This window comes from Phasianus colchicus, chromosome 4, assembly GCF_987193195.1.
Source record: "Phasianus colchicus chromosome 4, bPhaCol1.hap1.1, whole genome shotgun sequence".
Taxonomy (NCBI): domain Eukaryota; kingdom Metazoa; phylum Chordata; class Aves; order Galliformes; family Phasianidae; genus Phasianus; species Phasianus colchicus.
Window position 1 is genome coordinate 61,148,805 of NC_143439.1, and position 1,153,433 is coordinate 62,302,237.

The following is a 1,153,433-nucleotide window of genomic DNA, read 5'->3' on the forward strand; positions in this document are numbered from 1 at the left end:
TCCCAGATAAACCAAGAATAATGCCAGGTTTGTCCTGTGAGAGGTCTGTTGTTGGAGAAAAGATGCATGCCTTGCCCGAGGCTGAGGTTGTAATGTCAGTGGCAGGAGGGTTTTAGTCTAGGTTTGGCAGGGATGAGCACAGTCCCTGTGAACCCAGGTGATCCTCTGCTGGCCTTTCCATCCGAGGACTCATTCTGCTGCCCCACATCATGGGAAGTAGCACATCCTTGCTGACTGTGTGCCCTCACCTCTGTCTCACTTCCACGAGCTGACAGCACAGGGAAGGTAAGGAAGGATGGGATGAAGCCAGCTCAGCACAGCAGGGCAAGGCAGATCCCTGCTCTGCTGTTCATTTTGTAACTAGCAAACTGAAGGATTTTTCTTATGCTATCCCCCAGAGGTCACGTAAAAGAGCTATTCTCCCTTTGGTGCAAGAGGCTGCTGTTGTGTCCTGCAGTTTAACCAGTAACATGTGTCAGCTTCATCTTTCAGTGCCCAGAAGAGGAACTCTTTAGTGGCTGAATATGTTGCTTCCAATTTGCTCAGGCTATGCCCAATTACTTAATTAACGAACCAATTTCATCATGGTTCAGATAAAATAAATCTGTGTTTTAGGTTTGCTTTTGCAAATCCTCCTAAATTTACAGCAGTAAAAATGAAACAGTGCTAACTTTCTGTGAGATATAAACTACAGAAGCACAAGCAAAAGACCTCTCTGAGGGTAGCCTGTTTTCTGCAGAACTCAGCATTAAATGAGAATAAAAGGACAAATCAGTTGATTTTCCTTTCGATTAGGGAAGGATTCCATTCAATAACTTTAAATATCTGTCTAGTAATGATTTGGGGTTAATGGGTGTGGTATTGCTCTTTTCAGTCAGCACCAAACATCAGCTGTACACTGGGATCAGAGGCGGTGGCCCTCCTTCTGGCAGGCTACAGGAATGTTGACCCATGCCCATCACACAAGATGCAGAGCTTGGTTCTGTGCTGGGTTCCCAATTCCAACTGATAGCAAAGAGTACTAGGTTTTGCAATTCTTCAACAACATGGATTCATGACTAACCACAAAAGCCATAGAGGTTTTGTTATAGGATATCACTTGTTGTCTATGCACATATTACCTTTGTTTCAAAGTTTGAGTGAAGGATAACAGCACTGAAATGGAAAGCAATAGTTGATAATGGAAGCAAACAAGCCAGCTCAGTATCTCAAGTGAGAACAATGCACTGGGCTTATAGAGGAAAAGAAAGAATCAAGACAGTTGGAAAGCAGAATAAAAGAAATAAAATAGTTGTGCTATATTTAGAGCTGAAATTGTGAATGCTAAGGAAGTATATGTACTTTCTGCTGCATCATCCTGAGAGAAGAGGCAGAGACCATGATTAAATGCTTCCTCATATGACGGTGCCTCAGTAGAATAACTCATTGCTATGTGTGCTGCAAGTTTTATATCATGTACAGAGAATGTCTGCATTGCCCTAATATCTCTGACTTGAGAAGCACAGTCATTTTAGCTTTGCTTTTGTCTCTCAAATATCTGAATCACCTTTGCCCTTTGCCCCCTCCAGTCTCAGAGGGGTTCTGCCTTAACCTTGCCTTCATCTATCTGAGACTCTGTCTGCTTTCAAGACAGCACTAGGATGGTCTCTTAAACCAAGAGAGCAGTTATATTTTCTGTCCAGGATCAAATTGTTTATTGTTGTCCAGATTTTAAATTGAATTTTGCATTCATTTCCCCAGGCTGTAGGTAAAGTGCTGTGCACAGGCAGCAGCTAAAAGAGCAGAGGCAGCAGCCCTGGTGTCCTGCAGCCAGCTCTACCCTGATGCACTGGGCAAAAGAGGACTCTGCCTTTCTGGTTCTCCCTTGAAAATCTTGAAAGCAAACACTTCAGGACATATGGAGTAGGATGGGGCCCTGAGATAAGTGAGAGATTCTGCCAAAGATAGGCAGATTTAGCTGACACTGACTTTAGCCTTCTAAAAGCCCAAGAATTAAAATTATAATTAACAGCTGTGCCAACAGGTTTTGGCTCCATCTAAAAAAAACTCTTCACAAAGTCTTGAGCCTTCGTTTTCTCTCCAGACCAGCTTCTGCTGCAAGATCAAGGTCCATTTGCTCCAGCAGGCTGGCCACTGACCTACATACAGCAGCAACGCTAAAGGAAATAAAGGGCAAAGCTGAAATTCCTTTTTAAAAACAATCTAAGTTTAGAAACAATTTAGATGCTGGTGAAGACATGTGACTCCAGAAGCCACAGAGCCTAAAGCCAGTGGTTTAATCTGCACCTGGCTCTTGGCAAACCATGTGCTGCTGCTGGCTTTACACCTAAAAATCTCCACTTGAGATGTTATTCATTCTGATTGGTAGAGGCATAGATGAAGGTACATGGAATCCTATGTCTTAATAGATCTTGGTCTCTAAATGCAGTATTTTGTATTCATTTAAAGAGGTCTGCTCAAATTTATGCATAGTGCCCTGCCCCAAGGAGGTTCCCATTCCTGACTTAAGGCTCCAGGTATTGTGGCAAGATAAGTAAAGAATGTTAATAATACCTCTCATTAGGTGTCTCTAGTTGCTTACATATCTTTTAACAGTTTTCATGGCTAGGTTTTTGTGAACTGCCCAGTGCTGCTCTAACTGTGACCTTGTTGCTTCCAGAGATTGAGGTATTCATTCAAAATGGATCCCAATATGACTGTATCATTTGGGACACAGAAGTATTTTGTTTTCTAATCTTATAGTGTAATATTTTCCTTGTTAAACCATATTAACTCAACCTTATGCTAACCCTGAAATAATTTGTCCTGGTAGATTCTATACTCATCTTGTTGTTATTGAAAGTGGTTTATGTTTGATGATCTGGGAACACAGTCTTCTAATTTCTTAATTGATATCAGGACTTTTAAAAAGTGCATCTTATGTCATATCCAAGCAAAAAACCCATTACATGTGAGAAATTACTGGCCATCCATTTTGTGATCAAAAGCATACAGCAAGATTAGTGATCATCTGTAGCTCAGCTGTTATTTTTACTGGGTTATCAAAGCTTTGGGGAGGATTTTGTAAAGCTATTTAGCCTGAAGGAAGGGATTAAAGAGGTTTCTCCTCATGAAACATCTGTTGCAAACGTACCTTCTAATATTCAGAGCTGAAAGATAAATTAATCAGAAAGGGGAAGTTTCTTTCCTGTTCAGCATGGGCCAGTCACTGTTTCCTCCTTTTCCCAAAACAGAAACTGCCCCCACCACTGTATAGCAGAAGACTTATTTGGTTGCTGTGCCCCTCAGTCCTTGATGGGATACTTCACATTTCTCATTAAGCTCTCTTCCCTTTCACCAACTAAAGAGAAACCAGGACTTGAAGTGGCTATTACAGTCAGAAAGGCCAACCATCCGTGATCTTCTCTTCATTCCCTAATTCTCAGACTCTAAATTCATGCTTTTGTGGTATATGCATGTACACTGACATTTTTTTCAAACACATACCTGAAGGAACAGTACCTGATCACGGCCGCTTGGAGCAATAGAAGCTGATTATTTTCCCAATTGGAGCCCATTATATACAGTCCTCTTATTTATGTCATTTAAAAAATAATAATTATACTCACTAGAAAAAGAAGAAAGAATGGAATATTAAACACACTTGGGCGCTATTAGTTCTGATACAAAAAAAATCCAAGCTTTTTCTTCTGTGCCTTTCTTCTCCCCACTCAGTGCTCTCTCAGGCCCACTGCCCCCAACCCCAGCTAAAACAGGGGCAAGGATAGCTTCTTTCTCCAGTAGCAGATAGGACTGGGTTGCACTGTGCTTTAACTGCTTACTGCATTGCTTTCTGTAATATCTGGGGGAAAAGGAGATATCCCGTACTAAGTGAGCACATTTACTGAAAAGCAATATATACTGTGCAAATTTAAGTGCTAAAAGAAGCTGGATAAAAACACTCAGTTTCTTTTCCTGGTTCATGCACAGAAAATTTTCAGAGAAATTGAGGAGACCAGACTTGATGTCCCTCATTCTCAGTGCTATTTATTTTGCCTTTTTTTTTCTTTTTTTTCCAAAGCAAAAGAAAAAGTGAATTGACTCTTCCCCTTTGTGTAAGAGGTGGAAGTGTTATATGCACCTGCTTTTACATGCTAGGTTCAGCAAACTGAAGCTTCGGGAGAGTGAGGGAATGGCTTTCTGGTAGCATCACAGTAGTATCTGTAAGTTGCACTGATTATACAGGTAAGGGCAAGTGACAAAAATCTTAAAATTATATTATTGCTGTTGCTGATATTATTCTATCAGGAACTAGAGTGGTAGCAGGGCTGGTAGCTCAGTAGAACATCAAATCATAGAATGGGTTGAGTTGGAAAGGACCTTAAAGCCCACCCAGTTCCAACCCCCTGCCATGGGCAGGGCTGCCCCCATCAGATCGGGCTGCTCAGACCTCATCCAACCTGGCCTTGAGAACCTCCAGGGATGGGGCACCCACAGCTTCCTTGGGCAGCTGTGCCGGCAAGAGCAACATACTTGTTCTTGTCATACCATGCTCAGAGCAAGGGACTGAATCATCTTGTTTTCCCTGTGCCATGTTCATCTGCTGCAGGGGAGCTGCAGCCAGCAGATACGAGCACAGAAGGTGCCAGTGATGCACCTACTGTTATGAAATAAAGAATCGAGGATACCAAGAAGAGAAGTCCCTAAAGCTGGATCTGTGAGGAGCTCCCATGGGAACCCAGGTCTTGCACCCTACTGTTGTCCTGGCATGGGAGAAGATTCTGTTTGCAAAGGCAGGTTGTGGTATCAAAGTAGAACAGAGATTTTTTGAAGACTCTTTCAGGATGACATACAGAAGAGTTAGAGGTAAAATTTCTGCACTGAGTATGAGGATAAAAATCATAAATAACAAGGCAGACAGTAAAACAACAGCAAATGCCTGTGCCTCCTGGAAAAAAATTGCATCTCAAAGATTAACTGGTATACTTATACTAGTCACACTTTTCTACTATGGCATGGGCTTTTAGAGGTCAATAGATACTTCATCTAGTTGAGGTCTCACCTAAAACCCTGACAAATACAGCCCAAAACCTGAAAAAGAATGCAGTGACCAACCAACCAGAGCTCCCTTGAGGCACAAGGAAGGGGACGGGACTGCAGTTTGAGAATAACAGAACAGTGAAACACACGAGATTTTTTCTACCAGAAACTGGAGGAAATCCAGAGTCACGTCGCAGGGGTCATAAAACAGCCAGTAAATAACCACTGTAAACCTGTGCTATATTAAACCTGGTGATATGTGATTAAAAACCAGCTGTCATTGCCCTCAGCCTCTGCCCACAGCCAGGTGACATGCTGTCCCCTCCTTGGAAATGGCTGAGAAGTAGCAGTTGATTTGGCACCTGCAGTGGTAATAAATTTTTTTCCTCCAAATCAGAAAGTATTAAAAATATACTGACAAAATGCACTCTAGATTTTTCTCATGTAATAAATCCACTCTCATATTTAAAGACTACATTTCTTTCCCTGGCAGGACATCACTGTGAAATATTTCTTTCCTCAGAAGACACTGTACCCGCCCAGTTTCTGGAGGGCCTTAATGGGGTTATGCAGAAGTGCAAAACATGAGCTTCACGTGGGTCGCTGTGGTGGAGGCACAGGAGATGTTCAGGGGAGATCCATGGGTTTGCTGGAGATATTGCCGAGCAAACCATGGTACAACACACAGGCTGGGTCAGCTAGTGCAGGACAGCATTCTGCCAATGCCCTTTCTATCCTGGGAAAAGGACTGCACAGCAGAAATGTCCTGTGTTCCCCACATAGCATGGGATCCCAATCCAGCACACTTCTGAGCACAGCCCGAGGTGTCTGGCAGCACTGACTTCCTTAGAGTCAGGCCTTTAAGGAATTTGTACTGTCCACTGTGACCTATGTTGACTAGATTTTGTTCAGACCAAGTCCTCTCCTGTGGGGTGGGTGTATTTGAAGGAAGTTAAGTCAGTCTCTAGGAAGGGCACAGTCTGCCTGCAGGGACTGCTGCCTGTCTTTAGAAGAAATGGGGCTGTTCTCAACCAGAAACAACTATGGTCATGTGTGACATCTGCAGCAAAGCCTCAAAAACAGGACCAACACCCTGCCTTTAGTAATAATCGCGGCTATTCTGTTTGAAATCAGCATCTCTTGGGAAAGTGGCACCCTGTGGTTACAGAGCACTCCCAAGCACAACAGATTCAGGATCTGTGGTGTAAATGGTAGCTGCTGCTTTTTCCTACATTTTTGCAAAATAAGTCTGGAGAGGCATGCAGAGCAGTGAAGCCTCTGAAACACACTGAATTAGATAAGCTGAATCTGCAGTGTAGCATTTGGAAGCAGTTCAGGTTCAGGATGGATAACTCAGTAATCTGGCTGGGTGATAGCAGATTCTGCTGATTTATGTGTGAATCAACTGCTGCTCTCCTGGGTTTCCTTTCTCTCTCCAGCCCTGTAATTCATTCTCCTTCTCCTGCATAAAGCTGCTGGGTTTTTTCACACTGTAATCTTTCTGACCTGCAACACATGCCCACATTTTGAGGACCAGTTTTACAGGGGTGGAGGCATGCAGGTGGACAGATGAGAGGGACCATTGCACTTGGGCCTGGGGGTAGCACAGCTTCTCCAGGTCCTTACTCCTGTGGGATTGCTGCTGCACCCTTTCCTTAACCGAAAGTTCCCTTTGCAAGGGGAAGGAAAAAGGCTCTGTGTGTCCCATCATTGATTCTTATCTCTGTGTAGAAACAGAGAAATCACAGGGAGAAGACTACAACTTGCATGTGGTTTGAGATCTTCTTGAAACACCTAAAGGGCCAATTGCAGTTGTTGAGCAATTTGGAATTAGCAGCACTGTGGGGGTGTTGAAGGGTACCCAGATGAAGAAACATAGCTTATTCTTTGTATTGGCAAAGTGATACCTGGGGCAATCTTGCATAACATTATAATCTAGAACTCAAGGTGTCCATGGGCAGGTAACCACACCCAAACAGTGTCTTCTCACTGGTTGACGTTAAATTCACCAGATTTTCAGTCAAGATCTTTTAATGTTGTCTAAAACGTGCTGGTACCATCTCACTGCCTGCACACTGGTACCTGGCCCAGGGACAAAACCTGAGCTGCTCTGTTAGAGCATGAGCAGCAGAGCAGCAGGGCTTGCAGTGGGAATAATTAGTGTGTAATAAAGGGCAGGTATCAATTGAAGCCAGCCATTCCTGCAGCTCTCCCTCCCTCGTGTGAGCTCTCTGGTTCTCAGACACATACCCGCTGTCACAGTGTCTTCTGTCTTTCTATGAGGAGTGTCCATTTTCGTCTGGCCTTCTCTGGCCTAGGCATTGCACACCTGTGAAAATAGAGCACTTCTGTGATAGCTAACAGTGATTGCATTTTGGCTGAAAGGTTTGGTTTTCCATTTGGGGAAAACGGTTGTCCTCCACTGCAGCAGGCCATTTAGAAAAACTTATATCTGCTGTTTCTCCAATTCATCACACCTTCTAAAATGTCTCTTTAATAGGTGATTCAACGAATGTGCAAATAAGTCATGTACATGTAATACAAATTACTCATGGGACTCTAACAACATCCAAGGCTTATGAAAATCCTTTGCCAGGATCTGCACCCATCAATTCAAACAGTTCTGCATAAAGCTAGTCTCCTCAAGTCAGAACTGAGCCATTCTTTTTGTGACAGAGCAGGGAAGGGAGCCCATTCTCTCTCTATTATTTTTAATAACAGAACTAGAAGTAGCAGATTTTTCTGTTTCCAGAATTCTCCAGCGAGTCTTTTTCACAAGCAATACATTTTCTTCTCTCAACATAAATATATTGCTCTCTTGCTGGTTGAAGTATGAAGCCAAGGACTCTAAATTAATCTCATCATTTTAAGCTGAAAAAAAGCACCCATACTCCAAGAAGCTAACAGGGACGGATAGCTGACCCAGCACTGAGGCTTCCATGAGATTTGGCTCTTGCTGCATGCCTGCTGCCCAGACATTTCTCTGAATACAAAGGCTAGGGTGAGAATTTTGGCTTTACGTTGTATACACACACTTCAGCTCACTCAAATTAAGCCATGAACATACACTAACTTCATTTCTACTAACATCTCATTGCTGCTCTCACAAATGCAAACCAGCATCTTTCCTGCAGAACACTCACTACCACTCCTACTTTTGCATGCAGTGTACACATATGTATATCCCAAAGCAAGAAAGAGAAGCTATAAGCTAAACCAAATGGCATAAATCAGATATTGCAGCAATAGATTGAGAATGGAATAATCCAATTTGCAGTTAACAACACCATTTTTCATGGAAGCAAGAAGCCATGCCTCAGCCAGACTAACTAACTTCTATTCTTTCTGTTATTGCCACCTAAGTCTCACAGTTCTTAGAGCTTTTGTCCCATCAGCTCCAGAGTAAATCAAATCTGGTTTCATACGGATTTGTGCCTTATCTCCCTACACATCTTTACCCCTTTCCTGTCCTCTTGAAGACATCCTCACTCCCATGTCTGTGCTGAGCTTTCACCCATCTCCCAGCCTTTCCCTGTCTGGTAACTACCAGCTCAAGCAAGAGGTGGTATATGCTCTGTCTTGTTCTGAAATACATGTATTTAAATATATGTCTGGATTGTGTATGCATACTGGGTTGCCTACCCAGAGCACACATAGCAATTTGCTAGTAGTAGAACAGATACTGCTGGGCACATAGTCAAAACTTTTTCCCTCTGGATACCCTCCCCCACAAGACTTATAGGAATTTAATTTCTTGTGGAACTTTCACTCATATGACTAATTATGATCTGATAAATAGGTCCAGAACTTACTGGTAGGACAGACAGAGAGGTGAGCAGGCATATGGAGGAATCCTTACAGAAACAGAACAAAAATAAATTTATCCACAGATGGCTTTGTCCTTTTAGGCAGTTTAGAAAACATATACCCACTCAAATACAGATTTGGAAAAGGAAAATTTTACCATCAAGTGGAAATTCATGCGGATATTCTGCCCCGCTTCCTATTACTGCTGGCCAAATCTTCTCCAAAACACATCCTTTTCCTCTGCTCCCCTTTGTGTATGGGATAGATGCTTCATCAAAGCAAAATCTTCTGTGCAGAAGTCATGTTTTCACCCTGTTGAACTTGCAAAGTCTCAGATTTTCAAAGGAGTGTAAGACCCAAAATATGTTTTCCATGAAGTCCAGAGCAAAACTCTTTTGTCACATCCAATGTAAGCGTGAACACCAGGGCAACATGTTGTCCTAGATATTTTCAGGCATAAATGTCTCATTTACTCTAATCTATGACTCAGTGTCTCAAGGCTGAACCTCCAGCAGTAATGTATCCACTGGATTTGATGAGTTGAGCATATTTTTGTAGATGATAATGAAAATTCTACCCTGATATCATAAATAAAAGGCCATTAGTAAGTTCAGAAATTCCCTACTAAGAATTACAAAGTTCTCTTACTCTGAGGAACCCTAAACTAATATATTTGACAGCTCCTACGTGCATCCGCAAAATGATGCAGAGAAGTTTCCAGCACTACTCACTGATGTGTTGGGATGTGCTTTAGGAGGAATCATTTATTTTTAAAAGTAAGCAGTGAAGAGACAGCTGCAAGAAATGTGCTAGTCAGCCCCCAGCTGTGCAACACTTTCTTTGGGCACCCTACAGCCCAGCCCAGCAATTACAGCTTCTCCTCCCAGATTAAGGATGCTCTGTCAGATTAGCCCTAACCCTGAGCAGATTTGCCTTTCACTTTTCTCCCCCAGCTTTCACTGCCTGCTGCCTTTCTCAACCTGTTTACATGAACTACCAAAGCGGATATTTGTGCTGAGCAGAAAACCTCATCCTCCTGCAATATGGATGGGTTTTCTGAAGGCCCTAGTCTTGGTTTTCATCAGGCTTTTGATGAACTGAGAAGAGAAAACCTGCTGGTGTGTGCAGCACAGTGCTGTGAGCCTGCGAGCAAATTCCTGCATCTGCATGTCACAGCCATCCAAAATAGTAGCTTCAGTCTAGAGGTTGGCATGAGCATGATACTGCACCCAGATTAATGACTACATGCACTCTGGCAGTGTCAATGAGCCAGGGCAGGCTGCTGGGTTAATTCAGGTCCAAGGCTAGCTTGTACTCTAGTTCCAGAGTGACCTCACTTGCCTCTAATTTGAGTTTCTTTGCATGCTGTCACGCTGCATCTTCAGACATCACAGCATCTCTGCCACTTCTGAAATGCAATGCAGTCATTCGGTGCAGCCTTGTCACATGCAGCATAGCTATACATAAACATGTTCTATCTGAGCATCATTGAACTTCTCAGGTGCTTTTGGGAATCCTGCCTGAGAGCAGCTGCTGGTTGCCATTCATCTCACGCAAAGCCTGGACTGACGCATTTTTTGCTTTATCCATCACAAAAGTAAACCAAACTGCAAACTAAAAGGATCGAGTGAAAGTACTAATGATCACACCTTCTAGTGCTTTGCCTGAAGAGGGGACAGGCAGAACAAAAAGAACTAGAAGTCTGAAAATCCACCGGAAAATATAAATTCTAGCCTTGAGAACTGCCTACATTTACTTAAAGGATAAAAATGTTAAAAAGTCAGGAGAAGATTTACCCATCGTAGCTGCACCAACCTGAATTACTGCCCCACAGCCATCTTCTAGCATTACCAGTCATCAAGGCTGAAATTCCAGTATTGTGATTGCCACAATTCTCCAAGAAGCATTTGCACCAGTAAAGACATTATGAAAAAACAAAAACAAACAAATAACAAGAAAAAAGAATTTTTCTGATTAATATGAACAGTGTAGCAGGACCAAAATTCCTTCACTTTATTCAGTGTCTTTGAGAAGCAGACATAACCGAGTTTCTGAAGAATTGCCTCTTTCATCTCTCAGAAAATTGAGCCTGTAATTATATTCCACATCCTGCTACAGACAGCTTTTATATCATTGCCAGTTACTTGTTCTTCATAGGTATGTTAACGTGCCATTTCTGAAGTTTTCATAATTTTTATGTGTGGATGATTCATTCTGAGCAGCACTGAAGGAATCTTGAAAACTTCAGTCTTTTTTTTCCATGCATTTTTTGCAAACCCAGTCACAGTTTCCCATAGACATGAGTTTGAAACAGAGCATGTGCAGCCTCCGTATTTACAGAAATACCTCTGACTTAACACAAAGTGAGCAGTGAAAGCTGAATCCTTCCCCGGCACAGCAAACGGGGAAGGAAGTGCTGAAAGGGAGATCCTGAGAAGGATAAGAGTGAGAAGGCAGCAAGGAGGGGAGTGGGCAGCAGGTGGGGAGCGCGATAACCAGCAGGGTTATCACTAAGGGATGCGTGCCAGGTCACGTGCAGATACTTCTCTGAAGCAGACGATGGGCAGAAATTTGGCAATAATAAATGGGATAGAACGTGTTTACGTAAACACAGAAAAGACACGGGCTGGTGCTGTGAAAACAGCTGCAGACACCGCCAGTGGAGTGGGGTCTGATCTGCTCTGCTTGAACTGTAAAGATAGTTCATTCTTCATGGAGTACAGTAACTGGAAATGATCATGAATAGAGATTGAAGTTCTGCTGAGAAAAAGTATTTCTAAGGGCATACAGTATTAGGGATTCTGTTTTTGCAAAGCCTAGTAGAAAACAGAGGGAATTTGGGGAAAAAGGAAGTAATTTTTGTAAAAACAGAGAGAAGTGGGGGAAAAGGGAAGTGAAGTTTGTTCTCTGTCTTATTTTCCCACAGGATGATCAGTGAGGCCAAGAGGTTTGTTTCAGGTTGTGCAAACCTCCACTTTAGGGAAGTGCATGAGCATCGCAGTGGAAGTTTCAGAATGGAAAGTTCCTCCTTTCGGACCCAGACTCTGCCAGAAGGAAAGCCCTGAGCCAGGCCTGTGGCTCCGCTCACCATGAGCTCTGCTCTCCTCACACTCATTGTAGGGCAGCTATTTTCAGCTGCAGCCATAACATAGTGATATCTTGTGGTGAGAGTGCGTGGGGCTGTGTTCTGTGCTCTCATCCCCATTCCTGTGCTGATCTTTCATGCTGAGACATACCAGCTGCACTGCTGGGGCTCTGGGTAGCTATATAGCACATCTTCCAAAGCCTAAATGTCCATCACAGCTCCGTGCCTATGATGATTTGCCTTTGACCACCCTCACGTACTCTCGCAAGGATCAGGCAGCAGATCTCTTGCAGGACTTGGACCACACATCACGAGCTGAGAGCAGCCGCTTCAGCTTCGGCACGCTGCATGTGACCATGCCAGCTGTACTCCAAGTGGTCTGGATGTCCAATTGACTGGAAAGAGCAAGCACATTTTTTCCAGAGCCACTGACATTCTTGCAGCAGGGACCTGATTTATGAGTGGTGTCTATAGGAGCCGCTGCAACACGCACCATTAATTTGTCAGGAATAGTAGTGCCGGCTGCGAACATATACAGGGATCTTTCTGTAAATGCCATCAGACAAAAAGCTGATTTACTTGCAGTTTCCACCTGTTGAAGAACAGTAAGCAATTAGCAGTACTGCTTTGGGGATGAGCTTCTGCATCCCCTCCCAAAGAGCTGGCATCCTCACATTGTGGATGCTGAGATGTATTGTGGGTTCAGACCACAAATCCCTTGTTTGCTGCAGAACGGTCTGCATGCAGTTGGATCTCTCCTACTGTCCAAACTATTACTAGATAGTATGATGAGTATTTTGAGGCCTATACATTTTCTGTTTGATGCAAGGCAACACATCAAGGTGAAAAGCCCCATAACGGGGCCATCCCTGTGACTGCAGCACCACGTGTGCCCTGCAGCAGCACCAACGGCCGTGGGGACTTTTTGTGCCCAGGATTAGCGGGGATTGGGAACGATGCAGAAGCAGAGTGCTGAATCCAGGGTGGGAAATTGCTTTGCACGGCAATTTCTCTGGGAAGATACAAAAATGGTGTTGATTTCCAAATACAAACAAATGTGCTGATGTCCTATATTCAGAACTTATTTATTCCTTTAAAAAAAAAAAAAAAAAAAGATACTGCAGCTCAGAGCTTGTTTCAATGAGCTGACAATGCTGCATTTCATGGCACAAAGGTTCACCTGCAATTGAGAAAACTATCAGAAAGTATGGAAGAAGTGCATGCAGATAGGCTTGTTAAACTTTGACAGCAAATGAGAGAAAAAAAGAGAACTTGTTTTCAGTCAGAGACATCTGTCATGCCATGCTTCCCTCACTAGGAAAAGCAATGAAGCACTTCTGCCTAATCTGAATTTACTCCTGTAGCTGCTGACACAATTAGTTTCAAATGTGCATTATTTTGAACAATCTTTACCTCTCAACTACATAATGAACTTCAATGAAAAAAGATCCTCTTGGATCCACCCTCAGTCAGATGGATTCCCACCTCTGTGTTTACATTTACATCCTAAAATCCAGAGTCCTCTTTTCCCCAGGTTTCCAATAACTTTCTCCTGTTTCTACAGTCTTCCTCCTACTCCATTTGAGAAAATAGCCAGCCCTCTACAAACTGCATAATGAACAATAATGAACTGTTTTATTGCACACTTAGCTGTAAGCACACTTGTTAATTATCCAAGTTGCATTGTGAATGAAGATTTACACTTCACCTTGCCTCAGATATATAGGTGCATTAAGAATATTTGTAGCATCTGTGACAGACAGAAATGTCTCCAAGTTTTCTGAAAGAAGGGAGGAGATCAAGTCTTGATTTGCTCTTCAGCAGTCTCAAGAACATCTCCATGGAATAAAAGTATTTCTTTCTCCTAGCTGAAGGACAGAGCTGCATAGTTCACCATGTCAAGCTAATTTACGGTTCGAAGGGCTCTCCTCACCCCCAGACTTGAAGCTTGCCGAGGAATCCAAGGTATGTAATGATGATATGAACATGATATACTTTACTGTAACCTGTGCCGCAGGCAGCTGTTAATGCCAGTCTAACTTTCTGCAGTCTGCAGCCAAAGGAAAGCTGTCTGCAGCATATGTATAGTTTCACTCTGCAGCATAGTTACTGTGAAGTCAATGGTATGCCGAAGTGGATGCCGCAGAACCAAAGAGACATTTGTTAGAATTCAAGCCTCAGATGTTAATATATATTTGGAGTAATTTCTCTGCCTGTGAAGGAAATTCATTTTCTCCCTGCTAAATTAGTACTGCAGTAGTGTCTACGGTGTCACAAAAGATTGCAGAGATGCATTGTGCTAAACACTAGGGAAACATTGGGAAAGATGGGCAGGCTCCAAAGAGATAAAAGTCAAAGGTACCAAAAAGGTCAAAACACATAAAGGAGACAGCAAGGAGCGCAAAGGGAAAGAGAAAGAAAAACGACCTTAACACAACTGCTGAGCAGATCAATAACAGAAGGATTTGAATTCAGTCTGTTGGCTCCTTCTCTAATCTCCTACTGCATGCTGCTGCTTCTGACAGTCTTGGCCTCAGTATTTTGGTACTGTCCTGAAATAATCTCTTTCTTTTTAAATTGCTCTTGTTATGGAAACACTTAAATTTTCAGCCTCCATTTCTGCAAGCCCTATGCTGCTTTGTGAAGAGGGAGATCATTATATTTTACACCAAGTGTGAGTGCTTTCAGTGACAGTCAGTCAGTAATATCCTATTCCCTCCCTACTTTATGAACACGCAAAGCTTATCCAAATCATCTAGATCAAAAAATGCAGATAGTCAGTTTCTCTGCAGCATCTCAGTTAATGTTCTGTCATAACGGGTTAGGGAAAGCAATCAGTTCTGTTGCTTTTCCATGGATTTTTGCTCTCTTCGATCTACAAAACCAAGCGCAAGTAATTCTGAAATTCAGACCTTTAGCATGTTGAGTAGCATGGAAGCATTTCTTGGTTTTACCAACATGCAACACTCCTCTAAATATCACCCCATAGGATGTTTGCTTTTGTGCAGCAGCATGATGGTGTTGACTCATCTGTGCCTTTTTCCTTCTGCATTCTTCAAAGTGCTGATAATAAGCATTTAACATTTTTTAAATCGTTAATATTACTTTATTAACATTAAATGATGTTTCCTGGCAGTATATCTAGGCTGAGAAAACACAAGTATTAACCTCATTGTGTACATATATGCATGTGTATATGTACAGCTTCTCCCTATTCTCCTATTTCTATGCATACGTTAGTGAGAGCAATGGCAGCTTGTATGGTTGTACTGGATTAGATTTTAATTATTACTGCTTGTACAATAGAGACATAATTACGGTAATATAATTTACAACTGTTGTATGATAACTTCAACTTCTTCACAACCTTTTCTAGAAAGCTGTTTCGTTACATGGTGGTTATGTTTTTAATTACACTGTCAAAACATGAAATCACATTCATAAGCCAGATGCTGTACACCACATACGTCTCCAGCATGGAGATGTCAGCACCTTATTGGGATGCACAGGCATCACCCTGCTGGCAGAGAAGTGGAACCCAGGAATGGACCCAGCTACCACCCGTATTTGAATTTCCCACCTACGTACTCAGCTGCCAGGTGCCCAACTGAATTTGCAAGTGCACACTGAGAGGCATGCTTTGTGGATGAGGGAAGGTAAGAAGTAAATACAAGATTTGCAGCGGATCGATCTGGACAGCACAGACATGTCATTTGTCTTCCTTGAGCTCCTTGGGAAAGGGTCAAGGCATCTTCAAGGGCATTGCTGCTTACAAAGAAGAAGGTGAGCACCTTTGTGACTAAATTCCTTAGTGATCTGTAACAGGTTAAGCATCAGGGGGAAACATCAAGTGCAAAAGTTATATAATTGATTTTTGGCAGACAGGAGCACTCAACAAACCACACAGATTTGGTAGTATCAAGCAAAACTGATTATTTGTGCCACACAAGTATAAAAAGGGTACACAGAGTGGAAAAGCAAGACAGCGGGGCAAAAAGAGACAACAGGAACTGTATGCATAGTGAGAGAAGGGGAGGGAAAACAAGTGAAAAACAGTGTTGATTTTCCTTCCATAAAAGCCACATTTTCTACCTGTTTTTATTTCCATTTCATCCTAGCCTTTGACATCAGTGAATGAGGTCTGTTCATTACAGCAACAAATCCAATCCTCAACTTCCAGGTCCCACTATTCAACATGATTTTGGAACATTGTCATTTGATTATTTTCACCTTTCTATCTGAATATTTGCATATTCCTATTTGTCTGTGTGATATTCTGACCACTACATCTATCACAAAACATCATAGTACATCTTGGAGTAAGTGTAACAGTGGATTTTGTTTGCCTGAGCTTTTTAAAATTTGAAATGCAATGCACTTCCCAAAGAGCTAACCAGCACGTGGGGAATCATGAGACTGGTTTAGCATCCTGCAAACATGTTTGTAGAGAACAAAATTAAACATCTAAGCATGCTGATTAAAGCATTGATTCTGCAAAGACTTACTACAAGGCACAGCCCCTTTGAAATCAGTGGGACAATTCACAGTCATAAAAGCTGTGCTTGTGAGTAAACATTTACCTGGTTGAGCCTTTGGTAGCAGTTGCAGACAATGCTTTTGTTCTAGATGGACAGTGCTCAACTGCCAGCAGTCCACATGAGATATATTGCCATTGTGGCTGCGTGGTGAAGCACAGAGCGCATCATTGCCCTGTGAGAGGCCCACAGGAAATTGCATAAACAGGCCGCTGTAATTAGACACCTATTATTATTATTTATTAAAACACAACTAGCTACACTGGTTGTGCATATTCTGTAGGCAGACCTTGTGAAAAAGTGAGTAATCTAGTCGGGGCTGTGCCATGTAGGCCTTGTTTACGACAGAAAGTTGTGCTGACCTGACTGTGTGTCTAAAGTTAAAGCTGCACCTCTTCAGCGTGGTCGGTGTTGTATCTGCGTAGCTTATGTTTTCCTTAGCAGAAGGCGAAACAGCAACAGTGTAAAACACCTTCATGGCAGTAAAACGACACATCAATTTAAACAGCAAAATTAAACGGGTTGTAAAAATTCACAGCTCAGACAGTTAAATTGCTACATGATTTATGAAGAGATCAGACTCCTTATTCCACAAATAAATGATAATCAGTGAGTCTTACCCCTCCTGCACACAGGAGGAGAAGAAAGAAATGAGTATGTCCCTTGTTCAGGACAGAACGTTTCATGTCTGAGCACCCTGTGACTTAAGCAGCACTTGCAACTGAGAGGATCATGATGTATTTGTCTGGCTGCTGCCTGCACAAGTGCTTGAATCAGTCTGAACTGATTCTTTGAACAGGCACAAAGTAGGAAGCACTAAGACCGGAGGGAGAGGAACTGCTGGTTTAAAGAAAACAGCAAAAGGTTACAGAGGGATAAATGTTCCTGCCAGCACTAATTTTACTATAATGCTCCACTTTCTCATCTCGAAAATTGAAGGGATTTTTTCCTTATTCTTCCAGTCAGAGAAAGCAAGAGAATATGCATGCATATGAGCTAGAAACACACAGCACTATGGAGGAAGCAGAGGAGTGTTTGCTAAAGGTGTCTGTGTGCCCATGGAGATGGAGGAGCAGCATGGCGCTGGTGACCAGGCCGCAGCACCAGGCTGAGGAGGCTGGGCACTGCCTTTGGCCCACTCCGAGTCCTTGGTACACAAGCATATCTCTTCACCTCTCTGGTTCTTCCTTTGTAGGATGAAAGAAGGCCAATTTGTAGAGCACTCTGAGGATTAGCAATGACAAACAAGTGTTACATATTAACTGGGTGGAACTTCTGTTAGCTTCAGTACCTTCTTTTCTGGTGGAACAAGCCACCATCCAAGGGAGAGGTTTCATCTCTGATTGCTTAATGAGGCAATTTGATAATTTGTGCTCCAAATCAGAATTCAGATTTTGAAATGAAGTTCAAAAATCCATATTCTTGAACATGACTTTTCAGTTTGAGGCATTATTTTCTTTAAAAATCACCGTTAAAACAAAACAAAAAACAGCAACAGAAAATTTCATGGACTGCTTCCGATTTACTGTATGCAAGTACCCAAATGGACACAATTGATCAGCAACATTACCTATTTTTGAAGTCTCCTCTCATTGCACACTTACAGAGAAATGGCTGTGCATAACTTCACTGCCAATTGCGACCAGTAATTCCATTAGGCTGAATCACTGAGTAACCTTGTTTGTGACACCACAACCAGGTGTGTCAAACCAAGTACTGCACTGAATGCACCATGCAGTGCCTGGCTGCTGACAAGGGTGTACTGCAAGCTTGGGGATTAGAAAAAAGTACAGAGATGCTATGTCTAACAAACCGTGCCAAAATTTGGAGCCCACTGTTCCTTGCTGCTCCTTCCTAGGAAATTTGCTACTACTCACAAGATATGAAAATATTTTCAGGATCAAAACTTATCAGTTGTTCTCAAACATAAGTTCCAGGCAAGCAAACAGCCTGTTTTGTGACTGCGAGATCATGCAAGAGTCAATTTGGCCTTTGTTTTACTGTTCTAGTTCTGCAAAGGATCAAATAAAAATAGAGCTAAAATGGTATAAAGGAAACAGGATCTGGTCCCAGATTTTGAGTGTTAGATGTGGGAGAGTAGCTACTCTTGCTCTCAAAAACTCCTCTATTTCTCTTTTACAGCATTGCTGTTTTGTATACACTAGCTAAATTGATACATATTAATTATATCTTTAATATTGGAAATGTTTATATTATCCTATTTTTGTTGATACAGCACAGAGAAGATTCTAAAGGATACATTCCAATAATGTTAATTTTTGTCAAATGATTTAATTTATTTCATAATGGACTACTCCTCTCCTTTTTTGTATTTCCCATACTATTGGCATACGTAAGAAATTCTCTTCACATGACACTTAATTTTGAACTCCAATAATGGATTATTTACTATAAAACATAAATTTCCTAGGCATGGAAATGGTTTATTCTGCAAGTTCTGATGAATCTTTCTAATGGTTAAGGTATAGTTTTGAGTGCCAATAACCCAGGCCACATTGGCTTTATCTATAGCAGTTCTACTGAGCCAGGATACAGGTCACAAAATATGCAAATAGCTTTTATTTTTAAATTGCCTTTCGAATATCATCCCAGCATCTTCTAGCCATTCCAAATCATGCTTTCTATAGAGAACTCCAAATCTCCAAAATCAATGACTTCTCATGTAAGGGAAGTTCATAAGCAGGCTCTGATGTACTCCCTTCTCTCTCTTACAAATTTCCTGCATGTATCCCTTAATCTTGTCTTGAGTTATTATCTGAAAACCCTATGCAAATTATGAACTCATTTTTAAAAGCTCTAATTTTGCTCAGATTTATAGGAAAATCATTTTGTAAACACATGTATATGGATGACAAGAGCAGACTAAGACCTTAACAGCCTGTGCTCTTCCTGCTCAATTAGTTGTAAATTGTAGATCTTTCTGGCCCTATCTCAGGAAAACTCTTTAATTAAATCCCAGAGAAATCTGGGATACCTCAGCACACATTTAGGGTTCAGTGTACACTTCCGTGTTTAAAAGAGAAGCTTAATGCGTTCCTGAAGGAATATTTATTATCATAAACCAGTATTTCACTATGACTGGGGCACAGAATCCAGGCAGTCCAGCAAAAGAGATCTAAGTGATCATGAGACACTGAAAAAATTATTAAATGTCAGGGAGACAACTTGCATATTCAACTTTTTGAGGTCTGACATACTAAGCTTATTAGCTACACCCTTTTCATACCCTGCAGGTGACTGCGTTATCTTAGTGCTCCACAACTCACACTCTTTTATCATTCACCTTCAAGACCTCAGTCAATCTCTTGAAACACGCATGGAAATGATGTACATGTCTACTGAGAGATGCCAAGGCATACCATTCTGCACTTCTATCTGCAATACCAGCATAATTTCTGGACACGAATATATACCAACAAATACACATACTTTTTTTGGATTTCCGCTATTATTTTTATGGATCTGTGCAACAAATTTGGCAATTCTTCTTCCTCGAGGAGCAAGGGATTCATCTATATTAACCATAGATTCATCTCTGCATAGTCTAATCTTCAATATTTTCCTATTTCAATTGAAAAATTGGTAATAACATTGTGATTCTGTGCTTCCCAGAAGTCTACAACTAACATGGCAGAATTCTGGAGGTGGGAAACATATACATGCTGTAGGCTCCAAATGTGGTAGAGCTCATACAATCTTTCCCCCAAAGAACACACAGGCACTGAGACTTACTGTGCATGTTATTTACTGCAAAACTAAATACAGATTATAGTTTTCATTTAATTTCAGAGCAAGCTTTTCAATACAATATTCTGCTATGCCTTTTTGTGAACTCTCTAACATTGCAGTGTACATGCTGCTTTTTTGATTATCTAATGTCATATGGAAACAGGAGTGAAAGTGAAAGAAACAGCCCTTACGCGGGAAAAAATGAGGATTTATAACTGAAATTGTTAAACTTTCCAAACTAGATAAATTACTAAGCTTACTTCTTTTGTTGGAATTATGTTCATCTCTTCCTGAGACATTTAGCCCCTGCAAACAGCAACTGATACTGTCTGCAAATATGATACACTACTGTGGGTGTTGTGCAAGCCAAATACATCCCACAGGACAATTCCTCTCATACTATCATTACCATCTTGTACAATCTTGGAGAGGAGATGAAAGGAAATGACTAATTTGGGAGGTGCATGAATCTCAGTAGAAATTGCTGCTTCCACGTGAAGGAGTGGTTTGCCATCATTTGGCAAGCAGAGACTGGCATAAAAATTTGTCCTCCAGCATTAGAAAAGTGTAGAATGCAGGTGTGTGAACCTCTGATGAACCTTCCCAACTCATTCTGAGAATAGGTTGCTGCTGCAATAATATTAGCACAAGAGACTGTCTGTACAGAGCTCTGCTGCTGTCGAGTGAGTGCAGAAATGTGTTGGTACAGCCCACTCCATTCAGCCTTGAGGATGCTGAGAGGCTGCTGAGCTTCCACTCAACGGAGCAGTACTGCACTGCCCACTGTGCCCATGATGAAGTACACTTGATGGGTGATGAATCATGATAACCTCCCTAGCTGCCGTAATGTTTCCACTGCAATTATATCTGTGTAGCTATTTATTGTGATGTTTTATCTTGCAGATTTTGAATATGATGTATTAAAACATGGTGCAGTGCAATCCAAATGCAATGAGGCAAGTAACTGTAAAAGTCAAAATTAGGATACAGAGAACAATATATTTCAAATTAAGTGGGAACAAGATTACTTGTTAGCTGAAAATAATGAGCACCTTCAGTGCCTTATGCGCATGCAAATGATAGGTGTGCCAAAGGAATATAATATCAGCTGGCATTACAAAACCTACCACCACAGAAAATAAGAGAAGTGCACTGGAGAACCTAATTATTACAGAATTAAAAAAAATCCCCCCTTCCCCAAATCAGGATTACAAGCAAATAAGTATGCTGATTTAACCTGCCTCCGCATAAACTGAAAACCTGGCTACATCCTATGAGACATATGTCAGGTGAATCCCTAAAATGGGATAGCGAGCTGGAAAAAGAAAACGTGCTGTTAAAATGTTCTCTGCATCTACGGGTAAATAAAATGAATGTAACAAGTCATGAAAGCTGGCTATCAGCTCAGTAACTAGGGCAATCGTGTACTCAAAATTTGAGAACAAAACATAAGACACCCAGCCCCAATGAAATCAGGCAGCTGTTAAATTTCAGCTTAGCTATTGCTGAGGCCTTCTCTGTAAAATGGGACTGCACTATGAAAGTATTTAGGAAGCATATCTCTGTGCCACTAGCTCATATAAGTTTCCAAAACGCCCTTGTCACAAGTAATGACAATGACTGTCTAGAAGAGTCAATTAATGAGCATGCTGAAAAGAAACCACAGCTGAATGCCTTACTTTCTCTGTGCAGTACATTTTCAGGCAGTTGGTGCTAAATCTATGAAACAAGGAATTTGAAAACTACTCTAATACATATACAGTTAACCTCATGCAGAGAAGAAATAGTGCACAGAGGCACAGAAAATGTATCAGATATCTCAAGGAGGCGAATCTAAACAATGGGAATTTACCCTCTCACTCAGAAAGCTGCGGGACTGTATGGGAAGAAGCTGCCTTCCACACTTTTCCAAATGTGCATGTCTTTAAGAAGAGAAAACAAACACAACTTAGTCATAAAAGCCTATCACTACTTGGTGGGTCTTCTTACAGCTTCATAGTAGTTCAATCTGCATGGTGCCTAAAATGCAATACAGCTATTCAGGTCACCTATTATCCATGGAAGGGCTAAAAGTTTGCTAATGATGGACTGCAAAATTTTCTACAGTCTTCCACACTTACATACTTATGTGCATCCCAAAATGAACCCTTGAAGTTGTAACTGAGAAGTGTCTAAATTCATACCCAGAGAGCCCATTCTCACATCTAGTATCCATGAACAGCATTGAATTTAGCTCAAAATCCATTTAGTGCTTCCACTTGGCACAAGCAGTCTTGTTCTGCCTGTGGAGAGAGCTCTTCCACTAGACTGCTCTCACCAGCAGCCTAGAGAATAGCTTCGGATGAGGTCCATATCTGCCCTCCCAGTAACTCTTAGGAGCTCACTCATGAGATAGGAATAGTATTTACATTTTGCATTGCTGACTAAACTGCATGCATATAACCAGCATCAGAGTTTCAATCCCAAAGACTTCTCATTTCAAAAAAGTACTTTCAGCATTGGAAGACAGGGAGTTTGAGTCTGTTTTGGTAGGCTTCATTATCCTATTTACTCTTAAAAACGTCTTGGTAGTCAGAGATACTTCTGGCAAAGCCAAACCTGCTCACTCTTCAGGTGGTCTCAATAGCATTTTCCATTGAAGACCTCCCTGCAGAACTCCATGTCAGTATATGGGAGTCCTGAGTCAGCTGGCAGCCCTAGGCAATCAGGACAGAGCAGCCAGTGCCTCATACAGGTGCACTGAATCCCTTTTTACAAGGTCTTATAATTTTTAACTGGCTGTGAAAGAAATCTTATAGTACTTTCCTGGCACAGCAATGCATCAGTTCCAGATATGGAAATAACTTCTATGCACAGTGATGATGAATGGAGTTCTCCGCTTGTTTCTTAAGGATTTCATTTCCTACCTGAAAAACTGTGCAGTGAAGTACTGTTCACTATACAGAAGAACTTGCCTCTGAGAAAGAGGCTCCCAGGAAGAAAAACTTCAAAAATTATAATATTGCAACAAGCCATGAAACAATGTCTTTGACTGACAATTCTTACCAATCTGAATACTGATATTGAGGAAGAAAATATCTGTTCTGAGAAACACACTGTTCTCTTATTTAATGATGGTGTATTTGACATATATCTTCAGTAAAATAAAGTCTAAATAGGATAACCCAGTTATAAGATTATATTCCTCTGTGATCTGTAGTTCTGGCCCCAGCCTGGCATCTAGTGTTCTCTGATACACCTGCATGGCATCAGCTTGGATTGTAATAGCTTCTCCTTGTGTTATCTGATCATCATGTGATCCTGATTTAGCTCTATTTGGGTCTACAGTCAGCCTCAAAGAAAAACAATTCCTTTGGTAGGGGAAATGATTATGTTCCCAGTGCCTGGAAAGACTGGATGGATCTGGATATTTAGCCATCCCTTTATTTAATGACATCTTCAAATGCCAAATAAATGTGTAGGGTTTTTGTTTTTGTTTTTTTTTTAAACACCAGACAGATTTGTTATTTGAGTAGTTAAAGCTGTGCCTGATTTGTCTCCCAAGACTACAATGCTGAAACAGTATCAAACTCAAAAGACACCTCAATTTCAACATAAAGTCCTACCGAAAGCAGAAAATGAAGAGTTTTCATCTCAATGGAGGGCGCTCTCTTCAGGAAAAAGACCTTGATAATGTAAGTACGAATATAAAATGGCCTTAAAAAGTCAGATAGTTTTGCTTCTTTTAACAAGTTGTAATGGAGTAGCTCTTCAAATGAGCATCTAAATGTAATTAAGTTGGAATTTCAAGGTAAACTATTACAAAAGGTATTTTAGATAGCATATTGGTGTAGTTGAAAAGTATCAAAACATTATTTACTTCTTGGCAGAAAAATATGCTTGCTTCTCTCAGGATGCCCAGTTCTATTTCAGCCTGAAAGCCCTGCAGTCAGTCACACAATCCAGATGACTCTCCTTGTTGTAGTTATGATATTGGAAGTTCAGGTGTTACATCTCAGCAAGTACTTTGAAACATCTTTCTTTCTTTCTTTCTTTCTTTCTTTTTTTTTCCCCCTAAACTATAACAGTAAACATTCTTCTGGTTGGGATTCAATCACCTTTTTTAAAATACTGCTTTTTTTCAAAAAAAAAGCTTGACTTTTTCCCCTATTCAACACGAACTCTTTGTAACAGCTGCTGGTATTGATCAGTCACTCTTAATGCTTCTTCACCACCTATGAAATTAGTTGTATTTAGTAGTAACACTTGCCAGGCTATCAGTGAAAGCAATGACCATTCTCCCCCCTGCTGCTGCACCACTAAAACAGCCTGCTCAAACAAAAAAACAGAGAGTACAGAAGAAATGTAAATTTATTACAGCCTATAAATCATACATACAGTTTTCCAAACACATATTCCATTTTTTTCCAAGTATCTGAAAACAAGTATTACTTAATTTTGTTTTGCAGGGTTTGTTTTGTTTTGTTTTGTTTTATACCATAGGATCAGATAAGAAAGCTTTTTTGGATCAGCCAAAACAGAATGTCAAAGTGTCAGGACAACAAGCCATTAATACACAAAGGATCTTTTCTATTACCAGGTTATGCAACAGAATATCGTGTTAAGAGAATGCTGATGCATTGGACAAAAAAAAGAATAATGCCAGGGCAATTACTTTAACACAATGTATTTTCATGTGTTTATTTCAGTTTTCATTTCATGTAAGTGATTAATAAAGATTGAACCAGTCAGCCTATCCTTCCAATATATTCATTCAAAAAACCATGGCCAGATCAGCTGCTAGTATAATGTGACCAACCCCGTTCTCAGCATTCTCACTGACTGAAAATACAGTCAGGTTCTGAAAAGAAAAAATGCTTGGTGGAATTACTGTGGAACAATAATTATATTTCTGATGAGTAAGGCGAGGACTGGGTGCTGATGCTGCAGGCTACTCAAGGATGGTTAATTGTATTCATGGACTATTTGTAAGACAGCAAGCTGCCAAAACCTCAGACATTTCCAGCGTGGTAATTCAGGAATGCTGTAGTAAATAGGAGAAAACAGATGTCATAATGTGTTTCATCTAGTTTAAAACTTAAAATGTAATTAACTTAATGGCTTGACAATAGCTGACGTAGCAACAAATATAATGCAATTGAATTAGTGTCTCATTATGACATTGAATTTTTCTACAAATGCACTACCAAAATAAGAACAGATTTTGAGGTGGTGTTGTATCTTATGGTGGTTATCCTTGAAACACTATCACATGTAACACTTCCTTTGTATTTCATCACTTGTGAAAATTATTTCACTTTTATAACACTATACTTCTGTGTTCTTTCCATTATATCACTAGAGAAAGTTGTTCCTTGCTTTATTGTTTCAGAGGCTTCTGCCTGGACACTTGGGCTTTTATATTCATTGCGTAGGATAAAGCTTTCATTTTCTCTGTCTTTTGTACTGCTTGGCTGTTCGGCCAAAGCATGGTAGGTAATTATCTCAGTTCTTTCACATCTGTTCAGAATATTTCTTACGGTAGACTTCAGGTGGTCTGCTCTGCACACAAAGCAGTGTGCTGTGCCAGAGACCTGTGCGTGTATTATTTTGGACTTCCTGAAGGCTCCTTAAGATATTATTGTAATTAATTAATTATAATTAATGTAATTGAATTAAATTGGAAAAACAAAATGAAACAGCAAAAAACTCTTTGAATTGTGAAACTGAATTTTCAAATGACTCAGGCCTTCTAAACTAACCGTGCTACCATGCCCCTCTTAATAATACTGAAACCTGTCACAGCAAAATCTGTATGTAAAACGGCCTGAGTGGCCTAAAGCAGATCTGACTAACGTTTACATTGTTCTCCATTCATGTAGATGAGGTCCTTGATGCTAACCAGGAAGTGACCCCCTGCTGCTGTGGGTAACTCCAGCTAGCTTTTTTTACCGTGCAGTGATATTATTAGGAAGGATCAGTAAAAAGGAATCTGCAATCTGATCTGGTGCTGAGGAATGCCTTTTGAATGTGTGATTTGAATTTAGTTATTACTTCTGGGAGGTGTGAATGTTTTGCATGGCTCTTCATTCAAAACCTGAAATGACTGTGAAGAGTACTAAAAAAGTTATGCAATCCTTCATGCAATTAAGAAAAGTAATTTCAAAAAGGTAATTATGCGCAGTACATCACGATAGCCAATAAAATACACTATTTATGTGTTGGACATTCCTTGTGTTGCATTACTTTTGATGATCCACTTTCTGGATTTTAAAATTACCTATGCATGTATGTATATGCTTTGGATTTAGATCCTGAGCACTTAGTTGATTTTTTTTTTTTTCTTAAATCACATTTGCTCCCTCATGGATGTTGCTCCATCTCCATTTCTAAAATGCTGAACGGGCAGATTGTTTCTATCAAGTATTTTACATGAAATGTCAATGAAGTGTGAACAATAGGGAACTGTCAACTGATTGGTTCTCAGGAATTACAAAGCTAAGTGATATGGAAGGCCTACTCAAGGAAATTCAGACTTCTGTTGCACCTAGCAGGAAATCTTAGGGAATATTACTAACTGACCAATTGCAGGGAAGTATGATGCATGTCTGAGAGTAAATGCTTATAAGCCCCACATACCATGCTGTTGAACTGCTCTGCAATTCCTTCTTTAATATGCAACTGAATAGGAGAAAATCTTACATGGTGAAATTTTCTAAGAAATTCATTGGAGACCCTATCCAGCAGGGGTCAGAATGAAAAAGGGAAACAGTGGTACTCGCTGAGGCTGACAGCTAAAGGCACAGATCTATCAGTCACTCCGTGTCTGTTCAGCATTCTTTTCAGCACAGATCATCTGGTTTTGATTTTCCAAACAAGTGTAGTTACCTACAGCACACACCCACCTAGTTGTTCATGCTGTGTGTAGATTTTCACACAATATTCCTTTTGAGAACCTTCACCTTTGGTATCAATTCAAAAAGTTAAAAAAAAAAAAAAAACAAAAAACACTGATTGGAATTAGCATTGTCTATCCCCATGATTTTTCAGAGGAAAAGTTCATTAACTGCTTCACATGCCAGGGGACCAGCTGTCCTTCAGCACGTGGAGCGGCTCTGATTGACCAGGAGGACAAGTGGGAAATAAGCTCACAGTGGTGCCAGCACAGCATATGGTCATGTACCAGCTGTTTCTGAAACACTTGCCAAACGGAGACCAGAATCTGGTTGGCTGTTAGGAAAATAAAACTCATCATAAACCAAGAAGCAAACAACAACAAAAAATCCACTATCAGTATTCCTGAGACCTGGCCACAAAGGCAGTGCTGTGGATTTGAAATGACAAGCAGCAATTATGTGAATATTCAGAGTAATCTGTCGTTTGTTTGCGTGTTCTGACTTCCTCTATTAGGAGAACGCTGATAATCAGAGCGTTTGGCCCTTCCACAGAGTTTTTAACACAGGAAAGCCATAGAAAGAGTTAAATAAGGTAAGTGGATTTGCACTTGTAATATACATCGCTAATACATTGAAAATATGTTCAGCAGCCTGTGTGGAGATCAACTTAAAGTGGTGCCAATTTTCACTTCAGACAAATTGCAGGTGTCCCGCATTTTACTGTATTTTTTTCTATCTTGAAAAAGGGAGCTCAGATTCTAAGCTTGAAAACACAAGGAGATTTGATTTTGATTGGCGCAAGTCATATTGCTGTGTTGGTGAAGTGCTTTTGATAAAGCTGTGGAGTGACTCAGCAGAAAACAGTCAGCAGGATTTTTCCCCAAGCTTTTCCATTTACAGTTTCAGCTCTTCTCAACAAGAAAATAAGTTAAACAGTAATTAAATAGCTCAGGGAATGACTCTGCTCTTCCAGCACGGGGTTTGAAGCACTGCTTTCTCTTTGGAGCACTCCCATAATACTCTCTCAAGGTTTGCAAGAAGCTGTGCTGATTAACTCCATGTTCATATGACATCAATTACTGCCTTGGCACCATTCAGGACAACGTCAGTAGCTCATGCAGCCATACAGTCCAGAACATTAAACTTTAAAAATAGGTTTATTTGGTTAGCTAAATCAAATGTACAACTACATTAGGTGCCTGGTAAAGAATTTCTTAATAAATAAATAAATAAATAAATAAATTCCTAGCTAAAATGAGAATAAAGGAGAAATAGGAGTAATGCTGCTGTCATGTATCACAAATAAATACATAGGTGGGGAGGCAGTGGCTACTACCTTGGCACGTGCTCATGGTTTCTATGAGATGTGCTTTCATACACAGGCTTAATTCTCTGGAATGCCCACACCCAGCTGTGGGATCATCTTGTCAGCAGGGAGCATGCAGCAAAGGCTCTGCATGGACAGAAGTGGGAGTGTGAGCCTGGTTAGATGGCACACCTCGCTACGAGGCTGTGAGTAAAGGGAAAACCCTCAGGATGACACGGTCTGACTTACTCTGGCATCTTACATAATACTGACTTTCCTTGCACCTGTGTGCGCTCACACAGCTGAGGAATGAGCAGACCCAATGCACGTCCGTGAGGGGGTTATTATTTTCCCAATTAAGACGCTTAATTAGCACTGCGGCGTGCCACCTTCGTCATATTTTCAGTCTCGCCGCGGCCTATTTTCATCCATCCACCACGCTACAAGCGCCGCTCTTTCCTCTTTCATTACCCCTCGGCGCGCAGACGGCTCTGACGAACCCGCCACTTCATCCACGGGGACGAAAGTTTCGCAGCTCCTGACATCGGCTCTCAATGGCAGCCTTTCTTTTCACGCGGGCTCCCGAGCCCGCTCCGTTTGCACGCCGTGCCTTGGGAGCCGCCGAGCCCTGCTGAGGGCCCGCACGCGGTGACACCCGGTCGTTACCCCCGCTCCCTTCTCCTCCGCATTCCGTCTCCGTGCTCTTCCCGCCCCTTTTCTCCTCAGGCGCCCGGCTCTCCCCCGGCGGGCGGGGCCGTGGCGCGCAGCCGGGCCAAAGGGGCGCTTCCCTCCCGCCCCGCCCTTCCCGCTCGCCATGCAGCCGGACGGGCTGCCCGCTCCCCTCGCGTCCCGCCCGCCGCTCCTCTCAGCCCCGCGCTCGGGCGGCGGGATCCGGGCCGCCCTCTGGGCGGAAGGATACGGGGCGGGGCCTGCGGCGCGGTCCGCCGGGGCGCTGAGTCCTGTTGCCGGGCGACGGAACGGCCGCCTCCCCCCTTCCCCTCCCTTCTCCCCTCCCTCCCCGTGGCGCTGGGAGCCGCCGCCGCCGCCGGTTTACGTAACGCCTCCCGGGGCAGGTCCCGGCTCCGTCCCGCCCGCCTCACTCGGGGACGGCCGCAGCGGGACGGAGTCCGCCGCCTCCTCCGGCTGCCAGAGGCCCCGGGGTCCCGCGCCGCGCCGCCACGGCAGGTAAAGCCCGGGTAGAGCGGCGGGAGGGGCAGCGCCGGGGCGGCGGGAGGACGGGGCCGGGGCCTCCGTTCCCGCCGCCGCCGCGCCGAGGGCCGGGCCGGGCCGGGGAGGCCTCCCTCGCTCCCTTCCCGCGCCGGCGGCACGGCGAGAGGAGGAGCCGCGGGGCCGGACGGCGGGAGGACGGCTTCCCCGGGCCGGGCGGGGGGGGAGCGCGGAGTGGAAGCGGCAGCGGGGGACAGAGGGGCCGGCCGGGGGGTGACAGCGAGCGCCGGCGGCGGGCAGGGCCGGGAGGCGGGGCCGGGGGCCCGGCCGGGGAGCCCCGGTGCGAGCGGCTGGCGGCCGGCCCGGCCCCGCCCGCGGCGCTGCGCTCCGCTCCGACCCGCGGGGTCCCGGCGCCGGGTGAGGGGCGGGGGGGAGCAGCGCCGCGGGCCGGGCGCGCCCGGAGGGGGAGAGGCGGAGGGCGGGCGGCGCGGCTCGCGGGCGGGCGGGCGGGGAGAGCCGGAGCTCGGGCGGCCGTGACGGCGCAGCGCGGGCCCCGCCGTGACCTTTCGGCCGCGCACCGCCGGCGCCGGGCAGCGGAGCGGGGCTGAGCGCTGCGGCTCGGGGCGGTGCGGGCGGCTCCGCGGGGTTAAGGCGGGAGGCAGCCGGCGGGACTCGGGCCCGATTTTTTTTTTTCTTTCCCCCCCCTCTCTTTCCTTCCCCTCCCGGCAGCATTGTCCTTTAGGGGCCTATCGAAGGCAAAAGGCGGACAGAAAGGCTCGGGCTGCCGCCGGCGGGGGGCGGGACTCGGCTGACGGCGGAGTGACGGCAGCCGCGTCCTATGGCCGCGCGGGGCGGGCCCGGCAGGGCCGCAGCCGCTGGCGGGCGGCGGGCGGGGCGGGGGCCAAGGTTTGCCGAAGGTTACGGCTGGATGCAGAAGCGGCGCGGCCGAGCCCCGCGCCCGCCGGAGCGGAGCCGGCTTCCCGCGGGCCGCGCTGCCCGAAGCGGCACTGAGCGCGGCCGGCGTCCGAAAGTTTGAGAGAAGTGGGAGCGCGGCGCGCTCCGCCGGTTTGTCTTTGTTTTAATCGCTCGTTGCGGTACCTGGCGCTCATCTGAAGGGTGAGGACGGTTTGTCCTCTGAAGAAAAGGCGTTCCGATGTTCCCGTGCTTTCCGTGTGTCGGGTTGTAGCCGATAGGACTGGAGCTGAAGGCGCTGCGGTGCGCGCGGCAGGTTTTCCTGCCGGCCCTTGGAAGTGCTGAGCTTTATGTCCTTCTTTCGCACGCACGACTTCAGTGTCGCTGTGATGAAGAGGAAATTGCAGCTCAAATTGGGTGTCCTGGCTGTCAAAAGTCAAAATTTCCCACTGAGCTCTCAGTGGGTAATTGCGTGAAGCAGACTTTTTCACCGCAGCAACCGAGCCCAAGCAGTGCAGGCTGTTTGTGGTCCCTAGCTGTCTGAAATGGCCTTTTTCTAATTTATTGTTGAAGACAAAAATATTCCTTATAAAAGTAAATGACGTGTAACTTGATTGTTACTTGACATGTAACTCTACAGATTTTATTTTGTGCTAATCCTCCATCTGCTGCTCCTTGTCAGTATGGATGTGCTAAAATGGTCGTGTACAACCCTTTCCTTGCAATTAATAAAGTGTGCTGTGTATGTATCAAAATCCCCAATCTCCGGCATAGAGATTTAAGAGAGGAAGTAGGTAACATGAATGAAGACAAGCAGTACCTTGTACATTTGTAATGTCCTTCATGTTCCAAGAATTTTAGGGGAAATCCTGCTTTGAACTCTCAATGGAAAACCTCAGCAGTTGCTGTCCGTGCCGCGCTATGTGTAGCAGGTGTTCCTGTGCTGACAGCAATGGAACTTAATCTCAGTTTGTCTGTTTTGTGCACCGTTGGAGGTAATGATTGTTCCAGACCGCAGGTTCTGCAGATTGGCATTAGCTATGCGACCCCACAGCCCTTCTGCTCATCGGCAGGTGAATCAGAAGGAAGGGGAGAACAGATTGACGTGGGACTCCAGAGGAAAGATAGGAGGTCTTGAACATCTGTTACCTTAATATGCTGATTCCTTAGCCTGCACTCCCCACTGCTTTTCCTCTTGCTATTCATTGCTCTTCCGAATAAGAGAAATTCCATAGGAGTAAAATGATGTCAGCATTTTCCTTCGCTGCTTTGCTGTGCATCCTAGCAGGAAGAGGGACAGAGTGGGATCTGGATAATGCTTATAACTTAGTGTCAGCTTCTCTACTTGTCCTTCCTGAGCACCTTGTTTCTAGGTGAATAGGGGCAGGGAAGGAAGCAAAGAGGTTGGTTTTGTAATGGGCGCTAGTGAATCTTCTGTGAACTTTTACTGATTTTTAGGAACAGTACCGCAGAGCCCCAATAGGATTTCTGGCTATTTAGTTCAAACTAAGTGAAATCGTCTACCACTTCAAACCCTGCTTATAGAAGCATACAAAAACACATAATGATGGGTATTGAAAGTGGTATGTGTTAAATGTTGCCTCTAAATCCATCTAAATGATATATATATATATCATCAAATATATATTTATATATAATTCCAGGGCTTTCTGTAGATTGTGTGAGGAAAAGACCCCTGTTTCTATTTATTCCTTTGTAGCTCGCTGCTTTTTTTGATTTTGCTTTTATTCCTTCAGCCATAGCACATCTTTCATACTTGTCTGATGGAATGCTAACGTGAAGCCCCTAAAATTATGCAATGGTAATAACAACTAATGGCTGATAGCTGTAGGTAATAACTTACTAATGTAAGGTGATGAGTAATAACATATGGTGAAGCAGAGTGTGGTGAGAACAGCAACACTTAGAACTCCTATAGGCTGAGAGGTAGCAAGGACTGTTCTGGTCATCTGCACTGCTGGTGGAGTTGGAACACTAATGGGATCCTGGAGCTCTTTCATATGCTCTTTATATTGGGAGTGTGTCTTCTGTGTTGTGGGGCAGAGACTGGAATCGTACAGTTCAGCTCGAGCAGTGCCAGGCTCATTGGTCGTTTGAATATCGGTATAGAAATGAGTTGTCTTTGCATTGTTTGTCTCGTGGTTGTTTTTCCAAGATATTTTCTCAGTAATTTCGTGATGCAAAATAAACACATTCAAATGAATGGTTGAGTGTTCAGTTGCATTTAAGTGTATGGTTAAAAAGAAAATTGTCTACTGTGAAGGAAAAGCGTGTTTTCTAATTTGGAGTTCATTTACCCAACCTCTTATTAGGCAGAAATACCAGGTAACTGTGGGACTTCTTGAGTGTTCAGTAGGAAGAGATCTGTACCAGCAGTGACCTCTTCTGTTACTGGAGAGGCTGTTGTAGTTTCCCAGCGGCTGGTTGGGCACGTTGGATGCTGAGTGATGGAATGCGTGTTTTATCATTGGGCTGTTTTCAACATTCAGTAGCATTCAGTAAAAAGGTTCTCCATTCACAAAGCTCTTGCTAAAAGCTCCTTCTATAGCTGCATTCTAAGTTATAATGTTGTAGTTTTTAATCTATTTCCTTTATAATTTCATGTGCAGTTATCTGGATTTAATCACAGAAGTGTTCTTCTGCATGGATTCTGCTCCTAACTGAGCTGCTGCGTGACTGCTTTGGCATCTATCTATCTATCTTTCCAGGAGTTTTACTTCTCAGTCAGTAGTGTGGAAATTTAAATTTGAATTCATTTTTTTAAATTTCCTTTCTTTTCCCCGCTGAATTTAAATGAATTTAAATTCATTTTACCTTTGTGATATTATATGTGGTAGGTTAATTAGATCCCGTGATGTGTAAGCATAGTCTGTATGCAGACTCACTGTAATAAATACAGTTTTCAGTGTAATTTGGAATTGATTACATTGCTCATTTTACTGATGTGCTGTCGTGAGGAGGAAGTTTCAAATCCACAGTTGATGCCAACTTTGCTCATGTCTGTAACTTTTTGGGCCTTATTCTAGAAAGTATCACAGGTGAAAATTTGTACTCCAAAGAAAAAAATCCCCTCCTTACCCCACGCCTTATAAATTGTAGCAGGGATAGGATGTGAATGTTGTTTTATGTGAAAGGAGTGAAGGAAGATGGTCCAGCAGCTGGACCTGGGCTGAGACTGAAGGCAGCTGCGTCACGGCGTGGATGGAAGCACAGCGTTCCGTTTGGTTGTGCCTGTGTTTCACATGCTGTATGGAAAGGAGGAGTGGTTATGCTATTCATATATTATGAAACTGCGTGTGGGTTGTTTTGGTGGTTGTTCTTGAGATTTGGTTAGAGGAACGAGCTTGGTTGCGGAAGAATTCCAAAGAGAATTGTAGTTACGTTGCAGGAAAGATTTTGTGTCCTGTTAAAGGAAGTCTGGAGATAAGAGTGAGAGATCAGGGGATTGCTGAAAGCAGGGGAAATAAAGCACGCTTTCATAAAACTGTGTCATTGTAGCATCAGAACAGCAGAGCTCAGCTGCAAGATACCCACTGCAAGGTTATTCCGGGTAATGTTAGCTCAGCCAAGATTTGGATTGAGATAATCTTTAACGGCAAAGTGGCGAAACATACCAAAACACACACGGAGTGATTAAAGACTTTTTTTTTTTTTTGGATGTGTCATGTATGCTTTTTAAGAAAATAGTTTTGCTAGCCTAAAGGGAAAAGGTTGCTTGAAGCATCACTAATGAAGAAATAGGTAATGCGTGTTGCTGCTACTGAGTGAGTAATTAATTCTCACTAAATCCTTGTGACACCGTAATGAGTTATTACAAACTTGAAACAAATGTGAGGACTCGGCTGAGTGGGAGCACAAGGCTCGCGCCGTGCGTCGCGCTGGGGGAGCTGGAGGATGTTGGCAGGAATGGGGCAGGCTTCCAGCAACTTGTCTGACTGATAGCTTTGCTTAGGAAGCTGAAGGAATGACTTGTGCTTTTTCATGGTATTTTAGTACAGCTGCTTGAAGATTTTGAGCTGGCAACTGTTAATAATTAGCTAAAGGTTGCTGCTCAGTGACTTCCTATTTTCTTGCCTCTGTGTTCTGGGTTAGAAGTTCACTGCCATGTAGTTGCGTTCAGCAGCGAAGCGAAGCTCCCTGTAGGAGTTCTGGGTTTTGTTTGGTCAGAGTTTTCATAACCGCTTTACTGGAGTCATGTTGAGTTGTGTGGGGTCACACAGGAGTTGTTCTGTAAGTCTGGCTATTAGTTTATTATCTTTTCATATTTATGCAGTTCTGTTTCTTTTTACCAGCTTCTTTGAACAGTGAATCTTATCAGCTGGAAAGAAACCTCAGAGTTCCAGTTTTCAGGAACTCGGTTCTTGTTGTGAAGGAAATAACTTGGCTAACAGTCCCATAACTTCCAGGAAGAGAAGTAGCATAGTGCTGACCTGCTCTTTTTGTGACAGTTCTTCTGCAGTGATAGTTAGACACTTGGCATTTTAGTAGATTAAATTTCTAGCTATCATTTGAAGTAGCAAATATTTGGTTTTTAAAAGTGATGTTAACCTCTCCTACCTGCTTAGTTTGTACGCTTTTATTTTCAATAATGACTTTCTTTTAACAAAGAGATATTGAAAAGACTGTGTAGTCATACAAGTCTGTTTGTCTTTTAAACCCTTCATGGACTGTTTTTAAGCTTTTCAAAAGGATAGTAACTGACCGTTTGAGTCACAGACCCACTATAGAAAACCTCAGCCAAATACAGAAAACTTCAATATGAAGCATTTAGGGAGGAGCCACGTACATGTTAATGAAATAGAATGTATGGTGTGGCCATTTACTGTGGAGGAATTTATATATAGCCAAATGATTAACTTTAGAAGTATAAATAGCTGGAGAAATGCCTTTACCTTTAAATGTACAGTAATTATTGCATGTCTGGAATACAGAATTAATTCTCCTTTCCACTCCCGAGCTGAAAGATGCAATGTGTGCCCAAGAATAAATGTTGAATTAGTTGAATTAAATGCTGTACAGTTGCATGAATGTGCAATGAATGAACTGTGGGCTACTTAATGCAGTGGTGCTCTGACTGATGGGAAGGGCAACTCAGTGTTTCATCCTGGTGATCCCTTTGGCTGCCCGTGCTGCAGGAGGCAGGGAGAGCCTGTCTGTATTGGTGCTGAGGCTGTGACACTGCAAGTAAGGTTGTGTCAGGGCTTGGTGCTTAGGCCTGGGAGCCATTACCCTACTTGGAGGGGGGCAACGGGCTGCCCACAGAGTGTGTGGTGTCTCCTTCTCTACAGATATTCAAAACCCACCTGGATGCTTTCCCTGCACTGTAAGGACCCTGCTTGCCAGGGGGATTGGACTAGGTGATCTCCAGAGGTTCCTTTCAACCCCTACAATCTGTCATTCTGTGAGTTCAGCTCTGACAAGGAGCTGTTGTAACAGAGAGCTGAAGCTGCTCCAGGAGTTGGACAAATGCAAGGCATCAGGAGGGCAGGAAGCAGAGTGATCCAACAGTAGGTCCTCTGTCTGATCTTTCCATTATTTGACTGTGTCCTCCCTGTCTGCATTGTAAAGCCCTGCCTGTGTTTTAGGTGAGAGAAAAATTAGTAAATCTATTGGGATGCAGGTAGACTGAAGATATCATATGCCACAAGTCCTGAAGATAAATGTCCCGGTGAGCTTAGAGCATGTGTGTTCTTTGTGATCTTTGCTATATTTGGTTTGTGGTAACGTTTTCTGTTTTCCTAAGAAAGAGTTGCTGAAGAATGGTGATTGATGGTAATCAATGGCATCCCGTCTGTTGCTTTTGTGTGCGTACGTAGGAAAAGATACAGCTTCTGATAGATTGTGTCTGTACAAAATTCTCATGGGACAGAATAAAAACGATGGATGAGGTCTCCTCTTCGAGGTTACAGCCAGAGGGTTCTCGCAGCTCCTCTCGGCCCCCTAGCGATCCATCCAAGTGTTCCATTTGTGTGATGGGTGTGAGAGGGCGAGATGTTCATCGCTGACTTTGCTCTGGCATGCTGATAGGATCTGCAACTTCAGATTGAAACACTTAAATCATACTGACATCTTCATCGGCAGAAAGAAATGAAACAGAGCAGTCTGAAACCTGATGGTGGTGTGATACCAAAATCATAGCAATGTCTGGGGAGTTACTGTGAAGTATGACTTGAGGCACTGTCTGCTTTTTGGGGCAGTTGCATATATACCTTCTTCTGAATTAGCACCCAGTTTCACTTGGATTTGCCACGCTTGGCTGATCCACAGTGTTCCAGGCTAGTAGCAGTGCAGCGCTTCCCCCTGTGTCACCACGACATACAGCAAACTGGAATTTGTTGTCTCCAGGCTGCTGTTGCTCTGATCTGCTTGTTTTAAAGCTAAGTGTGCTGAGTTATAATGTCATTTCCTCTCCTACACCTGTTGTGAAGACTTTGTGGCAACAAAAGTTGATGGCTTATTTGTGTTTGTTGAAGACTGACCCACCAAAAAAAAAAAAGTCACCAAAAGTGACTTTTGTTCCTTTTAGAACAAACTGATTCTTAAGTTCACTTTTAATGTGGAAAACAGTTGAATTCCTTGCTGGTACACACCGAGTTGTATTTCAAAGCTTATTAAAAATTCTGATTTCTGAGTTAGGTGATGAGTGTACATTTTTCTTTTTTTTCAGTTAGGATTTAAAAAAATCTTGTAGTCTTGTTTAAACCAATGAGTTCAAGCACCAGCTTTAAGCAAGCTTTAAATTTAATGCCAAACTCAGTCCTGTACAGTAACAAATTAAATGGGGGAAAGAGAAGCATTATCACAACGGTGTACCTCCATCACTGTTGTGAATAGAATCACTAGGATTGCATTGGTAGGTGAATAACCCTTTTTGGACAAATTCTTCCTGGATCAATGCAGATGTTTCTGTTGTTAATGACAGCTGGGTGTTTGAGATCAGTGAAGTGGTGTTTTCAATTGTGTAGATTCAGACTATCTGTAAATATCTTCTGGTTTGTTGAATCTGATCTCTGTGTGAAGGTGTTTTCAGAAGTTGTGAGGAGTTCTGACGTGCTGGAGATAGGACAGTTCGGGCAGCTTACTGGTCCGTGGTACCTAAGCTTGTCTGGTACAGCCACACAACCAAAGCATGCTTCAGAAATAGTTTTATTTATCGAGCCTGTGAGTTCTGTCTAAATTGCTCTGGACTCCCCTAAGTTTGTGGAAATGAAAATAGTGGCTATGTGCTGCAAGATGAAGTGCCTGCTTTTGGATTTTTTGAATGTCTTTTGATGGGGAATCTTGATTTTCCTGAAACAGTTTCCTGAGCGATGCTATAAAATACTCCATCTTGAAGATTAAATTTGCTCACTAAATAATTAAGACAGCTGCTGAAATAGGTTTTGCAAAACTTCAACGGATAGAGCTCCTGAAAGTCCAGTTATATAAAGAACCACTTCCTATCTGTCCACCGTCTCCACCATAGAGACACTTCTTGCAAGTCTGCTGTATGTAATAGGAACACTTCCAAAAGAACCTTCTTGTGAAGCCACTTTCAGATCTTCTTGTACCTCTGTAAAGTGATGGAGTTTTGATGTGTGGTGGACACAGTGTGCTGTGACTGTTCTTCACAGTGCTTGCAGGTTTTGCTGCTAGGTCATGCTTTTCTCTCTTGCTTTTTTCAAACTTTCGAACTGTAGGTTTTTCATCTTATGTTACACGTTTATTTTGAGGAAGCAGAGAATATTCTGGTGAGTGGGAACACTGGGATCTTGGATATGCAGCTGAACCTGGTGCAGGTGCATTGCCTGCTGCTTCTGCAGCCCATTAGTAATTGCTCCCCAGAGCTCACTTTTTGCTTTGCTCTTTGGCAGGATTGGTGTTCTGACATCCTGTAACAAAGTCCATGTATGTTAATAAAGCACAGCTCTGTGAGCTGATCAGCTAATTGAACTCCTCCAGCTACTTTTTTTCCTGAGTGGTGTTCTTGTATTATGGTGAACATGAATGTTTTATGAGAACAACTGTACTGCTTCAGACAAAGGCTTTGTCAAATCCAGTACTGCGTCTGCATCAGCATCTGTAAGTGAGCTATTACAGAGGAACAGGGAAAGTACATGTGATACTTCTCCCAGATTGCCCCTAGCCCCTCACTGTTTTCTGCCTACGGGATCTTCTTAGCCTGATCTGTTTTGCCTTGTTGGAAACTTTCAAAGGATCTCTCCCGTTCAATTGCTTTTGAAGCGCATCTGAATATGAATATATATATGCATATTCTGTGTTTTCAGTATCTTTTGACAAGGAATTCCCAATCCCTGTTTTATAAAGCTTTGTATGTAGCTCCTGTTAACCAAAAACAAGCACAAAACCAAACAGCAGCGCATTGAGCAATCTCTGTCCATGGAGAGGCACGTCTGTTTTGATATTACAGGAGCAAAGTTCTGTGCAGCTGTTGCAGATAACGCCACTGGGCAGCTAACAGCACGCAGCCGCTCGCTCGCTTTCCCCCAGCAGGGTGGGGAAGAGGATCAGAATGGCAAAGCGAAAGCTGCATGTGAAAGCAAAGCAAAATAAAGAATTTGCAACTTCCCACTGAAAATGTGCTTCTCTCTGCCATCTTTTCCCAGCAGTAAAAGCTGGGGGACAACATCTGGTATGAGATGTCCCTGCAGCCAGCTGTGGCCAGCTGCCCTGGCCGTGTCCCCTCCCAGCCTTTTTGCAGTTCTGTTCTCCTTGCTGGCATGGCAGCCTGAGAAAGAGGAGGCCGTGATGTGGAGTGAGCACTGCTTGGTGAAAGCCTGGGCATCCATGCATTATCAAAGCTGGTTTGGTTGCAAAGCCAGAGAACAGCAGGACTCATTCTGCTCTGAAGAAAATTAATTCTATTCCAGCCCGAATCAATGTGATCTTCACCCCATACTCTACTCAAACTACCCAACATGCTCTCGTTAATCACCACCCCTCTTTCAGCCTTTTCATTTATACACAGATTTTCCCTCTGTCTGTGGACTGCCCCTGTACAATGTCCATGGAGTGTCGGTGGAGTTCATGTAGCTCCTGGTTTGGCTTTTGCCTATGTGTGACAGTTGCTCAGAGCAGGAGAGCAGTGTGCTGCATGGGTTTTGGGGCACTGAAGGCAACTCTTGTCAGGGCACTGCTGCACCTGCACTGCTGCGCTGGATGTTCATCCTCCATCAGTTCGGGTGGTTCCTGCCTTGGAATCCCTGTAAGGAACAGCTCGAATCACAGATTACATCAGTTAAAGTGTATCTATTATAGCACTGTATATGTGTGCAGTGAAACAGATAACTTTGGTTTTGTACTGTGGTTCTGTCTTCTGACTGCTGCAGGGTTTAAACTTGCAGTTTCGTGAAATTTCTAACATACTGCTTAGGAACTAGATTCTGGAATCAGCTTAGAACTCATTGTTTTATATGAGGAACTTAGTATTAATAGCACAAATTACTATTCCTGCCCTGCGTCATTTCCAGTTTCTCTACACTGAATTTTTTTTGCCTTTTCATTGCTCAGTCACCGTGTTTCATAAGCATCTCCTGCATTTTTCACTTACTCCGTTTGCTGTCCCTGCTGGCTTGCTGTAATTTCTTAGCTTCAGCACTGTGTCATGTATCCCACCTTCCAGATCCCTTATACATTTGTACAGCAATGCAGGTCCTACAGAACTGTGCTGATGATTTTCCCTGTGTTGTTTTGATTGTATCCATGCTCTTTTTATTTGCTAAGAAGGAAGAAGTATAGAATGGCCTGGGTTGATGAGGACCACAATGATCATCAAGTTTCAATCCCCTGCTATGTGCAGGGTGGCCAACCACCAGACCAGGCTGCCCGGAACCACATCCAGCCTGGCCTTGAATGCCTCCAGGGATGGGGCATCCACAGCCTCCTTGGGCAACCTGTTCCAGTGCGTCACCACCCTCAGAGTGAAGAAAATGAGGCTTATAGAGTAGCTCTTGAATTCTTTGAGTAATTTCATTAAGCTTTGATGCAGGATTAGCAGCTTCAGGTTTTCCTCTGGATAAGAATCATGAAAATAAGCAGATTTTTCAAGAGAAGCATCCTGCAGTGACATCCCCACGCTGGGTTCTGTCCCAGGTGGGTTCCCACTTGGCTGAGTTACTGTAGAACCAGAGGATAACGGCAGCCTGGGTAGACATCAGACAACAGTAAAATATCTATCCACTGGAAACAAGCTTATACTGCCCTTGCACATCTGATAAAACTTCTTAAAAAGAGAAAACCTGTGTCTATCAGGAAGTCAATTCACAGAGCTGCTTGTATGCTTCTTCCTTAAAGTGCTCCTTGCTTTGATTCCTGACAGATGCTTTAATCTGTGTTTGCTGTAATGCAGCAGCGTTTCTGGAGCTCTATGGCAGGAATGGACTGAAATGGAATGGAGGCAAAGGTTTGTTTGCAATGCAGACATTATCAATATTTTTTGTTTTACTGCATTCAATGCCTTAATCATGAGTCAAATCTCTGCTCTGCTGTTTGTTGTACAACAGCACCAAACATCACCAACACGTGAAAAGATTGTTCCTGTTCTGAGAATTATAGAGCCAAATTTCTTTGGTCGTCAAGGAATGTGATTAAACAACAACAACTTCTTCTGAATTCACATGTCTTTTAAGTGCCATGTGAAATTTATTAAGGACACAGATGCCGTTGTTCGCTGCAGTCTAAATAGGCTTTGTTTCAGGGCTGTGACAGTGCCCTCCCCAGTGTGTGGCCCATTGGTTTGCGTATTAAGGATTTGTTGAGGCTTTTCACTGAAAGAAGCAAAACAAATAGTGGTAAAATTGCTGATTTTTCCATAATGCATATGAGAAATTTTGAACTTTTATTGCCATCTGTGACTGTGCTTTTGATGCTTAGTTTACTGCAGGGGACTGAAAGATACTAATGTGAATACTTATTTTTATGTTATTGACCACACAGTAACATTTTCACTTCTGATTTATAGTAAATAGGATTCACTGGTTTTTGCTACACGCAGTTGTCATGGAGAGGAAAGATTGCTTGTTTGTTTTTAATAAAACCACTCTGCAGTAAAGTGCTACTTCTGAAAGGTGTCCTGGTTAAAAATGCGTGGATTTTTAGATCCACATTTATAAACAGTAAGAATGCTGTGATTGCTTCTTCATGCATTGAGAAATTGCCAAAAGTCGTCGAAGATTGTAGCAAGAAGGCCCACACCTTTAGAAAATGAGAGCTTTTAATTGTAAACTATGTAATATACTGGCATATTTTACAGAATATTAGTGGAAATGTATGAAACAGCTCTAAAGACAACTGCTGTTGTGTGTTTGTTCCAGTTGTTAGTGCACAGTGTTGGGCAGAATGGTGCATTGGAGGCACAGATGTGGTGGTTGTCCCTTCTGGGAATGGAAGGAATGGAAAAGATGACCTGTAGCTTTATTGAGGAATGTGCTTCTCTGCAGTAGTTGTACAATAGTGTGTAAAGAACAACTTGGTGGCTTGGGAGCCTTTATTTGCAGATGATGCAAAAAAATAATTATTAGTTTCCTATTTCCTTCAATATATAAATCCTTTAATTTTTGTTCCTTTGGAGTGTAGACTCTTCTGTTGTGGATTTAAGCCTGCAGACAGCTTGATTGATTTTTGAGTTACCTTTTGATAGTGTACAAGGAGCAGTCTGTTGTGCTTTAGTTTACCTACAAGGACAATAATGAAGGATATGGTTGGTTTGCTCTCTCTGCTGGTAGTCTGGTAAGAGCACTTACACATACTGGTGCTTTCTGGGTAGGTTTGTGTCAGTTTAAATGAGGAGTGATTTAGTTACACCTTCCTTTTACTGTCCTCTTGGCATGCCTGTGCTCTGTAAGCCTGCACTCATAACTATCACAAAAAGGCATTTGTGTGGTCCATGACACACAAAATTGTTACTATGAATTAGTTGTGACCGTAGCTGTATTCCATTACACTTACAGGGAAGACTATGGTTGCTTAGCCTTCAGAAAAGATTTGCCATGCAGCAACAGTGACATAGGGAACTGGCATGAAGTGTTCCAGCTTCAGTTTCCAGACCATTGGGCTTTCTTCCTATTTTTCACCATAGAACACTTAAAACTGCTTTCCTGTAACTACATTTGACCATACTAATACTCAGTTGTTGTCTTTCGCTATTTTGGGTGAAAAGGATGTCCAGTGATTTTGAGGAGAAGTAGCTGTTCTCAAATAGCCTCAGTGATAAAGTCGGTGTGTTTATTTACATACTGTTGTATCCTCTTTCCTTTATAGGACACTTTGTAATTTGGCTGTAGTGCTTCGGAAAGGTCATTGATTAGTAGTACAAAATCTGAAGGTTAATAGAAAATGTACTTGCATGCAGAGTAAGCAGAAATTGTCTTGTAGGAATTTCATCTCATGTTTTTGACTTTGGGATTTGTGATGAATTCAGATTTCACAAACTATTGAGAGAGATGTGTGATTTCTTATTTGGAAATTCTTATAAGGACTGTCTGTCTACCATGTTTTATGGCTGGAAATGGAGAGTTCTTTCCAACTTTGTAGTTAAAGTAACTAGCCTTGCTCTAATTACTAAAGCTATATAGTAGTATCCTTCTTAAGATTGGCTGTGACTATTGCGAGGACAGAGGTTGTGTTGTTTTTTTTTTTTTTAACAAGACAGTGAGAAAAAGATAATAGGAAGAGTTGAAAATTGATTTGTCAAAGACTGTTATCATATAAGTTGGGCTTTGCATCTTGCAGAGTGTCTTTTCTTTGAATGACTTGTGTAAATTTGGTGTGTAAAACCTCTGCATAGTGCTGGGATAGGAAAACATTTCTGTTTGGATGGGATTTTGTTCTCAAGCATAATGGAAATACATGCTTAGTGCTTCTGGTGAGGCAGAGTACTGGAGGCTGTTGTAAAATGGGATCTCTCAAAGACTTTGAGAGTTCTGTTCAGATTTCCAGTTTTTGTGTTGTTTATATATTTTAAAGATACAGTGAAATAACATTAAAAAGGGGAACTTAAATATGGTAATAAAAGTTTGACTAAAACTTTTGGAACATCATTGATACTTTGTCTTGTTTCTTAACTCCTGACTTTAACCCCCCAAAAATAAAGTGTAAGTGAAATTTAGTTTTTCAGCTGTTAGGAGGACATGAACTGCTGAAGAGTTTGGACTTGTTGTTCATTCAGAATACATCAGTCACAATACGCAACTTTACATAATTTCATGATGAAACAGCCTTTGCAAAGTGTTTCTATGTACTTTTCCTTCTGCTATCATACGAGAGACCAAGCAATACGAACGTGCTACTGACAGAGCTTGAATACCAGTGTGTTATTTGCGTGCTTAAGCGAAGACTGCCATTGGAGTAAGGCAGCTTTAACTGTAGGATAGGGCTTTGTCAACTCAGATTATCATGCTTTGGGTTCTTTTCCTGATGATGTTGCAATTAATTCATTAAAATTCTTGAGTATACAGCTGTATCTGAATAGTAATGCAAAGAAAGCTCCTAAAAGCTGTCGTCTTAAGTCATATAGACATATGTCAATAGCAGAGGCACTGTTCATTTTGTTTGGCTACAAAACATGCTCTGCCCACACAGCATTGCTCAGAGTTACAATAAGGAATGGCTGTTTCAGCGAGTCTGTCCCTTGCACCTTGCAGTAGGGTTGGAGTGAACCAGTAGATATTGCTAGGTGCTTTCTTTGCTTCCCTTCAGTGAAAGTATATTTCTTGCTTGGATTTGAGCTTTGTTTTCTGTTGTCGAACTGGAGAGGAGAAAACTTGCACAGCTACCAGGTTGCTGTTTGGCTCATTGGCAGACTGGTCCAAATGGCCTTTTTTGGACCTGACTTGCTCTGGATTAGAGGACAGAAGGACTGCATACTGAGGCGTGCTTGTTCTGTGCCTTACTTATGCATGATTGGTTTAGCATTGCAGGTGTTTTAAGTCTTAGGATGATTTGTCTATTTTAGGATATGGTTTAGAGTGTAAGCTCACTAAGTTAAGATTTGTGTAGTCATCTATGTGAAGAAGACTGAATGTTGATTCTTACATGAGTAGATGGTGTTCTGCTCAGGTTTTTATGTGGGCAGATTTTAGATGATAAAATGCTGCGCTGGTCTGAAGCGAGGCAAAAAGTGAAATTAAAACAAAAAAACACCAACAAAAAATGACCAAACCTGACAATAGCAACCATTCAGCAATAGGATATAGGAAGTAGTTTATAGGTCTGGTGAAACTGCTGGCCAGATTAATTTTGTAAATTCAGTTTTAGAAACAGGACAGTTTTTTCTGCTTGTCGATGGAAGTCACAGCAGAACAGTGGGATTATGTTGTCTTCTAGTGATGCAAAATATGCAATTAGTCTTAATGTGAGTGAATGTCAATTTTTTTTGATCAAAAGGTTTCTCTTTTGCTGATAGTAAATAAAATCTCAAGCTTCTGTTAAAGTTAGGTCTGCTGTACGTTTCAAGAAAGGGTTGGTTGTGAACTGTTGGAAAGGGTCTCTCCCTGCATGAAAAAGTGATTTTTCTCTAAGTCATATTTAAGCTTGGAATAATGCATGTTGCTCTTCATAGTGACACTGAACAGATGTGCTGTACAGGTGAAGTAAGCAGTACGTAAATGGCTGCTTTCTGTGTTGTTTATTTTACACTGTTTGATGTTGTTTGTGTGTGGATACATAATATCACAACTTATCCTTTTTTCCTCTTTATAGGTCCTGCTGGGGACTTGCATCTGGCCTCAATGTGAAATTAAGGTAGAAAAACACATCTACATATGTGTTTGCTATTAGGATTTAGTTTATTCACTGGTCATGCCTGAAGAGTGATGTTCGTCTCTAGACGGCTAACTGCCAGGAAATATAAATGATTGTCCTAGAAGTCAAGCCTCTCTCCTATTTACTGGAGTGAAAATCACCTCCAGATATCGACGGGATATCAACTACAGAAAATGCTTCACGTTATAAGGATGCCAACCACCTAGATTCATGCGCCCTATCTGTACAGTTGTTGTGGATGGTTTGCCATCAGAAAGCTCCTCAAGCTCTTATCCAGGCCCTGTATCTGTTTCTGAAATGTCTCTGCTACATGCTTTGGGTCCAGTGCAGACCTGGCTGGGACAAGAGCTAGAGAAGTGTGGCATTGATGCCATGATTTATACTCGGTATGTCCTCAGTCTTCTGCTGCATGATAGCTATGACTACGACCTGCAGGAACAGGTATTTACATATTTTAGATGTTGTCCAGTGAAAGTGAGTTTTGTATCAGTTATGTTTTGTGTATTATACTTGGGGATGGCTCAGGGGGTGGGAGGTGGTTGTCTTTCAGTGTGTGGGTGGAAGGGGGGTATGTACTGCACTGGGATCAAATTCAGGTTGATGTCATTGGTTTTCTTTATCAGCAATTGCATTAACATTTTAGTATTACTGCGGTCTCCATTAGAATTATTAGCACTGTCATGTTTCATGAACTTAAAATTTCTGGTACTCCTGGTTGTAAGATGTATTTAATATTGGAACATTAGTAAACTTAGGTGAGTTTTGTAAGCTGTGTGTGAAATTGGGCTGCTTCACAGTAGCCTGTAGACTCCCTGTCACTTCCTCTCATGAATTTCATCTCATGCTATTCTCAGTAAAGAATAGAAATACTTTTTTTAACATCCAGGTATCTAAAATACTTTATTGCATGAATATTGTTCATCTCCTAAAGGAGTGTTAATGCTGAATCCCAATGACAGGTGTACAAAAGAGTTGAACAACAAAAGAGTTGTGATGCATGGCTGTAATTCAGAAAGGGCAGAGGAAGAAAAGTGAGACCATGTAGCACAGGCAGCTGTACTGCCATTCCCACGTGCCATTCTTGCTAAACATTTTTTGTGTTTCAAGAGCTTTAATCCTTATGGATCCCTTCCAACTCAGGATATTGTGTGAGCATATCCTTTGCTCCTAATTTCACCTCCTTTTATAAATTTCTCTGCATCTTTTGGTGTACATCAGAATACTTTTAATAGAGGATTTTTTTAAATATAAAATTCAGATAAGTTCTGGCATTTTCAAAGGGAGCGAGGGTACTGTCATCATGGACTTGTATAAGGTGTTTGTGATTATGTGAAAAAACAGAAGGAAGAAAGCATTGCCTTTTTTGGTGCCTTGATAATTCATTTCTTGTTGCTGTTTCTTTGCTAATGCTTCACGTATTGCAACTGAAGTGCTTCAGAATTCTTTTTTTCTAGTTTCCTTTTTTCACAAATCCATCAAGAATAGGGCAGGAGTTGGATACTGCCAATTTCAGAACTGTTAGCAGCCATCACTGTGCATGCTTCCGTCATGTAAAACAAAAAACTTGATGTGCAAAAGCATTTTTTTGTGTGAAAGTTCTACCCACAGTGGTGGGAATCACCAGGAACAACCTTATGATTTGTAATAGTAATTAAAAACAGTAACAAAAAGAAAACCACTGTGAGATATTTTAAGAACATACCTTAGCAGTGCTCTTACTTACGTCTTGGTCAGACATGAATAGCTGTATTTTAGAAGACAGACAGAATGAAGTTTCATAGCCCATTGAAATAAAGAGTTGGACAGAAAAAAAGAAGCCGGTGATACCCCACCAGAATTTGAGAAGCTTTGAAGATAATCTTGTGACCATGGAGAAAAATGAAGACTTGTTTCTTTCTAGTCTGATTTGGAACGTAGTCATAACTGTAAAGTCTCCATTGTGATCATTTAAAAGTGACTGAAGTGCCAAAATTACTTTTCATCAAGTATTACAAGAAGCATGGTAACTGTATTAGGAAAACCTCAATCATTTGATTTCATTTTGATACCTTAACCAGATCCTTACGAGTTGATTGAGCTTCAAGGAAAGTCCCCGTTCTTTTCCAAGTTGAATAGCACATGCTGACAGGGTAGCCAGGATGTGTGGCAACTGTACAGGATGTCTTCTGAACAGCATCTAGATACTGAGCAACTTGGAAGTTTCTTTCCTGCTTCCCTGCTTTTCACATACTGTTATTGTACTTGTTCACTTCATTTTCAAGTAACTGTTCTGTAATTGTTGAGGTCTAGTGTCTGGTTTTGTGATGATTTTGTAATGATTGGATGAATACATTATGAAATACACTGCTACCTAATTCCTTTCTTAAATGGCTTTATCTTTAAAACCTGCAAATGTGTTTGTTTTTTTTTTTTAACATGAAGAATTGAGGAAATTTGTATCATGTGCTTGCTCTACTGTATTTTATTTTATTTTTTTGTGTGTGGTTGCATTTAAAAAAAACTGGCTTAAGCTGCTCAGAAACAAGAGATTGTATTCTGAACAGTAAAACTACATTTAAGCAGTTTCAATCCTATTTTGCTGATGTGTACAACGTGAAGACAAACAAAAGAAATGCAAATAACCAGCACTGCTTACAGGTAGGGAAGAGTGCAGCAATTCAAGTACAGAAATATCTTTTAGATATTTAAAAGGAAAATATTGAGAGATGCTGAACTCCTCTAATTGTGATCTGTTTCTGGGGAAAAATTGGTACTCAGCATCTCAGGAATTCTTTTTTTTCCTCATGTGATTCCTTTGATTCTTGAGAAATACGACAGAATTTTCAGGGAGAAAATGCTTTCAGTAACGAATTTATTCTGATGATTTCTCTTTACTTGTAGGAGTCTTTCTGCAGGGCATGATTAGCCATTGCTTCTTTCCAAAAACAGCAGTGAGGTCTGTTTTGGACTGTTCAGAGGCAATGTATGGGCCTGAATCAGAATGAAGTGGCAGATGTCGCAGGGAATTGGAACATGATGATCCTTGAGGTCCCTTCCAACCCAAACCATTCGGTGATTCTCTGTGATGGGAATCCATTCTTACACTAGGGATGTGTGCATGCTGAAGGAGACAAACTATTTAGGATACTGAACTTAAAGATACTTTACAACATTTCTAATAATGATGATTATAAACTGAAGTTTAGGTAGTTGTTAGAATCTTTTGATCTCAAGATGTTGATGGCATTTTTGGCGGTTTTGAATGCATTTGGAAGCTTCCTTCCATGCCTCCTTTGTAGTGTTTTTGTGTCATCACTGTAGCAGAGAAATGGATATATGAACTCCCGAACTGAGCTTCTAGCAGGAACATACAGAAGGATTTGAGGGTTTTGTTTTGTTTTGCTTTTCTTTTTAAACAAAAGCAAAAATCATTGCTAACTTTACTGAGCAACCCCAGCTATTTGAATGCCATTGTTACTGTGTCAGTGCTTCCTTCTGCTTATGTTGACAAGTATTTCAAAGTAATATGGCAGTGTTCATTGGCTAGGTCTTCAGGATTCAGTTTTGAGTTTAAGCAGGATGTTCCCTTCTGTTCTCCTGCTAATACTAGGTCTGTGGTCCTCTCCTTGATTACACTGCTGACTTCTATGCCTTCTGTCACCTGATGGCTTTTCCTCCAGTGTTATCCAGTTCTGCATGGTGAGGTTGTCTGACATCTGAATAGGACCTCAGGTGTTGTTAAAGGTTTGAGATGTGTAGTGGTTTGGTTTTGGTTGCTTGCTTGCTTTTGGGTTTTGCTTTTTTTAATTCTTATTTGTTTATTTTACTTTTGTTTTCATGATCACTACTAATTCTGTGACTTGCCCAATTAGGTGGTTTCTCTTGGGTATGGTTATATGTACACACATCTAATATTGCTGAATGACACGTTGTTTAGATTCTTCATACTAGGTTTTTCAAGACTTAAGTTTTCTACACAGAAATTATAGATGAAAGTAAAACTGTAACACACTGCGACCCATTTTTACTGGAATATTTGCATTTTTTGTTCTGAGTCATTGGCTTGAATATAAAAATATTCAGAAAATGCATAAGCAGGTGTGTTTTGCTTGACTGTTTTGGAATCTTGTTTATGAGGAATTGCACAGGGATTCCTTGAGCCTCCAGAGCTGCTGTGGTTATTCGTACAGCCAGCTACTGTTACACACGTGTTATATGTATAAGCACTGCTGTAACACCTTATAAATATGCCCATTCTAAATGTTGTAAAAACTAAAAAATCTCTACTGTAGTTCATTATCGTTGGCATTTGTAGCACATTTCTCATTCAAGCCAGTTGCATGTGTGGATACCTGCTACTTCTGGAAATGAGCCAAAGAGCTTAAGATTTGAATGTTCTTAGGCAGTCCTTAATTCTTAATGGTTTTGGTCTTTTACTCTTCTGATGAGGAAATAGGAAATTGGTATGGATTTAAAGAATAGAATGTTATAGAAACTTAAATGTTCTGCATTTAAATGTGTAGGCTTTCATCATTTGCATTTAATTGATGTTTTTTTTTTCTTGTTTAGGAATAAGGAACAAATAAACTACAAAACTCATTACGTTATTGAGCAATCTTTACCTCTGGCAAACCCACAGAAATGCTGTTGGGGACAATGTGAAAATTCTGAGACAGCTTTTTGACTTCAGATTAGACTGACTTTTAGTCAGAGCGCCTCACACTCAGTGTTTCCCGATTGTAGCATAAATGCCAGGTTAAAGTATATTTGCAGATACCTGTTCTCAAACCAGTTTGTGATACAGCAAATACCGCATTACGATGGCGTAGTCTGTTGGAAGCTTACTGCTTCTCACTGCATTGCCTTGGGATACATTGTGTGAAACAGTATTTCATTGATCTTTATTTGTGCAGTATGAGAATCAGTGTTCTGTGATGTATATACTATTTGTAAGCATAGCTGTTTCTGAATATAACAGGTTTATCTGTTTTTGCCTGCAGATTTTTCTTCCTTCTGAAGAAAGCAAAAAAACCAACCAAAACCCCAACATGCCAGCAGAAGAACCCCCACCAGCTCAGCATTGTGCAGGGTAAAGGCTTTGTTTGTAAGCCTTCGGTCATGCAGCAGAAAAGTCTAAACACATTTGTTATGTGTACTGGCTGCACCCATTGCTGGCTGCTGTTGGTGATTTACTTCTTTTCACTCATTTTTGGGGGAAGTTGACTTTTTTTCTGACCCTCAAAAGTAGAAATCCTAGAGAAGTTTTTTTAAAAGATAATTCCAAGATTTAGGAAAATGTTAGGTAGCTGTTCTATTACAAACTGTGCTCTTCTTTGACTAGCATGAGGTGATCTGTTTTGAAACCTGTGGCCATATTCTGGAAGACTTACTATTTACACCCTGATTTGAAATCGTCTTCAAAATAATAGCTACACTTCCCATGACTGATCAGTTTTTATTCTTGCTTTTACATCATATACATAAAGTCCCAAAATGTGATTATTTTTTTTTCTCCTTTATATAAAGGGAAGAACAGAGTGGGAGAAAAGGCACCTTGGCTGCATGTGATAAATGTTACCTGTCTGCCCATTGGCTGTATACTCATTACATGTTCTTGGCCTGGTGTTCTGAAATGGGCTGGGGCTGTCGCTGCCTGCACACAGGTGTGGTGCAGGGACTTGGGGCACTGCTGGGCTGCAGTACGTGAAGTGTCAGTCTGGTTAGTATGCCTGTTCAGCAAAACACAGCAATTTGTGTTCTAGTACAGTGGCTCTTGGATCATCCCTAAGAAATAACTGTGGTTCTGTTACAGCAGGGCAGTGCTGTGTGACTGCTGCACACAGGTATTAAGTTTCCAAGTTTACCAGCAACTTGAATGCAAAACGTTTTCCCTTTGGTTTGTGTTTGTTTCTGCTTATTAATGCTGTACAACATTTCTGTCAACATTTCTGTAGGAACCTTTTTTTTTTTTTTTTTTAATTTTCTGACCATATACTGAAGTATGTAAAATTCAAGCTGTAGAAATTTGTCTATGCAGAAAAAGAATAGGTAGGAAAGAATTTGTGAGCTCAAGACTTCTAATTGTACTTTTCTCATATGCTTAATTAGAAGTCTTTAGAGTAATATAATATGTATGCTTGCAAGATTAGGGACTAAAGAAACTTTTTTTCATACATAAATATGTAAACTGAAGAAAGAGCAGATTGATCATGATTAGCGTACAGTTCTATATCCTCATATTAACTTGCCCGTACAGCTTATTTATTCGTAGCAAATCATTTCAGTTTTATAAAAGTTCAGATAACTAAATTTAAAAGTTTGTGGGGAAAACAGCTTTACGTTCCTCCCCTCATTTAGAATTGATTAGATGAGGACTCTTTAAATCAAAAGGTTGTATTAACCTTTTGAAAGTAAGTCTTTTATATACAGTTAACTTGATGAGAACAGCTGTGGTTTCATCCTGAGCACATAATGCTTCTGAACAGCCTTAAAGCAGCCTTATGATTCCCCAACTCTATCAGTTGAGATCAGTCTGTGAAGGGCTGCTGCCCACTGGTTGTTTGTTGGTGCTGAAATCGTTCCAGCTGTGTTCCTTTTACAGTCACTGTCACTATGGGAGCATCCAGCAGGAGCTCCTGGAATAGGTCTGGCCAGTGTAAGGCAGGTTCTTTACTGGTGCAGTACCTCTAAAGGACATATTCTTTTTTTCCTCCCTGTTTATTAATTATTTCTCTTGTTAATTATGAAGTGATTTCTTTGTTCTGTATTTCTGTCTTGGTGACTTCTTGACAAGGGGTACAGTTGATGTACCCTGGACTGTGCGCTTTTATTTTTTATTGTGTTTTATCCTATTTTAAGGATAGGAACTGGAACTCAGCAGTAGGCTCCTTGCTCAGTGGACAAACTGCGCAGGTCCCAGAGCAGTCTCCTTCAGCTGTGTTAGCACAAATCCTGTTGGAAAACATTTCTTCCCAACGAGTGGTGTTATCAGAACATTTTCTTTCAAGCAGCGTTCTGTCTTTGTGCTGGTGCCTGTGGTCATGTTTGCAAATTTAAACATGTCTGTTTCATGATGTGAAGTATCTTTTTCAAGACATCTGACTTAGCCAGGCTCTTTGGTGCCTGTCTTTTGTGCTGTCCTGTTGAGATTGGCTATAGTTAGCAAGTTTTCTTTAGCCTTTCTTGTGAGGATTCCAGGCAGTCTTTGAAATATGTGCTACACTGCCTTTCTGTGGCTTTCTAAATATCATCTAACACTTAATTACAATGTTTATCCCAATGCAGTCACCCAAGAAGTGTAGTGGAATGACCTTGTTATCACTATTAATGTATTCTCACAAAGGTTTTGTAATGCAAAGCAGAGACAGAAAATCAAGCACTAGGCTGGTTCTTCTCCCTGAAAGTCAGGATTTGTTAGCAGCCATCTCTGTGCTGATGTAATTGCCCTGTTCCTAATTCTGACGCTACTGAGACACCTCTTCATGTTCAATGGTCTGCAGTGCAAAGCATGATGGTGCACTCACAGCATGTCTCCAAGCGTAGGTGTGCACTGTACTATGTGAAATCAGCTGATTATGATGCTGTGTGATCTTTGCCACACAACTTAATTCCAAGGTTCAAGAGAGCGACCATAACATGCTGTGAAATGATTTCCCCAGTCATAATATGTCCTTGTCACTCACAAGGACTCTGTAGTGACAGTTTCTGTTGAATTTTTGTCCTCCTTTTCTGACACGTAAGGCATGCAAGTAACGTGATTGCTGTGTAGCAGAGGCCTTGCTACATATTCTTTTCTGCGTTTACTTTAATGGGAATACTTTTAACTCAAAGCCTACTCAGCAAACCTAGGATTTCAACAGATGCAGCATTTGCATGTTCTCTAGCTCTTGGGAGTGGGTGTGATTAAATTTTTTTTGCTTGATTCTAACCTAGAGTTCTAACTTCTAATTAGCAAACAACACATAGAATGCTCTTTCAGGTTGGTGGGATTATAAGCAAGAGTTTGTCATTGGCAGAAGCTCAGTTTACACTATTTTATACCCTGATTGATTGGTTTTGATACGTATAGTTCTTCCCTGCCTGCACATTGTGAGATCATCAGCTCAGTGTCTTGAGGACCTTGAAGTCACAGCAGCACATGCTGTGGTCTCATACACTGTCAGCTGTTCTGCTGCAGTCCAACGCATAGGATTATTGTGTTCTGCTTAGAGCAGCTGGGAAAAAGCTGACTGTAGTGGCTAGCTACTTTACTGTACCAGCAGCTTATAATGTAGTTCTCTGCTTTCTCATAAAAGAAGTCCAAAGTGAATTCTTCTACTGGTAAGAACTGTGTTTGGAATTTATCTAATTATAAAGAATGTTTTTAACTCTCTTCTGTTCTGTAGCCAGCATAGCTACTGACCTGGAGAAAGCTTGTGTTGTTCTCAGGCTGCTTATCTGCTTTTGTCTGCACAGCCTCTTGTTGCATGACTTCTGGGGAATGTAAGCTAAGTTTTCATGTGTCTTCTGAATTTTTGCACATGTATTAATTCATCACAGGCAGCTGTCAGGAATGCCAGAGCCAGTCTTGGTCCATTTAGACTGTTATCTTTAATGCTAGTGAGATGCAGTCTCTCTCTCTCAAACTTTTCACAGATGTCATTGTGAATAGAAGTACATCAGCAGAGCTCTAAGCTACCTCTGAAAGTTTCTTTTTCAGACTCAGTTTACAGGGAAATATTTTATTGTTTCCAAGAAGTAATGCTTTTTCTACAGTCTACTTTTCGAGCAATTTTAAAGATGAAATAAATGTGTAATCTGTTTGAGTTTTCCCCTTATTTTCCATTATGAGAACCTCCCAGAAGTAGTGACGATCTGCTCCATTTTTTTCTCATCTACTGCTGTTTTTTTTTCCATTTTCTTACCATCCAAATATCTCAGAGTTAATTTTGGAAATTATTTGAGTAAGTTTCTGGAAAAGCTTTCTTGCAGTGCACAGTGGTTCATAGCTTTCTACCTGAACATTATATTTAATTATTAATCGTTAATTTAATTTAATTTTTGCTAAAAGGAGCCAGGACTGCTGTGCCACATAGTTTCATGTAAGTCAGCTTACATGGCTCAGGCTTTTTTTTTTTTCCTTTTTAAATTTCACTATAAGCCTTCGCTTCTGAATTTTCTTTAAAATAAACTGATGATGGGCTTAGCAGAGAAATATTATGGACTGTGTGTTGATATTCAGAAACTATTCTAGGTATGTTCGTGGAGAGGGAGCATGAGTGCCTGTGGAGGTCACTGCTGGCATGAGATTAGACTACCTCATTGGTAAGGATTGGCAAATTCTGTAGTTTCTTTTAATGAAAGGTTTTGGGGTTTGGAGTGTTTTCATCCCTTCAGTATCACAGTTAGTTTGGGTGATCCGTCTCCTGCTTTGGAGCTTTCTAAGGAAGTAAGGTTCACGTGGACAAAGAACAATAAATACATAAACATTTCTCAACATGATTCCATTTCTCCCATTGACCTGCCCAGTAATTTGATGACCTACTTTGTTTGGACATCTTTAAAAGTTTTCTAAGAAGGTTTCTCCTACAGTTTGGTAGAGGCTAATGCCCCAGTGTGGAACAAGCAGTTAACAATTTTTATATATTGGCATCTGACAGGGACTTGCCATCCATTCAGCAAACATGCAACTCCAAACCATTTGTAGTAAAAAAAACCTATCAGGTCTCCTGCTGAATCTTTGATGTTTTTTTCTTGTTAAAAAGTTGATGCTTGTTTTTTTAATTTCCCCATCCTTCCTCTACAATCTCTCTTAAACTCTTAAGAGTCACAAGGGGGAAAGTTTTTTGCCTATGTTACTTAGTGTTACAAGACTCCCCCCACCTGAAACATTATGGGAATTCTTTTTCACACTAGAAGATAGACGGCTTATTTTGATGGTTTTCTGAATTAGAATCTGGAAGGGAGAAACTGTCTATTTCTGTGGTATTTCAGAAATTACAACATTGAATCCTTCCTAGTTTTTGTATGAACTTGTTTCTTGAGCTTGCCTGTTGAAGCAGCACTATTTTGTTGGCCAGCAATAACGTTCAGGATAGCAAAAAATGCTAAGATGGTAATTTGCTTAAATCATGAGTGGTTTGTACTGAAATTAAAATGCTCAAAGAAAATTCCCCGATCCAGAAATTTTTAACTCTGTTTTCTTCTGCCCTCTGAGAGAATTGGATTTCTTGCCATGAAATCGCTTATCATTCAAAATGGGGATATGGACGAGGTAGACAATTATAGTTACTCAATTCATTATCTGAAAACTTGGTAAAAATTGTATATGGAATCATAGAATGGTTTGGGTTGGAAGGAACCTTTAAGATCATCTAGTTCCACCCTCTCCCGCTAAAGGCAGGCACTTCCTTCTAGACCAGGTTGCTCCAAGCCCCATCCAGCCTGGCCTTGTATGCTTCCAGGGAGGGGGCATCCATAGCCTTGCTGTGCAGCCTGTTCCAGTGTGACACCACATTCACAGTAAAGAATTTCTTCCTAATTAAATCTACCAGTTTAAAACCATTTCCCCTCATCCTGTCTCTGCATGCCCTTATAAAATGTCCCTCCCCAGCTTTCCTGTAGGCCCCATCAAGTATTGGAAAGCTACTGTAAGGTCTCCTTGAAGCCTGTTCTTCTCTAGGCTGAAGAGCCCCACCTCTCTCATTGTCCTCGTAGGGAGGTACTCCAGCTCTCTGATATCTTTGTGGTCTTCCTCTGGACCTGCTCCAACAACTCCACGTTCTTCTTGTGCCTAGGACACCGGAACTGGACACTGTACTCCTGGTGGGGTCACACAAGAGCTGAGAAGAGGGGCAGAATCACTTCCCTCAACCTGCTGGTGACACTTCTCTTGATGCGACTCAGGATATGGTTGGCCTTCTGGGCTGCAAGTACTTATTGCTGGCTCATGTTGAATCTTTTAATTGACACTCCCAAATCCTTTTCCTCAGGGCTGCTCTCCAGGCATTCTCTGCCCAGCCTGTATATGTGCTTGAGATTGCCCCAGCCCAGATGCAGGACCTTGTGCTTGGCCTTGTTGAACTTCATGAGGTTGGCATGGGCCCAGCTCTCAAGCCTGTCCAGGTCTCTCTGGATAGCATCCCTTTCCTCTAGTATGTCAACTGCAGCACTCTGCTTGGTGTAATCTGCAAATCTGGAGAGGCTGCACTTGATTCAACTATCCATGTCACCTACAGAGATGTTAAATAACACCGATCCCTGAGGAACACCACTGATCAGCAGCTTGATCATCATCTTACTGTATCTAATTTAATCTGTACTGTGTGCACAAATAATCTTAGGGAATCTGTTTCTCTGAGTTTACTTGAAGAAAAAAAGCATGATTTCTTAAGCGTGGTTTTTTGCTAATTTGGTTTCCCCATTTCGGAAGTGTGTTTATCATCTTACTTTTCTGCATGTTTGACTGGTAATGCAAAATTTAAGCTTATTTACTTACCTGAGCATGAACTGGGACCTTGAGTCTTGTTTCTACACCATTGAACTTGGCACCAGCTTTTATGAAACAAGTAGTTTCATCTTGAGATGAGATCTAACACTGATTTTTGCTATTTATATAGACCACGAATTTCAAAACAATTTTCTAATAGACTTGTTGCAAGGTATTGCAGTTTTCTTTCTGACAGTAGGGATTTCTTCAGTGTCTTTATAACAAATGAAATTAAGAAGAATCTCTACTGCAGTTGCTTTTCTTTTGCTTGCTGAAATTCTTGGGAACTGTGAAGAGAAGTGTGGGAATTGCTGTTTTTGTGTAGTTGAGCAGCAGAAGCAAGTTAGAAATCTAGTTCTAAAATTTGCATCTCAGTATGAAGCTAGTATTTGATTAAGTGTTCCGAACACTGGCAACATAATGAGATTTTGTGCTTTGTCACTTCAGGAATCAAAATCTCCACCAAGAATTTCCCTAGTTAGGTAGTAAGTAAAGCAGGACTCTACAGAATGGATGTTCAAACAGCAGCTTTGATGTTTTTCCAGTATCCAGATGGCTTCTGCTGCCAATTGATGTTTGTATATGTTTATTTTATGTTCAAAATTCGAGTAGTGGTAGTCTCTTCAGTGTTAGAATTTTATAAGCCAAGTTTCTTTTCTTTTTTCTTGTGGATGTTTAGATGTTTATACAGACTTCTGAAACCTGTAGAATTGGAGAGATGTTGCTTCTATGTTCTACTGAACAGGATTGTGAAAATTCAGAGTTACAGTAGAGCACTAAAGTAGCATGAAAACAAACCTTATGATATGGTCTCTGGTTCTGTTAGGAAGCAAAGGTAAATGAACACAGCTAATAGCTGAAGAGAATAGAATCCTTAGTGATTCTTTCCATGTGAAGTAAGAGGTTTACTCTGTTTCATGCGCACAGAATGTTTTGTTGAACTGCTTTCTTTCCTGTTTGTCACAAGCTCAATATTTTCCAGCCTAAGGAATAAACTTCTTAATGGGCTTCTCACCACTGGGGAAAGAAAAAAAAAAAAGATGCAAGAGATTAATTTAAAACGTACAAAACTCCTGGATTGTCTTACCAATTTGGTCATCATAAAAGCAGAAAGCTGCTCAGTTTGTGTCATCCCCTCTCATAACTTTCTAGAACTTAGGGTTCTAGAATGACATTTTCTTGTTCCTGTCCATTTTACTTGAATTCCTTCTCCTTTTTTTCTTCATTTCTGTAAATAGATTCAGACAGGTTCTGATGCACTATAACAAAAGGATTTTATGCAAGGAATTTATTTTATTTGCTGCTTTATGGGTGTGGTATTTGAATTGTTTGTGGAAAGTGCAAGGTACCTGAAAAATGTGTGGATAAGTATTGTAATTTATGTGAGGATTATAAATTTCAGAATTTACGTGGAATAACTGTAATTCATAATACTAATTTTGTAAAATGCAAGATGAAAATATCAACAGGAAAAAAAATTGAAAACTCAGTTTTCCAGTACTTTTTCCTATAAAAATTAAAATGCTGGTGTGATGCAGTGGCAGCCATGTGTTATTGAAAACCCAGACAGTGTTCAGAAACAAGTTTTCTGTGTACTGTCTGGAGACATAGAAAGAAGATGCTACCAGAGCTTTGTCCTCTGTTGCTGCATCCTACAGGATGAGTCACTTTGTTCCCAAAGTGCACGAACAAAGTGTTTGCTCTGAAAGGAAGGACGAGATGGTTCTGGATGTTTAAGTGAATATTCCATGTAGACTCACTTCCTCCTTTAATAATGAGTATTTTTATTGCAAGGAGTAAATATTTAAAAATGAAAAAAAAAAAAAGACGGTAACCAGATATCTTTTGAATTACATGTGTAGAGAACTGACTGAAATGTTCTGTGTCCTTAATGCTCTGCTGACACACACCACTGGCTTATGCAGTGTGTAGAACTGTCCTTGCTAAGGACAGCTGCAATGGGCTGTGCAAAACTGAGCAGCAGTGTCGCAAAGTATGCTGGTTTGTAGCATTTTGGTAACATTTTCTTAGTGTAGGTATTGCCTTAATCAATTTTCCGCCTAGGAGTAGAATACATAAAGTCAACTTGGTGTGCATTTCACAGAATCGGTGGAGTTGGACGGGACACTTTAACATCATCCTGTCCACCTTCCTGCTAAGTAAATTCCCTACAGTAGGTCACCCAGGAAGGCATCCAGATGGGTTTTGAACATCACAGAGGAAGTGAGATTCCACAACCTCTCTGGGCAGCCTGTTCTGGTGCTTTGTAATTCTCTCAGTAAAGTTATTACGTTTGTATGGAACTTTCTGTATTCCTGTTTGTGCCCATTGCCCCTTGTCCTGCTGCTGGGCACCACTGGGCATCATTGCTCCATCTACTTGACTCCTGCTCTTTGGATTTTTATAAGCATTAGTAAGATTCCCCACTTGGTCTTCTCTTCTTCAGGCTGAATAGCCCCAGGTCTCTCAGTCTTTCCTTGTATGAGGGAGATTCCAGGCCCCTCGCTGTTTTGGTAATCCTCCACTGGACTCTCTCCAGTAGTTCTGTCTTTCTTGAACTGAGTGGCCCAGAACTGGACACAGAACAGGACACTCCAAATATGGCCTTACCAGGGCAGAGTAGAGGAGGATCATCTCCCTGAACCTGATGGCCATGCTCTTTTTATTGGATACTGAGGATATTGTTGGCCTTCTTGGCCACAAGGGCACATTGCTGGCTCATGTCCACCAGGACACCCGAGTCCTTGTCTTTAGAGCTCCTTTCCTGTACTGATGCATGCAGTTATTCCTCCCCAGGTGTAGGACTCTGCATTTACTGTTGTTGAACCTCATAAGGTTCTTCTCTGCCCAACTCTGTATTCTGTCCAGGGCCCTCAGCACAGCCTTCTGGTGTGTCAGCCACTCCTCCCAACTTCATACCATTGGCAAACTTGCTGGGGGTGAATTCTCTCTCTTCATTTAGGCCGTTGATAAAAATGTTGAACAAGGCTGGACCCAGTGTTGACCCCTGGGAAGTACCGCTAGCTAAAGACCTCCAGCTAGATTCTGCACTGCTGGTAACAGTCCTCTGAGCTGTACCAGTCAGCCAGTTCTCAATCCACCTCAGTGTCCACTCGTCTATCCCACACTCCTTAAGCTTACCTGTTAAGGCAGGCAGTGCCAGACACCTTCCTGAAGCCAAGGTGTAGACAACATCCGCTGCTCTTCCCTCGTCTACCCAGCCAGTCATGAAATTTTCCTGTGTGTTTAAATTTTCAATTTGAATAACCTTTTCTTAGTGGATGTGTATTTTTTTCTTTGTAATTTTGCCTCTATGTGGATGAGCCTGACAGGCTTTGGCAGCTGCTGGGTCTTACCAGTCTGTGTGCTTTGTGTCAACATTGGAAAGAGCTACTGAGCTCTGCAGCCTCCTTGTACTTGATGGACAAACGTAAAATTCTGGGGAAAAAATATATATTTTTTAATGAAGTGTAGATGTGTGTAGTTTATTGCACTTATTTTTGATAATTTTACTTTTTTTCCAATTATTTTGTAAATATTTTTCTGTTACTGTAGTAGAGGCATAGTAGACCAATTAGATTTGTTATTTTAAATGAACCACTGGAATCTTGCACAAATATGAGAAAGCATAGAGAGACCAGTAGCTTTTTATTCTTCAGAAGCAAATACTTTTCTCCAGATCTTGTGATTTAATAAGATTAAAAAAAAAAAAAAGAACAAAAATCAGTGAATTGCTCTTTCCTGAGGGACTCAATTGGATAATGAGTCCATGGCAGCTGTTTAAAGGCAGCTGTTAAAATTCTTCCTTCCAAAGGCATGTGGTCATTTTCCTCCTTCCCACCCGTTTTCTGTCTGACTTCTTAGGAGCACAGAGATGATCAATCTCAGCTGACTACTTGTTTTTACTTCATTTTGAAGTTACGAGGAGTTTGGAGTTGTTTTAAATGAGGTTAGGCCTTAGCCCGAATTTCACTAGGAGCAGGTGAGAGGTATGTTGAAAAACAGCAGTTCTGTGAATCTCTCTGAAGATGATGTTTTAGACCAGCATACATTAAATAGCATAATTTTCCTGGTAGTGAGAATATTTTGTTGATTGGATGAACACAAGAAATCGTATGTATAGACATGAATGGACAGTAAGGAATAATAAGCAAATGTTGTAATATATTTCAGGGTAGTTATGAATAATTTACCTGAGTGTGGATGAATGAGTAGGGGAGACAGGCAACTCTGCAGAAGGGTTGGAAGTGCTCTGTGGTTGCTGCTGGTGTGATTTGACTTTTTCAGAAGCAATACAGAACAGATGCTATGTATCTTCAGATGATTATGTATGGTACAACAGCTGCCTTCTTTGATTTTTGTTTTTCCTAACGGGGATTCTCCTACTCACAAGTATGTGACTTTCTTAAAAATCATTTTGAGTTCATTGAGAAACAGACACTGCTATTTGTAGTCATAATGGTGCTCATTGTAAGAGCTAGTGGAAGATATGGGGATCTAACATGATTTTTCTTCTTTTGGCCTATTTTATATAAGCTTGATCCAAACTCTGAACTTCTTGCTCTTTATTCTTGTTATTTCAGAGATCAGTGAAACTAATAAGTTTTGTAAAAATTGTAGTGATGAATTCAACTGTTAAGTTGGCCCTAAAATAATCCTTATGGACATGCCTTGCAATTGGAAAATATTGCATTCAAGTGTGAGTGGCCTCCATGTCCAGAGACAAATACGTGTATTTTTCTGAATAGTAAATGCAACCATCTCCTGTAGGTTTTAATCAAACTGAATTTTAATTTGGCAAGCAGCAGTTTTTAATAGATGGAATGAATTTGTTATTATTCTAAACAATATGTTGTTTGTGGTCTTATGTTGCTATAGTACTGAATTATTTATATGTCTGTAATACGGTTTTGTTTCTTTTTGATTTTAGGAGAATGACATCTTCCTGGGCTGGGAAAAAGGAGCTTACAAAAAATGGGGAAAGAGTAAGAAAAAGTGTTCTGATCTAACACTAGAGGAAATGAAAAAACAGGCTGCTGTCCAGTGTCTTCGCTCTGCTTCTGATGAAGTAAGTTCAGATTATTTAATAGATTCTTAAGACGTTACACCCTTCTTTGAGTTAGCCATCACAAGCTAAGGATATCGAGTCATCTACTCCATGCCTTCTTGAAATGCAGGATCCCCAGGAGTTCTGAGTGTTCTTGTTTTTCTTTCGGAAATTATGAAACCTTTGTTTGGTAGCAGGATTTCACAAAAGATTCTATACTATTTGTAGTGTTACATTTCATTTCCTTTCTGCAAGGCCTTACCTATTATTGTTAAGGACAGTTGCAATGCACCTGTTTGTGCTGAAATTGCCCCAGAGTTTTGCACAAGGTTGTTACAATTTTAAGTTTACTTTGTGGTGGAGTCTATGTGAGTAGCAAGGAGCAGAATGTTTGGGCAGAAGGTCATCTTTGTGTCTGGTGCAATTTCTGCAATCCAGAATTGCTAAATAAGTAGCAAACACATTGTTAAGTGGAGTTGAAGCCTGATGACTGGAGGAGGTGAGGAGAGGTGAAGGCAACACAGTTGAAGGAGGGATACCCACGACGATACTGTGTTGCTCAGTGGGAAAGTGGACAAAGGGAGATTGCATAGAATGAAATATTAACATAAAAATTCTGTAGCATAGATCAATGAAAGCTCTTAAGAGAGGTTTTTCAGACAAAAAGATCAGAAAGCAGAACTACAAATGCTTATATTTCTCTCAACAGTAAGTGAAATTCTTCCCCTGCCTTTGTGGCCTGGTTATGTTATTGCTCTATGCAACCTCCTGATCACAGTTCCTTATTGCCCAAGTATTTGTGTGATTGTGTGGAGAGTATGATCAGGAAAGTGAATTGGTATTCTGAGTTGAACTTAGTTGGGGTGGAAGAAATGTAAACCTAAAGCTGTCTGGTCAGATTCATATGGAGGCTTTCCCCAGCAAGAGTGGGGAAGGTATGTGGCTAAAAATAATGAAGAAAATGGAATTGATTTGTGTGATTATTGCCTCTGTCTTCAGCAGCATTCTTGTCATTTACTGTCTTTTTGTATACGAAGCCACTTGAGCATTTAGCCATTTACTAAAGTGTTCATTGAATAACTGGAAAGTTTTGTGAACTCACATTTTCCCATTACTTACAGTCTGAACAAAGAGATGCAAAGTATAATTTTGATGGTAATTTGCTGTGCTATCATAGTTACAGAACATTGAAGTCAGCAATCTGACTACTGTAAGCGTTAATGTAAATAAGAAGTATGAAGAAATAATTTCAAGAAATATTGCCTTTCTGGTGATATGGCAGTCTTTATGTGCTCATGAGCAGCAAAAGCTAATAATCTGCACGTACTGCAGGAATACCCACGATTGACTTTTAGCATTAAGAATGATTCTCTTTATGCATCATCACAAATGAAAATAAAGGAGCATCACTTAGCTAAATCTATACTGAGAAAATGAGTTGAAAAGAGAAAGGAGTGAGATAAATGTCTTACTAATCCCTGGCCTGCCTTCACTTGAAAGTCTGTGTCATCTAAAACAGATTAAGAAGAAAAGAAGCCCTTTAACTAGAGTTTTAAACTAGAAGCCCAAAACTAGAGTTTTAAAGGAATGAATCCTGCCACCTTGTAAGATTTTACTGTTCAACAAGAAGCTGTAATCTATAAATTGTAGTCTGTGTTTTGGCAGGGCTATTTTGACTTCTATTGCTTACCTAGGCAGTTAAGCTTGCTCATTTGTTGTCTTTAACAAAACTGCAGGATATGTTATTTTTTCTCATATTTTCATACAGGATGGAACCTTCCAACCTTTCTCAAGGTTTGAACCCTGTTGCTTAATGCTGTTTTGTAGATAGTGCAGATAGATTTGCATTGTTTAAGAGAGAAACATTATTTTTGAGCACAAGAGTTGGGGGAAGGAGATGATCCTGCTTAGATATGAGTATAATTAAAAAAAAAAAAAAAAAAACTTGCTTGAAAAGCAGAAAAAAATTCTATCTTGGCTGGTGCCTATGTGTATCTATGTGCTAATTGACAGAAGACTTAGTATTACAACATTATGTTTCAGTGCACAAGAAATATCATTTCTCTTGAGTCATTGTGGCTACTCTGTGCAACTTTTGTCATTTCTTCTCTACAAGAAGATGAAGATACTTACTAGTGTGTGTAAGAAGTCTCAAGCTATTTAAGGAAATAACTAACATTATAATTTTGTTCTATCTGTCACCCTGGGGTGGATTTGGGGATTTTTAAGATAATTTGTCTGTTAGATTTCAGGTTGACCTCACAATACCTATTTTGTGTGACCAACTTTAGGAGCAAAAATTCAGGTACCTTAGCTTTGATCTTCCTGTTGGATTATTTAAACTAGTAATGTGTTGAGAAAATTCCTAAATGAATAATGAAACATCTGCAATTTGGGTGACTGTTTAAAGAAGATGCTGTCTGGTTCTTAATGAGAAAAGGAAATCATAAAATAAATGAGATGAAGTTTGGATTGGTAAAAGTAAACTCTTTTGTTTCATGGTTGAAATAACATATTTTGAGAACTTGTCTTTCATGGGATTCCATTTTCATGGTATTCATTCTCTGGAAGTGTTTAGCTTAGTAGCTTAGCTTTGTTACTGTTAGAGTTCAGTATTGTCTCAGTAAAAACAAAACTAATAAAAACCTGATGTTGAGAAACATTAGCCCGAGACAGAAATCCAGGATTCTGGTTATAATCTGTTGGAGCAGAAAACAAGCATTTGAGATGTAGAAGTCTGCAGTGTGGTGTTTCTTTCTGAAGCACTTCTCAAGTTACACAGTGTGTGACAAGTCAGGGAGGCTGATTGTGGCATCACTGTGTCTCCCAGTGGCCAATCATGTTGTGGACAAAGTACTTTCATTTGTGGGAGATCTGACAGAAAGATGCAAACAGTTTCCATGTGTGTGTGCTGAGGGTGGTATTTTCTGTGTGACAAACATTTTGATGTCTCAAGTTGTCAATATTTTTTTGAGTCTTCGCCTGCAGACACCTCTGATGCAATCAGAGGCAGTTCAGTACATCACAACTCACCACAGAATGAAGACAGAAGGATGGTGAGAAGGAATAAGACAAGTATTTCAGTATAGTAATCAATTGTTACTCTCACTGTAGTTCTGAAGCTTATTTTTTCCAGAATGCTTGAATGGAGTTTAAAAAATGGGTCAAAAAGAAGTGGTGAAGGATTGCTCAAATTCTAAAAGCTCATTAGTTACTGATCTTTCATAGAGCTTTTATTTTCTTATTCTGCTGAAACGTAGGAGTAATTTTGAAGTGTTGGTTTGCAGTTAGCTGGCAAAGTAAGGGTACCTGTTCTGATTAAATATTGGGTTGGGGAAAAAAAGAAACCCAAACACCACCACCAAGAAACTGTTAGGACTAGAGAATATTTATGAAAAATTCCTTATTTTTAGCAAAGACATCTCAAAAATACTGCCTCAAATGTTAAGTAAAAACAGCAGTTTCTGACATTATTTAATGACTTTTTATTCTTTCTGGTATACCTAAAAGGTCAGTTTGTTCAGGTATAGTTCCTGAGTTACTTTAATGCTTTTGGATCTCCTAATTCTGAAAGTTGGTAAATGATTCTGGATTTGATAAATGAGACTTAGCAGTAACAGGACAGAATGCACTATCTTTGATTTCCCAAAGTTTAAGCGAAAAAGATAAATGAAAGAGTGCAAAAATCCATCCACGTTGAATTTTTGCAAGTTGGGAACTGTCTTAGTAGGAATGGAAATCAAAGTTTTTGAAAATTGATGTGTATGACTTTTCAGTAGGTACATTTCATACTGATAATATTGATATCACTTCTGTTGCATGGCTGTTCATCACAAATTCAAGCCAATTACCTTTTAACTGACTAGTTTTCTGCCAAAGGCTGATTTGCTCAGTAGAATGAGCAGATTTCAGCTGTGTTCCCATATCGTACAGCTCTCTCATTGAATGCTTGTAGTGTTGCATGTGAAATTCTGCCCCAAGATGGTGCTAGAGTTTTAATTCACGTAATAGATGGTTCTGTTCTTCTAAACTATTCGAGGACACTTTAAGGTGAGGGCATGACGCTGTTTGGAGCATTGGATTTGCTTGCTTTGAATTATGAGAGAGAAATATGACCTTTCTGATATCTGTATTATCAGCACATAGAAGACCAAGTCACCTGCTAGATGAAGTTATATATAAAATATATATAAAAATACCTGGTTGGTATTTTTCTCTGCTGTTTTCCCCCCTTGTTTGTGTTTAATTCTGAATTTTCTTTCATTTTAAATGCTGACATGCAGTATGTTTATTGTTCTTCCTGATGTGTCTTAGCTCAGTAGTAAGCATTTCTCTGTGTCTGAGAAAGATGGTTGTTGGGTTTTTTCCCTCAAAACCCAGAACGCTATTCAACATCAGAGAAAATAATCTTCCTTTTGGGTAACGTTGTTGGCCTTCTGGAAAGGCTTATAATGTCTGTCTTAAGAACACATGGTGTTATTTACGAAAGGGTTTTAAAATCAGTCAAGATGTTAAGAAGAATTTTAGAGTAAATGTTTTTTAAAAATGAAACTGAGCTTCTTCTGTAAGAAAGCACCACAGAACTTTATTTCCAACTAGTCACTGTTTTTCTGGGATAATTTAATTTGAATTGATTTAAGAGAATTTGTATTGGTTCTCTATTACCAAATCCATTGGCTTCAAAACATTACTTCTTTTTTTTTCTCCCTCCTTTCATTATGCATTATGTTGGATTTGGCAAACTGTATTAATCCATATTTTATAACTTCAGCTACCACATTAATACTTGAAGTATATTTGTCTTGCTGAAGTAACTCTCAGAGCAAATTAATTACAATAAATCGATTCATTTTTCCTCATGATTTTTGCAGTCCAGGAGATATTGGTAGCATGCCATCAGCTTTGACAGATGTTAAGGCTGCTACCCCAGGTACAAAAGTTACTCTCATGGAAGTTGATAGAAGTTTCAATTATTGAAACTCTTATGCCAATTTTCTTGATACAGAAAAAATATATGTTGAACAAGAAGTTCTTCGTGGAAGCTTTGTCTGCACAGAACTCACTTCATAACATTTGTTTGGGCGTGAAAACTTTCTTACTTTATGGTGAATCAATGAAAGGATACAAGTGCTTTTCTTGTGTTTCTTTTGTTTGAATCTTTCCCATAGTATTTGTTGTGAAGGCTGACAGCAGGCTTGTTTGGTGTGTTTGAAAGTGATTTCATCTGGCATGTACTGCCAGCAATGATGGGAGTAGAATGGGGCATCAAAGCTCTTTCACCAGCAGCTTCTCTGTAAGTATGTGACAGGAAGAAGTTAGCACAGGTCTGAAGGAGAAAGAAGAGTATGCTTTTCCAGGTATTCTCTGCATAACAACTTCTCTCTCATCACAGCATAAAGTCACTAGGTTATTATTTTTCATCATGTAGAAGAAACACACACACCACACACACACACACAATTGGAGTCTGTTGTGAATTTTATCTTAAGCACAAGCAGACTTCAGTGGGTATTGCAGAGTCCCTGTCTACTGCAAGTGTCCCTTCTGCTTTTTGCTCTGCCGAAGGTCACTTTTGTGTGACTGGGGGAAATGTGCTTTTAAAAATTTCTCCTATTTCATTGATGATACAGATTAGAATATTTCAGCATCTGAAAGCTGAAGTACTGTTAATTAAATTCCCTCAGCAGCTCTGCTTACAAGAACACCAAATCTATCGTGGCTTTGAAGTCAGTGTGTTTGTTTATTAGCAATTAATAATAATCAAGAAGAATATTTTTTAGAAGCAAATTATTCTTTCTCGGGGGGATAAAATTTATCTCAATGTACCCCGCTTTAGAGTTAAGAATCTATAGTTGCTAGAATGTAGCCACTAAATAATTAAGTGAAATAATAGGTCAGGGGATTATGTGTTAATTTTAACTTAGTTTGAGTTGATAGTTGCATTCTTATCTGTAATGACTAAATAATACATGCTGTGATTTCTGTTTTGGAATATAGTACGTGAAGTGATGAATAATAGTTCTGAATCTTAAGCCTGATTCTAGATAAGTGATTTACTTTTCTTATTGCTGTCATAGTGCAAAAGACAAGATAAAGAGAGTTGCAAGAAAGCATTTTGTTTCCTTGTTGGAGAACTATTGCTCTTGCGGTGCTTGAAATTTTATTTTATTTATTTGTTTATTTGCCTGCTAAACAAAGTCAGCTATTCCAAGGTAACACATCTATTGGAGATTATTCAGATCAAGTATTCATGAGCCCCAAAGGAAAAGTTTATTTGGTGTTTTTTTGAGGGTTTTTTTCTGACTGGTCCAACACCCTTGTTGTAAAGATGTTTGGTATTCAAATGTTATTTGTGCTTGTGCAAGGCAGCATTAAATTGGCCAGAGTCATTCCATCTTTCTGTTCTTGTCCTTACAGATACTTTTTGCTTGTTTTTCACTTGTTTTGATTTTAGACTTCGCAGAACTGCTCTCTATGCTGTGTAGTGCTCAGTTGATTTTGGGTAGTCATATTTACGGGACTGTCCTGCTTCCCCACACAGGTGTGTTGTTGTGAAGATTGATTAAAGCAGATGCAGGACATCAAGCACAAATGGAAGGAATGCATATCTGAATTCACCCATGACTTTTTTTCTGAAGTGACAGCCTTACAGACACAGTGGAGATAAATAGAACATTCCTAGTATAGATGAATAGCAGATCCAAGAATATTGAGTTTAAGTAGCAGTTTCTCCATGCAAATAGCAAGGGAAGGAGTAAGTTCTTCCTCATGTATGTTTAATAAATTTTTTAACCTCAGAAAAACATAAACTGTGTCAGTAAATGGAGGAATTTCTGGTGGAAATATCAGGAATTGTGGAAGCAGTGGGGGTATTCGGTTTTGGTTCCCACTTCTTTGTGTGCAGAGCACCTTTGACCATAGGTAGGCAAGTCAGTCTGCTCTCATCCTGCAGGCGGTCTGAGGTGCTTCTTACGGTTCCTTTGCATTTGAGAAAATGGAAACCTAGACATTACCTAGTTCTTTTCATTCTACAAAATAGAGAAATAGATGTGTGATTGCAGTGAATCACATTTTGTGCCTTTCTCAGTTCACGTGGCTTAACAGCTGATTCATATGGAATAGCTGCCTAATCCTTCACTTGGTGACAGGCTGCGTGCCAAGAAAACAGTCCTGGTGCACTGGGATCAAAGGACAGTGTCTGTCTGGAGAGGCTGATGGCCTGTTCTAAGAATGATTTGAGACTATGAATCTATTGATTAACCTTAATTTCAAGATTGTTTGAACTTGTATTCTGTGAGAGAAGTGTCAGTATTCCGCTCAGGGAGTCTGAGCAGGTGACCTCCACAGCTCCTTTCCAACCCTGTGCAATTCTGTGGAACTGAAATATGGAAATGTGGAAGTAAAGTGAGACTTGTTTCAAAAGTGTAAGTTAGAAAGCTCTCCAGACATCAAGGAGAAAATTAGTGATTGGTTTGGTCACTGAGGTAAACTGAAATAGAAAGCTTCAGTCTTTTGAAAAAACCCTCAAGATGAAGAAGGAACTTTCCTCATACCTTGCAGGCCTCAAGTAGCGCGCCATGTTCAGTGCATTCGGAGCATGCAGTGCAGAGCTGCTAGAGAAGTATTCACTCACTAGGCCAGAAGGGAGGGGAGAGAAATGGTGACATTACAATCTTTGCCTCTTGAGTTTTATAATCAGTTTTTCTATTTCCGCAGTTGTATTACAGTACATCTGGTTTAGAAAGCTCATTCTAAATAGTGGATACCACAACTCTTTTTTTCCTTGGTATGTTTTTGATTTCTCTGTCCAAAATTTTGGGGTATTGATTATGTACGGACTTATAGATCAGTGCACACATTTGCATGGCATTCTTTGGATCGCAGTATGCAAGCCATACCTTGACATCATTACTGGAATATGGAAAGGGCTGCAGAACCAGTGAAAAAGCAAATTTTGCTAGCCTGTGCTGTCTTCTATAGAATTGAAGAAATGACATGAAGTCGTTGTGACCAGTTGTGCTCAAATCCAGGGAAAAAATAACCACTAAATCTTCTGTATGGTGCCCAGTGGTGCTCGTTTGCAATGCTCAGAAGTCCACTAGCAGAGATAAAGGTCAGCCAGAATTAAAGTGACAGGGCCTGATGTTTGACTGCTTCTTCCTTAAAGCTCTCAGAATGTAATAGCTGGTGTCCACTGTTACAAAGACAACAGTTTTTAGCAGACTTGAATTTTGTATACATAATATTATTTTCTTTCCGTAGTTGCAGTTAAACTGAATATCTTAAATGCATAGAAGTATTTCTGAAGTAATTAAGTGTATAGATTTAGGACTGTGAACCTTCAAAAGCAGTGGAGTTGCTGTAAGCTGATGTCATAACTTGCCATCTCTTGGATTGCTCAATTTGAAAAGGAGAGCATGTAAAACGATGTCATTATTTAAATATATTTGTATGGATGTGTGTGTATGCCTGCATATATACAATGTATGCAATGTGTGCTGATACACCTGTATTTACATATAAAACGTGTGTGAGGTTTGCTTTTTTCTTTTTTTTTAAATTGCTCTCGTTCCATGCTATGCAGAACTGCACTTATTTGGCTTTGAATGGAGTCATTTTGGTCAGTAAGCAAGGCTGGCTAGTAGTGAGAGTCCTCTTAACTCGAGCAGTCAGATTGACTGTTCCTTTTCATGCTGGGTGAGTTCAGAAGCTTAATTTATCTATTAGCACAGTCATTCCTGTGCCAGTAATATAACACCTCTCCTTTATGTAATCCTTCCCTTGCTTCAGCCAGCTGATGAAAAGCCAAAAAGCACAACTTTTGATGGAACTGGCTGTAAGTTCAAGCAGAGGAAAGAATTTGAAGGATATTGGAAACAGTAGGACAGAATAAAATGTGTTTGGTGTGGAGGAAGATTTGATATGCGAGATGGAATTGTGAATTAAAAAAATGATACCCTATCTTCTGCCATTCGAATGAGAGAAATGGGTTAGTAGAAATCTGGGTCAGTAGTTTAAATAATCTTAGAGATGATCATAAGATTTAAGTCTTTCATGTTGAAATTACAAAAGCAATCCTAATTAAGTGCTAAGACCTCCATATTGGAAAGTACTTATAAAGGTATTCTGATATTTGTACTATCTGGGGACTGCATTACATTTGAAACTGATCAAAAGCACTTGAGGCAGCTCACCCAGTATCCTGCAATATCCTGCTTTCTGGCAGTGGGATTGCTGCAACTGCTGTGCATTGACCTAAACAATGAAAAATTTCAGAAAATAAATCATATATTCAGATAAGAACACAATCAGGTAGAAGATAGTTGCTGAGGCATTCATTACATTGCCTGCAGCCTGTTTTTACATACTGCAGTAAGAGGTTGAGTAAGTGGTCTCTGGAGACTTGGCATTCTGCACAGTTGTTCGTGGCTTTTTTTTTCCTTTAAACCTAGCACTAGCTACATGGGAGTGCTATGCAGGAAAGCATGCAGCATGTCAGCTGACTTGAGTATTAGTTTCATGGTACAGGAGGAAATGAAGTGTTTGATTCCAAAAGTTTTCCCTTCTTCGGTGCAATGGTGAGCATTTTGTTGCTGTTTTGGGTTGATTTTTTGTTTTTGTTTTGACGTGATTGTACAGATTCACTTCCTTAAGTTGCTTAGATTTTGAGAATTTGCTACAGGTGCCGATTCAGTTAGACAGTTCTGAGAGCTAAGCAAAAACAAGGCCAGCTCCTCCTCTGTTGCCCTTTTGCGGGGAGGAAGGGGGGGGTCAAAAGAGGTAAAGGTATAAATTGACAATTCTTACAGCTATGTAGGTTTGTCCCTTTTACTGTGCTGCTTGGTTGTTTCTAAATAATTTATGTTAGTAAATTTACTGATGTAGGAGATACCTTCTGATGTTTAATACTGCTAAGTCATCCTCAGTTAAGTACGTGGCATAAAGTTTCATATTTAGTACTTCGGTGCAGCAGTGCCGATAGGAACAGAAAATTGCTTTCTCACTTGACTGCAAATAATTAAAGTTTAGAGGTTAGTGTGTACGTCATTGCTTCAGTATATGATTTTTCAAGTGCATGTTTCTGACACTGGTTTAAACAAGCTGGTTCACTGTATAATTTAGTATTTCCTTTTTCATAAAGTTTACCTATGCTTTAATGTCATACGTTTCTCAGTAATTTCTAGCCAGTAGCCAGCAGAAAGGAGGAGCTCTTATATCATGGGAGAACAAAATTCGCCACCACAGTGACACAGCAAATCTTAAACTTTGAATGCATTTCTTTACAATGACATGGGATTCACGTTACCTTTGGAGAGCATGCGTTTTCACTCAGTGTGAGTGCACAAGACATGTCAAACTCAGAAGGTGAGGTAATTCTGCAGGAGCTTTGTACAAGTCTCAGAATGTCCGAGCAGTTTGGGGACAAGATGGAGCTGTTACTGGGGAATCTGTGCATAGGGTGGAAGAAGCTGCCCAGTGCTCCGTATTTACCACTTCCAGCTGTAGGGTGATGTGAAGGTGGCTTCCCACATTCTCTGTTGGGCAGCGCTCCTTTTTGCTGTGGTTCCAACCTTCTGTTTGCAGTTATGAAAAGTGCAGTCTCCAAAGGTGACCCCTGAGTACCAAAATACTCACCTGGCTTTTCTTCCACAAGAAATTGTCATTTCAGACTGTAGGTTAGCGTTAAGTATTTCACTGACTGGCATCCAAGTTTTATTCTGTTAGAACAGCACGGTGTTTTCTCCTGTGGGACGCTTGGCAGCATACTGTTCTGCTTTATGCATGTTTATCTTCCAGCATTTTGCTGTTCTGGTACTGTTGTTTGATCTAGAGCTGCTCACAAGTCTAGGCAGATAGAAAAAGCAAAACAAATGCATGTGTAAATAATATTGAAATGGGATTTAAAAGGAAATTTGAGTGTAAAGAAGGCTTATGTGGGGGAATAAAGGAGCAAATAGAGGCTTATAAGGGAAAGTGCATTAGCTGTTTATTTTTCCCTCTGCTCTTTTAACCGAACAACACAATGTTTAAAAAAAAAAAAAAAGAAAAAATTGGGCATTGCAAACTGACAGAACAATAGGGTATGTATTGCACGTATCCTCCATACCCCCTGTCCTTTTGTAGTCTTCTACTTTTCACCTTCTTCATCCTTTTCAACAATCCCTTTCTCACAGGTATAAATTGAGCAGCAAAAGGGCTCAGACTTAGCTTTCTGAAATGCATCTTAGTGATGGGCTGATTCTTGGATTTTATCCACAGACACTCAGCCAAACCAGGTGATACAGTGCAGTTAAGTGTGACAAAGCCCTGGGTATACAGTGATGCTCATGACTTGAAACCTTAGTGTGAATTTCTCATTTTGTGGGATTTACCTCTAATGAATTTACTTAGAGGAATGGATTTAAACCTGGGGAATAATTTAGTTACCATGGGAGAAGAAAATGGCTGCCAAGGCATGTTTACTGTATTTTGTTGTCTTTATGTAAAATGAATATCCTTTTTGCTAAGTTTTCTGTTTTTCTGTTTTTCCTCCTTTTTTTATTTCTGTGGTGGTGTTTATTGTGCAGAGCTCTGGGATTGAAACTTTAGTGGAGGAGCTTTGCTCCAAACTGAAAGACCTTCAGAGTAAGCAAGGTAAGAAATAAACCCTCAAACTTCTCAGGGTATTTGTGTTGTATTAACTGTGCGTGTAATTTTTCATTTAGGCAACACAATTTAAAAATAAACATTAATAATTTTCATTCAAAGAATTGCATACAGTTCCAACAATTGTACACTAGTATGCTTTGTCTACCTAAGAATAAGCCATTCGTGAATAGCATTTTCCTTGGAAAAAGAACACTTCTTTTTTTTTTAGTAAATACTCCATGTTCATTGTTCTCTTTTCTTGTCAAAAGAAATGAAAATAAATCAGGCTTATATATTGATATTTGTGAGGAATAGGTTGGCCTCAAATTACTCTGTGCTAGCTCTTCTGTGAAAATCATCCAAATAAGTGTAATGGAGGTGTGGTTGAAATTCCTGGCCTTTAAGGGAGTAGTAATGGGGGCTTTGTTCTAAAGCATATGGCATGATATAGAATTGCTGTTACTCCAGTATGAATTCTTTGCACGTAAATGTTTGTTCATGCACACAGCAGCACCCTCTGACACCTTACAGTAAAATGAACAATAAAGAATAAGTATTTGTCTGCTTAAAGAATGATTTTAGCTGTTTCGATTCATTTTTCTGCTTTTAAACACTAATCACTTGTCTCTCAGTACTGAATAGAACTGTGTTGTGACTCTTCCTTGCTGAGCCAAAATGGTGCTGACCATTTATTCAGAAAAAAAAAGTAACATTTGTATGCATTTCACAGCTTCTTTTGTCTTTTTTTTTTTTTTAATTTACACATTTTAATATAAAGAATTAAAAATCAGAGTTGTTTTTTGCTTAGGAAGTATGCCTTTATATGCTCCCAAAACACAGCAACTACTGCAAGGATGCTTCCTTTTGGTGACATGCAATTGTTCATAAAAATATTCAGTTAAATTGTTGGGTTTTGGTTTGCTTGTTTTTTGTATGTAGTAATGTATGATTAGGATAGGATTTGAATACGAAATAACTAAAATCTCAATAGGAAATGTCCTAATGGGGGCATTGCTAACCACAAAATGGCCTGCAGCTGCTAGCAGTTTGGTGAAATTTGCCAGGCCAGCAAGACAATCGTGGAAATCTTGAATCTTTGGTAATAACTTGTGTCTTCTGTATGCCTAATGCTCAGACTATAAATTGCTCTGTTACTTTACAGTATTCTATGAAAACGTACTGCTATTATAGATGTATGTCCTGGTGCTTTTTGTTTAGTACTGATATAAAATGTATTGGCTTTTTGAACTTTTCTGTTAAGCATTTGGAATTTTCTTCCAAAACAGAGGAGAAGATTCACAAAAAGTTAGAAGGCTCATTGTCTCCTGAGGCTGATTTATCTCCCACAGCAAAGGATCAAGTAGAAATGTATGCATTTATTATTATTATTAACTTAATCATATTTTATTAATCTATCTTATAACAGCTCTCTTCTCCTTCTATATTCGAATTTTAAAACAATGAAGTTAATTTAGTGGTAAATCTGAAGTTTTGTGGATATGATGCAGTCTTTGTTTTTTTCCTGCCATCTTCTTTTGTTCATCTTATATATTTAAGTATAAGCAAGTCCTGATTATTTTTTTTTCCTTCTTCTTTTGACTATAAGCTGAACTCAGACCAATACTGTATTTTAGTCTCCTTGAAACCAAGTCAGCTAGAAGAATTAAAAGCCCTTAAAAAGCATGGATTGACAAACTGCAAGAAGAGAATGAATTTTCCATGTTCTGAACTTCTGTTGCAGAAATTTATAATCCTTAATCTCTTCATAACCAAAGTGACCTAATGGATACCAAGTACCTCAGTCTGGTGTTACTGAAGTATCCAGGAGCTTTGCGGTTGACTTTTCTTGGAGATACTGCTTTCTCCATCTTCTTAGCCACTGCTTGCAACAGTCTAGTGGGAGTATTGCTAAATGAACAATACTTCTTCAGGAAGCTGATTCTGTTAATTCACATTTAACTTAACTGATTTACTGACTTTTGAATGTTTTTGACAAGGTTTTCATTGGAAAATCTGCATGAATTTATTTATTGTCAAACATAGGCTGCTTCAATCTTGTCCTTGTTGGACAGAGCTGTTACATGTGTTATACTACTGTAAGGCAATACCACCTTCTTTTTTTTTTTTGGCGTTGCTAAGACTTTTTTTTTTTTAGAAGTTGGGACATGTTGGTTTCCTTTGCAAACCCATGTTGATGTTTGATTTTTTTTTTTTTGCAACATTTTTTATAAGTGGAGGAACAAACTATGTAGAAGCTAACGTTCCATGTTTTACAATGTAGAGTTAAGAGCGGACAACTGAAATTCAGAACTGAATTGACTGAAAATGAGGATTTCCTCATTTATGTTTTTAAGTTGCACACTTTTAAGATAGCTATTAAATAGCTTCAGTATCTAATAAATTTGGGATCAGGCCTTCACTATTTTAAGCAATCACAATTTCCATCTACAGTGAAGTTCAGTACTTTCTAAAAATGGGAGCTTTACTTTGTAGTATCTTTTAAAACATGCATGAGTGTATAAATATAAGCTTATCTTAATCTCCCCCTTGTTATCATTCAGATAAACAGGGCAGTGAATGGTGTGTGTATAAATAGCACAAACTAGGCTTTTTTTGACAAATAGATAGGCAGTGTTTTGATGTGTTTTTAGTAATGCTTTCTAATTTTAATGCCTGTCTGAAGTTCTAAGATACAAATGTCACCTTTTTATATTACTTTTAGGTACTATGAAGCATTTCCTCCTCTTTCTGAAAAGCCAGTTTGCCTGCAGGAAATTATGACTGTATGGAATAAATCCAAAGTATGCTCTTACTCTAGCTCCTCATCTTCATCCACTGCTCCACCAACTAGCACAGATACATCTTCTCCAAAGGACTGCAATAGTGAAAGTGAAGTAACTAAAGACAGAAGTAATAAAGTACCTGCCGCTGTACACGAAAGAACCCAGCAGAAGAAAAGTAAAAATGAGAAAGAAAACAAGTTTAGTAACAACGCTGTTGAAGATAAGCCTGTTTTGTATAAAAAACAAGTCCGACATAAGTCTGAGGGAAAGATGCGTCCTCGCTCCTGGTCATCTGGATCCAGTGAGGCTGGCTCAAGTTCTAGTGGTAATCAAGGTGAATACAAGGCATCAGTGAAATGCATTAAAGTAAGACACAAAACAAGAGAGGTGCGAAATAAAAAAGGGCGTAATGGGCAAAGCAGGCTTGCAGTGAAATCTGGTGAAAAGGCCGATAGAAAAGTCCACAGTGGAAGCAGTAGCAGCAGCAGCAGCGGGTCCATCAAACAGCTGAGCAAAAGAGGTAAAAGGCCATTAAAAGAAATTGGAAGAAAAGAAGCTGGCGGTAATGATGGAAAAGATTTGTACATAGACAGCAGAAATGAAAAGGAATATAAAGAAGAACCCTTGTGGTATACTGAGCCTATTACGGAGTACTTCGTTCCTCTTAGCAGAAAAAGCAAGCTGGAGACTACGTACCGCAACAGAGAAGATATATGTGGCATAACATCAGAGGCTGTAGAAGAGTTGTCTGAATCAGTGCATGGTCTTTGTATTAGCAACAATAATGTTCATAAAACATACCTCGCAGCAGGTACTTTCATCGATGGTCACTTTGTAGAAATGCCTGCAGTTCTAAATGAGGATATTGACCTCGCTGGGACCTCAGTTTGTTCTCAACCAGAGGACGACAAATATTTAGATGATGTTCATCTGTCAGAACTAACACACTTCTATGAAGTGGATATTGATCAATCCATGTTGGATCCTGGTGCCTCAGATACGATGCAAGGGGAGAGTCGGATTTTAAATATGATTCGACAGAAGAGTAAAGAAAAAAATGATTTTGAGGCAGAATGTTGCATAGTGTTAGATGGAATGGAGTTGCAAGGGGAAAGTGCAATATGGACAGATTCAACCAGCTCTGTTGGTGCTGAAGGGTGGTTCTTGCAAGACCTTAGTAATTTAGCTCAATTTTGGGAGTGCTGTTCATCTTCTAGTTCTGGCGATGCAGATGGAGAAAGTTTTGGAGGAGATTCTCCTATCAGATTCTCCCCCATCTTAGACAGCACAATGCTTAATTCACATATGCTTGCTGGCAATCAAGAGCTCTTTTCAGATATTAATGAAGGGTCTGGTATAAACTCTTGTTTTTCAGTGTTTGAAGTGCAATGCAGTAACTCTGTTTTACCGTTTTCTTTTGAAACACTCAACTTGGGAAATGAAAATGCAGATTCTAGTAGCACTGCTAATATTCTTGGGAAAACACAGTCTAGGTTGCTAATATGGACCAAAAATAGTGCCTTCGATGAAAATGAACACTGTTCCAATCTTTCAACAAGAACTTGTAGTCCATGGTCACACTCAGAAGAAACACGTTCAGACAATGAGACTTTAAATATTCCATATGAAGAATCCACGCAATTTAATGCAGAAGATATTAATTATGTAGTTCCTAGAGTGTCTTCAGGTTATGTAGATGAAGAAATTCTAGACTTTTTGCCAGAAGAAACCTGCCAGCAACAAGCTAGAACTTTAGGAGAAATGCCCGCTTTGATTTTCAAAAAAAAATCTAAGCTAGAATCTGTCTGTGGTATTCAGCTAGAACAAAAAGCAGAAAGTAAAGACTTTGAAACTACACAGGGGTGTAGTGCAAGCAGTCCACATGGAGATGGCTACAGCTCAGGGGTTATTAAAGATATTTGGACAAATATGACAGACAGAAATTCTGCAGCAATGTTAGAAATAGAAGGAATAGAAGATGAATTGTTTTCAGCTGATGTAAATAACTATTGCTGCTGTTTGGATACAGAAGCAAAAGTTGAAACCCTCCAGGAGCCCAATAAAGCAGTGCAGAGATCAGAGTATCACCTTTGGGAAGGTCAAAAAGAGAATTTAGAGAAGAGAGCGTTTGTTTCAAATGATTTATCAAAAGTAGATGGTGGTGACTATACTACACCGTCAAAACCTTGGGATGTTAACCAAGATAAAGAAAACTCATTTATACTTGGTGGTGTCTATGGGGAGCTGAAAACATTTAACAGTGATGGAGAATGGGCAGTGGTGCCACCTAGTCACTCAAAAGGGAGCTTATTGCAATGTGCAGCTTCTGATGTAGTGACAATTGCTGGTACAGATGTTTTTATGACTCCAGGTAATAGCTTTGCCCCTGGTCATAGGCAGTTATGGAGGCCATTTGTGTCATTTGAACAGAGCGATCAATCAAAGAGTGGAGATAATGGATTAAATAAGGGTTTTTCTTTTATCTTCCATGAAGACTTACTGGGAGCTTGTGGTAACTTTCAAGTTGAAGAACCAGGGCTTGAATACTCATTCTCTTCCTTTGACCTGAACAATCCATTTTCTCAAGTTCTTCATGTAGAGTGCTCATTTGAGCCAGAAGGAATTGCATCTTTCAGCCCTAGCTTTAAACCTAAGTCAATTCTGTGCTCTGATTCAGACAGTGAGGTTTTACATCCCAGGATATGTGGTGTTGATCGAACACAATACAGGGCTATAAGGATTTCTCCAAGGACTCACTTTCGCCCAATTTCTGCATCTGAACTTTCTCCAGGTGGTGGAAGTGAGTCAGAATTTGAGTCAGAAAAAGATGAGGGAAGTATTGCTGTCCCTTCTCAAGTAGATGTGTTTGAGGATCCACAAGCAGATCTCAAACCTCTGGAAGAAGATGCAGAAAAAGAAGGGCATTATTATGGAAAATCAGAGCTCGAATCTGGAAAATTTCTTCCCAGATTAAAAAAGTCTGGAATGGAGAAGAGTGCACAAACATCACTGGATTCCCAAGAAGAGTCTGCTGGGATGTTACCAGTAGGAAACCAAGATCCATGTTTAGAATGCAGTATGAAAGAATCCCTAGATGGGAGGGTAATGGAGAGCTCTAAAGTAAACTGCAGAATAGTGGAGCCGCGAGAGGAGACTAGCAGGTTTTGCAGTTGTAAAGCAGGATGCCATTTCCCCACTTATGAAGATAATCCTGTTTCTTCAGGAGAGCTTGAAGAGGTACGTGGACGTGTAAAATTATGGAATTTGCAGCTAACAGCTGGTAACCAGCAATTTGTCATGTGACAGTTCCATTTAAATGATTGTCGTTGTATAGCTCTCTAGAAAAATATATCCTATAGAAACACAAGAGGTTCTGCCTGAACATCAGGAAACTGTTTTTTGTTTGTTTTTTACTGTGAGGGTAGCATAGCACTGGCATAGGTTGCCATAAAAGGTTGTGGAGTCTCCTCCCTTAGAGATACTTGGAAGCTATCTGGACACAGTCCTGGTCAATCTCCTCTTGATGACCCTGCTCAAGCAAGGAGGTTGGACATGATGACTTCCAGAGGTCCTTTTGAACCTTAATCATTATATGGTTCTGTGAAATATTAACCATTTTCAGGCATTAGTGTCATCTTGCATAGCTTTGGAAATACGTGCATGTGTACACTTTAGAATCTGTTTACATTAAGCTTTTAGTTTATGATTTACATATAACATGTTAAAGCGTGCATGAACTTTGAATAGTGAAATATTACTGGTTTTGATTCATGCCTATTTTAAAATACGAAGAGGAAAATCTGAAGTCAGTCTTCTCAATATGAATGTCAGTATGAGTTCTACTATTTCCAAGGAGAAGACTGTGGAGCTGAACTATCGCATGTCAGCTTAGGCACAGAAATGTTTCTGGAAAAGGGGTAATTGCCTGGAAGATAAAGTGTTCTCTTGTCAGTGTTAGACATAAAATGAAGTAAACATGGATGCAAAATGTACGTTGCTACCGCAGCACTGTAAGTAAGCCTCAGTATGAGCAAAGCTCAGAGTTTTCACGCAGTTAATTGTAGTCATAGGTTAAGTAAAGATTTAAAGCAAAATACCCTTCCAGCCATATGTAGCCAAGCTTTTCTTGCTGTTAGCTCCTTCTGGTCTTGAAGGAAAAAAATCCTTGATCTGCAGTATTTGACCCAGAGAAATTGTGTGGATACTTACAAGGTGAATCTTAGGTGGTCTTTTCCTCTTCAGTCTCTTCCTCTGCGTACCTGGCAGTTGTAGTATCTCCTTTAGGAAGGAATCCTTTGCTTTTAACTGAACAATTGCAATCAGCTTGTGTTGTGCTGATTGTATACTCTTTAGTTACTGGTTTGAGATGCTAAATCATATATGGGGAGGCTAACCATTTTCTTGCTAAAACTGAAGCAAACTTTTGTGTTGGATGAAAAAGTTCCTTTTTTTTCTTCCTCATTTATTGCTCCTCTCATTCCCCTGTGAATTAATTACTATTGCTGCTTCTGTTCCCTTCAGTAAGTTGTTTCTGCTGCTTGTGCAACAGAATCAAGTAATTGTGGCTTCCTGCTTCTCCAGAGTCTGGGGATTTTCTGTTTGTGCCAGGCCTTGTGATTAAAGTCACCAATAAAATGAATAAACCAAGGCTGTATGTCAGAAGAGATTCTGGAAATTACCTTTAACCAGGCATAACAGAGTCTGTCTAGCTTTATCATAGGGTAGAACGTAATAAATGAATAAATGGTGATAGCAGAAGAGAGAATTTCCTTCCGGCCTCTTTACACATCTCCTTTCTTGAAGTTTAGTGCTCCATGAGGATGATTTGCTCTTTTCAATGACTTAGCCATACAAGAAAATAGTATGTGCCTGGTATAAATGTATAGTGGTTTTCAAAGTTTATGATAGCTACAAGCCTTGAAAAAAGCACTGGGTTACCAATTACTGCTCAGAAATTTCTAATATTCTATTTTCCTTATATTCTCTGCCACACGAGTAAAACTAACTGCTTCCCATTCTCAGGTCATGTACTTTTGGTAGTCTAGACTCCAATTTGGTTTGAAATTAAGCTCTTCCTAGGGGACTTAAGGAGCCTGATTACAACTTAAACTCAGAAAGACTGGGTCAGCTAGCCTTCCTATGTATAGTGTGTCTCAAGAGAATGTACATGCACTCTGGGCTTGTGTAAGAGCAGTTAATGCATATCTGATGGTAATTGGCTTTTTAACTTGAGCGCACATTTAAATTTATTGAAGTTAAGTCTATACTAAAAGTTTTCAAGCAGTGAGACAACAGATTCTAACGTATTGGTTATGCAGCAAGTTTTAGTAAAGATGATGATTATTTTGTGTGCAAGGTGCAAGTGTCATACAGTTAGTTTGAATTTGTTTCTTGGTAGGAGTAGTAGTATTTTCATCAGTGTTAAAATCAATATTAAAAATGTATAACTAAAATCATTTAGGAGAGACATTCCTTCTTGACACACCACACATATGCAGGGGAGTGTATGATTAGCAGCAGTCAGTATTTCTAAAGGATTTTTAAAATAAGACTTTATTGACTTATGATAAAATTCAAACGTGTTGTTTAACTCATTGTTATCTAACAATGTTTGAGTTATGTTCTGAGATATGAGTATCTCCCGTGTTTTGCCTAAGTAATGAACTTGAAAATATTAATGTAGATCATGATGTAATGGTGGATGAATTGGTTTTGCATCACATAAACCTGTATTACGTACATGTGCAAACACATGTCTTTCAGTACCTCCTATTTACAAGAATGTGAAAGAGTTTGGCTGAGTTTCCTCCCTCTTACCTTATTTAGCATTCCATTCAGGATTATAGCATGTTTTACAGCAGGAATGTGCCAATAGCTCACACAGAAGTTCTTTAAAATTGAATTATATACCTAGTCTTAAGATTTAATTTAAAAAAAAAAATAATAAAGACACTGAGGTACATTCCATGATCTTCCAAGTAAATGCTCTTACCATTTAGCTGTGGAGTTATGGGTAAGTATGCCCTGTTAATGGTGCCTGACTTTAATAACACTGGAACTTGTATCAATACATGTTACATGGGCTCTGATTTAGTAGGTGAGCCCTAAGAATGCTTATCGTCCTCATTATGAACTTGTGGGTTCTGTTGGGATTGTTACTATACTTCTGAGGTCTGAATGTGCTAACAAGTACCCATGGGGTGATGGAATTTGATTAGCAAAATCACGTCAGTGCTCATGGATCTCGTGACTTAATTGGCCTCTGAGATGTGCTGAGGTACTTTTTGATTGGAGTAATGGGATATTGGTATTTGACTTCCTTAGGAAAGACTGGCAAAAGAGAAAAAAGGAGGGGTGACTTACATTGGTTCTGAGCTTAATGGTGTATGGATAACTTGCAGTAAGCCCCAAGGTAGTTGTAAGAGAGAGACAAAATAGAGAGGGTCTGTTTTATGCCTTAAAACCAGAAGAATTAAGTGGGAAAAAAAAATCCATTCAAGAACACACTGTCATCCATGTACAAAGCAAGGTATTTTGTTTTAAAAGGATTAGTCATTGTGAGGCTATCTGAGAAAGGGTTGGTCCTGGTAGTTCTTGATATGTGCTAATTGGGGAAGATGATGAGGACTCTAAGCTCTAACTTTCTAATTAATAAGACATAATTTTTTGAGATTTTGAAGGATGAAATTGTCTTGTAGTAGAGGGAAAAAGTGGAGCTGAAAATGTCTGTATAAAAGTTTTGAAGTAAAAAAGAAGGTAGAAAGCCAGTAGGGTAAAGACTTGATCTACCTGAAAGTTCTACGGGTAAATCAGAAACAGAAAAAGTAACCGAAGAGGGATTTTTCTGAGAGGCACCATATACAAGTCTGGGAAACTATGAGAAAGTAATGTCAGAGAGGTCTTGTTTAATGCATTTTGTGTCATTGATGGTTTGAATTCTTGGTGAATTTACTAAGGGAAGGAAAAACAAATAAATTACATGGTTTCAGCTTGTCCTAGCCTGAATACTAAGGGGAGAAACAGCTAATTTGAAGATAGTCTAGAAGAATACTTACTTGAGAACACACAGAAGGCAGAAAATACATGAAAGTCAAGCACGTTTCCATCTTTTAAAGGCTTTCTGTTGCACTGAAGGTATTTCCATCTGGCAAGGGAGATTGTTAATTTTGTGGTTGGGGGCGTAGAAAATTATGCTTCTGAAAATCTCTGATGATATCAAACTAGAAGGGTCTGCACATACACCAGAAGGCAGGATTGGAATCAAAAGCTTGTTGAATCAGAGAAATAAAATGCAATCCAGCACCAACAAATACAAACTTCTGAAGAAAAAATAATCTTCTTCATGAGCACTATGTGAGGAGGGACAGACAAGGAAATTTTAGTAAACAGAAAAGCACCTTCAAGTCGATAAAAGCTGAGCATAAATTGGCAATGCCACACTTTGCGGAAGACAGCAACATTTTATCTGTAAGTAGGAGTGTCTTTATGTAGGAGGGGAAGTAATTCCTTCTCTGCATCTGAAACTGCCAAGCTGGAGCACTGTGCCCAGTGTTGGTCATCTTTCTTGAAAGAAGGTAACCTGAAAAGTGCAGCACAAAGATCACCATTTCGGAGAATAGAGTGGTGGAACTGAGGAGGTTTCATCTAAAAAAAAAAAAGAGAAACTTGAAGGAGAATGCAGTGACAGAAGATAAGGAAAGAGTTGTGTTTGTTCCGCAAACTCTGCTGTACACAAAGGAAGTGGATGTGATAGCCTTAAGCAAGGGGGAGATTGCAGGGAAAAGAATTCTAACAAGTAAATGAACTTTCTCTAAGGCTTAATTACTCTAGGGAAGCAATAGAAATACTGTCTTGAAGAGTCTTGGAGTCTAGGCAAATATCTGTTAAGAGCAGTGCATTGTAGTTGATTCTGGCACTGCAAAACTAGAGATGATTGACCTCGTGAGTTCCCTTACAGGTGTGTTTTCAGTGATGCTCCAAAATGAGAAGACTGACAGACTTTAAGAATATACAGCTTAGAGTTGGCTTCCTTTGTGACTACTACAGCCAGATGTATGTTCCCAGAGTAGCTGATGAAATACAATTTGAATCTCATCTTTTGGAATGGGACTCGATAGGTTCATTGCTGCTGTGACTTCTAAATTATTTGTGTTTGTCAGCTCACTTGTTGGTATGTATATATATACATATATATTTATGTATATGAAAATGCCCTGTGTTTGAGACATTTTGTGAGTTTGGACGTCATGGCTTGCAAATCTTTATTGCCCCAGAGATCTTGAAGAGAGAGGCAGAGAATTGAATAAATTGAACTTGAGAGTCATGTTTTTGCACTGATAAATTAAAAAAAAAAAAAGTTTATAGAAAGTAGATGAATAAAACTGCTGGAAAGAATGCAAAAATAATGCTCAAAGGCATGCAGTGTTTGTGTTGATTTTTGTAACAGCAGGTTAAATTATATCTGTGTAATTTTCCATTTGTATTTATGAAAAAAATGCAGTCAAAGAAGTCTTAGCTACCTGTATTTTTCCTTTTACAGTGGTCTTACAGTGGCCTATTAAAAAGAATTTCATATAATTGGCAGTAATGTTTCTGTACTTGGGTAAAACATTTTATTTACGTGAAGCTGAACACTGTTAGATTTGTGGTTAGAATCACTGTTCTATTAACTTCAATTACAACCTTTAACCAGAAATACGGAAATAATTAACAAAACTAAATATTCACAGTGCTTGGAAAGGTCAAAGATTTGACAGACAAAAACCAAGTGTGTTCCATCTCATCTTGGTCTCAGTCTTACTGTTGATCTGGAAAGCTGTTACATATGCTGTTTCTCACATCTGTAAATAGAAGAGATGAAGAAAGCAACTTCATGTACAGAGTCGGCACTGTAGGAGAAAAATATCTGTTGAGGTAAAGGAGAGAATTTTGACAGTTGTTATGGTTGCATAAAACAAAGATAGAAGGGACTGAAAATGTTTCTTGCATGTATAAGGGAACAAAAAGGATGGGGGCAAAGAAGGAGGCAATGTGATGGACAAAGTGATTAGCAAAGCTTTCTCTTTTAAAAAGCTCTGAGCTTTGAAGTACTATTGAAGAGTAAGACAAGACAGTTTGCCTTTGAAACAAAGACTTGTTCTAGATGGCTCTTTAAACTGTAAACCCCAGCTCTGAGATGTTGTTTTTTTGTTGTTTTTTTTCTGGGGGAGGGGGGGGGGGAATCCAAAACAACTGTTTTTGACTTAGTGGTTGTTTTTTAAATTGTCAACATGAACTTCCCTTTTATAACTTCTATATGCATAAGAGGGAGGAAGAAACCTATGCCACATTCCCCAGAGTCTCTCCTGCATTTTGTTCCTTGGCTTTTCCATCTGCCTCATGTATCATTTGTGTAACCAAACCTTGTATTGCAGATGTGACAGAAGCAGGTTTATTGCTGGACGATCATTAATTACTCTCCATGGCAGTTTTGCAAGGAGAGCAGCCATACAGTGAAGCTGTGTAGAACAGTAATCTTCCTTAGCTGCCTTATTTCAAATAGATATGTGGATGGGAGAGGTGAGGAAAACCTCGTTTGCTGTAGGAAATGGCATTGATGGGGCAGGAAACGGTCTTTTTACCATTTTCTATTTGGCTCACTTGTACCCTTAGCAAAACACTAGATTGCACTTGCATCGTGATACTAGCTCTACAAGGTGGCCATTATCTATTTACATTCACAAAATCTTCCGTGTTTGCTGCATCAGTTGAACTGCAGAGTTGTTTCACTGTAATTACATCTTTGAAACAGCATGAGAATTTTTAGAAGGAAAAAAAGAATGTTTTTATTTCTATAGAAAATATTTGTACTGATGTTCCAGAAACCAGAGGTTTCATTTGAAATTTTAGATGAAAGACTTACATGGATAGCCCTGCTGCTGGGTGAACTTCTGAGGAAGTTTTATTTGAGATAGACTTAAAATGATGTTGGAAGGAGCAGGTTGCTGATGAAGGGTATATAAATGCTAGTTAAAATTTTGGAGCTGTTTTATTCTTCTTTCACACTATTATGCAAACAATAGCAAACATTAACAGGATTTTATTCCGCTGTTGTATGGAGAAATGAGTGAGGGACAGAAACAGAAACGCAGAAAATAACTGAAGTTTTAGTTTTTATATGTAACTGCAATTCTGACCCTAATTACTGCAAATTAGTAGAAAATTGTGATTGACTTGGCTAGGAGCTGGGGACGGGTGAGCCTTGCATAACTGTAATGTTGTAGTCATTCTGTGGATTCTGAAGTCCTCAAGTGATTTTACATATCTTTTGCCAGAGACTCTAAGGAAAGCCTCAGTTTTCTAGCTGTAAAATGCAAGAAAGGAAACCGTCAGTCTTCTCCCAGACCTGCAGCAAAGCTGGGAGTGAAGCAGTCATTGCACATGGTTTTGCCTTGTTAGCTTTGAGCTCTGTTTAAGATAAAAGTAAAATAATATGAACGATTTGAGAGAGGAAATCTGCCCCTTGCAATGTCTAATGCTAGTACAGTTCGAGAATAACAGCTATTCAGATGAATGACTGGAAAATTTAAAACAAGTTTTCATAAAACACTGGAAGAGTGTGTACAAGAAAGGAGAGGTATAGCTGAAAATACAGTTTTAAAAGAAAGAATGCTAAATTGGTTTTTCATGTTTACTGACAAACTGCAATTGTATTAAACATCTAAACAACTAAAGGAAGAAATGGTTTTCTTCAGTGAATGTATAGACAACAGCTCCTGCCCTCATCCTCTGCTGAAGACAAACCCTGGCTGGATTTAGTATTGGTAGCAGATCTTTCTACAAATATCCCTTAGTTTTAGACATCAGACCTTAAAGCTGGTTTAGCAGTAAGTCATTCCATGGGGATCATCGCAGGGCCAGGAGCACCAGGTCAGAGCTTAAGCTGTTGCCCTGCTGGGCTGCTTCTCTTCCCTGTTTCCTCTCACACTTGTGATACTGGGTAAGGCTGGCAGGATGAGGAGCAGAGCTGGCCAGCAGCAGTCACTGAGCTGTCTTCCTGACGCAGACGTGTCGGCTCTGATGGTGGCTCAGCCTGGGAAGCAAGGAATCCGTAGCTCATTAAACCCTCAACCATCAGCCTCAAGCTGGCTTTGTAACCTGCTGTGCTTCACCCAGCACATCACATGGAGATAGGAGTGCAGGTGTGACATCAGCAGCACGAGCAGCTCTGAAGTTAATAAACCGTAGTGCTGGTGGAGTTTAGATATCTATGCAGTCAGCAGCAGAGTGATGATTTTATTTTTGTGGTTCCATTTATTTCTACCTGTGTGTATTTCCTGTTAAATTCTGCTTCAAAAACCCTTGGGCTTTTTTGGCCTTTTTTTTTTTTTTTTTTGACTATGATTTAATTTCCTCAGAAATCCTTTTTCTAGAGTTGGAGTTTTTGCTTTTGGAGGTTTATTCTGAAAGGGGGGTGTTGTGATAGGAAAAAGCATGATTATTTCAGGATCTGTTGCAGGAGGATTTCATGAGAAAAAAGTTTCATCTGGAAGATGCTGCTATTATGGCACTCCTAAGTTGGTTTGAGAAAGACTTCCATTTTTTCAGAAATAGCAATTTGTAAGTTCAGGTTTTATGGCTTTATAATTTTGCAGTAGATTAAAGAGGAACAAAAAGTGGGGAAATATTGGTGGTAGGTAGACAGTGATCTTGGATCTCTTTTCTAACCTCAGTGATTCTGTGATTCTGTGAAAAAGAGGCTGCATAATTTCCCATGCTTAAATGTTCTCAGGGTTACAGAGGAGGGAACTGGATAGATATTCAGCATTGAAACTCATTTGTTAGCACTTCATAGAAGCTGGTAGCAATATTGCTACCATACGTATGAATTCTATCTAATATCTATAGGGGATGCTATGAGCTGGCATCTTTATAAGGGGGAATGCAGTTACCATAGTTGAAATCATAAGTCTGGGGAAGTACCTGTGTACTAAGCCTTCAGTATTTCACAAACAAAAGGCCCTGGTAAACTTCAGTTAGCACTGAAATATGTTGTGGGGGAGACTATTTATGCATTTTTAGTGAATATTTTTAGCATAAGCAAAAATAACTCCTGTAACTAATTTTTCCTCATGCTGACATTAATTCTCTTATTGCTTTTATAGTAATGGTACTGCTTATTCACCCTTCCAGAATACAGACCTTCAATTTTGCTGGTTTTTGTTTACTTTCTTCTGTTTTCTTTTACACTGAACGATTTATCATGTTGGCTAAGATTGTTTCATTTTTCATCTCTTGGATATCTGTGTGTTCTCACTGAGATTATAAAGTGTGAAGCTGGAATTTGTGGTTTTGTTCTGGGTTTGTACAGCTCCAAATCTGTTATGTAGGAGCCTCTGACTGGGTTCGTACTGGCTGTAGTAGTTCAGGTAATGGCTGTAGTTTGACAGTCCTTTCCCATTAGCGTTAGAAATTGAACAGTGTGACCTATGTGACCTAGCAAATTGACTGTCACATCACTTTCTTCCTTTTCATGTAAGTATGTTATTTATGGCATAATGAAGCGTGATTATTGTCTAAACAATTTTCTGTATTGAATACTGATCTGCAGAGAATGAGTGGCAGCCAGGAAAAGCAGTGCTGGTGGGAAAAGGCGCTCTATTCTCCCCTTTTTCCTGTGTCACAGTGTGAAGGTAAGAAACCATGCATGCTTGAACTAATTCACTGTTGCACCTGGCCTAGAATTAAGTGGTCTTTGTTGTGGATTTGAATTGTTACAGATGAGTTAGAACTACCACTTATATTTAAACAGAAAAAAAACACACAAAAAAAAAGGAAGTACATTTTTATAATAAATTATCTGAGAGAGAGCTGGGATTCCTAAGTTAGATCTGCAGTTAAACCTCAGGCATGCTTCTAACTAATTCTTAAGTGAAAGAGCTTTCAAAATAGTCTTACTATTTTGTGACTCACTTACTTCCAGAGTTTGGCTTTACATAGAATGTGTTAACCTCTGACTCTGAAAATACTTGATGACATTTTTTGAATGTTTCAGTGTGTACAACGTGTAGGCAACTAATTTTCACCGGAATGTAAAAGCATAACTGCCTTTTATAGGTTTGCATAAACAACATGCTAGTTATTTGGTGAATGTGAGGAATTTCTCTCAAGCTAGGAAGCAGAGGGATCTGCCTCCTGGCCACCCTTCACAGTGGCAGTCTGGGCCTTTTTTGGTCCCATGCTGAGCATTAAGCCCAGCCTTGGTGGCAGGCAGCTCAATGGCAAAAGCAGGTGTGCTTCTAGCTTTCTCTGTTTCCTCCCAAATATTTGTAACATCTGACAGCTGGCCAAAGGCCAGGAATTCCGTCAACAGAATCCAGAGCTTTTTTTTTTGTTGTTCTGGATTTTTCTGCATGCCAGTTTATCTTTTCTGGGGAGAAGGCTAAATAATACTAGAAGTCTAAATAATAATACTAAACTGATGGATATCTGATGCTTTTAGAAATTCAAACTTTTTATCAGAGACCTTGTTTTTTAATAGTCTGGAATTACAGTAGACAGTAATATTATTACTGAATTATTTTTAGAGTGCACCTTAAAGTACAGCCAACTAAACCATGTTTAGGTTACCTTCAGAAACTTCTTTGCTTAATGAGCTCCCAGCTGTAGAGGTGTGTTTGTGCTGTGAAAGGGTTCATGCCTACAGGGTTTGCCTCCTGGGCTTATCAGACTGGAAAAATACGTGGTATTTAGAAGGTGAATTTATTTAGTGTCCTCTTGTCAAGTCTTCTTTTCCATGGTGGTAATTGCAGATACTATCTGTCTAATAGCAAATGCAGTGACTCAGAACTGTGAATTCGTATTTTATGCAGAGTAATCCTCTAATTCCTGTGAGTGAATTGTCGTCTTATTGCTGACATCTGCTGGTGGACTCACAAATTGTCTCGGTGTTTCACTACCTTATTTCATTGGAGGAAAAGAGTGTTTAAATTAAAAAAAAAAAAAAAAAAAGTCCAGGAGCTGCTTAATACAGTGCCAGAATTGAGCTTTATACTCTACTGTTTCACGAATATGGAGTTTCCTGTATGGATAGTTATATACGCATGAACAGTGATGCATGCAATCCATATATATTTATATATACTGTTATTACATATGGAAAATTATGCTGGAAAATAGAAATTACAGCCATTATCTTTTGCAATTTTTGAGCTTCTGTCAGTATCGGACTATGCTATATTTTGTGTGGGTGTAGAAATATAAATGATCTGAAACACTGTGCAGTATCAGAATTGAGAAATGTATGGAACCATTGATAATAAAGTAGTTTTTCATCTTTGTGCTGTATTTTGTAGATGTTTTCATTAACTGAGCAGTATTATTATTAACATCAGTTTAGTTATCCAGCAAAGATTTGATGACGCCTCAGTAAGATTACGCTGAGCTATTTATGGATGTCAAACTAGAATCCTCCACGAGCACAGAGTTTAAGTGATTTTAGAGTGTGAATTTTAAAACTACCATTCAAGATGCTTTTATTTTGGCTCAATGTAAATAATGGTGTTCCTCAATTTTTCTTCTTTTTTTTTCCTTCCTTTTTCCTCTGAACACTCCCCACCCACTCTAAGAGTGTTACACAAATGCCAAGGGAGAGAATGGTGTAGGAGAATTTGCAGATGTAAAGGAAATACCCAATGACGATGAACATCTTTTAGATTTTAACATGGTAAGTTTGCCACTGGATTGGGGGATGAGCTCCTTATTTTTATAAGGGTGTGCCAGTGTGTCTTTCTGTTCTTCAGAGTTTTCAGTCTGACCTCAAATGAAGTCCCTACAAAAATCCTTGAAAACTTTTTTGCCCTTTCTGTGTTGTTTTTTTTTTTTTTTTTAAATTTCTCTTCTATATCTCAAGCATTCTCCTGAAAACTCCGCAGAGTGCAGAACACTGGACTTTGAGTAGCCAAGGAGATTTGGTTTCCCTTGGGAATACTTGGCTTCCATCTGTTTTGTGCATTAAACGTACACGCCTTTTTTCCTCAGCTTCTGATTTCACTCACCATGGGGTGGGCTAACGTGCACTATGAAGCCAGAAAGGACTAATAATTAAAGGAGTAAATAGAACGTATGCTCAGTTCTGTCCCTATTGCAAATGAAAAGCTGATGGACTGCATGCTAATTTTTGCTGTAGGGAAAATCTTCGTGTTTACATGCACTTATTGATGTCCTTTTGAAAGCACTTAAATTTAACACTGTGACATGCTTGGTGTAGCTTTACTGATTCAGCTGAAAATGTGTGGACTTTCCTCAAAATTCATCAGATTTGTGTTTTCATTATATTTAACATCTGCTATCAGCATTTGGACACAGCTTTTACAGCAATATTCTCTTAAACAACAAACACTGCAATAATGACACATAAGTTTACTTTTGATTCTCTTGCCGTTTTATGCATGTCCTAAAGGGCCCTAAAATTAATTAAAGCCCTAAGATAGAAAACCACATCTTTTCCTGCTGTTCTGTAGTTGTCAATACATCATGGACTAAGACAGGAAAGAGCAGAATTTATCCTAAATTGTGACATTTCTCCTGAATGTGTACAATGTTACATTATTTACCAGCCCAGAAAAAAAGCAAATGTTTTTATTGTTCCCCATCAACACTGTCAGTTTAAATCCATAGGTTTCTTCTGTTTATGAAGCAAGATGTGCAGATGATATAAACACTGAGGCAAAACCAAATGGCTTCAGGAAGAAGATCTACTCCAGTGATAGCTCCAGCTCTGAAGACACAGCTTCAGAAGGTGGCAGTGAATGGGCAGATCCGTGTGAGGAGGAGCTTTTTTCTCGAACTCAACTATAAAAACTGCAGAGTAGGACGGATGATTTAAAAGTAACGTGAGGTGGAAAACTATCCTTCTTGAGGGTCTGTAGCTCTAAAACAACAACTTGAGTTTCCTCTTCAGTTAATGGATTCAGATGTGTATTTATCTTTCTCTTCTTGCTTATTTTATAGATGAGGACACAGCTGTCCTGTTGAAGATTTTTTTCACCCCCAAACTGTTAAATTCTTGGCTATTTGAACTAGACTAGATTGTGTTGTTAAATCAAGAATGGATGTGCATGTGCTTGTCTTAGTAGTACCACTGCTTTTTTGCATCTTAATTGCAGTTATTTTCATTCGTAACTGTAGCCCTACCACTACTGCTATCTTCTTAGCATCGCAGTGTCTACAAGTACTTCTGCTATTCAGAGACTTTAGCTTTTGGCACATTAGGCTTTGTTCTTTAAGAACCGGGAGATAAATACTTAACACTGTAATCTATCAGTGCCTTTCTGAATGCAGGAGAAAAGCATGAATGACTTGTCCAGTCTTCATTCAGTAAATCTCATAACTTTGAAGTAGGAACAACAGGGTTGTGCTTTAGAGACTTACAGAAACTGTGTTTTCTATCCTATGATTCCCCTTCTCCCCCCTCCCCCCCTCCCACAAACCAACACTGAGGTTACCATGGTTTGTATTTTTGCTAACTGGAGTAGCCAAGGATTTTTTGTAGGTATGGAGGCAATGTGGTTTTTCTTTTTTCTTTTTTTTTTTTTTGTCCTTTTTAGCAACTTGCCAACATAGGGCAGTTTAAAAAGAAGTAACACCAAAAATAATAAACCACTGGGGTGATGTGTGGATTGTTTTGAATTTTATAACAAGTAATGAGGATGTTGTTTTGTTGCAAACGATGGCATTCTTGTAACCTGCAAAAGCATTCAAGACTGAATTTGAGCCTGAATGATTGAAACTATCGAAAATGCTCAGTGTGTTCGGTGTTTTAAATGCAAAGGGTCAGTGCTTCACTTGAGAGAAATCCTGTGGCTGCTGCAGTTAGCTGCTGTTGTGGCTGTAATTTAGTAAATCTTGTAGTTCATTTTGTGTTTCTGAGAGAATGTGTGGGGCAAGTTACGTGTGTGGTGGGCGGGGGTAGGGAAAGTGATGATTTACAACATACATGTGTGATTGCAGTAGTGACTGTTGCTTTATGTGACTTGCTTTTCAATTTTATTTTGTTAACTTAGAAAGTCAATACATTGTCAAGTTGCATCTGTACAAAACTATCAACTCCTTGTGCTTTTAACACATTATGCAAAATGTATAAGCCAGGAGGAGCAATATTTGCAAAACTAAACATTCTTAGTTTTCACCAACTTGTAGTTAAAAACCAACAACGAAGAACTAATTATACAGTAGCAGCATGTCTATAACATCAGAAAGTGCAGAAAGTCCAATATTGACTTGAAAAGCTTAACCATTAATTTTGACAGGCAATAAACCTCATGAGAACTATAGCTGTTTGAAATGTGAGCTGAACTGGCTTTGAAATATGTTCTGTGCTAGAAAGGTTTTCTGAATAACTGGGTTTTGTTGCCTTTATTAAATTGATAGCACATGAATTGAAATGTGTGGTTAAAAAACCATGCCGTACTTCTTGCAACATTTTAGTTGAGTTCCTTACCTAAAATTGGCTCGGTTTGTCCTTACCCTGGGACTTTGTTTTGGTCCTCCTATTGAGCTATGTTTTAGGGTTTGTATTTATACAACAAATCTTTTGACACTTTACAGTTTCTTTTCTTAATTTATTTGCAGACTTTGGAGAGATTTTTATATATTTTACTTTCTTCTGGAGCTTCCTTGAGAGCTTGTTTAGCACCTGCACTGAGAACTAGTTAACTGTAACATGAAAGTAAACAAGAACTTTACATGTAAATTCTTCAAATCACTACAGTGAAGAATGGAATAGAACTTCATTCAAGAACAAGAAATGACCAAATGGACATATTTCAAACACAAACTTCAGCTCAGTTAATTTTGGCTAGAGCTGCTTCTTTGGTAAGAAAGGGCTCAAAAATCACAAAGGTGTTGTTTATAGTTACGTTGTGGTATGTAATAATTCCAGCACCTTTGGGGAAAATAAAATCGTATTTTGAGCTTGGGCAATAACAAATTGTCTTTACTTGTTCATAGTTTACTGGCTAAAGCTCTAAAGCTTTCAGTGAGAAGTGAAGTGTGGTTTTTAGTTTTTCTGTATGGATAGAAACACAAACGAAACAACAAAAAGCATTTAAGGTTGGCATACGCTGAACCGCACTGTGGTATGAAGCGCATTGCATATCCATAGCACTGAAGTATCAGTTTTCCATTCCTGGGCTGAAATTTGTTTCTACTTTTTGCTTCAAGTGGTTGTATTGTTCTGATTTCACGTACACCAGAGTAACTGATTTTGTTTTCTTGTGGAGTTACTTAACACCAAATAAAAATATAAAAGGACAATTGGATGGTGTGTGTGTGTGCTCATTTTCTTTTGCTAATAGTATGTGACTTACGTAACTCACAGCAGTTAGAAATAAAACATCTTAAGAGGAGTTAGTAATGATGTTTCTAATTTGGGAGTCCTCATTGTTGTATTTCCTCGTGTTTTGTACTGAAAAAAAAAAGCATTAAAATTAACAAGCTATTGCTTGTGTTTTTAAAAACCAGAAGAAAACACAAGACAGCATGTTTAGTCCTCACTTCACTTACTTATGTGCAAAATATTGTGGTGTCAGTCAAAACATTTAATGTGCAATGTTTAGAGAACACAAGACCTCTGTTTTTATATGGTGTGAAATGTGGAATGTTTTCAACTTGTGCCCAGAGATCAGGTGGTCTGTACCTGACTTCTGCTTTTAGAAAAACTGTGACAAGAAAATGCACATAGGTATCATCTATACATACATCTTGCCTTGCTGGGAAATATGAAGAACAAAGGGAACTCCATAGGTCTGTGAATCCTGTTTCCCTACTGCAACAGCTTACGTGCAGAAGGACTTTTAGATTTATTTATAGTTTAAAGAAAAGGGAAAAAAAAGAATAACTAGATTGACAAGATTTTGTGTTCTGTAGGCAGTTTTTTCTTTATTTCATGTCAATAGCTTACGCTTAAGAGAAGTACAGCTTGGAGTTGTTGAAGCCTGTCATCCAAAGAGTAATTTGCTGTATAATTCAATTGTGTTACAGTGGGCTACCCTGATCCCTTCCAAGTACAGGACAGAAAATGTTACTGAATGTTTCCTTCATTGGTATTGCATGTTTCTTTTTTCTCCTACTGTTAATCAGGAGGATTGTACTCTTTTTCTCTTAAATATTTTTTCATTTTGTAACTTCTCATTTTCATGCTGACTTTTGGCTTTTAATTCCATTAATTTGGAGGTGGATTTGAGTCCATGTTCTGTTAATTCTGGAACCCTCGTTTGTTTGACAGCAGTCCTGTTCAAGAAGACACAGGTCTCTTTCATGCTTTTTTAATACTTTCCTCCATTTTTTCCTATATTTGAAACAAATATTAAGTCCTTTGAAGCATTACAAATCAATAGGGAGATATTAATTTGATCTTTTGTCTGGCCAAATTGAATATTACCTGTTTTCATTCATCATTGCCATTTCTGGACATCTAATTTTTAATTCAGTACTCCCTTGCTTTTTTCCTAGCCATGTCCAATAGAAAGTTACTGCATGCTGGGTTCATTCCCTTTTGTACTGCAGAACTAATGTGTTTGCTTTAGAAATACAATTTAAATTGTGCTGAGATATCAACAAGAGAAGCAGTATTTTTTGTTATGTGTATTCTTACTCCTCCACACCTTTTTATTTCATAAGCGGCTTGTAGACAGCGATAAAAAAATAGCCCAGTTGCATGCATTTAGTGACAGTAATATCAATTCAAATGTGCTGGAAAGTCTCATAGAATCTTCTCCTACCTTTCCCTCCATGCAGCAAAGCTTTCAACGTAGAAGTCTATTTTTACCTAGTGGTTAACAGCAATGGTAGTTAGAGACCTGGTTTCACTTCCCTCATCTTTTTTTTAACATTTGTTAGCGTTAAGATTCTATAGAAGGAAACATTTTGGGGGCCAATGAAATGGCAGTTTCTCTAGCTGTTCCTGATTCACCTTAAACCTACTGAAATTGTTTAGTAGATGCAGTAGGAAAGGTAGTATAGGTAGTGGCTGGGCTGGAAGTGGACTGCTATCCATCACAAATTTGTACAAGACAGACAAATATATAGTTTTGCAAGAACAAAATTAATTTACAATTACTTTGAAGTAGAAGGGATAATTATTCTCTTATTTTGTCAAAACCATCACTTTGTCAGATAATACTGTAACAAGACAATTTGATAAAAAAAAAAATATAAGTCAGTAGTAGAAAGCTGAATTTAATCACTGTTCCATTTTCCTGTGCCACAAAGCAGGCATTATTCATACATACGAGTAATTCTGTAAAGCAAGGAGGAAAAGATCAATATCTTTTCTCTGTTCTGACACTTCAAGACTGAGCTTCTTTGTCCCTCAGCACCATGAATTCTAACATTCCATGGATTCTAACAGATCTGTCATTTGCTTATATTCAGCATACACATACTCTTGCTTACATGGGCTAACACAACTTTCAATGTCAGTGATGGGAAATCCAGGCAGGAGCTGATCAGCCAATATACAGTGATGTCTGACTGTGGGATATTCACAGCATGTAAACCATTTGTTAACTGGACAAAAAAATACTACGTAGAAATTTCTACTGGTTTCTGACAGAGAACTGCTAAACTTCAATAGGGAACTGTGCAGCGGATTGAAGTGAAGCTCAGTTTGGCTGTCTGGAACCAGCTTGCATTATACTCACAAGTTACTTGGCAACTGATAAATGAAAATTCAATATAGATATTTCCATTTAGTTTTTGAAACAACTGTCTCAGTTGCAAAATAGTTGAAGCTTCAAAACAGGGAACGCTTTCCCCATATCTGTAGGCATAAGAAACATGAGAGGAGTTTGTATTTCTATTTTTGTACTGTAGAATTCTGCCTTGTTTGAAAGGACTGTTACTTTGCATGCTTCTTTCATAGGCATGTATATTTGGGAAAAATCAGTGGGACTGAACAGAGCACACAAATCCCTTCATGTTTTCCTGAAGAATAGTCATGAAACTGGTTTATCTAATTCTGGTGGCATGAATATGAGTTTGCATGACAGGACTTTTGCCACGAATGCTTTCTAGAAATTAAATTCTCTAGCCCTGATCTGTTGTTAGACTCTTTACTTGTTTTTGGCCTTTTAGGTGAACAGCAGTTGCCAATTCCAGGCTGCTCCATGCAGTGCTTCATTTTACTCAGCAACTGCCGGCAAGACATCCATGCACGAAACATCAGGATTTTGTCCCGTGGATTTTTGCAAACATAAGCATTTATTGTACAAGTTTACTTGATTCTAAATCAATAGGAAAACACTAATGCTAACCACCTAGGGTAGTTAGTATTAATACTGGAGAATGGTTTTTTTGTCCATCGTGTTTTGCTAAGCTGCCTGACTATGGTGAAGGCTGAATGTTTTTATTAGGGTTTATTTTTCATTTAATGTTTCACTGTTTCAATGAGCATTTAGCAGGTTCCAAATAAGTCATGAGGCAATACTGCTTCATTAAAAAAAAAAAAAAAAAAAAAAAAGCAAGTGATTTTTTTTCTTCCTGTAAAATACCTTGAGGGCATTATGCTACATGCAAAGTTTTCTTCCTCAAACTAGTTAAACAGTTAAGCAGGTTTAAACATAAACACCACAAACAAGTATGTCACATGTTAGCAAAAACTACAGCCCTGAATTTGATTTTTTTATTATGCTTCTGAGGATTTACTTATGGCCCAGCTATTCAAACAGGAACATTTCTCAGCGTGCCCTTCTGGCTGAAGTCATTTAAATGTCGCACACCTGAAAAACAAAGGATGTAAGGGACCCTTTTGCACTTAGTTACACATTCATTCTTCCTGAACCTGGCAATACCTGTTCATTTTCCTTTTAGTAATTAGGGCATTCCACACTTCCCCAGGACTAATGATGTGAAGCTGTATTTACCTGCAAAGTTTTGGCCCTTCACCAACAGAGAAATAATAACGCACAACACTTGAAGGCAGAAATTGTGCTAACTCTGACAGAGGCAGCTTTAGCATTAGTTCTGTTAAATGTTGCTGGAAAAGTCAGCGACTGAAAATGAACAACCACTCATTACAACAAATTATATGGTGATTCAGATGTAGAAAAGAGTATATATATTTTATACTAACTACGATGTGATGTTCTCTAAACACTTTATAGGCTGACCTTGGCATTTTTATGCTGCCTAGCATAACAGGAACCTGGTTGTTCTTAAGTATTTCTTCATTACCATGAACAATACCTATTTTGTCGTGAGTAGGTATCAAAAAGCACACCAACTGAAGAGGAAAAGTCATCTGTGGGTTGGAAATGGAAACATCTACTACATCACTTTAGAATGCGACCTTAAAGGCGTTATGATGGCTAGTTCATAATATGAATATTATATGAATATTATATATTCATATATATATATAAATAAGAACAATGCTGTTCTTAAGTATTTACTCAGAAAGCCTTTAAGTGCCTGACTCCCTTGGTTGATTTGAAACTTTTAACTGTAATCTAAGCTCAGCTATTGCTGAAAGAGATCTGTGGCAGATTTTTCTAATTGTTTCTTCATTCAAAATAAAATTACAAAGACAGAAGTGTAATTAGTTCCTTTGGAGATAACCCTGCAGACATAGAATCCGTGACTCTGTATTTCCATTCGCTTATTTACCCTGGGAACCTAACAACTTTGGCCTAAGATAAATGATACCATGGTGACAGTACAGCCTTTCAGTTGCTCCAGCAGAGGATTCTCAAAAACAGAAGGGGAGTGTTAATACTGAAAAAGGAATTAGTGGCAGCATATGTTTCAAAATACTCTCTTTTGCATATAAACAAGTGTTTCAAATCTATTTGTTGTTGTTGTTTTTTTTAATTTGCTATTTTAAGAGTAAAATGGAAGGTGTCTTACAGAAGTGATTTGCAAAGACATGGAGAAATCAGTAATGTTTTAACTGCTTTGCATTCTTTTTGAAATCCAGCAGAACAAATGTTGAATTTTCTCTCTCTCTGGATCAGACATATCTGCAGAGGTATAATTTTTGGTTGATGATGATAAGTGCCTACTTCTCATCTTGTTAATGAGCTAATTCTCATTCAATAGCATAGAACTGCTGTCAGTGGGGCTGTGGTGGCAAATACTTCAGTACGTTTACCTCAGACTGACAATTTACCCAGACGCAACTTGCCCACATCAAGGCTGGAATAATCAGGGTTTTGCTCTTCTCGATATCAAACCCTTTGCATCAGTGCAGGTTCTGATGTGCCTCATTTGCTGCACTCAAGCTTCCAGCTTCGGGCAGACCTAGAGGCATCGCTGGGAGCCTGAGAGGTTGGTGTTTAGACTACCCTGAAGCAACTGACAGCTGTATTTTGCTACTGGAATATATTGCGCAAACATCAGTTTGGGTTTTTGGTGCAACCCAGAACTTTTTTGCAGGCGAAAAAAAAAAAAAAAAAAAGCAAGTATAAGTTCCAAGGACAATAAAGAAAGGAAACTCTGCTCCTGAACGGTACTGCATGTTTCCATGGCCTTTGGCTTCAGACTGTGTGGGGGCAGAAGGGTACGGCACGGTGTGCTGATGGCGCACTCAGCACAGAGAACGCAAGCAGGTACGGCTAAGGTACAGCCTCATTTGATGCCCCTGGCCAGCAAACTTCCGTAAAACATCGCATTTTCTTCCTCAACTCGGCCGGTGCTGAGCGGGCACCCCGCGGGCGCGCTGAGGCGATTCAAAATGGCGGCCGGCGCGCAGCCCCGCGGCCCAACGGCCGCCTCTCCCGCGAGCCACCCCTCCCCCAGCGCGCAGGCGTTCCCTCCCCGGCGGGCGGCGCTCGGCCCCGCGGGCTGGGCAGGGGGTGCGGCGGCGGGAGGGGCCGGCCGCGGCGAGGCGCGGGAGGAGCGCGGCACCTGTCCCACCGCCAGGTGTGCGACGGGAGAGCCGGGCCGTGCTCGCCGCGGGGGCGGGCGCCATGGGAGGCCCCGCGCTGCGCTGGGAGGGAGCCCGGCGAGCGGGGGCCGCTCCGCCTCACCTCCGCTGAACCCTCCGCGCCTCCTCGGGGACCGGAGACCGACATGGGCCCCCCGCCGCAGCCGTCTGCAGCCTCCTAGTCCCGGCGGAGGGGAGGGCTGGGCATGGCCCGGCGTGAGCGGAGCGACGGAGCGCCGCGCTGCCCCGGTGAGGCGTCAAAGTTTGTGCGCGGCTCTTCCTCGTCCGCGGGCGGCGGGGCCGGAGCCGGCGGGGCGAGGCGGGAAGCGGCAGCCGGGGGGGCGGCCGGAGAGGTGGCAGGGAGCCTCCGGGGTTACGGGGCGCGGACAGGGCGCCGTCCTCGTGGGGGAGGGCGGGCTGTGGCTCTGCTTTTGCCCTTCGATCCGGGCCGGCGGCTCGGAAGCCTTGGTGCCGAATCGGCTGTGTGTGGGGAGGAAGCAACTTTCAGTTCTCACGGGCTCCGTAAGCGAAGTCTCCGAGGCGCTGCGGGCTGAATGAAGCCGCTTAGAACTGCTGCCTTAGAACTGCTCAGCTGGAGTTGTTCCGGCGCTGCCGTCGGCGTAGCGATGGGCTCACCTTTTTAGGCGAGGGTTCGTAAAACAAAACCAACTCTGTGAAGTGCCTCTGGAACGGGAGCTTTAGCAGAACGCTGCGGCTCGTTGACACCGATGTGGCCGGAAAGCGGCAGAGCCGTCAGCGCTTCGCCTGCGACCGCCCCGCCGGCGCTGCGCGGGGAGCCGGGCGCGCGGCGCTGCCCGTGGGCGGAGGGGCGGGCGGGAGCCGGGCGGCCTCGGCGCGGCTGCGTGTGCGGCAAGCGCTGCGCGTCGCGGCTTTGCTGAAAGCTGCGCGGCCTCAGGAGCGCTCCGCTGTTGGCAGCGCGGTGCGTGCCAGCTTGTGAGCGTCTGATCCGAGGCGTGGTGTGATAAATAAAGTGGTTTTCGTGCTCCTGAGGACACCCGTGCTTGGTGGCAGTAACGCACGGGGTGTTTCGTCGCACGTTCGGTAGCGATGTTGCGTGAGGAGTTCAGACTTCTCACTTTTTTAAGTTTTTCTTGAAGGAGAAAAAAGCATTTGCAAATTTCTGTTATTGGGGGGGATCGTAACTCCGAAAATAATCGTGAGCCTTGCAGAAACAAGGAGATGATGATGTTGATGTCAACCCTGCGGTAACTGAGCAATGTACACAGAACCGCGGCACGTCCCGAGTTGGAAGGACCCGCGGGGATCCAGTCATTGGCCCCTGAAATCTCCTGTGTCAGAGATGATACACAGCCTGCTGTTAGGCTGCTGTCATGCCTTCTGAACAAGTTCCTTGCCTGTGTTGCATTGCAAGTCAGTGCAAATTTAGAAGAACATGACTTGACTTCTTTCTGATCTTTGTTTTGTTCTAAGAGTTTGATTTTAACTTTTTTTTTTTTTTCCTTCTAAATTCCCAATAAAGTGGCTAAAAAAAGCCATTTTATTCTGCATTTTTTGGAAATTACATCAGGTTTGACTTCTTCCCTCAGCATGGTTGGATGACGTGCAGAGTCAGAATGTACTTTAAAGCTCAGGTACTGTCAGAACACGCCTTCTGACGTGCGGTAATCAGAACTTCAGAGTGCATGACCCTATGGACAGCCGTGCTGGGCCAGCCCCAAACCCCACCCATCAGACAGAAGAAATTACTTGGGGAAAGCCTGTAGGCAGGGCTGATGGTTGTTGGTATTTCCCTGAAGTTCTGGTACTTGCAGTTTCCTGAGTTCCTTTGTGAATCTTTAGTGATTTTTTTTTTTTAATTTTTGTCCTCCTTGAACTTGCATGTAAACCTCTGATGCCCATCAGTTGCTGTGTGAGGAGTTCTGCAGCTCAGTACCCACTGCATGAATAGTTGTGTCCTTATACTGTAGAGCCTGGCTACAACTCTATTTGGTGCCCCATTGCTCTTTTGTTGGCTAAGTTAATGAGTAAGTGATCCCTGCCTTCCTCCTGCTTGCTCCTTGTGACCTCTGTTGTTGCCTTCTGTCTCTCTTTCTCTGGTTATCTCTCTTCTGGGATATTAATGTTGATGAGATCACCATTCCTGTAAGGCGTGAGATTTTAAAGACTTTACAAATGCCAACTTTATGTATTTATGTATAAACGTATTACCAAATCATGGGGCTTATGGATGTTGTGCAGACAAAAGTACTTTTTCTTCTTCAGTAGTTTATTAAGCTAATAAGACTTTATTGCCATGTTTATTATGGTAATAATACTACATTCATAAGTAATTTATGGAAAGAAGTTTGTAATGCAGAAATGACGCTGTGGATGTTTGACATCAGTTGTCAGTTTTTGCACTTAGCTGCAAAGCATCTGAAATAAAGAACATAAGTATCCGTATATCCTTAGCAGGAATCCTCCATCAGCCTGGTGCAGAGGGGATTGAGGAGTCTTCATGAATGTATTTGACAACTGATCGTATCTCAGGTTCTCACTCAGAGCCCTTGATGGTGTACTTCAAAGCTCCCCACAGTTTCGCTGAACTGTGTGAAACCTTTGTAGCTTGTTATTGCACAATTTGCTCCAGCGAGCTGTGGCTGTTACATACTTCTGCATTTGCTATTTGTCCTTTTTAAAGGATCTCTTCCTGTAAAATTTCCTCCTTAAAATCTTATCTACTCAAATCAATATAGCTTCGCTACCCTGCATGGAAATTCATTTTCCCTTCACTCTGAACTCTCTCTTACAGAATTGTTCTGCCTCTTGGGCTCTTCCCAAGGCTGCTGGAATGCTTGCTGTTCGTGAGCTCAGTTGAGAAGAGCTATGCAGATAAGGCAGGAGCTATCTCCATTTAGGAGTCACTGAGCAGAAGTGAAGGCAGTGGGGGAATTGATTATGGAAACACCATGGCTGATTGTATTTTTGAACCTTATTTTCTGGACCAATTAATACATATGAATTGCAATAAAGCAAACACCTGCATTTTTGCTTTTAATGATCCAACAGATGGAACACCTCCCCTACAAGGACAGTCTGAGAGCTGGGGTTGCTCATCCTGGAGAAGAGATGGCTCTGGGGAGACCTGATAGCAGCCTTTCATTATCTAAAGGAGGGGTATAAGAGAGAAGGGGACAGACTCTTTAGCAGTGATAGGACAAGGGGAAATGGTTTCAGACTAAAAGAGGGGAGATTTAGTTTGGATGTAATGAAGATGTTTTTTGCAGTCAGCACCAGGGCACTGGCACGTCCTTCTGAGAGAGGTGGTAGATGCCCCATCCTTGGAGACAGTCAAGGTCAGGCTGGAAAGGGCTCTGTGCACCTGATCTGGTTGTAGGTGTCCTTGTTCATTGCAGAGGAGCTGAACTGGATCACCTTCAAGAGTCCCTTCCAACTCGAACAAATCTATCTAATGGAATCTAAGACTGTATTCCATAGCTTGTGTATACGGCTTTGAGAAATGTTGGGACTGGATGAGCTCTTGATGTCGAGAACAACATAATGTGTATGAAGGGGTGGGTGAGAATGGGGAAGAGAAAACAAATTTGTTTTAGAAAAATAAGTGAAACCAAGCAAAAAGATCTAAGCAGGAGATTCAGATGTATGCAATTATAATTATACCTAATACCTCAACTGTCATATTCATGCACTTTGACTATCACAGTTGATTTCAAGAGGTAGAATAGTTTGTCTGTATTCAGGGAATGTTATTGAGTGTTTTTATTTTTGTTTGTTGCCCTTTGCAGTTTTAATTCTCTGAACAAAGAGGTTCATAATTGTGCAATTATATGCTAGCTATGTGAGGGCATGGCTTCTTAAAACTGGAGGGGGTGTAAACTTTTCAAACCATGGTAATGAGGAGAAAAAAAATGTTGCTATAGCAACTCCATAAGAAAAGTATACGTCTTCACAAGCTTTTTAGTCCCAACAGTAAATTTGAAATTTCACCTCTCCAAAGGATTCAGTAATTGATGCATTGATTGCTTTGAATGGGTAATACAAGAGGAAGCTCTGGAAATATCCAAGGGATGGGATAACTGGAGAAGTTCCTATACTTGACTTTTTCTTATGTGTGGAATTAGATTGGAATGATGGATCAAACAGCAAATAGCATTTTTGTAGCTGAGTTAAGGAGTTGGTATAACCTATGAATTATATTGGGATTCGTGAACTGTTCACATGTCTAAAAGATCGTGGGAAAAAAAAATCTTTATGGTTTGGGGAAATTGAATATGTTTGAAATGTTTTCTATCGCTTACTGCCTGCCTGAATCTCAATTCCAAAGGAAATGGATAAGCTCAGGTCACACATCAGACCCTTATGTTGGGCAGGAGCACCCCCAGCCATGGGTTTGGAACTGCTTGGGGGAGCCTCTGCTAAAGACTTGATTGTTGAATGGGGGAGAGCCTCCTGGTAGACAGCTGGCACCTTTCCTTAAGTGCTGTGCTGCAGAGAGAGCAGGAGTCCTGGCTTCAGGAGCTGGAGAGAAATCTATTTAGAAAGAACCATTTGCACGATGGGAGAGAATTCTTTGCTGCTTCACACTTAGCACTGAAAGTGTTTGAGAGTGAAGAAAGTGAAGCAATATGTGCATATTTCTTTTGCCAGCTGCTGTAATTACATTGCAAATGAAGCACTGGCTGGTTCGCTGCCCTGCTGGCAGCTCCCGGGTGATGTGTGCTGCAAACGGGGGCTGGTGGTCCCTGTGCACAGTAAATATGTTACGTGTGAGTGTTAGTTTTGCTATACGTGCACTGATGAAATGCACTGTGTGTATCATCAAAATGTTGGTGATAGGAATATCTTCCTAGCTATTCAGGTTCTGCATCTCTTGCTTAATGCAGCACTCATATATTACGGATTGCATTTGAGTGACAAATTTACTGTAAGTTTTATGGTTGCCAGAAGAAAGCCAAGAAATTCTATTTAAACCAACACTATAACTTTGATGTAAGTTATAAAGTGTGTGGAAACAATCTTTATAGCTCCTTTATATCAGTAAATATGCATTTATGACTACATAGAAATCAGTCTCAAATCTTTGCATTAATATTGACGTGGACCGTTACATTGCTGCATGTTTTGTAGCACATAACTCTCAGGAGGTGGGCACGAGGCAACGAGGCTGCTTAGGAAAAGCTTTTCATGCTTGACATTTCTAGAAGCCTAAATTACATTGCCTTTGTCCTGCTTGTTCAAGCAGGGGGGAAGGGACATTAATTATCTGCAAGGGAAGACGTATAACTTCTTAATTATGGAGCTTAATTTATGACAGCGCAGAGTGTAATTTAAAATAAATATATATATATTCCTCCCTGAAAACTCACAATCTTTTCTTTCTGTTTAAGCAGTTACCACGTGGCCCAATACACCTGATGGAAACGTATCCAACTCCTTGAATGGTTTGAGCTTGATGGGTGTTCTAAACACAAGAGCCGGCGGCAGCATCCAGGGTCTTCAGAACTTGAAGTCCCCGAGATCTCTCTCATTGCCTGAGTATGGGCTGGGTCAGCACTCAGGTGCTATAGAAGATTGTCATAGCCTTAAATCAGTGGATTCTGGCATTCCAACCCTAGAAGTAGGAAATCCAGAGCCCGTTCACTGCAATGTGCTAACTGCAAAGAGGAAGCAGTCAGAACCTGAAATTGTGCCTGACAGAGCTTTTCAGAGTGCATGCACACTGCCGTCCTGCTTGCCTCCACGTCCTCTGGCTTCTGAACACGATCATGCAGTGCGAAAATCCTCTACTTTTCCAAGAACTGGGTATGACACTGTCAAGCTTTACAGTCCGACTTCAAAAACTCTGAATCGAAGTGATGATATCTCTGTCTGTAGTGTTTCTAGTCTTAGCACAGAACTGTCAACAACTTTATCAGTCAGCAACGAGGACATTTTGGACTTTGTGGTCACAAGCAGTTCAAGTGCAATTGTGACTCTGGAGACCGATGAAGCACACTTTTCAGATGTCACCCTGAGTTCCACTAAGGAGAGCAGTGATCAAAGTCAGCAGGACTGTTGTCAAGAGGCTGACGTGGACAGTAAACGAAAAATATTGGGACCTTTTACCAGCTTCATTGCCAGGTAATGTTTGTGTTACATAAATTTTTAACAGGGAGAGTAGATGAGACCATAGGAGAGCTTTCTGGTACTCTGCTTAGGATTTTACTTCAAAAATGATAATAGCTTGCTGTTTTAAGTTTGTATTATGAACATAATTGGTCTCTTCTGAATAAGTAAGCCAGTACTAAGGCTTTGAATCCTTTATTATCTTTAGGGTGTATGAAAGCATCTTATATTTCTCTAAAAGTTTCCTTCTGCATTACAGAAAAGGGAGGTCTGAGCTAAGGTTTCCTTACTATGAGCGCAGCTTTGCTTCTAGGCTTCTCCAGTGATACTTCTTGTATTTTGGCCAAGGTCTGTAATCTCATGGCTCATAAACAGATATGTATTGGTGGGATGTGTACCTGTATGGAAGGGTTTTGGCAACTGGGTGGTCAAGTAGTCATGGAGCATTTTATAGATGACTATGAGCATATGTAGTTTAAACAAACACTTGCATGACTGTTGTGACGTTTCCCAGTCTCCATGATATGGTGTTAATGCCTCGTTTCCTTCAGTTTGCTGTGGAGTGGGATCACCTGATGTGGAAATTTGGCATTCAGTTGTTGAAATAAAATCATTTGCCACTCAGGGCATTTACATCTTCTACACCTCTTCTAACTGTGGCTTTCAAATGAGTGATGAGGTGTTTTAAATGTAGATATTCATTTGGTAAATGAAAGTGGTGAATAAGGGACAGGGTTATTCAATTTTTTTTTTTTTTTTTCAGTGAAGGCCTCACTAATGCCCCTTATTTTTATAACATAATGTCTGAGGTGTGTTGTATTTTGAAGGAATGGTTCTAGAAGCGAGCTTCAGACTCTAAGCAGTGTTTGCTGAGTCTCGCCTGTTTTGAGAACTATTACTTCAGTTTATCATTTTTCTTCACATAAACTTTTTTTTTTCAAGAGATGAATAGGCAATAAAATGACTTGGCAAACGTCATTCTTTAGAAGGCTGTGTTAATTGCAGAGCTCAAAAGAAGCAGTTCCTTTAGATTTACTCAACTCGCTGAAGCTGTCATGGGTTTTTATTCTTAGGTTAAAGTGACGGTAGAGTACCAAGCGTTGAACTCTCCTTATCACTTCTATTTGAGGTGCTAAAGCTTTTGTGGATCTCTATTTGTTGCCATGGAGCCAGACTCAGTTCTGAAGCAAGAGGGCTTTAAGCACTTCAGAGCCTGAACTTGTGTTACTTTTCTGTCTCACAGCTGTTGGCTCAAACAAATGGTGTGCCTCAGCCCAGAGGGAGCACAGGGAACGGCCCCATTTAGGCCCTGCTGGGAGGAGGATGTCTTACCACTTCTCGACTTTTTCCATCCAACAAAAGAAAACGGTCTGTCCGATTCAGTTCTGGTGTAGTCTCTCACGGTTTTGCCCCTATTACTGAAGCAGTGGTGCTAGACTAAGCCTTTTAACCTGAATCTTTTCAGGTACATTGAATTTCAGAGCGCAAAGGACAGCCTTATTGCCTTTGAAATGGGGAGCAGGTCAGCTTGGCCACCAGGTGATGTCACCAGGAGAATATGAGGATCTAGTTAAAACTAGGTTAGCAGTCTTGAAGTTCCAGCTGCTCTGTTTGTAACCTGACCTTTAATATCCTTCCCCCTAAGACCTGCATTCTGCTCTGTTTTGAAAACAAAAAGAGCTGCTGGCTGGTTGTGCTTGCAGTCCATGTACCTGTATTCTGTGCATGCGTTCTCTTACGCCATGCAGGCTGGCAGCATTTCACTGGTATCTAACCAGCACGGAGCTTCTGAGCATCCTTCTGTCCCACAGAGGATACTACACAACTTACACTGTTGACCTTGTTGAGGATTAGAAAATTGCTGGTATGTGCTGCTATCCCTGTGGTTGTGCTTTGTTGTGTCCTCTAATGATCCCATGCAGTTGCTGTTTCCCTGGAGTTCTCATGGCCTTGATTATGCTCCTTGCATTCCTGGGCCGAACAAACACTTTGGTAAATGAACTCAGCCCCACAGTGTTTTGTCTGAAAGTAGCTGGCCACCAGCAGGCTTGCCACAGCTGACCCTGAGCTGCCTGCCAGGCTTTGTGCAGTGCTGGAAGAGGAGGAGACGTTTGGAGTAATATCATTAGAGAGCAGTTTGCTGAGAAAGGGGCTGCTGAGAGCACTTGGTAAGAAGTGCTGCAGTCACAGGTCTAAGTCCCATGTTTTTAGCACTTTGTGCTGACAGGATTTTCCCTTGTGATTCATGCAGGTCAAATGTGTAAAGCTTCCCTTTCAAAAGGCTGGCAGGAGAAAACCAGACTGCTTGGTCACTGTACACATACATGTAATGTGAAAAAACTGTCACAGGAGGTTTGGGTATGGCCCTTCTGCTTTCAGCAGCCAGATGGTGAGGCATGATGGAGAAGTTCCAGCCTTCCTCTGCTGGTTTAGGTCAGTGGGGGTCTTCTGAGTGATGAGGTGCATGTCTGAACTGTAGTGAGCTGTGATGAAGCTTAGTTTTTGCTCAAGTTGTTGACATTTGGAAAAAAGGAGGGATCTTGCTGCTTGAAGCAGCAGCAGTGCTTGTACTGAACCCTGTCATCTGAAGATGTGTTTGTTTCTGAGCTTGTTAAGACTGATTTTGTACTGGGTACGTCAGTTAAGATTTATTGCTGCCTATAGACATTACAGTGGCAAAAATTAGATGCTTCTAGTGCTTGGTCATATACATTGAAAGAGCTTAGATATCAGTGAAGGTTGAATCTTCTATAAAGAAAATGCTAAGAGAAGCAGCTCTTTTGGAATGCAAAATGATTTCTTAGCATTCTGAAGATTTATTCTCCCCGGTGACGAGATTATGTGCATTGCACGTGCAATACATATGGGGTGGTGTTCCCTATTAGTTGTGGCAATATTTATCCTCTTACGAGTTGTCGGTGTTCGCTTCGTGCTGCTGTCAAAGTTAAATCATAGCAGAGATGGAAGACAGGAGAACCTGGCTGGCTGGTTGCCTGTCCGACCTGGCACCTTCAAGGCACTTGGGAATGGAGTGCCTCTGCTCTACCTTTGTAAGCACTATGGTGAAGAAACTTCCTGGGCTTCTCTTGAGACTCAGTTACTGTCTCTTCTGCAGTACCAGGTTTTAAAAGATCCAGTGGTTTCCTCAGGCTGTTACATGCCTCCTTGGGTGTGGCAGGAAGATCCAAAGTGAGAAAAAAAGGTGGCTTTCTGCTTTATTACACAGCTTTCTTTTTGAAAGAGCTTAAAGCATCACGTGGACTGGCTGTGTGTGCCAGTAGCTGTCATTAGGCTCCAGGTTAGTGCACAAGAAGGGATTATTACTTTGGAAAGCAGCTGTAATGCTGACTACTGCAGAAGAAACCTGGCATCAGGTTGTTCTCAGGAACTGTGCATATATGGATCAACTCTATATGGCTGGAATCCTTTGCATAAAGCTTAAATTTGAATTCATTTCCTTAATTTGAATGTATGTAGGAATTTGGTTTGAGAAATAGCGTTAGGAAATAATTGGCTGAGACTGAAGGTACGGTGTCTTGGCTGTGCCTTTGCCCTGCTGACCCGCTGTAGTGTTGGTTAATGAATTCCACCTTTGTACTTTGCTTCTGGACTGTACTGCTGAAACAGGCTTTTAAAAGGCTCATTTTTAAACCAGCTTTGCTCAGAACCATTGTGATTTTACTGTTCAAGTTATGCTTTTCATTGTTCACTTGAGAGAGTGAGGATGAGGCTCTTCATGGTTACATGCAGAGGTTTTTCTAGGATTATCCTTAGTTAAGTAATAAGCCATGAGGTTCCCATCCTTTTCAAGGGAATATAGGAATCCTCACTCTTTACTTAATTCATTACCATGAATATTCTCTTTTGTTCCTGGAATCTGGATCCTATTTTTTTCAGGCTGAACACGGAAGTTTTTGATCCCAATTTCCTAAGTAGCAAGATCTCAGGAAGCTTTTGCAGAGAACAGAGACTATGCATAATAGTACGGGCTTAAAGAGGAATATTAGGTTTCAGTGCTTCCAAAGAACCTCTATTTCTGAGAGAGAAAATCTGAAGGTGGATTGGCATCACATCCCCATACATAGAGCAACAAACCTGTGGTCTTATTTGTAGTAGTAGATGAAAAAAAGCTTACATTTCAGAGCTGTAAACTAGTGGTTTCAGTATTAAGCCTAAAACCATGTGACTTTTATGTATCTCATACACGTGTGTGACTGGTAACATAACTGGGAGATTTCTGAACCCAAGGAGCTGGGTCCAGTGATGCTGTAGATAAGTCTGCTGCATTGTTAAGTATGATCTCTTCATAATGCCATTTCTTGTTTTTAATGAGAGCACAACATTCTGTACTTAGATAATTTGAGGTTAAGAGAAAGGTATCACAGAATCATAGAGTGGTCAGGGTTGGAAGGGACCTCAAGGATCATGAAGCTCCAACCCCCCTGCCACATGCAGGGCCACCAACCTCCCCATTTAATGCTAGACCAGGCTGCCCAGGGCCCCATCCAATCTGGCCTTGAACACCTCCAGGGACGGGGCATCCACAACCTCTCTGGGCGGCCTGTTCCAGTACCTCACCACTCTCTCTGTAAAGAATTTCCCCCTGACATCCAACCTAAATCTTCCCTTCCTCAACTAAAAACCATTTCCCCTTGTCCTGCAGTTATCTACCCTTTCAAAGAGTTGATTCCCCTCCTGTTTGTAGGCTCCCTTTAGGTACTGAAATGCTGCAATGAGGTCACCCCACAGCCTTCTTTTCTGCAGGCTGAACAAGCCCAGCTTCCTCAGCCTGTCTTCATAGGGGAGGTGCTCCAGTCCCCTGATGATCTTCATGGCCCTCCTCTGGACCCTCTCCAACACTCCCTGTCTTTTTTGTAGTGGGGGCTCCGGATCTGGACACAGTACTCCAGATGGGGAAGGTAAAATAACAAGAATCTTTATAGTGTTGATCACTTTTTATCTTTCCAAAAAGGGAACTCCCTGGCTATAGAAGATAAGAGAAAGTTTGAAAATAATTATAAGTGAATAATCTGAAATTTTAAACTTCAGAAACTCCTCAACATGTTTTATGTTAAATAAAGACTATTAAAGAGACTATAGGCTGTAGACTAGTCTCTTTAATAGACTTGCTCATCTGCTGGAGGGAGCAGGGGAATTCCGTGGCAGCTTTGTTCCTGCCTCACAGCTTTGTTGGGGTATACTAACTGTTGTCAGTAGTGTGGATCTGAAAGGGCAGGGAAGAGATTGTTAGGAATGAAGAAGGCAAACAGGTGCTTCGGGGTTTGCAGTGTGGTTTTGGATGGCCCTTACTTGAAAGCCACTTTGCTTGAAACTCCCCTAATCTGTATTTACTGTAATATCTCTGGGGAACAGAAGAGGATTTTTCTGAAATAAACACTTTTAAAAGCAAATCTTTTAGAGATGCAGAGCTGTAGTTCTGTACTGATAATAATCTTTTCATTTGATAAAGAAAGCTGGGAATTGTTGAAAGTGACGTGATACAGTTTCAGAATTCCTGTCTTCTGTTTCTCTGTATGAAACTAGGAGCTTTGTCATGTGGCCTGTTCTCCACTAGGTGTTGAACTTAAACTGTCCTTGTAAATTTTAATCAGTTTTTTCCTCTTATGCGTACAGTAACGTAACTTTAGAATTTCTGTTGAATTGTTTCTTCCTTTAATTGTGCTTTAAACCTGATTCGAGGTGCTGCTCTTCAGAATAAAAGGAAGTTTTATTAGAGATAAAATCTTCTTTATTTAAATTCCTGTTTGTGAAAAACTTTTCAGTTATTCAGCAGCAAAACTGGAGAGGCTTGTTGAAACTACTTCATTATGGAAGTTAGGTGGAAATCTGCCCGGCAGCTCTTTGGTGATTGCTTTCTGTTTTCCCAGCAGTGCTGCAGTAAGCAAGGACTTAATGCGATCCAGTTACTATTTACAATAAAGTAATTTTTTTTAGTGGCCGGTGGGAAGAGTGACCAAAGTCTTACCCTATCTAGCAAGAGTGCTTTGTTAGCATGGGGAGCACTGCGTGTTGCTTGTAGCATCCAGCTATAATGTTTTTTTTTAATCCCTTCCTTGTTCTCCCCCATGTGAAGCTGCCTTTCTGAATCTTGCACTTGTTCTATTCTGTATGTTTGCTTTTGAATAGAAAAAGTGAGAATTATTTACATTTTGATAGCTGTATAAGATAGCTGTATAAGAATGTCAGGTGAGTGAATCTGAATTCTGCTTTCATTTTGATTGTCTTTGAGAGAGGTTAGTGAATGAGATGGCCTTTGTATCTTAGGTTAATTCACATGAAGTTTTCTCATGTTTCTCTGTGCCAGAAGGAGCTTTGAGTAGTGGCATTGAGGAGTGCTGGGAAGGAGGAAGACCATCAGCGCAGCCGCTGCTGTTGACACTATCTAATTAACAGAACACTGAATGTTCAGCTGACTTTGTTTCCTCACTTCCTTATCCATAATGTAAACTGTTCAAAGTTATCCTAAGTTCAGAAATCATAAAAACAAACAAACCACAAAAACAACCCACAGAAACCTGCTACGTTACTTGGACCTTGAGAAATTCCCTCAAAATAAATTGTTATTGTATTCTCTCTCCTTGATTTTTGGCTACCGTTACCAGTGCAACATTATCTGTGGGAAATTGGATTCCACATATAAAAAGAGATGCTAAAAGGCTTCAAGAAGAAATGGTCTTTCAACTGAATTCCGTGTATGGACGAAGTCTTGTTTGGTAGAAATAGTGTGCAGAGACTGCAGACTCCCTGGAGCAGAGATGGGTGTTTTTAGGTCTTGCTCTGGATAATCTATGTTCTGTTAAGTAGATTTGAGTTTGCTGCATGGCAAACCAAAATAAAAATTAAAAAAAAAAAAAAAGAATTCTTATTCATATACTGTTGTATAGGCATTAGCTAAATTATTGTTTTAAGCAGGTATCCATGCCTTTGTAGTCATTAAGGAAACTACTTCATAAGTTTTCAAGCCATACTGGTAAGAAAAATAATTTTAAAATGGCCCAGTTGATGAAGAGTCACTCATGTCTTACCCTGACACTGGACAAAACAAATGCAAGAACTTGGTAACAACCACGAGTAAGACTGCATCTATGAACTTAGTGCTTGGACTTCCCATCCTGAGCTGTAGCGTTTCTGAAACACAATCACAGAGCGGTTCAGATCAGAAGGGGCTTCTGGAGCCATCTGGTGTAACCTCCAGTTCAGTGCAGGGCTGACTTCAGCTCTAGCCTGCGTTGCTCAGGGCCTTGTCTGGTCAGCTGTGGGCACATCCAAATGCAGAGATACCAGAACCTTTACGAGATGTTGTGGTCTGTGATTGAGCTGCTGACACTCTAACTTTTCCTTTTATCCAGTTGGAATTTATCTTGCATCAACTTGCTTCAAGTGGCCGTGTGTGTCTCTGGAGGTGAACATCCAGGCTTAACAGAACCACCTCTCTCACATCTCTACTTGTATATGCTTCAGCACCCAGCTGTTACAGTGATCATCTGAGGGACTTCCTCCAGATTTTGATCTTTATTTTACTCCAGGGGCCCCAAACCAGACACAGGTAGTCTTACAGTTAAGTAGGGCTTTTAATCATTTCTCTCTTGATCTGATAACAGATCCCAGTCTACAGTCAGTCTTTACTGCTGGAGGGTTTTACTGCTGACTCAGGTTCAGCTTTTTGCTTGGAATGGCATTTCATATATTCATCTGGCATGTGATTTGTGGAGCAGTGATGCTTTAGATCAATGATGAAATCCTCTATCAGTCTCTGGGAATAGAAGTTTGGGTTATTCTCATAACAGTAGAGTAACTGGGAATTTTGTCAGCTAGTAAAGAACCATTATTTATAGTTGATTGAATCCAAGACAATGAACTTAGACCCAGAAGTTGCTTCTATATGGGAGTCCTAACTGACAGAAACTCCTGTTTCTGAGAAGTTAACAGAGTTTGCATTCTAGATTAGCACTGTGCATCATCCACACACACAATATTTCTTATTTTGCTACAGCCAGTCTTTACTGCCAAACATGTGGGATTAGTCTTGCTTATCTTTTCATGTCTTTACACTTCAGTACAAGCAGCTCTGCTTTATGCTCTTCTGAAATGAAGGCTACTCTCTAAGGAAAAAAAGGTAAACACAGAACACAGTAGTCCTCTTGATTTTTAGTTTATTAAACCTTGATTTTCTTTCTTTCTTTTTTTTTTTTTCTGAAACATATTGAAGAGTGTGCTGGTGTGTCAGTAGTTGGAAATTTAATCATAAAATTTGATATGGACTTAAAAGATTTGTCATCAGGGAAGTCTATTTCTAGACTGTCTGATTCTAATTCTGTTGGATTTTTTAATCTGTAAACCAAGCATTGTTCATCCTTTACCTTGGTCTGTGGTGATCCGTGAGATATAAAAGCAGTGTTTGCAGAATTCTATCTGAATTTGGACTCTTATCCAAAGCTTGGCTTTTAAGTAGTTGTCAAAGGTTCTTTTCCATGGCCAAAATACTTGGACATTTCCTGATTGTGCTCTGTTCTGATACATGTATGTGCATTTGTAAAGTGTAGGTTGACCGAGAGGTGATCTGGGCTGGGTGTGATTCCCAAATAGCATTTAGTTGAGTTTGTACTGTACCAGAAAGGTGGCTGGACGCTTTTGCTCACTCTGCAACAAATGGTACAATCTTCTTTGTATACTTTTTGCTTCTTAGATGCTGTACGTTGCTTAAAATTCCTTGTTTCAGTGTAGGTTTCTGGGTGTCTTGTGGAGTAACATTTGTGTGGACGTCTCTTTTACACAGTGCTTGTGTGCTAAACATAGGGGTTTTACCTGCTCTTAAGAGCAGTGTCTCCTTATGCTTTAGAAAGTTGGTTTTGCATTGCAGTTTGACTGCCTTTATGTAGACTGAGGAGCTCAAGACCTGAGTGATCTTTGCACACTTAATTTGGAGATATGGGAAATTTCAGGATCTTCCTCCAGAAGCAGCTGAAGGAAATGCGATTTGCCTCTTAAGAGTACGCACAAGTTTGATACTCATTTGAAATTACTTCTGAAGATAATTCTGTTGTACAAAATCTGAACTTTCTGAATTGTCTTCACAGCCCTTATCTTTCATCTGTTCTCTTCATAAAGCTGGTAAGTTCTTCCAGTTGTTAATTCATATGACAATTCAAATTATTTTGTTGTCTTAAAATAACCATCTTAACTGGAAGACTAATTAAAATGTGAATGAAGCATGCATCTTGAGAGCAGCAAATGTTATATGTGTTTTTAACCCTCATAACAAAAATTACATGCTGTTCCAAATGAATTTTGGGTGAACATATTGCATCAGTCATCTGGGTTATGTGTGGGTTGGGTCAGCATCTGCCTCTGGTTAGATCTGTCATGCATGTTTCTTTACAGCAACTGTCTTTTTAAAAGTAAGCAACTTTTTAAACCATGACTGTGCTTTTTTTGTTGAAGAATGGACTTTCTGCTTTGGTCGTGATGCTGAAGTTCATTTAGAAATACAAACTTGAAGAAGCTGTGACATATGCTATATGGATAGGTTTGGCTTGGCTGCTGGTTGGTGTGGTTCTAGTATTTTTTGAATTATTTTCATTTGTTTGGGGCTTCAGTGTGACCATGACATGGAAGGTGACAAAAATAATGACTATATGAATGTGTAATCTGTCTGTTTGGCAGTTGTTCAGTAATTTTACCTCAGCGGTGCTTATAGAACCAAAATGAAGTGGTTCTCAGGTTCTACTCAGAAATAAGCTTTTCCTGACACTGCTGAATAGGCTGTTAGTATTACCTTCCACTACTCCCCACAAAACAAGCAGTTGGGCAGGTCAGTGTACAGTAGTGGTGCAGGCTGTGCATGTTCATGGGGAAGAATTTTGAGGCTCTTTTATCGCACGGCGTTGCATGCATGTATGTAAGCACTTACTCTGGCTCTGTAATTCAATTATCTCCAGTCAGGTAACTTTTTCTTATCTCCCCAGCTCAATTAAAACAAGAAGGTTAAATGTTTATTTGGTGCCAAATTGTGTTTTTAAGGCATGGTGCAAAAAGTCATTTTGTATCTGAAGTACTTAACTTCTGTGCTAAAATAAGCAGCTGCAGACATTTAGTGTAAAATAGTTCATGTGTTTGATGGAATGCAAATGAAACCCATGACACTTTAATGGTTCCACAGTAATGATACAGCAGACATAATGTATTGTGTCAGTGATTCCTGTTAATATCCCAGCTGTAAATCAGCATGATGTGCTCTAATGATTGTGAAGAAGGCAGTGAGACTGAGATAATCATCAGCACGTGATCTTTTCTTTCCAGGCATGCTAATCCTTTTTACATTTAAGATCTCAAATGAGCTTCTGTCTTAAAGCACTTGTAATTAAATTTTAGGATCTTTTACTGAAGGAGTTCTGAATTTTTCTTTGGAGTGAAAAGTTCTATTTTTGCAAATAAAGAATTTTTGCTCCTTATTATGTTTTTTCCATTAAGTGTCATCTCCTTAAACATGTCACCTCTAGAGTTGAGTTATTTGATGAATTGTATTTACTCAGAAGTGAAGCTGTTCAGCAGTTTGTTTTTTTTCCTGTTTTGTTCATTTTTAATCTGATGGAGCTAAGTATGGGAGAAAAAAAACCTTTTAGTGTTACAGTAGCAGTCAAATAAAAGCTTTTGCTGTGAACTGCTTGCTTTTATATTTGTGTATGTATGTATATCTGTACATATGCATAAAAATGGCAGACAGTATTTCCTTCTGCTCAAGCAGTGGCTTTATCAGCACCTTTTGGTGGATGTTATAATTTATTATATAAGAACTGGTTGTAGTTCACAGTTCTACATCTGACTGTGCCAGTTTTTGGCTTCTAATAACTGTGTCTTTTGGAAGTTTGGATACTTCTGGGAGTGTGAGAATAGCACGGATACCAGCAAAGTAGCAGAATTTATGCAGGGGGTGGAGAAAAAGAAGAAAAGGTGGAGTGAGTTGCTCTGTACAGGGTGGGAATTGTATGTTGGCCACAAGAGGTCCTTTTGTTTCATTGTTTATTAAATAAAAAGATTGAGGTGGAAATCACTGATGGTGCAAAGAGAGAAAGAGTTGCCTTGTGCCCTAGAACTTGCACCAGAAGTCACACAGATGGAAAAAGCAGTGAGCTGAACAGTACAGTGCCATCTGCTAGATAAGCCATAGGACAGATTACTTACTGTGGTGCTGCCTCTAAAAGGAAGCAGTTAGAACTGCTGAACTGAACTGAATTCAAAGCAACTGCTTTTCATTCCTAGTATTACAGCAGCACTTCCAGCTGAGAGCTATTACACTTCATCATTCCAATTTGTCTTTATTTTGCTGTGAAGATAAAGATGTATTGCAGCCTGTTGCCCTTCATAAAATCCTTCAGAGAGATTGGGGATATCATTGCTTGCATAGACATTTGCTAGCAACCTCTAGTGTGGGAAAGAAAATTGCCTACTCTTCTAATTTTTGTGTTACTGCCATTCTGACAAACTGCTGAAAGCTTTTATTTGCAAAAGAAGATATGAATGTGCAGGGAAACGCCATGCAGGTGTGCCTCCCTGGGTGGCTCTCAGCTGTGCCTGGTGTTCTGCTTTGCTCTACAGCTGGCTTGTAGTCATGAATTGAGTTTCTTGCTTCCTAAGTAGTAACCTTATAGCAGGAACAACCAGTGTACCTTGCACTGTGAATCAATCATATTTTTCTGGAGTGATTTGGGGGATGTTATTGCTGTCAAGTTTTCCACCTTCCCTTTTTTAGATAGATTTTAAAACTTTATTGTTTTTTTTTTTCCTTTAAAATTAACAAATAAAAGCGCAAGTCTCCCTCAAAATCTCACATCTGTCCCTTTTAAGTTTTATTTCCCTCATAGTTGTCTCAAACAATCCTGTAAATTCATGATCTGTGGCTGTCTTTCGTATTTGAACTTGGGCTGGGTTAAAAAGATACACACTTAGCTCTTTGAGGTACTAAACTCAAAGAAAACAGATGCTTATATTGTCAAGGTCAAGGAATTGCTGAAGAAAAGAAAGCAAAGCCAACTGAAATATCTTTCCTTGAAGCTGTTCTTCTGATGGTCTCTTTTCCCAGCACTAGCATTATAATGGCAGCACTATTGCTAAACTTGCTGATTAATGCTCTAATTAGATTATATATCTTTAAGTAGCATTATTACTTTAATGATGAACTACTGGAGAGCTCCATAACTGAAATGGAGCATGCTAGTTGTAGAGACACAGCAAATCCGTGCTGCTGGTCCAGTAATTTACCTGTGGAATTAGGAGTTCATGCCATGGGGGGAAAAAAGGGAAGAGGAAGAGCGAGGGTGGATGTCAGCAAGTTTCTCTTTTCCTTGCTGTCTCCCCTACGTTTTTATCCTGTTTCTTATTTTCTCACAGGGGTTAAAGGAAAAGCTATATACTTTGTAGAAGTGTAGTTACTGTTAATACTTAGCTTTGACATCAGCTGTTACTGAATTGTGTGATTTCTGTACCTAGCCACCTTGCTCTTATCTTTCTGATAATCTGTTGCTGCTTTGCGTTTCAAGGTAACTGTACCCTTGTGATACAGAAACATGTGATCATTAGTGTAAATATAGACACGTTTAAGGATAGCAAAGCACATTATTAACTTCAAAAGGCATTGCCATGCACCCTATGCTTGTGTCTCAATTATTTGCCTTCTATTAAATGTTTTTCCTCTATTCACAGCAGTTTGATCTCTGTTGGTGTCCTTACAATACTGTTTGTGTTAGCTGAGCCAAGGTAGCCTGAAAAAATAACTTGTTTTTGTGCCTTTCCTATTGTGGATTTGTATTCAGCACATTTGGAACACTGATTTCCCAACCTGCCAGACTTAATGAACAAGAAACAGTCTGTCCTTGCTAGGGTTGGCCCGTTGGGTGTTAAAGTAGTGATTGTAAGTGAGGAAAAATAGTAGTGCTAGACTGGAAATAGCTGTGATATGAAGGTGCTACAGCTGTGTGCTGATTGAAGAAGTGAAAAAAACGTTTGTTTTGGTGGAGTAGAGTTAATGTGTTTTCATAGCTGCTTTTAAGGTTATTTAGAAAAACAATCTCTTATAAAAACAGGTCAAATACAGTAAAAGGTTACTGTGTCTGCAACTTGTGATTTTCTTGCCAGCAGTCTGTTGTAACAGGTGTGTAGAGAACGTTTACATAGAAGAGATTTGTTTCTTAGTCTCTCTTTAAAAGACTCAGAATGAGAGTTGTGGAGGGAGGCTAAAAAAGTAGACAAGTTACAGAAAGTCATGAGAAACTTTTATCTGTTAAAGTTCCTACTTTGCCAAGTCAGTTGCCTAGTATGGTGGCAGTACTGTGTAATGTATCTCCTGAGAGTGAGAATCAGTCCCTGCCACCACAACAGCAGCTAGAATATGTGGTTGAGGGTGAATAAGGTTGACAAATTATCTATTCTTCTATCTGTTGTAATTAGTTATCTCTTTTTTATTAATCAAACTTTTTCTTTTTTTTTGTAGGAATTTATTTACCAGGAGGCAAAATGCAAGATTTGAAAAACAAAATGATGTGGGCTGGAAGTTGTTTGGAAAAGTATCCCTCAGAGAAAACTCACAGAAAGATCCAAAAAAAATACAAAAGGTATTTGTTTGAACTCTATATTAGGAGTAGCAGTGAGTATAGAATCCAATTAGGATCTGTGTATTTGACTGTGAAACCTATTTGTATGAGGAGTTGCACCCAATTTCTTGTGCAATATCAGAGATTGGTAACAGAATGTAATTCAAAAGAATGTGTTCTACATTGTTATAAAATTGAGTATTCCATGAAAATGATATCATTTTGGTATAAAACACATAATGAGCGGATTGAAAGTACAAGAATGCATTTTGGTGTGGGTTTTTTTTTTTTTAAATCAAACTTGGTAGGTATTTTGAGGAACTTTCAGTTTTCATTGGCATTTTCCAGCTTTCACTGGTATTTGAAGAGAAATTGCATTCTTTTGGGGTCTTAGCTTATTCGTGCTTAAAAAGCAATTAAAAATGTATGAACTTGGGATACTGTCAATGTGGTGGAGTACCTGAAAGTTCCATTGGGATGCTGGTTTCATCCATTCCTAGTTTTCTCAAGTGTTTGCTATTGGGGGTTGAAGTTCTCTGTGTATGGGTCTTGCTGAAAATTCAATTACTGACTTGAAATGTTGGAAAAATATAATGCCATTCAGGATAGGCAAATGAAATATAATTTTTCTTTCATTCCTAGCAGAGGATAGTTCAGAGGGGAACATGTACTGAAATTGTTTATCGGAGTGGTTTCCTGAACAGAAAAATCTGTCAAAGATTCACAAATCCCTATGTAGTAAGCTTTTTAGGTCTGTGATTTGTCAAATTTTAGGTAGCTGGTTTTGGATCTGGGATTGTAGTGGGGAGTGAAGAGGTTATAAAAACAAATAAAACAACAACAACAAAGACATCTTTTCAGGTCATCCCTAGCTTGTCATAAGGGACTGAAAAATAGCGAAATCCTTTTTTCTCCTTCTTTGTATATCATATCTAAGCTATAGTGTTCTAGCATTTCTTAAAATGACAAACATATATGAGGATTATTTTGACTACATATGAATCTATTTGCATAGTTAATGATTCAAATAACCTGCCTTCCTAGTTAGGAATAATCTGCTGAAATTCATCTGTGAGGCCAGTAATTCCTGAGCTGCTTGCTCTTCAAGAAGAAAATATCTTATTCCTCTCTTTCTCATTTGTTCTGGGATTTTTGCATTACATATTGACTGATGCTTGAGGTTTTTGTATTTCTTTCAGTGTCGGAAGCTTCACGTTCTCACTTCCTTGTTCAGACCACCTTGGGGATAAAAAGGTGTATATAAAAAGAGACTGCATAGCTAGAACTTCAAAATCAGCTGCTGCATGTGAAGTGAGAGTGTTTCTTTGAAGGACTGTGCTGCTTTATTCAGGGTGAAGTGTTCTGGAAATCCGGTGTCTCACGTGACTGTTGTTACCTGTAGTTCAAGTGTCAGTTCAAGTGAAGCTGTAGCAGCTTTTTGAAGTCATGGCTATGATCAGCCACTGTGACCTTATCTACAGCTTGTCTATGGTTCAGTTTTCAAGTGTTCATCAGACATTTCTGACAACACATCTGGAGAGTCAGTACTCTGATGATAACAACAGCACTCTGACACCTAACCATGTATTAATTGTGGTAATCACTTTTTCTTTGAATACTGAGTAAATAATTTGTTATCTAATGGAAAAACCATAAAATGCTACAAACTATCTTACATTGCAGTACTCTAGGAATACTGAATATTCACAGTTTCAGTTACATTAAATGTGTTTTTTTTAAAGCTATTAAAGACCTGCATGATATGGCAAACAATCATTAGTGAGTTTTTGGCAAGACTGCAGTACTGAAAGAATTATCCCTTGGATGACAGTAACTCACCTTTCCTGATTTACTTACAGCTTTCCTGAAGCTGTTCTTGAAATGTTCAACTTCAGAGATTTGGGTACTGCTGTAAATAATTGATCCAGCCTCACCAGCACCCAAAAGCACAACACAGTGTAGGTTACCCTGGCAGATTTTTTTTACAGTGTCAAAGTAGCACCTTCATTGCAGAAGTTTTAGCCCACTTGGAGGCATGCGTTTAGCAGTGTGAATTGTGCCCAAAGAACATGAAGATGTGTAAAGGTAGGAGGTGACAGAAAGGCCATTGGAAAAATGCCTGCTGGCCTACAGCCATTCTTTCTCCTTTGTGAATAAAAGGGTACTAGGCCAGAAGAACAGATGCTTTTGTCTCTGTTTCTGCCTTGAGCTTTGTATTTTATTTCAAAGGCTGGAAGAGTAAGTGCTTGAAAGATCTATATTGAAGTATTTGGATGAATGTGATGGAATGGAGAATTAGGGAAGAAGGTGACTGTGATCAAGGTAAACGGTTAGTGTCATAGTAAAAGATTGTGGTGTCTGCTCTTTTCTTCTGTGGGACAGGAAACAAGGTGCCAAGACTATATTTTACAGGTGGGTGTTAATTGTGCATTTTGTTTGCTTTACTTGAAATTGGGCTTATTTTTTTTTCTCTGGAAGTGCTGGTGCTGGTGCCTTTGTTGAAGCTCAGTGGAATGGGAGGAGTTACAGTGTCTGAAATTCTCTATAAATGCTAGGTGTCTGAGAATCCAGTCCTCTGCCCATACACAGTTGGCTGTGTGTTGGAGCTTAACACTAAGTATCACGATCACCTTTGTTTTGTAGCAACCATGTTGTCTTATGCAAAGTGACGTTGTGGGAAACATTGTGGAACATTCTTAAACAAACCTGTCATTAGTGCTGTGTTAGGAATAGCAATGCCCTGAGCAATGAAGGTAACAGAGTAGTTTTTCATTGAATCATGTCAGTTCTGCATATTGAGTGATGTATGTAGAAAACTCAGCCTGTGTGGAAAGTACCACCTAGGCAGCAGGGACAAAATTTAACTATTCTTTTAATGTGAACTTGTTTGTAAGTTCCTATACACGAGTTTTGGACAAAACCAAACAGGAGGGAGGAAAGGGAGTATCAGTGTTTCTGGCATTATGGGATATGAAAATGGCTGAAGACTGTAGTCTGTCGATCTCTTAAGCTAATGTAGTGATTTGTAGCTACAGTTTTGTGTTGCTCTGTGTCATGGAGTTTCTGATTATGTGACATAATTGGATGTATACAAACTTGATGTGAAATAGACGTTGCTAATGTGGTGGTGGCCTCAAGTTAATATTGTTATGGCTTTCTGCTCATGATAAACCTTATTCCTTCTGACTTCTGTGCATGCAGGATTACCTGATTTCATTCACAGTGCTCTGGCAGACTTGCTTCTTAATGCACTGCTGAGATGTACAAAAGAAATGTCTGTTGGCATGCACTTGTAGCCAGCTTCTCATTGCTTTGCCTCTTGGGTATTCATTTGGATTTATATTAGAGAGATGCTCAGTGCTCTGCTAAAGGGTTTCGTGCCAATTTACTAGTGGCAGAAGACTGACAGGATTCTGAGGTTCTGTAACTCGAGATTCCTCAAGTTTGGGAAAGGGTGGAAGGGAAGAATGTGCTTCATCTCCAGCCTGACCCTGTTCTTGCTGTTCCAGTTCTCTCCTGTGGTGCTGGACATTAACTGAGTACCTGAAATACTTGTTTGTTGAGTAAAAGCCATTCCAGTCTTTGGCTGCTCAGACTTGACTTACTGATTCTTTTCAAGGAAAAAAAAATACATATTTATATCATGGAATCCTTGTCCTTGAAATTGTTTGTTCAGTGTTGTTGTCTATGTTGTGAAGTACTCAGAAGCCCATAGGCTTAGGACTCAGACTGTATGTCTACAGAGAGTAGTGTTCCTGTTTGCAAAATCTTGGTCTGAGTTAAAGGTAATGTAAAGGAAAGATGATAGATTTTTCATTGTTTTTTGATTTTTTTTTAACTGTGATTTCCCATTTGACCAAAAAAAGAAACCCCAACCAACCAAACAAAAAAATTACAAAAAAAAAAAAAAAACCCAAAAACCAACAAACCAAAACAAAAAAAACAATCCAAAACCCACAACACAAAAAAGAAAACTAAGTGGTGTGTAACTTGTTGAGACTATTGAAAGTCCTCTGGATTATCTAAGATGCCACAGAATCACTAACTGTAGTAGTAACTATGGTTATCAGTCCTCTGGTTTAGCATATCTAGGGAGATCAATCTGATCCTGCTTGCATGGTAGGAAGCTCTTTGTGCACAGGACCTGTGGTAACTGAGTCATCGCGCTGCAGTTTCTCAAGTCAGCTTCTTCTGCTTCTGGACAGACATCAAAGGAATCCTTTGTGCCAGGTCAGCTAATTAGAGCCTTGTGACTTCATTGGTATTTTCGTGGTTCCATCTTTTGATAACTTCGTTGCATGGATGAAAGATGATTTTTTTTTCTTTTCCCAGAATGAGATGAACAAGTTAACTGCAAACTTAGGTGTTCTTTTGAAAGATAGGGGTTGTGTTTGTGCATACAGTTTTTAGACTTGTTTAAAGGGAACAGCCTTTACAAATTCTTACTGCACATTGTTCTCATTCTTTAGCCATAGTAATTTCATGTGGGTTTGAAAGAAAAGTGTAAGAAAGAAGTTGTAAGGGATGTGTGTGTGTATAAAGTATGGGGAAAAAGAAAAAGTAATTGAACTGTGAAATGCTTAAACACTATTTGTAGATCTACCAGCTCTCACTGCCTTCCACTTATGAAGTGAATAAATGATGAAAATGCCATACCCTGGAGTTGCAGTTCATAAGCTGAATGTTGTTAATACTGCAGCTAAAGGTGGCTGAACGTACATGGCTGATCTAGGAACTGTTTGTAAGAAGCAGCCTTTTGCTTTCCTCTGACTTCTGACCAAAAGAACAATCAGACAGATTTTGTGCACGTAAGCCTCTTCTCAAGTCTTACAAATGCTCCTCTGAATACACTCGTTCGTTCGACTAGTGAATGGAAGACATAGGGCTGTGTTCCATTTTGATGATGTGGGAATTAAAATTGCTCCACTTAAGTTGGTGTTTGGCCTACTTGTGAAGGCTGACTATATATGTTACTGTTTTGAAACAGCATTGCAATAGACCAAGCTTGGATTGCTTTTCGTCAGCACTGTGAACTTTTGTATAGATTTTATCCAAATAAGTATTATAAAGCTTAAAAGCTGCAAGAACGAGTAATCTTACTGTGAAATTGTAAGTGCATTTACAATGGAGGTTTACATAATTAATTTTTTGTATCTGTTCTCTTTCGGAATCCTGCTTGAGCAGAACTGGTTAAGCCTGTTGCTTTTGTAATTGCTGTGTCAAAATGCACTGAAAGTCAGATGACAGTACTTCACTGTGAATAATAGTAGAAGTAAAATTATCTTCCCTTCTAAATGGACTACAGGGCTGAACTGTGTGGCCATTACTGCTTTCCGGAGTGCTTTTCAGAGCTGGTGAAATTAACAGATGTTAATATTGTATGTTTGCTTTTTTTTTTTTTTTTGAAGTGGTTTTCTTTGTTGAGAGATTTACTAACAAACTCTTAAAAATGAGATTGTTCAATCTTTGCGTAATGTTGTCTCCACATGTGGTCAGTCTTCAGGAAAGTGACCTTTCAGCTGTGTCCTCAGCTGAAGACATTGGAGCTGTCTTATTCAAAAGAGCAGTATAAATGAAATGTAGTGTTTATCTCATTGTGTTATATGAAAATCCATTTTTGTAATCAGTGCATAATATTTCTCTCTCCAAACTGTTCTGTGCCCCTGTGTAAACAGTTCAATTTAATTTTAACAATGGAAATTCCACTAAGAGCTCAATGGAATTTTGATATTTTCTTTGAGTATCAGCACCAGTAAAATCCAGCATATGAAGCCTTTCAGGTAACAATTTTTATTCGTACATTTACATTTAAAAATTTTATGAACTCATTTGCTGCCCAGAGGCACTCCATGTTTGAGGTTTTAATGGAAGTTCCACAAGTATAAGAAGTAGCTATACTTTTTAACTTTGGTATTGTCATCTTTCCAAACTTAGAAGGGTTTCTATTTTGGAAGCTCTTTCATGGGAAGAGGAGACTCTTTTTCTTTTCCCGTGTGGGTAAGGATTCAAAATTTCTGGGGAGTGAGTGAGGCCATCAATGATGAAATCCATTGATTCCCCCATCTGGATTACTGCGTCCAAATGTGGAGCCCCCAGTACAAAAAAAAAATGGAGCTGTTGGAGAGGGTCCAGAGGAGGGCCATGAAGATGATCAGGGGACTGGAGCACCTCCCCTGTGAAGACAGGCTGAGGGAGCTGCAAAGAAGGCTGCGGGGTGACCTCATTGCAGCATTTCAATACCTAAAGGGAGCCTACAAACAGGAGGGGAATCAACTCTTTGAAAGGGTAGATAACAACAGCAGGACGAGGGGAAATGATTTTAAGTTGAGGGAGGGGAGATTTGGGTTGGATGTCAGGGGGAAATTCTTTACAGAGAGAGTGGTGAGGTACTGGAACAGGCTGTCCAGGGAGGTTGTGGATGCCCCGTCCCTGGAGGTGTTCAAGGCCAGATTGGATGGGGCCTTGGGCAGCCTCGTCTAGCATTAAATGAGGAGGTTGGTGTCCCTGCCTGTCCCCCTGCAGGGGGTTGGAGATTCATGATCCTTGAGGTCCCTTCCAACCCTGGCCGTTCTGTGATTCTGTGAAAACAGTGTGCCTGCCTCAGATGTAATGGAGAACTACAGTGGTTTATGTGTAACTGTGGATAACAAGTTTGTCAGTGCAGGGCTCTGGAAGCAGACTGCAGCTGTGCAGTAGGCAGAGTGGCAGCACTGGGGCTTTGCAGGCAGCCTGCTCCATACACCTCATTTGTTTTGTCCTTATAGTTCCAAGAGTCATTTGAGGCAGCTTGCTTGGCCATGATGATCACATTAATACAGCACTGTTTCTATTACACGAGCTGGCAGCACTGTGTTCCCTACCCAAACTGTTTAGTTTTTTTTTCAGTCATTTGTGTATTTATTATTTTTGTTTCTGAGAGGAAAAAAAAAATTATAAACCTATTCTTTTTTGGTGCCGATAATACAATTTTCTGACTGGGATATATTCAGCTGCAGACATAATGGACTTTCTTTTAGGAGTGATGTACTAAAACAAAAGAAATCAGCAGGATTTACCAGCTGTGGTTTCCTATAATAATCAAATTGTGACTGCAAGTGGAATCAATCTTCCTGTTAATCAAAATCAGTTACACTTATGCAGATCACTGGACAGGATAAGATGAAGTGCAAGTGAGCTCTTGAAACAGGCTGTGTTTGGGGTGTAGGTGATGCTTTTTTTTTTGTGAAGTGAGTTGTTAAGCTTGTAAAAGTACTGGAAGAAAATCTCGTATAAGCCGATTTGGGTGAGGTATCATTCAAGTTAATCTCAATTTTACTTTTTTAAACTGATTTATGAAGTCACTTTTCTCAGAATCAGTTTTCTGGCTTTGATCTGTTAAGTGGAAAAGAACAACAGCACTTTGCAGGAATTACTGGAAGATATTACTCCAAGTCATGCCTTAGCCAGACGGTGACAGGAGCTGGTGCTTAGGGCAGCGTGTTTTATCCAGGCACCAGAAAAAAAAGGAGTGTACTGAGAGCACTGACTTGTGCTGCGTGGAAGTTCTGTGCAGCTCCAGGTGCAGGAGCATTCCAGATGTGTGCTGTGTGCCACGTGCACAGCTGCCACCGCGTGTCTCGCTTCCTCTTGGCCGCTGCTGATGGGTGACAGTTGTCTAAAAATACACAGCTTTTCTAAATGCTTATCTTACTCATTTCTCTGTGCTCAGATAGTCCATTTAGAGCCTTCTGAACAGGAAGTGGATGGTTCAAGCCGATTTCTGCAGGAGCTTGATCTGCTGCTTTGGGTAACTGCTCATACTGAGGTTGTCTACATGTAGATCACTGGATGCATCGTTGTGACTGATGGCTAAAGCTGTTAAAGGTGCAGGGGATGCTGTTAGCTTTTTATTCACGTTGTAAAGAGTTCTAAGCTGTAAACTGTCTAGTATATTTTTTCTGTTGCACAGTAGAAGTCCGAGGGTGTGACTCATTTCCTGTCTTGTCTTCCTCTGGGCTCATTTCTGCATATCACCCTGAAGGGCAGGATTTTGATCTGTTGTGGTGTGGCTGAGTTCATTCCTTAAAAACAAGTAAGCACAACTGCAGTGCTGTCCTCATTGATCTGAAGCTAACTTCTGTTAGCTGTTAGGGAGGTTGGGACTAGATGATTTTTGAGGTCCCTTCCAGCCCAATCCCTTATGATTCTGTGCATACTCTTGTTGCTGACTCTAGTAATAAAAGTGTAAATCTAAATTTTCTATTTGAGAATTATACCTGCAAAACTTGCAAGCTGCCTTAATGCACTGCTGCTTTCTCTTCCTTTCTAATCCAACTCAAAACATTTTGATTTTGTTGAAATTACGTGTAAGGAGAATCTAGTTTTTGTGACATGATATGAAAATAAGTAAACAAGGGGTAGCTGTTTTGTCACTTAGAAAACCTAAAATACTTTTTTGGACAAGGAACCTAGAGAAATGTACTGAAGAGATTGTTGTGCTGTTCCAGTAGGCTCTGTTACTGTAAGGTGTTGCTCTTGTCCTAACTTGAAAAATTAACTGCCTCAAACAAATCTAATATTATATTTAAACAGATAAAGTAAGGGTAATAGCTTCATCCATAGTAAATGAAAGGGTAATTTAATCCTACAGCAGAAGGATTGTTCCTGAGTATTTTAATATTAAAAGAATGTAATATGACCCACCCAAGTATCATAATCTAGCAAACTGTCCAGCTGCCTCAGTGCTTCTTTCAATGCTCCTGGAACCTCTTTCCTTGTGTTACGAAAATACATATAAGGAGCATGAAGCTAATTGATACTCAAATCCTATTATTTTCTATTTGACAGCTAAGCAAACTAAAAAGTGTTTTATTGAAAGGAAGTAGGGTTTGATAGATTTTTTTCTCTTCCTCTATAGTTTTAAAGCCTTTGTTTTAGGTTTTAGCACTCTCAGAAATTTCTCATATACTATTGTAGGCACACCACTTGGAGGTTTGAGGGATCTTAAATAAATTTAAAATGATGTTTGAGGATAAGTGTTTGGCTTCCTGGAGTAAAGATATTGGGTAGATAACAGTATAAGCTTTGTTGGTTATTGCTGTTAAAATGTCAATTTGCTATTCTTTATTAAAATGTCCATTTTAATGCCAGTGCTGAGTTTTAGGGGAAATACAGTAAGTTTAAAATTGTCTAGTGGGATTATAAAGTTTGTCTTAATTGAAATAGTTATTTTGTAGCCTACTCTGATACTTAACGTTAGATGGAATATAAACTCACAGAGTGCAACATTTGTTTTAAGTGCAGGAGGCCACAAAGAAGTGGGAAAATGCTTGCATGTTGAAGGTGAAGTACATAGATAGCTGCTCTTACTCTCAGAAATTGGAGGCCAGGGAGAGCAGCTTTTCAAACCTGGTACATATGCGGAAGCTCATTCTCATTTGTTGTTAAATAAGAATCCAGCACATATCTGGCATTTGTGTGTCTCACAGTGCTTAAACACCGGCATCTTCGTGTAGCCAGGAAGCTTTTTTTTTTTTTTTTTCCAGTGTAGTAACCTTGGAATGAAAATAGAATTATGTAGAGAAAGAGAATAGAAATACTGGTGCGTACTTCTGAATGTTGTATCAGAGAAACACTTGGCAAAACATGACTGCATAGTAAAGCTGGAGATAAGTCCTTGAAAGCAGATATGTTAGCCTCTAAATATTATAAACAAATATCTTAACAGGAGACTGGAACTTGTGTTGCTAGAATGTGAACCTAATTGAAAAGGCTTTGCTAGACTTCAGTATGTTATTTTTTTATTAAACAGAACCAAGCTCCCAAGAAACCTTATCCAAAGGTTCTCTTTGTTTCTTCTCCAGTTTATACATTTCAAGCTTCGTCTTAAATTAAAGAATGGGGGCAGGGGGAAAAGAATGAGGGTTGTGAAAGGCCAACTCTTTCCATGCTCACTAGCAATAACAAACAAAGCTGATGTTCTTTGGCTTTGCAGAGTGAAAGGAATTACTGTGTGTGTTATTGGAAACCTGGAGGGTACAGATGTACAAATTTAGAAAAACAAAAACATCACACAAAACTTTTCTTAGGTGTCTTTCTGAAGAAAGATTAGGAGAATATTTCAAGCTTTGTAGTCTCATTCTCCCCCCCTCTCTTCTAGATACTTGACCTTATTTATCCACATGATTCTATTACACGTTTTTAGGTAGTAATTTTGTTTTACTGCGTTGTGAAGTTGTCTCTCTACCAAGTCAGTGCAAATAGTGTCATGAATGCTGAAGCCTGGTAATAGTCACCAATTTAAGCTAGACTATGCAGCTATGTTTCCTTCCTTTATGTGTTTTATTTATACTAGTGAGTGATTTCAAAAAGTCACAATCTCTTCTCATCAAAACCAAATCTTAAGTTACAGAGATGATATTCACAAAAATTTATATGTTGATATAGCTTTTTGTTTAAAAAAAAAAATTATATATATATATGTATATATACATACAGAATGTACAGGAGTCTTCCAGATAATGAAAGATGATGTGAAAAAGAAACTTGCATTAATCATGTAAGAAACTGCGCTTTAAACAGAAACTGTCACCAATAACTGCTTAAAAAGGGCAATGTTAGGGATCAGACCAATGAACACAGATGTAGAAAATGACCTGAAGAAGTGTTAGAGCAGTAGACTTATTGCCTTGCTTTTCTATCATTTCAAAGGACAGACAAGTATAAGACTTGAAAAAGTGAGAGATCATTAGAAATGCACAAATCTTGGTGAGGAAGCAGTATAGAAATCACTGAGAGGATTTAAAAAGGGAGGTGAAAGCAGAATATGCTTCAAGTGAAGTGCCTTTTCTCACGCTGATTTGCATGTGGTGAGAGCATGCACAGGAACGCAAGCCTGCACATACTTACCTACATAGACAGCTGCTTGCAAACCTAAAAAAAAAGAGTTGATTTATGCTCACCTGAGTATCTCAACATCATAAGAATACACATTTATATGCATTCCTGGCTCATTCTTATGTTGTCTTGAAAAGTAGAAGTATTTGAGGACTTATTTGCAACTGAATAGAGAACTTGAAAGATAAAATATCAAATTCCTGTGACTCCTTTCCTATAACCTAAAGTTAACCTGGTGCTTTGGCCATTTCATTATCACCGTGAAGCTGATGTGACTTAAGAATACTTTCTTTTTTCCATGTCTTGCTCAGAGTGAGGGAACAGTTTTTGCAAGGAGCTGGACTGAAGAGCATGTAATTCAAAACGAGATAGGAAAGATAAGTTTTCTTCTGCAAAACCAACACGTCAGCACTAATGTGAAATCTCAGAAGAAAACATTGCTGAAAGTTGCTTTGGAAGGGGGCAGTGCTAAGGCTTTACAGTAAATTGGGTTGGAGAGATTAGTGAGTGGACATGTCATTTGTTTAAAATTATTATTTTTTAAGTTCCATATCCAATGTACTCCAATCCCTAGGAGTAACATTTCAGGTACATACTGAGAACAGGTGTTGATAGTATTTTATTTTGTAGCTGTTTATTAAAAAATAATCAAATAACCATTTAGTGTGTATTCTCTTGCTCAAGCACTTTGATGCTTGCCCTGCTGGAAGCTGTTCTAGCAGATGTTTCCGCTCGGTTGATACGGCACTGCCTCAGATGGTATCAGTATATAGGGAAACTGCACGTTTGTATATGCAGATTAAATTACATCCTTTTCAGTGTTCTAAAGTAGTTTGAGTTCTTTTGGTTACAGTGACTCATACTGGAGTCACCGGTAAGAGTTTGTTTCACAATCTGATTACAGATACCAGACAACAATGAAGAGCTGTTATTAAACCACATAGTGCATAGGTGTGCTTTGTCTTTTTTAAATAGTTCTTCAAATATAGGGAAATGGTCTGGATTTTTTTCCTTCTTTTTTTTTTCTTTTAAGCATGTAACTCTGTATGATTCAAAAAGCACTTACATAATTCAGATATAGCAGAAATGAAACATGAACCCCAAGGGCAAAAGCCATCTGATATGTAGTATATTGCATGGGGGACCCTGTAAGAGCAAACTCATTCTTTCTTGGGAGACCTAAATTGACTGTATATAGACTTGGATTTTAAATATTCTTTAACTCAACATTGCTCAAAATACAATGCCAGAGAAGTTAATATTTGTAAAAATGGCTAATATGGTCCAGTGGAAGGAGAACAGTTCTGCAGTGTAACTTCTATGAAGGTTGCTCTGAAAGTAGTGCCTCCTACTTTATGATGTCAGCCCACGACATCAGAGGCAGATGGTGGTGGTATAACAGTAGAGGTCAAACCTTCCTGCCAATATTCTGTTACATTTTGTTGCTGTGTGACAGATGGCTGCAGAGGGGCAATCAGACAGTGGCATCTGACACAGAAGCACATATGATGAAGCAAAGGTGTGTCATTCCTCCAAGAGGAAAAAATTGCACTCGTTGACATTCACTAATGCTTGGTGAACATTGATGGAGAACCAAACAGTGGATATGAGCATAGTGAGACAGGGGGTGGTATGTTTCAGCGATGGCAACAGCTGCACGAAAGACAAGCCATGTTCCAGACAGCCATGTAGATTTTTATGAGTATGGCATGCAAACTCTCATTTATTGCTGGCAGAAATACACAGCTAATGGTGGTGGCTATGTTGAAAAACAGTGTTTGGGAGCTGAGAATACCAAATAGCGTTACTGTGTTCTTTGTAGCTGTTGTAGTTTCCATGGAAATAGATAGGAGATATTACTTTTGGATCTATGTAGTTCTCTCATTACCTTTTAGAATAGACTGTACTATTTTATTCATATGAATTCAGCGTGATTGTGTGGGACCAAAGCCCCCTATAGTCTGTAATCAGAAGGGAGAAGCTTTTCAGGAAATAATGGGGGTAATTTCACAGCACTTGAAATTATGTCTGAAAGTAGGTGGTATGAGGACTTCCTTGTGTGAATTGGCCATCTCTCTAACCCTTACTTTGCTGAAGCATTTCTAATTTAAGTATGGAAGAGAAAAATATGGTAGTACTAAAGATGAGAAGGATAACGTAAAAAATGCACATAATGTTATGTGCAGTCAAGTTCTCTCATCAAATGTCTTCTGCTGTGGTATTCTTCTTGTAACTTAAGAGACTTAAAAATTTGTATAAACGGGTAGAAAAGCAAGTGGAGCTGGTGGTTCTTGAACCATGATTGAGTCACAGAGCTGCCAAATCACTCTGGCAAAGTCTGTGGGTTTGGTGTGCAGTTGATATCTCTCAGGTTGTCAGATCAGATCTCTAATAAACTAATTGCATTTCAAAACAGTTCTGGTACTCTTATACTAAACTTCCAAACAATTCTTTGTATTCCTATTTGTATTCTGTTAAATTTGAAGGATGTTCTCATAATCTGATCTTTGACTGAGATATTAGTCTTCTGAAGTTCCCTTTGATTACTGTAGTTCTTTATATACAAAGAGCCTCCATTAAAATGACCATTTGATGGCTTAATATCATGTCAAGAATCAAATCTTAGTTACCTGTCTCAGAGATCATCTCAAGTTTTTTGGTCTACTAGTTTCAGTTCATCTTCTGAAAGTCCTTCTGCTCATTCCTTTTCCTATGTAACAGTTGTTTGTATGCAGACAGTTACGTTGCCCTGTAGCAAAGCAGATCCAGAAGTCTAACTAGAGTAACCAGACTGATGCAATAAAACAAAAGATCCATTTGTAGCAGTCAATTCCCCAGATTAATGTGCTGTGTGGTAGCACAACTTCTTAACAGAGGCGATGGAGAATTGGTGTGAGGTGCTGGAAGGGGGGGAGGGCAGCGATGTTCTGGGTGTGCACCAGCTTAGATCCATCTGCTAAAGTGCTTCATAGTAAAAGGAGAGAGACTGCAGACAGATGTAGCAGAAAGCTGTGGAGCAACAAAAGGGGAATGCTGAAGCAGTATTTTGGTAGCAGTCAGACTCAAAAACCAAGGAAAAAAAAAACAATTTGGCTTGTGCAATTCTGGTCTGGTTCCTATTCTTGTAAGCTGGAAGAGGCAGGAATTCCAGTCGAAAAATTATCGTGCAATTTCAGCTTGTGCATAACTTGTCTGAGTAGCCTCAGGTAATCTTAGAATTGTGGCAGCCTAAAAATACAGCTACCATACCTCTGTGTAATCAGTGGTAATGAAGTGTTACGGAGTGTACTTTGTTTCACCCCACAGGAGTATCTCCCAGTTCCACCTGGCTGCACTTTCAGGTTTTTTTTATTTTTATTTTTTTGTGGAGACAGCTGATGACTTTCCTTGGGGATTTGCAGCATCATTCCACTTTCAGTATGTGAAACCAGAAGGGTTTGCTGCAGAAATATTGTCCACCTCACAGTCTGAAGTTGTTTCTGTACTAATAGTTGTACTTCTACATAAATGTTTTTTGGTGTGTGATAATTGAATGTTTTGGACAGCTTATGAGGAGAAACGTTGGCATTTGGGACTGTGGTGCTTTATGTGAGCTCAGTTGATAGCATTGTGGTGATTGTCCATGCTCTGACACCAGATGTCTGTTGTTAATTGGTGGTGGTAGGAGTGAGGCAGAGATACTTTTAAACAAATGACCTGTCCCTCATTTGGTGTGTTACTGCTGCCTCAGGATTTGATGGCAAGCTGTAGGTTGAAAACATTAAGCTGATAAAGCATCCAGCAATTCCAAACATCATAGAATTGTTTTGAGTTGTAAGGCATGGTACTTGTGCTAAATATTTGCGATAATATTTAGTTTGAAACTGTTGCACAGAATCACAGAATCACACAGGATTGTAGGAGTTGGGAGGGACCTCAAGAGATTAAGTCCAAGCTCTAGCTAAAACAGGTACCTTACAGCAGGTTCCACAGGTAGGTGTCCAGACAGGTCTTGAATATTTCCAGAGGAGGAGGCTGCACAGATTCTCTGGGCAGCCTGTTCCAGTGCTCCATCACCCTTACTGTGAAGTTCTTCCTATGTTCAAGTTTTAGGCCATTGCTCTTTGTCCCATTGCTGTACACCATTGAGAAGAACCTGGCCTCATGTATTTCTCTCCCACCTCCCTTTAGATGTTTATAAAGATTAATCAGGTCCTTCCTCAATCTTCTTTTCCCCAGGCTGAGCAGACCCAGGTTCCTCAGCCGTTCCTCATATGGGAGATGCTCCAGGCCCTTAGTCATCTTTGTCACTCTTCACTGGACTCCTTCAGGGCGATCCTTGTCATTTTAAACTGTGGAGCCCAGTTGTCCTGTCACAGCAGCCCCTGCTGCTGGCTCTGGCCTTTCTTACAGCCCTCCTTCAGATACTGAAAGGCTGCTCTCAGGTCACCTCTGATCTGTGTCTTCTCCAGCCTGGACAGACCCAGCTCTCAGCCTGTCCTCTATACCGCTGAGGTATTCCAACCCTTTCAGCATTTTTGTGGCTCAATTTAAGAGAAAATAAGGAGAATTAGTAGAAATTCTCAGAAGCGGGATGCTTAAGAGACTTCTGTTGTATTCAGGGTATCCCTGCTGCTCATTCTGACTCAGGATCGGGCCTCGGTGAAGCCCATGAGCGGCGTGAGGTCCTGAGGACCGGCTGCAGATGCGGGGATGACAGCACGGTGCTCGTGCTGAACGCGGACCTCTCAGGGCTGCCCGAAGAGGGCGGACACAGCAACGAGGGGAAGCGGGAATGGAAGCGGCGTACCCCGCCGGGCCCGCCCCGCCGCCACGCGTGCTCAGGCAGCGCTGGGCGAGAGGGAGAGAAGCGATCGGCCGCGGCGGCTCCGCAGCTGATTAGCGGGGCTGGCGGGGCGGGGCGGGGCGGGCGGCCCGCGAGGCCGTGCGGGCCCGGGCGGCGCCGCGGCGGGGAGCCAGGTCCCGGAGCGGCCCGGGCATGGGGCTGCGGCGGCGCGGCCGGTGAGGCTCCGCGGCGTTCATGGTGAGCGCGGCCGGGCGGCCGCTTGGGGGAGGGGAAGGGAAGGGAAGCGAAGCGAAGCGGCGGCGGCGCGGGCGGCGGAGTCCTTCGGATCTCGCGGGGCGGGGTGCGGCGCGGCCGGCGGGGAGAGCCTGCGGAGGTGACGCGGTAACGCGGGTCGGGCGTTTCGGGCTCTCCGGTCGAGCCCGGGCGCTTGGTTTTGTTTGGTATGAAAGCTGCCGGCTGGAAGCGACTGCCCTCCCACCCCCGGCGCAGCTCAGCGAAGCCGCACGGCGGTGGGGCGGCGTGGTTCTCGCTGCCCCGTCGCCCGGCGGTAGCGCGCCGTGTTCCGCTCCCTTTAAACAAAGAGCACGCGAAGCCGGGTGACCTTGGCGGGGAGTCCGCGTCCCGCAGCCCGTGCTGCTCCTGCCGGGCAGGGCTGCGGGCGCACCGAGCCCTGAGCGCTGGTGCCTCGGCCCTGTGTGTATCTGTCTGCAAGCTGCTGTCGCAGAACACCTTCAGAACTCAGCTCTGCTCCCCTGGCCGTGGCAAACGTGGAGGAAAGCCTGAGTGGTCGCGGTGTTAGGAATGTATTGGAAATCATAAGCGATCAGGTCATCCTGAGTCGATCGTGGAGTTAATTTGCATCCCTATTAGATAAGGCAGCCCTAGTTTCAGTACAGGGTTTAAATATAGTTTGTCGCTGCAGGAGATTTGAGTCTGGTTTAAAGAAAAATGCTTCAAGTGAGCCATTGTGTGATCAGCCTATTGCAGTATGCCGGTGTGTGCAAATGTTCTGCTTGCCCCGTCAGCAAATACTCTTAGTATGAGTTTGTGGAGGCTTCAGTCTGTTTCATTGCCGTGTCGTACAGAATGCTCTCCTCAAAATTGCCTTCTCTTCCCACTGAAGTAGAAGGTCGTTGTAAAGAGCGCTTGTGAGTCTTGTTTAACCTTGCCTAACTCCTGTGCAGTCTTATCATTTGTATGCAGTGGACATTTTTGTTATTTTTGGCTGATACTGGAAATACTACAAAGGATTTACACTGCTAATCTGATGAAATGAGCCACTCCCATTCGGTGCGCTGCTCGGGCTTCTTTGCTGTAGTCTTGCTGAGTAAAACACATGGGTGAATGCTGGCTGAAATGTGGGATTAGCTTTTGCTTTATCCTTTCAGAGCTGTGAATAACTATGCTAACATGCCAGTGCTGTAACTAGCTACCCGAACTCCAAAATATTCTAAAACAAAGCATCGTTAATCAAGAAATTTCTGAAAGATGCTGTGCAGAGCACTGGTCTGGAGAAGTTTGTGCTTAGGTGATTTTGATTTCCAAATAATGGGAATAAAATCCCCATAGTGACCAGTCTGTACAGTTTCTTGTACCTTCTTAAAGCAGTTTTACTCTTTAATTGTCTTTCAATGAAAGGAGACCTTGAAAATAATTTTCTTATGCAAAAATCAGACAGCTTTTTTGGAACTTCTCACATAATAAGCACTGAGTGCCTGTGTTTTCGTGTCAAGTTGTGTGATGTGTGATGTGGGAGATTGATATGTGATGATTTCTGCCTTGTTGCAGGCTCTTGCGGATGTCAGCTGGTTTCACTAGTAGCAAAGCAGTAAAAACATCAGATTTAGGGACAAGGTTTACGTTGTCTGGGGGAGCAGTAATGTAGGTTAGTATTTGGCCATGTTAATTTGTGGAAAATAGCTAGGTCCATCTCCTAATAGAATCCAAAAAAAAAAACCCCAAAGAATAAGCCTCTCTTTCATCCTCTAAGTGCAGTGGATCTGCTCCTCTGTCAGTGGGGCAGCCAGAGCCCCCACTGATGGGCACTAAGGTATGCTGATGCACTGGTCACTATCAGCTGCCTGCAAGGAGTTATTCATGTAAGAGCAGTTTCTTAGCATTCTGAGTAAGTGTCTGTCTCAGTACCTTTTCAACTACATTTGTTTGCTTATTTTCTCAATAGACTTTTTTTTAACCAAGAGCTTTGTCAGTATGACTGCTCCCTCTAATAGTCAAAGCTATGTACTATTCAGTAGTTTAAATACTTCTGTTTTGTTGTTCTTGTTTTCAAATTGCTGCCGTGTATGGCAGCATTAACTGGTATTAATGAGGCAGACATTCCAAATTCATGACAGTATTTCCTGTCACAGCAATGCAGGCATCACAGGATTGAACACTGAGACACTGCCCTGTTCATAAACAAGGAGGGAGTTCTTCTGCATCCCAGGAGCTTCACAGAACTTGGTCTGTGAGTCCCACAGAACTAAATTGAATTAGAATTGAGTTGGACAGTGTAAAATAGAAGAGTTAATATGGTTCTGCTTTCAACTGTGTGTTTCTATATTTAAGGAGGAAGAGAAGGCTTTCTGTTAGTAGTTGACACTCCATTCTGGTTTCTGAATGAGCCAGACAGTTTGGTTGTTTTTGAGGGGTTGGATCTTTTGCCCAAGGAACTTTTTTTACATAACTGGCAGGTTGACGGAAATCAGTACCATTTGAAGGAGCTGTTTGTGCTGGCAGGAAAAAGGGGGAGAGAAAGACTGGTTGGAACAACTTTCACAGTGCTCAGTTATAATGCTTCATTTTTAGAGTACTATGTGCAGTTTTTATTTTTTTAAATAGAAATGGTATAAATAAGCTATACTAGAAAGAAGTGTCTTTTGGAAATGGCAAAATTGGTGAAGTTTTATTTAAAATGTCAGTGATATCCCAAACACAAGGTAACGTTACGCTTTGTTATGATTTAGGATTGTTGTACTTCAAGGCATTATAAGAACTGTGATTTTAACTCCCAAAACACTCCTCCCCAGCCTCCGGGGAGCCACTGAAAATAAGGTGAGAAGGAGAAATCTCACAATGAGATTTTAAGACAAGAAGCCTATGGTAGCTTTTGGCTTTGATTTCAAAACGGTGTAGATAAAAATATTCTAATAGATCTTTCTTACACCTCAGGTAAGCTTGTTCTTAGCAGTATTTTGTAAGAGCAGGCTTCCAGCCAGAGGAACTTAAAATTAGAAGTAATGAAAGAAGACATGGGAACTCACTTCTGAACTTAAATTTTAACATTGTTTTCAGTTCTGAGTTGACTCAAGCTGAAAAGCTTAAAAGAGATTGCAGTTGGGCAGAGATTCAAGAGCGTTGTCTTGGTGTCTTTTATTGACCCTGTTTAATTCTCCCAAGCATCATTTTGGTGTTCTCCACTTTTGTAACTTGTCCTTTATCTTCTCTAGGAATATGAAGAAAAAACTGGACGAGCTCACAGACCTCTCTCTCCTAAGCAGAATGTGAGGAAGAATCTTGATTTTGAGCCACTCTCCACTACTGCACTTATTTTAGAAGACAGACCAGCGTAAGTTTTGGGAAGCATCACAGCTCCTTCAAAATGGGGCTAGCAGACCTTCTCTTTCTGCATGTATTTGATTGCTCCAATTCAGACAGATGATTTTAAATCTAAATACTTTTGTTCTGGGCTAATGAATATGCAAGTGTGATGGTTATGAGAAAAATTATTCAAACTTACTTCAAAGAAGTAATTTTATAGTAAAAACATTTTTTGAGCTTTAGTTTTGAATAATTCTAAACACAAGGAATTTTTATTTTCCCATTGAGAGCATAAAGATAAGAATGAAGCTGGTAAAAGCTAGGGAAATTGAGAAGCAAGGATAAAGTGTCTTTGTTTGCGTGGAGAAAGACCAAACCCATATAAATAATGGAATGATATAATGATTGTTCTGCAGTGGAATCAGCATCATGTGATAAAGGTTGTCAGGAACTCAAGTTCTTTGATGCTTCTGTTTCAGTAATAAGATTATTGCATATGCAGACTAACTCTAGAAAGATTTATTTGTAACTGCTCTCATAGTTTTTTACCCCTGAATTTCACAAATTAAGTTGCATTTAGTCAATTTATGGACAGTATCCAGTCTTGCAGACATGATGTCTGTGTTTTTAATAGAGTGGTGCATTGATACAAAGAGCTGGCATAACATGGTATATGTTTTCATGAATAAATTTACACCAAAAATCCTCCTATCAAACGAGTTTAGTTGTAAGGTCATTTAAGACACTTTTTGGTTGGCTGGTTTCTCAGTACCCCAAAACAACCAGTGAGGGATTATTTGTAATAGTAAGTTTTCTTGTGTATAGCTGGAAATAATGCATACTGGCTTGTTTTAAATAAAACTTGTCTCTTAAAATCATTCTTTATGTGACATACTCTGAGACACGCAGTACTCAGCTAGATTCAATTATGGTACATTACAGGATAACATTCAGATTTTACTCTTTTCCTCATGTTGATAAACTGAGGAACTTCTAGCAAAAAAAGTTGTTTTTTTAATTTTGGACAGTTGAATCATGATTTCTTCCCTCTAATAGAGGAAACTGAGCAACAGTGCCAACCTCTAATGAATCTCTGTAAAGAATCTTTTTTTTTTTTTTTTTTTTAGTTGGCTTTTTTTTCCCTACCTATTAGGCTTTAAGTAATTTCTTGTTGATAGTCTGCAAAAATAAATACATAAATAAATTCAGACTTCCAAGAAATGCAGTGAGATGTTATTTCCAAAAGAGCTACACTGGGTTTTGGTCTCTTGAAGGGTTTAGGTAAAAGTCTAAGGAAAAAATCAATTAATATTTTGTAGCTTCTGTAGCTTTAACTGGACAGTGTTGAATCTTAATAGATACATCATCTCACTCATATGATGATGTCATTAAGAGAGGGAACAAATAATTTAAGTTGTGAGGTTCAAGTTGGTAGAATTTGAATCATTTCTTACGGTTTTCTGTTCCAAAATTCCCTTAACTCCATTTATAAAGACTTTGGATTTATGAAAAAGAGCCAGTCAACTTACATAAGTGAAACTGGAAAAAATCATTCTTCACGGGTAACAATTACATTAATGTGCAAATCAGTTTCTTGTATTCTTATTACAGTCTTGATTCTTAAAAATATTTGTGGGTGTGTAGCATATGGCTATGCATGCTTTACAGGTAATGTGATTATGTAAATAGTAAAGCATGCTGCTATTGATGATGTCTGCATTGACAGCTAGAAGCTGCCTTCTGTCTGAGACTTTACAGGAGAACACACATTAATTTTTGTGTTTCTTTTTTTATTAACTAAAGATATTAACTGACTAGAAATATGATACAATGATGAACAAAATACTTAGTTCCTGTTCTCATGTTTTGGTGATCCTATCATTGCGTGAGATACATGGTGATTATGTTAATTATTAATATAATTAGCTTAAAGTTAATGTGATCTGATACAGGAGCATGTGTATTGTATGGTAGAGATTTTACTTGAATCACAAATAGAAAATGGCTGCGTTGATCTCAGCGAGTGCAAAATGCACAGAATGGCTACTGCTTGTTGCTGTAGAAGTGAGGGGAGGGAGTTAAGCATTCTAAAAGAGAAATGGGGTCTCTGAGAACAGGAGGAGGAAGCTGGTGCAGCGAGCCATTACTGCATGAGTGAAGAAAGCTATGGATGTAGTCCTTAGTGAAGTACACAGTGAGTGAATAAGGTCTTTATCTGTAAGTGCTCAGTTTAAAGTAAAGCTACCAGCTAGTTATGTACCACTATATTCCCTTTATTTATGAAGATTAGTCTGTGGGTTCAGTTGGTTTAATAATAAAAATGCTGAAATTGCCAAACAAAAGGAAATTGCTCAGCATATTTTGTGTATAAAAGTACTCATAGCTGTTCAAGTGTTCTTTCCTTCTCTTCCGCTGACTCCAGCAAAAAAAATCTTTCCAAGAATCTGTTGGACTACTCCTTAATCAAATATTTTGATGTCGGGCAGCATTATGCTTTTCTTTTAAAAGTGCCTAGAATTGTCGTTGGATGGACATGGCAACTTGAAATACTGCTTTTTTTAATTTAAGGAACCTCCCAGCAAAACCAGCAGAAGAAGCTCAGAAACACAGGCAGCAGTACGAAGAAATGGTGGTTCAAGCAAAAAAAAGAGGTGATGGAGTTTCTTTTCTTCAGAAGAATGCAGTAAAGTTAATGGCTATTTCAAAACTTGAAATATACTTATGTCATTCGGTTTTTCTGTGTCGTGAGGGATTTGTACTTCCCTTTTAAGAAGAATCAATCCTGAAAGGAGAGAGACAAAAGTAGTTTCATTAAAAAGCCCCCAAAGTTTAGTTTTAAATAACTAAAAATATGTTAGAGTTTTATTCCAGGAGGCTGTCATACATAAGTACGTGTAGTTTCCGTGCAGGAAGTTTGTTTGATGATCAGTCTCCCACTTAAAATTTACATCTTTCCTCAGGTTTTGCTTCTCATTTCTTGTCTGGCTTCACAGCAGTGTCTCAGTAGCACTATACTGTGCACATCAGGTGGAGCTGATAGCAGTGGTTTCTTGCAGATTATTTTGTACTATCTCAGCCTTCTAATAAAAACAATCATTGCATCAATAGGAAATCTGGACACGTGGAAGTTGTGTCTACAAGGAGAGCTTCTGGAAATATTGTTTTTCCAGAAACAAATGTGAGCTATATGAAGCAGCGGGGAAGTGGCACGAAGTCGCTCACTTTCTACAGCTGACGTTTTAATTAAAATATTCCATTGTGGTTTTGGTGGGAAAGTTCATCCTACCCTTTTTTGTGACCTCCATGTCACTATGTTCATGTAGCAGGTACTGGTCCAGAGGAGATTCTCCTTTCCTTCTATGTGCATACAGTAGGTGGTTTGGGAGAAATGGAGTGATGCTCAGGTTAGGCAGTGGGCCAAGCCTTTGTGCTGTGTTCACTAGATGAGAGTATGTCATTCTATCAGATAAGTACCTCCAGTAAAACAAAAAACATTTTGCCTACAACCTCTGCAGGTGAATGACTTGGCAGAGTAATGTGTTGTACAGAGTTCAGGAAATCAAAGTGTGTAAGCACTGTTTTTGTTTAGAGAAAAATGTGTCTGTTTAAGACAGACTTACAGAGAAGTTATATCAAAGCCAGAGGTACGTGGAGGCAGTTGGTGTGGTTCAGCCCTAGCTTCTGTTGTGCTTTAAAGTGAACCCAACAAGTGGTGTGTGTTCATTCCAAAGAGTGTGGTACGTGGCATCCTACAATTAGTTTTCCTTTCCAATCAGTACTTGCCCATATTGCAGATTGTGTGTACACACACAGGTTCTGTATTTCCACTGTGAATCTATAAGGCATGTCTGCTGATGTTTGTTAAATCACATCTAACAAATTTATCTGTGGAGCAAACAGTAGTTGGCAATGTAATAAAAGAAGCACTGCATGGTAATGCAAAGATGTAAAATACATTTAAACTGAACGTGAAAAACGTAGGATTTTGTTCTGGGAGTTTCCAGTTTGTAGATTTGCGATGTAGAACATTTAGAATAACAATACATTAAAATTTTAGAATTGGAATAGTCTGCTGGAAACATAGATGTATGTAAGGTGATTTTACATGGCTACATAGTCCTGTATAGCTAGCTTTCTTTTTTTTTTTCCCTGGTTTTAAACTAAAAAAAAAAAAAAAAAATTGCTTTCCTGCAGAGCTTAAAGAAGCCCAGAAGAGAAAGAAGCAACTGGAGGAACGCTGTAAGCTGGAAGATAGCATTGGCAATGCTGTTTTAACTTGGAACAACGAAATCTTGCCCAACTGGGAAACCATGTAAGACAGTATGTTACATTGAGTTTTAATTAAAACTCTTCTGTATCCTGAAGAGAAGTTACAGATTTAGCAAGTGTAATTTTAAATGGTGTTGGTAACTTTTGTTTGGAAGTCATCTTCACACAGTGACAAAGATAATGAGTAACGTAGGCTTCATTAGTTTGATAAGGTGATAAAAAGTAATGCAGTTCTAATTCTCATTGCTTGGTCTTCAGTGGGGATTGGAGATACTTGGAAACTGTAAAAGAGTGAGAAGTGATCCATGAAAGCAAGTATAAAAGCAGAAAGCATAATGCTTAACTGCATTTATCAAAAATGAGGGTTTTTTTTCTTGCCTACGTCTTGAGCTTGGTGTTTCAGTATCAAACATGGAGTGAAGTACGTGCATGGCACTATTAAGCCTCTTTAATTAGTGGTAGATCTACTGAGATAATCAGGTGATGGAAAAGAAAAGTAGGGAAAAAGTTGTTTTAAAAAAGCTGAAATACTACAAGATTTTCTACAAAGATACAGCACATACGGTTGGTAAGCTACCTTCACTCTCCAGTTTTTCATGGACTTTACAATGACAAAAAAACCAGCCCCTTCCAATCTGGAGAGCATAAAAGCAATACAACTATAACAAAAGCCACCACAGCTTTTATAAATGCAGCTTGCTTAATGATGTGCAGTTGCTCCGTTAGAAATATTGACGCGATGTGCTGGAAAATGCAACTGAATTAGAGAACCAAATGTAAAATAAAGCATAAATAAACTGTAGATTAAATGTCTGTCTTTAGTAGTTGAAGATGCATGTCATGTCTGCTGTAAATCTAAGTATGCATTTTACTGTTCTGGCTTACAAAGCCAGAAGTTCCTCAGTGTGTTCCATATTTTACATTTAATTGAGGATCTGCTTGTAGGTCATTGCATTGCTGGGTTCTTTGTCTTTCCTGAAAGCTGTAGCAATTTCTGTGTCTGTGTTCTGTTAAAATGTCTTTTGTGCTTCTACCTAAAAATTTCTAATTCATGCTGGAGAGGCAAAGCTGAGTGGGTAACTGCATGTCCCATTTGCACAAGGAAGCAATGACTGAGAGAGTAGATTTGTAACTTGTTTATGTAATTAATTTTACATAGAATTTTAAGTCTGTCCAGACTTTAGCATATGCAATATGCAAGGATCTATTTTTCACTTCTTTATTACTGTTCCTTACAACTCTTGCTGGTCATCTATGATGGAATGTTACAGTTACTGTGACTGCACTGCTTCTGTCAAATAAACCATTAACTTCAGAAGGAAGGAAGCTTTCCTTTTGTATTTCAAGACAAAGTAGTACTAAATAATTGATATGTGCCAATCTGGTTTGACTTCTTGGCTCACTGATGTTCATTCTGGTCTGTATCCCTTTTGCTATGGTAAGAAGACACATTTACAGTTCAGCTGTCAATGAAATCTTTCTTAGAATGCATTTTGTTTTGAACAGGTGTTGTTCCCGTAAAGTTCGAGAGTTGTGGTGGCAGGGCATTCCTCCGAGCGTGAGAGGCAAAGTCTGGAGCTTGGCAATTGGCAACGAGTTAAACATCACCCATGGTGAGACTGTTGTCTTGTCTGCGTTGTGAAATGAAGAGAAATGAGTCTTGTATTTACTGAGTTGCATCAGAATCTGATTTGTGGGCATGAAGTATTATCTGCTTAGGTTTTATTTCTGGTGCTTTTACGTGCTTTGTTCAAAAATGCTGTATCTTTTAATCTTGTAGCTGTTCTAGGATTGCTGCCATGAATTGTTTGATTATTGCCATCATCGTGTCTTGCTTTAATGTTACACAGAAATGGTCAGAACGATGTAAGATTTTGTACTTTTTCTCATATTAGAATTGCTATTCATGTTGTAATGCCTGTGAGTACGCAGTCTGCCGATTTAGAGCAAGAAGTTAGGGCTTATGAGATTGAAAGACTTCCAGGAAAATTAGTCCATCTGCTTATATGTGTGTTAATGAAAACAGAAGTAGTGTGCTACTTCACACAACAGCAGAACAGTTTTGAAAGAGCAATTATTTCCAGTATGGAAAGACAGTAGACTGCCTGTACTCTTGCTAGTATTGTGCTGCTTTTCTGTGTTTGGTTCAGTTACCTCCGGTTTAGTTCCTGCCTTGAATTTGGTAGTCTTATCCTAGCCATCTGTTCAGACTGTGACTTTGAATGTCAGTGCTCTGTAAGGGAAAAATAATTGCTTCAACATAGAATGCAATTTCTGCCTTGATTGCCTTTCCCTCTTTCTCGATCTTAAATTATAGGTCAGTGGAACAGGTCTTTCAGAACCATAATCAAAAATTCAATTAGTATGTTGCATGTACTGCTGTTTGTATGCTTGGAGCAGCATTGCTCATATGGTACATGGCTGGTACTTGACAGTAAGCTCGTGTATTCAAATAACAGCTTTGATTTTCTCTACTCTTCTTTTTCCAGAACTGTACGATATTTGTCTGGCTCGAGCCAAAGAGAAATGGCGATCACGTAGCACGGTAGGGGCTGAGGTAGAATGTGAAGGTATGTTTTCTTTTGGTGAATAACTAATGCTATGATATAAAATGAAAGATTTGGTTAAATTGTTCCCTAAGATTAAAAAAAAAGAAAAGAAAAAAAAAAGCTATAAAGATGAATTTGATTTAAAAAAAAAAAAACTTCTTCCACAAAAAAAATAGCTGCATTCTTTCTTTTAATGAATCTTTTGTCCCTTATATGCCATGATTGTTCAGTTTTTCTTTGAAATCTTCCTCTAGGTACAGTTATGAATTGATACCTAATTTGTAGGAAAACTAGGAACATTTAGGAGGTTCTAATTTGAACTGAAACACAAATATTTTGCTGCATCTACAGTTTTGTAATTGGAACTCAAATCACAGCAGAAAGTTAAATTTTAGTTCCTTAGTGCGGCTTTGGGTCCATCTCCTGGGCATGTTTCAGAGAGAAGCAATTTATTTTTGCATATGAAGTGGTTTGAGATTTACTAATTGATGAGAGGAGTTGTATTTTTGAAAGTATTACGCTGCTGCTTGAAATTTGTCTTTGGTAAATAATTACACTGAGTAGAAAAAGGAGAACATACATACTGCTGGTGTTTATCCACAGAAAAGCATGGTTAGTTGGAAATCCCCAACTTTGTTTTCTTAAGATGCAATTTCCTGCATCTTAATTATGATGACATTAGGTACATTTCCAGCTTTCTCTTGCATTTTATTTTCTGGACTGTGTATCTTCATACGGTTGTTATAACTGTATTACTGCTATTTGCTAGTGACAAGTCTTATTTTTTCACTACTCCAGAAGTGGCAATAGGTAGTTTTCCCAACTATATTTAACCAGGACGAATGAAATAGAACTGAATTTTTTGGGTCTCAGATGCTTTAGAAATTTACTCTCGGTGAGGTCTCTTCGAGTTTTGGACCATGATCTGTAACAAGACAGAGAGTAAATATGATTTTGGGATGTGAGCCAACAGTAGAAGAGAGAGGTGACATCCGTTCTATAGTTCTTTAGATCTTCTCTCACCAGAAGCTCTGCACAGAGGTGACTATGTAAAGAACTATAGGAAGCCTTGTTTGAAAGCCATCAGGCTTGTGTGTCTGTTGGTTTGTCAAAGAATGCCAATGAAATTTCTGGCATGTTTTGCCTTGCCTCCCTCTCTTTCTTTCTACACTATTGACTTCATAACAATTGTAGGGGGGAAAAGGTGTACAGTGATGCGTGTAATGAGAGCAGTAACTTTGGCTTTTGTAGATGCTGGATTTTCTACAGCTGACAGAGAAGCAAGTTTGGAGTTAATAAAACTGGATATCTCAAGAACGTTTCCTAATCTCTGTATATTCCAACAGGTAAGCAGTGTTAACATTCAGCTTGTCTTCTCTTGAGAAAATAAGTTTATGTGATCTTGTCTGTCCCCTGGTTGAAACAGTCTGCTACAAAAAAAGGAGTAGACATCTTGAGAGAAAAAGTTCTTACAGATTTGGGAAATTTAGAAAAGACTAACCATAAAATACTGCATGTTTGGGAGAGACAAAATAGCAATCTGTTAGCTAACCATTGTGTTTGGGTTCATAGAGTCCAGTTCATGCTGGTTTCTGTCCAAGTGATACAGGTTAGTGTTTCCAAGTCAGTGAATCAGCACAGCTGCATTGCAAATGCATGGGAAGTGAGAAAGCAAAGCTCAGGCAGGAAAGATTGGAATTTTTTTTTTTTTGATTCCATAAAAGACCAGTGTAACTTACATGCTTTTTGGTATGCTTTAGTGACTTGTTCTAAGCAAATATTTTGTCCTTCTATAAAAATTCTTGACGTCCCTGTAAAAAAAAGTTTGGATTGTGATGAACCAACATTTTTGGGTAAAAAACATCTTCCTTTAGAAATTCTCAGCCAGTTATAATTGGTGTAAGCTATGGCAGCTGTTAATAGGCAACAGCATGAAATTCTTTTCAGCTATAGAGTCATTGATATGCTTGATATGCTGTGCGTACATGTTACAGCATATTGCTGTTCTAACTATTCTCTTCATGATTGCATGCTGCCTCTAGTCTAATAGACAATTAAATAGTTCTCATTAGTGTTCTGCTTTCTTGGCACAATTATCAAAATGCTGCTAAGCTGAAATGAGTCTCTTAGGCTTACATTTGTCTTGTATATAGATTTCGTATATAACTGATATAATTGTGCATCTATAATACATGTGGTATATGCAGTTGTTACAAGCTTCTAAGGTAAAAAGATATATTTTTTAAAGATTTGGGAATGTTCGAAGCTGCTCTGGGGAGCGTGAATAAAATAATATGAGTAACAATGAGTTATCAGAAGTAATACAAACTGTCAGTAGCATTGAAGAGTTTTTAATGTGTTTGCAGTGTACTTAGATATGTTGTTTTGCTTTTATGAAATTATAGGGTGGTCCTTACCATGACACATTGCACAGTATTTTAGGAGCCTATACTTGTTACAGACCTGACGTAGGATATGTAAGTGAACTTTTTCACCTGGGATGGGGAGGGAGAGTGAGGGGGAGGGAGAATTCTTTAACAGGCCTTCATAGACAAGTATTAAGTTATTTTGTGACTAATTGTGGGGTTTCTGTATGCTTATATTCCAACACACGCTTGAGAAGTGTGTCTCATGTAATTGTTCTGTTGCTAAATTTAAGCTTTTTAACAGTTTAAGTCATTGGAAAAGTCAAAAGTACATATTTTTAGTACTTGAAAATTGGAGTTGAAAGAGAAGATGTAGTTAATGGATCCTTTGAAGTACATGCTGTTCTTAATGGCAGTTCTACTGAGACTGTTCTGTTGTATTCTTTGTTACTCCTTTTTATATACATTTCTGCACCTTAGCATAGTGAGCCATTTACAGTCTGTAACAGCTGTGTAACAGCCTATAAAGCAACATCAATCCAGGCAGTGTGAGCTCCCTAAAAGTATTGGGAGTGATTATGAAAGGACAGAGTAGATTCCACATTCTTTATTGAATCTGGAGAAAGAAAAAAAAGAGCATAAGAACAACAAAAACCAATACCAAAAACAGAGCAAAGATGTAGATAGGAGATTGTTCTTTATTTGACAGCAGTTGTTTTACAGAAGACTGATGTACATAGATGCCATACCTGTTCTCTGAGCAGCACTGGCTACTTGGCAAAAAACCTCTGAACGTGATTGTTAGGGTGCTAGAAAAAGGGGAATCAGATGGTGTGCTCCATTTGGCATGGAAGCTGTTGTGTGAGGAGGGGGAGCTTGTTCCTCTGGTTTGCAGGAGGGATTGTCACATCTTGATCCGTGTGACACAGTGATGGCAGCACTACACCGTTTGAGTGAGCAGTCTTTGGCTAGGTTCAGTGTCAGCTCCATAATATGCTTTGTGGAAAATGCAGCAGTATCATGAGCTTATGCTGAACGAAATGTGTGTAATGGCATCTCTCCATAACCAACCAGCTAATGATTGAAGAAGGAATAGAGTCCTAGTCTAATCTGGATTTCCACAAATCAGGATGCATTGCTCTCATCAATAGGAGAAGAGGAATGAGAACAAATCTTCATTCTGTTCTTCAGAGAAAAACCTTTATTCTGCATGTTTGAAATGGCAGTCATCTTTTCCTTCCTTAGGATTGTGCTTGGAGTCTTTGAAAGGAGGGGAATCAACTCTTTGAAAGCTTAGATAGTGGCAGGACAAGGAGAAATGATTTTAAGTTGAAGGAGGGAAGATTTAGGTTGGATGTCAGGGGAAAATTCTTCACAGAGAGTGGTGAGGTGCTGGAACAGGCTGCCCAGAGATGTTGTGGATGCCCCGTCCCTGGAGGTGTTCAAGGCCAGATTGGATGGGGCCTTGGGCAGCCTCGTCTAGCATTAAATGAGGAGGTTGGTGTCCCTGCCTATGGCAGGGGGTTGGAGATTCATGATCCTTGAGGTTCCTTCCAGCCCAAGCCATTCTTTTATTCTGTGAAGCAACATGGGGATTGTTAGCTTCCATGCTCTCAACATTCAATACCAAATGGTTACATAGTTTAAAAAATCCTCCCTTTCTGAAAGTTTTGCAAAATTCAACAGTGCAGTGAGTGCATTGAACGCTAGTGATTGTGAGCGGAAAAATGTGGCAGTGTTCTTGAAGGAATACAATTCTTGCTGAATGGTAACACTTCTCCTTTCTTCAGGTACAGGGCATGTCTTTCATAGCAGCAGTACTAATCTTGAACTTGGATACTGCAGATGCCTTCATTGCTTTTTCTAACCTTTTAAATAAGCCCTGTCAAATGGCGTTTTTCCGTGTGGACCATGGCCTTGTAAGTATGCACTAAAACTGTAGTCTGCATGTTGAAGGTAAAGTTTTAAAATAAAATCGTAACTTCAGTAGCCTGAAACATGTCAGAATCAACTTCAATGCAACGTACTTGTTTAAAAATAATCAAAAACTAGCACAGACACATGTACACATCCCCTCAAAAAACAACCAGCAAACAAAACCTGAATACCAAACTGGAAGGTTTGAAGATATGAATGAAGTTGTTCTGCTGATGAGTAGCTTATGATTCTCAGGGAATAGTCATGAGAATATTATTTTAAGTGTGTTTGAGCTGAAAGATGAAAACAGCATTTAGATGTGGTTTGAAGGTCCTTTTTATCCCAAGCTAATATGTTGCTAAAATTAGTCTGTTGCAGGAAAAGCACTTTCCCATCCCTTACTCTCTGGCAGTTTCTTTAAAGATGGCAATGGGGAATCAGATGAGCAGCCAGTCCCCCCGTCTGTCCCTTAACAATGTTCAGTGCGTGTTGGATGTCCAAATCTCTGAATTGTCTGACGTTTCTTGTTAGTATGTACAGAGGGCTACTGTGTACCATAACAAAATAAGAGTCATTTCCTGAAATACTTTTTAATTTATTCAGTTTTCAAAAAATAAATGGTATTCTGCATTTCCTTCTCACTTAGTTACCATCTGACACTATAAAAATAGGATCTTGCTTCTCAAGACTTGTAATGGGGAGTATAAATCATGGAAGTGGCTTACATCAACATTGACCACTTGTGTTTCTTAAACAGAACACCAGGAATCCTATCAGCATTTTCTACTGGAAAACCAATACGTAATTTCTTGTTGAAGCTTCTGAATCTCATCACTTGTTAATGCCCTTAGGGGATTCTTCTAACACTACCATTGCTACCAGCAGTATCAGTCATCTCTATTACTTGAAAAAGGAGGACATGCTTACACATTCAGCATGTAAATACAGTTGTTCTGAAGGTGGTATCAGAGTTAAATTTGCTGGAATTAGATACTTACTAGCTGAAATAATGTTTCTTGGGAGTCTCTTGGATAGTGCCCATAAGGTGCTGCTATGTGAAAGAAAATTAGCAGTAATATTAGTGTTTTGTCCAATTACAAAGCCATAATTCACACTACAAAGAAAACTTTGTAGTTTAGAGACAAAGTAAGACAGTTTTGGTTTTTTGTGGTTCATATACTGATCTGATGTCTACCCTGAACTTTGTGTTTAAGTTCTGTAGCTCAATAATGAAATGCTACTTTGTTTAAAATTAATAAAAAAGTAAAACCAGTAGAAGAGTTACTTGTGGAAATTATAGTAATATAATCTATCCTGCTTGCTTTTGATTTCTTTTATTGGTTACAGTTTTATTACACTAGATTTTTTAATTATTACTGAGTTACCTTCTTGTCAAGATAAACACCTGGATTGCTGTTGCATTTCTAACCGCTACCTGCATTACCATCAGCAGATGTGATATAGCAGTTGTGTAAAATTCCTGCTATAAAGTACTTCAGAAATGGAGTAGAACTCTTACTGCAGTGTAGGCATGTAAACAGAGCCCTTCCAATCCCTGACATTCCGTGATTCTGTCATTTTGAAAGTATGGCTGTCTGTTGCATTACCTGCTTCCTCTTTATGACTGGAGATCTCACATGATGCTTGGTTTTCGTGCATTTAAAAATACATATTGGGAAGTTGTTTTGGTTGTACAGTTCACTAAAGTGGGTTTCTAGGTTTTTGGCTTCATGTTTATCATGAAGCTCTTTCTCAGTAACAAATAGGCCAGAGATTTTACGTAACCTTGTGGTTTTTTCTTCAGTATGCTCATCTCGTATTGGCTTGTAAGCCTTAAAACTCTTACTGAATCAGTTTCTCCTTTGCTGCTATTGATGAGGGTAGTCTGTCTGTCACTATATTCAGATGAAATAGGAAGAAAAATTCTTAAAGGACGTGGTAAAAATGGGGAATTGCATATCATCCTGGTCAGGATTTCACACAAAGGACTCCTCCTTTACTATCATGATGTTCTGGGGGAGAAGTGTGCAGATACGACTCACGCTTCAAAGAAATCATAACTACTCTTCATGGCTTTAATCAGGATATTGAATTAAAAATACTGAGTCATTCGAGGACTTTGCTGAACTTCTCTTCCTGCAATATTAAGAGAATATTAAGAGGTAGAAAAGCTAAAAAGGCTTTTAACTCTTAGTTGGATATAGGAAGATTTTCCAAGCTCTCTGTTACGAAATTTGCATTAAACATTCAATTTTTAAAATACCACAAAAGTCTTCACATTAAAAGCAGTACAGTTAAGGGGATAAGGTATCGGTTGGGGGTTGGAATCTGTTTTTCTCACCATAAATGTTTTGTCCTGATCTTCAGCTCTTCTGTGTGACCTTTCTCTCTCCCTCTTTGCAATGGAAATGACTTATCTCTTTTTGTTTTAAAACGTTACACAGTAGAAGCTTTGGTATTATAATATGATTTATGATTGGAGCCAAATGAACTCTTCACTCTTGCCGTGGACTATTAAATTGTTTTAGTTTGATAATTCATTTTTTAATCCATTGGGTCTTGGATTTTACTCAGTGTAATATAGGTTATTGCCACAGATATAAAGCACCATTCCATTACCATAATTATTTTGAGTAATCAGCAAATAAGTTCTCTCCTGCAGATATTTTTCTTTCCAATGGAAGCTAGCCAAGACCCAAAACAGTAATTATATTGTTTAATATGAGATCAATATATAGAACTGGTCTTAAACTTGCAGATGCTGTCTATTATGTGAATGATTAGCTCTATTGTACCATGTAATTTATACGATCCTTTTTTTGAAGAATGTTAATCCAACAACAGATAGGATATTTAAGCCTATTAATAATAAAACTAACTGCTTTTTCTCCCTGTTGTTTTCCCAGATGTTGACTTATTTTGCTGCATTTGAGGTATTCTTTGAAGAAAATCTGCCAAAGCTATTTGCTCACTTCAAAAAAAATAACTTAACTCCAGATATCTATCTTATTGATTGGTAAGACATTGAAAGCATAATTACTAATCTGCATACTAGCTTATAGCTGCACGTCTATATTCCTAATGTAAGCTGGAGCTCTGTTAGTTTTAATATTTTTTTAAGGTAAAAGTTTTATCTTGCGTTCAGCAATTGAATTTACCAATTCAAATATTTCTTAAACTTCTGTGGTAAGCTTAATATTTGCTCAGCCTTTATTACTCTAGGTCTTTTGAATTTGAAGCTTCTTTTGCATAAAGCTGGATAACATATCCAAATGCTGAGAAAATAAGGAAGGATGCAGTAAAGACATAGATGTGAGCAGTGCATTATTCCTACGTTACGTGGTCTCAGATCCTATGTAGAGAATCCTTGCACAGGTTGTTTAAAAACTGTACTTCAGTAGCATAAAGGCTTAATGTGTTTCTAATTACTCCAAGTATTGCACTTAGCAGTCAGTTAGTTACAATCCTTTTATTTTGTAAGATTGCCTTTCTTTTTATCTCTGTTTAATTTTAGCCTTTTTCCTTAGAGGGAGAATAAAGGCATGAATCTTATTTGCAGTCCTGTCAAATTTCAGTGTATGAAGTATTCCAAATTGAGTGTTTGCATTTGTGCCTATCAGGCTTTGGTTTGGAGGCAGCTGAAATGTCTCTCCTCAGCCAGCAAGGCTTCATTGTCAATTTTGGAATGATGAAATCTTTTTCGTGAAAATTGGCTTGCCTTTAAATTGTTGGAATCTTCTTCTGTTCTCAAGTATTTGACTGAACAGTTTTAGTTAAAGATGGAACTCCCAGCAGCAGTTTGTGGGTTCTATTTTTTTTTTTCCAAGATTCATAAGCTGTTATTTCAGAAAACAGTCTGTATCTTAATCCAGTTCTGTCTGAACCAAGCTCTCAGTACCCTGATGATCTTTTGAAACTTACTGTTACTGCTGAGCATGTGGCTGATTGTTGGACCAGAAATCCATTTCAAGTTGTTCTGTCCAGTCTAACAGCTAGAAGTTTCAATAGGTGAACTTTCTTACTGGATCATAGGATTGCTGAGGATTTTATGAGAGACAGTGGTGATAACCTTGCTAAAATCATTGTAAACCATATCCACTGCTTTTCACTCATCCACCAAGTCAATCATGTCATCATAAGAGGCTGTCAGGTTGTTCAGACATTACTTTGCCTTCAGAGATTCTTTCTGACTTCTGATCACTTTGGGAGGTGATTGTGAGTGGCCTCGCAGTGATACCGGGCAGTTTCATCAGCACTCACGGGTTCCTTGATTTGCATTTGCATGTGCCTTTTGCACAGAGAGTACTGTTACGTGGGTTTTGTTTGATTTTGCAGTTACACTGGCATTAAATTTTAATGCAAGTTGAGTAGAGAAATGAGAAGTGTGGTGGTTGGCTCATTTCTCCCAACATTTGTAGATGTTAATTCTTTATGACTGAATGTTGGATCTCTTTAAATGCACAGCAAGAAAATGCCAGAATAACACTGGAATAGGATAGAAGAAAAGGAAGAGGGCAAGGGCTGGCACATCCAGTGACAAGAGGAAAGATGTTGAAATTATATTAAGCCTCAGGAATGGGGACTACTTGCGTAGTCCTGAGAAATCCTATATTAAATTTCCTCACATTTGTCTTCAGCTAGACAGCTCGTCCCACTACAGCGTTAGTTTAGTTAGACAGTAGGGTTGGTATTCAGCTGTGTGGGATTTTGGTATAATATTGTCCTCCCAGAGGTGGTAACCATGTGGGAAAGTACTAAAACACTCTGGGAACCAAGAAGTGAAGTGCTCCCCCGTCCCCAGCTTTGACAGATCACTTGCATGATGTCATGATGTGGAATACCATGAAAAACCATGACAATTACTTAAATACATGTGTACATGTGTTTATATATATATGTATATGTGTGTTTGTATATGTATTTATGCATATATGTGTGTATATATATTTCTTTTGATGCCATAGGAAGCAGATTTAGATTTGTTTTTTTTTAAATGTCCACTTTAAACTTAATTCTCTTAAAGATTGTATCTGCTGTCCTTCCATAGAAATTAATAGAGAACTAGGCAGAAGGTACTACAGAAAAGATACGAAGGAAAATCAGGTGGGTCTGTGTTCTTGCAAGAGAGGACTCCTGAAAATTTTGTTTAGAATGTTGCCTGTGGCTCCCGAGTGACTGCCAGTTTGAGAGTGAATTTGCTGTAGCACCTAAAAACAGAACTATTTCTGGAAAAACAAGGATGAGGTTTCAATTATGTTTCAAGTCTGAGAAGAATATGGTGAAGGGGTGCTTTTACAATTCTGAACCCTGCAAATTCTCTAGGTAGACAGACCTTTTGGTTGTAGGTAGAAATCTCTGTGAAACAGCCTTGCCCTATCAACATTACTTTTATTTAAATGCACATTTGTTCTCAGCTCCAGAGGGATGCCTGCTGCTGATCTGGTGGCTGGCATGGTTACTGTGCAGGCATGTATGCAGTAAATCTCGGTGCCAGCTGCGGGAGGACTCCAGTAGCCAATGCTGTGCAGACCAGTTGCTGGGAAACCTTTGTTCTCCTGCTGCAATTACAGTGGAATCAACGTGTCTTCTTTGTGCTGCTTCGTAATACCAGTGCTACAGGAAGTGGCAATACAGTTGTTAGACTTGCATCATTTATTGAGGGCATATGTTCCAAGAAAAAGCAGTTCTGTGCATAAAGGTGGGACCAGCAGTGTAATATTCTTTGGGTTTTCTTGGGACTGGTAGAGGATTTAAGGAGCAGAACTCATGCTGTCTGTCACAGGCAGACACTGAGGACTTAAAAATTTAATTACAAGGTGCAGCAGTATTACCTGCAATAGCTACCTGCCCCAAGTAAGGCTTCTCTTTACAAAGAACATGAGCTTCAAGCTCAAATTAGGTTTTAGTCTAAATTTCAGAAGCTAGGCAGGCTTTTAGTTTTTTGAAGAATGCAAAGGGAATCAAATGTGCAAAGGCTGTAAAGAGCAGTGCACAGTCAGGTTCAAGAATGCAGAGGGAATCAAGTGTGCAAAGGCTGTAAAGAGCAGTGTGCAATCAGGTTCACAGGGAACAGAGGGAAAATAGTGTGCCTCAGTAGCCCAGTTTTGGTCACTCAGCACTGTCAGCTGCTGTACTGCAGGCTCTTCTGAGCAGAGCAGAATGTGGATTTACAGAGGACACACGCTGTCTATTTATGGCCTGCTGTTGCTGTACAAGTACCTCTTCATCCCTACTAAGAAAAATGATTTTGGCAATAATTACAGCCCAGGGCTTTGTTTGTTCTGATGGATTGCTCAGTGGTTCTTTAATGCTGCATTGACTGTGTTATGTGAGCACTAACTTTCTCTTGACGCTGTTTGCTTGTTATGACAAAGGGCCAGGACAGTTTGTTTGTGCAAATGTTTGTTGTGGGCACTTCCAATGAAATATTTATAGGCTTTGCTGTCTGTGACATCAGGAAAAGCACAGCCTGTGTCATGCCATTAACACCTCACCCCTCAAAACTGAAGTTCACTATTATGCTTTAAATGCATGCCTCCATTTCAGAGAAAAAATAGATCAGAAACTCGGACAGTAATTCAGTCCAAAGATCACTTGTGACATTCTGTTTTTCCTAAATTTGAGGTAGCTGTTACCAGACTCCAAAAAATCAGTCTCTGCAGAGTAAGGTGAAATACTGCATTGCCACGTAGTACTCCTGAGTGAGAGAACATGGCTTGTTGGGTGCTTCTGACCTGATGAAATTGCTCAGAAGCCACCACAGTATTTGTATCAGCACATTTTAGAATGCAGTCAATTTTGCTGAGTTGCTCTGTTGAAATCAGCATTGTATTGTATGTATTTTTCCCCCCTTATTAGAAATGAAATAAATGATTCTACTTTCTTCAGCTGTAATGTTTAAAAAATTGTACTAAACTAGCTGTTAACAGCAGTCTTATTGCAATAACTTTAAAGATACCAATGAAAATAGAGATTCCACTATGCAGGAGTATGCAAGAAGTAATGCAGCAGACACTTAGAAGGATGCAGGTTTTGTCTCAAAGCAGATAAAGAGGAGTTGTTACAAAATGTAACAGTGATAAAGGAGTATCAGGATAAAGTGAAAGGATCTTAGAGTAAGTTCAAAAGCTGAATTAATTTAGCAATTTCCACAACTGAACTGAGAAATTGCAGAGAGATTCTTGTGTAAAAGAGATGTGGCAAAAGAACGCGTGGTAGAAGAATATACAAGATCTGAGTGGTGTCATCATTGCTGTGCAGGAGTTGTCAATCCAAAACCTGCCCTCAGCACTGTTGCTAACAATATTTTAATGAAGACAATTTATAAAAATAAAAGAGGAGGAAAACAAAACAGAGCCATGATAATCAAATTATGGTTACAGAGCTTTCTTGGTAAGCAAGACTCTGGTTGTATACTTTTCCTGTCTCAAACCAGTCAAGATTTCATGAATCTACTTGAAAGTACGTGTGTCCTAGGTGGGAAGGAGCAGGAGTGTGTATCTGGTATTTCTTTCAGAGAGCAGCCAGAAACCTTTTGTTTCTATTTTTCTGACACTGAACATCTCTGTGAGCCGCTGTCTGCACCTGGCTGGGACTCGTAGTGAGCTGAAAGAGCTGCAGGCAGAGACTCATCCTGCTCTCCAGTGCAAACAGATCACATGCAAGTCGTGTGCTGGCGTTGCTGAGAGCTGCTGCAGCTGCTTTATGGCTGTCATAAATTTCTGCTGGATTTCAGAGCAGTAGCTCAGCTGTATAATAAAAATGTCTTCCAGTAGGAAATGTTTTCTGAGAGCAAATACTGTATCAGTTCTTAGAAATGATTCCTCCTGTTGTACCACTGCTTATTCCGGAAGGCCCGATTTCCATTTCATAGGGCTTGATGCATTTGATTTCATGCTGGTGTTAATGAAAGTTAATTGACTAGTGAAATTCTTGCAAATTGCACTTCCTTGTGAATTATGAAGAGATCAGTGTCAAATCCCTTGTTGGAAGTGACAGCTTTTTTATCCAAGTAAATCTTTTCCTACAGAAAGTAGTGTTCTAATAAATAGATGGGACTATTTTTTCTGACAGTTAATTTTCTGCATAGTTGCAGATTTTACACACGTGGGTTATTCAGGTTAGGTCTGATTCATGACAGAAGAATAGCTTCTGGGAATAAAATGGAGCAAAATTAGGCATTGTTGCTTATCTTTAACCAGTGCCAATTACTGGCTGAGAGTTTGCCTGCAGCTTGGTGACCAGGAAAGCACTCTGCTGAATTGCTTCCTATTATACTGCTCCTTCCAAATGGAAAACCCATTGCTGTTTCCTGTACACGTGTACGTGTGTATACAAGTCCTAATTCTGCTGTGTAAGTATTCTGTAATGAGTTGTTGTTACATGGCATTGTGACTGTACAAAAGTGTTGAAAGAATATACAAGTTCTGCAGTTCAACACGTCAGTCAGTAACCCAAATAAGGGTTGCTGCTATTTTTTTATATATAATAATATATTGTGTAATATTTCATTCCAGACTCTACCACGTTATTATATAATATGCTAGCTTTTTGGTGAGCAGAATTTCAATATTTTCCCACTTTTTATTAAAAAGAAAAAAATCATCAGCTGAATTGCAAGAGACTTAATCTGATCTTGCAGCTTGTAAAGTGGGATATTGCCCAGTTTTCCCAATGTGTGCTGACTGAGAAAAGCTTGCTAATTATGGCACATCATTCCAATAACCTTAAGTAGAAAAGATACTTCAGAAAGCCTTTGATTGTTAGAATTTACTGGAAAAATATGTTCGTTCATATTTTATGTCTCTCTCTATATCCATTCAGCTTCATTTTTTTTTTTTAATGAAAACCAGAATTTCTTGAATAGAAAATTGGAGAGGGTGGGGAGTGGAAAAATCTTAAACATAAGAGAGCTACTGTTAGATTCAGCACCCTTAAATGTTAATATGGGAAGGTTTGATTTACATGTAAGATTTTGCTGACCTCTGCTGGAAAAGGAATTATTTGCAATTTTACAATGACAGAAGATGTGATGCATCTGTGGAGTAGTACTCTCTCTTTAAATTTTCAAAGGGAAAGATTATTGTGACTCTTTTTCCTTGCATACTGTCACTTCATTCCAGTAAATGTAACTGTTGGCACTTTTTTGAGGTTATGATGATGTTGTACTGCTTTGTCTTTTTTAGGGTCAGGGAAGGAAAAGAGAGTATCTTTGCCTTCCTTGGTGCAAAGGCATCAGTGGTTTGATGAAGGAGGAATTGTTTTCTTGGCAGTTACCAAAATGTTATTTTAGCCACCAGGAGGAGATTCTTGCTGTAACCTTTGCTCTTTAGAGATCACATCTGTCTCAAGAGTATTATCACAGCTACCTGCTCATTCTTTCTGGAAATCTTGCCTGTCTTGCTCAACTCATTAGAGACGAAGCTGATCTTCCAAAACTCACTCTATTGTTGCTTTGCCAGTGAATCCAGTCTTGGACACTGAAGTAATCTTCATCTTCTCCTTCATCTAAATCACAGAATCCCTTTTTTAGTATGTCTTAAGATTCAGCTTTTTGTGTCCTCACAGCTAAAACCGCATGAATCTTCAGTCCTAATGTGATGATTGATTTTTCTTTAATTATACTTGTGGCCAGGGCATGCCCATCATAAAATCATATATATTTTTCTTATGGTGTGATTTAAAAAAAAGTGAACCTGGAAAGTGCTATAACTATCATACCAGCATAGCACAATTATGTATTATTTCACATATTGCTGTGCTGCAAATAATAGGAATACTTCTGAAATACAGAGGGGCTATTCAAATAAACACATTTGAGAAACCTCAGTAATGAGCAGTCTGTGTACTTCTCTGAGGGTCCATACGTTTTTCTTGTGCAATAACTCAGAAAATGTTACTCTGTTTTTCAGGATATTCACATTGTACAGTAAATCTTTGCCACTAGACTTGGCGTGTCGTGTCTGGGATGTGTTCTGCCGTGATGGAGAAGAGTTCTTATTTCGTACAGCCCTGGGAATATTAAAACTTTTTGAAGATATTTTGACCAAAATGGATTTCATTCATATAGCCCAGTTTTTAACAAAGCTACCAGAAGACTTACCTTCAGAAGAATTCTTTACGTCTATTGCTGCCATTCAGATGCAAAGTAGAAACAAAAAGTGGGCTCAGGTAAAAAGAATGTTGATCTTTGATTAACAGATGAATGTGCTGTACCGGTGAAGAATGGTGTTTGGCAACATCTAGGAGAATACTTTAGCAGAAACAGGATAGGTAGGGTGACTTAGCTCGCTTTGTGTGTTCAGTATAGAAGTACCCCCAAACAACAGATTTTGTTGCTTAATTGTGGAGCAAATAGATGTTAGGTTTAGCTCACTGTAGGATCAGTATTGGTGATGTCTTACCTACCTCGTTGACTTCTGCACCAGCTGCCTTGTTTCACAACGTATCTCCTTTACTGAGTAAGTTTCCATAAAAAGGCCTCTTCCCTCTCTAGCCTGTCATCCTTTTCCAAATCAGGGGTGGGTAGAGGCTATGAGTTTACTTGCATCCCATACATTCTAAGAATTGTTGAGGTGCCACTATTGGAACTGACAGAATCAGTACCAAGAAAAAAGAGTGTATGGGATTTTGTTTCCTTTTACTAAGATGCTGACTGTGGTAGTCTCTACCTATGTTCAGTCTGTACAAAGTTCACGAGATGAGTTTGGACTCAGAGTCCTGAATTTTGCTTTTTTGAGAAGCAGGCTTTTGGTAATGTATGGGTAATGCGAAAAAGCACAGTATGTTGAAAAATCCTTCAGCAGTTGCAGTGCTCCTTAGCAAGATAATTCTTTTTGACTGAGATGATGACATTTCAGTAGAAATTTAGACACTTTGCTATGGTATCCATTTGTATTTTGTAGAGAAATGCCTTTTTAAATTAGCAAAAGGAATGCTAAGTGTGATGGGTGCACCATTTGAGGTAAATTCTAAGGTGGACTGAGCAATGGCTCTACTTTCCAGAGAATGCCAAATGCTCTTCAGCTTAGAAAAAAAAAATTAATTTTGTCTCATCTTTAGCATCGGCTTGTTTGGTTACAGTAGCTGTACTGCATAAGTAAGCAGCATACTTTGAGCTACTATTACTTTGCAGGACTATATATGACTGTGTAGAACTAAGAAGTCAAATTCATGTTGCAGCAGCAGATATAATCAGTACTCAGAAATGCACACTGAACCTTTTGCCATGCTGTACTGTGGGAATTATAGGCTTGATATCTTGTGGGTCACATTCTGGAATGATGCTGTCTAGAGATTATATATGTGGGACCACATCTAAAACGTTCCGAGTTGCTGATTAGCGTGGTTCCCTTAATCCTGGTTCCCTCATCAGACAGGTTGGTGGTGTTTTCCATCTTACTCCATTTTCTCTAGGTCGCTCTGACAGTGAGATCAAGAGCCTAAAGACTGAAAGATGCGTAACTAAATTATGGCCAAGGCACTTCTGATTACAAGAAGCGTGGTTAACAGGGTGTCATAAAATCATAGAATGGTTTGAGTCGAAGGGGACCCCAAGGATCATCAAATTCAAGCCCCCCTGCCGCAAGCAGGACTATCCAGAATGTCCACAAGTTCTTTTTTTTTTTAATCTGGAATTAGCCACAAAAAAACACCAGGTTTTTGTGCCAGTGTGTCCTTAGCCTGAAATTTGAGTGACAGTTGTTACTGTCACTGCTTTGTCATCAGCAGCAGAGAACAAGAGATGGTAGAACAGATTTAGCTGTTGTCCTAGCATTTCTGCAATTCTTATGCCTTAGGTCATAGCTCCCTCAGCTTAGTAGCTAAGGAATCCTAACTCTCTGTTAGCTGCCTTGAGGTCTTTGTGAAGTGCTTTTCTGGGCCAGATTTTGGTGTCATTCGCAGTTCGTTAAAAAGGCTGACTTTTTTTCCATGAAGGATATTGTTACTATGGCACAACAAATTCTCATAAACTCATATGATTGAATAACTGAGGATTTACGCTGAATGCCTTTGAGCAGGACCTTGCTGTAGTCTCTCCAGTTCTAGGACTCTTTGAACAGCCAGCCAGCTAGCAGCAGCTCTGTTCACACCTGGATTGAACACCCTTGTTGTGATAACGTGGGTGATCTTGCTTTGAAGAATAGGCAGTGTCATGTAATTGCCATATGAGCAATTTAGACTCATTTCTTGTTAATTCTGTTGGGCAGAAGCTTGTTTAAAATTGGCCGAAGTTGCAGTTCTTTGAAAAGAAATGTTCCTAAGGTCATTCAGTTCCTGAACACTTCTTGGGGATGCTTCTGTACTTCAGTGAAGTATAACCAGAAGGCAGAGAGCACATACTGCTTCAGCAGCATGAGAAAGTGGGTATTAGTGTGCTCTCTATCAAATAAAATTGTCCTTCAGCCAGGGGGAAATTCTTTATGGAGAGAGTGGTGAGGTACTGGAACAGGCTGCCCAGGGAGGTTGTGGATGCCCCGTCCCTGGAGGTGTTCAAGGCCAGATTGGATGGGGCCCTGGGCAGTCTGGTCTAGCATTAGGTGGAATGGTTGGTGGCCCTGCGTGTGGCAGGGGGGTTGGAGATTCATGATCCTTGAGGTCCCTTCCAACCCTGGCAATTCTGTGATTCTGTGAAAGTTTTCAATCTGAAGGCAAATGCTGATTTTGACATAATGCTGACATAAACAGATCTAGGGCAGCAGCAGTGCTAGGCAAATCCCAGTCAGTGCCATGGTAATAATTATGAGCAGGCTGCTCACTTGCCATGGTTTTAGACAGTTTATTTATCCTGAGACAGATGACATCCCCTTGGGAAGCTGCTTTTAATTGTACCAGATATGTCTAATCTGGGTAAAATCTCATATTCAGGCTTCAAAAATATGTGTGTGAAGGTTAATTGAGCTTAAACCTTCATTAAATCAATTTGTATTTACTGCGCCATGGGGGCTTAAGGGAAAAAGTCTTGTGCACTGGGAAAGGTTCTCAATTTAGATAAAGTAACTATATTTAATAGTTTAAGAAGTATTGCTCAAAGCTACTCAAATAGGAAGGTCTTCAGGCAGCAGTTTATTGAGTCGCTTTTAAAATCTAATATCTTTTTCTCTGTCATTTCTGTAAATGTCCAGATACTGGCTGCTCTGCAGAAGGATAACCGGGAAATGGAGAAAGGAAGTCCTTCACTTAAACATTAACTCTGGCTGCCTCCAGTGACACACAGGAAAAGATGTAAAGTGGCAAAAGTATTTGATCTGTGTGAGCCTGCAAATCAAAGTGTTACTTCAGAGTTCTGTTCAGTAGTAGGATAGCCTTAAAGGGGAAAGAGGGGAGGAAAAAAAAAAAAACAAAAAAAGGGAAGGAAACTGGGAGATAAAACCTTTATAAGTGAAACCAAGGCCTGGCCTTAAACTTATAGTGGAGCGAGTGCTTGCTGTGGACAGCAATACACATTTGTATGTTTGATGAGGGCAGTTAAACCAAACTATATTAAGGTTTCATTATTATTTCTCACTGATATTTTATAATACTGGGCATTCAGCAATGTCAGTTGCTTTGAAAGCCATTCCCTAGTACTGTTCTTAGGCAGGATATACACTTCCCATGCCCACTAGCTGGATCTGGATTTTAAATAACTGGTGCTGGAATTTAAATGATTTAAGAACCATTCCTTTAGAAATGCTTTTTGTTCTATAGGCTGTGGGTCCCATTTACCAAAGAAATCATGTAGACGGAGAACTACATTCCATTCTTTAAGAAAGAAGAGTCAAGAAAGTACACTTACAAGAGAAATCACACTAGCAGTGTAAAACCAATTATTCTTCAAGATGCCTTGGAAATCCACGTTCCTGTCTGAGTATATATGGCAAAAGTTGCTTAATTTGGCTAGATGGCAAACTCAGCAGGACTTGGTATAGTATTAAGCTGGCGTTATTTCCCAGCTGTACTCTTTCCCCTGTTTAAACCCAGGGTCATGTAGTACTAAATGGATGTTTCTGTGTCTTTTCTGGGGCAGTGCCATTTCAGGGCATTGTCGCCTCCCAGTTACTGACTTCTGTGCCATCTGTCCAGTTGTACTCATAAAACTGGGCTGAGCAGAAGAATTGAGAAATGGTTAAAAGGAATTTGAACAGCTGTTTTAAACCCAGCTCTGCTCACTGGCAAAACTGAGGAGGAAGGCTGTAGGGTAGAAGTTACATAAACCATCATTGCTGCTGAAAAGAAAAGCCTGTGGGATCTCTTGGAGCTGCTGCTACCACAGTGGAAAGGCACATGGAGTTGAATTTGATTAAATGATGAGGGAAAGAAGTTTACTGGGAAATATGCCAGACAAATACTATCAGGACAAGTTCAGGCTGTCATTTCCTGGCGTTTTATCCAGCCTCTAATACATGTGAGCAAGTTACAGAGAGCAGATGGCCATTGCTCAGTTGTTACACAGGTTAGATTCCCTCTGCATTCAGATGAATGTTGAACTGTAAAGCAAAGGTGCCTCTGATTTACAAGAATGGTGACTGTGGAGTGTAAAATCTGATTTATAAATAATTATTACCATCGAAAAGGGAAACTAACTGAAGCAGTATTTGTTAACTCTAAGCAGGAATTACTAAATCCTTGAGCTGTATGGCCATAGGCTTCCCAAAGCTTCTCGTTCTGTTTTGTGCTGAGCATTTTGGCACTGACAGATGTAAAGAAAAAAAAAAATAATAATAATAATAGTTGCACACTGCTCAACTCAGCATACAGTGTAAGATCTGTGGGACACAATCAAATTACTGTCCTTCATTACAGACATTGTTTCTACAAATGATACTTTGACTGTAATTTTAAAAAGAGGGAAAGGAAGATTTCTTGGTAAGTCTTTTAAGACTCAATCACTTTGGAATATATGTAATGCAAATGTAGCTTGCAAGTCTGTTACCTCATTGGCCTTTTTTCCTGTCCACTTTGTGTATCTGACATAATAGATGTGGTTTTTTTGGTTGGCCATCTGAATTTCTCCAGAAGACTTCTTTAGGTCATCACTTACTGAAAACAGACATCAGGATGCTGACATTGAAAACATATTAATTCTCCCAGGATTTGTGTATCTGTATGGACTGGTACTTGTATGCCACATTGCTTTGAAGTGCAATAGAAGGCTGGAAGGTCAGTAAGTACTTTTTCTAGTACAATAGCAAATATGCCTTTTCATGAAGAGCATGAGAGGCCTAACATCTGCAACATTTGCACTATGCTTTTAAATGATTTGTTAAACACACAGACAACTCTCCCTGGTTTTTACTTTGTAGGTGGTACCATAACTGGCTTTGTGAGTTTAGTCTGCGTTGTAAGTAGGTGCATATTTCTGTTCAAAGCAAGTTGTCAGTGTGGCTCACCTGTCTGGTTGGAATGTGTTCTTGAGCCACTGGGTATTTGTCTCGCCATCTGCAGCCTGTTTTCTTCTCAAAAACACGTTGAATGTAACAGTGAAAATAGGCATAGTTGTGAGAAAAGACCTGCTGCAACACTTGTGCACTGTTTGTTACTTGCAAATGTAATTATTTTGGTCTGTGATTCGATCTTTCTGTTCTTAGGAGATGTATATATTTTCTAGATGATTTCTTTGTGTATATAAGGTATGTTCTTTAATGAAGAAAAGCAATGCAATAAGGAGGAGCTTTGCACAGTTTATTTTCAAACAAAATGCATTTGAAAAAAAAAAAATGACCTGCCTAAAGATGCAATTGTTCCAACTTCTCAGTAATTTGATTTGAAGATAACACTTGAATTTTGATATGAACAGAGATGAGTTGTAGTGGTTTAGAATAACTTGCCACCAAGCTTCGTAAGTTTCTTGTGGCATACCAAATCTCTTCATTATTAAGGAAGGTTTCTGTAATCAATTCAGGGATTGCATAAAAAATTCTGACAACGTTACTGTTCAGGTGCTCAAGGGTATCTGTAACATCATGCATGAGGTGTTCTCTCATTGTAGTGTCCCCATCACAGCAGACTTTTTTTTTTTCTTCTTGGGTTTAAGGAAAAAAAAATGCTGCAATACACCACAGGTTTGCCACTGTCACTGTACATACAGTGGATCAGAGAAACCAGAACATTGCCACCAGGTTTGGAGTTTTGTACAACCCGCACTTTATTGCAAAGCCGTTTTGCAACTGCCGTCAGCAATCAGTCATCAATGTGTTTCATTTGGAAAGGTACCTTCTAATAGCTCATTTTTGAATGTTTTAAAAACTAGACACATAGAGAACTGTTGATACATCCTCTGTACATCATGTTTAAATTGTTTTTATGTAGTTATCTGTTGGTTTTGTTTAGATACGTGTATCAAACTGGAACTTTTTTCAACTGTAAATATATGGTTTTATTAAATAAAGTCATGTAAAGTTACCTTAATCACCTGCTGTCACTGCAACTGAGAAATTGAAAGTTCAAGTATCTTGTTCTACTGTTTGGTCTCCAGAAATGTTCAGTGAGTGTGGATGAACGTCAGTGGATGCCATTTTTTCCACGTGGAGAAACTAAGTGACAGATTTGCTTCACGCACACATCCTTTTTGTCAGACAGCCTCTCTGCTGCTCATCATCCACTGTTATTTATTAAAACAGTTCTGTGGAACACCAGAAGGCCTCTTGACTTGTGCAGAAACCACTCTTGGTTCAAGAGAAAAGCTCACATCTGGTAACGTGGGTCGTGGTGGAAGGTCCTGACTTATAACGTCTTGGTCCATGAAGCATAATAAGTCATTGGCACTTGTCTGCTTTCACAGTCCAGCCAGCCAGAGGTACATTTACTGGTATGTTGTGAAGAGTTACTGCTTGTGTAATCTATCCTCCTGAATAGAAGTTGTGAGCTACTTGGAGATACATTGCACTTTGTAGGACACAGCTGTTTATGTATTCATGACATCACCATCCCGTGCCTTAGTCAGCAGTGATGCTACTCCAGCAGCAGCAAGAGCTGCAGGGTGTAGATCTGTCACACTGCCTCTTTTTCCATGAGCCGTGTGAGAATTTGAAGACCTCATTGTTTTGAAAGTGGAAGCTGCTTCCTGTGTGCTAAAGCTGTCTGAGCTGTATGGTCATCCTGTGTAAACAGTATCTCCCTCCCTCCCCCCTTTTTTCAGTGTTCTGGAATTCTGACACACTGTCCTTGAACAGTGCATAGAGGCTGAAGCTGTGATGGGCTTATGCTACTCTGTACCTCGTCACACACCACGTAGAGCCCACTAAAAGACAAAAGTATTAAAACTCTAGTTTGAGATGAGAAGTTTAATGTATGTATTTGAAGTAGTAAACCTTTCATCTCGTACGCTAACAAAACAAATTTTGCAGCCAGTTCTGTTGACAGAATGAGTGAGGGATTGAGTGCTTTGGTAGTAAGTTGGCTGCATGCAGGTTGGATTTGCTGTGAATACCTAACGTTCCTCCTCAGCTCTCAGCACATCTATGAACGTTAACCCCTAGAATTAATTCTTCATCTCCTAGGACCTGTCTGGAAGGCTCAGGTGCTGGTTGTACAGATGAAGTTGTTACTGAATTGTAAGAAGAGGGAAGGGGGTTGCCAGAGTCAAGGTCTGAATTAGAGCTCTGAGTGCTCTGCTGAAACAACATTGCCATGGCCTCACAGGATGCAGTGCTGAGATGGTTTTCTAGAAGCGTAGGCTTTTGGCTGTGCTCTTCTTGTGCATTGTTTTAAATAGGAGGTACACATGGGTGGCTTCTTTCAAAAATGGGTGCAGTGCTCTCCTAATGCATCACACTGATACATCACAGAGAAGAGTCTTTTCCAGGAGCACACATGTAATATCTTCCCTAAAAAGAAGCGTGTTAAAAAATGAGCATTACAGACAACTCTGTGGTTTACATCTTTTCAATGCTTTATTTTCATCCTCAAGGTAGAAATGAATTGGCTTCTCTCATTTTTTTCTGAATTTCCCTCTGTTTGAGGATCAGACCGGCGTGGTGATGTTTCAGTGCTTCCAGCTGCCGTTGCAACAACTCCATGGCGTTCACCTTCTCCTCGAAGTCCCGCAGCAGCACCTCCTCTCCAAGCAGCCCGCGTTGCTGCTGCAGTTTCACGTTGCGTGCCCTCAGCCTGTCTCTGGCCTGCGTGGTCTTGCTCAGGGCGTCTCTCTTCTGCAGCAGGACGCTCATGATGTCTCTCAGCTCAGCCTTCCGGCCTCGGTTCTCAGCTTCTACAAACTGCAGTTTCTCCCTGACGCGGCCGAGGATCCGCTCGGCATCAGCTACCTTCTTTTTCAGCTTCAGGACCTCGTCGTTGAGGCCGTCCAGCTTTTCGTTGAGCTTCTGGTTCTCTTTCTTCATGTGATTGAGCTCCGCCAAGTGGCGGCCTTTCAGCGTTTCTCCGTGGGTTCTCAGGGCGCTCTCGAGGTTCCGGACCTCAAGCTTCACCTTGATGTTTTCCAGCCGGGCCTGGAGGGGCAGAAGCGCAACGCGGGCTGTTTCCCCGCCTCTCGTCTCCGGCGCGCGGGCAGGCAATCCTCCGCCCCGCGGGAGAGCGGCCGGCGCCGGGCGTGCCTCGCTCACCTCCCGCACGGCGCTCTCCTTGTCCTGCTCCCGGGCCTGGATGTCGCCCACCGCCCTGAGCGCCGCCTCCCTGCCGCCCCGCCGCCGCGCGAGGGTCTGCACGGCCACGGCCTTCTTCCGCGCCTGGAAGGCGGCCCAGGCGGCGCCGGCCCTGGCCTCGCTCTCCGCGCGGTCCCTCCGCCGGGCGTCCACCCGCCGCCGCCAGCTCGCGGCGTCCAGCTCCCGCCGGCGCCACAGCTCCCGCAGCTCCCGCAGCCGCTGGGCGAACAGCTGCTGCCCGCCCGCCTCGTCCGCCCGCCGCTCGCCCCGCTGCGGCCGCAGCGCCTCTCCCAGCAGGAGCTGCAGGCGGCTGTCCGCCTGGTGCAGGCGCTGCCGCTCGGCCTCCAGCGCCCGGTGCTCGGCCAGCAGCGCCGCGCGCTCCCTCTCCTCCGCCTCCTGGGCTTCGCCGCGGGCCGCGGGCTCCGGCTCCCCGCCGCCGTCCGGCTCCCCGCCGCCGTCGGCTTCCTCCGCGCCGCTCTCCTCCTCCCCGGCGGCCGGCGCGGTTCCTTCGGGCTCCGGAGGCTCCGCCGGGCCCTCGGGCTCCCCGCTCCCCGCGCTCAGCGCGTCGGGCTCGCTCTCGGGGACCTCGTTATCCCCGCTCCCCTCCCGCTCCTCCGGCCCGGGCTCCCCCGCCGCCTCCATGCCGCCGCCCGTCGGCTTCCCCCGTTGCCGGGCGACGGGACTCGGCTCTGCCGGCTCCGCCCCTCCCTCCGTCCCGAGGCCCCGCCCCCTCTCCCCGGCCGCCGCTCAGCGGCGGGGTCGCCCGGGGTCACCTCCCCGATTGGCCGTCGGAAAGGAAGCAAGATTCCGCTCGGCCAATCGCGGCCGCTCGTTCGTTTTAATCCCCCCCGCGCCCGGGCGTTTCGCCCCCATTGGCCGCGATCCGGAGGGGCTGCCCGAGCCCTCCTCACCCATTGGCCGTCCGGCGCGAGGCTCCTCCCGGCGGGAGCGCTGTCATTGGCCGCGCCTGAGCGGGGGCGGGGCCGCGCGTGCGTGCGGGGCGGTGGCGGGCGGGGTAAGATGGCGGAACTGGGGAAGAAGTACTGCGTGTACTGCCTGGCCGAGGTGAGCTCTCTGCGCTTCCGCTGCACCGAGTGCGCCGACATCGAGCTCTGCCCCGACTGCTTCTCGGCCGGCGCCGAGATCGGCCCGCACCGCCGATGGCACGGCTACCAGCTGGTGGACGGCGGCCGCTTCACGCTGTGGGGCGCCGAGGCGGAGGGCGGCTGGAGCAGCCGGGAGGAGCAGCTGCTGCTGGACGCCATCGAGCAGTTCGGCTTCGGCAATTGGGTAAGGGCCGTCCGCCGCGGGGCCGCGCCGGGCTGCGGGGCGGGGGCTGCGGGGCGGCTCCGTCACCTCCTGGGGCGGCGTCCCGGCGCGGCTCTGGGCTGGGGGAACCCAAAGCCCACCCGGTCCTCGCCCTGCTGTGCGGTCGGGCTGCCCGGGGCGGCCGCTGCACTCCATGCACCTGTTCCTGCTCACCGCCCTCTGAGTGAAACATTTCTTCCTTGCACAGCTTCGGTATCCCTTCTTTTAGCTTAAAGCCATTCCCCTTTTCTTACCGGTGTAGGCTGTAAATGTTAACTTTCCTTTCTCTTCGTTGCTCTAAAAACGAGGCTGTAAGTGGGCAGAACCCTGGCGGGTGGCGCAGTGAGCTCGGGAACCGTCGCAGTGCTGAGCTGGGTTGTTGAGGCAGCAAAGGGTGCTTAGGAGAGATCGTGTGCATGGTGAGCAGACAGGGCTGCTCTCCCCAGGGGCAGCTCAGAGGCAGTTTGCTGCACGGATGCTTTTTTTCTTTCTTTCTTTCTTTTTTTTTTTCATAGCTTCCTGTGTTCCCAATGCTTTTCTTGTCCTTTTTGCACTTGTAAATACTGACCTGGTCCTCATTGTGTGGCAGTGCTGCTGTTGGAAGAGTTCGGGTCTCGTGAGTTGGTTTCTGAGGGACAGAGAAGGAGGAGCGCGTGCTCCGCTGGAGGTGTAATGGGAACCGTCTTCTTGCCCCTCCTTCTTTTCCATTTAGGAAGACATGGCCGCTCACGTGGGAGCATCCCGAACGCCCCAGGAGGTGATGGAGCACTATGTGAGCATGTACATCCACGGCAACCTGGGGAAGGCCTGCATCCCCGACACCATTCCCAACAGGGTGACGGACCACACGTGTCCCAGCGGCGGCCCTCTCTCTCCCAGCCTGACCACGCCGCTGCCGCCCTTGGACATATCGGTGGCTGAGCAGCAGCAGCTGGGCTACATGCCGCTCCGGGACGACTACGAGATCGAATACGATCAGGATGCTGAGACTCTGATCAGCGGCCTGTCGGTGAACTACGACGACGATGATGTGGAGATAGAATTGAAAAGAGCTCACGTAGACATGTATGTAAGAAAACTCAAGGAGAGACAGCGGCGGAAGAACATCGCACGAGATTATAACTTGGTGCCGGCCTTCCTGGGGAAGGATAAGAAGGACAAGGAGAAAACTCCCAAACGAAAGATCACGAAAGAAGAGAAGGAGTTGAGGCTGAAGCTGAGGCCTCTGTACCAGTTCATGTCCTGTAAGGAGTTTGAAGACTTCTTTGAGAACATGCACAAGGAAAGAGTACTTCGAGCGAAGATCCGAGAACTGCAGCGGTATCGCAGAAATGGAATCACCAAAATGGAAGAGTCGGCGGAATACGAGGCAGCCAGACATAAACGGGAGAAGAGGAAGGAGAACAAAAACATAGCCAGCTCCAAGAGGGGGAAGGAGGACGGCAAAGAAGGGGAATTTGCTGCCATTGAAAACCTGCCTGGTTTTGAACTCTTATCAGACAGGGAAAAAGTGCTTTGCAGCTCTCTGAATTTGAGTCCTGCGCGATACGTGACTGTAAAAACCATCATCATTAAAGACCACCTTCAGAAAAGACAAGGGATTCCTTCCAAGAGCCGCCTTCCCAGTTACTTGGATAAGGTACTGAAGAAAAGGATTTTAAACTTTCTAACAGAGAGTGGCTGGATATCCAGAGATGCATCATGAAACCCAAAGCATCTGAGCCACCACGCCAGAGGCCTGACAGGCTCCCTTCTTTTTCCTGCCCTCTCCGGAGATACAGAAGTTATCTCATTCAAAACAGACAGACAAAACAAAAAAAGCAAAAACAAAAAAACCCACAGTGTTCGTGGTCCGTGCTTTGAGTAGACTTTTGCTTTGTGTCATGAAAAACACTGAATTGTGAAACTTCTCCATTCGATTTCATTGCTTGTTAGAGTACACTGTTTTTGTTACGTTACTCAAAGAGATTTCTGTCATGTGAACCAACTCAAGTCCAATAGTTCTGGGGTGGTCACTTCACTCCTTACTGTTGGATGAGTGAGTGTCAATGTCATCCATAATCCTTGCCTTTTTTTTCTTTTTTTTTTCCTTCTTTTAAGGTGGGAGATGGTTTTCAGCAGATGAGTTCTTCTCCCTGATGTTGTTTTTGTCACAGTGCAGCCAAGCAGAGCTTGCAGAAATCCTGAGCTGTCAGGCACAGGGTGCAGGGATTGGCATGGCTGTTGCTGAGCTTTTGGAGCCCTGCCCTTAGTAGCACAGCCCAGGTGTCAGGACATGAGGTGAGAGCTTCTCTGAGGTGCAGCAGGGGTGAGCTGTGATGGGGACTGGTAGATGAGTTGCCTGCAGGTATTTGTGTTGTGTGGGAAGACTTCTTGGAGAGCTGCCTTCAGCTGCCTGACCTCAGTGTGTGCTTGGCTGGCAGCTGTATGCTCTGTGCTGGGCTCAGCACCGCTGTGAAGTGGCTGCTTCTGGCCAGCTGTGGCTTAGAACACACAGAGTGCTGCCCTGCTGAAATCACCGCTTCCTGTTGCAGGGGGAACCTGCCCCTCCTCCTGTATCTGCTGTGCCCAGTGTGTGTAGCCCAAGCACCTGCAGCTGCCTCCTGAGCACAGCTGGGAGGGATGGGAACAGGGAGCTCCAATCTGAAGCTCATAGCGGCCACTGAGGTTGGTTTATAAAAAAATAAAAATTAATTTATATAGATGAAAATGCCCAGCTGCTGTGCTCCTGGAGTGCAGAGTGATGGATGCAGCCATCGCAGGTTTCTGGCTGCACGTACCTTGAAACCTGCTGGACTACGTGTGCTGAGGTTATTGCTATGGTTGGCAGAATGGATCTCAGTTTGCCACAGTGGTCACTTTGGCATAACATCGTGTTGTCAGAGCTCTGTGAGGGCTGTGCTCCCTGCCACACAGGGCTGGAGTTACAGTGCAGCAGAGCACAGCAGAAACACTTGATCCACACCGTTGTTTTAGTAGTATATACCAGTTAAGGGAAAGGTGTTCAAGGAGGACTGGAAAAGGCTTTTTTTTTTAATCTTCATTTCATTCTTCGATTCCTGTGCTGGCATCTAACCACGTGAATTAAAAAAAAAAAGTTGATTCTGCGTGACAGACATCAGTGTTATTGCACCTGAGCCCTGTGCTGGGCGGTGGGTGGCAGCCAGCTGGGCAGCAGCTCCGCTGTGTGGATGTGCCAGGAGATGGAGCTGACTGAGTTGAGAACAGATGTGAACATGGGAGGTGTGCTCTGGTTCTGATGCCTTGGGCCGTAATGAGGAGCCCATGACATCTTAAAAACAGTATTAATTCTGCAGCTTGGCAGAAGTATGCTGACCAGAACTGGTTTTGAGCCAGTGTCTCCAGCATTATCAGAATAGTGTTACCGCTGAGTTTAGCATACAAAGGGTACAGTTATAAAGCCAGCATTTCTAAGGAGAAGGGAAAAAAAACAACGCAACACACACAAAAAAACTCTAGTGCCTTTTTGTTTTGAGCTTGTGGTGTTATGTCCCTCCAAAAAAGGAAAGGGCTGTGTGCTCTCTGATGGAATGCTTTGGCTTACCTGGAAGAGGCTTCTCAGGCACTCGAGACAAAGCAGTGCAACTCACTGCAGTGTGCCAGTAGCTTTAAGAACCTCTTCCACCCTATATGCACGTATAGAGAGCACACGGGACAAGTTCAGAAGGTGTAAACCATTGATTATTTCCTCTGTCCTTCTCCTGTGGAAAGGAAGCTCAGCCTTTCCAGCCTTGGAGTTATGCAATTTGGTTCTTCCTCTGAGCGGTTCCGGCTGCTGCATCGCACCGGTGCTGTGCTGGAGCCTCAGCTCCGCCTGCAGCTGGGAGGTTAACACAGATGTGGGTTTTCTGATTTATTACTATCTTCCTCAGATCTAAATTTTATATTTCTACAGTGCTTTGGCACACCTAAGCCTAACTGAAGCAATAGCCTAAAACCCATCGGAACAGTAATTTAAAAATAAAAATATCTAGGCACCAATGACTCATTTAAATGTTGTAGAAATGAATTCTGCGTTTACTCTTTGTAGATCCTGAATTCCTCAGCCCTTCCAAAATGTTTCTTTGGTGCTAGACGTAACTTATTGAACATCAAGATGAATGTAAAATAAAGTATTTTTAATGTATGAAATATGGATATCGATATTTATTTTATACTTGCAAGCAAATTCAAGGTGGTAAATGTTTGCTGTAGCAAATGCTGATCCCTTGGAAAGGGCTTCCCTAGAAGCAGTGTCTCATTGTCAGCTATGCTTTTAATTTTAAAGGTGACTTGCACTAGAGGATGCTGCTGTCCTGTATTTTCAGATGGAACCGATTTAGTCTAAGCATTCCTTTGTTACGAGCTGCTGTTTTGTTTTCTCAAGCTGAGATGCAGTTGTCTTAATCTGGCAACTTAGTAGAGCCGTGCTGCTTCTCGTGTGGTGAAGAGCTGACAAAAAGCGTGGCAAAAGCTCTTCAACTTTGTCTCTTGTGTTTGTCAGGAAGTGCTTCCTGTACTGTACAGATAGCCTGGGCTTCATGTTGCTAATGAAGAGGTGCTTGGTTTTTTTTTTTTTTTTTAAATGCTTAATGCTCTTGACTTATTTTCTAATGAAAAATAATGCTAATGGTAGTATCTGCCCTAACAGCATTGATGTAAGCCTATGGCAGAGCGCTAACCCACCAGCTGTTCACTCTGATCTGCTGCTGGTAGAGGCAGCAGTCAGCCTGTTGTAATGCTGTACACGTGCTTCCATCAGTCCCAGCCATGTGTTACAGTACACCTCACCAAGTAGCAGAGGAGCATTAGCCTTCATTCTGTGCATACAACCCGGATCAGGAGGGCTCGTTACGGTGTTCTGCTTACAGCCCCTCCTGCCCTACCTCCTGTTGCAGTCCCAGTGAGGGTTAAGAATGGCATTAGAAGGTTTGCATTGGAGCCTCTGCCTGTAAATGGCCTCGTGAATGAAAGCACTCTGCTGTTCTTCTCTTGCGTGGTGGCAGCACCAGGTTTCTTTGCAATTTTAACTGACTGCATCAGCCTTTTGGTTTACTGCTCTTTCTTGCAAGATGTTTTTGCATGTGCCCCAGGAGAGATGATGAATTAAATACTGTGAAGGAGGGTACCTGGTGAGCACCCTGGCTCATCAGCTTCTTCCTGAAAGGGAATGTTGCACTCGTTTGCGTAGTGTACTGGTGTAGCTGTGCCAGACATACAAACGTCTGTGCTGAAATCATGTAAAACTTAACTGATGTTGTGCACACTCAGCATTTTATTAGGTTTTTGCATTGTATATTGGTAAATAAACTTGTATTAAAGTTTCTTTCCATTATTGATTGCATGGTAACATAGCCCTTTTCCTCCCTGTACCAGCTAAAGCACTCGCAGCAGTGACTAGAGATGCATTTTAGCTACATGATGATGTGTGGAGAAGAAGTGCTTGTAACAAACTAGCTAGGCCAGAGGTAGTAGTGGCAGCTTTATTAGATACTCTTATGCTTAAACTTCAGAGTCACACACCTTTTTATTTCTTCAGTGCATTCTGCTGTCATCTGTCAGCATACAGGTGCTTGGAGAGCTCAGTAAAGACTTTCCCATACACCACCTCCTCTGAAGGGGCAGACCAAGGAAAAGGAATTCATTCAGATGTTCAGAATTCACTTCTAAGTTTTAAGGAAATGAGCTTGAGTCCTGTGCTGAACACTCAACAGTAAGTTGTGTTTAGCAATACCTTAAATGAAGTAATGTACTGCAAAAAAGACACTCTCTAAGGAGCTGGAAAATTCATTACAAAAACCTCAGTCTCAATCGACACTTGACCTGAAGAAGCTCCTTAATCCACATTTTCCATCCTCACTGCTGGTTGTTTGGAAGTCCTTCCTGTTACATTACCAGGTCCTACACAACATATGTAACTCTGATGTTTCAGTCTGGTGCGTTAAATGTATGGACTTACTTTGAGGATCTGAGGGAAGACACTCTGTCAGATGTGTTGTTTGGCAGGTCCCATCCACTCCTATCAACATGACCAGCAGCAGGTGGAGTTACACATGAAAAGAGCTGTGTATGGGAAGGCGCTGTTGCAGCCTAAGATCCAAGGTGAGTAAACACAAGAAGTGAAGCCGAGTTCACATTTTTGTTTAAACCACTTACAATGCAATTACTTGTGTAGTTCTAAATGTAGCAGATACGAAACTCTGAGATACTCACTTGTTCAGGTATTCTGACTTTCAGTGGGGTTTTAACTACAGTTTGCATAACAAACTGATTGCAGGGCTTGAAAGTTACAAGTCTATCAAAATCCTTTAAACTAATTTATACAATATTAAATTCAAAATCCAGAGATAGGATATATTGTATTGGTTCTTCAATGCCATACAAGTATTAGATGGTTTTCTTGAGTCAACGTGACTATTGATCTAAAAGGACCGAACAGTTACAAAAGATGTCTGCTCTCCCTTGTCCTTTATTTTCAGGTCAGAATTCACAAACATTTCTATTTCAGTTGTTGAGAGGGACTGTTTCTGAATAGGCATTCTACAAAAATGGGTGCTTACATCAGCCAAAAAGCCAGTGGATACTTGCAGAGGACTGGTTATCTGTACGACTTCAACCACTTTTGCAGTTTAGTGTTACAAAGCAAAAGGAACCATCTGAGCCACCGACTGGATCTTCAGTTTACACAGTGATAAACACAAGATTGCAGAGCTGTGAGGATTTTGTTCATTTCATTTTAATGTACCTTCGGTAGCCATGGTTGTAACAAATATTACTGACAGAAGAGAGCTGAAGGAACACTGTTGAAGGCCACTAAACAACAGAATGTCCTTGTCTGCTTCATTTTCACTTGGAGACCTCAACTGGTTCACCGAAACCTCTTGGGGGACAGAGGGATAAGGAAAGCACGATGTAAGAGAAAAACCATCCAGCTGTTTAATAATTGAATGGCATTTTAAGTTATCTGATTCAGCAGCTAAGCGTCTTTCACAACGCCCACGAGGGCAGGCCGCAGCGTGCGCCCATGCAGCTTGTAGCCAATCTTGGATACTAATGCAATAGTGCCAGGCTCCTTCCCTTCCATGGGAGCGTGGAACAACGCTTCGTGTTCGTAGGGATCGAACTTGGCTCCGACAGGGTTCAGTCTGAGCAGCCCGTGTTTTTTGAACACTTTCTGGATCTGTACTTCTGTCATGACAAGACCTTCGTATAAGCTCTTCAGGTGAGGATTTTCATCCTTAATTTCTTCTTTTGGAACGCTTTCTGTTGCTTTCTCTAAAATGTCTGCAACTTCTAGCAAGTCCTTACAGAAGCTCTGAATACCTAAAAAAGAAAGGAAAGGGGAGGGAGGAAAGGAGGAAAGCAAGTATTAAAATCCACCACCAACAAAAAAATGGAAACCATGCTGGTGAGATGACATTGACAATTAACTCTAACAAAAGTCACCAAAACCTTCAGATGGCTTCACGTCATTTCCTGCTGTTAAGGAATGAATCTTTTGTCTCTCACATGGTTGGAGTCACCTGAAGACCAAAGTGTTATATTGCTCTATTTCTACTCTTTAATCTGAGATACAAAGAGTGTTTGCAGAAGAAAAAGCTCATAGTCAGGCTGACAAGGAATCGTAAGAGGTGAACAGTGATTCCTCCTTGAATGAACAGAACACTCATAACCCTCCCTCCCACTACAAACCACTCTTACAGAGTGAACCAGAGGCTGCACCTCATGCTGAGTAATTCCTGGACCAGCAGCAGTTTTGAAGCTGATCTCCAGCTCACCCTAGAAGAATCTGGACTCATCTCACTTAAGGTAGACTGTCTCAAGCAATCACAAAAGACCAAGACAACTCAGTAGAAGAATGCATTTCTTCACAGAGGTATGATGATGACAAAGTGCACTGAGTTGTGGTAGCCTTGCTCATTTCTTTTAGTCAGGGTTAGGCTTTATAACTCTATCCACTTATTTTCTCCTCTCCAGGAGAAGTGCAGTACCAGAAGACAATGAACTACAGAAGCATCTTGCAGGATCTGTAAGGATGAACTAGTTCACAGGAGAAGATCACTTTAACAACTGCACAACTCTATTTAGAGACTTGAGCTTTTTACAGAACTGTATCTGAAAGTGTCCAGTCAGTTCCCAAAATATTAGGAAATGAACCAAAACTTTAAATTCAGCCTAAAACTGTGGCTAGGGCTGAACTGTCCCAAACACCAGCTGTCAATTGCTCTGGATCAAACCAGACAGCAGTTTGTTCAGAAAGGGACTTTTTATTTTTTTTCTATTTTTTTTTAGCATAAGTTATTTCTATAGACAGCTGTCACTGCATCTCTATGGACTTAGTTCCCTATGGACAAGTTTAAGAATGAATTTCCCTTAAGAGTATAAAAAGCAATCCCAAATGAACGATGAAACTTACAGTCACACATTAACTGTGATAATGTTTAAATGAGAAACTTTATTTGAATATTTATTTCTATCATACATCTCTGGGCTCAGAGATAATTCCAAGCCTTTCTGCACTACACAGCACAGCAATCAAACAATGCTTTTTGTAAATGAACTTTAGGATGAAGCATTCAAACATCCATGAAAATGGTACAGAACTATGAAACAAAGAGATGCTTTTTCTTACCACCACATTAACTGCAGATTCTGCATGTAGAAATTAAAATGTCTGCATTCAGAATAAAACTATACAGCTCTGTAGTGCAGCAAGAGAGGGTAGCTAATATTTCAAACCAAAGTGACAGTCAAGTACTGAAATGAAGCTCTTTTGCTACTGCGTTTACACACAAACAAGAAATTCTGTCTGAATGTCAGAAAGCTGTGTCAGATGTCAGTGAGCTGGCTGCTGGAGGCAGATGTGTTTCTAGCACTCCTTAAAGCCTACAGCTGTACGTTCCCTACCACTGTACTGCCTCTATTTGAAAGCTATGGCCTTCAACAGAAGAGGAATGTTATTCAAATCTGAAAGGTAAAACAAACAAATGAAAACCTCCACAAAACGAACCAGCTCAGGATCCATCCATCAGTAACAACAAAACCAGCAACACAGCAAGCATGCCAGTATTCCATCCTTTCCCTTGTTTTTTGAAGTCTGCCATGGGACCGAGCACATAAAAAGGCAAACTTGAGGCTGCAAACCTTACTAGAAACATCTCCTAATGCTGTACATTTAGAAAATCAGGTGCCAAATTCAAACAAAATTCAAAGTTGTTACTTAAATTGGTTAAGGTTTGCCTATCTTAAGGGAGACTATTGTAATTCTGTTATCAAGTGAGGAACCATTTTTAAACCTCTTTCCCCTAGGGATGTTTTTTAAACTAAGTAGCCAGAATAACTACAAGTACAACTTGTCAAAACTGTAGGCTAGTTAGCTCCATTTTCCAGGCTCTGCTTTTCAAGTCAGTATTCCTAGGTCTTAAGATTAAAAACAGAGAGTTTTCACTGACCGTACAACTTTGCCTCTTCCACGAGTTTCTGGCTTCTTTGCCTCACATTTTCTGCATCTGCCAAGGCCCGCTTGTACTTATCCTGCAGAAAAACAAGTCACAGAAGAGATTTCAATCCAAGTGGTTGAAGCATTGAAAATAATTCTGAAGTGAGTACAGAACAGCATTTCTCTTTTACTGTTACATTATTTTTTTGGATAGCAGATTTAGGCAAATTGAAAACACGACAATTATCACTGCATCCTTGTTGCGAAGAAAATTGTTTGCTTCATTTAAGCACAGAAAGAAGTTAGAGAAAGGAAGTAAGGACTGGCCTCTAGACTCAATATTTGCTGTCAAGAATTTTTAACACTACAGATACATCAATTTTTCCAAAGATTTCTGCTTTTTCTGGCAAACGTTTGCAGGAAGTCTTCATAAGTCATGTATTCTGACACCACAAACAAGATTCAACCCAAGCATTCAATCAGCCTCTTCCCTCTCCACCAAAGCATCCTCCAAGTTTTTCAGACCTTACAATCTACAAAGTCTGACTCCTCTGTTTATCAGGCTAAATTTAGGTATGTTCCCAGCAAAATATCCTGCAGCAAGAGATGCGTTGAGAACTAGATTCAACAAACGTTGGCACTTCAGTGCTGCACCACCTGACCCAGAACTCTGCTGGGCCTGCACGCACTGTAAGGTGACTTTCACATCAAGAAGTTGATTGAAGGAATGCCTTATGTAGCCAGGAACATATGCTTGTCAACTGAGGTGTTAAACAATCTCCCTGATTTGTCTTTCAGTTCTTTCCTAAGGGCAGCAGAAAGGAATCTCAATCCACATACAATTCATAGAGACTGCTACTACAGAAGGTTCTGGGCCACCTCTCAAAGTTCCAAATGCTCTAGAAAGACATTTTCTATAAAGGACTCATCCAGAAAAACAATGCCTTTGTTTAATCCACACCTCTCACCTCCTAGGGCACTGTTTACTCTCCGTTAAGTCATGCATGAGAGAGAATGCAAGATTCATTAGGCCAGATAGTGGGAATGCAACACAGACGCATTAGTATCCCGTTTAAGGGCATCTCTAACAGAGATGGGTTCAAAATTCCACTGTGTAAGCATGTAATAAGTACAGTATTATATACAAGCTAAGAATCGTTAACCTCTACCTTTGGAAAAGTCAGTGGCTGTTTTCAGAATACCTACTCTTAGCTCACATACATACATGCAAGATGCATTCCAAGCCTTACATGAACTTCAAAGAATTATTTCTCCACTGAGCAAAAATCTAAGTGGGTCAGTGAAACTAAGGAACAAATTTCCAGGTTGTACAGGAACAGTTATGTCACAGCCTGAACTGATGACTGAGCACCTGGGTGGCTGGCCGAGAAAGCACAGGTGCAAGCAATTCACCTGTGCTTCCCACATGACAGGAAAGGCTCATTTAAGGGCCAGCTTCCAAAGGGAGAGCATCTTCTGGATGAAGGCTACTTCCTGAGAAGGAGTGTTCTATAGCCAGAGGCCCTATTGCCAGTCAGGTGAGTCAACTTCTTGCTGTATATGCTTACTACGATTCCTACTGCTTCTTTGCCTGGCATCACGTAGAACTTCTCAGAAGCAATTTCTCTGCTTTCAAGGACCAACACAGGTCAAGCAAGATTCCATCCAGAAATCATAATGAAACCACACACAGTTTTTGTTTTAAAGTAGGATGGGATACATTTCAGGTCTTACAGTAAATCCACTCTCTTAAGTTTTAAAAAACTATCTAATTACAGCTTTTTATCCATTAACTAAACAACAGTTGGATTACTGTGTTCAGACTATGCACTAAGAAGCTATAATCAAGACTCTTAGGTACACAGCCCGGAAGGTATGCACACAGACTGAGCAGAGGCCACTTACAGTAACTTCCTTGAGCTGCTCTTCCAGTTTGGCCTTTTCCTCAGTTAACATTCTTTCAGCAGCACTGGGTTCAGCCTTCCGCTCATTGTGGCTCTGACCCTGGTCCTCTTCTAAGTTCTGGCTGGTGCTCTTCTGCTGTGTTGCTACACAAAGCAGTCGTGGAGAGGTCCTGTGGGGAAAAAACACACAGAGGGTATTAATCGACCACTTACCCTGTAAGACAGCAGTGTGTCCTGGACGTACTGGACACTTCATCTGACAAATCAACGTGTACAACAAATGCACATCAGAGCACAAATTAACGATTCTAGAACTGCGGAATCTGTCTGCAGAACCTTTCATCAAAGAAACCGAATTCAGGTTATCTGAACTGCTGCAAACAACAACTCGGCTGCAAGACACCGACCACCGGGCAGCAGCTCGTGAGTGCCCCTTCGGTCCAGCCTACGCCATAGGGCACAGGAGCTTTCACCGCAGCACGCGTTCTGCCTGATGCAACGGCCCGCAAGAGCTGCCCGAGGCTCGATAAGAGAGCGGCGGCCGCTCCGCACGTCGGGCCTTACACCGAGCCCGGGCCTCCAAGACGGTCCCTGAGGCGCTTCGAGGCCGAGCCGGCCCAACGCCCCAAGCGAGCCGGCTCACGGGGCTGCACGGCGGGCCCGGCCTTGTTCCACCAGAACGGGGGGCGAAGGGCTGGGCCTCGCCCTCAAAGGCCCCGAGCGCGGCCCCAAGCGACGCGCCCGGCCCGGCAGCACCGCGCTCACCTCAGCGCCAGGCTTAGCAGCGGGGACCGCGAGCGGAGCGTGCCCAACACGCACTGCGCTACCGCCGCCATAGCGCCTTCCTACCCAGCACCGCGTCTGCCCGCCCACCTGCGCACTTACCAATCAGAGAGACGGTGCTCTAGGAGTGACGTGGCCAACAGCTAATCCGAGAGGAGGATGAGAGAGAGTGGTGGGTGGGACGCACGGCCCTTCCGGTCCGCGGAGGGGAGCTCCGTGCGCGGAGTTCTACTCTGCCCCCCTGTGGCCGGAGGTGCCGCTTGAGGGCGCCCTGGGGGCCATTTTGTGCGCTGTGGGGCGCTGGGGCTGTCCTTGTCAGCGCTCGGGGCGCCTGTCTGTGGGACACGCAAATTCTACACGATGATACACGAGTTAATTTCATCAGTGCTATTAGTTAGCATGCGATTATCACTCTAAAAGAAAGAAAAAGGTCATGTATGTTATATTATGGTCCCAGAACTTTGCTAGATTTTTCACAGGTGCGAATGCCCCAGCTGTAAGCCTGATTTCTGCTTGCTTCCAAAGTATGTCCTGAGGATGAAGAAGCTGCACGTACTGTAATGCAAATTCAGTGAATTACATTTCCAGCTGTGTTCAGGTGTATAATTATAGTGTTACTAAAAAGAAGCCTCAGAAGAGCCATCTAGCTTGCCATGTGGGAATCCTGCAGAAGTTAGGAAATTGCTCAGTTAACTCAGGCTTCTTACAGCCTCCATGCAGCAGGGTTTGCTTGTCTGTGGTGCTGCTTCGTGGCCTTTGCAGAAAGCACGTGGGCCATACTGGTCCTTTGGTCTCGTGACAACTGTTGTGTTCCAAGCAGCGCTGTTGTCTCTGGCAGTCACACAGATGTGCTTTTCTCCTCTTGAGGGACAACTTGGCACGCTTCTGGCTCTTCCAGTAACACCCTTGGGCGACAACACCTCTGCGATGAGAATCAAGCAAATGATTTCGCATATACTTTGACACTGATACAGCACAGCAGCTTGCCTACACGGAACAAAGCAAAGGCTGAGGTTGCTTGCCATGTTCCAGCGTGGCTTTAGTCCTGTCAGTGGCTGCCTGCTGCTTTCTGGCAAGTAGATAAGCCACAGATCCCAAGCTGCATCCTCATAATTCTTAAAGATGCAATTGAGGAAACCTGATGAAGATGCCAGTAATGCCGTGGAAGGATCTGAAAGAACAAGGAGAAAAGTGGGAATAGCCATAAAGGAGGTTATCCACAGAAAGCTGTGAAGAAATGAGATGGAAAAGGTAAGTAGGTCTTTAGATCTGAGGCTTCTAAAATTTTGCCTGAAAAAATAACTGGTTCCTTTTAGCACTGAACAACCAGCCTGCCTGACTCATTTCCCCTGTCTGTTGGGCTTTCCTGAAATCCCTAGCAAGCTGCTTCCTGTTTACCTTTTCTTCATTCTCTGCTGCCTACCACCTCTGGAAGCTGTGTTCAATTAGTGATTGATTAGAAAATTAATAGCAGAAAACTGAGAAAAGCCTATTGCTAGTATATCTTATTAATCGTTTAGTAAACTATGTTGTGTTCAAAACCTTTGAAACAAACTAATTCCTGTATTAAGGCCATCTGCCCAAAATGAGAATTCACAGGCTTTTTCCAAGCAAAAATTCAAAATGATCCTCAATGAAAGTGAATTTTGTTGTGATTTCCTCAACTTGAAGAGCTGCCAAGAAAAGCCCACAGGTAGTGCAGATACTGATGAGTGCATACACAGATAAGCATGTAGGTTACTCAGAGCTTATTTGCATTGTGGCTGATGTTGGCCATAAGTACTGTCCCACTTTGGAAAGCATTTTGAAGAAACTACTTGTCCAAGCTTTGTTCTGACTTCCACCTTCGCAGTCTGTTCTGTTTTAATTGTAGTGCCACCTAGTGGCTTGCTTTGTGTTTATTATTACTTTTGTTAATACTCAGCTGAGGAGCATTCAGCACCTGCTGCTTGGCCTGGCTGGCAGCCACAGATGTGCAATCACAAGCATGTTCCTGAGTAGTCCTCTCCATATCAAGCAGACTTTTGTTTTTCACATAAAGTCGGGGTTTGAATATTGTTTGTTGATAGGCAATGCTTATTCTGAATTCTAAACGTTAAGTTAAGCAGTTGCTACCTTTCAACTTGTGGTTAGAAGAGGTTCTAATCTCTAATTAGTGCAGTCCAGTGATTGACTTGGGTGGTGTGGACTTAATTCCCAATTCATCTCGTGATTCACTTTGTGGCCTCATGCAGTTATTCAGCATCATGCAGTTATTCAACCCTGTTTCCACACAACTACAAATTAAGGGTAGTAATCTTTCAAAACAAGAAAGTTGTTCAGAGTGCACAAGGGAATTTCTGTGATATTTTGAGAATGTCAAAGGAATGATAAGGGTCTTTTATCATTATTATTAGCATTAAATATATAGTAAAAAAGCTTGTAATCTTTTGAGGTGAAAAATGGTATAAATGCAAGATTTGTGTTTGAAACGTTAAATGAAAAATTAAGGCATTTCTGTGTCTGTGAAGAAATACTGGTCCTTTCTCTGAATGCCAAGATATAATCTGTTGATATTCAACCAGCAGGCAGGATGCCATTACGTTTCTGTTTCAAATATGAGCTGTATTATTAATGTTTTTGGGCTGAAAACGAAAGGGTATCATATCTTCCCTGATCAGATATGTTACGTGTCAGCCTGATCAGAACCGAACACTGAACTGTGGTGGGAGGAAGTGGAATGAGAAAAGAAAAAAAAAAAATCTTTGTAAATATTCTAGCAGTGACCTTTCAAGTCAGTTATCAGGAAATAACAAAATCAAATTAAAATATGTTAATTTAGCTGTAAGACTGTTACTGAACTTTTCAGTGGTGAAATCAAACTTGTTTTTCAAACATGAGCCCTTTAGGAAAGATTTCACAAAAGAGATCTTACCTGTAGTGTAATGTTGGGGGACATGTTCTTTCATACAGAATGTTACTTTAAAAATACATATATGTATATACACACATATATACATACATACATATATGTATGTATATATGTATATATAGGGATCTCTATATATAGGAATTATTGAGTCTGAGGATCAGTAACATCCTGGAAATGTCTCAGACAGAAAAAGACTATAAAGATTAGGCTGTTACTTGCATCCAGAGACTTTAAATATCATGTAGTGAGATGCAGATGGGTGTATATGGGAGCATAGTCTTCCTTCCTTTTAATGAGAGCCTTAGTAAGACAGTTAATGTGTCCCAAATTCATAATTTTTAATGCAAACATTTTAAAGAAATCCCTCCCAAGAGAGAACGTGTAACACCTACTCTCTGCCTAGTTTCTCCGTAGGCTGAAAGTACAGAATCATGCATCTTATTCTGGTTATAGAATATCCTTTGAGTTCCCATAGCTTTTTGCTAACTAATTTGAAAGGTACATTTTGTAGCTATCTTGTTGCCTAGAGAAGGTTGTTGCTGTGCTGAAAATCTAATAGCGACAGCCACAGGGCTCTGAAGAGAGCTAATTAGAGCAATTTAGAATAACAGAAGTTCTGTTCCTAGGAGGACACTGAAGAGATCCTACCCCAAAGCAGCATGCAGCAATTTCAGAGCAAATTTATTGTGATATTCCTGCATAAGTCATTTGGTATCCCAAGGATTTGCAAATTTGGCAATCTATTATGGTTTGTTCTTTCAGCTCTCGTTATCGGGGCATAGGTATATGCCTTGTAACACTCCTGGCAATAAAAAGTGTTTCACCTGTCATCTTTCCTAAGAAAGCAGCTAGCTGGTTCTAAGGCACAAAAGCAATCTTTCGTCATGCTGATGTGGCTTTACACTTTGAGACAAAATTATTGAGCTCTGGGAGAAGGGTTTTCAATCAGTTGTTGTTCGCATAAGCTCTTAGTGTGATGCCATTGATTTTCTTAATATTTTTCTTAAAAATAAATTGTTGCCTTCCAGTTTAATGGGCCAAGTTAACAGGTCAGCTGTGTTAGCATGGTCTCTCCTCTCTCTTCTGTTACATTCAGGTTTTGCGAAGAGGACAGAAGTTGTTGGTGTCCATTTCTGCACAAAGTTTAACGATAAAAATCCTGTTGCTGAAACAGTATTTGGACATTCAGGCCCACATTTTTCTTTTTTTCTTTCTTAATTTTTCTTTGAGGTTTGATGAATTAGATCCTGTGGGCCCATTTCTGCTGTGCTGCGTACAAGTGATTTGTATTAGTCAAAGGGAGTGTGGTGTGGGGAAGGGCTGCCAAGCCAGGTGCTAGGCACACAGGCTGCCAGCAGTGCTGTAAGAGCCCGAGGCCTGGCTGGTTATTGCTTGAGTTGGAATTGTGCAAATGTTTCTCCCTTACTTTTTACATATTTTTTCATATAACTGACAAGAGGTTAAGCTGTATGGTGCATGCCAGTGAAGGGAGCTCTGTTTAGACATGGTGTTTTAGTGCTGTAATTCAGTCTCATTGGCGGGCTGTTCTTCCTGCGTCAAAAGGGGAATGCTGATGCTGTGCAAGTCTGTTGGAGAGCTGAGAAGAATCACAGAATGGCCAGGGTTGGAAGGGACCTCAAGGATCATGAATCTCCAACCCCCTGCCACAGGCAGGGGCACCAACCTCCTCATTTAATGCTAGACCAGGCTGCCCAGGGCCCCATCCAACCTGGCCTTGAACACCTCCAGGGACGGGGCATCCACAACCTCTCTGGGCAGCCTGTTCCAGCACCTCACCACTCTCTCTGTAAAGAATTTCCCTCTGATGTCCAACCTAAATCTCCCCTCCCTCAACTTAAAACCATTTCCACTTGTCCTGCAGTTGTCAACCCTTTCAAAGAGTTGATTCCCCTCCTGTTTGTAGGCTCCGTTTAGGTATTGAAAGGCTGCAATGAGGTCACCCCTTAGCCTTCCTTTCTGCAGGCTGAACAAGCCCTGCTCCCTCAGCCTGTCTTTTCTCTAGCTCCTTTAGAAAGCAAGCAAGAATTTTTGATTGTATTTCTATGAGTAATTAATGAGTGCATGAATGCTCCTGTTGGACAATTATTATTTTCCATTCAGTCCTAACCTAGCAGGGTAGGTCTGGCCAGACAGGAGAGAAAGAGTCCAGCTAAAAATAGCTGGAGGGGGAAAGAATAAAAGGCTTCCAAACCCCGAAGATTTTCCATATAAATGAAATCTATCTGATACTTGCTTGGTGCTTGTTTTGTTTTGTTTTGTTTTGTAGAGGCCTCAATTTCTGAATTTGTATTTAAAACCTGTCTCCAGATGAGGGCATTACTCTTTGCTTCCTTTCCACAGGTGTCTGTGAACATACAACTTCAACCTTGTTAGAAGAGCTCTTATCATCATTAATGTTAGACTGGTGACGTTTATGGGGAGTGGCATTAGATTTTCCTCAAAATCTCTTGAGTTGTGTCATTGGTATCTGTGGCATGGCTCTCTAACTGTGGAATCTGCAGTGGATTGAAATTTATTTAAATATAGAAGCTGTGCTGGGCAGGTGCAGACAGAACTGAATGAAAGTCCTTGCTTTACATCCGCAGTACTTAAAGCTTGTGCGGCTACTTTAAGTTCTGTGATAATCATCACACAAAGGACTTTCACTGCTGCTTTAAAGGTCACCTCAGATTCATGAATCACTGCAGGTTAATGTGTTATTAATCAGCCAGAGACCAGCTAAAAATTATTGGTTCAGCTTGTGTTAGATGTTTATAAAATAAAATACAAAGAAAAGAATCTGTGCTTCTATGCTAGAAGTCAAATAGGAGTTCTGCTGCTGTTACTTAAACCACGTGGTCTTTCCCTCTTACTCCATCACCAGCTCCTGCTGCTGCTCTCAGAGCTGTCATTCTACCTGAGTGCAGATGCTACTTCTCATTGCCATAAAACCTGTTGCTGGTTAATTTTCGGCTTTTCTCTCCTTTTTCCTTCCTCTCTACCTCCTGCTGTACACTTGCCATCACCATATCTGCTCATTTTGGAGTGGAGAAGCCTCCTTACCACACCGCTTCCAGCTCTGCTCACTCGTTCTCAGGTTTTGCTCAGGCTGTCCTTACTTAATGTCTTCTGTTATTTGTGATTGAGGACACTTTCCCCTTTCTGATATTAAACCTTGCTTCATCTGCATTGTGTTCATTTCTAGAGATTCTTATGTTTATGATATTAGTGTTGACTGATAATTATGCTTGTGCTGCAGAAAAAGCATTAAGGTGGAGGACCCCTGTGACTTCTCTTTTAATTCATCTTTGCTACCGAATGAAACAGACTCCTCCATTTCAAAGAGCTTATGGCTTTTCTCTGACTAATCTTGTACTTTTCTGCTTGCTTAATTTGTGTTTTTAGTCTATTTTTAAAATGGTATTTCTATTGTGTCTTTTAAAATACGTGTTTATTACTCTTCTATGACTCCCAAGTGTCTTGGCTGGCAAAGTCTTAATGAATAAAATTGCTGTCATGTTATAGCTATAAAAATTCACTCCTTCCCTGGAATGAAGCAGGCAAGTTTGAAGGAGTGGAGGGAAATAAGAAGCTATCCTGGAGTTATTTTAAGTAAAATGGGATAATTAGGAAAAATGTTTGTAGGATTCTGTTGCAGTTACAAACTGTTAATGTGTTAAACTTCCTCGTTCTTCGTTGTGCAAATGAACCAAAGTGTATATCTGTACAGTCATTGAAATGATGCGTGCTGTGTAGAACATATCCACTGACTAACTTTGTGAGAGTTGAACCGTGACACTAGCCTGGAAGTACCAAACAATTCCATATTTACTAGAAATCCTGCCTGCATGCTGTGGTCCAGTAAGTCGTGCTAATGACTCTGAGCTGGTTGTGCTGGAAAGCAACTAGTATGTGAGGCACTTTGTGTTTCATAGAGCTGTACACTGCTCTGCTGACACGTTAGTGACTCTCTACACATTGACTCAACAGCTTTTCTTTTGTTTTCAACAGAAGGAGATGTTTTGAAGTGTTGGTTGTTGTCTTTCAATAACAATTGTTAATACCTTGGTGCGATACCAAGTGAGTAAATGTGTACAAACAACAGCTTGAGGCTTTGGAGATAGATAGCAGAGCTGTGAAGTTGATGCTGTATTCTTCTGACAGAAGACTGTGTGACAGACTCAGAGGCTCTGTTCTACTTGTCTGCATTGCAAATAATTGTGTAAGTGCCAACATTTCCATAAACTACAGCTATGATATGTAGATCACACAAGCAATTGGCCAGCACCGCTGCAAGCAAGGTCAGGCAAGAGCATAGCACAGGAAATAGTTAGGCATTAATGGCAATATCCTTATTACTGCTCCTGTTCTGTAAGAAACACATTTCCAATTGGGAGAAATTCTAAAACAGCAAACAGGTTTACCCAGCTTTTAAGACTTAGCTTGCTTTTGTTAAGTGCTCTGCAGATCACTAAGTGCAGAGTGCTGATAGAGGTTAGGTGACAACTTAAGGCAGTATCACCTTTCTAGGCAGAGTCACTAAACAAGGGAGACAGCACACGTTTATCTTTCTCTGCTTGCACAATGTTGTGGGTGAGCTGACCCTGGCCAGCACCTAAGTGGCCACCAGCAGCCTGCTCACTTCCCTACTGCACTGGGATGGGGGAGAGAATCAGAAGGGCAGGAAGCAAGCAGAACTCATGGGTGGAGATAAAGACAGTTAAAGTGAAGGAAAAAATAAAACCACAAGTGATGGAAAGGCAATCATCAGCTCTCATGAGCAGACTGGTGCCGAGTTGATTTCTGACTAGAGACTACTGTGGGAAGAGCCCCTCCTCAGTTTTACTTCTAAGTATGGAATTACATGGCATGCCAGATAGACTGTTCCAGTCAAGTCTTTTCCCATTCCCCTCTTTATCCTCACGGATACCCTCTGCTTGGGGAGCAGAGTGAAAAATGGAGATGGTTTTGATGCTGTGCAAGTACTGTTCAGTAACAGCTAAAGCACTGGTGTGTTACCAATGCTGTTTTAGTTATAAATCTAAAACACGGCAGCATGCAGATTGCTGTGAAAAAAATAACTCCATCCTGGCTGGACAGACTGCATGCCTTAATAGATGGGCTTGGCCCTAGGGTGAGGTAATCACTGTGCAAGCTGTAAATTCTCTCTGACTGTATCTGCATCTTCCTGTACTCAGTTCCAAATAAATTTTATGTGACTTATGAACAACAAAAAACAGTGAGAGTGACTGAAGTTCCACCTCTGATTGCTATATGTGCACATACATATTTTAGGCCTTACATATGTTTTTCACTTGCAGTTCCAGGAAATTTGTAGCAGCCTGATCACTAAGGTGGCATTTTGCAGGAGTTGCATATCATCATATTTTGCTTGCTATTCATGATGTATTTTCATTGTCTATGTGAAACTCTGGATTAGTGAAATTTGTACCCTACAGAAGTACAAATCTCTGTTTCAGAGAAACTTGCTCCTGTAGAATCATTTGAATTTTCTTCTAGAAAATTTTGTGTTTTATAGTGAAATCTTATTCTGCTTAGGGACTTTCTGGATTATCATTTCTAGCATTCCTCCATTTGCCCTGTAAGTGCCCTTTATTTGAACTCCTGTATTTCTGTGAAATTTATTACATTTCTTTCTGGAAGAGGAGATCACTTGGAGCAGAGGAGTTGAGATGACATGCAATATGTTAGCCTGGAAATAGTAATACCTTTATTAAACCTAGCAATGTTCTGACCTACAAAGGATCAAGGTGTGAGTGAAGTGTCAGGCTTCATTTTGTTCCATCAGTGATGCTTGGCTCTTGGTGAAGTTATTTATACCCTTTCCATCTGCCTTCCAGACTGATCCTTAAGCCTTTTCTTGGCTGGTGTTCAGTCTGTTCTCAATGGCTGTGCTCTCATCTGTCTCACTCTTGTGACTGTGATTCTTGTCTGTTAGTTTAGACACCTCTTTCAGGAGATGTCCTGTCTTGTTCTGGGGCTTTGTTTGCTGAGCTGGCCAGAAATGTGAATCAGATGACCTCAATTTGAGTTATCTGAATGTGTTCCTGTGTCTGCTGTTGAATTCTTAACAGTGGACCGGGATGTTCTTCTTGCTTTGAACCGCAAGACAACCTCAGGACACAAATCCTAGAACATTGGCCTAAGAGAGCTTGGGGTGCTCCTTCAGAGCCTAGAGCCAAAGGCCACGGATGGATTTATATTGGACTTCTGAAGGTCATCTTGTCCACCACCCACTCTGAGGCAGGCCGCCTGAAGCTGGTTGTCCAAGAGCGTGTCCAGGTGGCTTCTGAATGTCTCTGAGAGGCTGTACAGTCTCTTGGGGCAACCTGTCTCAGTGTTAAGTCATGCTCATAATGAAAAGCTGTTTTATGGTATCAAGGACAAAGCATAAGTATAGTACATGCACAAATATATATAATGGTCAGGCTAACTTGGTGCCAGGATATTAGCATGTCTGTTTGACAAATGTACTGATGTGTGTCTCAGACTGAATGGAACACTTGAAATGTGTTTCATGTTTGGAAACATGCAGTGCTAGTAATGGAATTACAAAGATCCCCATCCCCGAGTTTTTATCTCCTTTTAGTCATATCAAACTTGGTGTATTTCTCCCTGTTTATTAAAAAGAAGATAAGATTGATTCATATGATTTAACCATAAATGTTTATCTGCTACTTGGACTATATTGAAAATAAAATTCATTAGGTTTAATGAGAAAACTACTGATATCAAGAACAAAAATAAATAAATATAAGCCGTACTGAGAATTCATCCTCTTATATTTTATTCTAACTTAGAGAAGATAGGGTACAGACAATTTTTCAGCTGCAGTACATTTTCTCATTTTCATTATGCAGAGCTAAAATTATCCTTGCTGTAATTTTTCTGAAATCAGTGGTATTCTTCTGCTAGGTGTGAGAGTGACCTGCTCTGATGGACCTGCTGTTCCAGGACACGCTACACTCCAGCGGGTTTCTTCCCTTCAGTTGAATGCAAACATACAGGTAAAAATTGTTTACTTCTGCAGCTTTCTATATGATTATAAGCAGCGTAGAAAGGGGAGCACAGTAACTTAAATCTGTGGCTTTCAGTTGGATGATATGAGCTTTTTTTTTTTTTTTTGCCTCAGAGGAGGATGCTGTTCTACATCCTGTAGCTTAGTTTGAAATTCTTTATTGCATCCCTGATTAGGCAGAAGCCTTCCATAGAAACAAATCAGGATTAGAACCTGGGAGGTGTTCAAGTTTGATATCATCTATGCAGTATTAGGAAATCACAGTGAAGAGGGTGGGGGAGAGGCTTTGACTTCTTTAAATAATCAATTTTCTTTTATTGTTGTATCAAAATATGTTGTGATTATTTAAAAAAAGAAAGAAAGAAAGGATGACGGGAATTTTTCCAGCAGTTCTCATTTCATGAAATGTGTGTCAGAAAGAAATAGTGGAGCACAAGATTTATATAGGAGTTAGGACTGCACTGTGCTTTAATATCCAGCCTTTATTTTGAAATTATCACATTTCTACCTATTAGGCCATACAGACTGCAATTGAGTGATTTCTATTAAATGAAAATTCATATTTCACTCCCAGTGCTTCTTATTCAAATCTTCCTTATATTGATGTGAAAATCTGACTTTTTTGTAAAGCTGCTTCACTTTTTGCCCCCACTGTGGAAGTATTGTGTGTCTAGAAATGTGTTCCTTTTTCCTGTTTACTTATTTTTGTTTAACAAATTGTCTTACTCTCATCAGTAGCTCGTGAATGATATGGATTTCTGTAAGAAGTATGAATTTTTAATGAACATTGTAAATATTAATTTAAAACGTGAGAAGCCAATAACTGAGATGTTAATGCAGCCTTGGAGATCTTCCTGCTTCTGAGGTGATAAAAATAACGTGGGGTTAAGAACATGAAAAGCAATGTGTCTTGGGGAGGATGTGGACGCCCTGTCCCTGAATGCATTCAAGGCAGGCTGGATGTGGCTCTGGGCAGCCTGATTTAGTGCTTGGTGACCCTGCCTGTGGCAGAGGGGTTGAAACTAGATGATTATTATGGTCCTTTTCAACCAGGCCATTCTATGATTCTGTGACGTGCTGTAATGATAATAAAGCAGAGGTAGGATGTAGAAATATAGGATATTTAGATTGTGAAACAAAGACTAATAGCTTCTTTCTTTTTTGGGAGATGAAGAATCATAGAACCACGTAGGCTGGAAAAGACCTTCACGGAAGTATTGCTGGGGAGGAGGTAGTTCTGCCCAATGGAATAAATTTCTCTGCATAACTTGCCATTCTTGGTGTATTTTTATTCATCTGTCAAGTCACTGGTTTTGACAGATTATTAATTGTTACTATGCAGTCAGTTTTGTAGCAGGAAGTTAAGAGATTGGTTGTAGTCCTGCCCCAGGACTTTGACTCTTTTTTTTTTTTTTTTTTTGGTGCTGTCACTGAAAAGTGATTTTAGAAGATTCTGTATGATAAGAGGTACCATCCTTCAGCTGATATGTTAAATTGAGGTCACTTCTGCCAATGGCCCTCTTAAAAATCACCTCTGTGTCTTGTCAAACATTCCATTTCACAGTGAAATTAATTCTGAAAATCAAGGACTGTGTATGAAATATTACTGAGCCCATAATGGTGGCTCTGTTTGCCCTATATTCATTGTGTTGCTGGTATTTCACTTACAATTTTTGTCAGGACTTACATTATAAAACTCAATTTTACTCCGTTCTATATCACAAAGCAGCATATGTCACACTAACTCCACTGAGCAGAGTAAGATTACTACATGAAATCTTATATCATCTTGTGATATATATACACACAAGATTACTCAGAAAATAACTTGTCACCACTGTAGACACTTCATGGTTGCTGCAAAAACCACTCCATACTGAAGGTCACATGTGTGCACGCACTGATTTAACAGCTCTATTCACCCTTTGCTAGAACAGTGCTGCTGGAAGAATGACAAGAGGCTACGAAAGCATCATACTTTCAAGGAGAGCTTTCTGATCCCTTCTGTTTAAAGGACTAAAGTCCAGTATATTAAAAGGAAATAAAACTTTGGAACTGCTTTATATTGTGAAAATAAAAGCACCCTCAATTCTTTTTGACCTCAAACACTTTTGACTCCAAAAGTGTTGCAGACCTTGCCATAGAGCACACCTTACTGATGGCAGTGCTAGTTTTGGTACTTTCAGATTGCTAATTCCTTGGTTTAGGTCATGTTGTTGTGTTGTTTTCTTTTTCTTTTATGAATACAGATAAATACTTCAAGTAGTTCTGTGTCTCTGGATCTTTCAGCTGATGCTTTATAAAGTCCTCTCAGATTCTTAGTATAGATTCAACTCTTATAATCCATTCACAGGAAGAATTAGGACATCTGTATTTGGGTGCCTATCGCTCTTCCATGCTTCTTTACTTGTGCTGTGTGCTTTTCTCCTTGAAGCATTTCAGAAGCGATTCTGAGGGCTTCTTATCTCTGTTGCTCTCATGAACATCTACTTAGATTTTGCTGATTTGCAATCTTCTGAAGTGCAACCTCTTCCATTAGTGTCCTGTGCATTTGTAGTGGCTCCTGAAAGCCTCGGCTTTTCTTTTGTTCTGTCCCTTTCAAACAGACATAGTCAATATTGCGGACTCACTTTTTGTGTGTTTTGACTAACTGTGTATCTAGAAATTAAGTTCATTTTGGTTATGTGATGCTGGTTGATTTAAAACAAACAAAAAGACCCCAGTAATTTCCTTTTGTTTCTATAGGATGCATTTGATAAGAATCCACAACATTCCTTTTTTTTCTTTTTGCCAGCATGCATGACTTGTGCCTCCTTAAGTGACTTGGCTTCATGGCTTTCCTTCATGAAATGGTCTGCATTGTACAGGTGCTTTTGAACCTTGTCTTATCAGAGTCAATGGAGGCAGCTCGGTTTACATCCAAGGAAAGCAGAAACATTGACTTGTTTCCTCTGTTTGCAAAGTTTTGGGAGCAGCAGTCCATGGCAAGGGTTGGTGACAAGCCACTATAAATTAATAATAGCAATGCTAGCATACTTTCTTGCAACGTAAATGTGAATCATGGCCTGAACTTGTATTTCACTTGTACAAGGATGCTTGAATCTTACTTTGTAATAGAACAGCAACTTCTAACATTAAGAATATGCTTTTTTTTTTTTTTTTTTTTTTCTCACTTTTGAGGTCTGGGTTGTGGTGCAGATTGCCCACACCAGCATAGTGTGAATGTGATTAGATTTTTGTCATGAGTTATTAATAGTGAGCACTGCTGCCTTATTTTAAATTGCTGAATTGCAGAGCTATGTGTTATGGGCTTTGGAGTCTTTCTGCAGTAGGTGAATGGATTAATGCTACCCGTGTCATAACTATCATGTAACAACCTAATGGTTATATGTTGTGTACACAGTCTGTTTTTCTTTTATATACATCCTTTTGTTTGTCTTTAAGGCAGAACTTACAAGCAATTATCATAGCTCTTTCTGAGGTGCCAGCTTCTGCACAAGGCCTGGTCTGCCTGCTTCATCAATTTTGGCTTGTCTTAAAAAGGCACCACTAAACCGGTGGACTTAAATCAGTGCTAGAATCTGTACAGATGCTGAGGAAACATGGACAGTCATGCTATCCATAGGGTGGGTAAAGTGATGAATACACTCTTCAGTAGGAAGCTAGCACACCTGCTGCCAGGTGTCAGATTGGTGCAGTGCAGTGCAAAATCAGCCCGTTTATCTCCAGCCACAGCTGGCATGGTTTAAGGTGAGCCTTGCTCCTACGTTGAAGTAAATGAGGAGGACTCAAACTTTCTGGTTTGATGGCTCTGATGGAAGGGGACTATCTTTCATTCAGCTGATGGCATGAAGCAGCTTTTAGGGGAGTAATGCCTTTAACAGCTTCAAAAAGCTGCTAAAAGGCGAATTTATATTTTTAAGTTTTGTACCATAAAAATGTACATATAAAATCTCATATACTCAAGGAAGCAGATGCAGACCACATAGGTCTAAGCCAGATTAAAGCAATGCACAACTGCCTAAATATTAATGCACAGTATTTCAATATATCATTTGTTAAGTCCATGTAAGGCACAGAGATCGGAAGAGAAGAAAGCACTCTACATTACAAAAATTACCAAGTTCTGCTTTCTAAATCAACTGAGGTATTAGAAAGAATAAATGTCATGGAAAGTCAATAAGGCTTGACTCCTGGGTAACTCATGTTATTTTAAATGTCATGCTCTGTACTAAAAAGTGACTCATCTTGTACATGTTACTGAATCTTCCTGGGAAATGATCGAGGTTTAAGCTAATGTGTGTGAAAGTAGAAGCTGCTCCTAAGCCATCAATTTCTGTTTTTTTTTTTTTTTTTTTTTTTTTTTTAATTATTATTATTCTTTAAATATTGGCCCCCCAGAAAGGGGTCTAAAAGAGAAAACAGCTGATAAACTAAAGGTGACCTAGTAAAGATACATGTCAAAGAAAACAGGGGTGTCAAATGTTGTTTGAGAAAGGAATGTTACATAGAGGCAGATACTCCCCTGGCTCTTAGATGTAGTTCAGCTGAGAAGTACTTGAGATTTTCCAAGAAATATTCCACTGAAGTTGTATTTATGTTAAAATAAACATTGTTTCATGTTGAGGGGCAGAATGCTTATAGTGTTTTCCAGTTTTTCTCTCTCCAGACTCTGCCTAACTGTTTCTGAAGTAATGCAGAAGGTTTTGTTTGTCAAATATTTAGTTGTTAACTTTGAGTTTCAGGATGTTTTCTTCAGGAAAGTTGGTTTTCTGGTTCAGTTGGAACCAACAGCATCAGATTGTAGTGATAATTTTATATGCCCTGGTCTTGACTCATCTTTCATGTTTGTCTTGTACTCAGCCAAACATACTGAAAGCACTAGGTCAGACTCTATTAACTAACAAGATTGTTTTTATCAAGAAATAAAAAATAAAAATAAATTGTTACCTGAGATCAGAATCTGGTGTTCAGTTTCCTTTCTTGAACTTGAAGTATCTTTCCTAATTTTCTCTGTGAACATCAGAGAGATTTTTGCAGAGAAACATCTTTCAGTCCACAACAGGAGTTGAAATATTTTTTCTTGCTTCAATTCTAACCCGATAGCTGCTTGATTATAGTATTCTCCTGAATGATGCCATTGAAAAGATCTGACAGTTAATAAGTCTGTTTCCAATGCTGTGTACTTTGGCTGTAGATAGCATTCCAGGTGGAAAATTGGCACAGCAGGTGTCAGCTCAGGATACTTAGAATGCTTCCTCCTCCTGCTACCAAATAAAGCAAAGGAAACCTTGTAAGGATTTTGTGGTTTCATGTTCCACTAAGCTTTTTATTCTTGTTACTCATAATTTCCTTCCCACACAACCTTCCACAAGTTTCTTGAATGAATGATGGTGTACAAAAAGGTGAGGAGAAGGACTCAGGGTGCTGCATGCAGGGCTGCATCACCTCAGTCCCTGAAGACCTCATGGAGCAAGTCCTGCTGGAAACCTCTTTGTAGGCATACAGAGAGCAAGAAGGTAACTTAGAGCAGCACCAGTAATTCTGACCAATTAGTCACCATCTAGAAAGAAATCACTTCTCTGTGGATGAATTAATAGCAGTGGATGTTGTTTATGCTGAAACAGCTTCTGACACAGCCTCCAATGCTGTGTTCAAAGCTGCTTCACTTCTCTTTTGCACAAGAGGTCAAAACTGGACACACTGCTCTATGTGGTTCTTGTAACTAATGAACTGCTGCTTAGACATGGGGGAGACATGAATTGGACAGTGATTGGAAGGCTGGGCCATTGGCTTAAATAGGAGCAATGAATGATTTGGAGTAAAACTGACAGATAGCAGCAAGTGGTCAGTGCTGGGACTGATATTGCTAAACATCTTCAGGAGGAGTGGGCTGGCAGAAGCCTCACAATGTTTATGAGGCAAATGTTCACACGGCAGAACTGTGATTCTGCCAAGACAAATTAGCACAGGCTGCAAGCCAACTGACTAGAAAACAGCTCTGCAGAAAGACTTGAGAGTCCTGGTGGACAACAAGATGGTGGGTCAGCAGGAACGTGCTCAGAGCAGCAAAGGCAAATTGTTTACCAGTCTGCCTTATCAAGATCAAGTTAGCAGATCAAGTGGTTATTCTCCTCTATTCATTACTTACAAGACCTCACGTGGAGCAGTATTTTTGACCTTCTGTGCAAGAGAGGAATGAAGAAGCTGGAGGAAATCCAACAGGGATTGAGTAAGATGGTTAGGGAGCTGTGGCATTGGGAAGCTAAGGAAACATAAGGAAAAGTTGAGAGAGCTGTGCTTGTTTATCCTGGACAAGTGAAAGCCAAGGAAGGATCTCAGAGGTGGTCTTCTACTACCTCAAGGAGGGATATATGGAGGATGGAACAAGAACTTCAGAGCAAAAGAACAAAATGCAATGGGCACAAGTTGCTATATGGAAAATCCAAAGGCATTAGGAAAACTTCTTAGACGTTATGTAATTTTATTTTACTGTGAGGGTGCTTAAAAACTGGAACAGGTCGCTCAAAGAGACTGTCGAGTCTCCATCCTTGCAGGTGCTGTTGCTTGGTTAGTCACTTGAAACTTGCCCTTTTTTGTGGAGAAGGTTGGACTTGATGACCTCCAGAGGTCTCTCTCAAGCCAAACTATTATCTAATTATCCCATTCTATAATAAGCCTTCACCAGCAGACACGACATCCTTCTGAGATGGAGGAAAGATGTAGGGAAGAAGCATGAGGCTTGGAAGTTGCTCTGTGGGCACTTGTGGAAGATTCTTTAGATTTTGATTAGTTCTTGAGTTAGATCTCCATGTTTTCAGGGTGTATTCGTCCTTTAGGAGTCTCACAGAGCTCTGTTAATGCCACAGCAGCAGCAAGGGCCCAGCATACCAGACACAAGACTGACTCTCTGAGTTGGATTCCTGACTTGACCATGCTGTTGTTCTGCTGCTCTACAGGTCTCCATGGTTTTGCCCTCCCGTTCCTTCCGTATTTAGACTGCAAACTGTTTGTCACGAGTTGTTTTACATACCGCCTTATATTGAGTTGCTTTAGCTACATGGGCTCATATTGAGTATGGCTGTAAACACTTTTTTATTTTATTTATTTATTTTGAAAATGCCATCTGAGATTAACAGTGCACAAAATACAAGGTATTACAGCTGGAATTCCCTCAGACTACATTTGTTGCGCGATACTGAGAGAAAATTAAAGTCTTCCATGCTGTACTGCTCTCTGTAAGAGGCTTAAATAAGCTTGCACTGTGTGTTGAAATGTTAGCAGTAGTGACTGGAGCTGGGATTGAATTAGAGTAATCTGTGAGGAGAGAAGCTGAAGAGCCTTGTTACAGTTAATGGAGCAAGATGAGAGAAAAGATCTGTATTTGCTCATAAGATTCTGCTTGTCACCAAATAAAAACAAAGCTTTGAGACTTTACCTGGGGCTAAAATCCTTATGCAGCTTGCTGGAAGGCTTTGTGTTCATTCTGTGGTGTTAATTCCTGCAGGGTAGTGTGAACTCGACTTCCAATTAACATTGATGTAAAGTGCTTACAGGATTTATGAGCTAGAATTAAGAAAAATAACCAGTGTGGACTGTTGCCATAGCTCTGGAGATTCTCTTTTAGCCAACTGTACTGCCACTAAAATTACTTCTGGCAAAGTATTGCAACTTGATTTCTTTCCTTTTCCAAAATGGAAGGAAATGCCAGCTCACACTGTAGACATGCGTTTCTGGCAGCTTTTTGCAAAGGCAACTGAATGAGCTTGAAATGAAGAGTTCAGTGACCCTGTGAATCATTCTCATCTCATTGATACCTGTGAGGCCATAAAAGAGCAACTGTAATGCTCAGTCCACAGCTGGGGCAGATTCACTCTCTTCTGGAAGAGAATCTCCCATGGGTGACTGTTATTCCTTTCTCCTGAGTGTTGTAACTGTGAGTATGCCTGAGATGTGGTGTGGGTGCTTCAGCAGCACTGGGGTTGGAATAATCCCCCGTTGGGTTTGCTCCTACGCACAGTGGCTGCTGAGCTAATTCTGGTGGTTGGCTGAAGGAACTGCTATTTCCTTGTTTTTCACAGAGTGCATAGAGCCCACAGATTTGAGTCAGATCAGGATGGGGCTGAAGCTTTTAGAAATACAAGTAGGTGTCAGAGTCTTTATATTTTTCTTTTTTAGACAGAAAAGATTCTCAACTACTGAGGGTATGGAGCCATGGCTTAAGTTATTCTGGAAACAATACTTATAAAATAAATGCTAGTTGTAAGTTTATATTAACTTGTCATTTGCTCAGTTTGGCTCTGGTAGAGCTAACTATGACCATATTTTAGGTGACTCAGAAGGCTTTGAATTTTATTTCTGCCCCTGCTTATTTGATAATGAAGTTCCAAGATGTGATCTAGGAGTAAGTCGTAATTATATGCACCTAGAAAGGTAGCATTGGTCTTGAGGATAAATCACAGGACTTGATGGCAGGAGGTGTAGGTTCTTTCTGCTTCATTACCTTTGTGATTTCCAGCAAGTTGCTAGGTTTTGGGGTCTCAGGGTGCCTATCTGCTTAAGAGGGCTCAAAAACCCTGGGAAATGCAGCAGGGAGTAAGCATTTCTACGTATGTGAGAACTTTTAATGGACTATTGTGTGAAAGTTAATGATATGGTTCTGTAAGTCGCAAGCTGAGATCACCCATGTAGCATATTTCTGTTAAAAACATTGCTGCTGCCTTTAGTTCTGCATTTCTAAAACTAGAGTGCACATGAATGGAAAACAGTGTAACTGCTTCAAGTCTATGAAAAGAGAGTATTGGAGCTCCTGACTTAATGCTGTGGCAAAATTGCTGCCTATGGTAACAGTAGCTGGTTTTGCCATGGTCAATATTACCACGTAACTTCAGAAGAACTTAAAATACTTCAGAAATTAAAGGGGTATAATTTAGCCCTGACTAAGTAGTTAAGAAGAAGTCTCTTACAACAGCAAAATTTGTGACTGAAAATTCTAACATGACAATTGTAGAAAAACTGATCGACAGCTTTGATGCTATGCACAAAATGGACAGAGTAACTTGACTTCTTTATCAAAAACATTTACATGTTGAATGATTGTTTTGGTTGGTTTGGTGTCTATTATAGAACATAACTGCTGTACAGGTGACACCTGGGAAATAGTTAAGTAAAAAGACAATTGTGAAATGTATTTTAAATAAAATGATAAAAATTATCATTTTTCTTTCTTCTTTCTTCTTTCTTCTTTCTTCTTTCTTCTTTGTTCTTTTCTTTTTTTGGAACACATGTATATGTTATGTTACAATAACATAGCTAAATATAATGTTAGCTGAAAAAGAAATACCTATGCACATAATTCTGGAACATTTTTTTGGACTTTTGTGAATGATGTTATTATGTGATAGAAGAGAGGTCACAGTTATGTTCTTCCTCTGGGCTTCCCTCCCCCCCCCCCCCCCAAGAAAGCACATTACATTGAAATATGTTGAAGTAAATTTGGAAGAGAATTCTGTGCAATATTCTGTCCTTCTTTGTGAGTTCTTCTCTGAAACAGTGATCCAGAATGATGAAATTCTATGGAAACATTAATAAAAGCAAGAAAGATTCCTTGAGGTACAGTGATCTCAAGCTGTATAAGACTTTAAAATTTCTGTGTCCTTAAGGATTTTGTAGCTTTCCTAGGAGGGTATAGGACTAATTAATTGCCTTGTAGCACAGAAAAGGCTGAGTAATTTTTTTCCCACAAAATTATAATTCTGGTACTTTACATCTCTATCTTTCTAGTTCATTGATGTTTACACTGATTAAAGTTGGATTTGAGAACAGACACTAACCTTAGAGTCCTTGGTGTATGCACACTGTACAAAGATAACTCCCTACTCCTGGTTTTACTAATGGTCTTATTTCAATAGGACTTGTCACAAGGTTAAACACTTTGTGGGTTCAGGGGCTTTTAGATTGATTCTGTTAACCAGTGTCTCACTCCATATTTTAGCTTGAGATTTCTGTGTCTCCTGCATTAGATTGACAAATAGAGGATCATAGAATCCTTAGAGTTGGAAGGGATCTTTAAAGGTCTTCTAGTCCAATTCCCCTGCAATGAACAGCAACATCTGAAGCTCCATCAGGTTGTTCAGGGTCTGATCCACCTGATGAGGTGTCCACCACATCTCTGGGCAGCCCGTGTGATGTGCCAGTGCCTCAACACCTTCGCTGTAAAGGACTTTTTCTTTATATCTAACCTTAATCTACCCTCTTTAAGCTTGGAACTGTTTCCCCTTGTTCTGTCACAACTGACCTTGCTAAGGTGTTTGTCTCCTCCTTTCCTGTATCTCCCCTTTAGACATTTAAAGGCCACCCTCAGGTCACCTCAGAACTTTCTCTTCTCCAAGCTGAACAGACCCGGCTCTTTCAGCCTGTCTTCATAGCAGAGGTGTTCCATCCCTTGGATCATTTTTGTGGTCCTCCTCTGGGCACGCTCCAACAGGATTTTACTGGTGTTTGTAAAATGCTTTGAAATCCATGTGTGAATGGTGTTCTAAAAGTGAAAAGCTGTTCTTTGGCAATGGCAGGTAAAACAGACATTGCTTTGAATATGAACCGTGGAGTTATCTTCAGTGGTTCCCTTATCATTACTTGATTTTATGAAAAAATAACTAAAACAATGGAGTATGACTAGGCTTGTTAAAAACATATTTTGTTATTAAGCATCCTATAAAGAGCAGACTGTAATATCAATTACTGGCTTCGGTGGTTTTGGGAAATGGGAGTGCCAAAGTGCTTATAGGAAAGCCAATATGCACCGATGGCACAGTCATTGATTTTTGTAGGACAATGGGAGTCAAAGATGGAAATTGATATTGCAGTGATGTCCTGGGTAATTGACCATTTAAGTGATTTGGTAGTATCCTGTAGGCAAGGGAAGAGATGCTCCTCTTCATGCCTGTTCCATAGTAATGAGTTTAGTACTTTGTCTTTTATGCTTGTTTCTTTTGTAGTAGGGCTCTTAGTACTTGATCTTGACTTGAGAGTACTTGGCATCTTGCAGGATCAGGAATTGTGCCTGCTGAAGCTTACTGCATTTAGTTTAATTGTAGTATTTTATTCACTGTTACTGACTTTGTTTATCCCACAAGGAACATACCGAAAGGAAGAGGGGGAGGGCATCATAACCCATAATAGTAGAAAGAAGGAACTAATTTTAAACTGCTTTGAAACATGCTTTCGATAAGCAGTGCTGTCTTCCCAAGTGGCCAAGAACTTAACTATTGCAGAGAACTGTGGTAAACTGAAGTTTTCCTCTGGTGGCATAACATAGTGTATTGACTACTCTTAATTACAAAGACTGACTAAAATGGGTTTTCTAATCTAGGGAAATTGTCAAGTGGATAGGACCAAAAACCAGAAATATTTATCAGGATGGGAATTTATAGTGAGGGTCATACAGAGGGTTAATAAAAGACTTAATAGATATTTGATTAAAAGGCAGATCAGCAATTACAGTCCAATAGGTTGCTTATAATCATTGCTTTTAACTGTCCATTAAACCTAATGATACTGTCAACTGTAATACATAAATCTTATACCGGCTTTCTAACATGTTGTCATTTAACCTTTATAAAATATTTATAAATGGAACTTTGCTGCAAGTGTAGCCTATATTTTGTGTTTTTTGGTTTCCGCTCTGCAGCATTCACCTTATTGTGCCAATCAACATTGTCGTACTGCTTCCTTGAACTCCCCCATCTGCCTATATCTAAGAAAAGAGAATTTTCCTTAGATTACTGTCCTCATGCTACTGTGGAAATATGAATATGCATTCTGTCACACACAAATACTATTAATGTCTTCTAGAAAAAATCTGTTTGGGAAGTGCCAGAATGAATGTTACCTGCCCTGAACGAGGTGTGTGTACCCCGATGGTAAGGGCTCCCATCTCACAGCTTGTGAAATTGAGACTGTGTGATGTCACACATAAAGCAGTGCTCAGTGCTCATCCTCTTCCTCCTGTGCCGTGACATCCTGCCATGTGGCAGTACCCACCTAGTAGTGTGGGTGGAAGGAAGGCCCAGAGATGTGTCATTTGGTGGATTCACTGGTGGCCCGTTTCGAAGCAGGTTACTCTTTCTGAGGCAGATCTCTCAGCTAGTACCACTTACTGCATATTTATTTGCATCAAGCAGTTGCAGTTTGGATGAGCTACATTGCTTTAAGAGGCAGTTAAACCAGGAGATCCACTGCAAGTATGTACCAAATTTGCCCTAGTCCATAATCTTGGGGACTGAAACCATAAATTACCCTCAGCACCGTGAAGTTCCCATGCATGAATCAGACATGCCAAGAAAAGACTCACAAACTTCTGCCAGTTTGTAAAACACCTGGAAAGTGTTCCTAGCACTACACAAAGGCCTACAGGGCATTTATGTGTGACATTTTCTGTTGCTGACCACTCCTCAACTCCTTGAAACTTGTTCCTTTTTTCTTTTCTGGGACAGCTCACACCTCAAAACTCTGTATTTATCAGTGCTGAATGTGGTGCAATCTCTGTTTGCTGAGTCTGGTTCGGACAGCTCTACTGTCTCTTTTTTTTTTTTTTTTTTTCTCCTCTTATTAATTTACACAGCTCATTGCTTTCTTTCTGAATGGAATATCTTCTGTTTCTGCCTCCCAGAAGATCCAACAATGGACATGCTGCAGCCCTAGAAATGTATTTATGTTTATTATCTTGTGCTGTGAGAAAGGTGAAAGTTTCTCAGATGGCAGAGTAACCCAGTGGCTATCCCAGGAGCTTGCTGATGTCAGGATTGCTTCTAAGTGCCAGAGGGCTGGTGCTTCTTTGTGCAAGTCAGTGTTGCACAAAGTGCAGGAAGAGGAAGGTTCTCTTGAAAACAGCTGCGTTTTGGGAAGGCACAATGGATGCACACTTGTTCATCACAGAATCATAGGAAGTCCTAAGTACAAAGGGACCCATGAGGATCATTGAGTTCAGCTCGTGGCTCCACACAGAACCATGCATCCAAAAATCAGACCATATGTCTGAGCATTGTTCAGGTGCTTCTTGAACCTCTAGAAGGCTCAGTGCCATGACCACTTCCCTGGGGAGCCCTTTCCAGTGCCTAACCACCCTCTGGTGAATTAAATCCAAGTTGCTTTTCAGGGGAAGTACACTTCTGAGGCTGCCATCCACCTGGATGTGTGCACTCTGGGCCCTGGGGCACCTGGATAATTCACTAATACCACACCTGCAAAAAAAAACATTGACATCAAGGAACGCTTTTTTTATGTTAGCGTTTTCATACTCGATAAGAGTACTTTTGCACAGTAGAACTAAGGAGCCCACCTCCATCCCCTAGAAGCAATACAGACAAGAAAAACCTGAGATTGTTTTGAAAATCAGACCAAGGATTTATCAGGATATATTTGATTACTGATACATTTGAAAAATACAAAGCTTTTTGTTTCCATTAGGGCTTTATGCTTAATTTGACTTCATTGGAATGAGGTTTAAATGATGAGATCAGAATTGATCTTAATGTCAGTACATAAACCTCTGTGTGGATTTTACGTGAATAGTCATAACTAAAACTTGGGTCTTCTGTATTTGTTTCTTCTTCTTCTCTGGCCCCTGTGGCAATGAACAAATAAATTCTGATGATATATTTATTAAAATTAATTGTAATGATAGAGTAAAAAGCAGGTGATTAAAATTTATTTTAAAAATTGAAATTAACCATTTTCTTATAAAAATGTTTATTTTCAAAATACTTTAGAATATATCCTAAACCCTTAGTAAAAAAAAATATTTTTAGTCATTTTTATACACTGAGAGTTCATTAATTTGTTGTCAGTATTTTCAAGGGTCAAACCACTGCATTTACTTTGTTTGAAATGATAGGTTGCTGGGGCTCTAATCTAGGATGAGTCTTTTTGTGCAGTCAGAAAACATGCTCCCTTACCTGAGCTGAACTGTTTGAAAAGGCCCAGTATTTACTTAATTACAAGCTGAGAAACTGACCTGTACTGAAAAGACAGAAAATCTTGCTTTTCTCTCCCTAATTGTTGGTAGAATAGAAGGGATAGATCTAATAATTAAAAACTTGGAGCTAAAAGAGACAATCAGATTTGTTTGCTAACTGAATGTAGTCTTCTTTACGAAATACATATTTTTGAGCAGAGAATTTGAGTTGACAAACATTTTTCCTCTTGTGTAGAGCAGATTGAAGGTTTTTATTTAACTTATGAAATAGCTTCAAGTGCTTTGTTATGTATTTGAGGTTAATTAGAATTTTTAACCTAATTTGATTTGAGAGAAATAACTCAAATAAAAAAAAAAATATTTTCTTTGGTTAGAAAAGAGAAAATAACTATGTACACAACAATGAAAATTTATGAATTAATCAATTACAAAATAAAATTAATGATCGCTTGAAGTTTTCTTCTTGGTAACTCACATTATCATTAAAATCTTTGGAGCTTCCAGAAGCTAAAAATGGGTTATCAGTGATTTAATCCCATGGTTTAACATTATTTACTTTTTTTTTTTTTTCAGTCTCAGTATTCAAAATAAAAATTTCTGTGATAAGTTGGGAAATAGGAAAATTCTGTAGAAGGAAACTGATGATGTTTTTTTTAATTGCTCAGTGCTGAAATACTTATTCAGCAGTTGAAATGCTGGCTTACTCTGCAGTTCACATTTATTTCAATGCCTTGTTCAGCAGTACGGCCTTTCGAGAGTCTTTGGCTAGGAATGGTTGTTGGCACTTTCAGTTTCTTCATTCTGACAGTGGGTAATGCTGTTCTCTGTATTTGTAGCTATGAGTGAATAACAATAAAATGACCACCATGAGGAAATTGGGCCAACAAAAACGGTTTACCTTTGGATATGAACTTAATGCAGAAACAACAAAACCCCTCAGAAGCGCATTAATTGAGGCTGAAAAGGCTGAGCTCTATTTGTAACTGTAAGTCTTTTAAATTCTGTGTTGTTTCCTCAGGTTGTTTCCCCATGGATTTGAATAGTTTGTGATGAATAAAATATTGATTGGTGTTTCCAGATGACAGATGCTTCTAAATCTGAACAAACATAACTAATATGAAATTCAAATTCTGATCAAACAAAAAATTAATATGAATTTCATATTTTGTTGCTTTTAATAAGCACAGATGTCTTGCCAGTGGCTCAGGCTCTGTCAAGCATCACTGCATCGTTTTTTCTGGGCTCAGACACGAAGGTAGAGAGTTCCCTCTATACTAATGCTTTGCATGCAGAATCAAATTGATTGGTATTCAGGCAGAACTGATGTTAATTTGCTTGAATTGCAATTGTAGTTCTACTGTAAAAGTCTAGTCACACTTTCCTTTTTCACTACGATATGTATTCTTATGTATTCAGTAATTTAGGGCCAGAAGGGTCCTAGTTCACCAGCAGATCTCATCCCCTGCCCTTGTAGGTGGTTTAATCATATAATCTCTTTACGAGACTGATGCAATTCTGTACCTCCTACTGCTTAACAGTGGGTAAAAAAAGATAAAATTGCTGATACTGAATGTTATCTTCTGCCACATAACTTAAGATGAATAATGCCCTAAGCTAAATGAAGTAAAATGAAGTATCTGATTAGTGAACAATGAAGCAAATGAACATGAGAATTGTGAGTTAGGTCAAAATATTGCATATTTGGCCCTGACTGCTGGGCTTGACAATGTTCTGTTGCAAAATAAGGTTTAAGATCTTTTTTTTTTTTTTTTTTTTTTTTGCTGGATCATCACACAGTGACCTTTCTCTGGGGGTAGCATTTTTGAAATGGTTGTCTGTGAGTAACCCACCCTAATATGATATTTAGTGTCTTACCTGGAGGAAATGTTTTTATTTCTGCTATATAACTTGATTGTTCTTCCTGTTTACATAAACTTTTAAGTTCTGTTCTTAATGCCTTACAGTGGCACATTTCAGATGTTAACCTGACAATTTTATTACTTCTGTCTGTCACTTTCACTACTTCATTAAGTATACCAGAACCATGACCATTTGCAGCTATAGCACTGAAAATTTTATACATATCTGTATCTCCTGTCTCCTTGTTGGCATCTTACTGAGGCTCTTAGTTTCCTCCATTAGTTCCGACAGCAGGATGCGCAGAACTAAGTGCACTATTTCAGCTGAAGACATACTAACAATTGTAATAAAATGGCATACTGACATCATTTTTATTTTTTTCTGTATCATGCCTTTACAGAAAAAAAGGCTGAGCATCTTATGATATCTTTTCCCCTCCTTTTCTTGTAATCCTAACGTATTGTTTGCCTCTTTATTTGCAGTTGTGTGTTGATCCAAAGCTTTTGTATTTCATTTGTTTACAGCAGTGCTCCTGTCTCTTTCCCAAATTAATTTAGAATTTATCAGTGAATGAGCAATTCAGACTGGATTAATGTAAAGTGAGCTCTGTTTGGATTAGAATTAAAATTATGTGTTGAGACTGCAGAGAGGACTGGTGAAAGCATGCAATGTCTTTCTGTTCCAGGACAGTTAGTTGATACAGTGGGGACCAAAAATTTTCTCTTCACTGAATGGAATTTATGATGTTATCATCTCAGCTCTTATGTGAAAAGACACTTTTTTCACAGTTGGCATGTTCGTAGGAAATTTTCACCAAAAGGTAAAGACTGGCATAAAGAGACACCTGTGCTGTTGTCACTGAGTGGGGCAGAGTAAAAAAGCTGCTGCTGCTGCTGTTGGTCACTCTGTATTATCCATTCTAAATAAGTGCTGGGGAAAGGCAGGGTAACAGTTTTGTTTTACATCAGCAGCATTCTCCAAATTCTCATTTGCTCCTTAGGTCAGGGACTCAAACAACCATGTTATAGCATTCCTTCAGTAAGCTAACCAAGCTCAGTCAAAAGATGTGCTGGTGTCTTGTGTCTTGGCCAAAGTATCCAATGTTAATAATGCATCCTAATTAGGAGGCACCTATGCCTGAGGGTTATAGCTTCATCAGTTGCAATTAGCATGAATATACAAGCTGAAGTGAAACATGAAACAGCAAAGTAATAGATTGTACCTATAATTTTAAATTACATTAATTGCAGGCATGGTAGATTGATTTATCTAGTGTTTGTGCATTTGTATTAGATGCTGGAACAAGACAAAAATGTATTTGCCTAGAATATATTAATTGCACAGATTTTTATCTAAACGGCACTTTGTGTAGTGGAAAAAGTATTTATTCCTCCAGAAATTTCAAGAGCAAAGCAGTGACAAATTTGTGTTTTCTATTTATTTTACGTAATTATTAAAAAAAAAAAAAAAAAAAAAAACTTCACCTATGGCACAAGTCAACCTATTGTGACCTACTTCTTGCTAGGGACTTCTTGCTAATATCATCAGATATTAGAAGCTCAGCATTAATCCTTAAGGTCCATGTAAGACTCATTGTAGGCTTATGACATTACATGGACATTACTCTGTTTTGGTCCTGGAGCTGTTTAAAACTTTCCACTAATCAATCACTATTATTAACCACAGCTTTCTTGTTCAGAGCATCTGAAGAAGAAGAACCAGGATTTTTGAGTTTAATGCTGCATAACGCAGACAGGAAGGCCTTGACAACCTGAGGCTGAAGTTGACAAGGAAGAATTGGAGAAGCGTTTAAATTTCCAAAATAATGTCCATCATATCTGTAGAATATACACATGCATATATCAGGGCATCTTTTTGCCATTGTAGGCATAGAAATTTACCAGTTAAATGTTAGCTTTGTTCTTCTAGATATTGTGGCACAGGTGGGTAATGATAAAATGAAATAAAATAAAATAAAATAAAATAAAATAAAATAAAATAAAATAAAATAAAATAAAATAAAATAAATGGATGAACTAGTTGCTACTGCTCCAGAGTGGTTGGAGTGCAATTCTGGAAGTGCTGGTTTCATTCTTTTGTCCTAGTTTTCTGCTTTGAATGTATAGAGGAACCTGGCTTTATTGACAGCCCTCATGGAGACTGAGATCTGTTCCTTGATTTTTCTTAACTTCATGTACTCCGTTCATCTTGATTATGCAAAGCTTAAGTGCCTAAACATACTAGATAAGCAAAATGCAGCTCTCTTTCAACATTTCTTGTTCCTTGCATGGTTTATGCATGTATGGTGTAATATCAGCCAGCTATTATGGTTTTGTTTGACTTGATAGCTACAAGTTCATCTTTAGGTTGGCTCACTGTGCTGTACATGAAGCAGCCAGTTTTCAGCAGTAGACTTAAAAATTCTAATTCAGTCTTGTTACTGTTCAATACGTCTGCATCCTGTCTAATTGGTCATAGTGTTCTCATTGCTCTGTGCATTTCTGTGTAAGACCAACAAGTTGCAGCACTTGAGTAGCTTTCATCTTTTCGGACTACTTGCCTCTGCTTATATATTCTGCATGGAACTCAGGATTTATCAGTATTTTTACAAGGACAGAACAGAATCACATGAGGAAATTATTTTTGTCTACTAAGGCTTCTATTGTGATTATAAAATAAAGAATTTACTCTTCCTTTAACTGAAGAACAAGGATTTTAAAGTAACGTCCTTCTGAACTTTATTAAAAAAAAACTTCTAAATGTTTTTTTCCATTTAAATGGATTTGCAGTTTTCCTGTTGTGTATGAGTTATTTATTACTTTTTTCTTTTCTTTTTCTTGGAGTGTGAGGCAAAGATTATCCTTTTGTTCCCAAGGTGTTAATAGAGCCGTATTTCCACTCTCTTTCCTACATGGATCTAGTGTACCTCCAATAACATTGCTTTTGATTTCAGTTGCTACCCTTGAGACAAAAATCGTCTTTCTGATTTTAAAACTGCTGAAAATAATTTGATTTTATTCTGTGATTTGAAGGGACAAGGGTATGCTACAGACATAAGAAGAAAGTCAGTACCAGATACAGCCCTAAAGTGGAAGAAGAGATGTTGATGAATGACTGCTTCTGTATCATCTGACAGTTGTCAGGTGCTACTCCTAGTGGACTCACTGCTCTCCCACACACACAGTAATGGATCTATCTGCCTTTGTGAAGTGTAAGGAGAAAGAAAAGAGGCAGTTGCTGTATTCTGCCCTTCCATAACCAGTCTGTCAATGACAAGAAGCTCCTTCCTTTAGGGTCAGACATTGAGCTGTTAGGAACACCTTTTTCTTCCTCTCATTCAATTTTTCTCCAGCTGTATCCATTCTGTTTATCCAAACAACGATGTATTTATGCAGGTACGTGTACCAATGGGCTTTAAGCTTTCTTTGATCTTAGAGTAACATTTTGTAAAATTTTGTAGAGTGACAATATAATAACGGCAAATAATAACAACATGCTTTCTTAGGGAAACAACACAGCCAGATTTAAATACATACAGTAGTTATGTTTACATTACTTGAATGGCAGTTTTGCAAGAACAAGTTGTTAGTGACAGGAGTGTAAGCTGTTGGTTTTGGAATAGTTTTGCATCTGCATATGAGGTTTATTTAATTCTAGTAATCATAGAAGAAGTTGCTTATAGCTAAATAGTAGTTGAAAATTCTAATTAAAGTATATACTTATTTATGTATTTCTATTGCAGGAGCTCAAGACAGGTATTTCAGACTCCCTAGGAGTCATGTGCTTATCACCTCTCATGTACTCCAAGAACACTAAGGTCCTTATGTTTGATTTTTCAGAAATCAGGTCCATCAGGATGCTTTCAGACTATAAATATTTAATACAGTCTCCTTCCAGGAGATAGAGCCATATTGATTCTGTGTTCTTAATCTTTACAACTTCAGTCTTTGTCTGGCTGAAATTTGAAAGCTGTCCTGGGTGGGTTTGGGGGTGTTCTTTCTATTTCTGCTTAATGACCTGACTAAACTTCAGATCAGCAGAACAAGAATTCATGGAACTTGACTGCACATCCTCTCCATCTCTTTCTCTAAAAAAAAAAAATAAAAATGCATGATTTGCTTTATTATTTAAACACATTTTAGCCAAAATTGTTGCTGCTGTAAATATTGAGTAACTAACAATAATGTATCCAACAGAGATATCTGCTTTCTTCAGCAGTTCTGTTAATGCCATCAAGTCTGTAATTCTATTTATTCAAAATACATACTTGAATCTATTCTTGCAATTTCTGAGACTCTAAATCATTTCATTTCCTTAAATCTGGAGTAGATGATGAATTCTTTCAACTCAGTAATCTTGCATCATTTCCTTCACTGACATAACATGTTCACTATGGGGGAGGTTTAAACTAAGCTTAATGTTTTTGCATTGAATTTTTGAGACCCATATATTTATGTGGCTGACTTGCTTAATGCAAGCAAATTCTGTTTCATGAAATTAATGTGAATAGGGCATAGTTCTGTTACCTCTCCAGCTAGTTTGAGAATGCCATCTGAAAGGAGTAGAAAATGGCAATAATAGTAAATAATTAAATATCACATGCCTGTGTTGCTGTTCTGTCAATGTTGCTCCCTATCTGAGTGCAGCTTCGTAGAGATAGAAAGATGTTCTTGTGGCCTTTTATAGTTGCTGTCTCCTTTTATAGTTGAACTACTTTGTCTTAAAGAAATTAAAATGGTGTTACAAGGAGATACAAATGAGTAGTCTTGATATCCAGTAGCAGATGTTTAGGGAAAAGTAAAAGAAACAGAGAAAATACAGAATAATCTTTCTCTGGTACCATCCAACCTTTCTATAAATGGGAACTTAAGAACTTCAGACCTGGATATTTCATTTGTGCCACAATGCTTAAAAGTCTTGATGCACCATTACCTCTCTCTAGTGTCTCTTTACAGTTCTGACTTCCACAGCATGTCACATGGAATTTAATTATGTGAAGAAGTGTTTCAGTTTCTAGGTTTTAGATCATCTGCATCCTGAATTCATGAGCTACTTTGTTCCTACCAATTATTTCCTTTAAATATACTGTAATACTCTTCAGTCATCTCAAGCCCAAGTGTCTGACTAGCTGCTTCTCATGCAGGCATCATCATATGTCCAATCATTACTGTTGCTCATTTCCTTCTGAGTCTCTCACATCTTTTCTGAGCTGGGAAGATTAGTACTCTGAATGGTACCTCAAGGTAGACACCTTCATTTTATGCAATAATGAAAACTGTCTTTGCATCTGTTTCCAATTTCTGTAAATGAGATTCTGGGAGAAAGAGAATGTTTGCATACCTTAATATGCCATTTGCAAGACCAAAAGCCCTGCTGCAATGGCTTTAATCAATTGTGCAATTCATCCAGGAACACGAGACCTTACCACTTCATTGTTAGCACCTTTCTTGATCTTAATGTGTTTCAGTGCTCCTAAAGGGCCAAATTCTCTCCAATGGGTGACAGGCACTGGAACAGATGAACTCTTTAATCAGTACTTCCTTTAGTCCTTTCACTTCCTTGTCTCACAAACAGCTATTACATTTGGCTTGCATGATGAAACTACTGCTCCCCATGTTTCATATGCAGAGATGCTTCCCAGCTTATATAGGCCATTCTCAGCTTATATAGGCTCTCCTTCTCCACGGTTATATCTAGCTCCTCCAACTCCTTTTGTATTCCTAGAGCACAATATCCTTCTTTCAGTCCCTGCTGCTCATTCATCCACTTCTACATTACTTTTGCTTTTATTATTTTTCTATAATTCTTTTTTTTTCTAGAAATCATCATTAAAGTGTGTAATGTGATGGGAGCTCATTTTGTCAAATGGCATACAGACATGGCAGAAAAGGTAATCTCAGTTCCCAAGAGATTACTATATAAGTTAAAGGTAATAAGGGGCTCTGACAAGGGAAATGGAGCAGGGCATGAGCTGTGAAAACTGGAGGCAATCACAATGGCACTAAAAGTAGACATAGATCTGAGTCTGTTCCTGAGACCTACACTACTGAAATGTGGTGTGGAAAGAGTAGTTCTTGTGTTTGTATTAGGCAGAACCAAACCTGTGATTTAGATATGACTAAATGCCATATGAGCAAGTGTTAAGAATATAGAAATGATGTTTTTGTCTCAACCCCATGTTTACATAAAGACTTTACTGTAGTTGCAATTCAAGATTTTTTTTTAATATAAATACTAATAAGGAAATTAAATATGCTGTAAGGGTAATAACAAGTGCTCTTGGTCTTTGTGTTGTATTCATGGTTTTATGCAGAGGAAGTCTTCTGTAGCTATGACATGAGAGAAAGTTATTATGGATAGATCAATGAATTGCATTAAAAGAAAGCTACAAGATATTCTGCTGCTAACAAACTTCTACCTGAGATATTCTTTTATCCTTTTTTTTTCTTTAATTATTATCATTATCATTGTTATTATTTTAGCATCTTAAGATAAAGTCTTATCTTAGACCTGTAAGTACAACATGTAAGGGTTTTGGAGAATAATAAATGAAAATTGCTATAGAAATAATACAGGTGTACTTAAGAATGAATTTTAAATGGTTCAGTGAAGTAGATACTGCAACAGCAATCTAAATTCTATCAGACAAGGTAATGGAGGGTAAAGAAGCTGGCAAGAGAGTGACTGGAAAACTAAGTGATAACATAAGCTTAAACCATAGAAGACCTTTGGAAAAAAAAAATCTATGTAAATCGACCAGAAAACTAATGTATACATAAAGGGTTGTAACTGGAAAGGAATAAAATGAATGCCTGGTTAAAAGGGATCCAGGAAGAGCCACGTCTATGATTTTACTAAGTGTTGTTGCTCTGGGTGCATGGAATCTATGCAGCTGAGAGCTGAATTCCTGTTTGTGGAGCTTTGATATGAAATAAGATCATACAAGGTCTGTCTGGTAACAGTCATCTGGTGAACCTCGTGACTTCAAACCACAATCAACTGCTCCTAAACCATTCTCAACAGAGTGTTGTTCTGCTGATCCTTAAAACTTGCATGAGGATTTGCAGTCACCGGAGGTGTTCCTTTCTATGTGTCATCACTTCAGCTTAGGGAAGCTTTCATGGTACCTCATTCTCGTATTTCTTTCTGCACTTTGGACCCTTTACTTCTATCCACGTTCTCAGTTGGTGAAAATGAGATCTTGCTGCTTCCATTTTGAGGTTCCTTTCCCTGTTTTCACAACTGTCCTTTATATTTGCGTGTCACATTTGGGCTCCAGCCTGTGGTGACCCCAGTACAAGAAAGACAGGCAGCTGTTGGAGAGGGTCCAGAGGAGGGCCACGAAGATGATCAGGGGACTGGAGCACCTCCCCTACGAAGACAGGCTGAGGGAGCTGGGCTTGTTCAGCCTGCAGAAAAGAAGGCTGCGGGGTGAGCTCATTGAAGCGTTTCAGTACCTAAAGGGAGCCTACAAACAGGAGGGAAATCAACTCTTTGAAAGGGTTGACAACTGCAGGACAAGGGGAAATGGTTTTAAGTTGAGGGAGGGAAGATTTATGTTGGACGACAGGGGGAAATTCTTTACAGAGAGAGAGGTGAGGTACTGGAACAGGCTGCCCAGAGAATTTGTGGATGCCCCGTCCCTGGAGGTGTTCAAGGCCAGATTGGATGGGACCTGGGCAGCCTGGTCTTGTATTGAATGTGGAGGTTGGTGGCCCTGCGTGTGGCAGGGGGTTGGAGCTTCATGATCCTTGAGGTCCCTTCCAACCCTGGCCGTTCTGTGATTCTGTGACCTACTTGCCTCTGTGATCAGGGAACTTGGGTCAGTGGCAAAATGGTGTAGGTGCCATACTTCTGTCTATGGTTGTTTACTTAAAAAAAAAAAAAAAAGCATATTGGTCTGATAGCTACTAATAGGGACTATTTTGGCTGGTGCCTTGGTTATCTAGGAGCCACTCACAAATGTATGAATCCTCCATAATAGGCATGGGAGGAAATCCTGTCTTGAAAAAGATTGCACATCCTATCAAAATTAGTGAAAATACAACTTGGCAGAGAACATTTATTTTTTAGCTGTTGAATTCTAGTCTGAGTGTGTTTAAAGAGATCTTAAAATGGCACAATTACTGACAGTTCTTTGAGAAATTCTTTATAAGGTAGCAGAGAGGCAATTTCAGTTCTGATATAGAACACTCAGCAAGTATGCTGTTCCCAGTGCTTTCCTAGAAGTAGATGTGTGCTCACAGGTTTCTTTACTGATAACAGAAATGCTCAAAAAGAAAGCCTGGTACAATGGTTGAGCCATATGACAAAGCATCCTGACTGAATCAGTACATCACGTGCATACCGCAAGGGAATCCTTGGGGGGATTATAGATTTTGTGTGTGGACGATTTGGCTGCTGTTGAATACAATAAAACAGCAGATGCTCTGTTGAAATGATGATTGAGGAGAAGACTGTTTTTAAGAATCTCTTCCAATGTGGTTCCTTGAGGATTTGGAAGGAAGGATGTTCAGACAGCACGGCAGACGAATGCCTTTTCTGTCCTGGTCAGTGCTACAGCTGTGCTTGGTCTGTGACCAAAGCCTAAGCTTCTCAACACATGTGGTATTTGGAACAGCTAACTCTGTTGACTTCAAAGGGATAAAAAATTGATGGAATTGGCTATATTTTTAGCTGGTTGGACAGTGCAATGCATTATTTGGTTATGATTAGCTCAGTCAATGCACAGGGCTAGTAAATGTTAAAATATTAATATTAATTGTGCAGCAATGCCACTTCCAGGCTCTCAGCATTCTGGTCTGCAGCCAGAAGTGCAGGTGTGCAAATGAGAAATGTTTTGATATTAAGCGCCAAACTTTTCTGCTTCTCACACCTGCAAATGTTTGGCAAATAAGTATAGCCAACAAAAGCTTTTCTGAAGTACTATTATTGTCAAAGTACTCCCTGCCCAAACACTGCTAAGACATGCATACATATATAAAAGAAGCAGATGCTATTCCGAAAAGTTTAAAGCATATGTACTGTGCAGGAGTTGATGTGATTTTCTCATGCTCATCAGAACATTAGCTTGTAGGAGGCATTTGACTACCTGCAAATTTTGGCCTTGTCTCAGTAGACTGGTATGGGGTTATCTTCAAAGCCTCATCTTGCTCCCACTGCAGTTAATGATGATCTTATCTCATTCTTAATGGGTTGTCTGTGGGCAATATTTCATTATATTGTTGTTCACATACATTAACTTCCATTTAAAATCTTTGCAAATATCTCCATTCTTGTTTATTGAAGAGAGAGATTTAAATATTTCCACCTGCCTTCCTTCTGCACTGTTTTTATTGTAAATGTTCACAATTTTTGCTTAACACTCAGAAGTACAGGTGGTGTGTTACTCTACTGATTCCAATGTTGTTATAGATGCATCATTTATAATCTGCATGGCTTTGTTTCTTCAGATGCAAAATCTAGATGCAATAATCTCAGTTTTTGTAGGAAAACCTTCGAACACTGATTGCTGCACTGCATTTTTGAATATAATAGTCCAGAATAAATTAGCTCTTTGCCAAGAAGCAAGGTCTTCTTGTAGCATATGATGATACACAGACACTTAATACCTAACTTCCAGAGGTCAAAGAGAAGATCAGAAGTGGTCCAGAATATCCATGACTGATAAATCCTGTATGAAGCAAAGTCAGGGATTCAAAGACAAGGGATTCAGGAAGGAGACAATCTGTGTACATTATCATGATCCCAGCACTGCAGAGACGTATCTGGGGAAGGCAGGGCTGAACTTTTTCAAAGGTGATTTGGTTATCTGTTTTAACAGTAGGAGAGAGCCTGGCTTAATGTGTAAACTCTGGAGAAATCACAGCTACAAGATGATGATGGGGAACGCGGGCAGATATGTAAAGTGAATGAACATAATGAAGAGAAAGAATGAAACTATTTGTAGTCTATTCGGATCTGGAAATAATGGAATCAAACTGAAACTCAATTAGGAAATGCAACTTACTTGCAGTATGACTCTAATTGGGTCCTGTTTTCTTAGACTTAAGCTCATTTAAGGTATACATCCACCTAAAAAGATTGTTGTTGTCATGGCTTGTCTGCATGGTAGTAAGTGTACTGAAGATTCAGAAACAAATATTTATAGTAGGAGAAGAAATAAGTAAATGGCAGCTGCTGCTAAGGCATCATTAAATTTGATGTATGTCAGAGGTAGTTAACTGGTAGTTAACTTCTGAATGGTCACAGGCTACTTTAATTCTCTGGTAGCTGTTTGGTGACCAGAAAGGGCAGCTTTAGTTCTGTGATGTTGCATGACATGCCCTAGATCAGCATACTCGGTATAGCCTCCCCAGCAATGCCTTTTAATTTAGTTGGTCTGTTGGCCTGATGACATTCCTGGAATCCAGGTCTTTCCAAGGCTCCAGCCCTGCAAAACCTACAGACCAAAAAGTTTCAGCCCATAGATTACTAAGTAGCCATTCAATTTAACTGCACTCAAAACCTAGGTTAGCAGTGAAAGCATGGATAAGCCTTTAGAGTAAGCTGGAAATAAGCATTCCAAATGACAAATATGACAGCCTATATTGGAATATCATTCATGTGGGAAATAATACTATGGAGTTAATCATTCTCTTTTGAAATGCTAATGCTTAGTGAATGCAATGGACATGAAGTCAGGATGTTTTCCATCTTTAACTCTTTTTAAAAGTTCCCCAATATATTTTGTTTCAAGGGATGCAGAAGATTCCCAGTGGAGTCAGGGACTCCATCGGCATGATTTAAATTAAATATCTGCATGCGGTCTCTGCTGATTTGTGAGCCTTGGCCGAGGACTTTCCTTTATTGCTCTTCTTTGTCACTGTGAAGTCAGTAATGTATTCAACATATTTTCCATAATTTATAACCCCACAGAGATAAGCGCTGCATCGAATGCTGCTCTGCTGACTACTGACTGATTGAACTAATGAAGTCCAGGGGCCATGTGCAATATTGCAGAGATTCACAAAGAATTAGCATTTTGGAGATGGAAGGTGACTCAGTTAACCAATATAAAAAAAGATGAAGTATGCACCCAGTTCATAATAATACTCACTTCCTTAGGAATAGCTACTAATACAGCTAAAGTGGAGAACCTAGGAAATGAAGGTGCCTTGAGGACAGACCAATAGGAATAACTTAAGGATGAGAAAAATGTTGCATCAAGCCAGCTACAACTGCGTGTCTTCATTCCTATTTTTTCTGTTGACAACAGAGACCCCATGAGAAGTCTTTTATTTTTTTTTCTCCCCAAAACAGAAGATTTGTGTCCTGTAATGCAGTTCCGTGCAGGCTAGAGCTACAAGAGCACTGCTGGAAAATTGCAGGAGCAGTGATTTATTCCTGGGTTGAAAGCTGAACAAGGGAAAACACATAAACACTGCACTATAGGCACAAAGGGTGATTATTTTTGCCACATGAAACTGTTTTAAAATTCATGGGAAAAAGTAATTTTTGACAGTACGGTATAGGTGTTTTAGTGCTTATAAAAATAGCTATGGAAGGAATGTTTGTTTGTCAGGGAGTGCTATCTTTGCTGTGCCATTCAGGTATTTTTAATGGCTTTTCTTGAGTAAGACTTAGCATAGTTATGTGTATTGATGGATGAATTTATATAATTACAGCAGACTAAAACTGCAGAATCTTTACAATAGCAGAAGGAAATCTGTGGCCTTGCTGTACTTTTCTTGAGAAAGTTTTCTTGGGAGAAAATTCTTTCTGCTTAGATTTATTTATTATTATTTTTCTGTTTGTTTTATGTATTTTAGTGGATAAATAAATGTACTGCTTTTATGGGGTTGGACTCAGAATCATACTTGAACTCGGACTGAAATATGATAATTTAGGAGTAGATTCCCCATTAAAATATAGATTGAAGTAGTTGTCTGTTGTTTTTTTTTTTGTTTGTTTGTTTGTTTTTGTCAAATTTTACAGTTCTGGGGATACAAATTCAGTTTTAGAATTCTTTCTTGTGACCTCAAAGCAGATTTGTTTTGTTAGATGTTTGAATGACATATTCCCCATATTTGTGGTCCAGTGTTCTATAGATTAGATTACCATGTTACCAAATAAGGATGGAAGAAGAAATATCCTCGTTTAAGGTCTCTTTTCATTCTTAAATATATTTTCACAATATAATTTCAAAACTGCTCAGATCCTGTAGTGTAATAACCACCAAAAGCTCTCAGAAATTCAGTCAGACAGAAGAAGGAAGAAGATGATGAGAAAACTGTGCAAGACCTTTCTGCCATAGCACCGCCAGAGAGAAACTGAAGGTAAAAAGTCATGAGATTGCCTTAAAGATTCTAACACTGAAGTGAAATTCTTGACTTCACCTTCTTTGTATTCTCCTTTCTTGATGCCAGAGGATTTACTTATTCTTTGTTTTCTGTCTTTCTTTAAAAGCATGAAGATTAGCAAACATCTTACAGCTCTTTCAGCTGTTGCGTAAACAGAAAGCTTTACTGCTTCCTACAGGTAGACATTTGCTCTTATTTACCTCTCACACAATACTTATTCACAGTTTTTAGGTGAATGATACAGCAAGAATATCATTGGGAAACACATATGTTTCCCAAACTTCCTTGCTCTTTGATAAACAAAAATGAAACAGCATTTTATGCTAGATTTCTAAAGGCAAATTCATTTTTTTTTAAACATTTGGGCTCTTAGCTGCCCATTGATTTTTGTGGAAGGTAGGAGCCAAGTGCATTGAAAATGCCTGCCTGCATCTTCATAGATGTAAGCTATTTCAAAATTCTACATCAATGGGAACTTCAGGGTAGGCTGCAATTGTTTGGGATGGAGGGAAATAACTGAACTGGGAAGAAAAAAGGATAGATAAATACTTTTTAATGGATATTTTTTCATTTTGTGTGATTACAAGAGATACTGATAGCGTAATTTCTTTAGTGCTATTCAAAACAGCATGCTATTTATGCACTAATTTGTTTTTGTCAAGTTAGGTAATCTTATATTCATGGAACGATACTAAAAGGTATCTATTCTTTGGGAAAACAAGTATGCTGTCTTCATATAAGCTATCTCACTTGGTGCAGAAAATGAGATTTTAAGATGCTGTGAAATATTTTTTGTTATTGTTGTTTTACCAACTCAAAAGCAGAACAAGAATGATTTAAAGGAAAGCAATGTTTAAATATAGAAATGTAATTGATAAGGGGAGTCTTGGAAAGCATGAAGTTCTTTGTATTTCTTCATCTTTTGATTCTAAAACCTTTTACTTATCCAAAACATCTGCCTTCAGCTGTTCCATTTTTCGGGAAAAATAGCTTGTAGGAGAGGCGCCAGTTGTCTTTTATGTTTCTATTACTTTAATTTTTACTGTTACCCATATGGCTTTTTTGGAAAATGGTCTACTCTATAATGTGTGATCCTCAGGGTCTCTGGCATCTAATAATACACATTTTCACAGTGTTAAAATACTGCCAGTAACTTGCTTTTCATGGAGGAGGAAGATTCATCTTTATGCATTCCTCTAAACCACACAAATCTAGATCAGAAAAAAGGGGGAAAAAAAAGATATAAAGTGGAATAAGCCAGCGTAGAAAAAAAGTATCACCTAAGCAAAATTAATGTACTGATCTGTTAATTATTTAAAGCAGCTGCTCCTGAAGGTTGGTACTACTACAGGTGAATCTGTTTCACAGATCGAAAGTAGTGGGATCTCCTGTGACCTATTTCAGAAAATGTCTTACACAAAAACCTCTCATTTTTTGCTGGTTTGGCTTTGAACCAACCTCTAACTGGGAGACCTCAGACATGAGACAAAATTCAGCATACTTCCTTGAAAATGCACAGTGAAACGCTTTCTCATCCCTTCAAACAGACACATGGGCAGCAGCCAGTCCTGCACCAAGTACAGCTTGATTGCTTGCAGTATGATGGATTGGCTCTGATGATCAAATCCTATTAATTGGAGCTTACTCATATTTGCATTCTTAGCTAAGCTCCTTCCATGAAGAGTTTGAGTGGACTGTACTGTAGCCCCAGGCACATCCCCCTGACTTTCCACTGAGCATTTACCAGATGGGAAGATCTCCTATAAGAAAAATCTTCCAGGATCCTTTCCAAAAGACCATAAGAGTGATTTAGAATGGCTTTAGTTGAGTTTAATGTTTCTTTTTCTGTTTATTTTTGATGTCATTTTCGCCAAAAATGCAACTGTATTAGGGAACTGATTAATGACACAGGTGAAAATACTGTACATTAGACAAGAAAGTAAATGTTTGGTAAGACATCAATAGTATTTCCAAGATAAAAGGAACTGCATACCTGTACATATACAAAGCTGAACGTAAACCTGAAAGTTACCTCCTTCAGCACTGTATCTTATTTACCTAAATGCTCAAATCTTTTCTAGCTTTCAATATTTTCTCAAGTTAGCTTCATGAAATTTTGAGATTGAAAGAGCACAGTGATTGCAAACTATCCCATGAAAACAATTCCCACAGTCTAGCTAGCCACATGAAAGGAAAAGCTCTACTTGTTCTGTTGTGAGCTCTTAAGGTGTAGACAATTAATCCAACTCTCTCATGTTTTCAGACCTCACTAATTATCAGTGAGAAATTATGAAGGCTGCAGACTTGTGGTAGCTACCATAAAACATTTTTCACCATATGCTTTAATTTCACATTAAATTACCATTTCAGGATCCAGATCCAGAGCAGATTTATAGAGGTCAGGTTTTCTAACCAACAGAAGATAAAATGTTAGAGGTTCAAACAGCCTCTATTAATTGTCAACCTGTTTTGTGAGCCACAACATTTCAGTTTATAAGCAGGAGCTTGAGAAAACTGTAGTATACATTTACCTGCTTCCCAGGAAAAATCCTGCAAGGTGCTGAGGTTTGTAATGAGCACCAGCACTTTCACTGAGTTAATGGAGAGCTGAAGATACTCAAAGGATGGGGTTTGTGGCCTACCCCAGGAACTTCTTGTTTAGAGCTACTGGCCTATCTAAAGACAGCTGGTTGTGTTAGTTTTTCTGCATACGTGCTGTTTGATAGCTTAATAATGCTAAAATTATAAGCTATTTAGCTTTCTCCCAAATCACTTACAGTTCTTCCATTTTTTTCTCATATGTGTGTGTCAGTGCACTCATACTTGAACACAGCACTCAGTATACTGTATTATCTCTGATTATTATTGAAATCCTTGCTTATATTGTTCAAATTTGAATAGGAAAATTGCAAGTGTACTTTATAGCTTAGGCAGGCTTTCATAGAACAAACACATCTACTCACTTTTTTGTTTCTTATTTTTAATTCTTTTTTTTTTTTTTTACTTCAGAAATGCCCATAGAAGTAAAGTTTTGTCCTTCTATCAACAAACATTTCTTGTTACTAAGGTGGTTTTCTTCTGAGGGCATCTGAGATAGCAGCTGATAGTGACAAAGCAATGAATGAATGAGAAAAAATCAGTCTGACACTGGCTTGATTTTTTTTCATTCTGTCAAATGGAACAGTTGATTAGGAAGGTGTTAAAAGTGACACCTAGATTTTTTTTTTTTTTTAACAATAGCAATATATATTTTTTCCTGTAATTGTAGTAATACAAATAGAAATTATTTTGGACCTTGAGAGGCCTTGCTAAATAAAAAGTTTTCTGTTTGTCATAAAGGAAGTTAGGGTATGGCATCATACATGTTAATACCCATTTAACAGAAAGGAAAGCTTTTTTTTTTTTTTTTTTTTTTTTTTGATAGTTGGGTAACAAGGCAGTAAAGTTTTGCCATTTATTAATTTAATAGCTTACAACATGGTTGGAGTGTGCCAAAAGGCTGTGCTGGAGTCAGGCATTTTGCTAAGATGTGAGATGAAGTTCTTTTCATGCATGAGCATTTTGTTGAAAGACCCTGCAGGTCACACTGTAACAGGCAGTCACTTTCTATCTGACGTATAGAATAAAGTATCTTAAATGCATCTTGATATATTATTTAAATCAGCCTCGAAAATATGTAAACCATCTATAAAGAAGATGCTTGCATGAGTAATTCTGTAATTTTCTACCATTTTGTTCCTACATGGTCATCTTGCTCGACTGTGTTTAAAAGGCTGTCTGAAACGTACAACAAATTTATTGATATTTTTATTTGCAAGAGTACTTTCTACATCCTGTAATGAAAGGAATATTAGCGTGGTGTCTTGGTTTCTGCTCAAGCAGACTTGTGACTTTTTGTAATACTTTTCAATGTTTGATCAGAAATGAACTTGGCAAAAACAAAGTGGTTAAATGAAGTCCTCTTAATCTTAATCTAATCTGACAGTCAGTAAAAATTTGAGCAGACTTTATTAGCATAGCACTAATAATTCTGCCATTAACAGGAAGAAATTTGTCTTAGATTTACAAGGCACTAATTCTTTTTCAAGCTTTTTCTATTTCCATTCTGGGACTAGAAGAGCTCAGAGGTGTCTGATACAAGGCTATTTGTCTTTCTGTGTGTCTGAGCCTATTTGCTGGGTCAGAGTTTATAGGAGAGAGAAAAGATGGCAGAAATTTAGAAAAGATTTTTGTTTTAGGAATCCTTAAACTTGAACAAAACAAATAAATGTTAAGAGGGGATTTACCTACTGGACTTGGAATGAAAGGAATGGGATTTATATCATGAAGTTCTCTTTTCAGTTTTGCAGACCTCAGCCTTCTCTTCCAACATGCTCCATTCTGGTATTTTAAGCTGTACTTTCTAAGCTACACCGTAGTGATATAGGGCAACAGGTGTTGTTGGTACCATATCCCTGGTCTAGAGTTAAAACACTTTATCATTGTGAATTACTGGTATACTAAATATGCGTTATTTATTGAATTGATCTGACTGATATAAAAACAGCTCAAAAAAACCACTGAGGAGGCAGCCAGGTAAAAGCTCATTAACTAGTTGTTGCAGTTCTTTGTGTCCTAAGAATCTCTGCTGCATAAACACAGATGGTGTAAATATTTTCTTAACGTTGCCCATACATTGGTCATGGATATGATTCCCTAAAGCACCAAAATGGGGAGATTACCTTCATTTCCATTTAATCCTTGACCTCTGAAGAGCATGGTACAGAGGGATTCAGTGACAAACGCTGTGGTAGGTTGAATGGTTCATGCCCATGTACTCAAATCTCACAGTTCATGCAGAGAGACAGGAGTTACTTCCATTTGTCCCTGATTCAGCATCCTTCAGGTGAGATTTTTAATTTATTTGGCAAGAAATAAAAGGCCTGCCTAGTTTTTCTTTGTCAGTGAGCAATCTGTCTCTCTCCCTCCACCTTGGTCAACATCTTCTCAACTTGTAAGACAATTGCAGCTAAACTGGTAAATGAGGAGGCCACAGAAATAAATAGGAAGTGTTGTCGTTGCACAGTCTGGTGACAGACAAGTGGATTTGTTAGGTCTACTGAGATATACGGGAAAGATATTCTGAAAATATTCAAGCAGACATTGCATCCATAGGATGCAAGGCTGTAAGAAACTGAGCTTAATTAGTTCTAGATAGACTGCTTTTTGGTTTTGTTTTTCAGTTTCATTGTAAAAAATGTCAGTAATTGACAGGTGTAAGGAACTTGACCCTTGGGAACCTGGATGTGATCATCTCTGCTGCTCCCCACCTGTTGAACACAGTGGTGTGAATGCAAAATTGATAAGCATAGGACTGTCTGACTGTCAGATGAAGTATTAGTTGTAGTATGCCAGTTTAAATCTGTAGGGATTTCCTTATATTTTGAGCATTTTTAGATTATTATACAAATGTTGAGTAATCTTCACAGTTTCATGGGAGATGATGCCAGAACCCAAATTGCTCACTTCCTAGTAACGTACAGATCACCCTTCATCTCGGTTGATATGACTGCGGTTAGTCAAGGTTTTCTGAAGAACTCAACATTGCATTTTTCCCTTATTCCCTTTGTGCAGAGGTGCAAAAGATGGAAGGTGACCCACATTCCAGGTGCAGATGGTACCCCAGCAGGAATGGCTTTCTGCTCTGTGGGCTGTAGAGTCACTTCCTAACTTCTGCACCCCTCAAGATCATATCTGAACACTTATGACTCAAACGAGTGTTTTATTACCATCTCTTGCTGATACCAGTTTGCAAGTCAAAGGGTTGTGTCTGGAAAACTCCCTTTCTGCCCACTGGAGCCAGGTGTTTCACTGCAAGAGTAGTGCTTTAGAGAGAGAACATACTGTGAGGAATCTGCATGCCAGGATCGTTCTCACCTCACACTTGTGTTTAAATTCCTTTGGGTAGCTTTGTACAGCTATATAGACCTTTAAGCTTTCAATATTGTCTCCAAAAGTTAAAACATATATATATATAGTATATGTACACTATACTTGTTTCATATACAAGACATAAAATATTTCAGAAATGAGTTTAACGTGCAGCCCCCTAAGGAGCCCCAGTGGCAGCTTTTGGTGAGTGGGGCCAGGTGATGCTGCCTGCCCTGCATCGTGATAGCAGAGCATCCAGGGCAGAGACACCAGAGCTGCTGCTGAGGTCCCTCAGGTGCTGGCAGTTTGTGTGTTCATTCAGCAGGAGGGGAGAGCTGCTGTGAGGCTGTGCTTGGGTTGATGACATAATGCTAGGCATCCCAGGCCTGTAAATGGTATGGGTAAAAGAGTAGATACTGTTTTTTTTTGTTTTGTTTTGTTTTGTTTTGTTTTTCTGGCTCCTAACACAGCTCCCTCCTGACTTTTCTGCTGCACTCTCTCAGGACTCACAGCCAAACTCTGCCGTGGCTGGGCATGCCTGCTTGCCAGGTGGCTTACAATGACAGGCAAGTAGCTGACGGGCACAGGGATGGCTGGAAGTGGTGCACACCTGCCCAGTTCACATGTGGCCCTGTGACGCGGTGTGGGCTGATGATGCCTGCACATTTGCAGCTGGAATACAGGGTCTGGGCAGCATGGCTGTGGCTTGGTGTGCAGCCCCATGTGTGCCCCTGCCTGTGACGTGGAGTGTGACACCGTGTGTAGCCCGGTGTGCAACATGGTGGGTGACACAGAACCATAGACTCTGAATCATTTGATTTGGAAGGGACCCTTAAAAGCCATCTAGTCCAGCTCTTCTGGCAATGAACAGGGACACCTACGGCTCGATCAGACTGCTCATAGCCCTGTCCATCCTGACCTTGACTGTCTCCAGGGATGGGGCATCCACCTCCATGGACAACCTGTGCCAGTTCCTCACCCACCATTATATATATTTTTTTCCCTTATATCCAGTCTAAATCTCTCCTCTTTTAGTTTAAAACTGTGTCCCCTTTGTCACCACAAACCCCACTAAAGAGTCTGCCCCCTTCTTTCTTGCAGCCCCCCGTTAGACACTGAAAGGCCGCTCTCAGGTCTCCTTGGAGCCTTCTCCAAACTGAACAGCCCCAGCTCTCTGTCTGTCCTCATTGGAGAGATGTTCCATTCCATCGATCATTTTTGTGGTCCTCCACCAGATGCTCTCCAACAGATCCCCATCTCTTCTGCACCGAGGACTTCACATCTGGAAGCAGTGCTCCAGGTGAGGTCTCAGCAGTACAAGACATGGTGTGGTCTGACGTGTGACCCGATGTGTGACAGCGCGTCCCGCGGCCTGTAACCCAATTTATAACGCGATGTGCAACATGATGTGTGACTCGGCGCATAATACGGCCGGCGTCACGGCGTGCGACCTGCTGTACAGCACAACGCGTGGCACACTGCGGAGACTGCGTGTGTCCCGGCGTGCGTCCCAGCGCCGGACCCGCTGCGTGCCCCGCCGTACAACGCGGCGCGCGATCCCCTCCCCGTACGACACGCCGGACGGCGACCCGCGGTCCGACCCCCCGCGTCCCGGTGCCGCGCCGCCCCGCTCCGAGCGATCCCCGCCGCGCGGCGTTTCGGCGCGGGCCAGCAGATGGCGGCGCCGCCCCGGCTGGGCGCGCAGCCCCGCGCACGCCGCTGCCGCGCGAGCCCCGCTCCGGTTACAACCCTCCCCCGCCCCCGCCCTCCGCGGCGGTGTCTCCCTGCCCGCCACCTCCCCGCCTGTCACTGCCACGCCGGAGAGCCACCATGGCGCACGGCGGGCCACGCGTGTCCCCCGCCGCCGCCCGCCTGCCGCTGCTGCTGCTGCTGCTGCTGGGCGCCGCCGCCGCGCCGCGCTGCGCCGAGCCCTGCGGCCGCCCGCGCCCCGGCGCCCTGACCCGCGGGGCGCGCAGCCCGTCCGAGGCGCGGCGGGGCGGCGGCGGGGCGGCGGCGGCGACTGGGGGCGGCCGCTCCCGGAGGGCATCCCCGGCGGCGGCGGCGGCGGCGACGGGCCGGGAGCGGGTCTCGCTCCTCAGCACCTCCTTCGTGCTCAAAGGGGACGCGTCTCACAACCAGGCGATGGTGCACTGGACGGGCGAGAACAGCAGCGTGAGTGCAAAGGGCGGAGCGAGAGGGTCGGGGGGTTCCCCGTTCTGGCCGCAACTTGCGCGGCGTTCGGCGCCCCGCCGGGCTCGCCGCTCCCGGTGCCCGGGGCTCCCGCGGGGCAGGCGGGTGGCGAAGCGCATCCGCCGCTCGCGCAGAACTTTGCAAAGTTGGCGAGCGCGCATCTCGCACGGGGCCGCTACGCGGCGAAGCGAAGGAGGGCTCTGCCCCGGCCTCGGAGCGCTGTGACTCGGGCAAAGCCGAGGCGAGGGGTTTAGAGTCCCAGGTTCGGTTGCCGCGGCTCGGTCGCATCCTTCAGCTCCGCGCAGCCTTCCCCTCGCCGCCGCGCCGCGCTCGAGCGCCGGCGAGCAAAACCGTAGTGGAGAAGAAATCCGTGGGGACTCCGCACCGCTCCGGGGGGCAGCGCTGAGGGCCGGGCAGGGCCGGGAGCTCCCGCGGGTCCCCGAACGCCGGAGCGCCCCGAGGAGCTCCGCAGGATCAGGCGCGGTTCGGGATCGCGCACCGGGAGCGTCGGCAGCGGCCGCAACTTTTCACGGTTGGAGCCGTGTGCCGTGCCTCGATGAGTTAGTTGCCGATTTTAGGCAGAAACTTTCACGGTGATTTGCTTTTGACTCGTTTTCATTGTCAGCTGTCGTCGCTTCTTTATGTGCCGGCCCATAACGGTTGTGCGCTCTCACGGATGATCTCAGGGATTTGCGGCTTCTAATTTATCCGGCACGGAAACGTTATATCCTAACAGTGTGCAGCACAGGGAAGCACGGCGCCGCACCTTGCGCTGTTTGTGCAGCTTCACCGGCAGGAAAATACCGTTATGGAGGCTCAAGACCAACTTTCTCCTTGGGGATTTGAGCTTTTCTGGAAAACTCTTGAGAGTTTCTACTGTAGTTCAGCTGACTTTGTGAGCTTAGCGTAAAGTTTGCTTAAACTCGGCTCGGTTTGGAGCACTTGCTCTGTAGTTGGTGCTGGTGTCCGAGTTATCGCCCTCTCTGTAAGACATCGAGTCTCGTGTTTCTCCTGCCCCGCTGCCTCCCGGGCTGCGTAGCTGCGCGGTGCGGGTGCGGCAGTCCCTTGTGCTGCGTTAGCGCTCCTGTGGGAGCTCCTCGTGCTGCTGTGTGTCCGGGTCGGAGTCAGCACAGCGCCTGACGCCTTCAAAGGCAGTTTGCGAGCCGATCAGGGAGGCACTGTGTGCGATGACGGCTGTTTCCTTCTCGCAGAACGGGTTGCGTATCGGCAGCATCGGCCGCTCCCATTCTGTCCTTCCTCCGTCTCTCCTCCCTGGGCTGCTGCCGCCTCCTCTTTGTGGAGCACTGCGGGCTGTAATGATCATTGCCTTGAAGGATTCAGTATTAAAAAGTTGGCATAAATTCATTTTTTGACATAAAAGGCAAGTAACAGCTTTCATGCAAAGTGCCTGGAACTGTGAAATGAATGTAGCAGAACCTCGCTGATCCACGGCAATGACAGTGGTTTCCTCACCTCTCTGCAAAGATTTAATAACAGATGCTGCAGCGGAGGCTTCTATTGCTACAGTGGTATTATTTCTTCCCAGGATGCTGCAGTTCACTCCCAGTGCAACCTGAAGTAGTCTGTTCAAAAGCAAAGATAAATGGCAAGTGTCAGAATGAATGCAAGTAGATGCAACTTCTTAGTTCTCTCTGTGCTTGCTTGTTTACTGTCTGCTAATTCACTACTGCAGGGTGGTGCTCTCATCCTGGGTGCACGGAGGCATTCTCCATGGCATTTACACATTGAATACAAAACACTTTTCTGCAGTTGCTTAAAAAGTGTGCTCTTACCTTGCCTGCCACCAGGTGACTGCTGCCAAGTGAGTCTGGCTTTGAAGAAGTGTCCAGGTAATGAAAGCCTGTGCTGTCCCAACCCCATTGGAGCAGCCTTTTTGCTGTGGATATTTTGAAGTATGGCTGTCAGCAGTTCTTTCTGCACTTTTTTTGTCTTGTTAGCTTTGTTTTATTGCTCGCTTCCAGTAGAAGAACTGATTTTAACAAAGGCTTCTAGGGAAAAGTGATTTGTAAAGAGTCTGTAGGATCTTTTTTTTCCCCTGGAAAGAAAGTGAAAGAAATGCATTGAGCCTGGTGGAAGCAGGAAGCGTTTAAGGGGTTTGGAGAGAATTATGTTGCCTCTGTGTATGTGAGATGAAAATGTATGAAAATAAACACCTAATCCAAAATGTACTAAGATTGTCTTGAATGTTTGCTTGCTTTTTTCACTTCCGTTGGGAGTTTGGAGGTAGGAATGCTAACATCCAGTCAGTGCTCCATGGACCTGGCACTGTGCTGTCTCAGGCCTAGAGAAACCTTCCTTGCCTCAGAACTCTGGGTTTGTGTTGTGAGTGCTGCTCTGCCCTAGCACGGCTGTGAACAGGAGTGTTGCTCTGAGCCAGGATGGAACCCTGTGAGCAATTCTGAAGTGTCACCACGGACATTTGGCACCTCTTTGGAGGTACTCAGCACTTTGTAAACCAGGGAGCTAAACTAGCTCCTTTACCCTTAATAGCTACAGGGCTGAAAATTTGACAGTGATGAGCTCCAGATGACCGTATATCCCCTTAAACACCTCACCTAATAAAATAAATGAAGAAGAAATTGTGCTCCGTGCTGGGGAGACAAATACCCATAAAAGCTGAGGGCAGCCTCCGAGGGACACTCACCTGCACGGCTGGTTCACTGAGAGACCTCAGGGGAGTGTGTGTGTGTGGATTGAGGGCAGAAAACAAACTGACAGGGACAGATATGCACGTGGAGCTTTTAAAAATGTATTTATGTCTTGTAAATTCTCCTGTGCCTCTGGTAGTGGAGCATGTGGTTTTTGGTTGCAAGGCATGTCTTGAAGAAAACTAAGGAAGCTGTAAACAGAGTTGTTCCTCTCTCCTGCTGCTTTTCTGCACAGGACTGTTGTGTACTTTGTGGTCCTTCCATAATGCCATCAGTTTTGTGAAGTAGGGAGAATGGTGGATTCCATAGCAGAATGTGTGGGTAAACAGATTGTAAAGTGAACTTGCATCAGTAGGAGGATGGCTGTGCTCTTCCTCGTTTTGTTAACAGGGAGCTGTGCTGGGAGGTATGGAAATTGCTTCCTGCCTTGTTCCCTCATTGCTTTTATTTTATATTTTGATAGTTAATTATTTGTGGATTCCATGCACGCTAATCCTTTCCCTGACCTTTCTTGGCAATGGGATGCACAGTTACAACTGCCACTAGTGACACGAGCCGTGCAGACCCGATCCTTGTAGCATCATGGATGTAGCTGCTTGCTGAATTCCTGCACTCAGTATTTCTGCTTTCTGTCTCCCACGTCCACGGAAGTTGGTTGTGCACTAATGCTTTCAAGTGGGACTCATTTCTTTTCCAGTCTTAAAATATCATAAACAGAAGCTGTGGCAGCTCAGAGTTGTGGCACACCAATTGCTCTGGGCAGGGCTGGTGGCTGAAGTTGTGGAACTGATGAATAACATGGAGTGGTGCATCTGCAGGTACAAGAAGTGTGTGTCCAGAGCAGCCTCTTACTGTGCTCAGCTGCATATGGATGTCCCCAGCTTTACTGTACTACCCACACACTACCTATTCTGACTAGGGAAACCAATCACTTTTGGTAGATAACACTTTAAAACCGCCCTTTTTCTTTAGGAGACCTTATAGTCATCCCAGAAGCCTTTTATTTATTTATTTATTTTCCTTTTGTGCTAGGTAAACAACTTTTTTTCCAAAACTGTATTCTTTTTGACCCTCCTGGAGAATTCCCATTGTGCATTAATACTAGCTGATTTTAAAAAACATCAAAGCTGAAACAGAGCTGCAGCAAGAATAAGGCTTGTATTCATAGTTGATTTTATTCCTTGGATGCTCGTCATGCTGTGTGCAGACTGCTAAAGTGTTGCAAACAGGACTTCGGCCAACTAGTTCCAAGTCTGGAGCTTTGTGGTGCTACTATTTCCTTTTTTTGTTTGGTGTCACAATATTAACCCCCGTGCAGGCACTTATTTGCACCATGCAGGCACTTATTTGTCCCATACATTGATGTCATGATGTGTGATTCATAAATGTGTGATTCTTTGTTGTGGGAAATAAACATAAAAGCTCACACAATCTTTCCAAAGACTTAATATTTAACAGTAGCTTATCAGAAAGGAAGATTTGTACATCACAGCAATTACTGCACTCAAACTTCAGCTGATCCAGACTTTCTGATGTACAGATACTTTGTTTAATTAAGAGAAGATTTCCTTGGTAATACAGTTTCACAGCACATGATTTGTAGAGTTAGTGATCACTAAATGTACTCTTCTGGCAGATATTTTATTTAGTTGTTTTTCTGTTTTGTTCAGTTGGCAATAAATTGTGCTGAGAGAATCTATAGAAACATTGACTTCAATATTACTGTGGCACTATCTGTAATGGTGAATGTAATTATCTGTCCAAGCTGGGTGAAAAGCCCATCTGTGGTGAGATTTTGGTGCTGTTTCTCAAGGGTAGCCAGGGTTGTTTTTATGAAACTCAGAGGAGTATGAGGTCAGAAATCCTAACAAATGGCAAATGTATCATAGAGTCATAGATTCTATCATGAAGAGAAAGGCAAATTTCCCACAGCAAGGATCTTGAACATGATAGTGTGGTAGAAAACAAGCAGAAACCAAACCCAGTAATTATATTTGAATGGAACAGCGGAATCCCACACTGAAAGCAGACTGATGTTAAGCTCACTGAAAAAAACTGAAGAGTTTGGCATCACCTTGGGTTTTTTTGGATGTGTGTGCATGTGTGGATTTTTTTTTAATTGCAATATGAATATTATTATATTATTTATTTGCTTCTGCCAGCCTCTGCTTTCCTTCTCTCCCAGCCCTCCAGCATCCTGCCCATACTGCTGCCTGCTGAGCTCTCTTACATTTCTGCAAAGTCCACCTGCTGAAAAGTAGGAGCACTTCTTGTCCACTGCACAGGCATTTAAAACTGATACGTAATTGAATTAATAAGCATGTGTTTTAAATATACCTTAATGTCGTCCTGTAAGTGCACCCCTGCATGTCACCCCTCTGTGTCATACCTGGGTTTCCCTGGGTTTGCTGGTTGGACTGGTGCTGCCTGCTTTGCATGGAACAAGCTACCTGCAGCCTTAGAGTGAGCAGGTGCTGCTGTGCTGGTGCTGGGAGGTGCTCAGAGAGAGCCAATGTGGAGTTTGAATCTAGGAAGGTAATTTAGCAGTAAATGCTACAGGCACAAGATTGAAATCACCTGTCTGATATTGGTGATGTATTATAAGTGCACGATGAACCAAATCTGGCTTAATTGCAATCATTAAACCCATGTTTAGGCTTTTGATGGCAGGATCACATATCACAGAGGGAATTTCATACTGCAGGTATGTACAGATTTATGAATTGAAAGTGTGAAATTGCTCAGACTTCGGAAGTGTTTTTCTCCAGGCCCTTAATATGCCTAAATGAAATATTCTGTGGTTGTGTCAGTTAAGACCAAAGGACTTCAACATGAGACAATGCAAGTGGGATCCCTCCTCTTCCTGGAAACAGACATTTTTTTAAGCAAAAGCTTGAAGTATAGGTTGGCATTAGTCTGCAATGTGTTGCAGCTTGCAGTAGCTCATGATGAAACTCGACCTGCAGCATTTCTTTGGCATTTTTATTCCCATAGTCTCACATTCTTTATCAAACATTCCTATTCCCATCCCTTATCCCCAGCAATACTATTTTTAAACCCTAACAAATCACCAATGACAAAAACACTTGAAAGTGAAAATGATGGGATCCTTTCTCATGCATAGCCTCAGCATTCACCTGTAGGCTTGGACTTGTGCAGTGGGAAGCAGGCAGAGCTGGTCCTTGGACTGATCTCTCCAGTGGTAATGTTAATGTCCATGCTTGAGAAAGCTGGAGTGAATTGAATTCTGGGAACATGGGTCCCTTCTTATTTTAGAGGGGCCTGAATGACTAACTGGCGTGAAACACTGAATTTAAAATTATCCCTAACCCAAGTATCTGGGGTTTATTGCTGCTGCATTTCCTTCTTATGGACTAAGTTATGGACTAAGGCTGTGGGGAAAAAACTGCGAAAATACAGCCGCAGCTCTAAGGTTTTTATAATTGCTGTTTTACCTATATATATCCTTGACAAACAGAATTGTCTGCTTAGAGGGTGTTCACTGACAAAGATTACACAAAGTTCTAAGTACTACTCCGACAACTGATTCTTTTTTTTTTTTTTTCCCCTAATGACTTGGAATATTCATACATAAATGCATATTTAAAAGTGCTCCTGCGCATTGCAAAATGCTTAGTGTTGTAGGTGTGTGGTTGCACATCTGCTAGGCTTGGGTAAGTGGAGAAGTGCCACATTTATAGATCCCATTGGATTTTGTCAGCCCTAGGTGAGGCTGTTGCTGTAAGAGAGATGTTCTGGCACTGCCCTTATAGGGCTGGGCCCCACTGGTGCTGCTGTGGGCTCCAAAGCAGCGCTGTGAGGTTTGTGGGAAGCATCAGGGCAGGGTAAGGTGTGGCCAAAGGTACAGTACAGGGTTCCAAATGAAAGGATTTGGGATTAAATTGAACCTGAATGGGATTATTGAGCAACTTCCCCAGTTCACGAGTTTCCACTAAAATACCATTTACAGTATGCCACTTATTTTGTGCCTCAGTTTCCTTCCTGCAATGTGAAGATAAGTCTTCATTGCTGGAGATTGCTTGTGTTCTCATTGAGATGGGCACTTTGATATTAAAGTAATGATTACCACTTGAACACCTAAAAGAGGTAAGACTACAGGAGATCAAGGGATCGCATCTGTAGTTTCTTTCTTCCTTTGGCTGTTTGACAGCACAGCCTAGGAGTCGGAGAAGAAAAGGCTCTCCTGGGTCATGCTTGTGCTGATGTTTGTTTTGATCAAGGCAGCTTTTAATCTGTAGTCCAGTTTAATTTAAATGCCTGGCCTCTGGCACTTCAGTTGTCAGACCAGTGAATAGACTTAAGAATATGTGGCTAAAAACATTTTCAGTGAAATTTAAGCTGTATTTAACTTGTTCCCTGCCCCCTGCCTCATTTACCCGTATACTTAAATAACTGTGCTTCTTTCTCACTGTGTGTACCTTGCCTGCTTTTGTAGACTAGTTATTATTTCTCTGAATAACTTCTATTTTAGCCTTTTGCATTTTCTTTCTTCCTAACTCACTTTTGCTAGCACTTTAATTGCCCTGTCTGAATAGGACAGTGCCTACATTTAGCACTATTTACCTACAGTGTTTCTGATGGGCACATTTTTAGAAATTTATGGGCACGTAGATTATAATTCACTTCTGGTTTCCCTGTAGTGCTCATAATAATCTGTGTTTTCAAAAAAGAACAGTAAGTAGATACATTTTTTTTTTTTTAAATTTCAAAATGATAAGTCATAAAACCATTTAAACAATCTGGTCCCTAGCAGAACTCTGGTTTTTGTGGTTTCTGAGCAGTGACATTGTAATAGGTTTGTTCTAGTTCATGAAGTAGATGTAATTAATATTTCATCTTTCCCCATTCACTTCATGAAATTTGTCTCTTCCCTATGCCTATTGGGGACTAAAACTGTGTGAAGTGTGGAGGTGTGGTGGCAGTGCATTTCCAAACCCCAACTGCTGGGATGTGTCCTTATTCCTGCCGAGCAGTAACCCCATGTGTATTGGCCAGCGCTTAGCAGATGGCAAGCTGCAGTCTGTGAAAACACATTTGTTATTATTGCTACTGTCTCCTCTCTGCTCCCCAGAGTGTGAGTGCCACAGGGCAGGAGCAGCCTTCCTGCATGTGCACCAGCAGGCTGTGATGCACCGTGGCACTGCTCTGAGTTGGCAGCGTTTGGGTGCTTCTGTAGTAGCAAAAGATGATGATGATTATGTCTGGGAACCAAGCTGTTCCACCTGTAAATTCTAGCAGTGCCTAGCCTAGCTTCCTAACTGAGTCACAGCAAAGTTACTTTTCTTAGGTATTGAAGAACAACCTGTGTGTGGTTAATGTATTTCTATGCTGCCACAGTGTGACAGATGCCCACAGGGCTGGAGCTGGGGGTTGGAGGAGTGTGTTGGAGCTGCTCCTGGAGCTTTGGGCACTGTTTCACAATGTTAAATGTGACTGGATCTGAAGAAATAGTTGTTATTTCATTGAAAACACAGTTGTATCAGGGGATGGTAGGTTGCCATAAAATCCTCCTGGGTCTAAGTTCAATAAGATATTTTCCCCGTGTTTGCTAGCAGAAAATACTGTGTTGCTTGCTTGCTTTTTTTTTTTTTTTCCCTTTTTTTTTTTTTTTTCAGAGGATTGGAGCTGCCTGTGAGTCTAAGGCACCTAAATCTGCAGCAGTACTTGTTAAATCTTGCCATTTACGGAAAATGGGATATTTTTTTCTTGGTTCTTCCTCTTATGCTCTTAGGTGCTGTGTGGAGTGTTCAGTGTAAGTAGGCATTACAGTTAGCGCAAGCAGAGATAAGAAAACAGCCCTGAACTCTTGAACCCCTTTTATACATTCAATTCAAGAACCTGTGAACCAAATGTTTCAGGGATCTATAGCAACAAACACCAGGGAATGTCCAGGGGCCTGGCTCTGATGCTAGAGACCTGCGGCCACGTTCAATTGGACACAACAGAACTGGTAATGCTCTTTTGCCCATGTCGCCTCCACCTGCACTCATCTCTGCAGTGCAAATCAGAAGTGAATGCTTGGGATCCTGTGCAGGTTGGAATGTATGTGCATGTACTGCAAGACTCCAATATCAATGCCTCTTAACTAAACCCCTTTGTCCCAGTCCACAGCAGATTGGTGCTAACCTACTTCTGTATCTAAGTTCCGAGCTGGTCTTCAGAGCGATCCCACTCTGTTCTCTCTGAGCACTTTATAGGGCACTGTTGAGGCCGGTAGGGTTAAAATAAGATTTGGCTGCTACACATTGGTTTGCAGATAGACTACATGAATATCATTCCTTTTGGCCTCTCTCATTTTAGCCTTGTAAAACACACAAGTTTAAAAGATAAGTGTAGGACTTTGGAGTCTTGGCTATTGTAGCATTTAATGTGGTTAGAGCATAGAAACAAGCAGGCATATGAAGTAAAAACCTTTCCTCTTCCAGACCCAGATGTCACCCCACAGGCACTAAGATTTCATTAGAGCTGCAGCTTTTGATTTAGAGGGAAATTTCTTATTTTGTTAATTTGTTTGTCCTTTAATCAGTGGTTTCCCATGTTTCCCTGCCTGTTTTCCAACCACATAATGGCAAGCATATTGAGGTCTCAGCTGTTTGGAGAAAGATCTTAAAACATGTTCCTTGCCCTGAATGGGATGTAAAATATGAACAACGAATGGAGGCTATGCAAAACATCTATGTATCTATGTTGGGTGTGCAGTGGCTTTGGAGTAGGAGCTGTGTCCTGAGCACAGCTGATGGAGCACAGAGGAGTAACACTGAGGTGTTACTGGCTGTTCTTGGCTCTGTTGCTGCTGGAGGTAGAGAATTGGGAAGACATTACTGCTGCTCATCCTAAGCTTTGCTTTCCTCTTGGATGAAGGAGGCCAATATTGGCAGAGCCAGCTGAGACTCCATACTGTCCTTCGTGAGGTTTTCCAGCCTTGTAGGAAAAACAAACATGACAGAATCCAGTTATTTTTAACTCTCTTGTATGTGCCAGCCACTGAGGTGCTGCTGAACACATGCATGGAGAAGAGGATGCATGGAGCCGGTATTTTTGGAGCAAGCAGCCCACCATCAATGCTTAAAATTTCTTTTGGGGCTCAGCTATTATTATTAAACTTTAAAGCAACTGTAAAGAAGAGTAGCAAGAAAGTATGTTGTGCATCAGATGTACAGCATTTCTGTAGCTCTGTGAAGCCCGATTTGTGATTCACTGGCTAAACTATTGGCTCTTGCTAAGAAAGATGTAGAAGGAATGTGTTCCCCTGCACCTTGCCTGAATTGAGAACCTCTGCTTAAAAATGGCAAGATGTAGCTCAGCGAACACATTTTCAGTTCCTAATGAAATACATATGTTCTTCTTCATACAGCATCTCTCAAGGGCTACTGTGCAGAGCACTGAGGGCTACTAATAGGGACTTCTTTTCCTTCCTTCTCAACTGCTGTGAAACAGATGTATTTTTATAAAGTCGGATACATTTGGAGAGTTTCGAGCCTTTTTCTTTTTTTAAATGTCATTGATCCTGAAGAGCTCTAAGAGACAGCATTTTTCAAATCCACTGTATAAGCATCTTGTGCTCTTTGTTCTGTTTATTTAAAAAGTCTTGGGGGGAAAGGAGAGATGACTTAACCAGCCATGGAAGATTGATACCAGGCCACCATATATAATCAGTGTGAGAGCTAGGTTGTAGCTGCTAAATTATCAATAGGCAATCAGTTTTAGCTCGGTTTAGCTGACTTCACAAACATCACTTCTTAAACTGGTACAAAGTGGCACAACTTAAGAGCTGGATGAAAGACAAGCGTCTTCATCTGCTCATGAGTTTGGTTTGGTTAGTCTGTGAGCATAGGAATGTTTGGGCTGATCTGTGTTTGCTATTGAGGCAATGAATGCCTAACGAATGCTAGAGCTGCACGAGAGGAAGTTTGAATCAATGCATATATTATTGTGAAGGATTACATCTCAGTTCTAACATTTGTGACTGCAAAGAGACTGTTCCTGAAGATGGGAAAATAGGGTTTCAGAGGGAAATAATCTTTATCTTGTTTGCAGAAGCTGCCGACAAGGCTTTCTGAGGCATTGCTGTGCTTTGTGCAGTGCTTGGAGGCTCCCTCAGGGAGCAGGACTTAGCCCGGCGTGGTGTTTCACAGGGGTCGGCAGCTCAGAAGTCAAGCCCAGTGAGATGAGAGCACTGAAATTCCCATCTAGGCATAGACTGTGTGCCAGGAAATAATATAAAGGGTTCATAGTCTTTGACTTACAGGCTGTTGTGTGCGGAGGGTTTGCACAAAATATGCAAGCTTTTCATTTTTTGCCATGACTAAATAGACTTGTATTTATTAACTGAACCTGAATGTCACAATCACTGTCACTCAGCGAGAAACTCTGCTCCCTCTGGGCAAATTCTGTGTCTGTCTTTTGTTTCTCTTACTTTTCCATCTGCTTTTTGTATGGTTCTCATCCCTCCTCTCTCCTTTCCTTTTTCTGAGTCCCCTTTGTTATTCTCCCTTCATTTCTTCTTCATATTAAATCACCTTTCTCACCCCTGAGGCTTAAATAGCATCATCTTCCCTGTTCCATCTAGAAAGAAAGATCTTCAGGGACGTGGTTGGTAATGAGCTGACATGTCAGCACTTCGGGAGATGCCATTCCAGGAAGTATAGATGTTCACACTGGGTCACATACTGTCTGTGAGCTTGGACAGAGAGGCATTGCTGAAGGAAATCTTTTCTTCATGACAGTATCTGTATCTCTGGAGGATGGCAATAACAGATGTTTAAAAAAGAAACCCCCCCAAATCTAACTTGAACCTGGCCCTGGAGCAGCGTATTTCCCCTCATGCCCTGAGCCTAAAGCTGCAAAGTGATCTCTTAAACTCATCTAGGGGTAGGCTGGGGACACGAAGGGAAATGCGCTGCTGCTGTGTCAGGCTTCTGCTGAGTTTAAATGATCGTAATTAGAAATGAAAGACTCACAATCCCATTTCCAGTCATCCAGTTCTATAATCTGCACATACCATCTAATAAGAATGTGTGTATTACCCATCACTGGAATTACTTTGCTGCTCATCCAGGCTTAATTGAAAAATAATCGTAATCTATTCAGCGTTACATTTAGTGCTTAAATGAGGTATTGTGAGGAAAAAATGACTTCTGAAATGTGGATTGTCATGGATTTCATTGTTTGGGCTTAGTTCTGATATTAGTGCTCATCATTCTGATCCTTGGGTGATGTCACTCTGATACGTGGCTTTGCAAGTACACCTCATTATTACTCCTTGCAGCATATAGGAAGTGAATTCTTTCTCCTTTAAATGAAATATTTACAAGCTGTTACTTATTGCAGGAATTTAAATGAATGAAGTTTCTTTCAAAAACAAATGCAAGCTGAGGAAAGCAAAGACAGCAACTGAGTGCGAAGGTGTCATAGGGTGCAAGCTGTGCAGCTCATGTATGTAAGTTCTGCTGCTTTAGCTGAGCTGGGAGTGAAAGGCAGGGAGTGCTGGAAACTCGGTGCTGGCATTGCCTATTGCCATGAGCCAGGCACACTTGCTGTGCAGTCACTACAGTTTGTGGACTGAGTGTGTTTGTCTAACATGCAAGTGATACTGTCCTATGGGAATGGTTTGTAAGAAGAGCATGAGGATGCCTGTGAGAGGCCAGGCCCATGGATTTCTGGTGAGAGCCTCAAAATCAGGTGGCTGCTTTGTGACTCTTCACCAGACAGCTTTTTAAGCAGACAGAACTCTGTTGCTTGGGGATGACTGCAGAGCTTTTTGGATGCAAGAAATACACATCATTTATAAACATGGAAGATAAGCTTACATAGTTCAGTGTAGCACTTGGCCAAAATTGCTAGTGCTGAATTTCTGCTAACCATGATCCTTCTCCCAGATCTGAATGAGCTCAGATTTGGGGGTTTGATCTCTGAGTAACTTCAAGTTTGTGCTTTGTAGTTACACTGTAGAATTTCAAAACTATTTTTTCTACATTGACTTAAATAATATTTAAAGTCTAGCAAATTATATAAGGTAACAAATATATCTTTCATCTCATAACTGACACAGTATTTATTTTCTACTGTAAGTTTCTCACCAGTTTGGGAAATTTAAGGGATGCTATTTCACTTATGTGAGTGTTGTTTCTGGAAAGAAGGATGCACAGCAAAAGTAGTTTTTAGATGCCTTTTAATTTTTCTAGATTTTATTGGAACATCTTTTTAGGAGTGTTACATGATGGTACTGCTTATGAAAAGACGTACTAAATGTGCTGAATTTTTTCTTCAGTTATTTAGAGTGGAATTAATATTCATTAAATGGACAACCTCATCTGAGCCAGGGTTAACTTCATCTTGAAGCTGTTGTTCTCTTGCTACTTAAGCAATACAGTATATGTTCTTATCAACAATTGAGTCTCATTTTTAATTTATGAAAGTTTACCTGAGAGCATTCATGTCTCACCCTTTCCAAGTTTGAGAAAATGCCTTTAATGTCTTAGTGCTTGAATTTGAACAGCTAATCTTCTTCTATGCTGTGTAAGAAAGTCGTTTTGATATGTACAAGATTTGCTGCTTGTTTGTTCCAAGTCTGCACAGCATAATCAACCTAAGCTTTCTTTCAGTAAAAGAATCAGTGATTTTGTTAAAACAAATCAATCCTTTTCTCTTAAGTTACTTTGAGGCCAGTTATTAAAAAGTCATGATCCTGCTTCTTAGATTTTAAGAAGCCTGAAGGTAAATTTTGAAAATTTTCTTGCTCATTTTTGTTCACAAATATTTCATGATTTGTGCTCTCTTTAAATTTTTAATGTTGGACTGCAGGATATCAGTACAAACAGTTAATTGTAGTGGACTGTCTGTAGTGTAGCATGAGAACCCATGCTGTGATTAGATTTCTAAGCTAGTGTGTGGTGCTCAGCTTTATTGACTTAAATTTCACACATTATTGAAGGATTCTTAGCTTTCATTTGCCCCAGTTAATCAAGTCTTCAAACTAATGGGAAACAAGAAGGGCAGAAGCCTACAAAATGGCAAAAAATAAGCACAAAATGGCCTCAAGAATTGTATATTAAATATTGAATTCCACACTGTTCTTTCTTATTGTTTTTCTTCTTTTTCATTTCTCCTTAAACATTTATATGCTATTGAATTCACCTAGAAAAAGCAAGCTTGTTCCTCAAGTAGAGGTTTGTTTGTTGTTTTTGTCTTCTCACTCTCTCTTACTCCTCTGCCTTACTTTCTATAGGTTGGTTAATTTAACCTTCTAGCTGTTGCGTTGGTTTGCTTGGCCTCACTAGAGTCTGTAGGAAGGCATGTCAGTGGAATGAAACTAATATCCTGATCAACTTACCATCACTGCAAGTAGAGAGAAACCAGCTGGCATGAGTGAATTGATCTTTGCATCAATCTCCCTGCACAGGCAATCAGTTTAACGGGGAGAAATGAGAATGGAGGCCTCACCACTACCCTGTTGTGGAAGGTTCCCTATGTTACAGTCTCATCCTTCAGAATTTACTGACGCTCTCTGCCATCGCTTAGTTATGGGAGCAGTGGTACTTGGTGCTTTTAAAATCTAACCATACAGTATTCCTGAATCCAGAGCCTGTAAAAAGCAACAGCAGGCTTCGCTGTTTTATAAGTCACCATACTAGTCACCATACTAATTAAGAGGCATTTAAGCCACAAAGGTATTAGAAGGTATCTGTCATAGCTAACAGCATGAGATTTGTCTTGTTGACAAAGGAGGACCAATCTTACTTATAATTTTTTAGTATACCCAGCTGCATTGTGTAGTTTTTGTACCTCATGCATACTAATAATTATGAGGAATGGCATACTGTTTTAGTAGGAATCACTATTATGTTCAGCATGGGGAAAAATTGTATTTTCACTCTTCTCCATCACTTTCTGGTGAAAGAACGAAAGTGCAGACAAGCAGATCACTATGCTATATAACTTAGGTAATGGCTTAAATAGTCAAGTTAAAGAGAAGATAATTGGAAGGCTAATTTGGATTCACCCTCCTATATTACTGTTTAAAGATGTCAAATGCTGAGTTCCGTTACTGCTTCATTTAGTTTGGCTGTTGCAATGACCTAACTCCTCCTGAGTCAGGCTGCTCTCATCTCAGTATAATGTAGGATTTTTGTGTTGCTGGATTGGAGCATGTCATACCTTTGGCTTCTCTGATACCATAAGATTTAGAAGCAGATAAGCTGACATACTAGCTTACATAAGGGAACAGATGAGCTCTGCGTTGGTCCCTGAGGTGTCATCGATTCTATTTGCATTACATGGTCAAATATTTATATGTGGTATCATTGAGGCTAACAAAAGGTTGTCATAGGGCAGTGATTATGTCACAAATTGTGACATTTCCCCGTTGATGGGAAGTATAATGCCAGCATGCCATGGTGCAAATGTCATCATTTTGTGATGTGACAAATTGTCCCTACGGACAGACTTTTAAAAGAATTTAACTGATGTTTGAAAAATGAATTGGTAGAGACTGATTTCATTTGCGTCATATTTAAGAACGATCAGAAGTTTAGAAAGCAAAGCTTGCAGCACTTTGTATCACTTTTCATTCTTGAAGGGTCTTTGCCAATGCCACAGACTTTAGTCATTATATACATGATGCTTGGTTAGCAGACATATTCGTTGACTCATCATGCTTAAGGGCAGCTCCAGAGCAGACAATTCTTCAGTAGCTAACGTGTTTAATTGGACTGTTCTCCATTTGTAGCGTAGTGGGTTTTTCTATTTTAACCACAGAGCAGTAAGAGAATTTGGAATATTTCCAGCTTGTCAAAACTTAAATGAAATGAGAAGTGGGATGATTTTATTTGTATTTTTTCTGTTCTTCATTCAAAACTTGTTAGAGCAATTGTGAAGGACAGTGAGTGTTGTTTCTTCAACCTTATCTGAAAGACAAGTTCAGCTAGGAGGGCTGGGCTTAGTTAACGTAACTGTTAACCAGTTACATTTGGTATCATAGGGAAGTTCCATGTATGTGACCAAGACACACTTTAGTTAATAAACACAGATGGTGTTAGGTAGTTTCTAGGTGACGTTTTTAATAAAATTCAGACGTAACGTGCAGTAAAATTGTTTCCTTTGAGAATGTTCAACAGATTTCTTACACTATGAAGAACGGAGAATCATGAAATAGAATCATTTAGTTTGTAAAAGATCCTTAAGATCACCAAATCCAACCATGGCCTCACGCTACCAAGCCTGCCATTAAACCACATCCCCCCTAGATGCCACATCCATACATTCCTAAAATCTCTCCATGATGGCTACCACCACCTCTTTGGGCAGTCTGGAGAACTGAAGGCTGCAACTATTGCTGTAGAAATAGTGGATTTCCCTTTCTGTACAAACAGAAATGATGGAAAATGTGTTCATCCAATCATAGAATAATAAAATCATAGATTTGCTCTTCAGGTAAGGTGTTTCTAGATTTCATGTTCAAATTTGCTCTTTGATGCCTAGTAATTCTTCTTGGTGGCTGTATGCAGGTTTATTTTGTCCCATATTGATCAGAAAATGGACACGGCACAGTATTAGCCAGCAGCATCCTGTCCTCTGCTCCCAAAACTCTGTGTATTCATTGTACACCGAGCTTCAGATCAGTGATGCTGTATGGAGCTACTTTCCATTAGATTTGGAAAATGTTTTGATGAATTTTGTGTTTGCCAATTCTGTAGTTTCTCAGCTTTGTATTTGAACAGAAATTCTTGCACATTTTGAGTGTGGGCTGCACGTGAAACTATGCAAATGGTGCAAGTCACTTATTCTGCCTGTGTGTAAGCAGCAGATTTGATCCTGATTTTAAGTGCTGTTTTTTGAAAACAGAACCAGCAGAAGCTGCAGTCTTCAAATCCAGCATCTTTTCTTGTAGCATTTTAGCATTTCCTAAGCAAGGAGCAGTGCTGGGTCGCCCACGCACCTCATTTAGGGTCTGATGGTGGCACAGCTCAGTGGGCTGCTCCTGCTGCTTGGTGCTGAGCTAATGCTCTGTGCTTGCACCAACCTATAACTCACTGCTAAGGAGGAGACATTGAATAAGGAAAAATCATAGTACTTCATGGAAATGAACAGTGTTGTACAAACTTTGAACAGCGTTCATGGTGTTTGGACATTGGGTATTTTTTTCAAACTGGTTTGTGACTGATCCAAAGCCAGTCCTTCTCCTGTGTGAATTCCTGCTATATAACATTCTGGCTCAGATTTCCAAGAGCATAAGCCTCCATTTCTGTCAGTTCAAAGGCCAACTCCAGGTGAGCTCTGCTTCCTCTACAGAAAACGTGCCAGTGGTTGCAACATGAGGGCAGCTCCTGCAGAAACAGCACACAGAGGGGCCAGTTGTTGTTGCATTCATTTGGGCTTCAGGAAATCCACTTTGGGTTCTTTGGGCTGCCAGAAGCTTTCTGCTCAGCCCTGAGAAGGTAACTTGAATCTTTCTGTTTCTCAATTCCACATACAGAGGTCTTGTTCTGCCTCTTTGGTTATAAGGGCAACATCAAAGATCACGAAGTGTTTGGGTACTTTGGAAATTTATGTGATCGTGTTACCATAGATAAATAGAATGGTACAGAGAGGCAAGCTGCACAGGAAAGTGATTTTTCTGATGTTAATCGGGTATAAGAGAATCTCATCTTACAGTTTCTTATCCAGAGCTTTCATGTGGCTTTACATCCTACACAATATTGCTTTTTAAATGCTGTCCTGCAAAAACAGTAGACCCCTATGAACGATTTTTTATTTATGTACATTTTTAATGCCTGATACATGCATTGGTGAGATAGCTTTTTTATTTTGAAGAATATGATTTTCTTTCATAATAAAGTCTATTTTAAAAATAATTAGGAAATTTTACCTTTAGAGAAGGCTGTGTCGTCGTTTTTTTTCTTCTTCTCAACTATTTGTTTTTTTAATTTTAATTTGGTAAGAGTTATAAATTTCTTGGAAGACTCACTGCATACACAATAATTTGAAATGTGTCTGGCATTAGTTCTGCAAAAACAATCTGGATGTTCTCTGATCTGGATCTACAGAGCCATAAAATATATATGGCACTGTATTAAGTTTTATAATGCTCATTACTTCAGTGTTGTACCTGTTGGGTAGAAAACCACTGAAGCGGATGAAGAGTATTGCTCTTTGAGCAGCAGAATTATTAGAAGTGCTTTTATATGGTCTCTTCTAGATATGAGTTTCACTGCAGGGTTCAGCAAAGAAATAATTAGTATTTAAACTGTTTGCTAAGGAATATGACTGTTCCTCCAGAGCAGAAGAATTACAAATCACTGAAGTGCTGCAGAATTTTTCTTTGGGCTAAACTAATTGCTATATGAGGTCTCCGAGTAATAATGAGGGATATCTGTGGTTTAGTAAAGCAAGCTTAAAATTCAATACAGTAGGACCCTTTTGTAGCTCCTGAATCTTTCACAGGACTTTCTTTGTCATTTTGGGCAGTGCTTTCTGTTCCCGTTCCAGTTGTTAGAGCTGTATTAGTAGCTTAATCTGTGTGCCTTTAAAATTAACTGTGCATTTATATTTAGTTACTTTCAGGGTCAATTCCTAAGCTACTTAGACAACAAATTTAACCCACCTGCTTTGTAATCACTGTAATCAGTACTCTGAAATGCTTGGGATCAACGTGTGTGTTGGACAGCAATTTGACTGTAGCAGTGAGCTCTGAAAGGTTAAATGTTCAGATTGTTTATTGTTAGGTAACCTTCTGCTTATAATTATAGCCATAATAGACATCAGTATTTATCTTGATATCTTTCTATTGTTGAAAGGGATTCTTATTTATGATCTGTAGGAAATGCATTTGCTTAACAGGTACTGCATTAGCATTTCTGAGCCTTGTAATGCATTTAGTTTCACACGGTATCTATTCTGAAACTCACTGCGGAATAGTAGAAGTGCCACCATTGTCTTGGAATTGTCTAGGAGAAAGCCATGCAGACGCTTTGAGGTTAGAATATTTCATTATGCTACTCATTTTCCATCACCAAAGTGCTGTTTGTTTGGTTTCAATAACAACATACTGGGAGTGAGGTATTTTCTCTGAAACAGTCCTGTAAATATCAAGGTAAAAATCCATGAGGAAGTCTGGACAGTTTTGGTGTTTATATAATCCCCAGCTCCATTTTTTGTGGTGAGATCTTGTCTGGGTGTTGGATATACACAACTTTCAAGTGTAAAGCAGCTCGCATCTCCCACTGATGTGAGCGTCTCAAACACCTGCCCATTGCATGGGTTTACATGCTTTGCAGTATGCTGATCTTTGCATTCTTCCAGGTTACAGCTCCCTTAAACCTTCCAACACTAGACTTATACTTAATCTGGTTGCTCTCACACTACTGCCTTACTGTGCAGCCCCACAGCTACTGCAGTGGCACAGCTGGAAGGCATTGGGCACTGGCAAAGGGTTGAGAAAAGTGCCCAGAGTGTTGGGAAATGGGAGCTTTGGGAAGTGCACTGCCGAATATATTTGTTGTGTAATAGGCTCCTTAACCATTGCTTGCTACCTGTTTGTCTGGGTAATGGTGCTGTTTTAAGCGACTGTGGGATGCTTAATCCAGCAGGCATGTGCGAACCCCTTCAGCTGGTGTCAGTGTGGTTGTTTATGGAGTTGGATGGAAACTGAACTGGAGAACTGATTATAGTAAGAAGAACCTGGACGACTGGGTTAGGCTATTTTCTTTAATGCCTGACTTAAATCTGCTTCTGTTTACTTCTTTCCCTGTCCTCCATGGGTATGGAGAATAGTTTATACCGTCTCTTCTCATCAAGCTGTAATATATCTGAAAGCCTTTATTGTGCTTCTCCTATCTCTTGCACTCTTTTGATTTAATAACCTCAGCTTCTTCATCCTTTCCTTGCTGCTCACTTGGTGCTGCTTTTCTAGGCCTCTTATCATTTTTACTGCATTCTTTCAGGATCTCTACAATTATTTCACATTAGTCTGTGATGATGTGGTCTGAACACTTGTTCACCCGAGGTCTTCAGGCTGGAGTGGAAGTTTACTTTGAGTTTTACTGTCTGATCTTGCAGCCTCTCTCTCCATTACCTTATGATGCCATGCTGCTACGAAAAGGACAGATGTTATCATCTCATGATTCATTAATACTCCCAGCAATTTTGCTGAGCATACTTTGCTCTTGACAATTCTGATTATATGCACTTTAGTATTTAATACATGTTGAGTGTCATCATTCTTGCTGTACAGCACCCAGTCATTTTTGATCATTTTGTCAATTTGTGAAGATCACTTTGAATTCTAATCCTGTACCTCCGGTACATCTTTCAGCTTGATATCATACTCACATTTAATATGCATAGCCCTTTAATATGGATGTCCAATAGTACCAGACTAAGGACACATTTTCTTGCAAACCTGCTCATTTGCCTTTCTGTTATCCCCAAGGCCTGCTACTCTTACATATGAGAGAATTAGATAATTTTAATAGTATTTGCTTTTGGGAATTTAAAATTGGACTCCATGTATTGCTTGCACACCATTTATTTGGTAATAATTTCTAGAATTTTTCTGGGACTTGAAGGTACACTGAGTAGTTGGTGATTTCCAGAGTTGTTCTAACTTGTTTTATAAAAATAGATTCAGTATCTATTCTTTTCTGGTCAGCTGGTATGAACCCCACTGCACACTAACTGTTTAAGAAGTAATTTTATGCTGTATCAACACTTCTGACAGTTCGAAAACCTGTGGATGATATTCGTCTCCACCTGCGTATGTTCCTGTTGCCTTGTTCTTCATGGAAATACCACCTAAGTTCTTCTTTCACCCTTCTACATTTCCTGTCATTTGTTGTTTTTCAATATATTTTACTGGGCTTTGGCACCACTGCTCTTCATGTGACCGTGTGGTAAAGCTTATCAGTGAAACGATTTGGAAAAATGATCAAACATTTTCCTGTCTTCAACTTGCTTGAGCTTCATGATGCACTTATAGATTATAGATATTCATAGGTAAATCCTGCATGAATAAAATACACAGCTGGTAAGTTATATTAAAACTAGTGAAGGATCAGAAGCTCGGTGTGCATGTATACATACATATTTATGTATGACCTGAAAAACTCTGTAGGTTAATCTCTGTTTCTCTTCTTTCAGAAAATCACTGTAATATTTACAAATAGTGAACTCAGCTGCCTTGGTTGTATGTTTATTTTTCCATGACCCTTTGTCCATACAGCCAGTGTGAAATCTGTGCTTCTGTAACAGTATCTTATCTGTTGCTTAGTGTGACTTAGATTTTGATCATGGAGGCGGGCATATAGATGCTGGGGTAAAGCAGGTAATAACAACCAGCAGCTAATGCAGTAAACATAGCAGAAGTTCAAAGGCAAGATTTTCACTTTTATTATTATTACCACACAGCTTTAAATATCCCTTTGTCTTACCAGACTGGTATTTGGAGTTCATTGAGTGGAGTAGATTCCTTCTGGGTGTTCACAGGAAGATGTGACAAACATGAGTTGATAACATTGACCCCTTTCCTTCTGTGAGTCCCAGACAGCTTTTGTGAGTAATATGGCATTAAGTTATAACCAAGGCATAGTCTGTGAGTTGGTGAGACCAAACTTTTCTGTAAACACTCAGATCTGCAAAATTTCTTGCGGAGACATTCAGACAATGATGGAAAAAATCAGAATGTCTAAAAGAATTATAATGATTTTTCAAATAAATAAGCAGAAGTGCCTAGTTTGCTGAACACAGTGAAGAGGAAACATTGCTGGTACAGTGAATCCAAAGACTTCTCCATGTGCTGGTGAGTTACTGATCTTTAGGATAGTGCTGAAGGAAGGCTTAGCATGCCAGAAGAGAGGGTTTAGATCTTCAGAAGAAGGAGAAGAGATTGTGCTGATGGGAGTTGCCATCATGGTTATAAAATTCCCTCCTCTCTGACAGCAAAGAAGCTGAGCTCTGAGATGAGGTCAAACACGAGGGTCATGCTGGAGGTGTGAGCATATTTAGAGAGGCACCATTTTTGCGGTGGGGAAAGTGGTGCTGTGATACAGCTGTAAGTCTCTGCTTGTTTCTTTGTTTAGTAACAAATTACATAATCAATTTATTTCTTGACTTTAACCTTAGTAATCTGCTTTCTATTTTCTTTTTGACCCTTTTCTGTCTATTTAGATGAAACCTCAGGGAAAACCTCTTACCGTGATTTTTGTAGCACAAAGCACAGAGAACTCTCAAGTTTGAACATAGTTTTGAATTTCTTCTGTGCAGAGAAGTGGAATTAATGCAATTTATTTTACCTGCTGAGCTTTTGCAGACCTTCGGAGGGAGAAGGAAGAAACTGTCATAATTTTTATTTGTAAATCCTCCTTCAGTTTGTCTTTATGTTAGTCTTGTTCTGAGGGAACACTAGGAAATAAGCAATGACAAATAAGCAGAAGTTATGAGTAGGGCACAAAGTATAACTGTGCCCCAAAATGTTTGAGATCACACTTTGATTTTTAAACAATTGCTTAAACAAATAGTTTGTTGATAGAAGGACATTTTTGAGCTTGAAAATAGTATACGATTTGTACAGTAATTGAAGTGGCAGTTACTTCATCACACTTAAGTTTATTGATTCCATTAGTGCACTGACCTCCTTTCTGCTGAACCACCAATCTAAATGCCTGTGCTGTGCGGGATAGATTAAAAGGAAAATGTGCCATTTTCCTAACTATACAGGTTCCACTTTTCTGCAATAAATAGAGAAATGAAAGCAAAAACACTAGTGGAAAAAGAAAAATCTCAGGATAAATGAATGTTTGAATATCTTTAGATTTGATGGATTTTTCAAAGAAACTGTGAAAACAGGGCATGCCTTTTTTGCAGGTCAGTGATGGATGCTGAGTTTGCTTGCTTAGTTAAGTGTCTGGCATCCATATTCAAGTAAGCAGAAATCCAGAAGAATATGAAAATTGTCATATGAATGGGAGAGCAAGGCCAGCTGGAAAGTGAGTTTGTATATTCTACATGTTAAATAATAGTTTCCACACTTTTATTTTCCCCCAGAAGGATGGCTCATAGTTGGGCAATGTTCAAAGCTGCAAAATAAGAACGTAGAACATTGGCACCTGAACTCAGTGGGAGCTGGGAACCACTGCCTTGCAGGACAGGAATCTCTCATCACTTGTGTAACTGCTGGGCAGCTCTTTCCCCCTCTGGCCTCTTCAGGGCATGCTGCCCTGTGCTGCAAGCTTGCTTGGTCTTATCTCCCCTCCGGAAAGAGAGATGGGCTTTGCACCCAACAGTGTCTTTATCAAAGAGCAGGAGCTGGCAGCAAATGGTCCTCCATCTCTGTTCCTGGCAGCCCTCAGCTTGCAGTAATTCCCCAGGACAGGGAGGTACAAAAGCTGGTGGTCTGCCATGGCAGGGAGAGCTCTTCCAGGCTGAGTATGGCTCTAAGGAATGGATATTTTGGCTTTTGCTGCCTATCCCTCAGTTTTGATAGGTTTTCTGCTTCCTCTCTTTAATCATTGATGAAAGTCAGCCAAACTGAAAGGATGTGTTTTGCTCTTTGTCTCTGGGAAACAGAACAAAACGAAGGAAAGATTTGGCCATTGGGATAACTGAAGTGAGGATAACTCATCGCTGTGTGTCTGGTAGAAGGATAGATGATATTTTTTTGTGTTGGTAGTAAATGCTGAACTAATGGATGTAAAGCTTCAATTGCACTGTAGGATATTCTGACCATTCTACAATGAAATGACATAAATGACTTTGGTTACAAACAAGGCTCAATAACATTCAAGATCTTTTAGTCGCACTTAGATGCTGGTAGAAGAGGTGTTTAGTAAAGTCATCCTAAGAGTACCATATTTTTAATACCAAGATTTGTGCCTGGATTACTACTAGGTGAGTTTTGACACTGTTCCAGGAGCACCTTTTCATGGGATTTTGCTCAGGCATACTATGCTTTCACTGAAGTGTCCCTGGAGCAGCTGAATGGGAGAAATAGAGATTGGGAATGGTCATGCTGTTTCTGAAGGGTTTTTCAAACAGATTTGTTTTTTTGCTGTTGCAAGATGGAAACTTTTGGATGCAGAGCCTGATTCAGAGACCAAAGGGATAGAGTACTCTTGCATTTATTAAATTGTGATGCGAGTTGGGCCATATGGCACAGAAACAGAACACGGGTATTGTGAAGGTTTTTCTCTGGGGATCCAACTTGCTTTCTGTGAGTTCATTGGAGTTTTATTGCACAGACATGCTCAGATGCTCTGTTAAGAAGTGCAGTATAACAATCTGAACTGGATGGAATTAATTGCAGTCTTCTAAATGACAACACATTCTCTGGCCATATTACCAGGTTGGCCTCATCATCATTTTTGATTGTGCTACTCTAAATTTGGACCATCTGCATGCAGTTGTACTAGTGTTGCTGCTCAGAATTTTACAGGCTTTCTAACAGCCAAGTTGAAAGGGCATTTCTCATTATTGTACCAATGGCTGAGACACTAAGTACTTGATGTTGTGTTCATAAATGAGTGTATGAGATTTTGGCAAAATGAAGGAGCTGGGTTCACTCATGTAAATTAAGGTCTTATTACAGTATGTCCAAGGGGGCTGTGTGCACCCAGATCAAACCAATGGGTCTTTCATGTGAAACGAGGGTGGGTTTTAGACACATGGTAGAATTGACATAATATTTTATCAGCACCATTCTATTTTTTTATCCATTGACCTGATTAGGAAAGAAAACAGGATCTAATTTAATTTCCCTTCCTACTCTCTGTAAAAATCTGTTTTACTGGCAAATTAGAGTGATGAGAATTTCTGAAAATTTTGTCAAGCAAATACTTTCCATCTGACAAGGCTGAAACTCCAAAGTTGCCAGGAAACCAGAAAGCTAGTGTGATGTTAATTAGAGGAGATGGTCTGGCTCTTGCCATCTAGCACCGCATAATTTCACAGAGAAATTCCAATAACTATTCTAGGTTCAATAGCCAGCTGATTGTCTCATCTTTTGTATTGCATAACATGAATAAAAAAGAGTTTATTTACACAAGCATCACAAAATTATTTGTCTGTGCTATCTATCTCTGAAAATGAAACAAATTTTTTTGACTTTCTGGGGCATGAGTTTAAAGGGGAAGGAGGAAATGGGGAACAAAAGGGTAGCTGAACTCATAAGAGCTGCAAGCTACTTTCCACAAGCTTGCTGTTATTATTTTATTAAAATGTTGATTAGGAAATGGCACGAATACTTTGAATACAGAAAAGGTTATGCTTCCTACCTCTTGATTTCAGGAGATGCTTTGGGATTAAATTAAAGTAAATATGCCTGTAATTTATTGTATCGTGAACATTGAGGTACTTGCTCTTTGACGAATATCCAGTTCCTTTCAGTGCCAGTTACTTCCTAATCAGGTAGTAGATGAGTCTGGAAGGACGATGCTCAGCATCTCTTCCTTGAATTTTTGCTCCTCCGTAAAGAGAGATGTAAGGCTTGAGGGGGCCAATTCAGAACAGGCAGGAGCACATGTGGAGCTGGTTTTGATGCTTGCTGTAAGGATTATTTCTACTTTCTCCTTAAAGAATCATTGGCTAAAATGTATAAATGGTGATTAAAGTATTGGATGTAGAGCCTGTAGTGGGATTGATAGTCATCTCAGATGAAGTGATCACTATCTCCTTGACTATAGAACAGAATTTTTAGAAGTAGCCATTCTAAATGGGGAGTATAAAAAAGAAGGGGACAAACTCTTCAGCAGAATCTGTTGTGATGAGACAAGGGGAAATGGCTTCAAACTAAAAGAGGGGAGATTTATATTGGGTAAAAGGACAGACTTTTTTACAATAAGAGTGGTGAGGCACTGTAAGGGGTTGCGCAGAGATGTGTGTCTTTGTGGACATTCAAGGTCAGGGTGGACCAGGCTCTGAGCACCTGATCTAGCTGTAGATATCTCTGTTCATTGCAGGAGAGTTGGACTAGATGACCTTGGACGGTTGCTTCCAACTGAAATGATTCTGTGATTCAATGATTCTGAGTACATCCATGTTGGCTGTTGCTAGCTTGAATATTAATTACTTTTCTAGTCATTTAGCTGTTGTTGATGTGGACTCCTGTCCTGTGCGGTCAAATAAACATTTTTTTCCAACATTAAGAAGTAATTGTGAATTTAAGCTCAAGCTTATTTAGTTCTGGGCCAGAGGCAGTGAATGCATTCTTTGATGCACAGTTTGTTTTTGGAGTATAAACTCATTAGATGTATTAGGACTGCACCTTCTACAAGGAGAATTAAACCAGGTTCTAGGGCTGAGTTTAACCATACTGTGGTTAAACTCCTGATAGAGCCATAAATAGTGTGTCTCCCTTTTTCCCTGATTTGTCTATACGGAATTTCCTGAGAATTTTGTTAGAAGCTTGGCTTAAATGGAATAGTGAAATTGGTTGCTGGTGTTAAGAAGAATGTTGTGGGAGTGCCGTTGTCTAGTATGATTACTCACATGCTATATCCACTCTGTTTGTGTAGAATATGTCATGATATTTTTGAGGATTTCTGAAGTTTGATAACATGCACTATACTGAAATGTGGGCAGAAGTGAAATCTGATGTTCTTGTTTTAATTCAAGGCTATCAGTCAGCTTGCTTGACTTTGAAACCTGCAAACTTCAGTTCTGGTCCGATTTAAAACAAAAGTGAAGTAATTTCTTTCGCTGTTTCCTAATAGGCACTGCACGTGCATTGGATATGTGCCTATGCCTTGATTACATTTTAAAGTGCATGTGATGGCAATAGCTCTGGTTCATGTTAGAGAACTCTGTGCTGCTGCCATGTGCCAGCCACTTTAGAGTTCTCAGTGCCCTTGCTGTTGATCTGAGTGCTGAACATGTCCCATAGGGCTCTACAACCATGCCAAAATATATTGCAGTGCTCAGGATTTATATGTTCGCTATACTTTTTTTCCCTCTGTCTATGTTTTTTAACTGTTCTCTCCATATGACTGTGAGCTCAGGTCCGTAACTGATTATAAGTTGTTATCAAAGTTTTCTGCTGCCCGTCTACCCCTATTTCCTAATTGAACCCTTCTATGTAGGAGTAGAAACATTTAATCTGTGAACATCTTGTGGGGCAAGAGGACTTTTTGCAGCCAAATAATGTTGAACAATACATAGATTCAGTGTCTTGCAGCCCTGTATGTCTTACTTTTTGTTCTATCCCTAGTGCCTTTTCCTTTAGCAGCTCCTGTTTATGCATCTTTTTATGATTTAGGATCTTGAATTGAACTGCTGCTGCCTCACTAAGTTGTATGTATGAATTGGTGTATTTAGAAAGAGAGGATTGTGCTGATGAACACTGACAGTGCAGTGAGCCTGCACACATCTCTGGGTGGATCGCATGCTGGTGATGCTGCTCTTCTGCCTGCTGACTTACTCCAAAGCAGAGGCAGTTCTGTTTTCCACATTTCGTGTGGAATAATGAGAACCATTCTCTCAGTTAGAACATGGAGCTGAGAGTAGGCACTCCTGGGTTCTGTGTTTCAGGCAGATTTATAAGGTGCTGGGAGTACAGACTTTGGAATTTTGGTGCTAGCTCTCCTGTTGATGTGCTGTTGTTTCCTATTTGTGTTGTTCCAGCATCTCAACATTGCAATCAGGTTTAGCTCGAACCTCATTGTTCTGAGTGCTCTATACGCACAGTACAAAAGAGAGGTCAAGGAACACTTTAGAAACTTTTATCAATAAAGTGAGTTTTCTAAAATTTATACTCAAGTATTTAAATACAGTTGGCTGCTTTTTCCCAGATGCGCTGGGCTGCTTCTTTGCCCTTGTGATATCACAAGGCCTTTGTGGTCACCCAGCCACTGATGCTGGTGCTGCTACTCAGTTGCTGCGCAGACACTGGTGTGCACAGTGCAGCTTCACAGCAGTCTCCTTCTCTGGAGATACTTAAGACCCATCTGGATGCCTTCCTGTGTGACCCACTATAGGGAACCTTCTTTAGTAGAGGGGCTGGACTGGATGTTGAATTATTTCAAATACTTACGTTTTTTTCGGTACACATCTTGAGTTACTTTTTTAAAAGATCATTTGAAAGGACTGATAATACAGTACTTTCTGAAATTTAAGTCTAGTAAAGGTTGCCTAAAATGGCAATGGGTGCGAGTCAGCTCACTAGTCACCTTTCAAAATCCACGTTTGTCTGATGTTGAGGAGTCTGATTTGAAGTACCTGTTTAAAAACACCAGTGCAATTTTTTTTTTTTTTTTTTTAACTTCTTTTGATCTCTCTGTACAGGGACCTGAAAGAGCAATACCTCATCATGTTGCTGTCAGAGTTAATATTTTGAGAGATTTTGAATACTTTAGAAATTATACCCCTTAATATTAATTTATTTAATATTGTGGCCTGTGATAGAAGCATATTTTGCCTTTCTGTATCTGTATCTCTCTAAAATGAGCACAGTGTTATTATTTGGTATTAGTCTAGACTTCTTTTGTGGGGAATGGAAGTAGGAAATTCTAATAATTCTACAACCCTTTGTCAGTTTTGTAGCTGAAGAGATCCCTCTGCAGTATTGCTGTCCTATTAATCTGAAATTTGAAGCAGCTTCCATCTCTCATTTAGATGCCTGCTTTGTAAAATGTTCCTCTTCACGTCACATTTGCATCCTGCATTGTATTTGGTGCTGTTGTGCAGCTCGGAGGTGCAGGCATTTCAACCCTGAGCGAGTTTGTGGCTTATATTCATAGTCAAATTTTGGCATCATCTATCTATGAAATTATTCATCAGATTCGTGTATGAATGTTTTTAATGGTTTAATGTGTTCAGCTGATAACAGACTGCATGCTCAAATGTAATGTTGCTCTTTTTAGACTTGATTAGACTCTATCCTTGATTGTGATTTAATGGCTGTTCACAAGCTTGTTCGCTCTTGCTGTTGCATATTAAGTACCAAAGTATCCAGCCAGGTCTGCCAAAGTCTTTCAAGGGACCATGGTTTCTCAAGGGAGATGAAAAGCCCTAAGTAGGCTAGCGTTTTGATTCAGGGCTTGGATTGTGTTTGATTGTTCTCGATCATCAAAGATTTTGTCTGTAAATCCCTCTGGAAATGTTTAAGTGCTCAAAGACCTGTCTCAGTGCTGGATTTTACTCTCCTAAAATGCTATCTACACAGTTAAACAAAATCCTTTTTAAAGCAATTAGCACAAGGAACAGCAGTCAAAACAATTCCAAATATAAATTTTATTCACCTTTTCGTTTCCCAAATGTCTGTCTGAGCTACAGTTCCATAAGAAGCAATGTCTGATTAGAAATCTTCTGTTTTTCATATGCTTTGTGTACAGTCTCTAACATTTCACATCTATGTATTGTGGGTATTACATGGCCCCAATTACCATAATCTCTGCTTTTTAGCACGTGCTGTTTTTCGCTGTGTTCTCACAGAAGTACTGATAACCTGACCTCACATGCAGGAAGATACAAGTAAGTTTATTGGGTCTGTTGAGGATTTTTACAGGAAGTCTATGGAGCAAGGAATTGAAGTTCTAGGCTAATGCCATTACCATGCAGTCACTCTTTAAATCAGTATCCAGTCTTCTCTGTTTAAATAATGAGGTGCTTAATAAAAATGTGATAGAGGTACACTAATTAGGAAAGTGTTTAAGTTCAACTTGATGTTACACCAAAGGCAGTGGTGGATGAAATGTCTTTAGTAGTTTTCCGGACATAAGGCCTGATGGGTGAAGATGCACACAGGGGAGTGGGACCACAGAAGTGATGTGATCCTCATCATTGGCTGCTGTGACTTTTATGAGCCTAGCGAACTTATGTTCTCAAATCAAATACCTAGAAGAGTAAACCAGCTTTCTAAGTGGAAGTTGATTGCACTTGATAGTGTAATCAGGTGATGCTGAGGATAAGGTGTTGGGAATGGTAAAGTTTTGTATCAGAGCTGATTTCCACATTTTGTCATAATTGTTGCTTTTCAATAGAAGTAAATAGTGCAAAGATTTGTCAACACTTTTCCATACCAACGAGTCTCTATTAACTTTGAAATTAATTCTGGTTTACTCCTGGTAATTGAGAGGAGGCTTTTTGCCAGCGTTGCCTGCTTTTCATTTCTCATGTCCAGCTATGGTTAATTTGTGTCATAAGATTGCTGCAAGATGATAGCTTTGTTTGAGCTGACATATGCACATCAACTGCATGCTTTTGAACTGCATTTTATTCACTTATGAAGAAAATATGCTGATTACTCAAAAGAAAAAAAAGGAGCAAGAGATACTTCTCACCTGTGCTTGGGTAAGATACCAAACTTGCTTTTTGTTAAGCACAATGAGAGATGAAATGCAGAAAGCTACAGATGAAGGAAGGAATGCTTTTGCTGTAATGAGTAGCCTGGTAAATCTCAAGTATCAGGGAAAAGCCATAAAACAGATGCAGTTTTGACTCCTGGTGAGAAGGTGCAACTAACTTGTTTTGAAGGTAGTCATCCAAGCAGACAGGTTCTCATACTCTGCTTTAAAGTACACCTCCAATGTGCCTGTGCCAGGCCAAGGGGCTCTCTGTGCTTGTGCTCAACCCCATGCCTTCATCTCTGCCTGCTAAAAGCCCTTCATTTTTCCATGGGGAAATAATCACCAGCTGAAGTGGAGCAAGAAATACTTTTATGTGGATCATATTCGGCAAGAAGTTTAATTAAAACTGAAGTGGCAAATATTCCCCTTGTGACACATCCTGTGTTTATTGGAATCAGAAGGAATGTTTAGCAGAGGAGGAACTCCAGACTTGCAGGAGAATATTCTGCTCTTCTGCTACTCTGACCAGGTAACTCCTGTGTTAGCCCAGCTGCCCCTTTAATCTTCCTTTCAGGAGAGAAGGAATATATATCGTTATGATTTAATGCATACCCGGCACAAAGGCTTTGCTTTTAAAGACAGTGAAATATTCTGCAAGCTTAAATGGCGTGATAGTATTTTATGAAAGCAGCAATCCTGGATTTTGTTAAGATTTAATGTAGACATTTTTATTACTTATTAATCAACTCCCAGATACATCAGGAACATGATTTAATTTCTACTAAATAATCCTCTAAATGCAAATATTGGAACTTTTTAAAACAAGCTAAATATTTTTTCACTTGAACTTGATGAAGCTGATTAAGAATTACCTGCAGGAAGGGGTTTTAGCTACAATGTAAACAATCTGTTTAATGAAATAAATCAACACCTCCTGGGAGTATGGAGAGAAACATTGAACATTTCAAGTGAGATTTTCAGAAGCTCTTTTCAATGCCTTAGCTCTGCTTTCATTGTGATTTTTATCCTTCACTTAAAATGGAACAAGGTGAGGGAAATACCCAGTGTCCATCTTGGATAAACAGTGCCCAAATAATGCAGAAATGTTTTTCCAGTTACAAAATGTTTGTTCAGCATTGCTGTGAAATCCTAGTTGTCTTGCTAAAATCAAAAGCCTTCTGCCAAAGGCAAGGACAGGTTAAACTAAGTGAGCTGAAAAACAGCTGTAGGACTCACGGCAGTACTTCATTGTCTGCGTCTTGTTAGCTCTCTGTTGCATTTGGCTCTGTTCCTTGAACAACAATCCCATCTCTTGAAGAAATAAACCTCTTGTAACCACCTTAACATAGTATGAAAAGTCTTTGATTCCTTTTACCACATTTCTCCCATCTTCTTCTCTCATTAAGATGTGTTATTTGGACATTATTTTCTGCTGGTCTCTTTCTGTACTGAACCTGCAATATTTCTCATTGTCTTATCCCTTAAAAACTCGAACGTTCCATGCTGCTTGCCAGAAGTCATTTGAGCACAACATTACTCGTTTATGAAATATCTTTAATTAATATGAATCTGCTTTTAAGAAATAGGTGGTGTTAAAGACTGTTCAACCAAAGTAGGCATTGTACTATTGGTCTAATGCACAGATCTCCCCTCCTTCACTTGACTAAATCTCCATTAAATCATAAAATAAAGCTGCAGTTCCTTTAGAGTCTATCTGTGTAGTTTGCCAGGGGCTGGGGCCTGCCCTACCTTGTGGAGGCAGGGATGTGACCAGTCACACTGGGAAAGCAGTGTGGATCCAATTGGAAGTCAAGGATGCAAGGACACTGCGGCATGTCAGAAGTAAATGGCTTTTAACCCACTTTCTCATGCCTGGCTCTTGATGACATCCTTGAAAGCAGAGTGATTGAATATAACATGCAACACATACTACCTCAGCTGAGCAGCACAGTGCAGGGGCAGACATGATTCTAGCATTAAATATGAATTTTCCGTCATTTTGCAGCTGTGAGAACATAACTCTGTGTTGGTATAAATGCATGAATGCATATTACATGCACTGGGAGGAATGCACCAGGACTTTCTTCATGTCCCATATGGCTCTTGCAGATAAGAGTAGGACTGCAAGGCAGCAGCACCTGCAAACTTGTGCTCTAGTGGCTCTTCATGGTCACCTCTTCTACCCAGAGCACCCAGAACACAGATCCCAGAGCTGTTAGTGCTTCTGGGTGTTGAATACAATAGAGTGAAAAAATATATTACATAATAAGTGCATATTCATTTATTTTGGGTACTGGAGTTGAGTGCATCTCCTGACAGAAGCTGAAGGTTGTGGGAGCTTAGAGTGGTGTTCTCTGGAAGTTCATTCCTGGAGAAACTGAATCTAATTCCTTTTGAGAAGAGATATTTTCTCCAGTATCCTACTTATTGAGCTCCATTACTGAAGAAAGGAGAATTTTCCATGCGTGATAGAATCACAGAATGGTTTAGATTGGAAAGGATCTTACAGATCAAGCCATGAGCAAGATTGTCAACTACTAGAATCAGGCTGCCCACGATACATTTCATGGAGGTATTTAATGTAGATTGAAAACATCTCTCCACAACTTTCTTTCTAGGGAGAAAGTTTTGTGCAGGAAAGTTCCAAATAGCTGTATTTGTACTCTGAGATGGTCTTGGTTAGGCAGAGGCATCCTAAGAGAGGTCGTCTGGTTTCATGTTCAGTCCTCGTCTCTGACTATTTGCAGCCTTAGGTAAGTTGTGAGTACTTAAATCAACAGTTTTGCATGTCAATGTCTGAAGTTAGACATCCAAATTTTCTGGTAGCGTGTAAGTAGGACTCTGTTTTTTATAGACACTGACTCCCACGGTGTCTTCATGTGCTATATTTTGTAGGGGGTTGAGCATTACTGAAAACTAAATGTGGATTTAGGAGCATAACATAAGTTTGAGAATGTCAGCCTTGACATCTACAAGCTTAATTTTTTGCTATTCTATGAAGTTGACATAATAACGCTTCCTTGGCTGGAAAAGACTGCTGGGCTATGGGTTTTCTGACTACCAAAGTGTTTTGATCAACCAGTAGCTGATATTTTCCCGTTGATAAATAAATAGGGTTATTGTTGTAATATAAAGAAGATTTCTTCAGACCCGTTGCCTAAACACAGTGCAATTGTCACGTGCAAATGTACCTATCTAATGAATCACAGTTTCTTAACAAGAGGTTAGATGGCTTCTGTGAGACATGCAATGTCATACTGATGAGAGAAGGGATCCTTTGTGGTTCTTCAGATTCATAAATATGCTGACTGCATGAGCTGGGTCAGACTGTTTGAGCATTTTATTAATGAAAATAATCCACTGTTTTGGTAAAGTTTTGGGGCCACATGCCGGTCTTATTTTAATCATGTATTTCTGGCATATAAGACAGACGAGCTGCACTGAATGGAAGTTAGTCTTCCTTTTCATCGTATTGAGACCAAAAAATAGACTCTCTATTTAAAATTCCTCTTGTCCAATTTTACAGTGGCAAGGATACATTATTTTTGCTTTGTGCCATGCTAGGAGTGAGTTCTGTGGCATGTTTTTAACAGGTAGATTTGATGATAGGAAGTGCAGTGGCAGGTTTCAGCATGTTACAGAATTAAGCTCCAGAATGTGCATGCTAAGAGAGATTCCCAGTCAATGTAATGCTGTTTGCAGGCAGAAGCATCTGAAGTTTAGTATCCCTCTCACTTCTGTTTGGTGACTGCTGTGACATCTCTGTCTCTTTGGGGGACAGGCAAAGTCTGCTGCAGCTTTATATGGAGCATGTATCAAAGCCTGCTTTTGTCTTGATGAATTCAATGGGAATTTTGTCTTTAAATGTAGCAGCAGCCCCATTGGATTCCTTCTGTTATAATTTATTCTTTGAGGGGTTTGTGTCCAGAAGCAATGACTGTGTCTTGCTTCCAGTGACTTAAACATGAGCTGACTGCTTATCACCCCTGGAAGATGGGGTTTCTTTGCTGACGAAGATTCTGGCTTAAACAGTTAGATATAATTGCTCAGAAACAATTTTTCTCTTGGCTCTTGATGAGCCTGCCTTAAGTCAAGTTTGCTTTGGTGTACTTTGGTGTAGAGGTGTGACAGTGCATTTCACAAAATTGGGTTAACACTGAAGGCATTGTCTATTTTGATTAACATGTTGCAGTTTTCCTCTAACAAGCAGAGAACCGGTACCAGCACAGAATCATTTTGACTAGCAGTAAAACGTTCTTCAAGGAAATGGGTTTATCACATACTTGATCAATCATTCAAAATTCAGCTGTTGAATAGAATCAGGATAAACAGTTGTGCACTCTGTTTTTAAATGATGTATCAGAAAGGATCTTGACTTTTAAGAAATGCTCTGCCTGTGTTGTTTTTTCACTCCAAAGCTTTTATGCTGCTTTGCTCCAGTTTGGATTTGAGAGTCTTATGTGGCATAGGGCTGTGTGTGATACACAACTCCTGGAATTGTTTCTTTTTTTAACTAGGAGATTGGCAGCCATTTGGATGAGTCACAATCAGGAGCCTAATTTTAGCTGATATGTATGTATTGGGAGATTCTACCACAGAAAGCTGCATCTCAAAGGTTCAGAGAGGTAAAGTGAATTTCTTTTTTGGGCTTCTTAGAGACTGGCTTTTGTGTCTGATTTCTCTTTCTTTTCTTGTGGTTTTGTACAGTCTGGCTAGAAACACAGCATTTATGACCTTTCTGTCAGAATTAACCTAACTCTTTTACCTTCAAAGAGTTTATAAGAAGGAGACAATCTAGAGTGACAACGTCGATACTTTGATTGATGTTTGTTTGCTATGTGTTTGACGTGTTTGCCTCTGTTTTGAGCATAATGAAGTCCAGAGTTTTGGCTGTCTGTAGTGTCCCAGTTCATTTGTTAATTTATCTGTATTGCAGCCTCTGCTTGTTTCCTCTAGCTTGCTTGAGAATTAGCATAAGGTGGTGGGATGGAGTTGAAGAGGAGTTAAGTGTATGCAGTCAGTCTTCCAATCATTCTGGCTACAAAATTTTGTTGCCAGCATTCATGCAACATTTTTTAAAGCTAGTAAAGGTATTCTGCTGAATACTACATTTTGCTGTGTTGGTTGACATGTATCAAAGTAATGTAACCACTGGCAGAAGCTGGCTCCTACTTCTGGCATCCTCCTAGGAAAGCAAATATGGAAGAGTGGTGCCTGGTTTTGAAGGCTGTGTACATGAGAAAGAAAAGCCAGGAGCTTTTTAAGGCATCTTGCTGTTCCCTAATGCATTGTTTTAGTTTCCTGTGAAGCAAAGGTGTCAGACTGGATTGTTCAAGGAGATGAAGGACGTGTTGTCATTTATTGCCCATGTTCAGAAAGTGGCTGTTCGTGTACCGAAGTCCTTCCTCTGCATTGTGCCATGATGCTCGTGCTCAGCCTCTCTATGCACCCAGGTAGTAAACTACCATATGTTGTTTATAGAGGATTCAAAGGCCGTGTATCATTTTCCACTTAATCAGGATGTTCCTAATCGAGGAAATTGCCCAGAGAACTAATTAAAGCCAAATGTACTCAATAACTACTGTTTAAGAGACATTTTAATTCGACTTAGCAGGAACATCATTTGGTGATTTACAGGTACCTGGGCCACGTCCCATTTTCAAGCTGAGCGTGTCCTGGTTTCTCCCAGGAGAGCTCTTACTTTTGTTGGAGTTACAATGCAGGGAATGTCTATAGAAGTGACTTTGTCACTATTTGACCTGTATCAAAGCTGTACCTTTCTTAGATCAGATGGGCAGAATCTTTGCCACGTCTGGGCACCGTGTTCTGCTCTCCGTGTGCAGAGCTGCTTTTTCCATCCCTTGAGAAGTTTCAGGCTGCATACTGGTACTGATGACAGTGCTGCTTAAGGTTAGCATAAACACCTCAAGGTCCTGGACACATGTTCTTGATTTGTGCTGTTTCTTGTGCTGTCCTGGCAAGCTATTTGTTCAGCTGTTTAGCAGTTAAGTCAGGATACTGCTCTGGCTGAAAAATAACCCAAAGAAAGGAGAAGAAATAGGGAAAAAAAAGAGAGTTGCTTCATCTGAATGGGTTTTCTAGCTTGGTTCACCGTGTGGCTGTACAAACAGCTGTACAAGCACAAAGAAGGGAGTGGTGGGAATAAGTGGGTGAGGTCAGGGAGAAAGGAGGCTGTTTAAACTAGCACTGTTGCCAAAATGTTACTTGCCAAATTTCTTAGTTTCTCTACTTTCTTGAACAATTCCTCACATCTGCTACCGCACTACACTCATATAGATGTTACCACTTCTGCATAATAGCATGACATCTGTACTGGTGCAGGCACTGACTTCCTCTCAACCAAATATCATGTCTGCAGTGGAGGCCACAATGGGCAGACCCCTGGGGTACAAACAGGACAAGCACATATGATACTTTCATGGCGGTTCTCTCAAACTGTTTTCAGCTCAGAGGACTTCATGAATCTAGCGTTGTCTGTTTATGCAGTAACTGTCAATGTGTCTCTTAAGTACTTCAGATTGAAGACCATTCAGGATGACCATGCGAGTGCTCACAGCATCTTTTGTCAGGGAGTCCTATGGTTTTTCAACTTGAGATAATAAAGAAGTCCATGGACAGGACAGTCCTACACTACCAACTTGAGCAGATGTGGAAGCACGATGGTACAGAGCAAGCATCCACTCCATATATTGTCACACCTCACCTCCAAACCAATCCCACCTGCTTCTACTGTTAGGAACACTTCCTGGCTCCCTCTAGCTCTCAGGATCTACCAAGGAGTTGTTTGCATCATTGGAGCAAGCCAAAGAAGAGTGGGGCTTCTCTACAGCTGGCAGCACGGTACAGCAAGCTACAGTAATTGGGCCTGTTTCCTGGCACTCTTAAATTAGTGGAAGGAGATGCAGTCATGATGCTTTTGGTTAATCCCAAAGGGACTGAGATCATTACAGTGTTCCTAGGTCAGCGTTTTTAACCTCTGAGGATTTCAGGAAAATGATGATTTCCTAGAGGAGATTGTAGTCATTATTTAGTTTTCTTAAACTGATAATTCCATTGAGTCAGTTTTAATGCCTAGTCCAGTTATCTGTTGACTATTGTTATTATTTTTATAAATACGTATTTTCACATAATATTGACTAGTTTATGCAACAGATGAAATTACTGAGGGAAAGGCTTCCTTAAAGAATTGGAAGTGTCATGAAGTTGGTAACACCTGTTATCTACTGCTCAGTGAAGGGGAAATGTTTGGATTGTCTCAGTCCAATGCATGAACAAAAGATGTCAAAGTACCATTTCCGGAAGCCAGTGAAGGCTATTGAATTTGGAGAATTCAGCTGAAAAGCCCAAGAAGGAACAGTTGGGACACATATTATATGTTATTCTCAAAGATAGGCAGGTTTAGTTCATATCTGAAAGAACACCTAGAAGTGGATAAGCTTGCAGCCTGTATCAGTTCTGTTGGCACATGAAGCTATTTTACATCCTAGTGCTCATCCAATTCTGCTGTGATTTGTGTGATTATAAACTGCTTAAGTCTGGACAGCATCACTTTCTTTGTACATCTGTGACCAAGTCAGTGGGTTGCGGTGTTGCTTAAGAGAAGTGAATCCACTGAGATTTGCTGTGTTGACAAACTAGGGCAAAATTTAAATGTTTGTTTAATGGTATGTTTGATGTAGATTATAACTGTTGCTACAATGTGGATACCTCTTTGCTGTGATGAGAGGGAAAACTTGTTTCACCTCATGCTCACCGTGTTTCTCGTCATAATCTCTGCATAGGCTGCTGTAGGCTGCTCTAGCCAGTGTGGCTGCCTGAGCTTCCAGAGGTGCTCTGGCAATGAGGACACGTGTGTAGTCCCATGGCAGAGAATAAAATAGCCTGGTATTTATGTGCATGTTAAAAGCTTTTTATGAATAGGTTGTACACTCTTTTCTCCCGCCCCCTTGGGATGCAATAACCCCTGTGTAAGATATTCAGAATTTATGTAAATGATTGTGATTGCCACAACTAATCAAGGCAAGGACGAAAGCAATCACAAGCTCTCATCTAGCAGTCAGCTTCCTGACTCCACGTCAGCCCCCATATTAGATGCTACTTCATTAAAATATATATGACCCAATTCAAGAGCTAATTTGGGTGAAACCATTAGGCTTCTGTCCTCATCACCAGTGAAAGTTTGCAGTTCATTTTCACACACGAGTGAGCAGTTGCAGCTTTAAGATGCGTGAAGGTTATTGCTGTGTGTGTGTGTTGGAGGGGGAGAGAGAGGGAAGGTGGCAGGCAGTGGTCTGGTAGGACGTGCTCGTATTTCTAGAATAGCACTGTTTTATAAGGTCTTACTTGTGCTCCACCTGTGACTGCTATGCAGAATATGGAAATGTATGGATCAGTTAAATACATCAAGGGGAAATTGAGCCCCTGAGAACTGAGAGCGCAGGATGCTCATGTTGCCTCCTGACTCAGCAGTGGTCTCAGTGGAGTGTCTGGTGGAAGGTGTCTGGTCAGATCTCCAAGGTTGTTTGGACCAAGCCCAGAGAATCTCTGCAAAGTCTAAGAAGTTTTTTTATTTTTTATTTTTTTCATATTCATTAATTGTTTTAAATGCCTTAACTTCATAAGAAGCTCTTAATAGACAGAGTTTGCAAAAATAATCAGAAGATCACAGATTCAGGATCTCAAGATGTTTTCTAATCCTATAAATCCAAGTAATTTTCCAACAATGGGAAGGATGCCACAACTGAGTTGCATCAATAATATCTACCGGCATGCATGGCTGGCAGGGGTTTCTTCCCTGGAGCTGCTATCTGGGGTATCAAGTTGCTCTCTGTGCTGATGGATGAGTCACTGGAATCTCTGTTTTGTTTGTGCATTTTATCAGAGATCATCAGGCAGCCATCACTGTGATTGACTAACCCAGCACGAAGTGTCAGGCGAAAGGAACTGAAGTGAAGTAACACAAGTGACAGCTAAAGAATAAGCAACAATCTGTCTTTTCAAATGAGTTGTTCTGCTGGCAATTTGACAAATGGTACGGTGTAACTGAAAGTTCTAGTTAATGTGTTACATTACTTTATTTCAAAATATTCTATTATGAATTGCTTACATTTAAATTCTGCAAGATAGAATGCTTAATGATAGCAGTACAAACACAATAAAATTGACATAAAAATGCTGAGACAGTGCAAGTCTTCTGAGATTTATTCCTAAATATACTTGCAAAGCTCTGTTTCAGCATTTTTAAAAATAATTTGACATTTTTGTTTTGTACAGAATAGAATGTAATAGGGGAGTTCTCAATATAAATGGACAAGAAGGAGAAATGGTGAGATTGGAAACAATTTGTTTGGCTGTAGAAAATCTCCTGCAAACTTCCACTCAGCAGATTTATTTGGGTGCTATACTGACTGATTGATTAAATTTATCTGCCCTACATTGGTAATTCAAGTTTTTCCCATTATAAGAAAATTTGACTTCTTTTTCTTTCATTGAATTTGATCAAAATTGGTTCCATGCCATTAGGGTGAGATTTGGATGGGAAATATGCATAAGGATTATCTCCATAAACTTTGGTTTTGTTACACCAATCCATGCCAGGAATTTGGGAAGAACTTTCTTCCAATCTTTTGTTTTTCCTGGCTGGCTAATGCCTTTGGAGAGCCCGCAGCTCTTGTGATCATCACTGTTTCCCCATGTTTTTAAAAAATTACTCCCATTCTATAAGAAAATGTGATTCACAGTTTCTTGAGGAATGGCTACACTAATTCATTGTGACTATATTTCAAGGTGTTATAATTTGTTTCTCACAGTCTGGGCTGTCAGTGTCTTGTATGTGGCAAGCTAATGATACAGCCTGTAAAAAGCTGTACTGGAAAAATTAAAGTGTGATATTAAACAATTGCAGTTTTACTGGTACAAGTCCCTATGGGGATACCCTTATTTTACAATAAACACTTTTTCCTTTTTTTTTTTTCCTAGACTGACAAATCAAATTTGTAACTAAATTGAAATATTCTGTTCTGATTCCAGAGTAAGTGTACCCAGATGAGGAGCTATTTGCAAGCAATCAAGTGGCCACATTGTAAAAACTTGCTGTGAAGGTGAACTGTCCTTGTTTTATTTTGTATTGCAAAGGACGAGCGGTGCACGTTGTCAGTTACCATGCTTGACTGAGAGCACTAAGTCAATCACATGTGTTCATTAAAAATGACCACTGTCCATTAAATTGCTAATACTGTAACTTGGGTTAAGATTGTTCAGATGATTGCAGCTGCTTACAGTATCTAGGTGCTTTAGATTTCCTTCCATGCTTATTAGTCTGATACAGTGTGAAGAAAGCACTGTTTGTGTTGGCAGCTACAGATTGTAGATAAAGCACCACTTCCACAGCAGCACATCTCGTTTGTCTTCATCAGTGCTACTGCTTGTGCAGTGGTGTAGATTTGTCCAGGAGTCTGTGTGAGATTGACAAGACAGCAGAAACAGATTTTCGTAATTATCACTTCTTTTAGGAAATCTTGCAAACAGCAAAGGTATATTTTGTTTGCACATGACATTCCTCCAGTTTTAATCTCCTCCCTTCTGATTACAACTGCACAGTTTTTGGGATGAAGCACAGATTGCAATTATCATCATCACCTTGAGGTTTGGGACCAACACTGGGGGCAGGGAAAGCTGTTTGCTCGTTGTGTTGCCAGAGGCAAAGCAGTGCCATCTCGGTGTCACGTTGCCTAGGCTGGCAGTATTCTCCTCTGTGTTTTAGATTGAATTAAGTCCCATTGGCACCGAGACTTGTGACTCTTTTCTAGTGCAGCTGGCATGACTGAGTTTCTTCATCAAAGAGAGTTGATACTGGAGTTCCAGTGGGGCTAGGTGGCTACAGCCTAATGTAAATGGGAAGGAGGAGAGGCTTTTTAAATAGAAGATTACTAGCAAGCTGTGGAGGAGAATATAACTTCTGCTTGCCCTGCAGATATTTAGCTGTTCTTTAATAGCTGAATCTGCAATGACATCTCAGTGCCTGGGGCAAGTAGCACCATAAGAACTTTTTCTTTCTCATGCAAGCCCTATGTCTGAACCTTTAAAAGGCTGTGGTACCTGCAGAAGTAGCATGTGTGTAAGAGAACCAACAGGGCTGTGCTAAGCCATGCAGATCCCTGGCCCGGCTTCACTGGCTCTGCTGCAGGGGAGGTGGATTTGGAGAGGAAGTGAAGGAAGGGACTCAAACTCTTCCCCCTCCTCTGCCTTCCAGTGAGCCCATTCCTTTGCAGGATTCTCCACTGTTGAGAACCTGATGGTTTCTTGGAGGAGGTGTACGGGCTGCCATTGTTCCAGAAAGCACTTGATGTAGCAGTGCTGTTGATATGAGTGGTGCAGAACTGTAGGTGGAATTGCTTAGCTAGAGTTCAGGAAATTAAATAGGCAATTGGAGCAACCACATTTCTTCACACAGAATCACAGAATGGCTGAGGTTGGAAGGGACCTCTAGAGGTCATTCTGGGCCAACTCCCCCTTTTAAAGCAACTTGGATATTGTTGTCTTTCCTTCAATTTTCAGAAGGATGAACACTAATCTAGAGGTGATGATGATGACAGTTGTTGTGTTTACTTTCATTATGTAGCGAGTAATGTATTATCCTTTTATTCTGCTATTTGTGGTTAAAAATAAAACTGATGACACTTCTGAGAATGCAGGAAAGACATTTCAAACAGACATGTTGAAACAAAAATAATTAGATGGAAAAAAAATTTACATTCCCTATCAGTGAGTGTGTTTCTTTCAGGCTAAGTTTTCTAAGGCATATTCTAAAACTGTGTTATCTAAATTCATACAATTATATTTAAAATATTTTATTACTTTGTTGACTACTCTCTGTATTACTATATTTGTCTAGGCTTTTGAAACCCAGAGATCAGCTACTTAAAGAATCCCGTTGTGGTCTTAGATTGCAAATTAGCTCCTTGAAATATCAGCTGTACATATTTTGCATTTAATAAATTAATTTATTAAGGAAGCAAGAAATTGATTATTCAATTACAGGCACCAGACACTCTAGTGTGTTAGATGAAGCATGAAGCTGATCAATAAAAATATATTTCATCAGCATCTCCTAGGAGTGAACTAGCTGGTAAGAAAGGAACAAAAGTACACCCTTGCAAACCACTCTCTGTGTTTTCACATGATGAGATTGAAACACAAATGTCCTATGCAATAAATTTGTGTGTAGTCAGGGAATTTGTATTTTGTATGAAATACAATTTGCATTTCACTCTGGAAAAAAAGTTAATACATGTTTGCTTGTGTGGGTTGAATAAGATATATGAATCCCATGAGTAAGAAACACGTTCTGAAATCTACATACAGAAAAATCTGTTGGGTCTTAGTATTAAATCTGTGCTGAATGCTGGCAACGATCCAGAATCAAAACTGTCATGGCTTGTTTGTATCTCCCTGCTTCCTTCTTCTTTAAGATCCTTTATATCCTTGCTTCAGTCAGGTTGTCCCAGATAGTTTATAGTCAGTGCTGCCAAACTCATCTCATACTGGGCATCTTTGAGGCAAGACAAAACAAAACAAGTGTTTTCACAGGGAATTTGTGTGCAGAGTTATTCCTTTTTAGCTTACTTTTTTTTTTTTCTTTTTTTTTTTTTCTTTTTACTTTTTCATATCTCAAAAATGTTCCTGTTGCAGTTGATGGTCAGGATGATTACTTACTGTGTATTGAGTAGGAATAGCAGCATACGTCCGTTCTGGAATGTGGATAATAGAACATAGTCACCTTAACATTAACTTTCTTCATGTTTCTCCCTCTGGATCCTAAATATGCAAGCGTCAGGCTACTGCTTGCTGTTGTACCAATTGCAAAATAATTGTTGCGCTGGGAAGAAGTCTAATTATTGCACTTTTGTTTCAATGCTCGTCTAATAATCTCAAAATTGGATTTTGCAGGGTAATCAGTTCTGTAGCCTTCCAGAACAGTCTGAGACCTTTGATCTTTGGCAAATATTGACAGTTACTTGCGCACTAAACTTAGAATAAGGAGATGACAGTGCTTTGATTTTAATGGCTTCAGTAGAGTTCCTTTCCATTTACACCCAAATAATGAAGATGAGAGTCGGGCCATTGTTTTTGGAGCCCTATTGTTCTTTTTGCTTTAGTAGAATCCCTCTAATGATATGCAGCTGCCTGAAAAATTTCAAGAGATCCAAAGTAAGCATTGCTGGGTGGTTTGGGAGTCTTTCCTGCCTTTGAACAGTTTAGTTCCAAAAATGAAATTGTACAAGCTAATTTTAATGCGTTTTGCAAAACTCTGCTTGTGATGTATGGTTTACGTTACCAGTACACTCATTTCAGCCTCAGATCTCCCAGCCAGCCCTGAGAGACGTTGTAGCGGTAGAAGAATCTTTATCCCTCTGCCTATAAACCTGTAAAAACCGCTACCACAAATCTACACAGATGAAGGAAGCAAAACAAATTAAACTCAAGGTAGATTTATGGCCATCATCAGCCAAGCACTTCAGCATGCATTCAACTGCAGGCATGGGTTTAATCCATTTTTAGTCACTTGAGCTGTGACTGAGTCCCCTGCATAACCATGAGGAGCGGCTGTGGGCCTACCTGTGCGGCTGCCTTGGAGCCTGTTCCCCCAGAAGTGCAATAGCCTCCTTGCGTCACCTGTGTGACATTTGTGCCACGGCAGCTGCACACTAATGGTGAATCATCCAGATCACCACAGCAACAGATTTCTTCTTAATACCTTTGTCTCTTGGGAGACAGAATCTCTCTTGTGCCAGTGCTAAGTTTTTTAAATGTCAGTGTGAATGAGTAGAGATCTTGCGCTTGCTGAAGATCAACCTGCAGCCCTGCTTTGCATTGAATGGGAGATCTCAGCTTGGACTTTGAATCCTGTAGTTGCCTCCTGGATCTGCCCAGGTGCTCTCCTGCACCCTTTTTAGGGCTTTGGCAGATAAACATGAGAGGAGATGGGCACCAACACTCGCACTGCTTATCAGCAACCATGTGCAATCCAGAAAGGAGTGGATCTTGTTAAACCCACAAATGTTTGTGTATCAGGAACAGCTACATCTAACTGCATCAGGTAGGGCCAGCCATGAAGTGAAATGATTTGTTATACTAGATTCTTAATTGGTGAGATTCAGCACCTGAATTAATTACAATGATGTAAATCAGCCAAAGGGAGGACCCGCCATCTTGTTAGTGTTTTCCATTCAAAGAGTTTGCTCACTGAAGCAGACATCAGAAGTACCATTTTTATGCAACGTAATTAATTTGAGAGAATGCAAGTGTTCAGAATGAACCATTTTTTACTGATTTGTTCCAGAGACAGGCTGCTATCTATTCCAGTCTTCAGCAGGGCAGGGAACTTTCCAGAATGAATTTTGTGTTGTCCTGTTCTCCTCATTAGCATGGTTGCAGATGTTTCTGTGAAAACTTTAAAGATGCTTTCTGAATCTTTGCATAGTGATTTCCAGTCAGACTGAGATTCCTTATGGAATATAGCTCGTCACACACCTGTCAGTCATTTAGCGTTCTTAGCTTTGTTGAATTCTCAAAAAAGGCATAGGCGTCTGTTTTCAGCTTGATTCTTTAAAACAATTTAACCACGATAAGTCATTTTTTTTTAATGCGGTATTTTTTGGCTTGTGTATGCTTTTCTTGATATGGATGAAGGTGCTTGAAGCTGAACTCAGAGCAAGGGTCAGCAGAGGGGTTACACTGAGATGACCATCATGGGAGTCCTTTCTCTTCCCTGCTATTTATTTAGATAGTAGCAGAGAAGAGATTCACGGCTGCTTGTAGGCAGGAGGGCCTCACAAGCACAGCAAGGTCAGATGCCCGTATGGAATGGTTGGCCAATATTTTTGCAATTGTTATGATGATTATTATGGTTTGAGGTTTTTCCTATTTCTGAAAAACAGCAGGGGAGAGAGAAACCCAATATTACAAACTGCACTAAGAAGATATTGCTACAACTGCACCTCAGTTGCTTGCTCTTACAGCTGTATATGGCATTTTTTGCCTCCAAAATACTTGTTTTGATGAAGGTAGAAACATTTCGAAATTTATGAACATACTGAAATAATTTGTTGTTGAACTGGGACAGAGAGAAGACAAATGTCTGCCCGGCTTGTCTTTGACTTTGCTTAATGACACTCTTTGTCCTGGCAGTTATCTTGTGCATCTGACTGGGCTCATTTCCCAAAATTTATATCTATCTATAATCACAAATTAATGTGGTAGAGTAATTCCACTTCTGATTCTGTGCTTTCTCTCTCTCTTAATTAAATTACTTTAGACAGTTTGGACTGAATAGAGGCAGTGTTGTGCAGAACTTGTAACTGTCCATCTTGAAGAAATAAGTGCTATTTCCTGGGTTTTTCCATCAAGAGTAAGCTTCCTTTCCAGATGAGTATCATTCAGTTTAATGGTTTATGTTTATATCCATTAGAACATACTGATGTGTCAAACTTAGAGTACGTGCCAGAAAAATACCAGCTGAAGCTGAGAAGCCTTTCCAAATGCTCTACCCAACAAACATGGTTTTTAATGCAGTTTGTGAGAGTTTACTGACTTTCTGGGCTCATCTGGCTTTGGCCTGTCAGTACATCAGCATAAGTACAGTACATAAGTGTTAAGCACTTGTCAACCCTGCATTTTAGTTCCAAGAAAGAGATTTTATCCAACTTGCAAATTCTTACTATATGCTTACTTATGAAATTTGGAATTTATAACTCCTGAGATCACTGTTCTGTTTTAATGGATGTGAAATCAAAGGAGGGAAAATCTGTATGGTATGGATTGGTTAAAACAAAAAAGCAGAGGAGAATTAAAGAACATATTAGAGGACATTTTCCTTAGGTAATATGACTGTGGTCTGTACCCTTTTACTCTGCAAAGCAAATGATGTGTTAACCGTTCAGTTCAAGAGAAATACTTCATTTCAGGTTTTGATCATTTGAACTTATCAAGACTCTTGTGGCTGCTAGATCTTGAAGAAATACATGACTTTTTTGCTATGAATTTGCCATTACATTTGTCATTCAGCAATATTTATCTCCTGCATAAACTCTCAGGGCTTTAACTCCTCTTCTGATGAACACGTTATAGTCATTTTTAGAAACAGAGTAGTCCTTTCCAGACACAATATAAGGGCTGCTGAATAGTTCACATTTAATTCCTGAAATGTACATGTCTAGGTATACTCCTAGAGATGAGGCAATTGTAATGTAACATTATGATTTTCTTTTCAGTCTGCATGATTAATTTTTGCTCATGATATGGATACAGCCTAAGATTTATCAGTTTCAATTTATCAGGTCAATAATGGCCTTCTCTCCAGATGTAATATATTAGGCTCAACAGACAGCAACCTTTTAACATTTCTGTCTTCTAAATTGCTATTTATGTGGAGAAGATGAGTCAGTGAAATCAGCTGGATTCACATTTTCCTGGCTCTTCAGAATAGAAGACACTGGAGTAAAATAAACTCCTAAGTGCCTTCTGGGTCTAACCAGCTGAGGTGGGTTATTCTCTGTCTACTCTAATATATCATAAGATTCTTTGCTGTCCAGAAGCTAATAAATTGTACTGTGTGCTATCAGGGGAGTATAAAATGTGACCTCAAGAATTTGATATCCTTTTATATTGAGGGCTAGATAAGGCATGGGTTCTTTATTTATTGTGAGGATTCAGAAGTAGTTTCATATGTAATGGCAGTTATTGATTTACTAGTCTTTTTATTATATATTGGAAGGTTGGAAAGAGGAGTGCTTTTGCTCATGTGTGAAAGAGCAAACAGGATTTTCTCATCTACGATACATCTGAAGGTACATCACTGTAATGGATTTGGTAGTCTTTGGGCTATTGCCACTGTCCACCTTCTGTTTTCCCTGAGAAGAAGCAAAGGAAGTGGAGATGAGCTCCTCCTGCACATGGAAAGACAGTCAGATGTGTCACTCCCACACCAGCCATACCTGTGAGAAGAGCCCAAAAACTAGGATGCGTAATCTCCTCCACAACTGAGATTTTGTCTCTCCCTCTTAAGTAACTAAGTGACCTGATTTATATCGATGCAGAACACCTGCAACCTATGATAGCATTCATAAGCTTCATGGTGCACATCATTTGGAAGCAAGATACGTAAATAAGTGTGAATTTAGTCTTCCAGCTTTAGGTTGAAGCATTCAGAATTTTAGTGTTTATTTCAATGACTTGACTATAGGCAGTTTTCTGGAATTGTCTGATAGATGCAAAATCTTTTCAGCCGCTCCTCTTTCTTCTCTCCATCTCTACAAGTTCCCGAGCAGCTACGGCTTCTGTTCTTGCACTCTAATAAATAATAAACACTGAAGAATGAAGACTTCTGACTTCCCCCTCCCCCCTCTGTCTCCTCCCCAGCCCTAGTTTTCTTTACCCAGAGCTGCTTTAACAAGCAGGGGTAAGCATTAGTGCCTAGGTGCAGATGGCAGTGTGCATCGCTGTCTTCCAGCCTCACAGTAGCTCCATGCTGTTCTGCATCTGCCCCCATTTTCAGGCAGTGCCCTTTATGTTTGAGTAATGGTAATTCTTAAGCTTCAGAATATGGTGATTTCTTGATTTTATGCTTTTGCTCCTTACCATGTGTGTAGCTTGTGTTAGTAATGGTACTTTTGGTCGTGTGGGGGGTTCTGTTTGCAAGGACAGGTCTTCCCGTAGACAGCCTCAGTGGTTTGAACCTCTAAGGAGTGAAACTTAAAAACATGAGGTTTTCATATATAATTTTCCTAATGTAACATTTTTGTTGTAAAAATATTAAAGTAGGACTGGCCTGATCTATTGAAGTAACAGGTTTCCTGTGTTTTTTGTAGGTGCTCATGCTAAATGGGGCTTCTATATCTATTCACGTGTAGATTTGCAAGATGACAAAAAAATTGTCTGAGAAAATAATGCTCATAAAAAAAAAAAGAATATTGAAAACATTAATCAAATTCTATAAAAACTTCACAAAACAAACAGTTGAATTTATTTCTATAAATTTGATGTTTTTCTTTAGCTTCTCTTAATCCATTGAAGGAATCTGCTTTGTAATGTACCTGAACATTACAAAGTACCTGAACATTCCCAAAGGGTACCTGAACGTACCCAAGTCTCACTGGGAATTTGGTCCATCCATGGAAGTCACTTATAATTTATTAGGCAGCCTGCTGTGCTCTTAGAAAGAAAACTTCAGTTATGTCTATGAAGGATTTTTTATATATTGAATTAATAAGTGACTTGCATAGTGCATAAACTGCTTTATCTTGTGATCCTTTGCCTATGTAAGGTTGCAGTATGTAAACAAGATTGGGATATTGTTGCTAGCACATATTGGAGGAAAGCCAAGATCTGTGCTTATTTAGCTTCAATTCTGGTAAGTCATTTTTGATTGTTTCAATTAAATTATTTGGTTTATGTGATTTCATAATGCCTTGATAATACAGCTCTTGTGCTGCACACCTGCAATGTGAACTTCACGTAATAGTTACTGCTTAAGAAGAACATAATAAAAATAATAGTATAAAAAGTAGTAAGATATAAACTTCTCCATTTCATCTTTCAGTTACACCTAGCGTTTTACAGTGTGTTTACTCTCTAATACATTCCTGTCTTATGTATTCGAAATGCCACCACTTTTAAATAAACATGTCAATATTTTGGATGAATAGATGACCAGTTAATACCCAAATAGCTCTCTGGGATATCTCATAATGCTTGATCTCATAAAGAGAGGACTGGCTTTACTTGAGGAAAGCGTGCAGCTGTCCTCTACACCATTTCAGATCTGTGTTTGCCACACTTGAGATATGGTGCCATCTAAACACAGTAGATGTGGCACAGGATGGAGCAACAGTGAAGATACCGATTTCAGAGCATGAGCCATTGTGATCTCTTTTCTTTTTCTTCAGTAACATTGAGGTCTCTCAGTACTGCTTGCTCTTTGAAAATAACCCTTTTCTTCTTCAAGGAATAGAATTGTGCAGTTGCCATAATGCTCCTGCTGGGTTTGCTAACAGGGCATTCGTGTATCTGTGATTACGGGTTGCCTCTGGAAATGCTTCTCTGTCTTAGGAAGAGAAGAAAGAAACTATTATTTTGGTGGAGATACTGCATGGCAGGTCAGAACAGATTATTATTTTTTAAGGAGGGAATTTTCTAGTGAGACATAGGCTTTAATATGGATTCTGATATTTTTTTTTCTGTCTCTCTCTACTAGTTATCTAATAGGGAACTAGACAGCTGGAGGGTTAGGCTGTTGCTATCTAAGCTTAAGATACTTTTGTTGTTGGAATCTAAATATAAAGCTGCAGTCCATAGAATGATAAGTTTACTGCAAGCAAAGGGAGCACGGTGTATGCAGTAATCATTGGGTGTATACTGTTGTTGAAGCTTGTTGAAGTCATTAGAAAAATGATGACATCAGGCCTTTTATTACAGCAGTTGGATTTGTTAGGGCTTCGGCAATATTTTCTCAGAGCCAGCAGATAAAGTAACTGTTAGGGATGCCTTAAGTGTTCTCATTTGCAGGAAGATCGCACCTGTACTTGTTTATTTTTTGGTAGGCATGGAAGAGACTCAGAGAGCAAAGCTGCAAAGTGGCCAGAAACGATACCAATCCATCACAGTTTTCATGGCTCATATATTTTTACTGTGCTATAAATAGTTACTCTGAGCCACCCATGGAAACACACATAAAACACGTGCCTCCTGTGCTGTAGTGGATGATGCTGTTTGTCTTCATCTTTCCTGAGTGATATATTAGTCCCGAGCTCACCGCCTTCTCTCATACTGAACAGGACTTGCCTCAACTCAAGCTGTTCTGGAAGCATGGCTTTGTGTGAACCTGCAAAATCAAGCTGGGATTTAATTTTTAAATTCCAAGGTGCAAGGATTTCTACTGCTTATTGATCAAAGGCAGTAGAAATTAAATATATGCATGCCAGGATTAAAACATGCAGACACGACACAGCTCCTACTTTCTTTGGATGTATATGATTTGAAGGGTAAATTTTCAAGGTTTGGTTTGGTTTTGTTTTGCTTTCAAACTTACCTTCCAAATCCTCTCTGGGCTCTGAAATACGTAGAGTTTCATTTTCAAAGGCACTGAATAGCAGTCTGCTGACATCAGACACTTAGTAGTTTCAAAGGTTTATACATAGATATTTAGAAATCCGGTTTCATTTCCAACAAGCTGTGTATCCAACTCAGATGTTCATTAAGCTTTATTTAAAAAAAGGTAAGAATACCAATACATACTCCCATCAAGGTCTTTATTTCTTTGCTTTCACAAACATATGAATGAAAAGTTCCTTTTCCCACTTGTGGTGATGATTCTTGTTGACATTTCACCTAGGAAATATTCTCCCCAAAATGTAGCTTGTTTAGAGTCAAACAGCAGGCTTTGGCAAATTTCTTTTGACAAGGATTTTCGTTTTTGGCATCCAGCCATTGAAAATAACAGTCCTCTCAAAGCTGCATTTTTACTGGAGAGCAAAGCTATCTTGCAAGATCATGGAAAATGAGGGGATTGTACAGGCAGTTTGATTAAAGGCCTTGTGAATTTAGGATAAGACACTGAAATATTTTTGAAATTAAAAGGCAGCACTCGTGCTGATGAGATTTGTTTGTGTAGGCTCTTGCTGGCTGTGCATGTCTTCATAGTCATGTACCTCATGCTAGGGGTAGACAGATAGGGCTGTATCACATCAGAAGAAGAACAATAGTCCACTGTCAAATTTGCTTCAACATGTCCAATTTATGACATTATTAATTAAACCAGGAATTTTCTCTTCACAGTTATGGTACTTTGAGAAGGAAAGGTTATCTTAAAAATAACTTGGACCTAACCCATAAAAAAATTTTCATAGTTTGGCATCAGCATCTTCAGCTGCATTAGGGTTAGCAGGACAGTCATGTGGTCTCTGAGAAATTATGATGATGTGTTCCTTATGGATAGCTGCTTTCTCCTTTTGCTTGCAATTAACAGTGTTCCTCAGCTTCCCCATATAAGAATGAATACAGTAATCCAGTCTGGAGGTCCTAAGGTGGAGTGGAGGCATTGGCAATTATGCCTTGACAACAGACTTCTAGTCTGTGAGGCATGACTTCATTACAGTGAATAACTTAAAACATGCTGCCAGTTTTCTGAGGCTCATCCAATCTGAGCTGAGCTAGACTGGAGATCTTAAATCAAGGCAGCTGTTTGCTCTATGCAGTGCAAGCAACTGGTCTTAATGGTGGCAGCTAGTGTGGTAATGAAAATGTGACACCTACAGCTTGATGCAGCGGAGTTTCAGATGCCACAAAAGGCTGCTTTCAGACAAGACAGGGAATTAGGATTAGTGTAAGGAGTACAGTGCAGATGGTTGAAGAAAATTAGCTGCTCTGTGTTTCAGGTCAATGGCAAAGATTTCAGATGAATCTGTGCTGCCTTTGTTGCTTTTTTTATCATGCACATTTGCGAAGATTATTTTGGATGTATGGATATCAATACAGAAAATTGTAGCTTATACACATAAGGCATTTAGCTTGCACATACATCCTAGATGAGGAAGATATTTAAGCCACTAAAGAGATGAAAACTTAATGGTAGAAATAAGCCTATATAGATAGGACATTATTGTATTTGGTCTTCTGCCAGACGTAGCCCTTGGAGTTAGCGTTTTGCTGTAACATTTGCAATGTGGCCAGTGAGACACTTGGTCAGAGCTGAAAGTTGTTTGAATCAGAATGCAGTATTGCCTGCTGAGACTTGCAGTCTTGAGGGACTTCAGCTTCATTGTGCGGAAGACGACAGATGGCTTTGACATGGGATTTCCAGTCTTACTGAACCACATGCAAGTGGGAAGTGTTTGAGCAGAGGAAACTTTTGGCCCAAACCTTGCTGCATTGCCCATAAAGGATTTAAGAGATAGGAATGTGTGCTCCAATTTGAGGATAAAAAAAAAATTCTAGCTGCCAGCATCTTGTGCATAGCAGGCCTTTACTGCTAAAAGTTAGCTTTGGATTTATGTGGCAGTGAAAAGGGTCAGCCTCTTGCAAAGTAACTGAAAACAAGATGAAATGTTGTTCAAACAGACAACCCTCTTTCTCCAAAGTGTGATCTATCAGTCCTTTCTCAGCTTCTCACTTCGTTGTCATGAGATGATAGCAAATTAATTGGAGGTCTGTAAATCAAACATTTAAGTACCTGTGTGTACTCTGCAAAAAAAAAAAAAAAAAAAAAAAAAAAGGTTGAGAACTTTCCTGCAACACTTTTGTCTTTATAAAGTCAAGAACAAAAATTAAATTTGGTTTTAAAAACTAGCAAATTAGTCGCAGAGAAGGCTGGCTGCAAGAAATGCAGAACCCCAGGCTGTCCATGCCGATCTCCTTGTTGACCAAGTTTCTGTAGCAAGCTGTTACTGCCAATGGGAAGAAAGTCTCTCTGGAACTGTTTAGCTCAGCAATATAGGAGTGTCCACACTAAGTCAAAATGCTGTACTGCTTGCATTTCTGACAAGGCAGTGGCTGATTGTGTGATTGTATTTTGGTGTAGCTCCTGCAGCAGCAAATGGGGATCTTGGCTGCCTGCTGTAGAACTGACCTGTGGAGCCCCACAAAAGATTAGGTTCATAGTTTCACAGCAAAGTGAGCCTTAAAAATCCCATTCTTTATAGCTTAAGCTGATTGGAAGTCCAGCACCTTTTGTAGAGCTTTTTGTAAATCCAGTTCTGTAAAGATAAGTATCTAGGTCAGAACCTAGAGCAGGTGTCACTGTTTTTTTTTTTAAGCTGTGGTATGTTTGGAAAGTCTTTGATATAGTTGGATTGCCTTGAGGAATCCAGTTGATTTCTGAAGTGAATGCTTCAGAAATTTAACCTGTCAAACTTGGCTTTCAGCAGTTTAGCTGAGGCTTGTCTGCTGGTGTCTTACTCTTCATTTTAGACCGATGTGAATATTTTGAGAAAAGAGCAAAGGAAAAATCCTGTGTTCTCTTTATCCTATTCACAAGCCTTTTGCATCCTCAGTGCGGAGGCTTTGCCTGAGGTTATGCATAAAGAAAACTCAAAATGCACGCTGGTTAGGGCAGAAATCCTATTCCCCTAAGAGGAGCATCTTGAGCGAGAGGACTTTGTGGAAGAATAGGTACTTTGTTGGTGACAATACGTTTTCTTTTCTTGGCACAAAGTAATACTTGTTCTGGAGCTCAGTTTAATAAGTCAGGTGTCTGCATGACTCCTCAAAAGACACATCATGCTGATGTTGAAACACATGCATTTGAATTCTCATTTAAATGTTTTTTCTCTGACTTCAAAAAAAGAAAGCTCTAAAGGGGGTATGTAAGCAATTAAAAATAGAGGTAGCGACTGTGTGAAATGTGTGAAAAAGAAGGATCTTTTCTTAGCCTGCAGTTACTACAATACCTAAACTCCTTTAAAATCTGTCCGATGTCTTCTCTATTTACGATCTTCCTTCAGTGAAATGAAAAGATAATCAGGATTAATTCCCTGATGGAAAATATGTGTCAGTTGGATGAGAATGTCCTGAGGACAAAAGTATCTTCTATTCCAAATCCAAGAAACGTGAAAGTTTCAAAGATGCAATAGGAACTCCATTGGTCTGATACGGTGGAGGCAGCAATTGACAAGGACTGTTCCATGCACCCTACAAAGAAACATCCCCAGAACTGGCAGAATTCTGGGCTCTTTCTTTGCAGAAAGCAGACTGACAGCACTTGTAGGTTAAATGAAATGAATTAGCAAACAGGTAATTATATTTACATGTAACCTTGTTAAGATAATATCCTGCCCATCTTAAACCTGTCATATTAGACATATTTAATCTTTGTGACGCATGGAGCGGTGTATTATGTTTGACAGCTTCTAAAGGAAGAAGGACGAGGGGCTGTAATTGGAATGCTGGTGTTGGATAATAATGATGAGCACTTCTCATCTTCAAAGGGTTTTCAGCCTCGCTAGCTAATCCACACATCCGCTGAGAGGGGAAGGTAAGTTTTATCCCTTTTTCACTGATGGGGTAACTGGGATGGAAGAAGAAGAGGTGGATTAGAACCTGAAGTGCCTAGATGCCAGTAGTGCTGTGAAAAAACAAAAATTTACTTTGCTCATTCTAGTCAAAGTACCTATATGGTTTAGATTCAAATTATATACATTACATCAATCACCCTGTTTGCTGTTTGACCCTTCAAATACGAAGTCAGTCTCATGGCATTACCAGTATAACAAGTAAATGTGTTACCTTTGTGTTCAATAATCTTTGCAAATAAAACATGAAGAGTCTGTGAATGTTTGCACTAAGAAGAGAAGATGCGATTCTAAAAGCCTTCAGGATATAGATTGTGTTTCACAATTAGTGGAATTTCAGACTCAGACAGCTGGAAGAATATCAGTCAGTAAAACTGGACAGTTTTACTTGCTGGGTTGGCGTGCTAATGCAATTTTGGTTTACTGGTAATTAAAATAATAAAACTAAATCAGTTGCTGAAATTGAATTTTTTCCTCTCTCTTTGCCACCCATTTTATTAGAAGTGATTGCTTTGGGTGTTAGACAAAAGGCAGTTTGAGAATAACAATTTCATTTCAAGCCCGCAGCTTACATTATTAAATTGGAAAATGTTTTTTAAAAAATGTGTTTACCTACTTCTGATTGTACTTCACACTGGAATTTCTTTTGTACCAACAGCAAAAGGTGAGCCAAGTATTCCACGTTACTTGTCCCTCTGTTTCATTCTGTTGTCCCAATGCTAGTGGACTGCAAATATATATTAGAGATTTTTACCAAAAGTCTGTTTTTCATGAACAAGTACATACTATATTTTTTCCTCCTCATCTTAAATTTTGGAAAGCTTCCTCAGTTTCACCAAATTTCAATGTACAGAGAAGCCATAACCTTAATTATATTCTAGTCCCTCACTGGAACCCAATAGATGAACATTATACAGCTTGTGAGTGGACAGGAGAATACTCTGATTTATGACATTTTAATTAATCTCTGGAGAATGCATCATTTATGCAAGAATTGCAACATTTCCACATGCATTTTTCAGTTCCCCAGTAAAAAGAAAGTTTTCACTTAGTCTTTACCTGACTTTTATTGGCTGAAATGACAATGCTGTTAAAAATCGATGTGCTGAAGGACGGGTCGGTACTGAGGTTTTCTCCTGAACAGTTCATATAGACGGCACGCTCAGGGAAACAGCCTGAGTAAACTGCATCACGATTGATTTCAAGTACTTGTGATTGAGTATAATTGTCCACCCATTCATTTCTTTTCATTCTCCTCTCTACATGCTTCCTCTTTTGGGACCAAATAATCAGTAGTAATAATCACAAGCAGCAAGAATAAAAATGAAATAAATGATCCCCCCTCCGTTTTGCTTTCAAAACCGAATAGCAGTAACCTTATATTTTGTTTATGAATTCCTATGTTCCACTATAATATCAGCAGATTTTTTGGGAAAGCCCTGACAGCTCTTGATACAAACTTAATAAAATATATACTTTGGTTTATATTGAGGCTTTTGTTATTAGTGGTGTTGAAACTGGATTTTCATGTGTCTTACCATCATTACCAATACCTTCTCCTACTTAATTTCTTCTGAAACATGGCAAAAGAATCAATACTGTGAGATGTCAGGATCATAGTGTTTCTGTTGTTTTTGGGTTTTTTTTTGCTAGTTTTTTAATTGACGTTCATGGAACTCAGACTCTGCAGTTTAAAATACGACTCTAAATGGTCTTTTGGGAAGCAGAGCATTAGTTGTCTGATATCTCATTTGATATATATCCAGACTACTTAATTGATATTAATAAACTTCATTGTAGGGATCCCAATTAAAATAAATCCAGATTTTGCTCGTATTCCTTACCTTATAAATTTACATCAGTACAGAGTGCTGCAAACTCTGTGATTATCTGCCACAGACCGTAAATTTGTTTTAGAAAATCATTCATCACTTAAAATATTATTCTAAAAATTGTTTACTAAATTAACATGTATGGTCTCAGGCACAAACTTTATCTTAGCACTACCTAAGCAAATAGTTTTGGAATATTTATGGATTTTGGTTCTTTTATGATAACACGGCCATCTTTCCTGCATATAGCTGTAGCACACTGGTGAATTGCTCTTAGTGTGCTGAAAGAAACTGTTGTCATGAATGAGGACTTTTTTTGCTATCTCTTATGCTCTGTGATCCAACTGCTTTCATACCATTGGTGATGTCATCAGTGCAGTATGATTTCTGATGGATGTTGGCTCTAACATGATGGGTTACTTTTGATTTTAGTTCTAAAGTCCTCTTTCAAATAATATTTGTCAACACATCCTGGCATTCCATATCTGTAACATCTCAATTCTTTAAGCAACAAATTCAGTAGTGAAAAACTGGCTTTTATTTTTTTCTCCAACCTCATAAACTTAGTGTGAAATGTGAGAATTAAACTATATTCCTCTTTCTTTTGGTGTGTGTGAATAAATTTATCTCCAAGAAGGAATAATCTTCAGGCAATGTTCATTGACTGTCACCAGAAGAAAAAAATTCCACTTTTTCAGATTGAGCCTTTTGTGACTTTACCCTGTGAAGGTAATAGGACTGTGCAGTGAGAACAAGGCTATGAGGAATGAAAGCAGAAATACTTCAGTTTTGTCAGATATGTCTCTGCAAGGAGCATATGCCATGGAAAGAAGGTGTCATTTAATGCTGAAGATCTTCAGAACGGAATAATACTTCTGCATATCTAAAAAGTCCTGTCTGTTGTCATTGATATGGGAAAATCATACACTTTTTAGCTATTCAAACTGTTTCTTCTTTTACTCTCTATTTCAGAGGTACTAAATTGTTCCCTTCTTTCCTTTCTACTTTTCACATAGTTAATCATCAACTACATTCACATTTCCTTCTCTTTCATTCACCTCAGCCCTCAGAGATTTTGCCACTACAGCCCTACTCATGGCTTTTTATCCTGTGAGCGCTCTTTTGTTTATCCACATCTTTCAAGTAATGATGTGCAATCAAGTATTGGTTTGACAGCTAGATCCATGCTAATACGGCCAAGAAAAATGATACAAATGTTATCAGTTGTGTTAATATATTTATATGGGTAAATCTGATTAACAGTATATTGGCAAATACATTTGTGTATTACACGAAACTTTGAATACTTCCTCCTACTTTGGCTTTATTTTTAAGGGAGTGCTATTTACTTCTGCCTTTCTAGATGAATTATTGCATTTATTTCAAAAAAAAACATCGGATTATTTAATGTAGAGAAGGCCCTATTCTGCATCTTCTAGATCATTGGAAATCTTGCCATTGTCTTGAATGGAATAAGACCGTATCAAATATATGTTTTCTTCCCCAGGTTCTTTATAGAAATATGTGTTGCTTCATTGCTTTTTAACAAACAGTTAAATGGCTATAAGAAGAACTGGCAGTCACTTCTTAAGAAGTGCTGTTGACAAAAATCCTTTTTTTTTTTTTTTTTTTTTTTTTTTTGAATAGCACTATCACTTTAAAAGGAGAGCTACCTGAGACCCTGAGAGGAGTGATTCATTTTTTTGTTTTTCTTTTTTTGTCCTGTTACTTTTACTGAAACAACTGATTAACTGATTTGAATGAGGTGAGTGGAAGAGTCAGATAAAGATGTGCAGTCTCCACATTGTGAACTTTCCAGATAGTGAAATTTTTCCAGGAACTAATTTATTGTTGTTTCCCATAAGAATCATAGTTGCTGTAATTAATTAATTTTTGAATGCAACTGTGGGTCTTTCGATTGTCTTAAAAGATGTTTTCAGTAGTTAAGCAAGACAGTGTGAAGCGCAACTCATTCTTATCTCAAACTGAAGGAAAACATTTGAGTCTAATCTGTGGGTCTGAGCCTGATGGCTGCATACTTGTTCTATCCCCTCTTGTCTTTCAGGGAAGTTCGCATGTTTGGTATAGACCATGAAACTGTAAAGCAAAGAAAAACTGTGGAATGTGACTCTGAATCCGAGATAAAATTCCAATGTAAATCTATACTTAGACTTAATGCAGATAAATGTACGTTCAGCCTATCATTTTTGTGTTATATTTTATTCATTCTTACTAAAATATTTCTGCAAGTAAGTTTCTCAAGATTTACTTCTTTTTTAAGCTGTCAGTATGTCAGAAATTTGCCTTCTGGACATGGACATAGAGAAGAGGAGGCTTGTAGGAATGGTTCTCAAGATTTTAAGCCATGATAAATGCCTTTTAGTCACATATCCATAATCAAGTATCCAATTAAATGGGAGAAAAAACTGTTACAGTGTAACAGCTGATGCTGTGCTGTGTGTGACTAACTCACAGGTCTGTTCCAATTGCTCACTAAGGCACAAGAGCACGTATTTGTGATTTTGTCTGCTCCCAAGCACAAAATTACATGTTGTTCCTCATTAATAATTTCTTTCAAAGATAGTACAGGGATGAAGAGAAAGCCTGGCCAACCTCACATAATGATACCCTAAAGCATTAGAGGTATTACAGGCTTCTGATCCCTGTGTGAAAATAGTGTGCAAATGGAAAATGTCTATTTTCCAAAAAGGCCTTCCTGGATGTTTTCTTGAACACTCCTTTTTTTTGGTAGATTTGAGGCTGTCCCACTGTGTTTCAATGGCTATCCATCATACATTTGCTTCTAATTATGCTACTCCTCAAACCAATGTACATCTGCAGGCTATTTTGAGAGATGATAGCTTAATGTATCAATACAGAATATCAATTGCAGTAGGTTTGTTTTGTTTTGTTTTGTTTTTGCTGCTGAGAATACAGAATCTGTGCTGTTTATAGAAAGAACTTGGGAGAGTTCTAAGAAACCTGAGAGTGAGACTCAATTTTTTCTTTTCCACGGGTTTTCCCCATAAGTCTTTCAGAGTCATAAGAGGACTTGTGTCCTACTATTTCCTTCTCATGCTCTTTACTTTCCCCTCTCCTCTCCTTTAATGTTTTTTATTGTAAATAACCTGAGTGGTCCCTTACATTGGCACTAAAAGTGTTGAAGAATATTTCTGTTACAGTGTTATTAATGATCTAGTGGTTAGAGGACCATCTACCAAAGCAAGAGGTGCAGGTTTGACTGTAGGACCAGTGTTTATAGGAACGGTATTTACTTCTCTGTATTAATACACAGAACTGTGAATAATTGAGCACAAGGAATGACAGTAAAAAATAAAAATAAAAATAAGAATAATTAATGTAACTTTATAACCAAATGTAGAATTAAATCTCTGCCCAGGAAGCTTTGCTCTTTTAATTTAAATTTTGAATTTACCACGTGGATCTCTTTTAGTTGCTCTGTACAACTAATAGTGAAAAGAGGAAGAGAAACGGGTTTGAATGTGAGTCTTTGCCACTGTGTTGGAGCACTTGCCATAGCGTCCTTGGGAAAATCCATTTGGGAAATCTGCCTACTGATAGAGCCAAAAAGAAAATATAGAAGAGTCACAATGACAGCAGGAATGTTAAAAGCAAAGAGGAAGACATTACTGGAAGGTAATGCAGGAAGACTGAAGTGTAAGATGCTCAGGCAACCTGTCAGAAGAATTGTTCTCTTGCTGCCATGGTAGTTGTGCATACCAGACAAAGAGATGAAAGGCTGAAAGTGACAGATATGCAACAAAGATGCAAAGGTATAAATCTGGCTGGTATTTCTAAATTTAGATGCTAAGGCAGTGTTGTAGCTGTAACAAGGTGAGAAGAGGCTCAGTATCTGTGGCAGTTGGAGATGGAGGGCTTTGTAGTGGCAGAACAGAGATGTCTCTGGGTGGAAGGGAAACCTTACTGTTACCCCTCCGCCCAGGGTGGAGAAGCAGAATCTTCAGATTTTATCTTAATTCCCCACTGCAATCAAGATGCAGCTTTCCCAGTTAGCTGGTGTGTGTGCACCTGAGCCTCCTGGGTGTCAGCTCTGAATAGCATAGAGCTGTCAGAGAGAATGGGGATGAGCAGGATGACAGATCCTGGTAGAGGAAATCTGCATGCTCTTTATGCTTGGGGAAACACTACTATGAAAGCTGTCTTCAAAAATGAGGCATCCATATTACAGTGCTACACTTTTCACCGGTTTTAAAAACTTCACTTGTAACTCGCAGATTTCCTCTTCAGTAGCCTTTTAAGTGCTTTGACGTTTTCCCATTCAGTTGTTTACATTTCATTGCTGTACGTTGCTTGTAAGCAATTTTGTCTCAATAAAGGACCGGTAGCAGAAGAAGGTCTAATAATGTGAGATACTCAGTTCTCGTTACTGCATCTGACATCTGTAGGAAGGGAATTCTGCATGAGTAGCTGTAGGTGTGAATTGAAAAAAACAAGGAGGTGATGAAGAAATCGAAGATGCTGTGAATGTGAAGAGAGAAACTGAATTGTTGAACATTTCCTGTCCTGCAGCATAAAATAATTATTGATGAAAATTTTACTCTGTAGAAATTCAAGTCAGTGCACCTGAGCTTTTTGGTTTAGCATGCAGATTTAAATAATGAGGAGCAACACTATGTCTTTAGAAAGTAGCCATTGGTGGTAATGGCACTAATCTGGAATTTGTTTTGCTTTTCTGTGAGTTTGGTAGGACAGGTTAGGAAAGCACTGAACATCCTTTAAAAAGCTCATGATGAAGAGGACTTATCTTCTGCAAAGTGCTTTGGATTCCTCAGACTCCACAGAATAGATTATCTGTTGCTTTTTCAGGAAGAAGTTACAATAATTGTATTGATTGTCTTTCATTTGACTCTTGACTGAGAGGAATAAAAAGCTTCAGAATTATTGATTTAGTTCTGCTGTCAAGTATTTTACTTTTGTTTTTACTTCCCTTAGGACCTAATCCCAAGACCATTTAGGCAGTTGTGTAAGGCCTTAATGCAGTAGAGATAATGCAGTTTTACTCTTCAGTAGCCTGAATCAGCAGAGAGCCTGTGTGTCTATTTTCCTGCTGAGGTATTTACAACTCTACCATCTGAGAATAATCCTAAAATGAATTAAGAGAGGTTTAAACAAATGAATGCTTATTCTGCCTCCTTAGGAATTGTTCTGCATCAGAAATGGTGGAAGTGATTGTCCCCTTGTATGTGGCACTGGTGAAACTGCAGCTCAAATATTGTGTTCTGTTGTGGGCCCCTCACTTCAAGGTCACTGAATTGTTTACGCACGTGTGGAGAAGAGCAATGGAATAGTGAAGGGAATAGAAAACAGGACTTATGGGGAATGACTGTGGAAACCAGGGTTGTTCAGTTGGGTGAAAAGGTAGATGAAGGGATACCTCATTGTCCTCTATAACTACCTAAAGGGCTTTAGTGAAGAGCCTTTCCACAGGTGAGGAGTCTCTTTTCATAGGTGACAAGAAATGAAACGTGAAGAAATGGCCTCAAGTTGTAATAGGGAGGTTTAGATTGGACTTCAGAAAGAATTTCTTCATTGATAGGGTAGCTACGCATTAAAATTGGCAACCCAGGGAGGTGATAGAGTCCTCATCCCTGGAGGTATTTGGGAGACATGTTGATGTGACCCTAAGGAACATTTACATAGTTTTGCAATAGGACTCAGTAAGTCAACCAGAACATTGGACTTGATGATTTTTAAAGTCTTTTCCACCCTAAATGACTTTGTGATGACAAGTTGACAGAAACTGTCAATCTTCCTGGGGTTAGGAAGGTCCTACAGAGGGATCTGGAGAGGCTGGATAGGTGGACTGACACCAGTGGGATGAAGTTCAAAAAGACCAAGTGCTGGGTCCTGCACTTTGGCCACAACAACCCCAGGCAACACTACAGCCTTGGGGCAGAGTGGCTGGAAGACTGTGTAGAAGGAACGTACCTGGGGTTGTTGGTCAACATTCAGCTGAACACGAGCCAGCAGTGTGCCCATGTCGCCAAGGCCAATAGCCTTTATGATTCTTTTCTCTTGTGAACCAAAATGTCTTCTAAGTAGATTTTACTACATATGTCCCTGTCAGTGACTAGGACCTTGGGAGAAGTGACAAAGGCTGTTCTCAGCTTAAACTTAAAACAAAGGGATAGAGAATTTCTAGCTTTTGGATGTCCCTGTTTATTGCTGGGGAGTTTGACCCTTTAAAGGTCCCTTCTAACTCTAAGGATTCTATGATTCTATGTTTCTATGAAAATTAGGGCTAAAGATTTTGTGAAGTGCTGGGCCTATCCTGTTCTTCTTTCTACTGAAACGTTTCTTGTTGCAGTAGAAATGGTAGTGCATCCTGCTTTGGAAAAGCCACGCGTTGGAATTAGGTGATATTATGTTTGTAGTTAGCACTCAAAATGTAGCATTTAAATGTGATTGTCTTCTCCGTAACCCTCTTCTTCATACTCAAATAAATGGAGCTTTGATAATACAGATCCAAGCTATTCTGTAGGAAAGGCTGTTGTTTTTACCATGCTACGTGCAGAGGAGATGCCTAATTCAGTGACTGGAGCTGAGAATCATTCTACAGTCTCTTTTGGCTTCAGACAATCTGAAAAACAGCCTTCTTTAAATTTGTTGGATTTTGTATTGAATATTGATTTCTTCAATTCCTTTAATTAATGAATAAATGTGTGCATTTATGCACTTATACATTATGATAAATGTACATATAGTGCTAGCATCAGTATGAGGGAAGGAGAGGACACATGAATTATTTTCTAACACAGTTATGAATTGTAGTTCCTTTATTTTTTGTACCATTGTGAAAATTGGGTGATCCTGCAAGAATGTGAGATCAAGCATTCAAACATTCTCTCAGGAGTTACGTTGGTGCTATATCCCTTGGTCATCTCATTTTCTTGATGTTGTTGATAAGACATTAAAATGTAGAAAAAAATTTTTGGAAAGAAAAGATGTGTGCATTTAAAATTATTTTACTGTTTTAAATTCAGCTTTCATTCTACTCTAAAAAGAGTGCCTGATACATGGTACAGTAGGAAGAATTTTAGGAAATCAGTTAAATGCATGAAAGTCCAGGTCAGGTGTTCTTTTAGACAGTTATTTCTGTTGGGATGGTTAATCACAGTGATCATCAACTCCAACTCCTGGCTCCACACAGGACCACGCAAAAGTCAAACCCTGTCTGAGGGCATTATCCAAACCTTTTTCCAGTACCCACTACCCTCTGGTGAAGAACCTTTTCCTAACAACCACTGGACCCTTCCCTGATGCAGCTATGCGGTTCCCTCAAGCCCTGTTGCTGTCACCAAAGTGCAGAGCTCAGTGCTGCCCCTCCACTGCCCTCATGGAGATGGCTGCCCTAACCAACCATGAGGCCTCCTCTCCTCCTTTTCTTTGGGCTGCCCTCTAGACCATTCCCCATCTTCATAGCCCTCCTTTTGATCTTTCTTATAGTTTGATATCCTTCTTATATTGTGGTGCCCAAACCTGCACACAGTGCTCAAGACAGGACCTCACCAGTGCAGAGCACAGTGGGACAATCTCTTCTTCCCTCACTCAGCTGGCAGTGCTGGGCCTGATGAATCCCAGGGTATGGTTGATGCCAGGGTACCTACTGACTTGTACTCAACTTGCTGGCAACCAGAACCCCCAATTCCTTTCTATGGGGCTGCTCACCAGTCTGTGCATATATCCAGGGTTATATCCTAGGTGCAGAATCAGGCATTGCTCTTATTTGACTTCATGCTGTTGGTAGCTAATACGAGTCTGGTGCTCTAGAGATCATTTTAACTTAGCAAATGACCTTGGAAATCTTTTATGTGGCTTGTTGTTCTCATTTGTAAGATGAAGATAAGCAGGCAGAGACCCATTGCCCAAAACCATGATATCTCCTGATGAAAAATGTTGTGCCATTTGCACATGTTTGTTATCATCTATGAAGCATGGTCATTATGTTGTTTCCTTGAGAGCATTAAGCCCTTTTTTGACCTTTTTTTCTTTTTTTTTCTTTCTCAAAAATTTTTATTTATTTACCTTACATCCAGGAGCCTACTAGCACTTTATAAAGATCAGGGGATAGCATTATCTCTCTTTTACAGATGTAGCATCTGAGAATCTGTACTAAGATCCCTCTTGAAGGTTATGCATCTTGCTCAGTGTCCCAGGTTCCTGTCTCCCAGCAGCTTTCATCACTAGACAACTTTGCTGCCCTTTGTAAGAGAGAGGCTGATGAAAAAGCCATCTGCTGCAATGGTTGCCAGGGAGTTACGCGGTGCCCTCAGGTTAGGCTGATCCACTTTCTCTCCCATTTATACTTGTTTGTGACGCTGCTCTACTTAGTTTCTCCTCCCCCTCCCAGCAGTATGGCAGCTGGACAATTCAAAGTGGACTGTGTGGCTTTCATATGCAACCTGCTCACAGGTGCATGCAGAAAAGGAGAGTAAATGTAGGTTTTGAAAAGCATTGTTCTGCTATTTGTTTGTTCTCTAAATCTTGCAACATGGATGAGGAAGAAAACTGCTTTTAGTGAAGAGTGCTCACACCCAGCACATGGGCAGAATATGTAGGTTTTTGTAAATTTGTTCTTCATGGCTTTGTGAGGAGTTTCCAAATGTATTAGCATTTTTAGGTCCTCTTATCAGCATTTCAGAGATAAAGTAGTGCGAGATGAATGCTTCTCCCTTGGCGTGCTGGGTTTTATATACACAACTGTGCACCCAAAATAGGAAAGTCTAAAAGGGGATTTACAAGCGGTTTAAAAATTTGATGAATTATTTTTCATATACTTTTTAATTATGATTTGTCAGATGGCTTCTCATAGGAACATAATAGCAAACCAGATAATCACTGATAGTTTATTTAAAGAAATGAGAAGAAAGGCATGCTGGATAGTGTTTTTGCAAGGTGCTGCTTGTGGGGGCTCTGTGTCTGCATTGTGCTTATCTCTGCTCGCTGTCGTCATGGAAGCTCGCAGCCAACTGGGAGACCCTGCTCTGCACGGGACTGGATTACTGACCCTAATGCATGGGAAATTGAATGTATTAAGCAGCAGCCGCATTTTCAATCCTGAGGACTTCACAAGGAATTTGAAACAAAAGACGGAGCCCTCTGAGGAGATTTTCATCACAGGGGGGGAGTCTCATTTAAAAAAAAAAAACAAATTAGCATCACCATAGAGAAGCAACTTCCAATGACCAAAAATTAGATTATAAAACGAAAGATTTTTTGTTTGTCTCAGTGCTGCCTTCCATCTTTCTTTTTCTTTTCTTTTTTTTCTTTTGTGCCAATCAAAGGAGCACTCTTCTCTTAGATGTAGCTGAGGTGAGCTAAGCTATGACCTCAATGCAGTCGGTTGCACTCGTGTTGGAAATGGGAAATCTGGAGACATCTGAATGTCGTGCCAATCCACGGGTGAAAGACAAAAGAGGCTTATTGTTTTATAGAGAGTTAACAACAGGGGTCTCTCGATTTGTATGTATATACTTTCTGTAGAGGTCCATGAAAAAAGAAATCTACAGGAGTTAATCCAGCAGGGACAGATAAGGGTTTTTTTCTTCTTGATGGCAAAGAAAGTATTTTGTGGACTTCTATTAAAATATATTCAAAATTATAGAAAGATATGTGAAAGAAGCCTCATGAGCCGTAAAAACCCAGGTTGAATGTATACATGTGTGAAAACCGTGCATGTCATGTCCTTCAGGAGGTATGTGAGAGCTGCATGGAGAAGGGCTACAAGGTTTGAGTTTGGAAATGTCATTACAGGAAGTGAGAGCCTCTGCAGACCACCTGCACATCCCTGCTGAGCTCTGGTGTGCTGCTGCATCCCTCAGAGCTGTGTCACAGCAGCTGGGTGTTGGGGAGTGCAGCCTGAGGTCACTGGCAGGTGTGTGCTGGATGTGAGGGAGGGTGAGCTCTGTGCTGCAGAGCCCTGTGCTGACTCCGCACGATGGAAGAACTGTGTGCTTCTGCTCCTGGCAGGAAAGGCTGTTGACATAGTCTACCTAGACTTCAGCAAAGCCTTTGACACTGTCTCCTACAGTATTGTCCTGAAGAAACTGTGGCTTGGAGAGATGCACTCTTTGCTGGGTAAAGAATGGGCTGGATGTCCTGGCCCAGAGAGTGGTGGTAAATGGAGTCACCAACCAGTGGCCGGTCACGAGTGATATTCCATAGATGTTGGTATTGAGGCTTGTCCTGTTCAATATTAGCAAGTTTAACAAGACCAAGTACCGGTTCCTGTACTTTGGCCACAACCCCAGGCAACACTACAGTCTTGGTCACAACTCAGCTGAACATGAGCCAGCACTGTGTCCAAGAAGTCAAAAAGGCCAGTGGCATCCTGGCTTGTATCAGACATAGTGTTTCCAGCAAGAGCAGGGAAGTGATCATCCCTCTGCATTCAGCACTGGTGAGGCTGCACCTTGAGTACTGTGTTCAGTTTTGGTACAAGAAAGACATCTCCCTGAAAGGAGGTTGGGATGAGACAGGAGTTGGTCTCTTTTCCTGTATAACTAGTGATAGTTATCCTGGATAATTAGCCTCAAGTTGCACCAGGGGAGATTCAGGATGGACTTCAGGTTGGTCCTTATTCTCCAAGAGAGTGGTCAGGTGCAGGAATGGGCTGCCCAGGGAGGGGATGCAGTCACTGTCCTTGGAGGTGTTCAAGAGATGTTTATATGTAGTGAGAGACATGGTTTAGTGGGAAATACTGCTGGTAGGTGAACAATTGGACTGGATGATCTTAGAGGTCTTTTCCAACCCTGGTGATTCTGTGATTCTATGAAAGGTTGTTGGGACTGTATGCTGACTTAATGCAAAATAAGTTTCATTTACCTTTCTCTACAGTGAATTCTGGCCTCTAAATTCAGCATGTGTCCTTTGAACTCTTTGTTTAAGTTTTGTAGCGAACACTCACAGTTTTATAAGATAACAAGCTTATATTGATGAGTGTTTTCTCCTTAAGCCTGGTTATCCAAATGTAATAATACTCTGCAGTGCCTGAAGGGTGCCTGTGTAGCCTGTCACTTTGGAGGATATGCGCTAAGATGGAAATAACACTTCATTATAAAGAATAAGCAGATTTTAATGATAGCTGTTGTCGTATGAGATTTTGCAAGTGAAGCATACATTTTTCATACAACCAAATCAAGAGCAGACTTGGCAGTGCTGTCACTGCTTTTTGGCTCTCTGCTGTTTTGATGGTAAACTACCTGAAATTTGTAGCATAGAAATGAATGAGGTAACTACTTAATTTATTTTAAAAGACTGCATGCTATGGTGCCCTTTGGTGTGTTCATGTCTAAGACTGTATGTGGGAACGTGTCTCTGTTTAATTAACAATGCTGAGCCAACAGTTTCACCCAGTAAAGCTCTGTGTTTTTGGACACTCCATAGAACATAGTAGGAATCTTTCATTGAAAAAGTGGTGGCAAAATAACCTTTTTCTGCCGTGCACTGAGCATTTAAAGGTCATGCTTGTCGGTAACAGCAACTTTATTTTTGCAGCACAAGTGAGGTGTTTTGTCCTGGTTTATGCACTTTACTCTGAGGTGTGAGCCGTGGTATTTGTGATGTGACTTGACACCGTTTCAAATGGGTGAATGTTGTGTGACATACACTACAGGAAACAGGCTCAGACAGAGGCACAGAACGCCCTGCCAGGATTTGGATAAAGAAAGATGCTGAATCACTGTCTGCCCTGAAGAAATCTCCTCCAGCAAAACAGTATGATTAAAAGACAGTAACTTCTCAACTCTTCTTTTTTTTTTCTTCTTTTTTTTTCTCTCCTAACATAAGCATACAAAAATAGTGAAAAGGGATAACAGAGACACTGCATAGAGTGGGATAACAGTGGTAAATCATGACAGGAGAGAGAATGAAAAAGAGATCTTTTCTTCAGTACCAAAGCTATAAGGGAACATGAGGAAAAAAACCAAAACACCCCCACCCCCAAGCAACGAAATGCTGCGATTAACATGGCAGAGGAGCGGAGAGGCAAGCATTGCTGTATGTGAATGGGGAGAAGACAGTGATGACAAAGAGAAGCACGGCAGCCCCCAGGCATCTACAGCTGATTAGAAGTGCCACAGACAAGCAGCTGCCATGCCAATGAAATATTATGGGATTGAAATGAACTTACAGCAGGTTGGGGTGCCACCCCTCGCACTTCACTTTTATCACTGCCACTCAGGCTCCTGCTCTTTACCTAGTCAATGAGCCTCTATCTCTCTGCATGTATCCCATTTAATTAGCTTCACTTCACATCAAAATGGGGCCTTGTTTCTGCAAGCCTGTGCTCTATAAGGTAGTGGGGTACAGAGCAGCATCAAACAGTTCTCCCCAAGCACAGCTGAGGCTGGGGAGGTTATCATGGGCACAGCTGAGATCCTGAGCAACTATGAAAGCTGGGAGATCACAGCCTTTCAAAGCATTCTGGTATCTCTCTGTTTTCTGCTTTTCACTTGTCTCATCATTCTCTCCTGTGCTATTTTTCCTCTGGTCCTTTATAGAAGACTTGCTAATATTTTGTTCAGCTAACAGAGTAAGGTTGCAAACAAGAGAAATACTTCTCCTGAAGTAGCAAAATACTTAAATTATATACCTGTATGCTTAAAATACTGCATCTTAGTATGACACATGTAAAATATATTTGCAGATCATTTGGCTCGCACTATGGTGTGAAAGGTAATTCTAGTTGACTGCTGGGAAATAGGAAGTGTAGCCTCTCATTTTCTGCTTTCAGTGCTGAGCTATTCATGGCATCTGCAAGTTTTTTTTTTTCCTTTTTTTTTTTTCCAGGTTTCTATTATTTTCCATTATTCTCTAGATTTAGCTACTTCTAAATCCACAGAAATGCTCGGGATTTAAAATATTGCCTCCAGGAGCAGAAAGTCTGTTTTCCTGCAGGATGGATGTTTTGCTCTTGAGTCTATTAATTATGGCCTTTTCTTTCAACGGGAATAATTGTGTTATTAATAGTCTTTTCATGAACAGAAGAAAGGCCTCTTTGGAAGGAGAATGCTCTTGCTTCACAAAAGGTTTCTGATAGCCTTAAGGTGGATTTATCTGGTGAAGCCTTGGCTAACCTTCATATTAAACAGACAGAAGCAGTTTAGGGAATTTGGGGATGAGAAGCAAATTAGAAAATAAATTAAAAGCATTATAGCTCAATAGTATAAATTAATGCAGCTGCTGTAAGCTTCATCCTGAGAGAGTTGTCAATATCTGCAAAGCTCATGCTATGGGGAAGAAAATTAATGTGTACTTTAGCGTTTGTGTTTTGCCCCACAAGAAGCAATTTGAAAGAGTCCCCTGTAGCTTTGATGGTTTTCCTTATCTTAACTCCTTCTACACCAGTGCCCTGGGTGCTCTCTGGGGACTGCAGAAAGCAGGAGCTAAAACCTATCCCAGGCAGAGCACCTGGTGAGCAAAAGCTGTGCAAAGCAGATGCAGATGACAGCAGCGATGGCCAGGCTTCCCTCTGCAGCTGCTTCTCACTGCTCCTAGCTGTGTCCGATATGGCAGGCTTTGTCCTGCAGTTTTTCTGTGGTGCAGACAAGAATGGCTTGGATTGGATAGAGGCATCAGCTGAGTCTGTGTCTGCAGAACAAAAGTCTCTTCTGTCCCGATAGAATTCTGTTAGTGTTGGTGGGAGAAGAGCATTTCCTTGCGCCTCCAGGAGCCCAGCCCTCCTTGGTGCCCTTCCCTTTGCTGCTGCAGCTCTTTGTGCTGGCTCTTGCCAGCCAAGGTTTTAACTTTGTCTCTTCCCTCCCTGACACCTGGGCACAGGCTCTACCAAGAGACCAGAATGAGGAGTGGCACGTCCCTTTTTGTTTTTGGAGCAAAGAAAAGAGTGCTGCTCATTCTAAACAGACACGTAACACCAACCTCTGAAAGCCAAAGAGACTAAGATAGCAAAAATTCTGTCTTCAGCATGGCTTGAGTCAGGGCAGTTACATGGAAATTTAGGATAACAGATAAAACGTAAATTTTCTGATTGAAAAGAAGACTCTGTATGGCATTAGTGCTTCTCTAGTAGTCTTAATGTAAACTGGAATGGAAACTCTCGTTGTTGCTGTATTTATATTCTGATTGCACTGAGCACTCTTGGTTCATGATGTTCTGAAAATGCTGCAAGCGCATAATAAGTGAGAAATTATGTCCCAGTGAGTTTGTGATCTTGATTAAAATAAGATGCTTCAAAGCATGTGAAGGAATGCAAAGTGGTAAGGGCAACCATGGCATTGCCCATGTCTGGCAATATTAACCCTTACATCTGTAAGCAGAAGGAAGTGGTATCTGGCCACAGTTATTGTTAATATGTGGGGTGAGCATTCCTAGGATTAGATGCGTCAGAGAGAGTTTGAGATGATAGAGGACAAATGGCTAATTGAGGCTGTCCTTATAGATATGCTGAAGCAAACTGGAGTGGGGCAAGTAGTGATAATGTAAGTTGTGCAAATGCTTAATGCAGAGGGCAAGGGACGTGTCTTTGAATGAGAGCTAATAGAGAGACTTAATTGGTAAGAACTGTGTGTCAGGACATTATGATGTTCCTTATGGACATGAGTTGGGTGTTATAAAAATGGTGAGTATACACTGGGTAGTACCATGAGGAAGAAGGTGCAGTCTGTGGCTAAAGATTTGGAGGAAATTTAAGTGGTTTGCTGACATCTTATGAGGAACTATCCTAAAGATGTTAGATGATTCTAAATTTTACCTTGCTGACTGCTTTTAGAAGCTTATATCTCCCTAATTTTTAATAAAAAGAACTCCTTGCTTTCATTAATACTGCTTTTTAAACATGAAATGGATTATAGCATGCTTCTGGCAGAACATGACTTGCCTCCAGAACAAACAAGGAAACACATAATCTTGAAAATCTGACCTTTACTTAATTTATTCTTACTTGTTCTCAGCATGTATTCCTCCCATAGATTCCCCCTTATTTAAAGCACAAGAGAGCAGAGATGTTACCTTCGTCTTTCTGCCTTTTTTGAGGTACTCTATAATCTTCAGGTGCCTTAGAATTGCCTGCATGAGGGGAAAGGGATCGACAAGAAAGATGAGGAATTCTTGTACGTGGAGAAGGATGGAACATATGACAGCGGGTGCTAATATCTCTATTCTGCTACACCTGAAGCCCTGACATTCCCCTTCTACTGCTGCTGGAAATGCAGATCAATTAATAGGGGCAGAGTTCTCATTTTTGATCCTTTATTTAATTCCCTGAGGCTATTATTGCCTTGAGGGAGTGGGGGAAAAGTGGAGAGGATAATTAGACTTGACCTTGTGTTATGGAATAGTGCAAGGTGTTGGATTAGCAATGAACATTGTCAAAGCTTGGTTAGAAAGCAGCGTGGGGGGAGACTTGTAAAGCATATTTCTCAATATACCAGAGAATAAAAATTGAAATGAGATGGACAAGGGAAGCTGCAAACATTGAATCCAGCTCCATAAGTGCGATGCTGTCCAGAGTTAATGCCTTTTTTGTTGTTGTTGTCAGAACATCAGTGATAATCAGGCAAAATGGTACTTACTGCAGAGAAACAATTAAGTTGAGCCTTCACAACCTAAATGATTAAAAATGAGAAAAAAATGGAATTACGCTATGGGAACACGTTGTAATGAAACCTGTGATAGTTAAGCAGCAGTTGTACATCAAATAGATGGAGCAGAGCAACTGATTCCGATCAGCTTTGCTTTTCTTCCCTATTTCTCCCACTGAACGCTATCCCTCACTATTCTGCTATTAGCATTAGCAGCTTCCACTTTGGGTGGATTACAATGGCTTGAATAAGTCTTTTTTTGGATACCATCTGGCCACAGACATCAAAGAACAGCTGTAGATAGAACTGGCTTTTAATGTAGCTAAAGTTCACATCCCTGCAAAAATAAAATGGTGCGGTGCATGTCTTGGTGCTGACATGGTGACACGGAGCCTTGGGGAATTCATTTTCTCTTATTCAGTTTTGTTGCTTTTGGTCTCTGCCTCCATTGGGGATTCTGGGCCAAATCCTCTTCTGACTCACACGAAAATAGTTCTTGATGTCAGTTGTCCTCTAGTATTTTAGAACATGCAGCCTGCGTCCTAAATACAGACATTGCTCAGCAAGTAGGGGTGACAGCAAGGAAGGACAATATGAAACCCAAGATAATGCAAAATTTGGTGACAATTTAAATTTTGATAAAGGCTGTTTTTGTTCACGTGAGTCCTTGGGGCACTGGAAACCCCAAATCAGACACAATTCAGAACACAGCAGAAAACTTCAAAGGGTGAAAGTGCAAGAGTGGATTCTGCTCTCATTTCTAGCAGTGTAAATGTGGAGCGATGTAGACGGCTTCCAGATGCACGTAGCTGCCACAAACAACTGCCCTGAATCTACAAAATGAAACTTCTCATTGCGTTCACAACAGGCTGAGTGTGGGAGGGAGAACTTGAAAAGTCAATGTGATTTATGACAATGTATTAATTTCTAGGACCTAGTGGTAGCATTACAGCTCAGCTGGAGCTGTTATGTGGACTTAGGAAATTTCGAAGGCAGTGTTAATGGGTGGGCTGACTCTAAAAGGAGGCATGAAGTTGTTGCATTCCCTGCGTGTCGGTCTGCAAAACTGAGAGAAACTTCTGTTCTCCCTCTGCTGTCTTCTCTCCCTTTCTCCCCTCTCCTCCTTCCCCTCTCCCCTCCCCCAGTCCAGGCCGGGGTAACCATTGCCCTGCATATGGCAGGGGGGTTGGAGCTTCATGAGCCTTGATGTTCCTTCCAACCCGGGCCATTCTGCAATTCTGTGAACCTGGCTCACCGATCGTCCCATTCTGCTTCAGTTTCTGCCAGTAGAAGGACCTGCAACCCCTGTGTCCGGTGAAGCAAAGAGCAGTGTGTGTTAGTAACATGCTGCCCTGTCAGAACAGAGTCAATAGAGTGAGCAGTGTGAGGGGAAACTAATCTTGTGTTTATACTGAATCATCCTGCATAGCACTCTCTGAGAGGGACTAAGAGAGAAGTGAAGGCAGGGGAAGAGGCTGCTTTTCAATTATTTTATGAAGAAGTAACTGTGAACGTCCCTCTTTAAAATTTGCTAAGCTTCATTGATTTAACATAGCACTCAACGTGGGAATTTTCCTCCTGAGCAGCTGGGTTACTCTACACCTCACCTCCTTCCTGCTCTTTCTTTTCTTTTTCGAGAGTGACTTTTTAATAATGGTTGGCAAAACAAAATTAGATTTGCTTTTATAGGCACTCTCTACTTGCCTGTTCTTTCTGGCCACTGGAAGTAATTTGTAGGAGACAAACATGCTAATATTGTGAAAAAAAAATCCATAAATACAGTGTATCTAAATGCTTGTCCTTATTCTAAGCAGATTTATTTTTGCCCTTGCACACAGTCTCATGTTTAACAAAATCTCATGACCTGTAAATATTCCAGTGAGCATTAAGTGAAATAGGTATTGGGCTGGATGAGTTCTAATATTTTACATTTCCTCTAGGGAATCTCTGAAAATTAAACCAAAGCTTGCTTCCCTTGGGCTGCCAAGGAGATGGGGAGTGGAAGGAAAAAGAAAAAGAAGATCCCCAATAAACTGCAGGGTAGCAGATTCCATGGGGAGAAATGAACACTAAAAAGAGAGGTTAAGATAATCACCCAGCTATGCTGCAGGTTTATACTGGGATTATCCATGGAAAGCTGAAGGAGGGAAGTATGTATGTAATACACATGTATATATATATCTACATGTGTGATGCAAATGTAAATTACATGACAATATATCATTCTAAAAGTGGATGGCAGTTCTGTGGATACATTAACTAAAACTTATACATAAGACATTTTGGTACCGTGAGCAACACATAGATGACTTAGTTGCATCCTTCCTGCTCTTAAAGAGAGCTTATAAACAGGAGGGAGGCCAACCAACTTCCTACGTGGACAAGGGGGAACGGCTTTAAACTGAAAAAGGGGAGATTTGGGTAAGCTCTTAGGTGAAAATTCTTCAGAGGTCATTGAGGACCTGGCACAGCTGCCCAGAGAAGCTGTGGTGCCCCGTGGAGGCACTCAAGGCTGTGTTGGATGGGGCCCTGAGCAGTGTGAGCTGGTGGGGGGCAGCCCTGTTTGCAGCAGTGGGGTTGGAAACTGGATGGGCTTTAAGGTCCTTTCCAACCTAAGCCATTCTGTGATTCTGTGGTCACAAGAAAGTTGCATGGAGTGCCATGGCTGCTGGGCCACTTGCCTTGCTGGGAAGGGCTCTCAGTGAGCTCAGGGAGTGGAGCTGCATGGTGTGACTGTGCTGAGCAGCAGAGCTGGGAGCGGGGGACAATGGGGTCTGTGCATACAGCATTTGTCTGGATAAAATTACAGATCACATACTATGTTCTGGTCAATTAAGATTGAAAATAGCCTTCTGATTACGGAATATTTTTTTCAGTGTCTTCAGTTTGCATTCTTCTGGCATGTATTTGAAGGGGGGTGCTGGTGCTAGAAGGGCTGGCTTTCTCTGGGCTCCTGCCTGTGAATGACACTGGCACCGGGACCTCTCTCTGCACTTTGCCATCTGTGGCCCAGTGCTAAGATGGCAGCCATCAAATGGTATTAAAGGAGTATTATTCAGCTCACTCAATCCTGAGGTGCCAGATTTCATAGCTGTCTGCCTCTTTCGAAAATAAATGCTCATAGATTCCGAATTACCTTCCGGAGGCTTCATTTCCCTCTTTCTGGAGCCTGAACTGCTTGTTGACACTGCAGCATCAACATGTCTGCTGAACTCATCAACGGTCAGTGAAGTCTCCGGAAGACTTTCTGAATGCCTCCCCAGAACCTTCCTGCTGAAAGTAAGGAACAACGGGCGCTTGCTCTGGCTGTTCAGGGCTCTTCTGCTGATACTTAACTGATGCCTTTCCAAAGTTGGGTTTCGTGGGAACTCATTTTTCCTCGCACTGTAGTCCCTCAGAGCACTTTGCACTCAAACTCACTGTAGGTGTTGCTTAACCAGTTCCTGTAAATCAGCTGGGTTGCGGTAACTTTCTGAGTTCTTGATCACAAGCTTCAGTCCTTAAGTACATTCTAATTGCTTTACAGAGATCTTGACTTCGATCTCCGTGATTTAACTGACCGCACAATTCAGCTATATACTTGCTTTGTTTTTCAATGATGTATCAGCACTCCAAAGTCAGAGAGATGCTTGAAGCTTTAAATCAGTTGCTAGTCCTGGAGAAAGCTGATTTTTTGTTCATCTTATGATTCAGTATACTGGCTTTGTTATTATATTTGAAAAATCGGGATGTATATTACTCAATAATCTGATCAGCATAGCAACAAAGGCCAGCCAGTGCCTCATTGCCTGTTGTGCCCTCTGGTTTGAATAATAACAGCACATTTTCATGCTGAGTTTAGATGAATTGGCTCCTGCCTGTGTGTGCCCGGTAATGTCCTTTCATATTCTTGGCATTGGGAATGAATAGGATTTTGTACACAGCTTGCAGACGTTAAGGCTTATCATAGGAAAAACCCTCACAAAAACTTTAAGCTTCTAGTATGTGCTTAAAAGCCAAAAGGGTATTGGAATTATGGCACTAATTCAGTTGCTATTTGGTGCTTGCTGCATTTCTAATTGCCTATGCATGCACTTAAATGCATTTGGTGATAGGTGACTTAACTGTATTGTTCCCAGATTTTTTTTTTCTCTCCTCTTTAATGTTATAAGACAAATTTGGCAACCTGATTGCTCTTAGACCTATATTTGACCATAAGATCTCAAATACCTTCTTTGATGTTAGTGGTGCTCTTGCATCTTAATTGAGATCTGATCTGTTTTCTTCCCCCCAAAGTAAGAAAATAGCTCTAGTATCGATATCACAGATTACTATAGGTAGTGTTAGGAAAAAAAAAAAAAAGATAGAAATAAATAAGACAACAAGACCCAATACTCCACTAAAGTGTCTGCTATCTGAAGACAGTATATTTGCCACCTTATGATTTATTATTTGCTTGAAAACCAGAAATGGAAAAATCCTTTGCAGTGTCAAAACTGTCAACTTCTTACTTTGGCAGGGTGTTTTTCTGAATAGGAACACAAGTCATAAACAACTAACAAATAACAAATCTCTTTTTTTTTGAGGAATTACTGCGATTTACAGATCCTATTTGATTTTACAGTAGAGGGTAATGCTATTGAAAAGCTGGATTTAACACAGACAGTTAAGAGGGATTCTGTGGTGGTTTTTTTTTTGCTTTTTTCTTTTTGCAAGGGAGTTGTTTATTTCAGCTGTGGATTTAATCCTTCCTTCAAAGAGAACTGGAGGATAAAGTGAATGCCAGAGCACCACTGCAAGATTCTACTGTACTTCTGCTTTTTGTTGCTGCCATGCTTAAGATCCTGCTAATGTGGTTGTGCAGGTGAAAATACTGGGACTTCATTAACAGCCCTGGTGATGATGTGTGAACCAGAATAAAATCTGGTTCCTCCTCTGTTAGCTGAGTTAGATTTGCAGGACCAGCAGAAGTAGCCTGCCCTGCTTATGTTATTCCACTGAATAGATTCCACTCAGACTCCATGTGGGCAGTGGAATAAAAAGAAAATAGCAGTAAAAATGTGAAGTTTTTATGCAGCCGCATTTCTGACTAAAACCAAACCTCTAAGACCTTCAAAGTGAGGCTTTGCAGGCAAATTACAATAGGTCATCTGTGCTGTAGCCAAAACATACTGAGGAAAAATAACCTGAGAACGACACATTAACAAGGAAAAAGTAAGGAAATGAACACATCATTTTACCTTGCAGCCCGTGTAATTCAGCACAGTGTTAGAGAAGGGAGTCAGACTTCTGTGTGGCTGCATGTGGATGAAATGGTGCCTGCTTTAATGGATAGTCGTGTGGTCAAAGCCATAGCCATGATCTTGTGAGTAAATCTGAATAAATAAAAAGGTTTTCTCCAAATTCTTGATTGAACGTGAGTTAGAAATATCAGTAGCTACATTAAATGTTTTAAACCAGGTTAAAGTCATTTGTTTTTTTTCTGCCCCTTGGTCCCTGCTTCTACATGAGAATAAATGTTTGAGTGCTGTCGGAGTTGTGTGAACTGACAAGATATTCCCATTTGATTAAGAAGTATCCAGCTCACTGAAGAAATTGCATTATTGCTAAAGAAGCTGCTTTTGTTCTGACTTTCATAATCTCTGTTTGAACTCCTTTCTAAACAGTGTTTTACATAAAATAATTTAATTCATGCTGAAAAGAGTGCTTCAACGTGTTTTTTTAATAGAGATGAACAGATAGAGTCCTTTTCAGCAACAGGAAGTACATCTAACACTTCTCTCTTAAGCACTGCAGTACACAAGAACATTAACAAGAAATAGGAGAAAAATCACAGTCAGATGAAGATGGTAACAACAGGAGAGTTTTTTAAAAGCCAGTGTTTCTTGTCTCTGGGTCAAGCAATCAATATGTTCTCTAAAAGCTTTAAGACAGTATGAATTTCCTTAAATAGTGATGTAGCTTTGAAATTCCCTTTCATACCTGGGTCAAGCAACACCGAGACAAGAGACTGCATCATCACACTTGCATTGATTGATGAAAAGAAAGGGGGTGTTTGTCTGAGCCCGATCTTTCTTTCTGCTAAGCGATTCTCACTGGATGCAAATCACTGGACAAAAATCAGATTCTGCATGCATATTACCTTCCTAGAGAAATCTTTGCAGACACTGGCTGACACTTTCCCTAGGAGTCACCAAAGTCCCTATTGTTTTCTTTACTTCATTTTTTGTACTGGATGTTTTTCCTGTTTTAAGGACACTTCACAGTCTTTGGAAGAAACATAAAACACAGGTCACGAGCACTTGTGGTAATTAAAGATCCATGGTATGTGTGTTCTAGGTTGTTAGCTTGGGTATGTTGGCAAAATTCCAGCTGGGGTAATTATGTGCTGTCTACCTGAATTCTGTCAGCAGCTTCGGCTGGGTAAGGCATTGTATTCAAGTCTTATCCTACATTAGTACATAATTTTAGCTGCTCTGTCTCCTGGGCCTGTGATTCGAGGAGCTGTTCACTGATTTATCTTTTGAAAAGTCAGTAATGATCTTGTTGCCCCATAAAAAGGTGCAGTTCTGAGAGAGCAGATTCTCAACAAATCATGAAAATCAAGTCCTTTCAGTAGTTCTTGTTTCATGAGGTGTGTGAAATCACTAAATATTTTGGGAAATTTAAGCTTTTAGTAGAAGTTCAACAATTCCAGGGTGGTATAGTTCACTGGTAAATGCCTGGTGTAATGATAATTCTCCTCCAGAGCTGCAATGCATTTACAAATAAAAATGATTCTCTCTCAGAAAGAATGAAATAACAACCCCTTCTCCCTAGCAATCCTGAATTTGCCTGAGAAGATGTGTGTCTCTCTGTCAGAGAAGAATCAAGCCAGGATGGATCACTAAAGGAACTGCAGTTCATGCTAGGTCTTAACTGGAAAGGAATCGATTATTAAAAGAGAATTCTTGTTGCTATTATCTTAATGTATTGATATATTTATAAATATTGAGCTACGTTCCGCTGTGTCACCTCAGAGTTAGTCGTAAGCTCTTGAATATCTAAATCATTAATAGTACAGTAGATTCTAGTTTGAAGAAAATGATACAGTACCTCTCATACCATCAGATGCTTGGTGAGAGCAGGTTTTGGCCACGTGCGGTCTCTTTTGGTACTGCTGAGTCCCAAATTCCTGCAGCCATCAAAGTAGCAGTTCCAGCGACACTTCAGTTAGAACACAGGACTAAATTTAGCTCTGGTCATTTTTGTTGTAAAAATGGAGATTTATAGTAAAAAGACACTCCAGTAAAGTATCCCAGGGGACTACTGTGATGAAGTTAATATAGCAGAGATTTTATGTCTTACAACATCACCTGCAGCAAACCCTGTAGTCACAAAGCCCATGCTGTCAGTTTGGAAATAACCTCCTCAGGCATAATATTCATGTTTCCTGAATAACAGGAATAGTACCTCAGAATGAAAATTAACAAGCTCATAAATGTACACAGGATAGATATGAATGCAATTAGATATTGTCCCTCTAAGAAGAGGATACTTAGAAGCTGCCTTGCCATCTGTAAGTCTTACGCTGCTATTGTTGCTGACTACTTATGCAGGTTTTGCTTTCTGGTGTTGGGAAGAATCACAGCAATTAATGTCGCGGATTCTGAGTTGCCAAACAAGCAGATTTCTTTCTCTTTTCCAGCTGCATTTTTTTTTTTCTGTCAAAAACGGGAAAGAAAAAAAGCAGAGGATGTCTTTAGATCTGATCAGGAAGCCTCTGTGCTATCTGGATGGGAATGGCAATAGTTCAGGGATATTCTTAATCCTTTGCTGCTAACAAGGACATAAAAATGCAATGCAAGAGCATGTCAATGGTTTATTTACTCCAGTGCTTTGCCTCCCCCAGTGCTTTGCCTCAGGCAGCGGCAGCAGGAGACGCTATTTGGCACTTGCCACTTCCTTCACTGTTTCTCATGTATTCAAACATCTACATCCCTTTCTACTCTTTCTGATACTTAATTATGGACCTGTTGCCACTAAATTTGTCTGATTTCTTTTTGAACTTCTGATTGAGTCAATCTCCTCAACCCATCAACCTAACTGCTGTCTGAAGAATTCCTGCTCTGTGTTTTAAGCCCGCCTCCAACTCATTTTCTTGGGTGTGCCTTCATCCTGTAGAAGGAACCATAGTTGATAAGCATCATTCATCCATCCACCACTTCAGCACTGAGAAACACAGCCTTCTCCTCTCTAAATGGAAGACTCACAGATTTTTAGCATTATCTGGTGAAGCAGAGAGATCTCTTGCAACATTTGCCAGTCCATCTTGGACTTCATCTAGACACAAGTTGCTATGAGCACAAATCCCATTAGGTATCAGGAGAAACTTTTTCACCCTGAAAACCGTTTGTGGTTAAGCATTATAACAGATGCCCAGCTGAGTTTACAGTGTTCAACCTTGGAGATATTCAAAGTTTGATGGGGTACAACCCTCAGCAGCCAGCTTTACCTTAGAAACTGACCTTGCTTTGAGCAGGATATTAAACCAGATTACCTCCAAAGATCCTTACCACCTTACTTCATGATTCTAAATACCCATGCAGATATTTGGAGATAAATTTATCAGTTGTGTTATTCCATTATGTCTTTTCTCATGCTATTACACCAGATGAAGATGTTCATTTTGGCTTCAGTTGGAATTAGGACAACTTCTTAGTAGTCCTGTTCCAGTGCCCATTAAAGCAGACATTTTATGACTGTAATTTATTTCTCTAAGTTCTCTAATCCTTTTATATATATGACATCTGTAACAGTGTGTGGGAGTCAGTTTCACAGTATCACTGTATGAAAAAAAAAAATACTTTCATAGCCTAAAAGTTTATCTATTTTTTTTTAATTTGCATTCCTTCCCATTGCCTTCGTCTGTGGTTTGGTATGAGTTTGTCAGACCATTTATATGAAGCAGATTAGTGAGGGGAAACAGTAAAAAAAGAACCTTGAATAAAAGAGCTAAATACGTAATTCTGTATTGGGAACTGTCAACCATGACAGAAGATGAAAGTGCTGAAATTTAAATAAGTGCACTGGGCAGTGTATCTCTACCTCATTTTCAGCATTAATATGCCTTGGTTGTGAAAGCAAGACATCCTGTCTGCAAAAGTTACAGCCTCTTGTAAGAGCAATATGGGTGTGAGATGGATTATTTCTCCAAACTGCTGACTGGCAGCATGTCCTCAGCTGGTTTAAGAACACCCTTTACCCCAGCTGAGGATTGTGCTAGTGGTGTCAAGCTCCTGAGAGGAGCCAGATCTGAGTTAGCGACCTAGGGGTGAAAAGCTCTGTATCCCGTTAGCTGCTCTCTGGGGAATTTTGGTCTTTCCAGTTTTAACTGTTTAAGGATTCATGCATTTTTTTGCAATGGCTGCTCTCAGCAGAAGCAAACTGCTGATGAGAACTGGGATCAGGCCGTTCCCCTGAGGTTTCCTCCCTCACCCTCTCCACTTGCAGCTTGACAGTTTGGATAGGAAACAAATCAGTTCTTTACTAACATTTCACAGTAGTTGAGCAGAAAAATGTCACAACATCTCTGTAATAGAGTCTTTACCTCCAAATTGTGCAGGACTGCTTTAAAATGGTTGGAAATATGCATGACTCTGCAGCAAGCAGAAAACTTGTCGCAGTAACTTTGCTGCCAAGTCAGGATGCCATAGATGCGCTGTATCTGAATATCTCCAGAAATTTGCACTTCTTCTAGCTTGGGGACTGTATTGTTGCTGCTCATAAGCCAGATTCTTCTGTTGCTTCTTTTTCATTTTTTTAGTGTGAGGAAGAAACTTCGGACACTTATGTCTATCTCATGCAATTCTTGCCATGTTTTAGTTCCTAGTTCTGTAGCTCTTTTTATTTATTAGTAATGTCTCCTATTTTATGGTGGTATGGCAGTAGAAGTTGAACCTTCCCACCAATATTCCATTATATGTTGTTGCCCTGAGACAGATGGCAGCAGAGGGGCAGCCTGACAAAATGGTGTCTGACATGAGGGCTGTTTGAAGTAAAGGTGTGTCACTGAACTTTTGGAGCAACGTGTGTACTAAAAATGCTGCTGAGTTTGTTGGTGCAGAGTTTAGTGGGACTAATTTCTGAACTGCCTGCAACAGCTAGAAATCTGATCAGTTATAAAAAGTACATTGATTCTCCTTACCTCAGTGTGTTCTCCTCTGAGGCAGTGGTTCTGCTATTGGTGCAGATGCTTCAGGCTTCCTGGAGGCTGCTGTTAAAGCCAGACTTGTGGGCAGTACCAGCAGCAGGCTGCCGGGAGAGAGTCTGAGTCTCATCTGAGAGCATCCTCGTGAGCCCGCCAGGCTCTGCAGCCTGCACTGACTCTCCTGCAAGGCAGTTTGCAGGTGAGGATGGGTGGGTCTGCTCTGTAGCTGCTTCACACAGCGCTCTCTGGAGCAGCGAAGACTGAGGTGAATGTGGACTCCCCAGAGATGGGAGCGCACAGCATCCAGTGAGTCTATGCAAGAGACTATTTGTTTCAATAAAAGTAATGATGGCTGTAATAAGTAAACAGAAGGTTTTCCCATGAGCCTGTTTCTGTTTCCCTAGAGGCTATGTAGCATAGGAAATTACTTTCATTCCAGTCATTTCTGCCTTGAATGTGTAAGAATCAGAGATTACTCTCAAAGTAGCATAAGAAAAAAAATGAACAGTGATATCGATGATTTTTTTTTATTTTTAACAAATCAGCTGAATTAATTCCTGTCAGGTGCTTCTCAGTGTGGCCATATTCAGCAGCCTGTTAGAAGGAAACGGAGCAAGACATCTCTCACTATGTATGGAAAATCGATTTGAACCGATAGGCTGGAATGTGGGAGTCTGTCAGCACAGCCGTGATGCCACCAGCGGAGCCCGATGGCATTCCTTGTGGAGCCTGATGGGATGCCTCTGTGCACTGTAGCTCTGCCAGCTGTCTCTCTTCCATGGAGTGCAGCACAGTCCATTTAGATTCAATTTTGTTTTTATTCTTTGATGAGTGTTTAATAAGCATTTCCAAATCTCTGCACAGTTGGAAAGTGACATTGTCAAGAACAGGTGCAGCCAGCTGAAATTATGTGGTAATGCAAGTTGTAACAGCACTGGGAAGAAGTAAAGCGGAAAAGTTTTATTTCCTTGAGGGCAGAGTTGGCTAAATGGAATTGAGATATCCTGGGATAAAATAATTACCCTCTTGTTTTTGGTTCACTTTCCATTGCCAGAGACAAAGAACAACCGCTTGTGCTGGGAATAAAAAGCCGTATATTCTAATCCCAGCCTTGATATCAACTTGCTGCATGACATTTGAAAAATCACATGGACAAAATTTTGAATTTATTTGGTCTACAGTTACATGCCTATGTAAGCCACCTGGTTTCTTAAGTAATCCCACAACTCTGTTCATCGTATTGGACGCCCAGCATTCCCAGCACTTGCTGTTTGGGTCATTAACAGTGTACACCTACTCAGGACCAAACGTTTCACCTTCATTTTTGCTGTAGGAAAACTCTGTTGCAATAAAAATTAGTGGAACCGAGAGGCATGCAGCTTCTTCTGAAATCATTTCTTCTATTTCTTAGCTTCTTCCTGGCTAAATTGTAGGCAATAATTCATACCTTGTCAAGTTGTTTTGAGGCTTTTAATCAATTGGAGTTTGGTGCTGCAAATTATTGAACATCGTGAGCTCTGATGGATATTAATAGATGAGCATGCAAAGCACCCAGTGCAAGCAGGGATATTAATGTTTGCAATTGCTTTGAGATCTTTGCTTTGAGATGCTGTTGAAGTGCTAAGGCTTATTAAGCTCTTTCTTAATGATAGCAACCTACTGCACTATCAGTGGGAACTGGCTGTTTGTGGCTGTGCTCTTATTCATGATAGGTTTTACTACTTATTTTCTGGTATTTTGTACTGATTGCTTGATATAAATGCTTTGATGAACTCTGTGAGGGCTCAAAAGCCTCCCATCTCCTTGCAGATTTTCACTAACCTTTTCTCTGTTTTCTTTTTCTGATATTTCACCTTTTCCCTTTGCTTCTTCGTTGTGGCAAAACAGCAGACGCAGCAATCTCTGTCCTTCAGAGCAGAAGGATTATGGGGGTTAGATAGTGTAAAAGTACACATTGAATGAATAATTCCCATTAGAAAATCAGTTTGTTGACTGAGGAAAAGCAGCAGGAAGGGAAGGAACAAAAAGGCTTCCTTTAAACTGCTGTTCTTGTGGTTCCCTGTTGAATCCTTGTTAGCATGAACAGCTGATATCTGTGGAAGCTCCTGACCTCTTTTCTTTAACTATTAACCTCTTGATTGTTTTATAGTGCCGTTTTGTCTAATAGAGGGGTTAACTCAGTAGATGGCAGTCTCTTTCCTTCGAGTCAGCGCAGAGGCAGAGCCAAAGCCATTCTGCAGATGCCCTCTTTTGGGGGAGATGTAAAGCCCTGGTCAACTGGCAGCGGTCAGATTGCTGCACAGGTTTCATGGGAGCGGCTGTGTTCCACCTGAGAAGGCTGCAACTCTCGTAATTGGGTCTCGTTTTTCCTAGTTAACAGTTGCTGTTTTTACTGTAAAGTTTGCAGGAAGCAATGCACGGAGTAGGCTTGTCACACTGTAGCTTGATGTACAGGGCTGCTGAGTGGTGGAACTGCTCTTAATTCACGTGTGGAAGGGGAATCAATCCTGACATCTTATGTTTAGTGTGGTTTTTCTTCAAAAATATGAGAAAAGGGCTGTGGAGATAAGTAATGTGAGTAAAACCTCAGCGATGACAAAAAAGAGTAGATGTGCAGCTTTGCACATAGAGACTGAGTTCCTCATGGAATAGTGGTTCATTTTTTATTTAATTTGCAGAGTGATTGTTGCAGCGAAAACCTGCAATGTTTATTATAATATTAAAAATATTTTCTATTTTCTTACTAATATTTTCTTAATTGTTTAATATTTTATTAATGTTACGAAGAAATGAATATTGCTATGTGTTATTATATTTTTAGAGTTATGAAAATTTTCATTCTTAAGTGCATGAATCAGGCTTTAAAATCAAGTTTAAAGAGGATCCAGAATGCCTATTGGAGTTGGGTTGGTTTCTGAGTGAGGTTCTTCATGGTTTGGCTTCAGGAGAAACCAGTAGCTTATAGGCACTGCTTTGGATTGTCTGCATATTAACATGGGAAGGTTAAGTCAACTTATAGCCCTAGACAATGTCATGGGACTGCAGAAACTCAGTATTTCCAGCTGAGCACAACTGCCAAATAGAAGGCTAGTCTTGGAGATCAGAACTTTGCTTTAAAAAAATATGTGAGTGACCCTTGTTTCTCTCCCATTAGGATGGAAGAACATACATGTCTGAAGGGATTAGTTCTAGAATTCACACTAAAATGTTCTTGTCTGTTATAATTTTTGTCCCCTTGAGGTTTTTTAAAAAAGGATTCAGCTATTAACACCTGAATGGCTGGAGACTGAATGTATTTTATAAGTATTTTGCATGCTGGATTTTGACATACTGTACACTACCACAGTATTACTATAGCACCTGCTTCAAATTCTTTTCTCCTACCTGTCAGTGCATCATTTCATGCTCCACTAAGTGGTGCGAATAGCAAAACCATCTGCTCATTACTCATGTAGCCATCGTGTGAAATATGAAGGCAACTTCTCATGTCTGAAAGAGTCTTTGTCAACTGACTCCAGCTGGTAGTGCTGCATTGTGCCTGGAATCCAAAGTCCAGTTGCTTCCTTCAGTTGTCATGCTTAGACTCAGTGCAGTACTTGTTCAAGCAAATGTTCAGTCAGTGACGCAGAATCTTCTGTTTACACACCTGTTCCTCCCTTTAAGCATACTTTGGGATTGAGATCCTTGCTAAGACACTAACTGTAGTGTGAGATCACTCTTTGGCTTTGTGTTTGTAGGCACAGATAAGGGAATAATGTATGCTTGTATACCTACAAGTGAGGGAAAGAGATCAATTTGTTATGTATGGCAGGAAGGCAGTGAATGTTTTAAAGAACTCTACATTTTTTTCCACACTGCCTTTACTGAAATAACTTCCATTAAAAGTTTTCTCCATCAGATCTCGAGTTACATCTCCATCAAAGCTATTTGTATATTCTATCTGCCAAGAGAAAAGAATTGTTCCTTTGGAAGCCATCATTGTCACTGTTGCACAGATCAGATGGCAATGGCTTCTAAAATAGCAGGTTAATATCCCTGTCTGACAGGATTAAAATGCTTAACAGTGATTTTTGCTTTTACAGCTATCAGGATAAGTGATGCCATATGCAATGATAAAGATGTGACATTGTTCAGCGTGCCTTTTGGAGAATGATTAAATGACATGCTTAAATCCTTTGTGGCCTCACAAATATGATGATACTGAGTGACACAGTGAAACAGAGTAGCTGTACCATAAGTGAAGAACAACATCTAAGTTATGTATCTGAAATTTGGTTTGTACCTACAAGTTTTGGGCAGAAAGAACTGCATATATTTTTTCATTTGTCATGAACAAATTGAAATGTTATAAAATCTGTCTCTGTAAGCTTTCCCACATTGCTCATGAAGGCCCTTATCCCTTTGGAGTGGGAAAGACGGGTTGATTAAAATGTTCAGTAAAACCTATACCTCCATCATCTCTTTAGAATTTGGGTAAGATTCCTTTTGTGAATTTAAATATCTACATAGAGCTGTCTACATGTGCGGCAGGAGTCTAAGCTTCCGTTATGAAGTCAGTGAAGATCTCATTATAGGAGTGTAAAGCCATTTTGCTTCTGAAGCAAGGCAGTCTAGAGCTGCTCAGCTAACCAGATCTAAGTGCCTGCTTTGGGATGAACTGAACAGCTCATTTGGACTCCACTGAGTGCTCAGGTGAGTTCTTCACATGTGAACATCTGTGTGTGACACCTATATTTAGGTACCCATCTGCAAGCTGAATTCAAGCCTCCCTTTTTGCAGTTTACAGCAAGATGAATATGCCAGCTCATAGTTCATAGAATGAACTGGACCGTTGCAGCACAACAGATGAGAGGATCTGGCTTGGTGAGATGAGCCCGGTGTAAAGTTATCTGCATGCAGGCTTGTGCTGGCTCTAACATCTGTGCACCTGAGGGACAGAAAGAGCAGCTGAGCTGTGGGATTTTTGAGACCATTAGCAATAAATGTAGGTACTAAAACAGAGGTTGGTGTCTAAATAGTGAGGATTTGGGCTTTGGTATGTGCATTGGTTGCTGACATCATATATAAAAGCAGCAGTTGGTTCATTTCCATATTTTTTTTGTTGCTAGCCATATGATTAAATAGTTGTGTTGTACACTATTAATCAGGATGCTGCACAAGACAGTTTGATGATAGATTTCAAGTGCTCAGGTGGCTATCCTGTGTTCAAAGCCAGCATCAGGTGTCACAGCAGATTTGAAGAAGGTTTTGGAAAGCTGCAGCTGGACTGGGAGCCTTGCTTGCTGTCATGCTGACAGTCCCATCAATCTGAGTCCTGTCAGCTGCTTCAGGAGCTTCTATTCATGCATAAGTTTTTCTCCAGAATGGAGGTAGGAAAAGACGAACTTACTTCGGTGTTCACAGTCGTTTGGTAGTCCCTTTATGTTTTTTCTCCCATTGAGCAGCATGTAGTTTTACATATGGAATGTCATTTCACATATGGAAATGACATCATTAACCAACATAAGATTTTTTGGAGTAGATATTAAAATGAAAGTATATATTTTTTTAAAATGAGAAACTAGCTGTCTGGCATAAATGTTTTGCCATCAGGAGCAAAAAAAAGTGCTTCCTTAGTCTCTGTGTTGCATAGCTTTAAGAGATTCCTGTAATGGGAAATTAACCCTTCTACATTCAGGTGCTCTCCACTTTACAGAAGGATAAAATATAACCTGCAGGCTTGTATTATGTGCAGTTTGTAAGATGTGAGTGGGTTTGGGTCAGCCCTAATGCTACAATATGACTCAAAGTTCAAAAATCTGGAAAGCTGCCGATGTTTGCTTTGCTTAATAAGCAAACTGTAAGTCAAACATTTAATCACAGCATTCTGGTAACCGGGGGGCTGTTTTAATACAGCTCTTTTATTGGCCTCTTTGTAGTGCAGAAATAATAAAGGCGATCCTAGTGGATAAGGTGTTTTCAATGCAAGTCTCCCATGGAACCTTTATTTTCAGATGCAGGCCCTGTATAGCAATATGAATCACTGGCACGAGAGCTGTTCTGATGGTGGTTTTTCCAGTAGGGAAATAACCTGCTGAGTTTATTAATGTTTGTCTAATTTACATCATTAAGGTCATTTTTTAAATAGCCTTGTCTGTTCATTTTATTGCTGGAGAGAGCGCTGAGGAGTGATGGCAGAGCTCTGCATTTCTTCCTGGCTGGAAAGCTGGGCTGTGTGTCCTGGGGCTGGAGAGAAGGCTGTGAGGCTTTGAGCTCTCAGGGCCTGTGTCTGTATATGTTTTTTAGTGTGGGTTTTCTAGTTCTTTAGAAGGGCTTTGTGACAGCAGGGTAAGAGGTGGAAGAAAGGCACTCAGGTGTTCAGCAAGGAAACAGCACAAGGCCTAGTTTGACATTTTAAGGGGGAGCGTGTCCTAATTCCTCATTTCATGGTCTTGTGCGTATCATTTAGCAAAGGGGACTTTTGCATCTCTTTATCCATGTGTGACCACTGGGCAGTGCTGGCAAAATTCAATGGGATCATCTTTATGTTGTTTGTCATTGAGAGGAAGCATGGCATGGCAGTGGGGAACGCTACAGGGTGCTGTCACAGCATGGCGTATTGCTGGAAGACCTGTCCATCTCCTCGGGAATGCCCCCTTATCTGAGGTCTGCAAGATGTTTGCTTTAGATCAGATTGCATTTTTTTTCCTTCTTGTTCATTCTCAAAGGGAAACAAATGAAAAGATAAATAAAACTGCATTTTGTATCCCCAGTTTTGGACCAAGTTTTGATCTTTGTCTCCCATTGAAAATCTGGAATATCTTGTTGATTTGGTAGTTACTCTGGGTTTACTACAATGAGATAAGAATCTGATTATGTTGCTGTAATTTCTTATGAAATGTATTTAATTGATATCAATCTATCTACACATGTACAGATGATATGGGGACAGTTGCCTGTAAATCACATGGAGTAAAATTATACGTAATTGTTAAAGTGGCAGAACTTCTTTCCTTCCACAATTAAATCTTTTTCACCTGAGTGAGAAAGCTTGAAGAAATTACTCACTCTGAGTCACTGTGCCTATTGAGTTTGCCAGCAAGAAGAATTGAAGTACGCTTTCCCAGAGTGCAACCAGCCAGGCATGTAAAGCAGAGATCTTTTGGAAAAATCTTCCCAATTTCTGAGTTTAGAACATTTAAACTGAACTCTCTCACTAGTAGAGCATTATACGATTGTATTCTTTATGTGTGAATATACTGTGGATTTTAAGTTTTTGAGGTGATTTGGGCTTTGGATAAAATGGTACTCTGAGAGAGCTCTTTGCTGTGTTACCACTGACTGTGATTCCATATTAAACTGTAAGGAAGCATTTACAGGCAACATTTTTTTTTCTTTTTCCTGAGTAGGAATTTTTTTTGTCTCTTTGTGTGGACAGCTGCTCAGCTTCAGGTAAAAAAATGTTATAGTTTATGGGACTGCCAGCTGGAGCCAATTAAAATCTAATGGACCAGAGTTGGCACTAAAATATCTTTTTCTGCCCTAGCAAAGTTGAGTTTTTGTTCTGCTGCTTATGCATGATTTAAGAGGTTCAGAGTGTTGTTAAGAAACAAATTTACTTACCATTTTTCAAATGAAGGCATTTTTGAATTTAAAATCTGATATAGGAAGAATACCATTTGTCTACTTTAATGAAGCTGTTGTTCTTCTGAAAGTTAAGAGTTGTGATACATGGACTTTATGTGCCTTACGATGATCTTCCCTAAATGGATTAGACAGAAGCAGAGAGCTAAATGGCTTTCTTTGATCATACTAAGGATGTACTATATCCCTAGGAAAAAAAATACAGGTCTTAGGTCATCTGTCTTTTAGTTCTGCCTGCCTCAAGGAAAAGAAACCTAGGACAAGACAAGGAGCCAGAATTACAGCATTTGTAAAGTGAAAATCATTATTATTGAGAGTAGCATGGGCAAGGGGAGACTTGGCTGAGGTGTGCTAGATGGATAGAACAGAGAGTAAAAGCTCAGCAAAAAGAATTGATTTTTGGAAAAAAATAATTCAGTTCATTTGAACTGAAATGAGTTGTTTGTTCTTGAGAGTGATAATTCAGAGTAGCCTTTTGTGCAAACTTCAGGCTAAAGAGGCATTTTCGGCATTTCCAAAATAATGTCGTTTCAAAGGTTGAATTGAAACTTTCTGACATAGTTATGAAGGTGGGGAGAAAATTCGTTTCCAAAATACAAATTTCACTAACACTGTATAAATGTGGTCGGTATGGGCAATCTTCACCTAGGAAACCTTTCTGTTTCTTTACTTAGTGGTAGTTTATGTGCATCTTGCTTGATGTTTACAGTGAGAATACATGACTAACTACTGATGAAGATTTACCTGATAAACAGGAACTCAATTGCTTGTGGTTGTTTCTCCACATTCTTAGAGATTGCTCAGGGCAAGATACCCTGATAAAAGGTAGAAAAGTAATCCTGTAGATGTGTGCACCTGGAGCATATTGTTCTGGGATTTCCACAAACACCTAGGTTATGCTTTTGAAAGAGTGAGAAATGGAAAGGCTCTGAATAGTGGGCATTTGAAAGCAAAGCGTGATAAACTTAGGCTGAATTTCTCTATTCTGCTGTTCGAAAAACAGATCAAATCTGCTTTTAAGCATCTGTGACTTATGTAGAAATTTATGTTTTCAAAAGTTGGACAACATGGCTGATTCTAATCCTGAGCTGACCAGTTTTAACCCATATAAGAGTTATTTTGTGTTCATGATGCTTCAGAGTGGTCAAGTTGCTGTAGAAAGCAGGAGGAAAAGTGGATTGGAAGGACAATAAAAATTCAAAAGAAATAATTGAGTTTAGAGGTACTTATATGGAGAAGAATGTACTGAGCCTGGAAAACTTGTGTTTTGATGAGGTGTTTCATGATTTCAAAGAAGGATCAAAAACCCTTGGCTGTGTCTAATATAATGGTAACTGCCAACCATTGACATTGGTCCTGCTTTGACTTGTCACAGTGTTTTTTTGGTTCCTGGACAATCAACCTCGTGGATGCAGTGCATTCCACTGCTGCTGGAATGTGTGCATTCATGTGCTGTTTTGACTGACCTCCAGCCCCTGGTCTGTTTGTGCTGAGGAGCATTTACTCTGAGCTGAAATGCAGAGCTCAGACGACTGTCCTCAGAGGATTGGGACTGAGGCCAGGCCTCTTAAAACTGTTTTTACTGTAATATTATTATTATTATTTTTTCCATATTTTTCCTTTTCTAAAGCCTTCGGCAACCACTTCTATCTGTTTATGAAAATTAATGGAATTACCAGTAGTTTCACAGTTTTTTGCACAGTTGAAACTATATAGATGTATTCAGCTCCCTTCAACATGAGAAGCAGAGATTCAAACAGAAGTGGAGATCATACGGCCTCAGGGTGGTCCTCGGGCAGAGGATTGAGCTGTGCTCTCAGAGAGCTGTTGGGAACACCACATAGGTGTTGCTGTGCCTGTATCACAGCCAGAGGACTTCCTGTTCTGAACTTGTCAGCGTGTCACTTACAATAGGTATTAAATTTAATATTTGGAGAGACACAACTTTGTTATATTAATAACAGCTTCATAATGTTGAAGAGAAAGATACAACCTAATTGGAGAATGAATGTGGACTTTTTTTGGCTACGATTCAGGCAGGAGATTTATTAGAAGCATCATAGTGCTCTAATCCATCTGCTCTCCCCCATTTACAGTAAGTTACTTTGTTTGCCTTTCTCTCTAAGGAGTACTCCTGAAATGATTTTTTTAATGTACCTGTTTCTTAGAAAACATCATGGAGGAAGAGGAAAAATAAGCCAATCATAAGCAGAATGTGGATGATTCATAGTCAGAATTACTGAAGTTGTAAAAATCACTGGTAGGGATTCTGATGAGTTGGCATATCTTCTTCCACATCTATAAATTTGTCACTGGTGAAAATGTTTATTCCTTCACAGTTGTATGATTTGTATTGGACTGTTTTTATTGCATATGTGGACCTCTAGCTCATCCTTAAACAGAATATTGACTCTGATCCCACAGTTTGTGTGGGATTAGTATTTTAAAAGTGTAGTGTGCTTGATTTAAGTAGGAATTGAGCATATAGGCATGGTTTGTCCTTTGCTGTCAGCAAAGCCATCCTAAGTTCATTTCTTTAAAGAAGCTCCAGGCCAAATGTCAGGAAAAATTAAATCAAGCAGTGATGTAGACCCGTAGGGAAAATGTATTTCAATTGTGAGGTATTCATGGATATAATATGTCATCCTGTAGTCTGTGACTGTTGGGTGCACTTACAGGCAACGTGGATTGGTAATTGCTACTTGTTAAGAAATTTGGCTATGTTATAAGATGACCTGCCAGGGAGAGAGACAGTTTTGTTAATTTTATTTATGAGACTTTCCTCAAAATTGGAAGGATATGTATATGTGGCAGCAAATCCTTTATGACACAGCATCTTTAGTAGAACATTGCTTTTGTCTTCCAGCAAGGAGTGAGAAACAAGTTAGACAAACCCCTTTTTTTGCTCTGCCACCAACATTTTGCTACCAAATTCTGCCTTCCTGAGGGCAAGTATAAGTAAAATTTCCATCTTTCCAGCAGATGTCGGACAAAGCTAGGCTTGTCAGATCTGCCTGTATCCAAACCTGGAAAGAATTAACTCCGCCCTCTGTAGTTTTGTTTTCATAAAGAGTTTCATTTTCTGGCATAGCCTAAATAAATCAGTCCAGACCCTCACAGTTCAAATTATTCTTTAGTCTGGATACCTGATTCGTGTGAGTCTACAGGTTGTAAATGAGACCTAGCATGCCTAGTTGAAGCCACAAACAGCCTTTTCCAAGAGATACCTCCCTGTGCATTCTGTTATTTGTTATTATTTACTAAGCTTTTCTGGAGTCATGGGTACAGGGTTTTGCAGTGGTTTTTTTTAATTATTATTTTAAAAAATAGTTATTAAGTACAGGTATGTTAACCTTGTGATACCTATGTCACATAAACATCAATACCATTCAAATGTTCATGTCATTCTTAGCCCTGTTATATGATTGCTGTGAAGCATTACACACATTTAATGCAGGAAGGGCATATCTTCAGATCCAATTAGGTGTTCAAATCCTCATAAGAAGGCATTGCATCTTTGATAGCAACATCTTTCCAGAATGAAAAAAATTATCAGCTATTGAATCATTATGGAACAATAGACCTGCTCCCTGAGCTGGTCAAAATCACTGTAGTGCTTTGTATGACAGGAATGATCTAACCCAGAATTGTTCCTCTAGCTGAGAGAGAGAGTAATGAGGCCACATATAATGGATTTATTTTAAAGATATGAATAGCAGAAGGGGCAGATTCTGCTTCAGCTTGTGTCACTCTGAGTCCAGACAAGATGAATTAAAAACTGTATAATTTCTGTGGTCTTGATGATCCTCACGGGTCACTTCCATCTCAGGATATTCTACGATTCTGTGTTTTTTAAGTGGAGTACTTATGTTATCCCATAGTTACACTTCCCTAGCTAATGCTTGAAACTAATGGCAGAAAAAGAATAAATCATAAGAGTTGCTAAGTAGTGTCATTGTGTGCTAGAACAATGCATGAGATGTTCTGTGCAGGGAAATAGATTGCACAGAGTTTTGAATAAGCAAAATCTGCATATAGTTTAATCCTTCAGAGTCTGCAGGCACAGCAGCCATAGGTAGGAAAATTAAGGATGAGCTGTTATCAGGTGGGTTCATCTGGCTCAAATGGCTTGGGATATCTTGGGACTAATGTACTGTAGGGGACCATTCAACAATGCCTCTTAACTGGAGTGGAGGTGGGGTGGCAGATCAAAGGGTGGCAGATCCCATAATACTGAACACAAGATTTTAGTGCACTGCCCATATGACCTAAAGGACACGATTTCCTTTCCTGAGGAATCAGTGTTGAATCTGAATTCATCTAATCTTTCCAAAATGCATTTCATTACAGTAGCTTTCCTGTTGCATATTCCTGAAATGCTTTTTTTGGTTGTTTTTTTGGAGTTTCCCCAATTTGTTCCAGTGTCCAAATTGAACCTATCATCACAGACACCTGTTGTAATTGTTTGTATTTCTAATGAGGATGTTACATAAAATCAGAGTTATAAGAGCATGGAAACATCTCCATTGCTTCAATTCTTATATAAATACAATTAACTTTTCTAAGCATGAATACAGTCAGTGTGATCAATTAGTACCAATTGTTCACAGCTCCTGGGTGAGTAAGCATTCATTCACTGTGACTTACCATGGGTTTTATTCATTATTTTCCTCTCACATAGAAGCTTCGGTCCCTTGCATGCCTCATCCCTTCTATCTGCAGAGACAACAGGAGTGTCCCAATTTCTTTGTCCTTTTCCTGTGGTGAGAAATGAAAGCAAGATGTTGCAAACTGTTGGAATCACTGGAAAGCAATGATTGCCAAGAACAGTTCCCACGGAATAACCTCCTCCTTGCTCTGAGGATAGCACAGAAAGGCATAAACAATCTGGTTGTAGGCTGTGTGTCTGCTCATCTTGCCTCCTTTCTTTCCCAAGTTCTCCTTCATCTTGTTTCCTACCCATTTTCCCATCTTACATCACATTGCCTGCAATATGTTTCTCCTTCTCTTTGTATCCCTTCCTTCATTGGAAGTATTTACTGAGATTTAAATTTCTTCAGCTTTTTTTTTTTTTTTTCTCCTAGTTTTCTCATTTTGTTTACTGCAAGCTTTTTTCCTCCATCTTGGTTATATCTTATGCAGGTAGTTCAGATAGACTTCTGCCTTCATTGTCTCGGAAATGAGATGCTGCTGGTCTAAACTGTTACCTGTACAGTTGCTCAGGATTTACACTTGCAGTTATCTCCTTCCTTTTTAGGGACTCATTCAGAGCTTTCTGGCTCTGACCCAGACTGGGAGATGGGAGCTCTCACTGAAGCTATTTAAAAAGATTTGTTAAGCAAAGAAAAGAGTATTCTGCAAACAGCAAATGAAGAGATCTTTGCTGAAAAAGACCAGAGACAGCAGACAGCACGGTTGTTGGCTGTTGTGACTCTTGTCCACTCTTCTTTGGGAAAGTAATTAATGTAGATATTATTAAATAGCAACCTTTGTGGAATCATGGAGTTCTTCCATGCAGGCAGTGTCCTCCTGGCCTGGGTTTGTTTTGGGGAGACAACGAGAGCACAGCAAAGTGCAGTGCTGACAGTGGCAGTGGAGCCCAAACCAGCTTCTGCCAAGTCAGGGAGATCTACCTGGCAGTGTCTGCAGCTTTGTGTTTCTTGCATTGATCCTTTGAAAGGTGAGATTTAAACTTTCAGATTCATTACTGCAATTTGATGCATAATGATAAATTAGGAGCAAATATGTATTTCTATGGAAGCATAATGATAATGTTGCACTTTTATTTCTAAATACCTCACGGATTCTTTCCAGGCCATATGACTCACAACTTTGAAGATGCTGAGGAAAGGGTCAAGCCCTTTTTCACTCAATCGATGCTTTCAGCTCCAAGTGCTACATTCAGGGCTAAAATCTTGTCTATTGAAACAGCTGTAGCTTCAAAATGTCGTGAAGCTGCATTAACGCTTCATTTCCTGCAGTGAATCATTTTGCTTATGAAAGTATAAGAGCTAGGGACATTTGCAAAAAAAAAAAAATAAAATAAGAGGAAGAAATAAACCCTCTGTGCTCTGAAATGAGTCTGTCTGTCTTTCTTTCTTTCTTCCTTTCATTCTTTCTTTCTTTCTTTTTTCCTTTCTTTCTTTCTTTCTTTCTTTCTTTCTTTCTTTCTTTCTTTCTTTCTTTCTTTCTTTCTTTCTTTCTTTTTCTTTCTTTCTTTCTTTCTTTCTTTCTTTCTTTCTTTCTTTCTTTCTTTCTTTCTTTCTTTCTTTCTTTCTTTCTTTCTTTCTTTCTCTCTTCCTATTTTTTTTTCTATGGGATATCTTTATCCTATCACAGCAGTAAAAGGCAATGATATGGAATAATTATGTGTTCCTAAGCCATTCCAATTGGTACACTGTTGTGAAAATATATTCAGTAAATTCACCTGAGTGACTTTGCAGAGCAAAGCACAAGGACATTATGAATAAAAGAAACACTTATTCAACAGATACAATAGAGTGTTGTGACCACATTGACATCATTGTCAACCTCTATTCTAGATTAGAGTTGGTTTGTTGTCAGAAAATAGGCGTGTGGTTAGGAAGGTGACTGCAAAATTGACTTGTGGGGGCTTCACATTTATTGTCTCCCTCTGCTTTCTGGTCTTAAAATGTAATTCTGGATTGGAAATTCAAGCTATTTTCTTCCTATTACTGTTAGCAGGAAGGTGATTTTTCTGAGAAACCGAATGACAATTTTGAGTGAGTAAACAGGAAAAATAAAGCCTAGCTGTCTCCTCTTGATTGGCTTTTGATTCATATTAAAAGTATAATTTAGTTCTAAAAAATATTCATATTTAAGAGAGCAGATACTTGGCAAAAGAGGATGTCATCATCAATGATTTTCTTCCATCACTATCTGCATTTTGAACCAGCACTGTCTTCCCCAGGCTTTATTAGTACTGTGAACAACAAAAACAGGAAAATGCAATGTCACAGATAAAAAGTATAGCTATTATTATTTCACTGCTTTCCTCCAAGTATTCATCTTCTGCATTTGTCAGCCATATTTTAAAATATGAGGTAAAAATTGTATAAATTTTTGTCATATGGGGATGTAGGCATTAGGAAGTCCTATAATGAGAAATTATTTCAATACATGAGATAATATATATTCAATGTAATACGCATAGTTTAATGTTATGAAGACATTATTGCAGAATTAACAGATTTCAAAAGGCAGATACATAAAAGCCAGCTAATATGATATATTGCAAATAAGGACATCCAGTTGTACGGCTAGAAGTAATACATTTATACTGCTTGTGATTGTTATTCTTATACATTTATTCTTCTGTGGCATTTGAAGTTTTCTCTTTGTGTCTTATAACATCAAAAGAACTTCTATAAAGGCTTGGAAACAACAAAAATAGAAGGAAAACTCTAAGAAAGAAAACAGAAGAAGCAAAAGAGGATGGGTAACAGATGAGAATGTCCCTTCAAAATTGTATTTATAATTTCAAGAATATAATTTTAATCATAGAATATCCCGAGTTGGAAGGGAACCAGAAGGATCATCGAGTCCTACTCCTGCTTCCATGCAGGACCACCCAAAAATCAGACCATATTTATGAGTGTTGCTCAAATGTTTCTTGGAAGAGCTTTCCAAATCTTTATTAGGGCACGTATTTTGTCATAAAAAGGTCTACCTTTTTGTGGGAGACTGTAACCTACCAAGTTGCCTAAACAAGACAAAAGGAAATGTTTTGTGCTTTCATTTTTTTGCACTATTTTGTTTGAAAATTCTAAGCTTCAAGATGTAAACTTTGAGGATTTATAATTGAAAATGGAAAATGCGAGACCTGTACAATTTATCAAAGCAGTTAAACAAAATGGCTGAACTTCTTATCCAAAATCATATTTTAATTATGGAGAGGTCCATTTTGGCCTACAAATATCTCGTTTGAAATAAATTGACTAGTTCTATTTGTTAAATTATTACAGCAGAATTGAGAACATCTAGCTTGAATGATGAGACATCTATAATTATCCACACAGGGAATAATTTTTGAGAATGGAGGAATCTTTGTGTATCTAGGTATCCTGGTCCAGGTACCAGAGACAGCAAGGTCAAGTGGCTGGAAACTGATGCCAGAACCAATTCAGACAGAAAGTGAAAGCACACATTTTTAACTGGGATGTAGAAGATTGTTATTCATAGGAATGCCTCTGCAGGGAATGCTACTCTATCTCCATCACCTGATGTCTCAAACTGATAGGATGGCTTTCTAAAAGTTATGCTAGAAGGTACTGGAAGTTTTCAGGATTTATGTGCTTCATCCTGTCAGAGGACAAGTCAGATGGGATATCACAGCAATCCTTCTGGTCTTAAAGTCAGAATCTGAAATATTTTGGGGAAGCTCAGTGAGTCTCCTCTCTGTGGCTGTGGGATTCATCCTCCATGCTGAACCTTGAGGAGTCAGTCGGTGTTGCAGAGAAAGGCTTATCTGCCCATTTCAAGGGAAGGGCTCAGAAGACCTGCATAATCCAGTACAGCATGTGTGGCATCCTCAGTGCTCCTCTGCATGCATCTCTCTCTTCCAGTTCCCACCTGATCCCTGGTCAGCCAACGTATCCACAGAACTGCCCTTATGACATGTTGGCACTTGAAGGATGTTTTGCTGCAGTCCACTCCTGAAAGAAACTTTTAATTGGGAAAAGGAATGTCTGAGCCCAGCAGTACCTCCTCTCTTCTGTAGCTTTTAACAAGGATGCTAATCACACAGCCAAGGAGTAGGGTTGTGTCTGCAGATGGATGGCTCTTTGCTGAGGAGTGAAATCTGTCCTGCTGAGAGCTGAGGTCAGGTGCTGGAGGAGGAACATTTTTAATGTTTTGTGGAGCTATGTCTGGTGTAGCTGCCACTTCTGTCCCTACCCAACTGTGCTATGCAGCTCACATCCTGTAACTTTGGACAGAAAGATAATTTGAGTACAGGAGGCTGTTACTTGTGAGCAGAAAAGTTTTATTTTATTCACAGGAAGATGACTGAAATGGTTGTTTAAGGCTATATTCTTAGTAGCTGGAGGAGTGCAAATAGGAGAAGAATTTTTCTCATTTGTTTTTTTTCTTTCATTTAAAGCACTTTGAGTGCAGTGACAAAACCAGGATAATGTTACGGATTTGTCAGCATATGTGGTTTCCATTCTTCCTACTTGTTCAGTGGATGAAGAAAAATAATATTGCGTTCACACCGTAAAGGGGGGGGAATTAAAACAACTGAAATGTATCTCACTTTTTCTGAGTATGTAATTTGACTTGGAGAGGAGCCTTTCCTATTCCAGGGTCATCTGCAGGTTGCTGTGGCCTCTGGTTTGCCTGAATGTGTGCCCAAGTGATGAAGCAGCCAGGTGACAGTCAGTTTGTCAAGGTCTGCCCATGGGCAGGGGAAGAGGACTCTGAGCTGGTGACTTCATGCCTGCTCCAGTCTCCCTCTTGAGAGACCCTTTAGTGGCTGAATTTTTGCTGTCCCAGTGCACAGGAAGAAAGAAGAGTCAGTTAAATTCCATGAAATAATTCCTTATTTAAATCTTGATATATCAGAGGGTTTGAGTGGGATTAGTCAGCATCACTACTGAGCCATTAGGAGTTAATTTGTTTTCTAAAAAGATTGGAATCAGAGCCAGGATTGGAAGCCAGGTCCTGTGGCTGGACAATGAGGCTAGGCTCACTTTTCATAGGGTAGAGAGCAGCTGGAGAGAAATGCCTATTATTTGCAATATACATATTCGGAATACCTACACAAATGAATTGTAGCATTGATCCTTCAGCATTTGCATTTGAAACCTCTGTTGTCGGGAGGATTCAGACCTTGGTAGATTTAATGTTTCCTAAATTGATTTTGTAATTATGTTTTCAGTATTTCCATTTTTTTTCTCCTGAAATACAGGCATTTGATATACTTTCTCCATCTGTCTCTGTCCAAACTCAAATGGTTTGTGAGGTAAATTTAAACCCTCCATTACATCAGTAGATTCAACAGCTTGTGCCAGTATTTTCATTCTGAGCCATGTTATGGAGGACTCTGAAACTCATCTGTATACTAGGCAAATTTGGGCTTAAATGACTAAGATGTGAACATTTACCCCCTGTTGCTTATGGGTAATTAAAATAAATTGGTATGGAATGTATTTTTAAGTTTGAGGAAGACCAAATGTTTAGACAGGGAATAGCTTTGGAGGTTGTTTGTAGCTGCTTACACTTAGAGAAAGCCTGCATCATTAGTACAGTTTGCAGTTATTTTTAATTAGCCCATGCAAACAAAGCACGCAAATCGTTTCCCTAATTCTCTTCTAAATCTCACCTTTTTTAAAGTGGAACTCTTCCAGCATTGCTAACAGATTTACTGTAGATTTACACCTAATGACTACCCCAACATTCTGAATATTGTTTTCCAAGTTAAATGTGTTTCTTGCTCGGTAAAGCCTGAGCTCTGCTGTCTTCAGACACTATTGAATAATGGGAGAGCTTAATCTGTGTCAGTATGCCTTCATCTCTGTTTTGTTGCATGTCCTCTTCCATGCAATTCATTTAAGCTATTAACTGCATCAACACATATGCAGCTAATAACAATGAGGCAAACTGTTGACCCATAGCTTGTGGCAGCATGAGGTCTGAACGCTGCACTTACACCTAGCTTGAGATATCTTCAGTTGGAATAATTTCCAGATTTTGCTATGATTGGCCATATTGGGGCCATCTCATTCCTGTTTCCAAATCTTCAGATGCACGATGTGTGAGTTAAGGAAATAGATCAGCAGTACAAGTCACAGCTTACAAACCCTGCATTATGTGTGTGGGTCCAAGCAACTCCAAAGAACGAGCTACACGTTGACCATGTCCAGGTAAATGTTGTGAAGCAAATGTAGTCAGTAGACATATTTTAAAATAAATTCTTGCATGCACTAAATACATCCTGGAGAGATTTCTGATGGGCTGAAATGGGCAGAGCCTTGCAACATTCAGGTTGCACAATGTCTGTTACCAAGACTGACGTCCAAGTGGGATTGCACAAACATTTGAAATTATAACTTTGTATATGCTTACATTAAAGATGCAGAAAGTAGCTAGAGGGAAGTCTACTTTTGTTTCCCAGAGGGATTTTAAATGGGAATAGCACTAGTGAGTGTTAGAAAAGCAAACTCTTGCTGTTTTGGAACAGGAGCCAGTCTGTAACGTTTGTGCTGTTCTGCTGAAGCCAATTGCACTGACCACAGCCTGTGCATCCTGCAGCGGGTTATACCAGCATAGCTGCTGGAAGAGAGTTGATGACAGCCTTACATCTGCTGGCTGATGAAGCCCAATTTCACATCCTTTTTTTCTGTCTCTAGCTGCTGATGTTTATACAACATGTACTCTTAGCAGTGTTTCTGCCATTTTGCTAGACCACATACCACTGAAAAATGGCCAGTTTTACACCAATGGTGTATGTAGGAAAGTCTGGGGTGGTCCTTTGGGTCCTAAGTACTGATGATGAGGACTATGCAGGACTTCAGACTCTGGAGTCCTGCATATTTAGGAGGTTGATTTTCAGTAATCAGATTATGAAAGTGACTTTATCTACATGCTTTGTGCTGTTCCTTCCTTTTGTTTGCTTACAGAATAAATCTTGTATATTCAGTGTCAGGTAGATGAAAAGGTAACTCATCTGAATGATGAGGGCCCACAATTCGCTCTAGTAGTCACGCTTTCCTCTGTGCTGGGAAGGATTAGGGACAGTTACCAGATTTGTACAGGAGTTCAAGATGAGTTCTCCCTTTCCACTCCAATTCCACGGTATGTTTAATCATGAGTAGTCCCAGTCTTGTCATAAATGTTTACTGCATACAGTTTTTGTCTTACTGAGGCATAAATAATACTTTGTTTTCAGTTGTCAGGGTCAACTGCATGCACATAGAGTAATCCAGTATTCAGAGGATTAGAAAACCTCTCCAAAGTGCTTCTGGCTTTTCAAGAATTTTAAGCTCTGAAAATTAACTTTTGGCAGAAGTCTAGTATGAAGGATCTTAATAGAAAATAACAACTACTGCATGTCTACTGCCATTGTTTCTGTGTTTCTTCATTGTTAATTTGGCAGTAAGTAATGTGCTGGGTTTTTTTTAATGCTCAGTTTATTACATTGTGGTAAGCAGAACAATTGTAAAAGTATACTTGTTTGTTTTAAATTTCCGTGGGGAGGTTCTTGCTTTATTGATAGGATGGGATAGGTGTCAAAATAAGAAACTGAAAATGTGAGTAGGATGGGACCATAAGCCCAATCTTCACCTTGCCTACAGTGCTTCAGGTTTCTCCTCATGTCTTGCATAAGCTCATGCACATCTACTGGCCGAATTTCACTGCACTAGTGTACAAAGCTAGGGTGGCATTGTAGGAAAAGGTCTTGCAGATCTATGGAGGTGTGGGTAGGTTTGATTTACATAGTCCCTCTATCAAACTCATAGAATTTAATGATAATTTTACATACAAACTGCAGGTTACTACACTGTATCTTTGTGTCTGATTCATTCTCTTGTGAGGGAGTAGTCAGCTAGTGGGTGAATTAAAACAATCATTTATTAAAACAATTGTTAATATTAATATCTGCATATGATACTGCTGGGTAGTCAAGTGGTGGTAATAGCCATTAGGGCTAGCAGTGCAATACGAAATTCAAACCAAGAGGCTCTAGTTTGTTTTAGCATAAGTCAAAGTGAGAAATATTTATGATATCTGCTGGATTGCTGCACTGAAGTGAAATGAGGCTCAGTCCAGCTCTGAGGGGTGACAGCTGTCATCATCATTACACGTGTAGTGGCCAGGAGAGGTTTGGAAGAACTCAGATTGATACACAGGTGGACTTGTTAAAGGACTTGCCAATGGGGCAGCATAGGAAATATTTTGCTTTCTCTATATGGTCTTCTAATTTGTCCTCATTATTACTAGAGATTATATTTATTTTGCATTTGGTGTGATCAGAGAACCATTTTCAACATTTTAAAACAGGCGTTCACCTTTCTCTAGGCATCTTATTACTAAATGTAATTCCTTTCCACGACAAACACCAAGATGTAACAGCCTAAAGGGAGAATTAGCTGGAATTCGGTAAAGAGAAGACAAGAGTTTGCCTTTAGTATGGAGAGAAAGATCAATAGCACCTTTGATCATTCCATTTTTGTAAATGATTTGACACAGATCGTTGGTGACTGAAGCATGCTGAAGCCATGTGGTCACTTCACACAGAAGATCAATAGATAAATGCAAGGCAGACAAGAAAGGCCTGAATAACTCTGTTTCTTGAATACTTTTCTGTTTTTTTGCCAAGTGCAATATATAGGTGGCTTTTAGGAATTGATGGATGAATATAATTTTTGTGGCCTCGTGTGGGAGCTTAAGCTACAGTGATAAAATGCAATCCAATCATTTTTCTCTTTGAAGGTCCAGCAAGGTTACCTATGTTAGCAAATAGGAAGCGTGGTCTCCCCAAGGCCAGTGCACTTCAAGCTCATCAAAGGTGGGAGATAAGAGGATAGATTGAATTCACCATTTTCACTTCTTTTTGACCCTCCCTATTGGATTTCTTTTGTGTTTAGTGGTGTGTGAATGCCCTCCTTGCCATTTATTCAGTGTGCATACTGGTTGAGTGATGCTGAGAGATGGGAATGAACTCTGTCATCCTCCGCCAACACTTTTCTCTCTCTTTTCTTTCTCTTTTACATTTAATTAATCTATTTTGCTTTTGTTAATTCTCTTGTTGTTATAAGTGATACCAGCAAATGGTATGAACACTGAAGGATTTGAGGATTTTGGATTCAGAAGTGGAGTATGATATGGTGAATATGTGGACAGAACATGTGTATATGGAAAATGTTTTATTCACGTGCTGGTGAGCCCAGCTCATGAGTTTTTCTGTATCTCAGAAGTTCTAACTCGGATCTAGCTTGTCAAAGAGCCCCTGGCTCTGGAGTAGTCTGACTCGAAACTGCAGGACAGAAGTTCTTCTAGCTTCCTGTCAGCCAGAGCTTTAAAGTGGAAATGAGTTAGTATTGATTCGTATGTATGTGAATGTGCACATACCTACATTCTTCCCTTCCCCACCACCCAAATACTTTAGAATTCTCTTTTCTTTAATATTTTTTTTTCCTATTTCATTCAAGGCCTTCCAGCCATTTCCAACATGTTTAGGATATGGTGGAACAGAAGTCCACACAGAGGCAAGCATGTTAATCCAGCAGCCTGTTCTTCAGCTGACACGTGTTCAGATAGACCATTTGAAGGCACTCTGCCTTGAGAAGAAAGTCAACTTCAGAGTAAAAGCTGTGTTTGAGAAAGAAAAGTTGCACTTTTAAAGGCTGGGGCAGAGGTTGGTTGCCATTGGATTTTTTCATAAGTTTATTCTTTCTGAAATTTCCAAATTTTAGGTCAAAAGTATGTTTCTCCCAGAACTCCAGCTACTTCAAAGTCATTCTGTCTGCAAAAGTTTCACAGCTGGGGCTGAAGTTACTGATATGATGCAAGCTGCTGTGAGCTTTGGGATCTCATGGGGTCTTGTAGCCAAAAGGCTCTCATTCATTAGAAATGGAAGTGGAGAGTTAAAAGCAAGTCATGGAGAAGAATGTGTGTTCTTGAAAAGTCTAAGCTTTTCATGCTTCCTAAATTTTTAACATTAGTGCATGTTACTGTGTTTTTCCCCTTGTTCAAAAATGACATGCAGAACTCCTAAGAACCTATTCTACTATTTTTGTCATTAGGTATTTTGATGCTTGTGGCACATACATTTACCACCAGAAATTTTCTGCATTTAAAATAAGTGAAGGATATGTTAATATCTGCCTTTTGCAGATGAGGAGAAATTCAGTGATTTGGAGTTAGTTATTCTGTGCCTTCTCATAGCACAGATTCCTGGGAACAGAGCCCACGTTTTGACAAAACTCTGAAAATATGAATTTGTTTTATCCAATCGGGTCTGCTGTTGAACAGGTAAAAATTTTTATAAAGAATTATTTATAAAGAGAAGGTAGTCTTGCTCTGTACCTGCCATGCAAATTAGTGATATTTATTCTAACCCTTGTTTTAGTGAAAGGAGAACGGACAGCGAAGTGAATTGAGCTTTCTGTGCCATTCCCAAACCAGACATCCCAGAGAGGGATTATGAGGCTAGCACAGAAATTCTCTTGCTTTTGCAGTAATTCCCTTCTCAGCTTTCACCACTGAGATGCAATCAGAATCAAATACCATATCAAATACCACTGCTTAGCTAGAAGGCAGGTATGTGAAAGACTGCAAGCTGCTTTATGGTTACTCATAATCAAAGCAGCTGTGAAGTTCTACCACTATTCTAAATGAAAAAGAAGTTTTACGTTTTTGTTGAGCTTGTTCAGGTTTCAGTTGAAAAACAGTGGGGTTTGGGTTAGGGTCAGAAAGAGTGGTGATGCATTGGAATGGGCTGCCCAGGGAAGTGATAGAATCACTGACCCTGGAGGTATACAAGAAACATGGAAGAGTGGCACCAAGGGATATGGATTAGTGGGGATGGTGGTAATGGGTTGATGGTTGGACTAGATGGTCATAGTTATCTTTTACAACCTTAATGACTCTGTGATTTTCTTCTTATCTGTCTACAAGATTCTTTGCTTTATACCCCTTTTGCTTAGTTAATGCTTTAATTAATCTCAAGTCAGTTTTAATACAACAGCTTCTGCTTGTTCATATTTCACTGAGTTGTTTTAAGGCAAATGAAATACACATTTTTGGGAGCAGCTTTCCTTTTTAGATCATTGTCTTTGAGCATATACCACCAATTGTCTGAGTGCTGCTTCTTGCACTACATATTTAGTTTATTTCCTTCATTATAATAAACCACTTTCTGTAACTGGATGGCCCTTTATTTCAACAACAGAGAAATATTCCGTATCATTATCAAAGTAACCACCTGGAGTGCTATAAGTAATGCACACCCATGGAACAAAACTCTGTTTTTTATTACAGATTTCTGAATGCAAAGTAGCTGCATGCCAATTTAAAATAACTGTTGACTTCAGCTGAGTTGCTCAAGATTTATACTTGTGTAATTGAGAGCAGAATGTAGCTTCATGTATACATCTTCTAATAATGCAACAATATTGCATGAACAGTAAATCTAAACTTTATTGCTGTCTAATAAATTATCTGGTAAGCACTATAATTAAACTACAAACCAGTTCATTATATGCAGGCAGTATTACTAAATTGGTTCTAATATAAGCTAGGTAGTTGCAGAATGTTAGTGGCTGATTGTGAGTATTATTGCTGTGACAGCAACAATTAATTCAAATAATGATGGAACTTTAATAGACGAGATTGTGTGGCAGAATTAGCAAAAGCAGGGTTGCTGGATAATTGATTCTTTTTTGGTCCAGTAAGTCATTGATTTCTATTCTCTTTCTTCTCTTACGGTTATAATAATCAATCTGATCATGTGTGTAGTGCCCTGAGACATTAGCTATAGCTCCAGCAAAAGTTCAGTGCCTATCAGAAGCGAGCAGGGTTGGCGGATGAAATGCTAAGAATGCCAAGCCCAAAGCACCCCTGGGCAGCGTATGGTGCAGAGGCATGGATTGTGGAACAAGGGAAGGAAGGCACCCTCCTGGGAGGAGCAGCAGGCAGCCCCGACTGCAGCCAGAGCTCTGCATGGGGTTTGTGCCACAACCTGCTGAGCTGCTCTACCTGCTCTGAGTGTTTGCTCAAAATGAATTCTGCCTAAGGTATTGCTTTGTGAATGTCAGTTATTGTGTCTATACTGCGGATTTGATGCAGGTTTTTTCATTTACTTTTTCTTCACCTGATCTGTTAAAAAAATACGGATCAAAGCTTCATGCTGTCCTTTTTTCTCTTACAGCATGAAGGTTGTGCTTTTTTACACATGAGCAATTGCAAAGTGTGTGCATGCATATGAACTCATGAATGCATACCCCTGTGAGAACTCACATGCATATTTTGCTACAGTGTATTTGGAGTTATAAAGCCACAGGCTGTCAGCAATTCAGGCTGTGTAGCCTGATCTGGTGAGTAACCCTGTGCAATATCTTGTTTTAATGGCACCAGGGTGAGGGTTGTGCTGTCAGTTTCAAATTGACAGCGGTTGTTGTGATAGCTGCTTTAAGGAGATGTGAGGGATGTGAACACTGGACTTTATAGGCAGGTGCCCAAGGAGCCATTGTTACCTCCACACTCTGTACTGGAATAAATTTATAGAGTCATAGAATTGTTTGAGTTGCAAGGCACCCTTAAAGGTCATCCAGGCCAATTCCCCTGCAGTGAGCAGACACCTACAGCTTGATGACGTGCTCAAAGCCCCATTCAGCCTGACCTTGTATGTCTCCATGGATGAGGCATCCACCACATCTCTGAGCACCCTGTGCCAGTGTTTCACCACCCTTATTACAAGAAGCTATTTCCTTATATCCAATCTAAATCTCCTCTTTTTTAGTTTGAAACCATTTCCCCTTTTTCACAGACTCTGCATAAAAGTCTGTCCCCTTCTTTCTTATACTGCTCTTTAGATACTGAAAGGCCACTCTCAGCTCTCTCCAGAGCCTTCTCCAGGTTCAACAGCCCAGCTCTCTCAGCCTGTCCTCATAGGAGATGTGTTCCATCCTTTAGAGAATTTTTGTAGCCTTTCTCTGGCTGTGCTCCAACAGATCCACATCTCTCCTGTACTGAGAACTCCACATCTGGATGCAGTGCTCCAGGTGAGGTCTCACCAACCTGGAACAGAGGGGCAAGAACACCTCCTGCTGGCCCAAAGTGCTGTTGAAGCAGCCCAGGACACAGCTGGCTTTCTGGGCTGCAAGGGCACATTACTGTCTGATGTCCAGCTTCCTATCCACCAGTATCCCCAGATTGTTTTCAGCAGGGCTGTACTCCATCCCTTCATCCCCCAGCCTGTACTGATGGGAGGGGTTGCCATGACCCAGGTGCAAGGCCTTCCTCGTGGATTTGCTGAACCTCACGAGATTCACCTGGGCCTGCTGCTCAAGCCCGTCTGGGCCCTTGGGTGTGTTGACTGCACCACGCAGCTTGTAGCATTTCTCAGGAAATTTAGAGCTGAAGCTACATTTAGTACCTTAGGGGGCCTGCTTTGATTTTATTTTTGCATACAGAAAGCCTTGATTGGAGCTGTGTGTTAACTTGCCACTGCTTCAAGGAAGTGTTGCACAGATTCATCAATACTCATTTTCCTGTGCCATGACTGCCTGTCTCATTCTACGGCCACTGGGGTGAGTAACAGCTCCCTGCTGCTGTCTGCAATTCTCTCACATAGTTTTTTTGTTTATTTTAATGCCTTTTAATGCCTTATAACTGCACTTAGGAATTCAGTAATCTGGGACATGTTTTTTTGTAAACTCTTGCAGTGCTGAAACAAGGCTTCTGAAAAATTCTTAAAAAATGTTTTTTATATGTCTCCATACAGATGATAGGTACAGATTTTGTAGGTATATAAAAAAAAAACAAAAACCTGTTGTTTTTCCTTGTACTCTGTGTCGTGTCCTCATAGTTATTATATCTTACAAATTCATGCATGATTTTACCTGGATTCCAGAATCCCTCCCATTTTGCATTAACCTTTTTGGATTCTAATTTCATAGAATAATGAAGGATGGACCAAGCTTTGGACTTCAATGTCCACTGAGCTTGGGGAGAAATAGAAATGATTCAGATAATATATACACACTTTTCATTCCTCTTTTACTAGTAGAGACATTCACTGGATTCTAGAGAGTGGAGAAAGTCAGTCTTTTGCAACTGCGGGTTGTAGGATTCTTGTAGATGCTTTGCAAATTGTTTTTTTTTTTTTTTATTCCAAGAACTCTGAGCTTGTCTTCTGCCAAAATCCGGGAGATATTCTGCTTCTTCTGATAAGGCAGTCAGTCTTTTCTTGGTATCACATCAACCAGAATCTAGACTAGCATAACAAAGTCTGTGCTGCTCCATTATAATCTTCAGTGACTTAGTCATTTCCAGTAGTAAGCTCAGTTACAGTTCATCATTATGGTCCTTGTGTTTTAGAGACAGAAGATTAGGTACAACAGATTAACAGCTCAAATCCTTACTTAAATATTATAAAATCTGAATATTTTATTTGTAACTGCATGCTTTATTTCTGAAAAGAAATTGCCATATATTAATTGTATCATGTGCAGACCTCCGTCGTTCTTTTGCAGTTGAGGATGTCTGACAACACCAACTTTTTAAATGACAGTGATCTGCTTTTTTTGTAATAGTTTGTAGTATCCCTAGGACAATCTGATATTTATCCTTTCGCAGCCTTTAGATGTTAGATAAATTCATCACTTTTGTTGCTGAACATCAATTGCTTTTTACGTGGGTTCTAAATAAATAGCAAACATTTCCTTTTGCGGCGTCTCCCTTTCAAAACTTTTCTTACAGGTCTTGTCTGCAACATAAAATGGACAAATATTGCCATGTACCACTGGCACAGTATCTTGATAGTTTGCAAGAAGATGTTAAGGAGTTCTTGTTTCCAAGTTCTCTTGATGTGTTCCATTCCGTAGGTGAGAAAAGCAGTTCTAGAAAAGAGCAGTGAAAGTCACAGATTTGCCTGCGCTGTCTCTAGTTCTGGTCTTTTCCTTGTGGAATGATAACAAACCTAAGTATGCAGGCAAGTAGGTCTGGCACCAATCATTTTCTACTGTATTATCAGAATTCATGGACAGACTCTCATAAAAATATGTAGCTTTCCTGATTTATTTGCAGGGACGCTAATTTAAAATTGTAGATGTTCTGTTTGTACTTTTGAAATAGTGCAACGGTATGGTATATACAAACCTTACTGTAAGTCACTAACATCAGGTACTGAAAGATTTTTAGATTTAATTCAACCTTCTCTAAATGGTTTAGCTTGTGAAGATCTCTTACGTTAATACAGTGAAAGTTCCCCTATTAAGTTTTATATAAAATCATATGACTTAAAGAATAATGTGGATAATTGTTCTTTAGCTCTTGGGTAATTATTATGGTTGTTAATCCTTAAAGATCCAAGTAGGCATATGAAATTAGTTGGGTATTCTTAGAGCTCTGCTATGATTACTTATAAATTTAAGTATTTACAAATTTAAGTTTGAAATTTATTTAAGAATGAGTAAAAGGAAACTGATGTAATTAAATGAATTCTTATTTTTCCACACACAACTAAATACTGTTTTAAAAATAGTTACACTGATTTAATTTGCATTTGAATATTTACTTGTAGAAGTTAAACTTATGAGTCAGATTTACTTTTTTAAGGGCAACCCTACAGGGCTTGATAATGCAGTCTGAAATTCTATTGTGTTTGGTTTGGACATAACTCAGTAAGAAGTGACACTGAGTCCAATCTAAAATACCTGTACTGGGGCTTAATATAAAAGTAACACAGCACAGCTGTGTAGTGGTATCTTTTCAAGTGGGTGAAACTGACTTTTGAAGAAGTGTCCATATCTTCAAAACCCAGGGCTTAGGCTTGTAATCAGTTTATTAAAGCTTACAAAATTATATAATCTGAAGCACAGTAATGAAAGCCTAACAACATAATCTACCTTAAACCTCAGTGTAAGTGGTTTGATTGATGTGGTGTGTTCTTTTAGAAGTTTGTATTGCATACCTTGCTGTCTTTTAGAAGTGTTGAACTTTCTGGAGCTCTACTAATTGTACTCACATCATCACAGGATGCTAATTATTGAGCACTTCTCAAAAACAAGATGTGTCTTTTTGTTCTTAATAAGTGTGTGAGGCTTGTTCTGGCATCCTCAGGACATGATTCAAAGTATATCACATTAACAAGATCCCTCCCGTTTATCATAAAGATATTAACTTCATCTGTAATGGATCCTCAGCTGTTACTGCATATTTTAAAATATCTTCTCTTAGAGTATCTCTTATTCATATGGGGTGGAAGAGCTTCTGGAGAGGTATTCAAGTGCAGCAATCACTTCTCTGTGACTGTACAAAGCAAAACACTATCACGTTTGAAATAATTGTTCAGGGACCACAGCCTGTGCAGTGGAGATCAGTAGGTGGAAATTCAGACTCTGTAATTGGTCCAAACCTGTTGTTTACAGATGCCTCCTCAGAATTCTTCTAAAAGACTGAGATAATGAAAATCAGTATTTTTAATTGTGCTTTGTGAGGTGAAAGAGTGCTGCCAGCTGATGTTCTGGTCAACGTTGTCTGAAAAAGTTGCCTAAAGTATGTTCCCGTAGTGCTTGGTTGGAAAAAGAAATCTGAAATTTGGGACTATGGGCATTCCCCATCAAAAGAAATGCCATCACCTCAGCTAAATGCAGCACTGTTGGAGTAAGCATTGTTATTTTTCCCAGACCTTCCTATAATTCTTCCTGGACACGTGATAAAAATTACCTTACAAAGCTGTGGCAATCTGATAAGTGGAGGCCACACAGTCATATTCTCCTTGGCTCTTGGTTATCCAATTTGGCAGTGTGTATGGGGAAGCAAGCAAATAGAAATCTAGAGTATACTTCTGAGGCTTCCAAATGTAGGGCGATGCTCTGGTTTTCTATTTCAGCAATTAAACTTCTTTCCAAATCCAAATGCTAGGTGTTTAAAGTTAAGATATTTAAAATCAAGATGAAGAAATAAGCTGGAATGTTAGTTTTAAGGAAATGAACCAAGATACAATCTTTAATAGCATGTAACAGAAAATTTTTTATTAATTCAAATAGTCAAAGCAAGATATAATCATACAATTAGTGAGGTTCATGAGGTTACATTTGATGTAAATTTCTATTCTTTATTACTGTCATTGTGTTTGTATACTCAGTAATACTGTCTGTGTATCAGGCTAGCTGGAAAGGACAGCTCTGCTGGGAAATGCACTAAGTGAGCACGTGGAATCAGGAAGTGTCTAGAAATGAGTCAGAACTGTGTATTTAATATTGAAATATTGCTGTGGTACTGTAGTGATCAGTAAATATTAAGTCTGAATCAGCGGCTGAATTCAGGCAGTTCTCTCTATTTCTGAACAGTGGTTTAGATAATGTGTCTGAATTCCCTTTTGTCTTTATGCCCTTTCTTTCCAGATTGTGTTTACCTCCATTAATTCTGGAGTAGAAATACCAGAGTGACAGTAGAGTGACCATCCTTCATTATAACTTTTCCGGAGGTGTATTTCATCTTAGAAAAGACCCAATCGTGATGTAGCACATTTATTTCTGTAAGATTAACAAATAAGGGAGAAAAGATAAATGAATTAATAATTTTTAATTATTTCTCAAGCGTTTTGTTATAAAAATGATTTCAACTTAAGGAGACTCTGAATTTCACTTTCAAGTCAGCTCTTGCCTTATTTTGGAAGACAAAACTGTGTGCATTTCCTTTTTGATGTCTTTTTTTTTTTCCTCCTCTTCAAAGGGGTACTTCTTATTAGCACTGCAACCTGTGGGACATGATCTGAAAGCACAATTTTAAGAATATATTTGAAATGCCATTAGGTGGTTTTGTTTGTTGGATTGTTTCTATGATCTTTCCAAAGGCATAGTGGACTTAATTTGATATTATTTAAAAATAAGAGAACAATTGTAGAAAAGGAAACGTATGAGCGCTGGAACAGGAGTTATAGAGAAGTACTTTCTGGCCAGCTTCTGTGAATAATGTCATCAAAGGAATGAGAACAGGATGAGAAAAAGGAAAGGATTGTTTCCTTCCACCATTTTGTCCTACTTTCTCAGCAGCCAGGTTGAGGCTGGAAGCCTCTCTGTGTGTCTGTATTGTGCTGCTGGCGGGCCTGCTCCAGTGTTGCCTGGAAAGGAAAAAGCCTTTAAACCCTTTCTTAGATGTGGCTGAGAGTGACTTTTTCTAGTTATTCTTTTCCCCATTTTCTTATTCAGAAAGAGTGAGAACTGCCTTTATCCTAGAAGCTGGGTTGTGAATTTGAGTACCTTTAGTACCTGTCTTTCATCATTTTGCTAGGAGGAAGAGGTCAGGCCACTTAAAGATGATGAAGACTGATGTATCACAGACAGGGTCAGGTACAGAATTTGCTTCATTCTCGTAGAATTATGTTAACTCTTGCAGAGCTGAATTTCACTCTGAATTCTGCTCAGTAGGCAGTATTTTCAGCTGACTGTCATGCAGCAGTTCACAGTAAGTGTCTACTGTCAAGCTGAATACATCACCTTAATCACTGATTATATAAAGCTGTTTTTCTCACCTATCATCACTTCACGAACAACTACCTTACATCTCCCTTCTTCAGAGTTTTTAATTTTCTTTTCAGTTCCCTTTAGTTACTGAGTTGCATAAAAGGCTTTTTACTAGCTATAGGAGAAATTATCTTTAAATTCCAGTGCATGAACTTTCTTAGAGTCTATCACATGTCCATTGGTTTCAGCAGCTTCAGTTTTGTGAGGGATGTGCTATGGAATTGCAAATCTGGAATCCATGGAAAATAAAAAAAAATCATGAAATGTATGGAATCTAAAAGCTTTGCAGTCAGGATTTTAGTATCAATCTGATGTAGTAAGATCACTATAGCTCTTTCTGTACCAGCTTCGTGGCTGTTGAAGTACTGTTGGACTTTAGTGCCTTTAATGTGCCATGTTTAATCAAAGAAACTACTTCTGTTCTGGTTTGATACCTTCACCTAGATCTGACAAATTTCAGCATTATCTCTCACAGGAATTTCCATCTCCACCTGTTGGCAAGGTGCACCTTTGTTCCAGAGGGACATGCGCTTTCCTCTGATGCAAATGTACATTCACTTTCCTGAGAGTATCCCATAAAAAAAGATTTATTAATTCCAGAAGTCCCTTTCCAGCTTTAATTAGTGACTCTTTTTACCTATTTGTACTGGCACTATCTTTCTTATCCATTTCCTACTAAAAAGGCTCATAAACTAAGAGTATAATTGACAGTGAGTGCATGGAAAGCCGAGTTGATGCCATTCCATAGCAATTGAAGGGTCTAACAGTTGTCCATAGATATAAAGGTTTTGTTGCTATTGAAATACAGCAAATGAAACTGAATCTTTCATATTAAATGCGTACCTGGAATAGTTTAATCCTTTGCTTTATCTCATATGATAGGGAAAGAGAATAGAAAACTCATTTGTCATGTACATATTCAGTGGTTCATAGTGAAGCATAGTGCAATGAATTATGAGATTCCATCTGAGGTAGTAACTTTCTTGACTTCTGATCATATTTATGTCAGAGATTCTGTCTCAGGCATATGGGAATTATTTGTTGTGAAACTCTACATTTGTAGGATGGAATTTTCAAAAATGTGTAGTATCATCTGCTCTCATTAGGCTATCAAACATAATTTGATTTCTGAATTCAGTGGTAATAGAATTACATGCCTACTCTGCTGATTCTAACAATCCCGTTCTAATTATTTTAAATTTGGATAAACTTTGGATAAATTCCTGGCAAAGGTGCTTTGCTTAATTAAGTTCCTCATGGACTTCGTTCTTGACCACATCTCATGACCAGTGTACCCTTGCAAATAAGGAATTATAAGCTTGTTATTTCATCTGACCTAACTTTCCATGGCAATGTCTTTCTACTTTCACTATTCTTTGAAAGCATTTTTTCTTTACTTAAGCAAAGACACTTCAATCATTTCAAATCTTACAGAAAATTCAGCATTAAAGGATCTGGAGAGAGTTTCTTCTTGAACATCCCATTAACCAAATAATGCATAGAGGGAATAATTATGGTAACACGAGGTTTCACATGACAGTAATTGAATGGAGAGTAATATTTTTATGGCAAGATTTACGCTGTAGCAAAACTTGGCCGAGTATCTTCTTGCATTGAATAAACCAGTAGGTGAGATAATTATTTAGGTAGTCACAGAAACGCCTGGATATATCTGCTCTCTCCTTATTATTCTCTTCTTCATTCTCTTTCTTTTTCTCTAGGTCTTCCTATTTAAATTCACCGCAGAGCAGCTGCCCTAGGCCAGCTCCTGCTGAGCCAGGCTGATGTGAGTGCAGGTTTTTTGTTGCTGTTCTGTAATAGGGTGTGGGTGGATGTTGGGCATAATGAACCCAGACAGAAAAAAATCATGTACTAAAAACAAAACAGAGGCTGAGTATTTCTGGGGAGGGTGGGATGGTGTTCTGAGAAAATCTATCTGCTGTGTATTCCTTCTGTGTTGGGATCTGAGAGGAATGGTTACTAGAGCAGGACCCAGCGCATCACACCTGCAGTCCGGTCTCTGTGGGATCAGTAATTACGTGTTAATTAACAAGTCTGGAATGACTGAGAGTTTGCATGTCAGCAGATAATCTGTATAGTGACTAATAAGCTGCAGAATGTTTTCAATTAGCGGGCTTGAAAAGGAAATCCCAGTGAGTGTTTTGCTTGGTTGGGAAAGGGCTGAGTGAATGTGCTCTGTTGTTAGGACTTTCAAAAAACTACGTTGTAAAAATAAAGTCCATGAAACTTGTATACTTATTTTCTGTTGCTGCACATTGACGAAATTATACAGAACAAACTTCAGTAAAATCGAACTTTTCACTTGATTAAATAATAGCAAATATGGAAAAGTTCCACTCTTTCATAGATTCATTAAGGCATTTTAGTAGTACAGAATGTATTTTTATTGCAAGTTTTTTTTTTTTTTTTACTAGACTGAAGTGGGGAGAGCTCAAGAATTTGTTCACTTGGGGCTCCTTTGACACAGGTTCTGGGAAGCACCGGCCATAATCTCTGTTAAGCTTTGTGCTGTGATCTCTGCATGTTAGATTTTCTCCACTATATTTTACTGTTTACATAGTAATGTAAGGAGCATAGTTATTTCCAGTGACCTAGCTTGTCTAGTTTGACTTAGCCTTATTTCTTTTCTATTTGCACTCAGGGGCAACATTTGGAGATTTAATTTCCAGAAGCGTTTGTGGAGTTTCATCTTTCTTTTTTTTCTGGGCTCATATTAAAAGACAGGCAGTTTGACACCTCCCCCCCCCCTTTTTTTTTAATTAATTAGAAATAAGGACTTATGTAAGGGAAGAATGATTAAAAATGTCCAAGAGGTTTCACTGCATAAAAATGGACTATAAAACTTTTCTGTTAGATTGGACAACTGAAGAGCTTCAAGATGTATGGTGTATAATTTTGAACATCTTTCAAGAACTACAGAAGGATCAAAACTAGTCAAATTGACTTCAAGGCATTGTCTTCAAGTTAATTCTTGTTAAGCTGTATTAAAAATTACAGTCAGATAGAGGACACATGCTCTGATGGCCTTGGTGTGCTGAGAATTGTCAGTATGGAGGTATGCTCAAAATACAAGTGAGTTTTCAGACTTGTGACTGTCTGTGGAGGTATTTGGCTCTGGCTCCATGTTGTGCAGCTGCTCTTATTGCATGCTCCTATTGAGGTGCTTCTTGGGAAATAGAAGCTTATACTGACCTAGTTTGTCCATTCTTCAACCTGACATGACTCATCTTTATTTTCTCCCAAACATCTTCTATCTCTAGTAATTAATATTTTGCAGTGAGTTTTTTTTATAATCTTGTTCCAAGTGCAGCTTTGATATAATTTCATCAGTTGTGGCTTTTCTTAAGAATTGTTGGCTTTCAGGTTAGCAATGACCTATTGGCACATCTGAATGCAGAACACAGATTCCTCCCTTGTCATTCAGTACCTCTTACTCTGCAGAAACAGTGCACGTTTTATTGTACTCTTTAGGGCTTTGAGTTGCCCTCTGTGGAGCTTCTGTCAACTTTGGAGGTGCTGTTATGTTGTTTTTTTTCCTGCGTCCCTCATGTTGCTGTGATTGTTTCCATGCTTAGGGAAACAAGGAGAGGGCTCAGGTGGAGGTGTTAGGTCATGTCTAGAAACACATGATGGGATGTAGCAGAGTTGGGTTGTTCTCTGTAAAGCTGCACATGCAATAAGAAGTTTTACTCTGTTTCTCTTCAGTGTTTTCCTACAGGTCTTTTCTTGTCTGCTACCCTGACTGGTATTTGGTCTAAGAGATCTTGATGCTATCTACAGCCTTACTCATGGAGCTAATTGGCAAGATTCTTTGTGGTACCCGGTAGGAAACTGAATTGGATGTCCAGATTTGGCTAAGCTCCTTCAGGAGCAAGCAGATATTCTGCCACATCAGATAAACTGTGATGCTTCACTTCAAACCTTTTTAATTCTCATGGGGCTTATTATTGCTCACCTCCTTTACCTGCATACTAGCAGGTTATTTTTAATTACATTAATCTAGTTCAAGGTCTTTCCCTCCTCCCACTGTTTTCTGAGAGATACTTGAGCTTGCATCTTGATCAAATCAGCTCCCAGATGTTTGAGCCTTATCTTGTCATATCAAAAACAGAATCAGTTGGAGCCTAGGAAGTGGTGTGCTTTTTCCTCAGGTGTGGCTGTTGTATTAGCCACGTCTTTTCTCACTGTCAGAGAGAAGAGTTACTGTGGAAGACCATTAATTTCTCAAATCAATGGTCAGTGTTTCTAACATGCTCAGACCATTAAGTGCATAAATTTGAAGTGTTGAAAACAGATCAAGATGATTGCAAATCGGTCAACGTCAGAGGTTTCTTAAGACAGAAAATAGCACTGTGGTTGTCTGTATTGCTAATCCTTCTGCTTTTCCCTCCACAAGACAGCTGTCCTTAGCTTACTGTTGTAAATATTTGTGAAGTGATGACAATTCATGTTATTTCTTCTTTACATGGATTGTTCCAGATTCAATGAATGTAATGCAATTATTTTTTTAAAGTAGTTTTCCCTCCTACATTTGGGTACGTGTAGAAAGCATTTAATTACTTGCAATTCCTCTTATAAAGTACTAGGTACATTCCTTCATCCTCTGCAATTTGACAAGGTTGTGCTATACAAAATGTGAACATAAAAACCTCATTGGAACAATAGCAACAAAACACAGCACTCTGTGTGTGACGTTGCTGAATCAGAGAATGAACCTTACAGAACTTATAATAAATAAAAACACATGGGTGAGAAGTGTAAGGGACTTAATCTAGACTTTCAGGTGTTCAACTAACCTCCTGAAAGTCATTTAACTTCTCTGTAACTGTTTGTCTCCATTTGCCATCAGCTGTGTGATTTACAGCTTCTAGAGGCTGCTTTCATGAATGTCTCTTAAATGCTGTGAGACACCTGGATAGCAGAGTACTATAAATATTAGCAAATCCTCTCCTAATTTGTAGAGCATTCGTAGTGCTGTCTGAAATGGGGTCACCATTGAATCTTTAGAAACAGTCTCAAACAGCAGCTCTAAAAGCAGGTAATCTGGAACAAAAGCTGATGTTCTTACTTCATTTTACTTTAATTTCTGCAGAGTTAATGCCTCTGTCCTGGGGATGCTGCTCCACAATGAATTCATGTGATTGAAAGGGTGTATAATTACTGAGTTGAGATGGTTAGACAACGTCTCATCCTGCTGTCTGCTTCTTGAAAGTGAATTATTCCAGTAAGGGTGGTGTGGCATGCTAAACCTGGTGTTTTTTTTTTTAACTAGGCATGGAGTCAGACACTTGCTGTTAAAAGTACAGAGTTTGGGCTACTTAATTATTTATTAGCCATAAGAATCTGAGGATTCATAAACTGTCTCTTTTGAGGAATGCAGTGATTTCATCAGATAAATGTTTAAAGCAAGGCTGAGATAGTAGCCAACCATAGTAGAAAAATATTTTTTCCTTTGAGATAACCTCTTAAATATATACATATTTAAAACCATTTTATCTTCTCTGTCTAATTCTAAGCACCCCTTCTGTCAACATCAGACAGAATTAAAAAGAAATAACCCTCAGTGGATGCCTTTATTTATTTTTCCTGAAATGTGTCAGATAAGCAAAACGTAGCTGGGTATTTATTTTACTTTTCATATGGTGTGCCCTACAGACTGTGGAAGGTGGCGAGAGAGAGAGAGAGAGCAGCAACAGTCTGATAAGCACCACTGTTCCTTTTTGCCTGCTTTCTGTTTATACTGCCTTTGAGCGAACACTGGGCTGGTGACCAAATGTCTTCACTCATATGGGACATTTCAGAGCTGCTGGGAATAAACTGGGCAAAAAGCAACTCCTCAGTTACAAAATCTGTAGGTAAATGTTACCCTTCTAAAACTCACTGTTTTCCCCTCCATTTTGCCACAGTACATTCTGTTCCATCCTAACAGTGCCTAAAAACAATAATAGCAAAAATAAGGAGTAGTATTTACACTGGTTATTTTCTGAATCCTTACTGAAAAGGACACATAATGGAATGAATCTGGCTTCCCATCTGTTGCTAGGTGCAATTCAAAGTGGCAGTTTTGACCTATAAAGATTTGACTGGTTTACGTCATGCTTACCCTAGAGACTGCCTCTCCCATTTAATTTCTTTGTGTATCCATCTTCCATCTGTGAAAAATCAGGATAGTTTTCTGCTTTGCAGGGTTATTAGAAGGATGCATTTATTGAGATTTATTAATTAGGTTCTGTATTAGATATCATATGACTATCATAAAATCATAGAGTAGCTTAGGTTGGAAGGGGCCTTAAAAGACCATCCTGTTCCAACTTCCCTGCCATGGGCAGAGTTATCAACCTCCAAGGCCCCATCCAACCCGGCCTTGAATGCCTCCAGGGATGGTACTGTGCCAGTGCTTCACCACCCTTTGACTAAAGAATTTGTTCCTAACATCTAACCTAAATCTCCCCTCTTTTAGTTTAAGGCCATTCTTCCTTGTCCTATTTCTATCTGTCTATGTAAAATAGTTGGTCTCCCTTCTGTTTATAAGCTCACCTCACATGCTGGAAGGCTGCAATGAGGTCTCCCTGGAGCCTTCTCTTCTCCAAGTTAAACGAGCCCAGTTCGGTCAATATTTCTTCTCACCACTTGTCACTGGCTTTCACCTGGGCAGAGAGCTGTTGGCTATAACCCTCTGGCTGAGACCAACTCTTTATCCACCTTTGTCCAGCCTTCAAATCTGTATCTTCCCAGTTTAGAGATGTTTTGCAGGACCATGTCAAAGGACTTGCACAGGTAGATGACATCAGTTGCTCTTCCTTTATCCACAGGTGCTAGCACTTCACTGTAGGAGGTCACCTAATTGGTCAGGTACAATCTCTCCTACTTGAAGCTGTGCTGTCTTGAATCGCTTCCTCATCTTGCATGTGCCTTGCCATGTCTTCAAGGAGGATCTGCTCCATGATCTTCTCAGGCACAGACATGAGACTTACTGGCATGTTGATTGCCAGTCCCTAATCTTAAAATTTTTAAACACATGCATAGCATGATCCTTGCTAGTCATCCAACTGATCTTGGTGTTTTCTTATAAATTGATTGGGACAGCTCACGAGTATAAAGTTAGAAGTGTATTTCCGCATTTCAGTTTTGGTCCTCAAATAAAATAAGGGGAAGTGGGGACCACGAACGTTTTTGTGGGCTAGGTTGGAGGATGTGTATGTGAAATACTTGTTTACTTTAGAATAGTTTCTTCAGAGCACACGTACCTAGAGTCATGGTTGTTTAGAGCATTAGAAGTAAAATAGCCAATCAGTTAGTTCCTGAATCAGTAGTTCTCAGGTATGTTTTGCAGTCATTTGAGGTTCATGCTTAAGGAAGTCAATATGCCTGTTAGAGAGAAGACGTTTTGTGGGTACACTAACTGATCAAGTTATGTTTCAGAACTGTGCTTCTTCATTAAGGTTGTTCTTATCTTGAAAAAGATGGGGTCCGTACATGTCAGACCTTTTAACCACTGGTAAAATCTCCAAGTCATCTTTTCTTGCTATGCAAGGAAACAAAGCAGAGACACTGCCATGATGCTAGTCCTCAGTGGGGATTTTAGTTGTTATTCCCAAGCTCACAGAGACTGGCAAGAAACAATTTGTGCCAATGTTGTCTATTCAGAAAATTACGTGGTCTTTTTAAATATCACTGCCATATTTTCCACTGTATTACATTCTATTTTTTTGTCCATAATGCTGTCTTCATAAAAATAGTAAATATTCACCTTGCTTTATATGATAATGTTCTCTTAAAGCTTCATTATGTTATGTGTGTGTGTATATTTGCGTGCACACTCCTTCCTCAAAGTCTTCTGTAGAGAGCTCCACCTGCTTAAAAACGTCATCAACAAAAGCCAACAGAGTGGCCATTCTTTCCAACCGAGTAACTCCTATAAACTCTATTCTTTGTGTGGTTGGTAAGTTTAGGGATTTGCCCTTTCCGGGTCTACTTACTCTGAGAAAATTAGAAATGAAAATTGAGTAAACTTGCAGCAGACTTCTGTTTTTTCAACCTTTGTACATGCAGGAGCATGTTAACAAAGTGTAAATAAGTGAAATTTGAATTTGTTCCTTACTGTGTATTAATGTTACTTAATTGTACAAAATCAACAGTCTCCTTCAGTTATAAATTAAATGGTAGCTCTGATTTTGAGGTTTGGCAGTGACATGGGAAGGTGGCCAGCTCTTGAGACTGGAAGTAAGAGTATCAGGGGGAGATAGAAAGGGGCTTCAGCTTGCAACGTTTTACACATCTGAATAGCTCTTATTTTCCTATGGCATATTTGCCTGTAGCACCGCGTTCCAGAGGAAAATCTCTTAATTTTGCTCAAAATGCACTGGAGTCGAAGAGATTATAGGAGGTCAGACAGAGGTCACCGCTCCTGGTGCGTGTGTGAGGCATCACGGGGCAGCTTGGGCAGCCCTGAGCTCCTGCTCAGCCCCAGGGGCAGCACTGGGGGCTGGCCATGCGAGCTGTCTCCAGACACCTCATTAGCATGGAGTGATGGCTTTATTGGAGGAGCGAGTCATAAAAAAGCTTCCTCTGGTTAAAAATGAGCAGTTTAATTTCAGTGTGATGACAGCCTGATACTGAGGATTAAATTTGCGTTGCAGCTAGCTTTGTGTGTCTGCAAGCAAGAAAAGGGGATCTGTGGACACATGCATAGAAAACAGCCTCTGCAGGGGGGAAAATCAAAGAAAGAAAATCTGAAATAGTGGGTATTTGTGTCTATACGTTTTTAAACTTTTCATGTTTTCACTCCCCATTCAGTGTGATGGGCATCTGTTTCTGTAGCAAAGCCTTTGCTTGGAATTACTGTCCCTGAATCTTCTTCTGGTAAAAAGTGGTGATTGCTTGCAGTTATGGATTATTTCATTTATTTATTTTTGCTAAACATAAAACAAATGTACAATTAATGTATTGCATAGTTGTGTATCTTGTCAACGCTGTCTACTGGAAGTTGTCATCTTACTTGTTTTGGTAGAAAAAACCTTATGTCAGTAAATGTGACAAAACAAGATGGGAAAAAAAAAGACAGTTCTCCCCTCCTCCCTCCAAACAACAACAGTGGTGATTAATTTACCTATAATGTAATACCAGTATTGGAAAATTCACGTTCACCTTTTATGTGAACATCCCAGAGTTCTCTTCTAGTAGGGCAAGGGGAACAGATGTTAACAGCTTGGCTTTTTGGCTCCCTATTTACAATATCTTTATTTCATCTTTTGTATCTCGCCACCTAGGAAGGCCGAGCTTGTTTTTTTTTTTTTTTGTTTTCTGGTGTGTACCACAGTAGTGCCCCAATGCAGAGGTCTCTAGATGATTTGCAGTGTAAATAATGCAGAGCAGCTGGCCACCTGGTGAGAGAGGCAGAGGGAGCAGAACCCAGCCCATAGGGCACATTTCTCTGGCCACTAGACCGTGCTGCCTCCCTGTTGTTGGTTTTCATCATTAATACTGTATGCACTTCCAACAAAAATGCCACAAAGAAGCAGACATGCATTTTCTCAAACACAGGGCCAGCATATAATGTTAAATTTAGAGGCACAGTACATGCATATCTAACCCAAGAAAACATGTGGTTATCTATGGTCAGTCATGGGCTAATATGTTTGCCACTGGCTAACCACAAATATGCATCATGAAGAATCATATTCAAATTCTTCAATACTAAAATGACAGCGTTCTGCCTGACAAGCCACATAAACTAAGCTGTATGAAGAGATGTCTGACAACCCCTATTAATTGTTTAGTTTTTGTGATAACAGCCAGTAGAGGGCACTGGTACACATCTATACAATTTAGAGCTGCGTGTTTGAATTCCATAGGAAGCCCAATCACAGATCTTGGTGCTACGTGCTGTCAAGAGTAAACTGTGTTTATCTCCAAAGTGCTTTATCCACCAATCGGATAAATCTGCCTGAGGTACCAACAAGTGGTTTAGCTCTTTGCTGCATACTATAGACCTTGTGCTTTAGGTCAGGAAGCCTTAATCAGTTGGCAGAGACAGTTCTGGTAATAGAGGTTTTCTATATTTCTTGAAATAGCAAATAATGTTTTCAGATGATGCAATGGGATATCCATGCATCCGTAACTGGAACATCCATATGGCATATCCATATTTAGAGATTAGGTGAAGAAGACAGAAAAGCATTGCACATTCTGTATAGTTCAGCTGCCTTGATTGAAGGTGGACCTAACTGAGGATAATATACTTCTATTCTCACTAAAGAGTTTTAGGTGCAGCTATTCTCTGTGACGTCTTCACTTCTCTGCACGGTGTCACGTACATCTAATATATAGGCACACTGCTTGCTTGGCCCCGGCCCATTCTCTGCTGCCTATGTATATATATCACACATTTCTGTGTGGTGGCTTCATTTATGCCAATTATTTGTAAAAGTAACTAGCACAGTGCTGTCCTAGCTGAGATCAGAGCCTCCAGGCATTACCATGTTGTGAATGACAGTAGTGTCATTTACACATTCAAAGCCTGTGATGACCTCCTCATATTCTTCTGGAAAATATGTTTTTAAAATTGTATTAATAATTGCTCCTTCTGATGACAGTAGGACAAATACTGAGATGCCACTAAGAATGTTGAATCCTAGAGCAAATAGATTGGTTATTGCAGTTCTGGGATGTTTTGGAGCCTTTGTATTCTCCCGGTTAAAGTGCTATTTATTCCTGGTGCTGCTGACCCAGTTTTAATCCCAACTAATGCCTTATAGCCGCACTGAATTGAATATATTCAGTAGAAAAATAAATTCAGCCTTACAGAATGATGCTATAAGAACGGTTTAAAAAGGTCAAAGATGGAATTTATTTTCTCTGTGTTGCTGGAACCACTGTGTTTGAGTGTTTAGAAACTTGATACGCCCTTAAAGCAAGTGAGTAAATCAGAGAAGCTAGATCCTTATATTGGCACATCCTGAATACCTCACTGAGTAGCTTTGCCTTGAAGGTAAATCAGTGAGAGGTAAAAGGTGTTGAATGTCTTCAGTCATTTGAGGATATAGACCACTTTGGAACAGCGTGGAATAAAATCCATCCATGAATTAAGTGAACACAAATGGTTTTCAGTCAATTCACGGTTTTTGCACATCCTAGAATAATAAAGAATGATGTTAGCCATATCAGAGGTCATAAGAAAAAAACTGAAGTGTGTTAAACATTCACATCTGTCAATCCTGGTCTTTTTGGAGTGAATGGAAAATAGATGAAGGTGATGCGTGTGTCCCAAGTGACTCTATGGACGGGAAGTCTGCAGGGATGGTATTTGATTCTGAACTCACAGGTTTTTTTTTTTTCCTTCAGTCATCAAATTGGCATTGCATGCTGTTATTAGCATGTTATAATTGCCTAGCTATTACAAAAAGCACAGAATCATCACAAGGTAAAGACCTAAGTGGAAGTTACAGTGGCTCGCAACAAACGTTGCTGAATAATGCAAAGTTCATCCTGCTGCCTTCTGGTGATGGTGTTCAGGGGTGTGCACATTTAATAAGCTAATGGCTCAGCAGCCTGCCATCAAAGTGGGAGTAACAGATTCTGAAGACACAGAAATATATCATGAAACGTACTAAGAAAAGCTAGTATTTTATTCACTTAACTACAGAGGTTTGCAGACCATTTCCATGTGATTGTTTTAAACTTGATCACATCTGGAACTGCTCTTATAGAAAGAAAGTGGCTTCCCATTTGAAGTTAAAAAGGATAACTGGTGAATCTATATCTTTATTGACAAATGCTTTCTGAAGCACCAATTCACTTAGGAATTTAAAAAAAATGCTGATTACTGATATGAATTATTTTTGTTTCAGATACTTTGAGGACTGTAGGCTTTCCATAGTCAAACTGTAACTTCCATTGGCTTTGGTAGACTAGGTGCAGAAAATATCTCCATATTTTAGGGGAGAAATTACCTTTTTTCTTTTATGCTTATGGTATTTATTACTAACAACACTTGTTCTTTTCACTTTTTTTAATGTTTATTGTTTCTCCTGCACTGTTTTCTTTCTTTCTTTTTTTTTTTTTTTCAAACCAGTTAGAGTTCTGGTTTTATTCACTTTCATTTTTTCTTTCTCAGGGCAGTTTCTTTTAAATTATATGTTTCATGGAATCTTCAAGAAATATTTAAATACTTGGTTTACATAATTATTTATCAAATATTTGCTCTTTATTTCTTTAATGCTATTTCTGCATTTCAGATTTATAGTATTCATTACATTTGAAAATGGCAAACATAGACAAGGAAGACAGATAATTCCAAGTATTCGTTTAGTTTCTACACTGAAGGATGAAGATTCTTTTCAAGTTCAATTTTCTGCAGATTATTTAGAGCATATATTAAGCTATGGTAGGGATGCATGTATATAAACTTTGAATGTTTGGAAACTAAATCAGCCTTATAAGTCATACAGAGTCGAAAAAGAAAAAAAGATTAACTTTTTGTTTGTGTTATTCAGTAAAAAGGGAAGTTTTTGTAATGGTAGAGCAGCGGTTTTTAGAAGAATTTTATCAGCTGTGTAGTAACTCTTCTGTTTTGTTTGGGAAGATGACAGTTTAAAACTAACTTTTCTAATTCAGGATATTTTGATATTCAGTGAATAATGTAGACGGGCCTGAATTAGGACAGATGCCTTTGATAAAATTATTTTAAATTAAATAAGATTGAAATACTAATTTATTTATTATTCTCCCAAGCTCTAGCTTGCCCACAAAGTTTTTTTTGTTTGTTTGTTAGCTACAAGTTTTTCTCTAGTGTAGTTACCAGGGTCAGCAGAGTTAATCTGTGCAAATAATTTTGCACAGTGTCATTTTTGGTAACTTAATTTATGCTTAATTGTCCACTTCAATCACAAAGAGTACTTTAGTGGTAGTTTATGAGAAATCATCTTAATGAACTATTGCTGACACTATGGATACGTAAATGAAATGTTGCATCGCAGTGTGTTAGCTCTGGCACCAGTCTTTTTGGTGAGTGAATAAAACATGAGATAAAGTGCTGAGCTTGACTTAGAATAATCTTCCTCCATATCAACTCAAGATTTCTTTCTCCTTATATCATTTTCCTGTATCAACTGCTTTGTGACTCTGTACAAACTATCTCCTCTATAGAGCAGCTTGTCAAATAGACTGTTGGATATTTCTTCCAGTTGGACTATGCATGGACTATAGCAGTGATGCAGCATGGGCCACTTATGTTATATACAGCAGACTCTCCATCAAGTCCAACTCATAGATCTTGTGGCTCCATTCCAACTCAGGATATTCTATGATTTGATGTGAATTTTATAGTGTGTGTGTGGCATCATACAATTTTCTTGCACACCACCATCTGTTACAAAAGGCTTACTTAAATTCATGTAATGGCTCAAAATACTGAGGATGATGATACCACTGACAGATGAGGAGCTTTATCAAAGTTGATCTTCATACTGTTGTTAAAAAAGCCTGACACTGAATCTTGATGAATGGGATTTTGTGCTAATGGAGAGAATATAGTAGGATTTTGTAGACTTTGTCAGGTGCCTAAAATAACATCCCACTGCAGCTGCGAAAGGAAGAACCAGTTACAGGTGTTAAAATCCCTTTCAGGAGAACTGACTGTGCAGTTGGTCCCTTGATCAAAGTCTAAGTTCTTTTCTGTCCAGTGAAAAAGATATGAAAAAAAAATTCAAAATATTGTTATATAAACAGTAGTATATATTCATTAAAAAAGTAACAGGAATAGTTTGTGCCTACTCCGTAGGTTATCTGGAAATATACCTATCATGATGTAAACTGGCAGTAATTTGCATTCTCTTGACTTCAGCCAGTAACAATAATTCCATTTACTTCTCTGTATTGCACACAAACTGTTGAACTTCCTTTTGAGCTATCTCGTTAAATATTTGATCTAATTAATCTTGGGTAAATACCAGCAATCTAGGGTGAGGGTCTCATCTATTTCACTTGCCAAAGCTGGAGAGTAACTGTGCTTAGCTGAATTAGCCAACCTTATATTGTAAAGGAGATTATGGTCTGGTCCTTAACAACGGATGTGAATTGCAGTCTCCCATTTGATTCATGTGCATTGTTCTCATTATCCTTAATGGATGTTGCACATACGTATTAGAAGAATAGACTCTATTAGGAACTCTCTAAGAAGTGAAATGAAAATGATAATAACTTTGTCTTAGACCAGATATTGTATTTATTCTATGGGATTTTAAAGGATATTCTAGTGTTTAAATTATCTGGTGCATTAGAGAATGACTTTGGTTGATTGACAGTAGTGGGTATATTTGAGAAAATTATTATAGGTGTTGGGACTTTAATGTTGCTGTGAATTATATACATATATTTTTGGAGATGTAAATTGCAGTCTCTCCCAGGAGACAGAAATAGCATGCTGCTTATTCGATTTTAGCAATAATTAAAATGATGTGCCAAATTAGGCTCAGGTAGTGTCATGAAGCGGAGCTTGTCTGCTTGTGTGGGTGAGTGCAAGGTGCTTGAGAAAGCTGGGAGCTTGTGTAGTAAAATAAACCAGGCACCCTGTAGTCCATATTCTAAAATGTCTCTCCCTGTTTGGATGGTGTTGGTACCTGTATGGAGTCCAAGGAGCCTGGCAGCAAGTCAAAGCAGTGGAACCTTTCACTGAGATTAAGGATAGGTGTTCTCCAAATGAGAATTACACTAATTGAGGAACAGATGAATGGACTCAAGCTATTGCCTTGTATTACACTTAGCTGACACAGAAGGCAGTAATTTTGAGTGCTGTCTATCTTTTAATTTTAATCCATTGCCACTCCAATCAGGTGAGCCTGTGGCTGAAGCAGTAAGTACATAAGGGCTTCAGGGGAGAACTTAATGTCAGCTGGATGGTGTAGTGATCTGCAGGTTACAGCTCACTTTTCAGATCACCAGGCTTTGTAAAAGTGCCATGGGAGAGAATAAGGTTAAAAGAAACCTTGTTGGGTCTCTCTGTTGTTTGGACTTCATGACTTCCTACTAGCAGCTGCAATTTAGTTAGGGCTGTTATTTTCTCACCTAGAGAAGAGAAGTCACAAGAAAAGTAAAGAGCTGATTGTTACAGCTGGTGGGAAGCAAATTGAGTGCAGTGAAGTGGGTGATGTTTATTGAGGGCTAGGTGGCAATGTCACACATCACCCCCTGCTCAGAACCTGGCAACTGTAAGGATCCTCTTGCCTTTTCCTTCCCCATAGCAGCACAGGAAGTCTGTTGTGCTGGATGGATGGCATGAATGGAAGGGCTTGGGGAGTTCTTATGTTGAGAACCAGAACCTCCAAGGGATGGCAAAGAGAGCTTTGTCAGTCAGCCAGTAGCTTGGTTCAGTGAAGGAAGAAGAGCAAATTAAGTTGTTTCTAAGAGGGGTGAGTGTGTGCATGCACATACTTAAATGCTTTGTCTTAAGCATTTGTCTTAAGCGTAGAAGAGGGATTTGAAATAGTGTTAAAATCTTTTTCATAGATTTTGGCAAAATAAGTGTAAATCTGCCACAACGAGGAACTACAAGATTAAGATACAATTATCTTAGCCGTGCCACTTCTTACTAAGGTCATCCTGTGCTTTGTGAACACTTTTTGTCCAAACACTGGAAGAAGCATCAAGAATGGATTCCTAGCATTTTGAATTTCTTTCCATTTCTGCATGTGACTTACAGATGTGATTTTTAACAGGAAAATCTTGCATTGAGCTTTAATTACACATTGCTTATTTATTTTTTAAATTTAATCCCATAGGTGACAGTGTATAGCCTTGATGGTGCAATTTAGCAGTGATAGGATAATGTGGTCTCTGGGGCTTCCAATGGTAACTTATTTGGGACAGGAGCTCTTACTTAGCTTCACAGCAGTGAACTGAGCTGCTTCCACAGGCTTTCATAGTGTCAAAGAAAAATATTAGTATGAGTACTGTCAAAGTTGTATTTTTACCATAAAACTAACTGTTTCAGGAGTTTATGCAAAAGTTAGCAATGAGGCATTTAAATTCTATGCAATTAAGGTCCATAGTCCCCTAGGTGACAACTGTGTTCTAAACATGGACACAGAATGCAAAACTTGCAATGATGAATCCAAACAACTTATGAACATGGTCTCTATTGTCAGCTAGTCTGATTTTTCCAAAAGCAGGCATTGACTGTAGCCAGTAATGAGCGATTGCCAAATAAACATAAATTTCAATGTTACTGAGTCTTATTTTATGCAAGGTAAGAAAAGCAGGACAGCATTCTCTTGAGAACATTTTCTGTAACAGTGATGCAGTGGCTGCTGTATTGATTGGATATCCTCTCAACCAGTGTTTTTATTGACTTTATGTCCTTAGCTGTATGGTACTTGTTCCTTTTCTTTTTTATGCTTTGATACATAAATATCACTTGATTTGAATAATGATAGAACTCAATGATTTCCATTTAAAAAAAAAAAAAAAAAAAAAGAAAGAAAGAAAGAAAAAGGAAAAATGTATTGAGGTTTCCGAAATCTTCCACATTCCTGATTCCAATTTCTCTCTAACTTTTCCCACTTCTGCTTTCCTGGCTTCAGATAAATTCCTCCTCTCTAGCTTGTGTTATTTGAAATAAATTATTTACATATCTCTACAGTATCAGCTCACCTTACTGACTATCCATTGTGCTTCACATTTTGTCTAATCTTCTCCCTTTGTTCTTGTCTGAATTTCCAGTTCTTTGCCATTCTGCTCTGTTTTGATATTATAATCACCAGGAGTATAATTTCAAGCTAAAATACAATAGAGGGACAATGTGTTTGAAAAGCTCAATATGGCATGAAGTTGTATAGTATTTATTCTAGTAATTCCTCAGAATGCTTCCCTCTCTGCAAAAACAAGGCTCTGTTTCTAGAAATATTTTCTATCAGCTCCCACAGAAACTTTAAATACAGTGCGTTACTGATATCTCTTGCACAAAATAATGTTGATTCCAGTTTCACTTCAGTATTTTGAAGTCCTAGTGATAGGATGAGGTGGAATGGTTTCAAACTAACAGATTTAAATTAGATATTAGGAGGAAATTTTTTACTCAAAGAGTGGTGAGGCACTGGCATAGGTTGTCCGGAAAACCTGTGGGTGCCCCATTCCTGGAGGCGTTCAAAGCCAGACTGGATGGGCCCTGGACAGCCTGACCCGATGGGTAACAGCCCTGCCCATAGCAGTGGGTTTGGAACTGAGTGATTCTCAATGTCTCTTCTAAACCAAGCCATTCTGTGATTCTGTAACTCTCTGGAAATACTTCTAGAATGGAATGTGAGAAGAATAAATTCCACTGTTTCCTGCAATTATTCTCTGTTTTCATAGCACAAAACAGTTATTTATGTGAACTGTGTGATCAGGTTGATGGGATACCTCCATCCCCTTGAGACAGCTGTTGGTGACCATTGTCAGTGTCTATAAAGCAGAGTCTCCATGGCAAAGTGCTGTTGGGCAGAGGTGTGATTTGCAGCTCAGGTTGCTGTGGAAGCTCTTCCAGGAGGCAGAACTCTTGTCAAACAATGCTTTTGCCAAATTAGCTGACAAAAAGCATTGAGACACTTGAGCTGGAATAGCTCCTGTTGACAAAGACCACATCTTAACAGTGATACTTTTTTTGCTGTAATATGTAAAGCTGCATATTCTGTATAGCTGTAGTGGTGAAACTTTCCCTATACAGAAGCAATGAAAGAGGTCAAAGTCTGTCACAATCCTCCATAAGCTCCCATCACCCTCACCTGTCCCAGCTGTTGTGTAAACAAGAGTATTACTTTTCCTGTGAGGTGGCCTCATGTTAAGGAGTTGTGCTGTCATGTGGGCAGGCTTTCAGATAGTGCCTTGGCACAGAGAAGCTGTCTGGTTTCAGAGAGTGATGCTTTCCTCTGCTTTTGAGTACATCATATGTTTTTTCACAAATGAATTCCTCAGTCTGAATGTGCTGCTGTGGTGCGTGGATCAATACTGTTCCTCTGTGGCAAGGTGTACAGAATGCCAAATGTATCTGGCAGTCTGTTGTTATAAGGCAACTTAGCAGAGCCAAGAAGCCTGCAACCACCGCTTTCATTAACGGTAATTATCCTTGAGCAGCTGCAATAGGAGCAGAAGCCTGGATGGTAATTAGCTCCAATTGTTAGGAGATGCAGTTCCAGGTTCCTGTACTGTTTTTCTGTCTGTTTAAAGGACAGATGGAAGAATTGTGATAAATCCTGAGTCCTTGTGTTAGAGAGGAGCGGGCTGCCTGCTGATCAGTTCAAATTAGGATGTTCTTACCATGTCCATGTGGTCTTGCTGCAGTGAGAAATCATCCTGCACAGTTTGGGTCTTTGCAGCAACGCTAACATTTTCCTATCTGTTTTCTAAACAGGTGTATTGCTTTGTTGTTGGGTTTTATGTTGCAATAAATTTGTGACAACTACTCCAGATCTGTTTCAATTCAGTTTTGTTATACAGGTGGAGAGATCTATGCCTGTCATCAGTGAACAGAATTACCAGTCTGGTAGAAGACACAGTGTCAGTCACACACAAAATTGATGCTTCTATCCATCAACAATATGCATTTTCAGTAGAAGTTTGATGCTAGGTTTAAATGGAAAAACAAGTCTTTCTTTTTAAATCTTGTTATTTTTTTCCCAGAAACTTCTTTGGTGTCATGTTTTGGTGCCAGTAAATAGCACTTGAAGAGCTTGACAAGTATTATGTCCTTGCAACGTCTCTTCATGAAATGAGTTTGAGCCCAGAAGAATCAGTAAAGATTTTACCACGCAGCACAAATCTGCTAGCTACTTGGTCACCCTTGCTCTGTCCTTGGATGATAACAGCCATCCTTATCTAGTAATGTTCATCTTCAGAAATTTTTACAAGCATTAGCTAATGAACTCTTGGAGCACTGTTTAACCTTTAAAAAATGTGCATGAAGGAAAAGTAAATTAGAGATGTTATGTAGTACATACTTTTTCAGTATTGCCTTTCTTTATTAAAAAAAAATAAAATAAAATTCTTGTTTTAACAGAAAAAAAAAAAAAAAAAAGGAAGATTGAGGACTTTCTCCTGTGCTTTGCTAAGGAATTACATCAGTTAGAATGAAAGGCATTCACCATTCCCATGTTAGTTGCTTGGCCTTGGTAGGATTTGTGTTGGATGTCTCTTTGGGTTGCCAAGTTACTATTTGTATGATTGACATTTATAGTGTATTATGTAGAATAATTATTGACTTGTTTTCAAGTTACATGTGAGAATCAATGATAGAAATCTCAGTAAAGGAGGTGTAAATTTTGTAATATTATATATCTGACTGTAGATTTCGGTATATCCTTAGAAGCACTTTTTTTCTGCTTTCTGTTTGTGGTTTAAAACAATAATTTTATCCCCTCTCCAGCTGCAGCAGAATTTTGGCTATTTTGTTTATAGCATTATTGAGAAACATAAATGTATTGCATAGTTTGGACTGGAGAGGATTCTAGCAGAAACTGAAGTGTTTGAGGGGCAAGCACAGGATGGATTTTTGACCATGTGCTGGCTGTATGCCCTGAGTGAGTTTTTCAACTTTCTAACAGCCTTCTTGGATGTCACTTATCTCTGGAGTGAGGGCCATGCTGATCCAGTTGTTAGTATAAGCAGAAGCTTTCAACAGTATGTTCATTTTTGACAACTTACCTTAAAGTTGAGCAGGTTATATTCTGTTGTAAGGATGCTTTGTTAATGCTAGAATGCTAGTACTGTTTAGTCTGCCTAATTTTTTTGTGTAGAAAAGATGGCTGTTCACATGGAATGGCTATAGTGAAGCCTTAGAAGGAAGATCTCAGTGGATGGAGCAGAGATGTCTTGAGCTTTAATAGTCATCCATTTATAAGTAATAGAATCTAAATAGAATCTATCAAAATATGCCTTCCTCTGCAGCAGCTCTTCCTGCTTTCCTTTTTTTTTTTCTTTTTTCTTTCTTTTTTTTTTTTTTTTTGCATCTAATCTTCCCGTCCAGCATTTATTTGCTTATAGGTTAAGTTACAGCTTAATTGAAATTCCCCCATTTGTTGGCTACATGTAGGCCCCCTGGTGCCTTGTTAAGTGCTCTGTTACCAATAAATGTTCTTAATTATGTTCTGGAAGACATTGTTCAACTCACAAGTCATTTACTCAAGGTTTGGGCCCAGCAGGTAAACATTTTCAAATTAATTTAGGTTACTAAACAGAAGCTGCTTAGATTGTGTGAATGCTGATAACTTGCACTTAGCACTGAATTCAGTGGGAGATATTACATACTGCATTTTGAAATTGGGCTGATTGCTGATTAGATGACAGAACAGGGTTTTATTGTTCTTCTCCTTTGAAATAGGTTGACTGTAGTTCTTCAATAGTACATTTTTAATTGTGATCTTGAGTCATCACAGCATCGTCTCGGATGGGGCAACCAAAGGGCAGTTATATGGATGTGGAGAGCCCTATCTAGAAAGTGTCTGACTTGAACATTTGAAAAGGACATTGGGCATGTGCTAATGAAAACTGTCACCTCTAAATTGCTGGTAACAACATTTGACTGCAAATGACTAAATTTGAAGATTTGTTGTTAGCCATTTCACATAAAGTAAAACAATAAAGCTGTATAAAAATCTCTATTATTCCTTTGTGCTTGCACGAAGTGAATGTTCTAAATATTTTAGATATTGAAGTTGCGAGTACAGGGGAATGTGACTTGGGGAACTATTATTATATTATTCTATTATTAAGGATAGTACTTTTTTTTTTTAACGGGACTTCACTTAATCTAAATCTTTTTTTTTCCCTTTTTCATTGAAAGTCATACGTAGAATCTTTCTAATTTCTTTGCTGTCATTATCATCATCGTCGTCTTTGTCCTTGTGCCCTTCCTAATGAATTACAACCATTTAAAAACACAAAGTCAGCAAAATTTCTATGAGGTTATATCCTGCACAAAGGGCAGAGCTGTCAGGGCTGCACTGCTGATGGGCCTGGACATTTACAACTGCAAATTTATACCTTTACCAAATCCAGGAAAAGCGTCTCCTCTCCCCTGTATCCAGTAGTGAATTGATCAATAAACAAAGCTAGCAAACAAACACCTCTGAATACACAGAAATCTCCTTGAGCCTAATTCACGTAATTCTGCTAAATTTCAGTGAGAGAAGTCTGCCACTTCCTGCTGACCAGTAAAGAAATTAAAGCTTACAGTTCTGACATAAACACAGGCTCAGTTTCTGATGCACAAAGTCACTGTGATAATAACTGTGTTTCCAGCATACTAATTTCAAATGGGTCTGTTGGCACAAGCTTGGCCAAAAGTAGCACAGTTGTGGTCCTGTTGGTTTGTATAGCAGACTTCAATATAATATGGGCATGTATTTGTGCAGCTGGAAATGGGGACTCTTGCTATTGTAGCTTGATGAGAATATAGTTGTTTTGCTTTGTATTCCCTCCTGGTGTTGATAACCTGTCTACTTTTGGGAAACCATGTGAGCTGTTTTAATCTGAGCTAATAGTGCTGAATATCAGTACTTTTATTACATGCTATGCATGGGTTTGCATCTATGATTTTGTTAATATAGAACTTCTGACTTCAGCATAACAATCTTAATCGTAGAAAACATTAAACTTGCAGAAAAGTTGTCAACACCAGAAATTAATTTTATAAATAGCTGTTAAGATTTCATTGGGAAAACATATGTTTTCTTCCACAGTAAAAACAAAACAAAACCAACAACAACAAAAAACCACAACCCCCCCCCCACCAAAACAATAAACAACAACAAAAGAAAAACAAAAGCCGACATGACTTCTTAGCAAGATAAAGGCAAAAGGTTGTTGTCAGATGTCATACGGATTGTTCAGGGCTTATGAAGTGAAATCTATCCCTTTGTAAATTGAATGCAGAATATAAGTCCAGATTTTCACCAGTCTTGTTCAAAATGTTATATGTGTGGGAGGAACTGGAAGCATCAGATACTAAGTAAAAGTACAAGAAATATGATGGATGACTCTGACATCTCCTGCAAGCAGGTGACTGAGGCATCTGGTGGGAAAGTTGGCTGTGGATGGAGTATTTACCATCACCAGGTACTGGTGATGGCACTGAAAGTAAATTTGTAAGATTCTTTGTGACTATTCAGCTCATACAGGTTGTACAAGGATTTGACAGCTGGGTGTTTGTGGCGTCTGAATGGTTCTGACTGAAAGCAGACATAAATAATGGGGATTTGGGCTATTTTGGATTAGAAGAGATTCAGGATAGATATTAGGAAAAACTCTGAAAGAGTGGTTGGCCACTGGAGCGGGCTGCCTGAGAGATGGTTGAGTCACCATACCTGGAGTTGTTCAAGAAGCATGTAATGGATATAGTTTAGTGGGCAATATTGGTAGTAAGTGGATGCCTGGGCTAGATGATCTTGGAGATCTTTTTCTAACCTTTATGAATCTATGAAAATAGGAAAGCAGGCACTTAAGGGATGTGTTACAACTGGATTTGAAAAAACATGAGGCTGTTAGGTTGGCATAGAAGACCCTCAGCCTCATAGTGGTGCTTTCACATCCCTGTTGCATAAGTCAGCAGGCATGGGCAGATGGAGGGCTGATCTCCAAAGGCCCTTTCTGCAGTGGTGAGACAGTGGCTTTGGCTTCTAATGGCATATTTTGTTTTATTGAGACCTTTCTTTCTGTTGCATGGGAGCAATTTGTCATGCTTGAGATCAGAACTGGCCTAGGATTGAGGAGTGTTGGAGAACCTCTCCTGTGGCAAGAGAACATCACACGAAGTTTCCGCATTTAGTAGACCATAAAGGCATGGGCCCTGGTTAAGTACCTGGTTAAGAACTTGGGTAAATGGCTAAAATGGAAAAATATCTTAGTAGAAATGGCAAGAAAGACAAAAGCTGCAGACATTGTAGAAGTAGTGATTAAAAGAGTTAACAAATAAGAAGCTGACAGTTCTGTCTTTGTAACAGAAACTTAGGTCTCTTCATTTTTAACGTCTGGAATCTCCTCTATATAGTTCCCTTTTTACTGAGAATAAAAATATGATGTGCCTCAGTCAGGTTCTTCTGCTCTGCCATCCTGCCTGTTCAATACAGTTATAAATGTATTTCTGCTTTTCCCGCTGCTGCTGAAATCTGTTTTGTACATAGTTTCCAAGTCTCTACCCTGAAGCCTCATTTACTTCTGAGTGGCCATGATGCAACTATTCCCCTATCTTGAAAAGTATTTCCAGTCTTTCCCACAGTGTCCTCAGGAGGCGAGGATGTGCCTACATGCTTCCTAAATGACCTAAATCAAAAGGGACTGAGTTGACAAGAGTTACTATAGCTTCCTATTCAGACTATTCATTATATTTGCCTGCTGATCTCCATGTGCTTTCCATTTTGGTGTCATAATACAACCCTCTTTTACTAGTCATTTTAATCATTTCAACGGGAATCTTTCCTGTAATATTCACTTGTCAATATCAAAGAGTTTATTGGAATTCAAGAAGCAGCAGTTGTTGCTATTTATCAGCAATAATTAACATTAACATCTGTAACAATAAAGCCTCAAAGACCCTGAGGAAGAAGGGGAGGCAGAGACTATTTTCACCAGGTGATATATCTGTTACAATAAAAATGAGAACAAAACTCTATTATTTTTTGACTCATGTATACAAATACTTTAGTCTTCCACATATGCACGAGTTCAATAAACCAGCCCATTAGTATCAGGAAGAGCAAAGAGATCATGGTTATGCAGAAAAAGGCTTTTTGAAGACTTCAGTGAATCGAAGCTCAGGCTTTATTCTGTCGCTTCTTCGGAACTGATAACCCACTGTTGTGTATTGAAGCCTGCTGGGGTGTTGCCATACTTTCCTCTCCCTATACCTCTGAGGGTGTAAGGCCACAAAGAAAAAATCTAACAAGTAATGTAGGTATATGAAAGCTTTCCTCAAAAAAAAAAAAACAAACAAACACTTTTTTTTGCCTTGCTTGCTTTTCCAGTTGCAAGGCTTCTCCCTCCACATTCCATTTTATTTTATTTTCCAGTTTCCCCTAACATCCCAAGTTTTTTATTCAGGAAGCGTATCCCCAAATCACGAGGCACTGTTATATTATTCACCTTGAGCACGAAAGAGCTTTTCTTATCCACCTTTGTTGCCTGAATGGATTAATCAACGTGGAAGATATATTTAATGTATTTAGAGAGGACAAAAATAGTCAGAAGTAGAGAGGCAGATTGTTCTGTTATGTCTGGAAGAGATGTCAGAAGTCCCTATGGTCACATTGTGTTGGTGTCGTTATACTCCATGCCTGGAATAAATGGTTTATCACCTCCTATTCCAAACACCTTGTACTGAGAGCAGTTCTATGCCTGGCACCGGTTCCTTAAAAGAATATTTCAGCTGGGAGAGGACCTACAGGGATTTATTCCAACTGCCTGACCACTTCAGGGCTAATGAAGAGTTAAAACATACTACTAAGGGCAGTATCCAAATACTTCTTGAACACTAACAGGCATGGAGCATCAATTACCTTGCTAGGAAGTCTGTTCCATGTTGACTACTCTCATGGTAAAGACTTTTTTCCTAATATCCAGTCTGAACCTCCTCTGGTGCAGCTTCATGCCATTCCTGTGTGTTCTGTTGTTCTGTTTGTCCCCAGAAGAGCTCAGCACCTCCCTCTTCATTCCTCTCCTCAGGACACTGCAGAGAGCAATGTGGTTGCCTTTTCTCCAGATTGGACGTGCCAAATATCCTCAGCCTCTCCTCACACAACATGCCTTCCAGCTCTTCTACCAGTGGGAGATGAATATAGTGGGAGAACAGCAACTCATGCATTAGTTCAAATTCCTCTTCATTTATTTTATGAAGCTTAGTGGACCAACCTGATGTATTATGTGTTTCATAGCTGTCATGGTAATTGTTTTTATTCTTCTGCAGCTGTTCAGCTGTGCACTTAAAGAAGATAACAGGCTTTCAAAGCAACTTGTGTGAAGTGTTGTGACCTCAGAAAAGGTATTTTTCTCTAAGAAGTAGTGGTTGTCATATCTGAATAGCTGCAAACACTGAGATCTGTACTGAATATCTGTGTGTCAGTCTCCTTAACAAAAAACTTCTGCTGCGTTATGGAAACTTCCCAGTACTGTTTTAAGTGACCTTACTGAAAACACCATCCAAAAGACCTGCACACAGAAGCAAACTGCTAACAAGATCAGTAGGTTGAACTGGTTTTGAACTACTGCAGTCTCAGCAGTCTTGGTTTCCTTTGGTAGAGTTACTGATGAACCAACACTAATTCCTCACGTTGTTTCTGATTTATATTTTTGGAAGACCAGTCTAACCCTATTTCACTCCTTTCAGAAGGCTGAGAGAATACTAAACTACATTTCTCTTTCTAGGCTAGTACTGTACTAGAAAATATATATTCAGTTAGCTTCATGTACTATCCTAGGACTTTGCTTCATCCTTGCAAGCTGCACCTACTGATGACTTGCACTAGTTGCACTAGTTTTTCTTACCCAGCATTTATCTTTGTTCATCTGGCATCAAGAACTGGTAGAAATAGCAGTCTCAGCTAGAGATTTTTAGCTGAGAAATGCTGTTTCAGCTTCATTGCAACAATATCCTTAGAGACATGACTTGATTACACTAAAGAGAGCATGTCTGAACTGCCACAGAGAGCAATTGATCACTTGGTAAGCATGTTAAAAATGTCTGACAATGAACGAGGGCTGCTTTGAGAGTTTCCTTTTATTCAGATTCAATGAGACCATATTAAAAATTTTCCAGAAGATAACGTTGTTCTGTTAAGATGCTAGGAATTTGTATTATGTTCTCATCACAGGATGGACACTTTCTTGTACAGCAGCATTAGAAATACTGATTTTTGAAAATCAATGTATAAACAGCAAGTAGAGACTTCTCATTCCACTGGAACCAAGATTCTCCTCTCTGTGGTGGAAGCTGGTGATGAGCTATCTCTAGTTTTTTATTTTTTTTATTTTTTAACTCTTGGGAAAAGCAAAGGAAAAAGAAGGATTTCCACTCATTGCCAGTTGAGGAGTTTTTATGCACTTATACTTTGGGGCCTTTTGTCACACATTTTTTGGCAACCCTTCACGTCTCCCTGCATCCAGCAACAGGTATTTGGGCAACTCTTCATGCAAGCTGCTGTGTTAGTTGTGGCTATTTACCTTTGTGCCAGCCACTTCTCAGTTCCCCACTGTATCTTGACATAGCAGCTTAGTCCCCACTGTTCTGACTGTATTACTTCCACATGTCAGCTAGTTGGGGTCTTGCATTGGAAATCATCCTTCTCTTCCGCTCAGGATACCTTGTGGACCTCTTCCAGTCCTTTTTATCCACTTCCCTAGCAGTTATTTCTTAACTTGTTACATCTGGTGTAAAGTAGTTGCCCTGAGGCTGTTAGAGCTGATCTCTTTAAGAAAACCCCACTTTTGCTTCTGCTTTGTAACTCTGCCTACTGCTGGATCTGTGGGTTTGTGCAGTGTTTGCACTGCTCACCAGTACGTTAGCGGTTCCCTTGCTAGCTGTTTGCAAACTGACTTTTCACGGACGGTCTCTTATGGTTTGCATCTGGACACAGAGCTCTGTCTGGGCTGCCCTTGCCAGAGCTGGTGCAGCTGGCTTTGCTTCACTCGAGCTCTCTCTGAAGGCAACTGGCACGAGTAAAACTGCATGGAAGTATTGGCAGTGAATACAGATTATCAACCAAAATGACTCTTCTAGTAGCCTTCTGGCTCGTGCCTTTCAGTGTCTGGGAAAGCTGATCTTGCCTGAATCCTCGCTTATTTGGAGGTGCTGTAAGTTTGTATCACTGTCTCCAAGACCTGCACTGAGAAACCACCAGCAAGTGGTATTGAGATCACAATGAAAATTTTGGTGGGTCCAGTGCAGCTTTTCCTTTACTCTTTCCATATGCAGAAAATAATAACTCCAAAATCCAAATTCAGAGATGCTTGGTTTGGTCAGCATGATCAGTCAATTTAATCTCAAGTGGAAATGATGTTTTACCAATCTGAATCAGCTGCCAGCACTAAATAATTTTGAAAGATCAGAAGTGTGGAACACCGTTTCAGCAGACCTGGGTAGGATGCAACCCTTTTTTCCCCTTCCCCCACTTGTTATCCAGCTTAAGCTAAAGACCCCCTGGCTTTATTTTTTTAATTTTTTAAATTTATTTAATTTATCTTTTATTATTTATTTATTTATTTATTTATTTATTTATTTATTTATTTTTATTTTTTATTATTTTTTTGTTTTTTACTATGAGTAGATAGTATGGCTGTTCTTGGCAAATGCAGTTGGCTTGGTGTTTTAATTCACCCCTAAGTGACATGGTGACAAACACAGCCAATATGATATGGATATATGATATGCAGAATTTCAGATTGTAAAAGGAAAGGAATAAGGGAGAAGAATGATTTCTCCAGAAAGTTGCTGTTCACTCAAAAAATGTTGTTTGTCTGTGCTTTGTATTACAAAGATCAAAAGGCGAAGGGCAAAATCAGCTTGGGGATCTTATTACTATAATTCTTTGGAAGAATATTAATATTTACCCCTTAAATGAAGTAATCACAACCAAGCTACAACCTTATTATATTGAATGTGTTACTGTGCAGCCTTGGAAAACTTGCCTTTTAGAAAAGCAGGTTTAGGAGGCGAAAGGAATAACAAGCCAGGAAAGGCAAGGACAGCGGTTAGGGTGCTGGTGGTAACTGCATCATTAGCAGTAATTGCAATTGCCCAGCCATTAGGAAAGAGTTCTTGTGGCAGGCAGTTGAGATGCATAAAGTAGTTTTGTAATGAAAGAGAAGACCTTTTGCACTCCTAAAAATCAGCTAGCCAAGGATATGGCATAGTCTAGGAAAACTGCAGCATATGCTCATGGGTTGAACTGGACTTGGCTATGGAAAGCCCAAAAGCCAGTTGTGTTTCTATGCCTTGGCAAAGACAGAGTGGGTGTTTGGAGGTAGTAGCATCACTGTAGCATTCTGTCAAGCACCATCCTAGCATGGCTAGGGGCCAAGCCTGAGCACGCTCCTGGCTCATACCCCTGCGTGTAACTGCAGTCCCTGCTGCTTATGGACTCAGTTTGCCCATGCAGCCTGCCAGCAGCTCCTTTCTGCAGAGGGTCCCACCAGCATGGGGCTGCGATCACCTTGACAAATTCCAGACTGGGAAAAAGGGCAGGAGCTGGTGGAGGCTGTGGGGTAAGGCAGTCAGAGATGCTGAGGGTTCCTCTGCCAGCATGACAAAGCTCAGTATAGCCTATGCCTCCAAGAAGCTGAAATGTAACCCAGCTCTCCTGAAATGGCTTGGGTTTGATCGGCTGTGCATCCTGGATGCTGTCACTCTGCTTTGGAGAACAGGTCTCATCGGTTCAGGATGTGCCATGTGTGGCCTTGGACTAGGCTTTGTTTTGCAGTTGGTGAGGGAGATGCTGTATGGCTTATAATATAGAGGGGAAAAAGTAACAGAAATGGGATCGTGCTTTCACCACTGCACATCACAGTCATTCATCTTCTAAGCTATGAAAGTTATCTCCTGTGTAGGGGGTAAGCGCTGAATGAAGGATGGGCAGCAGGAATTGGCAGAGGTCAAATCCTACAGCTGTTACGCAAACCAAGCTCCTCTGGCTTAGTTATGAGAAGTTCTCCTTTTGATTGCGCTGGTATACTGTTGCTTTGAAATGACTTCTGAGAGCTGCTGGATTGTACTGCAAGCAGGTGTGACGTGAGGCTGTCCTGTGCTATGGGAGCACAGCACTGTGCTCTTCTTGCTTACAGACCTGAGGGAGCTGTTCAGTGTGCTTTTTTTTTTCCCCCTCATCATACACTCTAAATTCTGATTCTAATTTTATTCATTTAAACAACACACAAACACATTTCTTAACATTGTATTGCCCAGAGCTGCTAGATACTATTACAGAGTAATTAGGTAGTTAAAACACTGTTAAAACGTATGTATAGATTCAAAAGAAGACTTTTTGTACTTGCTAGGTTTTATTTTTTGTAAACCATTGAAGGAAGAAAGGAAAAAATGGTAACCCACAACTGACAAGAAAATTCTAAGGAACATAAATCAACATTTAAGTAATAGTAAAGAGTCTGGCTTAAACTAAACCAAACTAAAATAATAATAATCAAAATTAAGGCTCAAAAGCCATGTTGAAAATCTGCCATGTTATTTATTTTTCTATTTAGATAATAGTGAGAATGGAGGCTGACCAAAGTGTCAGCCTGGAATTCCAGCTTTAGCTTGAGATTTTATTCAAAGTCAGACACTATGTTGTTTAAAAATAAATTCAGGTTCTTGTAAATTAGCTTTTCTTTTAATGTGTTGTACTTTCCCTATAGAAATGAAGAGGTCTTAAAGTTATTCTTGCAAGTAGCATAATATCCATCCTGGCATGCTGAAATGGAAGCATAAAGATGGTCTCTCAGTAGTATAAAATGCCCATATAAAGTACAACAGGATAAGCTTGTTGGTAGAGAAGTGATGTGAAAGATTGAAGTGTTCTGGAAAACTGCAGGTGATTAAAGTTCAGGAGGTGAAACTCATTTAGAAATCAGTAAGCATCTTAAGTTGAAGATTAACAGTGTATATATATATGTATATAATATAATCAGTGTAATTGTAAATATATATAGTTGGTGTGTATTTCTATCAGTGTTTACGGTTGCCTGGCCTTTGAACAGCTAGAGCTTACTAGCTACACTCTTTTGAACTTTTTTGAACTTAATTGCTCCAACGTAATCAGAATTTTAAAAAAACAATCTAGAAAAAAATAAATATCTTTCAGTAATAACTATTTAATTGCAAAATAAAATCCTGAAAGTTAAAACTACAAGATAAAAATGTCTGTCACTTTAATCTTCTCTCAGATATACATTTTACTGATGTGGACCTGTAGTATTTCCAAGACCTTACATGAAATGGGAGGCAGAGAAAAATCACTTTTCTCTCTTTTTTTTTTATTGTGAAGAGAACTTGCAGTTCTGTCTTGCTGTTTGGCTGAACAGTGTTTCCTGCAGATGCAATAAGACCTCCTCCTACTGTTTCATAGGCACGGAGTGTACTCAGAATCTACACAGAGAGTGAAAATCTCTAACCTTTTGAATGGAAAGTGCTTGAAATCATCACTGTACAAAACAGCCAGCACACATTGATCACTCACCTCATCCCATGTGGTCGTGATCAAACCCTTCTCCCTAGTAGAAACAGCATTTCCTATAGTGCTGCAGGGCTTTCCATGTAGGCTGTGAAGGAAATCTTTAGCACAAGTTCCTCTTGAGTCCTCATTGACAGGAGTCAAGGTTATTGGCATCCACTGCCTTTGAGATGGAAAATGGGTCCAATGATATAGAACTCAAAGAAAATGTTCCTTTGAATTCCCTAGAGAACACTAATTTCTGTTTTTAACTGGGAGACACAGCTTAAAAATAAGTTTTGTTAGGCCTCGCATAACATGCAGTAGAAGAGGAATTTGCATAGCAGCAGCATTGTAATATTGAAGTAAATGCTTGAAACAGGCTTGAAATTTGAACAGAGATGCATTTGAAGTGCATTAAACATCATCTCGGAAAATGTTGCTTACATGCTGTGATGTTTTTTGTCCTAATTTACCCTCTAAAGAAAAACTAGACTGTGTTAAAACAAAGACAAGAAATCTACTAGACAAATCACTGTGAGGCCTTTTACCTTTTGCTGGCTTCCTCCAATTTTTATTTAAAGCCATGGAGTTTTCATATTCTGAGCTATCTGGGGAAATTGCCATGCAGTTCAGAGTAATTTTGGGATGTTAGGAGCTTAAATTCACTTTCTGCTCCGGCATATTTTTTGACAAACGGTGTTAATACATTTCATTGGGAGAGAAATGTCAGACACATCACAGTTTCTATTGAACTTAACATCCCTGTGTGATGCTATAAACAAACTGATATCCACAATTCTCCTGTGGTTTCCAAGCTGTCTCATAGCTTGTCTGTTGTTCCCTTATCCCTCAATCCCACTCCTGAAACTTATGCTTTATAGCCCTGGAAATCTGCATGGCTGGGGTGAGCCAGATTCGGGCTGTGACCACAGACATGCTGTGATATATTTTTATGTAGGAGACGCATGCCTCTTGAGGATTTTTGTGGGCAAGGAAATTCAGCTGCTGGAAAATGCAGGATAGTCATGCCAAGGACAAACCCGAGCAGTTCTGTCATTCTGCAGCACAGAGCTTTTTATTTGCAGAGGAGAGTACTGTATTGTGGTTTTGGCTAGTCTGGATCTGTGGGTAGGAAAGTTGACTTGAACTTTTCAGATCCCCTATTGTGAATAAGTATCCTGCTAAGACTTTTTTTTTTTTTTTTTTTTTTTTTTTTTCCCTTGTAGTTCTCCATTTAAAATCATTTGCAGTGAATTCTTAACTTTGGAGCTTGCGATGTTTCTGGCAGACTTGTTGCATGGGTGGTGAACTGTCAGCTGTGAAATTCTGAATGAAGGGTGTTTCAAGGACACAAAAAACAGAGCTAATTTCCCCTCATTTGTTCTCCTCCTCCTGAATAAAATAATGAAAGGCTTTTATTTCAGCATCTTATGGCAGTTGTTTGGGTTCTGCATTCCCCTCTGCACCCCACAGTACAGGCTGAGCATTCAGGATGTTACATTAACAGGAAATATCTGCCTTTCAAAGGGGAAGAGAATCCTAAATTTACTTAAATTCCATTGCAACTCCAAGTAATCTGAGCCATCGCTTGTCCCACGCAGATCTGATAGCTGAACTACGTATCAGAGAAACACATTTAAATGAAGTGTAGATTTGAGTCACAGTTTGGCCTGAATGTAACCCCTAATTAGCTGCCATGTATTAATATTTACAGTTGATATTAATCATCGCAGTTAGTAATAACACTAATCAGAAGCAAAATAGTAACCATATTAAGATTCTTATTTTCTTAATATAGTGACTCAGACATTTGAGGTATAACTGGATGCAAATTCCTTAAATATGAAAAATAAGTTTTAGGAGCTCCTTATAGCTTGATTTCTTATTAACGTTTATGGCTATGTATAGTGGAAATGCAGAACTCAATCAAAATAAATGGAGATCAGAGGGAAGTCATAGCTGGAAAATCTAGTTCTGTAGTAGACTCCTGCTGGAATGGGTTTGGTTATCATTTATCTCTGGGGTTATGTATCTTGCAATTTAAATATATTGCATAAACTGAAATTATTAGGGATAAATAGTATTTATGGCGAGCATAAAATGTGTGATAATACTATCAGATGTACTATTCATAGCATCAGGTGTAGTAAATACATGGTGAACAAAGTACTGAGTTTTCAGGTACTTTCCCTAGTAATCAAATAGCACTATAAAATGGAAACACTTACTTTCCTATCACTGATACAATCTTTCTGCTAATTCCAACAGTAAAAGAGTACAAATACTTCTCACTGTATCTTAGCCAAGAAACACACATTTAAAAATGGGCTGTGAGTAGTTCCTTTAGCATTCTGTATTCTTCTGCCAGAAATTCTTTTTTGCTCCTCATTATTTTCAAGTTGCAATCATGTAAGCCATAATGATAAAGATATTTGGTACTCTAAGAAATTACTATAAGCAAGAGGATAAAAAATGATTTCAGTGCTGTACCAGGCTTTGCAAACCTTGGCCTATCTCTTGACTGAAATATTTTTCTTTCACAGCTTTTCATCTTAGGTGAGTGTCTCCATCTACTCCTCTCAGTCTTCCTTAATTGCTACAAGTCCTAGACAAAAGTCTCATTTGAATGTATCACGGAGAATCTTCCTGGCTTTAGCAGAAATGTCTACGTGGTTGTTTTTTTTTTTTTTTAATTTTCATTTAAATTTTTATTTTGTGTTTGTTTTAAAGTCCTGCTGAAGTAATTAAGGTCTTTCCACTATTTTTAGAATTTGTCTGTTCGCTATAAACCTATCATTTAAAAAAATAAAGCACTGAGAATGCTGCAGTTACCTTATTCTGTAAACATTTGGCAAGTATGTAGAAATACAGCTCCAACATTCTAGGTAAATTGTGTTTTTGCTGTTGGTTCTTTGCTGTCAGGAATCTCCATTACTCCTTGGTTTTGGAGAATTTTCCCATCCGGCTTCCCATTTTGCTGTTTACTGTGCAGTTTTAGAGCACTTTTTTTTTTTTTTTTTTTTTCCTACTAAGTATGTACTATCTACTCAGACTTCTGAGGAAAGCCTGGTCAAAGGCTTTGACCTTGAGTTGTGCTTCATTTTCTTCAGGCTCTTAACATGCTGAAAAAATTGTTCATGGAATGAGAAGAAAACGTTCTCAGTGCTTGGGAATATGCAGCTTCTGACTTGTTTTTCCCAGCGAGATTCTTAAAGGTAGAAACTTTTTCCTCTGAGAACATGAATGATGTCCCTCATCCTCCAAATGGATTTACAGGATCACTTTCTCTGGGCCCATGAAGACCATTGGCAAGAGCTACTTTTCCATGGTACCTATTTCATGGTCTTTATGGAAAGGTTGGCTTGGGTTTTTGGCTGGAGAGGTTGCTGTGTCTGAAACAACATGTTTTTTACTAAGCAAGAACTGAGCAATTCAATATTATTTCCATTGCTGTGAAAGGAATTTCCTCACCATATATCCACTCAGTTCATGGGTTATCACAATGGCTTTATAGCCCTACAGTACTGTTAGATGTGCTGTGTATACATATGGAATTATCTGGGCTTGTAAGTTCTTGGGAGCCTGGAAATTTTGCTGAGTCAGTATGTGCACCATTTAGCCTTTCAATTGGAGACTAAATTAAATTTGGATTATAATAATGAAAACTAATTATTTGCCAAAATTCAGTGAAATTTTTTTTTTTAAAGAAAAATAGATCTTTCTCTATACCAATCTTGTACCTAAATTTAGAAGGTTCTCTGTCATCTCATAAAGTCTTTGCATTTAAATACCTCTGGATAAATAGAAAGCAGAACATACTGAGAAATTACAGGGGAAAGAGGTGGCTGTATACTGCTCTTCAGACTAGCCATCCTGACTGTTCCTACTGTTCCTATTTATTTTCACATGCGTTTGCATTGCTTTCATCTTTCTTCATCAATTTGAAAACAGTTATTTCCTCCTTTTTCTGTCAGAACACTTCTGAATTCTCAAGCCATTGTTACGTTCCCATCATTGCTTTCTTGAATTTAGAACAATTTTCCTTACCCTTGATTGGACTTTCATTGCTAACAGGGAATTGAATTGACAGAAGAAATTGTAATCATTTTCTTGCCTTTCTTGCCGGTGGTTTGGAAGAAAATTTCCAACCCATTGCGCAAGGCTGATACCTGTAGGAACCTCATACTGTGGTTTCATATAAATTTAGTCTTATTACAGCAAACTTTCATTTCCTGATAGCTCCTGCAAGTCACTCCTTCACATGAGATGTCTTGGCACCTTATATTTTATTTACATCTGGATATTGTGTCTGCAGACTTACTAAAGTGAGATGCTGACTGATTAAAGTAGTCCTTTTGTATTCCAGTTGAAGAATTCACCATCTGGGATCTGTAATTGGACTTCTCACTAATTAGATATAATAAATCAGCATAATGCCAACAATTTGGGGAAATTTTTTTCAAAATATGATATACTATATGACTGATTATTTTTTATTGCTTAACTGCGAATAAAATGTTCCTCTCATGTGCTGAACATCCATGCTTTCCTACTCCTGTAGGATAAAAAATTCTTTTCAGTCATTCATGACACTGCGTTGGTTGCTATAGTGATATCAATTTCCTGTCTCAAATTATTATACTTCAGAGGTACATAAGGCCTTTTAATCTTTTTTTTTTTTTTTGTTCCAATTCAGTCTTTGATTTTACAGATGCTGTTACTCAAGGACTGGAATTCATATATTGTTAGTCTTTTTTTTTCTATTATCTGATGGAAAACAGAATAAATATATACGTTTCCCCCATAGGTCTAATGAAGATTCCTGCTGTTTTATTGTTACCCTAACCAAACATTACTCCATATCAAAGTCTTAAGAAAATTTGGTTTGGTTTTGTTCTGTGTCACTTAGCTAGAGAAGCATAGCCTGTGCAGCTTGTCCAGATCAAGAGCAGCTGCATCCAACCAAGTGGAATTCATATTCATATGAAAAGCAGCTTGTCAGTGATGATAGATGTTAGCTTAGGTGAGATGCTATTAAAATCCGGTACTAGAAGTCCTGTTGGGCCAAGCCTCCATAATGCAATTTAGTGGGGATTCTGCCAGAACTGAGACAGTTTGCTGTTTTTGTGAATATGAAATAGAAAGAAACTATAGCACAGTATTAATTGATCAATATTCCTTTCGTTTCTCTATGGATGACAAAGTTCATGTAGCACTTGAATTTGCTGTTGTCACCATACTGGGTTTCTATAGTGCTTGATGGGGCTTATAATAGAGGTGTAGAGAGACTTTTCCAGGGCCTGTGGTGACAGGACAAGGGATAGTGGTTCTAATTTAAGAGAGTCCAGCAGAGGGCCACAAATATGATAAAGCAGCTGACGCATCTTCTGTTCAAGGAAAGGCTGAGAGACCTGGGTCTGTTCAGCTTGGGGAAGACTGAGAGGGAATCTGATCAACGTTTATAACTATCTAAAGGCTGGGAGGTCTGGATGAGTCCAGTCTCTTCTCTGGTGTGTAGTGAAAGGACAAGGAGCAATGGGCAAAAACTGGAATATAGGAAGTTCCCCTCAAACAAGCAGAACTTCTTAGTGGTGAGGGGTGGCAGAGCACTGGAACAGGCTGACCAAGAGGTTGTGGAGTCGTCTTCTGTGGAGATATTCAGGACCCATCTGGATGCCTACCTGTGGAGCTATTGTAGGGTACCTGCTTTAGCAGACAGTTGGAATCTATGATCTCTTGAGATCCCTTGAAACCCTAGAGCAATTCTGTGGTACTGCTCTAATTCTACAGATCACATCCTGAAAGCTATGGATTCAGATAGTCTGCTGGAGTTTCTAAAAAGCAAACAACAATAAAAAACTCAATAAGGGAAAATAAGTGTGAGTGGGATTACTGAATTTCCAAGTGGGCAGAAATTGCATGGGGGAAGATACATATATGAAACATTTGGCAATGTCAGGAAAAAGAAAGGATCCGGCTGTCTGGAAACAAATGATGTGTTTGTATTTTAATGTGTAATGCATGCTAAAACTGAAGGAGAAATGGGAACTGAAGAAGACAGATTTGCGTGGATCCTAAGATAAATTTATATCCCATGGAATTATACCAGAATTAAGCAGAGTGGCAAGAGCGTTTGTATTACTGAGAAGAAACATGCAATATGTTCTTCTTTATTAATGTCTTCCTCATTGATATGATAGCCTACCCCATTTTCTTTCTAATTTAGGCTCTTTTGATTTTTTTTTTCTTTTTCCCTTGAGTGACTGCCTAGTGTGGTGGATTTTATGCTGTTTGTTCAGTAACATTCTTGGTTTTCTGAATTCTGTCCCACACGTGTTTAGCATAATCTTCGTTTGCATTTTCACTTTCTGGCTGCTTGTTTAGCTGCTTCTCCCAGGCCATTAATTCAGTTGTATTTTCTTATGGGGAAAAAAAAAAAAATCTTTCTGTGATATAAGTAATTAAGTTTACTATGTTAAAATTATATTCTCCAGGATACTCCAGATTAGCTCAAGTATAATTCCCTTGAAATCCATATGTTATGCCATGGGTTGGTGGTAGAAAAAAAAAGAGATATGTATATATATATTTTTTCCTCCTTTTCAAAACAATGAAAGTTTCTGGGGTTAAACTGGTCTGCAGCAGTGATGTCCCAAAACGGTACGTGCAGCACACCATTAGCAGTTATGTGCTTTAGCTAACATAATACAGAATTTTACCCTATGGTGCCTATTGCCTTTTTATTTGTGCTACTGTTATTGAGTAGTGGCTGCTTCTTTCACTATATTTTTAGCTGCCTGTGTGTGGCATGAAACCAGTGCAAGGATCGCTCGTCTGTGGACGTAATAGCAGAAAATAGATGTATTTTCATCTCCCTCTTGATTCTTCAGATCTTTTCAAAAAGAAGTGAACTGTGATTGTGCAGGTGAACAGGGTCTTGTGCTCTTTAACTTCTATATGATGACACAAGGGACAACTGAATTTCTTTCTTCCTTTTATTGATGCTGGGAAATCAAGGCTTCTGTAGCTCAGGGGAATCCACAGGATTCATCTCATTTCTTTCTCTTCTGTACATACTAGACTTCATAGCAATGATTGGTTTAGAAGTATTTTTTTTTTAAAGCTTTTTAACATTAATTGAATTTCAGTACTTTGTCTCCTAGTCAGCTGCCAGTAAATGCTGTAACCACATCTCAGAACCCGAAAGAATACTGTAGAGCGAGTTAGGAAGATCAGGTCAACCAATATTTTTAAATTGTTTGATTTTTAATTTTCATGTGGGAAAGCAAACATATCAAAAATGATACAAAATGAGTAATTTCCCAGTTGCAGGCAAGAGGGCATGTCAAGTCCAACGTCAGCCCCAGAGATCTAGGCAACAATTCAGGAACATCAGGGAAGAGGATTGAGAATGAGTACACCTATGACTTGGGCCAGGACCTGAAGCTGAATCTGAGGTCCTGGGTATATGGGCTGGGTCCAAGAAGAGGCTGCCAAAGGCAGATAAGACCTCATGGTGCTCTAAAGAGTCCGACAAATCCTGCTTTCAAATAGCTTCTACTGGGAAAATCCTATGCCTAAAATGATTGTGACAAGTTAGATGTACTCAGTAGAATTGAAGGATAGGTGATGCTGACTGTATTGAGAAAGAGCCTGGAGAACTTGGGATGAGTGGATGCTGGCATTCAGATGGAGCAAGTATGAAGAATAATGGTGAGGAGATGCTATCATTGCAACAGTGAATTTAAATAAAGAAGTGGATAATGACTTATGCTTCAAGTACATGCCCTCTCCTAGCAAGAGTCCTCATACACGAGAGTCTGGTAAGGGAAAGGGACAAGAGTATTTCAGCTAAAAAGATGATAATTGTAATGGAATTATCCTGAAATAATCATCAGACTTATACTTTCTGGAAAATCTTGGCAATACAAAGTCTGGTCCTTTACCTTGTGGGTTTTTTGTTGTTGTTTTTTGATATGTGATAGTAACTGTAAGTTATATTCAGCTCATATTCGTGTCAAAATACCCAATCTCAGTCAGAGATCAAGTACTTAAAATAATTACTGACCGTATCTGTATCTTCTATGGAAATGACAATGTCAAAAAAAGGAGATGACAGTGAAGAACTGAGGTTAAAATTCAGATTTTTAATGGATCTGACTAATAGTAAAAAGATTTGGTTTCCTGAGTCATTTGTTTTCCAAGTAGAAGACTCTTTTAGTAGGGGTATTTCTTACAATGCACTCGGCCTTCTGCCAACAGATGAGAGCTCCAGATTGATATTAATGAAAGAAATATTAATGCACCATAGCATGTCAATTATCTCGAAAAGGTCTCTAGCAACCATTTATCACTTAAATTTCACATCATATAGCTGAGGGACCAAATTGTGTTACATGTTAGAATAGTTCTGCCAAATTTGATCTATCATTAACTTTCATTTGTTGATAATTTGAACATGAATTTTTATTTAACTTATGCATCTTTGTCAACTTGATGGAAATGTCCTGAACCATCATGTTGTCATAAATGAGTGATGCTGCTTTCTAGTTGAGATACAACTGTGTTCTGAAAGGCTGTAAAGGAAGAAATCCTGAGACCAGAGACTTTGTTTAATTTAAAACAAACATACAAAAACAAACAAAGATTTTTTTGTGACCTAAATTGGATTTTCTATTGCTAAATCATACATAGAAACTAGTTTTTGTTTGTTTGTTTCATATCAGTAGTGCGATGGCTTTCATTGCTAGGGTAATCATACTTCCAAAAAAAAGAGACATAGTTATAAAGAAGAAAGGTAGCACAATAAATTTTATTTGTATACTAGACAAATGGGTTTCTGTGGGTTAGGCAACATCTCTCAGGTGCAAGAAGACAAATAAATCCATCACAGAAAATGTAATGCAGTCACAGGCCTCAGCATTAAGGAGCATTAATGTTCATGATTTGGGATTTTGGATAAAGGCAATCCCCTAAAGGGGTATGACCATGAAAGATCACCACAGGAGCATCCCTACTCACGAGTTTGTGGGAGGCTCTTTGGCTAAAGTTGTTGATTAGACTTTGGAGTGTGGAATGTGTTGGCTGCTCCTATTAACTATCAAGGAATAACACATGGCTGGCTGCGGAAATAGATATATTTCTGTGTGCTGTTGAATCACTGCAAAACTCTATACTTTAAAACAACAAGAAACACAGCAGCTTATACAGGTTAAAGCTATACAATGAAATTCATAGAATCATAGAATCACAAGGTTGGAAAGGGTCTGCAGGATCATCTAGTCCAACCGTCCTCCCGTTACCACTGCTACCACAGCTACTAAACCAGATCTCACAGCTCCTTATCCAGACACCTCTTGAACACTGCCAGGGACAGCGAATCCACCACCTCCCTGGGCAGCCATTCCAGTGCCTGACCACTCTCTGAGAGAAGTTTTTCCTTATGTCTAGTCTAAATTCTTTTTGGCATGCAGAGTTCTGGCCTGAGGAAGCTCCAGGAAGGCTCATACATGGCAGGCTTCAATCACGGTGTAATATAGTTTCGCAGTGTGCTCAGATGATGTCTTCAGGAGTGTGGTATAAGAAGCCTGAGTTGAATAAAGAGAATGGGAATAAAACAAAAAGTACTCAAGTAGCCAGCAGGTAATTTTACAAGCTCAGATCACACCTTCAGATTATACAAATTAAAACCAGCACAGAAGAAATGACAAAGTGAACGCTGATTGTGGCTGCATGAAGTGCCTTGGAAATAGAAGTCTTGATATTGGAAAGATGCACATTTGTTTTCTTACAGAGTATTTTAGGCCATTATTCCCACCCATGCTTAAATGGGCAGTGCAAATGAATTTGTCATGCTAAGCTCAGGATTGCTATGCACATTGTACTTTTGCCTGTATTTGATTAAATTTACTCTGTTATGAACCTATAAGAGTATAAAATGGTATAGGTTTCAGACTTCAGGTAGCCTTTCTCATCTTTTGATACAGTGATTAGACCCTTGTACTATAAATTGAGAGATCATGGTTGTAGTCATTTCTCTATTTTCTGTAGGACTGGGAGGTTGGCATAGACTTAGATACTTTACCTAATGCAGGATATGATTGGAGTGCAATTTTGAAGACCCTTGAATCGTTGTACTGAGCTCCTCAGGTTCCTGAAAAGGCTAATTGGTTGCAAACATAAAATACCTCCACTCAGCTTCTAGACAGAACCTGAACAAGAAGCAGCAGAAATGAGTTGTGCTGCACTTGAGCTAAAAAACCTTAGCATGCTCTCTGCACAGAGCTAGATCCATAAAGGAATAAAATTAATTGGCTGCCTGAGTAAGTGAAACACATCTGAGCACATATGACAACGTTCCCAGCATTTTGCTCCACTGTCACATTCTCCCTGCTTTGCAGTGACCAGGAGTTAGTTGTCATTATCTGTGTGAATAGCGCCAGCCTCTTGTTCTTGTTCTTGTGTTTATGGTTTTCTCTTGCCATGGAGTTTCAACTCACTGTACTGGGTGCACTGTGGAGTGCTGCATTTATCAAGTTCTACACTAAACCTGAGTGTTTGTGTGGTTTTATGATACTGTCTTTTCAGTGGTCCTTCAGGAAGGGAGTAGTTCTCCTTCCTTTAGCTTTTAAAACAGGACGACAGTCATAGTATGAAAGGCTGTTTTCAGAGAGAGTGCTGCTAAGACTTGGGCTTAGTGGTTATGGTGCTGTCACAAATGCATAAATGTCAGGTTGCCTACACTACCTGGTATAAACATCCGTGGACACTTAGTGCATCTGTTCCTAATTTTATTTCACTTTAAAAGCACCATGATTCAGTAGTGGTACATGGAGAAAACCACAGCAAGTAATATTTCAATTTGCTTGTTTTGCAACAAGTTGGGTAATGCATTAACAATGGACATGTGAGCATCTTTTTTATATTCAACAGTAGTATTAAGATTTGTGATACGTGCGTCTTTTTTAATAGGTAATTAAAAAAAAAAAAAACACAGTACCTTTTTAGTTTTCCTAACAGTTTGTTGTTTTCTGGGCTGTGTCTGAGTGCTTATTTTACTGTTTTTATTTGTGTTTTGTTCATCATTTTAAATCCCCCAAAATTTACAATTTCTCTATTACTTTTTAATTTTAATATGTCGGCTAATTGATCATCTAATCTTGATATGTACTTCGTTTGTCAGAAAACAAGTGTGGAGTAATAAAAAACAAACAACTCTGCTCCACCCCCTCCTCCCCCCACACAACTGGTGGAAATCTTTTCTCTGACCTCTTTGCAAGAATTAATGGAGAGAACAGTAAACGTCACACAGTGCATGTATTGCAGGGCTCTGTAATACTGTATAGCCCATGGCACTAGGTTGTTTGTTTGTTTGTTTGTTTTTTGTATAGAAAATTGAAATGCTCATTTAGTTCATGTTTGCTTTTGAAATGGGAGATTTGAGTCTTGCAATTGCTGTGTAAGGAAGAATTTTAGGATTTTTTTTTTCTAATGATGATGTATATATTTTATTTAAAGTAACTAGGGAACGTTATGGTGAAGCTCATCTACTTATAGCAAAAAATGATGAGATGGTAATATGAAAAATTCCATAGTGATACTAAGATTACACTAATATGCCACTTAGCCATTCACCAGCCTGACTAACGTGACTCAGTCATCTTCATTCTTGCTGTGCCATGAAAACCAGCTGGGTACAGAAACTTCTCTTGTTGGAGAAGTTGAGCTTCATGCTCAGTTACCTTGAGTTTGAGGGAAATGCAAGTAGTCCTTGGGGAAAAGAAGAGTTACAGCAAACATCATCACAGCAAACGTGTTTGTTCTGATGTGTTCTGCCCTGGTTTTATGTTGTTATTAGGCCAAATTCACCATAACCAAAAATCTTCTGGATATAAAATCGCAAGCAAGCAGGTAATCAAGGTTGTTGCTTCCTATATTCTCTATCAAGGTTCTGCTCTGTCCACTTATGCACACCTATGGTTCACAAAAGATTGTTATCAACTCATGGAATGTTGCTAGTTCTGTATTTGGAGATTTTAAGAAAAATATAGTAGTATCATAGAATATCCTGAGACGGAAGGGTCCCTTGAATTAGAAGTGAGAGTCCAATTGCCTGATCATTAATCCCAGACCAGGCACCACTTCATCATCCAGCAGCCCAAGTGTGATGTGGAGCAGCACTGTCAAATTAGCCAGGCAGCACAGTGTGAAATTCCTGCTGGCTCTGTGCCTGCTGCTGGGAGACAGATGTTACCTGATCCATGTGAGTGATTGGAACGATGCAGGGTAGAACCTGAACCAGCGTAAAGCTCCACAATGCGAAATTAGCTTTTTAATGTTTGTTTGTCAGATTTGAGCTGTCAGGATGAGATGATGATGTTAAAGCAATATTTCAGTGTTTTTTTAGGAGCCCTAAGGGTAGCTCTGCAGTGTTGTCAACCTGCAGCCTAACTCAGCTTCAACAGCTGTTTATGTGAAGCCAGCAGCAAAACCCTGAAAGAAAATGAGTGGTTAAATCTCTTCAACTGCTTTTGTAACCACACTTGCTGTGACAGAGATTAGCTCTCAGTGAGCTCTGTAGTTCTTCCAACCAACAAATGGGCTCATTGCAGATTTAAAGGAAGCAGTCAGGGCCTGGCTACCAATGTACCACCAACTACAAAAGAGGTACAACTTGGCACATTGTTAAATATTTTATTTTTCTTTCTGACCTTTATTAGTAAATTTTGCTAATAATTTATTATTACCTTTTTGAGCTTCATTTGATTATTTATATATTCATTTTTTATTTTATCCGCAATGGGAAAAGATGTTCACAGTACACTGAGATTTTCCTTCATGTATCGACAGTGTGATTTGCCATTTTAAGGACAATGTATTTTTCCACTGGTCGTTCATAAAGGAAAGGGAGGCTTAGAAATAAGGTTTCCTACAGAAGCAAGAGAAAACATAGTAGAAGTGGGCGTCGTACTTTCCTTTCTCAGGTTGGACATTACATAAAATTTCTACTCAGAAAGTGCGATAAGTATTGGAATGGGCTGTGCAGGGAGGTAGTGGATTCAAAATTCCTGGGGGCTTTTAAGAAATGTGTAAATGTGGCACTGGGGGACATGGTTTAAATGGTATGGTGGTGATGGGTTGACAATTGGATTAGATCATAGAATCATAAAATCACCAAGTTTGGAAAAGACCTCCAAGATCATCTTGTCCAGCTGTCCACCTGCCACCGATATTTCCCCTCTAACCCATGTCCCTTATGATTCTGTGATTCTATGATTCTTCAGGAAAATCTGTTTGTAAACCCGTGCTGATTTTACTCAATATATAGAGTTTTGTAGTATAGTTCACAGTTACTAGTTTGTTTCTTTCAAATCCTTATCAGCTATAATGAAGCATTGTTTGACCATGTTATAATATTATAGACTGCAGAAGAGGTTGCTATAAAGTCATGTCAGTATGGTACATGTTTCTACAAGTGAATTCAGTAGCAGGATCTCACTGGTGCAAATAATCGTTGTAAATGTTAAGGTTTATTCTTTACAAAAGTAGTTAATTTTCTTGTCTGAAACTACAGTGACAATTAGACCATTGTCTTAAGCTGCTGTTCATGGTGCAGTTCTAGTGGAAAATTTTAAACATTAAAGGAGACTTTTTCCTGTGAAATGCCAGTTTTGTCCTCTTGGTGACAAATTATTGTTAGAATAAGAGGTAATGCAACGTAGAGTACTTTGCAGTAACCAGATGTTACAGCAGTAGAATATATAATACAACTTGAAATTCTTTTAATTTATAATTTACATGCATGCTGAATGGCTTGAGGGCAGATGATGTTTTAAATAGTTTATCCTCAAGTCACCAATGCTTTATAAAGAAGATCTGTTTTAGAGAAGATGTAGCATTAACAAAGTGTAAGGTTTTTTTTTTCTTCTTCTTTTTTTTTAATATATATTCATATAGAATCTAATAGTACTTGTTTGGATGCCTCACAACAGACTATGTAAGTGATCACATGTAACTGGAAATATTCAGATAACACTGACTGTGTCTATAGAGAGAGAAAGGAAAAAAAGGATCAAATCAGCCAGATTTGGTTTTATGGGGAGACTTTTAGCCTTAGTACATCTGCCAGTCTCTTCACACTGAGACTTTTTAAAAGCAGAAACTCATTGGAGTGATGGTCACAGAGATGAGAAATAGATGCTGAAATACAGTGTATGTTTTTTAAAAAAGCAAACAACAACACGACACTTCTGATACGTATAGAAGCATGACAGAAACAACCTCACAGCATATCCAATTATATTTTAATACTGTAAGTAGATTTGAAATATTGGATGCTTCCAATGTGCAGTAGGCATCTAGGAGATCATTCACAAAATATTTGTGCATATTACAAAATAAGTCTTAGCTGAGCACCAATTAACTTGCACTCTGCTTTATGACATCAAAATTTAATCCTGTTTGAAGCATTGACTCCTACAGTAGCAATAATCAGAGATAAAAAATGAACTAGAAAAAGATAGTGCAGTAATGCATTTTCTCTTTGATTCTAAATTGTAACTGTTGAATGATGTTCAGAAGCTTGTGGTATGAATGGAATAGAGGTTGGTTTGGAGCTAAATTACTGCTGCCTAGCTTAGCAATGCAATGGTCCTTTAGAAAACTAGCTTTAAGACTTGAGCTAATAAATACATAGCTAATAAATATATAGCTAATAAATACTTTGTGCGTGCTTTAGTGCTTTGCTGAATCATGGTTTCTGTGCTGGAAACCATGCTGGCTCCTGCTAATGGTTCCCTGTAGGGCTGTTACAGAGCACTGGCTGTAGGGGATTGAGATTCTGAGAATCCTGCATACTTAGACTGAGCTTTTTTTGTTAAGGGAACGTGTTGTGCAGTGGGGGAACTATGTGAACTTGTATGTCCCTTCTGTGGCACAACTGATACATTACACTCCTTTTGTTACACAGAAGTCTAGGCTCCCTAAAGGTCATGGTTTCTGTCCTCTTGGAGCACCCTGCACAGAGTGGTAGGGAAGGGTCACTTCATGTTAATGATGAGTGTTGGAGAAAGTCACCATTCAGCCTCGGAAAACGTTGCTTATGCAGCTGAACAAGTCCATGCTTGTTGCAGTGCTGTGGCTACTTGCTGCAGCTGCACTGCTTTTCGTTCTTTTTTTTCCCTCAAGTCGTGGTTCCTTTTGCTCTGAAAGGTTCTGAAGTCTTCTCTGTGTGTTTGTGTGCACTGTAACAATAAAAATACTTTATCAGTGGCCTTTTGTTTATATTTTTCATTAGCAGTGGTGTTTAGGACAGCGATTCATGCAAATTTTGGCCATTAGTCTCCATTGTGGCTTTCACAATGCTCCATTATTTTCTTTCTTCTGCATAGCGGGCTATTAGCCCAGACTTCTAGCACTTCTACTGCAGTAGCAGGATGGATAAAACAAAGACCTCTCTCTTGGCTGAAAAAGAAAAGTGACTCATCTCCCCTTTCTCATCCACTCATACGTACATCTTAATAACAAGAAGTTTGCTTAATCATTTTACTGCAGACAAACATAAGTTGCGTTAAATGAATGCAGGGTATAGATTCAGTCTGATCTTAACAGTCTGATAAATTTTTCATTTAATCTGATGTGCTCAAAAGAGATGGCTTTGTCTTTGATGCAGTTGGGGCTCAGAGCACACAGCCCTGCCCCAGGAGCTCTGCTGCCTGCTCTGGCAGCTCCACCTCACTCAGCAGGAGATGTGAATGGCTTTCTTTGCAGCTCTGGCTCCTGGTCGCTCTGGGAAACCAAGCACCTAACTAAACGCTGTCTCTTCTAAGTTGCTTTGCCTGTGAATACATGGGCATGAGGAGCCGATCTGGATAATAAATGGGTTGGGAGTAATCAGACCCTAAGAACGAGGCTGGGAGGAGCTAGGCAAAAGATGGAGATGGCAAAGACGTAGTGTTTTTAACTCTTAACACGGATCTATGGAGTGCTTGGTGTTGCATCCTTTAGTTTTGCTGACAGCTGTGTATTTCCATAAGATCTCGGTCAAGGTCAGAATTTTGTTCCCACTAAATGCTTTATGCGTGTATGAGACAAAGCATTTGTCTGTAAGACCCTAGAGATTTAGCAAACTAGGGACTATATGAGGGAAAACAGAATTACCGTGGTCTGCTCATGGAGAGTTAAAGTAGAGAAGCTGAAAATTTACAACTAGAGGAACTTGATCTGAATTTGCTGAGCTCAGGTTGTGACCTCCAGACCAGTTCCCTTCTCCTTATCCCCATGACCCGACTTCTCTATGCTCTGCAAAGCTGTCTGTAACCCTCATGCTTTCCACTAGTGCAAGGAGCTAATCCTGCTGCCTAGGGGAATTCCTCAGCTGGAGCTGGAGCTCTGCTTCCAGGTGTCCGATTTTCTGGTGGAAAAGTTGGCAGCTAAGAGAGATTTCCAGCTAGATTATCTGTGTTATAAGGAGGGAAATAAAGATGGAGTTGGGGAATGGAAAAAGGCTTAAGTGATCAGAATTTAAATCTTAAATTGCCAATTGCATGGCTGGCAAGAAAAGGAAATGTGGGAAGTAAAAGGAGGCGGTAAACATGATGATTAAGTGGATCTTACTCAGAGCAAATTATAGCATTCCTGAATGAAAGTCTTCTCTTTAACAGAGAAATCATTAAATGTTAAACTCACACTATTATTTGCGTTTCATTGGGTAGACTTGCATACGCAGAAATATCCATTTTAATTAGTGTTGAAAAGAACTCTCATGTACAGAGCACTGCCTGGTAGGTATTTTTATACTCTCTCTCAGCGAACTCATTTTATATGATGATGATTTCCTCTAATTTTTAATTAACATGTCTAAGTTAGATTTGGGAAAAATGATCAGTGTTTCATTAACTGCCTCACACTTGGAGATCTATGCAAACTTAATTGATATGGTTGCTACAGGGTACTTTGTCAAAATGAGCCATCCTGCCACTACCTTTCTTCCCTCTTTATTTATTTGAATTTGAATGAAATACTGCAGCAGCAGATAGTTTTACCTCTACAATGATATGGTACTGTGTTTCAGTGCAATGTTTTATTCAGAATATTTAAAAAGCATTTTATAGCCTTTGTTTTTATAAGATAATTTGTTTATCACTTGTATGCAGTACCCTTTCCATGTAAAGAAATTATATAACAATGCTTAGGAAAAGAATATTTGTTGTCATTTCTGTGGGGAGAATTACTAGCTCATGCTAAACATTGCAAATATAAAATGTACTTTCTAGTCTGTAAGAAATGCCATTGGATTTATAATGTTTAATATCACAAATGACTAAAGACTATTGTTCATAACTATTTAGATATGCAAACGAATCATAGTATCTGATGGGAAAAACTTGTTCAGATGTGTCAAGGCAGAATGGGCTAGTGATGAATGTGTAGAATTGTATTTACAAGCTGTGGTCTTACAAGTGACTGGGACCAAATCACTGGCTACGACTGATATACTGATGAATATAGTTTTGGGGATGGAATTAACTATTATTCTCTATACTCATTAGTAAATGAGTATGATCATGCTTGGTATTCATTGAGAAATCTAGCTTAAGCTATAGTTATTTTAGCTATAGGGTTTCTATTAAAGTACTGTGATAATGTACAAGGATATGTAAACAGCAAAGAAAGAGAGGGAGAGCTGAAACCTAGCAATATATTCAGTACTCTGCCCATGAATTATGCTGTAAAATGGAATTAGAGATTATAAAGTGAGTAGAAATGCTGTTCTCTGAACTTGCTTTATCTCAAGGAAAATGTGGCCTGTACTGTCTACTGATCATACTAAGAAGAGCAAACTGCAATAGCAGTAGTGGAGTTTCATATATTATAAATTATTCAAATATATATTTATGAAGCCATTTTAAAAGGATAATAAAATCTTTTTTATTTAAAAAGCAGTTAAGGCATTTATTGTAATATAAAATGGTTTCCTCCAAAGTTTTGGACTTAGGAGATGAGATTTCTTGATCAATATGATAAAATATGATATTCACGTGAGATAATAAGATAAAATTAAAAGCAGTTCATGTGGTGTAGAATTGATGATAATTGAGATGAGAAGGGACATCTGGAGACCTGGTCCAGCTGCCTGCTCAAAGTAGGGCTTACATTGTAAGTGAGATGAAGTTGTTAAGGGCATGGTCCAAGTGTGTTTAGAGATCTCCAAGGATAGTGTGTCCTCACTCTTACTGGGCAACCTGATCTATAACTATTCTCATGGTGAAGACACTTTTCCATTATGTCCCACGGGGATTTACCTTAAAATTTTTTGTTCCCCCTCTATCCGTCTTGTTCTTTTGCTGTGTGACTCTGAGAAGAGACTGTCACTTGTCTTTAAATAATGGAAGATACTCCCTTGGTTTTCTTTTCTTCACTAGACTGTGGAGTTCTCCTCTGTATCTGTCACGTGCTCCAGTTTTCTAGCTGTGATCCTTTACTGGAGCAGAATTTCAATCGTTCAAAAAGTGGAATTTGTGTGCAGTTGTTAATACAGAGTAGTTAAAGGATAAATAGCCGTGGTACATCTCCCCAACTACCAAGATGTTGGGGTCTTGGTTTATATGCTAAACATGCCACGTAATGTGAGAAGCTGAATGACCTGGAAACTTGAATTGCACGACATTTTGCCTTTGCACCACATGTTCCAGGTCTGAGAAAAAAAGAGGTACAAATAAACTCAATTTGAAATAAGAGAGGAAGGCAGCAAGTGGTTGGTTGTAATGGTGATATTAACTACAAACTCTAAAGCTTCATTTTCCTGAGGAGATGATAAAGACATGACTTATGGAGGGATGAGTACGAGTCTGTCTTTTCATTGAAGCAAGCACATTGCAGGCTCTCAAGTTAAATGGAGTCATTTTAGTGTTAAGCAAAATTTAGTGCAGTGAAGAGTTTTCTAAGCAATTCCAGTTCTGCACTTAGGAATTTAACCCATTGTTTATGAAAATAAAATTTATTTTTCCTGGTAGGCTTGTTAGTGTTGGATAAATATGACAGTTGCAGTGTGTTGTTGTTTCTTTAAAAGCTGTGAATTCAAATCATGGCGTTGTTAAAAACAAATAGATAAAAAAATCTTGGGTGTTTACAATCCAAGGTAGATCTGTCAACTATAGAAGTAGGAGCTTGCTTCCCACCTGCTAGTATAGTTGGGACATATCTGGGACAAGTGCCATAAAATAATAATAAAAAAATTTCCTGGGTGGAGGCTGGGGGACATAATTCACAATTCTGAGGAGACTTTAGTCTCCAGACTTCAGTTCTGGATTCAGTGCTGGCCAGTAATTCAGTATTTTTAATCACTGACATGAATTTTGCTCTTAAGTTTGTAAACTGCTTGAAGAGTGCTGGAATAGGGGAGGTTGTTGCTAGGATAATCTGAAATGGCTGATGAAATGGCAGAGTTCTGGCAAAATTAATTTTGATACAGTCAGATGCAGAGTAGTGCATCAGGATATAAGAAAAAATAGAGCTTGGACTCAGAGTGAAAGGCAGATTTAGGAAGTCATTGTAAGATTGTTGGAGATAACTTTCTCAATATGTCCTTTAACTGAATTGGTATGGCAAAGAGGGCTCACAAGATTTGTTCTTTTAGCCAAAATTTCTGTCTGTATTTGTGAGTAGAACTTGGAAGACTGTTCTCTCTTCCTTTTTTTCTTCTGCCCTTTTGTCTTTTTTTTCCCTCCCACTCTTGTCTCAGTCTGCAGACTTATCTTGACAAACTTGTTTTTTTCTTCTGCAGAATGTTGGTTGGATTCTACTGGCAGTTAGCCCAGGGAAGCTGAGGCTAGTCAGAATAAATATTGCTGGAGGAGTAAGTGGAAATCTACAAAACCTAAGGCTAAACAAGAGGAGACTGATTAGAAACAGCTCTTTGGTGCCTGAGAGATGAATAATGTCTAGGCTTGGAATGTTCTTGGATTCTTGGGGAGAACCTGGTGGTGTGGATGAAAAAATGCTGATTATTTGTGTATGTATCTGCATTCATTTAATCCCCAATCACTGTGCACTAATTTTATCAGGCAGGTTTGCCAAGTGACCTTTCCCTTTTAGGGAGAGAAGAACAAAATTTTTAACATAGCTCTTGAAAAAAAGTGGAGTGTTGGATTGATTATCCAAGAAACCCATTAGGTGTGAGACATATATAAGCTGTTTGCAGGCTGTCTGTAAGTAGTGTACAAAGTACAAGTCAGAGAACAGACTGGCATCTGCCTCTGGATTTGTTAGCTGCTGTTATTCAGATCTGGTGCCCTCACATCGCTCCTAGAGAAAATACTCTGAAAATAAGGGTAGTGGAGAGGACCTATAAAAAATACTGGAAAATAAGCGTAATGAGATGTGTTGTAGGGAGGTCAGTTATTAACCTTATCAAAGAGAAAAGATCAAAGGGTAATATGATTGCTGTGTATAATTACTTATGTTTGGAGATTGTATTTGTCAGTAGGGACATGTTAGTCTCGTATACAAGATCTCAAATTGGACAAATTTAGTCTGGAAAAAAATGATGTGAGGAATAAAATGAAATAATCTGATAGCATTTTTTGGCCTATAGTCCAATTCACCCCTCCCCATAAAATGTAAAATTAAACAGTTATAATAAATCAGAGCATCAAGTGTTTTTTTGATGCCTGAACTTTCAGGAGCAATCATAGGATTTTAAGGAAAATATAAATAATGTTAGGATAAGTTAGACTGTAGATATATCTTTGGAATACAAACCTACATTTTAGTGTTTCTAAAGGTTAAATTCTAAAATCATAGAATCATAGAATGGCCTGGGTTGAAAAGGACCACAATGATCACCTAGTTTCAACTCCCCGGCTAATTGCAGGTTCACCAACCACCAGACCAGGCTGCCCAGAGCCACATCCAGCCTGGCCTTGAATGCCTCCAGGGATGGGGCATCCACAGCCTCCTTGGGCGACCTGTTCCAGTGTGTCATCACCCTCTGTGTGAAAAACTTCTTCCTGATATCCAACCTAAACCTCCCCTGTCTCAGTTTAAAACCATTCCCCCTTGTCCTGTCACTGTCAGCCCATGTAAACAGTCATACCCCCTACTGTTGATACGCTCCCTTCAAGTGCTGGAAGGCCACAATGAGGTCTTCCTGGAATCTTCTCTTCTCCAAGCTAAACAATCCCAGTTCCCTCAACCTTTCTTCATAGGAGAGGTGTTCCAGCCCTCTGATCATCTTAGTGGCCCTCCTCTGAACCCATTCCAAGAGCTCTGCATCTTTCTGACTTACAAAATGACTTACAAGACATTCTTCATACAGAAGTCATTCACTTTGCACCAAAATGCAACAAATGGAAAATCTCTATAAAAACATCCGTATTCCTATCTCCTCTCCCTTGCTCTCCTCTCCTCTCCTTCTTCATGTTTTCTTCGATAGTTAATTCAGGCAAGATTTACTTCTTGTATCACTCTAGTAAGCATTTACCTCATAGCCTTTATCCACTTGGGTTCATTATGAATTTAGGCAGAAAACATTTAGCTGTTGTGGTCATTATCTGCCATTACCTGCTATGAGGATTTTTATACTTTACTATGTCGAATGTTACGGAATTAAGATTGTGGTTGCAGTGCCTTCAATAAATATCTATTTCCATGGATGTTCAGTTCTAAGAATTCAGAATAGGAAGCATTTAGCTACAGGCAGTCATTTAATTTTTTATTTCTGTCCTTTTCCTTTGGAGTTGAACATAAAATTTTAAACAGAATGATCTTCTAAAACTGTTAAAATAAACAGATTGTCTTGGAGGTTTACTGGTTTTTTTCTCCCTTTCTGCTTTTCCACTCCCCCATCTCCTTCTAGATTCTTTGCTCTAGTCTTCCAGTGTGAAATAACTATCAGAGTCACTGCAAAGCTGAATGGTAATTAATAATTAAAGATAGATCCAGAGGAATGTATCTATAATGCATTGATTTGTGAAGGGAGTAGTATGTAAGTTGATGGTTTTTTTTCTTTCTTTTCTCTTTTAAAGAAAAAATAGACTTGGGTAGGTATTCTTGATCTTAGAAACACACATATTGCATATTTCAGACTAAGCTTCTTACTAGTCATGATGCCATTTCTCAAAATAATGTATCAGGTATTCAGTGTGCACCTCTCACATACTTGCTCATACTAGCCTGTTGGGCACAGCCATAGCCTCTTAGATTTTCTTTGCTTTGAGATAATTTTTTTTAAAAAAGGGAGGAGCATTCCAGGTGCTGGGATGCTAAAAACAAAACAAAGGACTCCGAACTAGTGACGCACACCCTGCACTATTTCCCTGAACTATTTCTCTTAGGTCTCTGAGGAGTGGGTATTTCACAGGACTGACTGTTCTCCAGATACCTTAACCCCCAGAGAAAATGAGCACTACTTGAACTGAATAGGAACAAGGGAATTTTCTTAAGGTGGAAGATGTTTTCCCCTTCCTGATTGATGCGTTTCACTGGTAGCATTCTTACTGCCTTTTTATTTTATTCATGGGAAATTCACATTATTTCCAGGTTCTGAAGGTTCATTTTTTTGCACTACTCTAATCTGTTTATATCTGTGTTCTATTTCACCAACAAGAGGTCTGCATGAATTACATCTTGGATCATGTATTACAGAAGATCTTTAAGGTTCATGGCACGCACAATTTATTGTCTGCTGACTCTGCTTCTCAGTTTGCCCCTTATTTTTGTTTGTTGTTTTGCCTAGCTCTGCCTAGATTTCTTTCACGACTCACTTAGGAATGGATCCATTCAGATTTTCCAGGAGGCTGAAGCTAGCAGCATAGATTTCTGGGATGAGTAGTTCATATGAAAAATGAAGCATCTCCAAAGGACTGTTCAGATGTAAATGGGTGAAAGCATTCTCCATAAGTGTCTGTCCCTGTGTCTAGGGGCTGGTATATTCTAAACTTAGATGGGATAGATCAGTGATTTATCTCTGACTCCATTTCCCAACTGTAAAACAGAAAGCATTACTACCTTATGCTAAGGGAATTTTAGAAGCCTGTAATTACATCGTTTTTTGAGAAAAGAGCCATGAGAAGTTGTGTTAGAGATAGTTGTTCTGAAGTGCTCTAGGAAAGAATTAAAAATATTTGCCGTCCAAGATTTGTGCTGCTAAACTATTGTATGTGTACATTTATTTCTGAAGGTAGAAAAGAGTAGTTCTCATAACATGAAAAAAATTTCTTAACATTTTTAAAACAATCTGGGAACATAGAGGGGGAGACTAAGCATGAAGGGAAACATTTCCCATTACAAATTTGTTACAGAAAATTCTTCACAGCCCTGACTGTAGCCAGTTAAATGCTAACAAAGAGAAGGTGAATCTATTGAATGTCTAATTCTTTGCTGAAGTAAAACAAAGAAATATAGACCCCATTTATCAGGGCTTTTTCTACTTGTACTTCCTTGATCTGAGAGTCATTTAAAATATATTAGAGGTTTAAGGTTGGAATGCAAGGCTAATTTGAAACCTGGCTCTGAGATGACCGATTGTGTTAATATTCTTCATACTGCTTAAAAGTGACATATCTGTGATAGGACAGAATTAGCCAGGGATCCCAAATGACATGGGATTGCCTGGTGAAACAGCTATTTCTTTTTACAGGTAACGCTGTATAATTCCACTTAGCTTTGATGACCCTATGGTGCTTGAAGTAATGAACATCTAAGATAGAAGGGGGTAAGGAGGAGTCTTAGGAAAGACAAAAAGCTGGCAAAAACTCTGCACTCGCAGCATGGAAACCTTCTGGTTTGGCTCTGGGCTGAAAGTAAAGAAATCTCCAGCATTCTCCTGGCACCTTCCAACATTTTCTCTGACACATTTGGCCTTTGACCAATTTTCCCAACTGCTCCCAAGCCCTTTCTAATAGTCTTGTAACCCGGCTGGGTGTTCCCTCAGCTCCTTTATGCTCTTTCTGTTGGCACGGATATGAATTTCTGCTGCTTCATGAATAACGTCTAAGATAAATGTACTTTCATCCTTCTTCCTCTCAAAGGGGGCCATTCCCATTATTTTACCATAGCTGAATTCTGTTAATTTAATTTGAGGTAGTAGTAATTTGTTTTGAATGTAGCCACAGGGAGTAGACAGGTTTAGAATTTGAGTGGTAGTGGGTCCCCTTCCATGCTGTACTGGGCACAGTGTGTTGTTACTTTTGCTGAAATTAGGTTTTTTTAACAGGGAAAGTAGGAAATGCAACAATTAAAATGAAAGACCGATAAAGAGAGATAACGTTCCACCCAGTAGAAGAATGAAGAGAGGTAGCACTGGGCCTGATCCATTCTGATGTGGAACTGTAGTGTAGAGTGAATGGTCCTTGTGAGATATCTGGACCCCACGAGGAGCAGGATAGTACTGGAGTACTGCAGGATTTTCTTTAGACAACACTTGAGAAACAGGCCAAGATATGTTTTTTTTGTTGTTGTTTTATTCCTGTTTTGCTAGGCAACCTCTTGACTTTGTTTTCACTCTGGTTCTGTATCATTATCTAGGCATGATTTTATCTTTGCCATAAGTCACGTTAAAACACCCTTGAGTGTGTTTATGTTTTCCAGTGCAACAAGCACACTCCACCACACAAAAAGTGCAAAAGAAATTTGCATCTGTTTCTCTTGTGTATCTATTCACCTGGATAAAATTGTAATCACTATGACCCTATAATTGCAAAATAACTGCCTTATTCTTTAGCATATTTGTCCTTGCATTATGTCATTCAGGCAGGAGTGTGCTGTTGTCCCTTTCTGTAGATCGCGTGACCGTATTTATATTTCCCATTTATATTGGACAAATTCAGGTACCTAAAACATTCAGGAAATATTATGTTCTGTCCTTGTTAATGATAAAAGGATATTAAACATTGTGACAGCATCTTGATGCAGCATCGAAGACCTTCCCATCAAATGCAGTTTTATAAAGTCTCTTTCTGATAGACAGTTAGGTCTTATTTGAACACTATATCTCAGAGATAATTAAATGTAATATTGAGGTCAGTTAGGTTGATGCAGCCTCTGATGAATGTGATGTTATCTAGTACAATGGTGTTTAACCCCATGGTTCTTGTGAAGACAGGGCAGCTGTGAGGGAGAATAACCAATATGAACATCTCTGCCAGCAATCCTGTGTCATATGAACAGTCTTTCCATCTTGTGATATTCTCTACAGATGTTTCCATATGTCTTGAATAACGTGTTGGTTTTTTTTTTTTTTTTTTTTTTTTTTTTTTTTTTTAAATAAAGAGCTTAATTACTTTTATATGGTAATAGAATAAAATAGCTTTGACTTTGAAAAATGACTTAGTGAGGCAAATTGAAAGTTTACTTTCAATTTTTGTATTTTACTATTGGGCAACAGCATTGCGTGACAGATTGGAAATACTTCCTAAACAGCATTTAAAATTAAATCTTTGTTCCTAGTAGAGAATAGTTATTTGACACTGATGATCAAGGTGAACTGCCTACCCATAATTGTGGATTCTTGGCTATCCAAGAGAGGAGAACAGAGATGCTTTAGATATGTCTTCTGCAGATGTTGGCAGTTCTTTTCTTTGAATTTTCATAGGAATGAAAAAGAACATTTAAACAATAGGTTTGCTTCTGCAGGAAAGATTGTTAATTCAATTCAGAATATGATATTAGAGGAGATAAGTGAAATGAATCTATATTTCAAAAATTTTTACAATTAGGAATCAAGCCAGACTGTTAAAAACTAGAAAAATATATTCTTGCTTCATTCTTTGGAAATTTATTCTTTTGGCATGTTTGCAGAGATGATTTTAAGAGTTTTCTATCTCAAATATTTAAACTCCTCCAAACCACAATGGTAATAGAAGTCTAACAGTGAAAATGTTTCATTGTTTTCGAATTTGCAGATGTGATCTAGAATTCTGGGTCCTGTTACTACGTGGCCTTCAAATTGAGATCCTACTTGCTTGAGTGAGCTCTGCATCAGCTCTTTGTCCAGAAATCTCTGAGCTGCGTCTGATGGCTGTAGAAATGAGCAGCAACATGGCAATGTTAGAGTAGCTGCAGTAAAGATTGGCTGCCTCCATTGTGCGTTTATATATGCTTTGATTTTTAAGGGTTACGTGATAAAAGTTGAAAACGCATCATTTTCTGTTGTACTTATGGGTCAACCTGATTGAAACTGAAATAGCAGACCAACTGTTTGTGTTTCTGTATTTATTGTTTGCCACTGTTGGAGACTGATTAGGATGGACATCTGATGTGAATTGGCGATTACTTGAAGTTCTTAAATCTGAAGATTCTTCTTTTGAAACTGATGACTTTCCAAATGATGTATTTGAATAATGAACTAACACTTGACTTTGATATCAGGCACAGTCTCATTTGTATGTTAGAAAGAATGACTTTTTTTTCTCTACTCATCACAGAACAGCTGAGGATGGAAGGGATCTCTTGGAGGCCATCTGGTCCAGCCTCCCTGCAGGGCCACCACTGCTAAGAAAGCTAAGGTTCCCTTCTTCTTCCCCTGATTTTTCAGACAAGGTACAAGCCTTGTCTGAAAGTTTTCCTGTATTTGGGCATTCTTAATTTTGTTTCATTGTAGCTTTCTTTTGGTAGTATTGTTCATTTGAATAGCAACATCTTCTCACAGTCCCAGGAGCTCAGTATCTCCCTGACAAATATGGCTGAAATCAGTGGATCTACAGTTATAAAGTAGACATGAACAGCCAAAAGCATACACATGTAATGCTATCAGGTAAACATAATTTTCTTCAGAGCTTGCACTGAAGATCTGACATAAATTGATGATGATGTGAAGATTTTTTGTCTTCTGAAATTGGATTGTGGGCTCTTGATGGTAATAGGTTGTCTTTTTGTTCTTTGCTTCTACAGCCAGTGCTGACACAATGTAATAATGTTTCATACTAGCCAGTGGATTAAATATGTTATAAATCTTGAAGTTACACTTTAGTCAAAGCGCTTTCAGGGTTAATGTGTGAAGTACTACATTTAACTACATTTTGAATCTGGAAATTATCAAAGCCAGGGCTTTCAGGTATATTCACTTATTCAGCTCCTCTGAACAGAACTACCTCTTAGAGAATAGGAATTGACCCACTGTTGTTTCTTGCCTTGAGATATGATTAAATGCACTGGAGAATTATTACTAATGCTTAAAACAAGTGCAGTGATCTGACCAGTCACTTCCTGCACAGTGAGTTCTCCCTTCTTCCAATACAGCTTACTTGGAAGATCTCTAAATCTAACCTCCTTAAGTCTTTCATATTAAACCATGGTTTGCTTGTGTGAACTTTATTACCAGAGAGGAATAGAAACTTGTATAGCGAGGTCTTAATAGCTTTAGTAATGATTTAAACGTCTCCTTTTTCACCTTTCAGCACAGCATTGCAACAGGGTAAACCTAGATGCTTTTTTTTCCCACTTACAGCTCTTCCAGTGTAATCAAATTATTGTAAAGTTGTTAATAGTATTTAAGGCCCTTGGTCCATATAATACACCTGTGATAAATTTTTCCTGTTAATAATCTCTTGATATTTACTTTTCTCACAAGTGTCTGTTTTACATAACAAATGTTAAAAATAATGTCAACCTTAGCATGATGGTCAAACAGCCTGCCTGCCGCCAAAGTAGAAGTGGCTTGAGGGACCAGATAAATAGGTCCTATTATTTGTTACAGAGTTTTTTTTTTTTTTTTTTTTTTTTTTTTGATGATCAAATGTCAGTAAGGTTTTGAAAGTACACAGAGTAGTAGTGATGAATTAACAGGTTGTACCTAGAACATCTTGATCACTCTGAAATAGTTACAATGAAATAGTTATGGTTTATTAGCTAAAAAAGATGAATTACATGGTATTTTTTGAACAAAACAGCAGCTTATGTTCCAGTCATGCAGAGTATTAAGTGTCTGATCAAGTGACTCTCATAAATGCTTCTGTTGATTTCAGTGAGTTCATTCACGTGAACAAAATTAAGCAGATGCTAAAAAGTTTGAAGGAACTTGAGTGTGTCTGAGCAGTGTGTCCTCCTAGTGACTATGGCTGTCTGAAAGTGTTTGCAGTGTGTTCTCACCTGCTAATAAACTTGGGAAACATGAAAGCTTGCAATCATACTTGCAGGGATACATTTGCAAGTGTAAGTGTTTCTCTATTAAACTTCTGAATAGATGCCAAAAACAAATCTTCAAATCAGAAATAGAGGGGGTAGAATAAAGCTTAGCACACAGAAATCTTAATTTAGGTAGATAAACAGGTATCTGTTGAAATTGGTCAGTGAGAAAAAAAGTCGTGGAAAGGGCATGGAAAGAAAAGGGTTTTTCTTCTTAAGCCAATGTTTATCAAAACAAGGGGAATCTTCACAGAAAGCAAATAAACAAAATCAACATACAAAAGATAAAATATAAACACCATGGGAAGTGATTGATCAATATATTTTTCCTTTGCTACTCTTCCTATATGATATGGTGATGAAAAGAGAAAATTAAAATGGACTCCTTTAAAGGCAGAAGTTTATTAGGAAATTATTAAAAGCACACTGTATGTCTTTAAGAGCAGGTGTGTAGGGTAACTGCTGAGTTACAGCCTGAACCACTGATTGAGCACCTGGGGAAAGGACCTGGTCAGCACTGGGAGCACAGGTGAAGGCAATTCAGCTGTGTGACCTGAAGGGCTGCAGCCTGGCTGCACCTCTCTTAGACCTCATTTAAAAGCTGACTGTCACTGGAGAAGGATCTCTGCTTGGAGATCTCTCCCTTGTGGGATTTCCCTTGTGAGCCTAGATCTTCAGAGGTGGGTGAGCACTTTTCCTTTGCTTTTGTAACACCTTTGCATTGCGTTTGTCTCTTTGTCATTAGACTTCCTGTGTCACCATTCCCTTGTGTTGATCTTTCTGACTCTTACAAGGGGCAACTCTTGTTGGCCTAGTCTTGCTGCAAAGCATTTTCAGAAGACAAATAGAGGGAAGGAAAGCATTAAAAAAAAAAAAAAAAAGGATAAAATTCTAACTTCAGTTATTTGTAGACACTATTATCTGCAGAGTTGTGTGGTGAGACACTGGAACAAGCTGCCCAGCGAGGTTGTGGATACCCCCTGCCTGGAAGCATTCAAGGCCAGGCTGGATAGGGCTTTGAGCAACCTGGTCTAAAGGGAGGTGTCCCTGCCTACAGCAGGTGATTGGCAGTAGATGATGATCTTAAAGGTCCCTTCCAACCTCAACTGTTCTGTGACTCTCTGAATTTTCCTTTTGCTTTAGCTGTCCATCATTCACTGAAAACCCAGTACAGCCATGAAGAATGATTTGTTTCTAGAAAGAATTTTTGGGAAAGAAACTGTAACTCTTTTGTTTGGAGAAAAGCTTTGATCTGTAGCAGCTAGGGAAATGGAGGATTGGTATGGGAGATCTCTGACAAATCACAATTCTGTCTCTCTTTCTCACTCCTCTTACCAGAAAAATAAATCAGTGGGAAGGATGAAAATGTGGAGGTACAGTAATATCTGAATTTCCATTGAAAACTTGCTTTGAATGCTCATTGCTTATGACTTTAGGAATCCCAAGGAATTTATTCTCTATACCTTGACCCATGTCAAGCCAGCTCTGGCTTTGTAGAGGGGTATATAGAGGACTCTAGTAAGGAGGCACAGCTTTTATGGTGGAAGCTGAAAATTTTAATTTTCCTTTTTATGTTTTTAATCTGTATGGTGTGATATTATTCTTGTAAGCCTGTCAGGCAGCATTAAAAAACAAACAAAAAACCCACAAGATTTTTTTTTTTTTTTTTTAAATAAAGAGTTGAAAATGTTGTCTCCTGAATTGTTTGCAGGAAAGCTGACAGGAAGCTGTGATGTTCTGTTTATGAAACTGTAGTGATCTTCCCCAGCATTGAAAGGGACAGAAGGGGCTGGGATCCAAGCAACAGAAATATAATCAGAAAGCTTTAAGATGCAGTAAGGACTGCTCCTGAGAGAAGTGTGCAGTGCTCAAGGAATGAGCTACAGAGCTGCACCAGGCATTCGAGTCATTCATCTTGGACTAAAATACATTTTTATTTTCATTTGTATTCACTAAATACAAATATCCCTAAATAAAAATCCCCTCAAAACAAAAACGAAATTCCAATCATAAAGCTTTATTGAGACTTTACGTCTTTAGAGGTGGCAAATAAAATGTCCTTGGTGTTGTTAAAGGATGAAATGTTTTAAAACACTTTTATAACTCTTCTCTTAAAACAGGAGATAGGATTGATCAAGGCTTCTCTGTTACTTTCTGTCTTTAAATTCACCAGATTCTTAATTCTCCACTGTTGTTTAGCTACATTTATTTTCGCAGTCCATGGCTAACAGTAATGCAAGCTGCTTAAGGATGATACTATTACTCAGTTGCTACTGTGCTTTGAGCCTCTCTCCATAAACCTGAACTCTTTCACTAGATTAGAAGTGTGGATGAACTGTTGGTTACCATCGAAGTGGTAAAAATGCTTCCCGTTGTGGAGACTCGTTAAAATGAAACCATTGAAACAAGATTCTGCTCTTAGAAATGATGCTCAGAATCCAGAGATCCCAAAGACCTTTGCAATTTTGTGAAGTGATTCATTTTTTTTTCTTTGGATCTATTTATTTAACGTGGGTAGAATACCATAGAATCACAGAATTGCTCAGGTTGGAAAAGACCTGGAAGATCATCAAGTCCAACCACAACCTAACCATACTACCCCAACTCTCTGCTAAATCATGTTCCTGAGCACCACATCCAAATGGTTTGTAAACACATCCAGGAGAGCTGATTCCAGCACTTAACAACCCTTTCCTGATAGGTCCTGAAGTTTTTTCTGATATCCAACCTAAACTTACCCTGGTGCAACTTAAGGCCATTTCTTCTCCTCCTGTCACAAGTGAGAAGAGACTAACCACGCTCTGGCTGTAAGCAGCTTTCAGATACTGGAAGAGAGCAAGCAGTCTTTTCCCCAGACTGAACAGCCCCAGTTCCTTCAGTCTTTCCTCATAGGCCATATTCTCCAAGCCCTTTACAAGCCTTGTTGCCCTTCTTTGGACCTGCTCCAGCACCTCAATGTCCTTTTTATACTGAGGTGCCCAAAACTGAACACAATATTCAAGGTGAGGCTTCATCAGTGCTGAGCACAGGGGCAGGATTACTTCCCTAGTCCTGCTCACCACACCATTCCTGATACAAGGAACTAGGGTTTGAGAAGCAAATAATGCATGTATTTCTCAGAGTTGTGCCTCGGATAAAGGCAGCAATCCTGATGTGTGAATAAGGCATTTTCCTATGTATGACTGCTACCAAATGCAATTTATGATCATCTGAAACCCTTTTATTTGAAGTATTGTGAATAGCGGTAGCTTTCTGGTTTGATGGGTGCATCCCACAGATGAACTAGAGCTGGCAAACACTACAGTGAGTACGCTCTTTGTGTGGAGTCCTATAATATTGTAGGTGGGTACTGAGAAACAGAAATGGCTTATTCTGAAGGAGCTTTGCTGATCTTTCCAAGTTCAAAGCAGGTAGGTTGAGGGTAACCTGATAGGATCTTCTGTGTGTGGTAATAATCAGTTATGAAACATTGGACTTTCCCTGTGGTCGAGTAGTTCCAATTTATACTGCTGCAAATAATCTGAATTAAAATTATAGTTCAAGGACATAGGGAGATGAAAAACATAGGTTTACTAAGTCCAGAATTCAGTCTTTGTTTTTTCATGAATATGAAAAATTCTCATCTTCTCTTTGCTTTTTTTTTTTTTTAATCTCATGTAACTCATATGTGTTCTTGCATCTCTAAAAAAAAAATTCCTAGGTCAATTTTTGTGGCATACAAATTTCAGTTGTTCTAAGAGCCAGGATCTGAAACGTTTTCTTTAATAATTAGAGCCAATTGATGCTCCCAGTAGTAAAGTTTCTTTCTTTTTCTCCTTAATTGCAGGCACCAGCAAAATGCTGTAGTTAGGATGCTGACAATAGAGTAAATAGCTGACCTGATGGAGCATCGTTGGGTTGTAGCCAGGAATCTCATCAGTAGATACTCCCTCTCAGTTGGGAAATGTTTCTTTTGGCTTTGTAAGCCTTGTAGTAACCTATTTAAAAGTAAGATTTTTTTTTTTTTCTGTCTTGCTCTATTTTAAACCAAGGCTATATTTTTACAATGCCTTTTCATCAAATTCCAAAAAAAGTATCTGGTAGATGCATTTCATTTGAGAATAAGAGAGATTAATATTGTTTGTTAATTAATGAGGTTCTGCTCTTACTTATTAAAAATACATCCAGCAATACATGTTATGAATTTGTTAGGCTACAATCACTCTGTGACTAATATAATAGCTCAGTTTTGCAAAATGTTATTTTCAAGATATCATGTATGTAGCACCTGTAGTCTGGAATTCTCTTACAATCTCCAGTGTACGTAGACCCAAGCTTTGAGCTGTTGCATAAATATAGCATTAGCATATTCGTTATTTGGTTGATCAAATGAATGCTTAAAGTTGCTGTTTGCTAGAGATTTCACCTGGTGGTCAGGAACACAGGAAGTGCCAGCCAAGTAACAGCATGCTCTGAGCTGCTGGAGACTGATGTTGACCCTGCATTAAAGAAATGTAACAGCTGTGCAGAGAACCACAGGTTCTTCTAATTCTACCTCAGTGGGGTTGCTATGGTAACTTGGGGATAAGAAGCACTAATATGGACTGGCAGCAAGTGAGGGAAATCTGTTTTAAGTGATCTAAATATAAAACACAGCACTCAGCTTGATACATCAGTCATGGACTAACACTTGACATTGACCAGTGAATTTGTCAGATGTTGAATGAATGGAATATCTGTTTCTTACTGACTTTTCTTGTAGGCTGAGTATGTTTTGTGGATTGAATTTGTTAATATGTATTTAGATGACCACTAGTAATCCTGATGAGTAATTTACAGAATGCAAAGCCTGTTCTTCAAAGGAAAAGAACAACACTTCTAGGAAAAAAAAATCTACAGACATTATAGTCATATTTCTGCTCTTGTAGAGAAGGCCCAAACTTATTTTCTGTCTTAATTTATATGGATAATCAAGGTCAATTGCTATTGTTTAACGCTTTGAGCTAATAAATAAATGTGTCCATAGATGTCAGTGACAGTTGCCTCCTTTAAATTGGTAACCAATTTGACTCTTTCCACTGAGAAAGTCATTCAGATTGCTTCGGGGCTGTCATGTGGTAGAGGCATTTATGTGACCATTCCAACTCCACTGTTAAGTGAAAGTCACCAGGTTTGCAGAAGGCTTCAATTGCTGAAATCACTCTCCTCAAAAAGAGGAAAAAAATCCCAACCAGTCAATCTAAAAGTAAATCCAATAAGAAATAACAAAAACAAAACAAAAAACCCAACCTGAAATGCAATTCAGGTTTTGAGAACCTCATCTTTATATTCACCAGAGTAATGCTGCCCATTTTCTATCTCTGTTTTGTTTATCAATGTACGTTTATAAATGTTTTTTTATTGTCTTTTTAGGTGATCCTGATCCTTACCAAGTACTATCATACTGACATGGGAAAAGTGCTGGAGAGCTCTTTGTGGAGGTAAATCTTACGCTTTTCCTATAACTTTTTTTCTCTTTTCTCTGAGTCTGTCTCTCTCTTCCTGTAACAAGTTGCTGCTGGATTAATCTAACTGCTGTCTGGTGTTAATATAGCAGTATGACCCAGAGTCTCATTAGTACATATTCTTTTTCTTCCTTAAATGACCTGCAGTTCAGCACAAAGAGTTCGAAATGAATTTGCAGTAGGGAAACAAACAGCTGTGGAGTGTGTAATGCACCTTCCCAATGCCACTTTATAAGAGGCAATTCATTTTCTTTTTCATAGAAGTTTTACATCAAAGTTACCTGAAGACTTTCAATCCCTTATTGTGTTGTGATATGTCTCTTGGGAGTTTTTGCAGTTCTTGAGTGCTGTATTGTGGTTAATAAGTAACCCCGATTTGGAAGGAGTCACAGTTGTCGGGATGAAATACAATACTGGTGCTGGTTAGATTGTATGTTATGACAACTTGAAATATACAGTAATTCAATTAAGATTTCTAAATTGATTGTCACTTTCTTAACATTCGTGAGTTTGAATATCAACATGCTTGTTGCTGTGTATGCACAAACTGTGTTGTCAAACATTAATCAGCACAAAAACAAGGCTAGGGTAAGATGATAGATGAAGATCAGTACTTTCCCACTCTGCTGTCCTTTTTTTTCCCACTAACATACCTACTTTAAGCTAGCTGACAGGAGATGAATTACTGTAATTACTCTCTGGTTTTGCATGTTGAGATGACTTGTTTTTTCAAGGTAAATGGCTAACAGATACCTACTTTGCAGAGTTGTGTGCCACCTGAATGAGTATAGCAAAGCAAGCATGAACCTATTCAAAGTTATTTAAGTGCTTATGTGTTGAATGACAGCTCTTAAACCAAACACCTAAAATTTTCTCAGGTGTCCATTTTGTTTTGCTAGATAAGCCTTGTGTGTTCTGTATAATTTTCTGTGTATCTATATAAATTTATAAGAGATTTTCCTGTACCCATTATGTAGACTTGAAAATTGAAAATATATTATCAATAACTATAAAGTTGCTTCAGTGTTTGCAATGGTAATTTTGCTGGGTTATCTATAGCTCTAGAGATATTCCTGAATTTTTCTGCCTGGATATCTAAATAGTTGTTACAAGTGACAGCAGACATGCTTGAAAATTTCTTGTGTAGCCCGTAAGCTTCAGGTCTAGAAACAAATGGGTGTTGTAACACACTGTGACTTTGGTACCTGTAAGCTTCATGCTTTCCCAAAAGCTTGTATAGGGACCTAACTGCAAATGTGTAAGTGAGAAAATCTGTGATCTGAACATGGTGCATACCACTCTTGTTGCTTTTTTTGAGGAAGGCTGTTTTATTCTTGTGGGATTTCTCGTGGCAGCAGCAGATCTTTGCAATGCCTTGAGAGCACTTAGTATTTGCTCAGGATGGAGCTTTTTAGAGTTACTGATGGTTCCTTTGTTGTTATCCTTGAATCTTCCAAGCTGGGAAGTTGATTACATATTTGTTTCTGGTTTAATTTTTGTCCAACATCTTGTGCAAATAAGACAACAAAATAGAAATTCAGATTCCAGCAGAATTGTGTAAGCATACATTGCTTTCTTGTTAAATGCCTCCAGCCTATGCAGCATATGCAATATGTTTCAAGTTTTGCTATCCACGCTTCAGTACAATCTATCATGGAAGTCTTTTAAACTTATTCAGCCTGACTCTTCAAAATAAACTCTCTACTCTTTGAAAATAAACATAAAACAGGCTTCAGATAATGTTGCTTTCTTTTGAGAACATAACGTCTTTAAACAAGGTTGCTCAGACCTTGCTGACAGCTGGTGTGAAGAAGAACTGATGTGAACTGCATTTGAATAAAATTGATGCTACGTCACATTATAAAAAAAAATAAAAATCAGGGCTCTTTCCTTATGGGGAATGGATTTGCCAGATGTTTTGGCTGTTTATGAAACTAGGATGGGAAAGCTGAAAGGAAACGAGCACCTAAGATTTGCAATTGGGCAAGGGGTGGTAGCTGATCCATCCCTCAATACGTTCTGTGTTCACCTCCTACTTCTGCCTCTGCCATGTATAAACTGAACACAGATTTGTCAGGTTGTGAGTTAGAAAGCTTGTATATTTAGAAAAGCACAGACAAGGCTAACGTGCAAAAAAATTAAATAGTGCTTGTCTCTGTTGAGGTGTAGCTCATTATATATAGAAAATAAAATAAATACTGAACAAAGCTGACTGTGAAGGCAGGGAACCTTTGTATTTTTTTTTTTTCCTGTGTTATGAGTTTGGGTGTGAATTGGTGAAGCTCCATGTTTGCTGGGAGAACCATGGCATGGTGTTTTACTCATGCTGGCGTTCTGCCCAGAAGGAACAAAGCATATGTTTATCTTTATGCTTTTTGGTTTGTTTCTCTCCTGTTTTTCTCTCATTTGCATCAGAACAAATATACAGTAAAATGGGTGTGAAAAATGGTACAGGGTTTTTTGCCAGTGGATAAAAGCCATTAATCTTGGTGAAGTTTCTGTGCCCCAGTGGGAATGGACTGTCCTATTATTTCCTGATTCCGTCCTGTGTTTTTCTTCTTCCTGTCTTTCACAGCTACATCATAGCAGACAGTTAATATTCTCTAAGTGAAGATAAATTTGTTTTATAACCCAGTCGGTCCCCACCAGGTTAATTTTTTAACATTGTTTATCTGCTACTTTTATCTCACCAATCTCTAAATTATCTCAGCTTGGCATATATCAGTCCTTTTATTTCCTGCAAACACATCTTTTGCTTCCTATAAAACATGTATCTACTTCACCTCTTTCTCTTTTTCCTCCATCACTCAATTGTTTTTTCTTGCCATCTCTGGAACAGGGAGTGAGAGGGGAAGAGTAACTTGGTGGTTCAGAGATGGTTATTTGTTCTCACTGTGTTGCTGCAGGCAGACTTTCCGGAGTAATGCAAATGGTAGAGGAAAAAAATAAAAACAGCCTGAGGTACATTCCGGTGGAGATGTGGAGACTTCATTCAAAGAAGAGAGGTTTTTGGAAATGGAGCTGAGTGACAAATTTCTGTGCTTTTGCAGAACGTTGCTGGTTTATATAGACGACTTGTATCTGCTCACGTGGGTCAGCTTTCAGGATCGGGATGCCAAAATGTTGTCTTGGAAACTTATTGCTAGCTAATGAATAGTAAAAATGGTGTTGGTTAATGCAAGTCTTAACAACTTCTTACTAGCAATTTCTGGTTACAATGATGAGGTGAATGCATAAATCTTGGTGGAAATGTGTGTTTAGAAAACACCAGTGTGTGCTTCTGTAGTCAGCTATTTCTGATACTTTGCTAATTTGCTTATGAAGTAACTGTTAATGTAGGATTAAATTGCATAGCTATTTGACTCAAAATAAAGTAGGGAAGTAAACAGATAACATTGGTGTTTCTTCTTGAATGTAACGCAACTTAGTGGGAAGGAATAGAGCACCGTTCAGATTTGTTTTAAGAGTTCATGAATTACAGTATATCTTGAGAGCACAGCTGGGTTGTCATGTGAGGCCTTATGAACTTAATGAAAAAGTGATGTTCCGGACTAAAACTTCAAATACTAAAACTATGTTCACAAATTGTATGTAGTAAGGATTCTTTACATATCAGTGCTGCTTACATCAGAGTCCACACACATCTTTAAACAATTTAGCCTATGGAAGACCTCAGTCAAAAAGAGCATTTAGTAAAATAAATACTTGAGCATGTGCTCAAGTATTAAGGACCTGTTGGTGCATGAATATATGAGTGCAGATATTTTACAACCTCAGGTGACACCGTGCACGTATTGCACGCTTGTAATTTATATGCATGTTCTTCAATCTTAAAATCAAATATTTTAACATTAATTTGGTAGACACTGAGAAACTAATACTGCAGATGCAAGTTAATTAATCATCATGAAATTTCTTGGAAACAGGTGTGTATTATTATTTTCTTTTTATAAATTGGGGCAACTGAGATGATATGTGATTGCTGTGGGTTGTCCAGAGATTTAACATGGTGTGGCCATGGAATTGCCTTCCAACCCCATGCTCAGACTGGCTCTGAATCCTGTTTCTGATATGAATGCAGCCGCCTCTTCTTAACTTGACCTAGACAACAAATAATAGATGCTGCAGATGATTGCTAATAAAGTTTTGATTGCATATTATCTAGCATAATGATATGGCAGCGCTAATGAGACATGCTGCATAATTGCCGTTGTTCCCAATGGCATCCCCATGTTGTTATTGTTTCACTATAGCAAAACAAACTGCATTATTTGGTGTTAAGTGCAGTGTTACTTCTTCTCAGTGCTGCTTCCTGAATCCTAGTTAGGCCAGTTTTCAGAAATGTTGGGATATTTTGTTTGTGTTGTGAGTAATGGTGCTCCTTACTCAAAGGCAGCTTGAAGAGGGAGCTAAGTAAGCAGTGCTGGGAGGGGAGGTTGTGAGGGTCTAGGTCGGCATCTGGGAGTGCGAGCAAATATCTGAGCATCCTTGACAGCATGACACTTGGCAAAGCACAGGGAGTCAGAAATTCCTTTACATGTGGCAGAGTTGCATCTATCTGCACCCACAAAAGCCATGTATTCTGGGCAAGATCCAGTTGTGTAATCCCACTGACTATCATGAGTGATCAGTGCACAGTGATGCTCTGGGTATTTAGACAAAGGCAAAAGCCTATGCTAAGGTTAAAAGTTGAACTGCAAAGAGCAGGGGAGTCTTTTTGAGGTAGATGCAGTGAGCAAAATACCACTCAGGAAAGTAAAACTTCTGGACTCTGTGTGGCTCAGTCAGAATGACTACAGGTACTTGTTTCCATGCTCTTGGGATTTGTAAGTGAAATTAATTTCACCTGTTTCCTGAAATTAATTTAAAAAGCAAAACAGAAAAAAAATCAATGATATAAGATGTGGTGTCCCACTCAATTTCTTTCTTGATGTGAAGTGCTGTTTACTAAGTAAGTGACTATTCTGCAGCAACTTGCACTTCCAGATGGTCTTACATTGTGGTTCAGCTTTGAAAAGTGACTTTGTAGAAATGGCCCCAAGGGATCAAGTTATTGAGTCTGTGATTTCCATATCAAATTTGCTTTCTTACCAAGTAAAAACAACAAAGAAGAAATGGCTTTTTAATTATTAGCCCAGCAAACTCAGCTTGGGATCTAATGTCTAGCTGTGCTTACTCTGGCGAATGCATCATCCTGAGTAATGCGGATTCTGCAGCCAAAATAGACTGCCCTCAATTATTCTGCAGCTCTTTTGTCCTCCTATTATATCCTTGTTTACACCTGTTCCACTGCAAAAAGGTTTTGGGCAATGCAGTTCAAAAAGCGGTCCTACAATTAGAATTCTAATCTCATTATTGAACAACAGATTTTTATGCTGTCTTTGGTCATATTACCATATTCACCTAATAACATTACTAGGAATTTCATTATCTTTGCTGCAATTTCTGTCTTGCTAATACTCTACAGTGTGTCATTATGGGTTGAGTTGTGCCGGAGTGCTTCTGTTTTAAATTTATTTTGGGCATTTAAAATAGGCTGTAAAACCAGAGTTAGAAACAGAATGTAGTAGACTTCAGTCTATGAACAATGTTTTACTATGGTTGTCAGGTAAGAAAAATAAATAAAAGACAAAGTGAAAGGAACATATCTTGACAACCTTTGAACATGCCAGATACTAAAGAGATGATTACTGATGTTTGTAAGAGCCAGCTGTATTGTTGACGGTACAGATGTTGCAATGTACTACTTTGGTGTGGATTCTGATGGATACATGGCTTGCTATATTCTTTCCTGTGACGAAGATCTAACACACTGGCAAATAACCTTGTTGGTACCTAGATGCTGTGCTAATCCTGTTGTAAGTTTTTAACTGTTGCTTTGGGCCATTTGTAAAAACAAACAAACAAAAAAGAACTTTGACTTTGGATGCAGATATTGTGAACCAGTATGCAAAAGAGTTATGATCTGATGTTCAGTAAACCCCTTTGAATGAGATGGATGTTGGATTTAAGGAAGCCCTTTTGTATCCTGTGTTATTATAGTGGCATCTTTTGTGTATTTTGATGGCTAGTATGTATGAAGATCTGAAATGGGGGGGGGGTTGAAGGGGAGGAAATAAACTATAAACAAGCAAATAAAAGCTACTGGAGAAGTCTATCTAAAATACTTTCTTTAATAACTGTTGTTCACAGATGGCAGTGTTGTGTCGTAACTCCTCTTTCAAGTCTTTGTCTTGGAATGATGATGATGATTTCAAATGTTTGTATGTTTCAAAACTAGTTTTTTGAATACACAAACATATGACATATGGATTAAAAACCATTAAGAAAGCTGAGAATTATACAGATAGAAAAAGGCCTTTGCTTGCAGTATGCTTTTGTCTGTTGGAGCTAGATGCAGCATGGCTGCTGAAGAGGTTAGATTTATCTTGAAGAGTGGGAATGCTGATTTTATTTTTTATCTTTATTTTTATTTTTTTATCTGTCTCCGTAACTGCTGGAAAGGGAGTTAAATCAGTGTCAGGCTTATCTCACAGTGAGTGAATCAGTTTATTCAGGAAGAGTAATCATGTATTTAAAATAGTGTACGAATCATGTCTCATTGTTTGAGTAAAATGAAGCTCAGTCATAGAATTTCTCATTACATTAACTGGAACTGGTGTCTTACGACTTTTTGGTGTGGGAATTGTCCCATAATGCTGCACACAGGTTCTTGTTTTACATGAATTCCTTTCAGCTGGGACTGATCGTAGTAGAATAAGTAATTTTTCTTACCCCAAGTCCATCCAGGTCAGTAGTAGCAGTACGTTCAGAAAAGGCATTTCACTGGCTTCTGCTCAGCTCTCTCATGGTATTTTATTGTACAAGCTTCCATTAAAAAAAGTATTAGCTTTCTTGCTAGCTTCAGCAGGTGGGTTTAAGATGAGGAGTAAAGAAACAATGCCCTTCTATGCATTAACCATCTGTGGGGTTAGCAGTTCTTTTTGGTGGTGTTCTCATCCTCCCTCCCCACATTCTCAGAATAAGGAGAGAAACTTGCAGTGGCACTGCCCGTGATCCACTTCCATATGATCAAACTGAATACAGCAGTCTTAAAGCTTTTATTGTGGCATGGTTCCTTTGTATGAAATTTGTGTGAAAATAGTTGAGCCATCTTTTTTTTTTTTTTTTTTTTTTTGCTAATCAGAAGTACTTTGCTGCATCATCATCCATTAACTCCCACTGTCAGCAGGCCAGCACTGCAGGGAGGTGTGGAGCCCATAACCTAGGGGCAGATGGAATGACAGGTATATATACTAAGCAGTGTTTACTCTGCCACTCTGCAAAATGGAATAAATAAGAAACCACAATGAAGGCAGCTGGCTTCATTTGCTCGCTGCATTTTTATGATTGTAAGTGAGATATAAAACCTGAGTGGGATATGTTTTTAGAGACTTCAGAAAGGGCAAAATCGTGGCTAAGAGTGTGTGGTAAAGCAGATATGACATAGCACTCAGAATCTGGTGGTGCTCTGGGGTCCACCTTCCACCTGCTTTGTTACCTTATTTGAAGAGCTGCTGTTTTTGTCCTTTCCTCCTTTTCATCTTTGCCTTTGTTTATTTGGAATAAAATGATTTGGGGGAACTGCTTGTACAGGCACAGTAGGACCCCAGTCAGAGCTGTAATGCTGTATTAAGGTAAATAATATGAAGGACTGTAAAGCGTAGGGACATCTTGTGTTTTGTCCCAGAGTTTTTGGATTGAGCCTGGAAAAGACAAGAGGCCACAGTGACATACAGTGAGACCCATCCAGAAACACTTATCCATGGTCTCACAACAAGTCAGCTAATAACTGCACAGGCAGCAAGATGTTTTTTTTTTCTCAGCTGCTATTTTGAAAATGCTGCTTTGCAAGCCACAATTACTTCTCTTTACTGTTGGGCACCTCGTGTCAGTGATGTGGTATGTGGCATGTGAGCAGCTTCTCTAATATGTGCTGTCTATTCTAGTGCATCTCCTGCTAAATTATTGCCAAGTAATTTGGTTATTGGGGCCAAATGAATGAACAGCTGTATAGTTAATTATGCAGAGTGGTATAGAAAAATGTAGTGTTAATGTTTTATACTCTTATTATCCCTGCAATATGGGATATATTTTTCAATGTGAGAATAAGAGGCAATGTTTCTCACATAACTTATTTATTAGGAACTTCGTAATGTTAGGCAGCTTTCTCTCTGTTAATTTGGTAGGGGTTAAGAAATTAAAAAAATCCCTACAGGGTAGATTTTAAAATGTAAGTATAATCCTATGTGGTGAACAGTTAGTTAGAAGGTATGGGTAGCTTGCAAAAATGAAACATGAGAGTCTTGATTCTTTTTGATTTCCTGTAATATGAAAGAGTTTTTCCCTCCTATCCCTGCCACCCCTCATTGATGGGATGACTAATAATTGCATCAATCAATTGAAACTGGTCCAGCTCTTTTCTTCCACGTAGTGTTTTGTTTTGGCCCCTTCTACTTTAGTTCCCTCTCTTCACTTTGGCTTCATTTCCTCCTGTTGCGTGTAGAGGGAGTTAGTAACTTTTTGCCTGATATTGCCTTATTTATTTTTTTATTTTATTTTTTTACTTTCTCACTTAGTTCCTTCTTACAAGTTATTGCCCTTCCTCTTTCATGAGGCTAGATTTCTGTCTATTCCAGGCTTGGCTTCTACCCAGCTTGAAGAAGGTGCTTTTTGGATGAGGTGTTAAGTGCCTACCAAAAGTTCTTGCATTTCTGCCTGAAGTGTTGGCTCCACTGCTGTCTTTTGAAGCTGTTCTGAAGTTGTTGTGTTTCTCATGGTGGCCTTTATCTGCTCTGGTTGCCTTGGCAGACTGTAGATTTTTCCATGACCTCTGAGGACATTTGATCCCAATTTTTCTATCACAGTATCTGATATTGTGATTTCAATCTAAGGGGGGAGAAAACCCCTGTTATCACCTGTTTGTTGAAAAGCACCCATCAGTGTTAGTTTATTATTTTTTCAATTCTAGAATGTGCTTTCTTTGCCAAATGGTTATCATTTCTCTTTAGGAGTATGCATGGAGATCAAATTATGCCCCTTGATAGAACAGCGTTGCGTTATCAGTGAAATACAGCCATCTCTGGGCAAAAGCCAGGGGAACAAGTAAAGCAGACATGTAATAAAGTGTGCTTTCTTAATATCAAAAGAACTAACAGTTCAGTCAGTCTCAAAAGAATCTCCATAGTTCAGTGTTCTGATATCCAGTCTTTCAAGCTTTCTTTTCTGGCAGGAGGAGGAAGTATGCTCGTGCTTTCTTTAGGATTCAGATAGTTTGCTGTAATGCTGATCTGCCCATAGGATCATGGCTGTTCTGAACACTTTGACATAAAATGTTAACACATGGGAGAGAAAATGATTTTAAATCTTACTCTCTTCCAAGAATTTTGAGACTTATCACTGTTTTATCTTAATTCTTACCATATGCTGTCCACTCCTTAATTTTGTAATGTCTCTTTGGGATGCAGCGTATAAGGAAAAATGTGATTAAAAATAGTTGTGCTGTTCTGAAATACACCGTCTTGATTTTGATATTTCTTTGTCTGCTCTACCCCGAGGTAGTATCTGTGCTAAATACTGGTCTCTCACTTTTTTTTTTTTAGTTTTAATATGCTTTTTCTTTAGCCTGGCATGTACAAAAAAAATGTAGCATTTTATTTTTTACTTTCATTGAAATTAATTGGAAGCTAAATATGTGGTGGGGTTTTCTGTGTGTGATGTGTGCAATACTTAAACTTTTGATGCTCTTTTAGTGCATTGGTGCAATTGGCATCTTGGTTCAGACCACAAGCTCTACCTCCTGTTGTGCTTTGTGCTAAAGGGAAGGACATACTGGTAAAAATATTCTTCTGCAGTGTGAGAGGATGGCGCTTTGTGCTCAAGTGTAGGAGCACAGGGTGAAAAATCTTGTGCCTTGGCTTTCCATGTGGCCTCGAGTGAATTTATGGGAGTTGTCAGTGTTCCAGGATGGAAGGCATCCAAGAAGCAAATTTAAATAAAATTAAAGAGGGAAAGAAAGTTAATTATTTAAAGATCAGAAAAAAACATGTTGCAAGTATGGTTCCTTTGTTCTTATTGAGGTATTATCTGAATGGGTCACAATTACAGCAGGCTTTGGCTCCTTAAATATACTTCTGGTACAACTTCTCTTAATGTGCATTGATACATTTGATACATGGAATGTATTCCAAAAAGTTTCCAAAAACTTTACAGTGATAATTGGACTCAGCTTCTCAAAAAACACATTAACATTTGTAAAGTACTCTAATAAGTAAGTAGAAGTTAATATTTTTCTTTTGATTCCTGTGTTAACTAGAGTCTCGATTTTTTTGGTACTTCCAAATGCTTAAGTATTTATAAATATCTATTGAGATTTCATGTTGGGGAAAGGATATATGTTTATATTGTTATAATCATTATTATTGGCCTTCTTCTTGAGCACATTTAGTAGGGCTGAGAATAGGAGATTATTGGCAGCAATCACTTCCACTATTGCTTTAGTGGGAGGTTTTTTTCTGTATCACAATGATTTGGTCATCTCATACACACCGCTGCTTGAAAGAGTGCTCAGTGCAGCAGTCTGTTAGGTCACTCAGTACCTTGTCCCGTCCACTTCTGAGTGTCCCAGGAGATCCCACAGCTTCACCAGGCAAGCTCTGTCTGTGCCCTGTTGCTCTCATTGTGAATGGTTATGTCAACTGGAATTTCTTATCTTCTGCCTGAGTGTGCCTGTCTATCTGTTGTCTCTTCACTGTGAGCCCTGACCTGCCTTATTTATGAACCTCCCTTCAGGTGCTGGGAGACTGAAATCAGATTCTCCATTAGCCTCTCTTCCCAACCTAACCAAAGCCCACTCTACTGGGATTTCCTTGCATGCTATGTGCTCCAGCTCGTTTGCCATGTCAGTGACTCTCCACTGGACTTGCTCCAGGTCGGTGAGTTCTCACTTCTCTGGTGTGATGTAGAACTGAACAGTTCTTTTACCCTATTTGTAGAAGTGGGATGATCTGCCCTCTGCAGGTCGTTTTGTCACTGTCTCCACATAAATTCACCTAGGTGAATAATTTTATATCTGAATAGGAAAATAAGTGAGAAGAATCCCTAAATGTAAAGATCAGTAAAAATGGAAATTCAGTGCTTTAAAAACTGCTTATGCACCTATGTCATTTCCTTATCTTTTGCAAAAGATAACATTGGTTCTCACTGCAGTGAACCACAAGCTATGAAACAGTGGGGATGCACGCATTAACTTTTTGTTCTCACTTTAGTTATGCAGTATGGATTCTTGATAGATTTTGATTTAGTTTGCTGGTATGTTATGCATGGCAGCTTTTGGCTGCAGCTGCTGTAATCCACTAACATACACAAAGCTATTGTTTCTAGTCACAGACCTGTAGTTTGCTATGGAGAACTCCCAGGTAATTAGACAGTACGTGCTATGATCTGTTGACCTTGTCTATTCTAAGTAAATCGTTAATCAGATACAGTGGCAGGTTTAAGTATTTTTTTTTCTTTTGAAGATTTGTCTACCACGGGTAAATATTATTGTGATCACAAAATTTAGGAAGATAAATTTTGCCAGAAAAATAGTTGTGCTTTGTTTTATAGTCCTTCAAGTAGAGGACAGATCTTGTAAATTAGAATGCTGAAACTTGTAAGAAAGAGTTTTCAGTGACAAAAATTCACATAATAATCCTGGGATGTGGTTAGGGCCAACGTATGGTTCAGGGTTGGGACTTCATGCAACAGTTTCCATTGTTGTTGGAATTATAAAGTTTTGGACAATTCTGAATCGTAATTTTGGTTCTACTTTTGTACATGTGTAGACTTGATTAATGAGGTTTCAGGAGTCATTTGCATAAACCAGAGTTAAAGCTGCTGACTGTTTTCATAAGTGTCTATGAACTGAGAATAAATTACAAGAGACGTAGCATTTGTTTGGTGGATTCCTCATGTCTTTGCATCCATCTTCCAATCAAAGATGGATTCTTTGGTAGACTGTGGTGGGTGCGGGTTAATCTGGAAAGAACACAAAGGAAATTGGACGAATTTCAGCATTAGCCCTGAAAATCAGAATGTGCAACAGCCTCCCTGGAATCTGTGAGAAGCGAATGGATTTGCATCAGTTCATATTACAAACTTTTTTTTTTTTAAAAAAAAAACAAACAACAATCTTAGCCAAAAGAATATTCAGGACTGAGGACAGGAAACAAAAATGAGTCAAATTGCATTTGCTCCATTGAATGGTGTTCCCTTAAACATGCTATTTTTTCCATAATGTTCTATTAGGATTGAAATTAAAGAATGAAGGGCCAAAGCTTTTATTTTTTATGACTGTCCAGTTTTGAATCTGCATATTCAGATTGGCAAATTGGGAATGGGCTTTTATGCTTTGCAGGTGGTGAAGCAAAGTGAATTTCTGTGTATTTTGCACCTCAGAACAGGTGTTTGGATGACAAGGCAGAACCAGATGGGGATTCTTCCATTTTTCATTTTGCTATGTGGAGAACTGCATAGTCAATATTTAATTTCCCTTTGCACCTTCTCTGTGAAATTCACACAAAGTACTGTCTGTTGCTGCCTTACTCCCTGTGAAGTAGATTTCCCTGTCTGCTAGTCAGGAAGGAATTTTCACTGGGAGAAAGTAGTTCCTCCGAGGGAACTTAAATGGATGCTGTCACTTCTAAGGATATGCACACCTCCAAGACCCACATTCTCTCCTGAAATATAAACCACACTTTAGGGAATAATTGTATATGGTACTGGGAAGGGGCAGTAAATTGGCTGCATTGATGTAAACAGTGCTAGTTCTTCAAGGGTAGAAAAACAATGATCTGCACTGGTTACAGGTTGGTCCAATCACTAGCAATAGACCTCAACTTCTACTCAAAGAATTTGTGGATTTTTTTTTTTTTTTTTTTTTAGAACAAACATTTATGAAACACCTTGCTGTTTATTATGGAAGTAGTAACTACCCATTTCCATTCATATTTCACTTCAATTTCTAGCCTCAGAAGAGGAATTGCTTTGGTTACTGGAGTGTCTGTCCCACAGATGAAACCCTGTGGCTGAAAAGAGGTTAAGTTTGAGAACAACTGCCAGAATTTTTTCATTTTGACAGTTTGCATAGCATTTTTTTTTAAATCATGAAGTATGCCCAACTAGGCAGATATTGGACAATCTTGCATAGGGTGAGTGTGGTGGGAAAGGAATGTAAATTATGTACAAGTAGATAATTATGAATAAAAATGTTGCTTGGAAAGCTTTGGGCATTCCTCCACAAATCTGATGATGATTGTGTTTAGACATTAAAGTAGAAATTGTGTGTTAGAAGCAAGCCTCCTTGTACATTCATTCTCAGCTTTCTGACCTGTTCTTTGCTCTGTCAGAAGCAAGCATCTTTGTTTAGACTTATTCCTTACCATTCATTTTGTCACTTAGTTTAATGGGCAGAAGATTTCGAGGAAGCGCACTGGAGGCAAAGTGATTCCCAAGTAGATGCTTGGCCCTGATTTGCCTCTATGTATGATAGCAGTTGGCAAGAATCCCAGTGCAGAACAGAGCCCTTTTCCCCCAGCCAGGCTTAACTCAGTTTTTCCTGGACAGTGAGACTGCTGGTTGTATAAAGAAAATGTTTTTTATCTGCCACAGTTTATTTGCAGCATCTGGCTTAGCTCCATATTGAAAACAAACAAATAGATCAATTCTGCCTCTGTTTAAATGTATTAATATTGAAGTCTAAGTGTAAGATTGCCTCTAGCTATTTGGTGACTGCACAGAACTTCTTCAGTGGTAAGATGCACGCTTGACATGGAATTTTGTGTTCTCATGTTTTATCACTGGCACAGGATCTACCCGGGCTTAGCAATTGTTGAAATTAAACCATGCAGTAAAGCTCACTAAAATCATCATCAGTGCTCCTTTTGATGTAAAGGTGTCTTAACTTGGTCAATTTGCATGCTAAATGAAAAAATGCAGTATTTCCATAGATAACAATTACAGACAACCAATATAGTTTTCAGAGGATGAATGTTCAATACTTAGTTATTACCACGTACTCCCTAAAGCTCTTCCAGCTGAATACTCAAAATGGAAGTTATCCAAAATGATCATCTTTGAAATTTAATGGGGACATGTCCATGAGAAATTAAAGTTGATGAACAGGGAGAATTTATATTCGGCAAGGTTTGTGCTTCAGATGCTGAACAGTGAGTATTCCTGGGATCTGGTAAGAATGACAGCTTTTCTGTTTATGCATTTGAACAAGAAGTATTGAGAAAATGAACTATTTTGCTTGATTTCTCCTTTGTTTTTTCACATTTTTGCCAAAATTCAACTTAAGCTTTTTTTTTTTTTTTTTTCCAGAAATTAGACTTGGAGTTTTTGAACTGATGTATTCTTTTTCAGCAACTCTTTTATGTTTCATATACTTTGAGTTTACAGTCTTTTAATCTGAAACTTTCTGATATTCACTCTATTTGGAAAAACAGCAATAACAAAACACTGAACAGCACTGTGCAGTGGCAGTAAATGACGTTTTAAATTTAATTAGCATTGAGTGAGTAATCATAACTGTCTGGAGTTTAGGACAGGTCAGAATCAGCCTTGCTTCCAATGAACATTTTAACCATTTGGCAGTAAATAGAAATTATGGCTGATTACAGTTGTAGGAAACAAAAAAAAAAGCAATTGACAGTTATGAGGACAGGAGCATCAGGAAAGCTTTAACTTGGCACATTAAAACTGAGTTAAGCATAATGTAATATTGTCTGGGAATGTGAAAGATGGGCTATAGCATACAAGATGTGTTGGCAAATAATATAAAATTGTGACTATAATAATTCTCAGAGGATCAGAGCAGGAAGAAAAGCACTAACTTGCTTCCTGGCCGTGCCACAGCAGAAGTGCTGTGTGATGCTGAATTACTTATCCAGGCCTCCTACCCATACATTCAAAAGCATATAGGAAAATTGGAAGGAGTCACAAGTAGCATTTGAAAGCTGGTGTGAATGACCTGCTGTGAGAGATACGCAGAATTCAGCCTTTTAGCTTATCAGGAGGAAGTAATGAGCTCTGTAATCTAACAGTTAAGTTTACAGGAGGACTTGACAACTGCTGTGCCCAGGTCTAGGTGACTGCTGTAACCAGTGGTCTGCTGGGAATATATGGCTCTTTTTGCTTTTTTTTTTTTTCCTTTTTTTTTTTTTCCTTTCTTTCTGTTAATCCCCCATTTTATCTGTTTTGACCAAAATTACTTTCCTTCCTCTTTGCTCCATAGTCCAGCAGATTTGTGTGGCTTTTTAGTAGTTAAAAAGAAAGGTGGGGTGTAGTTGTGAAATATGTTCTCTTCCTTGCATGTGGACAGCTCAGAGTTTTGGCCATAAGCAAGATTATGTGTTCTGTCTAAGTCTGTTTCATCCGTATTACATTCTGAAACTGTGAAGCCTTATTAGTCAATCCTTTTAAGACCATGTGAAGTAGGAGCAGGACTCGATGGTCCTTATGGGTCCCTTCCCACTCAAGTTATTCTGTGGTTCTTTAATTCTAAGTAGGAAAGTGTCAGCTCTGCGCAACAAGGAGACACAAGGAATCCAGAGTCAAGCAAGGATCATAGAATCACAAGGTTGGAAACAACCTATAAGATCATCTAGTCCAACTGTCTTCACATTACCACTGCTACCACAAGCACTAAACCAGATCTCTCAGCTCCTCATCCAGGCGCCTCTTGAACACTGCCAGGGACGGCGACTCCACCACCTCCCTGGGCAGCCATTCCAGTACCTGACCACTCTCTGAGAGAAAAAGTTTTTCCTCATGTCTAACCTAAACCTCCTCTGGTACAACTTGCAGCCATTTCTCCGGGTCCTGTTTGTTGCCTGGGAGAAGAGGCCAAACCCCTCTTCACCACAACCTCCCTTCAGGAAGCTGTAGAGTGCGATGAGGTCTCCTCTGAGCCTCCTCTTCTTCAGACTTAGACAATCCCAGCTCCCTTACCTGCTTCTCATAAGATTTGTGCTCCAAACCCCTCACCAGTTTCATTGCCCTTCTCTGGACACACTCCAGGGATGATGGAGATTGACTAACTGGGAGCATCTACAGCTCCTTTCTGTCTGCATTCAGAATGCCTACTAAACTGTGAAACTTCAGGACTTTATTCTGACATTAGAGGCAAACATATTACTCCTCTTTTGTTTGATTCTTATCCATATGTTCTGTCACTCCAAATGAGAATGTTTTCTCAAGAGATAAATAAAAATTTAATTAAAAGAAAACCAGATATTTCAAATTGAAGGTTATCAATAAATGATGCATGAATGAAAATGCTGAGTGAATGAATCTCCCTCATGACTTCTGTGCCTTTGCTATTTGAAGAAAGGAGGCAGAACAAGTGGCTCATGATTCAGGAACATTAAATTAGTAAATGTGCATTTTGGGTTGAAATAGAGATGTTACGAAATGATACTTGACAGTTTGTATGTGTGGCAGTTCTCTGAGCAGAAATTTTATGTTTCCAGTAGATTGTAATGGTCAGTTTGAGTAGCATCAATGCTGAAAAAACAGTTCAATGTTTTTAGTGAATAACGTGAAAAAATCTTCAAGTTTTGTTCTGTTTTAAAATAAATGGGATAGAAGGGAAAAGATAAATCAAGATGAACTCTCATTTGAAGGATTATAATTTTGAAAACCTCTACTGTAAATGCCTTTGAAATCATGTTGAATATGCAAAATTTTCTTTTAGATTTTTCCCTTTTTTTTTTTCCCTTCTTTTTTTCCTTCTATCAGATGAAGAGTGGGGGAAGGTGAGAATAAATGCACTGAGTGTGGTGAGAACCAGAGCGATGTAGTACAAAGCAACACTGGAATCCTTTTCAACTGTGCATTCATCTTTTTCTGTGTTCTTTGTGATAAGGAGCCACTAGGTCCTTCTGAGCCAGCTCTGAGCAACTTCTTCTTTAAGAGGAAGATAAAGAATAAAACAGTTTCTTCAAATAACAGTCTACATTTAAATCCTGTGGAATTTTCTTGAATAGCAGAATCACTCCCTGGAAAGCTTTTGCAACGTGAGAATTGAATTTAAGAGGCTAAGCTTTCAGTGATAATAATTGCACAGCTAAGGATGATGCAAATTTAATGGCTTTAATCAGATGAGGTGAAAGAAAGCAAACATTAGGTTTATGCTTTAATTTGTGATTTGCTCTACAGTTGATTCTTCTGTGCACAAGGAACAGTGTACTGTGTGTAGTTCTTCTTAAGCCTAGAAAGTTTGGAAAATATTAAAGTGAGCATTCTGCATTAAGGTAACTCACTTCCAGCTGAAATTATACACTTTACAGCATTTAAATTGTAACAGTTTACTGTATATTATCCTGTAGAAAACAAGAATGATCACTGGAGATCACAATGAAGGATACCTAGCTCAGTATTCCCTCTCTGCTGATAGCTGGTGCCAAATAATTCTGAACAAGAATGGAGAATGAGTGTGTAGTAAAGTGAGCTTCACAGAATCACACAATGATTGAGATTGCAAGGAACCCTTCATTGCCTTTTGGTCCAAGTGCCCTGCCTAAAACTGGACCATATCCAGTTTTCTTTTGAATATATGAAAGGATGGAGAGTCCATAACCTATCTGGACAACCTGTGCTAGTGCTTGATCCCTTTCACAGTATAAATGTGTTGGGTTTTTTATTTGTACTGTTGCATGGTGGTTCTTTGTACAAAACCCAACACTTTGTATTGCGTTAAAAGTGTTTCCTATGAGCATCCCTGTATATTTAACCTTTTCTTTCCACTTCAATAGTGTACACTTTGAATAGTGTAGTGTTACCAGCAGACTTTTGTCACTTTTTCTTTAAATATGAGTAGATCAGATTGTATTGGTCGTATTCCTTGTTGGACTCCCTTGATCACGCTTCTCAGTAGTAAATATGAATCAAAACTTGTTTCACATTTTTACAATAGTTACTCTTCCTAATGAAGATCAGTCCCCTTGTCCTCTTATTTAGCTGGTTAATTACATGAGTACATTTTCTGGACTGTCTTCCTAAACCTTTTAGGTAACAATTTAGGTTAGGCTACTTGGTTGGATTTTCCTTTTTGTATATTCATATATTCTGTCAAAAAAAAAAAAAAAAACTAGGAAGTTAATGAGTAATGCATTCTCTACCCAAACTCATGTAGTCTGTTGCTCAGTACATTTTATTTCTGTGTGTGTTAAATTACTGAATTGGAATAGTTTTTACTAATTTTCCTAGTGCTGACATCAAACTTTACTGCCATGCACCTCTCTAAATTGCTTTTGGAGACCTTTAGAAATTAAAATCTATATTTGCAACATCCATTTCTCTAGTACAAATGTTATTTTAAATGAGAAGGCACTCTTTGCAATTAATGGCTTAGTGATTTCATCCTTGAGTTCCTTTAGAACATTTGGATGAATACCATCTGGTTTGGGCAGATGACTGGTGTTGATTTGTGTTTTATGTCTTCTGCTGATGCTTTAATATGAGGCATATCTTAATGCAGCCACAGCAAAGAAGAGCTCTGACGTGGGAACCTTTGAAAGCTGCTCCAGAGTGAGCGAAGACGCAAAGCATGAGCTTGGCTTTATTGCTGTGACCTCATCTCTGGATGCTCTTTTCTCACCTTGCTGTTGCACTGGCTCCACAGATTTCTGTGGCAGGCTCCACAACTTTTCATAGGTTGTCGAAAGATTTATTATTACAATGTAAACTTTTTCAAGCTGTTTTTCAAAGTTTTATTTTGACTCGTTTCATTATAGTTTTATTTGTTTAAGGATTTTCTTCCCATTATCTTTAGCTGGATAAAAATTAATCTTGTTAGTTTTCTTTTTCAAGTCACTGTTTTCTTTAATCACTCTTTTTTTTTTTTTTCCTTTCTTTGGCCAACTTCAGTAAGTCATGTACTTGTGACCTTCAGTATCTTCCAAAAGGCATTTCAGATATTTAATCTGTACTTTTGTTTCTTTCAGTTTTTCACTTTTAACTAAGATTTCTTATTGTTGTGCAAAAATCTGGTTGAATCCATTCCCCCTGTAGATATTTTGGCTTCTCTGCTTATGCACAGATGTTGCATCTACGTCGGCAGTCATTGCTATTACTGAGTGACTCACTGACATCCCTGCTGAGACACACTGAAGAGTTGCTTCCTCTTGAAGATTCCTGGCTAGCTGCTTATGAAGCAGTGAAAATTTAGTCTTGATATTGTGCCCCAACGCAACGTTTAAGTAACCTGTGTGGGGTCATTGAAATTTCCCATTGCTGGTGTGTTTCCTGATCTTTCAGCCCTGGAGTTCACAAAATGAATCACAGTCATTGCTCCCAGCCTGTTGGTGGTATGCTAAATAATAAATACTGCACTTCCAGCCCTGAGTGGGACAGAAGTCTGAGTCCACAGGGTTTGTATGCTACTTCATACATTTAATGTATTTATCTGAATTAACCTTAAGCTTTTCTTGATGGATAGCACCTTTGCTAGCCACTGTTTTGTTTTTTTTCTGTATTTTTTCCCCTGGTATTTAAGCAATCTGCTCATTTCTTAGAAATTTAGTGTTTATATAGAAAGTCATTCACTTTATCCTCTGGTTTTATTTGTGTTTTTCCATGCTTGCTTTAATAGTACCTTCTTTTATCTGATTGCTTTTAATTTTCTACTATTTCAGAATTGCCAATGCTTGTCTTTTGCCTAAGAGTGTGGTGTATGAGTCCTTCACAAAAACATAAAAGTAAAATGCATAATCCCAAGCTTCTGTGCCTTTCAGCATTCTTATAAGTTTTCTTAATTTTTCTTAATTTAGTCTCTCATGATGTGGCTATCAACATTATTGACTTCAAACCTATTGGTAAGTAGAATGCTGAGAGCAAGAAATATGCATTTTGTTCTCTGGGGGAAAAAAAAAAGAAAAAATTAGTGGTACTAAATTATTTTATGGCTGTGAATTTGTACACTGGAGGTGTCAAAAATAAAACAGCTAAATTCTTTTAAGGGAAGAGGGTCCTCAAGTAAAAAGCATTCCTGCCTTTATCCTTTACTCCAGCAACTTCTCTGGGAAAATTCTTGCAAAGAGCGAGGAAGCCTTTGTAAAAATCCTTGGCCATGTGTTTCCTGTACATTTGTCATCTGGCCTTTTTTCTTTTTTTCTTTTTTCTTTTTTTTCTTTGAGTTATACTTATTTGGTATAAAAGCAAGATGAAGCTAAGCAGAATTCAGAGGCTTTGACTTTCTTAGTGAAAAGCAAAGATAGTGCGCATGAATAAAACAAACTTTGCATGTCCGCAGCAGCTTCCCACACTCATTCTATGTAGCAGCCAACACTCTCAGTTGGTGTTTCAATTAATGCTATATGCATAGGAATGAATTTGCATCGTTTAAAACCAATCTGCTGCTCAGAGCCTCACACATGTTATCCCCAGAATATTATTATTCTTGGTTTTTACAGCTAGAAACAGCTTTGTCATCTGGATTGCAGTTTATCTCACTGCCATTTGTGCGTGTAATAGATTCTCTGTCATCTTCCTTTCTGTACAGTTGTCTGTCTCTGATTTGTGCAGCAGTGTCTGGTGGTCCTTTTCTTTCCATCTGTGCCTCTGCTGCTTCTGTCTGCTTCTTTAGAGAAAGACAGCTCTTGTAATCCCTTGTCTGAGAGGAGGAGACCTCCCCGTCTCCCCCCTGACCCCTTCTTCAATGTATTTCAGCACATAAGGAGAAATATTAAAAGCAAGAGATAAACATTTCTAAAGAGTCTGGTGATTCCTAGGTGGGGAATTTTTGGTGAAGTTTCTGAGAAATTTCTTAAGGCTTCCATGCATTTGCAAGCATGATTTTTTTTTTCCTTTTATTGTTTTGTTTTTCAGTAGTTGAACACTATTTTTTTAACACAAATGTCAGGACAAACACAAACAGGAAACAAACAAACAAAAAAACAACCCGGAATAATTTTCTTGCAAAGAATTCAGTGTAGGAACAGAGCTTTGTATCAGATCTGTCAAGGGAGAAGTAAACCAACAAACAGTGTTCCGCCCCCCATCCCTGTGTACCTGATGTGAGGAGAGGGGATGATTGAGGTGAAAACTGTAGAAGAAAGATAAGTAGAAGGAATTTCTGAAAGACTATTTAACAGTTTTTCTTTGCAGAAAATGTTAGTATATGATATACCAGGTAAACCCCACATTTAAGGCTTATGTAATTGTTAGCTTGCATGGCAATTCAGCTGTGTGCATGTAGATGTATACAGTTGCATGAGCAGTTTCCTTGTGAATATGAAGTGCTTTGTAAGCAAGGACTGTGATTGCCCTTCCTTCGGGATTTTGCACTGTTCCACATAATCAGGGCCAAAGCATGATCTAAGTGCCAAGGAGCACTTTTAAATTAGCGTTTACTACTAGTGTCAGCAGTTTAGGATGGGGCTTCAAGATGTGCCAGGTATATAAAGAAAGGAACTTGTCTGCCACAAAGTGGAAATCTGTTCTGTCATTCAGTGCTGGAGCTGTAATCACTTCAAGCTGTGATCCTATCAGATTCCATAACCAGGAGAGGCATAGGCTAGGCTTCACTTCCATTCCAAGGCTGGAGCTAAGCACTGAGTTTAATAGGGACAGCAGGTGACCACTGAATCACAAATACTCTGAGTGACCAAAATGGAGAGTAGTGCTGAAGCTTTGAAATAATTGTCTTCAGTTATTAGTTTTCCTAAAAGGAGGGGAATAACCCTGTTGCACTTCAACTTCTGATACCCTTGTTAAAGTTTTTGTAGTAATAATGATGTGATATTCTGTGTGCTTGTATGCATGCATTTTTGTATTTACAGACACACTTCATTCAAAGAAATTCATTGTACTCTCAAAGAGAGGAAATGCTGAGTACTGAAGAGGTCTATACTGCAATGGAAAAAAGGCATGAGAAGGAGCCATAGCTAGGAAATATAGCAAGACAAATTCAAATTAGAAATTGAGCATGCATTTTTAATTGGAAGTGTAATTGTGTTATAACCAACCAAAGTCAGTGATAGATTCCTCTAGTTGTGAGTGGATGGCTTTCAGTAAGGCAGGCACTGGCAAGACAGGAGTTAGTGTGCTCTCGTATGGCTCTTCTCGAATGAAGTACTCTGGCTGGTTTTGTGCAGCAGGTCACGCCAGATGAATTCAGGAGTCTTCCCAAATTAAAACTAAATGCTAACGTGATTGCTCATTTGGCCCTTTTCACAGGTACCCCCATGAAGAGTTTTCTCATATTTTCTTCCATACTCTGAGGTTGGAAGAGGGTGGATATCCCTGTATTTGTCATTAATCTGTGGCTTTTCTAACATTTTTTCTAACATCTAGAAGCTTAGGGTAGAAAACTGGACAACACGTGTGAGAAATTTCCGGTGCTCTTATGCTTGAGAAAGCATCCTTATCCTACTCTGGCTGCCCCATCAGTCTTAATGTCAGAAGGAAGAAGAAGTATATCAGCAAAGTCAGGATGGGGAGTGCTATAAAAGCTCAACAATGTCAGCCTTAGAGGAGATGGTACTGCCTGTTCTTGTGTGCTAGCAAACTCCAACACAGTGAGAATTAGTATCCTGCGTGCTGTTTGCAAGTCTTTGGGGATGGATGGGAATTAAGGTTTAAACAGGCATTTTTAACTGTTTTTCTGCTCCTCACTCACTGTTCTTCTTGACAGTATATTGGCAGCCAGAGACTGCTGGCATCCCCTGGAGGGGGGAGGAGGAATCCTCCCTGGAGATTACACAGACTCAATCACCTTCCAGCAATTGAAGGATCTCTGCCACCCAAAGCTACTGTCACCATCCATCACCTTCATCCCAATAATTTGCTTTTGAGTGCATTTCCTTATAGCTAAAGCAAAATGTCATAGCTGCTATATATGTATAACAGCACGTAAGATTTTATACATACATAGTACTCTGGGAGAATACGTAACGTTTAGGATCTCTGTGTGTGTTTCTCTCTCTTTACTTGGTAGTATATAGACTGCACAGGAAGTAGAAATCTCTTTCCAGCTGTTTTCCTAAATTTTAAGTAGGTTTGGAATTTTCCTATGAAGTCATCAGTCACCTAATTACTTCACATAAATGCATTCCTAAATGAAACAGGTTTCAGATTTCTGGTGAAATTTCTCTTTGCCTGTTGTCAGAAAAGCCTCGCAAACTACAGACAGCTGGAGCTAAACAGAAATAATCATTCTGTGGAACTGCCTTTACTGTGTGTGGCAAATGGACCACAGTTACTTAACTGCTTTTTTTTTTTTTTGGTGTGTTTTTGTGAAGACTGTACATAACACTAAGGATGCTATAAATTTTAAATTGCCCATTTGCTGCTTTTCTTACTGTCAAAGAGTAATTTGTGCTTGGGGGACTTATTAGTAGGGCCTTGAATCCATTTGTTCTGCCCAGCAGAAACTATTTAAAATATTTAGCAGTGCTACTAGAGACAAAAAGGAAAGCAAGGAAAATAAAGATATTTAATTTTTAATGAATTCAATTTTTTAATTAACTCAATTTCCCTATTCTACCATATAGGTTTTTTTTTTCTTTTTTAAAGGAAAAGCTCTCAATGCATCAAATGACTGTGAGCCCTAGACATTCTTTTTACCTTAAATGCTTAAATCATGTATGTAGTTTCCAGATATATTTCTAATGGAAATGAGTAGAGGTCTCCAGAGGATGATTCAGAAGGTAGGAGTGCTGAGCTGACCGCCACAGTTGTCTTTCTGTGTCCACTGATGCCTGCAAGGTGAATGCTATGCCGGTTGGATGTGAATCCTAAGAGTCTCATTGGGAAAGGAGGAGTCAATAGGTACCTGCACTCCAATTCTGTTGTTTTGGAATCAGTGTTTATGACATAAGATAGATAGAAAGGAGGAAAATCAACCAACCAATATGGAACAACTCCAGGGAATCAGAATGGTTGATGATCATGTGGGCAAGAAGGAGTAAAGGAAGTGGGATGTGATAGAAGAATTACTCAGAGTGATAAAAACAGTAGCTGACCAAATTCATCAGGTTTCACATTACCTTTAGGGTGTTGTGTATGTCTGGTTCACTCCTATCCCCTAGCCCATACAGAACATTTTTGTAGTGGGAAAAGGTTTGCTGATTATATATTCTGTCCTCAGAGGTCTCACTAGTAGATGATGGTATTCACAGTGTAATGCTTTTAGATGCAACAGGGATGTTATCATCACTGCTTCTGGCCTTGTTCAGTGAGGTGCTAGATTTCCCCTGGAAGAAGTATTAAAAAAAAAAAAAAGTCAGTGCTGTCCTTTCTAACAAATTTCTGGTGTTTGGGTAGGGACAATTCCTAAGGAAAGAAGCAGCTTGGTATGCCATCCCCATCTGCTGGTTGAGCAGATTGATAATACAAGTTTCTGAACTAACTTTAGAAGAAAGAGAATTAACACACAGGGAAATATGAGCAGGAAAGTAGAAAGCATAATGTACACTAACTCTTGCTGAAGAATTGAATGTAATCAACAATATATTAAAAATTATGACCTGCCCTTGGATGATTTAAATTGTCTTTTACACTTTCATGTCAGAAATAACAGGATTATAATCACATATTGTTAATTACATATATTACTGTGGAATATAACTTTATAGGCATACCAGTTTACTGGAATTGTGATTAAATATGTATCTTTACCTGGAGAAGGTATTATGATTATCAAAATTAAGCATGTATAAAACAATGATATATATTTTATATTTTAAAGTGCGTTTTTAGTTTCTGACAATGCATTTGGTGATTTCATTGTTCTCCTTATGGTGTAAAACTTCTTAACTGCTACTGAAAATGTTCAGTCTATTTGAAAAAATGTATTACCTAAGTGCTCATATTACATACTTTCTGTACTGTATGAAACAAAGTTCTCCTTATCAAACCAGTTGTCACTGAAGGTATTCACTTTTGCCATGCTTCATCATTCAAAATATATTTAGAGGAGGAACTTAGGAAATGTATTTTTCTTTTCAGATTGTAGTGCATAAAATAGTCTGAGTGGCATGCTGATAACCTTCAGGGCAAAGGGATTTCTTCTGAGCTTGAATAATGGAGATGTACATTCAAGGCTTCCCTAAAGCAAATTGGAAATCTTAAAAAGGGTAGAGGTGAGCTCTACCAGCTGGCAAGTTTGCTTTGCAGGTTGACTTCACTAAAATAGTATATTAGGCAAGCTATGACCTGTAACCCTGCAGTTAAATCAACTAAAGATGAATAATCACCTATTTTTAAATTTGTGTGTGTGTATATTTATATGGTCATGTATATTGCAGGCATGTTCCTGAAGTTAATCATTTGGCTCTTACATTAATGTCGTTTCCTTGCTGTTGTTTGAACTTATATTCAAAGCAAAGAATGGTAAAGCTAATTTCTAGGGGGTACAATTTCCTAGATATTGACCTATCCTGTTATTCAATTTCTTTGTGTGCAGGTGTATGTTCATCTACACATAGACATAGAGACATTTGTTAATTTCTCAGCTGCATCCTTCAATCAAAAGAAAACCAGAGTGATATGAGAGCAATTACTGCCATTATCTTCCAACTTCTCTGTCTAGAAGGTCGTGGTTTTGCATCAGGATATCATAGGGACTTTTTGATGGAAAAAACCAGTGTGGTTTTATCTTTACTCAATCCTCTGATGTGAAAAGAATGAGTCTAGTAAGTTCCAGGAAGAGGCGACATACAGGCTTCAATTGAGGACTGATATAATACTTTTTTTTTTGGCCTGACTAAAAGACTAAATTATATTTTCTTTATTTTTCTTTCTCTTTCTTGATTATTTTCTAATTAAAACCAAAGCAGAATGTGTTCTGGCATTTTGGAAAAGGTTGGAGGCATATGCCAAAATCTCACTGATTGATGGAGTATGGAAAAATGTAAGAAGTTACTGTAATAGTTATAATTTGAAAATAGATCATAGAATGGCCTGGGTTGGAAGGGACCTCAAGGATCATCAAGCTCCGACACCCCCAACACAGGCAGGGCTGCCAATCTCCATATCTGATACTAGACCAGGCTGCCCAGGGCCCCATCCAATTTGGCCTTGAACACCTCCGAGGACAAGGCGTCCACGACCTTTCTGGGCAGCCTGTTCCAGCACCTCACCACTCTCATAGTAAAGAACTTCCCCTTGATATCCAACCAAAATCTTCCCTTCTTCAACTTAAAGCCATTTCCCCTTATCCTACCATTATCTACCCTTGTAAAGAGTGGACTCCCCTCGTGTCTGTAGGCTCTCTTTAGGTACTGGAAGGCTGCAATGAGGTCACTCCCCTGCCTTATTTTCTCCAGGCTGAACAAGCCCTGCTCCCTCTGCCTGTCTTCATAGGGGAGGTGCTCCAGCCCTCCGATCATCTTATATCCAGTGTTTTGCTTAGCATTTCCCCTTTATCAGAGTGACAGCCATTGTAATTAGCATTGTTTAATTGCAACCTGCACTTTTTATGGAGTATCCTACAGGTGGTTTTCTGATATACATCCTTTTATCCCTTTTGAGCTTTCCTGCTGTGAAAGAAAAAAAAAGCTTTGCCTTCATGACAAGTCCTATTTTCTTTTAATAAGCATGCCTTTGATTAAGAGATCATTTCTACCTAACAAAAATTCATCCCAAATACAGTTTGAATAACAAGCAGTAGCTGAACAAGGTTTCTGTTTCATCTTGTTAGAATATGCAGTGCGTACCTTGGTAGAGCAAGCAGAGAACAGAATACATAAATACACTTTGAAGAGTAGTTAGAGTCAATTCTTTCATATAATAGTTGATTGCATATTCCCTGATTTCCCATGTTCTTATTATTGTTATGTAACTTAATTACAAAATGAGATCTTGTTTTATTTCTCCAAGATTTCAAATTCAAATGATAAAGTATATACTGTCGAGCTGTAGATTATTTGAACTGATGACCCATTTCTCACTAAAAGGTCCTTCCTACGAGGGTGATAGTATTGGAGACTTTGGGCTTATTTGTAGTGAGAACATAGGGTTCTGGTTGTCCAGAAGAGGCTAACCATTTCATATAGCAAAGAAGGGGACCTTTTTGTGAATTATGAAGGGAATAGTCTTATGTTTAAGACTTGATCCCAAATCAGGATGGCAGCTGGAGTTGTCCAGTTGCATGATATCTGGTGATATCTTGGCTGAACATATTAGAGACAAGATTCCAATTTTTCAGAATGGATTCTAGGGGGAAACTTCAGCTCTGTGAATGCGAAATTGTCACAGGATAACTGTTACATAGCTGAATCATGGAATTGATGTAAATAAAGGGATAAGAGGGAAGGAAGGTGGTAAACCCAAGTGTCCTTTATACTGATGATTTTCTGATCCCATTTAGTGCCAGAACAGACTGCAGAATACTCAGGTTTCTCTTTATTGCTCTCTTTTCTTGAAAGAGGTGCATTTGAAACTGTTGCTATTATTTCCTTAGCCTGGGGGAGTTGGGAATCATGGACCTTGTACCAGATGAGAGAGACTTCTATGTCCATGTACCACAGAATACAATGGAGGCAGCAGATACTAGAAGGCGATCAGGCTAAGGGCATTCACAAGAGTGTTTCGAATTGCCCGTGGTCCGGTAATGGTGATGTGAGGAGAGATGGCATGGCATTAAGGTAGTTCAGGAAGTTGCTTGGTAGAAGATAAACACCAATTCCTTCTGTTTGTGCGTGGTGTAGTCTCTGAAGATTTATTAACTGTGATTTAAAATTACAGGAAGAGCTAAGTGACCTGAAAAAGCAAGAACATAAAATCACAGGCATGTTGCCTGCAAGTGACTTCTGGAGATTATGTAATGCATCCTCCCAGGATTTAGGCATTGGGCAATCTCGCCATCAGCAGCTGCTTGAACTGTGAGGGGTTATTACCATTGTATCTGTCAGGCTAGCTATTTAGGTCATTCATATGCCTATGTTTTAGTGTTTTCTTATTATAGCACTCTTTCTTTTTCTTGCAATAAAGGGACCTTTATATCCAGGAGTTGAGAAGGGGATCCGGTTATGAGGTGTATTCATATAAGTAAGGCCCCTTGGATGTTTCCATTTTTCCACTTTGGTTGTTTACAGTATTGTTCTGAGTTGGATTTGGTGAGATTTTTTTTTTTTTTTTTTTTTTTTTTTTTTGTGTGTGTGTTTGTATTTGATTTGGAAGGGATAATGACAATATGTGTTAGGTGAAGACAGGCTGGTTTTAGTCTGTGCATAAAAGAAATAGAAGTGCATATATGAAGTATTTATGTAGGAAATGTTATGGAAGTGGGAATCAAGCCTGTAAACTCAAAGGGCACTACAGGATTTATTGTGTATTATATATTTATCCCTTAATGTTATTTTGAAGATGAGTAATAGCTGAGAATTCCCTCTTGTACTATTTCCTAAATACCTTAAATATTTCCCTTCAGATACTGTAAAAAAACCTGGTAAGAAAATCTACTGTATGAAAAACCTGGTATTGGAGAATCATAGTGCTGGGAAGTGAAGATCTTATTTTATCTGCAAAACCAGTTCAGCAAAGGTCATGGTAGGAAAGGTTTCCCCACTTGACCCTGTCCACAGGGACCACCTCTGGCAGAGAGAGGCTGTGTACTCTGTTGCTGCTGCCCATTGAACAACTGACATCTTGCTTGAGATTGCCAACAAAGCTGTCAATTAGTACTAATTGTGTTGGTAGATTCTGTGAATCTAATTACTTTCTCAAGCCATTCATATGGCTTTCTTTGGCCTTGCTTGTTGATTTAATGTTATCCACAGTCTGGGAGAAGACATTTATGCTTACATTGCATTCGTGCCAAATTAGGTGGTTTAATGCTTATAACTTGCTGAAAATGGATGCTTGCGGCTTAGGAGCACGTGGAGGGAAATAAACACTAACAGCATCTAGGAATTATAATTTGCTTGTTGTTTTGTTTTATTTTATTTTAACTTGTGGACTCTCACACATATATAATACTTGCAGGTGTTAATAAGCCCATCTGCTCTCTCAGCATTTGCCCACCAACTCGCGTAAGTAGGTAGTATAATAAGCCACTGTAGATACAAGATATATTTTGATGTTTTGCTTTAATTTCCATTATCAAAGGATATATCTGGGACAGCGTAAAGGCACGTCTGTATTTCTGTACATACTGAAATAGGAACCAGGGCAGAGAATTTTCAGGATATAAAGTGATATCTTGAGGGGGGGGGGAGGGTGGAGCAGCAGGGAGGGGAAACAAACTGTTAGTCTTCTGTTTCTTAATATAGTACAAGATTTGACATGGTTATTGGAGGGATTACCACTTTGACAGGAGTGCTCAGTTGAGTGCTCTGACATACTGCCATTCACTAACATTCATTTGAGTCTAATCTGCAAAGTATAATCATTTCTCAAATAAATGTTTTAAAGCTCCAGGATGTTCCCACACAGGTAGGAGAGGAGATTATTTTCAACTCCTTTCAATGATGTATTTTGTATAAAGGTACCTGTTGCCTCAGGCCACACTGTGACCTTTGGTACATAATGTTGCAAGTCTAGGAACTCTTCATAGCATTTCATAAGTAGAATAAAATGTTTCCCAAACTTTATTTGGCCATACAGTGTTAGATGGAAAGAAAAATGTGATTTTAATTTAGGAACTTGTGAACTTTTGTGCTCCATACATCAACTTGCTGTGTATTCAGAACTTGATATATTCTGGCTTCCTTTATGGAACCTAGTATAAAATTCTCCTTCTGTACTAAGTTGGTATAGTAAGTGGCAAAAAGTTTGTTTTTTAAGTTGATCTTTGAGGAGAGGTATCATAGAATTCTAAATATTCATCTGAGCTTTACTTGTCCATAATTTAAAAACAAATCAAGAACTAGAAGGCATATGAAGTTTCTTCTTTGAACAGAGTTTCTGGAGGAACTGAAAGTTCTTGTTTATTCTTTTAAAATAGTGATGAATTTAAGATGCAGATTGTGAGCATCCCTTCTTACTTTTAAAAGCCATGGGCTTGATATTGAGTCATAGCAATTAATGTTTCAGGGGGACATTCACAGTATAGGCTTGAATTCTTCAGAGACCTGTCTCCTCAATTACCAATTTTGAGAACCCTTAAAAATTCTGTGGTGTTGCATTAGTCTCAGCAACACTTCCATACTTTGGATTTTTTTTTTCTTTTTTAGAAATGAGTCAACTGGGGAAAAATTCATTGTTTTTTTTTTGCATTTATGAATACTCCCTTTGCTTATCAGGGCACAAGAGAGTTTCTTTAAGGAAATTTATTGCTGAAATAAAGAAAGAAAATGAAATTCTGTTGGTTGCTGCTTAAGACTTACAGACGAAGAACATGCGGAAAATAATTCCTTTTAAAGCCTCTCTGGAAAATATAAAATATTTTGCTGTTAACTAAACTGCCTTTAAATAATGTATATGAAAGGCCTATACAATTATTTCATGTGTGTCTATTTGTAATTCTCTGGAGATTTTTCAGTTCACATCTGCATTTACAAGTTATCTGGTTCTTTCCTCTCATTCCTTTGAAAGAACTTCTAAGTCCTGCTTAGATGCAGAGAACACACACTGTAATCCAGAATTCCACTAACAGGTCTGTTTATTTTTCATTTGTTTATATTTAATTATAATAATGTATGGAGATTTTTAATAACTCCATATATATGTGTTCATCAAGTTTACTATGTCTTAATACAGTTAGTTCTTCCTTGTCAATTAATTTTCTGGTAGATTGCAGTCCATCTGCTCTTTTTTGGGCGTAATACTTCCCAGAGATGAGATTTAAAGAAGGAAATGGAGAAAAGCTAGACTAAGACTTTGCTTTCTGTATGTCTTCTGTCTGGAGTACGAGAACAAATTCTTGAATTTAATGATGCGGTTGAAAGTAATGAAAAATTAGATGTTAATCATTACTGGGAACCTGTGTTCTGTCCTCAATAAGTAGCAAATTTTGTTCCATGCTCCCTATTCCCATACGAGAGAGTGCTGTTCTTCCAGAACAGGTAGACAGCATTGCAGGTAGATACCTAGCAACACTGGATTACAGTGCAAATTTTCACCGAGGTAGAGTAGTCCATGTTGTGTTACTTTTCATTGAAACCTTATATTCCACTTATCTTGATATAATATAAATGTCATCAATATGCAAAATGTCTTTAGTATATGCAGTACTGGATTCCCATCAATTCTCTTAGTGAAAGTCAGGATTACTTAGAAAGGCCAGTCAGTTCCCTCTGCACCTGAATTAAATCAGAAAACAGATTTCAAGAGTGAAGCATAATCAAAGTCACTCTAGAAATAAGCACTGCTGAAATCTTTCTTGAATTACTAGGGAAATATATTATCATAAATAAATTATATTTACATGCAAGAATGAAACATGACCTTAGTCTTTGGGGTCAGATAAGACTCCCAGCAGCATTGTCAATCCTTTACATTCAGAAGTCAGAAACAAGCTTGACTTAATTGATCATGAATTCTTTTTGTTTGCCCTCAGGCATTTTTGCCTTTAGGATTTGTATTTTAAAGAACAGAATATTTATTTTATGGTGATTTTAAATAAATAACAAAATAAAACAGCTGTGATTTTATGTGATTTTGCATCTCCCTGAAAAGGTCTCTTAGAAGAAGTCAGAAAAAAAAAAAAAATCTTAAGTCTCATGACGATGCTCAGATATGTCATGAGATTTCACACTGTGTGAAGTAAAAGATGGTTCTCCCAGTTAGACCTGTGACTTGCACAGGTCTCTGTCCCTTTTTCTCTCTATAAAATTCTGCACTTGGTACAAGCTGGGCATGTTGTACCATGGTATAGGTATTTCCAATTCTGATGGTTTGGCAGGACTACAGGAGGCACAGCTATGGGAAAGGAGTAATGGCATTTGGAGTCCAGCTGCAATCCATGCTTCAGGTCCTTTGTCTTGCTGCCATCTTCCATGCTGATCCCAGTCAGCTCTTCCCTGCTGTGTGTACTGGTGGATGGCTGTCCTGCTCACGGGGACAGTAAATACACAAATTTCAAGGAGCAAGGGCAGCGTGTTAATTGTTGCTGACCATTTCTGTAGAAGTACAGTGTAAATACACTGTACACTTTCGTTGTGCAAGGAAGTCTAGCTTTTTAGATACTCTGTGGACATATGGAGCTTTTTCTGAGTTTGGTTTGGTTCACACTGTAAGAAGCAACTGCTTGACTGAATAACAATTCAGGATCCATGTGTTGCATCAGAAATATATAAATTTTAAAAAAAGACAAAAAAAAGACTTTTTTTCTGCAGTCAGTACAGGAGGAGAGCAAATACCACAATGAGTTTGTCTCTTTTCAAACTGCTTTTAACTTGGAATGGAATATCTAGGCTGATCTGTAGGAATGCAAGTGAACCTGTATAACATCACAAATGCATACATTTTTAAGCATACAGGATTCTAGATTGTGAGCAAGCAATTGGATTAATGCTGTTGGAGTCCCTGTAAACTGTACAGCTAGGCTTTCACCTAGATAGGCTGGGGCTAAATCTGGTTTCTGTCAATCTGATATTCTAGGCAAGGCATTGCAGTTCCCCACAAAAACAGATTAATTTCATAGACATAAAATCCAGAACTCAGCAAGAATGTATGGGAGAATAATTTTAGATGCATTCCTATCTACAGTATAAGATTTTGTTTCTGTGCTATGTTTATAAACATAGGTAATTCTAAATATTAAAAAAATGTGAACAGAATAGGGCATGTTATTTTTTATACATATTCTTTAGCTGCTAATGTTCTTTTAAAACAGCTTTAAAAACAATGCCTATTGTATTGTGCAGGTTCTTCTCTCTTAACAGATCAAAAGTTAACCTCTGTATTAGAACAACAGGTATGTGAGATACCAAAAATGAAGCCTCTGAAGAAAATTTTAACTTCTCCTTGCTTGGTATTGATCTTAAGCAGTGATATTTGAATATTCTTGCTCCTGCAGACTGAATGGGAAGTGGCAGAGGTGTTAATTCACCAGCAGCACTTCCTAATTAGTTATATCTTTTGGGTGTTCATATTCAAAGAAGTAGTATTTATGCTGAACTTATTAGCTGTGATTTTATATATGTTGTGAATGCTAAGCAGCTCTTCTTCCAAAACTGAAACAAGCTTGCAAAGTTGTGAACTCAAACTAATAAATTCAATATTAAATGCATATATTATCTACTTCACAAAACTCAAACTGGAATAGACTATTGACAGTGTCCTTCTAAATCCACTTCTCATGCAGCTTGAGAATTGTCTGTGTAATTTATAGTAAAAGAATATCTGTGGTTACCTAAATGCCATCATCTTGTTGCTTGTTTTGTATGCAGGAGAGGACATAGGGAGATGGTGGCCTTACTTATTCTAAGATCATAATTATACATTTTACTTTCCTTATGTACATGGGCAAATGCATGTAACATTCCCATAAAAAGAAATTATGAAACCTTTTCCTAGTGTTTGACATGAGTTGATTTAGTTATTGTTGGTACTGCAGGTGCCCTTTGAAACAAAGCCATTCTACGATTCTATGAATTTCACAAGCAAATTGATTTTTTAGCAGTTGTTTGTTCCATTCTGCCTTGTAAGTCTTAGTGAAAAACTACTGTATCTCTAAATAGTAAGAAACAGACAAGTAGATCACGCTAATCATTAGCAATTACTAATATGTTTGTTTCTCCTTTGTTCTGGGGGAATGACTGTCTGATGCATGGGTTGGAATTGGGTACATTGCAAAACCAGAAAGGTTGTATTATCTTATGTAACCTCATGGACAAAAAATGTATATAATTGGTTAGGGAAGGCTGGCAATGTTTCAAATCTCCCTCTGTAAAAGATGAGGATAGAAGGGTCAGCAGGAATAGCAGGTTCTTGTTTGCACTGGGAGCATCTTCCTCCTCCTCCTGCAGGCATGACACAGCCAGCTTCAGCAAAGAAAGTGGGATGCTTTCATTCTCACTTTGTGTGAATTAATAATCCAGAACATTGTGTTTGAACTGGAGGCATTTTCTCCCAGTGGATCATCCTATGAAAGTAAAGGGTCAGCTTTATGTAGTGTCTCTGTCTTTGGTGCTGAGTTCATTCTGTAGCTCAGTCCTTTTGTTCTCTCCTGTAGATGTTGGAGTGAATTATCTGTCCTGCCAGAGCAGTCTGAAATGAATATACTTCCTTTAGGAAAACTGCAAAATTAAATTAAACTTTAAAGAAACCACAGAATCCCTTTGAATATTTAACATAAACCTTCACTTTTTTCTTCTCCTTTCTCTTGGGCTGACATTGGACAGAATCAAAATTGAAGAATGGAAATGAGGGGTAGTATGGAAGCTGTGAGGTAGAAGTTATTTTGGTTTGTGGCCAGTCATGGAAATGGAAAACTTGCAGAAGTTCTACCTTACATCTATGGGCTGTGAGCCATAGATCTAAGGTGTAGAAGAAACTGCTGAAAAGGTAACGTGAAATGTATCTCAAAACATCAAGATGATGCTATAATGAATGTAAGTGAAGTGAGAAGCAGTCTTGGACTTTTCAAAAAAACATCTGGATGTTCTGGAGTGATTTGTTATTGTTATTTTTCAAGTTGAATAAAACTTTAAAAATCTATAGCATATGGGAACTGCAAATTCCCACCATGTGTTGCTGCTAAGTTTAAGGATGCATGGTTTGTGCAGCAACTTTCATTGTTGTAAAGTGTCCATGTGATTTAGCTTCTTGCTTTGATTATGCTTTCCCTCCCCCAGCAGTGAATGAAGGCTGCCAGCCTGCTGAGGGAGAGGTCTCTGAAGCTGTTACAGGTGATGTCATGGGGATCTGGAGGTAGAACTGAATCTGTGATGGAACTGATGCTGGGAACCTAGAAGTTTCCAGTGTACCTTCCATTCCCAGCTCACTTGTTCAGAGATGCTGTCAGCGACACTCAGCTGCGGTGATGCTAAGTGCTGTACAATGTCAGAGATGTTGCCTGGAGTCAAATTCTGATGCTGTTGCATTAGATTTAATCATGGGAATATGCATTCTCATAGAAACAGTTCTGATATTAAAAACTTTGGATATTAAAAACTTAAAAAATTATTTTTGCACCACCGTTTAACTGGAGGACACACAGACGCTTCTCAGTAACACTTTTATTTGCTTTCAGAATTTTTTGCTGTTTGAGTTCATGCTCTTTCCCTGCCTTAATCCACCCTATGTATTTTTTTCTAATGTAGGACTAGACCAAGGCACAGTGGGTTTTGCAAGAAATCTTATGCTTTTTTGGTATCTCAGTAACAAAATGGATAAGGAAGTCAAATGACTTTTTCTGGCTTACAAACATTTACTGACTGGAAGAAACAGTATGTCAGGTGTATCCAAACATTTACTGGAAGAATGATAACTGTGGCAGCTGAACAATATTTTATAACTGTTCTAAAGATAAAATCATTCTGGTTCTTCTTTGAACCTAAGGAAACAATTTAGTTAAGAAGAAAAAACATTTTTCTAGTGTATGTGAAGAAACCCACATGCACGTTGCGCTATATTTTAATGCAATATTTTCAACAAGTTTAAGAGCTGAGATTATTCTTGTATGATTACTTTCCCTGAGGACACACACAGAGCAGAGCCACTCTTGGCCCAGACAAGGTATAGCAGGTTCTTTGAGATCCTTATGCCTCATAGTGATGTTATCCATTTTTTCCCCTGTTTCTGGATTTTCTGTGTGTAAGACTAGTCAGATTGATTTTTCGGGTGTGAATACGTAGCCATAGCCTAGCTCCTTTCTTTGAAACCTCCTCCATGTTTGAATCACCGGGGTAACTTTGGAGTTTGCCATGTGCTATGCATATCTTGGTGACTTGGTTAAACTAGTGGAAGATACACGTGGGTGATAAAATATTGTCAGCACTTCACAGGGACTACAACTAAGGTCTGTGGAGGTCCAGCTGTGATGAAGACCATTATTAACAGATGACGTGTAATATCCTAGAGCAAATGTGATAAAGATATCTTTCTGTAACTCAGAGCTTTAGCTTCTGTTAACCACCAAATGAAGGCATTACCTGCTCTTTGTTTTTACTTGTCTTTGCTGGTGATGATGGTTTGTTAGTCTTAGAAAAAAAGACACGTTTTCTCTTGGTTATTTCTTTTGAAAGTGATGAATAATGATTTGTTTGGAATTTTCATTGAGCATTTTTAAAACTGTTTTAAAAGATATTAAAGGTTGTAAATAGACCGCACCATCAGGCTGCTAAGTTAAGAGATATATCACAGAATTGTGTCTAGCCCTGAATAATGAAGACTGATCAGAGGAGAACAAACTGTACTATTTTTTCATGTTTTTTTTTTTGGTTAGTTAGTTTGTTTTTTTTTTGTGTCTGTGTGTATTCTGGGAGATAGAACATAATCTTCAGGTTTGAATTTAAGTCATGGATTTGGCTTTGCTGTAAAGCTGGTACCCTCACAGACTATTCAGATAAGTTTCTTAAGGCATCTTCAGAGGACTTCAATGGCCAGTTTTGTGTATCAAGAAAATACAAGGCTTCAAGGTCAATCACAAATGATTTTCTGGGCTGTGTACACAGCTCTAATCACTTAAAGCTTTAGTGGTACATAAATACTGCATTTTTCAAGTGTCATTCAAAGTGCTTACTGTGGGACAGTCCTATCTTTCTGGACACCGTTGTTTCTCTGTTTATAATTGTTGTTGTCTGAGTACAATTATGGTATCCATTAGGGCCCTCAAAGCATGTTACCTTTACTTCATGGATTGTTTTTAACTTGCTGAAAATTCTAGGCTCCCACATATGAAAACCACATAAGCACCAGATTTACTATGAACAAATGGTACATAAGATAAATAGAAGGTATGACTTTTGAAACACCTGCATAGATAGCCACACAGAAGGGAGAGATGTTTCTGACCTTGATAGGTGGTGCTGGAAGCCCTAAAGTCCTATGGCATCTTAGTAAAATGATTTTTTTTTTTTTTTTTTTAATGAAAATAGGAATCATTCTTACTTTTCAGGGAGAAAGAAATTCCACATTCCAATGACCTGTGGAGGAAAAGAGAGATGGGCAGGCAGAGGTTTTGGAGTTTGTTTACTTTGTTGTCTTTCTGGTCCTGAAAGTCAAAACCATGATCTTACTGTCCAGTCCACCAAAGCTTGTTAGCTGCAGACATACTGGGGGGGAAGGAGAAGAAAATATCTATATTCTAGAAGAATGGCATCATTTTCTTCTTAAGACTTCAAGCAATGCAGAGTCCCCTGGTAAAACATTTCAATTTGACTTTCCCAGCTGTGAAAGTAATCAAAAGCTACTTTCAAGGTTTAACTTGCTAATGAGATCCAGTGACTGGAAGTTAGTTACAGCATTGTCTGCATGATTAATTATTTCCGTTCTGGTATCAAATAGCTTTAATGTGTGAAAATACCTGTGCATGGTGATGAAGTAAGTCCTTAACCTTTGTTTTGATGATGTAAATAGGTTAAATTTCTGAAGACTTTCATTATAAATCACGATTTCTAGGCTTGAGTGGCTCTTTTGGCCCTTCTTTGAATGATTTCCAGTATTTCCACATTTCTTAAATTGTGGACACTATACTGGTATTCGGTCAGATATCTCACAAGTGATATAAAAAAAAAAAGTGAAATAATTTCCATTTGCCTAATTGTAACCTGTTGTTTTTTTTTTTCCCTCAAGAGTGGCATGAATACTTTTCACATATAAATTCTTCTATGTGCTCATCCTGTGGTTCTCTTTCTTCACCTTGTTTCAGCTTCTCTTTTTTGTCTCAATTCTATTGAAGTTCACTGAGTTCACAGACGGGTGTCCATGAGAGCAGTGATCAAATGATAGCCTTCAGGAATCCAGCTCTACAAGTATCTATTTCTTTTTTTCCATACTTCTGTAGCAAACTTAAGCTCTTCTTTTAAAACTTTGGCAAGATTCTAAACTAAATTCCTTAAGATAAGTCAAGTACCCTCCATTCTTATTTCCCTTTGTGTTACTGTTTGGTTCTATTAAAAACACTTAACCCTAGTGGTGTTCAAGGCCAAGTTGAATGGAATCCTGGACAGCCTGATCAGCATGGCAGCTCTGCACATGGCAGGGGTGTTAGAACTAGATAGTCCATGAGGACCCTTCTGACTCAAGCCATTCTATGGTTCTAGGATTTGATGAAATTTGTTAGATTCTCCTTGTAGCCAACAACTCAGAATACTTCTCAGACACTACATTTTCTTCATTAACCTTTGAGCTGCTCTATCACTTGATCTTGTATTTTTGATAAAAATAACTTTAAGTGAAAAATGAATCCCTCGTGGCTCCACTAAATCCTGAGTTATTAGTATCGAGAATGCTTTGAGACCTGTGAGTATGCTACAGTTTAATCCAACTGAAGTAGGCTCTGCTAATTCCAAATGATAATTTTTTAATTGAGATGTCATGTAATACTAAGTCAAATGCCATGGAGAAATCAAGTATAATATTGCATACAATTGCCATTGTCAACTAGACCTGTTATCTCTTTACAAAAAGACAATAGGTTTGTTTTACAAGACCAACCTTCCATTACACTAACTGACTGACATTAATTAGATTTTTAGCCTGTAATTCTTTGTTGATGAAATTCCAAAGGACTCAATTGCTTTTCTGAATGCAGAATAACCATCCTAGAGGTGCGTGCCTTTCTCTTTTATCCTTATTTAAATATTGGATCTCCTTTGGCAGTCCTTTATTTCTTTGGAATTTCCCCAGTTTTCAAAGGTTTGTTTAAAAATTGATATTAGCAATTCAGGGAAGCTCCTCAGCATGTTGTTTTAACTCTCAGGGGTATATGCTATCCAGTCTGCTGATTTGAACATTGTTTAATTTTAGCAGATGTTACCTAATATCCTTCCTTATCGCATATGGCAAACTTCCTATTCCATCCACAACTTTGCATGAGATAAATGCAATCTCTCGCTTTATTCTGAATTTAAATCAGAAAAAGCCATCTGAACATTTCTGTGTACTTTACATCACCCTTCACAGTTTTATTCCTCCTGTACTGCAGAACTCCTGCATCTTTTCTTTTCTACTAAAATCATCATCATTCTCCTGCATTTCTTTCTTCTTATACATCCATACACACTGTCTTTTTTCCTATATGCTCTAATTTCTCTTATGGTTTTATTTGCTAACTTCATATCTAATTTTAAGAAGATATCTCCATGGCCTTTTTTGTGTGCATCTGGGTAATGATGACTTCTTGAGAATTTAGAAGGATACTTGCAAAGACACACATTTTGTTAACTCATACAACTTAAATTTCTTTTGTTGTTTTTAAGTCTTTACGCCAACATATACTTTAACTTTTGAATAAAAATCTATCCTCTACAATTTTCAAATTTCCAACAGAAAGAATTGTGGGGTTTTTTTTGGCATAGAAGTTTTTTGCACAAGATAAGCACAGTGAAGCTGTGATCAGAGTCATCACAGTCTGACACTGAGCATGGTTTTTAAGCAAAGTTGAAATGCTTGAAAATCTGATGTGTTTCCCAAAGTATCTTCTATACATTTTAAGCTCTGAGCCCAGTGCTTTCTTCCTGTTACTAATATTCTTGCAGATCCCAATACATCCTCTGCTGCTCTGAATGTTGTGGAGATGACTTTCTTATGAATACAGTTACAATTGTTCTTTATTGTTTGTTTGACCCTTTTTAATCACTTCCCTTTCTTGATTTCTTGGCTGCTGACAGATGGACTTTGTTTTCTTGCTGTTACTGACTGTATGAAGACTGTGCTAACATCCCTAATAGAAAATTAATTGATCAGCTAATTGATAGGCTAAGAACTTTAGTCTAAAGTGCTTGTGGACGCCAAAGAGATGGGAAAAAAAAAAAAAAGAAAAAAAAAAAGGAAAATCTTTTTATTCTAACTAACTCAGTTAAAAAAAAAATAAATTGGGAAACAAGGCCTGCCTCCATGGTGTGGAAGCCTACTGATACAGTCAAAATGGTTTTGTATGTCATTCCTTGTTTTACTAGAAAGGAGTTTCTGGTTTGTCAGAGGAGCTCACTTTGTAGCATTTTTTGCTATACGAGTCTTTGTTCTTGTACTGTTTCTCACTGCAGCTTCAATTAGCAGAGCAAATAAGAGAGAAGAAAAAATTAAAAATAGAATCCTTGTAGCTTGAAAGTAAAGTGTGCTCACAACGGTGATCTTTTTGTATCCCCAAGCGGAGAACAGCCTCCTTCACTTTTTATTTCTTGTCTCAATATATGTATTTTCAATGAGGCAGAGTCAAAGTCAGCAGTAAAATTCCGGGCATGAGAAGGCAGTGTGAAATGGAAAGGAACTGCAAGAACTGGGACACGTGGTTCTAAAACTCATTGATTTTTATCTGCTGCTTCCTGTGCTGGAGTTTAGAAGAAGCATTCGACCTTGCATCCCACTACATCCCCAGGAGCGATGGAAGGGTCGTTATGACCTGTAAGTGTTTAGGAGTCTGTCTGAGTTGTACGTGCACATGTGGATAGCTAGGGAACTTTCTACAGCTTTTTGGCATCACTGAGTTCACTGCAGTTGATTCTTTTGGTAAAATCTGATGCAGTAGCAAAGCGTTTATTAAAAACAAATGAAAACAAAGCAAACTCACAGAAGAAAAACCAACACCTGATCTCATCTTTCTTAAGTATGTGCTATTACTTGTTGGAAGTGTAAACTGACAAATCTTTGCTGCTCTGATTTTAAAGCTTAATTGTAAGAATAGCCTTTAAGGGGAGTAAGTATTTACTTCACTGAGATGTCAGCTTTTGAAAAAATCTAATGATAGCAAGTATGAATAGCAACTCTTTCATGTTTAGTTAATTATTTCATGCCTAAATTAGGCAGTGAGGTAATTAACTAAATAATATTCTTATTTTCCCAACTCAGATCGCTTCATCAGGTATCAAAAATTTCCATTATCTCCTCTGCGTTTGTCAAAATTTCTACTTTCCTGATAGCTTTTCCAGACAGGTATTTACAATGTTCTTGTGCATTTTCAGCACAAAAGTTTCTCTATATTGCTATTTAAATCTTCAGAGTCATCCAAGTGAGTCAAATGTAGAATAAAATTAAATATGGCAGTAAATGCTGACCTGATTATTTAATATTTAGTTCACTTTGGAATTTTTTTTCAGCGTGCTGCAGAACTTTCCCTGCATTGCAGTAAATGATGGACAGTTCCTTTGAATTTCAGTACTCCCTGCATTGGATGTGGAGGTTGTGTGCAGCAAGGTTGTTCCCCACACGCACAGCTGTGCAGGGCAGCAAGGGAAGCCCTGACTTGGCCCTTGGCAGAGTCGTTACCTCACTTCTGCATCTTTGTCAGATGTAATTTATAGATCTGATATAAAAGATGTACCTTAGAGGAAAGGGAGATTTTCTTCTGAAAATCTCTGATTCCTCCTCTCCTGTATGAATAGCACAGGGCTACTGCTGTTACTGTTTACAGAATGGGAAAAAAAATCATGCAATCTGGTTGCTTTCCTACAGAAATTACTTAAATGAACTCTCCTGACTGCCTCAGATATGTCTTTCTCCTGGAAAACAAGGAAGATGAACATGGTGCTGCTTTGACAAGCTTTAATTTTGAAAAGATGATACACTTTTTGAAATTAAATAATAATTGTCTACTAAGGCTTTTTTTTTTTTTTTTTCCCTATAAGAAACATATCTATTTTATATAGCTACATTGGAAATAGATGGTAAAATTATTTTTAATATGGGAAGAATATGATCTCTTCAAGGAGTTTATTTCCTCATGATTCTGTGTGCCATCAGCTGTATATTGTTGGTCAGCAAGTTGTGTCAAGTAAGTTACAAGTTTGGTTCAGGATGACTTAGTTTAAATTGCCACAAAGTGAATAGTTCTGGTTCAAGGATCTTACAAGCTCCTCAAGTCTTAATGTTCTGGCTCAAGACATTTATCTCTTCTGCTTGTGAAGGCTAGGGCAGTTTGTTCTGCAGGAAGAGCAGCTTGAGAATTCTGTTCTCTGTTTATTTCTTAACTTGTTTGCTTTTCCTTGTCTCTGGGTTTTTCTCACTTCAGAGCACTCATGGTGTTGCTAACCAAGCAAGTCACGTACTCATGGCTTGTATTAAATTAGGGTGAAAAAGAACATAAAGATTGCAAAGCTGAAACTAAAACTTCAGTATCCAATCCTAATTTGTCTAGAGTTGTATTTACAATAAGATAATTTGTTGCTTTGCTCACTGTGTATGAAATGTGTTAGTAGTTACTTTACTATTTGAAACAACATTCAGGTTAACATTGGAGATTTGGTGTGATGTGACAGAGTCAGCTGTCAGTGTGCATTTAAGAGCTGTGAGGCTGTACATCCTGAGGCTGTGGGCATGCTGTGCTGGGCTCCATGGGCACCGTGGGGCTTCTGCTATCCCCACTACTGGTGCAGGGGAGCCAGAAGCCAGGAGCAGTGCTGGGCAGGTTCCACTTCTTCCTTTGAAAATCTTCCAGTGTCAATGGATGAAACCAAAGAAATAGATTGTGATTCAGTTCAGCTATGCGTAGAGACCAAGCGAGTAAAAGAAAATGTGATTTCCAGGTACCTATGGAAGCTGGGCAAGGGGAGGAAGGGTGGCTGTCGAGCATGCTAATGCAAGGGCTACTCAGAAAGACCCTTAGTGAGAAACCTGTTCCTAAAACATTGTTTTCCTGGTGTGCATGTTGGGCTCTTGCATATCTGGGACTTCCTGGAAAAATCTGGCTTTTTTGTTTAAAGTTTCAGTCCTGTTGGAGTTTGCTACTTTGGTTCCTTTGGCTCATATTCCTGCTTGAAATGATGGTGCAGGCACGAGGCCCCACCCCATGTTCAGAGACTGTGCAGCTCAGAGTGGATGCTCTGTGCAGCTCCAGCTCCAATGCTGGTTGTAGAAACTGCTGTCCAAACACAGCACCAAAAACATTATGTTTCTGTAGGAACTTTACCTAGACTTGTACTAATGAGACATGGAAAATAGGATGTTTTATGTATTTATTTTTAAGCTATTTGTGCATGGAGGAGAACGGATTTTTTTTGTCCTTCACTGTAGCAATTAATATTTTAGATGATTGCTTTTACATTACATTTTTTTGCAGATTTACAAATACTTACAGTTAATGAGTTGAACATCCTCTCCTAACATCTTGTCAGGTATTTTTACTGTCAAAAGACTTAAACTTTATTTGTTTTCCAAACACTGCACTGCACTGCTTTAAACACGTCATGTACTGTTTAGAAACTGGAATTTTTGTGGAATTGTAGAATCACAGAACAGTTTGTGTTGGACCCAAGGGACCTCAAATATGATCCAATTCCAAGTCCTGCAATGGACAAGGTCACCGACCACTAGACCAAGTATTAGGTCAGATTGCATGGGGCCCTGTACAACCCGGCCTTGAATGCCTCTAGGAGTGGGGCATCCACAACCTCAGGGCAGCCTGTGCCAGCACCAACACCTCTGTGAAAAATTTCTCCTGGCACCTAATCAGAGTCTCCCCTCCTTTAGTTTAAAACCATTCCCCCATCTTCTTGTGTAAAAAGTTGATTCCCCTCCGGCTTATAAGCTTCCTTTAAGTGTTGCAAAGCTGCAATGAGGTTTCCCTGTGCCTTCTCATCTCCAGGCTCAACAGACCCAGATCCCTCAGCCTGTCTTCATTGGAGAGGTTTTCCAGCCCTCTGTTCATCTTCATGGCCCTCCTCTATATCAGTTTGACAACATTTGTTCATTTTCCATGCATAATATCACAGTAATGACATTGCAGAATTGCCACTGAGACCCTTTGGTTAAAAAGAGCAATAAAAGTGAAGTGAAAATAGGAGGACAAACATTGGCCATTGCCCTTCAAGATCTTACAAACAGGAGGTCTGTAACTGGAAAATTATTGCTTTCTGAGGCCTCTCTCTGATTCAGCTAATCTTTTTAAATGGATGCTGATACTTACTTTTGTTCAACTCTGGAAATAAAATGTGTTTTAACGATGACTTGCAAATTGCTTCTGGTTTTCTCTTTTTTTTCTGCCTCCTCCCCTTCACATAAAGTCTGTTTGTAATGGAAAAAAAAGGCTCGCTGTTGTACACACCTAGTTTTAAAAAAAATATAGCTGTGTGAAAATGAGTTCACTTTGAGCAAACCTCCTATATTTTTAGTTTTATGCCAACAACTTATGCGCAGGTCCTCTATCTGGCTAGGGGTCATCCATTAATTTGTTTGATGTTAGGTTTGTGAATTGGAAAGATACATATCTTTTCACTAGATCTTTCATGTACTGTCCCTTATAAAATGTTAATTGGACATAGTTTAAGCACAAATTTGTGCTTAGCCTTGTCTGTACTGGGCACAGTTTAAAAGAGCACATATTTGTGATTCTAAATTTCATTTCCTATTTTTTTTTTTTTTTTTGAGGCTTTTGTGGTTTTGGAAAACTTTAGGTAACAAAATTAGTGAATGTATAATTCAGTTAATGAAGGAATCAGCATTGTTCTTTTAGTAAGTGTCCTATTAAAGGCAAGTAGATTATAAAAGGATTAAAAATACCGTCTTGTTTATTCTGTAGTCTGAGTATGAGTGGTGCTGAGGGATTCTATTTAATGGATTAAGTCTAACCAGACTGATATTGAATTAAGGCAAACACTGAGTGGCAATCTTTGGGTTTTAATGTACAGCCAAGCCTGAAAGGATGTTTTGCATTTCATAGAACTTAATACCACCCACAGTCCAGATGTTCTGCTCATTTGACTCTTCTGGATGTAAAACTACTACTTGTTAAGTCAGTGCACAAGTGTTCAAATAGTTGGGTGCATCCCTAGGAGGGGAAGATGAAATACTTCTGTGTAGTCTGCACTTTGGGGTGGGCTGGTGCTCAGTGTAGCCCTCCACAAAAATGAATGTCTGTTTCACATTGCACAGAAGTAGCAGCCTTTGGTAGCATCCACTGAAGCAGGCAGAATGGAGGCATGTGCCCCTTCTTTTCAGTAGAACTGATACTGTCTGTGGGGGGAGCTTGGCATGTGAGAGCACAGATTCCTCTGGGTTGGGAACAGATGCTGTTGCATCTAAGAGTTGTACAACTTGTTTTGTTTCAGTGGTACGTATGGCTGTCAGCTCTGCTGTGCGATACCTTCTGTGGGAAGGCAGTGTGCTAATACAGTCTAGATAATCTAGCCAGATCTTAAGTTGAACAGGAGTCAGATGACAGTCTTAAACAGCTTCTTGTAGATGGAGTTTTTGACCTGTTATTTACTGTCTTCTTTCCGGCATATAGCACTTAGCGTCATAACATTTGCATCTCTCAGTGGTTAAGACTTTATACGCCACAGTCTTAATGCAGATAATGATACCCATGGAGAAAATAGTTTCTGTGTTCCAGCAATCACTATTGCATCTTAAGATAACCTTTTCCTACATTAAAAAACATAATCAGGAAGAAACATCTTTCTCAGAGTCAGTTAGCTATGTATCTAACATTACTTTTTGTGGAAGATAATACTGTGTACTTGCAGAGGTTATTACAGCCCTGTCACATTTCTTATTAAAATTTTATCTTCTCAGAGATTTTTCTTGGTCATACTCTTCCACATAGTAGAGTTGTTATTCTTATGACTCTGTCCCTTGATGTTCTTGATATGTAAATGGGATTCTGTAGCAGAAATTGAGATGGGGGCCAGTGCTGAAGGTATGTGAGATAATTCCAGTCTTTGTGCCTCATTTCATATGAAGTTTTTACCAAACGAATGCAATACAGTTTTAATGATTTAAGGAAATTTAATTATTCTAAAAACAGGAAAATATTCAAAACAAGGGATTTTGAAGTCCAGTGTTCTCTCACTATCAGTGCCTGGCAGGAGATGCATAGGAAACCATGTGAAAATAGAAATAGGTTATACATTTTGAGAGATTCTATCTCTACTGACAGGCAACGTTTTAGACTCGCTGAACCGAAGGCTGCATCAGGATTGCGACAACTATTTGTGAATCCTGCTCCACTGATGCAATACAAAAGAAGACCTACAAGAGTACCAAGAAGGTCAAAGTCTGTCCTATGCACTTCCAGGATTACATCATAGTCATAAGAATCTGCTGCTTCTGCTATGAGCACATTTTTGGAAAGCTCTCCACCTTTTTCTGTAACCTACTTTGCTATGAGCTCTCGTGTATGCATACAGATTTTCCTAACCTACCTGTATGAAACCTCATTTTGAAAATCATATTTTTTCAGGAGCATTTATATTTTCAGTAGAGACGAAAGTTTGTCTTGTTCAGCATTTGTTCTGAGTACTTCGCAGCTCTTGCAGTGGTTTTAAGCAAAAAAAACTTTGGTTTTATGCAAGACTGTTCAACCACTTTGTTAAAGTAGAGCTGATATTATTTTCCTGTACAGGAGATGAGTAAAAAGATTTTTAATTTTTAAAGATATCTCACTACTAATTCCACATTATATCATAGTATTTTATTCATGAACTGGAATGTGAGTAAAGCTTATATTACAATGAGATCATGAGAAACTGCTTGGGAGCCATCATAAATTTACCTAATAGTGAAAATGCAGTACACAGCTGAATAGCTCTGGCGGTTCAGAAACATACATCTGAAATAAGCTGAACACCAGTTCATTTTGGATTTTTTCTTTTAGTAGAAGTAATTTGAGTTCTTTAGGTCATATCTGTACTTATAAAGAACTTGATTCCTATGGAATAATGCTTAATGTGCTCTAGAGTTTCTTATGAGGTGTTAAGCCCCTTTTCTTTCAGGCTTTGCTCTCATTGTTAAAGGCTCTTTGGTCCCACCAGCTTATACTGTCCATATTTGGCTGCGTACACAACCTGACATGCTGAAGTCAGTGTGCTGATTCCAGCTCTTCTAGAAGCTGTTGAAAGAGCCAGGTTGTACTTTTGCCTTGTAACGTCTCAGCAAAATTGTGATTTATTTATTTCCATTTATTTCCAACTTGAAGTATGGTACAAGAGCCTGGATCTCATCATGATTTCTTCTGGTCTAAAGCATATGCTAAAATGGATGTGTATGTGCTGCAGAGAAAATTATTCCCGTTACCTGGCTTAAGTGTCCACTTGCATGTGGGCAGTACAGATCAAATATTTCTAAAATTATCTATGGAAATGTAGTAAGAAGAAGAAAATCCTTCATGTTTCTGTAAGATTCATGCAGAAATCAATTTCCACTGTACTGAGATGTGGAGAGAATTTCATATTTTTATGAACTCTGCTACTTTCACCTCCTGCATTACTGGGTGCTTCTTTTTTATGAGGGGGACATTTTTAGAAGTTTGGGAAAGTGCAGAACATTGGAATAGAATGAAAGATCACTCACTTCTGACTGTTTTTAGATGAGTAAATTAACTGAAAAAGACAACTGCACAAAACAGAAATGTTTTAATTGTTGCCCTCCAGAGTGAGAAGGCTGGTGCATTAACTTAGGCTGTCCCCTACTATACTGCTCTTATTGATTCTTGGAGAGAGAGGTGTTGTGCTTAGTGACAACTTTCTATATTAACTAGTCACAATTGCTTAATAACACATCTTCTCTTGTTCACTCCTTTCTGCAGTACTATCTCATGTAACATATTTGTTCTGTGTCCCTTATACCATTGGTTCATCTGATTTCCTTGCTAGAGTACATAATTAGTGCAAGAATTTTTAATCCTTCATTAGATATGCAGACTATTTTGTGTTCACCAGGACAAAGCACAGTAGTTCACGTTAATTTTTTTAGTTCTTCTGTTGGTCAAGTTCGTCAGGAAAAGACAATATTTACTGGAGACCTTATTTTAGAAGTTATTTTGTATCATCAAAATAGTGCTAATACTATTTTGCTAAGAAATGAACAAAAGATCTGTTTCATACTGGACAGTATTAGTGCTAAACTACATGTCCAGAGCTGAGCTAAAAATGGCAATGTGCCAGTTACTAAGTTTTTTGTCCATTTTGTTTTAGAAAGGATGCCAAATTCCTGAAGAAGTCACTTTTGGTAGTCCTGATTTCTCCTGTTGTGACAAAACTTTCCAGCCAGGAAGAAAAGCAGTTTTCTACTGCTTTGTAGTTTGTCTTTTGCTTGATCTCTTTCCTCAGTCCTGTAAGGAATATGGCAGCTTTATAAGGAGAGGCTGATTCTGTTATTGACCTGATGACTGATCAGGTCTGCTGCTACTAATAGAGGTCAAGAGGAAAAGCCTAATGTCCCAGAAGCTGGCCATGGAGATGGCAATAGCTGTTGTGGTCATCAATGCTAAAATTTATAACTGGGACTAAATGTAGACTATCTCTTACTGTATTAAATCTCAATTCGGAGATTTGTTAGCAATCCAAATAGATTTTTATTGCATTTTTTACATCAGAAAATCAAAATTAAATAAGGTTGATGAAAACATTATTTCTCTCAAATGTATTATTGCTACCTCCTTTTCAGCTGCCTAGGCTACTCTCTTTTTACTTTGTCTTTCCTTTTGCGCATTTTTTCTCCTGATTTTGGTCTTGGCAGGTTGAGCGCTCTACGGGGAAAACTGTGTAAATGCTTTACAAATCTTTAGTAGATTATACTGTAAGTTACATCAAAGTAGGATTTGATGTAATTATCTAGAAAAAGCATAGCTTGCTGAAGAGTTTAATGGTGGTTGCTGATGTAGATTTTTTTTTTTTATGCTGGCTCTATAATCTCTGATGATGTACATGGATAACCACTGTCCAATAAAACACGTGTTTTATGGAGAAGGATAGTAAATAGTTCAAACTGGGACAGAAGCGTTGGAGATGTTCATAAAGGAAGCTGTTGTTTGATGAATACTCATTTTGATGCATTAATTGTTCTCATAATATACATAGTATTAAGTGGATCTGACAACTTTTATCTTGTAGATGTGATGTTTAAAGAGAAGAATGAATTATGCATGTAAATATGAATGGTCTGAATTCTCATCAGTAGGAAATATGAATGCTTGTGTACATTAAGAACTAAACTGTTTGGTACACGGTGGCAGGGAGGGACTGTGGCTTCTGTAGATGACTAGGCCACAATAAGGACCTACAGTAATTGTTTTTTTTGTAATTTTTGTACGTTCTTGAATGTTTCCATTTGATGATCAGCCTAAGATTTAAAGGTGTGTTTTTCGTTGCGGACAAATGTTTTCTTATCTGGATTTGAAGTTAAGGCAATGAAGTGTCCACTTTATCAATAGGTAAAACATGCAAATAGTTCTTCCTTCATTCCTTGTCCTCTGTGAAAAGAGCTAATGTGACAAAGCTTCCGTAGATGAGATAGAGAAGATTTTAAAAGTAATTCAAAAGAATGATGATTTACATGTAGTTTCCCAGAAGACATGTCTTTCTATATGTGTGGCCTTTAGGCAAAATGGTACATGTGATTTTGATAACTGGACATCTGAGTAGTGATGTGACTTCAAAATCAGTCATTTTACAGTTTAGTTTTTAGCTTTCTAGCTGTGTAATGTACTGGTTAAAGCACCTTTAGAAGATCTTAGTTTGTCATGCATTACTGAAAGAGAAGATAATGTATTAGTGTAACTACACTACCTACTAAATCCCTGGACGAAAATTGTAAAACAATTATGCCTGGAGCAGAGAAGGAAGTTCTTATCGTGGCTGCAAAGCATTTATATTCTGATTCCTCCTTTCCAAGATTAGTTCTACAGGGGCTGCATGGTCTCTGCTCAGGAACAGTGGTTATATTTGTGTTTGTGAAGTCACTTTTTTTTTTTTTGGATGAGTGGTTGTTTTTAAGCTTAAGCAAAAAAGGTTTAGTTATTGTGCACAGACATGAGAAAACTAAATAGAGCAATTGTCCAGTTTTCCCCACTGTCATTAGACAGAGTTAGAAAAATTTGAAAAGCCTGAATAAGAAATAAGAAAATGCTAAAATTTAAGACTGAAAAATCCTTGCCTTGGAAGGATAGTGGGGTGTTTTGATTGGGCTGAGCAAACAGAAAGCATTCATTTTTATCTTTACTAATGCAATTCTTTTTGCCTTTACATATAAGTAGTGTTAGTGAAATCTGGCTGAAGTACAGATACCTGATTCTCTCACAAATCATGAATTGTACTTGATATGTGATGTAGTCACAATCATTTTATTTGTTATACATCTAGAGGGTCTTTTTCTTTGGCCATGAAAGAACAAAACAACAACAACAACAAATCCACCAAAAAACTAACCAGTCCTCTGCTTAGCTGTTTTTCCTTTAACTGAACCTCTTTTACATTCAATTCTCTGCCCATGCATTCTGCTCAGGGCTCAGGTGTATTTCTACTTCTTTTCTGCTTAGAAATGTTCTTAAGTGCTGTCCCTTGGCAGTAGGACCCAATCAATGCTAGGGTCCTTGATGAGCTGGGGAAAAGGTGGGCTCTGGAACATCTCCATTCTGGTGAATCTTCCTGAAGGACTTGTCACAGAGGTTCCAACAATCTCTTTGGAACATGTTAGGATTGAAGTCTGTGACTCACAATGGCAGGTTTCCTAGAGTTTTACAAAATTTCCAAAATGTGCTGGGTTTTTTTGTGGTTCACTAAAGGCAATCCCTTTCTGATATCCTTAATAATTTACCGAATGGACAAAGCTAATACTAAAAATGCACCAAAGAATACCATAACAAAAGCATGCTTTACCTTAGTCCTTTAAAGTGTCTTCCAGATTTTGAGCTTCAGTATTTGTTGGCACTGGCAGGATGGAAGGAAGAGGCAGGCACATTTTTCCTTTGATTCTGTGGTTTCAGCTTGATTAGAAATCAGTGTACATTATCAACTGCTTGAGACAATTTAGTCTTAAACCAACCAACAAAGCCAAGTGATCATAAACAATAGTTGCGTAGTTTCTTAAATCTATTCACACTGCTCTTTTAAAGTTGTAATTTAAATCTTCATGATATTATGCTTGTTAGTTCTTGAAATAATTATAATTTACATTTATAGTGCTCGTGTGCAATTCTCACACTATGGTAGTCTCGATAGTATGCTTGATAGTATTTTTTCAATGTTTTTAATTGGAAGAGCTTAAAGCATTTCACAAAGCATTTATAATCCTTGCAATTGCCCTCTTAAAGGAAGTACATATTAGTAGCCCCAGTTTACATATAAAGGAAAACAAAGACTTTTAATCATTTGCCCTAGGTTATAGAACAAGGCAGGGTAGAGTGAAAATCTATCCTATGGGCCCTGATCTCTGAAAAGTGAAATAAATCTAATATGGTAAGAGATTTTTCACTGCATGGGATTTCCTTTAAATGAACAGGGGGAATATGATAGTCTAGTATGTTTAATGAGTAAGTGCTTGTGGAATGATATACAAATTTTCTTGAATTCTTTTCCATGCATTTTTTTTTTTAATTTATTATTTTGTGTTTTTTAATTTTTTTTTATTTGATTCTTTTTGAAAGATGGACTACAAGTAAAATTTTTTAACAGATCTATATAAGAATGGTTATCTTCTGAATTTTTTTTCACTACAGCATTACAAAAAGTAAATGTATGTGCAGTGCTTTTGTGAGCATTTGAATTGTAGATTAGCATTTAACTCCTCAACAGCGATGATATCAAGCAGCACCAACCAGGGTTGTCACAAATATAAAAATACAGAACAATGTAATTTGTACATCTCTGAAGAGATTCAAATTATTAGTCAGTATAGAATAAAGTAGACTGGAACAGATATGAACTATATGAGAATAGGTGGTTCTAATTGAATATAAAAATGCTTTGATTCCCTAGGCAAGATTATAATATTGCTTTTTTTTTTTTTTTTCTGTATGTGAGGATTTTTGTCTATTTAGAGCTGTAAAATGTTAAAGTTGAAATTACACTGCTGGCTCGTATTCAGCTGAGTGTTGACCTACACCCCCAGATCCTTTTTCTCTGCAGTTTTCCAGCCTTAAAATTACGTTGGTATTTAAACTGTTTCAGATCTTTAAGAATTGGCTTCAGTAAGATTTCCAAAATGTACTGCAACACTTGACAGCAACTTAAAAATTATTTGTCTAAATATCCTGCCATGATCTGAATATTGCTCTTAGTCTTTCTTAGTCAGTCTCTGCTTGATTTCTGTACTCTGTGATAGTAAAATCTATGGATCCATTGCTAGAGAAAGTTTGTTTTGTTTATCTGGTTTGATTTAATACATTATTTCATGGAGTATACCTCCATGTTGCATTAAAAGAGTGACAGATCAACTCTCTGTAGCTGGTACTTTTGTTATATAGCATGTTTATCGTGTCCCTTCTAACGCTATCTTTGTAAAATAAACTATTCTAGTCTCTTAAGTCACTCTTTCTGAGGTAATGCTGCTGTCATTCTATAATTATTCTTATAGATCTCTCATAGAGCTCTCTTCAGTTCTACAATAAATAGACTTAGCAATTTAGATTAGGGATAAGGCAGACTGATTCTGCTGCTGAACCTTGGCCTAAATGAATACACTGGTTAAATCATAAGTGTTTGTTAATTAGTGTGCACAAATTGGCAAATGAATGCTATTAATTTCATATTAGTTATTTTGGAACTGAGTTAATAACATTTTTTAGCATTTCATAAAGGACTATTTTAAAAATTTTTGTATTGTACTCTATCACATAAGCATGTGTTTGGGTTTTTTTCTTCACGTTTTACGTTTTCTTTTGTGTCTTAATGGATCATCACTACATTTTAGAAACAAGCTTGCTCTTAGTTCAGAGGAGGGCTGTGAAGATGATCAGAGGGCTGGAACACTTCTCCTTTGAGGAAAGGTTGAGGGAGGTGAGCTTGTTCAGCCTAGAGATGAGGAGGCTCTGGAGATGCTTCATTGTGGCCCTCCAGTACTTGAAGGGAATTTATAAGCAGGAAGGAGAGTGACTTTTTACATGATCTGATAGCGACAGGACAAAGGAAACTTTAAACTAAAAGAGAGGAGATTTAGGTTTGCGGTTAGGAAGAAAGCCTTGACACTGTCTCCCACAGTATTCCCCTGGGGAAGCTGGGAGCCCATGGCTTGTGCAGGTACATTTTTTGCTGGGTAAAGAACTGGCTGGAGGGCTGGGCTCGGAGAGTGTTGGTGAATGGAGTTAAATTCAGCTGGTGACTGGCTGTAAGTGGTGTTCTCCAGGGACATTGGCACCTGTCCTGTTCAGTATCTTTATTGATGACCTGGACGAGGGGATTGAGTGCACCCTCAGTAAATTTGCAGGAAACATCAAGTTGGGAGGAAGTGTCAGTATGTCTGAGGGTAGGAAGGCTCTACAGAAAGGGATCTGGACAGGCCAGTGGGATGAAGTTCAGCAAGACCAAGTGCCAGGTCCTGCATATTGGTCACAACAACCCCATACAATGCGACAGGTTTGGGGCAGAGTGGCTGGAAGACTGTGCAGAGTAAAAGGACTTGGAGATGTTGGTCAGTGCTCAGCTAAGCATGAGCCAAGGAGACCTATGTCATCCTGGCTTTTATCAGAAGTTCTGTAGCCTCCAGGAGCAGAAGGTGATTGTCCCCTTGTACTCAGCTCTTGTGAGGCTGCACCTCAAGTACTCTTTTTATGTTTTGGACCCCTCACTACAAGAAAGACATCGAGGCTCTGGAGTGTGTCCAGAGAAAGGCAGTGAAACTGGTGAGAGGGCTGGAGCACAAGTCTTATGAGGAGTGGCTGCAGGAGCTGGGATTGTTCAGTCTGGAGAAGAGTAGACTCAGAGGAGACATTATTGCTCTCTACGTCTACCTGAAAGGAGGTTGTGGCGTGGAGGGGGTTTGCCTCTTCTCCCAGGTAACTAGCAATAGGACTGGAGGGAGTGGCCTCAAGTAGTGCAAGGGGTGGTTCAGGTTGAATATTAGGAAGAATTTCTTCCACAGTAGCGTGGTTAGGTTTTGGAACGGGCTGCCCAGGGAGGTAGTAGAGTTATCATTCCTGTATGTATTCAAGAAATGTGTAGATGTGGAACCTGAGGCACATTGTTTAATGGATGATATTGATGGTGGGTGGACTAAATCATCTCAGTGGTCTTTTCCAACTTCAGAGGGTGGTGAGGCCGTGGCACAGGTTTCCCACAGGAGCTGTGGATGCCCCATCCCTGGAAGTGTTCAAGGCTAGGTTGGATGGGGCCCCAGGCAGGCTGATTTGGTGGCTGGCAACTTTTCCCATGGCAGGGGGATGGAAATGGATGGGCTTTAAGGTCTCTTCCAACCTAAGGCATTCTATGATTCTATAATGTTTTAACAACGACTTTATAGCATAAAACACCATATAGGATTTCAGGTGAAATAACTTAATTTATTTTAAAATAGTTTAGGACATTGGAACAAATCTTTTTTCTTTGGTTCTAACAAGCTTTATGCTGTAGTAGCCTTGTTAATCTTCCAATATATGTAAGTCACACCACAGTTTAAGTTTTTGCAAGTGATAGTACACATGCACAACAATAAAATGATTGTATGAATTATGTGAAAAGAAGTTTTATAATGTGGATTTGTGAGGATTACCTTCTTTCAAGGACTGAACTGTTTGTGAAATGGGAATGCAATGGAAATGTAATACAGTTTGGCTGGTGGTTCTCAGTTCCCTCCCACTCCCTCCCCTTTTTTCTTCAGTTTCCCAGTTTGAAACCTGAAGCTTTCCCAAATCCATTTCAAATCCACAGGGATAAGTTGCTGGTAGTGGTTAGCCTTCCAGTGAGAATTGTCTGTTCTGGGATACTGACATCTGTAGCCATGACCTTCCAGTGAACTCCCTAACAACTCTGTTGCAGTTTTTCTGCATTTTGTTCAATATATATGGCAAAGATTCACTAATTGCATTTGCTGTGCTATGCTATCCTTTTTGCAATGTTTTTGCATGTTTTTGCAATGTCCTTTCTCCTTATCCACATTTTTTTTTCTCTTTTTCTCCTGTTCTACAGTATCTGGAGAATATCAAGCTGATAGTTGCAAAGTGAGTCAGAGCTTTTGAAGTCCAGACATTTGGAATATTGCTCAGCTTAAATGGTGAGAATGTTATTGAGAGATATTAAAGACAACTGGAGTTCTAATGACGTCAGGCCTGAAAAAATGATTGTTCTATCAGAAGAACATTTAATTTGCAAAAATTAAATTATGCCTCATTTCTAGATTTGTAATAAAATAATTAATGTCTGGACTTTCTCATTATCGACTAGTTTGCTCCAATTTCTTTGTATGAAAGGGGCTTTGTCGTTTAGTGAGGAGTCATATTGTAGTCAAGTTTTACACATTTTATTGTCTCGACTTCAGCTCCAAGAATTACATGTCTACTTGGGAAATGAATTCACAGTACCACAGAGTCTGGCTGTCTTCCAGATTTTAATTGCTTACCAGTGAGGTTCAGGGCAGACTGTTCTTCCTAGGGTGGGAAAGTGAAAAAGAAACAAACCTTGGTTGTGCTAAAGAAAAACACCTTATTGAAAAGTGCATTCACTGATACATGAAACAAAGAACTGCATCATATTTATCATTGCACAGTGGGTTCTGATGCTGAATTAACAACATTGAAAAGCTAAGCAAGGTAGAAGCTGGTGTTTAGCCAACTGTTAGGGCTTTTTGTGCAAGTAGCTTCTTTTAGGCAGGCTGAAGTAGCTGATTAAGAAGAAAAAAAAGAATTAAGATCAAAATGTATGGGAAAAGTGGAGAGGAAGGATGGACAAAAAGCTCTGTAATAACAAAAAAGAAAAGTATGTTGAAACACATGAACTGCAAATAAAAGATAGCACACAAGGAGGTCAAGTGATGAGATCTTTTTATTAGCAGCCAAGAAATGTGGATTTCTGTCTCTGGTTTCTGGTATTTTCTGATTGCAAAGCAGGGAAAGCTTTTTTCTACCTTTTGCCTGACAGTATCTTGCTGTCCCTTGCTCTCTTTTAAAGCGGTATTTTCCACTGTATAACTTCCAATCATTGCTTTCACTTTTCTGTCTTGCACTTTTTGGCCATCAGGATACTGGAAAAGTAGTGAGAATAATGAAGAGTAAAAGAATAGTGAAGGGTAAATATCTGAAGTGAAATAGTAACTGTAGGCGTAAGAACTGTGCAATTTATTGCTGCCATCTGAGTTATTGCTGCAGTTTTCTAAAGGGATCATAGGTGCTTTGAGGAGGAGGATGATGTGTTTCATCTGCTGAAACTGGTGGCAGCTGCAGAGACTGCAAAGGGGGAAAAAATGACACAGTTGAACAGGATCAAGTGTAGTCTCTCTGAGATAAAGTACAAAGTTAAGCAGTTAATTGGTGATGAAAAAATGAATTTTGTTTTTACCTAAAGTGGATAGTGAAGTAGTGGAGCTCTACTGGGAAGGGTATGTATTACACTGTGCACAAATAGATGAAAAATAACATGCTTTGATTTAGATATGAGCCACTTGGGATGTTGTGGAGGAGATGAGATGTGGCGATTAACAGCTGGAGGCAGGCTGGGCAGCTGGAAGGATGGCTGGGTACGTGCCGGGGGTGGAGGCGTCTCAAATCCAGGACTTGTTTACTTGGAGCACAAATAGCTTAACATCTGGTTGTCTTCCAGTGAAACTCAGATTCTCAACTTCACTGCCTCTCCTGAGCTTTCCTTTCATACCTCTTAATCACCTTGTACTAACATTTGAGCAACACTCATATTTTTCATTCTTTTTGTTGCCAGTCTGGCAAATGACAGGAAAGAGATCACTGTGATTTAGCCAAGGGAAAAATACTTCCATGTGTGATTACTAATATGGATACTAAACCATATTAGTTTAGTTAGTTCACTGAACAAGAGAAAACTTAGTACTTACATGAGTTAAGATCACTTTACCTGTCAACAATTGTGTGCTCCAGTAGGTACTGTTTAATCTCAAGATACTTAATAATACAGATGCAGAAAGAGCTCTAGTTAGATTTGTCAGGTACAAAACTTTATTATAATTCCTACTATTCAATTATATTCTTACTCTTCAGTGTTCATCCTCGTTAAATGTAACACTCATTAATAATATATAACCTATATTCATCATCTTAGTTATCCATCACTAAATCAGATTAATAGATTACCATACAATTTTACATTCTTTTTACAACTTAATGGAAATGATACATTATTAAAATACTGCGCATTGCCTACGTGCTGATTTCTTTTTTATTTTTTTCCCAGTTGAGTCACCCATTGATGAGTGACAAAAAGAGTGATGTTGACAAATGTGATTGGAAATCTTTAAGGCATTGTTGTTATTATAGAACTTGGTCAACCTTCTGAGTCATTACTCTTTGCTTCTGGCTTTTTCTGCATCCCCAGATGGGGTAATCCTGTTTTGGCAATGCCTCTGAAGAATGGGATCTCTGTGGTTGGATTAATGGATTTCCTTATCATGTCTGATGACTTTTCATATTTCTCGTTTGAATCCATTCTTTAAAAAAGGTCTCATGCTGGTAGCTTTTTTTCCCATAAGAGGAGGTCTGTTTTGATAAAAATATTTCATTAAAGGGATTTTTTTTAGTAAATATATCACCTTTCTCCCACCCCTCCCCCCCTTCACCCCATGCTACTGTATAAATACCATATAGCATTGTCCTGTATTTTGAAATTATATTTATCTCAGATAGGCAGGACACTATGTGTTTCTGTTGAAGTTAATGGTTTTGAAGCACACTGAGGAGGCAAGAAACAACATGATGTCATAGTTGATTTTAATATTAATCAAAACAGTAAATAACTCTAAGCAAATACCTCTCTCTGATTTCATTCATCTGATTTTAGCTTCATTCTAAGAGATTATTCCTCCTTCGGGACTTTCCTACCTGTCTCACTTCCTCATTCTAATTATTTACCTTTGGGATTCTGACTTTTTGCACAGGCTTGTATAACAGGTCAAGGGGAATGGTTTTAAACTGAGAGAGGTTAGATTTAAATTAGATATTAGGAGGAAGTTATTTACTCAGGTGTTGGTACTGGCATAGGTTGTTCAGAGAAGCTGTGGATACCCCTTCCCTGGAGGTGTTCAAGGCCAGGTTGGATGGGGCACTGGGCAGCCTGATGTGGTGGGCATCCCTGTGCATGGCAGGGGGCTTGAAACTAGATGGTCTTTTAAAGTTCCTTCCTAACCAAGCCATTTTATGATTCTATGACCTTGAACAGCATCTCTGGTAGAGATGGCTGCTGAAAACCAGTGCGTGGCTGTCAGTCCTTAAAAAACAGTCTCTTCCTCGCCTCTGTCTCCAAGACTTGTCCACATGAGAACGTGTTCTGCAGCCTTAAAGTTTGAGCAGGTTCTCAGCCAGAGGTGATGTGAAATGAAGTTAGAGAAGAAACCATTGTCAGTCTGTTCTCTTATTCATAGTCAGTGGTAAACTAGCAGATATACAGGGTGTGTGTGTGTGTGCATAGAATTCTTTTGGCCAAGCTGTGCATGTAATATCTTTTTGTAAAAATACCATCTAGTAAGTCCAACATGTTCTATTCTTTTGTCCTCCTTTACCCTTCATTTTGCCCTGCACTTCATTCTCTTTATACTTTACCACAGATCTGCTTGTCAAGGCTAGCATTGGTAGGGATGCCAGGCAGGTGACATGCTGTAGGGGCAGCAGGGACATCCTTTGATTCTGGCATTCCCTCACAGCCTGCTTCCAACTGAGTTGACAGTCTCAATGGGCTGTGCACTGAGCCAGGTCATCAGTTTTTCAAACCTGTACTTTTCCTCCCAGGTTTCCTTTTTGTTTTTACCTTGTTTCCTGCCTGCCCTCTGCCTCCCCTCCCAAGAGCTGCTGGGGATGGGAGCGGGTGCAAGCTACACTTGCTGACTGTGAAATGCTTTCACAGCACAGCCTTGTGGGAGGCTGAAAGGTGAGAATGGTTTTCTTTCTTCTCAGTAAACACTCGAAAAAGCAGCTTTCACAATGAAATAAACCTTCCTAAGTGATACTAGAAGTAAAAGTGAAAATTTTCCATGGCATGGAAAATATGCTGGGCAATGTGTATTTTAATTACAGTCACAGAAAAGTACACAAAGAAACCTGTGAAGTCTCCAGTTTTTAGATTTGATAATAGTGGCTTTCTGAATTGCTCAGAGAGAAGTGTTTCCATGCTGGGAAATCATCAGATTCCCCCATGCTTGTATCTGTAAAGCAAAACCAACTCCTCTGTGTTTATCTAAAGCTTACTCTCCCCTCCTGTAAGCTTCTTCACAAACCAAGAGTGGAGCAAAGCTATTGATCTCTCAGTAAGGTACTTTATTAAGAGAAAAAAAAGAAAACAACAGTGGATCCTATAACAGTTTTCTAAACATTCAGAAAGGTATTCCACATGCTATCAGGAAATTCTTCATGCATTTAGCAGTATATTCTTTTTCTGCACATCTCTGATGATGCAGTGAGCTGGATTTGTTCATGTATTGTACAGCCAGGTTTGACTTCACTCAAGAGAGTGATGAGGAAACCTGTACAGAGAGCATATGACGTTTGTCCTATAGCTAAAGCCTGAGGAGCCAGTTTGTACTGACTATTGGAAATGTTTGGGCAAGCTCTTACAATATGAACATTTTGTTTTTAAGATTTAATGGTTTGCTAAGATTACTATTTGCACTTCCCATTCTCATCTCCTTGCCTGCTCTGCCATCAAACATAGTATTCCTTCCTAAACATATTATCTTATTTTCTGTATGTCCTTGTGCCTTTTTCTTTTTTTTTTTTTCTTTTTTTCTCCCATCCTTTCTAGTTTGAATTCCTTTGTTCTCTTTCAGCATCAGATAACCTTACCCACATCCTTATTCTCCTTCCAGGAGCAATCCTCCTTCGAGATTCCCTGATGTCAGAAATAAAACAACAGAAGAGAAGGGCCAAATTAATGATAAATGCATCTTCCTTGGTTTTGGTATTTAGCCTGCATTGTTTTTATGAGTGTGTGTGCTGTACTAAGTCCCTTGTTCATATGGTAGGGATGCTTCCATGGAGAACTTACCAGCTGAAAAGTACCACTGGAGTAAGCAATCAGCTGAAGAGGTTGCCACATACCAACATAGTATGTTAGAAAAAAAGTCCCCTACTATGAAGGAAAGTTTTTCTTTGTAGTTTAAATTGGAGTAGTGGGCCTTTAGAAGGGATGTGAACAATGAGAACTCTGCAGAGGAATCATTTGCTGAAGAGAACTTCTCATGTGTGACATGGAAAGGAAGGGAGAGAATTTGCATTGCTGGTGGAGAAGGAGCCATGGGAATTATTTTACAAGAGATCGGGACAGTTTCCTGGACTTTCTGCTCTGAGTTCAATGGAGCTTCAAAGCGGAACAAAGAATTTTGGATGACAGTCTGGTCTTTTCAAAAGATGAAGGCATTTGTATCCTCCTTTAATATTTAAAGAACACAGTGAGTGCTCTGGAAAGACTAAAGCATCAGACTAGGCAATTAAGAAAGAAGATTCTGCTGAGACTTTGTTTTTTTTCTGTCAGGCGACGTACTCAGTGACTTGAAAAAGAGAAACATTATTCCCATTTTTAAGAAAAGGAGAAAGAAAAAGGTTGGAACTACAGTCCAGTGAGCCTCATATCTGTGCCTGGGAAGATCAGATTCTCCTGGAAGATATGTTAAGGCACATGCAAGATGAGGAGCTGATCCAAGACAGCCAGCATGTCTTCACCTAGGTCAGATCATTCCGGAGGCCTTCTGCAATGGAGTGATGCATTGTTAGGCGAATGAAGGGCATCTGATGTTATCTACCTGGTCTTGTGCAAGGCCTTTGACGTGGTCCCACAGCACATCCTTATCTCTAAATTGCAGAGATATGAGTTCAAAGGGTGGATTGTTGGACAGATAAAGAGTTGCAGCCAGAGGGTTGTGGTCAATGGATCTCTGTCCATTAACAGAGGGGTGGCCAGCAGGATCAGTGAGGTGACTGACCCCCTCTACTCTGCCCTGCACAAGAACAACATGGAGCTGATGGAGCAGGTCCGGAGGAGGGCCACAAAGATGATCAGGGGGCTGGAGCACCTCTGTTATGAAGAAAGGTTGAGGGAGTTAGTTGGGCTTATTTAGTATGGGAAAGAGAAGGCTTCAGGGAGATGTCATTGCAGCCTTCCAGCACTTGAAAGGAGCTGATAACCAGGAGGAAGACTGACTTTTTACGTCGTCTGATAGTGATAGGACAAGGGGGAATAAAAGAGGGGAGATTTAGGTTGGATGTTAGGAATTAACTATTTACTCAGAGGGAGGTGACACTGGCACAAGCTTGTGTCCAGAGGGCTTGTGGATGCCTCATCTTTGCAGTATTCAAGGTCAGGTTGGATGGGGCTTTGGGAAGCCTGATCTAGCGATTGGCAACTCTGTAGCAGGAGTTTGGAACTGGATGGGCTTCAAGGTCTGTCCCAGCCTAAGACATTCTATGATTCTGAAATTCTGTGAAGGCGTACTGGAGAGGTTGAATCAAAAAAAGAGCAGGCTGTTTCAAATGCTTAGTGCAAAGAAGGCACCAGACAGTAATTGTTTAAGCAAATGTGTGTCATAAAGTGAGCTATGTAAAAAAGGTCAGTGTTCCTAATTTTCTGTTGAGAACTTGAGTACTCTTGCATTCAGTTTTTGTTGGAGATCCGTGCGTGTGCATGGCAGTGCATAATATGTCCCTGTACTGATGAAACTATGAGTGTTCCGTCGTAGTTCTGCTTGGATAAAGTTATTTCATTCAACTTTTGCCCATACTGTCACTGAGAACTGATAGGAAAATCAGGATTTATTGTGTTCTTTAAGCTTTTGAAAGATGATGGTTTTTTTTTACAGCTGAAGATCTTTCCAAAAGAGTTAATCATACAGTTTATGAGTACTTGAAAATGCCCACCCAATTGCTGATAATGCAAGGATTTTTTTGTCCTGAATTTGAAGATATTTGATATAGCTAGTAGGACCTGTAATGGACTTCAGAAATGCATAAATGGAGAAGGCATGGGTCATTCAATTGTAGATATTCACAACTGGGAGAAGTCTAGGAAAATAATTGGCTTCAGAAGACTTTTGATTTGTGATTAATTATTCACAGCATAATTTCTCTAGCCCATCTTGGTTTTACACTTTAATCTCTTCAATTTGTCTGGCCTTCATTCGTTTTATTTGTAAGTTCATTAAAATTAATCTTTCTGAAAGAGAAGTCTGACTTTGAATATAATCTTGCTTGTGCAATGAATGTGGACATTTTGCTTTATTATGTGCATATATATCTGGGGGAACTGCATATGAAAGGGCAGTCATGTGGATTAGATGAATGTGCAATCAGTTATCTCTGAGTGTAGTATGTTACACAGCTTTCCTTGTACCAGACAATGGAGCATCTGTGTGGACGTGTTCCCCACAGCAGCACTGCCTTCATAGAGCTGTAAGCTGCTTGAAAAAGATAAAAAGCACTACTATGAATGGCTTCAAATTATTTATAAGTGGAACGAATGCATGTGCAAAGCTGGGGTATACTTTAGGAGCTGAATTTGGTTTCTTGGTACTCAGTACAACCTGCCTTTTTTTCTGCTGGGTTTGGTATTTCAGGGCTGGAGGTGCACCATCATTTTAATAATCAGATATTCCTCTGGCACATCAAGAGGGAAGCTCATTGCTCCCTCCTTCCCTACTTGTCAGGGCATTTGTATCCTGTGCTGGTGCTTATGTTAGTGTTGCTGTGTGGTGCACAGTGCAGTGTGGCTTGGGATGGGGATCATTTAGCATTCAGATGGGTTTCTGTCTCTAGCTCACTTGTCTCACCACAGGTTTGGTACAAAGGAGGGAGAGATGGCCTGTGGCAGGAAAGCACAGCTACAAGCAGTTTGTATTTCTGCTGCTGAAAGCATCAGCAGTCAATACTTTATTTACAGATGCAGGTTAGCATTGTAGTTTATCAAAAGTAGCTGGAAGGATTGGTAAGAAAGGACATATAGGACAGCAATATCAGTGCTAAAGAATTTGGTTCTAATCAAGTCTGATACATGGCTTCCAACAGTGATATTTTAAAATATTGATTGACAGGGAAAAAAAAAAAGATACTATTTTTGACAATTTTAATATTCCTCTTCCAGCACCCCCTCTGGTGTATTTGACTGGGAAATGATGTAGGAGCCTCTCTGATGTGGGCTTTGCCAGTTACTCTGTTCTATAGCTATTTGCTTTGGTTCCATGCACTTTCTTTTGATCTCTTTAGAAATATTTCTGTACCCATCTGTAGTACATTCTTGATTAGTTATTAGTCTTTCATCTGAGCCTTTTACAAAATTATAATGATGCTGTGCTGGTTCCTATTCCAGGAGGAATACGTATCACCTTGTTTTGGTTGCTATAAAATCATTATTTTGTTTTCTGCCTCTATAGATTTTAAATATGCTTTGTAACTCGGCTAAATATTGTTGAACTTACTTAGAGTGGTTTTTTTTTTTTTTTTTTTTTTTTTAACAAAATAATAACCCTGAATTGATTTTTCTTAATTAATGATCCCTAGTCTTTGCTGATAAAAGTCATTTTGAAAATGAATCTAACCTCTTGGTTAGATTGCTATAGTGCTAGAAGTAATCATTTTTTTTTCTGTATGTAAGTATGTTCCAGATGTTCCTTGGGTATTAATGCTGATACTAGAATGGCTGGCAGCAGATGGAGGCAGAGTTTGGGGTGTAAGTCTTCAAAAGAAGAGCAGATTTGCAGTTTTGTCTTGCCCAGTACGTAGCAGAAGCAAGGGAAAGTATGGAGTGGAACCAGTGAGATATATCGTGCTGGTAGTCACATTGTTGTTAGGCATTTTGTTTGCATACAACTCTGTTGAGGATCAGTTTGCTTTATTCTTATGTTTTTAAACTTGGCATGAGGGAAGAAGAGAAAGCATAGTGCTTCCAGCGTCCTTTGATAAAGCTCTAATTCATCACACATCTTAGTTGAGCATTTCAGAATTGCACAAAGTCTTACTTTCAGTCTCAGGACCTAAAATGGGAAAGCAACAGCCAAAGCCTTTCCCCTGATGTGATGACATGTCTCACAGAGGTAAGAGAATGTCTTGCAGACGAATGACAGAAGTTGTAATTATCTGAGAGCTTCCAGTGATAGGCTCTAAGTGAATATACGACATCACGAAGAAATACTAGCAAGGGCTTCTCAGTAATTGTTGATGATAAATAATAACATTTGGAGCTCTACATCTAGCATGTGGCTACATACCTTTCTTTTCTTCCTCCCGATGTTTAATACTGAAGTTTGTAGCACTGAAGGGGGGAGAAAAAAGCAAACCTTAAACTGACTTAATTATACCAGTATCTATCTCAATATTAACTTACTGGACACTACAGATATCTCCACAATCATATGGAAGCATATATTAATCCTAAATTCTTTTTAATTTTGGAATTTATTTGATAGAAGAGGTTATACAGTAAAGATTACATAAGTACTTGCACTTAAATGGTTGCTTCTGTTTGTATACTACATTTTAACATGAGTTTTAGATCTCTATAACCAGTTTGAATAGACACAGTCAAATATCTTAAAGTTCAATTTGAATTGATCTGATTTGGTATGTTCTATTCCCACAGTGTGTGTATTAAACTTTGAAGCTCCCACAGCTTTAACCAGAGGGAATATTAAAATCTGCTGCTTGGCTCAGATATGTTTCAATGGGAATTAATTTCACTGTCACTGGAATATTAATACTATGGTATTTAGATGGAGGTTACTTTTCAGGTGAAATTTCTGAAAGGAATAGCCTAAACACACAAAAATAAACCCACTGACACTATTGTTGCAGAGCAGCATTTTCACTGTAGATAAGGTCAAGAACCATTTTTAATTTAAAGCTGTACCTTCCGAAGTTCTCTAAAATGTATATGTGTATTCAGTTATTGATGTATTTTGGATTTGTATGAGGATGTGAAATAATATGGTAGATTTGGGATCTCTCAGAGAATGCATTTCTGGAATACACACCTTACCTGTAGGTGCTAAAGCTCTTTCAGTTCTTAAACAAATCACATTGCAAAAGTGAATTTTGGTTTGACTGGGCCTCTAATGCTCTGAATGACATGGTTTTTCCAACCAAGACAGTAGAAACGATGCAGAATTATAGTTGAAGTGATATTTAATACCAAAGTTGGGCAATTTATGTATGTGTTATAATGGGCCTTACAAAACAAATAATTCACACTATTTGTGTACAAGTGATTTACCTTATATTACTAGAATGGCTCGAGTACTTCTAGCTTGTTAGTTTTCTTATAGGTGTAAGCTTGAAGTCGTCAAGCTTGAAATCTATCCTAAAACCTTTGTCCTCTGGTACCAGACCAAATGTAATGAAATCAGAAATTAAAAAAAAAAAAAAACAAAAAACATGTCTTGTTGTAGTATGCCTTTGCCAAAACATTTTTGTTCCTTCGAGAAAAAGGAATATTGTAGAAAATTCAGAAAATGTTAGCTCCTTTGTTGACCCTCAGGGTCAGTGTAAAGGCTTACCTTTAGGCAGTTTTTGGTAGTGCATTACCAAACTGTGCTAGTTAATCCTAATGAACAGAATGCATCTGGAATGCTGCAGACTATTCTCATTGTTTAGCTGTAATGGGAGCAATATAATTAAAATTTTCACAGCTTTTCTTTAACATCGAACTTGAGATTCGGAAATGCAGTGATTGTTTTGTTTGAAAAGTATTGTCTTCAGCTCAATCATTTGCACATTAGCAGCGTAGAGTTAAGCAAATGCTTAACTTCAATTGTACTTGTTTTGCCAGTTGCCTTAGCAGACAAAATTTTCAGGTAGTATGTTCAGGATTTCACAGATGTAAAGGCTCACTGATGGTTAATTGAAGGGGGTTTTAATTTTTGTATTGCTTGCATTAATGTATTTCAGGTTTGCACAGTCTAGGGATTGCTTATGAAGTTGGCAGTGCCTTGTCTAGAGAGTTATATTTGCTTTGTGTGTATGTTAGCATTTTCTTATAATATGACATATTTGAAAAAATTGGAAATTGGAAATCCCTGAATAAATTATTATTCCTCACTGAAACTGTGCCATTTTGATGTTCATGTAATGAATGGGGGAAGAATGGTGATAGCTGCTGTTCTGGTCCATGGCTTCTTCACCTTTATTCACTGAGTTTTTCTTACCATAACATCATTCACTGCATGTGAATTTTTACTCACCATTTGTACCAACTGATCTAGCCAATATTGTCTTGTTTTTCCAAACAGACTGAAATCAGGAAGTCAAATGGAAACTCTATTCACAGTTTGAGATGAAAAAAACTAATGAAATGCTCCATTGATCATTTAGTTTGACCTTCATTCTGACTACAGTGAAGAAAGAGAATTAACATTAGGCCTTCTGAAAGGTTTGAGCATGTGGGATTGATCCTGAAAGGAATAAAGCCATCAGTGATATTATACAGAATTACTAAAGTCTTAATTAAATAAGTCATGTCTTATAGTACTTTTAACATAATAATCTGTAATGTGTAGTACTTCTGGGCACTGTATTTAAAGTTCATTTTTGAAATAGCATTCACTGCTGGGAGTATTGTCTATTTGCTGAGAAACTTGGAAAGGCTACTGGTTTTACTATCCAATATTTAACTGCACTCCTTATAATGCTGTGAATTTTAGCAATTGAAACTTATGCAAGAATTATTTTTAATGCCTGTGAAGTAAAAGTACTTCAGCATTGTGTAGTTTTGTTAGTTGGTGTCAACAACATTCTTCTCTGGATATGAATTCTCCAGATGCAAATCTCACTTGGAAACACTGACATCTTCTATCAATTGTCTCAATATCTTGATATGGTAACTTGTGTTTCAAATGAGCTGTTGAGTCGTAATCCTGCATGAAGTATGAATTCTGACATTACAGACACACTATATGAAAAAAACTATAGAAGTATTTAAGATGCAACATAATTTATATCTTTATTTTGTCATACTTGCTTGACAGCCTTTATAATTAGGACAGAGCCTCCATGGAAACAAGCATTGGTATTCAAAGGGTTTTCCATTATAAGTGTCTCCATTAACTAAATAGATGTAGGAGTCATAGCAAAGCAATTTGTTGTTTAGCTTTATAAGACAGCAGTGATTTGTGCTTATTGAATTTTAAAATAGCACAGAAAAAGTTGGAGCAAAATTTAAGAAATCGCTATGCAGTTCTTGTTCAGTGTTACAAAAAGTTGAGTGATGCATACAAATAGTGCTAATTAATTTTTCACTAGGAAACCAACACTTTATGCATACTGATTCTTCCAACACTGGCATGAAATTGGTGACACTAGTTCTGTATTGGGAGCAATTGGCATTACTGCAAAGAGAGATGTTATGTCATCAGTGCTTTTTGGATCTAAAGTCTCACTGGCCAAAAGTATTAAAAATGGAGAAATGTAGAATTCTGTTTTTACTTGTTTTACTTTGTGAATGTATGAAATCTGAAGTACAATTTTCTGATTTTTACTTTAATGAGTTTATGATCACTCTGTAACAAATGGAAGGATTTCTGTGATGCTTGAGTCAGGGTAGACAGCAAGATAAGGCCAATAATAGTCTTGCTTAGCAAATTATTTTTCTGTCACTACTTAACACTGTCAAATACTTAGTTTAATGCTAGGTTTTTAATAATAAGACTTTGTGGTTTTATAAAATTCTGTTTAAAATCTGTAGAGTTCCTTTCTTCATTGTAATGAATGAAGAACAAAGACTCAGAATGCTTTCTTTTTCTTTTATCAAATTAAGGAATTCAAGATAACAAGCCTTTAAAAACATTAGGAGGTGGTTAAGGGCTGCAAATGGTAGTGCTCTTTTTAGGTATTTACCTTTTTATTTCAAAAGCAGTGAAAAGCGGAAAATTGCATGAAATTTTTGTATTTCAGAAAGCTGAATTTCATCCATCTGATGATAAGAAGAATAAATTTTCTCTAATTGTTTTTACAACAGAAAAAAAATAGCTAAAACTTCAGGTCATGCAAGGAATGCCTTTTCACATCCACTATGGATTTAGCCCATTAAGTGCTTCTCACCTTTGGATAACAAAGCATGAGAAAGTGGAAAAGCATCATTACTTGTAGAAAATAAAATACAAGCAATTTGATATGGGAGTTCTCACAGTCACTGTCAGTTTCCACTTCCCTTTGATATGGCAGTTCATATTTTTCCTGGGACAAGTGTACATAGTGTACAAAATCAGATCTTTCATGAAATAAAATCTTTCTGTAGCTCATGCTACAACTTGAAACTCATGTAGAGTCAGCATGGTTGTGGCTTTATGAATTGACCAAATTGTATTTATTACTTTGAATTTGCAAAGAAATTTTGTCTAAATTATGGTCCATACCTTGCCTTCAGCCTTTGGATTGATTTGCACAATCTTAGAACAATTAGAAAGTCGTCTTCCCCTGCCCATGTCAAAGTAGTCATTCTGCAAACTGCTATGGTAATCTCCTGTTTCCCAAGAAAGAGATGACTGGCTATTGATATATATGACAGCAAACATTTGACTTGAAGACTTGATGATGCGGAGCAGCCTGATCTCAGAGTGTAACAAGAGAAGAGTAACATTCTGGATGTTAGTGATAAAATTACTATTGATTTCATTGAATGCAAAAGCTCAGGTGTTAGATATGTTGAGCATGACACAAATTTCAGCGTTAATATTGCCAGTGTGCCATAAGAAAAGATTTCTTGCTCATTCATAGCCCTTTCTGTATGCCTTCTTTAGAAAATTCCCCTGTAGCTTAATTGGCTGATATGGAATGATTTGGACTGTTTCTGAAATTTCTTGTTATTCTCTCACAATTGCAGTTCATCCTGCCAGGCAAAAAAGCTTATGCAATTTTCACCAAGCTGATCTATCAGGACCATTCACAAACATATGTTGCTATTGTGTCAAGCTCTGAGAAAAGTGCAGATTTTTATGTCACAGTTTCTGCTGCTCTAGTGCATAGCCATGGCCATTTTAGGGGGCCAAGACCTTTCCTCGCTGGAAAATTTGAGCCAAACTGAGAATTAGCTCAGTGTTTCTAACAGTTTTTCAGCCCTACACCCTTTGTAAAAAAACAAACACTCAGCTGAACAGACTCAGCATATAAAATTACTTTTCTTGATCTGTGCTATAAAATTGGGTAAATTAAGTGATTAAGTGACTTATTCTTTTTACGACTCACAATGAATACTACTCTTGGTGGTACAGAATTTTTCTTGGTGTAAATTATTGTGAAGAAAAGATTTAAATTCATTTTCTTGAAGAGATAACCAAAGCTGTGTTTGTGGACTGTATTAATCTTAGAATAATAGCAGCAACTGCTCATAGAAAAGAACAATTTCTATGTGTAAGAAAAGCCTTCCAGCCAACCCAAACAAAAATGCATTGTGAGGTTGTAAGGGTGGGGCAGGGTAACACCTTTGAAACTGATATCTTACTGGTAATAGTAACCATTAATAAACATAAATAAACAAGTGAGCTTGCAATAAAACATCATCTAAAGAATTCTGAGCTGATTATAAATACAATTTTACTTGCATCTGAATGATATTGTTGACAGCAACTATTATAAACTATTATAGTCAAGTAAACTGGAGTACAGCTTGTGATAGAGAGGAAGTTGTCACCTACTCAGTTCACTGGATCCTGTATGGATAGGAGAAGTGCATAGTAGACAAGGCTTTACAAGAAGGAAGTCACAGCTTTGCAAAGTTTGTTCCCCTCCCTGTTCCTTCCTGATTGAGTTACATGACTGGTTTTATGCCACTTTTTTTTCTGATACTGTGTTTTAAACTCCTAGATGAGATCCTATTCTGTATGTTGTACAGACAGGATTTTGTGTGCATGAATCCCTGCAATTCCTTTTGTGACCAGTTTATTCCCTACTTTAACAGCCTCCTGATTCACACTGTCTTATCGCCTTTTAGGCTTTTGTCTCTTAGATTTTTCTCTCAGTTTATTGTAGCAAGTGATTACTAAAGTTATTCTTCCATATTGGCTTTCTTTTTTAATTTTTTAAATTACAATCTAGGTTCTGTAGCTTGCATTTCTCTGTAGAATACTGTAGAGTATCTGAAATGCTTATCTGTCCATGTCTCTGTATTTCCAAGTCATTAACAATTTTATTACTACTTCTCTTTCTATTAACTGTAGGTTTATGTTATCATTAAGACTTTTTTAACCTATTTACCTCCTTCTGAGACTTTGATTAATTTTAATATGAATGACTTTTAGATTCAAGCTATTACTCACTCTTCTAGTATTTTAAATAATCCCTTACCAGAAAGGATTTTCTTAAAAGGTTTACTCTCACCTTTCCTGCAAGGTATAAATGAAGCATTTTCATTCTCTCTTTTCTGCACTTTATCTTTAAAACCCTCTCATTTTCTTTGTTTGCATCTTAAAATTCTTTCTAATTTATTGATGTACTTTATGTAATAAGTGCCCAAAATGACATGTAGTCTTTTAAAGTACAGGTGTGAAATAATTTATTTCCTATCAATAATTCAGTCCATATGCTGTTAACAAACTAATCCTACTTCCACAAAAGCATCAAATAGTTGTGCAAACAGGTTTCAGGTGATACAGTCTTGCATGGTTCAACAGTTTTTGTTTTGTTTTGTTTTTGTGATAAATAAGGTCTCATCTTACAAGTTTTCCATAGTTAAATTGATGCAAAAAGGCTTTTATCTTAAGAAAATTTTGACATGCTATTGAGTAGTTCTGCTCATTAGTTCATACCAATCAATTTTATCCATGCTTTTAGTCCATGACAAATACGAGATTTTCAGAGAATCAATCATGGAATTAACAAGGAAAAGACTGATGAGATCATCCAGTCCAACCACTCTAAGATTCAGGGTGTAGCTATTACTACTCGTGAGTTTTCAGCGCATAGATCTGTATTCTTGATTACAATTTACTCTATGTCTCTAAGCAGTTTAGCTGAGCTGAAATAAATACATAGTTTAAGCTGTAACAAGAGCAGATACAAATGACTTTCAGAACAGCAGTGCAACTTCAATCCAGTTCTGTCCATGTGGTGGAGCTGCATTGTCTTTGCAAGGAAGGAAAGGATTATAGAGTGCCATTTACTGAAAACAAAGTAGGCAGATTTTCTAAGCAGGCAAATATGGCAGTTATTACCAGAATCCTTTATTCTTTCCTGTAGTCATAACCTGAATCCTATTCCAAGACCTAAAACATAAGCAACATCAAACAGCATAATTGTAGTCAAAGCACTGACCTTCATAGACAAAGTGTCAAGAGTAAAGTCTGGGGTGATTTCATTCATGATTTTATCACTTCTGAATAAAAACAAGATTTAAAAATGCATGTAGCTGAGGCAACACTTTTCCATTTGTTAGTCAGTGAAAGATAACAGTGCTTTACTTTTCCTTTTATTTACTGGCTTTACATGATTTGTAGGATTAGTGACATTGGATTTTGACAGAGACATTGAATGTTGTAAGAAGCTACTACAAGAATATTCTATGGAAAATATCACTTAAAATTATTTAATGTGCAATTTGTTAATTGCCTAATCCATAAGACATTGTGTTGAGATCCTCTTTCTCTTCTGTGCTTTGCTGCCTGCCTCAACTTCAGTGATATGGGTAATGGGGTGATATAGAGAACATAGTAATAGTGGAATTCTGTAATAGATTAGTGTTCTGTTTGTCTGATTTTATTTCTTTTTTTTATTATTATTTTTTTATTCAACAGCTCTAAAAAAAATTGAAAATATCAAACTATATTTTTAGAACAGTCTTGGAGTGTACGATATATCTGAATTTAGAGAGAAAATCTTTGACATTATACTCTGAAGGGAAGATTGAGCAGACTTTGTTCTTGACTGTTAGATCTCATCTAGGAAATCAATTGTAATTCCTCTTTCCTATCTCTTATTTATCTGCAAAATGAAAAGTCATTCTTCATTCTGATCTTAGTTTTAAAATCTCTGATTTTAGGATTTGTCAATTAAGGAAGCCATTTTATAATACATTACAAAAGTAGTAGAAATATTCTGTCCCATCTCTCACAAGCAGTTATAGAAGATGGTATTTCTTTGACTGATGGGCTGGTTTTGACTTCTAGTAAAAAATGAATTGCAGCCATAACTATGAAAGCTCTATTTCCAATTCCCATAAGTGCTCTTCTATTGTATATTAAAGACCTGAGATCTGGAAGAAGATTTAGTAAGGTGGCCTATAATTCAGAATTAATAGAATATCTGGAATCATATCAAAGTATTTGGTTGGCCAGTGTACAGCTTATTACTTATTCTTTAGAGTTCATTTAAAACACATTGCTTCAAAATAGCCTTACGTTTATCACATTTAATTTTTTTTTTATAATAGCAATAAAATTACTTCTAGTCATTTCTGTGGACTTGATTATCAACAATGGTTAAAAGTCCCAAGAAATATGCTGCATCTCAGTCACTTCGGGTGAAACAAGTATGGATAGTTTAAAAACTTGAAAGAGTGTTGGCAAGTATTCAGTAGTCCATTCTAAAGGATGGAGGTGAGATACCATACCAAACAGAAGATGTGCGAAGGAGTATTAAGAGGTATTCGCATTTGAACCAAGAGGAATTGAAATAACTCAGAGCTATTCTACAAGTAGTTTCCTGAGAAACTTCAGTGCAGTAAAAATCAAGCATGTCACACAATGTTAGTAGAAAAGCATAGCTTGGCTTTATTATGTTTTGACAAATAGAGAAAAGCTAAGAAAATTGCAGGAGTAAGAAGGTGAAACTTTAAAGTATTCAAAAATAGGCAGAAATAACATAGAGAGTAACTTCTGAAATATGTTAGAGTTATTTAAGTTTTAAAAAACACTTCAAAGATTTGCTGAAAGCATATCCATGGTGGCATGCAGTTCCCAGAACACTGGAAATCAGCTTTACTGGAATTCTTTGTGTTTGAAGATAAAAATATTTCCTTTTAATGCATGGATTTGTGAATGAGATTATAAGGCAGACTGGTGTAAGAAGGTGACAGAAAATTGGCTAAGGTATTTGTGACAGTCATCTTCCACTTTTGGCCCACTGGTCCCAGTTCTGCAGTCCCTGTAGAGCATTACTGATTCAGCATCATGTGGAGACTTATAATAACAGATAAACAGTGGATTTCAAACATGGAATAGCAGTAATGCAAGACTTTTCCCCTGACTATGGATAGTATTTAGTTAATACCACATGATGATCCTTTAAAGACACCTGATTATTAAGACACGTATGGATTATTTTCACAACAAAATTTTCAAAGCTTTGTAGAAATTATATTATCTGATCTTGAACTGAATGTAACAGCTACTGGTATATTTTGTAGAAAAGCACATGTATCCTTGTGTTATTTCTAAAATATTACAAAATATTGTAAAAGCCAAACATTTAAGTCCACTAGGTTAGATAGATATGCTGTTGAAATAGTGAAGATCTCCATTTGAGTAAATATACAAGACAGTTTAAACAGAATCCCCTCAACTTCTATTTTGAAAATTAAAATAAAAGCAATGGAAAGCATTATATCCTAGAACCCTCAGGGCTCTGCTGAAGGTACTAATGGGCCTTAGCAGCCTCTCCAATCCTCTGCTAATGGTATTAGGATCCCTGTTTCAGCCCAGCCTGGGAATTTAGCCCTGCTCCAGCAATGTCTGTCACCCCTCAGGCTGTTGGTCTTTATGATCTAGAGCCCACCATGCCTGTCACTGATGGACTGAACTCAGACCTGCCTCATCACTGTGACCTGCTTTCTGATCTGGATTCATGGCTGAACCTGGCCACCATTCCCGGTCCTCCAGCTCTGTTCAGTACAAGGGGATGGTTCACTAGTTGGTGAGGTCCTTGCCATGCTGACCTTGTCCCTCAGGGAACAGTCATCCCTTGTTGCTCCCTGACAAATTAAGGACATTTCAGTGTATTTTACAGCAGCTAGAATTACTTCTGAATGAATGCAAACACTAAAATCCAATTCTGTATTCTCCCCTAATATTTCTGTGGTTTTGTTTCATTTTATTGTAAATCTTTGTAGGAGAGGAAAGCAGACAAAATACTCAGACTACATACTCTGTTGCCTGCTTCTGCAGCACATTTTGAAGGGAATGTTCTATCTGAAAATAGAAGTCTGAAATGCTACATACTATTCCTTCTTGTGGTAATTAACCTCCTGCTGGTAAAAGTGCCACATGTCCTAGATTCTGAAACACAAATCAGAGAATGAAGACCCATCCTGTGAGAGAGAATGTATTGGATTGATTCAGATGATCATAGGCAATGATTTCTTTTCCAATATTCAAACTGTAGTAACTACAAAGTTGCATCTATTAAATAAATAAAATGCCACGGGTGGATGAACTTCTTTCATTACAGGGTATCTTGCTTGTATAGTTTCCTGCTACTTTGTTACGTGACTCCTTAGTCTCATTGGGATGTTGGCTTTGATTTTATTCCTGAAAAAAAGAAAAACAAACCTGAAGAGATTTTTTTGTTATAAAAGAACAAATGATTAAAATGTTTTGCAAAGAGGGCCTGCCCATCTGACAGTGACAATTTAGGCTGGTTGGTAGTAGAAGGTAGAGCATGCTTTCTAATTCAGATAAATGCTGATAAATTTGTAGTCAAATATATGGAGATTTTGAAAGCTGAGTATGTAAGACAATACGATGAGCTTCAGGCACTTGCAGTTATTTGAGCAGCCTCTAGTGAGAAGTGTCCATGCCCATGGCAAGGGGTAGGAACTAGCTGATCTTAAGGTCCCTTCCAACCAAAACCATTCCATGATTCTGTGATTCTCTTTGTCTTATTATTCCTCTTAAAGCAAGAATGAAAAAATTTCAGACTTTCCATGGACACACAGCAACTCTTCTTCACTGGATGTAACTGCTGAATCAACTTTGGGGTAGCAACATAATTTATTCTGTTCCTTCTCTGGGCTGTCTCTGTGTGCTGCCTTTGCCCTGATAATAACAATCACTGTTATTTTTCTAATGTAGCTGTTTTACCACTTGACCAGTTTCCCCAGTCTATGCATCAGTCACACAAACACCTGCTGGATCACAGTGCTGTTAGCCATGCAAGGGCATAAATAAGTGGCTGGGACTGAGGATGTGATTACTTAAGCTGCTATAAGCAGTACTGCCAGTGAATGTGTAATTGCAGCCCAGTTCCCATTGACTTTCAGCCTCTGTCACTTGTGCTTATGAAAATCTGAATCATTGTTTATGAGCTAGCAGTATTTCCTGTTTTAGACTTTCAGCATATTTAATCTCACTTACATGGTGTTTTCAGACTCAAATACAGGATCTTTTTTAGGTTTGTCTGTCTTTATGTGACCCCCTAAATAGACAGTGATTTATTTGCTCTAAAATGTGAAGACTTAGACTTGCATGTAATTACTGGCTTATTCTACCATTCTGAAGGATGTGATCTACTGTAAACAACTGCATTAAGTGAGCAGTCCCTTGCTGGTGAAATTGCTTGCAGTCACTTACTGCAACCTGCTTTCTTTCTTCTGCCTTGGAAGAACTGAATTCTTTCAGATTGCGACTACTTAGCAATCTCCTTTCAACTCTTTTGCCCACTTCCAGAGGGGCCTTGATCCATAGTGTGAGACTACATTCATATTCATACAGTGACTGAATGAAATGTGTAATATGAAGTGAAATTGAAAAGAGGGATATAAATTTTGGAAGAAGAAAAAAGAAAGCCTTTCAGAAACACTTAATCTCTTTTTGAGTTTCATAATAATAAAAAGAACATCTAGTAGAATCTGTATTTTATTAACCTGAAGACTACGTTGTTTGCATCATATATTAAGTCATCCTATTTCTTTCATTGAGGCTATTTGGGAAAGTGTGTGAATATGTATAACGTTTGAATGTGGCTGTAAGCACTGCTTGAAATTATACCTTCAAAGTGTTTCCTTTTTCACCTTACTTGGGCTGCCATATGAACATGTTGTTTATTTATTTTTAATTGGAAAACCACTCTTTTAAATAGTTTTATAATAATATAGTTTCCTGAGCCATCTATGGATTGTCTTTTTTATATTGCTGATTCATAAGTATATTGGAGACCACATTCAGAGAGCCCAGAATAATCAGGATGATATTGATGACAGTTTTCATACTACCTTCTGAAATTCAAGAATTTCAGTATCTTTCAAGAGTGAAAGATAACAGTATTGTGGTTCTGTGGTTTGCTTTGTGATCTGAGAACATTAAGAAGCAGTATTGCCATGTTCTCAGCCAAAGAGAAATTGTGTTTAAATTTAAGTTCCGAGTTTGTGTTGGCTACTCTATGGAGTGCCTTTCCCTCACTTGCACAAGGTACTGGCTAGCTCATAGCAAGCACTATTAGCTCTTGGCTTCTGTTAGTCCAATGTAGATGTACTTCAAGGTGAATTACAGAATTGTAGGGATTGGAAGGGACCTCTAGAGATCATTGAGTCCAACCCCTCTGCAAAGTAGGCTCCCTACAGCTGCACAGGTAGCCGTCCAGGCAGGTCTTGAATATCTCCAGAGAAGGAGAAAGATATGGATAGTGCTCTAGTTCCTCTCTTCCCGTTTCTTTTTACTGTAAGTTTATTGAAAAGTTTTGTCTAGAGATGTCTGGGCTTAAGGATTTAGACAATTTTTTTCATTATGTGTTCTTTCATCTGTATGCCATCTGTCAAACTTTACCTTTTCTTTTAAATCTAAACTTACCTTTAGTATAACAGAGAATTTCTGATGAAACTGATCGACCTGTCATGGCTACTTGCTGCCTCAAGCAGGAGATGGTGTTGGAAGTCTTCATGCTTTCGTCTTGAGCATGAGCCAGCTTTAGCCATAACGGGTTAGCACGTGCAGACAGGACATTGGCACACTGACCAGTTAGTTAAATTGAACAACATAAAACTAGATAAAAGTCTTTCAAAAACTTCAGGGAGATTTGGTCTTTAACCTAAATAAACATTAAACAGTTTGAAAGGGACACAGTCACAAAACGGGTTTTATATTTAAGAGCTGCAGATTTTTGCATGGACCAGAAATAGGTTTTGATGAATGAAATGGCAGCTATTCAACTGATGCTGCTAAGAAATACATTGATTGCATATAAGCAAATAGAGACATGACTAATGTGTGTTTTAGTGGCCACATAGTGCCATTCCAGGCTGACATAAGTTATCAATAATGAAATGTTTTATGCCCTCAGTATATCTTTGCCCTTCAATTGGAAGCATATTTATTGTACGTGTGATTTGGAAATGAGCTCTACAGAAGATGGCGTATATATGTTGCTATTTTGTGGAAACATAATGTATGTGCAAAGTAAACATCACATTACAGTGCAGTAGAGAGGTAGATGAGTTCTTTAATTTCTAAAATAAATGTTTTATAGGGTTTGCAGCTGAAATTCAGTCTCACTCTTACTGGGGGGTGATAGTTGTTCTATAATAAACTTATGATGCTGTCATAGGATGAAATATATAGATGTAGGCACACAGTTGTTATAAATATTTGATTCCATGGGTTTGTTTTGTTGTTGTTGCTGTGTTTTTTTGTTTTTTTTTTCTTGTTTTTTTTGGTTTCTTTGTTTTTCTCAAATACATACGGCTTGAATCATGCTTTTTTTTGTTTCCTTTATAATATGTGAGGGCAGGTTGATTCCTCATTGTACAAAAAAATACCTTTGGAAGGGAAAAGAGAGTGATTGAATATCAAGCACAAAAAGGTTTAAAAAAAAACAGTAAAAGGAAGACAAGCAGGAAAAAGGAATAATTAAAATACAGAGCCTGTGAGACTCACTCCATCAAGCAGTGAAATAGACTTGTTCTACTTCAGTGTGCCATGCTTAGTCCATATTGTTTCAGGTTGCTGGATCCTGTAGTCTGTCATTCTATTCTTTGGTGTGTCTGTTCATTTTTTTTGTTGTTCACAGTAAAGAAGTCTTCTCCAGCAGACCGCAGTGATAAATGCACAGAAACCAGGGCATCCATCTTAGTTATAATTATGACCTTGCAATTTTTAAGGAGAATTGGAGAGATTTCTTGCACAAAAATTCCCTAGAAATTGCTCATTCATAGTTACAGGGTTTCAAATGAAACCAACAGTGAACTGTTCATAACACAAGGTCAGTGAATCATCATTGCCAGTTATCTGTGGAAAAAATTAGTCGTTAATGTAGATGTTGTTAGCATCAGGATAGTAAATATGGCATTGAATGCTCAGTATCCTCTGTGAATTATTATTTAGCTTAGATACATGAAAAATATTTTCTATCTAATTAATATTCCTCTCTTCACGTTAGTCACAATTAACACTTAGGCTGTATGGAACCTAAGTAAACTGTGCAATATTGAAAGACAGTGCATCCTTTAATAGTACCTGGGGTTGCAAAAATTTTTGCTTTATAAATATGTAATAGTGCTTCTACAGCAGGGAGCACTTTTACATGCAAGTTGCATTCTTCCTGCTGGGCAGAGGAAGCCTCCAGGCCAGACTTGAGGCCACATTCCTCACCTGTATATTTGACTTACTCAGATGCCTTCAGAATTGCCTCTGCGGTGACCCAGCAGTGTTTCTGGGACTTGCTAGGTTTCAGCACATGCTAAGGCATACGTTTATTTGTATACAGACTGGTAGTTCTTGTGTGGTGCTGGCACATGTGTAACAGACATTTATGCAGTACTGCTTACATACCACCAAACTTACATACTGAAAAGGTCACTGGATTTCTTTAGGTAGCAGGAGTTCAGGCTGTGCGTAAAGAAAATGTGGAAAGATGATACAAGCCTAAGCAAGTATAGGCATGGCCAGAGCACCTCTAATGGGACCGGAATCTTTGATGAAACAGAAACAACAGTAATAAAAAAGGAATTGTTGGTGAGAGACTGTATGCCATCCAAGCCTTGAAGTAGAGAGGAAATACAAAAACGTTCAAGCTAGGCCTTTTCTTCTTATTCCTCATCTCTCATTTTTTCATTTTCAATATGATGTCTCCTGTGGATTTGCACATCCACCATCTCTCTGCCTTTGTAGAGCCTCCCCAGGTGTATTGTCTCTGATAGTTTTGTTCTCTATTCTTTTGAGTAGCTTTTCTTGCTACTCCTATTATTTGAGCTACTTCTGGCCGAATGTATTGGTCCAGATGAGGGAATTACTTCATGCCTCAAACCCTGGAATAGTAATAAAAAAGGAGTACTGGAGAAGAAAATCAATCTTTTCCCTTAATCATATCTATTAACTCTTCTCCAAACCATCTTTTGCTTGTAGACACAACCACACATTGGAGCCCTATTGGCAGCATTAAAAAATCCTTGAAATTAAAAACCAGAGAAAAAATCTTTTGATTATGACATTATCTCTAAATACGAGGTGTGTGTCTGCTTAAATGGTACAATATAAATAGAAGCAGAAAAAATAGCAAAATATTGCAGTAGCAGTATCTTTCACTGAAGCAACCAAGAGTTATGTTACATTCCCTATGGTCATCATGGTAACAGTAGAATTGGCTTGATTAGCCAGGCAGCCATCCTTAAGTATGAGAAATGAGATAATGGGAAAGAGAGAAAAACTTTGTGCGAAGAAAACACACTTAATTGAGCTGGGACTAAAAGCAAGGAAGTCTTTATGAGAACACTGTTTATTATGTCTCTCTACATCAGGTACAAAAAGTGACCTAGGGCACTTTGTTAGAAATATTTTCCACTGTTAGCGTACGCACAGCAAATGGTGTAGCTCAACAGTAAAGCAAACTGTAGCACAGCACAAATGTGCATTGGCAATACATACAAATGTTCTAAAAGGAAATTTTCATTTATTTATATATACAATGCTATCAGTGCAGTAGGAATTGAAAATAATAACATCCGAATTGTTTAACTGTTTTTTTTAGATAAAGTGTCAATTGTAGGAAGCAGGTAATACATTAGTATTAGTTTTTTAGATGGGATCATTTTAAAATTATTTTTATCTATCACTGTGTCTTGGAAGGTGCTTTACAGCTGGAGTGACTTACTCTGTTCTCAGAAGAACTGCCTTGCTAAATGAGCCTCTATTTATTGAGGAGGTATCGTATTTCTGCTAGAAAACGGAATGTTCCTGTTCTAGCTGCTTAGAAGCCTATTCTCTAAGGAAAGTGTCCATAACTCAGGCTAGTTGTCCCAATTCCAACAACGTTTTCTTAATTTGAGAACAAGTCTTGAATCTGCAGTACAGAAAAAAAAGGAGGATTGATGTAGCTCAAGGTAGACAAGAAGAAATTAAAGCTTGACTGCTTTGAAAGATGGATGCCTCCCAGCAGGAGCTCAGAGAAGAATTGCATGTAAGAATAGAAAGTGTGGACAGGTTGCTGGGAAACGGATTAATGAGCAGGAAGATAAATTGAAAGGAAAAATTAAACAGCAGATAGACCCTGCCTTTAAGTGTCAGAAAGACTGATGTCCACTTCCTTGTGAATGAAGAAGCTGAGAGTAAAACTTCCATTTTGAATCTTCATGCACCTGGTTTTCAGACCAAAATATGGTCTCTAATCACATATGGTGGCAGTACAGGTTGGTGAGTTTTCCATTGCACATTGTTCTCCTACCTGTTTGGTGTGGCAGTAACATTGCATGAAGGAGGAACCGTTGCCTAAACTAACCAGAAGAGCATCCAGTGATGTGCTGTGTTTGCATGCATGTACCTTAGTTGTATAAAGATGGGAAATTGTAATGTTTTCTGACATTTTAAGGGGAAAACTGCATGCTTAATTCATGGAAATGTTTACCTGTTAAAATGAATGGAATATTTCAGAGTTTTACATAGGAAACAGATTATTAAGATGCTATGCATTCATTGGTACAGAATCAATTTGTTGTCATATGCAATCTACACATTTGGGACTACGGTTAAGTCTGCTTTATGTTGCTAGAGAAGCCATTGACTGTCACAAGAGTCCTTTAGTATATATTGTTTTTCAAGAGCAAGAGAAGGTAGATGCAACAAGAACCAAAGGAATTAGGAGTCATTCACTGTGCAAATGTCTCATGTGGTAAGGAATTGATGTTGAGTATTTTTGTATAGATTTCCAAAAATATAAGGCATTTTTTGGTAAAATGTTGCATACTTGAATTATGATTTCGTTTAGCCTACTGTCAATCTGTTTACTTAAGTAGAGTTACTTGTTTTCACTAAGACAACTGAAAACAGTGTCAGACATCTATGGATGTTATAAATGCTCTTGTCGAAGGATGAGAACAAGAATATTAACAAGAAGAAGGAAGAAGTATCAGCTTTTACAGGGTGCTCGCAGATTTCTGCTTTCTCTTACTATCTACTAAGTTATGAACAGTCATATGCCCGGTGAAGCAGTTGGCTAGTCTTTGATTCTGTAGTGAATAAGTTCTGCCTTAAGCACTGGTGTGAAATAATGGATCTGACCTTAAATTTCAGACCCTAGTCTTGTGGGATAAAGTGAAACATAATACTTTTTTGAAGCTCCAGGAGGTTCCCTGTTTAATATCAGCAAATGTACAATGGGGTATCTTATCTTGTTATCACTGGGCAAATTTAAAGACTTTATTGGAATTATTTGGTGGAAGGAGAAGAGATGCCCCTTGTAGAAGCTCATTTACTGCATCCTGATGAAGTTTTTCAGCAGGCACCCCAAATGAAGCATCTAACGGCCTATTGTTAGGAAGACACCTCTGTAGCAAAGTAATTGCACCACTTTTTACATGTTCCATCTATAAATCAAACTCCTCCTCACCACTCCTGTCCTTCAGCTGGTGCTTTTTTCCCCGATGCAGTCCTGTGATTAATAAGATATTCACCTTGAATCATACATAACAAAGAAGTTAAGATGAAGATAGATTTTTCAGGCATATTTCAGAGTTTTATGGTCACTTATCACTGATTTTGAAAATTAAATTCTCCCAGTGCACACATTGGAAATATGTAATATTAAGTATAACTTGAAGAAAATATTTAAGAATGCTGAAATGAAGTACCATTGTTTTAGAATACTAAGCAGCAAGAAAGGATCATAAATATGCACTAGAAACTTGGTTTGATCCCATAGTTATCCTAACAAGCTTCAGAGATGTGGGGAGTTTATAGAGGACTTCTTGAAAATGCTCTTGAGATTGCAGGTGATTTAAATAGAAGATTGTTGTGTTTTCATTGCTCTGTTAGGCAGAAAGCTTCCAGTCCTACTAACCTGGGAGGAAAACTTTTCTGATTTTCTCTTCACACTGATTTGTTTATGAAACACGTTTCTGTTAGCTTATTGCCTGTTTAAGAAATGCAGTTGTTTTCAGCAATGCTTATTGCTTATCCAAAAGCATAACCTGCTATAGAGATGATGAAGCATCACAGTCTCTGTGTCTGCTGTTAAATTGTCATGTTATAATGAAGCCAGTACTTAATAATGTTTTGGAGGTATCTTTTGTTTTGTGAAACACAGGCATCAAATTAAACAACAAATGACAGTTTTCAACAATGACAGCTGTGTGCTCAGCATTCCAAATATGGTGGTTGTAGGAAAAGACCTGTTTCTTTGATTTGTATTTTTTGATGATAATTTATTTTTATATTCTGTGAATAAAGTACACACTTCACGAGTTTTACTTTTATTTGGTACTGTCAGTTATATTTTATTTAGGTATGTATCAGCCCTTTTGCTTTTGGGAAAGCCAAGATTTCACATTTGTGAAAACTTATTGAAGCCAGCAGGAACAGTTTTGATAAAATAATTCTTCTGACTTAAATGACTGTTAAACAGAATTTTCCAGAGTTTAAACTTTAATGAAGAATTTAAATTTGAATAGAAAACAAAACAATGGAGGCTTATCCTCCCTGCATGCCAGTTCTGGTTTCTGGAGTCTATGAGCAGGGACAGAGAAGTAAATATACGACCTCATTCATAATCCCCCATATAGTCTGTTTAATATTGACAGAATCGTGACATTATAAGGATGTGGCTATTACAATTTAGAAAGAAACATTAATATTCCCCATTACTTTGACTGGCACTTGAAGAGAGAAAAAGTTTCCTTTGATTACAGTATTGCTGAGACATTGATAATTGATTAATTTGTTTCCAGTTAGAATTGTTCTCATTTATGAATGTTTCCATTTATATAACTGCCAAAACTGTGGTGAGATGCAATTTGAAATGCCTAGAAGTCTATAATGTGTCTGTCACTTCAAGACGTGAAAAAGCAGTGGGGAGACTTTTCATTAATTTCAATAGGAAATATGTTTATATGCATTGTGTGATTGGGAAACAAGTATTCTGCATTTCAGTTCTTTGTTAAGAATTTTTTTTTTTTCTGTGAGAAGACTTATTTGTCACCCACAAAGACATTTCAACTTTGTCATGATCAACAGATGCAATTAATATTATGTACTATTTAATTTTTATTTCTTTTCAAGAAAGAAGAGATAACTATGGGATTCCTGAAATAATGAGAGAGAAAGCTAAGAACTGGGAAGATAGGTGAAGAATCTTAAGAGGGTTGAGAGGGAATTAGGATTTTGAGATCTTTTAAAAATGTGTAAATAGATTATTGCCTTTTATGTGCATTGTTTCTCAAAGGAAAAGCAATAGTCCTCAACAGGAGTTGGCTGACCATAATCTAATCTATGCAGTGGTTTAAAGGCACAACACTCAAGTTTAAAATTAATCCAGGAGTTGGACTAAAATCATATAGATATGCTAAACAGTGGAAATATAAACTACAGTATTTCTGTCCTGGAGGAAAGGGAGAAGTCCGTGAGATGTGGGTGGTCCATAGTCTGTGCAACAGTTGAGTTCTAATTTACACAGGATCATGATTTTAGGGGATAAGTGTTTGTAATCCCAGATGGAAAAAATTACTAGGAAATAATGAGGTTGCTGCCCAGAAAAGAGTTACATTGTTCTGGACATAGTTTAAGTTACAATTCAGTTAAAGATGTGTATGAACACCAATAATAATTTAACACCTTCCTTCTGTTGTATCTAACTGTGCTGTAGCAAGGCCTTAATTCTTCAGCGAACTCTCTGTATCTATGTTTTGCCGCTTGCACTGATTCTTCCAGATGTCTGTAATAGATGCCATGAAATAATAAAATAGATTGAGGTTCTAAGCCATCTGGTGATGTAAGACTTCCTGGCATTGGAAATTCTACTTACTTACTTCAGTGTAGTGTATATTTTAAAAACTACCTTTAATTTTCATTGTAGATAGGTTCCCTTGAATCATAGATATACTTTTCTTTACCCACTTTAGAATAAAAGTATTCAATACCTTCATTATTTGTCTACCTTCTCCTAGTATTTTCTCTTATGGAAATGTCCTTGCAAATACTGGAATATTTATCTTCTCTTTTGTTTCTTAATTTTACTTGCAAAGCATACTTATTCACCTTTATTCCATAATTATGTTTCTTCACAGCATTTTAAGTAACCTGACTTTTACTATAAAATCTAAGGTTCTCATGTTTTGACTGCATCCTTTTGAGGATCTGATCATGATTCACTGCAGGGTCTGCACAGTTCATGCCATACAATGTGATGGAAATGGAATGAGAATTAAGTTTCTTAGTGTAGCACTTCATGTAGTTGCTTTAATAAGCAAAAGGCTCTCACCGATGACTGAAAATTGTAACTGTAAAATTATCTAGTCCTTCAGGTTGGAGTGGATCTACTTTGTAAGTACTTAAAATAAAGGAAGCATCTATGGATTGACTCTGGAGAGTTTATGAATGTGTACCACATTTCTAGGGCTGAACTTAAAACATTCAGGAAACAGCTCCCACCCCATCTTCGGAAGGGAACAATATCCCATGGGTTGTAGCAGTGCAGGAAAACATTGGAGGCACAGAATTTTCCTGAACATAAAATAGTAGAAAAAATTCAAGGATGCGTTTTGGTATTTTTATCTTAATTAAGTAATTTAAATAAGTAACTATAAATTGATGATATTTGCAAAAAAGGTACATTTGGTGTAAGATATTTACATTGGGTACTTACTGAACTAATTTAAATGCCAGTGATGTAGATGTCTGTGTTTGTTGTTTAAATTTCTGTTTTAGGTGCGTTTGTATAAGCCCTGTTTATTAATTAACTGCTATTAACTTAATCCTAAAGAAGCTTTCCAAAACAGAGCACTGGTATGCCCATTCCTCTTTGCTGGTGGTAAAGTGATCCCAAACGACTGGCACAGATGTCGGTATTTACACTGTAGACGCATAACGTTTGACAAGACAGGTCCCACCATTGGTGTAGTGACCAAAACCTTTAGTTGACTGCTGATTTTATTATGCAAACTACATTCTTAGCTGAGAAGGCTATATAAAGGCTAAGTGGAATATAAATTGAGAAGTAGTTTATTTCAGTGACGTGTGCTTGTGTTGAAATGGATTGTATCTCACAATGTGTTTTACAGAAGAGTAGAATCATAGAATTGCTCAGGTCAGAAAAGACCTTAAGAATCATCAAGTACAAATGCAACTTAACCATGCTACCCTAACTCTACTACCCTCCACTAAATCATGTTCAGTTCAGTTAAGGCCCTAAACAGTCAGGAACTATTTCTGCATAAGAACTGATCAAAGCAGCAAGACCACTGGCCACAGTGTAATGTGTGTGAAAACCACTTAAACCTGTATCCACAAGGTCCATTACCTGCAGCAAGTTGATGAAAGTTGTCAATACTTTAAGTAATGGAAAGACTCAGACAGAGTTTCCTTTTTGAAATGCCAGTCATATCCTTTCATAATTAAAATAGGATTTGACTGCATTAAATTTTACCTGCAGCTGAAATTTCCAAAAGGAAGAACAATGTTGTGTGTAAAGCCCAGATACTGATGACCTTCATAAAATAAATTATTGATAGATTTGTCTTGTTTTATGACAACCTGTTAATCATGTAATATCAGTTGCTATATTCTATTCTTAGACTACATATTATTTTTTTCATAAAACTGATGAAGTCCTAGCATGAAGTCAGTCAAAGTGTTTTTTTTTTTTTTTTCCATTTTTAATATTCAAGGAAAACCACTATCCTGCCAGATACATGCAATTCTTTCCACCATTATTAATGAACATCAACCAGGTTTTGTTTTGAAAAAGCTGACTTCTTCTAATCTAAGTTGACTGTTCAATATCTTTTTCTACCCTCAGGATTTTAATCAAAAGTCTACATTTTTATTTCAGGCTTTAAGGTACCATTCATTCATAATGACACAGAGTATCTTTGCTGTAATTAGGAAAACAGGACTTTGGGCTGGGATTTACATTTAAACCCTGTCTCACTGTCAAAACCAATCCATAGACATTTTGTAATCCCTATCCTTTGGGAAAAGGAAGAATGCTTAAAGGACCCTTTTACACCTCTTCTGTTCATCACTTCAGTAGTTTCTCTAGTCTTAACAGTGATCCCAAAAGGGAAGAGAAAGATCTAGAATAAAACATGCTAATAGCTTGAATTTGCTTTAGCACTGAGAAGTCAGAAAATATGTTTTAGAAAACTGTACCGCAGATACAAATGGCATCATAATTTGATATTTTTTTCTTGATTTCTAGCTTATATGATTACGTTGCCTATATTGTTTATTTTTCAAGCTTTATCTTACTGCTGGGGAATTTGTGTGCACTCTTTAATAGTAAGCTGGGATAGGACTCTATATCTGTTTCTCTTGAGCTCAGGTTAGCTTTTCTTTGAGATACCTCTACTTTTAAGATTGCTAAGTATGCTGACCTATTTCATTAAAAGTACAAGATGGCTAGCAAAGGCATTGTCCTGTTCCTCCTTCTCTTTCTAGTCAAGCTGCAGTCTAACAACTTCTAAATAACATTCTCTAAAATACCTCATCTTTTTATGCTCGCAATACCCTATTTTTGCTTGGAAAAGAACTGCCATTTTGGTCAGGTGACAGGTCCTGCCAGTATTCTTTTCCTGTGAAAGACCGGTGCCAAATGCTTTAGGGAGAAATAGAAAAAATAAGATTCCAAAAAGAAGCTTTTAAATTTGTTAATTTGACCTTTATGCTGAATTTATTCCAGCCATTAATCCAAACAATCCATATTTGTCTTAGTAATAGTGCACTCATATACAAAATAGTCTTTTTCATATATTTAGCAGCTCTCTAGCTTTGTTTTATACCAAAGCATGTTCAGTGCTTACTGTTTTTCTCTTTAGACTCACATGAATTTATGTATGAATTTTAAAATTTTGATAAAAATGGAGATATAGCACCTAAAATCCTCTGTAGAAAGTTTTGTAATACATAGTGCACATGTACAATAAATCTTTATCTACTCTATTTTCTACATACAGAACCACTCCCCAGATATGCAGACCACCATAAATAGTGTTGGAGAAAGCAGGACCTAAGATAGAATAAATGACTTTTCTAAAAAAATGAATAACAAATGTAAATTAAAGTCTCAACCACCCAACATACTAATGGATCAATATTTGCAGATATTTCTTTTGTGCCCATACCTATCCAAGAGTAGTTTAAATTCTTTCAGTCTCTGGGATTTTATTTTATTTTTTAAATGGAATTCCTTGTTTGGGAATTGTGTTTGTTCCCCAAAGTAGAACTTTTCTTATCTTCCTTCATTTCTGGTGACCTTGCCTTGGCTACCCTCCCTTCTTCATTTCTGTTCCTGCTCTCACTACTGCTCACTTTCTTTTTCCCTGGATCTCTCAACCAGGCTTCCCCTTTGCTAGCAAAACTAATGTATAAAACATTTATATTCTGCTCTCTGCTTCTGTTTACCTTTCTGATTTTCTCACTTTCGACTTCTGCAGCATTCTAATATCTTTGTTTTGTTTTTCTATTCTGAACTTTGATTTCTTATTTACACCTGGAAAATATTCCCTGTTCAGTGGGGAAATGTGCTCCGTTCATACTCATTCTGAGACCTCATTCCCTGTATATATTTGATATCTACATGCCATGCTAATCATTTTAGTTATTTTTAAAATGATTTGGAGCTTGACATAAAGTGATCTTCAGTTCTCTATTTTCTTATGTGTCTGTCTTGTATGGTTTATCTCATTTTAGTCTCCTTGGGACAGAGTTTCTGACTTTGTTTCTTTTGTATGCAGAACTGAGCATGCAACCATCACTAAATAAATCATGCTTTTAATGACTAATATATGGGTCAGTTTACTTCTTTGTTTTCTTAATTTAACCTAAGATGATTCCCATCTTTAACTAATTAAAATGCAACTTACATCTGCTGTTATTCTCAATCTAATGAAAGCAAAGAAGTTATTTATCTCGGGTAAAATGCGCCACTGGGATGACTTCTGAATCATGATTTAGAAGATTTTAGAACAGATGTTCAGAGTGATTTCTAAGAATTGTATCTGTGTGCATTTCAGAGAATGACCAATGAGCAATCACAAATTTCTTTACAGGCATATAGTTACTACTTTTGATTTTAATGTGAAATTCAAGCTACTGCTGTCAATTTGATTAGTGGGGTAATACAACTGATGACGTTAAAAAAGTTAAATTTTGATAAAGATACAATCCGGAAAGGAAGCAGAAAATATATCGTAAATATTGCTTCAGAACTATGAAGACTGATTGGTTGAAAATGTTAGCATGCTTCTTCATTTTACAACTATAAATAACACTTGTTATCTAAGTATTTGTGCAGTTCTCCATTCTGTAACACTTAACTGTGAAATCTTAAGGGAAAAGGGCAGAAAATTAACAAAAGAATAAGAAATGCCACTTTTCTTGAAATCCAGTGATTAATATAGTTCTGAAAAGAACTTACATCTGTAATGTGAATATGTAAAAAAGCATGTTGACCTTTTTAATTTTAATGGTTTTTTTTGTGTACAATGTGGAGTATTTTTATTATATTTAACTATTGCAGTAGAGTCAAATATCAATTTATAAGCAAATGTACAATTTCACAGAATCATAGATTTCTATCTGTGTAAAGCAAAAGAATGCTGTTACAGGCAGAGACAACCATGCTCAGTACTAAATGTAGTTTAACATGTACTCTATTCCAAAAAGTGATATTCTTTCAATGGTATGGGTAAAACAGGGAAGAAGAAAAATTTGAGAGGAAATTGGAGTGTAAAGGGATGTGGAAATAAGGTATTTAACAGGGAGACTGGAAGAACTGAACCCTTCAATATCTCTCTTGCTTAAATCTCTTTTTCTAGAGATAGTGCTAAGAGTATCAATGAAGAGATCTGCTCAGGAATACAGTCTCTACATGTCTCATCTTTTCTGTAATTTACTCTTAAGTATTCTAGCAGAGTTCTTTTAAAGTACAGCCTCTCTTCCTTCAAGGAAGAACATTCCGCCCATTACTGCACTACAGCCAGCCAAAATAGCATATTTTCACAGGTGAGACAAAGCAGTATTGGTAGTAAGGCAGAAGAGATCACCAAACTACACACTCATCTTGAGGGTAAAAAAAAAATAAAATAGGACTGTATATATATTTAAACGAGAGAATATGAAATTAATTATAATAGAGCTATACTTAGAGAAGAATAGTTTTCTTAGATGTATAAACAGGGTTGATTCCTATAGGATGTACTGTACAAGATTGATACATATTAGTTAATATTTCTTACTATATATTGGTATAAAGTGGTTGTCCATGGGGGGAGAGTGCCTTATGCCAGAGGGTGTAGGCATGTGAAAGTGTGTGATTCAAACTGTGTCTGAAAGACCTCACTGTGTAAGCAAGCAGAGGAACTTGATTACACAGTGTGTGTGTATTTGGGGAGGGAAATAACTGGGGGGGAAGGGGGGAGCAGAACTGAAGGACAGAGAAATTAAGGACTTTGATGAAGGCCACAGTACAAATCTCTGGTGACAACCCTGGGAGTTATATCTAGGTCTTCTGAGCTCCAGTTAAATCCTTTTCCAGAATTTCTCTCAAAGCAGAAATATGATTTATCACTTGCAGAATTAGAAACCTTTGTTTAGTTTTGTTCACAAGGCATACTGCAAAGCTATTAAGATTCATTTCATGAAATACTTCAATTGTTAGGAAACAACATCATCCTCAGCGTCATCATCTCGCCTCCCATCTCTTCAATAACTTTGATTAATCTAAATTTGTCTTTACTAAAAAATTGGTGCTCCTTTCAGGCTTAGTATTTTTAATTACTGTTGATTTAGGGAAGATTGGCTTTTTGTTTCAGTGTTCGTGTAAATTCTTTATAGACAACAACGAGCCTTGAATTGTATAAAATGCATGTTTTATCATCAGTTTTCTGCAAATAAACTGAGAGTTTGGAAGATTTAAATACTTATAATCCCACTCCAAGTTGAGACTGTGAAGAGACCCAGCAGGATTCTTTACTGTTTGAAAAAATAAGATAATGTACAGAGTAAATGAAAATAGCAAATGCCACTCTTATTCTACTACTAAAATTTTGGCACTCCAGAGACTTACAAAGTTATAGCTGAAAAAAAAAAAAAAAGCCTTAAGAGGAAGGCAGGATGCAAACAACTGTGGATGAAGATTTATAAATGTAATGAAGATTACCTTTGAGATTTAATGTACGTCTTGCAGAATGAAAGCTATATACATTTTCTTCTCTGCCACTGATAATTTGCCTGTATGCTTTTAAAAGCAGTAGTGACAAGTTAATGCCTCACACCAATTAACATTTTCTATATGGTAGACATTGAAGTTTCTGCATTCTTGATGAAATCTTAATTGCATAGTAAAATATTACAATAGTGTTGTTTAAATTCTGTTACCTTCTTATGTTTGTGACAAATGAGAATCCATTTGCCTTTGCCTCATTTCATTCAGTGTTGCTCCAGCACTGACGTTTTAGGTTCCCATGCCTGTTGGGCTCAGTGAGCTTGTGTATGACATTTGAATATGTAATGGTGCTATCAGGCCCTTAATCCAAGACATTTTCCAGGCTGAAGCACAGGTGTTACGTTCATTTCACTGAATTTTCACATCCTCTGTAGAAATGCAGTTCAAACTCCCATGGAGCAAGTTTCCATCTTCTTGGTTCTGTTCAGGAACTTCTCTTAGGCTGTTAAATCTTGTATCTGTCTCCAAACAAAACCCGTTCTTCAGAAAAACTGTCAACATGCTGGCACTGAATTGACTGATGCCATCTGTATGTTGATTTTTCACATGCTTTATGCCCTTATGCTGTGAAATATGAAAGTTTTCTTTATTGTACGGATAAAATCAGGAGCAGAGATGTGCGGAATTATATTGCTTTTCTTGGTGTATGGTATTCAGGAGTAATGAATCTTTATTTTTTGCTTTTTAATCACTAGCTACTGGTATAGCAAACTCAAAAATAATGTCAAACATCAATGTTTTAGTGTAGCTGTGCATCAGGTTTTACTATTGTTATCTTTTTATCTGAATAATTTCTTCCTATTTCTGTCCGTGATGTTCTGTATTTTTATTTACTTACCAAATGAAGTAGATTTTTGGTGAGAGATTTTTTTCTAAAGCGAATTATGTATGTAACAGATGCATTCACTTATAATAGAACCTCAAAGATTACTTGAGAGCAAAATGGAAATACATTATTTTGTCATTAAAGGAATTTTGACTTTATTACTAACTTAGATAAATGTAACAAAGTATATTTTTGACAACTCATTAGTCAAGTTCATTCCAGTAGACTTATACATTGGTAAATATTATAAAATATGACATAAAACCCTTAGCTACAGGAGATAAATGGAAAATACTGTACATAACAAATTGCAATTGATTAATATGTTGTTTTTCTTTCCTGGACCAACATTTTGCATATGATCAACATGACTATGGTAAGCTTGCATCATAGCTTAGCATAGGTATTACATAGGTATTACAAAAATATGAATTTTGCACTGCTTTTTTTGTTTTAAATGCAAATACAGTTATGTGATATAGTTACAAAATTATATTTGGGGAAGAGCTTGGTACATTGCACTCTCATCTTGCATATACCACTGGGGATGATTGAATATGCAGTTTTCTGAAGACATAACAAACTGCTTAGTGATTGGTGTTTTCTCATGGGAACTGGCTTTGGACAGGGACAGCTCAGAGCAGTCACAGTTTTAGGACTTCAGGAGCACATTGCATAAATACATCTACATGACTGTGTGTGTGGGGGGGGGGGGGTCCTGGTTTCAAACTGATCCTGTCCACCAGCTTGGGCTGAAGTTTGGTTGCAGACTCCAGTTTAACCTAGATCACCTTGACCAGATGGGGCCCTTGGCTCTTCTCCACATCCCTGAGCTCCAGGCTCTGGAGGCTTTTAGTAGGACATCATCTTGCACCTTATAAGTCCTCCCTTTGGGTGCATCAGCCAAATACTATGAAGCTAATATTTAACAAGGTCTTGCTTATGTGTCTTTGACTGAATTCTTGTGCTCCCATTTCTAGGAGGATTTCTGTCATGTGCCAAGCTTACTTTATTTACATACTTTCATGAGTTCACTTGTGTGTTTGCACAACATAGGTACTACAGACAAGTGTATTTATTACAGGAATAATTCCAGCATCCTCTAATTATCTGGGGCTTTGGCCTTCTTGGGAGTGTGCCAGCCCCCTTCCTTGTCTTAGATGATAATTGGCTCATTTTGAGTGTCTTCTAAAATGATAGTCTAGGGACTCTTCCAAAGGTAATAAAAATTTAAATGATTATTAATGTTAGTAGTAATTCATATTTTCCTTTTACAGCCTTGAAAGATGTGGACCAGGGCTATCTGATTTTTACTTTCATTAGGAATATGTGATGGACAAAACATGTTATTGAGATATATTTGACAATATTCAGTTTTTCTAATACAGACAAGATTGAATGGTGCTTCAAGTGTGTTGTTGAATCTTTCCAATGTGTCATGATGTACAGCCTGTTTTATGCCTCATGTAAAACCAGAAAATGTACAGAATTACTGAGAAGTTTATTGCTGAAATGTAAAATGTAGTGCAGGGGCCTGAATGCAGATCAATTTAAACTACTTAGAATATTAGATTTGTTTGTACTGTTGTGCTGTGATCCCAAAATATAATTGAAACTGTGTGGAGAACCTTGCATGTAACTTCTTGTAATGTGATTTGATGATCATTTCTATATGTATCTGTTTCTAGAAATGAGCGGAAAAAAATCAAGAAATTTAAAATGACTCAGTCAACAAATTGGTTAAAAGAAAGAAAGAAATTGAGCAAGGTGGAGATGCATAGTGTTTTCAAGATACTGCAAAAGGCAGAATTAGCATTATTGTAGGAGTGACCAGTTTATGGCAAGAGAAGTAATGAGCAGGAAATGAGACAGTGCAATGATAAAATGGAAAAGAGATATAAAAAGGTGATGCAAAAAGAAAGTATGCTGTTTGGCAAGAGAGAAATTATGTGATCTATGAAATTAGAGAGGAAAGAAAGATGTGATGAAGTGAAATTGGATTTAATGAGGTAGAAGAAAGGTGATTATGGACAGAAGAAAAATAGAATTTAGTGATGAGAAAATCCTATTAAATTATCCAATAAATCTTCTTGCCTCTTAGGGATTTCCCATCTTACTTCTTTTTCTCTCCCGAATATTTTCCAAGGTATAATCTTAATATTTAACCTTATAGAAATGCCATTTTCCTCAGGAAGCACTTCTACATATAACACAAGAAAACCAATGCAAGTGTACTCCTGATACTTAGTTATTGCTGCCTTTTCTATTTTCTATTCTGCATAGTGTGTTAGTCAAGTTAGTTTGTCAAGAATGTGTTTAGGTTGGTCCTTTTTCTAAGGACTCTTCTGTTGTTTCTTGTTGTTTGTTTGCTTGTTGTCATTTGTTTTCCTTTATTTTTATTTTTTTTCCCCCAGGGGTAGGATGGGGTTTTGTTATTTATATCAGATACTGCATATGAAACAATCATCTTTCCAATTTTCTGATAATCTCCATTGCATAAGTTAAATCTGTAGACTTTCTGCAGTTTGCTTGCTTTTAATGGTGTTCGGTTCCATATTACGGCTTTTAAAAATCCAAGTGAAGTAGATAGAAGCAGCATTAGAATGCGGGTGGCAGATGGCATTCCGTTAGGAAATGACCAGTTTAGCCTCTTGGAGTCGTTTCTGAATTATACTCAAAAGGTAAAGTGCACGGTATTTGTGTGGACTGTCTCTTTGCTTTGTCTTTTCGATGGATAAACAGGAAAATCCATCACTTTATGCCTTAAAAAAAAAAAAAGCAACACAACAAAACGCAACACCTATTCATAAGACAATCTATCAAAACAACAATTACAACACAGACACTGCATTCTCAATGTTCTCAATGTGTGATATTTCTGCCTTAATGTTATGTTATTGAGACCCAATTTGGCAAGATCTTGTCTTCAGTTAAAATTTGATATGTTTGGTCTGTAGGTTGTAAAAATCAGCAAAATTATACATGAGAAATTCCTCTGATTTTACTCAAAATGGATTTAACAAAACAAGTCCAGAGAGCCTTAAAGGCAATAATCCTTGTGGTCCTTTTCAACCCAGGCCATGCTGTGATTCATTCATTCTATCAAGATAGAAGAGTGCGAGGGGGGGTTGTCATGAAAAAGCAGTACAACTAAACTGCAAAGTTTTAATTTAATTTACATATAGAAAGCTTTCCTGTGGAGTTGCAGTAGATCTGATGCATCACCTAAAGCATTAGTCCTAAATCAGTTTGCTTTATAGAGTGGAAGACAGCTAGTGTAACTAGCTAATTAATCTGGAGATCCCTTGGTCCTTCGGTAATTACTACTCACTGCTTTTTAAGGTGGGTTTTGTTGTTTTTTTTCTTTCCCCCCCTTTTGCAATAGCTTTAGATCATCTAGGACACTTCTTAGAAGCTTATTTTTCAGGTCAAAAGAAATCCAGGAACATCAGTTAGTGACATAAAAGAAATATGTTAGTTTTGTCAAATAATGAAACTTATTGGAATATATTACTATCCTTATCCTATATATGGGGAGCAGAAAGAATGTGTACTAACCAAATCCTCCACCTCTGTGTCCTTCATGAGAAAACATTTTGAGTGTTGCAGTTGCACAAGTCTGTTTGTTCAGCTTGAAGCAAGTTTCAGAACTGGTTCTGGTCAATTAGATAAGCTTGATGTTGATCAGCAAAATTCTTGACTTTGAGTGCTGTAAAGCTGCAAGGAGTTTCCCTTAAGTAATCATCCCCTCCACACAGAAGTGCTGAAACCAAAACTGAGCAAGTCACTTTCCTTTCTGAAGTCTCAGGCTGATCAGACTGTCTCTGTGAAATGACTTACACATTTTCATGCTGAAGATGCAATTGGCATAATCTCAGAGAAAGAGAATTCTTAGATTATTTCAAAAGAGAACCAGTATCTAAATAAAACTTGTATACCATGGTTTTGGAAATGTGAGAATGAAGAAAGCATTTCTTAATGACTGTGAAAGAAAAAAGGCTGGAGTGATGACACAGCTTCAAAGGAGAAATAGATTTATACTTCTAGCTCTACACTGAATCTGTTTTTTAAAATGTGGCATTAAAAGTAAGGACTTAGCATTTTAATCCTAAAACCTCTCTTTACTAAGGAGATGATGTACCCAGCTTCGTATGCCATCTGTTTTTCCAACCAATAAATACAGTCTATATTTTTAGTGACTGACCAAGTGACCATTATTTTATTGATGATTCTTGAATCAGGTTCTGAGTAGATTACTACTGTATGCTTGTACCAAAGAGTTCAATTGTACATGAGGTAAAATTTGAAAAGAAGACTGGAAGAAAGAATTTTTTCAGGAATATAAAATAAAATGTGATAGCAGTAGAAAGCTAAAGGAAGCTTGAAGTGGCAAGAAAGGAGAGGAAGTATTCTAAATTTATAATGAAAATTAATTATGCATTCACTGCATTTGATGAGGTCAGACATGATGAATTTAAATAGTACATGAGAATGAAGGCCATCTTTTATATTAAAGGCATTACAACTGGGCGATGTGAGGAGGGGCAGAGAAATAAAGGAAGCAAAGGGAGAAAATTGCAACGTTGAGGCAATAAGTAACAAGAACATTAAATCGAACAGATCTGCTTTGTGACTAAATTGATTCACAATTTTCAAGCGATTCAAAATAATGGTAATTTATTAGCCATAAAATTACACTGGAAAAATGTTTAAAGCTGCCGAGGAAGTTAATGAAAGAAGGAATTTCATAGTGGATACTCACCAGCTTGCAGCAACCTTTAGAAGTTCTGTGATTCTTGTAAAAATGTTGTTCCTTTGTTCAGTATAGTTGCTATGTATGCTTCTTGATTTTATTAGGGAAAACATTTTTTTTTTCTTTTTTTTTCTTTTTCTCCCTGTCTCCTCTCACATCTGTCCTGTTTTCTATACCCCACTTTATTTGTAAACATAGTATTTGAGCAAAGTAATTTAAAGCTCATAGAAATGCTTTATGATACAACAGCAGTACAGCTAAAACAATCTCTAGCCCCTCTTTCTGGAATACCAAAGTGGTTTTTGTTAGTAGGGATAGACAATGCTGAATAGCACCAGTACAAGTACATCATAGCCTCTCTGTTTTACACTGGTTTTATATGTCTGTTCTGGGAAGTATGAAGATACCACATTTCTCAGCCACTTTCCTGTTCATAAATTCTGGTACTATGGAGCTGAGAACCTTTTATCTTCATGTAGAGTTGAGCAGTACTTGTGATATGTATACATTGCTGTCAATAGTTTACTCAAGGTGTTGCTATGGAGACTGAAGAGACACAAGGACTATGTGCATGGAGATATGACCAGGAAGTAAGAAACTCACACTTTCTTTGTGAAAAATATGTGTTTAATTACAGAAATAGAAAGGAAAGGAGTCCTTCAAGAGTTTCATTTCTGTGTCTCTGGACTAAGGATTGTCAGCAGAATGTTAAATCTGAGAGTCGTTAAGAGGAAAAAAGGTAGAACAGAAAATAGTGAAGTATCACCTCAGACTTTTACAATGTGGCACATAAGAGAAATAAATATTTTTTTTCCTTAAAGGTGGTTTCATGTACTAAGTTGTCTGGGGGGCGCAGGGTTATCAGAACACAGGATACTGTGCCAGATAATTCATAGAATGGCCTGGGTTGAAAAGGACCTCAAAGATCATGTAGTTTCAACCCCCCCAACCTGTGGGCAGGGTCACCAACCCTAATTCCCCTATGTCAGCTGTTATGATTCACTGGCTTTAATATTATTCCTGAGTTCACTAGAGACAATTCTCCAGGCAAGTTTTTAAGGCATAGCATGTAACGTAATAGACTTATTAGTTAGTGGTTTTTTTTGTTGTTGTTGTTGTTTGTTTGTTTGTTTGTTTGTTTTTAACACACGTATGTTCTTCATACTTATGATCGACCTCTATGATGAAAATGCACCATAATCCCTGTAACTGTAATTAGATAACCATGGTCAGATTGAATCAATACCCATTCTTCTGGAGAATACTATACTGAATTTGTGGAGTACAGCTCTAATCTTTCTCCTGACATATGTCATTACTAGAACATGGTTCCAAAGTCCATCTAATTCATGTTATAAGTTATTTACCAATTAAGTAAGCCATTAATAATAGATAAGCATGTATTTAATGCAATTATGTGGTCTTCATATTTTAGAACATTAAGTATTTAGCATGATTTTCTATTGATAAGTAGTTACTGTACTGTGTTTGATGAAAAGCCTGTCAAGTTTAACATCTGACAAAAGGTTTTATGGTCTTCTAGCACATGGGAGTTTTGAAACCTGTTGACAAGTGAGGGCTTTTCATGTTACATTTCTTTTTCCCTTTTGTTTCCTTTAGCCTTAACCTTAGAGATGAGAGTAACGGTTACATTGAGGATAGAAATTTGGTGCCATGTGCCTCCTTAGTCCCAAAGTGCTTAGTGTTAATTCCATCTTGTGTCTTGCCCTGCATTTTGAGCTCACAAATGGACTACTGCAGTTCTAGTAAAATCATCAACAGTCAAACTTTCCATATTAACTTGTTACTTTTTTCTTCGAGGGCTGTTTTACAGTGTTTCACCATTAGGAAGAAACATTGCAAGGCACTTCTGTACAACTGTGTGTTAGCATGCTAGCATCTATGTGTGTTCCTTATTTACCTTTGAGGAACCTGAATATATTGCCAGTGTGTCAGTTCCTTTTGATGATGTCTGAGAGTCTTCTCTGGAATTATATGTTAGTTTGAAGTCAGCTTCCATTGCATAACAATCTGTGGTATATAGAATGAATGAAAATGGTAAATATTGTATTATAGGAGAAGCTGTTCCAAAGATAGGTTTCCCCTATCAAACACACAAGTCAAACACATTGTTAGAAAACTCAAAAGTGCTTCCTGATTCAGTTATGTTAGTGACTTTGCAATATTGGTCAGGTCTACCAGCTTTTCATTTGACCCATGAGAAAAGATCTGTGCGCTGGATGAAAAATGGACATAACATTCTTCTCCATGAAACTCATAGGTAGATAAAGCTTTGGCTGAGGAGAGTTGGAAATGTGTGTATTCCACAGCTGTGGCTTCTCTTTCATGGCTCAGTTGTGCCAGATGCGTGTTGGTTAGGTTTCCAGCTATGCCCAGCATGTGGAATATGGGAAATGCAGAGAAGCTGCTGCAGCGGAGGAGCTGCTAATTTATGGTAGGAGATATGGTTGGCAGAAGCCAAAGGAGCAATGAGCATGCAGAAAGCTGGATATTCAGTGGCTCTGGGAAAAGAAGTTAGTGGTGCCCATGAAAAAGAAATACAAACCATTATGTGGTGGGGAGTCAGCAGACCATTTCAGACACAAGTTTGTGTCTTGGAGAATTAATGTATAAAATAGGACAACCATCTCATTTTCAACTTCAGTTGAAATTCAGTTCCAATCATAACTTTAAATTAAAATCCTTTTTCAACTTTTGGTGATTTAAACATTTTTCTGCATATTTTCTATCTTTTCAATACCCCTGACCTCAGGCAGAAGTAGATTTTTTTTTTTTTTCTTTTCAAAAATGCACAACAGGGAGAAATCCTCCCCCTGCTAGGATCCAGTCAAATTTTCCTCATCAGTTAGGTTGACAGCAGGCTTAGCACATTTATTAATTATGAGTGTGATTTGTTGGAACAACGAGATTCCAAACCTTTAGGAGTCCTGGCGTGATTATAAATAAATAAAGAACCTTAAAAATGCTTCAAAGCAAGAGCTCAGCAAAGAAAAGAAGGGAATCTACTTTGAGACTGTGCTGCTAGATGGGGAGTACCTTTCTTTTCTCTTTTTGAAGGATTTCCCAGAGTATTTTAGCAATGCATCAATGATCTATGAGTATAAACGTTTTTTTCGTACTCTTTAGAGCTTCATTGGAACTAATAACATTATGAACTTTTGAGTATCTCCTTGTGAACATCTTTTGCCTTCAAGATTGGCAGTAGCTCTGCCCTCTTTCTTATGTGTTCTGTCATGTTTCTGGCTTTGGGGCATATGCCTTTTGCCATGAAGTTTTGCAAGAGCATTGATTATGTGGGGAAGTTGGTTTTGGGTTGTCGCATGCTTTTCTTCTATTGGAGGAGTGTGAATACTCTGCAGGCCCTTACAGGGATCTGTGGAGGGATCTCTCCAGTCAAAACCCTTACTCCAAAAAGGGCGACCACCTCCTGCAGACTTATCCCATGATAATTAACCAGAAGAGAAAGGTTTGTTTTCAACGTTTACCATGTTGTTTTTGTTAACTAACAGCCTACCTATTGAACAGAACCAAACTACAAATGCTGGGGAAATTAGTTGTCAGAAATTCCAGTGGAGCTGCTTTTTGTGTGCCAACTAATCAACTGTACTTAGAGACTCTTAACTATTCTGTGTTACAAGCAGACAGCGTGGTGATTTAGTTGGGCAGCACTACGATTATTGATTTCAGATCTTGAGAGTCATGTTAAATATATTGTGAACACTAGTATTTATCCTTTTGTGAGGGAACATCTACACTGAAATTATGAAGGCAGAGTGTGCAGTGATTACTTGAATAAACCTCATGGCAATTTGTTCTTGTGAAAGAAATACAGGTATGATTATATTTTTTGTCCTGATCTACTCTGTATATCTATTTAAATATTTACCAATGTTTATGTTTTTCAATATTTATACTTTTATGTAACTTACCTTCTGAGCCTTCCAGTTCCATAACTTGTTTCCTTCACACAACCAGTAGTGCCTTGTCTTACTGTCACAGAATTAGTGTATCTATTACATATCTGTATTTTATTTTACTTTGAGGGATTTGTGTCCAACAGCTGCCACACCTCTATCCCACTATTCCCACAGACACTATCCCATGTGTCTGACCATGAGAAGCAGGTCAAAAACATAATGCAGCAAAGTAATCTGCTCATCACTGACATTAGAACTTCTGAAATTATTTTTTTTCCTTAACTAACCTGAGTACTCCTGTCTCAAGGAAAAGTAAAAACACATATGCAGTGAACTGGTGTCACCTCTTCATTGCGCAGATGGTAGAAGGCGCTCTGTGGTTGCATTTCTGGGGCAGTTCCAATGAAACTAAAGGAGCTACTCCAGCTGATTTTGACTCATTAACATGCTTTTCTTTAGATGTAAGGTTTGATTTTTTTGAAGGTACTACTCTAGTGTGTTGTTTTTGTAACTACACTGATTTCTTTGAAATCACATCTATGACAAAATGATGTACAGCCAACATAGCTTAGACCCACAGGGGTGAGTTACAGTCTAAAAGAGAATACTGTGGACCATGAGAGTGTCAGTGACCCAGAAAGTAGCACAGAAATGCATTTGCATTGTGTGCTGATGATGCACCTTGTTTTTTTAAAAAATCAGTTAATCATTTTCCCACTCTATTATGTCTACTGGACAAGTGCCATATAGTTCATGATCAGCAGAAAACTGAGGTCATGCTATTAAGATTTTTGTCATTCACAATTAGGCACTTATGTCCCCTTTTAACAGAACATAGCTTTGAAACAAATAAATTTAAAAACTTAATTGTATGAGGGATGCTCTGAAAGTAATGCTTCTTGTTTTATTATGTTATCCCACTATGTCAGATCTCATGGCAGTAGAGGTTGAACCTCCCCGATGATATTCTCTTCAATTCTAATCTTTAAATATAAAACCTCACAAAAGTGAAGGAACTGGTGTCTGAGTCTCAGATTTTGAACATTGACTATCCAAACTGTTCATCCTTCTATGTGAGGTTGCTGCATTGACCCAAAGGTCTTTGAGATCAGTTGAAAGGCTGACATTTGTGCCCTAGTTCTGAAAAAGCCTGAAAACTTTTACACCATGTCTGATTTTGAGTAAGATGTTTTCTCTTTCTTGAGATTCCTGAAGGACTAGATTGTGGGGGATTTACTCAGTGACTGACTTTCCAGGCTGCTTGGACTTTGTCATTTGTGATCTTAATACTGTTTTAGCTGTGACTGTTTTTGACCTCATTAAGGAAAGTATGGTTATTTAAATAGGTTTCAGATTTTAGCTCTAAAATTTTTAAGGTGCATATAGTGAGCATAGTTCTATGTTGTCCTTCATGCTATTAAGACACATATAGCGAATATAGTGACCAGCATAATTACTAGCACTTGAAAAACTCCTAAAAAATGCTAAAGTTACTTATTTAAAACATGAACTTATATTTCTCAAGTACTCAGATGCTGCTTAGTTGCATTAGGTATTCTAGAGAATGCATTATATTGTATAATGTGTATATATAAAATATTACTACAAAAATACTTGTATTCTTATTAAAATGTTATCATCTGTGGAATGAGATCTTAGGAACTTCAACATTTATTCTTTATTCAGATGGTTGGCCCTTCATCCAAAAACTTTGTGCTCTGCCTGGTTTTTATTCCATGATGTTCTCTTCCTTTGTGGTCGTTTCTTTCCTGTCATTGTCCTTGTTGACTCTGTACTTCCCTGGATTTCTTCCCTGGCCTCTTCTTGCATTCCCTATCCTTTGTAAAGCCTTGGATTGTGAAGCTGGCTATTCTACACTTGGGTGATTACAGCTTTCATTCAGGGAATGAAGGCCAGATGTGGTGCTTCCCACTTGCAGGTTATTTTTCCCTCTTTTTCCCTGTGCCACCCACATCACACGACTGCTCATTCAGTACCAGAAACTGCTCTTATTCATTATCGATGTAGTTAATTTTACCTTTAATCCATAAAGGAGTAATTCCAGCTGCTGCCTATCCTTCTGGTTCATGCAGTGCAGAACCAGAAAGTTTTTGTAGGAATCATCTATGGACAGCTGTGTTTCGTGATGCTCTACTGTGGATTTTAGAAGATCCTGTATTTTAAATGATCATCGTTCATTTTCTATAAATGCCTTTGAGAACATTTCATAGCCATGCCCAAACTGTTCTCTGTGTTTTGTGTGGAGAAGGCAAAACAGTTTCCAAAGAAACATTCCATGCCTTTCTGGCTGACATCCTGCTGCTTCCTAACCTTTTTTTGTTCACCTTTTATTTTTTTAACCTCCATCATACAGTAATTCCATCTCTTCTTCCTTCAGAGACAGATGGTGAGCTGGTGATACTAATGAGCTCCCTGCTGCCCAGGAAAGGCAGGCTGAAACGGTTTGTGTTCTGAGAGCTAACAGGCAGAGCACCCTCACTAAGGATGTAACACGCAATGGAGGGTTTTATAAACACATTCTGTAGCAGACTTTCTTCACATTCACCTATGAGCTGTGGTTCCCCAGAAGATCAACTTTCCAAAACAGTTTACCTAATAGTCCAATCCTTACTGTGTTTATTGGGGTATTGTGAATGGTACAGTAATCTCCCACTTTTATGGAGATAGAGAGAGCATTAGGTTGTGGACACATGGCAATTGAATGCCCTGCATCTCTGGCATTAGCACACTGAGAAACAAAAACAAAGAGCACCTGCTGTTCCTCAAAATGATAATTTGAACAACATAAACACTTTGTTGGCAGAAGGCCATTCTTTTCTAGTCTAACTTTAAAAAGAATGCAATTAATTATAGGAACAGCAGACCTGTAAGGTAACAAAATGCAATTATCTGGGGATTCATGATAGATTCAGTTGTATCTTGTTTAAGACATAATAGGATTGTCAGAACTGACTTGTGCTTAGTATGCAATCAAAGACAGGTCCATTCGGTCTGGAAATCCAGCAGTTATAATTCTGCGGTCAGTTCAAGGCTAACTACAAAGTTCCCAAATTCTGGTAGTTCTGTGAATTCAGCATAATTGTGAAAATGTTTTCAAAACCTATTGTACTGGTTATGATTTTTAGAACTTCATCAATGAATTCATTAAATGTTCTCTCTCCCACAGAGATAACAAAGAGAGGTGTACCCATTTCTCCACAGCCAGTGAAGTAGCTGCAGTGACACAAAATTTCTAGTTGAGCAAATAGAAAACATTCACTTTTTATGTCTAAAGAGAAGTAAATTCTAGTATCAGAATATCTGTCCCTTAAAGAGCTCTTTTTTTCCCAAGAATGCAGCATTTTGCCACTGGAATGGAGAACATTAAAAAACACAAACATTTGCATGCAGTTATTACAGAGAGAGATATCACATAAGTTCAAGGGATAAATGATTGTATATTTAACTCTAACTGACTAAATATTGTAGCAAATAGGTGTTGGTTTCTTATCAAAGCAGGTACTCTGATATCTGCTAGTACAGAATAGTACTCAGTCCACATTTAAGTTAATTACAGAATACTAGCAAGTAACAGATGTGCTGCAGATGGCTAGGGTGATTAAAACAAAAAAGCTCACAAATAAAGGTTTTACAGGTTTGTAAGCTAACAATATATAAATGGGTTAAGAAGCACTATGTTAGAAAACTCACTTTTCCCCCCCCCTTTTTTTTAGTATTTGAACTGAGAATGTATTTATTTCCTTACCAACAATCATTGGTTATGAATAGGTTTAAAATAATGAGTTGAAGACTTAAACAGAGATGTTTTCCTTATCTGAGTATAATTCTACTATGCCAGCTGTTCCTTTGGAAAAATATGTCTGAACTCTGTTCTTGGGGATGTGATATCACCAGTTTTTGGTAAGAACATAAAATTAGGGTCAATATTAAAGTAGCTGATATTCTTTTTGATTTTTTAGACTGTAACTTTACATTTCCTGAAATGAAACCTTTTTACAGGAATATACTGGTTTTGCTAAAAATGCTTTTACAAGCGTTTCTGATTTACTACTGGAAATTCTACCCCAAAAGGAGAGGGAGCCACTTGTAGACATGCAAACACCTATCATAGAGGAAGTAAATTGATCATGTAAGCAGTGTGACTCAGGAAGCTAAACCAAAAGGTCCCATGGGTCTCTTCAAAAGTTTTTTTCCCTTTGGGGATGATGCTCCTTCTCTGCTCCTTTTGTCATTTGACAAGAAAATGGTTTCCTGCCCAGCTATAAGAGGCATCATTGCAAGATGAAGAAGATTACAAAACATAAAGGAAATGATACAATCCTAGTAACTTAATATTTCATAAGTAGGTTGACCCAATTTCCAATTTAATCAATATTCAGACCATTTTGCCATGTGATCTAACTTCTCAATTAGTGGTGTGACACTGCATTAGCCTAAAGGAGCTTAGTGTATTCAGTGTAATACACTAATATGTAAAAAGTTCTGTCATACCACAGTACTCTGGACTGAATTAAAAAAATTTAATTAAGCTTCTCCTGTTCGTTGTTATAGAATACAGTAGAGGAGTGCGACACCTCATAACCTCAATTACTGTATAGAAAGTACATGAAAGTTTCCGCCTTTATCTTAAGACATTGTGTACTTCATTCTAGTAAACTTTTGTAGCATACAGGTCATTTACAGTATATTCATGTTGAATTTGCTCTGGTGGTACAAATCACAGAATAACTTGCTTATGGGTTTTTCTTCTACCCACTATAGCAACTTCTTTGCTGTGATCCTATAACTTTTCTCTTTGACTCCAGCAATTCTCTTTGACTCAGCTGTTGTCTCCATGTGCTTGTTAGAAGAGTAAGAGTACTTGCTGTGGCTGATTTTAAGTGGCATGGGAGTGGGCAAGCAGGCTCATAATGGCCTTTTCCATTTGCCTTTCCCTCACACAGATGGTAATTGGGACTGTGTCCTTTTTCTAGCAGTTGCTATTCAGGAAAATTGCCAGAATTTTGGATTTTTGGGATCTCTCATCCTCTGAAATCAGGGCCCAAAAGCCACTTTGAAAGGAGGGAAAAATGAAAGAGAAAGTAAATGACCATGTGGATGCCCCATTCCTGCAGGCGTTCAAGACAATATTGGATAGTGCCCTTGGCAACCTGGTCTATACCAGATCTGGAGGGTGGTGGCCTGGTTTGTGGCAAGGGGGATGGAACCTAATCATCCTTGGGGTCCCTTCCAAGTCATTCTATGATTCTATGTAAGTCTTATGTCCTTAGGGAGCCAGACTAAAAACATGTGTATTACATTTGTCACACTCATAATTTATCAAGCAGAATGTACATATATAGGTATATAGGTATACTCGGGAAGTTTAGTGGTGGGGATGACAAAGAATTTAAAACTGACTAAAGGATGTTGCCATGAGATAGTTCTGGGGCTTATTATTTCAGAAATAGAATTGCCACTTGTTCAGTCTGTAATATCACTGATTTTACAGCACTGTGTTTTTCTTTCATGTATATCCTCGGTACTCGATGATCTTTAAGGTGTTTTCCAACTGGAGCAATTCCATAATTCTATGATTCCAGCTGTTTCCTCTTAGGTCATAGCCAGAGATGGCATAGGTCCATGCATTAAAGTATATATATTTGATAATTCATTTGCCAAAAAGTGGTGTAATTTTTAGTGGTATGTCTTATTTGAAAGTACACAGAGCTGCAGAAACATTTTCTTGCCTTGTTCTCTCACTTTCTGAATTTGGTTTCTATTTATGCTGTCTGTTACTTCTGTTTTTCTGATGTGGTGGAATGCTATTAAATATAAAGCAATGCAATCTTCAGATTAGTTTTAGGCTTGTGTTGTGTCAGTAGTGCTAGTGGGACTGTGGAAACCAGGGAAATTCTCTCCCAGAAAAAATGGAGTGAGAGAAGATGCCTTTTCAATGCTTAATCTGCCTTTGCTTTAAATATGGAAAAGCTTTGGTATTTTGGATTTAATGAGGGCTAAATGCATCAACATTTGAGGCTTTTTGCTTTTGTTAAATAGTTGGCATGCTGTACTAACTGACACTGTTGTACTTCCACTGTCAAAATCCTCTTCTAGCTGTTGTTTCCAAAGCTGCATGGATTTAGCTCTTCAGGCCTGTCTTGATATTTAGAAGTTCTTTTTGGTTTAGGATAAACTACATCTACACTGTATTTAGAAGTTCTTCTTTCCCTTCCTTCCCTTCCTTCCCTTCCTCCCTTCCTCCCTCCTTCCCTTCCTTCCCTTCCTTCCCTTCCTTCCCTTCCTTCCCTTCCTTCCCTTCCTTCCCTCCCTCCCTCCCTCCCTTCCTGCCTTCCTCCCTTCCTTCCTTCCTTCCTGCCTTCCTGCCTTCCTTCCTTCCCTCCAAACTTCTTGCTATTTCTTCTCTTACACATTGATATAGCCAAATTAATACGAATAATTACTTTGAATAAAGACAGCCCAAAAAAAGTTATGCATTTGAAATGTGAACTGGGGAAGTGTCGCTCGTTATGACACTCTAAAGCTGCCTGTTTGTGTTCCAAATTAGTTTCTTTTAACTCTCTATTAGCCAGCAGCACAAGGCTCAAAAGTACAGACTGGTTTGGTTTGTCAGGCCGTATCTGAAATATCCTGAGCTCACACTGAAAGGAATTATAAGTGACAGCTCCATAATGTGCTATCAAATTTCCCCACCAAAAATAATTCTACACATGAAGTCTACTTAAGTTAGTGTCTGGAAGACATTTTCCCTCCACAGCAGTTACTACAGTGCCTAGAAGACATTTTCCTACCGCTGTTACTGTGGAAAGGACTACAATAAATGATTTTATTTTTTTTTTAACTTTTTGGTACCTCTTGTAAGTACAGTACTGGAATTATAATGTATGAGGACTACCCTGAAAGTAATGCCTCCTATTTTATGATGTTGATCCATGACGTCAGAGGAGGATGTTGGTGATATGGCAGTAGAGGCTGAACCTTCCCACCAATATTCTGTTACATTTTGTTGCCACGAGATGCATGGCAGCAGAGGGGCAGTCTGACAAAATGGCATCTGACAGGGCAATATAGATGAAGCAGAGGTGTGTCACTAAATTCCTCCATGTGGGAAAAAAGGCACCCATAGCCATTCATCAATACTTGCTGAATGTTTATGGAGACCAAACAGTGGATGTGAGCACAGTGGGTCACCTCCTCTGGAGCAGATTTGTACAAGTGTAGCACTCAGTCTGTGCATTGCTGGTGAAAATACACAGCTAATTGTGGTGACTATATTGAAAAATAGGTTTTTGTACCTGAGAATTTGCTCTCTCCAGAAGTGTTATAGTACTCTTAGTATCTGTGGTGGTTTCCGTGGAAATAAGTGGGAGACATTATTTCACAGCAGCCTATGTATATAAAGAAGTCAAACTATAGCATTTCAACAGTAATTGCCGTCTTCTTTGGTACTAATTATGTGGGAATTTTGCAGAAATAAGATCTGGGTATTAAATGGACCACTGGAATATATGTATCTGATTTTACATGGAAAAATGCAAAGATGTCCTTCTGGTAAATTCAGCTTCGTAGGGCATAAGCCAGCACAGTGTGCTCTTGAATCCCAGAAGGCCAAAGGTATCCTGGGCTACATCAAAAGAGAGAGGTGGTCAGCAGGGCAAGGGAGGTGATTGGACCCCCTCTGCTTTGCTCTTAGGAAGCTCTTAGAAGCTCCAGCTGGAGTACTGCATCCAGGCTTGGTCAGTTGGAAGAAGGATTAAAATACTGTTCTGAGAATAAAGTTGTTTTTACATTAGTTGTATACAACAGATAAATATTTCTACACACTGTGACAGGAAATTGGAATCCTGACTGCAAATTGTGATTTATACTTGTATTAAGATGCTGCTTTTACATTTTGTTGTGTTTTGCATATATTCACATTTCTGTCTGAATGTATTTTCTTTCCTTTTGTTACCTTAAATTTTGAAGAATGGACAAGTCTCTTTTGTTACGAATCACAACATTACTTCATGGTGTTGTACTGTTACATAGCAGTAAATGCTTAGTTAGCTAGCTTACAGCATCATGCAAAGTTGTAAATGAATGAATTTGATATTGTACACAGATGTCAGCTCAATTGCAAAAGCCCAACATTGAAATCAGACCCTAATACAGTTGAACTCCATGCTCATTACTTTTTTTTTTTTTTTTTTAAAGAAAAGCTATCAATCACTGTAGTAATAACTGTAGCCCAGTGCAGTTATTCAAGATTGTTAGTGTTGAGTTGGGTGCATTGCTTGATGAGAGTTTGAGTTTGGTTTACACTACTGTTATGTTGCACAATTATTACCACTTGAAAACTTTTTCTAATATGAACACTCTCCATGTGTATGTGAAGAAGAGCCAAGAAGTGTTTGTGGTACTGACTAATGACATTTGTGATTTTCTGTAGTGAAATTGAATCTTTATGAAAGCTGGAACATTCAAAAATAAATTAGAATGTGAAATTCTAAGGCTAAGAATGAATTCAGGATGTTTCCAAATGATGAAACATTGCCAAAAAGGCACAAGTGGACACCAGATGAAGAAGCCCTTCCTATATAATTATCTTTATTAGGACAGGTACTATGACAGTTTTGCATCTCTGATATATGCTTAACACATCATTTGTGTCTCATATAGTTCTGCTCAGTTGTTAAGATGTCTCATATTTATGTTCAGTCATTATTAGTTTCAGGCAAAGGAACAGTGTGTTCGGGGAGTACTCTGGCTAAAGGGCATGCATTATGCAGTGCACATGCAGTGTACAAGGATTAATTGAGAGGCCTCATTAAAGAGTAGACAGCTCTGTGCAAGTGGCTCATCAGGTGAACTAAGGAACCTTTTGAACTACTCTCACTGTACTCTTCTGCTGAGTTGGACTCAAGTTGTTGGGAAGAAGAAACACGTGCTACAATTATGGAAATAACTTTGGGGATATGTTCTCAGTTAAATGATTCTTAACCACTTGGATAAGCAGATTTTAGGATGAAAGATATATCTATAAATGCTGTACATACAATAGGAAAATGACAGTTACAGGAATCTTTTTTTTTTTTTTTTTAATTACATCAATTTTTTCAGAACATCAATTATTAGGTAACAAGTTTTGTTCCCTGTCAGCAGGGTTAATGGTATCAGGTATACAAATCGAAGGATGAAACTGGGATATCTGCTTTGCTCTGTAGGAACAAGTGGTTTTTCTCTGGAACTCAAAGTGGCAAACAACAAGAGCTCCTTTGATATCCTGAGAAAGGATATCAGGTAATAGATCTTCAAAGTTCTTCCAAGCTCCTGTGTGTACTTAGGGTTTGCAGGGCATTCAACAGAATCAATCCTGCTAGTAATTGTTACTGCAGGCTTTATGGTACGTAACGCAAATTCTGCTTTTCATATCACACTATTTTTTATATACTAGTTTCTGACATTATTCTCTGCAATGAAGAACCTGTTAGCAAAATCAATGGCAAGAATGCTAACTTTTGTCTTGTACTGAGGTTTAAATGGAAAACCAAATAATATCATTGCGGAATCAGAGGACTGACTGTGGCCAATAATTTTTCCTTGGAAGTCTTTCCTGTGTTTGAGGTTGTGATTGAATTCGGTTTCAGACAGGAAGCATATGGCACTGAGCTGGAGAGCTGAGATGTTATTGAGATACAGAAAATGAAAACGGAGCCACAAAAATAATTGAATTACTTATTCTGGTTGATTAGAGCAGCAGAATATTATAAGTTTTCTGTGAATATTTGCTCAGATTTGAAAATTATTTTATTTCAGTTCTGAAGCTTGATTCTCTAAGTCATAGTTGATCAGGCAAAAGCTAACTTAACATTTTACAGCCTGTCAGAATTCACGTATTTTCAGCAAACATAGCTAACATGTTACAGATTCAAGATTACTTTACAAATAATCTGACATGTATTGTTGATTTTTTTCTCATAATTTACAAACAGAAGAGACATTTGTTTGAATAAATACTGTAATGCAACATTCTGTAATAGTCTTCTGTATTGAGATGAATTTAGTGCCCACATGCATAGAAAACATAAGGCTTGATTCCAAGCAATTTGCATAGGCGCCTTTTTGATTAGGGCCTTGTAGGATGGGCTGTCATCTTGTACTTTCCTGTCGAGATCTTTGTAGAATATTTACCATACTCAGAAAATTAAATTTGCCTGGCAGTTTTCAGAGCTTCTCCTTTTCTATATTATTATAGAAACTAGAGTGGTAAAGGTGGAGAGTGAATTTGGAGAGGAGAGGCTAAATTCAGGGTAGGTAAATGGAGGTAATGCTGTAAAATAATCAGACTATTGTAGATTTAGATGAACAATTTTCCAGCCATCTGTCATGTTCTCCATGGCAAGGTACCAAAACTGCTGAATAGTGAACTATGAACAATGATAGCTGTTATAGTTATCTGTATGATGATCAGTGGTTCACAAATTGTGGGTCCGGATATAATGATCTGCAAGTTTGTGGGCAATGCTTCACCGCTGATCTGTGGAAATACATTGCAGATATGTTGTGTTTTCAGTTGAAATATTCTGATAGGGGTGCACTTACCTAAAGTTTTTTGAAACAGTTGCCTGAAGACAGGGTGTCTGATACCTAAGGTATTTTTTTTCTCTTCTCTGAAATGGGACAGTAAATTGACACAGGGTACTGATACACCAATATAGAACATGATAGAAAATTCCAAAGCTGATACAAATAGGTCTTCTTGTCCACGAGCCAAGGATGCCTGACTTTGCTATCAATGCTGTTAGTGATGCTCTACCTGCAATTTAGATGAAATCTGTGCTTAGCATGGCCAGCTTTCAAAATAAGGAATAATGCATTTCTCTTCCCTTGCTGATTCTATACACAGTCTTGTGTAATCACTGCCAAAAGATAAGAATGAAATGGAAAAAAAGAACAGTAGCAAAAACCAATGCTATTCTGATCAGCAAAAGGCAAAGAAAAGATGGGTATAAAAGAAAAAATGTATGTGCAACTGATGCTGTGATATTAATTTGAAATGCAATTACTAAAGGTCAGCCATCTCTGAAGGCATACTTTTCTCTGCTGCTCATGGACTGTAAGATGTGGGGAGAGCAGGGACACAAAATGCAGGAGGCTTACAGGAAATAACACATAGGAACATGGTGGGAAGCAGAGGGTAGCAGATACTCTTTTCCCCGTAGAGAGTCATTAGGTCTTCTAATAAAGAAATCACATGCATTTCTAGATACCATGTACTTCATAGTATGGTTTACTTACTAAATTTTCCAAGCATGGATGACTTTGCTCCATTCTGTTTCATTCTATCTCTGCCTTTGTGTAAGTGCTCTGCTAGGGATGGTGGACCATTGGAAATAGTTTCATCCCACATTTTCCTGTGGCATATTGCATGTTTACTACTATTTTCCCCTAGTTCTTTAGCAAAAAGCTTGAAAAGGCAATTGTAAAGCATAAAATTGAAGCTTGAATATCTACTTTCAGTATGCTTAATCTAAGCTGTATTTTCTTTCAGATGCTGCACTAAAATTATTGCATAAATATTCTTCTTTGGTTTCCTCTTGCACTTTACAGAATGTCCGTTTAAATCTCCAAGTCTGAATGTGGTGTTATTATTGTAGTTGTCATTTAGTAAAACCACAGAGGTGAAATTATAAGTAATCAATACCTCATAAGAGGTACAACTCAAGATTTGCTCTTAAAATATCTGTTGCATTAAACCAACTCTATCATGTGGTTTACAAGTAATTACATTTTGATTATCAGTGCGGATAGATTAAAGTTGGAATTACTTGAAATTTTGTATCAGTACATTTGCTATTATCCCTTGCTTATAATTTGCATTCCTAACAGAATAGACAATGAAAACCTGCTTATTATTTGACCTCTTAGTATAATAATTTACATCTCCTTATGATCATATAGTACTAACCCTCACTTTTACATCTTCACTTTCTTAAAGGCAATAGGCATTGATATTGCTCTATTTTTATACTTTATTGATGCAAAACCAGAAGTTTCTCTGATCACTTGCACAGTTTGAAGAATATTGAGGACTCTGAAGCTCAGCTGATTTGCATGTGCACTTATCTGTGTAAATGAGTGAAATGTTAGAAGGATTTGAGGTAAATTCAAAAACTAAAACTAGAGAAAAACAATTAGAATCTTTAAGTACTAATCAAAATGCTGTCTGCACACAGCTACTGAATAGACCATATGTGGCCAATGCAAATACAGGTGTGACGTGACTGTTCATTGCTCTACCAGATTACTACATTTCTGTAGACAAAGCATTAATGTTTGAGGACAATTTCTCTGGGATTTGGTAGGTCATTTGATTATCATAGTTTGCATTATTCTTCCTAATCTCACATGGTGCAGTAACTGAAATCATGAAAAGGTAAACAGGGAGAGTGCAACTCTCCACTGGAAGGAGATGGAACAAAAGATGACTTTTCCTCCTGAGATAGCTATGCAGCAAAGAAAAAGGTCCTTAACAAATACAAAATAAACACATTAATAAAAATTACCTTATATGTTTTAATATAATACTGCTAACAAAGAAAACTGTTGCCATTGAGAAAGATTTCCTTCCTCCCTCCTTAAGTCTGTATGTCTCATTTTTATGAAACTGAACTGCAGGAATTGAGGTCCCATGTGCATGACAGAGGCACAAATAGTTCCTATTTTGTGCATTGGACATAATGATAAAAGATTAAATCTGCTCCGAGTCAGATAGGCTGCTTCTCAAGTTTTCTCAAGTTTTCTCAGACCTTGTTCAATAGGAAATGACTCAGCTTTTTGGGTTCTGTAACTGTTGAAAGGGCATTGCATTTTTCAAGTCCTTTGTCAGAATACCTTTTATTTGTTGTCACATAATTTGGCCTACCTTAGCCTCAAAGAATAATGTTCATCAATAAAAAAAAATAAACATAATAAAAAGTAGCTTAAGAATTGCTCTACTTCTCCTAAATCATAAAGTGGAATAATGAAGTTTGTCTCTCTCTGTTAAAGTACATTACGGATGACCCTACTGTCCAAGCTAATTTACTATTATTAGGTCTTTTTAAACCTGAAAAGTGCTGACGTCCTGTCATTAATACTCTTGTAAATTCTGAAGTAAACAGATTTCAAAGACACTCGACTGTTAGTGTGAAGACAAGGTCAAAGAGTTGAATGACAAGTCCTCCTGGTACAATAAGACTACCCATCAATCAGTTTTACTACCAACTTCTTAATAAAGAGAAGAGAACTGAACATGACAAAATTATATCTTGAAAAATGTGTGTGCATGATGCCCATTTTGGTATCCTTGGACTGGTTGTTAATGAACTAATGACAGCTATTATATATAGTTGGGAAATATGATCGTCTGATATTGAAGATGCTCTTCCACAGTTTAAAAGTGATCAAAAGGATCTTGTCAAAGTCTTAAAGTGAAATTCAGAAAGAGGAAAAATCTATTTTGCCAAAGTTTTCTATTTTCTTGCTCCTAGAAGAATATATATTAAAATAATTAAAATAAGTAAGACAGGGAAATTTCATCTAAGAATTATCAGGTTTTAGTAGTGGTCACTTAGAGCTGCTCATTTACTGCCTCAATATTTTTTATTTATTTATTTATTTTTGGTTATCAAATATACTTTTGTATGAGTATGCAAGCTACACTGTCAAGGCATTTGGCAAATACTAGCTCAGAAGCTTGGTCATTTTCCTCAAGCTTTCTGCTGAAGATTTCTGGAACTTTTTAGTCTGCCCTGTGGTGCAGCTTTGTTTCCTTTCCTAAATTTTTCTGTTTCATTCATTTTATAGGATCAGATGTTACAGACAGGTTAATCAGTGGTAATTTCAAAGACAGACAGTATACCAGTTTAACAGTAGAACACTGTCTAAACTTAGACAGATTCCCTTTTTTCTCTAAGTAAATGTATAGGAACAACAATATTATGACTGAGATCTGTCATTTTTAGTAGCACAGAATATTAAAAATTATACAAAATAGAAAGTGCTTATATGTGAATTGACTTCAGAAGCATTCAACAGTGAAGATATTACACACATCTGTAGAAATGTATTGTGAAGCCTTTTCATTTGGTCATCATTTCACTGGTGGTAATCAGGGTTTGTCTCAGTAAAAAGAAAATAAAAGTCTGTTTATATCTTGTCATTCAGCCTGGCTCAGTCTAGATAGAAGAGAAAAAAATCTTGGTTCTTGAAATGAAATGCTGGAAGAGATCTTCAGGAAGCATGGCGGTAGTTCTGTGGGTCTGCCTCAGATTTCCTACAAGACATTAAGCTTCTTCCTTTTTTGCTAATCCTTCTGGTTCCGGAAAGGCTATTTATTTATCTTTTGTTAGATTACTTTGTGAGCTTTTCAAGATATAGGTAGTCCTTCCTACATCTATACAGTCTTTCAAGTGAGAACCCATTTCCGCATTGGGGAATCTTAGCACAGTGGATGAGAAGTAATAAATAGTAAACAAATTAACCTAGGAAGTGATTCTTTTTATTGAAAAGAAAAAGAATTATTTTGCTGTCTCGGTGGATATATAACACTTCTGCAGAGATACGGATTTTCTCCAGTTTCATTGCATATTCTGTAACCGTACAGTTTTGATTCTGGTGTACATGTAAACCGATGTCCAACATCCTTGCTGCCCTCCTTTCTTGTCATATAATTAACTGCAAAGCTAGATGGGTGTTGTGTGCTTTTAATTAGCTCAAGATCTGCTGATACAGTTAGTGCTTGGAAAACACCATTAAGACTGGAAGTGGTCATGTGAAGAGACTAATTACAGGAATTAAAATGCCCCTCAGGCATATTTCCTGATGTAAATAACTGTGAAAAGTAATTGCCTCTTACAGTTTTCGTAAACATTTGGGGCAGCTGTAAAGATTTTGTAGGGATATTTTGGAAATTATTGTAGAGTTTGATTGTGAAAGGTGTCTCTTGTTTTAACTAAGTGATATCTGTTGAAGTTTTTCTTAGTAATAACTTCATATGGCCAGTTTACTTTAGTAGTATTTAAGAAGAATACACGTCAACAGATAGAACTACAAAATTTTCCTGTACATAGCGCTCATAACATTTCCTTCTTCCCCAAAAGAGTAAAGTGCTGTGGTCCAGAGGAAGTTCTCACATAAGAATCTTTCTTATTTCCTGTAGAGTTTTGGTAGCAATCACTACAGGTGATTGTGTGACTTTACAAAGATATCAGAGCTGGGACCAGAATTTTTTTTATTTCTTTCTGATCAGTGTTACTTCAGTGAAAATCCAAGACTTACAGGATGTGTTGTTTAACTTACACTGCAGCATCAAATGTTTCTTACAAAAGAGAATACTGATTTGTTCAACATTTGTTCTTCTCTGTCTCTAGCAATCCTTGATCTCCAGAGAGGATCCTATGGTAGTAAAAACCAAATCACTGTTGTCGACATCAGGGGCACAACTAAATTTTAACTTGGAGGATCCATTCTTGCCTTCTCAAGTGCTTTGCCCCGCAATAGGAGAACTGAGGAGAAAACAACCTGGGTCCTCTTTGGTTTCTTTGCCTCCAGGTCTGTGTAGTCACAGTTGGTATATTCTTACAGCTTCCCTAGCAGTCTTATTGGTGCCCATAAGAAAGAGCAACAGGGGTTAAAAAAATTAAGGAACAGAAAAAGCTCAGCTGTGTCTCTACCACTTCCCAGATCCAAGGGTTGACAGACAGCACAGCAGATCAAGTCAACAGATGGGTGCCCCATCCACTGGAGTGGAGTGTCCTCAACTACTGTCACCTGCCCTTCTTCCTGCAGCTGTTTAGTTGTCAGACATAGCCAGTTCAATATGTTGATGTCTAGTCCCACATTTGCTTTCAGGGTACTGAATGTATTCTGTACTCACAGACCTGTAGAAGCAGGGGCTGTTCTCCATATGCCAGCACTCATTTAGCTTCCAGCCTTCATCTTCATGATGGGATTCAGGCTCTTGTAGCTGAAGTGTCTGAAGATCCCAATGATCTCTTTCTCTGCTGACCTCTATCTAGAGCTGTTAGTGGTCCAGAACCTTTAATTTACTTGGTCACTCAGAGCATCTACCAGCACAGAACTCCTGGAGTCAAGTAGGCCTCCAACCTCCATGGGAGACCCTGAACACCTGCAGGGCTGTTTCATCTAAGCTTGAAAAGTAGCTGCTAGGGAAAGCAGGACAACATGTAACAATCTTCACTCATTCAAAAAGAACTCCTTTTTAGATGTAGGGTCACTTTTTTCCCTTCCTGATCTGCCTGATTGCTTGACAAGAATGTGATTGAAGTTTTCAGCTCCTTGAGTGCTCTTTGTGTTGTTTTAAATGTAAAGAGTTAATCTTATTCTGTGGGGGTTGTTTTCACTTTCATGTGAAATTACATGGCAACAATTTATCGTGGACTGAGCTTCAGTTAGCAGTTAGTCATCATCGAGTGAACAAATGTATTAGCACGTCACCCTGACATATATCACCCACTCTGTTAAAACACAATGTCAGCTGTAAATGTACTCTTACTGCCACTGCCTTTTCACAAAACAGATCCAGAATGGCGTGTCTGCAGAATGCTACTTCTGCCAAGGATCATCTTTCTGATTTATTTTTAGAACATTGATGACCATAGTGTGGAAGCATCACAGGTACACATGAAAGTGTTAATGGCCATAAAATCACCTGCTTCCTGGACTTGTTGCTATGGAGTGCAATCTCAGTTTGGAAACTCTTGTGTAAATGCATGTATTTGTCTTTGCATTCTGTTTCCTAGCAAACTGTGATACAGTGCTACATTTGCTGTGGCTGCCCCTTGTTTATATGTCCACATAGTTTATGGGAACACTTCACCTGCTGCTACTATTGGTGTCTCAGAGTCCTGCAGACAAGGATGGTTTTGCAGTCTAATTTTAAGAGCCATGATGGTGGCACTGTTTGTCTCTTTTCTGGATCTATTTTGGATTTATGTCTGGCCATGGGTTTGGAAGAGCTGCTATAAAAGCAGAAACATCTGCTGGGGTTTTATTGCTGCTTGCTTGCCAAGTCCGACAGCAGGCCAAGCTTCAGCTGATGGGCCAAGCCCTCCCCAGGTGTAACTGCAGCCACAGGAGAGGGACTGGAATTGTCAGAGGCTATTAGGAGATTATGGCTGAGGTCATCAGCAAGTAGCAGAAACATATCCTGCTGAAGTGGTGGTTGCAGCTTCACAAAGTGTGCTCCACTGTTGGTAACTGTATGTGGAACCGCTGTGTTTGCAAAGCAGCAGGTCAGGTAGCAGACACACTGCTTTTAATGGCTGTTTGGAAAATGTGAGCTTGTTTAACTGTGTGGAAATTTTCATGACTTCAGATGCCTCAAAGCAACCTTGATGGTAGATCCACGTGAGTGAGGCAGTGAACTCCTGTGGTACGGTGAGGATTCAAAGTGATGCCTTAAAATTCCTTGTACAGGTTTTGTTCCCAGGGTAATTGTTGTAACTTAGAACAGTTACTCTTTTAACTGAGGTTACTCTTTTAACTGGAGGTTACTCTTTTAACTGGAGGTGCAGAAGCTGATGTTTTAGACTAACTTGAGCTCCCCTTGAGCATTGCCCAGCCTCAATCTGTGATATACAAGCAGTTTTGGAGAAACATGCCAGAAAAACCCACAAGAAATGATTGTGTGGGACTTGCTAGGTCCTTAATACACTCAGCGCAAGGCTTAACATTCTACAGTGTCTGTTTATCTGTATTTATTTACTATTTGGGAGTATTTTCCTTCTTTACAAATGTGCACAGATATTCCCACAGTTCTTCCAGGCATTTAGCTTCAGTGGCAGAGAAACACAGTCCAATCATTGACAAAAGATGGATGCATTTACCTTTCTACAGCGTTACAGTCTGGCCCTGTAATTCACTCCCTACCTCCTCTCACCAAGAGCCATCATAAAGCTGAGGTCAGCACTTCAGGAAGAAAAGTAAAAAAATTGAGTCAAAGAAGAGTTCCACTTACTGGAGTTTCAGTAACTGATTACTACAATTGGTAATGCCTATTGATAGAGGAATACACCATAATGTGTGATGATGTGCACATAAAATTTATTAAAGTATTATCAGTTATTTTTTAAATTCCCAAGTGTTCTTGTTGCAGTAAGAAATCTTGCTGTTCTGATCAGAAAGCACAAGGCCAAATTCTCTTTTCTCATATATCCCAACATCCTTATTGCCTTCCAAGGACTTGCCTTGCTTGACTGTTTCTGGGAGAATAAAGTTGTTTCAAAAATATTTTAGCTGCGTGTAGTGGTTTAAATAAAAGTCCTGGGCTGTAGGAAATACCTAGCGTTTTTCCATGGTGGAGAATTTTAATGTTCCATGCAAGCCTCACAAGAAAATATTTTTAAACCAACCTGTTTCCTCAAAGAACGTGAGAGTATATCAAATGAGAAATTTTCCTTTGTAATTACTTTATTTCCAATCACAACTCTTCCAAAAAAAGAGTCATACTGGAAGTGATACAAAGATGTTTCTGCTTCTGGCAATCTTCTTAGTAAATGTAACTTTTGAGAATTACATTTTAGCATATTTTTGTCTTCCTCAATGTGTCTTGGCTTCCTTGTCCCAATGATACTGTGTTATATGGTTGAGTGTATTCGTTGCAAAGAGCTGTGTATGTTGAGTGTGGCTTCACAGTGTACCTTCTCATATGTGCCATCAGTGTTTTCTGTGCTTTTGGAATTGAATTAATACAGCAAGGCACTAGTTTCAAAATAGATGTCCCACCTAAACTAACCATTTCCGTGAGAAAAATCGGTGATTGCAGCTAATGGAAACTAATGCAGTGTTGTGGAAGCCTGTAAAATATGAAGCCTAATTACTGGAGCTGTGCAGCAAAGTAATGAGGAGCTTAAAAATGTAACTGATAAGCAGCTCGATAATAGGGTAATGAGCAGGATGTTTGTGATATATTGAAGGACTAATGAAGGACTGCAAAAGATAACTGTGGTGGTGTACATCAAGGCAGTGCAGAGCAGGAATGTTTAAATACAGCCCTGGGAGATCCATAGCATATGTTGAAGACACAGCACTGCTATCTGTAGGAGTTTCAAAACATGCACATACGCTGTACAGAATAAGTAGTTTGGCTGTAAGTAATAACCAAATAAAAATGCATGATAAATCCACAACAGAGCAAGAGAAAGCATGATATGTAGGGAAAGAAGAATTGTAACTTAAATTTCTGTGCCACATTTCTGTGTCAAATATCACCCTCATTGCAAGACACCTTCCACGTTCCCTTAAAGATACCATCAATTTTCTGTACTGTGATAAGATTTTGCCTGGGTCACTCTGAGACAGAGTGAGATTGTGGAGGCTGAGATTGGAAATAACTTTCTGCAAAGGCAATTGCAACATCAGGACAGAACGCCGCAGCCTGGTATGCCAGTATGAGTCAGTCAGACCAGGTCCTGTGTAGCACTGAGGAGCAGATTGTCAGTCCTATGTAGCATCGTTTAGCTTTTGTCTTTTATTTTTAAGCACACTGCAAAACAAGGCAGTATCTTGTTCCTTCCTTGTTTTGAAGTTAGTAACCATAGTTTTGAAGGGAAGACCTGTCTTGCTGAAGTAACTAGCAGCCTAATTCTTTTTTTTTTTTTTTCTGGCTGGTAGGAGTGGTTTTCCCTCTCAGGTCAGATGATTGAGTCAGGTACATTCTCGACATTCAGTGGAATCCAGTTCTAGACATTGTACAGTTTGATTTTCCTTGAGTTCTAACTGGGCAAATATCCAGGTTTTGCTTTTGTTTGTTTGTTTGTTTGTTTTCTTTGGAGTTTTTGGAGATAGTATTTTACAGTTGGATGTGAATGTATATTTATGAGTTGCTGAAAAGTTACTGTAAATAGCTGCTTGTTTTTCATTTTGCTTGCATTTAATGACTGACACTAAAGGACTCTTCATGGGTATGTAGTGTGGAACCAACTTCCATAAGTGTATAAACACAGGGTTGTACTGTCTTCTGTACTTCTCAGAGTAATACACAACAATAGCAGTTAACTTCAGCCAGAAAGGATGTTGACATAAACAGTTCTTAAAAATCTGGCTAACATTATGAGTAATGGATTGGTAAATAAAGCCAGGATAAATTCTTTTTCATACTGCAAAAAGGAAAAAAAAAAAAAAGAAAAAGTAGACACTGTATCACCTAAATTTGAAGTAGTAAACAGTTTATCTGTTAGCTCTTGTCTGCACCATTGACTGTATAATGTAAAACCGGATTAAATCAAATAAGCATTTCTATATTTTTTCTATTTTTGAGAGGCAAAAATGCACATAACTTCAAAAAGGCTCAACTTTTATGGAAAGCAGAGGAAGGTACTTCAGTAGATCCAGCAGCTGATGAGTAACCTGTTAATTGGATTGCTAGAAGTCACACTCTTGTATAGCTGTTGAAGAAACTTTGATCTGCATGAATTCCTGAGTATTATGATGATTTAGGTATTGGAACTCAACCATTATAATGTGTTTCTACTGTGAAGTAAGGCTTGGGGATTTATGGGGAGAGAATGGTGGCAGTATTCAAAAAGATTTTATGAGGCTAACCAATGACTTTGCAATTTCCACACTGTGTATGTGAGAGTCCTTGAAGTCTCCTGTGTTGTTCAGTTAATGAAGATGTATGCATGTACCACTTTAATGATATTCTTGTGATTACTTCCCTTTCAGGAGGGTTTTTTGTGGTGTTTGTTGTTGGAATGTCTGATATATGGGTGCCCAAGCAATCGGCTGAACTGAGCGAAGAGGAATTTTCTTGGGCCACATATACATAGGTTGCTCTGAATGTAATGCCTCCTATTTATTTCCGTGGAAACTACAAGAGATATAAAGAGGACAGTAACTCTATGTGATAGAGAAAACTCTCAGCTACTGAACACTACTTTTCAACAACTTTTCAGCAGTCACTACCATTAGCTGTGCATTTTCACCAGCAATGAACAAGAGCATCTGTGCCCCATCCTTTCATAAAAATCTGTACCAGTGGAGGTACCCATGGTTGCTGTTACCTCTGCTGAAATACACCACCTCACTGTGCTCACATTCACTGTTTGTTTTCCATAAACATTCAGAAAGTGTTGATGAATGTAAGTGGGTGCAATTATTTCCACATGGAAGAATTCAGTGACACATCTTTGCTTCATACACACTTTCAAGTCAGATGCTATTCAGTCAACTCGCATTGCAAGCTGTGCCAGGCTGCATGTGGCCCATAGACTGTGAGTTGGACATGCTTAGTCTAATGTATCTGTTTTAGAAGCTCCACTCCTTTACTATCCTATAAGAAGCCTATGTATTTTCCTTACAGATGTTTGAAGTATAGGTGGTAGTATTGTCTCCATTTTTTTAAGTGGAGGACCTGAAATCTTGGACATATTACAGCTTGTACAGTAGCAGAACTTGTATCACTGAGGATAAGGAAAATGCTGAGGTTCTCAGTGTCTTCTTTACATCTGTCTTTAAAAGCCAGACCAGTTATCCTCAGGGTACTCTACCCTATGATGTGGAAGTCTGGGATGGGGAGCATAGTAAATCCCCCACATTTCATGTGGAAACAGTTAGAGACCTACTACTCTGCCTGAACTGTCAGAAGTTAATGGGGCCAGATGGGATCCACCTGAGGGTGCTGGCAGAGGTGATTGCCAAGCTACTTTCCACTACCTATTCAGCATTTCTGATCAACTGGAGTGATCCCAGGGGATTAGAAACTTGCCAGTGTGAATCCCATCTACAAGAAGGATAATAAGGATGATCTGGGGAACTGCTTGCCTGTCAGCCTGACATTGGTGCCAGGAAAGGTTATGGGTCAGATAATCTTGCATGAGATTGCAGAACATGTGCAAGACAACCAGAGGATTAGACCAGGCCAGCGTGGGTTCGAAAATGGCAAGTCTCCTTCTATGAGTGAGTGATCAGCCTGATAGATGAGGAAAAGGCCAGCATGGTCTACCTACACTTCAGCAAAGCCTTTGACACTGTCTTTTACAGTATTCTGGAGAAGCTGGCAGCCTGTGGCTTGAACAGATACACTCTTTGCTGGGTAGGGAATAGACTGAGGGGCTGGTCTAGAAAGTGGTGGTAAATGGCACATCCAGAGAAGGGCAGCAAAGCTGGTGAGGGATCTGGAGCACAAGTCTTAGAAGAAGGGGCTGAGGGAACTGGAATTTTTTAGTCAGGAGAAGAGGAGGATCCGGAATTACCTTATCGCTCCTTACAACTCCCCAAAAGGGGGCTGTAGCAAGGTGGAGGTCAGCCTCTTCTCCTGCGTAACTAGCAACAAGACTAGAAGGAATGGCCTCATGCTGTGCCAGAGGAAGTTCAAATTGGATATTAGGAAGAATTTATTCTCCAAAAGAGCAGTTGGTACTGGAATGGCCTGCCCAGGGAGGTGGTTGTGTCAGTGTCCCTGGAGGTATTCAAGAAAAGCTTAGATAATATACTAAGGAATGTGGTTTATTGGAGAAATATTGGGGGTTTGTAGATAACTGGACTAGATGATATAGGAGGTCTTTTCCAACCTTGATGATTCTGTGGTATAGTTCATTTGGTTGTAGAATTAATCTTCAAGGAGAAAAGATAAAGGTAATCTGATTAAAATATTTGCTAAGGAAGAAAGAAGTGTTTTCAGTTGACAGTTTCTTTGGGATTAAAATTTTACTTGGGATTTTGCCATTTTGACCTTTCAGATATTTTTCCTTAGCATCTTAACATCTACATTTTAATGTTTGCTATATCTATTTTACTATATACTTGTAAATAACTTTTGGAAAGACAACTAACATAAATACTGTAGGTATGAGTTGTCAGTGGAAGGCTGTATAATGATAGTGAATTTTGGACAGGCAAACATTTGATTCACGTCTGTTTTGGTATCTGCTGCATATCTTCTCCCTCAGCGTTTGAAAGATGTACAGACTCAGAGTTAAGGTACAGCTTTGAGCTGTACAAGGCATAGATTTATTTTAGCTCAGTTAAAACAATTACATTTTAGCAGTTCCCCAGAGTTCAGGGGGTTTTGAGATTTCTTGTTTTTCATCAGGGTAAATTTTTGTGCCATTTGGAAGGTTTCCCAACTATATTTGAGCTCATTGTATTAAAACAAGATAAAAAGACACGATTCTGTCAGTGCTGTAATATTGTTTTATTTTAGTGATTGCTATTTCAACACAGTGTTCGCAGAGTGACAAGTGATTTTTCCTTGAACACAAAGATGAATAATGACACATACTTCAGCAGATGCATACACTTCCAAAGGATCTATTACCTCGTGGGAAAGCCTGTCAGAAACAGGTTGTATGAGGTCTCTCAGTTTGGTCAGCCCAAGCTGGGGAGGCTGAGAGACCTCATGGCAGCTGCAGCTCTTCAAGGGGAGCAGAGGGGCAGCGCTGATCTCTGCTCTCTGGTTACAGTGAGAGGACCAGAGGGAATGGCACAGAGCTGTGTCAGGGGAGGGGCAGGTGGGGGTTAGGGAAAGGATCTGCACCAGAGGGCGGTGGGCATGGCCCCAAGCTGCTGGTGCTCAGGGAGTGCTTGGGCAATGCTCTCACATTCTGGCTTTTGGTTTTGGGTGATGCTGTGTGGAATTGGAAGTTGGACTAATAGGACAAGGGAAAATGGCTTTAACCTGAAAGAGGGGAGATTTAGGTTAGGTATTAGGAAGACAATTTTTAATTTTAGGATGCTGAGGTGCTGGAACATACTTCCCCAAGAGGTTGTGGATGCCTCATCTCTGGAGGTATTCAGGGCCAGGCTGGATGGAGCTCTGGGCAGCCTGCTCTAGTGGGGGCAACCCTCCCCGTGGCAGGGGATTGGAATTGGATGGGGTTTAAGGTTTCCTCCTTAAGCCATTCGGTGATTCTGTGACTCGGGGATCCTTATGTGTCCCTTCCAACTCAGGATACTCTAGGATTCTGTTATCCACATATTCTGTAGCAATTATTGCATGCTTGAATAATTGTCAGTTTGAGATAACAAGTGGGTAGCTTTCTGTATCCACTGAAATGTCTCACAGAAAAAATGGTCAATGCATTCACAGCCCTCTGAGTTGTGGGTCAGGCACATGGTTAAGAAATTGCTTCTTTCAAGCACTCCCTGAGCACCAGCAGCTTGGGGCCATGCCCACCACCCTCTGGTGCAGATCCTTTCCCTCTCACTTCTTGCTTGGGTTTATAAAATTCTGCAATTGTGCTCCCACTGCAAATAAACTGCACTATGGAAGGATTTTTCTAAAGTCTCCTTTTACTCCTTATATCGTAAATGTATCCTCTTATCATTTTACCTTGAAGTATTTTTTCATGAATTTCTAGAGAAGAAAGAAAATACTTTTTCCTGATAAGTACAAAAGGTTTATGTGTTTTTTTTTTTCCCCTTTCTTTTTCTTTTTCTTTCTTTTTTTTTTTTTCCTTCTTAACACTTTTGACATAGTACAATCGTGGGTTTTTTGCACACAGAAAAATAAAAACCAAAAAACTTATCTTCTAATTTGGTACAAAATACATTTTGTACTGCTACTTAATATATTCCCAAAGCAGGCATGCACTGCAATCCCAGAATTCATCCTCCCCAACCCTGCAGCTGAGTTATTACAGAGACTTCTGTTAGTAAAATGTTAATTCTTTATATATGCAGAGTTGGGGAACAGGGAACACATAGCTCAAGTAAAAAAGTTGTGGTCTGGAAAGCCAACTAATCTTTTGGATGGTTCTTCCCTTGAGCAATGTCCTTGAGCTACATCCTCTTGTACGTAGATTTCTTAAGGAGTAGCTGATATTCTTGGGCTACCTCAAAGGTCTATGAGTATGAATAAATTTTTCTATAGATCCATTGATACTCTGCTATCAGCATGGTGCATCTTTGTGGATATGCATTATCCTATTGTGTCAGACTGAAATTAGATTTCTCTTTTTTCCTGATTTTTTTTTTTCCCCTTGAGTTAGCTCGTTTGTATGGAAGAAATTAATAACTTTCACTATAGTTTTTCTACCTTTCTCTAAAAATACCTTTGTTAACTGAGCATACTTTTTTATATAACTTTATTCTTTGTAATACTTTTTATAAGTACTAAGAATTAGAATAGGAAGTTTTAAACTAGAACTTTTTATCCTTTTTGGGCTTCCTCCCTCTACTCTTTTCGTATCTTGATGCAGTTGCCATCCCCATCACTCCTGTGGTGTCACTCTCCAGTGATCTCCCATTGTATTAATCCTGGAATTACCTCTTCAAGGTAAATTAGATCATCTTTAAGGATCAGAGAATGATTTCAGGATTTTATTACTGGGCAAGCCACTGACCTGATATTATTTCCTCAAAGAGAATATCTGGGGCTCAGTTTCCAGCATGCATACTTGTTCTGCATGATTTCAGTACATCTGGCTGAAGTCAGTATTTTACTCTTTCCTTCAATTTCTTTTCTGTCAAACACCTCTGGCAAATCAGATTTAGCACTGTCCACCCTATTCCCCTTAGAACTTTAATTAGCTTATTGCTAAATACCCTGTGCAGTGCAATTGTATGTATTTGATTTCTACATCATTATTGGTCTGAACCGAAGTACTCTGATTACATTACTTTTTGTAATGCACTGTTATGTATCTGCAAACAAAACTATATTATAGAACTAATCTGTTCAGTTGTGACTATAAAATATACTTTTGGCTTCAGGCTGTGAGTATGATCTGTGTTTCACAGTCATTTTTTACCCATACACAGGGCAGGTGAATAAGGTAAATACACATGATTATTTACTTTTGTGCCTTTGAGCATAATCTAGACATACTGTAACATTTTGCATGTGGTAGGGAAGTTGGAATTTGATGGTCCATGAGGTCCCTTGCAACCCAAGCCATTCTCTGATTCTGTAATTTTGTGCCTCATGTTTTTGATGATGACAAAAACTACTCCAAGACCACAGAAGTTCCTGCAACATGGGGATAATTGGATGAGTGATAGCAAAGTAGCCATCTCTACGTTCATACCACATCCTCTGGATTAAGTGACCTTCTTGGTGGGATGGGGACATGGGCAGATGGAGGCCAGGTGCCCTCCTGCAGGCAAGCGGGGACTGTTCTGCTTTGTGTAGCTTGAAGGAGATCTGCTCTATGCCACCTGTCAAGGACATAGTGAGCTAAGGATTCCTTGTCTCACTTTTCCCTCTTGCTTTACTCAGTCATGTCCATATGAACATCAGCAATAACTCACCTGGGCAAGGAGTATGCAAGAAAGAGCCCAGTAAGGAACAATAAAAAGTGTGTATTCAAGAGATACCTGACAGGGCATCTTCAGTCCTGTTTAAAAAGAGATGGTTATTCCAGAGAGGAGAATGTAATGGCATGGAAGTTCACCCACCAACCATCTGTCTTAGGGAAAACTTCTTGGTGGAGAAAGGGACAAATGCCTTAGATGAGTCCCCTTCCAAATAAGAAGGGAAAAATTGTAAATATGGAGACACCATATGGTGTAATTTGATGCTATGCAGAACAAATGAGGCTTCATCCAAAGTGATTTAATTTTGGATGTGACTTGCTTTGAGTTTTGCTTATTAACATTTTGCTAAACTAACGTTTTACTTGATCATTGATTTTATACTTGGCACTGCAGATGCAGGAACCTAAACCAAATGTCATTTCTTGCTGTCAGGTTTTCAGGAGTACCATACAGTTTCTGCTCAAATTTGTAATATTCATAGCTTAGTTTGTAAGAAATACTGATGGTCAAGTACCTGCTTTGATTTTATTTATTCAGAACTATACTGATCCTCTGAAAAAGAACTTCAGGAGTAGATACTTTTGTCAATACCAAAGCCTCCCAGATCTTAGGCCAAATTATTCTTTACACAAAACCAGGTTCTGAAATGAGCTATTCTTTTTTTTCTGCAAAGTTGAGCAGGTTCTGTTAGTATTCACATACAAGCCTTTGCTCTGCTTAGCAATTTTTTCAAAACTTGTGGGTGGGTGGTGATGGAGAGTTGTATGTTTTGCACTTCTGAGACTGCTCTGGATAGTGACAGGATGAAAACTAGCACTGCATAGGCCTGTGACATAAAGACAGAGCTAGTGATATCTTTTCAGATCTGGAAAAATATTCCCATACTGGCAGGTTTCTCTTAATAGCTAATGAGCAAAGAAGAGAACAAAAGAGTAGCAGAGGAGTAATGAAGAAGGATAGTTATACAAAGTGATCTTTTACTTGTTTATTTACTTATTTTCCTCAGAGCATTTCTGTGTTGAAGAAAGTGCTTATAGATGTTTGATTTCTTACAGGTCCTCAGATTTTGGGACGTTATACACAAAGTTGAATCTACAGCCTGGGATTGCCACTGTTATTGACAATTTCTACATTTGTCCCACCAACAAAAAAAAGGTATGTGGCAAAAAATGGTGTTTTGTACTGCAGAGGAAACTGTGACTATGTATGTGAAATGTTTTATCAGCTTTAAAATATAGGGGAATGGTTTTCACCAAGTAGCTGGTTACCTTAGGTTTATCTGTGATGTATTGAAGTGGAATATTTCCCCTTCTGAATAATACAGAAGGGGAAAAATGGCATGAAAACTTTTGTGGCTACTAACTCCTGGGTATGGGTTTTCCATAGAATTTTCCACAGAAAGGAAAAGCAAATCCTGTAGATTGTCAAACATCCACACAAATTCTGGGTCAAGCATAAAACCTCTTCATTCTTTTTATATGATTTCAAAGTCCTTTTGGATGTTCCTGAGTATTATGTATAGGAATGGGACAGTCTGTCATCTAAAATGATGTTTATCCTGTTTAAAACCTTAATTAAAAAATAACAAACACCTCTCCTTCAAACTGTTTCTTAAAAAATGTTCCCACATCATTACTGAACCAAGAACCTTTTCATGGCTCTTTAAAAGATTAAGTGGACTTTATAAGTGGGAATGAAATCGACCCATTGAGTATATTTTCAATGGATGCTATATTAGGAGCAACAAAAAGAGTGATTATGAGGAAAAAAACAGTAACAACAACCCTTCTATGTCTGCAAAATTTAAACTGCAAGAATAGTGAAATACATTGTGAATAACACAAACGCAGTGGTTCTTTTGTGAAGTAAGAATTTTCTCTTGATAGGGGCCTTTTAACTACAGTGTAATACAGAAGAATTGATTTCATGCAGAGGCCACTGATTGGAAGGACAGTCTTAGTTGTGATTATCTGTCTATTCTGCTTAATGAAAAATCAGTGGAATTTGGTGAGGCTGCCTGGATTCTTAAGTACATATTTCATTTCTCTTGCAATTGTGACTGGTTTTTGTGTGTGTGTGTGTGACCAAGCTATACTATGCCTAGATAACATATTTTTAATCTGCTTCAAAGTCAGAAATTATTTATTGGAGTGGAACTACCACCAAACATGTGAAGATTCTGTGCACTGTCTGTCTCAAAACTAAGATTTACTGTTTATTTCAAGTCCAAAAAGAATTAAAAAAAAGTCTTTACTCATTTCAGTTTCTGGATTGAAAGCTAAAAGGATGAGAGCTCAGTGGGAAATTTTTCCCATCTCACCCAGCTAGAGCATAAAAGCCTGTATAGCATGTCAGTGACTGTGTGATTGTGCCAGTTGTCTGGCAAAATAAACAGTGTTAAAATCACTGCTGAGTTTCAAGCCTGAAGGACACACTGAGGTTTACAAAAAACATCTCTCGTTTCAACACTGTCTTAGAAAAACCTGTTTTCTACACAAGGCAACTTGAAGACCTTAGAGATATAAATTCAGCTTGGTGAACTAATATTATATTGCAATCCACTTCTGATAGTCTTTTTTTTTTTTTTTGGGGGGGGGGGGGGGTAGTCATTAAATATGCTACTTTTATGTTGAGTTTTGCTTCTCAGTAGATGGTGTTCAGTAGTATGCAAAGAACAAAAGCAGAAAAACAAAGGATTTCTAGGATCTCCAAGTTATTCCAGAAGGAGATATGTGTATACATGTAAATGTACATATATACACATGTACATGGTTGTAATAAAGCTGAAAGGATGAGGATCAAACAATGTAGCCGACATCTTCAAGCTGGTCTTGGAGTGCTTGGGGTCACGCATAGCAAGTGAGTGGGAAGTCTCCATTTCACAAGAACTTTGTCATTGTTCACAAATGTTACCAGCTGATTTCAAAAAATTCTTTTGGAAAGATAGAAGAAAATTTCTCCCTTACCTCTCTTCTTCAGCACAGTTGCAAAACATTTCCTGAGCAGAAATCTCAGGATTTGACTCTATACTGATGTTACTAGACTTCAGATTGCTGTGGTGTGGGTTTTCTTCAACCAGTACACATCTTTTGAAATATGTTGAAACTGGGAGCTGTGATGGAGTGCTGACTGTGCTTCCTGGCACTGAACATGCACTTTAAATTTAAAGCATAAGTGGTCCCATGCTATCACTTAGTGATTATGGACTGGGAATGTGCATGAAAGCAAAGATAAAAGCCATTGACAGGGATTTTTTGAATACTTTGCATATTAAGTGTTATTCTGTGCTTTCATTTTGTTTACATGTTGTATACCTCCTCTGTGGAAGAACTGATACTGCAAATATAATGCTCCACATTTCTACCTCATTGTCATCAGATCTTTAATCTCACCTGATTTTCATTTAGGTGTAGGGTAGAATTTAGGTGTTTTGTCAGCCCTTCTTCTTCTGTAGTCCATAGAGAAACTTGGGTCCCTCTAGGCAGTTTATCCTATTAAGGTCATAGTTTATTGTACTTTCTAAAGTAAGACTGAATGGACTTGAATGTGACTTTGTTACTCTAGTGGGTGTTCAGCAAGTTCAGTGAGTTCACACAGAGATAGATTATTATTATTTTTTTAAAGGAATTAAATTAAATATTTACAACAAGGCTCCAGTCTAGTTCTTAGGTTAGCATTATTTCTTCAGGTTTATCTCTGCCTATATACCAGCTTTTGGAGTGCATTAGATTTTCACTCAATATGCCTGCAGTCTTTGAGGTATAATTATGCTATAAAGACCAATGGATTTACAAGTGATCTTTAGACAGAAAATGTGAAATTCTACTGGAAATTTTTGAACCCTATGAATTGCTCATTTGTACTTTTTTTAAGATGAGTCAGAAAAAAAGATTTGATACTTCTTATCTTCCCTGTGCCATTTGTCAAGCAGTTAAAATTCCACAGAATCATAATGGTGTTTATGATTAAGTGCATTTGCAAGTGCAGAGGTTAGAACCAGATAGTGCTCCATGGAAAAGGGATTGTATTCAAACAAAACACAATAAAGCATTTTCAGCATAAGCTATAGGAATGCAGGGGACTTTCAAGTAGCTGGTGGAAGGAAGGAAATCAATTTATAAACCCCACTGAATCCATCAGAAGTGTCATGTTTCTTTTTCTCCATTGCTCTTCTGTGAGTGAGTTGCGATGTCCATAGGTCTGCTAGAAGAATCAGTATGGAATTATATCAAGATCATGTCTACAAAATCTTTTGTACATAGAGTTCTCTCTGTCTGGGTCTTGTTCTATCTAAAAGCACCAGAATTCCGATGTAATAATTGCGTTGCTGTGGTTGTCACAGGACTGAATCTATGAAAGCCAGTTTTGACAAGAAATGACGACAAAACTCTGAGAATAGAGCTTTAGAGGGCTTTGTGTCACTCTGAATAGCCTTTCTAATGAAATCACGGTGTGAAGGTGTGAGCTGTAGCTGTTCTGGGTGTGACTGAAAATTGAACTGTTGTCAGGAAGCAGCACGAGGAGGAGACATTCACTCCTACCTGCAAAAGACTCTGTAGGCTCACTCTGAATTGCTATGAGATACTAATTAAAAGTTTACACTTCCTGAGTATATATTATTATTTGCTTTATGTTCCAGTTGCTTTTAGTGTAGTAGAAATGTGCAACCAGAACCAGGGAAACTATTAATCACGTTGTTCTTAAATGATGCTGGAAAGTTGTAGGGTAATGAGTGTGAGATTTCCTATGCAGCCTCTGACAGCAAGTTCTGAATTTGAAATACTTTTTCATTGATCAGTGACATAAAGTACTCAGTCTATGCAGTCCTTGAAGTGCTGTGCATTGATAAAGGATATTCTTGTACCTGAAACAACAGAGTTTATGTAATTATCTTGTTTGCAGTAATTACTCTGTGCTGATTGCATCAAGTAATGCAGACATTCTAGGATGTACCACAGTGAGAATATAATTGGATCTGTATCCTCTGTTTTCCAAGCCAGCATTATAACTGTGGTTGTGAAGAGATGCACACAATTCATGGAATAGGAAATTACACTTTCCATAATGTCAATCTGGAGTTAGCTAAACAAAGTAAATTCTTTTCATAGAAGACAAAAGTTAGAAGAATTCATGTACACTGAGCTAAATTGACAACAAAAGGTAACATTTTTCTAGGTTGTATATGCTGCTTGGTGTAGAAGTTACATATTTATTTTAATTCAGTATAAAATTGATGGGGAGGAGCTAAATGAAAATGCTTATCTTTTCCCACATTTTAATTTTCAGTGATGCATGTGCATTTGATGCATCCGTTGTTTTGGATATACACTTTTTGGGGAAGTAGCAGATAAGCAGTGTATATTCAAGATTTTCATATTAACAGAAAATAAATGTTTATTGTGTCTGTGTTAATAGATAAATGGGTTGAACAATTACATTCTCACCTGTCGCAATAACCAATAGCTGCATGATTTTCCAAAGTAAGGGACAAGATGGCAGTCGAGTCCTTTTGCTTGACAAACCTTGCAGAACACATAAAATAGTAATGAGAGTATAGGTTATCCTGACAATATTTTATGTCCTGATTCTTAAAAAATTGTATACATTACATGAGATAGCAAAATGGTATTTTCCACTACTATAAAAGTGTTTGAGAAGCATCTGGGTTGAGCAACGTTTGTAGTCACTAACCAGTAAATGTGTTTTGTCCTTTCAGAACAGAACAGTCGGTAGTGGAAGGCACCAGAAAGGAACAATTGTACTCAATTATCAGTTTCCTTAGAGAGAATGCCAGTATGTGTAGAAACATACGGAACAGAATTATCTTACACTTTTTGTAGTAGTTAGTCTCAGCTAAGAAATTGTGTCTTTCAATAACCTGAGTAGTTTCTTCAAGAAGGTTTCATTTTGAAATTGCAGGAGGGCCACTAAGATGATCAGAGGGCTGGAACACATCTCCTGTGAGGAAAGGTTGAGGGAACTGAGGTTGTTTAGCTTGGAGAAGAGAATGCTCTGGGAAGACCTCATTGTGGCCTTCCACTACTTGAAGAAAGTGTATAAACAGGAGAGAGAACAGCTGTTTACAAGTGTGGATAGTGATAGGACAAGGAGGAATGGTTTTAAACTGAGATGGGGAAGGTTTAGGTTAGATATTAGGAGGAATTTCTTCACCCAGAGGGTGGTGACACTCTGGAACAGGTTGCCCAAGGAGGCTGTGGATGCCCCATCCCTGGAGGCATTCAAGGCCAGGCTGGATGTGGCTCTGGGCAGCCTGGTCTGGTGGTTGGTGACCCTGCACATAGCAGGGGGTTGAAAGTAGATGGTCATTGTAGTCCTATTCAACCCAGGCCATTCTATGATTCTATGATTATGAAGTGTTCTTTCCTTATAGACAGCGTCACCATTCAGTTTTATTCTAATGATGCACTACCAAAGTACTGATGTAACCTGACTACTTAATTTTGCTTCAAACTTCCATCCAGGGCTGTCTATTCATCCTCAGTTTTTCCAGATGCTTCCAGAAGTAAGCACAGTAATCAAAAATTTATCCCACCCATATTTTGCTACTAAGTGACTTTTTGGGAGAGGCAGTTCTGTGCAAAAAATCCAGGTTTCTTCATCACAGCTGATGAGCAATTGCCCAGTTGATGTCCACTCCAGAAGAGTATTACAAGGAAGTAGAATTACGAAGGCTGAAGAATTTGAGCTGTTATTTAGGAGTAGCCATCCACAACAGAGTACCACTGAAATCAAGCCATACAGGAAGAAGATTTCATGGTTGCACTTTGATAAATGTGTGTTGAAAAAAATATAATAAAGATTTGAGAAGCTGAAAGTGAAGCAGCTAATGAAGACCATAGATGGAACCTGGCTGGAATATAGATTGGAATCTGGCTATTAGAAAAGTACTTGGGCTAAGTGCTGGCTGAATGGAGGTTAGAACAAATTCCTCTATCTGACTGATTCCTGCTGTGTTTGAGAAACCATGGCTTTTTCAGACTTTGCATACAAGCAGGACTGAATCAGAAATATATAACTAGCAGGATTTTTGCATTCTAGCTCTTCAAAACACCTCTAATAATTCAAAGGTAATAGCAGTATTACAGTATTTAAATATGCTATCTCTTTTAATCAATTGATTTGAATATATTTTTCTATATAATATGTTGGAGAAAATTGTTTTGGTTTGGTTTCTATAAAGAGATTTAGGCACTTTCTTTGCACTTCACCCTGATCTTCTACATACGGAGCTTGAAAGGAATCCCATCTCTTGTTGGTGCACTGTTGTCTTTGAGTCCTTTTTTGCCTGCACTTCTAGAACACTGAGTCATACCATTTGAGGCTGCCTTTAACTTCTGTTCATTTCAGTTTTGCTCTCTTTGACCTCTAAAGGTTTTATAGTTCAGTACCTGTAGACCATGCAGTTTTTTAAAAAAGCAAAACAAAACAAAACAACAACCCAAACATAAACAAAACCAAAACATCTGAATTACAGTGCAAGTTTAATGAGGACTAGTCTGTAGGTTTGCCATTGCATATACTCAGTAAGGTAGAGGGTATGTGGGCTAAATGGGTGAACACTTGAACAGACATCATTATTATTATTATTATTATTTTAGATTATTGTATCCTATTATTATATTTGATAACTTACTCTAGAGATCTCAATTTAAACTTTTGAAGTAACCTCCTGCTTTGATTTTCTGGCCTAATATGTAACTTCTGCATTCTCTTATGCTCAGGTATAGTTATTCTAGGGAAAAATAGTCCTGTCTTTACCACATGCTTATTATAGATTCTTTTGTTCTGTTTTTATGCATTTCCTGTCTAAAAGTCATTTATCACAAATGCAGACCAACAGCTACAAAAAATCCTAATGTTAAATTAAGTTTACTGTAGTGAAGCTAAATATAAAAAGACTATTTTGTGGAAGTAAAACATACAGAAATTTATGTGAAAATAGAAAATACTTTTGAACAAGTGTTAAGATGCCACTGTGCATATTATTCAGCACTTCAAAGGTATCCATTTATCTCCCAGTAGTTTTGGGAAGAGAATGAAGCCAAGCATCATATTTTCAGAAAGGAGAAACTCTAGACTGAAAAACATGGTGCTTTACACCAGAGGGTTTTTAAGATCTGGAATTTTGATATTCAATGTCTAGAAAGAGGGCAAATTTCACAGAATTTAGAGTGGGATGTCATTTTTATCATAAACGTAGTGTCTTATATTTAGGCCCAAATCTAAATCTGAGGCATATGCCAGAGGAAAGTCTAATATGTGATGGTAGGTACAGTGGGCAGGTGTCTGATTTTTTTTGTCTTCCTTTGTCTGATCTGTCTATGAACTCACTGGTGTTCAAGGACTTCTTAATTCTTTCTTCGCTTGAGATAAGAAATGGGCAGTAAAGCAAAATCAATTCACCAACTGAAATTGTCTGTTACAGTTCTGTAGAGCTTTTCTCAGGCAGACTTTTTTGCATCCTAGCAAGAACTATAACTGCAGTCTTCTACTCATTGGCTATGAGGATCTCACAACATTGTTTTTGAAGGCCGTACATTACTATGAGAATGGTAGATTTTCTCATGCAGTACAGAGCTTGAAGACTTAGGGAGGCAAATTTTATAAGTAATGACCCAAAGATAAGGTATACATGTGAGAGTGACATCTGCCATGGATAAAAGAATGGAGCCCTGGGCAACTTTATCTGGTGTCTTGATCTAATGCTTGGCAACCCTATCCATGTCAGAGGGGTTGGAACTAGATAATCTTATAAAGATTCCTTCCAACCCAAGCCATTCTGATTCTAACAAGAAATAGTAGGTTAGTATAATCAGCTATATTGAAACTTTGCAAAAGTAAAGAGCAGAAAAGAGAGACAAATTGTAAAGAGGGGAATGATAAAGGGTTAGTAACAAGCATCTTACAGTACATAATAAGTAATTGGCTGCTTCGTGTGCTAGAATGAAGTGGATGCTGTTGTGTCTACAAAACAGTCAGATTTCCGCTAAAGCCAGCATGCATGAGATAAGGTCTTTCTTTGATGAATTTAGACTATTTATATCTATAGCAATTATCCTCTGTGTTGAGATTACTTTCATGCAATTATATACTGATACACAACACACCCTGAGGTATATGTATCAAGGTTTCTGTGTTACTGAAGAGAAGAAATTGGAACCTTTTCATCTTAATTCAGTCTAAGTGCAGCAATAACTAACCACCAGGAGAATCTTAAGGAGATAACATGAAAACTGCTACACAGTATTTGAAGAAAGATGAGTAATACTCTTCAGGAGATCTGCAAGGACAATGTGCAGTAGGCATATTCCCCAGACATCCTCAAAATAATGATGTAACAAATTTGAAACATATTCATAATGCTTGCTGATGGATCTTCTGCAGCTCCTGGGGACCTGTGTGTTTCCTCCTCATTTCCCCAATGATGGAGCAGCAGCATAAGTCCCAGCTTCCATGTTTCATGCTTTTTTAGCTTTTCCAGTCTGCTTTTCTTTCCTGCAACTGCTCAAATTCCTTCCACTCACGCTGACCACACAAACTCCTTTTGCTCTGTTGGAAGCAGAGATGCAGCAGGACTATTTTTCTTCTGGAGTTGTCACAGAAGTGGAAATGTATGGGGTTCAAATTTCTGGAAGCATGCTCATCCCATACTGCAGGGCTGGAAGAGCCCTTACCCCACTGAGAATCTCTGTGGTTGCTGCTACCCATCCTTACTAGTGTAAAACTGCTGCCTGCACTGCTCAGCTGCTGCAATCTCACTACCGTGGCAAAAAAATTGTAAAAGCGAAAGGACTCCTAAACTAAAGCTCACAGCTGTATTCCAGTGATTTTGTTTATTCCAACCTCTAAAGCAATGCTTTCTGACACTCACTAGAAGGGATGAATATAACTATTTTCTTGCTTGGGTCTAATTCTGGAATTATCCTCAATTCTTGGTTGCCTCAGCACTCTGCAGCTGCATAGTTCTGAAAAGGGAGGGTGAGTGTGACAACTACATTGTAGTCATGTCCTTCTCATGCTGCCTGTACCATTTATTTGAATAAAATTATCAAAAAATTATGCAAAAATAAAATAGGATTTTTCTTCATTTCCCACTGTGTGCTTCTGTCAGGCAGAGAAAGATTCTTACTTGTGGAAAGTGAAATCTCATGTGTTTAAGTAAGCCAGCTCTGAGGCCCTCTGACAGTGGTCTCTTTCACAGTCTTGTGGTAGAGACAGGTTTTTTCCATCTGTGAGAGCAATGCACCAGGTTGCTCTAGTCTCTCTAGACCTGCAGATTACTGTCAAATAGTGGAACCCTCATAATTCCTGATTTGCTGTCATTATCTGTTGATTCATTTATTTATTTTTGAAATTGAATCCTTTGCAAACACCTTTTGTCATGTGTCTGATTGGTATTTCTCCCTCCATTTTTTTTTCATAATGATTTTTTTAGCAGCCTTTCTGTCCATACATCTCTCAATCTCTTTCCAACTTTTTTAGCATATTTTTACTCTTTTTATTTCTTCCATTTGTAAGCATTACTCCCTTTTATACCTTGCAAGTAGTTTCTGAATGTAATTAAACCTTTTTCTTTCACAGTTATGATTACTGAAGAAAAATATTACTGAGAAAAATGTAACCAATAGTTTACATTTCTATTTAGGATTGTTATTTTGTTGGGGCAATAATAAAAACTTCTGCATAACTTTATTGGGTTAATGACAAAAACTACTGACAAATGGCTAACTGTAATTCACAAAATGAATCTTCTCAACAGCAATATTGGGATGATTCAATCAGGGAGCTGTTAGCAAGGAGACCCGACTTCAATTTCTATGACCTTGAGTAATCCTCAAGTGCTCTGATGCCTGGCTTCCCATTGCTTTGAACATTGTAATATCATTTGCCCTGTGGAAAAAGCATTTTGCCATGCGACGATTTGACAGTCTACATTGAGGTCAGATAACAAAGTTTTGCAAAAAGTGTGGGATGAGTCTGCATTGGTTTCCTTATTTATAAACTTCAGACAGTAATATTAAACTGCAGTGTTTTTGATTATATATAATAATAAATTGTAAGTAATATATAATAGCATGTAATTATAGCATATAATGTATAAATTACATTATATCATATAATGCATAATACATATATATATAATGTATTGTGTGTATATATATATGTAATGCATAGTATATATAATAATAAACACTGAGTATTTTTAGGATATCATTCTGAGAGGAATGGATATTTATTTATAAGGTATTTGTTTACTTGTATTCTTGCAGGACTGAACAGCATTTTAAGATTTGCAGCATGGTGAAAATAATTGTTATAAATGAGTTCCTATGTTTTTCAAGATTGCTTAACATTTATCAAGTATGGCTGTTTCAAGTCATAGGTAATAATTTGAGTATGATGGCAGTATTTCTGCTCTCACATAAATGTGGAATTTAAACTACTTGCCCCAAGCAGAACAGGATTAATTTCTGCTCTGATTGCTGGAGCTACAATTTATGGGTTTACAATCCTATTCTCAGTCCTCTAAACAATATTACCACTCCAGGCATCAAAATAGCATTTAGATTCAACTTGAAAATGCTCTCTTTCTTTTCTAGAAGACTCTAAGTGTCTGCAAGGAGATCTTGTGGAAAGGTCTGGCAGGAGTAGTGCCTCAGGTAGTTCTGAGGGATTGTGCAGTGTTTAGCTTTTAAAGCTTGGTGCCAAAAACTGGTGACTACTGGTTGCATAAATAGCTCTGCTTTCAAGGTAACTATGGCTATGGGAGTTGGACTGGCATCAGTGGGAGTAAGCAAACATCCCATGTCCATTTAAGATATTAAATGCAGTGGAGTCAGTCATCTTTAATGCTAATATATGTCCTGTTTATTTAATTCAGTCATACCTGTGAACGATTTTTTTTTCTGCATTGCATCACGTTATAGGATTTTCTGTGCTTAAGTACTTTTACAGTTTGTTTGTGATGCAGTGCAGGCGAGCATAAATCAGGGTGCTTTGGCTTAAGGTCTGAGTCTGTCCATGAGAATAATAGTGTCTTGTGCTTTCTCCGGGCTCCAGCAAAGACAACACTTCTGTTACGTGCTGTAGCTGAAGGTTAGAGAGGTGCTTTTCTGCTCTGCATTGGAGCAGGAGGTCTGGTGCCCTAGTGCTCACCAGAGCCCTGGTACATGGGGTTTCTGCTGTGCTTTGGGACTGAAACACAGAAAGGCTCTTTGAAAACTCTCCCTCAATGTAGAGCACTGCAAGGCCCAGACATAACTTTTTGTTTGACATATAAGTCTATAAAGCTTCTCTTTCTGAAATAAAATGCTGTTCCGTAAGTTGCAATGTTCCATTCTAATATTGTTTGGTATATTGTAAGACCATATTAGATCCACTTGTGAGTTTTAGTCTGCCATAAGATCTCAAAATCTTATTTGCTTGTAGATGATTTTGCGTCGCCTGTTAATAGTTCTGGAAATTCAGAAGAGGTTATATGATTTCCATCTTAGAGATGTGGAAACAGAAAGTTGTAAATGACTTGCCTGGGAAATAAATGAGAGAAATTCAATAATATGCTGTGTGTTTAAGCCAGTTTCAAGTACAGAGCTACCTTTCTGCCCCTCACCAAAATAAGAGATTATTTAAATTGGATGCATATCCAGAGATGGGTTTGTAGGAGGTCTGTTAATACTGTAATGTTATCAGTGGCCAAATGTATGAAAGATTATTCTTGAAAAAAGAATTGATCATAATTGTAGTGTGAATGACTGAAATCTGGGAAATAGTTTCAATAGGAGAATTATAATTAGCTTTAAGCAAGAGCCAAGCAGTTTGTTTTTTGGGTTGTTTATTGGTGTTATGACTTCGCAGGATTAAATAGATGAATGCACAGAATTTGATGAAATGTTCAGCAGTACATCGTTTAAGACTAAAGATGTGACTTTTGAACCAAATTTCATAAGAACTTTACAGAAAGCTAATTTGTGATGATGACGAGGTACGTTCAAAAGCTGTTGGGGGCAATTTGAACTGTATCTTTAAAAAGCTATACTCAAGAACAAAGGGACATAAATCTAGATCTAGGACCTTATTTTTAGATGCTCTATTGGAAAACATTGGTCCTGTGTTTCTGCACAATTTAATGAATTCACTTTTTACTCAGCACTGGTAAGGCTACACCTTGAGTATTGTGTTCAGCTTTGGGCCCCTCACTACAAGATAGACATTGAGGCCCTGGAGTGTATTCAGAGAAGGGCAAGAAAGCTGTGAGGGATCTACAGCACAAGTCTTATGAGGAGTGTTTGAGGGAGCTCAGATTGTTTAATCTGGAGAAGAGGAGGCTCAGCAGAGACATTATTGCTCTCTACATCTCCCTGAAAGTAGGTTGTGTCACAGTGGGGATTGGCCTCTTCTCCCTCCTTCCCCAGTAACTAGTGATAGGAGGGGAGGTGATGACCTTAAAGTTTCACTAGAGGAGGTTCAGGTTGGATATTAGAAAACATTTCTTTTAAGAAAGAGTGCTGCTGTTTTGGAACAGGCTGCCCTTTGGGTGATGGAGTTAATGTCCCAGAAAGCATTCAAGAAAAGTGGAGATGTGGTTCTGAGAGACAAGATTAGTGGGCATGGTGGTGATATGTTGATGATTGGACTGGATGATCTTAGAGATCTTCAACGTTCTATGAATCTTCATGTGCTTTAACTCATTCATCATGTAAAAAGTGGCTAGAGTAGGGTAAGGTCAGGAATGTATTTCAATCCTATGAGGAATTCTGAAAAAATTACAGATGAAAATAAACTTACAAAAGAGGCGATGGATCTAACATAAGGAAAAATAGTTGTGATTAAATGAGGAATTTTGGTTAATCTATGACTCCCTTAAATGTAGTGTTTTAAAAATATCCTGATATTTACTTATAAAAATTATAAATGCTCCAAATAAAAGTCAATATTTGAACTAGGAAGTTTATCAAAATCAAAACATGTTCTGGAAAACATAGGCTTTGCCACTTCAGAATTTTATGACCAAAATCTTTTTTTTTTTTTTTTTTTTTTTTTTTGACATTTCATTTTTCTTATCTATTAAAGTGCCAGAATTTTTTACATTTTTTTTTTCTCTGATATCTGGTACCTTGTCAACTTGCTTAGCAATTATGACTCTGAGTTTATCTCAAAGCATTAATGTATTCTAATGTTTTACTTACCTATTTTTTATTCCCATCTGATTCCTTGATTCATTTTTTTTAAATGAAGACATTAAGAGGCAAAGTCATCAGGCTGATACTCAGACTGCATGAGACACTGTCAGATCTGTCTTTTTTTTTCTGCATTAGAAAATCTGTGATTTAGGTAATTATGAGTTGTTTATCTTCTTCGAACATTCTGATAGCACGTTGGGTTGGGTTTTTCCCCCTCTTCTCTTTGCCCTCTCTGACTGGTGAAGCTAATGCACCTTGTCAGAGGCTGAGTCTGACACTTTGCCATCCCTTAACACTACTGTGTTATCTGCCACTGCATTTAAGCCATGTTCACAAATGTAAGCTAAGTATCAACCAGTTAAAACCCAGAGAGGCAAAATCTCTAAATGCTCATGATAGCGAATAAATGTTATTGAAAGTCACTGTGTGGTGTGCTGACAGAACCCAAGAGTCTCCCTGTCTGCCTTCCTTGCTGATTAGTTTATAAGCTTCAGCCAACAAAATTATCCAGAGAGAACACTGTGATTGTAAAGTGGCAGTGACATCTACTGTGGCAGGGGGCTATGGGCTGTTTAACTGAAATCTCAAAAAAGGATAAATTCCTAAAGCTATAGCAATTTTTATCAAATCATCAAAAGGTGAAAGAATGACATAAGTACACACAATAATTTTTAAATCCCTATTTTAATCCAGTAAATATTTGTTGATGGCTGGAGAGTAGAATACTACTGTGCTTCTTCCCTGAAGGATTTTAGTTTTCAACTTATTTTAGTTCTTAAGGAATGGCAAGAATCAAGACGAAACCTCCCATGTAGGGCTTGCCCAGCTCTGTTGTACTATATTATATGGTAATCAAGCATACTTCAGATTGATGACCTTTCATCTAGGGCTGTTGTTTAACAGCATACAGTGCTGCAATCTGGGCTTTTGTGTGTTTCAAGTATTGATTTTCCACATAGAGAGAACTGCAATAATAACCTGGGGAGGTCTGGCAGCACGGTGACCTGGTTTACTATTATTCCTTACAGCTCTAGGCAAAGCAGTCAGTTCCCGGCAGCTGAGGGCTGTAACCAGATCTTCCTCCAGCCTTCCTTTCCAGCTTCTTTTCATTCAATTTCTTTTCTTCTCTTCCCAGCTTTCTTCTTTTCTTCTTTTCCCAGCATCCTAGGAGCAGCAGTGTTCATCTGGATCACTGGGCAGCTTTGTACTGCCAGATTATTGGAAGCTGAGTGAGCAATATTGCATATCAAATGCAATTTTGGTCAAGAATCACTTCAAAATGGTGCTCTGTTTTGATAATGTATTGTTTTTTTCCTTTGGACAAAGAAACGTGCTGCTGCTGTCTTGTTCAAAACTCTGCCTAAGTTTACTTCTTCCCTTTCTAAAGCTCTGGGGTATGAATCCCATTCACATTGGGGTACCATGGTGATGAGTTGCTTACAAATACCAGAGACGGAAAGCATGGAGATGGTTGCTGTGGTGTGCTTAATCTCCTTGTGATCCTTTTTATATGAGGATAATTCTGTGTGAGGAACCTATGATCCAAACTAAACGCTCTCCAAGCCGATTGAGCAAGACTACAGGGAGCAGGGGTACCTCGTGAAGTTGAGCTGGTAACTGATGTCAGCACTAGGTGGTTCTAAGGCTATGCCACCAGTTGCTTCTGTAATCCTTCCTATGCGTTTACTCGATTTACTTTGGAAATGGATTCTCTCATGTGACTGAGGTTACTTACCTACTATTTCAGAGTACAGCATATAGTCAATATTTGTTCATCACATGTAATGGTGGGTATGCAATATTTATAGAGTCTTTCCCTTAGGATTAACACTAGGAATAGTGGAGTCACAGCCAATTGCCACAGCTGCTACTTATCAAAGCCAGCTCAGTTACCATACCTTGGCTGGAGTAATCTAGACCCACACTGTAAGTGTATTACCCAGTAAATACAGTGCATTTGATACCTATTTGAAGAGACTTCACTCATTTCAAAAGTCTCAGGAGACAAAATGACTTACTTCTGTGGCTGAATCATTGAACAAAAGAGAAGCCATTCGTTATCTGAAGGAACAGGACAGCATACATTTCACTGCATTGTGGCTGGCAGCTGACAGCCTTGAAAAATATGTTATCGTCTTCATGGGAGCATAAAAATCAACTCTGTGTATCTCTGGAGGTATAAAAACAACATCTAATGAGTCAAGTTGCAATCAAGTTAGCCTTGCTAGTGAAGAGCAAGAAACATATTCAAAAGTTTGGCAGCTGCCATTTTACCTTTGTCTTCTCTTAATGACAGAAAATCCACTCAGATTTCTCACAAGTTTTCTTGAGCTGTATAATAAAGAAAGGTGCCCTGAGCTATTTTTCCTCTCACACCCAACCACCTTGAAATTCTAACCTTAGGAGTGAAAATAAAAAGATAAAAATCAGGTAGAATTCCTGCTTCTGTTCTCTTACCTATTTAAAAATATTGAGTTTGTCACAGAGTGGAGAACCATGGAGCTGATTTCCTTTCTGGAAAAAAGCAAACTGTCAATTTTTATTTTTATCTTTTCAAATAACACTTTGACTGCCAAACAAACACCCTGAAGAGTCAACTCTGCAGATGTATGTACTCCTAAATTTGTCATGTCTGTGTTCAGATATCCATACCATCTGTCTTCATGATTTAAAAAAAAAAAAACAAAAACCTATTACTTGTGACTCTTCAGGTTTGTATTTCATAGTAAAAGATATTAGTGTCTCCAATACTTTCTGTAGCTTCACGCTGGTAAATAAGAAAAGACAGTAATGATTAGAGACTTTTCAGGCCCAGCAGCTTGTAAATTCTGGGGAGAGTAGGCAATTCTTGTGCAGGATAAATGTGAAAGGTGTTTGAAATAGTTTTCAAAGTCCATGTTTTCTAGAAGGCTGAGAAATCTCGTCACCAACACTGTACAATGATGATAGTCTTCTTTTGTTGCTGGTCTGATCAAAAGAGGTAACAGCCATATTTGGAGAGCACCTACTTTGCTCTCAAGGACCGCTCCTTCCAGTTGGTATGGATGCCTGGCCAGAGGAATCCCAGGCATCCCTACAGACTGGAAGGAGTGGTCCCTGAGAGCAGCCCTGTGGAGAAGGACCTGGGGGTCTTGATAGATGAAAAACTTAATATGAGCCAGCAGTGTGCCCTTGTGGCTCGGAAGGCAAATGGGATCCTGGGCTCCATCAGAAGAGGGGTGGCCAGCAGGGACAGGGAGGTGATTGTTCCCCTCTACTCTGTTCTTGTGAGGCCCCATCTGGAGTACTGTGTCCAAGTGTGGAGCCCCCAGTACAAGAAAGACAGGGAGCTGTTGGAGAGGGTCCAGAGGAGGGCCACAAAGATGATCAGGGGGCTGGAGCACCTCCCCTATGAGGACAGGCTGAAGGAGCTGGGCTTGTTCAGCCTGGAGAAAAGAAGGCTGCAGGGTGACCTCATTGCAGCATTTCAGTACCTAAAGGGAGCCTACAGAGGGGAGTCAACTCTTTGAAAGGGTGATAACTGCAGGATGAGGGAAAATGGTTTTAAGTTGAGGGAGGGGAGATTTAGGTTGGACATCAGGGGGAAATTCTTTACAGAGAGAGTGGTGAGGTGCTGGAACAGGCTGCCCAGGGAGGTTGTGGATGCCCCATCCCTAGAAGTGTTCAAGGCCAGATTGGATGGGGCCCTGGGCAGTCTGGTCCAGCATTAAATGAGGAGGTTGTTGGCCCTGCATGTGGCAGGGGGGTTGGGGATTCATGATCCTTGAGGTCCCTTCCAACCCTGACCATTCTGTGATTCTGTTATTCTGTGATACTTTGGTTGGATCTGTAATTCCGTGATTATGCCTGAATAAAAGGTGCATGGTAACAGAGTTTCACAGAAGAACTTGAGTCTGATGGAGTGGATTGCAATCCTGCCCATGGCAGGAGGTTTGGAACTAGAATTTCTAAGGTCTCCCTCCAACCTACGCCATTCTATGAACCATAGATCCTTCTCTGGAAGCACAAGATGAACAGAGAAATCGTATTTCTGCCTCTACTCAGATCACTGAGGTTGGAAGCAGATGTTGATTTTACAATATCCAGCTGTGGATGGAAGAATCTCAGGTAGGACTATGACACATTAATTAATATGGAAATCCATAAAGATGTTGATATCAAAGACTGAGATTGTTCCAGTCTTCTGAAATAATGAACATTTTCATCACTTGAACACATCCACCCAGTGCTATTGTGAATCACTCAATTATTAGGATAGAGTCATTCAGTACTCATGGAAAATCAGTTTAGAAGCATTTGCAGCAACCTGTAAAAGAGTAGATAATGTAGAGAACTGATCCTATTTACATTTTGCTTGATTTTAATCAAAAATGCTGTGCTTAGTGTCCTAATCTATCCTTCTAGAGCTATTTGCTGAACAGGGTGTAGGCAAATGGGAATAAATGCTTTAGATGTGAGGCTTCTCATTTCTGATAATTTTGCACCTCAGGATTCCTTTATTTCTTAACAGAAATAGTGTTTTTAATGGAAAATAGGAAGGATTAAAGAAAATCCTTTCATCTTCTATTTTGCCATGGAAGGCTTAGCACTTGAAATTTAAAAGACTGACCTGTTCTGTATTCAGAAATAATTCAGAAAATGACGTCAATCAATATAGATTATTTCAATAGATATTGGATGTAACTGTTAGTTGTACCTATTACATCATGAGAAAATGGTTGTGTTAGGGTGGCTTATAATTACCTTAATGAATGATCTCCTGTTTATCAGCATACCTCATTTTAGTCCATGTTGACTGCAATTATTAAGGTAAGAGCGTGATTTGTGCATGTGAGATTGCATTCCACTGACATCACTGTATCAATACTTGGTCTCATTCTCAGGAGGACTGGTTCAGTTGGTTTATGGGTGGCAGTAATTCATAGGTAAGACAGAAGACAGAATAATCTCTTAAATATTTATCTTTTTTGTTATTTGACTTTTCCATAGCTGTGAGCAACATGGAAGAACATCACAGGCAAAATGTGGTTTTGTTTTGTTCTGTAAAAAGTAAATTAGGAGAATTTACTTTTCAAGATATAAGCAAAGGGGCATTTAGCAAAATGATTTACAAAACTTCTGCTTTGTTAACTTGTGACCCTATCATTTCATTTACACATCTTCTCTTGGAGCCTAAACCTTTTGTCTGTCACTAGAACTTGAGTGTGGAAATAGTTCATACAACGCTTACGAAACTATGAGCATGTTTTATTATTAGATCATTTCTTCACCACATAGAATATAGCTAGAGATGTATAATATGCCATATAAATATGATAAGAAGTGCCACTACAGCTCATCTTTGATTAAGAATTTATTTTACTCTCCTCTTAACAAGGATTGACTGGATCACAGGCCATTTCATTTAGGAGGCTATATGTGAGAGCTTTGTTGATTTTTAATTTTCCTCCATTGATTTTCAGCATCCAGAGAGCACTTGTTCTCTAATGGCTCTCTGTGTTGGTGTTTGCTTGCAAATTGAAGTAAAAGATAAATGGCTGTCAGGGTAATACCTCTCCAAGGGCTTCCACTTGAGGGCTGGTGGCTGTTAGCTGAGCTGCTGAGTGTTTAGAAAAGTTCTGTGCTCAAAGAAAGGCATTCCTGAGCCTCTAAATGTGGTAAAATGAGTTTATTTCTTGGCCTGTCTTGACAATGATGTCAAGTTAACTTCTGATTCTTTGTAAGGAATAAACCCTGTTTGTCCACATATTTTTTTGCAGGAAAGAGAAATGCTCTGCACTTTTCTCAAAAGGGATTGAAACGTTTTTCCTCAACAAACAGTTGATTTTTCAGTAAATGAAAGGGACAAGAACTGCTGGTATTAGGTTAGTTATGAGCAAGTATTTGAAGTAGAATATGGTAAAGTTATGCTTGTGCTAAGATTGAAAGTTTTGGCCTCTCTATTGGAAAATTAAATTTATAACTATTTCTAAATATTATTTTCAAAATGTTTGCAAGCTTATGAACCTCTAACTCTTATTAAGCATGAACCTGCTTTACATTTGGCTGTTTGAGACCTGCCTGTTGCATTGTATAACGGTGTTCTGTCTTGGAGCACTGCTAATTAAACAGCGCTTTTTTCACTCCTTTGTTACCTATTTAGGACAGACTTAAATATTTAAGAAATACATATGCTGTCCAAAGTTTTGAAGTAGAGAACTGTGGAGAAGGGCTGTGAGACTCTTGGAGCTCCAGGGAGATGATGCCAGTGAGCTTCCCCTGCATGTGCTGCGCATCACCCTTTCCCATGGGACCACTGGAAATGGTTGCTGTTCATCACCTTGGTGGTATTTTTCTGTCAGGCAGATCTATACAGTGCATATGCACAGCCTTCATGTATGTATTTTTATATATTTACATTGCCAAATTGCACTGGCACATTTTTAAGAGTTCAGTTATTGAACATATGCCGCTTATTCATGTATACAATTTATTTATTAAGTTTCCAGCTTTTCAAGAGTTCCCTTTAAAATCAGCAATTGGATGGCCTGAGGAATCCGTGGCACTTTTTTATTGCTCACTGTTTCACGTGGTATATATATTAATTCAAGCAGCTTCAAAAACATCTGGAGCAACATAGACATTCACAGGTGCTGATACAACTTAATAAACTGCTCCATTACCAAATAGGTCTAAGAAACTAAACTCTGTCTGGAAATGGACAGGAGCTACAAATTATGGGCTCCTCTCTCAGCTCTGCTACTCTGTTATTTTCTGTCACCTGGATGAATATTAAGGTCAGTGTTCCTTGTAGTCCTCTAGTTGTGCAGAGTCCAGCAACAGTGGGAGTTTAAAACTGGAAAAATGGAGATCTGAATTTCGAGTTGGTTTTTATGTTCTCATTTGGCAGAAGTTTAAACTGTTCGTGTTTGGCATTAAGTATGTGGATTATACCATTGACTTCAGTTCAGTGCATAAGGTTAAGCATTTGCACAATTGCATTTGGGAACTGGGGAATAAAACGGAATGCACAAAAATTAGTCATTACCAGAGGAGCGGGAGAGTAGCTTCTCCATATCTTAATTTATGAATGAAAAGAGTAGCTATTTTCCAAGCAAATGAAGACTGTTTTACAGCAAAACGCAGTTTATCTGAGGACTTCCATTAGCTCTTTTTTAAAGCCATGAACTTCTGATGGCTGTATGTGCCACAGGGCACACAGAAATCTTCTGCTGAAGGCTTTGTTTCAAGCTTTTGGGGCTTTTCCTTCTCACTTGCTAGGCTTATTGCATCACATGTGCTTCTGTTTTCTTTCTTCATTGTGGCTTTCAGGGTGACCTCTGCTGAGATAAAAAGACTAAAATCATTTTCCTGAAGCAACATCCTCAGCCATGATGAGCAATTCATTGCTCTGAAATGAATTGCACACTCCCAGAAATAATCCATAGCAGACCAGGCTGGACCTGGCAGAGCTCTCGATTTTCTCTGTTCCTCCTACACTGCTTGTGAATCAGGGCGATGTAAAATCGTAAAATACAGCACTTATGTAATGGCTGTGCTAGTTCTACAGTGTTGTCTTGTCTTTTCTTGAAGAATTTAAGGAGAATTGTAATATGTTTACATTCCTGGTCAACTGTTCAGTGGGCTCAGTGTCTGTTGATCAGGAATGGAATAGTTTTCAGGGAAACAAGCAAGGGTAATATTAGGGAACAGTCCCGGAATAAGATGTAAATGGGTAAAGGAATAAATATTTTCCCTAAAAGTTCTTTTTAATGTGATGCCTAACAAGGACATTGAAGTGGTCTGAAGCTGAAAATCAGACTTTTTTATTGCAGTAGACTCATTAAAGCTGCCTGTAACAGAAGTACAACCACTTTCCTGTGAGCATGATATTCATTCAATGATTGAAATGTGGTTCTTTGAAAAGTACATACTGTCAGTTCTTTTTCTTTCTTTCTTTTTTTTTTTTGGCTAAGTAATTTAAAAAATTCTATTTATAAGTGGACTAGAAACATTGGCCCAGAAAGCCTGGAACACATCTAACAGCTCTATATTAGTCGAGTAATATAACCAACCTGCAGAATGAAGGTTTAATTTATCACTTTTGGGTGAATATACAAATGTAAATAAATGAATGGTATTCAGCACAGCATGTATCATCTAAAGCTGATGAACCAGACACAAACTGGTTTAAGTTCTTTGCATTATCCAAAATATCTTACATGAAATAATAACTTATTTTATTCTTTATTTTAAAATGTATTTTTAAAGAGCATTTCTGAACAGGTTAGTCTGTCTCCAGCCTGGTCTGGTTGAGCAGGAGGCTGGACTGGAGACCTCCTGAGATCTGCTGGGCTTCTGGGGCTATTGAATGACACACACATTCAGAATTTAGTTTAAAGATTCTTTCAGTAAGAAGTTATGATTTATTTAATATCTTCTTATTTTATATGTCCATTTTTATAACTTGAATTCAAAACAGCTTATGAGTTTTCCTCAGATAAGACGAGCAGTATGAATTGCACCACTTACGTTTACAATCAGGTTATATATTGTTGAGTTAAAAACACCACGAGAAGGGAAAATGCTATGAAGCATTCAGTATAAATCCTTGAAATAGATCCTCTGAGTATTGAAGTCTCACTGCTCAGTGTATAAAAATGTGTTGGTTTAATTCTCCACTTAGTCACAGAGCCCATTTTAAACATTAATTTCTCGTTTCCCTGATATCTTTTCCCCTTAGTAAGTATTTGAACTAGACTTTTTGCAAGACCATAGCATTTCCTTCCCCTGATGGGACAAAAGACTGCCTCCTATGCTACCCTCCAATTCCCAAGCAAGACAAGAATCGGTGCCTTGTTAGACTGGCAGCATCCTGATTTCTCAAGGAATGGAAAACCATGCCATTGTAAGCAAGATGACCCAAGTTCACTTGTTTTTTTGCGTTATGTATATTGATATTGATTTGTCACTTGGCTGACTTGTCACTTAACAACCCCGTTTTGTGGTCTAAGTGGCATGCTGGAAACCAGTTGAACCAGAGAGGCACTGGTGATCTATTGTGTGGCAGTTAAAGATGTATGAGGCTGAGTGAATACTCAGTTGCAATTCAGTGAATACTGCTCAGTTTTTGTGGCAGATGTCATTAGTTATGGTTTCCTTTTAAGCAAAGGGTATTCAAGTGCCTTTGTACCAAGTTCACTGTTAAAAAAGAAAGCCATAGTGTGCAAATGCAGTATTCACTTCAGAGCAGTGCACTCTTCTGCATTTTTCATAACATTACATTTCATAATATTATATGCTTTGCTGTTTATTGACAGGTTTTTGTTTGTTTGCTTGTTTTCATAGAATGTGGCTATTAGGGTAAACTGATATATACTTTTCTCTTTAGGTTGTTCAAAGAAAGACATCAAAATGCTGCAGATATGTATGCAGTTTCTAGCAAAACTGTGAGTCAGGTGCTGGAATGAATTTTTTAATGGAAAAAGAGACACAGAGAGATAGAGGAAATTAAAGAAGGTCACAGAACATGTGTGACTGAATCATGGATGGCTTGCAGAGCTCTGATTGCATTTCAGATAGCAGACCTTGTTCTCAACTTGTACTTTCTTAGGCATATATTCTCTGTTCACTGTATGCACTGCTGGGTCATTGGCTGTTCACACAGGGTATTGAAGATGCTCTTGTACAGAACTTTTATTTCTTTTTTTCTGAAGTCTTTTTAAAGAAAGCAAGCTGTGAGAATCTGCAGTGAACCTATAGGTGAAGCACAGTCTGTACAGCACATTTGGTGACCCCTTTCAGCTCCCTCAGTAAACAGCTGAGCATGTATTGATGAACTTTGTGTTGGCATTTTCATCAGGTTTCTGAAGAGGCAACATTGCTGTCTAGATCAATAAAACTCAGATTTACTGATTACACTATTCTCTTTTCCTGAGACAAACAGCAAGTTAGTAATTGCACTATGCACTATATTTTCAGCCAGCTGTACCCAACCACACCTGTCAGTTTGCATGTGTCATATGGGTTTGGGTCACTTCAGGTATTTTTATTCTCTTAACTCCTGTAAACTGATGGACTTTGTTTAGAGGGAAAGGAGAAACACACTTTTCATAATCTGAGCCCTCCACTGCAGTCTTCTCAGAACTGGCCATAGTGTGAAACAAATGTTTTGAGATTTTAAAAGGAAAGACTGTGATAGCTGCGTGTGCTACCTTGAAAAAGAGGTAGACTATCTGAATATATGCTGCAAATCCATAATAACAAAATGAGATACTGTAATGTATCTAACTGACCTACACAGTTTTTAATTTTTTTCTGGAATGCAGATATTTTTTTAGTTGTTGCCAAGACTACGCTAGGAACTGGGAGACGCGTGTGTGTGTTCCAGGCTCACACCTCCTCTTTTCTTGTACGTTCCCAGGCATGTCAATTTTATGTTCTGGAAGCAGAGGTCTCCAGTACACCAGAAAGCTCTGGGCTTAGTATCAGTGATGGCCTCTTGTGCAAACTAAATGCCAGTTGAGAAAACCTGATTTTAAAGTCTTTGAACTGAGAGTAATTAATTCATTTACTCAATCCTATCTATCCTATTCCACTGTGCTACATTAATAGACAGGTCTCTCTAACTGGCTTTTCTCCCTGGACTCAATAAGATAGGTACCTCTCCTCTTTGAAAATGCAGGTCTCGTACGACTTATGAGAAAAAATGTATGCTAAATTACACAAAATAGATAGATGAGAACTTCCAATCCCATAATCACATTTTCTCCAGAATTACTGTTTCTTTTCAGTAATCTATTTACTTCTGTAAGAGCATTGCAATTACTGGACTAAAATGTACTTACTTAAGGACTTCCTAAGTAGCTCTGTTTGAGGTGCGTCCTCCTTTAATTCCACTGCCCACTGGGGAAGTACAGCTAATCTGCTTCCTCTTTCTTGGAGCACAGATTCTCAGTTGGCATGAATAGACTAAGCTTCACTGATAATGTTACAGATTTTGAGCCTTGTCTTTGCCATGTCCTCTCCTGCAGTTCTCTTGTTAGCGCTGTATGATACTCCTCTCATCAGCCTTAAGAATTTGTTTTGGTAAATGTGTAAGATTTACTCTCTTGCTGGTTGTGAAAGGCTCATATCCCAGGGAAAATCCATGAAAAAAGCAGGGAAGATTTTGGTGATGCTGAATTGCCCCCCTTTTAGGAGGTACTTTTAGGGTGTGATTCTCTATTGACTTCTAAAACTGAGGTAAAGCTTCGAGCTCGCACTTTTTCAACTCAGTAATAGCACAATATGGAGGTAGCAGAGAAACAGAGCTGCTAAAAGGCAGAAAGAAAGGATCTGAGGGTCCTAATACAAGGCTTAATAAATGTTCTCAAGGGTATAAGCAGTCTGAGATCATAATGAGTATTTTATTAAATTTCAGGCAACCATTTCTCCAAAATTATCATCTTTGCTGTCTTTGAAAGGCTGACCTGCAGCTGAACTGTGCTAAGACACAATTTTAACAGAATTATACCAGCTGTTAACAGAGAGTTAGAAAAAAAAGTGTGCTAGATTCACTGTTGGTATAAATTGATGCAATTAGATTGCATTCAGAGGAGCACTTTTCATTACACAAAACTGAGATCTGGTGGCTGGGGCTTTTGTGAGGCTGATGGGTAGCCTGAAAATAAGCTGCTATTTTCAAACACCCCTGCTATTTTGCTTACAGTGATATGGTGCAAATACCTGTTTTTAAGTTTTAGAGATAATTTTCTTGGATTTTGAAGAGTCTCCTGAATTTGACCTATTGCAGCATATAGTGCTTGCTGGCTCAGTTAAGACCAGAATGTGGCAGCTGTCTGCCTGGCTAGGCATGCAGATACTAAACTCCCCGAGGTAGGCATAAATACAGGGATATCTTACTTCACTTCATAGTGTAAACCTGCTTAAAAGGAGGTTCCTCCTTGTGGGAACTGCTGAATCACGGCCTGAACCTCTGATTGATCACCTGGGGCAAGCAATGAGTCAGCCATAGGAGCACAGGTGAAGGCAATTCACCTGTGTTGTCAGAAGGGGTGGAGCCTGGCTCTACTTCTCCTAGACCCATTTAAGAGCTGACTACCAGTGGGGAAGGATCTCTTTCTTGAGATCCCTCCTTTTGGAGTTTTCTGGTGAGCCCAGGACAAGGGTAAGCCCTTTATCTATTCTTTTTGGTGTAATAACCTGTTTAGCCAAACTCTCTTTGGCTATGTATATCTTAATTATAACAGCTGTATATTTTTTGTTTATATACTCTTCTACACTCTTCTAAGGAAATCTTCTAAGGAAAAGCTCTGTTGTAATGCATTGAAGATATTTACATATGAGCGTTATTTGTGTACCCACATTGTGATTTTAACTTAATTTGCAGGTGGGAGGAAATAAGGGGAAGAAAGTGGTAGGCTCATCTCTTCTAGGTTGTCTGCTACTTAGGAAAACTATGCATGTAGTTTTCTCCTTTATATAAGAGAAATCAGTTTAGATTTTTGTTTTTGTGTTAAATATTGGGCAGAAGTTATCAATGAACAGCTTCATTTCGTTGTTTTCATGTTGTTTTTCTTGTAGTACTCTTAAGTGGTGAAATCCCTGTGGGATGGCTGCTGTAGGAGATAATCACCCTCTAAGGCTTGAGGGATCTTGAAAGAAACACTACTCCACTTCTGTTCAAAACTTCATTTTCTAGTATTATCCACGATAGTGCATTATCTGTCAAAAATTGAGACTGTCTTCCTTATTTTGACACTAAGGTAATATTATATGCTATAGTAGTCTTTGCTTACTCCCATAGGTAGTTCTAAAAGACTTTTGATGAGAAAATTCTTGGACTCATTTTATTTGCAGTAATAGTTTAACTTCTTTAAAGATTGTGTGTGTGTGTGTGTGTGTGTGTGTTTACCTCCTTGAAGTCTATGATTGCCAGAGTTATTTTTCTTCCAATATATAGACCCTTGTATAAACAAAAAAGCCTAATCTCTGAGTGTAATGTAGGAATGCACGCATTTTTAGCTTGCCTTGGCCTGGGCTAGCAGGTGGAAGAGGAAGCAGAAATCATTCCAGGTGGCCAGGTGCTCTGCTGGCCTCTAGTGGTAAGTGGGCAGCAATCTGGGAGATGGAACGGGTCTTGCCCAGAGGTGGTATCTTCTGATCTCATTTCAGGTAAGGTACACCAAAATTTGAAGTGTGAATGAGACTATGGCTGTGACTTTGTTGCATGAATTATGTTCTATGTGGTTCAGATAATCTCAAAATGAAATGCTCTTCAGTATTACTGATGAAAATAAAGCTCAAGCTGTATGTGAGTGCTGGAAGAAACTCTTGGAGGGAGAGCAGAGGGAATACACAGGCAGTATCTTACAATTTCTGTAAAGAGGAAAAGCTGGTTTTGGTGGAGAAGGAATGTTACAAAACTTGTACGAAATCCTCTGAAGATATTTATTGTTCATAGTTGATCTGTGAAGAGGTAAATCTCTCACTGGGCTATCTGGGCAGTTCTCTTGTTGTACAGGAAAATAACATAAGGATCAGTTTGGTGGCCTGAAGGTACATGCTGCATGATGGGACAGGCACTGTGAGGGGATGTGCTGCTGTGTTCCAGTTCTCAGCACATCACTGAACTACTGCTCAGCCCACCAGGCTTTGTAGTGCCTGATAGGCACCTGTTTTGTAGGTGCTCACATGAACTCTCCTCATATAAAATCTAGTTGTTGTCACGTGAAAACAACAGCCAAAACGTGCTGGGTCTGTAGGGCAGTCTCCAGGATGAATGATCGTGATAGCAATACCTTAGAGGAATTCAAATAAGGGAGGAAAATGCAACCATTTTAGGACAGTGAAGAGGAGAAAAATCTTTCATTAGCTCTAAAATCAATTATTACCAGAAGCAGGACACTTATTAATTTGCATATCCTCAGATGTTTTTACGTTGCTTTAATTTACTTTGTGTTAAAACTTAATGATTGCCAACTAGTAATACCCAAAATAGGTAGTTTCAGCTCAGTTCAGTCCTTTTTTTTTCTTTTTTTTGAAAGGCAGAAATAATCTGAGTTTTGCTCACTGAAAATAATGCAGTTCAAAGGTAGAACCAAAGGATTTCTGCCAAGACCAGACCAGATGGAATCAGATTTACATGCTTTGAATTAAGTTGGAGTTGCTCTGTGGTTACTCTAGCATTTTCTGGTTAGCCCAGAGTGGCTGCCATTTCTGAAAGGAAGATATTTGCTTCTGTAAGCCCTCCTTTGTCCCCTTTTGGTCCCTCTCCTCAGTCACTGGAATGACAGAAAGGATCTGCTTACGCTTACATGCACCTCAATAACAGTGTTTGCCAAACATTCTTTGGCAGGACATTCTGTGGTGACTGAAAGTTTCTCTTTTTGTATCCATTTACTCCCTTTTTTGTCTATTTGAGGACATCTGAGGCATCTAAGGGTTTCTGGATGTGTTTTATCCAGCAGAGGAAGGCACAACAGACTTGAGAGATCCCAGAAATACAATATGCTTCTCTCAACAAAAGATTGTTTTCAATGCAGCTGGATCAGCAGGGCTAAATCCCACAGAGACCAGCTGAGCAGCCAGGTGTTGTTTACCTCACATAGTTTCTCTGAGTCTGTAGAAGTTCTTATGTGTAAGATTTGCCTCTGAAAACTTCTGTATTTTAGCAGCTCCCAAATCTCTCGAAGCTTCCTGGTGTCCCCACCTTTGTAGAATGTGTGGCTGCACTGTAGTTGCTGGAGATCACTCTTTGTATTCGTTTCTTAGTTCTCTTCTCCTCATTCACAGGGAGCAGTGGCTTGGAAGAAAAGACTGATGCCCCTCCTGGCATTCATAATAGGATTTTCTTCCACTTACAGGCCCTTAACATTACTTACTCAGCTGTGCAGGGGTTGATGTCAGTGAATAGCTTACTTAGTCATTTCTGAGTTATTTAATGTGTTGAGAGTAAGCCTGCAGCTGTCAGACAAGTAACATCTACATAGGCATTTTCTGGCTGCAGCCATTCTTGATTTCTTTGCAGTGTTAAAGCTAAGCTAGTAATAGTAGTTCAGGTAATGCTTTTGTGGGAAGCTTTTCCTAACATCTTTGTGAGGACTGAAGAGATCAGTTAGTTCAGTAATAGAAGTGTTAGAAGCATGATGATGGACAGAAGAATAGATGATCAAATGAATAGATGGAGCAGCTTGTTTTGCTGGAGATACAGTGTCTGTGTATAGGTCTTTGTAGTGTATTAGTTTGTGAATAGGCACAATAGCTGCGTTGCAATAGTTGGCTTTCTCTTCTTTCTCTTCTTCCTCTTCAACAGCAGTTATTTGCTGTTTCAGGCAGAAACTGGCTTGTTTTAAAAGTGAGACTAATTTCAATTTTAATAGGAAAGAAGGACAGTGGTGCATCTATTTCAGCTGCTGTTAGGTGGTGCAGAAATGGTACCCATGTCTGGATGATTACACAGCAAATAGGACTTCAGTGTGTTTGGTGAACTTAGAACCTTAAGAGTGATGGCAACAAGCTGCACCTGCAAAGGTGGTCCTGGAGAGACTGATGAGAGCAGAAGTGTTAATCTGTCAAATATATCTGTGCCTGGAGAACCAGATCCCTTTTTGCTTCCTGTGGTAAAGTCAGTGGAGTTATGGTGACTTGCCACATTTGAGGACTTGCCTCAAGTGTTCTGTTTAACAGTTCTGGCTGTGTGATTATCTGCTATTGCCTGATCTGCAAAACAAGTCATGGTTAGAAAGTTAGTAGTAAAAACAGTCACTGTTGTAAGACTGCAACCCTTTAGAAATCATACTGATTTTTGTCTTAAAATTGGTTCAATTAGATGTTAACTAATATCAAAGGTTCATTTTAAAAGGATGATTATGTATTTATATTAATAAGCTGTTAGTAGAAATACTGGGTATTGTATAGCATGTGTTGGCTTTTTGTGGCTATGAATTTGGTATTTTTTTATATGTGAGTGAAGTTGCAATGTGTTATCTGAATATGTTAGAAGGTATCCTGCCAGGAGTATTTTGTGTTCTTTTCCTTAAGTCTCAGTACCTCTCTGTATATCTCTCTGTACCAAATACTTTCCTGTATTAGGTAAGTTCTATTCCTTATAATGAATTGTATAGATAAACTTGGAAACCATTTTGAAAGAACCTACAGAACAGCAGGGTTATTTTAAGTTCTATTTCTGTAGAAAAAGAATGTGATGTATGGTATTTTATCAGCAGTCTTGGAAGAAAGCAGCTTTATATTTGAGTAATTTTGTTTAAGTCTGTGAAAACATCAAGGGTAACACCAGGAAACAGGGTAAGAGCAGGAGTCTAAAAATGCTGTGGACCACTGAACAATGTGATAGAAAAGTTAAAAATAGAGCAGTGTAAAGATACTAAGGCTGATGTAGCTTTTTTCTACCTTCTCCATAAATCTCCACATTCAGAGGGAGTAAGATGGAGTTACATGAGTTAATCTGTTTGCCACCAAACAGTGGTGGTTTTCTGTCGAGATCTACTGCTCTTTTTGACCTGAGAGAGACATAGAGGTTAATGCTCTATATTCTTTGCAACTCTGTTTACATTGTATGTAAGCAGATAAGCTCCTCTTTCGCATTCTTCTTTCCTTATATACTTTGCTGCTTTTCCCCCTCTTTAGGCATGGACCAAGTGATAAACCTCAAAGGTGTTGTGCCAGAATAAACAGATTGTCTGTGGGGGATATGGAAAGTGGACACAAGACTTTGAATTGTTTTTTCTTTCAGCTAGAAATGTCAGAATAGTCAGTGATGGGAAATCTGCTGCTCTGTGTTAAGGGAAAATGTTGACACGATTTTCACTGGCATCAGGGCCCTTAATGAGCAACTCTTAAGAAACAAAGGAACAATGCAAGTAATTGTATTGTTAGTTGGGATTACCCTGTCAACTACAGCCTTCCTTTTCTGAAAAACCCGAACAATGCTTTTATGATAATTAGAGATGTAAGTTATACTGGGGTCTTAGAGTCTTTTTACACCTGAAGTTTGAAATGGTTTTTCAGGATGATTGGCAATTTCTGCAGAAGCATGTTGAGAGCAGGCCTGCAGATGCGGTGCAGGGCTGTTAATGAGTCGTTGGTAGAACAGTGTTCTAACCTTGTCTTGGCTTCCATGCCATTCACATTAGAGAATACCTTCTGATGATGTAAATGAACAGGATGCCTTGAGGTCTTATGTCTAGTACAGTGATATCTGTGGCAGAGGTGAAACAGGGACATTTTTAGCAGTTAAAATAGAAGACTGACTCACTTCTTTTTGTGGGATTTAAGCATGCAGAATACCAATGATGCAAATTTGCATCAACTCTACTAGTACTCAAATATATGCAAATTCATCTAAACTATGTACTCTTTTTGGCCAGAATTGTCTGACAACTGGCACAGTGTTTTCTAAATTTTACTGATGTAGATGTTTTTTATTAAAAAATAGAAAAGCAATCACAAACTTCACTAAATAAACACCGTCAATTACTAGTCTATGTACTGTGTAGCTGTACTGCTTTGTTGTTTCTCTGCTGATGTTAGTATATTTACCCTAGTTATAAGTGCTGCGCATTCAGGATTATCTACACAATATAAATATCTTTGTATGAAAAGACCTTTATAAGATATCCATATGCAAAAAATATTTAATTTTTGGGATGCGGTCAGAAGAAAATACTAGAGTCTAAATTCATGTTCTCCCTACATTAAAAAAAATTGGTAGGGAAGAACTTGGAGTCCTTGTTTACCTGAGATTTTTTTTTATATTTAGAGTTTGCTGTTAGCATAGAATCAGGTTTTTATATTGCAATCAGTTCTAATAATATTTTAAGCAACAAAGGAAAAAAATACTTTAACATTTCAGGGGCTTGATTTAAAGCACACAACAATAACAAAAAAAACAAAAACAAACAAATACAAGAAATAAAACAACTCTAACTTTCTTATCTTTCTTATTACTCTTCCTCTGTTTGCTGAGTGATACTTTCTGTTTATTTTCTTGATTATGTGATGATTTTAAAGAATAGTCAATTTGACAATGGCTTGGAAAGTGTGGCTGCCTATACCCAACTAGAATATGTAGTTCTGTCTTTTGGATTTTATTATATGACTGTGTCACTGCTAAGGGCCTAAATTGAATGGCTAACATTTGTGTTGGTTTTATATTTTCATTAGAACATCACCTGTAGAAACCAAAGTAGAGTCAACCTTCACAGCAGTAACAAGGGCTGACTTGTTTGCTTCTGAATGATTCAGTTGTGCATCATCATCTCTTAAAAGCTCACATGCTCTGCTGTCCCTCAGGTTTTGAATGAAATGAGATCCTCTAGATGCATTTTGTATAAGGGCCTAAAAAATAATATTTAGTTATGTACTTGATGAAGATTTCTTGTAGATGCTTTCACTCTATTTTTCAGTTGTTATTTGTGCTCAGTGATCCATGAGAGCAGTTTAATTGCACTAAAAATGAGTGTCTATAGATGTAGAATAAAATCTTTTAAATCTGTGTAGTGTGCTGCACTGACTTAACTGAGCTTACTGCCTTTCATAGACTACCTTTAAGGAAGGTTAAAATGGAGTTATAATGTGCTGTGTGGCTAGCATCCTTCAGTATTCACATTTACCTGTTGCTATTATTAAAATCAAGAGCAGTGACAATGAAATGATCTTGTGGATAAGAACCATGTAGACTTCAGATGTGGTATCTTATGGATAAATTGGTTTGATTTCCTGCAAATTTATTTCAGTCCCACTTCAAACAGCAAGAATTAGCAGTGAAAGGGAGAGGGAACAGGTCTTACCCAAGAAACATATCAGAGTTATTGACTCAGCTTATCTCTGCATCTTAGATGGCTACGTGGCAGTGTTTTAACTAACGTGGGAAATGTAGACTTAACACTTATTTGCAGCAAAACACAATAGTCTGTTGCTTTTTTTCTTTAATGTAATCTATTGCTGGAGCATCAGAATCACCAACAATGTTTTCTAAATTGTGGAATTCAGAATGCTTATTTGTATGCGTGAGAGGCAGAAGGGTAATTGGTGCTTAGGTCAGTACCTTGAATAGCCTCTCAAAATAACATAGTAGTGTGATTTGATTGTTGCTAATCTTATTTCCTCGTCTAAAACATGTTTGAGATTTTTGGCTGTGTTTTTTTGGCAGTCTGCTGAATTGCTGGGAGAAAATAGAGTAATTTAGAACAACTCACATTTCTTTAACTCTGTTTGTAAGTGAATTTCTCAGAAGGCTTGATAAAGTCTTTAATTACAGAGTAGCTCTGAAATAAGTATCCACAGGACAATGCAGATACCATTTAAATCTCAGCTATATCACCTTTATGGCAATCACACTTAATGCCAACAAATGAGTGTGGTGTTGAGGAGAGAGTAGATATTGGCAGGATAACACAGATGCTGCTGCAGCTATAAAAGGTCATTGGATTTTTAAGCTTTCAGTTAGCAAACAGCTACTTAAATCGACAGGAATGGGAACTGGTGTTTTAGCCATCCAATCCAAGAGCAAACCCTTCTATTAAAAAGTAATCAAATCGTTTTTAAAGTTGATTTTTGGCCATCTCTGTAAATGCGTTATGATGTTTACTTTTGAAGCTGAGACAGAAGCGACTGGCCTGAAATCAGACAGGAGCTGATTGGAGAGCTGTAATTTCTTCTTGGGTCTCTTGGCACCCTTTTAATGCCTTGTACATTGAGCTGGAAGGAAGGAAACATTGCTTGTTAAACAGTGCTTCTAGTTTCCCATGATTTAGGAACAGGAGTCATTCTTTAACTGTAAGGTGGTTGTTCTTTTTATTTTTTTAGTGTGTCATTTTCTGCTGTAGTTCTTTGATTCAGTAACTTACTTACAATCAAGAAAAAATGTTTGCTTCTTCAGTTTTGTGATCTTGTACGTAGTAGGCCAGATCCAGAAGTGATGTAAACATTAATATTGATTACTAGCTACTTATCTAGGAGAGAAATTCACTTACAAACAATAAATTGAATTTCTCTCTTCATGCATAGCTCTCCAAGAAGTTAGGCATTTACTAAACATTACATGTCGATGTTAATTGACAAGACAGTAGCATTTCGGCATGATACATTATAAAATTGGAGTGAGAGCTGAAACACATCATTGAATATGGAAAGAGAAGAGATGGCCAGCTTTGCCTAGCGACTGAGGGTATCATCACTGAGAGGCAGGCTTTTAGAAATGATAATGGAGAAGATTTTAGAAATTGTCCTTTCATTGTCAGTATTGACTTCCTCTTTGTGTGACTGCTGTGAAAATCTGAAGCATCTAATCCTGTGTTAAGTCTGTTTCTAAATCAATACTAGAAAAGGAGAATTTTGCATGTAGAGTTCATTGCATGTCTGACAAATGAAAACTACTAATGAAGAATTCCTAATTTCCATTTACATTTCTGTGTGTCTAGTTTCAATTTCATTAATGTTGCTGTGTTTACTCATTCATCTTTCTTCTGCTATAAATTGCCATTCTATTGTTCTTTAGAATGTGTTAAGCAGGCATTTTTGTCTGTTGCTGTGTCTGCTTTCACCAAGGGGCCTCTCAAGAATTTATTTTTACCTCTCAAAGAAGTAAAAATAAGACTCCTGGATCTGAGAAACTGTGATACGAATTGTGCATTCGTGTAATGAGGATATGGCAGCAAGAGCAGTGGAGCTAAAACTTTCCTTTATTTAGCAAGATTATAGCATGCCTTGAGAAGAGCAAGGTGAGCCAAGGTTATCTGTTGTGCTTTTCATTTGTAGCTGATCTTTTTGCAATGCAGGTCTTTTGTTTTTTTTGGAAAAGCTGTGTTCTCTCTGAACTGTGTATGTATTGTTAACTTTCAGGAAGAAATTACTTGAAAAAAATCAGTTATCTACATATCTATTGCAGATTAAGCAAGTTCCTTCTCTGCTTCTAACAGTAACTTGTTGCTGCTTTTTGGAAATGCAATAAGAAATATGCAGCAAAGTGGTGTCTCACCAGTTTAAATTGTCATCAATTTCTGTCTGTGGCTATTTCCTGTTGATTAAAAGACCATGGTGATGGTAATACTGAGAAGGTATTTGTGCAGATGTGGCAAGTAGGAGACAATAGCAACTTTCTTTGTAATGCTCCCCACTCAAATATGCTAAGAATGAATAGGCCGAAGTGGTTTTTTGATAGAGATAACTTTATGGAAATGTTGATCTGGACTGTCTGAAGATTCTCTCAAGCTGTGTAAGAATTTTCAGTGAGCGCTGTCATTATTTTGATAAATGATAGAAGTATATTGTCTGAAAATGGTGGCCAGTAAGGTGTGATTGAAATATTTAAATCCTTTAGAATTGACTTTTAATGAAAAGAGAAATCCCAAAGTGATAAATGAAAAAAAAGATTTGTCAAAGGATACCTATTAACAATATTAACATTTATGATATACCGAAAAGTACTTTGATATGTTTGTTGCACTTGAATGTCTTTCTCAGGTACATACCAATACATTGCTTCTGAAATATGTAATAGATGGACTGTTTTAGTGTGGTACATATCTGACTTGGCAGTAGATGCGATTATCTACTTTCTGAAGCAAGTTAATTGTCAGTCATTCAGTTTAACATGTAGGTATTTTTACTGAAGGTGAAGTACCAGTGTGCTACTGTCTTGATGAGGATATTTAGATTCCATGACTCTTTTAGTAAAGGTGGAATTTTACTTGTCATTTCAGATTGCAGCAGATTACAGTTCTAATTGTTAAAAATGTTCTCTAGCTGTCAGCTCTTGCTCTATTACTGAAGCTGGAGTTTCTCATTTGTACTGTATGCAACTGTGAAGTCGTCTTTAACATAGCAGAAGTGCTATGTTAAATTATTGCTACTAAAGAAAAGTAAATACCAAAAGTCATTATTCAGGGAAATTCATATTTGCAGAAAGCGCATGTCTGCTGTGAACCTTTGTGGGGAGGAGCAGCAGTGGTGGCTTCTGAAACTTCAAAGTGTCACAGATGGCAAGGAAGCTAATTCAACAGTTCCTTGAGAGAACACTTGTGTATGTTACCAGGCTTTTGACAGATACAAATTCACGGAAGTTAGCACTGGATCAACAGTGATTTCAGAAGGTTTCAAGGCTTATACTGGGAGATGAATGAGTGATATCTTTGGATATTCAGGAGGCTGCTCAATAATACATCAGTCAAAGATGTGCTGTTCATTCTTTAACATAACTGCTGTGGTATAAATTTTGAACTTTCCTTTTGAAAACAGCCAACATGACCAGTGTTCAGTTAACTTGGTTTGGTAACTGGATCAACGTTTTCTGTGGCAAGGCCTGGTAATGCTGATGATAAAAGCAAGGATCTGTTATCTCTCTGTAGGACTTTAAGGCTAATTCTTCCCACACTGTCTTCTGAGAGGTGGCAGAGCCCACCTCTGTGGTTTGGTGGGAGCTTCTGCTATGTGTCCAATGGTGTGCACATTGAACCACTTGTGTTCCTGGAGGGGGGAAGGATGAAAAGATTAATTAAAATGACATTACCCCAAATTGCTGCTGATTAATTATGGAAGAAATTGGAGGGGATCAAATTTTTTTTCTCTACAGATGTGATAAAGACTAGATGGTGATCAGGGAAGGGTCTTTGCTGTGTACATGGATGCTTATGAGATCCTTTTTTTGGAAAAGGAAAAAGAAAGTGCATAGTGATATTCTAATTTCTTAAGCTTTTCTTTTTATCTGGATACATTCAGCTATATGATAAAGAAAGCCTGGATTGAAAAACCTCGGATCTCTTGAGTATCATATTGAATGTAGAGAGTGCCTCTTAAGAGAACTGTGAGTGATTACCTGCATGTTTATAGAAATTAAGTAAAAGCTGATGTGTGGAACAGAAGGAGGCAGCAAAGAAAAAGCCCCATATAAATAAGAACAGTAGGATTTATTGGTATTAACAAAAATTTGAGTCACTACAGGAGGCATGGAGCGGATTGCATGATGGGGTATTTGGTAGGCATCTCCTTTTGAATCAATACAAGCTACCTACTGAAGATTCCACTTGCATGGCTAAAGTCCTCTTAGAGCAACAGGAACAGATAGGGGGCACACTAGATATCATACTGCCCTTGCTAACTCTTGCCATGGAGTGGGGCAGGTAATGCCACATGTCCCTCTCCTAGACCACCTGAAGGTGTCCAGAACCTCTCACTTCTCAAACAAATAACCCAGTATCACTCTTTTGAAATCATCTCATAATCCTCAGGAGCACAAGTTGGGATGGTAAATGCAAGGGAAGCAATGATTTTGCACTTACATCTTGAATTGTTGTTCCCAATATCAAATTTTGACTGAATGCCTAGCAGAGGGGAACCCTGATTGCACCTGCTGTCCACCAAAGCACAAATATATCAAATTATGATGAACGCAACTACAAATGACACTAATATCTTCAGGAGAAAATCAATGTAGTTGAGCATTATTATTCTAAAATTACTGAAATTTAAAGTAATTCAGCTTCCAAGCATTTGTATATCTTATCGCACTGTGTCAATCCCCAGAATATTTAATACTGGGGAAGACATGCTTCATGCTGATGGGGGGGGAAGCAGAAAAAACGAAGCTTCAAGTTCTTTCAGAGTTAGAAGAAGACTATTCATTGCTGATGGTGATCTAGGAAATGTTAGAAACAACCTATCAGGCTCATTGGTGAGAGTATCTTCCAAGTAGATTGATAGACAAATTTAACAAACCTAAGGCTTGAGAACATGAAATAGTGAACTGTTGACAGGAAGCCACGGGCAAAAAGTTCATCTGTGTTTAAAAATGAATACAAGTGTAATAGGAGAAAGCGGGGGGTGGGGGGTGGGGGGGGTGGGAAGCAAGGCTGGATAGCTAGTAATGGATCCTGATGCTATTTGCAAAAAAACTTCATACTGCATGGGGGCTCATTGGATTCATCCTTATTTCAATGTCTGAGAGTAGAAGGGGAACAATGAAATCATGCAAATTCAGATTGGCTGTTAAATTTTTTCTATCCCTGAAGTACTCCCTGCTGCAAACAAATGGAGGGGAGACTTGGGCATGACCTGTGCCCACTGCCTGGGCAGTGGTGGAGAGGTGGTACTGCTGCTCTTGGCTGAGCAGATCTGTCAGTGTGATCTGGGCTATGATTCATTTTGAGTTCTAAATCTAACTTGAACATGGAGGAGACAGAACTGTGAACTTGAAATATAGTTTACTTTCATTGCCAAGATGTCATGCATTTATTGTTATTTTTGCTTTCCACTATCTTATCCTAACATACATATGTAGGAAAAAAATTAACTATAGCTTTTTTCTTCACAGTTCTACAGTGTTCTCACACTGTACGTTTGACAAAATGTATTGACTAATGATATCCTGCCCTCCCTGCTTTATACTCTGCATATTTTTTGATGCCATCTACAAATGGCATCAGGAAAGACTCTACATAGTCAGTGATGATGGCTGGTTAGTGGGAGAAGGACAACTCAAAGTGTTGGTTAACTGTGTATGCTGCAATAGGAGCAGCTTGAATATGAATTGAGCTTGTCACAAAATATATAAATGTAGTTGTGAGGTTGGCCTAGATTTACTCCTGTTTGAGACCCCAGTAAACTTTTCCTAAGCTAAGTTAGTCAGGCAATGACAACTTTTTCAGGTCCCACCCTACAATTACAACCAAAAATAATTTTATAGCAAATGTTGTTACTGATTTCTTTCTTTAAAGCTAAGCCACCCGCTGGGAGTTTGATTCTGTAGGGCTGTGAAGATGATTTGAGAGGGGGAAACATCAACCTAAAAATAATGTAGAGAAGCTCTTTTATGCCTCAACAAAGTCACAGTTGTAGGTCTGTTATTTCTGGACCTCCAGGGCAGAGAAATAAGTGGTGGATGCTTTGGAAAGAGAATTTGTGTATATATGTCCCTGTGTGATTTGAGTGAATATACAGATTTTTTTCTATTTTTGTTATATTTGGAATGAATTAGGAACACTTATTGAATAACCTGGATTAATCCTTTCTTCAACATTGTTACCTGTAACAAATGTGATGTTTGATATGCCCAAAGAACTGCAGTTGTTTGGACTCTTTTTATTAGCAAAGTTATTAAATCTTTCAGTTGCAGTTTATATAAGGGAGGCTGTCTGTATTGGCAAGTGAATAATTTTAAGTGGAGCTGCAGGGCAAGCAGGATTTTCAGAAAGAAGCTTCTTTATAAGTATAGCAATAGACAGGGGATTGTTTTCTACTCAGAACTTGCTTCAGAGTTGATCCAGATTTGGAAACTTTATCAAATCTCTGTTAACTTCATGGTATATTCATGTGAGAGCAGAATATACCCTATGGTGAGCGTTCTGCTGCTTGCTGTACCCTAACAAGGCTTAGTGCTTGAGCTGTTGCTGACCTGACCAGCACTGCATCTTCCCTTAGTCAGACACCTGGCTCAGTGTTGTTGGCCACTGATGGAGAGAGGTGGCCTTGGGGAATGAGGTGGCAGAGTCTGGTGCATAGAAGGCTTCTACCTTTCTTGCTCTTAGGAGGTCACGTTTTGGTTGCTTTCAGATTTCAGAAGGTCTAACAAGTGCGCAGAGTTTTTTTTCCCTTGTTTTGTGGTAGAGTGACTTGGGAATATGGTCTTCCAGAATGGATGTCATGGGTCTTGCAAAGCAAATGCAAGGGGCTGTCTGCAATTCTCTGCTTCAGTTCTGCTGGAAAAGCTGATTTTATGCCAGAAGATAAAGCTGAAATCAGAAATGAAGGAATCCTGCTTGAATTCTGTAGTTCTGGGACAAAGAGTGAATGCTTGTTTTAAAGCATGACTTTCTGCATTTATTTTCTCTGAGCTTCCAGTAGCATACATCAGCCTACTGTATGAAGGGTTTGCAATGAGATGCTACTTGGGAAGAAGCAAAGATGTAAACACTGCTGCTTGCTTCATTTTAAAAAAAAGCATGTTAATCTCACTCTACCAGGCCTATGTAAACCTTTGTGGTGAGTAAATGATATTACAATTCTTCAAGCATGTAGAGAAGGGAAAGTAAGTTCCTTCACTTGTGCTGTCAGCTACCATTGGCAACATAAAGTTTGTATTCCTACAGCTGCTGACAGTCTGTAGAAGTCATGAATAAAAATATGTATTTTTAGTCAAATTGTGCTGTCTTGCCCCAGTATGCTGTTAGCATAATATCCTATTTTTGGTTGGAGTATAACAATTTGATTGAATAACTCTGTTTTGAATTTAGTATTTCTTTTTTGTCTATATTCTCAAGGCTATAAATATATTCATGTGGTTGTTTTGACATGCAATAAAAAGCTGTGCTAATTCCTGGCTAACATATAAAAATTCATTTGCAATTTAGTACTAATGTTAAATATATATGTACATATTTCAGTGACTACGTAATGTATTTTTGTCACCACATTAGAAAAACTTACAGATTTATAAAAATGCAGATATGATTTGAAGAAAAATTCTTTGTGTTGGTGTGTTGATTGGTGCCAGAAAAGGTACATTAGAAAAGGATTCAATTCTGGTTTTCTGGAGGTCATAAATTGAATCACAATATACCATAATAATGTGAATTTAAATTCATATTTCTGTGCATTTATAAAGACTATTGGTGGTTATCTGTCCCTGTACTTTGCTGACTCTGTGTAATTGCCAGCTGTACTGTTTTTCTACATATTTTCCATTTCTTAGCTGAAAGAAAATGTCATTTCCCTGTAGACAATGTCCTGTAAATAAAATAAAAACAAATGTAAAATGTCAGCAACTCTTTTCTTTTAAAGAAGGCCCCTTTTGTTTGTGAGTCTGTATGCAGTAGGCAGGGAGGAGTAGCTTTTTTTTCTGTATTATTTCCAATAAGAGTGATATTTCAAGCAGCATCTTTAATTTCTTCTCTGAGGGCTGAATGGTAATAATGAATTATTCACAATTCTTAACAGAAATGCTGTCAATTCAGTGTGCCTGTAATCCACAGCCATGTCCTGTCCTCCTCAGAGGAATAGCACTTTGTTCTGTGAAACCAGTGGGATTTCAGCTGAGGTCAGATGATCTCTAAGATACAGCTGTAGTGTCCTGAGGGGGTTACCGTCCCTGAACTACTCACCTTTGTGTTGGAGTTTGGGCAGGGAGTTCTGCTAGTAAGACAAAAGGTGCTCTTCAGCAGCTCTGGTGCCAAAAAAACTGTTGTTTAACCAGATCTCTCAAAGATAAACCATCTGACTGCTGAAGAGGAGGAGGAATATCCATTGTTCCTCTCTGCAGTGTCACCATCTGAAGAGCTTGCAGACAGCTTACGCCTTGTAGAAAGAGGTAGCTATAGGAAATACCATCCTTCAGGTTTTTTCTTAGTTCATTTTAACCTTGGGAATAAACTTGAGGAGGGTGAGATTTGTACACTGGAATCCAGATTCATATAAAAACCTGCGTAGTTATCTTAGATGACATGTTAGGAAGGTAAATTGTAGTCTTTACTGAGGAGAGATTGGCATTTTGAGGATGCATTTCTTTCCTTGTACATTATAAATAGTTCTGTAGCCATGCTGTACGAGGGCCACATGCTATTTAAAACACAGGGCAAGTATAATCCTTGGTTGCCATCCCTGGCTGAGATGGATATGGTGTTAAGTTACTGTGCTAACAATTTCCTCTGATAAAATCATGCAAGTTATCTTTAATATCTCACTGTGTATTAAGTTGTAGTTTATTAACTGACAATGTTTTAGTTCAAATTGTGCATATTGATGTTGTCGTTGGTAAGCTGATATTTGGAAGCTGAATAAATCATAATAGTTTTGGTGTCTAAGCCTCAAACTAATGAGTATAAGAATATTAATGTAACTTCATCTGCTTGCCAATAAACTAGGAATTATGTGAATAGGTTTGGTCTGAAGTAGATAGGTGTGACCTGCTTAGTAGGAAGAAATTATGTTCAAGGAAAAACCAGTATCTTAAAGAGCAAAAGGCAAAGAATTAGATTACCTTTTTCTTTTTAAATATATGACTGCTTAGTTTCATTAAATGACCTGTACTCATCTGTCAGGAGACAGAACCAAATCTCCTTCTTAATGACTCATTATTTTAGATGCATTAATTATGCATTTTCTTGTTTATTTCCCTTCTGGGATAAACACTATCAGTGTTTTCAAATCCTACTTCAAAGGAAGAAGTTCTGTTAACAAAGAATTTCTGAAAATGTTTAATCTTAAAGGCATGTTCTGGATAAACTTTGTCTAATAAATATAACATTACTGTTAAAACAAAGCATTGCAGAAAAAGATAAGAGTCAGAAAATAATGTCCTATCTGTTCACTGACCTAGTATTGCTACGTTTAAACCAAGAACAGCTGGAAGTAGCATGAGAAAATCTGTCTTGGTATGTTTCAGAGGGTAGGAAAGCAACGTTTTTCATAAAACCAGCAATTAGCGAGTAAAGGTTTTAAATGAGGTTGATGGACTGCCCAGCATCCCAGCAGTGCATTAGAATCAGTTAACAAGGAGAAGAATAGACCAGGCAACGCAGTCACTAGAGAAACAAAGATAATCTACATATTTATGAGAATAAATAAGGGCAACATTTGGACTGTTTCTTTTTGCTGTCTCAGTTGCTTCTTCCAAGTACAGCAGCATCATTTATTTAATCCTTCATCTTTTTCTTAATTAGTGCTGGTTAACGCATCCTCACTGTGTTGTCTAGATGTCTTTTTTGTACTTAATTTTTTTTAAAGTTCTATTGCCTAATGATCACAACATACTCTGAGAGAGATGGTATGAATACCACTAGTAGTGTTTGATTTAGGCTAATTTTATAGCATATTTAGGACCTTAAAGGTATGTGCGAATCAGACTCCTGGAGTTAGAGAGTTGGAGCCAGTCTTTAAATTCTCAGTGGTGAGAGGCGTGCAGTCTTGAGAGTGGATGAGGGTGTGTGTATGTGTATGAGGAATCTGAACAGGTATGTGCATCCTCTACTTTTTAAAAAGAAATGAAAATCAGACTTGTTTCTTCCCACATCTCAAAATCTACATATTTCTAGTAGAAGTCTCCTATTCCAGTAGTCATCTTTTAGATATGTTTTGTTTTTTGTCCTGGGTACAGGTGGTTAGTTCATTACAGATGAGAAAGCATTCAAGAGCATTAAAATGCATGTCTGCACATTCTTCAGTTCAGAATTGTTTGGTTTGCTGTTGCACAGGCACAATGATATTCTGGAAGGACTGAGACATTAGAGTCATTTTAAATTGGGTTTTACAGTTTAATATATTTCTTGCATAATGATAGATGATTTGTTTTACAATACAAATAAAGTCATTGGAATTAATTAAGGAGGATAAAATTAAACATAAACTTGCTGAGCCCCTGCAGAATTGTAGTCTAACAACGATTACATCCAACTGTTAAGTACTGTGTAATGAAGCCTCAGACAAAAATTGGTAAATGTTATGAAAAGATAGGTCAAAAGGAGGAATTTCAGGACTGGCATGGGCTGAAGTTGAAAGTTGCATATAAAAGGAAAAAGGCAACAGATTACTTAAGCAGGAGAGGCTTTCTCTGTGGCTGGACAATTTTATGATGGTTGAATGAGTTTCTCCTAGCAGAGACCAGTCCAGGAGAAACCAGACCATGATTCATACACTCTTATGCTAGAGAAGGCCTAAATCCAGGTTTTAAAGTTTACTGTGCTTCCTCACTACAACAGGTTGTTCTTGTTTTTATTATACTAATGCTTCTCATGCTCACATGAAGTATTTCTTTCTTAAAACTCTCCTTAAGAGAGAATCATACTTAATTCACGTGACGTTTGGTGACTTTCTTTTCTACCATTTCTTTCCTTTTTGTTCATGTTATCATACTTTTGATGGTCTAGCTGTCAACAAACTGTGATTGCACCATGTGTTTGTGGCATTTCATTGAGCATGTTTTGCTGCTTGTCTTCCTCCAGCAGCAAATGCAACTATTTGATGGATCGGTAGTTGAAATCTATGATCTTAGTGGTCTTTTCCAACTTTAATGATTCTATGATTCTCATGCAGGCATGGTTCACCAGAATGAATATTTGGCAGACAGAGCTAATGTAGGACCAATTTCTCAGTTTCCTAACCAAGTTCTTGAACCATTTATTTTCTGATGGTTTTTGAGGAAGAGAAGTGCTGTGTCTATTGTGACAAGTTATTTGAGCAAAGGCTGACTTCTAAAACATGGGAACTTGAATGAGCAGTGTGCTGGGTGGTGCTTTCACTTATGGAGAGGTGTTTTATCATGGACTGTATATCTGACCATGGACTGTACTATTGTGATTATGTCATTTAAGTGCAGCTGGAAGAAGGTTTGGCAATAAACCAAACACCTGAATCTTTATGACAGCAGTGCTTATACAACAGTTTTGGATCATTCATCCTTCCAGGTTTTTATCCACTGTGGGAAGAAATGACGATTTATGCACTTGGTCATGCTGCTGATAGATTCTTCAGAGTGCTTTGAAAATATCTTCAAGCTCCATTTTCAGTTTACTAATGTGATAAAGTCTTTTTAAGAAGAATAAATGTTTTTGTGGGGAGTTGTGGTCCTGCCAGGAGAAGTGTTTGGCTTTACAAAACCATAAGGCAAACTCTTGTCCATAAAACAATAGAGCTTTTCAGATAATTATATCATTAATTCTGCAGAAAGTTTGTTGAAGAAACTGAGAGATTCCGTAGGCTATTGCATTTTCAGGAAAAATTCTGAAAGTTAGAAAAGTTCTAACAGAAGAAAAATTAAATTATGTGATCATAAAAAAAAAAAACAGTAACAAAAAACAAACCCAAAACTAAAACCAACGGTAAACACACAAGTAAAATGAACACAGAACCCAAACAACTTTTCCCTTTTCATTTTTTTCCATGGAATATTGCCTTAAGTGTGACTGTTTGTGGGCATACCTTTTCAAAGGTAAAATCCAAATGTTTGAGAGCTTCCACAGTGCAAGTTTGGGCATTCCAGTGTACCCTTTACTCCCTGGATTCTCTCCTCTTTAAATTAGACCAATTTCTTTAATGCTTTTTTTAAAGTAGCTTGAATTAGGTGGATTTTAAACTCATCTTGTGGAAGAACTTAATTGCTGTTCAGGATAATTACTTGTTTTCTGCTATACTGTAATACATAGTGTCCTATCTTTGTTTCATCTTAGAATGAAAACACTTAATAGCAGTTGCTTTGCTTTTAAGTTATAAATATCTATGGAAAGGTAAGTATTGTATTATTCCCCATTTCACAGATTTACAGCGAAGCTAATCAACTGGTTTGATCACCATCATCATTTGTCTGTTATGCTGGGGGGAACTTTGAAAAATTAAAAAAAAATGAAAGAAATTTGTGTTGCCCAAAATGAGTAAATTTTCCAACCAGTGCCTTTGTTTACAGGGAAGATCCAAGAGAATGAAGCTGCAGTAACAGTAGAACAGGCTTTTAAAAAAAAATTGTCAGGAGATGATAGTGGTCATCCAGGATGTGAAAGGAACATAATGATAAAAACCTGGGACCTCTACTGAAATCTAATGTCACCTGAGGGCTAGAATGCCTCAAATACATACCAAAACTGAGAAAGGGGAAAAAAGAAGGTAGGAACAGTAGTCTGTGGAACTACGCATTAAACCCAGTACCCACAGCTAATTGAAGAGTTTTAATGAAAATAAATAGAACATGAAATGGATAATACTGAGGAATTTAATACACATCTGAATGTCTCAAAAATCTGTTAGTTTTCTTCAGGGGAACTGACCAAATATTTGAATGTAAGAGATTTGGTTGATGTCATCCGCTTGATTTCTCTAGCGGAGTTTAACAATTGAACCTCCTCAGAATGGATAGTCCTACTTTCCTACATCTACTGCTGCTTTGTGTGTTTCCGTATTGGCATAGGATTCTGTGGATGCTGAAAATTTACCCTGATTTTTTTTTAAAAGGAACTAAGAAATTCATGGAAGCGAAGGACATCCAGACTACTAACCTCAGAGCTAACTTTCTTGGCTTAGCAGCTGCTGAACCATGAGTTGTGGGAAGATGGCAGTGTATTAAAACTGTGGGGCAAAAAGTATGCTGCAAAAATGTACTTTTCTATTATGGTTTTCCTCAAATCTATTGATTTCCAATCTGGGAAAAAAACTCTGATTTGCACCATGTCTGCTCCAGCGTGGCGATTGTGCAAGCCCCTGCGTGGCACCTATGCCTTGCACTAGCCAGTTCTGTGTGTGGCTATCTTTATGTGAGAAAATAAATGTACTCAAAATAACATTAAGTTAAACACTGTGGCTGATCTCTGAATAGATTATTATTGATTAATTACCCTGCTATAACCAAAGAAGTTATTTAGAAGCTTTCTGATACTATAAAAAATATATTGTGCAAAAGATGTACAAAATATACCCGGATACACCTGAAATGACTCAACATATTCTTTCTTGGTATTCTGAGTGGAATTCCTTTGTAGCCTTCTGTGATATTTTCTATATTTTAAGTGCTGGTTTCACTGAAAGAATGTGATATTGAGTGCTAAACTTTCTCATAGCTTTTTAAATCTTCTCATTTCTTTCAGGAGATAGCTATGGATACAGTCTTCTGTGAGAATATAACACTCTTCTCCCCAGTTACTCATTTCTTCGTTGCTTCTTACAGCCCACTCATCTTTTTCTAAAGCCTAGCTCAATGCTTAGAATCTAAATATAATTTTGATGGAATTAAAGTGTGAGACAATAATCCTGAATGTCGCTAGGTGAGTCAGAGTCCCTGGAAGTCCAGCTGTTTTCTACTAGTGGAGTTATTAAAGCGCCTAAGCTTTTAGTGCCATGGAAGTCTAGAGGTGAATCTTTATGCTTCAGCACTTGTCTTATGCCTGAGGCAGTCAGTGTGTGATTCATGAAGCAGGCATCTCATTGCTTAATCCCAAGGAGATAATACAGAAGATATATTTAGCACTTGTCTAACCAACACTGGAAGTGTTGCAAAGCCATGGCAATTATGATTGCTACAAGAGATGGTTATACCTACGCATCGGAAGGAAATTCATTAGTGCCTCTAAAGGGAATGGAAAATCAGGATCTTAGGATTTCAGCTAAAGTGAATTGAAGTTGGAAATCGCATGTTTCAGAGGTGTCTCCTAAATACTGTTGTTTTTCAGAAGAGTTTCTGTGTTTGGCAGTTAATCAACAGAGTATGTCAAATATGCTTCTGCAGACAGGGGCCAAATCTATGACTGACTTCCTTGAGGAGCTAGCTAGAGAGAGAAGCCCACTTGTTCCCTCTCCGTGCCACCCTAAGTTTCATCTTGCCAATGCAGTAGCCAAGTATAAATATGAGCTGAACAGTGATCTTGTTCAGTTTGGCTGAAAGCTGATTGGTGGCACAGTCTTAACCTGGTGAGTAGGTTACCATGTAGGATCGTAAATAACAGTTGTTATACTCTTTCCTCTGATTGAAGAAGAAATGCATGTTTCATTACAGTCCAAAGAAAATGTAGCATTTAACTTTGAGGGAAAGGAATGGAGATGTTCAAGGTCAGACTGGATGAGGCTCTGAGCAACCTGGCTTAGCTGTGGGTATCCCTGTTCATTGCAGGGAAGTTGGACCAGATGACCTTTTGAAGGGACCTTAAAGACCACCTTGTTTCAACCCCCTGCCATGGGAAGGGACACAACCCTCTAGATTAGGTTGCCCAAAGCTCCATCCAGCCTGGCCTTTGAACACTTCTAGGTGGGGACAAATTGTTCCTGTCTGATGGTTATGTGCATCAGCTCAGGTATTCCTGCATCGTGTTTCTGCTTACAGAACAGGCTTAGGAAGCACTGTTGGGGTACTTGGTCAGACATACTTCCAGACTCCTTAAGCAGGCTTGGTAATTCTGCTCTAATTGGTTAGTGTCTTCTCTTGTGGATGTGACTTAGTAACTATGTAGATATCTGTGCTGCAATTCAGCGTATGTTTTCATCCTCTTCTGCATTTTTAAAATATTTCCAAATTATGTTTCTTAAGGACAATCATAACTAATTACATTGAAAATGCCATATAGAAGACTAGAAGATGAGATTCAATATTTTGTTTTAAATAGATTTGTAATTACACCTGGGGATTCTTTACTTCCATAGTCCTGAATAGGACAGAAGGAGAAGAATGACAGCATGTGTGGGAGTATTGATTTTATATAACCAGACTATTAAATGATAGTGAAAAAATGCATCACTTAGTGAACACCGCTGGGGACTTCATCACATTCATCTGTCACTATGGAATGAAAAGAACTTTTAGTCTAATACCTCAACTTCTTACATAGTTGGTTTTTTAATAATTGGATTAGAATTGTTGCACTTGTAACCTTTCTGGTAACTACTCATTCAGGTATTGACACAGGTGTATGTTTTATTAGCATTAACTTCATTAAGCAGGAGCTTATGCTGCGAACAAATGGATGTCTTGCTTCCTAGAAATCTCTCTCAGTGACTGCAGTTTCAAAGAAAGCAACTTACAATAATATTTGACTTTCTTTTTTCCCTCCTTTACTTGAATTTAGCAACATGTCTTCAAGTTGACAATGCTGACTATGAAAACCCCTGCTCAGGTCCAGATAGAGCTTTAGATCAGTCTCCCTGCACAATGTTAAATGGTGTCAGTCCCTCTGCATGGTCTTTTGTGACTGTTCAATAGAATTGGGAGTTAATATGCTGTTTGTAATAGTTATATACAGTGAGAAAAATGCAGAACATTGCTATTTCTGCAGTGAATTATCAGTATGTACCAGTTTTTGTTGAATTAATAACATTATTAATTGAAGAGGTCTAAAAATGATTTATATTGTGAGGCACTGATTTGTTTTTGAGTTCCATTTTTAAGTTGTCCTGACTTAAAAATGAAATACATTAAGATAGATGATTAGAACATTCACTATTTCTTTAATCCATTTTTTACTTTAAGTATCTGGGATTAAAGGAAATGCATTAGAACTTTTTTCTTCTCCCTCTGAACAGAATTAAAAACTCATGATCAGGAATTAACAGCATCTGTGAATCATTCTGGTGGTCTTCACCAGGCTCTCTACAGTCTGCATCCTTATCCTCAATGCCTTGTATATTTCTGATAATACAGGCTTTGGGTAGGTATATGCTAATTTAGAAATTGTGTTAGAGATGCTAAAAATCTGTGGTGATGAGAGTCTGATTGTGATTATTCAGTGAGATGAGCAAATGCCTTTCTGTGGAGAAATGTGAACGAATTGTGGCAATAGTCTTTTTTTTTCCTCCTCCAAATACATTGCAAGCATCTCTCAGTAGCGTTTCTATGATGTGCATCTTCCCCCCAGGACTCTGTATGTGTTGCAAGACAGAAATGACCTTTTCACTGAATCAAAGGCAGACTATCTTCAGAACACTCGGTCTTCATAATTTAAAAACACTTTCTAAACAGATCAAGTAGGCACAAAACCACTCTTTTCTGGATCGCTACATCTTATCTTTCCTAGTCTCTTTCCCTTGACGCAGTGCGTGTGGAGTAAAGTGCAGGTGTAAGTTAATGTTGTTAACTTGGAGCCCCTGCTTTGGGATTTGGATTGGTAAGAACTTGTATTTCATGCAGAACATGGAGTGGGAATGGCCACCATCATGATGACCCAACCTTTCCTTTTGGTAGCATTCCAAAATCGCATGTAGCAGCAGGGTTGGCAGCGTTGTCTGAAGCAGCTCAAGCTTTAGGTTTTTTTATTTTTAAATCTTTCTGGTCAATTTATTTTCCAAGTGCAGAAGGCTGCTGCAAGAGTCCAATCAGAAGAGCAGCAGATGCTACCGACTACAAAAGAGTTGAAAGGGAGTTTGAGGACACTAAGTGGGGATAAAGAGAAAAGTGAGCTGCAAGTTCGTTTTGAAAGCTTTTGAAATCATAATCCATATCTGTTCATAGGATTTTGTGGTGTTTAGAAACCCATGTAAGGGCAGCTTTTCCAGTGTTAGATACTTGTGATGGCATAAGGTTAAATAGAAAAGAAAAGAAAAAAATGGTGAGAAGTTATAGTAACTGTGTATCAGAAAAGTGAAGCCACAGGGGTGAACAACAGCTGACATATCAAAGTGGGAAGTGTGTTTTATCTTGGTTCTCAGTCCTTTTGTAAGATATTAATGGTTTATTTGAAATGCAGATGAGAAAGTACAAAATTTCATTGCAAAGCCATATTCTGCATCAAACTTTGATGTTTGATTATACAGAAAGAGCTTCTAATTTCCTTCTGCAGTTTTAAAATCAGCTGAACGTATTCTTAAAGGGCCTGTATTTGTTTAAAATAAAATACTTGGTAAGCACACAGCAGATGCTGTTTTAAGTGCTATTTCTTATTCTCCAATGCATTAAGGAGACTTAATGATTTTACTTTCTTTAACTCAAGTGGTAAGAGGGAGGTGAGTAAAGACCTGTGTTTTTTTCCACAGAGATTGTTTTTTATGGCCATTTTGTACCACCTGATTGTGAATCAATACTATTTTATTGGAAAACAAACAAGCAAAATGAAAATCCTGGAAAACTCATGAGCACAGATGCCTGCATTGCCATTGGGAAATGGAAATTTCCATCGTGTGTCAGCATTTGCACAAAAGGGCGGCAATGCTTTTGGGATTTTACATTTACATTAGATTTGACTTTATTTAAGGCAACTTTTTTCAACCAAGAGCTGTTTAGTACCACTTGCTGCTTTTTTTTTTTAGTACAACACTCTTGCATTTATCACTTTATCTTGCTTATCCCCCTTTCTTTCTCCTTAATTCAACTTTGCTCTTACATTTTTCTGTCGTCTTTCTCCTGTCTGAAACTGTCCCCACCTCTGCTTTTTTACAATGGGCATAAATCACAACCAAAAAGCACTTTTAAATGATACTCTCTCAGAGAAACTCTTGATCTCTTTGGTTTGCACTTCAGGTGTTTTACTGTGCTGTGAAAACATTACCAACTGAACAAAGTAAAATCGAAGTCACTTCTAATTCAAGCTTAAAATTATCAAACTGAAATGAAACATTTTATTCCTAAGTGAAAGGAAAATATTGATTACTTTATTAGAAAAATATGACAAAGCTGTGATAATTTGTGAATGGAATAAAATCTAAGAATTGTCATTAGAATGACCCAAGATGTGGCTTCAATCCTGAAAGGAAAGTCCCCCTGCTTTCTGTATTACATATATATAATAAATATGCATACTTATAATTCCATCCATAAATATTTCTAACTACTGATGGTTCAGTTCTGGAGAAGTGTTCTTTTCCTTCAACCTAAGATCTCAGCATGGGTGAGGAGGAACTGCAGTTGTAGGAAGCAGTTGAATTCATAGAATGGGTATCTGAACCTGTACCCCCAAATCACCTATTTGTTGCTTAGAGAAAAGCTTCTAACTCATTTCTATGTATTTATGTAGATGTCTAAGTTTAGAAATCAACATTATGCTGTAACTTGGCAAAATGCAGTTAAAAATAGACCTTGCCATTGATGTATATAGGCAAATTCAGGCTTCAGTTTGTTGTGCAACAGCTGCCAAAAAAGGCAAATATTCAAAAGCTAAAGGAATGGAGGAGGAAAATGCTGGAATGACTATAGCTGCTATTTTATTTTCTAAAATGTCAGTGTTGTACCCTCACCTGGGATATTGCATATGGTTCTGATTGCTCTATCAGAAAGACATATTGACAAAACTGAGTGGTTGAGAGAGATAAGTTAGGGATATGGAGAAAATACTGTCATAGGAAAAGAGATCCTAAAGAGTGGGACTATTTAGGGAGAGATGAATATGAGGGAAACAGTAAAACTACCCGAAGTAATGATTGCTCTAAAGAAAAGTAGGATGGGAACTTGTATAATATTTTTAAAGCATGAATAGAAGAACAATGAAACACTGATTGGAACTGGAAGGGGAAAATTGAAAACTGATGAAAGAAAAGATTTTATTCAAACACTGCATAATTAACCCATGGCATTCATAGGATGGCACTGAGGTTGGTGTTTTAGCAGCCTTTGGAAAAGGGACTGGAATTATACATGGGAACAAGTGAAGCATGTACAGGAACAGTAATATTCAACAGCCCCACTTCATACCAAGTGAGAAGTTTTGAGTCTTTTCAAAGTACTTCTAGTGCTCCTATAATAGTTTGACTTGAAGGTTCAGACTTCACTGCTTCTGAATAAAGTAGAAAGTAAATGGTTTTAAGGAATTTTTTTCAATGGGTAATCTGTTTATGCAAAGTAAATGTACTGTTCAAAACCATCAGATTTGATATTGCTTAGTTATCATCTGTTCTCATTTATTCAACTTTATGCAAACTCCATTGTGGTCCTCTATCAGAATGAAGGCATGTTTTTGTTCATGATATATTAAGGGCAAAATAGCAGCAATATTTCAAAACGAGTGGGCTAAATCAGTTTCAGTACATTGTATAGCTGGGAGATGAGCTCAAAGGAATCTCAAAGCAATTGGAGGAGGTTGTAGCCTTTAAATGCTAATTGAGTTTGTCTGCAGTGTTATTGATAGAGCCTCTAAGGATGAGATTGAGAATTCATTATCCTTTATATGAATAACTGAAGGAAGAGGAAGTGAACTAAAAGGAGATGTATTTTTAAGTCTAGATTTATCAAACTGAATTCACTCTTTTGAATCTTGTCTGATGGTCAGTATGTTTCAAATTTTGTTTTTTGAAGGTCACTAAATGTCTATTGCAAGTATAAGTGCATTTTGACTTTACTGGGCAGCAAGAACATGCTGTTATGTTGATTGCTTTACTTAGAGTTAACTGTGGCAGCGTAATCCTCTTCTAGGTCCACTTTGTTCTATTTCATTAGGAAGTTTTTTCTCTTGGTCATGAAGAATTAAGAATACATATAGTTTTCTGAGTAAAAATAGAGTTGGATTTGATGATCCTTATGGAAACCTTCCAGCTCAGGATATTCAATAATTCTATGAAAACCTAAAAATTGTTCTGAGACATGCCAACAAAATTCTGGTTGATCCTTTTGTAGGTGCCTTTGTACCTTTTTTTTGGCCATGGAGATCTGGAATTTCTGTCCCATTACCTGCTTGTTGCTGTGGCATTGCACTGGGCAGTTCCCTGTTTCTCAGCTCATGCTGTAACTGGGCTGGGACTGTACAGGGTTGGTGCCAGAAGAAACAGAGCAGCTTTAAGTTAATTTGTCCTCCATGGAAAAAACTGTGGGGAGAGCACTTTTAGGAATGTATGACAAATAGGTGTGAGATAGCAACAAAAAAGGAGCTGTTTTGAACTCAACTAGTGATTTTGGGTGTTTTCTTATTTTATTTTTTTCTTTCTTACTCATCTGCAGTTGTATTCTGGCTGTCTGTAATTCTTTCTCTCAATAGTTTTATGTGGTTCAACGCTTAACACTGATACTAACCCCAAATTTCCACTGTGCTGTGAGTGTATGATTGAGTTAAAATATGCCTGAGAATGAGTGAATTGAGTTAGGAGCTTGGAACTGGCAGCAAGGAGTTATATTCACTGGTATTTACCTACTATTTTGATGTGGAGGTTATGAAGATCAAATCAGGAGATTAAGTTTATGGCTGCTTTATGTTTCTTTCAAACTGACTGCTCTTCTGTACTGGTGGATCCCTGTAATTTTAAGAATAATTTGAAAAAGAAAGTCCATTTGTCTTTTCGATATATTTTGTTAAACCTAGGGAAAATGGATGTCATTGAGAGGATGATTATTTTTCACAGACTTGCAGTAAAAACTAGAGATCACTTATAAAGGTTGTGCTGGATAGTGTTTGTGTACACTGCAGACAACTGTGCCCCAGACACCTTAAGAGCCAATTGCTGGAAGTATTTTTCTATTTCAGTGACATTCTTAATATTCTTTTTTATTTTTACTGATGTATAAAACAGACTTAAAACAACGAGCTTGCAATCTCTCTTAGTCACTGAAGTGCATTAATATTTTTTAGCATTCATTTTTTTTGTTGTGGCATTGTAATAAATCATATAATTGTGCTCTCTAAACAACTCCAAAAGCACTTCCATGTGGCTGGGCAGAAGTCAGTATGTCCTGTTCTACTTGATTGCAGATCAGAGCTCATGTGCATTTCTTGGCATCCTCTTTTAATCCTAAATGTAAACCAGAAGAACAACAAAATTTGTAGTATTAAAGTTTTGCCTGGGCTGTTCTGCTTTTCTTTTTGTAACAGCTCCTTCCAATTGCTTTTATAGAGCATCTCTCACCATTCTGACTATATCTCTTTCTCATATCTTCATAATGTTCATATAAATTGAGTGGTACCTGACTGGATAAAATGATCTAGCATGATAGCTTTTTAGCCTTATGTTACATCTCTTAATTGTTTTTTTATTATAATTGTTTGCTTGTGAGATGGGGTTACAAGTTGGGGAACACAGCACATAACACCTGGATTTGCAAGGATATGAAAGAGGTCTTATTTCTTAAGAAGTCCACGGAATGTAGTGTTCATTATATCTCCTGAAAATCAGTCCCTCCCTTCCTAGATGTTAATGCAAGTGTGTTAGACTTGCTGGGAACCTCTGCTGGAAGTTTTTTAGCCACGCTGCTGGATACATGCTTTTTAAAGTAATGATTTCTTTTGAGCTATTTTGTTCTCAGAACAAAGTATATTTAATGTACTTGTGTGTATTGTTCCATTATTAAGTGCAATGTCATTAAGAGGAGAATGATAATGTAAGCAATCAAAATACAAAAATTGTAGTTTATTTTCTGTTCAGGCCATAACTTTTGGAAGCTTAAATATAATCATTTTATAAGGTGATATATTTAGTTGGTAGCTGCCAAATGGAAGTAAAGTGGATGCATATTTAAATTGTTCTGAATTCTGCAAGTATTGAATGTAGACAGCTAGATTCACTGCAGCTCTTTGTACTATAGCTCTTGAGTAGAAAGTGTGTTTCAAGGAGGGGGAGAGAGTTTGTAGTATTCTGTGAAACCCAAACTCTGAAACTAATGAAGATAATTGGCTAAATTTTTCCAGTTATGATTTGTTATGATTTAATACATGCATGTATTAATCGTAGTAAATCTTTTCTGCCTAACAGGCAACCAGAAGCACTCCTTACACATTGTGTGTGCAAATATATAAAAAATAAAAACTTTACATGTGTAGCAGAAATAAATGTCTCAAGGAAAATTTAGAAGTCATAAATTTGAAGAAGAAAGGTAAGTTAGGGAGAATTAAAAGAATGAACCCATGTAATGATGTGTACTATATAGCAGCTAGAGAGCATGTCATGGTAAGTGTTAAGTATTAGCAGATGATGGGTGATGAGCAGAATGGTTATCTTAAATCATTATTGCTGCTTTTACATTTCATAGTGATGGCCAGGCATCCTAGTTAGTCTGCTGAGCCAGGAAAGCTTCAGATGTCTTTAGCTAACTGCTACTGTATTGAACCTTGGCATTAGATTTTTTTTTTCAGAGGGTTTTTTCTTTTTTTAATTACTTTGTTAATGTAAGTATTAATTTTTGATACAGTATATATGCTTATCTTTATGGCTCTGTTTAAGATTTCTTTTGGTACTGATTCAACTGTGACCAGTCCCCAAAATGATTGCAGCCACTAGAAAGAAAAAAACAAGAAAAGAAACGTCAGTGTGACGTGAGAAGTGAAAGTGCAAACGATAAAAATGTATGGCTGGTGCAAATTAACACCAAGTTTGGTTTCCAAGCAAGTGGATGGGCAACACTGAATTAGTTTTAAATCTGTTTTTATTTATGGTATTTTTATATCTCTTGTAGAATGTGAATGATATTGGTTAAAATGGTCAAGAATCAGGTAATACTTTGTATTTTCTCAGTGCCTTATATAAACTAATGATGCAAAGAGAGTGGAAGTTGAGTTTGCCATTGAGTATGAGTGTAGCTGTAAAATATTTTAAACAAATAAAATTGGGTTTCAGAGAATGCATTGTCAGTAAATTTGCTTCTTTAAATGAATGGTTTTCAGAATCAGTACAATAGACATAGATGTGTCTGTTTTTCTCCATTATTGTAGTAGCAGTAGATAAATTTAAAACTTAATTTCTTTGAAATGGTGACCAAAGCTTTCCTACAACACATTTTTCATGGCAAGTATGATTTTTTTCATTTCATTCTGAAAAGAGACACCACAAATTGGCAACATGAGGGAAGAGGCTCAGTAAGTGAGAATATGATGTTTCAATATTAGTTATACATGCTTAAAGAGGCTATCTGCTCCCTGTTATGAACTGTATACTACAATTAATTGAACTGCCTTTGAGAATGTTTCCAGCCATCTGGAAGCTAAATATCAACAGAAATGGTGGTAGAGCTTTACTTCAAGTTAAAAACAAACAAACAAAAAAAACAACAACAAACTAATCTTGCATCAGGGCTTTAACATCTGTTGCTAAAACTAACAGTCCATAACCATTAGAATTTTCACTGTCAATGTTAAATGCATATCTGACTTAGCAGTATAAATATTGGACATCTGTCTTGAGCTCATTTTCTGGTATTTCTGTCTTGTCAGTGGGCAGTCATCTATGGAGGAGCATTTGTTCTGTCTTAAAATAGATGTCTCATGAATAGAAGGAATTCCCATTTCAAGCTATCTACCCCTATGGCATGACTTCAGAGAAACTAAATATTTATCTTTAGATTGCCAGTGTGAAGGAAGTTTTATTCCAGTCAAAACACCAAATTTCAGCTTGCCTTTTTTTTTTTTAATATGTGGTGGTGATAGATATCATAGAGCAACTGTAGTGGCATATATTCCTTTAGATGTAGTGGTACGTAGGGATGTGGTAGGACTTTGAAGTATTATAAGATATATTATTGTCTTTGTTTTCACTTGTTCGACCTGGGTCTCCACTCCAAACAGAGTTGCACGATAGGTGCTGTCTTAACTGTTCAAGTCTGACTGCTTTTTAAGCTCTGAATTTTCTTACAGCTACTCAAGCATAGTTGCCGATGATTCTGTGCTATGACGGTAATTACCATTTTCTCACCTCAATAGAACTTTTCTGAGGAAATTAGAGCACTCCTATATGCTTCCTTCTCAGTAATTTAGCATATCCCCAGTGTATTTGAATTGTTCATTAACCAGATGCTACCAACATTAGAAAGAAAAAGGTAATCTACCGTGTAACATGACCCAGTACTTGCTTAAAAATGAACTAAATTCATAGCAAATAACGTGGACTTGTCTCCTGGGTTTTCTCCTGAAAATTTCAAACACAGTTTTTAAATGTCATGTCTGTGTTCGCTTATAGTTTGTACACAAGCCATTTTGTTTAGTGAGATGTCAGTTGTGGACAGAGTTGGAATAATGTTATAGGGACAAACCACAGGCTGTTCCTTTCAGATTTATTTACTTACTTTTGAAATAATTCCATACAAAGAAAATCAAATACTTAAATAGAGGTTCTGGAATTAGATATGGCTTTTTTAATCTTCATTTTTTACTACTTCAAGGTATTTTAAGTTCATGTAAATAGAGCTGGAGACTGTAGTGCAGATTCATAAAGAGGCTGAGAGACCCTAAGAAGTAGACATCTTGCAGAATCTGCATAAATGCTTAAACAATTTGATCATTAAGACCAAAGTTTAGCTAAGGCACTACTGTAGGTTGTTCTGAGTATATATTTATATTTGAGTGCTCTAAATATCTTAAGTGCAGGTACAAGACCTAAAACCTCCAAAGACGCATGCTACTTGGTTGATTGGTTTGTTTCTTTTCATAATCTCTTTAGAATTCATTGCTGCATGCAGAACACTAGAAGTACTCTGAAAATAATGAATTCTATGGGAGGAGCTGAGACTGAGTTTTTTTTTCCCAGGTTTTTACTTAAATTCTGGTTCTAAATTATGTTATCATCTGATCTTTCAATTTGATGCCACACAAGCCATAGGAGAAGACATGGCTCTTACCTGAAGAGCTTGCCGTTGTGGCAGAAACTTTTTAGTAGCTTTCTGACTTTTCTTTTTTGGAGCTATAGAATCATAAAATGGTTTGGACCATTAAAACATCTAGTTCTAGCTGTCTGAGAATCACTTGATATTTCCAGTGAATAAATACCCTATTCTGTTGGCTTTTGTTTGAAACTGATGAGCTTTGCATGAAAATCAGAAAAGACTAGCTGAGATACCCCTTTGTTATTTATTTGCTATTAAAAATTGGTCTGTAACTTGTTTGTTCTGCAGTTAAAAGCTAACATCTAGTTAAGTTTAACTTCATTTTGTTATGCTCTTTGGTATTACTTTTAATGTTTCAGATATTAAGTTTTTTCTTTTCTCCTCTCTCTTACAGAGGAGACGAGTTAGCACTTACGTTCAAGATAAAAAGCATTCTGAGAGATTTCAAATGTGCTGAAATGAGTTCACTCATTTTAGATATTGATAAAGCATACTCGTAGCTACAACTTAAAAAATATTGGGTGCTTACATCAGGCTGCATTATTCCGTGATCTTACAGATGTTCAGTATTGCAAAGCAGTGCTTTTCATCCTAGTGAAGTTCTAATGTCAACACTCTGTAAAAGGCTTATAAGCATGTTTTTTTCTGTAGAGAGCCCAGCAGAGTAGTGTTTTCAATTGTTTTATTCACAAAGGTGTTGAATAATTTATATGCTACTTTGCATCCACTTCTACAACTCCTCAATGAGCAAATTAAAGCTTAAGAAGGCTGTTGGGTTTGAGAAACAGAAGTTTGTTCAACATCTGAGATCTTTTATCTTAAACATCACACTACTTTCATCAGTCTTTATTGCTACTTCTTGTGTGTGCTACATGTCTTCCTGACCATCAGTTCTCTTCTCCACTATTAGTCCTTTTCTTTCTACAGAATTTGTTTCTGTGGAAACATCCCAAATTTCCAGAACCTACTAAAAATTTGCACCAAAACTTCTTAACCCTATATGCATGAATGTAAATTCCAGTGGAATAAAAAATTATAAAAGATTAATACAATTTATTACTTATTTTCATATGTAACTTGAAAAATTGACTCAGATGAGTTCACAATGAAGAATTTAAGTGTCTTAGAAGGCACTGCTGGCTCCAGAGTTAATGATGAAAAGATTGTTATTTTTACTGTGGGTAATGACGTGTCAGTTAACAATCAAATTATCATTATATGGCTGTGATTTGAAGATGAGGAGAAAATCTGGAATGTACCTAGAAAAATTCAATTTAGCAGTTTCTTTCTCAAACCAGCTTAGCAAAGAGTACTTTGTAGTTTTTGATCTGTGGTGACACCCACTGCATTCAGTGCATGAATACCCAGCTGCGGTCTGTTGGAAGGAAGGAAAGGAAGCCATTCTGTTGCAGACAATATTTCATGTCACTGAAGTGTTAATAAAAATAACCTACTGTTAAACTGGGAAAATCAGGAATTGCATTCATGGATAATTTCATGCTAAAATTTATGCACTCAATGGTAATGTCTTTGTAAATGTGTTAAACACTCGAGAGACACTCAACTGTATCACAGCAGTTAGAGGTAATTTCAATAGGGTGCCTTAATATTCTGTTAAGTTTTGTAATCGGTAGGGAAAGGTTGACAGAAATGTCGCTTAAATTAGCATGTTGTTTTTTCAATAAGTGGAAAGTGGTGCTGAAATAAATAAAACAGACTATTCAAATTGTGATCTGAACTCCTGAAATCATTGACTGAATTCCTGAATACTTTTGTGACTGACAGTAAATTAATCTCAGGATTCTCAGATCAGTGTTACCAGTTGGAATCTTTCTCATGTGTTGTTTTGGTTTTTCGGGGACACAACAGCAGATAAGCTAGTTGAATTAAGTGCAGAAATCTCAGCAGTCACTGAATGGTCAAAGTTGAGTTAGAGGCAGTTTAAAGTTCTTGAAAATGAAGCCAAGAATGTTGTGCTTTGTAAGTATAGGAAAAAATGGAGCCAGAGGAGGGAAGCAGAAGAGGATAAGAAAGTTGTTTGGATAAGCGTCAGCAGGGCAAGACTGCATTTGCAAAGGCCAGGAAAAATATATCTGCCCTAGCAGTTTGACAGTATAATATATTGAAGTAGACTGAATAATATGGTAGGAAAGTTGTGGTGGTTTAACCCAGCAGTGCCTGTACACAGCGTCCACAAAATGTATGACTTCTATCATGCATTACAAGTGGAAAGACTGGGTCTCAGTCAGGGTAAAACAGTGCCATCTCCGAATCCAGAAGTTGTTGAATTGCTAAGGTTTTGCTGTTTTTATATAGAATGTGTTTTACCAAATAAACCTAACTATTGTTTAAGAGAGTTTATTTGGTTCAAGCATGAATACAGTTGAGATTAATGAGATCAATTTAAAATTGATTTAAGTTAAACCAGTTCAATTTCTCATAAGATTAAATTACAGATAGGTCAACTACTGGAACAAGAGATTACAGCAAAGTATTTCCACACGACGAATTTCTAGACATTTGGCAGTTACAAAAATCAAACTTCTTATTGAATGGCTAAATCAAATATAGGAATTCAACTCTGTTCTCTTTCCTTTTGGCCTTAGTGACTTGCCCAGGGTCACTCTGTGAGTCGGTGGCAGAGCTGGAAGTAAAGCCAAATTATTATTATTCCCAGTCACAAACACTAATCATGAGATAATCTTTCTTCTCATTTTCTTTTTAATAGACTACACTTGCGTTTAGCATTCCACACCAGTCAACAGGACAAAATTATTGGCTGTAGTTGGATGACTGTACTAAAGAGTACCTCAAGGCTTATTGATGAAACAGCTGTAAAAATGCTCGGTATTATTGTTATTATTTATTGTTTGCGAACGTAGAAATTCAGTAAAAATTTACAGGTAAAGGGGGCCCAACACAGAACTTAACTTCCCATCATTTCTGTTCCAAAAGGAATATGCATTACTCAAAACATTTAGCTGAGAAACTTGTTGCAACATTTTTTTAGTATTCTTGGGAAAGTGTATAAAAATATGGATGAACTCATTACAACAAATTGTTTTAAATTATTCTGTTCCTGTTCTTCACTTCCCTTCACCTAGTAATTGCTGTATGGTTCTCTGGTGGTAGTACTTATAGTACTGATATCAAGAAATCTGTAGCCCTGAATAATCTATTGAAGGGTTTTTACTAGATCATTTACATGAGTCTGTGTACTAGCTCAGTTCTCCATACTGGGGTCGATTCCTTTTTTTGTTGTTGTTGTGTTAGTTGATTTGCCATCTTGTCTTTGCCTATCAGTATGACTGAATGGGGAGAATGAGTCATATTATCGAGTACCATTCATTGCGAACAACTCATAAAAATAATGCCTATATTTTTCTTTAGGGGATCCCATTAATTTAAATGTGAACCACCTTTGACAGCAGACACACCATGAATTGCAATAATTGGGAACTGTGATGAAAAGCTAAGTAAGGCGGTCTAAGAAATGTCACTCACTTTGATTACACAAGGACATTACAGAATATACAGCAATGGGTAAGACACAAGATGAAACCTCCCATTTTGTAGAGCTCATTGTCAGAACATAAAGCAAACAGATCCATGTATCTGTCAGAATCTGGCAGTGGTTTTAAGGCTGCATGAAAGGCACTGGTCAGTTGAAGGCCAGACAGAAAGCAGCATTTGTTTTACGTATCACCTGGCATTCTTGTGAGCAAGATGCAGAGATGGTCCACGCAACCTACGATGGGCAGTGGGGAGTAACTTTCAGAACATGTGCTGTTGTGAGGCTTCAAGGTAGCAACCTGGTGCAGGGAATCTCCTTCATTGAGGGGTTGGACTTAGCAATGCCTGGAGGTTCTTTCTAACCCGTATGATTGATCATGTTGAAGAATTGCAAATTACTTCCATGTCTGGAAGAGATATATTCAGGTGCTAGAGGAGTTCTGTATCCATCTAGCTGCAGAACAAGGAGGAGGCAGTGGGGTAAAAATATGAATATTTTTAAGGTCTCCCAGCCCCTACAAAATATGGTAATTCTTGAAACCAGAATAGCTAGTACCTTACATGTGTGAAGTGAGCATTTGTGAATGAAATCAGAGTGGTGAAATGGGAATCTTGTGCTGTTAATAAATAGCATTACCAGTATTGAAGAAAAGATGAATACATTAGTGTAAGAAAATAGTCCAGTAGTGCCACTGCAGAAATGAGACAGTTATGTGGCATACTTTGGCAAGTAAACCATGTACATGTACAAACCGAAGCATAACATTCACTGGTATGTCTAGTATTGCTATCTGTTGTTAACTGTAGCATAGTTTAAAAAAAAAAATATGCAAGAAATAATTCTGTGAGGAATTGCAGACAAATACAAGCGTACTGATGTGGCTGGTACCAAATGGAGCTGCTGCTTTTTTACTTCAATTTTAGTGTCTTAAAGTGCCTTCAGGTTCCTCTTTCTGTTTGTTTATTACAAAAAGAATGAGAGTATAATCAACTTCAGTTGGCCAAGAAAAAACAGTTTTAGTTTCCTGCTCCTTGGTCACTTGTGTGGCTCATACAGTTGTGTTTTCTGATTCAGTGATGCCAAAAGCCAGCAGAGTGAAGGAAAAAAAGAATGAAAGCAGGCCTCAGAACTTAACACAAACCACAGTCAACAAGCAGCAGAATCCAATAGCAAATTTCAAGCTTCACTTGACTACAAATTAATTCTGCATTCTAACTTTGCTCTTTGGTTCATTAACATTCCAGTTTCTTTTGTGTTTTCTGAGCTCTGCATTTAACTATAACACATCCCAGTTTATTTCTGCATAACTTCATTCCACCATAACGTTCCAGTAGCAGGCACTTGATTCAGAGAAATGCAGACTTTTTTGTTTCACCTCCTTCTCCAACACTTGTCTTCTAAGAAGAGTTTTGTAATCCTTTTCCCTAAGGCAAAATTTCACCAGATTTCCTTTAAGACTGGAGATTAAGTGTGCAAGTGTGAGTGCATCAGTACAAGTAGAGTTTGTTGTTGTTGGTTTTGTTGTTTTAAATTTTTTTAATTTTGTGGATCTTTCCAATGTTATTTGGTGCTCTCTAATCTCAGAAATGAGAGAGAACCTATTAAATAGAAGGTGTTTGTCTTGGAGGGAACTGTCCATGTTAGCAGCAATAGCAGACTCATTTCATAAGATTCCTTTGGCTCCCCCGCATCTCTGAAAGATCATTTATAACTAGTAATCTGAAAATAACATTAATTGCTCCTAATGCCAAAGTGAGTATAGTTTAGTGAATGTGAAATTGTTATGTATTTGTGTTAAGATAAAGTACAAATGATGTAAATATCAAGATTTGGGTTTGTAAGCTGATAAACTGGAGCAAGAGAAATCTGCTAATCTCCAGGTGTGTGAAGTTTAATGCATTCCTCTAAAGCATTAGAGCACAGCTGGAAACAGATGTGGATGATCTGTGGCACTTAGTGTAACAATTCCCAGAAAAAATATGCATTTAACATTTGCAGGCATGAATAGAGTACATTTATTTAATGGATTTATGTTATTTTTCCTTTGGGCAAATGGTATTCCAGAAATGTTTGGACTGCAGTATGATGTGAGATTTTTCTCGTTGTCTTCTGAAAAAGCATGTAGTGCAGTGTAACTGCCCTGTTCTGAAGCTGACTGCCTATGGTTTGGATGGGTGTAATGCTCTACTGGCTGAAACACTGGCTGAATGGCCAGGCCCAAAGAGTTGTGGTCAATGGAGTTAAATCCAACTGGCTGCTGCTCACGAGTGGTGTCCCCCAGGGCTCAGTATTGGGGCCACTTCTATTTAACATTTTTATTTATGATCTTGATGAGGGGATCGAGTGCACACTCAGTAAGTTTGCAGACAACACCAAGTTGAGAAGGAGTGTTGATCTGCCTGAGGGGAGAAGGGCACTACAGAGGGACCTTGGTAGACTGGATTGATGGGCCAAGGTTAACTATATCAGTTTCAATAGGGCCAAGTGTCGGGTCCTGCATTTTGGTCACAGCAACCCCAGGCAACCCTGAATGCTTGGGGAGAAGTGGCTGGAAAGCTGGCTGATGGAAAGGGACCTTGGTGTACTGATGGACGGTCGGCTGAATATGAGCCAGCAGTGTGCTCAGGTGGCCAAGAAGGCTGATGGCATCCTGGCTTGTAATAGGAGTGGTGTTGTGAGCAGGACCAGGGAAGTACCCTGTACTTGGCATTGGTGAGGCTTCTCCTTGAGTACTGTGTTCAGTTTTGGGCACCTCAGTACAGAAAGGACATTGAGGTGCTGGAGCAGGTCCAAAGAAGGGCAACAAGGCTTGTGAAGGGCTTGGGAAACATGGCCTATGAGGAGAGACTGAAGGAACGGGGGCTGTTCAGTCTGGGGAAAAGGAGGCTGAGGGGAGACCTTATTGCTCTCTTCCAATATCTGAAAGGTGCTTGAAGCAGAAGTGAGTTTGGTCTCTCCTCACTGGTGACAGGACAAGGGGAAATGGCCTTAAGTTGCACTAGGGTAAGTTTAGGTTGGATATCAGGAAACACTTCTTTACAGAAAGGGTTGTTAAGCACTGGAATAGGCTCCTCAGGGAGGTGGTTGAGTCACCATCCCTGGATGTGTTTAAAAACCATTTGGATGTGGTGCTCAGGGACATGATTTGGTGGAGGGTGGTTAGAGTTAGGGTAGTATGGTTAGGTTGTGGTTGGACTCTGATCTTTAGGGTCTTTTCCAACCTGAGTGATTCTATGATTCTGTTCTGCTATGTGCACCTCAGTCACAAATACCAAATGGTTCAGTGGTGCAACTGTCACCTGCACACACTGTCCCATAGTTAAATGTTCAGGCTCTTAGAGCTGAGTTTGCAGTCCTGCTTTTGGGGTTATTTGTACTTCCCATATGGTGGAAGAAGGCATGATACAGTTTATCTCCTTTCCCTCTGAATGCCTTAAGTGTGAAGCTATTCACTGTCAGCATATGCCTTTGTGTCCACATATGGGAGGGTTTGAGATGTTTCTTCTGCCAGGTTATCCTGTAGCCTGGTGGACTCCTATTACATTTCAAAATACTTAATTGAAGTGTTAAAAGAAGTTGAGTATCTTACCTCAACAAAGAGATAAGATGGTTCTTCCTTGAATATATTTACAGTGAAATTACTCATGGGTTGTACCTCTTTCTCTCTTGAATATAGAGATACGTGATCAATTTTCTCCAAGTTTAGGGAAATGCCCAGAGTTAGGTGGGATGAATTCATGCCTCATGGAGATCTGTGACAGGTGTTAGAATTTCTTCTACACAAGGAAAGACCTGGGACCCCCATCTTCCTTTCCTTGTCATGAGTTAACACATATGGTACTGTAACTGTTGGACATGGCTTACAGGTATGAGTCCTCCCTGCAGAGGTGAAACCTGGATTGCAAGTGGAGGAAACCCTGAACCCTGACTTACATGCCATCACTTGAGAGGGTGGCAGGAATTTGGAGACATTCTTCTTGACTAGTTGTAGGTTTATAGAATGCAAGTTGGGCTGATTACCCAAGTAGAATATAATAATTATTAATAATTATTATTATTTTATATGATTATAATAGTTATTACTGTCATATGTAATTATATAGTAATTGTTTGCTAATTAATGATGATAATTTCTGTCAACCAGGTGTTAATATACTCATCACAGCAGCAAATCCTGTTGCTGTGAAAATGAATACACATCTCCTTATAACTCTTAACCTCAGAAAAGCACGATTTAGTAGATGTATCACTGTTCATAACTAGATAATCTCTTTTCTCTAAATTTGCACTGAAGACAGTCACCTATATTTATTTGTGGCTCTAAGTCTGTAGTAAACTGTGACTTAAGCATATTACATATAAATGCAGTATGTGAGTCATGGTCAATTGAAAATAAGTTAAATCTTTGTATACATGAAAACACAGCTCAGGTGTTTCTGTTTGCAGTCTCACCGTAAGCACTGGCTTTTGTGTGGCATTCCTAGTTAAGTATTAAATTAGTATCTAATGAAACTGCTTTTTTTTGTGTATGTGTCTGTTTGCTTGTTTTTTTAATACATGGCAGAAGTGACTTGGCATCTCTATTTTGTAATAGCACAATTCTGCCAGTATCTTTTCAATACAGCTCTTTTGTAGATCATGCAAATATGGCAATTTGTTTTCTCTGACATGAAAGATAAGGGATTAGATGGAAAATGTTATCACTTGAGTTACTGTTGTGCTAATTACGCCTCGGTTCAAAACCACAGTGATAACTCTTTGGCCTGCCACTGAACAGAAAATATATGTAGAATCTGGCATACCACTAGTACTTTCAAGACTACTTGAATTTACTGAAGTCATAATAATTTAGAACTCAATAAAATCAATCTGTGAAATCTATAGTAATTTAGGACTCAGTAAAATCAACTAAAAATTGACTTCTGCATGCTGAAACTTGTCACAGAATAAGGAGATTGAGCTATACTTTTATTATGCTTAAATAAAGAAATATTTAATTAATATCATTTTTCTATTTAAATGTCACTATTGTATTTTGAAGAAAAAAATGTTTCATGGAATTAGGAAGCCTTGGTATTTTAGGTTACATGCAAATTGAATCTGAGCATTTAAAAATGCTATTAAATTAATACCTGATATTTCCATTCTGCACCTGTCTTAGACAATTCAGTGAGATTTATTATGTACTTGAGTTCAGTTCCTGGGAAAGAACTGAAAGAAGTTGTGAATATTACCTGTAAGCACATAGAAATAAAAAGGAGATGAGGGATGGTAAACATACATTTGCCAAGAACAAAATGTGTCAAACCAATTTAATTTTCATCTCTCATAGAATAATAGGCCTTGTGGGTAAAGGACAGGCAGGAGATGTCATATATTTTGACTTCAGCAGAAGAAATTGTTGTAGGTGGATAGAAAACTGTTTGAAAAACTATAATAGGTGAATGTTATTAATATTTCACTGTCAAAAGAAAGCATGTAGCTAGTGTGTGATTATTAAATCTGGATGACACCAACCTGAAAAGTATTGTAAGCACTTGAAAAATAGTGAGGAAAAAAGTATTGGGAAGAAAGTTACATTGCAGTTGCACAGAGAGAAGTACATGGAAAATGTAATGGCATTGCAAAACAATAGGGAAGTGTCAGAAGTTTTTTTCAGAAGTGTAAAATAAATTGATGCTGAGTAAGAAGCATTGCAGGTCACTACATTTGCTCTTTTACTTGATGATTGCTTTTGAGAAAAGTTCGGATGTGGTATTTGTCTAATGATTTAAGGTGAAAGTTTGTGCAATGAAAAGGGACATGTTTTTGAGAAGAGTGCATATCTTCTATTTAAAAATGTACAGTTATAGTATGTCAAAACTTGAGTTTCCACATTGCAAAATATACCTCTGTTCTAACCAACAAATAAACTTTTTCCTTTTGTTAATCATTTAATTGAGCAAAATACATGTTATTTGATAATTTGGTTATATAAGATTGGAAATTCTGTAATGGAAGATTTTCATCTCTATATAATGATGAGAAGGCAAATATTCTTGGTGAAAGCAGTTTGAATATTGTCATTAAAATGATGTTGTCTACTTCATTACTTAACTTTTATAATACATATTGCTTCTATATGCATACGTATAGAAGTATGAGGGCTGCTTTGAAAGTAATGCCTCCTGTTTTGTTATGTTGGCCCATGATGTCAGAGGCAGATGGTAGTGGTATGACAGTAGAGGCTGAACCTTCCCACCAATATTCCATTGCTGTGTGACACATGGCAACAGAGGCAGTCTGATAAAATGCTGTCCAACAGGGAAGTGTGTATTAAGCAAAAGAGTGTATGTGAATTCCTCCATGTGGAAAAAAATGGTACCCATTGACATTCATTGATGCTTGCTGAACGTTTACGGAGACCAAACAGTCAATGTGAGCACAGTGAGGGGTGTGTGGTGTGTTTGAGTAGCAGCAACAGTGACAGGTGGTGCAGACTTCTACAAGTGTGGCATGCAGGCACTTGATCATTCTGGCAAAAATGTGTAGCTAATGGTGATGACTGTTGAAAAAGTTTTTTTTGTAGCAGAGAATTTGCTCTATCAAATAGTGTTATTGTGCTCTTTGTATCTATTGTAGTTTCCATGGGAATAGAAAATACGATGCATTACTTTTGGAGTGACCTACATCTATTAACAATTGTATATACATCTTAATATATTGTGTACGTAGGTATCTATGTGTTCATGTTGATCATACCTGAGAGCATTTCAGTTGGCAGAAGACTATCCTTAAATTCCTATGTAGGAAGCTACTATTATTAAAAAAAAAAAAAACTTTCATAAAAGAAATATGGAAGGACTGGAATTCAAATCCCAATTCCCTTAATAACATTGCATTAACCTCATTAAAGAAATTCTATTAAACGTATGAGCATTGTGGATTTACGTAAAAGATTACTGAAAGGTTTCTTTTCCTCCTATCAAAATTATTGGGTTTAACTGATCGAGTTAAAGCAAAATCTAAGCTTATAAAATTTGTTTCACTTCAAAATAACTACAAAGCATAGCTTTTATTGTGTAGTTCTGCTGTTTAGTTACCCTCTCAATGTGTGATTTGTTGTGTTTCTAGTCAATCTATTTTTAATAATATTAATCCCACTAATATGTTTTACCATCTTGTTCTTACTAAGATTGTTTTATCTTCATTGAAATCATATTTTCTTTAATAAGATGAACATTTAATGTGCACTTGGCATGAATTAATTTCTAATAAGCCATAAATAAATCAGATCTCTGTGGATTTCTCTCTTCAAAAAAAAATCAAGACTCTTCCCACAAGGAGTTTTACATAGGTCCCAACACTTGAATTTATTCTGGCATTTTCAGAATTATTCATAATGAGAAGAAAGGGAAAAAAAAATGTTATTCATAGTGAAGATTAGTTTTTCCCCTTTTGGTATGTTTTTGACACAGTGTAAAATATGAACTTCTAGAGAAGCTGATTCCTTTAAGGTATAGCAAGGTTTGGGTTAGTATATCTTTTAATTTCCAGCAGAAAAATTATCTTTTTCTACCTATTAGAATGTCTGTGTTGCACTTTTTTTTTTAAATAAGGTTTTATCATTTTTACAAACACTGCTTCAGTATTCAGTTGGTTGTTGAACTATCATGATAGTTTTTGCATTTATATTTTTAAGTTCTGACTTACAGAACTGATGTGGTCCAAGTATGGGAACAAATTCTATTGAGAAATGAAAACCTGGTGTGGTAAACTGAAAATCTAGTCTTTTATCTATTCTGTCCAAGGCTGGAAAAATAGATAGTGTGAATGTATTGATGATTGAATTAATGTTTTTGATGGTCATTTTACTTAGAACTCCACTATAAAGCATTTGTTGGGGCATGTGGATGCTCAGTGTAGAAGATTGCATCTGAGTGAGTTTCTGTTGCTCAGACTGTAGTGTTGGGAAATATTGAATAAGGTTTTGGGCTTTTCTGTTCAAGATAGAAGCAGAGCACATTTCTAAGACAATAAGTTGTCAGAGTTTAATTACATTGATATCAGACAATTCAAGATAGGGATAGAGTGGGTGAGGCTCGTCTTCTGAGGAAGAAGAGAGCAAAACAGTGCCAATTAACACTATCCTTTTGAGAAAAAAGGGAATGCTATGCAAATTGCCCTATGCAACCCTAGCAAATCTCACAGTGGGTTTCATCTGCTCACAGATATGTAACAGTTATAACAGTCGTCTTGTTGACTTTGAGTAGGTTACTACACTTAACTGAGGTCAGCAGCTTTTCCCAGTTAGTGTAAGTGGGAATTAAAATTGTGTAACCTCTTGCACATGACCTGTGGTTTCATGTACAGTATTTCTGTTAGCTGAGAATGAAAGGTCAGCCAATGGAAGACTTCTCTGGGACAATTTTGTACTGCTGGAGTTGTTTTCATATACAGTTTGAAACAAGTCTGTAGGTGTTTGCTTAAAAATTAGAGGAAAAAAGTGATTGCTCAGAATTTCACATTCTGTTGTTATAGTCTGGAAGGAGTGAACTAGGTAAAAAGTCTCTCAGGATCTATCCTGAGGCAAGATCTACCCTCAGTTCTACTTATGCCTAATTTATTGTAATATTCTGATGTCTGTGGCCTGGCTTCAACACAGCACCCAATGATCAACTCGTTTTGTGAACAGTTTGCTTGGGTTAAATGAGTTCCTCCTGTTCTTTCAGTTGGAGAATGGTGTGTGCTGTGCAGGCTCATAATCTGTGTTTTGCTGACTCATTGATTACAAGGCCAGTGTGTTTTTTTTTTTTCGAAGAGCTGTTCTTTATTAATGAAATGGTGGTGAACCTGCTTCTGCAAAACAGTTCTGGTAGTTTGTTCCTCTATTTCACTATGGAAACAGTGTTTTGTTCATGGTTGAACCCTTCTCTCTACTCTCAGAAGTGATGCTCTTTATGTGGAATTCAGAGAAAAGAAATACATTCCTGTGTTCATTTCATGTTGAAGGTGTTTGTAGTCTGAGCCATTAATTTAAGAAGAAACATTTATTTCTGTTAAATTGGAGTGAAACACTTTCAGAACACTTCAAAGATAAATTGATTAAACAGCCTGAGAAACTTATAATTGGCCTGAATTTAGAAACTATGTAGCTATATATATAATTTGGGAGTTACTTTCAAGGAGTTAGCTTCTTGCATCAAGACACTGACAGTTTCTACTGAGGTGCAGTCTGAACAAGCATGCAGAGGTACAAATGTAATCCAAGATAACCTTTTAGTAACAGCCAATTGATTTGCTTGCAAGACCAAAGTCTGAAGAGGATTGTCCTTACTGCCTTTGTGCTCATTTTCATTGCTTCTAAATCACTGATGTACATGAAGGGAACACCTGTTGACTTTTTGCTGTAGTATGATTTGGTGACCATCTGGATCATGCCTTTTGTGGGCAGTCCAGTAGGGAAACAGGAAAGAAAATCATACAGTGGTCTTCTAAACGTAGTTTGGAGGAGTCTTCTAAAGATGCTTATGTCTTATATTGTTAGTAGAGCATTTGCTTAGGAGAAGAGAATCAGAGCTGTCAGCAGTGTGATGATACTGTGTCTGTTTGCATCTGCTGAATCTGTGTTGTTGTGAAGAGTGCAGGGAGCAAAAGAGGAAGTATGGAGGAAAAGAATATAGTAGTGGTCTGAATCCTTGAGACTCTGCTTCTGTATTAAGCAAGGACTGCTTAATGTAAGAGATATAGATGGTCTTGTAAGCACGGATGCAAGGTTTCCATAGCCCCTGTTCCTCTCCACTGCCTGTAAGTGCTCTCTTAGTTACAGCCCCTTCATTAGGAGACATGGACATGAACTCCTTCAGGTAGAGGAAGATGTTTCAGTTTTCTGCTCTGCCCCAACTGCATTTTGTACAGGTTTTTATACTGGAGGTAAACACTATTTTAATTTTGAGAACATCCACCAGATTACAGGTCTGAAGATATATAGCCAAAAAAATAAAAAAAAAAACAATAATAATACAATCCTTTAAAAATGTGGCTGGACTTTATTGCTGTGACACTCATTCAGCAAGACCTTGGTGAGAAGGGCGTACATAATATCATCTGTAAAACAAGTGAAAACTGAAGAAATTTGCATTAGGAGGTTGTCTGCTTTACCTTGAAAGATTTAAAAAAAAAAAAAATATCTTTCAAAGCTACTAAAGGATGGTAATGAAGCCTAATAACCAAAATCAAAGAATCAAGATTAATCAACTAAAAATGATTTTAGTTCTGTCAATAATTCTTCTAGATAGATGCAGTAGAAGCATGAGGAAGACTGTTAAAGTATCAGATGTGTCAAATGAGACTTTTTGAGACCTTGACTGACTTTAATCAAGGTATCATTCTATATTTTCTATAAGTACTTTGGATAAAAGATAAGAACTGCTGATTCAATCTTCAGGTGAAATTATCATGGGAAAATGTGGAAGGAAGTTTGGGAGATACAATTTGAATTCTATAAATACAAAATCATTCAAGTCATTCAATTCCTGAAACACTGGGAAACATAAAATAAGCTTAAATGTTGCTATGTAGAAAGGAGGGACTTAAACTTCTGTATTTAGATTGGAGTAATTAACTGTATGAACACAGGATAGATAATGACTCCTTAGGCATCAGCATACAAGAAAAAGTGCTAGCTAACAGTCAATCTCAAGTTGAATTTAGGTAAACAATATCTTGTCAATCATGTCAAACACCATCTGGAGTGTAAGGCTTGAATGTTGTGTTAAATAACAGAAAAAACTATCTATCTCCTCTTGAACCTACTAAGGTCAGAAAGGATATAGACCAATTTAGAGGAGTTCAGAGAAAAATGAGAATCTTCAGAGGTCTATTTAAAAAAGACTAATAAGAAAAGGTTGGAGGAGTGGGTTTTTTGAATACAGAGAAGGTAGGACTAAGGTGTCACGATAACAGCTTTCAAATACATGAAAGGCTGTTATAAAGAGGTAGAGAATACATTTATCATCTTTCACAGGAAGATCAGTGAGAAGCAGACTTGAATTACAGTGAGATTTAGGTTATACATAAAAATTTGTCAGGATGGCAAAGCCTTAGAACAGGTAAACCAGGGAGAATGTTAGGTTCCATTACTTGAGATCCCAAGAATAAGTATCTATAAAATGTATTGGGGGGATGCAGCAGGAACTTAGGGAGCTCTTTGTCTCAGAGCAGTGCTACGTACAAACCTGATGCATGGAGTAAAAAAATCTTTACTGCATTCCTGAAGATACATTCATGACAAGTCTAGGATGCAACCTACTTAAATATGCACTGAACCTGAGAGGAGGAGTGTAACTTGTTCTCTTTCTCTCTCATTCTTCTGAGCAAAGGGATTTCTATGTCAGTCTTTCGAAGAGGAAGGAGAGAACAAATCTAAACTGCTTTTCTTATGAGTTATGTGTTGAATTGCTGATTCAGCATCAGGGCTTCCCCCAGCTCAGAGATCAATGCTTCTACTGCAGAGCAATGCTTCTGTTCTACCCCACTGCAACAGCACTGCTGGGCCCAGTGCTTCTCAGCAAATGCTTGTTAGTGATGTTGCAAAATCTGACAGAGAAGATCCTGCTTCTGGCCCTGTTATAGTTTTGTTTCCATGTTTCAAGACTTGAGCAGACTTTAAAAAAAGCTTGTTCTCACTTCCCCTTCCCTTCATGTGAGCCAGGTTGGCATTGTAGCAGATGGTGTTAAGCATCAGATCCACAGCCACCTCTCTGCTTGGACCCTTGCTTTTGTTGGGAAAATAGATCTCTTTTGGGTTTGCTTTTAAACAGTAAAAGGTTTCACTTCAGGTCACGCTGTTTATCTGAAAGGCACTTCAGAGATAAAAAGAAGAAAGCTGTATTTATCTTGCAGTAACAGCAACATCCAGTGAATAATGCAGCCTTCTCCCCTGGCTCCCATGTATGAGCACAAACAAACCAGCTACAGAAGGCAGCTCTATAGACTCTCAATTTAAGCACTGCATATTAAAGGACATGTACATTGCCTATTTTTTTCTCAGTTTGCTCCCTCAGAAGGAAAATAGAACTGGCTGGTTTTCAGTCACAGAAGTTCTCATCTCAGCAGATAGAAGAGCCATCATCTCTTCTCCTTAAATGGATAAAAAGGACATTCATCAGCTCTTGAAGTAGGTGCAAAAATCAATAGCTCCCATGTTGTTAAAGTAGTGCAAAACAATGTATCTGTAAAATAGCTTAATGTATTGAGTAAAACAAAAGAAATGTAAGTAGGAAAACCTCACTAGCTTCACTATAGCAAAAATATTTGCTATTAGCTTACTTAAATATTTGTATAAGTCAAAGATGCAAGTTGTTTTCCTTCTAATCTAAAATAAACTTGATTTTAAACTCAAAATGAACTCCTCACATTTATCTTCTGGTTTTCTTGTGTTTTTTTTTTCTCACCTTAAAAGTATGTAGTATGCCACTACACTAATTAATACTGTATTCACTGTAAGTTGTGACAGTTAAGAATTTGTTGTGAGGAATTGACATGAGGAAAGAAGGGCAGGTAGCGACAGGACCAGGGGAAATGGTTTTGAATTGGAAGAAGGCATATTTAGACTAGATGTTAGGAAGAAATTATTTACTGTGAGAGTGGTGAGGCACTGGAACAGGATGCTCAGTGAGGTTGTGGATGCCGCCTCGCTGTAAGCATTCAAGGCCAGGCTGGATGGGGCTTTGAGCAACCTGGTCTAGAGGGAGGTGTTCCTGCCTCTAGCAGGAGGGCTGGAAGTAGATGATCTCAAAGGTCCCTTTCCAATGAAAAGTGCATGAGTGAGAAATTATTTTTCTGTAATTAATATTGACTCTTGCTCATCTTGACCTGTTATTTTTCAGAATGCATGATACGCTTTGTTTAGTTTTCATAAGTTCCTAGCTAAACTTCGCATTTAAAGACAGGGCTTTTTATTATGTGAAATTCAGTTTGATCCCAGAATTAAGGGCTTGATGAGGAGAGCTGGGATTAAGTTGTTCTACCTGTATTACATCAATAGCCTTTAAAGAAAATATATTTCACATCTAATTCATATTATAGCAGGTGCAAAGAAACAAGTAAGAAGCTCTTATCTAAACTGAAAGACTGAGATCCTTTTTTTATTTGTTAAATCTGGATAATGTTTCTGTTTATATGTCAATCAAATTGCTGACTTGAAAGCAGGTAGACTTATAAAAATGAATTGAAGGTAACTGGTTTGAAATGTCAGTAAAGTCTGGGTTTACTGAGTATTGTGTGTTTGAATTAGTATAGTCTCAATGTAATGTGTGAATCAGTATTTCTCAGGATGAAAATTTGGCTTGACTTTGAATCCCAGATAGAGATTGCAGTGAGAAGAAAAGTAAATAGCTGTGGAAATCTTGGAAGGAGAATGTCTTGTACTGTGAAATTCTGCAGTCAGTTGTAATGAGAATTATGCTAAGTGTCTCTACTTCAGGATAAGCAGCACTGGTCTTTCCTTGTTCAGAAAGATTTATTCTACACCACAGGGAAATCTCTTTATCTTATCACAGGTTTTCTTCTGTGATAACCAGGTACTATCAATCACATTACTGTGACGTCAGATCTTGTTTTCTTCTAGAGAACAAATGCGTTTGCAGTAGCAGATCTCATTCAGAGTATTGTTTTCCAGGCACAGCCTTGAGATATCCTTCTCATAATGAGAAAACCTTATATGCTTAGATCTCATCATTGTATACAGTTAGAGGATGTTGTGAAATTTCAATTGTTAGTGAAGATGGTCAACTGGTTAAATAATTCGCTCTTCTACCTGTGTAATATTTCTAAAATTGCTCTTCTTTTGGTACTGACTTTAAAGATTAAAGGTGACTTAGGGGCTTGTTAGAGGTGGATTTCACTGAAAGCTTTGAAGAAAATCCTGGTCCACTATTTAGAGATGATACAAAGCTGTAATTCTTTCTTTGATGAAGTCCACCACTGTGAGATTTGACACTGGAGTCCCCATTGTATTCTGTACACGCATGATAGATTTTCCATGAAAGTGTGTGCTGCTCTCCTGCCTGCCTTTGTGTGTGTTTGTGCAGTTATTTTAGAAGATGTGTAATATCTCTATTCTTGCTGTCAGTGTTTTCAGGGCAGTTAATAAAGATCTTCTAGAAGTTTTATTGTATGAATTGTAAGTAAATAAGAGCTTGATGGCTCATTACAACAGAAGAAATTCAGATTTTTTTTAATTGCCAGTAGCATATGTCTTTTGAGAACTGCATTGTGCTTGATATAGTGCTTCCTCTCTTTAACACATTTTTTTAAAGGTGTAGAATTCAGTTTTGAGTACTCGATCTGAGGCATTTAAATATTAACTTAATGCAGCTTTCACATTCTTGATAAGAAAATCAAGAAGGAAAATCATCTGTGGACAGGATAAAAACTGATTAACGCTGATCATGAGTTTGCCTTACATAAGTGATAGTACCAGTGGGAAGATATAATCTCTTCAACTTGAAAATTTTCAAATGGGACTTGTGGTTCTCATTCCTTTCAAAAATAAGTAAAAAAGACAACATTCTGAAACAAACATATCTGAAATGATCCTTTGTAGTATGTACTCAATGCCAGGGTTCAGTTTTGTGCTCACAGCTTGTCCTAGCATTTTCTTCTTTCAAAATATCGGCAGGTATTTTATTTCTTCTCCTGTAGCAACTCTGTGCTTTGGCTTAAGGTACTGATTTAGTTAAAAGGAATGTGTTGGAGAGAAATCAAAGGAACTACAATTTCTCATGGACTTCAGAGCATCACCATGTGTATGTCATTGCATCTGCAGAATAGATGCAGGAATTTATATGCTGTGTGAATTTTGGGAGGACCTGAGTGTGGGATGACAGGCTGTTAACCCCTAGAGCTACAGCAGAGTTTGAACCATGCCATTCTGAACACTAACCATTTTTATAGCTGAGTTAGAAGAAAGTTAATAATGAGTTCTGTAGCTGGATGGATATCTTTTGGACTGGGGGGTTGGTAGATTGTCAGCCATTTTTAAGGGAGAAGGCAGATGAGAGAATTTGAGGAGGGATCTGAACCTGAGCATAGACAAATAATTTGTCGGAGAAATACAAATGAATTGGGTAACTGTGTAATGCTTGGTTAATAGCTGCCCTGAGGTTTCAGCAGCTGTGGTGGAAACTGCATGTATGCTCCGAATGCTCAACAGCAGTTGAGAATGCAGTTGAGGATGCAGCATTCATTTAGCCTTGGCAGGTTAACAATAAATCTTTCCAGTGTATTTTTCAAGTGGTTTTTGTGTGTTGTTATCAGGATCTTCAAGTGTCCACCCTCATTCACAATCTTTCCCACAGCTGCAGTTATCCATCCTGGTGATGGCTGAGGGCTTTTAAGCTATACCAGAGTATTAAAACCTTGTAAGCACTTAACATCAGCAATAAATAAAAGGCAGTACCCCCGTGTCTCCTCCTACTCTCAAGTGACTCAATTAATTCCATTTTTAATTTGGCATCAGGGAAGAATTTACATATCTCAGGTTTATCTGTCTGAGAAAGTAGAATAAGAGGGAATATGCAGACTTAATGCCTGCTGTTTTTTTTTAAACTGTGCAAGTAGTACTTTCAAATGAATTAAAATCACTAGGAACCTCTATTATTATTCAATGAACTTGGGAATTAGATGGAAGATTTCAGTTACCCATGGTTTACCTCTCAGTGCTTGTGCTCATCCATGGCTGTAATCTTCTTTGGCATAATAAAAAAGAGTCCAGGTTGTCAGAAATCAGTTGTTTTGCTGCTAGAAATCTGCATATTTTAAGAGACTTTTTAAACACTGAGGTTTCAAACAGTGCAATCACATTAGTTTATTAAAAGTAGTATCAAGATCTGACTTGACTATGATTTATGAGTATAGTAATTGGACATAGGTTTCAAGAAACACTAAGCTAGAAAATTTAAATTTCATGCTGCATGCAAATTTTAATAGGTTTTGACTTTCACCTCTTGAGGTTCCTAGCTTGAAACTGGCGCCTTGTTGTATAATACAAAATACACTATAGGCAAGTACAAGTTGAACTTGAGAATAGTAAGTAGCATTCCTTAGCCATTACTGCACTGATTTCAGGCTTGGAGTTCTGATGACCCCATTTAGAAATTTATGGTTCAGTGATTCCCAACTACTAAAAAAAACCCTGTCAAAACTAAGCTGAAGTTGACCTCTGTAGTTCTTATTAAAAATAAATCAGCCAAGTTAGACCAAAAAATGGAACTAACGTTCATTTGCAGATTGAAAACCTTCAGTAGATCTGGAAAAATATGGGAATCAAAAATCATAAACTTATCATGAGATTTTGGCAGTTACATCTGGCTTGTTCTACACTTCTATATCTCAAGCAGAATAAGCAGTTGGTGCATTATCTTTGTTACAATAAGTGCAGCAGTCTTTTACTGCTAATGAACTTATTCCAAACTTTGTGTCCAGTTTTTTAGAACAGACTGAACTTTTTCTTCAGTTTCAAGTCTTCTAAGTCTAACAGTGAACTCTCTCCTGCTCTTCATGTGTTGTCTAACAGATTTGACCAATTTTGAAATGGATGGCTGCAAATGTGTCAAAATTGTCTCCTTTAGAAATTATATTCTTCTGAATCTTTTCTGAACTAATGATAATGTTGAGTCTTGATCCTGTAATAGCATGGCTGTCATTGTCATCACTAGATGTTGGAGGTGTTCTGTTTCTTTTTTTAAAAACTTCTTAGAAAAGGGGAACTTTTTTGTACATTTCCTTATTCATGCGAAGATGTTATCAGCTTTCTGGGATAAATATTACTTAAGCTGCAGCTACTAAAGCAGGCCTGTTGGTCCATCAAGTTTTGATCACTTTCTGCTGACCGGTGTTTCGTACTATTGATCACCCTGAACAGAGATTTCTTCTACAACCTATTTTGTTGTAATGTTGTTCATTAGTTGCCTGCTGATTTGTGAATTATATTGAACATAGTCTGTCTTCTCACCTCTATCTACTGCTCTACGAAAATTAGCAGAATTTTTTGGATTTGTAAAAGTTAAGTGATACTGAATGGTAAGAAGAGAATATCCTTGAGGTAAGAGGCATAAAAAAAATTCTTAATTCTACCTGTTATACAGGTAGCTTGTACCAGAGCATTGTATCTGTATTTCCAAACTTAAGAAAGATTGCCTATATGTTTCTACATTAAAGCACTCTTCCTTGCTTTCTGTCCAGATTTGGTGGCTTCAGCAGGACTGTGTTTAGGCATGGCCAGAAATATGCCTTTAGGCTGGGAGTCTTGGTTAGAGTCTGTAGGCAAAGCTGGGTGTTTCTGAGGTGTCTTGATTATTATTAAAATGCTAAAAAATCAGAAAATACTGTAATATTCTGATTTCTGAGGTATATAATACCTGAAATGCAGAAATATGCATGGAAATCATAAAATGTCTTAAGTGTGGAACAGTAATGATGGCTGTCCTTCAGTAAGACATTTCTCATTCTTTGCAGGCATTTGTATAGGTGTTAAAAGAATTTATTTTTATTTAAATATATTGCAGAGGTTTCTGTGCCTCAGAACCTCTATAACTTCAATTAAAAAAAAAAAAAAGAGTTCTTATAAGAATTATTTCCTAGTACTGCCAGGCTGTTGTTGCTAAAAATTGTCAGTTTCAGGGCAGACTCCAGTATCAAGCTGTGCATCTGGACAAAGATGCTTTCTTATGTTTTCTTTGTTTGATTAAAAAGGAAATGAAATCATTCTGAATCAATGCTGTTTGCTCAGTCCCTGACAACTTCCTGATTCTTTTTCCCCCTCACCCTGTGCAGAGCCCATGTCTACTCCTTATTAGTAAAGGGATGCAGCCTATGATTTTTATATATGTTTTCTGTCCAGCTGCTTGTCATCCTCAACAAGTCTGAAGTGTCTGTTGCTAGCTAACTTTGGTTGTTTTTGGAAATGAGCTTCATTTTTACAGAGCACTGGAAATCAGAATTCCTTTATGTCATGAGTTATTTTGATAAACCAGGGCAAACAGATGAACTCTGAAGGTATATTGTTGTGTACTTGTCAGTGAGGTATTCTGAAATACTCCCTTTGCAACTCTGTTGTGCTTCAAGGGGAAAATTTGTGCAGGAAACACTGTAAATCAGTTTGCTGAAGTGTCATGCTTGAGTCCTAAATTCCTAGTTCTCAGCTGGCGGCAGGGTTTTCTTAATCATGACTCACTTGGGAGGTTTATAATAATCTGTCAGCACCTCTCTTTCCTCCCAACCTGTCCTGTCTGACCCTTTTCTCCTGCTAATCAGTGACTGAGATGTTTTTATTTCCTTGAATTTTGTCATCTTGGTGCCTCCTCTGAAGCTCAGATAATCCATTTCAACTTAGAGATCCAGACAAGTGCGGAGGAAGACAGCAGGGAGTGATAGAAAGTGGCATTTGGAGGAATAGTAGATAAGCAATAAATTTTTAAAACCCAAGTGATGAAGAAGTGGGAACGCACAGGGAAAGAAACAGCAGCAAAAATATTTCCAGCAATAGGACATCTTTTCAACTCATGGTTTGGAAATGATGGGTCATGTTATGTCTCAAACCCTTGCTTGGAACATTTAAGGAGACATGCAGCTTCAAAAAAGGCACTGCAATGTTAAATGAGCAAATTATCTGATAGAGAGAAGATAGAAATAAATCTATATCCTAGGGGAGATTTAGATTGGATATAAGGAAAAGGTTTTTACAGTAAGGGTGGTGAGGCACTGGCATAGGCTGCCTAGAGAGGTGGTGGATGTCCCCTCCCTGGAAACATTCAAGGTCAGGCTGGGTAGGGCTCTGAGCCCCTGCAGGTGTCCCTGTTCAATGAAGGGGTGTTGGGCTAGATGACCTTTAGGGATCCCTTCCAACACAAATGATTCTGTGGTCCACTGGTACAATATTATTTGTGTTATGCAGGTAAGTTAATGTATTTTCTACATCAAGATTACAAACTAGAAATATGCTTACTTGTACGCAGCTTCTGGGTGCACCATGGTCTTCACTCATTGAAATTCTCAGTGATTGTTTTGTTCAGAACACAAATTTAAGCAAACACTGTGATTTTGCAAGTTGGAATTGCTGAGTTCCCAGGCTGCACTTCTTGCAGCATTCAATTAAAAAAAAAAAAAAAAAAAACAATGATAATGTACTGAGCCCCACAATAGTATGGTGTTGGAAGGTTGAGTGCAGCTGAGATGCCACCTCCAATTTTCTGTGATTTGTTTTTACAATTTTTTTTCTTTTCAAATAAATTGGACAAATCACAAGGAAAAGTTGTCTAAAGTTACACAGAAAAATTCACAGTTCGGTGCCTATTTTTCCTTGGGCATTTTATCCTTTCATTTAAGTACCTGATTGCATGGTCTCATTAAAAATGAACCAGAAGTAAGAAAATATAGAAATTCCATCAAATCCTAGCAGCTGCTACAGTTTGGAAAGTTATGCTAGTCAAATTGTATGCTTTAAGATTAAGCAGAGCTACAGTGGTTTTCCAGTACCTTTGTTTCACAAAGACATAACTGATAATCAAAAAATGAGTCAGTGCTCAAAGGGAGAATAGTTATTGCACAGTGCAGCTAAGTGCCTTTCAAGCACTGCTATAGTGCAGGATAGGTGAAGTAAATGTACTCTGCCTCCTTTTTTTATTAACATTCAACACTAGCTTGAAGGAAACAAACAACAGAAAATTATCATGTTTTGATCTTAAGCTGAAGAAGTTATTTAGTAGTGAGTACATGTGCTATCTCTGCATATTACAACAGTAAAAAATTCAACTATGACAGTAAAAATTGTTTGCATTTATACTCAATCCATAACGAAAGCATGAAAATAACAAAATGTGAAGGATATTCTTTAGTAACAGATGTGACAGGACTGCTTTCATAGAATCACAATCTTTTGAGTTGAAAGAGACCCATGAAGGCCATCTATTCCAATACTGATCAAATTACTTTGTTTTTCAAATGCTACTGCAGCAGAAGCAACTTAGAATTCTATTTTGTAAATACCTCACATGTAAGTTCCATCTTCACAGAATATGTCATGCTAACCATGGAAATCTTCAGAGCAGGGTTGGCTTCAATCACAACATAGGGAGCCTTGTCAAGCTGAATTCATAGAATCATAAACTTACAGAATCATTCGTGCTGGAAGAAGGGATCCTTAAAGGTCATCTTGTCCAACTGCCCTGCATTGAACAGGGACACCTACAGCTAAATCAGGGTGTTCAGAGCCCCATCCAGCCTGACTAGGCTTAAATATCTTGTCTGTAGTAAAAGTTCTTATGCACAAACAGTGTCCTTGCTGGACAAGGTAAAAGCCCTTTTCAAAACTTTTTGTATGAAACCAATGGCCTTTGATCAGAGTGGACTTGAAGTTTAGAGAGAGCTAAAATGTTGTCAGTTTGCTTCTTGTGAGTCAGTAGTCTGGATTATCAGGCAGTGAGTTCTGCTTCTTATCAATTTCCATCACTTAAATTTCTTTTCAAATGCCGAATTAATGCTATGTTTTGGTGTGTCGTGTATTTGTGATGTAAAGAAAGCTGTAGAGTGTTTTCTTTGTTTCACTTTGGTGCAGACAGCAATTGTAACTCTTGTTTTTGCTTTCATTTTTTGTGAGGAACAAAAATGTAGAAAAAGACCTTATCCCTCAGTTTTTGAGGTCACTAGCAAATAAGAACAGTTCATGTTGTCCTACAAGCTGACCTGTTTTCACTTCAGGTCTTCCTATTGATCTCTGTGAAGCTCAGATCTCCCTTATGAGAATGGGAGAAGGTCCCTAGCAGAGGAAAAGCAAAAAGAGCAGAAAAGCAATATTTACCTCTATTTAAACAAGTTTTGAATAAGGGCCTTAGATCTCTGAATCCTCTGAAGGGTCAGTGAGGCATCCTCACTTTCATTCCCTGGAAATGTTTTGTGTGATGACTTAGGTCATCTTTGAAATCTATTAAGGTGTTGCTTTTTAAATATGCTGCTCTAGGAATGGAGCCCACAAGCCAATCTTCGAGCACCTGTTCTTTATAAAGTGCATGGAGAGAATCAAATGTCCGAGCATGCGAACCATGCAGGAATGTGTAAGCCAGCTCAAGCTGGAGCCGGTTGCCTGGGGCTGCAGGGGTAATGCAAATGTCTCAGCAGCAGCTGCAGGCTGACAGCAGCATCATGAAGTGAGAGGAATGAGTACGATCCTAATAGAATACATGAGAGGAAAGAACGAGATCCCAGAAGAGGGTGGGGAAGAGAGGAAAGAGACACCTGCAGCTTGGAATACTGCGATTCCTGCTCCCTCAGTCACAGTCCTGTGCAACTGTGCAGATCCCAGTGCTCTTCCTGCATCTTTCCATCAACGTGCAAGTCCCACTAGCACTTGAAATTCTGATGGCTCCTTTTAAACTTTTGCAGTTCTTAACCCACAGCATTGCCATTTCAAAACTGAATTTTACTAACAGTACTGAAGCCTGAAGTAACTATGAGTCATTCACTGGGAAAAGGGAAAGAAAGGGTGCAAAAACTTGCCTGGGACTGTTAGGTACTGAAGGTGTCATGATGAAAATGATTTTGTAGATTTCACCCTTGAGTCCTGCCTAAATTTCAACTCAGTTGCATTTGGGATGCCTGAGTGCTTTTTTGGATTTCTTCCCAACTATGGACAGACAAGGATGTCTTGGGTAAAATTCAGGCGCACATAAATAGTACATTCACATTGCTGTGGAATGTTTTATGTTGGAAATTCTTTTTTAAATATATAGTTTTTTAATAAATGATATTCATTTTCATCAAATGTATTCTGAAATCCACTAGGAGCTAATGATCTAAAGAGATTAAGGGCACTGAATTTTGAAAATCAGAGAATATACTTTTTTTCTAGGAAGAAAACATAATGCAACTCAGAGTATATTTTATTTATTTGATGAATGTTGATTAATTGAATTAAAGGCTTCCAAGAATGCTAATAAATACTATTGGATGAATTTCAGTAAAACTTGAAAGTCTTACTGTAAAGCACAGTGCATTGCAAATCTCATTATGTCAGTGTTTAGAAATCCTTTCTGAGAAGGAAGTAGATAGTGATTATAATGCAAATTGTGGAGTGCAAACTAAATATTAGATAGCAATGAGCTGTTCTGTTTAGATTTTATGATTCTTGTTTTCTCAGATAAACCTTCTGCATTCATTTTTAAAGTAAATAGTCATATAGAGTTTCCATGCCCAGTGTGCATTAAAGTGCCGATTCTTTTTTTAGAGAAAAATTCTAAATTTGTGGGAATTATTTAATTAGATTCCCTTTGTATGTGAAGATACAAAAAAAATAAAAGCACTTTTTACACTTGCACTGAAATTTTATTTTCTGGAGTAACTGCTTGCTTTAGTGAAGTGGGAGGAAGGGTGATTTGAACCGGTATGACATGACTTTCTGACTTTGCTGGCAATTCTTGTGGCCTTAATTTCTTTGGATTGGTCCTGCCTTTCCAATGAATCTCTCCCCAAAGCGATGACTCTCAGTGCTGCTTCGACACCCTTTCATGACGGTGCACATGTTGGAAGCCTTACTGCTCCTTAGCAGGTGTATTATAATGAAACCTTTATGTCCAGGGTGGATTCCTATGGCAACAGCAATCCATTTGCTGAAACATTAATTAGTCACAGCGGTAAATGAAGTGCTCTAGAGAACTGATGCTGAATGGTGACTGATCCCACTACCTGTGCCTGCTGTGGCAGCAGTGCTTGATTTGGGAGAGCATACCATTCACCACGTGTTTGAATTTTTACAGTGAGAACAGTCATCAGCAGAACAGCTCTCAGGGGTGTGTTGGAGCACATATCACTGGAGATTTCTAAGATGAGACCGGACAGGGTGCTATGTAATGTCACCTCAGCTCTGTTTTCCACAAAAGCATGGACTACATGATCTTTTGAGATCCCTTCCCTTCTGATTTCGTGAAGATTTTCTTTGGTTTTGTTAGCGTGGAAAAGTAATGTCAAAATTCAGCAGAAATCACTCAGGAAGACAGAGATGAAGAAGGAAGCAGCAGCCAAGGGTTTATGAGCAACCAGTGTGTTATCCCTTCCTCCTTGTTTAACCTCCTCACCAATCTGTAATTAAGCGTGACAAAGAGTGAAGAGTTCCAGACCAAATCCTCATAGACTTCCTAGGATACATTTTATTGGTATTTGAGAACAGATATGAGAAAGGGTAATCTCTGTGTTAGTTCTACATAGGCATCAGGCATCAAGAATATATTGAGAGAAAACTCCTCTGAAACACCATGGAGTTAAAGCTAAAGCTGTTTTCCATTAGCTGTGACTAAACTTTGCAAAGACAACAGGGAATGCATCTTTTGGTCAAGTTTAATAATTGCATCTTTGATTTCAGGCACTTTTTCCAGTTTCATTTCTTTATTATCCCTTTTAAACTGATCACTGTCTTGAGTTTTTGCATTTCCTTTCTGAAAGCAAAGATTGATTCAGTGGCTTTGTTTTCCTGATGTGTAGTGTAGGTAAAATCCTTAGTATGGTAAGTTGAGCAAGGCACTGATTTCATTTTGGAAATGTCTTCATTTGAGACACTAGAGTGTTATTTTACCATTCTGACCCACATTGGATTTAGTGAGAAAGTAATATAGCAGGATTTGTATGTAATGCTCTCTACCTCTCATCAACCAGTGACTTTATTTACTAAGAAACATGTGCAGATGTGAAAGGAAAAGCTGATAGAGTTGATTAAAAAAAAAAAATGTGTACTGAGCTTAGCCATGCTTTTATCTATTTTCTTCTTCTTCCTTCACCTACTTTGATTTTATGCCCTTCGGAATAGCATCTGTCTGTAAGAAGTGCATCACTGTTTCTTTCTGAGACAGTATGAGTAAGAAGTACTAGCAAAATTGTACCTGACTTGCACTGACAAGTCAGGGACGCTTGTTCAGAGGAATTTCCTTAGCAAAGAAGAAAAAACACTGCATAAGATGATGGCAGTTTTAGACTTTGGAAGATTGTAATCATAACTTGCTAATGTGTTTGTGTATTTCTTTGTGGGAATAGTCAAGAATATGCAGAATGTATATTGGATACACAGAAATGTTTGTGGGTTTTTTCTTTCTGTTTTTGTACAAGGAAACCTGTTTTGTAGAGATCAGAGTCTATTAAATAAATCTACTATGAAATAGAATGACTTGTTGCTTATTTCTTAGTCCAAGCTTAGATCATTTTGGTGATGGATGCAGAACAGCTAGATATCCTATTCCTAGTGTGATTGAAGTCTCGTGAGACCTGATAGATGCTCATCAGCAGAGATAACTGGCAATATATTTGAAGGACATGATGGAGGTCACTTTTTAAAAATCTATCTGAATTCTGCCAACATTTTTGTGTAGCAACTTAGTTTTTACTGCAGTATATCAGTCTGTTCAGTCTCAAAGAGGAAAAAGAGGGAGTTAATAGCAAGTAGATGCAAGTTTAGTTTGTTTGCTTGTTTTTTTTATTTTTGTTCCCAATTCTGTGTCCCTTTACACCGAACAGAGTAATCCAACTAGAAACCACAGAAATATGCAGGAACTGGGCATGTGGTTTCTGTTATTAGTTGTAATTGTTTCTGAATTCATCTGAAATTGTCTTCCTGGCCAGGTGTTCTCACCCATTGAGAACTGAGTCACCACTCCTGTAGGTATTCAAAAAAGGGGCAGATACTGTACTGAGGGACATGGTTTAGTGGGCATGATGATCTTCAGTGGGACTTGATTAGGGGTCTTTGCCAATCTTAATGATTCTGATTCCGTGATTCTGTGTTTATAAGTCAGTCTGACCTTTATGGGAACAAAGGTGAGTAGCAGTAAATGTGGCATCTGTATAAAAAAGAACTGCGTGAATGAGTTAATGCCTACTTCTAGTGGAGAACTCAAGTGTAGTAGCTGGAAAAGGAATGTAAAAGCTGTGTTGAAACAAAGAGGGAAGGCATGCCATGGGTTACTGCATTGTGTGGATGCAGTGTTGAAGTAATGCTTTTGGACAGCTAAACTAGTATGTAAAAAGTACGGATTGTCTAACAGTAATTTTATTCTCCAAAACTTTCAGATTTTCCTTGGGGGGATAGCATACATTCAGCAGGAAAGAAAAAAGGGAAAAAACCAACAGAAAGACACTGCAGATATGTGCTGTTGTGGTGATAGGGAATAACTTCAAAGGCAAGGACCCTTGTTAAGTAGGCTTTGACACAAAGCTCTACTTGCCCGTATTAAAATGTATTCTCTAGAGTTCCATGTAATGGAACTAGAAAAAGGAGGTATGTTTACACAAAAGACATGAATGTTGACTTTTAAAGAAGTGGCTGGACTACTGCCATCTTTGGGCAGTCTGCTACAATAGCATATATTGGCAAGAAGATATGTTTATGTAAAAGACCAATTTGTAGACAAGGAATGCTGAGTGGGATTTGTCTTGTCCGAGCATGCCTAACATTAAAAGACTGAAAGATTAGCCTTGTCAATAGTAATCACTGCCTCTTTCTTCCTTCCTTGCAGGGGAAGAATGATACCCCATGCATATCCCTCCGCAGTATCTGTTTTGGCTCAACCAAATTGTAGTGAAAATTTTCTGCAAAGAAACATTACCTCACATTTTTTGATGAGAGATCAAATCATGCCACTGCTTCCTCTAGTCAGCTGAACTCTAACAACAAAGGAAACCCATATAATTTAACTTTGTATTTTGCAGGCAAAGTATTAATCAGTAGTATTCATCCAATTGATTTGTGTGCACAGCTAACTGGCAAGAAAAAAAATGCCGACCCAAAAAGCACAGGGTAATGTGCAAGCATATCCAAGGACGGTATGCAAAAATGATGTGCATATGGAGATTACAGTTCACAAGTAAGAAAACATACTGATTGCTTAACAATTACATCTGAGCAAAGATCAATTATTTTATTTCTTGTTTCAAGACTTCATCCTCATTTTTTTTACTCTGAACAATATACAATTTTCACTCAATGTTTCTGTAAATTTCGAGACTGCTCAACATACCTGGGTTTGCACAGGAGTGCGTATTTCAAGTGATTAAAAAAAAAATCAGTGAGGGCAACTCCACTCAGGGTGCCACAGAAAAGAAAGAAAAAGTAAATCTTAGCATGCTTGTAAGAAATGTTATCTCCCATTTGAAATTTTGTAGAGATAATTGAATATTACATTTCAGATTCATCTGTAGAAAAGAATATACATTTTGTAATTCCAAATCAAGCAGTTTTTACATGATTTCAAATTTGATTCTCACATTAAACATTTAATAATATAATTATTTGCGTGTTTTAAAATCAGAGTAGATGCCAGTACTAGCAGATGCAGTAGTAGGTGCAAGTAGATGCCTTCTAGGTGCATGCAGTAAGTCAACTTTTAAGCAGCAGGTGTAAATTTACTGTGCTGTTGGTTTCATTAAATTGCTCAGGCAGAACTGATGTCTGTAGTGTGCCAGTAAATAACATTGGCAAACTGTGTGTGTGTATGAGTATATAGAGGTGTGAATCTCAAAAATATGTTGGTTACATAAGAGAAGAAATCTGTTCATCTCTTTTAGTGATCAGATGTTAGGTGAAAAAAACCTGCAGGTTTGATCCCTGACAACTGTGGGACCATCACCATTAAATATGTACCTAAAGGGCAATATACCTTGGCAAAAAGGTTAAATATCTGTGGAAAGGTGCAAATGTAGAGCTAGATTTTTTTTATTAGCTGTTGTTATTTGATATATTGTTTTGATTTCTGGTTGGGAACCTTCTTTGGAGAAAACTTCTTATTCATATACTGAGTCTGACTTTGGTTGAATCTTTCAACGAATGTGGTGGATACACTTTAGTGAAGTGACTTATTGTACAGTATTTCTTGGTCTTTCTTTGAATACTGTACATATATTGTAACTGAGCAGCCCATTATAGTGACTTTATGGAGGTTTTGTAGTTTTACGTTGCAGCTGAAGAACAATTTGAGCTTTTAAATGACCAGTTAAGACCAGTAGTTTGATTATGAGCTTGAAGGAGCTGATGAGTTTGTTTCATTAAGTAAAGGCTAGCTAGGGAAAGTACTGATGCTAGAAGAGACGATTCTATAGCACACTTAAAATGTCATGCAATAAGTACACATGAAGGAGTGATTCAGCTACCTGCAGCTTTCAAAGTACAACAAATCACGGAGAGTCCTTGCTGTTCTCCTTTCATTATGTGATGTGTATTACTGCAATTGCTTTTACACTGAAGGCTAACAGGAAAGTGAAGAGGCTGCATCTTCATCGTGGTTCACTAGCAAGGGGTTAGACTCAGATATGAGTTGAGGGGTCACTGGATACAGTTCTAAACAGTAAACCATAGTTTCCCATGTTAGTGTTGCGTGTCCGAGGCTGCTACTCTAGGTAATGAGGCACTATTGGAAAGTGCATATTGTTGTTCTGTTTTCTTACCAGGTAAATAGAAGTATAAATATTCAGCCAGATTTATAATAACTGTTATCCAGTTATAGGGAATATGCAGTCTGTGTGTTCAGAACTAATTCTCTGTGAATACGATGTCAGTTTTTACTTGTGGGAGAGTTTCCCCTCTCATATTCTATAGTGGTATGCAGCATATAAATCAAACATAGTCATCAAATATCATCTGTAATTTCACGTCATTCTAGTCTTATTCTCTGAACGTGCACAGAAAGTTACCAGTTTACAGGTAAGTTTCTTGAAAGTCATTTTGTTTTAATGAAGGCTTGCTTGAGGAGATTTTTCCTAGTAATTGTTTGTTTTGTCTCTTCCTTTCTTCTCTGTTTTGGGTCTGGCACATTTTCAGTTGTTTTTTTCCTTTTTTCTTTTTTTTCTATTAGTGTATGTGTGTAAGAGGTGGGTAAAGGAATTGTTCAGTTGAGGACTTTGGACTACAAAGGTATCCAAGGTATCCCTTCATTCTAGGAATGGATCATGAAATACAATATTTTCCCTTTGCTATCTCCAGGTCTCCTTTTTTAAAAAATCTATGTTGCATTTAGTCTAAAAACTGTCTTGCCTCATCCCAACTATACAAATTAAAAATTTATATTCACACTAATTTAAAAACATTACTTCCTACTGAAAATAACATTCTTCCATCTTCTGCTTTGCTCTCCTGATGGCTGTAGCTTTTATGTCTTGTGTTTATTTACTGTCTTGTCTGTTTCCAGTATTAAGCCCACAGTTTACATTACTTTTATTATCTAAATCATTTAGCACATACACTGTGCCTTAAACTCATCAAGTGTAATTTGTATGTGATTTGGCATTTCCCACTAAAACTAAAATTAGATGAGGTGGTATCTTATTTTGCATAAGTTACACTGCTTAAAGATGAGCTATATTCTACATAATGACAGTTCAACATACATGCTTATCATTTAACCTATTATTTTGACCTCACAGTATTACTGTCTGACATACTTATGTCTTATCATAATTTGGCCAATAGAACATGAAAGTATTAGCAAATTTCTTGAAACCTCGTAATGTGCCTTTCTGCAACAGGTAAGACTCTCAGGTGAGTAGCATACTGCAAAAGAGAACTGGAGGGTGAGAAAGTCGTGCATAATGTTTTGGATTCCTGTAGATGGAAAGTTCTAAAGACTTCATGTAGTGAAGTTTTGTCATTAAAAAAATAAAATTAAAAAAAAATCTACACCTGAAATTCTTCCTAATCCTCATATAGTATTTATCTTCAGTTGTAAAATAATATATTATCCAATTAGTTCATTCCTTGAAGAGATTGGATGTGTGTAAAAAGTCAGCAATGAAATAAAGTGTATGATTAAACCTAGGAGGTTCCGTGGATCCACTGTCTGAGGTCAAAACATATGTCTAAAATTGTGACTGTGGCTTTGCCACAAGAGAGCATCTCGTGCTCTTGGTCAAGGTCATCCAATCTGTCCAATTCCTGTTATATTCTCTTGAATAAGTTGTCTGACTGGTTGTAAGAGTAAAATTCTGAACTAGTATCTGCAGGAAAAAAGAAACACCAATATATTTATTCAAGTACTGATAGTATTTGTTTTACTGGATACTTGGTGTTGGAACTTACCTTTATCTGTTTGTGATACAGTGTTTAACTTGCAGATGGCAAAAATAAGTTTTTCAATAAGAGCAACTTGTCTTTTATGACACATTTACATTCAGCTCTGTATTCTTGTTCTGATTTGTACGTTCTTTCCCCATGAATCAGAAATGCAGAAAGATTTTTACAGCAGTGTTTTCCTGTCAGAGCAACTTATCTGTTGTACAATTGTCTGCTGAGATAAAATTAAGAATTTCTGGAAATAATAACCACTGAAAGAATAACAGATAATAGTGAAAAGGACATGCAAAAGCAGATGAGCTTTCTTCTATTCTTCTTGCAAAGGTGTCTTATTTTCCTCAATGTTTGTATTTTCAAATCTGGACTCACGTTGAAAGTTTGTTCTACATAATTGATTTTTTTGGCACATAAACTCTAGATGACATGCCTAATATATACTGTAGGCATCTGTTCTTCTCTGATACAAAGTTCTGCTAGAACATTTTAAATGCTTTCAGTTACCAGATGGCTGTATATATTTTCAAGAGAGTTTTCTCATTTTGAACCCGGGTTCAGGTTATCTCAGTCAAATCAGTTTGGTTTGTGAATTCTGGTCACAATATTAGGGAAGTAACTGTGTGCAATGCTACTTAGTTCACTAGAATCATAGAATGGCTTGGATTGGGCAGGACCTTAAAGATCATCTGGTTCCAACCCCTCTGTCATGAGCAGGGTTGCCACCCACTGAATCAGGTTGCCTAGAGCCCTGTTCAACCTGGCATTGAATGTCTTCAGGTGTGGGGCATATACAACTTTTCTGGACAACCTGTTCAAGTGCCTTACCACTCCCTGAGTAAAAGAATTCCTCCTAATAGCTAATCAAAATCTCCTCTCTTTTAGTTTTAAATCATTTCCCCTTGTCCTATCTTTATCAGACCATGTCAGTCTCCCTCCTATTTATAAGCTCCTTTCAAAAACTAGAAGCTTCTTTGAATTTTCCTTTCTCTCTTAAAAAACCAGGAGTGATGTTTCCCTTTTTCCAGTCATCAGGGACTGCATCTGACAGCAGTGACTTTTTGAATATGGTGGAGACTGGCTTGGTTCATTCAGGACCCTGGTATGCATATCATCAGGCTCCATAGACTTGTGTACACATTCTGTCTCATGCATGCTCATCGAGGTTTTTACTATGTACTAAAATTTATAGGAAAGAATTACAACAGTCCATTTCATTATGGTCTGACGTGATTTTGTGGGGTTTGTGGCAGTTATTTTGTCATTTGACAAATTAATGTTGATTTTTTTTATATTGAACCTAAAAAATTAAAGGGCGAAAGTGATATATGCCTTACCATGCAGAATCAATATGTCTTTTAAGATAAGAATTTGATCTAGTTGTAAATTTAGTGACAGATTTTAAAGAGAAAAAAAAAAGGAAAAAGTGAAGGAAGGCCTATATATTAAAACTTAATTTAAATATTAGGTTCTTTTTTGTTTTATACCTTTATTTAACAAACATAGTAGATGGAATGTTGAATAGCTTTTTTTATTACTCATTTTAATAAATTGCATTGAAAATTTTAAAAGGTGACTAAATGACTTACAGTAATCTATAATAGTGAAAATGGCATTATTAGATTTAAATAAATCTACTTTCTTACTGTAAACTGTAATGATGAACTTTACAAATAGGCAAAAAGTACTTGTATGAAATGAAGTGCTCTAATGCATTCAGTAATGATTTTGATAAAACCTTCATTTTCAGAGCATAAATATTGTTTTAAAACATAAAAAATAAAATGAGTTGATAAAGCCACAAGTAGCCTTGAACTTCTTGTCCTTTTTGTGAGATTTGATGTAACACACTGTGTCATTTTGAAGCAAAACCAGAAGTAACAGGAATGTTTTAAACAGCCAGAGGAGTTGGAGCACCTGTAAATAATTGAAAGAATGGAACTGAACCTTGGCTTTCTGTATTGTGTTAAGTTAAACAGGATCTTATATTTTGCTTTTCTTGTCCATTACACGAGAGCCTAATTCCAAGCTGAATCTTCTCATATCCTCCACTGAGTTTTAAATAGGTTTCAGAATGCAGAAGCTGAATCTCCAATGGTTGTTATAAAGGTTAATAAGATAATGTTTGTGCCATGCATAGAAAATGTAAGGTAATTCCCTATCAAGTGAATATGCTGAATTTAGAAGCATCTGTAGTCCAGGCGTAGATGGAGAGAAAGCAAATGAAAGATGAAGCTACATGTCTGTGCCTCCTGTGCCCACATGTCATATGGTTCTGGAACATAAAGCTATGTCCAGACATTATTTATTCTTCACCTTTCTGTGTCCAATAAGTCTGTCTTACCTGAGATAGTCCATAAAAATGTTGTGAATGGCAGCGTCCAAGACAGTAACCATTTCTTGCTCCTTGTAGCATGAGAATTCTTGTCTCACTATTCTTTAACAAATGCTTTTTAAATTGCGTGTTGGGAGGAGGGAGAGGTGAGTGGGAACTGGAGGCTGTGTTTGAGGAAACATACAGTTAAAATATTGCTGGGGTAGGGCAATTATTAAGGATTCAAGAAAAATATTCAATTTGGGGGGAATATTTCCTCTATTGTTTTCATCTAGAGTAACTAGGGATGTTAGGATATATATTTTGGCTTACTAAACTGCTTTAGAAAAGCGGAAGATTTGATTATTCTCATGTATAAAGACTAGAGGTGTATAAATGAGATACTGTTAAGATTAGCTATTGTGAAAGACAGTTTATTGCAAAAATTAAATAAATACAGCTCCACTGTGTTTGGGTTCCCAACCATGATGTACCACCTTTTGAATATGAAGAATTACCCTTGAGGTAGGAGACCTGCAAGGTTGGATATGAGGGCTGGACTTTGAGACCATTTAAAGGAAACCTGTGCTTTTGCATGGCTGTGTCGTGTTTGGAATAGTGGAAGCAATTAACAGTACTCTGGGCTTTTAGAGCAGTCTCTATGGGCACATTAAAAGAGAAAAAAGTGACAATAGTAAGTGAAAATTTATGTACCTTTTAAAGATTTTTGGCTTCCTGCTCTATTTCATGTTTTCATGTAGAGTTTAGCTTAAGAGCCTATAGCACAACACAAAAAATAAATTGTTTAAACAGTATTCTAATCTGCTTTTTCTTGGAAGCAGGTACTGGAAAACTGCATTAAGCCATGATGTCTTTTTGTTGTTTTTTAAACAGAAAATCATTGCCAAAGGGGCATTCCCTTGTTTTTATTGCCTGACATTTCTTTGCCTCGCTTTTTCAGTAAAGTGCAATTGAGATCAAGGATAGTGAACTTTTAAGGTAAAAATCAGGGACAGCTGCAAGGTATGCTTTACAGCCAAAGAAGATCACTTATCTATGTGACTACAAGCCACGGGGTAGCTTCTGTCTCCATACACATCTGTGTTGAAAAATTTAAAGATAACCAAAGATGCTGGGAAACATTCTTTCAATCCTCCCTCTTGCACAAAAAATGCCTGAGAATTGAACAGAAGATCTTAGAGAACACATTGAAGTGCTGTAATAAATAAACATGTTTGGCCATGGATAAAAACAATTGTACGCATCTGCCTTTAGAGATATATAATGCAGTTTTGTGTGGCAGCCAGAGGGGCCAGTTAAGAGTGATCTGAGCTGTTGCAGGCCCCAGGAAATACTGATGATTTTATTTAATGCTTATGTAGCACTTTTTTGGTGTTTAAGTGGATTACTAGAGACTTGCAACTTAAGGCTTCTTGTGACTTAAAACAAAGAATAGCTGAAATTCATTGAAACAAACTATGTCTGCAAAAGATTCAGTTCTGATGCCTAAAGCTCTAGTTTTCCAACAAGAGCATGATTAGAAATTAAATACAAGTAGAGGGCAGAAATATCTTCCTCCTTGTAGAAATAGCACTCAAATAGTATCAGAGGAAGACGTGATTCCTCTCAAACTGGAGCTTCAAGAAACATACCTTGCTGCATACAAGGTTATATAATCTCTAACAAGATGCTAATTTGCAGACTTTTTTAAAATTTATTTTCACTTCTAGCAAATTCTGCTAAAACAGGATTTTCTTTTATTAGAATATGGAGGAAATAAATACTGAGGTAGTGTTATCAAGATGTGGCCTCTCCTGTTATTCTGCTGCTAATAGCACAGCACACTATAGAAATACAGTGATGTGCAAGCTATGTGAGTAGTTACGAACATAGCACAATTATATTTGTTTGGTTGGCTAAGTCCACCCAGTGCAGTGGTGATGCATTATGTGTTCTTTTCCAGTAATACAAGATGTGTGGTTTCATCATGCCATGTTGCATGGGCCAGTGATCAACCTAGCAATGATTTTGGTAGAGGAGATCAAATGACTGTGTTGTAAGTACTGAGGAAAATACATTATAGCTGTATTTCTCATTGATTTATATGCAGTGGACTTTTGTCAAGGGAAATGTTTCATTACTATTGCACTGCCATTCAATCTTAATTTTTGAATTTTATATTCTGTGTTTCTGATTTTGTTGTTTTTTTTCTTCCCAAACATATATGCAGTCAGAAGACTGTATTATGCCTTCAGTAATACTCCTTAGTGACTTGTTTTTGGAATAAATATATATTAAAAAATATATAACACTTGGTGAGAAGGAACTGGGGCTATTTAGTCTGGGAAAAGGAGGCTGAGGGGAGACCTCATTGCTCTCTTCCAATATCTGAAAGGTGATTGCAGTGAGAGCAGGGCTGGTCTCTTTTCACTGGTGACAGGTGACAGAACAAGGGGAAATGGCCTCAAGTTGCGCTAGGGTAAGTTTAGATGATTGGATGTCAGGAAATGCTTCTTCACAGAAAGGGTTGTTAAGCACTGGAATAGGCTCCCCAGGGAGACTTCTAAGATCATCTAGTCTGTTCATCAATTCATCACCTCCACATCCACTAAACCATGTCCTTCAGTGCTACATCTCTGCATTTCTTGAAAATCGCTAGGAATGATGACTCCATGACCTCCCTGGCAGCCTGTTCCAATACCTCACAGCTCTTTCTGCAAATAGATATTTCCTAATGCCCAACTTGAACCTCTCTTGGTGCTGCTTAAGGTCGTTACCTCTCATTTTATTACTAGCCATCTGGGAGACCAACCCCCACCTCTCTACAACCTCCTTTCAGGAAGCTGTAGAGAATGATGAAGTGAGCCTCCTCTTCAACAGACTAAATAACCCTAGTTCCATCAGCCTCTCCTCTTAAGGCTTGTGCTCTAGACCTTACACAGCTTTGTTGCCCTTCTCTGGACATGCTCCACCACCTCAGTGTCTTTCTTGTAGTGAAGGGACCTAAAACTTGAATGCAGTACTTGACCAGTGCCAAGCATAGAGGGGTAATTGCTTGAATCAGTGTTGAAGTTCACATAATTGACCCCAGCACATTGATCCAGCCTATCTAGATCCCTTTGTAGGGCCTTCCTACCCTCAGGCAGGTCAGTACTTCTTCCAACTTGGTGTAATCTGCAGATTTACTAAGGGTGCACTCAATCCCCTTGTCCAGGTCATCAATAAAGATATTAAACAGAACCAGCCTCAATACTGACCTGTGAGGAACACTACTCATGACCAATTGGCAGTCTCTGGGCCTGACCGTCCAGCCAGCTTTTTACCCAGGAAAGAGTACACTTGTCCAAGCCATGTGCTGCCAGCTTCTCCAAGAGCTTGTTGTGGGAGATGAAGTCAAAGACTTGTAAAGTCTAGATCAGTAGTTAGTCTCACCAACATCCCATTGCACATCAGCATCTACTTGCATGCATAATTATATATGCAGCATTTTTTAAAATTAGTTTATAATTGTGCTTATTCTGCCACTTACAAAGTGATCATTCCTCTTACTATTTCAATAGCAAACTTTACTGCATGTCCATTTGTGTAGTTAACTAGTTTATAATTATAGAAACAGTTTAATGATTGGGAAAACTGATTAATTGTGAACAGTACAGGCGAACTTCAAAGTTTGTTTCACTACTTTTTCACTGTAGATCATTGTCTCACTTCCTTGGGACTCTTACCAAGAAAATTGTGCTTTAGAAACAAAGACCTTAAGTGCTGAAAATGTATCTGTTCTGTGGAGAATGGAGGCCGGTTCTTTGGACAACCATGATTTACCTGTGGTAGATTTTTGTTTGTTTGTTTTTGTTTTGTTCTGTTACTGTTGTTCTTTCCTCCTCCCTCCCCTTTCAGAAGCAACGCAGAAAAGTAAATTTTCCATGCAGTTGTACTATAATCAAAGTGAAAACAAGAAAACTAAAATACTATCATGTTTTCCTTAAATTGAAGGTATTTTTAAAACAGCTTTTAAAAACTCCTTATTACTTCTGCCTGAAACAAATCAACAAGCTCTAGAATTTGTTTTGCTCAATTTTCTCAGAAAAAATGATTTGTCCCAAACACAAAGATATTTTCCAAGTGCTACAAGGATCTCATCCTTTCAAAGATCTGAGTGTATACTTTAAATTCAGACTATAGGCTAAGAGGTATACACAATACTTTCAAGATAGTAACCTTATTGTAATGCTAAAAAGGTTTCAATTGCATACAATGTACTGAGTTCAGTGTTGAGGTTTCTTATATTGAAAATGTTCATAATGGTGTTGAGTGGCACACAACCAGATATATTTGTTGATTCTCCATATTTCTGCTTTGTATCAGAGGATAGTGAATTTTTCTCTGGATATTGTTTGGACACATGATGTGTAAAGGTTTTACATCTATTTTAAAGACATGCTTCAGTCAAACTTATACCCTTTTATGAATATCTGCTGAGATGGAATCTTTTTTTTATTTCTTCAGTATTTTTTTCTCTGCAACACTGATTTAAAATGAGAAATGGCAATGAATTTTTCTCTCAGAATGTATCTGTACTGTATTTCATAGTAATCATGTAATCTGCCTGATTATATAGGCTGATTACAAAAGCAAGGGTTCAGATTGAATTACCTAGAACGGCTTCCTTACTGCAAATAACTGTCATTAAAAGGCCAATTGTACTTTCATGCTACCTTAATTCCAAAATCGCTCCCTTTATAATTAATGGAATGTCTTTGGATTTTTACCAAGATATAATATTCAGTGAACAATTCAGATAGCAAACTCATATGTATCTGCTGTCATACTATAAATTTTAATCAGATGTTCTCCTAAAGACAGAATATTTGGGGATGATTGTGCAGGGGTCATTATCTGAAATACAGATTAAAGAAAGAACCAATGTGAAGTAGAATATTCTTTTTGTTTGTTTAAAAAAAAAATGGAAAGTTGAGGTCTGGGTGATACAAACCAGCCATTTTGATCTGTTGATGTCTTTAATAGCATTGAAAAATTGCTTGGAAATATGCCCCAGGCAAAAAAGATGTAGCATACTTCAGCAGCAGCATTTATTTGTCATGGCTACGTCTGCAATTCCTATTATAGGTAGTGCTCTTCCTTGACAGCTGTAGACCTTTCTGCAGTTGAAATATGTTTCCATTAATATTGAGATGCATTGAGGTTACTTGGATACTAATGGTGTCCCAGTATTTCCTGTTAAGGTGTAAACTATTCTTACATTCCCCCAGAGAGGATTCATTTGCTATGATACCAGATACAATGTTGTTAGTATGGCTCTACTAGCCCCTCTTGATCTTTGACTTTCTTGTGCCCATGAGATGAACTAAAATTTTTACAAAAACAGAAAAACTTATTTGCTGTACCTTGATCTAGGAAACAAACTTTCATTGTTTAAATTATCTAACTCTACATGATACTGCTTTTGTGTAAGAAAAGCACAGTATTCAATATGTAGTATTATATATAAAAGCATAGTATTCAATATATCATCAGTAGAGATCTGTGAAAAGTCCAGTGTGCCAGACAAATTATACTAATGTAGAAGTGATGTTAGAAATCAGCAGTACTATCACATGCAATTTCAGCAATGTTGCACTCATAAAATAGGCTGTGGCTCTTTCTAGCCATAAAAAATATGAATCTGGAGTTCTTTGTAGTTAAGAAAAATGCAGAAATTCCACTATTTTTGTGGTAAATGAGTACTTCTAAAAATTGATAGGTGTCAATAATTTAATGCATAAATAAGTTGTACATGCATGGGTTGCAGTCTGCATTTTAGGTCAATCCCTTCATCAACTGGAAGCATCATAATAAATATATTTAAGCACTGTGTATTACCCAATGTTAATAACAAGGCATACAGGGAAGCATTTTAAGATTTCTCACAGGACTTCATTGTCTTTGATGTATGACAGAAGGAAAGATAAAGGGCTTCATCCTTCAGTTGCTCAACTTCTGCGAGCATGCACTGCATTTGGACAGGAATATTGCTTAATACTGTTGTATTACAACCCAAGTTCATTGCACAAAAATCAACAGTGTCATGGTGTGAGCACTTCTGAGTTGATTCTGTTGTTTACTCTAAATTCACAACCTGCTGTACAAGTGATAACTTATCAAAATTTGATTAAGAGTTTGAAATTGGGTAGGTGGGATAGGAATCTTAAGAGCTATACCTTTTGAACTCTTGCTTTAAAGCACTGATGGCAAATAGCTGATAGCAGTAGGTTACTACTGCAAAGGCTTGAGCAGGACCCATAAAAGGGTGGTGGTGCACATCTATGTCAGCTGGTATCAACAGTGATATCAGCCTCTCAATTACAGTTATCTCTCAAGTTTCATGACACAGTCATAAAATGTTCTGAAAAATAATATCCAATGCAAAGAACTCAGTAAAAATTTGGTTGTGTTCTACAGCTACTAAACAGAAAAGTTACTGAAGGAGGAGTGAAATACAGAAGAGAAAAACGCTTTAATAAATATAAACTCTTGACTCTAATGAATGTTGATTGACTATGTAACTTTTAGCTAGGTTTGAGTTGGAATAAATGTCAAATATAATTCTATTCTCACAGCAGTGTGAAAAGAACTGTTACTTCCCTCAGAGAAAACCTGTCAGCCCAACTTTCTTAAAGGGCTTTTCTGTCTTGCTCACTCATTATCTCTTTTTAATGAAGCCTTTCACAGTTGACACTTCCTTAACAAAAGGTAACACAGGTCATTCTATTAAACAGAATATTCTTCCATCAGTAACATTACATCTATAATCTGAGATCAGAAGCTATTATTGCCTCTTTATCTAATAGAAATCAGAATTGTTACACATAAGAGTATTGTGGTTTTTTGATGTGATGTCTCCGTACCGTGGGTGATTGACAATTATGGCACATATTGACATCAGGTAGAAGATATTTATTTGCTATAAATATTAAACAAAAAAAACAAAAAAAAACCAAACAAACATCCACCTATATATGCTTTCCATATGTGAAACTAATGTGCAGTATTAAGCACTTGAGTGGAACTGAAAATGCATTGCATTAATTTCCAGATCTGCAGTAGACTTCACAACTAGAGAATCCTTTGGGAAGCAGATTTGGCGGATGGTGGGAGAGAAGAGAAATTATCAAAACTGCTTACTACCTATCATTAAGATCAGATTTTTAAGAGCTTACAGTACTGAGTTCTTAGATAATTGGAAAATGTCCTCATGGGGTCACAACAGCAGCTGCTGAATACTCGTCATTTTTGAAAAGGAGGTCTGCATTTCTATGCTTCAAAAAACTATCAGAAGTTTGCTTGCTTGTTGGCTGGTTTATTTTTTATTTTTTTATTTTTTAAAAGCTAATCTTTCTTTTTTTTTCCATCAATTCACTCCTCAGAGAGATGATAATACTTTTCTCTTGTGTTTATTTTATTTTATTTCCATTTTAAATGAGGGGCAGGGTCTGTCTGTCCATCTCTGTGATCACATTTCTGGTCTGCTGTGAGTGGTGCGGTCATATATAATATTTGTCTGTTACATTTTTTCTTTTTTTTGCAGGATCACACAGCTTTTAATTTAAAACTGAGAGAGTAAGGCCAGTACCTGTGCAAGGCGTGCTAGGAGGTGCGAGTATTTGATTCTAATAGGGATTTTAAAGGGGAAGAATTTCCCTTCAAGGACAGTGAGGAATGGTGTAAGAGCAGGGAGAGAAAGGAAAAGCAGGAGCAGAAAGTTGTAGGTGCTGGAGATTGCTTGTGACAAATGATTCAGAAGGCAGCTGTCGTGTCAATAATTCGGCAGAGACGAACTGAGCCACCTACAGTGCTGCTGCTTGTTGAATGTTGAGATGCATGTTAATTCAGGATGTTAGGGAAAATAAAGAAATAAATGCGCCTTACTGTTAGGGAGCTGCGTTAAACCACTAAGAGCCACTAATAAGATATAAAAAAGGCTTGTCCCTGTTAAATGTAACAAGTTCTAAGTGTAATTAAATAAACAAGACTGATGGATAGTAAGGAAATATGAAGCAGAAGAAAATATCCATGTAGTTGTTCTCAGTAAGATTGGGATTGTGTGTCTATCAGTTACAGAAAAAGAAGGAAAATAGGGATCCATTTTGAGAACAGTGTTGTGTGAGGAAACAAGTTTCGAGAGATCATTGTACTTACAAAAGGAAAGAGGGTCCATCCATCCACTCCACACAGGAAATCTTTCTTTGCAACTCCTTGTCTGGTTTAGAGCTTTACTTACTTTCGGGGGGTAGAGAGAGGTCAGAGAGGAGTTAGTGGCTGTTTCTTTCTTGCCCCATGGTGAATTATTACTTTACAGCTTTTGGCTTGATAGGCTTTTGCATATGGGAATTATTTATATATAGAGGAGTAGTTGTGAAGAAAAATCTTTTCTATTACTGGCAATGTTTTTTTTATGTTTGTCTTGAGGTGATTAAGAAAATCATTTTGGTAGTCCAATCTGAAGACAAATTTTGACACTTTCCAATCATTCTGTAAGTGCAGTTATTTCTGACTTGGGAGAGGCTGACTATGAGATGTGGGTAATGATGGTATCCATAGTGATTACTTGGAAAGCAGCAGGAGTTGATAAGGTTTTCTGAGATTTTTGTCTGGATAAATTGTACAAAAAGCACTCTGGGATGTAATATTTCTCAAACAGCAAAATACTGTGCTTTGAATGTTCTCGGAATTACTCTAGTAAATATATTTTCTATGTAGGAAAAACTAAATAACTTAAATCTTAGAATGATTTGCAGTGCTGTATTTTTCTGCCATATTTTGCTGATATGGTATATATTCCCACTTGTATTAGAACACACTAATGCTGCTCTGAATTAAGAATCGCATTTGATTTTCCCCCGTTTTAGCCATTTATCTTTTTAAAGATGACCATTAAGGTGGAAGGCTATGGTACACACTTAATGCTTTCCAAATTGCTATTTAAAATTGGTTTTCAGTCTAAATCTCAAGACACATGTCAGAACAGCCCACTCTGGTTGCCTCCCACGTCTCTCATGAGAGAAATATCCTAGATTCCAATGTATAATCTGCTCTGGCTTAATCTCTCTGGTCAGCCTAAAAAGCAATCTCAGAATCTGAAAATTCACCTTGTTGGTGGTTAGTCTGAGGTTATTGTGCTGTTAATGCATGTTTCAGCACTATTTGATAGATTTGTTTGTTTTGATCCTAGAACATGCAGGAATCCCCTTCTGCTCTGTGCAATTTAGCAATGACATTGAATTATAGAATCATACAATCATAGAATGGCCTGGGTTGAATAGGACCACAATGATCATCTAGTTTCAACCCCCCTGCTATGTGCAGGGTCACCAACCACCAGACCAGGCTGCCCAGAGCCACATCCAGCCTGGCCTTGACTGCCTCCAGGGATGGGCATCCACAGCCTCCTTGGGCAACCTGTTCCAGTGCTTCACTGGCATCAGCTGGGGTCCTAAAGATCTGTCCTGCTACTTGATTGAACTGTGGGAAGAGTAGGAAACAAATGTGTTTTTTGAAGTAATCTTTATAGCACAGTAATGTGCTCTACATCTTGATGCGTCAGAATATAAATCAGGGAGAGAAGTAGACAAAGTAAATATTTTGATAATTCAGCAATATTTGCACAATCATGTATTTATTTATTTGCAGTGGAAATCTGTGGAGATTGAAGTCCTAGCTTAATGAATAAATCTTGTCTATGGAGGAAAAAAGAACTTTGGGGACTTTGTCTGAAGGAAGGCTTAAGAATTTTCAGCACTTTCTGTCTTGATCCTGTATTATTTGGAGAGCAGCAGTATGTATATTCATGAGTGTGTCATTTTAATGAAACTTCTGATGAGGGCTGTGCACAAGTGCCTTGTTGAAAGGGATTTTTAAGGTTCTCTTTCGAATCAGGATAGTATCGTTCTTTCGTTAAACTGATAGGCAATTTAGCATCCATTAGCAGTGCTAATGCAGTAATGTTTTTTATTTTTTCTGAGGCAAAATATGGTTTACACTGATTTGTACTCAGCATGATAGGACAGTATAATTTCTTTTTTACTAAGTAATATAAGTACAGACCATTTGGAATCGGTAACATAATAGCGAATGCTATGATTCTGCTTTTCCCTCACATCTGAAGATAGATTATTAGCTAACTTCAGATGTGAAATGAGAAAATATGTGGACTACTAGTACAAATATTAACTTTTTATATTAAATTCAGTTCCTCTTCATAATTTGAAAGTCACAGAAATGCAGCTAAGGATAACCTTGAACGTACTGATGTGCTATGGAAGATGAAAGAGCTCTACAACCTGAACTCTTGCACTTCTGTAAACTAAGACACTTATCACAAATTGTTTTACTTGAGCAGATGGTCATGGAAAACCTAATAGTGCAGCTCCTGTTATGTAAGAAAGGGTTACTTGTTTCAGTAAAATATCTCATAAATTAAAATGGAGTAGGACCATATAGAGCTGTCTTTTTCCAGCATCTTAACTCTTTTTTTTTTAAATGATCAAAATAGATCTTGACTTCATAGGTCTAGCCACAGTTTTTACAGATGTGACTGAAGCAGATTTGATGTCAAGGGATTTTATTACTCAGAGTAAAGATTCACATCTGTTAGATTAAGCTTCAGCAAATGTAATGGTTTTTATATTTAGCTCTGTTGTTTCTAGAGGGAACTGCGAGGTTGGATGCAGGTGACTTGATGTATGGAAAACCTGCTCTTGAAACTTCATAATGACCACACAAAAGATGTTTGCAGCTCTTCACTGTAGTGCTGGCACTGTAGTGCCACTATTTCAACCTACATTATGCATGTTAAAACAATAATTTTACATTACATGCTCAAAATATCAGCTTGAAAAATGAAATACATTACCAGAATGAAACCTGGGTGCTTCTGTAGAAAAGTGTAAGCCCAGGTAACCTGAAGTTCTTAAAACAGGACATTTTAAGTCATCATCTTTTTCATACATGCGTGTCAGTTGAGTATCAAAAAGAACAGAGTTAAGGTAAACACATAGTTTTGTAATCTAATAATGTGTTGCTGAGAAAATCTCAAATACAGCATGGAATCCTGGCTCTCTGCCTGTTTTTGCTGCCTACTCTACACAGCCACATCCTTGTTAGGATTCAAGAGTCATCTTCTGGTCAATCACTGTATTGATAATTTAGACTATATACCAGCATTTTTGTCATTCCTTTCCCAGACCATAACCTTCAGCAGAGAGGTTAGGTTATACACACCACTCTCAGAATACATTGGAGTTGGCATGGCTTTAGGATCTTGTACTGAGAGGGAAGGCTTTGTGAGCATGTAATTTTATTACAAATCTTTTATTGAGGAAAGCTTATGTGCTTTTTGCAGCTGTGATCCACATTTGCCTTATGCAATGTGCTTTAGGAAACAGTTACTGTACCTTGTCAGCTTCCATTGTGTTGCAGTATTTACAGCAAATTATTTTGCTACTATCACTCTATTGCAAAAAATACTCTCAAATGGATTAAATCATGTCAATGCATTTTTCTTCTTTACCAGGTGAGTGGGACTTACCTGAGACTTGAGAGATTGGGTCTGTTGTTTTTGAAAGTTTGCAGGGATTTGCTATTTCTTACCATTCACCAGCACTGATGAGCACCAAAACAAATAAATTAAGTGTGTATATATATATATCTATAATATCTTCAATTTCTTGTTTTGTCCTGCTTAAGTGAAGTTCTTGCTTGAGTTCTTGGTAATCTGGTATTTCTTATTCAGAGCTTGTTTTCCAGGTGAACAGCTCCTCACTGACTTGCAGTGATAGCGTTAAGTCAGCGTGGTGCCACAAGATGTTGTTCAGGGATGAACCTGCATTGTTCTGTTCTGCTCTCTTCCTTGCTGGCTGCAGCAATTGTAGCAGCCTGAATCACACCTAGCCTTTCATTAATACCCACTGCCTCCCTACAAAACATGCCCGTAAGTGTTTGCAAAGTCACATTCATAGCTCTAAAGTACTTAAAACTCTTCGTAGTGATAAGCCTTGAAAAAGATGCTCAGAACACAAGGCTTAGAACCAGGCTTCTCTGTAGGAATGGATTTAGTATCTGAAATTTGTGGAAAGCGTGAAATGTGCTGATGCATTTCGGAATTTTAGTGCTTAGCAATTTGCAAATCACATCTCTAGTATATGACCGGTATGAATGAAATTAATTGAGTTACTTTCTGTTTATGACGGTGAAAATGAGGGCAGTGTGTAGTTCATTTGAATTAAGTTGTCATAAATGATAGAATCATGAAGGTTGAAAAAGACCTTCATGATTCTATCCTCATCTAGTGCAACCATGAAGTCTTCTCCACCATGCCACTAAACTATGTCCTTAAGTACCACATCTACCCTTTTCTTTTTGTGGGCAGCCAGTTCCATGTTTGATGTCTCCTTAAAAATCACTGAGTTCTCATTTAAGGGTTAAAAAAAGAACTGAGTTCTAAAAATGCTCAGCAGTTCTCAGCACTCAAAGTGATCAGTCTGGTTTTCTCAGCTGTGTTTATTTACTTTTATTGTGGTTGCACCTACATGCAAAATATGATTGAGCTTGGCACTGTCCAGATGTGGAACAGAGACAGTCTTGCCCTGGGCAACTTGTAATCAGGCTCACAGAGGAGTGCAAATGTGTTGTAGCCTTTTGAAAAATAGAGCTGTAGGCATGTTTTAAATGGTGGGATCCTATTGCTGCTTAGTTCATGAACTCAAACTTCAGTGCTATATCTGCATCTCCAAATACCACCTTGATAGACAAGAACTGACAAATTTTAGTTATTACTTTCTGAAACATTTTGATTTAGGATCCTTTGGTTCTGTATAAACATGCAGTATTGTTTAGTAATCAAATAATCAAAGGAAGGTATTTCACAGAGGTCTGTTTGAAGGCACTTTGGGAAGACTAGCCATCCACCTGGGCAATCTTTCTTCTTGATTGAGGCTGCAAGGCTTCTTTTTTTTCCCCACTTGTGATTTGGGGTTCTTTTTGGTCAGTGTAGCTTCTTTGATGTCTTTTATGTCCCATAGGCATTTGCTTACAGTAGCAGTAAATGAATGATAGCCTATTCCTCTACAAACTTTTTTCTTGTCTGCTTATTAATTCTCTAAAAGAAATGTCTAGGAGCAAGCTGATGAAATGAGGTAGATTTCAATGTGAGACACTGTCAGGGAAGAGAGTAAGTAACTTTTTTTCTTTTGTGTGTGTGTAGGTTTGTTTTGTTTTGTTTTCCTTGCCTGTCACTGAACTGCTTAACTTGCAATAAATTACCAAGAACTGTTAGTGAATTAGTATGCCACCTGGGACAGGCAGTTGATTATTATGTGATTTCTGTTTACTTCTCTGGGATGGGCTGCAGTCTCAGATGAGTGCTTCTTTCAGGAAACTCACTTGTATAAATGACAAAACGCCTTTTTTTTTCTTTTTCAATACGGATTGTAGTGAGAGTTTTCAATTAATTTTTAATTATGTTAAAAAACCTCTTCATAGCTCCTAGTGTTGTTTTATGGCTCATCCTTTCTGGCTAACTCACGCTGTACAGCCTCTACCTAATTAGTTGTGTTGTATTGCAATGAGTTTGGTTCTTACAGGTTTTTAGGAACTTTATCTCAAATGCAATTGATATAGAAGACCATACGACTTCCTGTGCTTTTTAACAGTGACTGTGGTCCAGGGATACAATGAATTAACAGATAAGAGGTGAGGGACAAGGTTTCCCGAAGATGTGTACTCTGAAGACATTCATAAACAAACATAAGAAAACACAAGAACAAAAGGCAAATGTTGCAGTTTTAATGAGAAAAGATTACTTGGAGAAAGATATGTAAATAAGCATTCCTAATTATTATAACTGGCACTGGAAAACTGAGGGTAGAATATCATCCTTCTAATTTAGGAAATCTGACAGAGATTGCCTCATCAAAATGCTGAAGTGTGGTCTAAGAGGTAATCTGTTTTGCTTTATCCAGGCATCTAGCTTTCTTAGCAAGAAACACAGCAATTGTTTGGTGGCTCCATCTAGTTGCAGGTTTTTTGAGGGTAGATCAAGAGACACCCATTGTGCAGGCTGATGGTTAACTTGTGAAGAAGTTCAATGAAGGTACACACACACAACCAAAAAAAAAAAATCTGGCAAATGGAATACAAGAACTCCATCAAACTGCACTAAGAGATGGCGGATTGGCTATAGAAAGTTGCTCTGCAGATAAGATCTGGTGGGTCTTCCTTGAAAACCCAAGAGCAGAGTGCCTTTGCAGCAAAGATAGACACAGTTAAGAAAGAATATAGCCAGCTGTTCCAGCGGAATAATAATCTCTTCAGTGGCTTTGGGACTGTATCTGGAACAGCTCATCCAGTTTTGGGCTCCCCAGGGCAAGAGAGGCATTGGCATAGTGGATGGAGCTTGGCAGAAGGCATGCAAGGAGAGGCAGAGGGAACTGGGCTTGCTCAGTCTTAGAAAGACTTGAGGGAGATCTTTCTGTCTTAAATCATGTATACCTGAAGTTGGAGACTCATCTCAGAGATATGGGCGTGGAAGGAGAAGCAGCAACACAAACTGGAAAATAGGAAATTCCAGCGGCTTGAGGGGAAACATTTATATGATGAGATCAAACATGAAACAGACTGTCCAGACTCTGGGATCTCTACCCTTAGAGGTGCTCAGGATTCAAGGAGACGTAGCCCTGATCTATCTGCTCTGCGTGGATTTTGGTTAAGCTTCGTTGAGCTGGATGGCTTCTTGAAGTCCCTTCCTACCTATGTGTTTTTATCAATCCCTACTCTGGGCATTTGAGGAGTTATCTGCAAACCCTATCTATTGGCACAGCAGATGATTTGAAGAGCAGAGGTGAAGGAGAGTAAAACACGGAACACCTGAAGTTCTTATCCAGAAATAAGAACATGCTCATTTGAAAGGAAAGAAAGGGAAAGGCTGTGAAAACACAGAATTTCCATGTCAAAGAATTACTTATGCAACATCTGGCCAGTATCCATCAGTGTTTATCAAACACTGGAACTGCATCTGCCAGAACAATAGCTAATTACCAACTGAGATTAATTGTTTTCATCTTTTTTTGTTTAGCCCAGATTATTTAAGACTGCCTGCTCAGATCCAAAGGCGTACAGGTCTGTGTTTTGTTTGCTGAGTATATACATGCCAGCTGACCAATAGATTTAATCAAAAACATACACATCTGCAAAACTGAGATTAGAAATCTGTTCTGGAGCAGTGAGGTTTTTTTTCCTCTCATGAAAGTTAACTGTAAGATATTGAGACCACTGGAAACATCAGTATGATGGGGTGTTAATGTACAGTAAATTTATTATTCAGGCATAATAACTGGTCCTTTAAACAGAAAATTTGAAGTTACATCACAGTAGGTAATTTTTTTGTAATAACAGGAAAAATACCTAGGAAGAACTCCTAGTATTAATATGAAGGGATTTTTTTTTTTTTTTGTAATGCTTATTTCATTGAAGGGGAGGAGAGAAGGGAAGAATTGCTTTATTTCTTTAATTACTCCTATAATTCATTTTGCTTACTGGGGCTGCTTCTGTTAGCTCCATGTATACCTACAATATATTCAGAATAATCAAATGATTTATACGGTATCAGGCACTTGCTGCTAATAAAATCAAAATATGAACAATATGGGGATTTTAGAAAAAATCTCTATTTTCTCTTTCTTCTTTTGTTGAAATTGTTCTTGCCAATATAACTTATTTGGTGTTTTGTTCTGCCGTTCTTGAATCTCTCTATTTCTGCAATTCTTCCATCTCCCTTTCAGCACTGGCTGTAAGCACAGAAATAATTTTATTCCCATCCTGTTTATATTGATGTTAAAGGTAAAGAAACTGTGATAGATGTGAAGCCTGATATGAAATTCATATTATAGCCTCGATTACTAAAACAAAATCTTCCTAATTGCCAGCCCAGTGGTAAGACCAAAGTCTATTTTGAATTCTGCTTTCAAGGGGGGTCAATACCAGAGTCTGCAGAACAAGCAGTTTGTGAAGTTCCTGCTGACTCTGATAACAGAATTATTACCCTAAGACTAACCTCAGCCTGAGGTTTTCAGAGGTCTGATTAGCTTTTTAACTTAGAAGAAAAAATAGCCATATCACTTGGGTTTACTTTTTCAGTGGCAGCCATATCTCAGTGGCAGCTGAATCTCTTTAGCAGTACGTTGTTAATCACAGCATTTGACTTTGAAGATACCAAGACTCATGTTCCTGCAACAACGTGATTGCTCTAACAAAGTCAGTGTCTTTAACCCAACAAATATTTTCTTCTTATGTGCATATGGGGGAACAGCCCTAGAAGAAAAATCTTCTCCTAATGCATGCACGGGCCTTAGGAATCATGCTGCTAAATTTGTTTTTGTAAGTTGTCAGCAAAACCTGTCGGTTATGGCAAAATGATGCTTTTCAATAGAAAAAAAAGTTTTATACATTGTCTTTCAAAAGCTCCAATCAACACCTATACTAAGTACATGTGGAGAAAACTAGCACGGTGAGTACCAGATTTGTGCATTTTCTAAAACCCAACCTTAATATAAAATGGGTGTTTTACAAAAATCTGAACCCCAATGGGGAGAGTTTTGTTATCTACAGTGCTGCTAGAATCAGGCACAGCAGTGCTGTATGCTTCTGAATATAAAAGCTCTATTCTTCAGTGAAGTCCTTTTTCTATTAATGAGATTTGCCCTAATGAGACCAAAAATTACTTTAAAAGACATTTCCTTTCTGCTTTTCAAGGGCTTTTTTCCAGTCCATTTGGACTGGATATCAAAGATAAGGGGAAATATTTCAATAGCAAGAGATTTTATAATTAAGCTTTGTATCCCACATAATGGAGATATAGCCAAATTCAAGTGAAAAATAATTACTGTTTTTCTAGTGCTTGCTTCTGCTGCTTTGCTTTCCTTTCTTCTTCCTCTTGTGTTTTCCTCTTCAAAACCACATAATCAGCTGTGGCTTATGTGTGAAAGACTTGCTCAATGCAGCTCTTTCTCCAGGGTTTCCTATTTTCTCCTGTGGTTTAGAAAAGAAGAGTTGTTCAGTCTTTAACTGCATCCAGTTTTCCATTGAAGAGAGTACCTACAGTTCTTAAAAGGAAGCAGGTGCTTCCTCAAGGGTAAGGTCTTTAATAAGTCACTTCATATTGCCATTTACCCCTTTAGATACAGGAACAGACAAGTTCAAAATATGATGCGAGACACCTCTGTGACATTTAGTAGGTGATGTTGAGATGGTCAAAGAGTTTACCTTGTTCCAATCTTCAGAAACCTTTTCCAGTCAGTAGAGCCTTACAGAGCTCTCAGTGATTCCAGCCAGCTGCTTCAGCATGCTTGGATGTATCCCATCAAGTTGCAGGAGCCTTTGCATGTGTACAAATATAAGTATGCACCTACATAGATCCTGTTTTAGATCATGAAGCATATTCTTTTCAGATTTTAATGCAGTCATTGAGTGCATTGCTTTCCATAAGATTTGCTTTATATAACTGGGAGAGAAAGGAATGTAAGTGTTTGAAGCTGATGTCTCAGTTGGAGTTACTGATGTCTTGGGAGCACTACAATGTGACCATGGCAAGAACACCAAGAGTTTGTTTTCATTTCAGGATCGAAGGGGACAATTTTGGCAAAGTGAGATTCCCCAGAGCAATGCTTTAAAATCTCAGTTTCTTAGTGTTTCCAGAAATTTCTTGCTCTATCTTGTAAGAGAATTGTATTTTATAGTAAAACACCAGAAGACACACCACTTTGTGTCTTGCCTATTACACAACATGGTAAGTCTTGATCAGTCCCATATAACTGATATTTTTAACCACCACAACTGCCTTCCTTTCATTTATGTTTTCTCTTTGTCCCCTGGTAACTGTTCATTTAATTTCTCTTTGAGCTCAGTGCGGTTTTTCATCTAAACAATTTAATGGTTGGAGACCAGGAACTGTTTGACCTCTCTCTTCATTAAATTAGATCAACACATATATGAAGCCATTTTTTTGTGTGCATCCATTATACAGTTTTGGAAGTGTTGTTTTGTATTTATGCTCTTTGATGTATTCAGGCAGAAAATGTTTACAGGTTTACTGGAAGCCTGCAGAATAACTTCTTGAATTAAATTAGTTGTGAATGCCCAAGCTAAAAAAGATCACTATGTGCCTGTTCTGTCTGGGAAATAATAACATTTGTGGAGACGTTGGTAAGAAAGAACAAAACTTGCCCATTTCTGCTGTGCTAGCCAAATCCTTTTTTTCCCTCCAAGTCACGCAAAATGCCCTTATTTTATGGGCAATATAAAACTTGGTTAGAGAACATTCCCCTGCTGTGACAAGAACTGGCCATATGTCTCCCCCAGTGCTATTCCCCACTCAAACTGCTGATTTAAAGCATACTAGGAAAAACTATCTGATTTTGTTCTTGATTTATCAAAGCATAAAATTTTCAGTGAAACTATTTGAATATGTTGAATATCAATATGATAACACAAATATTGAGATGTAACAAGAAATGTGAAAAAAGAAGAAAAAATATTAGCTATCTGTATATTAATATTATTTACCTAATACAGCTTTTGCACCTCTCCATGTGAGTTTAGCCTATGCTAAGACGTTTGTTGGATATATTAATGTTATTCCCTACTAATTAACTACTTGTTCATATTAGTAACACCTTTGTAGAAGGTAAACAATATATGTCACTTAACTAGAGTTCTTCAAAGAGCTGTTGGGAATACTGATGTACTCATTCCTAACAGCTTGTGAGGTGGCTTTACAAGTAACACTATCAAAATTTGCTGTTACAGAAAGAACTGTCTATGAAGACATTGAGTACTTTCTCCCTGTGCTGTGGCCTTTGGCATATTCACCCCTTTCATATATTTTTATACAAAGCATTCCTCGTGCTTTGTATAAAATTTGCAAACATGCAAAATTTGGCCTGCCACTCAATTTGGGTGGCGGTGAATTTTAGATTCCAGCAGGTGTGTGAAATTTGCTTGCTTATCCTACCCAACACTTCTGTAACTGAGAAAACTGAAGACTGGAGCTGCAGTTAGCATTCCCCAGAGATTGATTCAGCACAGTCAGCATCTTTGAGGTGTTCAGCTATAGCAATCAGGCGTATTTAAATATGTATCAGTTACCAACAAGTGCAATAGAGCAAGATTTTTAGACTGGTCATCAACATCAATCAGAACTTTTGTAGTTGTCTCTCTGTGTTTCTCTCTTCCTTACTATGATATGTAACCAGCCTTAAACATGCTGTCTGCATGGTGAATGTTCTTGAAAAAAGGCAACTCTTTCAAAACTGTTTCCTTTTACTAGCAGACTGTGTAATTTCAGTCTTGCCTAGTTGCAGTTCAAGCCAGCTTTCTGTCCGTTGTGTTGCTATATTAGCACGTTAAATGTTGACTGATGTTTATTCCCTTCTCCTCATGTTTCGTTTGGGAACAGAATCACAGAATGGCCAGGGTTGGAAAGGGCCTCAAGAATCATGAATCTCCCACCTCCCTGCCACATGCAGGGCCACTACCTCCTCATTTAATGCTAGACTAGGCTGCCCAGGTCAAATGGTCAATAAATGGTCCAGTTGGTAACCAGCTCATTTTAAGATCCTAAATTCTTAACATTAGGATATTAAGTGTCTAACATGTTGTTTGTACAAGATAAATAATATGACAGGTTCAACTGTGATTCTCAAAATGATTAATGAGGTGGCTGTAACACAGGGGAGCTGAAACTCTACTACCTGCTTTCCATTAACCTCGCTAGGATTGTTTCTCATAGCCCTTCACTATATGACTAGTAGAACAGAAATTTCTTGCGAGCGAGCTCTCCTTAACATTCCCACCTTCCATTCCCTAATGGCAGTTCTCACAGAAACTAGCTGCTCTATTGAAATTTATATGTTTGACTATTTGGAAAGGACTCCTTAAGAGAAAGGAAATACAAATTCTGGAAGGAGCTGTGAACGCTCACCATGGCAAGTAATATATATTCTGGGGTATATATATGTATGAAAATGCATCTATGCAATTCAGTTGCACACAAGCTGGCTTTCTAGATCTTCTCAATGTTCAGTGATTCATCAGTTATTATACTCATTAATAACTACAACATTTAAAGGGAGTGATTTTGAGTGCAACTTCAAGGAAAAACCTACAAGATTAAACTGCCAGCTGGAAGGCATTTTATTTTACTTTCTGTTTGGAATTACCCTGGTTTGATTCTTTATGTATTGTTTTTTTTACCACTGTGAGAGAAAGGGGACTATATTTCTCTCTGCAGCTTTTCCACTCTTGAGTTATCAGGTCTTTCATACCATCCAGGAAAAAAATCACAACCCTTGGCAGTCCACTTCGTGTTTTATGAATACTGTCTGAGAAGCAACATCTCATTTACAATTGTCACCAGGAGCTAGAGTAATTTCTATATCAGCCAAGGACATCTAATAACACATAAATAATGTAAATTGTAAGAACAAGAAAAATAGATGACTTATTTACTTTAAAAAATGTTGAAGGTGTGACTGCAGTGCTGTGGAGCAATATCAATACTGCCTGAGATTGGCAGTACTGCCATGAAGACATACAGTTTTATGTACTGGTAGCAGGAGTTTTGGGGCTGGCCTGTGCCCAGCAGCATGTCTCCTTCTCAGATAGCAGCTTTCATCTGAGCATAACATTACATGTTCTTAATGGAAGTTAATTGACCTTACTGGGGATAGCTCATAAGTTTGAAATTAGTTCCATCTTTAAGTATTTTGCTGGAATGAGTCCAGCACTCTTTAAGATTAATTCCCAGTAGCCAAGTCCTCCATGTCCAATGGGAGTTGCATCTACTGAAGGATGTGGAGAGATACAGGTGTTTCCAGGGCGTGCCTGGCATCTCTTGAATAGCTGCTATGTACCCTTAAATGAATAGTTTCTGTATTTCAGTTTCTTACTCATCCTGAGTTATATTTCCTTTTCCAAGTTCAGTTTAGAGTTAATATGGAGTGTCTTGATTTCAGACCATACACAGGATTACATAATTTAAAAATGCTGTTTATCACCTATCTTATCACTTATTGCAGATTTCTCCTGTGGCAACTCTGATGATAGAAGTCGTCATAATGATGAAATTTCATCCTGCTGGACTTCTGGATTTTCTTTTTTTCTTTTTTTTTAAATATTAGAGATAGAGAAAGGATAATAAAATCTAGAATTATATAAGGTCAGTTGCCAAAGCTGAAGAAGACAGCAAAACTGTAATATGTTAGAAGAATGCCTTGATTTAAAGAAAGTGCTGATTAAGATCAAATTTATCTTCAGCTTACATTTTTATTGGACCTAAGCTTAGGGGAGGAGGATTATATTTCAGAAATGGTGCAAATGATGCATGTTAATATCCTATGTTTATTGCCACTTGAAATTACAGCACTGCTTTGAATTGCTGCCAAATCTACAGTTAAGACTCCATGGTAATCACTATGATTATTCCAAGTTTTTGTGGTAATAGGGGGAAGAAGAAGTATGATGCGGTACTACTACGGTAGCCTTAGCTGTCAGCATCTTTTTATCCTTTGGGGTTCAGGCTGTGATTCTACTCAGCACAGTGAACAGGTAGACATACACATTGGCCAATCAATCCTAAAAGAGAGATTAAATTTAAGTGGATTTAATCACATTATTTCCGGATTTATTTGGCTTTTATATTTCCTAACTACTTCACTAACTTCCTGAAACAAGAAAAAGCATAGCTTTTCTTTATTCTTTTGGAATGCTTTAATTCCTATTCTGACATGGTGTACAGTTTTTCATTTTTATTAGAAATCTCTTTTGCTCTCCTTCATGTTGATGTATATCATAGCTTCTTTTTATTGACTTTCTTGGTATTCTATGGGATGCGTTTTCACCTTGAAATATTCTTTTACCTTCACTAACTGTTGGAAGTTGTAGATATACATTTGATCTAGATGTATACCCACATATTACTGTGGTTTATTTAGCTGTTGAGAAATTAAGAAGTGAAGTCAGGGATAAACAGCATAATTTTAAGCTATAATTTAACTAAAAAAATATTAAGACTTTGATGAAGAGGGAGAAATGCTACTTAAAAAGCACAGTCTAAAAGAAGCTTAGGTGAAGTTTAGATCTGATTAAAATCTGTTCTGGTTTTTGGAGACTAAATTATTCAAGCAAGTAGTTGTTTATTCTGAGTTAAAACCATCAGCAATCACTTTAAGCCAGCTCTCCAGATAGTATGTCCTAGTTGCATCCCTTTGTCTGTTGCTAGTAGGAAGGTTTTGGTATTTTTTGCGTTTACAAAGTAAATAATACTTGTTGTGGAAAGCATTTTATGTGGGGACAATATTTGTTCTGGAATATTTTCCCCAGTAAGTAGTGCTAGCCAGCAGGCAAGTCTGAACTCCCTGTGTGCTAGCTGTGGGGAGCAAATTTGCATGCCTGGCACAAAATCATCGGTTTAAACTATGGAAATATAAATCAGAGCACTGAATGAAATTCAAAAATATTTCATTAAATGAATTATGATACATGTGTGGATAAGAGTATGGTTAGGGACTCTCTGTGTATACTTAAATGTCTACAGTCTTCAAGTTACATTTTTTTTCTCTCAGATTTAACAGTGAAAGATGCATAATATATATATTTTAAGGACAGCATTAGCAAATCTCACAGCGTGTTTGCATTTCATTATATCTGACATTTTTCTTCAGACTTACATCTCTGGAATAATATTCACTGAAAAGATGTTTTCTGGGTCCTTACTATGGGTGAGAAGCAGGTGTGCCTACACACAGGGTTCATCAACAGTGACAACCACTCTCAGCTTTATAAAATTAATTCCTTTATTATTTGGAAGTCAATATTTTGGTATCCTTGTCCTCATAAGATTTACTGGGCTGAAAAAAGATAGCAGGACTTCAACACCGTAGGCGAGACTTTATCTTTCTCTTCAAGTACAGCCTGTGCCTTTTCTGGTGTTTACCTTATACTGATTTGTCTTAGCTGTATATACATACTTTTAAAGACATAAACAGAAGGGAATGTAGATAATGACATTTCTGGAAATTATTTGGACTAGAATACAGCATCCAAAGGGATTCCAAAGAATTAAGCTTTCTATGAGGAATTAGTGCTGCTTCTGGTGATGCAACATGGAAGAACTCGTACACGCTGCATGCTAAACATGAATCTCATGTGCACAGTCCACATATTAACATACAAGGACATAGCTGGGCAGGAGCTTCATCAGGATTCGTTGAGATCTCATTTCAGCATTACAAATGGAATTTGCTTGGCCCTTTCACATAAGACTGGGTGGTTCTTTCTGTGATCTTATCATGAGCCAGCGGGTTTGAACATTCTGCATCTCAGGTAGCATGCAGGTTGTTTGAATTCCTTTATTTCTAAAGAAAATATGATGTTTGAAGCCGAAGTTAGCAATGTAACAAGGAAAGTACAAGTCTCCATGATGAGCACAGATACTTTTCTCAGTGTTGTGATGCAAGCAGAGAGGAAGGGAAACACACTGACCGCATTCAGTTTTAGTTTGGTGTTAGGCCCTCTGCAGAAAACTGCTGAATGAAGATATTAAAGGAATCTTTGAGTGGTGTACCTGGGTTGTGAGCCTTATACTTGGATTATATGTACTAGTAGATTAAACAGATATTGCCTGAAGAGTTTACTCAGGATAAAGGAAGCCATGCACATTCTGGATGGCACTTGTGAAGGTATCATTTATAGAAGCCTAACAATAAAAAAAGATCTCTTCGTACTTTTGGAAAAGTCGTAATTAAAAATATAGAAAATCCTAGAAAGATTACTAACCTAGTCACACAGCTAATCACCACAGATATGGCTTAATGAATGCTATAGCATGGGGTTTTTATGTGGACCGTGAAGTATATGTGTCTCTTTTTCAGCAATGTATGTCAATATGTGCTTCATTCTAGAGACAAAAACTATGCAGAAATTTGTGAAACTTTGCATGTGTTTCAAGTACAAGTGCACATTCTTATGTATTCATATTTTCCCCCAAGACTAATAGTGGTAAAGCCCAGACCAGCTGTCATATCTGTGCAATTCATTAGAAATTTTAATTTTTTGGACTTCGGCTTTACTTAAAAACAAAACAAAACTACATAAAAATTGTACCATTTCTTCTAATGTATTTACTTCCTTATATTCATATTATTCTAGTGCTGTTTGCATAACTGGTTGCCATTTATCTCTTAATAATCTACATTAACCATATAGCAGTGCTTAGGATTCTGTGGCGTCTTCTGCAACATTTGCTGAATATTTAAAATATGTTTTGATTGCAAGATTGTTATTATTTTTTTATTGTTTTTTCAGAGTGAGCTAAATAGAAGCCAGCTGGCATTTTGAAAATCTGTTTTGTTTTTGGGCTATCAGTGTATAAGGGCACCTTCTCGCTTGCAAGCTGGGCCTATTTGGTCTAGAAAAACAATAAAAATGAGTATGCATATTGGCATTTTTTAACTATGCTATGACGTGTTAGTGAACTGCAAAAAGTGAAGAAAATGAGAAGAGTGCAACTCTGATTAGATTATGTGAGGAGAATGTCTTTGTTACTGAAAGCCTGATAGGATGTTCAAACAAGAGAAGAGCTCAAGCTATTAGCATGTTTGAGTTAAGGTATTATCTGGACATAAGAAGGAAATGTGAATAACTGAATTACTTATTTTTTTCTGCATCAAAGTGCAGAGAAATAACAAAAAGAAAAAAGAAATACCTTTCTACTCAAAGAATGTCAGCAGGACTTGAAGCAATGGAAAAATATTATAAAATAGTTCGTCCTCATGGTGAATATTCTGATATAACTATAGCAGTGATTACATTTTTACATTTAGTATTTATGAATGCAGCCTCACTAGAAGAGGTGATGTATCTATATGAATATGTTAAAATGAGTCATTATTAGTTTTAACTCCTTTTAGGTTATCTCAGGGTTTTCTCACATGGCATCATGAACCTTGCACGAGGACCAAAATCTAAGGCTGTCGCTCTGAGTAGAGATGAGAATTGTGATCAGTTTGGTGCAATTTGCAAGGGAAGTTATAGATTCTGAAGTAGGGAAGATTTAGGTTGGATATCAGGGGGAAGTTCTTTACCAAGAGAGTGGTGAGGTGCTGGAACAGGCTGCCTAGAGAGGTTGTGGATGCCCCGTCCCTGGAGGTGTTCAAAGCCAGGTTGGATGGAGCCCTGGGCAGCCTGGTCTCATATCGAATGTGGAGGTTGGTGGCCCTGCCTGCGGTGGGGGGGTTGGAGATTCATGATTCTTTAGGTCCCTTGCAACCCAAGCCTTTCTATGATTTTCACATTCATAGATTTGGACAGGGAAAGATTAATAGGATCATGTCTTAGATACCTTTTAGGGTTTTTTTTTCCACAGAATTTTGAAAGATGGGGTATGCACAAATTCTGACATTTACACAAGAAAAAATGAATAGGCTTTGTTTTCTGTTTTACAGAAAACAGTCTTCTAAGTGAATGTGTTGTTGTTGTTGTCTTTTAGATCATTCTTGTAAGTTCTTCCCATAATGACCGAGACCAAAGCCTTTTCATAAGCACAGATGAAGGAGCTACGTTCCAGAAACAACCCATTACTTTCTTTGTGGAAACTCTCCTCTTCCACCCAAAAGAAGAAGACAAAGTACTTGCTTACACAAAGGAAGGCAAGGTAAGCCATGAACATACTCTGTTTTGAAGTTTAACAGTATGTTATTAAAAGGATATAAAACTTTTGCATTGTGCTGCTGAATGTTGGGGTTTATGAAAGCAGTTATCCAGAAAGAAGCCACATTCAGTGTTTGAAAATCTTATTTGAATATTTATTTCATTCATGTCCAATTTTTTGCTTTGCGGTAGCTTCAATCCTGTCATTTTCAATTGATATGGTTATTGGTAGTATTTATCCTTCTGTATAATAAATACTGCCTCTGAAATGCACGTCTCCCTAGAAAATGACCATAAGCAACTGCTCATTAATTTATAATATAGTAGAAAGTTAATGAAGCTGAAATACTGCCTTCAAAGGCCTTTCAAGGGATGTAAAATAAAATAAACTATTCAATCATACAGCAGAAGAGTATTTAGGGAATGACCGAATCTGTAGAAATGTAGAATAATTCTCTCATGATATATTTATAACACGTTCAGTAGTTGTATTATGTAGTTTATATATTTTGGCCATCTTTTTTTTTTTTTTACTGGGTATATTATCAAGTCATCTCTCTGGGTGGGTACCACTAAACACCAGTGAGCGAGCACACACTCTGTGAAAAGTGTCATTCATCTCTTTTTCACAGTGCCCAAACTACAGCTTTAAAGTCACTGCAGTTCTGGTTCTGATAGTGCTGTTGCCTCACCTCCACTTTAACTCTTTTTTTTTTAAGCTGAAATTAGACAAACTCCAGTCCATTTCAATCCTTGTCAGAGATCACAAGGGGTTTATATATAGTTGGTGAGAGTAGTTTGAGTAAGTTGCTGCAGCCAACTGCTGCACTGACTTCAGTTACATTATATTATATGTTATATTATATGATATATTATATTGGGGATATTTTCAGGGGTATTCAAGTTAATAGCTGATCCCCAGTTTGTGTTCACAGGCATTTGCAAGTAAGGATGGAGTTAATATGATAAAGATTGACAAACCAAACACAGTATCTTGTCTCATGGTGTGTTTTACTTAGCAGCTTGAATTCTAACTTGTAACACAATTAGCTGTTACAAATGTGATGAATACCTGTTATGTGAACAACATGCCTCAGGAAAGCTGAAAGTTGTGAAAAGCCAATGTTATGAAAAGCGCCACTTTCAGTTTGACTTGTGTTTCTGATGATTGACATAATCCCTGAGTTTTGTTTAGTTAGGAGATCAAATGAGTGAAAAAACGAAGTGGTAGATTCTTTAAGTGTCATAGTGTGATGGAGACATTGACCATCCACATACAGCCAGTCATTAATAATATTTAACAGAAAAGAGAAGGGGCTAGGAGCTCAAAGCAAGGTATTTCCTTTGTGTTTTGAGAAATTTATATGTGATATGGAGGTTTTCGGGCATTTTATACATGGATAGCCTCCCAAAGTAGTGATACTATTACTTGCCACATTAAAACTCAACTGGACAAAAAAATACAAATCAGTCAATAAAGAACAACTTTTCAATAGTAGTAGGAACATTTTAGGTAATCTGATAGATTTCTCTGAGGGTTTTGGTAGGACACTAAAAAGAGTCAACTGTAAGGACATACTGGACAATCCCTACATCTTTATCTGAGATGTACAAGAATGAAGGGTGCCTTTCACTATAAATGTACAAATAACCTGCCCAGTTGTATAATGTCCTTTGTATAAGATCTGACATATTTGGCCTAGCAGGAAGAGGAAGATGAAGTGATATTGGCAAAGGAGGATTTGAAAATCAGAACTGTGGCTTGACACAAAGAAGTCACTGTACTAAAACCAAAGGTATCCAGAGAGGGTGTTAATCTGAATTTGGCCTGGGGAGATTGTATACTTTGGATTTTTGAGTTAATTAACTGAAATAAAGTCATATCAAACAGTGACACGATCTAAAACTCAGGAGAATCCATTCCCTCCTGTTACTCAAATGATGTCTTGCAGAGGCTCTTTGCAGACGTACAAGGAATGTGGGATTGTGTTCTTTGTAAACAGCAATCATCAAATCTTCTCTGTCTACTGGAGCATTGCAGCCTGTCTCACAGCTTCTGATTTGATTTACTACTTATTCTCTATTGCAGTATCGGCATTGTTCTTTCATTCAGAACCCTAGATTTTATTTAAATGCAGCTCTAGCCTCTGGCTGACACAATAAATGAATGCAAATCTAGTCAATGTAGTTGGACTAATCCATTTACTGCCTCAAATCTATACTCCGTTTTTCTGGCTACCTCAGTTATAATGAATAACAATCAGCTATTCACTGAGTCTCGATAAATGCTTTTTGATTTTTAAGACTCAACAGGGATATGGTGGATTTTAATTGGTAACTAACAGTCTCTAAGGGTGGGAAAAATTAGGGGTATGTTTTCCCCAAACCATTCTATGATTTTCAATTTCTTTTAAAAGTGGTTCCTTACAGCTATTAAATGGGCAATAAGAAGCATCTATTAGAAGTGTTTTCTGAAGCCAGAGATTTTAGTTGACTACTGTTTCCACCTCATCTATAAACTTATTTGTCAGTTTTATCATATGCACCTACTAAAAAGCAAAACCCACATGCATCTCTTTCTTCATTTTAAAGAAGCTGAGTGTGTGCTAAGGTTAGGTACACATTATTTTTTATTTATTTTGAATAGCACATCAGTTAAAAATGCATCTTGGTTTTGAATCTGCCTTCTTATTCCTATTTCATTCACCCTTTCAGTCAGACTGTAAGGTCTTTTCACTACACTGAACCAAACTGTTTTTTGTCTATGTATCAATTTGGTCAATATTATTGTAAGCAGTCAGAGTCCTGACCATAGTTTCTTACTACAGCTGATTTGCCTGCTTTAACTGATTGTGCAGTGGAGTGAAGCCCAGTAAGTGGGGAAAAGAATGTTTTAGTTCTAACTCAAATTTAAGTAAATTTACCCATGGACTTTATGTTGAGGGAAGTTATCTAAGGTTTTACATAGTGATGTAGCTATTATTCTCTAGTAAAGATTAATTCATTGCAGTTTTTTACATTAATCATTGTACTTGTAATTGTAAAACAAGCATTTTTTACTAATCCTCATAAGACTCTCCCTAACAGTTGGTGACTGAACTAGTGAATTATTCCCACATCAAAATAGAACAATTTTACTTGCATTTTTCTCTATTAGAGATATTAAAAGAGCCTATCAGATGTAAATTGGATTGAATAAGAAATGTATGTAAACAGCAGGGGGCTCTGAGCATGTCTCTATAGAGGTATGGTAGGTATTTGCTTATTTAAGGAGAGGAAACGCATTATGAGATAATGTGAAGAAAATAAAGAAAGGAGATTCTTGAATAACTGTTTTATCTCCCATTTTATGTGGGGAGAAACTGTTTTCATGTCTACTCTATTGATACCTGTCCATATCATTAGTATTTGCAGGGATGAGCTGTTCAGAGGGAACTGACAACTTCTCCAGGCCATCTTTCTGCCTCTACTTAGTGGCCATTTCTCACCTTTCCTCATCAAATCTCTATAGAATTTCTATAATATCTTTTGATCCTATTTTAGCAGAGTTTTTAATCTAGTGACTTCCTGTCTTAAATGTGTTTAGTAGAATTAAAGGTAGAAGAATAAAATAAGCATTTGTTTGTTTGGTCAGCGGATGGAAAGAAGATGATGTGTCCTTGTACCCTCTCTCTTTTGTAACTTTGCTGGGACCCAAAATGAATTATGAATTATTTTCATGGTAAGCAAGTAGATATTGTCACCAAGTTTCATTCTTTATTTATTATGTTTTAAAAGATTTTCTCTGTGAAAAGGTATTACTCTGAAAATTGTTGTGGAGATTTCCTGGAAATGATTTCTTTTATTCATATGCAATCATTTTAATAGTGACATAGGACCTGTCTTTTAAGATGTACATCATTCTGTTTCCTCTCACCTGATTTTTCTTGTTTTCTTTTGTAGGTTTATGTATCCATTGACTTGGGGAAAAAATGGGTCCTTCTTCAGGAACGTGTTTCAAAAGATCATATTTTTTGGTAAGAAAACTGTTACCTTCCAGATTAAAAAATGAACAGAAAATACATTTCATTCTAATCAAGAAGGATATTTCCAGAGGTGCAGATAAGAACAGCAAGGACCCTTCATGTCTTTTGCAGATTGAATATGTCAGCATAGCTCCATCTGCTATTGCAAATTTGTACCCACACCAGAGACTGTGCTGAGTGTCAGTGTATATTGGGGTTACAGGTCTGGATCTATGGAGCCAAAGATTAAAGAGAACTGTAATGTCCAATGAAATTGCTTTTTGTTTTAGTGGTAAAATTGATCTTTAGAGAGGAGAACATTCTTTTCGCAGAGAAAAATCTATAACATTTTTTTTGAGAAAGGTTGAATCAGACCTTTTAACTGGAGTCGTATATAAACTTAGGGAAACTGATGAAGAATGTGACTATAGAATACACATATAAAATTGTTTTATTTTCAGGTCAAATATTTGGCTGTTTCTGAAGATGCTTAAGAAGTGATTTAAGCATATAGAATTTTTTTTAAGGATAAGCCAATGCACATATTTCCTGCAAGTAAAGTATTTGCAAAACATGTAACTTAATTTAAAATTAAACTTTGCTGGTATTTTTAATTGATTTCACCTTTAGAAGTGGTCAATATGCACACATGACATCTATTTGTTTTCTATGGGAAAAATCCAGAGAATGCCACTTCTCACATTGTACTTCAATGTGTTAATATAAACTGTGCATAAACATATAATTATCAATTATTAGTATATTTTTATTACAGTACTAATCATAACTTGCTGGTCACTTTCCTTTTCTAAATGGCTTTTGAATTTTTTTTTTAGTTCTAGAATTGTCCTTGCAGAAATCGTGCGAGTTGTTCATACTTCCAAGCACTTGTTTTGTTCTGCAATCTCTTTACTATCCATACTTTTAGAAAAACAGCTTCTGGAAACGCTACTCTGATTTACTCCAGTTTGTCTCAACCTTTTTTGCTGAAATATTAGAATCAGCCTCGTGCTTTTTCACTCCTGTGAAATATATCCTTACCCAGGAACTTAGTACTGCATAGCAGCTGGAATATTACAGGCAAAATGCTTCACTCTCAACTACTGTGCGGATGGCGTAATCACTTAGAAGTTACATTGTGGGTCAGAAGTGTCATATCTCTCTAAGTAAAATTGCATAGGATGTAAATTAGGAAGACATTCAGCTCAATCTTTAATTAAATAAACTTTTAAAATGCACGCAGCCTGAAAACCATTGAAGTCACTAGCAAGCACATGCTTAAGATTGTGTCTGTATTTTGCTGTATTTCAGAATCCTTATGCTTATTTATATCATTCAGACACAATCAGGGAAAGCATCCCAGAACTTTGACAGACATAACTCCCATTTTTTACTTCAAAAAAATGTTTTTTCATAAATGTCACATTCTTCTCAGTTAAGAGTAATAAATTCTGAGAGCTTGTACATTTATAACTGTTAGAAATAATTTGTAGGTTTTTCTTTCTGTGCATAGATCTCTGACTTTCCTCAAGAATTGCATGGGCCAGCAACAGCAAGAATTTAGGGGCAGATGTTTAGCACTACCCCCTTCTATTAACCTTACTAAGTGCAATATCACATGGGATGTTGCAATACAGAAAGAATCTGCTGAGAATGGAGGGCTGTGTGATGGCATTTCCGTGGAAGTTCTTCTGTCATTCTAGAAAACACTCTACTACTGCAGGGCTTTCATCACCTGAGTTATCATAGGGCTGGATAGAAACCAGTGTTTATGTAGTATATTAAGAGCTGTAAGAACATGAGCTTCATCAGACCTTGGCTACTGGGGAACTCTCAGCTGAGTCCAGTATTGTGTTCTTGGAAAAATGGATTTGATGGATGTACCACTTGCTGGATAAGGAATGAACTGGATGGCTGCACTGAGTTGTGGTCAGCAGCTCGGTGTCCAAGTGGAGATGGGTGATGAGTGGTGTTCCTCAGTGTTCAGTGTTGGGACTGGTGTTATTTAACATCTTTGTAGGCGACATGGACAGTGGGATTGAGTGCACCCTCAGAAGTTTGCAAATGACACCAAGCTGAGTGGTGCAGTTGACATGCTAGAGGGAAGGGATGCTATCCAGAGGGACCTGGACAGACTGGAGAAGTGGGCCCATGCCAACCTCATGAAGTTCACCACGGCCAAGTGCAAGGTCCTGCATCTGGGTCAGGGCAATCCCAAGCACATATACAGTTTGGACAGAGAATTGCTTGAGAGAAGCCCTGAGGAAAAGGGTTTTTGGGTGTTATTTAATAAAAGACTCAGCATGAGCTGGCAACGTGTGCCTGCAGCCTAGAAAGCCAGCTGTGTCCTGGGTGTGACCAGCAGATGATTCTGTTCTTGTGAGACTCCACCTGGAGTACTACATCCAGTTCTGGGGTCCCCAGCACAAGAAAAACATCAAGCTGTTGGAGCAGGTTCAGAGGAGGACCATGAAGATGATCAGAGGGCTGGAGCACCTTCCCTATGTGAGGACAAGCTGAGAAAACTGGAGCTCTTCAGCCTGGAGAAGAGAAGGTTCTGGGGGGACCTTATAGCAGCCTTCCAGTGCCTCAAGGAGGCCTATAAGAAAGTTGAAGAAACTTGTTAGAAGGGACTGTAGCAGCAGGACAAGGGGAAATGGTTTTAAACTGGAAGGGGGTAGATTTAGACTAGATATTAGGAAGAAATCCTTTACTGTGAGGGTGGTGAGACACTGGTTGCCCAGTGAGGTGGTGGATTCCCCCTCTCTGGAGGCATTCAAGGCCAGGCTGGATGGGACTTTGAGTAACCTGGTCTAGAGAGAGATGCATCTCTACCTATAGCAGTGGGGGTTGGAACTACATTATCTTAAATGTCCCTTTTAACCCAAACCATTCTATGATTCTGTGAATATGTAGCATCTTCTACATTAAAGATAGGTGAAATGAATTCAAATTAATTGCTTATCTCTATATAAATTACGGTATGTGCCTTGCTGATAATGGCTGGTTGTGCCAAGCCCATTTTGTTTTCTTCTTCAGTATCCTCTAAGCTTTTCCACAATATTGAGGTTGATAGGATAGCCTAGGACTTTTATTTCAGCCTGGTAACTACAAATATCCAACAAAATATTTTCCTGTGCTTTTCAAAAACAATTTCCTGCTCCTGTGCCTCCAGCAGCAGTCAGATCTTTCTGCGCTTCCTGAAGAAGCACTTTTTTTTACTCTCTGAAAATCTAATGCAATGAATTTAATGTAATGTCTTGTGAATTTATATTCTGGGAAGGTCAGTAGTTTAAACTATTTATGTTCAGATCTTATACTGTAGGTTTATAAGCAATATATTTAAATAATCTTCTAGGCTTTATTTGCTTTTCAAGTATTCTAGTCTTTCCATTAAGTGTTTTTACAGATTTAACGTATGGAATTTGGTCTTTCATTATAGTGGAACTAATGGAAAGATTATTGATATCACAGGAAAGTAAAGTGTATGCTATCATTTCTGTTTTAGCAGCACAGAATATTTTCATCCATCTGTGATTTAGTGTGGCATATTTTTCCCCCTTCCCAGCTGTTTTCCCAATTTATTTCATTTGTACTTTTGGACAAGAAAGTTGACTAATCCTTCATAGAAGTTTTTCTTCCCTTAGCAACTTAGCAGGCAAAAACAAAAGGGTCAAAGTCTGCAAGCGGATGCAAAGATGACTGTAAAACTTACGTATTCTAGACATTTGTTTCTTTTCCTTTTTTGGTTTTTTTTTTCATTCAAGTTGAAAGGAAAAATCAAAACATAAGGAAGAATAAAATAAAAATAAAAAAAAAAAACAACACTTTTTTTAGCTTCCGTGTGGAAATACTGAAAACAAATGCTCTGACATTGTTCATTGAGAAGCTTGTTTAAATTTTTCAAAGGAAAGTCATGACATATGGATTTGAAATGAACTTCAAAAATTCTGTTTAGTATCAGTGCAATTAAAAACAAAATACTTCATTTTGTATCAATACTTTAAAAATGATTATTTCTTCATAAGTACTAGCTGAAAGTTTTACTTTGTGAAAAGTTTGAATTTTGATCAAATTCTTCTGCTTGAAAATTAAGAAAATTTTGATTACCATGACCAGTTTTACTGCTGCATTCAAACTATCACCAACCATTGCTGCAGTGTGGAGATTTCTATTGAAGTGGTGTTGATAATGCCTAACATTTGAAAGTACTTTTGTTAGTTCTTAGTATGTCTGTGGGTGAGAATGCAGAGAACTCTAGAAATAGAATTCTATAAGCTGTCCCAGCAAAACATTGAACACCCACATGTCATGTAATTGGTTTTATATATGGAAATTACTCTTAAAAAAGATTAAAAAAAAAAAAAAAAGTAAATAATGTGGTAATGGTCCAGAAGAAAGAATTCTGCAATTTGGGTTTCTTCTGGCTCTCTCGCTATTCTTTTTGGTCTTCAAGGCTTATGCACCAGTTGAGTTCCTTTTGATTTAGTGATACGTAAGTGAAGAATAGATTGTGAATCAGCAGTCTATGCCAACACAAATATAACCCAGGACAGTAAGTCTTGAATCAGTAATTTCTAGAAAAAATAGGTCGAGCGTGTTTTCACTGTCATTTTGTCTGGAGCCTTAGAAATGGAATACGTGGATGCTGTGCTATATCTATCACTCTTATTTTTAGATATTGGTTCTCCATTTTCATGTAAGGTGAAAACATAAAAATAAAAAATGAGTGTATTTGGGTAGGGCAGCTGTTCTCTGGGGACTGAAGTTCTGTTCTTATCATGAAATCCCACATGAGCAATCAATCATTGCTGTAGCCATTAATGTCAAGTGCAGCAAGTTCCTGCCTATTCAAGTGTCAGGTGAAAGAGTGGGTTTTAGAGGTGTTATGCCCCAGAGGAGAGAAATGGAAAGAGGATTTCATTGAGCTTTTAATGTTGAATTTTGTGTGAAAGGCCCTAGTGTGTGCAGCCAGGGATCTGCATGGGCAATCATTCTTACATTTGTCCTAATCACTTAAGACAATATTTGTTTCTATTTCTATCTGTCTGGTGATGGGACTGGCAGTGGTAGTTACAAAAGATTGGCAGAAGTAATGTTTTTTAATAAAAAGTATTTAGGAACAGGGAGAAAATAAGAAGTAGCAAACATTGACTGTATAAGGTATCGACTGAGTCATTGCAACTGCATCCTTCAAAGCAGATATGAAGAACACAAGGCCTGAAACATAAATCTGTCATAACTAAATGACTTCAGTTTGTATAAATCAAGTTGTAGCTTTGTCTCCCTGAGTAATCAGGTTGCCAAGAGTCAACTCTGTATTATGTTACTCAGAGAAAGCATCTATGTGCTTTCAACTTGTTTTCTAAGCAAGAATTCTAATGTGAAATACTAGAAATCAATCAGTGCAAACTTGGAACTTGCTTCCTTTTGGTTAAAGTTCATATTAAGGGATTATGCAGGGTGCAGATAGAGGACACTTGCAAGTATTTAGACAGCCTTTGATTGGAAACTCAGCCACATCAGCAAGCAGGTTTGTATTGATTTGGTTTTGGTTTCACGTGGTATATTTGAAGATATCCCTTCATCATTATGCATCCAAGTGAACTGGATTGAATATTTAACAGTGAAGAGACCTGCTGTATGCAGAGGAGATACATATCCATAGCAGACTCTAGATGGTCAGTGTTTTCAACGACTGTTTCCCTACAAAATGAGGCCAGACTGCAGAAGTAAAATACAAAATCATAATTGTTGTATAAGAGATTAATGCTTATGATTCACATTTTGAGATGTGTGTTACGCGTCAGTGGTAAATTTTATTCATATTACTACATAAATCTGAAATTCTAGGCAGGCTTTGGTGTTCTGCTAGTATTGCATGCAACTGGAATAAGAAATTACAGGGGTATTCTGGGAGGAAGAGAGGTAGCCAAATAAAATAAAAATTTATTAAAATAATGCTGGATGTCTGTTAACTAACATTCTCAACAGAAAACTCTAAATTTTTGTTCTTAGAATTTTAGCATTATTATTTAAAAATTAAAAATACCTAACAGCTGTATCATGGAGTATATATTCATAGGCAGACAAAGGCAGATGCAGAGACCCTGTTAGTCCACCCCACTGTGGTTCGATGTACACCATGCCTGCACCACAGCTGAGGCAACTTCACGTCAGTGCACCACCAAACAGGAATGTCTGGCTGCATGATCAGGTGGTTTCAGAAATGGAAAAACAGTCCCCAAATTACATTCTGCTGAATTAGTTTTCCCAACGTGGTGTCAGACAGGCACTGGTGCTAGCACAGGGGAGGTGATGAGAACTTGTATTCACAGGAAAAGGAAAAAGCATATTGAGGCTGCCTATATTTGCACCACCCTGCAATCGAGTCAGGCTATTTTCCTTCTGAAGTGTTGCAACCACAGAATTATGCAATTGGAAGTGCTGGCATGTTGAGCTTGCTTTATCCAGCGCGGTATACTTGTTGAGAGATTTCATTTCTAGAGGAACATTTGTCTGGTCTAAAATTAATCTGCTGCTTTTCACTGAACTTCTAAAGTTTTTAGTGTAAAACATGGAAACAGCTTAAAGCTGAAGATTCCAAATTCAGTGGCAAGCCCTCTTTTATCCATGTAAAGCAAACAAACAAAATGGTCTTAGATTGCTGAGATTTTAAAACCTTAATTGCAAACTTCTGTGAGAAGAAAAGGGAGTGAGTTCTAACCAAACCAAAAACCCTGCTGACATGGAGAAAAATAGTTCCCAAGAAAGTGCTTCTTGTACTGAAAACTTAAATTCCTATTTGAAAAGAGAATTTGGTGGGATGTCAACAAGGAGGAACTGATATATTATCGGGATCATAATGGTGTCCTTTTTTCTCAATAAAGGAAGAAAGGACTATTGCAAAGTATCTGTAAAATTGGGTGAAAGGATTTCAGAGTTGCAAACTGTTTTATAGCAGATATTTAAAAGTATACTTTGAGTGTTTATTATCTTCAGTGAGTAAACAGCTTGAGGAGTTGCATCTCATCTGTGTAGTGTAGTAATATAAAACACAAAAGTTGACTTTGAAAAACAAATTGGTTCCTTTATCCTGGATAAACTCTCCACTTTAAAGAGTGCATCTCACCCACTAGACATATCTAAAACTAGATATCTATAGATATAGCTTAATGATATATATATATGTGTGTGTGTGTGCATATACATATACACAGTGCTGTGGCTTCCACCTTTGCAGGGCTACCTATAAATTAAACAGTTCCCAGCACTGGGACATGGTTAGCTCGGGGACATCAGAGGCAGTGAAGGAGAAGCAAAACTGAGGATTCAGAAGGGGAGTGGGTTAGGCTGGTAGAACACTGAGCAAAAATACTTGTCAAATGGCAGCATGGTGTTGTCACCCTAATCCTTCTGTACAGACAGTGGACACCACAGGAGGTGATCCAGCTGGTTTCAGAAGAGAGAAATTTACCCTCTGGAAGTAATGGTTCTCTGGTTTAATGAAGGATAGTTTCAACAGGGATTATAAGGGAAGTGTCAGAACTTCAGAGTGGAGGAGATGTTACTTTTTCCTGTTTGAGCTAAGAAACACTTGCCTTGTGATTTTTTTTTCCTCATCCACTGAAATAAAAATCCAAAGGAGATAAGTAAATCTGGGTTGGAAGCTGCCATGTTCTCTGTATGTGCAGTATTCATTAACACGGATCAGTTGCAAACTCATGCACTAGAAGGCCGCATTGGAAATGAGATTAGACATCACTTGTGCCAACTGCCATTGTTAGGAGGAACATGGTAGAGATCAGATCATTGTCACTTTTGAGCTATTGAAAAAAGTGTGAAAAGATGAAGATATTGACAAATATCTCAAACCGTGTTTATGTGTGGTGAATTAGAGATAGAAGAGGTAGTTTCACGAGTTTCATCCTCAAATTACTTCTGCATTATTGATGCCAATCTATACGTCAGGCTGAGCCTTGACAAATTTCAGCCCTAAAGTTTATTTTAGTTTGTAGTTCAGCTGCATGAGCAAAAGGTATTCAGCAAGTATCATTTTCTTCCTTCAAAGATTTGACTGCAGAAGAGATAGCAGGTTTGATCTGACATCATCTAGAAGAAATAGACAGTGAACACTGAGAAAAGTAGCCCACAGATCCTTCTGTTCAGACATACTCTTATTAGATCAAAAAGAATATAACATCTTTTCTGATTTAATGTTGTCTCCAAAATGCTATAATACGTTTTGTTTCAGAGATTATTTCTTTGTGAGTGCAGGACTTTCCCATACATCTACTAAATAATTCCCACTTGAAGTTTCCTTCACATCTTATGGCTTGGCAGAAGCTCGTTCCTCTTCCTCCCTTTCCTTCTTCAGACTGATCATTTATCTTATTAGGGAAAAATGACAATGTGATTATTTCTGGTTGTTATGCAGCAGTGGAAATCATCCAGTCTCTTCCCCCTGGCCTGCATTCCCAAGGAACCACCAATTACTGTGTCTGAGTTTTCTCCACTTCTCATAAATCAGTGCTATTAAAATCATTAAACAGTGATGTAATTTCAATGCAAAACATGGCCTTAATGCATTTGATTATTAATAATTGTATCAAAACAATCATTTTTCTCTAAATAATATAATAGGCTTTTTTAGTATCTGCATCGAGCTACACTTTGTTGCTCAATGCAATCCCTTTACATGTTTGCAGATCACATCTACTGGCTCGATGGGCTCTTACATTGCACCAGATTCTGCTTTGTTTTGCATGACTGTCAGCTCAAAGCTTTCTCTGTAGAAACTGCCTGACTGATGACAGTGTAATGTCCAGACTAATCCACAGCTGTGGCTGCTGTTCTTAGGTTGGGATGGGAGCTCTGAGGGCAGAAAATTCATGCTTTTTCTAAGCGTACTTAACATGGGAGATATTGAGAGAAAATCAGCCTGTATAATCGGTACACCTTTTCAGTGTTAAACTGTGCCTTGATCAGTTCTGACTGAATTTCCTAATTGGGATATCCTTCTCAAAAATATTCTTCATTTTCCTTATTAAAGCAGAATTTGCTCTTCTCTTGAATATGCTTAGCAAAGATGTGTCAGTTAGTTATAGAAGGTGTGTGTCAAATGTGTGATATTTCTAATTAGAATGAAATTCACATATTTCTAGCCCAATATCTGCCCTGTTTTCTCAAATGTCAAAGGTAATTGTAACAAGATACTCTAAAGCTTTCCAATAAACCTGCGCATCTCTGTATATTTAGAGATAAGTTTATGATTATAAAGTTTTGTTTCCAATTTCATACTGTTTCTGTTATTTTCTCCAATTCATACTGGGATCCTACTTGTATGTGTGTTTTAGTAAGAGAAATTTGAAAGAAATTTAAGAAGAAGAACATAGTATCAAATACAGACAAAATGGTTTCCATCTAATGTTTGTAATATAGCGTTCTTACTGGAGCTTATTTTAATTTCTCAGTTAGAATGTTAAAGCTAGTTAGTATGAAATCCTCTCTTCCATTCACATAATTACTATTCTGTAACTGGCTCTGCATAACTTGATTACATTATGTTCTTAGGGCTGTTGCTGGAGTTGATGGAGACCCTGATTTAGTTCATATGGAAATTCAGGACCCCAGTGGAGGTATGCAAATAAAAACATTATCAATTGATTCCCTAGTGTATGTCTTCTCTTTTTGTTTTCGGGGCTTTTTCTTTTTTTCTTTTTTTTTTTTTAGAAGAAGTAGAAATCAGATTCTTTCTCTGTTTATCTGTAGTCAGCAAAGCTAAAGCTGTCTTGTTATATAAAAATATAGTTTAATTTGGAATTTACTTTTTTTCCCACTCCGAGACGAATTGACGTCAAGATGCTATGCTCCGTTGAAAATGTCCATTAATAGTGAAATTTGTTTTGGCAGTTAAACATTGAACATTTTTTCCTGATTTGCAAATAAAACTGGCAATGTAGCGTTAGTGCTGGATAAGTGTCTGTTAAAGTGGATAGTTACATATGGCAGTCCTACTGAACTAACCACTGTCTCCCAGAATTTCCTTATGTTACAGCATCCAGTATACTTTGAGACTTCAAAAGCAAAATAAATGAAAAAAAACAGAATAGCAGTCAGGATGTGCTGTACTAAAGAGTCACCATGATTCCAAAAGTTTGTTTGGGTTCTCATTGCCAATAAACTCTTCAAAGATTATTTAATTTCTTGAATCAGGTCATCTGAGTTCCTGTGTAGTCTTATAAATTAGTTGTAAAAGATGCATAATTTAACTTTCCCCGATCCAGTACCTTGTCTTCATTTCAGCCTTGTAAAAAGACAGAGTTAACATATTAAAATCTTGATGACAAACTTCCTAAACCTTTTGTGAGTGAGGTTTCTCAGACTTGCCGAGCCTCCACAGCCCCATCAATTGCTTTGTGTGGATAGAGTGTAAGAAGTTTGTTTAGGAGCTTCATGGAATTTATGCATATATTTACTTATTTTAAATTAATAGAAACAGCAAAGCAAGATAAAACTCATGAAATATTTATTTCCTGTCTGAGTTCTCAATTAATCGACCTTGTGCACTTAAGATCAATACAAGCATTGCCATTGATTTTAGCAGAAACAGCATCTTGTGCAACTGTGTTTGTCCTGAGAACTACGAATAGACTTTTTGGTTGCCCATTACTGTAGTTGCTCAAATATGCTTATGAAGAAGACTTGGAAATAAGTAAGAGAACTTGAATTGACTCTAGCTGCCTTTTAAACAGATCCAGATTTTAAAACAGATATTTGTGTTGAGCACACTGGTTTGGCCTTTTCCAATGAAATGCCATAATACATGGAATGCATTTCCTACTACATTGCAAAAACAGTGAAGGACGTGCATGTGCATGCAGATGCGTTATTAACTTTTTCACACTGGAGCATGGAGAAATCAGTGGCCTGAGCACAGGATCATGTATGTGACCATTCTCTCACTGAGTTTGGGAAAGTCATAGTTTGTACTCAAAAGCTTGTGGCATGGGTGAGCTGTACAAGTGCTTGCATCTAGGAGAAGGTCACTGGGCTGCAGCTGTTGTAAAATAAGATACTGAGTCTCCACTTGCTGTTCAGGAGAGGATTGAGATGTCCAAGAGAGCAGATTGCATAAAAGATGCAGCCTGTGCCTAGCTGGACAGGAAGAGAGAGGCCATAGCCTCCACTGATATAAATCACTGCAGGCTTTTTCAGCAAGGTATTAATTCACACCATAGAAGTTTTGCCCCAGCAGCGCAGTTCCAATACTGTGTGTTGGCTTTTCTATGCAGCTTTGAAAATAGCCTTTAAAATTCCATACCCTGTCTATTAAACTGTGTCTGATTCTCTTCTCACTTATCACAGTTTTATACTGAGGCTGATCTATTGATTTCAGTTACACTGTGTAAGGATGCTGCTTCTTTAAAGGAGTAATTTTGCTCTGTGCATAGGTTAACTGAGAAAAGAGGCTCCTTCTATTATCCCCAACCATGAATGTCTCATTCATCTAATCCCTAATCTCTCTGGACCAGCAAAATTTGGATAATGACAGCCTTCCTCCCACAAATGATCTGAACTGTAAGCAGTTAATGTATTCTCAGTACATTAGAGATTGAAAATCTCTTGTATGAGGGCTTAATATAATAATCCTGCATCTAAATCGACTGGCAGAGGCAGCGCTATCCCTACATGAATAGCATTTTATACTTCTTGCTGCTTTTTTCTTGAAAGCCATGTCATGTATTTCTGTCTCTTCCCTCAGGTTATCGCTACATCACTTGCCAGATTCAGAATTGTTCTGATAAGACAATGACAGTCCAGTTTGCTGGTGGCACTGATCGGGATTCCCTGACTGTGCAGGATGACTACATATTCCTTCAGGTAATGCCACATTCTGGGGAGACAGCCCATTTTAAAATTCAGAAATACAATTTTAGACAATAGCACTGTAATGGAAAAGAGCATGGAGAATCCTGTTCCAGAGTATGAATGATGAGTTATGATTTATTATATGGTACAAAGCTGTTCTTTATCAGTCAAAAAAGAAAAAAGAAAAATATCTTTAATTTGTGCAGCTATTGACTAATACCTAGCCAATTTTAATTCTTCATTGACCTAACTTTAATTAGATAGCATTTTTTTCAGGAGGATTATCTAGTTTAAAATTACTTTTTTAAAATACTGTTGTTTGTTAGGCAGATTACATCTCTCCAGGGCTCATGCTTACACTGTCTTGTGGGTCCCTTCCATTATGTCCGTAAAGGTTCCCTGAGAACAGCTTCAAAGGAAAGCCACTAGCAGAGCAGCAGGTCAGCTTTTCCATGTCGATTATCCTGTGAAGAAGTGTTGTTGGGAAAGAAGATATATGGCTGTGCTTAGGATCCAAAAGGAAGGCACTGCCGTAGCTTGAAAACATTTTGTGATGGAATTATGCTGGGGTTATTTAATTCTCAAACTAATATAATTCCTAGCATCAGGTTAGATAATAGGTAAAATTTCTTCTCAGAAGGAATGGTGAGGTATTGTAAAAGGCTGTCCAGGGAGGTGATAGAGTCCCTGGAGATGTTCAGGAAACATGGAGATGTGGCACTGAGAGACATTATTAGTGGACATGATGGTGATGAATTGGTGGTTGGACTAGATGATCTTAGTGCTCTTTTCTGACTTCAGTTATTCTGTGATTCTAAACAAACTCGCCTGCACAAACCTAGTTTGGAGCTCTGTTGACTTTATTGCCCCAACCAAGTGTAGCTTGAGTGGAGCCGAAAGTACCATGCTTGGGACTGGCTGGGGTTTGAATCTGTCAGAGCTGAAAACTTCTCAAAGAAAGGTTATGTCCTACCTGATTTTTAATGTTTTCTTAGGGAGGCTGTGTGTACCTCTCCTGTGACTGGCTATGATATATCTCTTACTTGAATATGATTTGCTTGTTGCAAGGCTCGTCTGTTTCTTGACTCTTGCAGGAAGGCAGTGCAATGGCAATCAATACCCACACCACTACCTTGGTGTACTTTAGACTGACTTTTCTGCAGCTTTCCCCTCGTGGCTGTTTCTTCCAAAAGGATTTGTCAATTGATAATGAGGAGAAAGATCTGTATACCTTTAGGTCAGCACAGCGACTTCAAAGACCCACACAGCTTAAAACATTTAGCACCATAAAGGAGTGAAATGGAGTTGGAAAAGAATTTTTGAATTCAAGTGGGCATTTTTCAGCTCAAATCTAGCATTCATGGCACCAATTTTTCTCAAAGGTATTATTATCTGCAACTCCCACCAAGCTCACTCTAAAATCCATTTCATAGTTTGTAGATGGTGAGAATTGCATCTTACCACATATAGTTACAGATTGCTGTACTCAGCAAAAAACAGACTGCTTCCTCCTCAAGCATATGTGTGTTGCCGGATATCTTGTATAATTGCATCCGGAGCTGCTGTTATTCTGTCATGTAGTGAGCCTGGGCAAAAAGAAAATGGGAGTGCAACTTGGAGATGTGTGCATGAAATACTGGACAGTTGCTTTTGCAAAACTATGCCATTGGTAATATGGTCTCTGTAGCTTTGAGGTCTGTTAATACCAGTAGATGTAAACACAACGGGAAAACATCTCTAGTCCTTTCTTTTTAGACTTATTGCAGTACATCACAGTATGCTATACACAATAAATCTTGCTTGTTGCTTAGCTGGCTCACAGTTAACCATGTCTATATTACCGAGGAACAGAAGATATCTCTGCGATCTTTTAATCGCATCTGAAGTGCAGCCACCTTTGAGGTATGGTGCAGTACATCGCTTTTAGCCTTGCCACTGAAACCACACAGCAGCTGTGCATCTGAGAAACAGCATATTTCTGAAGCCACATGAAAGTTCATTTTTCACTAAGCTAAAACATTGCAATGTAAGTAAGAATCAGACCAGGGACTGCTCTTGATATCATAGCAATATCTGTCAGAAAAAAGATGGTCAGTCGTCTGTGTAGAAAGAGGAGAGTCTAAGATTGTAGTTTTGCCCCAAGCATTGTTCATCCACTCCAGCTGGCAGCTGTGAACCAGAGCAAGGCAGTCTGCAGGGCCAATCCTGTTCCCATTCACAGGCTTTAACCAAATACTCAATCCAATTTCTTTAGTGCGTCTATATCTATGAAGATCAAGAGCTTTCTGACACTCATTGCTTTCTTCAGTTTGCACTGACAGCCAGGCAGTTTTAGAGGTGATTTTGGCAGGATGATTAAAATTTTGAGACAGACCAGCCTTTAATGTCAGCAAGGCTTGGCACAACTAGCTCCTTCCACTCTAGTCCTCCGCTGCCTTCCATCATCCCTTGTCATTTAAAATTAGTCACATAAGATAAATGCATAATGAAAAAGGAGGGTACTGTAAGATGGATAAGACTGATATTTAACACTAATTAAATAAATGGTGAACTTTTTGCTTTAATCCATCACTTAACAAATCATATTCCTAAAGGGCATCACATCCTTTCTACCAAAAAAAAGACTGGTTTAAAAAACAGTAAAATGATTACAGTCTTAGATATTTTTAAATATTATAGTAATTGGGCCTCCTGTCATGCATCAGCACTATTTAAAAAAAAAAAAAAAAAAAAAGTCAAGCTTACTTGCTTTGGGATAGGCTGTTCTCCAAATCAGGTTCATTTTATAAACATGTACTTCAAGAATGTGATAACCTACTGCCAAGTACTGTGTTCAGTGTGGCAAACACCATTTGATTTAATTAGGAGCTTTACCAAGCAGTTAACTGCAAAACCTTGATTTTTTTTTTTTTTTAATCTCCTTTTAGTATTATGGAAGCCACAGTGAACCTTCATTTGGCATTTATCTTCCCTGAATTAGATTAATTTTTAAGGCTTTTTCATAAATGACACTGAATTGCTACCTTTCATTTAACCATCAGCTTGCTCCATTTACTTCCTTCTTTTGCTCTGATATGACTTACATGGGAAGTTGAAGTGAAAAAAATGAATTAAGAGAACTGTTATCTCCTCTATTTTTCTGTCTCAGTAAAATTTCATTTGTTTGCTTGAGCAAGGCAGTATCCATATTTGTAGAGGAAGTGAAAAACTGCCATAAGAATATTTTTCCCCCTGATGGTGGCAATGGTTTTGTCATACAGCATTTTGGCATTACATTTCTGCCTATGGAGCTACTGAGTATTTTCAGTGGTGCACCAGAACAATATTTGCACTGGTTTTTTTTTAGGACTGCTGCAAAAGTCTTAAAATTACCTCTATATTGCCTATTACAAAGTGGAGAAAGTCATATGCTGGTATGTCTTTCAGTGTGCAATTCTGTTGGCTTTCTTGGGTGAAAGTCTTCATAAAATCCCAGATAGGAAACCTAATCTGTCTCCGGTTTTATGCAAGAAAGCAGTTGAAATATGTTTTACCTCTGGTTTAAGCGTAGAATTGTGGCTTCAGGACATGTAATTGATTTTCAAACTGGCTGACTGAAGATGTGGGAATTGCATCATTGTCTTCTATACTGCATGTTAGCATCTTGCGCTGGGAAATGTCTCATCCTGCAAGGCAAATATTAGCCAAACATAATGAGCGCTTTATATAATGTTAGCATGGCTTATTCAGTCTTTTATGCTCTTATTTGAGTAGTGTTGCTGGCGAATCACTTGCCCTTGAGACATCTAATGTTCGCAGCCACTGTGCCACCTTCTTGCCTTCTTTCTGCTGGCAGGGGGTTTCCATAAAAGGGCAGAAACACGGTAGGCTGATGGACGACAGTGTAAATAAATTTAAAAGGACAAGGCCAGTGAGATGGTTGCATCTCAGGTATCACTCAGTGCAGATGGACTGACAAAAAGAAGGAAGGAAATCACTTTCTTCTTTCTAAAGAGGGGGAGAGAAGTTTGAGTATGCTATTTTCCCACAACTTCTGATATATTCTTTTATAAGCACATTGTGCTTATAAAATACAATACAGTAGAAGTAATAGCTATATATTTCAGTTCCTTGCTTAAAAAAATAATAATAAAAATTTCTTACAGTAGAGACTTTTTATATTTAATATGAACTCTAAACTACCATGCAATTCTGTTTTTCCTTTGTATAGACAACATCAGCAAATCGGACCAAATATTATGTATCTTACCGTCGAAATGGCTTTGTGCAGATGAAGCTGCCAAAATATGCCTTGCCAAAAGTAAGTGCACACTTTTTTCTTTCTACTTCTGTATTTTTATTCTTCTCTTTCCACCTAAACTAGCTTTACTCTTTTCTGTTTTAAACCTCAATGATTTAAGACCATAAGTTCTCATTGTAGTGGATTTTTGATTCCTATTTGTGGTATATTCTTACCCTACTGTTTTTATGTTTATTATGGGGAAGTAGTAGCTCTAACCATAGAGGGCAAGAACATAGGCTAGCCTATATGTCATCAGTTACCACAGTAGTTTCTGAGCTTTGCTTCTTTGAAGCAGTGCTACACACCCAATGGCAATACAATGCAAGTGTTTTTTCAGGAATCAATTGCAATTTAATTCCATGTGGTATTTTCTGGTATAAGTATGAATAGTAATATAAGAGGGTTTCAGCAGCTGATGATGCTCTATTTCATGAAGGAATCCCAGTATGGACTTTAATTACTTAAAAGAATGGCAGAGTTTTTTTTTGAGAGTTTCCCTTAATCTAGAATATTTTTATGTTTGCACAGTAAATTAGCACTAAAGCACAGACAGATATTTCTATGCAGTCTGAATGATGCAATTGAAATTTTGTGCTGCACACAATATGTTTCGTGTTTTTCTGTATACTTAGAAGGCGTCTGCAATCCTGAAGAAAAATGACTTGGCAGCTTTTCTAGACTCAGTGGATAAAACCCAAGTAACGTGGTCTGGCCTCCCACTTCACCCTGACTCTAGTGGGGATTTGTTCTACAGACCTCCTGATGTTATATTTCAGGTGGTTTTGTGTGATTCCATTGCTTTATGTATTAGAGAACTAGGATGTACCATCTGTGCATATCTTGAAATGCACTAGTTTAATTCACTGACCAAGCACTGAATGTCAACGCAGTACAGTTTATTTCCTTGCTTTGTTGTTATTCTTGCGAAACAAATAGTTATATATTTTTCTAACTAAGCGATGGTCTGAAGACTTCTGCTTTTAAGTATACAGCATATTAACAAGACTCTCAAATAAAAGCTCAGATATTATTTGGACATGAATCTGAGATTTGGCTATGTTCCCAGTAGCATTACGCAGATAGCAATTTATTGATTTATTTATTTATTTTGATAGGCAATGGATAGTCAAGGACAGGTAAATATATCAGCCCTCCCACATAATTATTTCAATGTTTCAAGGCCTTCAGTGTACCCTTTTATGCTTTCTTGGGGGAATTTGTAATTAGGAAAACAACAGGAGGATTTCCAGATGTAAATGTTAAAATGTTCCAAATGTGGGCAGTCTGATGGCTTACAGACCACCAGCAACTTCTGTTGGGGGCAGGGACCTCAAGTGCCTGCAGCTTGTGGGTGGATGACCTGCAACAGGGCAAAAGGAGCAAGGAGCAATAGAAGACCGCAAGTTGTACCAGAGGAGGTTTAGGTTAGACATGAGGAAAAACTTCTCTCAGAGAGTGGTCAGGCACTGGAATGGCTGCCCGGGGAGGTGGTGGAGTCGCCGTCCCTGGCAGTGTTCAAGAGGCGCCTGGATGAGGAGCTGCGAGATCTGGTTTAGTGCTTGTGGTAGCAGTGGTAATGAGAAGACAGTTGGACTAGATGATTTTATAGGTCGTTTCCAACCTTGTGATTCTATGATTCTAAGACTGGAATAAACAAGGAGAGAAGAAGAAGGAAGTCCTCTGGCAGATGACCCCAACTTCCACTCATGTACAGCCTATTGCCTCTCCGAAGTAGTCAGGAGGGGCTGAATGAACATAAAATGGAAACAAAGAATGTGTGAAAAGAGGTGTTTGATCTCAGACTGGAAAGGGAGGGTGTTTACATCAGTGTCTGAGTTTTTTTATTTCTTATACCCAAGTAAATAAGTAAAATTACATACTAATTGTCAATACATTAAATCAGTTAAAATTCTCTCCATCAAAATGTTCTGTCCAAATTCCTGAAGAACTAACAGCCACAGCAGTGCAAGCGTTAACTATGTTAGCTCATGTTGTAAAACAGTTATTAGTTTGGACATGGAAGGGCAGACATATTGTGCAAAGGAGCCAGGCATTTCTCCACAACTAAATAAGACTATTTTCTGTTTGCTGTAGGCATCCATGTTTGTAATAGATTAGTTTCTGTCATTGTGAAGAACATCAGTAGATTTTGTTGAAGGGCTAGAGGTAAGGAGTGAGGGATCTAGATCACTCTCTGATGGAGCTTTCCTTCGCTTTAAAACCAGTTTAAGAAGTCCCTCTCCACTCATTCATTACAGTTCACTATGGCCTCTGTTGTATTTGTGGAGTCAATCTACAGAAAATATCACTGAGATCAATGATCTGAATAAAAAATGGCCTTAGAAAAAAAAGTGTAATTTATCTTTCTTTGAAAGAAAGGTCAAGAGGCGACTTGATTATTGTGAAGAAGCCTCCTTCTTTTGAGAAAGTACTTAATAGACTTAAAAGTGCTATAGAAGAGAAAGACAGACCCATAGATGGTAACCGAAGCCAGCCTTGTTCAAATTAGAAACTCCACTCAACTTCTTATTAGTGTTGGTGATAAGTATTTGAAAAAGTGCCAAGAAAAGTGGCAGAAATTCTAGATATTGAAATTTTAAAATCGTATCTGAATGCCCTTCTGAGGGATTTGCTCCTCCTGCATGTCATATGTTGTACAGTAATAGTTGGAAAAAAAACAAAGAGCAAACTCTAAGAGATCTAATCCCCAATTTTAGCCTTCAAATCCATTAGTCTGAAAAGATGATTAGTTTACTGTACATGTGATCTTACTGAGTGCATTTCTGACATATTCAAAAAGCGTCAGCCATAACTCACTGCTGTTTCTGTCTTATGTAGTCTAGATTGTTTGAAATAACCCTGCATACTGAATTCTTTGTCCTTGCCAGTATCGTTTATGTTTATTTGTCTTTTCTTTTTTCCTTCTAAGGAGGTTAACTAGAGCCTTGGCTGAGTAAATAAATTAGAAGTTAACAGTTTCATTTTGGAAAGAGTCAGCGGCTAGCTGGGAACAGATTGAGTGTTTCATTTGGAAAAGAATGTTTTTATGTTGTTCCTAGTTGAGGCTGTACCCGATGAGTGGAACGAAATATTCTGTATATCTTTAGCATTTTGATGATGCCTCCAAGAGAAGTTTCTTTGGTATCTGCTCACAACAGAGCTGAAAATTTCACTAAGAGGGCCTGGAAGCCAGACATCAATTAGAACAGCGATGAATGTGAGAGATTTTAACATTTTCTGTAAAAGATATATTTTTTTAAAGTGATTTGCTATTTCTTTATTATAGCAGAAATGTTGGTTACTACAGAAAATAGAGCAGCTCTGAAATTTCATCCCATGGTATTTTAGTGAGAGTCATCAGAGTGCAACAGAAATGTGTTTTGTCCAATCTGGGCAGAAGGGGAAAGATAAATATGAGCAAATTATGGGAGAAATTTTGCAAAGGAGCATGATATCAGCAAAAACACTGAGACAAGAGACTTCAAAAAATCACCTTCTAAATGGTATCTGTGATGTGGCATGTACCTGCCCAGAGATGGAGCAGTCACTGTATATAGGGAAGGGAAAACTGTACACAAGTCAGAGGGTACTACAGGATGGTCAAGCATTTGTCTGAAAGCATCAGAAGTGTCCCCGCTGGAGCCCCAGGCTCTCACCTGAGGGAATACTGCTGGACTTCTCTGATATTATTCTTGTGCAGCACAGACACATTTTACAGTAATTTTATTATGGAGATAGAATGAGTGTTTTCAAACTGAGTAATTAAAAAATGTTGATGTTTTTGTTTTCTTTTGATACAAAGAGATTGAAAATCTGCAGAAGATTATTCCTTTTTTTTTTTTTTTAATGTTGCTTTTATTTGCATTTATGTTTGTATTTTTCCAAACATAGCCCCAAAGGAAAAAAGAGAAAAGGATGAAAGCATCATATCTCAAGGCCTCCTTACTCATCTATCAAAGACTGATAGAACCAGCCTTCAGCCAAGCCTTGCATTTTCTAAACTTCATTTAATTTGTTCTTTCTTTCAGTCTCTGGGTCCACTGTGCCACTTTGGACTGCGTTTTTGTAACACATCATAGTAGCTATGTATGTACAGAACAGAGCTGCTGGTAGTCGTCTAATGAACAGAAATCAGGGGTTTTTTAGCTGCTTTTGAGGGATTTTCTGTAGCATGTTGGATAGTGACACCACATTGAATCACACAGCTGTCTCCTGTACTTTGCAGGAGTCATGTGTTGGCCATGAGAATCTGTCCCAGGGAATCTAGAGAGATCCAGAGAGATTCAGCAATTCAGATTGAACTGTTTTCAGCCTGGAGCAGGGCTTTCGCTGCTACCTTTGGGAGGGTGGTTCTGCTGAGGGGTGCTGGGTGCAGCCCCACCAACCACCACACTTGTCTTGCACTAAAGTCCCTTCAGCAATGATTGCCCTTGCCTAGAGGAGTGTGGTTTGCAGGAGTAGCGTGTTGATTTCTGGTCCTTGTTTATTATATTATTTTCTTTTCTGGAGATACTCAAGACCTGTCTGGATGCTTTCCTGCTCAACCTACCTATTGATAGGGGACCTATGTTAGCAGGGAGTTGGGCTCGATATCTCCAGAGGTCCCTTCTAACCCTTATGATTTTGTGATGTTGAGTTGTGCCTTAATATGACTAACAGTGGAAGTGGGAACTACTTTATTCTTGTGTTAGCCAAAAACACTGACTAAACCAAGAAATCTGCTACAAGTCATGTAAACTTTTACTCTTGCAGTTTGTAGGAATTTAACTATTCTGAGTCCCTGTCCCACCTCTGGTAAATAAACTCTATTGATATGGCCTCTTTTTATGAACTGAAAGAAGGCATTCATTGTTATTGCATTTGTTCATGCCGCCTACAAAAACTTAACAATGGAGCAGTTATATCCTACTGCAATTCAGAAAGTAAATACTTAGTTCTGAAAGGATACGGAGTGGAAAAAGCATATTTCATTTATCTTGATCTCTGTATGTATTTTCTATCATGGGAGATAGGCACTAAAATTAATTTTTTTGGGGTAGCCAAGATTAAAGAGAGATTACAGGGAATAAATAAAACCAAAAATTATAAAATCCTATTGCTTTTGAAATAACTGAACGTCTTTAATGTATTCATGGTAACATGAATTTTCTATACACCCTTTTTACCAATTCCATATATTCTGTTTACTTGAGTAACACCCATTGCTCTAAGGAACACTAAGCAGGCCTGTGTCTTCCTTGACTCAGTCTGGGACATACATCACTATGTTAATCACAGCTTTTCTTTCAAACTTCTGTATCATTCAGTAATAGATATAGTGCTATCAAGAGTAAAAATTTTTGAGCTGTTTTTCCTCCTTCTCCCTGAATAGCTATCAGTCTGTTGAAGCATGTATTCCCTGCTCTGTCACGCTCCCTCTTTTCATTACTGTTTCAAGGATACCTTAAATGGGTCCATTCATTAACAGCAGAAGTGGCAGAAAAGATTCATGCAGCCTTTTTGTCAGCAGGCAAAACTGTCTTGAAGCTGTGGCTGCGTTATGGTTGAATTACTAAGTCAAGGGTCTGTGAGAGCTCATTTAGCAACTGGTTCATCCCCCAGGACTTGTTTCTCTACTTGGGAGCCCCTACACCCAAGATGGGCTGTTTCTCCATGCCAAGCATCAGAGCAGTGTGCAGCTGCATCTCCATCCTTCTGAAGTGATTTTGGAGTGTCTATCAAATGTAAAATAAAGAGAAACAAAATAGTAATGCGGGTGGTGGTGGTATTTGATGTAGTGGAAGTATTTGTTTTTCAGGAGGTGTCATGGCACCAGCAAGTGAATCTGTGCTGTAGCAGCCATCGATCTGAACGGCTCCAAGTTGTACAAATCCATCGGAGGTGGATTCAAGGAACTCTTCTTTTCTTCACAGTGTAGCTTGTTATTGATTTCTCTTCTTGCACCGTTTTACTCAGCCAGGCAAGGAAGATTAGGAAGATTATCTTTGGGATGTGTGCTATCCTGTTACCTTGGTTGTACTTAAGAGATTACAGGGGTATAAATGTGGTGCATCTGGAGGTCAAGGCTGCGACTACACAGCTCTGAGTGCTTACTGCTGTTGCACTTGCTATAAATTTCTTCCTTGTGATTCCCTGTTTAATTTTTCACTTGCTTAGGTTAATGTGTCACGCAGCCTAAGCATTAAATGTCTGTGGGGAAGGGGGTGGAGTTCTGACATGAATTGTAAGATTTGAAAAACGGTAATTTTGAGTTTCTTTTATATTTTCCTCACTGAAGTGCCCTGGACAGTAAGTTCAACCTAGCAAAGCTTTCTGACTTCTCATTGTCACGTGCAGTGGGCTGATGGGTTGGAGGTGGCACACTGAAGACTCATGTTGTGTTTATCCATCACTTTCTTCCTTTTAAATTCAGCATTCCAGCAACAGGAAGAATAGAAGAGTGACATGACAGTCATATTTTGTTTCAGCTAGACTTTAAAAAGTCTGTCATTTGAGATTTTAAGGGATATTGAAGAATCAGACATGAAATCTGCAATTTTCCTTAGTTTGTCAATTAATTTTCTCAGAGAATTATATCAAGGCTGTGGGTAGAAAGTGTTATGCAGGATTAATGCAAAACAGTGTAATTGAAGGACTGCTCTGCTTCCTGAGGGAAAAAGAAATCACTGCAAAAAGAAATAGCAGTAAGGCTGCACTGGAAATCTGAAAGTGTAAATGCTAGATGAGAGGAACCAAGCTCAAGGAAGTGGAAAGACAATTTTTCTTGCTAAAACCAGGACTTGTTAAGTTCTTCCCTGATAAAAAGAGTGCACTAAACAATCTGTGTCCCTCTTTCTTGGTAAGAATCACAGCCTTATGACTACATTTATTGCAGTAAGGTACTCCAGCCAAACCACTCTTTCACCCAGTCTTTCCAGACTTTCCAGAATTCATCTTAACCACACATTTTAGCTTTGGATGCATTTCTTCCTCTGCACCTGCAGCTCCTAACACTGTTTGAGATATGAGGATGACAACCAGGCTGTCAGTCAGCAACTGGGGTACCTCTGCAGCCACTGCAGCCCACCTGTATGTGGGGGCAGGGAAGGATCTTTGAATCATATTTGGGTTATGTTGGAAAAGACCTCCTCAGATCATTCTTTGTTGCCCTTCTTTGGACATTCCAGTGCCTCAATATCTTTCTCAGAGTGAGGAGCCCATAACTCAACACAGTACTTGAGGTGCGGTGTCACCAGTGCCAAGTAAAAGTGTCTGCATTCACTGCAGTATTGTTTTTGTTCATGGCATAATAATGTAAAGAATAGCTTTGCTGCAAACTGTGGCATCACGCACAGAAGACTAATTTTTTTAGATTTTCCATGAAAAAAAAACCAAATCATAAGAACAAAGTACTATTTATTTACTCTTTCTTCTGACTGTTTCAATTCTATCTTTACTTATAGGCTAATCAGGGCAACTATCTCACACTGTAAATGGAAAGGTGACTTCAGTATTATGTGGTTTAAGGCAGGAGTTGAAACCTTCATTTTTAAAGCTTATTTTCCCCAAACTTATATTCTCTTGACATTTTTGCTAGCTTTATTTCATATTCACTCCATCACCCCAGTTATTTTTTTCAGTTACTGGGTGACCAGCACTCTATACAATCTCCCTAATAAGTACCAAGAATGTCATAAAGAATTTACAAGTTTTCTGCCTCCATGGCTAGATGTCACTTTGTATGTAGCCCTAACATCTGACTTTCTGCAACCTTATCCAATTGTAAACGCAGGCCCTTTTATTGTTTGCTAAGCTCAACTCAGTGTTGCCACTTTCTGATTTATTTCTTCTGTTTAATATTAGTGTTAAATTATTTTTCCCATCTCTGTGTTTTTTGTCTGAGAAGTTTGGAGTGAAGGAGCTAGAAAACTGTTAAGAAAGCTATTGCAATATTCATGCCTGAGATTCTTGAGAAAACGCAGAATGACGACTCTCATTTTATTATTGCTGAATATTTAATTCAGTAGGCACTGTTCAGTAGTATAACAGACATCAACGCACAATATGTGCTACTCTGTCTGTGTAACTGCTGGGTCCTCTTTTTGCTATGTTATGTGTTATAGACAAAATAGTTCTTAGCTGTGTGAGTACCTGAGGATTATTTCTTAGGTTACAGTGTTACAAAACACACAAGTTTTCCATTGACTTGCATTCAGATCTAGGAAATCATTCACTTTTCTTTTTTCCTTTTCACTCATGAGTCCTAATGGTAGAATCAGTAGCACTTGTTTTCATGTTGAAAGCCGGAAACCATGTTTTTTGTTTAATTATTCCTGTAAAAGCTTTCACACACTGATGATTTTTGGTCTTTACTGAGCTGGTGGGATCATCCCTCTGATGACCTCAAGCCAGAAGGCAGAGCCCAGCCACCTCAGACTGGTGGGATGCAGCATGCTGGTTAGTGTTAGGCTGGGAGACTACTGTTATCTAGCTTCCTGACGCATTTTTCCCCACACTAGTATTCAGCTCTTCTGGCAGACCTACTTTTTGTGCCAATAAATAGTGGAAAAAATAGTCATTTGTACTTTCTTTTCTTACAGGATTTACAGATAATCAGTACGGATGAAAACCAGGTATTTGTGGCTGTTCAGGAATGGTACCAGACAGACACATACAATCTGTACCAGTCCGACCCACAAGGCGTTTACTACTCCATCCTGCTGGAGAACGTCCGGAGCACGAAACAGCCAGAAGAGAATGTCCTGATAGATATTCTGGAGGTAGGCTTTTAGTTCTTCCAATGCCTGTGGTCTAGGTGGAGTGTTTATTCTTTTATTTGAATTATGAATATAAATAATTTTCACAGTTGTTTTTAATGTGAAGAGGCTAGGATTTCTTTCTTGCTGTTAGTGCATCATACTATATATGTGTTTTTCTCCTTTCCTGCTAGTGTGCTGTGAGCTGTAAGAACTAGATAATTGATATGACGTTACGGAGATGTGCAAAACCAGAGTTGATCAAGGCTTTCTGCATGTGAGAAATGGAGCTGACAGCACAATTTATTATTGAAGGAGGAAGTTATGTAGCTGCCTGTGTATGGCTTTTTTTTCTTCTCCATGGTACACTTCCTGACTTAGAGTCTCATAGCACATAGATCTTTAAATAGTAAACCTGAGAGCCTTGTGTTAGGTTTTGTGTCACCTCTGACAAGTGAAGAATCAACAAAATGAAATACTGGACAGCAAATTCACTTGCTTTCACAGGGTGTATTGTACCAGCAGCTTTTGCCATGTGATGCTATCTTATGAACAGTTCTATCTTTGATCTTACCTCTTGTGTGCTTTGCGAGGTAAATGAATAAAGAATATAGTGTTTTGGAAGGCACAAACTTGTCATCAATTCAATTCTTCCTGCTGCTGACTTTCATGTGAAGCAAGATGTACATTTGCACCTTCTTTCTTTCTTAGAGCATATAGGACTGACATTAGCAGGATCTCAAACAGCATGGACCTTTGTTCTGACCCACTTTGGCCACTGTTATGCTCTAACTTGTCTGGTGTTAGTTTTCTGTTTTTGTTTTTGTGTTTTTTTTGTTTTGTTTTGTTTGTTTGTTTTTTACAAACAGGACTTCCTAAATGTACCAGCCTTCTTGTGGAAACTGGTCTGCAGTAATTCTGATTACAAGTCTTGCACTTACAGAGGTGCTAAATGGCTCTAAGCAGGCTATTCTTGGTGGGAACATGATAGCATTTTTTTTTTCTGCTTTATCTCCTTCATCATTGATTAGCTTTTTCTTTTCAAATAGCTAGAGTAAAACATTTACTAATTACCAATTTAAGAACAGATTATTTTCTATGCTGACCCTATTTAGAAATGGGGCTTCTTTAATAAGTAAAGCTGTAGATCGTGTGCCACATTCCCACAGGGTGATATTACTGGGAGCAGTATTTTGCAGCTCATTGCTTTTGGTCATTCCTGCAGGATGCAAAGCCATAAGAGATTAAGGTACTATCTCTTCTCTCAGCATCACCTAGAGCACATCAGTTGTGTGGAGATGCCAACTCTCACTCTCCTTTTGTCTACAACAGTTAATTATTTAATTAAGTGTCACTCATAATTTAAGAATTTCACAGCGTTAATGAACAAAAGTGAGAGATCCTAGGTTGTTGTGTGCACAGAATTAATTCGTAGGGTTTCATTAAAAAGAATATGTGCAAGTGATGGAGTAATTGAAAGACAGATCTACATCTTTGGAATTGTTTTTGGAATTAGGTTGCATCATAAGAGGGCAATTTTATTTGCTTAAAGTAAGAAAGCCTGCAGCTTTCAGATAGCTTGTAAAATAAATAAATAGTGTTTATCTTCTTTACTAAATAGTGATTATCTACTCATATCTACAAGTAGCATATGGATTATTTACACTTTATAGCTAATAAAGATAAGTTGAAGACATTGGGAATGTGTTTTGGGGGAATTTTTTTTAGTATATTTTGATTTTCGTTCTGGACATTTTAATGCATGTATCCCATAATTGGAACAGAAATCTTCAACACAGAGGTGATCTTCAGTGGTTGACAATTTCCATCAGTGTGTAATTCTTAAAATTTTCACTGTTCTTCATTTCCTTCTGCTGTCTTCACTTCATCTTTGGCTGGTACCTATTATAAGATCTTTTACTTGTCTGCTTTCATTTTCTCTTGTGTACATGAGCTTCTTTGTACAGTATTTCATTTCTGCTAACGTTGCAAATGTGAACGGGGAATAATTGCCAAATATTCATATCAAAGAATGGCATAGTATTAACTCTCCAAAAGCAGTATGCCATTGAAATCTGTATAAAGTGCCGCCGACACGACTCAGTCACAAATTTGACTCAGTCATATTTGAAAATAGATAGACAAATGTGCTACTTCTGTACTGGATACTGGTTTGTTTCCTGTATGAGAAAGAGCTCCACAAGTTGGAGCATATGTTCTCCATGCTTACTTTCTTGCCTAAACAGTGACTCTTAGGCATTAAATTTTAATCGTATACTTGTTATATAAATGCATTTTTTTGTATTTCAGTAACTGCTGCTAATAAACACTGTGGGCCCATCTGAACACTAGCATCAAATACTGTTCAACTGTTACTAAAAGAAAAGTGCAGTAATTATTATCACAGAATACAAAGCCACAACAGCAAAAGTGTTTACACAATAGGTTTGTGAAGTGCAAAGGACCTTTCTAAAAGTACTGGGGAACCACAGTAAAAAAGTGGAAAAACAGCTACACTAAAAAAATCAAAAGAAAGCCAAAGGAATGGCATTCTTGAATTCCCTGACTTGTCTTACTCTAGGAAACTACTTTCATATTTTAGGTAGCTTCTGGATTGTGGCTGAGCACTTAAACACTCCCTGGTGTTTAAATGTCCTCTTTTGCACAGCATGTTATTTGCTATGCAACTCTTTTCCTTTTGTTGTAGAAAGACACTAATGTCCCACTTTTAGACCAGGAAAATAAGTCAAGGAGTGGAAAGTGACAAAGAATTTGTCTCATCATCACAATTGAACCCAGTGGGTAAATTCAATATGCAGATCTTAAAATATTTACAGAAAAGTCAGATATGAGTTTCCATAGGTCACAAGACAAATATGTTAGAAAGTGCTATATAGTGGCAGGGATGTTTTAAAGCTGTCAATTTTATGCAGCGTAATTACCATTTTTATTTGTTTATTATTATTATTATTATTATTTTTAGCCTAATGCACCACTCCACACTGTGAACGTTCTCTGAAGATAGATGCCTCTTGGAAACTCTTTTATTATTTCAAGTAGGATTTATGCCTTTCTTTCAAAACAGAGCTGCTGAAGTGCTGGTCAACTTTTATCTTTTAGAGCATTGGTGAGGTGTAATTAATTGAGACACTGGAATAATGTTTCTCATGATCTTTCTGTGCCTGATAGGATTCAAACTCCATATTCTGGAGAGGTGAGGTTACCCTAGCCACTTGGCTGGATTAGAGGTGGGAATGGGAACGAAGAACTTTTTCAGTCTGACTTTCACCAAATGATTACATTGAGTGATTGAGCATTTATTAAGCAAGACTGAAAGAAGAAAAAAATATTCACAATGCATCACTGTTTTTGCCATCTACAAAAGAAGAGGGATTCCTCCCTTGCAGTCCTTGATCTAATTACTGCTTAAATGTTTAATAGTGTTCACTACAAAAAATATATGCGCAGTAATTGAAATGCAACTCTACCATCCTCAGTACATGTTTGAACTGCTCAGCATTTCAGTCATATTCATGTTCATGCTCTCTTTGGAAGATGGAATGCATAATAAATTCCCAGCAAGTTGAAGTGGCTTTGACAGTTAACAATGCACGTTCCTTATTTTTTCCACTCTTTCTTTTGTCACCTGCACTACCATGCAGTTAACTGCTGACTTGGAGTCAATGCTGAGCTTCCAGCATCCTGGAGGAGTAAGCTAATCACATGTACGTGGGTTTCAAGGGGGAAGGAGCTTGTGAGAACTTTGGGTAACAAAATAGTTATGGAAAATTTGATTCTCTGGACTTAAATGTATTTCCAAGTTCTACGGTAATACTGTAACCAGCAGAATATAATCTCAGTAGACTTTGGTCAGTTCCTTAGAAAAAGAAATATATTTATGAATAATAGAGACCAAATCTTTAGCCTGCCGGTATGGATGCCTTCTCTTCAGCCTAAGTACAGACATTTTTTAAAATGTATATCAAAGGAAGTTAGTGGTATCTGGGGGAGGGGGAGAATAGGGAGAAAAAAGAAAAAGGAGGAAAAAACCCCAAGAAACTCTAAATATTTCTGATAAAGAGTAAATAGTAAGAGGCAGATATTCCTGTTTATGCTCAGACCTGCACAATTGGGCAGCTATACTATGCTGGAAATGATGTATGAGTAGATAGATGTTTCCAAGAATTTTTCAATAATTCAGAAAGCCTCTAAGTAATCACAAGGTAAACAGGGACACTCTTAATGAAACCTTCTAATTTGATGTGAGATCTTACCTCTTTGTCCTTTCCCTCTTAATACTTTGTTTTATTTTTATTTTTTCTCTTTTAAGCTATCATTCATTTCCCTAATGGAGAAAATACCAGAGGCATGCAGTTCAGAGCCACAAAAGAGCAGCTGATCAGCAATAATCCTTGCCAAAAAAAATGTGTATATGCTGGTTAATAACTTTTTCTCATTTATGCTTCAGGTCAGAGGTGTAAAAGGAGTCTTTCTGGCCAACCAGAAGATTGATGGGAAAGTTACAACCCTAATAACCTACAACAAAGGCCGTGACTGGGATTTTCTAAACCCTCCAGACATTGATATGAATGGAAAACCTACTAACTGCAAACCTGTAAGTGGTCCCATCCTCTGTCTGAAGTGCAAAAGAATTATTTGTATGGACAGTATGTGTAGCAGTGCAGGCAACCCAGGAGCTTTGTGCTGAGTTTACCAGCTAAATTAATACACAAATCTACTTGCAAGACATGAGCAGTGATTTTGCTAGCTGTTAGTCCAGTCATCTTGTACAGTGAGTCATGACTCTGTCTGTAGCTCTGCATTACTTATTTTAGAGCTTAATTTGATGCAAAGAGGACAGCTTTTCTTGTGTGCCAACCACACAACTCAATTCAGAACAATCACAACAGGAAGTTGTTTCAGGATATGAGGCACATCAGATATATCTTACCAATACCTTTTTTGTTTCTGTCTTTTATACTTTTATTTCATCTTAAAGCAAGATAACCCTGTTAAAGGAGCTTTTGACAGTTGCTTGGAAATAAAAATCACATTTAATTGCATCAAAAAGTCTTTTTCTTTTTTTTTTTTAAGATGATATTGTAGTCCTACCCATAGTTTTTTGCACTGTACTGAAAAGCTTTGTCACTGACACTCCATTCATGGGGACTCCAGGCTCTGAATTTCTAGGCAAAATAAATAGTTTCAGTCCTGCTACTGGCAGAAATGTAATCCTTCTCCACATAGAAAGGGGAGCGCTGGAGATGTGGGCTGCCATTTGAAAATTTCAGACTGTGCTATAGGTCTTAAACCTATGGGTCCTGAATCTGAGCTCTCAGATCAGTGGAAGAATAGCAGAAGCAGCAGCTCCTGAGCACCACTGGCAGGCAGCAATAATGACCTCCAAGTGCCACGGCAGTAAGTGCAAGAGGCAGTAAGTTGCTTAGCTAAGAGAGATGGTGATCATCCAAAAGTCATTAAACTATTTTTATATGATTTTTTTTTTCTAGAAAAGAAATTTTAGTAATTTTTAAATTAATCATCATTTTACCTAATTGACCAGCAAACGTTCTAATTATTACTGTTGCTGCTAGCTAGAGACTTTAAGCAGTTCCGTCACATGGATTTTTTATGCAATAATTTCATGCCAATTTCTTTTTTACTGTCAGAGTCAGACTATGGAGACAGACTCTTGTTAAATGGCTTCGCTTCGTGTTTTGGTCTTGACTCCAAACAGCCATTCTCTATAGGGATACATCAGTGCAACTGTTCTCTGTGTGGGCTTTCATTATCATATAAGCATAACTGTTACCAGCATTTTTTTTTTTTTTTAAACTTCCCTTCTTTTTCCCCCACAAGCCTGATTGCTACCTTCACCTCCATCTCCGCTGGGCAGATAATCCATATGTGTCAGGAACAGTCCATACGAAGGATACTGCACCAGGGCTCATCATGGGGGCAGGTAAAAGCACGACATTATTTTGTAAGACCTGAAATGTAGTAGGAATTGTTGATTTAGTATTGATCTAGTATTTTGGATTATGGCATTTACCATTCTACAAACGTTACCAAAATAAGGCTCTCACTGAAGAATGTTCTCACTGAAGAACGTTCTTTTACAGGATCCCTGGATCAAAAAATGTAGTAAAAGTTAATTGAATCCCCCAGAGCTCAGTCTTCTAGGACAGATCTGTAACAGTTAATGCCATTATGTTTCTCTGTGTTGTTTAGTGTCTCTTTCTCCATTAGTGAAGTATGAAGCAATGGTGATGGCTGAAGGACCTGTCATGTTGCCTGGAAGTGAAGATCTTTACCATCTCCTCTGGCATCATGAACAGCCCAGTAAATCCAATAAATCTAAACAGTGGCCAAGTCTTTGTTCTTTATAAAGATCATTTGTTTTGTAATATTTACTAATTCCTTTCCACCTAAAGGGAGATGAAGTGAAAGAGGCAAGTGTGTCTTAGTGCTGAGAGCAATGCTGGTTGTGGCTGTTCCATTATAACACACATATGAGACCACGTTACTGTGAAGTGGAATTTAATAAAAGAAATTTCCTCTGAGTATTGACTACTCATCACTAAAAACATCATTCACGTTAGTCTGTTTTACTTTATACCCTTGTGATTCATTTATTCATTTCATTTGATTTTCCTTTCCTTTGCTTTAAAATCTTGAAATGTAACAGTTATAAAGTGCTCTTTAAGTCTCATTATTTTATTCCGTTGTTTTGAACTATGTTTAGATTAAATACACACGTGTTATTTCTCTTTTCATCAAAATGTATCTGGTTTTAATCAATAATGATTTCTGCTAGTGTCTTATAAAAGGGTTATTACATTGAAAATTTCCTGAGAATTTCAAGGCAAACATATTTGGTGTTGAAAGACAATGACAGCTGCTATTACTTCAATATAACTAGATTTCCTTACAGTAAATGGAGTTTAAGATATTTTACTGGAAGCAGACCTAAATGGAAAATGCTGCTATGTTTTTATTGATGAGAATGAGACTAAGAATGTATAAGATGCCTTTGTGGATACATTTCTTGGAAGTATCTAAGTAGATATTTAATTCACATTTAATGCATTTCAGTGTTTCAAAAAAAAATAACCATCTCAAGGATCTTCTTTTACATAAAGGTACTTCCTATTCTGATGGAGGTTCTTACTTTATGCCGCTGCCTTTTGGAATGAAATTAAGCAATGTGGTTTTATAAATTAGTCTGATACTTGTATTTCATTTTTCTCTGTTCTTGCATTATTATCTGGTGTGATTAATTGATACTCTGGGGGATTTTGGTTTATTTTCATTTGGTTGGGTTTTATGGATACTTCTAAAGTGCACAGCTCTGAGGTGATAACATGGATGGCAGGTTGAAGAAGAGTACTTTGCACTTAATTCCTTCCTGGAAAACAAGACCATTGAGGAATGGCTGAAGGAACTGGGACTGTTTAGTGTGGAGGCTGAGGGGAGACCCTTATTGCTCTCTGCAGCTACCTGAAAGGAGGCTGTAACAAGATAGATGTTCTCTTTTCTCAGATGACAAGTGACATAGGACATGAGGAAACAGCCTCATGTCACACCGGGGGAGGTTTAGATTGAATGTCAGGAAGAATTTCTTCATGTAAGGGATGGTTAGGCATGGGGACAGGCTGCCCAGGGAGATGGTGAAGTTGCTATCCTGAAGGTATTTAAGAGATGGGATTGTGGCAATTATGGACATCATTTAGGGGTGGGCTTGATAGTGTAAGGTAATGGTTGGTCTTGATAATCTTAAGGGTCTTTTCCAACCTAAATGATTCTGTATGATTTTATCACTTTGATGTCTTACCATGCCTGGTAAATAAGCTTATCAACAGCTTTCCTCAACATGAGAGCCTTTTTAATTTCATCCAGATATCATTAAGAAACTGTCTGATGTGTTACATCTGACCTGATTGTTGAGCGACTTGTAATGGAATTAAAATGGAAGACACACCATCACTCATTGCCACTAGCTAAAGTAAGGAAAAAATTTCCAGGGATAGTGCAATATATTTAACTTTGGTTGAAGGTTGCAAACAGAGCAGGACTTTGTTTTGTAAGTATGAAAGAGCATCTGCATGCTTGCAAACAGATGACCTGACTCAGCTCTGATTTTGTCTTGCATTTGTATGATTTGAATGCTCGGGTCATGTAGATTCAGTGCATGTACCCAGTCTTATCTGGCAAACCTGATATCCTTGTAAACTTACCCTTCTTATCAGAAATAATTTACATACAAGCTTGCATTTTTTTTCTGTCCTGATTCCCAAAGTTGATAATCACATGCAAATCAGCAGAAGTACTGGTTTCTTTGCACATACAGAAATCAGATTATCTGGACTACATTACACTCTATTGGAATTTCACTGTTAGAATTAGTGAGAGCACATCATCTGCAAATGGCAGATGATGATATAGATCCAGGAATGTCAGTTGATCAGTGTGACTATGAACCATCAGTGCATTGTGCTGTGGAAAAGGGAAATGTATTCTGAGGGTAAAGTAGGTAAATAATAGCCAACAGGGAGAGGGAAATATTAATTATCTGGCAAAATACTGTACTAATAACAGTGTGTACAGTTCTGATAATCATTTTTCAGGACCAGTGAGCAGATGCTAAGAAGGACTACTTGGCAATTGATGGAAGCAGAGATTCTGTTTACATGGAGAATCTCATTAGCTGAGAAAAGTAAAGGCCAATAAAGAATATGATTTATTCCTGAAAGTGTAACCATGGGATAGAAACAAATGGAAGTAAAGAGATGTTCAGTGTATGTGTGGTATAAACAACAACTGGATAAGAACTGGAAATCAGAGAATTGTTTGTAACCATAAGAACAATGAAACTGCTCCTCTCAATGAGAGCATTGTGGTTGTTAATCAGAAGGCTAAACAGCAGCAACAAAATCGCTGTAGTGTGGAGATTGGCTACATAACAGAAAGGTGATATAACACAGTTGCTTCTGACAATTGAAAACATAACCTGTGACTTAAGGATTGTTTTGATAGTCAGCTTGAAATGTAGACCACAGAGATATCTGATTATTGTTTTCATTTAAAAGAATAATTAAACAGGAAATAGCATTAATGCCTAGAACCTTTGGGGAAAATGTAATAATTTGGTGTTAAAATTGCATCTTTTATAAATCACATTTACAAGTAAAAATTGAACTCTATTAAAGTTGTGTAAGTAGTTCTAAGGAAAATGTATTTGTAGCTTATAAATATATATAAATTTTGCAGACAGAATATGAAGTTTTATAGCTGCATATTAAAGTGTTCATTCAAGTAACTGGTTTGCTCCCTTTAAGAAATGTAATAAGATTTTGCATTTGATTTTTGTGCATTTTGATCTTGGCAGCGACTTCTTTTTTCACAGCATCAGCTATGAAATGTGTGTCAATTGATGTGTAAATTTTTTTGCTATAAACTTGTGAAGGACTTTTTTATGAAGAATGTTTAGAGAAGTGTAGACTTTTCAGGTGCTGGTTTACTGTAATTCTCTGCTTAGTTTCCAGTCCAGGTGGCAAGTCAAGCAAGCGGTAAATTTTGCACATCGAGGAAGTGCTGGAAAGTTCAGTTTACTTTTTGTCACATCTGGCTCAAATACATTGCATATATTGTGATAAATTTATAACATTTTTCACAAAAGTAGCATACGGAGCTGCCGCTACAGAAAGGATGAGGGAACGGGGAGATGACAGAGCATTTCCTAGAGTGAAGATCCTGCAATTCCCAAAGACTTTTCTCATGTCATGTTCCCTGACTCTGTGTGAATCACTCCCTCAGTCAACACTTCTTCATTTTGCCAAGCAAAAAAACAGTCTATCTGGGAACTGAAACACAAATTGGTTGTATGCATCTTCTGTGCTGACTAGTAGTTTACAAACCATGACATTTTAGCTTGTTCATTGGCTAAAGAGATGTCACAGCTGCATTAATTAACAGTCAGTGAAGGCACAGGGCATTTACCTTTTTGGAGTAGGTACCTGCCTGTATGCTAAATTTCAGTGGCTGGAAAAGATTTTCCATGTTTGAAGTGTTGCTTATGGAGATTATTTCTTCTCATGGTAAGCATGTCTAAAATCACATTAAAAATTTGACTAATACAGTGATAAGTAGTGATTAAAATGTGTAAATTAATAATAAATTGTAAATGAAATTGAACTCCCATGTTTGCATAACTGTAGATATCTGCTAAAATGCCTGAGCTGGAACTTTAACTAACTCTCTTGATGTCTGTGTTCTCACAGCTATACCACATTTCAAGAGAGCTTGACTGTCCACTGATCATCATTAAAATGCAGTTTTATTTCAGAAATCAGATCACTGTGCTATCAACTGTCAATTTGGCACGTGCAAAGTTAGGAATAGCTTGGAGAAATGCATGGAACAGCAGTCTGCCCCTGTACTTTCAGCCTTGCCACTCTTGTAGAGTTGGAACTTGCATTTTATGGTTACCTCACCCATTCCAGATGCAGTAACTTTTTCAGTGTGAACTTGAATTGTGCTCAGTGTATTATATTACTTTTACTTGTTACCACAGAAGGATTTTGAGATGTAATACCCAATAAAATGATGAAAGGGTTCCATGTTGTACTGACACATCTGAGGAGTTACTTCAGACTTTTATAACTATAATAAAGAGCATAAAATTTAGCACGATTCTCCAGACAACCAGCTTGCTGTTATATCTGTGGGTTGTGTTACAGTTATAACATACCAGGATATGGTGGGTAGCAGGATGGCATTTAAAGACTGTTCTTTTTTTGGATGAGACATTTGATGTCTTTGACTGAAGTGTTGGCTCCCAGTCTTAAGAGCTGAACAGAATTTGGCTATTTTTTACCTTCTGTATCCCTTGATTGTGATGTCAGTTTTGTTACGTTTTATTGGCCACCACTCAGCACAAATATGCTCATAATTGCATTCAGACACAGAAAAGAAATTTTAGGGTATTTCGGCTCTATTTTCTGAGTGCTTGTGCTTGTGTGACTTTGCTGTTATTTGTTTATAAGGTTATTAATGTCAGGACTTTCTTTGCATTTCATTTGAAGTGAATTGGAGCTGCTGGAAAAGAGTTTATGGGGTGCTGCTACATGTGCTTGTTAGCTGACTTAATTCAATAAAACCACACACTTTGAGATAGAGCCTTGAATCAAAACTTTTTACTCAAATATAACAACATCTTTGAGGTTGCATTTTACTAGAGTATAAAAGTTTAAACAACATAATTCTTTAAATAGGGAAAACTCGTAATTCTCTTTTTACATAGATTAAATAGAAAGGTTTGGAGACGTAATTTGTAGATTTCACTTTATGAAGTTTCCAAAATGAAGTGGTAGATATGTTTCTCCTAAAAAAACTGGAAGTATTGGACATTTCAACTTTCATCAATGCTCAGAGCATTACATCAGCAATCAGAAGTCCCTGCATGCATCACCTCTGCATTTGATTTTTTTTTTAACCTTGACCATAAAATGGGCTCCTTTCAGAGGTCAGAGAGCAGTGTTTTTTCCCAAAGCAATCCATCTCCATGCCAATTTTGTCATTAGTTGTATTTTTGACAGAATAGTGTTTCTCTCCAACTATAACTGAATCCATTTCCTTTTGTTCATTTACCAAGAAAAGACAATAGAGGTAAAACCAGAGCAAGGAGAAGTCATGGCTGACAAAGCTGCAGTTGCAAAGATCTTGCTGATACCTTTGTTATTAGTGTGTCAGCTGGATAAAAGTCTTTCTAATGAAACAAAAGTTAATGATGTCAGTTTACAGACTTATTCTCCATTAGCTAAGGCAGTTTACCACTGCACTTTTTAAAGTGCAGCTCCATAGCACTTCTCAAAATAAAGATCTACTCATGTAAATAGAGTTCTGTTGACAAGAAGGTAAGAGAGACAATAATTGGCATTTATCCAGGAGCCTAATGGCCTCCAAGAGTGGAGTCTTATTTTCAAAATGACAAAGCTAGCTATATCTGTGATGAACTACTTGATAAATGAGAGCATGGAGTTGGCTGGAAAGAGGTAAAACCAAGAAGGAGCAGTTGAAATAAATGAACTCCATCCTATAAATTCTCTGATTCTACATGAAGTTTAACATCATCTCATCTAGGCTGTATACAGGATTAAATAACATAGGTAAACCGTTAAGTGACATAGCACACTCAGTCTTGATGGTCCAAATAGAGCATGTATTTTGAGCAGTGCACGTAGTTATTCTTCTCCAGAACCTTTCAGCTCTAATGACCATACACCATAAACAGATCTGTTTTGGTGGTAAAAACAGCTATTTATATAACACACAAGTGAAATTACATACTGCTATTGTAATCTCATGGGTTTTCTTTCCTAATCTCTTCTGTTTAAGAGTATCTGATAACTTCTCTCTTTCTTTTTACTGTAAAAGCATGCAATGCATATATTTAAATCAAAATCCCCTAAAAGGACATTGTTTAGAAAGGATTTGGAGCTATGATTGGTTCTCCACTATAACACTGTGAACTGGTGATTTAATGGCTTGCTGTTTTAAGCACCACAAGTTACAAGAGATCTTACAATTTGGGGTTACATCTTCTACAGACTTGATTTAAAAGTTTGTTTCAAGACTTTTGTATGCAAAAGTCAGTAATCTTCACAGTAATCCGAATGCTAGCTGCAAATCTTCAGTGTAATTTGTCAAAATATTCCATGGCTTCTTGGTGAATACTTAGATACAACAAGTAATTCTGCTCTAGACTTTCGCATTTACAGAGCTTTTTGGACCATAAGCCCTCTTTTCAGTTATACTTATCTAGATCCTGGATTTTTCTACCATTCCATAAAGTCTTACATTTAAAACTTTTTTTAAAACATTTCAAGTTCAAAATGAATAATTTTACATAATGTGATTAAGGTATGGCTTCTGAGTTCATGTACATTTTGAACTTACATCTTAAATGCACGTTTTAATATCAGAATTAAGCCTCATTGCTCCTGCCTATATGCAACTATAGGAATGTAAATAAATAGATTATATAGATTATATAGATATGATGCACTTTTTTTTTTTTTTTTTTTTTAAGAGACTATGTCTGTTGGTAATAAAATAAAACCACTCATCGTCTGAGTTTTGTTCTCACTCTGACTGCTGCCAGGACTATTTCCAGTCTCTCTTGTTAATTGGGTGCCCTCTTCTTTCCTTATCTTTTGTGACAGGTAACCTGGGGTCTCAGCTGGTTGAGTATAAAGAAGAAATGTACATCACAGCTGACTGTGGGAAGACATGGCGCCAGGTAGGAAACTGAAATAATTTCAGGCAATTTTAAATCTGCCCAATATGTTGAATTTTATTATGCATAACTTATCTTTATATACCAACTCTTTTGAGGCAGGTGGCCATTATTTTGCAAGTGAGATGTGGATACTGAGAGATTAAGGAGGTGATTTGCAAAGATCTGAATTGGTTGGGCTGTCAGATTCTCCTGAAACTCAAATATTTTGGTCTCTTTACAAATCTTCTAAGTATCTTGCATAAGAAACTTGCAGTCCAGTTTGGTTTATTGTAATTTCAGTAATCTTCCTATGCTAATGAAGAAGTAGACTTGGGCTAAATCTTGCAGTTTGAATATTCCAAGCTTAAAACTAGGGATTGCATAGGAAGGAGGAAATTGTTCTGCTTTGCAGTTAAAACTGCTTTTAAAGCTTAAAGTTTGTTCTCCAGTGGAAATGAGAACACAAAAAGAGATTGAAAAAAAAATAGCAGTAAACCTTTGAATGTCTTTTAGTATGATTTAATCAATTACAGGACTAAATACATTAAAGTATTTTAAAAAAAATCCCAGTCTTGTAGTAGTTGAAATGACATTTGATTTTTGGATGCCTTATGTTTCCAATACATAGTGTTGATTTAAACATTGCACCTTTCTAATTTACTTTGTTTTAAACTGCTCTGCCTCAGTGATATTTTCTTTAAGAGTGTAAATGTCCATAACAATAGTAATAAGACATGAGGAGGTTTTGTAATCTACTTTTAATGTATATCCAGAAAAAAGAAAATACAGCATTCAAAGTACCAGTATATCAAAAAGTATTTTATTTCAGTTAAAACAGTGTTTTAGTGTTCTACTGAAATAAAAGCTGTGTTATTATCTGAGAATAAGTAAGTGGGAAAAGGCACTCACTAGTGTTATTAAGCTCAGCACCTTCGACATAAGAGTAAACACAGGCATTTTCTTATATTGCTATTGCAGATTGCCATTAATACTCTGCAAAAGAACTTTTAAAATATATATATTATTTTTATCATGGTAATGTTCTTTAAGTTTTAAAAGATAAGATTTTATGCCAAATTCTTTATTGAATTCTAGCAGATGATAAATAGGTGTTTAAATGCAAAAGCCTTCCAGAATTTACAGCTTGTGCTTTGCTATCTCATACTTAACAGAGGCCTCTTATGTTTTATTGTCACCATTTCCCAGAGTTCCATAATTTTGATAGAGTGAGAAATAAGAAGGAAAGAGTGATGGAGATCAAAGTCATATTTTGCTGCTTTTATTTTTGAGATACTCCAACAGATGATGTGTGTTGGAACTTGACCTTAAGATGACTGTTCGAACTGTAAAACCAGCCACAAATTAATCCTTATTGTGACAGTCAAAATCAAACCCACCATTGCTCACTTGATTTTAATTAAAACTGCTATGAAGTCTTGGAAGAGCTTACTCAATATTTGCTATCAGAATGAAAATGTAGATTGCTATATATACAATCCATGTGTTTTCCTTTCTCTGTTGGAACTCATGAAAAAAAAAAAAAGACAAGAATTTTGTCATCCGTGATACAGGAATTATTTGGATAGAAAGTTACAGCTTTTCTGTGCTGGCAAAAGGAGAGCAAAGCTCACGTTCAGTTACATTTTTTTTGGGTGGGTTTAAGTCTCTGCCTTGGAAACTTTGAGGCTGTGATTGTTGAATCCCTGTCACCTTTCTTACATTCCATACATGAGGTTGCAGAACTGTCTATAAACTATGAGAAGAAAGAGCTATCTGCTTATGTAGAGTGGAAAAAAAAAAAAAAAAAACCAATATAGAAAGGCAAATATGGAGAACTTAGGAGAAAAAGACTGTTCAAGGAATTGAATAAAAGCTTTCCTGAAATAATAGCAATATTGGCACTGGGACTCATAGGAATGTAGGCCTAGGAGGAAGGTGGAAGATAATCCAACCACCTGCGCTGAAGCAACATCAGTTGTACCAGAAACAACTTAAAGAGAGATTTTCAAGGCCTATTTGTTAATCCTTAACTGTAGGAGATTCTGCTGTGCTCCTATATGGTGTTTTACTTCACTTCATAGATTTTTTAACATTTAACATAAGCTGCTTTGCATATCCTTGCTTTTTGTAGTTGTTCTTGCTGTTCCACAATTTTTGCAAGGTAAGCTGATTTCTTCCTGTCTTTTGGGAGCTGAGGTTTTCTGTCAGCTTTAAATAACCTTTCAGATGTTGAAAGGCAATTATCATGTCTACCCATAGCACAGGCTTTTCGCCCCCTTTTCCTCCCCCCACCCTCTGGAAGGAAAGCAATTTCAAATCTGCCTTTTTTCCTAAGAGATGGAGTTTCTAAACTGCTTTTCCCTTTTGTTGTTTGTCGATCAGACTATCTAAAATCTCCTGAAGAATGGAGAAACTGGATACAACATTATAAATTTTATAATTACTAATCAGACTGAAATGATTTCCCTTGACATCTTGGCTATCACCTCACTTCAGGAGGAGATCTCTTTTTTGTACTAGAGCATCACATTGTTAACTTGAATTCAGTCTGTGATTTGTAAATGGGACCAGTCCCCATATTTGTAGTTCATCCTCAAATTAAAGAAAATCTATTGATCATTTTCCTTCAGTAATGTCTGAATCTGTTTTGTACACTTGGAATGATTTCAACTGAACTTATGTTTCCATGGCTTTTACGTGGTATGGTCACATGAGAATTCAGGGTTATTTACTATTGCAGACAGCACAGCTGATAGGTACAAATCAAAATGCCCAAAAAGAGTTCCATAGAATTAAGTTCCATAGAATTAATACTTTCAGTAAATGAAAAAATAAAAGCAAAGATTTTAAGTAGCCATAATGCAATGTGGGCTGGTTACAGTTCTACTGCCTTTCTGTTGCATGATGCCTGTCTTGCTTATTGGTGTTTTTTGAAAACAGTACTGAACAACATTTGAAAGCAGAATGAAATTTGTGATGGTGTACTGTATGTACAACAGGTTTAGGAGCTGATTGACAAGTAGCTTAAATGTCCATGCAGCTGCATTGACCTGGAATGTATGCAAGAGAAATAAAAGTAAAGACAAGAACAGGAAAGCTTTTTGTGTTTGATCTGCTATGGAAGATCTAGTGGAGCCACAATATATTCTACTAGCCTTCTAAGGTTACACAGTGCACCTAGGAAGTGAACCTAGGTCTCTGGAGCTCCAGTTCAGTGGTTCAGTTGTAGGAATTCTCTTTATCTGTGTCAAATCCTTTCATATCAAAGCAATCTGGAATACCTTTGTATAAGCAAGACTACTTTTTTTTTTTTTTTTCTGCAGACATCTTAAGGGATGGATGGTAATACTTTTAAGCACAATGGTAAAGGATGCAATCCCAACTTCTTACCACTGTGAAGGTCCAGCTACCTCCTTCTGCTGTAGGAAAATTACAGATTTGGATTTAGAAATGGATGTCGCTTTGTGAGATGCAAGTGACCGAGTATTTTTGGTTACTTCTAAGATATCTCAGAGTAAAATTGTGTGCAATTAATTTCTATGGAGTCATTTAGACATGTTCAGTTATTTTATGGAGCTCTCTTAATTGCTCCCAACAGACAACCTGCAATAGACACAGGAGCAAACAGAGAGAGAGAGATGGAGAGAGAGAAGTTGACTTCACAATTATAAAGCAAATAAATTTATCGAAAACATTACAAAAGAAGGAAAAATTTAGAAACAGGTTATAGTAATTTAGTTCTGTGATTCTTGGCTACTAGTAAGAATCATTATGAATTTATTATCTGATGTCATTTAGTGGAGAGAGGTCGTAGTTCTAGGCTGTCTGTGAACATGCCTATCAATTGTTTTCAGGTTCTGATTTCATGAATTCATTATTATATATTATATATATAATATATATATTATATAAAATGCAGGAATTGATACTTGCCTTCTAGTTAGAAAGTATTTGAAATGCATGCAAGAAGAGCATGATATAAATATGACATTTCTATACCTGTAATGAGTTTGCTGTGCTTTATAGCATGCTATAGTTTACACAGGAGTGGGTAAACCTGGTGTGCTGAAATGGTGCACTAGGAATTGCCATGGTGCTTTTCTGGGAAACCCTAAATTGGATGAAGTTATGCAGACAATGTCTTCCATTATCTTCTGTATGAAGGTTAAGCTTTTGGAAACTTCTTGTTCTGGCAATGCTGCAAAAGTTCAAATGAAGTTTGAAGGAGAATCAAAACTCTGCTGGCTTATCTGAGTTGAAGCGATCTCATCCTTTTGAAGTACATCTAAAATGAATGTCTGCATTTCACTGAATTGTCTTCTAAAGTGTGTAGCTGAATGGAACAAGTAGATAGGACTGTAAATGTCCCATATCAGGGTTCTGGCAGTAAATTGACAACACCAAAAAGCCAATCAAACACTCGAAACCCTAGGAATCCCATAACACGTGTTCTTACGAAATAAGAGGAATATTGAATTCTAAAGGCAAATTAAGTGCTTGCTATTTTTGAAGTAATTGTGAATGTGCTGTATGATTAAGACTTTTTCTCTCCTTGGTTCGGTCTTACTTATTTATCTCCTAAGTGTAGTGTTTAGCACTGTCATTAAAAAAAACATTGTGTATTGTCTGCATTTTCTCATTCACAAGGCAAGGTTGAGCTCACCTTTATGTTTTTTTCTTGGGCTTTGTCAAAGTGTGGAGGAAGCTCTGTGTTCTATGAACTGTTATGTGTGTGCATAAACTCTCACTTTATCATTTGATCTTGTGGTAAATGAACTTTCACTGGCTAATAACGTGAGTAAACACCAGCTTAAAACAGATAACAGATGCAGAAAATAGGATATTTCTTATTCATTTATTTTAGTACTACTGATGACCTCTAGAAAAATGAATGAAAATAATTTAGGAGATTTTGAATCCTTTATACCATTAAATCAATATTACATGTATTTTGGTTCAGAGCTCAGAGCAGCCTCCTTATGTGATCACAAAGTTTGAATTTAAATAAATCATTGACATTGGAAATGCAGAAAACACTGGCACCAATTATTTAAACTTCGGTGGAGTCTGAAGAGCATGCAAGACAGTCCCAGACAGTGACAGTTTTCCTATTTTTCTTTGAATTAGATTACAAAGCATTTCATTCTGCAAGATATAAAGAATATGGCAAATACTTAAGTAAGGTGATAGGTCACCTGGTGATATATAATAGGAAAGAATGCAGAATGCATACTGTGAGGAATGTAAGCTAGGGCTAAAATCACTTTAGACAGTTTAATCTGACTGTGATTTGAACCTGAACATTTTCTGATTCACCTGCTTAACTTTCTTTTCTGTTACAACTGGGAGAAGAGAGAAGTGTAAGAGTTAATCTGATTTGTATGTCCTTTTCTGTTTACAGCGTGGACATTATGAAATATGTAAGATTTTTAACACTGGTTTTCTCATACATTTTATTTCTGCATTTGCTTAGTTGGACTTTTTGTTTTCTGATTTGTAGGTCTTTGAAGAAGAGCATCACATCTTGTACCTGGACCATGGTGGAGTTATTGTGGCCATCAAAGATACCTCTATCCCACTGAAAATACTCAAGTAATCCTACAGTCAATTAGAGCAAGCTATTGTGTATTCAATACATGAGACAAAGTTCAGATTTTAAGATGAACATTTCAGTGTAATCATGTATGAGATGCAAGTGTAATCAGCTTAATTTAACTTGAATTAATTTGACAAAATTCAGAAAGATGTTTTCTTAAAGATTACTTCTTGGTGGTATTGGTACCATGACATAATGAATTAATCATAACAAGATTTTCTTACATCATTATAGATGTAAGATATATTTTTGCTTAAAAGGCTATCCTGGAACTCTACAGACCATGTTTATCATGGTCATTATCTGCTACTGATTTGCACCTGCAGCATATGGCAGTAATGTTCTCCCTATGATGCCTTAGGTCAGAATACTTGTTTCATACTGTGATAAAGCTCTGTCCTATTCAGCCACAGTAATGAGGACACTGGAGAATAGCCCTGGATTGCTCTGGCAAGAACAATGCAACTTAGTCTTTTGGAGCCAATGGGAAAATAATTTCTCTGTGCATAAAAGTTGTATAGTACTGTATGCAAGAAGCCCAGTTCTTCTGACAAATTCCTACACTAATTAATTGTACTGCACATTCTGTGTAGATCCTGTCATACGATGCGTCTACAGAAAATGGCATTCTCTTGTTTGACAGGAAAGTTTGGTTGCAAATAATTCTAAACTACACGATAGTGAAGCAAAACATGGTAACTTTGTGTAATGGCATATAAAGTTATTATCTTTGCAGTACAAAAAAAAAAAAAAAAAAAAAAAGGAAGAGAGAATGATAGAATGGTTTGGGTTGGAAGGGACCTTAAATATCATCTAGTTCCAACCTCTTTGCTGAGGTCAGGGACACCTCCCCCTAGGTTAGGAAATAGAAGGTGCAAGTGATCAGAAGATTGATCATAACAAGGCTCATTTTTGATAATGCTGCTTATTCTAATAGGATCTTGGCTATATGCTTCATTAGCTAGACTGAAAGCCATCATTACCATAGTATAAAAAAGATCTGAAAAGTATGCAAGACAAAAGAATTCTAGTCATAATTTTTAGGTACACAGAGTATTTGAATGCTGAATTTTGAACTTTGCTGAATATCTATTGAAAAATTTTATGAGGATTATCAGAGCTGTAAGGGGCCATTCGTCTTGGTGCCTGCAGTTTTTAGCACTTGTATTTTAGCACTTCAGCTGTTCTGCATACTTAACGTTTTACTGACCTCTGCTTAACAGGTCTCCAGCTCAGGGACTTCTAGAGAGAATGAAGTGTAAATTAACTGACTCTTGAACCTACAAAGTAGCAGGATTGTTTGTTGACAGACATCATTTTTTATTTGGCCGAGAATTACCATTGTTGTCACAAATTTATTATACTCTTTCTAATAAAGATGGGAGAGCCTGGAACATTAATGAGATACACCACTCATGCATACGGTGTTTTGGTGATTGTAAATCCTGGGTTTAGTGGTTATGGGATTTTTTTTTTACTTTTTCAATGAATTCTGATTTATGTAATACTTGCAAATGAAACCATTTCTGTTTTTTAACAGGTTCAGCATAGATGAAGGCCAGACTTGGAGTACACATAATTTTACAAGCACTTCAGTCTTCGTAGATGGATTACTTAGCGAACCTGGAGATGAGACACTGGTCATGACGTAAGTTCCCATCTACACTTCTTTTTTTAGGTTTCTCTGCTTAAGCACTTGAGCATATTTTTAACTGTGGATGTTTCAAATAGTACTTGAGTCATTGATGTTTTTGTCTTGCTGTCACACAAGCCCTTACACTGATCATGCCCAAACAGCCCCAGTGTGCAGCCTGCCTTTGATTTGCATTATACCCTAACACAATATTTTAGATTGTAGAGATAAAGAGTTCTGTTTGTATGAAATTTCACATAGTTGTGGTCAGAGTGTGGAGTAATAGGACTGCAGAGTAAATCTGAGAAACTTACATAAAAATAACAGTATCCTGCATTTTTTTCTGATTTTTACACATCAAAAACATTAAACATTTATCCTTTCTTCTTGTGCAAATTGTCTTCGCAGTGTAAACAAGTACATAGTTGTCCAAGTAAGTATGATGCCTTATGTGGCCAAACACTGTGCTAACAAATACGTACTTCAGTTCTGTGCGGTGACTGAGGAAGATAATGTGATTTAGTAAAAATAAGCCAATTCTGCAGCTCAGACTTGCATTTATCTGCCTTTTTTTTCCCAAAGGGCTAGGGACAGCTGGATCTGAGCTGCAGGTTTTGCTCTGTCTCAGGATAAATGCTAACTTTTTAAGAGTGTTTGAAAGTAAAAAATAGCTATCCAGTGCTGTGCATGCTGACTGCAATAGCAAAGGGGAGTACAAGAAGAGAATGTGCTCCTGCATATAGGGATGTGCAGGATGATGAGTGTTCTCCTGTCACAGCAGTTTGTCTGATGCTTTGTATTGGAGCTGAATATGTTCATGACAAGCTTTTTCTTCTGGGAATTAGAAATATAGCTGTCTTTAATGTGTGCCAGTAGTATTTTCCTTGGGGGGAAAAAACCAAAAATCAACCTAGCCCATAGTTTTTAAAGGATGTGCAGCAAAACAGAAATGCCAGCATACTTAAATGTATTGCATCTTCCTTTTCTCTCAAGCATAGGTTTTTATGGTATAATATATATCACACAGAGGTACTTATGACTCTGAATAGAGGATTTCCATTACCTTCAGTGGAAGTATAGGGATCAAAAGCTTATCCTACTCTGTACTTACTGGCAGATAGAGCACTGTGTGATGAGTTTGTGCTCTCATTTTTTGCTTTTATTTGTTGAAAAACAGTGATTTTGCAAAAAAAATGTATTTAATTATCTGAATAAATAGCCAAAGACCTCGTGAAAAATACGTCTTTTCGGAATCATATGTATGAAATATATCCCACTGTAGCTAGATTTGATACAAGATCACAGGCTCACTAATAACCATCATACGACTTGTATGTTTCTAAGGCAGGAGTCTGACTCCAGCATCTCTTTACAAGATTCTACTTTGCAACTAGTTCTACTGAACACAGAGGATGTCAGTGACTTCCCATTACAGACAGGCACTGAAAATACTTGTTGTCTTCTTAACTGTCTCCAAACATAATGGGAAAAATAAACCTGCAGTATGTGTTTCCCCACTGCTGTTATATGAGCTTCCTTGCCTTTCCTATCACCTTTGCTAAAGTTTTACCTTCAGGGTGTCTGCCCAGTGGAGTTTCACCTGGCTGTGTATCAAGACTTTTTGTTGTTCTCTCTGGCTTAGATAATTTTCTCCTAAAACTTCACAGTTGGATTTAGATGCTGGGCATGACTCTATGTACCAGTTTTCTGCTCTTGAGAAATCCTGTCCTCTGATTCATACTCCCTGAGGAAAATAATCAACTCTGACATCTTTTCCATTAGAAGTGATACCGTCTTTTCCACTTTGTTAGATAAGTGTTTTTACTTCTGGCAAATGATGGTAAGATGTACTTTTGTATGGTAATGGAAATAAATTAATACAGCATCTTTAACCCTGAATCCAGTCCCCAGATCCATTTTTAAGAACCTAACTTGACATTTTTTACTTGTGCAGGATTTTCATTTTCATTTTCTCCCTTTGGTGGTGAGTTTGTTTGACTTTGAATAAAGAGTCCAGTGTAAAATCTGCATAAATTAGCAGAGATAAGATAATTCTGAAGTGAGAAGATAACAACTAGAAGACTGTACAGCAATACTGGAAGAGACTTTTGCATTTAAAACCTCTAGAATAAACTCACAAAGGAATCAAATATTTTACTTATATTGAAATAACCTCTGTCTGCAGGGTAATATCCCAGTTCCACTGAAATTGGGCTAGGGATTTCCTTCTATGTTTCTTATTTGAATCAGTGTTAAAAATGATAACAAAAATAGAAAGATTATCTGGGGAGGATATTAAGGAATACAATAATGATGTGTAAAAGAGAGACCTGACATTCTCCACGATGGTGACTGGGACATTACCTGCCTTGAAAAGGACTTTTGTTTGAATTCTCTTCTGTCCTATCTTATCCAAAACTAAGTTGTCTGGGAAGCTTTACTGAAGGAAGGAACAGAGGAATGTGAATGTGGTTGCCTCAAATCTTCAGAAAGTTTTGTATATCCTTCAAAACAGAGCAAAAGCAAATGCAAACTTGTCATTTTTTTTTTTAGAAAACTGAATTGTCATCTGCCAGTCGACATTCATCAAAATCATTCATCCAAATCCCTCACAGCATTCAAAATATGTGCACTCAAATGCCAAGGAAAACATATTTTATTCCATTGTACTGTGCAGTAGACCTACTTAAGGGTGTTAGAAGTTGAAAACAGTAAACTATCAGGAAATTTTAGGGAAACCTTTCTCTGTAAAAATTACATTCTAAATAGACCTACTTAATATATTTAGGAGTTTTAAGCAATAAAGAATACATACATTTAGGAATTGAGTAAAATTATTTTCTAAATGAAGAACTCAAATCCACCATTCATTGCTAAGTAAGATTTGATAAGAAAGTTTCTTAACTAATAGATGTATATTAAATTCATCAAAATAGTGCTTGTTCTAATAGGCTTTATTTTGTTCTAAATTATTTAAGAGCAAAATATACTGAAATGCAATGCTATACTTTACAATATATTATATTTGGGAAAAAAGCCTACTTAATAACACTGGATTGAGTAATGGCTCAACTTAGTGGAAAAAAGAATAATTTTATGTGTTTGAAATATTGATGTTCCTCTTCAAAGGAAGTAGTTCATATAATGAAATTTTCAAATGTGTTAAAATGACTTCTAATCACAGTTTGGTTTCTGGGACTATTTATACTGAGACTGCAGAGTAAATCCAGCAAGGACAATAACCGTGGTACTTCAGACCATGATCCCTTTTATTAAGAGGTTACATCAAATGACTTCTTTTCTTTGTGTTAGGTAGAATCAAATCTTTCCTTACAGGTAGTTGTGTATGTATATAATATATAATTCTTGGAGGGATTTTTTCCTTAAGGTCTTGTGTAGAGTAGCAATTTAAGATGCTACTGGGAACTTACTGATATCTCTTAACTTCAGTACTTCTTGTGCCTTGTGCTATTAAAGTCAACTGTTGCATTCCTGTTGACTTCCTAAATGATAATAGAAGAAAGAAAATAGGTTAAACTTAATCAAAACAAGGTGAATACTATTTAACAGGGCTTAGATATTAGGCAAAACTATCTGGATTTTTGCAGCTGTCAAGTCTGCCTAGATATGTCGACACTGACATGAACAGTCAAAATTACATGTAGTTTATGGACTTTATTGTTGTGCCATATGTGGCTACACATTGCTTTTCTTGTTGTCTTTGAGCATCTTTCTAGGTGGGGGTTACACCTTTGCATCATGTGCTCTTCACTGCTAAATTTCTCATAGTGTACCCCTTAAAAAGGCAGCTAACTGGTAGATAAAGCCTGAGTAGGTAAGTGAGTAGCTGATTTCCCAAGGTGAATTCTAGGTTTTAGTTGCAACCATATGATTTCTTGTTTGAATGAAGTTTTAAGAAGCATTGTTTGGTGATGAAATTGTTCTGCTCTCTGCGTAATAAAGAACATACCTCAGTGTCCAGAGGTGGAAGAAAGGCAGCAAGATAATGGTGACCTTGATTTCCGTCTAACTAATGTATCACCTTACTCAGGATTGCAGATAACAAGTTAGTGGTAGGTCTCAGCTGGTTTTATTTTTGTCACCTTTGTGCACGCAGGTGTTAGCAGAGCAAGTCTGTGCACTGCAGCATGACTACAAGCCTGTGGTCTTGGAGCCCAGACTGTGAAACAGCCACCATCTTCTCTGTCTGCTAAAAAGAACCCCTTTGAGTGAAGCTTTATTTTTCAACTTCCTTTCCATGAAGTTGACAAACAAAATTCAGAAGCAGTGGAATGTGATGCTTTTGATATCTTGCTACAGCCCATATTTGGGGCACTTTGAGGACAGACCTGGACATACATTTAAATAGGAGGACTGAAAGAGTAGGAATCTGTGTCCTGAAGGAATCTTTTATCACTGTCTTTTTTTTAAAGGAGAGGTGAGAAAAATGTGACACAGGGACTCTTTCATTCAGAGAGTGTCTTTAGGTCAGTTTGGGAACCTGTCACTGAGTGAGTGACTGTGGCTATGTAGCTTCTAACTTCACTTTCAGGGAGACAGTTCTAGTTTAGTTTCTAGATTTGGCAAGTAGGAATAATGAGGTAGTCATTAGAAACACTGTCCACCAAAAAAAGATCATTGTAACATTTTACTTGACTTTAGTTGGGCCTTGAACTCCATTTTTGCTATATTTTGCTCTAAGAGTAAGGACTGCTACTTTGCCGACCATAAGCTATTTATTCTGCTTATAAGTTGAAGTCCAAATGAATAATTTCCTATCTGGAATAAAAGAGATCTGGTTTTCAAGTGCATGAATAGTAAAAGAAAATTCTTATCTAGAGAATTAATTATAAAATGTTATAAAATTCTACAGGTGAATTTCATCTTTAAGATGATATCAGAGAACTGGTTGTTCCAAAGCCATTATTTATAATATCACATGTTTCTCCTTGAATCAGTCCATTTTCTTCATAGTCCACCTTGTATTTACATCTGCATAAGGCATCAGGCTAGGTATTAAATCTACATTTTTTTTCCAAACAGCTTACATGCGAAAAGATTTTTCTTGGACAGAGTTTTACCAAATAGATGGAAAAAAATATTGGAGATAGCTCACCAAACATCACGGAGCCACTAAGCTTCTGGAAAAAATGGAAACATGCTCATCCTGCTCCTCCCCATTACTTCTTAGAACCTAGGCATTAATTTCCTTTTTTTTCCCCAAAGGAGCTGAAACAAGATGTTTTGGCATAAAAGAATGATTGGCAATTATTATTTTTTGGAGGCAGGAAACAACGAGAAACCATATTTTGGTTCACTTTCAACTAAATTGTTTCCTCTGGTCATTTTTCACTTTGGCAGCCAAACTAGAGGAAAAGATACACAACAAAAACCTCTTCAGTACATTCAGTATATGCATATGCTTGCAGTTTAAAGCGCTTTTAAGTGCCTGAGCATGTTTTGATGGTTGAACTGGATGATCTTAAAGGTCTTTTCCAAACTTGGTGATTCTGTGATTCTGTTTTTACATAGTACGTTGTGTACACAAGCACTGTTGATAAGCAGTTATACGCAGTTGCGTTATGCAGGCAGGTATCTATTGTTGCACATGGAAGCATTCATCATTTCTGTAGTTGTAATTTAGGAAGGCCACTGAAAATGTGACCTCTGTTGTTTTGGGGAATTAGAAAAATATGCTGAATTATAATCTTGATGTATAACAGACGGCAGCTCGAAAGTGATATTACTTTCATCCATTTATATTAGTATGATTCCCTTGACTTAAATAGTTTTTCTTGATTTTACAGTGCTGTAAAGGAGGTGAAGACAACTGATGGAATGAAAGCAAGTCTTTAAAAATTCATTTGTCGTTTTCTTTTTAAAGTCAATAGGTTTTAAATAGCATTGTAGACATAATCATGGCTAACCTACTGTTCCAGCCCGTATCCCCATGAATGTCTTTCATTAATAATCTCATCATTTCTATGAGTTATGAATACTAAGTGTTGGCAGTGCTTACACTAGAGATAAAGTGCATCCTCCCAGTGCAACACCCTAATCACTTCACTCCCTCAACGTTTATTTAGAAATCCTGTCATTGGGAGATTATTTGTCTTGCTATTGAGAGACACTGTAATAATATGAATAATAAACCACAATAGGCAAAAGGGAAACAAAAAAAGATTTTCACCTTCATTTGTTGTTTCAGTTGTATTGTCTCATTATGTAGTAAAGATCAGGCTGCCCAGAGAGGTTGTGGATGTCCTGTCATTGGAGGTGTTCAAGGCCAGGTTGGATGGGGCCCTGGGCAGCCTGGTCTACTATTAAATGGGGAGGTTGGTTGGCCCGACCTGTGGTGAGGGCGTTCGAGATTCATGATCCTTGAGGTTCCTTCCAACCTGGGCCATTCTGTGGTTCTGTGATCTAAATGAAGCTAAGGAGTTGACCGTAAACTGACAGGGAACTTCTCACCTTTCATGTAAAGGACAGCTGAGAAAATTGCTGCTGTTGTAGTGTTAATGGCCTCTGTTGTCAGAGACAACAGTTGTTTGTTCTAATATGATATACTATTGGAAAGGAAGCCTGATCATGGGGAATAAAATCTAAATACCACTTTTTGGCATAACTGTGGCTATTTTGATTTAAATGAATACATTCCAGGAGACAGAGTGAAAGTTACTAAAATAGTTATGTAGCAGCTCTGAGAGTCTTCTTTCCTTTCCCAGCTTGGTCACATATTCAGTGTTTGATTTTGAGGTTTAGAGCCACAAAGAATTTCAAGTACATGCCTTTTTTCAAATATTTTGACATCTTTGCTTTGGTGCTGCTTAGAAGAATGGATTAAGATCTGTTATCTATGACAGCCCCGTTGGGATGACCTGAAGTACAGGTGATACTTATGGGCACTTGGCTGACCCTGATTGAAATCCTGGTTTTTATTCTGTTGAGAGTTTTATACATTTGAAGGCTCTTCCAAAACATGTCATATACTGTTCCACATCAAGCTGGCATGTGAAGCTAGCAGAAGGTGTCATCAGGGCAGTACAGCGCTACAGAGGTAAATTCTGCTGTTTCAAACATCACAGTCAATGACAAAGTCATATAGAGGAGAGCAAAAGCCAGCACAGCACTTGGGAGATTAAAGCCGCATGTCTAGAATGAAAGAGGTATCTGATTTCAAACAAAAGTAGCTATGCATCACACAGTTGTCATCACTGGTCTTCAATACGACCACAAAACTTGGACAATTTTACATGCTGTGTTAAACATCTGAATAGATTTCACATGTGTCTTCATGACCTTCGTCTTACAGGTACAGCAGGGTTGCTTCCTCGACACTGAGGTCACTGATTTTTAGATATTCAGCAGTAAAGTAAAACTGTTCAGCTATACTGCTCCAAGTATCTGGTGGATATGAACATCAGGCTCGTCAAAGCCATCTTCTCTGTCCAGAGTAGCAGAGCAGGGCTACGTTGGTAAATCAATGTAACATGATAAAAAGTCGCTCAGGGCATATCTTAATCTATATGACATTAAATTCATAATAAATTCCATCTGTTCTGGCAAAGAATGTAAAAGCCTACGAACAAAATTCTGAAGAGCACAGCCGAAAAGTGAAAGCAAACATGGTGGATATAACAAGCTGCCTGTGACAACCGAGATGAGGTGCACAGTGAAAGTCAGGATCATTTCTCCTGAATTAAGCCATGAAAACTGATAAGTTTCTGGGAGATTCCATCACAAGAACCATCATAGTTTTATTCAGGTATCTAACTAGTTAGACAGCAGGCAGTGAAGCTAATACTGTTCATGTAAACTAAAAACATCGATTGAAGAGATGCCTTTTCCTGTTGAATTGAAACATGAATTTATTGGAAGAGATTATCATTGCATATTATTTCCATTAAATTAGCTCTCCCTGATTATGAGCTTTATCAGGAACAGAAATAAACGTCAGTCCTCCAGCAAATAGTTTAAATGAGTTAGCTTAAAAACTGCATTAATCTGTCTTAGCTATCAAATGATGCAATCAAATTTTAACATGATGTGCTCATAAATGAAGTAGGAACAAATGTAAAAAGTTGTTATGGTGACTGGAACACTGGTGTTAAAATTATGGATTCCAAATAGTTGCAAAAAAAAAAAAAAAAAAAAAAAAAGAAATGAATTTCTAAGGTAATTGGAATTTCTTTCAAAAATTATGTATCAACATCATTTTTCATCGTTTCAGCAAATTGATCTGATGGTCTTCTAATGAAATAAAATTAATGAAGAAGAATGTTTTAATAGCTTATCATATAATCATAAAATGGCCTAGGTTGAAAAGATCATCTAGTTTCAACCTCCCTGCCATGGACAGGGAGGACATAGACCAGGCTGCCCAGAGCTTATGAACTACTGTCATCTTGATACTTCTGATCATTGTTACACGGTACCATCTTTTTCCATACATGTGAATTAATTGGACATGAATGTTTTGTACCTGAGCAATATGATTGCTGTTATGTATTGCTTTAACATTGCTCATATTTTTCTCCAATCCATTGAGTTCTACATTAAAAAAAAAAAAAAAGGCTTTCTTTTTCACTTTGTAAAGGTTTTTTTCTTAATCTTATTGTTATTTGGCTCTTCTAATGTGTCTGCAAAACCCTGTCCTCAGTAAGGCATCAAGTGTTGTAGCAGCAATAGCATTAGTAATTATGAGGCCATGTTTTCAAACATTTTACAAATCTGAGTGCACACCAGTTGCTGAATTCCTTTGGAAATGTGTTCTAGGATTTCCTAAGCTGTGTGGTTGCATTTTGTACGTTTTGTGGTTATGCTGATGGTACACCTTGAATCTCAGGTGCTTTACTTAACCCAGAGAGTGGTTAAGTAAATCAGTGGTACAGTTACTGTGTCATGTTTATTATGTAGGATCACAAGACCTATAATCATTTTTTCTATGAGGCCAAACTGCAGATTGCATATAACATCTGTATCCTTCTTAGGGAACATTCTTAATTTCCTTAGTAATTTCCATGAATTTTATAAAATCAGAGGATGTGTGGGACTAGTCAATATTGCCAGATTTTATCTATCTCTAATGCTTATGTTTCACTAATATCTCAGTCCTGTGAGAGAGAATAGAACCTCAGTATCTCGTTCCATTACCACTGGAGAATTCTATAGCTGCATCCTTTAAGCTAGTGATTCTTGTCCTTCTTTTATGCTCCTACTTCATGTCTCTTTAATGACGACTCTACAATCTATAGAAACAGTATTTGAAGGCATTTTGTTGTACTACTCATTTTTTAACTTTTCCAGAAAAAAAATAATTCAAGGCAGTTACCCTGTAAATGAAGGAAATGACATTAGTTTGACGTGATTTGTTTGTTTGTTTGTTTAATCTCTGGTGGCTCTTTCTTATCATTTTAATTATCTCCAAGGTACTTACAAGTGACTAGCTTAATAGTTTGGTATCTTTGTTGATATCAAAATGAACTCAGGATTCATACTTATTTGGGAAGGTTGGAGGAGAGGTGTGTGTGTTTTATTTTATATATAGGCAAAATATTCTCCTTCTTATGGTTATCTAGAGTCACCTTCAACCTCTCTGAGCTCGTAAAGATGATTATTATTCATTCAGAGATTTTGTTTTCTACTTTCAAGAAAATTATGTGATTCTCTTCTGCACTGAATTCAACCAGCCATCTCCTTCCTTTTCCTTTGGTTCATCTGTTTGAGGTTGCTAACATGGATGAAGAAAATTTGATTCCTTCTGTAGAAAATACTTTTCTTGAGTTAGGAGTGAGGTCTTGACAGAACTTGGATCTTTACACTTGAATGTGTTTAAATAAGTTAATAAAAGAAATGTGGCCAATTTGTAAAGTTCTCTGGTGCTTGAAGAAGCACTCAGTGAGGTAGGTAGTTGTGTAACTGCAAGGTGAATTCTGCTTCACTTTAAACAGTTGTATGGAGAAAAAAAGAGTAAAAAAAAAAAAAAAAAAAAAGCATCAGGTATTTAGCATGCAAAAGACACTTCATTTCTGTCAGCAAAGCCAGGCATATTGAAGCAGGCATTGTAAAAAAGCATGAGACCACCCAAGCAGTCACTTTATTGTATGTATGACTACAAATGAATAAAAGCATATGGTGACAGCAGGTCTCAGGATCCAGCTGAACCAGGAAAAAGAATCAAACCTGCAGATCTTGATGCAAGACAGTTGTCCTGTTGGGAAGTGGGACCACACACCTGTGTGCACATGCAGCCAGTGGGCTGAGCCGTGCTTTTTCACTTTTGTGTATTGTTTCCACTTCTGAACCACAGAGACATTTAAAAGGAAAGAAAGTAGTTGGTGCAAGTCCTTTAGTCACAGAGCTTACTTTAAAAAAGAAATAAATAAAAAAAAAATAAAGAGAGACTAAAGCATGCAGACAAAATGCCTGTGTTTCTGTTTAAATACGAACATAAATAGTGAAGCTTAATCTGTAGATTCTATCTGTATATCTGTGCTAGGACTGAGAAGCAAAGGCACCAGGAAAAATGGGAGAAATCCCTATATTCTCTGCAAGTATTTTTCCTCTGTAGTGGAATTCAGAACTCTACATCCAATAGGGAAGAGACTTAGTGCAATGATGTTGCTTCTGTGTTGCAGAGAATTCACTGCTGGTTTTTTTTTTTTTATTTCTACTTTACCCTAGTTCCACTTTGAACTTGGTATTCAGGACAAGAGAAATGAGTCTAAGCAGCAGAATATTTTTTTTGCAAAACTGCACCGTTCCTGCTGTGTCTGGATTTGGACAAAACTGAGGACAAAACAAAAGGAATGAATTCGTTTGGAGAATGCTACTAAAACTTGGAAAATAAACTCTGTGCGGTATGATCTGTGCAGAAATTTTTGGCTTCAGAATCAACCTTAAATTCTTTGGCAAGTAAGCCACACAGGCCAGATACAAACCACAAATACATTTCACTTTTGCCAAAATAGAGCCTTTATCCTTTCTAATTTGTTGCTGGATGTCATACTTGCCCATTTGGTTTTGGAAATAAATATTCTATCTTTGAAAATGTTGGCTGCTTTGGAAGTGAAACCTGTTTTTTTAAAGCTATAAGATTTCCTTTTTTTTTTTTTTTTTCCCCACTTTTTTCTTTTTTTTTTTATTTTTCAAGAAGAGATTTACAGTTTGTGGCTGGTTTTTGTTATAGTTTGGGCTATCTGAAATGAAGACTCTATCCTCCAATACAATGTGTAGATTCAGTGTATTCCTTAGAATTGAATGCAATTTCATAATACTGCTGTGAGTTTGAACAATAGCAATTTTGTCATCTAAAATCTGTGAAAGTTTAAACATACAGAAAAAAAAAGATACACCATAATCATAAGGAAATAGTGATATAGCTGTATTCCTCAGTTTTGATCCTAATTTGGATCAAAATCAGAGAATGTTTCATACATATAACAAGATAATAGACAAAAATATTGGTTTCCAAATTAGAAATGCTAGTGTATTTCCATTTACATTCTTGTATAATTTGCTGGGGGAAAAAAAAATATCTCTAATCCATGAGCTATACTTTTTCACTGCAGAGTTCTACAGACAATGAAACAAAAAAAGCACCAGTGACCTTTTAGTAGAGAACCATATCCGTGAAAAGCAGAAGTCAGAATGGAAAATTGGAATTTCAGATGCATGTCTTTCTTTCCTGTAAGATTTTATTTTTGATTCTTTTGTTCAGAGTCTTTGGACACATCAGTTACCGCTCAGACTGGGAACTGGTGAAGGTGGACTTCAGGCCATCCTTCCCCAGAGAATGCACTGATGATGACTATGAATCTTGGGAACTCACAAATCTACAGGTATTCACTGTATATGCCAGAATTTTTTCATATCTGAAAGAATTGTTCACTATTGTGAGCTAGGAAAATGCTTTCTAACAGAATTTGGATGTCACCTTCCCAGCTCTATTCTCCTTTGGTTGATATTTTGCTGATTTTACAATTGTTAAAAGTTGGAGGGATAATTTTGTGTTCCCTTTAATTGTGCAAAATGTGTCCTGGGAAAGGCAGCAATATATCTAGTGGTCTTCCATAATAATAGGTGGTCCTGCTGGATTATGATGCGTCTACCATAAACTAAGATCTCTAATATTGATTGAAGCAATTTCAAAATGCAGTTGTATGTACTGCCAACTTCCTGACCACATACTGTACTCACATAAATTGCCGTAAGTAAAGCCCATTCCAGACGTAATTTAGGATCTCAGTGGACTGATCATGTAATAGAGTCCAGTTGTTTGGGGCAATACCATTTCTGTAGTTAATGTATTAAGGCTGTGCAAATCCCGCTTCTCTGGCCAATTCTAATTTTGGGAAGCTACGTTCTCTGTGTAATGTATGATTAGAGACCAACGTGAGGATTCTTACATTAAATGTGATATGTCATATTTATAGTCATTCTAATTATTTTGTTTGTTTCATCCAGTATACTTGTTCTCTTGCTTTCTGCAGGTTTCCTTTTTTCCTTTTTGTACACAACTCTGTTGTTATTCCAGCTCTCCAACTCTCACTTGCTAGTTCTCACACATAATTTGCAATTGCTTCTTGTTTGAAATCGTTGTGTATTTTGAGAGTGTTATGCTCATCTGAGCCTAGAGAGTGACATTATTTGGGTACACTGACTTTTAGATGTCTTTCAGAAAATGGAAGCAACTAAAATATCTCTGCCAGAGTACTTACAGCTGCCAAATTACCAGTGGAGTGTTAGCTTCAAGAATGTCTTAGTACTACCTGTCTCCGTGTGCCTAGTGCTTCCTATTGACTGCATACACGTGATGTGGTTGTTTAGAGAGAAGTCCAGCCATCTGAAGGCTGAGTTTTTAAGTACACATTTGTAGGCTTGTGCCTAGATTGTGCACACATGAAACGTGGGTTAAATTGTACCAGAACTTCTGTGCACATCTTTGGATTTGTGTCCTGAGACAGTGTATGCTACAACCGTGTAATATCCCAGTAGTGCACGTGAGAACTTTGTATGACAGTCCAGTTGAATTGAATGTGAAGTATTTTTTCTTCTTTGCTGAGTCTGTTTTCCTTCAGTCTCTGTCTTAAGTTAATTGATCACATTTTTATAGTCATATCATAGATAATTTGCTGTAAATTTCTCTAGAAATTGACGAGTTGAGACTTGATACCAGTGTCCAGTCTTGGCAAAAAGACCAGACTTTCTCCTGACAATTTCAGATTGTGGCTTTGTGATGCAGGTTATAGCATGCAATAAATCTGGTGCTTTGATGTTTAGGGTGATCGTTGCATCATGGGTCAACAGAGGAGCTTTCGGAAGAGGAAGATTTCATCGTGGTGCATTAAAGGCAGAAGTTTCACTTCAGCTCTAACATCCAAAGTCTGTGAATGTGCGAACTCTGATTTCTTATGGTGAGTCTGTGGATCTTCAGATTCATCATTAGTGAAATGTTATTTAGAGTTTGAGGAGTTTATTTTCCTCCTTTTGCACCACTCTTGCGTGGCTGTGTACAAGCAACCAAGAAGCAATGTGGTAGTTTTGAATAAGAGGTAGCTTATGAATTTGTTTTTGTCTGAAAGCGTTGCTGTGCTTTAAGTATTTGACTCACCTGACTGAAGAAATCCCAATGTTTTTCTCTGTTCAAGACTTGAAAAATGACCATTGAATTGATTCATGGGTCAATTAAACCCATTCTGTTTTAAGAAAAAATAAAAATTAAGAAAACTACAGAAGGGATGTATTGGTCTGAATGGCAAAGGATACCTTTTAAAAATCTAAGCTGCCAAAAAAGTTAATTTTGCCGAATTGGCAAAGTAATTGCAATGATTTTTGCCCCATTGAAACTACACTCAGAACAGGAGTGGCTTCATCAAGCTGTGTGTTCAGCCTGTAGCAGATACTTTTAAAGATCTTTACTCTTAAAGAAGTAGTCTCATCCACCCAAATTGGGTTGGTGAATAAGATGGGGATAGTAACACACTTGGTGTTGATGTTTTCCAGTGATTATGGGTTTGAGCGCTCTGCACCTCTGAAGTCACAGTCTAGCAAGTGCTTTGCTGACTTTTGGTTTAACCCAGAAGCACCTCCTGAAGACTGTGTGCTGGGGCAGGCATACACCAGCAGCAGTGGGTAAGTCAATTTTGGGTTTGACTGGTTTGCATGGTCTTCCATAGTGGAGGAGAATGTTCTGACCAAGGACTACGAAAATGGCTTTGGGGAAGTATAAATAGGGCAAACTGTAAAAAGAAAAAAGAAAAAAAAAAATAGGAAAATGCAAGTGGTAAGCTGCTCTGGCTCAGAGTTACAGCTCATGCAGAATCTTTCTACAGACTAATGTAAGAGCAGTGTTACTTTACTTGTTCACAGCAGTTCAATAAACTAATTGATTTGAGAAGAGAGAGAGCTGTCTTGTTCCCAATATTTTTTTTCTAACTGCTGGGACAGCTAATAAGCATTGCTATACTTCTGATAGTAATGCCCATTCAAAGCCTTTTCTTTTAGCTCCCTGCATAAATCCAGTTAATTACTCAGAGGAGTAAGTAATGTCTCACAGAACTTTCCACTGTCTCTCACTTCCACCAGTGTAAGGAGCTCTACAGAGAATAAATTATTCTCCTGGCCATATGGGATACTCAGAATCAAAGTAAAGCTTTAGTAACTGTAAACAATAGTGCATAGAGTACACACTACAATGTAGTCTGATGTCTGTGCTGAGAATAACTTGCAGCTGGCATCTATTCTGGCTTATCATAACATCATCTCTGTTGGTTGTGGAGATGCAAACCAAATGATGAAATGTCAAATCTGGCAATAGAATCATAGTCTTTGTGTATATTTGCCTTACTGAGGAAAATGATGCCTTTTGGGTTGTGGCTGACAGCTGTGATATACAGAGTTTGAATTCATCAGAGTGAAATCTGACTCAAATTTTTAAGAATGTTTAAAAATAGCATACCTGATTGAAACTGATCTGTAAATAATTGCTGTACTTCCAAGTGTTTCTTTATTAGCTCTTATTACACTTCTAGATACATCCAATTATTTATGTCGAAAAAGAGCTCAAGTTCATCAAGGTCATCAAGTTCAAGCTTTTATTACTATAATGTGAAATAAATGTTATATGTTTTAAGAAATGCACAGATTTGAGAACAGTATATAAGTGATTGGTTCTGGGTTAATGCAGAAGTTACTTGCTTTAGTTTATTTCTGATCTTTGGAACTTGAATCAACTACATGTAAAGCAGAGTGGGATAGGATTGAGGCCTGAGTTTGGCAGTACATGTGAGCAGCAAAATCCTGAGCCAAGACCCTTGGAGCACTGAAGGCTATTGAAACCTTCATGGCTGGGGAGGGGCAGAAGGTGTTGAGAGAGAACAGCAGAATACCCAGATCTCAGAACTGATCAGGCATGTTTCTGAGTTTTAAAGGATAGACTCTTCCAATGCATGCAAGTGAAATCCTGATCATGCTCTAATCCCACTTTCTTCATCAGATTTCACTCAGTAGAAACAATGTCCTCGAGTAAAATTTTTTTGCGTTATGAGTTGATTTTGGTCATCTACAACATTTTCTGTTTATGAACGCAAGCAATATTCATTAGCTACTGTCACGCTCACATTTGGTGCCTACTGCTTGCCTCCAACTCGCTGTGCTCACTGCTTATTGTTTTTGCAGGTACAGGAAGGTTGTTTCTAATGTGTGTGAAGGTGGTGTAGACCTGCAGCAGAACTTAGCACAGCATTTGTGTCCATTGATTGCTCCCAAGGGTCTTCAGATCAGCATCAGAGGAGAAAGCTTGGCTGTTAAGCCTGGGGAGGACATCACCTTCATTGTCAGACAAGAGCAGGTAGAAATTAACACTGTCTTTATGAAACTTTACTTGCTATTTTTAGAGATCATCTTTCTCCTACCTGCTTTGCTGCTGAATGAGATTAATTTGTGCTTGAGACAAAGATGAATGACTCTGTAAATACTGAAACTTACACTTCCAAGAGAATCAGACAATCTTGTAAACTCTGTGAACCATGAAGTTCTGTCCAGAGAAAGGGACTTGTCTCCTTAGCAGCATTTCAGTTATTATTCCTTAAAGGCTTCTGCTTATTGGAGAATCAAAGGGACTAAATTAGCAGAGCCTCCTTGAACTGGAAATTTCACGTTGTATCAGAGAAGAACAGAAATGCTGAGAACCCTTGATATTCTTGTTTAAGTGCTTTTGAGAATCTGCCTTTCAGGAAGGAATCAGGCAAAGCTTTACAGAAATCAGCAAATACCACGGCATAAGAACATTTATAATGTATTAGTTATGTTGCCAAAGGATTTTTTTTTTCTTTTTTCTTTTTCTTCTTCTTTTTCCTGTTTATTGGAAGAGACAATACCCTGAGGCCCTGACCAAAGGCAAGGAGTAACTTTCAGATGTGGTTATTTGCCCTGGGTATGTTTCTTAATGCTTGTGTTTTAGTATTAGGTTCTAACTGTTGTGATCCGGTTACAGAAGTATTTCCTGACTAACCTCAACTATTTGCAAAAAATTGAAGAAAGTTGGCAAACCTGTGTGACAGAAGTTGGGCACTTGACATTTTATTTCTGTGAGAAAATCTAGGCAGAACACAGCTCTGCCTAATCCACCCTCAAGTTCTTGTTCCAAAGGCTTTGCAGATCACTAACAGTGGTGTAGCAAGTTGTGCTTCCTTCTCTTTTCTCTAACTTGTTTTGAAATGTTTGCTGTAAGACTAGAGCATTTGATTGTAATTTGGAGTCTAACAGTTTTGATTGGCAGTTTCACTTTTTTTCTTCCTTTTCAAACAAAAAGTTCTGAAGCCTTCACGAGTCTCTCTTGGCAATAGGCAAAACTCATACAATTATTCAAAACTCTTCCAAAGTCAGGAATCCTGAAGGGAATCCCTATTTTCTGGTAAAGTCTGCTCAGTGAACAGAACTGAAAAGGAGATTTAAAGGAAATGTAACAGTTTGCTGCCCCCTATGGCTAAGAATAATATTTATACTTGAAAGTCCTGGCCATTGGGATTTAATATATATGATAAAGTCTGAAGAGAGTTCTTATCAGTTAGAGAGTTTAAGAAGCAGTCCCACTAAGGTGGACCAAAAATACTACTTTCTTTGCTTGCTGAACAATATTAACTGACTGATTTATGTGAAGGTGCACTGCTGAGTGCAGCAATACCAGACTCCAGGAAATAAGGAAAGTAGTTTTTGAGGCCCACTTGAGCAGTTTGCAAATGATCTTAGAAATAATAAGAAGAAAATTACTTTTTTTTTTTTTTCTTCAAATTATTTAGACTGGATTTGTGAATAAATAATTGTACAAAAATTATTTATTTTGTGTGGAAGTTAAAGTACCAGTTTCTTTAAATTCCTTTTCTCTGTGTGAATCATTTGCTGTCCACCACTCTCTGTCTTTCCTGATCAGGAAAACAGAAGTGCCCTGCTTTTTTGGAGACAGCAGTCCCATCTTTACGATAAGGAAGATATTAGAATAAAACATTAAGAGAAACTTGCATGTAGTTGATTTCAACACTGGTTTCTCCCTCACCTGGAGAAAATACGCATGTATGCTTGTTAGCATAAGAAAGAGCTAACAAGAACTATTTGCAAGCTAATGTCATCTAAAGAGATGCCACTTACTGACACATTGCTAGCAAGCAGACATCTCTTTTGCTTTAAACTTTAATAATATATTTTCTGGTACCCATCCGTTGTCAAAATAAAGATGTTATTCAGAAAAAAATATTCACAGTGAAGAAGCTTTCAAGGTCCTTTATGTGTGTTGAAATATGATGTTAGGTGTTTGATAACCCTACAGGTTCTTATTCTGAGTACTCTCTTACAAGATAAGTAGTGCTCTTTCATCTGATAAAACACGGAAGAAAATCAACCAAACTGCAAAATAATAAACGGAGAAAAAGAGTGTATTTTTCTTTCCTTTGTAATACAAGCATTTGAAAATTCTAGGCTTTGTTACCTCCTTTGATTTTACATTAATGCTGCCTTTTGAATTGGATTTTGATGCAAAACTATTTCACAGATTGGCTTATGGGAAAGTGAGGTGATTTTTCAGTACTTCAGGGGGTGTGAGTCCTTGTCAGGTCTGATTGCCATTCAGCTTATCTGATGAGCGTATACATTCCTTTCCTCTAGGCTGATTTTTAAGCTAATGCTGTCTTTTCAAAATATGAAGGATTTCCTATCAAACTTGGCCTTACAAGCCATTTTAACTTCCATGGCAGTAGTGACTGCGCTGTGAAATGCAAGCAGGGGTATATTGCTGAATACAGAGGAAGAAGGGCAAGTCACTAAGGCACTGCTGCCAGTGGTGTTGAGAAAGTGCTGTTGCTCACAGCTAAAACGAATCTTCCTTTCATGCAATCCGTATGGCCAGTCCATGTAGCACAGGCCTGACTTCTCTTCTGAGCAGACACACCATGACAGTGTATGAATGATGGGCTTAAATTTGTTCTCTGACAACAGTATCCGTCATTGCAGTACTTTAGGCCTGAGTTTAGGAAGACGGTGTTGTTTAAAGGAGCACTTAGCAGAAGTGCAATGAATTGTAAATTATGTGAGATGCTTGATGTGACAGAAGTATTTGGCTGGTCTCTACTAAACACAGCTCAATGCTCTGCTTTGTCAAGCATGCATATCATTTTGCAGAGTAGCATGCCAGTTCTAAACATGCTGGTAACTCTGTATAATGCAGTACTACTTTGTAGAAGCTACCAGCTTGTGTTCTAGGTGTCATACAGTTGACACAAGGAGAGTGTAGTTAGAAGGTGCTATGAAGATGGTCTGAGCCTGTTCTGCTTGCTAATTGCACAAGCCAGAAGTTCACTGCAAGTCAGTTACCACAGGTCACTGGATAAGTAGTAGTTTGGAATCACCAGATCATAGTTCCAGAACTTGGAGCTGCCCTGCACCATTATATTAATTAATGTCCAGAAGTATTAAGAGTGATGATATTTGTATCATACTACTTGGCTTAGTGGCCTGGGGTTTTTTTCTAGTGTTGTTATTGTTTTTAAGATTAAGCCTTACTGAAGAAAGTTAGATTTATCTCTGTGAGTGCATGCAGCATTTGTTAATCTGAAGTCTTCACAATAAGTTTACAGGTTTTAGTGTAGCTAAAACTTCTACTGCTATGGAGTAAAAACATTTGGCTGGTGCTGGAAGTGATGTTGTGATTCAGGAAATGGTTAAAATAACATGCCCTGTCTACTTAGGTTCTGACCATTTGAAATGTTGATATATTCTCCCTTTAGGGTGATATATTGAATACCAAGTACCAGGTGGATCTTGGAGATGGCTTTAAGGCGATATATGTGAATCTTACAATGACTGGGGAACCCATCCGTCACCGTTATGAGAATCCTGGGATTTACCGTGTCTCCGTGAAGGCTGAAAACGTTGCTGGACATGATGAGTCTGTAGTGTTCGTCCAAGTCAACTGTAAGTCAACCCTCTGGTTTTCTTGTTTTTACTGCTGCATACAAACGTTGTTATAGTTGTGAAGCAGTTGAGAATGTTACTAGTCACATTTAGGAAAAATACATATTTTTTTTTCAATAACCTCATGCAATTGTGCATTGCTATGTGCTATTAGTGTACAGACTTGTATAAAAGCACGAGAGAGTTAGTTTTGTTTAGATTTGGGAGAAAGATGGTATATTAATCTTTCAAATAGCAAGCATTCCTCAGTTCAGTTCTCAGATTTTACCCCTCTTCCTGACTCAAGACCTTGTTGGCAGACTTAGCAGCTAAAATTTAGAACTTCAGGGTATGTCTTTTTGTGTTGTAAGAAGCAAGAGAACAGACATATTGATAAAAGTATGAGCTCTTGTATGACTTTCAAAAAGCATGAGTTGATAGAAGGATCAAAATCTCAACATTTCTAAAAGTCAGGCCACTTATTAAAGTCCTTAAGTCTACTTTTAGGTAGTTAATTCTTACAAAGTTTTAAAGTATTACTTGGATTTAACTTTGTATTGACATGCAATATAACTTGACTTAGACCTCTCTCCCTATCTTCTTAATTAAGACCTAAAAATCTCATTGAATAGATTCAAATGAAAAGAATAGTGAGGCACAGAGATATCACACACGGTAGCAGACTTAATGCACCTCAGGCATCTCTTAATTGAAATAAGGAAGGAAAGTCATAACTGATACAAAATTTTCCTCTTCCTTCGAGATTCAAGACAGCTATCACTTTGTCTGTTTTTAGATCTGTCAAAAATGTAAACAAGTAACATTCAGTGAAAAGATATACTCATCTCGTATTCTTCAGTTGTCTGTTTCCCCTGATGTGAGTGATGTCTTCCATACTAACAACAGAAAGCAGTGGAGCCACATTGAAGTCTGTGCACAGATCCACATGTTTTATGTCAGCCTGTCTGGTGGCTGCAGCTGTTTCTTCTTTTTTGCTCTTCAGAGCCTGAATCCAGAGTTTCTGCTTCTGCTTTGATTAACAGGTGGAGCCCAATCCATTAATGTTAATGGCTAATCTCCTATTAAAATCAAAATGAAACGATTGAAGTCTAATTTTCCATCTCCGTTTCATTACCTGTTTGTTGTTTTTGCTTTTTACATAATTTGACAACTCCAGACAGCTCAGATTAATTACTAAATGTTTTACCTTTACTTTTTAGTAGCATCTGTGTGTTTAGAAGTAGATTAAGCACAAAAGTAGTTGGTAGATCTCCATAAGCAAGGAATGGCAACAACTCTGTAACACCATCTCTCCAGGGAGAAAATCTTCATATTTTTTAGGGAATGACAAACTGTAACAGGCACCAATGGAAAGCTGAACATCTCCTTTCTCAAGATATGCTTCTGCTTTGATCTACATCTGGATAAACAGTTAAAATAAAAGATGTAAATTGTGTTTTATGCAGTGGATTTATAACTTATATTTCTCAAAAATACAATGACTGGGTATTTCAAATGACTTTGGTGCTGAAGTACAGAATCAACAAAATACTGCAAGCAGAGTTAGATGATTTCAAAGCTCATCTTGAGCTTCTCCATTAGTGCTGTAAGTGATCTAAAAGACACATGGACACATGTTACCCAGCATGCTTGAATAAACACTTCAGATGGGGTTTAAACTGTTTAATTTTTAAAGTAAATTACAGGATTTGAGGAATTAGCTGGCACTAATTAAGTGATGTATCTGCCTTCTAGAGAAACACTAATAGCTGCTCAGGGCCATTTTTCATTGTGGTGTGTCATGCAAATAGAAATGTCCAGTGTCCTGTTTTCACTGTTTTCATCTGATTTATTTCAAGAAAAATTTTATGAAGGACAAATAATAAAGGAAATATTTTTAACTCCTGTGAGCTTTGGTTGGTATGAGAATTGTCCTGTAATGAAGGACAACCATATACATTTTGGCCTGTTATCCATGCTTGCTGATCCAATTCACAAACAACTTTTTATAAGCTGTAAGAGATATTAAAGCAAGTCTGAGAGCATACATGTGAATAGATAACCCAGAATAAAAAGAACTCAGGATGAAGTAGACATATTTTTCTTCTTCATGCCACAAAATCATAGTAACTATAATAACTACAGTGTGTGAATATGATTTTTTTTTGAGAATGTAGAAATTGATATAGAGAAAGAAGCTTGAAAAACTATACAGAAATTGTAGCCTTGTTAAGTAGAAATATAAGTCAACACCATTCCTCATTATGTACGTTTAGGATGTATGAAGGTTGTTCAAATACATTTGGAATTATGTGACTGAGAAGAAAAGAAAGACTTGCTGTAATTATTATTAGCTCTTTCCTATGCAGAAATGGTCAACTCTTGATTCAGGAGCCAAACATCTTCCCTTCCCCTACAAAAATTTTGAGAAAAGACAGTAACCTTGTTCAGAACGAAAGCTGTATCTCAGGATGATCAGTTTCCTGTGTGAGAGTGGAAAAATATGGCAAAATCCGAACAGTGGTGCAGATTCCTCCCAGACTTCTTTATTTTGCATAACCAGTAAAAAAAATTATTTCTTAGAGGAGAATATTTAATGGAATTTGTACTATTTCTGAGTTTTCCTCAAGATGCCAGCATCAGGAAGAGTGTTTTAATGCAGTTTTATAAAGAAGCTGTTGAAGAAACCTTTTTTTAAAAAAAAAAAAAACAGTCTGTCTTTGAATTCATGTAGATGGTTAATTGCTTGTCAGCAAAAATGCAAAATGAAAGTAGAGCCTCATGTTTGGTTGAAGCAGCACAAAGTCTGACTGAAGTGAGGTAAAAAAGGAGGGTGTGATCAGTTTGAACAATTTGCTGTCACAGAACTTCTATCAGTTTAATCAAAGTGCACTGGAAGTGAATGGAAGTGAATTCAGACAATAAAAGAGAATAAGAGAAAGGCCTTGAAATAGTGTTAATTACATTTAAGTCTAAACTGAAATGAAAGGCATTTTTATGAATTAAAAGATACATTGAGTAGAGAAAAAATTACGGGTTAGCATTCACTCTATTTAATGAATGTATTTAGGACCATACAGCACATTGGTATCCTGAATAGATATTGCAGCTGATGTTAAGAAGTTGTAGTTATCACATTATAATATTAAAAAGCTTGTACCTTCAGACATTCTCAAAATATACACTCGGAGGGAGACCTCTGAGACAAAGATGATTTTCAATTAATGCTGTTGTACTTTGGAACAAAATATGACACTAATGCAAAATCAGATGAAATCATTTTAATGACATGTTTCTTTTATATAAATAATGTTTACATCATTTGTAAGCAAAAGTTCAGAAAGAAACAAACTTAATCAAAAAGTAAACTTCCAGAGGCCATCTCTCTTGATTTGCAAATAAATGCTCCTCTGATGTATGCATTTATTTTAGTATGCATTAATTAGCTTATGTGAAGTGAGCCTAACAGCTGATACTTTATAATGAAAATGAACACTCAGCAACATTATTATCCAGTTTTCTGCTTTTCACTTAGCAGCTTGAGACTGTTTAGATTTCTATTCATTTGATCTTTTTTTTTACTTAAAGCAGATTGCCATTTCCATTTTGTATCTGTAATATTTGCTTATACTCTCTCAAATTGAACATGCACAAAAGAATGCACAACATTAAGGTACATTTTGATGATTTGCCACATTGCTCACCTGTTCTGCTTTTTTGGTTTTGTTGTAGATGGATTTACTTTTTTTTTTTTTTTTTTTTTTTACTATGTTTAATTTTGGTTGAAATGAAGTCCTTCCAATTATGTCCATAACTTTCAACACAGATATAAAGGCAGGAGAGAGAAAAGTAAGTTCAGGACCTTATGTTGTACAGGTGAGAGGCTTTTGGCAAAAAAAAAAAAAAAAAAAAGTTGTTATTATATTGATGCATTTCAATGATTTAAATAAGGTTTTTATGACATTTTGGGAACTTTATTCAGCTCCTCTTCAGGCTTTAAATTTAGAAGTGGTTCCAGTCATTGGAAGAAACCAGGAGGTGAATCTGACAGCCATCATACTGCCCAAGAACCCGAACTTGACAGTCTTCTACTGGTGGATAGGAAACAATCTTCAGGTACATGAATGGTTGTGACCGACATTATTTTTTTTATCTCTTTCCAGTAAAAATTGCATGACATCTTTTACTTTATCATAAAATCATACAATGATTTTGGATTGGAAGGCAAAAAAATCATTTTGTTCCAACCCCTGCTACAGGCAGAGGTACCTTTCTTTAGACCATGGTGACCTGAGTCCCATCCAAACTGGCCTTGACCACTTTCAGAGATGGGACATCTGCAGCTTCTCTGGGCAGCCTGTGCCAGTGCCTCACCACCCTCATAGTAAATTTTTTCTTTATATTTAATCTATAGTTACCTTCTTTCAGCTTAAACCCCTTGTCCTATCACTACGTGCCCTTGTAAAAAGAGCAATAAACGTATTTCAACTGGGAATATTTCTTGTCTAACTGGGTTAATTTTTTTTAAGGCGATTCTTTCAGTATCAGATATGTAAAATTCCTTTATGAGGGAGACAAAGTATGACACAGGAATGCTTTAGATAAGCATAATGAACTTTCATCTTGTAAATGTGCTGTCTGCCGTAATTCTTGCCTGTGTCTGTTCATTGTTATTGGCTTTGCTATTGCCAGAACAGGCACTGCACACTGATGTAATCTTGTAGAATGGGGAGCGAGGTTTCTGATACATAGAAATGTGGTCGGGGAGTAGAGTATCTCAACCTTGCAAGTTATGATAGATTGGTGCACTTCCATGGGTCATGACAGGAGTAATCTCCCTGACCTTGACTATGCCCCACATTTTTCAAGGTAGATGACTTGCTCAATATGATCCTGTAAAGTTCATAGAACCACAGAATATCCTGAGTTGGAAGGGACCCACGAGGATCAAGTCCAACTCCCGGCTCCACACAGCACCACCTAAAAAAAATCAGACCTCCTTTCTGAGAGTGGTGTCCAAACACTCCTTGATCTCCAGCAGCTCAGGGCTGTGCCCACTGCCCTGTGCAGCCCATTCCATTTCCACCACCTTTTGGTGCAGACCCTTTCCCTAACCCCCAGCTGCCCCTCCCCTGACACAGCTCCATGCCATTCCCTCAGGCCCTGCCGCTGTCACACAGAGCAGAGCTCAGAGTTACTCCTCTGCTCCCAGTGAGGAGCTGCAGCCTCCATGAGACCTCCCCTCAGCTCCTCTGCTCTGCGCTGAACAAACCAAAGAGCCTCAGTCACTCAGATTTGTGAGCCTGATTCCAAATCCCTTTATTTCAGTGGGATCTGAATTATAAATCTAATACTCTACCAATTAATCTCACAGAAATATTTGAATAATCTGGCAGCTATTCCAAGAGTCCATTTGTTTAAAAAAAAAAAAAAGTTTCTATTGTAAATCATAATAGAGTAATTTGATAAAATGTTGACCAATGTTCTAAAAATATAATTGATGTGCAACTTTTGTGCTGATGTCTTTAGCGACAGTCTCCTCAGATAACTATTCTCCTGCTTGTTGTTGAAATTCTATTTTCTACTTTTCTTTGCTTGCAAAGCCACTTCTTACATTGGACAGTTTTCTGGTGACGAGGTTTGCTGTGACAGGTGATGTCAGAGTGACAGTGCAAGCTTCCTGCGGGAACTCCATGCTACAGGATTCCAAAGTTGTCCACGTTTTTGGTGAGGCATTGCTAGTTCAATTTTTAATTGTTGTTTCATGTGTACTTGTGTTATGTATCTCTTAAACCAGTGCAGGCAGGACCGAACCTCTTGTAAGATTATGTCTAATGCCACATCTAATTTCTCAATTTAGAGGGATGAATTTTTACGTAACGCTGAGCAGTGTGGTCTTATGGAATGGTTTCACTTGAAACCTTTTGTTTCCTTTGCTTATACTAACTGTTACTGTGTTTCCCAAATGTTTTATGTAGCAATAACATTGAAATAGCATTTTTTCTTACGACTGTGGAGTTTGTTAGCATTTCAAAATACAGTCGTTTAAATACTTCTGGGAAAAAAAAATAATAAATTAGTTGTCTATAGCATTAAAAGCGTGAAATATTTTCCTTCTGCCACCACGTACAACCATTCCTTCAGCGTTTGTCTCAGAGTTTGAATTATTGCTCTTTTGTAAATATTGAGCTCTTCAATAGAAGAAGATGAACTTCTACTTTAGTTTCACATTATGCCTCACTGTGCTTTGCTGTGTCTGATAATGTACTGTCAAGGCATAATATATAATGAAAAATGTAGTGCTGGCAAATTTATTCTGTTTGCATTTGTGCTGTCACATGTGGGAATTGTGATATGTAAAAAAGTTTCATTGTAATGCAGAGCTAAAAATTCATGAAATACACAAATGAAACATATCTGTGACTTAAACAATGAAAGAGGATTCTGGTACTTTTGCTTTCAGCATACATACTAATTTAAAATAACGGTGACAACCACATTCATGTTAAATAGAGCTTTTACAAAACTTCTCATTTAGTAAGATAAATGGATTTAACATTCATGTAATCACAAGCGCACCCACTTTTTAAAAAAATCTTTAGACGTGTAAACATTCTTAGTGAGATGAGATCGATGCCTTTGGCTTCCAACACCGGTTTTGCTGTTCATGTTGGGAAATCCTGATCTGAAGAGCAAGAAAGTACTGTTCATGAGGGATATTAAACCCTTGGAATAAAAAAAAACCACATTGAAACAGAATTCTGTCCTAACAGTTATGGAAGAAGTGTTTGAGGCACTCCTGTGTTCCAGAGAATCTATTTCCCTCCTTTCTATTAACTTCCCCAGGTGATCTTCTAAAGAGCCTGATAGGAAAAAAAATGATGGACTTTAGAGACTATTTGCTGAGGAATAGTCAATTTCTAGTATTTCAGATATTTTGGGCATTATTCAGATAAATGTTTAGGTATATCTTTTTTTTCTTTTTTTTAATTATTTTATTTTATTTTATATATATATTTTTTAAGAGGGCAGTAGTTACCCTTTGGTATTTGGAACAGAATTTCTGTTTTGGTTTTTGTAGCTAGTCTATGAGATATGTAAAGTATCCATTTTGCATGAAAAACAGGAACATGTAAAATGTAAAAAACATGTTTATGATTCAGTGAGAATAGAATCCATAGGAACATTCCCATTAAAAATAAAAGAATCCAATCATATTTATGTGGTGTATTGTCTTAAAGAAAAAATTACTGAGAAGGTTACAACTCCAGAAGATGAATGCAAATCTATTTGGTTTGTTTTTTTTCCCCTACTGCATTTTAATCTCTAGACACAAATTTGATGATATTGATGAAAATGCAGAAAGTAATTGAGTGCCTGGCAGGAGTGTATTTTTGCTCCATATTACACTGTAGGCTCCTAGGGGAAGGATTTGTTTTTTTCCATTCCTCTTTGAACAGTGGATTATAATGGGGTTCCTAGATACTGCAGTCTGCATAGATAATGTGTGTGTATATACATGTATATTTATACATGTATGTATAAATGTAGGAAAATATATAAGTAGATAAATATATATGAAAATATATACAAAACTGTTTTTGGAATCAGATTGTCAGCGATTCAGAAGTGTTTCTTTTTGTCTTTCTAGATCATTTTCACGTTCTTCCTCTGAAGTTTACCAAGCACCTGGACACGTACAACCCCAACATACCAGAGTGGAGGGAAGACATAGGGCGCGTAGTAACACGACTTGTTGCAAAGGTGCTCTTTCAGATTGCTCGTAAAATGTTCCCTTTCCAGTCATAAAACTTGAAGGTCGAGTCAATGCCTTCTTGTTTTAGAAAAAAAACAAAAAAAGAGGCAGAGCAAAATAATAAAATGAACCTCACGAGCCATGTTTGAAACAAGTTTGAACTCCGTGTCACTTTTATGGGCAGGCTGTAGATTATGACATCATAGCTTGGAAAAGTTCAGTTCTAACACAGCGTAACTGGCAATTAATGCTAATTATTGCTCTCTGGGATTAGCGATAGACATATTGGCTAATACTGCTGACTCCAAAGCAAGAAAAGTCAGTTAAATGTGATATGTATGTAGGATATTGCATAATATAAAGACATAGTCTTTGTGAAGAAACAAAGCAGAGAAAAGAATTCATGATGTCAGTTGTGGAACTTCAAAAGTTATATATAACACATGGACAGACAGTTTGTACAGCTGTTTAGTTTTTTTTTAGATCACGTTTGTAAAAGAAATGTGGACTGGGAGCAGTTGAATCATGTAGATTAAATCAAGTACAAAGCCACAGAGCAGTTCTGTGAGATAACTGAAGAGCTCTCCATAAAAATTGTGAGGTCTGGAGCTGTGCTGTCAGATACACACAGTGCTCACAGCAGAGTGTGCACGTTCAGACTGTCTGCGAAGACAGTACCACTGTGTTGCAGAGTGATGATGTCTTTAGAATGATTGTGTTTGAATTCAATGGACTTTTCCAAGATTTAAAATTGTGCAAATCAAATTTTGGTATTTTCTCTTTAAACAGTTTCCTGCTTTTCTTCTTTTAATCTCTTGACAAATGTCAAATTACAGTCCTATTTTAATCCATTTATACATTCTACAAGCACTATCAGTCTTAAAAATATTTTACTCTTTTATAAAATTGTGTTTGTTTTTTTTTTTAATAAATACTAAATCATTTGTGAGACAATAGGAACAATCTAATTGAATTTCAGTATTTGTTTTGGGAAGGGCTATGGAAAATGCTGTGGATATTGTCATTAGAATTTTGTGGCTGTATAATGAGGGCTACTCCAAAAGTAAAGCCATCTTTTTTTTGTATGTTGGCCCCCAGTGTCAGAGGTGAATGTTGGCGGTATGGCAGAAGAGGTTGAACCTTCCGAGCAAGATTCCTTACATTTTGTTGCCATGTGACAGGTGGCAGTAGAGGGACAGGATGACAAAAAGGTGTCTGACATGGAAGTGTGAATGGAACGAAGTTGTGTCACTGAATTCCTCCTTGCAGAAAAAGATGGCACTCACTGACATTCGTCGATGCTTGCTGAATGCTTATAGAGACCAAACAGTGGATGTGAGCACAGAAAGGCAGTGAGTGATGCATTTCAGCAGTGGTGATAGGGGCAGTGGGTCATCCCTGCTGGCGCAGACTGTAACAAGCACAGCATGCAGGCCCTTGTTCATCACTAATGAAAATGCACAGTTAATAGTGGTGGCTATGATGAAAAAGAGTGTTTTACAAGACGCCGAGAACTCGCTCTCTCAAATAGTGCTATTGTACTCTTTGTAGCTGCTGTAGTTTCCATGGAAATAAATAGGCAGCATTACTTTTGGAGTTACTTATGTAACAGATAAAGCAATTTGGGTTAGACAACAACATTTGCACAAACTATTTTGAAAAGCAATGCATTTGTTTCATTGAGGGGTGCAGATATTCATACCAGGTTCAGAAAAGGAACCTAAGTCCTGTTGATCTCACCCTGGAAGAGTCTGTCCAGCAAAAACAGAAGGAAAAGTAGCCTCTCTAAGGTTAAGTTATCTATCATGAATATGCCCATCTAAGTCTACTAACTATCTGAATGGCCCACTAAGTCCCATCTGACTTAGGAATTAAAGTTATGCTAAAAATGCAAAGCTATTGCGGTTCTGCTAGAACTGTATGCCACTTCTTTTGGCTTCTTTCCATGGTGCCGTTAAATCTTTTTAAAGTGACAACAGTGCTTGGTTCTTCTAATCTTCAAAGAACCCCTCACATTTCAGCTAATTAATGCTTCACTTTGCTCACATTTTAGCTTCTGGTGGAATGTAACTATTAGAGATTTGAGTGCTAAGGAATTAAATACTCGCAAAGTATTACTCATCAATTTTATATAAAATACAAAGAACACTGTCATATAGTTTACCATATACCTTTGCCTTCACAGGAAACCAACATACCTGAAGAAACGCTTATGACAGTTGTGAAACCTGGTCTGCCCACAACTGCTGACTTGCACGTTCTCCTACCAGCAAATCAACCTAAAAGGAAGAGAAGTGTAACTAGTGATAAGGTAACCAGAACACTGTATGTCTGGTTAGAGCAGTCTTCATCCCATTTTGAAATCAGTGGCTGTACTCTCTTTTTTTTTATGTGGGATTAAAAGGTATAACTTGACTATGTAAAGATCTCTCTCCTATCTGACAAAAGATATGTAAAAGCTGGCAACAGGTATGGCTGCCCTGCATGGCACTATTTACCCCACATTTTATAGCAAAGAATAAATTCTGCCAGAAGAGACAGAAGAGAAGAGGCAGAAGATATGATTAATTAATTATTCTACTAAACAATAGTCAATAATCTGCAGTAAGCCTTGATCCCTCTTGACACTTAAGAAAAAAAAAAAAAAGCAACAAAAAAGAGAAACACTAAACACTAGTGATGATGACATATCAGTCTGTGAAGATTGGTGGAGCAAAAGGGAGTGTTTCTAAAAAGAGACAAACCATTTCTTCACTTCTGTCCAACAGAAACAGAACCTTAACAGCTGACCTGTAATAGCTGACCCGAAGAACGTGAAGCGGGTAGTTTCTGCCTTTATCAGCTAATGCTCTTTTCAGTTGCCAAGAAGCAAATACAGTGAACAAGGCAATGAAAATATGATATTAACTTTTCTGCCCCTCTTTCCAAACCAGATATCTTCCATAATAAAAAGCCTGTACCTGGAGAAAATCAGAATATTGTTTGGCCCTTGCTTGTTAATTTACAGTTTTTGTTATTTGTCCTTTTGCTCTTATAGAGAAGGAACAAACCCAAGTCTGTGCCTGCTTATTGCAATTCAAGTCCTACCTGTTACAAAGAGTCACAGTGTAAGATATTTTTAATTTTGAAGGGCATTTTACCACTCTATTAGACAACAATATTCAAAATGTTTGAAGTAGTAGAAAAGACAAAGCTCTCATAGTAACACAGTATCAGTAGATCGTTTATATTGTTGTTGTGGTACAATTGTGAAGGTCCAAATGAAAGTATTGATGTTGTCCAAGTGCCTGAACAGGTTTCTTACAGAAACAGTGTGTGAAGTAGATGGAGAACAGCGTGAATGCACAGAATATATCCTAAATCTTAATTACTTCTCTTCCTCTGTAATCATAATGGGAATTCCTAGGAGTCTGAAATCCTGGTTATACTGCAGGAAACAGTTAATTTTAATAGGTTGTTTCTTTTGTAGTGAGCTATTTCTGATTTCTGGCTTTTGTCCAGGTGAGTATTAGCACTTCAAAATTACTTGCATCTTTCTACTTCTTTAAGAGGCGAGGTGCAGCTTCTACATGAAATTATTTCACTTTATTCCAAGCATATTTGAATGGATATCTTTAATAATTTAAATGAACTGATGATGATTGATTCTTGGGTTCTGCAAACATTTCTGTGCAAAATGTTATGCATATTAGTTCACTTTACATCTCAGCTGTTATATTAGAGTTGTGCTTCAAGAAGAAGAATATAATTAATTGTAGTTGATGCTGTCTCCATTTTTCATTGTTTCTGTATGAAATACCCCATGAGTTACTCTGTAGCATAAGGAAGAGCAATCATATATTGCAAATTATTTGGGAAATCTTGTGTTTATGTGCACTATTCACATAGGGTTCAAACCTGTGTTTCCTATAGACCTAGGTGGAAACCCAGGTGTAAGGTGAGAAGTATTGAACAAGATCTAATTGCTTGAGCAAAAACCAGAGCAAATGTTGGCTGTCTTGAATACCTGCCAGAAAATTACTGGGTTTTCAAAATTAAGCTACAAGACTCAGTAACTGAGTTTACTGATTGAAAGTTGGATTAGGCTAAAGAAGTGCTCCCTCTTGCCTTGGGTCACATGAATGTGAGAATGAGTCTTGACCAAGACTAAGTAACTCTATTTCAGTGGTGCCAACATCACTTTGAAGGCTTCTAGTCAATATTATTCTCATACTCATTCTCTTTTCAGACACTAGGCAAAAAGATAAATACTTAAGAGCTCTCTGGAATAATTTTCTTGTAAAATAACTGGGGCCATGTTCACATCACCATTAGATTGAGTCATTCCTCTGCAAAATATCTAATAAAGTCAGTGGAATGGCTTCAGAAGCTAAATGTTCCTCAATATGAGGGTGGATATTTGAATCTAAACCTTTGTGAAGTCTCTCCTTAACATGAGAGAGATGGCAGGGATTTCTATCTGTTATACTGCCAAGGCTTCTCAAAGATGAGCACCATAATTGGTAAAATGATAAAAAGAACTTCTTGTGAAGTTTTCATAGATATAAAGCATATTTCTCATTCGTCATACTGTGGGAAATTGTATCTTAAATTATAAGGCATAGACTGTAAAACTAGCTTTGATCTTTTAGAAAATTACCCATGTTGAAGACACAAGGAAGTAAAATGGCAAATTCAGCCAATTTGTCATCTGGAGTTAGAATACGATGGTATATTTAATGGTTCTGCTCCATAAAAATATGAGCAACCATATTTTAGTATGCTCTGCCTGTTGGAGAAAAATAGAAGAAATCCTGATTTTTTCCACATGAATGGACGTATATATTTCTTCAGAGTGTTGTTAAAAATTAGGCATAAATGGAATCCATCCCATTATAGCAAAAGAGATGACTTGAATTACGGCATGCAGTTCATTATGAAATAGCAGTTGCTTTTCATAGCAGGAAATCTAAAGTGACATTGCAGGTTGTCTTTTGATAGGGTTAGAAAAATTGATAAGAGTTTTTAATATGGATTATGCATTGTTTGAGTTATGACTGAGGTAGACCCAACAGTGTGTGCAAATATGCTGTCTGTTCACAGACTGCGTAAACTTAAAGGGTTTGCTAAGCAGAAAGACAGACTGGGCTATTAAAGATTTGACTTCTTCAGCATTTGCAGCTTGTGAAGTTTTGCATATTTTTTTTACTATGGAATTTCTTCAAGATTTCAGCTCTTCAGTGACAAGTACTTTCTGACTTTCTCTCCATACAATAAACCAGTGGTTTTCCTTTTCAGAGCATTGAGTCTCTCAAAGTAGAACTGAGTGAAAGAAGAGTGAGACATTCTTTCTTTTGTGTTTTCAGAGAATAGCGGCTATAAAGCAGGCCTTGAATGCACACAACATCAGTTTCTTTCTGCGGGGAGGATACTGGGTCTTAGTGACATTAGCAGACTCTGATTCAGGTAAATATATAAATAAAACTTTGGGTGCTTGTTAGATGGGTTAAGGAGGAAGTCTACATATCAGTATATGTACAAATGCATGTATTTACTTGGGGCTTATTGCATATAGACATACATACATATACATACATATATACATATACATATAATGTTTCTGTGTGTATTTTTAGTTGATGCTTTTTAACAGTCGCCACCAAATAAATATTTATTCTGTAATTTCATTTTGTCATATAGCATTATTTGTATCACAAACTGCTTGCTGTTTTCTGTATGGCCGGGGAAGACCTAACCAAGCTTCCAAAAAAACCATTCAGTAACCATCTGTGCTAACTTGCAAGAAAGCAGAGCTTCTGAAGTCCTTAACTCTGACAATATAACTCCACACATCTGTGACGTAGCATGGTATCACAGCGTGGATCCACAGATTTGAATCGTGCTGTAGGGTCCCCATAAAGTGCTGAACTGCTTGGTTAATGCTATTCTGAAAGGAAAGATCTGCCTTGTCTCTGTTTGAAACAATTGAAACAGGTTTTTTTGGAATTTATTTCCTCCAACTCTGGATTTATTCTTTAGATTGAAACTGGTGAAGGGAGTGTGAATTTTGAATAGAGTTATGTTAAAATGATGATTTAACTAGAAAATTGACTTCAGCTACATATTAAAATGCCCCATAGTTCATAGTTTTGTGTATCATTTTCATTAACATATTCTTGTCTCTTACTTGAATGTGTTGTGGGAAACAAGCTTAACTGACCCAATCTATTTATGCTAATACTGATGTGATACTTTATCAACTCTCAGTAGAAGATCAAAGTTTTTTTAATCTAGTCTCTTTAATGCAGAATCGTGTTACAGTTTCACTGTGGTACCTTGTCTGGTCAATATTGGAAACCACTTACGGGATTAATATCCATTTGCCAGCTCAAAAAGCTGAAACTGGAAGAATCCCACATTCATTCTAGCCTTTGCCATTGTATGACCTTGATGAGCTCAATTGCTGTTCCTAGCCCTATTTTCTCCATCTGCAAAATTAATAAAGCCCTGTTTTTGCATTGTATTTACGTAGGATATATCATCATTTCCTTTGATATCTTTAGAATCCCCCAAAATATGGATGACCTGGAAGAGGACATGCTAAGCAATTTTTCCATGTTTTATTTCAGACTCTCAAAGAATTGGAGGAGGCAGTGGCTACTGGGCTATTGTGATTCTCTTCGTTATCTGTCTAGTCGCAGTTGGGGCTTTCATCCTCTACAAGTTCAAAAGGCAAGTAAACTATGACATTCATATTTTGAGATCTGGACTTACCCAAAGATCAGCTAAACAGAGTTTGTTGTTTGGAAGGGAAGTTGAAGTCCACTGCTTTGAAAATCACATTTTTTCTGAACCTAGAAATGAAGATGCTGCATTGGTGTTTGGTTTTCCTTGCTGTGTTCCAAGATAAATAGCAGCAATATGCGAACTATGGAGAGTTTGTTCAGCTTGTTTAAATAATATTGTCAAAAAAGATGATGCTATTCCTGACTAATTCCTACCTCATTACTCTTAGCAGTTACAAATAAACTAAAGTTATCAGGACAATAAGTACATCTGCAATGCAGTTTTGTCAAAAGGTACAACCCTGAGGAGTTTCTCTTCGCACATGTTACATTTTAAATGTTGGGACAATGCCACACAGATTAAGTGATGGAAATAGATTAGCATTAATTTGTCACTGCAGTGTGCTGAGGGTAGAAATCATTTTTGAAGTTGCCTTTACGTGAGACATTTCCTCAAAAGTGACAATAGTTACCTTGCCTGCCTTTGACAGTCTGGTAGACCTTTAGTCCTCTTTTGGTTTAAATAATATCTACTTGCATGATGTGTGATCGAAAGGATTTTGTTCTTTTTTTTGTGAATTTGTGTTATTGTTGGCTATCTTCTTAGTATTTTTATATCTTTGGTGCATTGAGTTGCTATTGAGTTTGATAATACTGGAAACAAGCCTCCATTGTTATCAAATCTTTATTTAGCAAGGCCTTCTATTGATTTGTTATATTGTTTCAAGATGCATTTTTATTTGTAATAAGCATAAATTTATTGAAGTGAATGCGGCACTGAGTTTGTGATAACAGTAAGAGTAAATAGCATCTAAGAGTCTGTATAGGTGAGAGTTTTTAAATGAACAGAGAAAAACCTTTGCCAAGCATCTCTTCATTTTCCTACTGCAGAATCCAAGTTGCTTGGAGCCCATGGTGACTGATTGCTCTAAAGGACAAAGCACATAATGCAGTATCAGACTGTTTGTAACTAAATAAAAATCCATTTCCCTATTTTACGTGCCTGCGGGAAGAAAAAGCATAAAAATGGTTGATGTGATGTAATTATATTATTTCAGTAGCAATACATGGAGGATTTGTTGCTTGTAGTATGGGATCATAAAACTTGCTTGTGATGTGTTTTGAAAGCAGTATGACTTATATCTTTTATTAGCTCTTAAATGAGAGCAATTAAATAACAGGCGCAATTACGGCATGGCAAAAGAAGTAGAAAATATGCAAGAAAGGAAGAAAAAAGAAGTGTTTTCCCCGAGTCCTTTTTAAAATGCTCAATGAGCCATTTCTTTATAAATAGATCTTTTATTAAGAAGGAAACTACAGTACCATTTGCAGATTCTGAGCCTTAATGTCTCACACACTTCCATATATAATTTGTGAAAATCATTTGCATTTAAATTTTGTGGGGTTGGAATTTGGGTGCAAGTGAGGAGAAATTATGATACATGTTCAAATGTTTCTCTGTAGCTTGAAAGTAGCTCCTGCCATTGATGAATATTTGGTTTTGGTCTGTATCATTTCTCTTCCTGAGATGTTTGGCACAATTTTTAATTATTCCTGCTAAGCTTTTTCAAGATGACTTTTGTTTTTTTCTAGTTGCATCTTTTTTTTTAATACAATTGGGTTTTCAAACAATAGTGAGAGCTTACTTGGTGTTCAGTCGGAAAAGTCACTTTTCCCCCATGTGTTCCCCTTGAACTCCTCTCCCACAAATGTCTAATTCCTTAAAAAAATATTTCCTGTGTTTATGAAGACTGAAATTAAATTGCTGGATCCCCATGGACTATTTACTTACAAGTGCAATCCCTTTAATGTTGGAACCGAGTGTGTAGGTTTACAAACTGGCCCATGGGACTGAGGTTATGAAACTGAAATGTCTTTTATTACTTATAAGCCAACCTGTAATGCATGAAGGCTTGTCAATGCCTATATATTAAGAATTAATTTGCTGAAAGAATGCTATATTTAACAAAAATTGTTCAAGTTTCTGAGATAATTTCAGTGGAATAACACTTTCTGGGCCCTCAAACAACACATGAAAGTATAAATACTGATTATTTCCACATAGGAATTACAAAAATATATAATGTGTTGAAGTGTTAATGCTGTCCATAATTTTTATGCATGATTCACAAAATTGAGGCAGAGATGTAACACATTTGGCGGCCCTTTCCTTTCAGTTATGTAACTGATAGTCTGATGCTCCTTTCAAAAAAGTGCTAAAATTCTTTTTTCTTCCTCCAGATTCAAAGAAAGGTTTATGAATCTTAATTTTATCATTACACTGTTTGGGCCTACAGATCTTGCAGTTTACCTTGGGGAATAGGAAATGCAGGCTGTCCAGAAAAGACTGCACAAACATGGCTTGGATTACTGTCTCTCTTTGCCAGCCCAAAGAACTTTTATTTACTCAATGTTAAATTTGGTACTTGAAAAGATTTCCCAGTGAATGAAAATGAAAAATAAATTTTAAATTTTTAACGTTGATATTTTCTAAAAACTGATTCTAGGAGGTGGACTCGATGATCCTTATGGGTCCCTTCCAACTTGGGATATTCCATGATTCCAGTCTGAACCTGCTAGTGAACAAAGTTTGTTTCAGACATTCTGGGGGGGGGGATTTTCAGTATGGCAGTAAGATGCTAAAACTTGCTGTGGCTGTCACACAAGGCAGCAAGCATGAATATTGGATAAGTCAAGAATAATTTTTCTTTGCTTTGCTCTTCCTTTCTGAGTATGGAAATCACCAGTCTGATGCCTCAAGCAAACAATATGTTACAACACTCAGTAGTATGCTTCAACTGTTTAACTATCCAGGTAAAATGCACTACAGCTGCTTCTTCTGACAAGAACAGTATGAAACAGCTGGAAAATATTTTAGAGATCAGGTTTTTTTTAAACAGATCAGAGACCTGCATATATTGTTTTCTGTACCATCCCATCTTTGCTAAATTTGGTTCAGTAAAAGAACATATCATCTATTCCCTTTAAAACAGTGTTTATATTTTCCATGGGTTTCGTGTCGTCATCCAGAAAGGATTTTTTCATTCTTTTCTTCCACACTGGGGGGCCCTGGGCAATGACGTAGAGAAGGCAAACAGCACTGTCTGAACTAAGCAAAGTAGAGGAAAGGAAAATTGTATTTTAGCCACATCAAAGCTGCCATATAATCATGTTACTAGTGGAAGATGTGAAATCATTCTTTTATTATTTTTTACTTCTGCATAATAACAGTATATTGGATTAACCAATTCAGAGCAGATAGGCTGTGTTTCTGCATAGGAACTTTACTTGGTTAACAGTAACAAATTCTATTCCCTAAAAGTGTGTGATAATATTCATCTTTTAATTAGTGTGCAAACTACTGCCTGTACCCTAAAACTGAATGCTGTGTTTTCATAAATCTCTGTGAGTCTGCTTCAATTAAATTTACATCATTTTATGTGTAATTCTTTTTTATTCCTGGGACTGTCTAATGCCACTTTTGGTAAATGAACCCCCTCTTGGGTCATTTCTACAACGTGGAGCAGAACTGTTATCTTTCTGCCTCATTGACTAAGTATCTCATTTTCAGCCTCTGAAGAAAAGCTATCTTTTTTCCCCCACCTTGCTTATACTGTTTTTATGTTCCACGAGAGCAAGTTTAGTCCCAGTCCATGCCACTTAGTTTTATATACATATATATATATAAAAAAATATAAAGGCACTAATTTAATGGTCTGTAATATTTCATAAAAACTTCCTCAGAAATCAAAATAATAGCATATATAAAGGATTTCCAAAATGAAAGAGGCGATTAAGTCAGGTGTGCCTTAAAGCACAAAGAAGTCATTCATCTGAACATTAATCCAAACGTAGTAAAGCCTGCACCACAATAAAATATTCCATTTAATTGATTATTATTGTTATTAGTTTTATTTAAATTCCAAAAGCATGAGGCATTATTCTATATATTTTGCCACGTGAATATGTTCCTATTTCTTAAACTAAACAGAATCTTAAGCCTCTGGAAAATGAGTGAAGCCATGTAAAGGCCAATGAGTATTTGTTCCACAAGGTGGGAATTGAAAGGCAAATAAATTAGGGAGTTTAAATCAGTAGGAATCAATATCTCATCCCCCTCCTGCTGTTTCATACTGCTTAACAGTTTTAAGTGCAAGCAGTTTCTGGTATGAACTGGTTAGAATCTGTGAATGCAGTAAGCCAATTGCTTTCTCAAATATCTTCTAAAAGTTGTGTGACCTGAAGGGGTCAGTCAAAGCCATGTGCTGGGACGTTCCCATTCGTATTTTTATGGTCCTCAAAGCAGGCACGAATATTTCTTCTTCCTCATGATTGAAATAAAATGCTACAGAGAAAACAAAAGGAGCTAAAAATGTAAACTGTGGAGCCCTGTGCAGCAGAGATAATTGTCTCCAGCGATGGATGCAAAGCACATGCATTTTACAGCTGAGGGGTAACCCCCCAAATAAACTATTGCATGATCTTACTCTCTGTTCTTATAAATGTGCTTTCAATTTTCTTATTGCTGATAGTAATCTCTTGGGTCACATTTCATGTCTTGTCATGTTTTCACAGTAATCTTTTATGTAGACCCAAGCATTTCAGCTCTGCCTACTTCAAACAGTTACATTGGACTCAACACAAATTATTTCCTTAAGAAGAGCAAAGCACATCAGGGTACACACATCTTTTTTCTGTATAATCAGAGGTAGCAGCTTCCTTCCTACAAGTTAGATCAATGTGGAGCAACTGGAAAATTGCTGGAAGCAGGCCTATCTTTTGCAAAGATTCAGCATCCCCATCCAGTTTCATCCCACAATGTGGTTGTCTCAAGTAAACAGAACATCTGGCACATGATAAAATGCCTCTTAAAGAGACTTGTACTATCATTTTCTTGAGCCTGGTGGAACTTTCTCCTTGTAAAACTTTAACCAATATGAAACACGTGGAGATCTCTATGGTGAATAAAAGGTCAAATGCCTATGTATGCCTGCACAAGACCTGTAAAGTTCCTCCTCCCATCATACTCCTTGTTAGAATCTAAGATACTACACTGAGTATCTGAACTTCATACCTTCCATGAAGGATCTATACTGAGCAACACTGGGCTCACGAGGTTTAGGTGAGTGAGAAATATCAGCATATGCCTTTTCTCCTTTTATTTATAACCCATAAAGAAGTGCTCTTAACAATGGTGAGTTTAATGTTCACTTGTAAACTTGCACATTTAATAGTGTGTATTGGGGTGACAGTGTTTTGGATGATGTGTGAAGACTAGTAAGTTTTAACACATACACAACTTGAAGCCTCAGGATTTACACCAAAGGATGCACCCTGTTGACCTGGTTTCAGGCACATACTACAGCCTTAGAAAATCCAGGCAGATAACAGTCAGGTTAGCAGCTGTTCTCGCTGTGAAGGTCTGGTGTGACATATGGGTTTGAGGTAGATAAGATTTTTATTATGTCCAAAATATCTTGATAATGCCATTGATGCATCTAAAATTTGTCAGAAGTACAGCTTCGAGAAAATCCCCCAGTTCTTGTAGAAACATATGTCTAATTCTGCAGATGTGCTGCAAAGACATTCTTCTGAGTTTTGTTTCCCATAGGAATTTGGTGGTGTACTGAAAGGAGAGAGCAGTTTGACAGACTGGATGCAAGTCTGATTGAACTGAATATTGTTTTCCACATGACTAGTTTCATTAGCAGACACATGATAAACTGTCTGAAGTTACTGGTCCTAGAGAATAAAAAAAAACCACAATGAATTACCTAATGTATTTGGTTTTGTAATGAGGTGTGTCCTTTCTTTTACAATGGCTTTTTTAACCCAATTAATGGGAGGAGAGCAATGCAGGGATTGGCTTTGTTAGTGTTGGAGAAGCCTTCAGATTTGCTCAAGTACCAGAGTAACATTGTGCTATCAAACACTTTATCCATCCCTGTCATTTGCATTTGGTTGTACCTGTGCTTTATTTTATTCCATGCTCACTGAGGTACAGAAGAGTAAAACCAATTAGATTTCTTTCTCTGTGCTGCTCATAAATAATGCAATAAAATATCTGATTTATATATATGAAGGCTGCTCTGAAAGTAATTTTTTTTTATGTTGGCCAACAAGATCAGAGGTGAATGTTGGTGGTATGGCAGTAGAGGTTGAACCTTCCTGCCAGTATTCCATTACATTTGTTGCCACGTGACAGGTGGCAGCAGAGGAACAGTCTGACAAAATGGCATCTGACATGGAAGTGTGAATGAAAGAAAGGTGTGCCTCTGAATTCCTCCATGAAGAAAAAATGGCACTCACGGACATTCATTGATGCTTGCTGAATCCTTATAGAGACCAAACAGTGGGTGTGAGCACAGTGAGGCAATGGGTAAAGCATTTCAGCAGTGGTGACAGGAGCAGTGCATCATCTCTGCTCATGCAGACTGTAACAAGCACAGGATGCAGGCTCTTTCTTGTTCATAGCTGTGTTGAAAAAGAGTATTTGGTAGCTAAGAATTTGCTCTATCAAATAGGGTTATTGTGTTCTTTATAGCTGTTGCAGTTTCCATGAAAATAAATGGGAGGTATTACTTTGGGAGCAAGCTGTGTGTGTATATATGTATATGTGTATATATATATATGTATCTGTGTGTGTGTGTGTACACGTGGCTATCCAGATAGGTATGTGTACATACATAGGTACAGATAGAGAAGATGCAGTTCATCTCTTGGTTGAAATCAAAGGGAGAACATCCCTTCTACTCATGTTTCAGTTTAGCAATTTCTGTTTACTGTAATTATTTGTGATGTATTGATGTTTATTATCAAATCAAGATGCTGCAGAAACTTTTATCTCAAATTAAAAAGGTGCCACTTGAAATAGAACCTTTCTTCTGAAATAACATTTAAACTCAAAAGCCAAAGCACTGAAACACATGTATTTTTCCTGTTATCATACTGCTGCCAGAATATAGAGGAGAAGATGGTCACTTTTAGAGAGAGAACCAAGAATTACTGTCAATCTTTCTGTCTTTGCACTGTAGCTGAAAGAGCACAGCAGAAACTCCAGCTTAACCTCAGCAGTTCAACCTCATATTCCATTTTTTTTTGTCATTGTTGCCCATTGTAATGATTCGTGTTTGAGCATGGACTTAGCCATGATCTGTTGTCACACTGATTGAGCTGTCAGGCTGCTGTTTGCTACATGGAAACAGAGCTCACAGCCTGCGTCTCCCTAATCAGAAGTATCTGCTTGGTGAACAGGAAAGGATGCTCTCATGTGCCCAAGCTGGTTTCAGATAGCAAAGCTATAACAGAGGCCATGGCTGCCTAGGAGTGTTTAAACTATAAATTCTGTTCCAAAATTAGGAGCTTCTGATTTCTTCCTCTTTGATTTTTCAATTCTCACATAAGTTAATCTAGTTAAGAACTCTTTATTAATACTTATTTAAAGCTTTCCATGTTCAGCTATAGTGCTAATTGTCCATTGAAACCGATACAGCCATTTCATAGCACACTTTTTGTTTTTCTAGATACAGTTCAAAGTGGAGGAATTAAACACTGTCTTCCATAGAAAGCTTGGTCTAATCCATCATTTCCCAGTACTGCTTCAGTGCTGCCTGCTTATTTCTACCCAGCCTCTCCTGTGAGGAGGCAACAATGTCTTCTTACTCTCCCATACATATGCTGGTTTACCTTCTTACTGCATACTCCATGCTCCTAGACTCTGGTGTGTCGCCCTCTGCTCCCTTTTCATTCACTATCTGCTGGATTTCTCCTGCTGCTTTCCCCTCAACCCTAGTACAGTGTGGGAGTGTTACTGAACACTAACCTCCAGTGTCAGCCCACCTTGACTGGGGAGGTAGGCTTGAATTACTGTGACTCAGCTTTAATGTTTGTAAAGCTGTCTGAAACAAGGAATAAATGCCCGTTGGGTCTTTTTACTGCTTTACTTTCTAAAAATAGTCTTTCTGTGTTTTCAGTTGTTTTTGTGTTTTTTTCCTAGCAGTCTTAGTAAGAAAAATTGATGCTTAAGTCTTAAGCTGCTCTGAGCATCCTTGTGAGGCAGTTAAAAAAAAACTGTGGCTGAGAATAATTAGTTGATAACTTTAAGTTAGGAACATAAAATTAAGGGAGAGTGTAACTGGTCCTATTGTGTGATTCTAGTACAACTTCTTGCTGCTGCAGGTCTTCTCTGTTGTCAAAATGTGTGTGGCATGAAGGAGTTCCATCACAGGACTTTTTTTCCTTGTCTTATTTAGGAAATTACCAGGCAGGAATGTCTATGCCCAGATGCACAACGAAAAAGAGCAAGAGATGACAAGCCCTGTTAATCATAGTGAGGACACCCAGAACATCATCCAGGGTGAGGAGTTTATTGATGATGATCTGGACTCTCAAACGCTAGGTAACGCAAGAGGTAACTTCATTTTTAGTTCATACATTTTTGTAAGTAATTCATTTTTACTTGATGTTCATTTTCATTGTAGCTTTTTTTTTTCTTCTCATCATCATTTTCTGCTCAGATTTGGGAAAAAGCAAGTAGCACACCGCTAACTATTATCTCAATTATTTTCATTTTGCTTGCTTGTAATACAGATTAATGTATGGTTAGGTATGCTATACAGAAGCACAAGTACGGAGGCAGTAGAGTTTAATGTCAGAAGACTTACTCAGGCAATTTTTGGGAGAAAATATATTTCATAGAACAGGATATAATTGGTAGCATTTGAATTAGCTCAAGAATTCCCTCCAATAGTAAAAAATCAAATGTTTGCCAGTAGAATTTGTAGAGTCAATGTTTCCATTATTTCAGATTGTCTCTAGATCCATTGCTACATTTGCCATTATATTCCAGTGGCATTTAAAATTTTCATTATTAAAAACATTAAATTTATTCCTGTATTAAAAATATTATGAGCCTTCCTCTTTTAGCTGTTAATTTACTAGTATTCATGGGGTGGCCATAAAGAACCTTTAAGACAAACTTTCTGTGAAACTCTGAGCAAATGATTTCAGTGTCAGGTAGAAGTGTATATCCTGGCTCCCTGCGGTTATTTTTAATGTAGCGTAGAGTACTGATGTGTTAAGTTCATTTCCTGTAAAATGTACCATTGTGCTCAGAGTGTGTTTGGGTCGCAGTTTGAAAAGTGTAGGACAATGGAAAAAGCTCTCCAGTTCCATTCATACAAGTCCTGTGAAAATAAATCAGATAACCCAAAGCCTCTGGTATTTGTGACAATCCTTTCATGGTGTAACTGGCAACTATGATGTTTTCATGAACCCACAGAAGGGCATCTATATTAGCTGGGTGAGAGGTACCCTGAGGTAAGAGAATCATGGGAGAAGAGAGATTTCTTTGATGCGGATTTCATCTTTTTGTTGCATATAACTTCATTTTCATTTGCTGAACCTCATGCTACTTCAAGGTTCTTGGATATATTATTTTAGAATACAGTGGAAGAGTCTGTCCTCCTGCTTTGTTGTCTTTGTATATTTCTCTATTTTCTCTGACAAATAGTGTATATGAATATCACTGTTTTCATTCACATATTGTAAGACCTTTTTTGCACTCTTGACTCTATTGAAATTAGTTCCAAGAACAACCCTGGAAAAACAAAGTCTCTGTTAAAATTGTTTGATCAACCTATCTCCAGAGTCTTTAGAGAAGGCGGAATGCTAACGAAGTCCATGCAGACATTTCTGTTAAAGTGAAACATTCAAACACCTCCAGTAATGTGCAAAAATATAACTTTAAATGGTAGAAAATCCTTTTTAGTCTATTTATAGAAGGCAGCTCGTGATGCTGGAATAAAGAAAATCTGCCCTCATTTGTGACACATTGGGAAATAATCTCTACTTGCTTATTGCTGGCTACATAAGCCTGATCCTGCACTCCCTACACAGAGAAAAAAAATATCACGTATCTGGGCAGAGTATTGTTAAGGTTAAAGGGTGCAAGATCACAATGTTTTGATGTGAAACTTAAGACAGTTAGCAAATGCAGCTCTTGAGGTGATTTGTGCTTCTGCCAGGTTGTCAACACCAAAAGCATTTCCAGCAGAGCGTAAAAAGTTCATTTCTGTGGATCCTAATCATCTATATTCATCAGCTACTGTACAGCTTCAGCTTTTAGATACAAGACTGTATTTAAGACAGAAAACTGTATTTCAGCTCGCTGTACCATTTTGTTACTTGTAACACGTTCTACTAGGTCCGAATATCACTCATTATTGGCAAGAAAATATTCCTGTTCTGTGTTACCTGAGTAGAGTACAAAACATGTTGCAATCTGTGCTTTATATGAAATTCTGTTTTACAACATTATTTGCAGAAGGTTCCTATGCTGTGGAGATCCCTTCTAATTCTGGTGATCTTTCTCCCTCCCTGTTGGGAGAGGTCTGTAACAGCCTCCGCTCCATGCACAGCAGGGTTTTGCAGGCCTAGCTTTCTGTTGTTCTCTCTTCTCGTAACTTTTGACTTTCTGCAGTACAATATTTCCAGACTCACCCATCCACTTTTTTTGTTTTCTATATATTTTATGTTGCCTACTTTATCGCAACCCCCACCTTGGGACTCCTCAACACCATTACCTTGCAGTGACTCCTTCTGGGAGAAGTGGCAACTTGAACAGCTACAGAGTTCCCCTATTGCTGATGCCGGTCAGTGTCCAGTCCCAGGTCAGTGGCATGTTGAATGGATGCCTCAGGTGCCATTCTCCTCCCTCACCTGCACCCCTCGAGACAACTACACCTTTTTAAGCTGCAAAGGGAACCAACTTATGCTGTCACTGGGATAGAAACCCTAGGAATTCACCACAAATTCACCACCATGAGCAAAAGCTTTAGGTGAAAGTATCTTGTAGGTACATGGAGCTGTTGCACAAACCTTCACCTGATCTGTTGTTTGATAAAGACACTCTGTGTATGTGATTGACTTGTCCCTGCAATAAAAAGGGGATTTTTGTGAAGTACCTGAAATACGCTAATGCTGTCTTTTTTTTTTTCCCCCCTCTATTTTCATAGGCAATCACTCAGGCGTGGTTTTGAGCATCAACTCCAGAGAGATGCACAGTTACCTGGTTAGCTGATATTTACAGCTGAACGCAAAAACCGAAAGACTCTTCTCTGTATCGTTTTATTTTTCCCTGGTGATGTCACAAAATTACAAACATGGCTATAAATGCTGGTGGAGAGAAGGTTCCCTAACAGTCCCGTGGAAAAAAAACGTCCATCGTCAGTTACTGGTGGAGGAGGATGCACATCTTGTGTTCACTAATGGCCTGAGAATTTGTTATTCAAACTCAAACTACAGTAGCAAATGTGTAGCCCTGAGCACATTCAATGCCACCTTCTTTCTTTCCTGTATAAGCTCTAGTTCGCTGTGTTTATTTTTAGGAGAATTGACTGTAACTTTTTAATTGTAATTTTAATTGAGGTATTCAGCAGAAGGATGGGACTCTTCAGCTTGAAAAGGTGATTTCTAAACCATGACTGGACCAGAACAGGTGCTGGTTGGTCTCCATGACATGGTTTCAGAGGGCCGTAACAGCAGTGGTTCTATACTGGGAGAGGACTGAGCAAGGAGCTGGATGTGCTCCTAGTCAGTACAAGCTCTTAACTTAAATACATGTGAGACAATCTAAGGAATTTAGGCCTAGGCCCTTCTGTGGATTAAACGAAGTAAAGTGCTAAATAGGTTATCTGATAATTGTAGGATAACACTCCTTTAAGTGTATCCAGTCCTGACAAACCCTCAGCACCAGTACCTCCCCCAATCCCACCCATGTATGAGATAAACACACCAGCGTGAAGCTTTTCCCAGACCAGGTGCCTTCACTTACGGACGGTCATTTCAGTTGCTCTCCTCTTGTCTTCTGAGTGAGCACCTCCAGGATAATGACAGCTGCCAGAGCAGTTATCATGTAACAACCCATGCTGATGGCCTGTCTCTTTTTAAATTTCCTTAGAGTGTAAATATGTCTTCATGGTCACTTTCTTTGTAGGATTATTTTATTAAGACTTGCTGTTAGGGCAGAGATGCTGGGAAGGTGAGAGTCCTCCTCCAGTTCGGACAGCACAGTCCCTTTCCTACTCACATCTTGCCTTGGGATTTCAACTTTGGAGGCAGGGATGGGCAAACTCATACCCAAACTTCTCCATTTGTGTTGGTCTGACAAGCCAGAGGGCATGAGGAGGGCCTGTATCAGTGGTATCAGGTCCGTGCTTCCTTTCTCTCACCACAGGGTGTCACTCGGGCCCCACCACAGCAGTGGTCCCAACTCGTGCAGGTTGGGCAGGGGGTTTAGTAGGGCGCTTCTCTTGGAAACCTACGTAATCTCTTCACTTTTTGCCTTCAGAGAGGATAAATAGCTCTTTACTCACTGAATGTCATGCCAATGCTAGTGATGAGCTCCCACACCACCTTGTGTGCGGGGGATTCAGGTAGCTAACTGCATCTGCCTGAGAAAACAAGCAGTAAATAGTGAATGCTGGCAAGACACAAAAGAACTGTCTTAAAATTACCCCATGCATTGGAGTCATTCTTCTGCATAGCTGTGGATATCCTAAAGCATATGGTTGTCAAATGCAGCAGAGTGGGATGTCATAATTCAGTGCAGTAGTGTGGGCTCTCAGAAACCCCACAGGATGTATGTGTAAAGCACAAGAAAATCTTGTTTAGAAACTTCATGTGATGACCTGGATGAAAAAGTTAAAGATGCTGAAAAATACTGCAGACTCCTCAGGAAAACAAATTCAAACTTCTTTCCAAACTTTCTGCCTACATAGTGGTGGGGTGCCATGCAAACTGACCCAAAGAGAAGCAATGCTCTAGCTAAATGTTGTGTTCAACAAGTGTGTGCATAAATTCAAGATGTTATGTGGAATTGAGTCTGCGTTTCGCAAAGAGAAGTGTGATATAGAATGTGCTGTGCATTGGAAACCTGGTTGCACCAGAGGCTTCCCCTTCTCTCTAGCTTTTTATGTGTTCTCTGGTGGAAATGAGCTGGAATAGACAGTAAAATAGCATTGCAAACAGCTTGCTTGTTCCTGTGAAACGAATCTGAAGTGGGCATGGAGCAAGTGAGTAGGGGGCTAGTCTCCTGGTCAAGGAATCCAAGCACTGGAATTGCTCTCCCACTGCTTGTCTGATTAGTTAAAGATGATGCTGGAACTGAGTCACACATCTGATCTGTTCTTTAGCAGCTACTTTCATACATTTAAAACAGGGTGATTTGTGTCTCTGATAACAGCAGTCTTTTGGAAAAGAGTAGAATATTTAACCGCGCGGTACTCTAATTAACACTTAGCACAATATAGTGCCTGTAATAATGTTTTTCAATGCTAATTAATTTGATTCATGCAGCGTTCCTGCGAGGTTGGTTTGTCATGTCTTAAAAGCACTGTTTTCTAAAGAGTTGTCAGTATTGTTATAACTGTATTAGCAATATCCAACAGATAATAAAGTAAGCCTTTAGTTCTCCGGCAAGAATAACTTTAAAAATGACTTATTTTGAAACTGAGAAAATGCTATTCCTATTTTCCCATTTGCGGTTTATCTTCAAATGAAAATCAATGTGAGGTTTTGAATCTCTTGAACTATGTCCATGACATGTATATATGTATATATGCCTTAAAATGCTTTATATATATATATATATATATATATGTATATGTATCTCCTTTATGTAAGTCTGGTTACATGCATATACAGAAACAGAGTTCTTTCTTTGCATAAACACCAGGTACATCTGCGCACTGAGTACACACGGTGTTCGTACACACTCCAGTGTTAGTGAGGAAGGGTGATTAGCTAAGAAACAGAAGATGGGTGTCACACACCTGGATTCTGTACCCAGGGCAAATTACTTAACCTGTATGTGCCTCAGTTTCCCCACCTGTAAAATGGAACTGATAGTAATTACCTACCTCACAGCGGTATTGTGAGGCTAAATCAATTACTAATTATTCAGGATCTTCAGCATGAGTACATAATATTAGTAGTCTTGCTTCTTTGTTTTACTTATAATGATTGCTGTTATTTAAAGACTACTGAAACCAACCACAATTATATGTAAAAATGTCTGTAATCTAAACAGGTACTGTTAAAAATACAGGTAACTGTTAAAAATAATTTAATTTGATTTGAAAGCTGTTACTGGACCATATTGTTATGCAGTAGCATTGCAGCATTGGCTGTGATCTTCATAATTTGCATCCCAGTATCTTAAACTTCCTTTTCTGCAGTGTTACATGGTCAGAAGTCTTATATTAATGGGTACAGTGCTTTCTATCAATATTGACAGTGGACTGTACTAAAACCAAAACCAACAAAACTGGTATTGTATTGGCATCATTTAGAACTTGTGGTCTTCTTAAATCGAACCTATTTGCTATTTTAAAAGCACCCAGTACTTTTCAGAATGCTCCACTGAGTGCTGTTATGAAGCATGCTTACACAGCTATCAAGATTTATAGCTGTTAGCGGTGGTTTTCCTTTTGACACTGGATGTTTGAGACGGCTGTAGGGTGATCTGTCCAGATAATGTGCTCAAAAATGCCCTAAGACATCTAGTGACACGCACCCACCCCCAGTGTAAATTAATTTCTTAAAAATAAAAGCAATATAAACGAATGTGTGCTTTAATACCCTTTAAAGAGGGTGGTGGAAGTGACTGTGAAGAAATAGATGGTGTGAGCCTGAGGCAAGCTGCTGTTATAGCTCCAATTCACATCCAATTTCTTTGAACTCTGTGAGGATATTTTCATTGAATTATATCATTCTTGATGAGTTTTCTGCTTCCCTTGGCCAGTGGGAAGAGTGAAATGTTTGTTCTCATACAGCAATTTGTTTCATGATTGTCCTCTGGACAAAGGCATATCACTGGTTTGCCATTATCAGTTCAAAGCACAAAGCAGATTTCAGGTGACATTACTACGTTGGTTATCTGTATTTTAAGTCACTGAGAAATCCCTTTAGTGGGAATACTCTATAAGTCCATGCTGCCTCTGTAATAGAGGTTAGCAGAATGGAACTGCATTGGTTTCTATCCTCCTTACACAAATACACTTGTGTTTTTTCATTTGTAAGAAATGAAATGCATTTGTTTGCAGTAACTTTTTGATAACAAACCAGTGATTCTGATATGCTTTGAATTTTTGATGTTATGTAAATTTGAATATGATGTTGCTAAGTCAGTAACAGTAATGACAATTTCAGTTGAAGATGTTCCCTTTGTTTCCTATAAAACTGTGCTGTAAGTTTTTTTAATGAAGCTCTTGGGGGAAAAAGAGACTAAAATTTTTTATTTCATTGCCATATCATTTACATTTAGAGTTGCTTTTTATATGTTGATTGATACTGCTCTGTTTTTTCCATCTTCATTCTGGCTTACCATCAGAAAGAAATTTATAACCATTTACCTTTATAAATATATTCTTTTGAGATGCAGAACTTTACTGAGTATCCCAGATTGTCCCTAATGTTCCTTCTTACATTTCTTTCCCTTTTCTAGACCCAATTGCATATTTCTTCTACTTTTCTTTCTGAGAGTGGCATATAACCTAATCACACTTCTCTGTGAAAATCTTTCTAAAACTCACATTAGAATAGCATTTAAGTGCCTAGAAGTAGTTAGAGAGTCTGCTTAGAATGCTTTCAGAATATTAAGTCTATATTTTCATATTCATTATTTGCTTTCATTATTTGCTTTCAGGATTAGCCCTCTGATGCTGCTTAAGTGTTTATTCTTTTCATGGCTACATGTATAATGTTTTTCACTTACTTTCAGGTACAATCATCAAGTGACAATTTTTGAAGTACCTCAGACCCCCAGTTAGCTTTAGCAATTACGAGCTGAAGCCCTGCAGTCTTTGACAAATGTCAAGTTATGCACTCTTTGTTTTTTAATAGTCCTTTACAGGTCAGCCCTGCAGGCTGGCATACCTCTGCAGTTTTCTTCCACTCTTTTTGCTGCCATAGCGGACAGGAGTTCAGAAGGGTTTCACCATGCCAACAACAGACCCATCTCAGAGTTGAACAGGAACCATTCTACAGACTCATTTATAATTTTTTCTACTTTCTTTTCAAATATTTTGCATAAAGTGTGGAGGATGATACATACCATCAGGGAATTGAAGACTGGCCATCTGCACAAATGATACTTCAGAATGGTCTGAAGGCAAAGCAATATATTCCTTTTGGAAATTCCTTTTTTTTTTTTCTTTCCTGAAATTGATGTACATACAACAAGTTGGATAGTCGGGTTCAGTTTTTGTAATATGCAAGGTCGTACTTCCTTAAGTCTTCAGGCCTTGAATTTTCCTCCTGTTAAATGGAATAGCAAATTACTTAAAATGTGAATTCTGGAGCTATGTTTAACTGAATATTTACATTCTTTTCATTTTTCTCTCTTTTTTAAAATTTAGGCTTGCCATAATTACTATTTCCAGATACTTTTTGTGCCACTAACATGACATTCTTTTGGAAAACAGTATTTAAGACAAGAAATACTGAAAGGGTTAGAAATATGCCTTCAGAAGTGCAACTAGACAGCCCTGCAGGCAGTGATAGGCTATGAGTATGCTGGGCGTAACAAAATCCTTATCAAAGAGCTGTTATGGTTTATATTCAAATATTATCATTTTTAATAATCTCTCTCCAAATACATTCTTAATTGCATTCTCTTGCCTCTCTCTTCGTTTAGGTGAAATTTCTTTTTAGGAAAGACATTTAGTAGTCCTTCTGAAAAGTATATTCTTTCCCTAATGCAAGTAATTCAGTTCAGAATTATTCCTGGCAGTACTTGGAAAGTATTACATAAACGTGAGCTTTATTAGCCAGACTTGATTTCTGAGTTTCTGTAGAATTTGCATTTTTATGCCAGTTTGTTGCAATGCAGTTGGCATGAAGCCGTGTTAGGCAGCAATAATATGTGCAGACTGTATTCTTTGGTTGCCTATATTTTTAATGGTATGATGAATATATTGATCATCAGTAAGTTCAGGCATTCGAAATAACTTTCTTAGCATATCGTATATTTCTATGTTATTTGTTCATAGTTTTGTCCACTTGTTCATTTCTTACTGAAACTTTGATCTTGTAGATCAAAAGGCAAAATTGTCTTGTTCTCTTTAAATATATACATATGTATTCATTCCCACCATTTGCTTATTAAGTTAAAACACTTCAGGAAGTGTTTTCACCACTAAGGTGGTGAAAGAGTTGCTCGTACAGAAGAACAGCAGACTTGTATCCACATGGCTTCTGATACAGGCACCTTGTTATGGATTGCAAACAGGCAGAGCTACATAGGAGAAGTGTAACATCCCAAACATCACTCGTGCACATAGGCAACTCACAAGTGATTAAAGGAGCACTTTAAATGCCCTGTTCACATGTACCAGGTTCACAGAAGGACAGCCAAATGATAACAGTTACAGACTGTTATCAGTAACATAGGAAAATGCCCAATTTACTGTCTCTGTTTGCTAATAAATGCAATCCTCTCTTTATTTGTTGTTTAACTTTTTAGTTGCTGAACTTTTTGGAGAGATGACCTGCATGATTTAATGCTTGGAACTTATCGATAAGTACTTGGTGACACTATATAGAAAAATTTATCTGAATTTCCATTCTCTTTATTTTTTTTCTTCCCTGCATGTGGGCTCTCTGCATTCCTTTCTCCCTGTCTCTTTTTCACTTTTAACTGTTTAGTACTTTCACATTTAATTTTGACTCACATATTCTCAAAATCTTTCGGGGACCCTTTTGCCTTTCAAGCCCTTCTTCCAGCTCTTTGGCCCAGAGAGCAGATGCTTCTTCTGAGATCAGGATTGGTTTTGTCTTCCTTGAAGGAACAATGAACCTGTAACCAGCATTTTTTTTCTCTCATTTGTGTACATAGACCTTACTGTCTGCCTTTAGTGGAAGAAATATATCTAACTGACAGACAGCTGTAGCCATAATCTCCCAAATACCTCCTCCTGCCTTATTTCAGGTTATGAGGATGAGATACGATGTTTGCATCAGTCTTCTAAATCTGGAAAATAGGTGAAATAAAGAGGATCTGTTGCTATGTGGGGTCAGTTTTTTGGGGGAACCGTTTGTTGAGATAGTGAGACAGGTCTGAAAGCAACCTTTCCTAAAGGCAGAGGCAAATGGTTTTCTCTCAAGCCCAATAAATTGCAAATTTAAAAGTCACTGGATAGGTTTGGCAGATTCTTCCTGTTGGAGAAGCTTGGAGATGATTGAGATAGCATAACTGTAAAGCTCAGAGGTCCTTTTGTAGAATAGAACCTAGGTTAGAGGGGGAAGGTATACAATAAAGGTGCAGGAGGCAGAAGAGCACAAGTTTATACAAGGTAGAGAAATGTAAGGAGAAAGGCAGAGTTATCAGAGTTATGAGTTTGTATGGTTCTGCCTTGAGTGTTTGATTTTATATTTTCCTTAAGCTATTTGTAACAGCGTGCATTTTCAGTATGTGTACGGAGGCTTTAAACCATAGGTCTAAATTGCTGCAGCACCAGGGACGTGACAATGTTAAGTTATCAGCACTACCAATTTAGAGAGATCAGACACACAGCAACATCACATATGAAGTGCACGGAAAAGAATTTGCTTCCCACCAACCAGAAGGCATCTATATGTGCTTCAGAGGCAGCTCCAGTGCAGCTTTACCTCTGAGATGAATGCAGGCCAGTTGCTAATGGTGCTCCTCCTTAGCATGGCACTGAGCTGGGAGGCAAGGGAAAAGAGTTATTTTATGGATTAATGATGTGTATTGGACTTACTTATAATTCTTAAATATGATCTGCTAGAATCCCTCCATGACCTATGATTTTGTAAAATTTAGAGAGGATGAATGGAGCTGGTGAGTAGGCAGAGCACTCCTGAGGGTAAATGCCAGACACTGGAGTTTACTGAACATGTAGATAGAAATTTTAGTTTTAGATACAGAGAGTTCTTACATTTCCTATACACACCAGACATTTGAGTACAGCTCCTTCCTTATTTGTCACTGGCATGTTAAGATTTATTTCTTCATGGGTGCATGGCATGAGATGCATTTGCTGCAGGGCAGGAGGCATTGGAGTGAAAACCTAATCATATGGAGGAAAGAATTCTCCCCTCTTCATCTCAGTCTCGTCTGAGTTATTTTTCTCTGACTGTGGTTCTGCCAGCCAGCTGGCCTGATGTCAGAAGGGGATTTACTCATTTTTATCTTCCTTGGTGTGAATGGGGGGGTGGGGGGGAATAAATAAATGAATAAATAAATTTGCAAAGGAATAGCAGCTCAGAAGAGCTGCTGAATTTGATCAGCTTGTGGGGTGCTTCCACCTTTTGTGCTTTGTTTACCACTTATTTTCACAATTCTGTTCGCTTACTTTGATTTACCGTAGGTGTGTTTCTTTGCAAGAGCAAAAAGTCATTCTAAAAAATGTCACACCAGAAAATCACAAATGGGGTTTTAGAAGACATCAGCTGTATTGCTCTTCCTCATCCAAATTAAAGTATCCTGGGATCATGAAGCACTGGCAGAGGCTGCCCAGAGAGGTGATGAGTGCCCCCAGGGATGGGGCATCTAAGGTCAGACTGGATGGGGCTCTAGGCATCTGATCAACCTGTAGGTGTCCCTGTTCATTGCAGAGCAGTTGGACTAGATGACACTTTGGGGTCCCTTCCAACTCAATTCAATGATTGTATGATCATAACTCTGCACTCATACTCATGAATCTGAGCTAGGGATAGAAATTCATCCAGGATTAGGTATTGGAGAAAGAGTTAAGAAAGAAGGAGAATTGGAATGGGAGAATTTTCCATTTTAAGAGTAAGGGATGAACGCTGTCATATTTACACTGCATCATCTCTGGCTGTTCCAACATGTGGGTTCAAAATCTTTCCTTCCCGACTTGGGCAAATCAACCTTATATATTTTATTGACGTTATCCATAGGAATAAAGTGGGGAACAAAGGCTGATTTAACCAAACTCAGCATCTTCAAGGTATGGCTCTTGGCAAAGATACAAAAGCCAATAAAATTAAACCTAAACTTGGCACACTACTTGTGAACTTTTGCAAAAAGTGATCCTCATTTTGTTGTTCATGTGGAGTATCATTTGTTTGGTACTGTGGCCATTTATGGCCATGCAGATTCACAGACTTAGGTAAACTGTGTTCCAGAAGAAAGGCATTGATTCATGGTGAATCTAAAATGTAGCTGCAGTTGTTATCTCTGCATCCATATGCACACAGCTGATTTCACCTGGAATTCTTATTCTGATGGTTCGCATAAGTGTATTTGGTATGCCCACAAACTAATTACAGCTACATTTTGTAACTACTCGCACCTGCTTTTTCAGAGTATGATCAACAAATGGGACATGGTATAGTAGGCAATAGTGGTGGTAGATGGATGGTTGGACTAGATGATCTTACAGATCTTTTCCAACCTTAATGTTGGAAAATCATAGAATCATAGGATTCTAAATGCTTAACACTGTGTTTCAGAACAGATTTTGGGTAAAGAGACCCTTGCAATCCATGCAAACACTCTTAGTGGTAATCAGTATGCTGTAGTCCTCTCCTTCTGCCTTTGCACATTTTAGTATTTGTGAAATCCATACATGCCTTTTCCTATTTTTGTTTCGGGAGACCATGACTAGGTTTCTTTGTATGTGGTATCAGGACTCAAGGGAAGAATGAGATTAATCCATAACTGGTGCATTGTCATAAACGGGGAAAAGTGTTATTTGTATATTATTGTAAATATGTAACATTTAATGGCAGTTTTGTAGTGACGTGCTGTTTTTGAGAAGAAAAAAAATCAAATATATGTTTGAATATGCTAAATGTAACACTTAACTGTGATTCTATTGCACAATTAATAGCTTAATCAAAAGTCTTGTGCAATATGTAGTGCACACACATAACCAAGTATCTGTTAGTGGTCCACAACCAAGGTTTTGGCAACTTTTAATGATAATGATGAACTGTGCAGTACAGTTTATCACAGTCTCTTTCAGCTTCCAAACATGTAGCAGGCAGACTACTGTATACGTACCTGTGTACTCCACTGCATCCAAAGGTATGCATTTGTCCAGAAAACCTGCACTACAGGTTTTTCTTTAATAAAATTTGGTTCTAAACTATTTGTTGCTTTGTTGTTTTTCTTGTGAAGAAGTTTATGGGAAGGGAAATGTTTTCGCCATTCCACAGAGTTTGTGTGTTTGGGTTTGTCAGTCATTATCAGCATTTGCAAAGCAAGGCTCACTCCTTCTGCACATCAGAGCAGGACTTTTTTTTTTTTTGCCTTTTTCTTTAGCTGTGAAATTGAGCTGTGGCATAGCTGGTGTGAGAGTGACACTGTGTGGTGAGAGGAGAATCGTGCAGTTCCAGCTGAAATAAGTGCTGTAGCACTCCACTGAATTGAGGGCTGAATGTTGCTGCGCAGCAGAAGAATGAAAGAATTCAGCAGATTTTAACCTTCATCTCCCTGCAATAAACAGCCATACATAGAACAAAGCTCTGTGTGTTCTGCCCATCCTTTGCCTTTATTTCAGTATTTTGCACTGTCCTTGACTGCTTCACGCACTGCTTGCTCCTTATTTATTCCATTTCTTTAATTCACAACATGGTTTAGTGGGGATGGGTTGATGATTGGACTAGATGTTCTGAGTGCTCTTCTCCATCTTAAACAATTTTATGATACTATTTATTCCATTTCTTTATTACTTGCGGTGTTTTCTTTCCCCCTCTCTCTTCCTGAAGAGCTGTATGAGCAATATGGAAGAAGCTACACCCTCCTTACAAAATACAAAGAGCTGCAAATCCAAACCTGCCCTTCAGATTAGCTGTATGGATCATGCCCCAGCTCTCCAAGTGTTCTCTTGGGACTGATCCTGGACAGAGCTTTCTTTACTAAGCTCATTGGATTTCTAAGGCCAGAATATGCTGTGCTCACCTGAAGTATGGAAATTATTTTCTATTTCAAGATCTTGAAACAGATTTGACTCAGATTTACTGCTGTAATACAGTTTTGGGTTTGCTGATAGGTTTAATTTTCTTAGGCTGAATGCTCCACCTTGGAGGAGCCATGCAGGTTGATTATGGGATCCCACCCCATGGCACAACCTACTAAATGTAGGGCTGGGTTCAGAAATGAACTTGAGGCTTTCCCTACTCATGTAGCTCAGCTTGAAGACATTTTCCTGATTGTCATTTCTGTTTCTCTATTCCTCTATCATGGCTTTCCAACACTTTAAGATACAATTAATTTACCCATAAGGATGCAGCCTGTTGAACCTCAAATGACCGCGTTTTATTTCCCAAATTCAGTGCTCTGATGTAAACAAAAATGAAACCAAAAAATCTCTTATTTTCAACACTGTTCCATTAGCTCTTACAGAGGAAAGCTCCTGAGTTGGAATGCAACAACAGGCAGGGACAAGATGCTCCTGTAAATCAGACACCTCCTGAAACCTGCCAGCATTTAAACTGAAGAACTACCTTATTTCAGGAACCAATTTTCATATATAATCACTTCATTTCTATTTTCTAAGCTGTCCTCCTCAAAGCCATATTAATTGCTATGTTATTTTGAAGTCTAACTGGTTTCAACATCATCATAAATTATGTGTCTGTAATGAAACTTCTGAGTCATAAACACCAGCCAATATTTTTTCCCGTTTTCCATTAAGAGACTGATTTCTTATCCATTTTTTTCTTTTGGCAATTTATCTTGAAAGATACTTCGCATTCATATGAATCTAGCTGCTGTGGTGAAGATGTTGCTGTTCTCTGACCCTCTTTGTTTTCAAAAGCTGAAGCAAAATGGCACTCACTATGTTTTCAACATGATAAACAGATTCTCTCTCATCATTGTACCATCTTACCACAAGCTGATCTCAAAAAAAAAAAAAAGCAGCAGCAGTACATGTGACAAAAAAAACTCGTTAAAAAAGTAGTAATTCCAATCAATAACACAGTGACAGCAATTATCAGTCTATTGCAAAACTCATAATGAAACCAGCAATGGAGCTTTTCAGTTATGTTCAACTTGGGACTTTGTAGCTATATTTCTATAGAGTGAAACAACGTCTAATAGGAAAATTATTTTCTTGCCATCAGTATAGAACATTGAAGAAGAATGTCCTTGATGTAATTTAATTATTTCAATTATCCAATAGATTCTGAAGTAGTGACATTACATTGTCTGAATCCTAAGACAGTAGCATTAAAAAAAGAAAATCAAATTTTATAGGAAAGAATGCTTCTGTAACTAATGGTCAGAAAAAATTACATAGTCTTCTATGAGAGAAACCAGCTTCATTTATCAAGAGGCATATAGCAGGGGAAGAGGAGGAAGCACACATAAGTGATACTTAGCCAGTAAGTATGTGCTTCCAGCATCCATTCACTGTGGGGCTGGACCTCCCTGCTGCAGAACTGGTAGCTTTGTCATCAATAACCTTAAATCATTTCTCTCCACTATGAATTTTCTTTATTGTTATGGGTCTGCACAAGCTTTAGCATCTACAACATTGTGGCAGTGAGTTCTACATCTGAATTAAGCTGAGTGAAAGTACCTCAGAGCAGGTACTTGTTTTGAACCCGCTTCATTAATTTTGGTACTCTCTGAGCTTGTACTATTAGTGAGAGGGACTGTTTCATTCCCTAGTCACGTTCTCTTTCTGCTGCAGATTTTTATAACATTTTAACATATGCCTTCCCCTCCAGACTCCTTTCTTCACAATGAGAAGCCATTATCTTTCATCTCCTTTGGATTTCATTTTAATATCACTATTTTTTCCCTGCATGGAGTGGTTTCTATGGTTTTGATTTTCTTTCTTTCTCTTGTGCCATCACCAGTATGAGTTTATTTAGGACATGCAGTGCCCAGCTAGGGCATGGGTAATGTTTTATGGGTCCTAAAGCAGATGATGGAGGTGCTGCAGATGGTAGGCAAGTTCTTCATTTCTGGTGAAGTTTCTGCAAATCCTTGTATCATAGAATCATAGAATGACCTGGGTTGAAAAGGACCTCAAAGATCACCTAGTTTCAACCTCCCAGCTGTGTGCAGGGTCACCAACCTCTAAACCAGGCTGCCCAGGGGCACATCTCCATTGTAGTTGGAGTTTAGTTTAATTATCCTGATAAAGTTAGTAACAGCAAACTTTTCTTCTCACTTCTATTTTTTTTCTCCAGTTATTTCTTAATATTCAGATATGCACAAGTCCCAGAATGCCCCAGCCCATTGGGGCCCTAATGCTCAGAGCCACCAGGAAAAAAGAATTTATACACTTTTCTCCCCTAACAACCAGATACTTATTATATCAGACTTTCTCCTTTTCTCTAGAAGCTCTTTAAGCTTCTGTAATGATGGACCTTGTCAAAGGTGGATTGAAAAATCCAAGCAGATCTTATTTTCCTGGATGCCTTTTAACAGCTTCTTAGCACTTAATGACATCCCAGAAAAAAGCTATGTTGACTCTACACCCAGTTTCTCAGTTTGCCTATTAATTCTTCACTTTATTATGCTGTCACTTAGCTCAATACTGTTGTAAAAGTCTCTGTTTCCTGATTTTTCTCCTCCCTATTAGAAAAATAGCATCACCTTTACTACCGTACTTCCTCTAAAAAGGAGCCCTTCTTTATAATGCTCTGTGCTGAAACACTGTAATGAGATGTCTGATGGTGTTCAAATCTCAGAAAACAATTTAAAAAAATGAACAGAGAGGAGAAAACAGGGAAGGAAAAATAAAGAATCTAACACTAAAGCACCGCACTGCTTATAATTTGAATGCCTCAGTGGAGTAAGCTGGGTATTGGTGAGGTCTTACAAATCACTCAATGTCTTTGGTCTGCAAATGGGTAGACCAAAAATTAAACGTAGTTTTTTAAAAAACCTACAACATTCTTTTATAAGGCAATTTCAGGTCATGAGCTTAAGTAATGTAAGATACTTATTTTTTAAGTTTTGTTTAGATGTTATTATACTGTAATAAGAGGTTGGCTTCTTCTACCAGGTTAACTAGTGACAGAATGAGAAGTAATGGCCTTAAGTTGCACCAAAGGAAGTTCAGGTTGGATATTAGGAAGAACTTCATTTAGTAATGAGAACACTGCCCAGGGAATTGGTGCAGTCACCATCTCTGCTGGTGCTTAGGCAATCTGTAGATGTGGTACTGTAGGACACGGTTAGTGGGCATAGTGGGGACTGGTTGCAGTTGGACTTGATAATCTTAGTGGGCTCTTCCAACCATGATGATTCTATATTACATATGACAACTATTGTACTATATTATATATATACACTTACAAAACATATAAGCTGTATAATCAACAAGTATATAGATGTATAATCAACAACTATATAGAGAAGTTAGGCTGGTCTTTAGAGAGTGTACAGCTGGAAAGGCTACCACATTGGAAAGGGATAATTGGAAATAAATGGAAAAGCTTACCCGCATCCTGGCCTCACAGGAAAAGACTCCAAGAGGAGTGATCTCCAGAGAATGATCCTTCCTCAGTGGCAGTCAGCCCTTAAATGGGGTCTAGGAGAGGTGGAGCCAGGCTCCACTCCTTCCATTCACACAGCTGAATTGTCTAATTGTATTCACCTGTGCTCCCACCACTGACCAACTTGCCTCAGGTGATCAATCAGAGGTTCAGGCCATGATTCAATAGTTCCCATACATACATACAACTTATTCACTATATATCTTCCCTACAAACATTTTTACTTTATCCAGAGAAATGTTAGCAACTTCCTTTGCTTTTGAGGTAGAAGGCTTTTTAATTGCAAAAGGTAGCATTATAGGCCTTGATAACAAAAAGCTATGTCTATTTGCAACACAATTATTATTAGTTATAGCACCATGGTATGTTTTACATATACTGGCCATCCTTTCCTCCTTAGGTCTAGGAGGTTGTGAGTATGAAAAGGAAGCTAAATAGGCACTAGTTTATAATGTTACTTCCCTGAGTTTAGTAAGATGAATTGTTTTTCCTACTTATTACTGAATGTCATGTTTAATGTGGTGGGTGTGAGAGCTAAATTTAGGAAAAGTAACAAGGCATAATTATGGCTCATCGCTTTGCAATATAATCTGTCAATCATCTGTAAGGAATTGATGCACTCAAAGTTATTCAGCCTGATTATTAGATTGGTCTGATTCTTTAACTTCTTGGGGGTAATTCTTATTGTTATACAGTTTTATGATACTTATTAATAGGGTTGACATCTAAGCAAAAGATAAAGTAACAGTAGATAAGCAGCATGAGTTTCTGCTACGAGCTCTAAACACACTGAACTTCCATTGCTGGGCTCTCAGAGTATACTCAAGTTGCAGCAGGTGTAGCAATTAGATAGATCAATACAATGGAAAAGGCATTACAACAAAGACGTGATGACAAAAGGACCGGCATGACAGAAAGATGCTATAAAGGAAGGGAAAAAGATTGCTCACCCATATCAGAAGATTCCAGGTTCACAGTAGAAATCTTCACCAAGGAGGAATCTCCAGAAAGAGATCCTTCCCCACTAGCAGTAGCTCTTAAACGAGGTCTAAGAGAGGTGCAGCCAGGCTCCACCCCCTCTAGCTGCACAGCTGAACTGCCTTCACCTGTGCTCTCAGGGCTGACTGGGTGCTTTCCCCAGGTGTTCAATCAGTGGTTCAGGCCATGACTCCACAGTTACCATGTAAGAATGTCATCACAGTTTCATGGGGACAGATGTGATACTAATTCTAGACTATCCATGCATTTTTCAACTGACTGATATGGAATAATCATATTTGGTTCAGGCTGACTATTGTGGGTACATGTTAAGATGCCATGTATGTATTATTAGGACAAATACCAAGAAACAACAATACAAATACATCTTTATGACACATAACTTTATTAATAATGGTCTTGGATCTGTCGCACCTACCAGGTGCCTGTCTTTTTTCACACTCTGCAAGACTTTCTGAAGAATAAACTAGAAAGGCATAAAGTTAGTTGAAGCTACTAAGACACACATTTGTAGGTGGGTCTGTTTTGGACTTTTTTGTTTTTAAACAGAAGTTTCTATGAATGTGTGCCAAAAGACAAAATTAAATACACTGAGAAATACAGTAGAAAGACTATATTTACAGTCAATTATAATGGGCACTGCCAACATATCCAATAACAAAAATAAAACAAAAACTTTTTTCATGTTTCTTTCATGCTTTTTTCACAGAGATTTTTAAATATGATTTTGTTTTTAAAAAATACAATAAGGAAATAATTACATTCTTAATATGAGAACATTATCTTACAACGCACAGCCTGGGCCAATTAGTTTGAAAGTGTCTTAAATGAAAAAAATGATAGTAAATTAAGTACTCTCCATCTGAAAAATCAAATTACCACAATCTCGTTAAAAAAAACCACATTTGATCCCCCAAGATTATGATGTTTTCTTAAAAAAATCATCACCTATTTATTAAAAAAAATTTTTCAAAGCACCTGGTACAGTAACAAGAATTTGAGGAAGCACGAGTATAACATCTTCTCAAAAGACATAGAAATGCAATGGTTTAAAATACAATATTTTTCCATTAAAAAAGTCTTACTGCTCTATTGCAGACTTTGTCTGGTGATCCTGAAATCATAAAAATGTGGAAAATACAAGCACTGTTGCTTTTTATATAAATCACACAACAACAGTACTGTTAAACAAAATGGAGTGTATTTCACAGCACTGGATGTGGTCTATCAAGAGGTTATTTCCAGAGTTGTTTTTCGTTGTTGTTTCATCCTTTCAAAACCTTGGCTATTATATAGAATAGATATGTCACTAAAGGATAATTGCACTGTTACCAATGCACTTATACATTAGAAACATACAATTACAGTATGGGGTTGGGAGAGGGGGGATGGCTTTAAGGACCCTTTGCAGGAGGACAGGTGAAAGGGGATGAAAGATACAACACCAATACTGGGTAAATAAGACCGACTCAAAGGAATTGAATTTGATTACTTTTCATTACTCTGCGTTACTTGATGTGGGACCACTTAATGGCAACTGTTACATCCTTGCAAATGTTGACTAGAAGCCTAATTTGCATCATAAATATGTACAGATAAAATAAATATTTATTGAAATATACAAATAAATAACTTAATTTGAAATAAAAAGCCTAAATGAACTTACTTTTCTTTCAAATTTATTTCTGCTAAAATTTATGGGAACTTGATACTGCTTAGTCCATAGTCATACAGTATGGAATGTACTCTCCACTTATAGAGTTAATAAGTAAGCAGACCTAAACTAATATTAAAAAAAAATATATATCCTGGTTTCACAGAGAACCACACTGATATTTGTTTCCCATTATATTCGCATTCTCGTGGCACCTTATGCAAAGCACAGGCCCAAGAAGCAAAGAGCCTTCTCTAATTTTGAGCCCCATTTCTCCTCTGCTAAGGTCAATTAGATCCCTAACTGCATTTGGGAACAGGATTTAGCCCTTGGATGTGGACTGTTATGGACCTACTTTTCAAAAGCACTCAGCATTCACTGTGGCCTGACTGGAGGGAGCTGCCATGTGTCGAGACTTTCTGACAGCTCAGTGCTGGGGCCCTGGGTTTACTGATCTCTCACAGAAGTTCCTCTGATGCAGCAGGTCAGGAATGAGCCGAAAGCTCAGCTGACCACATCAGCTGTCACAACCTGTGTAGGCTTCAGGACTTACAGTTCTTCCTAAAAGGAAGAGGCCATAAAGAGATTTTCTATCCTTGATAACTACTGCATTGCCAGCTTCTGTGATTTTAATTGCAAGTCCTAACCATCTATCAAGATTCCAGCCCTAACTTCTCCAATTATCTCAAAACATGAATAGTATTTCAATTTTTTAAAATTAGTTTTTTAATCTTCAAAGTTGAGGAGAAAAATCTCGAGAACATGTCTGAAAGCTCACCAGAAGCTTAAAAAAAATACAAAGAGAATAAAAACCCTAATTTGTTATTACATGTTGTTTTTTTCTCTCTGTTTTATGCCAATCTTGAGATTTTGAAAGGCTTCAGCTGGCAATTTAGTGCACGTAATTTCACAGGAGTGACACGGATTGAGACAAAGATGAACACGTCTATAATGTTACAGAGTAAAATGCAAGATACTGTTTCCTAGTAATCCGACTTCTGTCTGAGAAAATCCCCAATTCTTTGTAAAAATGTTTATAAAAAAGCCTTAAAATTATCATCCTTTCAGTCTTGTTTTCCTCAAAAATAACAGCTGAGGTCCGAAAAGGTGAAGAAAATGAAGTACAGCAGTGTTCTATAACTCAAGTTTAACAATACTATTAAAAAAAAAAACCAACATGACTGACCTCAAAAGCTATTCTGAGTTGCCATTATCTGTTGAGGATTAATTTCAATTACATTTCTTTTTCTTTTTCAAAAAGTATAGAAAAGAAGCAATATCTAAAAATACCTGTTTGCCTTCTAACAAAATCAGAAATGAATCACTGCTAGAAAACAAGACTTCTGAAAATGATTGGTGCCTCAGAATAAAGCTAATGTACTAAAATCTATTTTTTTCAATGTGTGGAAGCTTTTTATTTCCCAATGACAAAAATCTATCTTAAAAAGTATCCAAAAACTCTTCACAGCTGAGTTGTGTCATTCCACTGCCATCAAGGCAGTAGCAGTGATGAACTCCCTACTTCCCAGTCCAAGCAGGTCATGCCATTCATGTGAAGCCATTTCTTCAGTTTTCTTTTGCCACATGGACCACTAAGAGCAATGTGACTACTTGCCTCAGCTACCTCTGTGGCATGCAGAGCTCTCCAAAGCATGTTACCTGCAAGAGTACTTAACTGAAATGAGTTCACATCTGTCTTAAATAATGCACCAGTCTTCAGTGCTGTTCAGGCCATTTAATGCAATGTAATTCACATTGCTGGTCTGTACTGTTTCAGCAAAGTAAACTTTCAGTTGCAACTATATGCCTCTTTTTACTTACTATGGTTGGTTTGCTTTTTGGTTTCCATTTGCGTTACCAGTGAAGCTGGAAATAAAGAGTTACAGGTAATAAAAAGGGGCACATGTAGTTACACAGCAATACAGTAGAGGGAATACAGGCAAATTAGCGCCAAGCTACCATTAACTTAACAGAATTATAAAACCTCTTATGTTGTATCGCTTGATACACCGGGTGAGTCCTTTGCAGCCTATGTTGTGGTCCATAATAGGCAAGGCCTTTATGGAAAGTGAGTGGTTTTGCTGTATTTATGTTCCGTTTTTCATCTCCCATTCCTGAAAGGGGGGAAAAGAAATATGGAAAATGTTAGAGAAATCAAGATATTTCACCAACGTCATCAGATCTGCTAAGCCCAAGCCAGCTGAGGTCAGTAACAGTTTTTCCACTCACTCCACTGGATTCAGACATTAGCCCTCAAATTAGTTAGAGAATGCTAAAAAGTATATCCTGATACAGTCAGTTTCCACCTGCCACCCCATTCAACTACACATGGAAACCTTTTCCTAGTGCTTTCTAGTGGTTCCTACGTTACATATGTGAGAGAGAAGCAAGCATTTAATATCTGTTATAGCTGACACACAGTGATTGCTGTTCTCTTCCATTTTTATTTTTATTTTTTATTTTTTAACAAAATTCCTGATAGGCACAGGACAAAAAAATGAGACTTAGGTAGGGTAAAGTAAATCAAATAGTTAACACCACATTTGTTTCCTATATACAGAGTCCAAGTTGATCTACTGCTCATTAAATTTTAGAAATCTGTTTGCTTTTCAATACCTCAGTTTCCCTGCCTCTTAGCTGAGGATAATGAATGTTACCAACCACTGCAAAGCATGCAATCTATAATGCTTTCATTCATGTATTTAAAAGAAAAGTATTACTACTGCAACTTCCTTTCACAGAATCATAGAACCCTTAGAGTTGAAGGGGACCCTTAGAGGTCATCCAGCCCAACTCCCCTGCAACAGGAACATCCACAGCTACATCAGGCTGTCCAGGGCACTATCCAACATCATCTTGAAAGTCTCCAAGGATGGGGCATCTACCGCATCTCTAGGCAACCTATGCCAGTGCCTCACCACTCTCACTATAAAAAAAAAAAAACTTTTTCCTTATATCCAACCTAAATCTCCTCTCCTTAAGCTTGAAGCCATTTCCCTTTGTTCTATCACCACAGACCCTGCTGAAGTGTCTGTCCTCTTCTTTCCTGTAGCTCCCCTTTAGATATTGAAAGGCCACTATCAGGTCACCTCAGAGCCTTCTCTTCTTCAGGATCACAGAATCATAGAATCACAAGGTTGGACACGACCTATAAGATCATCTAGTTTAACTGTCTTCTCATTACCACTGCTACAACAAGCACTAAACCAGATCTCGCAGCTCCTCATCCAGGCGCCTCTTGAACACTGCCAGGGACGGCGACTCCACCCCTGGGCAGCCATTCCAGTGCCTGACCACTCTCTGAGAGAAAAAGTTCTTCCTCATGTCTAGCCTAAACCTCCTCTGGTACAACTTGCAGCCATTTCTCCAGGTCCTGTTCGTTGCCTGGGAGAAGAGGCCAAACCCCTCTTCACCACAACCTCCCTTCAGGAAGCTGTAGAGTGCAATGAGGTCTCCCCTGAACTTCCTCCAGACTAAACAATCCCAGCTCCCTCCTCATAAGATTTGTGCTTCAGACCCCTCACCAGTTTCATTGCCCTTCTCTGGACACGCTCCAGGGCCTCAATGTCTTTCCTGTAGTGAGGGCCCAAAACTGAACACAGTGCTCGAGATGCGGCCTCACCAGTGCTGAGTACAGGGGGATGATCACCTCCCTGCTCCTGCTGGCCACACTATTTTTAATGCAGGCCAGGATGGCGCTGGCCCTCTTGGCCACCTGGGCACACTGTCGACTCATGTTCAGTCGAGCATCAACCAACACCCCCAGGTCCCTTTCCTCTTCACAATCATCTAGCCACTCGTCCCCAAGTCTATAGCACTCCATGGGGTTGCTGTGGCCAAAGTGCAGGACCCAGCACTTGGCCTTGTTGAACCTCATCCCAGGTTGAACAGCCCCAGCACTCTCACCCTGTCCTCATAGGACAGCTGTTCCATCTCTTGGAGCATTTTTGTAGCCTTCCTCTGGACGTGCTTGAACATGTCCGTGTCTCTCCTGTACTGAGGGCTCCACATCTGGATGTAGTACTCCAGGTGAGGCCTCACCAGCACAGAGCAGAGGGGCAGGATCACCTCCCCAGTCCTGCTGGACACACTTCTTTTGATGCAGCCCAGTATACAGTTGGCTTTCTGGGCTGCGAGGGCACACTGCTGAGCCATCTACAGCTTTCCATCTGCTGTTACCTCCAGGTCTTTTTCAGCAGGACTATACTCAATCCTTTCATCCCCCGGCCTTTATTACTGCTGGATGTTGCCTCAACCTAGGTGCAAGACCTTGCATTTACACTTCATGAACCTCATGAGATTCACCTGGTCCCACTCAAGTCTGTCTAGGTCTCTCTAGACCACACCCCACAGCTTGGTATCATCAGCAAACTTGCCGAGGATGCACTTGACCTCACTTCTTCTGCTACGTAAGTGAAAAATCACAGTAAGATTGCTATAGTTAAACATCCCATTAAATCAAACTTGAGGCTATTGATTTGGCTGATAGCTACAGTACTTCCTAACAATACAATGGAGCAGAGGAGATAAAGAAAGCTGGGCTCAGCCTAGTACATCTATGATGTACCAACTCCCTAAATCACATCCATACAGAGATAGGAAATAATGAAGCTCTAAAGGAGTTGGCGTCTCACTGAAGTAATCTCTGTGGAGCCATCCCACAGCTGCTCTCGGCCAGGAACAAGGGTCTACAAATTTCTCTCCCAGCCGTTGACTCTGCAGAGATGCTCTGCAGGCAGCTTGCTAACTTGGCCCTCAAGCTGAATTCCTGAGTTTAACGCTCATTCCACATTATTTAAGAGCTCTAGCTGAGAACTTTTATTTATATATGTAAATATCTGTTTCTGCTGCTGAAAGCGATAAAAGCATTAGTTTGGCTAAACAGCTCCATGACTGTGACACACTATAAAACACCATCAAAAGTCACAGTTGGTGGCTTTAGAAATGCAGGAAAAATAAGATTACTATTTTTTTTAAGCTTGGCTGGCTTTTTTCTATATAAAAGGTAATATTATTAAAATATAATGCATTTTTAATATTCAATTTAACAATTTAAATTATGATAAACCTAAATTTAAAACACAGTATTGATGAACTCTAGACTACTTTTTAAAATGGGTGTTAAATATATATTCTCTATGTCTGTGCTGCCAAAGCTCTAAAGGAAGTCCTTGGCTGAGCAACTGGGAAGAGAATTTTTTTTAAAGAAGTGTTGAAGCCTTGAGAGCAGCAGCTTCTTTTGCAGGTGCAGAAGGTATGTCTGTTGGTTTCCATTGCTCCTGCAGGTTCAAATCAATGAAAGAATGTTTAAGTCAACACCGATAACCTGACTGGGAGCTGGAAAACCAGGAGACTTCATTTTACTACAGTCTCCTTTCTGCAACATAGCTTAACAAAATCACATTTCCTTCTGACTGACCCAAAATATGCCCCAACACGCTAAAAACATGGATGTTACAAGAAAAGTTACAAAAAATAACAATAAAAAATCCAGCAGCAGAGAAGGGTGCAGTGCTCCAGGGCTGCCAAGAGGGTGACTGCAAACAAGAGTGGCTGGTGACAGGCTCAGCATCCTGATGCAAGGGAAAGAGTGAAAAGGGAGGCATTCAGTGCATTCAGTGCAGAGTAGAGTGAAAAAAAAACCAACATTTTGAATGCTTATACAACCATAACGTTGGGAGACTTGCCAGCTGCTGAAGACACAAGTGTTAGCACGGATGTGAAATCCATTTCACTCCCACACATTGCACTGACATGCACGCGCAGAGAGCCAAGTTCTGCTCTGAGATACTCACGTGTGACTCCTTTTGTTTAGCCACATCTATAAGGCCTGGGCTCACTCACAACTGCAAAAGGCCAGAAGAATTGAGAGCCAAATTCCACCCTCGCATATGCACATTTAACGCCCACTGAAAGGCGGGTGTGCTGCAGATGCATACCTGATGGCAGGATTTGGCTGCTGCTCCTGGCGAATGGGCTGAGCACAGCTTGGGTTGCACTGTCTAATTCAGCAAAATTTCACTGTTAATATTTAGTGCATGAGGCTTTCAGGAAAAAGCTGCTAAAGCTGAATTGGATACTTTATTTATCCCAGAGTGGGAAATGCACTTAGTAGCTCAATAGACTTTCAGATTAATCTACTCTCATATTCATGATTCCCCTCCAACAAGACTTGACCAACCTATTGTGCCACCCAAAGCGCAGTGATATCGAACAGCACGGCAGGACTTTTCCTGTGTGGTATAAGCTGAACACAAAAATGAAATACAGCTGTAAAGTATTCTTTACACCAACACTGTTCAGGTTTTTATAGGTTTCTCCAGATCTAAAGATTAAATGTCCCTGATCAGTCTGTAGCACTCATGAAAAAAATCCATGCTGCTTTTTGTCAGGACTGTGCTCTAACTGCTAGACACATTTCCCCAGTAATGCTGTGCTAACATGCAAAGCTAAAATAAAATGTGTAGTTAGAGATGATATCTTTATGAGACAAATTATAGCATAATTGGAATTCAACAATAAGCTCTGGAGTGCATGAATTCTTCTCCAAGTTTCAAATAGAAGCACCAAACTTCAAAGTTAATAAGAATTGAAACCAATCACTCCCTGTTTAATTATTCTTAGCTGAATGTAAATAAATCAGGCCAACTGACAGAAAAGGCTACTGATGCCCATGGCAAAAAGGGAGGAAGTTGTGGAAGGCTGGTGGAAACACACTCACATAAGCTACAGCAGGAGAATTAATTCATTGCAATATTGAGAGCCTGGTGGCTAGAAAAAACACAGGGAGTCAATGAGATGGGTCATAGAACCAAATAATCTGCTTAGCTGATGATTTTTTAGTATCTAGTAATTTAAGTGCCAGACTTATGCTCAGATAATGTAAATGTGTTTTATTAATGAAGACTGTGACTGCTTTTAACAAAAGTTATTTTTAAAAAACAACTACCTTGAATAATGTTTTATTACTTTGAAGAAAAAAAAAAAAAAAGGGATGGCACAGAAACAGCTGTTTATGATTATTGTTTACGATTATTATTACTTATAATTACAATTAGAAGTGAACTACCCAATCAACAAAAGCATGAGCCACTGCTACTACTATCACCCTTAATTATGTGCTGCCCACGTGCTTATGTTCTATTGCAAGTGTAGCCCACAAGAATGGTCATGCAAATCTCACTCAATATAAAGCACAAAAATTAAATTAAAAAATCTGTAACAGTAGAACAGGAGTGCAAACTTCAGCCTGGTACGTGTTGAATTAAATTAAACTGATTTTACTTTAAATGCATTTTAGGATTGCACAATGCATTGTCAATTAATATAATGCAGAATTATTCCGTTCTTGCACAGCTGGCAAAGATCAGCCCTTGTAATGTGTTCCATCAGAACTGTGAGCTCTCAGACACATTTCAGCTATGCAACTTAGTGTAACATTGAATTTTGGCTGGACTATCTACTCTACACACCACTTTCCTTGCAAATTGAAGTTAGAAAGGAACACAGAGAAGAGTGGAATTAAATCTGTCTGATTATCAATTAATCTACAAATATTCCCCCAAATCACTCCTGCCTAGAGGACAGCATTTATAAAGCATAGATGAAGTAATACAAACGATCTTGATATGGCAGTGCCACTTCTGAAAGCTAAATTTCACCCACAGAAAAACAGCCAGTATTTCCCTCTCTATCTCTCTCATCTCTCCATGAGTAAACATATATTTTTTTTTTTAAGTAAGAAAAAGGACAGAGAAAGAAAACTATATATGTCTTCTCACCTTTGCTTTTCGAAGTACATGCCCCCGACATGGAGAACTATTTGATGAGGGAGGTCGCTTCAGAGCTGCTGCACTGTTCACAGGTATTGAGCACTCAGTGTCACTGGTATCACAGCTGGAGATTGGAGAGTTTTCCAAAGTTCGGTGCTTGAAAATTGGAGACTAATAAAGAGTGAAAACCCAACACTGAGTTTCCTTCAAGTAGTCACATAGGCAATATTGCTTAGACTTCGAAATGCAGAAACTACTTTTAAAGAAATTGTATTCATGATGATGATAAATAAATGAAAAAGGAGTTAGAACAAAAATAGAGTGTATGTTCTCTGATGAAAGTTCATTTTCTGTAATAAAACAACAGTGGATAATGGGGAGGGTCTGACACATGCCTCTTTGATCTCTGTGATACAGCTACCCAGCTGCTTCAGCCAGGATACCATACTCCATCACCAATGTGTAGAATGCAGTCATTGCAAAGGGTGACAGTGTGACCAAAACAAGTAGATCTCAGTCACTGCATGATGGTATGGTGCATTTAAATCTCTTCTTGGGAATGAGAAATATCTCAGTTTATGCTCCTACAAACCCTGAGGACAAGGGGAAGGCAGTTTTTATGTGTTATCCTAACACAAATATTAACTGCATATATATATGACTTGAGATTCCCTTCTACTTGCTCCCCATTGCTCTAGAGAGTATGTCATACAGAGATGAAGAACACAGGTAATGAAGATTAAAAAAACAATTCTGTTCTTATTTCATGTGCTTAATAAACCTTTGAAAAACTCTGACTTCCCACTTATTAATGGAGCCATCCTAGACTGTGGTCTTGCAATCTGCGTACCTGTGGGCTTGATGTTCCTGACTTGGGCTCAATAGCCAAGCCCAACGTGATGCCACCAGCCAGGGCTTTCTTAAGGCTCTCTTTCACCTCAGTCAGTTCTAGCTCCAGGTTTACACGCTCAGCCTCCTTTGTCTTACATTCCTCTTCCAGCTTCTTTAACTTGTCTTCAAGAATCACTTGGGTCTTCCTGCCTGTCATCCACAGCAATGTTGTTATTACAACAAGAAGCTTTAACTGACACTTCTACAAAAATTATTTTCTTTTTTTAAAAGAAAAAAAGGAAGGGCTCAAAAAATCACTGACTTCACAAGAATGTTGCATAATTTGCAAAAAAACATTTGTCACGTAAAAAGTTTAGCAATGGGAAGCAAATACATTCTTTCACACTCCTTCCCTAGATTTGAAGTCTAGTTGCAAATCAATGTTTTTGTTATTTTTCCATGTAATGAAAACATAATTAGCTAGCCACAATAAAATTATTCCCATATTATGCTTGCTTTACATATGCATCACTATCATTTCATAGGTGTGTGTATCCATATGTACACACATCTTCATACAAAATTTGTGTATGTATAAAAACCAAATACAGATATTACAGAGTATAATTTAACATCAAGACCAAATTTCAAGTAATGGCATCTCTTCACCACAGAATGCCACAGGCAGGACTGAGCACAAAAAAGCACCTCATACCAGCATTGACTTCGATGGCAGCACGTAGATCTTTTCTTTCTTTTCGGAGCTGGGCCAGCCTATTCCGCAGTGCTTCTTTCCTCTTTAGCAGTTCCTCTTCTTTGCTCTGCAACCTCTTTGCATCAGCCTCCACACGATTCTTACCATATTTGTACTGTTCTGCATCTGTATATATTAGATGGTAACTATTTATTTGATCCAGTTGGACTTTGTCTGCTGCCATTTAAACTTTGGTCACAGGTTAAAATGGTAGACACAAAAAACTTAACCCTCCTCAATGTAACTTTGAGTTAATCAAGCCTTTATAGAATAGATGTGTGTGAGTGTACATATGCTTCCTCAGCTGTTCAGGCAGCTCATTGCCTTAATGACTCGGTTCAACTAACGCAAAAACGGTAAAACGCAAAACTATACCCTGAAACTGAACATCACATGATGCACTTCATGTTTGGAGGACATCCACCTTCCACTGGCTTTTCCTGAAGTTACATGATTCCTGCTGAGCTCTGAAGCACAGCTAAGGAAATACTATAGGACAGACAGTTTAATCTCTAGGTTTTATTAAACTGTTTTTTAAAAATGTCCTGACCTTCTTTGTAGTTCAGAGCAAGGAAAGAAGGCTTCTATTTATCTCAGAAGCCCTGATTTTTAATTTGAAGTGATCAAAGGAAAAACTACATAACTATGTTTGCCCTTTTTGCCTAGCTTCCATTCTATTTCTAGTACCTAAAGCACATGTCTTTTCTCACCTGACTGTAGGGAACAAAATGACATTCTCAGTTTATTTGATACTTACGAGATTTCTTTCTTTCCTTCTTTTCTTCTTCTTCTTCTTTTTTTTTTTTTTAAATTTCCCATAGACATGCTTTCTTTTCCTGGCTCACATATGTGTGTTAATTTATTTCACAGACACATTTATACCTCTGCTCCTGTTGCAACTTAAAGGAAATAGGTCACCCCACAGATCAGCTTGCCTGCATATCTGAAGGCCATCCATTTTACCTAAACTATTCCTGAGGAACAGCTGCCTAACCAGTTTACATTTGCCTTTGGTAGCTGAAATGCCTTTTCTCCAACAATCTACTCTAATGTCAACTGACTTGTGTAGTTGGAAAGACACAATTTTTAAATCCTAAAACCTAACTTTATTTTCTTATATTCCCTTTAAATCCATGACTCCTTAAAAATTTACCATAGTCTCAAAAAGTCACATTCATTCCTTCACTAGCAGAAGCCAAATTTTGGAATCCATATCTTAAAAATTACAACTATAGCTCTTGGTTGTCTTTTCTTCTTTAAGGAAAACTATCTCTGTTAGGATTGTTTTTAATTAGTAAAAATTTGAGGGCTGGATATTTGACAAGTATTCTCATATTTTCATTTCTTCCTATAAAATTTCTTTCCTCCATCTCAGAAAGGATGTACTCATATTACCTACAGGCAATCCACCTGCCCAGTGGAATCCATATTCTGAATTTGCTGTTTATGGTCTGAAATCTCATCTCTCTAAGGAAGCTTTTAAGCTGTACATTTGTTTTCATTATTTTGTTATATCTTTTTCATTAGAGATAAGAGTAATTTTTCTTATGAGCACTATAATGTTCTCATGACTCTCCTAGCTTCTCACTCTCCTCTTCCCACAGGAATACAAAATTACCCTACACTCCAAATGAAGAATTATTACTTATTTTTTTCCTTCTGCTCTCATGGCTTTTTGCAGCCACAGAAATACATTTATCATTCTCCACATTACAACCTTTTATATCATGGCATGGCTGGAGTAATAATGAGTCACTAATGCACACAGTATCTCCTATTCAGTGTCACAGTGGGCATCTCCTGCCCAGTCTCTCAGATACAGAAGAGCTATATTGGCTATTCATCTTGTTTACCAAGAAGACAGCTGTCTTGGGTACCCTCATGATTCCATTCACAGTAGTAGCAATGAGTAGATATACTTACTGGATGCTGTGCGCTTCACACATGACACTGATTCAGGTTTCTTCGGTTGGCTATTTAATGTTCTCACTTTTCCAGTGATCCCGTTAGCAGTTGCAGGAGGTTTCTTGCCTTTGAACTGTTTAAAAGCAAAAGTACAAATGGGCTTCAGCTACTCTTGTGCCACTGGCATAGCAGTTATGCACTCATCAAGGGCAAATCTTGACAAAAAGCTGCCTGCTCAGAGAGCCTTAATAGACTGCACTGATCCAGCTAGAGACAAAGCATTCTCCAGGGACTTGGTCTCTGAGAGCAGCCTGCTTAGCTGGATCCCAGAAGGGAAATCACCAGGAATCACAGAATAATGAGGGGATGAACACCCCATTTCTAGTGGCATCACGGTTTCCAAATTATTTGAACATCAGGCATTTAGTATACCAACATAGGCACTGTGAGGCAGAACAGTTGTTCCTTATTATAATTTCATATAGTAAAGATTCCTGAAACACAGTGTTTTCAACACTGATTGCACTCAGAAAGTTCCAACATGGTTTGCCACAGAAAAATTCAACACTTTCTTATTTATTATATAACCATGTTGTTTCAAAATGATTCAGTTACACATTTTTAAATATTAAGAGTTAATACACTGTTTTCTATTCTATGGCTGCAAGCTTCTAAAAATTTTTCTTATTAAAAAAATGAACCCAAGGATGAGAAATATTGTGCTGCCTACTCCTCACATTTCCACCTAGAATGCGTTAGCCAAGCACATCTGTGCCCTGGCATCTTCATCATCTCCTTCAAAAACCTTTAAAGGACTGAAAAGAAAGTGGAATGAGAAGCCTGATGCAGCCAAGGTCAGGAAGAAAATAACAGGCAGTAATTTAAATATGGTGCATATAATATAATCTAGTGTTCTTATTTATATATATATTCACATTATACATAGTCATAGCATATATAATATATAGCTTAATCATTCCAGGTATGTGAATTTGCTGTCACAACCAAGTCATATTTCACTTACAATGCTACTTCTTTTTCTTTTTAATTTTGAAGTCACTACTGTATGCCAAGGAGATAGAAGGAAGCTACGTATGTGTTCAGGTTAAGCATGGAAGGCCACATCTATCTGCTTGGTACTACCTACAATCTGTAAATCGGCATGAACTCATGGGGAAAGCCTTGCCTACAAGTCACTTGGCAAAACTGTTTTAATGGCAGCAGGCTGGTAACTGACCCACAAGCACTTCAGTGCTCAGACTGCCTAAAATAACCCAACGTTCCTAACATAACAATCAGATAAACAGAACAGCCAAAAAAATAAAAAGCGTTGTCAAGTATTAAATAGTACAGTACCTGTGAGACAGATCCCCTCCCCACAGCAGAGGTATTAGTGACAGACTGAGCAGAAGACAGATTGGATGAGACAGGGTGTTTGTAATGGTTAGAGGAGAGTTTGTCAGTAGATAACCTATTGGTTTTCCTGTCAGCTGGCGGATAGCGCGCAAAGATTTTTGGAGACGGCAAGTTATCGTACAGGCCTGCGTTATCATAAAGCATTTCTTCTCCCATGCTCCTGCTACGAGAAGAAGGAAAGCCATCTTCTGGTTCCCACTGCAATACACACACTTTGGCAGTTAGTAAACAATACACCATGCAGAACCTGAGTGAAATTAAAACATTAGTAAGATTTCTGACCATAGCAAGCCCTCCACATTCAGGAAGCTTATGCTCAGTGCTTACACTTGAAGCTAACTACTCAGAAAGGTGGGGGAAGACACAGCATGGAAAGGAAGCATTGCATTACATGGCTCATAGCCTTTGCATTTTCCATTGCATGAGCAAGCTGATGCTATCCTAATACTCTTTCTGCTCACAGACTGTATCATCAATTGTTAGCTCACCACTGAGGGGGCACAAGGAGAATGTGTTAACAGGGGGACCCTCATGGGCTGCACAGATGAATCTGTGGGATTACATCTGGTACATGAGTTGTTAAAAGTAATAATGCCTAACTGCTAGCACATGCCAAAAGGTTTTTTTTTCCTTTTTTTTTTTTTTCTTCTTCAGGCTATATGTTTTTGCAGTGAATACCAGCTGCTGGTATGCTAGTATTACATTTTATTTGCTGGAAGATTATCATTCTGAGCTAACTATCTAAAATAACTACAGGCCATTTCCTTTTTTTTTTTTTTCTTCAGAAAAATGGAAAGCTCAACAACAATACTCCACTGATTCATTCAATTAATCTTAAAAGAAATCACGGGCCTGGTTGCCAAATATCCTTCCTTAATCCATCCTGGCTGTGGCAGTATGCTACTCACACAAAGGCTTGAGCACATCCAAGAACTACATACACAGACTACTCGCCCCACATGCTGTTGCATGCAGTTCCCAAAAGGTTTTTTTTTCTACCATCTTTCTGACAGTACGAAGAAATGATGGAGGACTTTGCTTGCAGTTCACTTAGCACTTGGAAACACTGAATTTTTCTGATCTCAGCCTTAGTGAGAGCATTTATGAAACAGCCCAAATTAAAAGCTGCCATGAGCTGTATCTGCCCTGTAAATTGTGAGGATGACATATCACTAAGGGTAAATATCCACTATGCATTAGAACCTATTACACAGCTGACTGTGATCAGCTCTGTGTATTATGTGGATGGAATCAACCCCTGTAATTCTCCTTTGGGATGTCCAATACCTGCTCTCATGGGGAATGCAGCCCCAGGGACAGAAAAATGTTCTGTATGTTTTTTAACAGACACCAAAATGCACCTGGTGAAACTGAGTACTTATTTTTGCCAGCTTCGGTGTGATCTGAAAAATATCCCCTTGAGTCAGTATTATATTCAAGGACTTGGCAACAAATCATCAACAAGCAACTGTTTTTTAAATGCATGTTGGCTCATGTGCAGGTTAATGTAAGCAATATGTCCCACACCCCTAATACTCTATAGGTGTGAGGGAAGTTTGCAGTCCCCAGTCTGAAAAATAGGACTTCATTTGGAATCTGCCCAGTGGGCCTTTTTAGATAATATAATTTTCAGATGTCCACGCATTCAACACATGCAAACCATTTGTGCTGTGTAAATTCAATTCTTACCGATCCATTTATGCAGGGAACATCATCGTAATGAAGTGCCATTCCACTCGGACATGCATAGCCATTGGCAGTGCTTCCCCGGTATGGATTTGTGGATATAACTCGCCTGTTCATAAAACTGAATAAAACAAAATAAAAATAATAAAAAACAGCACTTGAACCCAAGTCTAAATGATGATTCTGTGGTACGTTCCCTGTGTCAGATTCTGCAGCCTGGAAGTACGTATATTCTCATCTTCTGCAGGAATGCTGTGGACAGCTTTCCTTCTTTTGCTACTCATCTGTTGCTGCTAGCAGCCAATATTACACCACATGTTTCCATACTGTATTCTCAGAGCAAGGATAAGACAGTGTATAAGCCAGGATGGCAACAGCTGTAACCGATCATTGGCACGTTTACATGGGAACCTGCTGATCTATGTTATAAACCAACTTGCCAGTGTCCCATAAACATTCCCTTGTTGTCTGCATGCATTAGAAGCAGGTGTTTCTGAGTGCACACATGGTCGGGGGGACACAAACTCGGAATATGGAGGAGCAATAATCAAGCAAAAACTGAATAATCTAGCAAAAAACTGAAAAACAGAAAAAGGTGGAACTCTGATGAAATATAAGTCAGCACATCCATGAAAATTTGCAAATCATTCTGTCCCAAATTCTGGGCATTTTTCATGTCCATGTCAGAACTTTTGGCTGTGTGGAGTTTGTACAATTGCACTATGCTTCCTAGCTCTCCACCAGGGCAACTGTGCACACAAACAGTCCCTATTCTCATTATCACTGCGTTTCACACAGTGGAGATGAGCCCTCTAAATGCTTCAAAAGGGACAGATAATTTTGCTTTTGTTTGCTCCTCTTCTTTTACTGGAATTCTGAAGAACACATGCATAATATCACAGACTACAGTGGGATCTGTGTTCAGAGCAAAGATCTAAAAATGCAGAAACTAGAAGATTCAAGCCCAAAGGCTGTAACAACCTCAAGGGTTAGTTTTCTTTCCTAGCAAGCTCTGGAACTAAATGAGGTATAGAGTGAGATTCCAAATAATTCCTATAGATTCAGGTATACATGAAAGGGAACACAAAGCTTTCTATCTCAAACAATGGGACCATTCAGGCTCTGTGCTGATATTCATAAAATATGACAAAGCCCTGCTAAAGCTGAGAGGGTCTTCTGTAGTGCTGGCCAGAGCTCAGGAATTCTGTGGTTTTAACATTTGCTTTCTTTTGGCTTTGAAATAACATCTAGACCATTGAAATAGTTATTCTGAGGGAGACAGACCTGATCCAGCAATGGCTCACCTGAGCCACAGGAGAGCCAGGCTTGCAGAAGGAATGAACTTGCTCAGTTGAATGTGAGCCTTTTAGGTCTGCCTCAGCCCCAGTAATGCACAGGCAGGGCATAGGTGGAATAATCACTAGCCAGAAGCTTTTCTTTTTTTAAAACAAACAAACAATAAAAAGCCTACGATAAATGCCATGATAAACATTGTTTTATCTCATACTTCATTAGACATTATTAAAGAGATGCATTTATCTACTGCTTCTCTTAATGAAGAACGTTAGTCGATTGTTTCTGGTTAGCCCGAAGGACTACATTTGGAGCTGTTATTGTGTTTCTGCTTATTTAAGTAACTTCATTGAAAGCAATGCGTATTACACACATTTGAAAACTGGGATATTCATGAACAAGATCTGATGCACCTGCCATAACTGTTTTCATCAGCAAAGAAAGCTAAAGTTTATCTAAGTATCTGTAAACACTTCATGAACGTTATTACACTAAGCCTCATTAAACTAGCTTACAGATGCATCCACATAAGGTAATTGCATTCTGAAGCTGCTAAATGGGAAAGCCAATGGAGAAAACTGTTTGGAAACAATTTTTATTCAGCCTTTCCAAGAAGCCTCACATACAGAAAATTGATGAGATTATTAATGAAGAACCAATTATTTGGCAGAGCATCAATCTCAGGAAAAGTCTGAAGTGACTGAATGTTCATCAAACCTTTAATGACAACCACAGTTAATTTGGAATATGGATATTCATTCTAAAAAGGGTGGCAATAATATTTTATATCATTGTCATTTTCCCTCTTTTTCTAGGAACAGTTGAACATCAGTATAGGGCTACTTTAGTTGCTTTCTGACAAGTTCATACAGACTTTTAAAGACAGCCAGTGAACTTTAACTAATTTTTAATAGGGGAATTTTGCTATTTTGCAAGTTGTTTGACATTCCTTTCTAACATGTGGTCTAGTTGCATATGTTTTTTCACTTGGCTCCAATTAATATCACATTTGTTCAGAAAAGGAAAGCCAAGCAGTATTTGGGGGCGAAAGGTTTCCATTCTGTTTCTTTCTTAAATGTGGTTATTGTGAGATGCTGACTGAAGCAAAAACACATGTCAACACAGGATAAACTTTTTGAACCCTATTAACTTCAAAACAAATATTAACATAAGTCTATAAGCACAGTGCATTTTGATTCTATCAAAACTATCTGGTTTTCACAGAACTGGGATTGTGGTAACACGGAGTCACTTTGATTTCTATCTAAAGACACTCAAGATAGATCCTGAATGAAGCTAGGTGTTTTCTCTTGCTGTAGCTTTCTTAACACATAGTTAGTGGAAGTGTTTTCTTTAGGAAAACTCTGAAGCTTTTTCTTTTTCTTTTTTTTGGCATTATTGATCCTTTATGACAGGCAGATGTAGTGTGATTCTCTAATGTATTGTCACATAAATTTCACATTTGTTGAATCCTTAGGGAGTCTCATTTAGCTGACACCTCTATAAACTGTCTTGTCAGGCCAGTTGTCTTCTGACCCCAGCAAACCACAGGGTACGTCTGCAGAGGAGATCTACTGTGGCCCAGTCATTCTCTCACCCCTGCTTCTAAACAGTCTCATCAATCCCAGGAAAAATGAGATTCTCTTCCCACTGGAGACTGCTTTAGTGACAAAACTCATTTGCACATGTAAAATGCTGTATATACAAAGTATGTGTTATTTTTCTTAACACAGGATCAGTGATGAAGGACCAATTTGCATTTTAAATAGAATTTCTGTGCTGCACCCAAGAGTGCTTCCCAATTTCCACCTTCACAATTACGAACTATAAATAAATTGAACTGGCTTGATGTAATTGTTAATTAATCAAAAAAGGACATGAGAGGGAAACACTGAGAAGGTGACTCACAGTTAAATTTGATGCACACTTCTAGTGGTTCTGTTAAGACACAAATATTATATAGTGAATAAGTAAATGATTGCAAACTATGTACCCATGTATTTATTTACTTTTCAGCATAACTGTCCTTTTCCAGGGTTAATTCTAAGGCTTCAAGCAAAATATAGTGGTTAATAAAGAGACTCACTTAAAAATGAGTCAAGACATGAGTAAAACTGGCTGGTGTCTGCATTTAACACAGCTTTAGCAAGATGCCAACAAGATAATCTTAAACACATCTACTATACTGCAATGCTGAGACACTTCAGGACTTCAAGATCTAGCAAAGAGGATGAGGGGATTTGATAAGCTCTCTTGGCACCAGACTTAATGTGCAGATATAAATTCTCATAGTACTGAAAACAACCAGGTAGCCAAATGCCTCTCACCAGAAGGTCTGTTTTGCAGCCTGGATGACACTTGCTGTCATTTCCACATCGATGTAGTCATAGTGCAGAGCTCCGGGGTCTGTCGAAGATCCCGTTTCTGCAAGCAACATCCCTATCCATCTGCCCATGTCTTCAGAGGAAGATGCCTGTAAGGAGAATGCAAAACCATATGTCAAGTCTTTAGTCCACCACCAAAGTGAGGTAGTCACAGCATTGTTTCAAAATGCAGCATTCTTCTTGGCTGATCATATTATACAAGAGGCTCTGGTTTCTTTTCGCTGAAGTCAGAAAACCCAGGATTTCTCATTAAATCTGCTTTGCTAGAAGGACTGCATTTTAAGTAAGCCGCGTGCTCACCAGCTGTGATGTAATACAAAGTGGGCAATCTCCGCAAAAGAAATAAAAATAATCATTTAAGGCTAGTGGATTTAGATTCAAGTCATGTTTACTTTAGAATTCAGAAAATTGAAAGCTGTAACTGAATTATTTTCCTAGGCAGATTTTAGTTAGGATAAATCTTGAGAATTAAACATTATTGCCAAGTTGAAACGAGTGGAAAAAAAACATGAACTAGTAGAAGAAACTAGTCATGTTTTTTGAAAGATTCAATTTGCTTATGCCGACCTGATGGTGTTTATTTCCCAAGTGGCAGAAGAACAAATACTTTAAAACTAATTTTTAAAAATTCAAATATAATGGACAAATATCTCCTGCCACATCCTGAACCACTTTTCAAAATCCGATTTAAACAAGATCTGAAAACAAGATCTGACATAATTTTTTGAAGTTTCATTTTGACTCTTCAGTTATAACTTGCTCTTGCATTTGTTACAGAGTGGCATAGTCACCAAAGGCAATTTTCGAGTTCAGAAGCCTTTCCCACACCAGTTTGCCAGTCATCCTCAGTCAAATTCTGCTCCTTGAAATGAGATCCCATCAGAGCCTGGATCCTTCCATAGGTCAGACTGGCAGCTGTCCAGACTGACAGACAGAGCTGTGCAAGGACCACAGCTCTGAGCTCTTCTCTGCTCCCACACCTCCAGGCACAAGTTACTGTGCAGCTAACACAGAGGTGTATAAAGACACTCACTAGGTTGCTGGCACAATGTCTTTCTTAATGAAAGATAACACACGAATTCAGACTGAGCAAAAGTGGCTAACACATACAGCAAACAAATGAGAGCTAAGAGCTCTAGAGTTCCCATCAACAGTGATTCATTATTTAACTAGAGCTAAGTTATTTACCCAAAAGGACCATATCTTTGATAAAAAAGTATGCCTAGAAAGGAGAACAGATAATTTAGCACCAGGTCAAAGGAAGGTCAATGCAGGGAAAAGCTTCTTACAGACATTTCTGAAGCGCATTATGTGACTTGTTCCTAAATCTTATTTCTTCTTTTGCCTACAACTCCTATCTTTCTTTCTCCTTCCAGTATTTATTACCCATCTATACAATAACATTACTCCACAGATTTTTGGAAATGTCACATTGTTTGACAGTGCTTCCCTAATTTAGTTTGTGGTTGTCTCTATAAGTCAGAGCCATTAGAGCCACAGCACCTCAAGCACAGCAACCTCCTGCCCATTTCGAAGCAGCCGGAAGGTCAGAGGATGCTTTGAATCCAGTCCTGGGATGACTTCACATCCACGGAGAGGGATAGAAACAATGTGTGTCTTCAGATCTGTCCTGTCCTTGTGGAAAATGAGTTTATTGTCTTTCACTCGGCACCAGCGCTCACGCCAACGGTTATTTGAGAGCACATTGAGATATCCTGCAATGAAATGAAATGGGAGATGCTTTACTCCTAAGTCTTGTTGAAAAACAAACAAAGAAAAAAATCCACTTATTTTCAAAATAATGCTATCACTTAAACAAATTATTTCTCTTGTAATAGGAAGACCAGATGGATTTTAGGAAGACAAGTAAATGATTCTGCCCCACTTCTTCAATGCAAAATTTCACTGTGCCAATAACCTAGTAAAAAATCATTTAAGATGTGATCTTGGTCACCTGAAAATGGCTTTTTGTATTAGTCACTGCAGTGGCTGGGTAAGCTGGAGCTTACTGATGACCAAAACTTCAGTTAAATTGAAGATGGAGAGTGTTAATAAGCTAAATGCACAGCTGATGTGCTCATACAGCTCTTCATAGAAGACCCACCTGCTCAGTTTATAATTGCTATGTAACTGTGATTGCCCAAATCTTCTGGGAAAATCACAGCTCCTGTTATATAATTAAGTGATGACTTAACTTCTGTAACATTCACAGTATCCTACAGACCTTCTAAGATTCCTCCACTCAATGTCTGCTTTGCCAATAGGAACAGATTAGCACTGTTAGGTTTACACACTGATGCTACCTTTTCTGATTTCCTTTAGAAAGAAGAATGCAACGCACTTAAATAAGAATTTAATGGATCAATATTCACGAGAAATAAATTCTCACTTAAAACTTGTTAAATAAATATGAAATTAGCTAATTTAGCATAACTTCAAGACGTGTTTGTTCTTTTCCTTTTTTTTCCCCGACAATATATCACAAAATCATAGAACAGAATCATCATATCACAAAGGTTTGAAAAGATTTATAAGATCACCTAGTCCAACTATCCACCTACCACCAATGTTGCCCAAAATCATGTCCTTACAACAAATCAAAATTCCATGAATAAATAGCATTTCAAACAAACCCTGCTTTCCTTATCCTTCTGAATGCCAGATGTAGGCACTTTCTAGGCATATGAAGTCATTAAATAGGTAGTTATTTCTTCTCAGTCCCACAGCAATAATCATTTCAAACATCAAAATCAAGACAATTAATGTCCAATTTTTTCTGTCCTGTTTCATTTGTAAACTAAAAAACCCCACCAACTGTTTTTTACTTTTGCTTCCTCACTACAAGTACATTAATTCAGTATGCTGCTGTTTCCAAACAAGCCGAGTAGAAATGATACCTTGCACAGACCAGGATCTATGTAAAAATTTTTTTCCTCAATCTCAGGTCTGATTTTCATTTAAGCACTTAATGATGTTGGATAGCTATCTCTTTGGTTTTCATTAGAACTATGACTTATCATTATTTTTTCTGGATTTCCCTTCCAACATCATGATTCCAATGTCAAAGCTTGATCCAACAGGATATAGCAGATCGGAATTGCGCACAACTTGGAAGATGCCATAAAAAAGGAGGATGTGCTCAGTTCTGTGATTTTGGCTCCTTGTGATGATCACCCTCTCCAACTCTCCTCCCTCCTCCTCTAACAAAAAAACCTGTATAGCTGTGTATTATAATAGAATCACTAGAAATGGAAAACCCTTCATGTACAAGCCAGCTGGCTAGTTTTGAAGAGTCTTTTTTTCAGACATTACTTTTCCCCATCCTCTGTTCCTTATGCAGCTCTCAGAAAAGTTCTTCCAATTCTTCATATTTTGCTTAAATAAGCAGGACTCCATGTTCTTCCTCCACAATAGTCTTACTTAAATCTTTAAGATTTAATGTGACCAAAATGCCTTGAATGTGTTTCCAGTTGGGGCATTAGCACTTCAATTTAGTTCATGTGGCCAAAGACCAGTGATGCTGAGAGAAGAGCCTTGCTATGACTCTAAGTGCAGGTGGGTTTCTGTTTCTGTTTCCATTCTAGCTGGGTGTCCCCCGCAGTGTGATTGGGCTTTTCCTTTGTTCATGTAAGGCAGAACATTCTAAAGTGTAAAAGCCTTCAACTACGGAGCAACCTCCCAGAGAGCATTGCACATAGACAAATTTCTGGTGGTGAGAAACTCTGCAAAGACTTCCTGCCTGACTAAAGCCTAGACACTTAAATTTTTCTATAAAATTTGCAAGTGGTGTAGCCAAATACAGACAATAGTAATGGCTATATTTATGCCCATATCTGAAATAATGGTAGACGTACTCAGAATTACATTGTACAGCTGTGGTTAACATCTCACATAATATGGAATAATCAACCGACTATGAGACCCAGGAAGTTAGAAGTTTTATGAAAGGCAGATGGTTTGGACAATGCATCTGGCTGGACACAGCTTTTCCCAGCTGCTCCTTTGCTTGATAAATCACATCTTTACTTAGTTGATATACAGACATATGCACACACTTATTTAATCAAAGATTTCTTATGAGAATTATTCCCAAAGTGGCCTTGAGAGCCATCTGCAATCTATGAAGTTCTCGCTGGTGGTCCATGAATCTTCTTTCACACTGGGCAAGCAACTACTATACTTCATGCACCAAAGATTTCTGCCAGCTGCTGCCTAATCACAGATTTCTGGGTTTCCCAAGATTTCCTAATCAATTAAAGGGGAAAAGTCCAAGCCAAATTCAAAACTGCAACTGCTTCACAGTTCTCGTGCTATGGTTTTTTGGTTTTGTTTTTTTGGGTTTTTTTTGAAAGATTGGAAGAAGTATGGGAACAAATTTGTTCACATGAATAGCCATTACTTAATAATGGAGCACCAAAAGGCAAAGAGAAGAATGTCAGTGCATTGCGTTGTTCAAAAATACAGAGCCATGAGGACACTGGCTAAAGGTATTACAAAAGTCATAAATAGCAAGCAAATATTAGCAGCTCAGATACAAAACAGACATTTTCTATGTGTCTTTTCTTATGTACCTTCTTGGTGTGTCAAGCACTACAGCTGTCATTAACAGTGATCAACATTAGCAATTAAAATAGCTTTCTAGAAATTTGCTCAATAGGCACCATTTTAGAAACCAACAATTAAAGTCAAATAACTTCAGCTGAGACCAGGTGGCTGCTGTCATCATTGCCACTGCATATAAACTCATCAAAAACAGCTGACTGCTTACCAGGAACCTTTTTCTAAAATGAAGCGTAAATTTATTTTATAATCCAACCTATAGTCATTTTATACCTATTGGTTTGAAAAGAGCTCATTTCCTTCAAAGCCTGTGCTACTCTTTTATTTAAAAAGTTAAACTCTTCTAGACTCTTTGAATGATAAGCTCTTGATTACTCTAGTCTTTCAATCTGAGTGCACCTTTCTGATGCAGAGGTAAAAATTACAGCAGTAAAAGCAAATTCATGGGACTTTCTAGGCTAGAATGTTAAAAAATTTTTAGTTACAAGCTGCCTTAAAGACCCAAGAAGAAAAACAACTTACCACATGTTGGAACATCTTCTTCAGCTGATGAGGTCTGTTCATCTGTTGATGGCTTTTTCTTTCCTAAACCAATGATCTTCGTTATTTTTTTCCCTGTTACTTTAGTCACAGTGCCCTTGGCTTCTGTTTTTGAACTTTTTTTTCTCTTCACTATTAAGAAAGCAAAAGTTTGCATTTTAGTGTGTTTAAATTACGTAGTCAACAGAGACAATCTGAATAAAAAAAGTAGCTTTGGCAAACAATGTAAAGTAAACATTTGTACAGTTGCAGTCTGCCATGAGATAAACATTATACGTCCTCCTAAATACTGATGCCCTTAAATCACCCTTTCATTATAAAAATCATGGCATTTGAAAGGGTAATAAAAACAAAAATCAAACTTCTAATTTAATTTCATCTAATCAAGCTTGAAGTCTCTTTCCAAAGCAGTCATTGTGTAAGTTTATCAATATGAACAAACTATTCAGCACCTATACATGAGAATAAAAATCCAGCCAGATGATCAGACATCATTCTAAACGCTTATCTAATAAAAGGCAACAACTAAGTAACAAAGACATAATATGCTTGTCTAGCAAAAATGGCTCTGTTGTTACGGAATCTAATCACAATAGGCCTTTCAGAAAGGCAAGACTTATAAATTAGCTATTAACAAGTAAATTAGTGGGATGAGTATAAGCAATCAATGATTAAAAGCTGGCACTTTTTGTGATCATGGTTGCTGATCACAAAAAATATAAAGCTTGCTGAAAGGAGAGATCTTGCTAACATCCAGTCTGTGCATTGAGCCATGAAGGTAACAGGGCAAAGACTGTGAATATCACTTTTAAAAGTGCATATCTGACTAAAATTCTAACTAGTAGAAAAATAAGAAAAAAAGGTTCTAAAACAGAATTAAAAAAAAAAAAAAAAAAGGAAAAGACAAATTTATTTGAAAAATAAAACCAAAATAATAAAAGAATCTTTGTTTCAGAAATGACATTCAGTGGATTTGGATTCCATCAACAGAGCAAAAGTCAATCTGTTAACTGACAGGGTAGCAAATCTACCCATGTAATTGCCCTGATTTATGATTCAGATGGAAATTACATATAGGATAGTTACTGATGGAGTTGCTTTAAGTCTACCCCTCACATCCTTAGTTCCATTTCCTACTTCCCCAAACAGAAAATTTAATGGTTATGGGCTTGTGTAAACAAGGAGAAAGAGAACAAAGTGTTCACATGAAAAAGAATTATCTGAAATGATCTGGGAAGAGGAATATACAGAAAACAGAGTAGCAGTTTGAGACTTACAAGGGCATAATTTATCATGTTTAGCTTAATTGCTAGCAAACATGGGAAATGATTTAGTAATTGTATCTGTGGCCAAGATCATATAAATCTTCCACCTGGTACATGCAGTGCTGAGGGCAAAAAAGTGGGTTTTGGGTGTGGATGGTTTCTTTTCCAGTAAACACCAGTGCAGATGTTCTGGCTTCCTAGCAGCACGTGACCCACCAGCATGCTTCCTGCAGGGCACCTGAGCCAGTGGTCACTCTGGGACATCTTAGACAACACCTGGATTTGGATTGTGTATGACAGAGGTGATCAGTGGGCTGCAGAGATTAAAACCTGAGCAGTGGGCTTTCTGAAAGCTTAGCAGTTATGCTGTAAAACATAAACGTGTACTGCAGCTTCTGGAAACCACAATAATTGACGTTGTTCCATTCCACTGGGTATGTCAGAGATCCGAATGGTGAGGAAATGCTGGAAAAATGACACAGGAAGAAGACAGAGGGAATGAATGAAAAGGCGAGACAGGGCTGGCAGCTGGCACCAAAGCCAGTATCGACACACTGTGTTTCCTGCAGCTCACATTACACTTTGGCTTCACAGCTGCAAAAAAACGTCAATTCTGTGCCATCTAAATGATACCACTGCTACACAGCATGTTAAGGAAATCACACAATTTCCTTTCTTTGGGGGAGAAAACAAAGAGTGTGGAGGTGAGAGCACAGACGTTGAGTTTTTCAGATACAACTCATGGAAAATGCCCTGAGTTTGGGATGTGCCTCTGACAACACAGATTACAAGACACGCATGGCTCCAAAGCAGCACATTTAAAATTACATGAATGTATACACACAAACCCACTGATATAACATGATTATGTACATTGCAGTATATTAATATACACAATCATACATAATACTTATTTTTTTATGTGTGCAGACACATACACATATAAACTGAGATATATATTCATATATATATAGTATACATGATCCTTTCCTTCTAATATGTAGAGATACAGGGTTTTTTTTTGCTTAAAGTCTATACATCCACTACTTATATTCCTGCTGTACAGTTAGAGTTACCATAAGCAACTGTTAGTTGCCTATAGTGGTCGCTCTGTCCTTAAAAAACTATACCTCTGAATAAAGAAAAAGCCAAATCAAAATTTCTATATTGTTTCTTTATACTAATACTGATTTTTCCCACTGAGTAAAAATTCAAAAGCATTACTGACTACTAAAAAAAAAAAAAAAAAAAAAGGTAGATGTATTTTACTTCCTCTCTCTTCACATTTGCACATATTCTTTGCAGTAAGCATCTCTGCATTTGAGACATACCTTGTTCTTTTCCATTGCACACTGTGGTGATGCCATTTTCCACAGCACCCTCCCCATCTGAACTTGGTCTCTCAGATGACAACTTCTGCAGGAAAAAAGACATCAGTTGCCCTGCCATATCACATTGTCAGCTTCACCACATTAAGTCCCACCAGTCAATTTAAGTAAAGCTTGCATTTTAAATTTAAGCTTGCAAATTTAAATAAAGCACTTTTCAAGCACGGATCCACTCTGAAGGTAAACAGAAGTTAGTAGAATATTCTGCTTTAAATCATTTTTTTACAGCTCCATATAGAATTTAGAATAGCACCGAAATTACAAATTAAGTCTACATCACAAGATTTTCTTCTAAGTGAAAAGATCATTGCACATTATAGACTAAATACATTACAAGACTGTACAGTGTCTCTGTGTATTAATCTGCTAAGCAATGAACATTCTACTAAACACTGAATGTGGATAAGACAAACTTTAAAATGATTTTTTTTAAGAAATTCTTCACATATGCATTTACAGTACCAACTTGTCAGAAAGCAGTGCATTCCTACCAGGTGCTTAAATATTTTCAGTATTTGCAAAATAGGAGCTTTTGAAAGAGATTTTTAGCACCAGTTATCCTGTAATTGCTGTGTATGGGATACAGGATGAGGTGGAATGAAGATTATGCTGGCACCATATTCTTCATGAGTGGTGGAGCCATGAAGATGTACAGAATATTACAACAAGAAACCATGGAAAAGTTGTTTTAAGATGAGCATTTTAGAATACAACTATTTATTGATATTTCTATTTACTTTGTTAATGATGTGCTGGTGTTTGAAAGCATGCTAACACAGCTTCTTTGGGCTTGTGCACTGAAAACATCTGAGCTATTGTGGAAGGTATTTTGCTCTTAATTTCCTGGGTACAATGCAACATAACAATAATGACTGCAGTGTGATGCCACCAGAGGGACAGACCACGTCCTCAGAAATTAGTGATGAAACCACTGTGGTCTGAAGAACATCCTCTCAACCATGCAGTTGCCTCAACCAGCAGAGCCTCAATAATAGTTCTGAGAAAGTCAGTGTTAATCATTTGGTAAGTTTACCTTTTCCAGCTCTGTCTTGTGTACTGGAGAACTAGACAATGGCCCATCAGAGTCCACAGTGCCCGTACAGTTGTTGCACACATCTTTTATGACCTTAGGAGCAAAGGCAAAACCTATTAATTACTTACCAAATACAAATTTGAGTAATTATGTATGCATGTGAAGGGGAAATGGAGAGGAGATTCACACAAACACTTAGTAGGCTGGCAGGTTAGAAAAGCACTGGTGTGAAAATCTTTCTGTCCACAGCAGTGTGTCAGGCAGGCTGCCACTACAAAGCTCTCATACTGCTTTCCTGAGCCATGTCATGTGCGACCTGCAGGAGCCATGGTGTCTAGAGGTGGAAGGTGTCAGTTTCTAGACAAGCTAAGCTCTGAGGCCCTCCTGAGTAAAGAAACCAAAGTGCTGCTGATTTCTGTGCGCTACTTCTGCAATATGAACTTTGCTGACACCACTGAATTACCTGCATTATTATGCCAAAAAAAGTGGGATTAAATCCAAGGAAGTGACGACTGATCTACAGTTAATACTGTGCAGAGGTATTTCATGATATTTTCATTTTATATTTGCATATTGACATAAAGGTATAGGCCAAAGTAATTGTAAATGACTTCTCAAGAATGGTAATGATGTTAAGTCTATTTTTAAAATGTTAAAGAAAAATCTCACGGAAATCACTGAGATCTCAATAGAAAGTGAAGTTCAAAACCTGAAGCTATTTAAATGTAGATGTACGTGATGATTAAAGACATCTGATGATTTTCTATGATGCTAACTTTTTTTTTTTTTTCCTAGTGAGGTTCCTACCAGGTGATTATCAGTGTGAAACTGCATGTGATGATGAGAACAGATCTTGACACTCCTATGCAGACTCATGCCAATGGAAACTGATTACACTTCTTTTGTCACACACACTACTGCCATCTTACTTGCTTTCTGACTGCAGGAAATACAAGCCTAAGTTCTACGTGAGCAGTCAGAAAAGCTGAGCTAGGGAAAGCTGCAATATTCACCAGTATCCATCTTAAAGCTTTTCAGCCATACATGAAATGAAAACTTCAAGTACAGTACTTCAAGTACATATTTGGATAGACTAATAAGATAAACAGCAGACAGAAAACAAAATCAGAATATAACCTTTCCAAGGAGAGTTTTCCAGCATTCAACACATCTAATTAGTGTTTAGCATATCTAATCATTTATAAAAAGCAGATCCTGCCTGACTAACCTGATCTTTTCTATGACATGATGACCTACTGAGTGGATGAGGAAACAGCAATGGATGTTGTTTACTTGGATTTTAGCAAAGCATTTGACCCTGTTTCCCACAGTCTTTTCCTAGAGAAACTGGCTGCTCATGGCTTGGATGGATATACTGTCTTCTGGGTAAAAAACTGGCTGGATGGCAGGGCCCAAAGGGTTGTTGTGATTGGAGTTAAATCTAATTGGTGACCACTCCCAAGTGGTGTTCCCTAGGGCTGAGCATTGAGGCCAGTTTTGAGTTTACCTTCATTAAATTTGCAAATTACACCAAGTTGGGCAAAAGAGTTGATCTATTTTAGTGTTGGAAGGCTCTGTGAAGGATACGAATGTGAGGTGATGGATGGACTTGACAATCTTAAGGGTCTTTTCAAAACTAAATGATTCTATGACTCTTCTGTACACACCAGTGATCTTCCACTACTGGATTACAGCAACAGCCACATGAGGACAGCAGAGCCTGGCTTGCTCGCTAAGGAGGGAAGACATCCTACCCTGCTGAAAGCTTTCCTGCTAGATGTGCAGATTTTCCCCTTTCAATGTACATGACTGTGTTTACACATCCTGCTCTCTCTTATTCCCCATTTACAGCAAGTCTGGGTAGGAGTGAGGAGGACTTGGTCTGAGAACTACCAGGTGCAGAAATAATAGCAATTATCTAACTGTCAAAATCCAGATTTCCTTAAATGGGGAGCAGGATAATAACAGCCACTTCCCAGTTTTGAATTGAACAATTTTGATGTAGAAATCATAAATAGCTGAAGACAACATTAAACACAGTTTAAAGTTATTTTCACAGCACTGAAGTTCCCTTTAAGGGTGAAGCTAAACAAAGCAAATGTTTATGGTCTTACAGAGACCTTAATGAAACAATTCACGAGCACTTCATAAATTAAAGGAAGGCACTATACCCCATAAAGACAGGAAGAGAACCATCCCTATATTACAGATGGAGAGCTCAGAAATGAAAGAAAGATTAAATCACTCGCTCAATGTCACGTAACAAATCTAAGCACAGGAGCGAAATGAACCTACATTTTTACTTCTAAGTATCTTAAAATGTTTTGGTATCCTTTCATGTCTGTCTGAACTTCTCTGTGTTTTTTTCTCAGAAACATAAGCACAGTATTATCAAATTCATGGCACAGGGTGTGCTTTCTAATGGAAAATGTAGGTATGTCTACTGCAGAACGTTTGCATCTCAGAGTTCTCCCTAAGTCTCTACACACACATTAGAATTTGTTTCTGCGTATTGCTTTCCTTTCAATTATTGGTCTTCAGTTAGAGAAAACACAGTTTCTGGGAACATTCATTTCTGTCTTCTGCATGACCCTGATTCAATGGCTCATGTTTTCAGCATCTGCTCACACCACACAGTTAGTTAATTCTGGCAAAAGCAGATAGTAATGGGAGTTACAGACAGAACAGAGGGAAATGATTTGGCAGTGCTAACTGAATAGTATGTGCAAAGTCATGCACTCAAGTAAATACGGTTCTTATCATACCTCACATATTTAAGGAGAAGCTAAAGTGTTTAATTGGGTTGTAATTAAATTTTGATTGAAAAAATATCACACTGCCAAATAGAAGTTCATGTCAAGATCTGAAGAAAATGGATTTTCAAGGATTCCACACTTCATCTGGGCTCAAGGGGTTCGTTAGCAAATGCTTCCTCATCATCTTCTATGTGCAGTATAATTGTGTTTGATGTACAGCATAGAATTCATACTTTCAGAGCTCACCAGGATGAAATGCCTTTAATATATAATGGGTGCCTGGATGCACTCTCTATAATTATGTTTGCAGACAGCTGCCATTATAAATGAGGTTTTCACATGCTTATAGCTTTAACTCAAAATTTTAAGGATAAAACATTCCACTCGTGTTGCCAACTTGCAGAATTTCTGTCACAAGACTCAGAGTTCTTGTCAATTTTTTTTCTATAATGTTCCATCTCCTGTAGTCATATGAAAACAAAAAAATGCTACTTTCATTAAAAATACTTGTGAGCAGGAGCAGGGTGAGGTCAGCGAACTTCTATCCGTTGCAATGAAATGTATGAAAATACGAATAAATATATCATCACAGCAGTTCCTAAACTAGAAAGCAAATAAAAGAAGTTCCCAGATGTGTGATTTTCAATAAATGGAATTGGAAGGCTCCACTAGATTACTTTGTAATGGAGCGTACTCCATTAATAGCTTAATTTTTCCCACACATAAGAAAAGGGAAATAATTCTCTTCTTCTCACTATAAATGCATCATATATTATATACACATACACACAGGACGCCAGGAAAATCAAACTAAGATTGTAAACATGCTATGTATTAAAATAATTAAAATATATGAACAAATGTAACCAGAAGACAAAGACCTTTCATTTGTTTGGACAGCTTCAAAAGTAAATAAATTTAAAATAATCTCTTGCTATTCCACCAGAAGAATTTTACCGTAACAATATTACGATTAGATTTCAGAACTGCCTCTTTCAAATGCAGACATGGAAGAAGCTTGTGTGCTTGCACTGTACTATTTGTACTTACTTATAAGAAGGTCTTGAATCCCCAGCTGGGTCTGATATGCAAGTGTACAGCATTGATGTTGGTGTGAGGAATGAAGGGGAAATATTCACAGGTACACAGCTGGGAAGATTCCCTGCCCAAAGCAGCTGATAATGATGGGTGAAGCCAGTGGAATTTTTGCCATGTGGTATGTCTGGAATATTCCTCTTTATAAAAGCCTACTACAGAAGCAATAAAGTTGACTACAAATCTTTCATACCTGTACTCACACACAAATTTCTATGTGTATTTTATTTTAAATGACACACCACAACTGCAGGCAAAACAGTTGCCCTACATTTATTTTTTTTACATGCAGAATCAGTAGAATCAAATTAGCATTTTCCAGCTACCTTCAAAGATCCAACTGCCAGATAAAAAATGGGGTATGCTGTAAAACCAGAAAGTCAGCTACTTACTTACCATACCATGCCACAATGAAACCCAGCAAATTCTGAGCAAAAGTATTAAGTATGCAGCTGGTTCCTTGTGGTTGAGCTCTTTGGTAACTGATAAGGAGTAAGACTGAAAGCCTTCCTGTGTCTGAAGAGCTTACAAAATTTTGTCTTGGAAGATACCAAGGGACAAGATCAGTCACAGACTGTACTAACCACAGAGATGTACAACTCACAGGAATTTAATGTCTGTGAGACAGACACCATCTCCCACAACAGGCAGAGAAAAGATTAAATTTGACAGAGTTCAAAATAAATGAGAAAGAAAAATGATACGACTGCTTCATTTTTTGAAGGACATTTGCTTCATTTCCTTATGCAGCCAAACTAGAAATTCATCCAACCAACCAACAAACCCTCCTGTCCCTATCTATCCCTACATTTCACAGAATATAGGAACTGCTAGAAGTGGGGAGGGCTTATGTTCCCTGCCTCTCATCTCTTCTTATCTCTGAAGTTGGGAATATGGTCAAACTGAAAGCTGCATATATACAACCAAGCAGAAGGAAATGCATTTGGCTCCAGAGTTACTCCAGCAGTTCTTGCTTCTGAAGCACCTCCTGCTTGGTGCTGGAGGAGTTCTGGGACTTTTGGCATAACTAAATTCTCATTTTCTCCATTGGACCTCTTATGCACTACATATATTAGCATCAATCTTATCCTACTTAACAGAGCACCAAAGTTCTACTAGCACTTTAAAGAGAAGAAATGCCTCAAGAAGTTTACCCACAGATATTAGAGGAAAACTAGAAATTATTCACATAGTCTATGCTGTAAGTCCTGAAAATAAACCCGTTTTACTTTATGTACTGGAAAACAACACCCTGAAGCATAACCTATCCTGAAAAGATTCATCTTTCTGTCTTATTGCCATTTCTCTGAGTAAACTGGGGATGAGACTCAAACTAACAGCCAACAAGCCTATTTTACTATGTGTATATTCCCATAAAAATACTTTCCTGGCGTATCTAACCAAGACAAACCCTGTGTCCTCTTTCTTGCATTGCTACCATGAAGACTATTTCCATATATGGCCACTGGATCAGACAGAGCCCAGGACAGGCAGTGCTGGGTGGCTGGAGACACTCCTCTGCATGGGGAGTCATGCCCCTGCACAGGGCTGCACCTCCAGTCCAGGCAGTGCAAGGATGCAGAATGCATTTCAAGCCATAAATCTGAGCTGGGTACTGCTTAAATAATTTGCCATCCAAATCTGCAAGCAGGAGAGAGAAGGAATACTGTCTAGTGGGAAAGCAGGAGATGCAGTCTCAGCCCTTCCAAGTGCTGCTCTGAGATTTGCTACAGCTTGCATTTGAGATTTTAGCATAAAGAAAATGTATCCCTGAGAAAGCAAGCAAATAGGATACTTGCGGTTCCTCATTCATTGCTTTTTAAGAAAATATTACATACAGCATCTCCTTCTTTTTTTAAAAAGTACATCTTTTCCCACAGTGTTAGTCACAGAAACCCACTGGTTCACTTGGCTGCTGACCACCTCCCAGAGAAGACAGGGTTCTGCTGCTCTGCCCAAGCACACCAGAAGGGATCTTGCAGGCTGTCAGAGCTTTCACATGCAGCTCAGCGCTCTGATCCTCCAGGTTCTGCCATCACTGCATTGCACTGGTGATGAAGTGCAGAAAGAACCCAGCCTGACTGTCCCAGGACACTGTGCATGCCTACAGTTACTTGTAAGCCAACAAACACTGTATGGAAATCAGTTGTTCTCAGCATGCATCCCCCTACTGCATTTCTACTAGTTAGTTTTAAGGTACAATCATTCAGCACTTGACTTTTCCCAGCTAAAAAATGGAGATTATGACAACTTTAGGGAGCTTTGCTTCAGCCAAGAAAGTAATGTTTGAAGTATTTTGAGATCTTCAGCTGGAAATTCCCATAGAAAGTAAAAGCAGACACACAGTGTTTATGGTTACAAGCTCAGTTTTCTGCTGATTTGAACTGGTAAACAAGGAGCTATGCCAGTAGTTTATTCTTCAGTAAAACTCAACCCACATTAAGACTAAAGCCCAGAAGCCACTTGGCCCTCTCACTAAGCTCAACTAGTGGGGGAAAAATAAGAGGTTTTCTAAGATTTTCACAGGAGATAACATGCAATTGTCAAAGATGGAAGTAGGTAGGTCAACTCAGCAGTCTCCTGAGGAACAACATAGCATCACTGAATGACACAGCTCTGATTTTCTTCTGTCTTTGGGATGAAATCCCTCTTATTACATGATCAGGACAATGGCAGATGCAGATATGAGGATAGATACATAATGTGCTCAATTACACACACTGAAGGGAAGAGCTGCTGCATACCATAAACTGAAGAAAAGTTAATCAAGGGTGTTTACCATTAGGAAGAAATGAAAATAAAGGACAAGATTGAGAAATGATTCATAGATTAGCTACGATGCATGACAGATAAGTGGTAAATGATAAATCAAAAATTCATTTTTGCAGGAAGCATCTCTAGGAGGAGGAGAAGGCCTTGGGGCCGGACACCATGACCATTTCCTTCTCCTATTGTCTTCTACAAGAAGCTGCTTCAGACATTATTTATTTGGTGTCCAAGTATTTATAATATTAAGAGCTGTTTTCTGGGGCTAGTTTGAAGGCCCTGCACAAAGAACATATTCATCTGTGTGAATGAAGCTACTAAACAAGCATCTTCTTGTAATCTTCTTAGTAGTTCTTTTATTTCTAATGTAGCATTTCCCAGGGATGCTCACGAATAAGTGCGTAGTTTCCATCAGTCTGTTGGATGTGCTGAGACAAACAGGAAGATTTAAGACCTTACTTGACCACAAATGCACAAAAGTGCACACAGATGCTCATATACTCCAAGCGCACATGGAAAAAGCTCATGTTTGGGTCAGAGTGTGTAACTGCATACATTTTTTCATGTACATTTTTGTGGGAACATTTTAGGACTCAAGTTTGGAAATTTCCACCACTTTATGTTGTACACGGTAATACTGCTATGATCTCAGCTGTAGCCTGGATTTTATACCAGTTATGCTCAATGCTCTGCAATCATGACAGGCTCTTTGGTGACATCAGCTATCTTTTTCAGCAAGTATTTGTTAGCTGGTAAACCTGAAACTCCCTTTGTGGTTTCCAGTCTAGACTTCAATTTGCACGTTTATCAGCTGTTTTCTTGGTGTCATCTTTACAAAAAAGGTCTGAAGTATTCTGCATTTATTTAAACTCTACTTGTTCTAATGCCCCTTGTCTTTCAATAGGTATTTTAAAATTATTTGCTTAAGCAAATGCATCTTAGAGAGATTACATCTGACTTTAAAAAGATCATCTAGTTTAGCTTTCATGGGAAAATCTGGCCTCCAAATCCACTTTGAGCTTTTCAGGCTCAAGAATAAAGCTTTAACTTCATACTTGCATACAGATTTCTTCATGGGAACCCGTTGTTCCCAAGCAATAACCTAGCTCCACTGGCACGTATGTATTCATAAAGCATCAGTGACAGAGAGGGCATGTTATCATTAAAAACTAAGGATGCAGAGGCCCTTTGCATAGTGTACAAATCTGTCTATTTATTACCTACAGAAATTACAATCTTCACAAGATCATTGTAAGGGCTGAATGATTAAAGCCCAAGTATTTTCGTAATTAAAAAAAAAACAAACAAAAACACAGTTCTTTCATATCTTTTAGAAACCAGAAAATAAATAATTTCGTTTTCTGAGGAGCCATACTTCTCAAAACTGTGGAGCTGTTGCAAGAGCTGCACAAACCACTGCGGGTTAGCTGCTGGCTTGCTATTTGTGTTGTACAGATCAGAGAGTACAGCAGCAGCACTGAGAACCTGGAAACTGAGCATACAGTAGCATTGCCATGTTGTTGGGATAGCTTCTTTGGGAGAGCTTTGCAGCAGGAGGAACTAAATAAAGTGCTGTCAGACTGTTTCCACGTGCTCTACGGATGACAGCATACTGTACAGCCATCCGACCTCAGCACACACAACTGTGCCAAATGTGTAACTGTACAAAACCTTTTTTCTTTTTTTTTTTAACTTAAGTAGCAGGAATGCATCCGGGATATGGGAAAATCTAGTACTGTTCTCTGTGAAGAAAGTTTTATGGGAAAAAAAACAACAACAAAAAAAGAAAACAATTTTTATGAAAGGAAGTCTGATAACTGCCAATGTATTCAGCTTTGCTATACTCAAGTTTAAAACAAGGCAGGAAATAATGGGACAGTTACTATGATCTAACTGAAGTGGAATTCCCTCAGCAAAGAATACGACTGATGAATTTATTTTCATTCCCATCAATGTTTTGAATTTGAGGTGAGTTAATAGGACATTCAGATGGTCCTTTGTTTTGAAACTTAAAATACTGGTGTTAGAAGACACCTAAAAATAATGATTAGTTTATATTAAAAAGAGAAAACAGAGTGCATTTTTTAAGACAAAATGCAAACTCCCATTCAAAACAAAGCATGGATATTCTGCAATCCCCAAAAGGTATATTCTAATGTTGCAAAATAGGAAATTACAGATTAATTTTCCACTTGGTCAGTTAGCCCACAGCAGAGCTCATACCTCTTAAGCTGCATTTTCTCTCTCCTCCCTTCTACAAAAAAAAAAAAAACAACCAAAACCTGTCATCAGGAAATTCCTATGTGTTTAATTCAATTGTGTTTGGAGAAATACAATTTATTCTCAGCAAAATAAGTACCATATAAGGTTAGATCAGAGCACAGCATAGAGAATGCCTGATTGGTCTTATGCATTTAGACTTTCAACATTTAAAAGGCTGGATTTAAAGGTCTTAAACCAAGCCACTAAAAGTGCAGTGGTTTCCCACACTACCTCACTGAACTCCATTATCCATTATCGAGACTGGCAAAGTCCAGTATAAAACTGCCACCCTTGCACCAGAATTTTCCACATTTTCAGAGACTGAACAGAAAAGTGAAAAATGACAAAATCCTGTTTCTCAGAACTGTCTTTGCGGAGCAAACTGTAACAGAGGATGCACTGTTCCATGAGAACCAGTAAATGTTAACTGACTTCAGTAATCTGAATATTTTTTCTTCCTCCTGAGCAATTCAAGCAGGTACCTACTCGGAGTTCCCTCTGTTATAAAAATCTGACTGTGATGGTTGTATGCCCAATTTTGCATGGTAGCCTTAGCTGCTATGTTGATGGACAAAAAGCATGCTGAGTGCCAGCTTTCTTTACCTGAGGGAATCTGAAACAAATCTTTCTGGAGAATGAGCTAGAGATAAAAATGGAAGGGAATTGTCATCTCCTCTCTTGGTGCCAATTACTGTGCTGTCAGCAGTGAAAAGCACATGCAGCAGCTGTGTGACACTGAGCTTCTGGTTGCCCAAGGAGCTGCCTCAAGGCCAGTCCTTTAAGTCTGGATTTCTGCAGTCTCAGATTGGCTGGAATTTAAGTGGTTACCCCATACCTTTAGCCACTGCTCCGCCTGCTCTTTGCTCTGTACTGCCAGGACTAGTGCATCCGCTCCTTGGTGCGAGATTTTCAGCTCATGTTTCTTCTTTTTGCTGTCTTTGGGGATGTAGGTGATGCTGCAGTCATTCAGGAGCAGCTCCATCTGGGGCTGCTGGTCCTTAGAACTTTTGTAACACTGTAAAATGTAAGGAAAGGTCAAAAGTTAGATCTCATCTTTCTGAACTTCAGAGGAGAGCTGTTATTATATAGAAATTCTATTTTTAATATTTTCCACAGACCCTTTACCACATACCATGGAAATTAGCCAATGCTGGCTTCACATTTCTGCCTCTCATCCTCTTTGTAAAGAAAAATTGCTTCCAGACCATCATTAATAGAGATCTGATGTTGCAGGACAGGTACAACATATGGAGGGCATTAAGGATCTCTGTTGTCTTCATGATTCAACCTTGGCCTCCATCAGGTATAGAGAGGGTGATTGTGGGTGTCTGTTCACAGGTAGCAGTAGAATATGCCTGTACAGTTAATGACTTTCAAGCCCAGATGCTGTGCCTGCCCTCCAGCACCATCAAGGCAAACCTAGGGTGTGCCTACATGCTGCCATCGCTCAGGAACAGACAGACACCTTATTCAGATGCCCTTTTTGTTCAGATAAGTAGCAAATTTTGTCACAGTGTGGAAAGAGGGCACGGCCACAGGACTGTAGTTCTTCAACTAATTCAGTTTCATCATTCACTGCAAAAAATCACACAAATGTTGGTTCACTCTTTAAGCTTCTAGCTAAAACTATACGAATTGTACTTTTTTTTTTTTTTTTCCCTCAGTTGCAAGTGCTGTCAAAGAACAGCCATTCCATGCTGGATTACTGATGATTTAATCTGTGTTTGACTTGCTGACTAGAACATGAAGAGTTCCACACTATGTCATTTGTCCTGCTGACCGAGTTCCTATTCGTCCAGCACATCAGTATAGCTGAGTTTAAGAAAGCTGTCATAGAGTGCTAGACTGCAGGACTGCAGAACAATGTTCAGCTGTGTATATGAATGCCAAGTAATTTTATATACCAATATAAGTTGGGCTTTTACTCATACAGATAAGCATGAAGGCTAAAAAGGTATCTGGTATTAAACACTGACTAGCATACACACATGCAGAATACACGTATAAATGTGAACAGAATAAAGCACATGGACTTCTGCATATTCAAGCCATGATGCAAACTGTCAGAACAGTAGCTCTTAGAAGGATGTCATAAATACTCCAATCTAGGCTGAACAAATACAGCCCTCTCTGCAAACTACCCATCATCTTACTCTCTCTCCATGGCCAATTAACTCAAAATTTGACCACTTGGTCACAGCTTGTAAGGTTGCAATTGCAAAAAAATTAAGTTTTCAAGCTATGAAACCTAGAAAACATACAATAGCCAGTTTAAGAAGCATTTAAAAGCATACAGATTCCTTTACATTAATTTCTTTTTTTTATAGTTATGCATTACTGAAGTATTTATATATTAGGTAACTTTATGTAAAAAAAAAACAAACAATTCTCTACTAAGTCTTATTCTTAATGTCTAATTCTAATTAAAACATTTTTGTTTTTTGATTAAAGCCACATTTATAATGCAGGCAATTTCTAATCCCTCCGAACATATATTTGTTTTACTTGCATATCTCATGAGTTATATCTCCAAGTCCTCCTTCAAACAATAAACCAATCTTGTGTAATTTGGTCATTAAACTCCTATTGGGATTTTAATTTTCTTAATACCCATTACAGAATTAATGAAAGACAATCCCTATAAAGAGAAAAATCTTTGCAGACCACACATGTGGCTATAGGAAAAGAGAAAAAAATAACATATTTCTCTATAGAATAACAAACATAATTCTAGAAGAAATACTGTGTGACTTCTGAGAAAATCCGCTTTTTTCTCTTCTTCTTCTTTCTTTTCTTCAAGCTGTAATTGTATGGTTCTCTTATATGTTGATAAAAATGATGACTAAAAATAGTGATGTTACAACAACATAATACAAATCAAATCACATTAAACATTTCTTTGTTTGTGGATACAAGCATTAAATCCTCAGTAACCATGGGAAACTAGCAAATGAAGTCCAGCTAGATTTCCAGAAGCCTCTTACCCAGGTATCACTATTTCATATCATGATAGTTCCCATACAGCCAATGTTAATGTACTTGGAAAGTGAACAGCCCTAAGCTGTCCTGTACTCGTGTAAAATAGTGAGGTTCTACAGAAAATTTTCTATCACATGTTAATCAGCTTTTAATCCTTGGGATGTTACAGTATTCACTAGTTACATAATTAGCTAGACCTATTGCAAACACCAGGCTGGAAGACTGGAAGGCCCCAGCTGATATGTTACTATAAGCCTCAGATTGCTTTAATATCACAGAAATGAATCTCAATTAGGCCTTCTTTTTAACAAACAAAAAGACTTCTATAAGCTGACAATTTACTAACTTTCAGAATCTTTTACTGGTGCTTCCAATCATTCAGAAACATGACCGATTTGCTCAAAAACAAATATATCCACTAACAAGTGGCTGTATTTCTATAATGCAGCTGTGCATCATGTGAATACTGCATCTGTAATTACTGCAGAACAGATGGTGAAGGTTTAGTTTAAAATGTATACATTACAACAGCATATGCTGCCAAGTGAGTTCTCAGTCTAACAAGGGACTTTTCTCTCCAGCAGTCTGATCCAACAGTTCATACACAAAGCTCCCTATGAGATTTTTGGTCCACAGGGAATGAAAGATTGGATTTATAGTTTCAGCAAAATTTTCTCCAAATGAAATACAGTGAAAGCTAATAGGCTAGACTTTCTTTCCTACATCAGGGAACTGACTGGGTTTAAGAGCAATAAAAGTCTAAGTGGTTACATGATACACTTATAATTTCAGTAGTTTTCAGATTCTTGGGTAAATCATAACCAAACTCATTGGTAAGGTTACCGTAGACTTGGCCACTGTTTGCAGAACTTATTCCAAAGTTAAATCTCTATAAAAATAAATACATAGTCTAAAAGGTAGAAAGAAAATACAGCCAGATAGAAATAAGAATTACCAGTAGTTTGTTTTCTTTGATAACACACAGTAGTTTGGTCCATTGCCCGAATCGTTTCTTTCTAAGTAGGAAGGCACAAATTTTGGCATCCTTCACCAGATCCATAGAAGCTTCCTCAGAAGGCCACTGATGTCTCATTTTCTTCCCCTTTCCATCCTCTTCCTCTTCATCATAGGATTCATAAGAGCTGCTCATAGCATCTGAGTCATAATCTTCAAGAAAAGTGTGAGAGTGTCAAGTTAAAACATTTAGCCATGAAGTGTACAGAAATAACTGAAGAGCCCAACAGGGTGCCTTTTTAAGCTTTTGATTTGCTATGAACAAACTACTGTTTCAGTGCTTAGTAATATCAGTACGTTAAATTAATTAAATAAAAGATGTGTTTCCATTATGAAATTTTATAGGAGACGGAAGGTGTTGAAACCGTGTGAATTTTAATTGAAAAACGAGCTCGGAATAAATGCCTTTACTACCTTCAAAGTGTTACTTGGCAGATACTTTCATCTTTTGTAGTTCTTTTACAGAGAAAACATCTCAATCTCACTGATTGCATAATGCAGGTATAGAAATGTAAATCTTAATAAAACATATTAAGAAATAAACACCGCATATGACAAAGGTCACAAGAATAAATGTGGGGGTACTATCTACCTGTCATAATATTTCTTGTATTTCACAATTACAGCACCTGCAGAGATATGATTACTGTTGGATAGATGATGATGTTCCCTGAACTATGGATTCTGCTCAGGTTAAAACCATTCTGCAAAAATACTTATTATGTGCTTAGTTGAAGTAGTTTAATCCTGCACCAAGTTTCATGAAGTAGTGGCAAGATTCCTTTTTAATTACGCAATCTTTGCTTAGTCCTTATGTTTTCAATAAAGCAGACAGCTCTCTAACAGTCCCCTCTATTAGAAAACTAATTTTCTATTACTACAGAGCCCTCATTTCCACCATGCATATTTAGTTGATTACTTGGGTATATATGAAGCCCCTCAGATAATTACTGAGACATGAAGACACACTTGTTTTCCAGTGGCACATGGAGAAGTGAAGAATCTTCCCTCGGAGAAGAATTGCTTGGAATATTTCCAGTAGATAAAATTTCACTCAAATACTTCAAGGAAGAAAATCTCTCATTTGCTTTAGCTAGGTACTTGGGACACAGCCTGGGACATAGGAAAGAGACCCACGGCGCTTAGGAACAAGACAAGGGACTGAATTGCTGGTGAGCTTATTGTGTGGCTGTCCCAACCTATGTGCAGCTGACAACAGGATACACCAGAACCTCCAAATCAATCTCAGATATTCTGATCTCATTTGTAGTGGCATGAAAGTGTGCACAATAGTTTGATCTTCATTTAAAATAGAAATTTAAAAAAATATAGATGAGGCTGCACTCGGAATTATAATTAAGATCTGAAAATGTATTGTGCACATGTACATGTGAACAGACCCTTAAGATTTTGGAAGGGTGGTGGTGGGGAGGAAGGAGAGAAATATAAAGATCCAGTAGGAAAAAAAGAAAGTGAAAAGCATCTGTCCAAAATAAACTGGTTTTGGATTTTATAAAATCTAATGAAGTCTGAGTGACTTTAATGATTTCCAGGTATAGTATACAGTATGAACGTTTCCTTGCTACTAATGATATTACAAAAATACTCTGTAGGAATATTTGCTTAAGATAATTGCATTTATCTCAACAGTTATTTAACAGTTTATTCTTTCATTTTTTATACCTCCAGAAACTTGCTGTTACAGTCTTCTTTATCTCAGCAGTCTGATTAGCTATAGCTTCTATCTTTGGTTAATACAGTGCTTTGGTGCATAGTCACATACACTAGGTTTTGTGAAAATTTTGGGTGTAGATAAATTACTAATGGTATATTAAATTTAAAAACAACTTAATTGTGGAAGAAGAGCGGATGATTTTCAATACAAATTAAAATCTAAGGACATAAGAAAATTTAGCAAAATCACAGCAGGGCGGTGGCACTTTTGCACTAATAAGTTACTGTAAAAAAGCTTTAGATGTCTGGGTACATATACTAACATTTATGGAAGTATTAATGAAATTTGAAGGCTGATATCCTAAATACTGTTATGGATTTGGATGGTTAAGTACAAAAAGGTATCAGTTTCATACTGTGTCACTTTTTTGTTTCTAGGTGATCCTTTAGCCATGCTATTAATATCTGTGCTATTAATATTTTCCTGCCTGAGTATGACTTTTGTTTAATAACAAAACACAAGTCAGCAGCTCACCAGATTGCAGGGTATAGCAGGACCACCCTGCAGCATTTCAAGCAAGGACATAAGAAGAGAAGTGATCTTGCTGCCCTAAGTTCGTTCATTTACTTTGCATTATATGAAGTTCCTTCTTATCTTGAATTTCCCAGCAAATTAAGAGCTGCCAGCTACCTTGGTTTGGTTTTAAATGTTTAGAGCTAATGCACAATGACAAGCAAATTTCCCTGCCACACAGCGTATAATTAATGTTTTCAGGTGACACCTATGGAAGTACTTTGAGGACAGAAATATTATTTTATGCTTTTGCTTTGGTTCAAATAATAAAAACAGCGAAAAACGCAGGCAGATATCCCTTCAATCTTTGGAACACACACAAAAAATGAATAGGCCATACACAAGTATTAAATTACCTCACCCAATAAAAAAGAGTAGCAAAAGGGAAAATCTTTGCAACTTTTTATTATAAAACACCATGCATACATTCTCATTACTATGCCCTCATCCTGTCTCCTCTTAAGTGCAGTGAGTCTTTGCATAAGTATTGGAATTTGATAGAGAGTATTTGTGTGCTGTCAAAGGAAGTTTTAATGGTCACCTGGGGGACTAGCCTATGCCGTTTGCACAAAACAAGTAGTTACTGTAACACTGACATGCATTAAACATGGCTTATGGGAGCCAGTATAAATGATGTGTCGCTACATCATCAATCAATAGAAATTCTGCATGTTTTCAATAATTGCTCACTTCAGAAAAGACAATTTTTTGCTTTTATTTGTACACTTTAGCAAGTAAATCAGTGCAATAGGAGAATAACAACAGATCTGCAGATCAAGACCAATTTCTGAGGCCTCTACACTATCAGTAGTTTAGTGAGTATACAATACTTAACTCCGAACCCCTGATTCAAACTTCCCCAGCACATTCATGCTTCAGATATGCCCAGAGAACGAATCAGGACCTTCTGCCTACAGCAGCAGTTGAAACATTAATGCGCACCTAACTTGGAGCTCCAGATTTACTTTCTTCTAAAAGGAGCCTGGTTTGTGCAGATCAAAACATTTCTGCGTACCGAAACAACGCATGGCTGGTGAGGACAATGATGCTACACTTATGCCATACGACAGCACCAATAGAGATATAACTGTTGAATTCTAAAAAAAGCTGAAAGATACTGGAATTAGCATTCAATTGCTGTGAAAGTAATCTGGATATATAGTACTCACTGGAAGTGATATATTCAGGAGCCTTCCCAGGACTAAGTGGCACTGCCTCTTCATAATAGCCCTCCGGAAGGGAAGATGTCGGTAATGGCGGAGGCCCATTATCTGGTGGCTAAATGAAGGGAAAAAGAATAAATGTGAAAGTAATTAAAGTAATTATATAATAACAAGGTGTTAAAATAAACATGGTCAGAACATCTGCTCATGATCAGCTTATAAGGCTGGTTATATATTATATATACACGCATACATACATAGAGTCACAAGCACACCCATTCAGTTTATATACCTAACTAAGTAACTGTTTCTCACCTTAACTATCTCTAAAGTCAAGGCTCTGAAGGAGTTAGATGTTGTCCTCTGAATAAGATGTATTCTGCAGAGTAGCAGGTTTTAGGAGAAAAACAAGTCTAAATCTCAAGCTTAATTATATGATGCTATAATTAAACAATAATAAGTAGAGGTTGAGATTCGAAGCAGGGAAGTGACTTATTTAGTGACTTAAAGCTTCAAAGCTTTACCTCCGCTCATAATAAGGAAGCACAACCTACTCTCCTGTACTCAAATTCAGTCCTTTGGGACACAATATGATCCAAAATGTTGAAAAGATATAGTTTGCTAAGAACTAGAAACTCAGAGGATCTCTGCAGGAAAGATATTTATGTGCATAGGCCGTTTTACCCTGCTGAGGCTTATTTATTAGAAATCTATTTATAAAATAATTCATATTAGAGTAGCAAAAAAAAACCCTTTGGTTGTACAGTTTAGAAAAGTTGAATAGACTGCACTGGTAGATATCAAGGAGTTAACTTAGATCATGTTTTAATGATGTACTGCGTTTTTCAATAGCAAATTAATTCTTAATATAGATATTAATTCTTAGAGAAAACTGAGCAACAAATAACGAAAAGTTTGGAACATCGAGAAACTATTATATGATAAAATAAATATTTCAAATACCAGGTCAAATTCTGAAATGCTTCTTTTCTAAATATAAACCTGTTTTAAATTTAAAGCTGACCAACTGCTGGTATGTTGATATAGAAGCAAAGTAAATTTAGTACTCTGTGACTTCTTCCGTATGACTTTACTGTTCTATTTTTTTAGCAAAAAAACAAAGCTGCATTTTATATAAATCATATAGATTTGTCATAAGTTTTCAGTTTTACATTTTTATATTGGAGGAAATCGTATAAGAGAATCATAGAGTGGCTTGGGTTGAAAGGGACCTTACAGAACATCTTGTTCCATCCCTCCTGCCATAGGCTTGGTTGTCAAGCAATAAATTAGTTACTGGATCAGGGCTCCATATAACCTGGCCTTGAACACCTCCAGGGACAGAACACTCAGAACTTAAGTCTTTTTCCAAAGGCAGTGGCTTATTGCATTATTACAAAAACGTAACTTGTAAGGAATCTTATTTCTGCAGTAACAGTTTTTCAATAAATTGTCGAGTAATGAAATAAATGTGTTTGTCTTCATTAGGCTCAAAACTCAGGGAACAGAGATATCAAAGTAAGAAACTAATCAGGTGGGCTTTGATCATGACCAGATACAGATACTTCTGGAACATCATTTAGATCTCAGGTGGGCAAAACAGTCAAGGAAAGGCATAAAGCCTTTTTGCACGTAATACAGGTGAAGTCACAGTGACTAGATTCCTCTTTGCTAAAGGTCTAAAGTCATCTGGAAAGAACTTGAGCATTAATAATATGACACTGTCTGCCTTTAAATTATTTCTTTGTCACTTTCATCTCTCTGCATTCCAGAGCCAGACATGACACTGACTACATGCTGATGCCAGACACCTAATTCTCAACTAGAGGATGATGATTACCAGCCTCAGAATGCTCTGTAGTTAAATTTATATACAGTAGGTTATTTCATCTCACAGGTAAATGCTTATGAATTCCCAATGGCGCAGAAAGAAAAGGAAAAAATCTACACTTCAGTTCATTGAGCACTAACCTGCCGTCACGCAGCAGAAACTTCCTTATGACCAATGAGATGATTTGTGACTGACACAAAAATTCTTGGTCAGACTGACTTTCATACTAATATTATTTCCATATCAAATGATATTGGCAACTTGGTATGTCACACTCAATTACAGATAAGAGAAGGAAATTACTGTTATCTACAGTGTGAGTCAAATTAATTTTCATCAGAGACCAGTTTTGCTAGAGCAATTATCTGTCAAAGAAGCAAAATAATGAAAAAATGTGACTTTTAGTGCAATTTCCTTGTGATTCTGTTGAAAAACACAAATTGCAAATCTGCACATCATCACAACTAAATGAGTCTTTCAAGGTTATCTGCCGCTGTGCAACGGGTGTAAGAGACATTAAAACATGCTTTGCGTTAGTTAATATTGAAATATTGACAGCACATCATGAATTTTGCACAATACACCAGCACAGATCAGCTCTGTGTGGCCTGAATCGTTAGACACAATAGAGTGAACTGCCTCAAGAAGAATTTTTATTTTTATTTTATTTTTTATTTTCTCCTTATAGAGTCTTGCTCAAGTGAGTCATGGTCAAGGTTCCTGGGGCAGTGCAGATTCATATCACCTCTTTCACCAGACAGATACATTAATATCTTGGTCTAGCCTCAAACTATTTTCCTTGTCAGGTGTATAAATGTTATATGAAATTCCTATTATTATTAAATCTAATTCACCCAGGACATAGCCATCCTGAGTATCATACCAATTTTAACTTGACATCACAATAAAGTTTCAAAGTTATCCAGAAACGAAGCAGAGATTTCAATACAGATCAGGAGAAAAAAGAAAAAAGAAAAAAGAAAAAAAGAAAAAAGAAAAAGCTTGTTTTTAGACAAAATGTTATTGAGAAAGAAAGAAAAAAGGAAATGAAACACAAATGGTGCTTGTCTGAATTCGACCCTGCTGGAGCACTGTTACTTCATGCAGCTGGGGCGGGCTGTGCTGTGCAGCCAATGTCAACACAGATGGAATCTATTGGTGAATTACCCAGCCCTTGGTTCTGAAATGCAGTTTGCAGTGCCTGCCATAACAAAGTTGAAAATAATTATAAAAAATATTGTATTTTTGAAAAAAAAAAAAAAGATTACCACGAGAAACAGAAACATCGAACATTAAATACTTTTGATTAAAGCAAGGTTGTTTTCTTATTGAAAGAAAATCCAACTGATTGAATACAAAACGAAACTGTCTTATGCAAAATTGTATCATAAACAGCTACATCTTTTTGGGTACTATGGAATTCGTACATCCTTGAGCATCAAGAAAAGTAAAATGTGAGCATTCTGATATTCTTAAATAATATTTATATTTGTTCTACTATTGCTAGTTGCATTGCTTAATTTTTTCAACTTGGCAGTTCTTCAGTGAAAGAACTATGGTGAAGTTATGAGTTAGGAACTGGAATAACTTGACTGAATAACTTTTAATTAGCTCAACGAAAAATAAAAAGTCCATAAGAACACTGAACTATTTACATATTACATAAAAGGATTAGGTCTCAAAAAAACATAGAACACATAGCTTGAGTGGTATCAAGAGGAAAAACCTGGCAGCCTGCACAAAACACATTAGTGCACATTTTTACTTATATTTTTTACAACGGCCACAGGGAAGAAAGTTAAAGAATGCTGCCTTTCAGGGCAAATAACTTTGTTCAATCACAGAAATAAGAACCGAGTTAGAAAAACATTACCATTATTTTTATGTCTGTGGAGGAAAAGGGACAAAGATGAGTGAGATATTGTTGCCCAGAATAACACCGGTGATGTTGAAACAAGAGATAAAGGTGTCTGACAGGTGCTGGTCTGAGAAAAAAAAAAAGAGCAGTGCTTTTCCTGAAACTAAGAAGTGGGAGGGGTGATGATTACACTACAGAACTGAGATCTCTGAAGACACTAAAAATTGGGTTGTTTGTGGGATGCCCAACAACAATTTACAGGAGGCACTGCCAAGAGCAATAATCGGGTATCTCTAAACAAGCAATATTTATCTGCATATAAAAGCTCGTTTTACTAGTCAGTATGAAGAAGGCTTAGTGCAGAAATTAGTTTTGTGGCTTACAATGGTTTACCTCTCCGCCTACCCCTCTGTGTTAAACAGATCACAAATAAACTCTTTCTTTCTTTATCCCAGGAGACCAAATTCTTGATTTCCCCCTTCTGCCCAGGGATTACAAGACAGGTAGTAATGTTTTTAGGGACAGTCTATCTAATACCTGCTGAGGATACAGTGGTAAATAGCGTGCAAAGTGGTACGAAAGCAGAGGAAAGGAAATGTCATCCTCCAGAGCCTAAGGTTATGAAATCGCTTTACACCCCAATGAAGATGTACACAATGCAGGAAATGGAAAGAAACACTTCGATTTACACAACGATTCAGGACTTGGAGGTTTTCTCTGAAAAGCAGCAACTTTAATGGAAGTAAACACTGTTGATACACCCAGTTCCACAGCTGCGATCACATATATCATTTGATCAACCACCAGCTCAAGCCCAGCTGGGCAGTGGGGCAGCTGCTGTGTTACCCATCAGTGCTGCAGAACAGCAATGTGAGACTGCAAGAGTGCATAATACAGCTATTCAGAAGCCAGCAGGCAAATGTGGGATGTCATGAAGAAACTGTGACACATGCACATGCCTTTTGTATCAGGGCAAGCTTCTAAGTGACTCCCATACAACCCCATCCCCAGCCTGAGAGGGGGAAGACTAATCCAACTATCCAGATGTTTTAAAAAAAAAAGGATATCCAGAAGGGAAGGTGAATTGAGAAATTGAGTGTCAACACAATTGGAAAATTGACCATACACTTCATCACACTGCAGTAATGGCTGAAAAGTGGGCATCACTACACGTCAGGCACTTGAAGTTCGTGTGAAAGTTGTTACATAACGTCAAACTCACTAAAGCACTAAAAAGAAATTGCTGTTTATTGCCAGCAAATGAGGACATGGATGGCCCAGGGATATATTCAGGACAGAAATGCTGACTGTAAGGGGACATTAAGAGCATATTGAGCTATGCAGGAGTGAAATATTAACCTGAGCATAGACAAGCAAAAGCCAAGAAGTATTCTTCATTTGACCTCAGTTTTGTATTCCAAGGTTATTAATTTCTTGAGTTATTGGCTGGACCCTAAGAAACCAGGAGCCAAATCACGTGATAAAAAAGTCTAACAATTCCTCTTTTCAGTCTCTGAGCACATCTGACAAAGGACAGTAACCAGCCAGACAGATAACAAACAAATGTGGCTCACAGGAGTGCTATGAGGCTCTTATAATTATTTAAAAGATTAAATAAGGCTGAATTACTACTGCTAAACTGTCAGCCAGTGGCATTTGCTAGTCTGGAGTTCACAGATGCAGAAAAGAGATGAATATGCTCAGAACAGCAGACAGGAGCCAGACTGCATGCTAGAAGTGCCTACTAGTCAGGGGATGGATATAAGCATAAGCTTACGTGTTTAGGGTGATCCTGAAAAGATTTAAGAAAGACAAACAACAAGGGAAGGCACAATGTTCCAAGCAGTGTAGGTGAATCTGAAACTGCCCAGGAACATGTCTGCTGATGCAGGAGTGTGTCTAACAAAATCTACAATAAAAAAAAAAATATGCAACATGATGACGGAGAAAGGATCTGAACAGACTTGCTCACATTTAAAGGATGAATCAGGGTGTAGTACAGCTCCACATTTTGTTCTGAAGACTGTCTGGAGAGCACATATATAGGAAACATACCAGGATCAGAGGCACTTAATTAATTTGCATGTGATTGATTTGCATTTAATTAATATTTAATATGTTAAATAAAACTGAGAGGAATGAAGCACATAATGCACCACAGAAGGCGTTACACTCAAACTCTATGGAAGACAGAAGTGAAAATAAACTGCAGACTCCATGGAAGTAAAAGAAGATCTAAGGAATAAATTCAAAAGCAAAAAAAAAAAGAGCCAGAAACACAAACAGTATTCCTGTTCCATTACACAGCCATTTGGAAGCGTCACTTAGACAAAACAATTGAGCTGACTCATATCAGGCAAAGGGTCTGGGTGTATCAACAAATGGTCTTTAATTTATGGAAGGAAACACTTCCATGCATATTACATGAGGAAGATGAAACTGAATTTAAGTAGCATGGGGCCCTCAGTCAGAGGTGGTTATTCTGGCTCAAACAGCCTGTATTCTAGGAGCTTATAAGCTCATACAGGTACCTGGCATGGCTGTGCAGACAAGGCAGCAGGGTGAAAAAAGCAACATCATGTCCACTGGAATGATATTCTCTAAGAGCATCAAACAAAAGCATGAGAAGAGTTTGGTACTTATTGGCCTAATTTCTTTGCCAGGTATTTATGTAAAGCACACTAATAAGCATGTTTAGGAAAGCTAATAGCCTTAAGTTGCACCAGAAGAGGTTGGATATTAGGAAAAATGTCTTCTCTGAAAGAGTGGTGAGGCATTGGAACAGGCTGCCCAGGGAAGAAACATGTAGATGTAACACTGAGAGACATGGTTTAGTGGGCATGGGATGATGGGTGATGGTTGGACTAGATGATGTTAGTGTTTTTTTCCAACCTGATGATTCTGTCAGCATAGAGAAGGTGTTTTTATGAACAAGTACAGCATAGAAAGAAGAAATCAAAAACCTCAGAACACAAATGTGAGTATGTTAGGAAAAAGAAGTGGGACAATACCCTATCAAAGCTATGGCATTAGGAATTTTATAGCAGTCCTTGATAGAGGTCACATACGCAAACATGGAAACTACTCCACATCCAAACCATGCCCAGGGGACCCCTCTTCTGGTGACTTCTGGTCAAACAAGATTACGAAACTAGAGCAAATGAGGGACACTGATATGGGAACTAATTTAAGAGGAGGAATTTATACCTCAGAAATGAAACTAAGAGAGCCTTTATTAGACACAATGCAGAGAAATGGAATCTGGGAAGAGAGTGATTTAAGATAGATTTACCAAAGTTCCCCTTGCTTTTGTTTGCCACAAACATAAATGCACATTTGAAAAGATGGTTAAAACTAGCACTTCTTATGTTTGTTTGTTTGTTCAAAAAATGAATAATGTGATTGATGATGCATCACCTTAAAAATCCTTTTGATTTCAGGTCATTATTTTCTGCTTCAAGGACACTGTCTCCTTTCAACATTTTTTAATAAATATCTGAGAGTAATATCAGACAGGCAGCCAGATAAAGAGTTTGTCAAGTCAAATCTCCGCAATAGGAAACTCATTTATATGAAACACTCCTACAGTGTGACTGTGTGTGTTTCAAGAAAGGGTTGGAGGAAGATGACCTATCCTTTTGATTTATATCTACAGGGGTTCTGGCATATTGCTGGACACTTGTTGTGGTTAAATAATTATTAAATTGTCAATATTCCAGGAAAAACAAAACGTATATCCAATTTTACTGTGAAAATCATGCAAAAGAGCTAAGCGTGCTGTTCGTATTTGATTTTCTTGGATGGCACAGTGTGCTGAAATCACTGATTGTCAAATGTAATATGGAACCAAATGCTTGGAGGCTAGGACTGTTCTGTCACTGTCATGCTGTGGATAATTTATGCCAGTATTCTTCTGGTACATAAGAGCAGCAGGATGTCCTGGATATCGTTCTGTTGCCTCAGTACTTCAAGGTAACTTAGCGGTAGTGCAGTGATGGGATCCCAGGTATTAAACCCCCAGCAGCACTTTGAGGGGTATCACAGAGCTCTGCTATTTCTCTGAAACCCCCATCTAGCATTACCTCCTGCCTGTCTTTTCAGTGCAGGGATGCATTATAAAACCAGGTGCTGATTTGGAGAGTGAGAAAACAGGTGAAAATACACAGGTAAGAAGACTCAAGAATGGAGAACCAACTCAACTCTGTTTCACACAATCATCTCCTCTGCTGCTGTCTCAGGCAAAGCTTCGTTAGCTGCTAGCCCTGCATTCATGCTACCAAGTACATATTTTCATTTGTAAGTGAGTGGAGTTGACTTCTGAGATCCCACTCATGCTCACATCCTTTACCTGTAGCTTCTACTTTGCTGGCTGTCTGGAGGAGCTGTCTGCATGGGGTAAAGCAAGGGAGGACTGGTTCCATCTAAGCCTGACACAAAGTCTGCTATACCAGATAGATGCAAGGGAGTGTAAAGAGAAAAAAAGAATTTCTACGAGATCATGTGATTTGTGCTTTATTCCAGTATATGTAAAGTCCAACTTTGTCCCTGGATTTAAAGACCTGGCCAAAGCCCACTGAGTCTAGGAATACACTCTGGGCTTCGGTGCATTTTCATTAGTGGAGACTTCATTTTAAATATTAACAGCATGTCTCTAAATAAAATGAATTTTATTATCTTTGTTCACAGACTGATGGATGATAAAAATGATATAAAATTCAGCCTGAGCAAATATGCAAGTCTATTTACAGATCTGCAAAGGAAACCTTGCACAGCACCTGCCCACACATAATTCTGGCTCCTGGCACTACTTTAAGGAGGACTGAATTCCTTCCCACCCACACGTCTTTACATAAGTAAAAGCTTAAACATCAATTCAGACTAAACATTTTTCAATGCACTCCCCTGAGCGCCATAAAAAGGAACAGTGGTGTAAATGAAACTTTAATTTCCATCATGTTCAGTAACTGTTGTGCTAAAAACTTAGATTTTAAAACAGTACTAGTTTATTTAAACTTATTAATTCCCACTTCCAGTAAATTCCTGTGTTCCAGCAGCACATTGTGTTTCTATTGGAGACTGAGACCACCACTAGATATTATTCAGCAAATGGAAAAGTTGTGCTGAATGTGCTGAATGGCTGATTAAACAAAGTGCCATACAACACAATTTCCAACTTGTAATGTGAAGAGGGGCATCTTGGTGCAGAATTTCCTATTCTCTGGTGGGCCCAATGGATTTCTTTCTCTGGAATGCGAAAGTCTGGTCTATAAAAAGTTGCTGTGAATGGCAGCACATCACTATCACTGAATCATGTAATTATGTACAGTTTCTATAGAGACTGGCAAGATACACAGTTTTAGGAGCCCACTGATTATGGGTGGATTGAAAATCACCATGCAGCAGCATTAATGAAAGGAAAAATCAGATCTCAGACACTATCACTGATGTCAAATCTAGTGTTAGAAGAAAGATGATGCAAAAGTATATGGTCATATCTAATAATAGTAAGTGTCTAACAAAGAAGCATCTAGCAGGGAAAGGTTTCCAAGAAACAGTTAATGATCAGTTCCATTAGCTCAACGTGACTTCAGGATAAATTTTTGAACACTCACATTGGGGTCTGAGCTTGCAACATTGTCCAAAAGTCAAAAACTAGATAGTTTGGCCTTCCACTCTGGCTCCACCTGGTCTTTTGTGGGACAACAGTAGCCTGTCATCTTTTTCACAAATTACAACGTGTTAAGTGTCTTAAAATAAAGTCACTCATAACCTGTATTTGGATAAGGAAAGACAGTGAGAAGCCTGGAACATTTTCCTGCTGATCTCAAAGTGGCACTAACAACTGAGGCAGAGGCATGAACCACAGCAGTCTGACAGCAACACCGGAACTGCAGGAATAGAAATCAGCTTCCACTACTATGGAAAAAACAGCTCAGCTTTTTGACTTCATTGAGATGAAAGTGTCTGCCTTGTTACTGGCAGGTCAAGGAGGAGGGTCATGTCTAAACACCATTTTGCCAGACTCAAAAGAATAAGGACATGCTTAAGAGCAGGCAGCTTTAACTGTGCCAGCTTCCACATTAATCCTCACTGTATATCAGAACACTATTTCTGTTTCTCTGAAACCTAAGCTGAATATAACTCCTGCAAAAAACTGCTGATCTACTGGACCTAATTCATGCTTCACAGCATTTCACCCAGTGCAGCTGTACTTTAAGGGAACTTACACATTAATATGAGAAAGGAGAAGTAGGTTTATTGTCTTTAAAAAAACAACTTGAATCTTCAGAACTAATTTATTAAACGGAACCTATTTAAATACAAAAGAACAAGGAAGTGAATTGGCTTTCAGCTTATGAAGTCTACATGTCAAAGTCGTGTGCATTTTGCATAATTTTTCTCCCTCTCATCAACCATTTCCCTTGTGATTTATGCTATACGCATCTTGAATTAAAGAAAAAAATAATCATTTTCAGGCACTGTTAGCCATGAAATGGATTCCCCAGGTTTCACTGCATATTAATAAGATTGCTTTTGCATCCACTCAACTTCATGCATAATTATTTTTTAGCATCCACTTTAAGTGACTCTTGCTACTGTAGATATACCAGCTCTCAATTCAGATGTTTCTAGCATAAATATTCCCTTTCTATAATATTTCCTTGTATTAGGTGGAATTTAAAAAAAAAAAATCTTGTTCCAGGTCACAAACCAAGTGTTGACAGCACTTAGGGAGAAACTACGATAAAGACATTTTACATAAAATCCTTCTTTGTTTTTAATGTGTTCTGTCATGTGAAAGTGTGTAGCATTACTCACTATCAAAAAGGTTTATTAAGAAGAGCTGACAAAGAATTTGATCTGATAAGCTAGTTCTTAGGTTCATAAGATGCTATTGGCTTGTAGACTAGGTAAGCTTCTACTGGGCAGAGATGTAATAACAGAGTAATACATTAAAATGAAGAAGAATGTGTTCTAGTTTTGGTGGGTTTTCCCCTCACCATGCACTTCAGATTAATAAATGAAGGTCTCCATAGTACAACATTTGATTATCCTTACCAGTGCACAATATTTTCCACAAATTAATAAAAAGACAGATAATTTATCAATGTTAAGACTAAGACTACATTCCCCTTTCAATAGGATAGACCATTGTTCGCATATGCCTCTCTAAAAAAGGTTGTGAATGTTTCTTCAAATCTACTCTAAAGTAGCAACTGAGCATTCACAGAGAATGAAAACTTGTTGATAGTTCATTTCTTTACAAGACAGCTGCTCCCAACTGCAGGAACTGAATCTGCAGACAGTATCTTTATTATAAACATCACCAAGAACTTACACTGCTGCTTATTCTGCCAGGAATTTCCTGCCCGAAGACTGAGCACAGAAAGGCACTAAGGATTCTATGAAAAAAATGAAGCATTCTTCCTGTATTTTAGCACTTCGTACTTTAATTTTTCAAGAAACAAGAGGGAATCTTCTCGTAAGACTTGCTACAGGGAAAGCAGGTCCTTAAATCCTACAAAACTGGCCATGACCCATGGGCTCAGCTAGGGCAACAATCTCTACAAGACTGACTGACTTCTGAAGTTAAGTTGCTCAGGCTTGTGCCACTCTAATCTTGAACATGGACAAAGACTGGGACTCACACTTAATTCACCCCAAGGGATTTTTTTTTGTTTTCTCTTCTGCAAGCTGAACACAATTCTCTAAACCAGACTGGTGCTGATAGGAATAAACATTTCCCTGGACCTACAGGCTCCTTCCCTTTGTAACCATTTCTGCCAGTGCTTATCACAAAAACATTCTCTCATATATATACTGATATACCTAAATTAACACTCACCAGCCACTGCTGAGGTATTTCTGGCAGAGGCATTTGAGGAGGTGCTGGCAGGCTGTTGGCAACTTCTGTTTTCTGCACATGTTCTTTTATTTCAAAACCTGCAGAAGAGAAACACAAATTGCTTATCACTTTGGTGGATGCAAATGGGACATTTTTCTATATGTAGCTCATCATCCACTGGAATCTGGCATTCAGTCCTGCTCACAACCTGCCTCCCAACCCTGGTTACTGAGGAAAAACTTGAAGTATGCTGGGAATTCAGGAATTTAATCAAGCACAGCAAACACATACTTACTGTATATGATAATGACATATATGATATTTGAATCAACAAATACCAGACAGAGAAAAAATGTACTGGAAATCATGCTGAACTGCCTACCCATCTGGAACTGAAAAACCTACAATTCAAACATTGTCAGGCATGTTTCACAGATAAAACCAATGATATGAGGAAGATATCCCGCTTAACAATCTGAAGAGTCTCAGCAGCAGCATATAGCAGATAAAACAGAGTCTACTTCCTCCCTTGGGAAAGCCACTAGTTCTGCTGTTTCTGGCACAATAATTTAAATTCCATTCAAATTCACTTCACAGGAACATGGCATTGTTTATTTTTCTGAATATCAAGGGGAGGGTGCATCTCAATGCTCTGGCAAAAAAAAATCAGCCAATGGGACATCCCTACTTACTTCTAGACTGAATTAAGTTCATAGTGTTAAGTTTTTAAAATGTATATTTACATAGTCAAATGAATGTCTTTTGGTCAAGATCATGTAATTCTCAAAAATGTAATTAATGATGAAATGTTTCTTGTCACAATAACCCAGATCCATTGGCTGTGAAGTTATAGATTGAAAAATAATACCGATAAAATAAACTGTCTCTAAGGGCCTCAGATCCTTCTTTCTTCCTACAAATCAGATTAGTCTTGGGAAACATTCCGATTTTTTTTTTTTCACTTGGTTGTTTTTTGTATTGTTTTTTTTTTTCAGTTTTACTTGTTCCCCCTTATGTAGGATGAATTCATGTTCCCATGCTTTCCGTAACAATCAAAACTCAAGTATGAAGGACAATTTACTGATGAAAAATATGTATATATTCCAAGTGGATTTTACTCACTCTGTAAACCTAGTTTTCACCCAAAACTACGTGTGCTTTAGCAAGAACCTGCTATAATATTTTCATCCTTTTAACAAATTGCATCAGAGTCACTATTATAAATTTCTGACATCAAGTCCCTTTAAGGGAAACCAGCAACAATGATGGTCATATTAAATGATTGAATCCACTAACAGCTCTTACTCAAAAATCAACTGTTTGTGCCTTTGTTTTTTAGAAGGAAGTCTGAGTTTCACAAGGAAATGCCAAGTGTTTTGTTCAGACCTACAGTACTTTGAGCATGCCAAGATTCAGAAGAAAAACAAAGTTTATAGTTTTGCCGGCTCCTGAAGGTGACCACTGGTTTGGACACGCAGAAGGTTGAGGCCTGGCAGCCACGACGTGAAGAGTACATCTGACTGGTCCAGCTCCCTCTGATGGGTATTAAGTGAAGGGAGTGGTGTGCATGTAGGAGATGTAAGAACACAATGTAAAATATTTCTGAAGATTTCTCCAAGAACTTACTGAAACGAAAGCGACAGTTTAAAGTGTTTTACTGAAACACAACCATTACAATTTCCACACCTTTATGAAGAAAAGCGTAACTGTTGGCTTCCAGATGTTAGAAAGAATCCATTCAGTTCCCAGCTGCACTGAACCTTCATTACCATTCCCTGTTGTTCTTAAATGGCTTACTTCAGCAATTGAAATACACTGTTGGATTCACACAGTTGATTTTTTCAAATGCCTATAACGAGCCTGAACTCTGCACCGACCTCGGGCTGTGAAACCATGCCAGCGATCCGCGAGCGCTCATGGAGCTGTGTGGGTGGAGTAAAGCAACGTTTTGAAAAACAGACTCGGAATGACAACTCAGCTTAGTTATAGACTTCTGTGGGCTTAGGAGTCTTTTATTGCTTTTAATTTTAATGAAGAGACGAATAGTTTCAAAGGGATGGGAGTACTGAATGTTACAGCCGATAAAAAAAGCAGCAGGGTCATCTCTGTCCATCTGCATGACTCCTTCTACTGGTCTCACAGCCAATTTAAGGCAGCACAAGATGGCTCTCAAGGAGGCAGCTCGCTCTTTTCCTGCCTGAATTCCATCCTGCACCAGCCTCTCCTCTGTGCTGGCATAGGCATGTGTGCGGCCTCAGGTTGAACCAGAGCTGGTCAGGAATAAACCAGTAAAAAAAGCAAACAATGCCTGTGTTAGCAGAAAGGAAGCAGCAACACATGATGAGCAAGAATGAGTAGCCTGGGGAGACTAACAGGATGCTTTTTTTAGAGGCTGTGCTGGCTTAAACTCTATTTAAACCACAACTCCTTAAACTAGAGTTTATAGGCATATAAAGTATAATCCTATGACTTCTTGCTTAACTGAGCTATAGGGCTTCCTCTAATTAATTCTTGCTTGAACTATAGCATACCTTTTAGCAAAATATTATAACTTGAAAAGATGCCAGCAACAGCATGCAGATCTTACTAAGTTCTCCCATTAATTCATATCTTCAGTGTTCAAAAAATGTGCTGTATTTCCACTCTGAAACAAACATCCAGCCATTGCACACTGCTTTTTTGTTGTATCTAAGAGCTCATTCTCAGTCATCTCTTTTCTACATCAAGATTAATTACAATTCATCATTTAGGATAATTTGAAGGCATATTTCTGGATCCTTTAATCACTTTATGTCTTGCCTCTGAAATGCCTAAACTATATTTCTTTGAATGCAATTGCTAGAAGTGGGTATAATGTTCCACTAACAACTGCACTGAACCAAGCCCCACCACTAAATATATGGCATGGATCTTGTTAATGGATGAGTCCTGTAGTAGGATGTAATGGATCTCGTTACAGATCCTGAAATAGGCTCTAAACCCTAAGAGGTAGGTGCTGAAAGGTAAAAAGCTATGGCCCTTGAGTATTTTTATCCTCTTCACATCTGTAATCTTAAATTAAATATGCGTGGTAAGGTGCTCTGATGCAAAAATCCATACAACTTTATTGAAAAAGTCAAGTATTTTAAATAAATTGTGTTGAAAACATAAAAAGAAAAACTGTCAGGTCAGCACTGTTGTTTGGACTCCCATGAAACATGACAAACTGCAAGTTCTTACCTGCAGCCATTTGTTCTGGGGACTGCAGGGTATTTTCATCAGCCTCTGGAGCGTGAAGCTCCCTTCCACACCATCTGATTCTGATGCCTGCCTCTTTCACTCATCAGTGAAGTAAAAGCAATGATAGGTCTTTAAGAATGTCAAAACTGAAAGAAGGACAATCACTATTTCACAGCTGATCTCCTTGGACTTGAATCCTGTGGCAAATTCAATTTCTTTATTGAAGAGGGGAAGACTGCATCAAAAACCGAAATGTATTTTTTAGCACTGGAGAAGAAACATGAGAAATGCAGCTGCTCACAGCATGGCATTTTTTCTCAAAGCACCCAATCATTTTTCAAAAGCCTAAATGTTGGGTGTTTACAGTGACAAAACTGCTGTCAGTTGTCGGAGAAACAGAAGTTATATAGCCCTGATGCCTCTTTGTACAGGAAGGGTGTTGTAAGGACATATAAGAGTAATATTAGGAAAGACAGTGAGGAGCATTTTTTTGTAAAAGCCCCATGGAAAGGTTGATTTATCCAGTCAATCCATAACCTTCATGGAGACCAAAGTGATTGTGCAATCAAAATGGTTTTAGATAGGATGAGAAGGGGAAGGTGGATATTAATTTGCTTGCAAAGTGCAAATCAAACACGTTGCCAGTCATTTCCTATCTCTTGCTTGGTACTCCTGTGTCAGCCATGCACCAGAATACACTGCAAAATCAAGCCCCCCCTGGCTTGATTTGGGTCTCACAAGAGAGATGTAGCACATCACGCAAGACTTTTATAACACAGTGTATCAAAATGAATGGATGGAATTTTTGCCTCAAATGAAGTAACCACTATACCAACAGAGGTGAAAGCATTCTATCTAGCAGTTTTGTGGTTGGATTCACTCATACACAATCAAGTTACTTCCAGTATAGCTTTTGCTATATTTTACTGTTGACTGAGGAGAAAAGCATTCAGGAAAGCTGCATTTTGTCTTTACCCTGCCTCTCTGTCTTTCTTCAATTTAGACCTTGTCTTCAGCCCTTAAAGATATTTCACTGAACTCAGACTTACAAGCGAGAAAACACACCCCTGACACTGACCTTTTGATGACTGTATCCTCAGGAGAATGTTAGTTATTACTGCCTTCTTCTCCCTGACAGTGGACGTCAGATATTCATGGTCCAGAAGTTCAAGAAACAGTCGCAGCTCTACTATTAACTCTTCCATGGCTGAAAGAGAATAAGAAAATTACTTTTTCTAAAATGTCCCATTAGAAAAAAAAAAAAAAGACAGAGTTAATACTTATTTTTTAAATTCTATTATTTTTAGCAGTTCTTAAAAATGTACCGTCTTCCCTGCTGGCAACAGACTGAGCACTACTGGCACATGTAGCAGTTACCTCAAAATAGATGCTGAAAAGACACAGTTCTTCCACATAGCACATCATCAAGCCAGCCCTGGACAACAATGCAGGAGAGGCATCCATCTGCTCTTCGAGCACTGTCACTCTGGTTCCTCTCCTTTAAAAAGCAATTTCTAACTCCACAACAAAATCACAGCTTGATAAAACTTCCAGACAAATCCATATTCTCCAAAATCTTTAGGGAAAACTTCTACTATCTTCACCATATTTATTCTATTTGCAGTGGCAAAAAAGTTTCTTTTTACATTTGTTACACTCTAATCATATGATTGCTATTCAGCAGATTTATGAGAAGTCTATGCCTCTGTGCTTCAACTCATTCATAACTGAGAGTCTCTGGTCCTTTCACTTAAGTGGACTGTCCACATTTAGTTGTGGGTTTGTCTTGGATGGAATAGCTCACACTGCCATACTTTTTGTGTCTGATGACATCCTCATTAAAATATGAGGGGAAATATTAATTTCATTTCAGGGCTACAGCTAGGATTAGTCTCAGTTGTTGCCTCATTCTAAAGTGCCTCTACTTCAGTTTTTCTCTACTTACATATGTTTTATGGTATTTTCAAGATCTAACAAGGTGACAGCTGGTAAGTCTCTTCAGTCTTCTAAAAAGTCCACTATTTGCTGTTTACTGTCTTTCCCACTCTCTTCCCTACTCATATTCATCTCCAGTATGAACTTGTTTCTTCCACTTGTGATGTACAACTGGATGTTTAAACTATGTTTGGTCCAGTTGCATTTGTTTCACCTGATGCTTAAAAATGGGATTGTGCAGGGAAGCCTGAAGGTGTCAGTTACACTTCTGTGAGGGGCTGCTGCCCCTTCTTGTCATCCCATGAATGCAGATGGCACTTTTTATTTGTAGACATTTGTACTTGCAAAATGTGCTCAGGCCAGGCTGGCAAAACCAACACACCCACAGCAAACACCATAAGATACAGCAGTACTAAGGCATGATAGTATTTTAACAAGCAACCACAAAAAATTCAATCACAAGAAGTCCACTTCAGCATATCATTTCTGAAAGGCACCATCATTTTGCACATACATATCCATCCTGCACAAGTTTTCTCTTCACAAATATGTTCTGCTTAACTAAGCACTATCACTGCTACTATGTAAACAAACAGTACACGTTTTCATGAAGTATTTTTTCTCAAAGATTTTTACAAAGCCTCTCTCATCTCTCATTCTATACCAAAAGAGAGTATCCAAAATGACAATAAGCATGCCTACATCACTTGAGAACATAGCACATGATACAGTGGCTACAGATTTTTTTTTTTTAACCACTATATTTGAAGCTAGCTAGGAATCAGTCTGAAACCCAAAAGTTCTTTAGGACAACTGTATTACTTCCAGTCACTCACATTATAGAAGAACATACAGGTTTCTGAAGCAGAAAGGAAGAGATTCAGATGATTTAAAGAGATCATTTAAATCAGATCAGATTTGCATAGTGATAAGCGATCACAAGATTTGAGGAAAATAAAGAAAATGAACCTAGAACTTGAAAACAAAAAGAAACAAACAAAAAATCAGCTGTGTTGTGCTTTAAATTTTATATTTTAGAAATAAGATGTGTATTATTGGGTTACAGCTACACAAACATTTCAATTACAATGTTCTTTTAAGTCGGCTTTGATTATAAGGTTTACTAATATTATTCTTAGGAGCATTATTTTCAATTATCATGGAATATACAAATCTTTCAATATTTACTTATTAATGATATTACATGCATTTCAAAAGCAATCATTACCACAGAAAGTAGACCCTCCATGTGAAATCTATCCAGAACACAGTACTAGAAATGGACATTTTTTGCCTAGTTTTACAGCCACATCAACTACTGTCAATACATACCAGCACATATGCACTTAAAAAGGCATCAAGCACTGAAAATAGGGGACTGTCATGTATTTCTTCAACATTTCATGTATTACTTCAACATTTATTTGAACTGGCACGTTTTCTAGATTTTTTAAGACAAGAGACTGTAAATAAGCTGAATGGGATGTCTCCCTTCTCCTCTGCCCAAGTGAATATAATGTATAAGAGTAATCCCATTTCTCCAGCTAGAACACTGGCGTCTTGAAAGGAAGAAAGAACACGAGGAGAGGAATTAAAACCAGTGTACAATATGCCTAACTTCCTTCAGTTATTAAAAATGATAAGATCCTTGTGTTCTGGAGCTTATTACATAATATAAGCAGATAGATGGCAAAATGAGAAATGAAAACAGACCAAGATGGAGTTATGAGGCAAAGACACAAGGAAGCAACAGAAGAGGAAATAGGAACCTGCCGCTGAAGAGACAACTGGGAAATGGCATTGGCCCATGTCTCTCCTGAAGCCTCGGTTGTTTATGAGGGTGGAGAGTGATAGGACAAGGAGGAATGGTTTTAAACTGAGATGGGGAAGGTTTAGGTTAGATATTAGGAGGAAGTTTTTCACACAGAGGGTGGTGACACTCTGGAACAGGTTGCCCAAGGAGGCTGTGGATGCCCCATCCCTGGAGGCATTCAAGGCCAGGCTGGATGTGGCTCTGGGCAGCCTGGTCTGGTGGTTGGTGACCCTGCACATTGCAGGGGGTTGAAACTAGGTGATCATTGTGGTCCTTTTCAATCCAGGCCATTCTATGATTCTATGATGATTATGTGAACATGAGGCCCTCTCCTTCACATCCACCTTCTCTTCCTCCATGCCTTCAGAGGACATCTGCATTACATGCTGGTGACCACAGCTCACTGACCTATCATGACCAAGCTAAGTTACTCAAATCATTATAACTGAACCCAGCAGCAATTAATAGTATCACAAACATCAAAGTGTTAAGGAAGGAAGTTTTGAATTTCAGTTTCTATATATGCAGTGACATCAAACATCCATAAAGAAAAAAAGGAAACATTGTTCCATCTAGTAAGAAACACTTTTTCTATGTATTTTAAAAATGCACTTTAATTTGTAATGTTTTTGCTGCTTAAGCAGAGAACAGAAATACTATCATGAACTGAATTTAGTCCATATATAATAAGGAATTGCAAGCTCTTTTTTCTAAGATAGCAACAAAAGTATTTGTATGTAGTTGGGAGAAAAGCGTTTCCCTCTTTTCAATCCTTGGCTTATTTCCTGGATTAAAGAATCTTCTTTTTCCTAGAAATGTAGCGATGTGCTCACAGGAAGTAATGGAATTAAATAATAGAAAATCCACATAATGCATATTTTCAGTAAGCAATCATTACTTCTGAAATGGAGACTACAAATGAGAGGGTGATGCAAGTCCCAAAGAAAAACATACTCCTCTAGTGAGAGATTACCCTTGGAAATCTGATATCACCACAAAATAAGAATAATAATCAGAAGGATATCAAAAAGGGGCAAAATTCTTTGACAGTTCTGGCTGAATTCTCATTGCCAAAGGAATTACTTCTAAGTGGCAGGTGGTGAAAGGCAGGGTGGAGCCCAGAGATGGTAATCACAACAGTAAGCAGATTTTAGCTTGACTGAGGAGCAAAATCACATTCCATATTAAAAGATGAGGAGTTCATTCTATGCTCAGTAGTAATCATAAACCCCCAAAGCGCTGCTACAATTAACATGTTCAAATAAAGAACAGTGATACACCCTGAAGCATTGCCAGGTCTGGATCTCAAGAGTTTTTAACTGTTTTTCAAATGACAGCACATAAACTATACAAGCAAGCCAGCAAAAGAATACACCAAGGTAAAAATAATCAGAGAGAGGCAACTGCATCACACTGCAGTTTTTGTTCCAAACCAAAACGAAAACCAACTGGAATAAGACAACATAATGATGCAATTATTTCAAATCTACATTTATGGGCACTAGTCTATAACCATTTTTTACAGAATAGACTTTTTTTTACTCAAACTGATTAAAACACTGGTAGGAACAGTGCTATCTCATACACATGCTTTCTAGGTTTCTCAAACCAGAAAAAAAGTCAAGGATGAGCTCTTAAAAAAGAATGTTCAGGTTGTTTTTTGAAAACTGTATCAATATCCTATCCACCAATAAACACTGGAAAATCTGTTGACATTGTTTGCTTTCTTTTCTTCAAAAGATGACATTAGAATTCCCTTGGTTTACAGAGATTTCTTCATGCTTTTGGATCCACTTTTCTAAATATTATGAAGAATGCAGGTGGGTAATATTATAGAAAAATATATTTTCACTTGTGAAGCACTGTCTAGAGTCTTGCATATATTCTGCTCATGGTTTCACTCTTTTTTATGAGAAGAAAGAGGTGTTACTGTTCTGGGTTTCATAACATTGCAAAATGGATCACTAAATTAATACCAGAATATGCATAAGAAATGAATGTTACATGAAATCAAAAGAAGTAATGTTTCTTTGAAAAACAGATACTCATTATTCATTCTAACTGTTATGATGGGAGCAGCCACCAGCCCCGCAGAACCCTTTACTGTATCTACCTACTGTAAGAGAAAATGAACTTCTGGGACCTGAGACACATACCATTTAAAAAATATACTGTTTGACATCTTCATTTGTGACCTGGATGATGGCATGGACTTGCATCATCATCAAGGTCATGGACAACTGCAGACCTGGGTAATACATGATAACCTACAGGGTAAGGCTGTCATTGAAACCAACTTCAGCAGCCTGGAAAAATATGCTAGAAAACACTTGTAATTGAGCAATGGGATAGAATCAGCCCAAGCAACAGTTTGGGATGGCAGCCACCTGGCTGAAAAGCAGCTTTTAGAGATGTCTCTGTGGCTTCTGGTGGACGAGTAAAGCATTAGTCAGTGGTTTGCCAATGAAGCCAAGGGCCACATGCTGGGCTGTGTTAGCAAGAATAAAGCCAGCAGATGGAGGGGAGTGATCCTTCCCCTCTAAGCAACGCTGGTGAGACCACATATGGAGGAGTGTGCCCACTTCTGGCCCCACTGGTACAGAAGACACATTGATAAAGCTTAGTGAGGATTACTGAGGTGGTTGGGAGGCAAAGCCTATGACAGATGAAGAATTAACGGAATTCCTGGTAATGAGCAAAGTCACAGAGACTACATGATTATATTACACTAGTCCAAGACCACATCCAAGTCTGGATAGGATACAAAATGCGTACTGATCCCTGAGGCTTGTTATATCCTTACCATAAGACAGTGCTTCCTGTAGAGGAAAGGATAATTACCGACAGATAGCAGATAAACCATTTATAGATAATTAATACAGTACTTGTGAAAAGGGAAATCTGGTTTCTTATATTCTATATTCACTGTAAAATCCAAGATGTTAGGAAAGAAAGATTTAGGGGATCCAACTTCTTTGTTTCACTATGAGAGAGAGAAAGCAAACAGATTCCACTGGGATGGTCCTAAACCATTGGACAAACAACACTATAGTGGCTGGTTTGCCTGGAGATAAGTTCCTCTTGCTATCTAGGGCATCTTTTCATTGCATCTCAGCCCTCAGTTCCTGCTCCTCATAGTTGGCTTCTTTGTTAAAAAACAATTCCTTCTGAAAAGGGATCTCTATGAGACAGAAATGGGGGGAGGAAGTGTGAGAAGACAAGACTTTTCACTAGGACAGTTTCTCCTGGTTGCAGAATCCCTTCTTTGCTGCTCTCTGGTAGTGTATGAGGTGTGATATGTTAAGTACTCTAAAACCCTGCTCTATATAGCAGAGATCATCATTTTGGCAGTGGATGGCACTACAAGGAAGAAATGGCAAAAGGGCATGGAAAAAGGTGAACCCTACATAGCAGATGAAGCCCTATAGATGAAGAATAAGCAAGAAGCAAGCAAAACAAACACAAGGATTGTCAACAGGGTGTTTTAACAACAACAAAAAAATAATATTTGAGCCTCCCTAAAAACTCATACAGTGATCTTTTGTTCAAACTCTGGAGCTTTCCAGACTGTCACTCTTATTCCAGACAGCTTGGGGCAAGAGATGCAATGCACAGCCACTAGAAACTCCTCCTGTCTCATGCATATTTATGATCAACCTCAATGAGTGTCAAGGGATCATTTCAGCCACAACCCACACGTATTCCTTCCCTTCTTTCTTCCTTCTGCTTCAGTTTCCAAGGAATTGGCTTTTACAAAACCATCTTTCCGAAAAAGCTATCAGAGCTCCAAATGCTGCTGTTGCAGTACTTGGATGATAAAACAAGAGGTGGGAAAGCACTAAGGAATGTTTGGACAAGAAACAAGCTGCCAAAAATCCTACTCAAACAGCTAGAGCCATGCAATGAGTGACAGCAATGCAGGAGCATAATCCATTAGCTGAGGTAGATGGATAAAGAGTTTATTTTTTAAAGTCCAGACCAGTGTTTAAGCACTGCCACAGATTTCAGAGAGGAATGCCTGCTTCTAAGCCAATTCACAGACTCACAAGAAAATAGAAAGAATTCAGTATTACAGGCATTTACTTAAGTATTAATTATCCACATCGAATTCAAAATATGTTAGGCCCAAAAAGAAAATGCTGACAATTAGCTACATAAACTTACAGAAGACTTTAACAAGTTGCTTTCTCTAAAGGTATATTTTGCACACAAGTTTTCTTTTGTTCTCAAAATAAACTTTGTAAAGCAAAAGAGCATGGATTTTACTCCTCCTGCACGCTCAACAGCCCAGGCAAGGGTCTCACCCTTGTGAGTGCTCATGTGAACATTCGATTTTAGTTTCCTTTTCTGACCCTCATTACGTGATGAGGGAAGAAAACTGAGATTTTTTTTTCCATTTAATCATCTGCAAATGTATCAGGCAACATCATCTCACCAGCGCAAGGCATTCCAGGTCTTGCTTGCTGGCTCCTGCATTAGTTCAATTCCTTCATCACTCCAAATCACAAGAGATAAGCAACCACAACAGTCAAGACTTCAGCTGTGCACAGATCCGCCTGTAGGTTAGAATTTCTTCCACAGTTACGGATATCAAATCTGGATTCTGCTGGATTGCATATCCAGCAGAAATGTGAGATAGTAAATTAATGAAGTTCATGGAATAAAAAAAAAGAAAGAAGAAAACAATAACAAAGAAATACAAAAATGGCAATGGTAAGTTGCAACTGCATAGTTGCATTTGTCATATCCTTTATTCATCAATACAATTATTGTCATACACGTCATATATCAAACCAAAAATTTGTTTGAAAAGTCTTGAGTATGATTACGTCAGCCATACCTGCTGTACACTGCAAGAGTGGATTGCAGTCCATAAATCTGCTCCTAGAGGCTGCCAGTTTGCAGCTAACTCAAAGCCAGAAATGAGATAATACTGTATTTCATAAGAACAGATCCAGAAATCCCCACTTTTGTAGGGGCGTAAGATAAAAAAAAAAGAATACATTGTTTACTCTGACAGAGAATAGAATGGTGCGAGCTGAGATAACACTTTATGTGGGAAACCCCCCACGCTTCACCATAAGAAAATTCTGTCTCCTTCACTTCTGAATTTTATTCTTATTTTGGATAATTTCATTACGTGAGAGACAGATCGCTGTCAACAGAAAAAATACGTATATTAGAGCTTGAGGTAGCTTTGAAATTCAAGACTCACAGGTGAAGAATCATGGATAAAAAAAAATCTTCATTAAAAAAAAAAACATGCAAATAAGAAGAAGATTGCTGGGTACTGAAGGTTTCCTAAGTCAATGTGTTGCATTGAGATGAAAGCATTACTTGCATACAGAATGAGAAGTCAATTAAATGATGGGAAAAAGCACAAGTGAAAAGCTGGTATTCCAAAAATCCGTACATCTTTTCTATTTCTAGTTTCCTCTCTCCTCCCAACCTCCAAGTTCAAGCTCAGCCAACCAGATGTGAATTATTCCTATCAGTTCCTTCACTCGTTGCATGCCATACTTCATGCCCAGTGAGACCAGTCCAACATTCCCCATCGAGCCCAATTGTGCTGACTGCCACAGTGAGTACTGGGAGCCTGGATTTGGTTTGGGTGTGTTGGGCTTGAGCAGAGACTGTGCTCCAAATGAGCAGATAAGCAGATCTGCAGATAAAGGCAGGTAAGTTTAGCAAGCATGTGTAAAAACAAACAAACAATCAAACAAACAATGAGAATGTTGTTCCAAGAAACTAAGTTATGATACACCAAGAAACTAAGTTATGATACACTTCGTTAGAGAGAAGAAACTTAGAAGTCAGAGAAGTGCATTTTTAAATAATGACTAAAAAAGAGGTTCTAAAGTATGCCCCTGTGACAAGCTGGCTCAGTAAGTCAGCAGAAATTTTGCCATTTGAGCTAAGGATTGTGCTAGAATTCAAAATGCTGTTTTTTCAAACAAATACAGCCAGCTTTGAAAATGTACAAGAACGCTTCCTCTATTAAATAGCCTAAGACAATGCCTGAAGGGGATTATGATAGTTTTAAAGAAAAGCAACTGTATGCATGCAAGATTCACTTCCTAGACAAAAACTGACAACCCCTGACAAACAGTGTTATTGTGACAGTGCCTGAGGCACATGAGTGCATGCTCCATGGAAAGGATCATATATGCACTAAAATAATTTTTATGAATGGATTTAGAGCCTATACCTCTGATGTGAGCACTACTGTGCCACAAGGAACCACAGGAAATAAATTAGTTGTAAAGTTATATACTTTCAATAATCTGAACTGATATATGGTGTATTTTGTCTGCAGCACTGATCAGGCAAAGCAAAAAACAAAGTTTCAGACCATAAGATTTTGCAAGGTCATGACATAGGATTAAAGCCACAAACTTCTTTAAAAGTCCCAAAGTGGTATTTTGTTTTAATTGCTGATGGCACGGCATGGATCTCTGTTAGATGGCCCATATGACTGAAATTAGTGAAGTTATTTTTTCATGGAAGACTTAATACCCACAATAAGATCCCTGGAAAATTAAACCCTGAATACTGCACAAACCTTTAAAGAGAACTCCCTCTTTCCCACACTCGCATCAGTTATTCTGAAAACTTGTGATGAGCTGTGTGAGCAGATGGATGAGGTGCTAGGTCAGACACTGAAGTGGTCTACAGCACTCTTAGTTCTGTTTGTTGGGATGTTTCTCATAGTACAATAGTCTAGGAGGAATCTTTGTCTGAAAAAAAATGCAGATTCTTACAAATTTCTTTAGGCACTCTTGGTTTCATATGTGATTTGTCTGTATACTAAACTTGGACATGAAACTGAACTTCACTCACCAAACTGAATAAACATTAATCAATATTCATACCATTTATATCCTATGTTTGCCAAATGAAATCACAGAATGAGCTAATTCCCTTTACAAATTAAGGAGAAAAAAAAGAAAAAAAAACACTTGATTAAAAACTTTGGGTCCGTATGTGGGGTGGTCCTCTTGATTTCAGTGATGCTCAACTGATTCACTGCAATTACAAACATCTAATACATGCATGTTCTGGAGATTTCATTTTAATTACAGATGTGCTTTGAATTTATTGTGAAAACAGTAAATGTATGTTCAACAGACATTATGCAATCACTGCCAGTACCTTTCTCAGGCTGTTCCTGGCACGCCTCCTAGAGAGGTGTGATCACACTCCCCGTGCTCCTTGTCCCCTTCATGATATGGGGTTTGGTAGACAAACTTACATATAGGTCTTAGGCAAAATTTACCTCTGTGGTTTTCCCTCCCCTTGGTTGCTTTCTCCTCCTTATCCATTTCTTCTGCATCTGGTTATGTTGCCCCATATGTCTGGATCAGCTTAGCTTTCCTTCTCCCTGCCAAGCAGCCTCCTCGCTCCCATGAAATCCCTCTTTCTTTCAGCAGTCCCCTGCAACAATAATCCTCACATTCTCCCTTGCCGAGTGGTTGGGCTGTGTCTCGTCACGCATCTGGTTTCTTTATCTACCTTTAGACCAGACCTTGCACACACTTTCCCATGGTAAAAAAAAAAGTCCCTATTCTTCTGACTGGTTCCCACTAACTTCAACAACAGGATGAGTGCAGAGAAGAAAATCTGTGTTTTAGTTATTAACAGCTGAAAAGCAGTCATTTCACTTCTGTGCAACAGGAGCTAAGTACACAAACAGTTGGATGTGTTTACCTTGCCAAAAGCAGCAGGATGTAGGAATAAGTGCATAGGAATAGGTCCACGGTGATGCACAGCCCCAGCCCAGTCGCTGTGTCCACCCCACGCACAGCTGGCCCCTTCCAGCATAGAGGGGACATCAGCAAATGAACTATTCTCCTGGGGAAAAAGGCATTGCAAAGCTCTGAGGGTGTTTGTCCAAAATGCTAGCATTACCAGAGGCAAAACAGAGCTAATGAAGTCAAGGCAAGACCAGGGCAAAAAATCATTCTAGGGCAACTGCAACCCATATGTCAGCTCATCACTGGGCGCATTTTTTAAGGTTAAAGAGACAACCTGCCATTTGTAAATTGGCTTGCCACAGAACCAAGCAACACCAGCTGCTCACTGTTACAGCGCCTAAAAACTTCATATTTAGCCACAAGAGAGAAAAAAAACGCTCTTTATACATATTCTTCAGCATATTTTTCTCATGACTGTCTTCTGCTATCAGATGAGCTGATGGATACCAAGAAGATAAAAACTGGTCATTGAACCCAGAGCAAACCCCTCTATTCAAATTATGCAGCTACTTCTGGCAAGAATTCATCAGCATCACTCAGGCATGGGATACGCATTTTGCGGACAGGAAGCTCACGTCTCCACTTCTCAACGCGCTTCTGTCACAGCTGAGGGTACATCCTGACCAACGTGAGCTTCATCAAGAGCTGGGTGAGCCATCTAGCTCTTGCCATGTATTCCTGGCTATGCTCCAGAACAGCTCATTTACCAATATTTATAAAGGTACTTCCCTATTCTTTCTGTATTCATAAGTAACAAAGAAGACGCACTGCCAAATATCCTCCCACTGAGATCTCAAAGGCAAAAACCATCACCCTCCCTCAAGAAAAAAAAAAAAAAAAAAAAGCAAGGATTTCAGTTTATAGCAAGTTTGCATATTTTCTTAGTTTTATGTGCATTGTTTTTCCCAAACATAAAACCTAACTATGAAACCACAGAGAGCTGCATCTGTTGGATCAGTGCTATCAAAAATGTGCTGACGCTATCTAACAGTTCTCCCATTGCATCAGAGCACAAGCAGCACGCGTCGCACTGGCCAATGGGCTGGGCAAGGAGCAGCTGGTGCAGCCAGGGCAGTGATCAGACGGCATCAGCCACCTCCATGATGCATAGGTTAAAAAAAAAAAAAAAAAAAGCAACTGATGGCCAACATTTGAATGCTTCCCTCATCTCGCCATCTGCTTCTGCTGCTGCTCACTTGAAAATTAATACAGCTGAGGCTTGAATCAGGAGCTAATGCTGCATCTGTCTTCCTTAGCATTACAGATAATTATTAGCCTATGCATACAGCTCTTTTTGCAACTCAAATCGGGAGACAATGGCATCTAATTTGACAGGTTCCTTCTTTCATAGAGACCAAAATGCTTTCTCTCTATCTACGCACACACTCTGAAACAAACTGGACTGAATCTTCTGCCTCGTACCCTTTGCTCCCTTTTTCCTCTTCTTCCCCTACATACATTGATCAGAGTTAAACAGTAAATGAATAAAATGCAAGTCTCTTTGAAATAATGCAGAAAGGTCCTTCACAAGCAAACGTATGGAAAACTCAGGGCTGGTCTTGCTTGTACAAACAACATCTTCCAGTCTGATTGCTAAGAGCTATTTACCAGTCTTGGACAGGGCAGAAACAACTGAAATTGTGTTTTATAATCTTGTTCACTTATTCCTAGTAGTTTCCTATTTGCTTCTGATTTGCACTTCATGGAAGAAAAGAGAACATTTAAGAATTTAGTATATATTGTCATAAAAATCCTTGAGCTTAGCACACTCATACAAATCCCAGTTCTGCAGCCTTTAATCTGAAGAAAGTCTCAGAGAGGTATTCCATAAATATAAATTACAACATCCTGGCTTATTGAAGAAATAATTTCAGAAGCTTCAGGAGAAAAACTCAGAAACCTGTTACTTTCTTCCCCATGTAAGACACATTAGAAACTGCTTGTAGAAACATTAACAAAATAAGTATTTTTTAGACCCTCTTGTTAAAATGTTTTTCTATGTACAATATGTACTTGTCATTCACAGCCTCTTCTTATGACTTAGAAATTGTATACAATAAGAAATAAAGCAGTCAAATCCACTTCCTTGGTTACTAGTGAAACTTCAGAAATGTAAATCTAAGCAAAATGACACCTCCTCCTGTTTAAAGCAGTTTGAAGATGTAGCAAAGATTATTCTAAAAAGAAAGTTGGCAATCATTTTTTTCATAAGATATACTTCGAGCACCATGGTTACAGTGAATAAGATGCTAAACTCAACAAAATGGTAAGAAAGGATAAACAACTGATCCAGTGTGTCCTAGCTTCTTCTACTTCTGTTTCTCTATTTGCTGAAGCACATGACATGCATACACATTAGCAGCAGAATAATGAAAGATGATCTCCATCACTCCCCTGACAGGGAACCAATGGCAGACAACAGGCAAAAGGCAGAGAAGGCCAGTGATAAAACGGATGCTATTTAAATAATCCCCTGTTTTGGAACACATGAGAATGGCAGACAGGTGCTTCAAAAAGGCCAGGTTGTCCTACAGTAAGACAAGAAATAGAGAGAGGGATCATCCAGCACATCTTGAAGGTATTCCTTCAAGAAAAACAAGATTTATCTCAGCATAATGGTTTGCTTATAGGAAAGACGCATACATGCATTTGTGGTAGGTATTCTACTGTCTTCTACACTGATTTAATCTCTTTTCTCATTATTAGGCCATTTCTTCCCTCTCTACACCTTCCCACAGTTTTTCTCAAAATACATACAAAGACAAAATTAGCTACTGCTTTCAGTCCAGATGGCAAACTGATGAAAGCTGACTGACAGCCAAATCAAGAAACAAATCAGCACAGATTCTAAAAAAAGCCTTCAATTTTTTTTTTTTTCAAGTGAGAGAAGGAGGAGAAACACTTATCACATAACGTTTTTAAAGTACTTGATGTTTTCAAGGTAGCACGGACCCACTGAGTACCTTGTTTCCCTAGCACTATTTGGGATGCAGAGCAGCACAGTCTCTGGCTTACAGCTGGGACATGAGGAAACAGCACTTACGGACTACATCTACTAGTGCTCTATGGAGCAACATGTGGCTGCAGTCACAAACTCAGGAGTGGGTCCAGAGAAGGCCATGAAGATGATCAGAGGGCTGGAGCACCTCTTGAGGGAGTCTTGTTCAGCCTCTGGAGAATGTAACGCTCTGGGGAGATGTCACTCAACCCTCCAGTACTTAAAAGGAGTTTATAAGCAGGAGAGAAAACAACTTCATAGCCTGGCAGCGATAGGACATGGGGGGAATGACTTTAAACTAGAAGAGGGGAGATTCAGGGTAGATGTTAGAAAGAAATTCTTCACTATGAGGGTGGTGAGGCACTGGAACAGGTTGCCCAAGGAGGCTATGGATGCCCCATCCCTGGAGGCATTCAAGGCCAGGTTGGATGGGGCAGCCCTGGGCAGTAGGTTGCAACTCTGCCTAAAGCAGGGGGGCTGAAATATAAGGTTCTTGCTAACCCAAGCCATTCTTTGATTCTATGAGTCTATCAGGCAACCGTGGAGAATCTGTGTCTGAAAGAATCAGGTGGTCATTGTTCAGCATCCCATTTCACGGACATGAACAAGACACACAACACAGCTGGTGCCCCATCTGCACTGCATGAAGGGGCATTTTGTGCACATCCTAAAGCAGAGGTAGCTGACGTTCCCTCTTGGGAGTACCAGCAATGGAAGGGGAAAACAGAAAGATCTGCAGCTCTCCAAATCAACAAACTCAGTGACAACATCATTTCTGTGCTGTGGCATCCTATTAGCCCTACCAAATGTATCCATGTAGAGTGTGTAATATTGGTTGGTCAAATAAAAATTTAAGAACCAGAGTTTGCTTAACAGTTCCCATTAAAGGCAATGTTCTCTCAGCATCGGTTGATGCTGAGATAATCTCCAGCCATTAGCACATCCACAAATTCAAATCACATAATCTGACTAACTTTATCAGTTCTTGACAATGTTGGCTACTTTTGTCTCTCTGGTTTTGTAACTGAAATGTGGTTCTAAGTTATGCTATCAGGATGCAATGGGAAAACCTTAAGGATTTTTTTAAAAAGTGATACATTTTCACTTTATAAAAACGCAACAACAAAAAATAATACATATATTAGATATTAAATATTAGATTTTTGTACTAGAAAATTAGATAAAAATACTTCCTAGTACGCTATTAATATGTTTAATATTTATGGTCCTTAATGACCTCCTTAGCAGATTCCCTACAATGCCCCCCTAGGCTGCAGCCCTGTGGGTCAGGGCAGGCCCGGCCTGCAGGACCTGCCTCTGCACACTGCAGCACGGCTCACCCAGATGTGCAGCCACTAATAAATAATAGTAATGACGATGCTGATGGCAGAACCATGTAAGCATTCACAATTTTCTCGTTTCCAGCCTCTCCCCGCTCTCCAACGCCAAACCGCCTCACAGCACTGGCGAGAAGTCAGATGCTGACAGGCGTCTTGGCAGCACACAGCCCCCAGGCTCCTCGCTGGATTAGGCTGACATGGAGCAGGAGGCTGCCGTGCCGCTGCCAGGCAGGAGGAGCAGGCTCAAAGAGATGCTCTGTTTCCCGATACTGTGCTGACTCCAAGAAGCCCAGCCTGGGACAACCATCACAGCCCCCAGAACTACGTTCTTGGCTTGAACTATCCTGCAGACAAATTGCTCACCTACATCCAGGAGTAGTGAGGAAGTGGATAGGATTTCAAGCCAAGCCAGTCATCATTTGCAGCGTGGATTAATTAAAACTACTTAGATTTCACTTTTTACCCTCCCATGCTGAGAAAGAATAAATGTTTCAGAATAAAAATGCTCAGCCATGCCAGTACACTTCCCCACCACTGCACGTGCCAGCATGCTGTCCAATCACATGTGGCTGGCATAGTTCTCTCACAAATGACGGTACTTAAATTACTCCACAGGTTACAGAGAAGCTGTATCCCACCGCTATTGGTTCAGCCTACAGGTCTGAAACCTTGGAGACCTTATTGTTCTCCACAACAACCTGAAAGGAGATTGTGGTGAGGTGGAGGTTGGCCTATTTTCCCAGGTAATAGGACAAGACGTGACAGCCTCAAATTGTGTCAGGGAAGGTTCAGGTTGGATATTAAGAAAAATTTCTTCTCAGGAAGAGTGGTGATTGGAACACTCACAGGCTGCCCAGGAAGGTGGTGGAGACACCATTCCTTTAGATGTGGAACTGAGGGACATGGTTTAGTGAGCATGGCGGCGATGGGTTCGTGGTTGATGATATTAGTAGTCTTTTCCAACCTTAATTATTCTATGATTCCATGAAACAGGAATGTGCAGAAGTCAGACAAGAGGTGAAAATCATATGCAAGCAAATCACATGCACAACTCCAGCATGTTCATGATGAAATTTCAAGCAATGCCCTCAGTTCTGTAGCACAGACAGAACTATTTTTGGAATACTGAAAGAGCAAGGGTGGAAGGGGTTCTAAATAAAAGCCAGAAGTTGTGATTATTATTTGGAAAACTCTTACACACTTATTCTTCAGAGTACAGCGTGAATATTTATTAAGCCCCCCAGATTCACAAGTTTCAGATTGGAGTGTTAGTATCTCCACTTTCCAAAATAGCGAGGCACAGAAGTGCAGCTTCAGACAGCTAAGTGGAACCTGAAGGCTGCACTTACTCCAAGGCCTCATCACTTCTTTTACCTTTATCTTTCTTTCAGGAAAAAAAAGAGCTAGGTGATTGTGGTGAAAAGCAATTGCCTGAGACCACTACAAAAATAAATGGCAAAGACAAGAAAGGAATTCAGATCTCTGAAAACTCAGCCCAGTACTCCAGTCCTTTGGGAGCACTGCTTAAGTGTAGCAAATCATGAGGTAATGTCACTCAGTTGAGCTCTGGTGGCAGTTTCCCAAAGTGTGCTCCATGAGGCCACAGTTCAATGATCCATGCAGCTGATCAATGGAGCAGTGCTGTCAACAGAGCTTCAAATTAAAAGTGAAGAGAACAGGGTTCACTAAGCTCCTGTCATGAGTTTTAGGTACCGTAACAGTGCCTCAAAAACATAATTCTTTGGCAATTAGCACAATCATATGACATTTTTCAGAAAACATCTCAAGTTTGGAAAACAACATTTTGTCAAGAGATTATGTTGCAAGCTATATATATTCTGATTTGTAGCTGAGGACAACCCAAGTATAACTGCTTTCTTTAAGCAGAGATTAGACAATCCACATTTTTCACACAAGCACTGGGGCAATCAGTTAGCTTCAATAAATTCTCAGAATTCTACTTAGAGAAGAAACAATCCTGTTTGCTGCCTATGTGGAATGTATAGGAAGTAACTCAATGAAGTGCTAAACCCCTACACCTCAGCTTCACCAAGAAAATAGAGGACTGAAGACATGAGAGGACTCAGTAAACCAGCTGCTGGTTCTTCATAGACCCATGAAGTGCTCTGAAGTAAGTGGAATCTCTTCTCTATCTTCTGGGTCCCCCATCATTGGAAATAAAGATAGGCATTTTATTTCATTTTGTTTTGAGCCTTAATATCTACTAAAGAAAGGCACTACATTAGAGTTAGACTATACTGTGTTTTTTTAAACCACACATACAAAAGCAACATCAGGTTTCTTGCATTTTCAAACTTGTAGTTAATGACTTTCAACCATGCAAATACAAAATTATGGCAGTAAGAAAAGAAGTGCTGTAACCATGACTAACCAGAGCATGATCCCAAAGGTCTGCCAGCAAGCAGTCAAATATATGTTACTTGTTCAGTCGTTTCTAACTTTCCCTGAATTAGAAGAAAAGTAGTTGCTATTTATCATGTTACACCATGTTCCTTAGAGTATCTGATTCAAGAGAGGTCATAGGTACTCTGGAAAGATTTAATCTTCTAGGTGGTCTAAGAAATGGCAAAGTCTCTCATAATGAACAAGATGCATCTTCAAGCTTTTCCAATTACAAGAAAACAATATGAAGTTAAGTCATCTAAGAACTTTGAATAAAAACAAGTCAGAGAGAAAGAATGTGATGCAATGTAGGTGAGAGAAAAATGCTGTCAGTAAGTGGGAAAATCAGAAGGAAGCACATGAAGCAGCTCTGAAGAACTGCACTAACATACAGGTTGCCTTAATGCAGACTTGTCTGATACTCCTGGTAAAGGTTATTCTCAACATCTTTCCATGAGCAAGCACAAAATGCCCATCTTCATCAGCTCTGTGGGACTACAGACTCCCACTTTGTTCTGTCCTGCTGTTCCTCAGAGTGTTACCAAATGGAAGAGCAGCAAGACAGTAAGCCATGGCAAAGCCATACACTGCTTAATGACACCCCAGCACTTCCTGATATGCCCTACAGCACCTCCCCTATCTCTAAACTTTCTGTTATTTCCATCATCGAATCATAGAACATCCTGAGTTGGAAGGGATCCACAAGCATTACTGAGTTCAACTCCTGGCTCCACAAAGGACTACCCAAAATCCAAACCCTATGTCTGACAGTGTTGCTCCTTGAACTCCTGCAACCTGGGGCTGTGCCCACTGTCCTAGGGAGCCTGTTCCATGCACACCACCATCTGGAGAAGAACCATTTCCCAACGCTCAACCTGATCCTTCTCTGATGCAGCTTCTTTCCTTCCCTTAGGTTGCCACTCCATCCCAAGGGACAAAAGGGAAAAATCAGTGAACCTACCTACTATACATACCACATGCAAAAATAGAGTGGGGGATGTAAATAATGGATCAGAAAAAATAATGATTTTTACAACACTACATGCTGCTCACGGAACCCACGCATAGATTATTGAAATGCTAAAAAGCCAGGTAGAACTGATTCAGAGAAAAAACAAAAACACAGGCTATTTCTTTTAGGAAAGGCAAAAGTGTAATGATAATGATGAAACAAAGGACAGTGGTGTGCTCTAAGGAGCAAGGAGATTAAAAAACTGAGAGACAGTAGATAAAAGGAATGTTTGTTTAGGACTGTATAAAACTGTCATGTAAGATTTATGAATATTAACCATCAGCAAGGATGCAGAGAATATACTTTTAGTAATACATATTTGGTAATATCCATTTAGGCAATTTTTGTGGATGTCGTGTACTTCACAGTGCAGGCACTGGCAGACAGTTAAATGATTAAATTGGGCATAAAACAAACAAACAAACACATCTGCCGTTGTAGTTGCAAAAATGTAGATTTAAACATCATTTGAAGTTTAGCACAATTAATGGGATGTGATCCTTTTCAGCCACAAATGGTAGTGAGAAAAATTGATGTATAAATTAGATGTGTCCCTTGCTTAACTTACAGGGACATTTTTAGCCTGTCTTTGGTGTCGGAGGGAAGGACTGGACCATGTGAAAGATTCTTGCAGCAATTTTCAGCCAGAAGGACTAAGAAGAAATGGGGATGAGCCTTTAGCACCAAGCACCACCTCCTCCGTTGGCTGAGCAATGTTGGAGCAGCAGAGGAAGGTCTCATCTTTTTCCTGAATCATGGCTGATGGGTTGTTCATGAAGTCCCATGCCATTAATCCTAAGTTTGAGTGGTAAAAGGGGAGTTTTGTCCTGCTCCAGCTTGATCAGTGGCATCTGACGGCCTCAGGAGATCCAGCTTGTACAAGGATCAGGCCAGTATTTTCCAGCAAGCAGTAGTCTAATATAAAACTGTTAGCAGGAAATATTTAATAAAAACTCAGGAATCTGTCCCATGAAGACAGCTCATAATTTTCTCTATCTCTGTTTTAGGAAAACATTCTCTTAAAATAACAATGGCCAGCTGAACTGCTTCTGGCACAGAATTTAGCTCTCTCATCTTAAGTTATCAAATGAAATTCAGGGTGGTACTATTGAATAAATATTGGAAGAATGCAGTTTTTTAAATATACATCTGTTCTGAGATTAAACCTGACTACGAAGAGATTGCATTCTTGACTTCAGAGTAAGACATGAGCAAGCAGAACAAAAAGATAGTGGAAATTCACTATAAAATTAAAGTCAGCAGTCTTGAAGATTGCAGCACTTGACTGGATTGCTTTCCCAGCAACTTTGCTGGATTTGTGATGGATGCACCAGAACTAACTAATAATTGTGCAGCTGTAGGATGAGTTAGCTCTTATTTAAGGAAAATGAATCCTTTTTACTTCATTGAATTGAAGTACTCTGTAACTGCTCAGTCTAAGTCTTCACATAGGAGAAAGGTCAGAAATCCAGAACAGACAGAGGGGTCAAAGCAGCTCCACACCTTCCCAGCAGCCCACAGTCACACTGCAGGAGGAACAGCAAGTGATTGCCTTTATAAAGTGTCATAGAAAGATGATTCAGGTTAACTTTGTATTTTGCCATAGCTTTTTCAGATCTGTTCGAAGCAACATTTTCCCCACAACTGAAAACGCGAGAAGCTTTTCTAGGATTATATCTTTTATTATAAATGTCTCTCCAGTAATGGGAAGTTTTTTAAACCATATAAAATTATTACACTGTGGTATTGACACTAATACAGTGTCCAAATTAATAATTTTATTTTATTTAGAAAATGTTCCAAGTCAAAGGCAAAATGCCCCAAATTAGCTTACAAGAAATACTGTTCACTGGATGCAGCCCAGCTCTAGGAACAGAGGGAATGAGATTATCTTCCTAACTGGCACCAACCCCTACACAGCATTTGGCAGATTACTTGGGTCAGACTTCAGGCACAGTTTTTATGATTGAGTGGATATGCTCTGGTTTCCAAACACAGTAATATATAATGATATTTTAATTTTTATTAAGGGCCCTTCCTCAACTGTGCTGAGAACTTTGACCTTTTGTGGAATTTCAAAATGAATCAATGTGATTCATTTTAAAAAAAAGATAAATATAAACAGTGATGTAAAGATGCAGACTTCTGTATCAATCTATTTCCAAAATTACCCAAAGATGTTTAAATACTAAAAATTAACAGACATTTGAAAAGAATGAATTGCACTGCTGTTAACATGGCACAAAGCAACCAAAAGTAATGCCAAAAATGTTCTTTTTTTTGCTGTCCGAAAGTAAAAAAAAAAAACTTCAATATAAACACAGGTAGCGCAAGCTGCAAAAGCCTGGAAGTACTTTATTTTGAAGGACAATTAATTTCTGTTTTGGAACAAAAGTTTAGAGGCAAAATGCAGTTTATCTTATGACAGATTATTTTAATTTGAACTTAATGAATGTGACTCTTGTAATACTCATTCTTCCAGTCTTACTGGAGGCTGCTTGAGCAGAAAGTTCATTTTTCCTGAAGTCACGCTTCCTTCTGGATGTGAGTAATAATGTGTGAATGTTTATTTAGTGAAAAAACACTTTTATTTTTGAAAACTAAATAAAAGATGTCTTCAAATAAAAGAAGCTGCCAAGAAGCAGATATTTGCTAGTAACATATGTGATACGTTTTCAAAGCATCTTTTTCTAATATTTAGAGGTGAAATAAAGTGTTTTTATACCTTAAGGGCATGGAGAAATAACTCTGGAGCACCAATTATGAATGAGGAAACCTGACTGTCTCAGTAGCTGAGCCTGGTGGGATTTCATGTTCTTACACTGTGGGCAGCTCCAGTGGCCTGCCATCATGAGCCTGGTGTTGTACTGGTGACCTCTCGCCAATCTCTGTGACCTTGCTTTTTATGTCTGGCATGTCGTAATCTTAGCATGGGAGTTTTCCATGCTCTCAGGGAGAAAAGGGAAGAGCAAATGCTAAAGCGTAGAAAAGTATACCTCAGAAAGCATCAAACCACGTACTAAAATAACAGCACATGAAAACAGAGGGCAACATGTGAGGAACGTTAAGTCCCTTGGTTTGTTCAGCCCAGAGCAGAGCAGAGGAGCTGAGGGGAGGCCTCATGGCGGCTGCAGCTCCTCACAGGGAGTGGAGGGCAGAACTGAGCTCTGCTCTGTGTGACGGCGACAGCACCCGAGGGAACAACATAGAGCTGTGTCAGGGGATGGGCAGCTGGGGGTTAGGGAAAAGGGCTGCACCAGATGGCGATGGGCATGGAATGGGCTGCCTCAGGCTGCCCCCAAGCTCCCAGAGTTCGAGGAGCACTGGGACACTGCTCAGACATAGGGTTTGGATTCTGAATGGTGCTATGTGGTGCCAGAGGTTGAACTCAATGATCCCTGTGGGTCTTTTCCAACTCGGGATATTCTGTGATACTATGATTCTATGAAAGATAGGCTGGGAAGTGGAGAAGATAACATGCTCCTCATCTTGACAGTGAAGTCCTGCTAAGGAAATGCTCATCTAACCCTTAACATCCTCTAGCAGAGCCGGCTATGAGGCTGAAATCAAATTATTCTGAAGCTCTAAAGGACCTTTTGCTGTGATCTATGTGTATATATACAATTGTCTTACACTGAAGGGTCTAACAACTCCTCGACTCCTCATTTAACAGGAACGTGATGTTACAAACTGGGAAACCTTGTACTGCTGGCAGTCAGCTCCATGCTGCCATTCCACTTGCTGTCATGGTGAAGTTGATGGCTCTTAAAAGCAATTCAGTGTCCCTTCTACCAAAAAGCGTAGCTGAATGTGTGCACCCACACCAGGCTACTACCTAAATGTTTGTTAAAATTACAGTCCACTGCTTTCATGTGCCTAAGTCCTACTGTAGAGGAGACTTCTGTTTTCACGAGCAGAGCATATTCTTTCCCAATGCCAAAATAAATAAAGGAGTAGGAAACAGGGATGAAACAGAGCTAACAAAGATTTCTCTGCTGAGTGGATGTTTAGATAGTAGACTCCACAGGGATCTGGATGGTGTCCACACTTTTGTATGAGGACGCTAATCTCACTATCAGCATCCAACAATAAATAAGGCTTTGCAAAGAGAATAAAGTTTTGCGAAGGGAGATAAGGTTGCACCCTGTCCAAAGCCAAAAGGCAGCAACAAGTCTCATTAATTGGTGCAGAATTCATAAGGAAATGCAAAAACACAATGCTCTTGGAAAACATCGTCAAATTAGAAAATGATTTCTTAGAACTCAGTGAAAGACAAAACAATAAACAAATGAACTATGACCCAGACAGTAATTTGCAATCAGCTTTTCTGACTTCTCTGCTGATTCACTGGCACCAAGACATTCTCCTAGTGGAGGAGCCCAAGAAAATGGGCTGAAATGAAGTCAGGTTATAGTATTACTATACTGCTACTTTCAAGACTGGATGTTCAGGTTGGTTCCTCCATACCTAATTTCTTTTGTTTTCCATACTTAGTGTTAGGTGTATCGGTTTGTATATCCTTTTCATTCTGAACCAAGGTTATATTCATCTCAAGGTTGCATTCAAGTATGGAAACAGTAATTACAGTGAGGGTTTTGCACTGTGCATGAAATTTATCTCAGTCCTAAAAAACTGAAGCCTTCTTTTTAAAAGCCCAGAAGGAACAGCACAACAAGATAATGAAAAACTCCTGAGGATGCTCCACTCTCAGACCTAAAATGTGATTTGGAGAAAAAAAAATCTAGGTAAAAAAAAAACTTCTCACATTCTAGGAAGATGCATTATTGTGTATCTACATATTTAATGACACCCACTAGAAATTCATTTTCTACAGCAGACGCAGCAGAACTGTTTTACTATAGATGCCTATTAATATCTGGATGAGACTTCCAGCTCATTTCACAAACAGCCTCAGTCATGCCAATGGCTTTGAGGTTGCCCAGATTTCAACTAATAACCTAAAGATGAACAATGCAACGTATCCAATTACTGAGTCCCTACAAATGGGCATTAAATGGATACTCATCTTTGCATTCAGAGAGAAAACAGGAACAAATCTTAGCTGAGCTGGCAGAAATCATTTATCTGGCAACTGCCTGAACTCAGTAATAGATTTATCGATTTAAAGAATATTCTAAATGTTCAGAAGAATTGCCATTAAGTCACACACACATGAAATTTTATTCCAAATTTGGACTATAATCTTTCTAATGACATGTCAGACTCAAATTTCAAGTCTTAAGAGTTCATGAAAGGTTTGGCGGTCATTCAAAAAGATATTCAGTAAGAGTAAGTTATAACATAGAATAATAATTAGAACAGTTCCAGAGGGCAGTTGTGTGATCCAACTTCCCCTTCTCATTCCCGAGCATCTACTGAAAAAGTACACAAAACTTTGCATTCTGTTTTGATACATGTAAATAATTTATGGATAAACCAAAACTGTTTTAACAAAAGAACCAGTATTTCGTAAATATGATTTGCAAGAACAGAAGACCTGTAGAGATTGTTTATGATGTGAGTGCTAGTTAAAATGACTTTAGATTATACGGCACCAAAAAGAGAGTAATCAAAACTAAAAATATAACAAAAACAAAGAGGGAACTGCATGATGATCTATTATTATGTATTTTAAATGACAGGCTTTGAGGTAAATACAGCTTTCTTTAAACACTAAAAGGTTAGTCTAAGTCAGCTTTTTGTTCTGCTTTGTTTCTAATTTATGAAAGTCAGTTGCTATTACTGGAGCTATTCCCTTCTTAATGCTCTAGTGATAATGTGCTTCGTATCCTGCAAATAAACATGCTCACAGAAATGAACCACTGCTGAAGAAACAGAAGAGGGTAAAAAAGTGATAAATTAGTCACCTAGCATCACAACTGGAATAAAGGACTTAACGTTTTCTGGCAAAACACAAAGATGCTGAACAAACATTTGTTTTCCCTAAAGAGCTGTTCATTCTAAGCAGCACAAAAGAGAACTCACTACTTATCTTTGAACAGTCACATTTATGCACACTTTGGCTGATTATGAACTGCCCTGCCCAGGCAGGTCTGCACACTAAAACACCACAACTGTTTTTTAATTCTGGTAGTCAGGAATGTATATGAAACCCAGAAGAGATGTGGCCCATGTTTTGGTGGCATGCTTATCAAGGAGATATCAGATAACAAGGAGGTAAAACCTGAAGGCAGCACACAGATGATAGTAGAATTTCAAAGTCCAACAGAACCAAAAATTGATAGTTTCTGCACAACTAGCTCAGAAGAAGCCTTTGTGTCAGTACAAGAAAAAAGTTCAGGTCAATTCCAGCTCTGCTTAAGTTGATGGAAAAGTGGAATAACACTGCTGTGGTTGTTTTCCAAGATTTACTCCTCTGTAAGTCAGGAACCAGTGGTTTCAGTGGTCATGTAGGGTAGGCTGGATATTTAGATTGCAACATTTTAGTCTCAGGTTCTACATGGCCTTCCTACACATACATTATTTAACATCTCTGAAAACTTTAAGACTTATTTTCACAAGTGTTAAAACAAGTGGCAGTCCTCCGAAGTCACAGAAGTGCTCAGACTGCCAACGTACCACTTGAAGCTTCACTTCACTTTTTCAAGCCCCAACTTACTGATAATATAAGTACTACAGATATGAAATTACAGAACAGCTCCTACACAAGTAGATCCTAATATGCATAATGAGCTGACATCATGGAATAAATAAACTAACACTTTTAACATACCAACTTCAAACGCACCTAATTTTCTTAACACTGATGGACTTATCCTTGCTCTACTCCCCTCTACAAATATCTATGAGTAGATACAGCTGTATTCCTAAAGGCCTAGGCACAACACAGTGGCAGCAAGAGATCAGTTGTCTTCTTGCATTTCTGTGTTTTCACTTTTCGTGTCAGCACTCTGGAAAAGCACATAACCAGTGACTGATTCTGCTTGTCAGGAATCATTAATACTTACAGCCAAAAAACACACACGCTTGAAGAAAGGTAAGGAGAAAATTTAATAGAAAAAACATCCTGTTATTTATACCAAGATCACGTAGGCCACATTAAATGTTTGGACGTGGTTGTTCACATCTACATTTTATATATTTAAGGAAGTGTGGTGAGATTTTTTTTTGACATTATGACATTTCCATAATTTCCAAGGAGGTCAGCAAAAGCATTGTGTACTTTCCTGACTCTTATGTTAAACCTACAAACTCTATTCCTGAAAAAACTTTTTTTTTTTTTTTTTTCCCACAACTAAAGACGACACAAATTTTTGTGATGATTTTAGAAAAATTTCGCTGAACAAAGACACAAACAAAAGAGTTCAGGTGTTCTGCACAAAATCTAAACATCCATCTCCATTCAAATACCAGAAAAAAGTAAGAAATCTTCCCTCAAAAGTCAAGGAAAAAAATGCAGGAATCTCCTAGAGTATGAATAGCCTCTAAATGTTAAAATAAAAATTGAAAAGAACTGTATTTTTGCAACACAATTTATTACTGTTACCTCATTATTACTAAGACATTAGTAGAGCTTTTACAAAGCATTCCAGTGGCCTTCCAACCTGCAAAACATGCCAAATACTTTGACTCAGTTGCCATAAAACTTTTCCAAATTGCTGGAACCAGATCCAAATTTTGTTTTATGAAAGTATAAAAAGGATATGAGTAAAACCGTGCGTTGATTCACTGTGAATGCAACATATGTTAAAGGGTTTCCAGGTCCTGTTACTCATTATGAGAGAATAGCAATCCAGATACGCAGATACATTATAGTGGCTCCACAGATTTAGATTCATCCTATTGTTTTTGGTAGTTCTCCCTTTCATCTAATCATCTGCATCTGGATTTTCCGTAAGTAAATCCATGTTTCCAAAACCAAGTAAACTAAAGCAGTGCCATCAATAAAAGTGTGTACTTTCTCTAGTAATAACAACCACACACTTTCCTCTTCGTGAACAGAGTAAATTAGATCACAGGGAAAACAATCCTCTGGAATACTCCAATATTTAACTATATTACCAAGAGATCTGGAATATTTGTATCCTTTAAGAAAATAATAACGTAACTTACAAATGAATTGATACTCAGGTTGCACAAACAGCTTGGAAAGACCCTGAAGTATTCTTTAATTCTTATTCAAAACATTTTTATGAGAGTCTCTGTAAGTTTTACAGTTTAAACAGAAGCTGTTCAGTAAATACCTTCCTTATAATCAGCCAACTAGGGCATAAATATTACAAGACTCTTAGCTAGACATGCTACAGAGCTAGACTCTGCTACAACATGTCTTTTTCTGCAAGAAGATCTGATTTACTGCCAGATAGACTAACCTTGTTCAGGTGTGGGATATACCTGCACACCATGCCTTTCCAGGTGGGTTTTGGAGGAGTTTCTGGGAGTGTATCTCTACAGGTATGCCACATCCTTTCCGACAAATAAAGGAAAGTATGGAAATGCAGAAAAAGCACGTAACTACTCTTCCACAGCTTAGCCTCCAGCTTTCTGGGATACGGCAGGAAAAGCTGTGCAAATCAACACTTCACTCAGCTGTAAGCTTATCTGCTTGTACAGACTTGCTTGCCTGTACTGAAAGCAGCACTAAATTCAGCTCAAAGGTTTTAATGTGTATTTGGGAAGCGCTCAAGACAAGTTCACATCTGGGTAAGTGGTGGAGCAATGCCTGCAGTTGAAGCAGCAACTCAAACGTGTCCACCAGTACTTTTGGAGCCTGAGCAGCCCCAGAACTTCAGCTAAATGGGAGGTAACACAATACTTAATATTACCATTTGGCACAGCTACTTTCTTTTGTCTAAGCTAAAAGCTGAAATTACAAAGACAGATACAATGCAAGTTACAGCTTGTGGTGCTCATGTAATGTGCAACTGGGTTTTCTGAATTTCAGGAAGCATTTCTTTTTGTAAGTTCAAGTTTGGGCGGTGATGAGGGAGCAATGAAGCTGTTTTGACCTCATTTGTAAGGAAAAACATTTCCGTGCTTTTAGTGTCAGTTTTTAAAGAGCAATAGCCGGGTTTTCTTGTGAGTGTGGTTTTTGTTGTTTTGTTTTTCTTCTTCTTTTGGGTAATTTTTTATCTTTCAAACGAAGACTAAAACAACCCACTAGTTCATAGAACTGCATGGAAGGGAAGCATTCTTAGGAAACATCCGAAGCTCCTTTTTAAAAATTAAAACTGCAGCCTCTTCTGCCCCATCACTAACACTTGTGTTGGTTTTTTTTTTTTTTGTCAGCACACTGATTTATACTTTTTTTTTTTTAGGTGTTGTTTTTCTGATTTCGCTCATACCACAGAATAAACATTTACTGTCAAACACCAGTATAAAGCAAATGAACTCTCTGAATGGTATTGCTAAATGCATCCCTTCCACACCACTTCTAGTTTTTAATGCTCACCACTCATCAAGCTGCTTCCAGGCAGCAGCACAAGGAATGCTTGGATTTCACTCAACATTCAGGATTTCTATCCCTAAGGAGTGCCAGTGTCATATTTCAGGGCTTGCTTTATATTTCCTGTTGTCATGTGTCCGTGTGTTTAAGACACAATTTAGGCAGAATCTATTTCTGTGACTTTTAGAGAAGGAAAAACGCCCTTCATGCGCTTCTAGCGCAGAGAAGGATGACAATAGGGAAAAATGCAAGACTTTGTGAGCAGGGTGTGACTGCTACTTCTAACCACTGCTTTTTTTGCCCTAAAAGTTTGCAAGAGTGGAATCCTAATCTTAGTCATTTTATCTGTTTTGTGTTTTTGCAGTTAAGTGATTATATTTAACGCAGCTTGAAGCCAGTTCTGTTTATACAAGTGTGTGGGCCTAACATGGAGAACTGAAGTCTGCCAAAAGTAATTGAACCTTAAAAGTCGCTGAAAGTTTTGAAGTTACATCAGAGGGGAGAAAACACAGATACTGATGCTGTATTCTAATAAGATAGCTGGAAGAGCAAAAGGAAGAGAAAGCCGGACATTCATTGACTGTGTTTTTCTTAGAAGTGGTATTTCCAGAATTGTTCAAATAAAACCTTTTTTCTACTAAAGCTGCTTCCAAAGCAGCAGCAGTCACAGGAAGCAAAATGAGACAACAGGCTCAAGAGGGAGCAAGGGCACCCCAAAGCAACAGAATGAGATGTTCCCTCAGCAGCAGCCTCTTCAACATTAACGCCTTTGAGTGCTTAGTTGGGTATCTTCCTCCTTTAATAATCACAGACTTGCACTTTACACTGTCTCCTACAACAACATCCCTCAGAGGATCTGTCTCATAAGGATAAGCATGGCAGATTGATACCAATGAGGTGATCTTATCAGAGAATGAGAAGTGCCATCCACTAAAAGCCAAAAGAAGTGAACATAAAACATAAAGCATCTCATTAGGACACTGGCTTTGTCTTTAATCTGATGCCAGCTCCAGCTTCTGCCCATTACTGTATTACCATCTTACTCCACTTAAGAAGGAGAAACAGAAGCTGTCAGGTCATTGTCAGAGGAGGGCAGCCAAGAAAATCAAGCAATCCTCATGAAAAATGTTCTTTACAGTGCTTACTTTTCAAAACATCACTAAGTGTTCGCCTGAGGAAGGCCATTACTACAAGACAGAGAAAGAATCAGGGTGGGAGAGAGTTAGAAAAATATGGGAACACACAAAACATAAATAGTTCTTGCTCAATCAAAGGATGTAGCTAAATGAAACACTGAAAGAGTGATCTCGTTCATCATTCTCATCCAAGGTGAGCTCAGCTATACTCATCTCATTACTGATGGATGTCTGTCCAACCTTTGGCCTCCACTGTAAATCTAGTCCAAACATTCACTGTTACTGTATTTCTAACATGTGATATCAATCTCCTTTGCTGCGGTTTAAGCTCAATTTTTCTGGTCCTATCCATAACACAGAGGGGGAACACATTCCCTATCCCATTGTAGCAGCCTTAACATATTTGAAGATTTTGTCATGTCTCTCCTCATTCTTCTCTTAGTAAACATCTGAAATCCCATTGCTGGTCTCTCACAGGTTTCATTTTCCAGCCTCTATTTCTGTTACTAAAATACCTCCACATTACTCCCCACATATGACACCCTCTGTATTACATGTTGTCCTGCCTCCTCTAGGCTGTTTGGAGCAGGGGCACCATTTCACGACTCTTCCAGATGACACTCTTAGTAAAACATTTGTGTGGGATTTTTTGGCAATAGCATGACACCAGTCCCTCACGTTTGGCCAAGATGTGGCTGTCACATCTCACAGAGCATACAGCTCTTTGATTTTTGCTATGGGAAACAAAACAAAATGGAACCACCGACTTAAATTGTTGAAAAATTCTTCAATTCTGCCTTTGCTCCAGGTTGACAGACTAATTCCCACAAGCCTAGGTTTTGGAGATCTGCTAACTTCTCTATGCTACAAAAGTCACTTTTACGAGAAGCACAATGATGGAATGCTATAGGGCTGTGCAGTAAAACAGATGATACAAATGGAATCTGGACTTTTGTCGTGGATCCTTGCTATGCTTCTACTTATGAAATGTTTGAGGAATAATGGAATCAGTCGGGGGGCTGGGAAGAACACGGCAATAATCTATTACCTCCTGATATTGCTCATTTTAAGCAGAGGAACAGCCTGCATCTGTCAGAAGTACTAACAGTGGCAATATATACACAGCCCATTTGACCTGCTCATAATAAATAAGGTTATGAAGAGGAAACATTTATTTACTAATATGATAAATTAGTAGGTTGCAAATAACTGGACACAGCACGAGGTCCAACTGTGGCATGGAGATAATAAGTACAGGCTCCTTTCAGTCTGTCCTGAATTGTTCAGAGGTTCTTGAAGTTGAAAAATGAGGCAGAATATTTACAGGATGGGATACTCTACATGCCATTCCACATCGGCTCCTCTCAAAAAAATGACATGGATCTCTCAGGGCTTGAACATACCTTGGCACAGCTGACAAGAATACCATTCCCTCTCTTCCACACATTTGGAAGCTGCACCAGGTCTTATTTCAGCAGATGAGCCACTGTGGCTGAAATAGTCACATTAATGCAAATGGTTACCAATTCTGGTCAAAAATTATATGCTGCAGCACTTCAGCAGTGCATCACAAGTAGTTTAGCCATGCTAAATGTAGTATTTAGCTATTAAAGGTAGTATTAATGCCAGTTGCCATAGCTCTTAATCTAGTATGGGTTGAAAGGTTTACCCATAAAGAATCCTGCACAAAACTTCAAATAACAGATCTTTTCCTAAGACCTCTTCTTCTTAGCTCATGACACACTATCATTTTCACAGAAAATAAGTGTTTCTCATTAATGATTTATACCTGATAATGCAGAGTACTGTTTAAGTGGGAAGAAATCAATTTCTGGAGGAACCTGTCTGATGCTTGTCAAGGAGAGAGCAGTTATTTAGACCTTAAGTGTAACATTATCCAAATAATAGTCAGAAAAGTGAGAAAAGGATAATTATGACATTACCAAGAGTTTAAATTCAAAATATATAAATACTTCACTTCCAAGATACTTGCAGGTGCCTTCAGCTTAACTATTTCCTGATTGCAATTATTGCAATTCTTATCTCAAGCCAGATCTTAAGCATAAAACCAGCTGCCAATGCCTCTTCTATTTCACTAAGAAAGCAGAGTAACTTTCTGAGATATTGAGATGTGCCTTTCAGCACAGCCCGTATGTGCAAATATGTTTGTATTTCAAATAAGATGGTTATTTCTGCTCTCTGTCTTCCCAGCAAGCTGTGGTTTTATAACAGCTTTAAGTTAACCTATGTCTGGACTGCTGCTGAGATGAACTGATCTCTCTGGTCCCTCATTTCCAGGACACAGACCCAGCTTGCCTGTGAGAATGAGACTTGAGTTCTCTCTTTTAGGGACAGCCTACATTTAGATTTAAAACTATTGTGAAACCACAGCCTTGAGTATAGATATCACACAATGGTTAATGTTGGAAGGGACCTCTACAGATGTTTAATCCTAAATATATGTGCATATGTTTGTACATACGTGACTATCTTCATGTTGCTGTGGGTAGATACACAACTACCAGGATGTGAATGGTGGGAGAAAACATCCCCATTTCACTGGCCAGACACCCTGGGATACGACAGGAAGGCTGCAGTTCACCCTGAAGTCCTCAGAGAACCACTTCTCAAGCACTGTTCTTATTCCTGTGGGGTATTATTTGTTTATATGTTGGACTCAGCAGCTGTGTGAAAGATTGGATGAGGATAGCTTTATTACGCAGCAGAGGACTACAGAATCAAGCATACACAAATTCTTGGAGCACACAAGACTCATAGATAGAAACTTTGGGCTGTATAGACTCTGCTGTAGCAAAACACTAAAAGGTAAAAATTTGTATTCATTAAAAACGCATGCAAAACATTTGTGTATGCATCCTTATATGTGAAATACACTAAGGCACTATAAACTGCTGAAATTACTGGAGGCAATGACATCAATTGCCTGGATATCATTTTCAAATGAAAGCAATAGCAGCAAGAAGGCTCACATTTAGCTTTCTCCTCCCTGGGGCTGTATATACCAAACACAAGTGTTATCCTGCATCTCTGTGGAATGCATTAGCTGCTCTGATAACAATGCAGCCCTGGGCTTTTAAAGGCTACAAAGCAACCATGCAAAGAGCAGTTGCATGCAAAGTTAATTCTGAACAACTCTATGAGAATTAAACAGTCTAGCATTTCTTGTTTCACATTAGGGAGATTGTTTATTTTCCTTTCTAAAACTTATCTTCAGGTCAATAGATTAAACATCATTAGAGCTTTTCTTTAATATGTAAAAATAATTGAGCAGTAGGATACCTCATATACCCCCTTCCTTTTTTTGTTTTTATTCTGTGCTTCCCAATTACTAAACTGAAGAGACTAATATTAAATAAGCAAGTGTTATAATGGGGAAACGTTTTCACATCTTTCATTTCAAGGAGACTTATGTAATTTCTGATATATTTTAAACTCAGAGTGTTGTTCTCCACATTAAATTAAACATAATACAGTTCCTTCTACACTCTTTTCCTAGAAGTAGGGTTCAACCATATTGTTCAAACCCTACAGAAATAGTAATAATAATGGCCAATAAATACAAATTCCTACACTGTAAAATGAATTTAATAAAGCTATTTATTGGAGAAAAAAATGAGACATTTTGAATTCACATTTGAGTTCACATGTAACAAGGAGAAGTCAGCAATTCCTAAAGTAACCCCTAAAAAGGTCTTTGAGTCCATAAGGACTGTGAAAAATGAATGCAGTACATTAAAAAAAAAAAAAGAACCAAAGAGTAACAAACAAAAAGAACCCACTGAGTGTACCTGATGGGAAAGCTTTGGTGCTTCCAATCAATGAGAAAATGGAAATGTTTCTGAAATGATAGGAAGACATCTCTCACCAGAATTCCACTGCAACAGGTTAGGATGGTACTGTGTTTCTAGTAGCTCACTTATGGATACCAGTGAAAATGCACACTGAAGTGCTAGTGCAAGAGACCACATACTTGAATTTGTATATAAAACAATATAAGAATATAACGCAATAAAAGTAACCAAGCTTTTCCTGTGCCACAGCTCAAGCTGCAACAATTCAAGAGACGGAAGCATTTCCTTTCTCTAGCAAATCCCACATCTCTATCATGGACTCATGAGAAGTGGGAAAGCCAGACTGGATGGGGCCCTGGGCAGTCTGGTCTAGCATCAGGTGGAATGGTTGGTGGCCCTGCGTGTGGCAGGGGGGTTGGAGATTCATGATCCTTGAGGTCCCTTCCAACCCTGGCAATTCTGTGATTCTGTCCCTGGAGGTGTTGTGGGAAAGCCTGTCCAAATTAAGAAGAATCTCAATGCAAAAGATGAGTGAATGAAATAGTGTGGAAAAAGAATATTATATTTTAAATAGCATAGCTGACTAGTAGGTGGATATGCTTGACCAAGTCAACAGTGACATCCAAGGAGAAAACTCATGTCTCCCTCCTCTGGGCTCAGAAAAGCGGTACTATCATTATCTATTACGTATGAATGTATTCATACAAGTTTATATATTACCTACGTACACATTCTCTAGGATATTGATAGTAAAAAAGCAGCACAGTGGGAAAGAGTGATGGGCACTATCTAATAACAAGCTGAGATCAATTCTCCTCAAGAATTTCTATAGTCAACAAATGAGGCAGCTTGAAGAAAGATAATTTAGATGCTTCCACCTGAGAAAAACTGAGATCTTGTGCTTTCTATGCTATGATTGACTTAGGATTGTTGAATAACATACAAGCTTTATTTCAGACCCACACTTTACCAGATTTACTATGTAAAGCTTCGCTACCTTTTCAGGGAAGAAGAGTAGTTGCAACTTAAAATTAAGCCAACAAAGCCCATTCATTAATATCTTTAGGAGGTGAAATGGTATAAACATCTATTTACTGCATGGTTGCAGTTACAAACCAGTCTTCTTCCAAATCAAGGTCAATAGTAAAAGGAGGACATCTCCAGAAGATGTTCCTTGCACTTAAACTCTTAATCCCTGCCCAGCCCTTTACATTTTGCTGCATCTAGGATCTTGATCTCCAAGAAATATCAGCAGTTCTCCGAACAGCCAAAGCAAGGAGCATGTGAATATATTCAGCAGATCTCTGAACATAGGTAGCAACTTGCTACAGTTCCAAAACTGAATACAGTTTCAGGGAAAGAACAGAAACATCTACTAAGGCTTGACCCCCTCATTTAGCTCTGTCTTGTCTTCGTCATTAATAGATCATGTTAAAAAAATCTGCTCAGCCATTACAAAAAAAAAAAAAAAAAGTAAATGCACACTAGTCTAAGCTAAACAGTAACTATGTGGTGGTCTACACTTGAGTGAATGTGATGTGTTTATGAATAGCACTTTAACAAACACTCAACTTTTCCAGCTCCTAACAATATTCAACTTATCTTTTATTTACAACGCTACAGCAATCATCATGTTTTTAACAACAATGAGCAAGATATCATGTGGGGATGCCAGCCAGAAAAGGTAACATAAGCAAGATGTAGTCAGATAGCAATTACTTAGCCTGAAATAGTGATGAACTATCCTCCTTAGAAAAATGTTTTAACTATACTGAGGCTTTGAACTATTTCTAAGACTTCAGCAACAACAGAAAGTCAGACAGCGGCTGATCCTAGTAAACAAATGTCAACAGGAAAAGAAACAGAGCGCAGGGTTACGTACACTGTCTGCCTTATGAGTGAAGGTCACCCGACTATGAAGGAGCTCCACAGGGCATGTTCCATCCTTCTGGTCTGCAGCATTATTTGACTTTTTGGCACATTATTAGACATATTCAAGTCTCTGAATTTTACTATTAGCTTAAATGAAACCACTCATGTAAAGGACATTGCTGGACTGGATCTCACAGTTTATAAGTGCTCATTTCCTACTGGAGTCATTTAAGTGCTGCTGCATGTTATAGATTGGATATAGGGACTGGTGCTCCACAGAAAACTCCTTGCTAAATTATATGGAAATCATTACTTTACTAAACTGCCTGAGAACAAATTATATAAGAATATATATAAAATGTGAAATATGTAGTGTATTTATTACTAAAGCAAATAAAAACTTGCCCATCAAACAGGCTTTGCAGAGACAAGCTTGTAGTAATACCTCTCATGGATTTCTGTAAGACAAAGTCTTATTTCTCAATTATCTGTATCTATACTTATAATTTCTATCCACATATGCAGCGTGCTGATAAAAAACCCACACATTTTAGTAATAAATTCAAGTCTCTAGTTTTCCTTAGACTTCCTTGAAAAATTGGGAATCCTTGATATTATGGGATCTAGGATGCAAATTTAAACTAATTAGGATGTTACTGGTTAAATCCATATACATGTTAGAATTCATGGCCTCTGATGTGCACTTTTTCAAAGGACACAAGCAAATTCCAGCTATAGTTTCACAGAATCATAGAATGATCTGGGTTGAAAAGGACCACAATGATCATCGAGTTTCAACCCCCTGTTATGTGCAGGGTCACCAACCAGCAGACCAGGCTGCCCAGAGCCACATCCAGCCTGGCCTTGATGCCTCCAGGGATGGGGCATCCACAGCCTCCTTGGGCAACCTGTTCCACTGTGTCAACACTCTTTGTGTTAAAAACTTCCTCCTAATACAGTTTCCCTATAGTTATCTTCAGGAGATTACTCCCAAGGCACTACCTACACAATGAGCTTCTTTGTTTACCTTTTCTGTCTTCAGAATCTTTTTCTGTAATCTGACAGAACAATTTTTCCCTTTCTTTTTAAAATAAACTCTAAACAGATGTAATAAAACTCATTATTTTTGATCCATTTAATCCTGAGAACCTTGGTGACCCAAACACAACGCATTTTAATTAGCGAGGCACTGAGCACAGTAGTCTAAATAAAAATCTCACAAATGAATGAACCAGCATTTGGCATACAAACGATCTTATATGAGACCATTACGGAAAATCTCTTGTAAAACTGAGAACTAAACTTAAACAGTATTTCTCAAAACTACACAGCTAAGAATTTTCTCTCATAAAAGTCATTTTCTGGGAATCTGTCACCATTTTTGTATTTCAAGTCTCTTTCCAGAGATGTTTTCATTTATTCCTATGAGCCTTCAAAGCATTTAAGTAGCCACTCATAAAAGTCACGACAAGCTTTTTAGTTGTAAGTGCCAAACAAACCTAAATTAAGACTGTTTTAAAAAATCCACTTAGCTGTGCAAATCCAAAAAGCCATCATCTTGTTTTAAACCTCCTGAATACACTCTTTGACTTTAGAAGAATTACTCACTTTATATGGCTGAAAGGGAAGGCCATTTGAGCTTCAGAGATGACATTCCTCTGACTCAGTGCCAACACTTACAATGCAGTCATCTGCATTTGAGCTAGTTGCCCTAGGCTCACTGCACAGTCAATGGAGAAATTCAGCCTTCCTAAAATAGACATCTAGAACAGAACAGATTGATTGCATCCTAGAGAAGCAAATCTCTATCTACTGATTGTACAGGAAGTCTACAGGGAACAAACTCAGCTATAGACATGAGTATGTCTCGTGACCATCAGAATGGATCTCACTGTTAAGTGCCCATTGACTTTCACAGGCATTTAATTTGAAAATCTGACACAATGTTTGCTAAAGAGAAAGTGAAAAATAGCTTTATTGTAAAGAGAAAGCTCTTTAGATATAATTAGAAAGTTGTTTAAATACAACCATATATGATCTTCACACATATATTTAAGAGTGCTAATATTACTTATGTCTTAAGACTACCTTTTACCTGTGCTCAATCATTTTAACGGGGAATATATATGAGAGAAATATCTAGACTTAAGTTTTCTGAAGTACAGAATGCCTGGCTCCACTGGGAGTTCATTTTGTCAAGATGAGAATCACAGTGGATCTCACTGCATGGTCTCTGATTCACTCAGTATTCACATCAGGCTGCAGCTATGAGCACTGGGCAGAGGCAGGACTGATGAATATATGACACTTAACTTCATACTTCTGTTTTTCAATATAGATGGCCTCAGTGAATGCTTTATCAGTGCCCAGCATGTACCAACAGTCGAATTCTAACTTAGAAGTTTATCCTCAGTTATAAAGTAAATTTCCAAATCGTAATCTTCAAGATTTGTGAATACATTAATTCATAAAAATACACTTTCATTTCCCTTCAAATTCCTTGTTATCCCCCTGTCACTGTCTCATCAAGGATCTTTTTACCTGCCTTAAACTCGTAAGTGAACAACATAATAGATTTAATGCAAAAATTAAGGATTTCATCCCACTGTCCCAAGAAAAGGAAGGAAGATGGAAAGAAGCACTTGTGGCCCATTACTGCCTCCTTACTATCAGAAACAACCAATTCAACAGCCACTGCAAACTTAAGGACCTGGGTGTCATGGAGGACAGCAGGTTGGCCATGAGCCAGCAGTGTGCCCTGGTGGCCAAGAAGGCCAATGGTATCCTGGGGTGCATTAAAAAGAGCATGGCCAACACAGCAAGGGAGGTTACCCTCCCCCATACGCTGCCATGGTGAGGCCACATCTGGAGTCCTGTGTCCAGTTCTGGGCTTCTCAGTTCAAGAAGGACAGGAAACTACTGGAGAAAGTCCAGCAGAGGGCTACAGAAATTATGTGGGGCCTGAAGCACCTAGTTTATGAGGAACCACTGCAAGACCTGGGACAGTTCAGCTTGAAAGAAGAGAAGACTGAGGAGAGATCTTATTAATGCTTATAAAAATCTAAAGGGTAAGCAGGAATCAAGCAAATGGCGTGAGGCTCTTTTTGGTGATCCCCTGAACAAGGGGCAATGGGCACAAACTGGAACACAGGAAGATCCAAACCTGAGAAAAAAAATTCTTTACTATGAGGGTAACAGAGCACAGGAACAGGCTGCCAAGAGAGGCTGTGAAGCCTCCTTCTTTGGAGATAGTCAAGTCCCATCTCAACACCTTCCCATGCAACCTGCTGTAGGGAACCTGCTTTAGCAGGAAGTCGGACTAAAGATCTGCAGAGGTCCCCTACAACTGTGATTCTGCTATACTCTTTTTGAGAAAATGGACGTGCCATCTCACGTTAAGTATCATAGATAAGCAGAGATTTACACTGTACTCAGCTTCTCTGCTCTAACTTAGCACAAATTCAGCTGCATCAATGCAGCTTCATATCCCACAGTACAGTGAATAACACAGTTATAACCCACTGCTGTTCTTCTGTATACCACTACTACTGTTCTACATCTGATGTAAAAATGCACTGACACATCTAATTCACAAATAACCCTTGTTGGCACTATTCAAAAATTTGAAATCATTCTTTGATCAACATCCACGTTGATTCACTTTGGTTGCAGACACACGTGCTTTTGTTTGCAGCATATGTCAAGTCACATGCTGTCCTTGAAGGACAACAGTAATGTGAAATGAAATCCCCTACATAATTTCTGCCATTGGCCTTTTGGAAAAAAATAAAAAAATAAAAAAAAATCAGACCCAAGCAAATATCCACTGGCCAGACTCTACTGTGGGACTGAAAATCACCATGCTGTATCAACATAGTCTCATTTCTTACAATGGTGAACTTTCTCAATTTGTCAGGATCCTGACTCCATAATTTCCTCTCACAACAGATGCAGGTACTCCATCAAATACAGAGGAAGGCAAGGCAAAAAAAAAAAAAAAAAAATTGATGACAGACTATCATGTAGAGAACTAGGCAAAGTGTAGAGTACCATTCATTTCCAAAATTCATCTTTGGACAATGCAGTTAGATCAAGCTCAACTTACACTGTAGAGTATCCTAAATGAGTAGATGCTAATAGATTATCATTTGAAAAGTTGAAATTTGAAAGTCAGCTATGAGTAAAAGTCAATAAATCATTTTAAAGTTTCCCTTTATAAGTTCCAATTTTCAGTCTGAAAACTGACTGTAATCTGACCTAGCAAGTACCTTTGTAAAAATCCTACAATAATAATACAGGAAAAAGAACGGTGACTCCTTATTTGTTTCTTATCTTATGCAATATGCAGTTCTTTCCTTGAAGGAATCTGAAAATTGATGAATATATGAGGACAGTAGGAAATGAAAAACAAGTCTAGGAAGATAAAGCAGCTCAGATAACACAAAATTAGTTCCCTTTGCAAATGCTCATATACATTTTACAGTTGTTTATCTAACTTAATAATGCCAATTCTTATCCTTCACATTCAGAACAGATGGGATGCAGCCTTCTGATCTTTAAATTAAAGAACACAAAACTTTATGCTGATGAAGCTTTTAATCATTGAGGACATACTGTCTACCAGTGCCAAAATTTTAATTTAGTGACATAATTCTATGATGTGATCAGATTAAAAAAGGAAAATAATGGTATCCTCAAAAGCACAGACTCCAGTAATCTTTGCTACTAGTAGCAAGCAGACAGGCTGAATGCAAAAGAAGATAATGGTAGCAGACAACAAAAAAATCACACTCAAAAGGGTTCTCTGATGGAGTTCAGTGATTTTCCAGCAGTCCTATTACAGGGTCATAAGTCACTGATGCTCTGCTCATTAGTCAATGACAAAAATTCACTTTCTAGATTCAGAAGGGAGCTCATTGTAGATATGGATGCTATTCTTAAGCAAAAGAAAGAATTATCCCAGTGATTATAACACAAATTAAAAATTGAATAAATTACCAAACGCTGTGTTAGGTTTACTACAGTAGAAGTAATTGCTTAAATTTCCATATGAAAATGCACTTTAAATGAGAAAACAGTAACCACCGATCATTTATTTATGCAGATGTCTTTTATCATTTTGCTCTTAGCAGCCTGAAATGGCATTTTCCCCTTCTGCTTTGGACAGCTTCCATTGGGGAATGTAGAGTATCCATTTCCTCATTATTTTCTAGTTTGACAAAAATCTCACTGTGAGGAAATTCTCACTTTAATAAAGAAACAATGACAGAAGGAATTTAACATTTTCTTAGGCTGACCTGAGAAAATACCCAATATTTACAATTTTGGAAAATGATGCCAGCAATAACGATTTCTCCAATCCAAGGAAAAACCTTCTTGTAACATCCTTTGCCTGATTTCACATAGTTATACTCTGCCAGTCCCTGTTATCAAACACACACGGTTACCCACAATTACTTCGTACCCTTCTGAAACACACGATCTATTACTGACTCCATGGTGAGCTGCTGAGATACACCACAGCCACACTCTGTCCCACTACTCCTGCAGCTGGTAAGAGCCTCCATGAATTGTATGATTACTTCTCTGGCTTTGCTGAACTGGGTGCAGCAGAACTGAACAGGGGAGCGATTACTTTGGCAGATTGTTATGGAGAAAGGAACAGATCTGGGATGGTGCAGGGGCGCTGTAGTTGACCCTAGAGAATGCGATCAGAGAAAAAACACGTAGTATTATGTGACACTGCTCACATAAGAAGTACAGGGCTGTAAAAGAGCAGGTGAGATGTTTGCTCTTCCTTGACTGAAGGGCAAGGTGAGCTAACCTCTATCAACTGCAGCTCAAAAGTGATGCGATGGTGTTGCGGGTAAAACATCTAGATTTAAAAAGTACATAAATGCTTCCTTATTCCAGCTTTTAGAAGTGTTCCTACAATTATTCAAAAGAGAGGTGACTGTAGCAGAAGAAATGCTGTGGGATACCTACATGCTTCTTATATTCCTACGCACTCCATTAAAATGCAGTTGGATCAGGGTTTAGTATCGAAATCTCAGGACTGTTGAGTCACTAGTAGGGCCGATGAGAGATGAGCAACATACCAAAATCCTCACAAGTACTTGTTTCTAGTCTTCAGGGAGATTAACTCCCACCTCTCCCTCCCTCTGCACCCTGACAGTTCCCATTTCTCGTCCCATCTCATGAAGTCACCAATATTTTATGATCTAATAACAATAGGTACAAAGTGCTCTGTAAGTCACTAATGACAACTTACAAGAAAGGCACATAATTCTTTGGCTATATATATATGGCTCAAGCTGTACCTCAAGTAAGTGCCCATTCCTGCTCTGCTGTCTGTGGGCAACTTTGGTCCTGGCCCAGCCTGGCTACCAAACCACCCAGGTGAGGTCTCCTGGTCGAGAATAACTTCACAGTCACACCTAGTGAAGCTGTGTGCCTTCATTTCATCTATCTGTACTTTCAGATGTTTACAATTAGATCTTGCTCTGGGTTGTCCAGAAATTGACTCATAGAGAGGAGTGCTTAGGCCACAGAAGGAAGTGGCCCTTCCCTACAATGATGTAGGGGGAGAGGGCCAAACTTTGTCATAAATACTGCTTTCCAAGTCAGCTCCCTGAAGGGAAAGAAGAACTTAACTAGTGTGAATGCAAAGACTGAGACTACTTAAGGCACACTCAAACCACACTAAGGTCTGATCCCTATTTGGCAGGGTATTTTTCCTTTGTTTGGCTGTTTTCCCTTCAAGCTGGCAGAATGACAGCCTCAGAACAGCTGTTTTTTTGTAAGGGCTGGTATGTCAGGAAACCTATTCCAAATGACACCAAGTCTCAAAGACTGATTTTACCCTTTGCTCTCATAAAGTACAATAAACTTTGGGGCAATCTGAGTTTCTGCTTAAATCCTGAAGCCCACAGATATGCTGACCAAGAACCAGAAAGTGCAAGTACAGCAGAGCTAGTCCCATAGTGCTTAGAATGACATTACCATGACACAAAAAAAGAAGAGCTGAAGATCCATCAAATCTCTAAAAATCCCTAGGAATCCCTAACCATGATACCTCTACAAGATAGCTTTTGCTTTCTTTGCAGTATAACCAATATTTAAGCATATTTAAGCTGTTTCCTTGGGGAAGATAGTGCATGGGTCTTGTAAACCTAACTGCATCCATCCTCAAGTTATAGAGTGACTATTTAGAGGGAAATCTTCAGCATAGCTAACCTTTACATTCAAATTATTTAAAAAAATTACACAGTTGGACTATAAGCAAGAGGAAAGAAAAATGAGAGAACTGGAAGAGATGAGGTTAAAGGGGTGACATCTCTCAGCAAGCCCTTCCACATGGGACATGAAGGAAATTGCCGCACTGAGTGGCTGTGAGGCTCCGTCACAGCAGATAGATGGTAACAGCAGTTACTGAAAGACAAATGGGAACCTGAGTCAGGTTAAAATTCAGTGTTTTTTGCCTCCTTGGCCTGTTGAGTAACGCTTGATCCAGATCAGCTCATGGAGAGGACCAGAGGTCAGTGGGACAGCCCATTCTGGGGAAGAAAGGTTGATGCTAGGCTGCCATGTACCCACCCAGCTGGTTTGTGTTGGCTGGAGCTCCCTTTCTGCAGAGCAGCGTAAACACAAATACAGCCCAACGTACTCATCTCGCCAACATCAAAGATGATTCACTGACTTAAAGCTAAGCATTTGCATAAATACTTCTCCAGCAAAAGACACAGGACACCAAGAAGCTGCAAAAAGTGAACCAAAGACAGCAGAAAGTCCCAGAGAAGATGAAAAGTTCAGAAGCCACAAGAACAGACAAACTTTCCCAGAGAAGGAACAGCTCTTCCTTTCCCCAGAGGACATTTGTTCTGCTTATCTAAGGGTTCTGGTGTGTGATTTCAGTTGTTTGCATATCTGGGGGCCTGTTTTCATTAATTTCTGAAGTGGGAGACTTAGTTTTTTGTTTTGATTAAAGGTCTCCAATTGGGATTTTCCTTTCAAACGAGACCTTTCTTGTTTAATAGTTCTTCTTTTTCCAACAGAGCTAACTAACCTTGGAAATACGATTGTTTTTGTAACCAGGTGGGGTCCCACCCAACTGCACTCAGCATTATTCACACCGGCCGCCATCCAGAATTTTTCCCAAGACACTTTAGGGTGGATTTCATTCCTGTATAGCTCAAAACAAAATGTCATGGCCTGACCTAGCCTCTACCTCCTTCCAGCTCCCTTGGTTCTTCCTGAAGGACCCACCATGCACCTATCAGCCCCTGCCCATGGGGACTAGCAGTTTTTCATTGTCCTAATTGCAAGCACATGGTGCAGGTAGAGGGATAGGGGCGAGGAGAAGAGATCCGCTCCACATATTCACAGAAGCTCCTCAGCCCCCATGTTTTTTTTCCACAAAAGAAGCAGATCTTTTCATTTTTCAAAGGTAGTTCTTTGACACCGTATTTCAATAAGAGCTGAAAAATGGTTCATTCTAAACATTTAAAGGTGAGGTTATTTGTTTCGTATTTAAAGGTATTTTTTCTTTTCCTTTTTTCTCCTACAGCCAGCAACAATGTCCAGTAAGTATTTAACTCTATTCCCCAGCACATATTTGGCTTATAAAAATAAATTCTACTCTCCATCAGTGTAACTTTTTTTGGTCTAATCTATACTATATGCTCTGTCCAGTGGCAGAGCAACATCACAATACCCCCTCTGCAGCTCAGCTTCCCCTGGCACCTAGATCTGCTTCACATTTTCTGAGCGCTTTCTTTGCACCTGCTGTTACAGATTTCTTATGGCAATTCAAGCTTCCTTGCCCAAACCTGGTAAAAAAAGGCAGCTTCTGCCAAGAACTGGCTGGTTAAAAAGCAAAATAAGTAATACATTATACCCCACATTACCAGTTTGCAGTTCAGAACCTCAACCTTTCAGCTGATAGTGAAACAACACTAAATGTATATTAGTAGTTAGCCATTTCCCTCAGACACTTATTATAATGTCAGCTATAATACATATCACCTGTACCTATACACATTCTCTTAAAATCCATGTACATCCATCTGTATATACACAAACACAAGCCCACAAGAGAAGATAGGGCCACACACCAGCACTGCTGCCTGTCCGATTGCTTCTGACCTCTCATTTAACTGGCAGCAAAGCATGAAGTGACAGACTGCCACACTGTGCTGAGTGAGCCCTCAGAAAAAAAGGCAAGAAAGTTGCACTTCCAGATCTGGCATGAGAAAGACAGCAGAGGAATTTGAAAAAGGCACGGATTTGTTGTAGCGGTGAAAAAAAAAAATCTAAGAACGTAAATTGTTTTGAACTCCAGTAGAATTCTAAAAGCAGATCAACGCTGGTAGGGAAAAAAAACAATAACAAATGAACTCAAAGCAAACATACAAAGCACTTACACGGTGAGAATAATGTTTTGCATGCTTAAAAGTGGGATGCAATCATCAGCTGAGCTCATCAGCTGGGCTTGCTCACTGTGAACTTGCCTCCAAATGCAAGCCTAGAAAAGGCTGGGAAGGCACACGTTCCCACAAAACCCCAGAACTGTTCTATCTGACAGAGCTGCCTTATTTTCCTCGAAGATTCAGACAAGTCTGAAAATCCTTTCCTTAACAGAACTGCTAACGTTGAAAAAACCACTAACATCCTCGAGTCCAACCATCGAGCCATGCCTATGACCACCTAGCCCATGTCCCTCTGTGCCACATCCACCCATTCCTTGAAAACCTCCCGGGACAGTGACTCACCACGTGCATTAACAGCCTGTTCCAAACACCTCAACACTCTTTCTGAGAAGAAATTTTTCCTAATATCCAACCTTTGCTAACATCCGTGTGCAACAAACTACCTAAAATAATTTAACTGTATCAACTCCTTGGTAAAATTATCACCTAAGATTAACCAGAGAGCACTGACTGCAGGTGAGGATGCATTAGTTTGTGAATGGTTTGCTAGGGACGCCGAGGCATGGGACAACTGCTGATCCCATTTTATTAATCAGACCAATGACTCATAGTAAAAATTGAAATCCGTCTCCAAAGCTGGCATACATGGGAAAAGCTCACTCACATTTATTTTATTTCAAGCAAAACCAACAGTAGTTCCCTTTGTTTGTTTGTTCCCACCCCCTCCCCAAACCAGACAGCATGTGGCTTACGAGCACCTCTGACAGACGCAATAAAGCCCCTGCCAGACCTGATTGATGGCTGCACTAGGAGCTGCAGCGAAGGTCACACTGTGTTCTCTATTTGCAGCTGCTCCTGGGAAGAAACACTGAAGCAAAATAAAATCTGGACCTGCTCATTGCTAATAATGGAGGAATTCCTTCCTTGCCTTCCCTTATCTTCTGCTCCATGTTTGGACAGCAGCAATGCCAAAAGCATGCGCATCCAATGAGGGAGCAGGTAAGTTTGAAAAAGATACTTAAACACTTGAATGAAGAAAAAAGATCCACCCACAGCAACCAAATATTGAGCCTTCATACACTGGAGGGCAGTTTATAACAGTGGTTGAGCATGAAAGAAGCATATTAAAGAGCTTTTGCTATTTGCTTCTCTGCAGAACTGAGATAACAGTACATGTTCTCTGTGTAAGAGTGCTGTCCCCGATAACGTGAATCCAAGAATTAAGCCACTTTCCCAAAGTCTCTTTATTTTAGATGAACTAAGCAAACATGCTCACTGAAAGTGGCTACCAGCACGCACAGACTGAATTCAGTGAGACAGAACATCAGCCAGTGATGCAGAAGGACACCAAGATCTTGTTTTCCATAAGCGTTTGGAAGTGGTTAGGAAAGTGATAAGAGACTTTGGGGATTTCACAAACATGATATGATGACAGTCCCCTAATGAATAATATATATTCAGTCCAACTCACAGCAATTACTTCGCATACACAAAGTGCTGTGCTTCATGGGGGTAAAAACCTGTTATCTTTGAGACAGATAATCAGCTAGATTGCAGATTGAATCTGAAATCACTTGAGCACATTTTTCTGGCACTTATTAATGGAAGGCTACATACTTAGTCAGCATTTTGTCAAGATTTTGGCTCAATAGAGACATAACCAACAACTGTCCTCCAAAGAGACAGCTATTAGCATTCAGCTCAAAAATATGGGCAGAGAGATGCTGGCATCAGAAAACCCCAGTTACTAAAAAAGAAAACCCATCCACCACTGTCACCACAAGAAGAATAATGCAGAGATTTTTTAAATGTTTATTTCTCTTCCAGTTTAGGAAAAGTCTGTATAGGAACTATCCTATGTTGTTCTGGTTACTTTATTGACAAGCACACAACACTGACTTTTAAGATACCACTACATCTATACAAAAACAAACCTATAAAACATCCTCTTAAGAAATTCATTCCCAGATTTCTTGATAGTGTTAAAAAACAGAACAGATGTTGATTCATCCTTTGCTCATTGTACTCTCCTAGGGATGCTCTAAGAGGGATATGATCACTGTTAGGTCATAGTGGCAGTGTTCTGTTAAGGGTACTCAGGAGCTTGAACAGCCAAATCTCACTACTCATACCACTCATGTTTTATGCCATGAGCAAATGTAAAGATAGCTCAACAGTGTAACTGGAAGGGATGAATGATTTTTTCAAGAGTTGATACCACAATAATGAGTAAAACCACAATAATACAGAGTTAACTGTATATGAGTTTGGACACAAAGTCCTTGCATGCCACACGCACGACAGAGATCTATTGCAAATGAATACAGAGCACATCCATTCTTCCTCCTCGTCCCATCCACACCACACAAAGAGCCCAGCCTTGAACAAAGCACTTAACCAAGCAGGCCCCCATTAACAGGGCTCTCATTGACAGGGGTATCAGATATGAAACTTTTGAAAATGGGCGGAAATTAAATTGGCTGACTCCAGATTGCACAAAGCAGCCTGGAAACACCAGCTCTTTGTCCCCAGGCAATGTCCCGGGGAAGTCTGCAGTGAGCAGCTGGGCAAGACAATCCCTGCTTTGACCTTACTGCAGGTTCCTTTTGCACCGTTGAAAGGAACACCACAATTAGTCACATGTGTATGAAATTACGACCCCAGAGACCTTTCCAATCCTTGTATCTACAGATCCACCTGCGAGCCAGGAACAGAATGCAACACTTGGAATTTTGCTGGCATATTTCCTGGGAAACACCGAGCGGTTCTGCACTTCGCCAAAGGCAGGAGATGTCTGCTCATTGTTCTGTGAGCAGCCTTGTCACCGTGATCACAGCGTGTTCAGACACACAAAGAAAACTGAGGATGCTTTTTTTTCAGAATCCATATCAAATTCTTCTGAGCCCATCTGGTGCCCTACAGCCCCAGAAAGGCAGCACTGCTCTCCCTCCAGCTCTAATGCAGAATTTGGTCTGGTTCCACCCCAGTACCAAAAGGAAAAAGGAATTGTTCAAAAGTAATGGAGCAGCTCTTCCCATAGAGACCACCAGGAGGCATGAGGGTGACTGAAGGGCACCGAGTGCCCATAAAGGAGTGTGTTGATGGATGGGTCCATCTGGCTGCCAAGCTGCTCCCTTGTACCCCCATCTCAGCTCTTCCTGGGCAATCAGAGAAGCAGCCCTCCATAAAAATGCCATTTCCCTGCAGGAAATGGGTGGTCCTGTAACACTCAGAGCAAACAGTGAGAGCACCTGTAAGGGTGATACCACACTTGGGATAAATGCCTCTGAGAACCAAACTGAGCTGTGCTGTGACAGTTCAACCTCCGACACAAAACAAAGAACTGCACAAAGAACAAAAGAACTGCAAGCCAAGGAAGCTCCAGATTGCTGTACAACATTTAATCAGATCTTGCTTGCTTTGAGACCCATTACAGACAGACCTCAGCTGAAAAGATCAATCCTTACACAGGTCTGACATGTAAACAGGCACAAACACTGCAAGTGTTAGGTGAATCAAAGTACTGGTATAGCATCCATAGGGGACATCAGCTAAACACTCTTCAGTTCCTGACATCCATCCTGCCCGGCCTTTGGGACACGGGCACTCATTCATCTGCTCTGTGATTCTGGGGACGTGGATGCCATGCTTTTGGAGGGTGCCCATCTGAATCCATTCAGTTCTTCTGACTCCAGGGCTCCTCATATGTAAAGCAACATCTGTTTAGCTGCTTATTCAGCTCTCTTTTGCCACCGATTGTTTTCCTACGGTCTCTATCTTCGCTAAGTTTCCTATATTCCCCCCGCACACATCCACACTGAGAACAGACCAAGTTAAAATTGAGTTTCCAAAAAAAAACTCTCAGTGGAAGAAATCAAAATACGTCGCTGTGAACTGAGCAGCCTTCTACCAATCACACGCTGCTTTTTAGTTTTAACCTTTCTGTTAAACAGGAAATAAAAAGGAGGGGGTCAGATGGAGAAGCCAATGGGATAGATTTGGAAGGATGGTTCATTTTGCCTTTGCCCTTACTGAATCCAAGACTGTAACATGATGCAATCTCCCTGCTATGATGAAACAAGTTCAAATGGCAAAGTCTGGAGAGAGACCACCTTTTCCCACCCTAAAAGGCAGAAAACAGCGAAACTCTCAGCTGTACAAAGCGGCAGCTCTCCCGGCAGCCAGGCTGCCGCCTCTCGCCGGGAAGGGATGCCGCTTTCGGTACCGCAGACGCCGGGATTCCCTCCAGGGGATCTCCGCCGGGTTTTCGGTCTCCCGAAGCCCGGCGAGGACGGCTCAGGGCGGCGACGTGGGGCCCGGCGAGCAGCCGCCGCCAGATGCTAGGGCTCGCTCACAGCATTTTCCACGTGCACCTCCCGGCCAAGAAACGGGAACGAGACTTCGTGCCGTTTGTCCGCCCCTGGGCTGGAATGCTTTCCAGCAAAGCAGAACCTCGACAGAAAAATCCCTTGTCTCACCCTAACCCTTCCCCTCCCTCACATCCCGCCGAGCTCTGAAGAGAGATGCTAACCCGGAACGAGAAGGGACGGAGCGGGCGGAGCCCTCCTACCTGCGGGCCGTCCTGTCGCGACCGCGGGCACAAAGCAAACTCCGCGCCGCGCACAGCCGCGCAGCTCAGCCAGCAGCGCGCAGGCAGCGCCGCGCCAGGAGGAGGAGGCGGACGGGGGCGGGCACGGCGCGGCGGGGCGGGGCGGGGCCGGGGCGGAGCCTGAGGGACAAAGCGGCCCCGGGCACGGGGTGGGGCGGCAGCCCGTGGGCAGGTGTGTCCTGTAGGGCAGTGCCTGGATGGTTCTTTTTTTCTCCCTTCCTTTCTCTCTCTCTCTCTCTCTCTCTCTTTTTTTTTTTTTTTAGTTTTTTTCCTCTTCTTCCCCCAGGAAGAAATGTTGAAATATCACAAGATCATAATTTGAGCTTCCACACATGGCTTTCTCTCATTTAGGTGCAGGAGATGTTGTCAGTCCAACATTCAGCTCCGCGCAAATAAGCAGCGTGTCACTGTTTGTCCAAAATCAAGATGTAAGCCCTCTTGTTAAAATGGTATAAAATCATGCTCATTTATGAAATGGATTGGACTGGATTCTGCCATCTAAGATCCGGTGAGGTGGCGCCTCAAGTACTATGTGCGTTTTTGAGCCCCTCACTAATAGACATTAAGGTTCTGGAGCATGTCCAGAGAGGGGAAACAAAGCTGTGGAGAGTCTGGAGCACGAGTCTTATGGGGAGAGCCTGAGGGAAATGGAATTATTTCGTCTGAAACAGAGGATGCTCAGGGAAGACCTTATCACTCCTGACAACTCCCTGAGAAGAGGTTGTGGCAAGGTGGGGGTTGGCCTTTTCTCTCAAGTAAGACTGATAGGATGAGAGATAATGGCCTCAAGTTGCACCAGGGAGATTCAGGTTGGATATTAGGAAAAACTTCTTGGTAAGAGTGCTTGGGCACTGAAACGGGCTGCCCAGGAAGGTGATGGGGACACTGTCCCTGGAGGCTTTCATGAAGTGCGTAGATGAGATACTTTTAGTAACATGGTTTTGTGGGTAGTATTGGTGGTAGGCAGATGGTTGGGCTAGATGATCTTAGTGGCCTTTTCCAACCTTAATGATTCTGACTGTACCATTCTAAGTTTAGCTCGACATAAGCCGGATGTTAATCAAAGGCATTATATTGATTAAAGTTTATATTTCAAGTTTCCTTGGAAAGCTGAAAGCAGGCGTCAGCATTTAATAGTGTTGCAGGTGGATCCAGTGCAAAACTTGCACAAGGTGGATAATTGCATTTCGAGTTTGACAAGCTCACATTTTTATCATCTTCTCTTTCCATAAAGAAACTGGAAACCTAAGGTCACAGAGGAATGCTACTAAAGAAAAAGCTTTAATTTTTTCATCTTTAATCCCACTAGGTGTAAGAACATGTTTTACTTTGCCTCGCTGTAACAGTTGGATACACAAATGTTCTCTTGTAATGAGCGTTGTGGAACATGCTACATGCAATTTCATCCTTCTGTTCAAGCTTGTAGCTTATGTTGTTGCGCATTTCAGAATGTACAGCTCATTAAGAGTTTTTAAATTTGGTGAATAAAAGTCTGTGTGATCCTGCCAGATTTTCTGTGGTCTTCTGTCCTATCATCCTCATTCACTGCAAAGGGGTGATACCCAGAGTCACAGTCAAAATCAGGGAAAATTCTACTTATTTTGTACTTACATTGCAGTACCATCATGAGCTCTGTAGCCTAAAACTGGAGTGCTAAATTTACAACCCAGTCTTGTCTAGATGACTAAATCTCACCTCTGTCTGTTCTCTTTCTTGCCTTTGGGTATGGGCAGGGAACGACTGGGTGAGCCCTTCCAGCAGCAGCATGCTGCTATCTGCCTGTTTTCATTATGCTTTTTTCATTACGCTGGGAGCTGGCGGGAAGGGCTTTGGAGCACTTAGAAGCAGTGATTTTTCTGGCAATGTTAAAGGGCTTAGTCAGCCTTGAAAAATTAAACCATAACACCTCTTCTCCACAGTTCAGTTGCTTTCAGCTATTGTTGAGCTACTTCATTGGTATCAGGACCTGTAAAACGTGATAGTTAGTAGAAGCAGCCCAAAAGATTTTGTTGGAAAATTCAGAATAGCTCTTGGCTGCTCTGGCACATACAGTGTAATCCATGCACAGTGCCACTGATTCATATGCTTGCAGCAAGCACTTCTAGGATGTGTTTTAATGCTTATATTACATTAAGTAATATTTCCATTCATAGCCTCTGCCTAAATCGTGTGACCCCTCTGCAGACTTAAAAGCTCTACTACAACACAGCTGAGAAGTAATATCAAGGAAGATAGGAAAAGAAGTGTGTCATGCCCCATGCTGATGAGATAGCAAGCTGTCGGTCCTCAGGCTGTTGGTGCAACTGATGAGTACTTCTAGTCTTCTGGGAGTTACTTCATAGTGTCAAAAGAAGGGAATGTGTGTCATGGAGATGAGCACCAGACAGCAAAATGATTCCTTCCAGAGTAAAACTCCCCTTAAAGCTGAAGGGCTCCAAAGAACTTTGTCTTATTTGCATTCTTGCTTTCTACAATAAAGTATTTTGAAGTGAAGCTTTTACCCAAATCTGAGTCTGTCTATGTCATTCTGTGAGCTGCTAAAAAGACCTTAGAAATTCACTGAATTTCTTACCTATGAGTCGTTAATGACACTATTTAAAGACAAAATCTATTTTATACAATTAAAAGGAACAGTGTATAACTCACACTGAGCACAACATGATTGAAATAAATCGATTACTGAGGAGTTTCTTGCACGGGAACTGAGTCACTCCATTAATACGAAACCTGTGGTTCACAGTGACTGTATGTCATACAATGCACCCAATAAACTTCTTAAACTAATAATCTTCTAACACAAAGTTCTACAGGGTAAACGTGCGCAAATCTCCCAGTTTGAAACAGGCATCCCTCATGTTTGAAAAAGTGCCTTCTAGTTTTATATTACAAAACCAACAAGTTACAGGTTATAACAGACATCCATGTAATGCTCCAAATGCTGTCTTTGTTCTCAGTAATTCACCCTAATTTTCTGCTCTATCAAGGGTAACTTTGTTACTGTAGAAACAGACTTTATCTTGTATATGACTTGATGAAGTCTAGTCACAGGGAGTCCTAATCTTCTTGTAATCTTAACATGGGTTATCACAAAGAAAAGAATATAATCATAGCAAATAAAAAATAAACAACAATACCAGCAAGAAAGAAAGAAAGAAGGAAGGAAATAATTAGAATACTCCAGTCAGTAAAATATCTAAGTATAGCTGTTTACAAAATCAGAACTCCAACTGTCCCCGGATTGCTGAAGAAAGAAAAATTATCGCAATGACAAAACATATTTATTATCTTTAGGAGAGTTATGCATGTTTGAAAATTTTTTTCCCCTCGGATAATCAACATTGGATGAAATTGGAGAAGCACAGGCATGATAAAAAAAAATCCCCTACCATTTGTTGAGATTTATGTCTTCTAAGAAACTCCAAGCAATTTGGATTTGGCTCACTTAAATAATGTAAAAAGGCAGGAAAACAGTACTTTAAGCATTCAAAAGCGTGGGTCAGTTTTTAAAGATACACAGTTCCCCTTCAAATATGCCTTGGATTGAGTCCATATCAGACAACTTAGTGGTATAAGAGGCCCCAAAACCTCGGCAATGTCCTGGTGAAATAAACCATTCCATAAAAGCTATTGGATGATGTAAGCGATGAGTGGCACTCCCCAAAAGTCTGCTCAATACTTTTCAGTAAGTTCTTTCAACAGCCTCCAAAAAAGCATGGTTTTGTCAGTTTCTTAAAGTGAAATCAGAGCTGTAACAAACATCCTGTATGTCTGGTACCAGAAAGGCTGTCAACAATCAACCTGCTTCATTTCTTTTTCTTCTCCAAATAGACATATGAAAACTACAACTACAATGGCACTTCACCCAATGGCCACACTGCCCCATGCAGCATGCTGGCAAGTTATGGCTCTTTAGAACAAAATTCATCCTCTGTCACCTGGAAAGTGTGATTTTTCCTTACAGCTGTCTTAGAGGCTTAAGACTTTTAGAAATCAGGAAGAGAAAATTCTTAATAAAGTGTAATTTTTTCTCTTCCTTTCCTCATCATGTTCCGTGATCCTGTTACTGCAGACTCCATCCTTGTTAATACCAAAATATACAGCATCTTTCTGAAATTTCTAGATGTGTTTTTTTGAAGGAGATCTTCAACGAGTTGGGTTTTTGGGGGTAATACATACCCAAAAAAAAAAAAAAAAAAAAAAAAATTGACATATACTCTCAATATTTGTTTCAGGAATCTTGCTTAGTACTAAGTATGTATGTGTCCCATAAGGATTTATTGTATAGGTAAAATTTCCTATTACAGAAATGCCATTTACCTTTCTGTAGAAAGTTAAATTTAAAAAGTGTGTATGACAGAAACTTCAAGAAGAGAGCAAACACAGCTATCAAACAACTCAGTTATTTCTCCCTCATCTCTACACATGTAGGTCCTCTCCGGCGCAGTGAAATTATTTGCAACTGCTCACTCTTCACAGAGATGTAAAACCAATTATTGTCTTAATTTCACTGTTAACTGATTTTGCGAAAAGGAATCACATTAAAAAGGGATATATACTTTCTAGAATCTGATTGTGAACCTAAAAGTGGTTACTCCCCATTAAAAACAATCCCCCCTGCTGATTCCAGCTTTTTAAAAAGCTCTGTATAACCTGACCTTTGCAGTTCTGTGCACATCAGACTTCCACTGATTTCAGTGGGCTTAGCATTTAACACCTGACATTTTTAAAATGCTACGCTAAATCCTTTTACTCTTTGCCCATTAAACTCCTAGTGTCACTGAAAAGTAGCTTCAAATCTCCGCAGTACAAGTATAGGTTATCAGTATTTTCTTTGTTTCTTTAACCCTAGTCTCATTATTTTTATGTTTTACATTAGAGTTGAACACATTCAGGCAAGTTTTCTTGTAAACTTTGCCTTCTTGTTCCTGCTTTCTTTGAACTCAAGCAAAATGGTATCAAAAATGGAACCTCAGTCCTCCCCTGTCTTTCCCCCTGTCTCCTACACTGTTGAACAACACATTCCCCTCTTCATCTTTATCATCAAGATCAGGGGACAGTCAGTTCTTACACTTGCAATCTGTCAAAATCATGTCTGGGCAATTCTGTTGAAGTTCTCAACAGTTCAACTAAACCCACTGTGTTTTACAACACCGGCTCCTCACGCTCTTATGTGAGCAATGGAAAAGCTATTACTCATGAGTTGACTGGCTGCAGCGCAATCAGTCTTCTATCAGTCTTTTGTTTGTTTGTTTGTTTACATGAGTAGTCTTCTTATTCCTTCAATAAATCTTGGCCAGGTTTGCTTTTACTGATCCTTGCAAAAGTTACAAAGCCATACATTATACAGCTTTCTGCTATAAAAACTTGCCCCATTTCTTCAATTTAAGGTAATGAATTAGAAAGTTTTTGAATGAAAAAAGACCTTCTTTCTGGCTGTAAATATGCTGCTCTAATGTTAGCCTTCTGTACAGTGTTTGAAATTCAAGATGTGATGTTGTAGAGTTGGCATCTTTGTAAGGTTTTGTCACAAGTAGTAGGCGTCTCCATTTCATAGACTTGTAGGATCATTAAGGTTGGAAAGACCACTAAGATCATCTAGTCCAACCTATCATCTCCATGCCTACAAAATCATGCCAAATTTCTATTTCTTATGCATTTTCTTACAGTAGATATTTGGCTTTAATTTTTTAAACAAACAAGATGGGATCTGAGAAAATGATCATAAATACCTGTAATTCCAGAGTAGGTATTGCCAGACTGATGTTTATTAGAGCAGGACTACTAATTCAAATTATCCTGTGAGCACAGGAGGCCGGAATTGTGCTAATTTATATGGAAGCCCATTTCAGAGGTTCAAACGCAAAGTAAATGTGAGAGTACATAGTCATTTACCTATATTTATATAGAACATATTCAGAAGCACTTCTGAGTTCTGAAGAAAGGTATCTGGCTTGAAATTCAGCTCCTCACAGTCCTGCTAATGAATCCAAGTTCTTCTGCAGAACCCTTTCATTCTAGCTCCTACTCAGAAAAAAGTATATCTTTTAGCTTCTACTGCATATTTATTTTCTTTTGTGCCATTGAGGATGAAATCAAATATTTTCAGTAGCCTTTGATTGTTGTTATTTTTACTGTGCTATACAAGTAACTAGTTATTACACTGAAGAAATGATTGCGAAAGAATTAAATCTGAACCATTTGATGTCGTTTATGTCTCATGCAGCGCCTCACACAGTGCTGCAAGCGCTGCTATCTATTAAAACTTAGCTGGGAGGTGAAAAATGCCTAGTATTATGCTGGCAAAACAGAGCTGCCCAAATTGTGTCCATGAGAGATTTTCTTTTAAACCACAACTAGCAAAATTATCAACTGTCAAGAAGAGTATTAACCCAATATCCCAACTAAATTATCAGGCCAGACAACTGTAAGGAAACTCAGAAAGACCATTAGCTTGGTTGATTTACTATCTATCCTGTTATCTATTTAATTATCAGTTAATAAAGAAACATGGGGATAGTTGTGGAAAAAATTAACTCTTGGAGTTCAGAAGAATACCCACTTAGGTAAATATGTTTGCAATAATGTGATTGGTTCAAGCAGAGTTTCAGCATAATGCAAATTTGTAGTAAAGAGCCAAAGCCGTTCTTATCATTCTTCTTCCCCTGTTAAAAATAAATAAATAGATATTAGAATATTTATCATACCACGCTGAATGTAAAACACTGTCATCCCTTTATTCTGAATCAGCCCACCTCCTGCATCAAGTTATGAGAGGAGCTTGCAGAATAATTATCAGTGTCACAGGATGGTTTTCATCTCAGATGAAAATTGAAGATTAAAGAGATTACAATTGTTAGCAGAGAGATGAGTAGAGGATGCAATCAACGCATTTATCAGAGCAAGTGGGGAAAACAGATCAACCACAAATCATTCTGGATAAAAAATTGACAAGATTCAGGAAAAGAAATCAAGGATCCAGTTTTCTTCTAACAAATGTTAAATACATCATAGATGAGACTGAAAAGTCTCATTGTTAAAGCTTTGATTCACTATATATTTAGATGACATCTATGCGGGACAGGGGCTCCTGTCTGTTGTTAGTTTCTCTAAGCCTTTATCAGAGACATGACGGATGTGAGAAGAAAACAGTAACCAGCTGCAGTAACCTGACAAACAAGCTTCAGCTTGCTGTGTGTGCTTACAACTTTACCATCAGATAAGTAAATTATTGAGACCTACCATTTCTCACACATGCGTTGTTCCTGAGTAGCACCTTTTCTAACACAGTTTTCTTAGAGCAGAAAGAGTGAGAAGGGTTTGGCTACATCTCAGAGGCATACTGAGTATGAAAAAATGCAAACCTCCAGTATGATTTGACACGGACATGTGCAAGAGGTTTGCAGTCTCTCACTATGATAGCAGAAAGTCTTCCTCTTTTTTTTTTTTTTTTTTTTTTTGGTAGATACACAAGACGTCTGAAAAAAATGTGTGTTCAACCTAGATATTGAGAAGCTTAGAAGAATATGAATCTGTTTCTCACATACAAGGAGAGTGACACTCTGGAGCCCATGTGCCACGCAGTTGGCAGTGCCTGAGATCTCCTCCAGCTCATCTGCAAATAGTTGAACAGCCTTTTCCTGCAGACCTGTGAAAGGCTAATAAAACTGATGGTCTGACTTAATCACACTTGGGGAAATCTGAATAGATGGTTCCTCACCAAAATGAGGAATAGAATACAACGTACTTCTTTTGATCTGAGCTACATCCTTTTGTTTCTGTAAAACTAACCTTGTCTTAGGGGATCTTTCGATTCCAGGTAGCTTCTCAACAGTCTACTTCCCTGTTTCTGCTATTCTAGCTTCCAGAGTTCTCCACTGAACCACAACGAAAAGAAATAGCAGAAGGTCAGACAAAAATGTCCAGCCTTCTCAGACAGCTGTAATAGTAATCTGGCATGCATGGTTTCCTATCTGGAATTGTTGGTCAGATATGCCTTAGCATTAGAAAGTCAACCACAAAAATCCATGTGTTCCTTTGTCTCAGAGTATGATGATGAAATAAGGTGGCTTTTTCATTCCTGTGTTTAAGACATGCCTTTAAAATACATGAGGTGAGAATTAGGTCATACATCAGGCTTGTCATGAACAGCTGAGACATACAAATGAGATCCAGGTATGAAAATGAAATGTTTGACAGAATTCCCTTGCTTTTTGAATATATATCAAGATAGGTTCCATCAAGCGTTACCTTGATCCTTTTGAGCTATATAGGCACATCCATACTTACCAAAGTGCTGAAAGACTGAATTTCCTTGAAAACAAGGAACAATACCTAATGATAAAGAGCATAATCTTAAAAAAATAACCAATGATTTTTTGAGACTATGAATTTGTTCTGCCAGTACTGGACCATGCTATTAGAAGGAAAATTCTGGCAAAGATTTACCTAACCATTCTGAAATGTGTTTTCCATTTCATAATGCTATTTAAGATTAGTATATGGAAATTTAGAAATAAACCAGAACATTAATTATGTACATGTTAATCTATGAGATACTTCAAGTTACTGAAAGTAGACTACATGACCAAAATTCTAATTTACAGTTTTTAAATGAGGAAGATATGATAAATTTATAAACACTAATGTTGTATGCTCTGGTTTGCCATATTCTGGCTTATGGAGTTATGATGATGTACAGAGGATCTAGCAGTACAGGGAATTACTGCTCATTTTAAGTCTCTATCACACTAGTATAGTTGTCTGCTGGCAAATATAACATATAGAATCATATTATAAATGAGAATTTAGATATGCAACAAAGCACTACTGACTAGTCTCTACACCATGTGACAGCAGATACTTGAAATATAGAGTGATACACTGACATGTGCCATCTGAAAAAGGGAACAGCTTATTGAGTTATGCCATCTCTGCACTGAACAGACATCTACAGACCATTTCAAACTTTGAGGGAAATGAAATAAGAAGGATACATGAAAGTATTTCTTCATCTAACATCAGCAAAGATTTTGAGTATGGAAGCCAAAATTCCTTTATGGTTTGGCTGGCAGCAGGAACAAAAGTTGATAAACTGAATGTCTTCTAGAACATTTTTGTGTGTTTGGCATTGAATACATGCCTATTTGGTGAGCAGTATAAAGAATAACACTACTAAGGCCTTCTATGAAATCTGTGCAAGTCAAAGTGCCATTCTGTTGTCCTGAAAGTAATTTTGTAACGTGGTCTACGAACTGCCAGTAGTTTTGAGTGATAATCCACCAATTTACTGAGATTGTTGGCTTACTACTTTCACCTGTACCAAATTATTTTCACCTAAGACAAAATAGTTGTGATTTACACATCTGCAGATGGATTGGTTTTTTTTATACATTCAGTGGACAGAAATGTGACAACTGAGATTCATATAACTGGTTTCAAGACTAAGATGTCCTCAAAGTTCTATTATCTCTTGACTGACCATAAAAGAGAAAATAGAATGATGTATAGGTAGATAATGTGGTATCAACCCTAGGTATAGATGTCTACTATCATTAGAACTGGTATTCGTGAACTGAAACATCAACATGAGGGTATGCAAAATGAGAATTTTATCTGATTTAGCTCAGGTAGGATGAGGAGCTTCAGAAGATACTTTTAAGCCGTTGGCATTATAACAGATTAACTGGCTCAAAACAGCATGGTTGGGTAAAACAGAGCTCACAAGCTTTGATTGTCCTCACTTGTCATCTGCCAAAGATCTGGATAACAACATTCTTCAGTGTGGAGTTCTTGATCAAGTGTTGCTTGATATCTGCATTAACTGTTGTTAAGCAATTTCACATTATTTATGAAGATCCACATTAAACCTGTATGTGATCTGCACCTATATATGGATTTCCTCTATCAACCTGCAATATTTCCATAGAAAAGATGTATGTAATTAATCTGATGCCCAAGGAACATACAGATGAGAATGGTAGTTTTCATCAAGGTCAACTATATTAACGACCTTTCTTCAGCTGTTTACTCTCCTGGATTTAGGTATCAAGTCCAAAGTGCCCAATCAGCCATGCCAATCACATTTCAGATTGGCTGGATTTGACTGCAATATGAAGACATAATGAGCTATTCCGAGGTTGCAGACCATTATGGGTGTTGCCTATGGGTGATTACGAGCTCTCAATTAAGACTGGCTACTAAGACTGGTGTGTACACTGAACATCATAGAATCATTTGAGTTAGAAGGGGCTCTTTAAGGTCATCTAGTCCAATTCCCCTGCAGTGAATAGGGACACCTACAGCTCCATCAGGTGATCAGAGCCCCGACCAACCTGACCTTGAATATCTCCAGGAATGGGGCACCCACCACCTCTCTGGGCAACCTGTTTCAGTGTCTCACCACTGTTATTGTAAAAAAACTGTTTCCTTGTATCTAATTTAAATCTCCACTCTTTTAATTTGAAACCATTTCCCCTTATCCCATCACAACAGACACTGCTAAAGAGCCTATCCCCCTTTTTTTATCCTTATACTGCCCCTCAGAATCTGAAAGTGAAGCAGATTTTGCTTGATGTGTCAGTTGTTCCATGATTGTTTAAGTTACAAACAACTTTGCAGAAAATTTACAGTCAGAGGTACACTTCACAACAAAAGATATCCTGTCTCCTTGTTGAGAAAACCTAATGCAAATAACATAATAGTTACATTAATGTAATTGGAAGAACATGTCCAGAACAGAAATACAATGAATAAATTATACACAATTAGCACAGTTATTCAGTTATGTCTTTGTTTTAATGATTTTTTTAAACGTTTGAATCATCAGACAAAACATTTAGGTCATGAGAAAATATTTCCAACAATATGGATTTTGAAAATTAGTTGGAAGAAGGCATGTTCAATGCTATGATTTTTCCAATGCTTGGGCAGTTGAAACTGTGTTGTAGTGCATATATTAACCATTTACTTATGCAAAAAGACATAGTGAAGTAGGAAGTGAATACAAACATTCAAGGCAGTAAAAATGCAGAATACTGACACATGGCTGAAAAATGTACTTTTTTATAATGTTCTTTTAGTATCACACAAAACTAGCAACTCACTTTGAATCATTCTTTGTCAGCAACCATACTTCTGACCATATGAAATTATTAAATTTAATACAGTCTTCCAGTTGGAAGAGATATTAAGAGCTCATATCAAATGCTCAGATTTTGTTACCTTTGCTTGTTATTTAAGATAGTTCCAAGGTACTGCACCAGTATCATATAGGGATTTTTTTTTAAATTGATTTCTACAGAAACATGCAAATAGTAATGCATGAGGGCTCCATATATTTGATTATAATTTGATATACTATTGATAGAGCACACCAAGCTTTTTTTTGTTACATTTTATGCTGAACTGTTCAATTTCCACACCTACCAATTGCCATTACCATTCTCATGGCTTATGATATAAAGCCAGAAAGTGGAGAACTTAAAAATATCTTTCCTGACAACATACAAATGAAAAAAATCCTTATAGATAGACATATTTATCTACATATAATTAAGATTGCATGGCATTTATATCAGCATGAAATGTAAAAAAAAAAAGTTCCCCAAATACCCCAAGATAGTAGGAAAACACTATTAACTGTCACAATACACTCTTACACCAGTTTTGTATAAGGCTTCTGTTTTCCTGATGAACGGGACTAAATTTTTAAGTAGGTCTCTGTATACATTTTAGTCATAATAAGTGCTTTATGTCACAATATATTCTTAATAAAATAAAAACTCTTGTGCTGTAATTAAAGATAGCTAGTTATTACCGTTTAGACAAAAATGACCTTTTAGAGAATAGGCTGTGTCTAAAGTATAAGAAGAATTAAGGTGCTTCTGTATTTTTCCTTTCATTCTTAAAAAGTACCACACATAAAGAGCTGCAATAATTGCTTGTGGACATGCTTTTCTTTGGCTTTTACCACATTTCTAATCACATGTGATCCTCCATTACATAATTTTATATTCATTACTCGATTTTGTAAAAATTGTATTTTAAAACTTAATGAAACAAAATGTCAGATTTCCTTTGTCACAGCTACACTTTTTCTCTTCCTTTCAGAATTTCCATTTGCATCAAGCAATAACTGCAAGCAACAATAAATTTAAAGCTAGATTTTTGCATGTTGTAAACTGGGTAGGACCAGAGTTACTGACTGAACCAGCTGGTAATGCAAGATTAGCAAATTCTTTGTATTCCAACGTGTTGCCATCTAATCTGTCCTGTTTCCTCCAACACATACTAACACAATGAAGCCGGACAATGGTTCAACAGCAAGTGCATGTGATAGTTCTGGCAAGACTATTTCTGTTTTGAATAAGCACATATTTTATCCATGAGGGACTAGAAAAGCAGGGCCTTTTTCTTCAGGTCATTCCGCTTCCAAAGTGCCAGGCGATCAAACTCCTCAATGCTCATTTTGAAGACTTCCTGGAACTCCTCAGGGGACAAATGTCTCTTCAAAATGAAAACACAAAGGTGTCGTTAAAATCTGTGCACAGGAATATTTTTACCCTTCTTAAGTTTTAAAATACATCACAAAGTAATGCATTTGGGATTACGTTTGAATTCTCAAATTCTGAATAACAACAACAACAAAAAAAAGCATCAAAACCACATTAGCTTACAGCAGCTGGGAAATGAAATTGTTAACATTACTGAATTTTGGAAAAAAATAAGAATAACAATCTTTCCAACAGAGTCCCAACTGAGTGGAAGTTACAACCTTTAGGAAAAGGATGTGTTTACACATGGTGTGTGATGGTGACAGAGCACACTGAGACAAATTTAAGCTACTCCAGGATTTTAAAGAGACTGATACCAACATAGAATCAGAGTTGGATTTATTTTCCTTGATCTTTAATGAGAATCTTGGACACTGCACTGGTCTGCTAATAGCAGTCTTATAGAAAGGAGAGAGGACACTGCTAAATTCTTAAATCCAGAATGCTATTATTCATGGGGGTAGAGTCGTATCAGAAAGCCAAGTCTGATAGAGCTTTTTTGAAATGCCAAGAAGTATGTTCTTATTTAATGTTTCATATGTTTATATATATAAAGTTAAAAGGGGAGAACAACAGCATTAAGAATTGGAAAGAGATGGAATTATGAAAGTGTATAAAGTTTGCCTAACAACAAGTAGTATATGCACACATATTATTGTGTGAATTATAAAACAATATTGTATACAGTTCTTCTGATAACTGTGGGCTAACACTTTTTCAAACATTTTAGCTTTATCAATGAATGTTTCCACCGTATTAAGTGCACATGATCTAAAAGGGACAGATTCAGTGTAGTGAAAATTACTTCTATGTTTTTTTTTTTAAGGATGGTTTCTCCTTTTCCATAAAGCTTTCCTTGAAGTTATTCTGTTATCAGACAAAATTAGGGCAGGGAGCATGCTAACACATCCTGATAGTCCCACAATGGATTAACTGACAACAAAGGACACAACTGCCATGTCACTACTCTATTTTTTGACCAAATTTAAAACAAAATTCTATTTTCCACTTATTAACAATGAATTTGCAATGTAAATTGCACGAAGAAAATTAATGAAATTGTTTTCAAGATGTAACTACATTGAATTACCTTGAATGGTCTTGTGGGCCCTCCTGGTTTCTTAAAAAAGGACAGACTTTTTTCCCCTTGAGATTCCACATATTCAGAGCAACAGTGACTAAGAGTTTGGAACAGAGCCTTCATTTTTCTCTTGACCAATGAGAACAACTCAATATAAGCACTACACTTAGCATGGAACAAACGCACCATGCATATTTGGCAGAACAGATCCTGTTTTGCATGGAAATGAGCAACATCTGACAATGTATTTTAGCAACAATCTCTGACAGAATTTAATTCTATGGGGTCTGGAAAGAAAAAGTAACTCCTCCTTGCACTATTTTTTTCATATTTTTCTGGTTATCTAGTAGAAAATTCTAGCAAGCTTAATTTCTCTAAGCAAGAATAATGTCTATAGCCTATTGAAAATGGGGTTGAAAAAGAAGTCTGGATAAGCAATATGGATCATATCTTGTTTTATTTTTCTTTTAGACTGTAGGTATTACTTGAAATGACACCTTGAGAGAAGTTAGTGAGAAACTGTTGTTCAAACCCTAGAAGAAAGTCAGAAAGCTTATAACCTACAGGTAAAACTGCTTTGGCCATGATTCAGAAACATACGAAAAGTAAAATTTTAAAAGGAATCTTTTCATCTTTTTTTTTTTCTTGACAGACATTACAAAATTTCTTCCTGGGAGTTGCTATCATCTCATCAGATCTCATTCAACAGTGAAAGTCAACTCAGAGACAGCCATCAGGTGCTATGTCAGGGCACAAGTCCTTCCTGTGATAAGCTGGACATTTGCTGCATCTCACCTCCCCATTCTCAGTACCAGCTCTGCTCTTCTTTCCTATCATTTTGCTTTGCTCTCAGAGCTGATGAGATTTCAATCCACATGATTCTATTCAAGCCAATATTAATTACATGTGCTCTTTATTCCTCTGCATATGCCCAGATGACATCAATCCTTGACTACATTAGTTTTCTAATTCTTCTTAAGTTTGCTTTTACATCAGCACCTTTTTTTTTTTTCTTCCCAATTTTTTTTTTTCCCCCTCTCTCACAGAAGTTCTCAGGTAGTGCAGCCTGATCCAAAAGGAGCTTAGAGTTTCCAATGCAAGGATACCAGCTAGCAGCAGAGATTGAGATGAGAAAAGGATGAGCTCCCTTATTTTCACCTTCCATTCCACTAGGCAGTTACTTTGCTTCTAATTCTCCTCGTCTCAACGACTATGCTACCAGACTGCAACATTAGCAAAGCTTCTTACTCCATCAATGCATTACTCACACTCAAAATTAATTCCAGAAGGCAAAATTAATTCAAAATTGGTTTGAATTCTATCTGAGGATACTCATCTGTGCCCAGTGTAGCATAATTCCCACTGTTTTCCCTGCACCTCGGGAGCGCTCACTGTCCTTTTTTTAAACATCTCGGGCCTCAGCTCTGGGACTAACCCTAGAAGCAGCAATGATTACAGTTCTCTTTGCAGATTTTAGAATAACTCTTGATCCCAGAGAGATGTCATCAAACTGGCAATGCTTCAGATAAAAGTAACAAAAGGAATCATGGGTTGCTGAGTTTGATTTATGAGGAAAGACTAAAAGGCCTAAGTATGTAAAAGCATAGCCAAATCACGACTAAGGGAAAATATGGTAAATGTCTACAAGTACTTAAAGGGTCTAAACACCATGGGAATAGGCCAGTGTGGGAAGGTTATGTTCATGGTTTTCTTTATGTGACGTTAATTTTATCCACACTGTTCTTGGACTTTCTTAAACCTTTTAACTTTCAGACAGTTCTTACTAAAAGCAGAGAATATAGGGCTAAGAAATTTTATATTGTTTTTCCTTCTTAGGTATTTGAATATTAATTGGTCTTAGCTGAAATATTTTCATGCAGAAGCATTGCCTTGTCTCATTACTCAAACAAAAGAAAGGAAATTGAAAATTATGCGTAGAAAATAGAGCAAGATATTAATCTTGAGGTATGAGAGAAGGCATGTACAAGGCCAAGAACTTGAGTTTTGATTTCTTTTCTCCTGTTTTCAAGTTTTGGGTAAGCTTAAAATATCCATATCCAGCTAAGTTAACACTGCATCATTGGGCCATTAAATGAATGACTCAAGTTTTAATAAAATTAACATTCTGTTATAATTATTATTACTAGTGCTGGTCTTGTTTCTCACGTAGTCTGGGTGTTTTACGATATGCCAGGAACAAGTTCCTGATTCCCTTTGGGAAAATTTGACCATATTCAGACAGCTGAATTAAATCTACTTCTCTCTTTTTCATCAGTGGCAAAGCTGGGCACACTGTGGACACTGAGAATCACAGAATCATAGAAGTGCTCAGATTGGAAAAGACCTATAAGATCAAGTCCAATCACAACCTAACCATACTACCCTAACTCTAACAACCCATCACTTAATCACATCCCTAAGCACCACATCCAAATGGATTTTAAACACAGTCAGGGATCATGACTCAAAGACCTCCCTGGGGAGCCCGTTCCAGTGCTTAACCACCTTTTCTGTAACAAAGTTTTTCCTGATATCCAACCTATACTTCTCCTGGCACAACTTGAGGCCACTTCCCCTCGTCCTGTCACCTGTCACTACTGAGAAGAGACCAACCACACTCTCACTGCAATCACCTTCCTGTATTTGAATAGAGCAACAAGGTCTCTCAGCCTCCTCTTCTCTAGACTAAACAGTACCAGTTCTTTTAGTTACTCCTCGCAGGGCATATTCTCCACAAGCCTCCACAAGCCACATATTCACAAGCCTTGTCGCCCTTCTTTGGACCTGCTCCATCACCTCAATGTCCCTTCTGTATTGAGGTACCCCAAACTGAACACAGTACTGGAGGTGAGGCCTCACCAACGCTGAATACGGGGGCAGGATTACTTCCCTAGTCCTGCTCACCACATCATTCCTGATACGAGCCAGGATGCCATTGGCTTTCTTGGCCACCTGGCACACTGCTGGCTCGTATTCAGCCACTGTCCATCAGTACACCAAGGTCCTTTTCCATCAGGTAGCTTTCCAGCCACTCCTCCCCAAGACTGTAGGGTTGCCTGGGGTTGTTGTGACCAAAATGCAGGACCTGACACTTGGCCCTTTTGAAACTCATAAAGTTTACCTTGGTCCATCGATCCAGTCTATCCAAGTCCCTCTGTAGTGCCCTTCTCCCCTCAGGCAGATCAACACTCCCTCCCACCTTGGTGTCATCTGCAAACTTACTGAGGGTGAATTCAATCCCCTCACCAACATCATTGATAAAGATGTTGAATATGAGTGGCCCCAGTACCAAGCCCTGGGGGACACCACTCATGACTGGCTGCCAAGTGGTTTTAACTCCACTGACCACAACTCTTTGGGCCTGGCCATCCAGCCAGTGTTTCACCCAGCAGAACGTATGCCCATCCAAACCGTGGGCAGCCAGCTTCTCCATGAGAATATTGTAGGGGACAGTGTCAAAGGCCTTACTGAAGTCCAGGTAGATCACATCAACAGCCTTACCTTCATCCACTAAGCAGGTCACCTTGTCATAGAATGAAATCAGGATTGTGAAACAGGATCTACCATTCATAAACCCATGCTGACTGGGCCTGATCCCCTGGTTGATCTTAAACTGGTCCATGATGGCTCCTAAGATCATCCGTTCCATAACCTTCCTAGGCACCAAGGTGAGACTGATACCAGTCCTGTAGCTACCAGGATCATCTTTCTGGCCCATTTTGAAGTTGTGCAATACATTGGCCAGTCTCCAGTCTACTGGGACATTCCCGGTTAGCCAGGACTGTTGAAGGATGATGGAGAGTGGCTTGGCAACCACATCCGCCAACTCCCTCAGCACTCTAAGGTGCAATCCGTCTGGCCCCATGGACTTCTGAATGCCCAGCTTTCAAAACAGGTCCAAACCATCTCAGCATGGATTACGCAGGGCCTACTCTGTTCCCCATCCCTATCTTCTAGCACAAGGGGCTGTGTGCCCTCGGAGCAACTAGGCTTACTATTAAAGACTGAGGTATTAAATACCTCAGCCTTATCTTGATCCTTGGTCACTATGTTCCCCTCTGCGTCCAAGAAGAGATGAAGACTTTCCCTAGTCTTCTTGGTACAGTTGATGTTTTTATAGAAATATTTATTGTTGTCTTTCATCTTAGTGGACAAGCTCAGTTCTAGCTGAGCTTCAGTCTTTCTAATATTCTCCTTGCACAGCTTTCACTATGTACGTGTAATTGCCATAAGTTCCTTGCCCCCTCTTCCAAAGACCATAAACTTTCCTTTTGTTCCTGAGTTACAGCCAAAGGTCTCTGTTCAGCCAGACCGGTCTCATTCCCCCATGATTTGGGGATGGTCAGCTCCTACACCTTTAAAATAACTTCCTTAAAGTATTCCCAGCCTTCCTGGGCTCCAATGCCCTCCAGAACTACCTCCCAAGCGATTCCCTCAACCATGGTCCAAAAGAGACCAAAGTCTGCCCTCTGGAAGTCCAAGGTAGCAGTTCTGCTGACTCCCTTCTGTGGTTCAGCAAGGATTGAAAAATCTATCATTTTGTGATCACTTTGACCCAGGTGGACTCCAACCTTCACATCCCCCAGAAGTACCACAGGATCAGACTAAGATCCCTTTCTACCCTCACTCTGATCTGGCTGTGTTTGGATTATCTCAAATTAGAAGTTGCATAGTGGCGTTAACAAGATGCTGCCTGAAAGCCTTGCTAAAAGATTATGTAAATAATTTAAAGACAGTTACTCACTAAAATGGCAGCTAAACTGGAGCTTGCAACATCAAACATTTTCACTATATTTAAGAGTTAGTTTATCACACTAGAACAAACTACTGCATCATATTGTTTTAAAACAATTGTATTAATCTGAGGCTTGTAAAGTCAGTAGCATTCAGTCTTGTCCTGGGTAGCACTTTGTGCTAGCTTGCATGGGAAATCAGAAAAAGATGAAGAGATTCAGGTTCAGTCAAGTACAACATACATCATGTTACCTACAATACAGCACAGTGCTACACGAGAAGGATAGCCATACCTCTGTCATAATTACATGGTTAGCTCTCCTATAGCATATATACACAATGGAAGAGACAAATTTCTTAATGGTATGATACAGAAGTATGTAATCAAGAACTGAGCTAAACATCTCAGATGTATTGCAACCCTATAATGGAAAATCCTCATGTTCAGTGATCATTAAAATGAGCGGTACAGATACATGCTCATTTTTGCATTTCCTGAAGAAAAGTAATTAAATGCACATTCAAATGGTTTCTATATAGTGCTAACTCAGAAAGAAGTGATGCTTTCTACTGAAAATTAACGAGGCTTGTGTCTGTTTTCCTGTGCCATGTTAAAAAGCCGCTAATCATTCTAAATAAAGTTAAAACGTTTATTTAATTCAATGAGACTTCTTTTATACAACAATAACTGTACTTTTAGTGACATTCAGAGATCTTCAAAACTAATACTGGCATTAGCATGACTCAGTCAAACTAAGGGAAAATTGCAATTAACCTATAGTTTCACTACACTAAGCTGTGACCAGGTCATGCTGCACAAGCATGTTTATTCTGTGATAGTAATTGGATGGGAGTCCACAAATGAAAACCTGCTGATGTAGGAAATTCAAATATCGTACTTCCACAGGAGTCAATACCAAACCAATGAGCCAACACACTGGATGGCAGGAGGTGATGAGCTGAAGAAAAAAAAAAAAAAGAAAAATCGAAGTTCTAATTCCTAGGCATTATTTAAAGCTTCCAGTTTGATTTTGTTTTCATTTTTGTTTTCATTTTTGTTTTCATTTTTGTTAACTTATGTACATAGGAAGTGACTGTTGAACATAACATTGCCTTTGAATGAATCCATAGTGACTCCTTCTGAAGTACTCCATTGTACAGAGTACATTGTAATTTTAATAGTTTCCCACTTCAATTATTTTTTTGTTTTGACTCCATGTAACACTTCAAAACCTCTAATCCACAAAATCTAAAAGCAGAAGCTATAGAATCTCTTCTAGAGTCTCCAAAATATAAAATATCCAAACTATGCTGGGATTTTTTGGGGGAAGAAGTTATCCACAGGTAAGCAGGCATTAATGTAAATAACCAAATTTTAGTTCTTTTAGGATAGTGCAGAGTCTGTACAAGTGAGGTGTAATATTTATTCTTGCATTACAGTTTAGGATGTTAGAAGGATCTCAACTGAATAAATTTGAAATAAAAATGGCCTACTCTCTCCTTCATTTTTCCCCCTTTCCTTCCCTAGTCCCATTCCCTTCTCCTACACCTCTAGAATGTTGACAAATGTAACTTTCAGATGCCTAAAAATAAGTTTTTGGAAAAAAATCTCACTGACCTACTGAATTTCAAATCCTTATTTCGCATCCAGAACATCTGCACTCCTTTCTGTTGTGTTGCTGGGGCTCACCAGACTCTTCAGAGGCTTCTTCTAAGCCTACCACGTTTGTAATTAGCCATGTGCCATGTTCCCAAGGGAGTACTGAATATTATTCTAAACTACCAAGCAGTTAAACTTCGTGCTCAATAAATATTTTAAACTATTAAGTAATAATTATATGATGGGGGGTGAGGGGAGTTAAGAAAAGGCAAGAGTTGCTACCTAATGAACTTTAAGAAGTATGTTAAAATAACATGGGCAACTTACACTCAGTGATATCAATACCTTACCTATAATATCTTACTACATAGTAGAATACTATCCTCAGAACCACTCTGAGGATAACCTGTGCCACTATTCCATCATTCAACCAAATGAACTTTTTCATACTGCCCATTACATAAGTCATTGCCCTCAACTTACTGCTGATAAAAATGTTCTGTCATTAAAAATTGATTCATAAATAAAACTAAAACTGTGAATTCATAGTAAATTAGGGAAATACTAGATGATTTTAGATATTTTAGACATATAAGTGGAGTTTTCTTAAAAAAAAAGTAGAGGTCATTGTCTACTGAACTGGAGAATCCAATGACATAATTTATTGTGTATTCATGGATGCTGGTGCTTGCATTTGCTTGGATATTTGTCCCAGATGCACAGCTGGAGCCCAGAGGTTTGGTTTCAAGTGATATATCTATGGTCTTTGGGGCTGATCCAAAAAAAGTACACTGAAGTCAACATGAAACTTTCCACATGCACTCACTTAAGGTTCAAAATACCTTGTTCGTAAAGCAGATTTTCCAGTTTCCTTTAGTTACGTGTTCCTCATATCTAATCGCTCTTCAGCTTCACACTGTTCCCACTCTGGTAGGAATTAGCTTTTTTACATATTAAGTCATTTCTAATATGCAATTTCAATTTACAATGGCTCCTTTCATAAGGACTTTGAAAACTGATATAGACATCCAACATCGATCACAATACAAACATATGCTTAGAATAAAAACAAAAACACAAACACAAATGTTTTGCAAATTAAATGGTGTGAAGTTCCACTAACATCTGTGAAGTGCACTTTTTCATACCAGGATATGAACTTCATTCTGAAAGAGCTCATATGGGCAGCCTGGTCTAATGGTTGGCTCATAGGGCTGGAGTGCCTCTCCTACAAAGACAGGCTGAGGGAGCTGGGCTTGTTCAGCCTAAAGAGAAGGCTCTGGGGTTACCTCATTGCAGCCTTCCAATACCTAAAGGGAGCCTGTAAACAGGAGAGGAGCCAACTCTTTGAAAGGGTAGATAACAGCAGGACAAGTGGAAATGATTTTAAGTTGAGGGAGGGAAGAGTTAGGTTGGATATCAGGGGGAAATTCTTTGCTATGAGAGTGCTGAGGTGCTGGAACAGGTTGTCCAGAGAATCTGTGGATGCCCCGTCCCTGGATGTGTTCAAGGTCAGCTTGGATGGGCAGCATGGTGTGGTATTAGATATGGAAGTTGGCATCCCTGCCTGCAGCAGGTGGGTTGGAGCTTGATGATCCTTGAAGTTCATTCCAACCCGGGCCATTCGATGATTCTATAACTCTGTGACCCTGCCCACAGCACAGGGGTTGAAACTAGATGCTTTCTGAGGTCCTTTTCAGTCCAGGCCATTTTATGATTCTTTGATTCTACAATCACCTCAAATTCAGCCCCAAACTACAAACTGTGCTTCTCTGTGTTAAAATACTCAACATTTTGATTTAACCTTTCTGATGTGCTCCTCATCTGAGCTCTAGAGAAAGTGGGACACACAACATTACTTGTATGACTGACATCTACAAGCTGAGGCTGTTGTTACTCAGGCTGAATTACTGGAAATCTTTCCTAAAACGATTACAGCCCAGATGGGTAGAATCCAGGGCAATTATTGAAGAAAAGCTAGTGGAAAAAAGTCTCATCCTTAAAACAGATCCAGACAAGTAGCTTCAGGAGGAAAAGTGTATTTGAATTAACGTGAGCATTCTGTTCAAACAAGACCGCACCCATGTTTAAATCTCTATTTAAAAGAGAACAAGGTGGCAGAGAAAAGCTTTCTACTTGACATTCCAGAGGATTTTTTTCCTTAGCAATTGTTTCACTTAGAGAATGAGCAGGCTCAAACAAAAGTGGAATAATTTACTTTCTACTGTATTTCATAGGCACGAATGAGTAATTCTTTTAACTCTTTGATGTTCAAACGAAAAGGCTAAAGAAGCTAAGATATATCTAGATAAGAAAATCAAATGAAAAATCTCAATTATGTATTCCAAATGGAAGACTAACTATGGTGGTTTTCAAAACTACCAGCCTGTGACCATGAAAGAAATCTTATCCTATATGATAAAAGCAATTTCCGGAGAAAAATAAATAAATCAAATCTATGCAGCTGTGCATGAACCGTCAAGTTGGATGTGCAGGCACTGAATTAACTCACACTTCTGTGACTCAACAACAGGCAAAGCGATATCTAAACTAAGATAAAAATAACAAGCACATTATATCAGGAGTCCAAGGTATTTAAGTGCTTAAAAGTCAAAAAGATTTTCGAAAGTGCCCACAGTCCTCAGTTCTGTTGGGGAAAAAAAAGACCATGTCAAACAACACTGGGAAAACAGCAGATAAAGAATGTACTGATTTGTACCATGGAAAGGTGATGTCACTCCCAGAACCCTTTGCGTATTTAACCCTTTGCATAATAAAATGATTATTTTGATAAAATATTCCAATACTGATCAAATTACTTTGTTTTTCAAATGCTACTGCAGCAAATACAACTTAGAATTCTATTTTGTAAATTCCTCACACTGAAACTGCGTCTTCACAGAATATGTCATGCTAACCAAATAAAGGAGCTATGGAAGCCTTCAGAGCAGGGTTGGCTGTAATCTCAACATGGAGAGCCTTGCCTAGTTGAATTTACAGAATCATACACTCTCAGAATCAATCATACTGAAAGGGACCCTTAGAGGTCATCCAGTCCAACTCCACTGCAATGAACAGGGACACCTAGAGCTCCGTCACGTTGTTCAGAACCCCAACCAGCCTGATCTTGAATATCTTCAGAAATGGGACACCCACCACCTCTCTGGGCAACTTGTTTCAGTGTCACACCACCATTATTGTAAAAAACTTCTTCCATACATCCAGTCTAAATCTACTCTCTTTTAGTTTGAAACCTGTCACAACAGACTCTGCCAAAATGTCTGTCACCTTCTTTCTTACAGCTTCCCTATAGACACTGAAAGGCTGCTATTAGGTCTTCCTGGATCCTTCTCTTCTCCAGGCTGAACAGCCCCATCTTTTTCAGGGGAGGTGTTCCATCCATTGGATCATTTCTGTGGCTCTCCTCTGGCCTTTGCAATGAGGAGCTTTCCCCTTATGTTTAACTGTAATTTGTTTTCTGCAATTTTTGACTTCCATTTTGGCCATTCAGGGCCTACATCTGAGAAGGATGCCAAAGTGTGCTGCTGACTTACATTCATCTCGTTTTCCAGCAGAACCTCAGGGCATCTCTTGGCAGAGGTGCCCCCCATCTTCTGTTGCTGAACAGTATTATTCCATCACAAGTGCAGGCAGATTTTTTGTTCACGTGGTCACAGAATAGAATTACAGAATCAACAAGGACGGAAAAGATCCCCAAAATCATCTAGTCCAACAGTCCACCTACCACCAATATTTCCCCAATAAACCACGTCCCTAAGTACCACATCTATACACTTCTTGAACACCTCCAAGGATAGTGACTCTACCATCTCCCTGGGCAGCCCATTCCAGCACTTGACCACGCTTTCAGAGAAGAAAATTTTCCTAACATCTAATCTGAACCTCCCCTGGTGCCACTTGAGGCCATTCCCTCTAGTCCTATTGCTTGTTACACTGAGGCAGAGGCTGACCCTGACCTCACCACAATCTCCTTTCATGTAGTTGTAGAGAGCTATAAGGTCTCACTGGGAAAGAATACAGGGATGCTGTCTGGACATGCAGAGATGGGATTAGAAAAGCCAAGGCACAGATGGAACTGAACTTGGTGATGGATGTTAACAAAACAGGTACTTAGGTCAGAAGAAACAGGGAAAAGAGAGCATATCTCCTCTGCTAAATGGGAAAGGAGAACAGGCTACAGCAGATACAGAGAAGATTGAGGTACTCAATGAGTTCTTTGCCTCAGTCTTTACTGGCAGCCAGGATTCCCACATCCTCGAACCTCGAAGTGGCAACTAGAGAAGATGGGTGACCAGTAGGGCAAGGGAGGTGATTGCCCCCCGCTGTTCTACACTTATGAAGCCCCAGGTGGAGTACTGCATCCAAATCAGGGGCCCTCAATGCAGGAAAGATGTAGAGCTTTTGGAGTGGGTCCAAAGGAGGGCCACAAAGATGATCCAAGGGCTAAAGCATCTCTCTTATGAAGACAGGCTGAAGGAAGTGGGATTGTTCAGCCTGGAAAAAAGAAGGCTGCAGGGAGATGTCATTGAAGCCTTCCAATATTTAAAGAGAGATTATAAACATAAGGGAAATCAACCTTTTACACAGGTAGATAATGACAGAGTAAGGGGGAATTGTTTTAAACTAAAGGAGGGGATATTTATATTAGATGTCAGGGGAAAGATTTTTACTGAGAGAATGGTGAGGTGCTAGAACAGGCTGCCCAGAAAGGTTGTGGATGTTCCACCCCTGGAGATGTTTACAGTCAGTTTGGATTGGGCCCTGAGCAATCTGATCTAGTACTCGATCTAGCAGCTGGCAGCTCCGCCTGTGGCAGGGGGTTGGAACTTGATGATCCTTGAGGTCCCTTCCAACCCAAGCCATTCTGTAATCCTATGATTCTCCCCTTAGCCAACTGTCCTTCAGACTAAACAATTCCAGCTAAGTTGCTCCTCACAAGACTTGTCCTCCAGACTTCTCACCAGCTTTGCTGCCTTTCTCTGTACATGCTCCAGAGTCTCAATATCTTTCTTATAGTGAGAGGCTCAAAACTGAACACAGTACTCAAGGCGTGGCCTAATCAGAGCTGAGGAGCACAGAGGGATAATCATCTTCCTGTCTCCTGCTAGCAACACTTTCTTATACAAGCCAAGATGCCACTGGCCTTCTTGGCCACCTGGGTACACTGCTAGCACATATTGAGCTCATGTTTAGATCACTGCTCAGACATTCACTGGCCTGTCCCATTCCCTTGGAGTAGAGGTGCTGTTCCCCAGAGCAACAACTCCCTCCAGTTTGTAACCTACAAGCAAGATGAGGATGCAATTCCTTTTCTTCCCCCACACTGTATACTTCATGAAGTCCTATGCTGTTGCCTAAATTAAGTTGTTCTTAATCATTTCTCATTACAACTGTCTGAGGAATGCTGCTTTGTTCATCTAACATTGGAATAAACAGCAGTGTGGTGAAGAGAAACTTTTCGAAAAATTCCTATGCCAAATCCTTATCTTTAATAAATTCCTTGCATTTCTAATCAGCTTATACTGAACAAAGACCCAGGATAATCATTCGAAAGTCAGAATGCTGGTAATGTATTTAAAAATCAGCAGGTCATTTATTATAACTATGCTCAGTGTTGTATGTATTAGCTCACTGTTGGCATAAACATCTCCTCAAGGAGCACAAAGAGCTGAGCTACTTCTGCCTCATTGCTGAGTTAGAACAAGCAAACAAACACATGCCGAGTGTTTCTACGGTTAGATATATGTGGTTATGAAGAAAGAATTTCTATTATTTTAAAGTATTTATTACCAGTTGAGCCCTTCTAATCTTCGTGTGCCTCTTGGGCTTAGAAAAATATGCATTCTTACAAAAAAATACTAGCTCTAAGCCATGAAATGGATTTCTTACACAGTAAGTAATTTAAAAAATACTCAAAATGGGAGCAAAGTTAGGCAAACACTACCAACCATTAAAACCCCACCCTCCTACAATCCTTGACCATTAGCTGAAGCTTTCACTGCTGCCTCCCTTAATTTGACCCAAGGAGTTAATGCCTTTTAAGTGAGTTCACTTTTCATGATAAGAACTGCAGGAGACCTCTCTTGTAATAAGACATCAGAGAATAGTAACAGTGCCTTCTCCATGACATCTATGCTGGATCATTCAAAGTTCAAAACCCTGTCTCACAAAGAGGAGTTTTCTTCAAGCCAATTTCCAAGAACTGCTGAAGAAATATATCTTATACAGATTTACTTATCTCATTACTACTAAGTAGACCAGGAAATTAGAGAATCACATAGAATCACAAGGTTGGAAAGGATCTACAAGATCATCTAGTCCAAACATCTTCTTATCACCATTACTACCTACTAAGCTACTAAACCATATCTCGTGGCTCCTCATCCAGACACCTCTTGAACACTGCCAGGGACAGAGACTCCGCCACCCCCTTGGGCAGCCATTCCAGCATCCGACCACTCTTTGAGTGAAAACTTTTTTCCTTATATCTAACCTAAATTTCCCCTAGTGCAACTTGTGGCTACTTCCTCAGGCCCTATTTGTTGCCTGGGAAAAGAGGCTGACCCCTCCTCATCACAACTTCCCTTCAGGAAGCTGTAGAGTGTGATGAGGTCTCCCCTGAGCCTCCTCTTCTCCAGACTAAACATATAAGACATCACATACAAGATTTTAAACATTCAGTACAAGATGAAATCACTCTTAGATCTGACAGTCAATTGAAACACAAATATTCTATATATCCTTCCACCAAGACCACCTCTACCTTGTCCATATCCATCACAACCAGGATGCTGAGATTTGCAGCCGTGAGAACACAATACTTCAGTCCGCAAAACTGATCATAATGAAACTACAATATTAGAACATTGTCTGAAAAGATTTTCCAAGATAAACCACTTAGGACAATGCAAAGGCTTAACAGTGTAAGCATCATTCCTGTAGGCAAAATACAACCCTTTTAAAAGTGAAATTGGATGTGCAGGATCCAAGCAGAAACTGGCCACCCACTCTGCTCAAATACAGCATTTGCTTCCCGGGGATCTGTCAGCACTGAATCACACTTTGTAGCATGTGTGAAATACAGCTTAAGAAAAAGTAAAATCTAACCTTAATGCTTGATTCCTCAATTTAGTGTCATCCCCAAAAGCTTAAAGATACAAAAAAAAAAAAAAAAAAAAACACCCTAAATGGGACTTCTAATAGTGGACAAGGTGCATGCATGTATGTGTATGTTTGTTTAGTACTGATACATTCCTGGGAAAATCTTTGAAACCAGGTGGTCTTAGGCTCCCAAGTCCTGGGTCTTGCCCTGAAATCTGGTGAATGCACAGGACAGCAGCTAAGTTACAATCTGTTCTTGCAGTGAGACAAAAAGATGTTATACTCCGTTTCTATGCAAAGTCACTTACTTTCAGCAATTTTGTAATGCATAAGAAAGGGAACAGGGAGGAGAAGATACCAGCAGGGAACGCGCAACACTTTGCTCCTGTCTTTCAACTCCACATATGGTTTGAATGCTCGGATGAGTGCTGCCTCTGTTTTTCCAGTAGTTATAATCCTTTTAAAATGCTGCTAATTTAATTGTTAAAAAAACTACCCATTCCTAATAAATGTAAGATGGTCTAAAAATCTACAAAGGAGTCCTTTCTGCAGAGCAAAATGTTTAACACAGGGCAACAATCAGCAGACCAGCCTGATCCCCTTATCGCTTTTCTGGTGCGGGTTGGAAGCAGACCTTATTTATTGTTCTTTTGCAAAGCTCTGTGAGATCTTTGAAGTGGTCAGGCTTCTTAAGTCATGAGGCCCAGAGCTGCACCTGGTGCGAAGCAGACTGAGCAACTCCAGTGTTAAACAAACAGCAGTCCCAGCTGAAGACAGTGCAATAGTTATTCATAATGGCAGCCAGGACATCATGATCCATCCAAAGCAAACTATATGTCTTCTTAAAAAAGCAAGCTAGAGACGCGTTTGCCATATAGACCGGGCTGAAGTCTTTAAACAAAACCTCTATTATTTAACAAACATGCAAATATGTATGTACATAAAAGAATCCTTTATGTGTTCAGATGAGTGTCTCTCCAGCCCCCTGTTCCTTCTTCTGGATTCACTAAGCTTTTATTATGGATCTGATGCCCTGCTCTCCCCCAGGCTTAAAACAGCACACATTTGAGGCTCTTTCCATCATGACCAAATCCATACCACTTGCTGGGTATTCAAGCAGCAAACACATTGAAGCATTTAAGGAATGTACAGTATGTCCAAAACATACTATTAAAGTTTAGTAATTTTTCTTCTTTTCTTTTCAAGTGATCAAGTTAAAATACTTTAAGTTTATTTAAATATAAAGTTTACCAAAAGACTAACATTGTTAAGCACACAGGCTTTTTTCAACTCTCTTCTAAATGGTAATTCACACAAAGGTATAAAAGTTTAATAATTTTGATGAGTCTTTACTAAGTCCTACCATTCCTTAGGAAAAAAAAAAAAAAAAAACAACTCATGAATTTTTCCTCAATATCAACTTCAGGATATGGCCTTTGGAAACGAAGCTTCGTGATAAGTCATGTCTGCATTTCTCTGAATTTCACTACTACTCTTTGAGAGAGGTAGATGCTACTGCAAATGGATAATATATTCTCAAGTAATTATGTATCACACAGGCAAAGGGGAGACTGAATGAGAGAATGAAACAGAAACGGACCCATTTACTTGCAGGATAAATTGAGGTGGTTATTTTGTTTGTTTTTGTTTTTGTTTTAAATTCTCAGGTTATTCAAGCAGATTTTTTTATAATAGGAACTTAAAAAAAACTGGCTTCCACCCATCTAGTTTGGACTTTCAACATCCCATAAAACCATCCAAAACAAATGGGTACTATTGGTATTTTTGTGAAACCCTATTTTATCATACATCTGCCTGGTTTTGGCTACTCTATTCCTTTCAAATTGCCGAAGTACCAGTGTTTTGAAACAAAATATAATATATAGTGCTATTTCTCTCTTCTTTCATTGGGTATAGGAATAGCTAAGGTAGTAAACAAACAGGATAAAGACTTGCAAAGCCATCAAGCAAATATCATTCCTACCTCCAGTCTGGTCCTGTCCACATCCTTGGGCAATTTCACACGAACTCGATTTGTTACAATAAGTGTCTCATAAGGATAAATCTGTTAAAAAGACAAGAGCATATGAACTCCAGCCAAATCTGATTCTGGTATGTGGAAATGACAGCATGGGAGACTTACTAATTTCAATGGTACAAACTTGCATCCTCATTTGACAAATATTTCACTGGATCAAAATTGACAAAATAAAGTTAAAAAAATAAAAATAAAAAAGGAACACATATAACCTTGCTAGGAAGTGCTGAATCTGATTGTTCTTCCAGTGTTGGAAAAGCCCTTCTTACCTTGTATTCTGCAAGAGAACGAGAATAGGTTCACAGTTTAGAATTCATTGGCTTCTTTCAGAGTGACCATAATGAACATTTAGTTACGTTAGCAACTGGGTATCCTGCTATATTTCTCTTATGGTTTTCAATAGTTATTGGATAGCTACATGTGTTCGAAGAATTTGACTCTAATGGTCTGAATGCATATAGAATTTTTTTAAGCCCCCAAAACCAAAGCTTATTACAGAAAATCCATCTCTTGCTGCCATTCAGTAACTATGTCTGGTAAAATTGGGAATTTTGTGTACAGTTCAGTCAGACTGTCATCTGAAAATCCTGCCCATATTTTTCTTTACTGAAAACAGTTACAATGTTTGGACAATTATAGGCATGTCATTTTGGGAACATACATGAAAATCATCAAGCTAATACAGTACTCCAAGATGCCAACATCCCACACCTTGACTGACTGCAGTAGAAATAATGATAGCAAAGAGAACACAGTAATTTTATTTTATTTTATTTTATTTTATTTTTTTTTGAGGGAACTGCTCATGGATCTGAACTAATACAAAAGTATTCTAGTTAGGCCAGTGTTACTAAATATGACTACCATATGGTCATCTATTATCATATATGATAATGATTAAATGTGACCAGGATTGCCAGTATGTTTTCATAGACATTTTTATGATCTGAAATGAAAATCAGAGATAAGTCTATTTTTCAAAATCTACACTGCCAGCTACTAAGACAAAGGTTTCTATCAATACAGAGCCATCAAGTAAAGCACTGGAGTAAGATTAAAAAAAAAAAAAAATTAAACGACTTGGAAACAAAATCCTTCTCATCTCCATCAGAAGGTGCATGCTCCTAAACTTCTCAGTTCTTTTGAAAATTCCAACCAACTTCCATGTTAAGCTCACAGTCCTCTTAAACTGTTATATAATAAAGTAATATAAAGAAATTCTGCTTTTTAAATTCTGTACATTTCAGCACCATTGTAGGACAAACAAGAAGCACAATGAATGTTTGTGCTGTTTTTTTTCTTTCCCAATCAGATAATCTAATCAATCCTTCAAGACATAAGATTTTTCCTCTCTTTGATATGAGAACACCACCTGCTCAGCAAAGAGAACCACTGGGGCTTTTTGCACATATTCAGGACACTGGCATAGACTCAACATTGTTACACCACTGTATAATTCAGGACGTCAGTCAGACCTTTATATTCAATCAGATAAAAAGTAGATTCCCTGTAATGAATATGTTACTGAGCTGGTTCTGTACCATCATTACACAAACCATGTGAAGATAACAGCGCAGTAACCCTCTGGGCAAGAGGTAAACAAGCATCCCCAAAGGAAAAATACACGGAGTGGAAATGCTACTGCAATGTACCTTTCATCCCCCAGCTCGCCTCCTGGTCTGTTTCATATTGGCCCATATGTTCAGGCTGGAAGAGAAGAAAAGAAGCAATGTAACTCCAAAATACACACAGACACAGACACAGAGTATCCCTCTGCACATTGTTGAGAGAAAAAGGAGAAGACAAGTGGTACCAGAAAATCAAGATAAAGATCCTTCCGTGACAGAAAGCAAATGAAGTTTCATTAGAACTTGACCTAATGCTCAAAGAGGGTATCCAGAGTGCACACAGCACCCATCAATCTAGAGGAACTGAAAGGAGCTCTGCCTGAAGCAGAGGATGGAATGTCGATGGGTGTGTGTCAAACTGGGACTCACTGCATGTGCAGTGTACTGCCTAGACAATACATTTCCATAACCAGAGAATGCTGGCATGTGACTGTCAGAGAGGCAGCTACACAGTCTTATCAATCTTATCTAGTCCCAGTGTCTTTTTTCTTTGCTGGCAAATGCTGTCATGATGATAAATATTACAGGAGACCTGAAAGGTACCAAAACTTTTTTGTTGCTGTTGCTTCTCAGAGTTTTTTTCACCTGTTAGGTACACATTGTACCCACAACTAGGCTCATAAGAAACTGCAAGGCTCCTTATTGTTTGCTTTTATTATATGATGCATTACTAGGATGGTTGATTCAAAATAACCACAAATACTGGTATAAGCCTACAATACAGAGTGGAGCCACTCTGAGAAGAATTTTCGTCTAAAGGATTTGATCATTTTCAGCTTTCCTGTAGCTCTCAGATACTAGGTTGTACCTTATAGATGGGACAAATGCTGCCACCTGCTGCTTTCACATCACATTACATGGCTTAAGCCTGCAAAAAGTACACCAAGCACTCCACCTGCGTTTTCTGATGGCTTTGGCTTCTAAATGGGGAGAAGTTTATCTAGATCTTTCCAAATTCATAAATCTAAGTTGTTTAAGTTGTGTTGCTACTGATTTCTTCAGAAAGGAATTCAAGCAGTCAGGTACTTGGAGCATCAACAGGCACAATTAGTCATGTAATATTAATTAAAAGGGATGGAGACTTCAGTAACTACAAAAAAATCAGTTTAGGTGCTTTCTGACAGTTACTTGCTTGTAGCTTCTTCTAATAACCTTCAGTTTAATTCATACTGGGGGAGTTTAATCCCACCCACATGGCTGAACAGTCCCACATCTTTCAATATTTCCTCAAAAGGGAGCATCAGGCCCCCCATAATCTCTGTAGCCCTCCACTGGAATTTCTCTAGAAGCTCCCTGACTTTCTTGAACTGAGGAGCCCGGAACTGATAACATTACTTCAGATGTGGCCTCACAAAGGCAGAGTAGAGGCAGAAGATCACCATCCTCACCCTGCTGCCCACGCTCTTTTTAATGCACACAGGATGCCATTGGCTACAAGAGCTCACGGCCACCAGGACACCCAGGTCCTTCCCCACAGAGCTCCTTTTCAGCATATCAACCTCTAACCTATACTGATGCATGCAGTTATTCCTCCCCAAGTGTAGGACTTCACATTTGCCCTTGTTGAACGTCATCAGGTTCCTCTCTGTCCAACTCCCATGCCTGTCCAGGTCTCGCACAGCCTTCTAGGGTCAGCAAACCCTCCCAGCTTTGCATCATCAGCAGACTTGCTGAGTGCGCATTCTATCCCTTCATCTAGGTCACTGATGAAGATGCTGAACAAGATTGATTCCCTGGGGAATACCACTAGTTACAGGCCTCCAGCCAAACACTGCACCACAGATCACAAGCCTCTGAGCTCGGCCAGTTGGCCAGATCTCAGTCCACCTCACTGCCCACTCATCTTCCTAAGCTTCCTCACACGGATGCTGTGGGAGACAATGTCAGACGCCTTGCTGAAGTCGAAGTAAACAACATCCACTGCTGTCCCCTCATCTATCCCAGCCATGACATTACAGAAGGCTGCCAAGTTGCTCAACCATGATTTCCCCTTGAATCCATGTTCACTACTCCTGGCATCCTTCTTTTCTTCCACCTGCTTGGAGATGGCATCCAGAACAAGCTGCTCCATCATTTTCCCAGGGGTGGAGGTGAGGCTGACTAGACTGTAGTTTCCCACTTTCTTACTCTTTTTAAAGATGGAAGTGATGTTGGCTTTCCTCCAGCACTCAGGCAACTCTCATTGCTCCCCTCTGCCTTGTATGTCTGTGTGTGTATATATATATGTATTTATATATATATACATATTTAAGAAATGCTACAGATATGAGCTCTCCACCTTCGCTCTAAGATCATTACTTGTGTAATTAAAGGCTTAACCCTCTTTATCATTAATTCAAGATATACTGTGGTCTCTTAATATGCATAGACTGTATATTTTGGACCTTAGTTGGTTTTGGGAGGAGATTCAAGATTCCTAATGCTCATGCCAGACACAGCTTTTTTTAAAACAAAAAGCTCCTGACTCCTGCAGACAGCGTATTTCTCTCACAGGTTGGTCAGGCAGGGTTGGTAGCCAAAACACCTGTGAAGCATTATCACTGTGTAAATTTTTATCTACTTTTCTATTTATGATACGCTATTATTTGGAAAATACATTTAACTGTATACCTACCTGATGCAAGCCATTCCTTCCATAGCCAGGTAGAGAAGTAGATTTAGAATATGGAAATCCTGTAAAAGACATGATAGACAACTCCATCATTTGTGATACACAGTAATATTTTTTGTGTAGTCCTTTATAATCTACAAAAACCCAGGAAATCAGGAAAATAGACAGAAATAGCAATTGCAAGATAACTATGTATAACCTAGTCATGGGATGAAGTACAGCTGAGTAGTGCTCATCTTTTCTCTCTGCATCATGTACATGGGTACACATAACAACATCTGTAAATCACAGTGCATAGGATGCAATCACTGTAGTGGGCACAACAACAGAAGATTTGTGAGACTCACTTTGCGGAAGCATCATGAAGCTGCATAATGCAAAACGGATTTGAGAGCTTGTAACATCTCAGCTCTCCAACTCAGTGCTAAACCAAAACTTGAAAAAAGAGGCACCATTATTTTAGAGTTATTCCACTTCTTACCATGATGTTTGTGGTCTATTTTGGGGTTTGTTTTTTAAAAGATAAGGGTTGGTATCTCACCAATCAGGAAAAAAAAAGAAACCAACAAGAAATTAACTTACATATTTTGCATTTCTACTACTTCATTAAAATGTAAATGAAAGTACTGCAGTGGAAATAAGTAAAAGGACAAATGCTGAAGGGAAAGTTCTAAGATAGATAAAATTCAGAAAGTGACGTTACTATGAACAAATTGGATCTAGTACAATGCAGAAACTACAATGTCAGAAGGAAACAACTGAAATAGTCGGAGGGAAAGAGCTGAACTGCCTTATTTTTACCACCCGAGTTTAATAAGAAAGTTTGGATGATCACTTTGTCAGTAAAGGTACAAACAGTGTTTCAGACCAGACTTTGGTTTATAAAAAATAATGATGTATAGAAGTGATAATATGAATGAGTTTATACTAAACAGAAGATAAATAAAGGTTCTGTAATAAGCATTCTTGACTCCAGTACAGGAAAGTTTGATAACTTGAGGCAAAGAGTTAGGAGAAGTAAGTTAGCTCAGAGAACTGCATGTACAAGGCTACTTTCTGCCAAAAATGTTGGCAATTTGTGTCCAAAGGGGAATGCGGGAAGGGAATCCAGACACTACTGGATTAATAAGTACCCTAAGGAGATTATTAGGAATAAGTGTACAGAAAGAAAAAACAAAAGATGGATCAGCACAGCGCTCACGGTATGCTGAGATAAAGTGAGAACTGCCAGGAGTCAAGCTGAGTTAAACATTGAAAATGATATTAAAACAAATAGCAAAAGGTTTTCCAGCTATCTAAACAAAAAGAGAACAAGGAAAGAAGAAATGGGATCACTGTGTCACTACACAGGAGAGGGGAAGGGGAACCTAGGTGGGGCTCCAACACTAGAAGAATATTTCACTTCAGCTTTCAGGAACAAATGCAGAGACAAAGTTCACACAATTAGGGTAGGCAAATTAATCACACTGTGATAGAGACATAATTCAAAGCACTCTGTAGAGGAAGCTGATAAGCTCAAATAAAATTGGAAGATTAATTTAAATCGCTGAAGAATAGCAAGTACAATTTTATGCTTAAAAAAAGATGCTCAGTATCTATCAGTTTGTTTCCAAGAGAAAACTTTAATAAAGACCAAATAAAAACATGGAAGTAAACAGAAAATCAGTTATATTCATGTTGATTTTGATTCATTTAATACAAGTTAAAGACAGTGCGAGAGTCCCCTGCTAGCTCTCTTCACTAAAAGAAATGACTTCTGTGCAAAATAAATTTTACTGGAATTCATCTAATCAGATATCATTAAAATCAGATATTGCTGCAAAGGAAATTAAAGTAAAACCAGAGGACATGAAGTTTTTATCAGAGAAATTATAGGGCACGTAAGGAAAAAATGAAATATGAAAAACAGGTAGTGAGAACTGAGCAGTGCTGAGAGAGAAATGTCAACATAAACTGGTGTTGAGTTGAAATCACCTAATATTTTCTCTAACAATCTGGACACCAAAAATAGTAATAGGCTAAGAAACTTGACTGTCTACACAAAGTTACAAAATATTGCAAATATAGAGGAAGATTGGGGTATCATAAGGATCTGGGACAATCTTAAACCTTAGAGAAATTGAAATGGGATGCAGTTTAATAATTCATGGGAAAACTCATGCACTTAGGGACTAATAAATATCCCACACTTCTACTATATAAGCTGAGATCTCATTATTTGGAGACAATAGGAAATCAGACAGGCTTAGTTATACAGCTCAATGATGAGGTGAGCAAGAGCTATCAAAGTGAGCTTAAAAATGATAGAAGTTCGAAATGTCTTGATACATTCCAAATATGGAAATAATTGCAATATCTCCAGGCAGTGACAGGACATCATGAAAGGATGTTCTGTTCAAGTGGGTTAAATTAAATTCACCAGACCTTTGGGCCTACAGGATAACTGGGACAACAGAAGTTCATCATAATCTAGCAAAATGAGGATAAAAGTAAAAGATGCTTTAGAGACATAATCAACTATCATCTGAGAAGTGGCATCAACTATGAGCAGAACTTCTTTTGCTGGCCCCACTGGGGGCTCGCATGTATAATACAAGGACGGAGTGGTGAATTAGATGAATCATTTCTCTCTTTTTGGAAACTAGAAATCTGTCATTGCTTGTTATCTGAATGGCAGCGACTGTAAAGGACAAAGAGTGTAACTGCCATCTGTATTCCTGCTTGGAAAAAGATGCCAGTGTTGAACATGAGTCTGGAGTTCAATTTCTTGGCATTTTGGCTACAGAGAGGTTGAGTGGGATTTGTTCCATCACCAAATAGTCTTTCAAAGTTATCATGAAAAGATGCTCTAAAGCAAAGAGCCTAATTTGAAAACAAACAGTTCACTTCAGCACACAGCAGCTCAAGCGTTGTGTTCCAGGCTGCCAGGATTGAGCCACATCCACAGGCACAAGCGACATGTGGTTGGCTGGAAAAAACCTTAGAGGTGAATTAAGCTGAAAGAGCTCAGATTCATCAAGAAAAGAACCAGTGACTCCAGTGTGAAAAAGCATCTCTTTCACTTAGCATCTCTTTCTCTAGAACTTATTATTTATGTTATTATTTACATGAACTTTTTACTTTCCTGTTTCTTTATTTTTATTATAATGGTAAAATACAACACCAACATCCACCAATCACATACTGTAGCTCAGTATCGTAACAAACTACAGTTGTATATTTATAAATTTATTTTTTTTTAGCAACTGGCCAAATCAAAGCACTCTTTCCTCTAATTAAGTGTTATCTGAACTTCAGCAATTACGTGATATAGCTACTGCTTCTTCCAATATGTCATTCACTCTAGCCTGGATATTGTGAGGTTGTCTTTCAGTACTTCAAGTACATATCAACAGTGAGAGTTATAAACCTGGTTAGATGTCTGCCTTCCTGACTATTTGAAACAATGACTAATGGTAAAATATAAACTAGTAAAAATGTCTGCATACAGAAATAAGACAATGCACATGGATATAAGGAGATGTTGCCACTATATCTTAGTCTTCAATCAGGCTGAATACAAGCAAGTTCCACTCTAGATACCTGCCACACAAGCCCAAATATATTATTTTGGACACATAGCTAGAGAGATGTGACTAAATATCTCCTAGAGCAGAATAACACTTCTTTGATTTGCTCATAGGTTGGACAAATGAATGCAGAGATATTTGCATTGTATGTTTGCATACATAGCCAGAGGTTCACAGTCTGATGCCTGCTAACTTCTCCATTCTCTATGTAATAATTTTGCACCAAACCAATATTTGCAAAATTTATTTTCTCTGATTCTAACTATGCCACAGAGATGGGGCTAAATGTCAAAGCTAGAAATCTGGGCATTCTCAACCATACATGCAATAGGTAGAGAAGCTACTGTTTACATCCTAATGACTATGCAAATTATAGGTGTTAGCTGCATAGGTGATCAGACCTAAGGCTTTCCTTGCACAGGATATGCAACAAAATATCATGCAATGTTTGACGATGACTAAGGAATCAAATCCCTTCAGGTTAGACCAGTGTGACTGATTACCCAAAATGACTTCTCTTATTTATCTTGTTACACACTTGTGACAGACTTTGCATCATCTGTTTTTCCTCTTCTTTGCATAGCTAAGCCATAATTTCCTTAATAGAAGTTGATGGAGCCAGCTATCACATTACCAAAATGCCCACAAGACTGACATACTGGCCTTGCTGCCAGACATGCCTCACATTGGATGCATTCTTTTGGAAAACTGCTTCCCCAGCTTGTTCACCCCAGATGACCTGCTACTGCTGTATGGCATAAAATGGAGGATGCAGGGAGAGAAATGTCCCAATTATCTGTCAAAATTCACTTAAGCTATTTTTCATCATTTTCACAATGTAAAAGTATAGTTCAGACCTGATGACCATTTTCTACATCTCATGCTCTTCTGAAATGCAGAGGAAAGAAACATGTAGAATGTTTTGTGATTTTTTGTTTTTGTTTTTTTACTGTAGTCTTTAGAGCAGTTTTCAGAAACAAAATCTCTCCATTATTCTACCTGGTTACTCAATATCAGGAAGGTCTCTGTCAGCTTACAGCTGTGACTACAAAAGATATAAAAACTCCTGTTCTAAATTAGTCTGGAGCAAGTGCTCCTTATGCTTTATTGTGATATTGAAAAAATGGCTCTACTAAGATACAAAATGCAAATTAATCCTTGATAGAATCTTTATGATACTACTGCCCTTTGTTTGTTGAAAAGAATTAGCATATACATAGGTGCCTTTATGTATTCATGAAGGGCAGGTTTTTGTTGTAAGGAAATTTTCCTCTCCAGGGGTAGAGATATATGATATCTTTATATAAACAATGGTCCTTCTTTCATTAGGAGAACTCTACAAATACTTTCAATATTGAAATTTGAAGATGCTGATTACTTAGAAGCCATAGCTAAACAAATATCTGTCATTATGATAGAGAAATAAGGAACAAAGCAAACCAGGGACAGCCTACAGCCACCTCCCTCTGCCCCACCCCTGTTGGCCATATACAGCTGCCCAGCATGCAGTACTCACGGGAGTACATGGCGGTGGTGCCCTCCTGTGCTCTCTGGAAGTTTTCTCTGTCAGTTCCAGGAGTAAGAGACAGGGATCGGGTATCTGAATCTGGGGAATTAGTTCTGGTGTCCAGATCCCCTTTCAGAATAAGCCAACTGGTCTTCAGCTGAAGAGAATAAAAGCCTGTTATAGGAGCCAGATTGAAGTCATGCCCTACATCACTTGCTAGCTTCTATGTTCTATGTACAGCCTGAACCAATGGTCACAGCCCCACAGCTACTAAAACTTTTAGCTTCCATCTGGGCTGAGGATAGTTTCTCTGTTAATTAAGTTGCCCACTCTGCTTCACTTCAGATTTGTTATGTCTCCTTCGTATCATCAATCCATTGTAACATTTTTCTTGTGTGTTAATGCACACCCTTCTATGTTAACACATTCACCAACACATGCAGAGATTCAATTAAAATCCTTGAATTTATTGCTACTGCTTTCTTTACCGTGAAATGCAGATTTTGAACAGTCTGGAAGAGAGATTATGCTTACTAGATCTGAAATCATCTTTTGGAAAGACCTAAAATCAGTAAGATTCATTTCGGATATATTAAGTAATACCTTGAAACATAACTATGTTTTATAAAAGAATTGCCTGAAGAAAAACAAACAACCTTTTGTTCTTTTTGGTTATTACCTTCTTGTTGTCCTGATCCAAACTTCCATCCTCCCCTTCTGATCTCCTTAGTGCTGAAAGATTAAATTTTTAAAAATTAAAACCGATAGAGCATTTTTGATTTCTGTTTTGACTGTTTTCACATTCTACATATTTTCAAAATATGAGAGAAAAAAAGCAATAAGAAAACTTGAAATTGGGCAGAAACTGGATCCGCAGAGCTATGGTGTCACAGAATTACTTAACATTTGGAAAAAATTATGGGAATACTAATGCTATAGGCGTGCAGTAAATGCAGAAAATCCACTCTTGCTGAATTTTTTAAGCTATCATTTTAGGAAGAAGCTACTTTTGAGGAATGGCAGGTGGTAAAAAGTCAAGATTGTAACTTAGGGACAGATTCAGGAGTAAATCATGGCTCCATTCTTCTTTGTTACCATGATTAAGAAAGTACATGTGGTTATTTAGCTATTTGGAGGTCTGCACATCCGGGCCTTCCACTTTCTTCAGTAAGACAAGCAATGATGGCGAAGAAGATAAGTACAAATTTGGCATTACCTCTTCATGACACTGCTAGAAAGTTGTGTCAGTACAGTGAGAGTGAAGGACAGCAGGTAAGGATGAGCTGCTGATGTGCCCCACAGAGCTGCATCAAGTCTTAGATAAAGCAAAGGAGGTCTTAAAATTCACAATTCTGTTTCTCATCTATATTCTTTCTTCAAGAGCCTCTGCTCTTGAAAGAAAATATTTACCTGTTGTTTCATTCTCTGTGACTTTCCAACTTCCTGAGGAGAAAATCTCGACACTGAAAACCTAAAAGCTACAGGATAGTTCCCAACCACTAAATGTGCTCTTTTCCTGAGCTTCTCTTTACCAAAGTATCATACCAGAGACTGATTTACACCTCAGATAGAATTTTACAGAAAGTTTTTGTAACAAATTTCACACTATTTCAGATAACTTCCCAAAATCTAAATGCCTCTTTCCTTTATATCACTTAAAGCTGTTGAGTGGAGTAAAACAACTGGAGTAATGCAATGATGTAGCATAATTTTAAATCCATGTGAGGTTATAACAAGGGGATTGTCTGCAATATCTGAGTTCAAGGGTAACACAAGAGCCCCATGAACCACAATGTAGCCAGAAAAATATATTTATTAATAATTAAAGTAGCATGATAATATTAAAGATTAGACTGCTCAAAGACAGTGCTACAACACTCCCAGCTAGCTGGGAACAACTCTCCATTTTTCCAGCTAGCAAGTTGGCTGAGGATCTTCCCTGCATCCAAACAACACAGGAGAAAGGCCACCACCATCAGTAATTCAATGTTCTTCTCTTTCTCTTTCACACTATGCAGCTCACATCCAGACCCTTCACTGGTAGTGTCAAGAAGGTGATACTTTAAGAAAGCAAAATTTTCCTTTTTTACTTTGTAAAAATCTATTGGTTAGAGGTCAAAAATCTTTAAATGCAGAGTTTTGTGGGTTTTTTTTTTTTCTTTTTTTCCACAGTGTAATGTGGCAAAACAAAGCTGAGTCATAAAATTAAGTGTTATGAAAAAATTCAGTTTTCATAGTTAGCTAATGGCATCCTGACCAGGGCAACCTGGTTTTTTTTGTTTATTCATTCATTTATTTATTTATTTATTTTGTGGATTTTTTTTCTTTTTCAGATGGCAAGTTGCTTTTTTGAGAAAGAAATAGCAGAAATTCGAACCTGTGACATATGTGACAAACAAAAAAGCATGAAAAATTAAAGTGTCTATACTGCAAGAAGGTCTTAGACCTCTTTTTCTTACACTCTGGGTGCATACCTTATATCACAAGGTTATTTATGTGGATCTCAAAAAAGACCCATGTAGAGAACTGGATGCCTTTTTGCAAATTGTTTTTATAAAACACGTTGATATTTTAAAGAAAAGAAAATATTATAAAATAAAAAATATTATAAAATAAAAAATATATAAAAGCTTATTAAAAATTATAAAATATATTGATATTTTAAGGAAAAAAAAACCCACAAATTGAGATCAAAATGTTTTTCAGCGATTCTGTATGTTCCATGGGTTCATGAGATCAAATGACTTCCAAACAGCAGGACACCAAGGTTTTACATGGAGATCTAGAGGATTCCAACAAAAATCAACAGGACCCTACAAGGCCTGCTCCTCTCAACTTCCTGAGTGCTTCATGCAACACTTCATAGCAAATAAATCCATGCGGCCTGAATTTCACCAGTGCTGAGCTCTAGCTTCACAGGTACAAGGGGTACTGGGTTCTGCTGTGAGTCCCAGTGCAAACTTTATCTTTCACATGGTTCAGTGCTAATATTGCTGCAGAACAAACCTCCTATTGTTATTATTAACTTTGAACTCTGTTCAGATGTTTCTCAGATATCAATGCACCCAGATGGATGTCCATGCTGGCTGTGGCACACTCCATTTTCTGACTCCAGCTCTCACCTGATCTCTCCTCTGAGCCACTTTTCCCATCACCTTTTATTTTTTTCATTCTGAAATTTAGTGTTTAAAATAGAAACACAGAAGCTGTAGCAAATCTGTTGGGCACTGCTGTAACTGAAACTGTTCAAAGCCAAATGTCTTGGAAAAGCTCCATGCACTTTTTGTTTTAAAGAGCATTTTTGTACTTGTTTGTTCAAACTTGGTCTCTTCAACAAAGGAATGTTCCCTGGCTCCCTTTCAGCATGCACTGGCTCAGTGTCCTTTTAGCTTGAGGAGCTGACTCATCAGTTGCTCATGTGTTCATGCTTTAGCAGAAAGATTTATACAACATCTGCTGGCAGTTCTTAACTGCATATCTCACTAAGAACTCACATAAAATACCTGGCTTGGAGAAAAAAAAAAAAAAAAGCTGCTGTTTAGAAACTTCGCAAACGAAAAATATCAGTAAAATTAAATGACACAGCCAGAACGTAGGAGATCACAACCATATCATCAGCTTGTAACTGTTGCTGAAACTATGCTGATTTACACCACACCAAGTTCTGACACTTATTTTCTAACTTCGCCTTCACTCTTTCCAAACATCACTGTAATATTCAGTGCTTTCCTTTGTCAAATATTTTTTTTTTTGCTCAGCTTGAGAACTTACCACAAATGATTTGTGTATCTAAAGAGTTTGTGGATAGCATGACATCAAGCATTAAAACAAACAGATGATAGATTTTTCTCTTGGAGGTAACATTAGTATGACCAAGATTAGGATACTGTGAGCAGATAAAAAATCTATCTAAAGTGCACTGAAACATCATCAAGTCTGACTTTGTTCAAAACCATACCCAGAACAACCACAAAGGTCATCTAAATATTGATGACTTGAATGTGCAATTACTTGAGCATGAAAGATTTTGGTTACAATAAATAAAAAGTCTGCAGGCTGACTCCCCCATACCATTTGTCCATATTCTTTCTACTCCTACCCTATTGGAACCAAACTAGAATTTCAATCAAAACAGAAGTGCCATTTTCCATGAAAAGTAATATTAAAAAATTAATTTAAAAAAGCTTATTTTTGACTATGCTGATCAAGTACTTTAAAATCAGCCCTCTGTTAACCACAACAGGAAAATGTTTTAAATATATTTTCCTTGTTCTAAACATGAGGCCAGTGATGTATCTGCAGTTTCCCTAACCTTTCACTCATGGAAAGCTATCAACTGAGTATGTGAGAACAGATATGTGAGGCTTTCTTACTCTTGCATACAATGTGGGAAGCTTCTTTCCTCAGAAGGTGTTGGCGGAGATGACAGGATGGGAGAAGTTGCTCCAATAGAGACCTGCTACTGTCATGAAGAATGGCACAACTTCTATCTTGCTTTCATCAACAAAGTGCCTTTTTGCTGGGTTTACCAAAGGTTTTCCAATTGTATTTTGCCACCATTATCACCTACTAGATGCATTTCTAACTGTCATGGTGTGATTATATTAGATCTTAATACTATATCCTAGTAATATGAAGCTTGAAGATAAGTAGATATTTCATATAGAAGTTGGACTCAATGCTTCTTGTGAGTCCCTTCCAAATCAAGATATTCTATGACTCTATGGTGTACATCAGTTGTTAATAAACATTTGCTCTCCAGCGAAAGAGAAGTCAGAATTACTTGCAAAAACTGAACATTCCAAGGCATGGTGTGAATACAGGAGAGCAACTTCCTACATATAGATATTTTATTTCTTTCCACATATGAGAAAACTGCTTTTAAGTAAATATCTCCTCTAAATTACAAAGACAAGTCAAAATATCGTAATTCTAGTTTTAGAGAATTTACAGAATCTCTGGACATTATGTTATACGAAATGCTACGTCATTTTTCTGTTTTAGATTATGAGGATTTTGAGATAATGAAATGGAAAGAATACAGCAAACAATCACAAGCAATACGGATTTCTTTACAAATATACAGTGGAGAAAGTGCAACAGAGAAAAGCAGACTGTACCATGCTGTTTGTAGATAGGAGGTTTCCTATAGATGTTATCTTTTACGCCAGTGTCTGAAGAAGAGGAAAGAGAAAGGAAAGAATAAAAGAGTAAGCAAGCAGTTCAGACTATGCTGGTCTCATCTCCTCTCAACAACACTTAAATGCAAACACTTGAGGAAAGACGACAGATTACATCACTGATTTGTCTTTTAATGGTTATTATGTGAGAGTGAAGACTTACCCATCATGTTTATATATTTAAAATATTTAGGTAGTCTATGCCAATCTATTATATGAACCACCCTTATGTCCCTCAAAATGCTTTCAGATGCCTTGAATGCTGCACAACCAATATATACTTCTTAGAAAACAAAGATAAACTGCTTATACTTGTTACTATTTAAAAGAAAATTAATGTAATTGTAGAACAGACTACTGTAACAGTCACAATTGAAAAGGAACTGTTCCTCCATTAATTATAATAGAAGTACACAGTCAAATATAGATGTTTATACTACAAATGCCTAATATTCTTGTACAAATTTCGTATCATGACCACATGTTGAGTTGTATAGCTGACCTGGCCTTCCAGAAACTTTTGGAAAGCCTCTAGGGCAACAGTCCAGTGTTCCTGTATCATTCCCATGTTAGAAATATTTAGTACTACAGACCTGAGCAAATACAATTCCCAATCACGGTGTGCTCATAGAAACACTAATCCCAGAAGCTAAACGTAATTAAAAAAATAAAATTCCACTGGGCAGGTAGATGTTCTGTGCAGTCAAAAAACTAGGCAGTGTGGATATAAATTTGGAATGCTTGTAGCTGAATGTGAACTTGAAAACAGTATGTATACAAAGACAGTTACTGTGAGCTTCACGGGGCTCAAAATCTTTCAGTTTTCAATGTCTATATTAATATGATTCTCTAATTCAGAAAGTGGATGAATAAAGAAAAGAATAAAAAAAAAATCAAAACCTATGCAGCATTGGCAGTATAAATAATTGTTTCTTGGAGGCTTAATAACATGTGCTATCTAATGCAATTTTTAAATATATATAAACATGCAGCACTCTAATTCCTTTATTTCTGAGACCAAACTTAACAGTCAACAGATTTCACTCATGAATAGTTTTCTTCTCTTGCAGATCTAAGTTCACAAATCAATGCAAAAAAACAACCAAACCAAAACCAAATCCATTTAGAACAGAACAAACACGTGCCAGCAATTGAAGATCAAACGCTAGGCAGTGAATGCCTACCTGGAATATGGAAATGCCTAGGAGCCTGCTGATAGACAGAAGGTGAAGATTTGCTGTCTGAGTACATGGATAAGCTTGGAGTGCTCCGACCACTTTCACTGCCTCCAAGGGGAAGAGCAAAGAAAGCAGATACAAGAAAAAAAATGGAAAGCAAAGTAGAGTATTTCAAGCATAAAGGCTTATTCAAAATGACTTGTTAATCCAACAGTTTTAAATAAGTACGAAACTCATTATTTTTCAGTACAACATTTTGGCTCAATTGCCAAACATCTGAACAATGAATATCTGATAGATAATATCAGATTAAACTGCAGCCTCGCATCCTGTCTTTGAAACTAAAGCTCCTCTTTCAAAAACACTGTCATGAACAAAACAAACAGATAAGCACATCCACAGTCTTGTAATATGTTTTGCATAGCCTTACAAGTTTTTGAAAACTTTAATGCTATGTTTCATAGCCTGTCCTTAAAACTAGCAATGAAATAATTCAGTAGTATTTAAAATATCTCAAAGCAGGACTAGACCAAAAAACAGAAGTTATGGTTACATAAAATGCTCCTGCATATATCAGTAACAAAAATAGATGTTGAAATTTGGTCCTTAATCACAAACTTTCCCCACAGGTAACATGCCACAGCATTTTATATTTATGCAAACAAAGTTGGATTATCAAGTCATGGATCTATAATGCCATAGTCTGCCAAATTTGAAGATATGTACAATATTGATCTGTATACATTTTTTCACTCATTTTGTCAAATGTTCCCTAGGTGCCATTCATTTCCTCTTAGTTTATTTCCCCAAAGTACACTCTATGGCATTATAGTGCTGCTCAGCAAACAAAAAAGTAAAGCTCTACTTTTTTGGGACTTGTAAAATCCAGTTAATTTACAGCACTGTTAAGCAACTGGAAGCCAAACATGACATTTATTCTAACATGAAACAGTTGTTAATTTGCTGTTATTGTTTCAGTGTAGATGGAGCACAAATTTAATGGACACTAATGGTAAAATTATAGCAAGTTTTCTTGGGGGAAAGGAAGTGCAGCAGCTCAGAGAGCTAGATTTGTAACAGAGTTCCGCCTTCAGAAAGGAGAAGTTTCATACCATAAAACTACTGGATTACCATAGCAATCCAGGCTATGCCCATGGAGTGGGTGTCTGCTGAACCCTTGCCAGGTCTCTGTTGACAAGCAGTGGATGTATGGTCAATGATCTGTCACCAAGAACAGCCTGGACATATTCCACTAAAATCAATATGTAGAGCCACTGAGTTCAGGGGGAGAAGCAGGCCAGGTGAGATCATGACAATACACTAATGGATCAGCTCTGAATTTTGTGTCAGATATTTTCATAGCTGGTAAAAAAATCAAAATCAAAAGCCACTCAGCCATTAGCACTGCATACACAGGAACAGCAGCTTCTGATTGGAAAAAAATATAATCAGAACAGCCGAGAAATTGAAATTGCAAATGTGGAAGATGATGGCCTATGGTCCTTCCAAAAAGTAAGGGAAGAATTATGGAATTACTAAACATCTGGTAAACCACCGCCATTCTGCAGTCAGGTTGTCATCAGACAAGGAACAAGATGGTTATTCAGTTTCTTGATTCCTGCTTTACTCTTGGAAGGAAAGCAGTGTTGACAGATTTTCACTGCACATTTATTAATTCCTTCTTTGTTCCTTGCTGCTCATATTGCTTGGCCATCCCTACTAAGCAGAAGTCGTCTCCACTTCACTCCAAGTTTGAATACAAAGAATAGTAGTTTTTACTTAAGTAAAGTTCCTGACAACTCCAATAACCTTAAAAATCTTATAATGTCATTCATCCCACAGTTATGTTACTTTTTTTTTTTTTTAATTTAAAAAGAAAGTTTTCAAGTGACTTTCACAGTGTATTTATTCCTCATTTACTTAAAAATTAGCATAATATTAAAAACATATTTACATGTGATCTGCATGAATAACCACCTCCTTAAGCAACAATCCCAAGGTGCTAGTATTGCACTCCCATAGAATAGTTCTTCAGGGATAGAATATCAGTAGCACATTCAGGGTCTCAGGAGGAAACATGAATTAGGATGAATAAACTTGCAAGAAAACAGGAAGCAAATGCAAAACCAGATGACAACAAGTCTGCAAACTTCTCTATGCAAACATCACCTGTGTGGAGTAGTTTGCAGAGCTATCACTTGCTCAAAAGGGAAGAATTATGGCTGAAATGAAGGAAAAGGTTCTTCTAACAGTCCACTTCTACAAGCTGATGTACATTTAAATTATATTTAATTTTTTGCCACTGATTTGGAGAAACACAGAGAGTAGCTGTGATTCACTTTTTACATACAAAAGTATTTAATAAAAAATAAATGGAAGATCCATGTAGAACTTTCACATGTAGAAACTCCAGATAGCCACTTAATTTAGCCTATTTTAAATCTCTAAAATAAGGCTCCACCAAGAATCTGTTTCTTTCAAGGGTCTCCTGGTATACACTGAAGAACTTCAAATAAGGTCTCTGAGGAAATGAAACTACTGAAGAGAGCAGTGTTTCAGACTGTTGGTTTTGTCTTCTGCCACAAACACTGCAGGATGTGATCTGATCTCCTGGTCAATGCAGGGCAAAAACCCAGAACCACAAACTCTTCCCTGAATTTTGTTTAACTTGGAAAGAATCTGGAAAAGTTTACTTTGAACTTCAGCATCAACCACAAAGTCCTTCTTGTGTCTTTTGGCTACTGACAGGATAGGCTGCTCTTTGAACCCTGCGTGTGTACAGCCAACTGACCAGAGCTCAAACCATGCTCCCTTTCCATACTTCTCAAGGGACTGGGAGGAAAAGTGTAACACTGTTTATACCTCCTTCCTTGTTGGCTTTTCCTTATCTGAGAGGATGGGAAATTTGATAAGAAATTGCAGTAAGAGCTGTCTACATTCCCTGACTTGGATGTGAAAAATAAAGAGCATTGGCCTAATAAAGATGTCAGAAATTACTCCTGAAACTGGATCCCTTACTATCTGTTTGCACATGGAACATTAAGAGAGACAAAGTTTTTTGAAGTCCAGTGACTAACTCTCCTCAGGACTTCAAAGCAAATAAATGGAAGCTGTGGATCTACACTAGAAAGGCACGACGGTTACAGCGGTTTCCACCACGGTTTACGTAAGCATTTTTCCACTTAGCAGTCTCTGACTCCGTCACCTCAAGAGGAGGAATTACACCACATGCAGGTATTTGGGAGATCACATATTATGATTCTCTTGATAAAAAGCTGTTAAAGACATTTTGAAGACAAAAGACCTTAAAAGGGCACAACCAAGCATTTTATCTGCATGATAAAGAATAGCTAGTAATATCCTATTATGTTGTTTCATGGGAGCTAAATTACAGTGTATGGAACTAAAAACAGAAACATAGTCACATTACTTACGCTGAAAAATGATGAACTGTGCCCTTTCTCAGGAAGAATATGATACAAACTCAGTGAAATCAATAGAAAGATTCTAGCAATTTTTCATGAGAGTAGCAAAATTTCTACCAGAAGTTTAAATATTTTATCATTACGGTGGAAAGCTAGTTTTACAAAGATTTGTTCTAGCATTATAAACCAGTGTTGGTTTTTTTTTGATTGTGATTTCATTTTTTAAGAACAGAACTGGCAACATTCACCTCGGTCTAAAAGCAAAGCAACTGTTCTTATGACTCTGCTCTTCCCACATCAACCGCTTTGAAAAGAAAAAAAAACTACATTAATCTTTGAAAAACTTACCAAGATAAAAGAGTCTTTAGCTTAGTGAAAAGAATTCAGAAAACTTGAAGAGGAATTGAACTTGAAGAGAATCTTATGACACTGGTCTGGTGGTTGGCAACCCTGCAAATAGCAGGGGTTTGAAACTAGATGATCATTATGGCCCTTTTCAACCCAGGCCATTCTATGATTCTATGATATGATTCTGTGACTTTTTGGGATGAGACATTAACTCAGTGTAAAGCAGTGGTTAATATACACCTCTGCAGGGCTCAGAATTACCAATTACCTATAAATAAGAATTATAAACGTATCTGCCTATGTGATGAGTGCTGTGAAGCATTACAAGCTACTGCTTTGCAAAATATTTTAGCTCCTTGATAAAAAGTGTTGCAGAATTACAAAATATCAAAATTTTGATCACTGTTAATAAACGTATGGGGAGAAACAGCTGGGACTTGAGGATTTCGTCCTCCAAACAGCAGCAATTAGTAATTGCTGCTGCTCTGAGCAACAGCAGGTAGCACTGAAAAGAAACTCATTTTAGCAAGAATGCTGCTAAGCAACTGCAAGTGGGCTTCTGAATAACAGCTTTCAGTTCAGTGAAATCAGGCAACACAGCACACAGAAGAGGTTTTCTTACTCAGTACACTGGGTTGGATAATACTGCCCAAATTTAAGGGACACAGGAAAAAAAAAAAGTTGTTCAGGCTGTGCCTCAGGGAATAACAGGGTGTGTGAGTCAGCCTTCCAAAAAATGTGGGTGTGAGTGAGGGTTTGGGGGGTGTGGGAAGATGTTTTACAGGTAAACTTTGAACTTTGAAACGTTAACAACAGGATTAATCTAATCAGCTTTTCCCTCCAGAATTTTCTCCCAGGGATCTTATTTGGTGCAACCTAACCCTGATTCTGTTTCTATTCGTAGTGGTGAAATTCAACTGACTTTGAACAGAACTGTTTCTGGATACATTAGAGCCTAATCATTTTCTCCAAAGGCAATGAGCATCTGCAATTCATTTGAGTTTGTATTTTAGATGTTTGTAAGTCTGGTTCCTGAAGAGGATCACTTCCTTTTCTATAATGGTTACAAGGGCAAAAAGAATAGTTTTGCTTTATTAAATCCAATGGTACACAGGAATCAGGCATTTTCAGGCACTGAAAATGTCTGCCATTCATGTCTCCTCCCCAGTTGCATTGTTCCTGGAGAGATGGTAGTTAATGACTCTTCTTTCCTCTACTTACATAGCTAACTAAAAAACATTTTAAAAATAAAAAAAAATTAATAGCCTTTGGCCTGAAAGGTTCTTGGTATTCCTCAGAACTGCCTCCTAGTTGCAACATGGAAGCTATTAACAGTTAATATCTACTGGGGAAAAAAAGAATGACTAGGAGAATAGGCTCAGTTACTCTGCTTCACAGTATGTGGCACAGACTATTTGCTAATCAGTGCAGCTGTACTGATTAAACAAACTTTATATGGCAAGATTTCTGGTAATGCTGAAAATGATAAACATAATCCCTAAATGAAAATTGTAAGGTTAGATAACTGATGATCCGACACTGGATCCAATGTATAAGCTTATTATTTATTTGGTTTCACTAAAATCAGGTAAACACTATATTTTTTACAGTAAACAAGATTTAAAATTATTTCCCTCTCTTATTTTCATTACAAAATCTAATTCCTTCCCTCCACCCCTTCAAAATACACTTAACACTCACCAAAAAAAAAGCCAAAATAAAACATAATAATAAATTCAGGCCCACTCAGTTCTTGAAACTTACACAGTACATCAAAAAGCACTTGCACAAAATTAAGACAAATTTTATCCAAGTGGAAGCCATGCTTGCACAGACAAAAAAAGTGAAACACATCTGAATAAGTCTACAGTATCACAGCACGGTTTTGCATTCCTGGACCTTACCTTTGAAGAAAGGGATGTAATGATGTCTGAATGTAGATGTAGGGCTTGGGTGTTGGGGCAGGGAGATGCAGCTACTGGTACCAAGACTCTGAGTACCAGCTGGGGGCAACAGAGAGTAAGTGAAAATAAACTATTTAGTTCACTTACTGAAAGCCACAAATTACAATGCCATCCTTCTTTTTCAGGAACATTTTCCTCCAGATGCTTAGAAAACATACAGTTTTTGTTTAATATACAATCTTTTTCTTGTTCTGTCTAAGTGGCCATACTGTGTGTTGGCCAAAGGACACAGGATTTCAGTAGTTATTGCACAAAATGCTAATATAATGCATCAGAAAATATTCCAGAAAAGGCACCACAAAGAGCATTGCTGCTCTGAGGGAAATTCTGCATATTTCAAAGCTGCAAGAGGGAATGATATATGCTCATAATGGATCTAATGAAATGAAATGGGGAGAGCCTTTCCTTAGATGAAAAGACTTTTACAAGTGGGTCCAGTTCTCAGTGCCATTGGTGTACACTGGTAGGATTTAGTCCACAATGTACCAGGACACTCAAGCACACGGCTAATTTAAGCACTTGAAGAAACATCCTGAAGTTATCTCCGCTCTGAAAGTTAGACATGTGATTAACTACTTTGAAAAACATTCTCAGAAGTCAATTTTCTGTGTTCGCTTTGTTGTAATAATGTTCTGATAACATTTGGAGGTATAATGGCAATTATTAAAAACAGCAGTTACTGTGACTTTCCTCTAAATCATATCATTTCAGCAAAATGATACGGCTTTACACTTTATTTGGAATTTCTTTCATCTTTGCTCCTTCCCATAATAGTTTGCAGCTAAGTTTAGGCATGACACAGCTGCCAGACCTTCAGCAGAGACTAATCTTTCCTGTCTCTAATAAATCTTTGATATTCACTCTTATTTCTATTTACCGAAGAGTTGACACAATGCAAACAAGTTCTGTATAAACTGCTTCTGATACCCATACAATTTACATTTCCACTGGAAAGTTAATGATTCCAAATTTTCCAAACTAGATCATAATTATAATATAGCCCCAATTAAATTAAAAGAGAAAATACTAGAAAATTTCTGAATATTCTGTGTCAGCCCAGATGATGGAGTGGTAAAAAAAATTAGACTGAATTTTGAGCAAATTAGTTGATTATTCTAAGGAGACAATTCCTCAAAATGCCCAGATGGGATTGGGCCTCTGTATAGGGGACTCATGCAAAGATCAAAAGGGTTGTTATCCTTCCTCTCTGTGCAACAAAAACATCCAAGCTACACTAAACTCTGCTATAAGCTTCACAACTGAAGCAACCTGGAAGTGAAAAAATAGTCATTAGGGCCCCTGCTTAGTTTTCCAGCTCCTCACTGTGGTGAGGAGGGCCATGATGGACCATAATCCTGGAGTACAAGAAGGGACACACAATTACCTGAGCACTCTCCTGGCTTTATGTGCTTTTGCTGCTATCACGCTGCACCATGAAAGAGCTGTGGATTGCATATGTACTTCCAGACACAAGGATTAAGTCTCTTATATCTTCTGTTTACAGATACATAAAAATCAAGCTTTCCAGGTGCCTATTTTCTTTTTCTAGATGCTCATACCTGAATAATTTTTTCCTTCCTACCCATCGGACTATCTGTTCACAATAAACAATACATTGTAATGAACTTCTACTCTACCTAAAACTCTGTTTCTGGAGTTTCTGTCCTACCTAAAAAGTACGACTAAGTAGAAGAAAAATCTATAGAACAAATAATGCTGGTTCTCAGTTACCTGGCCTACTATAATGCTGAGGAGAATGGGATGTTGGAGTGTAGCGACCATAACCCAGAGAGCCAGCAGAACTAGGACTTGATGTCCTGTACTGTTTGAAGGATCTGTCATCTTGGTCACCCTGAGAGGAAGAGAAGAAATACATCATTAGGGAAGAGAAAACACTTTCAAATCAGCTAGAACTTCAGATATTTCTGTGCAGTGAAGATGGAACTTGATGCTGTTGTAATGCTCCATGCAACCCCAACGAAGCAAAGCGGCTTTGCACCTCAACTGCAGTATGACTGAAGGAGTTCTGGAACTGCCAGGCTTCACAGAACGGCTATGCTCGCAGGAAAGTCAATGCATACATGAATTGAGAATGACAGCATTATTTGTAAAGAACGCTGTAGAGTTGCTGTTTCAGGACAGTATAATTTGCCACTCACTTTAATCTTCTGTAACGATTTAACATCCTTGGTTAGGTGAAAGATGAGATCAGGTTAGTATGACAGTATTATGGTTATTTTGTCCTGATATAGATGGCTGCATAGTACAGTGTCAGGATTATAAACATCACAAAATAAGCATTCATTAGCTTGACTACATCACAAAAGCTAACCTGACTGCTGTATAAACTGCCCAGCAGACAATACTATGAGCAAAACATTGTAATTATTAGCTAGTTAACCTCTAATAACCACTCATATAAACTGCATTAAGAATTAATTCTGCAGCACTGTGCAATGCAGTTCACACAACTTATTTTCCATGAAAGCCTTGACTTCAAAAAATGTGCATCCATTCTACACCTCTCACTCTTCATAGTTAAATTAAAACTGCAATTTGCACATAGTGTCTTCTTAACAGTAAAAACATTAGTGAATGTATTAGATAAGGAAATGATTTTCTGTAAACTAGCTACAAAAGCAAATTCAATTTTCTTTCCAATGACAGGCAAGAAATGGCTGGAGTTAACTTAAATCAACGTAACCTACAAATGCTCCCTTATGGAAAGTCTTGTTCTGAAAAATACTACCCCCTCCTGTTCCAGTAGGAGTGAGTGAAGAACATGCTATCCCATAGCAGGTGGCTTGGGAAATCTTCAGGCATCTTAAACTCCCACTGGATCATTCATCATTTAAACACACAGCAGGTCCTAGCTCGCCCCATCATCATCTCCCAGATTCCTATCAGGGCAACTTAATTATATCTATCCATTCATCGTTAGATTCTTCCTGCCTGCAGCTTCCCATTTGACTGCTTTGGGATTATCTTTGACTCCAGAGATGTATAATGTTCTCCCATCTCACTCATCAGATTCTCTCCTTTGGCTGAAGTGTACTTTTTCCCTTCCACATCACTCCAGACTAACTGACTGCGTTTTCAAAAATGGAAAATCAGTTTTGCATACTGGTAAATAGCATTACTGCTTAAATATCCATATCAGAAAACAAATTTAAAAAAAAAAAAAAAAAAAAAAGAAGAGCAACTGGTGCATTCCCAAGCATGCAGTATTCTATAGGCATTGTGCCACCAACTCCTCCATGCTGAGTTTGAGATGTTTCTCTCTATATAAAGCAACTTTATTTAATATTCATTCTAATCTCTCAAAAAAGAACTGGCAGTACAGTCATGTCTCTTTAAAGTCTTGAAATTACATATAAATACCACTGAAGTGTTATGTAATGGTCTATGAAGTGCTCAGTTGAATGATACAGTGAATTTTTGCCAATAAACCCCTTCAACAAACTAGTGACAAGTTTGTAGATGACTGTTTAGAGAAAGACAGACTGTTTAGAGAAAGACAGAAAACATGGCAAAGCTGGATAACATGGGACGGTCAATACGACATGAATAATGGCAGCACCAGTCTCCATACCAGTGCCACTTCTGGAATCTAAATGCCTTACAGTGAGCTAACTGATAGCTAATTTAAACAAATTATTGTAATCTTGCTAAACACAAAGATTTCACATTATTTCAGACCTTACCTTTTGTGTACTTTTGGTCTCTGTAAAGAATACTCAGTCAAGCTCATGAAATCCAATATTAAATACAGCATGTATTTATTTGCAAATTTTCAAATAAATTACATTTGACTAGTTAAATTCTCTTTTTAACCAATGTTCATAGACAGCTTGTGATTTATAATCTTCAATAGGAATTTACAACTCTTCACTACCACCGAAATTTTGCGATAAATAAAATTGGAATTATGGAGATATGCACAACCCTGTGATGTTTAATTGACCTGACACACAGGGAGTTACATGAAATGCTTTCACTGCATTACTGGCATTCATCATTAACATACACCAAAATATACCTCGAAGTTAAGGTATGTGCGTACAAATAGTATAAATACTTTAACTAGTTGTGAAATAATAACAAAAAATAAATAAATAAAAAAGAAGAGTAAGCATACCAAGCATTAATTCAAGTCAACTCATGCTGGCAGCTTTAAATGTAAAAATAAATCATGTTTCTTAATGTAATTTATTCAGTAGAGCTTGAAGAAGTGACCACAACACCACCTTTATTTTGGAAAGCTGAACATGGATGACAGTGGAGATAGATGCATACAGATGACAATGCAGAAGCAGAGCACGTATTCAACACAAGTAACACTGGTAAAAAGATAAATTCTAAAATCCCATGCACTGCAGATGACACACATTTCAGACGCTGCTGGTTATCAATGCGACCAGGTTTATGCATCACAAAATGGGTCAGAACAGGAGAAGAAAGGCACTGGGGATTACCTCAGTAGGTGTTGGAGAGAGCAACTGAGGTGACTGCAAACAGCAACACACAACAGATTAGTGATACAAATTCATGCATGATGTTACTTGTGAGAAGAACTACTCCTGAAATATCAATATCCGTGTATAACACATGATATAGATAGGAAAAACACCTGTCAAGTAAGTTAGAGTAATTTTCTTTCTTTTTAAAGAAGGTAAGAAAGAACAATATATAAATTCTTTTCATTACTACAAAATCCTGTGGCCTGTACCTGTACCACTGAATGCTGATGGTAAAAATCTCACATTTAAATAAGGCACAAGCCCTACTTAAATCTACACTGAAGCACCTCCAAAATCTGGATTAGAATATTGTTGCGCAGAGCTAATGGTTTCAAGGGAAACAAAAATACCTGTATATTTCATTTATAATTAAACATTCTGCAATTTGATAATTTTTCTTTCAAAATTAAACACTAAGCTTGATTACTTGAGCACAAATCTACTGAAACTACCGTAGCAGCAGGTATAGCCAGGGTGATAAAGGTTGAAAAACAGAGATATATATATTTTTTACCGTGCCAATATCAAAGATGTAAATATTTGGAGCATCAGGAAAGTGTGCACACTGGCACTGGATGGAAAGCAGGGCAGCCCCAAATACCCTTCATTAGATGATGCATTTAAAAGGAGATGATCAGATACTATATTTTTCTTTTTTTAAGATATCACTGAGGTCTTCATGACACAAATACCTCCATTGGAACAGATATACATAAGCATGCTTTGGTCTAGTGGTGCAAACACTGAGGGAAGAGCAAATATGTCATGAAACACAGTTTACGCTTTAAATCATGTCCATACTTTGACCATAAACAGTTAGTTCAGGTTAAGTCTTGTATCTTAATCATAATTGGTAAATAATAAGTGAACTTTAAGCAAGGTATGAGTCTATCTATATGCCAGCAACCAGCACTGAAGAGAACATCCAGTCCTGAGCCTCACTTGGGTCTTCGGGTGCCAGCAAGCAGATGCTTTTTGGGCAGTTTTTTGTGGGTGATCGTTCCCAAGTTATTTCCCTCCTGTCCCAAGGGGAAAAGTCCAATTTTACAGTCTGTTAAGAAATTTATATTCAAAAGAGGGCAATGAGCTCAACTGTCCCAATAAACTCTTCCTGTATCAGGCTAACTACTAACACTAGAAGCAGGCGACATCAGCAATGCTCTTTCTGCATTTTTTTTAAAGAAATGTTGGTTGTTTTTTTTTAAGAACGCAGCTGAAACTACCTTCTATCCCACTCCTAAAATTGTGATGCTGAGGTTCCCAAGCTTCCTAGCTACAAGAGGCTCTAATTGATGGCATGGGGTCAGATCACACCAGAGCTCCAGACTAAACCTCAGCCCCAACTCAGCCACATGGGCACTTATTCTGGAAAAGGAGAAGAATGGTAGCAAGTGGCCAACGTGATGCTGGAGGCAGATGGGGGAAACTCTCTCCAGCAGGAGCACAGATTTTTGGTGGGTGAGATGGTTTTAGAACTATTGCCTTGCAGCATATGTAATGACTGAACTTTGAGAGGAGCTGGTTAGAAGGTTGCTGTGCATGAGCACCTCTGTCAAGTCTAGATGCAACTCTGCCAAGGTCAGATGCAAACATAGAAAGGAAGTGTTTACATTACACAGATTCAGAGAGCAGCTTTCACTTTACTGGATTCAGTAACCATTTAATACTATTTAAATCTGTTACTAGGTTATAAGGTTACTAGATATAACCTTAACTCTTTTCATACTCATTATATTGGAGCTACTGTGGTTCAGCACTGTACAAGGAAGATTTGGAAGCAAGTCTGCAAGATCTGACATGCTGCACTTTACCTGTGAATAGTATAGTATATATGAATATATATATAATATATACCTCCAGAATAGTGCTGGAGACTTCAGTGGTAAACATAAAAGGCATTGGTGATAGCAGGACTGGAGCAACTATAAGTATGTAGCATGGCTATTATTTCTAGTATTCATTTCTAGCAATCCACTTACATACACAGAGAAAAAAACTTCCATACTGGATAGTATATATCCTACAAGTATATGCAGTGTTTCTGAAAGGTTAAATTTGTAAAAAAGTATCTCAAATTATATAAGAAATTAGAAATTGAAAAAAAAAAAAGGTAGATATGATGAGAGAAGAAAGGCTAACTTGTGTGACAGGAGTTATATACGAATGTTTCACACACACACACACACACACACAAAAACAACCAGAATTAGGATTAATAAGATTACTGTAAATTAGATTTCATTAGCACAAATTGCTTAACATTAGCTCTGCATATGAACAGATCAAAATACATGCATGACATGAGGACATGTGAATTGAACATTTTGTTACCAAAATAGCAATAGTACACTTAAAAAAAAAAAAAAAAAAAAAATCATGAAAGTCATTTGGCTTTGCTGCTGATTCCTGTGTTTTGATTAGCAATGGATCTTGTTTCCTACCATGTGCATGTAGAACTACTCCTTTCAAAGAAAAGCATATTTTTTAATTACACATCATCTGTTTAAAAACTGACCACAGAATGTAATTCTTTAATTTCCATGAACTAAAAAGTGAAATGAAAATTTTCTGGAAGGCTAAAATACTTTGTAAATGAATGGATGACATGAGTCAATTAATTGAAGTTATAAAATATGTATTTTTAATTCTGCACACTTGAGTGTTCAACAATGTTTAACGGTGCACATTAAATCTCAAATTCATATTAAAAAAAATACCCATGATTCAGTACCTCCCCGTAACTATGCCTGTCATCTGAAGAGTAACTGATATATGGAGAATAGGAGATCATATCTGGGCGGTCAATGTTATAGATGGCTTTATTTTTAGGAAGAGCAGCCAAATCCCTGTAGTCAAGAATTTCATCTCCAAGCTTTGCCTAAGAAAAGGAGGAAAGAAAGAAGTAAGAATAAGAATGAATATGATCGGGAGGCAATCAGAAAAGGACAGGTACATGTAGGTAGAAGAGTTGTCATCATAGTAATAAACTACTTTCCTATTTGGTATTTTTCCTATTTGGAAATTTAGGCATCTTATATTTAGTACACAATGCTAACTTTTACTGTTGCTTTCTTTTTAATATACCAGTGCTTTCTATTTTTATTTGTCACATTAATACTATTAGGAGCAGCATGGCATGGTCCCAGTTCCTTTGATTATATTCTGATTGTTAACTGCACAGAGACATGTAGGCTTTCTACAAGACACCGGGGAAGACACTCTACAAGATACTGTGGATTTTCACAGGCAAAACAACCTTTATTTTAAAGTGGTTTTGGCGTGCAGGGCTCCCCTATCATAAGTGGCAGTGAATAATCAAATGTGTATTTCCAACATATACTCTCCAGATGCTGACAAATATTAGTCAGGTCTTTGATTTCTTTCCATTCAATTGTATCCCACAACTTCACCTCCTCTCCTGACTTTATTTCTAAGCAGTCCTTAATTATGGGTCAAAAGCCAGCAGATGTTGGATTTGCACTGCAGTGGGTTAGTTAGAAGATTACAGATACCACTTAAGGAAAGATCAGATCCTTTCATGAGATTCATGCTCCCAACAGAGCATCTCTGCCAGCCGTTTCACTCCCCATTCTCCTCCTAGTATCATTATCAAAAGTAAGATTATCAAATGCCATATTTTCACAGATTTTCTCTAGTTACCTGCACCAAAGCTGTATCCAGCACGCACTCGATTTGTAGACAGAACAACAAATCAGCCACATGGAGGGGAAAAATGGCAGTGTATTTCTCTAGTTCCTAGCTCAGGCTTTGCGAATGATCAATTCTTTGTTCTTTTGGCAGTAAAATGATGACGGAATGTCACAGTTCTCTGAGCATCTCAGTATGATCAGCTGTCAAACTGTAATAATGCTTTCCAAGTGCAAAAAATATGAAACTATCAAGGATTTATGTGTGAAGTGAGATTTATTTTTTTTTTTTTTAAGATAAGAAGTTGAATAGATTTTCTAGGGAAGTTTTCCATTAGGTTAATCATGCAGAAGAAAGGTAGCATGACAACTTTCATTTCTCTCTTTTCCTGAAACAGTGCATGAACTGTGCAAACACAAGCAACACGGAAAGGAGGAAGATTTTTCTTAACTAAGCAAGCCACTATAACCACCATATATTTTTCAAACTAGTGACAAAATTTGTTTTAATCAAATATCGGATTCTTAAAGATGGCACTGATCTCATTTTTCTTGCAGCTACTTCAGTTGCTAAAGATCAACAAAACAGCCCCCTTAATGAAAATAAATCCTTTCTTGCTGAGAAGCCTTTTTTTGCAAGGACCAGTCATTCAAAGACCAGGAGTCTGTCTGTCTGGTCTGTTCCAGTACAACTTTGGGAAGTGTTGTAGCCTATAAAGAAGACCAAGAAGGCTGTGTACGTTTATTTTTAAAAGGTATCCATGGTTGTGGAGATGATTATAGTGAATTCAGAGAAGTTCAGAATTGGAAATATGTGAATTACGATAGTTTTATCCCGTCTCTCCATGTAGCAAGGTGCAATGTGAGATCCTTCCATAAGACTTAGAATTATCAAGAATAAAACTTACCTACTTGTAAAATTCCTTCCTGTCTAAACATCCTAATATAGCCAAATTTAAATGAAAAAATACCTTAGAGATACAGTTGCTTTCTAAACACTCCACAAACATTCAGCCTGCATTTTTTATTTTACTTGTTTTACCTACTTTCAAATACTTCAGTGGAATTTAAATACTCTAGAGAAGACTCAAATTACAGCTAAGAGGTTTTAATAATCTGGTATTCTGGATTCTGTTAAAACCACACTCTAAATTTAGAGTATCTTTTTCATTTGGAATATTTACTTTTACAGTCTTATAATATGAAACATGATTGTGCATGAAAATGCCTAGTAGAAGCATGTACAGCACAGCTTTGCAACCTAAACTAAACCTTCCAGTTCAGAAAATCATTGAAGGAACTTCCTAATTTTCCTTAGAATTTAGATGATTATAAATAAGGACTTTTATTTAGGCCCTATTTAATGACACAAGCTAGACATGAACTGGAAAAAAAAAAAATTAAGTGGTATGCAGTGATTCAGGGAATGTCTGCAGTAAAGTAAATTTCAGTCTGGATATAATCTAGCCATCATTGTAGCTAATTAAAAGATTCCCATTAACTTCAAAGGGCATTAGCCTATGCCCTCTCAGAACAAAAAGCCAACACAGATTGATATCAACAGAAGAAAAAAAAGAGACGCAGCTTCAGTAGATGGCCTGCATGAACCATACTCAGATTAAGACTCTGTAGGGAGCCTACAGAGGGGAGGGGAATCAACTCTTTGAAAGGGTAGGTAACTGCAGGATGAGGGGAAATGTTTTTAAGTTGAGGGAGGGGAGATTTAGGTTGGACATCAGGGGGAAATTCTTTACAGAGAGAGTGGTGAGATACTGGAACAGGCTGCCCAGAGAGGCTGTGGATGCCCCGTCCCTGGAGGTGTTCAAGGCCAGACTGGATGGGGCCCTGGGCAACCTGGTCCAGCATTAAATGAGGAGGTTGGTGGCCCTGCATGTGGCAGGGGGGTTGGAGATTCACGATCCTTGAGGTCCCTTCCAACCCTGGCCATTCTGTGAAGACAAAATATACTTTCTAAATCACTGCATAGCTGGCCAGTAAGCCATGACCCAAAAACATGTCACCCACAAAATGCTGCATTCAGAACGATCACACTGCCCAGACTTGATGTCTTTGAAAGAATACGTGCCACAAATTCCTGGTTTAACTGAGCTTTAACCATTCTTCTTAAATGCTATTTCAAAGAGCTCAGCAGCTGTTGAGGTATACAGCTTCACCATTTGTTTTCATGACAGAAATCCATGTATGAAAGCTACTGCCTTGTGCATGCTTTCCTACCTGCTCTGCCTGCCTCAATCTTTGTTAGCAATAGAAACTTTAGACAGTTGGGTCTTTTTCCTGGGTTATCCTCTAACAATTTAAAAAACAAAACAAAACAAAACAAAACAAAACAAAACATTTTCTAGATTATTTTCTATCTGGAGATAGTCTCAAATCTGACTGAACATATCTCTGTATACCCATTAGCACCAAAGAGGAGAAAGTAAAACATGGCTGGAGAGGGGCAGGACTAAATGTGAGAGGGGCCTTTCTTTCAGTGGCAGCATAAATTTATATTTGGTTAAAGCAATCATGAAAGTGCCCAGAACAAATCTTAAGCATGTCTGTGTATCACAGCACTCTTGTAATAGAAAATATAAAAAAGATAGCCAAAGGATCATAGCCAAAGGATCATTTTGATAATATAGAAGTTCAGTAACACATTTTTAATTCTTTTTTACTCTTCTGTTCATGGGAATAGGATGAAATAGGATTTAATTGATCTCAAAGCTTTCTGACAATTGAGCAACTCATAAATGAGACATAGCAAGACCTTGCATCCCACTGGGAAATTTTTCTTAACCAATTCATATTTGCTAGAGAACTTACTCTTTCAGTCTCAGATGCCTCCAAAGTATATTACAGTAACAAACTATCTGCTAATTTAATGACATTCTTCAGAAAAAAAGAAGAAGGGAAGAAAACAGAGGCTTGTCCTTGACTATTAACACCCTGTGAAGTATATTTAAAGCTGTAATCACAAACACTACCATCTATTACTAAAAGTACATAAGCCTTAGAAGAATGCTCATGGTTATAAAAACAGTGATGTGGCACAAGTCTAGAGAGAGAGAGACCAAAAGAAAATGCTAAAAGAAAACATTTACATAACACTAGTCTCCTAGCACAACGAACTGCTTTCACAGAAGTTGTGGTAATGACTTTTTTTTTTAAAGTGGGAATAATCCCTGATGCACCTCCACAGTCTCAACTGGAACAAAAAGTTAGAAGTACTGATGGCCATTTAGATAAGGGGCAATTCCTACACTTCCAGCAAAGTCTCCCTCATATAAAGGGTTATTTTATTCAAAATAATATCTATTTAAAGAATTAGGACAAGCTTGGCTCCAAGGCTGTGTTTTGCTCATCTCAGTGTAATAAATAGAAGCTCTTAGTATAATAAAGCCAATCACATCTCCAGCAATTCCCTCTGGTACCATTCAGTAAGAATGACCCACCCACCCCAGGGATACTGGACAAAGAATAGTCCTGGGAATGCTACATGTTTCTATATATTACTTACCAAGCGGTAGCGCACATGAATGTTATCTACAGCAATTACTACAACTGGGATATACTCAGCGTAAGCTTTTACCATATTTATCCAGTTTTTATACTCTCTTTGAATACAGAGTTAGTATTTATTACACCATATGCACACCAAAGGTCCTCTGACTTTAAGGACTGGAATTTGTTGAGGCCTGAGTCCTGCAATCACACACACGTGTTCTCACATGCAATCAGATGCAGGCTCAGGGGCTTGACTTAGGCAAGTAGTATTCAAATCTAAGCTTGTAATCTACCTATGGGCTGTAGCATTTACTTAGAATATATTTTTAGAAAGTAATGTGGTAGTTTAGTTCCTATGGTATGAACCACACTCTATTGGTAGTGTAAGCGCTGTAAAGACAAAATACTCACATAGATCACACGGCTTGGGGAACCTGATGTACTTGAAGCAGGTACAGAAATTATACTCTCAGAGGAAGTCCTTGTTTCCTATGGCAAGAGAAAAGATATGAAACAGAGAAGAAAAAGAGAGAAAAGAGGGAGCCATTTCTTTGAATGTAACCTTCACCGGTCAAAATAGCAAGTTATAGTGAGCTCAAAATGGACAGGTATGTCCAAAACTTGAAAAAACATCTTACTGACGGTTTGAAAACACAAAATGATTTCATATGCTACTTGCTCCTCCCCCTACCAGAAGGGACTGGGCTTCCAGGGTGACCTTAGGATGCTGTTGGAGATAAAGTTTAAGTTACAGCAGCTTTGGAGAATCTGGATCAAAGATGATTTGTTTGTAACATTTTTATTCATTCCACGGTTGTAATGTCAAACTGATGTAGCTGCTTCTGGAACACATCACTGTACTGCATCACTCACTGACAGCAGTCTGACATCCTGCAGAACATAACTGAGTCAGACACCCAATAGCTTTGCTTTCCTTCCCCTAACTGTAAGAGATCAGTTCTAAATTTTTAAAGCAGGTAGTTTTGCTCTGTTTTCAATCATTATGGCATCCAGTGACCAGCAAATATTGCTTTCTCTTTAGTTGATTCCTTTGTGATGAAAAATATAATTACTTGTAAATAAAAAAAGAGCTTTGAGGCACAACGATATTAACAATGACTCAACAGACCTGATGTTCATAACTGAAATTCAAACAAATGTTAGTAAGAAGACCATGTTTTCATACCCTCGTTTTATCCGCAGATGTTAATTCATCATAAAATACTTCTTCTCACCTCTGAAGAAACCTATTCCTGATTGCAGAAAGTATGTATTTTGCCATTTGCTCACAATAATTTTTATTTACTGCCTCACCAAATGCTTCTTATGTGAAAGTTATAACTGCTGAAACCCTTAACAGGGATTTAGCATTATTAAGCTGTCAGTCAAGGTAGCATCCTACTACTTCAGTTTTCTCTTGGAATATTTGCTAATTTTTAAAGATACGTGTGAAGGTGTCTTATCTCAGAAGTGTCTGTATGACAGGCATTAACACGGTTCATATTACGAAGTCTGCTGACACAGAACTTTAAAACGAGTTTCTAGTACAAGAAATCCTTACCAAGCAGAGAGTGAATGGCTGCTTCATACAATCGTAGCTACAGAGAAAGGTGAACTGTTCATTGTAAAGTTAAAATTGTTTAATTGCAATTGCTAAATGTTTTCATAGGAAACATGAATTTTTAAGTATGATATAGCAAGAAGGAATGACTAAAAGAAAAAAAAATCATGAATCATACAAAAGAAGTAATTCTTCATCGCTACAGTGTACTGTATTAGCAGAATGAACAAACTCAGCAATCATAACAACCCTTCCACAGACCTTTAGCATGAATTATTCTGAGACTATGTTTGTGGAGATACACATCCAGATTAAAAATATTTCTATTTTACTGAAATGTGTGACTAGGATTTTGGCATTTTCTCCCTCTTACTTTCAAAAGGTTCTGGACAAGCTCAGGAATTCAGGGGCCAGAATCAGGGGCCAGGCAAAATATCAGTACAGTATTATTTCAGAAATAATTGTTGCTGCCCATTGAGATGATGACTCAGCACAAATGGTGTAATCACAAATCCTCTGCTGCATAGCTAAAACATGCTGCAGTTTTCCAGAAATTGTGTAAATTACATGAAAGTGTCATCAATGCACTGATGTCACATGCGAGCTATAATTCTTTTTCATGATGTCATTACAGGAGGTCCATTGCTGTAGAGAAAAAAGCTGAAGAAAACTCCTATTCCAAAGTACCATTCCAAAGTTTTAAAGCCCATTAAGGACAAATATCAGTTTTTGTTTAAGCTCAGGCCTACCTGGACAAAGCCTCAGGGCTTTCTTCTGTCATGCACACATCAGCAGAATGTGTTTTAATATGCAGCAGTTAACAACAGTTAGGTAAAAGTTATAGCATACATGTCTGAATATACTGAATAATGCACAATAAATTCCCAGAGCAATTTCAGTGGCTTTCCTCATCTTAGAGGTGCCATTTTCTTTTCAAGAAAAACCGTAATTCGTTATAGCTTCTAATTTTGCAATCAAAGTGCAGAGTCTCATCTTTCAGAGGTATTCTTATTCTATTCAGCTACTCCCACAAAGTGCCCCATTTTTATTCCTGGTGATTTAAACCTGCTCATTCTACATCTCACACATTCTGTATTCTCTTCACGATCCATTATCCCTTTTACCACCATTAATCCATGACCACTGCACATAACCTTCTATCTTTTGCCACAAAAACTTGCATCATACTGGACTCTATTGCTTCTGTTCACTTCTTTTCTCTATACTACTTATTTCTTCTCTTTCTACTCTGATTTCTTCTGTCTTTTCCAGCTTTATCTCTTCTGCTTACAATCTCATTCTCCTAATGTTTTTCTTCTCACTGTCACTCTCTTTCACAACTTCCTTCTCCCTTCCACTCCATCTCCGAAGTTTAGGGGTGTGATGCCACTACTCCTTCTCTTTTTGTCACCTACTTCAGTTAAATGCTGTGCGTATGTCTATGTAAAAACATACAGAGAATACTTTTAAAAACAACACCCTGCAAAGATTGACCAGAAAACTGATCAACTGGTGTATCCTGTTCCCAACTTCATCACTTAAGTATGCTGGAAATTCTGTAACTACTCTCTTTGAAACAGCATCCTTTCTTGTTTTTTGTTTGTTTTGTTTGGCTGTTTCATTAATGAGTCTAAGTATCAGAAAAAGAAATAAGAGAAGGAAACACCAAAGTAAAGGAAAAAAGGGGGAAAAAAAAGTCTTCAGAAAATTCTTCAAGCTTTTTTTTTTTCTTTTCTTTTTTTTTTGTACTCAGGCAAAAGTCCCACTGACTTTCAGGTACAGACAACTTCCCCTGCTGAGGAAAGGGCATACTCCCAGTGCTCAGCAGATGTGTTACACAGGAGAACCAGGACAACAGTGCCCACTGTCTATCACTGAAGGAGGAAAAAAAATCCTACTGCATTTTCCAAAAAGTACATTGGGTTTTAATCCTGCAATTTGAGGTACTCACCCAGAATAAAATCCTCAGGAAGCCTGAAATACTGCATAGTAATATTAGACTAAATCAGCAGTACTTATTACAATGAAGTATTTTTTTTTTTTTTAAATTCTGAAATGCCACTTATTTGATATTCAGAGATTGCTAAGGAATACCCAAGCAATCATTTCCCAGCACATGGCTACAAAAACTACAGTCACGATCTTTCAGGGTAAAGTCCAAAACAATATTTTTTCAAAACTATAATTTAGTCCAAGTGGCACTTGCTAACACACTAGATTTGTAAACCCTCTTTTTATAGCTGCTGCCTGCTGCTCTGACTTGTCCCATGTGACTTGTGTTCAAGACTCAAATCAAAGCAAAGCTTTTTTGAGCAGGATACCAAGGATACCACTTGGAGCATCAGAGAAAAGCAGAACTGAAAAGCCCCATAGTTGGCCTCTGCATTAAATGAGATAGCTGCATCTCAGTCCCACCACTTCAGAGAGATCATTTCCCCAGCTACAGATTAATTCTTCATTTCCTACGGGCAGCTTATTCATCTGCTAGCCCTGTAATTAATGTTAAAGTTGCCAGAACACTCCCCCTTTCCCCTTGAATAAAGACAGATGCACAAATCATCCAACTTAAGGAGGTATCCAAAGCCAGAGATTAAATTAAGTTGGGGCTGGCTTGCCAATTTTTTACATGCAAATAATAAAAATGAAATTCCAAGGAGAGGGTGGGTTTTTTGATTTTGTTTTTGGCATTTTTTTTCTTGTAGAAACAAATGAAGTGAAAGTCCTCTGATCTTTTAAGTGCAGAGCCACATAAAAAAGGTCATGCACTGATCATGTCACAATCAGAAGTTAAAAATTAATTTTTTTTCTTCTTTATTCATATTTCCACATTTTTCCTTGTTCAGCTTATATGTACTACTCTTAGGTCATGGCTCTTCTTAAGCTGTAGCTTTAATCATAAGTAAAACCAGAATCTAAAGTGCTTCTCTAATCTGCTACATTTTTGTCATTAAAATTTTAAATTCCAGTATTGTAAAAGTTTGAAACCCTTCCCTCTGTGCCTGCTGAAAAAAAAGAAAAAAAAGAAGAGATTGAAACTAATATGACAACAAAGTAATACCGGGTAAAAAAATAAGGTAACTTACCTTGTTTTTTTCTTCAGTCTTGGCAGCCTGTCTACAAGCTGGATGCCAGATGGATGTACCTGGAGAGTAAGTTTAAAGTTGTGCTTAATTTGGTTCCCTAATAAGTTTTTTTTATGGGATACAACATGCTGACTGATTCCACTCCAGTCACAATTCTATGCATACTTCCAAAGCTAAAACTGACAACTTCTCCATACTGGTAAGCCTGGACATAAAATTTTTAAAAACTAGATGTGCTTCAGAAAGATACATGTTTTTCAGTATGCAAAATAAACATCAAAACCCTATATGGGACCACTGTAGTTCTTTCAGCCCAATCTGCTGCTTGCAGAGGGTCACAGCTTACAGCTGTGCTAAGTTGGGTCCTGGGTACCTCCAAGGATGGAGACCCATAGCACTTCTGTGCAATCAGTTCATGGTAATTTTATATTTCTTATATGAAGTTGGAACTTCCAGTTCTCTTTTTCTGCACATTCACACCCAGAAATAGCACTGTGGCATTTAAAAGTAGCTGAAAATTCAGTCCTTTTTTCAAAATTCCTCATTGTACTGACCTTGCACTACATGCTTGTGTCATATAAATTAAATCCTAAAGAACTGCTTAATTCATGGGAATATCCATCCCAGATAAAGAAGAAAATACATGAACAAATTCTATACTTCAAGTATCTATTGATGAGAAGGGTATGAACTCCAGAGATACATGCCTACATAAGATTGAAAAAGAAACTGAGTAACTTAGGAGTTTTGAATCTGTCAAAAAGAAAAAAAAAAAGTCAATAGCTGAACTATTCAATACATTCAACACTAAAACGTGTCACATTGGAACAGGTTGCCCAAGGAGGCTGTGGATGCCCCATCCCTGGAAGCATTCAAGGCCAGGCTGGATGCGGCTCTGGGCAGCCTGGTCTGGTGGTTGGTGACCCTGCACATAGCAGGGGGTTGAAACTGGATGATCATTGTGGTCCTTTTCAACCCAGGCCATTCTATGATTATGATCTTATGATATTCACTGTGTTCAGTGTTCAGTGGAATATGCGTTCCTATATAAAATAAAGGTTTATCTGTACATTTTAACAGTAAAAGGAACTTTTATGTTTATGCTGGTCTGATATAGGACATGACACAAGATAAAGCATTTCTGCACACACTTAAATAACATCAGTACACAGTAAGTTCTTTCTAAGTAAATGGGAAGTTGAGAACTTCCATGTCATAAATATTAAATATTTTCACTGGGTGGAGAACACCAATAGGAAATGTTTTGTTTTCAGAGCAGCTTGATAGTTTTCTTCACCAGTGGATTTTGGAAAGAAGATAGAAACAGAAAGTCTATTTCCCAGAAGGCAGGTGGAGAGCATCAGAACTTGTTTCCCAAAAATAATCCAGATGAACTCAGACTAAAGCAGTACAAGACTGTCTGTAAATTCAAACTGAATGCATTAAGTTTACTAAGTTTTTGAAGTTTTCTGAGGATGTAACTACCAAAAAATGGCTTAATAGCACCTTCAAATTCATGCTATTTTATGCTTCAATTATGAATGTTGCCCACTGAAAGAGCTTGTCCCAGAAGTCACATAAGCACAATTTCCCCAGTGGTTTTAAATAGAAATTAGATAACTTTTTTGAATGATTTACTCCCATCTGTAGTCACACAAAACTGCCTGGTCATTTCACCCAAAAGTCATCTGCTGGATGACTACTGAAGACTCTAAGGTCTGCAACACCTTAAGTAACTTCAGATTAGTTTCGTAAAGGAGTGAAGAATGTTTTCATAAAACCCTGTTTTAGCTAACACATCTGGTCAGGCAGTCCAAATATCTAATCACAGATCTTTCACAGAATTAACACCAGTTTCTAATGGAAGCTGTTCTTCGTCTGAAGACAAAAAGTGTATTAAAAAAAGTTGGTAGGAATGTTTCACGCACCAGAAAATAAAGTGATTAAGACACTTTCAAATTAACAGGACTTGAGCTCAGTTTGTAATGATTTGAACTAAAAATTAGCACAAAAACGAACAGCTATCCTTAAAATAAACTGAACTTAAAAGTTTAATTACAGTCGTGTTTCTGAGGGTTCGAAATCTAGAAACAAATCCGTAGTTTGATATCTTTTTTTAAAGCATTGATTTCTCGGGAGATTTTAGTACTGCTAGGCCACTTTGCAATTGGAAGAACCACAGCATTCTCTGGCTTTGAGAAAGAACACATGAGCAAAGACAAGGATCATTATGTCCTTTAATGGGCTAGTTCTTGTAGTAAACCAAAGCAACAATATAACTGTCATTTTGAATAACCTACTAAATTACAATCAGATTTTACTGTTGTGTTTTAAGGTCTAACTTCTCCAGCTTAAAGAATGACTTCAAAGAATACTTCTAGAAAACTGTGGGCAATTGCATAAGTTGTAATACAGATCTGGGCAAGCATGTAATTTTGAGATAACATTCAACTTTGCAGTTCCCACATCCTACTAGTTTCTCCTTTCTATCTTGCTTTGAGTACATAAGGCCAATTAAAGACATAGGCAAAAGCCTTCATTTTCCCTGGAGATTGACCCTGTATTTAACTATGTATACCTTTTTTTCTTTGATAAATTTAGTACTGTTAAATTTTACTACATCTGAAATGCAGATTTTAGTTTGTATCTGTGCTATTTTTAAAAAAAATTATTATTATTTTTATTGAATAAATTACAGAGCTATTCTTCACTATTGCCAGTAAAATTTTCTGACAAAGAAGAGTTAATTTCTCCTGTCCAAGCTTATGGCTGCCTCTGGTGTTAATCTATTGTCTGGTAAGGTCTTCAGATCCATGGCATCCTCATGTCCACTTTCCAGGGGTAGTTAGATCTGACTGAAGGGAATTTAAATAAGGATCAAGAGGTTTTATTCTTGTACGCAAATAGGCAATGGGCACAGAATTGTTCCAAGATTAGGGAACCTACTGTACTACGTGTGTATTAACTTCTATTTGGAGCACTTGGACCACTTGTGACTGCAGAAAAACCACATTTTCTAGTAAAATGAAAATTTTATAAAGTTCCCTGTCAAGTAGTTTCACCTGCAGAAAATAACTACTACTACTACTTCTTTCAGTGATTAATACTTGCTATTGATTTAAATTAGGAGAGAAGTAATAGTAAATAAGAAGCACTGGGGGGTGGGGGGGAAGGGGGAAAGGGAACGGAGAAACAGTGCTATTTTTGTTTTGCTTTTGCTTTTACCTAGCCTATATGTATCAATCTTCACTTCCTTTGGTAGTTATGAAGTGAGAATACACATAATACAACTCATCCATGAAAGCAAGTATGGGCAAGAGGGCCATGATGCCAAGTGTTATTGCTTTGTTTGTTTGTTTTACCTTGAAGATACATTTCCTCTCCTTCTGCAAACATCTGACTGCACCTGACACATCGTGCACAAGTAGGATGATAATGTTTTTCTCCTGCCTGTTCAGGAAAAGAAAAAAAGTAGAGTAAGCATTCTAGTGAATTGTGAGACTTCTTTATGAGAAGGGACTCTTTTTCCATGAACTATAATATGATTAGAGTAAATCAGTTAATTTCAATTAGTTCAACAATCCCCTATACATCAGCAATACCTATTTATGATTATATACATTTAACTTTATAAAATCAAAATGTGGTCTTCTCTGCTCCATGAAAATTACCACGCAATAGTTAAGCTCATGAATTTATGAAACAGAAAACATTCTTACAAAATGAACACGTTTTCCATGTAAAAAATCATACTGTGCACCAAGTGCAAGAAAGCTTAAGAATTACCTATACAAGGCAGGTGGGAGGCCATAACCTTGAGCACAGATTTTAAACTCACTTATACTCCTCACAATCCCACTATACGTATACTCTTAAAGCACATCAGGAAATATCTTGTGCAAGGAATATTTCGAAAGCAAAGTGCCTTGCAGATAATGGATACAGAAGTGCATCCATGAGAGACGTGCGGCTGGGTAATAGCTCTGTTAGTTCAGAGCTTACACCTTCATGTTCTGTACCCTAAATTCCTCACACAGATAAACCAGAAGACAGTAATCTCTGTAACAATACCAGTGTTTTAAATTGGGAGGAGAATAGAAATGTGTTTGGAAAAGGTTAGTAAGTCATCAATTTCCAATTACATTATAACTCCATTAATTTCAACTTTTTCACCTCTCATTTCAGACTGTCTTTCAAGAGCAGAAAACTACCTGGTATAAAAGAGCAAGGGATCTCCAAGAAGGAGACTCTACAACCTCTCCAGGCAACCTTTTCCACTGCTCAGCCACCCACCCAGTAAAAAAGTGTTTTCTGATGTTCAGACAACTTCCTATGCTTCCGTTTGCACCTATTGCCTCTTGTCCTGGCACCAGATTCCACTAAAAAGAGCCTGGTTTCATCTTCACTCCACTCTTCCCTCAGGTATGCACCCCTTTATTCAGAGTTCTCACCTACAACTCATATGGTTTCTATATGGAACAGATTCTTGTTAGGTTCAACAGCCCCAAAACAGGTTGTGGATATGCTCCTAGCAATCCTTACTCTTCAGAAACACCTATGGAACCACAAGCCATATCATGGCAACTCCTCTATGTTCTCCTTGACCCCACATTCTGCAGTGCTAGAAAGAATGTGCCACAATTTTAGGCTCATGGTCAATGCCACTTCTATTAAGAACAAAAACCAAGAGACCAAGTTACTCTAAAGTTGAGTCCATAAGAAATTTCCTTGAGTTAATAATAGGGCAAAATGTACTTATGTTGAATGTTTCATAAACTGTTGATCTGGAGAAGTTTGAAATGGCATTAGAACTTTGTGTACCTTTAACAAGTCACTCTCAATTATTGTCCCACTATCTTCAGCAACCATTGCACCTTCTATTAATCTATAAATTTAACACTGTTATGCAAGAATGACTTCTCAGTGTTTTTCATTCAGTGAATGAAGTCACCAATGGTATTTATATTGAAGAACATATTCTGAGTCTGGAGGCTATTTTGCCATTCACAATAGCAAATACAGTAGCATAATAAATTTAGGTTAAAGAATATCTGTTTTCTACTTCACAGCATGGTTTGAGTTGGAAGGAACCTCAAAGACCACTTAGTTCCTGACCTGCTGCCATGAGCAGGGACACATTCCTTGAGGCAAAACCTATCACATCAGAATTACTATTTTGAAAGGAAAAAAATACCACCAAAACCAGTTCCTTTTTACTATTCTTTTTATAGCAGTGTTTGTGCTGAGTGTTTTCTGCAGCTTTAGAGATGGAAGATGATTGCTATTTATTATATCAACACCTTAAGTTATCATACCATTAAGTATCTGTAAAGGGTTTAAACCTCATGGGTTTTAAATTGTTTTCCAGAATACAGGTGTTTAAGGAGAGAAGACTACTGAAGTATCACCATATAATTTCATAACATGCTGAAAAGAAGTATTATTTTTCTTGGAAGATTCATATTTCACAAACATTCCTAATGCAACTCATAGCCTCAATAATTCAGTAGATAAAGTTCCCAGGTAAACACTATCTAAGAGAGTTCAATTACTCCTATGCCAAAATAAACTGTCAGAATACATTCTCATATAACCTGTACTGTAACATGCAAACTTTTGTTACACTTCTCTTGTATCCAAAGCACAGAACAGAAGACATGCCAGACTCTTTATCAGTATTTAAAACATCACATCTTTGTAAATGATAGATGCTACCTAAATCTGAGATTTCAGACTTGATGCAGGAATTAACTCACAGTATTATCAAATAGGTTTATATTCTTTGCCTGATTAGATACCATGAATTATACTGAGGCACTGGGAACTGGGTGTGTCAGGTCTAAATGCAAAACGTAATCTCATTTGGGTTCATGCCAAAGGGGCTTTTGCTGGAGTCCCTCCCTCAGAGTATTTCAGAGAGTTCATCTCATAGATGAGCAATTGATTACATCAGAATTCAGAAATGTTATATGCAGTAACTGTTTTATGTTTTCAGTTTTGTACTGATAGGCTAGTTATTTTTTTCTTGGTTTTACTGATGTAAGGGAGTTAAATGCAAAAAGCAAATTCCTAACCATATGTGCACTTCTTTGCACAGTTTGAAAGCTTAGTTTGACAGACTGTTGTCTCAGTGTTGCTTGTTTAATAAAATGTCAACACACTGAGAGGCAACATTAATCTCTGAGAGATCTCCTATTGTTCGTGCAGTAGATTATCATAGAATCACAGAATATCCTGAGTAGGAAGGGACCCACAAGGACCACTGAGTACAACTCCTGGTTCCACACAGGACCACCCAAAAATCAAGCTGTATTTCTAAGAGCATTGTCCAACTAGTTTTCCATAAGCTCTGAGCCAAAGTTTTAGTGTTTAATTTAAAGATGAACTCAAAGCAGTCCTAAAAATTCAGAAAAAGCATTATGAATCACTTCATTCTTCCTAAGTAAGAGGGACCACTTCCTATGGCAGTTCTCTTCTGTGCAGTTGGTGGAGTTTTTTGGACAGTCAACATGAGAAACATATTCATACTGGCTATAGATGACTGACAACTCTCACACTCCTCACTGAAAGCATGAGGGGCACCACAGTGTTACTGACTGTCCCACAGCGCATCAACAAGCAAAGCCAAGCTTCACTGAAAGCAGAACAAGTCTTTGCAGAAATGCATTTACAACCATCTTTTCTCATTCAACATACCTTAAGGCTTGAATACACAAAAAGGAGAAGAAAAAAAAAAAAAAAAAAAAGAGAGAACCTGGTTCGATAAGAGTGAATCACATAAATTTAAAGCACAATTTCCAGACAATTAGGGGAGTAGTCCTAGAGTCTGTAGGGAACTGAGAGCAGTAAGAACATCATGCCTGAAAAGCATGCAGCATAATTTGTACCAGAAAGAATAACCACTAAAAGTTGGGTTCTAAATTAGCTGTCATCACTCAGGGAAAAGATATTACATTATTGTAGACAGCTCAGTGAAAACCTCTGCTCATTCTCTAGCAACGGCTGTGATAACTGATGAAGTCATAAAACATATAAAAGAATGTATATATAGTAATTGAAACTCTATCATAATGACACTGCTATTCTGGTGTCTCTTGCCATTGTTGGAAGTGTAATAGGCGTAGTTTTTTACTGCAGGTGATGAGCAGTGACTGCTTAAGGACTGACACTTGAGGGATTGAAGGATTGGAACTGTGGCCCAGAGCTCAAATTGTAAACTAAGAGCTAGGAAGTAGACTCAAGATTTCTAATGACTCTCCCATGAGTGAAGCATAAGTACACCATATCTCACTGTGTTGCTGACTTAGTAAAGTTATATGTAAAGAGAAGATAGAAAGTAGACAAAACCATTTAATGTGTTAAATAATTAAACGTGTAACTACTTGATTGTGTCCTGACAGTAAAAGGAAATCTGTCCCATTATCAAAATGCATGGTAGTAACTTATGTCTTTTAACACAGGGAATCAAAAACTTTTTTTAAATGGAAAAAGACGTTAGACTGCTGTGATGAAACCATCATATTAAAACTCATTTTCTGTTAAAGAAGTACAATGTAGAATGCTGTAATACTTCATTATTAATTAAGTCTCATTTGCTGAGATGCCTAAATCCTACCATCTTCATATTTTAAAATCTCTAAATGAAGTCCTGACTTCAGACTACTTCGAACAAAGATAACTCAGGTCAACCTGCAAGGTTATGTGAAGGCATGGAGCAAATTGCAGGACTCAGAAACAAATTCAGTGAAAGACCTGTGTCAAGGATTCTTAGTTACAATCTTTTCACGTAGAACAAATCCATTGGAGAGTTAGATCATCACTAAAAAGCCACCTGTTCAAGCAGAGGAAAACAGAATGAAGCACAAAACATCCAACAATCTATACCTTTGCATCAGGCAGATGATGCTCACACTGAAAAGAACCAAAGATTTTATTAAACACACAACTCAACACCTACTTAAACAAAGTGGGAGTTACTATTTTTTTAGGAAGGGGAGAGGACAATTATGTAGTAGTGATGGACATAAGTTTAAAACTTTAAGTGGACTGTAAATTGTTCTCTTTGTCTACAGTTTCCTTAATTTCCAATAACATGGATTACATTAAAGGTCACTGATTTCTGCAAGCGCACTTAATAATTCAGCTAGTAGCAGAAACACCATTCAGTTTAAAGTCACAAAGAGAAGTGCTGTTCATCAGCCACTCACTAATAATTCTGCCACTGCATGCATGAAATGGCACAGTATGTGAACCATACTGTCTTTATAAGCTGGAATCCATTTACTATTTTCAAATAAGTGTGATGATATTCAGAAACTAGATAAACATTGCTGCTAAAAGTAGGTGACTGTGGTCAGTTGTCATATAAAATATCCGTTCATATTTATAGCAAAGCCAGATTTTTGCTTATGCTACAGAAGAACTTGAAGAACTGCTCAGTAGTAGTTGTATACAATAATGGTTAACTTAGTAAACAGCTGCCATGTCATCTACTGATTACGAAGGGACAGGCAACATTAACCAGGCAGAGATATTTACCAAAAAAAAAATATACTGTTCATGTTATACAACAACACTGAGAAAAGTGTGAGAGTCACAAGACAAAAGGAAAATTATGTGGAGAAAAACTCTTACTAATTCTCTTAGTCATGGTGGACCTGACTCACCACTGAGTCACTGCAGCAGCGTGCCAAGGCAAGAAAACTGTCTTAAATGGGGTTTACACCAGTGTAAATGTTGTGTAATGTTTTGAATCAATCCTTCACCTCACCTTCTTATTGGATTAATTTCTGAACCCATTCAATGCCAAGAAACAGTCATTTGAATTGTTCAACCCATGCACCTACTGCATTACTTACGGCTTTGCACGTCTCACAAGTACAGTTGTTTCACACTGTGTCTTGGTTCTGGCTCATCCCTCTGTACTTTGCAGAGCCTTGAGACTTCCCACCCACATTTGAGTCATTTTTACTCCTTCCCACACACATTTTATTCTTCTAGGTATAAAGTGCAGAATCAAATGTACCAAGAGGGACATTTATCTCAGAATCAGAGTAACTCATTATACATACTGGACGCTCAAAACAATAAGTTTCTAATGCTTTAGGGAAAAATAAAAAATGAATAAAAGTTTTAAAGGGAATAATTAAGAAAAAGCAAGAATAGAAAAGGCTCAGCATTATTATAACTGCGATCTCATTCTGTGACACCTGCAAAAGAGGTTTTACTAAGGAGCAATGTCAGCACTGCCACAATCACGCAAAAGCTGGAAAAGTTCAACAGAGCAATTTTTCTACAGAACTTTTTATACTATCTTGTAAATCAAAAAGGTTGAACATGCCTACAATCACTAATTTCGCACTCAGTTGCTTTTGTTATGCAATGGATGATCTGCCCCTTTTGTCTTTTTCTGCTCAGCTTTGCAGCTTTGCCTTGCCACCCACTGTGACTGGAAGAGGCTTCTGTTTTCCATTTGCTCGATTACCTCCTTCATTTCTTTTCAACTTCCCTCTCCCACTCCTTCAAACTCACTTGTGGCCCGAGACAAGCTGCAGCTGGCTCTCACTTCTACCATCCCTCGATGGGGGAGAGGGAGAAAGAAAGGAGAAAGATGACTTGCAGACATAGTCCTCTTCCTTTTCAAGCTTGCAGCTGTGGATTTAGCCCACCCATTTCAGACAGGAAGAATGAATCTACAACCAACAGTGAACAGCCCTGGTAAGGAAGGATGGTGTATCAAATGAAGGCAGCACAGATCTTCTCATGTGGGCTGTGGTGGTCTGGGTTGCAGACATCTGAAGGCAGAAGCTGTCTCTCAGTGCGTGCCTGAGAGAGGGCTGACATTTTGGATCTTCAGATTTAGCTGGGACCAAAAATGCTACTGTTATGTTCAAAATGGACTGTAATAGTACTTCCTGGAAACAGGAAAGTACTGCTTTCATATTCATCAGAACAAACAAAGATGCTGAAAGTTGGGAAAAGAAAAAAAAAAAACAACACCTTATAAATGCAAGAAACAAGATGTACAGGCTGTTTCCTGCTAACACAGAATATTGTCAGATGGGCCAGAGCATACTCAAGATTCTTTATAAGCAAAGGCACTTGTCACTAAGTGCACTTATTGCTACACTGCTGTCACAATGACAAGAGAGAGCTGGAGGATGCTGGTGTGATGCTAGCTGCATCATGGCTGTACTACAGGGCACGGAAGAGAAGCAGCACACCTAAGCCATGAATCAGAAGGAACACAAAGAGAGAAATTATGTGAAGGATGAGAAACTGAAGACTTCAAAAATGCAATGCTTCCCATTGTCAAAATATTCAAATGTTAGCAAAGATTGCAAGATAATAATGCATCACCACAGCAACACAGTGCTCAGTAGGGCACTATCAGTGGCATACTATCTGCTGTTTGTATCTGATGCTCAGAAAATACAGGTTGAATACTGAAGCCAATGCTTTGATACAAAACTATCTTAAGAGATTACGACAGAGAAAACTAATTAATAAGCTAAATTAATTTTTATTATGATTGCTTATGATAGTTAGATGATACTACATTTTTTCATTAAAACAAAGCAGTGGTCACCATTCACCTGCCTTCAAAAAGTCTAACCACGAGCCTGGAATATAACTATGCACTAAAACTCCATCACATACAAACCCACACAGGTACAGGTGCATAGCAACTCTGTCAGAGATCTTTTCCATCCATATGAGAGAAATTCTCACAAGAAAAGAAAGTACACAATTGAAAAAAAAAAATTAAAAAGCAATATTTTTACCTCTGTATGAACCAGTTTCCCATAGATTTTGAACTTCTCCTTTATATTATTCAAAAATAGTTTTCAGAATCCCTTACTTTGGTAAAAATCTGACAAGGCTTAAGCTATCAACAAAAGCTCCTCACTGTGCTTACTCGAGAACCCTGAAAATTGACTTACAGGGTTAAAATTCTGCAAACAGTTCTTTTCAGTATACGCTAGTTCTTCCTGACTTCTGTGAGGTTTTAGCAGTCCAGACAATAGTAATGGATAAGCATAGCTCTGTATCTCCTTCTGGAGAGAACAGACTGTTGCAAAAGGGAAAGGATGAGGGTGGGACACAGATAAGGTGAATGAACCCAACATATTGCAACTGGTCTACAGAAAAGGTTAAAAACTAAGATTGACAGTATTTATATGCTTATTGATTGTATTTCTAATCATATCTGTTTTAAAGGAAAACATTCAGCTGACAGCAATCACCCACCCAAGTTCAGATACAACGTGCTGATGATTAACCTGCACTTGAAAACCAGCAGCCCCAGACAAACACACGTAGCACCAAAACAGAGACAGCTCTCAAACTGCAAAATGTCTTGCATCTCAGTAAGCACCAGTCATTGAAAGCTCTAGTTAACGTTTCCTACCTTCAATGGATTCCTTGGACAAGAGCTAATGCTGATTTACTTAGCTGTATCTTTTCCAACAGTTTTCCTTCTTTTCTTGTGATGGAGAGAACTGTCGTGCAGAGCAGTATCTAAGTGAGGATTAGTACAGACACTCAGATCCTTCTGCTGCTCTGACAGCCTTCTCCAGGCTGATCATGCTACAGGAAATACTTCATGCACATAGACAAAATCACTTTTACTGCATGCTTCAGCGTTAATGCCTGCACTGTAAGCTGCTGGAGCACCTTTCACACATCACTAGGTTTTGTTGTAAGTGAAACAGCAGGGTAACGGGCATTTCAGAGCAAACCATTATTCCACACTGCGGGCAGAAATTCGTGCACCCCGCTGTAAAGAATTAGTCTCGTCTCTCTACTGTGCTGAGACTTTTGAATAGGGAGAGGGAATTGATTTACAAAGTAGATGTGGCTGCGAACAGCTCAACCCTAAGGCAAAGCAAAACGCAAACTACAAAAAAAAAAAAAAAAAAAAAAGATAAAAAGATTCATGCTTTAATTAATAAGTTGCTGAGGTGTAACTGCCATCTAATTGACACATACATAATTGACATTTCTAGTCTAATTCCTGTCTAGTGCCTTCTGCATTTGTTCCTTCATTTTAAAGCAGCATTGGTTACGATGAATAGATTTTTTAAAATATTGATTATGTTTTATAGACATTTACACACACATGTAAAACAGCAAAATGTTAACTCTTCCTTCCCCCATATGCTGAGTACCATGCTGCCATTTGAGGGGGAGCATTTGGACCCATCTTCATGTCTGGCAAATGATATGGGCATTTTCACCAGCTCAAGTAGAACACATTTATACCACAGCCATAGCTGTGAGCATGGTGGTAGACAGAAGTCTAGTCAAGATTTGAAAATATCCCTCTGTCTGCAGCCCAGATCACCAATTACAGCAGTAATTGGTTTACATGGAAAGAAGCTTCCAGAGGCCTTTCCAGAAATATATAATCCTCCAATATTTTACACTATCAGCTTTTGTCCACATTAAATTCAAAGCAACAGCTTATAGCAGTAGAGAATCATATTGAGCATGGAGGCCTGCTAAGAGGCAGCTCAGACCGGACAGAACTGCTGCAGCTGCCTATCTAAGCACTCACATCTGATTTCCTCACAGCCCACAATGTGTTTGCAATCAAAACATCTCCAGAGGCTGTCTTTGGCTGTGAAGGTTTCCTCTAAGCACCTAGGAAATCATTAGTTGAAACAATAGATGAAGAGAAACACTCCCCAAGTCACTTCTTACAAGGGGCTATCAGTGGTAATGAAGCTAGAGAAAGAAAAACACCTCCAGGGCAAGCTGTCTCAGGGAAGCAATTTTCTTTAGAAATGGAGAAAAGAGTTACTAGCACTGCCCAAGGTAGTGGTGGGACATCATCCAGAGCACAGCGTCCATCCATGCTGAGATGCATGGATTCTCAGGGAGCAGTGGGCACTCAGGAGGACTACGAGCATCACAATAAGAGTCTGGAGCTGATTTTGATAGGATAAGACGAAATGGTTTCAAATTAAAAGAGGAGAGATTTGGATTGGATATAAGGAAGAAGTTTTTTACAACAAAGTTGGTGAGATACTTGCACAGGTTGCCCAGAGAGATGATGGGTGCCCCATCCCTGTAGACATTCAAGGTCAGTCTGGATGGGGCTGAGTAACCTGGTCAAGCTGTAGGTGTCCCTGTTCATCACAGGGGAGTTGGACTACATGGCTGAAGGATTTTAAAGGGTCCCTTCAAACTCAAACAGTTCTATGATTGTATGATTTTTAGGAGTAGAGAAGAATTCAGCTTGTTTATTTTAGCAAAACTGAAGTTGACAGGGACTAAGACTGGCAAGTTTTCCTTAGAGATCTTCAGTTAAAAGGAAGAATATAAAAAGAGCTAAAAATCAGTCTTTATGAGGAGAACTAGCAACTATGGACTGACCACACACAAACAGAGAGATGCTGGAATTAAGATTATCTTTCTAATTATCAGTTACAGAAATCCCAGCAGGATTCCCAGAACCTAAATGTGTCACTGTCTGACAACCAACCCCTCCACACAAAACATCAGCCTCCCCAGCACCTGCACAGGCTGTTCTCAGGGAAAGACAGGAGACAAGGAACCTGCCTCTGTCCCCTCCAAGCAGAACACAACTAGGAGATTGACTGAAGATCATTAGATAAATGCTAAGTGTTCTCTGGAATGAAAGGAGTTTGTTCCAGGAGTTACCATGTGAAATACAGAGTATTTTTCTATCAAGACTTATTTTGTCTATTTTTATGATATGTTTATTAGCACAAGTTGATAATAAATAACTGCATATGACATTAAAAAAGAGAAAAATATATATTTTTAGTGCCAAATAGATTGGAACACAACAAAATGGGGAAAAAAAAGGTTAAAAATTCAACAGCTTATTATTTTAAAAAGTGTTTATTTTCTGTGCTGTTGCATGAGGTTTGCTATTACTGGATGGGGAGCAGAGCTACAGCACAAGCTCGTGCTCTGTACTATAGCTATAGCACAACAAGATAAACCCTAAAGTTTCACTGCAGTTTAAGTCAAACTACAAAGTAAACTCCAGCCGTATCCTGCCACTCATTTTGGATGGCAGGTTTATCAATATAAGTGGTCAGACCAAAATCGTATCAATTTCTAGGACAGGGTGGATGTTGCATGAAGCAGTGCTCTTTTGGTTTTCAAACCAAACATTATCCAAACAAGTACTGGTGAGAAGAGTTTCTGTTAAAATAACAGCAAAAATGTTGCTGTTTAAAGCAATACAATAATTTATGGTCTCTATAAATCAGCAGTTTAACCTCATTTGTAGCTTTTTCAGTACATGTTTCCTGGGAGACTGGCGAAAGGACATGGTGGACTGAAGAGGAAGACACCAGAAAGAAGTTAGACACACAGCTATCCTGTGTTTGAGTTTCTTGACTACGTGAAATGGAGCTGGCCCTAAGAAAATGCATTGAACGAAGAATTTAAGTAACTAAATCATCGCTGTATTTGGCTGGCAACCTACAAAAGCAACCATATTTTTATAATTTATCATTAATTCACAATAGTTGACTCTCCCTTCCTCCTCTGCTGAATAAACACTTTAAATGAACAAGTGTTGGAAAGGGAGACAGCATTTTAAAATCTGGGCACAGAACAATTGTGGAAGCAGCTGTCCTCCTGACATTATCACAGAAATCAGAGATGGAAAAAATCCTATTAGGTCATATAGTCCCGCCCTTTGTCATTGCAGGATTGTTCCCTAACGTAGATTTTCCAGTGCCTTGTCCAATCTAGTTTTAACATGATCTAAGTGATAGCTTCCAGCAGCTCCCTTGGGGAACTGTTCCTCTGGCTAAGAAGTATCCCTGACAAATTTTTTTCCCCTTTTTATCAGCAATTCACCCTATTATTTCTATGTATTATTTCTCTGTCTCTCCAAATTATATTTAAGGCCACAGAAATAAATACTGAATTATTGAAAAGTACTTCAGGATTCCAAACAATTCTAACGGAAAATGTATACAATGACAAGCAGCCACACTACTTTTTGTTGTTGTCCTCCTGACCAGGAGATGTACAAGTGTCCCAGCAACCTGACCGCAGACAAACACAGAATGTGACACTGGACAGACAGAAAAGATCAGCCCCAACTCTAACACACTGGAATAAATCTGTCTGCTGTAGGCAAGCAACAAATGACTTAACTGCATTAGCAATGGACGTGGTCTCTGTGTTCTTTCAAATTGGTTTGCTTTAAGGCATGAGTTTTAGTCTCTCTTCCTCATGATACAATGTGTGCACAACCTCCTTATTCAGATACTCTTCACTTCTGACACTACAACTCAGTGACCATTTTAAGTGATCCCTCAGAGAGATTCAGACACTGGATATTAATGTACCTGTTGTAATCCATTGCCTGCTTCAAGCTAACTTCATCTTGGTTTTCCTGTATGCAAGTGACACTATCTGATACTGCTGTGATTTCACAGGTTGCAAAAGTCCTCTCTTCTACTTATCTCCTCTCTGTTTTAAAAAAGTTTACAGAATCCTGCATCAGTACTTTTGGCCACATTTAAATATCATAGGTTTCAATCAACATTGCTCCCAGCCTTCATCAGTACCAAAATAATAAGAGTATCAATGCTACCATTTTTTCAACAGAGGAATACTGCAAATGAGTGGAGATGAAGGAGAGAATATAAGAGGCCAAATATCCACCTACCAAAGCCTTACCTAGAACTACCATACATAATCAGGGATGGTCAAATTCCTACAAAATCTTTAAAGAATGATCTTGTCTCAAGTTTATTTTGCTAAGTCTGTAACAAAAATAAGGAACCAAACTGTGGGTAAAAATTTTATCAAGTAAAAAGACTATTTTTCATACATATGTTATTAGGAGTCTATTTTCTAAGATTTTATAAAACATTTCATAAAAACGGCTGGAAAATGCTTTCCATGCATTAACCAAAACACCTCATGATGCTAACAAATATGGACTCATTGTTCCCTTCTGCTTACCTCTTGATCCCTTCCATAGCTACTACTGTCCGCCATTTAGATGATTATTCTGTGCATGACTTCTAGCAGCTTTGGAGGATGCCTGTTGTGACCACTTTCTCTAAACTGAAATTGAGTGGAACAAACAGGGATCTGAGGAACCTCTTCCTAACTCCAACACTGCTAGGGCTCAATTGGATCACTGCAGACAGATTCAAATTCTATTTAGATCAAAGAACTCTATTTACTTCTGATGCTCGGTCAGTTATGTGAAAATCTGGTTTTGAAAAAAGCACCTATGCTAAAAAACATCCTTAAATTTTAGAAGAACAAACTTTGAAAAACAAATCTAAAAACCTAAAAATCTAAAAAGCAACAGAATAATATAGCTTATTTCTGGGTACAAAAATAAATCTCAAGTTATTCCTTTTACTTTTTCATGCATCTGATAATGTATTCACTTCACATTTCTTCCACTTGAATGTTCTCCAGTACTCTATTTATCCATTTAAGAACTAAAATATAAAATTATTAAAAGAAGAAACAGAAGACAATCATAAAAGTCATCCATATGATTTCATAATTAAACTTGTGTTAACACTCATTTGTGAGCACAGAAATACATAGCAAAGAGAAATTGTCTTTGCATATGTTATGATTTGAGTGACAGATTCTCCTTACCTCAAGCACTCTTCCCGTAATATATTTTTCACAATTGTCACATCTGATACCAAACTTTGCATGGTAGTCAGTTTCACAATATGGAATGCCATCCCTACAGAACAAGGACAGACAACACAGAGATTGCTTTACATTGGGTTACAGGTTTTCTGGGAGATTATACAACTAAAATACGTTAACGGTTACAATTGAAAAATATGAAGAATAAGAAACAAAGTCTTAGTGTTTCTTTTTCTAAAAAGTTAGAATCAGGAAACTTAGACAACTTAAAAACTGTTAATTTCACACTTGGATCACAATTTACATTTAGATCATTAAACAGGTGAAAATTTCTCTAAAAATTCCCCAGAAGAACTGGAGATTGTTCTAATACTGTAAAATGTAAATGAAATATAGTTAAATACATTTAGTGCATTAGTTCATAATATGCTAGAAGAACCCATGATTGGATGGCAAATGCTCAGTTTTTTGGGGCTTTTACTTGTGGAAAAATAAGCATTAACTTTATAGCAGACAAGTTTGAATGACAGAGACTAGCCTATGAGTTATCACAAAAATCAATGAAATTGATTGAAAAATGGATGTTTCTTCTCTTCAATTTTGTTTGTTAGGGATTTGTTTATTCAAGAGAGTAGAATGGGATTTGAGACAATGTGAAACCATACTAGGGAACACCCTTTTACTAAATACTGTTTTCTCAGTCTCCAGTGCATGCTGTGAAATTAACTTTTATTAATCCAAACCCAAGGAACTGTTGAAAGTCAGTGAGACGTTGGCTGTGAAGCCCCATCATCTCTGAATCTCTGGGTACTGGTGGTTGAATTAGCTGTTTAGGAAAATTTTGTCATATCAACATAATTCTCTAATGCAGAAATTAATCCCAGTTGCTTTGGCCAGTGAAAACTCTATATCTCATCAGACTGATATGAGTGCTGACATGGACTTGGTCTCCATGTGTGCTTTGTGCTAACTCTTATTGCTGTCATCAAATTCAGTCCAAATCTGATAGCACAAGTGTCAAGCAGCACAAAGCTCCAGTATGTAACTCTTTAATGAACACTTTAAAATTCTTTTTGCTTATGTGGAACATATGGAAAGGATAATATCTCCTTGATCACGTTACAGCATCACAGACAGCAAAGGCAAATACAAATAACAAAGAACACATCTGCAGAGCTTTGAAGCATACTCCACCCACTGGCTTCCTTTAGTACAACTGCTCTGGTAACTCAAGGTAAATTGACAAATTCTATTTTATTCATTTGTTTTTTCTCTTTTAATTCATTTTAATACAAATTGAGTAATGCCTGGTAATCTTTTATACCTCTCCAAACATTTATGAAGATAAAGGATATACAACACTGAATTCTTCATTTGGTATCAGAAATATGCTTCAGAAAGTGAGCTTCCCCACTCAACTTACTTGCTGATATACTCTGCGTTCAGTAGCTTGCCACATGTATTGCACTTAAAACAGCCCAAATGCCAGTGTTTGTCCAAGGCAACCAACGACTGCCCATTTTTTATTTCTGAACCACAGCCTCCACAATCTGCAAGAGAGAAAAATCCAATGAGTGCATCACATGCTTTAAACTCTCAAGTAATGATACAGGTTACTGCAGTACAAGAATCAATTTGTGTCTTAGTAACAGCTTGCATGTGCTCTAAAGCTTGCTGCTGACCGCTCGCCAATGGATGACAAGCAGTGCTGCCATCATGTCCGACATGACATGAATAATCCAACAAAAAAGCAAAACCTAATAACTTATTTTCTAGTGACTTAGGTTATATTTTAAATTCTTCATATACTGTCTAAAAAATGTGAAGTTTTGCTCATTAAGTTCTAAAGTATTGCAAGTCAGCCCATTGAGATAAATAAGAAAAAAGAGCTAAAAGTTACAAGACTAGAATTAACTATTAATTCTTTTTCTTAGACTTTGCTTCTGAGTCTGACATTTTAACTCATAATTCAAGATTTTTCCACAACTGGGGAAAAAAACTAAGGTGAAATTCTGATTTGAACTTCTTACCAGGAAAACTACGTAAAAACATGAGAGGCATTACAAGTTGCGATGTTGGATGTGCAGCATGTAAAACTGATGGCTGGCTACATACTCATTATTTATAGAAAACCATACATAATCTGGCTACTTTTGACTACACTAGTAAAACATAAAACCACACTCAGACACTACGTGTTCATGACCCTGTCTAGTGAATCCACATAGACACGGAATTTGAAGCTCTATACTCTACATGAATCCTCAAATATCCTATACAGTCCAGCTCACATTCCATCTTCACTCTCTTCAGTTTCCCATCTGTGTGCAGTTCTCTCACAAAACGTTAAAACATTCAGATTCACAATACGTGGAAAACATCAGTGCTAAACTGATTCTAGAATCAATACAATCAGTAATCAATCTAATCTTCTGTTTGATATTATCTAAAATCTTTCTTTTTTTTTTTTTTTTTTTTTTCTTTCAGAGGAGTTCTTCACGTATACCAACAATCTGCTTGGGAAAAGACAAACCTAAAGACACATTAAAGCTTTGTTTAGTGATTCCAGAGAAGAAAAAAAACATCTTGCATGGAAGAGAAAATATGCAAAAAGCATAAAAAATGATTTATCTAGTTATTAAGAAAGAACTCCAAGCATAGGATCTCATTAGAAGACTTAAACAGTCCTCTTAAAAACTTTTTGATTTAAGCTTTAGTTGATGATGTGATCCTAACGAGACACTCTGTTAGTGCAATTGCAAATATTTAATTTCTGAGCACACAACTATAAAGGGTAGATCTTATTTTCCTTTAGTGGATTTGGAATGGATTAAGGGAGAAATAGTATGTCTCTTTAGTATCACTCTGTACAGAACTAATACGTGGAAACGGATCAGCACAAAAGTATATGCAGCACAGATCAGAACATTGGAGTTTTGCTAATAAAAGGGAACATTTGGGTATGTGCCTGCATCTAGTCCCATAAGACAATAAATGCTCCAGTATGCATTCTTTAACTGCAATCAGAAAGTTGTTTGTGATCTCCTATGCACTAGGAGTTTATCTGATAATCTAATTTAATCTTAATGGTTGAATGTTTATTTTGTCAACTTAATACAACACCGTGTGACCAGAAGTCATTCAGCTTCCATCTTGCTTAAGCCTGGGTGGGCAAAAATGCAGCATTTTGTGGGCTACTGTTTTTTTGCTAATTGTCGCTTTCTCTGTTAAATTTCAGGTAAGTAAAAACAAGTATTGTGGTTTCTATGCCAACAGTCCCTGTTTGAATGATGTCCTTGTTTTCCTGTCTTGAATGTAGCATCCTTTGGTGACTCACCTAATTTCATTCAATAACTCTGCAGTACACATCAATTTACTGCTACATATTGATATTCTCCCCAGAGTACTCTTTCAACATTATCACTGCCACAAGGTGCATTCACATCTAGCATTTTATAAACTAAACAAACAAGTAGGTTGTTATTTATATAATAGTAAAAATTCCAAGAGATCAGGCAAAAAGCAAGTATTTGGCATTCTTCATTTATTCCAAATGTAGTGCATGAAAGAGGTGAAAACCAGTGGAAAATAGAAGGGCTGGTCAGAGAGTGTTGTGTTGCTGGGAGCTCAGTGTATCCCAAGAACTCTAATGAAAACATTCTTGAGCTCAATTCAGAGATAAATAAGCTGATGAATAGCTTACATAGTACATATCAGGCAGTTCTAAGACAAGTATAAAACCATCATAACAGTGGGTCAGCATATTACTTGGTCATTGACTTAGTTTGCTCGAGAAGATGTTTTCGTGCACTGCTAGTCTTCTATAAAAATAGGTAGGTCACTCCAAAAGTAATGCCTCCATGGAAACTACAACAGCTTCAAAGGGCACAATAACACTATTTGATAGAGAAAACGCTCAGCTACAAAACACTCATTTTCAACACAGTCACCACTATTAGCTGTGCATTTTCACCAGTGACGAACAAGAGCCTGCATGCTGCTTGCAACAAAAGCAACGGAGATGATCCACTATCACCACTTCTGAAACGCACCACCTGCTGCCTCATCCACTGTTTAATCTCCAGAAACATTCAGTAAGCATTGATGAATGTCAATGGATGCCATTTGTTCCACACGGAGAAATTCAATTACACATCTTTGCACCATGAGCACTTTCATGTCAGACACCATCTTGTCAGACTGCCCCTCTGCTGTCAACTGTCACACAGCAACAAAACATAATGGAATATTGATGGGAAGATTCAACCTCTACTTACATCCCATCAACATCTGCCTCTGACACCATGGGCCAATGTAATAAAATTGAAAGCATTCCTTGCGGAGTAACTCTCTACCAAAGATTCTATTCCCTACCCTAAGGAGGGATTACACCACTGTCATAAAGGCATGCTGCCAGGGCTCATTCATTTTGAGGCACGTGGTTTGCTATGGGTCTGCAGGTAAGGAGCTGTTGTACCTCTGCACTGGGGAGGCACAGTGCAGGGACCTGGGAGAACTGAACAGAGGAAATACAACACAAGCAGTCTCTGTAGCATGTGAGTGTAGACAGAGTAAGTATATTAAAGGACTCTCTATTACAGATAATCAAATAAACTTGCTCTGTCAGTACTTAACCAGGGAAATAATTTCCATTAAAGTCAAAGCCAGTTTTCCCATAAGAAAAGGAGACAAACAGATAGCAGGCTATTAAAGTATGGATCCACGAATGCAGCCAGGCAAGATGGATCATCCTCAGTCATGTATCTAATCCATCTCAAATAAATGGCAAGAGAAAGCACCAAAAAGAGACAGCCATTGTCTTTGCTAAAGAGAATGGCATTAGCAATAGAGGAATCAGTGTAGTGTCTTGCACTGCATTCACAAAGCAGCATTTGCTGACAAAGAGCAGAAGGGAGATGATGAAAACTACTGTTAAAAGAAAGATCTGGAGGAAAAAAGAAAAAAAAAAAGAGTAATTACTCCCTTAAGTGAGGTAAATTCTTACACAGAAAGATAAGCAATCTAGGTTCTTTCCTCAGTCATGCCAAATTCAGCTTGAGGTGATGGTGACTAAGAACATTTCTGCATTCATCACTTGACTAGATTTCTTTTGCTGCTTAATTACTCTTTAGGCTGTGTTTGAATGTTAAAGTATGGCAGCTTCTCATGGACAAATAAGCACAGTAAGAAAGTTCAGTGTTCAGTGCAGCAGTGTCACTCTATGCTCAGTCTTGCTGAAAAAAAAATGTGGTATGAAAAGATCATGCTTCTTCTCTGTAGCGTTTGTATCTTCTGATAGTACACAGTAGTATGGAGGTCAATACAAATGTCTCTCTGGCACACTGTATACACTCCCTGTTGTGGTATTCAGACATTAAATTACATCACTGATATCTGTTTTCCATGACTGATCCAAATAATGTGATGAAATCTCAACTTGGATTTTATTTCAGCTGCAGTTGGATTAAGCCCTTAAATGTATTAACATTTATATTATGCCTTGCTCCAAACATTTCAATTTACTTCTATTATAATCAAGTGTTTTGAGAGGTTCTGTGTATTATTAATTCTATAATGGCACCGTTTGTGTTTCATTTAAGTATTAGCCTTTCTTAGAAAATTGTTGTATATTTCTTTACATCATTATACCATAGTTGTTGACAGCTTCTGTGCAGCAGAGCAGTTACAAGTGTTGGTGTAAAACTGGTTCTTTAAATACGTGCAAGCTAGAAGGCAACAACAGAGCACAGCACAACTCCCACTTACTTCGCAAGTTCTGTACAGGGAAAGAGCCAGTGCTGCTGGAAGGGGGCAGGGAACATTTCTGGCAGATGCACTCTTTGCCATTAAAAGTTACCCGGTCACCTGCAGGGAAAGGCAGCCTACAACAGAAGAAAACAAAACACCATAGAAGTTACATTCAAATGCCCTTATTGAAGTGAAATGCATTTCCATAATGGAACTGGTTATAATACTGACTGCTTTTTCCCTCCTTGACCAGTTCTCATTTACAGTATTTCAGCCATTGGAGGCTAAAGTACTGAAGAAACATATTAGACAATTGCAAATGCAGATGTTGCAGCTACTTAAAAACAAAACCTAGAGATACACACCCTGAGCACTCAAGTCCAAGGTCTTGTGTATGTAAGAAACAAATCATCAGTAGTGACTGATGGATGAGTTACAGAATGAAAATTAAACTGGAATTCCAGGGAGCTGCTATTAAGTTGTTAAAATCCTGCAAGTGAGTGATGATTTTTATACCTTAAAGACGACAGCATTTGTCCTCCCAACACTGATCATACCAAAGCCATTCTCTTAACCTACTTACACAGAAAGCAAATATATTTTCTCTATTGACAGCCCACTGATATCACTCTTATAAAAAACCAAGAGTCTCTGTCGCTTATTTGTTTTATTCTAATAACAGCTCTACTTAGACTTAATTAAATCTTTTATTTTTTTCTTTTTCTTTTTGGCCCGGGTTGGAAGGGATCTCAAGGATCATAAATCTCCAACCCCATTGCCACATGCAGGGCCACCAACCTCCCCATTTAATACTAGACCAGCTGCCCATGGCCCCATCCAACCTCCAGGGACAGGGGATTCACAACCTCTCTGGGCAACCTGTTCCAGCACCTTACCGTTCTGATAGTAAAGAAACCCTATCTTTTAATCCATGCCCTTAAAATAACAAACTTTCTGCCACGATCTTTGTTGTTCAGGCATGGAAACTGCAAAGGTTTTTCTATTTCTAGGAGCACCAGATGGACAAATCACTTTATAATTCAGCAAAGGATGGTGAGGATTTATAACCACATTTCACTCCACCCAAAACCTCAACTAAATCACTAGCAAGAGATCAAAGTATGGCTTAAGTGGGGCATAAACATATTACAAGCCTTCTGCCTCCTTATGAAGTATATCTGATCAGATTAATTCATTAACATTTCATTAGAACTCTGTACAACATTCCCCCACAAATGCTATCAAATTTATACTAAATGAGATAATATCTTTGCTACAAAAGCTGCACAGATACTGCTTGGTAAGCATAAATATTATTTAATTACTTATAAAGGGAACAGAAGTAATGTTATCCTTTGTTTTTTTAATATTGTTGCTAAAATCCATTTTAAACCATCTAGATAAGTTTTCAGCAGCGTCATCTGTTTTGGACCATTTGTAATACTTTAAAAATTATGAGGACACATGCAGCTTAATTATCATTATATCTTTGCTTTTCTTTTTTTTTTCTTTTTTTCTTTCCCTTGACTAATGACCTAATACTTCAAACATTTTCTTCCTTCTTACTTACCTAAGTAACTAAGGGTCATACAAAGAAACAGATCATAGAATGGCCTGGGTTGAAAAGGACCTCAAAGGTCATCTAGTTTCAACCCCATTGCTATGTGCAGGGTCGCCAACCACCAGACCAGGCTGCCCAGAGCCACATCCAGCTCGGCCTTGAATGCCTCAAGGGATGGGGTGTGATTCTGGTACAAAGAGTCTCAGAGCCATGTTAGCACAGACATAGGAGTCCTAAAATTCCAAGATTTTCTATGATGAATTTTACTTCATGACCTGATTAGAAGACAGCACTGTCTCTAGTTATAATGGGTAGAATGTGATGGAACCAAACTGTTCTGGTCAGCAGTAAGTCTGTCCTATCTTGCACCAATCCAGCAACAGCAAGCTGTTATGTATGTTATGTAAGAAATATTCTTTTTAGGTCGTAACTATTACTCACAATGGCTTTTTATACTACTTAAAATCATGGAGTCTTCTAATAATAAAAGGGTTTTATGAACATCACTGAGCAGCTGAGGTTGGAAAAGATCTCTGAAGGTTATCTGGTCCAAGCCAGAAGTTTATTCAAGTGAATCAGATACAGTAATTTTTTTCATGTTTATACAGATGATAAAAATTAAGGACTAATTATTAAAAACTGTCTCAGTAGCAGAGTGATGTAACTCACATTCTGTCCCAGTTTTCTCCTTCAATGTGAAAGACATCATTTAATCATGTATTCACTTCCATTAATTATTACAAAAATCACTTCTATAACCAAGCCCTATTCATTCACTTCAACAAGCACAAGCCAAGGAATTTCAGCTGTTCCAGAACTGAGACAAATAATCAATCCCCTGCATGTTTTTAGGAAGATATCTCCTTTTAGTTTACAGATATAGATTTACTAAGACCGCTGGTAATCTACTCAAAATTAAAACTCCACAAAAGGATAACCTGCTCCACAGATGCAATCACACAACTACACTGTCACACAACCACCCCGTTATCTTTCATACTTACACATCTTTGCACTCCCTGAGAAAGATGTTACCATTCACTATGGTTCGCCATAGTCTTCAATGGTAACAAGGCTGGGAATCAATGAATGACCCAACTGGACTATTGTGTGAGACTGTAGTAAAATTGAAAGCTTTGCACCATTAATCCTAGAGGCAGTGATGCACTGGAAGCCATAAGTGATTTATGGATTTCAAGAAGCATTACCACTACTGAGCATTCTTGTAACTTGTATTAGGAGTAGCAATCAGAAGTAAGTTGATTTATTTTATACCTGATCTAATTGACAAAAATCCAGCTGAGCTTCTGCACATACCCATCTAAAACAGATGCAGCAAACATTAAATAAAGTATAAGTAGCAGTGATCACTTTGAATTGGTTCATCTACGTTAGGCAATTAGACAATCAGAAGATGCAGTTAAAACTGGAATAGAATAACTGACCTCTTATTGCACAAAAACACAGCTGGTAGATGACGCCCACAAAACACACCAGCACTCACACACTTCAGGGGGAGGGTGTGGGAATGTTTTACTACCCCATTAAATGGTTTGTTTTCTGAAAGTTTAGTAACTAATCACCAGCATTTCTGTAACATCTGACCTCTCCCTTTCACAAGCTATTCCACTCCAGGTTTTTGATGCCAGTACAAGTGAAAGCTCAACAGAAGGTGATAACAGACAATTAACAAGGTTTCAGTTTCTAAGCTCTTTAACTTGTGAGCAGGACTATATATAGAATTGTAGGTTAAAAACAGTGTATCTGCCTTTTATTATAATGACATCTCACATTCAGCTACCGAATATCACTACGTATGGGATTTAATTAGATACTCATCCTCTTAAAAACATTCAGTGTGATTTTCACAGTTCACTAATCTATTTTTAAAATGAGAATTAATAGTATATTTAAAGCAGTTCTTGGAATGACTTGTAAGGTTTTTAGTACATCTCTTATGATTCATTTTCCAATGAATTTTGTTTTATCCACCCGCCTCCAGTGTTTGTAGTTGGCAGTGACTGTAGGTGACCAACAAATTATATTGTAAAACATAAACCAGCATCAGCCTAATTCAGGGCTGCACTGACACTGAAAGGCCTGGCCCTTGTTTCTTCTTTCTCTGCACCGTGTCTCAGCCTTTGCAGCTGAAGGCAAGTCATTCAAGCTTTCTGGGCCAAAAACACGTTCGTTTTTTTTCCAGAGCTAGCTCATGGCCTTCTGTTCTTTAAGTTGCTGACCTGACTTTGTGGCAGAGCCATGAACAGAATTTGATATAAGAAAATTAACAGAAGCATATGGTCAGGAATGTGGGGAAAGCAGGGCTATCCATTTCAGTAGCAGCCTGCAGTTATGCTGGGTTGAGTGTAACGTCAGACTGCAACCTGAGGATCTGCAGGATCACACTGTGCTCTGATTCATACCTGGTACAATCACGTCCCTCAAGGTTGCTCTATGTGGCAGAATTTGACCCAGGATGTTAAACCTGATGAGACAAAGCGAGCATTACTTGCTATTTACTGTCTTCATGAAGTTCAGCAAAGGCAAATGCTAAGCCTGTACCCGAGGAGGAATAATCCCATGCATCTTTACATGCATGGGGTCAATCAGCTGGAAAGTTGCTTTGCAGAAAAAGATGTAAGGGACACTAAGTGGAAGCTGAGTCAGTAGGTTGTCCTTCTAGCAAAGGTCAGGGACATCCTTGGTTGCTCAGTGTGTGGGATGAGAGAAGTGATCTTTCCCTCAGTTCATCATTTGGGAGAGTGCATCTAGAATTCAGTTGTTGGTTCCTCAGAATAAGAGGGATATTGATGTACTGAAGGGAGGTTGGTGGGGGGCCTAGGCACAAAGCAGAACCACAGGATGTACAAGGAGGGCTGAAGGAAAAGGACCTGTTTAACCTTAAAGCATGTCCATGTAAGAACAGGACAGTAAGAGTTCCTTCAGGAAACACCTTAATACTGATAAATGCCTTTATTTTACAATCAAAATGTCAAGAAGAACACTGAATTGGATTTCAAAATTCTGGCATACATATCCAAATGAAGAACTCTGCTACAAGAGATGCTTTAAGAAGTACCCAGTGCTGCTAAAGTGGGAACAAAACTGTTTCAAATTTCATAAACAATAAAAAAGTGAGCAATTAAAAAGGTGTAGCGTATTTAGGATGTCTGGGATGAACTGATTTTTTTTCATTTTTGGTATTATATTAATTTCTTAGAAACTCTTCTAAGCCATGCCTATGCAATAGTCCTCAAATTCTTCCTGGTAATAGCAACGTTATCCAGGACTAAAAAAAAAAGTATATATATTTTTTCCAGCAAGTTTTCTAAAATTTTATATCTAACTGCTTGGCTACAATTAGTTACCTTCTTGAAGATAACAGGAATATAAATTGATTGTGAGAAGTTTTAGGTCTGGATTTGGCACAAGCTCCTTGAAGAACAGCATAAAAATGCCTCACGCTCCTCTACACATTATTCACCTCTTGGCACATACACAACTTCTGCCAATAGACTGTTCCAAGAGAAAACTTGCTAAATTCAGACAAAACACAGGATTTGGGTGGTCAAATTCTGTACAGAAAGCACAAAGCTGTTTGGTTATTAGCTTAAAACATTCATGCTAATTTATCATCCAGCTAAGAGTGAAACTGTTCCCTCTTCATCATGTACATGGCACAAAAAAAAAAACAAAAAAAAACACAAAAAACATCCTGTGTATGACCAACTATAAAAATATGAGTGATTATACAGATAACAATTACACACATTTCTCCACCTGGGTGAAAAACAACTCCCATCCCAACTTTATTAATTATATGAACCCATAATACCAAAATGCAAACTGATACCATGTGCACACATCAGCAAGACTGAAATTCAGTACAGTATCCACGTATAGTATAAACATATGTCTACATGTAACAGACCATATATATTACTTAATATGTCTATATTTGGTATTAACACACTAAGGCTTCTCATGAAAATACCATTTTTAAAAGTATTTCTTTTCATCACAGGTATAACTTCCCATTGCTTTTTGAAACACTCAGTTTTCTGGCTTTTTACATATGCTGTTCTCGTGAGCTAAGTCTCCAAGTGCCATATAAGAATTCTGTGAACAATTTCAATAGACCTCAGCTCTCTTGATACAAATATTCCTAATTATCTCTCTCTTTTTATTTCACCTTTACAAACATAGGACCTTTGCAGAGAAAAGGTAGCCCTCTGTAGGACATAGGTGCTTTCAGTTAACAAAAATGTAAGAACAGGATTGCTTACCCACTCGCTGGGAGTTCAGAATAAGCAGTCAATCTGCAACTATTTTTCAATCTATGTTATTATTATTCTACTCTTTCATGGTTTTAAGCAATACAATCACAAAAAACAACAGCTGCAAACAGTTACACTGACTACAAACAGCTCTGGGAGAAAGCCCTCAAACTATGCCAGCAGAGCAAACACGCAATTCAAACCTGGATTTGTTTAGAAACTGGTCAGTGCAAGATAGAGACCATCACACAGCACACTAGGATACAGTGCATTTTTAACACTCAGCTTCTGATCTATGAATTTCTGAACTGTGGCAGTGCAGAGCAAGAGCATTTGAGTCCCAGCAGATGCCTTAGGGAAGATTTGGGTTTCTGACACACAAGCTTTTTCACAGAACAGCGCAGCAGCTTATCAACGCAGCGCAGACTGCAAGAGGGAATACAGCTCTGTATGACACTGGTTCACGTGGCACTCAAAAGTAGGGATGTCAGCGGCTCCAAAAAGTGAATGGAGCTATGTGAATGGCATTTTCCTCACTGCTCCAGCTAGTTGCGTGCCTCTAAGGTTCTCTCACCAATCTGAATCCAGATGCATTTCCTGCTAGTGTCAATTCAAACCTCCTCTTCTGTGAAAATAATAAAAAAGGAACTGCTAACATCACTGGTTTATTACTACACGCAGGAATGTTTACTTCAGCAGCAACAGAAATATTGGTTACAAAAGTATTCACTTAAAGTACTTAACAATACTGCAATTTTTTGAGGACCCCTTTCATGAACGCAAAGTACCTTCAGCAGCTAAAGTGTACTTTTGCTAGTGGAACTGGTAATAGCTCTGCTTGGTTCCCATTAGGACAGGAAAGGTAGTCAGCCCCATTTCAGACGTCAGAATTCTAACAGAGAGACTATGTTAAAGCCCAGTTGTAAGGGGTAATGTCAGATGCAGTTTGCATGATCACGTAGCTGCCTTAGATGATGTGGATTTGGTCTGTTATTTAATCTTTCTGCCAATCTGTAAGAAACGAGGACACAAATGGTACTCTGGGTACATTCTTCCAAGAAAATGCCCACTTCCAGGAAAAGTGCTTTACAGCATTGTACCCCTCACCAAATGGCTCAAGGGCTTTTTTCTGTCTGGCATGTTTCCATTGGTTTTTTATTCATTTTTTAAGGGAAAAAAACCACCTACTTCTGTGTCAGCTTAAAACACATGTACTCTACTCACCATATTTTTGCTGATGTATCACTTAATAAAATAAATGCTGCTGTTGATTAGATAGGACATTCTTTCCCATAAAGAACATGAATTACATTTGGCTTGCAAAGACTAGGGTAATTGAAGCAATGATGATTTAAAGAAGTTGAAAAAATGGTCCAGTGTTTTTAATATGAACAGATGATAGAATTCTTCTGCTGATCTATGCCACAAGTCAGTGTTACAACCCCCTTAGGAGACACTAATTGAATCCTGCAACTCAGCTGGATGTTAGTTGGCTCTGATGAAGACAACATGAATCTGTGTGTCCTTCAAAGGAAAAAAATGGAAGCAAACCTGGGTCTCTCTAATGAAGTTGCACATAGCAACAATTAGAAACTTTATTAATGGAATAGCTTTTAATCCAATTATTCAGTTATACAAGAAAGTTACAGAACATCTCTGCATTTCTTTCTTTATATGAAATGCTATTTTATCAGCAGCTTTGATTTTAAAATTGTTACCTAGATTCAGCACATTTTCATTACATGGGATATTAGGAGCATGTTCCAGAAAGTACTTTATATATAGGCTCATCTAGTTAGTCTATATACTACAATTCATCTAACATGGATTGTTAGGTACTTACATAATTTAATTACATGAAAAATTATTCTGATTTTCCAGGGAAAGGAGACAAATTTTAACACAAAACTCAAAACCATCAGCTGAAGGACTGGCTAAATACAGCAAGAAGATTGTACAGCAACAGCCTCATTGAAGCCTATGTGAAGTATTAAGCTGCTCAGTACAGGCAGAGAATCATCACGGAATGGCTTGGGTTGGAAGAGGCCTTAAAGATCATCTGGTTCCAACCCCCAGCTGTGGGCAGGGTTGCCAACTACTAAATCAGACCAGGCTGCACACGGCCCCATCCAACCTAGCCTTCAACACCTCTGGGGATGGAGCATCCACAGGTTGTCTGGGCAGCCTGTTCCAGCAAAGGCACATGCTAGGCACATGAACTAGCCCTTAATGATGTGGCAAAGAATGTCACCACATTTGGTAGAATCAGTGGGTTTTATTTTCCTCTTAGTCAAAGTACCTCATTACATGGAAAGCACTAACAAGAACTGTAGAAGGGCTGTTACACTGACAGGCTGTGCAATCCATATTTAACTCATGAGTATTATAATTAGACACTTAAACCATTGTACCTCCTATTAAATATATGTTTATGTTCAGGTTTGTTATCTTTACTCTTTGTGGTTGTTTATCCAAAAGGAAAAATCCACTTGTATTTGCAGAATCTGAAGAGACAAAATTTAATCTAACAGAAGCCTGTCAGGCTAGGAGACTTCCCCTTAATACAACTAATTAATTATTTCTGCAATTGTAGATTCAAGCTACACAGACATCTTGCCATGACACATGGTGTTCTGGAATTTGAAGCAAGTCCTGTTTCTGTATCAGCACAGGAGGACATCTGAGCTCATCCACCTGATGAACTGGGTAGATCTGGTTGCCATATGGCCACAGAGACAGAGATCCTTTGAACTGCCCAAGTATGTGAACACAGCACCAGCAGATACAGCATCTATAATGTGATGCCTTGATGCCCTGTTATTCACAGCACTGCAGCCTGTACTTTCTCTTACCATTGGAGTTGCTTTCATGTGTTGGTACAAGCTCAGATTTGACAGAAACATTGTTAAAGCAGTCAAGCTTCAAACTATTGCCACAACAGTGCATTTCATGGAATCATAGAATGGCTTGGATCTCTGGGTAGCCTGTTCCTGAAGTCTCCTGAAAATTTGGCATACATAAATTTCTTCCTGAAGTTTGTGCTATTTCCGTAGAAGAAAATTAAGATATAATTCCAATGAACATCAACTGTCTGTACTTCAGAGCGTGCAAAGACTGCCACCCTCATTGGATCACAGTGGGAAATGATCTCAGAGACCTCCATCAGGATCTCATGGAAGGGACATCTTGTGTTCAGTGTCACTTGTCACCTATACTCCTGCTGGAGACTCTTGGTGAAATCCAACACATACACCAATGTTTATGAGACCGGGGCATTTCTGTCCTATTTTAAGTGACTACTATAATTTCTGGGAAGCAGAACTGTGATATTTTGGTTTAAGTCTACTCATACAGGATCCGCTTGGATTGCCTGGGATACAGACACTGATATCCAAGTCCTGTGTAAGCTTTAGCCAACAAAACAAGAAATAACAGACACTAGAAAAATAAGGATGATTATCTGGGGCAAAATATCTGACTGGAGAGATAAAGGCAGTTTCTCAAGTACCTTGAAAACTTCACATATAAAATATCATTAAACAGAAATAAAATTAAAAAATAAAAAAGGTACTCTGAATTTGGATTTTAAAAATCTGCTCTTTAGAAAGCAACAGTTGTAATAGAAAGTATAACAATTTTTCATCTATATGCTATCAGTTTGAATGCCTAGCATTACTCTTTCAATATCTGTTTTTTAAATGAAATACAACTTCACAGAACACATACCTGCAAACAGCACACACAAAACAGTCTGGGTGATAGGTTTTGCCCAGTGCTGAGACCACTTCTCCCTCAATGAATTCATCACAACTGAAGCACCGTGTGCCATAGAGTCTCTGGTAGTCCAAAGTACAGATGTAGTCTCCCTGTCTCACAAAAAATCCTCCTTGAGCCAGGTCACATCCACAAGCTGCAGGAAGAAAAAAGGCAGACTCAGAAGGCTGAAAAAGGAAAGAGCTCTCTAAGATGAAGCCAATCAGCATGGTTCCTAGCGGAGTGCTTTAGTACTTCAGTACACAGCCTTATGATCACAGAACAGTTATGTAGCTGAAAAAAACTGCTTTTACAGTGCTTTTACATCACTCATCTATTTTGCACACTAATAGTTTAATTTTTGCAAAAACACTAACTTCAGTGCAGATGCTGCTAGTACAGAATAAAGTCTTTTAGAGTCAAGTACAGTGCTGACATATACAACACTTGCATTTAACAGGTTAAAGGAAATGCATAAAGAGTATAAACCTTCAAAATCCAAAGCACCAATGTTGAAATTAATCATAGAATGGCTTGGGTTGGAAGGGATCTTAAAGATCACAGAGCTCCAATCTCCTGCCATGGGCTGGTTCCCCCCACCAGCTCAGGCTGCTCATGGCCCCACCCTGGCCTTCAGCACCTCCAGGGATGGGGCATCCACAGCTTTTCTAGGCAGCCTGAGCCAAAATATCATCACCTTCTAGGTAAAGAAATGTTTCAGAGATTACTATACAATTGCTTAATAGTATTCCTGGGTACAAACAGGAAAGTGTTGAAATACTGCTCTCACTAAGCACGGAGTCTGGTGTGCATGGCAACTGCTTTCAGCATCCATGACAGCTTACAGAATATTTTAAAATAGATCTTATGTTTATCGGGTAGGTGTCACACAGCAAATATGAATTGAAGGGATATTCACAACCACCTGCTCCTGGTAAAAGTAGAATTTTTAATCCTATCTGTCATTTTATTATTTTAAAGCTGAATGTGTAGGAAGGAGTTAAAGTTGAATAACCAAGTGTTGGTGAGACTTTGCATGAGGCTTTCTCCCTTGCACCCAGGATGCAGATAGGCTGACATTTTGAGATTATAAAATGGGAAAGAGACAATAATCTGGTTGAAGCCTCACAGAAGTAGACAGAGTTGCAGATGGCCACCACCCATATGGACCACAAGACTTGAAAACCTACCAAAATTGACTTATAGGAGAACAGAAATTCAAAATGGTGATTCTGTCACTGTGATGAGCACCACTTATTCGTTACATAGTTTTTAAAAGTAGTATCTCTATTCATACCAAAGCCTGTTTTCCATACCAGAATCTGCCATCTTGCATCTAAACGAGAAACAGGTCCATTAAGCATGCTTAAGGCACAAAGCAAAGTATTCACAACACAGAAAAGCCTACAAAACATAGGATCCTGTCATCTTTTATTCAAAACCAAATCCAATCACCTGTCTTTTTTATCACCTTCCTTAATATCACAGGTGGCTCAATGCCATCTTGGCATTTAAATTATGATCTTCCTCCCTGGGAATGGCCCTAACCACTAAACAACAGAAAACAACAATCATGCTGATAATACTTTAGTATATGACCAAGAAGCTTAGGTTAATTAATTTTTCTCCTTTGTAAACCAAAGTAATTCCAATTACATTGCATTTGCCAGTGATAACAACTATAGGTTGGATATTTTGTATTGCAATTTGCTCATGGGCCTCACTTCACAAACTTAGTATTAGTGAAACAACATTTTTCTTCCTCAACAGTACTGGAAGCCCCCACTCTTAGTAAGGATATGCTTTTCGTAGACTCCTCACAAATATCACAAAACCTGCTAAGTGTTACAGGTTTCCTTCAGTCGATATATTTCACCTACATATGTACTGGCAAGATAAAAAAATAAAAAGTAAATACAAAAAAAGCACAAATCAACTGTGGTTTTAAGATGATGGTGAGCAGCATGCTGAGCAGACATTAACAATGCAGTAGAACAGTTCTAAATTATATCAGATAGCACGTAAATTTGTCAAGTAGACGATGAGTGAAAATATTTAAAGGACATAAATAGACATCTGAGCAAATGTGGGTGGCGACAGCCTTGTCACTAGTGCTACATGGGGGCCCTGTCTCATCCTGAAAATATGAGGGCTGCTCAGAAAGTAATGCCTCCTATTTTTATGTTGTCACCCCAGGACATCAGAAGTGGATGTTTGTAGTATGGCAGTGGAGGATGGACATTGCCACCATTACTTTTTCTTTACGTTTTCTGCTGCCATCTGTCACACTGCAAGAACGACAGCCTGACGAAATGGCTTCTAGCAAGAAAGAACAGATAAAGCACAAGTGTGCCATGGAGAAAAAATGGCACCCACTGACATTCATCAATGCTTTCTGAATGCTTATAGAGACCAAACAGCGGATGAGAGTTGGACTGTACAGGCAACAATTTTCCCAAATGCAGGCTCTTGTGCATTGCTAGGGAAAATAAATAGTTAATGGTGGTGACTATGTTGAAAAATAGTGTTTTGTAGTTGCCAGTTTTTTCTATGAAACAGTGTTATTGTGCTCTTTGTAATTGTTGTTTTTTATGCAAATAAATGCAAAGCATTACTTTCAGAGTAACCTATGTATTTTATTTTCCCAAAGTCAAGGTAATTACCTTGACTTCTTATGTATTATTCCACAGCAGATTGCACTAATGAAAAGTGGGGAATCGAAAGGCTGGATGCCTTGAGACACCAAGAATGGATTTATTTTGAAGACACAATGTGAAATGTCTTCCATGCAAACACTAACAATAACAAAAAATCCTGAGTGGCAGAAGATGACTTGCAAATGCTGGCAGCCATGGAACTACAAGTCGTTAAGGATTTGAGTAACAAAGAATGCATTGTGCCAAGTAGGTCCTGCAGAGCTAGCTAGCATCAAAAATGCTATACCTTGTGAGACCTCATCTAGCACTTGCTCAGTTATTTTCACAAAAGACTGACTCATACCAGAGCAGGTGTAAGTGTGGCTATCAGGATGACGTTAGAAAGAAAACTTATTTTAAGAGATAAGCAGAACTTGACTTGTTTAGCCTACCAAAACCCACACGATGGGAAACAACTAATACCTCAACATATATCTGAGGTTCAAACACAGCAAGCTAAAGAAAAGATGAAGACCTATTTAAACCCAACAAAAGCACTGTCACGAAAACAAGTGAGGAAACCTTGGCCATGAACAAATGGAGGCTGAAAATAATAGAAATGTTTCTAACCAGCAGAGGAAGAAATTTTTGGAATAGCATTCTAGTAAGAAAGAAAAAAAGATGGGGAAAAAAAGGCATTAGATCTCTCTTGACACTTTAAACCCAATATCACCCATGAAATGCAAATATCAACATTTTAAAATATATTTCTTTCATTTAATACTCCTGTTTAATTACACAGATGCATCTGGCACCCTCCATAAAACCAGCACTCAGTAAATGTTACGATATAACAAATACATGAACAGTTTTATTCAGCTGTTCCCTCGTAACACAAGAACTCATGTTCTTGAATTCTACTGTTAAATTGGAAAGTGCATAGGAAATAGGGAAAGAGACTCATTCATTATTTTTTCCACTGAGAATACTAGCTTCTGTGTATTATCATAATAGAAATACGCTGACATAAATGGATTATAGTAAAAATGTATTTGGAAACAATTAGATCTATAATAAATTGAATTGCTACTACTGGCCAACATACTTCTGTGGAGATTTGATATCTTCTTCCGCTCACCCAAGGCTATTACTTCTGATGTACATCAATATGACTACTGATTCAATTTAGTACGAAAACTACTTTACAGCAGAGTATTATAACTTTCTTACCTATTTCTTTCATAAACCCAGCTGCTCTTCTGTCAGTAAAAATGTAAACTATAAAGACAACAGCTGAAGCAAACTTGTGCATGCAATATTGAAGAAAAGTTTTCTTTTTATCATTTCTGCTTTTAAATGAAGACAGGCTTTTCGTGCAAGAATGCCATATACACTGTAAAATACTTCTTCACAGGGAAAAGCTGGGATGAAAAGTTTTCAAACAGCTTAGCCATGACACAGAAGTTTTCTTTCTGTATCAGTAATATCACTTCCAATACAAGTTTTTCAGTGTCTTAGCATTCCAAAATCATGTTATAAAGTCTTGATTCTACGTTTGTCCCCTTAATTCTCATCAATAATCATTAGTGTCTCTAGAATTTCCTCTGAACTAGTTCACCATTTAAAGGGGAAATGATTTTAAGTTGAGGGAGGGGAGATTTAGGTTGGACGTCAGGGGAAATTCTTTACAGAGAGAGTGGTGAGGTACTGGAACAGGCTGCCCAGAGAGGTTGTGGACGCCCTGTCCCTGGAAGTGTTCAAGGCCAGACTGGATGGGGCCCTGGGCAGCCTGGTCTAGCATTAAATGAGGAGGTTGATGGCCCTGCATGTGGCAGGGGGGTTGGAGATTCATGATCCTGGAGGTCCCTTCCAACCCTGGCCATTCTGTGATAAGCAAAAATTCTAAATGAGAAAAGCCATTAATGGTTTTCTTTGTTTTGGGTTGTTTTTTTTGTTTTTTTTTTTTTTTGCACAGAAATAAGAGCACGGTGGGCTTATGGTCTTTTGCAAACTGAGAGAAATACACCCATTAGCCCTCTCTTCAGTGCAGTGCCATTCCCCTATTCTGCAGCTTATGTGGGCAGGGAGCCCCTCCCAAGCTGGGCTGTTCCTGCACACCTGCAGAAATGAAAAATCAGGCAAAGAAAACCTGAAGGGAAACCTGAAGGATGTTTGAGGAGCACATTCAAAGGCAACTACTCTTCTTGGAGAGGAAATCAGTGTTATGCACAGATCCACTCCCACCCAACACTTGTCATCCAAAATGAGTATCTGGAGGTAGGGTTATTTAAAACCTAGAAGCAGCTTCCCACTATTACAGAAGTTAGTGAAGCAAGGAAAGCATTGCAAACACAGCACTTGAAATAAAAAGAAAGAAACACTGAGAAATTAATCTGCTTGAAGAGAAATGTTAACACCAAGACAAGGCAATGCCCCATGCTGAGTGACTTCGTGGCACTGAGGGACATGATGGCAATGAGTTGATGGTTGGACTAAACAGTCTTAAAGGTCTTTTCCAACTTTAATGATTCTATGCTGAACAGTCACTGGCTTCAGGAGCAATTTTTAAGTACTAATTAAATAAGCATCTGTCTCTTGTGAGGGCATTTGGCAGCCATCCATCACCAGGACATGGTGGGGGATGCGTAAGGGATGGGAGATGCACTGCCACTGCAGAGGGTAGCTCAGGTTGGCTTCTCTGACAGCCCAACATTTCCACTCATGAAGATAGTTTTCAGTGACCTGACTCTAAAATAACTCACACAGACCCAAGGGGTTTGTCTGTCTGTTAAGAAGGTAGCTACTTTTCCCCAGGCTGGTGTCTGTAACAGCATCTTGAGCACTGTCATTTATGCTGTGTAATTTCACAGGCAATCTAACTCTATAATCCTTTATGGATAGTGCATCACATCAGGGCTACAGTCTATAAAAATAAATAGCAGCAATAGTAATTAATTACAGCACTTTAAGTGCACTGCTAGCCCCACTACTGTATGTCATCAGTGTTGTACTTGCACTCTACAAATATATAACACATCTCTATCTTCCCTGCTTTCAAATGAGCCTAGTGAAAGTAGATTAATTTTATGGCTGTGTGCTGTGTCCCAAGAGGCCCAGAAGATGCTGTACTTGCCATGCTGCTCCATACTACAGCAGCTGCAACACTAAAATTCACAGGTTGCCTTGTCATTCAGACAGCACTGTTTAACTTTCAGCCTGCCAAAAAACCAAGTATTTTGCTTATCAACCTACAAGCACATGTATGAAGTTGTTTTTTGTTTTTTGTTGTTGTTGTTTTTTAATATTATTTACTCTCCATCTACTTGCTTATTTATGTAAGCAAGCAGGCATCAATCCAACACAAGAGAGAGAGGTATACTCCCCAAAGACAAGAGACAGAAGAAAAAGCCAATCATAACACTACAAGCTAAGCAAAGGAAAAAACCTCTGCTTATCCAACAGCTGGATAAGTTGTCTTCCTCAGCACTGCAGTTTAAGTTCATTTCTAGTATTTCCCTTCTGTCTCTGAGACAGATCCTAGTGGCTGACTAAATCCTAAGAACAAAACACTGAATATACGACTGACATAATTTACTTTGGACAGAAAAGTAGCACTGATGCAATCTAGGAGCTCATTCTCCAAAAACTCTGTTTCTGGAACATTTTGCATGGCAACTCTGCCCATGAGAAACAATAGCAATCACCTGGCAAACTTCCACTGCTACCACTTTGACGTCAAACTGACTTGCAAGAAAACTGCAGCAGATCAGACTAATTTCCAGAGGACAACTGACTGTGATGCTGTCTTTCTGCTCCAATGCTGATGAGTCCGGGCAAGCTTTCCACAAAGGTTTTTAGGAATGCTTTCCATCTGTAAGCTTAATGGCCACATGAAGTCGGCATGTGATTATCATCTCCCACTCTCAGTCAATTCACATCTCAAATTCTTTGTCTATAGGTGAGGCAGTAGCAAGACAGAAAGAATGATGTTTAATCTATATAATCTCTGTAATTCAGTCACTCTTCCTAGGTAGAAATAATTGTATCTAAATTTTTCCATGTATACGTCCATAGTATCAAGAATACTCAACGTTGCTAATCTCCTATAGTGTTTTAGCTATGATATCTGAAATACCAACTGTAATCTCAATTCATTTTGTTACAGTCTGTGGCAAACAAATGGGAGGAGCTTGCAGCATCAGAAAGCTCAGCCAGTGTGCTGAACCCTTCCCAGCCTCCAACAGAAATAGTCAGGCAGACAGCTCTGAAGAGTAAAACCAGAATTTTCTGGACCAGATAAGATTAGAGAGAACATATCTTATCCGTCATGCAACATTTCCCCATACATGCGTAGCATTACTGAAAGCATAGCTTCCAAGCTAGCCTGCCTATTATATCCATCAATTAATTTGTGGGTACACAGTTCAGCACAGGAAAACCCTGAGAGATTCTGAGTGAACTTGAGAGACTAACAAAACATTAAAGATTCAGGTGCAATAATTAAATGAAGGAGAGTATGGGGAGTTTCCTGTGCATTATGTAATTTGATATATACACATCTAAAAATTTGAGTTAGAAAGTACACATCCATTTTCCATTCCCCCCTTGGAAAACAGAATTTCACAGTAGCTTAAAGACAATGTAATTGTCCAATAAAATCTCTTACGTGGTGTTACAGGTGAAAGAGAATACTATATACATAGATATTCGGGTGCTACCAGAACAACCTCCAGGAAAATCAGAAAATTTGTCTGCTTTATATTGATTTACTATTTTAAGGAATCATTCTGATTATTTTTTATTTACAAGCAAACTAAAGAGACTGAAGAAACACAAATAAAGAAACAGAATTATGTGCTTTCAGTCATTCTCTAACTCGTAGAACCTTTGGCTGCTCTGATAAAATACTGTTGTCATTTGCCAGGCCAATTAAGTCAGAATGCCATTGCAGGCTTTTTTCTTTTTTCTCCAAAAAAACCAATAGTTTTGCTTTACACAAAACTATTAAATATTTTCTAATTTTCCATAATCATGCTTTGGGTATCAGTTACAGGTTTGCAAATTACGTGCTTAATCTGGCTATGCACAGATATGGCAGATGGTCTGGTGTTAATGAGACATGCAAAAAGCAGGAGGTGGAATTACACTACCAGTGACAAATTTTATGCAACAGCTCTCAGGTCTCCATGCAGACTTCACCTCACCTTGGTACACTGAAATGCCCATTAAGTACTTAAGTGTGTTGATCTGTATCCCTGCTGTACTCCCCTGTGAAAGGTTGTGCTACAGACAGAAAGTTCCCCTCTGTAGAGGAAAATCTGCACTGACATCTTTTGTGTGGGTAGAAACTCTACCCTAAGAAGAGAATTCCAGGAATTCAATAGAATTGCAAGCTCTTCATGGGGATGACAATATCTAATGTAGGTTGAAGTTATGTATGCTCAAAATTGCCTCATCTGAATAATAACTTTAGCGCTTGCAAAGTTTATGTTTCCAGCCACCACTTCATTTAATGAATCTTAAGCATCATTTTTAAATGAGTTAAGAATTTCTGCACATGGCTGTATCTGTGGTTCAGATCATCCCCCAGAAGCTTCAGCAATTACTTCTTGGAAAGTCTCATCCATGTTTTTATGAGCACTGATAGCTGGAAAAAAGAAAATATCTCTCCCATTTATAAGAAAGGGAGGAAGGAGGACCTGGGGAACTACAGGACAGCGAACCTCACTCACCAGAATTTTCTGGACCAGATAAGATTAGAGAGAACATATCTTATCCGTCATGCAACATTTCCCCATACATGCCTAGCATTACTGAAAGCATAGCTCCCAAGCTAGCCTGCCTATTATATACCCACCATTTGTGGGTACACAGTTCAGCACAGGAAAACCCTGAGAGAAGGGAAAATCATGGAGTAGACTGCCCTGGAAGGTGTGTTATGGCAGGGGAACAAGCAGGTGATCTGAGACAGCCAGCACAGCTTCACCAAGAGAAGGTTGCACCTGACCAATCTGGTGGCCTGCTACGATGGAGTGATGGCATCAATGGACAAAAGGAAGACAACTGATGTCATCAACCTGTACTTCTGCAAGGCCTTTGGCATGGTCTCCCGCTGCAGCCCTGCTGAGAAGGCTTAGGTGCCTTGGTAGATGAAAAATATAACGTGAGCCAGCGGTGTGCACTTGCAGCCATAAAGGCTAACAGTATCCCGGGCAGCATCTGAAGAGGAGTAGCCAGCAGGGCAAGGAAGACGATTGACCCTCTCAACTTTGACCCTGTGAGGCCCCATCCAGAGTACTATGACCAGCTCTGGGGCCTCCAATACAGGAAAGATGTCAAGCTTTTGTAGGCGGTCCAGAGGAGGGCCACAAAGATGATCAGAAGGCTGGAGCACCTCTACTATGAAGACAGGCTGAAGGAGTTGGGCTTGCCCAGAGAAGACTGTGGGGAGAGACCTCTTTATAGCCCTCCATTACTTAAAGGGAGATTATAAACAGAAAGGAAAGCAACTTTTTACATGAGTAGATAGTGGTAGGACAAGGGGAAGATTTATATATCAGGGGGAAGTTCTTCTCTGAGAGGGTTGGAACAGGCTGCCCAGTGAGGTCGTGGAGGCCCTGTCCCTGGAGATGTTCAAGGCCAGGCTGGATGGTACCCAGGCAACCTGATCTAGTGCTTGATCGAGGAGTTGGCAAATATATGCCTTGAAAACAAAACTTTTGCTGAAGTGTTGTGAACTGTGTATCACCAAGGCATTCAGGACTAGAGAATGTTCTTCATGAATACAAAGAAAGGTTGCAACTAACGAGTATGTGACTAAAACAACAGAAAAATTATGAATTACTCTGTGATAGTGAGAGTTCAATAACTGATTTTTTTCATATCTAATAAACACAATTTATAACTGAGTTGTTTTTAGGAAGTTAATAATTAGCAATTTTAAAAGTTTAAATTTAAAAATCTCAGAACCACGATAGAGAAAAAAACACTGCACTAGATCACTTTTACAATAGCAGAAGTATAAAAAGTGTAAAAAAATATTTTTTTCAGTGATATACAATGTAAAAATAGTATGACATTGCTAAGTCAGCTCCACACCTACCATGCTGTTGGAAATGTAGGTTTTTTCATATTATACCAAATTAGAGTGCTCTGGGATTATAAGATCTTAAAGAACTTGGGAAGCATGAGCACACTGCTGAGTACCTGATAACAAGAGCCACCACATTTCATCCCAGTGCCCGAGATACTACACATGCCACCGATCACCACTGCTTTTCCTAAAGTTGGCACTCAGAAATCTTACTAGTGAGTTTCCCGTAAATTACTCTCATTCTGAAACATGAAACCCCTCCACGATGTCCAAACACCAGTCCCTCAGATTACACAGCACTGTTTTCAGCACACTTATTTATATCCTAGCAGATGCGTTTGATCTAACAGACAGATCACTCCTACTACCAAGTTACTTGCTGTTTTTAACCTTTTCACTGAATATCCTGTTTTAGACCTTCAGAACAAATGATATGAATTCAGAATGCACTGTATGTTTTCATGAAAAAAGCATGTCTGCAAGGGCTTTACTGATGGTATAAAAATCCAGTCCAGGGCTCTTTCACAATTCCTAGGAAGCTGTTGTGTCACAAGAAACATTGACTCATCTATCCAACTCCAGCTGAAGATATGAAACATTCAGGTTAACTAACCAAATAAACAAAAACAAAAATACATGGGGAAAAAAAAAAATGCACTTGAACCTGACCAGCCATGCTTACCATCAAAGACTGTAAGTGCATCAGACAGCAATTCAGGGAATTTGATTAGGTGTCGAGCAACATGACCTACAAAGACATTCACAGTGAAGCTGGCATAGAACAATGGCCACATCAAGCTTACTTCATTTCACTGAATATGGAATCAGTTAAGGACAGATAAGAAGCGATGGCTCATCTTACAGATAAGTTTTGCAGGATTTCCCCATTTAATGAAGGTGTATGCTGAGAATTTTTGCATGCAGAAAAATCTACAGACACACTATTGATTTTCTGCTATTTGTTCTGCTAGAGTGACTATATAAAATACTGTAAAATATGTTTTCTGCTTCTATATAAAGCTATAACACCCATATTATGCATACCCCTTATTTGGGCTTTGATTCAGACTTCCAAGATTTCCTAAATACTGTGTTTGACATAGGTTAAAGCTACTTTGGAAATGCTAGGATCCAACAGCTATTACACCATAGAAAAACAATAACTGAGAAACACTTCTAGAACATGTTAATTTCTATCTTTATAAAAGACCAAAGAGGTTATTCAATAGACTATTCACCTCTCGCATCTACAATTTTACATTAGTGCCTCTAAGGGCTTGCTAAATTATGCTGTTGTAAATGAGCACCAGGTGAGAAATTGCCTAATACAACATGCTGTCTGAGAAGCAGTCCTGACAGGCACTCTCAGACAGAACTAGACATCTCAATTAGGTTGAGTTTGATAGTCTGAACTGTCAATATTTTATCACCTCTTCTTATTTTCCTTGCTTTCATTACAGCAGTAGGAAATAATATGGGAATTTGCAAATAAAGAAACCAAAGCTTTTGAAGTCTAACAAATAAAATATTTGCCTTGTATTTCAAAGCCATTTATTTCTAATATGTGCTTTTATCAACCTGATTAAAGTGGAAAAAATTATCAAGACTGAGCTAAACAATTCCATGTGGTACTTGATGGCGCATTCCCTACAGCATTTTACTAGCAGATTACTTGTGCACCTTAACAATAAATAATGGTATATGAATTAATATGAGGATAAGCATTATTTCTGACTGAGCAAAACTAACAGGTCTTCACAGAATTGCCAGTAGAATTTTTTATCTGGGTGCGTATCTCACATTCTGGAATAAGTACAAGAATCAATCATCACTTGACAACTTTTCTCAGATTTCTTTAGAAGCTTTATCAGGGAAGATTAGAAAGAAATTGATGGAAATGGGTGCTTTTTTTTTTTACTAACCTTCCTTAGTTTTGGACAGTTACATAATTTAAATAAGAAAGGTGCCTACATACATGCTATTACCATTCTGATCATTTCTGGAATTCACAATCATTTAGGAGTGTTCGAACTAAGTGATCTTTGAGATCCCTTGCAACCCAGGCCATTCAATGATTGTTATAGGAATAATAAGATGACAATATGGCAGTATAGAAAACTACCTTTCACACCCTAAAAAAAAATAATTAAATATCTACATCCAGAACTCCAGCACTATCCAATAAATGATTTCACAGTTCACACACATTCAAAATAGTATATGTGACTTCTTTCTATGCAATATCATTTGTGACACAAAGTCATTTAAAAAGACTTCCAGTACTTCTAGACAGCTCTCAAGACATGTTTAACTGTACTTCTTCATAGTCCCTTGGCTAGTTTATGGTCTTCAACCTCTACACATGTGAAAAAAAAAACCCAACAATTTTCTGCAGGCTTACATGTAACTTGAGCAAGGTTATCTGACAAAGGCTATGGAGTGGTTTAATAAGAAGGCAGTCAACCTAAAAACAAAAGATATATAGCTCTTCCAGACCACTCCTAGGATTACTCATCCTGGGACAGTCCTGCTGCTACACTTGGACAGGCATGCCTTGTCGAGGTTGCAGACTAAGCAAGGGGGGCAAATTGCATTGCTGAATACCTTCAAATTTATGCATCCCCAGGAGGAGTCAACTGTAACACAAATACATTCACAGGGTAGTCACCCTGCCCATGCACAAAGGCCCTGGGCAACCTGATCTAGCAGTGGATGTTCCTGCTCATTGCAGGGGAGTTGGACTAGATGGCCTTCAGAAGTGCCTTCCAACTCTAAGTATTCTATGATTCTATGACCAGTGGCATGACAGAAGAGGGGCTCAAAAAGGGGTTTATGGCACAAATCTCTTCTCCAAGTCTAAAAAGATGTAAATGGTCAACTACTGATCAAGAGACTTGAGCACTTTTTTTTTTTTTTTAAATCCTAGCACATCAACTATTTTATTTATCCACTGATTTAAGCATATGATTAAACACTGAAATCAAATTTCTCTAACAAGATTTTTTTTCCCACTACACTATATAGCAAAATATATGTTCAGTGCTCTGTTCTGTTTCTAATCTCATCTCACACAACAAGATAAATCCATATCAGAAAGTAAGTTGAGGTTCTCAAGTAACATATAAAACCAGAAGTAAAATAAGAACAGATACCAGAAGCATGTTAGCTAATTGATGGAGGCCCTTGAAAAGTGATAAAACAAACAATGACTTTCTAACAGTGAGAGGGAAGAAATAAAATATAAATCCATATGTGCAAAATTTGTGCTTAGCAAAAGACTTAATACCAAGATGGTATCTAGCCACACATCTCTTATATTATCTCCCATGCTAGTTCGGAGTTCAGTGTGGCTGACAAAACCACCCAACTTACTGCTTATTAATACAGTGGGGTGATTTTTAATTCTCATTTTATTAGAGGTCTGCCTGAAGTGAATAAACTACTACTTATTTCTGTTAGGTAGGTAGGAACAATACAGCTTCTACAGTACCACAGTACCTTTTTTTTTTTTTGAACAGTGAAAAAAAAGTCTCAGCACTGTCTAGATTGGTCATCAGTGAAAGTTTCAGACTCAACTTGCTGCATTTGTGGGTGATCTGGCAGCCCACAAAAGTGGATGAAAATGAAATGAAAACATGAATACCTAGTTTTGTATGGTTCCTCCCACAGGACTTGTCAGTTTATTGTGTCAGATCTGTATAAAAATGGGCTTGGGTCTCATTAAGGTAATTATATACAGCACATACCAGTAGGTTACTGATACTTCATGCAGAAAACAAGACTGCTGAATAGCAGATTATCTGCTCTCCTACTGAGCTGGGTCTGCAAAACTAATTTGATAATAAAGTTAAACAAAAGGACAGGTGACTTAAAAGAGAAAAATGTGTGGGCTGTGTACTGCTTTAAATACCATTCTGGTTCTGAATAGGCAACCCAAATATTTTTGCTAAGACAGCACACTATGCTTACATTTCTTTCTGTGTATTTTTGCAAATAATCCAATTAAGGAGCTGGACGTTTAATACACCTATCTTACTCAGAAAAGACTGACTCAGATACTGAATGTGATACAGTTTGTTCTATGCTATCTATAAAAATTTCCATGTAGCTGACAGGATGAATTTTTTTTCTGATTGGTTCCTCTAATATCCACCTCCAGTCCTTTGATCAGATTTTCAGCAGCATTAAAGAAATACTGCTTGGTAGATATGTGCAATATAGGAATTATTAAACTTTGATCTAGCAGTAACTAGCTGTTATCATTAGCAAATCACTTCGTGACATTTCTTGCACACTTCTCCTACGTTTGTCCCTCTAGGCTGCTCCTATCCTGAGGAGTTGCAGTCACTTGGGAATAGCTGCATCAACACAGCTGTGACCAGAGTCACATTTGTATTTCTAAGTGGTGTTCCAAGAATGGATAAATGCCATTTTATGTACAGCTTAGTGATGAAGTAAGTAGGGTATCCAGTAAACGTCAGATAACATTCTACTCATTTGTATGCTAAAAAAAGAATTAGAGCTTCCAGGTAATCTTCCATGCACCTACATAAGGCATGTCTATCTATTAATCCCCAGTCTCTTTGCAAGACACTCACTACTTCCACCATCTGCAACACATCAAAATTAGATCATTTCCAGTTGCCATTCTGGAATAATCAAAGAGCTAAGCCCCCAGAATGGAAAAGCAGCCAGTGGGTTTCAGGCATCACAGTGACATAAGGCCATCTGAAAAAATGAGGCAATAGCTTACCCACTGAATACAACAGAAAACTGGAAGAGAGATAACCTCCAAGTTTCTCCCAGCCCAACACTATGCTTCACTATCACTTCTACCAATCTTCTCTTATTCAGGTCCCAGCTGCACAGTAAACCCTATAGTTTCATATCCATTCAAAACATATCTCACTTTTAGGATTTAAGATGTTTACAGTTCTACAGTAAGCAACTGTACATTTTACAGTAGATTCTTTCAGACGTGGATTGCATTGCAAAATATTTTTATGAAGTTTCCAGTACCATGAAGTCATATCACCAGTGTTAATGCACTATTTATAGTAACAGCTGTTATAAACACTTACCTTTGCAAACAAAGCACTTAATATGGAAATATTTGTTCTGAACTCTCAAAACTTCTCCTTTGCATGGTTTTCCACAGGTATTGCAGAGAATTGCAGCACTTGATGGCTTCTCCAGTTGGCTGTGTACAGCCTGCGGTTGTGAAACTGCAGGAAAAACAAAAGGTAGAAGGTTTTAAAGGCCATGAGATACATAACTGCAAGAAAAACATCTTCTTTAACACCTACAAATAATGGCATTTACTACTCAGAACAAATCATGTCACGTGGATCAAACAGTTTTAACTTATAGTGTTAGTTGGCATAGGAGAAAAGATCACCTAAACAAGCCAAGACTCTTCTTCTGTAACATTCAAATCTCACGCCTGCAAACATTTAAATCATAATATGAATTACAGAAGAAAGAATCCAGATATTCAAGACTCGAGAGATTCTGCCTAAATTCCAAGAAATGCTTTGTGGCATGTTCTTTTCAGGAAGTCAAAAATTATAGGTGAAAGCTATTGTTTTCATGCAAAATACTGTTAATTAGATTCAGAACTATTACACTGAGTTATTGCAATTCAAAGCAACTGCCTTTTTAATTGATGTTAAGATAGAAATACATTTGTAAATGTTTTGAATTTATACCTCAAAACATTAACATGTCTATAAATACAGGTGTGTAAGGTGTTTAAGTAATCTATTTTATTTAAAAAAAAAGATTTCAAGAGATTATGTTCATCGAGATTAATAAAACATGAAATGAATTAAAAATTTGCTGCCATCTTGTGATGTAAATTAGAAATTGCATTTCTTGGACTTTTAACCATATAAGTTGATATTCCAACATATTATGCAGAACAACTGAGATACAACCATATTCTTGCAATTCTGCTGCTGTACATGCATGATTTTTTTTTACTGCAATGTACTAAGCAAGTATCTAGAGAGCCAACATCAAGTCTATTAACTGTAATGAAGCTGTACTACAACTCAGCTTTTTTTTGTAGATGAACAAAAACTAGTAACAGAATAATTTAAGACAAACATGAAGTAAATTACATGGTCATTCTTTAATGAAGCATGTTTACTCTAAGGTTGGATTGCTTATTTCAAAGTGATTTTTAAATATATGGGTTTTTTTTTTTTTTTGGTGTTTTTTGTTTGGTTTTTTTTTTTTATGCAATTACTTGAAAATAAACTTAACAACATTGAGCAATTTCTCACAGGCCGCTACACAAGGTGTGAATAGGAATCAGATGCATTTCCCTTTCAACATTTAATCAAAGGACAATGATGCTGAACTACCCTTTTCTACAATTAACATTGAAAAATCCATCTGGAATTAGATTTCTCTGTAAGAGTGCTGCCTCATGATTAATAAATTTATAAAAAGCTGATTTAAACTCAGATTAACCAGTATCTTTAGATTCTATTACTATAGCAACATCAAAGTATTTCAGGAGAAAATTTAAAAAAAGACTTCCGGAAAAAAAAAAAAAAGAAAAAAGATGGAGAAATGATGATTTATTTTAACAAAAAGACAATTTAAAAAAAAAAACACAGTAATGTCTGAATCTGCACCATCTGTAGGGTTGAGGCTCTGATGGTACTGCCACTATAAGCATATATTATAAGAAATGGTATCAAAATCTGTAATGGAGCCCCCATTCAGTTCTGTTTGGGAATGTCTGTTCTTGCTGCTCTTTTTCTATTCACACCCCTCAACTCCACCACCCAGACAGAATCATAGAATGGCCTGGGTTGAAAAGGACCACAATGATCACCTAGTTTCACCCCCCTGCTATGTGCAGGGTCACCAACCACCAGACCAGGCTGCCCAGAGCCACATCCAGCCTGGCCTTGAATACCTCCAGGGATGGGGCATCCACAGCCTCCTTGGGCAACCTGTTTAGGTATGTCACCACCTTCTGGGTGAAAAACTTCTTCCTGATATCTAACCTAAACCTCCTCTGCATCAGTTTAAAACCATTCCCCCTTGTCCTATCACTATCAACCCATTTAAACAGCCATTCCCCCTCCATATCCATAAACATAAAGAAGTCACTATTTCAGTAGGATGTTCAGCCTCCCCATGCAGTCTTCAGTGGCAGTTTCTGGCAGTTTTGTCCAAATTGAGTAGACTCTACTTCCATAAGCAGAAAAGGTATGTGTTCATTTTTTATACCAAGGAGATGCACAGAACTGAGTTGCTTATCACATTATTCACCATCCTCTAGCAGTCTTCTTTATCTGATGAAATTGCTTATTTTCTGACTGTCAAAAAGTCCTGCTCAAAGCAACATGAACTTTGGAACTACTACCTAAGCCCTGGTTGTAATTAAATACATATCCAATATAAACAACACAGCACAGCCAGCAATTAGGAGCTTACAGAAAGGCAAATGCCCAATCTTACACAAACAGCACAAAGTTCAAGCTAATAATTATTCCCCAGGAGAATAATGATGAAACTTTCAACTTCACAGTGTTCAACTTATGACATAAAAATTTTCTCATTACTGCATCCTGTCCCCAACTATCCTCACTGAAATAATGGAAGAACCATTTCTGTAAGAAATTGAAACAAAGCATTTTCTTGAGCTACATAGTACAGGAGCATCTTGCAGCTGTGGAGAAAAAGGATTCTCCCTCCAAAACTGTAAAGAAGCATCAAATTTATAGTATTTAATTCAAAGACTAGACTTGAAAAGAGCTGACTGCATCCAGATCATGTTGGCCTAGAACAGGGTTACAGAGGTGCTGGATAAACTGGCAGGGAGCCATGCCACAGCCTGCAAGAACAAACTGATGGCTCCTTACTGGAGTCAATATATTGTCTCTTTTCAGAGAAAACTTCACTTTTCTTCTTCGAAGTGCTTAAACATTCTGTCTGTGCACACGCAGAACTGCCCACTTCCACCCTTCCCTCTCATTTTTTTCCATGTCAAACATGTTTTAGTACCTCACTACCCTCATAGAGACGAATTTCCTCCAAATATCTAATCTAATCTTTTAGCTTAAAGCTATTACCCCTTGTCCTATCACTACACTGATAAAGAGTCCCTCCTCAGTTTTCAGGTAGATCTCATGCAGGTACCAGAGGGATGCCATCAGGTCTCCCAGAGCCTTCTCTCCTCCAGGCTGAACAAGCCCAGCTCCCTCAACCTGTCTTTGTGGAAGAGCCCGAGTCCACAGAGAGCCACATTATCACTACAAATCTCTGCCAAGGTGCCCCTGAGCACCCCACATTAACCCCCTGGCACTAGGTTATGTTCCTAGTATGTGTAATGTTGGCTGCACCCTTCTGGCACTGAGAAAGCATAATGCCACCTGCCCACTCTCTTGCTGCGTATCTGGCAGTTCAATGCTGCACATCTGTGCTTCTAAAAACAACATAAGAATTCTGCATTATATTTTCTTATCAATGTATAGAATAAAAAAACTCAGATATAAAGTAAATTATAAGAAAGAACACTTCAGATGAATAATTATTTTACTTTCCTCTCAGTTCAGACCTAAACTAACCAGTGTTTCATACAAACAACTAGGAATGCAACGTCACCGGGCTCACTGTACAACTATACTTTTGAAGACTGTTTAAATAAATATTCTTTCTTCTAAGAAAATGACACAAAAATGATAGATTTGTTTATACTTGAAGACTATTTTAAAACATATTGTGCTTCATGTCCAAATAGCAATGATTGATACAACTCTGAAAAACTGTATTAAACACCTTAAAATTTTAACTTCGAGTGTAGCTTGAGTCATTTACCATATATTCACATGGTAATTTTTACCATTCCGCTTTCATGCCTTTATATATCTAAATCAGTCTTCAAAGGAGACATTGCAATTAACATATTTAATGAGTAAAATAGTGAATTAATGATGAAAGGAAGTGATCTGAGACAACTCATCTGATCCCGACTGACTTAAAAGCTCATTAAAAATTAAAACATTACACTATACCTTGGATTGCAGAATTGAATGAAAACAAATTTCTTCCTAAACTTTAAATGACTCTGTCTGGAAATATAAATGAATGCCTGATTTTCCAATTTTTGCCTCCTCCCACTTTCACAGCATTCAGCTCCAGCAGAGAGATGTTTTTTTTAAAGTGTACGATATGATACATTCCTCAGATAGATTTGCTTCTATGCTGTTTGCTCCCAATGAATGCACTTGCTATATGCACTATGAGGAAAAAGATTATGGTATCACACATTATTAAAGCTGCATTACACACGTTAGTGCAACTGTAAAATGATGTTTTCAGTGGGTTTATGTCATTCCAAGCTTTACTCGTTTATATTGACATTCTTCATGCTTAATGTTCTCAAGCTCAGTTCTTTATGGAAAATTTCAGGCAAATTGCTTAAGCTTTTTATAAGTAGAACAGGATAAAACAGATTGTTTGTCAGTGTTAAAAAGGAAGAACAGCATCTTGATTTCAGAAGTACTTTGGAGTAAAGGCTGAAGCCTGGCAAGGAGATGGACATCGTGACAGATACACAGCTCTATGAAAATCTCAAGTATGAGGTCAAAAGAAACCCTCCGAACAAACCCATCTCACTCAGCACAGCTGGACTAGGATTCAGCAGCAGAGAGGACTGCAGATGAGGTACCAGGGCTGAGGGAGAGACCTGGCTGAGACAGGAGTGTTTTGGAAGTAGCACTAAGGAAGTTGATGGCAGCAGCAGAAAAGAAGATTCATGAGTCCCCTGGTCATGCTCTGCTCTGGAGCCTGGAACAGAGAAATCTAATCCTTGGCAAAAAAATCCTGTCTAGGACTGGCCCATGCAGATGACAGCAAGCCACTCTGCTACCAGACTGTCTTTTAGCCAAATGACAGAAATCTTCATGGAAGATTGCAAGCCCTATGGAGAAACATATGGCTCAAAACTGCACAAATTGACATAGTCCTAATGTTTTTTTGGTTTTTTTTTTTTCAGTTTCACACCTTTCATTATGACACAGCACAAGGACCCACAGAAGCCATTACTGTGCTTAGAAACGAAGCCCTGAGAAGTTGAAAAGGGTTATGATTAGGAATATACATTCAACCTCAATTAGACCTCAAATATGAATTTTCCTTTTAAGGACTTTCACCTGTCCAGTATATGGACAAAAATAAGGCTACATCTCTCATTTATTCCATATTACCTAACCTGTTCCAAAACAAACAAAAAATAGTGTATGAGATTTCCTGCTCTTGGTCACTATAAAAGCCTGAAATAACAATGGACCTAATTACACAATTTAATAACTGGTGTGACAGGTGCTTGCTGTTCTCTGATACAGACATTTTAAAGAGAATCATGAAATAAACAAAAAGGTGTAATTTGAATGGATAGACAACGCTGATAGGAATAAATATTCCTAAAGAACAGATTTTAGCAGTCTCAACAATTACCTCTCAATTCAGGGAAAACACTATTTCTTCAAAAAGATTATTTGATGGATGGTGTAAAACAAGAGCCAGAAGATGCAGATAAAAGGAAAACAAGAGAAAGTGGGAGAATCTGTTGTGGTGCAGAAGTGATTCTCCTCTCCTGTTGTTTTTGTTGTTGTTGTTTTGTTTGTTTTTGGTGCTGTTTTGGTGATTGTTTATTTTAGCTCCCATTCTTTAGGTTGGGTACAAAAGGGGCAATCCTTTCACCTTGGGTCCATGTAGATGCACTACAGTGCACCTACAATAACAACTCTCCATCAGAAATAAAACTACAAGACTTTTCCCTCAAAAACTATCAGCACAATTGTCTCCCTAAGTACATTCAGCAAGAACATTCCTTCTTCACAACCCATCCATTTCATGAGAGAGAAACTTTTCGCTTGAGGAAAAGAAAAAAAAGAAAAAAAAAGAAAAAAAAATCTAGAATGTTACTAATGCCTTATATTACCAATATCAGCTATTTAGTAGGTAAAAAAGGCCTTTGGCATTTTCAAGCAAAGTACAAGGCTACATTCCAACTCCAAACTAAAAACACACATTATCGTTAATAATCATGAATAATAATGAATATTATTCCACACAACTGGATTAAAAAAAAAATTATCTCAACAGACTTAACACCAAAACTTGTCATGTCTACAGCTAGAGATTATTCCCGAAAAATCAAACAAATAGGAGAAAAAAAATACGATTTACTCACTAAACATCTGGGAAACAGGACAGTAGCACTGATTCTTGAAATCCTGTTTCTTAGAATTTGGGGAGGACATGGTTCAGGAAAGCCTAGAGAGGAATTTAATTTGCGATCTTCTCTGAGCAGGATTAGAGGAGAATCAGATGAGAATTAGAGATTGGAGCTCAAGTTGTTATTTTGTCAAACATTTTTGGTGTTGTCTCAATCAAAATATGTAGGGCTGGATGCAAAACCACCAGATGAAAGGCAAGGAAATAAGCACTGAAGCGCCCGTAAATATCCTGTTAGGCACTATTTGTGGTTTTAGGTGCCTGAAGCTGCCCTGCTGCCTCCCTGCCTCGTGTTTGGATGTAAAACGTAGTGACTAGGAGCACCTTTAGTGCTGGCATAGGCTCAGGGATAGTAAAAGAGTAATAAGGTAGTACACAGTGTTTGGAGAACTGTGTGTGCACGAGCTAAAAATTTCCCTTAGACAAAGAGTTTTGTTTTGTTGTTGCTTTTTCCCCTAAGAAGTTGTGATTCATTACAGAGCACTGTGGGGGCGTGAGATCTTCATGGTTCTGCAACAGCACATTAAGTATCTGGAAGCTGCCTGTTTTAACACATTTTCCAATTTGCGATTTGTGTTACAACCCTTTTTCAAGATAACGTGTTTGCATGCTTAACAATGCCTTCTTGTTACCACATCTTCTGCTTCCGTACATCACAACAATGCGGACAGTTCACAAGGGGAAAGACCAAGGACGCTTTCCCTTGTATTTCAGCTGTGCGTGGCCAAGCTGTGCCCACCCAGAGCTCCAGATTGAGCTGCCCTCCCAACGGGGCTTTGCTACACCAGCTGGGTACAGGTGCTCACTGCTTCTCCCTGCCCTACAGCAAAAGGCTATTGCCCTACACAACAGGCTATTACTGCTCCCATCTCTTAGTTCATATTCCATAGGTCAGGCAATTCAGCAAATCCAATCCATCTTTATGCAGTAGGTCCCTATTTAGTTAAACTCACTAACATGGTCTAAAAAGCTAAAGTACATCCATTTGAAATTCGTGTTCCTTTTTGAACCATAAACCTGCTGGTATTGTTTATAAACAACAGCTTGCACAGTGCCTTTGGCACAACGGAGAGGACAACATGCCTTTTCCAGCACATCCTAAGGATCCAAAATCAAATAAAAAAAATCTACAGCTGACACAGGACAGCAGGCAGTTAGCATGAAGACTGAAGTGACCCATGATTTTTCTGCTAATTTATGGCACCAGAAACGAACAAGAAGTGTTATCCAGCACAATGCAAAGCAACACAAACATGTAAGATAAGCAATATAGCACAAGCACTCAGCACACAAGAAGTCCAAATCTCACCATATGCTTAATGCAAAATTCACATCACAGAAACAAGCTTAGCACAAGCTAACCTCCTGCCCTCATCATTGTAATAAAATATTTACCAAATGCAAGTGCAGCTAGAGAGAGATGTCTGCTGAATTTTAGGAACTGCTACTGCAGCAAGAGAAGGGCTATTTTTATATGACTTCTAGTAAGACTGCAGTGAGAAATCTGCATAAAGGAATAAGGTCTTCTTTTTCATTACAATCTAAGTCTAAAGCATGATGAAGTCTTCTACTACGACGTATTTACCTAATATTTTAAAAAATCAGAATTTTTCCGATTGAGCTGTTACCTAACAAGTGCCAATATCATCATAACTTCAAAAATCTTAGTATAATTGCATGAACATAAAGCATAATCTGAAATAAATGTTTAAACACCTTTCTTTATAGCATTTCCAGGTAAACCCCAAATAACTATTCCCACAACAGCACCAGTGATTTAGTGACGGCACTTCCAGGCGAAAAACAACTTGTTTCAGATCTGTGCTCCCCAGAACCCACAGTCATCCCACCATACCTGTATCCTCCGGCATGCCTGCATTAACCCAGCTCTACCAGGACAGTGACAGGGGCAATCCCAACATGTGCTTCAATGTCCTGGGGGCAGGCAGTGGGACAAGCAGGCTCTGTGGCAGAGCTGCTCCGGCACAAGTGCGGCTGTGGCTCAGATGACTCCTGCAGCACCCACGCACAGGCGGGAGGCGAGCCAAAGCCTCATGTAAAAATAGCACCCAGCAGAAAGCTGAAGGTTTGCACGTCCACACGGCATCCACTGGTGGTCCACCTCTGGCAGGGACATGAGAGGAGCACCTTTCATTTAGCACTGTAGGGGTGGCACCTCGGAAAAAAAGGCTTAAAGAAGGAAAAAACTTCAAACTGTCAGGCCAGAAATGAAAAACATAGTCAGCTGATAAGCTAAAAATATGGAATCTGGCATCAGAGGGGAAATGCCTCCAGCTGTCCCCCTTGGTACAGGCTGTCCCCATGCCCTGTCACCATGGGCAGGAGGGCACGGCACTGATTTCGGAAGGAGATGCTGAGAGCTTGCCTCTCTCCAGAAGGCAATCACTGTGATAACTGGCAGCCAAAGATTTGTCCCCTGCTAGCTCATATGGAGTTGGGACTGCGCATCGCTGGAATAACAGTGATGCATTGAGCTATTTAAAGCAATACTTGCTTGCTCAGTTAGCATGTGAATGCTCTGTTAGGGTTAAAAACCTGTAGCTCTTGCTTTAGACTGACTTTGTGTGAAGGCAGAAAGGTAGTCCGTACACTGGGAAGAGACCAATGGCTTCAAGAGCAGCCTGGGTAAACTTGAAACGAAGTGCTGGGACACAAACAGGGCTGCATTTCCCTTCTACATGAAGATTTTATTATTTCTTGCAACCTTTGTTGGCTTCAAAACACTCCCCCCTCCTCCCTTGTTTCCCATCCTCTCCAGTCACTGCCTGCTTCAGTTACAAAGCAGCCAAGGAACAGCTTCTTTCTTTCAGCAAACAAAAACTGCTCAGGGGTGTAAATGTGAAAATAGCATCTGCAGCACATTATGCAGCACTTTGCACAAGAGGCAAAGCAAGTTCACCGCACTGTGCAGATTAAAGAACATTTTGCACTGAATCTTGTTAACAATCTATTGAATCAATAGCTGAATATAGGATTAAGGGTGGTTCTCCACTGGCTTCAATAGTCAATGGCAAATCTTTTCATAGGAAGTTCAATAACTTCCAATCTCCACAAAGAAAAAAAACTAGCAACATATCAAACAATTTATTTTTTAAAGCTTGAAATATAGCTTGCTTTTGATTGAAAAAAAAAAAAAGAAAAGAAGATTTGTGTAAAATAAAGCAAAACTTTTAGTTAGAATGATGCTTAGTGAAAGTCATAAGAATTTCTTTAAGCTCTTATAATTCACTATGGACAAACTGTTATAAACACTATATAAGGAAGAGAGTGGAGTCATTCTTTTTTTTGAAGAAACCATCAATGCTTCAAAAGTATTAACATGCAATTATGATCAAATCTGAATGTATTTCTTGAGGATCAGTCAGATGGTTCTCACACAAATGCCGATCAACAAATACAGCAATGAGTAAGTCTACCAAATTTCCAGAATGTTGTTCTTTAGTTTTTTTCTTTACACTAAGAGTACTTACATTTCTTAAGAGATAAATAAGAAAGCATTTTTTGTTTGTCCAGTGCTGACTATTGGAAAAGGCATAGGCTGTCTATACCGATAGCTGAAGAGTTCTGACCTAGAGATCTCTGTGCTCTCCCTGGCACACAAAGTCCAGAGCTTCCTAGGGATGCTGACTGACATGGTCTGGGACTAAGCAGATCTAAAGATTTCCACTCCGGAACACAAATTCTGCATGCTGAAACCACTCCAGCTTCCAAACAACACAATGAACTATTTGTATTTGGCCTCCTGTGCTTTTCCCAGAGGCTACTTCATCTTGGCAGAGATGCAGAAGGCACTCTGCTGAATAGTACTGCTCAGGAGAAAGGTAAATTAATAGACAGGAAAAGCAAAAGAGCTGTACTGCAGCCTTTCCCTCCATTTGCCAAACCCTCTCCTTTGCAAGGATAAATACTGTACAACCCACATTTTGGTACAGGGCAATCATAACACGAGGACAATATTGGTGGTAGATGGACAGTTGGACTAAATGATCTTTGAGATCTTTCCCAACCTTAATGATTCTATGATAACACAGTTGAACAGTGCACTAATTTGCATTTACAATTCTGCTTGTAAGCTTAGAGCCTCTCCTGAGGTCTCATACTTGGCTATGGAGGAGGTAGGCTCCTACATCAGTAGCTGTGAGGATTGTGTTGCAGTGAAACTTCAACACTAGGATCTGGCTTCAGGGACACAACCCGGCTGACCAGTGCTTCACATTTCAGCAATCCACTGACAATGGAAGGCAATGGCAAGTAGTAAATGCTTGCAACAAAAGCCATACAGATACTGACTGCTGATGCACATGATCCATAAAGCATTATAGTCTTAACTTCTCACATCAACTCAAGCCAAATACCTATTATAATGCAAACAGCAATATATTGTCCTTGCTATAGGAAAGAGGAGGCCCTTGACTCCTCATGCAACTTCAAGTCCAGTTCTGGTAGGCATAGCCTTGCCCTCACTGCATCCTCACCACCCTTCTGCTTTAGGTTTTGTTTCAACAAAGATACATAGCCGAGGTCAGTGCCTTTACTGATGGCTTTCCAAACGACAGCCAGTCAGTTTAGCAACAAATCCAGGCCATGCTGAAATGGATTAGTTGGCTGCAAGCTCTCTATAGCCTATGGTACCATTGGTAAATGGCATTTTTTAAAGATTTCAGATCTGATTGTGATTAACTCACATTTTTCCTATACTTGCTTCCCTTTTCACAAGGAAAATGAAGTGCAGTAGAATGCAGAGAGTGTACAATCTAATGCTCTTCTTGTTCTCCCATGCTCAGAGCACCTTTCTTGATCCATTCTCAGCTTCTTTTCCATTGCTTTAGAAAACATTTAGAAAAAAACTCTGCTCTTACTAAATATGAAAGAACACAGTTGTTATCTTCACTATAAGAAAATAAAATACTTCTTAATCAAGGATTAAAAAAAAACAAATACATGTACTTACTTGCACTGAACAATTCTCATACTGCTTGGAGTCTGCATGTCCCTGAACTACAATTCCCTTACTAAGTTTCCAACCAACAGTGTACATGACTTCAATAGCAAACAGAAACTAGAGATTTCATTCTAAACACATATTAAAAAAAAGCAATTTTTATAAACAATCTGTAATTAACAAATTTTGCTTTAAGTATGCTGGAAAAATACAATAAAGCATCATATTTCACAGATTTTTCTCAGCATGTGTTAAAGTATTTTTCCTCTTAAGTAACTGGCTGCAGCACTACCCAGGGCAGTGTTTGATTTTCCATTAAGAAGAGAATGATCTCAAACAGCAACAACAAAAGCGATAAAATTAAGCATATCCCTGTGTGTAACTATACAGATTTTGGCAATGCTTGATCACTAGGACTAAAATAAATTAAGAAGCACATGTTTCCTTTTAATTATCATTGTCTATTAGCTGAATTGAAGTAATCCACAGTGGTTGTGCTCCAAGTTGGCACTAGAGTAGTACGATCCTTACTCTTGAGCACGCAAACAGATCCAAAGAAAGAGGACAAACATGTGGCAGAAGTGAAAGCAAACAGTAAGAGGGTAAAGGTTTAATGAGATAAAGTAGGATAAGCAGTGCATCTACTGCTACACCCACATCTTCCAACTTGCTGCCCACCCTTTCTTGATGCCATGAAACATCCATTGGAGCCAGTCCAACCCTGCCAAACCTGTTCTGCTCAGAAGAAGCCTAAATTCAAACTACCAGCTATCTAGCACTTCCGTCCTCAAGTCCCTGGATGAGCAAGCATCTGCATAGTGATGAGATGTATACACCAGTATCTCTAATTGAAGAACACATGCAGCAAGTCAGAAGAAAAAAATTATAATTTGTGGGATTGTTTTTAATTTTAATTTTTTTTTTTTTTTTTTTTTTACTACAAGGCATTGAAGTATAAGATATTGAATGTGCTGCATATTTATAAAGCAGAAAAACTTCAAATGGGAGATGAGGTTGAGATTCCACTCTGAGTTTTGCATAAAGGATGGCACATTGCTGGGCATGCTCCTGAGATAATTAGGTCACGAGTCCTTTTCTGCTGCCTGCTATCTGTTGGGAATAAAGAGTGTCCTTCATCTCTGAAATTGGTGCTGACAGCCCTTGTCCACTGGCCAGCCCATCAGATGAAGGAAACCAAACTAACTCCCATGCCAGCTGCTTTCTCACAAGGGTTCCTCTGTAGAAGCCCATGAACAATGTGCTGTCCCCTTTCAATGTCCTGACTACAGCACCACGTTCCAGAATTCTCCAGAAAAACACACTAAGACATACAGAATGATGAGCAAAAGTAACACAGCCTGCAATGCCTTTGGCAGAGCTTTCATAATGACAAAAAGTACAAGAAGAAAAAAAACCACCAAAAATAATAAATGTGGTGTAAGTAAATTTTTATAGGACTAAAATAAAAGAAACAAACAAACGTAAAATTCCTGTTTCTGTCTCATAGAATCACAGAATGGCTTGGGTTGGAAGGGACCTTAAAGCCCATGCATTTCCAACTCCGTGTTGTGGGCTGGTTGCCCCTCACCTGATAAGGCTGCCCAGGGCAACATCCAACCTTGCCTTGGGTTGGAATGGGGCATCCACAACCTCTCTGGGCCAGTCTCATAATGAAGTCACAGCACACCGATTTGTTGGCCACCAACAAATGGAGTGGACATCACAGAAAAAATATGCTGCTTAAGTAGAGGTTACAAGGCAACAAGCTATTTAGTGCGGAAAAGGTGCCATGTAATAAATATGGGTAAGGCAAGCAATTAACAGAGGGTGTTAGTTACTAGAAGGTCAGGCACTACAGGGGACTACAAGGATTTGAGAAAGAGGGAGAGAAACTCAAACACTGCTGAATACCTGGCACTAAGTGAGGAACACAGTCAGGAAAAGAGGATGTGCTGTGTTCAGGGCAGGCATCCTGGCAGTAATAAAATGGTGCTGTAATAAGAACTGCCCAGATAACACTCAGAATCTGAGCCCAGAACTTTACAGAAGGGAAATCACAGGAACAGAATGAGGCAATAAGTGGCAGCCAGTGTGAGCAAGTCCTCCCAAAGAACCTTGGAAGTTAGTAAAGGTAATTTATATCCATTAATACAGGAGAAATTAAACTACAGTGAATTAAACTAAGAATTGTGACATTCTGAGGATCACCAGTAGCACAAGAAAGATGATAGGCACTGCAAAGATGCCAAGATTATTTGGGGATATTTCTTCTGGGAGCAGATGAATGCATGGAACAGATATTTTTTTTAAATGGATTTTTTTGTGTGGGCTGATGCTATACAAAGGAAGAAGATGACGACTAAATATTAATTTATCATTGTTTTACACAAAAAATTGCACAAAGAATTTTTTAATACATGGAAATTTCCAGTGCTTAAATAGAGAATAAAATTAATTATTAACTGAGTAACTAGACTTAAAGGATCTTTATTTCTTCATTCTCTTCTGGAAAGTTACATAAACATTTCCATAATTTTGCATTTATAAGCTGCCTATTGTACAGGATCACCAAACAATAGTGTGGGTTTAGTGCTATGGAGAAAAAAAGGCTTAACTCACTCACACGCGTTATCGTAATACAGAAAACTAATTTCAGACAAGTCTCAAAAAAAAAAAAAATTACCACCAAAAAAAACACCAACCCACACAACAACTCCGAAACAACTGACTTTGAGAGTCGAGAGAACTGGGACTAAAGGGAAGGGAAGATTCCCATACTTGAAACATCACACAATTAAGGCCAGTTCTGCAAGGCTGAAAATCCCTCCTTGCAGCCTTCTCACCCTTGCTCCTTGATACGGCCAGGAATAGAGCAGGCTGACTTACAAGCTGACTCTCCACTTTGCATTTCCCAGCTATCCACACTGGACTGCAAGGAAGCAACTCCCCATACATAGGAGAAAGAAAGGCTTCCAATCTGATGCATTTCAGGTTAGGTGGGCAGCAAGAGACTTTCCCCCTCTTGCCTTATCTCCTCTCCCAAATACATTAGAGGATTTTGGGGGTGTTTAAGCATACCAGGATGGATGGACACCCGGGGATCACCCTGGGGATCTGGACTCACAGAGATGACCATGAAGACATTGTGGTTCAGGAAGCCCAAACACTTGGAAAAGGAACACAACTGGAATAAGTGACACGAACCCTACAAAGACTTGTAGAGCAAGAGCTTAAAGCATTTTTAAGGCTTTCACTCTGTATCACCCAACAGATCTAATCATCTTCCACTTCAAAAGTTCATTTCCTTGTTCTCCAAGAAAATCTGACTAAAGAAACTAGCAGCCTTTTCAGGTGCTCTGCTTTTTTGGGGAGTTGCTGCAAGATCATGCAGTTCAGTGCATCCCTGCTGCACAGCACCACTAGGACAGACATCCATGGCTACATAGGAACTACACTGTGCAAAGCAGCAGCTACAGTCTCCTGACTGTGGCAATCTGAAAAATTGACGAGTTTAACCCTGATAAGTCTAAATGAGATCCCAAGCTGGAAGCACAACCTGATGTTGCAAGAACAGCACTGCTCAGGTTTTCAAAGACAAGCACAGATACTAAAATCAGGTTCAGGATTCAATTTGTGAATTCCAAATGTAAAGCTGTAAATTAGAAACCTGTCCCAGAGGACAGAGGGGATTTGAGAAACATCCCACTTTCAGCCACTGTGCTCAGGACAAAGTCTCCATATGTCCCATGCACTCAATTCCCAACACTTCCAGCTCACAATGACCGTACCAGAAAAGAATTTTCGGCCTGCTTTCCTAATCCCATCCTCTATGGAGGGATATAGCTGCAAAGCAGCAGGGCAGATCCAAAGCCTGCTTGAATAGATTAATCTTGGTTGATGATCATTGAGGAATTTGCCAACAATATGAACTGCTGCTTTTAAAGCAAAGAAAAAACATGTAATCAGTGGGAATCTGATACTATTGGATTTCACCCTGCTCCCAGTAATGCTAACCATTATAACTGCTATCAATTTGAATTGATTTCTCATCTCAGCTAAGTTTTGATCTCAGCCGTTCAGTTATCACTGCCAGAGTTCAGCCTTTCCACTTGTATAAGGTTTTAACATCTCATCAGCAACATCTGAAATGGAATTATGTCTTTGAGACCAAGAAAGGAAGCAAAAGGCTTTTTTCTTTCAATACTTTAACTCACATTCTTTATTGTTCAGTTTTAGCGTAAGTAGCTCTGAAATTCACAGCTTCCTCATTTTTTCAAGAAATAATTAAGAATCACTAGACTCTATTACCAGTGTACCAGCAGGAACATGAGATAGCCAGAAACCTCAGAACACTTGAGTACTACACACTGATTTATCATTAGAGGAAAATTATAGAAAGATGTGGAACTACTGAATGTGTGTGACCTGGAGATAATAGAAAGGTCTTAGGATACAAGTGTCCTGGGAAAGCAGGTCTGTCAGACAGATTCAAACACAGGGTTCAGCTGATGGGCAGTAAAACATGGGCTGGAGCTCCCTGGCTGTCCCACTATTATTTCTAGTATATCTAGAAGTTAATGGAGCCATATTCCTGCCTGTCCCCTTATTTTTAGGGCATAAAACCATAGAGAACATTGGCTAGAACAGAGCACAGAGTAGAACAGAGCAGAACATCCCTTGTTCGAGGAGCAGTCCTGGCTTCACACAGGACCACCCAATATTTATAACTAATGTCTGACAGCATTGTCCAAATGCTTCTCAAACTCTTGTCGGCTTGAGGCTATGACCAGCAGCTTTGGGAACCTGTTCTACACTCAATTACCCAAAGAAGACACCCTAGGGAGGTTGTGGAATATCTGGAGATGAATTCAAGACTTGCCTGGACACCTACCTCAGCAAACCTGCTGTAGGGAGCCTGCTTTGACAGGGGGGTTGGACTAGATGGCCTCTGGAGGTCCCTTCCAACCCCTACAATTCTGTGATTCTGTGACTTTCATCACCAGATCTGCAGCACCAACCAGGCTATGCCCCTGCTCAGCATCCTTCCTCCTCTTTTCATGGTGATATTTGCTTCCATCTGTGTCACAGAGCAGAGGAACAAGTACATTCCCTGGCTAAAAAATGAACAAGCGTTTGGAACCAGGAAAAAACATTTCAGAACAAATTTCCATAGCTCATTTCTTTTTCCATTCCCTGGTAGACAACAACCATGCCTACTTGCTACAGCAACACCAAACAGCAAAAGCAAAATAAAACAACAAAGTATAGTAATTTATCTTGCTAGTCAAGCTGCAATGAATTATCACCAACCATTAATTACATTATAACGTACTAACATTCCATTAACACTGTCTGAAATTGAGCTTCTATAAGCATTTAAAATAATAATTTAAGGACCTTTCCAAAGCCTTCTCTTTTTTTTTAATGTGATATTTCAAGGAATATAAAAATGTCTTGAGTAATTACTGCTGCAACATAAAAATGAACTCCTCCGGTTTTATATGCTATGCTTAATTTGGCATAAAGAGGGCATAATTACCATTTTATTGCAATGACACAGTTATTTCAAATGTATACAGGTATTAACATTATCGAAGCTAACATCACACCTAAGAACCTCTTCTTGTGTAGAATTAAACTGACATGAACCAAACTGTTCTTTATCCCCATCAGAAACATCAGCACATTGCCTCCTTTTTCATATTCAGGCTACACAATTTCTGCAGACTTTCAGCACTGCATTTGTAGGAGAAATGTGCTACATTCATGTAAACACAACCTTTAGCCTGGAACCATTCTGCTACTTCTTGCACAGCTCTGCAACCAACATTTCCACTGCGTTCTGATACATTTTTGAGCTGCAACAGTAGTCCTTGAGAATGTCACTATGTTCACTCTGACAAGAAAACAAGTGCTCATATTATGCAGGCAGCAGATGCTGGAGCTGCGCATTTCCATCTAGTCTGTGTGGCCCAGCTGCTTTTATAGGGAGATCTTGTTTTGGGAAAGTGCTTGAAACTGGTGGGAAAGGTCTGGTTTGGGGCTAGCTGAGCTCCAGCTCCTGCAATGCTCACATTATCTGCATTAGCTTAGTACAACTTGCTGGAAAGGAAAATTAAAACACAGTCCAGTAGGATGGAAAGAAGGATTCAAAATCTGGTTTCTAGTTACCAAGGGGAAAACTGTAAAACATGGCTGGAGGGCAGCACTGAAGTGCACTTCTCTATTCAAAACACTGGAAAGCAGGGAAAACACTTCAATACACTTCTCTTAATCTGAATTGACTTGACTGAAGTCCTCTCTTAAGATGAACCTGTATTTACTAGGCCTTGGCTACAAGCTGTACAGGAAAACCTTTATTTTTCTCTGCCTCAAGAGACCCCTCTCCTTCTGTCTACCCCCAGACAAAGAGAAGCCAAAATTTTCTGCAAGCAGAGGCTGATGACCACCACCTAACCCACCAGCAGATGTGGGTCACACCACAGGAAAGCATGGGCAGCTTCATCTGCCCACAGTCTGCTCCAATTGCCAATAATCCCAAGGATTCAAGTCTGTAATGACAACGTACTAAGACGACGATTATGTAGGACACAAGTAGCTATTCCATGACCTATATACTGCTGAAAGAAGACTCTGTTTTGCTGTCATGGACAGGCAGTCAGAACTCTGCTTGGGACACTTGATACTTAATGTTGGGCCAGCTGGTATTTTGGAAAAGTTGGAGAGATGATGTCTGGCAGGAGGAGGCCAGCCAGCCTTACTGTCTCACAGGATTGCAGAACACAAGAGCTCTTTTTATTCTGCCCCACATCAGGACACAATCTGGCTCTGCTCTACTCCCCAGATATGACACAGAAATGCTGGTTTTAATAAGAGAGCATCCCAGCCTCTGTTCAATGCGCTACACAGAAAGAGCAAGTGATCTATGCTACTGCAGCATGTTTCTAGTGTTTATTTCACACACAAAAAAGAATATAACCAAAGATAATTTACCTCCTAAGCCAAACACTCAAAGTAAATGACGACTAAGATGGTAAATACCAATTCCATGGCATCCCAGTTCTCTCTGTCATTTAGAGTGACACTCTTGCTCTCACAGAATTAAGAGACAATTTTGCTTTGTGATAAACAAAATCAACATTTACTCCAGAATGATTAGTGTTTAGCAGTGCAGAAAAACTATCACTTTTCAAAGCTTTTTATTTTTAATTGCATCTCTGTAGGAACAGGTCTGAATTTCAAGAATTCCCTTAAAACATGGACTTGAACACAGCTCTATGTGAACTACTAAGAAAAACAGAGTCTAATAAAGTTAATCTGATCAAGCTAGAAGAAGTGAATATCAATTTCATATTCAAAGCATGATATCTAATTCTGTGAAAAGACTGACGAGGTCCCCAGGGTATGAAAAATGATAGGGTGTGATTGAATTATCTCAGCAAAGACAATTTCTTACATAAGAGCTAGAAAAAGGACACAGTAAGGGCTAACATGTTAAATAAGCACAGAACTAGGAGCAATTCCTTAATCCAATCAAATCCTTACATTTCTAATAATTTAGCCACAACTGTCATTGCTGCTGTGCAGAATGAGACATCTTCTGGAAGTGCCTCTCTCTGCTCATTAACCACCTTGCTCCCAGCCAGTGAGATGCTAGGTGCCAAAAGCATAAATCTTTAAATCAGTCATCGTGACTTGCAGAAACCCTTAATTTGAGCTAACTTCCCGAGTCAGTCATTCTAACAATGTTTTTCATACTGTCAGTCACAAATCAGTCCCATCTCTTTAAGCTGCTCTACTTGCAATACTTTCCTGTATTATTAAGCATTGGAAATCCCAATGCTATCTCAATTGCAGTGGCTCTTCTAGCACTGGGTTGAAGATGACTTGAAGTGCCCAGCCAAAAGATGGGAATGACATGCACTTATGCCCCGAGCCATACAGCTTAACGACCCACATCATATAACAGCTTCTCCAGCTGACACCACACTGACAGCCAAAGGCAGACAGGCTTATACTATAGTGTGTATCACTGTTTTCACAATGACAATGTTTTAGACAGCTTTATATTTCCAAAGCGCTATGAGAGAGACTAACACATCAAATTGCAATTGTAATAATTAAAAAATGAGTTTTCAGCTCTTCACCCCAGGAAAACATGAACTTCTTATACAAGCACAAAGGGATATGAAATTTCTATCTTCCCTTGTCTGCTGGGACAAGAGCCATCTCATCTAACTCCAGGCATCTAAGGGGTAGGAAAGCTGTTAAAGTGAGCTCCCATTATAATACCCCATACAACCTGATCTAGTGAGTGGCAACCCCACCCATGGCAGAGGATTGGAACTGGATGATTTTTAAGGATCCCACCAATGCAGGCCATTCTGTGATTCTACGATTCAGGCAACAGAAGCTTCCCAGCATGCAAGCAGACCCCCAGCATCAGATACCAACTGTCAGCTGCTACAGAAGCTCCTCTGGAGGTGCCTCCTTCCCACAGAATTTTTGACCAGTTCAGGCCTGACATATCTCATATCACAAGATAAACCCATACCAGAGAGTGTAACTGCTCACTTTGCTTTCTGTGTTTAGAGGTGTCCAGACTATGAATTCCTTTGTTACTAATGTAAAACATGTTTGAATCACCAACATCTCTTGGTCCTTCTTTTCCATGGTTTTTGCCATCCCAAATCGAGAGTCCCCATAAATAAAAAAACAAACACAGCTTTCGAACCACACAAAAATTTGAGAACTATAAACAATTAAACCAATATCACAGCTTTTGGAAGGTAGATTTTCTAAAAACTTGTGGAGATTGACAAACTTTGTATCAAGTTTTCTATCCATCACTTCATCAGTGCACTGTAACATCTTCTGACTTGCTCTATTTTTTCCCTTCAAGTACATCTAGATGATTATGAACTTTTAACTGTGAATCATCCCAATTACTGGCTATTTGATTTTCCTCTGCAGACATGAGCCCATTAACAGTCTTCCATATTTCTGGATGGCCATACCAATAGAGTGCATAGCAATATGAACATGAGTGATGAATAAAAAAATTTAGTGCAACATTTCAGTTGTACTGAAGTCAACTGAAAAAAATCTGATGTTTTAAATCAAAGACCTTCATATACATTTATCCTGATGGATTTTGGAAGTCAAAGTACCAACTCTTTGGAGAAAGGTTCATAATTACTTCACATAATCTATACGATGCCAATTTTTGTTTGCCAAAATAATACTGACAATAGCAAAGCAAGCTTAATCAGAAAAATAGTAATTTACAAACAAAAACCACTTAGCCAGACCACAATGTACAACACCACAGGCAATATATTTTATTCAAAACAAAGGTACTGTTTATAATAGTTTAAGCATCCCTCTTGAGCAGAAATTAACAACATTTAGCATTATATAATGAACAAGAAATATCTTTAATCTCTTAGCTTTACAATTAGGCGATGCAAAAAGGAACTCTCTCTCTCAATAAATATTCCCATAATTTCATAAACTCTTATTTACAGATTCTGAAAATTCAAGATATAAATATTAAATGCACGTGTAAACCATATCTTTAATGCAGACTCTTATGAAATGTTTAAAATTAAGTGGGGAAAAAAAAAGAGAGAGATGCTGCCAAACACAGACATCACCCAGAAGACAGAGAGGAAGAATTAGGGGAAAGGAAAACACACCAAAGCCTAATCTCCATGAGAAGAGCTACAGGTTCCCCGCAACAGAGAAATAGCTGAAAGCAGCAACTCTGACTCAGATCTTTTCTGGGCCTGCTATTCACAACAAAAAATGTTTTTTTCTCAACGTTTATTTCTTAAGAAAATAGTATTTCAGAAGGAATACCTGCATACACTGTTAATTATTCTTCCTAACCAAAAGAATAAAAAGCACTCCCAGAGCTGGTTAACCATTTGCAAAAGAAAAAAAAAAGACAACAAGAGCAATGCTGTACCATTCTAAGTTTAATAGCTATTACTTTAAAAATTTTTTAAAAGATTTTTTGATAAAATGTTCCTTGGTAAAGATGGCGTCTTGTAGGTTTTCTATAAGTATGGTAGTATTTTTTTATTAATGAATGCAGTAGTACAGTGGAATTTAGTATGGTGTTCAAGAGAGTATTCTAATTCCTATACCTTTATTCAATAACAATTTCTGTTCTGCTTTAGAATCTTAAGCTCCCATTTCACAACTGCAGATCAAATTCACAAGACATACAAACAATTCTAGCATGGTTATACCTATATAGATGTAATCAACAGTTATTTACCAATTGATTGGGCCAACCCTGGTTCTGAGTTCCACTTAGCAAAGTGTAAAGTGGCTCAGAATGGCTCGCTCATTCTTCAGATATGCAGCCAATCTATCCTTTATTACAGCAGTATGACAACAGTCACCCAAGGGGTCACACCAACAAAATGATATTGCCATGCATTTCCCATTTCTGTGTTTGATCTATTAATAATTGTCAGAAACTACCAAGAAACTGAAATAAGCTAATTTTAATCAAGCTGAAATTGACTGAGATTAATTTTTTCATTCATAGTGTAAGCTCTGTTTTAAAGCAGTAATATGTACAAAGCTAGCATTGTAACTACCACTTTAAAATGCATTATTCTACCGACACAGAAAAATTCATTTTGCTTAAAACTGATCCAAACCCTTTTAAATACACTCAGGTCCACTCAAATACTTTAATATGACTATATGCTAATCCTAAACTCAGTCATGTATTAAATCCACTTATTAGTTGTACAATGAAGTATGAAAATAATTAGAAAATTTAATAAAACAAATTCTAATATTTTAAAAACTGAATTTGGTCTAATCTTTTCTATGATCTTTTACAATCATTATACAGATGGTTTTATGTTAACAAGATTCTACTTTTCCTAGATAGATATCTAGGAATTCACTATATGTTTTACATTTATTCCACAGGAAAATAATGGTCTTGAGATTCAACTTGAAATCAATACATGATCTTAAAATTAGCCTAGTTGTAGTAATAGCATATTAAATTAAAATTTAAAAGCTGGGTATTTCGCAGAAAAATCTACAGAATGTTGGAAATATATTGTCTTTTTTCTCAGGTCAATTTTGTAAGATTACATCTTTTAATTATCTGTTGTAAAATAGGAAACGTGATTCTCGAATCCTTTCAGCTGTTCAGTTTATGACTTGCAGAATTAAGTGTGACCCCTTACAAAGCGTGGACACACACATCCTGAGACATGGCTATGGTTTTAAGACAGTCACGTTAACTCTCAGCTGAGACATCATTATGCTGCAGAAGAATTATTTCCATTGAAAGCCTCTCTACAGTTTTTTGGAAGTGCTGCAATAGAATTCTAGAAGTGTTGCCTTGCTCTTCTGCTCCAGTTTTAAATAAAAATTTAATCATGCCAAAATCAAATTTAGCACACAGAGACTATATTTAGATCCACATAATCACGTAGGCTGGGAGGCACCTCTGGTTGTCATTGTGCCCAGCCTCCCCTTCCACAGATTCCCCTAGATCAGATTCCTTAGTTCTGACCTGACGGAAGGACAGAAGGCCACCACTTCTCCAGACAGCCTGCTCTGGTGCTCTACTGTTGGGGTTTCCCTCTTCCCTCTTATGTCAGTCTGAACTTCCAATGCTGCAACCTGTCACGTTGACTCTTGTTCTTCTGTCATGGAAAGAGGCTGCCTCCATCTTCTCTGCAGAACACTGGGAAGGAGTGGAAGGCAGTGCTTCAGCATCCCCCCAAACAAACATTCTGTCTCGAACTACTCTCTAGCATGAACATCCCCACAAATGCATGAGGACACTTTACAGCAGGGAGATTACAATCAGGCTTCCAAATTCATGTTTAGCACCTACATAAAAGCAGCCTGGTATTCAGTGCTCCAAGTTAAAGGTGTTTGACAGCATCTTTGCTCATTTAGATTTTTACAAGACCATCTTCCATCATAACATTGTACTATACAACACAAGAGACGAAGCAAAACTTTTTTCTCTGGACCTGTCATTATGTACGTGGGATGTTCAGGGCAGGGGAGAGTTAATGTTTCTGAATTTGTAGTTTTAAACCACCAAATTCTAATAGAACACAATCTAAATAAAGTTATACTCACATAAATGGACATATATATTTTTTTCAGATGCAAAAGTCAAAACAACTTTCTTATCTTGCAGTGCTATCAGTGTCATAGTGAAGTAGGGGAGAAATGCCATCACTTCAAGTTTATGGATATGTCAACCATACAAAGAAACTAATCTGGCTTAAAAGTCAAACACTTGACATTGCACTTTCTGGGGCCAGAACTTAGAGAAGTATTAATGTTGTTGTGACAGTAACTACAGACCCCACTATCATATGGGACATTATCTTAGGCAAAAGCTTTTCTATCCATACAGTACAGTAGTTCCCTTTCAACTCAAATGCTTGGCAGTGTGGTTAGTACTACTCTCCTAACTGTGTGTTGAAATTTGGCTGACTCTTCCACATAGAAGCTGTGGGAGTTTGAAACAGTTTTGAAATACTTGAAGTTTTAGATCAAGTACCATCAATGGGAGATATATGATTATGCAGAAATCACTTTAATTTTTAAATCTAGTTGTAGATGTTTTAACTACAGAAGGTTAGATTTCACTATTTTTAGATCTCCTTATCTTATTCCTGTATGAACAACACAAAATCCTAAGAGGGGGAAAAAAAAAAAGAAAAAGAAAAAAAGATGCTCCACTTGTATTTTACTTTACAGACATAAATAATGTTGATAGCAAGTTCTCCTCCAATTTTCCTGCACACACACATGCCCAACTTGACAGCTCCATCTCAGGGGTAAGCATAAAGTAAAACGGAAGACCATTTAAAATTCTAGTGATAAACTAAAACACCTTGTCGAGAGGAAGAATAACACATTAATGTTGTGCAGTCATTTTTCCAGGGTATTAAGGGAAGAAAAAAAAAAAAAAGGAAAAAAAACTTACATTTCACCATATTCCTATTGGTGATTTGTAGTGACTTAGAACTGCACACACCAGAAACACCAGCAAAATCCCCTTCATGCCACTTACCAACTTTAGTGTTACAAGCAGAAAGAGAAATAGGGTAGCAGTGAGAAATAGCCCAGCACTGAACATTCACAAACCCAGGTGTGATCCAGGGGCCAGAAGCATCTCACCAGTGTGACAGGTACAGAAGGACCCAAAACTGATCCCATCTACTTGGAGCATTAAATCCTGAGCTATTGGGTCTGCCTGTGTAGCTTTTGCCACAGTACTTAATTTTCCAGCCCAAAGGCAACAGACAGAACAGATGTTACTGAAATGACTTAATGCATTAGACTGTTTAATTCTGATGTGGAAAATGTGTCACACTCCAAATAGTTTACTATGTTAAAATACCACTGTAGTGACATATTTTATTCTAGTTCTATTTGCTCATTAATTTTATTTTGAATAATAATCAAACCTTGTTCTTGCTTCATAGCGATAGTTTTTAGATGTGCTTCTAACATCCCCTGTAGTTTCCTCAAGATGAATAAACAAAACCATTATCTGAAAATGATGTTTAAATATTTAATGCCCTGGCATATTCCATCTACTGTTTTTTGCATTGAACGACATAAACAGCTGCATACTTCCAGAACAGGTTATTCAGTTAATTATTTGTAACAGTACTTCATAGATAAGGGGGTTAGGGGGTTCAGCTGTAAAGGATAACATTTTGATATCTACACCTGCAGAAGGAACTTAATCAAAGCAGTATAGCAATGGTCTGTGAGTGACACTGAAGTCTCCTACATCTAAAATACCTGAGTCAAACATTCTCTAAAAAAAAAAAAAAAAAACAAATTCCTCAAATTTTAAAGTCTAACACATGGAACAGTTTTCAATAAATACAGCAGTATGTAATAGAGATTTTCTTTTTATAGTCTCATAGTATAAGAAATAACTTTCTCATACTTCAGTAGTGCTATAAGCAAAAAAGAACACATCTAGCCTTGAAATTGAAAATTATTCTAAAATTGATTACTCAAATATTTTTGAGATGAATAACTTCTCAAACATCATGATGAGCAGTAAAAATGAGGAATTTGGTCAAGCAGTAAACAAGAATAATGCCCATTTCAAAACAAAGGCACAATAAAATGCCTACTAAATTTAACTCATTTGTGGATTGGCAGAGATTCTGAAGCCCTATTAACTTGACGCGTGTATTAGTAAAATTAATCCTCTTCCATAAAGCTGCGCTTCTTTGATAAGTCAGCATTCCTAGCATTAGAACGTTTGCTTTCTTCTGACTCTCAGGACATGCATAAGATAAATTTAACCTGCCAGCGCCTTATTCCAATGTTCTCCTACAGCATATTTTGGCAGCCATTCGCTATGGGGGCTCTAAGCTTCGAGGCTGCCTCTTGTTTCATCTGTGGCTTCACAAGAACAGCTCTGAAGATAAGCTCCAAGTAATTTCTTAAAACAAACTACAAATCCTACAAAATTTGGAGTTCACCTTTCAGTATACTTCCATTGTTTTGTGCCCAGTTAATAAAGTCTGCTATGGGTACCCCATCCCCAGAGGTGCTCAGTGCCAGGTTAGATGGGCCCTGAACAGCCTGAGCTGATGGGGGGCACCCAGCCCATATCAGAGGAAAGGAACCGAATGGACTTCAAAATCCCTTCCAACCCAAGCCATTCCTGTCCGCAGGAGATAGCATTTGGTGTGCCTTGTCCACTCCATGCCTCATTTGGACAGTTCTCCTTATCCACAAGACGTACTTTTCTTTACAGATGTTTGGTATGAGTGGTTTCACTCTTCTGGAACCACTTTTCACACTTCATATAACCATGAAGCGATCACAGCCTGATGACAAACACATGAATACAGGAACTTGATATTGCCACGCTTATGTAGGAAACATTAGGGGACAGTCAATATGATGCAGTTGGGTCAGGGTTTCCCTGAAACCCTGTGATTGTTTCAACTCATTTCTAACAGAAACATTATGTGTGGCTTGGAGCAGATCCACCTTATGTAGACAGATTTTCCCAGTAAACAAGTTTGACTCAGCACAAGCCCTGAGGACTGAAATAATCTCCACCCCAGTAACTAAGCTCTCAGCTCACTGGGAAGGTCAAAAGCTTAGAGGTATTATCAGTCTGAATCAAAAATATTTTCCAAGTTACCTATTGTATTAACGTGAGTATGACTGATGGAAGCTGAAGAAATTAGATCTTCATCTTATTTCAGTTGGACTATGAAGATCTTCAGCCATCTGACACCCTTCCTTCAGCAAAGCACTGGCATCATTTTCTTCCAGTTGCTGACCTGGCCTAGTGTTTGCATCCTGGTCCCATTGCTGCACACACCAGCTTACTGTCTGGGAAATAGCAGTGGGTAAGCACATCAGGGGCTATGCCCTTTTTCTGCAAAGGCACTGGCCTTTGGTGTGAGGAAAATATTAGCTTAACCCTGTCCCTAGAGCAAAGAACTGCATGTTATCTCCTTGATGTTATACATAATCTCTAAACAGCTCGAAACAACATGCAAGTGACAGTGGCAGCTGCTGGCAGGGATCTGCTGGGAAATGTGCGCTGCAAGCTGCAGATTCCTTGGTGGGGCTGCACAGCTGCAGTTCTGGTGCCGGAGCAGGCAGCCCTTGCATGTAAAATAAAACAAAAAACAAACTCAGGTTTTCCAGGGTTGGAATTTTTTTTTTTTTTTTTTTTTTAAAGTAGTTTATGTGCATAGTCTCATTTGAGAACTGACACTGGTTGTAATCCTGGTTTCTTTTAGGAATGAAGTCTCATGGATATGATCCAGATAGAAACAAAACTTAAGGGGAATATCTAGGCTGCTTAGGGCATGGCATTAACAGCAGGAAGTCAGCCTTATTGCAGTCAGTTATACTCAACTCTGATTCTTTCCTTTCTCTGCCCTTCCTTAAGCCACTGGAAAACCTAAGGACTAGATTTTGTTTTCCAAACTTGGTGGAAAGCAGCAAGAGTTAATTTTCCTTTCTTACTTCTGAAGAGAAAAGTCAGTCACTTATGTCAATGCCACAAAAAGCCCAAAACATATTGAGCTTATACATAGAAAGACAGAGTGACTCAATGGATAGCAGACTTTGCTATTCCTAATGCTTTTCCTCTTGACCAGTCCTACCAAACCTGTCACAAATCCATTCTCAGCTCCCCTATATGCGCACACAGGAATTAACAAGTCATTTCTCATGAGAGATCTGCAGCCAACTGATGAAATGTATGATTAAAAAGTTAATTACATTTATAAATATATGTAATATCAACATTACAACAACAAAATTCTACCAAAAGGAAATCCTGACATCAAAGACTGTAAACATGAAGAGTGATCCATCCTAGCAAAAATTGAAGGACTTCTAGAAAAAACACAGGAGAAAATTCTGGAGTTTCCTTCCATTTTGGGTGTAAGAACAGTACTGCTATTTGTGCAGTACATAAAACCTGACACAGAGTCTCCTTGCAAGAGCATTAAATAAAGCAAAATAAATCACAGTCAGATGAAATATAGGGAAAATTAGTAACAACAGTAATTACAAATAATGCAAGAGGGTATGTAGAAAAGCTTTCCAAAGTTTTATTGCATTAATAACTTCCCTTAGGGCATAATATCTTAGAATGCTTACACAGGGGTATGCAACAAAAAGTCTGGGGAATCTGATAGAAAGAAACTTTAAAAGCTGACAGTGAGATGTAGCAGTCATGTGAGGCACAGTAATCTTGAAGAGATCACAGCCTAGAGAAAGGACAGAGAGGAGCATATAGAGCAACCAGTCTGAGTCACTCCCTCCTGGACCTGGAGCTCTCACTGTCCATCACAAGCCCCTGCTCACTGTTGCTCAAGAGCTATACATAGCTGTCAAGCGGAAATGTCAAATAGCTTGTAACCAATATAGGATCTTTGGTAACTGCTAATTCTTCATAGTACAGCAGTGTCAATGCAGCAAAAATAGTTTCCATACCGTATTTTTTTTTTTTTCCATACCATAATTACCAAAATTTCTCTAGAAAATTCATAGAGGTTTCCAGCTAATTTGCAGTCCTTCACCTTCCAAGATGCCCAGAGAACAAGAGCCATCCTGCATTCCAGAACCCCAGCAAGGAGCCATGGGGCACATCATGTTTTGCTATTTACCCACCACAAAGAAGTCACTAAGCGATGCTGGACACACAGTGCCTTCACAGATCCATTTAAAGAAAAAAAAAAAAAGTGTTTCTGAAAATATAAAAAGAGAACTGTACTTTCTAAGCAAGAAGAGTAACTGGTACAAAAAAAAAAAAAAGGCTCTCAGGAAAAGTGATATGTTTGTTAGCTTCCGTAGGCTTCAGGGAAGACAACTCGGCTCTAACACCTCAGTAGTGAGATATGCGAGTGCAAACAAGAAGTTACACTGAGAAGTAGCAGATCAAGCAACTGAATTTGATCTGTAGACTCTACAGTGCCATAAAAATAGCTTAAACAAATAACTAGAACTAAATAGAAAGATGGACCTAAGTTCCAGATCTGAAGTTGATGAGCCTTTCAGTGTCCACAGTACAAATAGCTATGCTGCAAGCACCTGTCCCTCTGATGAACAGATTGCAGCAGCACTTCAGAAACACGTACAAGATAATAATTACCAGGGATGAAGCTAGGAGTGCTTCCTATGTATTTCCAAAAATATTAAGTACTTTTGTAGACTGAGAAACTGCCTTGTTCTAATTTTTTGCAGAATGGATGAATCAAGCATGTATCCCACCAACATTATAGCAGCTTTTGACAGCTCTAACTTACAGCCAGGCTTATTCTGCCAACTTCCATTTGCAGCTAGATCTGTGCACAGCTTTCCAAAATAGCCATGACTATGGCATGCTTCTAGCTCTATGTAGACTGTATGAGCTTCAGAGACAATATGCAGAAAGCCCAGCTGAGCGTTTCTTCAAAGCATGGCAGCATCACTCTCATGTTAATCTCCTCATTACAGGACACTGACCACGTTGCTCCCATTGAAAATGAACACTGACCTTGAGAAAAGCTCTGGCACACCACACATTAAAATTCTATCTATCTCTAAGGAAGAAAATCTGAATTTGAAGTAAGTGCTTACTGCTTTCATAGATCTTTCCTGAAAATGCAGTATATAACTTCACTCTGTTGAACTGTAAAGTTTAGAAATAACGGTGCATTAAGGGTCTTCAGCATAAGCTGGGTTTCAGTCTTAGGTAAATTCTAATTAATAATACAGACAAAGTCCAATCTGCTTATCAGGGCAGCTCTGTTAAGATACAGATGTATACGAAAGTTTATTACCTTGCTGGCTTTCTGCAGACAGTGACATTTAGGCCCAGCTATAGAAAAAGAGATTATATCAAGTATTTTGTATAAAGCATCACTTCATTCTCATCCCAGTCTTTTACAATTTGATCATCTTGTAAGATGTTGCTAAATCCGTTATCCACAGTTCTCAAATCAGGGCAACGAGCACTGCTGGACACAGGGCCCCAGATGGTTAATCTAGGCTGATGCAGGCATCATTATGATCTTAACGTCAATGAATATGGCATACAGTGAGACAAAACAGTAATGCTTATTACTGAAGTCTTGTGTTAGTAAAGACAGAGGCAATGACATATTATGTCAGTATCCAAGCTGTTGTTATCTTAGTTTATCATGAACAGCTATGACTATTTAAAAGATATTGAAATCTTTATTTCTAATTCTGTATTTAGTCACAAAATGAAATGGCCTTACTGCAGGGTGGGAAAACAAACAGACAAACAAACAACCACAGCAGCTCACGTTGATTTTACCCACAGGTGACAAATGCTCAGCATTTCTTCAAGTCCCAGTGCTGCTGGAGAAGCCAGATGTTCACAAAAAAAAAATGGTGTTGGTTGTGGAGGAGCCCTGGAGCTATGAATATGCAGCCCAAGGGAGAGAATCTGCATCTTCCAGGCAACTGCTCAACAGGTGTGTAATACATAAACCCTCTCCTGCTAGGAGAACTAGCAAATGCTCTTACATTATGCCTTCCCCAGAAGAAGTAGGCTTTCACCCTGTTTCCTGAGGCCAGCAGAATCGACAAGGTACGTGGGATGAACCTGCCTGTAGATCCCTGCAGTACCTCCACAGGAGCTCTGAGGCCTTGCTATAGGATGCATCAATTTGCAACTGAGTAGGATGCTCAGAGGTCTAATTCCAAGCTACAGCCAGGTCCTGGGCAGCATGGGCAGGGCTTGGGGGGCACACAGCCCCGTGGTGGCCTACTATCATCATCATCACCACCACATACCTACAACCCAGGCCCAAGCTCAGTTCTGTCCCAGTCCACAGGCAGAGCATGCTATTTTCTCAGTTTAGCCTGAGTAAGGAAGGAACCATTGAGCACACTGGAACTCAGACCACAAAGCATAATCCCTAGCATTGGCACTCAGCTTGCTGTGTGGCCTGGTTAGCAGAACAGATAGCATATGTGCAAGTTGCAGGGCAAGGTGCTGCTGTTGCTGCCAGACATTGGCTGCAGCACAGACAGACGAGGCTCCAGCTGTTCCAGATTGCCTTGTGTTCCATTTATGTGATTTGGCTGCAAATCCTTTTCTATTCCTGCCTTCCCCTCATCAAGGGTAACACCAGCAACACAGCCAGCTTCTGTGGTTTACTTTGCTCTCCGTGCCCTACACAATTGTACACAGGCAGCCTCAAAGATTAGATCCTCTGTATCTGCGTGGTATCTAAAATCGTAACCAAGTGATTGTTTTTATGCTGCTGGTTTGCAAAGCCAAGAGAAACACAAGAGCAAGGCAAACTCTACTAGGTTATGGAAAGTGAGCTTGTCAGCTGAACTCTATTAAAGCCCCTTGTTGCTCCATTACAAGGTAAAAATCAGAAATTACTTGCAGATCCAAGTGAAGTTTGCAATACTGAGAACACCAACAGGAAAGGAAAAGGGCTGAAGAGAATATGTAAACTGAGCAAAGTAAACAAGAGGAACTGAGATGAAAACAAAGATGAAACTGGAAAAATATTTTTCATGACTTCTAGAGCATTCACATCATTTTGAACTGCAACACTGCAACAATCTGGGATTTATAAACACACCTCACTGAACTCTTGACAAGAATAAAAATAAATGAAGCACAATCTGGCCTCAGATCAAGAACTCTCTGAATTAAATGTTGCATATGTACATATACACACACACACATATATATAGCCTATTCATTTAGCCCCATCCCCATTTAATGTTGCTTAGAGGGTAAGATCCCAGAGGTTATTTGAAATCAACTAGTTAAATGCCTTATGTATTACCTCTGAGACTTACTGCTACCTGTGAATCCACAAGCCACTTGAGAGGGAAAAGAGCTACAATGACCTATTTTCTGAAGTGGCAAAAGCTCACGTATGACATACTCAAGTAGAACAGGTTCTTTGACTTCTGCATATGATAGATATCAAATTTTGACTGCTAATTCTTCCCTAAAGATTTCACCGCATGAACTGCGTCATAAGGATTTACTTTGTTATCCTATGAAACAGATTCAAAGAAAAACAACTGCTGTGTGCTTACTGCTCCACAATTATTCTGTATTCAGTTATCTCACTCTACAACCTACTAGGAGTGGGGACCTTTATATACATATGTATATACTTTGTCCCACAAAACACACTTGGCAAGAGGGAAGGGTAAGAACATGGGAGGTTCACACTTCATCCTCTCCTGATGCATCAGACTGACCTGAGCTAGAAATGACATGACAGAAGGGATACTTGAAAACCTACAAGGAACTGGCTGCTGTATTTGTGCATTAGTGTATTTGTGTATTAGTGCACAGTCATAACTGAGGTGCCACATTTGCTCCTTATATCTGGCATGAGGACCAGTTTTGTTCTGTTACTGAACAACAACAAAAAAATCACTTAATTCTAAAAGTAATGGTTTCTAATTAGAAAAAACACCATGTTTTGGGAACATTAGAGTCTTTTAAAAATATCTCAAGTGCTATCTTATAATTCAGGAATGTTTATTTTTCATGGCTAAACACAGATTTGTTTCCCTTCACTATAGATCAATCAACTGGAGGAACCTACAGCTGGAGGAAAATCTCTGAAAATAGAGATATCGATCAATTTCACTAACGCCAATGGAAGAATTACTTGTTTTTGCAGAGAAAGGGAGAAAAATGGCTCCTAAAGCAGACGGAACTAATCACTGAATAGAGCTTATATTCCTCCCACAATCCTTTCTAAAATGGAGAAATAAATAACTGTGGTTCTTGCAAAAGAAGACTCCATCTAAATTTCACAGCACGAGCATCAACTAACCAGCTGTGAAAAAATCCCCAACGTTTCAGACAGTAACAGCTCAGGGCCTTGACACACTGCTAATAGATCCTGACATGAGGAAATCATCTAAATTCAGAAATATTTGCCCAAAGTATACATTTAAAGATGCAGACAATGAGCCAGCAAATTGTCCAATAATCTCAGAGCCCTTTCTGCCTCCCTGTGTGAATGAATGAGGGAGGAGCAGCAGCACTACACTTCCACTCTAAATATGCTTAATTCACTACAGTGACTGCTTTGCTCAAAAAACCTCCCCCATCAAGACTGGGAAATGCTGCTCTGAAGTTACATTTACCAACAGTAAGGAGAGACATTTGCACAGCCTATATTTGGGGGTCTGTGAACTGTATAAAGGAGAATGACTTGCCAAAGCAGGGAAAACTGCCATCAGAGTTTTATAACTTTCCTTGATACTGGCCAGTCCATAGCACAGAATGAGGGAAAAGAGGGAGAAAGTTAGCTCAGTAGCCATGCTTTTATTGATTTTTCAATATCTGTTTTAAGCTCTTTACTTTTCTTAGCCCTCCATTTAATGAGAATAGAATATTGGGCATTAAGTACATAAGATATTAATGCCCTGAGAAACAGAACCAGAAGTACTTTGCCGGTGTGCAGAAATAGCAGCCATCTGCAGGCAGAAGTGCAGCCACACTGGATGCTCAGCACTGCAAGATACTACACTGCAGACAGACAAGAAACAGAGATGGCTTACAGTCATATGTCTAGGTTTGCTGAAGCAGAACTAGCCACCCTTCCTGTCTGAGCAGTGCCTGGGACATCCTGCAATCAGAAGTTTCAGCTGAGGCAGATATCCCCTGATAACCTTTTCCAACCTATTTCATCTTCTTGTAGCGCTGTTCTATATTCTTACCAGCTAAACATATGATGTTATAGAAAATAATCTTCAACCAAAAAAATACCTTAAAGAAACATAAGATACAGCTTCCTTGTATATTCCATGCAATTCAGTTTCAGGTCAAAAATTACCATCAGGAAACACATGCCACTGTGTATTTTTTCAGCATTGGTATTGTACCAAGGCTATAACAGCAAGGAATTGAAGTAGTTCTAATTCTTTTTAATTACAAAACTTCAAGGACTGTGCATTTTGATCTACACACATACATATTTCATTAGCTGGTGAACTCCAAAGCAAGGAGACCTCTTGCTTCTCCCATCCAGTAATTTAATGCTCTCTTCTACCAGTGCTCAAAGCAAAGAGCTGAAAGTAAAACTGTACCTAACTGTAAAACACACTACAGCCTAAAACAATCACGCTATTGTTCCTATTGGCATATTTGCATGTGAACTTTGAAAAGGAATTAAACTTCTTCGCAGTATGGCAAACCTGCAGGCCCAGCCCGTGCAACCAGTGCTGCCATGATCCTGCCCTATTCAGGTTGTGAAACCCCCATCACTTGCTTCCTGACCCACGCAACCAGATTTTCCCTTTGATGGAGTTTAGAGACTAAATAGCCACATGAATTTGTGTCATGACATCCAATTTAATCTAATCTAAAATAATATGCACCGTACATAATTAGCTTTGTGATTCTTTTTGCACTCAGATAATCGACACCATGATAGCCTATTTCTGGGAACTGATGGGAACCTAGTTTTCTCAATTCCAAGTTTTTAACCTTCTAGCTATGATTTTAAGATGGCAAAGAACTGAACTACCGGACTGACCACATTATTATAAATTCTTGAGTTACACTTAGAATCCTGAATATACAGTCATTCCATGGTAAAAAGGGCATGAGTGAGCCTTTGTTTGAAGTATTTTCAGCCAAAATCAGAGGAAAGTACATGGAATTCAGCTGAGGGGAAATCATATATGAGAAAATCTAATTATGACAAAAATATAATGCATTTGAGCTGAGTTTTCCTCTGCCACATGATCATATTTTGCACTCTGCAACTTCCTGAAGGGAGGTTGTGATGAAGAGGGATTTGGCCTCTTCTCCCAGGAAACAAGCAGGACCCGAGGAAATGGCCAGAAGTTGTACCTGAGGTTTATGTTAGACATAAGGAAGAACGTTTTTTCTCTCAGAGAGTGGTCAGGCACTGGAATGGCTGCCCAGGGAGGTGGTGGAGTCGCCGTCCCTGGCAGCACTCAAGAGGCATCTGGATGAGGAGCTACAAGATATGGTTTAGTGCCTGTGGTAGCAGTGGTAATGGGAGAATGGTTGGACTAGATGATCTTGCAGGTCATTTCCAACTTTACAATTCTATGATTCTATGATATTTTCTATATTTAAAACTATGCCATGAGTCTATAGTCTATTAATACATAACCACATTTCAAAGTACATACTATTGGGCCATTATTATCATATTTCCCAATAGAAACATTTGTACATCTAAAGCCAAATGTTATCTGTACAGAGGACATGGACTGAGTGAAAGTTTCTGGAGCAGCAAACATAGATCTACAAAGATTGGCTTCATCTCAAGGATGCTCTGGATTCCTACATGGGGCTGATTTTGCTACCAAATTTCACCCAGTTTTCTTTGCAGAGACAGAAACATCTTTCTGTTACAGTACCATCACCAAGCTTTGAATTACAGCTTTTCCACATAAATTACTCCGGAAAGCTTTCGTAAACAGTAATTTTAACTCAAGTAAGTTATGGCATTAAATCTGGTGTATGATACTTGCCCCGTTGATGTAAATGGAAAATTTTGATCAACTTCAGAGAGAATGGTTGAGATCATCATATTTAATTTACTGTAGAAATTGACTGTATATTGTTTACTCAGTCCACACAGACAGGCAAAAGGGAAATATGGAAACATCAAAGCTGAAGCGATACTGAAAACCAATGCTCCTAAACTACCAGTTATACTTTCAAATGAGAGCTAAGAAGTCTCAGGGGTTTTTTTCCACTCTTATACTCAGGCTGTTATTTTTATCTTGGCACTGTTCATTTTTGCTATTTCTTTACATCATGTTTGGTGCAATTACAGAGACAGAACTGTGTCAAGTCTCATCTGCACTGTTTCTCGCTAACTCTTCTTCTGGGTTTATAACTGCAACCTATTGAATTTGTGTTTAAAACATTCTCGAGGTGCAACTCTGGAATTTTCTATTCCCTCTACCAACCTCAGTTCAACTGCTACAGAATTTAAATGTTTCATATTATTGCATATTCTTCCTCTGGAGATTACAGCTTGGTAACAGGATACGACTCTGTGCGCGACTTTAATCATTTCCAATGCAGATGTCACCATCTATGTTAACCATCTAGATTCCTCTAAAGTCAGAGGAAAGGCTCAGGATTTCCATTCCTGCTCTGTTCCCGCCTGTGCCCCTATGCACCTGCCCCAGCCAGGGCTCTCCCCCAGGGCTGGAAACACAGACCACACAGGAGTGCAGCTGACAGGAATACAGGACAATACCGATGCTTCCAATAGAGGAAATGCAAAGCTACATTTTGATCTGAGGTCTCTGGCAGGTGTTTGACCTCAGGTCTCGCACTGCTCCAATAGGGAGCAATGCCCCTCGTTGTTTGTGCTGCACTCTCATTTGGCTTGCTGTGAGGATGTGGTGTGATTAAGCGTGTTGACATACAGAGTCAGCACGTAATTGCAGCTATTCCACATCTCCTTGTCGTTGTGGCAGCGGGTATATTTAGCCACTACGGTTATGCTCAGAAATGAAATATACAATCAGCTCTCAAAGCCTCCCCCTTCACTAAGCATAAGCCTGTGTTTGCCTTAAAGACTGTAATATTTGGTGATCAGCTGCGCTCTGAAGCAACCACCCTCTGTGCCACCCGATGCAGACAAATGCTGAATCGCTGGAAAACACAATTCCGAGCCAGTTCTCAAATACTGCTTGTGTCACGGCATGAATTACTTTCACATCGCCCTAGGCAACTGGATCTCCTGCGTGGAAATCCTACCCGAGGTTCCGATGAAATCTCCGTGATTTTTCCCTTCGCTGCCACCACACTCAGCCAGGAGCAGAGGCCGAACTCTTACCCCAAATACCCCCACCCAAATAGCCCCGGTTATGCGGGAGGGGCAGGGAGAGGACGCAGCTCGATACACCGCACACACCGCCGGGGGCAGCGGCTGCCGAGCCCACCCGGGGGCCTCCCAGTGGGGCTGCGGGCGGCGCCCGGAGCGAGGGCGGCCCCAATGAAGCACCCGGCTCGGCACGATCTCTCCCGACATCCGCAGCTTCCCCTGCGCTGCGACAGCGACAGCTCCCCCCGGAGATACACAGACATCCCATTTATTTTTCTCATCTTCCAAATGGACAAGCCTCAGCTCGCTCTCCCCGCACCGCGACAGACCCCAGCGCCTTCCCCAGCCCCGGGCAGGGTTAGCGAAGGGCTCGCCGCCTACCTGTGCCGGTGCTCATGGCGTGCAGAGGCGGCCGCACCCGCCACGCCGTTCCCTCCGTTCCGTTCCGCCGTCACCGCGCCCCCGCGGGCGGCACCGGGCCCATCCCCGCCCGCCGCCCGCAGCGGGGCAGGCGGCTCCGCCCCGCCGCCAGGTGCCCGCACCCCCTGCACGGCCCCGACGCTGCGGGCACCTTGGGAAGTGTAGGCAGCCCCACGGACTACATCCCCCTCCGTGCCTTGCTGCTCCTGCGGGCAGCGCTGCTGCAGCCTTCCCCCCTCCCCGTTCCCACCTGCTGCTCTGTGCTCCGCGGGTGAGGTCGTCTTCTGCATCATCCTGCCCAGCTGGTGCGTTCACCAAAGCAAGTCGGTGTACAGGTGCTTTAGCATTCCCCCGACGCCTGGAGAATGGAAATGAGGGTGTTTGTGCTGATTCTCGGCTCGGCCTGCACTCCAGGCAGCGCTGCACCACAGATGTCTGGCAGCACGTCTGGTTATTAAGGAGGAAGGCAGCGCTTTCTGGAGCAGGTGAACTCTCATCCATCCTTCGTATTGGAAATGAAAAAAACTCACAGTGGCTTATAGAAGCCAGCCCACCCAGCATTCCACCTGTCTAAAAATTAACTACTATAGCCTTGGTAGAAAACTATGTTTAAAAAAATAAATAAATCAATTTTAAGAAACCTAGATAACTCTAGCTGCAATGACATAACACAGCCTTGCATAGCTCCTCTTATATGGAGCTCAGAGTTCAGAGCAGCTCAGTTCTGCAGTGGGAGGAATCAGGACTGTGGGTAAGGTTGCTTTGCATTCAAATGAAGCAAATCTAGGATTGAGAGCACCTGGAGATAATCAGTACCACTAGGAAGACTATGAATCTACAAAAGGATGAGACAATCTAGGCTGTCCAGAGAGGTTATGGATGGCCCACTTCAGAGGTGTTAAAGGCTAGGTTGGATGGAGTTCTGTTGGCTCAATCTGGTGAGTGGCCTACAGCAGAGGGTTGGAACTGGAAGGGACTGAAGTTCTTTCCAACCTAAGCTAAGATTCTGTGAATGCAGTATCCTGTTTCTGATAGTTGCTAGCAGGGAATATCAACAGAGGGGACTCCCTGAGCCTGCTGTGCATTCTTTGTGTTAAAGAGCCTTGCATGCATATTCTTCCATTATCTTACTCAGTTGTTCTTTGAATCTGTGCACATTTTACAGCACCCACAGCATTCTGCTTGAGGAATTTCACAGTGAACTGTATTGCTGTGAAGAGCCATCTACTTTTTGCTCAACATGCTACTTGCTATCTTTGTTGGAGGAAACAGCAAACGTACTGTTTCCTATTCGCTTTCTCTTTGTCACTTGTGGGTCTGCTCTATCAGATTCCACTCTTTTAATGTATTAACTCCTCCCTTAAAACTCTTGTTTTATAACTTCAGCAGCTGCTGTCACTTCCTATCATTAATTGGGGAGTGCATCATTGACTGTTTAACAGCATGTTTTCTTTGCTGCTTTCATTACCTATTTTCCATCCTGCAGTCATCCACCACCCATTTTCCATGGAAAACTTTCTTGGGCTGTCCAGCTATGTTGCTGTTGGCCTTGTAAAGCTCCATTAAGTTGCAGAGCATACAAGAATATCCATGTGTTTATATATCTAATGTATCACACTAGCAGAAATGTGTAGAGAATCTCAATTGTGGCTGTGCAGCATCCGTCTTGTCTTTGTTCTGCATCCATGCTAATGAGATCTGGCTTCCAGCATCAGTGCAATTTATGTAATAATTTAATCATGAAATATCTTTGTATATAATAACCATCATGAGTTCAAGGCATTCTTAGAGTGATGCTGGTAAGCCTGTGGCTATGTGGAATTATTGCTTTGAAAGCTAAATGAGATATAATGTGCTGTATCGAAGACAGTGGATATTCAATCAGTATTGGATACAACAAAAAGAAACTGCTTTAGGGCTGCTGAATTTTGACTCCTCCTGCTCCGTGGAAAAGACTACTAAAGCCTTTGCTTCCTCCTTGCAGAGAGAACCCCAGGTCTATGAGAGGAATTCTGAAGTTCAGACTTATGTTACCAACCAAAATCTCAGGCTAATAAGCAGTCATCTCTTGATGACATTTTTAAAAGCAATCAGCTTGTCCAGGCACTGTGAAGAAGGCTGAAAAGTCAGCCTCCAAAATGTCAGCATTTTGCACCACTTGCATCATTAGTGGAAGGTGAAATGGGATGCGACAATTCTGATGATTTTCTTTGCACCAAATCCTCAATGCCATCCTGGAAGAACACAGAAAAAATGTATGTGAAAAGGAGTTTACTTTCCTTGTATGCAATTTTTTTTTTCTGGTGTTTCTTCACTAATGTTACTCAGGGGAGTTGGAGTAGATGATCTTTAAAGATTCCTTCCAATCCAAACCATTCTATGATTCTAAGAAATCGTAATGCATTTTACTGTCACTGTGTAGATGAACTGTATTTCTTAAATATATTCATATTTCATTCTTTTACATTAGTTCTACTGGAAAAAAAATCTCTTTCTGTTGAACCACTCCAGCTATCAGAAATGCATCTGCGGCAAATAAGGCAGTATGGCTCGTATTTCATTTTCCCCACTTCCAGGAAAAAGATGGATATAGTCAGGTTCTTCCTCTAAGGCATTATGTGATATTCCAGCGTGACAGAATTATGTGTGGTTTCATGTAAAGGAAAAAGGCTTTTACTTTTGCAAGAAGCCTAGACATTTATTTATTTTTTCCTTAATTGAAGTTAACCACACTGCAAAGTGTTTTCCTTTCTTCATTTTCTCATTTTTTTTGCTCTTAAAAAATCACAACAGTTCAATGGTTGTAATTCAATTACTAATAATGATATTTAAAATACAGTTTTGCAGCAAGATTGTTATACAATATAATTATTCAGTGTTTCTCTTGAGAAAATCCAGATGAAACAAGCAAAAAGGTTTTTTTGGGGTTTTTTTGTTTGTTTGTTTTTGTTTTTTTTGGGTTTTTTTTTCTTTTCTTTTTTTTTTTTTTCCTGGCATTCCTCGTATTTGCAACAATGTGGAAGCCATAGGCCTCCCAGTAAAACTATTTCTTTTATTTAATTTTTTTTGCCTGCAAAGGTTTTTAGGTCATTGCCAATAGAATTTGAAAGGAGCCCTTTGGTGGGAACTTGCTGCTCTGCATGAGGAATGAAGCAGAATCCTTATCTGTTCAGCACAAAAAAAAAAAAAAAAAAAAAAAAGCTTAATTGTGAAAAACCATTAATTATTTTCTTGTAGAGTATAAAAAAAGACCACAAGTTCAAGCATCTGTTTTCCCTGATGATGAAGGATGAGAAGTTGGAACTCTCCTTTACATTCAAAGCTGATGTGGTACCATGGGGTATTCAGGGCAGCATGGTGTGAAACCTGAAAAATAAAATAAAATAAAGAACTGAGATAAGATCCAAGAAACTTTGGCATTTCTTTACTTTTTCACCTGAAATCTAATTGTTAGATTTGCATTCACTCCAAGTTGCTTTGACAACTATTGGGTCTCCTGAAAGATGAAAAGCAGTCTTGCAATTTATAGTAATTTGTTTTGAAGAGCTTGTGTCTTAAATGACAAATTATCCCTCAAATGCTTGCCATAAATTTCCAGAAATTTGTCATTTTCCCATTACTTCAAAAATAGCAATTCTTTTCTATCACAGAAGACTAAGAACATGGCTTCCCACAGCCTCATGGCCCCCCTTTTGCTTTTTGCTACCTCTCTTTTGTTTGAAGAAACCTTCCTGAATATCTGTATGTTAAAAACATTTCTGCTTTTATTTTCAGTCTTGTCTCTCAGGAATTCAGGACTGGACAGCTTTGGGTTACAACCTCAGCTACTCTAATTGTATGTCTAATCCTCAGTTCAAGTTCCTGTCCACAGAAAGAGCTTGGAACTAGATGATCTTTGAGGTCCCTTCCAACCCAAGCAATTCTATGATTCTAAGTTATGAATTGTTCAGTATTTAGGCTAGCATATTCAGACTACTATATCAGGGAATTTTTGGCTCTAGGAGAGCTGCCAAAACCTGCAGGCTCATGTTTGCAATCTGTGGGTGCCTGTGGCAGTGCGTACCTCTCCATCTTGTGCCTGGGATTGTCATGTGCTGCTGTGGGCATTGATAGTAAATAAAACATAAGTCAACCTGAAGTTTCTAAAGAGTAGCAGGCTGGGATCTTAAAATGAGATTCTGGCTATGAAAATAAATATATGGTTATTTGCTAAGTTAGATGTACACATGTTTAGAAATAATGAATTAGTGTGAAGCTGCTGTAATGAAATAATAACAGTGCACTACATAGAGTTGTCTGCACTGCAATGTCAAGATGTTAGTAACAACTTTTATGTAGAGCTCCTCTCACTGTGGGCAGAATAAAAATACTACATCAGCAGTTTTAAGTTAGAATTCAATTACCCATTGCAAACCTAAATGTGTTATGATCAGTAGGTGAAATACAACTCCAAGGCAAACTTTGCAAACAGAAAGAATGGAATAACATCAAAGGGAGCAATGGCAGGGGATGAAAGAAATCTCTGTTACAACGAGACAATCAAGGACTGTTCTCTCATGTCAGCAGTTAGCTTTTGGGAAGTTGGTCAGAACAAATAAATTGTAATAGGGGAGACTGCTGTGTGTGACAGGAAATCTAGCAGGTAATGCTGGCATCACTGTGCAATTTATATATGAGAATGACAACCACATTGGTTACAGAAATAAAATGTGCAGAAATATAAAAACAAAGAATGGTTTGAGGAAGTGCCAAGATAAGGCATTGATAATCGAAAAGTCACAACTGCACATGCAAAAACATTGTGGAAAATTGCATTTGAGAACAGCAAATGAAATCTGCAAGGATTCCAGTGCAACGTTACACTGTTGATGTAGCCAGCAGAACCAGTCTTCCTGCCTGTAACCTTGTAAATAACTTTGTGCTTTCTGGAGCAAGCAAAGCGACAACCGTTGTACTGTCCCCTTTGTGCCTGTTGCAGAGGGGTTAGCACTCATTAAGCATATTGTGATCTCTTGCAGATGTGACTTCTTGATCAAATTGCTGTTTATGTGAAGCTACAGCTTCTCATTCCACATATATGATTGTACAGCCCACTGGCCCTGGGACAATATAACTCTGTACTCTGCAGGACTGGCTGATATATGCTGGCTTCCCACCATTAATCTCACATTGCATCTGTAACAGTTGTACTGTAAAAGAAACGCCGAGCCATGTTAGCAGAATTTAGGCTCTTACTGGGTGACGAAATTCTCACATAGCACCATGTGCAAGCGAGGCATTGCTGGAGATGCATGACAGCTTACAGAAGCTTTCACCACTCTCTGCCAGGGAATATACCTGGACTGAAAGCATCATACCCCCCCAGAAAATGCTGCTGTGACAGAACACTTCTGTGTATTTCCCCTGCTGCAGCAGAGCTGTCGTCTGCTATCAGAGTACTGCTTCCCAGGTTCAGTGATACAAGCTGAAGTTCCCAGTCTTTAGGTAATGACTTACCTGAAAGACTGCTTATAGGTCTTAGCTGAGGTTTGTGGATAGTGTATGCAGAGAAATCCACAGGAAAATAAGGAAGAACAGAAGAATAATATGTATAAATCCCCAAATACAGGAAATAAATTGAATACACATTACTGAATACAACGTATTGACATGACACATACTGTACATTTGATGTCATGAGCCCAGAATGTCTTAACGCTTATTATAAATTTTCTTTTTAGTCGAATGAGCATAAATGTAGACTAAACCTGTTCATAGCATATCCCCACATAGTCATACCTTCACATAACCGTGGTCTATGATTGCACTAACAGAGATAAATAATAAGCATCTCCACTCTCAAAACTGAAAGCCTTTTATTTATGTAAAGTATATTTCACTGAATCAAAAGTCTATAAACAGAGACTAAGGTGATTCAGAAGCTGAAATTCAAATTGGAAGCACCTCAAGTTCTGATGATTTTCAGATCCACATCAGCAAATCATATACTGTGCCTCAGATCTTCTCTATTAAATAGAAAATCTTTACTCATATTTCACAAGACTTTTGGTGTGCTGTATCTTTAAAGATTTTATTCTTTTTCTAGAAAATGCCACATGAATCACGTCAAGGTTAGACATGGAAGTAGCAGAAAGTGTTGGCCTTGTTATGTTTATTACCATTGTTTCGTAATTCTGAGTTGTGGTGTCCTTGGCCCAATACATAAAAGAGGAAAAATGTTCCTAGGAGAAGTTGTAACTTCAGATCTGTGGACAGAACTACAACGAATGGGCACAGTTTTGCACACATGAGCCCTTCTTTCAGATCTCAACTAGGTGGCAGCACTATTTTGGAAAAATCCCAACCTTCTCTGCTGGCTTTATGTGGGTGCAGAAATTTATGGTTATATGTTAAAGTCAGAATTATCAATGTAGGATTCTTTGCTTTGGAGATTTTGTAGAGACAGGAGACATTAATCCCGGGAAGATATTACTTTGTGCTACCCTGAACAAAGGGAAAACACTCACGTGGCATACCACTAGCATTCATTCCATTGTACACAGAGGATACTTATGCTAAACTGCACTGCATCTCATGAATGGCACAAAGACCACGTGATAATAAATCACAGTTTTATGATTATAACTAGAACGGTGGCTCTCCATCACTCTGGGTCCTCCAGGCATTCCCTCAGGCATATTCTTTTGCAGAGCATAAGCAGAGCCCAAACCAAACCTGTGTTTTCACTCAGTCCATATATCTTTCCTCCATGTTGGATGCTTAAATCATTATTTATTTCCTCAGTATCAAAATCTGCGTTCTGTGTACACCCAACCCCCAATAAATAAAGTTTTCTCATAATATGTTTTCTACCACCAATCAGAACCACAAACCAGGTAGCTAAAATTTTAGCACTGAAGATTTTGTCACACAGCTAAGTATTAGAAGTCTTTTTATCTATCACAGAAATGCTTTAGCACACCAGCCAGAGAAAAAAGGAATATAGAGAGAGAACTGCAAGTAAGTTTATTAAATGTTATGCTTCTATGCAAATCTTTGGAAGGGAAAAGAAATTGAAGCAAAGCAATTATTCATTGCCACTCCTTATTCTGTTATAATATTTATATTTTGTTAAAAATCATGTCCTTTTCTTCCACTTTGGCTTTGGTCTTCACAACAAACACATTCAAATATACTGCAATCAATATATCATCACAGAGTTATTTTCTAGGTAACTGTAGGAAGGTTACTCTTATTATTTTCTTCCCACAAGAATTTATTCTTATTCCTACCAGAAAACTTCAAGCTGGATATGTTAATGAAAAATCAATCCACCTGATTATAAAAGGAAGTGCCTATTTTCCTTTCAATTATTAACAATGCTATAAAAGGGAGCTTTGATGTTAGTGAAGATGAAGAAAGGTCTTCTAGGCCTTCTATTGGGATTTGGAGAGAATGAAGTTGGGACAATGGTTATTTCATCCTTATTATTCCTTTTAATAGCTGGAGTTTTGTAGAAGAGTGGTACTATTGCCTCCTTATTAAAATATTACATATGTTCTCTGTGTTCTTCAGGCTTTGTTTATCTAAATAGGGCTTGTTAATTCTCTTGGTGAAGACAAGACATTGGGAACTCAATTAAAAAAATAACAAAAAACAACAATAGTAGCAATGATAAATTAGGAAAAGCTTATTCCTTGTCCTGGAGCATGTGGGTACAGACTCTGATGGCTTTGGTTTGGGGGCAGAAGTAAAAGCTTTCTGTGGTACATATGACTAAAAATGTTGTGAATTACAGTATGGTGTTGTGCCTGTGGGTCAGAAAATGAATCACAGTAACCCAGAAAGTAAAGGAAGGAAACATATCTTCAAGTGGTAAGGGTGAATTACCCATTTTTATTATGAGCTGATGAAACTATTCTAGAAAGGGTGTGTGGTTTGTTCTTGCTCTGTGATTTTTTATTTTTTTTCTCTCTTATACGTAGAAGCTTAAAATCCATGTCATGTCTGAAATAGACCAGGGAGTTCTATCATGTTGTGAACTTCTGGCCTGGAATAGGAGCCTGAATGTTTTTGCCGGTAGGAGGAGTGTGTTGGCTTTTTGGTCCCTGGCCAAAAATGCCTTCAGGCTGGTAGCAGTGACTCTCAGGAATTGTTGAACTTAGGAAGAAGCTTTGTCAGGTGTGTGACAAAGCTGTGGCTTGTGGCTAGGAATAGTGAGCTTAATAGCATCTATTATTAGCACGTGGTAATTGTAAGTACTCTGCACTGTTGTTTGGTGAGCTAGGTAAATAGCTGAGGAACAGTGCTTAAGCAGTGCAACAGCTGGATGTTTTGACTCAGCGTTTTCCTGCAGACTACAAGGCGACAGCGTTTCCTTGCAGATGGATGAAAGTATATTTTTCTTTTCATGTTTTCTATTTTTCCTTTCCAGCCCAGCCTGAGGAGCTGGAATGATGTTTTTTCAAAGCCTGGGGAAAGTAAAACTACTTGGTTCCAAACAGGCAGGGGAAAAGATGACAGGACTCTGGGAGAAAACTCCTTACCCAACTACACATGCAGTCACCATGGAGAGATAATGCCTTAATCAAAAGGAAACATATGGCTAAGCCTATTTTTATGGAAGCTTTGTGTAACTTGTGAAACATCAATACATAACATCCATGAATATCAATAACCCTGTTAAGTATGTCTATATTTTATATATATATATATATAATTATTTTTGCAAGTTTGTTACTGTAGGTTCATGCTGCAAACTGTATAGATTTCACATGTATGTGCTCAGCTGGTGTTTGTCTTAAGACTGTTGTTCTGGTTGCATTACATTGTTGATTTATATTGTTTGTACGTTTGTTTGGTTGTTTTTTTAAGTGAGTGTACTTCAGCTGCTGGATGAAATAGAAATCAAGAGGCTGGTTTAGGCAAGAAAGCAGTATCTTGCATGACTCCTAGCTTGTCGTGCCAGCCATATGTAGTGAAGAATACTGATCTGAGCAAAGCAGTGTATAGAAGAGGATCTCTTTGTTATAGGATTAAGCAAGGGAAAATAACTTTTGTGACATTTAGTGGGCTTGAGATGAGAGACTATCAGGCAGCAATTTAATAAAGCACATAAACTCTTTTCTGCCTGGATTTGTTCTTTGCTATCAGTTAGCAGTTACTGGTTATGAATATGTTACATTTCAACGTGTTGAAGTGCTAGACTTGATCCCTTTGGTAGAGGGCCAAAATATTCCTTTATACATGTGTCTGCAACTGTGATGGAAGAGTACTTACAATGGAAGGTGTAGCTTGGCCTGAATATTAAAATGTGTTGTTTTTCCCAGTGCAGGCTGCTGCAATGAAAAGCTGTTGGACAAACACACAGCTGCAGAAGGGCAGACAAACAGGATGATGAACAGCAGTGCTAGAGAGAGACAATTAGAGGAAGTCTTTTTTTTTTTTTTTTTTTTTTTTTTTTCCCCCATATGCAATGTCCTCCTGGCAGCTTCTTTTAATAATTCTGAAAAGAATGGGGGCTACACATGTAAACAGGCCCATTAAGTCAGCTTGTAATTCTAATAGCTTTAATGAAGATTCTGAAGCCTGCTCTTTCAGGTAAGGAAACCTGAGCAGGTGGCACAATTCACATGCAGCAAATCTCAGTGTGATTAAAATGTAGCCTACTAGATGTGATCACTGGTACAGAAACTACCCTGATACCTTTGTGTTTTTCCTGTTTGCTACGGTATATTTATCTCTGCAGTTATTTCATGGATTGGCCTTACATAACTTCAGTAAGGCTATTGAGTTACTTTTCTGTAATGCGGGTTGGCCCTGTTTTCGAGAAGGCAGAAGGACAAATATTTGATAGCGTTATCCTGAAGCTGAAAACTTTGTTTTCCTGTTTCCACTTTTCTATGTGTCAGCAAGACATCTCAAGTAAAATAGCAGAAGATAGCTGAAGTACTGGACAGAGAGCCAAGGAAACTGGAGCTTGCTTGATGATATTTTTATCATCCTTAGAGATGATAAAAAGAAAATGATCCTTTATCATTTCTTTAAAGATGATGTGTATCTCCTGATTTCACTTCTCTAAAATAACTGTGTGGTTTTTAGGGACACACAAAACAGCAGTATATGTGCACAGATTCTGCAGTGATGTCACTGCAGAAACAGAGGGTGGAAGGTTGGTATTCATTATTGGGAAAATAGGTTTCCTCCCTCCCCGCCCCCCCCCCCCCCCCCCAAAAAAAAAAAAGGCAAGATGATGTTGGGAATACCAGTGAAGAACTGAAGTTACAAAATATGAATGAAAATAATTCTATAGTATAAAAATAATACAAATGTGACAAAGATTTAGACATATGAAAAAGTAATAGAAAACTTGTTTGTAAAATGGTTACAGAAATATGATGTTTCATGCTCTAGGCATAGCTACTATACAAATTACTTGGCACTAGAACAGAAGCTTGTATACTCTGTCACGGAGCAATATTGAATCAGTTCCAATGGGAGAAAAGCCATGTGGAATGGCTGGTTAGGTGTGATTTGTACAATTACTTGAATACCTTCCAACTTGATAATTTCTTGAAGGATGAAATGTTCCCAAGCACACTGCAGGAACAGATTGGCTGATCTGTGTGAAGTTGCATTTGTAATTCATGTTAATTTAGCATAGTAGGATGATGTAAGGTAAGTGAGAGTATGATTTGTAATTAATCACTTTTTTTATAAAGTCTAAAAGCAACTTAAGTGCATGTTGCAGTTTTGCTGACTAAAGATGTCTGTGATGCCAGGTTGTGGGCAGGCACTATTTGTTCTGTCCTCTGCTGAGATACTGAAGACAGCCCATACCACTGCTATTTGAGGTACTCAGTGCTTACCCACAACACAGCGGTGTGTGGAACTTTCAGTACATAAGGCAGGAAGAGAAGGTAGGAACTAAGTATCTTTGTCTTAGTCTGGAGGGCAAAAATCCAACAAATTTGGAGTATAGTGGATTCTTTTTCCTTCCCTCCCCTTTGTGATATGAGGATCATTGACAAAGTCTTGTGATAGAGATCACTGTCAGGTATTCTTCACAAGGCTTTTTCAAGGTGGGATAATGACAAAAAATCAAAGTCTGTGGTCAAAAGCAAATGGGAAACAAAACCTTGTGCTGCACTTGAAGGTCTATTTGTTGCTTTGTCTGAACAATGGCTTGGATACGTCCCATGAAACCTTTTAGTAGCTAATGCAAAATGCCAAAATGACTTATTGCTTTGAAAAGCAGGGATAAGTGAATGAGCCTTCCAGCATATTTGATACATTTTTGCTTTGCATAATGAACTTTAGTAGCTCAATTCCCTGCTCTTGAAAATTTTTTTTGTTGTTGTCTTTCCCCCCCCCAAACAAGCTTTTCAATTAACAGTATCAGTTAATAGACAACTTTTTGTACTTACCACATCCCAGCTGGGCTGTGCAATCAACAGGAAAGATAAGAAGGTCAAACAGGAAGAGCTGTGCTGGAGTCAGCGCTGAGCAGAGCTGAGGAATGCATGGAGCTGCCTGCTGTTTATGGGCAAATTGGACATGGAAAAGGTAGGAGAACCCCTGTGTTCTGTCTATGTGTATGTCTTGCTGTCGTATATGTACTGTGGTCTAGCATTTGATTGTAGGTTTACTATTGTTATGTTAGAATTTCAGCCACTTAAGGGGGATAATCTTGATATCTTGATTCTCTTTTGTACCAATAATGAAATCACTGAAAAACACATGTATGTGATCTCTCACGTGAGAATCTGTGAGAGGGCTCCTGAGGTTATGAGAATCTGCTGGGGGCTCCTGTGCTGTTTTGGGCAGGACTTCATGAGCTGAGCTTCTGTTCTGTGATAGAAGTGTTTCTCCTGCTTCAGCTGCCACAGTCCAAACTGTCCCATCTAGCACCCGGAATAAAGTGCTGAGATGCACGGATGTCTTTTATAGTCTTCTAAAAATAATCTTATTTTTCATTTGAATTATCCAAAAGCTTGTGTATTCTTAGTCAGCAATATTAGTTCTGAGTCTACACTATCAAAGCTCAGAAATTTTGGATATACTGAGCATTCATATCTGAAGCGTGGGTGGAAAGTATATTTCAGTGCTACTGGAGTACGAAGAAATGAATCACGAGAGGGTTAAAATCCTGAGGCAATCCACTTTCAGACTTGAAGCTTGCTGGGACTTGTTTGTAGACAAAACATGAACAATGATACTGCTTGCAACATAGTTTAGTTATCAATTCTTAGTAAACTAAAGTTACTTGGGTGATAAAGAAGTCTGTCTTCCATTTTTGGAGGGCACTCAGATGCCTAAATCCATGTGACTTTATCACAGATTTGCTTTAATTTTCTGTGTAACAGTGAAGGAAGAAATCTCGCTGTTTTAAGTGTTGTTTCTACAGCCCGTAGTATGAATTCTGTTTTTAATTCATGGCTATGACTGAATTTCAAGCAGAGCAAGGCTGTCTTACTCCAAGGATAAAGTAATAATGGTGTTAGTTGTAAGATATTTCTAGCCTAATAGAGAAAATGTGAGGTAAGCATGGGTTAGGAGAAACAGAAGGAGGAATAATAAAATAACTACATAGGCATCAGATTGAAAAGTGACTTATTTAGACCATATTGCTACTACAAGTCTGAGGCATTGTGTGACATATGCATAAGGCATACAAGAGACAAAGCAGAGCAATGAGATCAAGGATATAAATACAGTTGAATGTGCTTCTTTTGAGGATAATGCAGATTTCACTAGCTGCCTCGTTTGGTCTGCAGTGCCAGAGGAATGCAGCACGGCATGAGATAAGTTAGGGCTGCTGGTGCTCTGTTGCATCAGGTGCAAAAGAGGCTGGAGACTTCTAGTGTGGAACAATTGCCTGTGATCAGCTGGAGCTCAGGTGAACTGGGGAGAGGCAGGTAGTAGCAGTTGCTCCTTTGCCTAAAAGATGCACAAGAGGACTAATGACAGCAATGTTGTACTGTCCATGAGGTTCCCAGTTGTCCTCTTGGGATAAACTGATTCACCTTTACATTGACTTCTGGATTCTTTAGCTATTTCTCACTTCTACAGCACTCCCAAATAGTCCTTGATTCTCAACTCTGTAAAACTAAAATGATGATGATTAGTACCAGTAACCTTGAAGTTAGATGTTAGAAAATTTGTCTTGAGCCTCTGAAAGGGTAGGTGATCAATGAAAAGGAAATACTGCATTGTGTGTGAGTTTTGGGAAAAACTTCAAATATCACCTATTTCATATACTCAGTACCTTTCTCATACTTAGAAACTTACTTAAAGACACAAACAGAAGATTTTCAGCAGATGTTATTAGTTTTGTTCTTCAACTCGCTTTAATTGGAAGATAACTGGAGTGATAAATAGTGTTCCTGTCATCCACAATTCCTATTAGAACAGCAGAAATGAAGAAGCCCTCTCTTAAACAGTCAGGAAAACGGAATTGGTCAAGATATGCTTTTTCTTCTGCTTAGCTATGTTTTGAAAATAGATACAGGCATTTGAAGAAAAGGAAGCAGCAACAGAGGAAGAGAGCATGATAATGCAAATCTTCTATTTAACTTCCAGTAGGGAAAAGAAGAACTGTGTGTTTGAGAACAGCTGAAGGCAAGCCTTTCTAAATGCTGTGCTTGGTGAGAAGGGGAGGGGAAGGCAGAATGTCCTTGAGAGCCTCATAAGCTCAGTGTTGTGTGCGCACCTTTTGAATAGAGGTTGGTTAGGAAAAATGGAAAGTTCATTAGCTTTCTTTGGCCAACATCCTTCACAAATATTAATTTCTCTGTTGAGCCTCAAAGAACAGCAGATGATCATTTTCTCTAAATTGTAAATAGAATATTTTGTCAGTGGAACTAGTTATAAAGGACAAACTAACTATTCAAGGTATCAGAAAAGAAACTTTAATCAATTTATTCCCCATCTTACATTTCTTGTATCAATGGAAAGCTAGTTTCCTGTAGCAACAATGGTAGAATTTAGCATTATACGTTTAAAAGAAATCTCTGAGAGTGACACAAGCACTGAAGATCAATGTTTTCTAAATCTTAGAGTGGTTGAATATTTTCCTCTGCTTTGGTGTTTCTCAATCTTACAACTTGTGTTAGAACTATCTGATAATGGACAAGAACAGATCACCTCAGCTTTACATATATAGTTATAATTTTCTCCCTGGGGTACTTATTGTTCACCTTTTTTGATCATGTTAAAGGGCAGAGATGCATTGCAAAGTTCAATGACATTTTTCTCATTTAGGATTAGATTTGTATCCCTTAAGATAAATGTAGATGCTTAGAGATTGTCCAGCTTTAGAGAGGCTATTTACTATCTTGTTCTCAGTACTTATATGGAGGTACACAAGTTAGGTGGCCTTTGGCTGAGGTGAACATTAAAGATGGGAAAAGAAACTGTTGAGATGAGTATAGCTGTCAAATATTTTGAGATCTTAATTTTCATTCTGTGTATTTTGGAAAAGACACAAGAAAACATTGCTCAGAACACATCATTTTGCTTTTCTTTCTCCTATTGTTTTTTTTTTTTCTGTTGGCCTAGGTTCTAAGATGCTATAATTTAAGCAGATCAGTCCATCTTGATTCATTCAAAAGTCTCACTTGTTCTTACCTTTGCAGTATTGTCCCCTATAAACAAGATTCTGAATTAACCTATTACCCTTACTACCATACAGACTCTGATGCAGAAGACAGAAGTTACTGTAGAATGGAGTCAAAGCTGTGCAAACACATCCCTGCCTTGTCCTGCTTGGCATACAGCTGGAAGCTGATACCACTGGTCATATGGGCCATCAATTTCTTTAGATTTAGAGACTTAAGTCATGGCACTTGTTAAGGACAGAAGTGCTGGAAGATGTTTGTTTGAAAGAGAAAGCTAGAGCAACATGCTTTAAGATATCTCATCATATCACTGAAAGAGAAGGGAGAAATTTCCAGACTGGTCTGGGACTAGATCATAAAAGGACATGAAATCACTCAGCTTAGTGGTCTGTGTTCTGGAAAAGCAAATTTCCATCATCAACTTCAATTTTTAGCCAATTTCTTCTAGAGAACAAATAGCAGTGGAAATTTCACAAAGATTACAAGCTCAGTATACTTATTATGACAGCAGCTTGTTAACAAGTATGGCTAGAATAAGCACAGAGCGATTTGGATTCAAGTTGAAGTGACAGAACTAACAGAAAATCTATCCTCAGGCTTTATGAAATCAATCAAAAAGGTACAGGAGAGTCTACTGAGAAAATGAACCTCAGTGTCAGTGGGTGACACTGTCTTCAAAAGTCAAAGTCTTTGGAGGTGCAATCAATGATGCCTAGTTACACTTTTCTGAAACTGAAGTAGCTTGTACCCAAGAACTGTGACCTGCAGAATGTTTCAAGTCAGCACCTTCTAAAGGAAGCACGGAAGCTTGCAACTAATGCTACGCATTCATTTCTATTCCTTTTTCTGAGTGTTCATGCCAGTACAGTATTGTTGCCAGGCAGTCTTGGGCTGCAATGGATCGGTGCTGATTTACTGCAAGGAAAAATTCAAATGCTTCTGTACCAGACTTCCTACACTGAATTCCTCCAGAGGATTCATTCTTTAACTGGTTTCAGTCTGCTCATATCAGTCAAGCATGCAGTGTCTACTCTTGTCACCTTTAGAAAATGATGCTTTTCCCCTGTGTTACCTTTATTAATGTGAATGATGCTCCCCTTGGAGGCTTTGCCTTAAAGCTGGCCAGAAATAAATAACTATCATTGGGCACAAGTACACTTATGGCTTGCATTGTTGCTGTTATTCAAACCTACTTCCAAGGTAAAATATCTTGCCCTGATTAAAATGAAGGTATAACAATAAGGATGTGACATCTATAAACACTTCAGATTGCCTACATCTGGAACTTGGATATCTATCAAAAGGTATTTCCTAACAGCTGGCTTTGGGAAGCATTCTTTTCTTCTTCCCATCACTATTATATCTTCAGATTCTAGCAGCAACAGAAGAGCTTTTCACAGGCAGCTGCTGTTTCCAAGCAGTTCTTTCCTTCGTTGTCATCTTGAATAGCTGATTCCAGCTCAAATGTCCCTTGCAACAAAGCAAAAATACACTGCTGTTGTCATATTAACTGCATCTTCTGATCTATATTCCTTCCTTTATTCTGTTTTCTCTTTTGTTACTTAATAGGATGAGTTATCAATCCTGGTGGGCTGTGAAATAACAATATATATTATAATGAAAAATAACTCCCCCAGGAGATGGAAAGCTCTTGAATATATGCATGTATAGCAAGATTGTTTTTAATACATGTAATGATTTTTTTTCCCTCCTCAGATTGCTGATAATGTTTACTGGATCACTGTAAGGAACTGCAAATAATGTCAAGTTTGGCAGCTGGAGGCAGTATGTCTGTGCTCAGCTCTAAAGCCACCATGGAGGTGGGGAACCCTGCTCCTAGTCTAGAGGGAAAGCAAGACAGCAACCTTGAGAGGAAAGAAACAGAGCAGGGAAGGTTTGTGCCTGGCTGGATATGTGAGGCAACCAGTACTACAGTGAGCGCTGCCAGGGGCGGAGACAAGACAAACGCACTGCAAGAACAAATGGGTAAAACCTCCATCTTACCCTGTCTGGTTACTCTATTCTCGACTTTTCTTTGTGTTTAAATTGATGGATTTTTATTTATTTTTTTAAACATGCCTTGCTCTAGCAAGCAGAAAGCTGTCATGGTTTTTTTCTGCTGAGCATCTACAGCTGTGAAATGGAACAAAACAAATTGCTGAATTTCTCCCATGTGGAACATGGTGGTGTATTAAATGATCTGAAACTCAATTTGGGCAGACAATATATTGAAAGATATATAGAAATAGTTCAATAATTAGCCTTAAATTTGATTCTTTTATGCTTTTTTTCCTAAAGCAGGAAAATGCTGTGCATATGTATTCTTAGTTTTTTGCATTTGTTGATATTATGTGGACAAAGACTCTGAAAGGGAAGATATTTTTGCACCCAGCTATATTACAAGCATTTTTTTTAAAAGCAGAGCAGAAGAAAAGTTTTTAGGATATATATACCAATTTCTTTATAAGCAATGGTTTCGTCTATTTATAGCACTGAAGCTTAAGTGGAGGTCACTACTTAGTAGAGGTGTAAATGAAAAGAAAATGATGTCTGAATCTTTTTCAAACTGGATGTCAATTTTTCTTCCCATCAATTCTCTGTTATCTTGAAACTTCACGTTAAAACGATAAAATCAAGATTTAATAACTTGGTATGAGAAAAATGATTGTAGTATCATAGAATAGCTCAGGTTGGAAAACATCTTCAAGTCCAACCTCAACCTGATCTTCAGATACTTTTCATATCTATAGGGAATTATACAGCAGGAAGTGGAAAAAAATTTGTGGTAGTACTTTTCCAGTGTGTCAAATGACAGTGTGATTTGGTTTTATGTGGATTTCAAAAATGCACTTAACTGTTCATTTATTTATCATAATAGATTATCCACAAAATGAAAAATGCATGAATGTCAGTTCCAGAACCCTACTCGGTCAAGCTGAGAATTTTCCAACTGGTAAGAATTCTTCCTTTACATCTTACAAGGCTTTCTTATTGCTTTTCCTGAAACAACTAAATAAACTTTGCTTGCAATTGTCATTCCTCCAGCTTTGACATTTTATGGGCACTGACGAAGTAATGGAACTTTTATATAAAATTTGTTGAGAATTTCTCATGAAAAGAGAAAAGGAATTTAGTAACAGCTCTGCCATCCTCAAAGTAAAGATGATCTTTCCCATGTTCAGATGGAACTCCTTGTTCTAGTTTGTCTGTTCCTCCTTGACCTGTTACTAGACGCTACTGAAAAAAAGCCTGGCCCCATTCTCTGTACTCATGCACTAACACATATTTATAAGCATTGATAAGATCCCCTCTCAGTCTTCTCCAGGCTTAACAGTCCCAGATCTCTCAGCCTTTCCTCACATGGGAGATATTCCAGGCCCCTCATCATCTTTGTTGCTTTCCACTGGACTGTTTCTAGGAGATCCATGTCTGTCTTGAACTGGGGAACCCAGAACTGGAAGCAGTATTCTAAATGTGGCCTCACCAGGACAGAGCAGAGGGGGAGGATCTCAATCCTGAAGCTGCCAGCCACATTCTTTTTAATCCTCCCCAGGATACCATTGGCCTTCTTGATGGCAAAGGCACACTGCTGGCTCATGGCCAACCTGTTGTCCACCAGAACACCCAGGTCCTTTTCTGCAGAGCTCTTTTCCATCAAGTCAGACCCTAACCTGTTCTAGTGCATGTAGTTTTTCCTTTATCTTGGTTTGTACTACTCAACAAGCTTAGCTGAGAAACAGCTTTTTTTCCCATGCTTGCTTTATCTTCTGAAGTGATGTGTCAGATAACCATGAATTTAAAATTAGCATTAAGAATTGTTGTAATATACAGTGGCCTTTCTTCTTTCCTGCGATTCTAGTATCTAGTATGTTTGCCTCGACTTTAAAAATATGCACAGGAAATTTGGGAATCTAGGCATGTTCTTGATGTCCATAGAGCTGTCTGTGCTTAACAATCTGCTTGATTTTTTTTCCTCTTCTCTCTTCTCCATCCCCAAGTTCGACAGTTGTTTTACAAGTTTTCTACAGGCTCCTCTGTGTAGTTGAGGCCTCTAATACAAAACTGAGAAAAATCTTATGACTTATGCTAGATCTCTATTTCTACTGGATAATAAAAATGAAGGAAAAAAAGTCAGCCCATACAGCAGCTCAATTTTCTGTGTGTCTGCTTTTGAAGTTATAAAAATGTTTCTTAACATAGACTACTTGATTTTTGAGGGATTTTCTGGTTCTACAAATCTGATTCTTCATGACCAAACTTTAGCACTTTAAATGGATGTTCTTCAGATATCTCCTTGAAGCTAACGATGGTGAGACGCAAGAGTGGATGTCCTGATCCCAGACTCCAAAGGCAGCTCAGAGGACAGCTCCGTCTCCTGGAAAATGACAGCAGGGAAGTCACAGCAGTTTTCAGTGTAAGTGAATTGTTTTGGAGTTGGCAGGTGTTTTCATTCAGAGAACACAGCTCTATGCTGCTGAATTCATCTGTAAGATGCTTGGGTTCAGTTTCCGTCTAGCTGATGTATGCTTGAATCTGAATGATAATTTCATTTTGCTTCCCCAAGTCATCATTAGAAATACCAAATCACTGAAAGAGGTGGTAGCATTGAATTTATGCAAAATAAGTCCAGTTAAATAAAATATTTAAAGGTTTTAACCAATTTTTTTCTTCTTTGAGTTGCATCACAGGAAACTGTTTTTGTCTGCTCTATTGATCTGCCCTCATACTGGCTCTTCACTTCAGTTTCCAATTGCACACAGTTATTTGGCATGTAATTTACTTGGAAAGAACACAGCCAAAGAGGAAATCTGAAGGAGAATAATATAAATATTGGGCTTCCTAATGCTAGAAGGCTATAGGTTGAAATTGCACAGAAGAGGGTTAACCATTTTTTTTTTATTACTGTCTTTGATTTGTTTTTTATATAGAAGCCCTGTTGTGTACAACCAATGAGGTTTGCTAGAAACACAGTTTCAAGTCTCCTTTTTCCTTCCAATGGAAAAAGTAGGTTGATACAATTTGACCTTTGTTCTTTTTCCCTGTCCTAGACTCCATCCCTAGGAAGCCAACGACTGACATCTTAATTAGTTATGACTTTATGACTGTCTTAGATGTATTTGTTTCTACATGATGACAGAGGGTTCATGGAAAATCAACCTGCTGATTTTGTGGCTGTGAAAACAGTCTGTACTCCTGCTGCTCTGCTCCTGCTTTTGTTTAGGAGGAGATGGAGGAAGGGAGAGGGGTAAGAAGGGGAAGGAAAGAGCATACGAATAGGCTAGAGTTGTGGCTGTATTAGAAATAGACTTGGGAAAAGGACTTTAAAGGAAGCAAGATTTATAATGGTAAGTTTCCTTAGAATGTTGTTTTGATATTCAGCAGTGCGTGAAGCCCTTGAGGCTGAGATATTTTAGCATGTGTTGGCAATTTATTAATAGATTTCAGGCTCTTGTTAATATTTAATCTGGTGAAGTATTCACAAGATCAAAGCAGTGATGAGACATGCCTTTCAGAAGAGGCTTGAGATGGACATTTATTTTCAAAAAGGAGTTACTATTTAAATCCCCTCATGTTGTGTGAATTACAAATATACAGATGAATCAGAATTAATTTGGTGATCTTTAAAAATCTTTCAAATTATTTAAGTAATAAACAGTGGATCAAGTTCTGTTTGTGGGGTTGGTTTTTTTTTTGTAGATAACAAAGTGTTTGACAGAACTTTTTGTAGATTCCAGATTAGTTTCTATTTTTTTTAAAAGATGCACTTCAATTTTGTGATGAGCCCCAATCAAAGGTACAGCAGTGGAAAATGATACAGTAAAATGATACCAGTCAGCTGTGTGTCTGACTTCTGAGATGCTGCTTCAGATACTTGAGTCAAAATTGGACAGTTCTATTTTTCTGAAAGATAACATCCAGTATCATCAGAGAGCCCCGTTTTTAAGCAGCTAATGTGTAGTTAGCCTGTATATTAACAGTCTTTGTCAAAAATAAGTCTATGTGCAAATATACATTTCTTGCACTTATTTGAATGTTAATATTGTTCTCACCTTATAAAATCCAACATTATAACAGTCATCATTGCCCATCTTAGTTAAATTCACAACTTAATGTCTCCCTAGCAACATGAACTCTTACAATTGAGGAGGAAAGGATGTTAGTGTATATTTTTAAAAGTAGCATTCAAATGCTTTTCATTAGTCTTAACACGTGAAAAGAGTGAACTAGGGAATGACTGTCCCATGTCTACTGTATCACAGGACCTGCAGTCCTGTAGCAAGTTCAGATATAACAAAGAGCATGTTTTAATATGCATGCAGAACTCTGAGGCGTTCTGCAGAAGGATGGTGCAGATCTAAAATATTTAGGCTATGTAGCCTAAAAGTTAAGCTCAGATGACTTAGATGTTTTTAAACGTCAATAATAACAGCAACAACAACAAAAAATCCCTTCTGCTATTTACTATCATTGCCCTTACTTTTGGCAAAAGCAATTCCTAAGTTGCAAATTGCTCTGGGCTAGGAGGGTATTCTTGGAAAGTAACATTGGATGCTTGCCTGGCTTTCATGCTCCATGTAGAGAATATTGGCCACTGTATAGAAGCAGATCTGAACCAGAGAGGCCTTTAGTCTCAGTCAGTCCTACTTTCTCTGTAAATTAACCTCACTGGAATTGTTGGCATCACTGTTAACAATAAATCAAATTAAAATTTGGCTGGCTGTATGTTGTACGTATGTGTGGAAGAACAGGTATCTTATACAGGCAAAATCCAGGATGACTTTTTTTAACCTCCTTAGTACATTATATGTACTTAGTGTATATATGTTAACTAGTGAGAAATTGTGCTCAACTCTGGTAAAACTATAATTAAAATGTTGTTTTTTGCTATTTTTCTTTAGGAGCTCTCTGCTAGATTGCTCTCTATTCACAGTGATCAAGATCTAATAGTGGTAACATTTAAAACTTTTGAAGAAATATGGAAGTTTCGAACCTACTACTCATTGGGTAAAGCTATTTCCCCATACAAATATGCTTTTTTATTCCTCTGCACAGAATTTCTGTTTGACTGGGAACCTGCTGAAGAGTACTTTAAAATTCTTTAAAATATTAACTCCTAATAGCGATAAATAATGTGCTTGAACTTGATACTGGTGATAAGGCAGAGATATCCCCCACCTCAAAGAGACCCGGCCTTTGTCCCAGTGCCAGGTAACAAATGCTATCTTCCAAACTTCAGAATAGCACTTCAGTGACTGCTCATCCTTCCTATTCATTGTAACTTTAGACTCAAACTATTAGCTAATGTTTCAAATCCTTTAAATAATTTACCAACTACCATATGCTGATTATTACAACCATCCCATATGTTCCTGTAACTGTGATATAATTTTGAAAGCCTTGAGTCTTAATATAAAGAGATCCAGTTTCCAAGATCAAGCACTGTTGTGATTTACTTAACATCATCTCTGTCCTGAAGAAACTTCAGAAATCTGATACTGAGGCACAGTAACTGCTTAAATTGGCACAGCTGGTTTGGGCAACAGGTTTATAAGGGATTATATTTTGAGATTATTTTCAATTACCTGTTCATACAGGATGCTAAGCACCTGTTGTTCAAAGCTTGCTAGCGATTACTTCTGTTTAACTATAAATCTTTCAAATATGGCTGAACAATGGGGAACTCTTGTAAGGATATGTTCTGCTACTTCAGCAAAAGTAGCACAAAGAATTTCTGTACTGTTCAGATGTAATGTGTGACAGCTAAGCACCCAAAGTAGCTGTCATGCACGAAACTCAATGAATGAAATTTTGACATTATTATGTAGTAACAAGAGTCATGTATTATAGGATAAGCAACAATAGTGCTGTATAAATGCATATCCCAGTCTCAGTCTTTCTGAAAGTTGTTTTTTTGTATAATATAGTAATACTGCAAGGAAACCAAAGTCTGAAGTTCTTTTTTCCCCTTAGGTTTTGTAAATCACTGCATGGAAAACTTATTCCTAGATCAATCTTTCTGGCTGTATTCTCAAGAGGAGGAAGAAACAGGCATTGAAGTCTGTATAAATGAAAAATCATTAAATTTAATGTACAGAAGTCTGCTAGTACAAGAAGGTAAGGAGGATTCTATGCGCAAAGGTTAATTTGAGAGAAACATCTTTCTTTAAAATCCTACAAGCAAATCTTAAAACTCACTTTAATAGTTACTGAAGTTGAAATTTAAATCTTTTTAAGGTATGTAATAGGAACGCAGAGAGAAAGGAACAAACACAGAAAGAATTCAGTCGAATCAAAGGCGGATTAGTGAAAATCATGTACAACTGGTCGATGAATTGGATGCCCAAAGGATTAGATAGGGATGTGCATTTCAAATTACTTAATACTATGCTAGACCCTGTAGGCATAAAAGAGATTACAGATAGTTGCCAAGCTCATATGCTTTTCCTGAACAGCATCATCTGATGCTACTGTGATGCAGAATGCTGGGGTAGATTGGTTGTCAATCAATGTAATAGAAACAGTTTGTGTATCCTTTAGAGAATGTAAATGCATATATCCAGGTAATCTGCTGCAAAATATTGCAAAAAGAAGGTGGTAGAGGATTCTGTGCTTCGTAGGATTTTGTACCAAAACAGAAACTAGACAGAAATGCATGAAAATCTCTCAAATAACTGGAAAGAAAATACCTGTGAAGTCTCAGATTTTCAGTCTTTAATTGAATACTGTTCTTGAAGCAAGTTTTAAAGCTTGTATGACACAAAAATATTACATAAATGGCATTTGCTGCACTGCTTTCTTTCTAGGGGCGTTTTTTGTTCTATGTCCTAACAATCTGGTAAGAAAGATAATGGCTGCAGACTGCAAAATAAATGCTTACTTCGAGACTGGGACTTTTACTGCCAATGTAGCAGGTGGATCTGTGGATGGTGATGTTACCATGCTGTCTAATGTTTCTCTGGAGCCTTTGATCCCTTTTCATCAGTAGGTACCCGATTCAACTACTTTATATATATCTGTTTCATATGCGTGCCCCTACTTTGAGACAGAGGTGTCTCTAATGGCAGTGAACATGAACATCCCTTTTCCATTAACAAGGAGAACAAATGCTCTATTTTCTTCCATACTAAGTAACTGAAATTAGTTTCAGATGCCTGTAGTGCAGCTTTTAAAGAAGGTGGTTTACATTCTTTTAGGTTGGATACAGCCTGCAAGTAAAAAAAAAAAAAAAAAAATCCTAGGAACTACTATCACTCTAAGTTGTTATTACTCAAAATATAGCTGTGTATGAACTTTATAGTGTTGAAATTGAAAGATACTGATTGGGAGAGGTGAATCTTGTTGTTTTTAAATGGATTTAAAATATCACTGCTGCTGTTGCAACTTCTAGTTAAACATTTCATGCATAAACTACACTTTCTACTTTCAGGTGGTTTCTTAAAGTATATTCTGATCCCATCGATGTTACATACAAAACTGAATCTAAATCCATCAGACAAGTTGGTAAGATGTTCCAATAAAACATCAGCATTTTGGAAAATTAACTTGCTCTATGCTTTCATTAGGACCTCTCAAGTGTTCAGTATCTTTTTTCATTGTATTAGGATAGGAAAACAACTTTCAAATTGCATTGTGCTCAAATTAATGAGGGCATAAATCTCTGCATATGACAAAGGAGGTTTACAAACTATATGGCTACACACATCTAATCTGAGTCTAAACTCTGAAGGCTTCTCTCCTTTTTTTTGTCCTAAATATTGTGTAAAGCAGACATACAAAGTAGAAAAGAGTAATTTGCCTCTGCAGATTTGAAAATAAACTTTACAATAAAAATATTCACTGATGTAATTTTTGTGCCCTTTTCACACATACTGCTTTATCTAATACTGCCAGAGAAATAAAACTCATGCAAGAATAAGACTCATGCAAGTGGGCTCAGGTTAGATAGTACATATGGATTATTTTCTGCCATATGTCTGTCTTAATACTGCATGGACTGGTGTATAACTGCATTTTATCTAATATTGATTTTATAAGTTAGTTCAGATGCTAGTGCTTCCCTCAAGAAGTGGGAAAAGGGACTTAAAGAAATTCCTATTGTCATTCATGATGGAATAGGTTACAATTTTGAAAAGATTTTAGACCTTGCCATCTAATGGCTGGGAAACAGCCAGTGTGAGCTTTATGTTGCATTCACAATTGTAATTGCTCAAACAAAATTTATCATCTTTAGATGCTTCAAATCTTGCTGTATTGGATGTACAACTGAGGGATTCCAGGAAGGTCTTTTGCTAAGTGCATTTCTCTGCTAAGTTGCTATTCTATTAAATGCATTGCTAAATTACTGTATCTACTGCAAATGTTATTTGTCTATCTCTTTATTACACAGCAACAGGATCCTGTCTAGCTGTGATGAATTACAATAGTGCTGTGCCTGAAGAGATTAGTTTCCAGGAAGGGGACAAAATTGAGATCCTTGGCTACTTAATTGAATGCATGGAATGGTTTGTTGGAAGACATTTGTTTACTGGCCACGTAGGCTTTGTAAAGACAAGTCATGTTAAGCTGGATTTACCTGGAAATAAGTAAGTGACATAACTCAGAAAACAAAAAAGACTTAGTGTACAATTAACAAATGTACAGTTAGAAGAGTGGCATGGTTAGGATGGTATTAAAAAGATTATTGTGGTGGAAAGAGACAATCAGAAATTAAATGCTCACCCATGTCCTAGGCTCACAGTAGAAAACTCCAACAGGAGGAATTTCTAGAAAGAGGTCCTTCCCCAGTGTCAGTCAGCCCTTATATGGGGTCTAGGAGAAGACCCCATCTGTGTAAGTAGGATTACCATTACCAATACTGAACACAACAGAATCTGCAAATCATGCATTAGTATCTCCAGCAAGATGAAACTTCAATGCCACAGTGAGCTACTCAAACCAAATCTGCTTTCTGATTTGCTCCTTTCTTTGTTAGAACAGACCTGGATTTTCTTAAAGCAGAAGAGTTATCTTTCTTTCCAAAAGAAAAAAATGTTGAAGAAGTGATACATTTGTTGAAACAAACCTCTATAACAGATGTTTGTTCTGTGTATAGAATAGGTAAGTGTGAGTTTTGCTCATTTTCACTGTACTAGTTATATGTGAAATTCCTCTGTCCATGCTAAAAGTAACTTTCTCTTAATGAAATTCCAGCCATTTAGCTACTTTGAAATATGCTGGCATTCTGTTTGATCACAGAGATGGCATTTAAATAATCTTTGCTACTTTCCTGCTGATGCATGACTTCCCTGCAGAGCATTTACAAATCGTCTTTTGTCCGTTTTCAAGTGAATCAAACAGCATGACTTTCAAATTCTGCTGTTGAACTGAACAGATCAAGCATTCAAACATCAGAGTGGTGCATTAGACAAGACAGCACATTCAGCTAAATATTGTCTGCTTCATGTTTTTCTTAAGAACGGTGGCATGATATTGACAGCTAATGCAAATATACACCTCTTCATATTTTATTTAACTATCAAAGAAATAGTAAAAGAAATAACATTGTTAGTTGCACCATCTCTCTAAGCAATAATGCTTCACATAATGTAGTTGAGACAATTGGGATTTCCTCTATACAGACTTAGTGTAAGGCAGTATAACAGACCTGTCTCACTGAGCTGACCAGAAGCAGCAGTTTCTTACCCCGCCACAGGTCGGTCTGTGGTCATGTGTACATTTGCCAAATATCTTACAGGTTTATCTCCATTAGTGCCATCTGAAGAGCCCATAGGTCCCAAAGTGAAAGGAGCCAGTGCTGAAGATTTGACTCATGCACTAGCTGGATTTTGTGAGTCTGTGTGCATGCAGACAATAACTTAGGCATGCCAGCACTCAGTTGCAGAACACAACTCATGTCAGTGTGCAAAACAAACAACTCTATTTCTCACTTCTTCTTTCCAAAAAAAAAAACACCTGGGAGAAAAATTTTAGACCTGTACTAGATACTACAACTGTCTTCTGAGCTTAATGGAGATTTGCTACATCGCATCTCTTTCCTAATCCTTCCACCACAAGGAAGTCTTATTTTAGGATATTTAAGGCTGAAAAAGAACCAAGATACCATAACTTGCATGGCTTTTTTTCTTTCCTACAGACCAATTAGAAGAACAAGAATTTCAGAAAACGTGTGAATGTGGTAATAATACGATTTCAATGTAGAATTAATGTTACTTATAGTTTTTTGCTATCTTTGCCAGCTTTTCTCTTTCTAATGTCTTTCCACATTTTTTTCTTTTTCTCTCGTTGCTTCTCTACCTTTTCACTAGGTTTCACTGTAAGATGTTTTGGGCTTTTACAAATATTAGATGCCTTTCTATCCAATTGACCTTACCATCCAGTTGTCAACTGTACAACTTGTTTTTACTGCTATGACCACCCTATAAATTATTGTTTATGAGACACCTAGGAAGTGTATAGTTTAAATTCCAGCAGATCTTCAGTTTGCTAGAAAACATCTCATAAATATATTCCCCAAAGGAGATACTTTCAGAATGCAGAATTATTTCTAACTGGCATTTAGCTGCTAAGCTGTTACTATCATTGCATTATTCTAAATGCCAATTTTTGTATTTGATTCTGATGAGCAGTTCCAGAAATTGAGTTCTAATGAAAGCTCTCTAAATCTGTACCTTCAATAAGCTACTGTTGGTGTTCAGCTGTTAGCTTTACACTATGATCACAACCTGATAACAATGGGGAAACTGAAAAATGTCTTTTTTTTTTTTTAATTTGGACAATAACAGCAATAACACTATAGTAGAATTTAGATCAATGACCACAATGTTAGCCACAAACATTGTAATTGCATGCAGAAAACCTGTACCAGCAAAGCAGCACCTGCTTCAGACTTCAACAATACAATTAGCTCAATTTTTACCATCCCTGTTTAATCTGTCTTAGTTTCCTAGAAGAATTTAAGCATAATTTATTCACATGCTCACACTAACGGTTCCTTGAGACTTTAAATCCTTTCTAAATTCATGCCCAGACCTTCGATCATTTATCCAGCCTCCAATTCAGACCTTGGACATTTCCAGATTCTGGTGATACTCCTGCTTATCACCTAGTCTGAATTGTGATTCTCTGACAGATTTCTCTCTCTCTTTCTCTCTCATAAATACACAGAGAAAACAGAAGATATGGACCCAAAGTGTATATTTCAAGTATACGCTCAAATACAAAGTAATTTGGATCAGTTTAATAAAACAGAAGAGATTTTGGTGATGGGGCATATGTGAAACTAGCATACTGATAAGCATCCTGTTTACATGTGTCAGGTTCCTTTTATCCCCGTTCCTCCATTTCCCATGCTTGTTCCTCTCTGATACATCTTGATTTCTTTTTCTCTAGCTTTCATTTGTCTCCCTAACATACTGCTTTCCTAACAGCTAGTGTTTTCATAATGTCTTCTACTGATAGATAGTCCTGTTGGCCTAAGAAAGATCTTTGTGTGTGTATATACACATGAAATAGTGACCTGGGATTTATTTTTGAATTTCAGAAATGCCATGTCCATGTTCTGACATGGTAACTACTAGCAAGAAGAATGGCAAGATAGAAGAATTTGTGGAGAAGTTCAAGAAATTAGAGGTCACAAAGGCAGAAGGGCCAGCTACAGAAGAAAAGGATTCTGCCAGCTCTTCACATAAGGAAATCTTTCCTTCACCCGAAGGACCTTGCTTCTGCATATATCAAGATGATGGTCAAGAATCTGATGTCTTTGAGTCATTGTTACTCTTCTTAAATAGCAAAGAGTATGAGAGTGATTTCAAAAACCTGTATGATTTCTCTTATGCATTTATTAATAGCATGTTTTATGGTTTTTCAGAGGAAGATGAACTGCTCAGTTTTTTTAGTTTAGCAAGGGAATTAGCAAAGAAAGCAGGTATGTCATGGGCACTAGCAAGGCTCTGCTTTCTCTTAGGAAGATTGAGTGTTAAAAAAGTGAAGTTTTCCCAAGCTCGGGTTTATTTTGAGGAAGCTTTTGGAGCAGTAGCTGGAGAATTTAGCGATTTGTACTTTATAATTGCTCTCTACACAAATCTAACAGTCATCTACTTGACACAGAAGAACAAAGAAAAATGTTCTCATGTTTTTGACAAGGCTACATCTCTTCTCATGGGAATTCCCAACCACATCTGCAGTGCTGACCTGGAGTCAGATATTCTAAAGTATGCTCTGAAGAGGACGATTTTGAGCCAGAACAAACATGCAGAGGCTAGGGCATGCTTTTTACTGGCAAAACACTACACTGCACGCAAACAACATGAAGAGGCACTTCCCTTCCTAGAAAGGCTGCAAATGTTGTCTAATGACTTGGGTTTACAGAACAACTTATCTAAAAACTGTTATTTCAAACTAGCAGAGTCCTATGATGAGAAGTGTTTGCCACACATTGTGTTAAGCTGCATAAAAGTCTCTTCTTCCCAGAACTCAAGTACTCTAATGGATTCCCTGAAAAGGATTGATTTAGTCATCAGAAATGCTCCCAAACTCTATGGCTTGAGAAAACTCAGACAAATACTTCCATCCCAAATTGCACCTTACCTCACACAAGCACTTTCCTCTGCATTTACAAACGAGCAGCAAGAACTATGCAGCACCATCTATCTTAGTTTAGCAAAACTGTACAGCCACCACAAACAGTATGAAAAAGCCATCGTTTACATGATGAAAGCCCTGGACTCTGATACTTCTGCTAAGCCAGAGGAAACTATTAACTACTTGGTTTCACTTGCTTGGTTATACGTTCTTTACAGGCAGTATGATGTGGCAGCAACCATTTTAAATGCTGTTGTGGACTCCTCATGGAGCAATCCACAACAACTAGGTGTTGCTTATAACATGCTTGCTATTGCTTTGAAAAGAACAAACAATACCAAGAAAGCTGCTGAAAGCTGCTACAAAGCTCTGCGTCTTTCTGAAGAAGCCAATATGACTCATAACCAAGCTATATCCCTGGCTAATTTTGGAGTACTCTGTCTACGTGCAGCAGCCAGTAAACTGGCAGAGCATTATTATATCAAAGCAGTGAAGCTATTTGCCAAACTTCCAAGTGTGGACTGTGGTCAAGAGTTTATCCAAACACTCCTTCAGTTGGGACATTACTATGTTAGTAGAACTCAAAGAGAAAAAGGAAGGTTTTATTATGAATGGGCATTTTTAGTTGCAATGGAGATAAGTCATCTGGAAAGTAAGTGCTGGGGCTTTTGGGAGCAGTGTTTGTTGTAGGGGTGTATTACATTTTTTTCCTTAAACGGTGTTTTATTTTCTGTTATTTTACAGCTATCAAATTGATTGGAATGTTTGTTTCATTCTATAATGGGGAAGTCATAAATGCATGTTTATTTGCTCTTTTGGTACTTCTAAGGTTTGTCAGAAATCATGAGATGGAGAAAAAGAGTGTTAAGAAACAACTAAATAGTTTAAAAAAAAAATCCATTCACTTCTATGTTCAGTAATACTGATAACAGCTATATCATTGGTAGTAGAAAAAGAACTAGACTCAAGTTAAATATATGAAAACAAGGGTAATCTGAGTTAATTTTGCATAAAATAGTTCTATTTAGAAGAACTATGCTATATTCGTTTTGCTACTGTGATTTAGGTAACCTAAACATTAATGATAAAACATTTATTTTATTCTGGAGATAAAGTAACTTCTAGCTTTTTTTGTTAATTTTGATGAGATTGAGGAAGTTGCTGGTGGAATCTTTTTGTCATTGCTTCTGTTTTTATTCATCGACTGTGCTGAAATGTGAAATGATAGGAATGAATTATTTTAAAGGTAACTTGACTTTCAATTTAAAATAGAGATTCATAGTGCTGTTGTGTGTCTGTTCCCCTAGGTCAACTTCAAGCAATTAAACTGCTGTGTCAGTTCTACAGTACAGTCGTTCCCAATGAGGCTCAGTGTGTCATCTACAATGAATATCAACTATCTTTAGCTAGAAAGATGTCCAATAAAGTTCTGGAGGGACAAATTTTGGAAACCATTAGTCAGCTCTATTTGTCTTTAGGAACAGAAAGGTAAGGCATGCTGAATAACTTTTGTTTTTATCCTGATTTGAACTTTTATATCACAGTAAAGGATCTCAATCTTTGCAGTAGTAGTATATGACCAATATTGTTTAGCCAACATACTTCACTATAATTGAAGGCTCCTATGGTAGTGGAGATTTCTGGTCTGCTTTGTAAAAATTTCTTTTTTTAAGTAACTATTATCTCTTAAAGGAACCAAGATACTAAGCAGAGATTATAACACTACTTTAAAAGAGAAATTATTTTTAAAATGTAATGAGATGACTGAAAAAATTTATCTGCTATGCAGTTCTAGATGACTAACATTTCTAGGGTTACTGCTGGTGGGTAACTCATTTGTGTTCACATGACAATTTTTCTATGGAAAACTGAATGGCATATTCCATGTCAGACAGTAAATTGTCTCTGTATGGGTTTTTCTCTTTGAGGAAAAATTTTTCAGAATTTCTGTAAACAGAAAGACTATTTACAGAACTACACAGCATCATTCTACAGAAATTTCTACCCTGCTCTTCTTGTTTATACTAATTTTTTCTTTATCATTAAAGAAAAAACAGATTGCAGGGGTCTACGGTAACTAACAGGTGCTGTAGAAATGCAGCAGTTTCTTTAAAAAGAAAAGATTTTTAAAGATTGTGTCTTTTCTTGCTATATCACACAGAATCATTTTTGATTTGAATATTTTCAGGTATACCTAATTATGGGTAGGGAAAATATCACTTGTGGAGAGAAAGTAGATGCAAATTTTAGCCTTAAGTAATTGAAGTTGAAACCTCTAATTTTTCAAATTGATATCCAAATTATTCTGCTTCATTGACCGCTGTTGAATTATATAGTTGGTGAAAAAGAAATAAATACTTCAGAAAGACTGAATACAAAGGAGTCGGTCAAGATTTCAAGTTAGCTGAAATGTGTAGAACATTTAAAATAGGTGGAAAAATTTGCTGCTTTGTGTGCATGGAATTCACACGCGCTAGGACTCTGGTTCCCAAAGACCACTGGTTCTGTGACTTGAGAACACTACTGAATAATAGCTGGCATTCAATATGACATTAGACACAGCCTGACCTGTTCCATCAGCTGTTCTGCATTATGCATTACTATATGCTTCCGTCTGCTGTAAAAGCAACTTTGCTTTTTATGGTACGTTTTAAAATGCTTATCTTGTTTGTGGAGGAAAATGCATTGGGTCAAGGCAGTGGGAGTCTATCACAAGATGGATAGGGAAGGATTTGGTAAATAAATCTGGAGTTTAGCCAATCTGGCAGGTCTTTCCAACAAGAACTGTGAGCACTTACAACTGTGCCCTTACAACTAAAGAAAAGTGTACTCACCAATGGTCTTGTAATTTGGGTGCTTCACCTCAAAATTTTGTTCAAGTGTGGATTAGTCTGAACCTTGCTCAAACCATAGCCCAGGTGATACTTAGAAAATATGTATTTCAGACATTATTTCTTTCTGAGTCTTATAAGAAAAAGCAGAAACTATACAAGAGTTTAAGATGAGGATTCCCCCTCCCTCCCCCCCAAATTACTTGATAACGATCTAGAAGAAAATAGACCAAACAAAAGAAAGAGGGAGAAGACTGAGGTGCTAATTGCTAACAGAGGATAGTTGAGAAATTATGGTTGTGTACTGAATGGAGGAAATATTCCTTTACATGAACATAAAGCTTTTCTAATTATGAAGACAAACCTTCCTGATTCACCCTGTGATGAATAGTTTTTCCCCCATTTCAGGGCTTACAGATCAGCTCTTGAATATACCAAAAGAAGCCTTGGAATATTTATAGATCTCCAGAAAAAAGAGAGAGAGGCATATGCTTGGCTACGGGCAGGAAAGATATATTATATTCTGAGGCAGAATGAGCTTGTGGATCTCTACATTCAGGTATGTTATCAACACAGTTATGCACATGTTGTCAACATGCTGCAGGTGGCATGGTAAAACAGTGTGTAATTTTAACATTTCCAGAGATTTTACCAACTGACCTTCTGAACACAACACCACCATTTATGTACTAAGCTTAACAGCTGAAAGTCTGAGTGTTATCCTGTGGTCCATTTTAATCTGTTGCTTGACTCCATGAAGATTCTGAGTGATGAACTTTACTGCCTGTTTCAATGCAAATTCTGTGTTCTGTGCAATTCTTCATTTTATTACATCATTATCTACCAGTACAGCAAGCATATTATACATGCTTGCTATATGCTTCTATATGCTAGTAGATACAGATACTAATCATTGCAGTGTGCAGGCTGGTGGGCCAGATCCCCAGGAAAACTGCTGCTACTTCTGTTGCTGTGTTAGCAGACTGTAAGATGGCCTGAAGTGGTGATCTAGCTCTTGTGACTGCTGATACAAAATCATCCAGTGTCTATCAGAGCCACACTGCAGTGTACATGTGAGCCATACAATTGTCTGTATTGCTTCCAGCCAATTGTGTAGGTATTTGGCAAATCACTTCCTGCTTTTGTAAAGGGGTTAAAAATACTTGTCTGCTGTAAGGGAGAGTGCTGCCCTGTAGAACAGGGCGTATGTAGAATTTGACCTTAGTAAGATCTGAGTCTTGGCTGTTTGAGTGAGTGGTGTTTGAGTTGTAGCAAAAATATGATCATAAGATAAAAAATAAACTGAGACCCACTGTTTAGATGTACAGCTTCCAAAAATATGATACAGTTCTTAGGGTGCCTGAAGCCAAAATAAGCTGAAAAGGATCACTGCCATCGAGCTGAAGTAGGGAGCTGGACTTACATTAATGTAACACAATTTGAAAACCACAAAGCCAAAGCAAGAGTCATCATGCTTTGTGCATACATCCCCTTTCCCATCAATATCAGTACTGGAGTGTCCTGGCAACACTCATTTGCTTTGGAGCAGATGCATACATGCTTCCTCTCCCAAAATCTTTCATGCTGATATGGTATGTACTTAGTTTAGAACAGCAGGATAATGGAGCTGTGTTTATTTAAAATATATAAAAATATACATAAACTCTTCAATTGCTATATCTAACCTGTAATTGTAATTTATTCCTATGATAAACTTGATCTCAAATTTAATATTTTGCAATTATCGACAGCACTACTGGTTCTCTGGTGTAGTTTTTGTTTTCTTTGTTTTTGTGTGCATGCTGACCAAGCCAGCAGAAGATTATTGCCAGAGTAAGGGAGACTGGTTCCTATAGTAACTTTTCAACATTGAGCTCCTTAAAAAGAGTGTGTAGCAAAAAAGAACAAACATGGTATCAACAATATAGCTTCACCTACATCTTAACAAGAAGAGAGTCTTTAAAAAAAACATTTTTTTTCAATTGCTAATATTTATATACACTCATTTATTTTAAACAAAGAAGTAACCAAAACTTTCTTTTACCTAATTCCATTTTCAGGTTGCTCAAGATGCTGCTCTATGCACAGGAGATCCAAACTTAACAATGGAATTGTTTGAAGCTGCTGGAGACATATTTTTTAATGGTAAATGGGAAAAGGAGAAAGCGGTGCCTTTCTACAGGGTTTGTGCTGTTGTTTTTTTTTTTCCTCCGCTGATAGTTACATGCTTTTCCCCTTTGTAACAGATGTTCTAGAAATCCTGAACCTCTTAACAAACTTACTGAGATTTATCTTATGCCCTAGTGTTAATAGATTTCACCTGTTTCAAACCCTTCTTTTGGGTTTAAGATGTAGAATATTCAAAAAGTAAAGCAAAAGTTGCTTGACATTTCATCAATGGAAGTTTGTCAGTGGTTCTGCAATACCTAAGCTGCTTTTATGCATTTCAGGACAGGGCTCTTCCCCTTGCTGTTGAGACTGGCAACAAAAACACTGAACTCAGATTATGCAATAAACTGGTGGAGTTGCTGGTGAATCTAAAGGTTTACGAGGAAAGTATGGAATATGCAAAAGCATCTCTTATGCTCAGTGTAAATTTAGGTAAGACCAATTTCAGTTACATCTGGATATTACAATTATCTTCAATTTAAGGCAGGATTCTAAACATGTTTTCTTCCACAAATTCTGTCAGAGTTACTGCCAGGATTTCATAATAATGCTATCATTGATATTTTTGCCTCTTTTCAAAAAAGAGCAACTTATTGCTGCCCCTTCAAACTCTAAGATCATACAGAAAATCTTTGGTACAGCACAGAATTAAGCCTGGGATTCCAAGTCCAAATTCAATGTGCTTTCTGACAATCAAGCTGTAATACTCATGAATGGTGTGCCAAGAGGCTTTCAACTGTCAGTGTACTCTTTTCAGATTTGCTAGTAGCCTTGCTAGCAAGCACACCTAGGAAAAAGTAATTAAAAATAACATGGCTTGTTTCCAAAGCAATTTTCTTTGAAGTTTTGAGAACTGTTCAACTGATTAAGAATGGTCTAATTCTTCTGTACCTGCACAGATCTGTCATTTTGATCAGTCTGATAATTGGTTTTTGTGACATAATTTCTGATAGAAAGTTTTTACTGAAAAGGATAAGGGAGTTTCTAATCCCCTTATCTACTACATTTTCAAGATAATCTACTTATTTTTCTGTAAATATGCACAGTACATATATATCTATACATGAAAGGTATGTATATAGTTATTTCTTAAGAAAATCCTAGCATTGGTGAAATAAAACAGTTTGAAGTAGAGAAATTTTGTGGGATTTCTATTTAAAAGAAAGGATAGCTTTAGGGCATGTTATTGGGGTCAATTAGTTATATTCAATAAAATGCCATGTAGATACAAAACAAAACAAAATGGACATTTTCTGGTTTGAGATAATTTGACTTCTTTGTCTCCCTGGTTTTATCCCAATTCTTATCTCTTATCTTAGGAAATCAGCTAAATGAACGAATAGCTTACCATCGGCTGGCTGCCATCCATCATCATTTGGGTCACTGTGAACTAGCTGAACACTTTTATTTAAAGGCTTTGTCCCTCTGTTCCTCTCCTCTGGAGTTTGAGGAGGAAACTCTGTACTACGTCAAGGTGTACTTGAACTTAGGAGACATTATATTCTACGATCTTAAGGTAAAAAAAATTAAAAACTGCTGTGGAAAATGATCACACGTAGTAATGCTTTTTCATATCATTTTACTCATTGTTATGCATTTAGAAACTAAATAATAATGTGAGAGAACTTACTGAAGTTCAGTAACTATATTTTTCTGCTGCATTAAAACTGAGCTTGGGTGTCCTCTTACACAGCTGTACTAGAGGGAGTGCTATCTTTCTTTCTTTTATTTCAGGATCCCTTTGATGCAGCAGGCTATTATCAATTAGCACTCGCTGCTGCCATGGACTTGGGCAATAAGAAAGCTCAACTGAAGATTTACACAAGACTTGCAATAATCTACCACAACTTCCTTGTGGATCGGGAAATGTCTCTCTTCTTCTATCAAAAGGCAAGAACCTTTGCAACAGAGCTGAATGTTAGAAGAATAAATCTAGCTCCTGATCAGTGCTATAAAAGTTTATAAGCATCTTTGAAAACTATAATCTTACTACAGAAGTAACTGCAGAAACACTGCACTCGCTGGAGCATGAAGAATGTATTGTTTCATACAGCACATGCTGTGAGTGAGATCTTACCATCCCAGGGGAAATTATCTATTTTTGTGATAGTGGACTGCATTTCACTGTCTCTAAGATATACAGTCTTGTACCTGTTATTTGAGGTTCAGCCTGTAAACTAAAAAAAAAAGAAACGAAAAAAAAAAGAAAAAAAAAAAGCCTTTATTCTTTTTCACTGTTAGTAAAGAAAAACCTATCTCTTTTTGTCTAGTTGCATATTGGAAAATGATAAATACATATATGAATGAAAAGTATTTAATAAAGCATTGTAGAGAAACATTCAGCACTGACTTTCTTTGCATGACCTTGTTCATATATGGCCTCACTATATGCTTGTGTAAATACTTCTACATCATCAAGTAAACTAGATATTTCAGAATTGGTTTGATCAAGTTCCTCAGCCCAGCCACCATCCCTCATTTGTCAAGAAACTCACCTACTGAAGAATCTAATTATCCCAGAATTCTTGAAAGCACTAATTAGTGTCCAGAAATGAAGTCATTAGCAATACATATATATTTAAGTTGCAATTCTGTTCATTTCAGCAGATGTGTGAAGGCTCTCCTCCTCTTTACAAAGACATTTTTAATTGACCTTTTTCAGAGCTGTCAGCATTGTCTGCAGTGACTTAATACAGAATCTTCTACCATGTATCATTACGTTATAGTCAGAAAAACGTACTCCTTCACATTCATTGCAAAAATACTACATTGTTAATTTTGAAAGTAGTTCTAAATCTTTGTTCCTCAAAATATTTTCATATCAAAGCTGTATGAGAAATGACATAGTGGATTATGTTGCATGTATTGAATATGCATGTCTAAGAAAAGAAGTCTGATAAAATTATGCATTCTGAGAAACTTTGATGAGATGATGAGAATCATCTCATATCTCTCCTTTCTGTAGAACAACTTCATACAGAAACAGTTTACTGCGTTTTTAAGAGACTTTATGAAGAATAGAAGTTTCTTTGGAAGAAGTCAGAAATCAGCTGGGAGTTGTTGGTTACATATTTTATGTTGTCAAACCTGGGGAAAGTGAAAGGTGCAAGAAAAAATTCATATTTAAAGAACTTACATGTTCTGGTCTGTATATATTCTCATTACCTTGGTTCTTTGCCCAGGAATCTTTCTTTTACTAAAATGTCATTCACAGCAGAATGAACACTTCTCATTTATGCATTCAGATATCTGACATTTGTCATCTCTCTGAACTTGTGATTTCTTTATTAGTTTGTTGACTTCTTCCACTAAAGAAATACAGTATGCTTAACTATATGAAGATAGATGACACTTAGAATACTTTCTAGAGAAAGTACCTACAAGAGAAAATTTGACTATCTAGGTATACAAGAAAAATCTGTAGATCTGTTTTTGTCTCAAAGGTCTAGAAAGTGAATTACAGATTCATCTCTAGCTGCTTGGACTTAAGCTCTGCGTATCTGGTAGTTCTAGAAAGCTTCTTGCACATTAAGCGTATCTCTGGTTTTTTATTCCAACACTGTAAAGAGAACTTATATGTGCCTGTGTTTTTACTTTCACACAGAGGATTTGATGCTATAAGTTATGAAAGTGATAATCTATTGTTTGTAAATATGTGGCACTTATCAAATATCTCTCAGCGCTTTGATTTTAAAAAAGAAAAAAGCATTAAGTTGGAGAGCGAATAAGACCCTAAATGTCTCCATTGCAATTCTGCACACAGTTTTCCTGAATGCATTCTTGAACTAAGCATTAAAGTTGAAAGTTTTAATGTGCAGGTAGCTTGGAAACTTCGATTCAGACTGGTGTCATGCTATCCCAAAAAGAATAGGGAAATTCATGTCCTCTTCCTTGCCTGGGCCTGAAAATTCAACAGAAGTCTTGTATTTTTCTGTAGAGCTGGGAAAACTGTGGATATTACTCTCTGTTAATTAACTTGCTTCTTAGTACTTGGCAGTGTCTCTGGTTCTGATTACTGTTACCACAGGTAGTCTCTTTGTATTCTGGGAAAGAAAGCTGTGTCTTCTAATCTACAATTTTATTCTTCTGATAACACTTGCCTTCTTTCTAGCACTGCTACTTCATATTCTTGCCTTGATTCCACAGAATTCCATAGGCAATACAGTCCTTTGTTACTAAATCACCCTTGAAAATCAAATCGAGTTTGTGCAGTTTATAGCATATGATTTCATGGGCACTGCCTTTGAGCCAGGTGTACAGCATGAAAAATGTAGCCAGATTTCAAAAAGCAGCACCTGAATACTGTCTCCTTACTTTGATTACAGAGGAATTATGACTTTTCCTACTTAGTGTGGTTAAAGCAAGTCATAGGCATAGAACTTCGAAGAACTTCATCTCTGCCAGATGCCTAAATGGCATTTAGATTTTCAAAAGTTGCTTCAAAACCTGTTTGATTTTTAAATATGCCTTTGTCCCCAGAAATCATTTTATGATGCTGCAGCAAGAAATGTGATACATGAACAGCAAAGTTGAAATTCACACATTCTGGGAATAATCGAATCTGGGCTAAAGTATTTTACTACTAAGCTTTGTTCCCTTTGATTAGGAGTGATAGGATTCATCTTCCCTTCAGGAGGACACTAGTCAGAAGGCCATACTGCCTCCTAGCTTCAGAGAATGGTCAGCAGCTTACAATGAAGAATGCTACAGGTGGATGAGATGAATCGCACCTGGCATGTTTGCTGGTGCAAGTCTAGAGAATGTTAGACTTCTGCTCTGTTTTCTCATAATTGTTTTGTAAATTATCAGTTTTGGCTAGGTGACTGGCAGAACATTCTTCAAGTTTAATGAAGCAAAAAGGTGGAACAGCATGGTATCTGGATGCCTCTTTAATAAGAGTATAAAAAGCATACCTCTGCAAAGTGTTTGTTAAAGAGACAGTGAGGAACAGGACATTTGGATGACATTTGAGAAAAGACACAGAAAGGAGATGTAGATTCGGTGGGCATATACTTAGCACTAGTTATATAGCCACTGAACAGAAAAAAAAGTTTGATACTCGTTTAATGAGCCAAAAAAGCCCTGATGAGATGTTAAAAGCTCTGCAGGCCCTGGCACATAGGGTATTTCTGCCTGAATTGAAACAAGAACAAACTTCAGCTTACAGGAAGGCATAGATTGGTGTGCAGCTGCATACCTAGAACCCTGTCAGATTCCAAGTTATACACTAGTGTTTTCTTATCCATGAAGGACATATGTTTCCAGGTGTCCTTCCTGCATTTTCAAATAGGAATTAGGAAGGAGGATTAGAGAGAAGGGAGTGGTAGTGTTTTTCATTTTCCTTGATACTACTGCTCTTGTATGGAATACTTAATTACTGGAAAAGGATCTCCTCGATCTCTCCATGCATTCCTCAGCCTGGAGAAGCTCCCATTTCCGAAGAGGAAAATACAGAGCATCCTTATCAGAAGGCTGAGTCCATCTCTCCTGGTTAGATAAAATGGTATGTCTAATCGTGTACTCTCTGGGGGTGTGTAAAAAGGAAGAACAACTCTATTCTCTCTGGGCTAAGGGATTCACCAGGGAGTAAAAGAAGGCTGATCTCCAGGTTGTGCTCTGAAAGTCTTGTTTTGAACACTACTGCATAAAATACAGCCTCTGAATTAGAAATTAACATGGGATTCCTGGATATTGGTGTTCAGTCATCTGTTTATTTCTTTATTACTTGACTAAGAGTTCCTTTTTTTTTTTTCCATCTCCCTATATTCGCAACTTTAGCCTTTTCAGATAAGTTCATGCTGGTTTTAGAGAGGTCGAATCCATTCATTCTTAAGTTTTTCCAGGACGAAAACATAAACCATTGCCAGTCTAAAAACTTGCAGCCACACGGTGGCACTCTCTGGCTTTAAATAAAGGTCCTCATGTTGCACATGCTTCCTTCTCTACTCTTCTTTTCTAAGCTGTAACAGCTACTAAAATCAAACCAAGTCCTTCCAAAATGATGCCTGAAGTCCTTTTGTGGCTTCAAGTCCCTTTACTAGGAAAGAAGAAACACTGTTCAGCGTGCTTTTCAATGAGGGAAGTATGCTCCAAGAAAGCAATGGGGCACTTGGAAGGAGTAAAATGAGTTGCAAATAATCATGTTAAGCAACTCTAAAATACTACTTAAAATTCCTGTCTTCATCCAACATAGATAAAGTCATCATCTGGAGTGCAAATAAAGAATATTTAGTAATGGAGAAGAAACCTAGAAAAGGATGCCAGAGGCAGGTACACAGAGCAAACTTGGTGTTACTTGGAAATGGTAAAATTCTGGCAGGTACCAAAACAAATGTCATAGGAACTGCTTTGAAGGAACCTGGTGCTATGGTGCTCTAGATAGTGATACTCAAAATAATTAACATATGAAAGCCAGACATACCACTTTCCTTGATAATGTACAAAAAATATTAGCAGACTTGGAAAGAGTTTTAATATATAATTTTCCCTCTCGTTGTTACTCTCAGCTGATGTTCAAAGGAGATGTGCCCCTAAATATTTTTGCTTTCATTTTGTTATTTCAGATAACGAAGTGAGGAAAGATAATGTTGAATTTCCCAGGAGATTTTTCTCTATCTAGCACTTTGGCACTGAAAAGATAGGTTAAGTTTCTCTTGCTGCACAATGACATACTACATGGATTGTATCTTCGCATGAAAATGCAAACTAAATGAGATTAATCTGACTTAAATTATCATATAACTTATATGTTATTTCGAGATTTTTTTTTTTAGATGGCTATGTGCTGGGAAACTATTGAAATTTTTCAGCAGGTGTTTTTCCTGATGTAGCAGATGTACAAAATCTGCTCAAATAATTCTTTCTTTGGCAAGTCAACAGAAGGGAAATTTCATGATTGCAAGGAAAATATGTAACTTTTTTTGGAAATTGGAATGAGTATAATAAATGGAGCACTTCTATTTCTTTTAAATTAACATATCTTTTATTCTTAATGTTTTCTAAAGTTGATCTAAATTTTATCTAACTGCTGTTTTTCAGTGTCAGTGAAGCAAATTATCCATATTTTCTTGATATTCTGAAGTAAATTCTAATTATTTGTACTTTCCTTTTGAAGAGTATCTTCAGCCTTGAACAACTTACTGTTTACAGTGGTAACTTGATTCTCATTTCATAACTGAAGAATGGAGCATCACTATAAAATGTGGTTCTATATTTTTTTGTCCATGTTTTCAAAATTGATGTTAGTACTAACCAGGCAGAAGGAACTAAACTATAAAGTATTGAGATAGAAAAATAAATATATCACCACTGTCTATTGAACACTAGAAACTATTACTTCTTGCATTTATAACTCAAGGCATAGTCCTGCATTTATTTTTCTGGTAGATTAAATGTGATACATGCTGCAATTTTCTTGAATCCTGAAGTTTTGTCCCATGTTGGTTAAGATTTACATAGCATAAAGGCAGTTAAAATGTGTACACTTTCATACTGATGGATCAAACTCAAGAAAAAACATGTAGAATGCCTGCTATGTAACTTGAAAAGTGATTTCATTTTGTGCTCTCCTGCAGGTTTGTTAATTATACACTGTATAAAAAAATATATTTTTCTGTTTTTCTCGCATACCAGATATAACAACAATCTCTACACAAACATACAGCTGAGTAAACGTTATTCACCATGAAGTTTAGGTAACCATATTAATAAAATGTGAATAATACTAAAGTATCTCAGATCATAAACTCTTTTTAAGTTTTTTTAAGTTTCCCACATTCTCTTATTTGTCAACAGCTATAGGTTTGTTACGAGAAGCTTCAGAAAAATTGAGGTTGTATGAGCAAGTATCTTAGCCTAAGATTCTGTCCTTTACTAATACATTTTGATTAATTCTTTTCTTTCCAACATATTTTTTCTTCTTTGTTAGATATGTGGAATTGTTTGAGATAATCTAACAAAGTGATTCAATGTTTCTGTTGTTTTCTTGCTAGTTGATATAAGTTCATCTCTGGGATTTTCTGGGTCACTGAATCACAATTTCTTATTAAAGTAGAGAAAAGCTGTCCTTGTTATACCTTTTACCAATTATGTTTGCTCTATTGCTTTACTTTTTTTTAGAAACAATTTTTACTTGTTTTTAGGTCTGCCAGACTTTTCATCACCCTTGCTGAATCCTGGGTGTCTGCCACATACCAGTTAATGCTGGAAACAAATCACTTCTATTTCTAAGAATGAGTCTGGAAAAAAGTGCACTAATTGGTCAATGTTTATTTTAAACCAAGTGAAGTCTGGTTACCTGTTTTCTACAAAGTTTTAGCAGTGAGGATCAGGGATCTACCAGCAAAGTGGGGTTGCTTTAGGGATGGACTTTCTCCCATCTAAAAGTACTCCTGTTATAAGCTTTTATTAGAATTATGACTTGTGTAATAAAGATGTTCTGACATGTGCTACCAATATTTTAGAAGAAATCTTGAGCTACTTGCATCTTAGTAATTCAGTAGGATCTGCCTGTATGTTTCAAGCCATTTCAAGGGTAAAAAGCTGGGAGCCTTGCAATATGTAAGTGATTCACTTTTAGAGATAAGAATGTAGCTTAACCTCTACCCAAAATAAGGAAGAATTTCAGAGGAAAATATTTGACTATGATGCCAAAAACTGTATCTTGGCAGTAAACAATACAGAAACAACATTAAACAATAGTAAACATGCAAAAACTGCATTAGTTTGGAGATTTTCTAAGTACTTAATATTCTTCATAATTGCATTTATAGACCACAGATATCTCATGTCAATATTTACTTATATTATTACATTATTGTTACCTAGCGTTCCCCTTACATTCCATTTGGTATTAATTTTGAAGTAGAAGATCCCAAGATTGAACAGGAAGGGAACTACATTTAAACATGGTACTTTTGAAGATGCACTGTATCCAGCTTCCTACAATTACAACAATCATATGTTAGAAACTTCAGAAAAGCCCCAAATACATCTTTTCGAATTGGCAAGAGACAAAATATAAAGCAGCACTGAAGAAACTTCTCCATGGTCTTGGTCTTTGTATCATGCAAATATCTTCCATTTTTCAAGCTCCTTGTTTAGTACTTCTGAACTTTACTTTTAAAGCTGTACCTGGATTACCCAAATGTATTTGTTCATGTTTTCCAAACTCCCTTCTATTTTTTAATTAATTTTGATAAACTATTGTTTGACCCTGTTTAAAAATGTACTGGATATGGTTTACAACAAGTTAAATGTAATATAAACTTAGATTGAGCATTTAGAAATATTTAGATTGCTGCCTTTGGACCTCTGCACTCACAATTTAAGGTTTTATTTTACTCGGCTGCTGAGACATGGAATTTTGATTCGGACAATAGGCCACTTTCTCAGTTCACATAAATCAGCTAAGCTCCATTCAAATAAAGCTCCAGTCCTGGGTTAAGTTAGCAATTTGAAATTTGGCTCAAGGGCCATATCTAACATGACATTCCCTTGCCACAAGAGATTAGAGCAAAATGCTGAGGTCGCGAATAAAGATCCAAGTTGAACGGACTCATGGAAACAGTAACTGGATGTGGACTGAGACATTAGATCTTCCTCCCATCTGATAGAGCAGCTCTGTTGTGTGGCTCTTTTCCCATGTGAGTCTGGAGCAACAGTTTGTGTGGGTATGGCCAAAGAGGACAGACTTCTCCACATCATGTCTGCACTGAGCCATGCACAACTCCATAGGATGTCCAGGTTTAGGCATATTCCTGCAAATCCTCTTCCTTGGTTGTCCTCTCCATGACCCTTCCATCCCCTTCACTGCTGCTGTGTAAAGTATTAGAGGCTCTACTGGAAAGGGCTACAGCAGGACACGTTTTGTAGCATTAGAGAGGTATAGTTCTGGAAGAAGGCTACAAGTGCATGCTCTAAAATCATTCTCTCTCTTCTTATTCAAGATCTTACAGAACTCTTTATTTTTATCCACTGAAAAAATTTGGAACCCTTCATTGTCTTTTCTGTATATACCATGTACTGTAAGTCATGATACTGTTTGCTTTGTTCACATTTTCGTTAAATTGATACACGGCTGATACGACTGTATTTTGATTTTAAAGAATTCTGCTTTGATTCTTCCATGCTTCATTTGTTACATTATGCAGAAACTTTGCTCAGTTGGTCAATATGCCATCAATGAGAGCATAAAATCATCCTGCATTTAATTTTGAATATTTGTAAGAAGGGAATTGTAAAACTGAGCCTCAAGTTCTCCTGAATTACGTTAGGAGGGAAACTGTGAATGATTTTCTTTTCTCAAAAGTGCAATTGAGGCATATTTTCATGTTTGCTTTAGTAATTTTAGCTAAAACAGCTTAATATAAAGTTTCAGATTAAGCAAGTACATATATTCTCAATGTCACTCAGCTGGTTTGAAATAGTCTTGTAAGCATCAAGTAGAATATGTGTCTAGTCTGGTATTTTATTAAAGTAACAATGTGGGTGGGATATTCAGCAGTGTTTTTCCATTGTGGTCAAAGTAGTTTGGAGAACTCGAATAAAAGGAAAACAATCTCAGGACACTTGGTGATCCTCTCTCTCTCTCTCTCTTTTTTTTTTTTAATTTAACAGTGTACTACTACACTGCTTCTTTTGGATTTATTACTGCTCAATAATGAAAATCAAGCATAGATGTCTAGGATAAATTATTCAAACAGTTCACATCACTGTAAAAAACGTTTAAAGTTTTGAACTAGACAAGCACTGATGGGCAACACATCTTTAATATATTCATTGCTTCTTTAGAAAAAAGTAAAAAATTTTCTCAGGGTTTTGATTACTTAGGTCAGAGCAAGAAGAGAATAAAGCCATTTATACCACAGTCTGTAGTGAAGTCAATCAAATTGTCAACTGGAGTATACAGCCACTAAGACTCAAGTGTCTACTAGCTACATTCACCAATAAAGACTTTGGTAAAAATTACGTGTACAAAAAAACCCATAAGATTTGGGACAACCTGTTTTCAAGACCTTAGATACTTATATTTGCCCATTTAAAAAATTCTACACTTTTTTTTTCTGTTTTTTATTCTGTTTTTCACCCAAACGTACAATTCACAATAAGATTTTTAGCACTATTTTGATTTTGTTTAAGTGACTGCAGATCTTATTTTCAATAGTAGAAGGGGGACTAGATTACTGCAGGAAAAGATATATGAAAATTTAAATAACTGTTATATCTCAAAAATGAAATAGCAGAGTTACATCTCTTGAGTTGCCAAGGTCCACATGTTCAGTCAGCTAAGTGTAAGTTTCTCAGATATGGAAGAAATCTTGGCCAATGTTTGTTTTTTACTAGTATTCTTAGTTGCTGTATCCCATCATCCATATCCTCAGGCATTATTTTTGAATAAATGGTGAAGAACATGATTGATAACGTTCATGCAGTTTTAGAAAACATCTGCAAATAACCTGAAGCTATTTTTCTTTCTTTCAAATTCTCAATCCTTTAAGACGATATGGCTCACATTTCATTTAGTCTGAACTTCACATTAAAATCATGTCCATTCCTTAACTTCATCTTTCATGAATGAAAAAAACTAATAAAAACTAATAAAATTTCATGGAAAAACTCACTATGCAAATAAAACATTTCACTATTACAAATACTTATAACATTGCTTAGAAATAAGTGACTGTACTTATATTTAAGTTCTAAGTAACTGAACTTATTAAAATAAAATATCTTTTTACAGATTTGTTTCACACACCTTTTTCCAGAGAATTTTCAAATCTGATTCAGTCTCAGAAGCCTGGTGTTAGACAAACTCACTACAAAAATACGAAGTCTAAACAGTTTGGATTCGACAACAACTTTGCAATTTTTAGATTACTGTTGTCCTTACAGTTCATGAAATTTGTAGTAGCAATTTAGGTAGCCACCCTTCCTTCGGACCGCAAGGACTTTAGGAGTGAGATTTATTTAAAAATAATAATAATAATAATATGATGCATAACATAAGCCATTGGTGTGAGACTGTCACTGGTGTTAATAATAACAAGATAATGGTAAATGGTCTTAGAGCTCACATGTCAAAGTTTCACAGAATTACAGAGCTGCAGGGGTTGAAAGGGACCTCCAGAGATCAAGTCCAACTGCTCTGCAAAGCAGGCACCCTACAATGTGTTGCACAGTAGGTGTTCAGATGGGTCTTGGGTATCTCCATAGAAGGAGACTCCACCACCTCTGCAGGAATCCTGTTCCAGTGCTCTGTCACTCTTACCATAAAGTTTTTGCACAGTTTGTACAGAACTCCCTATGTACAAGTTTCAGGCCATTGCTCCTTGTCCTATCACTACACACCACTGAGAAGAACCTGGCTCATACATTTGCCTCCCCACTCCCTTCAGACATTTATAAACATTGATCAGGTCCTCCCTCAGTCTTCTTTTCTCTAGATTACTCACTCTAACAGCTCTAATGGAACAGTGGATGAAGGTTACATTATAAATGCCAAACAGGGCATAAGAGTGTCACATTGCACGTTCTCCTCTACAAGTATATAGAATGTGGTCTCAAAATTTCCATTAATTGAATAAGTGATAAAATAAAAATTGCAAAATTAGTTAATGGGACTTCATAGTGTCAAAAGAGAAAAGATTTCAAATAAAAATATGAATAGAAAAAGAAAAGGCCTCTTTAAAGTATTTGAAGAAATCTAATTGTCTATAAGTATCTGAAGATGGCAAACTGGACAAGATTAAATGCACCATTAAAGGTAGTAGTGCAAAAAATGCAAACTCCAATCAATAGAAGTGTCGTGGACAATAAAGAAAATTATTCTCTGTCCTTTTAGACCTTGGATAAAGAATCCTGCCCAGTTTACGCACAATACACTACAAGAAGGATGTTAACAAATCTGAGCACAAAGAGGAACAAAAACACTGATACAAACTTTAGAAAATATGAACTTTGAAGAAGGGTTGTAGGAACTATGTTTGTTTAGTCTAGAACAGAATAAGTGTAGATACAACAGTCTTCACAATGCAAAAGTGTTTTATATGACAGCTCTTCTTAATTGCAAGGGAAAGAAAAATAAGATGCATGTTGTGCATTTTCATAATAATAGAGTGATGAAGCACTAGGATCTGTTGAGTAATGAGAATTTTTTTCCTTACAGCTTTTAAAAACAGATTAGATAAATATCTTCAGATATTTGATAACCTGATTATACCTATTTCTGCCACTGGGCAAGAGGTTTGCAGTGGATCCTTAAGAGATTGTTGTGATCCTATACACTTGCATGTTTCCAAGATTTCATTTGACAAAATAAAACAGTTTCAAATATGAAGGGATTAAAAAGCCTCATCTGTAAAAGTCCTGGGGCATAGTAGATATAAACCAAAGGAGATGATGATTCAAAGTCTTTCATGTCTGGTCCTCCAACCATTAGGTAATAAGGCATTATCTCATTAGGTTGTGTTTGTGAGACAAACCCCTCATCAAGGGGAAACCTGTTTTCTGTCAAGTTATAAAGATACAGATGCTTCTTTGGCACTATCAATGCTGATGTGCATGTGACCAGTGCTAAAACTGTAAGCATAAGTGGGATTTGATCAGATTAAAGAGTCGAGATTTTCGATGTTGGCTATAACAAAACACTGGGTAGATAGTAAGGAATCCTGTATCCTGGAGCGACTGGGTGGGTTTTGGTCTACTCAAGCTAAACAATACAAAATCATTTGGAAAGATTTAGCATATTCATTGTATTATTCTTGTGATTTTGCTGTGCTCAGACAAGATTAGTGCTTGTGAATATAACCAGATATGACAGCAGAAGAGACAGGCACCATTTCTTTATCTACACAAGCACAGTGTGAACTACAGTGGCAGTGTTAATGCTAAAGACTTTCTCAGTTTAAGGGAGAACAGTTTAGCCTTCAGACTGGAGCAGAAACAATTACTTAGAGAAATGGATGATTCTGATAAGGGCGTGCATCCACTAGTAAATGAGACTGAAAAGAGTATGTTAAACAGTAATCATTAACATCTCAGACAGGACATAAACCCATTTAGAAAAAAAATCTAACATCCATTACCTGTTACTGTTCTGTTCTGAAATTCATTATCCACAGTTCTTATAAGCAGAATTATTTTATTCACACAGTTTTATTTCAACAGAATATAGTACACTAATTTTTACTGAAAAATAGAGATCCAGATTTTTACAGTATTTATAAAGAAGAATCAGAATAAATAGTGGGTCAAACATGACACAAGCTCATCCAATAGTTTGTCTTACATATTGCTGCTCGCACACACCTCTTTTTCATCTGTCATTCTCAATGAAAATACTTCAAAGTACTAGAGAGTGTGTTAGATATATGAATAACTAGATTAGATATTAGACACCTGACACCAAAGATGCAGTCCTCCAACTCTTGATTATGAGCTGAACTAAAATAGTCTGAAGCCTGTAGATACTTATGGGTTTGACCATTGCATTCCCTTGACTAGATGTTCTTCTTGTGATACATAGATCCTACATCACGATGAACTCAAAACCTTTCTACTACCTAAGTTCCTTTGGAAGCTGCTAACAAGACATTATTTTGCTTATTTTGTTTGAGAATACAGAATCCAGAACACATTTAAAACTTGCTAAATAAATGAGTATTTTCAAAAAGAATAATTGAAAGAGATTGCTCTCCCTAACCATCAGACATTGTTAATACTGGAGAACAGCTAATAGAAAATGTGTTAAGTGTGTCACCAAAAGACCAATAAGACTGAGAAATCAAGTGGAGTGAGTTTCTGTGGCTTAGTGGTTTGTGTATACCTTTAGAATAAAAATATAGGTATCTCTACTGAATAGCTTAGTACTTATCCCAAGATTCCAGACAAATGTATGTAGACTTAGCAGTTCAAAAAGAAGATTCTTATCAGAAGAAAACATTTAGTTTGGAAGAGGAAGGTCACCAGCAAAACAGTGAGGTAATTACTGTATACCTATCCTTGCTGTGTCTCAATTGCCAGTGTTGTAAATTTCCATTACACCTCCAATTGGCATTGTTGATTGGCCTACACTGGCATTTTGGCTTTGGGCATTGTGGTTTGATGCTGATGAAAACTCAGGTAAACACTCTAAAGGCTGAAAGATGACTGTTTTGGTCAGTGGTATTTGTGCCAGTATCACCATGAAGCTTACAAAGATGTGATCAACTATTCATGCCATCAAATCAACAACAGGGGCAATAAATCATCTGTATTAATAAATACCTCCAAAAATCTAGGCTAATGTCAGCATTATTGTGTTTAATTGGTAGAGTCCATTGTACTGTACTAATTCTGCCAGCTGAGAGATTTGTTGTCAGTGAGTGTGGTGTCCTATAAACCACGTATAAACCAAAAAATTTACCCTAGAAATATACCCATTTTTAGCCACTGAGTTTATCACTTTCATTGCCAAGGAAAATATTTTCAAAACTGAAAAACATGCAGGCTTTATTTTCAAACTTGTTAAAAAAAAATTTCCACTGCTACACAAACACACCCGTGAGCACAAATCCACAGTGAGGTAATGGCAAAGCTAAGAAGCAAGTCTTCAAGAACTGAGACTTGCTTATAAGGATAAAAAAATATTAAATTTACAGTCTGGGCTGCTGACTGCTATCTTTCACAGGTGCTGGACTTAATTTAGCCATATATTTTTTTTTAATTACTGGATTCATTTGTTATTTTTGTTTGCTGTTATAGAACGAATTTGCCCTTCAGAAGCCTTTGAACCTAATTACTATTTTCTAATTACTTCTACTGAACTCCTTTAATTTTAATGGAAATTCCTATTTGTCCTCTTAATGAGGACATAGGAGTGAAGATCAAGGAACTCCTTTGTTCACCCTTCCATTTTCACTGAAAATTAATTCTTTTCCAATAAGTTCTAACCTGAAAATCTTAAAATTCTAAGCACACACAGATAACGTGGCTATTATCCTATACAGAAAAGGAGATGCTTCCAAGAATATTTTATCCATATTTCATACATATGCATTTCTGACAATGATTTGATCTTTCTCTGATGGAAATTTTCTGTGGATTTATGAGGCCTTTTGAGCAACAAAATGATACCAGTGCTGATTATATTTGTCCATGGAAATTATTGACCTATGTCATGAAGCTTAAAGCTAAGCAAAACAAAACACATATTCTGTAATAGAGAACTATGAAAATTGGTTGTGGGAATAAGTAAACGAGTTTCTAACCTCCCACATAAACAGCTTCTGGGATCTCTACCAATTTTACCCAGATTATACCAGATTAGACACCACAAAGATGAGAGATCCCTGAAGCCTGCAAAGAGAATAAGAAATACCATGTTTGAAATCCTAAAAGAAATTCCTTGATGTGGATGTCTGTGCATGCACTCCTGGGTCCATCCCCCAAAAAATGCTTCTGTAGATTGAGGACCATAACCCTTCCCTAATGACACCACTAAATAAGAATTATAAATAGCAGCTAATGATAGATGTGAGCCACAGAAGAAGTCAAACCATACCGAAGCTTCTAAGAAAGTCACAGAGTCACTAGTGAGCAAAATTTGTAAGGAACATATGAAAACAATAACAAAACGGAAGAAATGATCACCAGAAATGCCATGAGATGTACGAGAGAAATCAGTATTTCACACAGGTTTATAGCTACAGAAAATGGTTTTGCCCTTCCATTCAGCAGTCTGGGAATGTTGACTTAAATTATTCATAAGGTAACATTTTCCATGAGATCTTTGGGAAGACAGACACACTGTCTTCATTGAGACCTCACACGATGTCCTAAAAATGCTGACTGAGATTAAAGCTATTATCTCCTACAGTTCTTTGGAAAATTATATGTCTTATAGTTTAACAGACTGGGAGACAAAAAAGTGGATTGCCAGGTGTACGTATCTGATTGGTTTTGTGTCCATGGGAAAGCAAAGTATGTTTTCACTTAAGTATGTATTGACTAAGAGATAACATGCATCTGAGACTAGCTGAGTACAGATCTATCTGCCTCTGAGAAAATATCATTCTTTCAAATGAAGAACCTATTAGTGGTAAGTTTATGATAGCATCATTTGAAAATTATTTTTAGGATAATTTCTGCCTTTCTACGAAATCTATAATGATAGCACTGGACTAAAGGATTATAAGGCTAATATGATGAAATAGAAAGCATATTAAAAACCAGCTGCTTGAGCAAACATGAGATCTATTTAAAACCATATATACAATGAAAAAAAAACTGGCAGCAATTTGTCAGTCTATAGCATGTCAGATAATTTCTAGGTCAAAACCAAAATGAAGGACCAGAACTCCTATGACAGCAAAATTCTTCTTCATGCTCCACCGTAACATGGTAATTTTTGGAATTATTATTGCATAGAATAAATATTCTCCTATCTATCATTTTTCAAAATCATTAGTGAAGAGGGCTGATTCAATACCAAATAGAAGTAATGGAAAAACTAGGACAGCCATTAAGGAGAGTTGGAATAGACCTTAAAGGAGGAAGTCTGTTGTGAATAAAGCTCCTTCCTTACGGTATGACTTTCCTTGAATGAATGCACATGTCCACAGGAAGAAAAAAGAAAAGAAAAGAAAAAAATGTTCTCATAAGAAACATTAATTGCTGTGGGCCTGAATGAAGCAGAAAAACTGAAGATCCTACATCACCTCCTTTTCTCTGTGGCAAAAGCATAACTTCTACATCTCAAGCAATTTAGTCACAACTGCTTATTGAAGTGCTTTTTGTAACATTCTTGAAGGAAATCATGAGAAAAAAGATAATTATTAAGATTTAAAATGTATAATTTGAATATCAAAATAGGATACTGGGGAGTATCCTTTTGGATTAGATGGAAAAGATGATGCAAATCTTGCTAGTGTTTTCTGCAGGAGAGATACCAGAAGAGTTCAGGGTCATTAATTTTATACACACACATTTAAATAGTTTTAGGTTCATTTTTGCTGAAATCATGCTTTCTTTGGTCCCACAATCCATCTGGTATTATCAGTTTCGTACTGGTACAGTAGAATGGAATTGATGACACAGTAGGAGCCTTGTCTAAACCAAATGAGTCTATGTAATCATTATTTTTAGCTAACACAGATTTTCCTGCTTCTCTGGTAATCACTGCAATTCCAGCTATGCTTCTTTCTTAAGGGAAGAGATATTCCTTACACACTCAAAAAACCCAACCCTTTGAATGCAAATAAAACGGTTAATGCTTCCTTAAGCTTATAGTGGTTCCATACAGTAACTTAAACGAGAGGATATTAGTTCATCTGTGACTGAAAACCAAAACCAGATGGATTAGCTTGTTAGAGTTCCCTAAAAAATATGAGTTATAGTCATGGTTGGAAATACATTCCTTTTTCAGTTGCCTTCTTTTAAGCTTTTCATTCAACTGTTTCACTACACAATCTTTTAGAAAATGGTCCCATTTAATTTCTTCTAAAAGACTTACTGAATAAGGGGGAAGCAGCAGATGTTATTTTCAAATGTAAAAAAATGTAGTTAAATGATGAAACAAGTTTGCTAGGTACAATTCATAAACCCCACGTATTCTACTACTCTCTTCTTTCAAAGAGAAGCCAAATCTGAAATACAGTTAGAACAAAAGGAAAAAGAGATATTGGTTTGCTGTTAAAACCATATTCTTCTCTATGAATCTTCCCAGGCATTTAGGACTAATGAATGAATGTGATGATGGCTGGTGCTCATCGCTCTCTGTATTTATAAGCACATGTTTAGTAAAACATATGCATCAAAGGAATTTAGCGTGAAGATATCAATGGTGCAAATCACAAGAGGCTTTATCAGGAAACGGGGAGATCCAGTTTGGCCAGGACAGCACAATCATACACATCCCAAGCAACACAACTTTATACACATAAAATGTTTTAATAAGAAAATAACATATGGCACATATCAACTGATCTTTACTGTGCAGGTTATGGAACACTGGCAAAATGAGGTTGTGGGGCTTCCTCCTTCAGAAGCCAGCTGAACATGGGCCTGGGCACTCTGCTCTTTGTGGCTCTGCTGGAGCAGGGGTTGGGTCAAAGGGACCCAGAGGTCCCTGCCAACCCCAACAATTCTCAAATTCTGTGAAATACCATGAGAAATTGTAATTTTTACGATTTTAAGTTATTCAAGACACCTACACAGAGCTGCATGATACAAGAAGATATGAGAGATCTATGTTCTTCTGGGGTGTCAGAGCCCTTTTGGAGACTGGGCAGAATACTTTTCAGCATCTAAAATGGCATTGATCCATATGTGTGCAATTGAATTGAGACTTAATTTGTAGCAAAGCACATGTCTGCTGGTATCTCAAGTGTCTTAGCCTACTCATACCATCAATGGAGTTAACACATCAGTAAAATACAGAGAAACATTGGTTCAGTTCTGTTGTTGACAAACTTGATCGAACTAATTGTGCTTTAAGCTCCATATATTCATCGTGTTGCTTTTTTTGGTTACTATACATATTCCTTATATATACACACACACCATAGTTATTTATAACTCTCTTAAATCTCATGTGAACAATGCCAGTATGATCCTGTGTGAACAACTCTTTAACAACAAGAGAAAAAGCAAAATGTTTAGTTCATATGTAAGCTCTTTTTCAAAAGAATGCTTGAAGGAACTTTTAGTTAGTTATTTCAGTTATTGTTAGTATTGCCTTTTACTCACAATAAAATGAAAGCTGTAGACATCAGGTGATTACAGAATGTGAGCAAGAGTGCAAAGAAATAACAACACAGTCATATCACAGAGAGAATGAGAAACTATAAAGCACTTTGTGGTCATTCAAAGCAGGAACCATGCATGAGACTGCAGAAAAACTTTAGTGCTGAAGGACACACAATGTTTTGTCTAACCCTTCAGCACACACTCAGATTTGATCGTATCAGTTGCATCTTATACCCTATTGACTATATTGATAAGAAGAACTGAAAGTTCTTTTCTTTTGTAACTCATAGTCCATAATAGTAAAAACAGCTAAAAAAACTGTGTTTCGTGGCTGACCACCAACACCATACTGAAGTTTTCATTTCTCTGCCCAATGCCTCCAGACTGTAATGCAAGGATTTTCTCTCCTCAGAAAACTGTCGTGGCTCTCCAGCTCATATAATTTTCTGTATCTCCATCAGAGTGAGTGAAGTTGTGTCAGTTTAAGTATAGATTTAGTTATCTAAGAGGGAGAGGTCAGATTCAAGAGACAAACTTTGGAATAAGATACATAAGTTCCCTGTACATTTTGCTGTTTGACTAGATAAATCATTTGATCTTTGCATTTGCACCTTGAAAGCTATATTTCCATGTGGAATTTGTACATAGGCTAAAATTTAGCAGGCTATCTGTATAATAAGGAATGTAGTTATCAGTTTTCTATTTAAAAATTTCTTAAATTTTAAAGCACTTCAAGTCAGTCGCTATACTGGTTATGATCTTTCTAGATCCTCTAAAGCAATGCAGCCTCAGAGTGGCTAAAAACAGAGTGAAGTTGTGATCTCAAAGAATTTCCAGATGCTCCAATAAAAGAGTGGCTGTTTTATCAAAAAGGATTGAGGGTTGTGATTCCCTCTATGTTCAGCATCGAAACACTGCCTGGTATGCTTCAAAGAGACCCTGTACTGCTGACAAAGATAAACCCGACTATTACTGACTTGTGGTCAATTAAAGAACTCGTGGAACCTTTCACATGTGCAAAGACATTAACCTCTGCCTCCTGGCCAAATTATACAAGATTAATAAAATCAAGTCCCAAACATTTTGGATCTAGTTGCACATTCCTTGCTCAGAGTTGGGTGCTTGGATCTCTCCTGGTGTCTTTTGAACTCAAATGAGTTCCACTGGATTAAAGCTGCATGGAATTTGGCTCTAGAATCAGTTTCCTTTCAGATTGACTGTGAGAAGGCATTGGGAAATTTACCAGAAGCAGATCATTTTTTGTTTTGTTTTGGTTTTAATGCTGTCATTTGAGTGGGAGGTATTTGAACTCCAAAGACAGAAGTGGAAATCAAGAAGCCAGCTAAATCCCAGTTGACTGTGTCTGTAAGCAGATGTTTTAGAATAGTGCAATTAATAAGACTGTGCAAGAAAGCATCAATTACAGTAAAAAAACAGATTGCTGGCACTTAGTGCACGCTTAGTGTATTCCCAGAAAAGAGCACCATAAAAGTAGGAGTAAAACAAAAACTTTTTAGGTTTGTGCTGCTAAATCATATTTTCTTACTAAATACTAGTATCAGATGAGTTCACATTTGCTGATTAAAACACTTCAACATGATAAAGGCTTTCATTTCTCTCTCTCTCTCTTTTTTTTTTAAATTTGAACAAGCCAAGCTTCTTAATATCTTGAATATAAAATTTAGGGACAAATATGGTCACAGTTCAATTGAGTGATTATATTCTGGAGGCTGGATGCAACAGTCAAACTTGATTGATTATTTTGGCAAAGTAAAACTTTGGGATACTTACACTAAGCATCTGAGATTCTAGTATGAACATGCCCTAAAAGGTTCAACTTGTCCCTTAGTTGACATACCTATAGGAATGGTTTTTTCATTAATGCATGGAGATTTTACCAGTCAAAAACTTTTCAGGTTAATATGAAATACTATAAAATGAGATCATTACACAGAATTCTGGAGAAAGACAGCTAAAGATTGAAAAAGAACAGATTTAACTTCAACAACTAATTTACTTGAGTGTTCCTTGTGACTAAGTCAGATACGTGGGATAAGAAACCACTTTGAATGTGGGGAAAGATGGAATGGGACAGAGAGAGAGGAAGATTCTGCAAGAAGTCAAATGAGAAGATAAAGGTGAGGTTAAAGTAGCTCTTTAGATGCAACCTCTCAAGAACATACTGAAGTGGCTAATTGTGTTTAGAAGAGTGAGTAGAGTAGGAACTATGAGAAGCAGGTGTGGAGAAGGAGTAGGAGTGTACAATGAGAGGCCAGCAGTAGAGAAGAGTCAAGAAGCATGCCTGAGAATAATTCAGGGAGAGCTGAGGTAGTCATGCTACAAAGACAGCACAATTCTGCACCAACAGCAAGTACCACTGACTGGGAGGATAGTCTAAAAGATCATCTTAACACCTAATGTTCAGTAATAAATGAAATTAAGCTACTATTGGTACAGGTTACTTTGTGATTCATAGTCTGGGTAGTCACTCCCAAACATGGATTTTGCTGTGGACTCAAGCCTTTACTAAGATTTGATAGAATGAAATTCTAATTTTTCACTCAGTTTGAAACAAACAAACAAAAACTTGCTAGAACATTGTCTAGCTCCCTCTTATACACACAAAGACATTGAGTGGAATTTTAAAGCATATTTTTATTTTAGACAAGTTCTCATAATAGAGGCCAACAGTTTGAGAAAACATAAAGCTTTGAGACTTTGAGATGAGTGAAATCTTCATGGAGAGAAATGTCAGCGATTTGTGACCTGGCTGGGTCGTTGTTGTCCTTGAATAAGATGACACTGGCAATTATGCGAAAAAGAACCTGTCTTTCCAGCTGAAGCTCATCATGCCAAACATCTGAAAGCTTCTTGAATATGTGTACTGCTAAAAATAGAATTGTTGAATCCTTGTTTTCTCTTGCTACAATGAATATGACATTATTTAAATTTCTTTTCAAATATGATCTCCACTGCAAATGCTGATATATTCATCCCATTTTCTTCCATATGTAGCCACTGCTCTTTTCTCACAACTCCAAAATGCAGCTGCACCATGACAAGTAAGGGATGAGAAAACAGGCATGCATGACTCCTTGACTAGTAAAATTTTCCAAAGACTGAGCCAGGAGAACACAGAAGTCTGGGAGATGGCATTAATTCCCTTGGGTTCTTTGGAGTGGAGAGAAAGAAGGCATCTCCTGTTTTCCTCCCTCATATCAAAATAGATCTTTCTTTTTTTCTGCACATCTAAAAAATGTTGTATGATTTCACTGTAGTAATACAATTTGGTAATTTCATAAGGCGACTTTATCTACAGTGCTCTTCTTTTCTCCAGTCATCATCAAAGTTTTAACAGATAAACAGGTGCTATAACCAAACATAATAAAAAGAGTTTGTTGAGAAAACATTTTTTTTAATAATGAAAAACTGCGGAAGATGTCAAACACAGAGAAGATTTTGGCCTTGAATGAAAAAGGAGTGTGAAGCAGACACGAAAGACGTGGAACACTCATTTGTCTTTCATTGTGGCTCAGTGATACGCAGAATTCCAACAGGGAACTTTGTAGAGAGAGTGGCAAGCAGAAAGCCTTGTCATGACTGCTAGTGAAGTTACACAGATAGTCATCCATGGAGACAAACCAGAGAAATGTGATTAATGAGCTGGAATAACACCATCTTGATGAGTACTGGAGTTTGTGCTACAGTGTTCCTTTCCACTGCACACATCTGTCACAAACACGCTCATGAAGTCATTTGCTGTTAGCTTTATCTGCAGAAGCATTCTTTGTGTGCTGACATCATATAAACTGTGCCAGGGTAAGCAAATAAAACCCTATGGCAAACAGATTAATCTAACAGTGACACCTGTCTTCTTAAATTGCTTTGGCCAATTATTTCACAGGGTTCAGCTGAGAAAAATGCACGTAGGTCAGGTGAAATGTTCTAATGACCATCTTCCTTTGCGGTATAACTTCCCTGTTCAAAGTTATCATGGCTCACAGGATTAGCGGAGAATTCCAGTATAAAGCTTAGAGGAGGTATGAGAGAATTGTAGCAGAATGTGAGAAAACTGCTGCTACTCAAATTAGTACTGTCTAGGGTGGGCAAATGTTAGCTCAGGCCTGCCCTGTTTTTCTCTAGGGGTCTGTTGTAAGTCATCATAAGTGAGAAGACACCAACTCTTTAGACTGGTCTACTAATACCATATTATATTCTTATCTCCTCCCTATATGAATCACTGCTTTCCACTTTATGGTTTCTCCCATCCTATCAACTTCGCTACCTTGGCTTTGGAGTTCGACTAGCTGCTCTCCTTGGCCATCATTCAGCCTTCACAGTGAAAATTCAGGCACTGCTACAATTTTCCTTAGAAGCTGACTTTTTATTTAATTTCTTACAAATAGTTCTACTTATCTCCAAGCTCTAGTCCTCTAACTTAAACCAATTTTTCCAACTCATAGTTTTACTGCAAAACATGAAAATGCAGAGATGTTCTCTTAAAACATTTTCTCTTGCAGTAACCTGAGAGTCTTACGTTAAACCATTTTCCAGCTCTTGTTTGATGGAGCTCAAAAACACAACTTCTGAGCTTATAAATAAAATATAGAATATTAATTTTAAAATTTATAATTTGAAAAGGGTCAGGAGTTTGGAAAGTTAAAGCTGGCAGTACTCCTAAACCCACTTTTCTTCAGCAATCTTCCTTTAGGTTGATTAAGTAGATACATTTGATGAGAAAAGCATCTAGTCATATAGTGCCTTTTTGTATACCCTAACCAGGAAATATTCTCTTGGTAAAACTCATAGTCTTTTCAAAGACTGAATCATTTATCCATTCATGGATCAAGTAGAATAAAGCTTTCTTCTTTAATTTAAACTGTTTATCCTGATCTCTATAATTAATTACAGAAAGAAACGTACAATTACTTCTATATTTCTATTTTAGCCTTCGGATCCTCAACTCACTTGGCACCCATTTTGCAGACCCTCTCACAGAAAGATTGGCTGAAATCCAGGGACATTCACACCATCCTTCTGCAATGCCAAGACACCATAAAGAGATTCATAAAATCTGCAGGCCCCTAAATCTTGTTACACTGCCAGGGAAGGAAAAAAGCAGTCATGGAAAATGGGGTGGTACCAACAGGAAAGATTAAGGAAGAGAAGGAAGACAGAAGGAGCCTGGTTTTGTGATACTTGACATAATATCTCTAGTTATATAGTAAATACCAAGTGATATCAGTAATTATAGCCACATTGAACAAGTTTGATTAAGACAAAGAATTTGCATATTTAGAGTCTTTTAGTGCTAGCTGAATAGTACTAAATTATTTAGTATAATACACTCGCTATACCTCTCTTCACAGTATATCCTCCTTTTGGCAAGACTCTAATCTTGCCAATCTTTCAAGGAGATAATACATGCCATCTGGAGGAAATGTTTCTGTTTCCTCCACCCTCCATCTGTTATATATTTCTCTTTGATCTTCCCCACCCCCAGCATTTTATCCTGTGATCATCTCTAGACCTCAAACTCCCTTGTGTGTGCTCATTCACATAGCTGTACAATCATTTTCACTTTCAATCTCGCTGTATTTCCACCTAGGTTTTGCCTTGTGGTTTTATCATACTACTGAAACTGCTAGCCAACAATCATCTCAACCAGATCCTTCCTCATCTCTAATTCTAACACAACTCTTTCTTCCTTTTATCTTGATACTCCAAGTTAACTTCTTAATTTCTTTGCAGAACTTTTGCTGTCTAATTTTATACATGTTATTCAGGCAGATTGTATTCATCAATGTCATGAAATCAGAAGAAAGTGAGAAGGGAACTCAAGATTTCACCTACCTAAGGAAAGGTCAATTCTTACTAAATAATTTCTGAACAATAACTTTAAGATTTCTTATAAAAAAGGCCTTGAAAATTGGTGTTTTATATCTTCTCCCTGAAAAGTCAGTTCCAGTGCTTTTCTGTTTTCCTGCTTAAAAAATTAGTCCCAATAACAGTCCTAAAGTCCTAGCAGCATTTTCAGCTTTTTTTTTCTGTCCCACCAGAGTGAACATGGAGAACAACTTGTTACCCTCATATTTTCAGCAACCTTTTACATATTTGAGGACTGAAATCATGTCCTCTTTTTGCAATTTTTTTTTTATTTTTTTATTTTTTTAAGACTAAACAATTTAAGCTCCCTCAATCTTAACTCGTAAGGTGTATTTTTAGATCTCTAATTATTTTGCAGTCTTGGGGTTTCTCTCCAAGTGAATCACATCTCTTTTGAAGTGGGACGTACAAAACTAGGCACAGAGGTCCACCTGAGACCTTACCAGGAGCAAGAAAAAGGGAAAGATGATTTATTTTTTTTCTTTTCAGTAAAACATACAAAGGATCTATGTATTTCAATGAGGGAACAGGCTTTGTTGGTTTTGGTTTGTTTTCCCCCACTCAATGTGCAGGCTGATGATCTATCATAAGCTCAAAAACTGTTCTGCAGACCTGTATTTAATCAGACATTCCCTGTTTTATTACTGGATTGTTCATTACTTGTATCCTTATCACTATTGAGTTGCATCTTCTTTACAAAGAACAATGTCTCTACTTGGCAAAAAATAAAAATAAAAAATTAAGCTTCAGTTTTTCTGTTCTTTCATCTCGTGGTCAGCTTTTAATATAAACAATGCTGCACTCAGGATATACCCTTGTGGAAACACCTGACACATCCATCCATGTAGACAATAAAGGAAATATGAATTTTTGAACAACAGAGTTTGCAGAAAATATACATCATGAATTTTCACTAGGTTTATATTTCACTGTTGGCTTACAAAAATATTATCAAGTGCAGCATCAAAAATATTAATGTCAGTATGTATTTTTATGACACTCACAGCTTGTATCCTCTCAATCATTCCATTTTTTAAATTATTATTACAGACAAATTTAGATTGCTGAGACATTCTATGTCCTTAATCATAATGGCTGTTGTACATAACTTTGTCTTCAGGAGGCTTATGAGCTCATTTAATTTTCACTCTACTATGAACTGCACTTCTATGTTGCCTCTGACTACTAAGAGCATCCTAAGGTGAATTTAATTTGCTTCAGAAGAGTAGAAATCATCTGAAAGTGACTGTTTGCCTTAGCTAGTTCTATTCACATTCAATCCTCTTTCTTTAACACACTGTGTCCTTTTTGCATGTGGCAGGGTATTGCATGGTGTATGTATTCACATAGCACATCAGTAGGGATGAGGTTCCTTATGATTCTAGGCAGTTTCTCAGCAGCTAAGAAACAAAATTTCACTTACATTTGTGTTTTCCTCTAACACGCTATAGCTGTTTATTAGAAGAATGAGGAGTTTCTATGACTCATGATCATTTCCATGCGACTCTCGATTCCACAAGTTCAAGTCACAAACACAAATCTATGTGCTGGAGCAGACTGTGGTGGGGCTCTGGCGACACATCTTGTCTGAGGAACCCACAAAAGTGTGGTTTGAATTGAAAGAAATTTCTTATTCTTTCACATATCCCCATGCATGCTAAACTGATAGCAGTTGGTGTCACAGTACGTCCCTTTGAAGAGAGAAGTAGTAAGAAACTACAGCAGTATTTTTAGAGAACTACAAACATACATAACCTGCTTAGCAATGGCTTGTCCTTAGGTCTGCCTAGACCACCAAACCCCTCAGCAGCTAGTTGAGTTTGCACGTTGTACCATAGACCTGATTCAATGTCTTTTATACTCTTATAGTTGAGATCTTTTTCAGCACGTTCAAATGGCCCTTTTCAAGTGAACCTTCATACAATATCTGTGCCCAATTAACAGAATGGTATGGAAGTCCCTGTAGGAGGGTGGGTGGCAAAGCATAAAATCTGAGCAACAGTTTGATTGTTTTTGTTTTTCTTCTGCAAAAGACCTAAAATTAGGACACTTTATGTAAGACAACTGTATCTTCCACAGCAGATGGAATGTTTACCTCCAACATAAGAACTCTAAAGTCCTATCTCTTGATCATAAAGATGAAAAAAATTGAGTCTGAGTCTTCTACGTTTCAAAAGAAAATCTCAAAATTTTGATTGTTGGATATTCTTGAGAGGAAAGGCAAGGAGGTCTTTTCCTTCAATCTTTCATTCTCTATTCCCAGCTCTTCAAACATACTCTTTGACCAGATCTACCCATGTTGCTTATACATACTGTCACACATTGAACAGTTCTCCTAAGCACTATTTTTGTTCTTCTGAATACCCTTCATTTTTATGAATCATATTTTCTAGGAAAAAATGACAGTTTTATCCTAGACTACTGCTGAAAAGCACATGAATCTTCTCATTGCAGATCCTTTAATGATTAAAGTTTAAGATGGAATCCCCTCTTCAACAGCTAGAAAAAGATCTATTAAAGCTATGAAAGAATTTAAATCATATGATTTCTAAGCCAGTTCTGCTATTAACAATCTGAATTTCCTCTCCTTAAATGCACAAACTGTTCTCTTGGCCAGAAGTAGCGAAGAATAGAGCAGGCTGTGGCATTTCCTTCAAATAAACCCGTGTCTGTGCCAAAAGCCTACCTATTTTTTCTTATACCAAACGTGGTGAGTTCAGAATAGCTGTAGCTCATGTTAAAGGAGAGTAAGCTCCTGATTTTTTAAAATTTGATTTTGGTATACTTTGAGAAAGTATTGCTGGAATACATTTTAGGACTCATCAACACCTCAAAAAAAAATGATTTATTGGCACTGGTTTGAGCAGAACATGAAGAAAAAGACTCCTTGCTGCTGTTAGAGGTTGGGGGGAAAGGTCCTTAGAAGTGCATTTCTAAGATACAACTTGCTTGGCTGATGAAGGCAGCTAAGGAAGTTCTCACTATGTTCAAATTGATGTGTTTGTTAAAGTCTAATTTGCCCACCCACTCCTTCTTTTCTCCTGCAATGTCCAGTCTTGAAAACAAGCTGACAGATGTTCTTTTGGATCAGCTTGCAACGTGAGACTTGCAACGTCAGAAGTGCAAACAGACTTTAGCTGTTTAGTTCAGGAAATGAAATACAGACAATCTGATAAACAAACAGTGTTTATTTCTCCAGCTTTGGAGTGTGCTTTGGATTTCTTTTCAAAATACTCCTACAAGGAACTGACTATGAATATTAAACATGTGCTCCTAATTTAGAGACCTCAATGTCAAGGTCAGAGTGGTCTTTAATGTACTCAATTTGTATAGCGAGGTTATAATGCAAATGAAGGTCCTTGAACTCTAACTATATTAAAGAAACAATAACAACAAATTTTATTTACATAGAAATTTACTCCAAAAAAAGCTTATAAGACCTATGAATACACAAAGATGAATTAGAATAACAGGATTTAGGACAACGCATGATGTAAAATATGCTGCAATTTAATCTGAGAGAAAGAGACAAGCAGGCAGGGAAACAATCAGAGGTTTAAATTAGCTGATACATAACTATATAGTTTGGACTGGGGCAAGCCAGAGTGGAAAATATTCTTAGACTCCAGTGATTCAGTATGCATTTTAATGTTTACTGGGTCATGTATTTAGATACCATTAAATGGCTCTTCCTTACCAGCAGCAAAATTTAAACCTATTGTAGCGTTTTGCTGAGACATTATTTCATTGTTAATTCTGTACAGGGACATGCGATGCCCTGATTTTCTGCCATAACTACGTGGACTACACAGCACAGAAGAGAACAGTATCCATGACTCCAGAATGCATACAAGGCTCTTATACCTGTCCTATATATATACACCAGGGGGAAGTGAGCTAGCACAATAGCATGATTTATATCATAAAAAGTCAGCAAGGATATTTTCCCTATTCTGAGATACAGAAGAAGATTCAGAGTGCAGTAGGTGAATTTTGTACTAACTCATAGTATTCTCTGAAGAGCAAGAGAGCTACATACTTTCTGTCCTTTGGGGCTTGCATAAAACCACAATTTGGCCCTTAGAAAGAGGACAGATACCCATTGAGTCATCAGTAACATTTCCTGCATTGCTTCAGACACCTCCCTTCCAGCTATGCAGTAAGCATCATTTTCACCAGGAGGTGATTCAGAACCCATGAAAAAGTCATTTTTCCAAGGAATGGAGGACTCCCACTGAATGAGTTATGGTTTAAACAGCTTTTAAGTTTTAAATGAATTCAAATTCAAGTGAAAGAAGTTCAACAAGTAGCACTGAGCACATGAGCAACCTCTTACTTGCTATTCCAAAGAGGACCACTCCATATTTGACACCTTTCACTTTTTTCCTAGCCCTGATCTCTGTGGCACTCTTTTTTAGCGGGAATAATGGAATTGAAAAGAAAATTTAGAAAGTGGATGCAGAGACTTATGTACCCCCTATAGTTCTTGTTTTGCCTCTTGTAATAAACAGGAGCCTGATGAGTTCTCCTCAGAATATAACTGATGAGTCACTTAAACAGTGGAAGTATTATGCAATAAGCTTATCAAAGAGAAATTGTTTTATTTTGGCTATGAGCCAGCAATCAAGAAAAAAACACCTTTCAGACTTTTTTTTTCATCCAATGAGATGCAAACCAGTAAGCTGTGAAAGATTCTGTGAAGCTTCTTGTACTTATCCTAGACCTCAAGAACTTGAGACGAAGCTGTGCTATTCGTCTCTGTATTTCTCTTTTACTTCCTATGCGCTGTCTGAAATCTTCACATGGGATTACAAAAGAAGCTGACTAATAAGAATATCAATATACCTATGAAAGATTCTGTACTCTAACAGCAGTAACACAGAGACTCCTATTTGTACATAATTTGAAATATTTTCCCCAAGCTCTTCCTTGTAAATGTCATCATAAATAATGAAAACATTCATGTTTTATACACACAGAGCCCTTGTTTCCTTCTGATCTACATTTCAGACTGAACACTTCATTTCAGGAATCTCCTGTCTCCTTAAAGGGCAAGTTGGGATTAAAATACACTTTTTTTTTTTTCATATTTCATGTACAGCTTTGCAAATAAAACAGACAATCTTACCTTTAAAGAAAGGATGAGATACAGCAAAATTTACGGCTTTCTCATCTCAAGCTAAAACTGTCTTTAGCTGTCACCTATAACTTTCTGTAAGAGGGATTGTAGCTCTCTGTAAAATCCAGTCTTGAATTCTGCCCCTGTAACACAGGAAACAAAAGAACACATTCTGTAGCTGAGGGTTCTCCCCACTGTATTTAAGACAGTACTAGCATTTCTCCCTTTAAATGGCCGTGAGATCAGGTGCAGCTGGTCAGTAAATTAAAGTCATCCACTGCCTACTTACACCCAGTTTGTGAGATGGTATCAAGAGAAAGCCCAAAGCACTACATTGCAGAGTCGAATAAGTTGTATGTCTAATGTGAAGAATGAAAAGGGAACTATGGGCAGAAGTGAAGGGTGAGTCATATGCAACAAGTAAAGTTTGCCATGCTCGTGTGGTCTTCAGATGAGCCACATCAGAGGTCTTTCTGCTTAAGTTACTGTAAGGATTCTGGAAGCTATACCTAAAGAAAGGGACAGGCTCTTTAGCAGGGTCTGTTGCAATAGGACAAGGGGAAATGGTTACAAATTAAAAGAGAGGAGATTTAGATTGTATATAAGGAAAGTTTTTTACGGTGAGTGTGGTGAGGCACTGGAACAGATTTGCCAGAGAGGTGGTGAATGTTCCATCCCTGGAGATACTCAAGACCAGGCTGGATGGGGCTCAGAGCAACCTGACTGAACTGTTGATGTTCATTGCAGGGGACTATATGATCTTTCAGAGTCTCTTCCAACTTAAAGGATTCTACGTGGGGAGACAGAATAGCTTTCTACCCCTCTTTTCCCACAGGTCACAACTTCAGATATACACCTTCACACGTGTGTGTGTGTGTACATATATATACCCGTTATCTTAGCGCATCCTCTTCCCTCACTCCAGACGGCTGCAGCGGGGCTGCCCCTGGGCCACGAATTCACCAGGCGTCCCCGCCCAAGGGGCACGAGCGGTCCCTCCCGCCCGGGGTGGGGCCTGGCGGTGGCGGTGCTCCCGCGGCCGCTGCTGGAGGCGGCGGCGGCAGCCCTGGGCTCGTCCCACATATATCCCCGCCGCTCCGCTCGTCCCGGCTTGTCCTCGCTGCGTCCTGCGGCCGCTGGGCCATGGCCGGGTCCCTCAGCGCTGCCAGCTAGTCCCGGGGACCGAGATACCCTCCCTCCCGCTGCTTCGTATTCCAGGCTCTGCCCTCCCGTCTGCCGCTCTCCGCGAGGACTTCCCCACCCGCGTGTGCGCTGCTCGACTTTCCCGTCCCTCGCTGCACCGCGACCGCGCTTTTCCCCTTCCTCCCTCGCGCCCCTCCCGCCGCTCTCCCCGCAGCCGAGGATGCGGCTGTCGCTGCTCAGCCCGCTGCTCCTGCTCTGCCTCAGCCGCGGCTCCGCTGAGATCCCGGCAGCCCGAGCCAAGTGCCCGACCCGCTGCGATGTCTCCAAGTGCCCCAGCCCCAGCTGCCCCAGCGGCTACGTCCCCGACCGCTGCAACTGCTGCCTCATCTGCGCCGCGGGAGAGGGGGACTCGTGCGGCCGCAAGGAAGACCCTCCCTGCGGGGACAGCCTCGACTGCCGCTACCCCATGGGCAAGCGCTTCGCCAAGGGGGTCTGCCAGTGCAAGCTCAGCGCCCAGGTGTGCGGCAGCGACGGCCGCACCTACGACAACATCTGCCAGCTGAAGGCGGTGAGCCGCAAGGCGCTGCAGCACGGTCTGCCCGCCGTCGCCCAGGTGCAGAAAGGAGCCTGCGAATCGGGTAGGAGCATGGCAGGGCCTGCGGCGGGTGGTGTGAGCAGCGGGGTGGGAAAAGGTGAGGGTTGGGGTGGTTGGGAGGGCTGGGGGCTCCCCTAGGGCAAAGCAACCCGTCCTGTTGCTGGTAGTCGCTGTGGTGGGGGTCAGGGAGATGTGAGAGGATCAGGTCCTCTCTGAACAGCACAGATCCCTCTTCTTGATCCTCTGGTAGAGGTCGGGAAGGTTGCATGGTGGTGGCATGATTGTGGATACCTCAGTGTTGTGCTCAGTGCATAGCAGTGAGCACAAGCACAGTTGTTAGGTCAGTAAAGCACTGACACCCTTCACAATCACCATCCAGGCAGCACTACAAGCTTCTCCTGATACCTTCTGCATCACCCTTGTTTTAGAATCATTAAGGTTGGAAAAACCACTAAGATCATCTAGACCTAACATTGGCCTATGCCTGTGACCTCTCTAGACCCTGTCCCTCACTGTCACATCCGCTCTTTTATTGAAAATTTCTACAGATGGTGACTTCAACACCTCCCTGGGTAACCCGTTTCAATACTTCACTCTTCTGAGAACTTTTTCCTAACATCCAACCTGAACTTCCTGTGGTGCAACTTAAAGCCATTACCTCTTGTCTTATTGCTGTTACCTGGGAAAAGAGGCTGACCCACACCTCACTACAAGCTCCTTTCAGGGAGTAATAGAGAGCAATAAGGTCTCCTGAGCATCCTCTTCTCCAGACAGAACCATCCCAGGGTTGGCACTCATTATTGATGCTTCTCAGTGACATTACATGCCTGGGCTGCCCTGCAGAGTCGTTACGGCACATCCTACACAGAGCGCAGCCCTGCAGGTGTGTTCTGAGACCTTCCCTGGAGATGTTAGCAGATGTTAAATTTATTCACCAGATGAATATCTCTAGCAAGGTTGTTAAGGCTGTGTAGCTTAAACTGCGCAGAAAAAGCACCAGACAGGACATGTGAAGTATAGTCTTTTGTCTGTTTTATTTTCCTCTGACAGGAAATCTTATGGCCATAGTCTTGTGGAATTGAAAGGGGAATGGATGCCTACAAATGTTCCTTACGGTTTAAAATGCACAGTCAGGATATCAGACGGTCCTTTGTTTTTCATTAGCATACTACAGCCTTTGCTTGTCCTAGGCTATTGTAATAATCTGTGATAACTTCAGGCTGGATGGTATAACTTTAAAAACCTTAGTAACCACCTACATTGAATTTTTTTGGTCGTTGTTACTAAAATTGGTCACTTCATGGAAGTGTTAACATTTCTAGTTTATTTTCACACACTTCCTTGTATATTATTTTAAGATTGTGTTTCTACATCCTTTCAAATACTGTTCCTGGAAAGAAAAATCATGGGTAGCAGGGTTTTAAATCATGTATTAGTGCATCCATAATGGCAGGTGAACCACTTAACCATTCTACTTATTTATAGATAGCAAACTTCTTAAAAACTAGGAGAGGTGAAAGGGCTATTGATGGCCTTTGAAACTTTTCTGTAATTAGGAGACTTCTCATATATTCACTCTTCAAAGAAAGCAAACTGACACAAGGAGGGAGGAGGTCAAACGATATTCCCAAATTTACTTTCTGAGTATCTTTTCAGAGCCCAGAATTGCTCGGGTGCTAGCCCAAAGCTGTAATGATGAGTCTCTCCAGTATTTTGCAGTTATAAATTGCTGTTTCTTTCTTTGTATTCCCCATAAGCATCCATTAGCTTTAGTACTCCTAGTAATTGGTTGGAACTGATCCGCTTGACATATTTGAGTGTTTAACCAAAATGAGTGAGCTAGCCTGCATCTAGGGGCTTAGATACTATCAGGGGGTTGGAATATATGACTTTTTTTTTTTTTTAAGAAATCCTCCTGAGCCTACTGTTTAATAGGCTTAGGAATTCAGAGCATTGAGTAAAGCTTTTTTTTCAAGCAACTGTTTTAGTGTTCACTTTATTTTGGCTTTATGTTTTGTTCTGGTAAACCTCAGCTTAGTTGAAGCATCTGGTTCTCTGAAGTTTTAATTTTTTTTTTTTTACTCAATTCTACAGCTGTACAAACTGAAGCTCAAAGAAACTAAGTGTCTTGCCCAAGGTCATATTGGGCTGGTGGTTGAGCCAGGAATAGAACTCAGATATGGTACTTTTTTTTTTTCTTCTTTTTTTTAACAATAACATGCAGTGTCGGTAATGAGAGGTTTTAGAAGAAAATCAACAGTTTGAAATTACTGTCGAGTGTCTCTATTTTCCCCACGGGTGAAAGAAATCTGGCCTCAGATGACTCAGAGTTTGGAGGCTTAATCTAGTTAAAAAGTCAATCCAGTTTTACTTACCCATGCATACGTTAAAACAATCATAGGTAATAGTAGCCTTACATAGCATGACTTAGGTCTTTTCAGAACCTTCAGTGGCTCTGAGCAGTAGCTCTAGAAACTTCTGCTTCTATCACAGAATTGTAGAATGGCTTGGGTTGGAAGGGACCTCAAGGATCTTCAAGCTCCACCCCCCCACCACAGGCAGAGCCACCAACCTCCAGATCTGGCACTAGACCAGGTTGCTCAGGGCTCCATCTAACCTGGTCTTTAACACCTCCAGGAATGGAGCATCCACAGCTGCTCTGGGCAGCCTGTTCCAGCACCTCACCATTCTCTCTGAAGAACTTCCCCCTGACATCTGATCTAAACCTTCTCTCTTTGAGCTTAAAACCATTCCCTCTTGTCCTATTACCCTCTACCCTTGTAAAAAGTCGATTCCCCTCCTTTTTATAGTCAGCTTTTAAATAATGGAAGGCTGCAATGAGATATTCTTCAGTATATGCCTGCGTCCTGAAAGCCACTACCTGTGCTGTTAGTCTTAAGCATCTGAGCAGACCCATAGACTTATCAAAGACACTAATAGGAATGGTATGCAGAACTTCTGGACATATTTAAATTAAATGGTACAAATAATTGTGATGGTGTTTTTTTTTTTCCCACCTGTTTAACTTAAGATATCATACTATATGGTAATATACTGAAACAGTTAGCTTTTCCCTTCCATTTGTCACTTTCTGTCACAAAGTTGTATAGATGAGTGTAATGTCATAAATGTTTATGGAAGACAAACTCTATAGTCAAAGACCTGTTCCTACAGAGCTTTATTTCCCACTGTAGCAAATACAAGATTTGACAGTGTTGCATATCAATCTATTAAAATGTCCTTGCCCAAAGTATTCCTGAGTATTCACGTGTAATTTATGGCTGATTTATCTCAGATATTTTCTTACACGGAGGGATGTTCATGAGCTCTCGATACAGCATTATCAGTACAGTTAATAATTCTTTTTATTTTGCTTATGGGTTCTTGGAAGATAGGCCAAATGTCAAAAGAAGATTTGGATTTTCTCTCCTAAGAAAAAACAAAAGACTGATTAGAAAACCTTTGAAAAAGGAATTCCAGGAAGCAAGTCCCATTGTTTTTAAAACTGATCTTTTGCAGGGTTCTGCCTTGTATAACTGAAGTCACTGTTGCAAAGTGGACATGATGTAAAGCCTTACCCTTGTCTTGCAAAAATTTGACTGACAGGAGTCAAGTTCAGTTCCTGAAAAAAACAATTGAAAATACAGTCAGCCTAAGGAGTGTAAATGCTAGTAGTTCTGCCTGGGGCATTTGGAATATGGAAGTGTGTAACCATAAAGATACAGAGGAGTAACTAACTGAGCATGTCATTGCTTGCATTTCTGAGAAATTGTCCAATTAAGAGGTACTGAGGTCTCCTACCAGCACTGCTGTCATCAAAGCTTTGCAACTGCCTCCAGCTGCATTTAGAGAAATGTGTTGCAAGATATTGGCTGCAAGTAAACTCCAATTACATTTCTTTACTGATTGTTTTCCTTATGTCTGAGATTATGTTGAGTTCCTGCGGGTGAGGATGAATCTTGTACACTGTTTGGTGTATTTTGAGAGTACTGTGCTTTACTGTTCTCATAAAAGATATCCATCAGAAAAGAGATGTTCTCATAGTGTCTCCAAGTGAGAGTCACTTGGGAAGGAGGAATAACAAGCCTCTGAACTCAGTGAGGTGGTTAAGTATCTTTGATGGAAGGCATGCACTAGTTTTTCTGTCTAGTCATTGTGACTGCTGTACTGCACAAGAAAGCAACTTTGGTGTTGGTTCACCAAATTGTTTTCATCTGTTCATGGTAGACATCCATTGTATAAACAAGTTGCCTGAACCATAAAGTGGCATTAAACCCATCAAGGCTTTATGGTCAGTGCACAGCTATGCAACTTGATCTTAATGCTGAATTCATCAGAAAAGCTGCCCATGAACCTACATTTCCAGCAGATGTTTCTGTTTTTTAAGTAGAGACTTTATAATCTTTTATTTGTCTTTCATTTATTTCCATGAAAGCACAGTAAGGACAATATTTATCCCTGGAGATCAGATCTGCCAGGTTGCAGTCTTTCCTTAGACATAATAATTTTGCTGAACATACAGATCCTTTCTGAAGTTGGTTTTAGAAGAGGAATGGGAGAGCAGTCTCAAAAGAATAAGTTTCCCAGGCTCACAAATTCCTAACAAATTTAAAATTGTGGCTCTTAGTACAAAGTATTGTCTTTAAGAAAGCATTGAATGTGATTTGATTAAATTCTACAGTAGGTTGGCAGATATTCAGAAACTTTCAGTCTTCTGAAATTCTAAATGGTTCTAATTTTATTGTCTTCAGAGGAATAATGACAATTTATTTCTGCTGATTTTTTTTTTTTCCCAGTTCTTTTTCAACTCCACAGATTTGTTGTTGCTCCTGATTTACAGCAGTGTTAATGTGATTGGAGTGGGTTTATTGCCTCTGCAAGAAAGTAAACATAAAGCTACTAAATGAACTCATATCCTGTAGGTAATGCTGTTAGTCAAGTCTTTTGCTGAAAATAAGTGACTCCTACCTGACTGTCACTTAGCTTTAGCCATATAAATCCAATGTAGTTGGAGCCCATAGAATTGGAACTGTGAGATCAAGTTTAACAAAACAGACTGGGTGATTTAAACTCTAGCTTATGCACTTATACCCAACTATGGATTTTAAGTGCTCTGTGAGGGGTGCTGGAATAAGCGTTCAGATTTGCTGAATCTGGTTGATTTGAGGGTATGGATTGGACAAATCTAGTTCTTTTAATAAGAAACATACAGAAATCTAAGGACTTGTCCAGTATAAGTTTGTTTTTGCTTCAGGTCTGCAGCACTTTTTAATGTCTTGGTTATTTTATAGATAGTTGGCTTACATTATTTCTTTTTGCCAAGATAAATTAGCTTTGGCTAATGTGAAATGATTTTGAACATGCAGTAACAACATGGAAAATAATGGATGCTATTGAGAAACCTTTGGAAAAATATGCAGCAGATCTCTGTAGGTCAATAGGTCAAAAAACATGAAACTCAGAGCTTTTACAGTCACAGTCCAGCAGAGGTCTGAGAGCTGCATGGAACTGCCAGACAGCAAGAATGTCTGGCCCGGAAGAGGAGAATGAAAAAGTCACATTTAATTTTATGTTTCAGTAAGAGCAGTAGCTGTACTCTAACAGCTAATGCAAATTAAAGGGCAGATTGAAGGTCTGACACGTAACTTCTTGCACCCCTGGCTTCCATAATGGGATTGAAGAGAGGTCAGTTTCTATGCAAGCATATCCAAATTGAGAGTCAATTTTTACCAGTATTTAGCCCTCAGCAGATACTAATAATAAGGACAGCTCATCTCTCATCAGCCCAATAATCTTCAGCTAGACCTTTCCTATGAAGTTTACATATGTATATTATTTTTAATCCTCATTTGTTTTAATTTTCCCCTTCCACTAGGGAAGGCCAGTTGGGATTCACCTTCTGACTATTGCTATTTTCTGATCCCAGCAGCAAGGCTCAGGATTTGTGTTCTGACCAAGAAATACTCTAACAGAGATATGGAAAGAAGAGAAGCTTTGCTTCAGTTTTACAGTTTCATCTCCATTTTATTGCATTGTATTTTCTTCCACTCTTTCAATATTTATGTTCATCTGCTGTCTTATTCAGATTTTCTTTCTGCTTACCCCAAATCATACCTGGAAAGCTGCTGCCACTTATAATGTTTGCCTCATGATGGGTTAGGAGCAGTGTGAAGCTGAGCTTTTGGCAGGCTTCCTCCTCTGCTTTTGGCCATGTACAGTGCTGTGACAATTTGGCATGGGTGGGAACAATTCAGCACTCAGCAGATACAAAGAGATTTAGTTGCCCTTACTCATGCAGAGCCACACTGATGTACACCAACAGGAAGCCTGCATTCACAGTACTTTTCCCAAACACACTTTTATTCTAGTTCAGTGGCTGAAGGTCTGTCCAACTGATTTTCACAGATATGTAGTCATTTGTATTAAGATACACTTGATGATAGTGTTGCATTCTACCAGTGAACACCGCTGTGTATGCAAGCATTTAAAGTCATGTTACTAGACTTCAAAGGACATACTGTGTAATCAGGCAAGCTTCTTGTGAGCTGAAGCTAAGATCAATCTTCAGTGCACCAGAAAGCAAAATAAATGACAACATATCATGTTTACATTTCTCTGACTTTTTAATTCTTGCTTATATCGTCTCTTTTAAACCAAGTACTGAAAGAAGTATATTCAATTGTTTAGAGTGATTTTTCAGAGTGCGTGAGAATGTACATAGAAATAATAGACTGAACCTAGTCCTGCCAAGTTCCATCTGTTTATACCGTATCATATAAATTTAGCTTGCTAAATGTAAGCACGGTTTCTTTCCCCTTGAAAGTAAATTTCATGTCCAGTAACAGGGAAAACTAGTCACAGGTTTTCCTGGAGAAATACCTAGTTGTCTTAGTCTGATCTCTTTACTACTTTTTGTTGTTGTTGTTGTTCATAGTGGTGTTGTCTGTTCCAAAAGTTATAAAGCTACTGTCTTTGCTTCGAGTCCTTAGATACAGTGGTGAAAATAACCTTTGAACTGAGAATTACACACAATAGTATAAGACCTACTGTGAGCTCATTCTTCAGCATGAGTTGAACTTGGAGCAAATTATGTTGGCACAAAACATCACTTCTGTATAGTTGGTGGTGTTTAGACAATAAAAAGTAGAAGTTAAAATGTAGACACTCTCCCTCTTCACCAAATAGAATTCTAACTCCTGGGCTAAATAGTGTGCTGTAGCACCAGATTTGAAAAAAAGCAAAAAATGATATTGCTGTATCCAATCACAATTTGTCTACTCGTGCCCTTGATCCCATAGTTGGCACTGATGTTTGAATGTAGTGATATGTCCCCTAGCATATGTTTAAGATGTGTGGTGATGTGTTTCCATGTATTAGAACTGCAAATAAGCATGGCATTCTACCACAAATACTGTTGTTTGTTTGTGATGTTGTGACATTAGAAGTCATGATGCCTTTTTCCTCTAAAATCTCTATTCCACAGAATTATATTCTGTACTTCTAATTGCTGTGTATAATGCTGTTTGACCTAGTTCTGCACAGACCTTTATCAGATGAATGCTTATTTTATAGTAAACTATTGCTGTGTTGAATTACTTGTGACAGCTTAAATGTGAGCTTGCCAAACTTTTTAGGTGCAAAGGTTTTTAGGTGCAAAGGTTATCATTTATAGCAAGTTTTTAGTGTACCTACTTCAAAAAATCCAAACTTGGGCTGTAAGAGCAGTTCCCAAATGCTGCACCTATATTACTCAGCACTTGTTAGACCACATATTGAAAACTGCATCCTGTTGGACCTCTCCATACAAGAAAGACTTTGATAAGCTGTAGCGAGTTCATCAGAATGCCACTAAGATGGTTGTGGGGATGGGCCTGTGTGTGCTGTGAGAGCCAGCTAAGGGAACAGGGCTTGTTCAGCCTGGAGAAGTGGGAGCTTCAGGAGGACCTAACAGTCCTGATACTCACGGGGAAGTAATTGAGAAAGTGAACCCAGGCTCTTCACAGCAGCAAGTAATGGAAGAATGAGAGACCATGGGTATGAGTTGAAACATGAATTTCTACCAGAAAGGTTCAGGCTAGGTATAAGAAAACCTTATATCTCATGGGGGTCAGTGGAGCAGTGGGACAAGTACCCACAGAGTCCATAGAGTCTCTGTCCTTTGGGGGTTTTCAAGTTCCAGCTAGACAGAGCATTTGAGCAAAGTGGTCTACCTTAGTAGCTGGTCCAGCTTTGAGCAGGAGGTTGAACCAGAGTCCTCCCAAGATGCTTTCCAACTTGACTTACCTTATGCTCCTATACGTTTTATGTACTAATTAATCATTGTCCTGTGAAAAATACTGTGGACAAAGAGACTTCTAAGAAAGTGAAAGAAATTATAATCAAGTAATTCTGCTGTTTAATTTTTTAAGAATCAAGCAAAACAAGGTTTTTAACAAATCTTAATGTCTTTAGTACCTTTTCCAGCATCTAGTTGAAAGCTGTCTTGGTAGGAGAAACAGATTTCAAATCATCTTTATCTTATCTGCTTGGTGAAAAGGGGATAGTCTTACTAACATATCCAATTCTTTCTGCTAGTATAGGTCACCTACAGTCCAGCAGTCCGAGATACAAATTCAACTTCATAGCAGATGTGGTGGAAAAGATTGCACCTGCAGTTGTGCACATCGAACTTTTCCTCAGGTAACTCTTTTAATTCTTCAAGTTGTAATTGCATTGTTTTACAAAAGTCTACCAATACTTTCCTTTTTTCCCTTTCCAATTAAACAGAACAATGTACTGACTTTGCTTTTGAGTTTCTAATGTTTGCAAAATACTCTGAAACATCACAGTAGACTCATGTATTTGGAGAAAGAAGATCTAAAGATTGTGAAATTGAGATATCCCATGAATAATACAATTACCAATTTGTGTTTCTGTTCCAGTTTAGTAGATAAGTTGTACTGGTTTTAGAGTGCTCTACATATGAAATATGTGTCTCGTCTTTGGATGTGTCTTCATTCTTAATTAAAATAACTATCATGTGTTGCATATTCAATTATTTTTATTATTTCAAATTTTAAAAAACAAGACCAAAAACAAGCTGAAGAAATATATCACCTTGTTGGTTGTTCCATTTTCAATGATATCTAATGTCAGTTATTTTGTCAGGGAGAACATGAAGAGGCAGTTTGTTGACTATCTGTAACCTATCAAAATCCATAAATGATTTCTGATAGGGGAAAAAATGTGCTAAATTTGCTGTCCAAGACATACATAACTGAAGCTGAGTAGAGAGTTTTGACATTGAATATTCAAACCTATCAACTGTCAGAGCAAATTACTACAGATATTATAGATATTTCATTACCTGTATGTCCTTCTACCCAGGATGTTCTATTATTTGCATAAGCTTAAGCATTTCTTGGAGAATTCTTATAGGTCATCTTATTAAAATAGTCAGTTTTCCTGAAACCTGGACTTTGTGTACATAGTGATTGGTCTTTTTTGAGAATGTTACAGACAAATATTTTTAAGATCTTTGCATTCTATATGAAGGCTTTTTTTTTCTTTATTAGTAAATGTTTGTCCAACAGCCTGCTGGGTGCTAATTGTAATACTGCCTTCTGCCTGGGATTGATTCCAGTTCTTTACTGCTGAATAGCCCAGAACTTTCAAATAATTTCCTAATAAGGATCACATCTTAAAAGAAGTAAGAACTTGTGGACCTTTTCTCATCTTTTGCAGCACTTTCTGTTCCCCTAATAAATCTAAGGTCATTACAGCAATTGTTCACACAGAAAAGTCGTAGTACTCCAAACAGTTTATAAAGTCCTAACTGTCTATATTGCAGCAAACGTCATTCTCCACCAAATCTACCCATTGTTAGTGTTTTTCATTTCATTTGTCTTTTGCATTCTTTTTCTGCCAGTCTACCCTTGTGCTTCATGATTTCCTGAGACATTCCCTCTTCATTGGCTCCTCTTCCTAGCTACAAGTTTCCTTCTTTGTTCTTCATCAGAATTTTTCAGTCCATTTATCAGCTTTACAATTTTCTGTCAACATTTTTTTCTCACATGGAAGAAACAGCTCTTGGGTCAGATGGTTCCTCTTCCTTCCATTTTTATCATTTAGCTGTTCTGCAGGAAACCAATAAAGAAATACGTGGAAATCAAAGGAAAAGGACAAAGCTTTCAAAAAAAAAAAAAAAAATCAGTTCCTGTCTCACTGACTAAAATCAGTGTGCAGTGCAGTTTTCAGAAAGAGATGCATCAATTTATTTTATTTTTTTTTGTGAAGATTTTAATGTTGGTCATCAAATGCTTTGTTATTGGCTGAAAGGTGGTAAATAATCTCTGATGTAATCTTCTCTAAGTTGTGTTTCCCTTATGAGTTACAGTTACTTGTTTCTTGTTTAGGCACCCTCTGTTTGGTCGAAATGTCCCACTTTCCAGTGGATCTGGGTTTATTATGTCTGATTCTGGATTAATTGTGACCAATGCACACGTGGTGTCAAGTTCCAATGCTATATCAGGGAGACAGCAGTTGAAAGTGCAGCTACAGAATGGAGATACATATGAAGCAACCATCAGAGACATTGACAAGAAGTCTGACATTGCAACAATAAAGATCCACCCTAAGGTGAGTGGTATAAAGAGCTGAATTAATTTGGTAACCTTATCTAAGTTTCATTGAGTACAGACGTGCTGGCTGGAATATATGCTTAAGGATTCCTTGGAAATGTATCTGGAGATAACAATGTACTGAACAAACTGTTTCAATAGGCCTGGAAATTTTGTTGTATCTTAGAACTGAATAATTTAGTCTTCTCTGCAGGGGATGGCTATAGCAAAGAAGAGGGCAGGCACTTCAGCAAGTCATGTTGTGTAGGATAAGAGGAAATAGTTTCAAATTAAAAGGGGAGGTTTAGATGGGATATAAGGACAAAGTTTGTAAGAACAGTGAAGCCCTGGTGCAGGTTTCCCAGAGAGGTGATGGATGCTCTATCCCTGGAGACATTCAAAGTCAGTCTGGATGGGGCTTTGAGCAACCTGATCTAGCTGTAGGTGTTCATTGCAGGAGAGTTGGATTAGATGACCTTTAAGGGTCCCTTCTAATTCAAATGATTCCATGAGCTGTTATAAAAGAAAAAGCAGCTCAGCTAATATGTGGCCAGGTTTGGCTACCTTTACCTGAATACACACAGGCCATTCTGCTTACTCACTGTACTTTAGTGTCCAGTACATTTACTGGCAGATAATGTAGAAGAAGTGGCAGGCTTGTATGTTATTTCTAGGAGGGGGAGGGAAGAATCTGCTGGAAAATAGGGAAATCTTGTTCAGAATCTTGCTAGCATTTTTCTGGATGAAACTGGAAGATAATGCTGATGGCAGTTTGTTTCTGAAGATAGGTTAAGGCAGTAATCTCCTTCAGTATACTAATATTATCAGGCATGATTCTGGGGTCATACTCTAGTGAGATGGATTGATATAATGGAAAGTATATGTTCCTAACTTCCAACTAGTTTTTTTCAAATCTTTCTAGACAAGTTATTTTCAATTTAAACTAATGACTGCTTTTTTTTTCTTCCTGTTGTATTTAAGAAAAAATTACCCGTTTTGTTACTGGGGCACTCAGCTGATCTAAGACCAGGAGAATTTGTGGTGGCAATTGGAAGCCCATTTGCCCTTCAGAACACTGTGACAACAGGTATTGTCAGCACTGCTCAGCGAGATGGCAAAGAACTTGGCTTGCGGGACTCAGATATGGATTACATTCAGACTGATGCTATTATCAATGTAAGTACTAGGTATGTGAGAAGCTGAGCTTCACAGTCCTGGGACCTTGAAATACCCACATATTCAGCAGAGAGATGAATCCACCAAATAAAAGCTGCTTTGTTTGAAATCAGTGATAGGCTCTTATTTTTGTAGAAGACTATGCAGTGCCTGTCAGTTTTGTTCAGGCATTAATGTTGTGAAAGGGATGTTAAATAAAATGGACCTCTATGAGCTTGTTGTCTGCAAAGATGTTATGTGTGACAGACCCCTCTCATTCTGTGAATCTTGCTCAGTAAGATGTGATTATACAGACCAGCAGTAAACCAATGCATTTTTCTCTGTGCTTGTTCAGCTGGTCTGGTCCAGCAAGCTGTTGAATAGAGCAAAAGTTTCTTTCATCTCCATCCGTTAGAACCAGATGGAGCAGTCAAGTTCATAGCATCTGCTAGAATGTAATGTCAGGACAGCCAGATAAGATCTTAAGGAGAGCTTTCTGTTGTTCTTGTATTTTTAAGGAGATACGGGGGCTGTTGTTTTTATTTCCCCTTTGTGTGTCACACACTTCATATAAGAATCTAGATTTAAAATTACATAAAATTTGAAACCCTGTATAAAGTTAAACATCCCTCTAGCATTGCACATTGTATAGAAATGCATGAAAACAATATCCTTCAGAGCAGCCAGAAGAGGTTGAAAATGCTTCAGTGAAATCCTTGGATGTGTATATAACTTGTAGCAATTCTAAAAAGAGCATTGCATGCATATCTGAGGTAGAAAATGGCATGACACTTTACATCTTAAATCTGTTAGACTTTAAAAGAAAAATGTTTTCAGCATTTGTTTGCTGAGCCTCAATACCAATTTTCACATAAAAACTCATAATGCTCAGTGTTTTAAGCATGCAAAGCTCTTGGCACATGCTTATCCTCACAGAGCTGTTGAGAGAAGTTTTGAGCAGAAAAAAAACACAAGAGTAAATACATTTTTGTGCTATGATATGGCATTAAAAATGTGCTTTTTCAATAAGTTTCTATAATAATACGGAAGCTGAAACTCCAAAGACATTGAATTGGAATTAGTTTTTTTAATATGTAAAAAGAAGATAGTAAAACTTAAGATAAATGTGTTACTTGGGAGTTTAGTCTGACTTGGTTGCAGAGAAGAAATTAGAACGTGGGATTCTTGACTTCACGCCTGTTCACATTCCTCAAGATCAAACTGTTTTCTTGCATATTCTCAGGCATTCACTGCTCAGAAAAGCTAGTGAGCAAGTTTAGGTTAGCAGAGTGTATTGGATGATACTTGAGCAAGTGGAATATTGATGGTAAAGGAGGTAAGGAAAATGACAACACATGAGTTGCTATATGAAACCACAAAATATGAATATAGTGACTGGCATAGGGATGCTGTGTACTTAGCTAATGCACTAGTTTTCTCCTGAGAATGGGAGGAGTTTGAGTGCTGGTCTACTCAGAGCATTCCTGTGGCTCAGCCAAGACTTTCCTGTAGGAATGTGCATGCAGCTGCCTTCTGAGAAATGCTAGGACAGCAGGAACATGGAGCTGGAGAAAATGCAGCCATAAGTTCCTAAATGGAGCTGTATTGCTTATACCAAAGTTCCTTCCATAAAAAGATCATTCAAACAGACGAAAAGTGAATGAGAGATGATAGCTGAGGAAGACTGAAAAGTCAATTTCAATTCCTTTGTGTGTGAGACATAAAAATTGAGTGCATGGCTTCTGATCACTGGAAAGATACAATATAAGAAACCGATCTCTATTTAAACACAAACTTCAAAGATGTTTTTAGAACTTTAATGTCTGTTTTATTCTTAAGAGAATCTGTAAGTTTTGCCCAGTGCTATCTAAGTGTAAACAGTTTATATGGCTCATGTTGCTATCATGCATCACTTAGCTTTGGTTTATTTTGAGTGGTAAGTTGCTGCTTTTGGCTGTTCAGTAGATCTACTTGAAAACTCTGGCCTCACTCAAAAACAAACTTGTTGAGCCAACATGAAGATGAACAAGGAATTTCTCCTGTAGTCCTGTTCGATGTTTCTTTTGAAGGCCATTAGGTATTAGGTAATTTCAGACTGCTCAGAGCTGTAATTTGCTCTCCCTAGAGGGGTATGCATCTCTGTGTTTACTAAATCAGTCCTTATGTAGTACCTACCTCATAGCAATGCTCTGTGATTAAACTTACAAAGCGCTGTTCTTTTCCAGTGGAGAATAAGAGAGACTGACAGTGTTACAGACCAAAGTGATTAATAGAACTGTTTCAAAACTGTGCATATGTTGAATGCGCCTTAGTGAAATATAACTTTAAAACTTCTTAAAGCCTTGTTCTAACAGTATTTAGCAGAATTGAAACACTCATTTTAACTACTTAGTGATTCTTGTTGATTTTAAGGCAGAACTTTTTGAGTGTTAAGCTGCTGCTCGTAATTTAAGGCCTGTTACTGAAAAGAAAAAAGAAATCTGTAAGAGGTGTAAACAAATATGGTAGGACCTACTTGTAATCTTCTGCCTTCAGAATTGTGTCCTTCAGTGCTGCATAAGAAATGCCTTGCTCTTCATTTGCTTACAAATAAAATACTGCTTCAAGTACAATTTTTATTTCCTGTAGTAAAGCACCAATTTATTGTTCCCTTATGTCATTTTTACAGTATGGCAACTCTGGAGGACCTCTAGTTAATCTGGTAAGTCCAGGTGACTTTTTTTTTTTTTTAAGAGCTTGCTTGAAATAAGTGGGAGAATTTTGCTTTGAAAAGGTTCATAGATTATATCAGTTTCTAGTCATTCAAGCTAATGGTGGACAGATAACCTGAGGCTAATAGAAACAATGCAAATTAGGTTTTAGTTCATATGTCTTTGAGAAATGTTGCATTATAGGGTACTGGAAACTTTATACAGCAATTAGAAAAATACGTTCTGGTAGAAGTCACATTCTTTCACACTCTGAAACCTGGGATTCAGGGTGAAGATGAGATCTGGGCAATCTATGTAACCGATTTTAAAACCAGCCCTGGTTTTGCAGTTTGTGAATTCTGGCTGTAGTGATAGATGTGACTCCACCACCCGCTTGCAGAGGGAATGTCTTGCTGAGTGGTTGGATGGACCTTGGATGAACAAACTGTACTGTAATCTCTCTGATCAACTCGATTAAATGTGAGAAGGATTGTGAATCAGAGCCCAGATCCTCCCCTAGAAGTAATGTTTATTTCTTGAGTGATTACAGTTCTCCAGAATTACTTACTCCAGCTTTTAAAATGAAATGCTAGAAAGTGAGCTGAACCTTGTCACTTAAAAGCATATTAATTGAGTACTGTTTCCCAACAGGATGGTGAAGTGATTGGAATTAACACCTTGAAGGTTACAGCTGGAATTTCCTTTGCTATTCCATCAGACCGCATTACTCAGTTCCTCACAGAGTCACTTGACAAACAAAATAAAGGTAAAGTCTGCAAGAAACAGTGATGCTGTCATTTGCCAATCATTATCTTGTCAATGAAATGCAAAAAGGCACGTGTCTGGGGTCCTACTACTGAAAAACTTAGCATTACTTTAGTAATGTTCTAATTACTCCAGTATAGAATGCCTCGGACTTGAAAACAGAAAACAGCTTCACAGAAATAGGAGTGACATTTTATTATTCGCACCCCTAAAAAGTAGACATTACCAGTAAAAATCTGTGAGGAAGGGCCTCTGTGCTACATTTCCCAAATTAAATTGTTTTCACTTGTTCATTTGGAAAAATAAGCTGATGGAAATATTTGTTAATAATGCATTTTAAGGTAGCTGACATGTTGGCTGAAACAAAATCAAGTCCAAAAATTGTTTATTTGTGTAGGTTTTTAACAGTTAATTCTTGTTGTCTTCTGAGAGAGGCAATGTGTAATGGTGGCCCTAGAGAATCAAACTGCTCATTTCGAGACAAGGAAGAGTAATGGTTTATCTAGGGCCATGTCTGCAAGTAGACCCAGTGGAAGTCCACCAATGGACTTTCAGCACCAGTGGAACCAGTCAGTGGATTCTTGATAGCTGGGGCTAGAAGGTGGATATGTCGCCATTGAAACAAGCCACCTTGTTCCCTTAGGTATCCTCAGGCACACTTCTACAGAGTGGCGAACCTGTTAACTGATGCTACCTGTGCAGCTCTTAAAAGTGAAAGATTTAAGTTTATCTTGTGATTTGCATGTACTACTTGTTTGTTTGTTTTTTTTTCCAACCTTCTCATTACTGTATAATCAAAGAAGGATTCACACTTACACTTAGCATTAGTGACTTTCACTACTTGACATACTCTTTGCACAGGCAATTTTTTTTGACTCATCAAAGTATCTCAGACAGAAAAGCAGTCAGTTAGAGTTCTTCATGCATAGAGGAAGAGAACTTCTACCAGACAGTTTCATAATATCTGAAATTAATTTTGCATTTTTTAGGCCTTCAGCAGTAGTCTTCATTTTTGTTGTATAGGTCTTATTTCTTGTCATGAGGAATTTATGTAAACAAAATTTTTGGGATGCTTTTATCATGTTTTATTTTGCTTCAACTACATTTCAGTAATTTCAGTGGGATCCGCCCTTATGGTACAATTAGGTCATAGAAGTAAGTTTAAGGGTATTACCATTTTGCTCTAAATATTGCATTGCCTGAGGATGATAAAATTCTAAAATCTTTTTCCAGATTAACTCTATCATACAGGAAATGTTCAGGATATTATTTAATAAATTTGACCCTTAGTCTTTTAAATCTCAGCTGATCAGATAACTGCCAATTTTATATAGGAGGTGTACATTCTTGAAGTCCCATACATGTAAGAACTGCAAGTGTGATCTACCTATGTACAGGAAAGGGAGGGAGAAACATTAGGAGAGAATGGCACTTGAATTAATTATTTGTATTGACAATTATTATCTAAACACTCTGTGTTTCCTAACTATGAGTGATGCATGATATTTTCTAACGTATTTTTGACCAGCAGTTTTCTACATTCTGTATACTTACTGCTTGAAAGGTCTGAAATTCTTAGCTTATTTTGAATTTAAGTAATAGCATCAAACTCCTTTTACAGTTAGGCATTCCTATATTGGCATATGAAATTAAGCGTCTCCATTTATACCTTGTTTTTTTTTTTAACCACTGCCTTTTGCTGGTAATGGATAAGAATTTTTCAGTTTTAATCTTACATTTGTTATCTATTCCTTTAATTTGTTTAGACATGAGCAGAACAATAAAACCAGAAAGTGTTTGACATAGATCCTCTAGGATGGAAGACAGCAAATTATTAATTTGATTAAAATATTAAAGAATAAGTACATCCAATGTGATCACCATAAGGCCCCTTATTAAAATAGTACAACTGGTTTATTATGCTCATTCAGTCTCTGCTGGAACTTGCAATAAAGTCATCAATTTTAATCCCTCTACTTATTGTTGATGAAAACTTTGTATAACATTTGACATGGGTTAAATTAAATGGAAGGAAGATTTCTTTACTTAACCTCTTACCTGAAGCTTTCTGATGTCCAAAATGACACAGACTGGGAAGGGGAGAAACCAAGATTCTGCAGTCAGAATAACCCATAGCTCACAGCTCATAGTTTCACTTAATACAGTAGACCTTTACTCATAAAGTATGAACCACTATTTGAAGTGTGTCAAATTCATTGCAGAGAGTGGGCTAAAGGTGATTTTGAATAAACAAAGGTATAATCAAACTACCTAAAGATAAAGGTGAAATGAGACCTTTATTTATCAGTGAGTACGTAGTTACCAGATTACTTTTTCCAATGCCTTATTTTTTTTGCTTACATTATTATCCACTGGGGAAATAAATCCTTTTAGATCAGCTTTATTAACACAGTGTTTCTTCATTCTCGCCTACTCTTTCCCTTGTTGTTTTGTTTCTTTCAGATCAGTTTCTCTTATCCCTTTTCTTGTTTCTATTTTCTTTTGTGTAAACATTCTGAACTCAGCCCCCAGAGTATACATGCTTCAATATCCCACAGGTGATGACCAGCAGCAAACTGAGTAATACAGACAGTAAACTGTTTGCAGAGTGTTTATCTATGTGGTTGACTGCGGTCTCAGGGAGAGAGCTTCATCATTTAACAGCCTAACATCACAGAAAGGGGAAAACATTTTTTATGTATCAGTTACCATGTTTCGCTTTTTAAAATAAAAGTGAAAATCTGTATTTAAGTTTTTGTATTTGCCATGTAGATTTGGGAAGAATTGAGCGTTCATGGCCATGCCCGATGCTTTGGAGACTACATTTTTGGGTAATTGGGCTATTGACACTCTAATTGCAGATTTTGATCACGGTAGTTTTACTAAAACAATAAAATACAAGAGAGCCAGAAGTTTTCAGGGAAAAGCAGAGATGAGTTAGAGACATAAGACTGTCTAGAGTGTAGAAAATAGAATTTTTTGGTACTCAGCATTTTTGGTGACACTAATGTGAGTACTGGACACTCTTAAGATTTAGGGCTAATTCTTTTACTTGGGACTGTTTTTCTTGGAAAGAACAAAAGTTAGAGGAAACTATACATCTCCTTAACAATATTTTTCCTCACACGAGAACATGGAGAAACTCAAAGAAATTGTGGGATAGTTATGCTGGAACAAGTAAGGGAAATATTGTTTCATACCGGATATAACTAACTACTGAAGCACTCCAGGAAGTCATCAAACTGCATTTGTTCATTAAACAGCTGTGTGGTATCATGACTACTAAAAGCTGACTACAGAAATAGGGCTCTCCTTCTGACAGAGCGAATCTCTACCATTTAAATTTCTGTAGAGTCTTGAGTAAGGCCTATGTGTTTGGTTTTTTAATCTTGTTTTTCACTCTTTGAAATAGAAATTGGTGTGAGCCTTTTACTTTTCTGTTTATAAGACTGTCTTTTTCTCTGAAAGTTGGAAATTTTCTTTTTTTAATCCTGTTTCTACAGTTACAATGAGAACCCTGTATGATTACATTGTCTTAACCACTTTCAGAAGAAGCGGCAGTTGGTTGAGATCTTCCATTTACTGAAGTCATGTGGTAATAACTCATTAGATTTTTCCCTGAAGGAAAGGTCTTACATAGAATAAATGAGCTTCTCTCTTACTCTCATTGGCAGGGAGCAAGATTGCCATTCCATATACCAGGGTTAAGCAACATAAATGACCTCAGTGTAGATGTGTATGATTTGTGATTACATATTTTTTTTAAAGTACTTTCTGTTTCAGTAGACAGGAATTTGGGTCAATGAAGTGGCTATTTTGTCCATGTTTGCCTGCATTTCTTAAACACCTGTTGTGTTCTTTTCAGATAGCAAAAAGCGTTTCATTGGCATCCGAATGCTGACAATAACACCTGCGTAAGTATCTTAGAGAGGTGATCTGTATGATTGTGCATAACGTGTGAAATTTGGAAGGGATTAGGAAGGGCCTGAGGACTTCCTTAAGTTCTTGACAAACATGTCTGGAGTGACAGCAGGTTTTAGGTGCTGTTTAAACAAGCTGCTGCATTCAGGTGACTCTGAGGGTTTTATAGCAATTTTATCAGTACCAGTAGTGCCCAAGTGATGTGAGATTTCGTGTCTAACCACTAACTGGGAGGAAAATAGTTGCAAAAGTTCAAATCTTTGTGCTTCCATATTAACAAAATTTGAATATGGACACCTTCCTCCAGTTCTATATTCTTTTCTTAATGCTTCATATCTTGCTGCTACCTGGATGTCTGCTGGAATTACAGATGAGGGTTCTAACACTTGTGTTCATTCCCAGCAGTAGGCATTTTTCCAAAGTGGCAGTAGACTACAAAATTAAGCAAGACAATTTCCAGCTGGTGTTGTAGTAAAGCCTTCTTTATTTATTGAGTTACTCTTTCAATCCTCCCTAAAGGGTCAGATCCTCAGCTGGAATAAATCAAAGGAATGGTATTAACATCTCTGGATCACCACCAACAAAGAGGAGTTCTGAATGGTTTTCTGTGTAACTATATTATGAACATAGTGTGAGATTTCACTGGTTTTGTGGTGTCTAATGAAGCAGTGCAAGATCTGCAGGCCTTTTTTTCAGGAAAAGACTAGTTTTCTCATCTGAGAGTCTCCAGCTTTTCATGATGGGCAGCAAACTAATTCAGCGTTAGTTTAAATCTCTCTCAAATTGGGCCTGAGCCCACACTGTACACAGACCCAAAATGATGTGATCTCTTCAGAAATGAGAGGATGTTGTTAGAGTCTCTATTTTGCACTTTGTTCCTCTCCTCTTTACAAAGGTGAGCACAACCAATTTTGTATGTGGGGAAAAATTAAGGAAGGTATAATTTCCTTGGAAAACTCACAGTTTTAATCTCTTATATGATGCTAGATGCTGTCAAAAGCAATATTGCTCTAGATAAAGACAAATTAAGAGTATTCTCCAAGATGAAAGAAGTAAAAACATTTACAAATTTCTAAGTCATCACCAGTGTTAATTGTTTTGGACAGGAATGTCTTTGGTCCTTTTAGCATGTAGGTCAGAGAGTGCTGCTGTCTCTGTGCTGTGTTCATTTTTGATCACAAAAATTTAAGAATAAATATATTATAGAGTAAATAAGAATTTCTGAATGCTCCTACTTTTTGTAGTGAACTGAAACGCTTTATATTTCTTCTTATAGCTTGGTGGAAGAGTTGAAACACAATAATGCTGATTTTCCTGATGTCAGAAGTGGAATTTACGTGCATGAAGTTGTTCCAAATTCACCTTCTCATAGGTGTGTAGAGCGCTGTATTTTCTTCATAAATAAATCTCTAAATAGATATTAGTAGGTAGTACTCCTGTTCATATTCAAGTATATTTTATAGCAATCTTGATTTATATTTAATCAATTTAAAATTGTGCTTTTGGGTTTAAAAAAAGAAAAAAATTGTGTTCTAAAATTCTTCTCTAGCCTGAATAGTATTCACATAAGACATTGCCTGAACTATTGTCTACGACAAAGCTTTAGCCTTGGAAAAGTTGAAAAATAAATTAACATTTCTGCATATTATGTCAGGAATTACTGAGAAGATGCAGGAGACTGTTAACAGAGTCAGAAGGGTGAAAATCCCCTTTTAAAGGAAACCAAAATACATAAAAAGTTATTACAACTGCCAAAGAGGTGGTAAATAGACTTGGTACCTTTTCTTTATTGTCTGTTTCTTCTTTCTTTGCAGAGGAGGTATCCAAGATGGAGATATCATTGTTAAAGTCAATGGACGTCCTTTGATGACTTCCAGTGACCTTCAAGAGGCTGTGATGAATGAATCACCTCTACTACTTGAAGTTCGAAGAGGAAATGATGACTTACTATTTAACATTGAGCCTGAAATTGTCATGTAAATAGAACTGAGGAAACTCCCACCATAATTAAACACACTTACTCTGGAACACTAGATACCTCCTTTACAGCTACAGTAATTATACTTTGTTTTGACTAATGACAAGGTGGACTAACTTAATTGCCTGAGCCATTTCTGTACATAGTAGCTAGAATGAATGAATTCAGTTATGCCGTATATTGCAGAATTAACTTTCAATGCAAACTAAGTTCTGAGGAGGGGGAAGAAAGCAAAGTTTGGGTAGCTGAAGGAAATGGGTTCCACCTCCAGTTTAAGGAGACTTTAGAGCAGGCTTAGTTCTTCATTTAGAAAGACCAAAATACAACTGGAATTGAGGAAATATTCTGCCAGAGGAAAATATTCATAAATTAGTCATGCAGATACATGCTATTGCAATTGAGCTTTTATATATACATATAACTTTTTCAATGTGAAACTAATATTGGTGAAGCTTGTGTTTGTTCTTAGTGCTTGTACGCTACATACCAATGCAGGCTGACTAAATCTGTAAATATTGGAAAGAACAAAAATGGTATCAGGCTATAGAGTGTTACACCTAGGTCATGCAATTTTGGAATATAGTAAATGATTCTTATAGAATTAATGCCTTATTATATATAAATCAAAACAATGTGCTGAACAAAATTAAGTTTGAGAAAGTGCACAGTTGTTTGTTTGGTTTTTTTTGATACAAATTAGTTTTGCATTTTACTGGTAAGCTTTGCTGTAAAATTGTTATACTACTTTTGGCTTGTACTGTATAAGTTTCTACTGTAAGGAGATTAAAGTTTACACAAATAAAATGCTGGTGTAAACCTTTTTTTTTTTTTCTTTTTAAAGTGTTTTCTACCCTCCCTAGTATGTCAAATGGGAGTAGACTCTCCCAGGAGAGAATTTTTTTGCAGAAAACTAGTCCCTGATGCTGTGTTGCTATGAGGCTTCTACACAGCTCTATGGGATACTTATTCTGCCCTTATTTAGACAATGTTTAGAAATGTTTTGCACATAAGTCATTTATTTACACTGTGTTTTTTCATATTCATGAATTGTGGTTTGGTGTTGTTTAGTGACTATCTAGCTGGGATTGTGTTATGCTCTATTCTGCCTGTGTGTGACAAGAAGCAGAAAGGAAGCACTATTAGCCTTGTTTTACAGCTACAGCTTGTGAGACTTGTATAATAAACCCAGGACAGAAAATGCTAAGGGCTAAATCTGGATCTCCTAAACACCCTAAAATACACAATGATCTTCTTTCTTTCTTAGTAAATATTGCTGCCAGTAGCTGTGCTTACTAAACTTGATAGTTGTCTTTATTTAACAGATTTTTGCATCAAAGTGAAATTCTTGGCACAACTGCAACCTTCTCTTTAAGTTGCCATCAAATCTAGACATTGAGGCTACACTGACTTGTTTGTGAAAAGAGCAATCTTGTTACTTACTGGTTATCTGTGACTGTAGCTGTACAGCTGAAAGACAAATTGGTTATATTTATCCTAAAAATGAATGCTTTTCCTTTACCTCACATCATTTCCCATGCCATTAATAATGGCATGATATCCATGCTGTCAGTAAAACAAGAGCTGTTTTCACCCTATGAGCAAAAGCGATGTAGTCATATCTGTTAAGTATTCCCTTTCCAAGAGTTAAGCCCTTTCCATTGCATTACAGTGCTTGCATCCCAGTTTGCAAAAAACATAATTATGTTCCGGACCTTAGGGTAACTGTGAGATGCAGAAGGATGCTGTCATGACTAACTTCAAGCCTATGTGTAAGTTGGTGCCATGTTAGGATTACCATTTTACAGCTCGTAAAGTGCACTAGGCTGCCTGTATCCATTGATTAACAAGTTCAAGTTTGTTGAATTTTTCGGTGTTTTCACCAACTGTGTGTGTTGGGAAGATAACAGTGTAAGTAGTCACTTCTGTGGTGGTTCTTGCTATAGTAAAAGCTGTATGGCTTCTAGAAAACAGAGTATTGACTTCAGAATAAACTGCTTAATAATTCTTATTACAGTAACATTGAATAGTCTATAACTGACAGAGCATCATTTAAGTTTAAGCAATACACTTTGTAGAGTGCCTTAGCCTTTTAGGCATGTGTATGGGAACTGTTGATCATGGCCTGAACCTCTGATTGACCACCTGAGGCAAGCAATGAGTCAGCCATGGGAGCACAGATGAAGGCAATTCACCTGGGCTACCAGGAAGGTGTGGAGCCTGGCTCCACCTCTCCTAGATGTCATTTAAGGGCTGACTGCCACTGAGGAAGGATCTCTCTCTGGAGATCATTCCTTGTGGAGTTTACTGCGAGCCTACAACACTCAAGACCATTTTCATTTATTTTGATTATCTTTCCGCTGTGATAATTTTACTAAGCCTAACATCTGTATACTTATTGATCTTACATCTTACCAAGCCTAACCTCTTGTATAGTATACTTATTGACTATGTGCATGACACTGCAGAGAGGAGAATGGTTGTTTCCTTACTCACCTAAAACTGTTGTGTTCTATCAGCACTTCCTTTTTTCTAAGTTATCTCTGGAAATCTTGTAGCACACACACCTAATAGTCTTTAGTGCCTTTGCATTGAAGAAGCTTTTACTCTGAGGGAACAAGGATCAGATGAGTTTCTTTTAGAAAATAAAGCAGCAATTTCCTTTGGACAAATTTTAAGTACCCCTTGCCTCCTCACACTGGGCAGAGCAGTCTTTCAACGAAACTAGCAGAAGCTGTAACTGCCAGTCAACAAGTCAAGTTTGCATCAACAAGTTGAAAATTTCTGGTATATCATCTGTCCAAAAATCCTTTATTATTATGAAAGATTTCTGAAACTACTTCATTATTTCTGCAAGGCCTAGACAGCAAAATCATAGAATCACAGAATAATTAAGATTGGAAAAAATCTCTAAGACCATTTACTATAACTGTCCACCTCCAACCAATATTGCCCAGTAAACCATGTCCCTAACATAAGGAAGAGGAGAGATCAGTGATAGCATTCTAAAGGATGTGAGCATTTCAGGAGCTTTCCATGCTTCAGGGAAGCTGCACAGTGCTGGAGCAGGCTCACTGCTGCCACTGAGCTCCCTCTCATCCCTTTTACTCCTGTGGCTGCTGTGGAGCTGAGAAAGTGGAAGACAACTTCAGATGACAGGAGTGAGATGATACCATCCTTAAAACACCATTTATAAAAGGACATGGAGGCTGTTGGGAAGACAAATTATGGGCGAGACGTAAAACAAGAAGGGGAAACAGCACAGAATATCAAGAGAAAAAAACATTCCTCTCAGGAGACAAATAAAAATTTTATTTTATATAAATACACAAGCATGACACTTGACCAAGACTGCTGTACAGCTGCCTGAACTAGGCATTTGAAGACTCCTTTCTGCAAGGATGGCAGTTTACTATCTCTGCTTGTTGTTCTGCATGTGTTCTGCACAACCACGTAGCCAGCAGTCTCTATTTTGACTGATTCTACACCAGCTCTCCTCTGCAAAGCAATCTGCAAAGTTTCTTCCACCACAGCTGTTCTACACTTCTGTATTTTGCCCTTCTCTTCAGCTGCTCTGTTGTTATCCAGTGGTTTTGCACCAGCTATTCTGCACCACCATACACATCCCAGACAGCAGTCTCCCACCCCTTTAATTTTGTTTTGACTGCTTGTTTCTTTCTCGGGGCTTTCTTGGTTTGGCAGAAATCCGGAAGAGAGTGAGTTTTTTCTTCCCAGGCTCTGAAGTCTGGAGTGCTTTGCTGAGCATTTGAAGTCCATAATACGAGGGCAGTGGGTTGGTGAAAAAAATTGTTTAATATGAAGTCATTGCTGGATATAGAAGGTAATGCTGCCTCTGTTTAGACACCACTACCCTGGAACTGGTGTTCAAAGATGCAAGATCAAGAGCTTATCCCTGAGGTTGTATACATGGATAGTGTGGGTATGATTTCTGTACCCACACCTTGGACTACAGTCGGAAGATTACTTTGAAGTAGGAAGAAGACCTTAAAAAGGAAAAGGAATGGTGGTGTAGAATGTTTATTTTATTGCCTCTATTTACCTGGTTTTCTGTAATCTTTATTTATCTGAAGGAGACTGCAGAAAACACCCAGGTCTGTGTTTGTTCCCATCCCTCTTCCTGCAGTAGATTATTTTTGAAACCTTGGTGTTCCACAAATAGAAGTCTCTTATCCAGACCTTCCCAGTGCTTGAGGCAACAGATGCAGCTTGGTATGGAGCTGTGTCAGGGGAGGGGCAGCTGGGGGGGTAAGGGAAAGGGTCTGCACCAGAGGGCGGTGGGAATGGAATGGGCTGCACAGGGCAGTGGGCACAACACTGAGTTGCCAGAGATCAAGGAGCATTTGGACACCACTCTCAGAAAGGTCTGATTTTCAGGTGGTGCTGTGTGGAGCTGAGAGTTGGACTTGATCCTTGTGGGTCCCTTCCAACTCAGGATATTCTGTGGTTCTATGATTTTAAGATTCCATGAACTGTTGCTTGGGCAGCACAGAGGATGAGAGGATGGACAGGTGAGCAGATCTTCAGGCTATGACAGTAAAAAAAAAAAAAAGAGAGAGAGAGAGAGAGAGAAGGATATTTATTTATTTATTCTTTCTCTTTTGATTTTTATCCTCTGGAGAGTAAGGTCAGACAGAGTTGGTCTCCCCAGCCTCCTTTCCTCTTCCTCTCAGTCAAAGGGCTCCTCTGGAGACTGTGAGAATATATCAATATTAAACAGCATTCTCCCTGTTATATTCTCTGGAGAATAACAGAAACAACTGCTCACTCTTTCTTTCCTCAACAAACAGCAGCCAGGCCTTTGCAATCTACTGAGGCACAGTCAGGAAAAAACAAGTTCTTAAAGGAAGCAGTCGCCAAGGAAAATAATGGGGCAGCACGAGGGGTTTGGTGACGCAGTTGCACAGCTGCTGAGTTCAATGACTTCTCGATTGCCTCCATCTGAAATTGTGTTCCATTATGAAGAGATCCTCTACCTCTATAGCTATAAATATCTGGCTAGGATGATTTGCTGCTTAGAGTCCTAGATGCAACTTGGGAAGAATAGCAAAACAAAACCCTGATGACTAAAGCGATATACAACAAGAAGCAAGAAGCTTTCAACTAGTAAGATTCTAAATGGCAAAGAGAGACAGCAAAGCTGGAGAATCTAGTGGTAATGCTTTTTAAGATTACTTTCTAGCTTCTCCATTGGCCATGAAGATATGAAGTTATAGCACCAATGCCAACATTACTGCCAGATGTTTCATCCCAGCGACCTGTCTAGATGTCCCATAGCATCAGGCTAAAGAAATTACAAGTGCAAAACATGTCCCAAAAATCGTATCCAAAAAGTGCTTAACTATTAAGCCTCCTTTGTGTAAAGAATGCCTCAGATGACTGTAACTGATGTATATGTCCATGTTGTACAAATCCCAAGGAAGGATGATTAACCCAATGATCTTACAGCAGGTTTTAGAATAATTAATATTTTGCCTTTGATTCCTGGCACAATTTCAACCCTAATTTCCAGTAAGTAAAAAAATTCTGAATATTGTCTCATGTCCATCAGAAGTAATTCATAAAACTCTGGGGCAATAGGAAAAAAAAACACAGAATGTGGTAATAAATAATATTTCATGGTATCATAAGAGCATGGGATACATTTTGTAACAAAATAATGGCTCCTGCCTTACCCCAGTGTTGAACTCATTACACTATGATGTGTGCGTAACACAGTATCTAAAAAAGTTATCAGAGTTTGAAATGCACTAATTACACACATCTTTCTAGCCTTGTTACCTCTAAAGCTGTTTCTTGCCCATCTGTAAGTCCAGGTGCAAGGAATACAAGAAAAGCACATTTAAGCCACACACACACACAAAAACAATAAAAAGACTTTTTTTATGTACATAAAAATATCTGAGCTTGAAAGTCCATCATGCTTGTACACTTTTTGATTAGACATCAATGCTCTGTTTCACACTGCATGTTGTGGAAATCATCCCTTGCAAGCTGCATACCCCCCTGGAAAACCAGCTATGGCTTACATTAAGGGCATGAGCAGCTGTGCCTGTACAGGAAGATTTCAACATTTGGAATATGTTATTCCTCTGGGGTTAAATATTGGCATTCTGCCGTGCTAAAATGTTGCAGTTCTGGCCTATAAATCCTACAATGAAATCTCGCATTTAGGGGAAAGCAGGAAAAATTTTGTGGCAAGTCAAAGGAGTGCTCATGTTTTGAAAAGCCCTTTACAGCTTTTCAGTGGTTTGAGATGTCAGATATTACATGGAGAGGAGAAATCAGTGGGCAGAGTGTGAGAAATTGATGAGAGATGCAGTGATAAACACAAACTGTTGTTCCACATTTCTTTTTTACCAGAATGTCACTACATATAGTCTGTATTTTTGCTGGGTTTGTTGCAATAAATTGTCTGAGTGCTAGTGTGATTGTTTAAAGGAAAAGTTCTCTGACTTCTTGCTAACCAATATCATTAGTGTTACTGGTGTGAGGCTAAACAACCACAAACAGAAATCTAGCATTCTATGAAAGTTGAAGGACCTCCTTATTTACTTCTTTATTTATTTAGCTTTTTTGGGCTCACATCTGTAACAGCAGCTGCAGAAAAAAAGAAAGACACATGAGTAAATGCTGGCGAATCAAAAAAGAGCAGCCCTTGAAAGCAGCCTGGCTAACTCCAGTAAATCACTCCTACCCCTTTAAAATAAAGCAAGCTTTACTATGACTTAGTTATACCACTGAAATAATTTAATATTTGTGTTGAAAAAGAAAAAAGGATTCTGTACACATTTTGCACTGGTAGGCATTACAAATTTGCCTTAACCAGAAGCAATATTTGCAAAACATACTTTTAGAACTGCTTTACCCCAAAACAGAACAGGCAACTAAATAAAATCAGTATTTTCTGAATAGAATTGTGAATTTTGTCTAAGATTATTCTTTTTTAACGGACATAATTTTCAGTACACAACATGTATTTTGCGTAGTACTGAGGAAATTTGACCCAACAGAGTTGAATGCTAACACTATCAAATCTAATGGCATGGATTGGGCTCTGAAATGGAAGAGGAAAGCACAGTGGCCCTCTAAAAAGCACCCAAAAGCCACCTTATCAGCTCTTCCTAACCCTTATAAGCATGGGTGAAGAAGATGAAGAAAGAAATGTGATCAAGGCTCAAAGTGTCAACAGGCTCTTCCTGGGATTAAGAGTGGATGGATGATGCAGATATTTACCTGTGTGTTTGCTTTTACAGAGCTATTCCTTTGGCCTTTGAGGTCCAAATTCTCCAAAAGACGTAGGTGGTATGCCATGAATACCTCATAGATTATGCAATTCACTGTGTGTGGCTCATGGGTACCACATTTGCTAGAGACTGACCATAAGACAAAATTTGTATGCGTGTGGCAATTTCTGACACCACGGCACTGCTTTGCATCCTGATTTAGAGGAAAGTCAGAATTTAAACATCTTTCTTGGTGGTATGATTTCCCCAGCAGTTCATCTTGACACTTAGAATCACGCTGAAACATTTTAATGTGTTTTTATCTCCCTAAAAACACATTTGTTCAGCCAGAAAGAATACTTTACAACACAGAGCCCACAGAGTACATGAACGAGAAAAGTAGAGAGGAGGCATTTTTATATCGTATATGAGCAGTTTTTGGAATGCACAAAGTTTGTTATTGAGTAGATGATAAACCTGAATCCCACACTAGATATGGGTAGTAGGTCTTACCCACATTTGGCTTCACTTATACAATCAAACAGAAGACAGCTATCACAATTATATTTTGATATTGTACACAATTTGTCAGGTTTTTATGAAAGGAATATGTTAAAAACATGGAAAAAAATGGAATTTCACTCAAGTAAAAGTCTTAAACTGAAATTACACCATTCTGAGAATCTGGTTCATTTCCAGTATTTAAATTTACACGAAATAAGAAAGGACTGCATGAAATGAAACAAAGTGAAGCAGAAGTGTTTCTGCTGTTAGTACAAAAAAATGATCCAGTTCATTTTCACTGATAATTCCTCACCTGTTTTTGTGCCAACATTAACAAACAGAAAGTCATATTGGTTGCAACATGCTACAGCAGAGGGTTGGTATAGCTTGAAATTCTCCCCTAAAAACAAAAATCCTGTTTTGGATTAAACCCAAGATCTGATCCCATGGCTCTAGCAATAGTATTTTGAAAAATCATTTTTCAGCTGCTATGGTAAATGTTTCTAAAAACAGAGGAGAGGTTTACAATCTGTTACAGCAATGAATCAAAATAACTGCTCGTTTTCCTTGTGAAGTCTCCAGAGCCTTGGTAAACACCACGCCAGCTCATTTGAGAAAAAAGAATGATTGACAATGTAATGCAACTTAAAAACTGAACCAAAAAAAAAAAAAAAAACCAAAAAAACACACATAGGTTAATTATCCATTAAATTAATACTCATTCACTCCTCAGAGTTCCAGTGACTGGAGCTGGGCCTACTTAATGAACAGTTTGTTTGAGTCCAGCACAAGTGCACCTTAGAAACCTAGGGCCTGATCCTAAAATCTGTGATGCAAAACATATGCTTGAAGTTAAGCACGTGATTAATACGTTGGTGAACACAAAAGTTTGATCTGTGCTGGACCAAACAAATGATGTGAATATTAAAATATCCCTCCAAATTTGTGCAAGTGGATGATCACACTTTGCTGGTCCAACTAGTGTTTCATCTGTTGTTGGTAGCAAGCCCGTGGTAGCACTGATCTCATGAGTGACGATGACATAGCACACAAATGTAATTAACTCCAGCTTATGTATATGGTAAAATATACACAATGCATCCACACAGACTAATTTCACATGTGAATCTACACATGTATAGCATATAAAAAAGGAAATGCATATACAGGAAGATGTTGCAGAAATATTTATTAGGGAAATGTAAAGAGGAAAGATGAATTCTGTGGCTTGTATTAAAACCTGTTGTTATTAATCCTGATCCTGGGAACTTGGAAAGAGTTGTCCTTACTGACCCCTTTGTCAGTTAAAAAACCCTGCTGAAAGTATTGTCAGTAGTGCAGAAAATGCATTGTCTGACAGATATTTCCTTCTGTGCTTAGTGCAGAAGTATTATCAAGTGAGATAACACCAAATGTGTTCAGATCATATGATGTGAATATGATGATGATATGTCAGATCATATGATGGTGATGAAATACTTTGCAATTTAACAGTAAATCAGGGTGATGACAACTGCATCTAGAGGTGTTTTGTGGGGCTTTTTTCTTTTTCTCATTTTATCAGCAGCTTCCAATAAGCTATCCAATAAAACTATCTAATAGTTTGTGTTAATTTTCTACAGACCTTTGAACTCTGGTGATACTCCATCAATAGCTCCAAGAAAGACCAAAAGATCTCTGACATTTTTAAGGCCTTCTAATTGATGAAGATATAAATAAGCATCAAAGGGTGGATTGTGACAGGATTTTTAAGTCATGCTAATAATTTACCAGCTCACATAATAAGCTGAAATTGGAAATTATAAACTGATCTGAATGCCTGGAAGAAAAGGCTGATTTTGATTTCATTTTGTGCAGACCACAGGGATGAGTCACGTGAAAGCATGAATGCTAAAGAGGAGGTGGGTAGGGAGAATGAATTATAGTACAAAGAGAATATTTTCTGCAAGTCATTTGAAAATTCGGGGTTTTGCAATTCAAATATATTCTAGACCATCATGTCGGATTTGTTGTTCACTTCTGCTTCAGTCCTATCTCTTACCTGTGGCTGATAACTATTACTGACATGAAGCACTCGGGCAAATATGACACTATCGAATTGCAAACACTGTCTCTGTGCTATTAAAAAGAAAGAGACTCAGTGATCCTGTGTGGTCCACAAGAAGATAGACGTCTACATGGACATTGCCTCTCTCTGGTTTTCAGTTCCTCCACTGAAACCTTAGTTCATGACCGTGAATATGTGCATTTATAGATGTCTGAATTTGGTGTCTCAGTGGGGTAAAGGCAACGTGCCCAGTTGCCCAGGGTGGTGTCTGTAAGATTCCCAGTGTTTATTTTGGACTGCATTTGAGCTGACAATTTAAATTTCATTGATTATTTTATTTTATTTTAATCTTGACAAGTCACCATCCATTGTCTAATAGGTTTTGTTTTCCTGGCTCCAATTCATGCTCTGTTTCTCCTTTGTAAGAAAGATTCTCATTTTACTTTTCTTTCTTTTATTTCAGTTTGGCTTATTTGTCAACTTTCAGATAAAAAAAATCAAACAGGGTATTAAGGCTCTTAAAATTTAAAGACAGATTTGTAAAAAATAAAATGAAAACATCCAATGAGCCTTTCTTTTTTTTTTTAATGCCTATAAACCAATGCCACACTTCAGATCATAGGAAAAACCCAAAGCTCCTATGTAAAATAGGATAAATTCAGCCTTGACTGTTGATCTTCTACAAAAGTTATAACTTTTGAGCTGAAGTGTCTAGTGACTGAATAAAAACTGAAGGCAGCCAGATGGTAAATACATCCTCCATTTTTATAGGATTTGGAGGAAAAAACACCTAAATGAAATTTCCCTGCAATGGGAAATATTTTGTGGCCTGATGCTCTTGGTACAATGTGATAAGAAATATTTAAAGTAACTTATGAAACAAGACTGCATTAATATTTAGATACATAGGTCCAGCAATTTGATCTATTATCTGAAAAAGCAAAATGATGGCAAGAAAGGGGTGGTTCTTGATGTCCATGGCTTTACCCATGGCTATGCACTGCCTGAAAGATGCTGTATCCCCAGCTTGTTCTTAGCCAAGCAGACTGTCTATGGCCAGTAGGAAGCGGGCCTGACTGAAGCATTATTGTACTGAAGTTATGCCTGTGCTGACAGATGTTATCTACACAACAATCCACACAACAACAGCAGATTTTGTCCAAAATGGTCGGCTTTTTTTGGAAAGCAACCTTCATTACGACCCAGCTGCAAAGTAACTCAACATGTGAACATCCATAAGCAGGAAAATTCCTCATAAAAATCTGTTCACGTTAACAATGCATTTTATTCTGGAAGGTTGGAGACATCTGGGAGCTGTTTGGAAAGCCTGGGGCTCGGGTGTTTGCACTGTGAGGAACAGCTGACAGCTTTAGGGTGCGCTGGAAGCGGCCGACTGCAAGTCACCTGTCAGCCGCCTCATAAATCTGGGAGAAGTAGATTGTGCACAAACGGACTGGCATTCTCTATTTTTACGCACAAAATAATATAGCAGCAGGTGACTTTAATATAAGGCAAGTAATTTGTGCACTTTATATAGTATAAACTCGTCAGGCAGCCATTTGGTTACTGGCAAAAGTTCTGAGCAAGCCAGTGTTCAGGAGGAAGATTTATGTCGATTTCCTCGATTCCTCAAGATGCAAGAAAGCATCCAGTCTTCCTGCTACTAAAGCATTCAGAAGGCCCATTAGAGATCATACTGGAACTGTATTTCATGTGCCTCACCACTTAGGTTAGGCTGTCAAGTTGAATAGCTTCTAGCCTCACAAACTCTAACTTTCCACTCCCAACATTTCCCCTTTGCCAAACCATCTTTCTCAAATAGTTGCAGCAGAAAAGCATGGGGAAATCTCATGCAAAAAAAAAGTAGCATTTCAGAGCAGAAAATTCTGAGAAATACTTTTTAACAAGAGTTCCAACATTGTTATTCCCTATGTACAATATTGTAAATCAGAGGAGGGAAAGGAAGACAAGTTTTATTCATTTGGCGCTTGTGGAATGAAACTACATGAACAATGATTTATCTTAGCATGGAAAACAGTAACTTCCTCAAGACATAATTTTATTTATTTTATTTTATTTTTTTGCGGAGTAGGGATAAGTAAGTTGATAGGTACTACTGAACACTGTTTCCAGTAATAACCCAGAGAAGCAATATGAAGAAGTCAGAAAATAAATCCAGACACCAATCAATCACTTTCCTCTTTCTCTCAAATACAGACAAAGTACAAGTCTTTGTGATTACAATCACAAACTGCTGAGAACTGGACTCCTTTTATTTTTGTCACATACTAGCTATAATTTTATGTGAAGAGGTGACCTGGATTTGAGCCAGCTGACCAGATGGAAAATATATAGCCAACTCTAGGGTCCATATAAATTGTTACTTTTACTCTTTCTGAACAAGTCAAAAGTGTTCAGTTCCTTTTGAATCAAATTGAAAATATATCAGACAAAATGTGGAGCACCGGTTCTCTTCTCTTCTCTTCTCTTCTCTTCTCTTCTCTTCTCTTCTCTTCTCTTCTCTTCTCTTCTCTTCTCTTCTCTTCTCTTCTCTTCTCTTCTCTTCTCTTCTCTTCTCTTCTCTTCTCTTCTCTTCTCCTCTCCTCTCCTCTCCTCTCCTCTCCTCTCCTCTCCTCTCCTCTCCTCTCCTCTCCTCTCCTCTCCTCTCCTCTCCTCTCCTCTCCTCTCTTCTCTTTTCTCAGAAATGAAAATGTGACTGTTCAGTCATAACTTCTGATATTCTTCTCAGGGAGAATAAGCAGTCTGGAAAGGTAATCTGATTATACAATGGTTTGTAGTTTTTTAGCTAAATTAACTCAGAAGAGTTTTACCCTGAACAGTCTGAATCCTGGAAGAGCTTAGGTAACCCGAATTTTGCATGTAGCTCAGATATTAACCATCGTGTATGAAAGGGAGTGGGGCCTTGAGCTTCATCTGAAATACATGAGGAGTCAGTGTTGTACCCAAGTTGTCAGTGATTGGATGTAATATTTTGCACTTTTCCTAAGTGAGGAAGATATTTAGACAGAATACCATTGCTGCTGCTGAAGTTAGAATCATAAAAGCACATGTAACTGGGAGTACTTGAAAGAGAAACAGAACACGTTGTTCCACGGATATAGCCTAGATTTCATCATCTTTTTTAAAATTTTTTTTTCCTTCCCAAGGCTGACTCAGGCATATCTAAAAACATCAAAACTTTTACCCTTCTACTTGAATCACAAGATAAAATGAATAATTAGAATAAGGTGCAATAGCAACTTTTGGTCTGGGTCTCTAGTACTCTGAGAGTTTGTCAGTCTACTCTAGATGTATAAACATAGAACTAACAGGACTGGTTTTCCAATACAGATGCTGAAGCAAGATAAAATGTGAGCCAGTGGGAAAATCAATGTCATAATGGTTTTTGTGGAGTAAGATATGCCAATGAAAAGATTTAACTTCAGTGATAACCTTTGGTCTCATAGAGCCTGGAGACATGTTTTTTGTACATGTTGAAATCATTTATATGACATCTCTTGCAACAGTACTTTATTGTTCAAGTAGGATTTGAGTATGAAATAGATACATTTTTTAACTCTATGAATTTGTGACAACTGTTTCTTTACAACAGATGTTTGGTTCCCCTGGGAGAATCTCTCAATTAGTGATGACCTTTTTTTCAGCAAGGTTTTTTAAATCTTTGGCTGAAAACTGAAAAAATAGCCTATAGCATTTTATTGTTGCCTTGAATGTTGAATCTGCGCTTGCTTACTTCTGCAATGAGATCAGCTTTTTTTTTTTTTCTTTCTTTCCATTTACTTTTCTAAATCCATTTATGGTGATGCAGAAGGTAATATAACCAATAATGGAAGATTTAGAAGGCTCCCATAGAATATCTTTAATCTGATCATCAGCAGTGTCTAATAAAATTCTATCCTTCAGTAAAGATTTATCAGATCTCAGAAAATAACCTTTACAACCCTACTTTCCAGTTCTAAATAAAGTTGATGTAGTTCTGATATAACTCATATTAGTTTTTTCCTTTCTAGGATAAACATGAAAATACAACTTTTAACAACTAGACATGTAACTGTTGCATATGTTGCAAAGAATTGGGTTTTATTTCCTATTGGAATCTCTTCAGAGCGACAGCTGACCCCTCTGTACATTTGCAGTCTGAAGCTTATGGTCCAAGCCCAGCTACTTCTGAAGAAGTGCATTGAATCACACACACAGACACACTTAGCCTGGATTTGTGGTTTGATATGTTTCCCCAAGGCTCTGAGAATCTGGCCTGAGATTATTTGTGTACCTGGCATATGGCTTAATGCACAATTATGTGTGGGAATGCAGTTGGTTTTTTTCTGCTACTTGCTCATCAATAGTAAAAGGCTTCATCTATGAAAATTTTTAACCGACTACAGTGTAACTGCACAGCCACAGAGGTAGAAGCTGGTGAGCATAAGTTATCCTGGACTGAGCAGTTATCAGCTCATTCTTCCAGCTTGCATGCAGGCCTTCATCTCCACCTCAGCTTCCCTGATGTTGCCCTGAAGACCTTATCCCAGTGTGGACTATGAGGAATTTCTGTCAATCCACCCCATGCAGCAGATCTGCTGTAGTCAGGTCACACTCACTCATCAAGAGCAGGAAGGAACAGCGATTGCCTCACTTTTGTACTTTGTGGAAAACAAATATTATGGAAAAACAAATGTTATAGAAAAGCTTTGTTGTGCTGCCTTTTTCCCCTGCCTTTTCCTCTCCTCTCCTCTCCTCTCCTCTCCTCTCCTCTCCTCTCCTCTCCTCTCCTCTCCTCTCCTCTCCTCTCCTCTCCTCTCCTCTCCTCTCCTCTCCTCTCCTCTCCTCTCCTCTCCTCTCCCATCACATTACTGAAACCACTCTAAAGTGTCACCTAAGCTGAGCAATGTCTAAACTCGATGCTTCTTTTTTAAAGGGAAAAAACAAACAAACAAAAAATATGTTCAGGAGGGAACATGCCCTTTCAATACAGTATATATGTGACATTGTCTCTTGCCCAGGAAATGTGGAATCAGGCTTTGATTTAATTCTGTGCTTTGTCATTTCCAAGTGAATTGCCTCAACTAAAACACTGACAGAGAAAATGGTGAAACTTCTGTTTCTGTGGTAAAAAGGATTTAAGAATTGTCATCTATGAATAAAGGCAAAACAACAAGGATAACTCTTGTTTACCATGCAAAGTGCAAGCTCGGTCCTTGAGTCTTAATGAATTTCATCCAAAGATGGTTGTAAGTAGGATGCTCCTCAGGTTCTGAAGATCTAGCACAGAGTTCCAGAGTCAGCTCTGGTAGCAGCACTTTGCAGCAGGTCAGTGGACACAACATCCCTGTGATAATTTTAGCTTTAGACACTTTTCACCCTATTTTTTTTTTTAAATTTTATTGAGTTACTGAATTTTTTTAGAGAGCTTTCCCTAAAGTGAGCCCTGAGTGGGCTCTACTGATGGAAGAAAGTCCTAAATCAATGAGTAATGTGCTGAGAAAGAGGTTGTATGTACACATGCTTTGTGGGTGGCTCAGAGAGTAATGATGCTGTTGCTTATACACAGATAAAAGTGCAAGAAAAGAGATAACAGATGACCTGAAGGTAACCATCAAGCAAGCAGCTCAGAAGGATGAGAGTAATGCAAACAAAGTTCCATTTGATGGAAGCTGCTTTATTAAAAGCATCTGGCACACAGAGAAATGCGATATTTTGGCACCATCAGAAACTTTATCAAGACCAAGCCATGTAAGGCTGCATTGGTTGTTATTTATAGCATCAGCTTAGAGGGGGTATGGAAATTATACCAGGAACCTCGTTAGTTTCAGTATGAAAGCCGTGGCCAATCTTGCTGCTCCAGTGACTGTGTTCATTCCATAGTGCAGACACTGCAAGCAGTCAGGGAGAAAAATCAGTGCCTTTCAGCTTTATTATGGAGAAACTATATGTGAAAATGGAGAAAAAAGAGGCAAGAACTTGCAAGATCTGTTACGCATTTTCTAGGGCCATGTATATATACTGACATACCCCTGTCAGCTAGCCTCCAAGGGAAAGCAATTTTCTATTTTCTTCAGAAATCAGTAATTGGACAGGGGAAAGTTTCTAGAGACAAAATGTTAAAAATCTTTGGTTTTTGTCTTCAGAGGAAAGCATAACACAAATTGAAGCAGTTGAGGGAGGCCATTAATAGATGTGCAAGTTATCTATTGCGTGCATTCACTGCAGTGAAATCTGGCATGAAGTTGTTTTAATTGTAAGCCCCTTATCAGTTTGAGAACTTTTTAGTCTTGAAGGCACTTATTTTCTTTAGGTGGGTCACCTGATACCCAGCCAAGTAAAAGAGATGTCAGATTTATTGTTTAAAGAAAGATGCTGCCAATTAACTATGTAATACAAACACCAACTTAGAGGTGTTAGAGCTCTGGCATGCCTTCTTTTCAGACCATGTATATCTGCTACGGTTTCATTATGACTGCTTGAAGAAGGTTTTGCTTCAGGCCTTATTCAGGCCTGAGCAGTTGGTGTTGTCACACTTGCTCCTTTCTAGAGCTGAAAGAGGTTTAGTTTCCAAGTATGGGTATGTATGGCTGTGGGCTTCAGCCCTTTGCATGCCTGCAGAGTGCATTGCTGGAGAGTGGACAGAGGGGATAGCCTGAAATGGAGGGGTCTCAATCTATGCAAAGAGAAGAGCTGCAAAAATGTTATTGAAAAGAAGAATCATGGCTTGAATTGCAGAATTTTCCCCCTTTGCTTGCTACTGCTTATTGTCTACATTTAATAACATCTCCAGATTTTTAAAACTCGAGCCCTTATGCAATCCTACTTTAACCTATTAGTTTTATATCAGGTAGATGAGTGGAAAAAGATGTGCAACATCACTGTAGTTTGAAAATCCTCATTCCTGTGGGCATCTGTTAATTTTCAAAGGTTCCACTTCAAGCTCCAACTGACCAAATGGGATAAAAGTTTACAATTGGAGAGTTTTAAGTATCATATTTTAGCCAAATCAGAATTACTTCTTTTCTAAATTAAGCTTTATCTTACATTTGGTACAGGCTTTAATAAATCTCATTTGCTAGATTATTTGTTGGTACCAACCCAGGTGGTAAAATATAGACGAAAAACAGTTATGTCAGTAACTGAAATGTTTAATGCCACCTTTCTCACTTCTCTCTCCAGTTTGCTGCAGCCATTCCTAATTGCTTTATCTCTTAACTTTTCTCCTCTGTGGATTAATTGCCCAGGAAAACGTATGCTGACAGCCTCACTCTTCTTTTCAGCTACATTCTGTTGAACCAGTGCCTCTACCCAATATTTTTTTCCCTGGGCTGAATGTCAGCTTAGTACATTGTCTTATCTTTGGATAATACAGGTAATCTGAAATGTGTAGGACTTGGATATGCTATATTCTGAAGTGATTTTTGTATATGAATTCTTTTCCTCCTCTTTAATAACACACTAATCTTCTTCATCCTTTGCAATAGTTCCCTTCCAGTCTGTATAGGAATTAATTTGATTTACTATAACATACGTAAGAATTGCCACTTTAAAAATTATTCTTAATAATTCTTTCCCCTTATATTAAATATGAGACAGCTATACAAGGCATATCCTCAGATGACTGAATGGTATAATTTTCTCACTGTTGGTACAGAGATCCTTCTGTGTCATTTATCTACGGCATTGTTTCCTCTCCTTCACATTATTACATTTGCAGACTAACTTGAGGATTTGTAATAGGAATATATTTTTTTTTCTGAGGAATTACCTGCAATATACATTTGTCTGTAATTCCTGAAGAATGTCTCTTATTTCCTGATGACATTTTAGGCTGCTTGGTTTAAAATTAGACTCATGCAATCATAATCTTCTACCCCCAAAGTCCTAAATCTCCTGTAAGATGTCAATAAGTGATTGAAGTGAAGTAATCTTATGCTTTCTGGGCTACAACAGTTGAAAAGGGAATCACCTTGTTATTCTCAAATGAGCTATTAAATAATGATAGAGGACTGCATGGTTTTGCATGATTTCTGGCAGCTGCACTTGAAGTGTACCAGACAGACATTAAACATCCTGTGCCTCCCATTTGTATAAACATTGGTTTGGACATCAGTAGGCTCAGAAGTCTTCAAAATCCTCAGTAACCACCTAGCTACCGTTAGAAATTAGAAGTATAAGCCTAACTTCAGGACATGAGTGACCGTTGGGAGCTGTGGGTTCAGGATCACGCCCAGGCTATGACTAACACCTGAGCTGGCAGCCAGAAGGATGCACTGCACACATCACTCAATAAGGGTGGAGGAACAGGAGCAGAATATCAAAAGGACTAGTAGCAAGAACCAATAGCATTACATTTCTATATCACAAGTCATTGCTCCTTTTCACTACTCAGAAATTTAACAGGAATACAGAACCATGGAAAAAGAGGTTTCCGTTTTCCTAGAAGAAAATTATGTTTCCTACATGAATGTTTCTAAGGCTTCAGTATCACCTATTTTGGATTATTTAAGGGTACCCACTTAGAAAAGGGTACCCAAGTTAGAAAAATTGTTACTCTCCACTGAGTCTATGAAAAATGAGAGTTTCCTAAGGTAGGTGCAGACAGTTAAGTTATGAATATCTTCTTTGTAACTTGTTAAGTATCTGTTTGAGTTTGATAAGGGAGAGAGAAATGTTGTTGTAACTTGGAGTCCAGAAGCAAGAGTTAAGGATGCAAAATAATCACAATTATTATGTAGAGGATCTCATAGAGACAGATGAGGAGCGAATTTGATGAAGTACAGAGGGGAGGAAATGCCATTAGGCATATAGGTAGGAGATCTAGGGTAACATGGTAAAAAGGAAGAACATGTCTGAAGAACAGAGGAGTGTCTGGCAAATGTTATGTAACTAGAGTTTTTCTGTCTGTCTTTGGGTAGGGAAGAGCCAAAGCCCAAAGCAGGCACTGGTAAGGACTGCCCAGAAAGAAGAACTGGAATGGAAAAAAAAATGTGAAGTACTTTCCAACTGTCCCAAATTCCTTCATTAGTAAAGTGGAGTGCTCTATATCAATCACCTTGGATTGGGCTGGAGGTGATGAGGTAGTGTCTAAGCTTCAGCATGTCTGTAGCAGCTTTCATGCACACTCAAGATGAACCAGAGAAAATGAGAGATGAGTCTCCATATTTCTGGAAAGAAAGAAGGAAAGAAAGAAAGAAGGAAAGAAAGAAAGAAGGAAAGAAAGAAAAAAAGGAAAGAAAGGAAGAAGGAAAGAGAAAGGAAGAAGGAAAGAAAGAAAGAAAGAAAGAAAGAAAGAAAGAAAGAAAGAAAGAAAGAAAGAAAGAAAGAAAGAAAGAAAGAAAGGAAGGAAGGAAGGAAGGAAGGAAGGAAGGAAGGAAGGAAGGAAGGAAGGAAGGAAGGAAGGAAGGAAGGAAGGAAGGAAGGAAGGAAGGAAGGAAGGAAGGAAGAAAGGAAGGAAGGAAGGAAGGAAAAGAGAAGAAGAGAGGAGAAGAGAGGAGAAGAGAGGAGAAGAAAAAAGAGAAGAAAAGAAAAGAAAAGAGAAGAGAAGAGAAGAGAAGAGAAGAGAAGAGAAGAGAAGAGAAGAGAAGAGAAGAGAAGAGAAGAGAAGAAAAGAAAAGAAAAGAAAAGAAAAGAAAAGAAAAGAAAAGAAAAGAAAAGAAAAGAAAAGAAAAGAAAAGAAAGGAAAAGAAAGGAAAAGAAAGGAAAAGAAAGGAAAAGAAAAGAAAAGAAAAGAAAAGAAAAGAAAAGAAAAGAAAAGAAAAGAAAAGAAAAGAAAAGAAAAGAAAAGAAAAGAAGAGAAAAGAAGAGAAAAGAAGAGAAAAGAAGAGAAAAGAAGAGAAAAGAAAAGAAAAAGCATTATGCTTAATTACTGAATTTTGTCCAATTTGCCTACCAGCAGTAAGCCATTGTGAGAATATAAACTCATTGTCTCCAGAGAAGACATTATCAGGGAAGCAGCTGTGATGTTTCAATGAAGCATCTAAAATTAAATCACAAAAAGCTGTCTAATTTCTTATTTTCCCATTCCAGTAAAGCCTGTTTTCTGGTTCAGAAACAAAACATCTTGAATGCCCTCAGCTTTACATGACCTACATTCCATGCATTAAATAGTCTCACCCTGCCCCCCACTAGTGACAGACACCCAAGGACTAGATGTCAATAATATTTTCCCAGAAATAGGGATGATGTATGTCTGAGTCAGGAAGGAGGAACCAAAGGGTGTATAAACAATACAGACACAGAAAGGAGAAAATGATGCAAAAGAGAATTTGCCAGAATTTGTTGTCTTCATAATTTTACATGCAAATTTACACTGTTTTTCAACACTAAGTGTTATTATTTGTTCTTCAAAGATTTGGAAGCGAAGCAATTATTACTCTACCATTTAAAAAACAAAGTTAGGCATTTTATTTGTCTATTTATTTATTTATTATAATTCTTTACTGTATAAATTGATCTGAGCCACTGTTTTTGATATAAGTACCTCACGTATGTGATGATACAATTCTATTTTTTTTTTTATCTGAATAGTTATTAATGACTTTTGTTAGCATGACATGTGAAGATTTTAATTCTAAATTAGGTAAATATTATTAGAACATCTTAGTAGTGGTATTACCGAAGAAGAGCAAAGAGATTTAAAAATAGGACAATTTTTAGGACTACTCAGAACAACGAACAGTGTAGTAGATTGACATCAATGAAATCCTTTGCAAGTGTCTCAGCCTACTTTTCTGTCTTGATCCATGTGATTAAGATCTCAATTTGGAGTATTTGTCTTTCTTAGTAGTATGAGATAATATGAGATTAAAGATTATGATTCAAATACAGTTTTCAGACTGTTGTTTTATAGATGAACCCAGATTTAGAGGCTTTAGAGGGTACAGGAAGAATAAAGGTGCTTTAGCTAAGTATTTTCTATTTGGAGAGTATGCTCAGATCTTACTCTGGGATGATAAGTTCCATTCAGTGATAAACAATCTTTTTTGGTTAGATTGACTCATGGTTGCACAGTTGTAGAATCTTAATTCTACAACTTCCAAGACAAATTTGGAGAAGGCTAGGGGCAGCTTGATCCAGCACTGATGCCCACCTTTCTTTCAGTGGGAAGATGGAGAAGATTACTTCAAAGGCCCTTTACATTTCTATTATTCTAGAATAACTAAGTTGTTGAGCTGAAATAGAAGTTTCATTTCTTCTGGTGAGGAATTTGTAACACTTAGGAGTGTAAGTGGAAAATGTGGATGGATCTAGTATAATAATATTTGTCTCTGTAGTCTCATTTATGTTAAGGATAATCTACAATAGATTGAGCTAGTTTAGCCAGTTCAGTATTGAGCAAATCAGTTGCACAGGCTTCAGTGGAATATGCTGGATGGTGTCAGCAGGCGGATGGAAAAGTGTTTAATCAGAACTGCAAAGTGGGCAATGCTCCAGCCAGTGTTTTGCTGTGGCTGCTGTAGAGGGCCTTTATGCCTCCCGTTCTGTGTCCAAAAGATGGGTATTCAGACTGTGTAATATGTTTTGTTGTGTGATGTTTTGTTGTGATGTTTGTTTTCTGGTTGTCACATTTGATGGTAAGTCTTTGGGCTATGAATTTTTCAGATAGGGTTTCCTATGAAGACTTTGGTACCTATAGTTCACTGATCCTATGAGTACAAATAAATGTATATGAAATACATAGGCTCCCTTTGAACAGCAGGGGGAAAATTAAACAAGTTGGAAAATACATAGCGTGTGTTGAACAGGGAGAAGATTGATGTTAACCAATAGGAAAAACTAAGAACAGAGTTTTTATATGTTATGAATACTGTCCCCCTCCAGAGCACAGGCCCTGGATCGAAGCCCACAGAATGGTGTATCCATTCATTTTAGAGCCTAGTGTCTTCTATGACTAGACAATTACATCTGTTTTTTGAAAGAATAAGGCTCTTGCTTTTCTTTTATAAGGAGTCATGAAGATGAAAGTGGTGCTCTTTTTCTATATAATAATATGTTTTAAGGACTTACTGGGAAAATGAGAGACTACTGGTCCAGATATACACTGAATGTAAGGTATTCAATCATACTGTTCATAAATGGCCTCTGCTGTGGAGAGCTGGAGCTTTCCCTTTCCTTTTCCACTGTGCCAGAAGGAATCCATAGTCCAGAAGGGAACAAAGAGAGAGAAGTACACAGCTTGCATTCAGTGCGGAGGTGGGGAGCCTTTCAGTATAGTTAAAATTTGCACTTCAAAGTTCTTTGAACAGAGTAAGGGAAGATAACTTCTACAAAATGCACAATGAGTAATCTGTCCTTTTTTTTTTTGGATTAGGATTTTCTTATAATTAGAAATCTCTCAGAATTAGCTGCATGAATTATTTATTTCTGTATCCCAGATGATCAATGGGCAGCACGATGCCTCAGTTTTGACATTTCTGAATGTTTGAAAACTGGTCAGGTGAACCAAGTGGTGCTCTGATAGCAGGCACCAGCTAAACTAGTGCTTTTGAGCTTTTTTGGAGGCTTTTGGGCATTGCATCCTTTGTTCCCTCCAAATCCTCATTTTGTGTGCTGTGTCACTAAAGTATATTGTTTAAGTGATGGGACTCAGCAGCTCAGGTTGATGGTTGGACTCGGTGATCCTGAAGGTGTTTTCCAACCTAGATGATTCTATGATTCTGTGATTCTGTAAGTTCTTTCCTGGCTGCAGCTCTAAATAGTTTGCTTAAATCTACACTGTTTAAATGAAAGACTGAATCCATATCATCTTAACCTAGCCTACAGCCTTATTACAAAGACATTGCTACTCAAACATATAGTACTACTTTAATTATGAGCCTGCAGGCTCTCAGGCTTGTGGGTGATTTCCGCCTCTGATAACTGTTCTCAGATTACCACCATTTCAGGAAAGTGCAAAGGTTTTTTTCCTATGAAAATCCCAAACCAACGGCACTCGATCAGAAAGTCATCGAGTAACTGAAACCCTTCTGCTGAGCCTTAGTTTATGAAGTTTTGGAGAAAGTAAAGACAAAATATAAGCTGCTTTGCTCAAGCCTTTCTCCTATAAGCTAGAAGAAGAACTAACCTACACAGAGCCGAGTTTTCTGTGGTTAGTGCTAAGTGAAAGGGAAAGCTTTGCTAGCACCTGAGAGCAACAAAATAAGAAAGTGCAAGCTGAGAGGCACAGCCAAATGGTGGGAATAACAGCAAGTGACTCCTCTTAGGCTCAGCTGTAGAAGAAAAAACAACCTTAGTTTTTTACAGAAACCTCAGATTTTGTTGCTGTTGTTGTTTGTTATGTTTGTTAAAGTAAAACAAAATTATCAAGTGATTTGTCATTTTTTACTTTGATACTTTGTACACAAATAAATAACTGAATACTGAACTGAACTCTGGGTAGTATAAAATTATAAGTTCCTTATACCAGAGATACAGGTCGGAAAAGCTGATGTGATGAAAAAATATTTCACAATTAACAATTCATATTTTAGGAAAAGGATTTGGGGACGTTAATCAAAAGGCAGCTGAACATGAGCCAGCACTGTGCTGAGGTGGCCAAGAAGATCAACAAAATACTTGTATGGCTTGTACCAGACATAGTGCAGTCAACAGGACCAGGGAGGAGATTGCCACTCTGTACTCAGCATTGGTGAGGCAATACCTCGAGTACTGTGCTCTTTTAGGCCCCTCACTGCAATAAAGATATTGAGGCCCTGGAGTGTGTCCAGAGAAAGGCAACAAATCACTTTTTATAACTCCCTGAAAGGAGGTTGTGGAGACGTGGAGGATGGCCTCTTCTCCTGGGTAACCAGCAATAAGACAAGAGGGAATGGTTTCAAGTTGCACCAGGGGAGGGAGGTACAGGTTAGATTTTAGGAAAAAAAATATCTAAAGAAATGATAATGCATTGGAACAGGCTGCCCAGAAAGGTGGTGGAGTCACTGTCCCTGGAGGTGTTCAAAGAAAAATATAGATTTGGCACTGAGGGACATGGTTTAGTAGCCATGGTGGAGACAGACTGATAGTTGGACTAGATGATCTTAGTGGTCTTTTCCAAACTTGATGATTCTATTATATGTGTAGATACACACAGAATATGTTAATGTGCTTCTGTTAAATATGTAGACCAAAATCAGGCACTCAAATCCTAGAATATTATTCTTTACACACAAATGTTTTCCTTCTGATATGCAGTTTTTCCATAGGCCCATTACAGCATTATGTAACCAAATGATTTAACTAAGGCCTGATATTTTGCCTCTTCTTCTGAGTTTCGGTCTGTGTACTATTATTTTGTTATTCATTATGCTTAAGGCCATGTCCTAGCTGGAGGTTACTGTTATAAATGACATGAATGGACTGTGTGAGGAATTCTTTGCCTAGTTCAGTACAAAATCAATCATGTCTGAGCAGCTTTCAGCAAGAAAAATTTGAAATAATGTGGAAGAGACATTTTTTGACACTTCATCTAGTGACGATCCAACTGTGGTGACAAATAAAACCACAAGAGAAACAATAATCAACTTTTTGGCAGAGTGGGCAGTGCCATCTTAAACTGCCTTAACCACTTTTGGCCAGGCCTGCTTTTCTACGTCTTTTCTTGTAAAAGAAATACAGATATTTCATTGTATGTCATTGCTGAACTCAGGAGGGTGCTGTCAAGTGGCTTAATAATTTATACAGAGGTAAATTGACATCATCCATAGAGACAAGCTGCAGAAGAGGAAAATACACATAGATTACCAATGACTTTCACAGCCACTATCTGGCAATAGAGAAGGATGAGACTTGGGAAGCTGGGTGACCATTGCAAGCTAAAAGGAATGTGTTATGACCCCTTGCTTCTCACTTTGCCTCTCTCTTTCTCCAACATGTTCCTATGACTGCATTAATTCTCCTGGGCTTCTTATTCCATGTAATTCAGACAGTCTTGATTCTCATTCTCCCGCAAAGATTTCAAACTTTGTTCAAGCATTTTCAGAGTTTCATTCCCTTTCCTGGGCTGTTTGTCTCCTCTTCCAGTCACTGCAGACAGTTTCTCCTTTGTTTCTTCACATTCAAGTTCATATTTCCTCCTCACCTGTATCATCTGTTTCTTTCCCTACTGAAATGTCTGTGCTCCAAAAAAAGGGGAAATTTGGAGAAGACAGGAACCTGTTTCTTGTTCTGAAAGCCCATCGTTATGAGAAAGTTAAGAGGACAGTTGGTGCTATTTAGCTTTTAAAAGTGAAGCTGAGCCTATTTAAGCTGTGATTTCAAAGAAATTCATATCTTGTAAAACTTTGTCTACATTTGGTGGAAAACAATGAAAACATTCTCTGTAAGAAGGACTTCTTTTCACCTTGTTTCCAATACGTATTGTACTGTAGGTTTGCAAGCTCTCTGAGAAAATGTCAGTATACTTTTAACATCACAAAGAATATTTTATTTTCCCAATTTTATTCTTGGAAAAAGCTGAACAGTTACACAATTTTGGCTGATACTTTCCAGTTAAATTCAGCCTAAGGCTAAATTTTCCATGCAACGTGTAAAATTTCAGCACAAATTGTTCAGGTCTGGCAATGCTATCAGCTGCTGAATAAAGAGTCTTATAAGTGAAAGTGTTAGGAAAGTTTAATAGTAGACAATGCTACCAACTCCACCTATAATATATCTTAAATCTACTATTAGGTCTATAAATTAGACCATGGTAAAAGTAACACTAAAACAATAACAAACATTTTATATAGAATCTGAAATACTGTAAAAAGTTTTACATACATAAGCTGATATATAAATTTAGATTCTGATCTTATCTGCCTAAGAAGAGGCGGAAATCAAAGCATTTCACTTTTGGTCTCTCTGATTCCCACAGCAGCCTGTTGGCTAAGCTTCATTACCTTGATCTTCTAAACAAAATTTCCATGGGAGTTCCTGCACTCTGCAGTTCATGCCCTGAAATCTCTGCTCAGACATTATGTGGACCAACTCCCACTGAAGTCAAGCTTCCCTGAGAGAGTACGGAGCAATAGCTGAATAAGAACCTCTGTAGAAACATTTTTGCTGTAGCCTTGTACTATAATTTCTATGATGTTTTATATGATAAGGGAAATCAGGATGAGGGTGTGCATGTGGGGGTTGGAGCAAGAGACCGGTGTAATAAGTAACATCTAACAGACCTAATTTTTTTATCAGTTACTTCAAAGCAGCTGTTAAAGGGATGAAAAAAAGATAACAGTTTTCTTCAAGTAGGTCCACCAGTGTTTCCCAAAATGTTTCCAAAAGCTCGGACACTGGTGGACAAGCAAAGGGAAAATGGAAAAAAAAAAGTTAGGGATCAGACCAGGATTTTGTTCATAGACAAAGCTGGTAGATAAACCAACAACATAAAACAACAACAACAACAAATCTCCCACTTTCTCAGAGAGACTGGTCAAAGATAATTAAATCTCCTGAAATTGGCATATTGAAACCTATCTCTCTTAACTGCCACAACTTTCTCATCATACTTCAAGATCAACCAGGAAACTAAGACACCCTCCTGTCTCTCATTGCCCTAGGCCTGAAGTAGCCAAATCATGTTTCTTCTACCAAATTCAGCTAATCCCAGGTCCTCGTTTCACCTGAGATGCTGCTGTAATTGTTGAGTGACAGAAGCCCATCCAAGGCCAGACCATTCAGTGGGGAAGAGCCAATGCCTTTATGATGTAGCAGCAGGGGTTGGAATGGAGCCAGGACAACTGGCCTGAATTAGGCAGGAGATTATTCCTTACCAGGTGACAGCATGTGGAAGACCATAAAGGCGTGGGGAGTTGCTTGGGCAGTGATTAGGTGTTAGCTGTTGGATTGTGAAGGCTTAGGTGGTGAGGGGTTGGACTGCTGGTAGGACATCAATCAGTGAGCTATTATTTTGTTAGATGAATATCAATCAGCAAGTGATAATTGCACTGTGGATAATTTCTGCCACTGGGCTGCATTCTTACACTTTCCAGGAGGGGTGATGTGTTGTTAGTTTCTCCTGCTGCAGAGTTACGGCCTTTCCTTGCTCAGGTTTAGAGCTCTTGCACTCTGTTATGTATCAGTTAGATTTTTCAATATCCTCCACTTCTCAAAGAAGATGGAAATAAACAAAGCAGAGATGGATTTTCAGTAAGGATGAAGTTTAACCACCTGTCATACTGATTATTAAAGACTAATAAAAAATAATGAAAGTAAAAAAGGCGTAGTGGGGTGGAGTAACTTTAATGTCTTGAGACCTTTGAGAGTAATTTTTTTTGTAAAAGAATCCTTTGAAAAAGAGGAAGATTTAGTCCTTAGAGCACAACAAATCTGTACTGAATAAATCAAGGATAAGCTACAAGGATACTAAACTAAATCACCCTCAGAATGCCAACTTTCCTGAAGGTATTTAGAAGACAAATACCAATATAAATGAACTATATTTTTAATAACATAGATTAATGGACCTTAGGATTGTGATTTCTTGAGAAGAATTTATAAAGGCAATTTTATGCTGGCTCCTTGGCATAATAATAAAGTAGGAGGACTCCACTGATGTACACAAAAGGTGTATGAGTATTCCTGAATGCTAGAGTAATGTCTTCAACCTGTCAGGCCTATTTCCCCTATTCTTGCTGTTCTGGGAATACTGGTTCTTGAGACTGGTTAGGCTTTGTGTTCTTCTCAAATTGACATCTCAGGTAAAACAGAGTGGCAGGATTAATATACAATAGGAATTCAGAGTATGTGCTGAATCTGGACTCTATAATAGCATGGCAAGGAGTCTTATTTTAGAAATGAATTAAAAATGACTTGGATGACTATACTTTCAAGTAGGTTGGCAAGCAGACAACTGACCATAAATCAAGGTTAATGATAATGGCAGTGTACCAATTTGGAAGGGGAGATGAACATAAGGAGTATTGTAAAAATTGGTGCTAGGCCCAGCTTTACTAAAAGCCATTATTTATTGTGTTAATGGAAACTAAAGAACGCTGAAGTCAAAGCCCTTGCCAAAGTCTGAGGAAGATGGAGAAGTCATCTTGCCTATATCCAGCTATCTGAGCACTGCTTCCTTAGAATATGAAAATATTCTAAATTCTCCTGATAAAAATGGAGAGGAAAGGTAACTCAAACAAGAAGTGACCAGGCTAAGAGCAAGGATGTACTGTCTGGAAGCAACTTTGTATAGACTTACAGAAACCACAACCAAATGTAGTACTTTGATAACTGAAGTGCTTCCAGAACAAATAAATAAGATTAAAATTGGTAAAGGGTTAAATTAAATTTCCCATTTGATTTGCTTTGCACTATGACATTCAGCTGGAAAAAATGTTTTGAAATCTCAGCTTTAATAATGAAGCTTTAACAAGGATCAAAATGTGAAAATGAAGTTTTAATAATAAATACATCCAGTGTCAAATGTACTAGGATTTCATATATAAAAATTAGAAAGGTATTAAATTTCAAAAATAATTTTAAAAAAAGGTTGAATTTGAAGATCAACAGTATTGAATGGCAAGTCAAATGTTTAGGTCAACAAATCATATTGAAAGTGTTAAAATAATTAAGTTTGGCTGTATGGTGACTAAGAGGGAATAGAAAACCCACTGGATATTTATTTAAAGATGAAAACAGTGTGGGGAGTGATAGCCCAACAGACATGAGTAAGGAGGATGAACTCAGCATAAATATGAGCTGAGCATTAAAAGAATTGCTTAACAATAAACATCTTTGGCTGAAATGTTTTGCAAGAGAGAGAATGAAAGTTCAGTAAAATCAGGCTTTTTTATTATCTGTTTAGTTTCATTATTTTCAACTAGTTTTATAAAAAAATGAGAGCACACTATGGAGTGTGTCCTTTTACTGTGCCTGTGGCATGGGCAAATTAGAAATTAAATTAAATATGAATGTGGCCCTCTAAAGATGAAACAAAGAATATGTGCTTAAGAATGGTACTGCAGTAAATTTTTATTGCACTTGGGCTTGCCCAAGGAAAAATGAAAGACAGAAGGCATAATGAAATTAACACACTAATCTAGTGGTTGAGTACCTTCCCTAAAAGATGGGAAGACACTTCCAATTTTACTGCATTTGAGGACTGTGCATCCTATTTCTACAATATCCATAGCAACTAGACAAGATACCTAAACAGCTTACAGTTAGAATGGAACCAATGTCCAGTGATGCAAAGGAATTCTTTAAACTTAAAAAAATAACAATATTCACTTGGCCTAGTGATTCTTTTATAACTTCAGGGAAAGTTAGCTGGCTAGAGTGGTGTATGAAGTCATTCTCCAGCAGTTCAATGTTTAGATCCCATTCCTGGGACATGTGTATTTGATATTCTTTAGGCTAAGAAAACAATTAGAAGTAGGTGTTTCATAGTTTGTGTGAGTGCTCTGTCCACTGCATTAATAGATGACAAACCAACCCTAGAACTGCTAAAAACTGTACTGGCATTTCAATGAAGAACCTTGTCCAGTAGATGTGCTGTAAAAATCTTTAATATATAGGAGAGAAGTATATGTATTGTCTTCTGGGGTAACAGATGTGTTGGACTTTTCTGCATTGTCAGTGCTAGAGAATATATGGGGTGTACTGACCAGGTTTATAAGTTACTGATGCAAAGGAAGGCACCAAATGGCCACCATTTTGGAGTTAAGCACCTAAATACAACCTGTGTCCCACATCTGACTTTTTATCACTTATTCTGAAAAGCATAATGTGCTGACAGCTGCATCTGCATCAAAGTTCACTGTAGAGGATGATTCCACAGTCAATAAAAGGTCCAGAGCTGGCTTTCAGGAAGCAGAGGTGGAAAATTTATATCTCTGAAAGCTACCTGTCTACATCAACTTTGTTATTAATCCTGAAAGCTTTTTATTTGTCTGGAAACAATTTGCTTTGAATAAATGGAGGAGTTTGGGATATATTTCCACCTATACCAAAACCAATTCCCTGCACTGTGGGGTAGTCCATTAAATAACACAGAATTCCTGTTCACAGTTTAAGATAAAACAAAAAGACTTTTGCTTTTTGTAGTTCTGATAGAATTTTTATTGACTGTACATAGCAGACTATGTCACTTTTGCTGTAAAAATCTGCAAGCCGTGAAAAACGTCAGTGTCAGAGATAAAAAGGAAAGGACAAAGTCTGAAAAGGTACTTAAATCCCAAACATAGATTCTTGGAGCTTCTCCATATCTTTCACAGAAACTGGATTCCCATCAGTGCAGATTTCTAGATGTCTACATTTCTAGAGTTGGAAATATAGATTTATTTCAAAATCCTGATAGCAGATCAGCATTTGAGTTCTCCTAGGGCTCTCAGGCTGCAGTAGTTCTGTAAGTGTCTGTCATGAGGTCCCTGTCCCATGTTTCCTCCTGATCTGAACATGTTCCAATTCTGTGCAGAGCAAATCATAAGGAAGAGGTAAAATCCCTTTTAAATCCTTGACAGAGTGCTCCAGGGATGAAAATCTTTCCACTGCTTAGCCAACTCAGTCATCCTTGTTTATACATACCTGTTCTCACAGAGGTCATTTAAGCCTTTCCCATCTGCAGCTCCCCTCAATCTTTTGTGAATACTTTCTTTCAAAGAGCAAGTACATGTCAAAGTGCAAGTTGGCTCATCAGAAAGGATTCAAACCATTGGGCTTCTACTGGGTTTTGTGATGGAGTACCTGCACTGTGCATAGTTATTGCAAAATCACTTGATTGTGGACCAAAGCTGTGGAAAAATTGTCTATTACCTGATGCCTATGTGTAAACAATACATAACTATCTTATCTATCTAGATGAGGGCCTTGATGGTGTTGATATTTGTCAGTGAGAGGCATCTTCATCTTCATTTAAGGGGCTTTGTGAGAAGAGTGATGGGCCTACCTGGGCCAATTCCAGCCAAAAAATTATTCTTATGGTGATCAAACCTCTGCATGGCAATGTAGCAATTAGTGTATAGGCCAATGTTGGAACTGAAAACAGAAGATTTGACCTAGATTCTTAAAGTTTGGGAAGTTTCAAGTCCATGCATCCCTAACAACTAGTCATATAGATGTCCTATCTGTTAGTTTTATGTTTCTGTTGTCCTCTTTTTTTCTACATCTTAATAAAAAAATATAAAAAATAAAAGAAGCTTTATTACTTATATGCATTAATTATATCATACATTTTATATGCAGCCTGAGACAATTCCTCTTCACTCAATATGTCAGACAAATCCAAAGGTTGGATGCCCACGGGGGTTGTGCTAGAATGAGTTAAGGCATTCATGCAATAGTGATGTGGAAAAAAAAACAAACCTGGTTCTTTAAACAGGCATGAGTAGTTCATGGCTCTCAATGTCCAGGGACTACCTATGTCATAGGTCAATTTGGGATGGATGTTTATAAAGCACTTACATAGGCTCATATAGCCCATCATAGCCTCAAATTCCTGCAGGCAGCCATCCCACTGTCTGCAGGGTGTGTTAAAGTGGATCTGAAGAAGTGGGAATTGGAACAGCATTCTTTGGGTGGGTGGGTCTGCTTGTCACCAGCTTTTGGCAAGGTATATGCTGTTTCTGGCCTGCGCCTGCCTTCAAGTTTGGATTTTTAGACAATGTGTTCTTGTCTCGGATCTTCGGATATCTCTGGTGTTTGATGTCGTTACTGATGATAAAAATGTCTCTCACTTCTTTTCTGTTAAAAACCTGCTGTATTAGTCTGTCTAGCTCAAAACACATATTTGCTTTTCTGAATGGTCCCTAGAATGTACCTGGAAGCTTTTAAAGTGAAAAACCATTTGCCTCTCTTTAAGTCATGCCACTCCACTCTTTGCAAAATGTAATTTCCATCTAATGCTTGAACCTTCAGACCTCCTGAAATAAAATGCTGAGAAAGATTTACGAGTCACCAAGGCTTGAGTTAATGTGCTGATAGCTATGGAATTTCAGATGTTCAAATAGAAGTACTCACAGCTGCAGCAGAAATTTTCTAAGATGCCAAAAAATCCTAGAAAATAACCTTCCTAACAATAGCAAATGAAGGTTTAAACATTATGCTCATGCTTTATTGTTTAGTAGTTTAAGCAGATCTTACAATCAGCAAAAAAATAATTTAGGAGTCATCTTAATATGCAAAGATACTTCTGAGGATGGAGAAAGCAAGGGAGGGTGAGATGGGCCTTTCTGCCTGCTCTGCCCTGGGAAGTCTGACCATGCACACCTGCTTGCACCTGCCCTATAGAATAGCTGCCAGCACATCCAAAGGTCTCTGGAAAGTCTCGTGCTGCCTTCCATTTGATCAAGACTTTCCTCAGCTTCTAAGCACAACAAATTTAGCAAAACAAACCAGGTCCTGCCTTGAATATCTGTTTGAAATATCCCATTATTTTAAAAGATTATTTTACTTTAGGCAAGGGCTGCGACATCAATTTGCTGTTAAAAATAATGGAAGATTTGATACAATGAAATGCTGAATTATGAATGTGTCACATGCCAAATCCAACTTCTTTTTGTTCATGTAATGTTATTTCAAGGCATTAAATGGATCATACCATACACTGTTTTCTGCAGAAAACAGAGAGCAATCTGCTTTTATGTGTTTCATCCTTGAAATAAAAAGAGGGATTAAAATTTGCTTGAGTATCCACCAAAGGAAACAGGCAATGCTTATAATCATGAGACTGGGATTGCTTAAGAATGTTATTGTTTTTCCAGTGTATATATGCTGGCATAATGCTGGTTTGGAGAGAGATAAAAATGTATATTAATAACAAGTTTTTTTATTGTTGTAATTCTTTCTCTGGCCAAAATCATCTATACAAGTGTAAATGTATACATATAAGCACAGATATGTTTATACCATTGCCAGGCTCAGCTGAAGATGGATAGTGCTTCGTCTAGGCAAGTGTATGTCTTTCATCTCTTCAGAGAGCACTAAAATGACACCCACCTAATACTTTAATGTTTAGAGATCTGAACAGTTTTTGTGAATAAATTATAAATCATGTTTTTCTTCCCTACATTTGGGGAACAATCCTTAACTGAACATGTTTCAAGAGATGATTTTCTTCCAAAAGAGGCATTGGAAACACTCAATTTTTGTGCAGTGCTTTCAAAGGCAAGTTATGGCAAGTGTGCCAAGTGTTTGATGTTGGTAGTCTGACACTAGCACTTACAGATGTGTTGTTTGTGATCTGATTTTGGATAAAACAAGCATAGCTTTGATGAATCTTTTATGCTTTAGTTCTTTAGGGAAAAGACAACAATGAACTTCAGTCAATAAAACTCTATTTCATTTGCAGCCAGATAGCCAGCTGAAGGATAATGAATGTCAAGGACATGAAGTTGAGAAAGGAAACACGTGGATGTGAACTGGACCTTGCAGAACTGTAGGTCAGTACTATACTGTGACAGCATAGCTTTCACCCAGCAGTGCTTCTGCACTAATACATGGCATTAGAAAAGGACCAGAAGCAACAAGATCATGAGTGTAAAAAGAATCAGTAAAGAGATATGGCTCAAAGACACCTCTAAAGAATCCATAATGACTGGACTTCATTGCCTATCTGTCCATGGTATTATTTGCAGCTCAGACAACCAACTAATAGGTAAGGGAAGTTGGGCAAAAGTGCATCTATGGATGGAGAAAATCATCTTATAAAATAATGGGAATTTTACTACTAATGCCTCAAATGACCTTACTTTTGTTCTCATAAGTGAATACATTAAACCAAATTGATTTCTTTTTAAATCGTGAATCCTTGAAGAAGAAAAAGCAGTAACAGGTGTCAGATTTTCAAGGTCACTTAAAGTTCATTGAGATCTATGGATGCTTCTCTGCTCTTTTTGCTTCAGCCTCTTAATAACTGCATGCACAATGCCTGTGCTTCCATGGTTTATTATATTGCTCAGTTTTCAACCCAAGATGGAATGAATGTGAGATATCAGTTTGAGGAGAGTAAAAATCCTTGGAGAAATGGCTTTGGGACAACATGTTACAAAATGTGGTTGTATATTTTCAGGCCTTCATAATTCAGTCAGTCAGTACGTGTCATTCCGAGAAGCAGCAGTTTAGTTAGGATGATTTCCAGTCTGCTGTATGTTTTCAGGAATTTGCTGCACCACATGAAAAATCAGTCTGTCATACGAGTAGAAGGAGTTTACTAGACATCATTGGGTGTGTGGACTTGGATAAGCTCTACAAAACAAATATCTTCCAAGGGATCAGCGACATCAGATGCTATTTGAACACTGATAAAACAAATGTGATTGTCATAAGAAGTTCAGAACAGACCACAGTAAATTTTATATTTTGCAAAACAAATATCTTTGCAAGTGCAAATTCAGCATTCAGTTAAAGTCTGTGGTCACAATAAAGTTGTCAGTATTGCTTTCCTTTGTTTCTTTTTTTCCGCCCATGTTTGTTTCTTTTATTAAAAAGATATTTCATATTCCTGAAAGACTCTTCATTCTCTGGCTATTTTTGAGATGTGCTGCTGCAAATATATTGCTGTGCTGATCTATTAATTTTCTAATTGTTTTAAAAATAATTCCATATTTAAATACTGACTAGAATAGGAGTCAGAACCACAGAATGATGAAAGTTGGAAGGAACCTCTGAGTCCCTGCTAACTCATCCCTTGCTCCAGCAGGGCAACCCAGAGCAAGATGCTCAGGCCCATGCCCAGACAGCTTTTGAAGGTCTCCAAGGAGGAGATTCCACAACCTCTGAACAGCCTCTGCCAGTGCTCCATGCTGACTCATGTTGAATTGAGTCCACTAGTACTAGCTTTCTGTAGAGCTGCTTTCCAGTTGGGTGCTTCCAGCATGTCCTGGTGCTTGGGGTTGTTCCCCCCTCGGTGCAGGACTCTGCACTTCTCCTGGTTGAACTTCATGAAGTTCTTGTCAGTCCACTTCCCCAGCCTGTGATATCCCTCTGGATAGCAACACAGCCCTCCGGTGAATTGGTCATTACTACCCAATTGCATACTGCCTGAAATATTGATGACATTTTTGTTAATGTGTCCTGTATGTGACATACTGGTATACAGAGCTTTATTCTTCGATCATTCATTTTGTTTGAGGTAGTAGCTGTCTGATGTGTGGCTATTTCAACCCAATGCTACTTTCCAAAATGCTTCTAATCAAATTGGATTGCCTTCTGATTTAAATAATTCTTCCCCAAGATACATTAGTGATCATTTTGTATTGTAAGTTTCATACTATTCTTACTTGAAGAAACTTGTTACTTTCATATAAACATCAAGACATTAGCATTTATCTTCTACCTCCTAGTCAGCTTGTATATACATGCTCCAGTGTAGTTAAGTAGTTCAATATTTAGGACTGAGTTTGGATATACAATAATGCTGTGACTTATCCTGTCTGCAGCTCCAACAGGAGATTTAAGCCCTATTTAATGGTGTAGCTAAATTAAGACTGAAATTCAAACTTCTTAATGAATTTATTAAACTTTTTCAGGGCTGGAGATGACACGTATTGGTCTTGCAACACAGAATGAGGCTTGTGAGAGGTGAAGCACATTTATCACCTCATATAGGCACTGTGAACCACTGATCATCAGAGCCCTCACACAGACTTTTCTGAGAGCCTCACTGGAGGACAAGGGATGTGTTCTCACCCCATTAGGATACATCACCCAGACTTCCATACTCAGCATACAGGGTTAAACTCAGTCTTTCAAAGACACTGCTTCAGAGTTGACCTTTCAAGATTATTTGGAGGTAAGGAAAGTTGAACCAGTGCTAACATTTCAGGTCATATCCTAATGACTACATATTGTGATAGGAAATGAGACAAGTGAACTAGTTTTCTCTCTTTTTTTTCCTTATGTTTTTTTAGGGTTTCCAAATTTACCTGCAACTTAAGAGGGCTTCTTGTTGGGCTTTGCTTCTGGGCTGATGTGAAGAGGAAAGCATGGATGTGCACTTGGAAGCATTTATAGAGAAAAGCTGAACTAACAGCAAAACTTAGCTGTTGCCAGGATTAACAGCATCTAAACAAGAGTTTTGTACATCACACCTATGAATTTATTTTATTACTTAATTATATCTGACTTTATTTGGAGCTATCCTTTAACTTTTCCACCTATCTTTTGCTCAGTACTGGGGATATATAAATCCCTTTTTGTACCTTCAAGAGAGGGTAAACCTTCAAGAGAGGTTTTGATATCTATGCTATATTACCTCATCCCTTCCATATTTCTGCCAATGGATGATTGTTCCTGGGAGTACTTAGGACTTTGTGTGGTCCAGATTGGAAAGACCTTGGACACAGGAATCCCATTTCATTCTAGCAGTAGAAATGGTATTCCAGAAAAAATTTTCCTAACTTCATCCTATGAGAGCTCATCTAATTACACCAGCCAAGTGAGCCAAACCTAGTCTGGCCAAATTTGGACTGGCTAAGTCCAAGTTTGATGAGTCTAATTTCCCTTGAACTTGGAAAAGCCCCATGCACGTGGCTGAGTGGTAAAGCTAAAACACTCTAGTAGTGTTGAATTGGGTTTCTGAGGCCCAAACACCTTCACATCTTGGCATAAATCTGAGTGAAAGCTCACAGCTTGGGTCCGTATCTCCATCATCTAGCCAAACTTTCCATCAGTTTAATTACTCTCTATATCAACTGCTAAGAAATTTATTTTTCTACTTACAAAACTGAACTGCATTTTTAGTAAGTAGAAAAACTGTTCTATCCATTGCAGCCATTGCTATTTACCACCAAGAGGACTAAATTTTATTTCTTTTTCCACTCCTTGTTTCACTTCTTGAGTACAGGTAAATTTGAAATCCTCTGTGGCATACAGCAGGCTATACGTGCACCATATGCCAAGCATTTTGGAAAGACGTTTAGGTTTATGATAGGATGGAAACACTTTTATTTCAAATGTGAAGTTAGGGAATAGCAAGTTTTTCATGAAAATCTGAATAGTTGGAATAAAGATTGCAACAGACTAATACTCCTATAATGTTCAGGCCTGTTATGTAAATTAAATGTCTCTCATTCAAGGTGTGACTCTCTTGATTCTTCCCTTCACAGCCACAGATTACCATCTAATAAGTCAGGTGTCAGTTGAGAAAAACTACTTCTGATCTACAAAGGAGCCATTTTCTTCCCCTCTCCCCAAAAGCTGGGAAGAGTTGCTTGAGTTGTGATAGGTACCTTTGTAGGATAAATTGTTTGATGGAAATCAGCCCACGCTTGGATCTCTTTGAGAGAAATCTCTTGAGTAGCAACTGTGTAGGTCTTGTAAAAACACCAGCCGGAATCATTAGCTTGCTGTCCTTAGCCATTCCTTTATCTCTGAGCAAACTAAAACTAGAGATAAATTATGGGGCTTCAAGTAACTATGTAGAGTGCAGCATTTGAGATGGCGGTGTGTATTCAACAAGAAATGTTTTATAATTGAAAAAGAAAGAGTAGGAGCTAAATATAGACTGTTGGGAATTTTGAATTGGCAGTTTCACTGTGGTATTTATACTCATTTCCTTATTTGAACCAATATGAAGTGTTGTGTGTGGGTTTTTTTTTATTTTCAAACTCCAAGCATTTCAGTGATCCAATACATTTGGTACACATCAGCATGGACAATCTGATAATTATGATTAAAAATCTAAAAGCAGACTTTGCCCCCTGGACAAAGCACTTGTGAGAAAGAAATCAAAATGGGTGTTAGTGAAATGCTGGCAGAAGGAACCACACATTTTAGCCAATTTGTGGTCTTTTTGTTCAATTGTGATAAGCAAGTCCAGTATGGTGTTACCTTTATTCTGATTGTAGAGATACAGGAGTTGCTTCCTCCCATATTAATCTCAAGTGCTCAGGGACACTTTATACTGCTGTATATCTGTTTGTTATTGCCAGTCCAAGCTAGAAAGACCATGTGTGATTGCCTGCTTTGAAAAACTCCTGCAGAAATCTTTGTGACGCATTTCTTTGCAGATTCCTTCTCTTAATACTCCTGGGCAGACAGGAAGCAGTTTCTGTAAGATAGATGTTACTTACTCAACAAAGATCAAGAGCATGTTGGGCAAGACACAACCTGTGGATAGCCAGCTACCATTGGATGATACAAAGCATGGCAGAACAGTTAACAGCAGAATGCAAATTGAAGTACCAATGCTTCTTAGCCTTTACATTGCCCAATAAAGGGTAGTAAGACTAAGAATAGTCACAGACCTGTATCTGTCTAGAAGTTAGGAGTCTAGCCTCAGATAATTGTTTTCTTCTATAACAGGAGAAAGACAATTCATCTCATTTTAACACTACAATGTTTAGTGCTGCCTAATTTAAGTGTTCCTCTCTCTACTGAAAAAGCCCAGATGCCAGCTCAGAGGCAGTTAAACCAGAAGCGAAAAATTCCCCCTCTAGTGATAGAATAACCTGTATAAAGTTAGTATCAAAAATTAATGTGGGGCAATAATCAATTTGGAGGCATTCCTTTAAGAGAGGTTATTACGATTTTTTTTATTTCTAAAATAAATCATTTGGCTAAAAATACCAGCACTGCTTCAGTTCAGTTTAAAAAAAAAAAAAATACAAACATAAACAAACGAGGAAGATTTTCATTAAAGACTACAATTACCGAATAACAGGATATGACTTTCTACCACATCCTATTTCTAACTGTAGGCTTTTTGAAAAATGCACCAACAGAACTGGTGTTATTGCCTGAGCTTGCTGGTAACTGAGCTTTCCAATGAAAGCAAGCTTAGCCTTTACCTCTCCATCAGGTCTGCCAGTGGGTGAGTTCACAATTAAGTCAGGAAGGGCAAAGACATCACTGCATCATCTTCCAGCTCTTCGAAAAAAACAAAGAGCACATACTTGGCAGCACTTTAATTTCTATGGTTACTGATGAATAACAGCACAGCTGGGGAACTGTTGCTACAACCCACTAGCAGAGATAATTTAAGAGGTCACACTTAAGCAGATCCATTATAAAAACATTGCATTTTTTTTTCCAGGGATAATAAAAGTGAAGGTTGTACTTTTTGGATTAGCATCAAGTATACTAGACAGATAGTTGTAAATTTGCCCCCATTGCCATTATTAAGTAGAATGCAATAGGAAGAGGAAGGACAGTTCTTTAGTTATGATGCTAACCCCCCACTGGTGGCCTCTGGACAAAATCTTGACCAGGACTATGATTTTCTTGGGTTTCATCAGTCTCAGATGGTGACAGTAAAGCAGGGAAATGCTCCAGGCAACCCAGGAAGACCTGTACCAAAGCTTTGCTTGCTATGAGGGGAACAGTGATACAATTCTCTGGAAAAAGTAATGGCATAACCCTGAATCAGAATGCTTTGGGAACTCTGACGCAGACTGCTTGCATGTGCTGGGTGAAACGGCTGTTCTGTGTTTTTAATTTTGGTCTGTACATCCTTTTTTTTTACCTCTTAGGATACAAATCTCACAGCCATGGTGGCATCACTTCAAAAAACCTGCCTGTAAATAATTGATGGATGGGACTGTAAGGGTCTTTTGGGCAGGAAAAGCTTATTATGTTGTTTTACACAGTGCGCCATTCAGGAGGGAGATGAAGGCAAGATTCACTCTTCCTTTGGCCTGCCCTGCCCTAGACATGGGTTTGGCTGAAGAAAATCCGTGCATGAAACAGACAGTAATAGGAAATAAGCTAAATATTTTTGTTACTTTTGCACATTCGAAAAATAGCATGTGGTTTGGGAATGGAACAACTCCTATTTTATACACCTCTAGGTGCAATTGTAAATTGCATCTGTTAAAAACAGATGACAGTTGTTAATGGACTGAACTTTTGCATTGGTCCACAGAAATGAACTGTTGCTGTGAATGCAAATGTTGCAATTTTACATTTCACTCGGTGTACTGTAGGATTACTATTAGAAAAGGCAAAGGAAATCCATGTAAGTCCTCGTGCAAGGCTCTTCTTTCTACATGTTTTCTACACGCACTGGAACAAGCGCATCATCGAGAATAAAACCATTGACATCAGTGGAGTTTCACCTGGGACAGATTTGGCCTGCTTCTGCTAACTGCGTCATTACCCTGAAGCCACACTGAACAATTCATTAGTGGCAGAGAGCTAAATTTCTGAAAGTGTGTGTAACCTAACTCTAACCACCAGCACAGTAGAAACTACTCTCAGTAGCTCCTCTGGGCAACCAAGGACAACACCAGATTGAATAAATAAATACAAACAGAGAGTATTTTTCAATTAGCTTCACATCTGGAGTACTGGATATTTTTCCAGCTCTAAAGTCAAGGCACGTTTACAGAGTATGAAAGACAGTCCTCTTTACTGTCACACATTTCTGATGATCACAGGGAATTTGACAGCATTAATTCTTTGTATAAGAGAGAGATTTTCATTCCATGTCACTGCTTCCAAAGAATAAGCTCGTATGCCATTGACTACCTCATTTCTGAAAATTACTGTTGAAATCTCTTTTTGTCGCCTCGGGCAGTGCTCCCCAGCAGTGTCCCACCTCCTCCTGTGCCCATTCCCTGCTCACAGCTGCCCCATCCTGGAGGTGACGCAAGCTCATGAGCAGACAGCTCCAGCTGTGCCAGCTGGCACTGGTGCATGACAGTACTCTGAACTTAATTTACCAGCAGAGGTGCAGTGTGGTCTGAAATAGTACCTTACAGTGGCAGCTACAGGTTGGATTTGTGTTCTTTTGTCTTCTGTTGATAAGAAGTCTTAGAGAGGAATGGAGTTGATTAATCTGTCTTGTGTTAGACTCTGGATGAGAGACTGTGTCCTCGTGAACTGGCAGTTTAAAACTAAAAAAAAAAAATCCAATACCCAATACAGGACTTCAATAAATAAATAACCCCCCAGACAATATTAGTTGCCACCTAAGGTTTCATGCATTGAGACATACTTGAACTAATCTGAAATGCTATTGCTTCCATCTTCTTCCTCTCTCTCTGGCTTGTGTGCATATTTTTGCCCAGTAACAGCAGTTCAGGAGCAGAGAAAAACTCCTCTATCAGTAGAATGCTTTGCTCTTTCATCTCATGATAACTGAAAAGGACAAGGGCCCTGGATGGATACCAGAGGCTCATCTCTGGGTCTCACTGAGACTGCAGATCTGGAGAAATGCAAATGTAGATTTACAGGTCACTTACCTAGCAGGTACTCGAGCTAATCAATACCTTACTAGTCTTTTAGATCTTCCCACTCAGTAGGGAAACCACTTACTCCACATCTGAAACATGTAATGAAAATTATCGTTTAAGTGCCTGTTTCCATTCTGATTCTAAAGGAATTTCAAGATGATCATATATATACACCTATCTGATTAATAGTTAAAGCCAGGAGAGGCTGGGTCAGATGCCAAACCACTGTGTGACTGTAGGTCAACATAGTTCTTCAGCTTGCAGCTTGGCAAGATATTACATAGAATATAGTAGAATCACAGAATCATTTGAGTTGAAAGGGATCCTTAAGGGCCATCTAGTCCAATTCCCCTGCAGTGAACAAGGACATCTAGAGCTTGATCAGGTGCTCAGGGCCCCATGCAGCCTGACCTTGAATATCTCCAAGGACAGAGCATCCATCATCTCTGGGCAACTTGTTCCAGTGCCTCACTAACCTGATTGTAAATAACTTCTTCCTTATACCCAATCTAAATCTCTCCTCTTTTAGTTTGAAACCATTTCCCCTTGTCCTATCACCATAGATCCTGCTAAAGAGTCTGTCCCCTTCTTTTTTAGAGTCTCCCTTTAGATGCTGAAAGGCTGATATCAGATCAACTCCGAGCCTTCTCCAGGCTGAACAGCCCCAGCTCTGTCAGCCTGTCCTCATAGTGGAGGTGCTCCATCCCTTGGATCATTTTTGTGGCCATATTTCTTTAGATGCTGCTCAGGATACAGTTGGCATTCTGGACTGCAAGGGCACGTTGCTGGTTCATGTCCAACTTGTCATCCAGCAGTACCCCCAAGTCCTTTTCAGCAGGGCTGTGCTCCATCCTCACATCTCCCATCCTATCCTCCCACTATCCTCCCAGTATCCTCCCATACTGATAGCCATGATCCAGGAGCAAGGCATTCCATTTGGATTTGTTACTGTCACAAGGTTCACCTGAGCTCACTGCTTGAGCTTGTTTAGGTCTCTCTGGATGACATCCTGTCCCTCAGACATGTTGACTGCATCACACAGCTTAGTATTTCAGGAACTTTCAGGAAGATCTCCTTCTTTCCACAGAATTGGCAATTTTGGCAGTTTTTCAGGGGACAGAGTCATGTTCAGAGAAGCCCACTAATCCTGGAGCTTCCCGGACGTTTGTTTGTGAATATTCCTGATAGATGCTGACTAATGTGCACCTGCTGCTTCACCAGATCCCTGTTAACATATTGGTTGTGGTATCACTTTGCTGTTGTCCCAGATGTGCTGATTCATCCAGGCCTCTCCCATTGCACTCTGGTTCACTCTTTCCCTTTCTCCTGGGTCTGAGGCCAGACTTCATTATCTCCAATAACTCAGGGTTCCTAGGAAAACAAATCACTCTTCCTCAGTCACTTTATAAGGCAGATATTTGATCATCCTCCACCTCTACTGATCTACTGAGATTCTGTGTAAACGAAGGAACTGACTGTTCATTTTCACAATTTTTTAACTCTCTCTAGTCTATTAAATAAGGGCACAAAAATAACTTTATAAAAGCATTATACATAGCAGTTTTGTCTCTTTATAACAAAGTGTAGCCAACCAGAGACTATAGAGATGCTGACCTATAAGCAGAAGAAAATTTGTTTCTTACGTTTACATCTGTGTGTTCATGCATTCTGTATGTCTACATTGTCAGTAAATCAATTACATTTGGAGCCAAAGAAAAGTTCACTAAGGGCCCAATTAGTGAGACAGCAGTCTAAAAGTTAGCTGAGGCCATGATGAAGTATGTGGGCAGCAACTGCACAGGGATGTGCTGTAAATCCCTAGCAAACACATATGGTAGCTTTTTCATCATGTTATCTTTTCATTTAATGTGTGAAAGAAATTACAAGCAAATGTTAATTTGACTCCTCTTTTATCATCTTCTTCACGTGATTTTCTTTTCTTTACCTCCCCAGGGAAATAGTATTTCTGGTGACAAAAGAAGCAGTGGCAGTTTCTGCCTGGGCATATTCTTGGTCTCTTTCGCACCACACTACAGCCAAGTACTAACTTTAGGCATATAAATTGTCACTCATGGTCTTCTCTTCTGATCCTTCCTATTTTCAGTTCCATTATATATGACCAGACAGATAAGGCTCTGATTCACCTTATTTGCTCAGATTTCAAATATTGTTTTGAAAAGGTGCTCCCCTAAGATAGCATTGTCTCATTCCAATTTACAATATAAAAACATATATCACAGAAGCATGCTGATATAGTTATAATACATAAAATTTCTTACGTTTACTCTTTTGCATATGAGAACCTTTTTCACCCATAGTTGTGTTAAAAAATTTTGAATAGCATAATTACAGTGAGAATAGATATTCATATATTCAAAATGTTCATTGGATAGCTTAGACTGGCACAGATGTTCTCTGTCCCATTTAAAGCAGGTTCCATGTTACAGCTATTTGAAGGAGACATTTTTGTCTTTTTCTGTGACATGGGTAAAAGATTTTAGGGACCATTTAATAACTATAAACAATCCAAGGAGATAAAAGGTACAACAGAAAAAGAACTTTTCAAAATTCAAGGAAACGTAGCATGCAGCAGTGGTAATTTGGCACAGAGCTTCCACAATAGATTTCATTTTTCTTAACAGAATGATAATTGAAAACTGACTTAGCCTCTTAAATAAACCAGTGACAGCTGGGAAAATCAGCAGATTGGCCCTTTGTGCCTGTTTATAGTAGATTTTGGCAGCAAGATAGTTGATGTAGTCTCTATAGGACACAGCTATTATGTCTTCCAGATGTGTTTGACCTTTATCTTGGATAAAAAAAAAATCTTGCCACAGAAAATATCAATTTATGTAGTCTTAGCCCAATGTTCAGCTACTTTAAGATGCTGGAAAAAGTGCTCTTGTGATGGTTATGCTTTCATTGCCATGCCGTACAGGCAAGTGCTTAGATTTTCAAGTGTGGGGATATAATTTCAGCTCAACCTGTAGAGGTTCTAGTATGAGGAATGTCTGTAATATGCAAAGGGACACTTAGGAGGTTCTTCCTTGGTTCTTCCTCCACTACTCACAGTGGGTGGAAGGAGAAAGAAAAATGGTGACAGCTTCTTCATGAGCTGTCCTTTTATTGTTTGCTTGTGTGTACAAGATGATGCTACTGTTCATTCTGTCTCTTTGGGGAAACTATATCAAAGGCAGTTTCAGCGAAGAGTCGAGGTGCAGACAGCTTCATGTTACCATGCCAGGGAAATTGCACTGAGGCATGGGCAGTGTACCTGAGGTGGTATGGGTTACCTCTCAGCTCTTGACGCTATGTGACATCAGCAGGTGTCCTTCCAACACCAAGCCTGCAGCAGTTTAACTTGGTTAATAAAATTCCTGCTTTTCCTTCTTGGATAGACCAGATGTGAGGACTGCTGAGGCAGAATACAATACCATCCCACCAGTAGAATGCTATAGGTGCTGCTACAGGTGACAATGATGGATGTGGCACTGCCGCCTGCCTTGTCTGTGAAAGGGAGATAATCTTGTATAGAGCTGGAAATGCAAAAATGCTCACAAGAGACAAGAGAAGACCCAAATAATTTTCACTAATGTGCACATTCTGTGCAGAGATAAAGCTTTTGAAATGTTTTGACACAAGAATAGGTCAGTTGCAAAGGAGTAGGAGGATTCTGGAATGTGGTGCCTGGAAGAGCGTATAACAGTGCTTCTGAAACTGATTTTCTGAGGAGTGGGTTGTGGGAAATTAGAAAGAAACATGGTAATTGTTCAGATTGGACCAAAACTGCATGCAAAACACAAATCTTGCTGTCAGCCACAGTGGCTGTCTTTTGGCTTTTCTACTGAGACTGAAATGCTAGCTGGCAGCAGATGGCTGGCTGTTTATCTGATGTTGTTTCCTGGAGATAGGAATATTTTTAGGCGAGGCGATAGGCAAGGCAGAGCCCTGCTCCATCATACTGAGCCACTGCTGTAATGTCCTTGGAGGGCATGACTTAGCTGTGCAAAGTGGCAGCTCTGAACACAGCCTTCTTTCTGTACTTAGTGACTTCCCCCAAAAGGTAGGAATGCAACATGGTAAAATGTATTTAATAAAAATAACGAAAATGTCAAAATAATAACCAGAAATAAAATGAATTTTCACAGTGTGGGAGGAGAAAACAGCTGTGTCAGCTGTCCCATTGCTGCATAAACAATCCAATGCAATCATAAAACTGCTTCTGGTAATACTGCAGCACAGATAAAAAGGTTTTTCCCATACATTCACCAGAAGCCCTTCTCCTGAATCACAGACTGCCTCAGTAATTTGGTAACATTTGGTGAACTGTGTAAACAGCAAAATGCAGATGTTTCAGCCTGAGCCTCCACAGATGCTGTTATTGTCTGGACCACTGGAGATGGGCAGGTGCAGGCCCAGCACATTGCCAGAGATGCTACTTTCAGACCATATCCTGTGCTTTGTTCTTGCATGGAAGGAAAACCACAGATTGTCTTCTAAGCACCGTCGCCTGCTTCTTCCAAAATCCATGTTATGGCTGCTCAAAAGTAACACATACATGTGATTTTTGTCAGATTTAAACAGTTGTAGGGCAAATAAACAAGGAATTGTAAAACTCACTCTGATCCCTTCCCCGTCCCTCTCCTCTCCTCTCCTCTCCTCTCCTCTCCTCTCCTCTCCTCTCCTCTCCTCTCCTCTCCTCTCCTCTCCTCTCCTCTCCTCTCCTCTCCTCTCCTCTCCTCTCCTCTCCTCTCCTCTCCTCTCCTCTCCTCTCCTCTCCTCTCCTCTCCTCTCCTCTCCTCTCCTCTCCTCTCCTCTCCTCTCCTCCCCTCTCCTCCCCTCCCCTCCCCTCCCCTCCCCTCCCCTCCCCTCCCCTCCCCTCCCCTCCCCTCCCCTCCCCTCCCCTCCCCTCTCCTCTCCTCTCCTTGATATATGTTGACTTGCTTGCTTTCCTACTGTAATCTGTATAAGACAAAGCAGAGTTTGCATAGGTGCACACTGTAGTTTAATTCATATCCTGTGTAGTAAGGAAGGGTTTTAGAGTAAGGTTGTCTTTGAAACATGGAAAAAGTATATTGTAATCATTTACAACACACTGAAATGTGCTTAAGCAATTAGAGTAGCTGTATGCATCAAAATGCAGTTTGCATGAAAGCTTCAAGCTTTTAAAAACATTTTGAATTTACATCCCTATATGTTAATCCACGGACATTATATAGTTCTGAGTTTTCTCATAGCAACCACAAAACAACAAATGATTTCCCTGGGCTATTTAGGCATACCACTGCTATTAGGTCCTCTGATTTTTAATTAAAATGAAATAGCTTGTTTCTGAGCTCTAGCCATCTTGAGGTAATTAAAAGTATAATATCTTCTGTCGGATGCATTTGTTGAAGCGGCACTAAATCCCCTCCGTGACTTTACTACTCAAAAGTATAACTGCAACTTCATTAGACCAATGAGATGATCCAAAGTTTTCTCATAAACTTAAAATGTAAACTATGCTTGCAATTCTGCTGCAATTCTTAAATGTAATAAGAGAATTCCCTCTCCCATTTTTACAGCGTTACTCTTGAGATAATTGTCTTATTAACTTTCATTTTAACTATGGTTAGTTAAAAACACCTTACAAATAGCTCCTTATCTCTTTGCCATTCATAATGTTTTAATAAAGTGTTAATTGCTCTGATAATATTATGAATCCTTGTTAAAAAACACTTGGTTCAGTTATACACATACCTAACCTTACACATTCATTTCTAGCTGAATTCTGACAATAAGAATTAACAGCTAGAAGGAAAATTACTTGGCTAAGCCAGT

At 38.5% G+C, this 1,153,433-nt stretch overlaps 10 protein-coding genes and 3 long non-coding RNA genes across 41 annotated transcripts; 7 read left to right on the plus strand and 6 right to left on the minus strand.

Annotated features, from left to right (window-relative positions):
• Positions 1–6,295: 6,295 nt before the first annotated feature.
• Positions 6,296–18,642, minus strand: LOC116225780 (uncharacterized). The gene is made up of 3 exons (XR_004166156.2): positions 18,017–18,642; positions 16,809–16,918; positions 6,296–7,348 (listed from the first exon to the last, which is right to left on the minus strand). It is a non-coding gene; the product is annotated as an uncharacterized LOC116225780 (long non-coding RNA).
• A 10,565-nt stretch (positions 18,643–29,207) lies between these two features.
• KIAA0232 (KIAA0232 ortholog) lies at positions 29,208–94,109 on the plus strand. Of its 4 annotated transcripts, none has more exons than XM_031588352.2 (9): positions 29,209–29,562; positions 45,175–45,678; positions 61,614–61,751; positions 73,298–73,364; positions 74,645–74,726; positions 76,081–79,378; positions 88,731–88,812; positions 90,748–90,845; positions 91,786–91,952. In XM_031588352.2, the coding sequence occupies exons 2-9, from the start codon at positions 45,448–45,450 to the stop codon at positions 91,813–91,815; spliced, it is 4,026 nt and encodes a 1,341-aa protein (XP_031444212.1). In that variant the 5' UTR covers positions 29,209–29,562; positions 45,175–45,447; the 3' UTR covers positions 91,816–91,952. The 4 variants fall into 4 exon arrangements, with proteins under 4 accessions (XP_089995817.1, XP_031444212.1, XP_031444211.1 ...); XM_031588351.2 differs by having other exon boundaries at positions 29,212–29,562; positions 91,799–94,109; XM_090139692.1 differs by lacking the exons at positions 29,209–29,562; positions 45,175–45,678 and adding exons at positions 51,189–53,535; positions 54,449–54,519 and having other exon boundaries at positions 91,799–94,109.
• A 5,875-nt stretch (positions 94,110–99,984) lies between these two features.
• Positions 99,985–163,795, plus strand: TBC1D14 (TBC1 domain family member 14). Of its 6 annotated transcripts, XM_090139702.1 has the most exons (15): positions 99,985–100,292; positions 105,413–106,145; positions 119,638–119,758; positions 138,848–138,966; positions 141,507–141,589; positions 143,133–143,250; positions 144,714–144,820; positions 145,697–145,777; positions 147,008–147,102; positions 148,162–148,233; positions 149,913–150,041; positions 152,946–153,055; positions 159,951–160,209; positions 163,164–163,263; positions 163,729–163,795. In XM_090139702.1, the coding sequence occupies exons 1-14, from the start codon at positions 100,250–100,252 to the stop codon at positions 163,227–163,229; spliced, it is 2,136 nt and encodes a 711-aa protein (XP_089995828.1). In that variant the 5' UTR covers positions 99,985–100,249; the 3' UTR covers positions 163,230–163,263; positions 163,729–163,795. The 6 variants fall into 6 exon arrangements, with proteins under 6 accessions (XP_089995828.1, XP_031444203.2, XP_031444204.2 ...); XM_031588343.2 differs by having other exon boundaries at positions 99,986–100,292; positions 163,164–163,795; XM_031588344.2 differs by having other exon boundaries at positions 99,986–100,292; positions 105,416–106,145; positions 163,164–163,795.
• Positions 163,796–167,890: 4,095 nt separating this feature from the next.
• CFAP184 (cilia and flagella associated protein 184) lies at positions 167,891–169,326 on the minus strand. The gene is made up of 2 exons (XM_031588348.2): positions 168,582–169,326; positions 167,891–168,467 (listed from the first exon to the last, which is right to left on the minus strand). The coding sequence occupies exons 1-2, from the start codon at positions 169,260–169,262 to the stop codon at positions 167,925–167,927; spliced, it is 1,224 nt and encodes a 407-aa protein (XP_031444208.2). The 5' UTR covers positions 169,263–169,326; the 3' UTR covers positions 167,891–167,924.
• Positions 169,327–169,402: 76 nt separating this feature from the next.
• On the plus strand, positions 169,403–174,080 carry TADA2B (transcriptional adaptor 2B). Its single transcript, XM_031588349.2, has 2 exons — positions 169,403–169,910; positions 170,641–174,080. The coding sequence occupies exons 1-2, from the start codon at positions 169,641–169,643 to the stop codon at positions 171,631–171,633; spliced, it is 1,263 nt and encodes a 420-aa protein (XP_031444209.1). The 5' UTR covers positions 169,403–169,640; the 3' UTR covers positions 171,634–174,080.
• A 2,299-nt stretch (positions 174,081–176,379) lies between these two features.
• On the minus strand, positions 176,380–182,152 carry GRPEL1 (GrpE like 1, mitochondrial). The gene is made up of 4 exons (XM_031588350.2): positions 182,037–182,152; positions 181,273–181,441; positions 179,381–179,462; positions 176,380–177,251 (listed from the first exon to the last, which is right to left on the minus strand). Exons 1-4 carry the CDS (start codon positions 182,105–182,107, stop codon positions 176,905–176,907), a joined length of 669 nt encoding a protein of 222 aa, XP_031444210.2. The 5' UTR covers positions 182,108–182,152; the 3' UTR covers positions 176,380–176,904.
• SORCS2 (sortilin related VPS10 domain containing receptor 2) lies at positions 182,130–746,505 on the plus strand. 9 transcript variants are annotated; one of them, XM_090139694.1, is made up of 30 exons: positions 182,130–183,305; positions 191,902–191,993; positions 227,192–227,390; positions 404,435–404,502; positions 531,854–531,953; positions 649,390–649,554; positions 653,493–653,566; positions 663,128–663,192; positions 665,319–665,437; positions 669,636–669,725; positions 678,287–678,466; positions 682,911–683,057; positions 684,302–684,404; positions 691,666–691,742; positions 697,222–697,313; positions 698,858–698,965; positions 710,670–710,790; positions 712,232–712,365; positions 712,955–713,083; positions 714,629–714,800; positions 718,228–718,414; positions 722,376–722,509; positions 723,997–724,120; positions 726,045–726,157; positions 728,335–728,460; positions 731,495–731,594; positions 732,758–732,860; positions 741,166–741,323; positions 743,504–743,583; positions 743,929–746,505. In XM_090139694.1, exons 2-30 carry the CDS (start codon positions 191,980–191,982, stop codon positions 743,950–743,952), a joined length of 3,306 nt encoding a protein of 1,101 aa, XP_089995820.1. In that variant the 5' UTR covers positions 182,130–183,305; positions 191,902–191,979; the 3' UTR covers positions 743,953–746,505. The 9 variants fall into 9 exon arrangements, with proteins under 9 accessions (XP_089995820.1, XP_089995821.1, XP_089995824.1 ...); XM_090139695.1 differs by having other exon boundaries at positions 741,166–741,311; XM_090139698.1 differs by having other exon boundaries at positions 741,166–741,269.
• Positions 719,217–726,194, minus strand: LOC149918291 (uncharacterized). Its single transcript, XR_016466215.1, has 3 exons — positions 726,108–726,194; positions 719,601–719,813; positions 719,217–719,472 (listed from the first exon to the last, which is right to left on the minus strand). It is a non-coding gene; the product is annotated as an uncharacterized LOC149918291 (long non-coding RNA).
• Positions 746,506–759,785: 13,280 nt separating the features above from the next.
• Positions 759,786–868,534, minus strand: AFAP1 (actin filament associated protein 1). 6 transcript variants are annotated; one of them, XM_090139707.1, is made up of 20 exons: positions 868,419–868,534; positions 820,018–820,146; positions 815,721–815,818; positions 804,192–804,300; positions 800,716–800,927; positions 797,617–797,796; positions 787,903–787,995; positions 786,813–786,897; positions 784,199–784,348; positions 780,620–780,831; positions 779,060–779,205; positions 775,443–775,560; positions 773,694–773,951; positions 772,356–772,470; positions 770,394–770,558; positions 769,698–769,888; positions 768,857–769,018; positions 767,015–767,077; positions 766,871–766,921; positions 759,786–763,189 (listed from the first exon to the last, which is right to left on the minus strand). In XM_090139707.1, the coding sequence occupies exons 2-19, from the start codon at positions 820,142–820,144 to the stop codon at positions 766,916–766,918; spliced, it is 2,490 nt and encodes an 829-aa protein (XP_089995833.1). In that variant the 5' UTR covers positions 820,145–820,146; positions 868,419–868,534; the 3' UTR covers positions 759,786–763,189; positions 766,871–766,915. The 6 variants fall into 6 exon arrangements, with proteins under 6 accessions (XP_089995833.1, XP_089995831.1, XP_089995832.1 ...); XM_090139705.1 differs by having other exon boundaries at positions 766,871–767,077; XM_090139706.1 differs by having other exon boundaries at positions 766,871–767,077; positions 868,380–868,506.
• A 10,695-nt stretch (positions 868,535–879,229) lies between these two features.
• On the minus strand, positions 879,230–1,019,646 carry ABLIM2 (actin binding LIM protein family member 2). 7 transcript variants are annotated; one of them, XM_090139712.1, is made up of 22 exons: positions 1,019,247–1,019,645; positions 982,087–982,230; positions 967,250–967,433; positions 957,704–957,819; positions 953,361–953,487; positions 951,938–952,031; positions 938,674–938,761; positions 935,312–935,370; positions 931,079–931,156; positions 926,245–926,391; positions 923,469–923,501; positions 920,725–920,845; positions 918,934–919,032; positions 913,263–913,364; positions 912,019–912,072; positions 907,578–907,630; positions 906,908–907,055; positions 901,826–901,884; positions 899,236–899,290; positions 897,796–897,860; positions 897,530–897,610; positions 879,230–880,961 (listed from the first exon to the last, which is right to left on the minus strand). In XM_090139712.1, the coding sequence occupies exons 1-22, from the start codon at positions 1,019,287–1,019,289 to the stop codon at positions 880,848–880,850; spliced, it is 2,064 nt and encodes a 687-aa protein (XP_089995838.1). In that variant the 5' UTR covers positions 1,019,290–1,019,645; the 3' UTR covers positions 879,230–880,847. The 7 variants fall into 7 exon arrangements, with proteins under 7 accessions (XP_089995838.1, XP_031444198.1, XP_089995835.1 ...); XM_031588338.2 differs by lacking the exon at positions 923,469–923,501 and having other exon boundaries at positions 1,019,247–1,019,644; XM_090139709.1 differs by lacking the exons at positions 923,469–923,501; positions 1,019,247–1,019,645 and adding an exon at positions 1,018,958–1,019,123.
• A 10,765-nt stretch (positions 1,019,647–1,030,411) lies between these two features.
• Positions 1,030,412–1,055,811, plus strand: SH3TC1 (SH3 domain and tetratricopeptide repeats 1). 2 transcript variants are annotated; one of them, XM_031588330.2, is made up of 18 exons: positions 1,030,412–1,030,540; positions 1,035,310–1,035,579; positions 1,036,472–1,036,546; positions 1,037,880–1,038,007; positions 1,040,493–1,040,598; positions 1,041,565–1,041,708; positions 1,042,398–1,042,575; positions 1,043,021–1,043,094; positions 1,043,981–1,044,176; positions 1,044,566–1,044,690; positions 1,045,727–1,045,768; positions 1,047,134–1,048,825; positions 1,049,481–1,049,661; positions 1,051,413–1,051,563; positions 1,053,065–1,053,187; positions 1,053,455–1,053,605; positions 1,054,493–1,054,689; positions 1,054,908–1,055,811. In XM_031588330.2, the coding sequence occupies exons 2-18, from the start codon at positions 1,035,354–1,035,356 to the stop codon at positions 1,055,136–1,055,138; spliced, it is 4,020 nt and encodes a 1,339-aa protein (XP_031444190.2). In that variant the 5' UTR covers positions 1,030,412–1,030,540; positions 1,035,310–1,035,353; the 3' UTR covers positions 1,055,139–1,055,811. The 2 variants fall into 2 exon arrangements, with proteins under 2 accessions (XP_031444190.2, XP_031444191.2); XM_031588331.2 differs by lacking the exons at positions 1,054,493–1,054,689; positions 1,054,908–1,055,811 and having other exon boundaries at positions 1,053,065–1,053,149; positions 1,053,455–1,053,600.
• A 29,159-nt stretch (positions 1,055,812–1,084,970) lies between these two features.
• On the plus strand, positions 1,084,971–1,107,552 carry HTRA3 (HtrA serine peptidase 3). Its single transcript, XM_031588329.2, has 9 exons — positions 1,084,971–1,085,684; positions 1,094,221–1,094,320; positions 1,096,036–1,096,258; positions 1,097,221–1,097,415; positions 1,100,063–1,100,095; positions 1,100,736–1,100,850; positions 1,104,715–1,104,763; positions 1,106,047–1,106,142; positions 1,106,585–1,107,552. Exons 1-9 carry the CDS (start codon positions 1,085,267–1,085,269, stop codon positions 1,106,748–1,106,750), a joined length of 1,395 nt encoding a protein of 464 aa, XP_031444189.1. The 5' UTR covers positions 1,084,971–1,085,266; the 3' UTR covers positions 1,106,751–1,107,552.
• A 25,659-nt stretch (positions 1,107,553–1,133,211) lies between these two features.
• Positions 1,133,212–1,142,564, plus strand: LOC116226016 (uncharacterized). The gene is made up of 4 exons (XR_004166199.2): positions 1,133,212–1,133,279; positions 1,139,789–1,139,879; positions 1,141,968–1,142,230; positions 1,142,349–1,142,564. It is a non-coding gene; the product is annotated as an uncharacterized LOC116226016 (long non-coding RNA).
• Positions 1,142,565–1,153,433: the final 10,869 nt, after the last annotated feature.

Bases quoted from the DNA above. Each gene is read 5' to 3' on its own strand.
- KIAA0232 (XM_031588351.2), top strand. From the start codon at position 45,448: ATGCGCCCTATCTGTACAGTTGTTGTGGATGGTTTGCCATCAGAAAGC. The intron at 73,365-74,644 runs GTAAGAAATAAA...CTTCCAAAACAG, and splicing joins AGACCTTCAGAGTAAGCAAG to AGGAGAAGATTCACAAAAAG. The intron at 74,727-76,080 runs GTATGCATTTAT...TATTACTTTTAG, and splicing joins GCAAAGGATCAAGTAGAAAT to GTACTATGAAGCATTTCCTC.
- SH3TC1 (XM_031588330.2), top strand. From the start codon at position 1,035,354: ATGTCAAGTTTGGCAGCTGGAGGCAGTATGTCTGTGCTCAGCTCTAAA. The intron at 1,044,177-1,044,565 runs GTAAGTGACATA...TTTCTTTGTTAG, and splicing joins CTGGATTTACCTGGAAATAA to AACAGACCTGGATTTTCTTA. The intron at 1,053,188-1,053,454 runs GTTTGTGCTGTT...TATGCATTTCAG, and splicing joins AAGCGGTGCCTTTCTACAGG to GACAGGGCTCTTCCCCTTGC.
- HTRA3 (XM_031588329.2), top strand. From the start codon at position 1,085,267: ATGCGGCTGTCGCTGCTCAGCCCGCTGCTCCTGCTCTGCCTCAGCCGC. The intron at 1,100,096-1,100,735 runs GTAAGTCCAGGT...GTTTCCCAACAG, and splicing joins GAGGACCTCTAGTTAATCTG to GATGGTGAAGTGATTGGAAT. The intron at 1,106,143-1,106,584 runs GTGTGTAGAGCG...CTTTCTTTGCAG, and splicing joins CCAAATTCACCTTCTCATAG to AGGAGGTATCCAAGATGGAG.
- CFAP184 (XM_031588348.2), bottom strand. From the start codon at position 169,262: ATGGAGGCGGCGGGGGAGCCCGGGCCGGAGGAGCGGGAGGGGAGCGGG. The intron at 168,468-168,581 runs GTGAGCGAGGCA...CTGCCCCTCCAG, and splicing joins AGGAGAGCGCCGTGCGGGAG to GCCCGGCTGGAAAACATCAA.
- SORCS2 (XM_090139693.1), top strand. From the start codon at position 227,921: ATGGCGCACGGCGGGCCACGCGTGTCCCCCGCCGCCGCCCGCCTGCCG. The intron at 665,438-669,635 runs GTAATGCCACAT...TCCTTTGTATAG, and splicing joins ATGACTACATATTCCTTCAG to ACAACATCAGCAAATCGGAC. The intron at 728,461-731,494 runs GTAACCAGAACA...TTGTGTTTTCAG, and splicing joins GAAGTGTAACTAGTGATAAG to AGAATAGCGGCTATAAAGCA.
- ABLIM2 (XM_090139712.1), bottom strand. From the start codon at position 1,019,289: ATGATGCAGAAGACGACCTCACCCGCGGAGCACAGAGCAGCAG. The intron at 926,392-931,078 runs GTGAGTATTTTG...TCCTTTTCTTAG, and splicing joins CCCCAAGCCGTGTGATCTAT to GCAAAGCTTGGAGATGAAAT. The intron at 901,885-906,907 runs GTGAGTACTGCA...TGTCTTTTACAG, and splicing joins CACCACCGCCATGTACTCCC to GATTTCCATATTCTAAATCT.
- GRPEL1 (XM_031588350.2), bottom strand. From the start codon at position 182,107: ATGGCGGCGGTAGCGCAGTGCGTGTTGGGCACGCTCCGCTCGCGGTCC. The intron at 181,442-182,036 runs GTGAGCGCGGTG...TTTTCCCCACAG, and splicing joins CTGCTAAGCCTGGCGCTGAG to GACCTCTCCACGACTGCTTT. The intron at 177,252-179,380 runs GTCAGTGAAAAC...TTTCTTTTTTAG, and splicing joins GGAAGAGGCAAAGTTGTACG to GTATTCAGAGCTTCTGTAAG.
- TADA2B (XM_031588349.2), top strand. From the start codon at position 169,641: ATGGCGGAACTGGGGAAGAAGTACTGCGTGTACTGCCTGGCCGAGGTG. The intron at 169,911-170,640 runs GTAAGGGCCGTC...TTTTCCATTTAG, and splicing joins AGTTCGGCTTCGGCAATTGG to GAAGACATGGCCGCTCACGT.
- TBC1D14 (XM_090139702.1), top strand. From the start codon at position 100,250: ATGGCCCGGCGTGAGCGGAGCGACGGAGCGCCGCGCTGCCCCG. The intron at 141,590-143,132 runs GTGATGGAGTTT...GCTTTCCTGCAG, and splicing joins GGTTCAAGCAAAAAAAAGAG to AGCTTAAAGAAGCCCAGAAG. The intron at 144,821-145,696 runs GTGAGACTGTTG...TTCTTTTTCCAG, and splicing joins CGAGTTAAACATCACCCATG to AACTGTACGATATTTGTCTG.
- AFAP1 (XM_090139705.1), bottom strand. From the start codon at position 820,144: ATGGAAGAGTTAATAGTAGAGCTGCGACTGTTTCTTGAACTTCTGGAC. The intron at 779,206-780,619 runs GTGCTGTGGCTC...TTCTCCTTACAG, and splicing joins AGGAGGTTGCTGTGCTTGAG to GCATCTTCCTCTGAAGACAT. The intron at 770,559-772,355 runs GTAAGTATATCT...TAATATATACAG, and splicing joins TGTGAAGCGCACAGCATCCA to ATGCAGAACAGTACAAATAT.